This window comes from Pseudorca crassidens, chromosome 7 (assembly GCF_039906515.1).
Source record: "Pseudorca crassidens isolate mPseCra1 chromosome 7, mPseCra1.hap1, whole genome shotgun sequence".
Taxonomy (NCBI): domain Eukaryota; kingdom Metazoa; phylum Chordata; class Mammalia; order Artiodactyla; family Delphinidae; genus Pseudorca; species Pseudorca crassidens.
Window position 1 is genome coordinate 11,324,112 of NC_090302.1, and position 1,153,433 is coordinate 12,477,544.

Sequence of the window (1,153,433 nt, forward strand, 5' to 3'; positions counted from 1 at the left end):
GGGAGTGGAGAGTGGGTGGAGGTATGGATGTTACAAGAATGAATGAACAGTGATACCTATAGAAGCTGGGCAATGAGTACAGAGGGGTTCATTATACTTTTCTGTTTACTTCATCGATGTTTGAAATTTTCCATAATAAAAAGCTTTGTGTGGGCTTCCCTGGTGGCGCAGTGGTTGAGAGTCCGCCTGCTGACGCAGGGGACACGGGTTCGTGCCCCGATCCGGGAAGATCCCACATGCTGCGGAGAGGCTGGGCCCGTGGGCCATGGCCGCTGAGCCTGCGCGTCCAGAGCCTGTGCTCCGCAACGGGAAAGGCCACAGCAGTGAGAGGCCCGCGTACCGAAAAAAAAAAACTTTGTGTAAGATACACCAACCTGGGCTCCCCCACAGTGTGGGTATTTTAGATAAGCTGCTGGTTCTGAGGAAGCTAGTTCTGAAGCACAGGTCTGGCTAGAGGCTCTCCAAGGCAGCTTCCATCTCCACATTTTCGGTGATTCTCTCCTGCCCACATGAGTGCTGCTCACTTGTGGAAAAATCCTACACCCTGAGCACCCTTCTGCCCTCTCCCTGGATCCCCCTGTGGCCTCAAACACTTCCAGGTCAGTCGCCTGATCTTCCAACTCAAAAAGTTTCCCCAAACATCCACCCCCGTTAGGACCCTCTTCTGGGCTCCCTCTGCCTCTTGAACCTCCAGTCCAGGTGCACAAGACCCCAGGATGGGCCGGAATTGTCTAAGTGCCCCCAGCCACAGTGCCTGGCACGGTGGATGGATGGATTGATAGGTGCTAGCTGAATTTCTAGAACTGCAATGAAAATCTCTTTGTGGCCCCCAAGCTGTGTGATCCTGAGCAAATGACCCCTCCTTGGCTTCCCTCTCTGTGAAATGGAATGACACTCCCTGCCTCCTGATGCTGTGGGAAGGGCTCAGTGAGATAATGAACATAACGGCATGGCAAGTTGCGTAGGGCTTCCATCCCACGCAGAGCCGGACTCTCCTTCCTTGGGGCTCCTGTAAGCCCCCGGGCTTCCCTCATGCTGACAGTGTCTGGCTGTTGACGCGTCTGTCTCCCAGAAAGCCTGGGAGCCATAGGGAGGGGCCGTTGGCCAAATTATCTCCACGTCCCCAGACCTCGATGCCCAGCACTGGGCCATGGAGAAAGGGAGGAAGAGAGGAGGAGGAAGATGGAAAGGAAGGTATGAAGGGCCCACTGGCCCTCCTAGAGTCCCCAGGGGCCAGAGGGTCCAGGGCGGCCCCTCCCTGGGGCCTCAGCTGGCAGATGAAGCCTGGAGGTGTTCACTCTTGCCAGCAGAACGCACAAGCCATAGCGGCCAACACTTCCTCTCCAGGAAGCTGGTTCTGCCATGTGGGACTCTGACCTGAGTACAGGGGTGGCAAGGGGGTCTGCTTGGTTGTATCCTGGGCCTGCAGCCCAGGAAAGAACAGGGGAATCAGAGGCATCTCCCCAAGGCCCCCAGGGCCAAGCTCCAGCTGGTGTTCAAGGCTGTCCATGAGCTGAACCTGACCCACCTCCACAGGAGCAACCCCGGCCATTAAATTACTCTCCACTCCCCACTGTTCTCTGTATCCTCTTGCCTGTGCCCAGGCTGTGTCCTTGCCAGGAATTCTCACCCTGCTCCCCTCCTCCACCCGGTCACCTTCGGTTCATCCAAGATCCCAACTCACATAACATCTCCTTGGAGTCTCTCCCAACTTCTTGAGACAACTCCTCACCCCTCCCCTGTAGCTCCCCTCATATTTAGTCAAACATGAATACAGCATGCATACATTCTCTCATGGAATCCTAACAATCCTCCTACAAGGCAGATAGCTTTGGCCCCATTTTACAGATTAAGATACTGAGGTTCAGAGTAGCTAAGTACCTTGCCAAAATTCTTGCAAGGCAGAGAAGACTGTGGAAGGTCTCTTCCATCTGCCCCAGGCCTCCCCTCTCTAGGGAAAAGGAGACTTCATAGGATGAGACAGGGCAGGGGACAGTCATTGTCAAAACCTCAGCCCCTGCAAACTGCCTAATGCCAGGCCTGGGTATAGGTCCCCAGAACCAGGAGGCTCTCCATGTTCACAGCAGGTTGGAGACCAAAAGGTTTTGGTGATGGTTCCTTGGTCCCCTCTGGAGCCAGCATGCAGGGAGGTGGCAACACTGCCCCAGAGTCTCAGGTAGCAGTGATGACAGCGTCTTCTCCCTCCCTCCCATCACCAGGGGACAGCGCTGGGCTGGCAGCCTAAGCCCAGCCTCATCCCCTGCCCCACCGAGTGCCTGCTTTCCAGTCTGAGTCTCTGTTTATTTCTGCTGTCCTTTTGGTGCCACCTTCTCCCTCTCTGAGTGTCACTCTTCACCAGTTCAAAACGACCATCTCTATTCCTCTCGCTGTCTCTCTGTCAAGGTCTCTTGACAGAGAGTCTGTCCCAGGATCTCCCTTTCTCTCTGAGTCTTCTCTATCTCCATCTGCTTTTCTCTCCATCTTGTCATCTCTCCACCTGTGACTTTGACTCTGTCTCTTAACCTGGATCCCTGTCTCTTGTCTCTCTGCCTCTTCACTGCTCTGTGGCTGTTCTCTCTCTTTCCATCTCTCTTTCCCAGTCCACTGCAGATCCGCCTCTCTGCCCTGTATCTTTGTCCCCATTATCATCTCTCTCTGTCTCTGCGTCTGTGCACATCTTTGTCATTGTCCCTTTCTGCCTCTGTGTCTCACTCTTTCTCTGCCTCTCTCCCCATCTCCCCGTCTCCGTCACTCTCTCTAAGTGTCCCACTCTGTGTGTGGTGCTCTCAGTCTGGACTCAGGGGAGAGCAGTGCCTTCTCCACAGCACCCCCCATCCCTGGCCCAACAGCAGGCCCTGCTTCCAAAGTTGCTCCCATGTAGAGGGCAGGGGACCCCTGGGCATCATTCCAGGGCCTGCTCCCTCTGGGTGGCAGTGCTGACAGACAAGATAGGGATCAGACTCAGGTCTGTCCAGGCCTGAGCAAGGAGCACAGCCGGGTTATGTGGGGGCATCTGGGTGCCTGCAAATGTTTGCACGTGTGCAATCTGGGTTTGTATGCGGGTCTCCCTGTGTGGGGTGCTCTGGGTGTCTGTCTGGATATATCTGTGAGCGTCTGGGCCTGTTTATGTCTATCTGCTAGATTTCTGCACGTGCGTCTGTGTGGGGCTGTCTGGGTGTGAGCACATTAGCCTGTGGGTCTATCCATCCATTAGAGCCTCAAGAGTGTGCCTGTGTCTGTGGGTCCCTGGGAGTACCTGGAGTCGGGCTATATCTGTGTGGCTGTCCACGGGCCAGGCCCTCTGCTTGCATTCTCTTACCTAGTCATCAAGGAGGTGTAGATTCTGTTACCCTATTTGACAGATAGAAAAGTTGAGGCTCTTAACCCACATGTTTGGATGTGTGACTACGAATGTGTCTGCTTGAGGTTGAGAGCTTGGCATCTGGAGACAGACCTGGTTCAAACCCTGGCTCCGCCACCACTAGCTGCCTGACCCCAGGCAAGGTGGTTAATCTTGGGCAATCCTGACTTCATTCAGCAAAAATGTATCAATCAAAACCAGATAAAACTAATCCATGGTGCTACAAGTCAGAATAGGAGCTACCTTGGGAGGGGTTGACAGGGAGGGGGCCCAAGGGAGACTTCGGGGTGCTGTAAATGTCCTGTGTCTTGATCTGGGTGGTGGTTACGTGGGTGTGTTCATTTGGAAAACAGCAATCAAGCTGTTCATTTCAGAAATGTGCCCTTTATGCACATTATACATCAATATAAAAGTTTACAAAAAATTTATTGAGCTCCTACTATTTGCCAGGCATTAAATTGCAATAGAAACAATAGTGCCTTGTGTGTGTGTGTGTGTGTTTAACATTTCAGAAAGTGAGTCGCTTCAGGCTTTACATACTTTCAACCCATTCCTGCCCTACTCCCTTTCCCCACATGGTCCCAATCATGATGGCAGGAGGAGGAAGGGAGAGGGACCACAGTCCTGGGCTGGATTGCTGCCCTGCCCAACCTTGCCTGGCTGTGTTCTCCTCAAAGCAGCTATGATCTTCCCTCTGGGTTTTCAAATTGGTGGGCACTGTGGGGCATTTTGCTAGACGACGGCTGGCATTCGATCAAGCTGGTAACAGAGTACTCTGCAGTAGGGCTCAGGGCAAGAAAGGAGAGGTATAAGATGCTCAGTGGACAGACGTCACACCTGCTTGATGCATCCAGCAATGACAGGCAGTGCCTGGATACACACATTCCTGCTCTCCACCTGCAAGGTCCTGACGTGTCACTTGTCATTCCATAAAATATATTGAGCTCCTACATGCCAGGCCCTCTGCTGGGCCCCGCAACACACCTCACTTCACCCTCACTACAACTGTCATATAAAGGTCATGACTGTCACCTTCCAGCTGAGGAAACTGGGGCCTGGAGAGGTGAAATGACTTCCTTCAGCTCACGCTGCTCCACAGTAGAGATTCCAACCTCATTCTGCCTGGCCCTCAACCTCCATCCTCTCTGGATGCATCTTTTCTCTGGGCTTCTGAGGTTACCTGAAGCTTTAGTAAAGGAACCAAATTCATTTGGTTTTGCCCTCTTGGAAGATTTTGAAATTTTGTGTCTTATATTAGGAAAACTTGAGCTTATGCTGCCCTTTGGTGACAGCGTTCACTCCTCATGGGGAAAGGCCTCCCTCATTGCCTGACATACCCTTCCAGCCCAGGGAAGAGCAGAAGAGGCAGGTGTAATGACCTTTGAGCTTTGTCAAAGGATCCAGCAGGGCGTGCTTATTTAATATTTGAAAGAACACATGCATGAATGAATGGTATTTTGCTTACATGCTCCCCACTTAGCACACGTGCTAAGATGATCTCTTGTCTGTCTCTGCCTCCACTCTAAATTCCTTAAGGGCAGGGACTGTGTCTACTTCATCTCTGGATCCCAACAAGCAGCCCAAAGTCTGGCACAAAAGAGGGTCCTCGCAAATATTATAAATTATTATAAATAGGGGAAGACCTTGGAATTGATCTCTGGGCTTCAGTAAGACTCTTAAAGTCCTGTGAACTCGGCACACCTCTGAACAGCAGTGGCACCAGCTAGTTTCAGTAAGTGGTTTTATTACTGGTTAGATTTTACAAATTCTGATATTTGAACAGACTTCCACCTTAAAATTCTAAAACAACAAAGCGACTGTTGGAGGGGGTTTGATTTTTTTCCTTTTTTTTTTTTCTTTTTTAGGACTATTCAAAGTAACAAACTTTTTTTTTTTTTTTTTTTTTTACATTTTTGCTCTGGTCATAAATATACAGAGAGAAAAAGAGGGAGAGAAAAATGAACAAGTCATCCAAAGTATGGAGATAAAACAGTATTCCTAAGGCACGTGGCAGTCTTTGAAAATACAGAAGCTCTAGCCAACTTAAATTATTTGTTGTTTTTCCTCGCTCAGTCCACAAAACTGTACAGTGACACAAATGTTGTGTTGCAGATAGATCTTCCAAGTAATTCCAGTCCACACCGCTGTGTCTGCAAGGGGCGTAGTTATTTTCTTCCTCATTTTCCAGGCGAGATCCTAAAAATGTGGTTAGTTAGTTGCTCAAAGCCTCTATTTTAAAATACACTTGGAATTCAACTAAAGATAATTTCTTTTTTAAAGAAATTGTGGGGCGGGGGCGGGGGGCCGAGAATCATTAGAAAAGGTTGGTAAGAGTCGTTTGCGAGGGGCTGTGAGGCTCGTGGCCCTCCAGGTTGCCAGGCACAGAAGTTAAGACGGATGTCACAGTCGGCAGGGTGGGGCTAGTCAAGTCTGTGAGGGTGGTGGGCGTGCTGGAGGGGCTGAGCGAGGCGTTGGACAGCTCCGAGGCCGGTCCTGACGGCGTCCCCGTCTGCAGCGCCGCCTCCGTCGACTTGTCCACACCAGTGTTTTCCTGCCGTAAAAGGTTGCGCCTGAACTTGGCCCGGGCGTTCTGAAACCAGACCTGCGTGGGGGAGAGGGAAGGGCTGGTCAGAGGAAGGCGGGCAGGACGAGGAGAAGAAGGGCAGAGCATGCCTCCGGACTGTTTAACTCAGAGATGCCAATCGGTGTTCTGCCGGAATGGGGGTGGGGGGGTGGGGGAGCTGTGTATTAAAAAGTTGGGCTGGCAATATTTTGTTTTGTATTTTTATTGTTAATACAATAAAAATGTCCTTTCCTCGAATTGCCTGTTACTGGGTTTCCCCTTCTGTTAGAAGTTTCTCAAATATTGTAGCCACTAGCCACATGTGGCCACCCAGCACTTGAAATGTGGCTAGCCCCAAGATGGCTGGTCTATAGGTGAGAACCACATCAGATTTGAAGGAAGTAGAATATCTCGATGGTAATTTTTATTTTGATTACACGTTGAAATGACAATATATTGAGCCAAACAGGATATATCCTTAAAATTAATTTTACAGGTTTCTTTTTGCTTTTTTAAGGTGGCTACTGGACAGTTTTCAATGTAAAATTACATATGTGGCTCACATAGCATTTCTATTCTGTTCTGGGAGATTCACACAAGCCGAATCTCGATCATTTTCCACCATGGTTGAGAGGTTCGTTTTTTTGGCAGTCGCCTTTAAGCGGGCAAGAGATCCCACAAATTCTTGTGGGTACCATTTTTCAAGTTTTTCATGGCAAGTCTGGGAAATACCAGAACGATGTAAAGAACACACAGGAATCAGTCAATAAAGAGTTACTAAGAGGAAGAGAAAGACGCAGCTCCTAATCCCTGCCGCTATCTGCTGGAGAAGCCGCCAGCATCCTGGACCACTGGGTTTCAGGTCTCAGGGCGGAGTGGACAGAATGGGAAGAGCTGCCCGATGAAAGATTCCCTCTCCCGACCTGCCATGTCCCAGTATCCTTTACGAGGGAGGTGGGGTGGGGGGCCCAGTTACTGAGCTCTGTGTGAAAAGAATGCCCAAGAGAGAGAATAAGGGTTTGCTTTCATTTTCCCTTGAGCACCGACACACGCACACATTCGCACCCACACCACTGCACACAAGCCTGTACACACGAAGCATCGATACTTATCTACACAGCACCCCCCAGCCAGTATGCCCACCCATCGAACTCCACAGAGAGATCCCGCTGTACCCCGAGGTCCTCAAAGTACTTTGGGAGAAGCCAAGAAAATCTGGGGGGAGGAGGGTTGCGGGATGGGGTGGGAGGTTGTATCTCCCAGAGAAAAAAGCCCAAAGGGCAGGGCCCCTTCCCTTCCCTTTGCGTGAAGAAAACGCTCGCCGGAAGCCTCCCGGTAAAACAGAGGGCCTTGGGGAACTGAACAGATTCTAGGGTGTCCAGCTGCGTCCTTCCAGGTGCGCCTGCATCTCCTGTCTTCCCAGTGTCTCAGACAGGGATCGGAAGGGCCAGCCCTCGGCCCCACCCTCCCCTGGGGACCACCCCAGCTCCAGGGGCCTGTGGCCTCAAACCCTCTTTTTGGTGGCCTGATACAACTTGGGCTCAATTAAAAAGCACAGCCTTTAGAATCCTGGAGTAAGGAGGGAGATGCAGACCCTGTGAAGTTGGGAAACAAAGCTCTCTCCCGCTGGATCTTTCCAGGAAGAAAGCACATTTTCCCTGGCCTTTGCCCAAAGCAAGCCCATCACCTCTTCTGGGGGCTTGCAAATAAGTACAGTGCTTCTAAGACCAGCCTCGACAGGCACTTCTTGCGATGGGGGCTCCTTCCCTGCCCGGCCTGCAGGAATCTACAGAGGTGGGACTCTGTCCGTCTGGCCCAGAGAATGACCGACGGAGAATATGATGGAGAAAGCCCCCAGACACCCTCAGAGAGAAGAGGCGACTTCCCCAAAGTAACACTGCAGATTGGGGATGAGGAAGCCTGGAGCTGTGACACTTGCCACCGTCCTGTCCTGAGCATGTGTGGCCCTGTGAGCGTCCTGTGGGCCTGACTCTCCAAGTGGTAGCAGGAGCGGGAAGCCCCGGGGGCAGTGCATCGCCCATCGGTCCGGGGCTCCAAGCCCTTGGGAAGGGCTGGAACAGTTAGTTGCTGGCTGTTTGCTATTTCTCTGGCGTTGCCCCTAACAGAGGTTTGTAAACAATGACACCATCTTCCACAACTGCCTTCTCTGCTTTACCGAATCTGAGGCGCTGGGAATCTGGTGGATGAAAGTCAACAACTCAACTAAAAGCCATCTGCTGCGGGGGTTTGTGTGGAGTTTGTTTCTCACCTTAAGCCAGGCTTCACCAGAATTCTCCTGGGTATTTCAAAAAAAATCCCCTCCCAAGAGGTTGTTGGGACAGGGACCTTGTCTAAGTCATCTTTATATCCCTGGGGATATGGCAGAGGGACTGGCAAAGATTAAGAATCAGTCACATGCATTGAGTTAATAGTAATACTAACAGATAACATTTACAGACCTCTTCATGCCGGGCACCCAGCCATCCTCTAACATGCACGGTCACAGGTTATCTCCATGATAGGCCAAGTAGGGAGGTACTATCATTATCCCCACTTTATAGATTTAAAACCAGAGAGGCTTGGAGAGGCAAAGTCACTTGCCCAAGGTCACACAGAGGCCAAACTGAGATTAAGATCCAGGATTATCTGCCATAAAAAGTCCATGCTTTCCCTACCACATGATCCGGAGTGAGTCAGTGAATGAATGAATGAATGAATGAATGAATGAGTGAATAAACACAGAAGCAACTATGATGTAGTGGAAAGAGCACAGGCTGTAGCTTCCAGCTCTGGTTCTGCCACTGACCAATCAAGTGACCCCTGCTAGTCCCTTACCTCTGGGTCTGCCTGAGTTTCCCTACCTGTACAACAAGGGAGTTGGACCACACCACATGATCTCTATGGCCTCTTGGAGTGCTGACAGGCTGCGATTCTCTGGCAGCTGCAACAAGGAAGATGATCTGCTCTACCCACCCATCTTCTTAAACTGACAGCCCTCTCTCTTCATCTCCAGGGAGTGCCTCAGTCAGGTGCCCAGGGGATCCCCAGTAGGTCCTGGGTGGAGGAGGAAGCCCACATGGTTACATGGCTCCTCCTCAGACACCCCCTGGCCCTGAAGGCTGAGCTTTGCCTCGCAAATCCCCTTCCCCAGGATTCGTTCATCAAGGAGACCAGGAGGGTCAGTGGGAAACCCACTCTGCCCCACAGATCCCCTCCAGGGCCACTAAGGAAACCAGCCAAAATACAAACGCTTCAAGACCAAAAATGTCCACTGGCGGTTTCTTTTTATGACATCAAAACCAACGGCTGCATCCAAAGCATCTGACCAGATGGGACAAGTGGAAGTCACCACACAGCCACTCCACGCAGTCGCAGAGGAAATGCCTTGTGACGAATGTTATGTGAGGGAAAAAAAAGGATAACAAAATGACATCCTCTGGTATTGCAACTTCATAAAGCAAATAATAACGACCAATATTATTCACTCAGAAGGCAACGTCTAAGCAACGTTCTAAGGATTTTACACATATGAACTCCTGTTAGTGCCTTACAAGGTCAGCACTGATATTATCATCAGGTGAGGAGACTGAGGCCCAGAGCCCAGCCAAAGACGCAGAGATGAGATGTGCATCCCAGCAAGCTGGGCCCACGCCCCTACCCACTACTTAACTTCCAAACTGCACACCTGGATTACTGGTTTCCTGTGTCTTCATATGGGTAACTTTCCCCCCTAGTTTTCTAACCTGCCTGTATGGTGGTTCTATTATTTTATAAACTTTAAAGAAAGTTTTCTTTAAAGAATAAAAAATAATGAGCAGTGGACTGGATATCAGGACCCCTTAGGTCCAGTTCCAGGGCTACAACTACTTTGCTCTGGGGCCTTGAACAAGTCGCTCCACCTCTCTGGGCTTCAGTTTCCTCTCTTCTAAACGGAGAGATTTGGGCCAAATCACCTATGAAATTCCATCCAACTTCAACCATCCGTGACTAGATCAAACACTCTGTACAGCCCTGTGCAAATGACATGCAGAACAATGCTCACTCTCCCCATTTTACAGGTGGGGAAGCTGAGGCTCAATGAACTGAAGTCCTAGTTTAAACCTCACCTCCTCAGGGAAGCCACTCCTGACCACCTCCCTCCCCAGGTCAGGTCCCCGTGTTTATGCTCTCGTTGCACTCCTATATTTTTCCATCCTAGCACTTCTTCTATTTTATTTTTGTCAAGAGTTAAATAAGGGTTCTGTGGCCAAATACACTTGGGAAATGTTGGACTAGACAAAGTTGAATCTCTTCAAGATTTCTCAATGCCTGTATTAATGCCAGTGTGCTCTGATCTCTAAGAGAAGGATGCAGTCAATCTTTGGCATTTCCCAAACTTATTTGGCCCTGGAATCATTTAAAGGTATTTTTACTATGAGATATTTCAAATATACAGAAAAATACAGAGATCAATCTTATCACCATTTTAATTATTTATAAAGTACCTTGCTGGACATTGTCTCCCCTGTGGACTGTACATTCCAGCCGGGCCTGTTCATTGCCAGGGTCATCACTGAATCCTCAGTACCTCATGCCCCGCCCAGAACACGGCAGGTCAGTGTATTTGTTGAAGTGAGTGAATGGAGGAAAGCTAGTGTCCTCAGTTCTTGAGCTCTCACATAGGCTAATGATGACTAACTGGTCATCTGAAGAATGCTTTTAAACTGCTGGTTGTTAAAATGTATTTTCCTTCAAAGTCACACTGGGAACCCCTAAGGAGACGTTCACCCATCCAAATCCATCAGCTCACCAGCCCCTTCCCCAGCCTAGGGCACCTTAATATTCTGCCTTCCTAATCCTTCCCCAGGAAGGAAGAGAGGCAATGCAGAGGCGCGTGGATGTGCTGAGCAGTGCTCTCCAAGAACTGGTAAAGCTTAATGTCTTAATGGACTTCGGTCCAAGGAGCCATTCTGTCCCCCGGTCACCTTGCCCACTGGTGACAAGTGGGTACTGTGATTGTCACGCTGCTGCTTCTGGTGACAATTCTGAGCACTTTTTACACCCCTAGGGCTTTACAACAGAATTCCTGCTTTCCTACCAAGACATGGCACCTGTGACTCACTCCTCCCTTTGTCCCCCATCCGTCCTGCCGCATTCGGCAGCTACATCCAAGGGGAGGGGGCGCTGAGAATCCCAATCCCTACACTGTGCCATATTGGAAAGAGCTGTGGAATCAAACCAATCTGGGCTTGACCCCTCCCATCACTTATTAGCTGTGAGCCTCAGTGCAAGGGTTTTAGCCTCTCTGAACCTCAGTTTCCTCATCTGCAAAATGAAGATAATTAAAATTTCTAAATGTGTGCAGAAGGGGATGGTAGACTGAACCTTACTAGGTAAATGTGTATGAAATTAATATTTTTGAGTCCCTCATATACACTTTATAAATTACACTTTATGTCATCTTATTTACTCCTTGCAACCACCTAGTGAAGCACTGTTATCATCCTCATTTCATAGCTGAAGCTTAGAGAGGTTAAGTCACTCGCTCATAACCGGGGCCTGCCACACACACACACAGACACACACACACAGACACACACACACACACACACACACACACCCTACCTCATCCACTTCTGCGAACTCAGCCTCAACTTCAACCTGCCCTGCCCTTCAGACTCTCTCCACAGGGTCGAGGTGGACCACAACCTGCAGGGGGCACCCGAGGCCTAGCACAATTAAGCTTGTGTAGCCAGTGATGAGAAGCCATTTCATGGGCACCTACTTTGTCTACTTTGTACCAGCAGGCACCATGCTGGAGCCTTCCCATTCATTGTCTCAATCCTCAGGAATCCTCAAGGTACAAGCTATTATTATCTCCACTTCAAAGACAAGGAATTGGGCTCTGAGAGAAGAAGCTAAAGTGCCCAAATCACATTGTTGTTATGTCAGAAAGGACTTTAATCTCTATGTTACCTTCCAAAGCCACACCACCAGCTGCTTCGCCCCAAACTGCCCCCCATCCCATCTCCCCTAGCTGGCCCATCAGTAGTCAGAACACCTGGGAGAGAGCCCCACCCTGTCAATGCCTGGCTCCTGTGTCCTCAAGTAAATCACTTCACCTCACTAGTTCTTAAGCTTCTCATCTGTAAAATGGGCAGGAAAATATTAAGGTAAGGAAGATGAGTGGCTGGAAAGACAAGGCTTTGCAAACTGCTGCATAATCATGAGCTGCTGTGCTGTTAGGGAATACTAAGCATTTGTGCAGGAGATTGGGAGGTCTGGGAGGAGGGAGAACAGGGGTCTGATGTGTCCTGTGGGTATGACTGCCCTCACCCCAACAACGTACAGGCCATAAACGATACTCACACTCAGAGGCTGTCACTGCTGGGTTGGCTTAGAGGAGAAAGGGCAAGGCCCACTGATCAGACGCGCCTGGATTTGGATCCAGCTCTGCTACCTACCAGCAAAGTGTGACTTGGGGCAAGTGGAAATCATTTGGGTCTCAGTGTTCTCCCATCTGTACAGTGGAGGAGAAGGGATCATGATGCCTGATAGCGAGGACTCAATGAGCAAGTGTACTTCATGAGTCTTTCAACACATAGCAGACACATAGTAGAGCACTCAAACATTTATTGATTAGTGCTTCTATCAGTGATTCTCTCTCTCAACTAGTCCCATGCCCTGGCTTTTCTGAGTCCCCATGGTGGAGAGGGCATGCAGGTGTGAACAGCCCTGGCTCAGGATTCTAGGGGAGGAAGAGCAAGTCTAGACCCAGGTCACACAGATGAACCCTTCCTCACATACAGGGTAGGTAATTGGTTTCTCCCCTGGTCTCCCATAGAAACTCCCTCCCGACTGATCACACTATGGGGAAACTGATTGTGGGTCTGTCTCGACACCTAATAGGTGAACTTCTTCAGGGCTAGGACTGTGGTTCATTCACCTCTGTGTCCCCAGGGCCTGGTGCCAATAGCTATTTGGTCAGATGAAAGAATGAGAGATAACTATGCTGGAAATCCAATGTGTTCCTAAATCAAGCTTCCTGCCTTACAGAGGCCAGCAGAGATCAGCTCCCCACCCCAGATTCAGACCCAACCATGGACATTTACTCTTTATTTCACTTAATCTGGATAATTGGCGAGGTATGTGCCCTAATGGTGCCCATTTTACAGATGAGAAAGCTATGGCTCAGAGAGGGTAACTAATTTGTGCAAGACACACTGCCAGTGAGTAGACGGGCAGAACGGAACCCAGCTCTGCCTGACTTCAAGTCCCTGTTCCTGCCCCTGCCTGCTCTTAGGGCTTTTTTCACGGATCCCTTTTCCCCCACCAACTCACCATAAGGGCATCTAGAGAGAGGAAGGACTACTAACCAGAGAAAAGGCAGCAACCACAGATCCTGCGTCCAAATTCGCCCAGGGCTGAGGAACAGAGGGGGCGCCAAGAAGAGTCGCCCGACCTAATCCCCAAAAGGAAAAGTCGGAGGAAAACGGGCCAGCGGGATCTGAGACCCCAAGGGGCCGCCTCTTCTAGTGCCCTGGTCAGAGGGACCTTGGGCAAAACGGATCCCAAACAGGAGGGGCGGGGCCTGCGGGGAACTCCAGGGCGGGGGGCGGGCCCAGAGAGGCGCATCGGCGTCTCATTGGCGGGTCCTCAGCTCCCTCCGCTACGTCACTGAGACCGCGCGAGACCAAGCTGCGCCAGACCCGTCGCGGTGCGCCTGGCCGGCAGCCGGGAACCTAGGCGCCCGGACTCCAGGCTTCCCGGAGATCTGCGGACCCTCGCCCGCGTCACAGTCCCATCCCGCCACCAATGTCACCTCCAAAATGCTTTCTTAAAAGTTCTAACAAACTCGCAAGAAAGCTTAGGGTGGCTTCACAGCCCTCGGTGTCGTCACCATCACCCTCACCCACTCGGTGTCGCCACCCACCCCCGGGCCCTCAGTCCTCAAAGACTTAGGGCTAGGGGGTCGGTCGCACTGGCCTGCCCTCAGATTCCAGCACCACTCCTCCTGCTGTGGGACCACAGTCAACTCACTTCATCTCTCGATTTTCTTACCCAAAAATGTGCATTGTTATCCCTACAGTCACACGTTCTGAGGAATAAATTGGTTAAACTAGCTATAAAGGGAGCTATTCTCCCACCTTATCATTGTACAGATGTGGAAACTGAAGTCCAACCACCAGAATAATTGTTTATACTAGTTAATATCAGTCAACTGATTATTCTAGTTAATGTTATCCTAGCTACCATCCACTGAGCGGTTGTCAGCTACTGTGATGGGCACTTACATCATCTCAATTGCTCCTCCAATAAGCCTTCAGTGTAATTTCTTGTGCCCATTTCACATACAAGGAAACTGAGGCTCAGAGGAGTTAGGTGACTTGCCCAGGACCATGAAATGAGTAAGAGGAGGAGCTCAAGATTTTAAAAGTGGTGACCCAAGGCTCTGCCACAAGTTTGGGTCATACAGGCAGCTGGGATACCTGTATCCCCAAATGGGGTTCTTAACATTTTGGGGGTGGTGGACAGACCCTTAGGGTATCTGGTGAAAGCTCTGGATTCTCTCTATCAAGAAAGCACCCTCACATACAAGTGCAATGCTGCTTGTTTTCAGAGGCACCCATCTACTTCCACCCAGGGGATCTGCCCTAATCCCTCTCCCTTACAAACCTTGCTTCTGGGAGAGTCTGAGAAGCAACAAAGAAACAGAAGGTAAATCTAGAGAGAAACAGGAGAGAGAGAGAGAAAGAGAGAGAGAGAGAGAGAAACTAGAGAGAGCAAGTGAGGAACAAGAAGCAGAAGGAGCAAATGGCTAACAGCAGGTGCCTTGGACGGGCATCCTGGTTTAAGGGGCCAAGGTTGCCGGTGGGGGTGTGGGGGGAAGCTCTGGTTTAACTGAAATGCTTGAACCTTTTACAACATGAGCATATTTGAGTGTCACTTGGGTAATAAATAGCAACTAAGAATTGCTTACAAGAAAGAAAAGAGACTGAGTGTGTAGACAAAGAGGACAGAGGGACACACAGACACAAAACAGAAACACTGAGGGACAAAACTTGAAGGAGAGAAGACAAAGTTAGAATGGAAAAAAAAAAAGATTGAAATACAGCTAGAGATAGACTGAAGAGATGGAGAAAGAGAACAGAGAAAGATAAAGAGATAGGCGGACATAGAGCAGAAGGTCCTTCCAAGGCCCACGGCCACTGTGGGATTCCACCGCAGGTCCTGACGCCACAGATGCCCCCACCCCTAGCCCCGGCCTGGCTGACCTGGAGGACCCGCTTGGTGAGGCCCGTCTTTTGCGCGAGCTGCTTCAAGTCCTTGGCGTCGGGGTTGTGGTTAATGGCAAAGTAAGACTTCATGGTCCGAAGCTGGTGGTGCTTGAAGGAGGTGCGCATGCGCTTCGTCTTCTGGCTGCTCGGGTACGGCTGGTCGCGGTCCAGGTGCTCCGCATCGTTCTCGTTGCAGCTCAGGGCTGGGGAAGGAACGCAGAGGCAGCAGGTGAACCTCCTGGCCCGGACCCCCACGACACTGCTAAGTCCACACCCACCCCACGCTTCGCCAAATGTTTCTAGCCTCAGAACCACACGGTGGGTGCTGCACCCTGGTGAGGTGGAGATATTATCCCATTTTATAGATTTATAGGGGAGTTTGAGGTTGAGAGCCATCTACCCAGGGTCATTCAGCTAGGAAATGCTAGATTCAAACCCAGCTCTAGGAGAATCCAAAAACCATTCTGAGCCATCATGTTACAATAATAATAGTAATAATAACAACAGCTACAACTTGTCAATGACATTCAACTCCACAAGATGTGCTAAAGGGCTTTACATGCACATTTTCATCCTCAAAACAACCCTTTGAGCCAAGCATTATTTCCCCCTTTTTACAGATATTGAAACTGAGGCTCCGAAAGGGAAGTCACTTGACTGCAGAAGCAGGCCCATGATCTCCCCGTTTCTCCCTGCACTCCCTAAGGAGGAATGCAGTCTCCAGTCTCCCCTGACCCTTCCCCCCACACAGTGTCTGGGGCAGGCACCTGGAAGTCACAGGCTTCAACTCACTTTCCATACTCTCCACTCACTTTCAGTTCTCCCTCATCAGTTCCTACAACCAAAGGTACTGGCACGATCCCTTAGCCCTGGGCCGCGGGCACTGGGTCGAAGGTTGGAAATTGTATTTTGTAGCTTAATCCTCACCACTGCCCTATGAGGCAGCTGTTTCCCAGTTTGACAAATGAGGTGAATGAGGCAGGGAGGTAAAGCTATCTTTGGAAATCTCATGGAGTGGCAGAGTTCTAACCAAAAGGGAAGGAAGCTGGAGGAAGAAATGAACATGTATGCCACACCCAGGGTATGCCTTTGGCTCTACATACATGGGCGGAGGGGGGCTTCACTACTGCTCCAAGGGGTGGCTACTGCTATTCACCCCATTTTAGAGATGAGGAAGCTAACGCTAAGGAAAATAAAGCCACACCATTGGTTATGGCTGAGCCTAGATTCAACACTGCAGTGCTTGCCTCCTTGCTGTTTCTTTCCCCTACACCATAAAGGCAGGCAAAGATGAAGCATGACTCTTTGGGGAGCCCGTCCCCATCCAGAAGGGGCCCAGCTGGGCCTGCCAATGCCTGGAAGGCACCGGGGTGGGGGACAGGGATGGAAAACTTGGGCCTCAGGAAGTTGCTTAGCAACCTGGTGGCTGATGGGGACACGCAGGACCCCTCTCCAAGATCCCCTCAATACATCCTGAGCCATTCCACACATAAGGCTTACTTTGGGGAATGCCTCATAAGAGATTAATTCATTCCCCCTAAAGTGGGCAACTGGGAATATATCTCCTGTCTCATCACATGCCCATAATAGAGCTGCAGATTTAGCAAATAAAAATACAGATTGTCCAGTTAAATTTGAATTTCAGATAAACAATAAAAATGTTTTTAGTATGATGTCTCAAATATTGCATGGGACATACCTGTACTGAAAACCACTTTGTTGTTTGCCTAAAATTCAAATATTGCATGGCATACACTCATACTAAAAAATTATTCATTGTTTATTTAAAATTCAAATGTTGTATGGGATACACTTACACTAAAAAAATTTGTCGTTTACCCAAAATTCAGATTTAACTGGGAGTCCTGCATTTTATCTGGCAATACTACCTCAGAAGTACTCCTGCTCTCCTGGTGACCTACTCCTCCCCTGTCCAAGTGAGGAGTGGTCCCTTACAGAAAAATTTCACAAGATGCTGGTCTTGTCCCTAACCTAGGAGTTGTCAGCAAGTGGCTACACCTCCTAAGGGCTCCTCCCATAGGCACCCAGGCACCCAAGTCCTCCAGCCAGGCTACTCCCACTGAGAGTGCTCAGAGTGAAGAACGAGGATCCAGCAATTTAAAGGGGATCACAGAATGACTCCGAATGGGATCCATGGAAACTGCCCTGCCCCCACTGTGGGGAGCAACCCTCTTCTTGCCCCTAGTCCCCAGCTCCACGGGAGGGGGGGGCAGGCCTCCCCACAGGGGATCTCTGGGCCCATTCCTCCGCCCAGCCCCTGCCTGGGCCTTGCTGCTGTTAATGAGCTCCATGGGGACCCTGGCGCCCCACGAACCCAAGGGACGTGCCCTGAGTGAGGCCTAGATGGGGGGAGGTGGTTGGGGGAGGGAGAAAGAAAGGGCAGAGAAAGGAAAGAAAGGGACAGATGTAGAAAGACAGAGAGAATGGAGAGAAAAGGAGAGATGGTAGGGAGGGAAAATGGACAGAGCCAGGAAAAAAGAGAGAAGAGGCAGAGGAAAAGAAAGCAGTGGATATGGAGAGAACCAGAGAGAAACAGCTACAAAGACAGAAAGAAACCAGGAGAGACACAGAGAGAGCCTGAGGGGACAGCAAGGCCCGGAAATAGTAGGGATGTTGTGTGGTGGAGGGTCCAGGCCACGGAACTGAATCCCAGGTCTCAGGGAGACTGGGTCCCTGCGGGGTGGCTTTTTCGAAGCTGTTACAGGCTGGGGAGCGGTGAAAAGGGGAAAGGGAGAAAAGGAGAGGAGGGCAGAAAAGGAGTCGGCCCAAGGCAGGGAGGCCGAGGCCGGCCAGCGGCTGGGGCAGGGGGCTGCGCTGGGGGCAAAGAGGCTGTTGAGCCCAGATTTGGTCGGTGCCCCAAGCCCCGCACTCTCGCCCCCAGCTCCCCAGAAGGATCACGGTTCCCCAGGATTGGGTCCAGGGAGGAGCAAGGGGATGAGGGGAGGGGGAGGACCAAGCTTTCGCTCTCCTTTTTTTTTTTCCTCTCAATTAGGCCGATTCAATGGAGCTAAAGAGCTCGTAAAATCATGAATAATTTACTCGTGATCTGTTATTAACCCATCGGGTTTCGAGCTCTTGTCGCTGGGACTGAACCTGTAATCAAATCTGACTTCGCCTCATTTTACTAAAGACTAGATTGTAGGTTCAATTGTCTAAATAATGGATTGGAATCAAATCAGTAATTACGCCGCCAGGCACACACACACACACAGAAAGCTGGGGCTGGGGGAGGCCCGGGCATCCGGCCGGTCCGCGCGGGACTCCCGTGGCCGCGGCGCGCAAACCCGGGCGCAAAGCGTGCGGCCCGGGCCCCTCACGGGCTCCGGCAGCCTTGTCCGCGACCCCGGCCGGCGGGCAGCCACGCTCTGGGGTGGGATAGGTTTCAGTTCCGCCTCTGGGACCTGGGCTGCGCTCTCGGACCAGAGGGGCAGCCAGAGGAGGACCGCCGCGGCCATCGCCCCGGAAGGACTTTCCGACCCTGCGGCCCCGCCGCTCTGACTGCCCTTCCCCGAGCGAAGGGCCGGGCGCACCGACGGCGCCCCCTCGCCACTCTGCCCGAGCTCACCGCGCTGTAGTGAGGTGCCGCCGCTCCTCCACCGGACTGTCCCCCACAGCGATGGGCTTTGCAGGGGGTCCGTGTGGCTGGGCCCCTGGGTGCGGGACACTCACACAAACAAGCTCGAGTCCTCACAGTCAGAATCACGCACACACGCACACACACACTTGCCCGGACACACGTCCGAAATCTCACCCTCCACCGGGCCCTCTTTCCAGTCCCAGCGGCCCCGCGGCCCACACTGCGGCCATTTCTCTCCTGCCAGCGCCGGGAGGGGAGGGAGGGGGACAGCAGCCAGACCAGGGGAGGCCTGGCCGGGCTGGAGCAGCGAGGGAGGCTCCCCCTTTTCCCAACCTAGTCCCGGGAGCCCCGAGTAAGCGCGCCGCAAAGCCACCGGCGGCACGCAGTGCGCGGTTAAGCCCGGGCCAAGGCCAGAGACGTGAGCGTCGGGAGAGAAAGAGACAGGAACAGAGAAACGGGAGACGCACGCAGAGAGAGAAAGTGGCGCCTAGAGAGCCGAAAGGAAAAAAAAAGGAAGACAGGGACCAGAGAGAAAATGACGAGATGGCATGCGTGGGGAAGTCTCGTAGAGGTGCCAGCTCCTCTGAAACTCAGCCTCCAGCCACATCTTGCTCGGTGCGGCGCGGCCTCGCCAGGGAGGGCGGCGGAGCAGCAAAAAGCACAAATACACCTCGGTACCTCCTACCTTTCAGTTGCGAACCCGGTTGCGAACCTGTCTGCCCGGGAAAACATAATCCCGCTCCCAACCACCACGCGCCCTGTGGCCCAGCCCGCCTGCTGTTCCTACTGGAGGCCGACCCCACTTGATAAATAGACCGGCCTTGTTTTGGGGGACCTGATCTGGACTCCGTGTGGTCTATTCAGGGTGGTGGGTGACGAGGGATGGAAGTTTTGGAGAGCCGCATCTCTGGTAGAGCCTTCAACAAATATTAAATCCGCCTCGCAGACCTGGCCGCAGCCCCCTCACCATTTACCAGACTGGGGGCTGTATTTTCCTCCCAGCTCCGCACACCAAGACACACATGCCCCACGATCACCCAACAAGCAACTTCGTTGGAGCGAACAGGGGATCCCCACCCGCCTCCCATCCCACCCCCCGCCCGCCCCCTGCCCCGAGCCAGCTCAGATTTTTAAAAATCAAAATAATCCTGACTTCTTCCCCACCACAGCCCTCTCCGCACAGTTCAGGGTTTTTGTTTTGTTTTGTTTCCACTTGTGCATTGGACTAAGGGGAAAAGGAGAAAGAAAACAAAGTCTCCGAATCCAATTCTGTCGCAGACGAAATAAAGAAAGTAATTGCAAATAAACTCTATCAAGTTCAGAAGCCCAGGGAGTCATAAACCTTTCCCGGCCGTGCAGACTTCGGGCAGATGTTAATGGTTCAATTTGCCGGGCCTCAGAACCCCCGCAGCTGTCCTGAGCGTGGAGGGACGCGAGAGGGGGCAGAGCCTCTCCCGGAACAACCCGGGGTTCAAAGATGCCGGAAATGCGAAACAAGTCCTCCACCCTACCCCGGCGCAAGGCCAGGCCTACTGGGTCCCAACCCGGGGCGCCGACTTTGGAGGGTCGCGGCTCTCATCCCAGCGCCCCGCTGTCACCCGGAACTCGGAGGAAGAGCCCCGGGGGGAAACCGAGACCTGGCAGAGCAGGAGGATTGGGTGGGACACTACGACCCACTTTTTCTCAAAGGCTCCTGGGCCCAAGTTTCCCGAGCCTGCCGCACTCAGGACACTTCGCATGACCCCGGCTGCAGGCCAGGCCAAGCTCGGTGCCCGAGGCCACAGCCAGTGCTTTCTCTTGGGACCCCCGCCGCTCTGCTTCGCTCATCCATCGCCCCAGATCCTCTCCCTCAGCCACGCCAACCTAGAGCCTGTTTGGTGTCGGCTCTGCCTTGTTTTCTCTATCCTTGCACTTTCTGCACAGCAAAGTGGGTAAAAGGCCCAAACCAAAAAGCTGTTTCTAAAAAATTTCTCAGCGACATGGTCCTGCACCCAGAGCATCAGGACCATTAATGCACCCTCTCCTCCCGCTCCAGCCGAGAGCGCAAGGGCTGGAGCCCAGGGAGCTAATGTCCCTTCTGCCAGGTCGTCCGGTGGGCCTGGGGAAGCTAAAGGCTGGAGTACCCAGAGTGCTATAAGTATACATGTATAAGACACTGAAATTCACTCGGCTCTTGGCCGCTGACGCAGTGCACTTTCCCTCAACCCGTCGGGGCGCTCGGGGCGCCTCGCACTCACCAGCGTTGTAGGCCGCCAGGTCCGCCCCGGGCCCGGGGCTCTTGCGCTTCCTCGGCCGCCCCTTCTGCACCGTGCCCACGCCATTGTAGTAGGGAAGACCCAGAGGGTTGGCCCCGGCTGCACCCAACCCCGCGCTCTTGGCCGCGGCAGCTGCCGCCGCTGCGGCTGCCACATCCGCGTGGTTGAAGTGCGCGGTGTACTCGCCCTGCAGCAGCGCCTCGAAGTGCAAGCGGCAGTAGACCAGGCTGTCCTTCATGCCGAAGTGGTCTCCCGTGGTCAGCATCTTGTTACACGTAGTGCACGTGAAGCAGTTGAGGTGATAAACCAAGTCCCGAGCTCGCATCACCATCTCCGAGGCCGAGATGCCTAGGTGGCAGCGGGCGCAGCGCTGCACAGAGAACCGCCTGTAGGGACCATCGAGGGAGGGACTGTGGGGACACACGGTTGGGTACCCCCCCATATCCCTCCTCCAAGTGCCATTGCTGCCACTGGCGGAACTCCACTCCTCAAGACTGGCAACCAGGTCTTAACTTGGAGGATGGGGGGAAGATGGAACTAGATTTTGGCCCAGGTCTGGTCCTACCCTGAAATATAGTTTCCCTTAACCATTTTCGTGCCTACAAAGACTTTACCCAGAGTCTGAGCAAGCCCTAGGAAAGCCTTTGCTCGGGAGTAAGGGGAACTTCCCAGTTACCCCTTCCTCAACCTCTAATCCTGCCCTCCACAGCAGTGCCTGGGCATCCTACAGACGTTTGTAATTTGTAAGAAACACAGAGACAGAGAGAGAGAGACAGACAGACAGACAGAGAGAAAGGGAGAGGAAGAAAGAAAGAAAGAGAGAGAGAGAATAAGCAGACCTAACCCTAAACCCAGAGAGGAGAACCAAGGAACCTGGAGTCTGTTAGTGATTCCCGTTCTTCAGTCCTGGCCAGTTTTCACTCCCATCTCCAGGAAAGACCCGGAAATGCACCCAATCCCCCAGCTCTCCCTCCAACTTTGTTCCACACCAGCCTAGACTGCCTGGGTTTGGGGGGGGGGGTGCCTGTTTCTGTTCCCTCTAGTTGACCCAAGAAACTTCAAAGGGAGAAGGGTGCAAGGACCCCCAACCTGAGCTTATTTTTGGTCTAAGCTAAGAAGAGGACACTTTCTGCTTTTCTCTGGGTCCCTACACTTCGCAGATCTTTCCAAGATTTCCCTCAAATTGCTGTTTAAAAAGGATGTCAACCAATTTGTACTGGCTTGGAGAAGGGAGGACCTAGGCAGGGAACCCTCCCTTGGGACTGGAGGGAAGGCAACCAGAGAAGATTGCATCTGAGATGAGGGGTCCTGGGTGCCCAGGGCAGTGGGTCCCGAGGTGGGGGCTACCTGTAGTAGTCTTCCTTGCAGTAGATGCTTCCATCCTTGCTGAAACAGGTGAGCTCCGACTCCAGGTTGAGCTTGCACTCGCAGCACTTGAGGCAGCGCATGTGCCACTGTTTGTCCACCGCCAGCAGGTAGTAGCGGTCGGAGATCTTGCCCCCGCAGCCGGCGCAGAGCGCAGCGCGGTCACTGCTGATGGACGGCATGGTCTGCGGAGGGAGGGAGGCGCGAGTCCGCAGCGCCTGCGTCAGCCTGCGACCCTGCCGCCACGCCACGGGGAACCGGGCACCTGCAGCTCCCTCCGAGGCTCCAGCTAGCCCTAAACGCGGGGGTGGGGGTGGGGTGCCTGCCAGGGTGTGCGGTGCTCTTCCTGCACCCCAAAAGGCCCATATCCAGGGGGCTCAGGACCCAGGCCCGCCCATGCAGCCCAAGCCGGCCACAGGCCCAGGACCGGCTGCTGGCCTGGATAGATCTTCCTCCTTACTTCTCCCCCTTCCTGTCCTCTCTGCTCTTTTCCCAGAAAAGCTCATGCTGTGTTTGGGGACTGGGGGCAGCAGTGGCTACTTCAGCCAAGCCCTCCAAAAGCTTCCCCCGAACTGTTTCTTAAAGGAGCCACTCTGCTGGGTCCCAGGAAAAGGGGTAAGATGACCATTAAAAGTCACCCTCCACACAGACTCCTCTCCAGAGACTCGGTGGAGCTCCTGGCCCCTAATCCCAGTGATCTCTGGATCCTTAAGCCGAAGGTTCAGGCCAGGGCAAATCGCGGGGCAACCTCTGCCCCTCCACCACCTCTGCCACATTGTCTGGGGCCCTCTTGGGTCCTGGGAGATGGTGAGTGGGGTGCATGGGCACCCTCAAAGTCTCTGAGCGCAGGATAGGCCCAATCCAAATCCTCTCCTAACCAAACTGACAGGCTGAGAGGGTTTAACTGGGGAAGAAGAGCTCAGAAGCAGAGGCACGGGGGCTGCTGCTCTTGCTTTCCAAGCAGAGAAGCTTCGCTCGTGCTCCCCACCTCCTTGGCCTCTAAAGGTCACTTCTGGGCCCGGCTTGGGCAGCGTCTGCTCATCGGGCCCCCAGGGAGGTCTGAGGCAAGGAACTGGATATTTGGGGCTGGGCTGGTGGAGCCAGGTGTGGAGATCCGAACGGACTCTCCTTCCACAAGAGCCAGGCCAGAGCCTGAACTCCCGGCCCTAACCGAGCCAAGTCGGGCCAGCCAGGAGGCCCAAGATGCGAACAACGAAAAGCCCTAGCCTAGAAGACTTCGACCCCTGAAACTGCGCTGGGACGGGAACCCCGATTGCCAGGAGGCGGGGAGAGGCCCAAGTCGGCTGGAGCCCCAGTGCTGCCGGTTTGTTCGCCTTCCCCGCGCCGCAGGCGGCGCCGCCAGCAGCCAGAGCCGAGTGGTGGAGGAGAGCGAAGGGCTGGCGACCAAAGAGCCCGTTGAAGTGAGAAGAGAGCCATCGGGCCGCGGGTAGGACTTCGCTCCCACTTCGGGAGAAATGCTCTCTTCCACCCTCAGCGTCTGAAATTTCGGTTTCAACCTTGTTTCCCTCCTCCGCCAGCAGCCGGGTTTCCCCTGAGCCGGGAGCTACGGGCCTTGCATCCTGTCCGCGGAGCCCCAGCGTCCAGTCCCGTGCGGCACGAAGGACGCTCCGCAAATTGCCCCCAAACTTAGGAGAGCAGAGGAGCAGACCGAGCCGGTCCCGTCCCAGCTTTTGGCCCCGACCCCGCAGCTGTGCGCCTACCGTCTCCGTGTCGCCGCGGTCGATGGCGGAGCTGATGGCGGGAGCCTCGCTCTTGGCCCTGCGGTCCATCTCGTCGATGACCCCGTGCACCTCGGGGCCCGACAGACTGTGGAACAGCATCGCGGCGGGACCGGCGGGGCCGGGGGCGCGGCTCCTCCGCGGGAGGGCTTGCCCCCCGCCTCAGCTGCCTGGCGCTCCCCGCGCTAACGGGCCCGGTGCATAGCCACCGCGGCCCCGGCCCCGCCCGAGCTCGGCTGTGCCCCCAGGCCGGGCTCCGGGCCCCGGGCGCCCGCGGGCCAGGACGCCTCCCGCCGAGGAGCGGGGGCAGCTACATCGCGGGGCGCCTGGTCGGCGGCGCCAAAGCCAGGGTCACAAGGGCACGGGGCGGGTGGGGGGGTGGGTGCGGGAGGGGACGAGAGACCAGGGCAGAGGTCAGCGCCCGCCGCGGGCGCTTTCACGCCGCGGGCATCGCCCGCCCGTCTTCGGCGCCCCCGGCGCAAAGCAGGAGCGCAAACTCTGCCCGAGGCTGCGACGGCTGCGGTCGGGGCTCACCCGGGAGCGACTAGGTGCCCGCGGCCGCCCAGCTGCCTGGACCGCTCCCCTCCCCGGGATGTGCCCCCAGCCCAAGGCAACCCGCCTAGGCGCTGGGTCGGCTACTGAAGTAGGGGTTTCTCGGAAGCCGGCGAGCGGAGCAGAGACACCGGGAGAATTGAAGAAGAGGAGGAGGAGGAAGAGGAGGAGGAGGAGGAGGAGGAGGAGGAGGAGGTGGAGGAGGAGGTGGAGGAGGAGGAGGAGGAGGAGGAAGAGGAGGAGGAGGAGGAGGAGGAGGAGGTGGAGGAGGAGGAGGTGGAGGAGGTGGAGGAGGAGGAGGTGGAGGAGGAGAAAAGAGGAGGAGGAGCAGAGTGGGAGGAGGAGCCGCCGGCCGCGGGCCCAGCCGCGCGCAATGCTCTCCAAGAGCGCGCCGAGCCCAGCCCCGGCTCTGCAGTCCGCGCCAGCCAAGCGTCCGCGCCTTTTCTACAGCCGCGCCTGACATCACGTCCTGCTGCCGCGCCATTGGCCGCCCGGCACCCCGGGCCCTGGCAGCGCGTGCTCCGGGAAGGCGGGAGACCCGAGAGGGAGGGGAGCAGCTAGAGGAGGAGAGGAGCGACGAGATGGTGGGAGCTGGTGGGCGAGGCTGGAGGGCGGGGGCGGGAGGGAGGAGGGAGAGCGCGGGGTTTAGAGTTTTAAGCTACAAACAGTTTCCTGCGATTGCTTCGGGAAGGAAATTTAAACCCTCTTTCCCCGCCGTCTCCATCCTATGAAGGCGCAGCCGCCAGAGGATGCTTGAGGAGGTCTCACTCTGGTCTCCCCTCGGCCCGGAGCCGCCCCTCGGGCACCGGCTGGGGAGGCCTGGGAAGGCAGGCCTTGGAGCAGAGCTGGGAGAGCCTTGGGCCGCTTGCCGCCGAGTTCTGCCTTCGGCCCAGGCTCCGCGCCGCGGGCTGCGGACTGCCGCGCAGGACTCCCGCGGACCCGACTGAGCCAGAGAGGCAAGAACCGGTGGGAGCTGTGGCTCCTGGGGAGTGGGGCCAGCCAGCTTATCCTCCCTTCAAGTGAGCTAGGGCCCAATTAATGGTCCAGCATGCAGCTCCTCGCTCTTGCCAGTCTCTCTCCAGCCTGGAAGAGTGGGTGCGAGCATGGCTGTAGGAACTAGGAAAGGCATGGGTTCGGATCCTAGTTCTGCCATTTACTTGCAGTGTAACCTTAGGCAAGTGACTTAACTTCCCTAAGCCTGTTTCTGATCTTTAAGTGAGGGACAGGAAAGCCCTCTCCACTTGGATGTGATGAGTGAAAGAGATCACGGCTGTAAAATGCCTGGAACATAGTAGGCACTAAGCAAATTCTTTCATCACTTCCTTTTCCCTCTCCCCCCTTTAAAAACTTTCCCACTCCGAGCTACATTAGGCATCAGTGAGGTTCTCAAAAACCACAGGCCCATTCTCTGTCCGCTGGGTGCCTCATGCCACAGACCCAGTTACTGAAGGGCATCCATCCTGCCTCCTGGCAGCACCACTTCTCCACCAACCTGGCCTGCCGCCTAAATCCCAACTGCCACCCCAACCCCCAGACTTTAGGCTCAACCAAGGATCTCTTGGGAGCGATACCCGGGTGTGCGGTGAAGCGGGATTTAGGAAATAAAAGGTGATTGTAGAGAAAAACTGAATGAGCTAGTCAGTTATAGGGTCCCATCTCCTGGCTCTGCTTTGGAGGCGGGTTAGTGTGAAGTGACTTGATTGCCAACAGGAGGTAAGGGGCTAGCCAGGATCTGTGTAGTTTATCTTACAGGGCATAGAATTGAGGCAGCACAAAATCATACTTTACACAAATCTTATATAAGTTTCAGGCATAAATATACGTGTGCTTGTAACGTCCAAGCACAGTCATGCTCATGTGTGCAAATGCACACGTTCATCTTTGTTGGCAAAAACACGGCCAGCAGGAATGTAGAGCTAGCACGTGCACTGCCAGTATAAGTGTACAGTGCCAGGCAGGAGGGTGCATGTATATACTGGAAACTTGCACAGTTATATGTACAGTTGCACACTCAGGCGACTCTACCTAGATCCCTGCGAAAGATTCTCCGAGGCCACACGATTCTCTGAGGCCATGTCTTGCATATTTGCAAAACTCTTGAAGTTACAAGTATGTGTGTTCATGCTGCACATGCACGGATGCCCCAAGGCGAGGCAAGGAAAGGACCATAATCCCAAAGGTGCGCGTGCGCGAGTGTTCACACAGACGTGTGCTCTGGCGCCTGCACACGGCCAGCGCCCAGCCACACGGATGCCTAAAACACAAGCATGTCTTACTGAGGCATCTGGGGTACTTTCTTTCAAAGAAAGTAGGGAGTGAAAATCTAATCTGGGAGTCAGTGGGGTTCATTGGGAGGTCGCCCAACGTGTAGGAAAAAAATTGTTAACAACGCTGGAGTGTTTGTCCTTGGTGCAGCTCTGCGCCCAGGCTGGTGGTTGCAATACGTTTTCAAGAACTCGAGGGGCTGCCTTAGGAGCTGCGGGGCGGGGGGAGGAGCACTCGGTAACTCTTGCCGCGGGCTTCCCAAGAAACGTGGAAACACACCCTGCGTCTCTTCACTTCCCCCGTATCTGTAAGCGCACGCTTTCTTCGACACCTCACTGACCAGCAGCCCACACCCATCGCTGACCTACCCCAAATTCCCTGGCAGTCAGGATTCCCGCCGGGAGCGCCCGCCTATTTATCCCTCCGTGGCAGGCTGGGACGGGCTCCGGTCTGCAAAAGGCTCAAACCCATGTCCCGCCACGGGATCTGGGGACCCCTCCCCGCCCCCGGGTTCAGAGGCCGGTAACTTTGCTAATCTCCCCCAGCGGCGGGGGGACGTGGTACAACCGCTGAGCCCTGTCCGCGGAGACTAAACAAGGAGAGGAACAGGCTGTAAACACACACCCTGACACGTGAGTGACATTTACGCGGTGCGAGAAGCCGCAGCCGAGGGGATGGCAGAGGGTGGGGGGCGCAGGCAACCGCGGGTAAATGGAACCTTCTGGGGCGCCGGAAACAGCGGCCCTTCGACGCCCCTCCCCCAGGTAGGGGAAGAAACTCCCTAGGTCCCTTGAACCTGCCTTTTGTGGGAGGTGACAGGTGAACGGAATTCAGGTCTGGCTACTCTCGCCGCTGCCTACCTCCCCACCATCTGCTTCCTCGCAGACAGACAGACCGGGCGCATAATGAGGTAGCAGCCTCCAGCCGGCCACCGTGACTAACTCAGAACAAAAGCGCTCCCTCCACGCCTCTTCCAACAAAGGGGCCACCAGCCCCGGCGCTCCCCGAAGGCTGCGGGGCTCCCGGCTGCCGGCTGCGGAGCTGCGGGCGCGCAAACTTCCCGGGGCTCCCGGGGCTGCCGGCGCCACAGAGCCGGGGCCGCGGAGGGAGGAAGCACATGCCGCCCAGAGAAAGTGAGGCCGGGCCTGGCGGGGGAAGAGGGGGCGGGAGCCCGGCAGCCGCGGAAGGAGGGTGATTGATCAGTGCGCTGTTCCCGGAGCTCCGTCCCGTTATTAGAGGCGGCCAAAGCAGGGCCACGCAATAACCGCCGAATCGCCAACTAATTGACGCTGCAGGCAACTACTTCATTGTGCGCGCTGGTTTTATGTCTTCATAGCCGGTGATTGACAAGGTGTAATTAGTCATCTCACTCGGTGATAAACATGGGCACCCTCCTCCCGCGGCATCAGGCCGTGTGTACCAGCAGAGGAAGCGATAGTTGACGCTGATATACCATTAAATCAAAATGAAGACGTTCAGAAGTGTGTGTTTGCTGTGACGCTCTGATGGTTTATTTCTCAAATACGGCACCAACAGATTTACTTGATTTGCAAGTTAACTACAACATTAACTGGTTTTATTTATTTTGCCTCTTCTTTCCTTTTCCTAGGCAGGGATGTTGCTCTTGGAGAATGTGAAGACAGTTTGCTTCTTGACAAGCGAGCGAACGGGCGCCCAGATTTTTGCAGCCTCTCGAGTCTCCCCCGAGGGAAATGCAGGCAGAGAAAACGCCTGATTTGGGAGCCACCAGGGAAGGATTCCGCGCAGGGAGAGCCGCCCTCTTTGGCCCCAGACCCGCCTGCCTGGGGACCCCCTTTGGGCACCGCCAATGGATTATCTGAAACACTGAGGATGGTGCCGTGGACTGGGGTGGGGAAAGTCTCTTGGATAATAACTGCAAAGAAGAAAGAGGCAAAGACAACTGTTTCTTCTCTGCTTTGCAGCAGGAAGAACTGTGTTCTTAAAGCTGTTGGCTGCAGTCACAGGGCCAGTTGCCTGCCTCGGTTCCCTGAGTAGAGTGTAATGTCTCCCGCTCTCAGGGTTGCACCCTTCAGCAAATTGTACTCCTTGCTCGGCTGCAAAGTGGGTCTTGCTTAGGGAACTCTGTGTGTGTGTGTGTGTGTGTGTGTGTGTGTGTGTGTCTGTGTATGGGGGTGTGTCCCTCTACAGTGAGGCTGCTACTGGAGGTGTTGGTTATTCATTTCAGAAACCTGGTGGTTTAAATCTTTAAAAGGGAGGGAGCACTCCTGGTTGGGCTCTCTAGAACTGCTGTGGTCTGTCTCAACCCTAATTCTGGTTAGAGAATGGCAAGGACTGAACAAAGCCACCAATATCTGAAAGTCCACTTCCAGTGTATCACACATGCCCCCAGGAACCCCCCAGGGGGGTAAGCGCCCTGCATTTTCCCCTTCTCTCTAACCTCTGGCTCTCATTTATATAGCAGAGGAATGGTGATTCCTTGCCACCACGCAGGAATGTGGGGGTGTGGACCTCTCCAAGAAGAGATGGGGTGAAGCTGAGTCACAAGGATGGCAGAAAAGCCCCATATCTTCAACAAGGACACCCCTTCCCAGGCCTGGGGGAGGAGGTGAAGGGGAGAGTGTTTTATATTATGCGAGAGGCTGTCAGTCAGCAAATCAGCTCAGGCATGGCCACCTCTTGATGATATCAACTCATTGCCTTGGTCACACCTTACAGAAAATCTGCTGGTTACCACTATTGACAATACAAATTAGTGGGGCCTTAGCTGTTTCGAAGAAGAACCCCAGTGTCTGTGGATAGATAAGTGGCTTGGCCCGACTCAGGCATGGAGGAGCCCAATTCCTCCTCCTCTTCTCCCTGCAGCAATCTGAACAGTTCCGAAACTGCCTCCCAGAGCGTCAGCTGAGCAGGTTGGGGGAACTAACCAGGGCCCTCTCTCTAGGGCCCTGTTAAATGCACTGAACTTAAAATGAAACACGAAGTGTGAATTTCAGGTTTGAACATGATGCATCAGGAAACGTGGAGGTTGGCAGCCCTTTCCTCCCTCCTGCCTTTTGGTAGCAGGTATTAATATTGTATTAAATGTTATGAGAAAGTAAGGGCTGCAGAGAGGAATGTACTCAGATGCAATTTTGTCAAGGTTTTTATCTGTGATTATGATTCCAGATGTAGAAACTCCCGGAGGAGGGAAATGAGGGGCTGCTGGCGTGTGACATGTGTTTTAAGGTGTTTGGCAGTGTTTCTCAAAGTGGTGACAAAACGTTCAATTTTATTACAGGGAATCGGCAAAAGAAACATGAATATACTAAGTCGGAGATTGTTCATCTCAGCAAAAGGATTTACCATTATTGATTAGGGTGGGGAAAATTTGTATCTGGGTCTGCTTAAATCACATTACATTGTCAACAATGTAAATCTGTCAGATCAGATTATTCTTAAAGAACAATTGTAACAAAATACACAATAGCTAATTGCATCTCCCCACCTACTAATTTCCATGCAAAGATGTAAACTATTCTGGAAGGAAAAAAAGTAAATATTGCAACAAGATGTCATTTTTTTTTCAACGGGTGTAACTACCACCATTCCTTGAGGGTAATTCTTCTTAATCTAACCCAGAATACTACCCAGTCCTAGAAGAGCCCCAGTCCTAGAATTCTGCCCATTTTGTTAATCTGGTTGCTTTTTAGATAGAAGCACAACTAACAGCTGTAAATTTCCTCACACTGGGAACCGCATTTTGCTAACAGGAGAATCAGGAAGATTGTGTGGAAAAAAAGTGGGGATGGGGGAGGAAGCAGCTGAACTCTTGACTAACTGACAACTCTTGTATCGACATGCATTTGAGACTGGAAAAATTCCTACCACGGTCTTTCTCCATTCAAAGGCATCTCTGCCACCCCTTTCTGACAGCAGGGCACCCCTAAACTCTATTTCCAAGCAAGGTTTCCTCATAAACATTTTATGAGCTTCACTTACACTAATCGACAGGGGTACCCAGCCAGCGCTGACTAGACTGGAGGAGGATTTGGTAAACATTTCCACAGAACAAAAAGAGGGGGTTTTGGCTAAAGATGCTGGACTTGGCTCTCCCCTGAGTCCCCAACCAGAGGATCTCTGCACACTCGCAGGATGGATCGCCCCATACCTAGCACACTCTAGACGTCTGTCAGCCCATTTCACGAAGCTCACAAGTATTCAGCCCCAGCCTTTCCTTAATCCAGGCTAAAGAATGTTGATTTTGGTTTCCCAGCCACTGGCACTGTTTTACCATCACAAAAACATACTCGCTCCGAGCACAAATCGCACCTTCTTGGGAAGTAAGAAGGTTCCTCTCCTATGAGGTGATGTAGGACGTGGTACATTTCCAAGGGGAACAGTGAGGTTGCAGGGAAGGGAAAATGCTCAGCGTGATCACCACCTTCTCTCACCCTGCACTTTCAGCAGAGCCCTTTCTCTACCCCAGCCCAACTTTCCACTGGCTTGATTAGCAAATCTCTACTGCTATTTGGGGAGCTGGCATTGTCTCCTTAGGTGAGGAGTGAGTCATTTCCCACATAAGCTTCAGCCTTAGCCCAACCTCTTGCCCCCTCCCCCATTTTTATTCTTCCATTAATTAAAACAACTAATGTTCCATCGATTATCTTTGCATGAATGAAAATCGTTACGGGTCCTTGCAGGTATATGGGAAATTCTGTTTGCTTAAGTATTCACACTTTGATTTCCAATAGACTCATTTTCTCAGGCATAAAGAAATTCAAACAAAACAAAACAAAAACAATCTCCTGATACTTTGCAGTAAAGCACGAAGACCAGTAGTAATGAGTTTGTGCCGATCTCTTGCAGGAAGAAATGTTCAGATGGCCCCATTTTAGAACTGAATTATACTATCTGGTAAAGGCTTCTAGACAGTTAAGGAAAACATTGATAGGTCATCAGACCTAGGTTTTGAATTTGTGCTTGTGTTGAATCAGATGAGCTCATCCAAATTTACTTTTAAGCTACCATCAGTCCTCAAAAGTAAAGAGGCAGGGGACAATCAGCTCTATTTGGAATTTCCCAGCTAGTTGGCCATTTCAGCTTGCATCTCCATTTCTGGGGGCTGCCATAATTAGAGCGATCTATTTTGCATTTACTTCTCTTTGCAAGCACTACATTATTCACTCTTTCCTGTGCTTATTAAACAGTGCCACCTGCACCAAATTCAACAAAGCTCTTCCATCAGTCAGCCCAGTAAGGATCCAAGACCATATATTATCATTAATTGAAGCTCAATTGAATAGTTGACGATAGAGGCATGAGTAAAAGTAACACATTTTCTAGGACCTGCTTATAAGAATGTTTTAAGCTAAAAAAAAAAAATTCCCCAAATTGTCGGTTTTTACAAACTCATTTCATTCTCTCTGTACAGTAATTCAAGCAGCAATTAGCAAGTCTTTTAATTAATGAACTATTCCCTGTATGTCACCAAGGTGCCTCCAGCACAAACGTCCTCCTTCATAAGGTACTAGAAAATGCAGTCAATATTTTGTCACCCAAAGCCTTCGAAGCTGACCACCTCGATAGCCCTAATACTATCAAAAGGATCTGAAGAGCCAGGGACAAAGCTGGGAAACAGAGGACAATTTTCAGAAAACTAGCCATGAATAATCTGAATCCAGAGAGAGGGAGTGGCAGGAGGAAGGGAACCAGAGACAGAAAGGAGAGGTAGAAAATGAATGTAGATAGATACCAGTGGTTAAAGAAAAGCACAGAAAGTTTGTAGCAAAGATGGGACCATCTCTGAGCCTCAGCTGTAACAAACTCCATCAAAATGTTGATGATTTACACATTTTTAGGAGCTTGAAACCTCACTGTGCATTGTTCTTATAAAGCTTTCTGCTTTGTTCAAAATACTGCTTATCTTTGGCATTGTCAACAGCTCTGCATCTGGGAGAGATTAATTAAGTGATAGGTCAGACACAATGAGGTGAAGGGGCATGTCCACCCAATCAGGACTGATTCATCCATTTCTAGGTGAATCAACTTTGTTGAGGGATGCCAATTTCAGTTCCATTTCCAGGGAGGATTTATCAATAGGAATGCCTGAGCTCCCCCAGTGAGGGGCTCTTAGCTGGAAAAGGTATTTCCAGACAGAAAAATCTAAAATCCACACTCTCTGTCTTTTTCAGATGTGAAACCAAAACATAACTATAAATTGTCTGTATGCTTAAGTTTCACTGATCTGGGTGAAGGCTGATTTTCTTGAACATGATCTTTCTACAAAATAGCTAATTGGATGATTACAAATAAGATTGCCATGCAACACAATAAAAAAAATTTAAAAGTCTGCTTTCTCTTCTCCCCCTTCCCAACTATTTCTCATTGCCCCTTCCTTTCAAAGTCCACTTTTAATTTCTAGAAGGCAAACTGAAAGAAAGAGACAGGAAAAAGAGGAGAGGATGAAAGAGAGAATGAAAGAGAAATAGAGAGGTTTTCTAATGTGTCGGCTGAATTTTTCCAGACCAATTAGAGGTTATCTTTAAATCTTCACCACCACCCCCATACACCCCACACCTTTCTAAAAAATCTTTAGATCAGTGAGAAATTAGCTAATCAGGAAAGGCTATGTGGCCAGCTCACCCTATTCTTAACCAGAAGGGTTTTAAGGACCTTAGACCCTACTCCCCAAAATGACACTCTCCCCATCTCTTCAGCAGCATGTCAGTCTGGGTGAAAATTGTGGTTGCCTCTGTGTGTGTGTGTGTGTGTGTGTGTGTGTGTGTGTGTGTGTGAGAGAGAGAGAGAGAGAGAGAGAGAGAGAGACAGAGAGAGAGACAGAGAGAGAGACAGAGATAGAGAGACAGAGACAGAGAGGCAAGTAAACTCCCAGCCTGTGAATAATGCTCAAGTAAAGTGACTATTCCAAACAAAACACTTGGAATATTTTTACTCTATTCGTGAACACCCCTGCAAATGAAGTTCACCTTTTCCAAGGCGTGTGTGTGTGTGTTTGTGTATGTGGGAGTAAACAATGGTTTGTGTTTTTTGTAACCAATCAGCCATTTCCCCTTCTCCAAAGAAATGCAGAATGCCAGTTTCTTAACTATCCAATTCTTTAAATCATCTGGGATCCATCTATATTTATAAAACTGAGCAGAAACACTTAGCAGCCTGATCAATAGCCATTGACTGGCAGCGCACCTCACACCCGAACATGCACAGCTTGATCATGTATATTTGATCATCGAAAAATTCAAAGCATCTTGCAGAGTGTATCAAGCTTCCCATAAAATAGTCTATCTTTTTCTGTGGTCTTAAAAAGAGTGCCGGTTTCTCTCTCCCTTGCATTCATCCATCTATCTATCTATCTATTTACACATACACACACACACACACACACACACACACACACCTCCCTTCCTGGAGAGTTTATTGCTCATATATTTGATGAAGAACAAGGTAATTAACTGCAAGGCTGTACATCTGGGCGGCACTTCATATCCATTGTAATAATAAAATTTTTTTCCCATTTCAGCAGAAGAAAGGCTAGTCCTGCCCACAGATTCAGAGGACCCCAGCATCTCCGTCTGCAAAGCCTCCTTTTTATAAATCCTGCCTCCCTCTTAAGTGATGGCATGCACAATTGCACCAAGGGGCACTCAGTTTATCTGTAAAAAAAAGCATAGTTGGAAAAGCTTGTCCCTTCTCAGACCTTCAGCATCAGCTACTGGGGGTTTGGAATAGACATGGCTGGCTCCTCTGTCCCTAGTCTCCTTGGCAGCAAACAGGGACAAGAGTCCACAGGGCTTGTCCTATGAAGAGCCACAAGTAGAAGAGGTGTATTTTGGGATCTCAAGGGTTGATGTCCTGAGCACATGCCACTAAGTTCCAGTATCCGAAAAAAGACTCAGCCCTGCAGACTTTTCTGATAGTCTGGGGTCAAAAGGCTGGTTCTAAGTTTCTCCATAAAGTATGCCAGATCTGTCCAAACCGCTCCAGTCATCTGGCCGGAGGACTACCAGCTGGCAGGCCCGCTCCAAGCCTGCAGCACAGCCTTTCTAACCGCAACCCCAGAGACCTCCCACCCCACCCCCAGCCAGCAAAACAAATTACCTGCAGAACCTCCCATTTCTGGAGTCCCCTGCTCTGTATTCCGAATCGTGCCCAGGACAAATTTCTCGGGACCCTTCCTTCTAAAAGCAGCAGCATCTGGGCCGAGGCTCCCTCCTTTATGTGTGTGTGTGTGGGAGACTTCATATGATAATACATGTAATATGATATAGAATGACAGAATGCATGACGGTTGCCCATAATACGGAGAAGTCAGTCAAAGGACAGAGGGGACATTTGGATAATTACCATCCATTGGCTAGTCAATCACTCGAACAGAGAGAAACTGCACAAAACCCACAATGGAGTTGGGAAACAAAAGAGACCCGAGCCAGACTCAGGATTAACCGGTCTAAAGCGATCTAAATGCTTTTGTATCTGAAGAACTGAGGCTCCCGGTTGCCCCCCCTTCCCACTCCCAGGGAACTAATTGCGGGGATCAGAGTTAAAGCCCTCTCCCTCCTTTCCCCTTTCTCTTTGTAGACTGCTCACCACGTAGAAAAAAAAAAAAAGATTTCTCTCTCTGTGTTCATTAAACTATTTTAAAGTTAAAGGGATGGGGGAGGGTGGCTCCAGGTGGGCCCTCAGCCCGGAAGCTGGGGTTCTTCAGCCTTGGAAGAGGCTGGGACAGTCTCAGTCGATCTCAATTCTTTGTTTCTAGGTGAAGTCTTCCCTGCTCGCCCCTGGAAACAAGTGCCCCATTCACCTGGGCAGCTGCCCTTTGCCTGGAGGCTAACATGGATGGCTGGTACCCTGCTTTGGATGAGGAGTCCCCATAATTGGCCCCTGCACTAGAAAAACAGAAGGTCCACCCCCTAGTTGAAAACTCAAATGGAGTCAGCACCCTCAGAATTACACGGCGTAAGGCGTAAAAGGGTGACAGAGAAGGGGGTCTAGCCTTCAAAATGGGTAAGAGAGAAGACGGTGGCAAATTGTGAGCAGACAGAATTTGCTTCTCAACTGGGCAGTGAGAAAGAGAAAGAAAATCCTTCTCAATGGGGCAAGGAGAGACTATGCTTATTTGGGGAAAGGGATGAGAAGAGACTCCTTCTGACTGAGAAAGAGAGAGGTAAAGAGGTGATTCCTCAAAAGAGACATAGGAAAATGGTCCCGTAAATGTTGAGACTCCGAGATGAAGGTGAGAGAGGAGGAGAATTCCTTAAAAGAGAAGATACAGACCGAGATGTCCGTAGCTGAGAGAGAGACTCCCCGAGTCCCGGGACAGAAAGATGGGTAACTATCTCACCCAATTCCCACCGGGTCCTCCCGATGCGATTCTAACTCTTCCACGGCCCTCCCGGCCCGGCGGGACTCGCGTGTCCCCGCTCCTTGGCAGCGGCGGCTCCCGGTCCCCGGCCCGCGGGTGCCCGCCGTGCCCCCGTCCGCACGCGCCCCCATCCGCACGCGCCCCCAGCGCAGCCCCCTGCCCCTCGGGGCGGCCTGGGCACCTTCTTACCTTTCCGAGTCCTCCGCCGCGGGTGTGGCCGGCTCGGCGGGCGGCCCCGGGCCAGGGCCGGGGGGCGGGGGGCAGGGGCGCCGGGCTGGGGGGGAGCGGCAGGGTGAGGGCTGGGGGGGCTGGCACAGTGCCCAAGGGGGGCGAGGGGGCAACGGGCTGCCCCAGGGCCCGCGGGCGAGCCCGGCCGAGCCGGAGGAGGGGCGGGGGGCGGGGGCCCGAGGAGGGGCGCCAGGGCCCTGGCCGGCGGGCGGGGAGCTCCAGCCTGCGGGACCGGCCGGGGAGCCGGGCGAGGCGCGGGAGGGAGACCCCGACCCCGGGGAAGCGGAGGACCAGGCGCGCGGATCGGGGGTCGGGGGACGGTTTTGTCGCCTCGGCTGACAAATCAATCAGGGCCCGCCGAGCCGGGGCACTGCCACCGGCGCTGCGGTGCTCGCGGCTCCCCGGCCGGCCCGGCGCCGCCAGCTGCCGGCTGCCTCGGGTCCGCTCGGGCCGGCGTCGCGGGCGGGGCGGCGGTCATTAGGCTGCGGGCGCGTGCGGCCCGGGCGGGGGCGGGGGCCGAGCGGCGCCGCATCCCGGCCTCCACCCCCGCCCGCCGCTGGCCCAGGCCCGCTGCGCGCTCCCCCTCACCCCCGCTCCCCCGTCACTGTCACTAGCTCTGGCCGTTCCGTCTGTCCGTCTCTGCCCGCCTCCCTCTGTCTCTCTCCATCTCCCGGTCTCTGTCGCGTTTCTCTGTCTCCCTTCCTCTCTCGGTCCCTCCCGAGGTCCCCAGCTCTCTTGCTCACTGCGCCTCTGTATTCTCTCTTTGCAGCCGTGGTGCTCTCTTACCCTCTCTCCTCGGTCGCTCTCACCATTTTCTCCCACTCTCTCTTCTTTCTTTCTTGCTACCTACCCTCACTCTCCACCCCTTGCTCCCTTTGCTCAGGAGGACTATTTATCTCTCCCTCCTTGGAACAGTAGCCCCAGCCCCAGAATCCAACTTAATGCATTTTCTCTGCTCTGAGACCTCGGACAAGTCACTTCCTCCCTGCCAGCTGCAGTTTCCGTGTTGAAAGGAGTTAATACGCTGCTCTTGGTGATGTGGTTGGGAGGGGCGCCGCAGGCAGGGCATGCGGGAAGTGCTCAAGGACTCTGGTTCTCCCTCTTGGAGTTCATACTTACCCAAGTGCAGCAGCCACTGTGGCAGCCGCCTATGACCAGGGCTCACCAGGTGCCAAATGGGCCCCACAAAACCTCTGTCGCTAGCTTCCTGGGCCAGGACAAGTACCAAAAGGCCAGTTCAGCAGGGAAAGTCAAGGGTGGTTTCTTCTGGGGTCTCGAAAGCCTCTCCTGAGGAGCATCTGTGGTCCCCAGGGCAGATCCCAGAGCTGGATCTGACATCTCAGGCCCTGTCACCTGCTGGTTCCTCCTTCACTGACACCAAGCAGAAGGGCAATACTCTTTCCTGTCTTTAAACCCAAGCAGGAGAAAGATTATTCCTCCCTGCCTTCACACACACACACACACACACACACACACACACACACACACAAAATGAATGACTTTTAAGCTTCAAAGACGTTTCCTGGGTAGAGTGCAGCTTCAGAGTCAGACAGCCTGCCTTGTGAATTGCTGTACCCTAAGTGTAATCCTCATTAAGAATTTGTTGAATAAAAGCTAGACAGAAGAAATAACCTTCTACAGGCACATGATGAATACCATGGAAGATCCCAACCACAGTCCTAAAAGGGAGGCAGTTATTGTTCTCATTTCACAGATGACGAAACCAAAACTTAGAGTGATGTGACTTGCCCAAGGCCACACACTAAGCGGCCTTGAACCCACACCTGTCTGCCTTCATGCAATTGGCAGTCTAGCTGGGGAGACAGACTATAAAAAGCAATTCCATTATTCTTTCATGACAAGTGCCAAGTAGAGAATGCAGTTGAGACCAAACATCCAGGGAAACTGACCTGGGCTGGAGGCTCAGGAAGGGCTTTCTCAAGGTGAGACCTGAAGTCAGGTGTGGGGCTTGCAGTTGGCAGGAAGTGGGAAGGTGCTGCTAAAGGGAAAGTGTTCCTGGAAGAGTGACCAGCATGTGTGAGGCTGGAGAGGTGGGCGGGGCTAGGCCTAGAGGGGGAGGGGCTTATAGATTGAGGAGGAGCCTGCACCTCAGTACATGCTAACCACATGAGTCCTGATTTCCCTTTTCTTGACTGGAAGGGGGAAGCCAGATTCAGTCCCCTTACATGTTCTCTGCCTGTCGTCTGTCTTGGGGGTTGTCATCTCTTGTCCTTTCCTCTGCTCAGTCCCAGCACTGTCCACCCGCAGTGTCATTGCCTGCCTTGGCCGCCCCGTGAGTGTGACCTCCCCCAGACCACACATCCAGGCTTGGTTCCTTCCTCTCTGTGCCCCTACAGTCAGCCGCACAGGAGTGTCTTCAGCCGGCATTTGTTGTTGGACCGAACAGTCGGGAGCCATTGAGTGCCAGCTGTGTGCCAGGTTCTGTGCTGGGCATTGTCCCTGCCTTCCCAAAGTGCTTGTTTCATGGGGAAGACACTTTTGAACACACAGGATGGTAATGACCATTATGAAGGGGTCTTGAGGTGTGGGAATGGAAGCTGTTTGAGGGGAAGCCTGTCCTGGTCTGTTCACCTTGTACAGTCTTCAGGGTGTGGCACAGGGCCTGGGACAAGATGGGCACTCAGTAACATGCATTGAGAGGATGAAAAAGAAAAGTGAAGTTTAAATGCAGAAGGACTAAGGATAAATCGGAGTTAAGTGAGCCAGGAGAAAGGATGGGGAAACTTGTCTGTGAAGATCTAGATAAGAGCAATACACAGACAGGAGGAGAGAGGAGGATCTGTAGAGAGGGAGGGAACGAATGCTTATTGAGCTCTTCCTCTGGGCCAGGCAGGATCTGGGCACTTTTGTGCAGTTATCTTGACTAACCTTCACAGAACCCCTGCCTTGGAGGCCCTGTTGCTCTCCCTTTTCTGAATAAGCATTGGGGTCCAGAGAGGTTAGGTCACTGGTCTGAGGTCACACAGCCAGTAAGAGCCTGCATCTGAATTTGAACCCAGGTCTGCCTGCTCCTCTCCACTAAAAAGAGGAAGCAAAAGGGGAGGAAAGGGAGGAGGAAGGAGATGACTGAGAACAAAAGAAGAGCAGTGGCAAAGGAATGAACTCTACGAGGAATTTTTCAGCTTAAAAACAATTCCCATTTCCTAACTCTGCAGAGGCTGGTGCGGGTCGATCTGAGGCAAGCCGGCCCTCTGACTTGCAGGAGCCTGTGGAGGGGCCCCAGCGAGCTGCTTCAAAGCCGGCCTCTTCAGTACAGGCGCTTTTAAACTTCACACGGGAAACTTTCCAGGGTTGACTTTTTGCACTTTGTTTCCAAATCAAGAGATGGGGAAGTCCCTGTCAGCCCAGCGGGGAGGAGATCTCAGTGAGAGTCTGGCTCTGGGTTTCCAGGCTTGGCATCAAGCTCCCCAACCTCCCAAGGGAACCTGGAGGGTGGGGCAAGGCGGAACCTGTCCCCTGCCCTCAGTGGGTTCCCAGGGAGAATTCAGGGTGTGGGCATGGCAGCTGATCCCTCCTGGGGGGCGGGGGGGGGGATGAGGCTTCTCTTCCTGTGTCCTTCCAAGCCTGGTTTCTCAGTGGGTTCCTGGTGGTGTTTGCTGACAGGTGTGACCGGCTCACGAGGGTCATATGTGTGCCTGGCTCTTCTCTGCCCAGCAGCCTCCAAACCACAACACACCGTCTGTCATCTGATCACCATTGTGAGAGGTGGCAAGGGTCTTCCTAACCCTCAGCTCCTTCTGATTTTTGGAATTCAGATTTGGATTTTGGATGTACATCAAGAGGCTGGCTCCATGCATTTTAATTAAGCTGTCTTTTTTCATTTATTACGAATACACTCCTCTTAACTATGATTTATTTGTTAAACAAAGCACCATAAGCCATCACTTATTCATCTTAATTTCAACGAAATTAAAGTAGTCGCTGTTAGATTGCACCTAATTGCGCTTGCAAGGAAGAGAATGGAGATGTTAATCAAAATAAATTGACGATAAACAATAAAATCATTACATCTTTGCGGCGGTAAGTGTAACTAATCAGTTTTGACTCCAAGCGACCAAATAGGAATAATGAATGTGTCAGCAAAGACACATTCATTAAGGAAAGCCACAGTGGCCTGGGTCCTCGGGGCAGCAGACAGCCATCCTGCCCAGGTGGCCCTGAGAGTTCCTGCCCCCCTCGGCTGGGCAGAGGAGCCCTGAGGAGCGAGGGCAGCGAGGAGGAGGCTCAGAGAACCCGAGAGAGTCCTGGCTGGGAAGCCCCGAGGCTGCCCTGCTACAGAAGGGTTCTCTCAAACTGATGAGAAAACTAGAGGTTCCAGGCCCATTTCTGGACATTGCAAATAACCAAGGATGGGGAGAGAGGCCAGGAGAGAAACAGACAGATATACAAGAGACACAGTCAGACACATGCCAGGGGACATAGAAGAGATGAGTCCAGCAGAAAGAGACAAGGAGAAAGAGAGACAGGCAGACAGAAAGAGACCAGGACGAGAGGCAAGGAGATAGAGGGAGAGCAAGTCCAGGGATGGACAGACGGACAGGATGGATAGAGTAAAGAGTCTGTGAGGAAGAGGCAGCTTAAACAGAGTGATGGAGGAGGGATGGGGACTGAGCCCCGGTGGCAGAAGGGAGACGGAAGAGACAGAATCAGGCGGGTCTGCAGAAGTGGAGGCTCACTGGCCTGAAGGAAATCATCTTTCCTGTGAGGACAAGACATAAACACATGTTAATTTCAATCCAGTTAAAGCTCAGGAGGTTTCGGGTTAGGATTCTGGACAGAGTGGTCTTTAGGAGTCTGTCCAGGTAAGTGACTATCGGGACAGAACCCCTGTACTGGGCTCTGAGAACACAGAGGAGGAGGGTGGCACTGAGGTGGGGGAGACAGGAGAACACCTGGGGTGGTGGGCTCATCCTCAAACTGCAGGGATTTTATGAACCTAAACAGTCCAGACTGAGGTCCCTTCCTCATGTCACAGGTTTCTGTGCCAGCCCTTGGGTCGCTAGCCCGGCTCCTGATGCAGAGCCAGAGAGATGCCAGCCCAGGCTGCTCTGGCTGAGGCTGTCCAAGCGGCAACACTTTCCAGGCTGGGAAAACCAAGAATGTGGGCAACTTTGGGAAATGGGAAAGTTCGAGGACGTGGCCATCGTGGTAAGACTGGACAACCAGGAGAGACAACCTGAAAGACACATGTGTTTTGAATACCTGCCATGTGCCTAGCCCTGAGCTGGGCCCGACAAACACAGAGTTGAATCTGATATAGCCTCCCTATCTCAATTTCCCCATCTTTAAAGTAGGATTAATAATAGAGCCTTCTTTCTGTGTTTGTTATAAGATTAAATGACTTAATATATGTGAAGAGCTCGGAACGGTGGCTGACCCTTGGAAAGGACTTTGTGTTTGTTAAATAAAAATATAATAAATCCCTGCTCTCAGGGAGTGCAGAGTTCAGTGGAGGAGACAGACTCATTAGCATTCAAGTTCAGTCCAGTGGGGTAAGAGCCATTACAGATACACTTCAGGATGCTCTTGGGGGTCCAGAGTGGAGATGAAGCCCCCAGCAGAGCAATCTTGAAGGAGGAGTAGGAATCAGTCAGATGAACGGCATGGGGATAGGGAAAAGAATATTCTAGGTAAATGGGCCATGTGAACAAAAGCATATGGGCAAGAAATGACAGGATGTACCTGGAGATGTCAAGCAGATTGGAATTGAGGTGAGGCTGGAGACCAGGGACTGAGATCTTGATGTGTCTTTGCAGAACCAGTGAAGAGCATCTGAGTGGACATTTATTCTTTTTCATTGTTGCTGTTTGTTTGTTGTTGTTTTGGCTGCTCAGCAGTCGTTTGCTATACTTGGAGTGGGACTTTTCTTTTGGGATTGCATCTTCCCCCTTTTTACCCCTTCGTCCCTCCCAGTCCATGTGGTTCTAGTAGAGGCAACACCACCATGACTCCAGGGGAAGGACCTAGACCTAAGCCAGTCAGCACATTCCATTCCTGTGGCCACAGTGATTGGTTGAGGGAAGGCTAAGCGGGCCCAACGGGAGCCAATCTAGGACTTTGGCCTGAGGACCTGACAGAGGTCTTTGAACCTTTCTGCTGGTCTCTAATCTAACAGGATGCAGGGTTTAGGGCTGCTGCCACCATCTTACCGTCATGTGGAGCTTGAAACCAAAGCCAACAGAACAGAAGGCAGCATGACAGAGCAAAATGAGTCCCAGTGACATCGTTTGAGCCCTGAATCCAGCCAACATGAATCTAGCCTTAGCTCTTGGCCTTTTTGGTTTCATGAGCCAATAAATTCCTTTTTGTGTAAGCCAGTTTGGGTTGGGTTTTCTGTCACTTGGAACAGACAGTTCTAGCTGATAGGCTTCAAACAGGAGTGCGATGCTGTCATGTGTTTAAGTAACATCACTCTGGCAGTCACAGTGCAGCAGAGGGACTGAAGGGAGTGAGCTTGGAGGCAAGGAGGCCAGAGGGGAGGCTGGAGTGGTCATCCCAAAGAGGGCTTATGATGAAGAGCAGGCCGAGCCAGGGACTTCTGTCACCACCAGTGTGTTAGGTTCTTACTGCCGCCGTAACAAATCACCGCAAACTGGGTGGCTTAAAACAGCAGAGAATTATCCTCTTACAGTTCTGGAGGCTGGAAGTCTCAAATTAAGGTGTCAGCAGGGCTGAACTCCCTCTGAAGACTGTAGGGGAGAATTCTTCTTTGCCTCCTCCAGCTGCTGCTGGCTCCAGGCATTCCTTGGTTTGTAGCTGCTTATTCCCACCTCTACCTCCGACTTCACATTGCTTTCTTCTCCTCTGTGTCTGTGTCTTTTCCTCTTCTGCCTCTTCTAAGGACACTTGCCATTGGACTTAGGGTCCACCTGTGTAATCCAAGATGACTTCATCTCAAGTTCTTTAACTTAATTACATCTGCAAAGACCCTTTTTTCCAAATAAGGTCACATTCATAGGTTCCTGGACATGTACATATCATTTTGGAGGTCACCATTCAACCCATTACAGCATCCTTAGTAAGGACTGCCTAAAACAGAAAGAAGTGTTTCCAACTCCAGTTCTCTGTGGAGCCCATTTCACTTCTCAGAGCCTCAGTGTCACCATCTGTAAAGTGGGTCAAGATGACCAACACACTAGGTGACAGAATTGTGTGAACACTAACATCCAGTTCAAATACAGGAATTTAAAGAGAAATGAGAAAGCAACTTCCATATTGCTGCTTCCTGTTCATGCCCTTTTAGGAGTATTTTGATGGCAAAAAACAGGACCAATTTTCTCATAAAAATTCTTCTATTCAGTTAAAGAAAGATGAAATTTTAAGGACTGCCACCTTTTCCCTGAGACACAATGAGGCCCAACAATGATATTCCATAAATGTGCGCTCCCTTCCCCACCTTCAACTCATAATAAGGAAAGGGAATTCAAATTAAGATAGACCCATGGGGAGGAGAGGAGTTGGGTTCCACCAACCTGGAATCTCCTTCCAAGTGTCCTCAGCTGGGACCTTGAGGACCCTGCTCAGAAGTGCTTCCCCATCTCAGCTCCCCTCCATCTGGAAGCTCTGCCTCCTTCAGTCTCCTGCCTGACCAGGTGAACAGCATGGTCATGACAGCTCCATTTACTGAGCATTTGCTCTGTGCCAGGCAGAAGACTCAGGGATTTCCATGCATTAGCTCAGTTTTCCTATTAACAGAGTCTATTACCATCCCCTTTTTATAGAAGAGGAGACTGAGGCTCAGAGGGGGAAGTGGCTTTCTCAAAGTCACACAGCCAGCAACTGCTAGAGCCAGGTCTCCAGCCCAGATCTGTCTGGTGCCAAAGCCCACGCTTGTAACTAGGGCACTAACCTGCTGGGGTGCAGACTCTGCAGGGCCAGTGGGGCTGGGGTCTCCCAGGCTGGCAGCAGGAAGAGGTAATCCCTCTAATGGTGTTGGGCCAAGGCGGCAGTACTTTAGCTTCATCTAGGGAGCTCTATCAAACAAGAGGGGGCCCCTAAATTCCTCTTTGAAGTGGGAGCCAGAGGCAAGAGCTGCCCTACAAGGGATGGCCGGATGCCACGTGTCAATGGAGGGCCAGAAACACACCAGCTACACCCACCACAGTAGAAGTCAGCATAACTCAGAGGAGCCTTGAGTTGGGCACCAAAGCCTGGTGGTGGGCAGAGGGAGGACCTGTTTAAGCTGAAGAAATGGAGGCCTTAAAACCCACTATATAAAAATTAAACACAGAATTACCGTATGATCTGGCCATTCCACTCCTAGGTATACATCCAAAAGAATTGAAAGCAGAGATTCAAACAGGTATCTGTACACTCATGTTCATAGCAGCATTATTCATAATGGCCAAAAGGTAGAAGCAACCCAAGTGTCTGAGATAGATGAATGGATAAGCAAAATACGGTATATATATACAGTGGAATGTTATTCAGTCTTTAAATGGAAGGAAATGCTGATAAATGCTACAACATGGATGAACCTTGAGGACATGATCCTAAATGATATATGTAAGCCACTTACAAAGGGACAAATACTGTATGATTCCACTTGTATGAGGCACCTAGAGTAGTCAAATTCCTAAAGACAGAAAATAGAATGGTGGTTGCCAGGGGCTGGGGAGAGGGGGAATTGGGAGTTACTGTTTAATGAGGGCAGATGAGAAAGTGGAGATGGATGACAGGAATGACTGCACAATAACGTGAATGTACTTAGTGCCATTGAACTGTATGCTTAAAAATGGTTAAAATGATCAATTTTATTTTATGCATACTTTACCACAATTAAAAAAAACAAAGCTGGGAATTCCCTGGTGGTCCAGTTGTTAGGAATCCGTGCTTTTCCTGCCAAGAGCCAGGGGTTCGATCCCTGGTTGGGGAAGTAGGATCCCGCAAGCCACACAGCGCAGCCATAAAATAAAATAAAATAAAATAACTTTTAAAGTAGTTAAAAAAACCCACAAAGCTGACATTTCCCTTACTTCTAATAAAAAACTTCCTAAACTAAAAGACAAAGGCAACCCCCCCCAAATATAATCCTTATTGAGTGCTGTGTGTCAGGCATTATACTGAATGCATTCCATTCATCATCTATTTAGCCCTTTGCAACAATCACAGTGGTAATTATTTCTCCTAGTTTCCACATGAGGAAACTGAGTCTCCCAGAGACTCACCCCAGGCCTTACAGCTAGGAAGGACCTTGAATCCATGCCCTTAAACTACTATGCTCAGAGGGGGAAATCGACTTGCCCAGGAGCACACATCCAGAAAGTGGCAGCTCCAGGCTTGTCACACTTGCCTTGGTGCAGGGGCAGAGTGAAAAAAAATGGGAAAAAACGGAAGACTTTGGCATGTTTAACCTCTGGGCAGAGTGGAAAAGCAGCCCGGAGGCTGGCAGAGAGGGTCTATAAGAGGCCAGTAGGGAGCCCAGCCTTACAGCAGATATCTTTCATCTTAGAAAGTCCCTGGGACAGCTTTTCCACCCTGTGTTTTACTGCCTGCTGGGAGTCGCAAGGAATCAGAGCATGTCCAATAAATGTTTTATTCCATCCTGAGCTGGCCCTCCTCTTAGGCAAAATAAGCTCCTTTCTCCAGGTGGAAATGAAGGGGCAAGCATTTCTAGGGCAACTACATAGGGAATGGTCTCATTATTTCACACAGAATAACCAGCTCAGAGAGGTAAAGCAGCTTGCCCAGGCCCACACAGCAGATCAGCCCCCAAGGTCCAAACCCAGGGTGCCTGGCTTCTGGCCCAGGACCCAGCATATACTATACTCCACTCCGGAGCTGTCTGAGAGTTGGGGCTGCCTCCATCTCAGCCTCCGGGTCTCCCTTCTCTGTTCTTCTAATGGAGGAACACTCAGCAGGCTGTGGCCACTGAATCGCCAAGTCATCAAAAATCTATGATGGTGACTTTTCTTGGGAAGGTCCTCCCTGGTGGGACCTTCTGCCTCCTTCTCCAGCCCCATCTCCCACCAGCCTCTGCCCTCCCTCCTCCCCCAGTTCCTCCAAACCACTGTCTTCTTTCTCACTCCAGGCCTTCACCTCTGCTGCTCCCTCTTCTAGAGGCTACCCCACCCCCTACTTTGCTGACGTAACCACGGCTCATTCTCAGGTCTAAGCTTGAATGTCTTCTGGGAAGCTTCCCCTGATCTTTACCCTGTCAGCACCTGCACCCTCTACCACACATGCACGCATACACACTCCTACACACTCATACATATATGCTCACTCTCACACACACACATACCCACTCACACTCAGACACACACACACACACACACACCTTATCTAGTGTTCATGGCTATGTCCCCAGTGCCTAAAACATCACCTGGCACAGAGCAGGCCCTCAGTAAATTTTGACAGATTGAATACATACACGAGAAGAATGCCATCAGACTCATTTAACAATCCTGGATCTGTCACCAAGCAAATGAAGAGGGCTTGGGCAAGATGTTTAAGCTCTCCAGGACTCAGTTTTCTCATGAGTAAAATGGGTATAAAAAAGAACCTTCCTCACAAAGGTGCGCGGAGTCAGTGAGTGATTCTATGTAAAGTTCTCGGCCATGACCTAGGTCATAGCAGGGCCTTAGTGAACCCTATGTACTGCTGTGCCTTGAAGCTTGTGCCCTCACCATAGCCCTCAAGTACCCTCTGTTGAGGAGAAAAATCATATGTGCAGAGATCAATATCTGCTTCCGAAATCTGTGAGCTCTTGAACTGGAAGTTTGAGGCACACAAGCACCTTGGCCTTCAAGGACTTTGTGATTCAGTGGAGGAGAAAGACCTTAAATAAACAACAGAGTGTCAGCGGGCTGTGGTAGAGGGGTTCTCATGGGAGCCCCAAGGATGGCTTCTCAGACGATGTGAGGCTGGAGCTTTGCCGGGAAGGAAAAGTAAGTTTCCCAGGCAGAGATTTAGGTGGAGGGAAGTTCTGTCTGCAGAGGGAAGAACATGGGCAAAGGCCTGAAGGTATTACTGAGAACGATGAATCAATCAGAAGGACAAAGTGCCGGCTGCGGGCTGGAGGGGGCTCAGGGGAAGGTTGAGGCCAGCCAGTGAGGGGATGTAAGGGAGCCTCCGTGCTAAGAGAGCTTTGACCAGTAGGCCAAAGGGAGCCATGGCGAAGTCCCAAGCAGACTGGGGGTGAATATTAGAGGGTGACATCATCAGATTTGCTCTCTGGAAAGAGTGTGAACAGGGCTTAGCCTGGCAGAAGAGATTCCTTAGAACATGTTCCCCCTAAGTTCATAGAAATAAAAGTCAATGGGATCGGGGGTCAGGTAGACCTTGCTTCCTCTGGCTCCTCGCTTTAGGGCTTTGTGGTAAGTGGCTGGCCCTTCCTGAGCCTGGAGTCCCCATCTGTAAGTCAGGGACAAGAAAGGTGACATGCAAGTGTGACTGAGAGGATTTGGCGAGATTCTGGGTGTGCAAGTGCCCCACGAAGCAGTCACACAACCAAGTCTGGCTCCTTCCTCTTTGGGCCCAAGGAAAAATTTACCCCAATTATCTCAAGGACTTGGGTATGACCAAAGCTCCAGGTCTGTTTTATGCCCATTAGCCTGGCTCATTCCAGAAGCAGCCTCTGGGACTTTCCAGAGCATACCCCTTATTAAAGACATCCTCCAGCGCTTCCCTGGTGGCGCAGTGGTTGAGAGTCCGCCTGCTGATGCATGGGACACGGGTTCGTGCCCCGGTCCGGGAAGATCCCACATGCCGCGGAGCGGCTGGGCCCGTGAGCCATGGCCGCTGAGCCTGTGTGTCCGGAGCCTGTGCGCCGCAACGGGAGAGGCCACAACAGTGAGAGGCCCGCGTACCGCAAAAAAAAAAAAAAAAGACATCCTCCAAAGCGGGTGGAGTGCCATCATCCGTGTAGACCTGGCTGTCTCAGGCAGAGGCAGGTGGACCTTTGTAGCTGCACATCAGAGCTGCCCACCCCTGATCCCAGGGTTTAGAGACAGAGTGACACAGACCCTCGTGCTCAGGGAGACCTCCTTGGTGCAAAACTTCCATCCACCTGGCTAGCACACCCTCCAGGATGCAGGGAGATGAGGGCCTTCAAGGAAATTCAAGGCATACTGGGCACAAGCTACGAGTCCAAAGAGTTTACAAAGTAGCTGGGAATATGTAACGTTCCCTCCCTCCCAGCACTGTAAACACATTAAACGTTGCTCTTTCCCCCTAAGAGGTCATGCTTTGTTAATAATAATCACATCGACCATTCGCTGAGCCTTACTACGTACCAGGCACCTTGCTAAGTTTTTCCTTGGACTGTTCCTCTTTAAACATTGTGAACTATCTACAGTTGTCAGTCCCATTTCACAGACAAAGAAACTGAGGCTCACAGAGGTTACTTCACTTGCCAAATCAGCCATCTGGTTATTGGTTGACTGGGATGTGAATCCAGGTCCCAAACTGTTTGTTTAAAAAGCCCCTGTCTAGGGGCTTCCCTGGTGGCGCAGTGGTTGAGAGTCTGCCTGCCGATGCAGGGGACGTGGGTTCATGCCCCAGCCAGGAAGATCCCATACGCTACGGAGTGGCTAGGACTGTGAGCTGTGGCCGCTGAGCCTGCGGGTCCGGAGCCTGTGCTCCGCAATGGGGGAGGCCACAGCAGTGAGAGGCCCGCGTACCGCAAAATAAATAAATAAATAAAAATAAACAAACAAACAAATAAATAAATAAAAATCCCCTGTCTAGGAAATTCCCTGGTGGTCCAGTGGTTAAGACTCCGTGCTTCCACTTCAGGGGGTGCAGATTCAATCCCTGGTTGGGGAACAAAGATCCCACATGCCGCGTGGCGTGGCCAATAAATAAATGAATGAATGAATAAATAAATAAATCATCCTTCTTAAAAAAAAAAAAAAAGCCCCTGTCTAGATGAGGAGATGGAGGAAAAGATGCTATCAGCTGGGCAAAGGCTGGGCTCCGTTGGGATCTGGGAGGCAGGTAAGGGGGGTCTGTGGGAGGTTGCTAAGCAACAAGATGGATAGACTAGAAACAGAGCAGGGACTGGTCTCACTGGGGCTGCACTGCCAGACACCAAAGTGGGAAGAGGGGGCTGGGGGACCCCTGACTGATGCTTCTTACAGCCCAAACTCATCTCTCACCTAACCCATCTTTTGCCCAAACACGTTTTCTGGCTCTCCATTAATGTTAGGGCAAAGTCCAAATCCCTCAGTCTGGCACTCAAGGCCCTTCACAAGCTCTCCATGCCTAACCCTCTGGCTCCACCACTGCCCCTCAGCCCACAGGAGAGCCTCACTTCTCTTTCACAATCCTATGCTTTCGCACATGTTGACTCTTCCTGCCTTTTCCATTTGATGAACCCTGGCCCATTCTTCCACACCTAGCTCACACGTCAGGGAAGCCAAGTCAATCTCTCCTACTTGGTACATCTGTGTGTGTGTGTGTGTGTGTGTGTGTGTGTGTGTGTGTGTGAGTGAGAGAGAGAGAGAGAGAGAGCGAGAGAGAGCGAGAGAGAGAGAGAGAGAGAGAGACTCTCTGTGTCTCTCTGTGTTTCTCTATCTCTAGCAGAGACTAGGTCACAAGAAATGTTTGGGAAACAACTAATGAGCCAATGGAATGGACCAAGGCTACAGCTATGCTCATAGGAAGCTCAAAATGCTGTCCCTGGGAAAGAAAAGAAGTGAAAGCCCATGGGAGAGGTCAGGGTGGCTGGAGGGTTAGTCCAGTTACCTTTGACTGGCTAAATTAAGAGACTCCAAGATTTTTGTCTCAAGAAATATTTTTAATGCGCTTCAGATGACTCATTCCTTGACAGCCTCCCCCGACCCATAACTTCCAAAGGGGCCTCATGCCACTGCCTTAACTCAGAAATCTTCCCTCAGCTCCACTCACTCACTCACTCACCCACTCCATTCTGTAAGTCAGGAGAGGTTGGGTTCTGCTGCAGTAACAACCCCCCCACCAAGAGTCTTCGTGGTTCATCCTGTATGTACACTGCAGGTCGGCTGGGGACCTCTGCTCTAAATTGTTCCCCTCAGGGACCCACGCTGAGCCAGGCTCTTTTTTGGGCTTCTGTGATTGCTGAGGCAGGGAAAAGTGAGCACCGTAAGTCACTCACTGGCTCTTAAAGCTTCTGTTCAGAAGTGACTCACATCACTTCTGCTCGTACTTTACTGGCCAAGGCAAGTCACATAACCACACCCAATTCTACATAAGGCAGCGAGCTGCAATCCTCGCATGTGCCTTGGAAGCTGAGAGACTGAAATATTTAGCAAATTACATTAAGTACCTCTCCACCCATCACCTTTTACTGTGCACCTACTACTGCATGGCATGCATGGCAGGAGTTCCAGAACTGGAGGGGGAGAGGGTTCTGCTCACCTGTTACCTCTGGGATGTCACCTATGACCCGTTTCCATGCTGTTTCATGTCGCCAAAACTCTGCACACATAGTTTCTCCTGCTTCAAATGCCCTTTCTCTCTTCAGCACTTGGCAAATTCCTACCCTTTCTTCTTCCTTCTCTTCCTCCCTCCCTTCCTTCTTTCAGTTAGTAAATATATACTGAGCACCTCGATGTGCCAGCATGGTGCTTCGTGTTTCCAAGATCCAGCTCAAGTATATCATGTGTTCTTGGAGGTCCTCCCCAATCCTCCCACTTCAGAAACAAATGCCCTGGGTTCCTAGCACCTTGAACATCATCCCTCTGCGTGTCCCTTTGGCTTGTAAGTATCTGTGTCCACACTGTCTGCTCATTAGGCTATGAGTTTTGCAAGGGCAAGGCCTGTCTCTCATTCATCTATCTCCCCAGTCCCTGTGCTTTTGCTCAGAGAAATATTGTTAACTGACTGGCCAACCGGCTGATTGAATGAATGAATGGATGTTCAACAATAACTTGCATACGAAGTAGGAAATGACTTCCCACTACACGTAGAACAAAATCCAAACCCTTTCCCACAGCCTACCAGGTCCTGCCTGATCTGACCCCGGCCTACCATCTTCCAGTTCTGATCATCTTTCAGACCGTCAAACGCCAAGCTCATTCTTGGGTCAGGGCCTTTGCACCTGTCATGCCTTCCTCCAGGAATGCTCTGTTTCCAGTTAATCACTGGGCTGGCTCCGTGGCCTCATTCTAGCCCCAGCTCAAATGCCACCTCCTTGGGGAGGCCTTCCTGACCACCCAGTCTAAAGGCGGTCCGCACTGTTCTCTTGAGCACATTACCCGTTTTATTCTGTTCCAAACACTCTCCATCTGAAGTTATTTAGTTCATTTATTTGCTTGTGTTCCTATAGTCGGCTCCCTCTTAAAATATGAAGTTCAGGGATCTTATCTGGTCTGTTGACAGTGCTGTCGCCGGAGCCCTGAGGAGTGCCTGGCACAGAGCAGCTGCTCAATTCATATTTGTGGAAAGAATGAGTGAAAGGTAAATGTGACATATTATCTAAGAGGGGTGCAGCCTAAATGGGGGGATTCAGCTGTTTCCTGCCTGCCAACCAAGCCAGAAGTCTTGAATCCCTTGGCCTTCCATTGCTTCCTTAGATGTTGGGGGCGGATGCCTGCACCTGTGCTTCTAGGATACGTACACTCTTTTTTTTTAAATTAATTTTTATTGGAGTATAGTTGATTTACAATGTTGTGTTAGTTTCTGCTGTACAGCAAAGTGAATCCGTTATACACATACATATAGCCACTCTTTTTTAGATTCTTTTCCCAGATAGGTCATTGAGTAGAGTTCCCTGCACTATACAGTAGGTCCTTATTAGTTAGCTATTTTATATATAGTAGTTAGGACACTCACACTCATGATGTACACATACACATGAACCCCGTGCAGCCGTCCCTTAGGTCAGAAGAAAGTACTTGGTCTGGAGCAGAGAGGTCCTGCAGGCCGTCTCCTTGCTCACCTAATTCTTGGCTCCAGGCCACATTTCTGCCCACTGCCCGAGCTCCCAGCCCCATGCAGCTGTGGCATAATCCTGAGTTTTAAAGCAGGCTTGGGTGTTGCTCCTATTCTGCCTTTGAGGAGAGGGCACGGGGCAGCCATAGCAAAGCTGGCAGGGCAGACAGAGACTTCAAAGGCTGCGTCTTTAACTGTCGGTTGCCAGGTAGCTGGGAGACCAGGGGGCTCGAGGCAGGGTGGGGCGCAGCTGGGAGCAGGCAGTGCCCACACGTGCTGAGTTTGGGGAGGGGGCTGTCTCCCCTGCTGAGGCAAAGCATCTTCATATTTCCTTTCTTCTCTCGGTGGCAGGTGACAGGTGAGAGCTCCTGAAGGGCAGCCTGGGGAAGATTCATCACTGGGTTCTCTGCACCCTATATGGGACAAAATGGAGTACAACTATACTCTCACGTTCTCCCAAAGTGTGTCTTCCTTGCAGTGTGGGGAAACCAGCCCTTTTCTAAGCTCACATTGGTTCATTTTTTTTTTTCCAGAGGACAACTTTGCAGCCTGTAAACACACTTCAAAGCCGCACACCCCGTGACCTGTAACGTGCCCTGCAGGCACAAACACAAGTATGCATAGATCCACTTAGTAATGTGCTCCTTTAGTTGTTCACACAAAATGATTTATTGAGATTCCACTATGTACCAGGCACTGAACTAGGCACCGAGACATTCTCATGAACACACAGACATGATCCCTTTAGTTTCCCTTAAAAAATCTCAGAGCTTAGTAAGGGAGAGAAACATTGAATAAGCTATTCACAGTAATCCTTAGTTGAGATTATACTAAGTACTGCAAGTGAGAAGTGCAGGGCACGGTGGGAAAAGGTTCAAGAATCCTTCCAGACTAATAAGAACCTGCTGTATAAAACAATAAAATAAAATAAAATTCAAAAAAAAATCCTTCCAGCAATGTTTTTTGTAAGTGAAAAAAGGCAGCAAGCGAAATATGCATCCGTAGGGGAGTGGTGAGAAAAATTGTAGATCTATACTTTGAATTACCATGTACCTATGTCTTGGGCAGTTTGATCTGCTATAGCAAAAATACCATAGACTGGGTGACGGGTGACTTATAAAAATAATTTTATAGAAATTTGTTTCTCACAGTTCTGGAAGCTGAGAAGTCCAAGATCAAGGTGCTGGCAGATTTGGTGTCTGATGAGGGCCTACCTTCTGGTTCACAGATGGCCATCTTCTCACTATAACCTCACATGACAGAAGGAAGCAGGGAGGGTGCTCTCTAGAGTATCTTTTATAAGGGCACTAATCCCATTCATTAGGGCTCCACCCTCATGATATAATCACTTCTCAAAGGCCCACCTCCAAATACCCTCACGATGGAGATTCTGTTTCAACATTTGAATTTTGGGGGGACACAAACATTCAGTCTATAGCAACCTATTAAAAAGAATGAGGGATTTCCCTGGTGGCGCAGTGATTAAGAATCCACCTGCCAATGCAGAGGACACGGGTTCGAGCCCTGGCCCAGGAAGATCCCACGTCTACTGAGCCTGCACTCTAGAGCCCATGAGCCACAATTGCTGAAGCCTGTGCACCTAGAGCCTGTGCTCCTCAACAAGAGAAGCCACTGTGGGCTTCCCTGGTGGCACAGTGGTTGAGAATCTGCCTGCTAATGCAGGGGACATGGGTTCGAGCCCTGGTCTGGAAGGATCCCACATGCCGCGGAGCAACTAGGCCCATGAGCCACAACTACTGAGCCTGCGCTTCTGGAGCCTGTGCTCCACAAGAGAGGCCGCGATAGTGAGAGGCCCGCACACCGCGATGAAGAGTGGCCCCTGCTTGCCACAGCTAGAGAAAGCCCCCACACAGAAACGAAGACCCAACACAGCAAAAATAAATTAATTAATTAATAAGCTCCTACCCCCAACATCTTCTTTAAAAAAAAAAAAAAAAAGAGAAGCCACCGCAATGAGAAGCCCACTCACCGCAACGAAGAGTAGCCCCTGCTCACCACAACTAGAAAAAGCCTGCGTGCAGCAATGAAGACCCAGTGCAGCCAAAAATAAATAAATAAATAAATTTATTGAAAAAAAGAAAGAATGAGGCAGGTTATATGAATTGACAGTGAACAATGTTCTCAATATAGTGTTAACATTTTTTAAAGGTGTATGGTATTTATTTCTGAAGTGCTAACAATTATTTGTGTGTGTTATTAATATTTGCATGGGGAGAGACTGGAAGAATATGTTCCATATTGTTAACAGCTGTTATTTCAGGGGAGAGGAATACCTGTGACTCACACTTTTTAAATGTTCCAGTGATATTTGAATTGTTAAAAATAGGCATGAAGGGGCTTCCCTGGTGGCACAGTGGTTGAGAGTCCGCCTGCCAATGCAGGGGACATGGGTTCGTGCCCCAGTCCGGGAAGATCCCACATGCCGCGGAGCGGCTAGGCCCGCGGGCCATGGCCGCTGAGCCTGTGCGTCCGGAGCCTGTGCTCCGCAATGAGATAGGCCACAACAGTGAGAGGCCCGCGTACCACAAAAAAAAAAAAAATAGGCATGAAGTACTTTCATAAAGAGAAAAAATAAAGATTTGAGGCAAAAACTGACGCTGATCACTTTTTTTTTTTTTTTTTTTTTGCTGATCATTCTTGAGATGATCCAACAAACCAGAATCAAGGGCATTCAGAGAGTAAAATCTTCCTTCTTGAAGACAAATTTCCTTCCACCTAGGATTAAATTTAAAGGAAGAATCACAGTAACTGGGGGCATTGAGGGCACTTTACAGGTCAGCATCATGCAGTGAATGAATGTGAACTTCAAAGTTGGGGAGAACTGGGTTCTTATCCTGGCTCGGTTGATCTGGGTAGGTCACTGGGTCTCGGTTTCCTCTCCTGCAGGAAGGTTAGAATAATCTCTTCCTCACTGGGTTGTTTGCAGATTAAATGGAATGCTACATTAGAATTTTCTTGGAAAGCTACAACTCGGTGATTCTAAATAGAGGGAATGCCTTTGCCAGACCTGGAAGCATCATATGGAATTGTTGGAAGAAAAAAAATAATTTTGTTCTTGGCTCTTCTTGCAGGGAAGTGGAGTTTGCTTACATCATCCACCTAGGAAATTTCAGTAACATGCCTTGCTCGTTGATAAGAAGCAGTGATTTCAGTGTGCTTCCCTCGGCATCCCTCTCTGGCACAGAGGAAGTATCAGAGTTTGCTGACTGAATAAATGAACGACCTACTCCAACCTAGAAGTGACTTATGGCTCAGCCAGTGTGAAACTCAGCTGAACAATTCACTGAACAAAATCCACACCTCAGTCCCCAGATAGTCTTGGTAAAATTGTCTGTGAAATGTCTTAAGCATAATCACACCAGGCACACTTCCACAGCTAATACTTTGTTGTATTATATGGAGTCTGGGGGCTGCTTGGACCTAAGCTGTGTCTCAGGGCACTATTCAAGGGGTTCTGGCTTCAGGGGTGATCTCCAAATCAGAGAAAAAAATAGAATTCTTATGAGAAACTCAAATAAGATACCATTTTATTTTTACTACATGCTAGGCGTTGTCGTAAGCCCTTTACTGGATTAACTCACAATTCCCTACAATACATACTGGTATTATTCCCATTTTACAGGTGAAGAAACAGAGATCTGCTGAGGGTAATTTGCCCAAGGTCACACGACTAGTAAGGACCCCAGCCAGGGTCATCAGAGAATACAAGGATGACAATCACTGTCCCATTCATTTAGTACCCACACGTGTCTGACTTTGGGCACAATGCTTCCAACATCTCATGCAAATCTCCCAAGTCTCCAAGGGTGAAGACCAGACTCTCATTTTGCGAGTGAGGAAAGTGGCCCAGAGGTGCAGAGCCTTGCCCAAGCACACACAGACAGGAGCCCAGATCCTTCTGGCAGTCTGAATCTAGATTTTGAGGCTTTTCTACAAAGCTGACTCCCAGCCAGCAGGTGGGTGGGTAAAAACCGAAACTAGGGGGGCACCTGGGGCCTCAGAGCTTCACGCAGACACATGGGTACCAGATGGGTAATGGTCAGACTGATCCCAGGCCCCACCTGCCCGAGGGGTTGCGCTTCTGTGTCCCTCCCCTCCCCACCCCACTGAGGTCAGGATCAGTCCAGAAGCCTGGCAGGCTGAGGCCAGGAAAACCCAGCTTGGGGCTGCCTGTCCTGGCCCAGTCCTGAAGGCCTTCATGGAGAAGGGAATGTAGCTATCCAGGAACAAGCTGCCCTGGCATACAAGCCCAAGGTGGAGACGGAGGCTGATGGAAGGGGGGCCCATTGTCCCCAGTGCAGGGGACAGAGGCACCAGAGTGAGGCGGGGACTCCTCTTTAGTCTCCCTGCATCCCACTACACCTTTTCCTATTCCTCTTCTACCCTGAAGCCACAGGGATCTTTTTTTTTTTTTTGCGGTATGCGGACCTCTCACTGCTGTGGCCTCTCCCATTGTGGAGCACAGGCTCTGGACGCGTAGGTTCAGCGGCCATGGCTCACGGGCCCAGCCGCTCCGCGGTATGTGGGATCTTCCTGGACCGGGGCACGAACCCGTGTCCCGTGCATCGGCAGGCGGACTCTCAACCACTGCGCCACCAGGGAAGCCCCACAGGGATCTTTTGAAAACACAAATGTGACTCTACCACTCTCTGTTAATGACCTTTGGAATAAGGTCCTGGCTATTTAGCTTGGCTTCCAAGGTCCTCAGAGTATGACCTGGCTTTTGCCTTCCTCTCTAGCCTCATCTTCTACATATCTTCCACCCCCCCTGCACACACACACACACACACACACACACACACACACACACACACACACACACACACTGTCATTCTGAACGTAGTTTCCTGGAGGTACCAGGCTGTCTACGCTTTTATATCTTTCTACCTGTTGTTCCTTTTGCGTAGAATGTTCTGTCTTCCTTCCTTGCCCAGCTAACACCTACCTGACCTTGATGTTGATCTTCACAATTCAGCTCTGGCAACACTTCCTCCAGCAAGCCTCAGGGACCCCAAAGCTGTGTTAGGTGCCCCACTTGGTACTCTAGCACCCCCCTCCCCCCATCACTGTGTTTATCAGGCTGGATATGAACTGTTTTGCGGCGTGTCTCCCTCCTTATATTATGAGCTCCTCTCAGGCCAGACCAGGCTGTCTGCTTCACCTCTACTTCCCCTGAGCCCAGCCAGGCCCCGTGGAGGGCAGGTTAGGGCTGGACCAGTCGTTGCTGGGTGAATGAATAAACCAATGAGGGAACCCCAAACGCTTTCCCATACTCTTCTCCTTTCTGTCTCTTCTTTCAAGACTGTGTAACCCGCCCCAAGACGGTTAAAGCATGGAGATGCTCCAACATATTAGCAGCGTGAGGACCAGGTGAAAACAAATGGTTACCAGGCTGCCACGCCACGTCCACCAGGCTCCTGCTTGTTCCTGGCATCACATACTGTCTATACGCCTGCCCGGGAGAGGGGCTGAGCCCAGAGGAGTCTGGGGGCTGCAGAGCTCAGAGTGTGTTGTGTTGTGTGTGTGTGTGTGTGTGTGTGTGTGTGTGTGTGTGTGTGTCTGATAGGGGAGGAGGAGGAGAATAGGGGGAAGCAGAGAGATAAATGAGGAGGGAAAGAAGGGAGGAGAAAGAGAAAGTGATGGAGAATGAAAGAAACAGAGAAGGCAAAGAAAGTTAGATGGAGATGAGAGGAGCGGGGAGGGGAGATGAGGGAAGGGGAGCTGACTGTATACCACTTACCCAAAGGAGAAATGGAAATGAAGCTGTGACTTCTTATGAGCTTGAAAGCCAGTAGACCAAGAATTCAGCCAGATAATGGGACTCTCGGGAAACACAGAATCCAAACAAGGAGAAGACAGGAAACTGGACTGTGAAGGTTTGATCACAGAAGGTCTCCCAGGGTCCCCTGACCTCACTCTGGTGTCACTGTATCCAGAATTACCCTTAGACCCTCCTCCACACCTGCTTCTCAGAGGATCCTCCTGCTTGAAGTGCCTTGAAATTTTCTAAGCCCCCTTCTGGTGGTCGACACTGGCTAAGCTGGCTGTACCATCCGGTGTGGTACTCTGAGCTTAGGGCCTTCATGGACCCTAGGATTCATTTCTTCCCTTAATCAGATGACTGACGAGCTTCCAGACTTGTGCCCAGATGGACCAGACATACTCCAGTTCTAGGAAGACAGTCCGGTGAGTAGATAACTCTTTCCTGGTGGCCCATGTGGAATTTTGCAAAATCTTGTGAGATTGGGCCACCAGAATGGAGCTGACTTGCTGATTTTGAGTGACTCAAATTGTTTGTATAGACAGGAGGCCTGCAAAAGGTATTTTCCCAGTGCCCTGCACACTCTAGGAGGAGCCCTGGCAGCACCTTCAGATCAGCCAGGTTGGAGTGGGGAAGGGGTGTCTCTCTGAAGAGCTAAAGAAATGATTGTTTCAAGCCATTAAGTTTTGGGATTTTTTTTTTAAATAAATTTATTTATTTTATTTATTTATTTTTGGCTGCGTTGGGTCTTTGTTGCTGCACGCGGGCTTTCTCTAGTTGCAGTGAACGGGGGCTACTCTTCATTTCAGTGCGCGGGCTTCTCATTTCAGTGGCTTATATTGTTGCGGACCATGGGTTCTAGGTATGCGGGCTTCAGTAGTTGTGGTGCTCAGCTCGGTAGTTGTGGCTCGCGGGATCTAGAGCGCAGGCTCAGTAGTTGTGGCGCACGGGCTTAGTTGCTCCACGGCATGTGGAATCTTCCTGGACCAGGGCTCGAACCCATGTCCCCTGCATTGGCAGGCGGATTCTTAACCACTGCGCCACCAGGGAAGCCCTGGGATGGTTTTTAATGCAAAAATAGCTAATGGATATATCCACAAGGCCCTGTATGAGCTTCAGCGGAATGGCCTCTCCTTCCTCAAGTTCCCAAGCACTATGCAGACATCTGTCTTACCTTGATCTCATGTTGCAGTGGCAGGGAGATGCAACCTAACTCTCCTCCTAGACTGTGAACCTCTTGAGGGCAGGGAATCTGGCTTGATGTTTTTGCCTGACTCTGGGGCCCTTAGCAGGCAGGTAGGCAACTAATGTTGGTGTGCGAACACATGGGTGGCATCAGTCTACTCATTAACATCTGACACAGCCAATCAGGACAGTCTCATCAAGCTCACAGCAGTAACCATCCCATGCATATGAGTTTCATTCATTCATTCACAGGCAGGGATGGAGCAGCTCCAAGTCCCCACAGCTGAGGAGCTCATGGCCAAGTTGGAGAGATAAACTCATACAGAATAGATTGCAGCGAAATGAGGTAAGTACCATGATGTGTAAAGAGCAGCGAGGAATTGCAGTATGGGGTAGTGGCTAAGAGTGTGGGCTTTGGTGTCAGAAAAGCTGTGAGTTCAAGTCTCAGCTCTGTCATTTACTTGGGCAAGTTACTGAACTTCTTGTACCTCGTGGTGGCATACGGATGAGATTATTTATGTCTATCGCTTTGCATAATTCTTAGTGAATAGTAAGTGCTCGTACTGGTCCTCAGGATTGTTGTTACAAAGGTAGAACAAAAGATGGAATCATAATAATATAGGTCCACAATTTCAAAATCCTAAATGCTCTGAAAAAGAACACCAACATTTTTTTCCCAGAAGTTTAGTGACAAAACCTTGCCTGACCTGACATGAAACTATTTATAATCTTCATTTAGTGTGTGACTATTCAGGAATGTCCTGCAGAAACAGTAATGATTTTAATGGTGGCCTGCTCCATATTCTGCCCAAGCTTTTTTTTTTGTAAGGTATGTTATGTGAAATTTAGCTATTTGATAAAATCCGAAAATTTCTGAATTTTGAGGCACATCTAGCCCTAAGGCTTACTGTCCTCAGCATTCCACACAGAGTAACTGATGTAGTCGGTATGTATTTTGCCGGAGAAGGGGAAAGGTCTGGGAAGTTTTGCGCGGAGGTGACGGTTCAGCTGAGTCTCAGAGTTGGGTGCAGATCAGCAATGGGAACAAGGCAGGGAAGGGCTGGCGGGGAGAGGGCGAGGGGAGAGCACCGGGATTGGAGTTTGACAGAGACCACTAGAGCCCTGAAGGCCTCGTGTGCAGAGCCGAGGGGTTTCCGCCCTATCCAGTTTCAGCAGCGGAAGGGCCAGGTCAGAGTTGCATTTTAGGAAGATCCAGGTGGGCAAAATACTCCTCCAAGTGTCTTGCTAGAACTCAGAATCACTCTGCCTTCAGCCTCCCCCAATCCACCCAGACCACACATGGAAATGAGGCTTCTTTGGCATGGTTTGCCTGGCACAACTCAACTTCTAGAAAAACGTATCTGTAAGAATCGATCATGCCATGGCAGGAAACCAACAAGTAAGCAGGCAAGTGTGGCTCTGGGGAGTGGGGAAGCAAGGTTCTGTGGGCAGTCTCCAACCCTGATTCCCCTGCCGCCCCACGGCTTCTGTGGCATCGTGGCTGACCTGGCCCACAGGACAGGCCCAGCCCCGGAAGGGCTCACAGCTCAGTTGCTCCTGGTCTCTGCTCTGTGACGGCTGTCACACACGCTCGACAGCACCCATTTGCAGCCCAAACAGACACTGTTCACTTCTCAATTTGGTTTCAAATTTTGCTCTTTTTGTTCCTGTTTTTCATTTAGAGTTTTGGCTGGTTCAAGTTCGACAGGCAATTTCGACACTGAGATTGAGGGGAGAGAATATCGCCTGTAAAAGAGCAGATGATGTGTGTGTCTTGTGATGTTATTAATTTTAGAGGGGCCCTAGGAGGGCCCTTACACAAATCGAGTCTGTCAGCCAGGTCCCCTGGTTTGTGGCACCCCACTGTCTTCATCTAGCGTGACCACCCACCCCTAGTTTTTCAGTCCCCTACCCTTAATTCATAGCCCTGCTCCTACCCCTCAAGGCATCCATGCTTGTGTATTTAATGTCACCTTTCAACCCATCTTCTATATCTTTATTCACATATATGTAAACATATCACATTGCTTTGAGTGTGCCTTTAAATTTTTATGCAAGTGGTATGTTATACATCTAATTCTGTTACTTACGTTTTCCTTTTGACATTATCTGTAAGTCAGCTTAAGTCATTCCTTTCAACTGGTGTAATATTTCATCTCATGCATTTCCCACATTTTATTTATCCATTTCCTAACCAAAGGACGTACAGGTTGCTTCCAGTTCTTTGTCACTTTAAGCACCGTTGCCATGAGCATCTTTGTACTTGGCTAGAACACAAGTTTCACAATCAACCAAACCTGGATTGAATTCTGCTTCCACTGCCCCTTCATCGTGTGACCTTTAGCCGCAGTTCCATCATCCATTAAAAAAAGGAGAGGAAGAATAATAGTGACTTCTCACACCAGGCCACATGCCCAGTGAGAACAGGCCCTTACATGCCTTCTTTACTGCTCCAGCCACAGGCTTCTCAGAGCCTGGCATCAAGTAAGTGCTCAATAAATATGCATTGAATAAAATGAGTGTTGTGTGGATCACCTGACATACTACATATGAAAGTGCCTTGGAAATGCTAAATATACCTATACAAATATGAGTTAGTTTTATTAACAGTTCTGTAAATAAAATTAACAATCCATGTATAATTCCAATAAATTAAAACATATTTAAATAACACCACTACCAGGGTTTACATTCTGCAGGTGTCCCGAGTTCTTCTGCCTCTTCTTCCTACCCACCTTTCTTCACATCCGGAAACAGTTTCTGAAGATTAATCAAATGGGCCTAGTTTGGGACTGGGAAATCCTAGACTGGCCTGCCAGACCATCCAAAGGCCTCCCCCGGGCCACCTTGGCCTATAAAACCCAGGTAATGCCATGCACCCACTTCACTAAGGTGTTCTGAAGATTAATTATGGTTCGTAAAGGGCTTTGAAGATGAAACGCACTTGTTATGGAAATAAATGCCTTGAGAGGCAAAGCTTTCTTCAAGTCTTCCTTCACGCCTTCTCTCTTGCTGTTCTTGCCTTTAAAGAGCCCTGGATGAGTTCAGAGGTAAGGGTAACCTCCCCACGACTCCTGTGGGAAGCCGACTTTGAGTATAGACTTCTGCAAACAACATATAGATGTGACCCCTCGCTGCTAGTTTTAAAATTTAAACTCCTGCTCTATTTCCTAAGTAGCTGAACTAAGCTGGTTCAAAATACATTAAACAGATTCAGCAATGGGGTGGTGAAAAGTATTTCCAATACTGAGCTTTTTGCTTCCAAATTTAATTATTCAAATTGGTTTAAAAAAATTGGGTTCCTTCTCCCCATGTCTTCCCAGATTTAAATATATTTGAAGTGGAGGGAATGTGAGCCAAATGTCTTCCAATGATGAGGTGGAGAAAGCATAGGTGTTAGTGTCAGATCCCAGCTTGCTGTGGGCAAGTTTTGTAACCTTTTTGAACTTCAGTTTCCCAATATGTCAAATGGGGTTTGTAATAACTCATATTAGGGTTATTGCCAGCAGTAATTGAGTGGATGTAGGAAATGCAAGTAGAGTTCATGCAATAAATGTGAGCCATTAATAATAACACAGCCAAACCTGGTGAGAAAGGTGGTATCATCCCCACTTGACAGATATGGAATCTGAGCTCAGAGGGGTGAGGCGCCTTGCCATCATCTTGCAGAGGGAAAGTGGGGTGCCAGGATTCAAACCTGCTCTGCCTGACCCCAAAGCCCTGGTCACCCACCAGTGGCCTCATTCCCTGGATGCAAGTTTGTTTCCTAAAACCAAAGCCTGCAGTATATGCCAACCCCAGCAGAGACAGAAAGAGGGAGCCCAGTGGAGCCACTGAAGCCTGGAGGGTGGCAACTCCATGCCACTGAGTTGTTTAATCCCAGGTTTCTGCATTATAATGGCATTCCATATGTTCACTCCTCATTTCTCACTATCCTGTTAACACTTGCATGCCCAGGTGAGAAATGCTGACTAGAAGCATGTTTTCTCACACACCACGGTGGCTATAACATCCTGGTGGCTTTGAGGGCTCCTGACACTGAGGGGTGCTCCTACAGTGGAGGGTCTCAAGGCTGCTGAACCTTCCCCTCAGTCTAGGCCCGGGGGCCTCATTTTAGCTCAGATTGAAGTCAGCTTGGCCAGATCCCTCATGCAAGCTCACTTTCATTCGTGTCCATGCACTGGTCTTCCTTCTTTCTTTCAACAGACATTTATAGAGCTCCTACTACGTCCCGAAACACTGCTTGGTCACCCTGTTCAGTGTTTCCCACCTGTCAGACACTGCACTTTTTAAGCATCATCTCATTTAAACCTTACAACAGTGCTTTGAGGTAAATGTTACTATCATCACCATTCTGCAGTTGAAGAAAAAAGACTCAAGGGCACAAGCGAGTGTCAAAGTAAGGAATGGACCCCAGGTTTCTCTGACTTCACCGTGTGTGCTCTTAACCATGACAACATACTGCCTTCTTGAGGGCAGGCCAGCATCTCATTCATTTCTTAGCACCAGGTCCATAGTGCCGTATACAGTAGGTGCTCAATAAATGCTTGCTGTTGAATATATACCTGAAGTGCTGGGTGATCACTAACACTTGTATGATGCTCTACAGAGTTTGCAAACTGCTTTTCACAGGGAAGGTCGGTTTCATGACCCCGCTTTATAGATGCAGTTTGCAGGGTAAATAACGCATTTCAGGGCCATGAATAGATAAGAGGCTGGAGCTTGGATTTGACTCAAATAAATTCACAGTGAAGACACAGCACGCAATGGAGCTGCAGAGCAGAGAAGTATCAATCTGGTTGAAAAATATGGAAATTACAAAGCACTAGAGCTTAAGCTGAAATCATATGAGCTTAAGCTGAAATCATATGCCCAGCACATGTTTTCTGAAAACATTCACATCACTAACATGGTTGGTGTGAGGTTTCGGATATTAAAATTATGAAAGAGCAAAGCAAGATGTGAGAGGCTGAGATGGAAAGAGAACAAAGTAAAGTTTAACCTTGTCACCACCTCCTAGAAACCTCTCAAGGATCCAAGTTTCTGACCCAAATTCATCTTGAATAGTACAGCGTGTGGCTGGCAACCATGCTATAAACAGGCAGATTTAAAGATTTGAGACAATGTTCAAGTCCAAACTCAGTTACTTTCCAGCTATGTGACCTTGGACAAGCATCCTTGACCTCTATGTGTGCGTCTGTAAGATGGAGATAAATTATGGCTTGCTGGGATGATGAGTGTGCTTTATAAATGAACATGTCACATGTATATATATATGTATATATATATAATAGTTTAATATATTAATATTATTAATTTATTAATAAACTAATCAATTAGCTTATTTAATTAATAAACTACAGTTTATAATAAACTATTAATATATTAATAGTTTAATATAACTGCTATATAGGTTAAACTACATTTTGTTACAATAATAATAAGCAAGCCTAAAACTTCAGTGGCTTAACGCAATAAATGATTTTTTCTCACTCATGCTCCATGTCCGTCACGGGTCAAAATAAGGACGCTGTTCATCTGGTTACAAAGGGACTCAGGCTGAGGAGCAGCCATCTTCTTGTTTATGATTATTGTCTCTAAGGGGAAAAGGGGATTTGGAGGTTTTCCCCTGGATAATCAGGTGTCCTGGCCTGGAAATGACACATACCACTTTTTACTCACAATTCATTGGCCAGAACATTTCACATGGTCCTACCCAATCATCAGGGGTTCAAGAGGTGCAACTCTACTGTGTGCCTATAAGGGGAGAGAATCAGAAATACTTGTTAAATGGTATCTACCATTCCCTGAGCATTTATCTCGTGCCAGGATGCATTTATCTGGTGCTGAGGGTTTTTCAGATACACCTCTTAATTCCCTCAACAATCCTCCAAAGCAGGGACTTTTATCTTCAGTTACTACTTGGGCAACCTGGCACTCAAAGACGCGAAGTAGCTTGTTCAAAGGTGCGCAGTGAGTAACTAGCAGCATCAGAGTTGACAGCTAGGTAAGAACCCCTGCTCGATTCCCTGAGTGAGAGGCAGTTATCCGAACCAGGTGGTCAGACATGTTGCTGGAGCAAGAACTAGTATTAACTGAGCCTCTCCTATGTATTAGTCTATTTACTGGCATCTTAGTTATGCCTGAGAGTTCATTTCCGTGTTAATGACAAAGAATCTGAGGCTCAGAGCGGTTAAACAACTTGCCCAGGGTCCACAGCAGAGGTAGCTCTTGAACCCACGTCTTTCTGGGTCTAAAATCTGAGCTTGTTTTACACCCCTCTGCCCCACTCCTCCTTACTATTAATCATAGTAATGATCATTACTTATTGTTTATTATAGTAATGATAGCACTCTGGAGTGGGAGGCAGAGTTTGTAAGAGCATGGATGGCAGAGCTAGATTGAACTTGGGTTCTGCCACTTCCTAGCTGTGTGACCTTGGGTAAGTCTGTCACCTCTCTGGGTCTCAGTTTCCAAATCTGTAACATGGGACTAATAATCATACCTACTTCATGGAGTTGCAACGAATAAATGAGATTGTCATCATGATGATAGTAATAACTAACATTTTTCAAGAATTTACTGGGTCTAGATACTGTGCTCTGTGCTTTACAGACATTCCTTTTCAACTTTTTATTTGGGAATAATTTTAGATTTACAGAAAAGTTGCAAAGATAGTACAAAGTGCTCCTGTATCATCTTCACTCACCTTACTCCTAATGTTAATATCTTAACATAACCAAAGTACATTTGTCAAAACTGAGAAATTAATATCGGTATGACACTATTAACTAAACTACAGACTTTATTCACATTTCATCAGTTTTCCCACTGTTGTCCTTTTTCTGTCTCATGATTCAGTCCAGGATAAAACACTGCATTTAGTCATGTCTCCTTAGTCTCTGCTCACCTTTACATGTGTTCTTTCATCCTCATTTTCTGTTGAGGAAACTGAGGCTCAGGTGATAAAGTCACTGGTCAAGGTCACAGAGCCCCTAAGTGGTGGAATTAGAATTCAAGCCCAGGCCTGTCTGATTCAAAGCCCAAGTCTTTACCATTCATAAAGAAATTATCAGAAAGAAATCCAATGTTCTGAATCAGATCAGCACACAGAGAATACGAAGCTCAGAGGGAGAAAAAAGACTAAAGCATAGAGAACGGGCTTCACAGCTTTAGAATACTAACTCAGCATGATCTCCTCAAACCACGGCCAAACTCCGGGCAAAATGTTCAGTGAGGAAGAGCCTCAGGCTGGTGAGTGTGCACCTCGGGAGCTATGCGCAGGAATCAAGCTAAGCTCCGGCTTAGCCACTAGCAGAGGGGGTTCCCCAAAGGGCCAGGCTGCCCACTTCCTGGCAGCAAAGCCTGCTGCAGAGCATCCTGATAGAGGCAGGAGGTCAGCAGGATGGGGGCCAAAGACAGGACCACAGAATTCATTTAACAGGTGTTCTGTGGTGGCTCTCACTGCCCAGAGCACAGAAAGGAGTGGCTGCACCCAAACCAGCCACCGCAAATGCGGCCTTATTAATACCTCCCATAAATCATCTCGGCTTGCCTGGTATTTTAGGTCTTTAAGCTGCAGGGAGGAAGAAACAAGAGGAGAGTCCTGGTCTTTTGTTTCTTTAGGGGGAAAGAAGGGATCCAGTTGGAGCAGTCAGTGCATGGAAATCCAAGGGAGGGCTCTCTGATCCTTCCTGGACCCCCAAGCCCTGGGTGTCAGGCCCAGGTATGGCTGCTCCAACACAGGGCTGGGCAAACAGCAGGTGCCAGTGACTACATGTTGAGCATGTGAGCAAGTGAACTAACTAACTCACATGTTCTCCAGTACCTGGTAGAAAACGTGGTACCTAGTAGGGACTCGTGGGAAAGAAAAGAAATTAATCAATTTACTTAGATCTGTGCCAACATGCAGGATTCGAATTGGCATTTGAAATCCTTTAAATGTTTGTTGACCCAATGGATGGGGCATGATTAATGTCTCCAGGGATAGATGTCTCGTCTGTGGATTGCAATCCGTTAGCACAGAGATGCAGTGGGCCAGAGTGGCTGTGAATACAGAATCTAGGGCTAGGGCTCTTAGGGTTGAGTCCCAGCTCTGCCACCTACCAACTGTCTGACCTTGGGCAGGTCACTTAGCCTTATCTGTCTGTAAAATGAGGGATGAAGATGGTGATAATATTATCTACTTCAGAGAGCTGGTATGAGGATTAAGTGAGTCAAAACACACACACACACACATCCCCAAATGTGTGTGTGTGTGTGTGTTTTAATCTGTTCATCTGGAACTTAGCTCAATTTTATAACTGAGCCTGACACATTGTCAGCACTTCACAGGGTTAGCTATCATAAGAAACCTTCCCTGCCTCCTCTCTCCCCCCAGCCCAATTCTAATTTAAATGCCCCTCTAAATCTGACTTAGAGGCACCCTGTGTGTAATCTATTACAGCATCTATTTAAGTCAGCTAATATTAGTGATTGTGCAATGAATGTTTTTAATGCTCAATAAAACCAAAAATCTTAGAGTGCATCACACAGAGCAGGGAGAATCCCTGTTCTGTGTTTCCGTTGTAACACACATGCATGTATGGGTTCAGGGTGGTGATGTAAAATGAATTTCTTCCAGTGGGTCACAGTAGAAAGTCTGAAAGCCACTACCTCAGAAGGGAAACGCTAAATGGTCTTCCTCAGCAGAGAAGAGGGCTGGCTAGCCCTCAGATGAGTTGCGCTATTCACTTCCTCCTGGCCTCTGTGGCCGAACGACCTCTAGGAAGATGTCACTCCTCTTCCCCATGCCCCATGTGCTTGTCCAGCGCTGTATATGTAGGTCTATGGTTTATACAGAGAATCACTGAGCAAAGCTCAGACAGGCATTGCACTGGGTCTTTCACACACCTTAGCTCGTGTGATCTGCCCCACCAGGCGTGAAAGTGGCTCTCAAAGTGTGGTCCCCTGGGAGCTTGTTAGAAATGCAAATTATCAGGCTGAATCAGAAACTCTGGGGCTCAGCAACCTGTGTTTTACAAAGAACTCCAGGTGATTCTGATGTAATCTAAAGTTGGCAAGCCACTGCCCAGTTAGGGAACTGTGTCGCCTTTGGGGAAACTGAGGCTCAGAAAGAGGAAATGACGTCCCCAAGATCACCCAGGGAGGAAACGACCAAATCAGGATTCCAAAGCAGTCCCCACAAGGTAGGACAATTTTTCATGAGCCCATCCCTCCCACTAGATACTGAGTCCTTCCTGGCAGAGGTCAATACTGATACATTTCTATTTTCCAGACTTTATATACAAGTGAGCCTGATCTGCAAGTGCTCTGTGACCTCCGATGGCTGGATAAAAATCATACACAGCCATTAAAAATCAACCCAGGTGGATGCTCTCATCGGGTTCAAATGGGCATAACAGCCCCAGGCTGGAAAAGGAGATACACATGAGGATGCGGAGGGCGCACCTCTTGATCAGCAAATCTCCCGAGAGCCCCTCATGCAAGTTGTAGCCCAGAGCCGAGTCATGCTCAGCTTTGACTCCACTCTTGAATGGGTGTCAGTTCCAAGAGGCTGTGTGTGTCCGGGGTGGAGTGGGGTAGGAGCCAGGAAATGGTTAACAGTTTGATAAAGTAAAAAGAAAAATTCTCTCGTGGTTGTGAGACTTTCCAATAATGAGAAGTCAACACAATTAGACAAGGCACTAAATTTGTGTGCAGAATGCCAGCTGTCACTCTTCTTGACTAGCTCAGATCAAAGAAACGTATTTTATCTCCTAAGTTATTAGACATGATAAGGCTATTAAGCGGAGATATTGTCATAAGAAATATAAGAACATAAGAAATACGTTGCTTGCTTTGAAAATAAACATCTCGCCTTTGCTTCTTTTTCTCTGTGAAAAGCTGAGAGAAATCAAACTATTAACTTGGGCCTTTCCAACACGCTCGCATCCTGTCATCTTTCCCCCCAATCAGATCTGGGATTTTAGCTGCAGTCCTTCTCCGTCTCATTCCAGAATGTCTGAATATTTTGGAACTATGGGACTGAGAAGCTGGGCAGAGATGCCTGTTAGCTGTAGTCTATCCCTGCTTTCACCAGTCATAACAGAACTTGCCACTGTTCCAAAGCTCTGTTTGCTTTGAAAGGAGTTCATCCTCAGATGTCTTTCCAAGTGCTTATCCTTACCCTTTCTTCATCTCTAACCTAGATCTGGAAGAGCTCACTCTTTATTTCTACAAGTAACAAGGCTGATTGTCTGGACCGAGAAGGGCGCTTGAACTGATGACGTTCTTTGCTTCATTCACGGATTGCGTAGGTGCTGAGGAGCTCTAGGGGGAAAAGATTTTGTAACACTCAGGGTCTGAGATGGAGAGAGGGGACATGCTCAAGAGGGGATACTGAAAAGGAGTTCAATGAAGAGGCTATTTGCATGGGTAGACGGGGCTATGGGATGCTGAAGCACCTCAGGATTAGCAAGAGAAGGGAGCCATTACTATCCTTGGTGTGAGAGGCAAGGAGAGGGGGGGCTTCCTGAGTTTGATGAGAGCTGTAGCTGCGGACAGGTGCCAGTGATGTGGAGTCGTGGCCATGGAGAGAAGAGGCAGCTTCTGCCAAACCACAGTGTACGGGGTGTGAGGCTCCATCCCTCTCCCCTCCTGCCCTCCAATCTTCTGCTGGTGTTCCCCATTGGCTGAACCCAACCAGAAGCCAGAGGGCAGCGGAACCGGGGGCACAGAGCAGAGCGATGGAAAGGGGAGAGTGGATCTGGGGAGCACATGGAGAATACCCAGTAGGCACTGAGCCCTGCCCCCCACAGGGCACTGAGCCCTGCCCCCCACCCCAGAGTTGGGGTGGTGGAGACCCTGCTACATGGCAGGGGAAGGATGAGAGCTCTGAGAGAACTTCCCATCAAGTTGTTTGGTATAATGAGAGAGACTTTAAAAGGAAGGTGAGAGCAGGCACTCATGAAACCCATTCTGTCGTGTGCCCCAGATAACAAAGGGCTACATCCTTGAATTGAAAGAACCTAAATACTTCACCGAATTCTGTGACACTCAGGCCTCAAACAGCCTTGCTGTGCGGACCCGCCCTCACCAACTGAGCACACAGAGGGGGGCGTTCTCCTCACTTCACAGGGTGATGAGCGTCCCTGGATGGTGGCTCGAGCTGCAGGCCCAGAGGTACCAGAAGCGCCCTCTGTGCAGGGCCCCACCAGTCCTAGTCTGTCCAGATGAGACAGCGTGCGATGCCCAGGTCTGGGATGTGCACAAATGTAAGCACCCCTGTGAATCCCAGACCTGCTTGGAACTGTGAAGCCTGCTTTTCTAGAACCCAGAAAGAGAAGACTTTGTACTAACGCACTTGTTCTCACAGGCTGGCGGAGCCTGGGACCTTTTCCCATCCTTATGGCTGACCTTCAAGGTAGGGATTCTGGCCCATTTTTAGAAATGAGGATTTGGTTCAGAGGAGGTCATGGGCTGCCCCCTTCCGGACACTCCCTCGTTCCCTCTGCTTCTGTCACACCAGCCTCCTTGCTGGGCTACAACTTGCCAAGCTCATCCTTCCTCCGGCACCTTTGCACCTGCCCTTCCCTCTGCCTGGAACATTCTTCTCCCCCAGGTATCCACATCATTCACTCCTTCACCTCACTTAGCTCTTTGTTAAATGTCATCTCTTCAGAGAGCCCTTCCCCGAGCACATGACCAAAAAAATTCCGCTTCCCACTCAGTTTTTCTCCCTACCCTGCTTTCGCCGTATCACAAGCTGCAATCGTCTAGTTTTTGTTTTGCTTTGTTTACTCATTTGTTGACTGCCTGCCCCAGGCTGCACGGAGGCAGGGATTTTTTCCCATTCTTAGAACAAGTGCCTAATTCCCTAAAACTCACATAAGGATTTTTTTTAGGTGAAACTCACGTAACATAGGGTTAACCATTTAAAAATGTACCACTCAGTGGCATTTGGTATATTGACAATGTTGTGCAGTCATCACCTTCAACTAGTTCCAAGACATTTTCATCACCCCAAAGGATACCCTGCACCTATTAAGTAGTTTCTCCTCATTTCCTCCTCTCTTCGGCCCCTGGCAATCAACAGTCTGCTTTTTGTCTCTATGGATCTGCCTATTCTGGACATTTCATATCAGTGGAATCATACAACGTGTGACCTTTGTGTCTGGCTTCTTTCACTTTGCATAATGTTTTCAAGGATCATCCATGTTGTAGCGTGTATCAGTGCCTCATTCCTTTCCATGGCTGAATAATAGTCCATTGTACGAATATGCCACATTTTGTTCATTCATTTGTTGGTTGATGGACATTTGGGTTGTTTCCACCTTTTGGCTATTATGAATAATGCTGAAAAGAACATTCATGAACAAGTATTTGCTTGAATACCTGTTTTCAGTTATTTTGGTTGTATACCTAGGAGTAGAACTGCTAGGTCATAAGATAATTCTATGTTTACATATAAAGGTTTTAAATAAATATTGGTAGAATGAATCAGCGAGTGAGTGAATGAAAGAAAGAATGAAAAAAATATCCAGGTCTTTCCAACTCCCAGGCTCCCTCTATTCTGTCACATTACCTCCCTAGGTAATGAAGGGGACTTAATGGCCCTGGGTAAACTGAGGTCTTATCTACCGCAGGACAGTGCCATGCACTGACTGGCACATAGTGAGTGCTCAGTAAAATACCGAGGATATATAAGTAATGTTGCAGAGACCATTTTTGTGCATTTATTTTGTCTCCATCATTGATTGTTAATGTCAGATTTTTGAGAGGGGAAATGACTATATCAAAGGGCATAAACTTTTAAAAGTCTTTTGACACATCCACCAAATTGCTTTCTGAAAAGGCTCAAATTTTTTCATGACCAGTCTGGAGAGTGTTTGGGCTCATTTAGATTGTTCTAACTGGTGGCTGATTGCTTCCTGTTGGAGGAGATTTTCTTCTGGAACTGTCTCTACCATCATCTCTAGCTAGGTAAATGGTAGCTGGGATGATTATTAGTGTTACTTTGTTTTTCTCATCTCTGGATCTCAGTTTCCCCACCTGTATGATGCACTCCAGCAAACATGTGCTTCTTGGAGTCGATGGTCTTCTTTTTCTTGAGCACTGGCCCCAACTTGAGCCCAGGATATACCCCGGCCAGTTCGAATCTCTGTACTTAGAGGCCCCAGGAATGCAGCCTTCCGGAAATGAGGCTAAATTAGTTCTTCCAAAGAAAATGCCCATTTGGAAAATGACTTCCCATGTCTGTGCAGCCATGGACTTGCCTTTCTAGTCATGTCAGAATGCGTTGTGCTTGGCATTAAATGAAAGCTGAGTGGTTTATTACTATTAGTGATTATTTGTGTGGGGCTGTAGGTGTACACAGCACCTTACAATGCCCAGAGGAAACCGGAACAGAGGGCAATGTTTCTACCCTCAAGGTACATCCTGCCTTGCCTGATGGTGAGGATGGGCGCCCATTGGAACTGGACAGGCTCACACAAACCAAGACTGTCTGAATGACTGGGAAGAGCTGGAGGAAGGGAGCAAAAAAGGATTTCTCAAGTGCCTCTATGTGCCCAGTACTTAGCAGACATGATCTCATTTAATCTGCTAAATAATTCTAGGGTTTAAGGGGTTTTATCTCCATTATCAAGTGAGGAGATTGAAGTCTAGGCTGGATGCTCTTTTTCCCAACTGTGTCAGGTGTGATGATACCACTGTGGATACATTTCCTGGGTGAGGACTGCAGGAGACAGTAGCATGCCCTAGAATCCTGCCTAACTTGGAAGTTGGGGTGAGCATGTGGGCTTTGGAATCAAACAGACCAGGGTTTAAGATTTTCTCCAACCCAGGAACATGGGATGAGTCACTTCTCTTTCTCAGCTTCAGTTTTCTTCTCTGTAAAATGGGGATAAGAACCACTTCTACCTGGTGGTTCATGTGAGGATTAAATGAAACCATGTACGTACAGTGTGTGGTACATAGAAGAGATCAACAATTGTTGATCCACCACCAGAAAGAGTTGAGGAGGGACAAGGGGTGGGGGAAGTACAATGGGTGCTGTTATCCACAAGTCACTTAATAGCTTGATGCCTCAGTTTCCTCATCTGTTAAATGGGAATGACCAAGTGTCTTCCTCACAGGGTGAGTGGGAGGATTAAATGCATTAATACAAGTAACTGCACTTAAAACAGTGCCTGGTGTGGGATAATCGCTCAACACATCTCTGCTATTATTTTCCTAACCCTCTTGACTTTGGGTTGGATCAGGAGGCCCTACAGAATAAATCATTTGTTAGGAGGGGGTGGGGAAAGTAAAAGCCACAGTGAGGAATGTTTGATCCCCTAGCAAGGAGGGGAGGGATGTTCTGGCTCTTAGGCCCCAGTATTTTCTGTCCTACCTCTGGGCTCTGGGCATTGGGGTCTGGTTGGATAATTGGCATCACCCATTCTTGAGATAAGAGCTGTGTTAAGAACCTGGTCTGCCAGGGTGAGGAGGGGGCAGGAGCAAATTGTGAGTTATCATCATAAAGGAACAGAAGAACCCTGAATTGGGAATTTCCCTAACTGTGAGGATGGTGACCTAACCTCATTGAGAGGCTGCGAATTTGAACTCTGATTATATACAGAGAGCCACTGCAGGTACATGTTTAACAGTATTGTTTATTGATTTATTGTTAACATTAACACGGTGGGGGGTGGGCACATATTGAGGCTCTGCATATGCTGTTCCCTGCATGAAATTCCTACCCGCACCCCCTCCTATTTTCTTTTTTAATTAACAAATATGTGTGTATGTGTACTATATGCCAGACCATGGTATTGACTGGGGCTTTGCCTCCTAGAGCTTATCTCAGATAGTCAGGCAGGTACCATCTACTTCTCAGGTTCCATGCAAGATTTCCCTCAGACAGAGGAGGAACCCAAAGACTTTCTTTGGTGTCTTGATAAAATCTGAAACCAAACACACAGACCCATCGCTCCTTGCCACTCTTCGGTTAGATAACTTCTTCTCTTAATCGGGGTGTCAGCTTCAATCTCACTTTTTCTAGAAGATGCCACTGATGGGCCCTGCCAGAGGTCAAGTCTCCCTGTTACATGTTTGCATCCTGGACTTCTCCCTCATCCAACTCATCATGAATTGCCATTATGTGTCATATAATTTAATATCACTCCCTCCACTAGACTGCCACCTCCAAGAGGGCAGGGGCTGTGTCTTTTCTCACTTCCATACCCCTCAGCAACAATTGTCCGGCAATCGGGAAACCGTCAATAGAAACTTATTGAATGAGGAAATGGACGGAAAAGAAAGCATTCTGAGGGCAATCATTTAAAATAACTGAGCATACACATTAAAAACCTTGTCTTTCTTCCCGCTTGAGCAACGGAGATGAGAGACTAGAGCTTTGGCAAACCAGGTTGAGCTCGGCCTTTTGGGGCCGAAACAAGAAGAGAGAGAATTATTTTTTATTTTTCTCACCTGCTTCTTGTTGCCGGATGCGCCAAAGGCAGCTGAATGTAGGCTTTGCTGGGTCCACAAGGGAAGCCCCTAAAGGTCTCCCTTTTGAGGCTGGGCCTCCCCACTGCCAGGCCTGTACCTCTGTCTGGGGTTTCATCTACTCTTTCGGGTCTGGCTCCTTCCCCCACCCGCCTCCCCGCTGCTTGAAAATCTTTTTCTGTCTACCTTTGTTTTTGGGTAAGTGCCTCATCTCTCCCAGGAGGGCCCAGGGCCTTGTCTCCACTCAGGGCCTGGAGACCTGGGGCTGGACATGCCAGCAGGCCCCAGCCACTCAGACCCCTGCACAGCCTTGACTTCTTTCCTCAGAAGCTGCGCTGGCTGGGCTGGTTGGGATCCGGCAACAGTCCCCTCCAAACTCCCAAGCTGACTGCAGACATTTGTGCTGTCAACAGAATTGCAGAAAATGCAATTCGTGTTGTTAATGAGCAGCTTGTTTGGGTAAACAAACCAGGTGAGGTGAAAAAAGTGATGCTCTCCAGTAGAAAACACAAGTGAACATTAGCCAGATGGAGAGCTGCACGCTTCCACACGCTTCCTTTTCAGAAAGGCTCTGGGTGGCTGGAAAGGACGCCCCCTGCACTGCATGGGAGCTGGGACTCTGCGCACCAACTGCCTGGCCTGGATTTCCTCCCAAGGGAGCAGAGACACCTTGTACCCTGCACTACCCTGAGCCTGGCACCGGCCCTCCCGTCCTGTTAAGCCTTTACCTGTTTCATCATTAGTTCTCATAGCACCATGCCAGGGGTTGTTATGAAATCCATTTTACAGCTGGGGAAACCGAGGCTTCAAGATGAGGAAGAAGCTTGCCCAAAGTCAGGATGGTGGATTTGAACCCAGGTCAACCTGACTCTTCAAGTCTGTGGTCTCCCCACCTTTCCACACAGTTCTCTGCCCTCAGCCCTGCCTCCCTGGCCCCTCTCAATCTGATGGAAGTGTCTGTGGCTGCCATGAACTACTTCCTCCCTCAGACTGTGAGGTTGAGGAAAATGTTAACTTCCCACAGCGGGGATTCCCTACCTGACTGGTCAGGATGGCATGGATTTCTGAAAGTCGTGCAGGTGGATCTTTGACCAGCTTCTCCATAACAGTGTGTGTGTGTGTGTGTGTGTGTGTCTGTGTGTGTGTGTGTGGATGTGTGTGTGTGTGGATGTTTACCCATCCATTCCAAGGACAACCCATGTGGCTTGTCCCTGGAAAATCAATAATTTAGGGGCATTCACATCCTCTCATCATAAACTGACTGCGTCCTGCGTCTAGATCATTCAGGGAAACACACACACACACACACACACACTCACACACATGCACATGGCTATGGCTATATTTTACAAACCTGAATTATTTGGTTAATTACAATGGCTAAATCTGTCCCCCCATACAGACAGGACCAGGAAGAGGGAGGTTCAGATTGCTGGCTCAAGTCTGCATATGTTTCTGACTCTCTCTCTCTACATTGCTCAAGAAGAAGAAGAAAAAAACCCACATTACATTCATATGTTATAATGCCATGAGTTATTTCCCCCTTAGCATTCAAGGGTAAAGAGTCCATTAAGCTGTCATCAGCCACATTACCAGCAGGAGAAGTCGGGGCAGACAGTTTGGCTTTGGCCGCCCGGAGCACACATGCTCTGCCCCAGGATGAGCACTCTGTGGTGTCCGTGTGTGCGCTGCCCTAAAAGCAGAAATCAATTACTCCCACTGCTGTTAGAGAGATGATCTGGTTGGGGAGGCTTGCTGTGAATGCAGCCACTGTTCATTATTGAGCTCTTTATATATATTATATCTTTTTTACTGCAGGAAAACTGAGGCTTGGGGAGAGAAAGAAACTGTGTCATAGAACCAGAGCCTGGTACATGCTGGGGTTTGATCCATCATCACCCTGACTCCAGACCCTGGGCATTTCATCACTAAGCCATCCTGCCTCTCCTGCAAGTGTTGGTTGTTTATTCTATACAGGATGCCTATGTCGTAGAAGCTCCCAGATTTTGAGGGGCTGTATACTAAATGTCAGGCCCCACATATTATCTCATTTAATCTTCACCACAACTCTAAGGCAAGTGCTTCTAAGAGCTCCATTTAACAGCTGAGGAGACTGACTCTTGGGAAATGGGAAGGGACTTGCCCAAAGTCACTCAGCTCAAATGTGGCGGGAGTGTGTGAATGGAAGATTTGTTTTCCACTCTGCCATGCTGCCATCCAGCTAGGGACACAAGCCTGGAAGCTGAGGGGCTTCCCCAGGCAGCTGACTTTTCTGAATTCAGATGGGTTTTCATAGAGCAGCTCAGCTCCTTCCTTCATGTAGGTGGAAGCCTTCCCTTTGAATGAGCCAATTATGTTCAGAAAGCAAAAAATAATGTATGCATATTAGCTAATGAGGATGCTGCTCAGGATATTTTTAGCTGAGCTGAGAGAGACAGAGAGAAGAGAATGAGAATTGGTGGAAAGTTGTTTTGGAAGAAGAGGCAGCTTGGGAATCAGACAGCCCTTTAGCACAACTCTCAGCTCCTAAATTGCTTTTGGCTGGGTGACTGTGGGCAAATCACCTCTCCTCTCTGAAAATGTTATATCTGAGTACCAAACTTTCAGGGGTGTTGAAAGATTGAAGATAATGTGAGTAAAGTATGTGGTCAATGGTCACCAATTGTACCAATGATAATTCTTTTTTCAAATACTCACTGCTGAGTCTTCAGTGTTTATGGATATAATAATTTTATTCTTGTTACCTACCCATGAAACAAGTACTAACAATACCTCCGTTTCCCAGATGAGAAAACTAAGTTAAGGTTAAGTAATTTGCTCTAGTAGGGCCAGGATTCAACCCCAGGCAGCCTGTGCCCTAACCATCACACATACTGTCTCTATTGTTCCTAAAGAGATTTGACTTTCACCACTGGAAGCAGAGCTCACAAGAGGTTGGGTCATTATTTTCAGGAGGTAGAGCCACCTTTGAGGACCTCAGTAAGTTACCTACAAATTAAGAACAACTCTGTCATTGAACTGGATCAGAGGATCTCCTCACCAGTGTCATGGCCACTGACTGACCAACAAAAACCCTGCCCAGGCCAAGAGGTCAAAGAACTATGGTATTAATCTCCACTCAGATGCTAAGGCAAGTATGTTACCATCACTCACTTTGTGTTCCTTGATTTGTGAAGTGGAAGATATATTAGGATTGAAACTTTAGAATTCCATCAACTATATTTTCTGCTCATAACCAAAATACTAAAATGGCTATGTGAGCCTTAGGAAAAGGGGCAGTTGAAGTAAGCAGGGAAAATAATTTACATTATATATATTAGTGAAATATATAAATACATAGGGGGAAAGGTATAAAATAAAGGAAAACTGGCAAAAGAGTCCAAGAGTACAACGGGGCAGAGTCCTACAAACTCTCCAGCTCACTCCCAAAAGGGTGGGAGTACATGGTGACCATTTTCAATATGGAAGAGGAGAACAGGACCTCTGGAGTTTAGGCCTGAGTCTTGCCTAAAATACTGGTAAATCAGGTGGACGTGGAAGCAGCTCTAGAGCAGGGGGCCCTAGAAGTCCTGACAAGCAGAATTAATACCCAAGGTGGTTTGAGAAGAGCCAAGGTCAGCGCTGGGTAGACAATGCACGTATAAAATGTAAAATAGAGGTAAAAATAGAGGTGCAGAGAGAAGGAATGTGGAAGAACAAATTGCAAGGTAGTGAGCCGGAAAACCCAGAGATCTAGGCACCAGGGGCAAGGCAAGGGGGTCAGAAGCAAGTTCAGGAACACAGAGATCCTTTTATAGGGTGTCCAGTCTGTACTGTGTCTAACCCACAGACCCTCTTATTTATAGAGGTATACCCGGCAACGAGCATTAGGCGCCAAGCACACAGTAAGGCCACTGAAAATGTTTGCTCAGTGCTACACTGAGGGGCTGGGGAGAGGAATGGGCCTCAGCTGGGAGCAGAAGAAGAGTTCTAAGCACGGGACCGGGCACATAGGAGGGATTCGGTATGTGAGTGAATGGATTGTTGATGACACCTACCTTGGGTCTCTAAGTACTAACAATGTTAAGCGAGATGCACTGATTGTTTTAGGAAGACAGCAGGAGGAATGCGGGATCCAGAGCTGGAGGCTGGTGACACTTGGGAGAGGAGCCGGTGGCCTGTTGAGGCCCTGTAGGTTCTAATGGGAATTCAATTCATGTTGGCATCTGGGTAAAGCTTAAATCAGTGGTTCCCACAGATCCAGTGATTATGGAGCTGTATCACCTGAGGAACTTGTTAAACCCACAGTTTCTGATCTTGCTTCTAAATCAGAATATTCAGGATCAGAACCCTGGACTCCATATGGCTAACAAGCATCACAGGTGATGCTGATACACATGGCTAATTATGGGAACCAAGGCCTTAAATCATCAATTCTCACTGGCCTTTCTTAGAATTTGGCTTTTACTGGTAGTTTGTTGTTAAGAAGACAATAGTTCACATTGAGCCATTACTAAAAGCAAGGTAAATCTGTGTGCTTCACATGAGTTCACACATTTAATTCTCACAGTGACCCTGTGAGGAAGGCACTATTATCCTCATTTTACAAATGAAGGCACTGAGTCTGAGAGAGGTTACTAATTTGCCCATGGTCATGCACACAGAGCCCATGTTCTTAGCTTCTATAACAAAAGACTTAAATACATCAATCTCCATTCGTGTATGGCCAGGAGAGGACTACAAAGGAATTACATGTGCTATATATTCTTGTTTTTTTATTTTTTAACAATATGAAGTTATTATTATCACTAAAGAAAATATCTGATGAATTAATGAATAAATTGGTGAAAGAAAACCATAGTAAAATAAAACATTATATCTTAGGGAACGAACAAATAAGCCCACGATAGTAGTTAGGGCATCTGGGCTGAGTCCTGGTTCCATCACTTTCTGGCTGTTTCACCTCAAGTAAGTCGCTTACGCCTGCTGTGTATCAGCATCTTCATTTTTAAAGCAAGGACGATAGCTCTCCCTGATTATTGAGCAGTTGGAAAAATATAAACCAATAAGTATTTGCAAGGTATTGAATAGTATTGTTAACAATAATGGAATAATGAATCATACAATCAGAGAGCAGGTGAGCACCCTGGCTGGGGTTACTAACCAGTAAGAGGAAGGGCTCAAGCACGCCTTTAGCCCCCAAAGAAAACAAAGACCTTTCCCTATAGAAAAATTAACTCAAGTTGGATAAAAACCTAGATGTAAGAGCTAAAATTATAAAAACTCTTAGAAGAAAACATAGGGGGAAAGCTTTACGACATTAGATTTAGCAGTGATTTCTTGGATATGACACCAAATGCACAGGTTACAAGAGAAAAAATAAATTGGACTACATCAAAATTCTAAACTTTTCTGTCAAAGGACATTTCAGAATGAAAATGGAACCCACAGAATGGGGGAATGTATTTACAAATCATGTAAATGATAAGAGGTTAATATCCAGAATACATAAATAACTCCTACAACTCAACAACAACGACAACAACAACAAAACAACCTGATTAAAAAAGGACTTAGACATTTCTCCAAATAAGGTATACAAATGGCCAATAAGCACATGAAAAGATGCTCAGCATCACTAATTAGGGAAATGCAAATCAAAACCACCTCACACCCATTAGGATGGCTACTATTAAAAAAAAACAAAGAACTGGACTTCCCTGGTGGCACAGTTGTTAAGAATCTGCCTGCCAATGCAGGTGACATGGGTTCGATCCCTGGTCCGGGATGATCCCACATGCCACGGAGCAACTAAGCCCATGCACCACAACTACTGAGCATGCGCTCTAGAGCCCTGGAGTCACAACCACTGAAGCCTGTATGCCACAACTACTGAAGCCCGCATGCCTAGAGCCCGTGCTCCACAGCAAGAGAAGCCCGTGCACCGCAATGAAGAGTAGCCCCGGCTCGCGGCAACTAGAGAAAGCCCGCGCGCAGTAACGAAGACCCAACGCAGCCAAAATAAAAATAAATAAAATAAATATATTTAAAAAAAAACAAAACACACACACACACACACACACACACACACACACAGAGAAAATAACAAGTGTTGGTGAGGAGGTGGAGAAATTGGAACCCTTATGCCCTGCTGGTGGGAATGTAAGACAGTATGGTGGTTCCTCAAAAAAATTAAAAATAGAATTACCCCATGATCCAGCAATTTCACTTCTGAGTATATACTCAAAAGAACTGAAAGCATGGACACAAACAGTTATCTGTACACCCATGTTCATAGCAGCATTGTTCACAATAGCCAAAATGTGGAAGCAACCCAAGTGACAGATGATTGGATAAACAATGGAAAGGAAGGAGATTCTGATATATGTTTCACCATGAATGAACCTTGAAGACATTATGCTAAGTGTGATAAGCCAATCACAGAAGGACAAATACTGTATGATTCCACTTATATGAGGTACTTACAGTAGTCAAGTTCATAGAGACAGAAAGTAGGATGTGACTGCCAGAGGCTGGGGGTGGGAGGAATGGGATATATTGTTTAATAGGTAAGTTTCAGTTTAGGATGATTTTGGAAAAAGTTCTGGAGATGGGCGATGGTGATAGTTGCATAATAATGTGAATATACATACTACCACTGAACTGTTCACTTAAAAATGGTTAAAGTGGTAAATTTTATATTATGCATATTTTACCACAATGTAAAAAAGAAAATATGAAAAATAGAAGGTAAAGATGTACTAATTCAGTTTACTAAGTTCAAATTTAAGAAAAAAATTAGTACCAAATCTCGTTCTGAGGCTTATTATTCTTAGGAAATGTGCCTCAAATGAGTAAATAATTCAATATTTATTAGTCACTGCCTGCATGCCAGGCTCTGGACTAGATGGTGAGGTCTAGATATGGACAAGCTGATATTTTTCCTGTCTTTATCAATATGACAGTTTAGAAGAATAATAGTCTCAGGAATTCCCTGGTTGTCCAGTGGTTAGGACTCAGCACTTTCACTGCTGTGGGCCCTGGTTCAATCCCTGGTCAGTGAACTAAGATCCTGCAAGCCGCACAGCAAGGCCAAAAAGAAACAAACAAAAAAACAAAACAAGAACAATAATCTCATTTATTAAATACCAGATATTAAGCAGGAACCTTACATTCTTTATTTCATTTCATCTTCATGAGGTGGGTATTATAATTCCCTTATTAAAGATGAGGAAACTAAGGCTCAGAGAGTTTAACTTTCTCCAAGTTCACTCAACTAGCAAGTTGGGTCTGCCTAATTCCAGAGTTGGTTCTCTTAACGACTGGTACGTATTGCCTACATTCACCTCTTAGGTGATCCACAATGCACTTTGCCAACCTGAAAGTTCCCGAGAAGTTCAGTAAAGAAACCCATTTAACTTGGTATGATTCTGCATATCCCACATCTACCTCATTACATAACCCTCCTTTTTTGGGTGAGGGGAGCAGCACCCCTATTTAATTGAGCTGTGGATTCTTCCTGCAGAATATAACCACAACACACAAGAGAATTAAAAACATATGTCCACACAAAAATAATCATAGGAATCATAATTGCCAAAAAGTGGAAACAACCCCAATACCCATCAATAACAATTGTGCACAAATTGTGGCCTATCCATACAGTAGAATATTATTACACAATAAAAAAGAATGAAGTACTGATAGATGGTACATGGATGAACTTTGAAAATATTATATTAAGTACAAGAAGCCAGACAGAAAGGCCATATTATTAAATGATTTCACTTGTATGAATAGGCAAATCCACGGAGGCAGAAAGTAGATTCATGGCTGCCAGGGGCTCGGGGGAGGGCAGGAAAGGTGAGTGACTGTTAATGGGTGCAGGGTATCTTTTGGGGATGAAGTGTTCTAGAATTAGACATTGGTGGTAGTTGCACAACTTTGTGACTATGCTAACAACCACTGAATTGTACACATTAAAATGGTGAATTTTATGACGTGTAAATTATATCTCAATTAAAAAATATATATAATCACAACTAAGTATACTAGGAATAATAGACCACTGGCCCAGCAGTCCTGCCGTTTCATACTGTATCATTAGTGGGGTATTAAAACTCCTTGGGGTTGCTCTTCTCCCCTCAATAGACACAATCCTTTAAATCCTGAGCAGAAAAACCAAGCAGGTACAGAGGAGTGAGAGCAGCTTGGAAACCCAGGAGCCATCAGTGTCTGCATGGGTGGTATCACACACACTGTTGGACTTTTTATCTGCTAGATGTGCTTAGTTAGCCTATTCTGACAATAGTCTAGAAGGTAAAGTTCCTAAACCCCTTCTCATCACCAGCAGGTTTTAATTCCAACAGGTGATTCTGCCACGTACTTGGCAGAGAGGTCTCCTTTTGTTTGAACGACATCAGATTCACTTAGATGTAAAGGAATTATACAGTAAGCTACTGATTAGAGAATTTTGGAACTGAAAAGGACTTTGGAGAGAGGTCATCTGGCCTGAATCTCTTACTTTGGATATAGGGAAACTGAGGGCCAGAGAAAGTCAGGGGCTTGTCCAAGGTCACACAGCCAAGCATGGCTTGGTTGAGATTGCAATGTCTGTACTCCCCTTCTTCCCTGGAAATACACCACCCACCCCGGCTTCAGCTGTGCACATGATTTCTGAAATAAAGGCTATATTTCCTAGTGAGATGTGGTTGTATAACTAAGTTCTGACCCATGGAATGTAAATGGAGCAGTAGGTGCAACTCCAGGGGAATGTACTTAAAGATTAGGGCTTGGGGTGGGGCATGACCGTCTTCCTTTCCTTTGGCTTGGTCACAGATTAGAAGGTGAGGTAGTTCAAGCAGCCATCTTGGACCATGAGGTGGAAGCTGTATCTGGAGAATAGGGGAGCAAGAAAGTAGAATTGTGGCTAACCAACCTCAAAGAGGTCACAGTCTGAGGAACAGAAGACACGTTTACAACCTAATGCAGAATAAACACCAACCCAAGACCAAATCAGCTGCCCTGTCCTGTTGATATGCCTTCAAATCTTAGAGTATGATTTATGGAATTGTCATACCAGCTCTGGAATGTTCATCTCCTGACCTTATGTGAAAGAGAAATAAACTTCTATTTTTTTCAGCCACTGTTATTTCAGTCTTCTATCATCCACAGTTGAACTGACTTCTAATTGTTTTAGAATGTAAACAATTACATCCTGGGCTGGGAACTCAGGTCTACTGAATTCAAGTACAGGACTATTTATTATGAAGATTATTACTATTAATAATAGAAGCCAAACTGTGCTAAGCGTCTTGCATATAATAGTTGCTGATAATTTTTGAGTGCTTACTATATATTAGTCACTGTTTACGTACTTTGTGTCATTAACTCATTTAATTCCCATGCCACCTCAGTAAGAGAGAGCCATTACCATAATTTCCATTTTACAGACAAAGAACCTGAGGCACAGAGAAAGGGAATAACTTACCCGAAGGCACATATTTAGTAAGAGACAGAGCTGTGATTTGAACCCAGGCAGTCTGGCTCCAGAGCCTGCCCTCTTAATTCCTCCATCACACTCTCCCTTATGATGTGAGCTCCTCCTTGAGCTCTCTACCCATTCTACTGAGGAGGAAACTGAAGCAGATGATTGTCTAACCATTTGCTTAAAATCTCTCTGCTAGTCAGTGTTGGAGCTAGCATTAGAAGCCAGGCTCCTAACTCCCAGTTCAATGCGTTCTCCCCAGACCACCCTGCAGTCTCAGAGGCCACCTGGACAGATATATAGCCCTCCCCATCCAGTCTCCCCCTCTGTCATGCACACACACACCACCACCACCACCACCCAGCAGGCACTCAGACATTTTTGTGGCCAGGATGGCTACAACCTCCTTTGAAAAGCAGCCAGCTTTGCCCTCCACCAAATAACTCTGTTTTATTTATAGTCTCCTGCTCAGAGCTTTTGAACTGGCTGCTCATTCCAGGCAAGATCTTGATAACAACTGTTCCTTGAACAGGGTTCATAGGAAACTAGGTGAATAAACACCACAGAAGCCCTGCCTGTCTAGCAGAGCTTTGCTCCTGGGGTTGTTTATAAGTCAGTGTTGGTGTCTGGATGCAAAAGATTTGAATTCAAAATGGCAGTTTGGACATTTAAAATTTTTGTTTGTTTGTCTGAATTCAAAAAACTTCATTCTGTGCCTTCAACAACCTCAGGGCATAGGCAAAAGAGAGATATTATCTTTATCCAGAATGTAACTCCAAAAGGAGTTCTTGCTTTCTCTGCTCCCTGCCTGGCTGGGACTAGTTACTGTAGTGACTGTGGGGTGGGGAGCCACTCCATGATTTTATAAGAGCTAAAATGTTAGAAGAGATGAATGGAATTTCAGAACAGAAAAGTATAAAAAAGAGAAGAAAAGCCTAATTTCAAAAGTGAACCATGAACCTACAGTGTCTTCTGACTTGTGGCCAAAGGTGCCATCCTAAAGCATAACTATGTCACGTGTCTGGAATTATTCAGCCCGGATGCTAATCTCCACTCCACCAGTTGCTAGCTATGTAACCTTGAACACATGCCTCAGTTTCCTCTTTGTGAAAAGAGGGGGTAAACTCATAAGATTATTGTGAGCATTGGTGCTAACCATGTAGGGGAAATAGCGTGCCTGCTTCAGAGAGGGCACTCACTCACCCATGCACTGAGCAGTAGCTAATGGTAGTGATCATTACTGCTGGCTTTGTGATTCCTCCAGGCCTAGAGGGGATGATATTGGGGCATTCATTAAAATGAGCTCCAAGGGGGAGCAGGTTGGTGATCTTGGCTCTCAAGTACCTTCATTTGCCTTGACTTAGTCTCCATCAGGGACTGTTATGGTGACATGAGATTTCTCTACTGGAGGCCCCCAAATGGCTAACAAAGGGAGGCAGAGATCCTCAAGGGTAGGGCAGAGCAGAGCGACTAAATGGGTCCTATGAAGCCCTCAGGTGGCTTTCCTGTGGGGATGTGAGGTCTCCTTAAAGGTCTAAGAGGTTTAAGGTCTAAGGGGGTCTCCATCAAGAACCATGTTGGGGAAGTGGCTGGTGTGACAGAGAAGAGGGGCTATGGCTCCCTTAAGGAACTTACTGCAAGGTATGGGATTTTCAAAGGAAAAAGTTGTCTCTTCCTGGAGGCCTGAATGGGAGACAGATTATCTCTAAGCCAGAGCCACTGGCTGGGAGAACTCCACAGGAGAGGAATGGGTAAAGGTTTCTTCAGGTGGGCTTGGGGATCTCTGTGGGATGAAGATCTTTTCAGAGGGGTTGTAAGGTGTTGGTTTCTATAGGAGAACAGTGGGAGGGGAGGTCTTTAGGAGCCTGCGCCCGGAAAGCACCACGCACCGAGCTCCACGAGTCCACCGCCCTCACGCGGCACTGCCTCCCGCTAGCGGACTACACTTCCCGGCAGCCCCCACGGGCGGCGGCGGTGCGGGCGGGAGGGGGCGGCGGTGTGAGAGGCGGAGGGGGCGGCGCGCGCCGGGCACGCGCGCCGGCGACCATGGCGTTCGCCGGGCTGAAGCGAGTGTATTAACCCCGGGAGGCGGCGGCGGCGGCGGCGGCGGGGGAGCGAGCCTCGAGCGGGCGGGCCCCAGCCTGAGGGAAGGGAGGAAGGGGCGGGGAGAGCGCCGGAGGGAGGCCGGTCGGCCGCGGGCGGGCGGGCAGCGCAGCGCAGCGCCGAGCGGGGCCCGCGGGCCCATGAGGAGGCCCGGGGACCATGGGCTCCAGGATCAAGTGAGTGCGGCCGGGCCGGGCGGAGCCGGGCCGGGCGAGGGGCGGCGAGGCCGGGCAAGGGCTGCAGGGCAAGGGCTGCAGGGCAAGGGCTGCAGGCCTCGGGCCGCGCGGGGGACTTGTTGCCGGGGCCCAAGGGGCTCCCCGCGTGCCGGCGTCACGCGGGGAGGGGGACGGTTGCCATGACGATCCAGGGAGGTGCGGGGGCGGGGTGGAAGGGCGCTGGTGGTCAGTTGTCCCCTCTTCACCTGAGGGCGGGAACAGCTGAGATTACAAGGTGGACCCCTCCCCGGGGTTACAGAGAGCCTCTGAAAACGGTCACACAACTGTTGGGGGGAGGGCGAGAAATCTCTAGAAGCAACTCCCCAAATGGGTGTTTGGGGCGCCCCTGAGAGTCGGGCAGGTCCTGGCTGCTTAAGGCCTGCGGGCCCCCATAAAAGTCGCGTGAGATTTTCAGAGGGAGGGGCCACTCAAGGACTGAAGGTCTGGATGGCCCGGGGAGGAAGGCCCTTTACTCTCTGCTCCTGTTTCCCCCTTCTATCTATGCAAGTCTCCCCACAGCGAGGGCCAAAAGCTGTGAGGGAAGATACCTCTGTGCTGTAACCGAGCACCTGATCTTGATAATCGTTGGAAAGGTTTTGTAATTCAATCTGGCAAATTCCCTCACTCATTCATTCATCTGGAGTCCCTGGTGAGGGGTTAGTTTTCCCCTGAAAATGTTGATACATCTGACTTGGGAACCCATTGAAACATTGTTGCCCTCTTTCTAGACCTAGAAGTTGACTTTGGAAAGTGCAACTTTTATGCAGTCCCATTTGGGTGTGTTGGTTTGAACTCTATCTCCCCTCCCAGCCAGGTCCTCTTTTGGCCTCTCCCTTCCTCAGTTCCAGAACATGAGATGCCTTATCTCTAATCACTAACAAATGTTCACTTTTTCTCTATGAGTAATAGAATTGTTTAACGGCACTTACAAACCCTGTTAGCAGCACAGGCTTTTCCTTAAAACAGCTTTCATAGGATACTTTACACCCGCTTACAAGAAAGTCTGAGACATGTGTTTACTTCAGCATTTTGAGAATTATGCTAGGGAAGTTTGAGAGGGGAAGGGCCTTATGAGTGAAATCTAGTAATTATTCAAGCATTGCATCTCTTGTCCCGTCAATGTCCATGCAGTGTTTCCTTTGCCCAGCCTTGTAGACCCCTGACCGGCTTAGGCCTCCATTCACAGAATGTATTTTAACAGGCTGCAGCAGCCCGGAGACTAGAAAAGTTTGCTTATGATAATGAAAATGGAAGAGTTGGATGAGTACACTGTTAATTCTTGATTTTTGTGGAAATGAGGGGAGAAAGAAGCATGCTCCAAATAAGAGCTTAAGAAGCTTGGGAGGTAAAAAGACTGTAGTGTGTGAAGCATTGGGATTAAAGAGGCACTCCAAGTTCAGCTCCTGCTTCCAAGTAAGCGTTGTAAACTTGGGATTTCAATAGCGCTTAGAAACACTGCACAGAAGCCACCATAGAGTTGCAGAGTATACTTGTGAGGATGCTTACCTTTCATGTTACAGAGAAGTTCAGAAACTTGCCAGATGTGGGGCAAGTCAGTGTCAGAATCAGCATGAAAATCCAACAAGTGGAAGTTAAGATGACTAGGCATCAGGTCTCTGTCTTGCTCTTGAACGTTGCAGGTTGGCAAATACATACCTTAAGAGTGTTTTGTGGAGCCCATCTATTTATCTCAGCACTTGGGCGAGAGAACTTATACTAATGCATGAAATTCTGTTAAGCAAATTAGTATAAGGGATAGCCCTTTTGATCTTGAAACTAGACTGCTCGGTGATAAAAACTTAGACATGGGAATTATGTTAGCTTGTGGTGAGGCTGAAAGAGTATGAAGAGAGAAATTATGAGAAGTAGTTGTGATTTATGGTGACTGTTGACTATGTAGCTTCTGCCTGCAGGTAGGAATGAGGATGGACAGGTGGTGAGGAAGCCATCTTCTTAGGCGCTCCCTTAATTTTGGGGGGAAACAGGGCTTTGATTACTACTGACCGTCTGTTCCATCCTGATAGGAAAGAACAGACTGAGCTCAAGGTGTTCACCCGGCTGAGGTGCAGTCTAAGTGTGCAGGCTCTATTTTGTAGGACAGTCTTGGGGGTGGGGGAGGAGAGCATGGGGTGCCCCTCCGAGCAGGAGAGCGCTCTGGCCGCCTGTGCTTTCTCTCCTCATCTCTGATATTGTGTGGTCCAGTCACGCTAGCAATGTGGAATCAGATTTGGATTCCTATTGCGGTTCTTTTGTCTGCTGACTCAGAAACTTTGTACAGACTTTGTACAAATACCTCTTTCTGCCTCAGTTGCTCTGAGGGTAAAATGGGGAAGACTATATGTTGCAGGGTCGTTATGCGCAATAAACACAGTATCAACATGACTGCTGGGCCCATATTAAAAAGTCGGTAATTGTTAGTTTCTTTTACACCTTCTCTATCAAAAGACTAAGAAAACTGTTATATTTTATACCAGAAATGTCAGAGAACTGTGAGTTTCAGGTAATGGAGAAAAGTTTTGATGATCCAGGAATTAGACTGAACATGCAGAGCAGGACTCAACATTCTCTCATTAAAACATAAAAATTGATTAAAAACAGTACTCTGCGTAATTGTGAAGCTGGTCTGTTATGTGATCAGTAGTAAAGCAGGTGAGTTGCTAGGCACAGGTGTTGAGGTTCAGTGCTTGTTCAGACTTTCCTTTTAAGCTAAGGCTGGTTGAACACAGTCTCTGTGTCAGGCATGGTGGTAGTGCTTTATGTGAACCATTTTGTCAGATCCTCACAACTGTCCTGTGATGTAGCTACTGTTGGCTACATTTTTCAAATGAGAGAATGGGGGTTTATAGGCCTTAGATCAGATGCCATCCCGAGGAATCCTACCCTGATGACAGTGTCCTGCCCCCACCCCTCCTCAGCCTAGGCCAGGTGTCCTTCATCCATGCCCCCTCATCCCCAACCTAGGCCAGTGTCCTTCATCCGTGCCCCCTCTTCCCCCACCTAGGCCAGGTGTCCTTCATCCGTGCCCCCTTCCCCCACCTAGGCCAGGTGTCCTTCATCTGTGGACCACTCCCCCCCCCCCCGCCCCAGCGTAGGCCAGGTGTCCTTCATCTGTGGACCCTCTCCCCCCACCTAGGCCAGGTGTCCTTCGTCTGTTTCTGTGGCTCCCAGTGTTTATCACTGTCATAGCACTAAATCCAGTTCCTTGTGTGTCTCCTATACTAAGCCTGACATAAACTTCTTGAGAGCAGGGACTGCCTTATTTGTCTTTTGAGTTCCCTGTGTCAAACCCAGTACCTGACACATAATGCTGTTTAGGAAGAGTTTATGGAATGCTTTTAAGAAATATGTTAGGATCTGAATTAAGTTCCTAACTAAAGGCTCTGGGTTGAATGTACATAGAGCTAAAAAATAACAGTTTGCTATTTGAACTCTTGAGGAGGAAGAGTGTTTAAGTGTTAAGTTTTTAAGCCAGATTGCCCTGGTCTAGGCAGCAGTTCCTTATTTTTTTCTGAAGAGTGTTTAGTTCATGTTCATTTTAATAAAGGAAACTTGTCTTGCCTCAGACCAAACATCTACTTGACAAAGGAAAGAAAAGGTCACCAGTATGCAGGTAGCACTCTGGAAAGCTCTAAACCTTAAACCCGAGCAGACATTTATTTGTCTAGAGAGATAAAAGGAGCAATGGTAACTGCCAGTCTTTAACAGGTATGTTTAAATCTTATTTAGTGTTTGAGTGATCCCAGTGGACTGGAATGTGGTTAATATGAAGCAATTTAACTGATAATGTAGACACACAGCAGGAAACTGTGGCAGTTTAATATTGCTTGTGGTGACATCCTAGAAATTGTTTCCAGGCACCAAGGGCAGGAAGTGGATTGTAAGTAATTGAAAGAAGTATTCTAAGTGAGTTTGAAGAAACCCGACATTTATGGACTTGGAAAGAAGCGTACTCAAAGATATGAAGGCATACAGACAGGACAGGGCAGCTGATTGGGCTTTGTGGTGGTGTTTATTCTGCATTATCCTGTATACCTGTCTTCAGTACTATGTTATGTGCCCGGTAGTATGCTAAGTACTAGGGACACAAAAATGAAAAGATCTTGCTTTAAGGCTCTCCAAAGTAGTAGTGAGACAGCAGTGTAAAGCAAAACCAACTCCCTCCAAGTCCCCTCCCCACCAGGAAACCTGAGTGTCGGACAGTAAGATCATTGCTATAATGGAGATGGAGCCCGTGATGAATAGGTGAATAAGTGAAGGAGAGACTGTCTCCTAAGGAGGGCTTCCAAAGAAAGAATGCTTCATCAAGATGATGTTTCAGTTGAGACAGGAGAGATGAGTAAGGGTGTGAAAGGGGTAACAATGGTGGCAGAGGGAGTAGAAGCCATGGTGATGGCTGTGGTGATCATGGTAGTGACAGTGGTGGCAGTAGTGGTAGTAGTCTCAGTAGAGGGTACAGTATGTGTGAAGACAGGACACATTAGGGAAATAAAAATGTTAATTACCACCTAATAGACATTAAAATGCCAGGAATTGTTAGACATTGGGAGTTAATGGGAATAATATTTATTCCTACTTTCATGGAGTTTACAATCTGGTGGACCTGACAGATTAAAAAAATCAGTTCACGTGAAAAAAAATCAGTTCACGTAAAGCTACGTGGATGTGCTATAAACACAAGTTGCTGAGAGAGGATGGTGGGAGTGGCTGCCCTATTTTAGATAAAAGTAGTGAGGGAGGGCTTACCGTGGAGATGACATTTGAGCTGAGACTTAAAGGATGAGAAGTCATTAGCCATGTAAAGAAACTCACAAGACTTCATTCCAGGCAGGGTGGGGCTTACCTGAAGCCTCGAGGCAAGAAAACCCTAGAAGGATTCCAGGAACTGATAGTGGGTTTGGGTAGTGACTGATGGCTGGGAGGCTGGGGTGAGGTCAGAGAGAGACTGGGGCCCTGAGCAGGGCCTTCTAGGCTGTGGTAATCTGCAAACAACTTTACTAAATAAACCGTAGTATAACACTTATTCTTTTACAGTGTATAATTAACTGGCTTTCAGTATACTCCAAATACCACTATCCAAATCCAGAACATTTTCATCACTCCAGAAAGAAACCCCATACCCATTAGTGGTCACTCTCCATTCCCCCCAAACCCTCTCAGCCCTAGGCAAGCACTAACCTACTTATTGTTGCTATAGATTTGTCAATTCTGGGCATTTCATATAAAGGGAATCATATAAAATATAATCCTTTGTCTTTCCCTAAACGTAATGGTTCCCAAGTTTATTAATGATATAGCATATATGAGCATTTCATTACTTTTTATCATTCAATAATATTTCATTGTATGGTTAAACCACATTTTATTCATCCATTCATCAGTTGTTAGGTATTTGGGTTGTTTCCACTTTTTCACTGTTAGGAATAATGTTGATGTGAACATTTTGTTTGGACATATGTTTTCATTTCTCTTGGGTATATACCTAGGAGTGGAATTGCTAGATCATATGGTAACCCTTTTTAAGGAACTGTTAAACTGTTTTCCAAAGCAATTGCACCACTTTGTGTAAAGTGATATCTCATTGTGGTTATGATTTGGTCCACATGAGTTGTATAGAAAACGAAAGATCAGAGTAGACAGAGATAGGCTCTCAGAAGAGGGTGAAACTGGAACTGAAAGAAAAGTGAGATTTGGAGAAGGGAGGAGGGATTTCTGGGGGAAGAACAGCGGAAGTTTTATGACTTGGAAATGGGGATAAGCCCATCATTGTTTTCTGATACAGAGAAGCAGCCTTGGCTTTTTAAGATTGCTCTGCTCCAGGCTTTTTCTGGATAGCCCATTAAAAGATTCCATTACCAAAATGCACCACAGGCTGGCTTCTTCTTGAGGCCTGTTGTGTAGCACAGCTGACATATCTTCCTTCTGTGGGATAAGACTAGGGAGTTGAAATGTGACTTCCTCTCCAGGGCCGTCCCCTGCCTCTTTTTCCTCTTTCCACCACGGTGCTCCCCTCCCAGTCTCCATAGAAGAGAGTACAAAGACTTGGGGTGGTGGAACGGAAGTCTTGCTGGAGACTGAGCTCCCCATTATTAGTACCCAGAAGCAGTCCCTTGAATTTTCATGACTTTTCTGGAAAATGTTTTGCTGCAACTCCATCATTCTAATTTGAGTCATTGCAGTCAACTTGGAGGGGTTTGCACAGCAGATAGGAAGGTTGAAACAGGGAAGATAAAAACCTGGAGTATTGCTGTAGGAAAACATGTTTTTATTCACACTGTTAAATCTGTGTGTAAGTTCCAGGCTGGAATTCTTGTGAGTTGCAAAGGTTCAGCTTTTTACCTGGCCCTAGGGGGAACTAATCTCTGGATTTGAAACATCCTTTTTGCTTAAAAGGATTTTGTTCTAAAATGGAAAGATAAACAAGGAAGTAAACCAAAGGAAACAAAGCAAAGTTGGTCTCCTCTACTTTAATTGAAATCCATACCCATTCTTTCTAAGTATTTCTAAGTATGGACTTGAAAAGGAGCCAAATAAAGGAAGTAACAAAATATATGTTCAAAATATATGAGTTCTTATAGAAAAGGTAGGTTACATCCCAAAAGTTTATTTGTAATTTGGTTATGGCAGTTAGAATGTATTTTTGGGATTTCCTTGGCGGTCCAGTGGTTAAGACTCCACGCTTCTAATGCAGGGGGCACAGTTTCGATCGATCCCTGCTTGGGGAACTAAGACACCACATGCAGCACGTGCAGCCAAAACCAAACCAAAACAAACAAAATGTATTTTTCTCTTAGAGATACTGTTATGTATGTCAGCCATAAGGACATTCCAGAGGAAAGGAACTGTGTGTGTAAAAGAGATTAGGGAGATGACAGGTATAGCTGAAATACAGAATATGTGGGAAAAGATTATAGGTGTTGAAGTTGAAAAAGCAGGTTTGTGCTACGGGGATCTCATGGCATTGAAGGATTGAGTTGGGAATGTAGTATGATGAGACTTGGGTTTTTAGGAAGATTACTCGGGCAGCAGTAGTTTAGGATAGTGGTATCTCTGGGTTGTGCAGCATGATCCATGGGGGTGTGAAAAAAATATATTAGAACCTATATTTGTTTCTATATCAATCTTCAAAATTTGTTTTTGTGTTTTCTAATAATATACTATAGATGAGTGTAGTAAGACATTCTTATAATTTATAAATAAAAATACATATATCAGATGTATGCTCAAATTTTTTTCCTGATAGGGAGGAATGTGTGCAAAAAGTTGGAGACCACTGGTTTATGGAAGTGTTTATACTGCAGAAGATCAAGGTCCAAAGTGAGGTTTTAGTTTTCAAAAGAAAAAGGACGACTTTGAGAGAGATTTTAGGGAGAATTGACAAGACCTGGTGACAAATTACATGTAAGAGGTGAGAGAAGAATCAAAGATGACTTGCCAAGGTTAGCAAAGTTACATTATAAATGAGTGTTTGGAAGGTGAGGACTGGTTATATAATGTGTTTGCTTTTCTGAGGAAAAGTGAAAAGTTATAATTGGGAGAAGGCATTTTAGTCTGTGGTGAGAAAGGAAGAAATCTTTAAGGGCGCCGTAGTGAATGTGTGTGCTTGGTTAGATGAGTAAGATTTCAAGTGGGCTGGGCCAAGTTGCCGAGGGGAAATTTGTCCGTGTTAGATTTAGGAAGAGAAAAAATAAACTTCTGAACTCACTTTAGCCACAGGAAAGGTTTCAGGGATGTTGCATTGATCTCGCCTAGACTATGAATAAATAGGAGGAAGGAAACCAATCTAGAGAAAGATGCTGTTTGACTTCAAGCAAACAGTTCTTGTACTCCAGGACCTGAGAGGAGCGAGGGGGATGTGGGCCTCCGAGACGCTAGGGTTTGAGTCCCCACAAACATGCACGATCCCCATCTGAGTTCTAAGTTTCTGAGCCTCAGTTTTTTAATTTATAAAAGGAAGCTAATAAATTCACCTCTAGTGTTGTTGTGAGGATTAAAAGCAACCTTATGTCTAGCCCTCAGCAGAAAAATGACCGATTAGTAAATGGCAGCTGTCATTAATATTGTTTGGAGTGGATGGGACACTCTTGTCTGAAGAACCTAGGGTTAAAAAAAAAAGTCAAAAGAAAGCAAGTGTTCCTTTTTATAGTTGTTGTTTTTTTTTTTTAAAAAGACAAAGTATTTGCTTTTTCTCTGTATGTTAGGATGATGTGTTGTATATTTTACTGAATTTATTGGAAGGTTTGTGATCCTGGTATGTGCAAAGCACTATTTCTCTTACTGGTTGGGAGAAAAGAAGCTTAAAGTCTGCTAAGAGAAATAAGATGAGCATGTAAATAATTAAAATGATAATAGCATTTAAGAATATTTTATGCCTCCTCTTTCACCAATAACTAAAAATTTTATTCAGTTTTAGAAAAGATTTACCCCATTTATATTTATCTGTTTAGCTGGTATCAGTGTTCACTTCTTGTCTTTTTAATATAACTTCATTCCTTTTTTTCTGAGTGTTAAAATTATTTAAATTTTTTTATTTTGGAAAAATGTAAACATTATAATAGTAGAGAGAATAGTATAATGAGCCCCCAAATGCCCATCACTCAGTTTCAGCACTTACTAATTTATGGCTTTCTTAGTTCCATTTATAGATAACTGACCATAACGCTCCTCTGCCTCCTAGTCCTAGATTATTTTGAAGTAAAGTATGTCTGGTTATCTCTTTTTGATCCATTAATTTATTAGGGGCTATAAAATGGTGATATTTTATTTCCATCATTTCTTCTTGATATTAGCTAGAATACTTCTATAAAGAAAAACTTCTTCATATCAACTGTTTGTTTACCCTAAGGTGCAGTTCATATAGGAAAGGCAGAATAAATATTTGATTCAGTTTATTCATTTTTCAGACTGAGTTAGTTTCCTAGCATTTTCCCAAGGTGACTGATTCTTTTTTTTCTGTCACGTGAAACGCATAGATTTAAACCTGTTTGCTATATTTCACTCTACTGTAGTTATCCTCATTGATGTTAATTTGCCCTATCTTTGTCTAGTGGAAGCTTCTTTAAGTTAATTTCTAGAGTCCTTTTGACAGAATCTCAGTAGTTTTTAGTAGCTCCCTTGCCTTTTGGTATGATGAGATGTTGCAGACTCATCTTGCATGTTTCCTGCTCCAGACCTGTTTTCTGCTGTTCCTCTAAGGAGTCTTGCTTCCTTTTGGTGGGAAATGGTGTTAGAGATTAGAGTCTGGGTTTTAGAACTTTTTTTTTTTTTTTTTTTTGCTACTAGGTTATTTCTAGTAGCAAATATTATTATTTGCTACTAGAAATAACCTAGTAGCATTATTTCTAGGCTTCTCCAGGGGTCAGAACTAGGAAGAGTGTGTGTGTGTGTCTGTGTGTTTAAGGTAACTACATCACATGTTCACATTGGTATTTACAATTCAAGACCATAGCATTTTAATTTAACCTCATTATTCTTACATCTGAATCTCTTATCACTCATGTCGAAAGTCCTGATTTCCAGTGACACCAACAGAAGTACTCTTTTTGCTTTATCCCACAATATCCAGAAACTCAACAGCAATACCAACATTACCACCAATAATATGTACTGAAAAGAGGTTTTTGGTTTTTTTTTTCAATTTGGCGATTCTTTTTGTCCTTAGAGTATATCACATTAGGAATATATAGTAGTTACTGTTTTAAAACTAGAAATAGTTTCTCTGTGGTTGTGTCACCAACTCAATTCATAGTGTTATTTTTTTTTCTCTTTCAATCTTTTGGGATTGCTTTTTAAAAATAATTTTGTTTTATAATTATATAAAAAACTTCTATGGTTTCAAAGCCAAATCTACAAAAAAGGTATATTCAGAAAAGTCTAACTTCTATCCTTCCCACACCACCCTGTTTCTTCCCTCCTCTGTAGGTAACTAGTTTAAAAAATTTTTTTTCATTTTTAATTTCATTAGAAAAAAGTAAACACGTAAGTATATTCACACTTCCCCTCACCAACCCTTCAGAGAAGTGATAGCATTCTGTGTGCACTTTTCTCCTTTACTTTTCTCATTTTATACCCTCTAAAGAGATCACTTGTAGTAGTACATATAGGTCATCCTTATTCTCTGTAGCGACAGCATAGTACTCCATTGGATGGATGGTCCATGGGTTATTCAACCAGCTTCATGCTGATGGTCATTTAGGTTGCTTCCAGTGTTATATGATGCTATAATGAATAGTCTTGTGTATGTGCCTTTTTTGTATTTATACCATTATACCATTGGGATAGATTTTTAGAAGTGGGATTGCTGGGTCATAGAGTAAATTTATATGTAATTTCACTTTAGTAAAATTGTAAAATAGTAAAGTAAAATTTTACTATAGTGGAAAGTGTCAGATTCTCCTCCACACAGGTTGAGCCAGTTCATATACCCATATATGATAGTGCCTTGTTGCCTTACAGCTTCACCAACAGAATGTGTTTGTCAAACGTTAAAAATTATTTTAGTCAAAGCTATAAATGCACGTGTTAACAAATCAAATAGTTGTAAGAGCTCATGATGAAGAGCAGTAATTCTCTACCCTACCCCACACTCCTTCAGGAACAGCCTCTACTAACTGATTTTATTTTCAGTTCTTCTGGTGGTTAACCTATAACCCTTAGATACATCTCTGTCTCTTAATTTAATTAACTTTAGACAGTATTTGTTGATACCCTGAAACGAAAGATGATGAGTACCTTTATAATACCTCTCTCTTTCCTCTTCCACTGTTTTATTTTGAATTTTATTTTATTTATTTTCTTATACAGCAGGTTCTTATTAGTTATCCATTTTATACATATTAGTGTATACATGTCAATCCCAATTGCCCAATTCATCACAACACCACTACCACCTCCCCGCCACTTTCCCACCTTGGTGTCCATACGCTTGTTCTCTACATCTGTGTCTCTATTTCTGCCCTGCAAACTGGTTCACCTGTACCATTTTTCTAGGTTCCACATATATGCGCTAATATACGATATTTGTTTTTCTCTTTCTGACTTACTTCACTATATGACGGTCTCTAGATCCATCCACTTCTCTACAAATGACCCAATTTCGTTCCTTTCTATGGCTGAGTAATATTCCATTGTATATATGTACCACATCTTTATCCATTCGTCTGTCGATGGACATTTATGTTGCTTCCATGACCTGGCTATTGTAAATAGTGCTGCAGTGAACATTGGGGTGCATGTGTCTTTTTGAATTATGGTTTTCTCTGGATATATGCCCAGTAGTGGGATTGCTGGGTCATACGGTAATTCTGATTTTAGTTTTTTTAAGGAACCTCCATACTGTTCTCCATAGTGGCTGTATCAATTTACATTCCCAGCAACAATGCAATTTCTCCACACCCTCTCCAGTATTTGTTGTTTGTAGATTTTCTGATGATGCCCATTCTACCTGGTGTGAAGTGATACCTCACTGTAGTTTTGATCTGCATTTCTCTAATAATTAGTAATGTTGAGCAGCTTTTCATGTGCTTCTTGGCCATCTGTATGTCTTCTTTGGAGAAATGTTTGTTTAGGCCTTCTGCCCATTTTTTGATCGGGTTTTTTTTTTTATAGTATTGAGCTGCATGAGCTGTTTATATATTTTGGAGATTAATCCTTTGTCCGTTGATTTGTTTGCAAATATTTTCTCCCATTGTGAGGGTTGTCTTTTCGTCTTGTTTATGGTTTCCTTTGCTGTGCAAAAGCTTTGAAGTTTCATTAGGTCCCATTTGTTTATTTTTGTCTTTATTTCCATTACTCTAAGAGGTGGATCAAAAAAGATCTTGCTGTGATTTATGTCAAAGAGTGTTCTTCATATGTTTTCCTCTGAGTTGTATAGTGTCCGGTCTTACATTTAGGTCTCTAATCCATTTTGAGTTTATTTTTATGTATGGTGTTAGGGAGTATTCTAATTTCATTCTTTTACATGTAGCTGTCCAGTTTTCCCAGCATCACTTATTGAAGAGGCTGTATTTTCTCCATTTTATATCCTTGCCTCCTTTGTCGTAGATTAGTTGACCATAGGTGCGTCAGTTTATCTCTGGGCTTTCTATCTTGTTCCATTGATCTATATTGCTGTTTCTGTGCCAGTACCATATTGTCTTGATTACTGTAGCTTTGTAGTATAGTCTGAAGTCAGGGAGTCTGATTACTCCAGCTCTGTTTTTTTCCCTCAAGACTGGTTTGGTTATTCGGGGGCTTTTGTGTCTCCATACAAGTTTTAAGATTTTTTGTTCTAGTTCCGTAAAAAAATGCCATTGGTAATTTGATAGGGATTGCATTGAATCTGTAAATTGCTTTGGGTAGTATAGTCATTTTCACAATATTGATTCTTCCAAGCTAAGAACATGGTATATCTCTCCATCTGTTGGTATCATCTTTAATTTCATTCATGAGTAACTTGTAGTTTTCTACATACAGGTCTTTTGTCTCCCTCGGTAGGTTTATTCCTAACATATTTTATTCTTTTTGTTGCAGTGGTAAATGGGAGTGTTTCCTTAATTTCTCTTTCAGATTTTTCATCATTAGTGTAGAGGAATGCAAGAGATTTCTGTGCATTAATTTTGTATCCTGCAACTTTACCACATTCATTGATTAGTAGTTTTCTGGTGGCATGTTTAGGATTCTCTATGTATAGTATCATGTCATCTGCAAACAGTGACAGTTTTACTTCTTCTTTTCCAATTTGTATTCCTTTTATTTGTTTTTCTTCTTTGATTGCCATGGCTAGGACTTGCAAAACTATGTTGAATACTAGTGGTGAGAGCGGACATCCTTGTCTTGTTCCTGATCTTAGAGGAAATGCTTTCAGTTTTTCACCATTGAGAATGACGTTTGCTGTGGGTTTGTCATATATGGCCTTTATTATGTTCAGGTAGGTTCCCTCTATGCCCACTTTCTGCAGAGTTTTTATCATAAATGGGTGTTGAATTTTGTCAAAAGCTTTTTCTGCATCTGTTAAGACGGTCATATGGTTTTTAGTCTTCAGTTTGTTAATATGGTTTATCCCATTGATTGATTTATGTATATTGAAGAAGCCTTGCATCTCTGGGATAAATCCCACTTGATCATGGTCTTTGATCCTTTGAATGTATTGTTGGATTCTGTTTGCTAGTATTTTGTTGAGGATTTTTGCATCTATATTCATCAGTGATATTGGTCTGTAATTTTCTTTTTTTGTAGTGTCTTTGTCTGGTTTTGGTATCAGGGTGATGGTGACCTCATAGAATGAGTTTGGGAGTGTTCCTTCCTCTGCAATTTTTTGCAAGAGTTTGAGAAGGATGGGTGTTAGCTCTTCTCTAAATGTTTGATAGAGTTCACCTGTGAAGCCATCTGGTCCTGGACTTTTGTTTTTTCTAAGATTTTTAATCACAGTTTCAATTTCATTGCTTGTGATTGGTGTGTTCATATTTTTTATTTCTTCCTGGTTCAGTCTTGGAAGGTTACACTTTTCTAAGAATTTGTCCATTTCTTCCAGGTTGTCCATTTTATTGGCATAGAGTTGCTTGTAGTAGTCTCTTAGGATGCTTTGTATTTCTGTGGTGTCTGTTGTAACTTCTCCTTTTTCATTTTTAATTTTATTGATTTGAGTCCTCTCCCTCTTTTTCTTGATGAGGCTGGCTAATGGTTTATCAATTTTGTTTATCTTCTCCAAGAACCAGCTTTTAGTTTTATTGATCTTTGCTATTGTTTTCTTTGTTTCTATTTCATTTATTTCTGCTCTGATCTTTATGATTTCTTTCCTTCTGCTAACTTTGGGTTTTGTTTATTCTTCTTTCTCTAGTTCACTTAGGTGTAAGTTTAGATTGTTTATTTGAGATTTTTCTTGTTTCTTGAGGTAGGCTTGTGTAGCTATAAACTTCCCTCTTAGAACTGCTTTTGCTGCATCCCATAGGTTTTGGATCGTCGTGTGTTCATGGTCATTTGTCTCCAGGTATTTTTTGATTTCCTCTTTGATTTCTTCAGTGATCTCTTGGTTATTTAGTAATGTTTTGTTTAGCCTCCATGTGCTTGTGTTTTTTACGTTTTTCTCCCTGTAATTCATTTCTAATATCATAGCGTTGTGGTCAGAAAAGATGCTTGATATGATTTCAGTTTTCTTAAATTTACTGTGTCTTGATTTGTGACCGAAGATGTTATCTATCCTGGAGAATGTTCCGTGCACACTTGAGAAGAAAGTGTAATCTGCTGTTTCTGGATGGAATGTCCTATAAATATCAGTTAAATCTATCTGGTCTATTGTGTCATTTAAAGCTTCTGTTATTTATTTTCATTTTGGATGATCTGTCCGTTGGTGTAAGTGAGGTGTTAAATTCCCCCACTATTACTGTGTTACTGTCGATTTCCTCTTTTATAGCTGTTAGCAGTTGCCTTATATTGAGGTGCTCCTATGTTGGCTGCATATATGTTTATAATTGTTATATCTTCTTCTTGGATTCATCCCTTGATCATTATGTAGTGTCCTTCCTTGTCTCTTGTAACATTCTTTATTTTAAAGTTTGTTTTATCTGATATGAGTATTGCTACTCCAGCTTTCTTTTGATTTCCATTTGCATGGAATATCTTTCCAGCCCCTCACTTTCAGTCGTATGTGTCCCTAGGTCTGAAGTGGGTCTCCTGCAGACAGCACATAGATGGGTCTTGTTTTTGTATCCATTTAGCAAGCCTGTGTCTTTTGGTTGGAGAATTTAATCCATTCATGTTTAAGGTAATTATCGATATGTATGTACCTATGACCATTTTCTGAATTGTTTTGGGTTTGTTTTTGTAGGTGCTTTTCTTCTCTTATGTTTCCCACTTAGAGAAGTTCCTTTAGCATTTGTTGTAGAGCTGGTTTGGTGGTGCTGAATTCTCTTAGCTTTTGCTTGTCTGTAAAGCTTTTGATTTTTCCATCGAATCTGAATGAGATCCTTGCCTGGTAGAGTAACCTTTCATCACTTTAAGTATATCATGCCACTCTGTTCTGGCTTGTAGAGGTTCTGCTGAGAAATCAGCTGTCAACCTTATGGGAGGTCCCTTGTATGTTGTTTGTCGTTTTTCCCTTGCTGCTTTCAGTGATTTTTCTTTGTCTTTAATTTTTGCCAATTTGATTATTATGTGTCTCGGCGTGTTTCTCCTTGGTTTTATCCTGTATGGGACTCTCTGTGCTTCCTGGACTTGGGTGGCTATTTCCTTTCCCATGTTAGGTAAGTTCTCGACTATAATCTCTTCAAATATTTTCTCTGGTCCTTTCTCTCTCTCTTCTCCTTCTGGGACCCCTATAATGTGAAAGTTGTTGCATTTAGTGTTGTCCCAGAGGTCTCTTAGGCTGTCTTCATTTCTTTTCGTTTTTTGTTTTCTTTATTCTGTTCCACGGCAGTGAATTCCACCATTCTGTCTTCCAGATCACTTATCCGTTCTTCTGCCTCAGTTATTCTGCTATTGATTCCTTGTGTGTTTTTCATTTCAGTTATTGTTCATCTCTGTTTGTTTGTTTTTTAATTCTTCTAGGTCTTTGTTCAGCATTTCTTGCATCTTCTCGATCTTTGCCTCCATTCTTTTTCCGAGGTCCTGGATCGTCTTCACTATCATTATTCTGAATTCTTTTTCTGGAAGGTTGTGTATCTCCACTTAATTTAGTTGTTTTTATGGTGTTTTATCTTGTTCCTTCATCTGGTACATAGCCCTCTGCCTTTTCATCTTGTTTGTCTTTCTGTGAATGTGGTTTTTGTTCCACAGGCTGCAGGATTGTAGTTCTTCTTGCTTCTGCTGTCTGCCCTCTCCACTGTTTTATATACTTATATTATTTCTAATTTTTATAATGGTTACATTTTAATGTAATATACTTAATCCTCTATTTCATTCACTTTGTTGTTTTAAAATTTTATTTATTTATTTTTGGCTGCATTTGGTCTTCGTTTCTGCATGTGGGCTTTCTCTCGTTGCGGAGAGCCGGGGCCACTCTTCATTGCGGTGCGCAGGCTTCTCATTGCAGTGGCTTCTGTTGTTGTGGAACATTGGCTCTAGAGTGCAGGCTCAGTAGTTGTGGCACATGGGCTCAGTAGTTGTGGCTCACGGGCTCTAGAGCACAGGCTCAATAGTTGTGGCGCATGGGCTTAATTGCTCTGCAGCATGTGGGATCTTCCTGGACCAGGCCTCAAACCCTTGTCCCCTGCCTTGGCAGGCAGATTCTTGGCTACTGTGCCACCAGGGAAGCTCCTCATTAACTTTCAATAGTGTCTTTGATGCCCCACTTTCTAAGGGAAGGATAGCTCTTCTACTTTCTCTTAGCTTATACTTTTACTTTTATGTGGTCATTTTCATTCTCATCCAAGACCAGGACCAAGTTTTCCTTTATTTATCCTTAGGTTAACTCTGAAAATTGTGTTATTATGAATATTTAAATATTGTTTCATACAGGTCATGTAGGGTGCTAGGATAACACTTTCTTCCTTTTTGGTGCATTGTCATGATCCCATTTGAAGGAGCGTGTTCTTAACATCAGGGTCATATAACTTTTTATAATCCATTCAGAATTTAAAATTATGCTAAATTTCTTTTGTCCTGTATCTGGATATGTATATATATTTTACATTTATATGCACAAAATAGCACCAGACAACAGCCTTGTGTAAAGAGCAGCCCAGGGCACCACATGAGTACTTCCATCCTCATGTTGGCAAACTGAAACCTCTACTTTGCAGCCTTTGTGGGGGCTGGGACATCTTTGGGAGCCTGAGCTCTGGCTTCGACTTTGGCCTTGGTGGAAGCCTTAGATCAGCAGAGGAGTGTCATTAGAAGCATGTCTCCCAAGCTTTCAGGACCTTGAGCTTGACAGAGGCCTTGATGGTCTTCGTTTTATTGGTTTGCATCTTCTGTAGACCATTCTTGTGTTTCTAGAAAAAGTTCAAGATCCTTAGGAACTTAGGTTCCTCCTCCTTAAAAGATGTCTTTATGATTAGGGTTTATTGATGCCATTTTGGAACTAGTTATATGTGGTGTGGTTCTTGGACTTGGCCATACGTGCACTGCTGTTTGTAGCGCAGAAAGTGCTTGAGACTGGAAAAGAGTCATATCTAAATTTGGATTTTTAAAAATTGTATTCTCTCCCTCCTCTCTCCCCTAGTTTTTAAATCCCTTTTTTCTCCCTTGCATTATTTGCTTCACCATATCCTTAATTTTTTCTAAACTTGCAATCATACTTGCAGTTTTATCGGGGCTTTGTTTTTTTTTTCCTTTTTCCTGATGATTTCTTCCTAACTTCCTGTTCTGATCTGTATAAAGTCAGCTATATTCTTGTAATTCTGGAATGTCCCTTCACCACTCTCCCATTTCATTATTTCCTGGCCCCTGTGTTATTTTAATTTGTTTGCTGGAGGACAGATTTAAGTTCTTGTAGGAGACAGTCACATCAGTGGACTTTGCTAAAGGGTGCATTTGAGTTCTTGCAAGTCTTTTCGTGTCTGAAAAATGTCTCCTTTCTCACACTTGATCAGTAGTTTATATGGTCATCGAGTTCTAGGTTGGAAAAATTTCCTGCAGAGCTTTGAAGGCATTTTCCCACTGTCCTTTAGCTGGCTTCCTGTGACACGGCTCTGGAAGGGGAAGGGGGTACTCTGCCTTCATATTGTCAGGTTGGGGTATATGACTAGGTTCCCTGTTAAGCCTTCCTTCACACCCAGGATGCAGAATTCCCCTTTACTGTAGGGTTGGGATGGGAGTTCTGGTTCCCAGGAGACCTCCACCGATATCTCCCTGGCTGGGTGCAGTGGTGCCTTGTTGCTGTTCCCTCCATGGCCTCATTTACTGCCACATGAGAGTGGCAGGCTCTCCACAGCCTCCACTGAAACCACGTTGAGAGAGTCTTCGTTACTGTGCAGTGAGGATAGTGAAAGCCCAGGCTCCCTACTTGGCTTCCTCTAACACCAACAGGGCAGGGGGTGGGTGGATGGGATACAGCACAGCCTGGCAAGGGTAGAAATCTAAGTTCTCTCCCTGCTCGTCCTTTGCTGACTTGAGTGGTGTGAGACCACACAGGTTTCTCAGTCATGTTTGGCTGTATTGTTTGGTGCTTATTTTCTGAAAGTTTTCTGACTTGTTAGGCTGCTCCTTTTCAGGTTATTTAGTTAGAGAGAGCTGACTTTTGTTGGAGCTCTTTTTGGTCTTCATCAATTGGTGTTTCAGGTTGCCAGCTGCTGTAGTCATGAATGGATGTTCAGTTTTATCAAATGCTTTTTCTACATCTATTGAGATGATCGTATGATTTCTCCCTTTGTTAATGTAGTGAATTACATTTATTTTCAAATGTTTAACTTTGCATTGCCGCGATAAACGCATTTGGTCACAATATCCTTTTTATACATATTGCTGGATTCAATTAACTAATATTTTATTTTTTTGTTTGCATCTGTAGTCATAGGATATTTTGGCTATAATTTTTCTTTTTTGTAATGTTCTTGTTCGATTTTGGTATCAAGGTCATACTGGCCTCATGAGAAAGAGGACTATATTAAAAAACTATTCAAGAAGTGGTATGATTTTTAGTGTAAAAAGAAGTTATCAGTGGTTACTGATTTTTTGGATAGACAAGGGAGGTGTCTATATTGAATTTAAGAAAATTAAGTATTACTCATAAGTAATGAGAATAGGAAACTGCTTATATGTGTTTCCCTAAAATATGAGGGGTTAGGTAATCCCTCCCTTCCCCCTTCCACATTCACACTCACTCTCCCTTCTCAGTTTTATTTACACAGATTTACTTTTTTTGGCTGAACAATTCAATATCAAGTTATGGTCATCATGATGTTTTATCTCTTAGTATTTTAGCATATATCTCCTAAGAACAAGTATATTTTTCTATATAACTACAATTCTTTTATCACCATAAAGAGATTTTACATACATACAATAATGTTATCTAACAAAATTCATATTTAAAATTTCCTAGTTCCAATACTGTCCTTTGTAGCTGTTGGCTTTTGAGTCTGAGTCTAGTTAGGGATCATATGTTGCTTTTAACTGTCGTGTTTCTAGTTTCCTTTCAGCTATAATAGTTATGCCTTTTTTTTTTGTCTCTGACATTGACTTTTTAAAGAATCCTGACCATTGTTTTGGGTAATGTTCTACATCTAGGATTTGTCTGATCGTTTCCTCATGCTTAAGTTCATGTTTAAATATTTTGGCAGGGATACCACATACCATAGGTAATGTGTCTAATACTATGCATTTGTATTCTGCTTGGAAGTCACCAGTTTTTCTTTCATCCTTATTTAAAAGGCTCTCATTTGTTGTCTTTTTATCCTCTTCTTTTCTCTCCCTTGTAGCTTTCTGTTGCTGTTTTGCTGAAGTCATGTTTCTGTTCTATTTAAGTATGCCACTTTCCTGACACAATATTAATGTTTTTCAGAAGTATGTTTGTTCACCAAGAGATGATATTCTCTTTCCCCCATTTGCAATATTTTTAACAGGTCTTTTATTTTCCATATGCTCTTGAACAAGGGGGGCTCTGTCTAGATTTGCTGTTTGCCACAGGTGGGATGAATGGGGTACCATGGGCACTGTTCTTTATTCCCACGGGTGACAGTGAGATCCCCTTCTCAGATCTGTAGTTGAAGAACTCATTCATGTTCATTGCTCCCAGTTGAATTCCTAGTGACTAGCAGGTGTTTGCACTACTGAGGTAGTAAATACTGATTATCAGCAGAGAAAGACAATTCAGAATGTTCTGGTTTAAGTGAAGGATGCAGCCTGGGGTGTCTCATTTGCTGTGACTAGTATATAAAGTTAGTCTTTCTAACACTGATCAATGAAAGTTGTTTCTCCTCTGCCTGTTAGCTGGTTATTCTCTTTGGTGCCAGAGGATAGGTAGTCATAGCCTGGAATTAAGAAGGAAGAAATTATAGAGTGTTCTGATGGCCTACTTCTTCTTTTTTTTTTTTAAATTAATTTTTATTGGAGTATGGTTGCAGCCTACTTCTTAATCTTTTTTTTTTTTTTTTTTTTTGGTACGCGGGCCTCTCCACCGTTGTGGCCTCTCCTGTTGCGGAGCACAGGCCCTGGACGCGCAGGCTCAGCGTCCATGGCTCACGGTCCCAGCTGCTCTGTGGCATGTGGGATCTTCCCGGACCGGGGCACGAACCCGTGTCCCCTGCATAGGCAGGCGGACTCCCAACCACTGCGCCACCAGGGAAGCCCCTTCTTAATCTTTTCTCAGGCAAATTGGTCTGACCTTTCCCACCTTGGTCTGACTTCCTCATAGGAAAAGTTCCATATTGCACAGGAAAGAACAATTTTGCAGGAATATGAGTTGCACGTTATTAGTTCAGTGGTGCTCAGACATGTTCAGGTGATGGTGTACCTAAAAGTAATGGTATTCTGAGGAATACTATGAAATATTTATGTATTAAATTTCAAACTACATTTTTTTCCCCTAAGTCAGATACTACTTTATATTATATTCTAAAACAGGGAATAGCAGGTGAAAGAGGTTTAAGAAAAATTTATAGTAGGAAAACTTAAAATTATATTACCTTAGTTTTTTCATGCAAATTGGGAAAAGGCCATATATGGCACCTTAGTCTATTTCCCAAACCACCAGCGTTTCAGGTATTTTATTGAAATCCAAAAAAAAAAAGAATAGTTGATAAATTGGACTTTATCAAATTTAAAATCTTTTACTTGTCAAAAGACACTTTAAGGGCTTCCCTGGTGGCACAGTGGTTGAGAGTCCGCCTGCCGATGCAGGAGACACGGGTTCGTGCCCCAGTCCCGGAAGATCCCACATGCTGCGGAGCAGCTGGGCCCATGAGCCATGGCCGCTGGGCCTGCGCGTCCGGAGCCTGTGCTCCGCAACGAGAGAGACCACAACAGTGAGAGGCCCGTGTACCGCAAAAAAAAAAAAAAAAAAAAAGACACTTTAAGAAAATGAAAAGACAGGCCACAGACTTCTAAAAACTCACACATTTGACCAGTTCTTTCTATTTCCACTGCTGCCTTCATATAAAACATTTGTCTAACATATATTTATATATAAACTCAGTATATAGACTTTTACAACTCAGTAAGACAGAATCCAATAGAGAAAAATGGACAAAAGATTTGAACAGGCACTTTATCAAAGAAGATATACAGATGGCGAATAAACTTGTGAAAAATGCTTAGCATCATTAATCATTAGGAAAATGCTAATTAAAACAATATTGAGAATGCCCTAACACACCCAATAGAATGGCTAAAATTAAAAAGACTGACAGTGTCAAGTGTTGATGAGGATTTGGACCAACTGGAACCTTCATACATTGCTGATGGACTCAGAGGTGAGGCTTGAAGTTCAAAGCTAACTTTATGGGGTCATTTTTCTGAGCTTTCCTCTCTCTATTATCTCCCCAGTTCCCTAGGGCTCCCTTTTTGTTCTGCTGGTCAGAAAGTAGGGGCTTTATTAACCCTGTTCTGCTTTGCTCTTCCCATGACTGCATCTATAGTCCGGACCTAGCAGTGGGAGGACTGAGAAGATTAATTACATTAATTGGGCTTCTTGAATGTGTGAATGTGTATCTGTTGTCAGTTCTGGAAATTTTTCAGCTATTTTCGGACCCAGTACTAAGTGAAGAGGGGAACCCAAAAGGGTAAACAGAGTATTAAAACCAGCTTTCTAAAACCTGCTGTTGGTTATAACCCATTCTTTTCTCCTCTTCTAGAATATTGACTAGTTTTATATTATATTTTCTGTGCCTATCTTCTGTGTCTTTAGCTTTTATTAAAAAAATATTTTCTCGGGCTTCCGTGGTGGCGCAGTGGTTGAGAGTCCGCCTGCCGATGCAGGGGACACGGGTTCGTGCCCCGGTCCGGGAAGATCCCACATGCCGCGGAGCGGCTGGGCCCGTGAGCCATGGCCGCTGAGCCTGCGTGTCCGGAGCCTGTGCTCCGCAACGGGAGATGCCACAACAGTGAGAGGCTCGCGTACAGCAAAAAAATAAAAATAAAAATAAAAAATATATATATATATATTTTCTCTCTTTCTGAGTACTATTCTATATAGTTTCTGTATATTCATTAATTCTCTTTGGTTGTATCTTTTCTGCTCCTAAGCCATCCATTGTGTTACTCTTATTTTGAGAAATTTTTTGTTCTTTTTCAATTTTGCTTGATCATGTCATAATGTCTTACTCTTTATTAATTTTCAATCCCTTTTATTTCTTTAAGCTTATTAAACGCATTGCATATCCAGACTTATAATTCAAGTATCTGAAGTCTTTGAAAGTCTGATTCTGCCATTTTTTATTTCTGAAGTTCTTATTTATGGGCTTTGTTTGCCTGAGGGTTTTCAAATTTTTGCTCATGAGCTCATTATTCCTGGAACTTTTTGTGAAAATTATTTTGAGGCCAAGGTTGAAGTGAATTTTTCCAGAGATTATGTAATTCTTTTGTTAGTGTCCTATGGCCACTTTTAGTTTGTGACCATTTCAACTTAAATTCCTGGGTTGAAGTTTTTTTTTTTTTTTTTTTGACCATTCAGTAGGAATCCCTTGTGAGAGACAGCTTGTGGTTGAACTTGCAGAAAGATTTTTCCTTTTTTTTCAATACCAAGTTTTGAGACTAGTGGTTTTTACTATAGTTCCTGAATGTGTACATGTGTGGATGGTTTTCTATCTTGATCACCTTTGTAGTTCCCGTTTAAATTATGAGGGAGGGGTATCTATTACACTTTCCACCTTAGTTTTTTACTGCATTCCTTGAACCCCATTAGATTGGGAGAATGAAGCTTGCATTGGTCTATGTAAATGCCCTCAAGGAGAAAGCTAGTTTGTGTGTTTTGATTGCTTTCTTGGGTTTCAGTCTTCACTTAGTTGTTTATCTGAATCTTCCTTATTTTCTTGTAAGCTCATCAGTGTGTTTATTTGAGGAGATGAAAAAATCCATTATTTATACTTGTTTTCAGTGGAAGTTGAGAAAGGTACTTAGCTTGTCATATTGCCAGAAATGGAATTTGCAGCTGCAGTTTTTCCAAGTTTTAATCAGGCAGATTTAGTTGCTATTTTTCAAACTTTACATGAACATTCATACCTCTGTACTTTATGCAGGCTGTTCCCCCTGCTTAAAATCTCTCTCTCTTCCCCAACTAGCTAAATCCTGTTCATCCTGCAGTGTTTGCTTCAGGTTCTCCCTCTTTCTGATGCTTCTCTTGAATGCTTTAGCTCAGCAGTTCCCAGATGCTTGATGTTTATACCAATAAAATTTTTAAAACAAGTTTTGTGGAACTGCATAAAACTGGTCATCTCCTCTCACCATTATTTTTGAAAAGAAATTACAGTTTTACATCAAGAGAGCAGGAGGAACATCATGTCAGATTAGAGACAGTTTTAAAAATTCAATTAAATACCTTTCTATGGAAAACACACTGCAGTGTCCCATTTCCCCCCTCATTTTGCAGCTGACTGGAAATGGCCTCAGTGCCGACTGTCCACAGATAATCAGACCCACAGCCTTAGCCCAGAATGTGGTCTTCAACTTGCAAACCCACAGCATTTTGTTGTACCTTTTATGTGACATCTAGTCATGTATTTCCTCATGGTAGCTCATGTTTGACTGTTTGCCTTTATATTTTATTATGTTTTGTCTCGACTAGATTGTAAGCTCCTTAAGAGCCATTATATGTATGTATTTAGATTACTCATAAATGTGTTGAATGAGTTAAATTTAGATGCCACAGATGATAGCTGAAACCTAGAAATATGTACAGAGCACACATTCGAGTGTATCACAGCTCTCTTGTTTATTTCCCAAGAAAAAAGAAGTTTTAATAGGAATTGTGAATCTCTTACTCATCTCTCTTTGCCTCCTCAGGGAAATTAGTTCAGTTAAGAAACTTAGTGCTTGTTAAAAGCCAAGCCTTTTGTTAAGGGGCTGAGAATAGAACTGAAGTGAAACAAGGTTCTCAGTCTAGTGGATAACATGTACATAAAAGTAGAAAGTGTAGCCTACCTCCTGGGAAGCCTTATAATAGAGCTTTGAAACAAGTCTTGTGACAATGTAGAGAGAGCAACTGAGTTTTGTAAGGGAGTCAGAGGAGCCTCCAGAGAGGACACATTCATTCATTCATTCATTCAGCATATATCTCTTAAATGCCAGCTACTTGCCAACCACTGTTCTAGATGCATCTTGAATGAATTGGACATTGTTTGGGAATAGAGCAAATTTAGGCAGGGAAATTGGGATCCAGAACATGTCCTTTGAAGTAAGAACAGGCCTGGGTTTAAGTTCATATACTCAAGATATTTGTCCTTGGGCAAGCTATTTAACTTCTCTAAGACAATTTTGTAAAATTCAGAAATACTCCCTACCTCACAGCGTTGTCATGTGGATAAAATGAGGTGTGGTGTATAAAGTGCTTTGTTCAGTGCCCAGCCCTTCTGAAATAGCTCAATAAATGGTAAAATTCACATACACGGCATGCGGGGTGATTAAGGCCTGATGAGAAGCGCAGTTGTGACTATAATACTTGTGTGTGTGTGTGTATGTGTGTTGGTAGGGGGTGGTGGCAGATGAGGCTGCAGGGTCTAGCCAAGGCTGAATCGCAAACAACCTTGCATGTCATGCGAATGAGTATCTTTTTATTCCTGAATGCATTTGGGAGCTTTGGAGTTTATATTTTTGTCTTTATTTTCTAAACTGTGTCGTGGCATGCTGAGCTGTAGCATAGTAATTAAGAGCATGGAGTTGAGCTAAAATGCCTGGGTTCTAGTCCCAGTGTCTTCATTTCCTACATGCCTGACCTCAGGCAAGTATTTTAACCTATCTGTACCTTAGCTTCATTGGTAAACTGGATAATAAACATACCTATCTTATATGTTTGTTTTGTTTGCATGTATTCTCTTTGAGCCACTTTTGTTTTTAAAGCTATGGAACTCTTTGTCAGAGGAAATCTTATTTGAAAATTAGACATCTAAAACAGTAAAAGTAGTTCTGTGTAGTGGGTCCCTTTCATTTCTCTCCCTTTCCCGGTGAGACATATCTGCCCTACCCAGTGAAAACCACTGCCCCAGAGCAAGTGACCGAATGTCTTCCACTTAAGTATTTGTTGAATTGATATTCAGGGCAAAGAAGTTGGGAACTTGGGAAATTATCATTTGTATTAATCTAAATCAATATTTTTATATAGAAATCATGAAACTTCATATTAACAACTAAAATATGACTGTATTTTGCAAAGAAGATTGCAAATCTTTTTGATTTAGAATAATAGAGCTACAAGATGTCAGAACTGGAAGAATTGATTCTTAGAGATCTGTTTAGAGATGGGGAAATTGAATTCTAGAGAGAGAAGTCTTTAAAGATATGTTACAGCCAGTCCACGTGTGCTCATGTGTTAGTGCCCCTGGGCCACTGTTTTCTCTCATTTCTTGCTCAAAGATGCACAGTAAGTTCATGGCCAAAACCAGGGCAAGCAGAGAGTTTTCATCACTCTAGGACTCATGTTTCTTTACCTACTGTAGAACAGTGAGAGATTTTCTTGGCTTTAATGTTGACTTTGCTCTGAAGGGTTATTTGGTGGTCTATGGATTGTTTTCTGTTCTTCTAGTTGGTCTTGAAGTTCTCTGAAGGACCTTGGACTTGGACTGCTTAGGTATTCCAAGATGCCTTTCCTTATATCGATAAGTTTTTATGTCTGTGATTAAGTGCTATCTATCAATAAATCTAGAGCATAGGCAAACTATATGAAAAGTAAAGATTTTTTAAATTAAAAATGGGCATTTTATTATTTACCTGGGTGAGTAAGCAGACCAACTGTAGCTGAAAATCTTATGGAAAATTAAAGTTTTCCTGTCTCTTAGTGATCTTTATATTAAGGGAGTAGCAGACACTTGAATAGGTGTCCTTGGGAGGTCACATAGAGCCTGGACCTGAACACTTGGGGGAGCTGAGGTTCCACAGTCAGTCTCTCAGGCACTCCCACAGCCTCCAGGCTCTTCTCCTCTCTCAAGGACCAAATAGACTCTTGTATTGGGTTTTCTCTATTTCCCTCCTCTCTGTGGGCTCTTCCTACTTGTGATCAGTGTTGGCACTATTATTTAAGTAGGTCCCAAACCCGCTGGCTATGTACTAGAATCACCTGGGGAAATTAACACTTTTTTCAGGGACCCCATCATGGACCCTCTGAATGACAATCTCTGGAACCTGGGAATCTGTGTTTTCAAAAAGTTTCCTCAGGTAATTTTGGTCAGTTAATAGACCTAAGTTCTAGAACAAGTCATATAACTGACTCCAGCTCTGTGACTCAGTGCTGGATTCCAGGTAAGAGAATCTGACTGACTCAGCATGTCAGGTATCAATCCTGGTCCGTCCCCACACCCGCCTTTTTAAAAGGGGAGGGGTGTGTGTGTGTGTGTGTGTGTGTGTGTGTGTGTGTGTGTGTATACACACACACACACGGATATAGCATGTGTGTGTGTGTATATATATACACACACACACACACGGATATAGCATGTATATATCCACTTCTTAGTGATGGATGAATTAATAGCAGTTTTCAAGGTTGCTGTTAAAATTGAATGTTGCTAGATGTTTTCCCCCAAGTCACAGAAAAAAGTAACTAACTGGAGAGAATACTTCAATTTTAAGCAAAATTTTCCTTTTTTGAATAGAAATTCTTAATTTGATGTAATCAAATCCATCAAATTTTCACATTATGGTTTGTGCTTTTGAAGTCTCAAATCTTTAGCTATCCAAGTCTCTGGTTTTGACTTTGGACACCATTAGGGAATGATTACAGAGAGAAATTCCTAGAAGGAGATCAGCTGGAAATGGAAAAATTGTAGATAGAAAAGGGAGAATGAGATTACCTCAATCTAAATTCCAGATTCTCTTCTACGTAGATGGTTGTGTTGTCTTCAAATAGGAGCAATTTAATTTTTTCCTTTCCAGTTCTTATGACTTTTCTTTTTCTTTCCTTATTGCCCTGGCTAGGCTCTCTAGTGTGATAGAGAAGTGGTGAGGATGGACATCCTTGCCCTGTTCCCAATCCTAGAGGGAATATAGTTAGTCTTTCACCATTAACTATAATGTTAATGGTAGTTTTTTTTGTGGAGGTCCTTTATTAGGTTGAGGAAGCTAGTTTTCTGAACTTTTGTTTTTAATCGTGAATGTGTTGAATTTTATTAAGTGCTTTGTTTGCATAAATTGATACAATTATGATTTTTATTCTTTAGCTTATTAATATGGTGTAGACTTCATTGATTTTTTCAATATTGAGCCAGCCTTGCATCCCAGGAGTAAACTTCACTTGATCATGTTGTATATTATTGAATTTGCTAAAATTTTGTTAAGGATTTGCATGTCTATATTTGGGAAGGATATTGGTCTATAGTGTGTGTGTGTAGAATTTATTTTATTTTTTGGTACTGTCTGTCTGGTTTTGGTATCAGAGTAGTACAGGCCTTGTAAAATGAGTTGGGAAGTGTTTCTTCCTCTTGTTTTCTGGAAGATATTGTATAGAATTGGTATTAATTCTTTAAATGTTTAGTAGAATTCTCCAGTGAAACTGTCTGCATCTATAAGATGATCATTTGGCTTTAGTTCATGTTGTTACATTTCTGATGTTCTTTATTCCTTGGTACAGGTTTGTATTTCCATCTAGCATCTCTTCTTTCCACTTGAAGGACTTCTAACATTTCTCGTAGTGCAGGTTTGTTGGTGATGAATTCTTTCAGCATTCGTAATGTCTGAAAAATCTTTATTTTGCCTTCTCTTTTGAAATATTCTCTGGGAATAGAATTCAATGTTGTCAGTTTTTTCTTTCAGTACTTAAAAGATGTTTCTCTGCTGTCTTCTCATTTGCCTTGTTTCTGACAAGAAATCTGCTGTCATTCTATTCTTTGTTCCTCTGAATGTAACACGTGTTTTTTGTTCTGCTTTTAAGATTTTCTCTTTATTACTGGTTTTGAGCAATTTGCTCATCATCTGTCTTAGATTTCTTCATGTTTCTTGTGCTTGGGGTTTGTTGAGCTTTTTGGATTTGTGCATTTATAGTGTTCATCAAATTTGGAAAGTTTTTGACCATTATTTTTTTTTCAGATATCTTTTCTGCTCCTTTCCCCCTTTGGGGATTCCAGTTACTGATATTTGAGGCTGCTTTAAGTTGCCCTACAGGTCATGATGCTCTTTTTTTGTTTTGTTCTTGAAGTTTTTTTTTCAGTTTCATCTTGGATAATTTTTAAAACAATGTCTTCAAGTTTACTAGTCTTCTGCAGCGTTTACTCTGTAGTTAGTCCCATTTAGTGCATTTTCCACCTAGTATGTTGTAGTTTTTATCTCTAGAAATTCATTTGGGTCTTTTTAAAATTTCCCATGTCTCTAACTTTTTGAACACATAGAATACAGTTATAACAACTTTGAATGTCCCGACTGCTAATTGTAACATCTATATAGTTCTAGGTTGACTTCAGTTAACTTTTTTCTCTTCACTTTGGGTTGTATTTTCCTGATTCTTTGCATGCCTGGTAATTTTTTATTGACTCCCAGACATTGTGTATTGAACCTTGTAAGGTGCTGGGTATTTTTGTATTCTTATAAATATTCTTGGGCTTACTCAGTATAGTAATGTGAGGCAACCATAGGCTCATCTTATTTGTTTTCCATATCTCAAGGGATTGCTGTGCTATGTTGCCTAATGTTTTGAAAACCACTGTTTCATATATTTTGTCAGTTAAGTTACTTTTAAAGAGTTTGATCCTTCTGAGTCTTGCTTTTAAGATTTGTTAGGTGGGACTGAAGCAGTACTTGGTCTGGGGATAATTATTGCCCATTACTAAGGTAATACCCTACTAGGTACTCTGCCCCATGCATTATGAATCATGAGGGGTTTTTTGTTGTTATTGTTTTTGTTTTTTAACGTTGGTTGGTGGGAACAGGCATTATTTCTGGCCCTTTGTGAGTAGTAGGCACTGTTACCTCTAATCTTTTCTGATAATTTTTCTTCTAGCCACAGTAATTTCCTCACACACATGTACTCATCAATACTTAAGCCATATACTCAAAGGGGGCCTTTTGCAGATCTCTGGGTTCTCTTTCTATGTAGCTGTCTCCTCTCCAGTACTCTGTGCTGAGAAAAAGCAGATCTACTCTGTCATTCCTGAATACCCTGGAACTTTGGTAATCAGCTCTCAGGGAGGCCCAAAGGACTGCCCATGGAGTGCTCAGGGCCTTGAGCCCAGTGTTCTGAAGACCTTTTCAGTTGTCCTTAGGTGTTAGCAGTGCACTTGGATTGCTTTTTGAAGGGGGTGGAGGAGGAAAATAAATTGGCTATAGTAAGTTTCATTAAAAAACAACAACAACAAAATTCAGCAATGTATAAAAAGAATTATACACCACAGTCAAGTAGGATTTATCCCAGTTATGCAAAGCTCGCTTAACATTTGAAAATCAGTTAATGTAATCCGTCACATCAACAGGTTAAAGAAAAAATAACACATGATCATATCAATAGATGCAGAAAAAGCATTTGATAAAATTCAACATCCATTTATTATAAAAACTCTTAGTAAATGAGGAATAGAGGGGAACTTCCTCAACTTGATAAAGAATATCTATGAAAAATCTACAGCTTACATCATACTTAATGTTGAGACAATAGAAGCTTTCCCATTAAGAACAAGAACAAGACAAGGATATCCCCTCTCATCACTCCTTTTCAACATTGTACTGGAAGTACTAGCTAATGCAATAAGACAAGAAAAGGAAATAAAATGTATACAGAATGGGAAGGAAGAAATAAAACTGTCTTTGCAGATGACATAGTCATCTATGTAGAAAATCTGAAAGAATTTACCAAAAAAAACAAAACAAAACTGCATAGAACTGGTAAGTGATTATAGCAAAATTGCAGGATACAAGGTTAATATACAAAAGCTAATTGCTTTCCTATATACTAGAAATGAGCAAGTGGAATTTGAAATTAAAAACACAATACCATTTACATTAGGACCCCCCAAAAATGAAATAGGTGTTAATCTAACAAAATATATACCAGATCTGTATGAGGAATATTTCAAAACCCTGAATGAAATCAAAGAACTAAATAAATGGAGAGAGATTTCGTGGGTAGGAAGATTCAATATTGTCAAAAATGTCAGTTTTTCCCAACTTGATCTATAGATTCAATGCAGTTGCAATCAAAATACCAGGAAGTTATTATGTGGATATTGACAGACTCATTCTAAAGTTTATATGGAGAGGCAGAAGACTCAGAATAGCCAACATAATATAGAAGGAAAAGAACAAGGTCATATGACTGACACCAGCTGACTTCAAGACTTACTGTAAAGCTATAGAAAACAGCAAAGTGAAAGAATAGGCAAATGGATCAATGGATCGACAGAGAGCCCAGAAATAGATCCACAGAATATAGACAACTGATGTTTGCCAAAGGAGCAAAGGCAATACAACGGAGCAAAAATGATCTTTCCAACAAACAGTGTTGGAACAACTGGATATCCACATGCAAAATACTGAGTCTAGACACAGACCTTTCTTACATCCCTCACAAAAATTAACTCAAAATGGGTCATGACCTAAATGTAAAACACAAAACTATAGAACTCCTGGAAAATAACATAGGAGAAAATATACATGATCTTGAGTATGATGATGACTTTTTAGATACAAAATGAAACATAATCCATGAAAGAAAGAATTGATAAGCTGGACTTCATTAAAATTAAAAACTTCTGCTCTGCCAAAGACAATATCAAGAGAATGAGGGAACAAGCTGTAGACTGGAAGAAAATACTTACAAAAGATACATTTGATAAAGGACCACTATCCAAAATATACCAAGAACTCTTAAAACTCAAAAATAAGAAAACAACCGAATTAAAAAACTGGGCCAAAGGTCTTAACAGACACCTCACCAAAGAAGATACACAGATGGCAAATAAACATATGAAAAGATGCTCCACATCATATGTAATCAGGGAGATGCAAATCAAAGCAATGATATACCACTGTATACCTATTAGAATGGCCAAAATCCAGAATACTGACAACACCAAATGCTGGTGAGGATATGGAGCAGTAGGAGCTCTCATTCATTGCTGGTGGGAGTGCAAAATGGTACAGCCACTTTGTTTTTTGCTTTCTTTTTTTTATATATATTTTTATTTGGTTGCACTGGGTCTTAGTTGTGGCAGGCGGGCTCCTTAGTTGTGGCATGCAAACCCTTACTTGCAGCATGCATGTGGGATCTAGTTCCCTGACAGGGAACAAACCCAGGCCCCCTGCATTGGGACCACGGAGTGTTAACCACTGTGCCACCAGGGAAGTGCCTGTACAGCCAATTTGGTGGTTTCTTTCAAAACCAAACATACTCTTGCCATACAATCCAGCAATCAGGCTCCTTGGTATTTACCCAAAGGAGTTGCAAACTTATGTCCACACAAACACCTGCACGTGGATGTTTATAGCAGCTTTATTCATAATAGTTAATACTTGGGAGCAACCCAGATGTCCTTCTGTGGGTGAATGGATAAGCTATGACATGTCCAGCAATGGAATAAGATTCAGCACTAATAGGAAATGAACTCTCAAGCCATGAAAAGACACAGGAATTTGAAACGCATACTACTAACTGAAAGAAACCCATCTGAAAAGGCTACACATACTGTATCATTCCAACTATGACATTCTGGAAAAGGCAAAATTATGGAGACAGTAAAAAGATCGGTGTTTGCCAGGGGTTGGGGGTGGTGGGTGGTACATGGAGGGATGAATAGGTGGAGCACAGAGGATTTTTAGCGCAGTGAAAATACTCTGTATACTATAAAGATGGATACATGTCATTAGACATTTGTCCAAACCCATAGAATATACAACCCCTAGAGTGAACTGTAATGTAAACAATGGACTTTGGGAGATAATGATGTATCAGTGTAGGTTCATCAACTGTTATGAATGTACCACTCTGGTGGGAGATGTTGATAGTGCAGACGACTGTGCGTGTGTGAAGGCAGTAAGTATGTAGGAAATTTTAAAATTTTCCTTTCAACTTTGCTACAAACCTAAAACTTCTCTTTAAAAAAAAAAGTCTTAAAAAATCAGTGGAATAGCGACTTCCCTGGTGGCACAGTGGTTAAGAATCTGCCTGCCAGTGCAGGGGACACAGGTTTGAGCCCTGGTCCAGGAAGATCCCACATGCCGTGGAGCAACTAAGCCTGTGCGCCACAACTACTGAGCCTGTGCTCTAAAGCTTGTGAGCCACAACTACTGAGCCCGTGTGCCAGAACTACTAAAACCTGCATGCCTAGAGCCCGTGCTCCACAACAAGAGAAGCCACCTCAGTGAGAAGCCCACGCACCGCAAGGAAGAGTAGCCCCCGCTTGCTGCAACTAGAGAAAGCCCGTGTGCAGCAACGAAGACCCAACACAGCCAATAAATAAATAAATAAATAAATAATTTATTTAAAAGAAATCAATGGAGTATTAAGTTACATGAATGTATACAGTTGCAAAAACTCCTAGAACTGTACACTTAACTGGGTGCATTTTAGTGTGTATATATTAATATAGATACGATTGTATATTATATATGTAGAGTTGGTTTAAAAAATAGGAACTCTAGCCACACTGAGTTCATATTCCAGCTTTGTCTCTTACAAGCTGTTGACCTTGGGAAGTTAAGCTTTTATTTTTATTTTACTTCAGTTTCCTCATCTGTAAAATAGGAATGATAATAGTAGCTGTTTCACAGGTTGTTGGGAAGATTAAATGAGATAATACGTAAAAAAGTGCTTAGAACAGTATATGACACAGAGTTAAGTGTTTAGCATTAACAAGGTTTAGAAGCTGCTTGCTATTGTGCAGAGTATCTGCTCTTTTTAAATGTGGTAATGATATTAACCTTCCTCTCATAGGCTTGGCTTGAGGATTAAATGAGAAAGAACATAAAAACAAGTCATCAGTAATATAAGCTATTTATTTCCATATGTAGGCTCCCTGAAAATTATATGTAATTTTCCCTGGGAAGTTAGTGAAGCTTTTCATGAGCTCTTTGGAATGGTCTGTCACCCCCACCCCTAATCTAGGATTAAGAGTTGCTACTTTAAACAACCTGAGAGTAATTTTTGAAAAGTCATGGAAAAGTTATGGGCTTTGTAATCTGAAAACCAGGAATCAGTTGGAGTATTACCACATCCTAGCCTCAGTTTCTTTTTCTGTTAAACAGGGAGGGTAATACTATCCCATTACCTTGACAAGGTTTTGACAGGCAGGTTTAGAAATGTAGGTGAGAGTTCCACATTAACCATAAAAGTATACAAATAGTCACAGTATTACCGATTGAGAAGTAAAGTTGTATATCAGAGACTCTTGATTTTCATATATTGCATTTGTTCAGGAATTTTTCCCTGTAGAGGAGATTTTTTTTTTTTCACTTTTTGTTAAGTGTGAACTCTTACCCCTTGTTCTTAAAATGCATTTATTCCCTAGATTAATGTTTCTATTTGGATAGTTCCTTATTTTCTGGATTGCTTTTAGTAACAGTGTTTGAAAGCTTAAGAGTTTTGAATCTTTGAAATACACAATAATGTCTGGATTACTTACAAAGCCTGTGATTTGTAAAGTGAAGCAATTTTATTTTTTATAATAAATAGTACTCTTTACCTTGGTTTAGTATCTTTTAGTTCACAAAGCACTTGCTTGTTTTTCTTTCATTTGATCCCTAAAACAACTTTTGAGTTGAGCAGGGCAGATGTTATCTCTTGATGGAGGAGGAAGCTGATGTGTGAAAGGGTAAATGGCTTGTTCTAATCCCATAGTGAGTAAGGGATTTACCTGGGATTGGAACCCAGACTCTCTGATATTTAGTCTGGGGCTCTTTCCATAGATCCGCATACTATTTTTGTGAGAATATCTTGGTAAAATCAGCTCAGGGAAATTGCTATTAATGGTTGTTTTTGTTTTATTAAATTTTTTTAAAAACCAGAATCTTACAGAAAAGTTGGCAATATAGAGAACTTTTTGAAAAACCAGTTTTAAGTGAGGTGCTGACCTGATACCCCATCACCCCTGAATACTTCAGTGTGCTTTTCCTACAAACAAGGGCATTCTCCTGTATAACCACAATACAACCATCAAAATCAGGAAATTAACATTGATTCATTACTATCTCTAGTCATTAGACCTCGTTCATATTTCAGTCGTTGTCTCAATAACATACTTTAGAGCAAAACAATCCAGTTCAGAATTATACATTGCATTTATTTGTCATGTCTCTTTTGTTTCCTTCAGTCTTTCCTTGATTTTCATGGCATTGACACCTTTGAAAATTGCAGGTCAGATATTTTTTAGATGGTCCCTCAATTTGAGTTTGTCTGATGTTTCCTCAAGATTAGATTCAGGTTAAGCACCTTGGACAGGATTATCATGGGTGTGATGCTGTGCTCTTCTCATTGCATTCTAGTAGTTTGTCCATTCCTGACGGTGATCACTTTAATGACTTGATTAAGGTAGTTTTTGCCAAACTTCTACACTGAAGAGTTACTCTTCGTCATTGCAATTAGTAAAGGTTTTGTGGGAAGATACTTTAAAACCTCGTAAATACTCCATTTCTCATTAAGTTATCAATTTATTCATTTATATCAGTGTGGGCTCACAGTTTTCTGTTTATTTGATTGGTTAATAATCTGTTAATATCATTATTGATTTTGATGCTCACATTACCCAGATTGGCAGTGGGAGCCTTTTTAAGCTGTCTCCTGTATCCTTTTTTGACATGTCCCCATCATTCTTTGAGCACTTCTTTGCTTTCTGGCACAATGGGATGTTTCAGTCTCATCTTGTACTTTCTCTGCCCCAGCCCTGGAATCAGGTATTTCTCCAAGGACCCCGGTTGCTTTTAGAGGATGGTTGTATTTAGAAGCCGAGGTCTGGGTCCTAGATATGCTCATTGCTATTGGGGTGTTACTCCTGCCAAGGCCCTTTCAGTAGACAGAGCCAGGAAGTATGTGTGTGTTAAAAGTCAGGTCATACTTACAGTTCTCTATTATATATTTACTGAAAACCTTGAAATCACATTAGTATCTCCAATTCAAATTCAACTCCGTAGAACTCATTCTATTATGGTTTTCTGCTAACCTCAGCTGTGAGAAAGCAGGCCTTCCTTACTGGTCTTGGGCTTGCGTTAGGCATGCTCCCCCATCACCTTCCACCCCATGCAGATGCTCTACTCATTTACCTTACTTTCCTGGGATTACAGTGGTTTGACATGCCCCTGGTCTCCCACTGCCCTGTGGATGCCCTGCTTGCCCTCTGATTCCCCATTATGCTAGGCAAGTCTCCTCTCACCCCACATACCCTCCTTATACCTGCCCTGGCTCCCCACCCCACTCTAGGGTCCCTCGTGCTTGGACATGCTCCTCACCCTCTTGGGCTCTGATACCCGTGTTGGGCTGTCCCTCCATGGGGCACCTTTCACACTCCTTGTGTTTCAGCATCCTGGTCATGGCTGCCCTTGAGCATGAATGCTTTTTCCAGCCCACTCAGGTTCTGGCTCCACATGCCAGGGTGCTTCCCCTCAGTGGATGCCTTCCTCATTCACTCTGATTTAACATCATATTGGCCAGGCCACCTCTTACCGTGGACGTTCTCCTACCTCGCTCATGATCTGATGCCTCTTGTTAGGTCACCCCCTCTGAGGGACATTTTCCTCACCCTGCTCAGGCTTTGACATCTCACGCTGAGCCATCGCCGATGTGGGCATCTACCCTGCTCTGCCCACATGATAGTTTTAGGAGTAAATTGTTCAGAAAGAGCAGAGGAAAACTTAGGGAAGGGGAGGCTCTTAAAATTTTTTTAAGAACAAAAATATTTATTGACAAGGAAATGGATGCCATCTTTGCAAATGCCATTAATACGATTGGAGAGTCTAGATTTTACAGTGCTGCTCAGCACAGGAGAGAATTTATTAAAAGTGCATGGAGTAGTGCACATTGTGGAGGGATGTGCAGGCTCTGTCCTTCTGCTTGGGATCCAGCTCTGCTTCTTCCAGTTAACTTGCTTTGCACATTGTGGCATAAGAATCTTTCCATAGGAATCTATAGTAAGGTAAAACTTTGTAACTCCTCTCATAGTAGTATCTATGTATCTTTATTAATCTGATCCTGAGAACAGTATTAGAAATGAAAAGTTAAGTGCAAAATCTTGAAATGACTTGTCTGTATAATTACACAACTAAGTTAATCATTTTCTGACAAGTCTCAACAGTGACAGCGTTCTTCTATGGAGGTGTTAACTTGTTATGGGTTAGAAAGCACCCTTTGATACAGCATTTTCAGCCTGGAAAAACGGCTTTAATTTCAGAGTCTACTGAAACAAATGGAGACTTGTTGGAAATATTAACACTACCTTTTTTGCTTGTATATCTAGCTTAAAGGAATCAGTGTTTATTAGGTGATGTTTGCTAGCACTTTCTGAAGTGTATACAGTTACTTTTGACCGTGTTGTCAACTTTTTTTTTTTTTCCTTGTGGTACGTGGGCCTCCCACTGTTGTGGCCCCTCCCGTTGCGGAGCACAGGCTCCGGACGCGCAGGCTCAGCGGCCATGGCTCACGGGCCCAGCCGCTCCGCGGCATGTGGGATCTTCCCGGACCGGGGCACGAACCCGTGTCCCCTGCATCGGCAGGCGGACTCTCAACCACTGCGCCACCAGGGAAGCCCCATGTTGTCAACTTTAAGACAGTTCAGTTGGTATGAATTTTGAAATACTATACCTCAGCCCCCTCGGCATATAAATTTGTAACTAAGGAGACAGTGCTGAAGTTTTACCCTAGTCCATAGAGAATAGGTTGCTATTTTGCTTTAGAATACTAGCTGGTGTGAAGATTTGATAGCTGTGAACTGAGTAAGGGATCCCAGTACTGTGTGTGTCTCAGTTTGTACTTCTAAATAACAAAGGGTTGAGGGCCTAGCATGATGGCATAGTTATCATATGCAGCAGATACATTTTGTGAGGAGTTCGTGTTACATTTTTCTCCTAATCTCATAATACGTTGTAATTGAAGAAAAGTAGGTCCTAATTGAAAGCTGATGATCCAGCAGAGTGATCAATAGCATGATGCTCTTTTAAAAAAATTAGCTTTCCCTCTGCCTGAATATTGTCAAAGCCTTTGTTTCATGACTTCAAGCTGAGTGTACTTAATCATTTTGAGAACATGGCCCTGAGCACAGAGCATGGCCCTTCCAGTCAATCACTGAGAATTGTGTTCAGAAGAGTGTGGTATTGAATAGAAATGCTCTCTTGCCTTACTCTCAGGCTTCATTCTCCCAGAGGCAAGAACCTACCAGACCTCCCTTCTTTCAAACACATTTTAACTGCTTGTGTGTCATTTTTCATATTTAAGAGCCAAGGCTGTTGTCAGCAGGTGTGACTTATTGATACCTTTGACTCCAAAGGAAAACATCGTAAAGAATAACAGTCAGGTGTAAGCAGTGTATATTCAGTAAGTTACCTCTTGTTAGAGAAACAGTTACTGGGAACTGGAAACTATGTGTCAGATGTTGGAGGAAAACTCATTCATCAGACATTTATTGTGCCAGGTGTGGGACTAGGATATGAGAAGACATTTGGCGCCCTCAAGGAGCTGCCACTCTAGTGGAGAAGACAGATATTTGATTAGAGGCACACGGGTGGTTCTCCACCTTGGCTGCACATTGGAATAAGTTGGGGAGGTTTTAAAAAAACAAACAAACAATGCCTAGAGATTCTGATTTAATTGTTCTGAGGTGTGGCCTGGGCGTCAGGACTTTTAAAAGCTCCCCAGGTAGTTGTGATTGTGTCAGGGTCGAATGTGGTAAGAGCTGCAAAAGTGGGGAAGTACAGGGTGCCTTGGGAGCACGGAGGAGGGGCACTTAACCCAGTCTAGGATGTGAGTGTGGGGGGATTGAGAAGACTTCCCAGAGAGGAGGAAATGCCTGAGCTAAGGCTTGATGAAAAAGACTGGACAGATAGTTCCTTCCAGAAGAGCAGCTGAATAAGGTAGAACAGTAAAGTGGTGAGTGCCTTTGGATGATCCATGCTGATTCTGCTGCTACTTTGCTTTGACTTTGGCTAGTTTATCCTCTGAGTTTCAGTGTCCTCATCTCTAAACTGGGGGTAATAATACTTACAGGGTTGTTGAAGATTATCTGAGATAATGCATGTACAGTGCTTAGGATCATGCCTGGCACCTAGGAAACAGATGCGGGCTGTGGTATGGTAATGATGTTATCGTTAGAGAATCAGAGCATGGATTGTTCAGAGAGCTACAAGTAGTTCTCTATAGCTGGATCTTAGGGTGCAAGACTGCACGAGGTAAGGGTGGGTGGCAAAAAAGAGCTTGGCAGATGGGCGGAGTTCCAGATCATGGAGGTATAAGAGTATAAGGCAACTAATGATGGGATATCATGGCAGAACCAGGACATTTCCATGGTAATATGTTAAGATATGATGTGCTCTGGGAAAGCTTGGGTCTGTATTGGAAAATGGCTCAGAATATAGTATTTTTAACTTCATTACATGTACTGAATTAGCAGGAGTGTTAATAGGACAGAAATAGGATTTTCAGTTCCTTTAGCCAAGTAGTTAAAAATATTAAGCATCTTAAAGAGTAATGGGGGAAATAAGTAGTCTCAAGGTATTCAGTAGTTCCAGAGATTCTCTGGAAATTGTTACAGTATTAGTGGTTTAATAAAAATATTAAGTAAGAGTTGCTTGGCCATTTACATTTAGAGGAGACACATTAAAACTTATTTTTTGATGTGCAGAGAAATAGAAAATGCTTCCATCTGCATTGGCTTCACTGGCCCTTATGTATATTTGTCGGTATGTTATATAACTTGTCACAGTGTCACAACATTAGTCACTACTTCTTCTGGGTCCCTTTCTTTTTCTCTTCTTCTGGGACCCCTATAATTCGAATGTTGGTGCGTTTAATGTTGTCCCAGAGGTCTCTGAGACTGTCCTCAATTCTTTTCATTCTTTTTTCTTTATTCTGCTCTGCAGTAGTTATTTCCACTATTTTGTCTTCCAGGTCACTTATCTGTTCTTCTGCCTCAGTTATTCTGCTATTGATCCCTTCTGGAGTATTTTAAAATACATTTATTGTGTTGTTCATCGTTGCTTGTTTCCTCTTTAGTTCTTCTAGGTCCTTGTTAAATGTTTCTTGCATTTTCTCTATTCTATTTCCAAGATTTTGGATCATCTTTACTATCTTTATTCTGAATTCTTTTTCAGGTAGACTGCCTATTTCCTCTTCATTTGTTAAGTCTGGTGGGTTTTTACCTTGCTTCTTCATCTGCTGTGTGTTTTTCTGTCTTTTCATTTTGCTTATCTTACTGTATTTGGGGTCTCCTTTTTGCAGGCTGCAGGTTCGTAGTTTCCGTTGTTTTTGGTGTCTGTCCCCAGTGGCTAAGGTTGGTTCAGTGGGTTGTGTAGGTTTCCTGGTGGAGGGGACTAGTGCCTGTGTTCTGGTGGATGAGGCTGGATCTTGTCTTTCTGAGTGGCAGGTCCACATCTGGTGGTGTGTTTTGGGGTATCTGTAGCCTTATTATGATTTTAGGCAGCCTCTCTGCTAATGGATGGGGCTGTGTTCCTGTCTTGCTAGTTGTTTGGCATAGGACGTCCAGCACTGTAGTCTGCTGGTCGTTGAGTGAAGCTGGGTGCTGGTGTTGAGATGGAGATCTCTGGGAGATTTTTGCCGTTTGATATTAAGTGGAGCTGGGAGGTAATATCGCAACTGTGGACCAGTGTCCTGAAGTTGGCTCTCCCACCTCAGAGGCACAGCACTGACTCCTGGCTGCAGCACCAAGAGCCTTTCATCCACACGGCTGGCACAAGGTGGCCATCCCTGGTTTCACATCAACATGGTCTCAGGCACAAACCTCCTTGTTTTTCCATTTTGTCTTTAAGTTACTTGTTGAACCAACCGGCCCGCCGTCCCCACGACTGTCGCGGCTTTGGCCGCCGGAGCCCCTCCAGAGCCGGCAGCCTCAGTGAGGCTGCCCTCCCCTCGGGCTCCGGGGCAGTTCCGTGACGGCGGAGGGAAGAGACCCCGAGCCAGGCGTTCCAGCTCTGCGGAAACGCGGGCTCCGTTCTCTCACTACTTCTTCTGTAATGTAACATGTAAATGATCATGGAGGAGCATGACTATAACTTGTATAGTCCAGTTTAGTTTGTTCTTAGGGTTGTAGTCAGCTTTTTTCTTTTTTTTTCCCTAAAGAGACTGTCATAATCTTTGGCTCCATGTAATAGAGCTCTGGCAGCTATTTGAACTGAGTAAGAAACTTAGGTAGTTTTATTATGCATTACAATGAGGCAGTAACTATGGGTAACACTAGAAGAGAAGTTAGCTTCATTGCTTCCACAAATGCTTATTTTCTTTGAAATCTTTTATTGCAAAAGCACTGTTGAAATGATGGATTATTGAGGTATACCTTACGTTTATTTTATGTTATATGTGCAAATTATTTGGAAGAAGAATTCCATTTAACTAGATCAGTGGTTCTTAAAGCGTGATCACTAGTCCAGCAGCATCACTATTACCTGGGTACTTATTGGAAATGCTAATTCTTGGGTCCTACCCCAGAAACCCTGGAGGTGGGGCTTCAAATCTATCTTTTAACATGCTAAAGTTTGAGTCATAAAAGTGTATAATCACTCTAGTCATTTATTGAAATCCTTTAGACCCCAGGAAAGCTAGTCTGTACTTCCTTTATTCCTTCTCAATATTTATTTGATTCTGGCTATGTGCCAGGCACTGTTTAGGTACCTGGGAAAAGCTAGTGGGTATGACAGACAAAAATCCCTGCTCTCCTGCAGTTTACATTTAGAGGAGGGAAACAGGTTGTGATTGGTGTGATGTGGAGAATTAAAATTCGATGGTAGAGAGTGTGTTGGGGAAGGCCTTTCTGAGGTCAGGTATAAGCCTTATTTTGAATGACAGGAAGGACCACCTGTATGAAGATCAATACAAAAGGCTATAAGATAGGAATGAATTAGGTGTGTTTAGGAGCAGACAGAAGGCCAGTATGGCTAGAGTGCAGTGGGCAAGGAGAGAGAGGTATGAAATGAAATTGGAGAGACAGGCAGAGGCCAGATAATGTAGGACCTTGTAAGGACTTTTTTCCTTCTCATTTTTTTAATTATAGTAAAATGCACATAACATAAAATTTATCAGCCTAACCACTTTTCAGTGTATGGTTCAGTGATATTAAGTACACTCATATTCTTGTGCAACCATCGCCAGCATCCATCTCCAGAACTGAGTTTGGTGGGCTTTTTTTTTTTTTTTTTCCGCTTAACTGGTGGATATCAGGAAATGCAAGTCTGAGGAAGAAAAGTGCCATTTGTTAAGTTAGAAATGCTTCTTAGAAATCCAGATGGGAAAGTTGAGCAGGCAGTTGCTAAGGGAATCTGGGGTCAGGGAAGAAGTCGGGTTGGAGACAGGATTTTGGGGCTCATCAGCATTTGCCTGGTAATTAATGCTGTGAGACTGAATGAGATCATTTAAGTAATGAGTGTAGACAGGGAGAGGTCCAGCACTAAGTTCAAGGGTAGGAGAGCTTATGTGAGAAGGAATCAGCAAAGGAGCAGCCAGTAAGGCAGGAAGAATACCAGTTGAGAGTGATGTCCTGGCAGGCAAGTGAAGAAAGTGTTTGGAGAAGGAGGGCAGATCAATCAGCTGTGTCAAATGCTGCTGAGAGGTTAAGACAAGCATCGAGAATTTACCATTTTGGCACATTTTAGCAATGTGGAGGTCATTGGTGATCATGACAAGTTGTCTCAGTGGTGTGGTGGGTTCAGAAGCCTGGTTGAAGTGTGTTAAAGAGAAAGGGAGGAGAAGCAGCAGAGATATAATGAGTTTAGACAACATTAGGATGTTCTTCGCTTAGAGAGATAGCAGATCTGTACAAACCACCTTAACTTAGTGGCACAGGTTAACATGTCGGAGCTCCAGTGTTAAAAAATTTGATATGTAACACCTTTGTATGCTCATGTTTTTTCCTTTCAATTTTTTAAATGGGGAAAAATAAGCTTAAAAGTGGACATTTGGGTAAAAAATGCGTGGAATCTCCAAGGAATCTCCATGGAGTCGTAGGGTCCTGCAGAATACGTTTTGAAAGTCATTATCTTAATCCCGAGGAATGAAATTCTGAGGTGAAATTCAGCCAGTTGCAAAATAGGCTTAAAGATATTTTTAGATTTTAGAGGGAATCTTCCTCGTACTCTTCAGATGACCTTAGAACATTCCTTTCTTTCAACAAACCCTCTACTTTGAGATTATTTGAATGAAGGGGATATTCCATATGGTATTTTCCACAGATGTTTTGGTGACCAAAGGATGCTGACCTTGTAGGTCTTTTTGTACTCTCTTGCAGGAAAAAAAAGGCATGAAACATTTTTAAACAGCTTTCTTAAAACTTGAGTTTACTTTTATTTAGTTAAGTAAGATACTCTGATTTAATGTCTAATTTAAAAATTATATTGGACAAAGGTATATTTAAATTCCTTGACTTTTAGAGCAGCCAACTCTTTTCACTCTAGGTACTTATTTAAGGCACAAGCCCAAATTTCTCCTCAGTGAGGAAGTAATGATCCTTCACATGAGAAATAAGTAGATCCCTGATCGACAGACAACTACCCCTGAGGAAGTAGAGGGAGTATTACGGTATTTTACTGAGTCTAAGATGCCATTATTTATAAGATGCACTGTTACTATATGTACTACTTACTACCAGGAAAGAAAAAAATGTTGCCATTTAGAATTGTAAGATGCAATAGATTGTAAGATTTGGGAAAATGTGGGGAAAAAATTTCATCTTAGAATCAATGAAACACAATTTGAGCTCCCGGAGGTCTGAGTTGCAGCTCTGACTGTGTTTCTAACTAGTTGTGAGACTACTGACAAGTCACTTAGAATCTCTTTGCTTCAGGTTTCTCACCTGTATGGTGAGGGTGATGACTGATCCACATACCTCATAGGATTATGATGAGGATGGAATGAGATAAATGAGATAGTTATTTTGAAAAGTGGAATCTACTGGGCAAATTCAGGGTATTTAGTTGATTGAAATTAAGCCTTAGATCTGATTAGGCAACTCAGAAAGTTTCTTCTCTGAGCTTTGTTGTCAGGTTTAAAATAGAATTCAGTCATAGAGGTTTGAATGTGTAACATTTTCTTCTACTAAATGATTTTCATGCAACCTGGAAAGAATCTTTTTATTGTAGTTTTAGAATCAAAGAGAAAATCTGAAGATACTATGACTCCGATGTTCTTATCACTCAGAATGAGCAACTGTTAACATTCTCTTAGTGCTATGATCTTTTAAAAACTTAATATAAAATATTTATGACATAAAAAGGTAAAAGGATATAATAATGAACATTCATATACTTGCCATTGACAATTTCAGCAAAGCCCCCTATTAGCATCCTGTCTTTATTATAGCCTAATGAGATAGGATACTGTTTCTCTTATTTGAGTCTTTAAAACCTGTAAATAAACAAGTTAACTTCATCTGAATATTTTATCCTGGCGTATGAGGGAGAAGGTTACTTTGTGCTAGTGTTGCCTTGGTTTGAGTTTCCTCAAAATTCTATTTATGGTTTTGGAGATCAGCTGTGTAAACTGGAAATATGACATCTGTAAAATCATAATAATGGCTAAGCTATTATATGCCAAACATTGTATCTAGGCAATTTTTGTGTGTTTTCTTTACATTTCACAATAGTTCTTCTGGTTAGCTATTTTCATTTTATAGATTAGGAGGGCGTGGCTCAGAGAAGTTGAGTAACTTGTCCAAAGTTCCACAGCCATTAAGTTGCGGAGCTAATGATTTTAATCAAGGTCTGCCCTATACCACAGCCTGCATATTCTATACCATGCTCCCTCAATACTTGTCAGTAATCACAATCTGTTTCTTTTATAGGCAAAACCCAGAGACCATGTTTGAAGTGTATGTTGAAGTGGCCTATCCTAGGACAGGTGGCACTGTTTCAGGTATTTGCATGTTCCATTATGATATGGCGTGTTTGTTTATTGTATGAGCTAGCCATGCACATCGGATAATATGTGAATATTCTAAGCGGTTACTTATCTTTAAGTATGTTTAAGTGTCTTTCCCTTTTATCTGTGCCCACATCATCCTAGGGAATGGAGAATAATTGCAGTGAACAATTTAAATTAAGAGTTTTACTATAACAGCCTTGAAATATGGCTTTATTCATTGTAATCATTGGGTTTTGGTTTGTATCTTTCAGAGATGCCTGGAAGTCAACTATTTAGTGTGAAATATTGTCACCTTGCTAATAAGGAAGGTTTAGAATTAGGTTACAAAATAATATAAAGGGAAATCTCTGCCAGTAAACTGGAAGGAGATGTTTGAAATGGATTTAGTTCAGTAAATTTTGTCAGCTGGTTAAAGAAAGTTTGGAACTTAATTGAAGGAAACACCTCCTCTGGCTTTAGCTTTTGGACTAATTTGGACATGTATTCCTGAGCAACAGGGTCTTGGATAAGGTTAGCGTATCTTGTGTAGGTTGAGTAAATCACTTCTTGACCTAAAATCCTTCTTGGTTAATGAGAAAAAATAACCTTCTGACCTAGTGTTCTTTTTCCTGGTGCCTAAGAGAGTGATGCATTTGCCAAAGGTCTGTTAGGGAGCGGCTCTCGGTCCACACACCAACAGTTGCATGTATTATTTGGTGTTTATGGAGAATGAATTTATTTGGATTAGAAACTTGGAGTAATCAGGATTCCAATGGCAGTTATGCCTGTAATTGGCTATACAAACCTTGGACATATTTTCTACTTCATTATTTTAATTAGATTGTAATACTCATAAAATAGTTACCTTTTATTGAGTATCTGTTGTTCTGTTGTCCTACATGCTTGACATACATAGTCAGTCCTTACAATACAACCCTTAAAGATAGTTGGATGGCGTCTCCATTATGCCTATGAGAAAACAGAGTCTGAGAGGTCAAATAACTTACCAAGATTTTACAGCTACTGTGTGGAACAGCCAGGGTTTTAGGTTCAAGTCCTCTTCATTCTGCTAAGTTGCCTTCTTGAGGATAGTGACCATGTTGTACACATCTCTCCATGTCATCTGCAGGGCTTTGTACAATGTCACCAATATTTGTTAAAATGAATACATTTCTCAATATCAAAAGTGAGAATTGCGTGTGCTCCACTTTCTGGATTATTTCATGAAGGCTGTGAAACATGTTATATAAACTTATGGTCATTCTAGAAGTAGAATGTTAATATTCATCTTAAGTTATGCCTCTAATTGTGCAAACCATTGGATTGGGAAGGGAAGTAGCTGATACTAGGTGTGTTCGTGCAGCAGTACCTCTGTGAACTGACTCGTCAGAGTAACCAATTGGTGATGGCTGTGATTTGACAGATTTAAGGACAAAAACTTTTCTTATTTCTACAGTTGCTAATGTTCCCCCTTTCAATGCTGTAGGATTTTTTCCCCCAAAGTTAAAATGAATTTTCTTGGGGAATGTGAACGAAGTTTGATGAGTACAAATAAGAAAAAGGAACAAAATGGAGTCTTTACCTTATCCTCTTCTTTAAGTCATCTAATTCCTCTCCCCGTAGACAACTCTTTTCTTGTTTAACCCTTTAGTTTACTTTTTAAAAACTTTAAATTTTGAAAATATTTTATTTCAAGTTTTTTTTTTTTTCGGTATGTGGGCCTCTCACTGTTGTGGCCTCTCCCGTTGTGGAGCACAGGCTCCGGATGCACAGGCTCAACGGCCATGGCTCACGGGCCCAGCCTCTCCGCGGCACGCGGGATCTTCCTGGACTGGGGCACGAACCCGTGTCCCCTGCCTCGGCAGGCAGACTCTCAACCACTGTGCCACCAGGGAAGCCCTGAAAATATTTTAAAAGATAAAAGTTACAAGAATAGTTATGTGCATACTCCCTTTTCCTTAGATTCATCAATTGTTACTATTTTGCCACATTTGCTTTATTACTCTGTGTGTATTTTTTGCTGAACCTTTTGAGAATAAGTTGCAGACTTTGTGACCCTTCACCCCTAAATACTTCAGGATATATCTCCTAAGAATAAGGACATTTTCTTAAATAACTCGAGTACAGTTACCAGAATAAGAAAGTTAATGTCATTTGTCCATGTTCAATCAGTTGTCCCAATAATATCCTTTATAGCACTTTCGCCTCTGATCCAGAGAATTCAGGATCATGTAATCCGTTTAGTTTTCACATCTATTTATTTTTTTTTAGTCTGGAACAGTTTTGCAACCTTGTTTTTTTATAAACCTTTGTGAAATGTTTTTGAAGAAATTAGGTCTCTTGTTTTGTATAAAGTCCCTGGGTTTGAATCTGATTGTATCCTCATGATTAGATTAGGTTATGGATTTTGGGTGGGAATATTTCAAACGTGATATTGTATCCTTCTCAGTGTATCATATCAGCAGGGACATGATGTCCATCCCATTATTTGTGGAAAAATGTGCATAAAACTTTTGTGTACAGTTTAATAATTATAAAGTGAGTACCCATGTTACTGCTATTCAGGTTAAGACAAATAATGTTGCCTGGTTCTAAGGAAATTCTGGTCCTGGCAAGAAGACCCCTGCCCTAGCCCTGTGCTTTAGAGGGCCATGCTTTGGCCTTCTTCTGAAGTGCCCCCTTCAGGCAAGGAGTCTGTGGGGCCTGTGGGACATGCCCATTTAGAGCCCAAACCCTTCCATCCTAGACAAACTTTGAATACCTAGGATCTAAGAATTTCTTGACCCAGTGGCCCCAGGTTTATTTCCAGAGTCTGTGTGAGTCTTCTCTAGGGTTTGTCCTTCTGAGGGTAGACTGGCTACTGGTGTACACACCCCTAGGCCCAAGGGGTGGCCTAAGGGTATCTGTTTGTGGGGAGTAGGGTATGCAATGGAGCTTGGGCTTGTGAGTGGAGGTGACTGCATCCCTGTGTGTGAGGTTCCTGGCAGTGTGGGATGGAAAAGGGGGAGATGGACAGTGGGCCAGTGGCCAGTTTTCCCTGAACCATGTTTCTACGTGGAACTCTAAGGAATCCAAGAATTTTCAGTGTGAATCTGTCCTTCCAAGTAGTTATGATAGGAGGATGGAACATATTTTATTTAATAGTTTGTTAGCTTATTTCATATCTTGTAAATATTTAGACATTTGGTTTGTGGGCCTCTGTTTGTACTCTTGCCAAGGCCCTGTAAATGTTAGAGGTGGGGCTGGCCAGTGCCCCAGAAGTCCCTCCACTCCCCTTCTCCAGAGGTAACTACTATCCTGACTTTTATGATACTCATTTCTTTGTTTTTCTTTGTAGCTTTACCACATAAGTATAGTTCCTTGAAAAATTTAATTTAGTAGTGCCTGTTTCTGAATTTTATAGAATTATTCTGTGTGTAGTTTTGCTGCTTGTTTGCTCAAGTCTGTGAGGGTCCTCTGTGTTGTTGTGTGTCATTTATTTTCATTGCAGTGTAATACACTTTAATATTATATCACAGTTTATTCATTCTACTGTTGAAAGCACTTGAAGTTGTTTGCAGTTTTTGGCTATTACAAGCAAGGCTGCTGTGATCTTTATACATAAATCCTGGAGCATGTAAACATACTTTTACATAGGATATATACCATATTTGATTACTAGATAATGCTAAACTGTTTTTCAAAGTTGATTGTGCTTTTCTACACTCCCTTCAGCAGTGTTTGATAGTCTTTATTGTTGAACATCTTCATTAGTTCTTAATACAATTAAATTTGTTGGGTTTGGCCAACCTGATAGTTGTGTGGTAGTATCTCCTTGTTGCTTTTATTTGCATTTTCCTGGTGACTAATGAGATTGAGCACCTTTTCATATGCTTATTGACCTTGTGAATACCTTTCTTTTTAAAGTGCCTGTTCAAGGCTTACTCATTTTTTAATTGTTTTCTATTTTTTCCTTGTTGATTTATAAGAAATTGTTTGTCCTGCTACTATTAATTATCTGGTCAAGTGTGTTGTAGATATTGTCTCCTACTCTATGATTTGTCTTTCCCTCTCTTTCTGGTATCTTTGATCAAAACTTCTTGATTTTCATATCTACAGTTTATCAATGTTTTCCTACCCTACAGATAAGAAACTATTATCCTATATTTTCTTCTGAGAAATTTATAGTTTTGTCTTTCACATTCTTTAATATATCAAGGATTTTAATTTTCTATTAGATGATTAATATCCAGAAAAGCTAAACTTAAATTTGATTCCTTATCCATGATTTTTAAAAATTGGGAAACTAAATAAAGCCAAATTACTAAGATACACTATTCCTCTACATAAAATGTGTTTTTATAAAATGGTCAGGTACTTCTAAATAATACCTAAAAAATTACCTCACAAAGAAAGAGGGTGACAAATGTGAGAAAGGCTGGTAAGAAATACTACTAGACGTTAAAGACAGTTCTTTTTCCCATCGATTACTTTTAATGTCGGAACTAGTGAAGGTATTGTCAACTCTCATGTGTTCTTTGCTCTGAAAGCATTCCATGACATCCATGGAAGGGACATGTATTCTGTCAGTTCTACTTAGATATTGCATCCAGACCTGTGGCACTGAGTGGGACATCTTCCAAAGATTGTGCAAATAAAATTTGGGTACACAAACTGAACTCACGGTGCTGCTTACTTTCTTTGGGAATTCGTAAGATTTCCTAGTTCCTAATACCAGTGAATAAGCTGTCACTTAGTATTTGATTTTAGGTAACTTTTGTCTACTTCTACAACCTCTTTTTTTTTAATACAACTTATTATATCTGCCTTTTTCTGATACTATTTAAGCCTTATTTTTGCCATTTAGATGATTGCAAAGAATGTGTCTTAAAATTAGTCTTTGTTCATTGGATCTGCATCTCTGATCTCTGCCAAAATATCTGAGCAAACTTAAATATAAACCTTACGCTATACAGTACTAGTGTCTGGGCATAATCTTCTCTTTGAAGTTTGTTTGCATCCCCCAGAGGGCTTAATTCCCTGCTGTGAGAAGGTGGGTTAGAAAGCACTGAAACTACTTTATGGGTCTTTAATTGGAGGATTTAGTATACATTTTGTTCTATAAATTTCTGTGGGAGTTTCATTCTTATGATTTTTTCTTATACTGTGGTATATTATGTTCTCATTGTAAATTAAAAAAAATACTAAAAATTTTCCAATTATTTGAGTACATATTGGCAGATCATCCCTGGTGTGTATTTTTTTCTATTCATCTTTAAATTTTTTTAAAAATTTATTTATTTTATTTATTTAATTTTTGGCTGTGTTGGGTCTTCATTGCTTCCCGTGGGCTTTCTCTAATTGAGGTGAGGGGGGGCTACTCTTCGTTGTGGTGTGCGGGCTTCTCATTGTGGTGGCTTCTCTTGTTGCAGAGCACGGGCTCTAGGCGCATGGGCTTCAGTAGTTGTGGCACATGGGCTCAGTAGTTGCGGCTCGCGGGCTCTAGAGCGCAGGCTCAGTAGTTGTGGCGCATGGACTTAGTTGCTCCACGGCATGTGGGATCTTCCTGGACCAGGGCTCGAACCCATGTGCCCTGCATTGGCAGGCGGATTCTTAACCACTGAGCCACCAGGGAAGCCCATATTCATCTTTAAATTTTTAGTAGCTTGTTTTCTTACTAGTTTTTGACTATGTATAAATTTTTAGAAATTTTTAAAAATTACAAAGAAAAGAAAAATTATTACTCAGTAATAACTACTGTTAATGTTTTGATTTATTTTCTTGTAGCCTTCTTTTGTGTGTGTATGTGTGTGTGTGTAAATATATAAACTTCCCCCCCAACTTCTGCTACATGTGTGTGTTTTCCATGTTCTCCCTCAAATCATTAAACTTTTCCTAAAATTATTAATATAACTTTGTAAAAATCATTTTAGTTGCTATAAATTATGACATCATGTTTATGTGCTATATTTACTTGTAATTACATCTTTAGATTTTTTCCAGGGTATTTCTCTTGTAAATAATGCCAGTGAACATCTTTTGTGTATAATCTTGTTATTTAGGTATGTGAGTTTAATGTTTTAAAAAGAAGTAGGATCATTTTGAGTAGAGCTTTGATCTATCTTGTTCTTACTTTTTTAGTGCTTTCTTTTTTTTTTTTGCCAGTTTCATTTTGTGTACTCTAATTTATGTATTTGTTCAAGAACCCACCAGAAAATGAATACAGTCACCTCCAGTTGTGAAAGCTCCCAGAGCTGAGTTCAGCCTGTCTGACTGAAGGTCTGGAGAGAGGGTGCTCTTGCAAGAGGGATGAGCTTGCCCAGTCCAATGATCAGATGGTACTGGCATGCTGAAACTCTGGAATGCATTTCAAATACAAGTGTCTCGTTACAGCTGGCATCTCTGAGCCTGCTGCAGGCACTTTTTTTTTTCTTGTTCTTAAAATATATATTTTTTAACATCTTTATTGGAGTATAATTACTTTACAATGGTGTGTTAGTTTCTGCTTTATAACAAAGTTAATCAGTTATACATATGTTCCCATATCTCTTCCATCTTGCATCTCCCTCCCTACCACCCTCCATATCCCACCCCTCTAGGTGGTCTCAAAGCACCTCGCTGATCTCCCTGTGCTATACGGCTGCTTCCCACTAGCTATCTATTTTATGTTTGGTAGTGTATATATGTCCATGCCACTCTCTCACTTTGTCCCAGCTTACCCTTCCACCTTCCCATATCCTCAAGTCCATTCTCTAGTAGGTCTGTGTCTTTAATCCCGTCTTACCCCTAGGTTCTTCATGACCTTTTTTTTTCTTTTTCTTAGATTCCATATATATGTGTTAGCATATGGTATTTGTTTTTCTCTTTCTGACTTACTTCACTCTGTATGACAGACTCTAGGTCCATCCACCTCACTACAAATAACTCAATTTTGTTTCTTTTTTTGCGGTACGCGGGCCTCTCACTGTTGCTCCCGTTGCGGAGCACAGGCTCTGGACGTGCAGGCTCAGTGGCCATGGCTCACGGGCCTAGCCGCTCCGTGGCATGTGGGATCTTCCCGGACCGGGGCACGAACCCATGTCCCCTGCATCGGCAGGCGGACTCTCAACCACTGCGCTACCAGGGAAGCCCTTAATTTTTTTTTTTTTAATTGCCACAAAATGCCAATCTCAGAGCCTCATTTTTCTCAACTATAAAATTGGGGCCCTGATAGTGTCTACTTCATTCAGTCGAAAGGATTAAAGTAAAATGCACAGTGCGTGGGACATGGGAAGTTCTTAATTAATGGGAGCTGTTGTTATTTATCATTTGTTTTGAAAGATTTAATTTTTTTAGGAGAAGATTTAGGTTCACAGCAAAATTGAGAGGGTGATACAGAGATTTCCTGTATATGCCTGCCCCACACATGCACAGCCTCCCCTATTATCAGTATTCCCCACGAGAGTGGTATGTTTGTTACAATTGATGAACCTACACTGACACGTCACAATCACCCAAAGTCCGTTGTTTATGTCATGGTTCACTCTTGGTGTTGTATATTCTGTGGGTTTGGATGAATGTATAATGACATGTATCCATCATTATAGTATACAGAGTATTTTCACTGCTCTAAAAATTCTCTGTGCTCTACCTGTTTAGCCCCCCTTGCCCTCCACACACTGTCCCCTTCCCACCAACCACTGATCTTTTTACTGTCTCCAGTTTTGCCTTTTCCAGAATGTCATGTAGTTGGAATCATAGTTGTATGTAGCCTTTTCAGATGGGTTTCTTTCACTTAGTCCTATGCATTTAATGTCCCTCCATGTCGTTTCATGGCTTGATGCCTCATTTCTTTTTAGTGCTGAATAATATTCCATTGCCTGCATGTGCCACAGTTTGTGTATCCATTTACTTACTAAAGGACATCTTGGTTGCTTCCAGGTATTGACAGTTATGAATAAAGCTGCTAATAAACATCCACGTGCTGGTTCTCATGTGGACATAGGTTTGCAACTCCTTTGGGTAAACACCAAGAAGCCTGATTGCTGGATTGTATGGCAGGAGTATGTTTAGTTTTGTAAGAAACCACCAAACTGTCTTCCAAGGTGGCTGTACCATTTTACACTCCCACCAGCAATGAATGAGAGTTCCTACTGCTTCATATCCTCATCAGCACTTGGTGTTGTCTGAGTTCTGGACTTTGGCCATTCTAATAGGTGTATGGTAGTATAACATTGTTTTGATTTGCATCTCCCTGATTACATATGACGTGGAGCATCTTTTCATATGTTTATTTACCATCTGTGTATCTTCTTTGGTGAGGGGGTTTCTTTTTTTAAAAAATTTATTTATTTATTTTTGGCTGTGTTGGGTCTTTGTTGCTGCGTGCCGGCTTTCTCTAGTTGCGGTGAGCGGGGGCTACTCTTTGTTGCGGTGTGCGGGCTTCTCACTGCGGTGGCTTCTCTTGTTGCGGAGCATGGGCTCTAGGCGCGTAGGCTTCAGTAGTTGTGGCATACAGGCTCAGTAGTTGTGGCTCACGGGCTCTAGAGCGCAGGCTCAGTAGTGGTGGCACACGGACTTAGTTGCTCCGCGGCATGTGGGATCTTCGTGGACCAGGGCTCGAACTCGTGTCCCCTGCATTGGCAGGCAGATTCTTAACCACTGATGCACCAGGGAAGTCCCGTGAGGGGGTTTCTGTTAAGACCTTTGGCCCATTTTTATTTATTTATTTATTTTATTTATTTATTTTTGCGGTACGTGGGCCTCTCACTGCTGTGGCTTCTCCCGTTGTGGAGCACAGGCTCTGGACGCGCAGGCTCAGCGGCCATGGCTCACGGGCCCAGCCGCTCCGCGGCATGTGGGATCCTCCCGGACCGGGGCACGAACCCGCGTCCCCTGCATCCGCAGGCGGACTCTCAACCACTGCGCCACCAGGGAAGCCCTGGCCCATTTTTAAAATTGGGTTGTTTGTTTTCTTATTTTTGAGTTTTAAGAATTCATGGTATATTTTGGATAACAGTCCTTTATCAAATATGTCTTCTGTAAATATTTTCTTCCAGTCTATAGCTTGTTTTCTCATTGTCCTGATATTTTGTCTTTGGCAGAGCAGAAGTTTTTAATTTTAATGAAATCTGGCCTATAGATTATTTCTTTCATGGATCATGTTTGTGGTCATCACCATAACTAAGATCATGTAGGTTTTCTCCTATGTTATCTTCTAGGAGTTCTATAGTTTTGTGTTTTACATTTAGGTCATGATCCATTTTGAGACAATTTTTGTGAGAGATGTAAGAAAGGTCTGTGGCTAGATTCAGTATTTTGAGTGTGGATGTCCAGCTGTTCCAGCAGTGTTTGTTGAAGAGACCATTTTTGCTCCATTGTATTGCCTTTGTTGCTTCGGCAAAGATCAGTTGACTAATTTCTTTGGGTCTATTTCTGGGCTGTCTGTTGATCCATTGATCCATTTGTCTATTCTTTCACCAATGCCATCCTGTGTTGGTTTCTATAGCTTTATGGTCAGTCTTGAAGTCAGTTAGTGTCAGTCTTTGAACTTTGTTCTTTTCTTTCATATTGTGTTGGCTATTCTGGGCCTTTTGCCTTTCTCTGTAAACTTTAGAATTAGTTTGTTGATATCCATAAAGTAACTTGCTGGTATTTTGTTCGTTTTTGTATTGAATCTTTAGATCAAGTTGGGAAGAACTGACATCTTGGCAATATTGAGTCTTCTGATCTGTGAACATGGAATATATCTCCATTTATTTAATTCTATGATTTCGTTCATCAGAGTTTTTTGTAGTTCCCCTCATATAGTTCTTGTATGTATTTTTTTTTTTTTTTTTGCGGTACGCGGGCCTCTCACCGCTGCGGCCTCTCCCACTGCGGAGCACAGGCTCCGGACGCGCAGGCTCAGCGGCCATGGCTCACGGGCCCAGCCGCTCTGCGGCACGTGGGATCCTCCCAGACCGGGGCACGAACCCGCTTCCCCTGCATCGGCAGGCGGACTCTCAACCACTGCGCCACCAGGGGAGCCCTCTTGTATGTATTTTTGTTAGATTTATTCCAGAGTAGCTGTTATTTTAAATTCCGATGTTATTTTTATTTAAGGCAAGAGTTCCTATCTGTGTAGAACTCTGCTGTCCAACAATTGTTATCAGTCTAACACAGCTGAAAAATGGGAAGTAAGTAAAAGTAACTAGCCAAAATAGATTTCTCAGAATCCATGCATTCAAACTTAAATCTTTTATTCATGGGAAAGCACTTAGCTTATGCCCTATGTGCTTTGCTTTGCCCTGAGGATTCTTCTCTATTATATTGATCAGCACAGTTATTGATTATGCTGATGACATTAAATCATTGTATTAGGGCTCTTTGTTGTAAGTGGCAGAAACCCAACGAAATCTGGCTTGAGCAAAAAAGGGAATTTGTTGGCTCTCAATACTGAGAAGTTGCAGTGGTAAAACTGGTTTTGGGTTTTGATGGATCTAGGTGTTCTACATATATTTTCATAGATTTGTCATATCTTTATCTCTTGGTTTTCTGTCGTCTGTGTTTGGTTCATTTCTGGTCAAGTGCTCCCTATATAATTGCAAAGATGGCTACTAGCAAATTGAAGATTATATTCTACCAATTTAGTCACCCAAGTGGAAGAAGAGTGTTTTATGTTTTTCTGAGCCATTAACCCAAGGACCATTGTAATAGGCCTCTTTGGGTCATAGACTGATCTATGAACCAATCATGATGGTTTTGGGTAGGTGACTCAGATGCTGATTGGGGAATGAGGGAGTATGTATGTGGGAGGCCTATTCAGTGCCACTTGGATTCTCTAGCCTGAGAATGGCGCAGGGTAGTTACTCAGAGGAAAATCTGGTGCTATTACCAGAGGAAGGGAGAATGGATGCTAAGCAGGCAAAATAAATATACATTGCAGTCATCAAGAAAATGTTTTGTTCAAAATATTCTTTTCAAAAAAGCAGTGAGATATATAATGTAGTTTGGAATTACAACCAAAAAGTTAAAGTTTCAGTGCTGAAAAATGTGGGTCTTCAGCTTTCTCAAACTGCCACATAAGCCTCATTTCCGCAGGAGTATACATGACTGAGGTCTTATTATCACACGTCTATTTTTTGGTTAGAGTTCTTTAATCACTTATTTGAGCACTCACTTTAGGTTCAGCACTGTGCTAGACCATAGAAAGTGGAACGTGAGCTCTGTAAAACAGGAACTGAACCTCATGTTTTAAATGCTTAGGACACTTTTTTTTTTTAACCTTTAAGAAATTATATTCTAGCCTTTGCATTTATTTTGGTATTATTTCACAACACTTTTTGCATTTCCTTCTTTATGTTGCATTGAAAACATGCAGTCTCCTCAAAGGCTTTCATTAGAAAAAGAAATCTTCAGAGAAGCTATTGCTATAAGCTTGCTTTGCCCAGCAGGAAACTTTAATAAGTTGCTTGATTTAAGACAGTTTTTTTTTTTTTTTAACCTTTAATGTGTTCTTAGGCATTAGAATTTTATGTTATCACAAAGCCTCATTTGAAGAGAAAATAGATGCAGATGAATTGCTGTCTAGATTATAACAATGTCAGTAAGTATCTTCATGGATAATTTGTAATAGAAACAACATAATGGAAAGACTGTAGGCTTTGAAGTTAGATTTCTTCTGCCACCAACTAATTGTTTGACCTTGGAAAAGTTATTTAAACTGATTCTAGTTTGCTTCTTGTTTAAATGGGACTTATATCTATTTGTGAATTAGAGACAATATGGATTAAAATGTCGAACACACAAACAAGTACAAATTAGGCATTCTTGTGATGACTTAATTCAACATCATCCTTAAATGAAAAATAAAACCAAAAACCCAAACTTCAAACCAAAACAAACTCCAAACAATAAAACTTCCTGCAATTGTGATTTTGTTAAGAGATTAAATTTTCCTTCTGATATAATTAATTTAAATTCCTTTTGAAATGGTTCAGATACTAGAACAATAGTGAGGTGAAGATATTGAACTCACTTGATGAAAAGAAAACTGTCTGAATAACCAATTTTCTCTTTCAGAAAATGTAGGATTAATTCTGAGTTCTTTCCAGAAAAGCACACTTTGGACACATGGATAATTTCAAATGATTAACCTATATATTTTTTTCCTCATGTCACAGTTCAACTTTAACAAGAACCCAATGATCAGTCCTCAGTTACCAGAGTTTTTTCTTTTTTTGTTTTGTTTTAACTGTCTAGTTGTGAGAAGAGCCAAATGCCAAGAAAATAAGCTGGTATCAGAGATTTATTAAAAGAGCCCATTTCTGGAATATGGTCTATAATTAGTGTATATTTAGCTCAGATTTCTGTCCTCAATGGTAAGCATCACTGATACTCAGAATGTTGCAGCTGACTTCTAGAACATCACAGGAAAAGGGTTCCATTAGTTTGTTAGGTTGTACTTAGTATGAAAGGAAAATTGACAGAAGTATATGGGAAAGATTTTCTACAAAGACTGAAATGAAAAATATTTTCATCATGGCTCTCAATGAAGTAGAAAATCACCTCAGCAGAACATTTAATTTATTCCCTCTTCCTGCTAAGTATTTTGGTTAATAGGAGTTCCTGCTCCTCTTCCCCCTAAAACTTCAAAAGTATAATTAGCAAAAGTCTAGTTAAGAGCATGGTTTCTAGGATCAGATCATCTGGGTTCAAATTCCAACTCCACCTATGACTTAATTCCCTGTGTGATTTTGGGCAAATTACTTAGTCCTATTGTTGTCTTATTTAGTTTCCTAAATTGTAAAATGGGGATGATGATGGTAGTACCTCATAGTGTTATTGTAAAGATTAAATGAGAAAAAAATATTAAAGAATTAAGCACAGGACACAGCACAGAGCACCCCTCAGTTTGAACTATTATTAAAAAAAAGTTGGACTCATTTGTTTTGATTCTTCAAACTAGAAGTTGAGGGTCATCGGGGGTCTGAACTGGGGAAATGTCATCTGTTCCTACTGAAGGCTCATTTCTTCTACACTGTGATAGCAGGGCACTGGGACCAGATCTAAGGCAGCTCTAGGCCCAGGGCATTTGGAAGCCTTCACTAGGCCCTTTCTTGCCTCTAGTAGCCCTAGCAAGTCTGGATTAGGTTTTGAAAAAATTCTTAATCCTGGGGGTTGGACCCTGGAACAAGCCGACCTAATTTTTCTTGGGTTTGCTGAATGGAGATTGAATTTACTGAGGTTTTATTTGGACTTCTCTGGGTCTGCTGTAGGATAAAAGTTCAGGTCTAGACCCAATTTAAATTGAGATTTAGATCTGTCCACTACTACATTTCCCCCATTTTGTTTAGAAAGGTGTTTTTGTATCATACTTCACCCATTCAGCAATGTTTTTTTTTTTTTAGTTTATTTTAAAAATTTATTTATTTGGGTTTTTAAAATTTTTGGCTGTGTTGGGTCTTTGTTGCAGTGCACGGGCTTCTCATTGCAGTGGCTTCTCTTGTTGGGGAGCACTGGCTCTAGGCACGTGCGCTCAGTAGTTGTGGCTTGCAGGCTCTAGGGCGCAGGCTCAGTAGTTGTGGCGCATGGGCTTAGTTGCTCCACGGCATGTGGGATCTTCCCAGACCAGCGCTCGAACCCGTGTCCCCTGCATTGGCAGGCGGATTCTTAACCACTGAGCCACCAGGGAAGTCCCTCAGCAATGTTTATTAAAACTTGCTGTGTGATAGGTACTGGGGAGGGGAGGAGGCATTTCAGACAGAAGGCAAAGCATTTGCAAAGCCATGGAGGAATAGTTTATTTCTTTTTATTAATAAGGAATCTGACTTTTAAGCAGATTCTGATCAGCTTGAGGGACCCTGTGTGATCACACTCAGTCTGTCAGTTCCGTGAGGGCAGAGGTCTTTGTTTATTCAGTTCATTGATGTGCGCCCAGCACCTAGCCCAGTGAGTGGGACGTGGTAGGCACTCAGTACATATTTTTTGGACAAATAAATGAACTGACACAATTCCAGCTGTTTACAGTGAACCTTGATATTTTGATTAGTCTCTGCAGTTTTATTGTTGGTAAATATCTCATTTCTAGTAGGTTGAATGGCTGCTCAATTTGCTATATTTTGCTTTTTAATGGAAATCTTTGGGTAGAACTAGGGGGAGGGCATTTATTTTAGAAGCAAGAGTTATCTTGCAGTTTTCTCTCTAGTGATTTTTCTGGAAGATGCTATTCTGCCTTTTCTACGAGCAGATGTGCTCAGGATGAGAAGTTTAAAGGAAGGCGCACTTACATTTGTCCCACTAGGCGAGGAATGCCTTTTCCTCTCCATTTAGTACGTGTCCATCAGACTTCCCAGAGTACAATGAGGCATTTACTCCAGGCCTCGGTGACAGCCCATACTTTTTGCATTTTAGGCTTTTTCTGCCACCCCTGGGAAACTGCCTAGTGGTCTGGCATCATGAGAATTTGTCTTACTAAAAGCTGCCCATCCTCTCCTCTAGCAGAAGCAGTGGGTGCAGTGGAAGGAGCTTTGGAGTTGGGTCTGAATTATGGCTCCGCAACTAATAGCGATCTGACCTTGGGGAAGTTACTCATCTTTTTGCACTTGCAAATATGAGTTTGTTAATGCTTATCTTTTAGAGTTGCTGTGAAGATTAAATAAAACACTATAAAATAATTAACAGTGCCTAGTTTGTTTTCTTCTGTCAAGTCATTGTCTTCTACTCTTTCAACCTCCTGACATGAAAGAACACCTATATTATTTTTCATAGCTTGGAGGACTATAGAGTCTTTGAAATGCTTGATAACGATTTTCTGTGTTTTTTTTTTTTTTTTTTTTTTTTTTTTTGTGGTACGCGGGCCTCTCACTGTTGTGGCCTCTCCCGTTGTGGAACACAGGCTCCAGACGCGCAGGCTCAGCGGCTGTGGCTCACGGGCCCAGCCGCTCCGCGGCATGTGGGATCCTCCCGGACCGGGGCACGAACCCACGTCCCCTGCATCGGCAGGCGGACTCTCAACCGCTGCGCCACCAGGGAAGCCCCCTCTGTGTTTTATTTTTTCTTTTTCTTTTGATGAGCAATGTGGAGTTTTGTTAATGTATTTCCAAAGACATGGAAAAACTACTTCACAAAAAGACTTACATACTTAATGTAAAAAACTTATATACATAATTTAAAAGTTTTCGAGATATAAACTTAAACTAAGGGTCTTTCAAGGGTCCTCCTTTGCCTATGAAGGGCATAGCATGGTTTCATGTTTACATGTTGGTGAGTGTGTGAGTGAGAGAGGGAGTGGGGAGGAAGAGAGAGAGGAAAAGAGAATGAAAATATATGTGTGGTGAAAGAGATATTTTAGCCTGCTTTTGTAACTTTAGCTTTGCTATGCAATGTGCCAAAAGTTATTTCTCCCTAGGGAGTGTCTCTTTCAACAGTTTGTGAAGGCAGCATAAATTCTCACTTGGTGTTCAAGGAAGATGGTAATACAATTTAGTACAACCACAGTATTTTTTTAAACTTGTTAGAAACCAAAATGTGATTGCAGTGGCAAAGTTGTCAGCGCGCTCAAGTTTAACAAGTGTTCGAAGGATTAGTAAAGGAAATGTAGTTTACTCTGCAGCTTTTATGACAAAGAATTTAAAAGGTTTTGCTCTAAGCCCCACCATGTGTTTCTTCCTTTTCTCCAAAACATACCTCTAAGCTGAAAAGAGAGATGAATCTCTTAGGGAGAAACTATTAACTCCGAGGGAGTTTATCATTGTTTGAGAGGAAGCAGAGCATTTACATTTGAATCGACTCTGAGTGTAGTTTGTGCCCTAATCTCGTTCGTCCTAGAAGTTGGTGAGGAGTTTAAGTACTTCCTACTTTGTGTTCTGGTCCTTGTAGTGCCATCCTAATTTTCTCAGGGATCATAAATTTCCTAATTCAAAGTAAGCAAACTTCTGAGACACTGTGCTTTGGCTTTGTATGGAAGTACTTTCTGTAGTTGTCGTAGTCATCTAAGTAGGGCCATTGGCCAGAATTGTCTCATTTTCACAGCATTGATGATCGCACTAAAAATACTATAAAAAAGACAAAATATTACAGGAAGTTTGAAAGAGAATAAAATCACTTCCATTGCAATCCCACTTTCAAGTTTCGAATACTCCCATTTGACAACCTTGCAGTTGGTGTACATTTTAATTAAAAAATTTTTTTTTACTTTATTTATTTTTTGGTGTACATTTTTAAATGAGAGAAAGTAAGACCTTAAGATGGTTATCATAGGGACTTTCCTGAGTGTCCAGTGGTTACGACTTTGAGCCTCCACTGCAGGGGGCAAAGGTTCCATCGCTGGTTGGGGGGGAGCTAAGATCCCGCATGTCCTGCGACGTGGCCAAAAAAAAGATGGTTATCTTCAATATTTCAATTAATTTTTGAAGGTTCCATCAGAGTCTTATAGTTTGATTAACCAGTTGTCTGTTATTATACATATAAATTCAGCCCCTTTTAAAACAAGACAAATTATATCACTCTCAAGTTATAAACATTTGTGACCAAAATTTTGGTATTACCTTTTTAAAAATTTTTTTTGTTTTTGGGCTGGGGGGACAGGGAGAGATCAGGGAGATGGAGAGGCAGATAGAGGAATAGAGAGAGGGCTGAGAAAGGCTGTGTCAAACATAAACTGTTACAGATGGAAATGTTTTTTTTTTTCTAAGTCCAAAATTTGTAAGAACCCTTAAATTGAACCATTTTCTGAAATCAAAATAAAGTATTATTATCTTAGTATTTTGCTCTATGATGAATTAATGTACCATTTCTTTTAAAAAATTAGTTATATTTTAGGGATTCTTAGGTGTGCTTTTTTCTAACAGTGATTATTTTACTTTCTTATTTTACTTGAAGGGCATTCTTCTGATGGTGGATTTAGGTCATTTTAGCCTAAAAAGAATAGAAATCATCTACCTGAAAGACTTGTTGTTGGGAGAAATTCTTTGTATTTGCTCTCATAAATTGTTAGACAGCTGTGTCCTGGACTGGAGTTAGCTTTTGTAGCAGCTGTGGAGTCCTCACCTTACATAAAATGTTCCCAGTGAAAGTTTGTTGCTGTGACTTGGGACTGTCATTCAAACCCACCCCAAAGAAACAGGGTGTGTATAATACTTCATGGGTGTCAGATGAGGAAATCTTGTTGGAGCTATGGTTTAATTAAATCCAATGTTTTTTTTTTTCTCTCTCTCTCTTTCAGAGGAATTAGTAAGTTAGGGGTTGGGGAGGTAGCCTATGCTTGTTCCTTAGAGATTGGGACAAGAATTTTGCCTTTGCTGAAAGAGCTTGTGTGGTAAGGGACTAGCCTGAAAATGATTTGCCTGGCATTTGCACTGGGCATATTTGGAAAGGAAAGCCTCTTTGCATTGTGCGTTTAAAAAAGTGTCTGTAAGCGTGCTTAGAAAATGGCAGCATTTGCTGGTCTTGGCTGTCAATGTCTTGCTGCTATGGGCTGTGTTTAACCAGAAAGGGAAACTCAGAGTAGAAAAAGTCTCACTCCCAAGACTTTACAAGAAAACCCCTCTTTGTTGATTTATATATATATATTTTAAAGGAGCTTGACATCTTCATCAAGTTCACAGTGGGCCTGCTTTGTTTGCTTTCTCTTGAATGCTTGATAAGATTTTTCTTCTATTGTTTTGTGCAGCAAGAACAGATCTTTCCATGGCTGGGGTGGGTTTTTTGTAAATCCACAATATGGTCATTGTCTGGTGGTGAATAATTGTGGCTGCTTTTTGTACAACCAGAACTAAGGCTTTGGCTGTGAACAGATTCCTTCTTAGCGTGAAAAGGGACTAATCCATGTAAATACAGCCCCAAAATAAAGCTTTACAGAAAAAGGGGAAGGCCGCTAAGCAGGAGGGCACAGGTCAGCAATTTAACCTTTAACCTAACAAATAAGAAGCATGAAAGTTCCAGAATTGGTTTACAAAAGAAAGCTCCTGTGATCTGTCAGTTTTTCTTTTCAGGAGGGAACTGGGTGAGAGATCTGACTGACAGCTAGTGCCTTTTAACTGCAGACTGAAATTAACTGCCAAATTGAAACTTGAATATTTGAAGGAGAATTTTTCTTAAATAAATTGAGATGTCAGAATAGGCTGCATAAGCATTGGTCAGGTCTTACGTAGGATTTTTATCCTTGAAGTGGGGGCATAGGCATGGACTGGACTACCTTTAAGATCCCTTCCAAGTTTAATAGTCTGTGGTCTGACTCTTACCAGTCAAATTAGACATGAACTTTGCAGTTTAAGGCCAGATGAAACTCTTTCACTTTTCTAGTATTATCACTGATACCCTTTGTAGACTTTTCATGGCTCCATAAATTAATTGCAGCCTTTACTAAAGATTTGTTAAGAACTTTTTGTAAATATAATTAATGTTTTCCGCAAAATAGCCGTCTTGAGATTTCATAATATGTACAACTTTTACGACCTGATGCACTATTAGAAACTCTATTGTGCCATGTGGAGCACTGTAAAGCGGAGGAAGCAGGCTTTCTTTCATGTGCTGCTGTTTTGTTCAACATGCTTAGCCATTATTAGCAGATACAATTGAGGAAGTTAAAGCAGCAGAAAGTGAAGTATAGGTGTTTATTAGGCAGTGCAGTGGGGAAGTGGGAAACTGAAAAATGAAGGCTTGCCCTGTTTCCTACATGGACTTGAAGAGTTAAGAAAATAAGGTTTGTGCTAAGTCGTAAGTTTTACTTTTATGCTGTTGTACTCATTTACAAACTTTGCAAACAGTTTGTATTTATTTAATCACAACAGGTAATCTTGTTAATGAGTGTTAGTATTTGCTTAAAGCATTAATGCATCCGAAGTCAGCTGTTGTATTTCACTATAGAGAATTCTGTAACTGATAAAAACTTTGATGACTGAGAATCATTCAGATTAAAAAGAAACAATAAACTAATGGCTTTAAAGTAGGCTCCCTGTAGATTAATAAGAATAGTAATTATACTGTGTAACTCCATTGCAGAAACAAAGTCCCAGGGATGATTCTGTTTTAGTTTTTCAGTTGTCCATAGTATGACTTGCAGCTTGTTTAAAACTTGTTGTAAGGGCCTATTGGGCTGTCTCAGTTTCCCTTAGATCTTTAGAGGCCAGAGACAACTTAATGTTACAGATTAAAATTAGCTGAAAGTTAAGTGGTTACCTTCAATTAGCTCACCCTCTTTTTCCTAGCTCATTACTATAGCCTCCTAACTGGCCTTTATGCTTTCCTTCACATCCATATTTAATGTTGTCATCTGAGGGATCTTTCAAAAGCACAGCTGAGACCACAGCACTCCCCTTCTTATATTTTTCTGTGTCCTCTTTTCACCACAAGCTAAAGTCAAGCTCATTAGCAGGGCAAATGAGGTCTTGCGTGATCTATCCTCTACCTATCCCAGCTTCATCTTGGCACACTCCTCTACTTCTAGATATGCATTTTCCTATATGTCCCAACAAAATTTCATGCGTGTTTTCTATTTCCACATCATATTTAGTTTCCCAAAAATGTATGAAGGGCTGATATCTTTAAAAGGGGGATCTAATGATGATGCTTTGAAAATAGCTAACATTTTTTAGGCTTCATACTTTGTAACCAGTACCATGTTCTTTTATTTGATCTTCACAGCAACAGTACGGAATAGGCAGTGTTCTCTGAGAGGTGCTCCATAAACATTTGGATGGATGAATAAATGAATGAGTGAACTATGGAGTCAGAAAATTGGAATTATAGTCCAAATTCTCTTAGTAGCCATTTAACCTCTTTGAACCTATTTGCTAATCTGTGAAATTAAGTCTGCACCAGTCTTGATTGTCACAGTAAATGGTATGTGGACTGAATGAAATAATGTACAGTAAATGCAAATGCTTTTCAAACTGTAAACCCCATGCAAGTGTTTGTTACTGTTGTTAATCTTCTTAATTTATTCCAGGTCCTATAAATGAAGAGAAAGCATTCATGGTTGTAGATAGATTTGTGCGTGTTTTTTTTTTTAATTAATGAATTTATTTATTTATCGCTACATTGAGTCTTTGTTGCTGCACGTGGGCTTTCTCTAGTTGTGATGAGAAGTGGCTTCTCTTTGTTGCGGAGCACGGGCTCTAGGTGCGCAGGCTTCAGTAGTTGTGGCACGCGGGCTCAGTAATTGGGGCTCGTGGGCTCTAGAGCGTGGGCTCAGTAGCTGTGGCGCACGGGCTTAGTTGCCCCGTGGCATGTGGGATCTTCCCGGACCAGGGCTCGAACCTGTGTCCCCTGCACTGGCAGGCGGATTCTTAACAACTGCACCACCAGCGAAGTCCAGATCTGTGTTTTAATGACTGAAAAAACATCAGAACTGTTTTATTCATATCATGTTAAAATGTAAGCCTATTTTCATAGCAAACAGAAAATGGTATACTGTAGTTTTCTTTCAAAAGGAAAATGTCAGATTTATACTGTTGGTAAATGCTAACAAAGGAAGTGCATACTGTATTGTAAATGGGTGTCCATGCAGCGTTTGTGGTCTTTTTGCTGTATGTTCTCTTTGGCCTCTCAGGAACCTTAGGGCTATATTTGCCTTCTAGCTCTGTGAGCTATATGCAACTTTCTTAGTAAGCTATTTTTTTTCTTTTTTTTTTTTGCGGTACGCGGGCCTCTCACTGTTGTGGCCTCTCCTGTTGCGGAGCACAGGCTCCGGACTCACAGGCTCAGCGGCCATGGCTCATGGGCCCAGCCGCTCCGCGGCATGTGGGATCTTCCCAGACCGGGGCATGAACCCGTGTCCCCTGCATCGGCAGGCGGACTCTCAACCACTGCGCCACCAGGGAAGCCCAGTAAGCTATTATTTTTATATGCATTTTTTATTATGCATTTTTGTATGCTATTATTTTCTCTGGCTTTACTTTTCCCCCTTTTAATCTTCCCTTTGTCCTTCGTCCCTCAGTTTACATGTGTATTTTTTTTAATCCTTTTAACTTCATGTATTTTTTTTAAAGTCATCTCAGATTGTTTCTGGAATGTGGTGGAATTTAAACTCTCCCAGTATGATCTCAGTCACACCTTGGTTTCTGCTATCACCTACAGACGGATAGTTTCTGTCTGTGTCTTTGACCCAGACTCCTGAGTGCCAGACTTGGCTCCTCTGCCAGCAGCTGCTGCTTCTCAATGTCCCACAGGTTCCTCAAATTGAATATAGCAGCCCTTCCCCCCAGTCTTCTACACTCAATCCTGGCCACTCAGCAAAGAAAAACTGAAAAGCCAGTCCTAAAACTGTTCCATCTATTCTAAGGTCTTGCTGAATAGCATTAGTACTCGTTCATTTGCTCACTTCCAGAAGCCTGAAAGTCATACTAGACTCTCCCTACATCCATTTGAACCACAGTATTTTTTTCCCATGTTTTTAAAAAGCTTTGAAAATATTTTAAACAATCTCAAAGTTATAGAAAAGTTGTAATTACACTTCAAGCAAGTCCCTCCCTCCCTCCAACCTGAGCCATTTGAGAATAAGTTGCAGACCTCCCCTTCAAATAATTCAGTATTTGCTGCAAACAGGGCGATTCTCCTGTATATAACCACAATATACACATCAAAATGAGGAAATTAACCTTGATATAGTCCTGCCATCTAATTCCCAGTTTTGCCAGTTTTCCCAGTAATGGTCTTTAAAGCAATAGGATTCAATTCAGAATCACAAATTGCATTTAGTTTTATGTCTCTTTAGTCTCCCTCAGTCTCGAACAGTTCTCAGTCTTTCCTTGATTTTCATTATCTTGACATTTGAGAAATGTAGGCCTCAATTTGTGTTTGTCTGATGTTTCCTTATGATTAGATTTAAGTTAAGTATCTGTCTTTGGCAGGAAAATCATAGAAGTAATGCTGTGATCTCATTATGTCAGGTAGTGCACAGTTGCGACTTGTACCACTGCTGAGGATGATTACTTGATCATTTGATTAGGGTAGTGTTTGCCAGGCTTTTTTTCTATTGAAAAGTTACTCTACCTCTTTGTAATAAGTGTTTTGGGGGAAAGTATTTTGAAATGATATAAATATTCCATTCCTCATTACACTTTCAGTTTATTTGTATATTTAACTTTGGACTCATCATTTCCTTGTTTACGCAAGGTTATTATTGAATTACCCAGACTATTTTAATAAATTGCATTATTCAGTTTGTTCCAGCTTTGATCAGTAAGAACCAGCTTGAAGGGGCACCTATGCTCTTTTGACACATCCTCACCATTCCTTGAGTACTTCTTTGCTTTCTGGCACAAGATGTTCCATGCTCATCTTCTACTTTTCTTTTCTTAGCTCTGAAATCTGCCATATTTCCAAGAGCTTTGGTTCCTTTTAGTGGAGAATGCTATTTAAAAGCCAAAATCTCGGACTTCCCTGGCGGTCCAGTGGTTAAGTCTCTGTGCTTCCACTGCAGGGGACATGGGTTTGATCCCTGGTCGGGGAACTAAGATCCCACATGCCACGAGGCACAGCCCAAAAAAAAAAAAAGCAAAAATCTGGATGCTGGGTGTGCTCATTGCTCTTGAGGTGTTGCTGCCCCTAGGCCTTCCTGGTGGACAGAACTAGAGAGTATGTGATGTGTCTGTGAACACACATACATTTACATCTAAGTGTATTTCTGTATCCATCTGTGAATATTAATGTACTTCCAGTACTTCCAATTTCAATCCAGCACCACAAGATTCATTCTGGTTTTCTCCCTTTCCATATTATTAACTTCTTTTTTTGGCAGCAAGCAGCCTGGTTCCCATTATACTTTTTTTTTTTTTGCGGTACGCGGGCCTCTCACTGCTGTGGCCTCTCCCGTTGCGGAGCACAGGCTCTGGGCGCGCAGGCTCAGCGGCCATGGCTCACGGGCCCGGCCGCTCCGCGGCACGCGGGATCCTCCCAGACCGGGGCACAAACCTGTGTCCCCTGCATCGGCAGGCGGACTCCCAACCACTGCGCCACCAGGGAAGCCCCCCATTATTCTTAATACACTAACTTATTTTATTATTCTCTTGTACATGACCAATCTCTCATCATGGATGCCACCACCTCCTTCCCAGCATGGATGCCCTCCTTACTCCACTAGGGTTCTGATACCACATTGGCACTCTGCCTCTGCCACATGAATGCCTACCTCATCCAGCTTGGGCTTTCATAATGCATGACAGGCTGGTCCTTCATTGTGGAGGCCTTATTCACCTTGGGTTTGGACACCCCCTACATGACTGCCACCTTCTTCCATGTTGTTGCCCTCCTCCTCCTGCTCAGGATCTGATCCCCTGCATTAGGCAGCCTCTCCTTGGAAGTCCCTTCATCCTGCTTAGGTGCTCTGACACCGCATCAGTTCACCTTTTTACATGGAAACTCTTTTCAAACTGTTTTGGCTCTGATAACCCATACCAGCCAGCTGCTCCCTGTGGATTCCTTCTTCTCCCTGGTTGGGCTTTGACTTCCAATGCTGGGCAACTCCCCTGTGTGTATACCCTCGTTATTCTTCTTGGGTTCTGACACCATATACTGGATTGCCCCTTAGAGTATGGACACTTCTCGTATGCTTGGACTCACTCTCTCTGTGTTGGGTGCCCTTCTGTGTGGACACTACCCTGGACCACTGTGGTTACTTCTCACCAACTGTGGATGTGTACCTTGGCTTTAGGATTAAACTATTGATTAGGAAGAGGGGGAGAGAAAGGGAAAGTCTAATTTCTTGATCTCTTTCCTATCATTCTTCTTCATCATCCAGCTTTGCCTTTGTCTTAGTTCTGGCTCTCCTTATTCTTCCTTGAATTATTGCCACTTAATTGGTTTCCTAGGCTGGAGTCTTCCCCCTTCTAACCCATCTTCTGTCCTGCTGTCAGTGAGATGTGTATGTTAAACAGAGTAATCACGATCATATCTTGCTTCAACTCTGTAATGCCTTTCCATTACCTATATGGTAATACTCAAATCCTTAGCATCCTACAAGGCCCTTCATGACTCGGTGCCCACTCTTCCCTCTTCTCTCACCACCTGTCATTGACCTTGTGCTCTAGCTGAATCACTTAAATCTCTTCTGCTTCCTCCTTTTTCTGTACCATCTTCTTTCTCCTTTCTCGCTGGTTTACTTGCATTTAAGACTCAGATCAGGTGCCCCCTCTTCCAGAAGACCTTCTTTAATCATCCCTTTTCTCTGTCTACCCTTACCTCTTCCTCTCCCTGACCCCATTCAAACTTGGTTAGATGACTTTCCTTTTGATACCCTGCATATTGTACCATAACTGTCTTTTCTTTTATTCTTTAGGTCAGGAACGAAGTTGCTTAAATTCTTTCCAAAGGGTAACCCTATTCAGTAGGTAGCTACCTAAATGAAGAGACATTTAAAAATATTTGTTTTAGATAATTTCTCATTCTGTAGAAGGTATTTTGTCCAAATAAGCAAGGCAATGTTAGTATCAGTTGTTTGTGAGGCTTTTGAAATGGCCCCATTTACTCTGAACTAGACATTATAATTGTGTTTTTTAGAGTGGGATTTTACCTGTAGTTACATTTACTTCTAGAATATCTCCAGGGACTTACCCTTGTTTTTCCTAGCAGGGTGGAAAAGAGATTTAGTATGTATCAAGCATTGGTTCATTATCTTCTCTTTCCCATCCACTGCATTTATTACCACTATGTATGCAGTAGGCTGTGCAGTGTCTGATATTATCTAGGTAACTGATAAAGATATGCTTGACCAAGAGACAGAAGAGGAGAGACAGACTTCATTTGGATTGTTAACCATTTGCCTAAATTGATTAAATCACTCAATTTATTTGGTTTTTGGTTTGCTTTCCGGGTCAGTTTGAATTTTATTTTTTTGATATGAGGCAAAGTATTAAACCTCAAGGGTCTCAGTAGTTCTTTAGGAAAGCTGTGATTGGGGTCAAGCAACAGTCTTAGGTTCCTGGGCAGAAGAGTTAGCTGAGGGCTGGAATGAATGTTCACTACTTGCCATTTGTTTAAGAGAGACCAGGAGGGTTGATTTGCCAGAAGAAAAGTACTAAGAATGATCAGGCTTAAAATGAGGTATGCAACACATTCAAAACTGATTTATAAATACTTTCATCTGACTCAGTTATTGCTGCCCAATATTTGTTTCACCCAAGGTTTCCCTTTTCTTGCAAATTACATGCTCAGACAATAGAAGTGACTTTTTGAAGGTGAAGGTATATACTTAATTTTCCCAGAAAGATATCTTAGAAGTTGCTCTTTTAGATGTACTGCAGTAATTATCTAAAAGAGGTTCTGCTGCTTCTGAGAAATCTTCCAGGCCAGTGAAAGGAGCAGTAGTCCTACTGAGAAGCTAGCATCCTCAAGACAGAAAGATGTCTCTAAGTGCTGCCCTGGAGTGGTGCTGAATGGTTTCTTTACTCTTGTCATCGAGCTCTTATTGTGTCAAAAAAGAAATCTCCTGAAAACCCTCATGGAAGGATTTGTTCCCTCAAGCCAGAGTGTTAGCAGAATAAACTACCTGGAGCTCATAATTTCAGTGTCTTCCATTCAGGAGCCTTTTTACGAAAGTGTTGTTTTAAGTGAAATATTTCCTTCCCCTTTCCTTCCCTCCTTTTTCCCCTTCCTCCTCCTCTTTTACACAACAGCTGGGGAGTCAACTCTACTCTTCCCTGTTGATAACCTATCACTTATTATTTACAGTAAAATTAAAAATGAAAAAAAAATCACCTTGGGAAGGTTTTTTTCTTTAACCAGTTGTACTCTGATCAGATAATGCTTTTGAGCTGTGTCAGGCTACTAAAATACAGGTTTAAAGGGTGATGTTTGGGCTTCCCTGGTGGCGCAGTGGTTGAGAGTCCGCCTGCCGATGCAGGGGACACGGATTCGTGCCCCGGACCGGGAAGATCCCACATGCCGTGGAGCGGCTGGGCCCGTGAGCCATGGCCGCTGAGCCTGCGCGTCCGGAGCCTATGCTCCGCAGCGGGAGAGGCCACAGCAGTGAGAGGCCCGCGTACTGCAAAAAAAAAAAAAAAAAACGGTGATGTTTTCAGGATGTTCTTGAGAATCAGTTCTAATTTTCAGTATTCCATGCACTGTTATGGTCTATAAAGTGATCATTCTTGTTTTTTTTTTTTTTGCGGTACGCGGGCCTCTCCCGTTGCGGAGCACAGACTCCGGACGCGCAGGCTCAGCAGCCGTGGCTCACGGGCACAGCCGCTCCATGGCATGTGGGATCTTCCCGGTCTGGGGCACGAACCTGTGTCCCCTGCATCGGCAGGCGGACTCTCAACCACTGCGCCACCAGGGAAGCCCCCCATTCTTGTTTTTAACTGCTTAGTGTTCCTGACTGTTTCTTTGAGGGCTGCCTCACAAGTGCCCTGGAAATGTGACCTTGTCTATATCAGTGTGGATCTGCATGACCTGAATCCCTGACATCCTGGGCTTGCTTCATATACTGATTCATACAAACAAGTAGTTTGAGGGATTATTCAATGTTATGGATATAAATAAAATAAACACTTTGTTTCTTAAGGAGTTTAAATTTGGTGAGGGAAACAAATTGTAAACCAGCAACTATAAATATTTGGGGTAAATATATTAAAGATAGGCACAAGGTGCTGTGGGAGCTCAGTAGAGGAGTAGCGAGCAATTTTGTACCCAGTTGCTATGGAAATAAATGTACACTCAGTCTCCCCCAAGGCACCCCCAAAATTTAATCCCATTACAGCATCAGCTTACACCCCTCAGTCTCCTGAACTATATATCAGGCTTAGATGAGAATGAGGTGCCTTAGATATAGTTCCTTAACTACAGCTTCTCAAGGACAGGTCCTCTTAATTTGTGAACTAAAGAGAGAAGTTATTTGTCCCCATCATCCCCACTTCCTCCTTTATTCCTTCCCCAACATATAATGGTGGGACAGGCATAAGACAACTACTGGAGACACCCATCTAATAAAAGGGGGCAGTGGGAAGTACATAGGAGTACACAGGAGACTGTGCTCCATAGCGGTTCTGAAATACAGCTGGGCACATGGTGGAAGTTTCTTGATGGAGACTCAGTACTCTCCCTGCCTGAAAACAATTATCCGTGGCTCTTAGTTCCACCTTCTAGGCATTTGGGTTTTGAGTCATCTTTTCTTTTTCAATAAAAGGGAACCTGTGCTAGCAACTCAGTAATTTTCTCAGCCTGCTTCAGGCCTGTAGAGTTTGGTGATTCAAATGCATTTTTTTTCCATTTTGTATTTTCTCTGTTCCTTTTAGTCCAAGCTGGCAGTTTTTCTGCCAATACAATTCTCTTTAAAAATCCTTGGTTCTCTTGTGAATCTATTGGAATTACTCCTTTGTATAATATTCATATCTACAAATGAGATGAGCCCCTTTCTACTTTGGGTTTCTAATTAGACCACTGACGAGCTATACTCTTCAACTTCCTAAAAGCCCTGTTTTTGACTGAATGATTCTCTACAGTACCACATTGGATCTTTTGGAGGTCTTACAAAGAATTTTAAAATTATGCCCTCAGCTTCATCTTGAGATGGTGGTATCCTAAGAGTGCCCTGGGTTTGATCTTTATCCAGAAGCTATTTCTTAAGTTTTACATCATTTGTTGTTGGGAGAAGCTGGGAATGGATAAACAAATTGCGTTATGTACATATAATAGAATCCTAGTAAGTAATAAAAAGGAACAAATTGTTGAGCAACTTGGATGGATCTCAACATGATTATGCTGAGTGAAAGAAGCCAGAATACAAAAGAGTACATACTCTCTGATTCCGTTTATATAAAATCCTAGAAAGTGAAAACTAATCTATAGTTTGTGACAGCAAGCCCATCGGTGATTTCCTAGGGATGGGTGGTGGAGAGTGGAGAGGGAGGGATAGATTTCAGAGGAGCAGGAGGAAACTTTTAGGGGCGGCTGACTGTAGTCATGGTTTCATGTGTTAATACATATGTCAAAATTATACATTTCCATTGTTTTATTTTCTTTTTCAGTCTTGTTATTAAGTATGTCTCTTGTAAGCAGCACATAACTGGATCTTTTAAAATGCAGTCTGATATCTGTGTCTTTCACTGGGAATGCTTTTTAAGTTTTCTTCCCCTCTTTGGATTAGTCAAGCATTTTTATTCTACTTTTTTCCTCTTATAATGAGAATTTAGATGCTTTTTCTATGCTTTTAATAGTTAAACTAAAAATCATGGTGGCTATGACCTACATAGAGCTCACTGTGTAACTATGCTTTACCTGTAACTCATTTAATCCTCACAAAAACCCTAGGAGATACAATGTTTTAAAAATTAATTAATTAAGTAATTAAGTTTTGGCTGCCTTGGGTCTTCATTGCTGCGCTTTCTCTAGTTGCGGCGGGTGGGGACTACTCTTTTTTTTTTTTTTTTTAATATTTATTTATTTATTTATGGCTGTGTTGGGTCTTCATTTCTGTGCGAGGCTTTCTCCAGTTGCGGCAAGTGGGGGCCACTCCTCATCGCGGTGCGCAGGCCTCTCACTATCGCGGCCTCTCTTGTTGCGGAGCACAGGCTCCAGACGCGCAGGCTCAGTAATTATGGCTCACAGGGCTAGTTGCTCCACGGTATGTGGGATCTTCCCAGACCAGGGCTCGAACCCGTGTGCCCTGCATTGGCAGGCAGATTCTCAACCACTGCGCCACCAGGGAAGTCCCGGGACTACTCTTCATTGTGGTGCATGGGCTTCTCATTGCGGTGGCTTCTCTTGTTGCAGAGTGCGGGCTCTAGGCGTGCGGGCTTCAGTAGTTGTGGCACGCAGGCTTAGTTGCTCCGTGGCATGTGGGATCTTCCCAGACGAGAGATCTAACCCGCGTCTCCTGCATTGGCAGGCGGATTCTTAACCACTATGCCACCAGGGAAGTCCCGGAGATATTATTTTTGTCTCAGTTTTACGGATGGGAAAACTGGGATGGAGACATTATTGAACTGCCAAGGCCACATGACTGTTAAGCAGTAGAGGCACTACTTTATTACTACACTACTAAGGTAGTGTGCTTTCGGAGTCTGATATTAACTGATAGAAATATACAGTCTCTCTGAGAAATTTTAGCATGCTTATGTAACCTAGCAAAGTTAATTGGTATCTTTACCCTCCTCCTGAATACTTTATATAGTTTAACTTTAATCACTCCTCTCCCAGTTTAAATGCTTTTATTGTTGTGTATTTTACTTTAAACCTGTAAGACATTATTATTATTTTTTAATATAGCCAGTTATTTAGATTGACCCACATATATTCTACTTTCTTTGTCTTAGGTGTCTTCTTGCATCTCAGACTTTTTCCATCTGGGATAATTTCATTCTTTCTTGAATAGTCCTTTGCTGCTGGCAAATGTCTGTTTTTGTTTATATGAAAGTTTTCTATTTTTTCCTGGGTTGGTACTTTTTTAAACCACATTGGAGATGTCATTTATTTATCTTCCGGCTTCTATGTTGCTGTTGAAAAATCACTTTCCATTCTAATTATTATTTTTATGTAGACAGGCTCTCTTGTTCTTCAGTGTAGCAATACGTATGTCTACTGGTGGATTTTTCTTATATATCCTGATTAGGATTTAACTCTTTGAGATTGGGATCTCTTTTTTATATCTCTGGTTATTGTTTCTCCCCACCATTATTTCCTTCCTTCTTCTGGAACTTTGACTAGACGTGGATTGGACCTTCCCACTTTGTCCATCACAATTTTTAACCATATATTTTTGTATTTTCCATCTGTCTGCTGCATTTCAATAAATTCTTCAACTCTTTCTACCAGTTTACTAGTTTTCTCCATAGCTGTGTCAAATTGCTGTTAAAACACCAATTTAGTGTTTAATTTAAATAAATTCTTTACAGCTTTATTGAGATATAATTCACATACCATACAGTTCTCCCATTTAAAGAGTACAGTTTTATGGTGCTTGGTATATTACATTAATTTATTTAAGTTGTGAGATATATATCTCATAAAATTTGCCATATTAACCATTTTAAGCTTACAATTCAGTGGCACTGACTACATTCACACTGTTAAGCAACCATCACCACTATTTATTACCAAAACGTTTTCATCACTGAAACAGAAACTCTGTAAGCATTACGCACTAACTCCCCATTTCCCTTCTCTCCAGCCCCTGGTAAACTGATATACATTCCTTTTTTTTTTTTTTTGAATTTTATTTATTTTTTATATAGCAGGTTCTTATTAGTCATCTATTTTATACATATTACTGTATATAAGTCAATCCCAATCTCCCAATTCGTCCCACCACCGTCCCCTTGGTGTCCATAGATTTGTTTGCATCTGTGTCTCTATTTCTGCCCTGCAAACTGGTTCATCTGTACCATCTTTCTAGGTTCCATATATATGCATTAATATATGATATTTGTTTTTCTCTTTCTGACTTACTTCACTCTGTATGACAGTCTCTAGATCCATCCACGTCTCTACAAATGACCGAATTTTGTTCTTTTTTATGGCTGAGTAATATTCCATTGTATATATGTACCACATCTTCTTTATCCATCTGTCTGTCAATGGGCCTTTAGGTTGCTTCCCTGACCTGGCTATTGTAAATAGTCCTGCAATGAATATTGGGGTGCATGTGTCTTTTTGAATTATGGTTTTCTCTGGGTATATGCCCAGTAGTGAGATTGCTGGGTCATATGATAATTCTATTTTTAGTTTTTTAAGGAACCTCCATACTGTTCTCCATAGTGACTGTATCAATTTCCATTCCCACCAACAGTGCAAGAGGGTTCCCTTTTCTCCACACCCTCTCCAGCATTTGTTGTTTGTAGATTTTCTGATGATGCCCATTCTAACTGGTGTGAGGTGATACCTCATTGTAGTTTTGATTTGCATTTCTCTAATAATTAGTGATGTTGAGCAACTTTTCATGTGCTTTTTGGCCGTATGTCTTCTTTGGAGAAATGTCTATTAGGTCTTCTGCCCATTTTTGGATAGGGTTGTTTGTTTTTATAGTATTGATCTGAATGAGCTGTTTATATATTTTGGAGATTAATCCTTTGTCCGTTGATTCATTTGCAAATATTTTCTCCCATTCTGAGGGTTGTCTTTTTGTCTTGTTTGTAGTTTCCTTTGCTTAGCAAAAGCTTTGAAGTTTCATAAGGTCCCATTTGTTTATTTTTGTTTTTATTTCCCTTACTCTAGGTGGTGGATCAAAAAAAATCTTGCTGTGATTTACGTCAAAGAATGTTCTTCCTCTGTTTTCCTCTAAGAGTTTTATAGTGTCCGGTCTTACATTTAGATCTCTAATCCATTTTGAGTTTATTTTTGTGTTTGGTGTTAGGGAGTGTTCTAATTTCATTCTTTTACATGTAGCTGTCCAGTTTTCCCAGCACCACTTATTGAAGAGACTGTCTTTTCTCCATTGTATATCCTTGCCTCCTTTGTCATAGATTAGTTGACTACAGGTGCCTCAGTTTATCTCTGGGCTTTCTATCTGCTCCATTGATCTTTGTTTCTGTTTTTGTGCCAGTACCATATTGTCTTGATTACTGTAGCTTTGTAGTATAGTCTGAAGTCAGGGAGTCTGATTCCTCCAGCTCTGTTTTTTTCCCTCAAGATTGCTTAAGCTATTCCGGGTCTTTTGTGTCTCCATACAAATTTTAAGATTTTTTGTTCTAGTTTCGTAAAAAATGCCATTGGTAATTTGATAGGGATTGCATTGAATCTGTAGATTGGGTAGTATAGTCATTTTCACAATATTGATTCTTCCAATCCAAGAACATGGTATATCTCTCCATCTGTTGGTATCATCTTTAATTTCTTTCATCAGTGTCTTATAGTTTTCTGCATACAGGTCTTTTGTCTCCCTAGGTAGGTTTATTCCTAGATACTTTATTCTTTTTGTTGCAGCGGTAAATGGGAGTGTTTCCTTAATTTCTCTTTCAGATTTTTCATCATTAGTGTAGAGGAGTGCAAGAGATTTCTGTGCATTAATTTTGTATCCTGCAACTTTACCAAATTCATTGATTAGCTCTAGTAGTTTTCCGGTGGCATGTTTAGGATTCTCTATGTATAGTATCATGTCATCTGAAAACAGTGACAGTTTTACTCCTTCTTTTCCAATTTGTATTCCTTTTATTTGTTTTTCTTCTCTGATTGCTGTGGCTCGGACTTCCAAAACTATGTTGAATAATAGTGGTGAGAGTGGACATCCTTGATGTGTTTCTGATCTTAGAGGAAATGTTTTCAGTTTTTCACCATAGAGAATGATGTTTGCTGTGGGTTTGTCATATATGGCCTTTATTATGTTGAGGTAGGTTCCCTCTATGCCCACTTTCTGGAGAGATTTTGTCATAAACGGGTGTTGAATTTTGTCAGAAGCTTTTTCTGCATCTGTTGAGACGGTCATATGGTTTTTAGTCTTCAATTTGTTAATACGGTGTATCACATTGATTTGCATATATTGAAGAATCCTTGCATCCCTGGGATAATTCCCATGTGGTCGTGGTTTATGATCCTTTGAATGTGTTATTGGATTCTGTTTGCTAGTATTTTGTTGAGGATTTTTGCATCTATATTCATCAGTGATATTGGTCTGTAATTTTCTTTTTTTGTAGTATCTTTATCTGGTTTTGGTATCAGGGTGATGGTGGCTTCATGGAATGAGTTTGGGAGTGTTCCTTCCTCTGCAATTTTTTGCAAGAGTTTGAGAAGGATGGGTGTTAGCTCTTCTCTAAATGTTTGATAGAGTTCACCTGTGAAGCCATCTGGTCCTGGACTTTTGTTTTTTGTAAGATTTTTAATCACAGTTTCAATTTCATTGCTTGTGATTGGTGTGTTCATATTTTTTTATTTCTTCCTGCTTCAGTCTTGGAAGGTTACACTTTTCTAAGAATTTGTCCATTTCTTCCAGGTTGTCCATTTTATTGGCATAGAGTTGCTTGTAGTAGTCTCTAAGGACCGTATTTCTGTGGTGTTTGTTGTAACTTCTCCTTTTTCGTTTTTAATTTTATTGATTTGAGTCCTGTCTTTTTCTTGATGAGTCTGGCTAATGGTTTATCAATTTTGTTTATCTTCTCCAAGAACCAGCTTTTAGTTTTGATCTTTGCTATTGTTTTCTTTGTTTCTATTTCATTTATTTCTGCTCTGATCTTTATGATTTCTTTCCTTCTGCTAACTTTAGGTTTTGTTTGTTCTTCTTTGTCTAGTTCCTTTAGATGTAAAGTTAGATTGTTTCCTTGAGATTTTTCTTGTTTCTTGAGGTAGACTTGTATAGCTATAAACTTCCCTCTTAGAACTGCTTTTGCTGCATCCCATAGCTTTTTGATTTTTGTGTTTTCATTGTCATTTGTCTTTAGGAATTTTTTGATTTCTTCTTTGATTTCTTCATTGATCTCTTGGTTATTTAGTGACGTGTTGTTTAGCCCCCATGTGTTTGTGTTTTTTACATTTTTTTCCCCTGTAATTAATTGCTAATCTCATAGTGTTGTTGTCATAAAAGATGCTTAATATGATTTCAATTTTCTTAAATATACCGAGGCTTGATTTGTGACCAAAGATGTGATCTATCCTGGAGAATCTTCCGTGCGCACTTGAGAAGAAAGTGTAATCTGCTGTTTCTGGATGGAATGTCCTATAAATATGAATTAAATCTATCTGGTCTATTGTGTCATTTAAAACTTGTGTTTTCTTATTAATTTTCTGTCTGTGTGATCTGTCCATTGGTGTAAGTAGGGTCTTAAAGTCCCTCACTATTACGGTGTTACTGTTGATTTCCTCTTTTATAGCTGTTAGCAGTTGCTTTATGTATTGAGGTGCTCCTTTGTTGGGTGCATAGATATTTATAATTGTTATATTTTCTTCTTGGATTGATCCCTTGATCATTATGTAGTGTCCTTCCTTGTCTCTTGTAACATTCTTTATTTTAAATTCCATTTTATCTGATATGAATATTGCTCCTCCAGCTTTCTTTTGGTTTCCATTTGCATGGAATATCTTTTTCCATCCCCTCACTTTCAGTCTGTTTGTGTCCCTAGGTCTGAAGTGGGTCCTTGTAGACAGCATATATATGGGTCTTGTTTTTGTATCCATTTAGCAAATCTGTGTCTTTTGGTTGGAGCATTTAATCCATTCACGTTTAAGGTAATTATCAATATGTATGTTCCTATTACCATTTTGTTAATTGTTATGGGTTTGTTTTTGTAGGTCCTTCTCTTGTGTTTCCCACTTAGAGAAGTTCCTTTAACATTTGTTGTAGAGCTGGTTTGGTGGTCCTGAATTCTCTTAGCTTTTGCTTGTCTGTAAAGCGTTTGATTTTTCTATCGAATCTGAATGAGAACCTTGCCGGGTAGAGTAATCTTGGTTGTATGTTCTTCCTTTTCATCACTTTAAGTATATCATGCCACTCCGTTCTGGTTTGTAGAGGTTCTGCTGAGAAATCAGCTGTTAACCTTATGGGAGTTCCCTTCTATGTTATTTGTCGTTTTTCCCTTGTTGCTTTCAATAATTTTTCTTTGTCTTTCTTTTTTGTCAATTTGATTACTGTGTGTCGGTGTGTTTCTCCTTGGGTTTATGCTGCCTGGGACCCTCTGCCCTTCCTGGACTTGGGTGGCTATTTCCTTTCCCATGTTAAGGAAGTTTTTGACTGTAATCTCTTCAGATATTTTCTCGGGTCCTTTCTCTGTGTCTTCTCCTTCTGGGACCCCTGTGATGTGAATGTTGTTGCATTTAATGTTGTCCCAGATGTCTCTTAGGTTGTTTTCATTTCTTTTCATCCTTTTTTCTTTATTCTGTTCCGCGGCAGTGAATTCCACCATTCTATCTTCCAGGCTACTTATCTGTTCTTCTGCCTCAGTTATTGTGCCATTGATTCTTTCTAGCGTATTTTTCATTTCAGTTATTGTATTGTCCATCTTTGTTTGTTTGTTCTTTAATTCTTCTAGGTGTTTGTTCTTTAATTCTTCTAGGTCTTTGTTAAACATTTCTTGCATCTTCTCGATCTTTGCCTCCATTCTTTTTCCGAGGTCCTGTTATCAGCTTCACTATCATTATTCTGAATTCTTTTTCTGGAATGTTGTCTATCTCCACTTCATTTCGTTGTTTTTCTGGGGTATTATCTTGTTCCTTCATCTGGTACAAAGTCATCTGCCTTTTCATTTTGTCTGTGAACAAAATTATCACAGACAAAATTATTAAATTTTAAAAAGATAAAAAGATAACCATATTATCTTTCTGTGAATGTGGTTTTCCTTCCACAGGCTACTGAACTGTAGTTCTTCTTGCTTCTGCTGTCTTCCCTCTGGTGGATGAGGCTATCTAAGAGCCTGATATACGTTCTGTTTCTATGAATTTGCCTAATCTAGTTTCCTCATATTAGTGGAATAATACAATATTTATTCTTTTGTGTTTGGCTTATTTCACTTATGGTATTTTCATTGTTTGTCTATGTTGCAGTATGTATCAGAACTTCGTACCTTTTTGTGACTGAATAATATTCCATTGTATGTATATACTGTATGTTTATCCATTGATGGACATTTGGGTTTTTTCTACCTTTGGCTATTTTGAATAATGCTGCAGTGAATAGTGGCATCCAAGTATCTGAGTCTCTGCTTTCAATTTCTTTGGGTATATACCTAGAAGTGGAATTTCTGGGTCATATGGTAATTCTGTTTTTAGATTTTTTGAGGAACTGCCAAGTTGTTTCCAAAGCAGATGCAGCATTTTACATTCTATGAAATAAAAAGAAATATATGTCTCTGCTCCCAGTTTTTGACACAGGGCTCCTTGGAATTTCCTGGGAGACAGGAGTATCTTTTGTTCTAATGAGGCAACTCTGAGTGTGCTCCTGGGTGGCTCCTGGCCATCAGAAGGACCAAGGTATGATTAGAAGCTTAGAATTTTCAGCCCATTCACCAGAGAGGGGAGAGGGACTAGAAATGGAGTTAATAACTGATCATGCCTATGTGATGAAGCCTCCATAGAAGTCCCCTTACTATGGGATCAGAGAACTTCCAGGTTGGTGAGCACACCTGTGTACTGGGAGCATGACGTACCCGAACTCCATGGGGACAGAAGCTCCTGCACTTGGGACCCTCCCAGACCTACATCTGGCTGTTCAGCTGTATCATTTATTACATCCGTTATTAAATAATAAATTGGTAAACATAAGTGTTTCCCTGAGTTCTGTGAGCTGTTCTGGCAAATAACTGAATCCAAGTGGAAGAGGTCATGGGAACCTCTAATTTGCAGCCAAATTGGACAGATGTTGTGGATAATCTGGGGACCTACTACTTGTGATTGGCAAATGAGGTGGGTGGCAGTCTTTTTGGGCTGAGTCCTTAACCTGTGGGCTCTCATGCTATCTCCCGGGAGATAGTGTCAGAATTGAGGTAAATTGTAGCTGATATCGTAGAGAATTGCTTGACATGGGGAGAAAAACACACACATTTGGTGACAGTAGTGTTGTGAGTGTGGTAGTAGTGTGAGAATAAAGGAGAGAGACATAGGAAGAATGGGTTTTTCCTAAGCACATTCCCACCAGCAATGTACAAGAGTTCCAGTTTCTTCACATCCTCGTCAATACTTGCTATTGTCTGTGTGTCTTATTATAGTCATACTAATGGATGTGAAGTGGTATTTCATTGTGGTTTTTATCTGCATTGTCTATTGACTAACGATGAAAAGCATCTTTTCATGTGCTTATTGGGCAGTTGTATATGTTCTTATGTTCTTTGTTCTTTAAAACCTTTGCCTATGTATTGGGTTACTTTTGTTGTTGTTGTTGTTCTAAGAGTTCTTTGTAAATTTTGGATACAAGTCCCCAGTCAGGTATATGATTTTCAAATACTTTCTTTCATTTTGTAGGTTACCTTTTACCTTTCTTGACAGTGTCCTTTGAAGCACAAAAGTTTTTGATTTCAAAGTTCTATTTATTTTTGTTGTTTGTGCTTTAGGTGTTGTACGTAAAATAGTCAGTGTCCATCCAAAGGGCAAGAAGATTTACTCATGTTTTCTTCTAAGATTTTAATAGTTTTATTTTACATATTTGGTTCTGTGATCCATTTTGAGTTGCTTTTTGTATATGGTATAAGGAAGGAGTCTAACTTCATTTTTTTGCATGTAGATATCCAGTTGTCCTAGCACCATTTGTTGAAAAGACTATTCTTTCCCCATTGAATTGTCTTGCCTCCTTTGTTTAAAATCAATTGACAATTACAATTGTAAATGTTTATTTCTGACTCTTTTTTTTTTGTCAATTAGAGATTTATTTTATCATGTTGATTCCATCAGATTATCATGTATGACTATGCCATCATTTATTTAGTGCACTGACTACTGATGAGCAATTGGATTACTTTTTTTTAAATTTAATTTGTTTTTATAAGCAGGTTCTTATTAGTTATCCATTTTATACATATTAGTGTATATATGTCAATCCCAGTCTCCCAGTTCATGACACCACCACCCCCTCACCCTGCCACTTTCCCCCCTTGGTGTCCATACATTTGTGCTCTACATCTGTGTCTCTATTTCTGCCCTGCAAACCGGTTCATGTGTACCATTTTTCTAGGTTCCACTATATGCATTAATATACGACATTTGTTTTTCTCCTTCTAATTTACTTAACTCTCTATGATAGTCCCTAGATCCATCCACATCTCTACAAATGACCCAATTTCGTTCCTTTTTATGGCTGAGTAATATTCCATTGTGTATATGTACCACATCATCTTTATCCATTTGTCTGTCGATGGGCATTTAGGTTGCTTCCATGACCTGGCTATTGTAAACAGTGCTGCAGTGAACATTGGGGTACATGTGTCTTTTTGAATTATGGTTTTCTCTGGGTATATGCCCAGTAGTGGGATTGCTGGGTCATATGGTAATTCTATTTTTAGTTTTTTAAGGAACCTCCATACTGTTCTCCATAGTGGCTGTAACAATTTCCATTCCCACCAACAGTGCAAGAGGGTTCCCTTTTCTCCACACCCTCTCCAGCATTTGTTGTTTGTAGATTTTCTGATGATGCCCATTCTAACTGGTGTGAGGTGATACCTCATTGTAGTTTTGATTTGCATTTCTCTAATAATTAGTGATGTTGAGCAGCTTTTCATGTGCTTTTTGGCCGTATGTCTTCTTTGGAGAAATGTCTATTAGGTCTTCTGCCCATTTTTGGATTGGGTTGCTTGGTTTTTTAATATTTAGCTGCATGAGCTGTTTATATATTTTGGAGATTAATCCTTTGTCCGTTGATTCATTTGCAAATATCTTCTTCCATTCTGAGGGTTGTATTTTTGTCTTGTTTGTAGTTACCTCAGCTTTGCAAAAGCTTTCAAGTTTTGTTAGGTCCTGCTTGTTTATTTTTGCTTTTATTTCCATTACTCTAGGAGGTGGATCAAAAAAAATCTTGCTGTGATTTACGTCAAAGGGTGTTCTTCCTCTGTTTTCCTCTAAGAGTTTTATAGTGTCCAGTCCTACATTTAGTTCTCGAATCCATTTTGAGTTTATTTTTGTGCATGGTGTTAGGGAGTGTTCTAATTTCACTTTTTTTTTTTTTTTGTGGTATGTGGGCCTCTCACTGTTGTGGACTCTCCCGTTGCGGAGCACAGCCTCCGGGCGTGCAGGCCGAGTGGCCATGGCTCACGGGCCTAGCCGCTCCGCGGCATGTGGGATCTTCCCAGACCGGGGCATGAACCCGTGTCCCCTGCATCGGCAGGCGGACTCTCAGCCACAGTGCCACCAGGGAAGCCCTAATTTCATTCTTTTACATGTAGCTGTCCAGTTTTCCCAGCACCGCTTATTGAAGAGACTGTCTTTTCTCCACTGTATATGCTTGCCTCCGTTGTCATAGATTAGTTGACCGTAGGTGCATTGGTTTATCTTTGTATCCTGTTCCATTGGTCTATATATCTGTTTTTGTACCTGTACCATACTGTCTTGATTACTGTAGCTTTGTAGTATAGTCTAAAGTCACCAGACCTGATTTCTCCAGCTCCATTTTTCTTTCTCAAGATTGCTTTGGCTATTTAGGGTCTTTTATGTCTCCCTACAAATTTTAAGATTTTTTTTGTCTAGTTCTGTAAAAAATGCCATTGGTAATTTGATAGGTAGGGATTACATTGAATCTGTAGATTGCTTTGGGTAGTATAGTCATTTTCAGAATATTGATTTTTCCAATCCAAGAACATGGTATATCTCTCCATCTGTTTGTGTCATCTTTCATTTCTTTCATCAGTGTCTTATAGTTTTCTGAGTACAGGTCTTTTACCTCCTTAGGTAGGTTTATTTCTAGATATTTTATTCTTTTTGTTGCAGTGGTGAATGGAATTGTATCCTTAATTTCTCTTTCAGATTTTTCATCATTAGTGTAGAGGAATGCAAGAGATTTCTCTGCATTAATTTTGTATCCTGAAACTTTACCAAATTCATTGATTAGCTGTAGTAGTCTTCTGGTGGCATGTTTAGGATTCTCTATGTATAGTATCATGTCATCTGCAAACAGTGACGATTTTACTCCTTCTTTTACAATTTGTATTCCTTTTATTTGTTTTTCTTCTCTGATTGCCATGGCTAGGACTTCCAAAACTATGTTGAATACTAGTGGTGAGAGTGGACATCCTTGTCTTGTTCCTGATCTTAGAGGATGCTTTCACTTTTTCACCATTGAGAATGATGTTTGCTGTGGGTTTGTCGAATATGGCCTTTATTATGTTGAGGTGGGTTCCCTCTATGCCCACTTTCTGGAGAGTTTTTGTCATAAACGGGTGTTGAATTTTTTCAGAAGCTTTTTCTGCATCTGTTAAGACGGTCGTATGGTTTTTAGTCTTCAATTTGTTAATATGGTGTATCACATTGATTGATTTGCATATATTGAAGAATCCTTGCATCCCTGGGATAAATCCCATGTGGTCATGGTGTATGATCCTTTGAATGCATTGTTGGATTCTGTTTGCTAGTATTTTGTTGAGGATTTTTGGGTCTGTATTCATCAGTGATATTGGTCTGTAATTTTCCTTTTCTGTAGTATCTTTGTCTGGTTTTGGTGTCAGGGTGTTGGTGGCCTCATAGAATGAGTTTGGGAGTGTTCCTCCCTCTGCATTTTTTTGCAAGAGTTTGAGAAGGATGGGTGTTAGCTCTTCTCTAAAAGTTTGATAGAGTTCACCAGTGAAGCCATCTGGTCCTGGACTTCTGTTTTTTTGTAAGATTTTTAATCACAGTTTCAGTTTCATTGCTTGTGATTGGTGTGTTCATATATTTTATTTCTTCCTGGTTCTGTCTTGGAAGGTTATATCTTTGTAAGAATTTGTCCATTTCTTCCAGGTTGTCCATTTTATTGGCATAGAGTTGCTTGTAGTAGTCTCTTAGGACCGTACTTCTGTGGTGTCTGTTGTAAGTTCTCCTTTTTCATTTTTAATTTTATTGATTTGAGTCCTGTCTTTTTCTTGATGAGTCTGGCTAATGGTTTATCAATTTTGTTTATCTTCTCAAAGAACCAGCGTTTAGTTTTATTGATGTTTGCTATTGTTTTCTTTGTTTCTTTTTCATTTATTTCTGATCTGATCTTTATGATCTCTTTGCTTCTATTAACTTTGGGTTTTGTTTGTTCTTTTTTCTCTAGTTTCTTTAGGTGTAAGGTTAGATTGTTTCCTTGAGATTTTTCTTGTTTATTGAGGTAGGCTTGTATTGCTGTAAATCCTTCTTAGAACTGCTTTTGCTGCATCCCATAGGTTTTGGATTGTTGTAGTTTCATTGTCATTTGTATGTAGGTATTTTCTGATTTCCTCTTTGATTTCTTCATTGATCTCTTGGTTATTTAGTAACGTGTTGTTTAGCCCCCATGTGTTTGTGTTTTTTATGTTTTTTTCCCCATAATTCATTTCTAATCTCATAGTGCTGTGGTCACAAATGATGCTGGATATGATTTCAATTTTCGTACATTTACTGAGGCTTGATTTGTGACCCAAGATGTGATCTATCCTGGAGAATGTTCCCTGTGCACTTGAGAAGAAAGTGTAATCTGTTGTTTTTGGATGCAATGTCCTATAAATATCAGTTAAATCTATCTGGTCTGTTGTGTCATTTAAAGCTTGTGTTTCCTAATTAATTTTCTTTCTGTGTGATCTGTGCATTCCTGTAATTAAGGTCTTAAAGTCCCCCACTATTATGGTGTTACTGTCGATTTCCTCTTTTATAGCTGTTTGCAGTTGCTTTATGTATTGAGGTGCTCCTGTGTTGGGTGTATAGATATTTATAATTGTTTTATCTTCTTGCATTGTTCCCTTGATCATTATGTAGTGTCCTTCCTTGTCTCTTGTAACATTCTTTATTTTATTTATTTATTTATTTTTTTTGCGGTACGCGGGCCTCTCACTGTTGTGGCCTCTCCCGTTGCAGAGCACAGGCTCTGGACTCGCAGGCTTAGCGGCCATGGCTCACAGGCCCAGCTGCTCTGCGGCATGTGGGATCTTCCCAGACCGGGGCACGAACCTGTGTCCCCTGCATTGGCAGGTGGACTCTCAACCACTGCGCCACCAGGGAAGCCCAACATTTTTTATTTTATAGTCCATTTTTTCTGATATGAGTATTGCTCCTCCTGCTTTCTTTTGGTTTCCATTTGCATGGAATATCTTTTTCCATCCCCTCGCTTTCAGTCTGTATGTGTCCCTAGGTCTGAAGTGGGTCCTTGTAGATAGCATATATATGGGTCTTGTTTTTGTATCCATTTAGCGAATCTGTGTCTTTTGGTTTGAGCATTTAATCCATTCACATTTAAGGTAATTATCAATATGTATGTTCCTATTACCATTTTGTTAATTGTTATGGGTTTGTTTTTGTAGGTCCTTTTCTTCTCATGTGTTTCCCACTTAGAGAAGTTCCTTTAGCATTTGTTGTAGAGCTGGTTTGGTGGTCCTGAATTCTCTTAGCCTTTGCTTGTCTGTAAAGCTTTTGATTTCTCCATCAAATCTGAATGAGATCCTTGCCGGGTAGAGTAATCTTTGTTGTAGGTTCTTCCCTTTAATCACTTTAAATATATCATGCCACTCCCTTGTGGCTTGTAGAGTTTCTTCTGAGAAGTCAGCTGTTAAACTCATGGGAGTTCCCTTCTATGTTATTTGTCATTTTTCCCTTGTTGGTTTCAATAACTTTTCTGTCTTCATTTTTGTCAATTTGATTACTATGTGTCTCGGTGTGTTTCTCCTTGGGTTTTTGCTGCCTGGGACTCTCTGCCCTTCCTGGACTTGGGTGACTATTTCCTTTCCCATGTTAGGGAAGTTTTTGACTGTAATCTCTTCAGATATTTTCTCGGGTCCTTTCTCTGTGTCTTCTCCTTCTGGGACCCCTGTGATGTGAATTTTGTTGTGTTTTATGTTGCCCCAGAGGTCTCTTAGGTTGTCTTCATTTCTTTTCATCCTTTTTTGTTTATTCTGTTCCTCGGCAGTGAATTCTACCATTCTATCTTCCAGGCTACTTATCTGTTCTTTGGCCTCAGTTATTTTGGTAATGATTCCTTCTAGCGTATTTTTCATTTCAGTTATTGTATTGTGCATCTCAGTTTGTTCCTTAATTCTTCTTTGTGTTTGTTCTTTAATTTTTCTAGGTCTCTGTTAAACATTTCTTGCATCTTCTTGATCTTTGCCTCTTTTTTTTTTTTTTTTAGGGAAATGAATTTACTGATTTAATTTATTTAAAAACTATTCACCACTGTTTTCCACTGCATAGCATCAATAAACTTAAAAAATGTAGAAGATGATGATGGTACTGCATTTCTAAACAACTTTCCAAGCCACTACTTTTGGCTTTTAGAAGTAATTTTTTCTACTTTAGAGTGCTCACGATTCAAATAATGCTGAAGATAATAGATAAAGGTAAAGGTATGTCATGGAAAGACTGTCAAAAGAGTTGATACAAGATATCAAAGGAACAAGAATGGAAATCCGTGTTGGGCAGATAACAGTAAACAAGCAGAAATGGTAACCATACAAAATCAACATGGACAAAATTGGCAATGGAATGGAATGAACTATTCTTGGCAGAAATCCTCCCCTACCTAAGCAATTTCAGTAATGTCGGTGATTTCCTGTGCGGTATCAGGATTATGGAGTTAGAAATGGAATGCTCAGAATAATCAATGAGGAAATTAGTTTATCTAGGCCTCAATCCCTTCATTTGAAAAATGAATAAATGTATATATGACTGCTGCACAAGAGGCAGGATGTGTAACAGTTAAAAGTGCAGGCTGTGACTATCATTATATAAGATGTTACTAATGGAGACAGCTGGGTGATGCGTACATGGAACTCCTTGTAGTATTTTTGCAACTTTCTGAGAGTCTGTTATTATTTCAAAACAAAAGTTTTTTTGTTTTGTTTTGTTTTTTTGCGTTATGCCGGCCTCTTACTGTCGTGGCCTCTCCCGTTGCAGAGCACAGGCTCCGGACGGGCAGGCTCAGTAGCCATGGCTCACAGGCCTAGCCGCTTCGCCGCATGTGGGATCTTCCCGGACCGGGGCACGAACCTGTGTTTCCTGCATCGGCAGGCAGACTCTCAACCACTGCGCCACTACGGAAGCCCAAAACAAAAGTTTTTAAAAGTATTATACAGGCATGAACCCAGACCACCAGGGTTTAAATACGGGCACAACCAATTACTGGCTGTGTGCCCTCAATCAAGTTATTTATTTTCTCATGTGTAAAATGTGGTTAAAAACAGTATTTACCTGAGAAGGTGCTGTGTGAATCAAATAAGCTAATACATGTAAACCATTCACAACAGTGCTTGTCACATAGTTTTTCCTCCGTTCTTTTTCCGAGGTCCTGTATCATCTTCATTGTCAGTATTCTGAATTCTTTTTCTGGAAGGTTGCCTATCTCCACTTCATTTAGTTGTTTTTCTGGGCTTTTATCTTGTTCCTTCATCTGGTGCATAGCCCTCTGCCTTTTCATCTTGTCTGTCTTTCTGTAAATGTCGTTTTTGTTCCACAGGCTGCAGAATTGTAGTTGCTCTTTCTTCTGCTGTCTGCCCTCTGGTGGACGAGGCTATCTAAGAGGCTTGTGCAAGTTTCCTGATGGGAGGGACTCATGATGGGTAGAGCTGGGTGTTGCTTTGGTGGGCAGATCTCAGTAAAACTTTAATCCACTTGTTTGCTGATGGGTGGGGCTGGGTTCCATCCCTGTTGGTTGTTTGACCTGAGGCGACACCACACTGGAGCCTACCAGGCTCTTTGTTGGGGTTAATGGCGGATTCTGGGAGGGCTCACTTCTGCTGCCAGTGTCCTTCTTCTCACATGAGCCACAGCCATCCCCTGCCTCTGCAGGAGACCCTCCAATAGTAGCAGGTAGGTCTAGTTTAGTCTCCTATGGGGTCACTGTTCCATCCTCTGGGTCCCGATGCGTACACTACTTTGTGTGTGTCTTCCAAGAGTGGAGTCTCTGTTTCCCCCATTCCTGTTGAAGTCCTGCAGTCAATTTCCCCCATTCCTGTCGAAGTCCTGCAGTCAAATCCCGCTAGCTTTCAAAGTCTGATTCTGTAGGAATTCCTCGTCCCATTGCTGGACCCCTGGGTTGGGAAGCCTGACATGGGGCTCAGAACCTTCACTCCAGTGGGTGGACTTCTGTGGTATAAGTGTTCTTCAGTTTGTGAGTCACCCACCCAGCAGTTATAGGATTTGATTTTATTGTGATTGCGCCCCTCATACTGTTTCATTGTGGCTTTTCCTTTGTCTTTGGATGTGGATTATCTTTTTTGGCGAGTTCCAGTGTCTTCCTGTTGATGATTGTTCAGCAGTTATTTGTGATTCCAGTGCTCTCACAAGAGGGAGTGAGTGCACGTCCTTCTACTCTGTGCCATCTTGAACCAATCTCCTCTATTTCTGGACTCTTAATTCTATTCTTATCCTCTGGTAGTACTGTGCTGTCTGTTTTCTTTCTTTCTTTCTTTTTTTTTTTTTTGCACTGTCTTGATTACTGTAGCTTTGTAGCAAATTTTGAAATTGAAAAGTGTGAGTCTCCCAATTTTGTTCTTTTTTTGAAGTCGTTTTGGCCCTTCTGGGTCCCTTTCATTTCCATATGAATTTTAGGATCAGGTTATTAATTTCTGCAAGTAAGCCAGCTGAGATTTTGATAGGGAGTGAGCTGAATTTGTAGATCCATTTGGGGAGCATTGACACCTTAGCAATATGAAGGCTTACAATCCATGAACATAGAGTGATTTCAATTTATTTAGGTCTTATTTTCTTCCTATAATGTTTTATAGTTTTCAGAGTACAAGTATTGCAATTCTCTTGTTATATTTATTCCTATGTATCTTATTCTTTTTGATGTTACTCTAAGTGGAACTTTCTTAATTTCGTTTTCATATTGTTTGTTTGTAGTGAATAGAAATAAGAATTTATTATTGTATAGTGATTTTTTTTTATCCCGCTGCAACTTTGCTGAACTAGTTTACTCGTTCTAATAGTTTTTTAATGGATTTCTTACGATTTTCTTTATATAAAGATCATGTCACATACAAATACAGTTTTACTTCTTTCATTCCAATCTGGATGACTTCTTTTTCTTGCCTAATTGCCCTGGCTAGCACCTCCAATACAGTTTTGAATAGAAGTTGTAGGAGTGAATATCCTTGTCTTGTTCCATATCTTGAAGGGAAATATTTAGTGTTTCACTCTTAAGTATGGTATTAGATGTAGGTTTTTGTAGATGCCTTTCATCAGTTTGATGAAGTTCTTTTCTATTCCTAGTTTGTTGAATGCTTTTTTATCATGAAATGATGTTGGGTTTTATTAAATGTGTTTTCTGTGTCTGTTGAGGTGGTCATGTTATTTTGTTCTTTATTCTCTTGATATGATTTATTACATTCATCTGTTTTTGGATGTTAAACCAACCTTGCATTTTTGGGATAAATATCAGTTGGTCATGGTGTATGGGTCTTTTTTTTTCCCTCATCATTTCTTTAACTGGAATATAGTTGACATACAATATTATGTTAGTTTCAGTTTCACTACATAGTGATTTGCCTTATGATTACCATGATCAGTCTAGTAACAATTTGTCCCCATACAAAGTTATTACAATATTATTGACCATATTCCTTATGCTGTATGTTACATCCCCACAGCTTATTTATTTATTTATTTTATAACGGGAGGCTTGTACCTCTTAATCCGTTTCACCTATTCTGCCCACCCTGTGTATAATTCTTTTTTTTTTTTTTTTTAAATCAGCAGTTTGGCTGTGGCTGCTATACCTGCAGGTGCGGTAGTCCTGCTATATCACTGAGTCTGTTAACCCACGGCTGGGTGGAGATGGAGCTGCTCAGCCCTGGCTTAATTCTTTGTTTATGTGTTGCTAGATTTGGTTTGCTGATACCTTGTTGATTGATTTTTGCATTTCTATACTTTTCTTGTGATATGTTTGTTTGGTTCTGATATCAGCATTAATTCTGTCCTCATAGAAGAGTTGGAAAGTTTTTCTTCCTATTCTATTTTTTGAAAGACTTTGTGAAGAATTTGTATTAATTATTCTTTAAATGTATGGTAGGATTCATCAGTGAAGTAATGTGAATCTGGGCTTTTTTGGTTTGTTTGGTGGAAGTTTTAAAATTAGTAATTCATTGTATTGTTATAGGTCTATTCTGATAATCTGTTTCTTCCTGAGTTTTGGTAGTTTGTGATTTTCTAGGAATTTGTCCATTTCATCTAAATTATCTAATTTGTTTTCATACATTTGTTCATAGGATTCACTTAAAATCCTTTTATTTGTGCAAATTTGGTCCTTACGTTTTTTTCCTTTTACTACTCACTCACACAGTTTGTACTTGCAGCCACTGCAAACTAATTATCATTTTCAGATGCTTTTCCTCTGTCTAAAATGCCTTTTGCCTTTCTCCATTTGAGGGATTGTTGTTTATCTTTCAAGATAATTTTCTTCATGTAATCTTCCCTGATTGTCCAGGCAGACTTTGTTTCTCCTTCCTTTGAACTTCAGTGCACTTCTGCACCTTTGTTATTGTGTTTGTTTCTTTCAAAGAGCAGCTCAGCATCTTGTTCATCTCCTTTTCCTTCATGAGGAGCATGGGGCCTGATACATAATTGTTTCTTAGGAATTGCATGTCGAATAAATGAATGAGGTATGAAATTCTTCCTCTGAGCTCCCATTCCATTTGGATGCCTCAGAGGCATCTGAAATTCAAAATGTCTAAATCCTAACTCATGATCTCCCCACTAACCCTGTTGAAGATCTGGTCTACTTCCAGTGAGCAACACTTTAAAAAATTGTAATCCAGTTCTGCATGCTAGAAACCTACTGCGTTTATGCTGGTCACCTACCTTCCCACTCAGCCTGTTCAGTGTATCACAGATATTTGATTGATTTACCTAAATGTCTTTAAAAACTCGTTCTTTCCATCTCAAGCATCACTGTCCTAAAACTTTCTCACCTTTTATTTTTTTAAACTAGGCAACTCCCATTCTTTTAGCTCTTACCTCAGACATTACTTCCTAACGGAACCCTTTTGAGATCACCAAAGTAAACTTGTGGCATATACTGTATCCTCTTGTAGCATTTATCACAGCTTGTAATTAAGTTACTTGTGTGGTTATTAGTTTGTTTGAGCTTCTCCACTGGAGCTAAAACTCTGTGAGGGTAGGATTCCCTGCTGTTTTCTTTACCACTGTATGACCAGTGCTCAGTACTAAGATTTAATAAATGCTTATGGAATGAATGAATCAGGGACTATGAGACAAGTTAAATGGAAATGCTTTTAAAGTGAAATTTGCTAAGGAAACATTGTTTTGATCTCTTAACATTTAGAAAACTGATTAGTTTATTGAATTTACAATTTCTTTGTTTGGATGTAGAGAAATTCTAAATTTTAGTGTTATTTAAGGGTGGATCATCTTTGATACATCCACTTATTGCCGATTAGGTTTTGTTTACTGGGATTATGAAATTGGTATAGCTGTTACAAAGTATATGGTAAAGTCTCTCTGGAAAGCACTATAATACTTCTTAAATAACACCTTCTTGGTAATTAGCATATTTGGTTTAAGACTTCACTTAGCACAAAATGGGTTGCAGAAAGCCAAATCCTCGTATATATTCAAGTAAAGGTGATGACTTTCTTCACGATAGAGCAGAGATGAAATAGCTCCCACATTTGTTATTCTGAATGGAGCCTTGGGATAAAATTCCAAGCAGCAGAATGCCACTTAACATTCTGCATGCTATTTTGCTCTTTAGTAGTATAATTGTAGAATGAGGCAATAAAACCAGAGAGGATATAATATTTATACCTGTGCAGGCACTTCACATGATAAAATGTCACACGGGACTGTTTACTCCATGCCGGTTATTTGGATAATGCCCCACCTGCCTAGAGACAGGGGGTGCTGAGTCTTGCATAAATCTTGAAAAGAAGGTTAGGGTTAATTTAGTGAATTTTTCAGCAAGAAAAAGGAATACATCGTGTGTGATAATAATAATGGCTACTCTTTGAGCACTGTTTTTGTGCCAGCACTGTACTGGGCCTTTGGAGACCAGGGAGGGACAAAAGGGGAGAGAATTAATATCAGTGAGTACCTTCCATGTGTCAGTTACTGTGCTATACACTTTACTTACAACATATCTAAACATTATAACAATTCTGCCAGGTAGGTGGTGTTATCCCCGTGTGTACATGACTGACTCTTGTTGATCTCATAAAAAAATTCTAATGACCTCACTGGAGTTCTGTTATAATTATCGTATTTAAAGTTTGGTATGTATGTATATATATAATTTTTTTTTTAGTTTAAATAGTCGTCTTTTTTTTTTTTCTGAGACAAAAAAAGATTAATGAGAAGAGACAAAGAAACATCAAAGAGCTTTTTCCTCTGATTGCTGTGTTAGAACTTTTGCCTGAAAATAGGTTACATTCCTTCTGTTTTCAGAATCCTCATTAACTTTACATTTTAATGATGTTCAAGGCAAATTACACCATTTATGGTCAGTGCCATAAAGGGATGCTTAAAGGGGACTTAGAAAAAAAATTTTTTTTGAATGGTGGATGTATTTACTCCAGGAATATAAATTGATGCAGAATTCTTAAGAAGATAGACAAAAAATTCTTGAAATGTGGGGTTGGTTTTCCATTTCCGACTATCCTAACAACTTAATTCAGAGGAAATTATTTGCAGCTTAAGGTAAATTAATCATTGAAAAGCATATTTATAATACTCAGGAGCATGTATATGGAACCAGTGTCCTACATTTATTTTCAAAAATAGTTCCAGTTTCTCATTTACTTGGATTTAAATTGAATTTTTCTGCTTAGCTTTAGAAATAATTCATAGGTGGTATATGCTCAACAGGAATAAATGAAGACAGCTTCTCCCAGTTATGAAAAAAGCAAAGGTGATTGAAATGCTAATATGTTGATAGACAGATTGTATTTGCACAAGAATGAGGGAATATGCTGTAAGGTGGAACTCTTCACAGGATTCCAAATTATTTAATTTAAAAGAACAATATGAACTGCAGAGCTGTGCTTTCATTGTAAGCTTCGACTGCTTAATTATTATTGGATGATAAGTTAGAATAAATTGTCATGTTGTGTCAAATACTGTTTATTTCCTCAACAATTATTTGGTAAGTGGATTAAGGGAAATTGGCCTGTCTGTTGAGGGAACTGTAATTACGGGACTGCCCATCTAACATCAGGTATCTTATAAGGTTTGTACTCCTGTTTTTAAATGTTTAATTGAATCCTTTTTGTGTGCCAGGCAATGGGCTAATTTCCTTGTTAAGGCTTTTTTGAATGCAAGGAGTGGAATTTCACTAAAACTAGCTCAAGAAGGAAGGGATGGAAGTAGAGGAGTCTATTGTACAGGGAAGAACAGGAAGCAAAATGTAGCTGGGCTTCATGAGGACGAACTAGAACTGGAAAGTCGTGGACTGGGGTGATTCCATCTCTTTCATCATGGCTTTGCTCATTCTCCTTTCTTTCACTCCTGGCTTCCTTGGTTCACTACTGATCTTGATAATGGTTCAAATTGGCATCCTCAGACTATATGATCTTTCAAGCTTGGCTTCCCATGGCTAACAGACACTTTGTGTCTGTTCCCAGCGTAGAGCATGTGCTCAGCCCAGGCCTGGGATACCTGTGGTCACCCAGGTGTGTTATGCTACACTGCCTTTTCTGGGGGCCATAGGTGAGCAGAGAGTGAAACATGGCTGGATTGATAAGGCATGACTCTTGCCCATGTGTGCCTTTTGTCAGATTATATACACGTAAAGATAATTTCTACTTAATGTGCTGAGGACTTCCCTGTAAATAAGTGTTTGAACTCTCTCAGTCATCTGCAGTGTTTGGAAACTGAGGAAATGGTTGGAGGTTTTGGGGTTTACCATTGAGGACAGGTGATGTGATTTTCTTTTGGAATTAGATTTCTAAGTTAGGACTCCCCAAGAGTCCATAGCTGTAATTGGTTCCTGCTTGCCACTATGCAAGGAAACTGAGTTTAGAAAGAAAAATAGATTTTCTTAGTTGGGTTTTCTTTCCAGGTGCCACATAGAGTGATTGGCAGAAATATCTAATGCAGTTTAAGGAAGTTTTTGCAGTGTTTGGGTTTGGTCCATTGTGGCTAATGACTCTTGATATGGCTACTTCCTTGTCAACATTTCAATTTTCTGATGACCTGGTTAAAAGTGCTGGTAGGTTCTGCATTTGCTCTTTAACAGTCATCATCATTTTTCTTCTGAGTACTGAAATGGAGCAAACTTAAGAGGTAGGTAACAGCGTGGATATGACAGCATTTGTTGAGCTTCTATTTGATATGTATATACATATATATTTATATACACACACATATGTGTACACACATGTATATGCACACATGTGTGTATTTATTCTTCCTGGAGCCCATAAGATATGAATTATTGTCTTTATATTTGTTCCAAACCAAGGCACAGAGAAATTAACTTACCCTAAGATAATATAGTTAGTAGGTAGTAGATTGGTGATTTGATTCTAGGCCTGCTTCTTCCCACTATACCATGCTGCTTCCAAAAGAATATGCCTATGTCTACGATATCTCTGTTTAAAGATAATGGTTCAGGTGTGTTCTGAACTTCTCTGTTGGAACAAGGTTTGGCTTTAGTATGGTTCAGTTAAAAACATAAGTTATAGTTCAGTTACTACCATTTATAAGCTGTGCGATGATAGGCTGGGTGAGTTAGCTTTTTATTTTTTTAATATGTAAAATGGGATTATTAATGGGGCCCATCCTAGAGGCTTGGTATGAGGAATAAAGGAGCTAGTACGGTTTTTTTACAACATGTGTTTCTGTAATGAAAATTCACTCGTAGGCAATTGGAAAGAGGAATGTGTGAGTGTTGGAATAATGTAGAAGTTGCATTGGTTTGTATGTTTTATGCCTCCAACTTACATTAGCTGAATTCAAAGTAGACCAACAGTTTCTCTTGGTCTTTACATTTGAGCACATTTTCACTTTCTTTATTTTTGCCTTTTCTTGGAGATCTTTAGGAAGAGAGATTCTGACCGGGAAGGTTTGGGGTGAGATTGGCAATGATAGAGTCAAGGACTCTTGAGTTGTGCTTGCAGCCTTTCCTGATAGAAATTATATAGTCTTGAAAGATAATTTTAAAATAGTTTAGTTTTTCAATTTTCAGAAAAGCTATATATGTCTGTATGTTTGTATCCATATTTTTAACCCTGGATAGAAGAATCTGGTTGCTTCTGGGTTGTGCTGATGCAACAAGACTTTTAAAGTTGTGTTTTCTTCTCCTTTAACTTGACCTGGTTTGTTGAAAGATGCTCAGTCCTTTTGGGAGCAGGCAAAGGGGGCTAATTGTGCAGTATCTTTGTTGAGTGATGAGACACTGGTGTCTGTGAAGGCAGTGGGATGGTGTATCTCTTTGATTATTTTAATACAGAGAAGGTAGGAATATGGGAAAGCAGCCTGCATAGTCTAAGATGCACGGGTTTTTATGCTCAGTTTAGAATTTAAATCCTGGCCCTTCAATGGTCAGTATACTAATGTGGGTGAGGCACTTAATCTTTTTGGATCTCAGTTTTCTCATCAGTAATACAGAATTATTGCCATCTGCCTCCTAAGGTTATTTTGAGAATTTAATGTCATAAGACCTTTAATGATATAAGGTATTCAGAGCCCCTCACTTACTGTAGGTATTCAACAAATGTTTAGTAAGGGAACTATAGAAGATAATAGAAATATAGTTGTAGCCTGTTTTGTGCAATAAATATCCCAAAACATTTTATAGTATTAGTGTTTTTTGTAAACTAGCCACTGTTAAATGAAACTTCTTTTTAAAAAGTAGTGAATTCTGTAATGTGAATAAACACCTATTTTAAAGACAGCATTAAATATTATTTTAAAAAAAGCTTTGTATACCTGTATGGAAAATTGTTATAATGCAGTAGTATTTTAGTATTTCCTCAAACTTGAAATAAATAGTGTATGATATTGTCACTTCGAAAGAATTCTAGAATATGAAATATTAAAAAACTTAAACCCAAAGTATAATACATTTCACCTACCTACCTACCTTTTGGGCCACTTTTCTTTTGGAAATTTTATGATATATCCTCTCATTTTTTTGAAAACTGTATTCTTTTTTTAACCATATTTTTCTTCATTATAATTTTATTTGAAAAAATAAATGTGTGTTTTTTTTTTTTCTTCCTCTTACAGGCAGCCAAGTTTAGTGAATAAAACACCTATAGTCAGGAAATTTACATGAGCTTGGATGCATTTTTAACTCTCTGATTTCCTCAAGTCTTGTTAATTCATATGTGAATTGAATTGATATGCCAGGGGTATCATTGCCTATTAGCCTTTCCTCACAGTTATTTTGTAAAAGTGCACGATTGGTGTGAGAGTGCTGTGAACTCTTTGGAAACACAGTGCCTTGGACATACTGGGATAAATTTTGTTCATGACCAGCATGACCTACCATAATCTGCCAGTGCCTTGTTTATGTTATTGTCAATAAAATTTCAGATTCAGCAAAGAATCTGTATTATCCTTGAAACTTTACATACCATATGCCTAGAGCCAAGAAAAATAATAATAGTAACTGTTAAACACCTGCTTTGTGTCAGACACACTTTTGGATACTTTACAAATAGTATCTTTAATCCTTATACTGCTTCAAGATGGAGCATATTCATCATTTAATTGATGGAGGCTAAGAAAACTGCCCCCAACCATACTGCTTTTGCCAAGCTTCATAGCTGGAGCTCTTCCCCACTTTTATACCCTATATTCATAGAAACCCTACTGTAGATAATGGAAATCAGAATGTATTTTGATGGAAAGTTAGTAATTACCTTCTACTTATTTTTTCCCCCCATTGGAATAAATGAAGTGCATTGTGGAGCAGGGAATTTTGAGTTTTTGCTGTAGAAAGGTACTTAGATTTCTCTAACCCTTTAGGGAAATTAAGAGGAAAATTCAGAGATATCCAAGATAGAGTGAGGGCAATTAATAGTTTGTGGGCAGAGTCTAGATTAACTAGACTTGTGGAAGGACCCTTTGATTTTTGAGATTATTATTTTGATTGGGTATTTGTGTGTGGTGGAGTTGGAATTGTGATGTATGTGCTTGGTCCTCATAAAACTAGAATTTTTTTTTCCCTCCATGATTGTGTCGTTGAAAGCTTTCTTTTATCATTTTGCTGCCATATGTGTTTGTGAAAATCAGTTGCGTTGTAAAAATTCTTACTTCCTGGAAACCAGAAACCCATTCAGTAAATGTCCCTACCCTGACCACTTCCTCTTCGTTATTTCTAAATGATAGTGCTGTTCTTGTAGCATTCCAGGCGTTCATCTAGCTAGGATTCCTTTTTCACATTTGCTCTTTGGAGCATTTTCTCCCGTTTTATTTTGTTTCTTTGTCCTCATTAGGTCACCAAGTATAATAGAAGAGACATTGGCTTTGTTTTTTTCTCTAAAGCAAGGTATTTTAGAGGGAGAGTTTACCAGTGATAAGAGCTGTTTATGTCCTAAGCAATTGATTTGTAATTAATATTGCCTGGGCTCTCTCATGTTGGCAGAATTGGCAACAGCTTGCAGCATTTTTTTAAATTCACTTTTCTTTTTGGTATTTTGACAATGTCATTTGTATTTAATGAACAAGTACCTCAGACAGGTTAAATGTGTTAAAACACGGAACGAAAAGGATGGAAGGAGACCCAGTGCTGCTTAGAAACCTTGATCTTTTGCCAAAGTATTTAAACAATTTAGTGTTTTGGTTTCCTAGCTCCAAGCTTCTCCTCAAATCCCTTGCTAATTAATCCAGTTAATGCTTTGTAGACTTACTATATGCAGTGCTTTGGCTTGTTCGTCTATAATTGAGAAGTCCATTTTGTTTCTTGGAGCAAACCTAAGCTCTGTTCTGGCGCAGTGCTACACAGCGGGCTTGCAGATGTGAGTAGTTTTTTGTCTTTAAAACCCTTTTGAATGTGTATGTATGTACATATATTTGCACGTTCCCTGCCCTACATAATACTTAGGCTCAAAATTTCAAGATAAAAAGAATGATACAAAATAGAAAATATAAATAGAAAACTGATCTTCCACACCAAACTAAAGAACTGATTAAATGCCCCCTCTGCTACTTACTGTGTACAAATTATTTGACTTTCTAAGCCTCAATTTTCTCATCTATAAAATGGGAAAAGTAATCCTATCTTTCTCATAGTGGTGTTGTTTTGATAAAATAAGTATCTTAAATGCTTAGCAAGTGCCCAGCACATAATAAAACTCAGTAAATGATACTGATTTATTTTTTATTATTATTATGCTGTGATCCTTATGTATTGAATAAATTATTTTGGTGCTTGCTAAATTTTGGAGTAGGTAGATACCTTTCATCTGTTTTTCTTTTGGCAAAGGAATTTCAAATGTCTTAATTTGTGTCAAGGATATAAGAATCAAACACACATTCTTTTAACAGTAGTAATAATAAGAAATAAGCAACTGTATTCTGCTTAAACTGTGGTTTTGAGACCCACTGTTGTGTGTTAGCAATACAAATTATCTTTTTAAAGTTTAAAAGATGAATTTCTCTCATTTTCCTACCGGAAAGCTTATGTGCAGAAAAATATATGGGCTGTTTTTTCCCCCAAGTTAAATCAAACATGGAGGCAAATGCAGGAACCTTCACTGCTGGTGAAGCTGATGATGACTTTCTGAAGTCCAAATAACCCATTTCTGAAATCCTAATACTATGCCTTTTAAGCTCAGACTATATCCTGTTGATTCAGAATTAATAGGGTCCTCATTTGATCATTATAGGAAATTTCACATTCCCTCGCCGACCCTCAAGGATTTTAGAGAAGAAAATTGGCTGACAAAACATGTTACATTCTAATTTTTTTCCAGCTGATCATTTTTGTTTTTATGTTTAGAAAAAGTTTATTTAAGCACACAGGCAGGAAAGTAAAAAATTATAAGTTAAAAACTTGATTAATTATAACAAAGTTAAACCATCCGTGTTACTCCCACCCAGGTAAAGAAAGAGAACATTTACCAGCATCTTGCAAGCCATCCGTATGTGTCCTTCCAATCGTCACCCCTTCCATTTTCCCTAAAGAGAACCATTATCTTAACTTCTAATAACATTGATCATTTTTGCCTGTTTTTGAACATATATAAGTGAAATCATATAAATAGAGTCATGAGTGTATTTATTTCTTGACTTGACTTCTTTTGCTCACCATTACATTTATGAGATTATCCTTGTGTGGTACTATAGTTTGCTCATTTCTTTCCTTGCTATACAGTATTCCATTATATGAATATACCATAATTGATCCATTCTATTGTCTATAGACATTAACACTTCCCCCTTGTTTTTGGCTATTTCAAATAATGAAGCATATGTCATCATTTTTTTCTTTAAAAATTAATTAATTTATTTATTATTTATTTTTGGTTGTGTTGGGTCTTCCTTGTTGCACGCGGGCATTCTCTAGTTGCGGTGAGCGGGGGCTGCTCTTTGTTGCAGTGTACGGGCTTCTCACTGCGGTGGCTTCTCGTTGAGGAGCACAGGCTCTCGGTGCGCAGGCTTCAGTAGTTGTGGTGCAGGGGCTTAGTTGGTCTGTGGCATGTGGGATCTTCCCCGACCAGGGCTCGAACCCATGTCCCGTGCCTTGGCAGGCGGATTCTTAACCACTGTGCCACGAGGGAAGACCCATATGTCATCATTTTGAATATATTCGGTGCTTACGTACTCACATTTCTGTTCTTTTAATATACTTAGGAGTGAAATTGCTAGGTCATAGAATGTGTGCATATTTAACTTTAGCATAAAATGCCAAGCAGTTTTCCCAAAGTGGTTAAACCAATTTGCGTCTCATCTAACTATGTGTGGGAGTTTCTGTTGCTCCACATCTTCACCAGCACTTAATATCAAAAGTCTTTTCGGGCTTCCCTAGTGGCGCAGTGGTTGAGAGTCCCGCCTGCTGATGCAGGGGACACGGGTTTGTGCCCTGGTCCGGGAAGATCCCACGTGCCGCGGAGCGGCTGGGCCCGTGAGCCATGGCCGCTGAGCCTGCGTGTCCGGAGCCCGTGCTCCGCAATGGGAGAGTCCACAACAGTGAGAGGCCCGCGTACCACAAAAAAAAAAAAAAAAAAAAAAAGTCTTTTCAATTTTAGCCATTCTGGGTGGTTGTATAGAGTATTTCATTATAGTTTGCATTTTCCTGATTAGTAATGAAGTTTGCATTTTCCTGATTAGTAATGAAGTTGTCCATCTTTTAATATATTTATTGGTTATCTGGCTATTTTTTTTTCTTTTAGGAGTTTTTTGTATATTCTCTTTATAAGTCCTTTGATGGTTGTATTTGTTACAGTTATCTTCTATTCTGTGGCTTATCTTTCCACTCTTTTTTAAAAAATTGAGGTAATATTGGTTTATAACATTAAGTTTCATGTGTATAACATTATATTTCTACTTCTTTATACCCTAGAGTGTGCTCATCATCAAAAATTTGGTTTCCATTCATCACTACAGTTGATCCCCTTTACCCATTTCATACCCCCCCCACCTTTCCCCTCTGGTAACCACTACTCTGTTCTTTGTATCTACGTGTTTTTGTTTGGTTTGGTTTGGTTTGGTTTGTTCATTAACTTTGTTTCTTTGTTTTTAATATTCTACATATGAGAGAGATCATATGGTTTTTGTCTTTCTCCACCTGACTTATTTCACTTAGCTTAATACCCTCAAGGTCCATCCATATTGTCAAAAACATCAAGATTTCATCTTTTTTTATTTTTATTTTTATGACCGAATAGTATTCTCTCGTATACATCTACCACATCTTTTTTTATCTATCCATCCATTGATGGACACGTAGGTTGTTTCCATATGTTGGCTATTATAAATAATGCTGCAATGAAAATAGGGGTGCATATATCTTTTTGAATTAGTGTATTTGTATTCTTTGGATAAATACCCAGAAGTGGAATTTCTGGACTGTATGGTACTTCTATTCTTAATTTTTTGAGGAATCTCCATACTAGTTTCTATGGGTGGCTGCACCAATTTACATTCCTGTCAACAGTGCATGAGGGGAGACTTCCGGGAAGATGGCAGAAGAGTAAGACGCGGAGATCACCTTCCTCCCCACAGATACACCAGAAATACATCTACGCGTGGAACAACTCCTACGGAGCACCTACTGAACGCTGGCAGAAGACCTCAGACCTCCCAAAAGGCAAGGAACCCCCCACGTACCTGGTTAGGGCAAAAGAAAAAAATAAACAGAGACAAAAGGATAGGGATGGGTCCTGCACCAGCGGGAGGGAGCTGTGAAGGAGGAAAAGTGTCCACACACTAGGAAGCCCCTTCGCGGGCGGAGACTGCGGGTGGCGGAGTGGGGGAGCTTCGGATCCGCGGAGGAGAGCACAGCAACAGGGGTGCGGAGGGCAAAGCGGAGAGATTCCAGCGCAGAGGATCGGGGCCGACCGGCACTCACCAGCCCAGAGGCTTGTTTGCTCGCCCGCCGGGGCGGGCGGGACTGGGAGCTGAGGCTCCGGCTTCGGTCGTCGGAGCGCCAGGAGAGGACTGGGGTTGGCAGCGTGAACACAGCCTGCAGGGCGTTAGTGCACCGCGGCTAGCCGGGAGGGAGTCCGGGGGAAAAGTCTGGACCTGCCGAAGAGGCAAGAGACTTTTTCTTCCCTCTTTGTTTCCTGGTGCGCGAGGAGAGGGGATTAAGAACGCTGCTTAAAGGAGCTCCAGAGACGGGCGCGAGCCGCGGCTAACATCGCGGACCCCAGAGACAGACATGAGACGCTAAGGCTGCTGCTGCCGCCACCAAGAAGCCTGTGTGCGAACACAGGTCACTATCCACACCCCACTCCCGGGGAGCCTGTGCAGCCCGCCACTGCCAGGGTCCCGGGATCCAGGGACAACTCCCCCGGGAGAACGCACGGCGCGCCAAAGGCTGGCAACGTCACGCCGGCCTCTGCCGCCGCAGGCCTGCCCCGCACGAACAGACGCCCTCCAGCGACCTACACACACAAGCGGGGCCAAATCCAAAGCTGAGCCCCTGGGAGCTGTGAGAACAAAGAAGAGAAAGGGAAATCTCTCCCAGCAGCCTCAGTAGCAGCGGATTAAAGCTCCACAATCAACTTGATGTACCCTGCATCTGTGGAATACCTGAATAGACAACGAATCATCCCAAATTAAGGAGCCGTGTGGATGAAAGGCTCTTGGTGCTGCAGCCAGGAGTTAGAGCTGTGCCTCTGAGGTGGGAGAGCCAACTTCAGGACACTGGTCCACAAGAGGCCTCCCAGCTGCACATAATATCAAACGGCGAAAATCTCCCAGAGATCTCCATCTCAACACCAGCACCCAGCTTCACTCAACGACCAGCAAGCTACAGTGCTGGACATCCTATGCCAAACAACTAGCAAGACAGGAACACAACCCCACCCATTAGCAGAGAGGCTGCCCAAAATCATAGTAAGTCTACAGACACCCCAAAACACACCACCAGACGTGGACCTGCCCACCAGAAAGACAAGATCCAGCCTCATCCACCAGAACACAGGCACTAGTCCCCTCCACCAGGAAGCCTACACAACCCACTGAACCAACCTTAGCCACTGGGGACAGACACAAAAACCAACAGGAACTACGAACCTTCAGCCTGCAAAAAGGAGACCCCAAACACAGTAAGATAAGCAAAATGGAAAGACAGAAAAACACACAGCAGATGAAGGAGCAAGATAAAAACCCACCAGACCTAACAAATGAAGAGGAAATAGGCAGTCTACCTGAAAAAGAATTCAGAATAATGATAGTAAAAATGATCCAAAATCTTGGAAATAGAATAGACAAAATGCAAGAAACAGTTAACAAGGACCTAGAAGAACTAAAGATGAAACAAACAATGATGAACAACACAATAAATGAAATGAAAAGTACTCTAGATGGGATCAATAGCAGAATAACTGAGGCAGAAGAACGGATAAGTGACCTGGAAGATAAAATAGTGGAAATAACTACTGCAGAGCAGAATAAAGAAAAAAGAATGAAAAGAACTGAGGACAGTCTCAGAGACCTGTGGGACAACATTAAATGCACCAACATTCGAATTATAGGGGTTCCAGAAGAAGAAGAGAAAAAGAAAGGGACAGAGAAAATATTTGAAGAGATTATAGTTGAAAACTTCCTTAATATGGGAAAGGAAATAGTTAATCAAGTCCAGGAAGCACAGAGAGTCCCATACAGGATAAATCCAAGGAGAAATATGCCAAGACACATGTTAATCAAACTGTCAAAAATGAAATACAAAGAAAGCATATTAAAAGCAGCAAGGGAAAAACAACAATTAACACACAAGGGAATCCCCATAAGGTTAACAGCTGATCTTTCAGCAGAAACTCTGCAAGCCAGAAGGGAGTGGCAGGACATATTGAAAGTGTTGAAGGAGAAAAACCTGCAACCAAGATTACTCTACCCAGCAAGGATCTCATTCAGATTTGATGGAGAAATTAAAACCTTTACAGACAAGCAAAAGCTGAGAGAGTTCAGCACCACCAAACCAGCTCTACAACAACTGCTAAAGGAACTTCTCTAGGCAAGAAACATAAAAGAAGGAAAAGACCTACAATAACGAACCCAAAACAATTAAGAAAATGGGAATGGGAACACACATATTGATAATTACCTTAAATGTAAATGGACTAAATGCTCCCACCAAAAGACACAGATTGGCTGAATGGATACAAAAACAAGACGCATGTTTTTGCTGTCTACAAGAGACCCACTTCAGACCTAGAGACACATACAGAGTGAAGGTAAGGGAATGAAAAAGGTATTTCATGCAAATGGAAACCAAAAGAAAGCTGGAATAGCAATTCTCATATCAGACAAAATAGACTTTAAAATAAAGATTATTAGAAGAGACAAAGAAGGACACTACATAACGATCAAGGGTTCGATCCAGGAAGAAGATATAACAATTGTAAATATTTATGCACCCAACATAGTAGCACCTCAATACATAAGGCAAATACTAACAGCCATAAAAGGGGAAATCGACAGTAACACATTCATAATAGGGGACTTTAACACCCCAATGGACAAATCATCCAAAATGAAAATAAATAAGGAAACACAAGCTTTAAATGATACATTAAACAAGATGGACTTAATTGATATTTATAGGACATTCCATCCAAAAACAACAGAATACACATTTTTCTCAAGTGCTCATGGAACATTCTCCAGGATAGATCATATCTTGGGTCACAAATCAAGCCTTGGTAAATTTAAGAAAATTGAAATTGTATCAAGTATCTTTTCTGACCACAACGCTATGAGACTAGATATCAATTACAGGAAAAGATCTGTAAAAAATACAAACACATGGAGTCTAAACAATACACTACTTAATAGCGAAGTGATCACTGAAGAAATCAAAGAGGAAATCAAAAAATACCTAGAAACAAATGACAATGGAGACACAACGACTCAAAATCTATGGGATGCAGCAAAAGCAGTTCTAAGAGGGAAGTTTATAGCAATACAATCCTACCTTAAGAAACAGGAAACATCTCGAATAAACAACCTAACCTTGCACCTAAAGCAATTAGAGAAAGAAGAACAAAAAAACCCCAAAGTTAGCAGAAGGAAAGAAATCATAAAAATCAGATCAGAAATAAATGAAAAAGAAATGAAGGAAATGATAGCAAAGATCAATAAAACTAAAAGCTGGTTCTTTGAAAGGATAAACAAAATTGATAAACCATTAGCCAGACTCATCAAGAAAAAAAGAGAGAAGACTCAAATCAATAGAATTAGAAATGAAAAAGGAGAAGTAACGACTGACACTGCAGAAATACAAAAGATCATGAGAGATTACTACAAGCAACTCTATGCCAATAAAATGGACAACCTGGAAGAAATGGACAAATTCTTAGAAATGCACAACCTGCCAAGACTGAATCAGGAAGAAATAGAAAATATGAACAGACCAATCACAAGCACTGAAATTGAAACTGTGATTAAAAATCTTCCAACAAGCAAAAGCCCAGGACCAGATGGCTTCACAGGCGAATTCTATCAAACATTTAGAGAAGAGGTATCACCTATCCTTCTCAAACTCTTCCAAAATATAGCAGAGGGAGGAACACTCCCCAACTCATTCTACGAGGCCACCATCACCCTGATACCAAAACCAGACAAGGATGTCACAAAGAAAGAAAACTACAGGCCAATATCACTGATGAACATAGATGCAAAAATCCTCAACAAAATACTAGCAAACAGAATCCAACAGCACATTAAACGGATCATACACCATGATCAAGTGGGGTTTATTCCAGGAATGCAAGGATTCTTCAATATACGCAAATCAATCAACGTGATACACCATGTTAACAAATTGAAGGAGAAAAACTATATGATCATCTCAATAGATGCGGAGAAAGCTTTTGACAAAATTCAACACCCATTTATGATAAAAACCCCGCAGAAAGTAGGCATAGAGGGAACTTTTCTCAACATAATAAAGGCCATATATGACAAACCCACAGCCAACATCGTCCTCAATGGTGAAAAACAAAGCATTTCCACTAAGATCAGGAACAAGACAAGGTTGCCCACTCTCACCACTCTTATTCAACATAGTTTTGGAAGTTTTAGCCACAGCAATCAGAGAAGAAAAGGAAATAAAAGGAATCCAAATCGGAAAAGAAGAAGTAAAGCTGTCACTGTTTGCAGATGACATGATCCTATACATAGAGAATCCTAAAGATGCTACCAGAAAACTACTAGAGCTAATCAATGAATTTGGTAAAGTAGCAGGATACAAAATTAATGCACAGAAATCTCTGGCATTCCTATACACTAAGGATGAAAAATCTGAAAGTGAAATTAAGAAAACAGTCCCGTTTACCATTGCAACAAAAAGAATAAAATACCTAGGAATAAACCTACCTAAGGAGACAAAAGACCTGTATGCAGAAAATTATAAGACACTGATGAAAGAAATTAAAGATGATACAAATAGATGGAGAGATATACCATGTTCTTGGATTGGAAGAATCAACATTGTGAAAATGACTCTACTACCCAAAGCAATCTACAGATTCAATGCAATCCCTATCAAACTACCACTGGCATTTTTCACAGAACTAGAACAAAAAATTTCACAATTTGTATGGAAACACAAAAGACCCCGAATAGCCAAAGCAATCTTGAGAACGAAAAACGGAGCTGGAGGAATCAGACTTCCTGACTTCAGACTATACTACAAAGCTACAGTAATCAAGACAGTATGGTACTGGCACAAAAACAGAAATATAGATCAATGGAACAGGATAGAAAGCCCAGAGATAAACCCACGCACATATGGTCACCTTTTCTTTGATAAAGGAGGCAGGAATGTACAGTGAGAAAGGACAACCTATTCAATAAGTGGTGCTGGGAAAACTGGACAGCTACATTTAAAAGTATGAGATTAGATCACTCCCTAACACGATACACAAAAATAAGCTCAAAATGGATTAAAGACCTAAATGTAAGGCCAGAAACTATCAAACTCTTAGAGGAAAACATAGGCAGGACACTCTATGACATAAATCACAGCAAGGTCCTTTTTGACCCACATCCTAGAGGAATGGAAATAAAAACAAAAATAAACAAATGGGACCTAATGAAACTTAAAAGCGTTTGCGCAGCAAAGGAAACCATAAAGAAGACCAAAAGACAACCCTCAGAATGGGAGAAAATATTTGCAGATGAAGCAACTGACAAAGGATTAATCTCCAGAATTTATAAGCAGCTCATGCAGCTTAATAACAACAAAAAAAACCAATCCAATCCAAAAATGGGCAGAAGACCTAAATAGACATTTCTCCAAAGAAGATATACAGACTGCCAACAAACACATGAAAGAATGCTCAACATCACTAATCATTAGAGAAATGCAAATCAAAACTACAATGAGATATCATCTCACACCAGTCAGAATGGCCATCATCAAAAAATCTAGAAACAGTAAATGCTGGAGAGGGTGTGGAGAAAAGGGAACCCTCTTACACTGTTGGTGGGAATGTAAATTGATACAGCCACTGTGGAGAACAGTATGGAGGTTCCTTAAAAAACTACAAATAGAACTACCATATGGCCCAGCAATCCCACTACTGGGCATATACCCTGAGAAAACCATAATTCAAAAAGAGTCATGTACCAAAATGTTCATTGCAGCTCTATTTACAATAGCCCAGAGATGGAAACAACCTAAGTGTCCATCATCGGATGAATGGATAAAGAAGATGTGGCACATATATACAATGGAATATTACTGAGCCATAAAAAGAAGCGAAATTGAGCTATTTGTAATGAGGTGGATAGACCTAGAGTCTGTCATACAGAGTGAAGTAAGTCAGAAAGAGAGAGACAAATACCGTATGCTAACACATATATATGGAATTTAAGAAAAAAAATATGTCATGAAAAACCTAGGGGTGAAACAGGAATAAAGACACAGAGTTACTAGAGAATGGACTTGAGGCTATGGGGACGGGGAAGGGTAAACTGTGACAAAGCGAGAGAGAGGCATGGACATATATACACTACCAAACGTAAGGTAGATAGCTAGTGGAAAGCAGCTGCATAGCACAGGGAGATCAGCTCGGTGCTTTCTGACTGCCTGGAGGGGTGGGATAGGGAGGGTGGGAGGGAGGGAGACACAAGCGGGAAGAGATATGGGAACATATGTATATATATAACTGATTCTTTTTGTTGTGAAGCTGAAACTAACATACAATTGTAAAGCAATTATACTCCAATAAATATGTAAAAAAAAAAAAGTGCATGAGGGTTCTCTTTTCTCCATATCCTTGCCTACACTTGTTATTTCTTGCCTTTCTGATAATAGGCATTGTAGCAGGTGTGAGGCAATTGTGATTGTGATTTGCATTTTTCTAATAATTAGTGCTCTTGAACATCTTTTCATGTGCCTGTTGGCCATCTGTATGTCTTCTTTGAGAAAATGTCTATTCAGTTTCTCTGCCCATTTTTTAAATTGGGGTTTTTGTTTTGTTTTTGAGTTGTATGAGTTCTTTATATATTTTGTATATTACCCCTTTATCAGATATATCATTTGCAAATATCTTCTCCCATTTGGTAGGTTGTCTTTTCACTTTGTTGATGGTTTCCCTTGCTGTACAGAAGCTTTTTAGTTTGATGTAGTCCCATTTGTTTATTTTTGCTTTTGTTTCACTTGCCTGAGGAGACATATCTAGAAATATATTGATAAAACTGATATCAGTGAGCATATTGTCTATGTTTTCTTCTAGGGGTTTTATAGTTTCAGGTCTTACATTCAAGTGTCTAATCTATTTTGAATTGATTTTTGTGTATAGTGTGAGATAGTGGTCTAGTTTCATTTTTTTGCATGTGGCTGTCCAGTTTTCCCAACACCATTTATTGAAGAGATTATCCTTTCTTCATTGTATGTTTTTTGCTCCTTTTTTGTAAATTAATTGTCCATATGTGTATGGGTTTATTTCTGGGCTCTCAGTTCTGCTCATTGATCTATGTATCTGTTTTTCTGCCATTACCATGCTGTTTTGATTACTGTGGTTTTGTAATACAGTTTGAAATCAGGGAGTGTGATACCTCCAGCTTTGTTCTTTTTTCTCAGTATTGCTTTGGCTCTTTGAGGTCTTTTGTGTTTTCATCTAAATTTTAGAATTTTTTGTTCTATTTCTGTGAAAAATGTCCTTGGGATTTTGATAGGAATTGCATTGAATCTGTAGATTGCTTTAGGTAATATGGACATTTTAACAATGTTAATTCTTACAGTCCATGAGCATGGAATACCTTTCTGGTTGTGTGTGTCATCTTCAATTTCCTTCAGTAATGTCTTACAGTTTTCAGTGTATTGCTCTTTCATCTCTTTGGTTAAATTTATTTCCTGGGTATTTTATTCTCTTGATATGAGTATAAGTGGAATTGTTTTCTTAATTCTCTCTCTGCTAGCTTATTGTTGACATATAGAAATGCAAATATGGATTTTTGTATGTTGATTTTGTACCCTGCAACTTTACTGTATTCAGTTATTCTAATATTTTTGGTGGAATCTTCAGGGTTTTCTATATATAAAATTATGTCATCTGCAGATAGGACAGTTTTACTTCTTCGTTTACAATTTGCCTTTTATTTCTTCTTGCCTAACTGCTCTGGCTAGGACTTCCAGTGTTATGTCGAATAAGAATGGAAAGAGTGGGCTGTCTTTCTACTCTTGATGGGGTCTTTTGCTGAGTAGAAATTTTTACTTTTCATGTAGTCCAGTTTATTAATATTTTCTTTATGATTTGTGCTTTTTGTGTCCTATTTTAAAACTCTTTCCCTATTCCAAGATTTAAAAGATTTTCTTCTATATTTATACTAGAAGTTTTAACATTCAATTTTATCTTTCATATATAGTCTGTAATGCACCTGGAATTGATTTTTTTGTTGGGGGGGAGGGGAGTATGGTATGAGGTGTAGGGCAGCTGTTCTACTGCCTATGCCACCTTTCCCTCCCCCCCGTCTCCCCTACTTTTCATTAATCAAAAGTCCATATATGGATGAGTCTCTTCCTGATGTAGTCATCTTTGCTCGTATGAATATCAACTGAATGAGTACTGAAGTTTTAAAATAAGTTGTGTTATCTAGTAGAGTAAGTTCTTCCATTCTGTTGTTAAACATTTTTCTTGGTTATTGTTTGTCTTTGTAGTTTCATATAAGTTTTGAATTGGCTTGTTAATTTCCTTAAAACACCCTGCTAGAATTTTGATTAGGATTTTATTGAATTGGTAAATTTGGAGCAGTTTGATTATTTACATATTTAGTTTTCACATGGAGAATATGTAATAAACATGACATATTTCTCCATTTAAGTCTTTTGTAATTTCTCTCAATTGTTACAGCTATCTGCATAGGGGTCTTGTTCATCTTTCATTAGACCTGTTCCTGGGTATTTGGTATTCTCTGCTATTCTAAATGGTGTCTTTTAATTAGAATTTTTGACTTTATGGGTTCTATTACAATTCTCTTACAACTCTTCACCTCTGCTGCTGTAAAAGGGAAGCAACCATAGACAATATGTAAACAAAGGACAGGGCTGTGTTCCAATAAAACTTTATTTACAACAACAGATGGTGGGCTGGATTTGATTCTGAAGCTATAATTTGCCTATCCTGCCTTACATCATTGATTTCCAGGCTTTCTTGCTTTCTGGTAAATCTTTTAAAAAATAAAGGCTACATTTTCCCCTATAATCATGATTTTGGTTGTATCACACAAGATTTAATAATGTTTTAATTTTAAAATTCAGTATATCTTCTAATTTTTATTTTGACTTTAACCCACATGTTATTTAGAAGTGTATTGTTCAATTTCCAACCATCTAGAGATTTTTCTAATTATTATTTATTTTTTAGCTTGATTTCAATTTGGTCAGAGTACATAGTCTGTTGGGGGTTGGCAAACTATGGCCCAGGGGGTCAGACATCTGTTTTTATAAGTGACATTTTATTGGAATACAGCCATACTCATTTGTTTATGTATTATCTATGACTGCTTTCTTGCTACAACAGCAGAATGGATAGTTATGACATAGGCCATTTAGTCCATGAGCCTAAAATAATTAACTGTGTGGCCCTTTAAGAAAAATGTTACTGATCCCCTGTTCTTTATGATTTTAATCATGTGAAATTTGTTGCGACCTGGTTTATGGCCCAGAATTTGGTCAGTTTTTGTAAATGTTCCATGTGTCCTTTAAAATATATGTATTGTGCAGTTGTGGTTGCAGTGTTTTATCTATGTCAACTAGGTCAAGATCTTTTCAATTCATCTGTGCCCTTACTAATTTTTTGTTGTCTTGTTCTTTTAGTTGAAGGAGAAATGTAAATGTATATTAACCATAATCATGAAATGATATTTTGTTATTTCATTTATCCTCGTAGTTCTATCAACTTTTGCTTTATACATTTTAGGAGGTGTTATTAGGGGTGCATACTAATTGAGAATTATTTCTTCCTTGTAAATTGAACTTTTCATCGTTATGAAAGGACCATTTTCATATCTAGTAATGATTTTTGTCTTAAAGTTTACATCATCTGATATTTTAAAAATTGAGATTTAATTCACATACCATGAAATTCACCATTTTAAAGTGTACTATTCAGTGATTTTTTTGAGGGGGGAGTGTATTCACAAGGTTGTGCAATCATCCCCACTATCTAATTCTAGAACATTTTTATCACCCTTAAAAAGGAACCTCATGCCCATTAGCAGTCACTCCCCATTCACCTTTCTCCCCATCCCCTGGCAACCATTAATCTACTTTTGTCTCTATGGATTTGCCTATTCTGAACATTTCATATAAATGGAATTATACAGGATATGGCTTTTTGTGCCTGGCTTCTTTTACTTAGCATAATGTTTTCAAGTTTCATCAATATTATAGAATGTATCACCACCACATTCCTTTTTAATGGTTGAAATAATATTCCATGTGGCCCATCCCAATCTTAACTCTCTCCTCCCTTAAAATAACCACTATCCTAACTTTATAGTAATCACTTTCTTGTGTTTCTTTATAATTTTATCACTCAGGTGTGCCTTACTAGGCAGTGTAGTTTAGTCTCATACATTTAAAGTTTTTTAATGTGTCCCTTTAAATTTCTTTTAAACTAGAAGCTTACCTTACACCCTGTTCTTTTTATTGAAATTTATCTGCTGAGGAACACCAGGCATGTGACTTATTAGTTTCCCATAGTCTGTATTTTGCTGATTGCATACTCATGGTGCACTTTGAAATGTTCCTCTCTCCTTTGTATTTTCTGCAAATTGGCTCCTGGGTCCAAAGGCTTGATTAGAATCATGTTTGATCTCTTTGTCAAGACATAGGTGGTGGTGTGTGTGGAGGCACAGAATGTCCAGTTGTCTCCCTTTATGTTAACAGCTGTTGTTGTTCACTGCCTAGATCCATTAATTTGTTAGTAGGAATACTTGTACAAAGAGATACTATTTGTCTACTGTTTGGTCAATGTGTTACTGTTCATAATTGAAGGCAAGGTAAATGGTGGTTTCTTCACCTTTGTTTACCAATTTTCAGGATAATGAATTAGTTTGTATTTTCCCGCTTCTTTGTATGCCTGGTAACCTTTGATTGCATGCCGGAGATAATGAATTTTACCTTGTTGGGTGCTGGATATTTTTGTATTCCTATAAATATTCTTGAGCTTTTTTCTGAGACATAGTTAATTTACTTGGACACAATTTGATACTTTGGGGTCTTGCTTTTAAGATTTGTTAGTGCCAAAAGCCACATTTAATCTGGGACTAATTATTCCCCATTACTGAGGTAAGACCCTTCTTTGTACTCCACCTAGTGTCCAGTGGATTATGAGTGTTTTTCCAGTCTAGCTGGGAGGAACAGTCACTGTTTTTGCCCTTGTATAAGTGTGGGCATTGTTCCCTTTAAACCTCTTGGATGATTTTTCCCCATCCTTGGATAATTTCCTCACATGCATGTGCAGATCAGCACTGTCCTGAATACTCAAGGGGGACCCTCTGAAGATTTCCAGAGTTTTCTGTGCATTTCTTTCCTCTTTGGTACTCTGCCCTGCTAACTGTAGCCACCTTGATTTTCCTTGACTTCCTCAGCTGTGTCTCTTCAACTGAAGGAGTCTGCTGGGATTCTCCTGGCTTTACCTTCCAGTGCCTTGGCCTGGAAACTTTCTTTAGGCAGCAAGCTGGTACAGCTGTAGGCTGGTACAACTGTAGGCTTACTTTGTTTCTTATTCTCAGGGACCACTGTCCTTCACTTCCTGATGTCTAGTGTCTTGAAAACTGTCGTTTCATTCTTTTTGGCTTGTTTTTGTTGTTTTTTTTTGGTTCAGGCTGGAAGTAAATCTTGTCTTTGTAATTATTCCATCTTGACCCAAAGCCACGTAATTTTACTAGACTTTGTCTTGGTGTTAGATGTTCTAGGTCAATATTCTCAGGTACTTGTGTTTATTCAATATGTAATTTCAGATATTTAATTTATTTATTTATTGTACATTTTAAGAAGTTTTCTTGAATTAAATATTTTTGGTATTTTTTCTCTTGCTTTTGTTTTCTTTTTGTCCTTTATTATGCATCTGTTTGATTTTCTTTGTCTCTCTCTTCAACATTTGCTACTTTATTTTGAATTCTTTCTATTTTCTCATTTCTTTTGGACGTCCCCCCACCGTATGTTTCTCTTCATGCGTTACCTGTTGTTTGAGTTTGTTTTCATGTTTCCTCTAATTAGTTTTCATATCTGAAATGATTTTTTTCTTTTAACTCTAATTCTTTCCTGAGTTCATTACCTCATTTGTACACTTTTTTAGCTCTGACTTCCATTCTTTTGTGTCTTGTACAATTTTCTTTTTTTTTTAATGTTGTTTTTAAACTTTATTTATTTATTTTTGGCTGCTTTGGGTCTTTGTTGCTGCATGCGGGCTTTCTTCTAGTTATATGTGAAGTTAATTTTACTGAACTTGTAGAGGACGAGTGGTTAGGGAGCTTTTATAACTTCACTAAGCTCTGTCTTCTGGTGTTTGCATTTGGTAGTTAAAAGCATGTAATGATTTTCTACCTAATCTTTCCTGGCTCTGTTCTTCTCTGTCACTTCTCTTTGCTTCCTCTCTAGTTTTTCTGTTCAATTTTAATTTCACCCCCAAGTTTCCCTTCAGTGTAGGGCCTTATCCTGGAAGAAGGCCCTAGATGAGTATTCAGAGTTTCAAAAACTGTGCCGCTGCCCCCCAACCTTCGTCCCACAATATCACTTTCTTTCTTTTTTTTAAATAAATAAATAAATTTATTTATTTATTTATGGCCGTGTTGAGTCTTCGTTGCTGTTCGTGGGCTTTCTTTAGTTGTGGTGAGCAGAGGCTACTCTGCATTGCGGTGCATGGGCTTCTCATTGTCGTGGCTTCTCTTGTTGCAGACCACGGGCTCTAGGCGCGCAGGCTTCAGTAGTTGTGACACGTGGGCTCAGTAGTTGTGGCTTGCAGGCTCTAGAGCTCAGGCTCAGTAGTTGTGGCGCATGGGCTTAGTTGCTCTGCGGTATGTGGGATCTTCCCGGGCCAGGGCTCGAACCTGTGTCCCTTGCATTGGCAGGCAGATTCTTTTTTTTTTTTGCGGTACGCGGGCCTCTCACTGTTGTGGCCTCTCCCGTTGCGGAGCACAGGCTCCGGACGCGCAGGCTCAGCGGCCATGGCTCACGGGCCCAGCCGCTCCGCAGCATGTGGGATCTTCCCGGACCGGGGCACGAACCCGCGTCCCCTGCATTGGCAGGTGGACTCTCAACCACTGCGCCACCAGGGAAGCCCAGCAGTCAGATTCTTAACCACTGCGCCACCAGGGAAGCTCCAGAATATCACTTTCATCTTTGATCTTTTCATTGGGTGGAAAAGTCTAGTTTGGCAGCTGATTTTTTCCAGAATCTTAACAGTATTATCTCATATCTTCTGGCTTCCATTTCTTGTACTGGAAAGTCAGTTATAAGTCTTATTGTTATTCCTTTGATGGTGATTTTTCTTCTTTTTTTCTGGCTGGTTTTAAGGTTTTCCTCTTCATTTTTCGTTTTCAACACTTGTACTGTGTTGTATTTACATTTGTCCTGCTTGAGGTTTAGAGTGTTTCTTGAATCTAGGATTTGATTTTTCACATTAATTTTCACACAATTCTTACCGTTATTTATCTATTGCCTGTAACCCTATTGCCCCCACCCCCCTGCCCTGGGAATCCAATTACATATAAGTTAGACCTATTCACAGTAGGTCATATATTTCTTATTCTTTTTTTTCTATATTCCATATTTATATTTTCTATATTGTCTTTTTGGACTTAATCTGAGTATTTTCTTCTGGCCTATCTACCATTTTACTGATTTTTCTTTTCAACTAATTGAGTTTTCTGTTAAACCTGTCTATTGAATTATTACTTAATTATATTTCCAGTTCTGAAATTTCAGTTCTTTATCATCTCTAATTTTCTGCATAACACCTCATCCTTCTTATCTCCCAGTCAGGGATTTAGATCATTTGAAGATGGGCTTCAGTCTCTGAGGATTTATTTATTTCCTTTTCAGTTTTATCATGGGGTATAATTATTTGGGGTTCATGCCCAAAGCCTGAGGTGCTTCCTGAGATGACCTCCCTTTTATGGGCCTTGAATTCCAGTTTCATCCTGTTAACCTGTTGGTGATTTGAAAACTCTGATCACCTTTTAGCCTCTTACTTGCCTTTCCTGGAATCAGCCCACATCTTTAGGAGAAATGTGGCCTCAAAGGTAGAATAATTTTTTTTTTTTTTTAAAGGATCTCTGGGATCTTGGCTCAATGTAATTTGATACTTTTTTGGTAATTCTTTGATGCCTTTGAACGGTTGTTCTTTTTTATATTTTATTCATCTGTTCTATTTTTTCTGAATAGAAACATAGATCTAAATCCTAGTTCTCTTTAACTGGAGTGGAAATTCAGCTAGCTTTTTTAAAAGGAGCCCTTTATTCAGGCACTGGTTTAAGTTTGTTATAATGTTTCATAATCATAACATTCATTCCTTGAGGAAGATGGTACTATCCCCATTTTCCTTATGAGGAAATAGATGTTTGAATAGGCTAATGAAGTTGTCCAAGATCACAACAAAACCTTTCCCTTGAGGCAGTAAATAATCCTGTTCTAGTCCACCTTCTCTTTCAGACTTTGGACTTAAGGATAACAAGTACCTTGGTATTAAATGGCAGGTACACAGGAAATCTAAGTGATAGAGAAACAAGTCCAAATAGAATCAGTATTATGTGGGTGTATATATGTAGACTATAGAAACCTATAATTAATTTTGTATGCATGAATAATTGGATGTGAATCCACCCACACAATTAGTTGAGTTGTATTTCTCTATTTTTCAATGGAAAAATACTTTCCAAGTATTTGCCATACATTACAAGCTTTGATTTCCTGTTAAATATCTATGTATGTATAATTTTCAATCCATAATGTGTGATTAATTAGGGGTTTGTTAGAATTTTAGAAGTTATTTTCCAGCTTTAAGTTAGGTTTAAATTATTATTTCTAGAGTCATACGTTACACTTTTTTAAAATTTTCATTTTGCTTTGGATCATATTCAGTTTGAAAGAGGAATTTTTAAAGTACTTCTTGATAGACCTCCAACTAAGAGAATCTAGTTGGTGTTTGAGCCTCACGTCTGATGAATGAGATGGTTGTCCACAGAATATGTGCCAAAGTTGGTGGGTTCTGGGACATGACAGATGGGATGGCAGGCCATGGCAGAGAACAGAAATAGATTAGATGGGGATCCAAGGGAAGATGGTATCTTGAATCAAGCCTGAGGAGCAAGATGAAAATGAAAAGAGGAGAGCTAGTAATGAGAAGCTTAGCCAAGAGAATCAAGGAATGTGGTGTGAGGAGTGGTTTGATTCAAGTAGTCTGGAAGTAAGGTGATGAAGGGGAAGTGTGTGCCGCAGCGGTGACTGGAGGATCACAGGGGAGAGCACGGTGGCCTAGAGGAGGCTTTCTGGCCCAGACACTTGGAAATAAGTTTTTAGAGTCCATAGTTCATATCGGGAATCTTCTGTTCTAATAAACTTTCCCTAGGTTCTGCTGCCTTAACAAATTAACGGAAAGGACCCCAGAAATCTCAGTAGCTGAGAAAAACAAGTTTATTACTTTCCCACAGTATGTTTTGGTTGTAGCTCTGCTCCAGGGTCAGCTTTGTATCTCAGTCAGGGACCCAGACTGAAGGAGCAACGTTCAACTGAGACATGCCTTTCTCATGGTGAAAGGAAAAGAGAAACAATGCAGTTGTAATGGCCTGTACAGCTTTGGCTTCGAATTGGCACAGGTCACTTGCATTCGCATTTCTTTGGCCACTACTTCCACAGAGAAGGGCACTGCAAGTCATGTGCCAACAGGCAGGGATGTATAATCTCTCCAGGGAGGAGCAGTGAAAAATTGGGTACAAAATTACAATCAGCCACATCTTCCTTTCCGGGTGAGACTTTTGTGTGATAAGTGTGCCGTCTTGTAGAATTAGAGCCTATTTACCTTATTTCATCACTTCTGGAACACATTTTCTCCCATAGTTTAATGTCTGAAATCACTATGCGTCTTACAATAGATGGGGTCTTATAATCACTGCAAGCCAGGCAGCTGTCATGATGTCATTGCTGAAGCATGGAAGAACTTAGCTCTTAGTCCTGGTGATATGGTTGGACACCTGCAACTACTGACATTTCAGAACCATTTGAGAAAGGAATATGAATCTAGATTTTCATCTGAAAACTGTCTGTTGACATCCTGTAGTGAGATCAGCATCCATTGTGGTATGGGTGTCAGCAGCTTGGAAAAAAATCGTGGAGGCAGTAGTGGAACATTAAAAAATTTTTTTTTTTTTTTTGAAAAGCTGCATCACCGAGTGCTCCTGGTAGCACAGGGGATGATACTGTTAGGAAAAGTCTGGATTGAGGACTTTGAGTTGAAGTGATTCAGAAGAGTTGCTCTCTGAATGTGAAGAACTTTTAGAAATACTGTCACTAATTTATTGATTTATTGTGGTTATATTTTACTTATTATGTATGTATAATAGTGTTAGATGAAAAAAATCTGCTCTGAAGAAATAAATTAATTTTACATGGTAAGAAACCATTACACTGTAATTTAATTCCCCCTACTTTTTTTTTTTGGATAGTAATAGACTGGTGGTGCATCTTACTCTCAGTGTCTTATTAAAGTCTATGGAATGTGGTAAAAATGCTTCCTGCACATTAAAAAAATGCTCGATATTTATTGAGTAAATGGAGCCAAGGTTTCTTTCTTAGAAGGCCTTCTTATAATACATACCTTGAAATTAACTTTGAACTAATTTTATTCATTCTAATTGTAAATAAGATTTATATAAGATGTGTAAGTAATACCAGTGTTCTTGAACTGAAATTTCACTCCATTGTTTGGGACTACACAGTGAAGTTAACCTTTTTCTCCAAATGGTAAAATTTTGGTAAGGAGAGTTTTGTTTTATTTTCTAAGTATTTAATCCTATACTAGAGTAGATGGCTAAAACCTTCACTTTTAAAACAAAGTAACAGCTTATAGTAGTACCTTAGATATAGATTGTAAGGTGTGCTGGTGTCAGGAAAAAATTGCATAGAATATCTAACTTGTCTGGAAGAGTATTTTTGCCATTTTGACATCTTTCACTTACTGTGTGACCCTCTCAGTTTTGAAGTTACCTAAGTGTTTTTAATTTAAATTATACACATTAGAAAAAAAGTTAATAATATGTAACCTCTTGGTGATTTTCCAAATCTAAAAAAAAATACATTTAACTGCAAAGTGAGTACATACTTTTCACATTGCATTCAGCAAACCACTAATGAGGCATTGTGGTAGAGTTTACAAAGATGAATCAGCACTGCTCTGCCTTCAAAGAACTTTCATTCTCTTGTTGGCAAGTGATTGGGAGTTAAAGGTATTGGTATCCCCATTCTGGGTTTGAGAGACACTGTGGTTTAGAGTTCAAGAGCTTAAATTTTAGAGCCTTTCTAGATCTGAGTTTAAATCTTGGTGTTGCTCCTTTGTCAACTTCTGCGAAGTACTTCACCTTTCTAGCCCTCAGCAGCTTCAGTAGAGTGGTTGTGAGTACCTAGAACATAGTAGAAGTTTAATAACTGTTAGCTGATGCTGTATCATATTCATCATTGTCATAATCATAATTCTCATCTTTATTTGGATGTAGTGAAAGAATTTTGATTTTGGTGGTTAAATAGCCCTGGCAGGATTCCAGTCTGTCTCTGACATTTTAGGTGTGTGATATCACACTGTCTGTTGAATGGCTCCTCTTGAATTTCTCCTTATAGGCATCTCATACTGAACTTAGGATCTTTCCCCCAAATTTTGTTCATTCTGTAGCTTGCCCATCTTAGAGTTGTTTGTACTAGAAACCTGGGAGTCATTCTCTCCCTGTCTCTCTGTCTTGGTCTCTCTCTTTCACTCACTCGCTCACTCACTTTTATCTCTCCAATTCTACCTCTTATCTCAAGTCTGCTAACTTCTCTTCACCTCCATTGCCGTGACCTGTGTCAAAGTGAGAAACAGTATGATCAGACTACTGTTATGGCCACCTAACTAAACTTAGGTTCAACTTTGCCTAATTCTAGTTCATTCTCCATATCTGATCCCCTTCAGGATCTTGTAAAATCTCATGCAAGCACAGATTACCCCCTTCCTTACAGTTAATCTGTTTTGTAGGTATTAGGGACAAATGCTCAAATAATACAATTTTTTTCCTGTAATCCATCATAAGGAAAGACTGTGGTCAAGTTACAGAGTTCAGTTTTCACATTTTCTTATTACGAATTTCTGTCAGCTGTTGCAGACTGGGGAGCTAGATGCTGTCCTCCTCTTAGGACAGGAGCTATACAATGGTTTCTTGTTTATTCTTTACATTCTTTTTCATTTTAAAATGGTGACATTTATTTTGGCAAATTTGGGAGATAAATTTAAATTGCAATATAAAACTTTTCCAACACTCAGAGAGATAATTCCTGTTATTTTATTATATATATATGCAGTCTATTTTCTGTTTATACATGAGAACACTGTGTTTTTTTTAATGAATTTGAGATGAAATGAGTATTTTAGAGGAAATTACATATTACCAAAGTAGAAGAAGAAGAAGAGGTAGAAAACTTACCTGGAACAACATTCATGGAAGAATTGATAAAGTTGTCAAAATACTACTCCTAAAAAGTTGCCAGTTCCAGATGGTTTGGCTAGTCACTATTCACATCTTTGCACAGGTGCCTGTGCTATTTAAACTGTTATAAATGTTTTTCAATGGCATGCTTCTTCATCTTATTACATTGTTGTACCCAAACACAAAAATATTAGGACAAAAAGATAAGACAAAAGAAAAGTACAGACTAATCTTATTTATGACAAGGAAACTGACATGGATAATCAGGGATAATGCTATTCTTCTGGCTATTTTTTGAAATCCCACAAGAAAATCAATTTAATATATTTTGAATATAAAATGCTATTACATTATTCACTCTGAATATAAACAACTTATGAATTAAAACTTTAATCCTACAAAAGATTATTTATTACTTGTAAGATATAAAAAACAGCAGTAAACATTTTTTTATTTTTGGTTATCTATTGCTACCTAGAAAAATCACCCCAAAATTTAGCTACTTAACACAACACTGATTTATTATTTCTCATGTTTCTGTGAATTGGCTGGGCTCCCCTAGGCAGTTCTGCTGCTCCACAAGGTATCAGCTGGAGTTGCTCATTCAGCCAGGAGCTCAGATGTCCAAGATGGCTTCACTCATGTGTCTCATGCTTCACCTGGGTGGCTGGAGCAGCTGCATCCTGGCTGAGCCTTTCTCTGTCCATGTGGCCTCTCTTCATTCAGAAGTCCAGCCTGAGATAACATGGAAGCCAGATCCCGAAAGAAGGAAAGCAGAACCTGCCAAGCTTCTAAAGGCCTAGGCCCCAAAATGGCTGCATAATTTCCACTGCATTCTGTTGTTCAAAGCAAGTCACGAAGTCAGCCCAGTTGAAGGAGAGGGCAAACTGACTCCATGACTTGGTGGAAGAGTGGCATGTGCCAAAGGGATGGTAGTAATTGTTGGTGACATTTTTGGAGACAAACTACCACATTAGCTTAAATAGAACATTGCTAAGGCCTTGAAGCCCTCTGTTTGCTCCTTCCCTGAATCTGCCCTCCTATTGTCCCTCATTCCCACCCTCAGATAACCACCCCCCCATATTTTTTCACATTTTCTTGCTTTTCATGATTATTTTACCAGGTATGTAGGTATCTCTAAATAATGTGTTATTTAGTTTGCTTGTTGATATGAATTTATTTCTTAAGATAATCTTTTAAGTTTTAATTTAGAATACCTACATTGAAGATTATTTATGAAACTCAGAAAAGCAAAAGGAAAAAACTAAAATAGCTTCTAATCTCAATTCCTAGGTATAATCATTGGTAAGATTCTGGGATATGTTAACATACATGTACACCGCCCCCCCCCCAATTTATATCAAATATTTCTTGTTCTCTGAATTTCTTTTTTCTTGAGTTTGGATGGCAAGACTACTGCATTATCTGAATCTATAATATTTGGTTCCTGAATTTTGGATGACAAATAGTAAGAACTTGGATTTTCGAGAGGCTCATCCAGACATTTATTTGACTGTTAAGATGGTTAGAGTTTGGATAGTGAAGGCTACCTCTGTATGTGTACGTATGTGTGCATGTGGTTAAATGGTGTGTAATTTTAAGCAAAGGAGGCAAAGGGTCGAGTGTATAGTAATGCTGCTCTTTAAAATTTAGAATGGAGAAATGGTCTCAGTAGATAGTTGTTAAATACTATTCTGCCACAATTCTCAAACTTTAGTGTGCATGATAATCACCTGGAGAGACTGTGAAAGCACAGCTTGCTGGAACCCATGCCCAGAGTTTGATTAAGTAGGTCTGGTGTAGGCCTGAGAACTTGTATTTTTAATAAGTTTCTTTTTCTTTTTTTTAATTTATTTTTGGCTGCGTTGGGTCTCTTAGTTGCAGCATGCGGGATCTTCGTTGAGGCATGCGGTTTCTTTCACTGTCACAGGCTCTTTGCTGCAGTGCGTGGGCTTCTCTCTAGTTGTGGTGTGCAGGCTCCAGGGTGCATGGGCTCTGTAATTTGCTGCATGCAGGCTCTCTAGTTGAGGTGTGTGAGCTCAGTAGTTGTGGCGCATGGGCTTAGTTGCCCGCGGCATGTGGGATCTTAGTTCCCTACCCAGGGATTGAGCCCGTGTCCCCGGCACTGTAAGGCGGATTCTTTACCACTGGACCACCTGGGAAGTCCCAATAAGTTCCTAAGTGATGATGATTCTGCTGGCCCAGGGACCACACTTTGAGAACTTCTATTCTACCATATGATTTTTGATGGATGTGTTTTAGTTCATCATATAAATGTATCATTATTTAGTCAGTCCCTTGTAAGACAGGTTGTCTAGTTTTGCTGTTGTAAACAATATGATAATGACCATCATTGTGTACATTTATTAACATTTCCTTTTAATATGTTTCTAGAAGTTGAATTACCTAGTCAAAGAGTTGGCACATTCTTAAGGCCTTTATTATATAATGCCTAATCATATTCCGACTGTATCCATTATATTCCATCTACGAAGATATGAGTGATTTAAATGAACATTCTAAAGTCTCTGAGGAAAGTTACTCCCAAAATAATTTAGCATTGAAATAAGTGTGTAGCCTTGTTATTATTTTGTGAGGGTAATAGTCATTTGGATGTAAAAATTCCAGTATATTAAAAAGTTGATCAACTTATATTACAGTTACACCTTACATATGGATGATTAGCATTTTTAAGTGTATGTCTTCAGATAAAAGGATCTGTTCTTCCTCAAGCCTCCCAACATGTGGACCAACATGCTATTTATTATTTATAATCTCCTACAGTGAAATCTCTGTAATTTTACATTTCCTGTTATAATTTGGTATAATGATGAGTTATCTTTCAAAGCAGTACTAGAGATGGTAATAATCTCTGATCTTGAAGGCCAAAGATTGGTTCTGAATCTTGTCCCTGCCACTTAGTTTGTGACCTCATTAATAATCTGAGCTCTAAACCTCAACCTCGTCATTTCTGAAAGGATGATAGTAACACCTGGAGTTGTTTATATAGAGAGTTTGGATATTTTTAGAACAGGGCAGTATTCTCTTGCTGTAGCCCATGGAGTTCTGCCAGAAGTGACCTGCTCCCTCAGCCTTGAGGGAGGATCACAGGCAAGAGACCAGTTAGCCATCAACAGCTCTTTCCATTCCCAGTGGCCATGTTTTTGCCTCTGAGAAGGTGTGGGGATAGAGTTAGTGGGACTGATGAGTACTACTGTCTGCATTTAGAATACCTCTCTTTATTTTCCTCTTTTACATATTCACTATACTCCTTTAACTTTTTCACTGGATTGTTTTGAGGATTTTATGAATTCTAAAGCTTGTGAAAGCTCTTTGAAAACTGTCCAGTCCTTTGTGAATTCAAAGTAACGTGATGTTTTTCTCTGTTCAAGGAACTATTGAAATGACTCACTCCGTGGCCCCCAAGGGTAGTTTTAGAGAGACACGTAGTTATTTATATTCCTCCAAATTGTCTTCTGATATTTGTTACAGATTTTACAGATATTTGTCATAGATTTTTGATTCCCAAATTAACGTTCCCAGTTAACAAAGGGTCATGTTGAATAAGTTTGTAAAATACTTATTTGAAATTATAAATCTCCTTAGAAAGAACTTCATCCCAGCATTTAACTTCTCAACCTAGCCCATGAAGCCTATTTCACCTTCTTCTTCCTTTTTTTTTTTTTAAATGGGGAGAGTTTGGTGCAGATGAAAGTTTGGACTTCGAAGTCATACAAATTTTAGATTAAATCTTGACTCTGTCACTTAATAGCTGCATAACCTTGGGGAAATCAGTTAACCTCTAAGATTTGGTTTCTTCATCTGTAAATTAAGAATGATAGTGCCGATCTCATGGGATTATTGTGAAGATTAAAAACGAAAATGTTAAGTCAGTTTGGGGCCTGTTGCCAAATAGGTCCTCAATAATTGTTTCCATTCTCTTTATCCTCTGGATATATTGCTGTAAGTTTTCCTTTTGAATTATTACACCAGTTTTTTTTTTGTTGTTGTTCAGAGTGCTAGATTGTCCTGAAAGACTAAATTATAGATATGTTTTAGCCTCCCCATATGTTAGATATTAGGTAATAAAGGAGAATAAAGTCAGTTTGGAAGTTAGATAGGCCATAACATTGTATATCTTTAGGAATTCTCTTAGAAAACTTGCTTTTAATAAATTAAAACCATTTCCCCCTTTTGTGGTGGTGGGAGTTATTAGAGGTTATCCCTGATCTACAGTACAATGGCTATTTGCAGTAAGTGACTTTCTGATCCTTTTTTTGATTAGACTTGTTCAGTGTGTTGCAACTGTCTGTAGTCATGTGAATTTATTAAAGTAGTTATATGGTCAATATGAGGGGGGTGTCAGACTTTATACGTTTGCTGAATATCTAGTTAGGAATACTGCTTATGCTGGTCAATGGTTCCTGCTGATTTAAAAACAGAAGGTGCATATGTTGACAGTGCTTAGATTGTATAAAATTGGTTGCGTTGGCATCTGACCCTGCAGGAGAGCAAATTATATCTTGAATGAATAATTTTAAAGAATAAAGCTGTTTGTGATATCTTTGTTGTGAAAGTACTGTTTCATTTCCATCGTCTTAGTTTTAATAACATTTAATTTCCTACCCAACCACAACACTTCTTTTCTAGTGGGGTTTGGCCTTTATAGATTCAATCATTTTCAGTTTTATATTTTTAATGAAAAAGGTTGTCAGCATTAGGAATTCCTTTAAGGAATTGGAATTCATTTGTTTTCAGCTAAAGTTGGAATCATTGCTAGACTCACAAAAATATCACTCAGTGAATGAGATCTAACTGATCAGTTTAAAAAATATTTTGTTAGTATTAATATTATTCCAATTATTGCCTCTTTAGTTTTTCTTTAAATATTTTTTAGGTAGCATCACTTGGACACAGGAAACTAGTGTGCATTGTTCTATTAATAAAGAAGTGGTTGTTCTCTGATTTGATTGTTTGAATTGTGTGAATTGGAGAGTAATTTTTTTTAGCATGACACTTTGGGAACTGCTACTTGGTTAGGATACTTTTGTTTCAAGGTCTCTTTGAGTCAGTTCCTATTAAAAGTGAAATGTGACAACCTGCATAACAATGAGAATATTTGAACAATACAATACTTGTATTATTATTGTATGGCTTTGAGGAGAACCTCATACTGTGTCTAATTGAATTTATTATGCTTAATGAATTTTTTAAACCAAAGAGTACCTTTTTGTTTTCTTGACCATTGCATTTACATTTTTAAGTGGATATAAAATATACTATAAAGTACGTAGAATGAAAATTTGCAGCCTAAAAGGTAATTATACAGCAGTTGCAGTTTAGCATTTGCAAAGAAATGCCATAAAAAATTATATTCTCAATAAGTTAGGTTTTAATAGATGGCAGGAGAAGGAAGGGGTAAAAATATCGAATTAACATTTGCTTTATTAACAGTTCCTGTGAATTTTTAGAAAAGAATTGATCACAGTGAATTTATTTAGTAAATTATCAATGTTCATATTACATACCTCCTGAAGAATGCCGTATAGCGTCATATTCAGAAACATATCATTAACTAAGATGGTGTTCTTTCCCTTTTTCAAGAGAACAAAGTATTCAAATTTAGCTGCTTGAAACTAGCTACATTATGTAAATTATTGTGGTAAATGTAACATTATGTAAAAATCTCCAAAGTAGTTACATGAGGATTTATATCGGTGAAATAATTTTTGTTTATGTAAGTATCTCTGTGGATGAAGTTTAGAGATGATTGAAGCAGTGTTAAATGAGCCATTTCTTTTCTCTTAATATTGTAATTATTGAAGTAAGCATTTACCTTGTGGCCTTTTTCTAAACCTAAGCTTTGGAAAGGAGAGGGAAGCTTTGAGATTGTGAAGTTTGAGGGCTAGGTAAAAGTTTGGATTTGTGTCCCTGTGAAATGCTCTTAAAACTTGGTATTTCATGATTCATGGAAGAAAGCTGGTAGAAGCATCTGACCACTTTGCTGTTGCTTAGTATTTTCACTTGCTAGGTGGTCCAGTTATCTGTTTGGATTCATTGTGCTTTTGTTGGATAAAGGTGAAACACGTCTTTCTTTGGGTCTAAGAAAAATTGACCCAATGTATTCTGGTATATCCTGTCCTACCAAATATCACTAGCTATGACTTATCATATTTAAAGGAATTAAGACATATCAAACTCTCTAAGCATTTTTTGGATGAGGAGGGCTTTGCCTGCTGCCCTTAGGAGTTAAGGAGCAAAATGGCTGTCACCAGGCAGTTCTATTTGAGAGACATTTGGCTGTCCATTTGAAACAAGTTTCCTGCCTGCTCATACCATTCATAAAAATAAATTGCAGCTGGATTAAAGAACTATTTTAAAAGCAAAAGTTCATAACTTTTGAAAGAAAATGTGAGGATATTTTTAAAGGTATGGATAGGAAAGGATTTCTTAAATAAGATAAATAAGATATCACAAATCATGATGTAAAAGACTTGACTACACTAAAATTTAAAATTTTGGTATGGCAAAAGTAACTATAAATGAAACAAAAAGAAAATGATCAGACTGAAGGAAAAATTTTACAAGGCTTGGGATCCAGAATATATAAGAAATTTGAAAGAAATAAGTAGAAAAATAGGCAAAAATAATAAATAGCAAGTCACAAAAGAAGAAATTCAAATGGTTAATAATCATATGAAAAGATTACATCACGAAAAATCAAGGAAGAATACAAATCAGAACCATGAGATACTATTTCATATGTGAGACTGGCAGAAAATTTTAAAAGTTGAATAATACCAAGTATCAGTGAGCATGTTGGGGAACAAAAACTCTTAAATGCTTTGGCAATACCTAGTAAAAGTAAGTGGAGGGTTTTCATATACTAGGAACCAGCAGTGTCACTTATATATAGATAATGTAGAGGTATTCTCACATGTGCACAAGAAGACATAATCAGATGTTTATAGCATTTTTTTTGTAGTAGAAAAATATTGAAAACTTAAATGGCCATCAGTAGGGGGAATGGATAAATTATGACTTATTCATAGTTGGAGAATATTATAGCAGTTAAAATGAATGAATCCAATCTACTTGAGACAAAATGAACAAACCTCAAAAATATAATTGTGAGTAAAAAAAGCAAGTTTAAAAATATTACATATAGTAAACCAGATATGGAAATGTTAAAAACACAAAACAACTCTATTTTTTGTCATGGGTACATTCGTATGTATTAAAAGTATAAAAGAGTGAAGGGGAAGGCTGCATACCAACCTCGAGACAATGGTGACTTCTGGGAAGGGGAGGAGGAGGAGAATGGGATGAGGGTGGGAGGTGGTGCTTTAGCTATATTTGTAAATAGGAATGTTGCAAAAGTTAATATTTGTGTCCATCAACTGGTGAGTTAATAGACAAAATGTGGTATATTCATATAATGGGAAACTATTCAACTATAAAAAGGAACAAACTGCTGATATATGCCATGATGTGGACAAACTTGAAAAACATTATGCTAAGGGAAAGAAGCAAGATGCAGAGACCACACATTGTATGATCCCATTTAGATGAATGTCCAGAAAAAGCAAATCTAGAGGGGCAGATAGATTAATGGTTGCTTGGAACAGGAGTAGGAAAATAGATTAACAATAAAGGGACATGAGAGACTTCATTAGGTTGATGAAAATGTTCTAAAACTGACTTAATGATGATGGTTGTACAACTTGGTAAATTTACTAATAATCATTGAATTATATACTTAAAATGGGTGAATCATGTGATATATGAAATATACCAAAGTCAAGTTATTAAAAAGTTAATATTTGTTAAATCTCTATGGCAGTCAATATAAGAGTATTTCAGAGGTTTAATTAAAAATTATTAAAAAGGACACCTTTTCATGTCACTTATACGTGTTCTGATCACTTCATTATTTTAAAAAAGGTATTGCAGTTTACAAAGAGGTAAATCCAGAAAGTTAAGTGTACAGCTTGATGTATGTATATACTTGTGTAACCCTTACCAAGATCAAGTTCAGTTACGGTACAGCAGTGTGACTATAGTTAACAATACTGAATTGTATACCTAGTTGAAATTTGCTGAGGGAGTAGATCTTAAGTGTTCTTACCACACACGAAAAAGGTAACTGTGTTAGTTAATGGATAGATTATTTAGCTTGATCGATTATTTCACAGTGTTTACATATATCAAAACATCAAATTGTACCTTAAATATATACAATTTTTATTTGTCAATTATACGTCAGTAAAGCTGGGGAAAACACCGGTTGTGGCACCCTAGAAGGTTCCTTTGTGTGTCCTCCTAGTCAGTATCCTCCCTTCTCCTCCTGCCCCTAGAGGCAACTACTGTTTTGATTGTTATCACTCTATATTAGTCTTGGTTTTGAATTTCATATAAATGGGATCATCTTGTGTCTTTTGATCAAATTTCATCCATGTTGTTGCATGTAGTGCATTCTTTCTGATTGCTATGTAGTATTCCACTGTAGGAATATACCACAATTTATCCATCCTTCTGTTGATTGACACTTTTGTTTTACCATTAGCAATAAAGCTACCATGAATATTCTTGTATATGTCTTTTGGTAAACATGTACACTTATCTCTCTTGGCTATATGCCAGTGATCTCCCTGAATTCCGTGGTTGCTTTCCTAGAAGTAAAATTGGTGGTTTAAAAGGCATAGACATTTAAAATTGATTCTATTTGTGCTGGTGAAAATGATACTAAATTACTTTCCATCCAACCACACTCTTAATTACCAAGTATATGAGAGTGATTATTTCCCCAGATTTTCAATTTCCAGATGTTTCCCATATTTTGAACCTTTGCTAATCTGCTGAGGGGGTGGGGGGAAAAGACAGCAGTTAAGAGATTGTAAAACTTCAGCATCTCTTTGCCACCCTTTTCTGGCATCTTTCAGCGTGGTAAGGTATGGGGTTTGGTGTCCCATCTCTTTGGGAAATGCTTTCAATTTTGGAAGATGTGAGGGGACGGAGAGGCCCAGTTGATTGTTTAACAGGGTCTGGTCAAGGCTTAAGGCAAGAAGGGTGAAAGAATTCAAGTTCAAATTGAAATGTTGGTTACCTAGGTAACTCCAGATTACGTTGATGTGAAAGGAGAGCAGATACAGTTCTCTAGTAGAGGCTACTACTTTCTTATAATTCACCTACTTACCCTTCCTTTCCAGACTTTAATTTCTGTTGTACCTGGGTCATTTTAGGAGAGTATTTGTTGTGTTTTATCAAGGAGAGACTACAAGATCATGTCTCTTGATGCCCTCTCAATGCCTAACACACCACTAGTAGTGAGTGCATAAAAATAATCTTGCAATGAATGACCCACTAGTGCACTGGACCCCTTTTTTTCACTTGGGAAGGGAAATGTTGTCAGGATAGTCTGACAACCTCACATTGCTGGTTCTCAAGATTGGACCTTCTTGGATAGGGCCAATGATGGGCAACCGAGGGCAAGGACAGGGTAGGAGCCCAGGATGAATTAGTAAGGGCTCCTGTTGGGCGTAACCAGGATAACAGGACAAATGTAGAAGATCAGACATCTCACTTGGAAAGGAATGGGAGCCAACAATACAGCAGGGTTGACTGGGAAAGGTCAGGATTTCCAGTACAGCTTGGAAATAAAGCTTTGGTAAAAACTCCAGCGCTACGTAAACAGAAAGTCACAGTCAGAGGAACTGTATAGTTGGTTACCTCCGAAGTTGTTTATAGTTTTTATACGCTTTCTACATGTGAGTGGCCTTGGGAGGAAAAAGAGTGTTATGCATCTACTAAATGCCAGTCATTGTTCAAAGTGCTTCACATCCATTATTTTACTTAATCCTGTAAGTGCCAGGGGGCCCCAGAAAGGAGTGTAGCTGAACTTGGTTTTGTATGTTGAGCTACTGTGGCAGCAGTACATGGGTTGTCTTCCATAGGGTGAGATACTGCCTGGACGTAGAACAGGGCTGTGGTGGTACAGTGGGGTGCAGGGCTGGTTTGTCCCTACTAGGATGTGTAGGGAGAATGTGTGGTCAGCGTCTTGGGAAAGCATTCTCCAATCTGTGTTTGCTGCATTCCTGTGAATTCAGTCACCCACAGACTGCAGCTGGGAAGAACCAGCCCAGACAAAGCCTCATTCCTATTCTCAGGGATGAGTTGTTTGTTTATTCAAAGGTATCTGTGTGAGGGACTGTGTGAGCAAGTCTTTGAGAGGCAATAAGATGACAGCTTTTCCTGCTATACCTTTGTCTCAGTGCACCCCTGAGCACAGGCTAGTTCTCTGAGAATCCTAGTTTATTCGGGCTTGGAGAAGAGCTGGAAAAAGTTATTGAAACTTTGACAGTGGTTAGCTTTAGGCACCATGGGGTTTGGATTGTTTTTCTTCCCTCCCCTTCCCCTTGTGTACCAGTCTCTGCTGCCCACTTAACTGCCCTTCTACCCCCAACCTCCAACAACCCACACATCCTGTACGCCCTGCTTATCAAGCCCTGGTTCCTCACCTGGCTCCACTGAGTCATCACGCCCTTAGCGTGATTGTAGAGCCCAGAAGCTAGGGAAACCTTGATGAATTCAACCCAGGAAGAACTGCCTTGTAACATGAAAGCACACAGGTGATGGTGTTTATAAGACTACTGTGGAAATGCAAATTGTGGAGGAGAGGTATCATAGAATTACTCCAAACCAAGAATCCTGTTATCTCCTACCAGGTTTTACTGGTTCTTGAAATGGAGGCTGGGCCTTTACAGAATGCAAGTTTCATAGTAATGGCAAGAAAGAGGAAACCCCTCCACTTTATGAAGTGAAAGCATGGAAGCAAAGTTGTGGAGCCAGGCAGAGAGGATGAGTGGAGTCTTCAAAATTCTCATTGTTGTGTCAAGTGTGTAGGTCTGGTTTAGGATAATTATTGAGTTAATTGCTTCTTAACGGGGAATATTTATTTTAGTGTTCAGATTTCCTAAATTAAAAAATCATAAGTAGAATGATATTAAAGTAGCCATGCTGCTTAAATTTAGAATTTTGCTTCATTGAAAGGACTTTAGAATTGTTTTCTGTCGCTTGTGAGAGTCTTATTTACTCTGTAGGGTGGTTGGCCACAGGGAAAACCAGAAAGAAGTGCTTTCCTCAGGGCCACTCTGCTTTAAAGGTTACTTAAAGGCATGGATGTCTTACCAAAGCAATGAGTTGTCTAAGGATTTTAGATCATAGAATCATAGAATTTAAGAGTCAAGAAACATCGTTTAGTAAAAAATTTCAGTTTGTATTTGAGAGAATTCAGGTTCAGAGACTTATTAATGATCACATAGTGGCAGAATCTAGGCCTGCTGATTCCCAGTCCAGCACTTTAATATTCATGCCAAATCTTTCTCATGTTATAATGGCTATTGCAACTGTCTAAAAGCTTACTAAAAAAATGACTGTGTGCTATGAGTCAGATATTGTTCTAGGTATAGAGGATTCAAAGATAGTTAAAAGTGGTTCTGTCAAGAAAGCTAGGGTTAGGTAGGGAAGGTCAGTAGTAAATGGAAGATTACAGTCCAGTGTGATAAATACAGGACAGAGGTATACACGAGATGTGTATCAGTCAAAGTCCAGTTGAAAATAAGAGAAACTACTCTATCAGAAAAAGGATTGAATACAGAGAATTCTTACAGAGTAATTGGAAAGGGTGGAAGAACAGGCTTTAGGCTGAATCTCCAGGAATAACTTGCAGAGAAACACTACAGAAGTAACACACCAAGAGAACTACTACCTCTGCCATGTCAGGAAGCTGGGGGAATCTGGAATCTGTCACCCCAAATGTCAGCCCCAGGATATTCCCACCTTTGCCCTCTGGGCTCAGGAAGTCTCCATCAGGGTTGTGCCTCCAGAGCCATCATGCCATTCCTGCTAGTTCTGCATCAGAAAAGTAGATTCTTCATGTTACCTCCTGGCTCCCCACTTGCCTGTGCTGATTTCAAGTCTCACCAGCTGGATCTGATAGGCAGAACCTGATTCACACCTGGTATCCTAGTTGCAGGATCCTGTAAGAGATAATTTTTAGCCCAACACCTCTCTAATACTGGAGGGCCCATAGAGGGAGATTATAAGAGGTGTCAAAATAGTAATGTAAAAGTAGTAGTAATAATAGTAACAGTAACATAATGTAATAATAACATATATATAATATATAGAACATATATGATGTAAATAATACATTACGTGTATATACATACACACACATGCTTTGGAAATATATTACCAAATTATTTGCCAGAAGGAGGAGTTGAATTTTTTGTTCCCTTCCTTCATTCCCTCTTTCATTCATTCAGTATTTATTTGCTAGGCTTTATTCCAGGTTCTGGGGATAGAGTAGTGAACAAAAAAGGCAAAAATCCCTTCCATTTTAAATCATACATAGCAGTAAGGCAAAACATAATAAGACAGTATATAGTATGTTGGGTGGTAAAATGTGCTAAGGAGAAAAATAACTCAGGAAAAGAGACTATGGCATGGCGGGGGTAGGGAAAAATTATAATTTTAAATAAGGTGATTGGGGAAGACCACACTGGGAAAGTAACTTGTGAATGAAGACTTGTAGGACATGCTTCATTCCTTGATGTTTATCTGACAGAGTGAATGGCAAGGGCAAAGGTCATGAAGTGGAAGCATGGCTTGCATGTTTGAGGACAACAAATAGACCAGCCTGGCTGGAACAGAATTAGGAGGGGAGAATATTAGGAAGTGAGGTCAGAGAATTGCTGGTGAAGGGAAGTCATAAGAGGACCTGGCTTAGGTTGAACAGAATTACTGTGGCTGCTGTTTCAAGAAGAGTCTATAAGGAATCAGAAGCAGAAGCAGGGAAACCTTTCAGGAGACTGTTGTGGTAATCCAAGAGGGAAGTGATGGTGACTTAAACCAGAGTGGTAGTGGAGGAGGTAGAGAGAAATGGTCAGAATTTGAATATATTTTGAAGATTTAGTTGACAGGATTGGCTGACAGATTGGATCTGAATGTGAGGGAAAGATCAGGAGTTCAGTTATGGACATGTTAAATTTGAGATGTCTGTTAGACATCCGAGTGGAGGTGTTGAGTAGACAGTTAAATGAGTCTGGAGTTGGGAGAGGTCTGAGCTGGAGAAATATAAAGTTGACAGTGCATATTTGTATTTGAAGTGATGAAACTGAAAGAGACCAGCAAAGGAGGACATCAAGAAGAAAAAGTGAAGAAGTGCAAGGACTAAACTCTGGGGCTCTTCAGTAGGAAGAGGTCAACGAGAAGCCCAAGGAGCAGCAGTGAGATAGGGAAGTGGGATGCTCTGGAAGCCACATGAAGAAAGTGGTTCAGTCCGCCTGCCAGTGCAGGGGACTCAGGTTCGAGCCCTGGTCCAGGAAGATCCCGCATGCCGCAGAGCAACTAAGCCCGTGCACCACAACTACTGAGCCTACGCTCTAGAGCCTGTGAGCCACAACTACTGAGCCCACATGCCACAACTACTGAAGCCTGTGCGCATAGAGCCCATGCTCTGCAACAAGAGAAGCCATCACAGTGAGAAGCCTGCGCACCATAAAGAAGAGTAGCCCTCGCTCGCCACAACTAGAGAAAGCCCGCGCGCAGCAATGAAGACCCAACACAGCCATAAATAAATAAATAAATAAATAAACAAACAAATAAATAAATAAATAAATAAATGAAAGTGGTTCAAGGAGGAGGAAGCAATCAAGGGTGTCAGTGGTGCTAAAGGTCAAGTAAGATGAGGACTGAGGATTAATAGTTGATGTCAACAGTAAGAAGGTCATTGGTATATGAGTCGTTTCAGAGAAGTGCTGAGTCGAAAGCTTGGTTGGCATGGGTTCCAGAGAGTAGGAGGACAGGAATTGGTGACAGTGAGTATAGATACTATTTTGAGGAATATAGCTTTAAAGAGAATGAGAGAAATGGGGTGGTAGCCATGGTGGGGAGGTGGGCTTGACCTTTTAAAAAATATTTGTAGAAATAACAGTTTGTTTGCATGCTGATGGGAAAGATCTGGCAGAGAGGTAAAATTAATAGAACAAGAGAATTGGTAGAGCAATGACTGAGTTGCCGAGAGGAGATGGGATCCTAGCTCACAAGTGGAGGAGGGGCCTTTGCAAGGGACATGAACAGTACTTCATGGTAATGAGATGAAGGCAGGTCTGTGGGGTTGGAGATAACTAGTGGTAGAGTGGTGGAGGGAGCTTGTGAGAGCTCTCTTCTGATCGCTCGGTTTTCTCAGTGAAGGGGCAAGTAAGATAAATGGTGGCAGTTGAGGTTGGGGAAAGTTGGAGGTCTGATGGGAGAGGAGAAAGTATGAAATAGTCACTAAGGAGAGTGAGAGAGTAATGACTTAAGGAAAATGTGGTATAATTACTAAGTTGCATTAAAGCTCTCTTACAGTGAGTAATCCAGATTTAAAGTTAGATTAGTCAGCACAGTTGTGTGGTTTTCTTCAGCCACAGTCAGGCACATTGTGGTGGCTTCTCTTGTTGCGGTGCAGGTAGATAGCTGGATTTAACAAGGATTGTGGTTTTGCCAAGGGAGGACAACAAAGTAAGAGAGGCATGAAGGAGTCAAGGATGTATGTAAAGGAACAGTTACAAAATAGAATTTAAGCTAGGTAAGGAGGATAGTGTAGACCCGAGGTGGATGAAGGGCAGAGAAAAGATTGATAGAGTGAATGTCTCTGTGGGACTGAAGAATGAAGTTGGAATGCTATAGGGAATGAACTGGGAGGAAAGGAGGTAGATCATGGTTGGAGACTGAGGTACTTGAAATTGTGATTATTGAGGGGGTTTCAGTTATCGGTAACTGTAGAGTTTGGGTATGACCATGGTAGTGAGTAGCTGAGACTGGGTAGAGGGCAAGTTCCTTGGTGAGGAGGAGGCCAAGGAATCAAGAATTCCAGGATTTAGAAAGATCATCTATGTGAATATGTAGTAAAATCGGTAGGATCGTGGTGGGAGTGGTGGTAGAGTGAGGGGCAGTGCACCAGGATCCATAAGATTCAAGGAATGAGGAGTGACCCTGGGATCAGTAGATGACAGCAGAGTGGGGAGTGGGGTGTAGTCTGGTGACTTGAGGCTGAAATCTGGGGTTTTGGAAAATGAGGGAGAAAGTTCTGGAAGTGTCAGCAAGGAGCAGAGGCCACCTACCCCACCTCCAGGCCAGTCTGAGGAGGGGTGGAGAGGAAACATTTCACCACTTGAGAGGGCTGCAGAGGAAGCCAGCTTTTGGCCACAGTAAGAATGTGATAATGCGAAGGGAACTTCGAAGAGGTTGAGAATTTTGCTGCCGGCTGAGCATGAGTGCTAGAAAGCAAGTAAAGGAGCTTCTTGAGTCGGGGAGCAGTGTGAGTGAATGTGCCAGTTTTGCTGTTCCTTTACCAGCTACATGTAAAATTCATTGCACTTTTGACAGAGGACATGGTTCCTTGTTTTTCAATTTTTTTTAAGTACTAGGGTGATTGAATGTTAATTCATATAAGAATATATATTTGGCTACATTTATAAATTCTGATGCCTAACAGCATGTTTTGGAAGCATCTGATTTAGATGTGAAAAGAGGAGAAAGATGAGCAAAGCATGTCAAGTTTTGTGGGAAAGTGAATTGATCAGGCAGTCTAGATTTGGGGATTTATTTTTAAGAGATAGAGATGAAATGGGGTGGGTTGGTCTTAACGGCTAGGCTAAGGATTCTAGCTTTTTAATAACATAAAGGTCTTAAAACATATCAGAAGTGATATAGGTCCTCAGAAGAATTAAATGTAGAATTGCCATCTGATCCAGCACTTCCACATCTGGATAAATATCCAAAAGAAGTGAACGCAGGAATTCAAACAAATATCTGTATACCCATGTTCATAGCAGCATTATTCACGATAGCAAGAAGATAAAAGAAACTTGTGCCCATAGATAGATGAGTGGATAAACAAGATGTGACATGTACATACAATGGAATATTATTCAGCCTTAAAAAGAAAGGAAAGTCTGACACATTCTACAACATGGATGAGCCTTGAAGCCAAGTGATGAGCCAAGTGAAATAAGCCAGTCACAGAAGGACAAATACTGTGTGACTCCACTAGCATGATGTACTTCAAGTAGTTAAATTCATAGAGGCAGAAAGAAGCATGGTGGTTACCAGGGGCTGTGGGGAGGGAGGGAACAATGGGGAGTTTTTTAATGGGGTCAGAGTTTCAGCTGGGGAAGATGAAAAAGTTTTGGAAATGGATGGTGGTGATGGTTGTACAATAATGTGAATATGCTTAATGCCACTGAAGTGTACTCTCTTTATTTATTTGTTTGTTTATTTTTGGCTGCGTTGGGTCTTCGTTGCTGCGCAAGGTCTTCCTCTAGTTGCAGTGAGCGGGGGCTACTCTTCGTTGCGGTGCACGGGCTTCTCATTGCGATGGCTTCTCTTGTTGTGGAGCATGGGCTCTAGAGCACTGGCTTCAGTAATTGTGGCGCATGGGCTTAGTTGCCCCGCGGCTTAGTTGCTTCCCGGACCAGGGATTGAACCCGTTTCACCTGCATTGGCAGGCGGATTCTTAACCACTGTGCCACCAGGGAAGTCCCTGGAATATACTCTTAATGGTTAAAATGGCAAATTTTATGTTATGTATATTTTACCATGCACACACACAAAAGTGATAAAGGATGTAGGTATTGCTTCTCTAATGATACAGATAACAACTAGCCAACAATGGCTTGTTTCTCCGGGGAAGAGAGGTGGAATTTGGTATAAGAGTCTTCTGGTTGACGGGCATAGCATGTTTCCCTTGCTGGGGTGTCAGCTTTATCTATGCTGTATGTACTAGTTTGGCCTTAGTTCTCAGTGTGGTTTAGAGGTACTTGGAAATGCATTTTCTTACACAGGAAAACATTTTTTCTGTGTTCTTATTCATTCTGTTTAGCCAATGACTTTTTTCATAGATGATACAAGGATAACCTCTAGCTTTCAAAATTACTCTTAAGTTTTTTAATACGAATTTATCTTTGAAATACTGTATTTACTAGTTGAATTGAGTGCTAGTTACTTTGGAGTCATTTTATTTATATCCTGAACTTGGCAAAGAAATTTAAATAGAGAAATTGGAAAGCTCTCATTCATAATCTGTTAGGCCTGTTTCATGACAACATGTTTTAGTTATTTGTCCAGATGTATTCTTATTGTTGAGTCACAATAATGACTAGAAGACAGATCAACAGGAGGACATAAATAAATAAAGCCGAAAAGGAAAACCAGTGTTGGACTCTTAGGAGTCTGATAATTCTAGGCTGAATCCCAGCTCTGTTACTTAACTCTGAATTTGTTCTTAGTGAGCCTCACTTTTCCTATTTATAAAATAAGGATACATCTACTACCTGGTGGAGTTGTTGTTAGGATTAAATAAGATGATAAACTCCCTTTGGCAACGACTGATATATCTAGGCATTCAGTAAGTGGTAGCTGATAGCATTATAATTATTACTGCAAAAATCTTTAATGAAACTCTGTTTCTGAAATCCAGAATGCAAGTTTAGAAAGCAAAGGAATTAGCAGAAAGGTCCTTCAATTTATACAAAGATTCACCTCAGGGTTTCGGTAAGTCTGGGAGAGTCCCTAGTGCGTTTGATGTTTACACATCATTAGCAAACAGATGCCAGGAGGCAAATAAACTGTATCTAAGGATTTTTGAACCATTGATGATGGAGAGAAAATCAGTTTCTGATAAAGTTATAACATTTCTAAGTAACTAATAGCAGGCCATGGGAAATTTTTAATTGGGCTTTTAAACGTTTATTTCAGGAGCACATGTATTTCCAATTTGAGGCACACCTATACATCTGTAGCCATCTAATTTATAGTGCTTGCTTATTTCTCCACTGGGGTTAAATAATATAATAACAACTAATATTTATTGTGCACCTACTATAAGCCAGTGTATCTTTAGGAAGCCTGTAGCATTCAAAGGCTTCTTTTCAATTGGATGTTTTGAAATTGGCCTTTCATCCATTTGGAGAGACAGGGTATTTAATGAATTTATTTTATTCTATTCTATTTATTCTGTTATGCCAGCGTATCTGTTGGGTATATATAATCGGCAAGACATTTTGTAGGAGACAAAGCTAAGTAAAACGTGGGCCCTGGACTGACAAAATACTTATTCACTAGGCTGTTCAGAAGGGGCGTGTGGTGGTATGACATGAACCCTGGTGTAGTCCTGGGCTCTACACCTGGCTCTGCCACTTCTTCCCTGAAGCTTTTTCTGTCTCGGCCAGGACTAGGCTCAGTGCCCCTCTGCTAATCCCTACCAGGCCCTGTGATGATTGCTTGTTTAATTCTTTGTATTCTCTATTAGAGTTAGACTGTAAACTCCCGGAGAGCAAAGACTATGGCTTATTCATCAACTGGGCTAGTCACATCAGAGTATTCGTGCTGTGTATAAATACTAACTTTCTAACTTTGGGCTAGTGATAACCTATGCTTTCTTTATGATAAAATTGATTGTGATAGTCCCAATATCATAGGTTTGTCATGAAGATAAAATCAGATATTTAATGTAAAATGCCTATTATAGTGCCTGGCACATAGTGGGTACTCAGTCAATAGTTGTATTTGAGTAGGTTAATTATCTCTTTTCACCAAATTTGACAAATGTGATATATCTATTAATGAAGACCATATGCAGTGATATCACTTTTGTGGTACATAAAGGGCATAGCTGTTCTTCAGGTTAAGTCTGAAGTAATTATTCACATTGGAATAAAAATTTTATACTTACGGTACTTATTCAAAAAGGTGGAGTAAAACTAATCTTAACTCATAGAGAAATTAAATGGAAGCCCGAGATTATAACCATTAAAAACCTTCATCAGTATTTATCAGTTTGATAGATTTTTATGGATTAGTGTTCCAAACTTTGAACCAATGTAAGAAACCCTAAATACTTAAATAATAATGAAAGTTGAAAACTAGTATATTCAGTAGGGAAAAAGGTAAGTGTAAGTGAGCATGTTCTTTTGATTTTTTTTTCCCTTCCAGCACACCCTCTCTTTTCCATTTAAAATCTCCCTTTGGAATTTGACTTAGGTTTGATTTTTGGGTTTATGCAGCAAAGGTTTGGTTAATGATCAGATGTATATTTCCTGTAGGTGAAATTGGTTATGAGAAATATTTCAAATTATCAGTAAGTAGTGGCATTTATTTACTGGTCAAAAGCTATCAGCATTCTCTAGGAAGAAAGATGAAACTGTAGATTTTACTGCGTAAAGTCAATGGACTCATTATTTGTAGAACAGCTGATGCATTTAGTACTTGTTGGTTCACTTAACTGGTAACTGTACTATATTCATAACTCCAACAACTGAAAACAATAGGTCAGTGTCCACTGTTTATTCATAAATAGTCACATCAGAGCAGGATGTATCTGAAAGGCAGAATATGTTAGTTTGAGGAGGAATCTGGCACACGAATGGTTCCATTGCTTGCCATACTGAGGTGGGTTGTGCTCTCCTTTACTGAATAATGCTGTTTGGATTTTCATTATAGCTGTAGATGGTGAACTGTTCCTGTGTTTGTCAGGCTGATTGCTGTGAAGTAGTATTTGAATGTATTTTAAATGCCAGTGTTGAGGGGAAAGGCTAGAATAGAAACATGGTTTAAAATTGGTGATGACTCAAAGTTTTTATGTCTTACAGTCTTCATGTTTTATAGCAAAAAGGTTATACCTAGAATAGATTTTTAAAGTAAGAAATTCCATTTGTGCATGCAGTACTTCATTTAAAGTACTTTGAGATGATTTTTTAAAAATTAGTGAAGTATACTCCTTTGTAATTTCAGAATAAAACCTGCATTTTGGAATCAGTAATTTTTTTGAAATGAGTAATTTTCAATTTAAAAAAATTAAAAAAAAAGACAACATAAACCATTCTGTTTCATTGTCATGGAAAAGGAAAATGTGTTTTTTTTTGTTTTGTTTTTTTTACTATGTGAAATAGTCTTTCCAAAAATATTTTTTAATAAGTGAATTTTAACTATCATAAATGAAATAATTTACTAGAATAATTGTATTAATGGTTCAAGTATTTTATAATATAAAGTAAGCAAAGCTGACTTTTTATAGCTATAACATTTAATAGGTAGTGTCCTTGAAGCTCTTTATTGGTTTAGTGCAGTCCAGTTTGCAATCGTACTGTCAAGAAACTTTAATTCTACATTATACAAAAAATTAACTTTTCTTCTTGAAGATTAAAAGAAAGTTTATTTTTAAGTGTGTTTGGAGGAAGATTGAGTTTGTCCTCAAAATGTACAACTTCTCGGACTGTTTTCTGAGGGTCTACATTTTTAATATATAAAAATTGAAAATGTCATTAGGAAAAGTGCAGTGTAATGGACTATTACCCATTTGCAGCATATTCCCATCTTCTCATCTGGAAAATTAAATCTGATTACAGCTGGGATTAACATTTATGGTTTTTGGGGAGAGGAAGATAGTATCTTAAACTCCATGAAATTGAACAATGAGATTATGTTGTTTATAGCTATTTTTATTTTTAAAAGTTTTTTTATTTTTTAAAAATTTACTATCATAACATTTATCATCATAACCATTTTATTTTATTTTTTTATACATTTATTTATTTATTTTTGGCTGCATTGGGTCTTCGTTGCTGCGTGCGGGCTTTCTCTAGTTGTGGCGAGCAGGGGCTACTCTTCATTGCAGTGAGTGGGCTTCTCATTACGGTGGCTTCTCTTTGTTGCGGCGCACGGGCTCTAGGTGCACGGTCTTCAGTAGTTGCAGCACGTGGGCTCAGTAGTTGTGGCTTGTGGGCTCTAGAGCGCAGGCTCAGTAGTTGTGACCCACGGGCTTAGTTGCTCCGCGGCATGAGGTATTTTCCCAAACCAGGGCTCAAACCCGTGTCCCCTGCATTGGCAGGCGGATTCTTAACCACTGGGCCACCAGGGAAGTCCTATAGCTAATTTTAAAGTCTCACTTTTAAGGAGCAGATTTTTATCATTGTAAGCTTTAAATGTGTTCAGTATTTTGTCTCTTATTGACTGAAATATCCTAGAGATAATGACTGGATAAATTTAGTAGGCATTAAATGTAATGTTTTCTGCCTTGATACCTAGCATGCTAAAAGTGAAAGCAGTGTAGATTCCCATGTTAATGGCTATATTTGCAGTTTCCCTTATATTTCTTAAAAGAGCTCCAGTTATATAAGACTAACATTTGACAGCTTTCACAGAAAATGAAGTCAGTGTATCTTTCAATAATCAGTTAAAGTGTCATGCCTTGACCCTTCAAATGGAGTCAGTCATTAGTGTGACAGAGAAAAACGGGAAAATAATTTGGTAAGGTGTGTGTGTTTGTATGCTTATTAGTTACCAATCTACAAATGAGTCCTCATACATAAGCACAGTACTTTTATGAATTATCTTGCATTTCTGTTGTAAAAGATCTGTCTACCACGTTTTCTAGAAACTTTAAGCCTAAGGCAGAACTCAAGGTTTTTTGGATCCTGTGTAAAATAATTTATAGTGCCTTTCCAGTAAGTCTTGCCCAAACTCTTATTCTATTAATTAAACATCCTGTGGCAATCTGGTATGTCTTAAAGATTTAAAAGTATGTTGTAGTAAAAGAGTAGAAAACATGGACTATTGAGATTGAAGAAAACTAGCTTTTCTTTAAAAAAAAAAAGTAAGGCGTTTGTTCTGAGATCAGTTTTTTTTTGGTTTTTGTTTTTTTTGTTGTCAAGACACAGGCTTTTAAGCATGGTCATGTTCTGCGCCTGAATGAGACTGTGCTGTTGGGAGTCCTGTACTGTGAAATGTCTGTTTTAAGTATAGAAATACTTTTGTGACCTCCAGTGGAAGTGGTGCACATGTGTCTGTGTGGGGTCAGCCTCTTGCATGGTTGCAGTGCTGGGAGAAGGTACTGGCTGGTCAGATTGACATAATGCGAAACCTTGTTCTAGAGCCAGCTGTCTCTTTTAGCCTTATGTGGTTAAGTCATGTGTGGACTTTTCTATACCATACATCTTGCTAGCAAGGTATTTTAAATACTTTATAACAAAAAGATTGTATTTTCCTGGGAGATGATGAAGTTGATTTTTAATTTTTTAAGAATCTATTACTTGAACCTGGAGAAAGTTTCTGAGAAAGAAGGGTAATGCATTACTATATGTTCTTAGTTTTCTGTCAGAGGGACAGTTCTTAGAGAGAAAGCTTGACATATGCTGATAACTGTATTCTTACTGCCAATTGCCTAAACAAATTGTTATGTTACTTTTTTCCATGGTAGTACTCTCATCTGCAGATTTTTGTGTTGAAAGTTAGCTGTTTGGTGACACTGTATTTGGCAGTGAGGGTATGAATGTGAGAAGAAGTTTTGGAGCATTAGCAATTATAGTATTGGATAGTGGGTAAAGAAATAGATATATAAATATTAGATCGATGCACAGTTTTCCAGTGTATGTTATTTTCCATATAAAGATATAGAACATTTCATAAAATGTTACCAGACCATTTAAAACTCAAAGAAATGCAGCTGATGCAATGAAATACATAGAGTACTTGTAAAAACATACAGACACGAAAGTGGATTGCTGCCAGACAGAAAATTTAAAGGCGGTTTGCTGAACTGCAGGGTGCTAGGTTTTGTACATGTGCCATGCTGAAACTGTTAGTAAGGCGGGTGTTGTGTTGCTTGAGAAAAGCAGATTGTATTTGGACCTTTTTAACTCAGATGTTTCCAATGTCGATATTTTGGTGACATTATGGCATTATGATCGACTCAATGTGAAACATGATTTCAGCCTCCTGTGCAAAATAGACATTTAAAGAAAATTCATACAAATTATTTTTAGTTTTTGTGTTAATTTTTACAAAATGGCTTTCATAGTTTTGTTAACTATCAGACTGAATCTTTGAGCTAATTGAATGGAAATTTATATAGGTTGGGCTTTGGTTTTAAAAAGCATTGCCTTTTTTTTTTTTTGATGTTGCTTTTGAGAGTGTTAAAGACCCATGAAGTTTGCTTTTGTAAATCTCAGGGCCTTAAAGAAAGGGAATCAAAAGCTTTATGCTTGAATCATAGTAAATAATAATCCATGTATTATCTTGGAACATGATTTTGTTAAAATCTGGGAATCTCACTCTAGGGGTAGTCTTAGGGCAGTTGAAGGGATTTAGTTGATGAAGGTGTTTAGTTGATGTTGCCTACCACTGAGGCAGTGTTTAGGGTGATATGATGGTTTGAATGACCCCCATCTTGGGGTTCCATGGTCATCTTTACCTTCAGTGTATTAAAACAAATTGATTTTTCTTTTCACCTATTTTCCTTCTCTTTTTTCAATTCTATGTTGTATATATGAATAAAATACATTTTAAAAATGACAAGTTAATTATTAATGTAGTTTCTTGTTAACAGTTGGTTTAGTTCATTAAAGAGATTTAAAGACCTTTCCTTTCCCACTTACAAGCAAGAAACATTTTTTTAAATTGGAGAATATACCACAAATTTTGGTTTCTGATATTCATCCCCTCAGAAAATGGTGATAAAAAATAGTCTTTGGGGCTTCCCTCGTGGCGCAGTGGTTGAGAGTCCGCCTGCCGATGCAGGAGACACGGGTTCGTGCCCCGGTCCAGGAAGATCCCACATGCCGCGGAGCGGCTGGGCCCGTGAGCCATGGCCGCTGAGCCTGTGCATCCGGAGCCTGTGCTCCACAACGGGAGAGGCCACAATAGTGAGAGGCCCGCATACAGCAAAAAAAAAAAAAAAAAAAAAAAAAAGTCTTTGGTTTTATTCCCTCTTTATTTCCATTGGTATTTTGTAGTTCCCAAGAAGCAAACTATTGCAGGAAAGAGGACCTGATATTAAAGATTTATATGTGAGTCATTTCTGTGTGAAGTTTTCTGGGTAAAGAGTAATTGTTAACCACATGACAACTGGAAGAAAAAAAAAATAAGCCTTAGATTATTTTGCGGCTTTTCCAGCCTCTGTTTTACTGTGTCCCTCAGGGACTTAGAGCTGCATTTTTGTGGGGGGTGGGGGCAGGTCTCAGTACCAAATTTTAAATCCTAAAATACCAGTTATTTTGCTGAACAAAGTCATTTACATATGTGTTAGGAATCACAGCTACTGCCCTCTTTTTGGATCCTCTACCCCAAACCCACAGTACACTTTTAGAGGTTTGCTGGGCTCGTAGCTGTCTCTTTGCATCCTGCTGGCCCGCCCCCAATTCCCTCGCCTAGACCTAGTGCTTTTCATGCCACACCATTAGCGCCCTCTGGCCTCCTGTCACAAGAGGGCCAAGTCTTTGTGTGGTTTCAGCCCTTTAGGCCAGAGAGAATAGAAGCAACAGCTACTTCCTCTGACTTACCAGGGCAACCCTGCAAGATACTGCAGGAGGGATTATGCCAGAATTCTACTAGTCCCAGTCTAGACATGTCATTGGTCTCTTCCTAGTATTTGAAGATGAGGGTAAAGAAGGTCAACCAGAAGACACTTCAAGAGCCAAAGTAATCTACAGATAGTTTCAACTTTTCTGCACCACCCATTTTGGGAAGATCTTCATTTGGTGTGACCTTTTGAATATTCCTACTTTTGTTATTAGTCTTGAGTTTTGAAAAATAATATCCATTGACTTCAATGACTTGAAAACTGATATTTCTAAGATTTAAATGTAGTTTGTGAATAGGCCCATTATTTTCTCCCTTTTTGATTCTTTAACTGCAGAACAATTAACCGCATTTTTATCTTGTGGCATGGAGGGCTTTAACTTTTACATGGATTCACTTTCATGGAGAAGTAAACTGGTATTTTAAAGGATATATATGAAAACTGAGTAGTATATATTGTGATCACTGTGGTTGGGGACCTTCAAATATTGTGCTTTTCCACAGCCTTTTGCATTGATACATGATTTCTCAAATAGATATTATTCTGATCACTCTTCTTAATGTGTCTCTGAGGAACCAGATCTCTCTCTTATTAGAAAAGATTGAATGTTTTCCTAATCAATAGCAAGTGGGGTGCTAATAGCTTTTAATTAGTACACTTCTGTATTGACTTACAGACGATGCCATTGGATTATCTTGCAATTATGATTGAAGAATCAAGTGACCCCTTTCCTAATTCTATTTTAAACAGATGGTCATGAAAGATATCTTCACCTATGTATTTTTAGTTTCTGAGCAAGTCTAATTATGTTAGAACATAATATCTCATATCATGATATTTTGTTAACTCTGACAAGCTAAAAGTGTATTGTTTTCTTTTGAAGAAAACTTCATCTATTTTCAAGAGACCATGAGTATTTTGAGAAGGATATATTTTATTTTTAAAAGCAGGGAGTTTTGCATTTGTTCCTTGAAAGAATTCTTATCTGATCCTTCCCTCCTCCCTGCCCTCTCCCCTACCCCACCCCGCCCAAACACACACAAGATCTGAAACTGGCCTTTAAGGTGGTTTATCAAGCCCACATCTGTAACTATGAAAAGGAGGCCTCTGATAAGAAAAGTCAGGCAGGTTTCCGATTGACTTTCTCTGGAAAAATATATCGAGGGCAATTTGCAGCTGGCAAAATTTTTTGCGTTAGGTAATAGTCTAAAGTTAACAGTAGTATCAGGTCTTTAAAATTTTTCTTTTTTATATTTCTGGAGGAGGGTAATGGGAGTGCCTTGCCGAGTCCTTCCTTGTGCTCATCAACATAGCAGCCTCAGCTGCCCCCCTTGGATCCCCTGCCAGGGCTGCTATCATCTTCTGATCAAATATTAATGTGTGATCCTCTGCTTGCTCACTAATCCAAAGCCAATTAATATTATCTGTCAATTATTTACAGATCCTGAGGTGCAGAGGCAATTCCCGGAGGACTACAGTGACCAGGTTCGGAATGCGTAATTAATTTTTTACATGACAAAATTTATTTCAGAGTCGTTCAACATATTATTACTGTTCTTTTTACTGAAAGAGATAAATGAATTTTTAGAACGGAAGAGAAACAGTAATTAGGAGCCCAAGACAAAAAGTAAAACATATTGAAGTAGGATCGAAAATATTGGTGCTAGATTTGGGGTGTTACCTTCAGGGGAAAAATGCACAGAAAGTAAGGAAGAAAACCTATCACAAATTTTACTTTTTATTTTGCTACAGTCTGCAGTTCATTAGCAAATCCTTTTTGGATTGCCTGTGAACTTTTTTTTTTTATGCTATTTAAGCAGGCAAGAACTGGCGTAACAAAAAGGTAAGGATGGAAGTTTATAGCATCTCCTGGAATTGGAAATAGATTATGAAACTGTGTGATGGTAGTCCTTGAAGGAGAAGATACACATGCGGGAATGGTCTTTAGGGTGAGGGTGGTTCTAATGATGGTAGTGAAAGTTGTTTGGCCAATTGGTCTTGCCATCTTGAATTTCCTGCATTCTGCAAACATGGAATGAATGGAGTGGAAGGAACTATTTTACTCACAAAATACTGCTGAAGTTCCAAAGCTGCTCTACTCTTTATAATTAGATCCAGGTTATACATTCTGGATTCCAGTTTCTATCTTGAGAAATATTAGTAATGTTTTGTAGCTTTTTGGGGAACCTTACATTTTTAGTTCAAACATGCAATTTGGTATGCTTTTTTAAAGCAGTTTTGAAATAAAAGCATTCTTGATTATACAATAAAACAACTTTTTAAAGCCTTTCACATGTGGGATATGGTACATAATAAAAACATTTTTCTGAAGTACATTCATTTAATTTTGTATATTAAAAGAATGTCCTTGAATGAGGATAAGTACAATGGAATATAAATATCCAGTACAGTAGTAGTAACACCTTTGCAATGTGGCTTGCTGTATAGAGGGCAAGGTATCTGATACATCTTTAGGAATATAAGTGGATAATCAGGATAATGAGATGCTTTGTCATGAGATTTTACTGTACAAGAACCCAAGAAAACTGGTATGGATTGCTTTGCATGTGATCTCAAGACTTTAAAATGAGATTTAACAAAAATCGTAATTTTCTCACTCTACCCCTTGCCTCATCTTCCAACAGGAGAGTTAGATTTTTATCTTACCCTAAGTTGGTATGGGATTGAGCCCTTCGGATTTAATTTACACAATCCAAAGATTATAGGACCTTTTTATTAATGTTTTTTTTCTTTCGACAATGTTTAAAGGGTGGAAGATCATAAAGTATTACTTAGAATAGACTTGAGGCCATAGCTCTTAAGAAAATCATTCTTTTAAAATATTGTTGTCTAGGTAAATAACCTTTGTGGTCCCATGATCTGAATTACCCAATGAGAAAAAATTATGTAGGAGAAAACTTAAAATAACATAGTTAACATCTGGGTTTATTCCTTTAAACATAGTTTCTTGCTATATCTGAAAATTTGTGAGCACCATGATCTTTTTTTTTTTGGTGTAACTTTAAAAAAATTACATGGTAATATGTTCATTAGCAAAAAGCAATTTAGGAAATAAAAATAAAGCAAAAATAAAAGAAAGAATGAAAAGAAAGAAACTACAAGTCATTGAAATTTTACTACTCATAACTACTGTGACAATTTGGTGTTTATTTTTTCATGTTTAGTTCTTTGAGTATATATATGTGTTTATGTTTGGGTAGAGTATGTATATATACAGGTACTCCACATACAAACACGTGAAATATGAGATAGAAATAGAAATATAGATTATCATCAATTTTGTCACTGCATATGGAGCCCAGTTTACTGATTAAGTATTGTTGTGTTGTGAACTTAGTTCTCTTTACTTTAGTTAATGGATGATCTTACAAGTATTTTATATACTGAAGTTGGAATTCAATTATAGTAGGAATCTAAAAAATAACTTTTAGCTATTTTAAAGTGCTCTTAGGATAGGCATTTGTTTTCTTTGTCTGGATCAGTGACTTAGTTTTGAAATTTGGAGGTTGATGCTCATAGGCTGCATGTAGACTTATGAGGGTATGCACATCACTGCCTTATTTAGCATCTCTTCCAACTTGACACACAGTTTCCCTTCTTTACCACATGTAACTCAAGAATGAAGGATGAATGAAAGCTCTACTTTGTTTGGAGAAGTTACCTCAAAATTCCAAGAAATTTGAGAGTTGATCTATTAGTAAAGGAAATGAGACCTGCATATTTCTTACTTACATTTTTATAATTTGGATTCTGATCTTATGTGTTTTCTTTTTAGCATTTGTTGGATTATGCCAAATTATCTTTCCCTTTGGTGTGCTATTATAAAGGGATTCTTAGAAATATTTCTATTACATACAAGCTTTAAATGCTGAATGTGTACTTAATCTAGACAACATTTCTAGTATTAAAACATTTATGATGCAATCCATAAGGAATATTTGAGATAATTCACCACAAAATATAGCACTTATTACTACACACACACACAACCCCCCCCGCCTCCCCAGTTTTTCTCCCCATTCGCTTAAACTACTAGTGCTTGTTTTTACATATAGTGTATTTCCCATGTACCAGCACACTTGATCAGAGACGCTTGCTGCTGCTAGATGTTTTATTCTGTGTGTTCTTTGTACCTTACAGTAAAAGAATCTGTCACAAATTATTGTGGCTCACTGCTTTAGAAACTGAGAAAAAAGGGAGGTTAGATTGACATCTGTGACTGAATAATGATGACCAGCCTTTTGGCTCTCCTTGAGCCACAAAGCTAGCACTGCCTTTAGAGTGGAAAAAGAAGTAAGAAGAAAGGGGAGGGATAAAAGAGAGTTACAAATCTGTGGTCCCAGAGATGTATTACTGTTGGGCCAGTTGTCTGTGTGGTATGATAATCCATTTTGATCTTCTCTGTCTTAATTGTCTGCTAAAGACAAATGGGCAGTAAAAGTTCATCAGTTTCATCTTTTTGCTTCTCGTTTAGAAGCAGAATAAATGATCCATCACTACAGAAGTAGCCTTTCTTTCTGACACGGAAGTAATGCAGACCCAACACGTTTTATTAAAATGTTTTTCCCTCATTATTTCAGTCCTCTCAGCTCTGATAGATCTTACTGTTTCATAAAAAATGTAATCTGAAATGTAAATAAGGGTCTTGATACAGAAGGAAGAAGTAATGAGCAGCCTGAGCCACATTTTCGGACTCTTGATTGTAATTACTGACAAAGTGATTTCTCTGTGCCCCATTTTTTTTTTCTTCCTTAAGTTGTCTGTGACACCCTCAGACTGCGATGACATCTATGGTTTAAAACCATTAAATCACTGTAGCACTCAATATTTCATTTAAAATCTGGTAGGCCTGCTATCTTAAAACCTGAAAGTACAGGCTTTGTTAATTCCTGAAAGATATGCAATGCCTATGTTTTCTAAAAGAGAAAAACAAACAACAACAAAGGCAAAAGCAAGGTCTTTTCATAGTTCATGTTATTTATTCATCTGCTTTTGTTTAATGTTTACCTAGTTTAAATACTAAAACATTAACATTGGTAGGATCCTGACTTGGAAAGGATCCTGCATTTGAAAAAAAAACCACCTCTAACAACTTACTTGTGAAATTTAAAGAATTGTATCTCTCATAAGCGTAATCCGAATTAGTCTAAATCATTTTTTTAACGTTAAGATTACTAAATCACAGACACAATTTTCAAGTTACTTTGAGTTTGGTAGCTTAAACCAGATTCTTTTCATTCTCTTACTACAAGTTTAGATAATGTGGCTCTTAATAAAGCCTGTCTAAGAGAAAATTTTTGTTAAAGAAGAACAGAATCACAATGTGTTTCTTTCATTTCTAGAAATGGTTTCTCAAAGATACCAACATGTCAATCTGGCATTAAAAATAAGAAAACAAAACATGAATATCTTTCCCTGCTGGAAACAGCCTTGTAATTAATTAAATGGATTTATAATTATTCTATTATGTTTACTGTATTCATTCATAATTATGGAAATAAATGGTAAAACTTTATTCATTGTGATTAGTGCAGTTTTAATGAATATTAATTGAATTAAAGGAGAAAAGGATAAATTAACGTGTTAGCAAATTATGGTCACCACTCTCATCAAAACCCCATCTTTGGGTTCAAAACATATGATTTTTCAGATTAAAAAAGAGCCTTTAGTAATTATAACATGTAGTATGGGATAATTTAGAATAAAGATATAATAACATATCACAGAGATTTCCATAAATAGCCTTGTAATGTGTCAAGTACAATAGGCATTACACCTACCATTTAAAAATGCATTATTTATTATATGATTTACTTCTTGTACTACAACATTAAGAATTAATAATTTGTTCTCACAATTGCACTTTTTATAGCCTGTTTGTTCTAAGAGTGGCGATTAGAGTTTAGTGTGCTAGAAGTTGCTTCTCCACTGTGCTCATCTATATTTTGATGAAATATAGCAAGTGTCTTAGAGCTCTTTAACTAGAGGTCTGAACATACCCACCCGTCCCTGTACATGTAGATCACTGTTCAGAGCTGCAGGTAATTTTTCTTTCCACTGGCACTGAAACAGAGGTTATAATGAAACCAACAGTCTTTATACATTTATAGAAACTATAAAAATTTTATGGAAATCTTTATATAGAAACCAACAGTGTTTCTTGTATAAGCTCTGTAAGCAATGTAGAAACATGGTACATTGGGAAAAATAAAAAGGTGCCCTTTCTTTTATGATTATATATGGTCTGTGTGATTTTTAAAATTTCACTATAGGCAGTTAAGCAAAGTGGAAAAACATGCATCACCTATATACTAAAAAGGAACAAAAATATGTTGCATAACTTAGGCTAATTGTGATGGAAATCGGCATTTCTGAGTTGCATGTAATTGCTTAAATATGGAGTTTTCATTTGTTCATGCTTCAGGTATGCTCTAAAAAAAACATTTAAACTCAGTTATTCACAGTGTAACCTATGTAAGTGGATTGAAAGATTCTGATTTGAAAGACAACGGAGATAATATTTAATCAAGGCTCCCTACTTGCTTGTTGGTGATTGCCTCCTTCTTTTAGTGAGCAGCTGTGTATGGAAACTTGCAAGTTACTTTCTTCAAAATCTTGATAATCCAGAGACTAAACATTTCTATTCAAAACTTGTTCATGTCCTGATGCATTGAAAGAATACTATCTAATAGGAAAATTATATATATAATCCACAGCTCCTACATTTTTTTGTTACTGTGAAAGGAAGCTTCATTGCACCAACATTGTGTAATATGACGTACATGTACAGTATTTACACAAAATGGAAAACAAATGATAAAATTTGATTTTCCCATTATTGTCAGGCAGAGAAACATAAGCAGCAGTGTACCTGGTCTGTATAAAGTGTGACATTGATTCCATAAAGTTTCCACCAGTCTTTCTATAGTGACTTGTCTAAGCCATAGAATCTTCCAGTTGGAATTGAAAATTTGGGTTTGTGGGTTTTTGGGCCATGCATTCACCAAGCTCACAAAGAATGGAATTGGACCTGGGTGTATCCTGTTCCTCTTGGAAACTTTTGAGCTTTCTTTATTTTCCCCATTCTTCTCCAAAGTAGGTGCTGTCATGCTTCCAGCTTACTCATGCAATCCGTTCAGATTTGATCCACTTTAAACGGTGAAGTCAAGTTTGGTTCTGGAAACTTTTCATGACACCATATGACATGGAACAGAATTTGTCATTTCATGTGAATATTATCCAAAGGATTTATTTATATAAGGTTCAAATGGGTCACCATTTAAAATGGCTCCACAACTCGGCCTTAAAAGGACTAACTTAAAAGTGGCTAAACTTTCTGGGTTTTTTTCCCCCTCATGTCTGTTTTTGGTGGCAGAAACCGTGTTGGAGACTAGATACGATTTGGTGCATTAATTGTGTGAGAGTTTAATAAGTGTAGTGTCTGCAGAGTATGAGCTGGATACCATACCAGGTAAAGATGAAGAAAGATGTAGAAGATTTCATCTCCCCCTTGAAAGACCTTACTGTCTGCTAGGCTACAAAGGTAATACATGTTCAGGTTGTTTCAATAGCTTGTAGAACAATGGCAAGGCCAGAAATTGGGGATATCTCTTTGAAAACTAGGACCTTTGGGTAGTGATGCCACAATGTAATCACATTTCTGCAATTTCTTGTTTTTTTTGTTGTGAAGCCATAGAAGTTAGTAAGTTAGCCAGAGTGGTACAGAGAAACCCAAGTGGAAAGTCTTGGGGCTGCCTTTAAAGAAGATCATCTTTTAAGTCTGTTTTAGATGTGTGCTTTTCTAAAAGTCACTGTTGATTCATGGATTTTTTTGAAACCTCTTGCTCAAAAAGATCAGTTTCCATATTTCTTAGTAACTTGTCAGACTGGGATTATAGGTAGAAATGTAATTTTCTCATCCACAGATAGAAACTCTTAATTTCTTCAGACCCTGAAACCTGGGAGGTGACTGTTTAGTGTAATGGCAACAAAGCACCCTGCTGAAGCTGCTTTCTTCAAGTAGTGGGTCAGTATCCACAATTGCCACCAAATGTAGCCATTTTGACGGACCACATTACAGATTCAAAGATTTTCATTGATAGATTGCAGATGTATAAATGCATCCCAGATTAAGTGTCTACTTCTTTTTATATGTTTAAAAGTGTCCCATTCTTGATGATTGCCTTGTTTAAATGTTTTTTAAGTTACAGGCTCATGGATGGGGAAAAATAATCCTAAAAAATTATCTATCACGGGTTGCCTCTTATTTCTCCCTGTGCTGTTACAAGTCAAATTTATCACCTTGGATGAATGCTTTTCAAGTGTTTGCTGAAGAAAAACCACTTTGTATATAATAGATGCTATTCTGTCATATCTATATCTTTCATTCCCCCCCACCCCCATTTCCAGAAAAGGGTGAATTTAAGAATGGGATTGGGGGCTTCCCTGGTGGCGCAGTGGTTGAGAGTCCGCCTGCCGATGCAGGGGACGCGGGTTCGTGCCCCGGTCCGGGAAGATCCCACATGCCGCGGAGCGGCCGGGCCCGTGAGCCATGGCCGCTGAGCCTGCGCGTCCGGAGCCTGTGCTCCGCAACGGGAGAGGCCACAGCAGTGAGAGGCCCGCCTACCGCAAAAAAAAAAAAAAAAGAATGGGATGGGGTTGGACTGGCTTCTTTTTTTTTTTTTTTTTTTTGCCATATGCGGGCCTCTCACTGCTGTGGCCTCTCCCGTTGCGGAGCACAGGCTCCGGACGCGCAGGCTCAGCGGCCGTGGCTCACGGGCCCGGCCGCTCCACGGCATGAGGGATCTTCCCGGACCGGGGCACGAACCCGCGTCCCCTGCATCGGCAGGCGGACTCTCAACCACTGCGCCACCAGGGAAGCCCTGGACTGGCTTCTTAATGAAACTGTATTTCAAAACCTTAAACATTTAGCCAAACTCAGTTGAAAAAGTGATAAATTTTCTGATTTAAGGCTCTTCTTTTGAGTTGAAGATTTCTTCTCAATTTGGTCACTTCCCAGCTGTTACAGTTATATAGAAGGAACCCATTAAAAAGACAAATTCTTTTTGAGCTATTCTTTCTGAAGGCATGCCAGGCTATAGAGCTATGTTGTACTACTACTTACTTGAATCTGACTCTAGGAAGTGGAAGTAGGCAATCCCTATTTATACATTCTTATTAGAAGTGTTCTCCTGGTTTTATTCTGGCTCCAAAAAAGCCCTGGTAAATTTTAGACATCTCTGAATACTACTGGATGGTCTTATTTCTGGTGAGTTACTCAGTGATGATAACTAAGTGGACTGTGGCTGCTTTTGAGAGCTGTAGTCTGAGTCTTAACTTTAACCTCATTTAATCAGTCTCTGTTGCTTGTTTGGATGGATCTGCAAGTCTGCAGTCATCAAGCCCTTGCCCTGTTCATTATCCCTCCTAAATTGCTCTCTAGTCTGTCCTAGTCTGCTATTTCCCTCTGCATTCACACTCTCAGCTTCTCTCCTGTGGAGTTTTCCTAATGACCTGCAACCTAATGACCTTGTAATCACTACATTCTATAAGATGGCCAGAGATGTCTTTCTAAAACCTAAATCAAATCACACCATTTCTCTTAAGTCAAAACTCCTGATGGTTCCCTGGTGCCTTCAAGATCTACTGCAAATTTCTTTACTTGGATTTGAGGCCCATCACAGTCTGTCCTTGCCCCAACCTCCAGCCTGGTTTCCTACCACTTCCCTTCATAACCAGACATAGAATGTCTATTTCCCAGCATGATTAGCTCTCTCCCACCTCTATATTTTTGCCCAAGATGGTTTTTTTGTTTTTGTTTTTTTTTGGGTGTTGCTACTATTTATTTATTTATTTATTTTTCACATGTTTATTGGAGTATAAATGCTCTACAATGTTGTGTTAGTCATCACTAATCATTGGAGAAATGCAAATCAAAACCACAATGAGGTATCACCTCACACCAGTCAGAATGGCCATCATCAAAAAATCGAGAAACAATAAATGCTGGAGAGGGTGTGGAGAAAAGGGGCCCATCCTGCACTCTTGGTGGGAATGTAAATTGATACAACCACTATGGAGACCAGTGTGGAGATTCCTTAAAAAACTAAAAATAGAACTACCATATGACCCAGCAAGTCCAAGATGTTTTTATGGTTAAAATGCCTTCCTCAGTTCCCCCTCCCACCCAATATACTTCTTTTCAGCATTAAATGCCCTGCTTATATCACTTCCTCTGTGAAACTTGCCCTGACTGAATTAGTCACTCTATCCTCAGCACTTGGAGAGCACTTGGAGCATTGACTCCTTACATTGTATTGTTTATTTACTATGAACTCTTCAAGTACAGGAATGACTATAATCAGTGTTACTGGCTCTTCTCAGCAGCTAGGATAAATTAGGGGCCAGTGAATGATTGTGAATATAAAGTATGTAATACACAGACATAATTGCTAAGGAGTTCAGATTCCAGAAAGGATAGTACAGAGCATGGCCTTTGGAGCCAGACTGGGTTTGAATTCCAGCTCTGTCATTTACTGGGATTTACCTCTTTGGGGTTTCATTTTCTCACCTGTAAACTAGAGATAATCATAGTAAAGATATCATAGGATTCTTGTGAGGTTTAAGTGATTTTGAATGTGTAGAGTGCTCCGAATAATACCTGGCATTTAATGATAACCAATTATTATAGAGTGCCTACTATTTTTAGGGGGTGGATTCAAGGTAGCAGGGTAACCTGGTTTTGGTGCTTTTGTTTTATCAGGTATTAGGATTATGTGTGATAAATTTGCCTCTAGAATTTCAGACTGATCCTAGGAAGAATTCTGAAAAATCTTTTCTTTCTAAGCCCACACTGTTCTACAGCAAAATTTAGAGAAGTCACATAGGTAAGAGAAATTTGTCAAGTAAAGATGAAGAGATAACCAGAAACAGTTTCTGAATATTTATATTCTATAATGTACGGAAAATATGGAAACTCTTTAAATGGTGATGAAGGGATTTTAAATAACTAATTATTTTATTTCTGTTGTGAAAGCTGTATTGAGACTTTCCATTTTCAAAACCTCAGAATTTAGTAATGGGTCCCACTGTCCTTGTAAATTAGCCTTTTTGGTTGCATGTAGTACTTTTTATTACTGTGTTAACTTTCATTTTAAAAATATATGCAGTAGAGTTAAGATTCCTCTAGCTACCATAATTTCAAACTGTCTAACTGACTGAAACTGTCAGTTTCAGATTTCAAATGTGAGACAACATGAAGCCCAGACTTTGAACTATGTATATATATGTCTGTGTGTGTGTGTGTATGTGTGTGTGGGTAGAAATGGAAAGGATAATTAAGATTGTTTTTAAATAAAATTGAGCTTACCAAAAATCATTTACTTTCATATCAACCTTGTGAAATATATAATATTGTTTCACATTGCTTTTATTCCTGGAATATTTTTATACTTTTATTTATATAATATTCTAAGTATTACTAAATATTAGATATTTATATAATATTTTAAATATCTAGTCTGCTTGTCTAGTAAATGCTGACCCAACTCTCAAAAGTCAGCTCAAATGTCACCAGCTCTGAGGAGTCTTTGATATCCCCTGGGTAGACCTGACAGTGCCTGCCTTTTTTCCTTGACCATGCTTTCAGAAACCTTAAAACCCGTTATTACACATACTTGTTTATGTATCCTTTCTCTCTCCCAGGCAGAAAGTCAGGGATTCTTTCCTGCTACATGTCCACATCTGTAGGACCTGGTACTGTACATGGATGCTAATAGGCCAAATATTTGATATATAATAATAAACAACCAAATAGTGTTCACACTGTGATCTTTGGGCTCAGAATTTGAACAAAGTAGGACAAACCAAAACATACCTTTATTAAATCTCACCTTGCCTAACAGAGAGGAATTTAAGATTCTTATATTTGAGTATATTTCAAACATGATGCCTCGTTAGTAACATCTAGTTTTAGAAGTGTCAGCAGTAATTGATAAGAACATTATTTTTGTTAGAGAACTCTTCCAGCCTGCCAGATACTTATCATTCCTAGAGATCTAAACCCCTGGTAAATTGAGAAATATTTTTGCATTTTTAAAATGTATCTGTTATAATAAACAGATTTAATGGCAGCTAAAATACTTTTCATTATTCACTTATTTCTTAACAAATATCATCCCCTCTAAAAATTTTAACTGCCTTTTTTTGGGTATGTTTGGCCCAAAGAATAGTAGAAGGCAAGTATCCCCATGTTATATGAGATTTGGCTTTGGAAATGTTACTTTGGGCAAAGGCTTTACTTTTTCAGCATCATTTTTTTTCACCTATAAAACAAGGAAGTAATGAGGATTTTGTAGGAGAATTAGGCATGATGTGTACACAATACCTGCATTAGTCTAGTTTAATAAATGTTTTCTAATGTAGCGTGAGGAAAATGAAGCAAAGGCAAGATTTTGCCGTTTCCATGTCATTGTTGATGTCTAGTATTGCACTAAGCCCTAGAATGTAGATAACTCCTTAATGTGGTTAAAGAGCTTGGAGTCAAGAGATAAAAACTAACTCTTCTAACACCGCTCCCCAGTTTCCCATTACAAGGCAGATGGAACGTCTGTTTGTTCTTTCAGTACCCTTCAGACAAGCCATGGTTTTCCCTCTCTCTAAGACTAATGACCATAGCATCCAATCCAGGACACTTGTGAGAGCAAAAGGGGGCACCATGATTACACAGAGATAATGAGCATAACCAGGATGTTCTGGGCAAGCTGGCACATAACGTTACCCTAACCTAAGACCTTTTGATACAACAAAAATCTTTTACTCCACTGCTGCAATTGGAAAGCAAGGTGGGAAGAGCTTGAGCTCCTAGGAGAATGAAGTTGGGTTTGAATCTTAGCTTTTCCATCACTATCTATTTCCAATTAGGCAAGCTACTTCACCATTCTACCTGAAAGTAATTTTACTTGGCTTTCAAGGCCTCAGTTCATGTGTAAGAGGGTGATAATATCAACATCAGATTACTGGTAGGATCACTGAGTATATGTAAAGCTTCTAGCACAGGATGTGACACTTATTAGCTGCTTTGTCAGTCCCCTTCCACTTGTCACTTAAGCCCCTCCAGAGTATTTGGGAAACAAAATACAGGCTGAAACAGAAGAAACTTAGGTAAATCAATTAGATACCTTAAATTGTATACATAATTCTTAGCTTTTAAGTCATAAATGGTAAACCCTTGACAGGAATGACTAATATTACATTTATACAGACTTTAATAGTTTTCTCTATTCCTTTCATTTTCTACATCAAGAATAAATATTGATTCTCTGACAAACTCAATTCTCCTTTGGTCCATGTGGTCTCACTGCTTTCCTATGAAGATTAAACAAGAAGACATGTAGACTGTTAGGTTCTGAAGAGAGATTTAAGCTGGTCCTATTCAAATCTATTACAGTTCCTATGTTGCTGTCTTCAACCACAACCCCTCTCCCTGCTGCCAGGGTTATTATTAAGGCTCCTGTGTGAGGCTCCTCCTGCATCTCGGTGGCCTGACAGGCATCCAGTTGTGTGTCTGTCCCTTCCTGTGGAAACGGAGGGTCTTGAGATCTATGGGCAGTCTGATGATAGGAATGACGGCAATAGGAGTAGCATGGGAATTCAGGAGACAAGAGGAGCTCAGTGAGAACAGCTTCTGAATCCCCCTGGAATCTAGAAGACTTGGGAGTAGATAGAGGGGTTAGGAAATGACATGCAAGTGGGATGCGAAAGATTCAAACCCTCCTAGTGACTTCCAGTGCACAAGAATCAAGTCCAGACTCCTTAACATGCCCTCTAAGGCCACATGTGATTTGGCCTCTGCCAACCTGTCTGACCCCATCTTCTGCCACTCTCTCCCTTGCCTCCTCTGATCCAACATGCCAGGCTTATTTTAGTTCTTTGAATGTGCCAAGGACTGTTGTTCAGTGGCCCTTGCTTATGCTGTTATTTATTTACTTATTTTTGGCCTTCTTCTCCCTATCCCTCTTGCAATCTTTGGCTGGTAAACACCTGCTCATTCCTCAAGTCTCAGCTCAAAATGTCGCTTCCTGAGATGCCTTTCTTGACCCTTCCATCTAAATTCAGGCCCCTGTCTTTTTGTCTTAGAGCACTTTCTTCTGTTCTTTCACAGCTTCTGTCACAGTTCCAACAATGTATTAGTGTATTCCTTTGCATAGCATCTGTCTTTCAACTAGATCAAAAACTCCATGCAGACAGGGTCTTTAGCACATTGTCTGGTACTAAATATATTATCTTGCCTAGGGAAATGTATCAGTTTTCTTTTCTAAGATGACTTGGAAATATTCTTGATTTCTGGGGCTCCCTTGTCTCCTTCCTTGTTAATTGACACTTGGGAAGGTTTCTTCAGAGTTATTTTGAAATTCAACAACCACAGCAAATATTTGAATCAAAGTCACATGAATGGATCATCTGTCCCCCAGCAAGTGTTAGTAGTGAGATTCTTTCTTGTTCTGCTGGGGTGAAAGAGATTAGCAGGCAGCAGCTTACCAGGACCTAGATGGTACATCTGGATTTTCGACATGTTGCGCTTGAAGTAACTATGGGACGTGGGGCAGAACTGTCAAAAGGCAGTTGGAATGGGCGCCCGGAGCTGGAGAGGTAGTTTATAAATGAAGATTTGAATTTGAGTCATTTACACAGTGATGGTAATTGAGATTAAAGTATAAGTAGACTATGTTAATGGAGGAGGATACAGAGAGAGAAGAAGGGAGATAAATTCCTGGGAATACATATAAGGGAAAGGAGTTGGGGGGGCAGAAATTGAGGAGTGAGAGAGGCAGGAAGAGGCCCTTCTACATCTAACAGAACGTTGGGTGTACATATAACGTATTTGAGTGAATGTGGTGAGGAAAGCACCAGAAAAAGCTTTCTTCTCTTTTAATATTGCTTTTTAAAATATTGTAAACAATGGAATCACTTTGCTGTACAGCAGGAATTAACACAACATTGTAAATCAACTATACTTCAGTAAAATAAAATTTAAAAATATTATAAACAAAATAACTCTCAAATTGAAGAGCTCTTGAGAATCCAGAGAGCATGATTTATCTGTCAAGAAAACTCCTGGACCTAAACTGTAGTAGTGAACTGTTAATATAAGAAGGAATTGTTTCTCTGAAGAGTCCATGCCACAAAACAGCTGTGAATTCTGAGTAGTGGAAATATGTTTTCTTTTTAATTCTTTGTATTATTTTGTATTTTAAGTAATTTTTCCAAAAGAGAGTATGCAATAGACATTTGGCCATTTAGCAATAATCATGTGTGAATTGTTGGATCACCAGAGAACCAACATGATTGACATTGTCATTTTACCTTTCAGGAATTTCTAAATTTGAGTTTTGGGGTGTTCGTGAGTTTGTTTGGGTAATGGTGTGTGACCAGCTCCTTGACACTCTAGATCAGAGGTTGGGGCTGGTTTTTTGTGGCCTTTGAGCTAAGGTGATTTTTATCTTTTTTGAAGAGTTGGGAAAAAAAAAAACCAGAAGAATCTGTGACAGAGACCATAAGTGGCCCACAAAGCCTAAAATATTTACTACCTGACCCTTTATAGAAAAAGTTTGCTGAGTCTTTCTTTAGTTTGTAAGTTGTGCATGAAATAAACCAAAAATTTCATAAGAAAACCTCAAATGATGACTGCAGTTCCAGAATGTCTTACATGTCTTAAGGCTTTTCTTTTAAATAGTGACTTAGCTGTTAAATTATGAGAGCACATTTTCTTTGGTGATATATGAACTTGATTGATTGAAGACTGCCTTATGTGACTTGACAGTATGGTCAGAGGCCTTCTGTACTGTATGGTTTATCACAGAATAGTTCTGGAAAATGTTTAAACCTATTTCGGTTGTGTTTAGTTTATCCCAGGCAGCCTCAGGTAAACACTAGCATTGACGTGTTGGAGCAAGATATGTAAAGTGAAATAAAACATATATGTGGAATTGAATTATTTTCTTTGTATTTTGCTGGCCCTCTGAAGAGACATTTTCTAGTTGCAAAAGAGTAAAATCTTTGAGTATTAGATTTTAGAAAACTATTTGAATTGTATACTTTTTTATATCAATAGTGTTTCATATCACTTGCCTTCTGTCTTTGTAATGAGATGTCGTCGATCTATTCTGTTCTGAGTATAAATTTCCTCAGTTCTTGAATCCTCCTGATATTGTTCCATCAGAATTTGCAAGTTGTGGGAAATAAAAGTTGATTATGAAACAGTTCTGTAATTGGAAATGACTGTGAACCGAGGCCCTATCTAATCAATTGCTAAAATAATTCCCTCTCAAAAGCGGATTTGATATTTACATTTTGATTTTCATATTCTGCTCACAGTGTTTGTTGACAGTGTCTGACATCCCCTGCCACTGGATAAATAAAGCCTATTATTTCCTTTTTAACATTTTAAGTGATTACTCTCATACAAGAGCTAAGGTTAAGTATATTATCAAACTATCATCCTGTCTATTTGAAGAAGCTGGGAATCTTGATTAATATGCCTTGTTAACTGATGATTTCAGTTCCATACTGGTAGTGCTAGAATAATTTGTATAAACCAAGCAGTACAGATTCCTTATTTTAGCACTAAGACTTACAAAGGCTTCTTTTAGCAGCCTTTAATTTTGTACCTTTGTATGTGACATAGCCTGTGGCTGTGATAGCTACTGTGAATCTCCAGTTGTTTGGGGATGAAAGGAGGAGGCAGCTGGAAACTCGGTAGCTGCATCTAGCTGTCTACCTAGAGAAGGCCTTGATTTCAAGTTTATCTAAACAAGCTCGACTAATCCCAACTATCTAGGGGGATCCACTGTCAAAACAAGCAGCGTGGCCCTGAGGCAAACACAGCTATACAGAAATGAAGGCTGGGGCTTCCAATACTCTGATGACTGCATACTGGAGGCTTTTTTCCCCCCTGAAAGAGGGTAAGAGAGGTAGAATTTGCATAATGCCTTTTCATTGGAAACTTTTGGAAGGCTGACAGACCTCCAGCTTATAGATCTGTAGCCACAATACATAGTCTATAGGAGAATCCTTGAATGACCTAACCATATTGAAAGGAAATATAAAAGCGTCCAAGTATAGCCAAGTGAGAGAGGAAAAGAGGCTGATGCATTGTCTAACATCTGCTGTACTTCTCGTTAGTTTTGTTCTTTGCTATTCTGTGTGGACTTTGGAGAAGCCTAAGACAGCCTAACATGAATCCTATAATCTTCCTTCTGAATATTTATGTAGTGTGCCAGCTTCTAAGCTGTCCTTTGCGTTTTCCTACTTCCCCCTCATTTTCATGCTCTCAAATGAGGCCAACATTTCAAAAGCTAAATAAATGTTTGTGAATGTTTATAAAAGATTTGCATAAATTTGTCCTTGTCTGACAAAGATCACTTTTTTCTTATGCCAGTTCTGAAAAAATTTTTTTTAAGGTTTTGGTGCTTGTCTTGACAACAAAGTCCTGCATCCCAGAACAATGATTGCTGATTAAGTGGGTATGCAATTGTGATTGAATAGGCTTTCAAGATACTGGGTAAAAAGGCCTATCATCTGAAGGCTGAATTATAGAATTTAGAAAATGTTATCAGAAGTACACATTTAAATCTATTTTTTTGGTACCATATCATTAGGTTAGACAAAGGGTTCTTACAATTTAAAGTATAACTACCCACGGTTTTAAAAATCCACTGTATAAATTTTAATAGTTAGAATGTTTCAGTAACTCAGAATATCACTTTTCTTTCCTATGGTTGAACATATTTAAAAATAACTGTTAGACCTTTAGGGGCTTTTGGGAAACTGTAAGGCTACCAGTTGTACGTGTTAATATGGTTATTGGGATGGTAATCAGAGGAAATATACCAGGCAGTCCTTTAAGATATCTGAATGTACAGTCATACCTTGAGAAAATATAAACTACATGGAATATGTGTTAAGGCTTAATTATAGGACACACACACACACACACACACACACACAGACACACATATACACAGAGCCCAGATACTCATGCCGCCGATGTGTTTGCTGAATTCATTTATTTTTTAAAATTAGAATGGATTTTGTGGGGTGACAAGGGATGTTGTGGGTAGAGGTGCTAATTTAGTTCAGAGATATTCGAAGATTGGCAGGAGAGAGAGGTAACAGCCAGTTCTGTTAGTCCTTTGGTTGTATTGGTTTAGAGGTTTAAGTTGTCATTAAGGCACAAACTAGAGCCACTTCTCTGACACAGTTTTTATCACATCTGCTAGGCTTGTGTCCCAAGAGGAGACGTGGAGAGCAGTGAATTCAGCATGGGCCCATTATCGACTGCTTTTTCGCGTGTTGTAAAAGCAGTGAGACCTCAGGGAGGCTTGGAGCCTCCTCCCGTGTAATGTCCAAGTCAGATTTGAAGGACTGGTGGCAGGAAAGCTTTGGCCTTGGGGTATGAATTCTAAGAAATAGAGGCACAATTAAGTTTAAAAAATTCAAGGACTTTGAGCTTGATAATGAAAGATTTTTTTCTAGACAAATGTAAGTAAAAAAGTTGCCCATCTGTGCACATTTTTGTGTGCTTTTAAAATATTTAAAAGCTGACAGATTTTAAATGCTTATAAAATAGTATTTCTATTAGTGCTCTTTTTTTTTTTTTTTTTTTTAATAGTATCTTCCTGAGGGCAAGTTGCTTCTTCAGTGAAATCATGTTTGTAGTTTCACTGTTGGGACTCTGTTCCTTTGGTATGTGCTGACTTGTGTGTCCCCCACCAACCATTCCTCCCCCCGCCCCCGCATTTTCCCCAACCTTTCTTTCTTTTAGATAAATTCATAACATAAATGTTCAGATAATAGGATTTCAAATGTCTAAGGAAATGAACAAAGCAAAATATTGTAGAATAATACTATTAAGTGCAAGGAATTATATTACCGATACCACTGAATGCTAATTGCAAGAGATTCAAACCAAATCATTTATTCATTTTCGAAGTATTTGAAACAGTGTCACAAAGTTTATTGGTGTTTAACATTGACCTTATAAATATAGCTCTCTCATTTTCAAACCTTTTGCTGTAAGGTTTAAAGTTAATAAACTGAAATCCGAGAATATAGAATGTTATATAATATCGTAATTTGGGGACAACTTTAAGTAATTTTTGAAGAAAGGGAAGGATACAAAAGGATAAAGTGATTGTGTTAAATTAAAAAAATTTTTGTATAAGATTCAGTATTTTACTTTAGACTTCAAAGGTCATGAAGATTTACACTTAAAAGTAGTTCTAGAGGTGGCTCTTCTGCTGTTGTAAGCATTCCACCTATATACTTAGTGTCCTTGATAATTTAGATATAAAGTTTACATGGTACAGAAAATAGTGAATTTCTATATCTTATTGTAATTTAATTTTTGAATTACAACATTGACTATGCATATTAGATATTACACAAGTTAGCATAATGATAACATATGCATGACTCAAGATTAAAGTTTATAAAAAGTGAACTGAGAGTAAATATTGAAGTATACCAAAGAAAAGCAGACTCTGTAGCATTTGAGCAGCGTTGTTAGAAATTTGACCCGGCTTTTATGTTCGGGTGTTGAAAGGCCTTTCTGTAAAATCCCTTATTCAAAGCCTTTTCTCATTGGAAAAAAATAAAAGTTTGGTTGTAACTATAGTATGGATCTTGGGTTTAAGTTGACATTTATAGGGAAGGAGAAAAATTGTATTTCCTGTTTTCATATTTAGGAAATTTCTGGTCAACATTGTTGAACTTGGTGCTAATTAAGCTTCTAAGAACTTCTTACCATTCTGTTTTACTCTTCTGAATCATAAGCATTAAAACCTCTGTTAGCTTTCACTTGGAGTCCCTGGTTTTAACTTGAAATGGCTTAAGGTAGAAATTTTGCTAGCTTTTTTGTATGTTTGGATTTTGTGTGTGTTCTGTTTTTAACTTTCAACTTGAGTTTTGAGATCATCAATCAAAGCCTTTTCTTTCAAGTCAGCTGCACTGATCTCACTTGCAGGACTTAGAGGGTCAGCATTTACCTCATGCTATTAAAAATTGTTTTTAAACATAGAAATAGAATATTTTAGGAATTTGGGCTCCACAGATCTTTTCATCACACATCTACATTCTGAAATGAACAAATAAATTACATATGAGAGACTCAGGAAATGCTCTCCTACTGTCTTCCTGCTTCTTCCTCCTTCACTCCTTTTTGGACAAAGGTGAATTATCGACCACTATACCAGCAATTTCCAAAGAGGGTGATTGTAGCTTTACGTATTTTAAAATACATTAATTTATTCAAGCAGTCTCTTTGCTCTATTTAGATGTTTTCCTGCACACATTTTCTTTTTCCTTTTGGACTACTGAGAATGTGCCTCACTTCCCAACATTCTGTGACCCCAGTGGACGTTATAATCAGCCTGCACTTTTGTCTTTCAGATGGCATTTATTTGCGGGGTGTGTATGTCTGTGTTTGACTGTCATTTGTTTTCATCTGCCAAATACAACTAATTTTTGTTTATGGGTTTCAATGAAGTAATGAAAACAAAGTATTTGACATCTGAACTGATGGCTGTTGCAGTATCTCATACACCTTCCCACCCCGCACTCCAAATTCAGGGGGAATTGGTTTAGCCTCTCATTATTAATAATCCTTGTTAACTACATCAAATTTAGTCTTCGAAGTTTTGCCTCCAGATAGGATTCTATTATGGATAATATTATAAATGTAAAATTTTACCAGGTTTTTAAGGGAATAGCTCGGTTTCATTAGAACATAATGGACTTTGTCCGGATTGGAATAAGGTCCCTTGATGGGCCTTCTGACTGAGAATTCAAACTGGGTGAAATGAATCCAAAGAAGACTGAGATGAAACTTGAATTCATTTCTGATTTTCACTTGCAAATGAATCCAGTGTTAGGGTTGTTGATTTCATATTTTGGTTCACACTCTGAGATTTGGTATCTCCTTGTGGGCAGAGCTTTGTAGATGTTGTCGCGTTTCTACTGCATTGTGTGATCTGCTGCTTAATATACCCATAACTGAAAGGTTAGTGCAACTGCCTGCCCTCCACGCTCCCCCCCGCCCCTTCTGCTCTTACTTATTCCCGCATGAAGTATTGTATATTGTGTTGGGAAGAAAAGCCCTTTTGGAAATTGCCTATTTCATAAATTGTCTGGTGACACAAAGGGGTTGAATTCTGTATTCTTGTCTCATTTATTTTGAAAACTTTGCTACTGAACTCACCTTAATCAATGAGCTCAGTGTTGTCTCCAATAAGTTATGTGTTGGATATATTGATTGGGAGGGATTTTAGAAAACCCGTCTGGGGTTTATAATGTCAGCAGTGTTTTGATTATGAAAAGAGTTGGAACCTGGGGACATGGAACCAGGTGGCAAATGTCCTAAAGCCAGTGGTGACATGGTGGACTGGTTCCCTCCTGGGATCTAGTTCATGCCCTGCACTTTAACTGTGGTGACTGGCTACTATAGATGCACTTTTTGCTCATTAAAATGTTAAAAAATCAAACTGTACATAAAAAGATTTGTGAAAATATAAACTTGGGAATTGATCTGGAGAGCTGGCACAATCTTCCCCACCCCCTGCCTTAGCAACGAGGTCATTTACATTTCATCAGCTGTATTGCATCTCCAAGATCCGATTTATGATTTACGTGGCAGTTGAGGTTGTACTGAGGCTGGTCGTCTGAAAGAGCTTGTGTAGGCAAGGGAGGGAGGGAGAAAGAGAGAGAGAGAGAGGAGAGAGAGAGAAAGAGAGAGAAGAAAACAGGAGAATTACTTTCTACAAAGAAAGTTCCCTAGCCAGAGACACAGGTTCAAGAGAGAAAAATGGGTTGGTAACTGGCTAGTGACTGTTTTCCCAGTAAAGTTAATATTGAAAGACTGTGGGACACTCTGCTATAAGCATGATGCTCAACATATGTTTAAATCAGTGTTTTAAAGTCCCCTCTCTCAGAGAGTGGTACTTTTCATATTGAAGTAATTGTGTTTTTCTTTGGAAAGAGAGGATAAGGCAGTTACCTGTTTATATATGGGGAAAACATCAGTATTAAGAAAAATTGGTTTGTTTCAGCAGTTTTTATTTACAGGAAACATTACTTGTTTTCCCCTCCCTGTTCCTGTCCTCCCCTTCCCAAACTGAGAAGTTTGATTTTGCAGTTCTGATTGAGATAATGTGTGAATTTGCCTAACACAGAGCAATGCTCATTTTTGTTTTCTCCTCTGACAGCACACTACTGTGCTGTTTGACTTAAATTGGAATATCAAACTCTTGTAATATCACAAACATGAAGAAACATATTGTAATGCACAAACATGTGCCTACATTTGCCTATATTCCCTTCCCTCCTCCCCATCCCCCTGCCCCATTGCTTAATTAGACTTATCACTGCTTTCTTGGGTAAAAAGGAAAGCTCTTGGGAGGTGGGTTGTACTCAGCCTACATTGGGTATTTTGATATTTGTTCTAATATTATCTGACAGACAAGTTCATGGTTGCTTATTACTCTTGACATTAGAAAGTGGTAAGTAGTTTCTGTATTGTAGTGAGTAATAAGTTGGGCATATTAGATTTCTCTGACTCTGCTGTAGCCATGGGGGTCCTTTCTTTCAAAAATCTTGAGGGCTTTTGTCAGCTCAACTCCAGCATAGAGTAGAGGAGTACGTCTGCACCTGTAACTTTTGAAGGGTAAAGGATAAATGTCTTTGTAGCTGGTGTTCGCAATGAGTGAGCACTGGGGACTGAGTTTTAGAGAATGCTTGGTACATAAACTAAAGTCAAGCAATGCTCTGTGGTATTTGAAACTTGATGTGAAAGGAATTTGTAAGGAATTTCTTTTTGTGTGTAAATCCTAAGAGTTTTGTTTATGGGGCTTATAATATATTTTATAATGAAAACTGCAGACATTAAAATGAATGTGTTGTATGATCTCTTTGCCAATATTTGCCTGATAATAACATTATGCATTGAAAAATTGCTGTTGTTCTTCTGATTCTCCATTACCTATTGCAATTTATTTTACTATGAGTTTTAAAACAGTATGTGTACGGTCTTATGAATATGCCACATTATGAAATTAATTAATGTATCAGTAATGCCTCAGGTTATGCTGAAGTACTCTTACCCGCCCTTTTTCATTTTTCACTTTTCTATTCCTTTACTGTATCATGACATGCCTTAACAGTGCTGTGATATACACCCAGCCCAAAATGATATTAAAAAAATAGGATATGCTCAATTGAATTATGTAGGCAGAACATGCTCTGGCAGAGAAAGTCAGTGTGCTTTCTGCTTCATTGAGTGGGTTATTAGATTGATGTGGTTTATTTCTTGAGTGATAGAACTGGTTTTAAAAATAAATGAAGCGAGAAGCATCAATTCAGTTAGCATTGATAATTCATTATTATTGGTTAGAAAAGTGCTACATTTGTAAACTGATCTTTAATTTATCACTTGGATTAGGATTTGCAATGGGCAGGTTTGTTTTAATTTGAACCAGCTTCTCAATGACCGAAAAATGTGTTCTTCATTTTGTCTTGAAGTTGGATTTTAAATAGTTAAAAGGCAAATCAAGTGCATGAAAGGAATACTTTTTTAAAATTTATAATATTGGTCTATGAACTTATGATAAGCACCAACTGTGGTCTGTTCAAGTCTGCAGTTAAAATTAAGTCAAGTTAGAGAAAATTCTGTGAAGGAAGTAATGATTAATTACTTGGGTCTGTGTGTTGCTGTTTGTATATATTCTGTGTACGTGAAATGTATCTATTGGGAAAAGTCACACACCACTGTATGTTGTGTCTCATATAATATTCTTAATGTTAGAAGTTTCTCTTTTATGAATAAGTCTTTGAAATGTCACTCTGGGTTTTTTTTTGTACCCTTTTTGTATACTTCCCCTGAGTAATGTGCTTGGTTTTATGTACCTACATATTTGTAAAAAGACATTTAAACTGGTAGTTTGCTTTGGATTTTTATAAATTACAAGCAGGTAAGTGTGTTCCATTTTGATAATGACGTTTAATGATAATGACTAAAAATACTGCACACTTAAAATTGTTGTAGTTTGATTACAAAATAAATTCATGCCAGAAATGGCAACTTCTTTATAAAGTAAATAAAGTTTTAAACTCTAAAAAAATGTAGTTGACAATGTTCGGGGACAATTATCTTCCAGTTGGTTTTCTGTTTTGCTTGTGATTTGGCCTATTGATGTTGGGAAGCGTTGTCTAATCCTGGCCCCCTCTGTTCCTAGGTAACAGGCAAAAACGGTGCCAGCAACAGCGGCCCTGCCAGGCCAAACCCATGTGGCTCGGTGTTATTCACTCTGATCCATATGGTCAGGCTGGAGATGGTCCCTGGAGGGGTGTTAACACTCAGCAACCCACCCGCCTCCCTCCCTTCAGAGCTTTCCTGCACGGCTCCTGCTGCTTGCCCATGTGTGATTCTTGATTAATTTTTCATTTTTAATGAAGTTTGATCATGTTTATTATTTCTCATGATTGACTGCCTGGTACTCCTCCCATGTAATTGATAAAGCCCATATTTCTTCATCTGTCTCCTCTTTCTTTAGGGTAAAGTTGCTAGATTGTGTGCCATGGTTAATGTTAGATTTATTGGTCCCATTAGATGTATAAATTATCTCTCTTTCTCTCCACAGGAAGTTCTACAGACTTTGACCAAGTTTTGTTTCCCCTTCTATGTGGACAGGTAGTGTCAGATTTTCAAATTTTACTAGAAAAAAAAGTGTCAATAAACCTGCTATGGAAAATAAAAACCATACCATTCTTAACATTCTGTCTGTTTAACCATGATTTAAAACACCTATGTTCCAAGGAGAGTTGCAGTATTCTCCTTTCCTGGGGATTTTATTGACACTATCAAAAAGTTTAAAGCCTAGAGCTTTGCATTGGTTAGTTTGTGAGATATATTTTGCATGACATTAAATTTTTTATTTTGGTTATCAGACTCAAACCATGATTAAGAATGGTTGGTATTTAATCCAGTGCTATTTAATTTTTATTGAAATAGGAATATATTTGACTTAACCAAGTAGTATTGCGTAACTCCATGGCCTTATGAGTATTATATAGACTTTGTTTTTCTTAGACTTCAACTTAAAATTTAAATCAGCATAGGCCCAACTTGTTTAAAGGTGTTCAGCTATTTAAAAAGCACATTGCCGAATAGTGTCTTGCATTTTGTTTAGGTGTCTAAGAATGGTATCTCTGGGGAAATAAGCATTTTCAGTAGATTTCTAGACTAAAAAATAAAAATCATCTAAACATTTCCTTAGTATTTGCATTATGATTAACTGTTTCTTGAAGTGGTATGAATATCAGAACTTGAAGATAATTAAAATAGTCTGAGGGTCTTTTTTTGTTTTTTTATTTTTAAATAAGCCAATAGCTTATTTTTAAATGGCTTATTTTTAAAAACAATTTTAGAAGAGCTTTTTTAACTTATAAAACTATAATTTACTAATAATGCTAATAAAATGACAAAACAGTCATCTTAATCTTATTTTCAAGGAAGGTCTACTGTATTTTTCATTACAGTTTAAGCATTGTTTTTGCAATCATTTATTTTTTCACTTGACTGCTGCCTATTCGTAATGTTGTCTTCATGGAAAATTGAACTATTAGACTGTATAAATGTTAAGTTCCACTTTTAGCGACAGAGGTTTTAGAAAATATCATTATAAATAATAAGTGGCATAATCTGTTCCAAGAAAGCTATGCAATGTGCCCATCTTCAGGAAGGTTCTATCATATATTTTAGTGTACCCAGACGAGGCAGACCTGAAGGAGTTTAGTGATTTAGAGTGCGTGTGGGTAGTGTACTGCTTGGATCTTTTCTACACTCTGTAGTAGCAGTGTCCTGGTTTATTTGGCATAAACCTAAAAATGGTGTGAGATGAGAACTGGTAGCCAAAGGAGTTTAAAAGAATACTAAAAAGCAAAGGAGTACTAAAAAGCAGCTTTGGAATGTTGCCAGCCACTTATAATCACTGTTTTCTGTGGTTCTAACATGTTATTTTTTAAAGCCAATCAACCATCGTAGTATTTCCAGACTCGGGCCTTTTAAAATCCTGGTACCAGGGCTGTTTTAGTAGCAGGTTGATGCTCAAAACAGAATAGCCTTAATTTTAAGAGGGTCAGCCTTTGTAATGAGAGTCTTCTTGTCTCTTCTTTATCCTGTTCCTTCTAAAAATAGCAAGGAAGTAGGGTTTTGTTTAGAGACGTTTAATGCAAACTTCACATTTATATGTATGAATTAGTGATGCATGAAATCTCCTCCAGTTGCTTATAAAATGTATTACAGATTATGGCAAGGGCATATTTATACAAATTAATAAAGGTGAAATGTTTTTAAAGTGTCGCTAGGTGTTTAACAAAGAAAAATAAGAATATATCTTTACATGACTCCTTGATAAGAGTGGTGATCTGTTTTGGATAGGTATTCCTTAATTGACTTTATAAACTAATATTAGAAGAAATAAGCAATGAGATTAAATCCCTCCCAACACACACACACACACACACACACACACTCATGCCCCACACACATCTTTACTTACCTACCTGTCTGGGTGATTACATTCTGAAATGGAAGAAAAACAGAGTCCTTAAGTTATAGTGCTAAAATCTGTTTTGTCACCAGTAACGGCTGATGTCCTTTTTTCTAAAATGCTTCTCTCCAAATTACCCTCCCCTAATCGTGTTCCTCATTTTTTTTTTTTTTTCACAAAACAATTTGGGACAGAAATGTCTCTTTATGGGTATATTTTAATCTTTACTGTATACAATGGTTCTTTCTTACATTGTGTTGTATTATGCACCCTGTAGGCATTGATAACTTTTATTGATACAAAAAAATCAACTTAGTTGGGGGACTATATTTTTTCTCTTCTGTTGCCCCACTTCTAACTGTGGCATACTTCACTGCAGAAGAGATAATAATAATTAAGTTTGTTTACAAAAAAATACAAAGGTTCTAACGTCACTGGTTTTTATTAGCTCGCAGTTAGCACTGTCAAATGGATATGCCCAGATTCTGAGGCCCACAATGCCCCGCAGAGGTATTTATGATATTGTTTGACTTAGAAAATATGTCATCATGGGAGATGAGTAATGCCCCGGGTGATTATGTTCAAAAAAGAAAGCTACCTAATCTTTTCAGTATCTGTGCTTTTCTACCTCAAGGAACAGTAAATACAACTTTCTGACATTTCTAGTCTATATCAAGAGTGGGATTTTCACAGTCGTCATCAGATCACCCATTAACATTGGCATCTTGCTGTCTCTTCTGTTGTTTTAAGGTTTTTCTTTCTGAAACTAGGGCTTACGAAAAATAATAATGCTGGTAGCTCTTCAAAAGAAAGTGCTTTCTCACGTGTTATCTCATTTTATCCTTCTGTCATAAAAGATGAGAACAAGTGCTGTTATCATCACTGGAAGAAATCTAAGCTGTAGAGAAATCGTGACTTGCCCAAGGTCCGCTTAGGCTGCTAGCACAGTCTAGACATCCATCTCCCAAATGAGTACATTTCTCAGTAGACCACCTTGTGGGAAGACTAGTCACCAGATAGAGGGAGGTAAGGAAGGAAATTAATATTTCAGTTCTTACTTGATTCTAGTCAACATGCTGGACGTTTTTACAGTAATACCTCATTTATTCTTCCCAGCAACTCTAGGAGATAGGTGGCGGTGGTATCTCTTTTACAAAAGGGCAAAGGAACGTTCAGAATGTGTAGCATTATGTTGGGTGGTATGGAAATGGTATCAGACTTGGAGCTCTGCTGTCCATGCATTTCTCAGTCTAGTCCAGAGTGTATTGTAAAGACACAGTAAACAATATCTATCCAAAAGGATAATGAGGTTGGGAAAGACTGAGATGGTCAGAGAAAACATCATATAGTGGGTGAGGCTTGTGTTGAGACTGCAAGGACAGCAAGAATGGGGTAAGTGGAAGGGAGAGCCCAACACCCCACATGCGCTGAAGAACAAGGTAGAGGAGAAACCGCGAATGAGCCTAGAGATCATTTGGCCAGAGCAGATGGAGCCTCCTGCTGAGAGGGTAATGTGTGCCGTAAGAGCTTGGGCTCTGACTACAGGAGGCCTTGAAAATGTGTGGGAATGAGACCACAGGATTTTAAAGCTGAAATTCATCTGGCTTAAGCATCCCATTTTACAGAAGGGAAAGTAAGATCCATAGAGGTGAAATGACTTCCTTATGTCACAGCTATGTAATTACAGAGCCGGGGGGCGGGGGGACGGATAATCTTATTCCCAAGCCAGAGTTATTTCTACCCTACCCTGTACTTGAAGCACTTGGTGGAAAGGAGCAGTGAAATGACAGTGCTGAGATCCCTGTATCACTCTCAAAAAGTTTTTATTCTTGATGAAAGCAGGCTCTTCAAAAAAATAAAAAAGATTTGAATCCCATTTCATATTGTGGTGCTACTTACTTGCTCTTGATAGCTGGCAACCTGCTTCAGTTAGTCAAAGCACTCAAGAGACTCACTGGATGGTGGAAAAGCTATTCTCCATGTTTGTGCTTATCTTCTTTCAGAACCCAGAAAACCAGCTACTATTCAGTTGTCCTGTTAATTATACTAGTACACACAAGTGACATGAGCATGAAGTGAAATGACATCTTTTCAAGGGCAGAGGCACAGTTTAATGGTTTAGGATGTAATCACAGATGCAAATGTGGTTCAAATGCTATTTACCATTTTATTATGTATCTGTTATGTGCCACGCATTCTGTTGTGCTCTTTTCCTGCATTAAAATCTTACACATTTGCAAGGTTGCCGTTATCATAATGCCACATATGAGGAAACAGAGGCTCAGCTAGGTTCGCTAATGTGCCCAAGGTCCCACCATTGGTAAGTGGCGGAGCTGCTGTGGGAACCCACGTTTGTCTGACTTCCAGTTCCATCATACTTGTTCTATATCATACTGCCGTTGTTAGATCCATCACACCACAAAGAAAGCCACCAAGCAAACTCTTAACATTTATTTCAAAGGCAATATGTAGTTATTGTAAAAAAGTAGAAAATTCAGGTAACTGAAGACAATGAAACCCATTTTTATTCAGATAATTGAAAGAAAATGAAACTAAGGTGCATGATTAGTGCATTAGTATATGTCTGCCCAGATCTCTCCTCTCGCTTCCACTTCTATGCATTCATCCTGCTGTGCTTTTCAAAACTGAATCCATTTGGCCACTTGCATCCCTTGTTTTCCACCCTTGGTTTAGTCCCTTGATTTAGCTTAAGCTCTTGGTTAAGCTGTACCCCATGGTCATTTTCTGTAGCATTTGAGAACCATGAAGCAATTGGGCTTTAGTGGACAAAGCATCGGGGGTATCAACCAGGAGACCTAGGTTACAATTTTGGTTCTGCCGTTGACTTGCTCTGTGCCGTGAGGCAAGTGGCCTCTCCCATGACTACCTTAGTTTCTTCATGGATGAAATGAGGGAATTGAACTAGGTCTCTGTTGTTCCTTCTAGTTTTGATTCTTTGTTTTGTTTTGATACTTTTCCATTCTCCATTTATGATTCATTTTTACATTGTCGGGCTCATGTAGATGAGGGAGTGGAGGGATCTCTCTTCTTAGAATTATCCAGTGAGTTTCTCGAGCAGAGTGTGTGACCTGCTCTTGGTCCCCAGGCATTTTGGGTCAATGCCATCTTTGCCACTTGGATCTTTGAGCAGGGAATGTGAAAAACTCGAGTTTTAGGCAGATGGAAGTTGTGTTTATGGAAAGAAACTGTGAGGCTCATGTAACTAAAGGTTGGGAGATGTGGTAGTTTGATAAAACTTGATTCCCGCCTGATGTCTCATATACAGTGAAGGAAAGGAGAGGCAGCTCTTATGGATGCCTTGCAGTAGATGGCCCAACAGGTCAGCTGGGAAGCTGTAATGAACAGAACAGCAAAATATTTCTATTCCATCTCTCAAATTTTATAATTTCATAGCAATGGTAATTATTTTCACTGTGTACCTATTAGATGTCATTTACTTTGTATACATTATTTCTAATCCTCAAAACCACTTTGCAAGGTAAGTATTATTCCCATTTTAGAGATGAGGCTCAGAGAGGTGCAGTAACTTGCCTGTGCTCACATCCGTAGTGAGTGGCATATCTGGGATTCTAATCCAAAGTCCAAACCTTACTGTTTCATCTTCTTTCTCCTGCATCATAAGTCTCTGCCTCTATTGAATCATTCCCAACAGCTTAAAAACAAGCTCTGGTATTCCTCCATCCTAAAAATAATACCCATCTTTGACTCTTCATTCCCATTCAATTACTGCCTAATTCTCCACTTCTTGGAAGAGTTACCTACACATTTTAATTTATTGCTCAGCCCTCTTCAGCTTGTCATTCTACTAGAGCTTTTCTTATCAAGACTGTCTAAAACCTCCATGTTGCTCAATCCAGTCGACATTTTTTCCTCTTATCTTGATGCCTGTGGATTTGGTCGACCACTCCCTCCTGCTTGTTCTGCCTGGTGGCCCTTCTTTTCTTCTTTGATGATCTCTTCTCTAGCCATCCTCTAAATTGCTATTTCTGTAACTTGGTCCTGGATCCTCTTCTGTTTCTCTCAATTCTCTTCCTAAGTGATCTTATCCTTTACCATGGTGTTAAATACCATCTTTGTATAGATGATTTCCAAATTTGTAGCTCCAGCCCAAACTTTTCCCCTGATTTCCTACGTAGTATGTTCAGCTATGTACTGGACATTTCTATTTACAGGTTTCTTAGACTTAACATGTCCCAGATAAAACTCTTGGAACTCTTCCCAAACACGTTAGACTTTCCTACCATTAAATGGTAATATGCTGCCTTTTTACTCCATCTCAGTCCATCTGCTGGCTCTAACTTGGATCTATCCAGCTGATCCATTTTCACTCTCACTACAAGAGTTAAGCCACCATCCAATCTCACCTGGACTATTGCTGTAGCCTCCTGACTGCTTTCTCTGTTCCTACTTTTGCCTTCTTCCAAACTGTTCTCCACGTAAGAGTCAGATAAAAATTTTAGAACTGTAGGCCAGACTGTTATTCGCTTGATTAAAATCCTTCAATACCTTTCCACTGCCCTTATTAATCAATCAATCAGCCAATCCTAATTCTTTACCATGGTCTATGGGGCTCTCTGCATGATCTGGTGCTTGCTTTATCTTGCACCTTGTTAAGCCACTTCCTCCCTGTCTCTGGGGCCTTAACTGTGCTGGTGACCTTTTAGTACCTTGAACATGCCCAGCTCTTTCCAGCTGAAGAATCTCTGTGCAGCTCTTTCTCTGCCTGAAACACCCAGTGCCCTGCTTGTGGAGTGGCTGCTCCGTCCCATCCTTTAGGTCAGTATTGTCAGCATTTTTGAGAAGCTGTCTCTGACCACATTGTCTCAGTAGGGCTTTTCCTTCTCTTCCATTTTCTTCTGTCTTTGTTCTTTCTTTCGTTTCATATAACACTAACACCAGCTGTATGCTTTGAGTTTATTATGCTTTCTCCAACTAGACAGGAAGCTCCACAGCAGGATGGATGTTGTATATCCAGCACTTGTTACGGTGCCCAATATAGTTGCTCAGTTTGTAAGATGGGTAACTAAACTTAAAAGTGAGGCTGATAGGGCTTCCCTGGTGGCGCAGTGGTTGAGAGTCCACCTGCCGATGCAGGGGACACGGGTTCGTGCCCTGGTCTGGGAAGATCCCACATGCCACGGAGCGGCTGGGCCCGTGAACCATGGCCGCTGAGCCTGCGCGTCCGGAGCCTGTGCTCCACAACGGGAGAGGCCACAACAGTGAGAGGCCCGCGTACCGCAAAAACAAAAACAAAACAAAACAAAAAAGAAACAAAAAGAAAAAAAAGTGAGGCTGATATAGAAAATCTGATTTCTCACTGGAAGGTTGGAATCAAACTATCCATCCACTTGCTTCATGCCATTTATACACTGAACCTATAAATAACTTGAATATTAGGCACAGTGCTGTAGGAGGGGTCTTGAGTGGCTGACAGGCATTTAAGAGGCAGCATGAATTGTAAAGTCTGTGGTTGGAATGGTCATTACTTTTCTCCTCTGTTTTCCGTATTCACCTAGGCATGGGAAGCACAGCTAAGGGTGATTTTGGTCCTGGTCACCTGGCTTAATTCTGGAAATAACTCAAATTTGGTTTCTCTTGCTTAGTGGGAAGTATAGTTAGTCTGTTTGATGAGACAACTATTTGAATTCCTCACATACCTGATTTCCTTAAACCGAGTTGACAACTTCTTCGGAGGGTTTTCATCGTGTTTGGTGCAGCATGGAAAGGACTTTGAACCAGAATTGGGCTTGGGTTTTTATTTTGGTCCTGGTTACTTTGAAAAAAGCAAACCCAAACCACCATCACAACAAAACACCCTGAGCGTCAGTTTCCCCATCTATGAAACAAGAGAATTGGACAAGATGGTTTCTAAGATTCCCACTACCTTTAATCACCATGAAATCTCTGATTCCTGTAAAAAATGCACGGATTCTGATCCTGGAGGTAATCACAAAAACTGCAGCCTTTAAGGGAACCAACCCTTTCTTTCCCCAAAGTCATTTTTTATGGAGAAATAGTAGAGAGGGAATGACAAATTCCTTGAAGATTCAGACTCCTTTGAGTTAATCTGAACTCAATTTGACTGTTAATTTGAGTGTCCAAGGAAAAAATATTTTAGAGTTTAATGGTCTGGGGCTTTTAATGACTTGTACTTCACCCTACTAGGAATTTAAAAGGTGAATCAACTGAGAATAATGTGTCCCCTTCTAAGTTGTGGCACCCCAAAAAGAATCTTTTTCACTTTAATGTAAGAATGAGTAACTCACTTGGTCACCCAGAGGACTCCCCCTTGCTGAAAGGCAGCCTTCCTTCCTCCATTTATAAGTATTACAAAGCTGAGTCAGTCAGGAAGATTCTAAGCAAACGGATGATTTTAACATGAATTTTAGTTTTCATTCAGATTGGTAGCAGCTTGTATCTCTTTTATTAATTGTTCCTACAATGGTCTAGCCTTTATACCAAATGCTTATCTCACTTATTCCTCAAATATGCTTTGGGTTGGGTGGTAGTTTCCAGAAGAAACTGAGCTACTTAGAGGTTAAGTAACTTGCTAAATTAAGGCCCAGTTAGCAAGTGATTGAATTGGGATTTGAACGAAGTAAATGAGTAATGAATCTTTCTTTGAGCCTACAATGTAGCTGAAAGAATTTTCAGCCTTTTTAAAGGTAGTGAAAAGATAATAGAGAAATTAATGACATTCAAATCACAAACCAAGTTGTGTTCCTTCTGTGTCCTTTTCCTAGAAATCCTGGGTGTTTTCTTTTCATCTAGTCCTATCAATACCCTTTCCTTCTAGGATGCTTCTTTTTAAACAGTCTAGAAGTGAAATCAAACCCTGAGTTAAAATAATGAACAGTCATATTTTACATGATCACATGATAGTATTTCATAAAAGCATGACCTTATTTGTAACTTAGAATCATCCTGACCTGTTGGTTTAAATATTTCAATAATACAGGTTTTCCCCCTCCCCCAATGAGGCCCACTTTTTTCCCCAATCACTTTAATTATGTGAGCTAGAATCCTGTTTCTCACACATCTTTAGTTCTCAACCTTGTTAAAATTAATCATATAATCCCCCTTTAAAACATAGTATTAAATCACCATAGTAACACAGTATCCAAGCTTTATAGATAAAACATAACAGCCATAAGAAGGTAGTTTGGTGTCCCCTTGACAGCTCTATAACTTTTATAGAAATATGTTCCTTCTCCTGGCTTGTGTAAGGTGGAGGGATAGCATTACTTACTTACACCTGTTTTATTACCACATTGCTTTTAAATTGCTACCTTGTTTTTGTTCACCTTCCTAGTTAAAAAAGGAGTGTTGGAACATTCTTTTCTTTCTGAATTATTTTCTTGTACTCTCTAACCACTCCTTGAGGGCTGGAATTGTTTCCTTTAATATGACCAGTAGGGTCCATTGACCTTTTGTTCTGGAATACCTTGAAAGTCTCTTTAATTTTCTTATGTGGCCTGTATAAGGGAGTTTTAGGGAAAAAAAAGGCTATCCATATTTGAAAACTTAATTCACATCCTATCAAAAAACTCAATCAGTCTGCCTTTGGAAAAGGCCTGGTGAACCATGATTTTTCATTTCTACTGACAATTTATAACAGATTATAGGTGAGAGCATCAATTTGAATATTTTATCAATTTGAGTATATTTTGTAAAATATGTTCTGTATAAGATACAATACTAGTTAATGAGTTCCTTTGAATAATTCAATGTCACATTCTAAAATATCATGTTAGCATAAATTTGTGTATTAGAATTTGTAACATTTAGCTTCTTTTTAAAAAGGAATCTAAGCTAACTGGTAAACTGATTTTAAAAAGTGGATTTTTAAACATTTTGTAACTTTAAAAAAGAGTTTCTAGATTAATGTGATTAGTAATATGCTTTTTAATTTTTTGAAGCAGATGTTTTCTATTTTATGTGTGGTTTGCTGATTTTTGTGTTGATGCAGGAATTTTTAGCTTTTATCTTAAATGTTTTTCTTTAAAACCTTGTTTCCACTTCTTAGAAAATACCTTGCATTGATAAGACATTTGCTATTTCTGTCCTGTAAGATATAAAATATATTCCTCATAAATTTGGAAATTATGAAAGATACAGGAATTTAGGAATATAACAGCTAACCTTTCCCTCTTTTGAATTCCAGGTCCTCCCCTTAGTAGCTCTGTGAACTTGATTCAGTTATTTACCTGTTCAGTTCTATAGTTTCCTTTTCTGTAAAATGGGAACATCTTCTAAATTCCAGGGTTGCTGGGAGAGTCAATGAGATGGTATAATATCAAGTGTCTAACTTTGTGGCTGGTACTTCAATTCTGCTGTTGCAATCCCTGTTATTTTCTGAACTAGAGGAATGATCAAGTGAGCATCATTACCAGCGAGCTGGCAGAGAGGGCTTTGGCGTCAGATGGGTCTGGGTTTAAAATTCAGCTTTTTGCAGTTTACCAGCTGGCACCTTAGGCAGTGCCACTGTAGGTTATTTCTTCATCTATAAAATGAGGTTAATAGAATGCACCTTTCAGAACTGGATGCAGTGATCAACAGGGACACCTGCCTGAGCTCAGCAAGTAGGAGGTTTGGTAGCTGTGATGACGTGGTCACTGCTTGCTGTCATTTTTTTGTTTTTAAATACTAGCTCACAGTCTGTTCCCTTGAAGTGTGTAAATTTTAAGTTCATTTATAAAGAATTCCACTGAGAAAGGAAATGTTACAGGTTCAACGACTTGTTGTGATTAGATACTTTATCAGGAAACTTACTGCACATTCATTTTCCCCTTTGTTCTGTCTCTGCCGCAGCCTCTCAGTTAGCCAAGTTGGCCAGAACTTCACGTTTGTGCTCACTGACATTGACAGCAAACAGAGATTCGGGTTCTGCCGCTTATCTTCAGGAGCCAAGAGTTGCTTCTGTATCTTAAGGTAAGGAAAATGGCTTTGGCTATTGGCTAGTTCTGTGAAACAATGTCAGCATTTGCGTTGTTCTTCTGTAATTAAATTTTCCAGCTGTTCTTTTATTTTCCTATCTGTTTCCCAAAAGTCACTGCACTTGGGGCGAAGGACTTCACAGTGTTGTCCTTGCACTTTAAGTTCTACAGATAATTGTATTTATTTATTTGTATCACATCCCTTGGGTGGGAAAAGGGATCATTGCTTCTGGGGAGTGTGTAGAAGCTGGAGAATCAGCATGGCTTCAGTTCCTCCTGCTGTTATCTGGAGCTGTCAGAAATTAGCCTGTTAGGCTTTCCCTTGGACATTTTGTGTATGTAAGATTATTAATAAAGTATGTGCCTGTAGCTCAGGACGTCTTGCAGACACTGATTGTGTCCTTCTCAGAGTAACACCCCTGCCCCCTTTGGGTCAATGAGTGAGTAACTGTTTCCCAACTTGGCTCCCTCTGTAGAGGTTTGAAAAAAGTGCAGAATCCTGTAAGAAGGCTTCTTTAGGTCTTCTAAAACCCCCTTCATACACTAGAATCATACTTGCTTACTGCTCCATTTCCTCCTGCCAGAGACGTAAGGCATGTTCTGGGGTGGGAGGATGTGTGGAAATCTGATTTTGGAGCTGCTGGCTCTGGGCTCCTGCTGGGAGCCTCCTGAGGGGGAAGTAAAGGCATCCCACACACCCTCCTCCCCATCTGCCTCGGTTAAGTAGGTGTCAGAGGGGCCTGCCTCCTGTCTCTCTCTGCTCATGTGCAACAGCTCAGGGCAGGACAGCAGGGAGGCGCCCCTGACAAAACCCGGGTCCCCAGGCTTGGGGCTGGGGATAAGAGGCCAGACCCTCTATGAATTCCAGAAAGGGTAGTTCTCTGGTGTACTAGTCTCTGCACTTTCTTCTCCTCCTCACTAGGAAGAGACCGCCCCTGCCCCCCAAACACACACACCCTCACACCATGAGCGGGTGAGGGCTGACTTTTGAAGTGCCTGAGCTCGATAACTGTCAGTCGGGACTGCTACTTCTGCGTTTCTCTACACAAATCTTATTATCATTATTATTTTTAATCAGTGAAATCAACTTTCTTCTTCATCAAGCATAGCATCTAATTTGGGCCCTAGAGAACAACCGCTGGAAAGGCCTTAAGAAGAAGGGACAAAGCCGGCTGCTTGTGAGGCTGCTGTGCTCACGCACACCTCAGTAGTCTAGGCCCAAGGATTGCCTGCCCAGGGTATTAGACTCTGACGTAAATTACTACTTACTTTTTATTTAACAGTGTTTTTTTCAAGAAAATTTTCTCTTCCATTTTTGTCTAATGGTATATTTCAGCCTTGGCTAGGACACTGCATATTTATGTAGTCATTCAAAGGAGATGAGGGTTTAAACCACGTTCTTGAAGTTTTGCAGAAAGGTTTTTGTCCCATGGTGTTTTGGGTTGTGATGTTTCTTTCAAAGCTTGGATGTGTGTGTTGGGGGAAAGGGGACTCTTGAATTGCCATTATTGCATTCTCTCAGCAAATTTCAGAGAGTGGAAATCTGTTTATTTAAAAATTTAAGTTTAAAGATTGCTCGCATCCGATTCTGGCGTTTGACTCTGTGTGTCTACATGTAGGGCCATGGACTTCATGTTTGCGAGAAGCTAGTTGAATAGCCTCTTGCTGTCATCATTTAGAATGAAAAATAACAGCAATTTGTGTGTTTTCTGTCTGTTATACTAGCTTGGAACTATGGAAAAAAATTTGGTGGGTTAATTCATTCATTTGTTTGTCAGCCCTTAATTGAACGCCTACTATTAGCTAGTCCCTGTCCTTGAAGAGTTCCCAAGACGAGCTGGGGAGACAGATGATTATGCTATAATATGCTATATATAACACATAGAACGACCCCATGGCATAATGTCTTCTTACTGTTGATAATCTAGTGCCAGAGGATAGTGGCTGTAGTTAAAAATAGTCTTCTGTGAATCCTGGGACATGAATTTCATGGGTATTTAACATGAGGGCGGAAGGCTCTCTTTATCTTATCCACCTTTTGCTTATATACAGGGCACACAAAATGGCACTTTCCCTGTGCTTGGTTTGGAAACATTGCTGGGCCGAGACTAGCATATGAGTGGAACGGTTTCTGTTAACCCTGGATGACTGGTTGGTGACATGTCCAGTGGAGAGTGGAGAAGTCTGCCAAGAGAACGTGGGTGGGATTTGGGTCTGGGTTACATTATAAGTATCATCCTCTTTTGCTGTTTGGTCTCCTTCCTTTAGTTAACCTGTGTCTTGAGGTCCAGTCATCTTTCTCAGTGTGCCTAGTACTATAGCTCAAGTCTGCTCGGAAGCCACCTTTACTTTTGTTTTCCATTTTTTCCCATGAGGGAGGTAGTTCCTAGTGATGGCATCCATGCAGACATAGCCTCCACTGTTCTAGGATTAACTTCTTAGGGTCACTTTCTTTCTGGCTGCTGTCCCAAGCTCATATGCTTCCTGGCTCATATGAGCGACTGGACCTTTCTGCCTTCACACATTTACCCATCCTCCCAGACTCAGCTTGGCCACTTCTTAGAGTAGCCTTCTCCAGGCAGAGGTAATCATCCCATCCTCTAGATGCACCCAGCATGCTTTGCACACTTCAGTTACACACTCTTAAGCCTTGATCTTCCTTTGTCTTTCTCCTATTGAACGGTTAACTCTTTAGGGGTAAAGACTGTGTCTTAAACAACTCTGTATCCCCAGCACTTAGTGTAGTGCTCGACCAAGATATTGTGTGCATGGCCTTCAGAGACAGGGAGATCCGTTCCATTCGGTTGGAAGAACAGGAAACGGATACTGAGGGCTCTGAGTGAGAGGACAGGCCACATTGGACACTAGTTCAAAGAGAAAATATGAAATCCAGTTATTGGTTCATATTACCAAACAATTCATGTTAGTCATAAGAGGTGCACCTTTGAGTGTCACAGTGGAGATTCAATGACACAGCGGACAGACATTATGTCCATAAAGGACTAGGTCATCAGTATTTACAAAATTTGAACTTAATTTCACAATGAAAGGTTCTTAGACATCCTTTATTCAGTATAACTTATTAGGTTCATTGTGAGGGGCATTGTCCTTCCCCCTAGAATGTAAGCTCCATGAAGGCTTGGAATTCTTACCTTTGTTTGTTTTGTTCACAAATACACCCAAAGTGTATTTAAGAATGTCTGCACATAGTAGACAGTTAGTAATACTTGTTTTATGAAAGATCGAATCTCTGAGTTTTTTTGTTTCTTTTTTTGCTGTATGCGGGCCTCTCACTGTTGTTGCCTCTCCTGTTGTGGAGCACAGGCTCCGGACGCACAGGCTCAGTGGCCATGGCTCACGGGCCCAGCCGCTCTGCGGCATGTGGGATCCTCCCAGACTGGGGCATGAACCCACGTCCCCTAGCATTGGCAGGCGGACTCTCAACCACTGCGCCACCAGGGAAGCCCTCTGAGTTTATTTTTAAACATTTTTTCAAAGTTGGTTTGAACTCTTGTCACCAGCTAACCTTGACAGAGATGTAGTTGTACTGAAGTATAAGTCTTGTTAATGAAAGTACCGTGGTATATAAAGTCAAATGCACTATTTCTTCCCACAATTGACTGGTTCTCTCTATTAAAGCATTTTAATTTACCTTGAGAGTCACCATTATATTATTTAACTAGCTGCTAGTTAAATAATCTAGTTAATACTAGATTAAAAGCACCAGCTAGGAGAACAGGAGTTACGGGTAAGTTAGTTGTTCTTCATTATAAACCCAGGAATCTGAGAAAGTATTTTAGCATTTTTAGATAGCACCATCTGAATCTAAGATATAATAAGTATTTACCTCTGAAATCTTTCAAATATCATAAGACAGAGTGACCTAAATCACTTTTTTTGTGGCTTCTATTGCCCAAATAACACATGCCCCATCAAGGCTTAAACTGTAATGAAATATGCTATTTATAGCCAACTTCTGGTTTTGGATGAACAGAAGGAATGCCAGAGTTCAAACCCATAACTGTATTGCTTGGGGTTGGGGGGAGTAGATTATGGAAGATAAGCCATACAATATTAAATTTCTTTACTCTTTATAAAGGAACTTTAAAAATATTTGTGTTCTACAATTTTTCCCTGTATATATAGGGATCTTATTTCAGCTCTTGAGAAAGCTTGAGTAACTATCTTTATACCCAAATAGGATTGTTCAGAACCTATTATACATTTCGGGAAGAAATAACTTGTTTCATCAAGATGGTATCTAAAATTTTTTTAGTTTAACATTTAAAGTTTTTATTCAATTAGTATCTTTGTATCTAGTATATACCAGGAATGAGCAATGTATAACACGTGGTCTTTGGCCTTTATTTACCTCGGGGTCCCATAAAATAGACACAGATCTAGCCCCAGCGCTCCATGTGAGAACCTTTCAGATGTCATATTCATCCAAGATTTTGGTGAGCTGAATTTTCTGAACTTGGTATTACAAACTGAAAACAATGTATACTTTTTGTCCTTTACCAAATATAAAATTGAATATATTTCTGGGTGCACTGTTCCCAGGCCACCTCTGATTTTGATACCCACTTCCCATTTCACTTCTACTACCCTTACTGTCTTAGGAGCCACTTAATCTTTGGGAAGGGACTCTGTAAACAAGTAATTAAAATATAATGTGATAAGTGCTATTTTAAAAAATATGTATGTGTAGGGTTCTTTGGGGTAACAGATTAGGCAGCGCCCATGTCTGACTTGGAGAATTAGAGAAAGTGTTGCTTTTAATGGGTTCCAGTTAAACTGGGTCTTAGAGAATCAATGGGGGCTTGCCTAGAGGAGAAAGGGAGAAAAGCTCTCTGGGCAGTGAGAACTGGTACACAAAGGCCCAGAGAAATGAAAGGTATAGCAAGATGAAAGAATGATGAGAATTCTGATGATAGGGTGATAGCAAGAGATGATGCCATAAAAGTCTTGGGGCCAGGCTGTGAAAGCCCTTGTGGGACATGCTCAAGATTTTGGATTTATCCCATAGAAAATGGTGTGCCATGCGATGGTCTGGGGCAGGCGTTAGAAATATTGTTTTTACACCAAGGGTAAAGTGGCTTTTGTACATGAAATTGCTATCTACACAGGCTTGGGATTTTCTGGTTATTGTTAGAGGGATGCTGCACATCACTTTGGGAGTAACACCTGATTTAGATTGGAATTTTCAAGCCTCAACTTTAGTTGTTTTTTTTTTTTAAATTATACCTTAATGAAATATGTTCCTTGGCCCTCGTTGGGGAGTTATTGTCCTTCTTCCCATGCAAATTGGCATGTGGGCTTATGTTTAAACGTTAATTGTGTTAAGTGAGAACCATCCTCCTTCTGGAACACTTTCTGTCTTAATGGCAGGAACAACTGTCGCATCCTTTTTTCATCTGTATTGTGCTCATTTCTACTATAAACAGGAAAGCTCAGTTTTCACAGAGAAAAAGAAGCTAGAAGTAATAGAGTCTGGTTTTGAGAACTTTGGCTTCTCTAACTGTTCCAACACATACAGTTTAGGAGAAAAATCAAAGGACTCTTTCCTTAGGCAGGTGCAGTGGCAGAAGCCCTTTTGGATTGTGTTTTAGCTGCTTTGGTTTAAAATAAGTCTATGGGGGATGGGGAAGGGAGTTGGGAAGGAAGGCTGTGGGGACAGCTCCCAGATTTTTACCTTGAAAGCAGGTGCTGCTGAAATACTCCAGAAACAGATGGAACCTCCTATTCTTGTTTTAAGCTATTTATGGTTGTCTCGCCTGAGGGTATCCTGCTATACAAAAATGCACAGCCTGATGTTTGAGGGCAGTTTGGGCATCAAAGCTGGGGCCCCTCTGGGAGAAATCAGCCTTTCTTCCCAATGCCTTAAATGCCATTTGGGAAACCTGGATCTTTCATACTATTTAACAGAAGACTTTCCTCTGGTTTTCAAGTGTTTCCATCTCTCTGGGGCTGTTTGGTTTCTTTTTAATTCCTTCTCTTAAAAGTACGATGGGTACAATGTTGTTTTCTGGATGGTCAACTGGGAGAAGGCCTGACTGCTACGCAGATTATAACTCCACTCATTGTGGGTCCTGGCACATGGCTCTGTCAGAAACTGAACCCATGGGATGGGGCTTGCAGAGGCTCTGGTTTACTAGGCCTAGGGCCCTTTCTCAGAGTATTTTGAAAGGCTTGCAGGGGGATGTGTTCATCAGAACATCACTTTGTGGGAGGCTGTAACTTTTTCTTTCTTAATTAAAAAAAATGAAGTGGTTGGGGAATGTTGCATGTTTTATTGCCACACAGATGCTTTCATGCTTAGAAATGTATAATCCTCTAGGGAGTCACAACTCAACAATAGTAACAAGCTGTACAGTTTTAAGAAAATCACCTTTAAAGAGGAGAAAGGAAGATAAATAAAATTGCCCTTGCTCTCCTAGCAGCCTGCTGTTTGAGGGGCTGGGAAGCTGGACAGTTGGAAGGACAGGTGTGTCTTCTGCACCAGCAGCCAGCCTCAGGGCCGCCCACCATAGGAGAAAGCTTCTTTTCTCCTCCTGGTCCTTTACAAAGGAAACCAGCCTGTGAGTTGTGAGTATTTGCAAATCCAAGACTTTGGCTAAAAGAAAATTCTCATTTTGAGATTGAATGAGTTGGGCATTACAATAGACATGGTATCTTCTCACTCTGTTTTGAAGGCAGAGCATTCATTTTCCTAATGCTCACGAAGCTTAGTGTAGGGCAGCAAGTGAAACCGCCCTAGGAACTCCAGAAGTGCACTTTTTTGTTGTTTCCCCTCCATAGCTTATTCATCTTGCTGCCTCTAGCAACTGCTGCTGATGGCTAATGTTATACCGTTTTGTAGATGGATAGAGTTAAGGCAGGAGAGCTCACTATAGAGGATTTGGAATGGAAGGGAGGAATCAGCATTTATTTAATATGCCAGGTGGTTTATATAATTCTCATTTATTCTTATTGCAACCTTATGAAATTATCTCCCTTGTAGAGATAAAGGGCTGGAGACTGAAAGAGATACAGTGACTTGGCCAAGATCTCACAAAGAGTAAGTGAAGGAATTTGGTTTGGAACCTAAAATCCAAACCAGAGCTCATACTCTCAACTGCTTTGGGCTTATTGCCATACCTTTATTTTGTGTCTGATTCAAAACTTCAAGTTTTATTTTCTTGCCACCAAGCAAGCTTTACGGGTTTCAAAAGTTTGTTTCTTGGGCTTCCCTGGTGGCGCAGTGGTTGAGAGTCCTCCTGCTGGTGCAGGGGACACGGGTTTGTGCCCCGGTCCGGGAGGATCCCACATGCCGCGGAGCGGCTGGACCCGTGAGCCATGGCCGCTGAGCCTGCTCGTCCGGAGCCTGTGCTCCGCAACGGGAGAGGCCACAACAGTGAGAGACCCGCGTACCGCAAAAAGAAAAAAGTTTGTTTCTCTTCATATATATTTAGATAAAAGAGCCATGATCAGTTGTTTGCCTTTGCAGAATGATCTCAGAGGTGAGTTTAAAGAGCTCTTAAGAATAATGTACTACAGCCCATCCTCATTTTATATATGATGAAATTGAGACCTGTTCCAAGTTCTTTAGCTGGCTAATAGCAATCTTCTGACCCCCAATCCAGAGTCTTGTCCAGGATATGGCAATGATTTTTCCAACTCAGGAGAATAAGCCCGAGACCACCTGTGACTAAGGTTTTTCAGGACTCAGTAACCTCCAGTTAGCATCAAAAAGTCACATCCGCTTTTGGCCAGCGTCATTGCAGTCTGTGTGGACAATCCAACCATACTATTATAAAGAAAATGATACAGTTTTGTTTAAATCTGATGCAGGGTATGTTTGAATGGAAAACCAGTAAAACTGATCCTGCTTTCTGAGAGAAGGAGAGTCTTAAGAATTCCATATGAGGGACGCTTTTTGGGAGACAGGGAAAACATTCTATAGGAGAGGCCAGTTGGTGCTTTTTGGTTGAGTCTGAGTGTCAGCAATTTTTATTGGACCTCCCTGCAAGCAAACCACCTTCCTACAACAGCAACAATAAGCAGAATGTATTTATTTGAGCCTTATCTTTGCTTTTCACTGGGCAGGGGGTAGAAAGGAAAATAACTCAATATGCTTCACACCTAAAATTGCCCTTTGGATCTAAGCTGCACTCTTATTTTAAGAGCAAGATAGATTTGTGAATACAAAGAAGAGACTGAATTTAGGTTTTCTGGCCCTTCCAATGATCAGTTTTAGAAGCAGTAGGAGGCCTAACATTTATCCCTCGTGGAAAGGCCCCGGAAGACTGAGATAATAGTGTGCCTCTTTACATCATTTCAAACAGAAAACTCATTATGCCATCTGAAGTTTGAAGAGCCCACAATTCTTACAATCAATTATGAGTCACTTATTTTTAAGCTGTAATTTTTTTGAGATTATGAAGATATACTTCCTCATTAGAAGACTTCAGAAAATTTCAGAAAAGTAAGAAAAGCAGTCTATCATCTTATGACTCTAATAATGACTAGATGTGTTTCTTTCCTTGGATTGGGATCATGCTGTAGATATAGTTTTCTACCTAGCTTTTCCATTTATCATATTGTAAGCAAGCATCTTTCCATATCATTAAATATTCTTTCCTGAGAATCTTTTTGACTGTATAACTTATTTTTGTGAGATTGATTTATAAGGGAAGAAGCTCTTAGTTATCTTAAAAAAAAATTTCTTGCTAAGACTTAACATGCTTTTAAAAAATGGATTTGTTCCAGTGAATTTGTCATTCAGCTAATTACTTTGGTATTTTTGTTTAAAAGAAAAGCTCAACTACTTTTTATCTTAACGTGTGAGCTATTACCCAATTCTTGACAATGAAGAATAATTATTAACTTATGAAAAGTGAACATAAAAGTATGGAAATAGTATCAAAAGTCTTATTTAAATCAAATGACAAATAATGTATTTAGTTTACTTTTCCTTTTCCTATTTTCACTTTGACATATCTTCAAAGTAATCCTTTTTATTAGTGTGAGTTGTGTTGTAAATTGCAAAAATAATGTAGCATATAGGGAATACTTTTAAAGTTACATAGCAATATAAATTTTGATTTTTAATATATTACATTCTGAATGAAAAGAAAGTATATGCATCTTAAAACTTTATGTAGAGATAACTTAGGGAATTTTTAAACGTTGTAGGTAAAATTAAGTTCTGTGCTGTAGTATGCAATGGAAATTGAATAGGTGTTTATTTCTCATTCATGGGACATGTAACTACCAGTAACCTTCAGCAAAACTAAGGGCAATTGTCCTCTAACTCAATTCACAAGTGTTAGACTGCCACTATGGAGACTTTTAATCCCTTATCTATAATATAAAACAATATTTATTACAAAATTAATTCTGAGAGGCATTATTTATGGTTTCTAATCCATTGTATTTCAGATGTCTTTGAAGTAAGGTGGGTGGAGCTTTGTATGTGGGGTTAATTGTCCCATTGTTCATTTATTCAGTCTGGTATTTTAACTAGCTCTTTATGTGTATTAATGAGCCCAAAATGCAGCAAAAATGCTGGGCTCTAAAAAAAACTTGACATTTTAAAACTTATTTAAACGTGTGGTGGAAAAAGAAGTTGAGTGAAATTCAGTGTCCTGTAGTTTTTTTGCCTGAGCTCCTAATGACTGGTTTCCTTTAAAAAATTATTTTTTAAATTCTAGTCCTATAAGAAAATGACAAGTTTTTTGGGGGGATAAAAAACTAAAAGCCACACACACACAAAAAAAACCCAAGTCAAAAAGACTCTAAAGAAACTATATTTGCTAGTGTCCAGTTTTCTGCTGAGCTAGGATTTTTACCATCATGTTTTAAAAAAAAAAAACACATATATAGTAATTTTCATTATCATTTTAAAGAAATTTTTAATTTGTACTTTTTCTTTTTTATTAGTATGTGGAAATATACTAAATGTTGATTATCCTCATTAAGTAAAGGTAGCCATTGTTCCCTAACTACTGGAAACAATACTTGTTTTTATCGTTTTTCTCTTTATTAAAATTCTCCAGAGATTATAATTCCAGGTCTTTTTATTTGAAGAGATAGTTTAACTTTCATACAATGGGACTCCCTGACTTTGTCCTCTCCTCAGATGTAGTACTTAAATTGGAATGAACATTGGTACTATATTTGATTTCTTTTTATCTTAAAAATTGGATTAATAATATAAAATATTTTTACCCATCATTCATCTTTTTTCTTTTTTTAAAGGAATATCTATCTATTTATTTATTTATTTATTGTCTGCGTTGGGTCTTCGTTGCTGCACGCGGGCTTTCTCTAGCTTGGGTGAGCGGGGGCTACTCTTTGTTGTGGTGCGCGGGCTTCTTGTTGCGGAGCACGGGCTCAAGGTGCGCGGGCTTCAGTAGTTGTGGCATGTGGGCTCAGTAGTTGTGGCTGGCGGGCTCTAGAGCACAGGCTTAGTAGTTGTGGCACACGGGCTTAGTTGCTCCGCAGCATGTGGGATCTTCCCGGACCAGGGATGGAACCTGCATCCCCTGCGTTGGCAGGTGGATTCTTAACCACTGCACCACTAGGGGAGTCCCCCCATCATTCATCTTTGTCTCAGTTATTTCAGTGGTGAATTGAGGATAGTACTAACTGAGAATTTTGTTGTGATGACTAATAAAACAGCACTTGATAAATTTCTTCGTGTGTTATATCTACCGTGTAAGTGTTTAACTACAACCCTGTGCCTTTCTTTTGTAAACTGTGAACTGTAACCTGCAAAGAGAAAGAGCACTGATTTTAACTATATGTACACACATAAGTATGTATACATAAGTGTACATATATATTATATATACTCACATAAGTACAGATTTACGTAGCAAATACTCAAGTAATCACTAAGTTAAGAAATTTCCAGCACCCAGAATAATATTTTCGCCTATGTATGTATCCCTGAGTAATATGGTATGGTTTTGTCTGGCTTGGAACCTGTATGAATTGAATTATACAATTTGGAATTGTTATTTTAAGTCTTCTTTTGCTTAATTTTTGAGATTTATCTATGCTGTTTCTTTTCTTTGCTATATAGGTGTTCCATATTGTATGACCATACTACAGTTTGTTCATACATTCAACTGTAGGTGGCCATTTGGGCTGTTTCCAATTCACGGCTTTAATGAACATTTTTGAACAGATATCCTGGTACACAAAGGCACTAGGTTCTTTGGTGTATGGACCTAGGAGTTGAATAGCCAAATGTCTTGGGTACATACATCTTCAACTTTATTGGATAATGCCACATTGTTTTCTAAAGTGGCTATGCCATTTTATGGTTCTGCCAGCTGTGTATAAGCATGCTTCTAGTCCTACACTGCTTCCCCGTCTTGCTTTTTAAAGAAGACATGCAGCTTGCTATTCTCCGTTCACAAAGTCTGTGAGATCTAGGTGTTGTCCCTCTTTATTTCCCTAAAGATTAGTCTGGCCTCATTGTCTGAAGAGGCATTGCTGGAGAAAGACAGTGCTGGGGTTGGAAGAGGCAAGTTGATCATCTCTGACGTAAAATGAGCTGTAAGGTGGCATGGCATGAAGAGCATGGTCTGGAGTCAGAGCAGGACTTGAATCCTATTCCAGCTGATGTAGAAGTGTGCTTTTAGATGCTCCATTTACTCTTTTTGAGCCTTAATTTCCTCATATCTGCTTTTTTTGGGGTGAGGACTAGAGATAATATAGGCAAAAAATCTTGGTAAGGTAGTCACTGGTACCTTACAACATTACATAGTGCAGGAGTTGTCAAAAGAAGGATAGACCAGTTGTAACATACACATGTCATTGTCATAGATGTGATTTGTGTGGGCATGTATATAACCAAATCTATGTGAGCCTGGTCACATCAACTTGAAGATGATACTTGGTGACCATGAGGTGGGCACTTACACACTGTGGGTCAGGGTGGAAAATGATGCAACATTCCTGGAAAACAATTGGCAATGTATATTCAAAACTTTTAAAATTATTCCCATTTTTGGAATCTCCTAAGGAAAACTCAAATATATGTATAGATACATGTATGAGGATGTCAATTATAGCACATAGAATGAAAAATTAGAAACAATTAATGGAGGGAGATAGCTAGGTTAATACCATTACAGTTATGTTTTCGGTGATTAATGACATGGAAAATATCTAGGACATAGTGTTATGCAAAAAAAGCAAGAGATGAATTTTCATATATGATATCTCTATTTTGTAAGAAATTTATAGGAAAAAAACCTGGTGGTTGAATATCAAAGCATTAACAATGAGACTAGTTAGGTAATGGGATCACGGGTGTTTTAAATTTTCTTTTTTGTATTTTTTAATGAAGTAGTTCTTGCAGTTTTATCCTGTCAAGTTCAATCCAAATATTTATTGCACCACAGTTTATGTGTTTTTTAATTTGGAAAAATGATAACTACCTTCATATAGAACATGATTCCCAGTATAGGATGCCACAAATGGTAGTACTTTAACTACCAAAATGACCACTGATGCTCTAGTATGTGTTTTTCTCCTCCTAAGTTTGCAGAATGGACTTGAGCTCTGGAATAAGACCTGTGTTTCAAATTTTCGTTCTACTACTTACTAGCCATAGGAATGGAAGAAAGTCACTTCATCTTTCTGAGCCTCAGTTTCCTCATCCATAAAAACAGAAAATACTTCCCACAGTAGCCGTGAAGATTAAATGAGATTTTTGGTGCTCAATTCCAAGTAATTATTCCCATGTTGCCTTGCAAGATTTAAAAATGCTATCAGCTATAAAGTGTACCGTAGAGGTAAAAACAGATTTTCAGGGGGAAAAAAGGGGCTGTATTGAATTTTCAGATTGATTTCACGAAGCATCTTGATTTTAGAAACATTAAAAATGAGTAAGAGTTCATCTTAATTGAGAAATGATTGCATTAATTTCACAGTGGGATATTTAGCACCTATCCTATAGATTATCATTGTTTTACACTCACCTAGTTGACCTTTTAATTTTCTCAGAAATTTCTGTTGTATTTGTGTGAAAGGACTAGGAACCTATTCCCAATTCGTGCCTCAAACCTGCTTTTTATGGCCTCAGGATCTCTGTCATAACCCGTTTTATGCTTTCACAAACTGAGCCCCTGGGGAGCTGTCTGCACTTTTCAGTGTGATCCAGCTGAATTCCTTCCCTTCCCCACTTGAGCCCTTTGATTTGCCAGGTTTTTGTTCATCTACCCTAAGGATGGACTGAGATTGCTGAGCACGGCCTCTCTTGTGGTGCAAAGTGAGAATTGTTTCTAATTGAGCAGAAACATGTGGAAGGATCAGGAATATCTCAAGGGATTACAGAAAAATTCCAAATTTGTACTACTTACAGCTTGTGTTTAGAACAGGGTCTGCTGGGAATAAATGTTAGTTAGTGTGGCCTGTGACCTTAAAAACTGTTGACATGGACTTCAGCCAGAAACTAGCCACAGACCTCCTTTGTTAAACTCATTCATAGCTCTTTGAAAACTCTAGTCAGTGAAAGTTGCCAGCTCCAATCTAAGCAGAGCCCTTTTTTTTTTTTTTTCCCATGCTTTGGAAACAGAGGACGCCCCTTAACCAGCAAGGCTTCTTTAATAAGACTACATGGCCTTAAACGCAATTGGAATTGACAACTTCCTGGCTTGGGTTTGCCAACTGGCAGGGCTGTGAAGCCGAGGGGACAAACAGCGTTGGGGCGCTGTGCACTTGTGTTTGTGTATGTGCAGAGGAAACTGAACTCCAGAGCACTGCGATACCCCTTCACTCCAAAAGCAACACTGTGGCCTGAATTGGACACATCTTCCTAGTGTTCTGGCTGGGGTAGACAATTCAGAATTCTCTCTCAGCATAAGGAAAAAGAGAAAATGACTGCACTTTCTTTCTTTTTTTTTTTTTTTTTTTGCGGTACGCGGGCCTCTCACTGTTGTGGCCTCTCCCGTTGCAGAGCACAGGCTCCGGACGCGCAGGCTCAGCGGCCATGGCTCACGGGCCCAGCCGCTCCGTGGCATGTGGGATCTTCCTGGACCGGGGCACGAACCTGTGTCCCCTGCATCGGCAGGCGGACTCTCAACCACTGTGCCACCAGGGAAGCCCTGCACTTTCTTTTTGATGGCGATGATTCTGGCCTTTCCCTTCTTTCTTCAAAACCCTTGTTTTAATCTTTTCATCGGTGTTGTGTTGCTCAAACATAGAACAACACATTTTTGGATGGTACTCAGCATCCACTCTGGAGTTTTACTTAACAAATTTCAGTTTCTATCAAGCTGAAGGGATAGTCAGGATATCTCTTCATTTTACTGGTTGAGGAAACTGAGGCATGAGGATGTTAAGCAGTTTCTTCTCCCTTGTTCTCTATCAAAAGGAATCTTAAGAAAAGTCCTTAATGATTTGCTGCCCCTGCAAAGCAGCATAGTAATTGAGACTAGAGACTAATATTTTCTCTGGTTTTCATCTTTAATCCAAAGACTACATTATGTGAATTTAAAGACAGGGAGGCAAATAGAATGTTTAGAAAAAATGAATAAGTTAATCAGACTAGAAAGAGAAAGCAGTTATTCTGCTTACAAAGTTGATTTATTTTAATACTGTATCATGTTGATGGTGGCTAGGAAAGCTATCTTGGTTATCAATTGTCATCCTGAGATATACAATCATATCAGTCTATATCTCTGTCTACTTGACTACTTGTTAAATTTTGGTTGTTGGAATATAATATTTATTTCCAGTTATGCTGTTGAAGTTGTTATTTTTAACATAAATACTCCAGCAAACTTATCACTTCTAAAAGCTGCTGAGGTTTGGTGTGATTTCAATCAGGCATGTGTGAGGAGAAAAAGGAATGTCACATTGGCCTAAGAATCAATGGCACATAGGCTAGGAATATGGAAACTCTACGAAGAGAAATTATATAATTTCCTAGAGACTTTATAAGAATTTAGATGTGATTAAAAGAGAACGCATGAGAGAACCTGATCTATCGTAGGTGCTCCATAAGTATTTGTTGAATGAATAAAAGTGGTAAAGGAAACTTATTTCCCAGTCTCAGTATTTGCCCGTTCACACACACACACACATATAATATCTCTTCCTCAAAACCCTTACCTTACAGCATTTATTACTCCCACAGAAGGTAGATGATGCCCTCATATTTTAATTACCTAAAGTTCTAACACAAAGCTTTTAGATTTAGTCAGAACTAGATTCAAATTAGCCACATGACAAATCAAATCACTTAACTTTTTCTGATCCTCATTTCCCACATCTATAAAATAAAGATAATGAGATCTACTTTGTAAAGTTGTTAACATATAGGTAAAAATGTTATCTGAAACACCTGATTTAGGCGTTAGAAACACAGAATTGTTTTTCAGAAAGGAACTTATTTTCATCATTTGTTTCTCTCCTACCCTCTATCAGAGGGAGTCGTAAGAAAAGGTCTCAAATACTTTGCTGAGTCTAAGACTCTCCCTGCTCATACAGGGAATGTAGTTACTCTGAAGACCCAAACTCTAAATACAATAGAAAATCTTTATTAGCCTATGGAAATGATGGTTGTTTTCTGTGCCTATGCGCTATACTAAGAGTAGATTAGATTGTTAGAAAATATATTTAGATAAATAGATGATTAAGAAAGCCAGATTCTATTTTTCCTTGCTTTTTGTCAGTTAAGAAGTTGCTAGTAATTTTAGAACGTTACACAGTACAGAGAATTACATAGAATTCTTTGAACTTGTGTTGAGTTCCGTTTCACACAGGATTTCACTGTAAGTGCTCTCATTCTTAACCACACTTAAAGGTTGTTTTACAAGTATTAATTCTGAAGCTCTCCCCCATTTGAGCTGATGAAACCGTTGGTTTTTATAACCTCTCTATTTATTATGTGAGTCTCAACCTTGGTGTTTTGTGTGAATAGCAAATTATATGAAGCCCTTTTTTCTGTCTCCTACATTCCAGGGGTTTAAGAATGTGCTCTGAACAAGGTGGAGGAGGGTGAACAACTCTCATGTGTAGAAGAGGGAAGATTATTTGTCAGATTTTATTTTAAGGGAATATTTTCCCCTAAGAGTTCATAAAATGAGAGTATGTCATCTTTTCTTCTAAAGATTTTCCCCCTAATGCTACCTCATTTTCCAAACTTTCATTAATAGCTCTTTGCAGCTGAAGCAAATATTTTAGATCTTTCTTGTACTCTCCTCCAGCTGGGAGTGTCTCTCACACATCAAAGGCAGATATGAGCCTCTCATTAAAAGATACTATGAGTTCATCATCTCAGAAGAGTGGGACCTGAAAACCTAAGATAACTTTCAGCTACAGGTCCTATCTAAGCTGGAGTGAGATTTTTCCGTGGTTTACCACATTTCTTTTCTCAATTTGTCACTCCCAGATGCTTGAAAGTCTGGTTTTCTCTCTTGGTTTTATTATATCTGAAGATTATCCTTATTCAGAATAGGAACTTAGTTGTAGGGCTTAGGAAAGATAAATGCTTTAAAATTTATTTTTAATAGGAAAATAAAGAATCCTCACACTTAGGAAGGAAGCCCGAAGTTTGCTTGTTATTTTCTCTCCCTCCTCTCCTACATGTGTTTTGTGCTAGGCCTTCTTAGTCCCTCACTGCACTAACTGTTCTAGGGTCTATGAGGGAATTAATTTGAAACTTAAGTCAGCTCTGAAAATTCTAGAAATCCCTCTTTTCCTACCTTTTGCTAATGAAAAGCAACACTGAAATCAGAGTTATTCAACAGATTTCTTGAGAATATGGCAGAAAACTGGTTATGTCCTTCAGATTTTATTTTTGAAAGCATTTCTAGATTAGGGTAAAGGCTGGAATGTTATACTCTAGCTAAAAGACATACTAAATGTTTTCAGCTTCTTTTATATTTATATGTGCACAAGCATACATGTGAATGTGTTATAACAAAATACTGCAGGTTTCATCATTTGAGTAATAGCCACAGCAAATCCAGATTATGTTTTTTCCGTAGTATTTACTTTCCTTACTTTGGTCATTTTCAAGCTCTGTGTTAGTATTTTCTAGCCAAAGGTGAAAGTTGTCCTCAGATAAATATTAGGATGGCCTGCCTGCCAAATCCTAGGCAACCCAGTGAATTACTCTCTTTGATAGTAGAAGGGTCTAGTTCAAGTTGCTCTGAATGGCATTTAACTATAAAACAATAGCCTTAACAAAAGTTGCTGGTGTCCTTCAAATTGTTTCTGTACCAGTAGCCAATTCTTTTGGCACTTTAGGATATGAGGTTTGTTCCATTAATAATTTGGAGTGCAAGTTTTCAGAGCATTACAAAGCCAATGAATGGAGGGGCGGGGGGTGGACAGAACAGTATATAGATGGATTGAACATGCATGAAGTAAAAACTGAAAAGCAAGCAAACAAAAACATCACCTCCCCCCCGCCCCCCCAACACACGTACACACGCACGCACAAACCCAGGAGCTGTTGACTTGGCAGTTTTTCATTCTTTATGGCTCTAGGGACAGGTTTAAATTGGGATTTTTTTTTTTTTTTTTTATTCTCTTGTGCTATGTTGAACCGGAAGGCAGTGTTTGATGTAATCTGGCCCAGATGTCAGCAGTGTGCAGCTTTGTGATGATTATTTATCTTCAGGTTTTTACTTTGTAAAAGGAGAATCAGCAAACAGTTGTTTAGCATCAGAAGTTTTATTCAGTGACTGTTTTTGAGATTCTGTGTGTGTGTACAAACTAACGTAGATTAGTTTAAATATGCTTTAAATGTAATTTCATTTTAGCTATTAATCTTAAAATCCTCTGTAACAAATGCTGGTTACGAGTCCCCTGATAAATGTTAGTATGTTTAGCGCTTTGCATTCTGGATATTGTTCCTCTTATTTCAGTTTCTCGTTCTTCTAGGAAGTTTTCTCAGCTAAGACCATCAAAGTGGTGGGCTCTTTTTTTTTTTTTTGCTGTACGCGGGCCTCTCACTGTTGTGGCCTCTTCCGTTGCGGAGCACAGGCTCCGGACGCGCAGGCTCAGCGGCCATGGCTCACGGGCCCAGCCGCTCCGCGGCATGTGGGATCTTCCCAGACCGGGGCACGAACCCGTGTCCCCTGCATGGGCAGGCGGACTCTCAACCACTGCGCCACCAGGGAAGCCCTAGTGGGCTCTTTTAAATGGTCTTGGAAAAAATTTTCTCAGAATGTTAATTTCCCAGGATATTTGTATTTTCTGGTTACATAATAGCTTAGAATGTAAATGGCAAAACGTCAGTAACAGTTACCAAATAGCAGTCCATTTAGTCACTTGGATTTCAGGTGTATTTGTTTTAAGAGTATTGTTTTCAAAATATTTCCAAAGGACGGGAGTTGCTCAATCCACTGTTTGCCCCCTTTGAAGTGCTATGATGGCTGCTAAATCCCCTGAAGAAAATGGAGTTTGAAATCTCTTCCTGGGACATCCTGTTAGCATAATACTATTTTAAAGATCAAGGGATGCACATGAAAAATCTTTGCTTCTGTTATGTTTTTTCCAAACACAACTAGGTTTTCTTAGTAAATTTAATTCAAACGACACAATTACATAGTGACTGATTTCAATTCAAGGTTAAATTTTAAAATATTTTCCATATTGATGCCAACAGTAATTCTAACCTAGTATAATAAGAATTCTAACCCAGGCAGGATTAACTACTATACTCCCTTAGCTCACCTCACTGGCTTTAATGAAATTTTTGTCTGTCTTAAAAATGCCAATAAATTACATTGACATTCTATAACTTTAAGATCAATAGCATCACAGCATTGGTAGTTAATTAAGACAGTCTTCATTGGCAGCAGTGTAGTATATACGAAAGATTAGTTTTAGGACTTGGGTTCAAGTTTTGTATGTACTTCTGCTAGGCCAGGTGACATTGGGCAAGGTGTCTGACCTGTATCAACCACATCTATAAAATGAGGGAGTTGGACTAGATAGTTGTCAATGTGCCTTGAGACTCAAATTTTATGTGAGCTTTTTTTTTTTTAAATTCAAGTCATCTTATTAAATTCCAGGGAGTTCATTAGGGCTTTATTGCTATAATTCATGTTTCTTGGATGATTCTTTCCTTATTCCCCTGAATGCTTTTGAGATGCATGATCAGAGGGATTCTAGAAGTTTTAGTATGGTCTTGCCAATGCATGGACGTATTTAAAATTTTTTTTAATTGCTTTTGATTCTTAGCATTTTTGTCACTTTTAGATGGAACATTAAATATGAAACCTCTTTCATTCTTAAAGTAGGTAGGGACAGTGGATCTACGCTATTACTGTCTTTCCCCTAATAGCTCTCCCTGGGGAAACTAAGAGGGCAGGGCACTTTTTCCTTGCAACGTTGTAGAATGACCTAGCCTGGAACCCTTGCGTAGTAAGAGAATAACCACTGGATCAGGAGAGGAAAGACCTTGGATCTGGACCCCACTCTGAGACTCATGCACTATGTGCCTTTGGGTAAGGTGCTGGGGTTTTCTCCCTGTTTAAAATGGTAAATGATAATGTTAGCCCTTCCAAGCTCACGGTACAGCTCTTACAGATCATCTTTTCTCAAATACTTACTGAGACATCCTTTTCATTTTTTTTCTTTGTGCTTTTAGCCTCAATAAAGACAAAATTGCTATTAGTATGTATAATTATTGTAAGGAATTTTATTTCTCATCAGAACTACATGTCCAGCTATGAGTATAATTGTAGAAAAAGTGTGTTCTAACTGTCTTCAGTGATTTTTCTAAAAGGTGGTTTTGGGAATTCAGAATTCTTGGTTAATAATAAAACTTATTAAAAGGAAATATACCTCAACACTTACCATTTTGAAAGGATAATTTATAGAAGTTCAGGTAAATACTGAGTGCTGTGTATGCAGTGAGGGTGATGAGAGGCGATCAGGAAGCCAGCTTCTCAAAAGTCTGCAGCATCTTAAAGCTTCTGGCAGTGAGTGCTGTGATAGAGTAGAAACAGAGGAGCTTTGGAATCAGACAGGTTTGGGTTTGCTTGCCAGCTGCCCACTTGCCAGCTTATGATCTTTGTTAAGTTACCTTGCTTCTTGAAACTAAGTTTTTTTTTCATCTCTGAAATTCAGATATAAGGACCCACCTCAAAGTGTTGTTGTATGAGATAGTGTTTGCAAATCAGCAGAGTCCTGGTAAACAGTAGGGGCTCTCTGTGAGTGGTAATTACTCATTCCTCCCTGGATGAACAGGTTTAGAGCATCTAGAAACAGTTATAGTAGGATTGGAGTATTTTAATTTTCATCAACTGGTTAATATTGGGAAGGTCACTGAGCCCTTAGATGAATGTGTCCTTTGATTTGTCCCTTGATTCTCCTGGGGAAAAAAGCCCAGAATATAAACTCAGAAGGTTCAAGTCCCAGCTCTTATTTTTCCAGCTACATCTCCATGAGTGTATCCTAACTTTTCTGGACTTCTTTTCCTCCATCTATATGTTGAGGACAATCATAAGTCCTTCAAAGTATTATGGGTATCAGATAATAACACATGATTCTTTGTAAGAATTGAATTGATCTCTATACAAGTTTTACCTGGTGACCAACTTGAAACCTAATAGGGCTTTTTTTTTTTTTTTTTTTCCCCTCCAGCTTTGTTCCCAAGCCCTTCCCTTTCTTGGGATGTGTTAACATAAGAGAATGAGACAGAGATTTGCCATAGTAGAAGCCTATCACGTTTAGGGAACTGAGTGCTCAGTATATTCACATACATTATCTTATTCAGCCTTTACAACAGTTCTGCAAGGGAAACATTATCTTTATTTTATAGAAGAGGAAAGGGAGCCTTGGCAAATAGTTACTAGCTAATAAGTTAATATTAGTTATTAATATTATATTGTCAGGATTTGAAGTTAGCTCATCTGATTCTAAAATCCATATTCCTCCTACTTTTATGTGCTGCTTCCATCACATACTTTCTGCCTTATCTGACTTAGGTTACGGAGACATTTATTGGGTGTCTATAGGTGCTGGGTATTGCACTGTAGGCACTGGTGATGCAGTATTATACAAGACACTCACATTAACCATATTCATATGGCCCAGGGTCTGAAGGCAGACACATAATTAAACAATAAGTTGTAATATTGAGCCCTGCTAAAGAAAGCACAGGATATTAGATGGCTATGTAAATGGTTCATCATCTGTGTATATTGAACACTTTCCTCTGAAGAGTTGACTTCTCTTGGTTTCAGGTATCACAATATAATCTTACCACATTATAATCTTAAAGTAGTTCTGCCTTGGGGGTGAATGTAACATCGTTTATTTCCATAATTTAAAAAAAACTTGCTAAAATATGCATAAAAGTAAGTAACAGCTCATATTATTAAATGCTTACAATTTGCTGAGTGCTTTCCATGCATGCTCTCATTAAATCCTCATAATAACCTTGGGAGAGGGTACTATGGTCCCCATGGTACAGATGAAGAAACTGAGGCTTGCAGAAATTAAGTTGCTTGCCTAAAGTGATACAACTAAAAAGTGACAGAATTCTTCTGATTCCAGAGCCTACATTCCTAAACAAATTCAATTAGATAAGTGTATGTATTAGAAAAGTTTAAATCTATTTCTTTTTCAAAATTAAGAGATACCATGACTTTTAATCCTATTTTGTCATTTTTAGTTTACAGAAAATTCACTTTTTGTAACATACGGTTTTATGAGTTTTGACAAATGCAGGGTCACATATCTACTACTGTAATCAAACTAGAGTTCCGTTAAGTCCTTACAAATTCCCTTTGTAGTTAAACCCTCCTCCTATTCCCAGCCCTGGACAATGACTGATCTGTTCTCCATCCCTAGAGTTTTGTCTTTTATAAAATGCCACAAAATGTAATCATATGATCTGTATCTTTTGGGGACTGGCTCTTTCAGCTGAATGCGATTAAGTTTCACCCATGTTGTGTGTATCAGTGACTCATTCTTTTTATTGTTGAGTAGGTATTCCATTGTATGGCTGTTACAACAGTTTATTTATCTATTCACAAAGGATGTTTGGGTTGTTCTAGTTTTTATGATGATGAATAAAGTTGTTGTAAACATTGGCATAAAGGTTTTTGTGTGAACACAAGTTTTTGTTTCTCTTGGGATTGCTAGGTCATATGCTGAGTATATATTCAGTTTTACCAGAAACTGCCAGACTGGTTCTCAGAGTGGCTGTATCATTTTGCATGTCTACCAGCAACGTATGAGAGTTCCAGTTGCTCCTCATTTTCACTAGTATTTGGTATTATCACTATTTTAAAATTTTGGCTATTCTCTTAGGTGTTAGTGGGATCCATTGTGGTTTTAATTTGCATTTCCCTAATGAGTGGTTTATTTTAAGCATCTATTCAGGTGCTTATTTGCCATCTGTGTATCATCTTTGGTAAAGTGTCTGTTGAGTTTTAAGAGTTTTTAAAGTATTCTTGATAACAAACCTTTTGTCAGATATGCGATTTGCATATGTTTTCTCTGAGTCTGTGGCTTGTCTATTCAAAGATTTTAATTTTGATTAAGTCTTCATACATCAGTCTTTTATGGATCATGCTTTAGGTGTCGTATGTATTGCCTAACTTAAGGCTACAAGATTTTCTCCTATTTTTCTTTTTTGGAAGTTTTATAGTTTTATATTTTACATTTAGGTCTATGATCCATTTTGAGTTATTTTTTTCAAGGTATGAGGTTGAGGGGTTTTTTTTTTCTTCTTTGCATACAGATGTCTAGTTGTTCCAGCACCATTTGTTGAAAAGTCCATCTTTTCTCCATTGAATTACCTTTGCACCTTTGTCAAAAATTGACTGTATTTGTGGGATCTGTTTCTGAACTCAATCCTGTCTAAGTGTCTGTCAACACCAGACTGTCTTGATTACTTTAGCCTTGTAGTAACTCTTGAAATCAGCGTGAGTCTTCCAGCTGTGTTCTTTTCAAAATTGTGTTTGCCATTCTAGCTCCTCTGCCTTACTACATAAATTTTGCTCTTTTAGCTCCTTGGCTTTTGATATCTACAGAAAATCCTACTGGGATTTGGATTAATACTGGGTTGAATATGTAAATCAGTTTGGGGAAAGTTGACATTTTAACAAAATTTTCAGGTCTTTCAATCCATGAAACAGTACATTTTTCTCTTTAGGACTTCTTTAATTTCTTTCTTTTGTGTTTTATAGTTTTCAGTGTACAACTCCCACAATATATTGTTAGCTTTATACCTAAATGTTTCCTTCCTGTTTGTTGTTGTTGTTAATGTAAATGATACAGTGAAAAAATTAAATACTAATTTTTCATGACTTTCCCACTAATTTATAGTCTTTGTTTTCTGAAGGTATTTTCCCATCATTTAGGGTCTTTAGCAAGTAAAAGATTATTTCTTTTTTTTTTAAAAGAAGATGTTGGGGGCTTCCCTGGTGGCGCAGTGGTTGAGAGTCCGCCTGCCGATGCAGGGGACGTGGGTTCGTGCCCTGGTCCGGGAAGATCCCACATGCCCCGGAGCCTGCGTGTCTGGAGCCTGTGCTCCGCATACGGGAGAGGCCAAAAGAGTGAGAGGCCCGCGTACCGCAAAAAAAAAAAAAAAGAAGAAGATGTTGGGGGTAGGAGTTTATTTATTTATTTTTGCTGTGTTGGGTCTTCGTTTCTGTGCCAGGGCTTTCTCTAGTTGTGGCAAGTGGGGGCCACTCTTCATCGCGATGTGTGGGTCTCTCACTATCGCGGCCTCTCCTTGTTGCGGAGCGCAGGCTCAGTAGTTGTGGCTCACGGGCCCAGTTGCTCCGCAGCATATGGGATCCTCCCAGACCAGGGCTCGAACCCGTGTCCCCTGTGCTGGCAAGCAGATTCCCAACCACTGCACCACCACGGAAGCCCCCTCTCCATTTTTATTACCTCACAGGGCTAACTTTTTTGAGTGATGGGTATCCTTTGAAAATCTGCTGAAAGCTCCAGCAACTATCTTAAAAAAAAAGTTTTTGGATGTCCTTATAAAGTTTTATAGACATTAAGGCTTTTCACAAAACTCTTTCTATGGTCTCTGGAACCCAGGTTAAAAATCCATACTCAAGACCTCCTTTTTTTTTTTTTTTTTTTTTTTTTTTTTTTTTTTTTGTGCGGTACGCGGGCTTCTTACCGTTGTGGCCTCTCCCGTTGCGGAGCGCAGGCTCAGCGGCCATGGCTCACGGGCCCAGCCGCTCCGTGGCATGTGGGATCTTCCCGGACCGGGGCACGAACCCGTGTCCCCTGCATCGGCAGGCGGACGCTCAACCACTGTGCCACCAGGGGAGCCCAAGACCTCTTTTTTATGCACTAATTTTTTTCCCCCCAAGTTATCAAAACCACCCAGTACTGTATTCTCTCCTTTGACACTTGGAGTCAACACTACCTATCCTGGGTGCTTGCATGTGGGCAACTGGTAAAAGCCTGAGGCTCTTCCTTCTACTACTCTTCATTCATTCTTTTCATCCTTTCATGCTGGGTACTGGGGATTCAGCTATGAATAAAGCCCTATCCCTGTCCTCAAGGGCTTCACGGTCCAGTGCATTTCGGAAATAGCCATGCTTGGAATGGCTAAAGTTCGTTCAAATGATGTGGAGTGGCAGCACGGAGTAGTGGAACAATCTGGATTCGTAGTCAGACTTAGATTAAATCTCAGGCTAGTTTTTATTGAATTATCCTAGGCCTTTGTGTAGAGGGAATAATGATATTAACACCTGTCTTACATCATTTCTAAATGAGAGCTTTTCTTGGTAAAATGACTTTTTCCAGAAATTTAATACACATAAAGACTTCAGAAGAATGCCTGTTGAAATCTAAGCCTTTAATAAAGTTTAGTCATTATTAGCAATTAAAACTTTTTATTCAACAAATATTTGAGGGTGAGTGAATGCTGTGAGTCGGGACCTGTTAATGGAGACAGACATAGAAAGAAATGTCATAGTGCAACCGAAACTTTTTAAATTTGAGGTCTAATAAAAATATCCAGCTAGATTTTACTTAAAATTCGTTTAAATAGTGAGTAGAAATTATACTTGGCTGTACAGTTTTTCTTCCTTGCTAAAGGTTGTGCTTGTTTTTCTTTTGTTGTTTGCTGTTTACCTGTTAGAATCCAGTTTATAAGCGACCGCATAGGTATTTATTTCCTCAGGAAGAAAACTGCCTCAGGATTTCCATGGCATAATTTGTGACAGGATTAAGTTATGCCACCTTTGAAGTCAGTCACAGCCTGAAAGCACAAGAAGTTGTTTACAAAGGAGCCCATCGATTCTCCCTCTTTCTCTGGAAGCATCCGAGCAGTGAGACTCGCACAGTCTGTTTGGCACAGTGGCTGCTCTCAGCTGGCCTGGGGCCCTCCTGCTGCTGGGCAGAGAGGATGCGCCAGAGCTCTGCTTGTAGCTGAGCAGAGCCCACCTGCAGGTCTGCTTGTGGTTAACTGGGGGCTTGCAACTGTGTACCACAGCCTCTGGTTTTGTTGTAATATCTTGTCCTTAATATTTTCTATCTGGCCAACCATGACCTCTAAAGACAGACACAAACCAGGGTTTGAATTATGAGGAGTGTGATGCTAAAATGCTTCCAAATCACACTCTAGAACCTGTAGTCATGGGCAGCTGCCTTTGCATACTGGAGAGAAGGAAACTTTTCTCCAGTTGGTTTGCAAAGCATTCAGTCACATCAAAGACCTGAGCCACTCAGCTTTTAAGTGTCTTAAAAGGCTTTGTAAATTCTGTCTCTGAATGTCGCTGAATTTTAGCATTTAACTCACAATTATGCTACTAATATTGAAACTTTTTGAAGAAAAGTATAATGAGGGTCATGAGAGAGTTTTATATTCAACTTCTAAATTTTTAGCCATATCAAAATCTTTAACAATTACTGAGGCTTGGGGCATACTTAATTGGTGTCATTGCTCTCTGAATGGTATTACAATTGCAGGGATGTTTTACTATAGACTTAGAGAACTCATTGAAACTGAGATCTCAAAAATGACTAAGAGTTGCTTTTGGATTTCTCTTTGCTAAGAATTTTCTTGTAGATAGATTTGTTAACGGCTTTTGAGCCAGATTGAAGTGGTATACAATAAAGCCAATTTCATGTTTTTGAGTCATTAGAAATCAATTTAGAATATTAGTCAAAATTAGAATGCAAGTTCAGATTTTGACAATTTTGTATCAGCTGTGAGAGCACTGGGAATTGATTTGTATTTTTACAGCTTGATTCTTACAGGAATTGCTAACAATCTTTTGTCGTTTTATTCTTAGAACATCCTTTAGACTAAGAAAAATGAGTTGCTCCTCCCTTTTTTAGAGGACAGACCTGTGCTCAGAGAGGTTATGCTCTGGCTTCAGTGGCACAGCCTTGAAGAAAAGGCTAGAGAGGCCTGGCCAGGCATTTTGCTGCTCAGACCTCAAGTCCATGCTGCCACCTCCTGTCTGCATCCTAGCTTTCATTTTAAATCAACCAGGCTTTTCTTCTCAAATGTGCTCAATGGATATTTTTGCAATTTTATGGTCCTCTGCTTCTTTTCCTGTTCTCTTCTCCTCCCCTTTCTTCCTCCTCACTTCAGGTGGTGAACTGTCAGTGCCAAAGTTGAGGACAGATTTGGCCTGGAGCCAGCATTGAGAACGCAGTGTTTATTTTTCAGTACTTCCAAAGGATGAAGTTCATACTAATGTCTCGTTAGGAAAGTTTAGGTATGTGTGATTTTAGAGGTTGATTAGATGTTGCACATGTGTGATCTCTGGGATCCTTCCTCTCTTCTGAGGAGTGGTGCTTGTTTTATATTGTGGCTCTCAATTTCCAACTCCAGGGGTAAGGATGAGAAATGCAGGTTCAGTGGAAGATCTCAAATGACTTTAAAGATGAGAGTGAGCACCACTGCTAAGACTACAAAGGTTGGACCCATTCAAGGAAGGAAGAAGAATGAAGGAAGGAAGGAAAATTTGGAATTTTCTTTTTTAACAATCTGGGCAGCAAGCAAAGGTCTAACTAGAGTAGTCTGTTATTGCTGTATAAAATTGATAGTATGTTATAGTTATATATGCTGTAGTTAGTTATAGTCCTTTCATTCATTAAATAAATATCAGTTCAATAAATATTTACTGCATTCTACTATGAACAGGGCAATGCAAAGATGGGGTGTTCTTGTGGGAGAAGATGGTAAAGCTAACAATTTGAGTGTCATAAATGTATAAAACAACCAAGCCCTAGGGAAGGGCACTTAACTTGGTGAAGTCAGGAAGTGAGATGACATGAAAAGGGCAAGTGAGAGTGTTACCCAGGTAGGTGGGGATTGGGGTAGGAACAGAGATTAGAAAGAGCAAGCAGAGGACCGGAACCAGGGGACCACAGTGCTACTGCAGAGCAGCAAGTCACTCAGTGTGCCTGCAGCAGAGTGGCCCTGGGTGGGGAGGAACAGAGAACAAGGACCTCACATGCCATGTGTGGCTTTTGGACTTGAACCTGACGTCAGTGAAGCGTGACCCAGAGAATCTTGGGGCAGTGGCAAAATCAGACGTGTGTGTTGGAAATTCTTTTGGCTCCATTTTAGAGGAATTAGTTGATAGGACAGAAGGGAAGCTCTGGGGGCCTGCATTAGGGCAGAGTAAGTGAGCAAGTGAGTGAGCTTTGCAGTCTAAGGCAGAAGATAGTTCTCACTTAGTTATACAGTTGGAAGGACTATCATTTATAGTCTAAATCTTGAAGGCTTGTAATCTAAAAGGCCTATTTTTTGTACTTAAATCCCTAGCATTTGCCTTTAAATGCTCATGGAATGTTCTGTTGAATGAATGAATGAATGAATACCGTTTCTTTTGGGCAAAGGCGACTAATTCAGTCTTCTGATTCCATCTTGCTTAAACTAGTATTGTTTGTCTTCCCCAAGTGTACACTCACAAACAGCAGGACTGAGGCAGTCCACATGGATACTGAGTGGCCCCAGGAAGCCAGTCTTGGATTTTAAAACTTGCCATAGATAAGCACGAGTTAGTTGTAAATAACCGCGGACCAAACCATTTCAAAAAAAAAAAAAAAAAAAAGTGAAATTTACTCTGCCGTGATTAGTCCGAAAAGGTTTGAATATATTTTAAATAGCCCTGATAGTTAGAAAAGCGAACGTTTGTACTAGTTGTGGGCCAGGTGAAAAGACTGTATTTTGGTGACTGAAAGGATTGGAGGGGCAGTTCTTCTGATCTTTTGCTAGACTGAGCTGGTCCTCTACTTTGATGACATTTGAAGTTGCAGGCCCCTTAATGAGAGTAACTGGTCTCAACCTTTCTTCCTCCTCTTTTCACCTTTGTCCATCTGCCCCCCAACCCCTCCCACCACCACCTTGGCCCCTCAGCATGCACAAACCTTCCTCCCTTAAAGAATAAGAGCATTTCCCCTAGGAGCTCAGGCCATCAGAGATTGCTTCCTCTTCTGTCCCCCCAACCCCTCGTTTCCTCTGTTTCCTTCAAGACTTAGTTGTGGGTTGCGGGGAGAAAGACCTTTTTTTCTCTCGTGCCAATCCATTACACCTGCTTTCAGGGACCTTCCCCTGTCTGAATAGGTGGTGATTTTGAGCTACATTCTGGTGTAGAAGGTATACTCTTTAAAGAAATGTTCACATATTTAATTGATGATCATGGCATGGAGGGAACAGAGTAATTGAGTATACTGTCCATTTTCAGGATGGAAATTAGAGCCAGCCCTTGATTAAGAGCTGAGGTAGTGTGGCACAGTGAAAGCAGAGCGGCTTTGAACCCGCAGATTTGAGTTCAAGTGTTGACTTCCCCATTTACCAGATTTGTGACTTTGGGCGGATACCTGAGTTTCATTTTCCTTCTCTTTAAAATGGAGATTAATAATTCCAGCAGAATCTCCGTTGCTATAAGGATGAAGATCAGATAAAATAATAGATGTTAAGTACTAGTTCTGTGTTTGACACCAAGCGAGTACTCTCAGGAGGGCAGTTGCCATCATGATGTCATCCATAGCACTAGCAGCATAGCATGCTGTGGAGAGAATGGGCTTGGGAGTCAGGACAGGGTTTGAATCCTGGCTCAGCCACATTCTGGCAGTGTGTGTGATACTGAGCAAGGTACTTAGTGTCTCAGAGCCTTAGCTTATAAAGTGAGAGTGGCGATTTCTACCTTACAGGGCTGTGGAAAGTAGAGATAATGAATGTAAAGCACTAGTACAGACCCTTGGCAAGTCGTGGACACTCCCATTGTAGTTCTTTGTTACTGTCATCTGAAAAGAACATTTTCCCAACAAAGCCTCTAATTTCAGTGGCATTCAATTTTGACCCCAAATTTTGATTACTTTTAATGTTACTGCAGCAGAAGAGTGCTCAGAAAATAATCATCCCAGTGTTCCTCTGGACCTGGAACGTATGAGGAATCAAATGCAAGCATATAATCCCCAATATGAATCTTTGTAGGAGACTCTTGTTTCAACTGACTTGAGAAATTGCCCTGAGTATGGAATGGATGTCAAAACTTTAGCCAGAGCTGCAACTATAATCACATTATTTTGCTGCTACTCAGTGGAGCTAAGAAAGCTTAAGAGTATTACCATCTGGGCAAAGCCAACCAATGGTGAACTGTGAACTGCTTACCAAGTTAACAGAAACTCTTGCTACCTCGTTCATTAATTAGGCCTTTATGGCACACCTTCTCTTGGTTGCCTGGCAACCGTAATAGCAGTCATTAAATTCTGTCATTTTGTATTAACCCTTTGGCCCTGCGTGGATTGGGAGCCCCCACCTTAACACTAATGCATTTTACATTAGTACATCTACCTGGGAAATCCCATTCCCTTGACACATAAGCTGTAAAGAGCAAATAGCCAGATTCCAAAAACAGAAAAATTTTCTTTTTTTTTCTTCACATTAGTGTATGTGCTTTTAAGGCTTTGCAAAATGTATCTGTCAGGATGGAGGCCATCTCCCAATTTGCTGACAGACAGACATAGCAGACACCCAGCAAGATGAAAAGACAGCTAGTTTCCCAGAAAACAGGAGCTGCCTGTGACTTCTGCGGGCTTATGGAGGAAGGAGCCGGTGTGAAAACCAGATGGGAGAGTTGTTAAGAGTTGTATGTTTCCAAATTTGCTTTTGTAGCTGCTTTGCAAAAATTTGGACCGTGCATGCTAGAGCGATAGGGCCATTCCAACAGCACAGTGTTTGGCATTTCAGCAATGGATTAGAATGGTAGGAAAGAAACTATGCACTCTGGCAAAAGCTGGAGGAAATGAAGTGGCCAGAGGGCAACCTGTGGGAGAGTGTGAAAGGCTCTTGCAATGCTCTGTCCATTAGGTTACTCACAACGTCAGAAATGTAAGCAAAGTGTAAAAGTCCTAAATTAAAATGGGGTTTAGGAGTTAAAAATGATGCATATCCAGTTTTCTTGAGTGGACTAAAATGATATGGGGCGTGTGTGGTATAGGCGAAAGAATTCAATTTCACAGAAATACTTACTTTTCTCTTAGTAGGAAAAAAAATGGGAAGTTAGGTTTTGGTGTTAGACAGATCCCCCCTCCGCTCAGTGGCTGTGTGATCTTGCACAGTTGGCTTTCTTTTTAAACTCCATTTCTTTATCTATGAAATGGGGATAATCATTTCCCTTCATGGTGTTGTTATAGGGATTAAATGAGTTACACTATATACATCTTGTAGTCAGGATTTGGCCCATGGTATGGACTCTGTTCGTTTTTTCAACAAATGAATATTGGGGCTATAGTGGTAATCAAGAAAATCTCCACACTCGTAAAATTTACAGCCGCACTTAGTATCAGAGCCTCTTTGTCCTTCAGTTTCCCAAAGAGACCCAGAGAAGGTGTTACTTGTCCAAGGTTGTTTGATCAGAGCTGAGAGTGGTATCTGGGTCACCTGACTCATCTGGTGGTCTTTCAATTAAATCTTATGTAGACTGCCACCAAACACTGCCAAGTTTCTTGGGCTGTAGTGTAACTGCGTATTTACTCTTTCTCGGTATATTTTACATAGTAACCTTAGCAGGCAAAAGGAAAAGTAAAATAGGAAGTAGCATATTCACTCACCAAGACAGAGTTATTTGTATCAGACTTAAAAACTAGATTATGGGGGCTTCCCTGGTGGTAAGTGCTTAAGAATCCGCCTGCCAATGCAGGAGACACGGGTTCGATCTCTGGTCCGGGAAGATCCCACATGCCGCGGAGCAACTAAGCCCGTGTGCCACAACTACTGAGCCTGTGCTCTAGAGCCTGCGAGCCACAACTACTGAAGCCCACACACCTAGAGCCTGTGCTCTGCAACAAGAGAAGCCACTGCAATGAGAAGCCCGCGCACTGCAGTGAAGACCCAACACAGCCAAAAAACAAAAAAAAGCAAAAAACTAGATTATGTATTTGTATTTATGGTTCATGTGATTATGGTAAGGTGGTCCCCACTTTAAAATCTTGGCATAGTTTATTGAGAACAAAAATTTATTCCTTATTCCTCTGTCCCACCAAGAATATATGTGATACTAACAGCATCTGGGATTTTAAGTGGCTACTGTTTGTAACAAAGCAGTAACTTCCCTGAAGGAGTTTTGTGAGTTGGGAGAACTCACAAAGGCAATTAATTTTGTTCTTCAGAGCAGTGCCTCCACTGACTTAGTTTGCACTTCATGCAAGCTTAAATTATAACCCAGGAGCCAGCCGTACCATGATCCGATTTGATATTTAGTTTTGATTTTATTAGTAGTTGTCTTTAATAGATGTCTTGTCATGTGTGTTTTCTGATTATTAGTAATTTAAATTGACTCTGAGAATGAAAGGAAACCACAGGCATGAAACTGATGGACTGTGACTACAGTGGTCTTCCAGCTTTCAAAACAGCTGTGATGCCTCGGCAGGCTCCCTTCCTTCCGCCCTTCTCCCTTTTAAGGCTTTGAACACTCTTTCGTCTAATGCTGAAAATGAGAGCTTAATACTGTTACCGTATGGGAACCTTTAAAACACAAATGGGCATCGTAAGTGTTCTTTCCTCTTTGAAGGTAAGTGTTGTCCATGGGTCCACTCTCTACTTGATCAGATCTAATTTGACCTAGGAATAGAGATCTGTGAAGATGCTAACTGAGAAACAATGATTGCAGGAAAGGTAATTTCCCTTGTTCTTATGCTGTGCCTTTCCATCACTCGCTAGAATTTCTTACTGTGTCTTTGTTAAGGGAATACATGAAAATATGCTTTTCTCTGCGGTGCTTTTGGTAGTGACCAAGATCACATATATCCTGAAAGAGGCTTCTCCCTAGAGTGGTCCAGGGCAGCAGAAGGCATGCTCTTAAGGGACAGTTGTTGTGGCTTTAAAATCCAGTGTTGGTCAGGCTTCCCTGGTGGTGCAGTGGTTAAGAATCCACATGCCAATGCAGGGGACACGGGTTCGAGCCCTGGTCCAGGAAGATCCCACATGCCACGGAGCAGCTAAGCCCGCGAACCACAACTACTGAGCCTGCGCTCTGGAGCCTGTGCTCCGCAACAAGAGAGGCCACTGCAATGAGAAGCCTGCGCATGGCAACAAAGAGTAGCCCCCACTCACCGCAACTAGAGAAAGCCCTCATGCAGCAACGAAGACCCAGTGCAGCCAAAAATAAATAAAAAATAATAATGATAATAATAAAATAAATAAATTAAAAAAAAATCCAGTTGTTGGAGCATTAATTTCCCTGAGCTCCAGTCCTGAAGTTGATGGCCCTAGAATCTGGATACCTTGGGTTAGAATCAGCTGAGTTTAAATCCAGAGAAATGGGCTTCCCTGGTGGCGCAGTGGTTGAGAGTCCGTCTGCCGATGCAGGGGACACGGGTTCGTGCCCCGGTCCGGGAAGATCCCACATGCCGCGGAGCGGCTGTGTCCGTGAGCCGTGGCCGCTAAGCCTGCGCGTCCGGAGCCTGTTGCTTGGCAATGGGACAGGCCACAGCAGTGAGAGGCCCGCGTACTGCAAAAAAAAAAAAAAAAAAAAAAAAAAAAAAATCTAGAGAAATGCTGCTTAACCTCTGAAAACCAACCCTAGGTAGTTTGCTACAGAATTCTCCTCACTCACCCACTAACCAAGCGTGTGTTGAACACCTCTTTTGTTCAGGTGTCTCTGTAGGGGAAGGAAGTAAGTTAGTATAAGGGTGAATGAAGAATGGAGGAGCTGTGCTTTCTGTCTTCAGGCAGCTCCGTCTCTGATAGGATCATCTGACCAAGGCAGGTGTTATATGAGTGAATTTTAGAACCTCATGCTAGTGATGTACTGCCAACCCAGGGTCTCTGAGCCTCAAAGAGTTACTTTTTGCAACAATGTTGTATTCTCATTTCTCTTGCTAATCCAGAAAAGTTAAGCTGTGAACAAAACATATATTGGAAATCAGTGAAAAATAATTTTTAAGAAGTCAGTGAAATCTGTTACTGAGAAATGTTTGTTCCTGGCAACCAACCTGTGGACTCTAATTAAGAAGAGAGAGCCTAGAGTGGCATCCATTTCAATTTATCTGTTCTCCACAATTTCCCCCATTGTTTTATAGTTATGGTAATATACAGGCATGTAAAAGTGTGTGAAACTGTGCTGCTTTTTTCATACCAGCGCACTTATGGCGCTCTCTTATGAGAGTGCTGGCTCTGAGGGTTTTTGTCCCGCCAAGGCAGTGAACAAGGTGGCCTGGAGGGAGCCACTTGAACACTTTCTCAGCCTCTCCCACCACTGGTGCTAGTATCTGTGACTGAAGCATCGTACAGAAGAGAACACCAGTCCCAGCCCACCAGAATCACTTTTGGGAGTGTTCTAATGAAACAGTGCTGAGGGTGAGTGCTGGTCACCACCACCCAGGCTGATCCAGCCAGCTGTGCATTTTCCAGCATAAAATGCCACTACTTTGTCTTTCCTTTATTTGATCAATTCCAACATGCCTGCTAGGCAAGAATGCTTCTAATTAAACACATTACTTTTTAAGTAATTTTAAAAGTAAATTCCAGTCTTTAGATGACCTTTGTCTGTAAGCCATTGGTTTAGCTTTATAAAGGGACATCATTTGGGGACTTTTTTTTTTTCCCCCTCCTCTCCCTATATGGAAAGATATAGTGGCAAAGTCAGATAGATCAAGGGTCAAATCTCAGCTCATCTTTTATGAACTATATGTCTCTGGGCAGGATGTTTCACTTCCGAATGTCAGTTCAGAGATAATAACATTATTAATTAATCAACTAAATAATTATTATCCTCTCATTGTGAGAATTAATTATACTATATGTGAGAATTACTGGCATATTAGGATGTTTAACATAGTCTAGTTTTTTTTATATTCTCACTCTTTGTCTTAATTTTAAAATTTATTCATTGTATTTACCCTGATTTGTGGGGGAACTATATAGTTTTAAATGCCATAATAAGGAGTTTGTGTAAAGCTGTGATGAAAAGCCCGAAGTCCCATAGCCCTACTCGTATGAACAGTTTCTGTGGAGAAATGGAAATGCTATTCTGAATTGACCTAAACCAGTGGTCCTGCGCTCTAATCTCTGATTCCCAGATGATAACAGATGTCTCTTAAGTGATTCCAGGTGTTCTGAACATAGTGAAATCTCTTATCCGCCACCTCCACAGTTACTCCTTAAAGTTCTTTTATATTACCTCTTTAATAGTATTTGAAGGATCGGGATTCCTTGACAGCTGTTGGAACTCTAACTCCCTACTTGAAGGGACGCCGCTTTTAGTCCTCAGGTGATCTCCAGACTTTCATGCTCTACCGTTTGATTCGGGCCCACATGCCAAATAGTTTTAATATGTTCCCCTTTTTTATTAAACAGATTTTGTCATGTCCAGGAGATTTCCTGCTGGTAGCAGCTCTAACTTTTTCTCACCATCAAGGCATTCCCTGCCCCTTGTTAACACTCAGCCAGGGATTTTCTGCATACTTCTGTTCACACACAGTATTCCCCTTGGCATCCTGTAGACTGTGAAGCCTTCTCTGACCACCTTCAGATTCAGTACTCCCTCTTCCATAATTTAGAGTGTTTTATGCATACTTGTAGTTTCAGGCCTTTAAAGGCCCATATTTACTTTGGAGGAAATACTCATTTGTCAGATCTGAGCTTCACTTCTGTAGCAGGAGCTGAAGTATTTAGGGAGAACTTTCTGTCAAATCTGAAGGAAATATGGAAGGCAGAATGATGTAGTTACAGAGTTGAACTTGATTTCTAATCCCAGCTCTACATTTTAATAGCCTTATGACCTTGGGCTAGTTACTTTTGCCTTTCAAGTCTTCTCACATTAGGCTGTATTTATTTTGGTTTTTATCCTATTCTAAACCCAGTTGAAAGAAAGAGAGTGGAGGTATTGGCCTTAGGTAGAGGAAGCACAGACATTTCTTATGTTGTAACAGAAGAGAAAGAGGAAAGATTGGGTATAGATTTGTATACATCTGGTGCCTGGCCCATGTAGTTGTCATCATTGTGGTAGTAATGGCTAAAATTTATGGCATGCTTACTCTGTGCCAGGCACCATTCTAAAAGCTCTAAACATGCTTCTTATTTAACTTTCACAACTACCCTGTGAAGTTGGTCCTATTCTTATCTCCAATTTAGAAATGAATAAACAGAAACACAGAGAGGTTAAGTGACTTCTCCAAAGGACAAAACTGGAATAAGAATGTAGGTGATCTGGTTCCAGAGCCCAGATATCCAGTGATGTTTAATAAATAATGAGTGAATGAGTGACTATTGTTGGAAAGTTGAGGCAACTCCTGTCTGTTAGTTTCTGTTTTCTTGATGAAGCAGATGGTGAGATCAGATACTGAGAGTAAGGAGGAGAGTATATGGAGAGTAGATGTTTGAGTAGATAACGGAGAAGATTTAAAATAGTCGTGTAGGGGGCTTCCCTGGTGGCGCAGTGGTTGAGAGTCCGCCTGCCAATGCAGGGGACACAGGTTCTTGCCCCGGTCCGGGAGGATCCCACATGCCGCGGAGCAGCTGGGCCTGTGAGCCATGGCCGCTGAGCCTGCGCATCCGGAGCCTGTGCTCCGCAACGGGAGAGGCCACAACAGTGAGAGGCCCGCGTACCGGAAAAAAAAAAAAAAAAAAAATGTAGGCTGACTAGTGAAAAAAGAATTGCTGGGTGGTGTTGAAGGCTTAGTTGATGCTGTAGAATTTTTACATGTAGAATTTTTAGAGGTATAACATTGGTGGAGAATTTTTTCCCAGCTGTGCATATCAGCCTAAATGTAGATAGGTACAGAGAACGTAGATAGTTGGATTCATTCAGGGATAAGGCATTTCCATGCATACGTGATGAAAGGACAGGAGACGTGGACCTTTAGGGTCTTAATGTGATGGACCTCCTGGATAAGGCAGGAGTGAAGAAGATAGGGTCTGATAAAGGGAGAGAATGAAGAGACTATCAGTGATGAGGGTTAAGAATGAGTATAGCAGGAGTTGTAAGGTGAACAAACACCAAGGATAGGAAAGTAGGTTTAGAACTGGGAAGTCTTAATTTGGCAATGAGAAGGTCAAGGGGAGACCAAAGGAAGAGATGGCTGAGGTGCAGTAAAGAAGGTGGTCAGAAAGATGACAGGTCACTGAAATACCTGAAAGGCCAGGGTGTTGGATGTCTGTTTTTGTCAGATGTACAAATGGTGTTTCTGCGTTTTGGTGGTATTTCACAGTAGCAGTGGAGTTGGAAGACATAATTTTTTTAAATTCATGTACAAATATTGATGGATATTTGTTTATTCCTTTTTGTATAAACATTCTCAAATACCTGTTACTCATCCAAGGTAGATGGGAGAGATAAATTGAAATGATCTCTTTCAAGGTTTTTTAGTTATGTTATAATTTTTGGGGGGTGTGAGGACCCTAGCAACATTTTTAAGTTATCAGAATTTCTTAAAAGCACAAACTAAATTTGTATGATGCTGAATTTTCTTTAGATAAATCGCCTTTACATGACTTGACAGTCAAACTGCACTTGGGTTATCTTTCCTTGCCTGGTGAGTGATCAGAAAGGATTGCCTAGAGTGATAGTTTTGTTGAACTCAGCCTTCAGAATTTGCCATTCAAACTCTGATAGTGATTTCCCAATTGCTTGTTACCTGTAACCAAACAAAAGGCCCTCAAAACTCTTAATACATGGTGCCTTGTTACGACATCTGTTTAGCAGTATAAAAAACAAAACAGAACAAACTCTTTCATTATATTGTTCTGTAATTACCTTTTCTTCATTTTTACAATTTTAGATGAATGCTTTTTAGCAAAAATAAATGTACGAATCTGAATATTATTTATATAGCTAAGGAATTATTTATATAGTTAAGGAATTTGGACTTTGAAATCAGAAAGACCTGAGTTCAAAACATTGTCTACCAGTTGCTGGCAAGTTTGAGAAAGTTATTAAACCTTTCTGAGTGTTGGCTTCTTTATCCCTAGTGGTAATTCTTAATTCATTGAATTGTGGCAAGGATTAAATAGCTTGTATAGGTAAATGTCTGGTACATAGTAGTTGCTGAACAAATGTTAATTTTCCCTTTAAAATACCTCTCTCCCCATATTCCATTGAATTTTAGATCATTTGGCTTGAGGAAACCTTGGTTTCAGGTTCCTTAGATTCTAGGTGGAAAATTTGCCATACATTTTCTAGCTCTCATGAGTATGGCCAAGTTTTAGGGGAAACTTCAGTAGGTACTATCAGAAATACAGTCCACAATGTAGGTACATTATATCTGGCAGAACTGGCTCCTGCAGAGTTGGTGGGTGGACAGTAGCCATTGTTGAGCAGTAGGTCATGTACCAAGGACATAGTAAGTTTTGATGCTAGCGGAAGGCGGGCCTTTGCAGAAAACTTAATGGGATATGGGAAAGTGCCTGGAGGTAGGGGGAGGAGGGTGGGGCAGAACAGGCCTCTGGCTTTCTGAGGTCAAGTTCAGAAGTTTAACAAAGCAGAATCAGTGCCAGGCCAATCATAGAGAACTGAGGGTAATCTAGTCTGGGGAGAATGAGGCAGCAAAGCCTTCAGGGCAGAGCTGATCCCTATATGAGAATTGATGCTTGATGAATACAAGAAGTCCATCCCAAAGGCACCAGAACAAAGAGCATACCTTCTCACCTGGAAACTGGGGCACTAGTGCTCAGAGAGGAGCCAGAGGCAGGGATAGGGCTGGGGAAGAGAAGTCCCAGGAATTGAGGAGGCCAATATAGAGGGCCCACTGAGCCAACAGGAAACTTGTCTGCACCATTTAGGCCTTCTCCCTGGTCTGGTTGCATAAATGCTTGGCATCTTCACTTTTAGACAGAACAGACCTGACCATTTAAAACCTGCTGGTTTGTGGAGTGATAGCTCTTGACATGCTAATCAGGTGGCTTAAGGTCGATTCCAGAGGAACAGAAGGCAACCTACCAAAAGCCAAAAGGGCCTGAGGCAGGAGTGGTTATCCCAATGCTGTAAATGAAATTCAAGTCATGTGTTTAACCCAGGGTCACCCATTTAGTAGGTAATACCTGAAAGTGGAGTGCTAGAGCCAGTGACATCATGAGGAAATTGAGTGATCATTTGTTAAGAGATTAGAATCCAGTTAAAAACAAAATTCAATTTTGGATACTGAGAATGCTAAAAGAGATGGAAAACAGAAGTCTCCAGGAGTTTTTCTTTTTTAAAATTTTATTCCCAATTATGTAATCAGTACATGCTGATTGTTCATCCTACTGCACCTGCCAAAGTGAAGGTACTATAAGAAAATAGAAGGGACCCCCCCCCCGCCCACATAACCCTCTACTGTGTGTAACAATTACGGCATATTATTCTTTTAGGGTTTTTTCATATACATACTTACAATATTTTATATATGGTTATTGAAATTTTATTTTTCCAGCCATGAATATATTTAGGCTCTGATGCAAATGTACAGCATACCAGAAAATTGAAGAAAATGACCCATAATGTCATCTACCCAGAAAACTTAGGTGTTCAGAAATGTTATACAAGCAATATATCAGCGTTTTCTTTGTAAATCATTTAAATCGTGCATAAATATTTAAATAATATAGACATAATGCAAGTCTCCTTTGACTGCCCTTCAATTCCAGTGCCCTATCCAGAACAGAACTACATAAATAGTTATTGTATGTATTATTTGATGCACAAGAAAGAATAAAACATATATATAAGGAATGATCAAACGAACACCTGAGAATCTACTGTCTTACTTGAGAACATGACCAATGGCATTAAAAGTACTCCTGTTGATGGACACGTGTCATTTCCACGTGTGTGTGTGTATGTGTGTATGTTTACTAGAATAAACACTGCTGTTATGAACAATCAGAAGATAAATTCTGCGAGCTCCTGCTACCACATCTTCTGACCTGTCTGCAAGTTTGTCCATTTTTTCTGCTTTCTCTCCTGTTATCAGATGTACTTTCCAGATTCTCAGCAAGAACAAAACCCTGCATCTGTATACTAGATCCCATCCCCTCTTACCTACTCAAGATATGATTCCATTAACTCCTCTCTTTCTATTCTGGATTGTCATTTTACCCCCTCTCTCCTGTATCTTTCCCATCATTGTTCAAGTATGTGGCTGTTTCTCCCATCTTAGAGGGGGAAGTAGGAAACCACTCTGTTGAACCAATTTTTGATGCATTTCATCATATCATCTCCAGGGAACTCTACTTTCCTGTTTTCCTACTATCTCCCAGCCTTTTCTTTCTGTCCCTTTTTCCGGTTCTTCTCTAGGTCCCCAAATCTTTTAACAGTGGTGTGCTCCAGGGCTCAGTCCTTGTCGTCTTTTCTTAAAATATATTTACTCCCTTGATTACATACAGTGTGGTGTCATGGCTATCAATACCATCTGACAACTCCCCAAATTAAATAACAACCTCAAACCTGGGCTTTCCCTTGATCTCCAGTTGTCTGCAGCAGCTCTTGGCTGTCCGGAAGGCAGTTTTACATAACAAAGTTGAGCTTCTGATTTTCTCAGTCTTCACCATCTCAGTTAATGGCAATGCCATCTTTGCATTCAGTCATGCCAAAAACCTTGAGCTGTCCTTGACTTCTCTTCAATATGCTGTGTATCAAATCCTTTGGCAGAGTCAACTTTAGCTTATATTCAAGTATATCTAGGAGCTGATCACTCTCTTCACCTCCACTGCTACCACCCTAGTCCAAGTCACCACCGTTTCTTGCTGGATTGCTACAGCTATTTTCCCTGACTCCAGTCTTAACCTCCCAGATGCGACTCTTCTCAAACAGCGTTCCTCATTTGATCCCAGAACACAGAAAAGGATTTAAATGACTGTTTTCTCAGTTCTCCCAAGGCTGGTCATAACTTGTATTATTCTTGATGTATAGAAGAGTAGTTAGTTCATTACTTACAAAGGAATACTTAAGGCGTTAAGCTTATCACCCCCCCACCCCAGTTTTACTGAGATATAATTGACTTGTGACACTGTATTGGTTTAAGGTGTACGACATACATAATGATTTGACATATGTATGTATTGTGAAATGATTATCACAGTGCATTGAGGCGTAATTCTTTTCTTAAAATCCCGGTTGAGAAAGAATGATAATGTCTGTATTTGGCACAGCATCTAGAGGGGGCCTTTGAAAAGGCTGTCAAATTAGACCACTCCTTGGCCCCATGTCCTCCAGTGGTTTCATTCTGAAGGAAAAGTCTTCGCATTACAAGGCCCTAGGCGATCTGGCTGCCTATTTACCTCTCCTTACTTCATTTCTATTATTCATCTCACCCATTCTGCTCCAGCCATACTGACCTCTGTGTTGTTCCATCCGCTTGGATACTCTTCCGGATACATTACTCGCTCTCTCCTCTTCTTCAGTTTTGGGTACTGAGAATGCCACCTTCTTAGTGAGGCCTTCTCTGACCCACCTGTTTAAAATTATCCCTTTATACAAATGCCCCTATCCCCTTGCCCCGATTTATTTGTTTAACGATATCTTTATTTTCTCTCTTTCTTTTCCTTTCATTTGCTCTCATTATCCTAGGAAATTTTATTTCCCTGTTACCACTTACCTCTTCACTTAGTGTTGTCTTTCTCCTTCCAGTATTTAACACTCATGTCCATCACCTAGATTTTACAATTGACGTTTTATTATACTTGCTCCATCACATGTCTATCTATCCATCAATATATCTTTTTTAATGCATTTAAAAGTAAGTTGCAGACATTAGTACACTTCACCTCTAAACACTTCTACTTGAATGTTATTAACTAGAATTCAGTATTTGTTTCCCATTCTTTTTTCTTTCCCTTCCTAGAGAAAAGTTATATATTTGGTGAGTTGACAATTGCATACACTTGTGTGATCCAAACCCTTATCAAGACATAGAACATTACCGTCACCCCAGAAAGTTCCTATATTGTCTTTCACAGTCAGTCCCTATGCCTGTCCCCTAAAGGAAGGCTACTTCTATGATTTTTATTCAGTAGGTGTTTTCCCTGTTCTAGAACTTCATATAACTGTAATCGTATGTACTCTTTGGTGTAAGACTTCTTTTATTCAGTGTTATGTTTTTGAGATTTATGCAGGTTGTTGGTTTATTAATAGTTCTTTGCTTTTTGTTGATGAATATCCATCCATTGTATGATTATATCACAGTTTGTTTACCCTTTCTCCTATTTAATGGACAGCTGGGCAGTTCCAGTTTTTGGCTATCATGAACAAAGCTGCTATGAACATTCTTGTACAAATCTTTCTGTGACCACAAATTTTCATTCTCTTAGGTAAATGCAGGAGTAAAAATGCTGGATCATAAGATAGTTGTATATTTAGTTTTATAAGAAGTTGCCAGATCTTTTCCCTAAATGATTGTGCCATTTTGCACTGTCACCAACTACGTATGAGAGGTCCAGTTGTTCTACATCTTCACCAATATTTCATGTTGTCAGTCTGTTTATTTTTAGCCATTCTGGTGGGTGTAGCTCATTGTGGTTTTAATTTGCATTTCCCTGGTAACTAATGAGCAGTTTTTTAATTAATTAATTTATTTATTTTCATTTTTGGCTGCGTTGGGTCTTCATTGCTGCACGTGGGCTTTCTCTAGTTGCAGCGAGCGGGGGCTACTCTTCGTTGTAGATCGCGGGCTTCTCATTGTGGTGGCTTCTCTTGTTGCGGAGCATGGGCTTTAGGCACGCAGGCTTCAGTAGTTGTGGCATGCTGGCTCAGTAGTTGTAGCTCGTGGGCTCTAGAGCGCAGGCTCAGTAGTTGTGGCACACGGACTTAGCTGCTCCACGCATGTGGGATCTTCCCGGGCCAGGACTCGAACCTGTGTCCCCTGCATTGGCAGGCGGATTCTTTTTTTTTTATTTTAACATCTTTATTGGAGTATAATTGCTTTACAATAGTGTGTTAGTTTCTGCTCGGAGCTAAGCAGGGTCAGGCCTGGTTAGTACTTGGATGGGAGAGGGCAGGCAGATTCTTAACCATTGCGCCACCAGGGAAGTCCTAATGAGCATTTTTTAATGTGTTTATTGGCACATGAAGAAAATGTTTAAATCTTTGATTTGTTTTTTTGAGTTGTAGCAATTCTTTTTATATTTTAATGATACTGATCCTTTGTCAGATATATGTCTTGCAAATATTTTCTCCCATTCTAGAGCTTGCCTATTTTTTCTCTTTTAAAAAAACATATTTATCTATCTATCTATCTCTTTGTTGGCTGTGTTGGGTCTTAGCTGTGGCACGTGGGCTTTTCTTTAGTTGTGGCATGCAGGCTCTGTAGTTACGGTATGTGGGCTCTCTAGTTGTGGTGCGCAGGCTCAGTAGTAGCGGCGCATGGGTTTAGTTGACCTGTGGCATGTGGGATCTTAGTTCCCTGACCAGGGATCAAACCTACATCCTCTGCATTGAAAGGTGGATTCTTAACCACTGGACCACCAGGGAAGTCCCTTGCCTGTTTTCTTAATACTGCCTTTTGGGGAGCAGAAGTTCTTTATGTTGATGAAGTTTATTTATCAATATTTTCCTTTTATGCTTAATGCTTTCACTGTCCTAAGAAACTTTTGCTTACCCTCAAGTCATCTTCCTATGTTTTTTCTTATGTTCTCATTTAGAACATATGTTCTTTTATGTTTTCATCTAGAAACTTTATAATTTTACATTTTACATTTAAGTCTGTGGTCTATATGCAATTCACTTTTGTACATGGTGCAAGGTATGGGGTCAATGTTCATTTTTTTCCCACGTGGTTATCCAGTCATTTTAGCACCATTCATTGTGAAGACTTTCTTTCCCCTGTTGGATTACTTCGGTGCCTTTGTAGTGATTGTGTTAAGTATGAATCTATTCTATGCCATTGATATATTTATTTATCCTTATGCCATGCTGTCTTGATTATTATAGCTGTTTTTTGAATTTTTGAACTTTATTTTATTATACAGCAGGTTCTTAATAGTTATCCATTTTATACATATTAGTGTATACATGTCAATCCCAATCGCCCAATTCATCACCCCACCACACCCACCCCACTGCCGCTTTCCCGCCTTGGTTTCCATATGCTTCTTCTCTACATCTGTGTCTCTATTTCTGCCCTGCAAACTGGTTCATCTGTACCATTTTTCTAGGTTCCACATATATGTGTTAATATACGATATTTGTTTTTCTCTTTCTGATTTACTTCACTATATGATGGTCTCTAGATCCATCCACTTCTCTAAAAACGACCCAATTTCGTTCCTTTTTATGGCTGAGTAATATTCCATTGTATATATGTACCACAGCTTCTTTTTTTTTTTTAATATTTATTTATTTATTTATTTATTTGGTTGCGCCAGGTCTCAGTTGCAGCAGGCGGGCTCATTTGTGGCTAGTGGGCTCCTTTAGTTGTGGCATGCGAACTCTTGGTTGCGGCATGCATGTGGGATCTAGTTCCCTGACGAGGGATCGAACCCAGGCCTCCGGCATTGGGAGTGCAGAGTCTTAACCACAGCACCACCAGGGAAGTCCCCTTGTACCAGATCTTCTTTATCCATTAGTCTGTCAGTGGGCATTTAGGTTGCTTCCATGACCTGGCTATTGTAAATAGTGCTGCAGTGAACAACGGGGTGCATGTGTCTTTTTGAATTATGGTTTTCTCTGGGTATATGCCCAGTAGTGGGATTGCTGGGTCATATGGTAACTCTATTTTTAGTTTTTTAAGGAACCTCCATACTGTTCTCCATAGTGGCTGTATCAATTTCCATTCCCACCAACAGTGCAAGAGAGTTCCCTTTTCTCCACACCCTCTCCAGCATTTGTTGTTTGTAGATTTTCTGATGATGCCCATTCTAACTGGTGTGAGGTGATACCTCATTGTACTTTTGATTTGCATTTCTCTAATAATTAGTGATGTTGAGCAGCTTTTCATGTGCTTCTTGGCCATCGGCATGTCTTCTTTGGAGAAATGTCTAATTAGGTCTTCTGCCCATTTTTGGATTGGGTTGTTTGGTTTTTTAATACTGAGCTGCACGAGCTATTTATATATTTTGGAGGTTAATCCTTTGTCCGTTGATTCGTTTGCACATATTTTCTCCCGTTCTGAAGGTTGTCCTTTCATCTTGATTATGGTTTCCTTTGCTGTGCAAAAGCTTTGAAGTTTCATTAGGTCCCATTTGTTTATTTTTGTTTTTATTTCCATTACTCTAGGAGGTGGATCAAAAATGATCTTGCTGTGATTTATTTCAAAGAGTGTTCTTCCTATGTTTTCCTCCAAGAGTTTTATAGTGTCCAGTCTTACATTTAGGCTTCTAATCCATTTTGAGTTTATTTTTGTGTATGGTGTTAGGGAGTGTTCTAATTTCATTCTTTTACATGTAGCTGTCCAGTTTTCCCAGCACCACTTATTGAAGAGACTGTCTTTTCTCCATCGTATATCCTTGCCTCCTTTGTCATACATTAGTTGACTAGGTGCGTGAGTTTATCTCTGGGCTTTCTATCCTGTTCCATTGATCTATACTTCTGTTTTTGTGCCAGTACTATATTGTCTTTGTAGTATAGTCTGAAGTCAGGGAGTCTGATTCCTCCAGCTCCGCTTTTTCCCCTCAAGACTGTTTTCGCTATTTGGGGTCTTTTGTATCTCCATACAAATTAAAAAAATTTTTGTTCTAGGTCCATAAAAAATGCCATTGGTAATTTGATAGGGATTGCATTGAATCTGTAGATTGCTTTGGGTAGTATAGTCATTTTCACAATATTGATTCTTCCAATCCAAGAACATGGTATATCTGTCCATCTGTTGATATCATCTTTCATTTCTTTCAGCAGTGTCTTATAGTTTTCTGCATACAGGTCTTTTGTCTCCCTAGGTAGGTTTATTCCTAGGTATTTTATTCTTTTTATTGCAATGGTAAATGGGAGTGTTTCCTTAATTTCTCTTTCACATTTTTCATCATTAGTATATAGGAATGCAAGAGATTTCTGTGCATTAATTTTGTATCCTGCAACTTTACCTAATTCATTGATTAGCTCTAGTAGTTTTCTGGTGGCATCTTTAGGATTCTCTATGTATAGTATCATGTCATCTGCAAACAGTGACAGTTTTACTTCTTCTTTTCCAATTTGTATTCCTTTTATTACTTTTTCTTCTCTGATTGCTGTGGCTAGGACTTGCAAAACTATGTTGAATACTAGTGGTGAGAGTGGACATCTTTGTCTTTTTCCTGTCTTAGAGGAAATGCTTTCAGTTTTTCACCATTGAGAATGATGTTTGCTGTGGGTTTGTCATATGCGGCCTTTATTATGTTGAGGTAGTTTCCCTCTATGCCCACTTTCTGGAGAGTTTTTATCATAAATGGGTGTTGAATTTTGTCAAAAGCTTTTTCTGCATCTATTGAGATGATCATATGGTTTTTAGTCTTCAATTTGTTAATATGGTGTATCACATTGATTGATTTGCATATATTGAAGAATCCTTGCATCCGTGGGATAAATCCAACTTGATCATGGTGTATGATCCTTTGAATGTGTTGTTGGATTCTGTTTGCTAATATTTTGTTGAGGATTTTTGCATTTATATTCATCAGTGATATTGGTCTGTAATTTTCTTTTTTTGTAATATCTTTGTCTGGTTTTGGTATCAGGGTGATGGTGGTCTCATAGAATGAGTTTGGGAGTGTTCCTTCCTCTGCAATTTTTTGCAAGAGTTTGATAAGGATGGGTGTTAGCTCTTCTCTAAATGTTTGATAGAATTCACCTGTGAAGCCATCTGGTCCTGGATTTTTGTTTGTTGGAAGATTTTTAATCACAGTTTCAATTTCTTTACTTGTGATTGGTTTGTTCATATTTTCTATTTCTTCCTGGTTCAGTCTTGGAAGGTTATACCTTTATAAGAATTTTTCCATTTCTTCCAGGTTGTTCATTTTATTGGCATAGAGTTGCTTGTAGTAGTCTCTTAGGATGCTTTGTATTTCTGCGGTGTCTGTTGTAAGTTCTCCTTTTTCATTTTTAATTTTATTGATTTGAGTCCTGTCTTTTTCTTGATGAGTCTGGCTAATGGTTTATCAATTTTGTTTGTCTTCTCAAAGAACCAGCTTATAGTTTTGAGCTTTGCTATTGTTTTCTTTGTTTCTATTTCATTTATTTCTGCTCTGATCTTTATGATTTCTTTCCTTCTGCTAACTTCGGGTTTTGTTTGTTCTTCTTTCTCTAGTTCCTTTAGATGTAAAGTTAGATTGTTTACTTGAGATTTTTCTTGTTTCTTGTGGTAGACTTGTATAGCTATAAACTTCCCTCTTAGAACTGATTTTGCTGCATCCCATAGGTTTTGTATCGTCGTGTTTTCTTTAACTTTTTTCTTTAGGTATTTTTTGATTTCCTCTTTGATTTCTTTAGTGATCTGTTGGTTATTTAGTAACGTATTGTTTAGCCTCCATGTGTTTGTGTTTTTTACGTTTTTTTCCTTGTAATTCACTTCTAATCTCATAGTGTTTTGCTCAGAAAAGATGCTTGATATTATTTCAATTTTCTTAAATTTACTGAGGCTTGATTTGTGATGCAAGATGTGCTCTATCCTGGAGGACGTTCCATGCGCACTTGAGAATAAAGTGTAATCTGCTGTTTTTGGACGGAATGTCCTATAAATATCAATTAAATCTATCTGGTCTGTTGTGTCATTTAAAGGTTGTGTTTCCTTATAAATTTTCTGTTTGGATGATCTGTCCATTGGTGCAAGTGAGGTTTTAAAGTGCCCCACTATTACTGTGTTACTGTCAATTTCCTCTTTTATAGGTGTTAGCAGTTGCCTTATGTATTGAGGTGCTCCTATGTTGGGTGCATATATATTAATAATTGTTATATCTTTTTCTTGGATTGATCCCTTGATCATTATGTAGTGTCCTTCCTTGTCTCTCATAACATTATTTTAAAGTCTATTTTATCTGATATGAGTATTGCTACTCCAGCTTTCTTTTGATTTCCATTTGCATGGAGTACCTTTTTCCATCCCCTCACTTTTAGTCTGTATGTGTCCCTTGGTCTGAAGTGGGTCCCTTGTAGACAGCATATATATGGGTCTCGTTTTTGTATCCATTCAGCAAGCCTGTGTCTTTTGGTTGGAGCATTTAATCCATCATGTTTAAGGTAATTATTGATATGTATGTTCCTATGACCTTTTTCTTAATTGTTTTGGGTTTGTTTTTGTAGGTCCTTTTCTTCTTTTGTGCTTCCCACTTAGAGAAGTTCCTTTAGCATTTGTTGTAGAGCTAGTTTGGTGGTGCTGAATTCTCTTAGCTTTTTCTTGTTTGTAAAGCTTTTGATTTCTCCATGGAATCTGAATGAGATCCTTGCCGGGTAGAGTAATCTTGGTTGTAGCTTCTTCCCTTTCATCACTTTAAATATATCATGCCACTCCCTTCTGGCTTGTAGAGTTTCTGCTGAGAAATCAGCTGTTAACCTTATGGGAGTTCCCTTCTATGTTATTTGTCGTTTTTCCCTTGCTGCTTTCAATAATTTTTCTTTGTCTTTAATTTTTGCCAATTTGATTACTGTGTGTCTCGGAGTGTTTCTCCTTGGGTTTATCCTGTATGGGACTCTCTGCTCTTCCTGGACTTGGGTGGCTATTTCCTTTCCCATGTTAGGGAAGTTTTCAACTATAATCTCTTCAAATATTTTCTTGGGTACTTTCTCTCTCTCTTCTCCTTCTGGGACCACTATAATGTGAATGTTGTTGCGTTTAATGTTGTCCCAGAGGTCTCTTAGACTGTCTTCATTTCTTTTCATTTTTTTTTTTCTTTATTCTGTTCCACGGCAGTGAATTCCACCATTCTGTCTTCCAGGTCACTTATCCATTCTTCTGCCTCAGTTATTCTGCTATTGATTCCTTCTAGTGTAGTTTTCATTTCAGTTATTGTATTGTCCATCTTTGTTTGTTTACTCTTTAATTCTTCTAGGTCTTTGTTAAACATTTCTTGCATCTTCTCGATCTTAGCCTCCATTGTTTTTCTGAGATCCTGGATCATCTTCACTACCATTATTCTGAATTCTTTTTCTGGAAGGTTGCCTATCTCCACTTCGTTTAGTTGTTGTTTAGGTGTTTTATCTTTTTCCTTCATCTGGTACATAGCCCTTTGCCTTTTCATCTTGTCTATCTTTCTGTGAATCTTCATTATTATTATACCTTTAACGTGAGTATTAAAGATTGGTAGTAAATATGCTCCAACTTTTGTGGTCTTTTTCTAGATTGCTTTAGGTATTTTAGATCCTTTGCATTTCCATGTATGTTATAGAATCAGCTTGCCAGTTTCTATAAAAACATCTGGTGGGATTTTGATTGGAAATGTGTTGAATCTGTAGCCCAATTTAGAGAGAAAACATTATAACAGTATTGAATCTTTTAATCCTTGAACATGGCATATCTTTCTATTTATTTATGTCTTTAATTTCTGTCAGCAGTGTTTTTATTTTTCAGTTTAAAGGGCTTGCTTGTCTTTTGTTACACTTATTCCTATGTATTTTATGTTTTTATTACAATGCTACAAATAGAATTGTTTATTTTGTTGTATTTGCCAGTTGCTGTATATAATACACAATTGACTCTTTGTATATTGAGCCCGTATCCTGTATTCTTATATCCTTTGACCTTGCTAATTTCAGTTATTAGTTCTTATAGTTCTTTTATAGATTCTCTAGGTAAAGTAAACAATCATGTCATCTACATATAGCGACAGTTTTACTTCTTCCTGTTGGATTTTTATGTCTTCCATTTCTATATCTTTCTTTATTACACTGGCTAGGACCTCCAGTGCCATGTGGAATGTTAAACAGAAGTGGTAAGAGAGAATATCTTTGTCTTGTTCTCAGTCTTAGGGGGGAACAGTGTTTTACCATCAAGTAAGAGCTGTAGATTATTTTAGAGATGCCATTAAATTGAGGAGGTTTCCTTCTATTCCTAGTTTACTGATGGTTTCTGTCATGAATGGATGTTGAGTTTTGTTGTTTATTCTGTATCTGTTGCTATAAACATCTCTTTTTTCCTTTATTCTTTAAAATGGTAACTTATCATTGATTTTTTAATGTTCTACCAGTCCAATTGATAACTATATTTTGTTCTTTTTATATATTACTTGTCTTGGTTGGCTAATATTTGATTTAGAATTTTTGTGTCTGTGTTCATGAGAGATATTAGGTTATATGTATTTTTATAATGTCTTTGTTCTTTGTTGTTATCGGAGTTATTTTTCTTCCAAAAGTTTGACATTTCTTCCTTTCACTTTTAAACCTTTAATCGCCTGGAATTGCTTTTTACGGATACTGTACAGTTGGGATCCATTTTCTTCTCCCCACCGTGTGCGGTTTGGATATCCAATTTTCCCTGTAACATGTCTTGAATATCCCGTCTTTCCCCTAGTGATTTGTAGTGCCCTGTCATAGGTCAAGTTTTCCTACATGCATGGTCTTATTTCCAGCTTTTCATTCTGTTTTATTAGTTAATTTGTCTATCCTTGTGCCAATAACTTGCTGTGTTGATTATGATAGTCTTAACTAATACCTGTCAGGAAAGTTTCCTCACTTTTCTCAAAAAATATCCTGGTTTTCTTGTTCCTGTATTCTTCTTTGTAAATTTTAGACTGATATTATCAAGTTTCATAAAAAATCACAGTGATTTTTTTTTTTTTTTTTTTTTTTTTTTGTGGTACGTGGGCCTCTCACTGCTGTGGCCTCTCCTGCTGCGGGGCACAGGCTCCGGACGCGCAGGCCCAGCAGCCACTGCTCACGGGCCCAGCCGCTCCGCGGCACGTGGGATCCTCCTGGACCGGGGCACGAACACGTGTCCCCTGCCTCGGCAGGTGGACTCTCAACCACTGCGCCACCAGGGAAGCCCCACAGTGATATTTTGATTGGACTTTTCATTGAATACAGAGGTAAGTCTGAGGTGAATTGACATTGTTCGTAATTGAGTCTTCCTACCCAATTTTTGAACATGATGTAAGATTCTTTAGGTCTTATTTTAATATCGTTTAGTAACATTTAAAAGTTTCTTGGGACTACCCTGGCAGTCCAGTGGTTAGGACTTGGCGCTTTCACTGCTGTGGCCCGGGTTCCATCCCTGGTTGGGGAACTAAGATCCTGCAAGCTGCACGGCCCACCAAAAAAAAAAAAAAAAAATCTTCCATAATGATCCTGCATATCTTTGTATCATTTTTCCCCTAAGAACTTTTTTTAATAGCTTTTATAAGTGGCATCTTCTGTTGTTTAGAAATTCAATTGATTTTTGAATATTGATCTTTTTGCCCAGCTACCTAATTAATTCTAGTAATTTATTATAGTTTCTTTTGGTTTTCTGCTAGAAAATCGTGTAACTTATAAATGACTGTTTTGTCTTTTTTTTCCTTTCTATTCTTTATACCCTTTATTTTATTTTCATGTTCAGTTGTGGTGCCCTGTATCTCCAGGGCATTGTTGAGGAGAAACAGATAGTGAATATCCTTTTATTGTGCCTGATTTTAAAGGAAGTATTTTAACATTTTTCCAGTAAGATGGGTCTTAAATATTATTCTTTATTAGATTATGGAGGTCCATTGGTGTTTCTAATTTGCTTTTACTTGTTTGTTTAATTTACTTGCCACAAATGTTATATCTAATTGTTGTTCTTAAATGAAATCATTTATTCTCTCATGCTGTTTTTTTTTTTTTTTTTTTTTGTGATACGTGGGCCGCTCACTGCTGTGGCCTCTTCTGTTCCGGAGCACAGGCTCCGGACGCGCAGGCTCAGCAGCCATGGCTCACGGGCCTAGCTGCTCCGTGGCATGTGGGATCTTCCTGGACTGGGACACGAACCTGTGTCCCCTGCATCGGCAGGCGGGCTGTCAACTACTGCGCCACAAGGGAAGCCTTCTCATGCTGTTTTTATTTGGAATTCTGCATTTTCACAGTGCTTTGCCTCTGGTATGGATTTCTTTTGTCTTGCTTGGGATTTCTGGATCAGCAGTTATGGAATACCAATTCTGGAATGTTCTCAGCCATTATTTCTTTAACTATTGCCTCTTCTCCGTTCTTTTTATTATATCCTTCTGGAAATCTGATTAGAATGTGTTCAACTTTTTCACTCTCTTTCATGTTGTTTATCTTTTTTCTTATTTTTTTCTTCTATTTGTCTATTTAAACCATGTTATGGGTAGTGTATCCGGGTTTATTTTTCAGTTCACTAATTCTACCTTTACTTGTATCTAATCTTTTCATTTTGTGAAGTTCCATTTCATTCTTTTATAAATCTACATGGCTGTTCATAGTCTTCTATTTTCTACTCATTTCCATTCTTTCTTTAGTTTTTTAACACATTAAACACTTTTTTATATTCTGTACCTGATTATTTTAGTTATTCATAAAGAATATTTGGAGGGCTTATTTTTTGAGGCCTTGGTTAAATTTTAGTCCCTCTCTTCTGGCTGTCACCTGGGAGTCCTAATGATTACGGTGCTCTACATATTATCTGTTTGCCATTTTGTCCAACTTTGTAGGTAAATTTGGATTGCAGATCTATGTGAGAGCATACTTTTAGTTAGAAATTGTCAGTGGAGTTTTTTTTTTTTTTGTGGTACGCGGGCCTCTCACTGTTGTGGCCTCTCCTGTTGTGGAGCACAGGCTCCGGACGCGCAGGCTCAGTGGCCATGGCTCACAGGCCCAGCCGCTCTGCGGCATGTGGGATCTTCCTGGACCAGGGCATGAACCCGTGTCCCCTGCATCGGCAGGTGGACTCTCAACCACTGCACCACCAGGGAAGCCCATCAGTGGAGATGCTTGCCTTCCACCCTGTGAGAGCATCAAGAATGAAAAATTCTCTACTGGCAGAATGCATTCAAATTTTTTTACCCTTCCACTAAAGATGTAGTCCACAAGCTTTAGGTTGTAGTGTCCTTAGGAGGTTTCTAGGCTTTACCTCCTTTCAATTCTGCCTTCTATCTGTATTATTTGGGAGCTCAAAGTGCCCATAGTTTGGCAAAGAGCTTCAGGGTAAAAGCCAACTTTGTTGCTAATTTTCGTCTCTGAGTTCGAGTTTCCATTTCATTTATTTTGCTCTCTGGAGCCTTTACTTTTTGCCAGATTAGCAGTGTGTTTAAAGTTTGTGTGTGTGTGTGTGTCTGTACTGTGTCTGTATAAATATATAATCTGTGATTTCAATTATATTGATTGGGAGGGTTTTTCAAAATATCTCCATATGCCAAAATGGAAGATCTAAAGAAATGTAAACACACACACACACACACACACACGCTCTTTCTCTCTCTCTCTTACCAGTTTTAAGTGTATACTTTAGCGAGTTTGACAAATGTATACAAATGTGTAACCACGACTATAGTCAAGATATACAACATTTTTGTTCCCTCAGAAGTTCCTTGTTCCCCTTTTAGTCACCCCCAGCAATCCTATGCAACCACAGATCTGTTTTCCTTCACTATAGATTTGCTTAGTCTTTCCTAGGATTTCACATAAATGGAATCATTATGTTCTCTTTCAGGTCTAGCTTCTTTTGCTCAGCGTAACATTTTGTGGTTCATCCATGTTACATTTATGAGTAGTTTGTTCTTTTTTATTGCTGAGTAGTATTCTGTTGTATGGATGTATCCCAGTTTATTTACTTCTTGATAGACATTGTGTTGTTTCCAGGTTTTGGTTGCTGTGAATAAGACTGATGGAAACATTCACGTTTAAGTTTTTGTACGGACATATGATTTTTCTGGGTGTTATGGTATGATAACTTTATAGGAAACTGCAGAATTGTTTTCCAACAATATACAAGAGTTTCAATTACTCCTCTTCCTCACCAACTGTTGATACTGTCAGTCTTTTTCATTTTAGTCTTCCTACTGAATTATGGCAGTATCTCATTGTGGCTTTAATTTGCATTTCCCTGATGACTTATTATGTTGAAAGTCTTTTCATGTGCTTATTTACTAGAAGATATTGCATATCATCTTTGGTAAAGCATCTGTTTAAATCTGTTGATCATTTTTAAGATTGGGTTCTTTGCCTTATGATTACTGAACTAGGATAGTTTTTTTTTTTTAATATGTTCTGGCTATAAGTCTTTTATTAGATATGTGCTTTGCAAATATTTCTCCAGTCTGTGGCTTGCCCTTTCATTTTCTTAACAGCATCTTTCACGTATCATAAGGTTTTAATTTCAAAGTCCAGTTTATTGATTTTTTTTCTTTTATGGTTCATGCTTTTTGTGTCCTGTGAAATCTTTGCATAATACAAGAGCACAAAGATTTTCTCCTATATTTTCTTCTAGACACTTTATAGATTTATCTCATATTTAGGTCTTTGATCCATTTCTATTAATTTTGTATATGATGTGAGTTAAGGAAATTGGTATTAAAATTATAAATTATAATTAATAAAACAGTGCTTTTATAATAACATCAAAATAGTAAATACTTAGGGGTAAACTGAACAAAATATTTTCATGACCTGGACACCAAAAAGTATAAAACATTGCTGAGATATGTTAAAAGAAGATCTAAATAAGTAAAGAGATAAACCATGCTCCTGGATTCAAAGACTCACTGTTGTCAGGATGTTGTGATGCCTAATTTGGCTAGGCTCTGGTGTCCAGTTGTTTGGTCTAATACTAGCATAGATGACGCTGTGATTAATGTTTATAATCAGTTGACTTTAAATAAAGGAGAAAACCCTCCAGAATGTGGGTGGGCTTCAACCAATCAGTTGAAGGCCTAAGAGCCAAAAACAGGTTTCCCAAAGAAGAACGAATTCTGCCTCACAATTGTAAGAGAAATCCTGCCTGAGGGACTTCCCTGGTGGCACATTGGTTAAGAATCTGCCTGCCAATGCAGGGGACATGGGTTCGCTCCCTAGTCCAGAAAGATCCCATATGCCACGGAGCAGCTAAGCCCATGCACCACAACTACTGAGCCTGTGCTCTAGAGCCTGCGAGCCACAACTGCTGAGCCCGCGCTCCGCAACAAGAGAAGCCACCGCTTCTCTTGTAGCCCCCACTCGCTGCAACTAGAGAAAGCCCTTGTGCAGCAATTAAGACCCAATACAGCCAAAAATAAATAAATAAATTAATTAATTAAAAAAAAGAAATCCTGCCTCAGTTTCTAGCTTGCCGACTTGCCCAGCATATTTTTGACTTGCTTGAACCAATTCCTTAAAATAAATGTCTTTATTTATATATGTTCTATTGATTCTGTTTCTGTGGAAGACCGTTAATGGTGTAGATGTCAGTTCCCCCAAATTGATCTACAGGGTCAGTGCAATACCACTAGGCTTTTTAAATAGAATTTGACAAGCTGGATTTTAAAATTTGTTTGGAAATTCATATGGCAAAGGACTTAGCCAAAATAAGTTTGAAAAAATAGAATAAGTTTGGAAGAACGATATTGCCTGATTTCAAGTCTTATTGTAAAGCTATAGTAATCAATAGTAGACATTGTGGTATTGGCACAAGGATAGATGTATAGACCGATGGAACAGAATAGAGAATCAATTTTTTTTTTTTTTTTAATAAAGGTGCCAGGATGATTGAAAGGGATGGGGTAGGATCGTCTATTAGGAAAAAATGTTGATGGAACAGTTGGATATCCACAGGAAAAAAACGCAGCTGACTTTTGAATGAATGTGTTTTTCAGTACAGAAGAAGAAAATATCTTTAATTCCACCATCCAAAAGTAGAAATTGTGGTGCATTTCCTTTTAGTCTTTTACTAATAATATATGCAATATGCATATAATGCATATGGACATAATAAATTTTTTTCCACTTTCTTTTATGTGGCTACTAGTAAATTTTAAGTGACGTAATAGTTGATTTATAATATATTCGTTTCAGGTTGTACAACATAGTGATTCAATATTTATATAGATTATTCTCCATTTAAAGTTATAAGATATTGGCTATATTCCTGTGTTGTACAATACATCCTTGTTTGTTATTTATTTTATACATAGTAGTTTGTACCTCTTAATCCTCTATGCCTAACTTGCCCCTTCCTCCACATATTCTAAAATTTACATATTTGAGATCATATACAGTTTTTATTTGATATTCTTTTTACATATTTTTGTAACATTAAAATTTTCTCCCTGAAGGACATTTTAATGGCCACATAAAACTAAATCGCAAAGGAGGCCCATACTTAATCTCATTATCTTTACTGTTGGAATTAATAATTATGGTAATAGTAGTTGCCATTTATTGATTACTTTCCGTGTGGAAACTGTGCTGAGCGCGTCACATGAATTATACTGTTGAATCCTTATGACAACTATTTCCGGCAGTTAGTTCCATTTTAAAGAAAAGGAAACCAAGGGTTTTTAAGTAACTTGCATATCTCTAATGTGTGAAGCTTGGCTTTATAATCACATGTCTTTTATTCCAGTCCCTAAGAAAAACACACTGCTACTTTTTAAGCTCTTTACATTTTTTTGCTGTCATAAGTAGCTCTGAGGTAGATATCATTGTGTAAAAATCATTGTCTGCATTTCAGACATCTGAACTTCTTTTCCCCTGCCAATCCTTCATATAGTTTATCCATCCTCATCTAATGAAATATTTTCAAAGCCAGTGTGGTTTCCAACATAGCACGCAGGGCGAAACAGTGTACAAACTGCAGAGCTGTCCTTTTGGTTGATGAAGGCCGAGGCCAAATAAGCACCAGGCCAGGCCAGGCATTTCTGTAGGAATATAAATCTGCAGGGGAACGGATCTAACGAAATATTTGGAACTAACTATCTGGTGGTTACTCGTTTTGGAAAACAAAGGGGGAATAATTTTTAGTAGTCTGCCCCCTAGGACATTTAGTCCCACTTTAAAATGGAATTACGTAATGTTGGTCAAGTCACTTAACGCCTCTCTCTCTACCTTGTTTTCTCCACCCCAGAGAAGGCCACTAAGTTTATGCCCAAGTGAAATGTTCTAAAGAGGTAGTGTAGCCCAGTGGACAGACTCTTCTCTGTGATTTAGAAGTCACTAGGGAGGCAACAAGGTCTTGTGGCTTTGGAGGGACTTGGGTTCAAATATTTAACATTTATCAAGTGATCTGAGCCTTTCTGAGCCCCCCTGTTCTAATTACTTAGAACGTAGCGTGCATGCACAGTGATCTTTTAGCAAAGGGATCTTTTCTCAAAACTCCTCGGTTTGTTCCCTGGATTCATCCTTATTAGGGCTTTGATTCTGTAGAAGAAGCAGGGTAATCTACCACTCCCACTCATGTGATTCAAGTCTTCTTTCCTCTAAGGAGTTACTGAGTTCCACCTCTTCTGTAGGACTTGGTAATGATAGAGTTAAATCATCTTGGTCCTTAATTTCTGTTTTCTGCAGGTCTACCTATCCGTTGCGTTCTGTTAACCTGTTGTTGAGAGCACAAGTGACCTGAGATAGGAAGTCATGCCTAAGTTTGTGAAAGGGTTGTTTTTAAGCAGCCTAAAGATGGTGTTTATGTTTAGAATGTCCTTTCATTTTCATTTCCAAGTTTAAGGCTTAAGTACCATTGGTGTTAGGGGAGAAAGACGAAGCAGCTTTAATAGTCTCTCCGTTATTCCTTGTGTCACTCTACAACTCCTGTGGCTCTTGGTTTTTATACTGAGTACTGAGGCTCCAAGAATCCTGGAAACCCACCGTCGAAGAAGAGGAGGAAGACTGATAGATTAAAAGTTGGAGAAAACTGGTGGGCAGAATAATGTCCATCCAGTTTCTCTCACCTCTGCTAATGGGAAGATGTCCCTTTAAATTTTCTGTCTGTATTGATAGGAACACAGTGAGTTTTGCTTGGAGAAACCTCTGTTAAAATGGCTGTTTTTAAATGCAAGAAAAAAAAAGTAATATGGAACCTAGGTGGAGGTGAAATAAATATGTATGTGTACATATTTATAAATACGCATAATTTTTTTCCTTTTCTCTTCTTAAAATGCCAAGAGGGATATCTGGGGAACAGGATATACTCTGCAAGCAGCTCTTCACTATGATGGAATTTGGGGATTCCTTTTAATGAATGCAAAAGACATGCCTCTTTCATTGTTTGTATAGCTCTGATTTCATTTTAAACTTTAACTGGCACTTGTTACGTTAGTGTAGTAGCAGGTATTTTGTAAGGCGTGCTGTTAACATAGCATCTTACAAGGTTTGTTTGGAGTGAGTCACAACAGGGTGCTGGTCAGTAGAAACTGTTTTAAATTTGTGTTTTTTATTTTCCTGTGCCCCACCTAACTAACCTTGGGAGGATATGATATGGATAAGATCTCCGTCATAATTTAGAAAGGAACATACTCGATCCTTGCCTCTTCTCCGTCTAATGAGTTCGTGTAAAAAATATATCAAAAGAAATTCTCATAGCGAATCCTCACATTTCAAAGGGGAGTATATTTATTATAAGAACTGCTGATTCATTAGGATTGCTTCCTAATTCGAACAGCAACAGCTGCTTCTGGTTAGAATAAACTCCGTCTCTTTTGTGCCCTCTCTCTCCAAGGAGAAGTTAAATTTTGGTTTAAGATTTTTCTCCTGCTCTAGCTTTTCTTCTCCCTTTTTTCAACTCTTTCTCAATTATGACGCCTTATCCTCCTCAGTGTTCACAACCCACTATACCCACCCCCCACCCTTAAAAATGACTTTCGTTAAGATTATAAATGCTAATAAAACTCTTCTGATAATGTGGGGTTTTTTGCATTCACAGTGGCAATGGAGTGTATTGTACAGCAGTAAGAAAAAAGTTGAGACACGTTGTAGTCATGAATTCTAAGTGTAATAATTTAAAGTACAGGGAGCCTTTCAGAAACTGCCATTGTCCATTAAATGAAACCACTGTATTAACGTATCATAGCATGCTGTTCTAATCACTTTTCTCTAAATACCAGCTTTTGAAAGAAACACGGCTGTATTTTTTATACAAAATCTGAAATCGTGTAATTGAATGGCTTGGCAGAATAGGTAAATGAATGTAGCAACATGCATTCAAATATGTCCCTTTGGTTTGTAATGAACTGATTGAAGTTCACAGTTGTAAGACTTGCCATTTTATTTCCTGATTTTACATTCTGGACCCAGACAAAGGTGCCAGTTTTTCTGTATTAACAGGAAAAGGAAGAAGAAAATTGTTCATAAAAATCAAGTGGCCCTGTTGGGCGATCACTATTGGATCCTGAGCTCCAGTAGCCTTTGTTCAACTGTTCTCTGTAAAATAAAGTTTCTTCTAATGTGACCATTTCTATTTGATTTTAGAATTATTAAGCCCTGTTAGGATTTAAAGAAATTCTGTCACATATGATGGGGCTGGTCATCTGCTCTGTGTGTGTGTGTGTGTGTGTGTGTGTGTGTACACGCACGCACGCAAGCTCGTGTGACAGATAATCGGTGCCTATGCACACTTCTCTCATAGCACTTATCTCAGTAATTACCCTTGTTGATTTATGTGTCCTATTTCCCCTCTAGACACTGAGCTCCTTAAAACTAGAAACTACATCTGATTCACCTGTTAGCCCCAGGACCCAGCAAAGGGCCTCACAGTCAATACATTTTTGATGTCCATATGAGCCATAGAATACTAAAACCAGATGTGTGTCAGAACAGATATCAAAATATACAGTAGACAGAAAGATCATCAGGTTTGGAGCTAAACAGACATTATTTCAAATCCTGGTTAGTAAGAGACTGTGGGACTTCTCTGCGGAATCCGATTGAAATTTTGATGTTTCAGGACAATTCCAGATATTGAAGACCGCAACTACACTAGATTCTCTCACACAAGAGAAGCCATGTTCTTTTGCACCCTAGTTGGTAGAAAGTATAGCAGAAAAAGAAACAAGAGAGTAATACTGAGGGATTGCTAATCCATTCAGTGAGGACAACATTCTGGGTTTGTTGAGATACCCTTTTGATTCTGCAAATGGGTGGCTCTGGGTAAATCCCTTCCACTCTCTGGACTTCCCTTCCTTCTGCTACAAAATGAGAAGGTTGAACAGTTTAGAGCAACTGGCTGCTCTCACACCGCCTTTGCCTCATCTGGTTGGGCAAGTGGCAGAGAGCTTGGGTTCTGCTTTTTCTGGTCATGGAGCAAACCCTTGGCACTACCCATAGTATTATGGTCAGACCTCCAGGCTGGGCATGGTTTCATAGCTATAGGAGAAAGCATGGTGCTACAGAGGTAGGATGTACTACAACCCCAGTGTAGACAGATTAGTTTCTTTCATTCACATGTGAGATGTGTCTTACTTAATTTATTAGTATTAAATAACATAGCTAATGAAGTTGGTAAATAACATACTGTTTCAATGCATTAGGTGGACTGAAGGTATTCCTGTAACATTTCCTCACTTGGGGCAGAGCAATAGCTAGTGCCTTGGTGTTGTGATATATCGGAATGTCCATGGGAATATGTCACTATAAAAATTTGTCTTTCATGGGTCAGCAGTGGGGAAAAGGCTAAAATATACAGTGTGACTTAAAAGTCATGACAGAAGCCATGATAGATCATGATAGTGGCTACATACTGTATTACTTCATTTATATGGCATTCTGAAAAAGGCACAATTATAGGAATAGGAAACAGATCAGGTGCTGGGAGTGGGGAAGTGTTGACTACAAAAGGGCAGCATAAGCAAATTGGGTGGTGTGGGATAGAGGTGTTCTGTGTCTTGATTGTCTGTGGCAGTTACACAACTGTGTGCGTTTGTCAAAATTCATAGAACTATACAACCAACAGAGTGAATTTTAATTGATGTTAAAAGGAAGTAAATTTTAAAATGGTAATGGTGGGGAAAACAGGTGGTAAAGAGGTGATCTCAGTATAGTGTGGTAGACACCCTGCAGCGGGTGAGGGGATTGATGGGGGTACAAGGGAGCATTTTGGGGTCCTGGAAATGTTGTATATACTGATTGTGGTGGTGGTTAAACAGACGTATATGGTTATCAAAACAACTCTAGGGCTTCCCTGGTGGCGCAGTGGTTGAGAGTCCGCCTGCTGATGCAGGGGACGCGGGTTCGTGCCCCGGCCCGGGAGGATCCCGCGTGTCGTGGGGCGGGTGGGCCCGTGAGCCATGGCCGCTGAGCCTGCGCGTATGGAGCCTGTGCTCCACGACGGGAGAGGCCGCAACAGGGAGAGGCCCGCGTACGGGGGGGGGGGGGGGAAGAACTCCTCTAAATGTACACATAGAATGGGTGGGCTTTATTGTATGTAAATTATAATTTGAAGTTGGTTTATGAAAAAGAAAAAGGACCATGAGCTTTGGAACCAGAAGACCCTACTTCAAATCCTGACCGCTGCTTTACTAGCTTGATGATCTTGAGCAAGTCGCTGTACATCTTTGAGCCTCCATTTCTTCATCTATTAGTTATAGCTGAAGATTCCCCATGTCATGTAGCTCAGGTAAGGAGTAGAGATGGGGAGTAGAGATAATGCCCTTTAACTGCTGGGTCACTGCCTGCCATAGCTGAGGGACTAGATATTTTCATCCTGTGAATGGTTCAATGTGGAGAACTGATCTTTAAATTAACTGAAGTTGCTCTATTTTAGAATAGAAGTTAAGTTCAAACATTTGTGAAAGGTAAAAATATTAACATCCATATGTTTAACGACAGCTCTTAGAGTCTTATTACTGTTGCTGTCTTTTATATCATTATAGCATACTAAATCTTCTAGGCTTAAGTCTTATTTAATTAGTCAAGAACAATACGTAATATTCCTTCAGTCAGGAAAGCCTAAGGAACTATTTACAGTGTTATCTTGAGAAGAGTCATTCATTGAGGAATGATTGGAAAAATACTGGTGACACATTTATGATCCCTATCTTTTTTCCTTTGTTTTCATTCTGTCTTTGAAATGAAATCATCTTGTATCAAGTGGATAAATATTTTTTTCCTTTTTTGGGGGGGAGGGATAGTGTATTTTTATTGAAGTATAGTTGCTGTATAATACTATATAATTTATAGGTATACAATATAGTGATTCACAATTTTAAAGGTTATACTCCATTTATAGTTATATTCCCCATGTTGTACAGTATGTCCTTGTAGCTTACTTTATACCTAGTAATTTGCACCTCTTAATCCCCTCTCCCGTTATTGCCCTCCCTTCCCTCTCCCCAGTGGTGACCACTGGTTTGTTCTCTATATCTGTGAGTCTACTTCTTTTTTGTTATATTCACTAGTTTGTTGTATTTTTTTAGATTCCACAGGGAAGTGATATCATACAGTATTTGTCTTTCTCTGTCTGACTTATTTCACTTAGCATAATGACTTCCATGTCCGTCCACGTTGCTGCAAGTGGCAAAATTTCATTCTTTTTCATGGCTGAGTAGTATTTCAAGTGGATAAATATTAATAAAATTTCTATTGACCCTAGTTCCCTCTTTTATGACAAATACAGTGTGAAAAGTAATTGTAAGGAATATACATATGCTTGTGGTGCTCAGCATTTTAAAGGCATTTAAAATAATCCAAAATATGGCTTAGAACCACTCGTTCTCCTGAGAGAGCAGGTAGACATCTCCTACCTAACAATCATAACAGAAGCCGTCTGTTTGTGAGTGCCTGGTATGGTCTGTGAACTCTGATGGGCACTCTGTATTATTTGTATTAGAAAGTTATTATTAAATTTGTATTAAGTTGCCTAATTCGTTCCATACCAATGACCTTGTTAGGTAAATAGGAAGTATTGCCCTTTGGCAGAGGAAAGTGGGCTTGGAGAGATGAAGTCACAGCTCCGGGGGAGCCCTCTGATAGGTTGGGGAAGCACACCTGTTGCTCCGGGCTATCCTCCTCTCCTACCATATCACACAGTGGATGCTGCTTCTGCAAGAGTCTCACTCTTCAGGCCAGCCTTTGCCTAATAGGAACTCATTTTTTAGTTCTTCTCTTGGAGCCAAACGCTCTTTTTAATTGCATTCAGTAGTCTCTTTAAGTGATTAAAAGAGCATTGGCATAAGCCTTCACTATTAGAACCTTCTTCCTAGAGGACTTTGCCAGCTACCTGGGTCTTAGAACCTTTGAGTTTATCTGCTTCCAGACTTCCCCTTTCAGTTCACCTCCCACTCTGCCATTAAAGTGTGCTTCTAAAAAGACAAAGCTGATCAGATCCCTCCTCTGCTTAAAACTCTTCTTTGCTTTTAGGAAAAGAGCTAAACTCCCTAGTCTTGCACATAAAACTCCTCACAAGCCGGTCTTTTTGGATTTCTCTAGTCTCAGCTTCTTCTGCCAAGAATTCCATCTGCACCCCCAACAGAACCTCCCCCCCGCCCCAAAATCACACAGAGAAACATCTTGCCCTTACCTTTAAGTGGAAACCAACCACCCCAAGCCATTTGTAGTCCATTGTCTCTATGCCTCTGGAATATTTTGTCCCCTCCAGATGGAAGTGCACTTTTCTTTCATCTAACTACTCTTCCTCATTTAGCTAATACCCCGGTCTGGTTGAGACACTTTTCCTCAGTATTCCCACAGCTGTCAATGCCTCGTTGTATCGCAGCAGCCTCACATTGCATTGAGATTAACCGTTTCCATGTTTGTCTTACCCTGAGAGACCTAGGTTCCTTGAGGACAGACAGTGCTGTGTTTCGCTCATGTATTTATCCTGGCTGTCTAGCACAGGCTGGTGTGTATTGATGCCTGCTAAATGTTTATATGAACCATCCAGCCTTGAGGATTTGGCCTCAAAATCTAACAGGGATAAAAAAGACTCTGAGCCTTTTTTCTTCCCCCTCTCAACTTAGGGTGGCCTTGCACAAGTGAGTGTGTCTCCTTTCTGAGATCCACCAGGGTTTATGGAGGCTGACTGCTCCCACAGTGAGGAAGGTCACTGAAACCCTTATTAACCAACCACCCCTCCCTGGAGCTGAGATCCATGTTAAGCGTGGTGCAGTGGAAAGAGCATGAGACTGGTGTGATCAGTTTGTTAAAGAGTGCAAACGTCCATTTCAGCTAGAGAACCTCTTTGGGAACTGAGTCATCACAGTTATTAAGCACACTTAAGGAAACAAGAGGATAGGCTTTCGATTCTGCTCTCCCTATCCAATCCACCTCCCTACCACCAAACAAGATGACTTGGAAGTTGGTAGGCAGGGAGGATCATGCATGTTGCTTTTTTTTAAACTTAAAAGTGCATAAAAATAATGCATATTTATTGTAGAAAGTTTGGAAAATAAAGGAAAACACACAAAATGAAAAATCATCTATATATATTATAGAGCCTGCTTTTATATCTAAATATATAGTAAATATTTTTCTATGTTGAAATACTTTTCTGTAGTCTGATTTTAATGAATATATGATATTCCAAGGGGGGAGGGGCAGTATAGGGATAGAGGATTAAGAGGTACAAACTATTATATACAAAACTACAAGGATATATTGTACAACACAGGGAATATAGCCAGTACTTTATAACAACTATAAATGGAGCATAACCTTAAAAAGCTGTGAATCACTATATTGTACACCTGGAACTTATATTGTATATTAACTATACTTCAATAAAAAACAAATAAAAAATAAAATTTTATGCTTATAATTATAAGCTTGTGATTTTTTCTAATAATATCAAACTTTAAAAAAAATAAATTTTACACCTGAAAGTTTTAAAAAATATTCCATTATTTTGATAGTCCAAATTTGTGAACTATTATTGTACATTTAGCTTGGTTCCAAGTATTTGCAACCATGAATAAGATAAAGTACTTAAAATGCAACACAACCTTTTTCTAATTTTTAAGGCATTGCATGCTCAATACATAAGCCTTAGAAAATGTAGAGAAGAATGTAGAAGGAAACAAAGATTATCTGTAATCCCACAACCTAGAGATAACCACTATTAATTTTTCATCTTCTAATCTTTCTATGAGTGTATGATTGCGTGTGATACATAATTGCGAACATTGCTTCTTTTCAATCTACATTTGACCCTTGAACAACATGGGGTTAGGGGTGCAACCCCCATCGCAAGTTGAAGATCCACATACTGCCTCAAAAACAGAGGAAATGATAACAGACTCACCCAAGGGCAGGAAGCTGAAACAGTTTGGATAGAAGCAGGGTTCAAACCCTAGTTCTTTTGATTCCACATACTGTGATCAGTAATTGAATGCAAACTTTTCCCTTCAGTTAGTTAAAGATCTGTAAAATGAAAATACAGGTACTGTATTTACTGGAAAAAATTCATGTATAAATGAACCTGCACAGTTGAGTCAACTTTATATTATTTCATGGGCATTTTCCTATAGTATTACTAAAAATATTCTAAACCCTAATTTTCTGTTGCCTGGATTTATCATAATTTATTTAGCCATTCTCTTAGTACATACTTAGATGTGAGTACATATGTTTCGCTATTATACACATGGTAAAGAACTTCCATTTACAATATAGTACCAAAAAATTGTTACAGCATTTAATGCTGGTGGAAATAAAGTAAAAATAATTCCTGCATACGTTTTTTTTAACCTTCATTTTCTGCTTTTTTAAAAAAATTAATTAATCTTTGGCTGCGTTGGGTCTTCGTTGCTGTGCGTGGGCTTTCTCTAGTTGTGGTGAGCGGGGGCTACTCTTTGTTGTGGTGCACAGGCTTCTCATTGCAGTGGCTTCTCTTGTTGCAGAGCATGGGCTCTAGAGCACAGGCTCAGTAGTTGTGGCTCACGGGCTTAGTTGCTCTGTGGCATGTGGGATCTTCCCGGACCAGGGCTCGAACCCGTGTCCCCTGCATTGGCAGGCGGATTCTTAACCACTGTGCCACCAGGGAAGTCCCCATATTCTGCTTTTAATGGTTACTGAAAGATAATTTTCCTGCTGTCTTTCATATTATATGAGTTTAAGAATTTATGTCAGAGAAACCTGTTTCTGCCAGCTTTGCTGGCCAAGCTTCCTTTTTCTAAAAGTTAGTTTTTAGGGTTTCTTTTGAGGGAGACACACAACTGGTGGTGCTGCTGGGGACTGCTGACTTATGACTTGTTTAACCAAACACTTGACCTTCCTCTAACCTACCATACTTTAAGAGAGTTAATAACACCAATTTTAGACTTTTTTAGCATTACGGACTCCTCCTGGATTATAATAAAACATAAGCCATAAGCACAAAGATTGTTTTAAAACTAAGGAGTGGCCGAGGGGCAGGATTTTTTGTCAGGGAAACAACAGAGAGTGACTAACGGCACTTTATGTTTCAAATCTGATCACCCAGTAGTGGATGCCCACCTTCTCAGGTTGCTCAGGATTGGGTTCCTCCATCCTGTTGAAGGGCTCAGCTGAGGAAACTGCTCCAGGCTCTGGCTGTGTTCTGTGATTGTGGTGCAGAGAAAAGCATGCCTTAACTCCTTGCACGGAGGCCCAGCCATTGCTTCCCACATTTTCCAAGTTTTGTTTTTGTTGCCTCTATCAGATCATTCCTAATGCCATAATGGTTTCACATACAAATTTAAATCAGGGACCTACTTTAGTGGAAGCTATGCCTTGACTCTCTGTCCAGTGCCTGGCTTATATTAGGCAATGAATGAATGAAGGAAAGAAGGAACGAACGAACGAACAAACGAGAGCTAGCTATAAAACAAATGAGCATTGTCCCATTTTGACAATTTGAAAACACCTGATCACATGTAAAGTGTATGCGCTGTCTAGTGTGTACTTCAGTGATACTGTTCCCTGAGGAAGATTTTTTTCAGAAAAGTACCTACTGGTATAGCAAGCCACATAGACCTGGATCCAGCCCTGATCTACTCTGTGGCTGTGTGAGTCTGAGCAAGTTACTTACTTTTTCTGTGCTTCAGTTTCCTCATATGTTATCTGGGGATGTAATGGTACCTACGTAATAAACTACTATGAGGAGTAAATAAACAAATGCATGTAAAGCTCCTGGCATTTGGTATTCCAGAATAAGTGGTGGTCTCTACTATTCTTTTTTTTAATCAGTTTGGTACATGATAAGTGGTAAAGGTACTTGGTACGAGGTGGATCTTGCAGTTGGACAGATTATACCCTGTTCAGCAGGGTAGCTGTGCCTCTGTGTGTACAAGAAATCTGCTTCCCTTGTGTTAGCCATGGAGGTTTTCTTTGGAGTAGGAGAATCTGCTGGGCAAGACAGATGCCTGTGGCAGAATGAAGCGAGGGGAAGGGTTGTTTGGCTTATACAAATTCCTGTTTTACCTTCCCTTAAAACCTCAGTCTCATTTCCAAAAACATTTTGGGAGAAACCTCTTGGTGAGAGAGTTGCTCTGTCACGAAAGGTAACTTGAGAGCAGTTTCCTGTCCACCTTTCTTGCCAGCTCTCTAGTCGCAAGATCCTGCTTTGTACCCAAAGGAGTCTTTGAACATCAGCTGTCTTGAACAATCTCTAGTCTTATCACTTATTTTAATGTTCCTTGCACAGGTCACTCTTGGATGTGGTGCTCTGGGCAATCTCACCCCAGAAAGCTTCCCTTCCTTTATTTAACCTCTGACCTGTGAAAACAAGAGTTAATCAAGAGTTCTAAGGTAGCAAAGAGGAAGGGGAAGTGTTTGGTTACAAATTAAATATGAACAAGTCATAAGTCATAAATCCCCAGTAGTGCTACCAGTTGTGTCTCAAGTTGCATATGGTACAGGGTGTTTGGGTTATAAATTCAAGTTCAGGGCTCTCTGATTGCTTGGGGGTAGGTGGTTGGTTAGTTTTCTTTTGGCCTAAAACTCTTTGCCTTCTAAAACATTACTTTTATTGGACGAGCTACATTTATATTCTACCTTCTCTCTATGTGCCCGTCTCTCCTTTTTCCTTTCTTTACCTGCCTGCTTGCTTGTGTTGATTGGTGTGCTGTCCTGTGAATTGAGACAGAACTGCTTTCCTGAAAGAAGTTAAGCATATGGAAAAAGTTGCCAAGGAAAGGCATTGAAGCATAGAGCGTAAATGGTTTTAAGAGACAGCCAGACACTTTTATAGAGAGATTTGTGATTGAATGACGTAACAGAGATCTGCAGAGATCTGGGGTGGAAATGAACTTAAATGAGTGCTATTCATGGAAAACTGATACCCTGTCTAATCTAGCATTTCCTTAATTGTCACCATAAGCATACATTTAAAGCTTTATGCTTTAAATTTTAAAAAAGGCAACAGTCTGTTTAAGAATCTATGACACAGGCCATTGTTTTTTTAGATAAGTTCTTAAAAATACACCTCTAAGGTAGCAGAGGCATTGGGTTTTGACACGCAGCACTGGAAACTTAAAATATCTCTTTTGCCATGCTTGATTAAAACATTTTAAATTGAGCTATTTATATTTGTGTTTCCGAATATAACATGTACGCTAATTCCTAAAGCAATAAAGAGCTGACACATGACTAGTGTCCCTGGAGCTGGCAAAGTAAGAAAACATGCTGAACTGTTGGGAGGCAGCCAAAGTTGGATTGCTCAGAACGCATCGAGCTGAGGGACCTTTGGAGGCAAGCTTTCATTTTATCAGGGCATTACAGTAAGAACTGCAAGGTAAGGATTTTAAATCCTAATCTCAGGATTGACTATTGTACTTGATCAGGTTGTACAACTGTTACTGTGTTGTATGGAGTGAGTAGGATAGAAATCACATTGGACTAGTTTTGTGTCTGAGCTGTGCTTTTAGTAACTGTGCTGTCCTAGGTAAGTTACTTCACTTCTCTGAGACTCAGTTTTCTCATCTGTAAAATGGAATGATAGTTCATCTCATAGAGTTGTTTTAAAGAATAATAGTTCAAAGCACCTATTGCTTGATAAATTTCCCACTTTTCTCCATTAGCTTCCACTTCCTAGCTCTGAAATGAGAATAATATCAAATGGTGTCTCAGTGGGATAATTAATTTTGTTGTTTACTTCTGAAAGTAGGACAGGACTTCTTGTGTAGCCATTTCTTCCTTTTGTTGTGTTTTTCATTTTCAGTAGAGACAATGTGTTTCTCTTTTAGTCTGTGAAAGCTTCTGTAAGGTGGGCCATGGTTAGACCCTCACTAACCCATTATATTATATTACAGTAGTAATTTAAACCATAAAATAAGATGCTCTGAATGGGGAAAAAACTTGCAGGTGTGTGAATACAGGAGGTGGGCTGCATCATAAACTCTCTTAGGAAAATGATGAAAGGCTTATGTGCTCATCCTCTCTGGGCTCAATGGAAAATATCTGAGAATTACACTGAATTGTCAGTGCAGGTGTCATTACTCCACAGATCTTCTGTTACCAACACTTCACTGGTGATAACAGAAAAGTGCCTCCTTGCTTTCCTCCTGAGCAATCTCCCTCAATCATAGTAATACTGTCATAGAAAAGAAGACGACACATCCTCTGTCTAAAAGCAACAATTATTGAATACCCATCAAGAGGGAAAAGAGCCTTGTTTCCAAACTCAAATCCAAGTGTATGTTTGGGTAGATTTATGTAAGCACAGATGTTTTACGGGAGCTTGTTGGTTTTTTTCCTAATGCAAATTAATATTTCTGCTCATTCAGTGCATATAACATATTTTCCTGCATAGATGTAATAGGTATCACAATGGGATATTAATTATGGACACAAGTCAGAGATTCTTGAGCTTAACCAGATGCCATAATAAATTTACAATTTGAGATCAGCAACTGTGAGCAAAGCAGAATGCTCAGATTGAGTGAGACTTGCTCTGATCTCCCAAGGGGGATTGTTCGTTTTTTCCTATTTAGGTTCCTCCAACTTTTAATCTTAATGGCAAAAGAGTACAATTTCATCAGGGAAAACCATTGTTTATTCTGTTCCAGGCTCAATGGTGGGTGCATATGTTTCCCCCTAACAACAGCCATGTGAGTGTAGATAGTATATCCCCATTTCACACGTTGGGGAGAAGAAACACAGTTCAGGCCACAGCTAGTGACAGAACAGTGGGTCTCCTGACTTTGCAGTCTGTGTAAAGTTGATCAGCGAAGTGTCATTTCCTGTGGGAAGACTTTCCAGAACCTCTCCTCTGTTCCCTCTATGAACCTCTGTCATAGCACTGACCCAGTGCTGCCGACAGTATTTGCCAATGTGTCTGCTTCCTTCATGAGACAGTGAGCTCTCCAAATGCTGGGTCCTGGGTCTCATTCCCCATGCACCTTGCAGAGTGCCAGCCATATATTGGATGCGGCTTAATAAATATGGAGGAATATGTGATTTCATGGATGATTGACTGCAACATTTGAAAAGTGAATCATCTGGAAATGTGTGATGTTTGGACTGTAAACGTCACCTCAATTTTAAATTCCAGAGTATGTTCATTGAAGTTTAGTGTGGTTAGCTCAGGAGGTTGTGGTATGTTTTTCTCATAGGGAGGAATGTGTGCACCTTGGTGCTAAGGCTGTAGTTTGAGAACTGTAGACTAGCACACAAGGATGGTTTTTGTTGGGCTTAAAGATGGGAATGCTTGTTGGCTGAGTGTAATGAGAGAGAAGATGAGTCTTATAGAAGGCAGTGTGGTTGGAGACTAGGGTCTTCCCACTTTCCATCTCCAGTTGGGAGGGAAAGGGGAGGGCATGAGAGGTGTAGGAGTAGGAGAAAGGGAAGCTCATGTTAGAGCTATTCTCTTCAGTAAGTTTGGAGAGAAGAAAACCTTCTGAAGAGCAGGAGAGATGGATTAGAGATGGGAGAAAAAGAGTAAGTTTAGGGCAGACTCTGGGAACATGGGCCCTGATACACTAACGGATTAGAGGGTTCTTGAGCAGTTTTAGAGGTTCACCTGTGCTTGAAAAATTAAGTTGCCAAACTACAATAATGAGCTTGGTTTTTGACATTTTCCCATATTACATCTTCCCACAGTACTTGAAGTAGAAACAAAAAAAGTAGATAGCAGGGTTTACTTGCGTTGAAGGGATGGACAAGGAGCAAGAAATCTTAAGTTTGTGGGTACTTCTTGATCTGCTTAGAATATTTATTTGCTCACTCTATTTTAAATTATTTGTCACTCCAACAGTCCATTGATAGGAGTTGTTTTTGGTTCTGGATCATTTTTCTAACCAAAATGCTGCCTCCTAAATTTGGAGCCCCACCTCCTAATAAGAGTTGGTTGACTGTTTCTCTGTGGCTCTAGTGGTAATGGCCTTAGTAGAAACTATAGGGATGAGTTACATCTGTCAGGGGAAGTTCTGACTTAGTGGATGTCTAACATGTGCCAGGCACACACTAGAGATTAAACAGTCAATATACAGTCACGATCCTTGCTCTCATGGAGTTGATACTAGTCAAGAACTGAGGTGAGTCTTCATATAGGGTAAGCCCAGGACGACCTCATATGCTGGGACTAAAATGCATTTATTTAAGTGGGACCAAAATTTTATAGTAAAAATGGGGGGGTTATTTAGAATTTTTATCTAGAAAAAATGAAACAAACTTTGAAAATCAATTCATTCTGACAAAATCTAGCTTTTATTCCAACAACACATTAATTCTTAGAATAATGAGTCAAGTGAGTTTTTTGTCGGTGGTGGTATGATTTTTCAGATATAATAACACTTCATGTTTGACTTTCATAGCATAATCATAAAAGGAGTCATTTTTCCAAAAGTTTTTGAGGACGTCATCAATTTCCCCAAGACCTCTCTTAACCCTTTGATATTGAATTCATTTTCTTTTGATGTGCCACCATCCTTGTTTTTCTTGATTTTTCTCTTCGTCTCTTGCTACCTGGTCTAATGCTGCCAGGTCTTTATTTATCAGTCACTTTTCCTTAGCTCTGAGCGGTTGTCCAGCATCTCTAACAAGGGCTTCATGAAATCCTGCATCGTTGCAAAGGTTGAACATTTATTTGCATTTTTTAAAATAAATTTATTTATTTATATTTTTGGCTGTGTTGGGTCTTTGTTACGGTGCACGGGCTTCTCATTGTCGTGGCTTTTCTTGTGCAGCACAGGCTCTAGGCACACAGGCTTCAGTAGGTGTGACACACGGGCTCAGTAGTTGTGGCTCATGGGCTGTAGAGTGCAGCTCAGTAGTTGGGGCGCACAGGCTTAGTTGCTCCACGGCATGTGGGATTTTCCCGGGCCAGGGCTCGAATCCGTGTCCCGACCTGCATTGGCAGGAGGATTCTTAACCACTGCGCCACCAGGGAAGTCCTTTATTTGCATTTTATTGTAGACATTTGACCAACGAGACACTGACAGAGGAGTAGGTATAGATGCTAGTCAAACTGCAAGGGCTAAGTGGGGACTTACTGGTTTAAGCGGTCATATCATTTGTGAGTATCTTCCTCTTATAACAGGTTGTAATTTCCTGTCTGCTCTGGTGACTGCGGGGCCTGATGAATTCCTATACAGAGTCCTGGAGGAACCTCTGAAGCAGACACCAGGAATGTTAGGCAGAGAGGGACAGGAAGAGTATTCCAGGCCCGGGGTTGGATGTCTCTGTATACATCAGTTACATTAGTTAGATGGTGTGTATCTTTTTGTAGAAGAGGAAACTGAGTCTTTGAGAGATTGCTTCCCTGAGGTGTCACAACTACTAAGTATCAGAACTGAGATTCATAAAAGGTTATTCGACTCAAGTCTGTGTTCTCCCGATGTCCCATGCTGCTCTGCTTGTTTAAATTTGGGGGTTGGGGGTTGGTAATATGCCAAGTAGCCTTAGCCAAGGGATGCTTTGTCACCCAATGAATCTTGGCAAAATCTGCTGGCAGGAAGTAAGAAAAGAAGGGATACCTCTCTTAGAGTACCTGCAATGAAGTTTTAAGGGCTTCTTAGGCAGTGGAAATCACAAAGAAAAGTTGAAAGACTGTATTGCATGTCACTCTTCTTAGCTTTAAACTCATCATTCCAAACATGAGTAGATGCACATCTGTGGCAAGCCCTCAGGGAGGTACTATTTCATTATATCTTCTAATATAATGGTGCCTGAGTGTTTAAATGTTAAACTTTTTGTTATAAAGTACTTTTTCATTTCACTTTCATACTACAGCCAGGGCATTTTGTTGATCTTTTTCAAATTATGTGTATAACTAGATCATATATGTGTGTGTGTGTGTGTGTGTGTGTGTATATATATATTTTTTGTTTTGTTTTGTTTTGTTTTGGCTTTGTTGGGTCTTCATTGCTGTGCGCGGGCTTTCTCTAGTTGTGGCAAGCGGGGGCTACTCTTCCTTGCAGACTTCTCATTGTGGTGGCTTCTCTTGTTGTGGAGCACAGGCTCTAGGCACGCTGGCTTCAGTAGTTGTGGCATGAGGGCTTCAGTAGTTGTGGCTCACGGGCTCTAGAGTGCAGGCCCAGTAGTTGTGGCGCATGGGCTTAGTTGCTCCTTGGCATGTGGGATCTTCCCAGACCAGGGACCGAACCTCTGTCCCCTCCATTGGCAGGCGGATTCTCAACCACTGCGCCACCAGGGAAGCCCATAACTAGATCATATTTCGAAGTTTTTCTTTTTAGGGTAGCAAAGTGGACAGTGGTTCTGGTAAGGCTGAGATGACCCACTGGGCTATGGTGAGGGGGAGATAATCACTTTCTGCCTGGCTCTAAATACTCATCTTCAGAATGTTGCTTCTCTTTAACTGGCCCTTTGGTTCCCCACCGATTCCAGAATAAAAGGGAGGCCCGTGCATTTGGCATATGAGAGCCCCTCCAGAGCCTGGCCCTTCTGCCCCTGCCTCATCTTTGTCCTCCTGCAGCCTGCACACCCTACTCTCTGGCTATTCCAACTGCACCAGTGGTTTGTGCCTACAAGCCCTTGCTCATGAGTTTTCCCTGCCTCTAATGCTCTTTATCCCCACCCATTCCAACCTTCTTCCCTTAGGCAGAGAACAGCCTCTTTCAAGACTTAGCTGAAGCCCAACCTTCTCTCTGTGATGCGTATTGACTCCCACTCACAGTTGCAACCAGCTCTTCTCTCCATTGCATGCCCCTCCCTATAGCCATGGTTTTAAATTTTTTATTTTATTTTCCCAACTCATGTCATTATTCTGTATACTCTAGTTGGTCTACTGTTTATTTATTTATTTGGCTGCGCTGAGCCTTAGTTGTGGCACATGGGATCTTCTTTGCGGCATGCGAGTTTTTTTTTTTTTTTTTTTGCAGCATGCGGGATCTTTGTTGTGGCATGTGGGATCTAGTTCCCTGACTAGGGATCGAACCCAGGCCCCCTGCACTGGGAGTGCAGAGTTTAACCACCAGGGAAGTTCCTACTTATGGTAGTTTTTATGGAAGAAGAGACTCTTTAGATTCTCTCCTCCCCATTTTATTTTTAATTTTGAAACAATAACAAACATACAGAAAAGTGTGAGTATAATACAAATGCCCCATTTGGGAGATGTTGCCAAAATAATACCCAGTAACCCTCGAATACTTTAGTATGTGTTATAAAAGATTCTTTTTTTACATAGCTACATTACAATCATCAAAATCAGAAAATTAGTATTAATTTTGATGCAGTACTACCATGTAATACTTGGACCTCCCATTTGTGTGTATGTGTGTAAGTGTGAGTGTATATAAAGGATATAGTTAAGGATCGCATGTTGCATTTTGTTGTCATGTCTCTTTAGTCTTCTTATTCTGAAATAACTCCTCAGTGTTTCCTAGACTTCTATGAACTTGACACTTAGGCTATTAATTTGTAAAAGCTTCTTCAGTTTGGGTTTATCTGATGTTTCCGTAGGAATTAAGTTCTACTCTCTGGCAGGAATGTAATAGTATTCTGCGTTCTTTTCATTGCATTCTTCCAGGTGGTACACTATATCAGTTTGTCCCACTACTTGATTGAGGACATATCTCCTAGGATTCTCCATTCTTTTTCCCTTTTTAATTAAAAGGTATACTAGGAATATCCTCATCCTATCCTTACCAAACTTTTAATTTGCTTATTTATTCCAGCATAGACTCATGATTTCCTATTTTAGTTATTATTAAATGATCTCTTTCTACCCTTATTTGTTTTGATGCTCAAATTGTCACAGATACGGTCAGTAGGAACCCATCCATACTAGCTTTTGTGTCCCATTGGTATGCCCTAAGCATATGTTGAGCACTGCCTTTTTTCTAGCACAAGGTATTTCCCAGCCCTGGCCCTGGAATCAGGCATTTCTTCCAGGAGCCCTGGTTCCTTCTAGTGGAGAATGGTACTTAGAAGCCAGGATTTGGGCATTAAGTGTGCTTATTATAATTGGGATGTCTATGCCAGGCCCTTCAGTGGCTAGAGCTAGAGAATATATGTATCTGTATGTGTATCTGTAATATCTGTAATAATGTACATACATACATTTGTATTTCTTTTATCTCTTTCCATGATTTCACATAGTTACATCTAATTCCAGTTCAGTGTGGTAGGGTTCATTCTTATTTTCTCCCTATTCATATTAGTAACTCTCTTCTCTAATAGTAATAAGCTTGGTTTTCATTATATATTTACTTACTTGATCAGTCTTGATCTATTCCCCTGTGTGTAACCAGTCTCCCTCTTTCGTAGCCCCCCTCCTCTGTGGCTGCCGTCCTCACCCCATTTGAACTCGGACTGTAGGCAAGGCAGTCACTGCTGTCTCCTACTGCCATAGACATCCTTCTCAACTGCTTGAACTCTGCCTGGCCATCCTTCATGGAAGCCCTCCTGTCCACTTAGGCTCTGGCATCCCACACTGGACTGCCTTCCAGATGCTCTTTTTTAATCCTCTTGGGTTCTAATACTGCTCTAGTCAATTGTTTCTACTGACATAGATGCTTTCGCTACCCAGTGCCAGGCCTTTCCCCTACTTATACACCCTTCTTACCCCTTTTGAGTTCTGACACTCCAAGCCAGGCTACCTCCTGTGTAGACACCCTCCTTATCCTCCTGGAGCCCTGACTTTCCCTTACCAGGGAACCCTCCTCACCCCACTTGGGCTCCAAAACTCTGTGCCAGTTTGTTCCATCTGGGGGATATCGTCCTCTCCATGCTTGTGCTGTGACGTCCTGCTCACGACTACTCTTCTCGCAGGTGGTCACCTTTCTCAACTTGGTCCGCTTCTGCCACCATTGCACCCCATCTCTCTGTCTCTCTCTCTCTCTGTCTCTGTCTCTCTGTCTCTGTCTCTCTCTCTCTCTCACTCACACTCACACACACACACACACACACACACACACACACACACACACACACACACACACCCCTCTACCTTGCTTGGGCTCATTTAATGGCTTTGAACTGAACTATTAGCAAGTGAAGTGGGAGAGCTTTTTAAAATTTGTAATGGTTTTCTATTTTAGTACTTAAGACACTGGAGTGGAATCCCATCATATACACACTATTCCAGGTCACTCGTACATGTGTGGGAATGATTATACTGAAAATCCATTCAGTGGAGTGAGATTAGAAAAGTGAGTCATCTATCTATCCTCTGTTGGACTCAGTTCCTAAGTTCACCTGGAGGGTAAGCAGCTCACCAAGCTGACAGATTTGAACAGAGGCAGTTTTCATTCAATAGGTCCCCCATACTTGGGCCATCTGCTTTGTTTCTATACAAACCAAGTCTGCTGTACGTTGGAGTCATCTTAAGGGAATTTTACAGGTGATTTTGACTGTGAGCCATTTGACTCTATGTGCAATCTCTGGGACCTGCCCCTGCACTTCACACAAAGGCTTGTGATAGCCCACGCTAGTGAGGTCATGTGTGTAGCAATACTTGAGTGCTGCCTGAGCTCTTCTCAAGTTTAAGAATTTATATTGCCTCACACAAAACAAAAGCCTCTTCATTTGACTGTCAGGTCAGGGAGTAAGGACAGACCCTGGGACAAAGTTACCTGACCTATGATTTGGCAAGAGAAGCTTGGATCAAGGCCGGTGCCTGGGAAGCAGACTTTTCCCATTTTGGCTTTTTCCCATCAAGGCTCTGCTGATTGGGTCATGATAATGCTCATTTTGGTTTAATAATTTGATCCAAAAGCCTACGCTAAAGAAAACACTTGGGGAAGAGTTCCAACCCCCCACCTAAACTATTACTCCTTGTTGTATATGTCTTTTTCCCACGTAGGACTGTGGCCTTCTTGAGTGCAGGGACCCTTTGCGATTGGGATTTTGGGCCCCAGCCTTGGACTGAGCCCACCACATGTTGAAGCTTTGCATTGCAAACTCGAGCAGTTGCATTAAGGTAGCAAGTGGAGCAGGCGCCGTCCTTTAGCCGTCCCGGGAGGAGCAGTGTAATGGAGTGTTTGTTTCCTGTCTCTGGATTGGGAAGTAGTGTTTACTCCATGCTGACAGACAAGTACAAAATGGAGTGGAGGGTCTCCATATCCTCACCTGCACCCTCGCAGGCAGCGTGAAGCTGTTGTGTCCGCACTAATGAAGCAGTACAGGAAACGCCACTGGATAAAGTTCAGCTGTGAACCCTGGCCTCCCAACAGGGGAAAAGAGGGATCCTTTGAAGAAGACAGCTGGGTTTTGGTTTCAAGACCTTAACACTGCCATCACTAGATATTCATCTGTCAGTGCACAGGGGACAACATGTGGGGAACAGTTGTGTCCAGTCAGGCTGAAGGAAGAAAGAGATGGCTGATTTCCAGGGTAACTACAAAACCGCCCATGGCTGAGGGCTCTGCTTAGCGTAGCCAAAAAGAATCGATTTGGTGAGGTCGAGGCTGAGTGTGAGAACCTGGGCACAGTCTGCTGTTGGCTGGGTGGCCGTACCATGTCAACCTCCTGCATCCTCACAGCCCGGCAGGACGCGGAGGTGTGAGGTTCTGGGCCCAAACTATGTTGGTCAGTTGAACCTAGTGGCCAAAACTGCTTCCTATATACCACAGTCCTAAGTTATCAGAGAAGCCAGCCTGTCCCAAGTCACTTGATCAGGACTTCCTAAAATAACTTCAGCTTTTCTCTCATTTACTTGAAGCCATGGTTTCCTTACAAGAAAATATTTTATCTTCTTGCTTCCCCTCGACCCCTTCCTGCTGGATTTAACTAGTGGTATTTTTTTCTTTCAGGGAAAAAAAAAAGATACTTGTAATCCTTGGTTGAATTTGTTTGCTACCAGTCCTCTAATCTGGGCAGGAGTTTTCTTCTGAGGGGATTTATTGTTCCTTCTATAATGGCTTTTAACTCAGCCGAGGTTTATTTAACAGAATAGGAAGGGAGAAACTTATCTCCTCCCTAATCCCTCTTGAATGTTTACATTACTTTGCCAGAGTAAATGCTGTGTAAAGTGGCAGCAGTCATTTGCTCTGTAATAATCAATATGCAGCTGCCAGAGCTGTTTGAAACATATTAACATAAGTGATAATACTGTCATAGAAGTGAAAAGTTAAGTTGCTTATCAGTATATTGTGATAAGCTACTTAAATTTTACAGTAGCATGTGCTGGCTTCAGACAGACGTTAATGACAGAGAACTGTGCGCTTTATCTGTCCTCTCTATTGCCTCTCACTTCATTTATTACCCTCAACGGTACAGCTGGTAATCTGTCCAGGGCACTGATTTCCCTCTGCTTGGCAGGATGGAGTCAGTGCTCCACTCTATCAGTAACGGATACTGTTAGCACAGCAGGGCAGATGTGAGCAGGTCGGCAGGCGCTTGGGATGACGCTCTTCCCACATGAGTATTTGATATTGCTTTGGAAAAGTTTCTTATGGAGAACAAAGCCATTTAAATTTTAAGTGAAAAAACTTCTTGGGAGTAGGGGTATGTTTCAACAATAATTCTATAGCAACAATGCGCCTTCGTTGTTAGTCTTTGGTTTTGTTTGTTCTATCAACACTGAGCACTGAGGGTCTGCTAGGCTCCATGCTTGGTCCTAGGAAGACAAAGTAAAGAAAGATGTGATCCTTCCTCTTCGTCATGCTCAGTCTGCTGGGAAGACAGACACGCCATTGAGGGCCACATGGTGTGTGGACTGTTCTAACAGGAGTTTGCACGTGACAGGGCAGCACAGAAAAAAGGGAGTTAGGGCATGAGAGGTGGGGATGGGGAGGGGTTGGGGAACTGTTAGGAGGATGAGTAGAAATCAGCTAGACTAGATCATGAAGGTCAGAGGGAGAAAAGTGCCGAGTGTATGCAGTGCAAGCTCTGGCAGGCTTGAGGATGCCTGGACATTCCTCGGAACGTGGCTGCAGTGAGAGGAGTATGTATGTGGGGCTGCAGGGCGAGGACAGCCGGAGACACAGTCAAGGACCTGACAGAGGAGCCTTGAACACTGTCCTAAGAAGTCCCGTAGTGATGGGGCACCACTGCAGGAATTTAATCCAATGTGCCGCTTAGATTCGCACTTTAGAAAGACCATTCTATGAGCCACACAGAGGGTGGAGTAAGGTCAGGACCAGGCTGTCATCAGAGTTAAGGGACATGATGGTCAGAACCCGGTGGAGGGCAGGGTGGGGTGCAGAGTTAGAGCTCTTTCTGCAGTAAGTACAGGGAAGGGTGCATTGTAATAGAAGGTTTAATGAGTGGTTACAGGCTCATGGGGCCTTTGGGACACCTTGCACATGGCAGCAGTGGAAGTGCTGTGTGTGTGTGTGGCTGTGTGTGTCCAATCATGAGAAACTTGAACAGAAGCTTTCCTGGAAGGGGTGGGTGTGGGGCCTGGGGGGCTATTCAGAGATGGTTCCTGATTGCAGAGTCTGCTTTGAATTTCTTCTCTGTGAACCTGTTCTAGCTCTGAGGCATGGGAATAATTTATAATGGACATTCAATCTTCTGCCTTACACAGGCAATTTTTTAAAATCTCAGAAATAATTAACATTTTACCAGTCTGCGTTTCCAGCACAGCCTACGACAGGAAGGCTCTTCACGATGTAGAGAGAAACCGAAATGTACCATCTTGAATTAGCTCCTGGTTAAAGTTTTTGACCTGCGTACTAATATTCCATGTGTTTCCTCTTCTTCCCCCAGCTATCTCCCCTGGTTCGAAGTATTTTATAAGCTGCTTAACATCTTGGCAGATTACAGGACAAAAGGACAGGTATTTGCCTTTTATTTTATTCTTTTTAACAACTAAACTTTAACTTTCATGCCTTGTATTTCACTAAAACATTTACTAAAAAAGTAATGCATTCCCGTTACAGAAAATTTGGGAAATTCAGAAAGCAGTAGGAAGGAAGAGAAAAATCACTCCTAATACGTGTCCCTCCCCTGCCCCCTCCCCCCCACCAAATAAATATTGCTAGCATTTTGGGATGTTTTCTTCCTTTACTTTTTGAATTAAATAAGTAATAAATAGACCCTTCGCATTCGGAGTTAATAGTCATCATCTTACATTCCCAAGCAGCTCCACAAGTTCATCGTATGTATTAAATAATAATTTTGCTGAGGCACAAATTTGAATTGCTGGGATTTGTGAGTAAAACACTTAACTGGCAAGTGACCTAACCAGCTGTCCCACTTCCCATTTCAGTAGGGCTTTCTTGTGCTTTTACAGTAATTTTTTTAAGGGTCTGAAAATCACTTTAAAAGTTCAGCTCTACCTCACTGTACTTTTGGAAGAAATGGTATGTTGAAGTACCCTCCATGGGCGTCAAGGGGCAACTGGATCTGTATTTAGACTTTTCACGCCCACAGTTTTTAGGTACCGTAATAATAGAAGCATTTCCCCCATGCTAATAAAAACGTTGTAAATCTTTTTCACAGCTGCATACCATGTACCTTGGTTTACTGAGACATTTCCTATTACTGGAAATTTTCATTATTTGGGATTTTTTTTCACTATTATAAGTGTAGCTATTAGCATCTTTGAGCATAAAACATTTTCTTCATTTTGGAATGTTTCCTTAAGAAGAGAATCTCAGATGGGCCATTTTAAGGTTAGTGGACATAAACATTTCAAAAACATTTGCCAAACTGCTTTCCAAAAGAATTGTACTGTTTTCTTAAAAGATAGATACCCTTTACTGGCAATGTACAAGAGTGCCCGGGTCACCATACTCTCACCAGTATCATTTGTTGAATTCATTGTGTTCTTGACAAGTGAACAGTTCTCATTGTTTTAATTGCATTTCTTTGATTATTAGTAAGTTGAATATTTGTCCATATATCTAACTTCTTATATTTTCCTTTTTTGTAAATGGCCTAAGATTTTTAATTAGAGAGATATATTATTATTAACTGTTAGAGAATTTTTTTCATCATATTTTCTACAGAACATTAGTTCTAAGAAATGCTCCACTCAAAAAGGGTTACCAGGGCTTCCCTGGTGGCACAGTGGTTGAGAGTCCGCCTGCCAATGCAGGGGACACGGGTTCGTGCCCCGGTCAGGGAAGATCCCACGTGCCGCGGAGCGGCTGGGCCCGTGAGCCATGGCCGCTGAGCCTGCGCGTCCGGAGCCTGTGCTCCGCAATGGGAGAGGCCACAACAGTGAGAGGCCTGCGCACCGCAAAAAAAAAAAAAAAAAGGGTTACTATAGTTGAGTGATATTGGGTCAGGGAAAGGGAAAGCTGTGTCTCATCTTTGTCTCCTTAAGATTCATGTAATATAGGCTCTGAAAAGTCCTACAGTGGAGAAATCTGTGTCACCCAAATATTCCCAACTTATTTGGCCCCATATGCTTTTAATTCCATGACAAGTATTAACATTCTGAGATGCCAGTGTTTCCTGGAACACACTTTGGGAAATGCTAATTTTGGAGAAAAGGTGGAAATTGTGTGAATAATGGATAAATCTTTAAGTTAGATTGACTTACTGGCAAATGTATTCCAGAGACCACAGTAAATGGGAGGAATAACTAATAGAAATGGCTCCCTAGATCACTACACTCACTCTGAAAGGATGCTTAGATATCAGGGAATTCTGTCCTAAAAGAAGTGATGTACTCTTTGATGAATGAGTTAAGAGGCCACCTTGGGTCTGTTCATTGATTGCTGATTCACAGTTCACTTTTGTCAAACATTCAGTTTTTCATTCAAAATGAAAAGAGGTCTTTAGTAAATAAAATTATATAGCATGTAGGCTCTTAACAGTCTTAGAATTGGAAGTTAACTCACATTTTTTTCCTCCCATATATAAGCTCCAGTCAGTTAAAAAAAAAAAAAAAACTTACTAGACTTTGGAAAACATGTCTTGGGATACAGGAAAGATTGGGTAGGTACAAACTATGCATAGGAGAGATAGTATTATTACCCTGTAAAATTGGTGTATCCATCCTCTGCGCTGTTGCCCCAGATAAGGACCCTGCCTGTTGGAGTGTTAAAGACTGAGATTAGTGATGTGTTTTAGTGAAGTCTGTTTCCCTTATACAAAGGATTCTTTTTATTAAATTTCTTCTGGTTAAAGGAATTATGACACACATGATAGGTAGTCTGCCTACAACTGGCTTAATTGTTTGCAAGGTGTGGGTTATCAGATTAGAACATGAGGAAAGAGCTTTCATTAAAAAAAACAGAATCCCTTCCCCAAGTCCAGAAGTCATTGGGAAAGTTGGGCAGGGTAGGTAGGCTTCAGCTGGAGGTGTGGGGAGTGACCAGGATGGCTCAGCATGGAGTGCCTGAGCCTAAGCTACATTATGAGAGTGTCTGTTTAATTCACTGACACAACAGGGTTATCAGGCCCTGAGTAGGGCAATGATGGCATCCCTGTGGAAGGGATGGCAGAGGGTGAGGAGGGCATCTAAGCCAGAGAGCAACCTGGCTTAGGGTGTTGGAGGCTGAGGAGTGAGGCATTTATTTTTGTGGAACAGTGGTGTCAGTGGCTTGGCATCATCTGGCCACCAGATATCAGAACTTCAGTGGGATCTAGAGGAGCCCTGTGGGAAAGAGGACAGCAGCAGTGGCCCAGCACTAGGGTGTTGGAGCCTGGGGTGAGGAGGGCATTTTTTATTGGTGGGAGGTCTGAGGGAGGGAGGCAGACATTGGTGGCCTAGCATTGGCTGTCAATGTTCGAGCAGGGCAAGGAGGGCATCTAGATGGAGAGGGAGGTAGGGGCAGTGAAAAAAGATTGCTTACATACAAGCAAGTAAATATATTAAGAAAACAGGGGCAGGATTTTTCACTTTTGTTAGATTATTGTTACAAATATGTAAAGGGAGGAAACTAGAATGATTCCCATGTTGGATTAGAATTAGAGCCATGGGTATGAACCCATGGCTTTCAACATATGTGATATAGAAAACAGAGATGTAACTGTGTATTGTAGGTCTGTGTGTGTGTGTGAGTGTGAGTGATATATTCCCTGTCTCTATCCACGGAAAGGGTCTGGGGTCAACTATACACAGGTAGCAATGAGCACAGCAAAGTGCCCAAATCTTGGTTTCTAAATTCATTTCCTACTAAAAGGAGCCAGGACTCCCTGAAGAAATGTCTAGTTCCAGAGCTGAGGCACGGAAAAGTATGAGTCTGTAATATCTTTTTGTGCCAGAAGTAATGTAGTGCTCAAAACATGTTGGAGAGAGGGGAGGAATCAAGATAGCGCAAGAGGAGGACGTAGATTCACCTCTCCTCATAAGGACATCAAGAATACATCTACAAATGGAGCAGTTCTCACAGAGCACCTGCTGAACACTAGTGGAAGACTTCGGACACCTAAAAGGACCAGAAAAATCCCCACGCAACCGGGCAGGACCAAAGAAAGAAAAAAAGAAAAGAGGAAACAGAAAGGGACCAGCACCCCTGGTGGGGAGCTGAAGGTGAGGAGAGGTTCCTGCACTCAGAGAGACCCCCTCAGGGAGGTAAATCAGCTGGGACAGAGAAGGAGCTTCAGGGCATCGGAGGGGAATGCAGCAACCGGTCTGTGGAAGGCAGGAGAGAGTAAGATGTGCCTGCGTGGTCTGTGCTGCAGCGCTGCGCACCCCAGCTTGAGTCGTGTGTCTCCTGGTATGGAGGGGTGCTGGGTGCTGGAAAGTGGGGTTTGGAGAGCGGACCCACGGAGGGAACAGCTGTGGTCTGTGAAGAGACAGACTGAAGGGACGAGAGTAAGGAACTCCACAACCGGGCAAGTTTGCGGAAGCCCAGGCCACCGTAGAAGCAAGGCGCCATTGTTGAGTGGTGCACAAGGGGCGGGGCGGCCAGGGCAACCCCCTTCCCCACCCATCGGCCCCTGCCTCCACAGGCACTGGGAGGGTCACTCATCTGAGCAGGATTGCCCTTGCTTCAAGCCAAGGCCTCCTCTGCCTGCGCAGGCTCCGGGATCCTGAGCGCTGCCCCCACCAAGCCTCCTCGGGAATCAGCCCTGGGCGCCCCAGCCTGAGACAGGAATCGGCCAAGGCAGGCAGGGGCTGAGTGCTAAAGCGTGGGGTTGGGAGAGCGGACCCAGGGTGAGAACGGCTATTGGCTGCGTGGAGACAGGCGGAAGGGACTGGAGTGAGGAGCTCAGCTGTGTGGAGACAACCTGAGGGGATGGCAGTGAGGGGCTCCGCGGCCAGGAGCACTTCTGGAGGAAGAGTGGGCTGCCTTGGAAGCGAGGCGCCATTGTTGAGTGGCACACAATGGGCGACGCCGCCATCTTCGGACTCTCTCGCCACACGGCAGCCCCTGCCTCTGCAAGAACTGGGAGGGACTCCCACCGGAGCAAGCACGCCCCAGTCTGTTGCAACTTCCTGCCAGTGCCGCCCCTGCAGGCACTAGAAGAGGATCCCATTGGAGGAAGCGCATGCACCCCACTTGTGGCCGCCTTATCCCTCCGCGGCCTGAGCCAAGCAAGTGTGCCTCAGTCAGCCGCCGCTTTTTCCCCCTCTCACCTGGGCGAGGACCAGATGCTTGAGGGTAACCCACATGCAGAGGCACAGGTGGGACCAAAACCAAAGCTGACTCCCAGGGGCTGTGCAGCGAAGGCAGAGAAACAGAAATCTCTCTCTGCAAGTGCGCAAGCTGCAGATTAAATCCCCACGATCGGCTTGGTATACCCTGCGTCTGTGGAATATCTGAAGGGACAACGAGTGCTCCCACAACTAAGACTGGTCTGGCTTTAGCAGCTGTGGACTTTGGGGGCAAGTACACGCGGGAGTTGGACCAGGTCAGAGTCTCAGCTGCCCCCACTGTGCCCAAAGCGGGCCCAGAGACCTGCCTAAAGGTATTGGAGGGCCTCCTGGAGAGAGGCGCGGGGTGCTGTGGCTCACTGTGGGGGCAAAGACACTGACCGCGGAGGCCCCAGGAAAATATGTGGTTTTGGTTTCATTTTGTTCTGTTATTTTATTTATTTTTATTTTTATCTTTTTAACATCTTTATTGGAGTATAACTGCTTTACAGTGGTGTGTTAGTTTCTGCTTTATAACAAAGTGTATCAGCTATACTTATATCCCCATATCTCCTCCCTCTTGGGTCTCCCTCTCACCCTCCCTATCCCACACCTCCAGGTGGTCGCAAAGCACCGAGCTGATCTCCCTGTGCTATGCGGCTGCTTCCCACTAGCTATCTATTTTACATTTGGTAGTGTATATATGTCCATGCCACTCTCTCACTTTATCCCAGCTTACCCTTCCCCCTCCCCGTGTCCTCAAGTCCATTCTCTAGTAGGTCTGCGTCTTTATTCTTGTCCTGCCCCTAGATTAGTCAGAACTTTTTTTTTTTTTTAGATTCCATTTATATGTGTTAGCATACGGTATTTGTTTTTCTCTTTTTGACTTACTTCACCCTGTCTGACAGACACTAGGTCCATCCACCTCACTACAGATAACTCAATTTTGTTTCTTTTTATGGCTGAGTAATATTCCATTGTATATATGTGCCAAATCCATTCATCTGTCGGTGGACAGTTAGGTTGCTTCCATGTCCTGGCTGTTGTAAATAGAGCTGCAATGAACATTGTGGTACATGACTCTTTTTGAATTATGGTTTTCTCAGGGTATATGCCCAGTAGTGGGATTGATGGGTCATATGGTAGTTCTATTTTTAGTTTTTTAAGGAACCTCCATATTGTTCTCCATAGTGGCAGTATCAGTGTGCATTCCCACCAACAGTGCAGGAGGGTTCCCTTTTCTCCACACCCTCTCCAGCATTTATTGTTTGTAGATTTTTTGTTGATGGCCATTCTGACTGGTGTGAGGTGATACCTCATTGTAGTTTTGATTTGCATTTCTCTAATGATTAGTGATGTTGAGCATCCTTTCATGTGTTTGTTGGCAATCTGTATGTCTTCTTTGGAAAAATGTCTATTTAGGTCTTCTGCCCATTTTTGGATTAGGTTGTTTGTTTTTTTTGATATTGAGCTGCATGAGCTGCTTGTAAATTTGGAGATTAATCCTTTGTCAGTTGCTTCATTTGCAAATATTTTCTCCCATTCTGAGGGCTGTCTTTTCGTCTTGTTTATGGTTTCCTGTGCTGTGCAAAAAGCTTTTAAGTTTCATTAGGTCCCATTTGTTTATTTTTGTTTTTATTTCCATTTCTCTAGGAGGTGGGTCAAAAAAGATCTTGCTGTGATTTATGTCATAGCGTGTTCTGCCTATGTTTTCCTCCAAGAGTTTTATAGTGTCTGGCTTTACATTTAGGTCTTTAATCCATTTTGAGTTTATCTTTGTGTATGGTGTTACGGAGTGTTCTGATTTCATTCTTTTACATGTAGCTGTCCAGTTTTCCCAGCACCACTTACTGAAGAGGCTGTCTTTTCTCCATTGTATATTTTTGCCTCCTTTATCAAAAATAAGGTGACCATATGTGCGTGGTTTTATTTCTGGGCTTTCTATCCTGTTCCATTGATCTATATTTCTGTTTTTGTGCCAGTACCATACTGTCTTGATTACTGTAGCTTTGTAGTATAGTCTGAAGTCAGGGAGCCTGATTCCTCCAGCTCCATTTTTCTTTCTCAAGACTGCTTTGGCTATTCGGGGTCTTTTGTGTTTCCATACAAATTGTGAAATTTTTTGTTCTAGTTCTGTGAAAAATGCCATTGGTAGTTTGATAGGGATTGCATTGAATCTGTAGATTGCTTTGGGTAGTAGAGTCATTTTCGCAATGTTGATTCTTGCAATCCAAGAACATGGTGTATCTCTCCATCTGTTTGTATTATCTTTAATTTCTTTCATTAGTGTCTTACAGTTTTCTGCATACGGTTCTTTTGTCTCCTTAGGTAGGTTTATTCCTGGTATTTTATTCTTTTTGTTGCAGTGGTAAATGGAATTGTTTCCTTAATTTCTCTTTCAGATTTTTCATCATTAGTGTATAAGAATGCCAGAGATTTCTGTGCATTAATTTTGTATCCTGTTACTTTACCAAATTCATTGATTAGCTCTAGTAGTTTTCTGGTGGCATCTTTAGGATTCTCTATGTATAGTATCATGTCATCTGCAAACAGTGATAGCTTTACCTTCTTTTCCGATTTGGATTCCTTTTATTTGTTTTTCTTCTCTGATTGCTGTGGCTAAAACTTCTAAAACTATGTTGAATAATATGGTGAGAGTGGACAACCTTGTCTTGTTTCTGAGGAAATGGTTTCAGTTTTTCACCGTTGAGGACGATGTTGGCTCTGGGTTTGTCATATATGGCCTTTATTATGTTGAGATGAGTTCCCTCTGTGCCTACTTTCTGGAGGGTTTTTATCATAAATTGGTGTTGAATTTTGTCGAAAGCTTTTTCTCCATCTATTGAGATGATCATATGGTTTTTCTCCTTCAATTTGTTAATATGGTTTATCACATTGATTGATTTGCATATATTGAAGAATCCTTTCATTCCTGGGATAAACTCCACTTGATCACAGTATATGATCCTTTTAATGTGCTCTTGGATTCTGTTTGCTAGTATTTTGTTGAGGATTTTTGCATCTATGTTTATCAGTGGTATTGGCCTGTAGTTTTCTTTCTTTGTGACATCTTTGCCTGGTTTTGGTATCAGGGTGATGGTGGCCTCGTAGAATGAGTTTGGGAGTGCTCCTCCCTCTACTATATTTTGGAAGAGTTTGAGAAGAATGGGTGTTAGCTCTTCTCTAAAGGTTTGATAGAATTCGCCTGTGAAGCCATCTGGTCCTGGGCTTTTGTTTGTTGGAAGATTTTTAATCACAGTCTCAATTTCAGTGCTTGTGATTGGTCTGTTCACATTTTCTATTTCTTACTGGTTCAGTCTCAGAAGGTTGTGCTTTTCTAAGAATTTGTCCATTTCTTCCACGTTCTCCATTTTATTGGCATATAGTTGCGTATAGTAATCGCTCATGATCCTTTGTATTTCTGCAGTGTCAGTTGTTACTTTTCCTTCTTCATTTCTAATTCTATTGATTTGAGTCTTCTCCCTTTTTTTCTTGATGAGTCTGGCTAATGGTTTATCAATTTTGTTTATCTTCTCAAAGAACCATCTTTTAGTTTTATTGATCTTTGCTATTGTTTCCTTCATTTCTTTTTCATTTATTTCTGATCTGATTTTTATGATCTCTTTCCTTCTACTAACTTTGGGGTTTTTTCTTCTTTCTCTGATTGCTTTAGGTTTAAGGTTAGGTTGTTTATTTGAGAGGTTTCTTGTTTCTTGAGGTAGGATTATATTGCTATAAACTTCCCTCTTAGAACTGCTTTTGCTGCATCCCATAGGTTTTGGGTCATCATGTTTCCACTGTCATTTGTTTCTAGGTATTTTTTGATTTCCTCTTTGATTTCTTCAGTGATCTCTTGGTTATTTAGTAGTGTATTGTTTAGCCTCCATGTATTTGTATTTTTTACAGATTTCTTTTTTCCTGTAGTTGATGTCTACTCTCATAGCATTGTGGTCGGAAAAGATACTTGATACGATTTCAATTTTCTTAAATTTACCAAGGCTTGATTTGTGACCCAAGATATGATCTATCCTGGAGAATGTTCCATGAGCACTTGAGAAGAAAGTGTATTCTGTTGCTTTTGGATGGAATGTCCTATAAATATCAATTAAGTCCATCTTGTTTAATGCATCATTTAAAGCTTGTGTTTCCTTATTTATTTTCATTTTGCATGATCTGTCCATTGGTGAAAATGGGGTGTTAAAGTCCCCTACAATGATTGTGTTACTATCAATTTCCCCTTTTATGGCTGTTAACATTTGCCTTATGTATTGAGGTGCTCCTACGTTCGGTGCATAAATATTTACAATTGTTATATCTTCTTCTTGGATTGATCCCTTGATCAATATGTAGTGTCCTTCTTTGTCTCTTGTGATAGTCTTTATTTTAAAGCCTATATTGTCTGATATGAGAATTGCTACTCCAGCTTTCTTTTGATTTCCGTGTGCATGGAATATCTTTTTCCATCCCCTCACTTTCAGTCTGTGTGTGTCCCTAGGTCTGCAGTGGGTCTCTTGTAGACAGCATATATACGGGTCTTGTTTTTGATCCATTCAGCCAGTCTGTGGCTCTTGGTTGGAGCGTTTAATCCATTTACATTTAACGTAGTTATCGATATGTATGTTCCTATTACCATTTTCTTAATTGTTTTGGGTTTGTTATTGTAGGTCTTTTCTTCCTCTTGTGTTTCCTGCCTAGAGAAGTTCCTTTAGCATTTGATGTAAAGCTGGTTTGGTGGTGCTGAATTCTCTTAGCCTTTGCTTGTCTGTAAAGGTTTTGATTTATCCGTTGAATCTGAATGAGATCCTTGCTGGGTAGAGTCATCTTGGTTGTAGGTTTTTCCCTTTCATCACTTTAAATATGTCCTGCTACTCCCTTCTGGCTTGCAGAGTTTCTCCTGAAAGATCAGCTTTTAACCTTATGGGGATTCCCTTGTATGTTACTTGTTGTTTTTCCCTTGCTACTTTTAATATTTTTTCTTTGAATTTAATTTTTGATAGTTTGATTAATATCTGTTTTGGTCTGTTTCTCCTTGGATTTATCCTGTATGGGACGCTGCACTTCCTGGACTTGACTAACTATTTCCTTTCCCATATTAGGGAAGTTTTGAACTATAATCTGTTGAAATATTTTATCAGTCCCTTTCTTTTTCTCTTCTTCTTCTGGGACCCTTATAATTTGAATGTTGGTGCATTTAATATTGTCCTAGAGGTCTCTGAGATTGTCCTCAGTTCTTTTCATTGTTTTTTCTTTATTCTGCTCTGCAGTACTTATTTCCACTATTTTATCTTCCAGGTCACTTATCCGTTCTGACTCAGTTATTCTGCTATTGATTCCTTCTAGAGAATTTTAAATTTCATTTATTATGTTATTCATCCTTGTTTGTTTGCTCTTTAGTTCTGCTAGGTCCTTGTTAAACGTTTCTTGTATTTTCTCCATTCTATTTCCAAGATTTTGGATCATCTTTACTATCATTATTCTAAATTCTTTTTCAGGTAGACTGCCTATTTCCTCTTCATTTCTTTGGTCTGGGTTTTTACCTTGCTTCTTCATCTGCTGTGTGTTTCTGTCTCTTCTCATTTTGCTTAACTTACTGTGTTTGGGGTCTCCTTTTAGCAGGCTGCAGGTTCATAGTTCCTGTTGTTTTTGGTGTCTGCCCCCAGTGGCTAAGATTGGTTCAGTGGGTTGTGTAGGCTTCCTGGTGCAGGGGACTGGTGCCTGTGTTCTGGTGGATGAGGCTGGATCTTGTCTTTCTGGTGGGCAGGACCGTGTCCGGTGGTGTGTTCTGGGGGTGTCTGTGACCTTATTATGATTTTAGGCAGTCTCTCTGCTAATAGGTGGGGTTGTGTTCCTGTCTTGCTAGTTGTTTGGCATAGGGTGTCCAGCACTGTAGCTTGCTGGTTTTTGAGTGGAGCTGGGTCTTAGCGTTGAGATGGAGATCTCTGGGAGAGCTTTCGCCGTTTGATATTATGTGGAGCCGGGAGGTCTCTGGTGGACCAATGTCCTGAACTCGGCTCTCCCAGCTCAGAGGCACAGGCCTGACACCCGGCTGGAGCACCAAGACCCTGTCAGCCACATGGCTCCGAAGAAAAGGGAGAAAGAAAGAAAGAAAAAATTAAAATAAAGTTATTAAAATTAAAAAAATTATTAAAAAGTAATAAATTAAAAAGTAATAAAAAAAGAAAAGAGAAAACAGAAAGAAGAGAGCGACCAAATCAAAAAGTAAATCCACCAATGATAACAAGCGCTAAAAACTATACTAAAAAAAAAAACAACAGAAAAAAAACCCTAGGACAAATGTTAAAAGCAAAGCGATACAGACAAAATCACACAAAGAAGCATACATATACTCACAAAAAGAGAAAAAGGAAAAAATATATATATATATAAAAAAAAAGGAAGAGACCAACCAAATCAATAAACAAATCTACCAATGATAATAAACTCTAAATACTAAACTAAGATAAACATAACACCAGAAACAAATTAGATGCAGAAAGCAAACCCCAAGTCTACATTTGCTCCCAATATCCACCACCTCAATTTGGGGATGATTCTTTGTCTATTCAGGTATTCCAGAGATGCAGGGTACATCAAGTTGATTGTGGAGATTTAATCCGATGCTCCTGAGGCTTCTGGGAGAAATTTCCCTTTCTCTTCTTTGTTCACACAGCTTCTGGGGTTCAGTTTTGGATTTGGCCCCACCTCTGCATGTAGGTCACCTGAGGGCATATCTGTTCTTTGCTCAGACAGGCGATGGTTAAAGTAGCAGCCGATTAGGGGGCTCTGGCTCACTCAGGCCAGAGGGAGGGAGGGGTATGGAACGCGGGGTGAGCGTGCGGCAGCAGAGGCCGATGTGATGTTGCAGCAGCCTGAGGCATGCTATGTGTTCTTCCGGGGAACTTGTCCCCGGATCATGGGACCCTGGCAGTGGCAGGGAGCACAGGCTTCCAGGCGGGAGGTGTGGATAGAGACCTGTGCTTGCACACAGGCTTCTTGGTGGCTGCAGCACTAGCCTTAGCGTTTCATGCCTGTCTCTGGTGTCTGCGCTGATAGCCGCAGCTTGCACCCATCTCTGGAGCTCATTTAGGCGGTGCTTTGTATCCCCTCTCCTAGCCCACCCCAAAACAATGGTCTCTTGCCTCTTAGGGAGTTCCAGACTTTTTCCCGGACTCCCTCTGAGCTAGCTGTGGCACACTAGCCCCCTTCAGGCTGTGTTCATGTAGCCAACCCCAGTCCTCTCCCTGGGATCTGATCTTTGAAGCCAGAGCCTCAGCTCCCAGCCCCCGCCCGCCCTGGCCAGTGAACAGACAAGCCTGTCTGGCTGATGAGTGCTGGTCAGCACCAATCCTCTGTGCAGGAATTTCTCCACTTTGCCCTGTGCACACCTATTGCTGCACTCTCCCCGTGGCTCTGAAGCTTCCCCCCTGCCCACCACCTGTCTCTGCCAGTGAAGGGGCTTCCCAGTGTATGGAAACTTTTCCTCCTTCACAGCTCCCTGCCAGAGTTGCAGGTCCTGTCTCTATTCTTCTGTCTCTGTTTTTTCTTTTTTCTTTTGCCCTACCCAGATACGTGGAGAGTTTCTTGCCTTTTGGGAAGTCTGAGGTGTTCTGCCAGCATTCAGTAGGTGTTCCATAGGAGTTGTTCCATGTGTAGATGTATTTCTGTTGTATATGTGGGGAGGAAGGTGATCTCCACTCTTACACCTCTGCCATCTTGAAGGTCTCTCCCTGTTTTTATTTTTATATGTTCTCTAAGAAAAACGTTTTAAAATATATTTTTTATTTTTCTATCTTTATTTTACTCTTTTGTTTTGTGTTTCTTTGGTTTTGTTTTTCTTTGTTTTCTGTTTTTATTAGTTTTTTTTTCATTGTTTTCATTTTGGGGTTCAGCTGTTTGTTTTCTTGTTTTGGGGGGTTTTTTGGCCTTTTTTTTTTTTTTTTTGCTTGTTTTTGTTTGGTTTTGTTTTTATCATTTGTCTTGGGTTTTGTTTGTTTCTCTTCTTTTGCTTTTTTTCTTTCCTTTTTTTTTGGGGGGGGCCATGCCATGCAACTTGCAGGGTCTTAGTTTCCCTGCCAGGGGTCAGGCCTGAGCCCCTAGGGTGGGAGCGCCAAGTCCAGGACTGCCAGAAAATTCCCAGCCCCAGGGACTATTAATTGGGGTGAGCTCTCACGAGGTCTCCACCAAGATCTAAGATCTCACAACTGCCTGCATGCTCCACTGCTGGATGCCCCAGGCCAAACAACCACCAAGACAGGAACACAGCCCCACCCATCAGCAGACAGCCTGCTTAAGGTCGTACTAAGCTCACAGACACCCCAAAAAATACCCCCTGACACAGCCCTGCCCATCAGAGGGACAAGACTCAGCTCCACCCACTAGAGCTCAGGCACCAGTCCCTCCCTCGAGGAAGCCTACACAAGCCCCTGGACCAACTTCACCCACCAGAGGGCAGACAAAAGAAACAAGAAGAGTTAAGACCCTGCAGCCTGTAGAAAGCAGACCACAAACATAGTAAGTTAGACAAAATGAGACGACAGAGAAATATGTTTCAGACGAAGGAGCAAGGTAAAAACCCACAGGACCAAATAAATGAAGAGGAAATAGGCAATCTATCTGAAAAAGAATTCAGAGTGATGATAGTAAAGATGATCCAAGATCTCAGAAATAGAATGGAGGCAGAGATCGAGATGATACAAGAAATACTTAACAAGTACCTAGAAAAACTAAAGAACAAACAAACAGTGATGAACAGCACAATAACTGAAATGAAAAACAGACTACAAGGAATCAGTAGCAGAATAACTGAGGCAGAAGAATGGGTAAGTGAACTGGAAGATAGAATAGTGAAAATAACTGCCACGGAGCAGAATAAAGAAAAAAGAATGAAAAGAAATGAGGACAGTCTCAGAGACCTCTGAGACAACATTAAACAAACGAACATTCAAATTATACGTGTCCCTGAAGAAGAAGAGGAAGAGAGAGGGTCTGAGAAAATATTTGAAGAGATTATAGTTGAAAACTTCCCTAACATGGGAAGGGAAATAGTCACCCAAATCCAGGAAGCACGGAGAGTCCCAAACAGGATAAACCCAAGTAGAAACACGCCAAGACACATATTATTCAAACTAACGAAAATTAAATACAAAGAAAAACTAAAAGCAACAAGGGAAAAGCAAAAAATAATGTACAAGGGAATCCCCATAAGGTTATCAGCTGATTTTTCAGCAGAAACTCTGCAGGCCAGAAGGGAGTGGCAGGATATATTTAAAGTGATGAAAGGGAAAAACCTACAACCAAGATGACTCTACCCAGCAAGGTTCTCATTCAGATTCAACAGAGAAATCAAAAGGTTTACAGACAAACAAAAGCTACGAGAATTCAGCACCACCAAACCAGCTTTACATCAAATGCTAAAGGAACTTCTCTAGGTAGGAAACACAAGAGAAGAAAAAGACCTACAAAAACAAACCCAAAACAATTAAGAAAATGGCAACAGGAACGTACATATTGATAATTATGTAAATGGATTAAATGCTCCAACCGAAAGACACAGACTGGCTGAATGGATAAAAAATACAAGATGTGTATATATGCTGTCTACAAGAGACCCACTTCAGACCTAGGGACACATACAGACAAAGTGAGGGGATGGAAAAAGATATTCCTTGCACATGGAAATCAAAAGAAAGCTGGAGTAGCAATACTCATATCTGACAAAATAGACTTTAAAATAAAGACTGTTACAAGAGATGAGGAAGGACACTCTGCAGTGATCAAGGGATCGATCCAAGAAGATATAACAATTGTAAATATTAATGCACCCAACATAGGAACACCTCAATACATAAGGCGGATGCTAACAGTCATAAAAGGTGAAATCGACAGTAACTCAGTAATAGTGGGGGACTTTTACACCCCACTTAACACCAATGGACAGATCATCCAGACAGAAAATTAATAAGGAAGCACAAGCTTTAAATGACACAGCAGACCAATTAAGGTAGACTTACTTGATATTTATAGCACATTCCATCCAAAAGCAACAGAATACACATTCTTCTCGAGTGCACATGGGACATTCTCCAGGATCGATCACATCTTGGGTCACAAATCAAGCCTCAGTAAATTTAAGAAAATTGAAATTGTATCAAGCATCTTTTCTGACCAGAACACTGTGAGATTAGAAATCAGTTACAGGAAAAAGAAAAACTGTAAAAAATACAAACACATGGATGCTAAACAACATGCTACTAAATAACCAGTGGATCACTGTTGAAATCAAAGAGGAAATAAAGAAACAAATGACAGTGAAAACATGATGACCCAAAACCTATGGGATGCAGGAAAAGCAGTTCTAAGACAGAAGTTTATAGCAATACAATACCACCTCAAGAAACAAGAAACATCTCAAACAACCTAACCTTACACCTAAAGCAACTAGAGAAAGAAGAACAAACAAAACCCAAAGGTAGTAGAAGGAAAGAAATCATAAGATCAGAACAGAAATAAATGAAATAGAAACAAAGAAAGCCGTAGCAAAGATCAATGAAACTAAAAGCTGTTCTTTGAGAAGATAAACAAAATTGATAAACCGTTAGACTCATCAAGCAAAAAAGGGAGAGGACTCAAATCAGTAAAATTAGAAGTGAAAAAGGAGAAGTTACAACTGACACCACAGAAATACAAAGTATCATAAGAGAGTACTACAAGCAACTCTACGCCAATGAAATGGATAACCTGGAAGAAATAGACAAATTTTTAAAAAGGTACAACTTTCCAAGACTGAACCAGGACAAAATAGAAAATATGAACAGACCAATCACAAGTAATGAAATTGAAACTGTGATTAAAAAATCTTCCAACAAACAAAAGTCCAGGACCATATGGCTTCACTGGTGAATTCTATCAAACATTTAAAGAGCTGACACCTTTCCTTCTCAAACTCTTTCAAACAATTGCAGAGGGAGGAACACTCCCAAGCTCATTCTATGAGGCTACCATCACCCTGATACCAAAACCAGACAAAGATATCACACACACAAAAAAAAAATCACAGACCATAATGTTCTGGTGAACATAGAGGCAAAAATCCTCAACACAATACTAACAAACAGAATCCAATAACACATTAAAAGGATCATGCACCATGATCAAGTGGGATTTAGCCAAGGGATGCAAGGATTCTTCAATATACACAAATCAATCAGTGTGATACATCGTATTACAAAGTGAAGAATAAAAACCATATGATCATCTCAATAGATACAGAAAAATTTTTTGCCAAAATTCAACACCCATTTATGATAAAAACTCTCCAGAAAGTGGGCATAAAGAGAACCTACCTCAGCATAATAAAGGCCGTATATGACAAACCCATAGCAAACATCATTCTCAGTGGTGAAAAACTGAAAGCATTTCCTCTTAGATCAGGAACAAGACAAGGATGTCCACTCTTGCCACTCTTATTCAATATAGTTTTGGAAGTCCTAGCCATGGCAATCAGGGAAGAAAAAGAAATAAAATGATTACAAATTGGAAAAGAAGAAGTAAAACTGTCACTGTTTGCAGATGACATGATACTGTACACAGAGAATCCTCAACATGCCACCAGAAAATTACTAGAGCTGGTCAATGAATTAGGTAAAGTTGCAGGATACAAAATTAATGCACAGAAATCTCTTGCATTCCTATCCACTAATGATGAAAAATCTGAAAGAGAAATTAAGGAAACACTCCCATTTTCCACTGCAACAAAAAGAATAAAATATCTAGGAATAAACCTACCTAGGGAGACAAAAGACCTGTATGCAGAAAAGTATAAGACACTGTGAAAGAAATTAAAGATGATACCAACAGATGGAGAGATATACCATGTTCTTGGATTGGAACGATCAATATTGTGAAAATGACTATACTACCCAAAGCAATCTACAGATTCAGTACCATCCCTATCAAATTACCAAGACCATTTTTTACAGAATTAGAACAAAAAATTTTACAATTTGTATGGAAACACAAAAGACCCTGAATAGCTAAAGCAATCTTGAGAAAGAAAAATGGAGCTGGAGGAATCAGGCTCCCCGACTTTAATACTACAAAGCTACAGTAATCAAGACAGTATGGAACTGGCACAAAAACAGAAGTATAGATCAATGGGACAGGATAGAAAGTCCAGAGATAAACTCACATACTTATGGTCACCTAATCTATGACAAAGGAGGCCAGAATAAAAAATGGAGCAAAGGCAGCCTGTTCAATAAGTGGTGCTGGGAAAACTGGACAGCTACATGTAAAAGAATGTAATTAGAACGTTCCCTAACTCCATACACAAAAATAAACCCCAAATGGATTAAAGACCTAAATGTAAGGCCAGAAACTATAAAACTTTTAGAGGAAAACATAGGCAGAACACTGACATAAATCGCAGCAAGATCTTTCTCGACCCACCTCCTAGAGTAATGAAAATAAAAACAAAAATAAACAAATGGGACCTAATTAAACTTAAAAGCTTTTACACAGCACACAAAACTATGAACAAGACGAAAAGACAACCCTCAGAATAGAAGAAGATATTTGCCAACGAATCAGCTGACAGGGATTAATCTCCAAAATTTACAAACAGCTCATGCTGCTCAATATCAAAAAAACAAACAACCCAATCAAAAAATAGGCAGAAGACCTAACTAAATAGACATTTCTCCAAAGAAGATATAGAGATGGCCAACAAAAACACATGAAAAGATGCTCGACATCACTAATTATTAGAGAAATGCAAGTCAAAACTACAATGAGGGGGCTTCCCTGATGGCGCAGTGGTTAAGAATCCCCCTGCCAATGCAGGAGACATGGGTTCGAGCCCTGGTCCGAGAAGATCCCACATGCCACAGAGCAACTAAGCCCGTGCACCACAACTGCTGAGCCTGCCCTCTAGAGCCTTTGAGCCACAGCTGCTGAAGCCCGCGCGCCTAGAGCCCATGCTCCGCAACAAGAGAAGCCCGCACACCACAACGAAGAGTAGCCCCTGCTCGCCGCAACTAGAGAAAGCCCGCGCACAGCAACGAAGATCCAACACAGCTATAAATAAATACATACATACATACATACATACTACAATGAGGTATCACCTCACACCATTCAGAATGGCCATCATCAAAAAATCTACAAACGGTAAATGCTGGAGAGCGTTTGGAGAAAAGGGGAGTCTCCTACAGTGTTGTTGGGAATGTAAATTGGTACAGCCACTATGGAGAACAGTATGGAGGTTCCTTAAAAAACTAAAAATAGATACATGCACCCCCGTGTTCATTGCAGCACTATTTACAATAGCCAGGACATGGAAACAACCTAAATGTTCATCAACAGAGGAATGGATAAAGAAGATGTGGCACATTTATACAGTGGAATATTAGCCTTAAAAAGGAATGAAATCATGCCATTTGCAGAGACATGGATGGACCTAGAGACTCATACAGAGTGAAGTAAGTCAGAAATAGAAAAATATTATATAATATCACTTATATGTAGAATCTAGAAAAATGGTACAGATGAACTTATTTGTAAAGCAAAAATAGATACACAGATGTGGAGAACAAACAAATGGATACCAGCGGGGGAAGGGATGGTGGGATGAATTGAGAGATTGGGATTGACATATATACACTACTGTGTATAAAATAGATAACTAATGAGAACCTATGCACAGGGAACTCTACTCAATGCTGTGTGGTGACCTAAATGGGAGGGAAATCCAAAAAAGAGGGGATATATGTATAGCTCATTCACTTTAGGGAAAATGAGTGATCGCACAATAGAGACCTCAGGTGAATTAATCAAATGATTAAAGTGAACATCATCAGAAATGGGATGAATTGAAATCTGAATCAATAGAAAACATCAAACAAGTGAGTGTTATTTTATAAAATGGTTGGTCTCACTGTCAGGTTCATACAAATCCAGGAAAGACTTAGGAACTGTTCCTGACTGATGAAAACTAGAGAGTCACAGCATTTGAAGGCAACATGTGATTCTGAACTGGATAATTTTGCTATCCAAGGACATTATTGGCACAGTTGGCAACACTTGGTGGGATCTGAGGATTAGATGGTAATGTTGTTTCAGTGTTAATTTCCTGATTTTGATGATTAATTGTTGTTATGTAGGAGAATGTCCTTTTTATTTATGGATGTTGGGACATAATGTGGGTAACTCTCAAATGGAAATAAAGGTTTTTTGTACTGTCGTGTGATTATTCTGTAAATTTGAGATTGTTTCAGAGCAAAATTAAACTTGTGTACCTGCACACGTTCATTTCTACCCCCTGAGAAATTTGAGTAACTTATGAATTCAGATTGAAACAGGATTTTACTTTGGGCCCATCCTCTTTTCCCTCTCCTTTAAATTCACTAACAAAGACAGCTGTGGAACAGGGGAGAGGGCTCCGGGTTTGAACACAGAAAACCTGTGATTAGCTCCTGGCTGTGCAACTTACCAGCTGGATGATTTGAGTCAAGTTCCTTTACCCTTCGGAGCCTTAGTTTTCAACCTGTAAAGTGAGGTAGTTGTGAGGCTCAAACACCTACCAAATGGGTACAAATGTAAGTTTATTACTGTTTTATCAGCACAGAGAATTCCACAGGGTGGGAGAAACAGCTTTTGGATAATTCCGTAAACAGTGTTCTTTTGAGCATTTTAAAGGTGAACCTGTTTTCAGTCGAAGAATTTGTACTGCTTTGCATTTCATTTTGTGGCTCAGTTTCACTAATTAAAATGCACAGCCACCATCCTGTATTCCATGCTGTTGTAGTAGTTCATTTTTAACTTTCCATAATTGGAGGCTGCTGTGTATCCAGTGAACACTCAATAAAATTAATTGAGGGTAATGATGATGAAGACAAGATCTATAGTGTCATCGTTATTTCTCCCTACCACCCCCGCCCTGTAAGCTGGGGTTGTTTGCATTTAAAAGTTGTTGCTATGGAGTTGAGAGGATAGATTTGCTGAGAGCTTATGGTATATGATCCATAAAAGGCGGTCATGGTAGGTGTCTCACTAAGTAGAAAATGTCAAACTTGGTGTGGGCGGATCTGTTTGGCTCTTTTATTGAGCCTAAGCAGTGTCTTTTGTCCAACCCTACTTGAATATCAAACCTATTTCTGTTGTGTGCCCAGACCTCCCTGCAGGTCTCTGACTAAGGGCTCAGCCCTGCCTTTGTTACTTAGGCCTTTTATTTCTTTCAGGAGAGTCAGTGGAATGAGCTTCTTGAAACTCTGCACAAACTTCCTATCCCTGACCCAGGAGTATCTGTTCATCTCAGCGTGGTAAGTGGCGGCAGAATATTAGCAATCACTGAGAAACCTTTCCATTATTAACAGTAAGAAAGAGCCAAATGGGATTGTCTTCTGTCATCCGCACCTTCCCCACCTCCAAGTACTCTGAGACCTCAAGACAGGCCAGGGAGATGTGTTTCTTTCTTTCTCTGGGATCCCAAATGCCCCCCAGGCTCCTCTCTTCCTGGCTGTCATCCCGTCGCTATCATCTCCTGAATGGCAGTTGCTGGGCTTGGAATGGGATGGCTGACCCCTGCCTCCTCAGCCCCTGTGGGGCTCCTTGCCTCATGCTTTGCCCCCCTAGCACTGCTGTGTCTGCCCCTTCACTGAAGCCCATCCTGCCACCCCTGAACCTTCACCGCCTTTCCCCTGTTTACCAGGGTAACCCCCCTTAGCTAAGGTTTTCTTTTTTTGCCCCAAGCAGCGTGTACACTTTGCAGTACTTAGTCACAAAACACGTTGGAACAACCTGTTTTCCTGTCTCTGCCACTGGACTGTACGCCCTCAAGGACAGGGATAGAGACTGTCTAGCACAGTTCCTGGCCAGATCGTTTCCTTGAACTCTTCTATGTACATGCTATGTGGTCTGTAGTGTGCCAGGGTGGAAAAGCCTCTGAATTACAAATTGGGAGATTTCGATCCCCAAGTCATAGTTTTGCCAATGACCTGAGTGATCTTAATCAAAACCTTTAACTTCGTGGGTCTCAATTTCCTCATCTGTCAGATAAGGCATCAGATAAGGAGTTCTTTTCCATATTTCAGTTACTGCAGTTCTCTAGGTCAAACCCTTGTCACCACCTTCATCAGAATTCTCAGATGGATCCCCTTTGACGAGCTATTGATTATCCAGGGGCTATTTCCCCCATGTTGTGGGGTCTGAATGTTTAAGAAGTGTTGTCTTTCAGCTTCAGTAGAACCAGGTACAGTGTTGGTATTCAGTGGTAATTAACTTGGTATTTTCCCTCTTAAAGAAAATGAACATATAGGGGGGTTTTTTCATGATGATCACATTGAAAGCAATATTACTGCCAATAACTAATAATAGATCTGTTATATACTAAGTTCCTAATTTATGCCAAGTATGCATCTCTAGTGTTCAAAACAACTCTACAAATAGATATTAGCATTCTCATTTCATAGTTGAGGCTTAGAGAGAAAAAGATTCTTGCCCATCCAAGGTCGTGTGGTTAATAAGTGAGATCGGGGCTTTTAAACCCGGGGCTGACTTCCAAGCCTATGTTCTTTCCACTAGGCCATGAGTGTTGAAAGAAAGGGAGGAAAGAAGGAACTGGTAGAGGTTTTTGCTCATTTTAATGGAGCATAGGAAGGAAAGAAACCTTTTTCCAGAAATTTGTGTAAGGAAGAGTGTCTGGAAAAGATGAAGAAATGAGCTTTAAACCTGCCCCAGTCATTGCCACATAGCGAAGCAACTTTGCCTTTGTCTCTGTCCCTTTTCCTAAGCAGCTTGATCTCACCGTTTCAGTCTGTAATGACATCTGACAGGTAGCTGGGGAGTAGCCTGGGTGGGTCACCAGCTACTGGGGAGGAAGGGCCTCTCCTTCCTTTTGAGTGGCTGCCAGGCCTCAAGGACAAGCCATCGCAGGGGCAGGAAGAACTGTTGGGGGTGGGGGCGGGTTGCAGCTGTTTCATGCCAGTGGTTTCTAGGAATGTTTCTGACCTCCTCTGGTCCCAGCATTTCATGGGCGATGGAGCAAGACAGAATCTCAAAGGACAGCCTGGGGAGTAGTTGGTTTTGGAATTGAGTAGGCTCACTATTTACAATCTGTTGCATTTGTAAAAGCAGATATTTTCTTCTTTCCTCTTCACAAGGAATTCCTCTCTCCATGTTGCATTTCTGAAGGGTTAGTCTCAACTGTATTATAGAGCCTGAAAAATTGAAAAATGGCAGTCTTGGACTTTCTGTCTTGAGTCACGAGAGAATGTTTCTGTGTGTCTTCTATAGGTGATTGAGAAAAATAGGAATATAAACGAACAGTTGAGAGAGTAATAATAATTTTCTATTAAAATACCATTTATGGAATGCTAGGCACTTCACATATATAACATTTATTCTTCACAGCAGTTCTGAAGTAGGTATTACAATTCCCATTTACAGGTTAAAAAATTGAGGTTCTGAGCTATTAAGTGAAGTGGCCTAAGATCACATAACTATTAAGTGTCTGACTCTGTGGTCCCTGTCCTTTCTCCCTCACTGTGCCGATCCTTATTCTGTAACTCCATCACCATGTGGACTTCCATTACTGAACATTTCCTGGGACTCCCTTTTAGCCATTTGGTATAGAATTTGGTATCTCATGGCATCAAATTTAACCTGTATTTTACTTTTATTATTTTAATCCTCATTGTTGACTTGAATTAATTAACTAGTTTCCAGTTAGTTTCCCATAACTAATATGCTACATAATCTCTGTCATAATGCTTCATAGATAATGTTTTGACACAAACCCACAGATTTTGGAATAGTGCACTGCAGGGGGTGTTTTTTAAGTTATCTTTTAATTTTTTTTTCTTTTTACTTTTCAGTTTATTAGTTTAATTCAAATGGCTTTAGCTATAATTTTCTCATTAAAAAGCACACGTGTAACAGTCTGTTATCGTGGAAAGAGCATAGCTCTAGTTATGCAGACCTGGTTTCAATCCTAGTTCTGTCACCTACTAGCTGTATGACCTTAAGTCACTTTACCTCTCTAAGCCTTAATTTACCCATTTGTAATATGGACATAATATCTATCTTAAATTTTGCTGTGGAAATTAGAGATACTATTTATAAAGTACCTGATATAAAGCCTTCCATGCAGCAGGTGTTCATAAATATCTGCTGAATATTAGACAAATAGCTTATACTGTTATTGTTGCCATTTTCGTTATTGCAGTTGTCCCCCAGGCCTTTCATTTCAGGAAGCCTGTACAACTCATTTTTCCAGAGACCTACTTATTTTGCAATTATCCAAGAATGGGGAGTGGGGAGAACTTCCTGAAATGTCACTTGGGGGTCTAGGTTTGAACTTTGGCCATGGCTAAGCTGACTTTCTCTGTATGTGACCCTTCCTGGCCTTTGCACAATCCCTTCTTTAATTGGCCAGCACCAGGCTCTTTCCATTCCTGCTTGCCATTGTTCTCTGAGTCTTTAGTAGCACGGAGGAGGTGTCATCAGTTCAGCCTGTTTTCATTTAACTCAGAGACACATGCTTGTTACAAACATGGAGATGCCTCCTTGAAAGTTCTCTGAACAGGTCAGGTTTTCAACTCCACTGAGTCTCCAGCTCCCTTCACTGGAATTTGCACTGGAAGTCAGGAGGCTTATTTGCAGAGCATGCATAGTGGAGAGACTTTCTCCACTGTTAGCCATCTGCAGTGTCTCAGGGCAGCAGTCCTTCCACTGGAGCTGTCCTTAACATCCCTTGGGCCTTCGGGGCAGATTTGGCCCGCAGCTTGTAGATGGATATAATCTCAGGTGCTGAAATGAAATGGCAGCTTTGGTTGGTAAAGACCATTCCTAAGTGAACCTAGTGATATTTGGTCCCCAGTGTCCACTTGCCTCACCGAACAATAAATTATGAAGTCTGTAGCTTTCATGTGTTCAGAAACCTGCAAACATCGTGAAAGAATTTGGCCTTTAACTTCCTTGAGCTGTTCTTTTGTATCTCAAAGAAGTTCCTCTTTCATAGAAAAGAACTCCATCTACCAAACGAATGATTTAATGCATCTGGCTTTAATCCAACATTATCCTAAGGAAATATTCCATAGACTGTTCTCTATGAGGGAAACTCTGTTTCTTCATCTGAGTGAGGAATTATCTTCAGATCATTTACCTGATTTCTGAATAATGTGCTTGTTACATACTTTTGCAGAAATAAATAGCTTTTGTTTTTCTTTTCCAGCATTCTTATTTTACTGTGCCTGACACCAGAGAACTTCCCAGCATCCCTGAGAATGTGAGTACTTGGACAGGGGTGGATTAAATTTTTATTCCTCTTTGTTTTTTTTACTAATTTTGAAAGAAAATAAAAGGATATATTTTCCCATTATAAAAATAATGCATTATGAAAGTAAAACCAAATAGAGAATATTTTAAAAATATAGAAAGTATAAAGACAAGGAAAGATCATTATTCATACTTCTCAAAGGTAATCACCTATTAACATGTTGATGTCTCATTGTAGTCTTTTTAGAATGTATTATTTACATAGTTAGAATCACCTATTACATAAGCATTTTGCCATTTCATTCACAGTCATTTTTGTTGGCTGCATAATATTCAATTTGCTATGTAGCTTATTTAGCTATTTCCTCGCTGTTGTGAATTTAGGGGTTTTTAGTTTTTGCTGTTGTAAATAAAATGCTTCTATGTAAAGAACTTGCCATATAAAGATTTCTTTATTAGGGTAGATATACTCAAGTAAAATTATTTTCCTACTACATTTCTATATTGACTTTTAAGAAAGTAAAAGTAATTGTTGGTAGAAGTGTGAGGACCCCCATCCCCACCTCTTAAAGACTTAGCAGTGAACTTGAGTCTGAGGGAGCAGAGGGTAATATTTGCCCTCGAACAAGCCGAATGACGTTATCTAGCCTAGGCTTAAGACGTATTTTCAAAATGTTTTACTCGGATTGTGAATAGTACTACGTAGAATTAAATATAGAATCACCACCACTAAGGCACTTGGTTGCTTTTTAAATTGTGGCAAAATGTACATAATGTAACATTTACTGTTTTAACCGTCTTTAAGTATATATTTCATTGGTAAACACATTCACATTGTTGTGCAACTGTCACCAACATCCATCTCCATTTTTTCATCTTTCCCAACTGAAACTCTGTGGCCATTAAATAACCCTTTAAACAACAACTCATTTCCCTCCTCCTCCCATCATCACCTGGCAACCACTATTCTTTCTGTCTCTATGAATTTGATTACTCTAGGCACCTCATTTAAGTAGAATCTTACAATATTTGTCCTTTAGTGTTTGGTGTACTTCACTTAGCATAATGCCTTTGTGGTTCATCCATGTTGTAGCATGTGTCAGAATTTCCTTCTTTTTTTAAGGCTGAATAATATTTCATTATATATACGTAACATACTACGTTTCATTTATCGGTCGATGGACGCTTGGGTTGCTTCCACCTTTAGGCTATTGTGAATAATGCTGCTTTGAACTTTGGTGTACAGATTGAACTTTGTGTTCAATCCTTTTGATTCTTTTGGGTATGTACTTGATTACTTTTTTAAAGTACTGGAATAAGTCAGGTAATCACATTTAATTAATGAAGTTAGGCTATAGTGTTGTGATTAGGTAACAGTCTTAATAAGCTGGGATTGTCGAAGATATTCACAAAGTTTACTATCTATGTGATTAGGCTCTGGTGGAAAATATTGCTTTTTTTTGGTTTGACATTAAGTAATAAAAAAATCCACACCACAGTTACCATTTTAACAACAATAGCTAATGTTCATTGAGTACTAGTGCTTGTCAAATAAGGTATTCAATGCTTTACCTGTATTTTCTCATTTACCTCTCATAATAAGCTTAGGTAGTCAGTACCCTAATTATTATTTTATATAAGGAAACAGAGGTCCTGAAAACTTAAGTAACATATTCAAGGTCCTACAGCACAGAAATGGTAGAACTGGAATTCAAACATTGATCTTTCTGATACTAGAAACTGAGTTCTTATATATTGTTTTACACTTTGAGCCCATAATTTTACCTTTCATCTCTCAAAAAATTCCATTGAAATGATAAGAGAACTATAAAATTAAGGAGAAAAATGTCCACGTAATGGCAGAAGGAGCCACCATGAGGTAGAAAATTTGAGGAATTTCTGCAACGTAAAGGAGATGGTTATTGAGCAGTCAAGAGGGTGTAGACAATGAAGGAACCCAAAAAGAACTGGAAAAGTCCTGCAGAAAGAGCAGAAGCCAGGGCTGTGGCATGGAACGTTTATAAAAATTGATTATGGGGCTTCCCTGGTGGCGCAGTGGTTGAGAGTCCACCTGCCGATGCAGGGGACACGGGTTCGTGCCCCAGTCCGGGAAGATCCCACGTGCCGTGGAGCGGCTGGGCCCGTGAGCCATGGCCGCTGAGCCTGAGCGTCCGGAGCCTGTGCTCCGCAATGGGAGAGGCCACAGCAGTGAGAGACCCGCATACCACAAAAAAAAAAAAAAAAAAAAATTGATTATGTGTTAGATTGCACTGAAGAATTCAAAACAGGAAAACTCAAACTCTTACAGGCCACTGTCTTTTATTACAATGAAATAAACCTAGAAATTAATGATGAATAAAGATTTAAAAAATATTCATCTACTTGAAGGAGTGGTTGGGTCAAAGAAGATAAAACATTGAAATTGGATATTATTTAGATAATAATAATTATCGAATAATTAGTGAGAACACTGAACAACAAAAACCTAACAGATTTGGCCAAAACTACTCTTGTGAAAATTCATAGCTTTGGATGCTTTCATTATAAATAATAACTTTAGAAAATTATGAACTTGACTTGCAATTCAAGAAGCCAGAAGAAGGATAGCGATAAAAAAATCCGAACTTGAAGAATAAATTACAATGTAATTAGTTAGAAAATATTGTTAAAGTAAAATTGAAAAATAGACTTTTTAAAAACTAAATTTCTAAAAACAACAAAATAATCTTAGACGTATGCAATAAATTTGAAAATTGTGATAATATAAAATTTTCTAGAAAAATGTAACTGATCCAAGTCACCCTAAGAAATAGGAAATATGAGTATAGAATCATAACTTGGAAAGATTAATGGAGTTCTATTGACCTTCTCCACCCCTCGCTGCTATGAATGTGTCAGGTTTAGTTGGTTATATAGGCATGGTAAGGAACAGATATTATTACTGTTTAAACCATTCCAAGTCATAGGAATGGTATGTATATATGTGTATTATAAGCAGCAAAAGAGGGCTTCCCTGGTGGCGCAGTGGTTGAGAGTCTGCCTGCCGATGAAGGGGACGCGGGTTCGTGCCCCGGTCCGGGAGGATCCCACGTGCTGCGGAGCAGCTGGATCCGTGAGCTATGGCCGCTGGGCCTGCGCGTCTGGAGCCTGTGCTCCGCAACGGGAGAGGCCACAGCAGTAAGAGACCCGCATACCGCAAAAAAAAAAAAAAAAAAAAAGAAGCAAAAGAAAAAATCATTGTAATCCCTGAGAAAGTCATGTTCTGAGTTTTTCTTTTCTTCATTTCTGTGATAGTAGTAGTTTTCAAGTTGTTCTACCTGGAGCCCTGCCTGAGGTTCTTTGGGACATGGGAAGGACTGAGGGAGCTAAACGGCTGACCCACCAGGGCATGGATGCTTCTGCTTTATTCAGAGCAGGTTCATTTCTATCTACTTAAATTGGGAATTCAGTAATATTTTGTTTGAGATAAAAGGGTTCTTTTGATTTTTTTTTTTTTAAAGCTTGGAAGCTACATTTTAAAAAACACAGTGGGGGAGGATCATATCAATTATATACCTTTATACCTGCTTTTTCTATGACAATGTATTATGAAAATTTACCTGTGTTATGAAAAATTCTTTACAAATATCTTTGTTGTAAAAAAAATCAAACAATTCAGAAGTACATATTAAAAAAAGTGAAAGGTCCCACATTACCACCATCCCAGCCCCACCATCCCTCCCCCACCCCAATCCCATTCTCCATCCAGAGTTTGATGAGTGTCATTTCAGACCTTTCTCTGTGAATTTACATGTTAAATGTATGAATCCTTATGTGTTGTAGACATTTTTTTAGACATAAAACAGTACTATTCATACTGTTTGGCAACTTATTTTTTTAATGTACTCTCAAAACTGTTCATATCTTTCATCTATGTTAAGTGATATTTTTATTTAATGGTATTTTATTCTTATGAAAGTAATACATATTAACGGCTTAAACAAACATGTAGTATCACATAATTGTTGATGAAGTTTCCAAATTTTCCTTTATTCCCATTCCCCAGAGGCAGCTACCTTCAGGTTTTTAGCAGTTGTAGTATTTCTCTCCATGTGTTTACCTGACATGCTCATATTGCTGTTCTTAATTTTTCTGTTTCAGATAACAGTTATTGACTTTCTCATGGAAGATGAATTTAGGTCTTTTATTACCTCTGATCCCCTCTCCCCCAGAAACACACATATACATAAAGTATCCTTTTCTCACTCACGTTTCCCCTCCCCCATCCTTTCTCTGTCTTCAGGAAAAAATTTAAATCAAAAGTTAATGTTTACATTTCAATGAACAAGCTGAATCATATGATAGATTATGATACGTTTTCTTTCTTATACTTTTGTCAAATAAGAGTTCCTGGATTTCACATCTTACTACTTATCTTATTCCTTTATTTTGGTGAAACATTTTCCAGTAGTTTCCTGACAGTGTTGGGGGCAACATGTTTAGACCTTGCATGACTGCGAATGACTTTATTCTACTCTAGATAGGGTTGGGAATTACCCTCAGAGCTTTGAAGACATAGCTCCATTGACTTCTAGATTTCACGTTGAAGCTTAGAAGTCTTGATCCATTCTGATTGCTGGGGTCTTTTTTTGTTTTTATTTTGGGTGGGGTTTTTTTGGATCCTTTATTTGTCTCTAGTATCTTGAAATTGTACAGTGATTTGCCTTGCTATGGGTCCATTTTCATCTACTGTGCTGGATATTTGGTGGACCCATACAGTCTGAAAATTCATGTCCTTTAGAGCTGGGAAATGTTCTCACATTATTTCTTTGAAAAAATTCTTCTTTATTTTTTTCTCTTTTCTTTCTCTGGGGTCTCTATGGTGGCATGTTAAGCTTCCTAGTGTTGATCCTTTAATTTTCATAACTTTTCTATTTTCCATGTCTCTTTTGGTCTTCTTTCTACTTTCTTCAACTAATCTTCCCACCCTTTTGAATTCTTTACTTCTGCCATCACTGTTAATATCCAAGAGCTTTTTGGTGTTGTACAATAGATTATTCATTTTTTAATGGCATCTTGTTTCATGGGTACAACATTTCTTCTTATTGCTTTGACACTGTTATTCATAAATTAAAAATTTTTTTCTTCTCTTTGCATTGTTTTCTTGCTTAGAGGTCCTCTCTTCTGTTTGTTTTGTTCTGTATCTTTGATTGTAGAGGCCTTTCCTCAAATAGGTGCCCAATCCTATCTGAGTGAGGCCTTAAAAAGCTAATTGGAAGCTCTGTGTTCATGAATGGGGCTTGTTACCTGGTGGGCTTTACTGTAGATCATGGCTTAGAGGCCTGGCTACTGGGGATGAGGGGAGGATTTTAAATGTCAATATCAGAATCTTTTCTTTTGGACTAGTCAGTTTTCTCTTGCCAGTGACTGTAAGCTTCATAACACGTGTTCTGGAAGCTGAGTGGGGTGGTAAGTTATAGGATATGAACATTTAGCATGTATACTTTAAGCTCCCCTCCCATTTTTTGTTTAATTCTTTATCCCCTGTCCTCAGCTGTACCTAGTGTTCCCAAACCTTTCTGGTTACTAGAAAGTAAACAGTTTTTCCTCAGGAGGGGTGCCAAAAGGCCAGTTGACTAGCTGAGTGAGGTGGGAGAGGAGAATCTTGGGATCGAATTACTCTTCTTTTTATCGCCACCCTTCCCCTAGCCTTTAGAGGTGCTCGGTGTCTGCAGTTCCTGAACTTTTTTGGAGTTCTGTGGTGTAAGTTGGGTTGGATGCTTGCTGCCCTGTGCCCCGGGCCCAGCCTTTTCTGGGCTGCCAAGTCATTCTTCTTTAGTTTCTCAACTAAAGTTTCGGTTGACACTCTTGAAGAACCAGATCATTCTTTGTTGTGCAGGATCGTTTTGTATGTTGTGGGGTGTTTAACAGCATCCCTGGGCTCTCTCTACCCACTGTAAGATGGTACCCGCCCCCCCCCCCCCCCCCCCAGCTGTGACAACCAAAAATATCTTCAGACATTGCCAGAAGCCCACTGGGGCGAATGACCCAGGTTGAGAACCATTTATTTAATAACATCTGGCTTCCAAAAAATTTGACATCTCTCTTCCATTACTATCTTTTCTCTTGTTCTTTGAGGTTTACATCTTTTAAAATTATTTCATTGTGACTTTTCCTGGCAGGGGGTGGTGAGGATTGCATGGTATCAGGAGAGAGAAAATATGTATTAAACAAATACATATGTTTAATCCACCATATTTTACTGGAAATCCCCACATATTTTAACTATGTTTCACCTACTAACAGACATTTAGATTGTCTCTAATGTTTTGCTATTATAACAATGTTATAATAACAATTATTGCCTAGGTTAAGTTCATCTTTCTATTTTTTAATTTTAAGGACTGAGAATTACTCAAGAACTTTAAGGTACCTGAAAGTCCTGACAGTTTCTCAATTTTCAAAACCACAATTACTGAGATTAGACATAGTGTAGGAAAAAAAAAATTTATCTTCTTCATAACCCCACCTCCAATTCCTGTTTGCACTGTATGCTACCTCCCCTGCCCCCGCCATTAAAAAAAATTTGCATTCCCTCTGCTGGTTTTGCCACTAATGAACCAATTCCCTGTGTATGACCCATTGTCCCCTAAATCTTCCTTTGCAGACCAGTAAAAGGCTGGCCTTGTTTGTTTCTAAGTGAGAATAATAAAAACAATCTGCCAGACTCCTAACATACATGGTTCCATTTAAATCCTTACAGCTATTCTGTGAGAGGTAGACGTGAGCCTCATTTTACATGTGGGGACCCAGGGCTCACAGGCCTGAGGTTATAGCACAAGGTCTGCTTCCAAATGGGGTGTAGTGACCCAGGTTTGTAAGGAACCAAAACATTTTGTTTCCATTATACCCCCCTGCGTCCCTACAGTTGACTTTTGATATTCATGAGGAATGGAAAAAGGAAAAGAAATGATTTTTCATATTTCCAGTATGAAATGAAGCAGGAAAGCTTTTCCTCTAAGGAGAATCTGAACTTTTGTAGGACCAATTTGTGTGATTTTTGACATAGAATCGCTATTGAGCTCTAGCCATGTTGAAATTTGCATTTTAATCTCTTGGCAGGTTTTCAAGGATTAATTTAAAATGACTGAATTGCTGCATTGCAAATTGAAACAAGCAATAACGAAGGGGTTGTTAATATGATATAGTCTGCTGTAGTGGAAAGAACATGAGTTTTGGAGACAGCCAGACACTGGGCTCCACCACTCTGGGACCTTGGGATACTTACTTATATTCTCAAGCCTCCTTATCTAATAAAGGAAAGTGGGAGGAACAAGTGAACTATTACATGTAAAGTTCCAAGTTCAATGCCTGGTGCCACAGAGATACTGCTTTTGATGGTCCTTTCTTTCCCTTTGTCCTTCAGCTTTCCTAAAATTCTAGTCTTAACCTCTCTTGAGTTGTGGCCAAGGGCTAGGGAGCATTACTTCTTGGAGCTTATCTTTTCTTGGTTTTTGCTGACATTTTTGGTTGTGAAGAGCAACACTTTTCATGGAGTGTATGTTTGGCCACAAAAGTCTCTTAGCAGCCACCATTGACTGGAAATGGTACAAGAAATAGAGTCCAGGACTCTAGTGCCTGTCATGTGGGAGATGTTGTGTACACATTTATTGATTATCTCCTCTTAGGGACTTTTGAACTAAGAGAATAAGCAAAGAAAAGGGTAAAAGGACTTTGGGATATGGAACTTGATTCTGTCAGCAGATAATTATATTCTTCTGGACAGCTTCAGAGAAGGGTTAATGTGAGAGAGAGAAAGGAGGTAGTATTGATTGAACACGCACTGTGGATCAGATCAGGTACTATTTGTTATATCATGAAATCTTCACAGCAGCCTTACAGTATGGTTGTTATCCCTGATCTGAAGAGGAGATAGAGCCCAGAGACATGAAGTAACTTACCCCTAGCCACCCAGCCAGTAAATGCTAAACCAGCATTCACGCTCAGGTCAGTCTGATTCCATCACCAAGACGCTGCTGGGTCCTGGGCCTCTGCTCCTTGGCTCCCAGTACCTTCCTAAGAAATCACTCATCCTAAGTGTAAATTATAGAATTAATTGTGTGACTGTTTTTATCAGTTCTCCTTCCATAAGGATAGGGATCAGATTTTTTCATCACTGCATCTCCGTAATTAGCACTGTACCTAGAACAGAGTAGATATTCAGTACGTATTTATGGAATGACTGAATGAATGAATGAATGAATGAATTAGCAATGCAGTCACTCTCAGGAGAAGGAAAAATAACAGTTCCTTTCACTTGGCTTTTGGGCCAGTGCGTCTGCAAGATGTTAATGAAAAGCAAATGGAGAAAATTAAGTCTTTCCACTTTCAGATCCCTGTTGAACTTAATTCTCATTATTTCTACAATTTCTGTGTAAAAATATTTTCTTCTTTTTCACTGAAAAACTATCACTATGTAATTGCTCTTCAGGGTTTTTTCTGTCTATCAAGTTAACACATGTAGGAGTGAATTTTATACAGGCAATAATTAAATGAGCATAAATCTTTATAAATTTAAACAGTTGACCTGCATTTTAAAAAAAAGTCACAGATCATGAACAGATATGTATTCATAATTACATTGTAAACTGGCTCTCTAAGGAATTTTTTTAGTGGCCAGGGTTTGAAGTTTACTTTTGATTAATGGATAATCATATAGACCTTCTTTTAGAATATTAAACAAACCTGTCTTAATTATCTGGCCTGTGTCATACCAAGTGGTTAATGATGCGAGGAAAGCATTTAGAACGGACAGTTACATATAACATTGCCCAGACTCCACTTTGTCAAAAGATGCACCATGATATAGAAAAGATTTATGAACTCATCATGACTTTCAAAAATAAACAAAGTTGAAGTGGTAGTAGAAGACCTATTTTCAAGTACTGAGATTATAGAGAATTCCATTGTTGCTGTTAAGAGTTGTCAGGTAATTGTTTATTCTAATGGTTTTTCCATTCATACAGAGGGATAAAAGTTGACCTCCGGGTAAACTCTGCTTTCTTTCCTATAAGATACTTCTCTGATTTGATTGCTTGTGTGAGTTTGTGGGATTCTTCCTCAAACAGATTATTTTAGAATCCAAATTTATAATTTCTTTTTAAGAATCCTACACAACTAAAATGACCTAAATTCTTATTTTAAAAAATTAATTGAGGATTTTAAAGGTTTACATTATGGTAAAATAATCTGAGCAAGAGTTATTTCAGGAAATAAGGCCCTTGGACAAAACCAGCCTCTTGCCTTAGAAACCTCCTCCAGACACAGTACAGTAAGTCTTTATCATCTATACTGTGTATAAAGCTGAGAGTGACAAAGACTAATAAAATGACAGACCGTGGGGCGGACTAGCATCTGTTTCGAAGGCTCCAAGGAGTACCCAGCTTAGAGTCAGTTCTTTAGTTTGGGGATTATCTCATTTCCCTAAGGTACTGAACCTAAGACCCTTTTTCTCTGAGCCCCACTGTATCCCCTCCCTTCCGAGGCCCATTCCACCTCCCATCAGCACCCCCACCCCCACCTGCTTCCTCACCCGGGGCGTGGATCGCAGTGAGCCTGAAGTCCCCAGCCACCTGGATCGGCACAGGAGCCAGCAGGGACAACTAAAAGGGAGCAGCCATTATGGGGCTTCTCCTGGGGGAAATGGGGTTCTGCCAAGTGTCTTCCTTTCTTCTTTGTCTGGATTTAGAGCCACAGAGAGTTAGAGCTGGAAGTGTTCTTCCGCGCTGTTGCTTTTGTAGAAATGAAAAGCCTGGAGAGCCTTGTACGTGCCTCTTCTGAAGCTCAACTTCCGGGCTGCTCTTTCTCTGTTAACCAGAGACCTTTCTCGGACTTGAGCCCTGTTCGGCCTGGAAAGTGGTCAGCTTTGTGTCCCTGCTACCCAGCCCTACAGAGTGGGCCCAAATAATAATTACTAGGCATATAGGAGGATGCTCAGAGGCACATAACTATATGTAACTGAAAATATGCTTAAACTCCATGAATAGAAAAGGAACGTTCTTCCTTAAGCCTAAAAACTTACTAGCACTGAGAAAACTGAGCCCTTTTGAGCATGGACACTGGGAAGTAGTCTGTCTAAGCAAGGTTTTCCTTTTTAGCAAGTGAGTCACATGGAGGAGTAATTGTCAGGGAATAAAGGGGGTGGTTATTTAGGCTTCGCCATGATGGCATTATAACCCAGGACACTGGGCCTAAGACTAGGTGGACAGCAATACCATGTTTGACAGGATTGATGGTTCTTTAGAAGGAGGATTGATCCTTCATTAAAAGACTGGACTCTCCCTTTAAAAAAAACTTGTTGGGCAAGTGGACAGATGTCGAGCACAGGAACCTGGAAGTCTGGGCCTTGTCCCAGATCCTTCCTGCCCCCTTTCAGAGTCTGATCCATTGTCAAGTCCTGTGATTCCACTTTACAGAGATCTGTGACATTCATATTCAAAGCTTTTATCTGAATAGCTTGTACTCATTCTTTCCCTGAATGTGGCAGTAGCCTGTTAGCTGCTTGCCCTGCCTCCGGCTTGCCCTCTCTTGTGCATCCTCTCCAGGACCTCTAGGAAGATCTTTCCGCAACAGGATAGGACCATCCTGATTCTTCAGCAGCTCCTTGTTACCTCCCTGTTATTATCAAGTCTAGGCTCCCACAGGATCTGAACTCAGCTCCCCTGCCCCAGCACGCTCCCTGCCCTGCACCCTGCCCTTCACTCCACTGACCTGCATAGAGCTGCTCTCTCCCCCTTGCCTCTGGCTGGAACACGCTTCTCCCCCTGTCCCCTAAGTGAACCCCCTGTTGGGAGGCCCAGAGAAGTATCTTCTCCTCTGTCAAGTCTTCCCCAGCCTTCCCCCCATATCCATCTGGCAGAGTTGAATCTTCCCTTCTCAGCCAGCCCTGGCGCATGTCTAGCCTGGATCACAGTTCTTGGCATATGAGGTTTCTGGGTCTAACGCTGCTCCTAGAAAATGGGGATCATGTTTAGTTAATCTCTGCAGGCCTAGCTCCCAGGGTGGTACTAAGCACTTAGTAGGAGTCAAACAGGTGTTTGTTGACTGGCTGATTATAGGAGACAGAAATGAAAGATTGAAGACTTAGTTCCACTGAAGCCAAATGCTGGGAGAAAGTGGCATACCTGTGTTTTTTAATAAATATAAGCTCACAGTGTGTTCTGGCTACAGTCTTAACTTAGGACAACTTGCTGTGGAAGCCTTCTCTTCTTATTCCTCGTCCCCTGACCTCTCTGTGAAATGTACACCTGCCTCTGTGTACAGTTCTCCCTGCCCCCTGCCCCAGTTACCTGAAGAACAAATCACCTATTTCTTTACATTTTAAATGAATGTAGGGACTTCCCTGGTGGCACAGTGGTTAAGACTCCACACTCCCAATGCAGGGGGCCTGGGTTCGATCCCTGGTCCGGGAACTAGATCCCATATGCATGCCACAACTGAGAGTTTGAATGCTGCAACTAAGGAGCCCGCTTGCTGCAACTAAGACCCAACACAACCAAATAAATAAACAAATAAACAAACAAACAAAAATGAATGTAGCCACTGACACCTTTAAAAGCTCTCCCTCCTCCAGCTACCTTACCTGACTTTGTGAGTCTCCAATGTCAGTTCTTTTCCTGTGGGCCCTTCATCATTACTAAGTAATTGATCACTTCATCCAACTCAGACCCAGGTTTTCTGAAGTCAAGTGGTCCATTCTTCCTAACGTACCACGTTGTCCCCCTTCGAGGCCCTCGTGTTTCTCTTATACCACCCTGCTCACGCCTGAGCTAACGAGCAGTAGTCTTCAGTCAGTTGCTTTCTCCACTCATTGATTCTCTCTTTCATCAAACTGCTAAGATGATGGGGTACATCATTTTACCCAAAGGGATCTCAATCTGGTGGCAAAAACATACTTGTAACTGAGTGATTATATGATAGAGACAAATTGTCATGGAATCACAAAGGGCAGCTTGACAAATGAGGAGTTGAGGAAGCCTTTCAGGAGAAGGTGACATTTGAGCTGAGTCATGAAAAGTAAATGGGTGTCCTCAAGGAAGAGAAGAGCCTTCTAGGCAGAGGAAACAGAGGAAGTAAAGGCCTGGGGGTGTGAAAAGCATGGCAGGTCTGAGAAATTGAGGGTGGTTGTAGCTTAAGCTACCGGATTCTTAAAGGCAGGGGGAAGGAGGCCCCTCTCTCTGAGGGCTTTTCTTCTGAGATAAGGCTTGATGGGAGCTGCAAGGGCTCCCTCCAGGTGTTCCCAAGGTCCGTTCTGCCCCACAGGTGCTGCTGTGGCTGATCGAGGTTTCCAGTCCATTCCCACCCACTCCCACTGCCTAGGCGGGTGGCGTCCCAGAAGGAAAGAGGCAGGGAGGAAGCAGATAAGAAAGACAGCTTCTGTTTAGACACAAATATCTTGGTAATCAGCACAGATGGGATGAGAAATACCAAAAAAAGTACATGACAGTTTAGAGAGAATTTGGTTAAATGTTACATATTTTTAACATACCTGTGTAGAGTTTTTGGACCAAGCACCTGAATCCTTCAGAACCTGGTTGGCCTGGGGGTTATGCCTCAACCAAGTGGTGTTTTTATTTCAGAAATGTTCCCTTTCCCATCCACAAAAGTATCCTTGTGATTTTTTTTTCTCCCACCAAAATAAGGCGCAGGATTTGTCTCTGACGCTGTGTCTCCCTATTTGGACGGCAAGCTGTGTAACATATTTCTACCCAGCGTGAAGCTTCTTGGCAGACTCTTGAGGCCACGTTTTGGTGGCTTCAGAGTTATCTTTGGATCTGTCAAAAGTGCTAATGGGCTTTCTGGCCTTCTTTAAGCTCCTCATTTCTATTTTCTTTTTACTTCCATCCTCTCCTAAAAGAAAAATTCATGTAATTCATCAGCAGTTAAGCATTTTACTGAAATGCTCAGCTGAGGGCCTTGTATTTTTGTTTGCGAGAATAACTCTGCCATGTCACTGTCTTCAGAACAAACCCCACCCTGACTTCATTAGCTCAGCACTCCTCAGTCCACTGGGCCAGAGGTACACTTGTTGACTAATTTATACTGCCTTTCTTGTTTGCTCAGTTTTGTTTTTCAAGTTTGTGTGGCGGTTAGAGCGAGAGTTTGGGGTTCAGGAAACCTGGTTTTGAAACTTGGCCCTGTCCAGCTGGGTGACCTTTGGAAGACTGTTTAACCTTCCTGAGCCTCAGTTTCCCCATCTATAAAATGGAGATGATAATGCCTTCCTCAGGGTTGTTGAGAAGATTAGAGAGAATGCAGGTAAAGCACCTATTTTCTGGCCCACAAGGATTACTCAATAAATGGAATAACAATTTTTAACAGAAATACTTTTTCTTTTGCCATACTTTGATCCTGCATGTTCTTTCCAAATACAAGTTTTATCTACTATTTTTCGTGGTGGTTAAAAAAAAGAAAAACAACAACAACAACAACACAGGTTTAAAGACAAACCCACCCAAGACTGAGCAATGCCTTATCCGCTTACTATATGACCTTGGTCAAGTTACTTCTCTGTGCCTCTGTTTTCTTATCTGTATATAGAGATGATAATGTTTGTTCAAGGAGTGGCTTCAAGATGAGTGAAATAATATATGTAAAGCCTCATATATTGTAGATATTTAAAAGTATTTAAGAGGAAGAATGTAATGTAAGGGAAACTATAGGGCTATGGTGTTGCATCTGTGTCCAAACTCTGACTGTACCAGTTACTGAATCTCTCCTAGACTTAGTTTACCTATATGTTGGAAAGAATAATACCTCATTGGATTTTTGTGAAGATTGCTTAAAATTACACGTTTAAGAGTACCTGGTCCAGTGCCTGGGACTTGGTAGGTAGTCAGTATGCAGACCTATTAATTCACTCATGCTTTATTTATAAAGGTCGATAGTTAACCTGGTACTCAAATCAAACAATAATAAATCATAAGTGCTCATTCTTATTCCCAACCCATAATATTGTCAAAAAGCACTTTATGCTACTTCGCATATAAAATCCACCTGGTTTACTTGAATTTATGGGTTATGGATCTTTCATCATTATAAACTGCAACCCCTGGCAATAGCCATCCTTCCCTCTCCAACCCCCTTCATTTTCAGAGGATTATGTTGTATGGCATTGAAAACCTGTAACATTGAAGAAATTAGCATATTCATGTGTATTATTAAAGTCAGGTGGGTATAGAAAAGGTTGCAGAAATGAAACACATTACACTTTTTCTGAAATCTGAAGAGTACTGATCTACAGTACTAATAAAAGAAGTGAAGCGCAGGCTACACACAAAAGCTAGTTTAAAACACTGCTTTGTCACAACTTGCTACTGCTTGTCTTCAATGGCTTTTTCCCCCTTTTGATGAAATACCTGGAAATTGTAGATCTTGGAAATTGCTTTACTTCCAGCCGAGGCATTTTAGAGAATGTAAACCGTGGAGGAGGGGACCCCAGCAGTGATGACAGGAGAGGAGCATGCCTGGCCTTTGCAGGTGGGGCCTGTTGGACAGAAACAGGCTCTGTGCCAGAAGCGTTTTGGTCCCTGGGTACTTTCTTTTGCTTAGACGTATGGCACAGTGCATTGGGAAAGTTCTAGGACCCAGGGTCAGAGGATATGAGCTGCGGTCTCATCTTCACTGCTCATTAGGGTTTTTGATCTTGGCATCTCTCTCTTGCCTTGGTTTCCTCATTTTTAAGATTGCAGACTTCTTGTCCGGCTCACCTTTCGGAGCTGACGTGAAGAACAAGCACAGTGCTGCATGTGACTTCACGTTGCAAACTGTAATCACCACCCAAAGGTGTGATTGCTCAGACTCCTTCATCTCTAAGGTCTCTTCCAACTTTACATTGCATGATTTACATGTGAGTGAGATTTGGCCTCCCAGGGAGGAAGCATAGGACTGGGGAAGAGGGGAGTATGCTTTCTGATCATTTTCTGTTTCGGGTGCTTCTGTTAGATTCCGTTTTTAATAAGAACAAACAAAGTAATCCCCAAACCTCCCTTCTTCTTTCTCCTAGAGAAATCTGACAGAGTATTTTGTGGCTGTGGACGTAAACAACATGCTGCATCTGTACGCGAGCATGCTCTGCGAGCGCCGGATCCTCATCATCTGCAGCAAGCTCAGCACTGTGAGTAGACAGTCGAGGCGGGCTTTTGAATTTTATTTTAATTGAAAGATGTATCGGAAAGATTAAAGGAGAGTTTAGAAGAAGAAATCAACCACAATCCCCTCAGGTAGTAACATGTCATTTTCATTAATTATTCATGTTCCTTCACAGTGTCAATGCACATTTCATTTATTCTTGTAGTTTCACAATCAATTATAAATAGTTTCCCATTTGATCGTGTGTTATGAACACTTTACATATTTCCACATTCTTCCATTATTGTCATTTGTTATATGTCTGTATCATATTCCATTATACTGATGTGTCATCACTTGCTAAACCTTTTTTCTCTTCATGGCCATTTAGGTAGTTCGTAGTTTAATCCTTTAGTAGCTAGCACTGCAGTGAACATCTTTCGGCTGCATTTGACTGATACAGTTTGTATTCTAAGCATTGGGACCACTGGGTCAAAGGACTGAATAAGTGCTATGACTTATGGATGCCAAATTGCTTCCCAAACAGGCTGTGCTTTTTTATAGTGGATGCTGCCAGCTGTGCGTGAGTGTACCATTTGCACTGCAGCCTTGCCAGAATTGTGTGTGTGCTCATGGACATGTGCTTTAATTTACCTAATAAAATAGGCGTCAAATGGTATTGCAGGTTTGCTTTATTTTTAATTTCTTTGGTTAAAGGTAACAACATTTTCCATGCGTTTCCCCCCCCCCAATTTGCATTTTGTTAATGTCTTTTCTCATTTATCTTATAGGGCTCTTGATTTAAAAAAAATAAATTGGGATGAGCTCTTTTTATATTGTAAAAACTTTTACTATATAATATAAATACTTTTCTTATTCTTTTTATGTTAGTTTTTTTAACTTGCTAAGTATAGGAGTTTATATTTTTCCCAGTATCTATTATGAAAATTCTCAAACACAGAAAACTGAAATCAGTTTGCAGTGAACATCCACGTTATTCCATCTAGATTCTGCCATTAACATATTTCTATGCTTGCTTTGGCACATCTTTATCCATCTATCCATCCCTCATACCATCCATCAAGCCATTTTATTTTTTGATGCATTTCAAAGTAAATCACAGACATCACTATGCTTCCCCTCAATAATTGCGTATGTTTGTCATTAACTAAAGTTAAATATCTGTTTACAGTATCTTTTTTTCTTTTTGAGGTAAAACTTACATAAAGATATTGACTAGGAGAAGTTGACTGTTTGAGAGGGTAGAAAGACCTTCTTATGGTGGGAATTTCCCTATTGAAGTTCCTGTGGATAGAATCATAGGCCTATGATTTACCGATGTGTTTACCTATGAATTCAAGGCACCTAATAATGCAAACTTAGTGAGACCATTAGAGTTTTCTTTATGGTTTTCATTGTAATTTTATTATTTTTTTGGTATTGTTTGCTTGTCAAGAATGCACAATTTTTTTTTTTTTAATTTTTTTTTTATGTTTGTGGTATGCGGGCCTCTCACTGTTGTGGCCTCTCCCATTGCGGAGCACAGGCTCCGGACGCGCAGGCTCAGCGGCCATGGCTCACGGGCCCTGCCGCTCCGCGGCATGTGGGATCTTCCCGGACCGCGGCACGAACCCGTGTCCCCTGCATGGGCAGGCGGACTCTCAACCACTGCGCCACCAGGGAAGCCCAAGAATGCACAATTTTTTAATTGCCTGCTAGGTGCTAGGCTTACAATGCATACTAGGTGATAAAAGCATGGCCCTTGCCCTCAAGGGAAAAACAGCCCATAATAGACCTCTTGCTTTGTTTTGCGTTTGGTTTTAAACTCGTAAGTGTAGTTGGTAATCTCAGGGCCTGAACACCCAGACTGAGGTTCAGAATGAGAATATTGTCAACCAGATTTATCATTGCCTCTTTATGAGGCTGGATAGATTAAGAGTACGTTTGAAAGAGTCTAGTCCCTAACCAGTTACTGTTGCTTTGAAGAATTAAACTTAAGTAGAACAAAAGTAGGACATCATAACAGTGGAATTGAATTCCCATGGTGTTTTTGAGCCTTTAATATGTGCCAGGCACTGTGCTAAGCCCTCTTCATCTATTAACTCATTTAATTGTCACTACAACAGTTTGTAGTAGTTTCTGTTATTTCTCCATGTGATAGATAAGGAAGAATGTATCTTCTGCGTGCTTTTCTTTAGATAAATGTAGGGGATTAAACACACACAGTTATTTCTGCTCCTTCCCAAAACGAAAATGAAATAAAGGAGTAAATCAACAAGCACAAAGAGCAGATGCAGCAGAAATCTTAGATATTAAGAAAATGCTGTTATCAATGTTATGCCAACATTCAAAAACTAAGGTGAAATGAACAGAAAAATATAATTTACCAAAATTGAATTAAGAAGAAATATAAAAATTGAATAGGTCATTTAATTTATAGAAATTGAATCAATATATAATTTTTTTTCCCAAAACACTCAGCCTGGATGGTTTTACAGGTATGTTTTATCAAATATCTCAAGGAACAGGTAATTTCAATCTTAGACAAACTCCTTAAGAGTCTAGAAAAAAGAAGGAACACCCCCTGAGCTTTTCTTGTGACACTTGTATAATTTTGACATTCAACTACACGAAGAGACACTATAAGAAAGAAAAGTTATCAGCCAATCTCACTGAGTAACATAGCTGTAAAAATCTTAAACAAAACAGTAGCAAATACATAAAAAATATAATTCATAATAACTGAGTTGACTTTATTCCAGAAATGTAAGGCTGATAATACTAGAAAATCTGTTACTATAGCTCACCACATTAACATATTGAAAGGGAAAATTCAAATGTTCAATATGAATTTTCAATAGAGAAAAAGCATGACCATGTTCATGAATAGGAAGACTCATTATATTAAAGGTATAAATGACGTATATTATAGATTACATATAATTCCATTCAAAATCCCAGTAGGATTTTACATAGTACTTGGCAACCTGATTCTAAAATTAATATGGAAAGCCAAAGGGAGAGCCAAGATATACTTGAAGAAAAAGAATGGGTGATAAAGCTTGCTTTACCAGACATCAAGACTTTTTATAGACCTCTAGTAACTAAGATGCTAGTAACGGCATAGGGATACACAAATAGACTGATGGAACGGAATAGAGATTGCAAAAACGGACCATGTGTGTGGGTTCTTCATATACAACAGAGGTGGCATTGTAAAATCTGGGGGAACGGATGGACTTTTCAATAATTGATAATCCACATGGGGAAGAAAAGGGAGATAATTTATATCTTACACAACTTGCAAAACTGAATTCCAAATGGATCAAGGACTTAAATGTCAAAGGCAAAATTTTTAAACTTTAGAAGACAAAATAGGAGAATAAATCTCTGATCTTGGAGTAGAAATGGATTCAGTTAAATAATCCAAAATATGCATCATGTAAAGGAAAAGATTAAAATTGTGAATTTTGTTCATTAAAAAATACCATTCAGGGGCTTCCCTGGTGGCTCAGTTGTTGAGAATCTGCCTGCTAATGCAGGGGACATGGGTTCGAGCCCTGGTCTGGGAGGATCCCATATGCCGCGGAGCAACTAGGCCCCCAACTAGCAACAGAGCCACAACTACTGAGCCTGCGCGTCTGGAGCCTGTGCTCCGCAACGAGAGACCACGATAGTGAGAGGCCCGCGCACCGCGATGAAGAGTGGCCCCCACTTGCCACAACTAGAGAAAGGCACAGAAATGAAGACCCAACACAGCAAAAATAAATTAATTAATTAATAAACTCCTACCTCCAACATCTTAAAAAAAAAAAAAACCATTCAGAGAATGGAAAGACAAGGCACAGACTGAGATGAGGTATTTGCTATATATAAAACTGACAGAGGATTCATATCTGAAATATATAAAGAACTACTACAGTAAAAAAAAAAAAGCAGAAGACAAATCTATCAATAGAAACATTGGCAAAAAGCACAAATAGGCATTTCACAGAAGAAACCTAAATGGCTAATAAATATATGGAAAGATGCTCAACCACATTAGTAACCACAGAGAAGCAAATTAAAACTACAGTAATTAAAACACTAGGTTTGCAAAAATTAGATGTCTGATAAAGCCAAGTGTTATATTGCAGATGTATTGGAGAATTTCATGTACTACTCTTTGAAGAGTATGTGGCATAGAACTATTTGCATATGCCCAACACTCAGCAGTTCCACTCCTGGGTGGAATTGTGTGTGTGTGTATACATACACATACCTACACACTCTTTTTGGTCATGTGTAGTGGGATACATGTGCAAGCATGTTCATAGCAGCATTGTTTTGGGTTTTGTTTTTTAAACCTGGAAAGAGCCCACATGACCATCAACAGAGAACTCATAAATTGTTGCATAGTCATACAGTAGAACACTGTGTAAATGAAGATGAACTACACTATCAGCATGGTGGGGTCTCTAATACAGAATTCTGAGTAAAAGAAACAAGCTACAGAAGAATATACAGTATGATTTCATTAATATAAAATTCAAGTAAGAAAAACTAAATGGTATATTATTTAGGGATACATACAAACTACGGAGGGGGGAAATGATTAACAGAAAATTTAGGTAGTAGTTTCCTCAAAGGGAGTGAAAGGAGTATAGTTGGGAAGAGGCATATGTGGGACATCAGAAGTATTATTTTCTGTCTTGAGCTAGGTTAGGGATCAGCAAACCTTTCTGTAAAGGGTCCAATATTGCAACTACTGGACTCTGACCTTGTAATTTACAATCAGTAAACTAGTGAGTGTGACTGTGTTCCAAGAAGCTTTATTTACAAAAATAGGAGGCACACCAGACTTAGCCTTCGGGCTGTAGTTGGCCAACCCTGAAATAGGTGCTGGGTTTTGGCATGTTAAATTTTTCTCCTTTAAATGTCACTTATATGATCTACATACTTTCATATGTATATAGTTTTTAGAATTCTTGAAAAGTTAAAAAAGAAGATACCAAGCCCTTTTTTTTTTTTTTTTTTTTTTTTTTGCGGTATGCGGGCCTCTCACTGTTGTGGCCTCTCCCATTGCGGAGCACAGGCTCCGGACACGCAGGCTCAGCGGCCATGGCTCACGGGCCTAGCCGCTCCACGGCATGTAGGATCTTCCCGGACCGGGGCACGAACCCGTGTCCCCTACATCGGCAGGCGGACGCTCAACCACTGCGCCACCAGGGAAGCCCAACCAAGCCCTTTTATCATGAAATTTTACAATACAGGGATAGAGACAAAATAGTTCTTGTACAAAGGTTAAGAATCAAACTTGCACAAGATTTTGCAATGGCAATTGTAGAAACCAGAAGATAGTGAAGCAGTGTCTAAACTTCTAAGGGAAAATTATTTCTAACCTGAAATTCTATCCTTATCTAATGGAAGTACTCAGGAGAGAGTGGCACCAGCCCCTACCACACCTGTCAACCTCCTGTCGTCACTAGTCCTCCACTCACCTTCTCTATTGTGGATGTACTGTCCATCCTTTCTAGGCCAGCCACTCCGCTTGTCCACCTGACTTCATTCAACAAATATTTTTTGTGGCACTTTCATAGGTACTGGTGATACAACAGTGAACAAAATAGGCAAAAATCCCTGTCCTCATATGAAGCTTACATTCTAGTAGGGTAGATCTTCAGTAACTGAGGTGAATTAAATATATGGTACAGGAGCTAGTTCCAAGTACAAGGAGTAGAGTAAAGCAGAGGAGGAGAGTGGATAGGGGCTGGTGAGGTGGCAGGGATTGCAGTTTAGATAGATGGCCAAGGAGTGCCTCATAGAGAAAGTAACACTTCAGCGTTCTTCCTGTTACTTTACGGAAATTCCTCCAGCACTGAGCTCCTCTCTCCTGCATCATTATTTTTTCTTCTCTACTGGTACATTCTTAGGCACTTGCTAACACGGTATAGTGTCTCCCAAACTTCAAAACAAAACATCCTTAACCACATTCCTTTTATCCCATTTGTTTTCTTCCTTTTAGAACAAAATTCCTCGAGAGATATTTCTGTTTCCTGTCTAATTCCTCTCCTCTCATTCTTTCCTCTGTCTTGTGTTAGGATTTAGCCCCCACCTCCACTGAAACGGCTTTTGTTCAGTCACCTCATGTGTTCAGTGACCTCATGTCAAATAAAGCGAGTTGATATTAATACTTGCAAAACTCTTAGAACAGAGTCTGGCATAAGGTGTATGTGTATGTTTTTGATAAATTATTAACATCTGTAATGGGAAGTCAAATGTTAATGTGTAAAAAATTTTTCGTAATAAATTTATTTATTTTTGGCTGCATTGGGTCTTAATTGCTGTCCGCGGCTTTGTCTAGTGGCGGCAGGCAGGGGCTATTCTTTGTTGCAGTGCGCGGACTTCTCATTGCCGTGGCTTCTCTTGTTGCGGAGCACAGGCTCTAGGTGCGCGGGCTTCAGTAGTCGTGGCACACAGGCTTAGTTGCTCCGCGGCATGTGGGATATTCCCGGACCAGGGCCCGAATCCGTGTCCCCTGCATTGGCAGGCAGATTCTTAACCACTGTGCCACCAGGGAAGCCCTAATGTTTAAAATTTTAAATCAAGAAATCATGAGATGGACTGCTATTTGCCAGTAGTATAAGCCTTTAGCAGTTTTTGTTTTGTTTTTCAGACTATAAACACATTACTTTGACTCAAAAAAAATTTTTTTAACAAGCAGTTGACTCTTAACTGAGTTCTGAGTTTTACTAATTGATGGTAGAAATCTCTTTAGGGAAGGGGAGGGGTCTCCTTGTACCTCACATGGGATCATTAGCATCCTGACCAGTTATGTGCAGTTTCTCTGGGGATAAGTAGCTGAGCAGACATCAGGGTTTTTTTGTTGTGGTGGTGTTTTTTTTGTTTTTTTTCAGACATCAGTTTTATCCAAGCCTCTGGACCCCTTCAATTTCAGAATTAAAAAGTTTCCTAATTGTTGTCTTTTACTTCCTTAATAGTGGCTTTTTATTATCTTCTCGATGAAGGAGAATGCAAAGGCTACTTTAGCCTGAAGTTTCTGATGACCCTCTCTTGACAGATCCAGATGTGGCCTGTCATACCTTGACAAACCAGATTTTTCTCAATTTTGTTTGATAAGATGTAGGCTTAATGCTTCTCAGAGCCATCAAGAATCTGAAAGATAAAAGCTGTTGAACACCCCAGAGTGCCGTCTTCCATAAAAATGACTGTGCGTCAATAGAGACAAACCCAGCCATATTTAGTCCAGAGTCAGGTAATATTCATTTCAGGCTTTCTCGGTCAATAATGTTGTCATATTCTGTATAAGAAAAATGTTAAGTTTTTGTTCTTTTTGTGCAGTTAATGTATATTGATCGTTTTCCTTTATAAATGATAAATAGGGAAGGCTTAACTACATCTTGTTCTCTAATGTAAATACTTCAGTGAGATTTCTTCTAACACAAAGGCCCTATTTTTCTTACAGATTTTCATATCTGAGTTTAACTCATATTGCTTTTTTGATAACTCTTCTGGATAGCAAGTAGGTCTAAAATAAGACCTTTATAGCGATAATATCATCTAATTGCAACAGAAGTCCTAGAAGAGCAATATTATCCCATTTTACAGACTGGCCCATCCACTCAGAGAGATGGGTTAACTTGCCCAAGGTCACGTCCTAGTCATAGAAGAGACAGATATGCAGGTGGGTCATTATGATGCAGTGTCAGGGGAAGGGAGCCTTCGGCTTCAGGAAAGGGAGAAGCAAGCAATAATTACACGTACAAATGACGCTTAGCCCCTTCAGAGTGCTTGCTGTGGAGACCAGGTTATGTTTATCAGGTGCCACCTCTTAAACGAACATCAGAATCCTTGTGTGGGAACTGTCACAAGAACCAGAGACACATTGTTAAGAGTATCTGTCACACTTGAGGGAATCTGAAAGTTCTCATAAACAGCCAAAAAGATACTCTGAGTCAAAGCTGGTGGATGATGTGGCTGGTGGAGCTGGTAAGGCTGGTTTGGGTAAAAGGTATATCCTGATTGTGTAGTATTTAGGGAAGCTTCTTATGTAGCCTGTACATAGCTCCAAGACTACCAAAAGCGTATTGACAGCATCCGTAGATTAAGCATGTAGGACACCCTTCTTTAGATTTGCTCTATATTTTATATGGCAGGTCCCCAATTATCCCCCACACTCTTTAAAAATTCTCTTAACTTAACCTTTTTGAGCCACCTACTATGTGCCAGTTACTGTGCTAATCTTTTTTTTTCCCCCATTTGTTCTTGCAGGAACCCTAAGAACTAGTTGGTTTTATTTTCCTTTTTCAGATGAGAATATTGGCAGTTGGAAAGTTGAAGTGCCTTGTGTAAGTGAGCAGCGGAGATGGGATTAAAACCCCCTTCTCTTGGCTCCAAGCCAACCCCCTTCTTACTATCTCATACTGCCCTCCTGGTAGCTCGTTTGTCATGAGTTCCCTTTGACACTTGTACCCAGAGAAATATTTTTGGTATGATTCTGTTGACCATGGATCTGAAATCACAGAAAGAATTTCAGTCTGGATATTGCCTTGGAATGCACACCTAAGCTTTTCACTTCAGATTTAGTGAGCATTTTCTGTGTGCCTGGCACCAGGGAAGCAGAAGGCCAATATGTGAATCTCTAACTGGCATACTGACCCTATTGGCCAAAGCCCCGTTTCCATGAGCACCATTCAGATTCAGTCCACTCTGTCTGCGTGTTGTTAGACTCTCCCAGCCCCACCTGTGCCGCTCCTCTGCTGTGAGTCCAGCGTTGGTGCGTCCCTGGGGCATGTCTCCCCCAGCTCACTGTGGCTTCAGGTTGTGTGTACTGCAGTTCCTTTCAGCCCCTGTGTGTCTTGGCCCTAATCGCTCCCTCTATGACATAGGGGTGCTGCAAGAAGTTGTGAAAACTAAGAATATCCAGTTAAATGATGACAAAAGCATATTTACTTTACAAAGGAATGTGTATTTGTTTTATTCAGCAGGTGCTTTTTAAAACAAGTTCTTAGGAAGGAAGCACAGTTTAGTGGCAAGACTGTTACCTAATTAATTGAGCCTCCACACCTAATTATTTGTGTGGTACCCATAACTGTGAAAATAATTACTACTTTTCTGATAGTACGTCATATAGAGAAGGAAAAAAAAAAAAAAACCTAATATCTTCTCCCTGTCAGTGTCTTCCTGTTAGTCCGAGAGAATGTGGGCTTTGCGCAGGTCTTGGACATTGGTGGCCTGGAGAGTGGTGGGTGATACTTGTCTCTCCCCCACCCGCCCCACCCTCCACACCCTCAGGTCTGACCCTTAGTAGACACTTCAGTGTTGGCGTGAAGGGATGGGTAACTTCCCAGCCTTGCTCCAGTCCTGTCCCATCCACTTCCACTGACAGCATCCACTATCTTATCACCACCTGGTCTTGTGACCTAAGAAGGGCCAATTTGTGGACTAGGGAGTTTTTCAGATTTAGCTTCATCTTTACTTCTTTCCTGATGAACTCCACCTGGCCGTGACTACCCCAGCCTGTGTAGTGGGTTGGGTATCTAAATGATGTGTGTAAGGCTTTCCTAGCTCTTCTGGGCTAGAAGTAACTAATCCTGTTTGCTTATCTGCAGCCCTTGAAGCCTAGATGAGAGTGGCAGTTTAAGAAGGTTTGAAATACTGGACTAGAGCCAGGGCCTCTTTGCCTGCGCACTCCACTCTGCATGTTCCAGCCGTAGGAACAAACTGCATTATTTTGTTTCAAACTGTGCTCAAGGGAAGCCAAGACCTTGTAACTGGAAACTTACCAAACGAGAATTCTAAGACTAAATTTAGTGTTCCATTTAAAAAATAAAATAAATCGAACATTTTTTCTGTTCATCTTTTATATGTTAAAAAAGAGAGAGATTAACCTAGTTCACACTAACAACCTAAGAAGAGTATTCAAAGAAGTGAGAAGAAAACTAATCCCTTTTGGTGAAGAGGGAAATCCTTAACAAAATGTAATGAAGTGGCATGAAACACAGACTCTGCAGCCAAACTTTCAAATAGCATAGCCTGTCTAATCTCCATCACATAAAATTTTATTGTGGCTCAGAGAATATTAAAAACTTAGAAATAGATGAAAGGAACTTCCATTGGCAGGAAATAGGAGTAAAGATTGGTATGTTTTATTTATGTGGTTTTTCTCTGGTTTTTAAATGTAAATACAATTAACTGCTTTTTGAACTGTGTTCTCCATGTAATTATGTGTGAGTTCGTTTTCTCTTGTTCATGTTGAACTATAACTAGAATGAAGAACCTTGATGTTATGGAGACTATATAAACTATGTAATATAAAGAGTAACAACAGTTTAATTTGCAATACTTTAAAAATTGTTGTGACATCAACCAGCCATGGTCTCCCTACTAGTTCTTACCTTCCTCTCCTGCCTCTTGCTTCAACACGTTGAGCACATGTTTTGGACTAGCCAGAGGATTCAGATTGTTAGTGATTCCCAAATTCTGATCCATGGACTAGTTGTGTTAGAAATCACTCAGAGAATTTGTTAAAAATTCAAGTTCTTGGGCACCACCTCCAGACATTCTGATTCAAAAGATCTAACATGGGACCGTGGGATGTCTATTTTTTTAAGGTTCCCCAAATGATTGATACACAAGCAGATTCAGAACCAGTGAATAGACAGTTCTCTAAGACAGTATTTATTCTTTGATTATTTTGCATCATTAGAGTTCCTTTCATTTTGAGACTGTGTAATAGAGGCTGATTAAGTTTGTTTAGAAAATATTTGTGAATACAGATTAGCACTAAAAAATTCTTTGTTTCCATATTTCTCTTTGAGAGACCTCTGATTTTGACATTGGCAGGTCTAGAACAGGACAGAGCTAAGTATATCCTATTTAAGGTCTCAGTAATGTTGGGTGCTGATGTAGTCCACCAGTGTAATTTTAGATACATGTGTATAAATAGATCTAGAGAGGTGATGTTTCTTTTTAGCCATTGCATTGAGAACATTGGCAGGGTATCTTGTTTATTATTTTAGTAGTGTGGTCAATTTGTGAAACAAATCGTATGTTCTTTAGATTATAAGACTGATAGCTTTTTTATATGACTCTTATGAATCAGATCTCTACTAAAAAACACTAACAGGTAATATTCAAGTCACTGACATCTTAATATACTTGCAAAAGCCCTAAATGGCACTCACATTGGCAGGCATCTGTGTGGATTTCGTTAAAGAAATTGGAGCACGTACTATGTGCTGAGTCAGTGAGAATAAGAACTCAGAATTTCCTATGGCTTCTGCAAGCTGAAAGTGTGGTCCCTGGTGAGCAAGTGTCGTGTGATGTGAGGTTAGACTAGGTAGTTAGGGGCTAGTATAGACCTTGTGAAAGTTCACATTTTTTCTCTTCTGCTATCTCGATATCTATGTGCTCTCCCAGCTAGATGATTCAGACAGCCCTGCTTCTGCTGTATTTTCCCAAGAAAAAGGACAGCAGGGCTGAAGGAGAGAGCACCAGACTTCAAGTCAGGATGGTTTTGTTCAATTTCTACCTGTGTAACTTAATCCTCCCTAGCCATGTGGCCTTGGGCAATTTACTTAATCCTTCTGAGACTCTCTGTCCTCTTCTGTAAAGAGGTTAGTAGTAATACCCCCCTCAGGGTTGTTGAAAGGATTCAGTGGCCATAGATATGAAAGCAGGTAGCCCATTGCTGGCACATACTACTCATTTAGTAAATGTTGACTCTGAATCCTACCTTTTCAGGGCAGTAAGGTCTGATTTGACTTTCAGAAGCAAAGAAGGCAATAGAGATCCTGGAAGAGCTCTGAAGATTTAATTAGTACAACTGGTGAGAGTGGATGGTGAATGAATCCAAAAAACAGAGAATAGTCATGGCAACTCGTATGAGATTTTCCATATCCACCCACTTCTCACTAGTCACATAGTCATTGACTAAATTGTCATTTCTTCTTCAAGTCTCCAGTCATCACTACGTAGAGCTGGAGTGGCCTAAGAAGCTGCTATGTTCACTTGACCTAGCATTACCACCTGACCAGCCTCCCAGGGAGGAAGACTAACCGCTTCCTGTCTTCATCTTTCCAGGTTCTGCTCTCCTGCCTCTCTCTTTGGGAAGCAGGCCTGATTCTTGCCCCAGGCAGAATTAACGATTCCTTCTTTATATACTAGCACACTTGAACCTCTGTTACAGCACCTCTTTCCTAATGCATTTGTGTTGAAGTTGATTATTCGCATTTTGTTCTATTTTAAATTGCTTGAGGGCGTGGCATGTACACATAGTGGATACTCAGTAATTGTCGGATTAATACAGATCATAGCACTGAGGCAGTTTCCTATGAGCTAAGAGCACGAACTCCAGAGCTAGACTCCCTAGGTTTAGAGCCTACTTCTGCCACTACTGTGACCTTACACAAAGTCCTTAACATCTAGGAATCTTAGTTTCCTCATCTGTAAATGGGAACAATAATGCTACCTACCTTATAGGGTTGCTGGGAAGATGAGGTGAGTTAAATAGTACATGTAAAGCACTTAGAACAGTGCTTGGCAGATAGTAAATGCTGAGTAAGTGGTCATGGTGGTGTCTGTTTATAGCTTCAATCTTTCTGAATTTACTGTCACTTTCTGAGGTTGGATTTGTCTGACAAAACTATGCAGGGGAAATTTTTTTTTCCCTATGCCTTCAAATCTAGTAACTCCTACCACCTGCAGGTTTCTTAGTTTCTTTTTCACATGTGGATGCCTGACAGATAGGTTCTCATGATTCTGTGTTCAGTTATGCTTGCTTTCTTTTAAAAAATGAGATTCTTTATTAAAGCAATATATAAATTAGCTAAACATAAATTATGATCTTAGAAATATTTTCAAAGAAATGTAAATATCCACTTATACTAGACTTGGGGATGAAAATAGATTTCTTCTTGAGTGCCAACTTGGATCCACTGCCAACGGTTGCACTTTCAGAGGGATCCGCAGGCCATGTCCTCACTCCACAGTCAGAGTATCTGTCATAGGCACGGAATGGAGAAGTAGCTGTCCATGTATTTAAATGAATTGTTATCAATCCCAATGTAATTTTACCTTTTTCTTTTTCATCTTAAAAAAAAAAGTCTGCAGTTTCCTCACGTATGGTGCTATAGGCTTATTTACACTGTAGTTTACTATATCATAGTATCTGCCCTGCTTTGGTAGCTAAAGCTTTTCTCTGTCAGTTTTATTTGCTTTGATGTTTTGAAGTGTCAGATCTTGGCACGAAACTTGTTACCCTTGTTAATAACTTACTCTGATTACTCTAGTTAGTAGGTAGCTTTAAGAAAAAAGAAGAGAAGGCAGAAAGAGAAGTGATTGAGTAGGCAGGTGATTGCCTGGAAAAGCTTCCTTCTTGCCTGGATGACCTTTCTCTTAGTGTAGGGCACTCGACTTGACTCCATGTTGCTGTGCTGGTTTTTGTGGGAATTTTTTCCTTCCCTTTCCCCAGAGAATAGTGGAGAAGCAAGAGGTATGATGAGTTCCACCCAACTGAATGAAAAACTCCTTGAAGATAGATTGCCCTTCCCACCCTACAAAAAATAAATACAGAAAGCATTACATTTCAACTTCTAAAAAAAGCAGGACATTCCTTCTTTCTACTCACATGTCCGGCATCTGTCTAGAAGAGCTGAAGGCCTTTGATTTCTGAGGCTTTCTAATTTCTCTTTCTGCTAAAGCATCTTTGGTAGTTTCTTAAAAAGCCAACTCTTCCCTCACTAACTATAGTAAACACAATTTTAACCATTTATAATTAAAGGTTTTTCTCATACTCTTCGAAGGGTTGAGTACATTAACTTTCAGAGTCCCCGAAGGTTTTACTTAAAACTTTTTGCTGATCTTATAGTGGGTTTTACATGTACGAAGAAATAAAAATCAAAACACTGTTTGAATCACTTGTCTGAACCATGGCACCATTTATTTCCTTATGACTACAAGGGTGGTTTATGATTAAATAGAAGAATCTAGTTCTCAAATTGAGAAAGCTAACAACTTCTCTAAGACACATACGGTTTTCTACAATTGTTCTACATAGGATTATTTTTTGTTGAAATGGGTAGATTGAAAAGTGACCCTTTAAGGTTAATAATGTGGTACTCTTTCTATATTCTTTGTTTTATCAGTTTCCTGATGTTTATGTTCAGAGGAGAAATCCAAATGGCTCTAACCCTGTGATGAAGCAGGTGTCAGTTTAATCTTTTAACATTCTGAGTTCTTGGATGTGAATAGTGACTCTGACCTCTGATTTTTTTTTTTTTTTCCTCTTTCAACTTTTGGAACCTGGAATCTCATACCTCTTCGGAATTTACAGCTTCTAGTTGTGATCTGTTAAGCAATTGCAATTTGTTAAATGTCTGATAATCTTGTCTACCATTCCTCATGATGTTAGGCTGGAGACATTCTAGCATTCCCCAAACATTTACTCAGCACCTGCTCTGTGTCAAGCATAGTTAGAGATAAGGAGAGAATCAAATGTGGTCTCTGTCCTTGTGGAGCTCACATCTTTAGTCTCATGCCCTTGGTCTCCTGAGATTATCTACCTCTGAGATCCTTAGAGTGTCAGGGACCAAGCATGGAGGAAGGCTGTGCTCTTCACAGTCAGGTGATGGAGATGGGGTGGCTGAACAGTGGTGGTTCCTGGATAGCACATGAATTTCAGGTGCGCCCCTGTGACTGCAGAGTTGAGAAAGCAAGACCAACTTTGAGACTGAGTCTGTTGTACTTACGCTTAGTCAAGTATGGCTGAGGAAGGGAGCTGGGGCAGGGGAGGAGAATTCTTTATGTCAAAGGATGGCAATTGCTCTAGATCAAAGTTGTCAAAGCTGGAAGGGGGGACAGGGATCGTGTAGTCCAGCCTCTTGTTTTCCATATTGAGACCCAGGAGAGGAAGTGACCTGCTCAGATCAAAAAGAGATTTAGGGCTTCCCTGGTGGCTCAGTGGTTGAGAGTCCGCCTGCCGAAGCAGGGGAGACGGGTTCGTGCCCCGGTCCGGGAAGATCCCACATGCCACGGAGCGGCTGGGCCCATGAGCCATGGCCGCTGAGCCTGCGCGTCCGGAGCCTGTGCTCCGCAACGGGAGAGGCCACAACATTGAGAGGCCCACATACAGCAAAAAAAAAAAAAAGAGATTTAGTGGAAGCTCCATGAAAGTATGTGACAGAAAGCCAGACTTTCCAGTAGGTGCGCCCACACTGGAATCTAAACCTTTTAATACTCGTTACCTCATTGTCTAGAATTTCCTATGGATTAAAGATACTATACCACCTTACTTAAATGTAACTAATCCTCAGGAAGTGATCAGCTCTGTGTGTGTTTTTAAAATGATTATTTTCTGTTAATTGGCATTTTGCTTTAGATATTTGGTCATCTAACAGCAAGGCAAATTCTAGATAATTTTCTACATAATTTGGCCATGCCAACAGGGACAATATTTCACCTAGCTCAGAATCCTGGGCATAATGTATTGGCACAGCATAGGCACTCAACACAATAGTTAACTTATGCATTGTGGAGATGGCCATTATAGTCTGATAGACCTGGATACGAGTCCCAGTTCTGTCACTTACTAGCTGTGTGGCCTTGGGCAAGTTATTTCACCTCTGAAACTGTTTCCTTATCTGTGAAATGTGGTGTTGAGTGTATATGTGTGTACACACACACACACACACACACACACACACGCACACACACACGCACACACACACCTAACTCTAAAATAGTACTTTGCAAGATCCTAAACCCCCAGCATGGTGCGTGGCACATGCTCTGTTGAAATTCCTTTTTTTTTTTTTTTTTCCCCATGTTAATTGCAGAGTTACTCTTAGGAATCAGCTGAATTGGTATCTAAGATTGTGACAGTCTGGGCATTATCCCTAAGTAATACCTCAAACTGAAAAAAAAATGTGTCTTTGTGATTTTTCAAACCCTATCATTGATGGCTCTCCATTCATGTCCTACCTCCATTGCCTTCTCCTTTCTCTCCCTTTGCCTCAAAGGAAACTATGGAGCCATATAGAAAGCTCCAAAATCAGACTGACCTTATGTACCTTTAATTGAGGACAGAATTTGCGAAAAGTGAGTCCAAAAACCCACCAGTGGTTTACTTTACAATTTGTGTCCTGGCTAGACTGGCTGTTGGCTGTGTAATTTGTCTAGTTTTGTCTGGAGTCTTAGACTATTCAGCTGCTTCAGGGCAAAATCTTTTGGGGTGTCATTAAATGGGATTGATAATTGGCTTCTGATGAATATTCATTGTGACTAATGACTTTGGGCAAATTTTACACATACTATCTTTCTATTCTCCCACTGAGTGAGATTTTGATAGGATCATTTTCCTCAACTTGCACTTCAATTAAATATTCACAATACTCCTTTGTTGACTATAATCCAAATTGTATACTTTCATTACTTTTAAATTTTGTATTCTGTAAGGAATGAGCATAGGCCTTTAGGATCCTTCTTTTTTCTTAATGGGGTTGGTTTTAGAGTTTTGTTGTGTTTTTTTTAAGTAAGTGGCTAATGATAATTTATGGGATGTATGTTATTTCTGATTAAGCATAGATATGTCATAACACTTTTCTGTGGTCCACTTAGCCACTATTTCCAAGAAATGATGCACATTGTTTGTGCTATTTAGTATTTTGGAAAAGAGCCAAACAACTCCTTGTTTGTTTTCTTAATCAAATGGGTAAAAGCATTTTACTCCAATTGCAGAGCTTTGGCCCTCAGAAAACCCCACAATGGAAATGATGATCAGTCATCTTAAAAGTTTGATTTTTATGAGGGATAAGTAATTTTAAAACCTTGTCATTTAGCTTGCTAGGGTTTTTTTTTGAGGCTAAGGAGACATGAAAAGAACATTGTCTGAAGATAAGATCTCTGCCACTGTGTCGCTTGAAATAGTATTTTGACTCAAACCAATTTAAGCTAAAAAGAGGCAGGTATTCAAGTTCTCTCTCAACCAAGAACATTCTGTTGAATGACTTTTTCAAAGAGAATTACCAATGAATACATGTGATGACGATGCCTTACATTTGTATGGCACCATATAGATTTTTAAGTGCTTTTATTTATTTAGTTATTGTGTTTTAGAGTTACAGAGTAGGCATATTATTGAATAAGTGGATGGATGAATCCATTGACTTGATTTTCCAGAAGTGGCATATTTGTATTTCTAAGCTTGCTGTTATCATTTTGGAATTTGAGTCATATATATATATATATATATACCCTACTCTGTGAGACTCAATGAAAATGTTGGTCCAGTACTATGAAAAGCCAAGCCACTGACTATCTTTATATTGTGAATATATTCTAAGTGTGAATTGTTTTTTATTTACTCAAGAAACATTGCATTATCTAGCACATATACATACATGCATATGTATATATATATTGTGCCACTGAGCAAAAGAGAGACAGGGTCTTTCTGTACTTTACAGTGAGAGGACAAACATACAGTCATAGTCCCATTAATAATGGGGGCACATGCCCAGTGGAGCCATGCAAGGCTTTGCAGAGGAAGGTAGTGCACAGAGACCCGGGGCAGGAGGAGTTTGCTAGGGGCACAGATCTGGGCCAGTGGGAATACAGAAGGGAGGAAAAGGAGTACATAACTACTCCTAAATCTGCAAATGATTTATTCCAAGGATAAACTTGGAGGAAGTAGTAGAGATTGTGGCTGGAGATGCTTCTTTACAGGTAGACAGGGAACTGGTGAAGATATGAAGACATGCCTGTTCCAGGTGTGCCCCCAAGTACATTTCCGAGCAGGATGTTACATGACTGGACCTGCACTTTAGTAAGAGTACTTTGGCAGTTGGTTAATGGATGGGGAGGAAGAGCTGGGGCCAAAGGCCAGGGTAACCCTCCAGCCTGACTTGAGGGTGGAGTTGGAGTAAAGTTGGTTCATTTTCCATTCACTCAATACCAGCAAAGATTTTTTATCTCTTCTGAGCCCAAAGAGATAGTCATGTATACTATGACAGACAGCCTCCGTTATGTTGTAACCTACCGAAATGGGTTGAGAAAAAATGTATTAAACCTACAAGCCTTGGCAGAGTCACTGGGAACTGCTCTTGCGAGCTTGTTGGATAAGCTCCTGTTCATGGCATGTACCTGATTTAAAGAACAGGGTCTGGAGGGAAAAGGAGGGGGAAATTTAGGCCCTGGATTTAATACACAGCTCTCAACTGTGAACCATCAGCAGAATATCCAGTTTAAAGCTGTTCATGTTACACTAACCTCTGGGATTCTTTTAACTGGGCGTTGGCGCGTCACTCTTTTGCCACGTAAATGTCCTTCTGTCAGCAAAGGCCAGTTAACAGCTTCCAAAAGAAGCAAAGTCCTCAGGGGAACAGGCTTCCCAGAAACCAAAGAAACATTAAAGAAAAAAGGCAGAAAGAAACATTTGTTGTTGACTTTTGTCACTTCATAGTCCTATCTCCAAAGGTGTTGGTTTTTTTCCTTCTTTCACCATATTGAATTTTGTAGCAATTTTATTCCATTGTATCTTTGTTTCCTAATTTTTCTGTTATATAAAATACTGATTGTATGAAGTGTCTAGCTCTTAAGAAAAAAAGGAAATATGAAATAGGGACAAGTCAGAAGAGGAGGGAGTGGAAGGATTAGTCAGTAAACAGTGCTGGAGCACTTGATTAACTAAGTGGAAAAAATAAATTCTCACCTCAGTCCTTAAACCTAAATTAATTCCAGCTGGATTAAAGAGTTAAATGCTGAGGAAAAATTTGGAGGACTTTCTTAGTATAAAAGCAGTGGAAACCATCATGAAGGAAAATATTTGCCCATGTAATTATTTAAGCCTTCTCTTTACCCAAAAATTCAAAGAAAATTAAATAAGGATAAATTATTTTCAAAAACATTGCAAAGGATTACTATGCTTTGCATATCCAGTATTTGCTTTTAAATCAATTAAAAAATGCTAATTCTCATTAGAAAAAGTGGACTAAGAATATGAACAGACCATTTACTTAAGAAATATAGTTTAGAACATATAACAAGATGTTCAGCTTCAGTCATGATCAGAGAAATAAAAATAAAATGAAGATAGGTACAGTGAGGTACAGGGAGGCCAGCATTCCAGTACATGGGTGGGGGGGTAGAAAGAGCCTCAGTCCTTCTCTATTTATTATATTAATACAATTATTATATTTATTAAGTGCCTTAAAATATTTATAACCTTTGTCTTTAAATTCTGCATCTAGGAACCATATATAAAAATTATTGACCTGATCCGATTATATGAATTAATGATGGAAGAGTGGTTAAATATAGTATGGGAAATTCATTGAGTGGCATGAAAACATGTTTTCTAAGAATGTTTAAAGATATGGGGAAAATGCTGGCAAATAATGTTAACTTAAGGGCAAATCAACACTGTCTTTACAGTAATCCTGATTTTTATTAGAAAAATCCATATGCATGTAATACCCCAAAATGTTAAATTATTTTCAGATGGTGAAGACTTTCCTTTTATCCCTTTCTCCATTTTCTAGATTTTTCTACCGTCATTGTGAATTAGCTTCATAATCATGAAAAAAATACATTGTTTGGAAAAGGAAGCTCTTATTAAATTTGAATTAGGGTCATTGAGTTAACTTATAATTTTAAATATATTGATAAGTATATATTTAGTTTTATTGCTGAACTCAAATGACAGTGTCTCCTGACTTTAATTGTTTAGCTCTGAATCTCTAATTTGCTTCCGTTGCAGTTGACTGCTTGCATCCATGGGTCTGCTGCGATGCTCTACCCCATGTTCTGGCAGCACGTGTACATCCCCGTCCTGCCTCCACATCTGCTGGACTACTGCTGGTAAGGCCACTGCTTACCCTGTCCTCTGCTTTTCCTTCTCCAGAGACTGACCAGGCAAGTTAGGTCTATAACTTGTAAGGCAGTTGGTGACTCTAAATTAAAAATACTAACTTCAAAGTGATCTGAATTTTAGATCACCTGATTGCATGGCCTCTTTGTTTCCAAACAGCTTTTCATATATGTCATGGCATTCTTAAGAGTTCAAGTGGATAGATAATACCTTCTGCATTCCTCAGTGTAGGGAAACCAAAGCACCAAGGAGTTGTGTGATTCTTTTTTTTCCTAAGACACATTGGAAACTGGTGTCAAGAACAATTGAGATCCCCAAGGTCTTCAAGTTTCAGCCGTGCCGTGGCACGTTTTGTAAGACTTGCCCTCAGCTGTGCTTTGAGAGCACAAACCAGCCTTCAAAACTCTCTGAAGTCTTTTGAGGGGAATTTCACTATTCAGTGAAATGTGTTTTAGTGGAAGGAGAGAGGGGAGGAGGGAGGGAGGGAGGCTGACTTGCTTTAGAGTCAGCTAACCACTTGGGCAAGTCACTTGGCTAAAAGCTTTGTTTTCTCATCTGCAAAATAAAGTTGTTCTATACATAATTATGTGAAGATGATATGAAATAACGTGAAAGGATACCATGTAGAAAAGCTGGCTCGTAGTAGATGCTCAGTAAATGTTTCTGCAGAATCATCATCTTCATCACTTTCTGTCTCCAGTAGATTAACAAAATAGACTGTGTGATCTAATGTCCTTATAAATAATTTCTTTCCCCAGTGTATTATGATTAAAGACATTATCTCCATACAGCTCAAGTCAGCAGAAGTTGATAAGGGAGCGATACACATGTATAGAAAAGGCTGTGCACTGTCTGCCAGAAATTGAGAGCTTCAGGAGAGAGGGCCCCATTTGAGGGGTCACAGCCCTGTTACTTAAGAACAGATGATTCAGGACATTTACCATTGGTTCAGAGAGATTGAGTCCAGGTCAGTCATAATTTTTGCCAGGATCTCCAGCCCGTTTTGCAGTCCTCTCAGTGAAAAGGTTCACCCAGGTAGCCAAATTATCCTGGGAATTTAAAGGTATTCAGGAGTCCTTCTCATGTTATGTGTTGGGCTCATCCTCATCCCAAGAAGCCATGGGTTCAGCAAAGTTGTAGCTCAGGGCCGTGAAGTGAAGATCAGCGGCCCTCTCTAGTGCATAGCACTAAGTGAATTGGCTCATTTCTCTCTTTAGTGTGTATCTTTCTTATCAAGGTGGGTCTCTTTATCCATGCCTTTCTCCTACCTCTCATGAGATTAAAGGGCAATTTCTCTGTATAGATTTGTTGCTTCTTTTGAGCTTCTGAACCAACTCTATTGGTTTTTTCTGCTGTCACGTATCTCAAAGGAAAGGACCGTGTTCTCTATCCAGTTCTCTGTTTGAATGAAAGATTGGGGGGCTGGGCAGAGGCAGACACAGCTGCCAGAGAGGAGGAAAGAGGCAAGGGGAGAGAAAGAACAAGCATACCCAGGGAAGGTGGAAGGGAGATAGAAAGAAGAGGTGGGAAAGGGGACATATGTCCCCTAAGACAGACTCACACAGTGACACCCAGTCCCCTTAAGCACAGAGGATCTGCTGACACAGTGCCCCAGCCCTGACATACAGCACCCTTCACAGGCACCACTCCCCCTCCGCAATACATGGCCCCATACTTACACACACAGACAGAGGTCCCTTCCCTACAGACATGTGCCTCAGGGTCCCCCACACACCTCACCCCAGACATGTGCTCTACAGGGAAACCTTAGAGTTCTCCCTGGAAGAGACTCACCTGTGTGTCTCGATGCTTCAGGTAGGAACACCCAGGGGCTTTTGTGTGCAGGGATTGGTGGAGCTGAGAAAGTCATTGGAGTCCCTCTGCCTCCCTAATGGTACAGCTTTCACTTTCCATTATTTGGAAGGTTTCAGTTGCCAAATTGTTAGCTAGTTGAAAACCAGCAGCTTAGAGCCCCAAAACTATGGAGAAGAAAATGCTCTGTCAGTAACATCAGTGATAACAATAGTTGCCACTGCTGAATCTCTCCTTTGGCCCCCACTCGTTGGACCATCTCCTTACATCTGTGATCTCATTTAATTTTTCCAGCAACCCTGTAAGGCAGGTATTATTAGTTCCATTTCATAGGTCAGTAAACCAAGGCCCCTAGAGGCTTAATAACTTACCCTAAAATAGATGTTATATATGTATGATTCCAGTTTTACAAAAACAAACAAAAATTATGTGTATATATGACACAAAAATTAGATACACACACACACATACATACATACATACATATAGAGAGGCAGAAATTTGAAAGGAAATACACCAGAATGTTAACAGTGATTTGTGTTGGGGAGGAGGGGAGGAATTCCGCATGATCTTTATTTTCCATGCTTTCAAATATTTCTATCGACACGATGAAAAAGTATAGTTTTTTTATAATTGAAAAGTTTCATTTAAGAAAAAAATCAGTGTTTATTCTGGCCAGTTGTTCTTTCCAGCTGCCATCTCAGGTCGCAGCCCTCCTTTCTTGTTTGCTTAGAGGATTTATTAGGTGTTTCACTCTTTCCCGTGGAAGCTGACCCAAGATCCTCTTTTCAACTTCCTCTCAAACTCTAACCCTTTCAAGAACTGTCACCAGCCTGACCGAGAGCAACGGTGCTGACAGCTCTAACCGAGAAGGGGAGACTTGGCAAGGACGGCTGTGAAGCCCTTGTCACCCCAAACTTTCACTCCAGAAACTCAGAGTTAAGGCTGGTAATTTTTGGAGCCTGAGTGGGTTTTGTGATTAGGCTCCATATTGGAAGTTTCTGTTTGTGTGATAGCAGTCTCTCTCCCATCTCTTGTTTTCATGAAAGGACTTTTTGACATCTGACATAAGGATGATTACAGGCCTGTGGAGATTGGTATCTGTTTATTAACTGCAAGATGTAGGAATGATGAAATAAAAGACCCCAAGAGAAAAAACATCCTCTATTCAAGGCTTGATTTGATCACCTTCAGCCTACTACCACTGCTTTGGTCAGAAACTACAAATGTCATGAAATTTGAGTCAATGCTAATAACTTTATTCTGTTGTGCTCGGTGACTTTCACCACCGTTGAGTTTAATCTTTGGTGGTAAGAGCCAGCAGGGATAACTAGCATTTTAAATAATGTGCTAGGAGCCTGAAACATGTAGATTTGAAGAAGGTTTTTTCCTCTGCAGATGATTTAAATGTTAAGTACGTCCCCATGCAGGGGATACGCGAAATGGAATCTGAAAACTATTATCTCCTGTAGAAATGAACTCTCAATTTACTCACTGCACAGGAAGGGCAGATTCTAGTCATTTTCACTGCCAGCAGGTGCCCTTTCTATGCATAATAGACTCCGCAAGTGTAATTAACACATGAAGACCACTGCTGCCAGTTTTTCTTCAGGTACATGCTGCTAGGAGTTTTCAGGACAACAGTGTAGGTTGTAAGAGCTTTTTACATTGCAATTGAAAATGAGGTGTTCATTGACTTTTGGACAAAGACATGCTAAATGGGGCTGAGCCTAGACCCTACTATTGGTATCATAGGTCGTGGACCCAGAGACCCCGAGAGCTGTAATGTGGCCTTTGGTAGAACAGAAGTCAGTGTAGCAAAGCTCTGGGATGCAGTGAATAAATAGAAAGTATGATGCTGAAACCCTGCAATTATGTGGAAGACTAATTGCACATTCACAAATACAACAACCAATTATTTAAGTTAACTTTAATTAGAGCTATAATCACAAATTTTAACTATCTGAATAAATCCATTAAATACAAATAGTCTGCCCTAAATATTTCCTAAATTAATTTTTTTTCATGTTCCTTCCCATTTTTGGAGAGGGTGGTCAAGAAAGTGCCTGGGCTTTGTATTCAGACACACCGAAGTTCAAATCTGTTTCATCTCTTACTAGCTGTGTAACCATTAAAAGTCTGTTTTACCTCTCTGATCTGCCATTTCGTTTTCTGTGAAATGGGTTCGCTTTACCTACTTTGAAGAGTGGCTTTAGGAATTAGAGTTACTGATCATCAAGTGGCACATAGGGGCCATTTAATAAATGGTGGTTGCTCTTACTATGGTTATTATAAACATGGGGCATGGATTTTGGTTTCCAGAAGGTCTAACTCACATCAAACGTTCTTCTTGCTTCTGCTGCCTTGTGAACTCAAGGGAAAACTTTATAATTCATCTTCTCTTTTTACCCATCAGATTGTTTTTATTTTGATTTTTTTTTTATTTAACTTGGGTTATTGTATGGTTGTTTTCATTTGCAGCTGTGGCATAAGAATGAAAAGAAAAGAAACAAAAGCAGATGGCAGAGAAAACGAAAGGAGTAAGACATTTCCAGCCCTTATGAATATTTAAAAACATGTGCTGCTGGTTCCTTTCTACTTAGATCTGTGCCATTCTCTTGATTTTGAAAGTGAAAATGAGAATGTTCCCTACCTTGGCTGATGGCAGCCCTGACCTTGGCCAGTGTTGGAAGAGCTTTCCCATTTCTGGGACAAAAGGATTAACTTGCTGCTGAAAATCAGTGTTCCCTTTCATAATAATAATCACCATCTATTGAGTACAGCGTGCAAGTCAAGCTCTTTATAAACATGATTGCAAATCTTTAAAATCAAACTGTAAGGTAAATACTAGCTCCATTGTATAGGTTAGAAAATTGAAGCTCAGAGGGGTTTAGTGACTTACCCACCATGACACAGCTAAGAAATGGTAGAGCCTGCGCTTGAAATCCAAGGCCATCTCATTAAAGTGTTCCTTAGTAATATCCTTTAAAGAATTATGGAATAAGTTGTACCTATCACCAAGATTTTGTGAAAAAAATCCTTTACATAGGCTTTTTGATGACTTGCTAATAATTGCGGACTTACGTTATCATTCATTATTCATTCGTTCAACAAATATTTATAGAGCACTTAATATGTACCAGGCACTATGCTATGCTATGCTAATTAAATGTTGCTAATAAAAGGTCCCAGTAGAAGCCATATGGTATTTCCCATGTAAATACTTTTTTCTCCCTACTCCTTCAGAAGTAGTCCTAAATGAGGACCACAAATCAGTTCCCAAATTGAATTGTACATTTGGATTATTCTGGACACCTGTTAACATATTTTCAAGTATGTGATAAAATATTTCCAAAGCAGATCAGGGCAGGTTCATATTTTACCCCAAAAAAGGCAGCCAGGCCAAGAGCCAAGTTAGTAGCGAACTCCTGATGTTCTCTGAGGGCATGGTTGAACCGAAAAGTTAAATCAAGTGTGTACAGTTAAGGTTTGGATTTTGTATTTGACTTTGTAAAACACCTCATATTTTCTGGCATTTCTCGGTGCCTCTGGAATCCATTCTTCCACCCAGAGTGGAAGATTCTCTGTAAGACGTACTAGTTCTAGCCTCTTTATCTGTGCTGTATGTGGGGTTCTGAATCAACCCCCACAGGCTGCATCATGTATTCCATCTAGGATTTTTAGCAAACTGTCTTAATATGCCTTTTCACAGGGTGCGTAGTCCATATGGGTGATGGGGCATCAGTCCAGACACAGCTGTGAAGTGACAACTGGATGATCAGAGCTGGGTCCATTCTAATCTCTGTCTTCACTGATGCCATGAAATTTTGCGCAGGGAATAGATTGATGCTAAAGTAAGTGGGATTGTTGATACTCTTGGTGGCAGTGATAGAAATCAACAAAGTGTGGTGTGGTAGAAACAGGAAAACCCGGCTTCGGTTCTGGCTTCCCCATTTACTAGTTTTGAGGTCTCTGAACACCCCTGAGCCTGTTTTCTCTTCTGTTGAATGTGAATAGTAATAAGCTACTGATGAAAAGCAGGTGTTCCATAAATAGTAGGTACTATTTTTGTTATTACTGACTATGTGTATGTATTTGTAGTCAATATATATTAACGTGTATGTGTTTGTATATGTGTATATATAAAAATGAACCAACAATCCAATTCAAGTTCACAAGACCCAAGTAAGGTGGAAGTGGATTAGGTAGACAGGTATGACCGAAATTCTTTTCTATTTATCAAACTCTGGGCTGTGCAAGTTTTGTTCAAGATTGAATTCTAACACATAAGTAAAAACTGTGTCGTTTCCATTTTGCAGCAAGTATTTATGAGTGCCTTTTATGTCCCTGGCATTGGACATAGGGAGATAGGAACTTATAGATGGTTCCGGATCTGAGGAAGCACTGCTTCACAAAAGAACTCAGGTGTCCAGGCAAGAGTTGGGAGGTTTGTTTTTTTTTTAAGCTAAGAGGCATCAAGGGGCCATGATAGGTCCATTGCTCTGGGGGTACAACCACTGCAACAGGAGCTCATCTGGGAAGGCAGGAGGGGATAAGGACCAGGATTTCAGTTTGAAACAGAAGGAGGAGGTAAGGTGGGTCTGTGCTGGGCCTGATGGTTAGAAAGTGCACAATGTGTGCTGGTTGAACAAAGTGAAATTATAGATTCCTGGGTAAATCCCTTAGTAAGATTTGGCTGAACTTGACCTTGAGGTTTGAGCAGAGAGGGTAAGGAGTAGAAAATAATTCGGGCTTGGAAGTCAAAGCTCTGGGTCCAAATCCTGGCTCTGGTCCTACTGAATTTATGTCTTTGGGTGAATGACACAGTCTCTCTTTCCTCATCCACAGAATATAGCTAAAAATATAGTTCTCCGTAAAGAGCCTGGCATCAAGTAGGCACCTAAAAGGAAGTTGTTAGGTGATGACAGTCACTGAGCCCTATATTGAGATGCACCTTCATTTTCTTCAGCAGCACCTAAAACTGAAAATGCCAAGAGCCTTTGGAGGAAGCTTTGGACAAGTTCTGAGTAAACTGTCTCCCTGGTGGAAAAATGGGAGAGAGAAGAGATGGCTCTTTGCATTATCTATGCTGTGGATTCTGTAGCAATCTATATCTATACTATATAGGTTCTATAGGAAAACTGCCTTTTCAAGTTCTCCATTTGATTTTTAAAAATTGAAATGTAGGGCTTCCCTGGTGGCGCAGTGGTTGAGAGTTCGCCTGCCGATGCAGGGGACACGGGTTTGTGCCCTGGTCCAGGAGGATCCCACATGCCGCGGAGCGGCTGGGCCCCTGAGCCATGGCCGCTGAGGCTGCGCGTCCGGAGCCTGTGCTCCGCAACGGGAGAGGCCACAACAGTGAGAGGCCCACGTACCGGGGGAAAAAAAAAAAAAATGAAATGTAATTCATATACCATAAAATTCATCCTTTTAAAAGTGTACAATTCAGTGGATTTTAGTGTATTCACAAGGTTGTGCAGCCATCACCACTAATTCCAGATCCATTAGGTTTTTAATACCTAATTTTTATCGTTGTTGGTAAGGTAATCCACCCTTATTAGTTAAAATAATACTTTTTAACCTTTCAGAAGTATATATAGCAAATGCAAATGTTCTATAAAAGTGAGTAGTCTGTGTAGATGGTTGGCATCAGACCCTTAATCTGATCCCTCCAAGGTGCCCCTGCTGGCACAGATGCTAGGAGTACAGTGTGTGACAGTGCTCATTCAGCCTCAGCGTTGACATTCCTGTGAGGGTGCTGAGGCTTGCAGGGTTAGAGGAGACATAGTGTCCCTTTACCATGGAAGTGACCCTTCCGCAGTCGGTGATGGTGGTTGTTGGCTTGCACACCCCCCCTTCAGGGCACTCTCCTGACTGCAGCCCACCGCCCCATGGTCCTTCACATCCTTTGCTGCAGCATCTACATCTGAGTGTCTGGACCCACCCTGCCAGTCCCACCCTCCCAGTCCCCTTTCTGCTGCCTGATGTGGTTAGGGGCAGCAGCCTGCCTCCCTTGCCCCAGTTTCTGCCTGGCCTCCATGGGACATAGCTGGCTTTTATCTGTTCTTATATGACCAAGCCTTGGCCTGGTTTTCCATTTCTTGTGATACATCCTGTATGTAATTCCTCACTCCTCCCTGACCTGGAGCCTGTCTTGAATCCAACACTTAGAAAACTCTGGAATTTCTAAGACATAGTGTAGTGGTCTCTGCAGCAAAGACATTCTACATATGTTCATGGTCACCAGTAGAGCAGGAGCCACAGACCATGTAATGCCATCCTCAGAGAAGCTTCAGCTCTGGAGGAGGTTACCTTGTGGCAGGGATGTGCGGTTGTGTTGCTACCTCTCCCACAACGAGAATCCATGAAGCACCAGCGTAGTGCTAGGCTCAGAGTTATCTCTCAACAAATGTGGGTTTGTCTTCCCTGTGAATATTTGAAAGAATGAGAGACTAGGCTAAGAAGGTAATTGGACACTACGCACCTTGGCATGTGGCGTATCTTAGTCCTGGAAAAACAAGAAGAGATTTTTTTCCCCCTTGTTACCACTTGGGTTTTCAACGTTTACACTCTTTTGGGGTGTTACTTTCTCTTGGTTTATTTATCCATAAACCTCTTTTTCTCTTATTTCTTCTGTACATCATTCTTTCCTGGATTTCTACGAGGGTCTCATGGGTTCCTGGTGGCTCAAACCTGAGACTTCCTTTTGTGACCTGGCTCTGGCTGTCAATGGTTCTCACTGAACTCTCTGGGGCGATAGAGAGACCTGTCTCCTGACCTTTCCTCTGTGATTAACTTCTCCTGCTGCAGTGGTCTTAGTCATGGAGCCCTTCCTGATGTTTTCCAAGTCTGTCTCCTTCCGGTAGACTGAGGAGGCATAAAAGGGCGGACTACTCTAGGCTTTGATGTTGACCTCTCTGGGTTTTCGTCCAGGCGTTATCTTTATAACTTTTGTGTTTGTTTCGGTTGGGTTTGGTGGCTTGGAGCGCTTTCCCAACCCCCAAGGTTACCCCAGGAAGCCACAGGGCCACACTTAGGAGGGCATCGTCCCCCCTCCCCACTTTCACCCTCAGCTCAGATACACACGTGTCTCGCATTAGCAGGCCATTTCCAGTGACCAGCACCACGCGCCCAGCTCCTCCACTGCTGTGAGCCCCATGCTCTGGCTGCCGAAACCACGGATGGAAATGAGGCAGTCTGTGCCGCCTCTCCTAATCTGGGGTTGCTCCTGTCCTCATACGCAGGGATCCTCCTCCTCTGTTGCTCATAAATCAGGGAGGGCCGGTTGGAAACCAGACAAGAAGTTAAATACTTTTTCCCCTAAGAAAATCTCGATTAACTAATGGCATTCGCACCCCTTCTACCTTTCAAGTCATATTTTCTGCCTCTCACCAGCTGTGACCTTTGTCAAGTCACTTAACCTCTTGGAGCCATGGGTTCCTCTGTGAATTACGGAGATCAGCCTTTCAAGATTGCTGTGGGAACGAGATGAGGTCATCTTAGGTCCGCCCCGCAGCACTTTGTCAGTCTCCTCACGGCAGCCTACACACATACAAGAATATGCTTATTGGCTGTCTGCTATTAATTGTAAGCTCCAAATAGGTAGGGATCAGAACTATTTTTTCTCTCCTCTATCCTCAGCCCAAGGTGGTGCCCAACATATAGTAATATTTACTGACTGAGTAATATTTACTGACTGACTGACCAGCACACGGAAAACACTGAGCACGTAGTAAATGCACCGTAAGTTGTTAGTTTTCTCTTTCCCTCCCCGGTTGCCTTTTTAAAATGGAAGCTCCTGAGAGACTAGTTTATTTTTCTCTATGGACACCGTGAATCACATTACAACCCTGTTTCCCTCTTTGGGTTGGCAGCTGGAGGACTCAGAGCCAAACCTGTGGCCGCCCCAGCAGGTGTGCAGCACCTCATGGCACACATAGAAGTGCTCACTCACTCCGACTTATGCTTTTTCCCTTTGCCCCTATTTTTTTTTTCCTATTTTTGCTGCTGTATTGAACATATTTCTATAAACTGCCGTAAATTCTATTTAGAACAAGAAAGGGTGTCAATTCATTTAAGCTAGTTGGCAAATGTAGTTTTATTCTGGCTACAAAATGTCCACTTGCTATTTTATTTTTCAGCTGTAATTATCAAATACCCATTTTTTTTTGTTAAGTGTAACATAATGGTTAAAAAAAAGTTAATGTAAAGCAACAGTAGTATAAGAGACTCTTGAAGTAGGAGGATATGGGCTGGAATCACCATTAACTGTGACCATGGGCAAGTTTCTGAGAATCCCTTTTTTAATCTATAAAATGGATGGTATAAATTGGATTATTTGAGGATTAAATGAGATAAGGGCTCCCACACAGCCCTTGGTATTTGGTGAGCACTCGGCACATACCCGCCTCTTTATTCCTCCTGCTCTGCACACAGCCCCACCATGGACTCTAGGGAATCAGAAACAAAGTTTGGTTCTCCTGTGACTGACAGTCTGGAATAACCATACAAATTAGCGCGTGCTTTATGCCAAATGGGCAACCCAGACAAAAGCCTCTGAATAGGGAGGTGTTAGCAAGCCCGGCGTGATCTGAGAAGTGGTGCTTGGCGGACAGCACAGGTTCAGTAGGACTTAGAGGAGGCGGGGACTGGGGCCCACGGGGACACTCGTGGCTCAGCTCAGAGGCAAGTTGGGGTTCCTGTGGTGAGGGGCTGGCCGGAGTCTCGGACAGAACGTGGAGGGGCCCGGGACTTGGCACAGCTGCTGGCGGGCCCCCAGGGAGCAGGTTAGAGCAAACCTCCGAACCTCCTTCCACTTTTCTTCCACAGCCGGGCACGTGCTGGGCTCCTGGGAAGCAGTGAGCTTGCTCTCTCTCAGTGTGACAGACTTGGGTTCTAGTCTCAGGGCTGCTGTGTGACCTCAGTGAGTTGTTTAGCTTCCCAGCCCTCGTTTCCTCATCTGTATGGGGGGCGGTGCTGGTACCTACCTCATACCGTTGTCCTGAGGGTCCAGTGAGAAAGTGCCTGTCAAGCCCTTAGCCTAGTGCTGGCTATGGCAAGTGCACCATGAACGGCACTGGCTCTTCCTGGCTCCCTGTGCGACACTGGCCATCGCATTAGCCTGCGGCCCATCTGTCTGGTCACTTTCAGGAAGATGAAGACTAGGATTATCTGTTTTCTCCAGCAAGGTGTGTTGTATGGTCTTTGTTCGCTTTCTTTTCCCCGTTCTGTTGTCCTTTAACCTCTCTAGCAATGCCAGGCTTTGTTATTTCAGAGCAGAATTTTAAACTGTAAGACAAACTGTGTTTACACGTTTGTTTCTTTTCAAAAAAGAAGGAGGGGAGGGAGGGAGGGAGAGAGGAGGGAAGAAGGAAGGAAGGAAAGCTCAAATGAGTAAGACCAAGAGTTTTCCTTTCCTTTAAAGACAGTGAGCTGAGGAAAGACTTGTGGGCTCCCTTTGCAGATCTGGGTATTTGGCTAAAAAGGTTGAGTGCCTCTGAGAGGCGAGATGGGTGCTGTGATGTGTACACTGTAATGCTCACTATGCTTTAATATGGGAAAAGAAAAAGAGTAGACCTTCCAAACCCCTGGGTAGCTCTACGCTGTATCCTTACTAAGGTCAAAGAGGTGTTGCTCCTGGGGAGGCGGGGGTGGGGGCCCTCCTACCTCTCTCCACATCTCATCTCACCTCCCCTCCCCTCCTCTCCCTCTTTGTCTTGGGAAGCTGCCTTTTATATATTTGAGCAGCCAGTGTTCCTTTATTTCACCTGACTCTTTTCCAATTAGTAGCCGCTCACCTCAGGGGAACATAATTAAAAGGGCTCTAGTTATCTGGGGGAAAGGAATTAACAAATTGAGAAAGTGCAGTAATAATGAACGGGGACTATAGGATCATTAATAAGTCTGCAGTATCCATATTCATGCCTGTCCATTGCTAGGAATGAGCTCATGCTGCAGGACTTACCTATAAGAGCAGTGCTCTGCATTGCAGGTCTGGAGTTGGTGAGAGGACTGGGTGAATAGCCCCCTTGGTTTTCCAGCACGCCTTTTCTTTTGGCTTAAGTTCTGAGTATGTGCTGTGGGACAGTATAAGCTTTCAGTCCAACAGCCCTGACTTTGAATTACAGCTTCACTCTAGCTTTGTGACCCTGGGGCAAGTTACTTCACCTTTCCAAGCAAGCCTGTTTCCCAATCTGAAAATGTGGATAGCAGTGACACCTTGCAGAGTTGCCTTGAGAATTATGTGTGAGTGATGCACAAAAGCACCTGGGTTATAGTAGCTCAATTGATATTAGTTCCTTTTCCCCTTAAGAGGATTCAAAGTAAACATACCTTTCAGGTAAAGGTCATTATGTTGTCACTGCCTTGACACTAGCAATATAACCCCTCTCCTTTTCAGGGGAGAAGGAAGAAAGAATAGCTTTTACTCTTCCAAGATGACAGTGATGAAGTCAGATAGTGCCGTAATTCCCAGAGAACAAAGGCCTAGGGCAGATACACCCTGTCCCGCTACTCAGAGATGTACAGTGGCAACCCACAATCGCCGTCAGCCATAGGGCAGTTGTGACACGGTTGTGATGGCCCGCCTATGCATGAACTTGGTCGTAGCTGTTAATATTATCACCCCTTTAATTTAATCATGTGCATTGTTGGTTCTGCACATGTTGTATCTAATTGCCATTTAAAATGTCTTCCAAATTGCAGTCAGATTCAGCATTGAAATGTAAAGTCAGTGTGAATGGTGAAAGGCACCAGAGCAGAGAAGCATGGTGTTCATTTACTATTGGTGAAACAGATATTTGCGTTGATATTTTCTTGATAAGCAATAAACAAGTTCTTTCTAACAAATGAAGATAGCATCTAGATAAAGTATTATGTTTTGTTACTGAGATACCTTGGATGAAACAAGGGCATTGATGACTCTGAATCAGAAAATGATTCAGAAGAGTCAGGTTCTGAATGTGAAGTTTCTTAGGACTAGCTTAACCAATTTTTTGCTATATTTTCTTTTTAAGAAAGCGTGATGAGTGGTTTTACAAATTTGTCATTCTGTGTGATAAGCAAGTAATGAGTCATAGTTTACTTGGTGGTTTTTGCATTTTGGGTGGTACATAAAATCAAGTTTAAATGTTACCCTCTGAAGAAAGTGATAAACAACCCTACTGAGCTCAGTAAGTAGACAGGTGACAAGGGAGTGTGCTTGGGGTCAGAAACTCATGTATAGAGGTGATGCATGTCAAACACCTCACGCTCATCACGGAGTCTCGACTGTCCTCACCAACACTTTGCCAGGTATCCTTCAGAACCAGGGAAGGAACAAGAAACCATTCTTTGGGCACTAAGAGAATGGGTCCAGTCATACCAGCCATGCCAGGGCTGTGAAGAGAACCCACTTGGACATAATAGCTTACTGAGCCTACCATGTGCTGCTCCTGTGCTAGGCACTTCATGGGTTCTCTCTAATCCTTGCAACAATCTTGAAAGATTTCCACTGGGGCTGGTACTGCCCTTTTAAAAGACACTTTACCAAGATATAACAAAAGATATTAAAAACAGTCCTGCCCTTTGACTTGGTAATTCCGTATTTGGGAATTCATGCACATGAAGTTGTTCATTTTCATTACGATGTTACTTATAGTGAAAAGTTGGAAGTGGCTTAATGTCTAACTCTAGCAATAGGGTTCAGCAAATTAAGGGACATCCATACTTGGTTGAATATTACATAGTCTTTAAAATAATCACAAAGTTTACAGTATAATATGGGAAATGTTAATGTAGCCAGTGAGAAAACAATAAAATATATGCACTCTATAATTTCAAAGATATTTTTAAATATTAATGTTAATATTGGAGGAGAATAATATAAAAATAAAAGTAGTTGTGATAAGATGACTTGATCGTGGGTGAGTGTCCCCTCCTCCCAAATTTCTCTTTACAACAACAAGAAAAAACAAACAAAAGAGAATGATTCAGTAGCTGCAAAAACTATTGAGGTATATTGAGAATACAAATTGTTTTCAGAATGCAGGTAGAATTACCCAGTTACATATTTGCTGCATTCAGATGTTAAGGAGTCTCTGGGGTTTCTTTTTTTCCTCTCTCCCTCTCCCCACTTGAAATTTGTAATCATTGTATTTGCAGAGCAAAAATGCAGTAGATTCAGGGACACATTTGAGGTTTTGTAAGCAAATGATGATACAGTAAAAGGTATTTGTCCAAATTTGCATTCATACAAAACATGGTGTGCTGTGATTTCAGAATAAATGTGTTTTAAATATTTTCTAAATACAGAGCTGTTGCAGCCCTAAGTTGGCTAAGAAACTACATTTCTATGACAGGCCATAATTACCCTTTGGTAAATTATTGGGCTTAAAAAAAAAAAAAATAGCCTACCTAATGGTACCTGAAGAGTGAGTCTCACTTTGTCCCTTTCTACATCTGCCATTACTTCTAAGACTCCTTTTTACTCTCTTTCATTGATTTTTATTGCAGGACAAAAGGGCATGGCATTAAAACCTACATATTTAAAATTCTAGAAATTTTTTTTTTCAGATAAGAGCCTATAGTCTCAGATAAGAGCCTAAATTATACAGAGGCTTTTGCTGTAGGTATTTATTTTTACCTTTTTCTCACAGTTGTTTGAATGTCCTTTTCTATACATTAATTCATTTGTTGGAATTTCAGTTCAGAAATTCTAATTAAAACTCAGGGTCATTTGTCACTTGCATGACAGTGCTGGTAGGAGCTGGGAAAGTTTATAAGATTTGGTTAAATATTATGGATTTGAGTTTTCTCCCTTCTATGTGTTTGGCTGTACTTCTGGACACATTAATAAGTGGCCATTTTTCTGGAATTCTGCACTCTTCCTGCTTCCTTTCATTACATTAGGCAAGGTTCCACTAGATGAGGCATTTGCAGTCTTAAGACTTCCTGCCAGGGTTCAGACTTTGTATTTTTGACATTGAAGCTGTCGTGTTCCTGAAGCTACTTAATTAGAAACACATTCATTTCAATGTACACTGGAGAAAGCTTGGACAGCAGAGCCAGGCACACTGGGAAGTTTGAGCATTTGTGTAGCTGGCAGCTAAACTAATGGTTTACAGTTTAAGGGGAAAAAATATCATAGGGCATTTCCTTGGCCCTAGAAGCGAAGGGAAGCTGAATGTGCACAGCAGATACCTTTTTTAAAAAGGAAAGAAGAAGAAGAAGAAAGACAACTCCACTTTCACTGCAGTTTTGTATCTAATTCTTTCTTTGGCTATTATCAAATCCAAAAATCTTCTAGAAGAATAGTTGCCAAACTGGGCTGCTAATATTCAAGACTGTTTTACAGGCTCCCAAGATATATTCCTGCAGAGGTCTGTAGTAAGGAGAACATTTTATATTCTGGGGAAGGATTTTTGCTTGAAGAATTTTATTTGTTGAATGGTAATGAGGGAATTGTGCTCTTTCTTATTTTTAAATGTTTGAGCAATTTTAAAATGCACATATGATGTTTAAAAAACCTTCGTTGCCCATCCATTGCTTTCAGGATAAAGCCTAAACTCCTCAGCATTCAGTGGAAAGCAAACCTCTCCTTTTTCATTTCTTACCCCTCCTCACTTCCCTACCCTGTCCCCAAGAAAGCCACCCTCCTAGGTCCACTTCCATGCCACCAGCTGCCCCAGAGGAAAGGTACCTGGGCACCTCAAGTCTGAGCCAGGTATCTTTCCACTGGGCTCATAAAATACCTTTTTGTACCTTTCTCAGGATGTATCACATGCTGGAGAGACAGATGGAAACATTGTCAATGTCTTGCTTCTTCTCTACTCCTTGACCTCCCTACCTGCAGGAAAAACACTGGGTGGGAGGCGGGCCTGGGGATTTTAGGTCCAATATTACAAAGTCAGTGTGGCATGGAGGAAGAGGGTTTGGAGTCAAATCCTAGGGTTGCCGCTTGTTTTAATGGCATTAGAGAAGTGATTTAAGCTCTCTGGGCCTATTTCCTCCTCTGTAAAATGAATATAATACCTACCTTGTGAGGTTGTGTGGGTTAGGAAAGATGAATTTCAAGTTCCTTGTATAATGGCTAGCCCATTTATCGTTGGTAAGTAGCATCATAATGATAATTTATATGTGTGCCCCTGAAACCAAAGGAAGTCAATCCATAATGCCCAGGTTTTAAAGCCCCTGGAGTTGGGTTCTCATCTCCTGCTCAGTCACTAACTAAGGGAACCCATTGCTCTGGGAATGAAGCAGTTGGAAGGGGCTTTTTGAATTAGTGTCATCAGATGGCATGTGTGCAGTTGGGGTGGAGATGCTTGCTGGCTTTGATGCACTTCGTCCAACCAGAATGAACAGTTAGATCACATCTCTTGATGGCAGGAGGAAACAGCAAATAAAAAATCATTCCTCTTTGAAGCACATCATGCCCTCCATCTGACATTGTTAACTGCTTTTTCTTTTGTAATCATGGCAACAGTGGTTCCCATTTGTACCAGGAACTGCACTAATCACTCGACGTATATTTTCTCATTCTGATAGCAAGCTGCCAGTTAGATTCCAAAGTGCCATTTTAAAGATAAGGCAACTGAGGCTATGCAATCGCATGGCTGCTACTTAGGGACTAACGCCAGGGTCAGTGCTCTTCCCGCCACCCATGCTTTTAAGGCTGCCCACATTTTGAAATTCTTCCGAAGTTTCTAGGCTTGGGAACAAAATGTCACATTAGGATTTTTGTTGTGAAAGGAAATGTAACTGTGCATACGTTTATTAAAACAGTTTTTCTCCAAATAGTGAACCATGTGTAATTTTCTGTCAGAAGCAACAGACATTAAAGCAGCTGTGTGTCTCTGTTTCTCTTCACAGCGCTCCCATGCCCTACCTCATAGGAATCCATTTAAGTTTAATGGAGGTAAGTGGGCTCCTCTCCTCCCCAGATATCTCTGTTTGCGGTTGTGTTTTGCTATGTGGCAGTGGAAAAGACGCAGTCTCTGGATTCACAGCTCTACACACGGGAGCGTGTCAGAGCAACGCCTCATGCACAGAGCTGAGCGTTCAGCTTAGACCCTTTCCACTGGGCTCTTGTTTCCAGTGTTTTTCCACTTTGTTTGGAGATTGTCAATTTTCATGGGTGAGGGAGTGAGGTTCAAAGAGGCAGGAGGAAAGGGTTCTTTAAGGGTTTGAACGAGGGAAGGAAAATGATTCACTTTTCAAAATGATGTTTATTCTAAAACACTGTAACAATATTATATTACATTTTTTCTCTGTAGAAAATGTGGTATAGAAAATATACAGAAGTATAAGTAGGAAAATTAAAATTATCCACAATACCATTATTCCAGATTCAACCACTGTTAGCATTTTATTTTTCTTCATCCTCGTCTTTATTCTGTGAATATATATTTTGTATAAATGTACTTCACTGTTATGGTATAGAATTTTATGTCTTTATTTCATTTAATGTTATGGCATGGGGATTTCTACATGTTTTTGTCTACTCTCAGTAATAATTTTTAATTTGCTACTGGCCCTTCCACTGTTTGGATATGCCACGACTTAGCCATTTTCCTATTACTGTTGGACACTTAAAGCTGTTTATAATATTTCACTATTATAAATAGCATGTCAGTGAACATCTTTATGCATAAGGCTTAATCTGCATCTTGACTTAACTTCCTTAGCGTAGAACCCCTAAAGTAGAAATGCTTGGTCAAAGCTATGAATCTAAGGCCAGGTTGCTTTCTGCATGGCTGTACCGGTTAGATAGCAATTCTTTTAAGGGACTTTTCTGTGCTTTTTTAAGTGCCACTGGTTTGTAGACGTGAACCCTAAGCTTTTCCCTCCTCAGGAGAGAGCTGAAATTTGCACTAGAGCAAAATGGGGCAGGAGGTAGGGGGCTTGCCTGTTTTGCACAGGAGATAAGCTCTCAGAGGGAAAAACTAAAGCCATGTCCGTCTGTGATGATGCTTTGCATGTCTTAAAGGAAGTGCTACTTCTCTTCTTCTGTTGCCTTCATTTCACGTCGACGAGGACCACCTGCTTCTTCACTGTTGCACACTGTGCTATTGTGCTTACGAAAATGAAACAAGTTGGTTATCGAAAAACCTGTTTGTTTGACATTGAGAATCTTGATCAAAATAGACCACAGAAATCTGCTCAAATTTCTAATTTGACAGGACGGCCATGTGGCTCCTACATTCTGTTAACAGTTCCTCCTTGTCATCACCCAGCCCTGAGCACATACAGTACACAGTTTATGGACTATCTTGGATGGTGTATTTAGATCAGCTTGAAGAGATTTCTTCTGTGTTTTACCTTTGTTTGTCAAGTTTGGGGGTGTATTCAAAGCTCCTGTGTGAAAAATTGAAAGTGAGTACTTGCTAATAGAACTTTCGTGTCAATTGTTGTAGAGTTGGAAACTCTAATCTAAAGACCATTTGGTCTATCGGCATCCACGGCTCTTTCCTGCCTCTTCTGCCTTCCAGGCTGTTCCAGCACGGGTTTTTTCAGGCTCCGTTTCACAGCCCTTTACCTTGAGCATTGTCCAGGTTTCTAGTCTTGGCTTGCTTTTCTTTTCTATATGCCCTCTGGCCATCTTTTGTAAGGCTTTTTGCTTTTGCCACCAGGGTAATGTCAGTGACTCCCAACTGTGATTCTAACACTGGCATGCCTCTCTCTGAACTTAAGGCCCAGAGCTGCAAATGCCAGTGGAAGGTCACCAAGATGTACTGTCGATGTCTCAAACTCAGTCTTCCCCAAACCCCTTATTACACACACCCGTCGAGTTACTCCACTCCCCTTCTGCTGTTCCCGGTCCCCGTGAGTGGCACCACTGCCTGAAAAGGCACCAAAGTGGGTCACGCTGAGCATGGCTGAGTGTCCTCTTTCTCATTCCTTTCTCTCTAAATAGTCACCAAGTCTCTGCCATGTCTCTCGCCCTGTTCCTTCCTCGCTGCCTTCGTTGACATTTTACCTTGCTTGCTTAGATTTTTGCAAAGCCTTATTCGTTCATTCGAGAAGCAGGATCAAGGCCTCTTGTTTTCCGAACATTTTGCTAGGTCATGGAGTTATGCAGATGAGTATGAAATTCTGGTCACTCTGTCTTTAATAGCCTGCCTTCCAGCCTCCTCTGCCCTACCCCCGAGTCCTGCTCAGGCTCCCCGCTGCTGTCAAGCCTCCTGTCCTCTCGCTGTCCCTTGTTAGCCAGTGCTCTGGCTGGTCTCTGAAACACCCGCGTCCCCACGCCCCTGCATGGCTAAACCTTCTCTTCCCCAGCTGTTGGAGGAAGTCCTCCCGTTGGCCGTTGTCTTTGCTTGCTGTACCTCTTGCTCAGGATGACAGCTGTTTGCTTCCCTGCCCTCTCCGTCAGCCCTGGGAGCAGGAGCTCTTTGGGAACAAGGCCTGTGCTTCATTCACTGTGGTGTCCTCAGCACCTAGCAGGATGCGCAGCAGGTGCGTTCTGAAAAGGAAGATTGAGTGAGTGCTTGGAAAGCTGGAATTTGGGACACATTTAGAGCCTCCCGTAGGCATTGCTGTTGTCAGGGAACCCAGCACCATAATTTTACTTAAAGGTGGAGGGAGTAAATTTTTTTACTTTTTATGTGATTGTAAGTAATTTAAAACAAGGGTTTTTTGTAGTAAAACATGCCGTGCACAACAGGCATAAATTTTGAAGCTAAAACTTGAGACAGAGTTTTGCACTTAGGTGAATGGGTGCAAGTCCACTCTCCTTGGCCTTTGAAGGGTTTTAAATGAGGAGGTTTGGGAAGCACTGGCCAAGATAAATCTTAGCCCTGCTGATTTAAATTAGGGAGGGTTTGCCATGCTGAACTACTATGTGGTCAGCACTAAAAGAAAAACAAAAATAGTAGTTACCCCACTCTTGAAGCCAGCTAAGACACTTTCCAAGCAAAATAGCGTTTCCTGCATGTGTGAGGCAGCTGTGGACTACCAAGTCATGAAGTACAGTCTCCTGATCTCCTCCCATGGATTTCAGCTCAGACTCGGAGTCCTCCGGTCATGCTTTTTGATTGGGCTTATCTGGTTCTATTAGACCTTCAAGTGAGAGAGATGGTTCCCTGAGATTTCTTCCAGGAACCATGGGCTATAATGCTTGGGGGTGGAGCTCATACCTGGGGCCAAAGGAAGACTCTTTAGGGAAGGAGATTGGGAAGGCCCATCTCCTCTCGCACACTAGTTTTCTTACTGGCAATTCAGCAAAAGGCTTATTTTTGACTGTCTTGTTATTTTTTCTTGAAAGCTATAGGCACCTTATTATGCCTTTGCATATGTGCCAGAATTTTTTAAACTTCAAATGAATGTGGCAGATGTTCATAAAAGTTTAGAAAAAGCTACCATAGGAAGACTTTTTAACCATTTTTATGACACTCAAATTTGTTGCACAAAAAGAAATATAAATTATAACCTACTGTTCTCATTTGAAAGAAGGTTATTTGGGGGGAAGATCTAATTCTAGCCTTCAAGCTCTTGCAGGCTGTCCTATTTGTTAAGTGGTAACCTAGTCACCTAAAAGAGTACACCTTCCTTCTAAAGTGACAAGTTTCTAGCTGATCGTCATTCTTAGACCTCCACTGCCTTTTTATATCCTTTCTCTCATTTAAGCAAACACTAATTTGAGGCTGGTGGTAAGTTAGCAGGATAGCCAAGGATTTTGGCATAGACCTAGTTTCTTCTTGGAGAGAATGATCATGTTAGCTGGCAGCTAGGAAACACCAAAACGCGGCCAGATTACACAGTGACTGTTTCCTTTCATTCCCTCCACCTCAGTTGAGTTCAGGAGATGCTCTGCAGCTCCTCTGTGCCATGTCTGGTAGCAGGTGCCAGGTCAGTGCTGGTAGATGGGTTCCTTTTCCTTTTTGATAAATGAAGACCTTCCTTTCCAAGCCTCACAAATAATGCTTTGTGTACAGACCTCAGAGCCACATGAGGGATGCATGCAGAAGGTGTTTTGTATCATTCCTGGTGATGGTCAGGAAGGAGGAAGGAAAGGTGATAGCAGTGACACAGTGCAGACAGAGGCTCAGGTTAGACTGCAGATGAAGCTCCACCTATATGCAGAGGCAGTAGAGTGGTGGTTAGAATGTGGACTCTGGGTTCTGGCTCCCCTACTTCCTGCTTGTTTGATCTTGGGCAAGGTGATGGACCTCTGCACCTCTGTTTTCTCACCTGTAAAATAAGGGCAATGGCCATAGCTCCCCCCTATAGTATCATTGAGGGTCTAGTGAGATGCTTATCAGGTACTCAGCACAGTGCCTGGCACATAAAGAGTTCAACAGAGGTCAGCAACCATTGCCATTTTTATTTCCTCAGTGGCCTTAAAGCCGTTTACATTGTTAAGTTGATGCCTTTGAAATTGTGTTTTAGGGACTCTTGGGTTCCAGGGATCATCACCTTCATTCCCTAGGGAAAGAATTTCACTAGAATTGGCTTGTGCCTGCTGTTTTCTTCTGGTTGACAATGCTGGGGGCAATGTGTCAGGGATGGGAGTGGTGTTTTTAAGGAACTTGATAAATGCACTTCCAGTTCCCTGCTTGACCACTCCCTTGCAGTAGTAATTTCAGGTGTGGTACTTTGTCTCTGTATCTTACTTTCTTCATCTATAGGAGTGGTTAGTCCCTATCTCTTAAGATTGTGGTAAAGATTAAATAAATGAGTCCTGTATATGTCCAGCATGTCCCAGTGTCTGGCCTGTGGTCGGTACACAGTACACACCCCCTTCTATAGTAATGTTTTGGTAGCCTTCTGTGTACCTGGCATTGTATCACACTAGGGGTTCTATATCAAATGGTGAATGTGACATAATCTGTGCCTTCAGAGTTCTGTCTAGAACATATGCAGACAAGGAGAAAGTAATTGCAGGGAATTTGAGAGGCTATAGGCTCTGGTAGGGAAGACAGTGAACTGAGCCTTGTGGGCTCTGCTTCTCAGAGGAGAGGAATGCCTAAATGGAAACCTAGCAGATAAATTTGAGTTCCACCAGGAGGACAGGGAACAGCATCTACAAAGACTTAGAGTGTAGACCATGGTGTTTCCCAGGAAGTATGAGCAGTTCAGTGTCTGACAGGAGCGTGGAGCTGAAGGGGAGAGGAGCACTGTGGCAGGCAGGCAAGGGCCAGGCCATCCAGGGCCTTGTAAGCCGTGTTAAAGAGTTTCAACTTTACGGGGCAACGGAGAGCCACTGAAGGGTGTAAATAGGGGAGGGTCAGGCCTCCTCCTCCTGGGCCGTTAGAAACACGGTCCTTCCATATAAAATGCTTGGAAACGGCTTAACCATGTTCATAAAGTAAATTGTTGTTTGTAAGGATCAAGGTAATTCTTAAGTAAAATTACACACCACAAGGGGCTTCCCTGGTGGCGCAGTGGTTGAAAGTCCGCCTGCCGATGCAGGGGACATGGGTTTGTGCCCCGGTCCGGGAGGATCCCACATGCCGCGGAGCGGCTGGGCCCGTGAGCCATGGCTGCTGGGCCTGCGCATCCGGAGCCTGTGCTCCGCGGCGGGAGAGGCCACAGCAGTGAGAGGCCCGCATACCACAAAAAAAAAAAAAAAAAAAAAAATTACACACCACAACCATGTACATAAAATTCAGATGTGTTAGCGTCCCAAACCCAAGCTTCCAAATGGTTTCCTTGCTACCAAACTACCAAACTGTGGCAGAGGTGTTTGTAGTGATGACTTACTTTGAGGTTTCAAGCACCATTTTTACTAGATTTTTGTTTCCTCTCTGTTTCCAAGTACTTTTTATGAATTAGATAATCTTTTTACAGTGCAGTTTGAGAGGATAAATTTAGGTTATATACTAAATGCTAAGTTCCAGGCACTAGGAACAGGGGAGTGAGACCCAGGTACCACAGGGGTCTACCTACCTCTCCCACCAATGCAATTTCAAGAGACATGTGATGGGGGCATGAGGAGACAGGCCCAGCTCACAGCTTTCCTCTCTTCCTCACCATCCTTTATGTAGGAAGGCTCAGCGGGAGCGCATGGAAGCCTGGTTTTACAGATGCACCAAGTGCTTGGGGCAGCGCTGAGCCACCGCTCCAGGGACACATCCCTGTCCACACTGAAGCACCTCTCCGTCTCTGGGATGCAGAGGCCATATTCGTCTGTGTCTGCAATGGTTTAACTGTGGAGCTTTTACACAAAATAACAGCACTGACTTATTTACAGACAAAGAAAAATAACTTTTTTTTCCCCTTTACCTCTAAAAGAACCTGAATTGCTGTCAGCTGAACTGGTGCCATTTTAACTAGCTTTTTCTTTTCATTTTTCTCTGGCATAGGAAGTCTTTAATCCCTTGTTCATTTTTTTATGTTTATTTTTTTTAAGTTTCACGGTCAGTGTAGAAGAGTGTTTCTTGTTTACCATTGTACCATTTTGCTTCGTCACAGGACTCCACAGGTAGACAGTATAAGATGTAGTTTGCCCTTGTTAATACTGTGATTCATGCAAAACTCTCAGCCATAATTATATGCAGGTATAGGTGGTGACTTGTGCATGTGTTCTCACGAGAATTGAGAAACTCCATGTGAGATCTCTTTGTTAGTGATAAGTAATCAAAGTCCTGCTTTGTAAGATGGTGATATTTGCATGAAAAATTCCACCTGGTAGTTTCAGTCATAGGTTCATGGGGAGAGATTTAGCAAGAAAGGGAGAAGGTTGGGAAGAAACTGCCGTCTCCTGTGTCCTTGTTCCATGCCAGACACAGTGCCCGGTGCTGTACCTGTTCTCACTTTTGCACATCCTAAGAATCTCTCTGCCAAGGAGGAGACATCCATATTTGCAAATGGGGAAGCTGAGGCTGAGAGAGAGAAAGTAGTTTGCATCCGGTCCCTCTGCTGTGCTGGGTTTGTCAGACCCCAGAGCCCCTGGATCAGGCTGTGTGGGTTACGCCTAACCCTGCCGCAGTCCCGGCAGAGGTTCCCAGGACCTTTGCCTGAGCTCTTCCTTCTCGGCGCGGCCTCCAGGCCGTGCCCTGAGCACTGTGGTGAGGGGACGGAGGGCTCACGTCTGGCAGCCTCATATTTCTCCAGAGGAAAGCTCTGAGTACACTTGCGACTGGGGCTGGGTTACTTAGCCTCTCCGAGGCTCCATTCTCTAATCAGTGAAATTAAGGTAATATTATCCATCTCAGAGAGTTGTGAGAACTAACTGATATAATGGATGTAAAGAGCTTTTTAAAAAATTCTACCAAACATTATTCTTCATAGTGAGTAGTAAAAACAAGAGACAAAGTTTAGATCAATGAAACCCTGACGCTTGCTTAATTATATAAAGAGAAAAGTAATTGGACAGTAGCTTGGTCTTGCTGGAATTTCCTTAGCGTGCTGTTATCAAGCGATATCACATGTGAATCTGTCACATCCAGTGCATTCAGAGTGAAAATTCAGCAGCTCTGTTCAACTTAGGGCCTGAAGAATGTTCTGGATTTCGCCTGATGGATTCCCCCTGGAAGCTCTCTCCTCCTCATGTGGCGTCTGCTTTTAAAATGTGTGGTTCTTAAATGCCACTTAGCCTAATGTTGGAATTAGTTAATATGAAACAACTTAATGCCCTAGTAGTAATTTATGTTATCAAAGGGAACAAGTACTTCTGGCTGATTTAAGTATCTCTTGCAGTCAGTACATTTTCAGTCTAATTTGTCGTGACTGAAATGTTCTCTTGTGAGATGAGATAGCCCTCTGTTATAGATTAGAAAAATTGAGTAATTTATGAGGGAGAGTCGCAGTAGAAAATGTGAAACCATCATTGATGCTTTTGTTTTCCAATTTTCCTATCATCACTTAGCCAGTCAATTTAGCAACGTTAAAACTGACTTCAAAGAAGACCCAAAGTTTCTAAATTGTTACTAAGAGGAGCTTAAACTAACCAAATTCCTGTCAGATTAACACAAGGAGCAGCATGCAGGAGGCTGTGGAGCAGAGCGGAAGAGCTCTTGAGCTCTAGAATCATGGGGACCTGGATTCAAATTCTAGGTCCGCCGCTACTGGGAGACTTTAAACAAGCTCCTTTGTTTTAAGGAGAAATCAGTTTAGCAGGGGGAAAAGTACGGCTACTAAATCTCACAGTTCGACCACTCCGTACAAAACTACTATTATGTTATCCTCTGAAGAGATGCCTATTGGAAATATTTAATAATAATATCAACCATTGAATGAGCTTCTACCAATATACATGGCACTTGAGCTGTATAATTTTTCATTGTCACGCCTTTGTGAGGGGTGCTCCTGTTTTGCAGATGGGGATGTAAAGGTGTCTCTTTGAGCTTCAGACTCCTTGGGTAGATTCTCCACTTCATAGGAGTTTTTTAATGAGGAGTAAATGAGAAAATCGGTACCTGACACGTTGTAGGCGCCAAGTAGATGGAAGTGATTATCAGTATTATGTGTGTGTAGAACTGGTAAATTTTCTTTAAAATAAGCTGAGACATCTACCTAAAATTGGCTCTGCCCTTTTTTTCAGCCTCCTTTTGTAGTTTTTATTGAGTGACTTTTTCTAAATCAACATTAGCTTAAAGGCACTCTCAACTGAATACAGCCACATGGGACTGGTGACTTCTTTTCAAACTCCTTGCAAGTGATTAGGGGCGGGGCCATTGTGGGCGCTCAGAGACCAGCAGCATGATGATTGAAAAGCGGCGCCCTTGGCCTACTCAAATCCCACTTGGAATCAGGGCACATGTGGTTTTGTTTAACACCATGCTCAGCAGACTCATGGTACAGGTTTGTGACCATGAGACGTTTGTTGTTGATATGTGAGGTCACCACAGTAGGGGTGTTTGTCAACCAAATTAAACTTCCTCTTAATGACCTAAAATAATTGATTCGGAAGGCCTTTAAATGGGCCATGGCAATGTGTAAGCAAGCTGAAATCTGGCATTTTCTGCACAAATTATTGCATATTGTTGTTTTGTTTGTTTTGCTTTTGTTGGGAAAAATGTGGCTAGACCAAGGGCTGAGAAGGCAGGCAGTGATCCTGAGTTTGAATCCGAGCTCCACTATTTGTCCCTCTGTAACTTGGGCAAGTCGCCGAGCATCTGTGCGTGTATGCTTAACATCTCCATCTGCAAAATGGGGTCACCTGCCTCAAAGTGATGACAATTAGAAATAATATGGCTAAAGTTCCATGCACATTAGTAGGCCCTCACCCAATGGTAGCTATTATTATTAATAAAGTATTTCCAATAGGCATCTCTGAAGAAGAGCACTTAATAATAATTTTATACAAAGTGGTCAAACTGTGATATAGTAACTATTCCTTTTTTTTCCCTTTACTAAACTGATTTCTCCATAAACTGCTCTCCGTACTAAACTTAAACATCCATAGAGAAAAGTGTGACTAAAATTGGAGCCTATAAACCTCTCTCTACATACTGTCTGATTCTCAGCTGATTTCAAAATGAATTTAAAGTTGAATATTTAAAATATATGCCATTTAGGCTACAAAAGAAGTGGGTTTTTTCTTTGCCCATTGGGTTCAGACATTTGTGACCTAAGCTCAGGCCATTGCAGGTAAGGAATGGGGCCACCGTACTATTTTTGTTTACAAACAAAGGCATGGGCTCAGGGCTTTTCCTAAGTATGATCAACAGTGGCAGTGAAGTTGGACGTTATCGACATCCCACAGAATGGTTTATGTGCCCTGCCTAAAATCCTTTCCTCCATAAACCCAAATACCTGACAAAAACTAAAAGCTTCAGACTGGGGCTGCCTAGACTCCTGGACATGTCCTTAACCAAACAGAATATCTGTTAAACCCTGGTGCCTGGGAGTCAATTGTTTTAAAAGATGCAGTGGTAATAAATTTATATCCTGCCTCTTCAGCATTTTATTGAAAGTATTTTGTACTGACCGAACGGGTTAAATTATGAAGCTTGATAAGTACATATGCACATTACCCATCCTTAGCTTTAGAAGAAAAAAAAAAGGAAGAAAAAGATAGCTATGATTTTGGAAGTCATCCCAATTTTTAAAAATAAGAGAATTTGGACATTTTGGCATATGGGGTTTTTTAAATGAAATTTCATGGAACTGAAAACAGTCAATTTTAGGTTTCCAAAAATTGTTTTGATTTTCATTGGTATAAATTTGCTGCACATGGTTTTAGGGAAGTTCTGAGAGATGCATTTGGGACTTCGGGGTTGATTTTTTTTTTTTTTTTTTTGAGCTTTGCGATTTATTTTTAAAAGGTGATTTTTTTTTCTAACTCAAAGTATAAATCGGAGGAGACCAGAGTTCCATTTCTAGGACAGTTTTTGGTAATGACATCGTTAAGCATTTCCAAACAACTGGACTTGGGGCTGAACTATTGGGCATCATTTCAGCACCGTTTGGACACTGCACAGCAGATCCCTCTCCCCCTCATCTCTGAGTTAGAATCTCGAGGCCAAGTGATTTGGGCCATTCCATTAGCAGCAGCTGCTGGTGATAAGCACTGTGAGAGTCACCTGTGTAGGGTCAGGCTTATTGCACATCAAGGTTCAGCAGTGTCGGAAGAGAGGGAAGATGCCCAGGAGGGGGCTCCAGGCCACCTGCTGTGTGAGGATCAAAGGGTTGAAAGGTCAGAAGGCACAGCTTCCTTAACCATATCTGTCTGTGCAATAGCTATTTCAGATTGTAAATCTTGGCGATTTCATTAAGTCCTCCTGGCTGCTACTAGGGCATTGAAATAATAAAATTTTATATCTATTGCCTTTCCTGCCTCTGGCAGCCAGGCTGATACATTCTCTGCAAAATGGGGCATCTTTATGAAAACCTTTCCTGGAAGGATCAGAGCAGCCTTAATGAAGCCTCCCTCAAATTAGGAAGTTGGGGTTCCTAGGACCTCATCCTCATGTTTTTTAAAAAGAAAAAAAAAATCACACAAACTGTTTAGCAGCCTTTGGGATTTATGTAGCACCTCTCTTCTGAAAAGCTGGTCCCCAAATATTGCCTATTGCTAAATGCTTAATCGTACAAACAGGATGAGAGGTGAGCTTTCCCAGTGCTGCTGCTTATTAAACAGGCCCTGTTCTAATGACCACAGGGTCCTTTCTTTTAGGCAGCCCCAAGCAACTATACAGATATTACTTCCCACTCAGCAGACCTTTCAGGTGTTTTGAGAGACATGTCTCCTGAATATGATTTTCCAAATATTTTTCCTAGATCTTAAAGTTGTTATGGACCTTTAGGGCTCCTTGGCTCTCGGGCAAGACAAATCACAGTAACGGCTGCCCCTTTACTGCCCATATGTTTAAGACCCCCTGTAGTTTGTTTGAAAAGTTAAGAGATTTTCACAGTGAAGGTGCCATTTCTGAAATTTAAAGTGTTCCTTTTCACTGGGAGATAAGTTCACTCTGATTAAGTCCGTAATTCTCACTAAGCCATGTTTATGGGGGCAATAAACAATGTTTCAGCATGCTTGTTAAATTGGGTTTCCAACCTCTCCACTCTTTAAAAGTTGACATTTCAAATAAAAGGCAGGTGGAGATGGGAGTCCAGGTTTGCTGTGCTTGTGATGAATGAATGATGGCAAGTGGCAGTTGTGGGGGAGGAAGGAAGGCCCTATTTTATGAGAGGGTGACTCCAAACCATTTTGGGACTAGGGAATCAACATCCCCTTAAACCCCAAGTGAAACTCTTAAATTCAAGTTTCGTCATTTCAAATTGGATGGATACTATTTTTGAAATACTGCTGGACGCACTACACTCATCATTTAATTTTCACAACAAGTCTGTGCTATAGAAGTGGTGGCTTTGCTTTACAGATGATGAAATTTGGGCACAGAAAGGTTAAGTAACTTGTCCAAAGTCACACAGCTAATAATTAGCAGGACCAGGATTCAAACCCAATTATTTTGTTGTGTGAAATATTTTAGTGTGTACAAATAATAATAATAAGACCCTGCCTTTAGGGTCTTTTTGTTATTATATATCTAGCCTATGATAAGTCTGTGTATGGAGGTTACAAAAGAAATATGTGATCTGGTCACTGTCCTCAGTATTTGCTAAACCAGGAATGTAGACGGGGCTCCACAGAGAGAAGGGGCCCAGGCTCTGGGGAGTGGCAGTCCAAAGCTCAGGTCCTGGCTCTGTTATTACTCTGGACCTGGAACAAGAGCTTCATTTTTCTCTTCTGTGAAATGAGAATAATAACGCCTATTCCATGAGGATCAAATGAAATCAGGTATTTAAAAATATAGTGTTTTCAAACTCGATATTTTATAGATGACAGTGGTGAGTGTTACTGCAGTGTATGTAAATATAGAACGGTTAACCCAGTTACTTTAAGGGAAAAGTGACAGGTACACATGAAACAGTTAGAAACATCACTAATCAGGTGTTAATTGAGGATCCAAGTATGTGTTGCCCACTGTACTTGCTTAGGACCAAAGAAGGCCACTTGCTGTGGGAGCAGGAATAGTCAGGAAGGTTTCGTAGAAGAGCAGGCTTTTGCAGGATGGAGATAATCATGGTGATCCATGTCTGGGCCATCTTCACATCTTACCAAGTGCTCTGCCACCTCATCTCTCGTTTGCATGTTGCAGCAGTGGTGAAAGGTGTTGACACCTTCCTTGTCCTCTTTTTACACATGTGGAAACTGACTCTCTAGCAGTAGGAAGGGTGTTTCAATTTGGGGCAAAACCCCAGCAGTGTCAGGCGTGCACATGGGCTCACCCCTCCATTTTGGGGGCCAGAGTGGAGGCCAGAGTGGATGGTGGTGCTGTGTTGGGTGGACGTGTAGAGTGAGCCCCAGAGCTGGCAGAGCTGGCAGAACCAAAATCTCAGACGGAGGCTGGCTGGCACTGACTGAGCTTCTGCCCTGTGGCTGGCCCTTTAGGAAGCACGTGTCCTACCGTAACTCCTTTTAATCTTCTCAACAGTCCTGAAGGTGGGGATCAAGACCCAGTCTCACAGAGAAGGAAACTGATGCTAGAGGAGGCAAAGGGCCTTGCCTAAAGCTACCTGGCTAGTAAGTGAGTGAGCCAGGACACCAGCCTTGGGACTCTGCAGCTCTGGGCCATGACCATCCTGAGGAGGCAGCTGGGCAAGCTCTGTGTGAATGGAGATGTTCCACCAGATTGAGATCTTTTCCACTCCATATGACTATGCCTTTTCTTATTGATTATAATTTATTGATTTATAATTTCTTATTGATTATAATTTACCCCACCCCGCCCTACCCACACTACCACACACACAAGTGGACCGGGAGCCCCTTGAGTTTAGAGATCATGTTTTAGTCATCCATCAGTTCGACATGACTAACTAAATGGGTGAATGAATGAATGTCCAATGGATGGATGGTCAGGAAAGGAGGGAAAGCACTACTGAAGAAATAGCCCCTTTGCTGACCTGGGTTGAAAATCTCTGGACTTGTTAATGAGAGTCAGTGCTTACTACCTTGTGAGGAGTGGATTTGGCCTGACCTGTGAGGTGCTTACACCACTTCCCTCCCCTGCCAAGCTTCTGTTTCTGTTTAAAGCACACTGGGAAATTCCAGCAGTGTTTTCAGGGGTCCTCTGAACTGTCAGGCTTAGATTTTTAATTTTGCAGAGCAGGAAGGAGCAAATCAGTGACTCCTGGCTCCAAAGAAAAGCCACTACGTTTATCAACTGCTTGGCAGCTCAGTGACCTTTGGGGCCAGAGGAGGGGAAGGAAAATGTCACTCTTCCCTCTGTGTGTATCTGAGATTTCAGGAGGGAATAGAGAGTTTAGACTACCTGCATATTTGCCTTTCCTCTTCTTGTCCTTTCCACTTTCCTTCTGATTTCTCTTTCCCTTCCTCCTAGGAGGCCAGCAGCTCCCCGTGCTGTTCTTTGTTATGTTCTCATATACATGCGCATGCATTTGAGTACATTTGATGTGGGCTGTATAGTGGAAAGAAAGAACGTTGGCATGGAGAACCCAGATTCAAATCCTTTCTCTCACAAGCATGTGAGAACATGGGCAATCTGTTTCATCTCTTTAGCCTCAGTGTCCTCATCCATCCAGTGGGTACAGTATTCCATAGGAAACCCTCTCCCTTGAGAATTTTAATGGAGTCCGGACCAACCATCAAGCCACTTGGTGTGTCCCTGACAAACATCTATTAAATTACAGTTGCTCAGTATGTTTGTGATGGAAACAACGTGTCAGAGCAGTTAGTAAGGTGCATTGGATACTACAGAGTTCTTGGTGTCCATCTGGGTTCAACTGCTATGGCTCCACTGCTGCTAGGCCATAGGACTTTGGACAAGTTACTTCACCTCTCTGCCCCTGCATTTCCTTGTCTCTTCACAAGGGTGTCGTGAGGATTGCGTTAAATGGTACGGCATGTAAGGGCTGGGCCGCGGGAGGAGCACATCAGCTAGCAGCTCTCATTTTCTTACTGTGGGCGTCAGGCACGTGATGGATGCAGAGCGTGTAACACAGTTCCGGGCCGTGCAGGCCCCTGGGAAGTTAGCTGTGCCTCAGTCCACACGTAACCAGGAGTATAGGCAGCCTAAGAGGGGACTGTGTGAAGGCCAGCAATAGTCGTTTAGGGTAAAGTTTAAATGGACGAACTATGAAGATGTAATTTTTGGTTTTGTTTTAACCATATTCCCTACCTTTCAAAACTTTAAAAAAAAAAAAAAAAACCTGCCAAGAAGTCATACTTAAGTGAGACATAAACTGTAATGCCAGGAGCCATATTACTGTGCCTTTTTCAGAGAGAAACAAACACTGGACTTTCTCTGAGCCAAAGCAAAGCACTCTGTGGACTTCGTAATGCTCTGATTTAAGAGGATGATGCATCCTCTTGAAGCAAAGTGTCTTTGCAGGAAGTCATTGTAGACCCGTGCCCTTTGCTTGGTGGTCTAGATGCTGGTGTCAGAGGTGCTGCCTTAGGTGCTGGCGTGGCCATAGGAGAGGAGACTCCTTACAGGCCTCAGGGGTCACTCCAGCAAGGAGAAGGCCTGCCTGTATAAAATGAAGAGCAAGGATTTGTGCTGGTGATGTAATCCAGGGGATCCAAAGAATGGTCAGGAGCATGTGCTGTCTCCCTGACTGAGCACAGTCCTGCCTGTAGCCAAGACCAGTACCCTGGGCAGATGGGAACATGGCCACATAGGTATAAAATGAATTTTTCCATTTTTTTTTCTTTTTACTTAATCCTGTCACAACCCTATGTAGCACGTGGTCATAGCCCCATTTTATAGAGGAAGAAACTGAGGTTCAACTGTGTTTAAATAACCTGCCCTGGGTCCTGTAAGTAGGCATTAAAGAAGATAAAACTCAAAGCCCAATCTGACTCCTACTCAGTTCTGCTGCTCTCCCAAAGCAGGCTGACTCAGGACTGCAAATGTCCCTCGGAAGGTACCCAATAATATTGCTGCTTTGCTCCTCAACTGGAGAAGGGGACAGGACTGATTGGAGAAGCAATAGGTGTCCGGGAAGGGTCTACCTTTGCAAACAAATTTTCTGACAGATATATTCTAGATTGAATCCTTTTTATCCATAGAATTATTGCTATGTTGTTTTCATAATAATAATAGTCAATACCCAGTGCTTATTATATGCCAGACACTATTCTAAGTACTATACGTGTATTAACTCATTTAACCACCATAACAATCCAGTGAAATCTACATTATTTGCTTTTCCTAAACATTTCACTGAAGTATGAGATTTATGGGAAGCGTACACTCATCCAAAGTATAGAGCAGGGTGAGTTTTTACAAGGCAGTCATGCCATGTAACCACCACCAGATCAAGAAACAAAACGTTACCAGCCCCCAGAAGCCCCTCTTGTGCCTCCTTGTAGTCATTCTCCCTCTGACCCAAGAGTAACCATTATCCTGGGTGTCAGTACTATTTTAATCTCATCAGACACATGCAGAAACTGAGGCACAAAGAGGTTAAAGGGTTTGCCCAAGGTAACACAATTATAACTGGCGGAGTTGGGATTCGGACTCGGGCAGTCTGGCTCCAGAGAATGTGCTCATGTCCCTGAGACATAGCCAGGAAAAAACAATAGGTTGGTGGTAGTTTTCAGTGGCACAGAATCATAATAGTGGAGTCATTAGCCTTTGCCTTTAGTCTGAAAATCAGTTGTTCAAATTCGTATAGTCTTGGAACTCTAATCCTACTTTCAAATCGCAAGGATAGAAACTCGCTTTTCAGAGCCTCCCATTCATTGTACTTACTGCAATCAGGTACTGTGTTAAATTCTTTACATGTATTATCCTGCTTAAACCTCCAAACACAGCTGGACGGTAGGTAGTATTATCCCCATTTTATAGATGAGAAAACTGAGGCTCAAAAGTGAAGAACTAACTGAAGGATACTCTGTGGCTGAGGCAAGGCTTGAATCTGGCTGTCTCATTCCAGAACCCACGTCTTAAGCTACCATGGTAATGCCTATCTTACTTTCTATGTCAACTGTGAATTAATTCTACACACGTTAATCATGATAATTTTATGTGATTATTGTCATTGTCATTATTATTGTTACTCCCATCACACTTCCTTGTGCAGACTTTTACATTGGGCTTACATTGTCCATGTGGGCTCACATTGACATCTGTGCCAGGCCTGCCTCCCAGTAGAGTGAGAGGCCACAATATTTAATTCATTCTCCAATTAATGAGCATTTGCCCTGTGTCAGGCACTGTGCTGGGCACTAGGGATGCAGAGACAAATAAGACATAGCTCTGCCCTCACGATGGTCCTGGTGAAAGGACAACAGAAGAGATTCACCGTGTGCTGGCTCATTTATTCCATGCATGCCACCTCACTGACACCCCACCCCCGCAACAACTCCCATACAAGATAAGGACCCCCATTCTCAGCTGAGGCAGCGGAGGTGGATCTGGGCCTCTGCTCCTCAAGGTCCAGCACCAGCTTCTTTCCTTCACCTCCAGCCCCCGGCTTCCTCAGCCAGGGAGACAGCACATGCTTCTGACCATTCTTTGGATCCCCTGGATTGCATCACCAGCACGAGTCCTTGCTCTTCATTTTATGACCTGGTTCTAAATCCTGTCTTTTGTCACTAGCTGCCCAATCCCCTCCCTAGATAGGCAGGGTGAGCCCCATCTGTGCAGAGGACTGGTGTGGTTTGAAAAGGTACAGCTGATACTTTATATTTTAGCACAGGAGTTGAGGGGACCCATTGTTTTCATACAACCAACTTTAGAAAGTAAGGTTCAGTAGAATCTTCTTGACTCGAGAAGATACACCGAAGGCATAGTGATCCTCAAGTGGACCCCACTTTTACATAGGGATGTATATCATGGGCATTGGATTCTATATTTATCCTAGAAGGGTATGAGTAGAAAAAAAGTTTAAAAAACCTTAGGCTAGACAAAAAAGGAAGGAAGCAGGGAGCCAAACACAGCTGCAAATCAGAATTTACATTGGTGATGGTTCAGGGAAGAATTACCTTGTCGTGTGGCATTTGGTCACCATCATTCATGCATTGTTATTTTTCACTGTCTGTTATGACTTTATTCTGTGTTCTGGACATAACGCTAATATGTTTATCAACTCATTGTGCTGTAATTTATACACAGCAAACCATCCATTTAAAGTGTACGATTCAATGAATTTTGAGTTTTATACATTCATGAAACCATTACCAATAATGATATAGAATATTTCCATCACCCTCAAAAGACCATTCTTTTTTTTTTTTTTTTTTTTTTTGCGGTATGCGGGCCTCTCACTGTTGTGGCCTCTCCCGTTGCGGAGCACAGGCTCCGGACGCGCAGGCTCAGCGGCCATGGCTCACGAGCCCAGCCACTCCACGGCATGTGGGATCTTCCCAGACTGGGGCACAAACCCATGTCCCCTGCATCGGCAGGTGGACTCTCAACCACTGCGCCACCAGGGAAGCCCCATCCTTTTTTTTAAAAAAATATTTTGTTGCAGTGTTTTGGCGTTTTTTTAAATAAATTTATTTTATTTATGGCTGCATTGGGTCTTCGTCGCTGCACACGGGCTTTCTCTAGTTGCGGCGAGTGGGAGCTACTCTTCGTTGCGGTGCGCGGGCTTCTCATTGTGGTGGCTTCTCTTGTTGCGGAGCACGGGCTCTAGGCGAGTGGGCTTCAGTAGTTGTGACTCGCGGGCCTAGAGCGCAGGCTCAGTAGCTGTGGCGCACGGGCTTAGGTGCTCCGCAGCATGTGGGATCTTCCCGGACCAGGGCTTGAACCCGTGTCCCCTGCATTGGCAGGCAGATTTTTAACCACTGCGCCACCAGGGAAGCCCCATTCATTTTTGTTTAAATTTTATTTTATCTTGAGCTTCTCATGTGCCAATCACTAGTCTACATGATTTAAAAATGTTAACCCATGTAATCCTCTTCACACGCATGAGGTGTAAGCACTGTATACAGAGGAGAAAACTGAGGCACAGAGAAATGAAGTGAAATACCCAAGTTTACACAGCTGGTGAGTGGCGGAGCTAAGTGAGAACTCAGACAGACTGGCTTCCGGATCCTGTGGGCTTCCTCTCTAGGCTCTACTTCTTGTCGTTCATTCATGCATTCATTCATAAATTGCCTGCTGTGGGCCAAATCTTGAGGTAGGAGCTGAGAATACAGAGATCTGTCTTGGTGGCCCCAAAAAACCCACAGACCAGGGAAGGAGTCAAATGCCTGTATTAATGACTCTAGATTGATGTATTTTTCTGGTTGTGGGAGTAAACCGTAGGCTACCATGGGGAAAGGCAAACTTTCTGCTCCCTCGGGCCCTTTGGGGTAAGGTTAGCCAGGCTCCACTGAGGTTCCAAGAAACATTGAGGGAGACGGGACGGACGGGCAAGAGAGCCGCTGTTGGTTGAACGCCTCTTATGGATGTCCTGGCAGTCTTGCTAACTCTTCTACGTACATTCACTTATCTAATCCTCACGACAACTCTTTGAGGTGGGTACTGTCGTGATCCCCATTTTACAGATGAAAACCTGGAGAATTTATGAGATTGAGCCTGTATCCATTCAGCCGCCCTGACCACCTCCCATATTCTGATTTTTCCCTTTCTTGTCCCGAAAGGCAGAGGTCAGACTAAGTCTGTCCGTGACAAAGTATAAAGGGAAAGACATTTTTGATTAATAATATTTATGGGAAGATGCCATTTTTGTGTGTTTCTCTGTGTAAGAAATGCCATTTGGAAAGCCGGTGTGCATGTCAGTATCATTTTTTTTTTTTTTTTTTCATTCTGAGAAAAAGCCTATAGAGTCTGGTGGGGGGAGGGTTTGCAGCTGGCAGGAGCTTTGGCATATGTTGTAACTAAAAAGAGAGGGAATGTGTTGGTGGGACGAGCTACCGGAGAGCTGTCTCGGTGTGCTGCGGTACTAGTAAGTGTTTTAATTGGGTAGGGTTTTTGGAGGACTATTTTGACATCTGCTCGTGTCTTTGCTGATTTTTCTTCACTTAGAGTAGGAAACACAAGCTGTGGATAAAATGACTTTAAAATAATTGGAAGTAAAGATATCTCTCTCAAAGTCGGATTTGAGAGGGACATTTCTTTAAGAAGTGGAAAGGAAATTCCACTTCTAGGAAACCATGCTAAAGCACAAGGCTTTATGCCTACAGATTTCACAACAACATTATTTATAATAATTTCTGAAAAACTGGAAATAGCCAACAAAAGGGGCTTAATTGGGTTTGTTTCTATGAAGTGGAACATTTTGTAGCAATTAGCAATGATCTTTACAAAGCTTTTAATGAAGTGAAATATTGCTTATATTGTAATAAATGAGAAAATCAGAAAGAAACATTACAAATTGTTTCAGCTGTGTTTTAAAAAGTAGGGATTGGGGCAGAGGGTTGTGGAAGGAAATACACCAAAACATTATCTCCAGGTAGAGGGATTAGGATAACCACAGTTTTCTTCTTTGAACTTTTTTGTCTTTCCCATTTCTTTTTACATATGTAATTTTTATGATACAAAAGACGTGTCATTTTGCGTGAGAGAAAGCAAGCCCTCAGGGTGCTGGTGTAGCTGCATGCCCTACGTAGATACTTGTTCTGAAGTCTGAGCAGCGGGTTTGAGGACATCTTCAGAAGAGTCAGACTGGGTTCAGAAGTCAACTCTGCCACTCCCTAGCTGTGTGATTTGGACCAGTTTCTTTGACCTCTCTGAGCCTCCTCCTTACCACAGAGCTGGTGATACCTCCCTCATAGCATGGTCAGGGTTAAATGCGGTCACCCAGTAATGGCCCAGTTTCCTTCTCCATCAGCACCGCCCACTCCATCCCCCAGTTTGAGGGGCTTTGTTTTGTTTTTTGCCTTTCTTCATTCCTCTTGTTTCCTTGAGCCTTTCAGGGATAGGGCACCATCCGGCCAAGCTGGCCTCCGATTCTTTCCTTGGGAACATGAGCTTCAGGAAGGCCCTTGAGTCCCCGCCAGCCCCTTTGGAAGAGGCCTTACCACCAGGAGGGCAGCATTGTCCTATGAGAGGAAACTGTGCCGACCCAGCTCCTCCTGGAGCCTGGTGCACGGGCATTTTGGTTACTAAGGGGACCCTGGCCTGCTAAGTCAGAAGAAAGAGCCAGGTTTTTTCCTCTTCTTCAGCCTGCTGCCATTGTTCAAAAAGTAAACACTCCACACAGCTTAAGCAGCAAGTCCTCCAACCAGGAGTGGGAAGAAATCAAAAGCCCATTCCAGCCCAGCCGTGGAGAGCCCACAAGGGCTGGTCTGTGTCACTGGGCCCCCACTGGGAACGCAGAAACAACACCCAATTCTGGTCCAGAATCAACAGCCCTGTCTCTGGGCCTTTCAGACCGAGGCTTCTCTCCAATGGCCGGGCCCCTTGCCCCCATCTGTTTGGGGCTCTCTGGAGCTCTTTGGAGGTCAGATGAGGCAAAACTGGCGATTGTGAGGTGCAGCGACCCTCAGCTCAGTCCTCAAGGCCTGGAGTCACCGGCTGAGTTCCGGAGCCCCTCGTGGCCCCTTCTCCGATTCCGTGTCCAGCGCCAGTCTCAGCCTTTGAAGTGAGAGCCCAGCAGTTACCAAGAGGGGCCAGAGGATTTTTGCCCTTAGGCCACTGCCGCTACAGTTTCCAGACTGGCCGTGGGTGACGTGTATATTATAAAAGCAATAATAATAGCGACTGTGAGGCCTACTGTGTGCCCAGTGCTGTGCACACACCACCTCTGATTCGCACAGCAGCCCCGGGGAAGAGGGCTGGGGTGGGGTGAGCAGTCACAGCTATCTTCTCGATTTTACAGATGAAGAGGCCAGTTAGTAGCCACATAACCTTGGGCAAGCCACTTCACCTCTCTGAGCCTCAGTTTTTCGTCTCTGAAATGGTGATCCCTCACCTCCAGCTGCTGTTGAAAATGAAAGAATCTGTGTGAAAGTACTTTGAGAGCTCTGAAGTGTGATGTAAGTGAAAAAGGTTCTTGTTGAGGCTGTTTTGTAACTTCCTGCTCGTGCACTGCGAAGTATTTAACCTGTCGGACTGCAAAGTGAGGCAGCTAAGGAGCCCTGGACAATTCACCATGAGGCTTAATGTTGTCAACTGTAAAATGGGATTGTGCTTTGTGAAACACTAGTTATCAATGCTGTTTGCTGATAGCTTTTTACCCTGTGAATAAAGCAGTCAGTTAATATCAGTTTTGGGGTTTGGAGGAAAGAATAAACTTCTAAGTAGGCAAACCTGTCCCTCCCCTGCGGCTCTCAGCCCACAGGAAGCATTTAGTAAATGTATGAATTGATTGATAGGTTTGTGGACTGACTAGCCGCTGGAAAAGTCAACAGCAGAAGAAATTTGAGGCTCCTGGTCTTGTTGAGCCGAAGGGTTCCAGGATCCTGCCCTCTGGGAGTGTTATTTCAACCCTGGGAGGCTTCTGACCAGCATGGTTCCAACCCTCCTGCTGGGAAGAATCTCAAAATGTTTACTTAGGTACGAAAATTCTGTCCTAGAGGCTGGGATTTGAGACAACAAACATCAACCGATATTAATGAGCCCTTACCAAGTGCCAATCATTTTTTCTTTTTTTTTTGTGGTACGCGGGCCTCTCACTGTTGTGGCCTCTCCCATTGCGGAGCACAGGCTCCGGACGCGCAGGCTCAGCGGCCATGGCTCATGGGCCCAGCCGCTCCGCGGCATGTGGGATCTTCCCGGACCAGGACACGAACCCGTGTCCCCTGCATGGGCAGGCGGACTCTCAACCACTGCGCCACCAGGGAAGCCCGTGCCAATCATTTTGTTGGGTGCTGGTTATTATGCAGTGCTGAACCAAACTGATGAGCCCCTGAGGGAGGGGGCTCCTGGGGCCAGCAGGGGGAGGCAGGCAGGCAAAGGGGTGCTAGGGCTCAGAGCAACAAGGATGGCAGAGGTCAGTTTCACTGGGGGTGTCTGATGACGAAGAGGTTGAGGTGCAGTGCAAGAATATGAGCTGTGGAGGTGGCCGGTGCTGCGTTACCTCTGCCACTCACCTCACCTCTCTGAACCTCATTTTCCTCAAGTTACCTAACATGAAGGTAATAGTGTGCACTTTGCAGGATTTGATAAGAATTAAATGAGAATTAGTAAGTAAAACATAGAGCAAGCACTAGTAGGCATCTACTACACTTTAATTGTTGTCCATTTCCAGGGCATTAGCAAATGGGTCTTTCTGCTTAATCAGGACAAAATGAAGGTTCTAGACTCTAAAGAAATGAGCTTTGATATATGATGGGGTAAGAGGATTGAATGAGATTGGAAGTGGTAGGTAGGCAGGAGGGAAGTAGAGATGGATTCTAGCGGTGGGTAAACAGTGTGATTGAAAACTAGCTTACATACAGTCTTATACTTCTACAGACGATGGACAGTTGCTCCCAGATGGTGGGCTCTTCTTTTCTCCATACTGTACCTTCATCCTCTCACCAAACACGAGCACCTAGTAGGCACAAGTCTCCCTTACCCTTCCTACTACTGTACCAGTAGAATAACGAGTTATGGCCAGAGCCTCGGAGCCATGATTCACTAGCTGGATTTCTATGGAAAATGGAACCAGTTTGAAAGTGTGACCTTTCTACTTAATGTTAAAGAGAAATGTTAATGTGTTAACACTAGGCTGTACAACGTATTCCATACCCCAAAATGCCAAGAGCCGACAGAGATGGGCAAGTAGTCTTTGGTAAATGAGAGGGGATGGGTTGAATGGGGCTGTCATAAGACCCTAGCTGTATATCAGAGTTCCTGGAGCCAGAGGTTTAGACTTCAGCTTCTTCTTCTTCTTCTTCTTTTTTAATTTGAAAATATAGGAAAATAAATCATGTTGGGGTGTAAAGATCTCTCCCCCTAGCTGTGTGACCTAGGGCATGTTAACTTAGTCTCTGAAACCCTTTCCACTCCTGGGACTTGGGGATGACCATACAAGCTCACAGAGTTTTTGTCACAGTTAAATGGCCTCACACATGTGAACTGCCTGGCATTGAGCCTGCCACGGAGTATACCTTTGTCAAATGTCACTTTTCTTCCCTACTCCCCTTTCCCAGAGAAAGCCAGAGAAATGCCTGTGTCTTCGTGGGGCTTCAATGATTTTCTCTTCTGGATTTTTTTCTTACTTGCAGAAAGTCAGAAACATGGCCCTGGATGATGTCGTGATTCTGAATGTGGACACCAACACCCTGGAAACCCCCTTTGATGACCTCCAGAGCCTCCCGAATGACGTGGTGGGTAACGAGCCCTTGAGTTCTGACTCCCGGGAGCTCATGCAGTGGACGTGAACATGCCTTTGGGGAGGAGAAGGGATGGATACAGCTGTGGTTTTCCTGTAGCCTAAGAACTGCGGTTGGTTTCTGTTACCTCTGGAACCTTTGTCTCAGTGAAGGAAGTTGGGAGGTGGTTCATTTTTTTAGTCTTGTTTTGCTCTCATAACCCTCATCTGAAGTGACCCCAGGGTCTAGACGGCCCCTCTTTCTGTGGAGCCTGGGGGTCTTGCCATCCTCATTGCCATTGCCGTGTCCAGAGAGCAGGACAGCCTCCCGGGGTAACCCCACTGAAGGCGGGTGGAAGGGCTTCAGTGTGAGCAATTTGGGGCACTTCAGACCTACGTTTTTTTTCCTGTGCCATCGTCAAACGCAGCTGTCCCCACGCAGCGGGGTGTCTACTGCCAGCGCTCTGCATGTGGCTCCACGCGCCCTAGATCTTTCTTAGTTACCTCAGGTCTAGACAGAAGGTGGGCCTATTTAGCGAAAAGCAACTGGCTGCCACATTTGCCACACTGACATCTGACCACACACTTGTCTCATGTTGCCACCCAGAGCTGCCTTGTGGGTGGCTGTTCGAAGTAGACCCAGCCTCCCGCATTGTTCATACGGATGAGGAGGGTCGGGGCTCCCTGGGAAGTACAGTTCTGATGTTTGTGGTTTGGCCTCCAAAACTCTGCTTGCGAGAAAGTCTGTAAAGTCACACTGGCTTACAGACTGGAAGGAGTGGGTGTTCCTGGCCATGTGTGCTGATGCGCGGCTGGGCTTGCGTGGTGGCAGGTGGCCACTGCCCCTGCATTACTGCCAGGAGTCCCAGTGGCACTTGGGGGTTAGCTGTCTGGGAGAGATTGCTGCTTGTTGGTGAATGGTTTGCAGCAGGGTTTCAGACTCCTCTGCTCTTAACTCACTGTGAGATTTTGGGGGGTCCTTTGTGTTCTGTAAGGATGTGTCCTTTGTGCCATAATTAAACAGTGGCTACAATTCATTGACTTCTATGTGTTAAACACTCATCACTGACTTCCCATTTACTCTTCACACAACTCTGAGGAAGGTATTTCTCTTATCCTCACTTTACCTCACAGAGCTAAAAAGAGGGGGAGCCAAGAAGTGAACCCAGCTCTGTCGCTCCACAGACCCCCGAGCCCCGCTGCCCCCTAGGTGCCTTCTGCATTCGGGGTCTCACTCAGTTGGCATCCTAGCCCCATGGAGTAGGTGAGGGAGAAAAGAACCTCAGGGAGCACGTGTCTTGCCACAGATCATACGGCTGGTGGGGGCAGAGCTGCGATTGGAGCCTAGTCTGGATGACACCCAGCCCGTGCTGTCTCCAGTCCGTGTACACGGTCCCACTCTGAGGCAGAGAGAGATGACAGCGTAGGAAAAATACAAGTGCCAGACCCTATGAGGTTTGCTGTTGATCATGTCAGGACAGGGTACGTGGTTGGTGTCTCAGGGCCTCTGGGCTGTAATTTGAGTTCTTTTTGGTCCAAGGAATTTGAGCTTTCTATTCCGGTTCCCTTTCAGTGGAAAAGTTCTCCCTTTAAGTCATGGGTGTCTTAGGTATGGACCTTGCAAGTGCTGAATAAATGTGGCAAGTGAGCCTGGGGTATTTGAAGTACAAGGAATGGCCAGGGGCCCCAGGCAGCCTAAGATGAGTGACTGATGGCTCAGAAACCATGGAGTGGACTGACTATCCCATATGCAGTGCTCTGAGCCAGGGCTGGGCATCAAATAGCAAAGATGAAGCAGATCTAGTCCTTTCCTTCAAAGAGCATATTCCAGTGGGGGAAACAGACATGTGAATCACATATATCTCAGGGTATAGCGTAACAGGGGCCACAAAGAAAATAGGAAATCAGGCACAGAGGAGCCCAGGGAGAGGGCACTGAAGGCCCATGCAGATGGCGCATTCCAAGTTGCCTTTCAGGTGATCAGTGAGGTGGCCTCAGGGAACCAAGGAAACTTGAGCAAGTTATTTTCACTCTCTGAGCTTCAGTTTCCCATCCTCAAAAGAGGACTGCTAGGCCTGTCATTAGATCGTTGTGGCAGGTAAGTGAGATGGGGGTGTTCATCAGGTGCTTGACACCGTGCTCACTTGTCAGTGTTTGATAAATGGTGCTGCATTTGTTCTTAATAAAAATCATTGTCAATAATTACAGCCAGAGTTAGAGGACAGTTGGTTCCCTCCATGTCCTAACAGTTCTCAGCCCACATGAAAAGGACCTCCCATTTGCAAGCTGGTTTGTGGAGGGTTGAGAATGTTCCACAGCAGTTGTTTCCAGAATGGGGCTTTAGACTCATCAAAGATTCCAAGATAGTAGTGAGGAGGGAATATGGTCCATATAGTACTTACTGTGTTTCAGTGGAATTCGTAGATTTGATTTTTTTTTTTTTAACTCAGAAAACCAGTCTTTTATTTTTAAAGCTCTGCCATATATCTCTAGTGGGTGTCTATGGTCACCTGCCACACTCGTTCCAGATTGTCCGTGTAGCCAGCAAACAGAGTCTGGCCAACAGCAGACGAAGCCAGAGTCACACTGGGGCAGCCGTGCCTTGCTGCTGGTACTGATAACTCGTTGCTTCAGTTCATCTACAATGACCTTGCCCTTCAAGTCCCAGATCTGGATGCTGGGCCTGTGGCAGCAGAGCCAGTGTCTGTTGGGGCTGAAGCACGGGGCGCTGATGATGTCCACCCCATCTAGTGTTGAAAGGTGCTTGCCTTCATTGAGGCTACATGAGCTGTCAAGTCCTTGAGAGGGGAAATCTTGTCCGGTACACCTTTGCATCCTCTGCTCGTGGTACAGAACCAGGTCCTTTCAGTGTATCAGCATGTCCACAGTTGACCTCACAATCTCCCCTTTTGCCAAAGCTACTTGTTTACTGCATCTGACAGATTCTGCTTCTTAAACTTTCCCAAATCCTTGTCTCCATCCCTCCTAAACACCACCTAGTCCAAGCTCTTATTTCTCTCCTGTACTGTTTCCCTCAGCCTCTGAACTGGTTCTTCAGACTCCAGCCCTTCTTCCTCATGTACTAGAGAGCCCTTTCCAAAACATAAATTTAACTTTATTTCTTCCTACTGAAAACCATTTCATCAGTGAATATAATTTTAAAAACAAAAAACAAGTTCTGAAGACAAAAACATCCTTCTATAACTTCCCAGTGCCTACAGATTAGAGGCAAGTTTCTTTTGTTGGCTTTGGAATCAGACCTTTGTTCAAATTCTGGCTTCTTCACTTACTAATCATGTGATCTTGGGCAAAATTATGTAAGCTCTCTGAGCCTTAGTTTCCTTATAATATATGGTTGTGTGAATTAAATGTAATGAATATAATATGTATAAAGCAGTTATCCTATGAGCTGTGTAGGTGGTAGTCAATGATGATGAATTACGGATGCAAATGATGGTTAGCATGGCATGCAGGGCCCTCCTTTATGATAGGATCCTCCCATTTTTTTCCCCATAACTTTAGCTCTTTCCTGTCCCTGCTTCAAACCCTATGTTATAGGTGTTTGGAATTAGTAGTTCTCCCAAGCTTACATGTTGTTTCATGACTTTATACTTTGCATACAGTTTCTTTTGTCCCAAATGTCCTACCCCATCTGTCAATCACTAATGAAAAATGAAACTCATTTTTCAAAACTTAGGCTAAACCTAAGTCTGTAAAAACCTTCCCTGACCTCTCCAAGTAGATTTGACCGTACCTTTCTTTTTGTCCTCTCAAACCCTTATATTGCTTATAAAATTATACTTACCATCCAGCGGTATAATTTATTACACATTTCTGGCTTTCTCTTTTAATTGTGAGTTCTTTGAGGGCAGGAATCAAGTTTTATTCATCTTTGTTTCCGAGGGATGTAGCAGCCACTGAATAGATAGATGGAAGGATGGAAGGGACATGTGGATTGGGTTATTTTGGTAGATGAAATGTTGCAAAACATGGCATCCATGCTGGAAATTTTATTAAAAGAGGCCTTTGTTCTGTTTCTAGCCATGATGGAATAATTGGAACTGAATTTCTCCTCCCTCCATTTACAAATAAAACTCTGGGCAAATATGAAAACAGCTGTTTTCACGTATTGGACAACAAGCAGTGCAGGAATATAATCCCTGAGAGAAAGGAAGCAATTGAGAAGAGGCCTGTGATCCCCCTGGCTTTCTGCCTTGAGGCATTTTCTGGACCCTGTTGCCAGAGGGGACTCCCCAGCAAAGCACACCATCTTGCTGAATCAAGGGGGTAGAGATCTGAGTTTGAGGGAGAGGTGGTTTAAATTTGTGGGTCAGAGTACCAGATAGGAGGGAGCTACTCAGCAAAAATCTGAATTGAGTCCCCTTCACTAACCTTCTGTAGGCTGATCTGCCCGTGTGTAGAGGGGAGCTCCTAAGAGTAGGAGCCATTCAAGCTCCAGCCGGCCAGAGTAAGATCTTGTTGATCACTCAGGCAGTCGTTAGAGACCCACAGAGGCCATGCCTTGGTGTAGTAGTCTAAATTAGCTCTAGGGTAAAGATGATTTTAGCCCTGCCCTAACACAGCTTAAAATCAAGCCTTGAGGAACACAAGACAGATCTTCTGTGATACTGGTAACGTGCTGGCTTTTGATCTGAGTGCCAAGTACGTGGGCAAGAATTTATCAAGCTGTACACAAATGATATGTGTACTTTTATGTATGTATGTTAAACTTCAGTAAAAACTTTTAAACAAAACCATTTCTTTTTAAGCCTTATCAGGATCAATCTGATATACAGGAAAATTAACCTGTCAAAGTAAACTTCAACCCTCTTTTAAAAAAGACAACAAAATCTGATACCCAACAATGTAACGTTCACAATATCTAGCATCCTATCAAAAAAAATACTAGACAGGTGGGAATGTAAATTGATATAGCCACTATGGAGAACAGTATGGAGGTTCCTTAAAAAATTAAAAATAGAACTACCATACGACCCAGCAACCCCACTACTGGGCGTATACCCTGAGAAAACCATAATTCAAAAAGAGTCATGTACCAAAATGTTCGTTGCAGCTCTATTTACAATAGCCAGGACATGGAAGCAACCTAAGTGTCCATCAACAGATGAATGGATAAAGAAGATGTGGCACATATATACAACAGAATATTACTCAGCCGTAAAAAAGAATGAAACTGAGTTATTTGTAGTGAGGTGGATGGACCTAGAGACTGTCATACAGAGTGAAGTAAGTCAGAAAGAGAAAAACAAATACCGTATGCTAACACATATATATGGAATCTAAAAAAAAAAGGTCAGAAAAACCTAGGGGCAAGACGGGAATAAAGATGCAGACCTACTAGAGAATGGACCGGAAGATACGGGGAAGGGGAAGGGGAAGGGTAAGCTGTGACAAAGTGAGAGAGTGGCATGGACATATATACACTACCAAACATAAAGTAGCTAGCTAGTGGGAAGCAGCTGCATAGCAGCGGGAGATCAGTTCAGTGCTTTGTGACCACCTAGAGGGGTGGGATAGGGAGGGTGGGAGGGAGGGAGATGCAATAGGGAAGAGATATGGAGACATATGTATAACTGACTCACTTTGTTATAAACTAGAAACTAACACACCATTGTAAAGCAATTATACTCTAATAAAGATGTTAAAAAAAATACTAGACATGTTGAGAATCAGGAAAAATGTAACCCGTAACCAAGAGAAAAATTAGTTAACAGAAACAAACTAAGAAATGATGATATGATGGAATTAGCAGATGAGAACCTTAAGATAGACATTATAAAAGTTATAAGTATGCTCATGAATTTAAAGGAAGACTTGAACTAAATGAGGAGAGAAATGGAAGCTATAAAAAGAATGAATGAAAGGGAATATCTAGAGGTGAAAGATATAATACCTGGAATGAAAATTTCACTGATAGGATTAAAAGGATATTAGACACTACAGCACAAATGATCAATGAACTCGAAGACATAGCAATAAAAACTATCCATTATGAAGCATAGAAAAGAAAAAGACTGAAAAAGGTTGACAGAACCTCGAGGACCCATAGCACAATATCAAGAGGACTAACATACATGTAAGTAGAATCCTAGAAGGAGAGGAGGGTGGAGAGAGACAGAAAAAATGTTTAATGAGATTATAGACAATTTTTCTTCAGTTTTGATGAAAACAATCAACTCAGTTCCAGGAAGCTGAATGAACCTCGAGCATAATAGCCGCAAACAAAACCACACAAAGGTGCATCATGATAATTACTCAAAACAAGTAATACGAAGAAAAGTTTAAAATTAGCTAAAGAAGAAAGACACATTATGTAAAAGAAAAAAGTGATTACGGAAGACTTCTTGTAAGAAACAACATGAACCAGAAGATAATGGAATGACATTTTTAAAGTAATGAAGGAAAATTTTCTTCAACCTCGAAATCTATATCCAGTGAAAATATCCTTCAAAAATAAAGGCAAGGGCTTCCCTCGTGGCGCAGTGGTTGAAAGTCCGCCTGCCGATGCAGGGGACACGGGTTCGTGCCCCGGTCCGGGAAGATCCCACATGCCGCGGGGCGGCTGGGCCCGTGAGCCATGGCCGCTGAGCCTGCGTGCCCGGAGCCTGTGCTCCGCGACGGAAGAGGCCACAACAGTGAGAGGCCCGCGTACCGCAAAAAAATAAAAGATAAATGAGTATTTGAAGTAAATAATATCAGTGTATTCTGTGCTGTACGTAGAAGTAAAATGTATGACAAGAGTAGGACAAAGGACGGGGAGAAGGGAAGTATACTGTTTTAAGGTTCTTAAATTATATGTAAACTGTTACAATATCATTTGAAAGTAGACTATTAAGTTAAAAATGTATATTGTAGGATTTCCCTCGTGTCACAGTGGTTAAGAATCCGCCTGCCAATGCAGGGGACACAGGTTCGAGCCCTGGTCTGGGAAGATCCCACATGCCGCGGAGCAACTAAGCCCGTGCGCCACAACTACTGAGCCTGTGCTCTAGAGCCCATGAGCCACAACTACTGAGCCTGCGCACCTAGAGCCTGTGCTGCGCAACAAGAGAAGCCACCATAATGAGAAGCCTGCACACTGCAACGAAGAACAGCCCCCGCTCGACACAACTAGAGAAAGCCCGTGCACAGCAATGAAGACCCAACGCAGCCAAAAATAAATAAATAAAATTTAAAAAAATGTATATTGTAAACCTTAGAAGACCGCTAAGGAAAAAGAAAGTGGTATATAGCTAATAAACCAATATTGAAGATCCAAAAGATTTTGGAGGCGGGAAGGATAAAGGAACCAAACACAGATGGAACAAATAGAAAAGTTAGCATGATGATAGATCTACCCAACTATAGTGATTAGTACATTAAATGTACGTGGTCTAAATACTCCACTTATTGGAGATTATTAAATTATATTTTAAAAGTAAGACCCAATTATATGCTGTCTACAAGAATTCCACCTTAAAGAGTCAGATGAAAAGTAAAAGGGTAGAGAAGATATACCATACAAACACTAATGAAGAGAATTGGTAGGGGAGAAGAGACAAATCTTCCTTACAAAAGAATTTCAAATTAATATCTGTAGATATTGTCCTGTCTAGGAGAAGGAGCTTAATCTCTGTGTCCGCACCACACACACACACACACACACACACACACACACACAAACCCCACTTGAGTGTGGGCTGGACTTAGTGACTCACTTCCAAAACTAGTGTATATAAAGGGAAAAAGAGTAACTTTAGTGGAGAAATGGCAGAAACTACCTTAACCAAGTGATGTAATGTGAATATCACTGTAAACTTGATATGACGTGATGAGGAGGATATGTCACTTTTGTGTTATTCTTTCCAGAAACCCAGTAAAATCATGACAAAACCTTCAGATAAACTCAAATTGAGGGACGTTCTATCAAATACCTGACCAGTACTTCTCAAAACTATCAAGGTCAGGGACTTCATTGGCGGTCCAGTGGTTAAGACTCTGTGCTTCCACTGCAGGGGGCACGGATTCAATCCCTGGTCGGGGAACTAAGATACCGCATGCCGCGCAGTGCAGCCCCCCCCCCCCCAAATTTTTTTTTTTAAATTGGAATTCTGGGTTGAATTCTAGGATAGAAAAGACGCATTAATGGAAAAACTGATGAAATCACAATAAAGTTTGGAGTTTAGTTAATAATAATGTACCAATGTCAGTTTCTTAGTTTTGACAAATGCACCATGGTAATGTAAGGTATGGGAAACTGAAACTGCGTTGAGGAGTATCTGGGCACTCTCTCTACTATCTTTGCAACTTTTCTATGAATCTAAGAATATTCCAAAATGTATATTTTTTGAAAAAGAGAAACAGAAAAAAGGAATTAAGGGAGTATTAGTAACAATTTGATGCCTATAATTTTGACAAATTGGATGAAATGAACAAATGCCTTGAAATACACAGTTAACATAAAGTGACTGAAGAAGGAATAGAAAGTTGAAAAATAGTACTGTTTCTATTAAAGAAATTTGAATTTGTAATTAATTAAAACTTTCCCACAAAGAAAACTCCAGGCCCAGATAGCTTCACGGATTAGTTCTATCATATATTTTAGGATACATCTTAACACTAACTTTTTCAGAAAATAGAGAGGAAAGGAACACCTTCCACCTTATTTTATGAGGTCAGCATTACCCTGACATGAAAATCAAACAAAGAATTTACAAGAAAAAAAAATATTGATCAATATACCTAATAAATATAGATGTAAAAACCTTTAACAAAATATTAGCAAATTGAATCCAGCAATATAAAAAGGATAATACATCATGATCAAATGTGTACAGATTGGTTAAATATTTGAAAATAAATCAGTGTAATTTACCATATCAACAGACTAAAAAAGGAAAACTATATCGAAACATAAGCCAAAAAAGTATTTTAGGAAAAATTCAACATCTGTCCTTGATAAAAGCTCTTAGCAAACCTAGGTATCCTCATAGTGATAAAGAGCATCTAGGAAGAACTTAGAGCCAACATACTTTGTGGTGAAAGACTGAATGCTTTCCCCTTGAGAACGAGAACAAAAAAAGGATGTTAGCTCTTCCCATTTCTATTCAGCATTGTACTGGAGGTTCTAACCACTCACTAAGACAAGGAAAAGAAATAAAAGCCCTAAAGGTTAGAAAGAAGGAAGAAAAATTGTCTTTATTCAGACAACATGATCATGTATATGGAAAATCCAAAGGGGGTCTCATAAACAAATTTAGCAAAGGTACAGGATAAGGTTAGCATATAAAAACCAAATGTACTTCTATATACTAGTAATGAGCAATTGAAAAATGAAATATTTTAAAGTACCATTTTAAATAGCATACAAAACACAGAATACTTAGGAATACATTTAACAAAATATGTGCAAGATTTGTATACTGAAAGCTATAAAACATTTCTCAGAAAATAATTTAAAAGACCTAAACAAATGGAGAGATACTCCACTTTTTGGATTGGAAGGCTCAATATTTTTAAGATGTTAATTTTTCCTAAATTGATCTATAGATTCAATATAATCCCAGCCCAAATTCCAGATGGCTTAAAAAAAAAAAACAACTTGAGCTGATTCTAACATGCACATGAATATGCGAAAGATCTAGAATAGCCAAAACAATGTTGAAAAAGAACAAAGTTGTAGGACTTGTATTACCTACTTTTAAGGCTTCCAGTAAAGTTATAGTAAATGTAGATCAACATTGTAGGTAAACATAGAGTTCAATAGAACAGAATAAATAGTTCAGAATTAGGCCCACACATAAATGGTTAATTGATCTTCAACAAACATGCCAAAGTAATTCAATTGAGGAAGGATAGTTTTCTTCAACAAATGCTACTGGAAGAACTGGATATCTATATGGAAAAAAATGAGTGTTGACTTTTACCTCTTTCAAATATTAGCCCAAAATGGATTATAGACCTAAACTTAGAGGCAAAAACTATAAAATGAATAGAAGAAAAGATAGGAGAAAATCTTCATGAACTTAAGGTAAGCATAGTTTTCTTAGTTAAGACATAAAACACAGGGACTTACCTGGTGGCGCAGTGGTTAAGAATCTGCCTGTCAATGCAGGGGGCGTGGGTTCGAGCCCTGGTCCTGGAAGATCCCACATGCCACGGAGCAACTAAGCGCATGCACCACAACTACTGAGCCTAAGCTCTAGAGCCCTCAAGCCACAACTACTGAGCCCATGTGCCACAACTACTGAAGCTCGCGCACCTAGAGCCTGTGCTCCGCCAGAAGAGAAGCCGCTGCAATGAAGCCCACACACCGCAACAGAGAGTAGCCCCCACTCACCGCAACTAGAGAAAGTCCGCGCGCAGCAACGAATACCCAATGCAGCCAAAAAAAAAAAAGTCACCATTTTACAAATGAAGGGGCAAGCCACAGACTGAGAGAAAATATTCTTGATACTTATATCTGCAAAAGGACTTTTTCCCCAGAATATATAAAGAACCCTTAAACTGAATAATAAGACAGCAGCCCAATTAAAAAGTAGGCAAAAGACTTGAAGAGTCACTCAACAATAAAAGATATTCAAATGGCCAATAAGGCTGTGGCAGGAGGGGCCCTGAGGAAGATAAGTCTGGTGTTTCTTAAAATGGCCTGATATGAAGGCTTCACGCCTCCTGCCATTCCAAGCCTCCAGAGCTGCCCTGTGGCTGCCTTGTGCTTCAAGTGCAGGAGCCAGTTGAAATGTCAGGAATGGAGGCCAATGTGACCATCCCAATCTGGCAAAACAAGCCGCGTGGGGCTGCTCAAAGTATAGTGAGAAGAATCGGGACCGACCTGCCCCTGAAGCCATGTCCCCGGGCATCCTTTGAGACCCTGCCCAACATCTCTGACCTGTGTCTGAGGCATGTACTGCCAGTCCCTACTCTGGCTGACATCGTCTGGATTCCTGCAGATGTAGAGGAGACTTATGTCCTGGTCAGGAGCCATACACGCCCCCTGAGGCACACCTGCAAGCCCAGCCCTCTGATCGTCATTCAGCGCAATGCCTCAGTGCCCAAACTGCGTGGGTCGGAGGAGAGGCTTCTGGCCTTGAAGAAGCCAGCCCTGCCAGCCCTTGGCTGCACCAAAGAGCTGCAGGATGAGCTGAGCCACCTGCGCAGCCAGATTGCCAAAATAGTGTCAGCTGATGCAGGAAGTTCAAATGTCTCTTCTCCCTTACCTTGTTTTGGATCCTCATTCCACTCTACAACTTCTTTTGTCATTAGTGACATCACCAAGGAGACCAAGGTACAGGTCCCTGAGCTTCCATCAGTCCCCCTGCTTTGTTCTGCCAGCCCTGAATGTTGCAAACCAGAACACAAAGCTACCTGCAGCCCGTCTGAAGAAGATGACTGCGTCTCTCTGTCCAAGGCCAGCAGCTTTGCAGATATGATGGATATCCTAAAGGACTTCCACCGAGTGAAGCAGAGCCAAGACCTGAACTGGAGTTTATTGAAGGAGGAAGACCCTGCCATGCTTACCTCTGAGGTCCTAAGGAGGAAGTTTGCTCTGAAGGAAGAAGATACCAGTAGAAAAGGAAATTGATAGCACTCAGCTCTGCAAACTCAGCCTCAGGCTCCTGGAATTCCTTCAATAGCTGCCTTCCTCACCGCAGATGCTTCTGCCTCTCAATTAGAAATCTTCTGCAACAGTCTTGCCGAAAGCTAGAGCTTAGACCAAGAGAAGAGCTGCACTGTATGTTTTCCATACTTCAAACCTTAGCAGAAGCTAAGGCCTGTTTTGAGCTGAGACACGTTACAGGTAATTGTATAGGTTGGAATGTCCCAGTTTAAAGGGTGAGATAGAAGTTTCTGGTTTTTCCTTGCCCCTGTGTGAAAATAGGTCCTAAATGAATGACTGACTTCACTGCACTAGACCCCATAACTGGTCTTACTGAACACTTTGTGCCCAGCTGTCACTTACTCTGAGTGGCTTCCTTGCAGCAGAGCAGGGCTGAGGGCAGGGGGCTATGTTTATGTGCACGTTCACAGAGCAGGGAAGATCTTATGCTGCTCCATCATGAACTGACACCAGTGCCCAGCAATCACTCCCTCCCCCTTCCCGGTCCAACACCTACATGTAGAGGTCGGGCCACTGGACCAGCTGACACTTGGGCTGCTGGGAGGCCTGGGCTGTTTTTTTCTTAAATATATTTTGTAATACTGTACAACCAAATCTACCTTCCAAGGCCCTGGGACCTCATTGGTTCCACTAATTGAAAGCTCTTTCTCTTCCACAAACTTTAGTTTAAGCCCAGTAGGAAAGAGAAATGGAGAGGGGAAAGAGAGTACCATCCTTCTTCCAGGCCCTTGACTGCTCCTTTGCATTGGGCCAAGGTTTTTACCTACCACACCGTCCATGACTCGGATGCCCTCAGGTCCGTTTTCTCTACGGTATGTATCCTGTGTGTGTTTAGGTTGAAGCACTACCTGACATTAAAGGACGGATTTGGAGAGAAAAAAGAAAAACAATAGCCAGTAAGCACAGGGAAAGATGTTCCATGAGGGTGTAAATTGATACCACAAGGAAGGTACTGCTATATACCCACTGGTATGGCTAAAGTAAAAAGACTGCATTTCTTATAAATGAGTATCTTAAACAAATGTTTACTCTGTGACCAAGTAATTTCAGTCTTAGGTATACACGCAAGAAGATGAAAACTTATGTACACACAGACGCATGGACGTGAATGTTTTTAACAGCTTTGTTCATAATTGCCAAAAACTGGAAACATTCCAGATGTCCTTCAACTGGTGAGGGACAGTGGTGTGCCTGTAAAATGGAATACTGCTTGGCAATCAAAAGAAACTAAGTACTGATCTATCCAACAAAATGGATGAATCTCACATTATGCTAAGTGAAATAATCCATTTATTTGACGTTTTGGAATAGGCAAAACTGTTGAGCGAGAACTCGGATGAGCGGTTGTCCGGAGCAGGGCTGGGAGGAGCAGCTGACTGTCAAGGGGTGTGAGGGCATTTGGGGTGACGGAGCTGTTCTGTATCTTGATTGTGGGGATGGTTACATGGCTATGTGCATCTTTCAAAATTCATAAAACTAGCCACCAAAAGTGGTAAATTTTACTATATGTAAGTCATACCTGACTTAAAAAAATTTTTTTTAAAGACTGACAATAACAAGTGTTAGGAAGGATGTGGAACAACTGATCTGAAACTTTCATCACTGGTATTGGGAGCATAAAACAGAACAACCACTTTGGAAAACAGTTGGGCAGTTTTCTCTGAAGTTAAATGTACACCAGCAATATAACCCAATAACCCCACTCCTGGGTATTTATTCAAGAGAAATGAAAATATATATCCAAACAGGTTTGTACACAAGTGTTTATAGCAGCTTTATTCACAGTAAACAATACCTGGTAATAATCCTAATGTCCATCAGCTGATAGATGGAGAAACACTATATTTTATCCCTACTTTTTACTACATGAGTCATTATTCATTGTAACATACTTGTGATACACAAAACAACATGGATGAATCTTGAGTATATTACACTGAGCAAAAAAAGCCAGACACATGAGAATGTACTATATGATTTCATGTATTTAAAATCTAAAAGAGAGAAAACTACTCTATAGTGGGTGAAAGCAGGCCAGTGGTTGCCTTGGCCTGGGATGGAGAAGGCAGGAACTGATTGAAAAGGGCAGGAAGGAACATTCTGAGGTGAAGGAAGTGTTCTATTTCTTGATTGTGGTGATGGTTACACAGATGTATATATTTGTCAAAACTCATTGAACTGTACTTTTTAAATATATGCATTCTATTGTATATTAGTTATGACTTCATAAAGTAAATTTTCAAAAGGAAGAGGACTTGGAAATTAATTTTAAAAAGGAAGTTCTAATATTGATTAGCTTTCAGAGCAGCTCTGCTGATTTTCACATGATTTATGAACATGGGTTAAGGGGTAACTTTGGAGGCAGGGTGGCTCTGGCTTTCTACTAGTTACCTAGACAATTTAGTCTTAAATTTTGTAATCTTAGTTAGCTTTTTGTACCATTAAAAAAAAAGAGAGAGAGTTGGCAAGGTTAATACTGTTGTACTTTGCTGGGTTCCATGAAACTTGCCAAATGTACTGCTTTCACTGACAATATTGTATTGTTCCCTAGCTATGGATTTGGGGAAAGGAATATGGCAAGAATAGTCCATCTTTTATTGGTATAAAGGCCTGTTTACAGACTTCTTTTTTTTTTTAATAAATTTATTATTTATTTATTTTTGGCTGCATTGGGTTTTCGTTGCTGGTGTTTATCTCAAGCCCATGTGGATGCTTTGAACAGAAACATAATGTCCCTCCCTCCGCAGCCATTTAACCAAGCACTCTTCATCTGTTTCTCTCTTAAAATTTAAAGAACATCTCTTGTTCCTTCAAGAGTGTTAAGTATACACTGTTTAGCCAACGGATAAAATTTGTAGAGCTTTTTAAAAGCTTGGCAAAAGAGAGCTCAGACGCTTCCAGGCTTCCGGTGAGGTGAACATACCACACCTCATCACTGATTTCCCAGAGCTCAGTCGGGGCCCTTTCTAATATTCTTTGGCCTGAAACTCACAGGTTTCTGTGTATGCACGTATATGCGGAGACCTTTACCATCTGCTTACACTCTCCTTTCTTTTACTTCGTGCTTTCTGTAACCTGATCAATGCTCTTCTAAATCAGGCTTTCTTATGTGGTGATATATGTAATAGGACATTAAAATACATATTACCTTTTGACTCAATAATTCTACCTTTAAGGGTTTTTTTCTGGCAAATCCTTCTAAATGGAGAAAGCCACCTAACCAAATAGCATTGTTTATGTTAACTGAAGTTGGGAACAACCTTAATACCCAAAATTAAGGGGAGTGTTTAAGGTGATCTATTCCACTGCCATTCAATGGAGTGTACCATACAGTCACTAAAAATGATTGCTGTGAAGAATGTGGGCAACACAGGAAATGCTAAGGATACAGTTCAGTGGAAAAAGCAGAATATTGAATGATATATCTACCATGACTACAATTAAGAAAAACAGCCAGATACTCAGAAGTAAGAGTTTTAAAAGAACTTCCAAATTATCAACAGTGGTATATTAGGATAGTAAAGTTATGAGTTAACATTTTTTTCTCTCATTTTCTAAATTTTCTGTGATATGATTATTACTAGTTTTATGATGGAAAACTCATCTTTCCTCCTCTCTCCTGAAACACTTGAATCTTGGCTTTTGGCTTTATGGTTTGTATGTCTTCAGGACTGTAGTTTCTCTTTCTTCTCCATATTCTTTGGATAAAAAGATCACAAATGACTTAATGATGCGTTTTAAATCACTTAAACTTCTTGTTCTTCCTTGGTGGAATTTTTGAGGGATATCCAAGAGGTTTCTAAGCATGTGAAGAGAGAGAAACCATCTTGAGCAGTCTTCCTTGGTGTGAGAAGGGGGAGAAGGCAAGGGAAGAAAGATACTGTTTACAGAGCACCTGCAGTGCCCCAGGCCAGAGTAGTTTCCAGTCCTTCTATGTTGCATCCAATCTTCTTCACAAGCTGGACGCTGACCCCAGGCAACCTCTCAGCCTCATCTTGCATCACTTCAGTACTCATACCCCGTTTCCCACTCACTAGGAGAGTGATCCCATTCCCCAAGGCCTCATGCTCTTTCACATCTCTATGCTTCTTTCCATGCTGTTCCCTCTGGTGAGGATACCGTTCCTTCTCTACTTGGCTAAACCTATTTGCTCTATAGGGCACTCCTCAAATGTCACTTCTGTGATGCTTCCACAGCTCGGCACTGGGATTTCATAACATTTTTCCCATACTTCTTTTATACCACGTACTATATAATAACTCTTTCCCCTCCTAAGCATTTGGGCTTTACATGGTTGTGAACACAGCCCTGGCACAATGCATGACTCACTGGGGCATTCAATGAGTGTTTGTGGAATGAGTGAATGAACGAAAGAATGATCAAAATATGCAATCTGCTTTGAACTCTAGATCTTGGAAAACTCATTTATTCAACATTTGACTCTTCACTTTGTACAAGTATCTGGAAAAGCAAAAATCTGCAAAGATCAGAGTTCCCTTTTTAAAAGAGGAGAAATTCAGTGTACATTACAGCTACAATTTACTGGGTAAATTGAGTGCCAAGCATTTTGACTCTTTGGTCATGATTACTAAATGCCATTGGGATTTTACTTTACACCCTAAAAATGGATTTCTTCAAATTGCAAGTAGTCACCCATTAGTGAAACCATAAAATCAACTTAGTGGGTCACAGCAAGCTTTTTTTTTAATGGAGTTGAACAAGGAATATCAGAGTATATCTCAAATAATATGGGTAAGCATCAATTCATGAAACTCTTAAATATACGTAATATACATATAATACTGGTTTACAAAATATAATACATTCATTCCCTGCAACACAGTAAAAAAAAAAAGGAAAACTATTGAAACATTGTGACCATTTTAATCATTAAAATTCATACCTTTTAATGTGTGAACTACCATTTCATTGTATGGATATACACCATAATATATTTGGCCTGATAATTTCAAGTTTTGCGTTCTTTTTTTTTAAAATAAATTTATTTATTTATTTGTTTTTGGCTGTGTTGGGTCTTTGTTGCTGCGCATGGGCTTTCTCTAGTTGCAGCGAGCGGGGGCTACTCTTTGTTGCGGTGTGCGGGCTTCTCATTGCAGTGGCTTCTCTTGTTGTGGAGCACAGCTCTAGGCACGTGGGCTTCAGTAGTTGTGGCTCACAGGCTCCAGAACGCAGGCTCAGTAGTTGTGGCGCACCAGGCTTAGTTGCTCTGCGGCATGTGGGATCTTCCCAGACCAGGGCTCGAACCCATGTCCCCTGCATTAGCAGGCAGATTCTTAACCACTGAGCCACGAGGGAAGTCCCTCAAGTTTTGCATTCTTCTTTTTTTTTTTTTTTTGCAGTACACAGGCCTCTCACTGTTGCAGCCTCTCCCGTTGCGGAGCACAGGCTCCGGACACGTAGGCTCAGCGGCCATGGCTCACAGGCCCAGCCGCTCCGCGGCATGTGGGATCCTCCCGGACCAGGGCACAGACCCGTGTCCCCTGCATTGGCAGGCGGACTCTCAACCACTGCGCCACCAGGGAAGCCCTTGCATTCTTTTAAACAGCAGTATGATGGACATATTTGTAACTAACTCTCTATATCACTTACTTGAATTCCATGAATTGCTAGAAGTAGAATTTCTGAATCATATAAAAATTTATATAAAAATTTAAGGCTTTTGATACATACTTTTAAATACCACCACCTCCCCCCAAAAATTGTACCAGTTTTCACTTTTATCAGTAACATGAAAGTTAGCACTTACTCTTGAAAAATTGTTTAAAATTCATATAATTTTTTTTGGTGGAAACTATATGCATGTGTAGCTATCCCAGTCACCTGTGTGAGGCCCAGCAGTCACTTGGACCCTGTACTTCTCTTCTGTGCTGTGAAACTGGAAAATGGACAATGGCTTCCTAATTACATTCCTGTCTTCAGTCTCTTCTAACCCCAATCGGTTTTCTGGTCTTCCTAGAATGAAGTCTTCCTTGACCTTCCCTCAGTAGTTGATTGCTCTATCTTTTGTATTCTCAAAGCACATGGCACACCCTTCTGTTACAGCACTCGTCATGTTATATCGGAATTATTTTTGGCTTCTTGTGTCCTCTCTTCCAACCCCTCTAGGGTAGGGACTAAAAACTCTTCCTTCTTTACGTTTGTATCTGCCCCAGAGTTAAATATATAGCATGTACTCAGTAAATTTTCACTGAGTGAATGACAGCATCTTGTTTAATTGTGACCTCAGGACTGGTTCAAATCACATTAAAATTGGGCTATACCATGTAGGTGACTGTCTGTGGGAGTCCAAAGGCAAAACTTTGGTTCGGGACGGCCCAGATTCAAATAAGCCCGGAGTCTAGGACTTCCCAGGTGGCGCAGTGGTTGAGAGTCCGCCTGCCGATGCAGGGGACACGGGTTCGTGCCCTGGTCCGGGAAGATCCCACATGCCGCAGAGCGGCTGGGCCCGTTAGCCATGGCCGCTGAGCCTGCGTGTCTGGAGCCTGTGCCCCGCAACGGAAGAGGCCACGACAGTGAGAGGCCCGCGTACCGCAAAAAAAGAAACCAAAAAACAAATAAGCCCGGAGTCTGCTTGCGGCCTCTTCTCTGGAGTACCCCCGCTTAGAATGCTGGTTGGAGAGAGAGCAGTCTGCTCAGAGATAGCCTTGCTTTGTTAGGCCATTGCTAACAGCTTTGTTGGCTGGAGCTTCTCTATGCCATGTTTTTTCCAAAGGCCCGGAAACTTCAGACCCTAGAGATGCTGCTACAGGGCCTCCTAGGTGCTGGTGTGCCATCCTACCTTGTGAGTCAACAATGCATTTAATCCCAGAAGCAAGGGAGCAGACACCGCAGCCTGTCTGGCTTAGTAGTCTGGCCCGGGAAATGTCTGAACTAATAGTGGACCTTGCAAAAAACCCATTCTTAAAATCCCAATAGGAAGGAAAATGCCGAGTGGGAAGATGGGCGGGCTCTGATTGTCTTGAGTATCTTATGTAACTCTTTATGTGTATAGACCTTGTAGACTTAGTATCCTTGTGGAGTTGATCCTTCTGCCACCGGTAAAACATGTATCGTTAGTATTCTCTAATAGAATGTTTATTCATTCAACAGGTATTTCCTATGGGGAAATGTTGGTCAAAGGTTACAAACTATAACATGAATAAGTTCCAAGGATCTAATGTACATTATGGTGACTGTAGTTAGTAATACTCTATTGCATACTTGAAATTTGCTAAGAGAGTAGATCTTAAGTGTCCTTATCACATACAAAGAAAAAGTAACTATGTGAAGTGATGAATATGTTAATTAACTTAATTGTGATGATTATTTCAAAATATATACATTTATCAAATCATCACCTTGTGCACTTCAAATCTGTATAATTTTATTTTTCAGTTAGACCTCAGTAAAGCCAGAAAAGACAAAAGAAACCAAAACAGGCATTCCCTGAGCACCTACTATGTGTCAGGCTTTGTATTGGGTATAGTGGATGCAGAGATGATTAAGACATGCACCTTATTCCCAGTGAGGTCACTGGCTGGTTAGTAAAAGAGGTAACAGAAGGCTGGGCTGCCAGTATTGCCCCCACTTCTCCAATCCCAGACCATTCTCTGTTGCTGTAAATGAAGGCATAATCTGGAACATGAATGTCACTGTTCAACTTAAAACCCTTAATGGTTCCTCATTTTCTTCTGAGTAAAATTCAAGCTCCATAATATGGCCTTTTATAATCTAGTCTCTGCCTGCCTCTCCTGGCACATCTCTTGCCGCTCTCCTACCCACTTATACCAGCAGCTTTGTTTCCATCCACAGGAACCATTCAGAGTGTCCCAAAAGGGCAGATCAGTAGCCAGTTCAGGATTGGAGATTATTTATCCAGCCAACGTTTTCTGGAGGTGTGCTCAGTGTGTTGGACCATAGGAACATAAAGATGCACAAGAAACAGTCACTGTTCCTGGAAAAGGAGAGATGAGCATGCTGGGAGCGGGAATGGAATGCATTGAGGCTGGAGGTGTGAACAAAAGTATAATGCGTTTGGGCAGGGAATAATAGTTTAGTCCAGCTGGAGCACAGGGTGTGTGTTTGGGAGGGACAAAAGATGAGACCAAAGAAGTAGGTGGGAAGGACCAGATGGGAAATGGTCTTCTGTCATAAAAACAAGTCTGGACTTCATATTTTGGGCAGTGGGGAATCAACTAAGGTAGTTAGGTCAGGTAATGACTAGACTAAGGGTGGAATGTTGGACCCAACCTCTTGTTGCTTCTCTGGTTCCTAGAATCTAGCCAAGCTCTCCCCACCCCAAATCTGATATTGGACTTGGGTCAGGGGACAGTTTGCTGAAGAGAATTCGTATCAGTATCACCTATCACCGTTATCCAGTCATTCGTCCCTCATGCTTTAGGGGATTGTCTGTAGGTCTCTTCTGTGTTGGACCACTCTCCATGACAGTGTCCACTCCGTGACTTCTAAATTTCATGTAGGAAGGAAAGGAGCATCGTGATCCAGTGTACCTTGCCCTGAGTGTGTGTGTGTAGGATTTGTCAACAATTGAGTATTTTATGGGAGTTTATGGGACTTCATTAAAGATGCTGGAGCAGAAGCACTGTGGGACATCAGAAGAGACCTCAGCAATAAACCGCAACTCCAAGCTCTGGAATGCAGTAAATGTTTAAGAGACTTCCTTCCTTTCATTACTGAATTTTACTTTACTTTTATACCAGTTAAGAGTTGTGTTTTATTGGTTGAAATTTCTTGATTCTGTTTTCCCCAGGTCTGTTTAAAAGCTACATTTTATCCTTGAGGATGTTTGGCTCCTGATAGAGGAAGTGCTGCCAGCGAATTCAATTAACTGGCAGAGCTCACAGATATTATACACGGATTTCTTTTTTTCCTTCTTTTTCACAACTGCTACATAAACACAGCTGGGTTTAATATTTGTCGTAACAAAGATTTAACTTGAATCGTTTTACTCTGGGTAATTAATGCTTGGAATCTCGGCTACTTCTTCATTCATTTGTGATCTGCGTTTTTGACTCTGGCTATCTAGATAATGAAGTGTGCTCCTCTAGGTCTTTGCCCTGCCTTAAAACTGCTTAATATTTGGCCGTTCCCACTAGAGAGCAGATGCTTTTCTTTGCAAGAATTGAATTTCTGTCAGCTCCTTTATGCATCATGTGTTTGGAACTGTAAGTGGATCAAGTTGTTCATCACAGCAGGGACACTGTGAAACACATCTATTATACACACTTCCCACCACCCCCCTTCCTGTTTTGTTTTGTTTTTTTTTCTCCCCTGAGGAGGTGGAGATGCCCAGATCCCCTTGGGAGATATCTCACTCTGTGTGGATGTACCCATGTGATCCACCATGGATCCGGCCTGGCTACGTCCCTAAGCATGGAAATCTATATCCATTCAGCCCAGGATTGTTGCTGAGCCGAATCCTGCTTTTATCTTTGTAAACACCAAGCACTTCATTAACTCCCAAATACACATAAGTTTGGGTCACTAGATAAACCCACTAGGCTTAGCATAATGAGTGACATTTCAGTCATTGATGCCCCAGAAAATGTTAATTGTGAGCCCATTATTCTTTTTTATGCTAAAATAATGGCTTGGGTAGTTTTGGCTTTGGAGTTGGGTTAATGTGGAAGAATAATCAGCATCTATTAGGCTCCTGCTGTGTGCCAGGTACTGTGTGAGAGGCTTTGAAAATCTTGACATTCAATCTACATAATAATCCTGAGGGGAAGGGGAGGTACTTTACCCCTTTTTTGTTAAATGAAGAGAAGAAAATAAGATGCCTAAAGACATCCAGCTAATAGCAAGCAGCTGAGTCAGAATCTGAACTCAGGGTTTGCTAGACATACATTCATTGGTTGATCGATGCATGGATTTATTATACATGTTCATTACATGCAGCCATTGCTCCATTTGGGTTGTCCCATTCCACGTCAGGTCTCAGGCCAGCTGATCGGCTTTTATGAACACCTTTGTATCCATCTGAACATGAACTATTGGTGGTGATTGAAATCATTTATTTAGTTTTGCTTTTTCCATCAAGCTCAATGCAAATACAATCCAACTTCCCAAAGCAACCTACCATTTTCTTGCAGTTTTCATCTTGTGAATTTCAATCCCTAGATTCAGCTTTGAGCTGACAGCTGAAAATTCCAAATCTAAATAGTTTAGTTTGTCAACACAGCTTTGAAAAGCAGGAGTCTTGATGATGTTCCTACTGTGATATGCTCATCTTTTGGGCCTCAGATAATGCTAAAGGCAAAAGTGCATTCTAGTGCATTTTTCATTGATATCATTCAATTTGCAGGAGTCATTATGGGACATTCACATGTCTGAGTGAAAGACCGCTGATCTGTAGGATTAATTATAGTTAAATGGAGAGGTGGCTTTTGCTCATGAAGAAAGTCAGTCTCCTGATAAACATTTTTAGGTATGAAAAACTTCAGTCTTCCTCCGAATACTTTTCATTAGAAGCAAGCATTAGTGTCCTGGTTCATTAGCAATAGAGTAACTGCTTTGTTGTTGATCTGCAGTCCATTTTGTTGTTGAAAGATGCTGGTATTTTTTTTTTAAAAATTGAAGTGTATGTTGTAAAAAACATGCTTTATAACTTTCCTTTTACAAGAGTGTATCTCTCTTTTCAAAGGTAACTTACATTTGTATTTTGTGCCTTGTGTTTGCAAGAGACTGGTTCTTGGTTTATTCATGTTGACAACTGAAAAGCCTTAGACCTAATTAAAAGAATTTCCACGAGCACCTTTACTGAACCATTTCATTACCCAGCACTGCACAGATTGCATTGTGAAACATGATGATAGTTTAAATCTGACCTTTAAACCTAAACTGCCAGAAGTATGGGGGAGAAAACCCTTCTTTGAAAATACTCTATGGATACATACATACACAGGCATACGTGCATGAACACATATGGATAGAAATAATCTTTATTGAATGACCACCTAATATTATAAATACACATTTACTTTGAGCTCAAATCTTGTAACCTTCTTTAGTGTTCAGCTGCATTAATTGTGTGTGTGTGTGTGTGTGTGTGTGGTGTGTTAAAACTAAATTGTTTTTTAGGGAAAACAAAGACAGTTTCACTTCGGGCCAAAAAAAAATGTGTTTGGAGGAAGGTGACTATTACAAATAGATAGGAAAATGCAAAAATCTTTGCTCCTGTGTGTTTCCATTTACAATGCGGAGGTGCTGGGATTAACCAGGCAGGGAGGGGGCTGGAGTACACTGTGAGTGCAAGGCTCCTCCTGAGCTTTATTTGGCAGATAGTAGAAATGGACCTTTTTGTTTTTAAATTGTACTTTTTTACTCCAAGAATGTCATCCTGAGGACTTGATAGTTTGTTCTCAGGATGCTCAACAAAGCCATTATAGCATGTAGTTAAGTAGCCACTCACATAATGAAAATTGATCCTTTTGTCTGACAAAAAGCTGCTTAGAATTGTAATGCTCACCTCTTAACTTTCCGACTTAATACTCAGCCCATAAGATGTCAGGAGAGACAGAGGGAGCAAAGACCTGGGCCGCTGGGGTCATAGCCGGCCCCAGCTTGGAGCTCCGCGTAACTAGCACAGTCCCCACTCCCCCATGGAGAACCAGGCTCTTTGAGGGGAAAATCGGATGCAGAAGAAGCAATTAAAGCCAACCGAGGTCAAGGTACAACCATGTTCTCAAGTAAGAAACAGAAAAGCAAGGAATGAAAGGAGGCAATAATGGAGATATATTAAGTTGTGGAAAAAAATAAACCAGTATCGTGGACAAATCTAATTTGCTGGTCTGAGAAATCCTGGCAGCAGTAAGAATTAATGGAATAGCACAGACTTTGGAGTAAGACCGACTTGTGCTTGACTTTAGCCTCTGCCCCTTGCTGTACTATCTGTGTGAGATGGGGCTGAGGCTCACTTTTCTCATCTGTATAGTGGGGATAACTGTCTCTGCCTGGCCCACTTGTTCTGAAATTTTAATACAGTGCTGGGCATGAAAACACCTACCATGGCTATTGGTACCTAGTAGAATGCTTGATAAATACTAGTTCCTGTTCCTTTTTCCTGATGAATTCCTGGTTTTCTCAGAAACTATTACTGGGAAAGAGAGTGGGGTGAGATTGCCCTTACATATCAAGACTTTTTGCTTCAAATTTAGGCAAGAACTAACTAAGGCACAGAGAGATGCACCGTGCCATTTCATTGCCCACGTGAAGGTAGCAGAGGAGCCAATATACACATGCCCCTGAGGATGGGAAAACGAGGCAATAGTTCCTCCTCCCCTCTCCAGACCCAGACGTTCCCCAGGAGATCTTATAACAAAGCCTTGATGTCTAGTTTATTCACGAAAGGAAGAATCAATCTGCCTTAGTCCTTAAGGGCTATTTTATAAAGGGGGAGAGAAAGTAATTCTATTGCCCCCCTTCCAGCTGCTGCAGGTGTCTGATTTATCAAAAAAAAAAAAACAACTTTTAACTTCAGTTCTGACACTGAGCAGTTAATGCAAGTGGACCCCCTGCCCAGGATGACTTGAGTCAGATTTTGAGAAGAACTATATCTCTACTTGCAGTGTTGTGCCAGCACTGAGGGTGGCCATGGTCCCTGCCTCCCTAGAACCTTCAGTCTAATGGAGGAGACAGACATTAATGGACTGCCACATACTACATCATCACTTTGCTGTTTGTCCCTGAAGGAAAGGTACAGGGAGAGTATATGACAAGGGAACCTTGGCCTAATCTGAGGGGGTCAGACCGAGGCAGTGGTATTTGAGCTGAGATCTAAAGGATGAATAGTAGTTGATCTAGGGCCTTGGGTTGTCCAGTATGGTAGCTACTATCCACATGTGGCTATTTAAATTTAAATTGATTAAAATGAAATAAAATTCAGTTCCTCAGTTGAAGCAGCTACATTTCAAGTGCTCAGTAGCAGCTACCACACTGGACAACACAGGTGACCGATTATCTGTGGAAAGGCCTGTTGCACGGTGCTGAATGCTAGGCAAGCGGGTGACGGTGGAGAGAGCACTCCAGACAGAGGAGTTAGCCTATCCAAAGGTCCTGGAGTATAAGAGAGGCCAGGGCAACTGGAACCCGGTTGGTGTGGTCGAAGCCATGGAGGGGGTACAGGAGCCTCAGATCTGAAAAAGGCTGGAGCCTTGCAGGCCAGGCTAGGACTGTCTTTATCCTCAGAGCAACAGGGAAGCTGCTGAAAGATCTTAAGGTGCCAGCACTGATGGAAAGAGGTGGATGGGAGTGTCTCAGAGGTGACTAGGTGAATAGCGTGCCGTCCTTATTCTCCTCTCCCCCTACAAATTGCAACCAAGTGATGAAGAAATAATCTTATACTTGTTGAGTGGTATAAATTGCAAGGGTTATCTTCATCGTAGCGGGAAGGAAGATATGTAAGCTGCTGGTTATACAAAAGAAGCTAAATATGATGATGAATACAATGGGAGAGCCCCTTCTGAAGTAGGAATAAGCTAACTTGTGCCTGGTCTGGGGGAGCTTGACTGCAAGCCCTCAGGAGCTGGGCCCTGATCACATGCAGCTCTGTTCCCAGCACATCTCCAGCATGGGGCTTGCAAAGATTAGGCATGAACAAAAGTAACAGAACTAATGTGCCCGGAGAAAGAACTATTTGTTCTGACAGGGCATCACAGAAAGTCAGCGGCTTTTTAAAAAAATATTTAATAGAAGAGTTTTTTTAGAGAATGAGATAAAGAGTATCCCAGGCTTAGGGATAGTTTTGAGGCCTCTGAGATTGAGTAGAAGATAAAGTTGGAAACAGAGCTGGAGCCAGACCCATAGAAGGCCTTGAATATTGTGCTAAGGAACTTGGACTTTATATGTTAGCACCATGGAGTCACTGAAAATTTTAGAAGAAGGAAGTGATATGATTCAACCTCTTGTTTTAGAAAGATAATTCAAAGTGCAAAGGATGGATTAGACCAGGAAGAAAACAGGAGAAGGGCCACCAGTTGAAAGACAGGTGCAGTAGTCCAGGTACTAATTAAACAAAACGCAAAGCCAGGCAGTTTGTTATGTCAGTTCTCCATTTACATGCATTATATTTTAATCCTCACAGTGTATGTATGTTACAACTACCTCATTTTACAGCAAAGGAAGCTGAAGCTCAGAAAGGTTAAGAAAGTAAGGAAGACTGATTTCTAATCTTAGACTTGGCTCTTGTGACTCAAGCTCTACACTCTACTGCCTGAGGAGTGCGCGGGGATAGAGGAGCAAGTGAAGCCAAGAGACCCCAGAGGTAGAGCCTGTAGTGACCAGGGCAAACAGGAAGAGGGTGCGGGACGGGGTGGGGAACGCTGCGTATGTTACTGGACATGTGGCACGTGCAGTGTTGTGTAAGACTGGCCCCGTTGTCCACTTTAATTCATTCAGCCACCAGAGCTTCATTTTCCTTGCAATTTTGGTTGCATCTTAGTGATGACCCTCTGCAAAAGGGAAATGGATGAGTATCAATTTCTCCCCCAATCCTTCCCAACTGAGACCGTTTCTTCCAATGATCATTCACTGAAGAATGTAATCCTAGACTTTCCTCCAAGCACGGAGGCTCGGCCATTGGAAATGCCTTTTAAGATGTCAGAACACTCGCTCATCTGTTCTTTTATTTAGCAAAAAGTGCTGAATGATGACACTGGGCCAAGTACTGCTGGACCACTGCTGGCCCTTCTAGGAACTCACAGTCTAGCAGGAAAGGTAGTAGACACTACAATTCACTGACAACTCGCAGTCCAAGGGGGCCCAGGCTGGGCGTCATTAAGCCTGTCTTAGTGGTCAGGGAATGCTTCACAAAGGAGGGGACATTTGGATTCCCTCTCTCCTTTAACCCAAGGCAATGTTTAATTTGACTATTAAAGAAAAATACCTCATTTAAATTCTGTATTATAAAAGTAACATGTTTTTTTATAAAGCATAATCAAAACAATCAGAAGTGCATAAAATAGAAAGTGAAAGCATCCCTACATGGTTAAAGTTTGATACGTGGCATTTTAGATTCTTACTACGTATATATATAAATGATTTTTATACACATATATTCTTTTAAATGATTCATGTTATATATATTGCTCTGTAACTTGTGTTTTCTCCCCATTTGGGTGTAGTTTGTGGACATCTTTTCATGTTAGTTCACAGAGTACTGCCACTTTTTTTTTTTTTCAGCAGCTATGCAATATTTCAAGGATGTGGTATAATTTACTTAATAGGCCCCTACTCATGGACACTTGGATGGTCTTTCAAAGGGTAAATAGATGTTCACAAGTAGGACAGAAAGGGACAAGGGACAACTCCATCTGAGTTGTCAGCATGTGTTTGGGCTGGAGGGTAGTATATGCTTCTAGATAGCAATTCAGTATCAATCAAATACCCATTACGGGGGGCCAAGGGAAGCGAGGCCAGCTGAGGAAAGCGTCACGGACTACTCGGAGGAGTTGGGATGTTTTCCTGCAGGTGGTGATGGCCAAGGGTGGGGGCACTGAAGGATTTTGATAGAGATCAGATTCATATATTTCCAAGAATACTGGGACAGCTATGGGTAGATGGCGTTGAAGGAAAACTAAAGACAGAGAGCCCATCTGATCTGGGAAACTACTCCACTGATCTGGGCCAGAGAAGATGGGTAGAGCTGAGCAGCACAGGGCCAAGGTCATGGGCACTGAGAGATTCAGGATATATTGGCAGGAGGGTGGTAAGATGTGGAGAATGGTTGTAGGAAGGGAAGGAGAAGAATGGAATCTAACATCTGAATCTAGCCTAGGAGACTGGCTGGATGATGCTACGGTATCCAAGATGGGAAAAGAGGAGGAGGAGGGAAGTTAAGATGCTGACAAGTTCAATTTTGTACTCTCTTCCCTTTGTTTTCTATCTCCCTCCTGATACCTCAATAAAGGAGGAAACCACCCTTGCTGGCTTTTCTGTCCCCCCAAATTATGCCTGATGATCCCTGATGTTAATGACTTGACTAGCACCCCCAGGAGCACTCAGAGCAAGTTGGGTTTTAGATGTATGACTGTGGGTTATTTAAGCCTTAGATTTTCCTTCCTCACTTTTATTTAAAGGACAGTATGCTATCACCAGTTATCAGTTGTGCATATACTTGAAGTTTCAAAGTTTGAAGTGCTGACAAAAGCTTCTCCTTGTTGTAGGGTGAGGAGAGGTCTTCAGGAGTCTTGGCCTGAGTGGTCACAGGGGCACCAGGAGCCCAGGACCACTTGGCTGGTTCCAGAGCAGCTGGGGCAGGCCGGAAGGCACACACTCCTATTTGCTTAGTTACAATCAGCAACGGCTTCTTTGTGTAAAATGGTAATGAGGCCATTAGGAGAGGCTCACCTGAAGTGCAGCCTTGTGAGTCCAAGGTAATTAAACACCTCCCGAACGAAAGCAAAAGGCCAAGGAAGGTTAAGTGAGGAATAATCTGCGGCACAGGTGGCCCAAGGGCTTTGAGGAGACAAAAGAGAGACACCGGCTTGTACCGTTTCAAAGGATGGAAATGTCACCCTCGTCCTGGGAAAGGCAGGACTTTTATTATTTGGAGGGTGAGAAGTGGGCAATATTTTTAACATTTTAATAAAGCATATTTCTTTTTCACATTGCTATTTCAAGTTGGAGGTCCATGACAGACTGCCAGGGCACTGAGTGGCCTGTGCTGCTTCTCGTGAGCTCTCACCACTGTGGTGCTGGGGCGCATGTGTGCCAGAATCGGGGGGCGGGGGGGGTCACGATAAACTGAGTATTTTCACCCAGGTGTCATGACAGACTCCAGGCTGCTTCCAGAGGAAAATTGTTTTCCTTGGCCCACGTCTGAGTGGAGATGGGGTGGCCGCCCCCTCAACGCATGTTCCCGTCCCTTCTGACTTAGCCAAGAAGTAGATCATCCCACCTTCACTCACTAGATTGTCCAAGCATGTGGCACGCCCCTTGAGTAGCAGCACAGGATTTCTTCCCCTACACTCAGTAAACACGGATCCTTTTTATTTTAAAAGATTTGGCCACAGAGGATTCTTGCCATTCGGTTTCTTGCCTCAGAATCTCTGCTGTCTCCACATAAAAGCTTATACATGAATGTTTTTAGCAGCGTTAATTATTATTATTAATTAATATTATTAATAATGAAGCTGATGAAGAGATAAAATGTGGTCTTTCCATAGGATGAAATATTATTCAACTGTGGAAAACAAGGAAGTACTAATAAGTGCTACAATGTGGATGAAACATGTTTATAATGAGCAGTATGCTAAGTGAAAGAAGCCAGTCACAAAAAAAAGACCACCTATTGTAGGATTCCACTTGTAAGAAACGTCCAGAATAGGCAAATTCATAGAGACAGAAAGTGGATCAGTGGTTACCAGAGACTGGGGTGAGGGAGGAGGGTGAGGATTAGTGGGGAGTGAGAAGTACCTGCCAGTAAGATGGGTTTTCTTTTTGGGGTGATGAAAGTGTTCTGGAATTAGATTATAGTGATAGTTCTACAACATTGTCACTATACTAAAACTACTGAATTATAGATTTTAAATGAATGAATTTTATGATATGTAAAATATATCTTAAGCTATTACAAACCCCTTATCAGAAGCTTGGTAATAAGAAATAATGTCCATGGAGCATTTCAAGAGTATATGTAATCCGGGCTTCCCTGGTGGCGCAGTGGTTGAGAGTCCACCTACCGATGCAGGGGACATGGGTTCGTGCCCCGGTCCGGGAAGATCCCACATGCCGCGGAGCGGCTGGGCCCATAAGCCATGGCCTCTGAGCCTGCACGTCCGGAGCCTGTGCTCCGCAACGGGAGAGGCCACAACAGTGAGAGGCCCGCATACCGCAAAAAAAAAAAAGAGTATATGTAATCCATCCCAGATTCTTAATATTTTTAGGTTCACAGGCACCTTTAGGAACCTGAGGATAGCTATACAGCCTATACCCAGAAAAATGATCATTACTCATTCATATTAAAAATTTGTAGATGATTCATGGACCACCTGCATCTAATTTCCTATTTCATCTTTAAATTTTACCCTAAATTTTATCCTTAAATAATGTCAGGCCCGTTAGGTAGTCCTATATCTAAGCCCCATATAGATTTCTGAAATGTTCTCTTCATATGTCACCTACATGCTTAAAAACAGTCATTAGCTTTACCTTTATCTCAAAATGAAGGAAAAAATTTCGTAATGTATTCACAGCTCTTTACCCCTGCCTTTCCCTCTATCCGCATTTTAAGCCATATTCTCCATTCTCTCCACTGAAGCCACAGTTCTCCCTAGTCTCTGAACTCCTCCTCACTACAGTGTCTTTGCAAATGCTGATCCCCGTGTTTGGTACACTGTTCCTTCCCCTCTTTGCAAGTTAATTACTTCAGCTCATCCTTCAGATCTCAGTCTAAGCCTGTTTCTCTCTGGGAAGCCTTCCTTGACCTCCTTGGTGAGCTCTATCACAGGCTTGTCATGGTAGCAATGTCATATGTATTGGTATTTTCTTCACGAGAATATTAGTTTAATGAGGGGAGGACCCTTGTCTGGTTTTGCTCACCATTGTATCACCATTGACTCAAGGCTACCAAGTTGCACAATTCCAGGGACACTTTTCACATGGAACATAGTGTGAGTGGTGTGCCCAGAAGTTGTGCAATATGGCTTCCTGAGATGGATGGCATATTGGAAACAGACCAGGAAGCTTAATGTAGTCTCTGACGTTGAGGGCAACAACCGTCATGTCACACAATCTTTCCTGCATTGAGGACTCATAGGAAAAAATCTCTTTTCATTCTCACTTTCAGGAAATTTTGTGTTCATGTGTGCAACTGCTTTGGACCCAAAGAATCTCACAACTTCTCATGTTTCCCTTTTTGTTTCGCCATGACTTTCTTGTCTATTTTGTTTTAATCTGTTGGGTGCATATCTGTAAGCTATATAAGTGTGTTTCTGTAAGTCTATATAATGACTATTCCTTTAGAATATGAGGTTTATAATAATATATTATACATATTATATATACTTTATATATATTTAATAAATATATAATTTATAGTACATTTAATAAATACATATTTGAGTATGAGGTATATTATAATCTGTTATAAATAAGCCATTTATTTCTAATATTTGTAAGTAATCTGAAGAGGAAATGGAATTGGAACTAAAAAAATTTGTGTAGTTTGGGCTCAGATTATAAGACTTCAATTACTATTCCAACTTGGTCACTTCTTGGGTTTCTTACTAGGCATGTAATATAACCTCTCTGAGACTGTTTCACCCTTGTAAGATGGGAGCACAATCCCTTTTCTACAGGATTGTTGAAAGAAGTAAGAAAATTTATGTGAAAGCAATTAACCTGGCACATTGAAACTGCTTAGAAAGTGGTTTTGTTTTTGTTTTTATTAGATACTCCCTAATAGGAGCAAGATTTATTTAAATTTCAAAAACCTGCCCCAATACTGAATGTGTGTTTGTTCTCCCAGCAGTTGATGTGTCAAATCCATCCCCATCCTGGGGGTTCTCTAGAGCTCTGTGTGTGCTGGGTGTAGCCAGCCATCCTCCTCCGACCCTGCCCTCAGCCTCTCTCTCCTTTGTGTCACCAGATCTCTTCACTGAAGAACCGGCTGAAGAAGGTCTCCACAACAACTGGCGATGGTGTGGCCAGAGCCTTCCTCAAGGCCCAGGCCGCTTTCTTCGGCAGCTACCGAAACGCTCTGAAAATAGAGCCGGTGAGTAGCTTCTTGGCATGTCATGAATCCATGTTTGGTCAGGGCCACAGGAAACCTGCTATTCATCTGGTTGTTGAATTCACCAAAAGAGGTTGTGTGTGTGTGTGTGTGTATTGGAGGGCTGGGGGAGTGGCCTCCCCTCGAGCTACTTCTTAGCACGAGGAAGCCGAGCTGCCCTGTGTGAAGCACTCTCTGCTCCTGTGAATGTTAGGGCCCCTCCCCTCCCTGGTCAGTAGCACCCTCTGTGGGTCACAGTGCTCAGCACTGCACACACACCTGCTCTCACTGAGGAGTCCAGTAAGCCTGTGAGGTAGCAGTGATCATCTCCACTTGACAAATGGGGAAACCAAGGCTCACAGAAGCAACGACTTGCTGACCAGTGGAGGGGCCAGGTAGGTCGGCCCAGTGCCCATGCTTTCCCACTGTGCCTCAACGCCCTTTTCCTGCACGGGGACCTCTACTCCACACTTGAGAAAGCAAGGCATCCAGGGAGCTCACTTCTTAGATGTTCCCAGAGTGGTCTTGATGTATTGACTACAAAGTATACTGAGGACTAGGGAAAAATGTGTTCTGCCTCCATGGCCCTTCAACCTTTCTGAGACTCTGTTGCCTCATCCGTGAGGTGATTAGTTATAGTGTGGATATGAAGACACCAGGTCATCCCTAAAACCAAAGAAGCTACCAGCTCTCCCAGCTTCAGTGAGAAGCTGTCATCGGATATCCGCCTCCTCGTAGGCTCTTGGCCAAGGAGAATGGAGAAATTGGCCCAGGGACCTGGGTCGCTGCATAGGAGAGGACATTGGAGGGGACCTTGCTGACAGCCCTTTTCTCTAGGGAGCACGGAGCTCCATTCATCCTGAACAGGCGGAGATGGCAGTCACACTCAGCCTAGTCACAGTGGCTGTGAGGGACCAGCCCAGGTCGCACTGCCTGTAGGTCAGGATGTTTGTTTTTGTTTTAACCCATAGCATTTTATTAGATTAAATGACAGAAGATGAGTAGATATCAGGCAGTGCATTTCATGTGCAGACTCTGACAGTGACTCTTGACCATGCTTCCTCATAAGCCACAGTTATACCTTGCTAAGTACTTTTTCACTATTATGACTCCGTTGCGTGTGTAAGTGAAGCACAGAGTGATAGCAGACGCCTTGTTTTCCCTTCACCCAGGGCGCATGCTCTGTGAAGTGGCTGGGGCAGTGGCTGCTCAGGGAGCAGCAGCCTAATGCCACCTTGTTCCTTGTCTTCCATCCAACACTTGGGCCTGACTCGCTAGGCTGCCTCAGCTTCAGGCAATGTCATGGTCACATAATAGAAGGGATGCACTCTCTTTGCTTCCTAAGAAATACTTCCCTTAGGTCCTAAAAAGCCCTTCAGCTTAAAGCAAGTTTCTCACATCCTGCTTGTCTCCAAGACAGATGGCTCTGATTCTTTGTCCTGACCTTGGGCCCATCCAAACCAGTCAGGTTCAGTGCTGTTTTGAGAGCTGGTATAATTCAAGGAAAATTCTGTCTTCTTCCCATCTTTAAAGTGAGAATGGGACAACTGGCCCAGTCCTTTCCTTAGGCTGCTGGGAACTGATAGACATGAAGTATTTCCACTCTTACAATGACATCATTGTTGTCATGTATACGTCTAGAATCCAGAGGCTGTTGAGTCTGGTGCATATTGCTGAGTGTATGATCCGGGCAAAAGTTGCTCCTCCAGAGAAGTTTATGGTTGTACTTGCACTTGGCTCTCAAAGGCATCGGATTTAAGGATGGAAGTCCTGAAGTTTAAAGCCTGGCTCTGTACTTGGGCACTTAATCTCTCTGAACTTCAGCTTCTTCACTGTGAAATGAGAATAAGCATACCTATCATTCTGCATTTCCAGATGGTTATAAGGAGCTAGTGAGCCATAGAACCTCTCATAGGAAAGCTGAAACTTGGAAAAAGAAAGACAGCAGCATCCCTTCCTGTGGTGGGCATGGGGTTATCTGAGTGAGCAAAGGCTTGGAGGCAGGACCCTTCATGGCCCCTTTGTCTGGAGTCATGGGTTTGGGTGGGGAGATGGGGCTGCAGGAAAGGTTGGAGCCGGATTTGACAGAGCCTTGGATGGTAGGCTAGGAGTGTGGGCAGAGATGAGGTGTGACTGAAGTCATGTTTGACCAGTAATCCAGTGCTGGACTGAAAAGGAAACTGGAAGCAGAGACTGGGGGACGGCTGGGGAACTCAGAAGAAAGCCCTCCAGTGGTTACACCAGGAAAAGGTACCACGAAGAAGAAATGACTAGATGAGTCTAGAAATAGAAAAAATATGGGAGATGAGGGGCAAGAAATGTCAAAATATCTCCCAAGATTTGGATCAGGAAGAGAATGATGATGCTCATAGTAGAAAAAGGGGAAGCTTGAAGTAAAGGTGTCCCCAGTAGCAGATTTATAATGATAAAAACATGGAATGGACTAAGTGTCCATAATGATAAACAACTGGTTAAGTAAATTAAAGTATATCCATATGATAGAATATTATATAGCCATTAAAAGTAGCATTTTGAGGATAGGCTGATGAGTTTGGTTGTAAACATGGTACATTTCATTGAATTTTAGCTGTCATTCCATCATAAGATGTACCACTATTGCATGTATCATTAAGAAAGGGTGCTGCCAATTATAATTGAAGGATGCCGTCAATTATAAGACATCCAGATTTCAGAGATGTTAAAATGTGAAGAAATTTGTGTCTTAGAATCAGTGAAATAAGGCAGACTTGTCGTGCTTTGGTCTGATTTATCTGTACTAGAATGGCTTTTTTCTGTAAGGCCAAGAGGGAAGCCAGAGGGCCTGAAAGTTTCTGACCAAGCCTCACCATGTTATCTAGATGGTTTTTAAACCATAGATTTAATTATAGCCAATTTTCCTCATCTAAAAAATGGAATAACAACACTTCCAATGCCAGATTGTTTGTGAGATTAATTAAAATAATGACTGCACAGTGCATGTGAGCTCAAGAAGGGGTCAGGGGTTTTAGAGTCAGGCCACATGGTGGGGGTGGTGCATGGGGAACGGTGACTGGGTGAGCCTGCTTGGGTGACAGGCAGCACAGTGCTGAGGGGATAGGGGCCACATTGTCTTTAGTTGTTTCTCTGATTATTTAAAAAAACCAAAAAACCAAAAAAACCCTGCTCTTGGTTTTAAAAAAAAAAAAAAGGTTTAAAGTAACAGGACTAGGGACTTCCCTGGTGGCGCAGTGGATAAGAATCCACCTGCAGTACAGGGGACACGGGTTCAAGCCCTGGTCCGGGAAGATCCCACATGCCACAGAGCAGTAACAACTATTGAGCCTGCACTGTAGAGCCCGCAAGTCACAACTACTGAGCCCGCGTGCCACAACTACTGAAGCCCATGCGCCTAGAGCCTGCGCTCCACGACAAGAGAAGCCACCACAATGAGAAGCCCGTGCACCGCAACGAAGAGTAGCCCCCGCTCGCCACAACTAGAGAAAGCCTGCACGCAGCAATGAAGACCCAACGCAGCCAAAAATTAAATTAAATTAAATCTTTTAAAAAATAAAATAAAGCAACAGGCCTAGAAATGAGAAAATACCCATAATCCTACCATCTGGAGTTGAGATAACATGTTAACATGTTTCTACCAAGGTTCTAGTGTTTGGGGGGGATTTTATTTTGTTTTGTTTTGTCTGTTTGTTTTTGAGCCTGTTTTCCTCATCTTTTTTAAAAAATTTTTATTGGTGTATAGTTGATTTATAATGTTGCGTTAGTTTCAGGTGTACAGCAAAGTGACTCAGTTATACATTTACATATATCCACTCTTTTTAGATTCTTTTCCCATATAGGCCATTACAGAGTATTGTGTAGAATTCCCTGTGCTATACAGTAGGTCCTTATTAGTTATTTTTTCTATATACAAGGGGGAGGGGGGATAAGTTGGAAGATTGGGGTTGTTTTTGTTTCATTTCGGTTTGGGGTTTTGATCTTTTACTTTTAGTTAGTTCAGATATTCCTGGCAAAGCAATCCAGTTCCCTGTTATTTAGTTTTGTCTTTTAGTGCATCGTAAGCATTTTTTCATATCATATAAAAACTCCTCTTTTTTTTTTTTTTTTTTTTTTTTTTGCGGTACGCGGGCCTCTCACTGTTGTGGCCTCCCCCGTTGCGGAACACAGGCTCCGGACGCGCAGGCTCAGCGGCCGTGGCTCACGGGCCCAGCCGCTCCGCGGCATGTGGGATCTTCCCAGACCAGGGCACGAACCCGCGTCCCCTGCATCGGCAGGCGGACTCTCAACCACTGTGCCACCAGGGAAGCCCTGAAAACTCTTCTTAAACATTGGCTGCACATCTCCCATCAGGTGACCCCAGTGGGTCTCAACTCTGGCTGTGGATCAGAATCACCTGTGGGGCTCTTAAAAAGGCAGATGTCTGGGCCCTACTCACAGAGATTTTTATCAGGTTCTTGCCATCTGAAACCAGTGCCGAGGCCCACCACATTATCCCAGCACTGGTCCTTTTGATTGTCAGTAACCTTTCACCATCTTAAACCACACTGTGGTGAACATATTTATATAAACCTTCATTCCATGGTCTGAATTATTTCCCTTGGCAGCATCCCCAACGTGGTTTTACTGGGTCAAAGGGCCCGAGTACACTTATGGCCTTCGATTCATAAAGTAAAGGAGAAAGCTGGTGGCCAGAAGTGGTTGGTAGCCTTGAGGGGAGACTCTGGGACAGGTCAAGTGGAGAACAGTCCATGGCTGAGGACGAAGACTGCCTGCAGGGGCGGGCTGGGAGGAGCGTGTGGGCACAGAGGGTGCCAACGGGGCGCACCGCACAGTGCAGCCTGGGGGCTTTTCCCACCTGGGCCAGTGGCTGCCGTCATGGGACTTGGGTCACTGAAAAGTCACAGGGTTTGGGTTTTTTAAAACATGAAACATCACAGACTCGATGGTGCTCCTTTCTGCTCGGCTCCCGCAGGACCCCTCAGGAGGAGCCAACCCCAGCCCAAGAAGCAGAGATGGGCCACAGCTCCTCCGTGGCCCAGAGCTTGCTTGAGATTTTCAACTCCTTGGCCTTTTTTTCTCTCCTACTGGAAAAAATTTAAAACGCAGCTGGCTGGGGAGTCTCAAGCTTTATTTTCTTTCCCCTGCCTGGAAGAGAAGAGGAAGGTGGCCCCCTTGCTGAGGCCCGGCCATGTGCCAGGTGCCAGGCTGCTCTTCTCCGTCCGTGCCTTCTGCCATGTGCCTGTCCCAGAGCCAGAGGACCTTTGTGGGCTCCCCGGTAGGGTCTCTCTTCAGGGCCAAGTGACCTATTCCTCCCGAGGATCAGAAAGTGAGACGCCAGCGTGTCCAACCACAGCCGAATCTCCTACCTGCTCGGCAGCCTCCAACAGGCTTCACCCCTGAGTTGCTTTGCATCCGTAGTCTCAGTAATTCCCCGTGACTGCCCCTTGCTGTCCGCGTTACAGATTTGGGAGAGGGGCTGAGGTTGCCTTGACTTCCTGGCAAGTAGCAGAGGCCAGGAATCGGACTCAGGTCGGCCTGACTCAAAAACCCAGGTTTCTTCCACCCCACCCTCTCGCCTGCCTTTGTTCTGGTTTCCTGGTGTTCCACGTTAACAACTCTTTCTCTGCATTTCCAGCGCTGGGCATGGGTCATAGCATAGCAGAGGCATCAATGCATGTATTTTGGAACAGTGGTTGGAAGGATGGGTGAAAGAAATGGAAGAACAGAGAAGTGTGTGGGGCCGGGTTTGGCCCTTGACCCCTGTTCAGTACATACACATTGCTCCTGCCCTGTCTTTAGGCTTTGGAGATTGGTCCTGCCTGGCAGAGGGGAGAGTGTAGGCAAATCAGAAGGGCATGTGACCCATTTTTCAATCACTCAGAGAATATCAGGTGCAAAGCCCAAGGTATTTAACAATATCGGCCAAGCCAACTTGTTCTTCTCCACTTAAATGACAGAACCACAAGCAGCCAGGCAGCTCCATTTGGAAAAACCCCCTTTATCCGTGTCAAACGACAGCCCAGGCTCCAGCTCATTTATTTAGGCCTTTCTTGCTCTCTGACACGCCTCCTAGCAGTTGCCAGGCAACTCTGGGAGTAGCAGTGTGTGTTAGGGATTAACTAGTTAGGGCTGGGGTCCTTTTTGGCAGGAAGGGGATAAAAGACAAATGATTTTAATTGCTAGGCCAAGCATCCTTTCTCTGCTGGGTAGAAGATTGCAACTTTGGGAGGATGTGTATAGCAGTGTGGGTCTTGAATTTGCCTCGAGTCCCCTTTCTCCCTCCTAGGGAGAACGAATGAATTTTAAAAAGAATCTTACTTTACCTCACTCCTTTGTTTAAAATTATATCATCTTGGAAAAAAAAAATTATATCATCTTGAAATCTGAATAAGACTAAACCACCACCCTCTCTTTGGAAGACACAGTGCCCTCAGTTTTAAAGAACTTTCAAAAAAAGAATTGTGTGCTTTAATTGCATCCTTTTTTCTGTCCATAGTTTCTTATTTCATAGCTCATGGCTAGGTGGAATCATCTTAAGGCAGTGCCTGTGAAGGTGCTTTTCCCATGTTTGGCCCATTGCAGGTCCCTGGTGAATGTTAGATCAAAGAGCAAAACTGATGGGAATTGGTGCTTTAAGATGCATCCTCTTCTGTGCCAGTAGCTGTGGAAAGGCCAGTGTAGATGGAGCACTGTGAGAGTTGTTTATTCAACAAGCTCCTGTGGCTCTCTCTGGGCCACTGTGCTGGCTGGGCTTCCCCAGGATGCATGGAGCCCAGCCCTGCCCACAGGGAGCGATGGCCGAGGTGGGGACAGTAAACTGGCAGTCAACATCAGTGCCGCGAAGGAGGCTGTGAAGGCAGCAGCCAGCTCCTCCAGTGCTGCTTGCTTAGTCCTTCCCAAGAGGCCCGGCTTCCAGAGTCAGCTGTGGGTACACTGGGCTCATCCACCATACAGCCCCTGATTTGTCACATGATTCTGCTGAGTCATATTTATCCACCCAAAACCCTTGAAGAGAGAGAAGTTAAGATAAAAGCAGATTGATACCCTGGCTTGCAAGCATGAATGGACAGGGTTATGTTGGGGCAGGTCAGAAAAATACTATATATATCTCGCTCCTGGTTGAGTAACACCATTGATCTCATGGTTTAAAAAAAAAAAAAAACCCAAACTATATTTATATGTTTTTAGTGTAACAGAAGTAGAAAAATATGTACAAACTAGAAAATTAAAATAACACTGTAGTTCCACTGAACTAACGCAATTACCTCAACTACAGTTTGTGTGTATTCTTGTTATTTTTCATGATGTCAAGCTTTTACAAAGTTGCTTTCAAATCCAAGTTAGAAGTTTTTTTCTCCTCCATTTAACATTATTACATCCTAGGCTTTTTTACACGGCTGCAGAATAGTCTATCAAGTACAGCTACCTTAATTTCTTTAAACACTCTCTCACGTTGGACCTTTAGATTGTTCCCAGTTTTTTGAGATTACCATTAATATTTCCACCAGACATCTTTGTGAATAAAGCTTTGATATGCTTTATTTCGATGTCTTCTGAGTAGAAGAAATACAAGTCTGCATGCAAGAGCCTGACTTCGGGTGCTAACTTGTCACAACATGGTTAGGAAGCAGATTTCTGTTGACTCAGCCTAGGAGCAGCTCAAAATGGAAAGAATTAAGAATGCTTCGTGGTGTGCGCTCCCTGCCCTCCACAGAGGCAAGCAGAGTATACCCAGAACACAGATAAAGGATATTACTGATTTGTCTGTGCCTCTATCTTGTGCTAAAAAAGAAAAAGCTTGAGGAACCTTAAAGCAATATGTACAGTAAAACAAGATGAGATAAGGAAGTGACCAAGGGAAAGGAGAAATTAGATGAAGCCTGGAAGGGGTGATATGCACACCCCTGGGCTGGCTCTGAGATTCTCCACACAGCTTGGCAATGGTCGAACTGGGAGTCAAATCCATGTCTGTCTCTCCAGAGCCCTTGCTTTTCTTCTTTTTTTAAACTGTGGTAAAACATAAATAACACAAAATTTGCCATTTTAACCATTGTTAAGTTACAATTCAGTGACATTAATTACATTCACAATGTTGTACAACCACCAATCACTATGTATTTTCAAAATTTTTCATCACCGCAAACAGAAACTCTGAATCGTTAAGCAGTAACTCTCAATTCCCCCATTCCACCAGCCCTTGGTAACCTCTAATCTACTTTCTGTCTCTCTGAATTTGCCTATTCTAGATATTTCATATAAAGGAAATTATATCATATTTGTCCTTCTGTGTCTGGCTTATTTCAGCTAGCGTAATGTTTTCAAGGTTCATCCACATTGTAGCATCTGTCAGAACTTCATCCCCTTTTACAGCTGAATAATATTCCACCATGAGTCTGTATATACCACACTTCGTGTATGCATTCTTCCGTTAATGGACGCTGGATTGTTTTCAGCTTCTGGCTGTTCAGAATAGTGCCACTATGAATGTTCCTGTGCAAGTATCTGAATCCCTGGTTGCCATTCTCTGGGGTATATACTCAGGAGTGGAATTGCTGGTAACATAGTAATTTTATGTTTACCTTTTTGAGGAACCACCAAACTGTTTCCACACAGAGCCCATGCTGTTTTTAAGTGGACAGTGGTATGCTTGTGAAGCATGGATAGGTACCCATGAATGTTCTGTAGGAAGAGTTGGTGAAAGATTTTCTTATTTCCCAGTTTGTTTTAGGCAAGTAGGTAGGGTATTATAGCCAAAACCCACAGACCTCAGCTAAATAGATGCATTGACACAGGAGTATATGGTGGACTAGAGAAGGGGCTGGTGAATTACTGGTTACCATTTTTTCTCATTTCAGTGTTCATCCCAAGTCAAGATTATGTCCTGGGAGTGAAGCAGGGTTAAGGGGATGGGCTCCCAACACCAGGGCTCCGGGGACCAGCACTGTAGCTCTCTGCCTCCGAGTGGCTAAGAAGGCTCCTGAGTGTGATGGAAAGAGTGTGGTCTTTGGAGTCACCTGAGTTTTAATCCTGGCTCAGTCATCTGCCCGAAGATGACCTGAGTCTCAATTTTCTCATCTGTAAAATGGAAATAATGCCTACCTTGTAGGACTATTGAGAAAAATAGCAATAATGTAGCTTTTTGCTGATAGCAGATTTCAACTAAATGAGGATGACCTTTCCTGGGTGACAATAAGGTAAAGGAGGAAGGGGAGGAGATGAGGTGCCACATTCTAGAACAGTGGTGGTGGCCATAGTTGTTCAGCAGGTGTCAGGCTACCTGGAACCAGTGGAAACACGAGATTCTGGCCCGTTTATTCCTGTCTTTTGAAGTAACTATGAAAGTTCAGCTTTTATCTCAAATAATGCATAAAGGATTTATAAGAAATCCCATTTAATTATTTCCTTCAGCATTTATTTTATATTTATTCATTCATGTTACTACTCACCAGCACTTACAGGCAAATGGGAGGGGTGGTACCAAGGTTTTAAAAGTCAGAAATGCATTAGTTTCTAAAATGCATAAGAGAAAATATAATTGAGAATCTTTTTTCCTAGTTCATCAAAACCTTTTTTGCCTATTGGGAGATGACCCTTGTTCGATATTGGCACGAAATCTCCACTGTCTACTTCCCAGGGACACTGATGTGGCTTGGGAACACAGTTTGGGAGTCCTGGCACCTTGAGCCCCACAGTGAATGCTCACTGAACTAAGAGCTGTTGTTCTAGAAGTAGACTGCCCAAGTAAGAAGTCGGTCCTTAGGTGAGAGAAGATGAGAACTGGCAGGAAATCCGCTTCAACACAATGATCAAGCTTAACTGTATGATCAAAGAGCATCACTGAATATGATCAAAATGAAATCCCCATATGTTCTAAAATACTTGAAAAATAAAACACAGCTAGTGTATCTTAGACTATCCAGGAGGAATTCCAGGCTTTAACTTGATCTCATTTAATTATCCTGGCTCCTTTCTTACTTTGTTCCTATAGGATGGGACCATGTTTGGTACTCCTTGGTGTCCTTTACATAGTCTAATATTTAGTAAGTGCTCATTAAATGTTTGTTGAATAAATGGATGAACAGATGAATGAATAATACCCTTTTCCCCATACTATGCATCAGAAAGACTGGTGGTCATATTTCAGTGTTGCACAATATAGATGCTTAGTTTTAAAAAATCATCCATCCACAGCTTCATCTTAGAGCATGAGAAGAATCTGACACAAACGCCACACCGTGAACATGTAAATGTAAAACAAGGGCACAACCAGCATCTGCATGGTAGCTAACCCCAGGCAGTTAGGATCTGGAGAGGATCATCCTCTGTGAAATCACCACATGCAGTAAATATTCAGTTCTAGTTAGGAAAATACAAGAGGCGAGTATATTAATGGAGTAAGTTGAATCCATCCTGGCAGTTTTATTTTTGTTAACATAGTTTTTATATTTATTTATTTGGTTGGTTGATTGCACCAGGTCTTAGTTGCAGCAGGCGGGCTCCTTAGTTGCAGCATGCGAACTCTTAGTTGTGGCATGCACGTGGGATCTAGTTCCCTGACCAGGGATCGAACCCAGGCCCCCTGCATCGGGAACGGAATCTTAACCACTGCGCCAGATACAGTTTTAAATACTGTATCTCTGTGGAAGCAGTGGCAAAGAAATATGGTTATTGTTACCAGTGTTTTAACTCAAATGATCTCGCTTAAGGGTCTCTTACTTTTTCAGTGAGACTCTGAAAAAGAAACCTTTCTGATCCATTTTCAAGCAGTTACAACATTTGACAATTTAGAGCCTGAAGCAGTGTTATGTGACTTCACGTACATAGCTAGACTGTGAGCTTCTTGAGAACAAGATTTTGTCTTATTCCTTCGTATACGCCCAGCACACAGTAGACGTTCAGTAACGTAAGGAGGAGTGATAGTGGGTTTTTTCTGTGGAGGACATTATGGTATTTATGGTGATTAGGGGATAAAATTGTAGATTTCCTTCCCCCACCACGCAACCCCTCAGACATGCATCCACACTGATCTTCTATGAGGTGTGGGTATAGTCTCAGAAATAGACAGTCACACTCAGCCTTATGCTACCCTTTCACAAAGGAATGGAAGCCACAGTGGAGTGTCGTGATTACTCATGTTTCCCTGGCACGGAGCCTGGTACATAGAAGGTGCTTGATAACTCTCTGTGGAGTGAATGAAATTAGAATAGTCCCTAGTTACAGTGTCCTTAGTAGTTTGGGAGCTGAAATACAGTTTTGTTAAATAAATCATTGAGACTTGAAATACTAAGAAAAAGAAAACAATATGAAGCATCTGTTCTATGCTACATTCTTTATATATATGTTCCCTTATTTGATTTTTACAGTCCTCATATGGAGGAAGTGGTGTGGTCCCATTTTACTGATGAGAAACCAAGGCTAGGAAAGGTTATGTCACTTTTTTAAGAAGTGGCAGAGCCAAGATTTGGCTGTCTCCCATCTGTCTGATTCTAGCAACCATGCTCTTTCCTCTGACCGCTCACCCCAGTGGTGATTACCATATAGTCTGTGTTATGTACAATTTGAGGTCATTTCAGAAGAATACTGAGCTGGTCTCTTAGGAGTCAATGTCTCTAATCTGTGCAAATGTTTCTTGAAAATACAGGTAAACTAAAACCATTTATAAACAATTTTACAAAGGGGAAATTTCAAAATTTTAGATATATTCTTAAAAACATCGCTTTAATAGATAATTTTAGTTGCCTAATATTTTGTTGTTTAAATATTTGATATTTACGGCGATAATTGGATGAAAAAGTAACACTTTTAGGTACAGCCCTTCCTCCTCTTTTCCTTGGCTGACACCTAGTGGCGAGCTTTCTGGTAGCAGTGTTAATCCAGGTGCTAAATATTCCTGATGGTGGTAGTTTTTCAATTGATATTAGGATTTTTAAGAAAATCAATTATTTTCATCATAATAAAGGCTACATTAATATAAGGTTAATTTTTTATGGGTCATCATAACAATGGAACTTTTATCTGATTTAACATGAATTTTAAGTCAATTATAAGCAAACCTTAGCAGGAAGTGGTTACAAGTATTTAAAATCCTGGTGTACTTGTTCCCCCCACAAACCTGACCTGGAGACCACCTACCCAGGGCACTGGCTAGCGCACACTGACAAGTAAGACTCGGTCCTGTTCTTAAGGGCCGTGAGGGGCAGAGATAGAAGGTAAGCAGAGAGTTGCGCTAAGTGTGGTAACTTCTATAGTGGAACGTTGTACAAGGTGGTAAACATCCAAAGGCACGACCAGTCTCTTCCGCCTGGATGCTGAAGGCAAGCTTCCCAGGGAAGGATGCACCTGGGATGGTGCCTTGCAGGAGGAGTAGCAGTTCCCCAGGAGCAGGGGCAGAAAGTAGCCCTTGCAAAGGCAAGGGGCATTGAAACTACATGGCATGGTCGTCCATGAAAGACCTTGAAGGCCACAAAGGGGTTTAGCATTAATACCGTAAACCAGCATTTCTAGAAGAGTGGTCCTTGAAATATTAGATCCACAAGATATTGATATGTTTTCTGATCACATAAAATTTGTGATCGTCACATATTGCATACTATAACTTTTTTTTAAAGATATTTACAATGTACATTACTACAGCCCTGCTGTAAAGAAATCAGGTTAACTTTGCTTAGCCCAGCATTTTTCAAAACCCTGTTCCCCACAGACTACCTATTAACATTCCATGCATCTACTACTTCTCACCACAGTTTGGGAAACACTGCTGTAGCTAAAGATTGATGATGAATTTTTCTTGCTATTAGGCCATGGAATTAGGATACCAAATGCATTCATTTCACCCCAGTCTCATTGCTATGAGCCTCAGGGAAAAAATGCATGTTCCTTTTCCAAAGCATTTCTTGTCTAGTCAGACAGAGGACTGTGGCCAACAGGTGGTCTTGCGACATAGAGCCTAGCCATCACTCAGCTTTCTCAGCGCAGGGCCACAGGCCACCAGTCCCTGTCCCCTCAGTCCAGCTACTTGATCCGTGTATCAGTCAGGATCTAACCAGGACAACAGGAACCCCTTCATATGTTTACAGGAGGGAAAACAAGGAAATGGTTATCCAGCTGACAGGGGAGCAGAGAGGTAATCCAGAGATTAGCAACAGCAGAGGCGGTGGCCTGTGTCCAGGGCCAGGGTCACCTGATGAAAGCTGGGACCTGTGGGTCTGTGTTGTGGGTGCTTGGGTCAGAGAGGAGGTGAACCACTGCTGGACAGCCCACCCCAGCAGGGTAGAGAGGAGAAACACTCAGCCTCTCCCTCTTCTCCTCCTCTTCATCTCCCACCAGCACCTCACACGTGCCAAACCAGTCAGGAAGCCAGCTGACTCGGGAGCCCAGGGAACTCAGCCTGCTCTCTGTACAGAATAGAGAGAAGTGGAGAGTGGGTCTGAGATCAGACGGGCTCAGAACCAGCACTCCCAGATCCTGGATATTAAGGCTATTTAGTGACACCCCCCACCCCCGGCAAATAATAAACAACATGGTGAAGTTAAAAAAAAAAACCTGGTTTCTAGTTAGACCTGGTGCCAACCTGGACTCTGCCTCTTCCCAGCCGTGTGACTCTAGGCAAGTTACTATACTTTCAAGAAGCTTAGTTCCTGAATTGTAAAATAGGAAGGAGAATCTCTACGTAAGTGATACCTTCACAGGGCATCTTTGACATATGTCTGGCTGGTTCCTATTGTACAATGAAACAAGAACAAGGTATTTTAAACTTTTGGGGTTTAGCCTGGAACTAACAGGAGTATTAGAAATCCACACATGTTGATTGACTACTCCAGACTTCAGTGAGTTGGCTGGTGTTTTGTTAGCTAGCAACTGTTATCTAGTAGATGTCTATTTTCTTAATATATTCACTTCCTAGGGGCTTTGGAGTGGGGGGCAGCTTCTAAAGTGTGCAGTGGAATATTCCAGTGTTGGCCAGGTACCCCGCATATGTTGTAGTTAGTTATCAGTTCAGTACAGGCTAAAGAAAGTTGCGATTCCAGGAAAGCCACCACTTAAGAGATATGAAACCTCTGGAAGCCCTTCCCTGCTGAACCACAGGTTTTTAATTTGTTTCATGGGGATAAAAATGCCACCCTCCTAAAATTGCTTTCAGAATTAAATGAGATGGTGGATATAAAGCACTTGTTCTCTATTAATCCCCCCCACCATCCACAACAGACTACGGAGGCAGCTTCCCTTTTATCCAGTGAATGCCCAGCAGTCACATTCCATGGAAGTGTGGCAGGAATTTTGGAAAGCCTTTAACCGGAGATTATTTATGTTTGGTTTGCTGGTCCCTGTTAGTGATGTGACCTGGCAGATCTCCACTCACCCTGCTCTCCTCAGTCACAGCTCATTGGCATTATGCATGAGCCATTTGCTTGAGACTTTTCTCTGCCCATATTCCTACTGTGATGCACTTTTACTCTCATCTTCACAGCATTAAAAATGGTCTGTGGGTTTGAGGGTGTCCTGAGCAAGTCACTTGCCAGCTTAAAAGGTCATTATCTATTCCTTTGAAGGGAACTTTTCTCCTGAGTTGATTAATTTTATCCTCCGTTTTGGAATGTTAGGCAAAAGAAATACGGGAGGAAATACCCGCTATCTACTGAGACCCTACTTCTTGCCCTTTACTTCTATTTTCTTGGTTAAATGTGCGTGGTATGTATCCCCGGTTTGATAGGGAACTTAAAGCATAGAGAGTTGAAATAATTTAAACCAACAGTTTTGGACAGACATTTAACAAGACCATACTATGCCAGACACTGTTCTAGGTGCTCGGAGATGCAGCAGTGAACAAAATAAAGTTCCAGCCCTCACATCTCTTATATTCTAGGCAGACACAGACAGGAAACAAAGGTGAAAGTCAATATATACTGTATCAGGTGGTGATAAGTGTTGTTCAGAAAAAGAAAGCCAAGGAAAGGGATAAAGAGAGCTCCCAGGTAAGGTAGATGCTGGTAGGAGATGGAGCCAGGATTAGGGGCCCTGGCTGTCTGCCTCTAGAACTCACGTTTTCTCCACTGGTCCCATGCTGCTTCCGATCCTCTTTGGTGATGGTTTCCAGCATCTGGTGAAGAAACGTGAACTCTAACATTTCGCCTCTTAGTCTGGAGTTGATAATTTAATGTCTCAGGGTGGTGACTTTGCATTCCTATGGTACAGAAAACATTTTTGCTGCACTCCCTGCTGTCAGCAGCATGGAGCTGTTTCTTTCATCTCTCTGGTTTCCCAAACACATTTAATCTTGATGCAGAAAGCATCAGCCAGCTTGGACTCAAGCCCTCATGCTGGGGAGATAAGTCTGTCCTAGAAGAGGGTCTCTGTGACTACCGGGCTCAAAGGAGCCCATGCCTCTTTTCTCTCCACTTCCAAGAGGTGATGCTATAGGTAGTAGCTTATGTAACCTTAATATCTGTTTCCTGATCTTTAGTATTCAGTAAGTCAGTTTAATTCCAAAAGTTGAGACTGAGCACCAAGAGATGGATCAAATATGGAACCTGCCCACAAGAGTCATATAGACCTGGGTTCTACTTTTCTATTGATGTAATTCTGAGCAAGTTTATTAACCCCTTTGTGCTTTAGTTTCCTTATCTGTAAAAGGGGGAGAACAAATGTAATCTGTCTCATAGGATTGTTGTGAAGATTAAATGAGATAATACAGCATGGGGCCTCGCACGTGGAAAGAACTTAATATTAGGTGTGTTTTAAAAAAAAAAAAAACTTCGTATTTTAGAGCAGTTTTAGTTCACAGAAAAATTAAGTGGAAGGTACAGAGATTTCTCATATAACCTCCTGTCCCCACTCATGCAGAGCTTCCTCCATTATCAACAATATTAGTTTTTAAGTAGACAAAAATAACTCTTTAATTTATAGCTGAGTTTTCTCTACATTCTATCCTATGAGAAAACAGTGGATTTGATATGAAGGTTTCTTTTTCAAAGTCAAGATAGTGTATTTTAATGAAAAAGATAGTAAGAATTCTCATCATGACGACAATATTTACAAAGAAATGTTGACGTTCAATCATTACAATATTTCCCACTAGATAGGTATCATTATACATTTTTAAAAATCTTTCTATTGTAAAACAAATTGTAAAACAGATAAAGAAAACTGCCTTAATCAGATAAACGACTAAAGACCAACACTACCCAGGACAAAAGTGAAATTTCACCACCCTCTCCGGAAACCCCTTCAATCAAAATCCTTTTCCTCCTGCCAAAAGTAACCACCATCCTGACTTTAGAATTTTTTAAAAATAGTTTTATTACCCAAATGTGCATCCCTAGATGCTATAGTTTAGCCTTGTCCATTTAAAAAAAAGGATATGACTTTTAAAATTCTCTTTTAACTTATAGGTTCCTCCTCCGCCCTTTCATGCTGATTGCGTGATCATGGTGCTCTTCACCATGTTCCTCTGTCCTCTGTATTTCCTGCTAATTGGCAACTGGGTTTTGAGATTGGATAGACTAAGGTTCAGTCTTTTTGGTGAGATTGGAAGTGGTATTTGGTACGTCTATGTGAGACATATTAAGTCTGGTTGCATTTTTTTTTTTTTTGGTGATTTTTAGTAACCAGTGATGCTTAATACCTATATCTCTTTATTCATTGGGAGTTGTAAAATGATGATGTTCTCAGTTTATTGTTTATTTTTCATTTATTGGTTGGAATATTTTTATAAAGAGACACTTTCCTTCATTTACTATTATATATGTTCTTACCCAGTGTCACAGTTCATATAGCAAAGACAAGATAAATGCTTGATTCTTTCCTATATTTACCAGTTTTTAGTATAAGAATTAGTTCCCTAACACCCTCAAAACATGACAGTTCTTTTGTATGTGTATTATTATAACCTGGTGGATTTAAACATATTTTATGGGTTTGGGTTCATTGCAATTATTATTGTTATTGAAACTCACACTGTACCATTTTGCTCAGTGAGAATTTCTTCAGGTTGGCCCTGAGTTGTTGTTTTTTTTTGTTTGTTTTGTTTTTTGTTTTTTTTTTAACGTGACCCTAGCTCCCTTGTTATCTGAAATTACAAGATGCTCCAGGCCCATCTTGTACCTTTCCTGCCCCCAAACCTAGAATCAGACAATTCTTTAGGAAGCACTGGTTTCTTTTAGTGAGAAGTAATGTCTCGAGACCAAAACCTGGGTGCTTAGGATACTCACTGCTGCTGAGTTGGTCATTGTTTCCAGGCCTTTTCAATGGACAGAGGAGGGAGATACACACACATATACATGTATACATGCGCATATGTGTATATATATAGTTTCTTCCATTCCAAATTCAAAATTACAGACCTTTTGCTTAACCTCTTCCCTATTACATTTGTACTTCCTTTCTTCTGTGCTGAGGATTCTGGTTCTAAAGGGCACAGGGGATAATAGAATTACAATATCCCATAATTACTCATTTATTTTCATATACAGCAGCTTCAGTAAACACTGCAAATGTTACCACCAGCATGATTACAGATTATCTTTTAACTTTGTTTTGCATATTCTCTCCCTATTCTCCCAGCAGATTTTGGCTAGTTGAACTGTATTTACTTTGCTAAAACACACAGCCATTACACACTAGACTCTCTCCCTCTCAGCCCTCATTTAGTCTCAGGCTTCAGGTAACTGTAACCAGTTCTAATGGTGATAACTCTTTGGCCATTTCTGGTTGTCTGAAGCTGGCTCCCTAGTAGATTCCTCAGGAAGGCTCAGGAGAACAATATTCCCTCTGTAGTTAAAGATTGATAACAGTTTTTCTGTGCCCTTTCTAGATGAGCCAGTTTTGCTGGATATAAAATCCTTGGCTTATACTTTCTTTCCTTGAATATCTTAAATGTGTTACTACATTTTCTTTTGGCAAAAAGTGTTGCTGTCAAAGTCTGATGATAACCTTAATTTTCTTTCTTTAATAAATCACATGTTCTTTTTTATATTAGAGCCTAAGTATTTTTTTCTCTTCTGAAGTCCAGTAATTTTATTAGACTGTCTTGGATGGTCATTTTGGGTCTGTCATCTCAGGTATATAATGTGGTCTTTCAACATATATGAAATATACAATTTCAAGTCTTTTTTTTAATACCAAGAAAATTTTCTTGAATGATAGGTTCTAGCATTGGTTCCATTCTTTTGCTTTATTTTTCTTCTTCAGGGCCTCCAATTATTTGTGTATTCGATCTTCTTTGCTTATCTTCAATATTTTTCACTTTCTTTAAAATCTTTTTATCTCAGTTGCTTTTTAAACTTTATATTATTATTGAGATTGAATTCATCTTTATTTTATTTATTTTTTTTTTTTGCGGTACGCGGGCCTCTCACTGCGGTGGCCTCTCCCATTGCGGAGCACAGGCTCCGGACGTGCAGGCCCAGCAGCTGCGGCTCACGGACGCAGCCGCTCCGCGGCATGTGGGATCCTCCCAGACCGGGGCACAAACCCGCGTCCCCCGCATTGGCAGACGGACTCTCAACCACTGTGCCACCAGGGAAGCCCCTCATCTTTATTTTTGATTTTTGAAGTTTTTCTCTTTTTCTTTTGTTTTTCTTAAAGCATCATCTCTTGAGTTGATATGCTCTTGTATTCCCTCTAGTTTACTCTTCATTTCAGAAAATTTTTCTTTTGTTTCTAATTCTTTCCTGAGTTCTATCCCCTCATTTCTAAGTTTTTATAATTTGTATGTATGTTGTTCTTTCATACTTTGTATAATCTTCTTAGCATCTTTAGCTCATTTTGAAATAGTAGATTGCAGGGGTTTTTTTTATAGCTCAATTTTTATTTTATTTTATTTTTAATTTTTGAATTTTATTTAATTTTTTTTCTTATACAGCAGGTTCTTATTAGTCATCAATTTTTCACACATTAGTGTATACATGTCAATCCCAATCTCCCAATTCATCACAGCACCCCCCCACACCCCACACCGCTTTCCCCCCTTGGTGTCCATACACTTGTTCTCTACATCTGTGTCTCAATTTCTGCCCTGCAAACTGGTTCATCTGTACCATTTTTCTAGGTTCCACGTATATGCGTTAATGTACAATATTTGTTTTTCTCTTTCTGACTTACTTCACTCTGTATGACAGTCTCTGGATCCATCCACGTCTCTACAAATGACTTAATTTCGTTCCTTTTATGGCTGAGTAATATTCCATTGTATATATGTACCACATTTTCTTTAACCATTCGTCTGTCTATGGGCATTTAGGTTGCTTCCATGACCTGGCTCTTGTAAATAGTGCTGCAATGAACATTGGGGTGCATGTGTCTTTTTTTTTTTTCTTGCGGTATGCAGACCTCTCACTGTTGTGGCCTCTCCCGCTGTGGAGCACAGGCTCCGGACGCGCAGGCTCAGCGGCCATGGCGCACGGGCCCAGCTGCTCCATGACATGTGGGATCCTCCCGGACCGGCGCATGAACCCGCGTCCCCTGCATCGGCAGGCGGACTCTCAACCATTGTGCCACCAGGGAAGCCCGCATGTGTCTTTTTGAATTATGGTTTTCTCTGTGTATATGCCCAGTAGTGGGATTGCTGGATCATATGGTAATTCTGTTTTTAGCTTTTTAAGGAACCTCCATACTGTTCTCCATAGTGGCTGTATCAATTTACATTCCCACCAACAGTGCAAGAGGGTTCCCTTTTCTCCACACCCTCTCCAGCATTTGTTGTTTGTAGATTTTCTGATGATGCCCATTCTAACTGGTGTGAGGTGATACCTCATTGTAGTTCTGATTTGCATTTCTCTAATAATTAGTGATGTTGAGCATCTTTGCATGTGTTTCTTGGCCATCTGTATGTCTTCTTTGGAGAAATGTCTATTTAGGTCTTCTGCCCATTTTTGGATTGGGTTGTTTGTTTATTTAATATTGAGCTGCATGAGCTGTTTATATATTTTGGAGATTAATCCTTTGTCCGTTGATTCATTTGCAAATATTTTAATCTATTTTTTGCAGTTTTAATCTATTTGTGGGCATATCTTTCAGTATATATTTTTGTGGACATATCTTTCCCCTATTTTTCTTATAACTTTGTGGAGGATGTTACCTCAATGCGTTTATGTAGGATTTTACCTCAATACCTCTGCCTTTAGGCAAGAGTTCATATCTAGGCTCAGTTTCCTTATCTGTAAAACTGGAACATTAATACCAATTTTACAGAGCTGTTATGAGGATTAAATGCATATTACCATAATGTGTATAATTACCACATTGTAGATGCTCAAAAAAATGTTAGTTCCCAACCTTCCTCCTCCAGTCACAATAGCCTTCTTAAAATATTAGTGTGAATGTCAGACTTCTAAAAATGACTGTTCGGTGAGTGACATGTACTTCTGTACTTCGGAGTATGGTAAGCCAATTACCTTCTGTGGTAGATGGGCTTTCTATGTGTCTTTTAGTTTTTAATTCTCTTAAAAGAAAGGATTTTTATTTTAAGGACAGTTAGGTAACTGCCATTGTCTAGGTTTCCCAATGCAGATTTTACTTGATTTTTCAAAGGGAGCTATGATAAAAGACGCAGACCCTACCTCCACACTTGAATTGCATTCAGGAAGATTTCAGACGTTAATAGTGCTTCAGCTAACAGTGATAGATTGAAGTAAGAGTGGAGGGTTTGACCTGAATTGAGGAACATTCTACAAAATAGCTGGCCTGTACTCTTCAAAAATGTTAATGTCTTGCAACAAAGAAATACCCAAGAACTATTCTAGATTAAAGGAGACTAAGAGACAGGACAACTGCATGCAATATATGAGCCAGGATTTTCTTTTGCTGTAAAAAGACATTATTGAGACAATTGGTGAATTCCGAGTAAAGTCTGTAGATTAGATTTTTACTGTACCATTGTTAATTTCCTGATTTTGATCATTATACTGTGGTTATATAAGACACTGTTCTTGATTTTAGGAAATACAGTTTGCTGTAATGCTTGTTTTTTTTTTTTATAAATTTATTTCTTTACTTTTATTTTATTTTTGGCTGCATTGGGTCTTCGTTGCTGCACACGGGCTTTCTCTAGTTGCGGTGAGTGGGGCTTACTCTTCGTTATGGTGTGTGGGCTTCTCATCGCGGTGGCTTCTTTCGTTGCGGAGCATGGGCTCTAGGTTCGCAGGCTTCAGTAGTTGTGGCTCGCAGGCTCAGTAGTTGTGGCGCACGGGCTTAGTTGCTCCGCGGCATGTGGGATCTTCCCAGACCAGGGCTCGAACACGTGTCCCCTGCACTGGCAGGCGGATTCTTAACCACTGCACCACCGGGGAAGCCCTGTAATGCCTGTTTTAACAACACAAGATTGTTCGAATGCAGTTGATGTATTAGGGAACAATTTGAGCATAACGTGTTCAATTATGTTTGATTTTGCATGATATCCATGAGAAATACTAGGTGAATGCAGAAAACTGCACCCAAATGAACCAAAATTTCAAATTAACCAAGACACGTAGCAATACACAGAATGCACACATGTACGCACCTCTGACAGCTACCTCAGTTCACCATGTGTGTGATGAGCCACACGCTTTCTGTCCACAGTGGTCTTTCAGTTCTTCATCCTTCTTCCACCACTTCAGAATCTACCCACGTGCTGCAGTCCTTCTGATGCCCACTTCCACAGCAAATTTCAGGTTTTTTAAAGGTAAAGATGACATTTATTGTAGTATTTATATATTTCTTACCCACTGAACATGTATAAAATGGTGTACTGTTTTTATCAGGTTTCTGTCTTATTTCTAACATATCACTGATGAAGTTTTTGAGCATTGTGCCCCAAGCATGGTGAGTTTTAGGAAGATATATGTCACATTATAGCAGAACTGACTATACTTAAGTATGTAGGGGTCAAGGGACATCATGTCTTAAATTTATTCTCAAATGGTTCAGAAAAACATTTTATACAGATAAAACATACATGTAATATAATAATATGTGTGTGGGAAGAGAGAGAAGGTAAAGCCATTGTGGTAAAACGTTGACATTTGGGGAATCTAGGTGATGGATAAATAGGAGTTCTTTATACTATTCTTGCAACTTCTCTGTAAATCTGAAATTATGTCAAAATAAAAAGTTGAAAAAGAAAAAAAGAGTAGAGGGTTGGGGAAGCTATTTTTTTAATTGAAGTTCAAATGTGAAAAATGAAGGAAGTTAAAAGGGAAGGGAAATGACTCAGCTGGGAAAAAGACCAAAGCAGAGGGGGAGAGAGATCCTAAACAAAACTTCTACAGAGTAGCTTGAAACATGAGCTTAGTTTAAGGCAAGCTGTTTATAAAATATGATAGGAAGACTACATCTACAAAATGGACAAGGGAGACATTTTGCTTTTCCAGGAAGATTTTTTTGGGAGTCTAGCCCAGAATACTGAAAAACCTGCATATATGGAAGTTACATAAATTAACAATTCTAAATTATTTAGCATCTTTTTTCTCTTCCTAAACAATATAAGGATTTTAATATACTTTAACTACTCATTGTGCACCTGTATCTACAAATCTTAACATTATTAGAATATTAACTTTTAAAAAAAAAACATTAACAGTAAAACAGACTGTAGTTTTACAATTTATCAACATCTGTGTTTACCATTGTTTCCCTGTGGGTTCACTTTTCTTCTTGCTGAATTGTATCTTTAATATTTTGTTCAGTGAGGATCTGCAAACCCCTTTCATCTTCGTATGTCTGAAGGATCTATTTTGCTATGACTCTTAAAGGATAGTTTATCTGGATATGAAACTGTACATTGACAATTTTCCTTCTTCCTTTGAAAAATTTGTCTTTTCTCATCTGTTTTTATTGGTGAAAAGTCTGTGATCAATCACTTGTCATTCTTTTATAAAAATCCATCTTTTCTCTCTGGGAACGTCTTTCACCTTATATTCTGCAATTTTACTATCATGTATCTAGGGATGGGTTTATTCATGTTCCTTGGTACTCACAGTTTTCAGTCTGAGGGCTCATCTTTCTTCAATTCTGGAATATTCTCAGCCCTTATCTTTTTAAATATTACTTCTCTGCCAAACCTAGAGTTTCTTTTGTTTGGTTGGTTTTGGTTTTTATTCTGGAAACTCCTATATAAATATGTTGGTACTTTTCAATCTATTATCCAACTACTCTTTCATCTTCTTTTACTCTTGATCTCTCTCTGCTTTGTTCTACTGAACTCTTCAGTATTATCTCCAGAATAGGTGATATTCTCCTAATTTTATGGATTTTTTTTTAAAAACTGAGATTGGAATTTACCCTAGGTAAAATAGCTAATAAGAGGTAAGAGCCTGGATTTGAACCCAGATCTACCTAACTTCTGACCTGGGTCCAATCATTTGTGAATTAATGAGTTCATCCCAGAAGTTAAAACCCCAAAACAGTGCAATAGCTTCACATCACTGCATTATTCCTGTCATGTGGGTGGATGTAACTGGGAGGATGAATATGACTTCAGCCTCAGCCTGTGCAGGATGCCACATGCGAGAAGACCTGAGAAGTGTCAGGAGTTATATTTGGCCTCTTTTCCATTTTCATCCTATGTTGTTTCCGAGAAAGGAAACTTTAGTTCCTTTTTATCTTTCATGGTGCACAAAATTTTCCATCTTTCCCATTCTTTTGGCTGTCTAAATAGACTGTTCACCAGGGTTTGTTTGTGTACCACTTATCTCTTCTCAGCAGAATTTTGGTTTTGTTTTATTGGGCAGATGTTGTTAAACTTAGAATTTTTCAGCCACAGGAAAGTGCTGAAATGTTTACAATGTTATTCTATAAATAAGAAAAGTCTATTGTTATTTTTCAACATTTGTTAAGCACCCACAGAATGCTGGGTGTTGAGTATCACTATAGTGGGGGAAGGACGGATCCAAACTCACACAGATTCTTTTATGCGCAAATCACATCACTTGTAATTTCTTTGTAATATTGTATCTGCTGTTTATCTCGAGTAGCTCAGTAACATTTTGTAGGAGCTCACAATCACCCAGTTTGGGCATTAGAGCCAAAGATGAGGGTGACACATACATTACTTTGTCATTCATTCATTCATTTTAAAAATATTATATTAATCATGTTATTTGACAGGGGAACTCAAAGGCCCATGAGGAAACAAACATGAAAAACAGTTGTAATGCAGTAACATGAAGGAAAGTTCTAGGTAAGGGAATGGCACAAAAGAAGATGTGATTAACTCTGCCAGGATACGTTAAGGGTGGCTTCCCAGGGGAGTAGATTACTCACTTGAAATGGGTCTTGAAAGAGTTTTCCAGAAAGCAAAAGATTACTTTAAATAGATGGAACAGCGAGAGTAGTAACCCTTTAGAAAAGACTTATTTGTTCCACATGACCCATGGGAACGCATGGGTTCGCCGTGGCGCATAGGCTGGGTTATAGAGTGTGTCTCTGAATGATAACACTAGGAGGGAGGGGCCAGTTTGTGGAATCCTTTAACTGCTTCATTTGAGGTTTGGGTGTCCTCCTGCAGTCAGTCAGTCAGTCAGTCAGTGGAGCCACTTAAGGATTTGAAGCAGGGAACATTTGCATTTCTGAAGGCATCAAGAAAGTTGGTTGGAAGGAAATGAGACCAAAGCAGAGGCTAGTGAGAAGGCTGTTAATAGTTCTGGGAAGAAAAACTGAACTCAAAACTCTAAAGCAGTGGAAATGGAGCAAAGAGAACAAATCTGAGAGAGAGTTAAGAGATAGAATCAGTCAGTCAAAAAAATGTAGGGCTGGGGACTTCCCTGGCAGTCCAGTGGTTAAGACTTCGCCTTCCAATGCAGGGGATGCGGGTTCGATCCCTGCTCGGGAAGCTAAAATCCCACATGCCTTGTGGTCAAATAACCAAAACACACACGAAAAAGAAGCAATATTGTAACAAATTCAATAAAGACTTAAAAAAAAATGTAGGGCTAGCTGGAAAGGGAGTGATCTAGGGTGACTTCTAGGCTCCCAGCTTGGGAGCCTGTATGGAGAGTTTTTTCACACCATCAGGCTCCAGCAATGAATATGGCAAATATTTCTTCTCATCTTGGGTTCTGTCAAGCAACCCCCAATCCTGGAGGAAATCAACAACATTGGTTTTCTGCAAGAACAGTGTACTAGAGAAGCTGCCCAAGAAAAATGGCTTCACGTTCTCAGCAGCTTGCTAGGAAAGTAATGAGAACAACGTGTGGAAGCTTAGTTCTAATTTAACGTCTTTGGAGGAATCCTCTCCTTTGCACAGAATAGCTTTGATGTTGGCTTCGTGACTCCTGCCTTTAGCTCTCTTTCATCATTGCAGATAGAGTGCTGGTCATGTGTCTTACCAGCCAGCTCTATTGTCATGTACCTTGAAATGTTCTTTTTGAATAATTAGACTTATTCACTTAATTTTAAAAAACATTTCTGATGCCTATTATGCACCCTGCATGGTGGCAGGTGCTTTTACATGTCATCTCATTTAATACAGCAACCTGAGAGGTAGGTGGTAACATCAGTTTTACAGATGAGGAGCTGAGATTCCAAGACATCAAACGATCAGTCCAGGTCACAAAGCAAGTCACTTGCAGAATCAAGGTTAGAAGCTGATTCATACCAGAAATCTGGTGTTTTTTTCCCTACCATCCTATGGCCGTCCACTCTTTTTTTTTTTAATTTATTTTTAAATTTTTATTTATTTATTTTTGGCTGCATGGGGTCTTCGTTGCTGCACACGGCCTTTCTCTCTAGTTGTGGCGAGCAGGGGCTACTCTTCATTGAGGTGCGTGGGCTTCTCATTGTGGTGGCTTCTCGTTGCGGAGCACGGGCTCTAGGCACACGAGCTTCAGTAGTGGCATGCAGGCTCAGTAGTTGTGGTTCGTGGGCTCTAGAGTGCAGGCTCATTAGTTGTGGCGCAGGGGCTTAGTTGTTCCACGGCATGTGGGATCTTCCCGGACCGGGGCTCGAACCCGTGTCTCCTGCATTGGCGGGCAGATTCTTAACCACTGCGCCACCAGGGAAGCCCCGTCCACTCTTACAGCATGAACTTTTTTAAAAAACAAATGCACCTTTCTTTGAGCTCTCTATTCACTCATCCGTTCATTGTTTTAACCACAAATAGCCCCTCCTATGTCTCAGTAATCACACTGGGCACTGGGTTAGCAACAGGGAATGAGACAGACGAGTGGAAAGAATGACAAGCAAATAGGCAATTATAACACAGTTTAATGGGTGCTCCAAAGGGGAAGTAGAGGATGAGGTTGGACCCTAGGAGAGGCACCCAACTAGGAACTAGGGCTCAGTGAAGGTGCCCCAGGAGAAGTGATATCCAAGCTGAGACTTGAGATGTGAGAGTTAGCCAGGGAAAGGAGAGAGGGAGGCATCCTCTGAGGGTAACAGACATTGGCACAGGGAGCGGCGTGGTGAGAAGTGAAATTTAAAGGCAGGTTTGGGCCAGATCAGGGAGGACCTATAAGCCATGTCAGGAAGCTTAAAATGAATTCTGGTATCACTGGGGCAGCGATGGAAGAGTTGTTAAAGCAAGGAAGCTGCATGAATATGCAGGCTTTTTTTTTTTTTTTTTTTTTTTGGCGGTACGCGGGCCTCTCACTGTTGTGGCCTCTCTCGTTGCGGAGCACAGGCTCCGGACGCGCAGGCTCAGCGGCCATGGCTCATGGGCCCAGCCGCTCCACGGCATGTGGGATCTTCCTGGACCGGGGCACGAACCTGTGTCCCCTGCTTCGGCAGGCGGACTCTCAACCACTGCGCCACCAGGGAAGCCCTATGCAGGCATTTTTTAAAGGCAACTGTGGTGGTAGTGTGAGAAGAGAACCGATTAATAGGAAGGCAAGCTTAAGGGAAAGACCACCCAGGAGGCTGTTACCATAACCCAGGGGAAAGATGATGGCGACCTGGACTGGGGAAGGGACTGAAGGGGTGGAGAGAAGTGGATGGGCTTGAGAAACATGATGAGGTAGAATCCCCAGGTCTCGGTAATTGAGCGAATGGAGAGAAGAGAGAAGAAAAGCAAGGCTGAGCCAGGTGACTGGGTAGGGCTATTCCTGTTCCCTCGGATGAAGGAAGAACCAGTTTGGGAAGGAAAATGAGTTTAATTCTATACACGTTGAGTTTGACTTGTCAGTGGACATCCATCCAAGAAATGTCCATGAGATGAGAAGTGAGGGGTGGGATGGAGATAGAGATTTGAGAGATGTCAGTATATGGGTGATAAATATTTAACCAGGGGAAGTATATGGCATAAGAGATAAAGAAAGCATGAGACAAAGAACGTCTGTATGTAAGAGGCTAGCAAAAAAAGGGGAGCCAGTGAAGGAGCCAGAGAAGGCACATCCAGAGAGATGAGAATAAAACCAGGCTAACACAGCAAAGCCCAGAGATGAGAGTGCTTAGTAAACGTGTCTAGCCACTGAAGAGAAGTTAATTAGATAAAGACAGAGACTCTCCTGTGGGTTTTAGCCACAAGAAGGTCTTGGGAGTCTTGGGTGAGATTAGACAACTCCTCTGGACAGTTTGGCCGGTAGGAAGTGGAGAGAGGGGATCATGGTAGCCAGATGGCTTTATAGGAAGGAGGGAAAACTGGGGACAAGGAGGAGAGTGTTTGTTTGTTTTAACACTGGAAGAAACATGAGCACATTGAAATGCTGATGAGAAAGGAAGGGGAGGTAAGGGGATTTGACAGAACCAAGGCCCTGAAAAGGAAGGAATTTGGCAAAGCAGGGTGGTTAGGTTGGCCTTGGAGCAGAGAACAGGCCCTCTGCCTGAGTATCAGTGGGGAAGGAAGCCTGAGGGGTGGGGGTTCTGGTGAAGGAAGACGGGGAGGGGAAGGGGGTCCATCTGATGGTTTTAACGTTCTCTGCGATGTTCTCTCTGCAGTGTTCAGGCAGGCGTGTGTGTGTGTGTGTGTGTGTGTGTGTGTGTATTTTGGGCAGTGGTTGGGGACAAGAGGGACAGATCAGCAGCTGGAGAGGAGAGAAGGTTTGACCAGAGAATGATGGAGAGCACTCACTGGGTGAACCTGGAAGGCGTATGGTTTTCTTTGACCTAATGCTGGGGGGTTTGCCCATTAGTGAGGAGGAAGTGGACTTTCCACGGTCTGCCTGTTTTGTCCTGTGTTTGGAGGATGTTCCTAAATGCTTTTCCTCTGTGACTCCTGTGGAGAAGGGTCATAATGCCAGCTGATTATTATTCAGTGAGTTATCGATCAGAAAGAGAAGGATCCGGTGAAAGCAGTGTTCTCTCTGCCCCCTGGCTTGTGGCATTTGTCTGCCACCCACCTACGTACACAGGTGACTGAGGCAAACTCTCAACCAGTGTCTTCTCTCATGGAATTTAGATGGTTAGCACATATTTCAGGGAAGGCCTCAAAAAATGAGGCTGGAATTCTTGCTATGCTCCTTCCTTTAGTCACCTTCCCACTCGCCAGTGAGGGTGAATTGAACCCAGCAGGCCAGATTGTGCCTAACAGCGGCCCTGAGAGCAGGGGAAAGAACCCCTTTCTACATAGAATCTCTCCAGAAAGACTGCTCCACTTGTCTAGGTTCCAGTACCAACCTCTACTATTCCAAGAACTAGCTGTGAACTTTCCAACTAGTGACCTGTCAATCTGAATCTATTCAGCATACCAAGTAAACAGGACAGGTTTTTTAATCAGGATGGCTTGGGTTCAAATCTCTAACTTACTAGCTGTATGATCCTAAAAGCAAGTCACAGCTAGTTGAGCTCTGGTTCCACATCTTATTGTACACATGAAGTTGGAATTACCGCTTCCCATGGTTCTTGTTGGGTGAGGAGCATCTCATCAACAGGGTGAGGAAGAGCACGTGGCGTGCAGTTGGGGATCTGCCTGTCATGTAAGGGGTTATAATATTGTCCATGTGTAACGTAGCTAAGGGACCGTCAGCTGTCAGGAGGCAGCTCTCCCTAAATGCTCAACCTTCCCCACACACCCCTCCTGAAATCTGTTTTGTTTTGTCAATTACTGAATGTGATCTCCTAACTCCATATGTAAGCAATTAGATGTGGCCTCACATTAATGCTTTACCTCCATATTTCTCCCCCACGCTAGATTGTGAGGTTTTTGAAGAAAAAGAGAGTTTCTCATTCATCTCTATATCCCTAGCACATAGAGTGGCCACTGAGTGTTCATTCAAGACTTGGCTCAGATGCCACCCCAACTCATAAACAGGTTTGCATATGGCTCCATCTCACTTGCAGGCGGGGACAATGTCCAGGACGTCTCACGTCCCCAGTGCAGATATAGTGTGCACTCAGTAAATGCCAGTTGCTAGAATTATTAGGTGAAGTTTTCATCAGCCCAGGGCCCAGGACATAGTAGGAGATCATTAAAAGGTAGCTGCTGTTATTAACACACACAAAAAAAAGAAAGAAGAAGAAGAAAGATGGGCACCTAGTCACCCACTTTGGCATGAAGTATGGACATCGATTGGAGGACTGTTTTAGAGAAACAGGATGGCCCTTTCTTCATTTTGGGGAGGGGAGGAGGGTTAACAAGAGAGTCTTTTTCAAGTGTTTGCTCCATCTTGCTGCTCCTTTACTATGTGTGCCTGCTGTTGCTATGGCAATTCTTTAAGCAGTCGAATAGAACAGCCCTGAGTTGTTGCAGACCTGCTCTAATTGTTCCCATGCACCAGGCCTGCCCACACGACCACTCTCTGCACAGCATTCCCTTTTTCAGATGCGTATTTTCATAAATCTCTGGGCATTGTGCAGCTCCCTTGCTCCTGTGACATTGCCATCCTCGGGTAGAGGGCACAAGAAGCAGCTCTGGGTGGGGGAGAGCAGTCTGCCAATTTTCCCTGTGTGAGTGAGCCGTAGAGACCCCTGTGTTCAAGGGGGTAGTAGGATGCAGGCACAGCAGGGCCTTAAAACCAAACAAAACATTTGTGGGATAGGTTTATTATACGTATGTGCCATTGTTGGGCAATTTAGTCATCTTTTTAAAGCCAACTTACCAGTCCTGCGCCCTCCTGCCAGGGGGGCCCAGTTCATTGTGTAGTGAGAACTTCTGGTTTCAACCTGAATTTGATTAGGAAGAGCTGATACTGAAAGACTTGAAGGGAGTTAGTGTGTATTGTGTCCCTCCTGTGTGCCAGGTACAGGACACTTTCTATGTGCTCTGTCACTCAGTCCCCAGAGACATTGGGCAGGAGGTACGGATGGGAATAGTAGGACCCCAGTTACAGATGAGGAGACTGAAGAGTGGAGATTTCATGTCAGACCTAAGGTCATAGCCATTGAGTTCATGGCTAGGACTGGAGCCCAGTTCTCACTGATTCCAAGGCCTGTGCTCTTTTCAGTGGGCACTGTCTCCCAGGAAGGTGGCCAGCCTTGGGCAACCCTGGAAAGCCAGATCTCAATTGACTTGTGGCACATGGCATTTAGGCAACACCTGTGTTAACATGAAAGGCGCTTCCTTTAAGGAATCATGAAACTTAAGGATGATCATAGGAACAATTTCATCATAACTATAACTAATTTTGAGCATTAACAATATATTAAACTCCAAGCTAAGGTCCATATCATACTTAATCTTACCAAAAATCAAACAAACTATGAATTAGGTATTATTCCCACTTTATAGATGGGGAAGTTGAAGCTCAGAGATGGTAAGTGACTTGCACAAGGTCACACAACTAGGTGTGGCAGAGCCAGGATTCAAATCCAGGTCTCACTCCAAAGCCTCTTAACCACTGGGCTGCTTATTTGGAAATGGATGTTCCATATACATTAAAAACTTTTCCTGTGAATATTCCAGGAAGCTTAATAGCCAATGGAAATTTTTCTTTCTATTCCTGAGAAATGTAAAAAAATTTAAACTCACACTGCACTAGTGCCTAAAGGAACTGGGGAACTGCATCTCTGCGAGCTGGCTCGGTGCAAGGAGTCCGTGTTTACCGTAGGAACCCTTTACTATAACGGCTCAATCCTATACTACATTAGTATGGTAGAATTGTATTTTAAATTTTTTCTTTGTCTCTTTTTTCTTTTAATGTAGTTTGTTTAATTAAAAAAAAAAAGTGGGAGAGGGAAAAAACAACACTTTTCTCATAGAAATGGTATGAATCCTACTCTAGAAGTGAGTTTTTTTTCTTAATACTTTACAACAAACACTCTCATTCGTTCATTCAAATAAGCTTTATTGAGGGCCTACTGTGTGCTAAACACTACACTGGATTGTGGGCGGGAGAGAACAGATTGATGTACCAGGAAGTTTTCAGCTGCTGGTGACAGAAATCTGGCTGAAATAATAAGAACTTTATTATCGATCATAGAAAGCTCAGAGGTGGGCAGTTCTGTGACTGGCTAATTGAGCAACTCATTGATGATATCAAGTACCCCATTCTTTCATTCTTGAGGCTGCTGATTCCAGCCTACTGGCCATGCCACCAGATAGCTTCCCTCATGGTCTCAAGATGACTGTGTCACTTGCAGGCGTTACATCCTCACAACAATCTCAAAAGGCAGCAAAAGGACCTTCTCTTCCTGGCATCTCTTAAGATTCAGAAAACCTTTGCCCGAAGCTCTCCTGGTGACTTCTCATGCATCATTGAACAGAACTGAGTCATATGCCCATGCCCTAACCAAGCACTGATAAGGAAATTGAGACCACTGGGATTGGCTTAAATGTGAGGACCCACCCCCTGCCTCTGGGATGGGACCTGAAACACTTGTCCTCATGGAGGAGGATGGGGGCATGAACAAATTGGGTTTGTGTTAGAAGAGGAGGGAATGAGGCAACCAATAGTAGTGACTAGAGATAGATGTCCTCAAGAAGCTTACAGTCTAGTGAAATAGACACAGTAAACAAGGAGATGGACATCTATATCATTTAAAATGTTTCCTCTGAGTTGTACTTCAGTGCTTCTACTTCACATGGAGTAGTTGAGGAAGTCTTCTTGGAGCTGACCTTTCACCTGAGAGGTGAAGGGTAGGAATCAGCCAACCAGGTTGAGTGGGGGCAAGAAAATGTTCCAGGCACAGTGAAGGGGTTAACACTGCACTGAACCAGAAGGAACTAGGGAGCCCAGGATGTAGCAGTGGAGGAGGCACGTGGCCTGAGTTGAAGCTGGAGATTTAGGCAGGGCCAGATCACACAGGTTTTGGAGGCCATGGAAAGGAGTTTGGATTTTATTTAAAGTCAGTGGAAATCCAGTGAAGGGTTTTTTTTGTTGTTTTTTTTTTAATTATTTTATTTTATTTATTTTTGGCTGCGTTGGGTCTTCCTGCGGTGCGCGGGCTTCTCACTGCGGTGGCCTCCCCTGCTGCGGAGCACGGGCTCTAAGCTCGCGGACTCAGTAGTTGTGGCTCACGGGCTCAGCTGCTCCGCGGCATGTGGGATCCTCCAGGACCAGGGCTCGAACGCGTGTCCCCCGCATTGGCAGGTGGACTCTCAACCACTGCGCCACCAGGGAAGCCCTAGTGAAGGGTTTTTAAGATAGGTGTGACACAACCAATCTTTTTTTTTTTTTTTTTTTTTTTAAATCATGCTGGCTGCTGGGAGGGGGACCTTAACGGAAGCACAGAGAGCAATTAGAAGGTCACTGTGATCACCCACGCAGGAGATGGGGGTGACTTGGACTTGCATGGTGGCAGTAGGAATGGAGGAGAATGAGTTCTTTTGAGATGGGATCAATGTTACTTACCAGGCAGTGTGCTAGGTGCGTCCCCATGCCTCCTGTCCAGTCTTCTCTGTACTCCTATACAATAAATTTTTTTTGTAAAGTAGATTATTATACCCACTTTATAAATAAGAAAGTTCCAAAAAGTGGCCTGCACTGGGTCATGGCATTCAGACCGAGCCAGAGCGGGGAGGAAGAGAGCTGGATTCTGAGAGAAGTAGGCAGGACCAACTGAATTAGCATTGCACTGGGATTGTTTTCCTAGATGAAGCTTTTGTTTTTGAGGGTGATATTTTGAGAACTGCTGTCTCCGTGGGAATATCTTAGTTGTGTACAGCAGAGCCATCTCTGCATCTAACATTTTCTTGTTTAACCCATGGCTGTCTTTATAATGAGTGCCTTCTTTATATGGGGTTATCAGAGTAACTGAATCTATTTTACAACTAAATTAATGATATCCAGCAAACATTTATTTGCCTGCTTTTCTATTTATAATATTGTTACCAGCTAATTGACTGAATGTTCCTACTTATAGGGTCCTTTGTGCTAGATAAAATCCAGCCCACGAAGGTGAATCCCTAATGCCACTCAGGGCTACCCAGTCACGATGTTTCTCTTCTTGTTGTGATAACAGTAGCAACCATAAAAATTTACACCAGGGCAAAGGGCCAGGTTGAAACAACATCCAAAAAATAATAATGTATATTGTTTTTTCTGATTGTCAATGTAATGTATTTTCATTTTAGAAAATTTGGAAAAAACAGAAAAACATGAGGGAAAAATGTCACTCACATTCCCACCACTCTAAGGCAACCAGCGTTAAATTTTGGTGCATTTCTTTCCAAATGTCTTTATGCCTTTTTACATAATTGAGCTCATATAGTCAGTACATTTTTTTTCTTCTTTTTTCATGTGATCCTCATCATACCGATTTTCCTCAGGCCATGAGATAGTGTCTTTATGAATGGCTATATAATTCCTTTGCTTAGATTTGCCACAGTTTACTTAACTGTGCCCCTCTGGAGGGAAATTTAAATCTTTGTTGTTGGTGGTGGTTTGATGTGAACAACTTTATAGAGAGATTCATTGGCATTTGAGTTTTTCCTTAAACTAAATTCCCAGCAATTTCAATGCCAGATTAAAGGATATGCATATTTTTAAGGTTCTTGATACACTTGTCAAATTACTTTTCATAAATGTTTTACTGTTGTCCATTCTTATCTACACTCTGCCCTGGGCTACAACTAGGAGTCTTTATTTTTTATCTTTGTTAATTTAATGTGTGAAAATAATTGAATTCTGTTTTAATTTTCATTTCTTTTGATTACTAGTGACATTGAACTTCTTCTCATGTGTATGAGCCAGATACTTATTTTTCTGCTACGAAACCTGCCTTTTGCCCATTTATCTGCTGGGCTCTCTTTGTTTTTTATTTTTTGTTTATGTGAGCTCTTTATGTAAAGATTTCCAAATATACCCAGAAGTACAGAGTACAGATCCCTCATCTATCCATCACACAGCTTCAACAGCCATCAACATTTTGTCTTATTTTTTTCACTTATTTCCTCTTTTATTCTGCCCACTCTTTTTGCTGAACTATTTTAAGGCAAATTCAGGTATTGTATTTCATTTTAAGTTATATTAGTAAGCACTGTAAAAAAATTAAGAATTTGGCATTTTCTTTTCCCCCCAACTTTTTTATTTAAAAGAATTTCAATCCTGTGGGAAAGCTGAAAGAACAGTACAATGAATACCCATTTAACCCTTCACCTAAGTTCACCAACACTTAATGTTTTACACATTTACATAGCCTTTCTAAATATGTATACACACCTCACTTCTTGTTTATTTTTTTGCTGAATCATTTGAAAGTAAGTTGCAGATGTCATGATACTTCACTCCTAAATATTTCAGCCTTTGTCTCCTCAGAAGCAGTACATTCTGTACCATAACTGCACGGTCATTATTACTCTCAAGAAATGTGACATCGTTATAAAAATATTATCAAATATACAGTCTATATTCAGTTTTGCCAACTGGCACCAAAATCTTTTATAACTGTCTTTCTTTTTTTATATACCTGAGCTCAAAACTGTATTTGGTTGTTCTTGTCTCTTTAGTGACCTTGAATCTAGTAGGGTCCCCTCGCTTTTTGTTTGTTTTGTTTTGGTCTTCAGTGACATTGACATTTTTGAAGATTCCAGGCTACTTGTCTTATAGAATGTCCCATAATGTGGATTTTCTGATTGTTAACTCATGACTATATTCCAGCATGATAAGATGCCTCAGGTTCATCTTGTAAATTTCCTGTCCCAGATCTGGAATCAGTCCTTTCTTCAGTGAGCCCTGGTTCTTATTAGTGGGGAGTGGCATTTAGAGACCATTTTCTGAATACTGGGGGTAGTCATTGCTACTGGTCTGTCATTACTTCTAGAGCTTTTCAATGGACAGAGTCTAGATGTGTGTGTGTGTATATATATATATATATATATATATATATATATATATATATATATATATATTTATGTTTGTTTTCCTTTTGGTTTTTTGGCCATGAGGCATGTGGGATCTTAGCTCCCCAACCAGAGATCAAACCCGCATCCCCTGCACCAGAAGGCGAAGTCTTAACCACTGGACTGCCAGGGAAGTCCCTAGATGTATATTTTTAAAAGAAGGAAAAAAATGAGTTCATACTGATTTTCTTTTCAAATTTAAAATTTCATAATTTTTACTTTTTAAATTTTATACTTATATGATTATTCTATCTTGAAATTCTTCATTCCTAAAAAAGTTCATACAATGTAATTATTTGTTTTATCAATATTTATATAATAGTTTTAAAACTAAAACATAAAATTTATTGCTGCCAATAATTTTCAAATTATGATTTTTTTTTTTTTTTGGTTCTTGTCATTAAAGAATGCCCCTTGGGCTTCCCTGGTGGCACAGTGGTTGAGAGTCCACCTGCTGATGCAGGGGACACGGGTTTGTGCCCCGGTCCGGGAAGATCCCACATGCTGTGGAGCAGCTGGGCCCATGAGCCATGGCCGCTGAGCCTGCGCATCCGGAGCCTGTGCTCCGCAACGGGAGAGGCCACAACAGTGAGATGCCCGCGTATCGCAAAAAAAAAAAAAAGAATGCCCCTTGAGGATATACAGTTAGAATATTGTCTGTAGGGTCTGTTGCAGTAATTCTTTTCTCCAAGTGGTTATGTCACCAATGTAATATATAGTTAGGTTCATTTGTTTCAGTATCTTTTCAATTCTTAGGAATTCTTTAAAATTTAATTTTTTTTTAATCTTATGAACTCTTTACATAATTTAGAATATATAACAAGATTCATTCAGAGAAATCAGGCTTTCATCCCCATTCCTTCTACCCTTATACTTCCCTCCCCCATAACCTCTATTTGTTACTTAAAAAAAAGTAACTGCTGCATACATTGTTCTGCATCTTACCTTTTTTGCACTTAATCTTTTCTGGAAATCAGTCCATCACAGTGTATAAGGATCGTCATCATTCTTTTTTCACAGCTACCTAATGCTCCATAGAATGGATGTGTCACAGTATTTTTCAGCCAGTACCATGTTGATGTTCTTTGGATGTTGCTATTAGATGTCACAGTGAATTACCTTGTACATATACCATTTTGTATTTTTCTAAGTATATCTTTGGGTTAGGTCCTAGAAGTGAGGTTGTTGGGTCAAATGGTAATTGCGTATGTAATTTTGCTAGATATTGCCAAATTCCCCTCCATAGGGGTTGTAATTTTTTTTCATTCCTATCCTGTTATCCCACAGCTTCACCAGTAGACTATATTGCTAACTTATGGATTATTTCCAATCTGGTGGGTAAGAAGTGATATCTCAGTGAAATTTTATATACATCCCTATTATACAAGTGAAGTTGAATATCTTTTCTTACATTTAAGAGTAATTTGGGGGGGGGTTCTATAAACTATATGACTGTCTATTTTCTGTTGGGTAATTTTGCTTCTTGATTTTTTAGGAACATTTTATATATTGGGCGGAATAAGCCTTTTGTTTATGATATAGTTTACAAATATTTTTTTCAGACGGGGAATCTTTTAGATGATTCTTGACATTTAGTTTCTTGAGTGTCAGGTATACTCTTTGTCCCCAGCTGATTCCTTCCTATCTTTTTCATCCTAGAGAATAGAGGCTTTGGGAATAGGTGTTGGGCAAGGCTGCAATGAGATGAGGAAGGTTTTGAGTTTTCATCTAAGATATATCTCAAGCAGACACCCTAGTGGGTAGTGCAGGCAATTATCAACAGGGGTGTGTCCCACTACTCTGTAGTCATTTGCCTTCCAGGCAGCAGCAAGCTCAGCTGTACTGACCAACCCATCCTGTCCATGAAGCAGCCAGCTAGTCCCTTCCTACCAGTGGTCAAGGGCAGCGCTCTATGTGTTGACTTCGGAGCCAGCTCAGGGCGGCACCAACCCAAAGCAGTACTTCCAGTTCCTTGTGTAACCTGGGTGCAAATTGCCTAGTCCTTTTGGGCCTCCGTTTCTCCAACAGTAAAAGGAAGAGATGGACTGGATGTAGTCCAGAGACTCTTCCAGCTCTGATGTCCTCAGACCCTGGGCCTTAGTTGGCTTCCTGGCAAGCAGGGGAAAACGTGGAGATCTTGACAGATCTCCACGTTACAGTGTAGCACTGAGGTGTATAAAGATTCTTCCATTTGCATCAGTCCTGTTGAATCTCACTTGTCCCATTGGGACTGACCCTAAAAAAAAAAAATGTATTTCCTTCTTGAACTTTCCAGTAACACATGCATACAAGGTGTATAGACAACTTAGAAACACCTTTACCACTGAGTCAGTGGTAGACTTGGGCTTCCCACCTGAGTCTCTGACCCCAAAGCCTGAGCTTTTTCCCCTGTGCCAGGCTCATTCTGGGTGTGGAGTAAACAAGGAGGCCTGGGCTGCAATGAGAATCAGAGTCAACAGAGAAGCGAGCCCTGAGCTCTTCCATCCCAGAGTTCAGGCCAGGCCGCCTCACAGATCACCAGAGAAGAAAGGCCAAAGGTAAACAGGCCTCAGAGTGACATTTCAATGGATGTAAACTTGAATGATCCAAGTTCCTGTAGCTCATTCAGAGAAGAGCCACAAGTTATATGTAGCTCATTCTCTAGTTTCCAGAATACCAGAAATGTTTTAAAATATGGCAGCATGTCTTCTTCAGATTACGTAAATTGCACAGCAGTGAGGCAAACACACTTCGAGGCATCGTCACATCTCGTTTAATTTAATCCTCACAGCATCCCTTAGGGTATGTATCATTCATTATCCCCATTTTCCAGTTTAGGAAACCGAGGCTCAGAGAGATGAGGTAATTTGGCCAAGATCACATAACCGTTAATGGCAAAGCTAGTATTAGAACCAACATCTGCTGGCTCCAAATCCGCTGCTCCTTCCACTGTTCCAGGCTGCCTACAGTTCTTTACTGTTGCCAACCAAACTTATATACACCCTTTCTGGGGCCACCCCACACACTTGGGAGTCTTCCAGTTGCATCATTTCTGCTACGTTTCTGGCTTCTGCTTTGTAGAGATCTGCAGCGCTCTGTCATTGCCGGCTGCTGGAATAACCAGTGGGCCCGTGCAGCAAGGAAGGAGCGCTGAAAAGAGAAGCGAAGGAACTCTAGTCCCCATGGTGCTAAGAAGGACACTCACCTTTCCTCATTTGAATCTATAAGTCCACGTCCCAGGATGCTGTTCTTGCCCGAGATCTGCGTCTATAGAGGCCTCCGAGCTTTCAAGTGAAGTGAGCCGAGTGCTGGCCCATTCACTCGCACCCCACTCCCGTGGCCAGGGGCCACGCTCCCCCTCGAAGCCAGCACAAGGCGAGGTCCTCATGGGGCCGGGCCCTCTGCGTTCACAGAGGAAAAATGAAAGTTGCTTTATTCCCCCGTTTCTTCATAGCTCCCATTATGCCGAGAGGGCTCCACAGTGAGGAGCCAGGGCTGTGATATTTCTGCTTCAGCGTGAGAGATTCATATGTTTGACTAATCAATTCTTTGGCACTGACTTCCCGGCCTGCATTTTGTTCTCTTGCTTTTGATCGTCTGTTTGCCTTTTTGCTATTCTGCTGGCTCTTGTTTGGAGCTTTTATTTTCCAGGAACACTTTGACCTCCTCGATCTTCTGTATTCTTCTCTCTCTCTCCCTTTGTCATTTTCCTCTCTGATTTTGGTTTCCCGTGTGATTGACCGCACACAGCTTCCACATACGAGCAAAGCAGAGACCCTCGAGTCACAAGGCCCCAATAACTGCTGGGTTTTGTTGTGAGAGCCAAGGACCCCAAACCACAGCCAGCCCCCAGCCCCCCAGCCCAGCTGCACTGCAGCTCTTCTGCCTCTCCTGTCCCCATCCCAGCCTCACCCTGCAGCATCCATCACTGGTGTTGGCTTGGGCTCTGTGGTTCACAAAGCCCTCCTAACACATGCAGCCGACTGTCAGGGAGGAGGCGCAAGTACCAGTATTGGTCACATTCCTCAATTGAAGAAACTGGGGATTGGACGTAAGAGGTGACTTTCCCAGTGTTCAGAGCTAGTAAGCAGCCAAGCAGGGAGCAGACCCAGGTCTGCGCTGAAGCCGGGCCTCATTCTGCTGCGCTGCTGCTACTGCTACAGTAGTCGGTTGCAGCCGGGGGGGGGGCACCCTCCTCTGAATTCTTCTGGTTTCAGTGTTTTCTTCAAGTTTGAGAATGTGCTAGGAATAAGACAACGTTATGATAATTGGAAATTCAGTCGTTTTTCTCTATTCTTTTATACTTTTTTAGATACAGTTTAACACTTCACACTTCACCTGGTTCCACCTTCGTTACCTTTGACCCTTCCTTGACATTTATTTAGATGCTCGTGGCACCTTCGCTTTGAACTCTGGTTAAGAGAATCAATAACTTTTAAAATAAACGTTTTCCCTCACTGAAGATGTGCGATTAGTGAATTACATACATGTGGATGTCCACTTATCTTTTTTATTTGTCCAAAGATTGTGGCACAATTATATGAAAATAGTAAAGGAAAGTGATTTGCCATCAAATTAAATTACCTGCTGTGAAGTTGCAGAAACAGCTCATTTTATTTCATTTTCCAGAACAGAGCATTTCACAGAAGATGGGAAAATGTAGAGAGAGAACTTCATAGGTGTCGTCTTAGAATTTATGAACCATGAATGATGCATTTAATTTGAAATAGCTGTATTTTCTGTAAGCATGTATGAATGCAAATTTCAAAGACATACTGGAATTTGACTCGCTCCTATCAGGTGCAGACACTGAAAATGAAAGTTAAAAATGTGCCTTTTGCCAAACTTTGCTACTTTCATTTTAGGAGCCTTGTCGAGTGTAACATTGGCTCTGGACTTGCCAAGTCTAGCTGAGGCAGTATTTTCTTGATTAGTTCCATCTCTCTGCCTGTGTTATTTGGGAGCTGTCAGATAATGTCATCATTAACCCATTGCCAATGTGCTTGAAAAAGAATCCTGAAACTCTAGCTTGATTTCTATGCTAGAAGTTAAAAGATGAAAAGCAAGTTGTTTTCTGAGTGAATACATTTTATGGGGAACTGAGTAAAGCCAAATGAAACTTCACAGGGGAAATGGAAACTGTCTTTTGACTCTCTGAACACTATTATTTTAAGTTATTTTAAGACAAGAAGTAGTATTTCTATATTAATATTTTCCTGCCTTAATCCATTTGGGGGGAGGGAAATCATAATCTCACATAATCAACTTGAATGGCTCTCAGCCTAGAACCTTGCACATAAACACATAATGAATGAGTTAATACACTTAATCATAACTAATGTTATCCTCAGTTATAATAAAGATGCCAGTTTTTCAATTGGAATCATTTACTGTATTAGATGACGTAGGTCATCTTTTTGTAGATAATAATATCTGTTTAGAATTCCCTTTGGGACACAAGTTATAAGAAAAAATCGTAGTGGTTACAGATTTGTTCTCTTCTTCCCAGTTACCCATGCAGAAATGTTACGTGTTTCTTTTCAGAGAGTATATAGAAATTTCGAGCCACCTCTGGGTTCTAAAGTTCGAATGTGTGTTTATTCTCTTTGTCCTGAAAGCAACATCTCTTTGTGGAAAGAGCCTTGAACTTAAGACAAGCCTGGGTTGAAGTGGCTGTGTGACCCTGGACAAATAACTTACCCTCTCTGAGCCTGTTTCCTCGTTTGTGAAAGGGCCTTGCTTACCCTTACCTCAGTAAGTTGTTATGAGGGCAAATGTGGAAATATTTATTAACAGTAATCATAATAATAGCACTTACTCTGTGTCAGGCACTCTTAAAGCACTTGACACATGTTATCATTTATCCTCACAACAACCCTGTGAGGTGAATACTGTTCTTTTTCCTTTTGTACAGATGAGAGAACTGAAGCATGGAAAGCCTAACTAAATGACTTGCCCAAGGTCACACAGTGTTAGTGTCTAGCTCCAGAGTCCTTGCTCTTAATCACCATATTGTGCTGTCTCTCAGAGCCTGGCATGTAGTACGTGTTTAATAAATGCTCGTTGATAAATCTGGAACCTGTCAGCTCAGGTGTCTGAAGGGCACACACTCATGCATGCTGAGGGGCAGTGGCACAGTGACGGCTTCCTAGCCTACTCTTCTCCACCACAGGGCCCTTGTCTAAGGGAAGCCACATTGCTAGATAGAAGAACTAGCACCTCTGACCCAAGGCCATCTGGGATCATCATGTTGCTGGGGAATCTTTAAGTATTCTATTTCTAAATTTCAAAGCAAGCTTAGGCTATATTTACAGCATTTAACATATGAAAAATCGTTGGGAAAGTGGGCTTTTAAGTGGAACGGTTGTGTAATGGAATATTTCACATTCCGGTTCAGCCATAAAGCTCAGGGCTGATAAACAAAGCATCTGAATCCAAATGGCTCCTCATCTGACCCCAATTAAAATAAAGATTTCATTCCATTCTGTCCTGACAAAGAGGAACATATTGTTGCCTTTAAGGGAGTTTGGTTTAGTTAATGAAAGAATTTTTTCATTTCCCGCCCCCCAAATACATTATCTAATTAAATAAGATTCAATTTGTTAAGACTTCTGGTAGAGACACGTTAACTCTTTTAAAGCTGTGTTGCTTACATGCCTCGCGATGTAGAGGGTACTTGTAAATCCCACTTCACAATCCATTGTTTAAAGAAATAATCCCAAGTCATGGTGAAGACAAACATTATCTTCTCCAACGTATGTCTGTTTACACATCTATTACAGCAACCTGTGTATGTAGGTAGCATGGATTCTGTATAAAATATCACATATTTACATAAAGTTCTGTTTCCTTAGAGGCATTTGTACTTGTACATATTGTAATTTACCAATCACCATACATCTGTCCATATAGAATATCTCATGCAAGGAGTTGTAGCTCTTAAAATATGTTAGGTAACATAAGTTGGATATTGATGCCAAATTATCACAAAGTTCCTTCAGAGTTACATTGAAGAAATATGTGACTGCCATCATTTAACATTAAGAGTGAACACCAGCCAACTTTTCTGGAGGTGCGGAGTCGGGGGTGGGGGTTGGCTTTTCTTGTGTCGTGCTGTCACTGCTTTTTTGTAGCCATTTCTGTGTGTGCCACAGCTTATCGTGACTGTTGGGTCCGTAATTACCGGGCAGCACATTTTGGTGTCATTACAGAGAAGTTCAGCTCAGCTAGGCATGAGGAGGCAGTTGGATTGCGAGACCCTGATTGGTCACCTCCATACCCCCAAGGAATTGCCTGTATAGTCCACGGAGCTGCAGGGAAAGAGGGCTGGCCTGGGCATCAGGAGAGCTGCCCCTGGGAGAGCCCCTCCCTTCTCTGGGCTTCGGTTTCTTCATCTTTAAAATGACAGAGCAGAGTCAGCAGATCTCTGAAGGCCCCTGGCTCTGCCTTTCTCAGATTCTGTATTCAGTAGAGCAGAAAGTACATGATGCTTTTAAATCCACTAAGAATTTATAGTCAGATGCTAAGGATTTATGTTCTGAGAAATAAAAAGTCTAAGTCTATAAAACCTAAGGCATTTAAACCACATTAAAACAATTCTGTTACTTTGCATGCAATGGCTCCTTCTGACTGAATAGCAAGTATTTACTCAGCATAATTGAGCACCTATCCTGTGTAGGCCTGGCGCCAGGTGTTCAAAGCTGTATCATTCATGGCCCTGCCCTGCAGGAGCTTATCTCCTGTGGTGGGGGGCTGGGGGTTGTATGAAAAGCAAGTAAAGAGGTCATCCCTTTGTTAAAAGGGATCCCTATAGCATACTCGGTGGGGAGGGGCACGAGTCACAGAGGAGGGGATATTTGGGCTGGACCTTGAAAGGCAAGTGCAGTTTTACCAAATGGGGAAGGGGTACTCTTTCTAGGAGGGAAGGGAGGGTGCAACATATTGGAGCAAAGCAATGAGTTCTGCAGTATTGAAACATGGCGGTGGGCTGAGGAAGGGCCAGGGGGAGGGATAAAACTAGAAAGGAAGGTTTGTGAAAAGTCTCAGACTCTTAGCAGTTCCATTCCAAGGAGTATGCCCAGTGTTTCAAACTGGTGGTAATGGGTGTTCTTGCAATAAAAAGGGTTCTGTGACCATCAGACTCTGGGAATACAGTTGACTTGATTCACCTCTTGGAAGTACACCGTGTACAATAAAGACTCTATGTGTGCTCAGCAATGACCCATACTGAATTTGGTTTCTCAAACTTTTAACCATCAAACCCTTCTGAGGCAGAAGTCCTATTGATGCTGTGGAGCTAACTTTAGGACATAGAGCTTGAGATGGGAAGTCCCACTGGAGAGCTGCAGTTGGTAGAAATACAAGATCTGGTCAGCATTTTAGAAAGATCACTCTGACCTGGAGGAGGGACTGGAGCTGGGGGAGAATGGCAGGGGAGCATCACCAGTATCTGATTAGACACCTGGTTACACCTGGAGGTGTTCAAGGTGCACTTCAAGGAGAGCCCCCTTTGGATACAGTCCACACCTTCTCCACGGATGTGGGCCTTCCGGGAGTCCTACAGGCAGGAGGCTGGCCAGATGGTGATAGTCAAAGTCATCTGCCTGGCAGCCTTGCCAGAGCCCGCAGATAGAATTGGTGACTGACACAGGATGGGCTCCGGGTTAGGAGGTTGGAGGCAGAAGATGAAGACTTCTGCTAAAGACTGATGCTGAAGGTTTCCCTGGTCCCCTGAAGCCATTTGTTGGGGGCCTGCTATGTGCCAGGGACTGTGCCAGGTACTTTTACATACACTCCCCGACTATTCCTTGAAACCATCTGACAGGTATTGCTGTTGTTCCACTTTGATGAATAAGGAGAAAGAAGCAGAGAGAGGGTGGTTGACTGTCCCGAAGTCACGTGGCTGATAGGCCTCGAACCCATCCAATTGACTCCCAAGTCCATGATCTCAACACTGAGCTGTACGGCCTGCCCCAGAAAGCCTCCATGTAAGAGCCCTGACCAACTGCCAGGCACTGTGCAAATCACCTTGCATGCACTATTTAATTTACTCTCCCCAGCAGCACTGCAAGGTAAGGGGTGTTATCCCTGCTTAATCGATGAGCAAACTAAGGCTTTGCTTAGTAGCCAAGGTCACAACTAGATGTTGCAAAGCCAGGTACTGAACTTCAGTCAGCCTGCTCACTCCTCCTCCTTAATAATTCTGAGGAGGTTGTTCCAGAAATAGCCCAGAAATATTTCTCTGTAGACATGTTAGAAAGTTGGTGGGCTTTATTTTTGGTGCAACAGTACTCTGGCTCTGAGCTGAGTTGAGCCCAATGGTTAGATCCTGACCTTGATGCTGGAGATGAGAAACCCAGATTTGAGTGAAGACTTTTTACATTAAATTCAGCACATGTTATCAAGCCCCTACTCTAGTCCTGCCACTGAGCTCAGAGCTGGAGACTCGGACACGAGCAGAACCCTGCCTTTGCCCTCACTGTCATGTGGGAGAGACATGTGGAGAACTCTCAGCGCGGCATGTTAAGTGTGGTTATTGAAGGCTGTTCAGGGAACCCAGAAGAGGGGTTAGGGTAGGCTTCATAGGAGGTGTGTCTACGGTGGGTCTTAAAGGGTAAATAGGAGTTTGCAAAACTGTGAAGGGGGAACGTGTCTGAGCTTATTTTTCTCTCTTGGATTGAATGTCGATGATCCACTTAGGAACAACAGCAGTATTCACGGAGAGCTTGAAACTGCTACTCTTGGTGCTCTTGGTGCCTTGATTTGCTTTTAAGAAAATCTAGTCCCCCCCTGCCTGCCAACCTGACATGGTTGGAATCCTGACTTGTAGGAACCTGCAGAGGCCTTCTGCCTCTGTCTTCTCTGAGTGCATTTACAAATGTTTATTCATTCAGAGACCATGGTGTATCCAGGTGACCTGCTTCATTTAAAATCATACAAATGATGAAGCCTAAGGGAGAAAATAAGTAAATTTTCAGGCTTTCTGCTTTTTAATTAAACTTTCCCCTCCCATGTAGGCTAAGTGGCTGATATAAGCGTGGGGCTTTTGTTTGCCCAGGTGTGAAGGGAGGATGCTTGCTCTATGCTGGGCTCTGAGGGTGCAGAGAAGGGAGGACCCAGGTCATGCTTGCCTGGTGCTCAGAGATGAGTAGAGGAGTCAGAGTTGTTTACTGTGGGCAAGAAGTGCCCTGAGGCATTTTCCTGAGGAGGTGACAGAGCTGAGCCTTGAAGGATGAATTACCACTGTCCATCAACCTGTAGGCAGGAAAAAGTGGTTGGATAAAATTATAGGGATCCCCTTATGACACGTGGTTTTATGCCCATAATTCAGGTGAGGAAACGAAGTACTGGAAACAGCTAAGTGATTTGCCCAAGACTATGCATCTAGTAAGTGACTGAGCTGGGAGTTGAACGCCAACCTGTTGGGCCTCAAAGCCCTGGCCCCCTTCGTTACAGCTTCTGCTCACACCCTTACTGTGTAGCTTCTTCTTCCAAGCTCCTGGATATTTTGAGTAGTATTTTTGCTTTAATGGTGGTTAAAACTCTTTTCACAAAAGAAAAATCGTTGACCTTTGCTAAGACGTAGCATGGAGAGAAAGGATGGGCTAGAACAAGGGAGACCTGAAGTCAGATCCCAGCTCTGCCCCTGACTAGCACACTGGGGATCTTAAACAAGGTATTTTACTTCCTTGAGCCTCCTCAGTAAAACAGGGACAGTCATTCCTGCCTCACAGGGATGGTCGTGGAGACCGACTGAGAGATGCGTGTAAAGTGAGCCTGTGCAAAGTCACCTAGTGGCTGCTCTGTAGATGGTGTGTTCTCCTTCCCCACCCTCCTGTGTTGTACAGAACTCTTCTTTATAATCAGAACTTCCCAGCAGTTATTTCACCCAAGGCTTTGCATATTTAAACCATCTCTTAGTTGTCAGCATTTAAATTCTTCTATTAAAAGTGTCTTTCTGACATGAACCCTAAAATTGCACACATCTTGTTTCCTACCCTGTTTCATACCACGTCCACTCTTAAGGCTCCTTGCACAGTAATTACCACCTTTCCCTCTCCCAGCGCGGGGTCTGGGTTGATGAGGCAACTGCTACTTTTTTGGTGTTGCTTATAAAACCAGTGTCCCATTCCCCAAGGTTTGGGTGGGACTTAACTTGAGAGGTGGAGTTGGGGCGGGGGGAGGTGTTTGTGTGTTTGTTTGTTTTAGGTGGAAGGGAGATGGGTCTGTGGAAATAAAACTAGAAACAGCCAGTATTTGTGAGGTGAGCCATAGAAGATAGAGTCAGCACACCCAGTTTTTAACAATTGAAATAATTCCCACAAGGCACTCTCCTATGCTGCTGAGAGGAGTATGGAAGCAGCGTGGCAGTTTACATCAAGAGCTTTAAAGATACTCAAGCTCTGTTGGATTCAGCAAGCTTTTCTTGAGTCACTGCTGCATGCGGGGCCGTACACTAGGTGGTCATCTCTACGCTGTAGCTGCGCACGCTCAGGTAAAGGAAGTCAGCCTGGGAGCCGGCACTTCCCACACAGTGCTGGTAGGTGCTGTGCTAGCGGGAAGCATGGGGGTCACGGAGCCCCACAGAAAGCTTACCAACCCCGGCTTGAGAAAGGGATGCCGGGCTCAGTGTTGAAGGTTGTCACTCAAAGAAAATTGGTAGAGGGACCCAGCATGGAGCTGAGCAGCACTGGTTGCTGTGTGTCTGGAACATACCAGAGGAGGCGGGGGCGTGCGGGGTGTGCACGTTCTGGTCCTCAACCGGCGAGGGCATGCTGGGGGTGCACGTTCTGGTCCTCAACCCAAAATGAGCTTGATTTCAGCGTGGTGCAGTCAGCCCCACCAAGATGGTTCTCGCCAAGGGCACAGGCAATACACAGGCTGCAGTTTTATCTCTGCTTGCTCTAGCACATCAGTAACAGTGTCCTAATAGCAGCTTCTAATTAAATTTTATCACAGTCCTGAATGCACCAGTGACCTGCACACTCTTCCAAGTAGGTCTGATTCATAGGACATTTGTGCAATTCTGCAGATTTGAAGAGGTATTTATTCTCATTTTTGCCTTCCCAGTCCGGCAGAAGTTCTAATGTGTGTAAGGCAGCTTTGATAATTAACGAAGTGTGTTGTGGGGACTGAAGCAGGAAAACTCAGGACTGGGCCATCTCGCACTGTGTACTTATGCATTTAAGCTGTGAATACTAGTGAAATCCTTAAAATGAAGACCTGTTTGCGTTAAAAGTAAAAAAGAGTCCATGCCAAACTTGTCCTGTTCAGAATCACTTGCTGAAGCTGAGCTTTTTGAACTCTGACTAGTACTTAATTTTAGCTACTTTTTTGTTAAAAACACCAAGGAAAGCAGTGAGGCTTTCAGATCTTTAAATTTCCTTTTTTGGGAGAGATGACAGTGCTTCTCTAAAGTTTGTTTCTTACCTTTCCACCTTTGAACAATTGATTTTGATTAGAAACATTACACCCAGCATTTACTTTGACATCCCAGAATACAAACAGTCATAAAAACAAAATCATGACAGGGACATCAATCCTTTGCCTGGTGTATGAAGGCCTGGTATATTAATTGGCTGTCAGATTCTGAAGAAATATTGGATTAATGTGCTTGATCATAGCGGTCTGTTCAGAGACTGAAGTTTGATCCTGATGTCCCCAGTCTCTCTGCTTAATGCAATTACAGATATGCATTCAGGACATTTGAGTGGATTGCATTTCATTAATATGATTTGAGGGGACAACACTAGGCTGCTGTTGGGTCCTCTCTGACAGCTAATTATAGAATGAAGCGTGTATACCGCTAAGGAACAATGGTGCCCTTAGTGGGGCCATTAAAACAATAGAAACATAGTGCTTAAAAGCTCTCAGAGAGTTACTTTCCATGCTTGTCATGGGCCAGCAAGATGGCTCAGAGGGGGAAGTTAGAAGGAAAGAAATGGATGGGAACTGGAGGGGTCTCTGATAGCATGACTTTTGCTTGTCTTTGAAAGAATCCACAAGTCTAAGCTATTGTCCTTCTCTTGGGACACTGCTTGCTTAATATTGGTCGGGGCTTCTTTCAGGGTAAGTAAAAATCGTGATCTTTGACCACACAGACCTGATACTTTGCCCCTCCCCTTTGCCTCCTCCCCAACACGCCTCCTCAAGGTGTCTTTCATAAAGTGGAGAAAGTGACCATTTGGAACGCCCATAGTTTATTAAATTATTCCTTTGAGGAGAAAAAGGGGCCTTGTCTTGTGGGGTTGTGACTCAGCCACATGGGCCATTCAAATGTCTACCCGTGGAGGGAAGAGCTGCGGGGTATTAATGAAAGTGTGTCCTCCTAGGGCTATTTACAGCTCCCTGAACCCCAGCCTAACTAAGACCGTCCATTCGAGAAGCATTCAGTTGACCCCTACTGTGTGTCAGCACTGCTGGCTGTTGGCAGTAAAAAGATGAATAGGGTGCAGCCCCTTGTCCCTGAGCTCAAGTCCTGTGAGGGAAACAGACATTTTTAAAAAATACATGAATAAGCCAGTGATGGGTTGGAGTAGATGGATGTATAGAAGAAGTACCAAAAAAAAAAAAAAAAAAAGAAAGTCTGAAGAGAAGGTAGCATATGAGGCGGACCTTAAAAGTTAAGTAGAAGTTTGCGAACAAGTTAGGAGGTGAGGTGGAGCTTCTAGAGAGAGGGCAGCTATGCAGAGGCTAGGAAATGGGATTGTCAGATTGTGTGTCCTTAATACAGAGGATCTGGCTTGATGACCTGTCCAAGGACCAAACTGAAATAGTATTCTTAGCTGCTCTCTTGAGGGTGTGTTCTTCAACCTTGAGTCACCCTTGCCAAGGCTCCCCAGAGGCTATGGAAAAATCTTGAACTCAGTATCAAGAGTCTTGGATTCTAGCCCTAAATCTACCCCTAAAAGCTGTGTATATCCCCCAAAAGTCACTTGGCCTGTTTTCTCATCAATGAAACTGAGATACCACCAACTCTGCCAGCCTCATGGGTGGATCAGGTTTGATTAAGGAGGGTGCAGTTGTCTGCCCAGGCTCCCCCAGCGGCTGGGGAGTGTCAGAGCCAAGAGCCACACTGAGATGAGGCCAGCTGCAGGGCCCAGCTCCACCATGCGGCTCCAGCTTCCTTTGGAGCAGCGGTAAAAAGTTGGTATTATTGGCTAAGTAGGAAGCTTTAGGGTATCTAACCTCACATTTGGAACCGCTTCAGGTAGTACAAGGTGACACGAAAATTCCTGGCACTGAAGCAGCTGTCAGCTAAGAGACTCTCAGGCCTGGCCCACTCAGAAATGCCCTCTACCATCCCACCAGGAAAGGGGAAGAGCGCCTGGCTGCATGTCAACATCCTCATTTTCCCGGGATATAGCACCCTTAGTGGAGGGGATTTCCCCAGCAACCTTTGCAGAACGTTTTTACAGTCCCGGAGACAGATTATCCCAACTACCCACCCCCCGCCAAGATGTCTGCTTCTCTTTCAAACTGCTATCAGGAGAGAGAACCAGAAGCTGTTCATGAAGCAGTCACCCTCCAGTCCCCCGGCCTCCGCTCTCTCCCTACAAGCTGTTCTCCACACCCTGTCCTCCTCCCACCTGTAACCCTTAAGCAGTTCCTCATCACCCAGCAGTGCTTCTCAGAAGGCAGTGCATCCCTAAGGCAGAATGCCCAACTTTGACCCCCAGAACTCAGACCCCTGGCCCCCGCTGAATTCCTTCAGGGATGCACACCCCTGTTAGAAGTGCCACGCTGGACTGTAGGGCGGAGGCTGTGACTCTTCTCTGGCTCCTGGCCTGTCACACAGGCACTCCATGAAATCTTGGGTGAAGGAGTATCTGAAACCTAAGAGAATTAGGAAGGGTAGAGAGTTACCACTGTGATGGCTCCGCCCTCTGGGTCACCCCTCTTTGCCGTGAAAACAGCGTTGGCAGCTCCAACCCTCAGTTTTCATTCTGACCAGTGAGTCACCTCCCCTTTTTTACGCTCTTGGTATTCTGAGTGATCACTTCAACAAGAGGAACTTGGGGCTCAGCGAAGTGACAGGGAACGGATGCATGACTAACCCGAGTCCCTCCCTCCCTACTGCCCACAGTGGTGGAATGGGGATGACAGGCCCGCCCTGCCTCCCTCAAGGCTCAAATGCCACCACATCGGGGAGTGCTAGCTTTCTGGGTCATCACACCATCCCTGGTGCATCACCTGGTGGCTGGGAGAGTGGTTCGGGGGTGAAAGGCCAACCCTTAAGAGGGCCCTGGGGCTCGCGGCCCTGCCTGAGAAGTCTGCTTCTGCCCACCTGAAGCCTGCCGCAGAATGCCGGGCAAGTCTTCAGTCTCATCAAGAGTTCTTCGGGTGGCAGTGCTGTTACTCCCCAAGAAGCTCAATGGGCAAACCCAGAAGCCCCTGCCTTCTCTGAATTTCATTTGCTAATTTCTCCATGGGTAGCACAGCCCTGCCAGGGCCTGTTTCCCTCCTATTACCTGGCTGGTATTTTTCTAATGGCTCCTTTCCTAACGATGCTCAAACAAAGAGACTATGGCGGAGGGTAATGCACCACCCCTGCCTCTCACTCCCTGGTCATTCTTGCTAACAGGCTCAGCCTCGCTTCACAGTCATTATCACATGTCGCACTGTCTTTGGGATGCAGAGGTGATTTGCCAGCTCCATAATGCTTCATTTTTACTAAAATGAAGGCAGAGCAAAAAAAATTCTTGCATTAAAAAAATGTACACTTACTCCTGACAGATCTGATCTTAAAACCCTCCTGTGCCCCCCAGTCTATAGAGGATAGCATCTCAACTCCTTGGCCTAGCATCTAAGACCTTCACGATCCGGCCGGTGATTGCCTCTTTTCACTTCCCTTCACATTCTCCTCTCTCCCGCATATCCTCTTGTGGAGGGACTTGCTCTTTGGGGCCCTGGGCCCCGGGCTGCTCTGCTCCATGCTCTGGCTCGTGCACTCTTTGCCCGGAACACCCTCCAGACTCCATCCGACCAGGTTCAAGGCTCAGCGTGAGCATCCCACCCTCTGTTCCTCTGTGTCGCTTTTCCATGACAGCCCCAGTGGGATCCATCCCTTCCTCTTTCAGGCCTTCTTTATGCCCAGGCAAGCCTCTGTCCCCTCACCTAAACCCTTTATCACCCTTACTTGTGTGCCCGTCTCTCCCAGGAGGCTGCAGTCACCTCAAGGGCAGAAGCCCCATCAGAGTCCTTGGCGGCGCCCAGTGTCCAGTACACAGCTGACAGACATTCCCCTATGAACGTCAGGAGAAGGAAAGGAAGCCCTGTCTTCCAGCCAGTTTGCTTTATATTAGAGTTACGTGTGCCTCTCCCACCAGGTTGTGAGAGCCAGTACCCAGGTCAGAGACAGCCGACTGGCTCAGCAGAGAACTCAGCCAAATGTGGGCTCACAGAGGAACAGGGTATGGGTGGGGGTAGGAGATAAAGCGTTGAGTTGGGGACATGTTGATGTTGGGGTGTCCACGGTACATGCAGGTAGAGGCGACTGGTGGGTAGTGAGACGTCCAAAGCAGAGCTCTGGGCTTCCCAGGATCTTCCATGGGCTGGAGGCCTCTCTAGCCTTGGCGTCCATGGGGAACTGGAGGTGTCCTTTTCCCATGACATGGCAGATGGAGTGCTCACACAGAGACCCTTCTGGCGGTACTTCTGTTCACCATAGTCAGCTGGGAGCCAGCAAGTTGACAACATTAACGAGGAATGTTCACTGCACACCCTCACTTGTAAGCTCCTTGATGGCAGGGACCATGCGAATTCAGGCCTCCCAGTGCCTTCATCTGACAATCAGAACCACACGGGCAGCCCGTGAGGGTCAGCCAGAATAAATCTATACCCCCAGGAAGACTGCTCGCCGGAGGAAACAGCTTTGGCAGTGTACGTTCTGGGTTGTCAGCTAGACAGCCAGCCATTCTACTTGATGGTCACACTTAGATCTCGGAGTTGACAGGGACCTTAGAGGACATCCACTTCTATGTACATCCTCTTCTGCAGGTCAGCTGGCTGTGCTTACACACTCCTGGTGTCAGAAAAACTCACTCTTAAAGAGCCAGATCTTCTGATCACAGTTTTCATCCTCTAGCCCTAGTTTTATGCTCTGTAGCCACATATCACTAGCATCACTTGGTTGTGATTTTCCTACCAGTCCTAGAAGTCCTTCTGCACTCAGCCTTCTGATCCCAGTTCTTCAGCTAGTCTCTGGAGGGCTCTAGTTTGTCGTCGTCCCTCCTAAATGCCTAAAATACCAGATATTCCACATGCGATCTGCTGAGAAGAGAACTTGGTGGGCCTGTCCCCACTCTTACTCAAGACATGTGGTGTCCAATACAGTAGCCACTGGCTACAGGCGGCCCTCGGACACTTGAAATGTGACTAGCCGAAAGGAGATGGGCTGTAAGAGCAAAATATACAACAGATTTCTAAGACTTAGTGAGAAGAAAGAATGTTACATGTTGAAATTAGTTACGTGTTGATTTTCCATATTAGTTACATGTTGAAATTATAATTACTTTATTTATTGGGTAAAATGTAACACATTATTAGAATTAATTTCCCCTGTTTCTTTTTTTACTCTTTAAATGTGCTACTAGAGAATTTATTTTTTCTTTTCAGTTGTTTATTTCTCTTGTTGCAGGATGAGGTAGAAATTTGCCCCAGAACCAAATTAGAGAATTTTAAATTGCATGTGTGACTGACATTGTATCTCTATTGGACTCTATTGCCCTGAGTGCAGCTCTGGATTTTCTACTTCTGTGAATGTAGCAGGTTGCATTATTCTTTTTTTGAACCATATCACGCTGTCGGCCATTGCTGAACATGTATTGAACATAAAATTCTGCCACTTTTACACCTGCCATACAAATTTCCTTTAAAACGGGTCAGCCTTGACTAGTACTTGTAGAGTTGATTTTTTGAACTTAAGTGTAGGAAATGACATTTGTCCCAAATACATCTCAACTTATTAGTTTCAGCCCATTGTTCCTGTCTCCTGAGAATTTTTTTCAATCCTTGCTGTCACCATGTCCTTTACAGATTTGATCAGCGTTTTCTGTGCTTCTATCTAAGTCGCTATTGATGATGTTGGTTGGCATCAGAACAAAGTAGAGAGTTCTACCACACACAAAGCTCATTGGCCAACAGTTTTGATAACAGCTACAAACCCACCATTTAGCTGTGGTTGTTCAGCCCATGTTTCTCCATTTTGCCCACATGGAGACTGATTTTCTCCACATGTCTCACTAACTGCAGCCTGTATTGTACCTAAAGTAGGCGCCTCCCCTTCTGCCCCAGCCTTACCCCCAAGCTACCTCACCACCTATTAGGAAAAGAAACACAAAATCTGATATGACTTACTCTCCTGCTTTTAGACACCAAATGGATTAACTAATTTTCACTAAAGTGTTAGCGACTAATAGGGGCTGAACATGACTTTTGTCTCTTAAAAGAGAGCATACAACATTTAACTGGGACCTTCAGTACTACAGGCAGACAGAGAATTTTGTTTGGAACCATACCGCTGAGGCAGAGTCAATAGGGAAGAAGTTTGGGGCCTTAGGGGAGGAGGAATGGTGCCTTGTCCAGTGCCCCTCAAGACTTCCCTCATTAGTTGTTACTGAAGAATGGTCTTTCCTACAGTTGGTAGTGAAGACCCAGTCAGTGCAATCTAGTGAGTGCCAGGATCTGTAGGTGTGTATGCCCACTGCTGTGCTAGCAGTTCACGTGGAGTGCCTCTTCCCACACTCTCTCTTAATCTCCTTTAGTCCTAGTAAGTTTCAGAAATAGGAATTGAACCTCTCACTCTAGATCACGTGCTTTGGGCATGACTTTCATCTATGGTCTCAAACCCAATCCCCTCCTTTCTAGCAAGGTGTGTAGTTTTGGTTTTCTCCTGTAGCTGTGTGTGTGCGTGTGTGTGTGTGTGTGTGTGTGTGTCAGAGGGAACAGAAAGATATTCTCTTGGCTGGCGTAGGGCAGAGGGGAAATCTTTTTTCCCCTTTCTACCTTTGAAGCCCTCACTATAGGAAATGTTTTGAGTGTGGGAGGCTAGAGGGGAGCGTTTGCAGACCTCCTGCCTGCCTGAATTGTAAGCATTAGCTGTCTTTCCTGGGTGGCTCGCCAGGCCCTTTCTCCCTTTCTTTGGGCTCACAGATGAAGGCAGGCACCACACGAAGGTGCCTGTTTTCAAGTGCACTGCATGAGGGATATTCACTTTATTTCTGGTTTATGGAGCATTTTCCCCCCAGAGGACAGAGTTTACTTTGTGTAATGTTAACATCTTGCTGTAACACTGTCTCTTTAAGAGAATTAACATCCTCCACTTTGCAGATTTTGAGATTCCTGACCAGAGAGTCTCTAGTTCACAGCCATGAGGTGGCGAGACCTCTCAGGGACCGAAAGGAGGGTCTTTTACAGAACTGAAACTGAGATGGGGTGGGGCATGATCCCTTGGGCACAGAGTTAGTGGAGGATGGAGAGCCTTGTGGATACCTTGCCCATCAAGAAGAGAATGATTTCTTAAGTCGGACCAAACAATTCTGGTCCACTCCTCCAGCCAGAAACCAGACTCCTTCATTTGGGTCTGTCTCAGAGGATGTGGTGTCTTTTGCATTTGGAATTAGCTGGATGTAATGAATTCTGGGTTTTACATATTTATTACCATTGTCCATGCTCCCTCTAGTCTTGTAACCACTTCTCCTACCCAGCCTGACTCCCTCCAGGGAGAACAAGAGGCAGTCACGGAGGCAGCTGGGGGAGGGAAAGCTCTGTCTGGCTTACAGTTGAACAGGCAGGGTTCAAATCACGACTCCTTCAGCCATTCATTTACTCCAGCAAAGATTTATTTCAGCCGTGCCCAGGACCAGGGCCTGAGCTGATGGACAGAGTGTAGAGATGAATGAAAAGGTCTCTGCCTCGAGATCTTACCTACTGTGGAGGCCCACCTGTAACCATGAGGAGGACACCCCGTGGTAACTGCTGGATGGAGGGCTGTGGGAGCTTTGCTGGAGACGCCAGGAAGAATGCTTCAGGTCACAGGGGAGACGACGCTCGAGCTGGGCCTTAAACGGGGAAAAGTAGGCATTTGCCAAGCTGTGTGATGGGAAGCAACTTACTTCACCCTCTCTGAGCCTCAGTTTCTTCATCTGTGAAATGGGGATCATAATATGTACATAAAGCACCAGCGCTCCAGACATACCAGCACCCCTTTCAGAGTGCTTCATATACTGTTACTGGGAACAGGTTTTGGGCTCCTCTGCTCCCCTTTTTAATTCCAATTATTTTAAAGCTATTGATTTTACAGGACATTGTGTATATTGATATTTTCGTGACTTGTTGTTCAGACCGAGAAAATGGTGGAAAACATTCTAAGGGATCTCAGGAAAAAACTCTGAGAAACAAACAGTGGTTTTTGTAAGGAGCATGTGGCGCCAGAAAATGTCCACAGGACAGCTACAACCAGGAGAGCTATTTGGAGGCCGCAGGCGTTGGTCTGAGAGCAGCCTCGGGTCCTGCCATGTCTTTGCTTGTCTCTGGTCTAGAACTGTGATCTTGCCTCATAACTAAAAGGCAAGAGGGGGAGAAATGAATATGGAGTCTGTTCTAGTTACGACAATAGCAGCAATAATATTGGGGAGGAGAAAAACCCTGCAGGCTGGCTAAAACGGCCCTAGACCTGGTTAAACCCTGGCTTGGCCAGGGTATAAACCACATATAAAAGTAGTTCACAGGGCTTCCCTGGTGGCACAGTGGTTGAGAGTCCGCCTGACGATGCAGGGGACATGGGTTCGTTGTAGACGGTAGAACTTTAACTTGGGCAAAAAAGTCAGGAGGGAGAATTTCTTGGCTCACATAGCTGAGAACCCCAAGTCTTCCCTTGCTACAGCCATGGCCGGATTCAGGAGCTCAGATGATGTTATCTCATCTCTCATCCATCACTCTTTGGCTTGGCTTGGCCTAGCTTGGCTTTGCCTGTTAGTTTTTATCTCAGACGTTCTCTTGCTTTGCAATAGAGGCATGAGGGCCTGTGTGGTCCTTAGAACTTGAAATGAGTCTCCACCCCTTGTGTCTGTGCATCAACTCTCAGAGGAGACTGCTTAGCCCAGCTTGGCTACATCTGGGCCACCCTGAGCCAATCACTGACCAGAGGATGGGGGCCTCCAGTTGGCCAGACACAGGTCACATGCCTGCCCCGTGGCTGGTTGGGGGTTGGCAAGATCAGCTCCATTAGGAAGAAGGAGTTTTCTTTTTTTTTTTTTTGCGGTACGCGGGCCTCTCACTGTTGCAGCCTCTTCCGTTGCGGAGCACAGGCTGCGGACGCACAGGCTCAGCGGCCATGGCTCATGGGCCCAGCCACTCCGCAGCATGTGGGATCTTCCTGGACCGGGGCACGAACCCATGTCCCCTGCATCGGTAGGCGGACTCTCAACCACTGCGCCACCAGAGAAGCCCCCAGAAGGAGTTTTCTTACTTCCCATTCACGATGGAATGGGAGAGAAAAACATGGGAACAAGTGGTCAGTGGTGGGGTGGAGGGTGCCCAGAAGATGGAAGGACTACAGAAGATTGGTTGGGAGAGGGATGGAGTTGGATATCAGGGGAGACTTCACCAAGGTGCTCATAGCAGAGCTGAGGCTCTAAGGGCAAGGAGGGTGTCACCAGCAAACTGACCCTCAGGGTGTGTTGGCTGGACACTTGCTGCTTGGTTGGCGCTGGCTTTGAGGGCTCCTGTTGGACATGGCTGCAGGTGTAGAAGGTTGAGGGGGGCTGTGTGGAGTGGGTCTCATGGGGGAGACAAGGAGCCAAGCTGCTTCCTTCCCTGCTTCTCAGGAGTCTCAGGGCATGTCACTGAGATGGAGAGCCTCCTGGGAGGCTGGCAGCCGGGCCGAAGCCGGTGAGAGCTCTGTAAACAGTGCAAACACTCCTCGGCACCAGCATCCAAGAGCCCAGTTTTCCAGGTGTGAGCCTCTGTGCCCCTATGGCCCTGCCCAGGGATGCCCTGCCCTTTGGCGAGCTCAAGCCCAGAGTGGGGACTTTATTGGAATTATTTTCCCACTTGCCTGATGATCAGCCTCTCTCTTACTTTTACCGAAATTTTAAACACACAATAATTATACGTGAACTACTTTTTTTTTTTGCAGTACGCGGGCCTCTCACTGTTGTGGCCTCTCCCGTTGCAGAGCACAGGCTCCAGACGCCCAGGCTCAGCAGCCATGGCTCACGGGCCCAGCTGCTCCACGCGGCATGTGGGATCTTCCCAGACCGGGGCACGAACCCATATCCCCTGCATCGTTAGGCGGACTCTCAACCACTGTGCCACCAGGGAAGCCCTGTGAACTACTTTTATACGTGGTTTATACTTTCGAAAATGCTCTTGCGCCCATGATCTTCTTACACTCCTTTCACAGATGAAGGAATTAGGGCTCAGGGCTGTGCCCTGACCAAAGCCACAGAGCTGAGAAAAGTGGCAGTGCCACAGTCCATCCATGTGTTCTCTCCCCACCGCCCTCCCTGCCGTCCATCCCACCACGCATCCAGTGTATCCATGACACCTTGGGATGCCAGCCACTGAAGATCCTGGGGAAGCAGCCCCCGGCCCACAGGTCACTGAGCTCACAGGCCAGCAAGGAGAAGGACGCAGAAAGAGCAATCCTCCCAGTGCCAGCTGAACATTCATGGCGGCTAGAGAACCTGGAATTCTAGGCATGAGAGTTCCATCTCCCACGTGTGGAGGCCAAGAAGGAGACTCTTTGATCCATTCCTTATATCCAGGAAAACTTGTAAAACCCAAGGCACAACTTCCCAGCACATGCTCCTCAGGGGTGAGGGAACACTGAAAGCAAAGCCTCTTCGTGTGTGTGTGTGTGTGTGTGTGTGTGTGTGTGTGTGTGTCTGTGTCTGTGTGTGTGTGTGTGTGTCTGTGTGTGTGTGTGTGTGTGTGTTTTCTCCTGGTGGAGCATGGCAGGGGGAGAGGTAAGGCCTTTCAGCCTCTCCAAAGGCCGTGGTCAGGTACTCAGGTGTGGGAGCCTGCTCACAGCCCCTGAGCCTGATCTGCTTGTGCTCAGTGGAGGAGATTACAGAGCTTAATGATTAGCTCCTTCAAGCTGCAGCTGATGCCAGCCTCTACCCCCTTTACACCTAATTAGTCTCATTAATGAGCTCCTCTGCTCTCCATAGAGAGAGTTTCCTCTTTGGAATAAGAGGCAAAAATACCTTGCCCAGGTAGATTGCTGAAGCCTTTAATTATTGCCCACACCTGCTAAGCCTTGTGACTCACACCCAGTGATAGTGCTGAGCTGAAGTGGGGCTTGTTTATAAGCGTGAGCAGATTTTAACTCCTTCAACACCAAAGAGGCTTTTGATTTCAAGAGACACATTTCCCCAAGGCTTGTCACTTGCTCATTTCAAGTGTGCCAGACTCTGCCCCTCACATGGAGTGTCCCAGGATGGCAGAGGCACAGCTCCTGCCCTCAGGAAGCTCAGGGTTTAGAGTGACAGGCAAGAAACTACGGAGACACTTAACAGGGGCTGCCATTTACCACACCCCTAGCACGGGTCTCCTGTGATCCTTGAAATGAAACTTTGAGGCAGACATTACCACCTCTGTGTTACAGAAGAGGAGATTGGGGGCAGAGGTGATGTCACATGCCCCAGGTGCCACAGGTGGGAAGGTATGGAGCTGAGCAGGGCCAGGTCTGCCGGCCGCTATGGCCGGTGGACTCGCCACGCTTGCCCAGGGTCTCCCTTTCGTGCCATACCATTCACTGAGGGCCCCAGAGGGGGCAGGAGTCAGTCAGGCAGGTGGACGATGTGTGCAAGGACCATCCAAGCAGAAGGAACCTGGGCAGAGACTCAGTGGTGAGAGCAACCCTGTGTGCATTCACAGACCCGAAGGCACTTAGTACGGCCGTGGAGCAGGGAACGAGGGGCAGCGAGGCAGGAAGGGCAGGCAGGGGCCAGAGCGGGAGACCCTCAGATGCAGGGTGAAGACTTCGGACTTCCTGACACTGCACCCTCCCTGTGACCTAGGTAGCACCCAGTACATAGTACGTTGTCAATCAGTGTTGGTGAATGGAGGAACAGTCACCATGAAGGCGGGACAATCACTGAAAGTTAAAGACAGGGGAGGGGGCTTCCCTGGTGGCGCAGTGGTTGAGAGTCCGCCTGCCGATGCAGGGGACACGGGTTCGTGCCCCGGTCTGGGAGGATCCCACATGCCGCGGAGCGGCTGGGCCCGTGAGCCATGACCGCTGAGCCTGCGCATCCGGAGCCTGTGCTCCGCAACAGGAGAGGCCACAACAGCGAGAGGCCCACATACAGCAAAAAAAAAAAAAAGACAGGGGAGGGACAGTATCAGAGGGCTGGCTGGAAGAATCCCTGGGTGGCACTGTCTGCACATGCTCTGATGGGTCAGATGACACTGGGATCCGAGGGTCAAGGCCTCATCACTGCCCTTTGCCTCCACATGAGAGGTTTGCTCTAAGCTGCCCAGGTGCTAGGGAGTCGAGGTGGGATTCAAACCTAGATCCATCTGTCTCCAGAAACCAAGCCCCCTCCCTTCACCGTGTGGCCCGCTAGATAGACGTTTACTAAATGAATGGGGACACGAAGAGTTTCCTGGCGTGGGCTCCCTGGATTCTGAATAGGGAACTTTTAGGATAGACACTCGGGCTTCCCAAAGACCAGAGCTGCCAACTCAACCAAGTCACTCTGACCAGATTTAGACAGATTTTTAAATGAATAAAGTAATATTTAGTAGCTTATATTGGTTGACCACAATTACTAGGAGATGACCCGTTTACTGTGCAATCCTAGGAGACTGGGAATGAATAGGACATTAATAACTACCAACCATGAGTCTCCATTACATGTCTGGCCCTGAGTCAAGTACTTCGGGGAACTGTCTGTTCCGCATGACAACGCTGTGAGGTAGGTTGCATTGTTTCCGTTTTACAAACGGCAAACTGAGGCTTGGTTAGCTTAAAAATGTTCCCGCGGCCACATGGATACTGAGTGACAGAGCCGGGATGCCCCGCCCAGCCCCCTGTGGAGCCTGAACCACGCCAGAGCACACCCTCCCTCAGAGGCCATCGGAGTGGAACACAGTCAACACAGGGCACTTCCTTCACGACAGATGGAGCGCAGGACAGACCCTGACAAACACCAGTTTTCAAGTATCGGGTCAGCTAAAAGCTGGGGAACCCACAGAGCCCCGGGTCTGGGCTGGGAATCCTCAGCTTTCCAGACAGAGAGTCTGCACGCAGAAGCAGGCATTGCAAGGCCCAGGCTTTGCTCGCTGAGTTCCTGGAGGCCGCCTTGGGGGGTCATCAGCAGCCAGGTGGAGGGGCTGAGGAGCCCCTCAGCCAGGCATTCACCGGCAGCTCCGGAGCACCTTCCATGTGCCAGGCCCTGCCCTTGGGGTTGGGGATTCAGTGGTGAGCAAAACATAGTCCTGACTCGAGGCCTCTGCGGGACTCTCAGAATGGCGGGGGCACCGTGCAAATTTGGGACAGGCTTCTTTTTTTTTTTTTTTTAATAACATCTTTATTGGAGTATAATTGCTTTACAGTGGTGTGGGACAGGCTTCTTAAAGGCATAGTTTCCTGAGCTGGGTCCTGATGGATGAGTACACAATTGCCAGGTCAAGGGAACAATCGAAAACGTGTATAATGTTTGTGTTAAAAAGGAAGAATAGGGGCTTCCCTGGTGGCGCAGTGGTTGAGAATCTGCCTGCCAATGCAGGGGCCATGGGTTCGAGCCCTGGTCTGGGAAGATCCCACATGCCACGAAGCAACTAAGCCCGTGAGCCACAACTACTGAGCCTGCGCGTCTGGAGCCTGTGCTCCGCAACAAGAGAGGCCGCGACAGTGAGAGGCCCGCTCACCGCGATGAAGAGTGGCCCCAGCTCGCCGCAACTAGAGAAAGCCCTCGCTTTCTCTAGTAGAAACGAAGACCCAACACAGCCATAAATAAATAAAATTTAAAAAAAAAAAAAAGGAAGAATAGTGTTCACAGTGGATTCCAACCACGTGCTAGTGCTTTCATCCTCACAGCATCCCCATGAGGCTGGCGGCATCAGCTCCATCTTCTTGGGGAGGTAGCTGGGCTCAGACTGGCCCAAGTTCACTTGGCTTAAAGGTACAAGAGCCAGGATGCAGAGTACCTGCTGGCTGGCTCAGCAGGGGCACAGAATCTGCCGTGGAGGACAGGTACTTCACACACCCCAGGGTGGGAGTCTGCTCAAGAGGCTTTGCTGAGGTCCGGCTCACTTTCCTAAGCTGACAACTCTCTTCTGAGCAGCAACAAAGAAGCATAATCAGCTTCAGCTAAAGTGTTCCCCCTTCAGGAAGCCCTCCCTGATCACCCTCCTCTGGCAAATAGCAGGGACAGTGATGCCTACTGCAAACTTGTCTTAGTCACTAGCTGGTGGCAGAGTGGCTGGTAGACACTGACACACACACCCCCGCTTCCTTATTTGGGTTTCTTCATCTCTCAGAAGCTCAGTCTCTTCACCTTTACAACAGGAATAATGTAGCTAGTGGGCAAAGGCTGAACAAGCAAGGCCACCTTGCACAGTACCTGGCACAGGTGGGCATCAGTAAACGTGCACTTCCTTCCTGAAGGAAGCTTAGACTTCCCCCACCATTTCATTCTCCCATTCCCTCAGTCCTATTTCCACTTCTTCCTGTGCATCCTCGCCGTTCTGGTAGGTTTCTAGGTAGTTGCTGTCCTGCCTTCACCATTTCCACCAACTAATAGCTGCTGTTTAGCTCACCCGTGCATATTTTAGCCTCATAATTTTTCTTCCTGAATCAGCCTGTGCAGATTCTAATCACCTCCCGTTCTCTTCCCTGAATTCCCTCCAATTTAGAGATTCAAAAGAGGTGCTTCTCTGCATGAACATGCTGTGATTCAATTTGAAAATAAATTTCTCCTGGCAGCAGCCATCTTTCTGAAAAGTGACATTTAAGACTGACAGTGGACAAGATTGTAAACAGGTTTCCAATAAGAAAAAAAAGTCAGTGTTAAGTGCATTCTATGAATTTTTTTAAACAATGTGTGCTCGTGTGTGTGTGTGCGTGTCTATAATTGCAGCCTTGCTGTGCAGCCGTCTGCTCCAGGAAGAATTCTGGGATGGTGTGGGTCTGTTTCGAACTATCTTGGTATTCTTTTACTTTTCAGAAAGCGGCTTCATTTCATGGGACTCACTCCCATATATGATTGTAGACGGTTCATTCATTTATTCATTCATTTAACACACAGGTATTCAGTGCCACTTGTGTGCCAGGCTGTGTGCTCTCCAAGGGAACTGTGGGCCAATAAGGCGGTTCACTGCCTACCCATAAGGAGCTCACGTTCCCAAAGGGGAGGCCGGTGGGTGAGCAGGGAACTGTATGAGGTGATAGAGGTCGGCTTAGGGTGCCATGGGAGCCCACGGAAGTTCCAGAGAGGGGGGCCCTGGGGACAGGGGCCGCTCCTGCAGACCATGACACCTGAGTTTGGCCTTGTAGGATGAGTAGCAGTTAGCCTGATGAGGAAGGGAGGAAAGAGAAGAGCTGGAAGGTCCAAAACAGTATGGTCGGTGCAGGGGAGCTGCCGGCAGCTTGCAGTGATTGAGACTTCTGGTCTGCAGGGGGAAGTATCAGGAGGTGTGGCTGGAGGTGCCTTTGGGCACGTGCCCAGTTGAGAGGAGCCTCGGAGCCGTCACAGAGGCAGCCGGAGCAGGGCCGCGCTTTCAGCGGGTGTGATGTGATCAGATGGTGGGGGTGGTGCATTAGTGGTGCACCTCTGGGTGGTGGTCAGCAGGATGGGATGTTTAGGAAGTAAAGCCCTGCGGCAGAAAGTCTGTTACCTTGTGTTTCTCTTAACACAACTTTGTTCGTAAGTACCTCAGATTACCAGCTCTCTCTTTTTTTTTTTTTCTTTTCCCCCTGTCTATCCTGACACGGGGAATGTATTGCTAGTAAAATGAACTTAGCTGACACTTGCTTTCCCCATTCATCATTACCAAATAAAAGCTCTTTCCAGGGGTTCTTGGGATAGTCTTTTAACAGTCCCCCTGGCTGGAACCACACATGACCCTGCAGTTATCTTCTAAAGGAAGCAAGAAGTGAGAGGCGCCCAGTGTACCACCAGAGCAAGAGGGAGAATCGTTTGGTCCCTGTGAAGAGGTTATTGGCAAAAGGCCTTAGGGGTCCTGAAGGGGCAGACAGGCCAGTGGGCAGTGAAAGGCCTGGAACTGTCCAGTCAAAACTCTGTCATCCACGTGCTCTCTTTGGGCAGCTTCTCTTTTCCTTCTGCCAAACTCACCGACCCCCACTAACCCTGGGACAGAGGGAAGGGAGAGCTAAGCAGACAGCCTGTCGCAAATGGAATTCCAGAGTCATCTTTCGGGGTCACATAAGCATTAAATAAGGTAACGATTGGGAAGCCACCTTAAAAGCCGAAAGAATTCCCAAGTGAAGAGAATTAAAAGTTGTTTGCTGGTAATCTGGGACCCAGTCTGATGAGGGGCAGGGTTGAAAAGAATAATTGGAATGAAACTTGTAAGTGATCTTGGAATGTCAGTTTTCTGTGTAGCTCCTCTCATCAAGAGCAGATGAGATTCAATGATGTTAGCGACCTTTTGAAAGGTGGCAGAAGGAACCGAGCCTTTGCACTTAGACGTGCCTAGATGTGAATCCTCACCCGCCACCTACTCGTTACATGGTCTTGGGCAAGTCGCTTGACCTTTCAGAGCTTTATTTCCAGATCTGTAAAAAGAGGATGGGTGCCTTCACGTGCCTGTCACGTACACGTCTATGTGCGGGGGGGCGTGGGGCGGCGAGGGGGGTGATCTCCCCACATTCTCCGAGGGGAGAGAGATGGACCAGTTTAATCATTACTCTTCCAGTGCCTGGCTCATAGTAGATGTGCAATAAATAGTTTGTTTTTCATTTATAACTCACCTTTAATACTTCCCTGTCGGGCTTCCCTGGAGGCGCAGTGGTTGAGAGTCCGCCTGTCGATGCAGGGGACACGGGTTCATGCCCCGATCCGGGAAGATCCCACATGCCGCGGAGCGGCTGGGCCCGTGAGCCATGGCCATTGAGCCTGCGCGTCCGGAGCCTGTGCTGCACAACGGGAGAGGCCACAACAGTGAGAGGCCCGCGTACCGCACAAAATAAATAAATACTTCCCTGTCACTAGGTCAGCAATAAATTGGATAACCCAATGTCATGTTTGGTGTCCCCTCAAGACTAGTTGATTGTGGAATAATACATCCTGCCTGCCACCACCCTTGCCCCTCTGAAGTCTAATATTTCATGTCCCCCTGTGGGGTTTTTTTCCCCAACATTTTGTTGCAAAATGTTTCAAGCATACAGAAAAATCAAAAGAATTTTACAGTGAATACCTACATGCCTACCAACTAGGTTGTACCATTAACATTCTACTATGCTTGCTTTATCACGTATCTGTCTATCTATCACTGCATCTTTTTTGTTTGTTTGTTTTGGGGTGTTTTTTTTGCGGTACGTGAGCCTCTCACTGTTGTGGCCTCTCCCATTGCGGAGCACAGGCTCCGGACGCGCAGGCTCAGCAGCCGTGACTCACCGGCCCAGCTGCTCCGCGGCATGTGGGATCTTCCCGGACTGGGGCATGAACCCGTGTCCCCTGTATCAGCAGGCGGACTCTCAACCACTGCGCCACCAGGGAAGCCCTGCATCTTGTTTTTTGATGCATTTTCAGAGTAAGTTGCGGATATCAGTACAGTTTCCCCTAAACAATTCAGCATGTTAATCGCTAACTAGAATAATACTGTTTGTGAAGAGCAGACACTCAGTAAATGGTTACTGCTATTACTATTATTATTATTATAATTATTATTATTCAGGAAAGAAAGACAGTCATGGTGATTTGATATTCCCAAAGGTAAGACACCTGCTAGCCACATGTTGGGAGGGGCCTGCCATTTCCTGGGAACCAAACTGTCCTTATTTTGTGTACTGGTCTCAGGCAGGGAAATGGCTGGAAGTCACAGCCACCACGGTGCCCCTGGCACAGACTTCAGCCCAGCCCCTGGATGCTCATCCCCTTGACAACCTCCAAAAGCCTTGGGAAGACTTAATAGCCCAACTGTGACAATGGAGGTTGAGACTGGGCACTGAGGACAGAGTGGTGATGAAGAGAAGCAGAGCTACTGTTCCCTTAGCGCTTACAGTCTAGGTCAAGCACAGACCCGAGCCAGACCACCTGGGTCAAATCCTGCCTGTGCGAACCTAGAAAAGTTAACTCACATTTCTGTGCCTCCATTTCCCAACTGTGAAACAGGGACAGCAGCAATATCTACCTCACGGGGTTGTTATGAGGATTAATTGAGTGCATACATGTAAAACGCTTACAAAGGTACCTGGCGCCTGGTAAGCAAGTGTGTCTACTACTCTTGTTAACTGCTACTCCCCCAACCCAGGTTCCCAAATGCGTTATAATCATCTGAGCAGCTTTGTAAAGGTCTGAGCCACAGCCCAGGAATATGCATTAAAAAGACCCTCCCTAGGTGAGTCTTCTTGCAATACCGGATGTAGGAACCATTGATCAAAGTGATCAACAAATGTTAGCTCCCCATACAGGTGATGAAACTGAGACTCAGAGAGGGAAGGAGCATGCCCAAGGGGACACAGGTAGTAAAGCACTAGAACCAGAACACCATCTCAGACTGGTGACCCCCACCTCCAGGCTCTTGGGCAGATACTTGCCCCAGATCGGCTGGCCAGTGTGCTGGGCCTTGAACCAAATCTGGGTTCTCCACACCACTGTGACAATTCTTCATGGTAGAGGGTCCAGGAGAACTGAATCAGCTATTTGGTCTGGAGAAGATCAGCTCTCAAATAGGAAAATCCCTGTATCTCACATATTAAGACATTTCCCAACTCTTTTAACCAGGAGTCGCCCAAATATTTAGAGTCCTCCCATCATTCAGTAACTCCTTGGAGGAGGTGTGTAAGAAGTTATCTCCCCACATGGGCTCTTCACCTGCATATGTAGATGCAGAAATATTCATGCCACTCCAGCACTCTATCTGGGTGACTCTTATAATTAATATTTACTTAAAACAATCATTAGTCTCTGCTGGGCGACATTAAACCCACGTTAGCAATATTTTTAGCCGGGCCTTCCCCACACCTGCGATGGCAGGCAAGTGTGGCAGCAGGAAGCCCTGCGGTGCTTTATAAATAAGCCTCCACGCACCTGGACAAGCCCTCCCCACACGCAGTGACTCAGGCAGCAGGCTGGGCCGGGACGCGTCCTGATGGGAGCCCAAAGCAGCCCACACCTCCAGTCCGGGTCCTCACTACACTTTATGCCCCGTCCACCGAAAAGGAAACTCATTTCTCCTGAGATAGCATGGCAATATGGGCCCCAGGCTAGACCCACGTGAAAGGTGTAATTTTTCCCAAAAGGGTTGAGAATTTCTCCAGTAAGAGTGAGAGGATCATGACTACCTTTATTGGATACTAACTGCTTTAAGTTCACTTTTCCCGTTAAACCACACAACAGCGTGACAGGTATGTCCTGTTCTCCTCCTTTTCCAGAAGAGGAAACTGAGGCTCAGAAAAGATGACTGCTTCCCCAAGGCCACACAGCCAGGGGGTGGGACTCCAGCCTGCTCTAACTGAACCCACGCTTTTCACTACACTCTTTCTCACCCTCAGTCTTACTTGATGCTCTTAAATCATCAGGAAGAAGGGAAACGTTTATTGAGTGCCTACTATGTGCCTACATATGTTGTCCCAACTGGAATTAGCTCATAGGAGGTAAAAATGATTATTCCCATTTAATGGATAAAGAAACCGAGCCTCTAGAGAATTCTCAGTTGCTTCCTAAAGACCACACTGCTAGTAAGCATCAGAGCCAGAATTCAAACCCAACCTGATTCTCCAACACTAGATGCTTTCCCACCTCGCCAAAGACATAAATGAGAAATTTGCCATATACGTGGGTAATGAAGCGTCATATGGGAACCTAAGATTTTGTCATTTTCCTGCTCCTCAGATGATAATGAGCTTTCCGCCTAAAATGAAGTTTATAAAGAACTTTTATCCTGGTAAAAATTTTATATAAGATTTTATTATATTCAGGGATCTTCCATGATTATTTAATTTAATCCTTGAAATAACCCTGTGAAAGTAGGTGTTACAAAGCCCACTTTACAGAGAAGTAAACAGAGCTTGGAGAGGCCCAGTGCTTCCCCAGGTGAGTACCAGCCCAGCAGGAGCTCAGCCACAAAGCCTGTGTTCTCCCCACACTTGCTCAGCATTGCTCCCGAGCCAGGATCTGTCTAGTGGGGCCTAAAGAGTGAGGAATTTAGACACTTTTCATTAAGAAAGAGATTGGAAGGGGGAGGAGCCTTGCGGCAGTGGAGCCCAACGTAGAGGACCCCTTCATTAAAGGTGGCGACATTTCCTCACCCACAGGAGCGGGCTGGAAGTTGTGATGGTCGGAGAACTACAGAAATAGCAGCTTTCACACTGATTCCTACACGGGAGGAACTGGTGGTTCCAGGGCAGATAAGAATGACTTTACAAGATGAAAATGATCAGTGAGGGCACACAGGTCTGGAGGGGAGCGGAGTTGGCATTTTTTGGCCCTGCAAATAGCTGCCCATCTGCTCTCTGTCAGAATATGTTAGGAGTGCATCTGGATCGCTGCCCCTGAGTCTCAGCTCCAGGCTGGTCATGTGCTTGTCTCCACGACAACTCCAGGAGCGGTGTAAACTGCTGCGCTTTGAGCCAGATGCTGCTCTGCACATGTGGTCTAATTAGATGGTGTTCCCGGCCTCCCGCCTCCCTCCACTACCCCTCCCAGCATACACACCGCGTTCTCTCTTCCCTTCCTCCTGCTAACCCTCATCCTCGCATCCTCAGTCTGTTTGTCTTGCTCTCCACCCCGTTGGCGTCTTTCTCAGAAATGTTCCTGTTGCCTTATCTGCAGTGAATAATTCATTCAACACAGCATCACAGTGCCTGAGCTGACCCAGGCACTGTGCTAGGAACTGGAGATGCAGAGCCAAGTAAGACTCAGCCTGTACCCACGCGGAGTCCACATCTAGCGAGGGAACGCCCGGGCAGCCAGGAGTGCAAAAATGGCAGGAAGGGCTATAGTAGAGGCGAGCACAGGAGCTGCGGAACCCCGAGCAGGGACACCTAACCCAACCAAGGCAGGAAGAAGGAAGGCGAGGGGGAGTGTCCCAGGGCAGCTGTCCCCCAGTTAATCCTTGAAGGGCGGGGGGGGGACTTCCGCAGCCTGGCGTCTAGGGGGTAGATTCGAAGATGAGGCTCTGAGAAAATGAAGGCCTTCATCCCTGTGAATGAAGTCTGCTCCTCGGACATGGGAAGCTCAGCTCAGGGCTGGGTGGGTTGCTCAGGGGCGAGCCGCCAGCATGTGCTGAGTAATTATTTTTTGCACCTTTCTTGGCAGTTGTGTATTCTAGGGGTCCAGCCTTCACCACTCCTCAGACCTCTGGCTCTCAGGGAAGATGCCCCCAAATAAGGAAGGAGAGAGTCAGCATCTCTCTCACTCACCCCATCTGTGACGTGCCCCTTGAGCCCCAGGGACTTCACCTCCTCAATGTGCACCGCCTCGTCACGGCCCCGCTCCCCTGCTCGTGGCCTCCTCCGCTTTTCCATCTAGCTAGTGCCTGCTCCTCATTGGAGCTTGGTTTTTATATCAGCGCCGCGCCCCACTCTACACCCCGGAGCCCGCCCAGCCCCACTCTACACCCCGGAGCCCGCCCAGCCCCAGCATAGGCACCCTGTCTGTGCTCTCCCAGCACCCCGTCAAAGGTATTTGTTGACGGAAAGAGGTAGAAGGTCCTGCACAAGACGAAACACCCAGCTCTCAAAGCGCATCTGAAAAGTGCTGTTAGGACCTGAACTGCCATTGTGCACCTGCTGTGTGCCCCTCAGAATTGGCACCTGGACAAATATTATACCATTTCAAACCTCTTGATATAGAGCAAGTAATATCCCCAATTCACAGATGAGGAAACGGGGCTCAAAGAGGCTCACTTGCTTCCCCATTCATGGAGCTCTGGGCTGCACTGAGCCTCTTTTGAATCCCCGGGCAGTACATAATCCCCACCTAGAGACTCCAGACTCCTGGGGGCTGGGGCTGCAGTACGTGGGAAAGGATTTTTGTTGTGTGAGAAATCATCTTCTGTATCTCAAATTCCCCCAGAAACCCAGAGGGGGAAAAAAAAGTTCAGGCAACTGAGCATGCTCAGAGTGCCCTGGGGTGTTGTAGGAAGAGCCTGCCTGGGCTTTTGGGGACAGGCAGAAGGGGCTTCAAGTACAGCTCTGGCACTTTGCAGCACTGTGGCCTTGGGCAAGTCATGTCCCTCTGTAAGATGAGGATCAAGAGCTTCTCTTAATAGGGTTGTTATGCAGATCCAGCCTTCGGCCAGGCAGGGGCGCCGTCCGCAGAAGGCAGCTGGTGGGGGGGGTGCGGTGATCCCTTTTCTCCTCGCTCCATGTCCCAACACATGTCCTGGGCAGGTAGTGCACGTCACGTGCCTTGATGTGAATCACGGAAAGCATGCTCTGGGCAGAGAACTCTTTGGGGTAGAACACCAGGTTTTTCTTGCCCCTCTAGGAGTCAAGCCCTGAGCTAACTGTTGTACACGAATCACCTATTGATCCTCACATAGCCCCAGGAGGTAAGAAGTATATCTTACATCTTGGGAATAAGAAAACTGTCTCAGAGGGCTCAGGGCCTTCCACTGTGCTCTCAAGGTAGTAAGTGGCAGAGCGGTCATTCCCACTCGAGTTCATTCCCTGTTCCCAACTCTGCACCGAGGGCTCTGCACCGAGGGCTCTGCACACATTCTCTGTGAGGGGCTGTTGGTGACCTCACAGAGAAAGGCCCTTTTTAGAAAGGCCTAGTTGGGTGTCTAGAAACAGCACGTGTTAGCTCAGCACCTTCCCATCTGACAGATGAGGAAATTGAGGCCCAGACAAGGAAAAGGAATCAAGACCAAGTCGAGTGTTTCAACTGTTCTCTTTGTGTTCTTTCCCCTTCACAATGCTGCCATTTATTCATGACTAAAAACTTGCTGCCAGAGCCTCCTGGGCAACACACCCCATCCAGACACCGGAGGTTGGCCCTGAATAAGTGACATTCGGGAGAGGGCTGGTCATAAATCAGTGACCCCGTAAGTGAGCCCAGTAACCCAGCGTGTGGACAGTGCTGTGGATGAGCTCCCTCGGAGCCGTGTGCCAAGCACTGGCAGACTGCGTGTCTTACGTGAGGTCCGTCTTTTTTCCCCTCACTTAACTCAGCTAGGGGGTTGGGATTTTTCCTCTCTACACACTAATTTGTGTTCCTCCAGTTTTATCTCCATGTCCTTTAAAAACCTTTCGATCCATGAGTCCCGTGTTCCCATGGCCACAGCTAACATTGGTTCTCCTGCTGGTCACTCTCCAGATTGATTTACGTTTCTCAAAGGGGCCCACCAGGCCCTCCAAACCCACCTGCTCTCCCATACACGCTCTCAAATTGTCTTCTCCTCACTCTCAGGAAACGAAATCCTCTTCTCTAGTCAGTTTGGCACATCCTTTCCTGGGATTTGGAATGCACGGGTCATTGTGTTAAAACCCAGAATCTGGCTCTCAGTGACAGCAAGGCACGCTCTGGTGGCCAAGCAAAAGGTTGTTTGACACAGAGATCTCGGCCTGTCCCTGTTTGGTGTCCTGCTGGGGAGAGCACGGTGCTCTGCTGCAGTGAGGGGTGGTCACCGGTTCTCACTGACCCAGCCGCTGCTCCCTGGACCTGCCAACATAACGATGTGAATGCTCAGAGGATGATGATAGGGATTATTTCTGGCATATTGGTAAGAAAACGGAGGCTCCAGGATGGGTGGCCCCTGCGTGCAAGGAGTGGAGCCCAAACCCACTCATCTCTCCAGAGCCTGCTCTCTTCATCGCCACCTTCTGCTCCATCTCCGAATTGCTAGGACAGTCCCAGGGGCGGCTGATAGGTCAAATACTATCTCGTGGTTATTTCTTTTAAGTAACATTGTGTCACATGAGCCCCAGGGGCCAGTCAGACTTGGCTTCAAAGTTTGGCTCTGTCAGTGACCAGCTCTGCAGCCTAAGGCTGGTGACTTCCCCTTTCTGAGCCTCAGTAGCATATCTGTAAAATGGAGGTCGCGGCGACACCTACCTCACAGGTTGCCTTGAGTCAGCGAGATAATGCACACGACAACACCCAGGGCAGGTGGTGCTCAGTGAGCAGCCTCTGTTTTAATCGCCGCACTTGCTTTCCCCGTCGAGCCGCCTCCATCTGCATTCTTATGGGAAGGAAATCTTCCACGGGTATGCACAAGAACCTGCTTCATTGTGTCTCCTCAGCTGGCTTCTGCGGGCCTCCCCGCTTGTCTGCCATCCCGCGCTAATCAGGATTTCCTGACTTCCCCCCGTTTGTCTCGGTTAATGCAGAAGGAAGGGGCTGCTGGCACAGAGGAGCCGGGCGTGGGCCGCCGCGCCTGTGATTTGAATGTCTTTACTGTAATCTAGCGAGTGTGTGGGGGGGCTTCTGTCAATACCGAGCGGCTGGCCCGCCTGAATGGGCGAATGCTGTCAGCCCGGCTGTCCCTGCCCCTGCAAATCATCCGAGCAGCCCTCGTCGGGCACCCACATTTCCCCCAACTTAAATCATCCCAGTAGTGAGCCGCCTTCACAGTGACACATTGATTCTTTGTTTAGAGCTTATTATATAGTCACAGGGGCCCTGGCTGAGAGGCTGTCCCCAGTGTACCTGGACTACCACACCCATGGTTCAGAAGGCCAGATTGGCCCTGTCATCCCCAAACGTGGCTCAGCGCAACCCAGCCAGAGCCATGACTGTGGCTATACAGGGACCACCTTCCAGTACCCCTGGCAGCCCTCGTGCACATACCACAGCATGCCTCTGAAGCTGGGGAAGAGCGTGCTTGCACTTGGGAGTCATTCAGACCTACCAGCTCTCGAACCGTGGGCAAAACATTTCACTTGCATGAGCGTCCTTTCCTCATCTGTAAAATGGGAGTCATTTATGGACGCCCCCAGCTCTGGTGAGGGTTCAGGGAGGGGAAGGTACACATTGGTCCAGAGCAAGTGCTCAGCTGGCATCGGCTCCGTCTCCCTAAACTCGTGTCTGCTTCTGGCTAACTTGAAGTGATCAGATCCCGCTAATCCTGCTGTCCCAGCTCTCCCACCCTCCTTCCCTGCCTTCCAGTAAGTAAGAATTTGGCATTCTCTAGGCTGGATATCGCACTAAGCCTTTTCCGTGTTGCCTGGGAGCTCACCCAGGTTCCTTGGCCCCCACCACAGCTGACCCCATGAGGAGGGGCCAGTAGGGACGTACTGGCTGCCCAGCGGAGGCTACAGAAGCACCCTTCAGACTTCAGAGCAAGGTTTTGGCTATGCCGCACTTTGGCCAATGACTTGGGTATTTTATTAGGAATTTGGAGGTATTTAAACAAAATGCAGAGAGGGCAGACAGCAGAAGCAGGAAGAACTACAATCCTGCAGCCTGTGGAACAAAAACCACATTCACAGAAATATAGACAAGATGAAAAGACAGAGGACAATGTACCAGATGAAGGAACAAGATAAAACCCCAGAAAAACAACTAAATGAAGTGGAGATAGGCAACCTTCCAGAAAAAGAATTCAGAACAATGATAGTGAAGATGATCCAGGACCTCGGAGAAAGAATGGAGGCAAAGATCGAGAAGATGCAAGAAACGTTTAACAAAGACCTAGAAGAATTAAAGAACAAACACCTAGAAGAATTAAAGAACAAACAAAGAGAGATGAACAATACAATAACTGAAATGAAAAATACACTAGAAGGAATCAATAGCAGAATAACTGAGGCAGATGAACGGATAAGTGATCTGGAAGACAGAAGGGTGGAATTCACTGCCGCAGAACAGAATAAAGAAAAAAGAATGAAAAGAAATGAAGACAGCCTAAGAGACCTCTGGGACAACATTAAACACAACAACATTTGCATTATAGGGGTCCCGGAAGAAGAGAGAGAGGAAGGACCTGAGAAAATATTTGAAGAGATTATAGTCGAAAACTTCCCTAACATGGGAAAGGAAATAGCCACCCAAGTCCAGGAAGTGCAGAGAGTCCCAGGCAGGATAAACCCAAGGAGAAACACACTGAGACACATAGTAATCAAATTGACAAAAAATAAAGGCAAAGAAAAATTATTGAAAGCAACAAAGGGAAAACGACAAATAACATACAAGGGAACTCCCATAAGGTTAACAGCTGATTTCTCAGCAGAAACTCTACAAGCCAGAAGGGAGTGGCATGATATATTTAAAGTGATGAAAGGGAAGAACGCACAACCAAGATTACTCTACCCGGCAAGGATCTCATTCAGATTCGATGGAAAAATCAAAAGCTTTACAGACAAGCAAAAGCTAAAAGAATTCAGCACCACCAAACCAGCTCTACAACAAATGCTAAAGGAAGTTCTCTAAGTGCGAAACACAAGAGAAGAAAAGGACCTACAAAAACAAAATCTTAAAATTTGTATGGAGACACAAAAGACCCTGAATAACCAAAGCAGTCTTGAGGGAAAAAAATGGAGCTGGAGGAATCAGACTCCCTGACTCCAGACTATACTACAAAGCTACAGTAATCAAGACAATATGGTACTGGCACAAAAACAGAAATATAGATCAATGGGACAGGATAGAAAGCCCAGAGATAAACCCACACACCTATGGTCAACTAATCTGTGACAAAGGAGGCAAGCATATGCAATGGAGAAAAGACAGTCTGTTCAATAAGCGGTGCTGGGAAAACTGGACAGCTACATGTAAAAGAATGAAATTAGAACACTCCCTAACACCATACACAAAAATAAACTCAAAATGGATTAGAGACCTAAATGTAAGACCGGACACTATAAAACTCTTAGAGGAAAACATAGGAAGAACACTCTTTGACATAAATCACAGCAGGATCTTTTTTGACCCACCTCCTAGAGTAATGAAAATAAGAACAAAAATAAACAAATGGGACCTAATGAAACTTAAAAGCCTTTGCAAAGCAAAGGAAACTACAAATAAGACAAAAAGACAGCCCTCAGAATGCGAGAAAATATTTGCAAACAAATCAATGAGCAAAGGATTAATCTCCAAAATATATAAATAGCTCATGCAGCTCAATACTAAAAAAACAAACAACCCAATGGAAAAATGGGCAGAAGACCTAAATAGACATTTCTCCAAAGAAGACATACAGATGGCCAAGAAGCACATGAAAAGTGGCTCAACATCACTAATTATTAGAGAAATGCAAATCAAAACTAGAGTGAGGTATCACCTCACACCAGTTAGAATGGGCATCATCAGGAAATCTACAAACAACAACTACTAGAGAGGGTGTGGAGAAAAGGGAACCCTCTTGCACTGTTGGTGATGGAATGTAAATTGATACAGCCACTATGGAGAAAAGTATGGAGGTTCCTTAAAAAACTAAAAGTAGAATTACCATATGACCCAGCAATCCCACTACTGGGCATATACCCAGAGAAAACCGTAATTCAAAAAGACCCATGCACCCCAGCGTTCACTGCAGCACTATTTACAATAGCCAGGTCCTGGAAGCAACATAAATGCCCATCGACAGACAAATGTATAAAGAAGATGTGGTACATGTATACAATGGAATATTACTCAGCCATAAAAAAGAACGAAATTGGGTCATTTATAGAGACGTGGATGGATCTAGAGACTATCATTCAGAGTGAAGTAAGTCAGAAAGAGAAAAACAAATATCGTATATTAACGCATATATGTGGAACCTAGAAAAATGGTACAGATGAACCAGTTTGCAGGGCAGAAATAGAGACACATGTAGAGAACAAACATATGGACACCAAGGGGGGAGAGTGGCTGGGGGGGGTAGGGGTGTGATGAATTGGGCGATTGGGATTGACATGTATACACTGATGCGTATAAAATGGATAACTAATAAGAACCTGCTGTATAAAAAAATAAAATGCAGTTGGGTTGGGACTGCTGGTGATAAATGGGGCCAGATTCTCTGGCTTTCTTTATAATATTTCTTTATTCTTAAGTTTTTAAAAATGAGTGTTGATTGGTCTGGGTGCTGTGCTGGTCACTTTCACCTACACCCGTGGTTCTCAACCTTGGCTACATTAGAGTCACCTGGGGAGTTTTAGAAACTACTGAAAAAGTGCCCTGGTGATTCTAATGCATGGCCAAGGTTGAGCATTGCTAAATACACTATCACATGCATCCCTGTTTAACCCCCCAGCTATCCCCATGTGACAAGTGGTGAGAATGGGGATCTGAGAGGTGCAGCTGTTTGCACACAGGGGCAGAGCTGGGACTGGAACCCAGCTCTGTGTCCCACTCACCCATCTGCCTCTTCCTGGAGTGACTCAGCTGTTGTCCGTTGCATGCCAGCCGTGGGGAGTAGATCAGAGCCTCCAGGAGTCTACAGTGGACTGGGAGTGGCCAACAGGCACAGGTGGTGTTGGTGTGGAGGCTTGGAGGAGGAACGTTGGCGCCCTCTTCACCTGAGGGCATCAGGTAAGGTTCTCACAGGAAGTAACGTGACGAAGGAAGCCAGAGGAGTGAGAGTGTGTAAAGTGGTTGGGGGGTGATCGACAGTCCAGAATTTCTGGAAGGGAATGAGTTATGTGGAGAAAGGTGGACAGCGTCGTAAGCAAAAAAAACATCAGCTGGGGAAGGTCACAAAGAGCCTCGAGTGTCATGCTCAGGAGTTTAGAAACCCCACCTCCGTCAACCCACAGACTTGCCTGAAGCTGTTCTATGCTGCGCAATCAGATGGCAAACAGAGTCAATAACCAGAGTTCCTATGGAGTATTAGCCTCTGAAGGGAGAGGGGAGAAGAGAAATGTGAGGCCAGGTGGGCCTCACTGGTGTATGGTGTGCGACTGGGGCCCCACGCTCAGAAAGGCCTGTGCCTGGTTTATGCTCTGCCGTCACCGTCTCGAAATTCTTAGTAATTTTACCTTCAAACTCGTGCTTTGTGAATGAAGTCCGATGGGACAGTAGAGCATGTGCAGGAGCAGAGGAGATCTGCACAGACACCCTCCTAGGAGCCTTGCCTTCCTCTTCTCACAGAGCTGCTCCAGCCCACCCAGTGTGAGTGGAGCTCACTTGCAGGGTAAGCGCGTCAGTGTCTGTGGCCGAGGCACGGGGCACTGACAGCCCCCAGAGGCCTCACTCTGCGTCAGAACCAGAACTTCTTCACACTGAGAGAAGGCAGTGGTGTTCTAGGAAGCACCAATGACCACGGAAATCTATCACATTCCTTACTCATCCTTGTGTTAGCCAACCGCTTCTTGGGAAAAGAATGACATGGAAGGAGAGGAAAAGGTGGAAAAAACGTGGTCCCTTTTCCTTTCTCATCAGTAAGCCGAAGACAGAGAGTGTTAATAAAATGTGCGTATATCAAGAACTGAAATTAAAACAGTTGAGTTAGTTTTGCGCAGCATTTCCACTGTCTGGTGAGAACAAAATACAAATGCATATATGATTTACAAAATACGATTCCACATATGTTAGCATTCAGAACTGGCATTGCATGATAAAAGCTGAACAATAAAAGCTATGCTAATAATTTAAATTCTTATTTTTTCTTTACATGGAATGACATTAAATAGCAAACTTAAAAAACACCATAAAGGGTCTAGAAAGAGACCATGAAAAAAGAAGAAAGCTTCATGTTGTAGTGCTCAGCAGCGCTTTTTCCTGCACATTCACTTTGCACTGGGTCCCCTAAATTATGTTACCAGCCTCAGCAAAACTCAGTCTCTGCCCTCAAGAAATGGTTATTTGTGCAAAATTTATTTGCTGTCATCTGTCTTAATCTTCTAAGCAACCCTAAGAGGTGGGCCAGCCTTGAGTAATTGTTGCAGATGAGGGAAGACAAGTCACTTGAGACCACGTGGCCAGTATCATCAGAGTCCAGGTTCAAGTCCAGGTCTTTCTCACCCCAAGACATGTTCTCTCCCCACCATGTTGTGTTACCTCAAATGGATCAGAGTTCTTTTTTAATTTTTTTAAAGATGGCTTTACCCCAAAAAAACCAAAACCAGCCCTCTGGTGTGCCAGTTGTCACGCTGTACTGTACTTATTTGTTCCCTGAATTAGGCAAGATTCCTTGGTAACAGGAGCTTTTCTTTTTTATTTTTGTTATGGAAAATTCAAATATATACAAAATAAATAAACTATGTATCCACTGCCCAGCTTCTGCAACCATAAACATTCTATCATTTAAAAATTTTTTAATTATGGTAAAATATACATAACATACATTTTACCACTTCAGCCATTTTTAGGTGGACAGCTCAGTGGCATGAAGTACATTCGCGCTGTTGTGCAGCCATCACCACCATGCATCTCTAGAACTTCTTTCATCTTGCAAAACTGGAAGTGTGTGGTCTTTAAGCAACAGCTCCCTGTCTCTCCCGCCAGCCCCTGGCAACCACCATTCTACTTTCGGTCCCTATGAAGTTGACAACTCTAGAGATAAGTGGAATCAGACAGTATTTGCCCTTTTGTTGCTGGCTTATTTCACTTAGCGTAATGCCTTCAAGTTTCATTCATATTGTGGCATGTGCCATAAATTCCTTCCTTTTGAAGGCTGAGTAATATTTCATTTTATGTATATTTTGTTTATCCATTCATCTGTAGACATTCGGATTGCATCCATCATTTGGCTTTTGTGAATAATGCTGCTATAAACATAACATTCTGCCATTCTCGTATCATCTCTACATACCTCCATCTACTCCCCACCCGTCATTTGATTATTGGTATTACTTGTAGGAACTGTATTTTATTCATCTTTGTATTCCCCTAACTCAGAGCCTGGCACACAATAGGTGTTTTAAAAACGTTTGGATGGATGTGAATCTTCCAAAATTATCATTTTTTTAAAATTTAAGCAAGGTCCATAAAGAGTGGACACCTCCTTTTTTCCTTAGAATTTCCGGGTAAATGTGCACATAAAATTTTGATAAAAATTAAATTTGTGAAGGAAAATAAGAATTTGATACTTTGAGTATGGATCTGCAGAACAAGGAAAGATGCCAAGGAATCTGATGGGAGATTTTATTTTTATGCCAGTACCCACAATGCTGTGGATAAAAGCCATTTATTTCTGGAAGTATCAAAAACCTTTGGAATCACCAACTTCACCTGTTAACATAGATGGACTCATTAATAATGGAATTTCCAATTGATTCCATGTGTCAAGAGGATAAACCAAGAGTAAAACTTGTCTTTCCATAACAAAGTCCTTGATAGGGTTAAGCAGCTGTGTTTAACTGTACTTCGGGTCATAGATGGAAAACTCTACTAATGCGATCTGAGCTTGAATGCTCACGGCCTGACTTGCCTGAATTAACGTCGCTATCAGTCAGTAACCCCAGCGCCTAGAGTGTCGCCCAAGAAGACAAAAGGTTTAATCCTAACAGGAGCCTAACAGGAGAACTAAATCGGCACTTCTTGTAAAGGAGGGAATTAACGAGACACCTTGCCTTCTCCCCTCCGCTGCAGAGAGCAGAGTGGGGGCAGCCATTTCAACCGCAGGAGAAGGTGGACAAGTGGGTGCAAATGGTTAGGTGTCCAGTTGGTTCCATGACAGAAGGAGCACCTCCTTCACGACGCCTCGCCTACTCCCTCCCGGGAGTTGTTTGTCTCCGAGGGGCTGGTACTCTGAGTGTCCACTAGGAGAACATGAGGGGCTCCCACTTTAAAGAGAACGCTTGTGCTCCCCAGCAGGTGTCCAAGCGCAAGCAAAGCTGAGGCCCCAGAGAAAACCCAAGTCTATAGCAGACCGTGCGTGAGATGGCTGAGCTCTGGAGGCCACCTCGTATTAAACCCCGACTCTGCCATGTGCGGGTCATGTGACCTCAGGCAAGGTACCCTACCTGCTGTTCTGTAAGGATCAGGTGAACCGTGATCATTGTCATTTCCTTAGAAGGTGAGTTGTGCAGGGGAATGCGCCCTCTGTGCCTGCTGCCGGTCAGACCTTTATACATGACTCTGAGTGACAGTGCAGGGTTAGGGTAGAACAGTTGCCCCGAATGGGTGGGAACGGCTCACCTAACTGACTCACCCTTCCAGACTCCACTGAACGTGCCGACTTCTCATATGTCCGCACCCGCTGCCCTGCAAGGACCAGCCTTTTCCTCTCTGACTCCAGTGCGTATTTTGCCACCCAGCCCAGCAGCACGACACTGTAGCCAGTACTTGTTTCCATGTCCAACTGACACTGCTGATGTTGTTCTTTAAGCTCTCTGCGGAAAGAGCCCCCCTTGTCGACGTTTCCCCTGAGTCTTTCCCATCCGTGCCCATGTCCTTCTGTTCGTTTTTATGGCGCAGACATCTGACCAGGGGATGTCATCTCCATTAAGTAGACAACAGGCCCCCAAATGTTCTTGTCTGCCCAAAGATGAGATTCTTTCTGCTCTCCTACAGCTAAAGCCTGCCTCAGGCTACTCTTCCATGCAAATTCGGTTGCAGACTCTCTTGAATTCATTGGTCTCTCGGCAGATTTCTCCTTCCTGGCAACACTGGGCCAAAGCTCCAGGAGTGAATGCTAACAGCTCCAATGAGCATTTCCTCTGAGCAGCTCTAAACTCCCTGGACATAAGCGTCACTCAGCCTGGCCTCGTACTCTGAGACCTCTCCACCATCAGACTAAGCGGTGTCTCAGCCACACAGAGATCGCAGGGCTCATGTGACAGGAGCCAGGCCAAGCACATTCTGCAGCTCTTTAACCAAAATCCTCGAGCTTCTACCTGGGGGCTGGCTGCTGCACTGTCCCCAGGGAGTATAGTGATGCGTCCAGCAGGGCCTCTGCCCTCTCGAGCTTCTGGTCACAGGGACACCACTGAAGATTACCCAGCACGCAGGGTGCACAAGGCACTGTGGGAGCACTGAGTAGGGGTGAGTGACTGCCGCACACAGGCCTGTGTTTAAAGCATGACAGTCCAGGTGGAAGGAGTAGAACTGGCAAAAGCACGGAAGAAAGTGGGAAAGGACGTGGCCTGTGATTAGGAGACACCTCTGAAGCATAAGATGTACGGGGGAGCATAGGAAAGTGACACAAAAGGACTCTGGAAAAGCGAGGACTCTCTCAGCTTAGGAAAGGTTTGTTTGCCTGACTAAGGAGCAAGGACTTGTTCTTTCCTCCCCCGCACAGGAGCTCGCGTGTGTGACACTTGCTGTTAGACAAACGGGGACTGTTCTTGCCCCCATGAAGCTTATAGTCTAGTGCAAGAATTAAATAATCACAAAAATGTAACATCTCCACCATCAAAGTTCTTGAGTAGGATAGTGACATGATCCAATATGCATTTTAGAAATCACTCTGGCCAGAAGGATTGAAGTGGACGGGGAGGAATGAAACAAGAGAGGGACATGAAGCTGAACGTCCACCATGGCAGTCAGGCCCGTGCCAAGGGATAGAGAGCAGGGGACAGACAGATGAGACGTTGCAGTGGGAAAATGGGAAAGACTAGGGAATTGATAGGTCTGCTGTGAGTAGCTATGGATAATGATAACTTCAGAAAGAAAAAAAGATTTAGAGTGCAGTCCAAATGGGATAGTAATTGGGAGTTTTGGCCATTCTGAGTTTGAGGTTCTGGTGGGCCATTCAGGTGGAGATGGAGACATATGGGTTTGGGACAAGAGACGTCTGAGCTGATGGTGTTTATCAGGAGTGATCAGTGTACGGGTGACACTGTGCTCGTGGATGAGGCCTCCTGGAGAGAGAATTAATTGCCCTGCTGTGGTTCCAAGGGTGAGGAGCGACACTTCTAGGCCACAGGAATGGAATTCCAGGTGGGCTTCTGTTGGTTCTCACTAGCTGATCTTTCCACTGTTCAGCAAGGAAGGTATAAATCCATGCCAAAGTAATAAATGTCATGAAAACCCTTTTTCCTGAGGAACTGGTGTGTATTTTTTCCTCACAGACAATATAACATTTGCATTGTTCCCTTCTTGCTTCGGTGGCAGCCAGGAAGCTCAGAGCTAATTTTGTAACTGAATTTTAGAAACCATATAGGATCTGCATATCCAGATACTATTTTCCCAAATAAATACGTTTTACATATTTATGTATTCTCCAGCGCTGATTTTTTTTCTTTGTTTTAGGTGCTCATGTAAGCTGCCTCAGATTCTTTGTAAAATTAGGTGAGGTGTAACTGTATAAAAATAAACATTCCCTTCACCCTAGTATTTTAGGGTCATCCTTATCACCCTTGAGCAGTAGGTCTGCCCAGTTGCTGAGCTAATATTGGCTGGATTTAAGCAGGAGGGACTCTTGGAATTTACAGCCGCTACACAGTAACTTTAACACTCACCTAACTCATTAAAGCAGGATAAAAGTAGAGCTTCAAACATCTGTGTTTGCCACCAAGTCTGTGAAGGGAGAGGTACCTTTAATTTAGTTCAACATGTAAAAGTCTGATCTTTCAGAATTGAGAATACACTGTTGAAATTAAAGACTTGTCTGTGTAGATGAGTACCACATACCTTCAAAGGAGGAGTGAGGTGCTGACTACAAAGATGGGTGGTTTTTTAAGCTCAGGGTGTCTCTTCTTGACTCATAAAGTGTAGTCCTCATCAAGCAGCGTAAGCACAAAGTTGACTGGATGATAAATCTTATTTTTGATCATCCCTGGTTTTTAATATAATTAATTATTTTAAAATTATAACTCGCTACTGGTTAAGCTCACTCTGTAAATAGTTTCCACACTGCGTTCCACGGCTGGTGCCTTAGGGACTGCAAAGGGGCAAGTGGGGGGCGGGGTACCACCCAGCAAGGAGAGCCCAGCCTCCATTCCTGCCCCCAGCCCTCCCAGAGCAGCTGGGCTGTTGAATGCGGCAGGTCTCCTTCTGCCTAAGGTGCTGTCCAGAGAAAGAGTTCCTCTCCTGAAAGTGAAAAGAAGAGTTTGGAAATTATCCCCCCCGAAGGGCACATGCCACTAACTTGCTGTTGGGGTGTGCCTGTGGCTGATATGGAAGGGGCGGGGTGGGGTTTGGAATACTGCCTTTGGTTCCCACCCTGCCTCTACCCTACGACCTTGGGAGATGTCTTTTCCTCTCTGAAATAACCTCCTCATCCAGAGTAGAATGCCATCGAGCATAACAGCCACTTCACAGGTAAGTGAGGATTAGATAAATCAGCAGATGTAGGAGTGCCACCTAACAGAGTTCAAGCACTGATCTCTCTCACTCCATCCCTCTAACCCTCCTCTCCCCGTCTCATCTCTGTCTCCCAGGAGGAGCCAATCACCTTTTGCGAGGAAGCCTTCGTGTCCCACTATCGCTCCGGAGCCATGAGGCAGTTCCTGCAGAACGCCACACAGCTGCAGCTCTTCAAACAGGTGCCCGGCACCCTCGCCTGTTCTGCACCTGGGTCCCTGGTGGGGTTTCTGCAGCTGCCTCCACTCTAAGCACTGAGGCTGCAGGCATGGGGGGAACGCAGGCCTCAGCCCAGAGAGGCCCAGAGTCTGGGGAGGGAGATTGGGTGAGAAGGGAGCTCAGCCACCAGACGGAGCCTTTGCAAATATGCCATGCAGGTTTATAAGTTATCATAAACACGCAGCGAGTTTTTCAGAAACTCGCCTTTTTAAGCTCACAATTCCAAAGACCCTTTCCTGTCTTGGTTCTTTGGTCATCTACTAAGGAGCCCAGCTGAACGTCCTTTCCCCGTTCCTTTGCACTAGCTGTTACGCTTTTGTTCTTTCTTTGTATAGTTTATCGATGGTAGATTAGACCTTCTCAATTCCGGTGAGGGCTTCAGTGATGTTTTTGAAGAGGAGATCAACATGGGCGAGTATGCTGGTGAGGGCATTTCGTTTTTCTTTCTGAGCTGTGGGCTGTCTGTGGGATTGGGGTGTGTTCGCTAGGAGCGGCAATGACTTCTTTTTTCCTTCACTGGGGATTAGAGAGACTGATTGCAACCTTGGCCTTGAAGTGTTGGAATTCCTCTTCATGTTCTGATGAGAGGCACACTGGCCCATCTGAAGTCCTCTGTGCTGGGGTCACTTGCTTCTCCTGGGTGGGCGAAGTCTAGGTAACGTAGTGGCCTGCATGATGCAATGGAAAGCACATGAGGAATCGAATTAGGACACCAGGATTCACTGCCCAGCAGTGAGAACTTGGTCGAGTCACTTCACCTCTTTCAGCTGAAGTGTTCTTATCTGTGCATGGAGTGTAACGCTGCCTACCTCACAGGAGTCCTGTTGAGATTAAATCAGAGACCCCAAGGAAAGGTTTGTGCAGTCGCCCAGGACAGACCCTGGCAGAGGATCGCAGCTTAGTCGATGTTTCTTTAAAATGTGAAGATCATCGTGGGTGCCCTGTCTCTGCAGGCCTTTAGAACCAGAGGAATCATCCTCTCATTTTTCAAAGGAGGCATCTGAGGCCCAGAGAAATGTTAGTGGCTGACCCTGCCTCCTGAATCCCAATCTGGCTGCCTTTCCAAGACCCAAAGCCTCAGTCTCTGTCAGCAAAATAAAACTAAATGCAAAACAATAATAATGACACTGCTAGCCCCCTCTTATTGCTGGGCGTGTGTCTGGTCTCGACTGAGCTGATAATCCAACTGGCAGTCCATAAACTCATAGAGCCAGGTGTGATCTCACCTACAGACCCCTTTGTCAGGCCCTACCAGCCTGTGCTGCATGGAGAGCACAGTAATCAATAAAACTGGTGTGTGAGTCGTTGATGAGCATTTCCTGGACATCTACTGTGTCCACAGCCCTGTACAGTAAGAATGGGGGGCCCAGTTCTGCCCTCAGGGAACTTTTAGACTGATGGAAGAAAGCTCATAACTAAAGACAAATACAGACTAAGCCACTGCAGGAAAAGGAGCAGACGCGGGGTTTTGTGCGGGTAGAGCAGGGCTCTATTAATGCTCGCTCTGTAACATGAGGGCTTCACAAAGCAGGCGGGTTTTGAGTAGCGTTCTAACAGTTGAATGTGGGTTCTGGGGAGAAGGCAGGCTTTATGTGTTGCTAAACTAAGTCTAGTCATTCGGACTCCTAGAAAAGCTGTCTGCTGATAAGACCTACTTATCCCACCAGATAAAATGAATCAGTTCCTCACAGCACCTCCTTTTTCTTTCCCTGTCACTGCTTAAGCATGAGAAGGGCCGAGTGTATGTCCAGCAGTGTGCTTACACTGGACACACGGCCCTGTGGTTCCTGCCCTGGTGTGGCTCACAGAACTTTAGAGAACGTGGACCTCTGAATGGGTGTTACCTATTCTAGAGGGCTGTTGAGAGGAAGGAGTAAGAGAAACTTACAGAGGAAATGACTGAGCTGGTCCCTGCAGCAGAGAGAGCAGGGAACGGTGGCCAGGCAAGGGGAACAGCATTTGCGAGGGCATGGACGGCTTGGAGGAGGTGTGGCCAGGGAGCCTGAGGTTGTGCAGGATGGAAGCACAGGATGGAGAGGCAGAGGGTGGGTAGTGCCAAGACAGGACAGGGGAAGAGAGCGGTGTTGCTAAGGGGCCCGACTTCTATCCAGTAGGCAAGGAGGAGGATTTGGGTTTGTACTTGGGGCACTGATAGGATCAGATCTCACTTTGAGAAAGGAAACCTGTGGCAGAAACTCCTTCAGGGAGTGGTGCATGGGAGCCTCCACGTGATTCCCCAGATTTTGAACTTTCCAAGTCCTGCTTGCTGAAAGCAGCTTGGGGAACTCCTGAGGGCATACACATGACTTCTTTAAATACCAGCTTCTCTGCTTCTTCCTTCCCCAGGGAGCGATAAACTGTACCACCAGTGGCTCTCCACAGTCCGGGTAAGTGTCACCCCCGCAGAGCCACCTGGGCCCCTCCTTAGCCTCCTGGCAGCCCTCCTCTTCCCCTGCCACCCACCAGGCTGTCATTCGGCCCAGGGCGCTCTGTTCTCCCAGCTGAAGATGCTTTTGTTTGTAAAGCCAGGCCGTTCTCGGGCCAAGGATGAGACTGTCCAAAGCCATCCCTCGGTGAGGATGATGAGAGCCAGGGGAAGCTTCCGTGTCTCAGGAAGCAGGCCAAGGCGTGTTGAAAGGATGTTGCCATCTTAGAGCATTTTGCGGGGTCTCCTTCTAGGGCCAGACCAGTTGGGAACTCTTCATGGGAAAACCAAAAATTCGTGCCTCTTGCTGCTCTGAATATGTTTCACCGCAAAGGCTCCTGAGAGGATGGAAAACGCACCCCTGAGAGTTTTCATCCCTTCGCTGTTGTTGTGAACAGTTTTTTATTGTGTTGGAAGCCAGGTGCTTAGGGCTTCAGAAGCCACTAAAGAATTCAGATGCTTGCCTTTCCTTTACGTGGGTTCATTAGTGAGTGTGTACCAAGGGCTTCTGTGTGCTGGGCGCCACGCTGGGTGCTGGGGAGACAGTGGAGAGCAGGACGCAGGCCCTGTCCTGGGGGAGCTCCCGGCCTTACTGGGGAGGCAGGCACATAGACGGGCAGCTCCGACATAGTGTGACAAGTATTCTCTCCTGCTTGTGGGCCAAGTGCGCTACTGCCAAGGCAGGTTCCTTGGAAGTGGCTGCAGTGGGCCGAGAGTAAGCAATTCCTCAATGAAAGGCTTCTTTTGTTCCTCTCATATGGCCAAACACGACACTTGGCAAATCACAGACAAGCAATACGGACTTGTTGATTGATTGATAAAGGGAGTTTTAATACTCTAAAGAACCATTGAAATAGGATACTGAGTAATTTTGGAAAGCAGTGTGGAATGTGTGAGTGGGTGAAAATTTCCTATTATCCTACAACAGAGAATGCTTTCTAGGTCAAATTTTGAAGTTCTTAATTAAAGCTCAAATTTCTAATGCAGGCAGTTACCAAAAATCGTGCTAAAAGTTAATCCTAATAATTACATAGCGTATCTTACTCTGTTGTATATGCACTGGATCAGGTCTCTCTCTCCATTCAAATCAGTTGGAATTACCACAGATCTGATTATGTGATGCATTTGGTTAAAAATCTTCTGGAGTGTGGACTCCTTGTACTGGCCCTCTGTGGGCTGACCCTGTCTGGCTCTCAGCCCCACTTGCCAGTCCTCCCGCGATGCACGGCCCTTGTTACTCACAGAACACACCATGGCTTTGCAGCTTCTGCACTTATTTATGTGCTGTTTCCTGTCCCTAGAACGTTCTTATCCTTCCTCTCCCCACCATGAGCTCCTACTCATCCTTCATGGACCAAATATTTCATCCTCGAAAGCCTTCTCCGCCCTTCCACACAGTGAGCTGCCACCACCCTCGTGCACACGGCCAGTGCGGCTCTCACCATCTTGGGTTGCACTTGTTTACCCCCCAGACTGGAGGTCTTTGAAGGCAGAGACGGGTCCTCCGGTGGCTCGGTACCCTCAGAGCCTAAACCAGGACGTCCCCACAGTGAGCCCTCACAAAACGCTTCATCCACATGCGTTGCCTCCTCTGTGTACTGGGAAAGCCTTCCCTCCTCCTTTTGCTCCCCTGCTCTCCTGAAAAAACAGAGCCAAAGAATCGGTGTGTCGGATTTATACTAAAGTATAAACGACGAACGTCTGTGGCTATTCATTCTCTCCCTTTGTCAAGATGTATGTGTTAGGGAGGCAGCCTACCACCGTGATTTTTAAAAAACAACACAGAAAACCAGGGTGAGGAAAGAAGGGTTCATGGCTTAAGGTAGCCACAGTAGCCAGATAATCTTGCCTAAGTGGGCCCCCAGTTTCCTGCCCTGGCTCGGTGTTAGTTAGAGTCCATTGTTATTCAACTTCCCTTAATGTTGTCCGTGGTAGCTGGAACTTCTTGAGAAGCTGTAGATCACTCTGAGGAAACCCTTGCCTCAGAGAGCCTGTGACGAGCTTTCCTCCCAGCCAGTGGACAGGCGCCAAGCAAACTACTGAGCCTGGGGTCTCCCCGCTCAGCTAGTTTATCTCCATCCTCATTCGCCACCCGCTCCCATACCCCCCCAGAGGGATTCCGCCGTGGCCGTAACTTAATTGCCCGGGACCAGTCACCATCTAGGGCTGTTTCTCTAATTAAGTTACACACTTATGAAATGTGGCTTAACTTGATTAAAGAGAAGAGGTCTTTGTTGGTGTTGGCCTACTATATCTTCAGTCCAAATTGCTAACTGGCGTTTTTATTATAGAAAGGAAGTGGAGCAATTCTGAATACTGTAAAAACGAAAGCAAACCCAGCCATGAAGACCGTCTATAAGTTCGTAAGTACTGGTCTTGGTCTCAGGATCCCAACAGATCTGTTCCTTAGCATGACGAGACTCTTAAATAGTCCTGATCCTATGTTGCAGAGATGGTTCGGGGGCTGCTGTGCAATTTCCTAAAGCTCTCAATGCTCTTAGAATTATTTGGCATTGATGTTTTATGACCAGGTCAGTGACATTTTTAATTTAAAATGTTTCTACACACAGTTGCTGCAATAGAGAAAAGGGAGGCTACTGGTTTTAGCTTTTAAAATGTAGACAGGGTGGCTAAAATTCAGGCTGCTCCACGCCTACATCCCTGAGAACCAGAGGTGTGGTCTGTCAGGTGTTCTGGCAGACCTTTCCTACACGTATCCTTGTTAGAATGTTAGAATAAAGCAGCTCCTTTACAGGTTACTGAAGAGTGCTCCTGGTGGGACACACCCCCGAATTTTTGTCCCAAATTCTTCATCATCTCTCTCATCACTGCCCTATATAGGAAATGCATTGTTTGTGAAACTCGTGCCCACAGCAGAGTGAAAATAAGAGAACACACCAGTTCCCGATGCTCCATCTTTTACGGGCCTCAAGTATTTTTTCTCATGATTTCTCTTGCTTGCTAATTTGACTCTGAGCCACTTAACTGGGGTGGTTTTGTTTTATTTCCATTTTTAATTTTGTTAGTCCTTTCTGTGCTTAAATTGTAGCTATTTTAATGGGGCGGGTGGCTGCCAAGAGAACCACACAGGTCTTAGAATGACAGAAAATAAAAGCCAGGGTGTCTGCCGAAATGAGATTTAAGAAATGGCACCAGAGGAACCCAGTGATGTGTCTGTTCAGCCTGGGCAGAAAATTGGTCCTGAGGCCCTGCCCTGGTGAAGTGTAATAGATATTCTGAATCTTGCAGCTGAAGAAGCTTCTGCTCTCCTCTTACTGGTAGCTGTCACCAGGCTGCGGAGATAAATAATTACAGAGAGCAGAAGAAGGGCTTCGGAGGGGAAAAAAAAAATCAGTCCCATCAAAATGCAGAAAATAAAATCTCTGTAGCCTCTTTAAGGGATTTTTTTTTTTTTAACCTTTCAACATTGTATTTGTTTTCATAGCCATTATGTTTTCAACTTGATGATCCCATTTTTCCTTCCTTTTTCTAGTAATCAGAGAAGGTGATTCACGATGGACTGAAATCAAGCATAGTCCCTGCTGGAAACAGAGAGGGAATCTTAACTTAAATTAATTTTTCATGCAGGCAAAAGATCATGCAAAAATGGGAATAAAAGAGGTGAAAAACCGCTTGAAGCAAAAGGTACTTGAAGTTCTTATTCAAAATGTATAAGCACCATGTATGAAATGCGTGGCCACAAAAAAGTACGATGTGATCAATAGAGGCTGTTCGACACAGTGTTGTCAGCACACTTCAAAATGCATTACCAGCTGTCCGGGAGTTTTCACACTGTTATAAATATTCACAGACGAAAAACTGTCTTCAAATAACATTAAGACTGGCTTAAACCCACAAAGGCAAGCAAGTTCAGAGTTACCACTGTCAGTCTGTCCCCTGCCCGCCCCACCGGGCCTGAGCTTCACCAGGGTCCATACAAATTGGCTCGGCCTCCCCGTCCCGGCACCACCACCGCCTACAGCTGACCTCTGCTCCGGGGCCGACTGTAACCAAAACCAAGAAGCATCTCCAGGAAATGACTGCCATGGTTCTGGCACGCACGCGGCCGCCACACAGAACAGGGCACAGAGGGTGGGTTTGAGGAGGACACTTCGGGCTCTACTCACAGTTCATGTGTGAGACTCAGAGGGGCAGGGAGAGACTCTGATTGTCTTCTCGGACCATCAGTAAAATCGTATAAAATCATACAAACTACATCCTGACCAAGAGTCCCCCTACCTGATTCTCTGGACTTGTACAGAGAGGTTCATACAACAGAGAGGGCATCTTTATATTGTTATGAATATCATCGTCATTAATAGCATTGCCAGCCTTCGTTAAGCCCTTTCTAAGGGTGGTCCAGGCCAGGAGCTTTCACATTTAATCCATAGAACAACACTGGGGGGTCTTATTCTCATTTCATGTGTAAGGGGACCACGGTTCAAAGGTGGCGTAATTTGCCCAAGGTCATGCTGTTCGAGCCTGGCAGAGCCGGGATTCGATTCCTGATCCATCTACCTCAGTGTTTGCTCTTACCACTCTAGTATTTCATACTGCCTTCCTGAAACAAGTGTTTTGTTTTCCAGAAGGTGTTTGAGATAACTTATTTCATTATTCCCACACCCCCGAAATTTACCAGGCTAATAAGGGCCTTCGTCTGTCTCGGCAGTTTTTTAAAAATTGAAAGCAGTTTTAACTTTAGGAAGTCAGAAAGGACCTCTCATTAACTTGAAATGGTCAAAGGAATTGATTCCTTAACTTCAATTGCAAAATAATTTGTTCTGACTAAGATTCAAATGCTTAGTTTCAGCTGAGAGTGAATTTTTAGCAGCTGAGATTCAAGTCCTGAAATTAAAATCTTGCTAATGTAAATTCACACAGACCTTAACTGTGGTCTGTTGCACCCTGCCAGAGACTGGCAGGTGGAATTCTTTACTTGGATGTTATTTAAGTCCCTAAATATACCTTTTTATCTCCTATCCCAGTCACATGTAACTGAATTGGACTGCTGATATAAAATGGAGGGGCAGGGAGGGCGGAGCTCTCACCAGGTTTTCCCTCCTTGATAACTGCATCGGGCTAGTATTAGAATATTACCTAAAGTAAGCAAAGAAAGGGTCCCTTCTCAAGCAGAGGACACGTGCGCCTCCTTGGTCAGATCCACTCTCTGCAGGCCATTGCCTCCCTCCTCGTATGAGTAAGCATCGGGCCTTAAGAAAATCCCCTTTTTATGATGTGTAACAATTCTGCAGATAACCAGTTAAGCTCAGGTTTTTGATGTTGTTCAAAGGTTCACTTAAACAATCTAGATCACTCTCCTTCACGCCATCTCCCTTTCCTTTCCTTGATGGTATCTGAGGCAGAGCCTTTTCTCCCCTTCTCCTCTTCCCCCGCCAGTCTTTTCAAGAATAGCTTCAGGAGATAATGTTCTGTAGAGAGTGTCAGTACATTTCAGGTGACACAAATGGTGACGGCATTTCATAGAAATGCGGCTTGTCACCATCGGACTGTTGACAGATCTATTAGTGCACCCTTTTCAATTTTCACTTTTCCCCCCCTTCGGTTTTACAGATTTCTTCAGACTTGATATTTTGCAGTTGTTCTTGGAAGAGCTATTTTGTAATTGAAACTCTAGCATTGTTTGGGACAGATGGGACCAGGTCTTCCACAGTGCTGCAGCTCCCCTTCCTGAGCTAATTTAGGATTTGGCTTTGTCTGACCTCTCTCAGTGCGGTAGAAAATATTTCCTTGGCTTTTTTGTTCCTCTCCTCTGCCCCTTCCCCTTTACGTGGCAACATATCTGTGTGGCTCCCTCGATGCGTCCAATACAGACATCTCAAGTTTGGTTTCTGCTATGAAATTGAGGCAATTCCCAACAAAGACCCAATTTTCAAATGTACTGGGTTGCCACCTGGCCTCCTCTAACTCTGCATAGCAATGGTGACCCCTCAGGTATAATCAAGAACCCAACCTTGCCCTCTTCACTCTCGCCTTGGGTTTGAATTGCAAATAGAAAATGTGGGGCTGACCTGTGGAGAGGTCACCATGGTGTGTGGAGGGTCCGTCTCTAATACGACTGAGCAGGGCCCCTTCTCCATCCCTCGTTCATTTGTGCTGCAGACTTTCAAAGCATCTGAAAGAGGCGCTTTCAGGGTATCCGTGTGACCATTGGCAAATAATTGTTAATAGAGACTGTAGTGTGGCTTTATTCCATACCTGCTCTGCTTCGGCCCAACAACAAAAAAAGAAGGAGGGATAACACATTTCTCTGGATAAATGGAACAAGGTGGTCAAGTTCTTCTATAGCTTGGCCTTCTTTGAAGTTTAACTTGCTCAAAATTAGGAAGAAGAAGAAATGGCAAAGAATGCTACCCAGCCGTCGCTTTCTAAAGGGAGAATGCAGTGCTTTTGTCCAGAGCACCTCCCTGCCAGAGCTGGCCTGCAGGAGGATGCTGTGTGGCTGGGCTTGCGGCTCTCAACAAATCGCATTCTATTGCAGCGCCGTATGCAGCTGGCACCAGAATGCCCTGTTTTAAAAGCAGTGGCTGCACACACATTCTTTCTCACCTACAGGAAACGTTAAGATATTTACATAAGGATGTCATTCTTTTGCCTGTCGGGGAACCTCTAAAAAATTATCTTTTTTCTTCAGTATCAAAATCAAAATGACTGAATCAACTGTGCCCATTTCACAGCCCCCCCTTTTTTTTTTTGGCCGCACCACACAGCTTGCAGTATCTCAGTTGCCGGACCAGGGATTGAACCCGGGCCACAGCAGTGAAAGGGCCGACCAAGTCTTAACCATTGGACCACCGGGCAATTCCCTCACCGCCCTTTTTAAATCTTTGATCTTTTAAAGATAAATTGAGCTTGTTGATTTAGAGTCTGTGTGATTGAAGGGAGCAAACTCACAGTTGGGTTAGTGAAGGCTTGAGTTTCTGGCTAAACATTTCCTAGTGTATTGAAGAGAGTGAGGAAGCACGTGTAGGGCAGGGAGATCCCGGTAGACTCTTGTAGAACAGACGTTTTCACACAGTATCACACAACTGTCAGCTCCCTGTCTCCGTTGCAACCTCAATCACAGACATTCCAACTCTGGATACTATTTCGATATCAATATTCATATTGTAATTTGCATTTGCTGTAGTGTGAAGTAGACTGGAAAAGAAGGGCACTGCACAAATCCGAACATGGAGACCAGCAAGCTGAGTCAGAGATGGGAGGCCTCGGCCTCCCAGGAGGCTTTAAAGCTCCCCCCTGCAATGTGGAGTGGTGTTTAGGCTTCTGAGGCAGATGGATGAACCGAGTTCAGTGCTGGTTGTGTAGGATATTAACTGTGTGACATTGAGTAAGTTACTAGACCTCTCTGAACTTAGTTTTTCTCATTTGTAAAGTAGGGGAAATACAGATTTTTACTGGATTGTTGTAAGGATTAGAAGAGGTAATGGATTTAAACAGCAACACGTAGTAGCCACTCGGCAAGTGGGAGTTACCATCCCATCTGTCCTCTCACATTCCACACCTGGAGCAACCAATCTGTCCACACACCTGTGGGCACAAACCCTGAGAACATGGCTGGCGTGGGATCCTCTCCCTTTTGGTCCTCCACACACAGAGTAGTCTTCCAGGCACCCTGCTCCCTACCTCCCCTGGGCCAGGAATGTTCTCCTGGAACCTCTGCCTCATGAAGTCACATCCTCAGCTCCTTCACCCCAGCTCCCACCCAAGGCCACACAGAGCCCCCTTCCTTCTCTGGGTTCCTGCCTCCAGGCTTCTCCTGGGGACTCTGGCCCTGCCTTCTCCGCAGACAGGTGAAAATTAGATCCCAGTCATGATTTTTTATTCCAGCTTGGGGAAGGTGATACGAATCGGATTATTTTCTGACTCCTTTGATTTACCGAGGGATGGGAACTAATAGTGTCCCAGCTCTGAGCCGAGCTGTGGAGGCTCCTGGGAAGAAATCGGCCGCCCTGCAGTGGCCTCTGATCTGCAGCTCTGTCTAGTGTCTTCCTCCTGTGTGACTCTTCAGGAAGGAACAGATTTACACTTCCCACCAGATTCATGATTTTGTTTTGTTTTTTGTTTTAATTTTAATTTAATTAAGTTATTTATTTTTGGCTGTGTTGGGTCTTCGTTTCTGTGCGAGGGCTTTCTCTAGTTGCGACGAGCGGGGGCCACTCTTCATCGCGGTGTGCGGGCCTCTCACTGTTGTGGCCTCTCTTGTTGCAGAGCACAGGCTCCAGACGCGCAGGCTCAGTAGTTGTGGCTCACGGGCCTAGTTGCTCCGTGGCATGTGGGATCTTCCCAGACCAGGGCTCGAACCCGTGTCCCCTGCATTGGCAGGCAGATTCTCAACCAGTGCGCCACCAGGGAAGCCCTTGGTTTTTTTTTTTAATGACACTTTGAACATTTACAAATGAAAAACATGTTTGTTGGAGAAAATTCAACAAATCCGGCAAGCAAAAATAAAATAACCTCATTTTATAACCTGCATTTTCACTAACTGTATCCTGACCATTTCTCAGACCACTAAATGTTTCCTGCACATGTTGTTGTTTTAAATGGCTACACATAATTTTATCTGATGGACATACATACATTCATTAATCCCATTATTGGACACTTTAGTTCCCATTTTTTCTAGGCAAACGTCCTCATAGGTAAATCCATGGGGGAATTCTTAATTATTTCATCCAGATAAATTTCTGGAAGTGGAATTAGTGGGCCAAAGGCCCTTTACCTCTTTTAGGGTTTTGATAGGAATTGCAGTTTGTGTTCCTACCAGAAGGGTATGAGAGTGCCCGTTCTCCCATACTCTTTGCTGATGGCATCTTAGTTAATTCTTGGAACACAGTTTCTTTAATCGTGAGCACCAGGAGTTGTGGTTTTGGATCCCTACACTGTGTAAGGTCTCTACTGGTGCCTACAGTAGAGGACGTAAACGGGCCCTATTTCTTTCCTGACTAGGGCTCCTCCCGCCCTGCTCTCTAGGACCTGGGAAGAAGCAGCCATCCTTCCCCAGGTGGAGGAAATAGTGAAGAAGTTAACAGACTGGTGGGGCGAGCTACAGGACTTTGTAAGAAGCCTTGGGCACCTTTGGTTCTTGTAACTAAAGAAAATTAGCGTGCAGCACTGCTTACTGATGCACAAGCACGTGTGTATATTGGACACATTTGCCTTCCAAATGTTCAATTCAACAAAGATTCGTCAGAAAGCATGTACTATATTCCAGGCTCTGGGGCAGAGAACCCAAACCCCAAGGCATTCAGTCTATAGGGATAAGATAAGTGTGCAGAAAGCACACAGCACGGCAGCTTAGGATCAGTGTGACAAAGGGGTTTCTGAGGACGAGGTCACACCTGATGATTTGTTGAGCACCTTCTCAACTCAGAATACCTTCTCTTGTGCTATTGTCATGGGTCGATATGGTATAAATGCCAGAAATCACATTGCTCTGGGCTCCTCCACTTTCTAGCCGTGTAGCCTTGGGTAACTTGCCCTCTCTGAGCCCTGTTTCGTCACCTATAAAAGAGCGATAATCCTATTTACCTTGTGGCTCTTCTGGAAACTAAGTGTGATAGTGAAGGTCAAGGGTCTGGAGAAGTGACTTCAAGTAGTAGACACTCAGCACAGGGAAGCTCTTCCTTTTAGATGGTGCTTTTTCCATTTTGCAGGGAATAAGGCTCTAACGTTCAATTTGTGCAGGACTTTGACATTTTTCAACGCTTCCTCACATCTCATCTCATTTAACCCATTCTCTTAGTAGCTTTGAAGTTCGCCAAGCAGATGGTGTCCGTTGCAAAAATAAAGAAATAGGTGCAGAGAGGTTGAGTGAATTGGAAAGATCAGACAGGTAGTTAAATGGTAAAAACAAAACCTAAGAAATTTTTACTTAAAATTTTAACTTAAAAACTTAAACTAAGACATTTTTCCCAAAACTACCACAGACATTTTTAAAAATAGTTATCATCTTATAGTTTTCATTACTATCAATATTTTCTTTCTAGATTACCCTACTGCTTCATGTCTTTATTTTTTTCCCCAACCAATCATACACACATGCAATATTTTTCCTGAACTAAAAGTGAATTTTTTTTTTTTTTTTTCCTGTTTGGCTTTACTCAACCTCTTATGTCTGTCCTCTCAGTAACCCCACTGTATCCAAAATGCCTCTTTTGCCCTTTGTTACTTTCTGACACAGAAGGAGCCCCTCCCCGTCTTTGTTCCACTTGACCTGAGCACCTTAGGGCAGCCCCTTTCCAAGAAAGCTTTTTCTAATTGGCTGGCGGCAACTTCTCTCATCACTGAGCCTCAGTCAGGCTAAGACTCGGGGGCCACTTGATGCAAGCCCTCCCCGCACAACCAAAAGGTCACCATTTCCCTGTGTTGTTACCAAGCAGTGCAGAGACTCAGCTGGGTGTGTGGAGTTGAACATACAGAGAAGAGGGGTGGGGGAGGGATCCCTATTGTTTATTTATTTTTATTATTAAAGTGTAGTTGATTTACTCCCTATAGTTTATTGAATACCTTATTAGTAGGTACTCAGTTATTATTATTGAGTCCTGTATATAGGACACTACTGAGTAAAAACGTTCAAGACACGTATGTTGTTTAATCTCCTTTACTCCTCATAGCTGCCATAGCTCCATTTTACAGATGAGGAGACTGAGACTCAAAGATGTTACATGTGTTTCTTCCTTAATGCATTATTATTTAGTAAGGGATCACTTTCATCCATGTGTCACCGTTCTCTCTATTTGACTAAGTAAGAACAGCCAGTTGTCTTTTATGTGCAGAATTTAATGAGTACTAAGGGTGTGTGTTTTGTTGACCAAAGTGTGTATTTGTTTTTGCAATGAAGATCATTGGAAACTGTATTTATTATTTTATTCTAGCTGTTATTTTTACTTAGAAAAAAACAATGATTTAAATGTTTTTTACGTGTACATTTAATCTCTGCCTTGCTTCAGTGAAGATTTAAGCAAGTTTCATGACTTGAATAAAGCCATATGATCCACATTGCACAACTCGGCACCATCCACGTCCCAAAGAACCCATGGGTACAGTCAGCTGCCAGCGTTAGGCAGAGGAGCCATTACCTGCCTGTGGCACATTGGGATTTTTCTTTACCTTAAAATTTGACTTCATTCATCACAAGCACAGATTAAATGTAAATTTCTGATTTAAAAAAAATGACATTGGCTCCCTAAATACTCTCCAGGCCATAGAATCCTAACTTAGACTTCGGTCTCTTTCTTCATTCTCTGCCAGAAAGACTAGGGCTAAGAAAGAGGGAGCAGAAACGCATCGTTTTCACAAACAGTAACATCATCAGTAAATAAATGTGGATAAAATGTCCACACTCACAAATAATCAAAGTAATGCAAATTAAAACAACAATGAGGTCTAATTCTTCACCTCTTAAATTAGCAATACATTTTTAAAACGATGAGGCTAACACGCACGGTGAAACGGATAACACATCCATGGCTGGTGGTTGGTGTAAATTGGAAAGCAGTTTGGTAGAATGAATAAAAAGCCTTAAAAATGTTTATGTCTTTTGATCAAGCAGTTTCATTCCTAGGGATTTCTGTAAAAGAAATAATACAAAAGAAAGAAAGACTGCAGTGTTTATCACTGTGATGTTTAGATGTTTAGAAAGTTAAAAAAAAAATTAGGAACAATCTAAATGCCCAGTAGTAGTAAGAATGGTTTATTAAATTATCGAGTATCTGCTCAGTGAAATATTATGCATCCATTAATTATCATTCTAATGACTGTGGAGCACCGTGGAGATGCTTATAGTAGAAAAAAACAGAATGTAAAACCATGCACGAGCTATGATTGCAAGTAATTTTTAAATGTCTGCATGTGGACAGAGTGAATATTTGAAAATTAAAATAACCATGTAAGGTAGTAGGATGAAACATTCCCCCACACACACACTATTGTGAATTATGATGTTATCTTTGTAATTTAATATGCATGATTTTGGTTTCTCTACTCCTTAAAAGTCAAAGGGCCAAGTTAGCCTTCCGTTTCCTTCATCTTTAGCAGGGGGATAGGCTCAGAATGTCCCAGAGGGAGTTCCCTGGCAGGCCTCTTAGCGATGGGGTTGGATGGAGCCCCTGTGCTCATGGCAGGGGTCATGACCCTGACACCAACCCCCTGACCGGACTTCTCCCTGCAGGACATCACCGAGAATGGCTGTGTCCCCACCACAGAAGAGCAGCTGCCGAAGACGGCGCCGTCCCCACTGGTGGAGGCCAAGGACCCCAAGTTCCGAGAAGACCGGAGGCCAATCACAGTCCACTTTGGACAGGTAGGTACCCTGGCCCTTCCATCTGGGCTTTTTGTTATGTTTCAGCAGACGATATAGCACATGTAACAGTTTTTCATTTCGGCTCTCTCTGGCAAAACAAAACAACTCCATGGAGTTTTGCACGTCTCAAAGGTTCGCTTGGTGCAAACATGTTTCAAAAAGGTGAATTTTCAGAAATTTTGAGGAGACAGCATGGCTCTGGTCGTAAACCAGCTGAACTGTTGAATGAAGTCATTAAATGCAGCTGCTGCCTCCCCACTCCAAGGTACTCCGTTTAAGGTGCCTCTGTTAGCTAAGCATCTCATTAGAACACTTTAGCATCCCAGGCCCTTCTTTGCACCTTCAAATAAAAGGTAACAAGCAAAGTCTTAAAAAAAATCAATTAGGAGTTCTTTATTAATGTACTTCCTGAAAATCAATTCTGGGTGTCGTGCTTCTCAGAGTAAACACTCACGCTACGATTCTCATGATCCGATTCTGTAACCAACTCTTTTCGACCTGAGCGTTTAAAAATTGTCCAGTTGTTTGATTTTTTGCTCTTAAGTAAAACATATAGAAACTGAAAATTTTCTTATCCATTTCCTATCAGTGGTTACATTTTTGGTTGAAAAAGGTTGTATACCTTCCTCTACTCTTGAATTAACTCTCTTGATTAGCAAAAGTCATATTTTTTTATTTGTGAGAAATGGCTCTGTTAGCAAGCTATGACTATAACAAGAATTTGCAAGGTTATTCATTCTTAAATCATCTGATTCTTTAACCATTTATTAGATGATGAATTCCATCCCCATGATTTAAATGATCTTCATGGTTTTATCTTAAATATGATGCTATTTTATCACCTAAATGATCTAGAAGCATGCATTTAAAACGTTCCTGCTTCTAGCAGACATTTATCAAGTGCCTGCTATGTACCAGGCTTTGAGCTATTTAGAAATGAAGGGAACTAATGAAATTGTTGCTGTGGGTTATTGTTGTGAGGGATGAGTTTGTTGAAACATTAGAATCTTCCTCTGTAATCGATATTTTTAGATAATACATTCATACGTCTTAAACTTGGGGACATCCATCCCCCTTTTCTGATTTTACACTTAAAAGGGATGTTATAAAAATTGAAATGTAGCCCAAGAAAGAAACGTCCACAGGGCAGTGCTCATCTGATTAATGATTATCTTCAAATTGCGTCAGTGTTTGCACCCCTGAGGAGCTGCCTCCTCCTGGGGCTCAGGCCCGGCTGGAGAAATCTGCGCCCCAGTTCCCTGGCTGTGTTTGCTGAAAGCACAGCCTCGGTCGTCGCCAGCATGGCATTCCAGAGCCAGCTTCCTGCTTTCCTTTGTCCTCATTCCTGCACACACTAACCTTCCCATGAAAAGAGCCCCTCTCTGGAGTTTGGAGCCCATTACAGAGAAAGAGGGGGCGGGGGGGGGAGGGATTTCATGGTGTTAAACATTCCGTTTTCGAAACACAAAAAAGGAGGCCCTATTTGAAATGGAGAAAGACCTTCTTTCCATTTCAGCGAGAAGTAGAGATGCTTTAATGTCATTCCCAGCTAAATGCAGAATAAGAGCGTGTGTGCGCACGGGTGGGGGATAAACAATTAAAAAAGCCACCCCAAACTCTGTTGAAATAAGAGCTGTCTGTGCCTTCACAGGTCTGTAAACTGGAGAGGATGAAAGTGGCTTTTTTTCCCCAGTTTGTCACTTCCCTCACGTGGCTGCCAGCATTATGCAAGTGTACAGGAAGGCAGGGTTTTTTTTAATGCATGCATGTGGATTAAGGTCAAGCCCCAAGTATCAGCCATGCAGCGGGCTCTCCCTTACAGCTGCAGCCGCAGAGCCTACCCACAGCCGCGAGATGCCTTAATTGAGACGTGCTGTCAAAGTGACAAACACATTTGCATACAGTCTACACTCTATTTATTTTCTCTGGAAAGGTCTACAGTCTGCTGTTGGTTGAACATTCTTAATCAGTTTGCTGTAAGTGAACTGCCAGCCAGCTCACTTGTGCCGGCCGCTTCTTCATTAGGTGACAGATTAGCTGCAGGGGGGATGGGCCACAAAAACCGCAGACCTCTTTCTTTTAACTCTTTCCAGCTTTGCCCTGGTACTAGCTTGTCCTTCAGTCCTTCCCTGGGCGCCTGCTTTGATGGGCCATTGACCGGAACACGCAGCGTTTCTAGAGCACCTACTACCGGCAGACATGAGTTTTAGGGGCTAGGTATTCTCAAAGAAGTCCTTCGAGTTCCATTTCAGAATTTTTTGCCACTCTCTCCTCTGTACTCCATCTGTACCATTTTTTTTTACTTGATATTTTTCTTTAAACAGACTCCAGCCTGACATTTATACCAACTTTACCCTCATCTTATGCAATGATTGTTGGTAAAACCATAGTTTGATGTACTGGTCCAGTGTTTTTCAAAGGTGTATCCAAAACAACTTTTTTAAGTGTCCATCCATGTATCACCTAAACTACTCATGTAGCCCCAGCAGTACGTATTCTCCTCTTGGAAAACGTGTCATCTCTGCCATAGTCCTTTGAGGAAGGGATCATTAGCTGTATTTTGTGGACCCAGAGCCAGAGCTCAGGGACCTTCCCAGGGCCACATTGCCAGCACAGAAACCCAGGACAGTTCAACCTCAGAACCCATTTCAGGTCCGTCACCAAGCAGAGACATCAGCTTCTGTTTGAAATGTCTAGTAAAACTAATGTGTCCTGGAAAAATAATTTAAGCTAGCCAGACAGTGCACACTAACCTCAGAAAGACCCTTGCCTTGAGTCTGTGTTCCTGTGGATTTCATTCTCTAAGAGCAGTTAGCTTTCCACTGGGGGCAGAGACTGTTGAGATCTTTATTACATTAATCCCTCCACCTTGCAAAGCTAGTGCCCATGGAGCCAGCCAGGGGACGCCATGAAGACGTTTGGCAGGGTGGCAGGGAGCCCGGGGGAGGCCTTTTCAGACCCCCTGGGGGAGAAAAGGTGCTCTCTTGCCTCTACTGCACCAGAGCTTCCTCTTTCAAGGCTATGACCATTCCTCCCTTTAATTCTGCATCTATTCATCCATGTATTGAGACCTACCATGTGCTTAAAAAAAAAAAAAAGTACTTGTAGGGCGTTATAAGGGGGACAGAATAGCAAGTGGACAGCCCAACTCAGAGTGATGAGAACAGTGAGAGAGGTAAGCTCAGGGCACTCTGAGGGCCCCACAGGGGCAGCCTCTTCCCCTGCAGGACCACTGTCTGTAGACCTAAGCTGAACCCTGCAACTGAAAGATATTTTGTCAACAAACTGAACTCACTAGCATTTCATTTGTTTTCTAAAGCAGACATACGTAACGCCCCTCAGACCTCATCATGAGCCATGTCAATAGTTCCAGACAAGGGCAAATAAAGGGATTTTTAGTTGGCTTCTACATCCTTATCATGTCTGATTTCTTTAAAGAGTTCAAAAGTCTCTGACTTGAGGGACTTCCCTGGTGGTCCAGTGGTTAAGACTCTGCACTACCAGTGCAGGGGACCCGGGTTTGATCCCTGGTCAGAGAACTAGATCCCACGTGTCACAACTAAAGATCCCACATGCTACAACTAAAAGATCCTGCATGCTGCAACTAAGACCCGGTGCAGCCAAATAAATAAATAAATAAATATTTTTTTTAAAAAAAAGTCTCTGACTTGAGAATACCTATTCCTACCTTGGAAAATGTTTAGGTTTAGGGAGGCTGTAAATAGCTTTTCTTTGTTATTTTTTTAAGCAGTGTTTTTGGTATTTTTAAAATTTTATTTATTTTTGGGTGCATTGGGTCTTCGTTGCTGCACGCGGGCTTTCTCTAGTTGCAGTGAGCGGGGCTACTCTTGGTTGCTAATGTGTTTGGGCTTCTCATCGCGGTGGCTTCTCTTGTTGTGGAGCACGGGCTCTAGGTGCACGGGCTTCAGTAGCTGCGGCGCTCTCGGGCTCTAGAGCGCAGGCTCAGTTGTTGTGGCTCACGGGCTTAGTTGCTCCGCCGCATGTGGGCTCTTCCCGGACCAGGGATCGAACCCATGTCCCCTGCGTTGGCAGGCGGATTCTTAACCACCGCGCCACCAGGGAAGCCCCCTATAAATAACTTTTTTTATTCTCCCAAGTTCAGAATCAAATGAGAAATAAGGCCCAGGAGACAGTCAAATGAGGTAAAAATGCCAGCTTTTTTACCAATAGGCTAAAAGGAGAATACTGCTTTAGACCTGAGGCCAAATGGGCTCGCTGAAACCTCACCTCCAAATTGAAAAGACTGAGCTACTCCCCACAGGAGACGTGGACAATTGCAGGCAGCGCCCAGGGTGCCTGTGGACTGACTGATGGGCGGGGGCGGGGCCCCCGGGAGCACAGAGCCTGCTCAGTTCCTTCTCCCAAAGTCAGAGGGAAACACTCCTCCCCTGGGCAGCCGAGAGCAAGAGGGCGCAGAGAGAAGCTAAGGGCTCCCCCACGCTTTTCTCTCCTGGGCAGAGAAGTGGACATTCTCTCTATTCTGTGACTGGGGAAGGAGTGAGGAAGCCCTGCCCTCCCCAGCAGGGTCTGGGCGCCCCTCAGCCAGACGTCTTGGCTTGACCCTTCCCCGTCTGAGAAATCAGAAGAGGCAGCACCCCCATGGAAACTGCTCTGCTCCCTGCACTTAATAAGTGGACAGGCCAGGCGCTTTCACTTCTGTACTCGTTTAATCGAATCGACATTAGCTGGTAAGGAAGAAGGCCTCGTATCCATTGTACGGCTGGGGAAACAGGCCCAGAAGACGTTCACTTGGTTTAGGAGCTAATTCACACTCCGCCCCCAGCAGCACCCCTGCTTCTCTCGCCTGAGTGCAGCTCTCCCTCCCCGGCTTGAGGAACTGGCCTGGCAGTGGCACCCAGTGACACTGGATTCTAGTCCTGCACACATGCTGCCACCTGCTGTGGGCCTCGGCCAGAGGCTGGGCCTCCTCAGGAGGTGGGAGGACAGGGCAAACCCACTCCAAGGCCCCCTTCGTTGTGTTCCCCCCCCCGCCAGTTGATCCTACAAACAGAGTAATTGCCTGTCTTCCAATCTGCTAGATTCCAAAAAGTGTGCGTTGAAAGGTGTCTATTTAGAGAGCAAAGCTCTCTAAACCTCTTTAACATAAAGTTTGAAAAGCCAGTTAAACCAAAGCTCAAACTAAGCGCTACCAGGCTTCCAGAGACCTGGGACGGAGTGGTTTGGATACACCCCCAGAAGCAGCTCTTGGAATACGGTTGCCTGCTTATCTGTGCATACGGAGAGTGGTGCTGTATAAGCGTGAGCTGGGTCACTTAGTGCCAGTCTCATGCTGCTTTGGAGAAGCTGCCCAGCCAGCGAATGCCTTCTCAGCACCCTCAGCTCTGAGTGCCCTGAGAAACCCCTCTGTCCCAATGAGTCTGGAAGTCACACACGATTCCCTTCAACTCAGCCGTTGCCTCCCAAACACCTCAGACAGATGTTCACATGTTTCCAGACACCTCACACCACAGGCCTGCAGTCTGAATGTGCACTCGCGCCACGTTCACCCCCCTCCTCCATCTCCCACCACAGCGAGGTCCATCCACAAGCTCAGGTCCACTCCCCACGCCCCAGAGCCTCTCCCTTCTGCCCTCTGCCACCGCCCAGTCCCTCTCCTCTCCAGCGCCTCTGACAGCTTTGGTTCAGGCTGCGTCATCGCTCACCTGGACCGCTCCAGAGCTTCCTAACTGGCCTCCGGGCCTCCAGACTCCCCCGCACTGCATTCCCCACACAGCCTCACACACAAGTGGCCGTGCCACCTCCCTGCTCCCCGTCTCCCCTGGAGATTCCACCTTCACCCTTGGCAGAGCCCGCGAGGCCCGGGGCGATCTGCCTGTCCGCCCTCAGAGCATGTCCCTTTGGTAAATCTTCCCGACTGATTTGGTCGCTCCTGTGTTTGTGCTGCCCCAGAACTTGGCACATGCAGTGCATCTCACGCAGCCTTGTAACTATACCTTTAGGCCATGAGAATGTGAGCCTGGAACATCCACCATAGGGCTTGGCACTGACCTGGCAGTCAGTAGATGTCTTGGGGTTTCATTATTGATGTGGATTTTCAAATTGCTTAATAATTAATTGATTATTGTTTAAGTGCTTGTTGTGTGTCCAGGTTACTTGGTTTTATTTCTGTTGCTATGCTTGTAATTCCATTCATTTGAAAAAGGAAAATGAATATTCCATTAGTGGTCAAAAACTACTTCCAAATCACTTTCCATAAATAAGGGTTCTGTTTCCGAGTAGAAACAGATTTGTATTATAGGAATTTAGATCCTGTCTCATTCTGTGTTTTTATGAGCTCCTAAGGTCTAGTCCTAAATGCCCCAGGAACGGAGGGGAGGGGAGAGAGGCGAGCACTGGGACACCCCCAGACTTCCAGGATGGGTTGACCTGGAAAGGAAGAAAGCTGGGAAGAGAGCAGGCAAGGGAAGGAAAGGCCCGGTGTCCCTTGAATTCTATCAAAAAAGCAAAGATTTTATCTGTAAAAGAGACTGAGCTGTATAACCAAATGCAAGGTATGAACTTGGATTTTTTTTTTAAAAGCTTCCAAGATACTCTTGGGAAAGTTGGAAGATCTGAAGATGGGCTGGGGTGTTAGGTGATACGTTAGAGCTATTGTTGATGTATGTCATGGTTTTTAGGGGCTTATCTTTATGCCTCAGGGGTACACACTGCAGTATTTAGGTGACGTCTGAAACTTGCTTTCAAATGGTATGGCCAAAAAATTACACACATGCACATGCACAGGCACGCACATCTGTAACAGCCATTCACAGAGAGAGAAAGCAAATACAGCCCCCATCCCCCCAAGTATGGAGCTGCTGAAAGGCAAAGGCTGATCAGCTGATGAAAGCAGTGTGGTTGAGGGTAAAGCACAGCTTTTAGCATCAGGCAGCTGTGGACTTAAATTTCAGTTCTGGCACTAACAAGCTGGTAACCTTCACTACGTAACTTAACCTTAGTGAAATCAGTTTTCTCAGCTTTAGGGTGGGGATAATAATACTCACGTCATAGGTCTTTATAAGGATTGAGTGAGGTACTGTCTGTCTGGATCAGCGCTACACATGGGCGCTCGGTAAACATCAGTCTCTTTCTCCAGTGGAGCAAAAGCAGAGCCAGATGTCAGTCACCCACTGACACGGCCTCCCAGTCAGCCTGTCTTCCCAGCGCCCATCACACCGCGGCTCTCAGAACACACACCCCTCAGTGGCAGCCCCCCTGCACGTGCACACGTGTAACTGACCCTCGTGCCTACAGCTCTTGTGGGAAAGTCAACAGCTAAACCGAGGAGGGCTGGCATCGTGGGGCAGGGGGAGAGGCACTGGGGGTATGGCAGGGAGATGGCGCCCAAGTCTGACTCACACACGTGAGGGGAAGGGGCCAGGGGGCAGGTGGGGGCACCGGGCGTGAGTGAGCAGGTGAGTGTCGTGGTCTGCCATCCGAAGTCGTTTTCTTGGCCTAACTTATCAGCTGTGCCTTCACAGGCCACGAGGCAGAGCTCCCTGCACGATGCTCCTTCAAGCCCTGTTGTTTTCAAATCGTAGTTCCCCCTTTTCCATTGCCCCTTTTTCCACTCTTTCAACCAGATTTTTGCGTGAGAAAGCGAGCACGACTGGGGTGGCCTCCCGCTCCATTCCCTCCAGCTCCCGCGTGCGCCTACAGGGTGACCAGCAGGCAGCTCTGCCTTCAGTGCAGGCTGGTGGCTGTGCAGAGTTGTTCTGACTCATGCCCTGCCGTTACCGAAGCAGTGTGGTCCCTCACTGGTAGTGGGTTTGTCAGGTCTTCTGGCGAGGGTGGCTGGCTGGTCCTGTCTTTCCAGGTGGCCTCACTTTCTCATAGCCCAGGTAGCCCAGAGACAGCTTTCTGATGCCAGGTTAACAAGGCCAGGCTTTGCTCCGCAGAGCAGACATGTTCGATTTCAAGAGGAAAAACTTGCTAGTCAAGAACAGAGAAATCAGATTCTGGAAGTTATAAGGATTGGGTTGAAAAATCCAGGCGATTTCTGATTAAGCGTGTGTTGTTGCCTTCTCAGCTAGGATGCCACAGGTAGCTCAGGGGCTCCTGAGGCGACGTGGAAGGGCTGAGGAATGTCAGCGGCCAAATGAAAATCCAGGTTCAAAGTAGCAGTTTGCTTTCTAAGCTCCACCACCTGACCTCCATTCAGCACAAGTTAAGGAGGACTGCAAAGGGCCAAGGACCATAGTCCAGCCCCCTCCTGCTAGGTCTTGGGCACCTCCACAGCAGTTTGAACACGTCTTATGGTCGAAGAGCAGTGAGGGAGGGGAGGGGGGCCATGAGGCTGAATTGCTCACCACGTGCCAGGCACCGTGCTGAGACCCGGAAAAGGGGGTCTGTGTTCCAACTCCAGTTCCCACGAGTGAGTCCACTGAGTCCTTTTAACCAGCCTACTGGGTCTCAGGTATCATCTCCTCTTGCAGAGGAGACAGGCTGAGAGAGATTGGGGGCTTAGCCAAGGTTTACAGCTCAGGAGCAACAGTCAGGATTCAAAGCCATGTTGTCTATTACTAGACCTCAGGTTCACGCTCCAGCTCTGTGCTAAGAACATGGCAGTTTCCTGCTGAGTTTGTAGTGATGGGGCCAGTGCAGCAGCCTTGGCAGGTGGCCCAGGATCCCAGGATCTTGGGCCACAGGTAAGGCCTTGTTTCTGGTTTCCTTCCAGATCCCAGGCCTTCCTTAATATTTCTGGGCCTCGGTTGGCACCAAGACAAGAAAGTTAGTATTCTGCACCCAGTGTAGACTCTGCACACCAAACCCATCACTAGACACCAGAGGCACGCTGGGTGCTCTCTTCGTATGTGTGAGGGATTAGAATGCAGGATAGAAACTGGGCATGTGTAGGAGTTAGTATTGGGGGTGTCAGGGGCCAGCCCAGCCCCTAGAGACCAGGGGCAGGGCTTATACTAGGAATCTCCATCAAGTAGGTTACTTTGGATTGCAAGAGACAAAAGAAAAGAAATTGTTCACTCATACCAGCTTCAAGTATGACTTGATCCAGGCATTAAATCATGTCAATCAGACCCAGTTTTTTGCTGCATTCTCCCGGCTTGGCCTCCTCTGCTGGTACCATTCTCAGGGAGGCTCTCCCTGGCTGCAGCAGCTCCAGACTGTATCCTTCCAGGGGTGAGACCAGCAGGAGGGTGTCACTTCCTAGTGACTGCCACACGAGGCATGGGTTCACTCATTGAACCAACTTTGATCATATTGCCTGTCTTAGAACCCATCATTGTGGCCAAGGGTTTTCTGTTGGCCACGAGTAAGGCTCTACCTGAAACACATACCTAAGAAGCACAGGAGGGGTAGTTCCTGGAAGGGAAATAAGGGGGCTATTATCAAAAGAAGGGAAAACAGATAAATGTGCACAGAAGCCAAACAGGAGACATTGTCCCAGGCCCTTGTCCTCTTGTCTGATGGCAGAGAAAGGTTCACACCCAGAGTGGTGGGGATCTTGAAATCAAGAGTATACATGGTGGAGGGCCAAGGTCAGAGGTCACCCAGGGCACCAGATAGAGAGGGGACAGGTGAGTGCATGGCAGGGAGGTACGAATCAGGGCTTGCAGGTTACAGAGATGGGCACAGTTGCCTGTGACAGCTTCTGGGGAGTGGAGTGTGCCGAGTCAGCTGCAACCCAGGGCCCAGAGGTGGAGAAAGAGCCAAGAACCTAGGTCACTTGTTCAGCAGATAATCACGGATACCTGTTCTGTGCCACATCTGTGAAAACAGGGTGACGATCGCAAGGCCCCTGCCTTCAGGGAGACCACGGTGTCACAGTGAGTGGTTCAACTTAATCCTGGTGGACAGAATCCATCTGGTGGTTTTGAAAGGCACAGACCTGTGCTGTATGATCGTGCCGCAGAGCATCTCAAAGTCCCTTTTCGTTTGTTTTAAACTCCAACCAGTTTGGCCCTCGGGGTGATTCCCCACCGGCATGCTCAGGAGGTGCCCATCACCTCATCACTGCTGACTTGCTGGAGATCACTGCAGAGTAGATGCAATGTTTAATTATTGCCCTTGCTCTCCATCCGCTTCAAGGACTAGGTAGAGAGCCCATTGTCCTCGTTTAGGTGGGAGCAGCCTCTCCAGGCTGTGTCTCAGATACCTGCTGATGGTTCTGAACCTGAGAGACCAAACAGAGCCGCTGTTCTAGCCTGTTCTCGGAGGGGGTGGCAACTGACTTCAGGTGGAATTCCCTGCACCTTGCCCCATGGCTTTCTCTGGCTGGTTGCAGTAGAGAATTCTTGCCTTCTAAATCGCTCCTTTGGCCCAAGGTAGAGTCTCCAGAAAGGTCCAAGTGAAATACACCAAGGCGTGGAAATGGGGCTGGCCGGCGGGAGCCTGGTGGATGGATGAAGCGTCGAGTCCAGAAGGGCAGGAGTTCTGAACTGGACTTTGCACCAAGGGAGCTGTCTTTGGTCCTCCTTCCCTTGGACAGAGCTCTTCCCCAGCTCTGGCCTGTCCCCTCTGACTCTCCACTCAGTGGGGAGCTCGGCTACCCCTGTGGTTTCCAGCACCACCTTTGCTCTGGCAGCTCCAGTGTCCGCTTTTCATCCAGCCCTGCCTCACGAGCTCCACTTGCTGCAGTGTCTTAGTCTGTCCCTGGCCTTCCCCAGACTTGCCCCACCCCAGTTGCCCTTGGATGTCAGCCGCACCGCACCCGTACATCCCTCAAATTCCTCGGGTCACCCGTCGCTCTCCTCCACTGGTCTGTGAGGCACAAGGGGCATCAGAAAACATCAGCAAGTAGTGAGATAGGAGGGCCCGTCAGCCCTCCACAGTGTGGGTCCCTCTCCAGGATTCTCTCCCCGGGGCACAGACTTGCTGGATGAAAAGGAGAATTTACCCAGCCACCAGGGCCCCCTCCCAGCCCCCTGCCCACGGCTGGGCCTGCTGGGCTGGAGGTACCTGCAGTCCTTGACATCTGGCCAGTTCCTTCTCACCCTGTGAGACTCTGCTAAGTGTCCCCACCCCAGGCAGAGTCCCTTCCTCTCCTCTGGTGCCCAGCACAATTCCGTGTTCACTCCTTCACCAGCTCCTCATGGACGTCTGCACCAGGCCAGGCCTCGTGCTGGGCGCTGGGGGAACCCAGAGATGAATGGGCTCCTACTGTCTCCAGTGCCAGGAATGGCCTTCCTCTTCTGCTCCAGCTGACAAAACGCCATCAACCTTTCAGGGCCCGCTCAAGCGCCTCTCGCCCCACGAGCCCTCCCCGACTCCTCCAAGCAGAGCCATCCGTCCCCGCCCTGGGCCAGCACCGTCCTGCGCCTGACGCACTGTCCCCAGACAGGGAGAGTGTCAGCCTCATCTCCGTGACCTTAGCACCCTTGCAGGGCCTGGTGCAGATGAGTTGCCCAGTGAGTCTGGGGAGTGACCAAGTGGTGAGCGGTGAATACACGGAAGGCGGTGGGTCGTGGGGGGTGAGGGCAGCTCTGTGCACTCCCCATGCCCTTGAGCCACCAGTCAGTTCAGGGCAGGAGAAATCAAAAAAGGGAGGTGGCTCTTGGTCTGCAGGCCTGAGTTCACTTGAGGACCCCTGCGTGCGGTGCCGTGTGTGCGTGACAGGCCTCCTGCGTCCCCCAAGCCTGTCTACGTTCAGCAGTGTGACAGCAGGGTCTCTTTGCCAGAGGACTGACCAGAGCCTAAAAACAGCATTTCTTTTAAGGTCTGTGCTGGAGCAGCTCGGAATGCAGCTCCCTGCCAGGGAGAGATTGAGCCCAGCGGGACAAGAGCAGGAAATCTGATTCAGCGAGACCAGAGGAGGCATTTTCTCAGATTAGAATTCTATGTGCCAAAGGTGGAGAGTTTATCCCAGTAGGGAAGGGGAAATAAAACATAAAATATTGAAAATAAATTCTATCCCACAAGCACAATCCTCCGGGAGAATCAACTCAGTGTCGCTGCCGGTGTGGGGAGTCCCCGCCCTGTGGCCACGGGAGCGCTGTGCCCGGAGCTGCCTGTCACATTGTCCCCCATCAATCCCTGAGCCCTGCTGTGGACGAGGTAAACGATTAACCTGGCCGTGCTGGGGGAAGGGATGTCAAGGACTACCTGAGAAGTGGCAGGCTGAGGAGGCGTCGGATGGGTCGGGTCAGTTTTCATTCTCATGCAAACCCCTCCACAAGTATCATCTCACTGCATCTTCTCAACAACCCTGTGAGACTGATACAGTTATTATTTTCCCGAGAAAGCTGATGCTCAGAGAAGTTAAGCACCTTGCCCAAGGTCACACAGTAAGTGGCAGAGCAAGATTTCCAAACCAGGTCTACCTGATGCTGGACCCCAGGCCCTCCCCTCACTGTACCCCTCTCATCGAGCCTTCTGCCTCAGTTCCTTCTGGTTCCTGGAGTATCTGGTTGTGGCTGCCAGTGGTTTGGGGCACGCTTAGACTCCAGCAGTACGGCTTAGGGTGGCTAGGGAGGTCAAGGTCACTGTTCTGCTTCTCCCCCACTCCTGGCTAGGGTTGACGGCTACTTCCTGGATTTGAGACTTTGCTTCCTCCCCAGAGTAAACCTAACAGAGCCCTGGATTCCTTAACACAGGGGTAAGAACAGCAGTGGCGCTGCCCTTCTGAGCGCCTGCTGGGCTCTGTGCAGAATGCTCTGCAGGTGTTTGCATTTTCTCACGTTATCTTCCCCAGACTGATGCAGGAGGGACCACGAGTGCCCCACTTTTCACTAGGGTCCAGCCCTAATCCCCTGGCTGGTAAGATGGATTGAGATTCAAAACCCTGGCTTCTTCCATCATACCGCCCATCTCAGCTGACGTGGGACAGCTTGGTGGTGACGGCAGCTCCCTGGCAGCAAAGGCTGCTTGCCAGCCTCCTGCACACTGGATCTGAGATGGCACTGACCGTGTCCCTAATTTAGGTCACTGTTTTTGCCAGCTTAGTTTTATTGTCAGTCTGCTTAGTTCCATGTCTTCTAGAATATTGAATCACATTTAGTTTATACTGCAAAGAATTTTAAAATGTAATGAAAGTACTAAAAGAGAATGTATAAAAGGGACTTCTCCCAAGGGATCGCTGATTATATCCCACTTAACATGCAAAATGTGATGGGCGATTAACATTGCCTGGCAGCAGTCTAAACTGAATTTCTGAGATGTTACTGCCCATAACCATGGTATGGTCCATGGTTACAGCTACCTCTCAGCCCTCCTTGGGAAGCCCTACTCCCTGACGCCTTCTAGATGGATCCCTGTTTGCACTTTCTGGAGAGGTTGATAGAGAATGTTTCCAGAGGGGCAGTAGATTGAGCCTTGGTAAGATGACGCCGCGGGAGGCCAGGTGGAGTGAAGCGATCAGCAGAGATGGTGGCTCTCCAGGTGTGCTGACCAGGGGATGGTTCTCTCCACAGAGACAGGGTGGGACAGAGGGCCACTTTCACCCCAGAGCAAACACTTTCCATTGCCCAAAACCACGATGACCAGCTAAGAATTCTTCCCCTGCTTTTTGTGATTAAAAATCCTGATGCCTTGGAGTATTTTGCCAGGCAGAACTCTGAGTCACTTTTTTATGCCTTCATTAATTCTTCCTTCACTTATCCAACATACTACGAGGCACGTCGAGCTCCAAGCCCTGTCCAGGTCCCCAGGGTCGCGAAGGAATGAGATGTGTGTCCTGCCTTCATGGCACTCTTTGTCTGGGAGACACAGTGAACAAACCATGCAGAAAGAGAAATGCTGGTAGAGGCAGCTGGTGAGGTAGGCGGAGGTAGACAGGGGCCAGGCCCTGGGGGAGCTTGAATCATACCTTGTGGGTGTCAGGAGCCAGTGAGGGATTATATTCAAGAGAATGGCATCTGGGAACATTCACTCTGGGCCACTGCTAGAAGGGGTGGAAGCAGGTGAGGCCAGGAGACCACTAACAATGCTGCCAGCATTCAGATGAGAGCTCGTGGGATGTGAGGATGAGGGAACGATGGGAGAAAGGTCCAGGGGACCAAAGGGACAGGACGCCGTGGTCCGCCGGATGCCCTCCGTGGGAACTGTTGAGGTTCACCTTGGAATGGCACAGGGCTGGATGCAGGCTGAATTTCTCTTCCTCTAACCAGCATGCTCTAATGAGATGTGAGGCACAGCCCATGATGAAAGGAGTGTCTGTTGGGATATACGGGGTCAATGCCGAAAGGCTCTGCAGAAGGACAAAATGGCCAGCTGGGAGGAACAGGGCACCTCCACCCTCGCTGTCCTGCTTTTGCCCTGGGGCTGTCTACCATCCTCCTTCCTTTCCCCCCTTGCTCTGGAACCTGTAACCAGGGTACCCATGGCTTACTCTACCCCATGCCCCATCCCAGGGTAGGAAAGGTTAGGGCTCCTTCTCGCTGGGTTGCCAGCTCTTCAGCGTCCCAGGGCATTTCTGCCAAGGATGATGTACAGTATTATGCTAAACCAGCTTTACAGACAGCCCCTTAAAATGCAAGCCTCTGTCTGTGATGGATGGAGAACATCCAGCTGTTTAGCCAACCCCTTATGGTTTGCTGCAAACCTGCAAGAACCACACATGGGCATCTTGTGAGGCCCGTTATGCCAAGGACCCCATAAATAAATAGCAGAGTCTGTCTTGGTGCGTCAGGGCTGGAGTATGGAAATAGAGGCACTGCATAAATAATACACGTTTGCAAGGTAAATCCACAGTACGCTAGCGTGTGCAGCCATAACCAAACCGCCCCACGCAACAGCCACGATAAGCTCCAGGGTCTACCATGTGACTGGCTTCCATCCATCGGTGTGCGTGCGGATTCAGAATGACCGCCGAAGGGAGGGGGCCTCCTGCACACTGACCTTGAGGCCTTGGAATCGAGGCGAGTGGTGAGATCGCAGGTGGGCACCCTGACCCAGAGCTCTGCTGCCAAGGTGTGAAACCTACCACGGCCATGTGTTCCTGCAGATGTCTGAAGGTCTGCCGCCAAGCAGCAGGCTGATTAGCACCAAGGTGCAGGATGCGATGGGTTGCACCTACAGGAAGAGGGCCGGCTGGGGGAAACGGATTTTCTCATTATGCAGATTCTCTCAGACTTAGGAGGGAGCCAGTGGATCGACTTTCCAAGCTTAAATGACTCTCACCAGAGCCCTGTAACTTTCAGCCTTTCACCCTGAAGGTCGGGCTGGGTTTTCAGAAAGTCAGTTTCCCATCTCCGCCACCCCTTTCTCAGCCCTGAACCCCACTGGGCATCTGGAGCTCCGAAGAGGCAGCCGACAGAATGGCCGCTGGAGTGGGTGCCCCTCCCCTCGGTTGTAATGGCACAATGCTGGATTTCAGTATTTTAAATGAAAAATATATGCAGTTAGCTGTGCACTGACAATGTCCTTGAGGATTTGACAGTGAGATTTTCCAGCAGTTGGTCTTCGTTAGGATCCTGGCGGTGTTTAATAAGGCAGTCGAACTGCTGGCACCTTGGGTTCCTGTTTGTTCTCCGAGGGCTCTGGGGCTGCTGCGGTAAGCACATCGACCAGAGCTGATCATTACAAGGGCGTACGCCACCATGAATAAAAATGTCACACGTTTTCCCATCTCACAGCGGTACAGAATGTCAGTCCTGTCAAACACACGTTGCAGGGAGCTGTGTGCAGTCCGTACAAATTGGAGAGCTGCATTCCCCCCCAGCCTTCTGATATTCTTCATTTGAAGCTGAAGAAAAACAGTTGTTAACCTATTAGCTAGGATTTTAAACTCTGCTGAGGCGGTGGAGGGCTAGACTTTGACACAGATAGAAATGTATGCCAGGGTCCAGGAATTTTAAAAACAGGTTCTCCATCCATTTGTTCTGAGGGAAGGAAAAAAAAAAAAAAAAAACCTCTGTCTGGCGAACCTGACTGTCTTTAACAGACACTGGGGAAATTTGGGGATATTTCACATCTAAGCTTCCCACCTTTGCATTCTCCTCGAAAAGTCTCTTGCTCTTCAGGGTGGCCTTGGGCTCAACCTGTTAGACCAGGATAGCTCTAGGTTGGGAGTTTTTCCTGATCAGAAGCATGCCGTTCCTGATCAGAAATATCGCCAGCCTTGTGGACAGTGCGACTCAGTGATAGGATGACAACTAGTTGGTTCACATTAGTCAAATGCTGGGCAACGGCCTTACTGATCATTTGAGTCTAGTCCCACAGTCTTGGGCGAGCATTTACTTTGAACTGACCGCGTGCAGGCCTCGTGCCTAGAGCCCAGGATTCAGATGTGACCAAGACGCCACGGCACTCTCGAGGAACCCCTCGTCTTTAGGGGAGGGACAGAAGAAAGAAGCCGGGCTCTATCCAGCCAGGAAGAGAGGGATAGCTTCCAGGGAAGGGACAGAGGCTTGAGGGATGAGCCGAATCCACCGGGTAGGCAGGTGCAGGAAGGGCACCCAGGACGAGCACGTGCGTTGTGAAGGGCTGTGGCACATGAGTGGCAGGGCATGTCTTTGCAGGGCTGGAAAAATGGGCTGCTTGTGGTAGGGTGCAATATGGGGTGGGTGGGCCAGAGACTGGGTCTCGAATGGCCTGCCGAGAACTGTCTGCAGGACATGACCAGCTCCCCGAGCTGCGGGTGGACCAGGGCGGGGGGAGCTGGTGGCAGGGAGAGCAGTGTGGAAGCTGTCGTAGTCACCAGACTCCCTTTCCGGAAGATGCTGTGCGATCCTATCTGTACAACTGCAAAATCGGGAGAAGATCTTTATTTTAATTTCCTAGTGGTAGTACTGCTTGGGGTGGACACCATTCCAGAGATGATAAATTAGCCTTGGTTTTGCTGAGCTGGCCCCAGCCCTTAAACGCACCGAGCAAACCCTCCCCAAGTCAGGACACAGGCCTGGTGAAATGTAGGCGGCTGCAAAGACAAACCTTTCTGTGTGGTCAGAATGGACTTAGCAAGACAAAAACCTCAGAGGATATTGGGGGGAGGAACTCCCCAGGGAGAGGGGAGCACCCTCATTCTCAAGGGGATAAGATCCAGCATCTTCCTTCTGCCGTTTGTGTATCGGGTCTGATGGAAGGAGTGTGGGCTTCCTTGGGGTCAGACTTCCCTGGGTCTGGAGCCTGGTTCAGCCACCTGTTAGCGGTGAGGCCTGGGCAAGTCACTGAGCCATGCAGACTCGGTTTCTTCATCTCTCAAATGGGGATTTTTACCTTCTCTGCAGGGTGGTTGGGGTCATTAGAGACCTTACAGGCAGAGCTTCTAGTACAGAACCTGGAACATAGCAAGTGCCTCAAAACAGCTCCCCTGCCTCTGTCAGAGGGGGATTCTCTCTCCCAACATCTGGAAGCCCCTCCTGGCATCCCCCACCTCCTGGGAATGTCACCCAGGCACCCTTGATGGCATCCCAGATGGCTGCCCCCACGTAGGTAGCAGCGAAGCCCCCGCCTCCTGTTTCTGTCTGGGCAGAGAATGGCACGCGTCAGCAAGGCTCCCTGCCCCTGCCCAGCCACGGCCCGCATCTGCTGCCTGACCTCGGGCCGCCAATGGGATGCCACCTATTCAGACCGAGCAGCTGCACCTGACTAAAAACAAAGGGCTCCCCTCCCCCGCCCCACTGCTGTCCCCCCTCCCTCCCCCCGCCTCTGTCCCCCAAGCGGCCTGGGGTCACCCGGCCCCCTCGCAGCCTTCCCTCACAGCTGCCTTGCTGCTTTTGTTCAGCATGTGAACTTCCCCATCAGCCGAGCTCCTTGCACGGGAAGTAATCAGGGATCTTGACAAGGCTTCAAACCACAAATGCCACTACAAATTAACCAGCACCGCTACAAAATACTACTCCTGTCAACATCGGGGAAGAATGCGCTGCTCCCAGGACCGGGAGGAACCGTCTCTCAGCTCAGCTCTCACTGCCGCAGAGTGCCTGGGCCCAGCAGGGAGAGTGGCCTCGCAAGGTGACTTGTCGAGGGGGCTGAGTCCCCGGCAGCCGCTCTCCAGAGACAACGGCGTACAGAGCCGACAGCAGGTGCTACAGCTTTTCTTCAAGGGCCACCTTCAGTCCCCAGCACCACTGCAGAGGGTGCCTCAGGACGGCGAGTTGCAGGCATGTGGGAACCTCCCCCCGGAGTCCGACAGCCAGCTTCCTAACGTATTGTGCGAATTTGGGCCGGAGGGATTATGGCAGGGCTTCTATCCAGAGGTTTAGGACTGACTGAGATATACTGGGTAACACCTGGCGCGTTGAGGGTGCTCCAGGATGAGGCCCCTCCCAGCCTCCCTTTCCCAGTAAGAAGCACCTTGTCATCGTGTACAGGCAGGATGGAAACTTCTTCCTCAGCTCTGATGCAGAAGTCCATCCTGTGCAGTGTCTTTCCATGAGCATCCCTCCCAGATGACAGCCTGGAGCTGAGAGTTACCTCTGCGGATGCTGCAGGGCCGGAGGACCCCAGGGTCCCCTGTGGGGGCCCAGGGCCTGCCCAGTGCTGTTGGCACAGAGCGAGTGCTGTAGGACACCAGCGCTCAGTCTTCTCCAGCATCCTTGCTGACACTCTGAAGCGGAGGCAAGCATTTGATCCTCCCCAACAAGCAGGATCAGCTCTATCAAGTGTGGACGAGAGGATTCAAGATAATGACAGGAGTTGGGGGACAGGCGAGAGCTGTGCCTGAGAGAGCTGGTTGGGCATTTCAAAGGAGACACTCCACACAAATATAGCTTCAATACACTCCTTTTTGGAGGCCTATCAAAAGAAGCCCTCTTTTATTTTCATACCTTGCATAATAGCGGCTCTCCCTTCCCGAGGAGTAGAGGAGCCTTGCTCTCAGCCCAGAGGCCCTTTGTAAAGCCACAGAAAGCTTTGTCTTCCTACCCAACCAGGCCCGTTTCATGCACAGGTCAGAGCATTGATGTGGCTACTAGCCAGGAAAATTAACCAGGTGAACTCTTCCCTCGCTAAACAGTAACAGGGTTTAATTGTGAATTTTCTCTTTTACCCTCTCCATTCCTGGAAGCGTATCTGGTTGGGGCACATCCCTGGCACAGAAAAGCCCACAGCATCTCCCCAGCCTCCCCTTTGGGGATGCCAGGGCCTCTTCCAGGTGAGCTAGATGGGAGTCTGACAGAAAAGGGACAGTTCAGAATACCATTCAGACCCAAAGGACCTGAGACCCCCTTTGAGGCTGACCTTGGAGGCCACCGTTCTCATGCCTCCAGCCGCCATCGGGCATGCCCCACCTTCTCTGGCCCTCAGAAAGGGTAACGGCAGGGGCTCTGGCTGCCACCTCAAGCAGGTTGCCTCCCTACCCCAAGCTTTGCATGCATAGACCTCGGCCTTCAGTGAAGCTGCTTGATCCCTGTGGCCTCGGGCATCTCCGATCTTCTGCCCCCTTCCCCTCACCACCAGTCCCCGCTTGGGGTCTGGCCTGTCCGCCCACTGACTTTGACATTTCACTTTCTGTGTGGCCTTAGGTAGCGCCTGTTTGCCCTCCCTGAGTCTGCTTTACCAGCTGTGAAGAGGGGAGGCTGATTATGACCTTAAAGGGATGTTAAAGGGATAGTCCCAAGGTGTGTCCTCCATGGGGACTGAGGAAATCCATGCACTGGTTCCCAAACAGCCGGCCCCTCCCACATCCATCACAGGACTCCTGCTCCAGTGCACAATTAACTTGAGACGAGCTCTTCGACCCTCTTCTGAAGGCCTGTCATCCACTGCTTGGTGTGACCCTGGGCAAGTCTTTGCCTCTGCTCATCTGTGAAATGGAATGATGACCCTCATTCCCGGGACAGCAAATGCGCTGGTTAGGCGTTAGAAGACAGCGGGCCACCGGAGCTTCGGTTCTGCCCACCTCGCAGGCTGCCCCCACCTGTAACCCCGCTTCACTCTCTGCCCCACGTCCACGCCTGGCGGTGAAGCATTCTCCACCCTGCAGCCCCGTGCAGGGCGCCCGTTCATTCATGCCACGCAGGTAATTAAGTTGATATTCCAACACGGCTTCCCCCCCGACCTTTTGGAAACGATGTGTTTTGCTGCATCAACAAATTAACTGCAAATCAGATGCTGTCCTCATAAATGTGGGTTTCATATCCAATGAGCATACTCACCTGGTCCACACGGCTGACAGATATAAACGCCGAGGGTCAGGCAGAGACCGTCAGAGGCCAAAAGAGTTCCTCTCTTCTCTGGGACTTCCATGTCAATCACACTTTGGGGCTTACCCTCTCACGTTCACATCTCCCAGCAGTCACATGCCAGCTGATGAGTTGACAGCATGGAGGTCTGGGCGGGCCCCCTTGGCCGGAAGGGAGTGTCTGTCCTCAGGAGCCCACCCATCCTCCTCCCATCCATCTTTGACACCAAGGCCTCTGATATGTCCCTCCCTGCCTAAATCCCTCCCACTGCACTCAGGAGGAAATCCACACTTCTTAGGCTGACAGTCAAGGCCTTGTATTATGTGACCCCACCCACCAGCCGTTCCTCCTGGCCTGCCCCATCCTCATATTCACCCTCGCTTGGTTTTGTTGGATCACTGGGGTTCCCATCTCATGCACCTAAATTCCGTACCACCCCCGTCGGGTAGAAGAGCCCCTCCTTGGTACCTCCACAGACCTCTTTCCACCTGTATTATAACCCCACCATCAGAGTGGGAGCCCTTTGAGGGCAGGACTGGGTCTTATTCACTGGTGTGCCTCTTGCCTGTACAAAGCATACTGCATTGTTTGTTGAATGAATCAACACGTGAATCTCCTTTGGAAAGCACTGGAAAGAGATGCTCAAATAAGGAAGGAAGGGGAGGATGTCAGTCATTCTTTCACCAGCCTTTTCTCTAAGGCACAGATCTCTTAACAACATAGTGCAACTTCAGAAGGGATATGGGTTAGAAAACCCGAATCAGAAAGGATTCCAGATGACTTTGGAAATTTGGGTTGACAAGGATAGCACAATGGACTAAGGATGCCTGCTTGTTTTAGTTCCTGCTACTAGCTCTGTGACCTCATACTAGTCACTTAACCTCTCTGGGCCTCCTGTTTCTTGCCTCTGTTACAGGGAAATAACGCTCCTCTAACTTGCCTCACCAGGGAATGTGAGGCTCAAAGGAAAGAAGGGAAGTAGAAATGCTTTGAAAGGAAAACGCATCATGTAAATAGAAGAGATTAGTAAAATCCAGTCCCTTTCAACAGCGCCCTGCTCACAGCACACTCCCTTGAAAAACCAAGGTCCTCACGTTCACAGGACTCTTCTGGGAAGACTGGTGGGTTTAAGGGAAGGACAGAGGATTGGGTGGTCTTGTTTCATCAGCAGGTTGCCAGACCAGCGCCTCCCACAGCTGTAATGCACTCTTGCAGCACCCTCACACCAGTGCCTGTGACTCAGGAGTTATTTCCATTTTACAGAAGGGTTAACTGAGGCTTAGATTAAATAACTTGCCAAATGGCAGAGCCAGTATTGAACTCAACTAGAAAATGACAGAGTCAAGACACGCACGTGAGTCTTTCCACCAAATTATGTGTCTTGGGGTTTTAGCCCAAATGCCCTTTGTACTCTAAGAAAGGTATTTTTCCGTGACGTGGGTCAAATTCCATTAGACCATACACTCCTTAAGGACAGACTGTGTCTTAGTCTCCTGAATCCCCAGGGCCTGGCCCCAGGTAGTTTTTCCCTCACTTCGCATGGGGGAGTGAATCTGCTTCCCGACTACACGTGACCCTCAGGAAGGCATGTGCCTGCGCCCCATCCCTCCTGCCACAGCTCAGCTCACGAAGCGCCAGGTGAATTGTTGAACAGAACTCTTCTTAGCCGAAGGTTGCCAAAGGCTCAGCCTTTCTGAACTCGCTTAAGAATCAGCAGCCAGTGTATCTAGGGTACTGAGGATCACATGTGACACGATTTCTTTGCAAAAGTGCCCAGACCTCTTGATTCTCAGCTCCAAGGCTCCTCTGGTTTTGTCTCCTCTTCCTCCAGCAGTGGGAGGAGCCCTGGGTTGGCAGTCAGGCGGCCTGGGAGCAGGTCACTTTCCCTCCCTCCAGTCTGTCTCCTTGTCCGTGGAAGGATAAGCTCCTGGCACCGGAGCCGTGGGAAGAGACAGACAAGCGCGCACTGGCCCTGGCCCTCAAGGAGTGCGGCCGGGGGTGGGGACCCCGGCTCACGGAAATGACTTTCACTGTATCTGGCCAGCTCTGCAGTCGTGTCGGACCTCACCTCACCCTGTTACAGCCCCATATTCAGTTACTCCCTGATTCAGCTTCCCCAGCACTGGAGCCACGTTCTAGAAAACGGTATGTCGAGTTGATTCTCCCCTAGCTTCTCTCTTCACCCCCTCCTCCCGCCCAAGTTACCACCATTCCACCCTTATGGGCTGTTCTAACTGTCCCCAGAGTACTCAGCTCTCCCCAAGCTGTGTCCCCCACTCTCATGCCACCCAGCATATTTGGGAAACTGCAACCACCATGACCCAACAGCCCTACTACTTCCTCCCCTCCAAGAAGCAGAAGCTTCTTAGCAGCGTATCCACTGTGTGCCTTGCCCTGAGGGATCTGCCGTGATATACCCGGCATCCCTGCAGTGAGTCCTCACGGCCACACTCAGGACAGTTGTACCACGTTACCATTTCTTGGTGTCTATAAATTCCCCTGGTTTACTAGCTTCTAGGTTAGGTGTGGTCAAGAGGCTGCTTTCCTCCCACCGTTTATAAATTCAGTTGCAAAAGAACTAGCACTTCCTGATGACAATCAAAGCAAAATAAATTAATCACAGAATCTAGAGAACTAACATGTGTTGAGTTTCTACATGTGCCAGGAAGCTTCAGCCAAAAATCTTTGCTGAGCACCTATTTAGCCAGTACCATACTAGATAAACAGAGAAATGCAAGGAGTGAGCTGATAATTACAACCTTTGTGCTGTGAATACATGGGGGGCAGAGCACCTGACCCATGCTCCTCAGGGAAGGGCAGGGAGGGCCTCCTGGGGGAGGCAGTGCTTGAGCCAGACAGTGAAGGACAAATAAGAGGCACCAAGAGTGAGACAAAAGGAGATGCAAGGTGTTTAAGAATCCGCCTGCCAATGCAGGGGACACGGGTTCGAGCCCTGGTCCGGGAAGATCCCACATGCCGCGGAGCAACTAAGCCCGCGTGCCGCAACTACTGAGCCTGTGCTCTAGAGCCCGCGAGCCACAACTACTGAGCCCATGCACCACAACTACTGAGCCCACGCACCAAAACTACTGAAGCAGCCCGCACGCTCTAGGGCTCGCGTGCTGCAACTACTGAAGCCCTTGCGCCTAGAGCCGGTGCTCCGCAACAAGAGAAGCCACTGCGATGAGAAGCCCGCGCACCGCAACGAAGAGTAGCCCCCGCTCGCCACAACTAGAGAAAGCCCGTGCACAGCAACGAAGACCCAGCACAGCCAAAAGTAAATAAAAATTAAAAAAACACTTGGGCTTTCAGGGAGAGCAAGGGGCTGAGCGGGGCGGGGTTGGTGGGGGAGATGCACCAGAGATGAGATTGCAGAGGCTTATGGGTGGGGCCCAGAATCCGGAGGGCTTTGAGCACTTCAGTTAACATTTTCCAGACGATATTAACAGGTGTTTTAGGGGAAGTGAGTCTATATCCAAATAAATGTGGGAAATGGGACTTTTACCAAAAAAAAAAAGGAGTTAATAGTGTTTTGCCTGTTCACGGTAAGGTGTTTTATTGCAAGGGTTGGCAGCCTTTGCTGTGCTAACCAGCATTGTGAATCCCCAAATGGAGCAAGACACAGCACTTCCCAGACTTGTCTGGCTGGAGAACCCCCTTTTCTTCTTTCATACAATGCATCTCTCAGGATGGTTTCTCAGAAGACACCTTGGGAGATGCCAGCCTTCCACTGAGATGCTTTAGGCTAGCAAATGACATAATTGGGCGTGTATTTTTTTAAGTCCACTCTGGAATAAGCATGGAAGATAGATTGGGAAGGGGAGAGGCTGGAGGCAGGCAAACCTGATAATGATGATAGTTGCTGGCGTCTACGGGCTGAAGATCTTCGCGAACATCTTCTCATTGAAACTTCCTAACAGCCCCCTTGGGTAGGTAGTGCCATTACCTGCATTTACAAATGAGGAAAGTAAGGCTTGATGGTTAAATCTTGGGCCACAGGATGAGTGGAGGGATGGGGTTCAATCTGAGATTGTCTGACCCCAGAGGTCACCTCCTGAACGCTGCCACCCCCGCCAGCAGGGACAGAAATGCAGGTCAGAGGTGACTAGTGGTGAGGGCTCTGGGGCTAGAGAAGGAGGTCACCCAGAAGCAGAGTGGCCGAGGACAAGCGAAGCTGAGGGTGATGGGGGAAGTGGGGCTTGTGTGTGAGAGTCGGGGGGTTGGGACAAGTGCAGCAGCCTATGCACTTGGTGGCCATGCTCATCTCGTTGGGTGGCATCCTAACCCCAGATAGCCTCCAAATGAAGAAGGGTCACCGAGCACGGGTTGGCCTACACTCCTAACGGCACAGGATCTGGGAAGCCAGACTTTATCTCCATCCACATATGCTCTCGAAGTGCCATGAGGGACCCCAGTTCTCCACCAAGTCAGTCGGCCAATTTTCTCCATAGGCCACTCTTACAGGCCCTTTGCTGACACCAGGGATCCAGGGACGCCTGAAGCATGGCCCGTCTCTCTGGGAGCCGGTTGTAGAGAATGAGTTCTGAGGCAAGTTTACTACCTGGAGGACCACTCCAACCAAGTGAAGCTCTGAAGTGCTGTCCACGAGAAACGTAACAGGAGCCACACATGCAAGTCACATACGGAATTCTAAATTTTTTAGTAACTGCATTTAAAAAGTAAAAAGAAACAGATGAGATTAATTTTAATAATATATTTAACTGAAATATCCAAAACATTTTCATTTCAACATGTAATCAATATAAAAAATTATTGAGATATTTTGCATTCTCTTTTCAAACTAAGTCTCTGAAATCCAGCGTGCAGTTTACATTTACAGCGCGTCTTAATTTGGCCTCGCCAGGTGTGGCCATTGGCTCCTGTAGTGGGCGGTGCAGGTCTGGACTTTGCGGCGTGCTGATGGACCTCTGTGAACCTCGCGGTTCACAGAGGACCTAACTGGAAGCCTCCCAGGGCTCACCGAGCGTCTGTGACCTTGGTCTAGTGTGGACCTTTCCTCTCCTTACTCTGTCTGCCCATCCGCCCCACTGTCCAGGGCATCTAGATGGGCAGGCCATTGACAGAACAAAGCTTGACTTTCGAGATAAAGGGTTTGAGGAGCGAGCTAAGAGGTCTGTGCTCTGTTGATTTTTATTCAAGTCCTGAGTTCAAAAGTCAAGCATTTTGTGCAAAACTTTTATTTGTACCTCAGACATTTACTGAGCAGATATTTTTTCCCGAGGCACAGGGATGAATCTCTTAAGGAAATGAACATCTGAAGGAGAATGGGGGGCGGGGAGGGGAAGATACGTGGTGGTAGTGAGCGATGAGTCAGAGCACTGAAGGCAGCATCTGACCTGCGTGAATTCTTGAAGGATAAGTAAAGGTTTGCCAGGCACATCAGGATGGGGTTGGTCATTCCACCTGCTGGGCAGGCAGGAAGCAGGCCTGAGAGCCTCAGGCCATTTGAGGGTCTGCTGGTGAGCACAGGTTGGGAGGGGTCTGGGTGGGGCACGGCAGAACCCAGGTCTTGGAGGATTTGGAATGCCAGCCTAGGGCCTTGTTGAACTGTGTGTGGCCCCAGGACAGGAGGGGACAGCAGAGGTCTCGAAGCTGGGGTGCGGCAGGGTCACATTGCATTTTAGAAGATCCCCCTTGGCCTGTGTGGAGAATGGCTGAGGAGATCCTGCGGGGGGGCCTGTTTGGAGGTGATTACAGTGATCCAGGCTTGAAGTGGAGAGGAGGGCCTCGGACACGGGATGTGCAGGAGCCGGTGACCGGCCGAGGCAGCAGGAGGCGTCGAGGACAGCCCTTGGGCTCCCGCTTGGGGGCTGAATGCTTGGAGCCGTGTGTGGAAATGCATCAGACCATCTCCGTGTGTACTGATTCCTTAAGTTTCCACTTTAATGCAGCCGCAGAGACTCCATCCCACTCGCCCGCCGCCTCCCAAGATACAGCGCTCGAGGCCCGTGAGTAGCCGGTGGTACTGCCCTCCCGCCTAACACTGCCTGAGCCGTCTCCCCGCCTGACTAAACCTCGGGGGTCTGAACTCAGCTGCCTTGCCAAAGAAAACCATGAAGTGGGTTATTCAGCTTCCCGCTGTGTGGCATGTCCCTGGACTGGCACTTTCTGGGCTTCTCTCTCCTTTTTCTGAATCAGTTTGGTGACTCGCAGGTCAGAGCCGTAGGCAGCAGGGTCGCCGTGTGGTGTGTTTGCCGTGTGTGCATCGTTCGAGCGCATCTCCTGGCTTGAGCCACGTTGCTAGCCAATGAGCTTTAAAGGCTGCAGCTGCCTCTTCCTCACAAAGGAAGCAGAAATCTGGCAGCAGGGGTCTGTTCCGCCAGATCTCGGTTTGCAGATGCATTTGATATCCCTTCCTGGGGGGTAGAGGCTACGCCCAGGGAATATTGAACCGGCTCAGATGGAGACCGGTCGCCTCATCTCCTGGGCCTCACGTGGGGTCCACCCTCCCAAGCGAAGCTCCAAGTAAGGGCGGAAAAGCAGGAGGAGATGTGATAAACCCACCAACACCTGGGATTGGGTGGGCAAGGGAAAGAGACCCATCCGTGTTTTCTCAAGAGAACATACCTTGGGAACATATGGGGTGTGGGTCCCATGTTGAGCATCGGTGAAGTCCTTTTTCTCGTGGGCTCAGACTTTGGTCGTGCTGAGAGGCCTGATAACTTTAGCAGGTTCCCTTAAAGTGGGAAGGAAACTTGCCGGGACCATTGAGTGAGGGCTGTTTACCAAGAGAAGAGCTTCTCTGTTTCTTGTTCAAAGCGGCCACCACTCTTGCAGTCCAGCAAAAGCGGCCCTCAGAGTTCCCCATAAGCCCGAGTCCCACTCCCTCCCGCCGCCCCACTGCGGTGTCCACATCCATCTGGAAAGGTGTGGCGGCCCAGGGGTGCAGCTGACTAGGCGGAACTGTGTCTGTTTCTTTTTTTTTTTAATTTAAGAGTTTATTTGAGCAAAAATTGATTCGAATCAGGGAGCACCAAACCGGAAGTGGTTAGGAGCGCTCTCGAACTGTGTCTGTTTTGAATCCTAGGCACACGTACCCAGCATCAGTTGGGTGGCCGCTCTCTGCACGGATATTGGAAAGTTCTGTGGCACTGTTTCCCTTCCCTTCCCTACCGCATGTGGGAGTTAGAGGGCTGGGGTGGAGGCAGCCGTGACACTGCAGTTCCAACCACGTGTGGCAGATCCATCCTGTACCCCAGTCCAGCCGTGATCAGCACTGCTGTCGAGGGGCTGGAATGTTTCTGCTCGCTGTCATTGGAAGGAAGTCACAAACAGCAAAAAGAAAGCGCTTTGGGGAACAGGAAGCCAGCTACTGGGTCAAAGCTTGTGTGATTTAGTGAGAATTTCAGTACAGTCATTAGCAACATGGCTTTGGAGAGTAGACAGAGCCAGGCTTGAGACCAAAGTTGTGTGACTCTGGGCAGGTCCTGAAGCTCTCTGAGCCTCTCTCCTCTCTCTCGAATACACCCTCATTCATGGAGGTTTCTGTGAGCATGATATAGATGACATTTGTAAAGCACCTAGCACAGTGCCTGGCACCCAGTAGCAGTTCTTACACTTCTTAACAGGTTTCTAAATCTTCCAGCTTCTAAGGAATGACCCAGTCTCTTAATAATCATCATTCACCTAGGATTTTCATAGTTGGCAAATCATTCTTGGCCACATCAACCCCGCTGAGCCTCACAGTGACTCTATGAAGTAGGCATTGCCTCCACCTGTTTTAGAGATGAGACAACCGAAGCCCAGTGACTTAACCCAAGTCCCTCAACTACACAGAGGGGTCACCAGACTCTAGAACACATGGTCTTTTCGGCATACCAAGCTCCCCAGACCCTTCATCTCCATCTCCACAGAGTACAAAGGACTGGGGCAGAGCCTTCAGGTGAGAAAAAATTCATCAGCAGCCGGCTGGGCTTCCTGTGGAATCTCTGTGGCAGTGTTAGACCCTGGCAGGCATGCAGAGGTGAAGGGGATTGACATTTACTGAGCACCTTTTGTGTGCCTAGACTGTGCTCCTTTGTCCTTACAACAGCCTGCAGGAGGCAGACGCTGTTTCCCCAGATGGCAGCCGAGACCACAGAGATGGTAAGAGGCCACGCTGGCCCTTGAGCCCAGGCCTGCCTCTCTGCCCTGCCTCTCCCCACTCCTCACCACGCAGCCTCTTCCAAGCCAATGTCATCCAGAGGGTAGCTCTCAGAAGTCCTTGAAGAGACCTAGGACCCAAGACAGGCAGGGAGTCTCTTAGAAAGTGTGATCCGGGGCAGGATTGCTCCCCTTGGAAGAACTCAGGTACTGGAGACAGCTACTGTGGGCTCCACGTTGTGTCACCAGCGTGGGGACTCGTATAGATTGGGGGGCGAGGGGGCTGGAATTCAGCCACATCCGTTGGCGACTGAGGACTTGGGAAGGCAAGCATTGCCCTGAGCAAAGCCTGAGCAGCAGCTGCCTCTGCCTCCGCCCTGGTGCAGGAGGTGACCAGCCCGGCACGCAGGGCTGCACCCCCCTTGGGTTATGAGACTTTGAAGAGGCAGGTACCTAGCAGAACTGATTCTCCTGGGCCTGGAAGTCAGAGAGGCCTGTCCTGGTTTGAATCACAGCTTGGACACTTCTTGACTGTGTGATGTTAGGCCAGACGCATACCTTCTCTGAGCCGTAGTTTCATGATCTGTAGAATGGCTTGCTACACCTACCTGGTGGGGTATGAGGTCATATATGTGTAGCACCTAGCACAGTCCCTGGCAAGAGGTGGGTACACGTACCCCAGTTCTGCCAACCCAAACACCTTCTGCCAAGCAGAGTCACTATGGGACTAATTTGGGAGCCGTAGAAGTTTTGTGCTTTCTCGGCCTTGCGTTCCCCAGTGCGCCGGGGTCTGTTCACTCCGAGTGCATTCATGCAAGCATTTCCAGTGGGCATCACTGCACACTAGGGGTGAACCTGGGGCACGTGGGCTATGGAACCCCTCAAGGGCCTTGAAGAAGATGGCCTGACAAGCTCCCATGTCAGGAGCCACTGACCCATAGCCAGGCTTTGCCGGGTCACTTAGCTGCAGACATTCTGGGCAGAAGTGTGGCCATCGGCCCAGGGTAGTGGGAGCATGGGGGCTCGCCATTCAGCCTTTCTGGAAGGAGCCTTGTAGCCTGGCACCTGTGGCTGGAGTTCAGATGTGACCAGAGGATTTAGATTTTCTTTTTAAAAAGAAGAAAAAGGAAAAAGCAGAAGAAAGCCTTGCCAGTGTCTGGTGGGCCCAGGGGAGTGGGCCGGGGTGTGCAGGGGAGAGGCAGGCTGTGGTCGGCTGCATGTGAAGCGCTTTATAAGCTCTGTATTTATTATTTCTTGCTCACCATTAAAATCAAATGTACTCGGTGCTTTTGTATTCAATACACATTTAACCCTGCCGACTTAGATTTCTCAGGTTTTAAATCCAGTGGGGAATTGGCTGGTTTCCCAACTTTCCCCTCAAGTCCCCCTTGAACAGAGCTCCAAATCCCTGTTTAGCATTTTCTCCCCCAGCGCTGCTGGGATCCTACCACTGGTGGGGCCGGTCGTAGTTGTGTGTGCATGTGGTTTCTTCCCTCATCCCCAGCCCCCGCCCTTCCTAAGCACCCCGGAAAGACGGATGTGATCGCTGAAATATGACAGGCCAGTTGTCTGTATCGTCTTGTGATTCGGGCTTAATTAAACCATTTTGTCTGTGTGTGTCTGTGCCTGGTTACGGCTCTAGCTGTACGTCTGCGGCCATGTGTGTGTGTGTGTGTGTGTGTGTGTGTGTGTGTGTGTGAGTGAAAGAGAGAGAGAGATTTGTGCATGTGCCTTCTCCTCCTGTGTGTGCCTCTGTGAGTGTGTATTTGTGAAACTGGGCATGTTGGTATCTCGAGGCCTGTGCGTGTCTCTGGGTGGTTGTCTGTCCATGAGTGTAATTTTGTGTCTGCTATTTTGTGTGTGCTTTGTCCACACCAGTCAGATGTGTGTGTGACTCTGGGTGTGTCTGCAGCCACGCGGGCGACTGTCTCTGGGTCCGCCGTGCCTTTCTCCCTCCCCTGCTTTGCCGCCTCCCTCCCCCTCCCGCCCCCCCTTCCTGCTCTGTCTGGTTTATCATCCCTAATGAAGCAGTCTTCTCCATCGATCCTGCTGATTGCCAACCCATTCCTTTTGTTTGTTGGCGCTGAGCCATTCAGCGGCGCTCTGACAGCTCAGCTCGTCTAATTAGCTCTGTTGTTCTTTTTCCCCATGTTTCACCACGTTGCAAGTTCAGTTGAAGTTGCCACAAACTTAATCCCCCCATTTCAGCCACAAGTTCACATTCCTAACCTGCCTCTATTGTACAAGGAGCAGCTGTGGGCGAGGACAGGCGAATGGGCCTTAATGTCTGACCTTCCCAAAGCCCCACCCCGGGACCTCCGGGGCAGGGCAGCGCTGCCCTGACTGCACCCCGCCTTTGTGGTGCAAAATCAGGTGCAAACCAGGTGATCCTGGTTACCAGCTGCAAGAGGAGTCCGGCTCTAGGCCGGGAAACCGGTTCAGGGTTCGCACGAGTGGGGGACGGATCCATTCGTTTATTCAGCAGCCGGTGACTGGATGTCTGCTTTGTGGCAGGCACTGTTCTAATAACAGTTATCATAATAGCAACATTATTATGCACTTCTTAGGTTCCAGGCAGCAACATCCATTTCTAAAAATCTTGCTGAGGGGTCACTGTAAACCAGGCAGTGAGCACCATGCTAGGCAAGGGTAGGCCACCATAGATCCATCTTCTAATTTGGAGACACCCACACCCCGTCTTCTTTTTGTTACTGATAAGGTCACAGAGAAACAAGGCGAGCGTTTATTGAGCCCCCACTGTGCGCCAGGCCCCGCACAGGCACTTTCCCCGCATCACCTCATTGGATCTTCACAGTAATCCCAGAGCAGACAGCAAGTTTGGTGGAACGCACTTGGCTCTTACCACGTCTCTGATTTGCCAGACCAGGCTGAGATCAGACTGGCCGTTCCACAGGAAAAACTCTGGTTAGGTCAGACACGTGGAGACATGAGGGCTTGATGAGGTTATTAAAGACGTGTCTCTTACACAGCCAGCTTCTGTGATCTGTGTTCCGAAGCCATTGTGTTGTGTCGCCCACCAGTGCTGGGTTGGGGGCTGGTGGGAGGGTGGGTTCAGGGAAGAGGGCGGCAGGGATTGGAGTGAGTATGTGCTCCTCTTCCCTGTCTTGCCTGCTAAGCTCAGCGTCCGTGGCGTTTCCCGCCGTGGTCCCTCATCTGCAGAGAGAAAGCGGCCCCCGCACTGGGCTGCTCATTCTTTCTTATTGGCAGCAAAATTCACAGACAGGCTTTCTTCGCTTTCTCCAGTCCTTCTCTGGTGGTGTTCAGATGATGGTGCCGGAGTTAAAGCCAGCTAATGTTGACTGGACCAAATGAGTGTCCTTCTAAGGACGCCTAGAAATTCTTAGCCTAACTCTCATCACGGGCTCTGGTGGGAGAGGGGGGTGTCTTTTTATATGATCCCTCATCTTGGCTTTCGGAGGCCTCAGGTCAGAAAAAACTACCTTGCCGCTGCAGCCTGGTTGTGGACAGGGAAGCCGTGTACTTCACTGTCAATACGCCCACCTCCAGCCCTTGAGCTAGGTCCGCGTGGTGAGTGCAGTGCCCACACAGGCTGTGTGGCTTCCAGGCCGAGCCCTGTCAGGAGGACTACACAGGGACGCCCAGGGACTTTTATTGGCGCTCTAACGCTGTTAGTATTTGCTTCTCCCCATTCCCACTTAGAGAGGAAAATAGGCCTCCTGTAATTCAGTTGTAAAAAGAACAAAATAGGCATATGTACCCCAAAAACAAAGTCTAAGTGAAACCTTTTTGTTCTACCAAACTGGTTTCCGGGTTCCAGGAGAAGGCAAGAGGGACTCGTCATTAATGAGAGCCTCTTTGTTCCGGGTCCTGCACAGACAGTGTCTCACTGAACCCTCGCGGCAGCCCTGAGAGGAGGCAGGTGGTACCACCCCCGACCTGCAGATGAGGACACCCAGCCCTTCAGAAGAGCCTTTCCCCTTTGAGTAGGCCACAGAATTCCAGTTCACGGGTCGGCTGCAGGTTCAACGGCCGTGTCTCCACGATAAGCAGAGCCTTTGAACCTATGCTGTGAAAATTCCTCAGCGTTTGTTTTAGGGCCACTTATCTGCATCTTGAGAATGTTCCTACGTGGCTTTTCCAACTGAGCCCTTCTTGGGGATTTCCCCCTGTGCCCATTCTAGGTGCGCCCTCCCCGGCCACACGTCATTAAGAGACCGAAGAGCAACATCGCGGTGGAAGGCCGGAGGACGTCCGTCTCGAGCCCCGAACAGTGAGTACCCTGTTCTCCCCTCCCCTGTGTCTGCAGGAGCCCAGCGGGGCCAGCGCTTTGTGGAGACCATGTGGCAGCCCCGGCCTTTGAAAGGCTTCCCTGGAGCCCCGAGCGGGTGTTTCACAAAGAGGTCAGTCGGGGAACACGGCTTGATCTTCAGTGTCAGTTCTGCTGGCAGTTGTCACAGCCAGCAGGAGGCCCCAGAGGCCAGGGAGCCGGGCACCCGGGCTGGGTTTTGAGTGGTGACGCCCAAGGGGTACTCAAACAAGCTCAGAAAAAGATTCTAGGCCTTTTCTTACGCTGAAGATAGCTGGTCAGAAAAAGAGAGTTAGGAACCTGGTGGAGGAGGCAACCTATTTAACGAAGGCCTCCACCTTCCTAGGCCTGGGCTGCTCCGGGTCTCCAGAGCTCAGATTTATACACAGGACTGTCCTCATCCACGGCCCCTCCCCCACCAGTACCTTTGCTCACCTGTGCCTTAGCGTTTATTTTATTATGACTTTGCTTTCCTACCACCCCTTGGGCCCAGAGCTCCACGGGACAGGTGCTGGGTTTTATGCCCAGTACCAAGCATAGGGCCCAGCTTAGAATCACTTGCTGGGTAGACATTGGGTAGATGAGGGGAATGACGAGGCAGCTGGGCAGGCAGTGGCCAGAGGCTGAGCCGTCTGAATGTGGGAGGCTTAAAGCTGCTTGCGGCCCCGACTTCAGAGCCAGCTGGAGAAGGTAGCACTGCTTCCGTCAGAGGAGTGTGCCTCCACCCCCGAGGCACACGGCCGGTGGCTTCTGCCCAGACAGCTCAGCAGCTACACACCGGCTTCCAGTGATGCCTTGAAACAGTGCATGAAGCCATCTTGGTCTGGGGTTGTTGGGGGAACCAAAAAAAATTTGCCCCTGGGACCCTGAGGTCCCTTGGGTGAAGAGGGGAATGCTCCTCGTGTCTGCCTTATTTTCAGAAAGGAAGGAAGGGAAGGAAGTTAAGGGAGATGGGAGATGGCACGTCCTAGCCAGAAAAGGAGCCAAAAGGAAGAAATAATTCCCAAATGTCAGGCTGTGGCCTAGCTCGGGTTGCAGTCCACTTCAGCTCTTCCAGGATTCTCTGGTTTATAGGATGGTATCACTTGAGACTATCATGTTGTTACAGAACCAGCCTACCTAGACAGCCCTCAAACCTGTGTGTGTCTGTGTGTCTTGGGAGATGCTTGGTGATGCAGAATTTGGAAGTCGGACTCCAGAAGTTGGGTGTAGGTTTAACTTCTGCTGTGCACAATAGGACGGTGGGAATCTTGAGGACTATTTCCCTGTCATGGATTATGATTGCCCCCTTGTGGAGAAAATGCTGCATGTCTTCAGAGTGCCTCAGACCCCAAAGATTTCTCCTTAGGGGAATGAATTTAGTCACTTTTCTTTAGAGCCATCTCTTTAAAACTGGACTAAATATTTTAGACACTGTACTGGGATACAGGGTCATGGTCCTGTAGATATTGAAATGCAAATCCAGAATATCCTTTCTTTGCACCAAAAACACCCTGGACCAACAACACTTCCCATTCTACAGAAAAGCATTACCCATTTTGTGGCCGGTTCCCGATTAGAGCTCGGACTCCCTCACCACGTTTATTTACACTGTTGCTTTTCCAGCCCAGTGATAGGGAATTGCTTCATCAGTATATGCAGAGAGCCAGTGTCTGGTAACCCCATCATTCTGGAGATTACCAGAACTATATCAGTACCACTTTTTGTGGGTTTTTTTGTTTTGGGTTTTTTTTTTTTGCAGTACACCTTGTTTTAGATTTCTTTTTGGGAAACATTTGGGGTTGAAATGAACCAGAGGGAGCAGCGGTGGCTAGTTTACTGGGTTGGCAAATTGGCAGTGATAGAAAACAAATGACAGGTTCTCTGTGATCGTACGTAACAGTGACCCGGGTCCACCAGGAGATAGGGAGGTATGTTTTAGAACATCATTCCGAGAGTTTCTGTTCACATTTTTTTAATGTGATGGGGGTGGGGCATGGGGGGCCGGCAGAGCTGTTCTCCCATAATGCCAGTGACATTTCTGGTGCAACCCGGGTGTTTTCCTGCGTCTCTTCCCATGCTGCCTTCTCCCCCCCCCACCCCCCGTTGTGCTCCTCCACTTCCAAATGCCATGTCACAACAGCACTTGGATGTGTTTTTCTCAACTGTCATCAGCTCCAGCTGGCAAGACCAACTTCTTGAAACACAAGAAGCATCCAGCGGAAAATATTTTAATAAAACAGACTCCTCATAAAATATTGTTTTGGGGAGGAAGAAACCAGCCCCACCAATCTGTCAGCATTGTGTCGGGAGACACAAGAAGACAAGCTGGCGGGCAGGAGCCACATCCTAATGGGCCTTTGTTGCTGGTGGTTCAGTGTTGGGCACACGGACTCGGTGCCTGGCCCTTTAATCTGGCCTGGATTTTCTTGAATCACAGATCTTTGTCTCCACTGGGAATATCAAAGTGCATCGGAAACTTAGAGGATTTGGGAGGCAGAAAGAGACACAGGATCTTTGAAGTTAAGGGAAGGATTCAGTCCTCCCGACTTCTTGCCCCAACTCTCACTTCCAAAGAAGCACATTAAGTAATTAACTTTGTGGACAGCAAAACGGAGCTGATTAAGAATTAGACAGTCTCCACGGCCTCCTGCAGCAGCTCAGCATCTGGAGTTCGTCGAGGCCCAGTAGCGTCGCCAGCAGCTCTAAGACCACTCCATCCATTGAGGTCCGTTTTTTGCTTTCTAGCTCACGTCCATTCTTGCATCCATTCATTCAGCAAATATCTTCAAAAACCTACTCGGTGTGAGCTTCTTAGGACTTTTAAAGGAGGCCCCAAAGGGAATCCCAGTGCCGACTTATTTTGACTTGTATTTTCCCAGAAAGAAATTTTTCCCATGTCAAATTTTCTTCCCCAGTGGAAGGTAGGTGTCCTAGCCCCTCAAAACCATGCGATAGCAATTGGAAGAACAATTTACAAAGACTTCTGGGGAAAACATTCCCTCTGTTTTTCTGTTAACGTTAGCTAATTAATATTCAGTGACTACTTCTCCTCAAGAAGTATTAGCTACTTACATTATTATTCAGAACAGGGCTGATGGTATGCCCCGAGGATCCCCTGGGGTAAGAGTTGGGGTTAGGAGGAATCAGGCAGCTCGGGCTGTGGGTCAGAAGCCAGGTGGCAGTGAGTACAGTGGAGCACCTCATGTGTTCTAGGTCCTCTTAGGCGTCCCTTCCACAGAACAGGAACGCTGGCTCAGAAAATGTATTGACCAGTGTTCCAGGGTCATCCAGTTAGAAAGCGGCATGGCCATGCCTCCAAACGCTGCTCAGTTTCATTCTCTCCATTGCACTCTGCTGTCCACGGGGGTCCATTGTTCTCCTGGCTTTGCCCAGGGAGACAGCTTTGTGTCCTGAGAACCACCTTCCTCTCTGGGGTTGGGAACCAGAGCTGTTCAGTCCTCTTCCTGCCAAGGAGGCAGTGTTCCCTGGTGCCTGAGTGTTCCTATCTGGGGAAGGAAAGAGAAGTAACATTTACTGAACATCGCTTAAGATCATGAAGGGTAGGTGGTAGCTTTACCATTTAACAGATGGGGAAACTGAGGCTCAGAGAGAGACTTTCCATAACTTGCCCAAGGTCTCAGGACTGGAAAGTGGGGAGGGCCTGGCCCTTTCTTCTTCAGCATCCAGGCATTTTGTTAAGAACCTAATTATGACTATGAGCTACTCTGAGTGGTGAGGACGATGGCGGCTGCAGCGGGCACGGTGAGGTCACAGCTCCCCACCTGTTAAAGGTGGGCTTTGGTTATTTCAGCGGTAGCGTGCATGGCTGCCAGGCCCTAGCTTATCTTCCCTTTGGCTTACTAGACATAGGGCAATTTCCCTGTATTTCATCGAATGTGAGACTTTGAAAGAGCCGACAGCAAGCCCTAAAAGGCAGTGCTGTGCTAAGTACTGCCCGCCCCTCAGGACCACACACAGCGAGCAGACAGAGGCCAAAGGCGGGGGTGGGGGGCTGGGGGGTGACCTACTGGTCCCCAGGTGCCTCTCTCTTTCACTCTTTCACTGCCATGAGAGTTGGGAGGGAGATAGTCACAAGCAGCCTCCACCTTCTTTAATCTTCGCATTAACCCAGAAGGGTAGGGCTGTCTTCCAAGTCCTAATGGTGACGGGGCTTGTACTCAGTGTGGATCTGAAACGTGCCCAGTCCCAGCCCGCTGCAGAGCCCGAGCTCTTGCAATGCACACCTTGTCCTCTAAAGGTGGCGCACAGAACACCCTCCAGTCACCCGCGTCCTGACTGGCTGCAGGCTGGTTATTTGGAGTCCGTTGTACTAAGTGAGAAAGGTCCAGATTCAGCCACCAGGGGCCGGTAAGCCACTGCCCTGTCACCTCCCTGGCCAGAGGCATGCAAAAACATGCTCTTTTCCAGTAATTTTGTTTGTTTTTAAAAATAACCCAATAGCCTTATAGGCAGGCTGGAAGTTAGGGAGAAGAGACAAGTTCATTCATCCCACTACTTCAGCTCAACAATGTACTAGCATTTCCGCAGATTCCTGTCCAGTCTTTTTTCTAGATATATTTTGCAGAGCTGCCAGCTTCCTTGCAATATCCCACAGTACAGACTTGCCTCATGTCCTTGTAAGCCCCATTGGTGGTGACCACAGAAGATCTCACTGTGTGTATGTGTGTGGTCTGCCTGACCGCGCTCCTCTTATGGGATTTGTAGGTTGTTCCAGGTTTTCACAAATGTGAAAAATGCCTAAGTGAATGTCCTTGTTCTCCAAGTTTTTTCTAGTTTTATGTTATTGTAAGAACAACTACCATTAACTGAGCACTTTACGTATGTTGTTTTGTTAAATCCTCACAAGAACTCTGGGGGCGGGGGTAGGTGTCATTAGCTCTATTTTATAGAAGTAGCTGCCACTCTGAGAGGTGGTCACCGCCCTTGGTCACACAACTAGTTAGTGGCAGAGCTGAGCTTCAAACGCCTCTAACGCCAAAGGCCAACCCTTAACGTCTTATAGGCAGATTTCTGCCCCGTTACTAAATAACTTTCTGAAAGAATTGTACCACTTCACACTCCCATCAGAACTGTGGACTCCCTGGGAATCTGCATCTGGGAGACCCAGAGGAACGTGCGGCTGGCATTAGAAATCCTTCCGGCCAAGGAGAACGTCTGCAGGTTGCGCTGCGTGGGCAGGCTGTGTGTGCACCAAACGGCCAACCCACACTCCTCAGGAATTGGAGAATCTGCTCTGCATCTGAATTGCACTGCGTGACCCCAGCACCCAAAGCCCCAGAAGATTAAAATAAGATCAGAAGAAGCTGCCAGAAGCATTTAGTGGGAGCTCTGCCCAGAGACCAGGTCTCAGAACACTTTGCAATTGTACATCTTCATGCTGGTTGCACACATGCGCTGGCAGGAGATGACATGCTGCTCCACCCCCAGTTCCCCCAGCCCCAGCCTCCTCGAGACCTGCGCTCAGCACAGCCCCCTGGCTGAGGGTCACAGCCGGACCCCTCTCCCTCCTGCACAGACCCAGAGCTGCCCGAGGGTGGGGGCCTGGTGCGCAGGCCTGGCTGGGCGTCCGCAGATCTGGGCAGCACCCTGGCCCACCAGCTGCCAGTCTGAGACCGTGGGCAAGTCTCTTTGCCTTCCTTTTTTTTTTTTTTAACGCAATGCCTGTTAACATCTCGAAGAACACAATTTGGGAAACTGCCCACGGGAGCCACACTAGCATCCCCAGCAGCAGTGGGTGCTGCGGCCTCACCAGTCTGATACTCCCCCCAACACCTCCGCCACGAGCTGCACGCTCCCTCCTCGCAGGGTCACCATGCCTGGGACTTCTGGCATGGCCGTGACCTGCCACGTTGTGCGTCACCCGCACGCACCCACTCACGCTTGCCCACCCCGGTAGCCTATGAGCAGGGCAGGGTTGTGTGACCTTCAGCTTTGACTCTTCAACTCCCCGACCAGAGCCTGGCCCAGCTCTGCTCAGGGATATTTACTGAATGAGTGAACAAAGGAATCACTGAGAGCAGCTTACAGCCCAGCGTCCTGGAGATGGGGGAGGGTATCAGTTAACAACGCAAGTATGTAAAGCACCTACTATGAGCCAAGTGTGATGGGGATGTGAATCTGAAGCTACCAGCACGTGCCCAGCCTGGCCCTATGAGAGCCAGAAACTGATCAGCCCCGGGAGCAAATCTCCAAGATGCCAGCTGGGCCCTGAGCCCCAGGGGGTAGGGGCAGCTGTCTGGGCACTACCCCCTGGCAAGCCGCCAGGACACCAAGCAGAAGGGCACAGACCCAGTTAACAAGGTGAGAGGCGCCTGACCTGACTCGGGCCCCCGCCCCTCTCCAACGGTGGGGTTCGGGCCCCGGAGACAAAGCCAAGCCAGAGGCCAGGCGTGGAGCCTGAGCTCAGACTGGAAAAGCAGGAGCTGCCGCAGAGCCTCCGGGGATGTGCAGCAGCCCAGGAAAACACGGGACCTCCTCGTCTCCACCACTTCTGCCTGCCGCTTGGAAGGAGGGACTCTCCCAGGAGCTGTCACAGTAGGGCGAGTTAGTTCCAGCTGGAAAGCCAAGCCTTCAGGAAGCCCTCAGAAGAAGTGCCCCATCCTCAGGGTGTCACTGAGCTCATTCTCCTCCGAAAGCCTTCGCCACCCCAACAAGCACCCTCCCCATTCCAGATTTCACGTCACCATTTCCCAAGTGCCTGTTTCAGGCCCGGTACTTCGATATATGTCATCTTGGTGAACCTCCCCTGCTCCCCAAAAGTCTTCATAGTGAAGGCACTGTTAGCCCATTCAGCCACGGGGGAACCAAGGCTCTGACAGGTGCCGTGACCTCCCCTGGGTCCAGCACAGATACCGGGGTCTGCTGGGTCCCGCATCTGTGTCCACTGCTTTCTCACCAGCTGCCCCCACCGACTGCTGCCACAGTCCCGAGAAAAGACTTTGGCTCTCAGCAGGCAGAGGCTGTTCTCGGGGTGAGGGGCAGTTGTTCCTCACAATCTACACAATTGCTCTTCCAGGTAGGGAAAGTGCCTCCAAGGTGTCCCCTTCCCCGTCTTCCCTCCAGCAAAGGGCATGAAGGGTGGGAAAGTGAAGCCAGACCTCTGCGCCTACGTGAGTGTCCACCCAGCGCCTGGGAAAGGCTTCTCAGCCTGCTGGGCGTGGGTGTGGCCAGGGGAAGTCGACACTAGTGATCTCTGTGGAAGGAAGGAAGATAGACAGACAGACAGACAGAGATGGGTTGATAAATAAATGGATAGATGAACGAAGGTTGCAAAGGCAAAGGGCACCACCAATCCAAGAGACGGAGATCAGGGCAGCTGAGCCCCCCATCACCCCCTGACCTCGCACGTGGCCTTCAGCCCTCACGCTGGGGGGAGGCCCTCCTCCAGCTGGTCCCTGCCAACCCTGCCTGCCTCTTCTCTTGAAACCCCACCCCAGCCTCAAGCCCCTGTGCCCCCTCCTCCACAGAGACACCTCCAGGCCATTGTGCGGCCTCTACTGGACTCAGATTAAAAGCCCCATGTCACCTCCCAAATGGAGGCTTGTCCAGCAGCCGCTGAGCCAGGCACGCCCACCACTGCACTGTGGCAGAGCAAGTCCCTAGCAGGGTGGGCAGGGCCTGGCCTCACACTCGCCCATCCCTCTGGACCAGTCCATGTGACAGGAAGGCGCCTTCTCATTGGTGATCACGGCTCATTACAGCAGTGAGTCTCTCGTTACTGTTCTTAAGTAGATATTCACACACTGCTGAGCACAGAGATCCCATGTCCAACAGGTTCCCACATCTGTCATCAGGCCTTCCTCCCTGGGCACATCCCAGCCTGGCCCCAGGCCACACAGGGAATAGCTCCAGCGCAAGTTCCGGAGCGTCCCCCGTGGGTCCTGCACCAGGCTTGTTTCCCCCAGAGACCCCTCTGACTTGCTTCAGAGGCCTTTTCTCTGTTTTTAGCCCACGCACGTGCTAAGGTGTGCTCTAGAGTGTCAGCCCTGTGTAGCGGTGCTGGAGGTGAGGCATGGCGGCGTGTCTAGGCGGGGGGTGCTCGCAGATCATTCTGATGTGCTGTGACATGCCCAGCTGGGGACCGGTGACTTTGACTGGGAAGGTCTTTGAAAGCAGGGACCACCCTATTTGTCCTTGAACACCTAGGGGAGACTCTGCTCAGGGTGAAGCGGCCCAGAGTTTATTTGTTGGCAGGTGACTGTGGCATCTGGGTAGTAACTGAACAGGCACCGGGCACTGTGCAAAGCCCTTTACGAATATTTTCGTTCAACTTTTGTGGTAAGACTAACTGGAGGGCTATAGAACCCCCACTTTGCAGCTAAGAAACTGAGGTTCAGGGAGGTACAATGACTTTGCTGAGGTCATCTGGCTGGCACGTGGGGATTGGTGGAAGGCTGGACAGACGGGCCTCGTCCCGGGGCCTGTCCCTGCCTGTCAGCCCCACAGGAGCCCTGTAACCAAGGGAGGCCAGAGCGGCCGAGACATTTAAAAGTAAAGATCCTTTGTGCAGGAGTGAAATGATCCTTTAAAAATGATCACCAGCTCCCCTCGTTACCTCTGGAGACCAAGTCCCTGCTGACTTTTTCCCCTTCTTTATCTCAAGTACATTTAAATGTCAATTAAATTTGAAATATCTACATTTGTCAGCATTTCATTTTGGGCCAGCGTGACGTGCTGCTGATTTGTCCACGCGATGTGACACATGAAAAAAACTCTCAAGATGCAGATCTTCCTCATTAAAAAATAAGCCTGTGCGATCCCGGCACGGCAGAGAGCCACAGAGCACGTCCCCGCTTCCTGACGCCGTGTCTCTGACATGGTATTTAAAAAGGAACAGCCGCGCCTGTCACCACTGTCACATGCGCACGCTAGCCGGCGACACGTTAAACCAAACATTAGAAAGGGTTCGGGGAGTCATCTGCATGGGAACTCCGTGCCAAGATGAGGTGGGCAGAGGCGGGAGCAGCCGTGGGAGGTGATGGGATCTGAACGTGATGGACAGCGGGCCTTTCTTTCTCGCCGAGACTCCGGCAGTCCTTGCTGGGTAGCCAAGTTCGCCACGACCTGCCTTTTCACAGACAGCTCTTTGTGTATAATAAAATCCAGGCAAGTGGTGGGTGGCAGACTGCAGGGTAGTAGCTGAATTGGGTTAATGAGGGAAGAGGTACGCGCTTTTTTTTTTTCATATTCTGCCTTAAGTAATAAAAAATTTAAACCTGGACATATTCGACGGTTCGTCCTTTGTCTCTGACAAATATCTGACTGTATGTTTCATGGGAGAACATGAGCAGCTGAATTTAAATAAGTTTATTTTGAAATCTCACCTTTTATCAAAAGCGGAAGGGGAAACACCCTATTTCACCGTTTCGGGTCCACAGAACTGAAGAGGCAGGATCGCAGAGTGGTTCAGATTTAGGCATATCTGGATTCCATGCTCTACCCTTAACTTCTGTGTGACACTGGGCAAGTGACTCCCCCTCTCTGAGCCTTGGCTGCTTTATCTGAAAAATGAGGATGTGATGAGTAATTAATCAGAAACTGTACGGACAGCATTTAGCCCAACACTAGGAAATACTGCTGGTGTCATCATCCTTATCCGTGTGGTCCAAAGCCTGGACCTGAAGAAACTCTGATCAAACCACATGGCAGAGTTCTCATCTGGGTGTTCCATCACTCTTGAGAGACAGATGGTGTATCCAGGAGACACCCTGGACCTCTTCTTGAAGTCAAGACTGCCCGACCAGCCTGGCCTGGCCAGAAGAGCTGTCTGGAGAGGAAAATGGTGAGCTGTAAAGTGAGGCTCCCTGTCTCCCCCCACCTCACCCCCAAGCGCCCTCCGTGATCTCGCGTGTGGGAGGCACTGGATTTTGAAAGTGATGGGAGGTGCAGCAGCCTGAGCTGATGAAGCCAAGGTCCAGTCCAGCACAAAGGCTCTTTGCTCTTGTGTGAATCCAGACATTCCTGGCATTCAGCTAACGTGCCAAGCTGTGCTCTCTGCTTACTTGTCAAAGCCAGAGGAGGGGGCTGTGCTTGGATGGGTGTTGGAAAGGCATTCAAGATGGATTTGAGGGCCACCCTAAGCCTCATTCAGTTTGACCCAAGCAGAGGTGTGGGTCCCCCTCATACACATCTACGACCAGCCCAGAGGACAGGAAAGAGAGGGCCCTGGACTGGAATCCCTGCTCATCACTTCCTGGCTGGGTGGCTTGGTCACATCTCTCCTCTTCACACCTCTCCTCTTCACCATGAAGTGCTCAGGTAGGACTGGGTCTGCTCACTACAAGCACACGGGAGGTGCCTCTCGGTTGGGTGCGTGGATGAACAGACGGACAGGTGGATGGACGGACTAATGACAGCCTCATCCTCTGTAAAATCTGTACGGCGACGCCTTTCTGCTTCCTGCTGGGGGGAGTGGTAGAAATAACCTGTGTGAAGCCCGTGGCACAGTGCCTACTTGTGGATATTATTTTAAGCATTTTTCTGAGACTCCCACCTGCCCCAATATACCTAACACGCTCACCCCCAGACGTGGTCCCGTTCTACAGGTCTATGTTCTTTTTCATGTTCTTTTCCATTATGGTTTATTACAAGATATTAAATATAGTTCCCTGTGCTATACAGTAGGACCTTGTTGTTTATCTGTTTTATATGTAGTAGTTTGTATCTGCTGATCCCAAACTCCTGATTTATACCCCCCTTTCCCCTTTGGTAACCATAAGTTTTTCTATGTCTGCGAGTCTGTTTCTGTTTTGTAAATAAGTTCATTTGTATCATATTTTAGGTTCCACATATAAGTGATATCATGTGATATTTGTCTTTCTCTGTCTGATTTACTTCACTTAGTACGATAATCTCTAGGTCCATCCATGTTGCTGCAAATGGCATCATTTCATTCCTTCGTATGGCTGAGTAATATTCCATTGTATATATGTATCACATCTTCTTTATCCATTCATTTATCAATGGACATTTAGGTTACTTCCATGTCTTGGGCTATTGTGAATAGTGCTGCTATGTACATTGGGGTGCATGTGTCCTTTCACATTAGAGTTTTCTCTGGATATATACCCAGGAGTGGGATTGCAGGATCACAAGACAACTCTAGTTTTTTTGTGGGTTTTTTTGACAACTCTAGTTTTTTAAGGAACCTCCATAACATTCTCCATAATGGCTGCACCAAGTTACATTCCCACCAACAGTGTAGGAGGGTTCCCTTTTCTCCACACCAGAGAGGGGACCCTCTTATACTGCAGCCACGAGCTGAGGAAAGGGGTATGTGCCTGGCGGGGATCCAGAAGAGGGGTGAAGCTGGTGTGTGCGGGGCCTAGTCTCTCCAGTACGCTGGCTTCCAGTCATTCCCTTAGCAAACTTTCCTCTGCACTAACGCTGTGCCATGGGTGGGGAGAGAAAGAAGAACGTGCCAGGGCCCCTGCCCTCGAGGACCTCCACTCAGAAATAGAATTGCAAGAGGTTCAACTGTATTAACGAAGCGCTAAACCACGCAGCCCAAGGAGAAGCCAGCTCTATCTAGGGAGAAAACTCTGCTGGGAGCTCCAGGAAAGCTTTGTAGGAGTGCGGTTTGAGCTGAGTCTTGCAGGCCAAGGGCAATCAGTGCACCAGGCAAAGGCAAGGGCAGGTGGCAGGAGGTGGCAGGGAAGGAACACAGAGGTGGGCGGGGCCAGGCGCAAAGCACGGTGTCTGCCGTGCTTGGAGCTTGGACTTGGCGGCCCTCACCCCGCCCACCCCGCCCACCCAGTGTGTTCCACGAGCTCCCCAGAATGCAGCCTGAGGCAGGGTGCCTGCCCCCCTCCTCGGGAGAACAGTCCAGTGCTGGCGAGTGAGAGCGGGTCCCCCAAACTTTTAAACAGACGTGTAAGTCGTTCCAGACACACCTGAACATTAGTATCGCTGACATTTTACCCACCGCATGAAGCCACAGTTCAGAGCAGCAGGCTTGCAGGTGTGAAGCGGGAGAGTGATGAGGCCAGGGCTGTGATTCAGAACAGGATTCCAGTGGCCCTCCTGCTGGGCCTTGTTTCATGTCCCGGTGGACGAGGCAGGAACCGGGCAGCCTAGCCCCTGTGCTGGCCAGGGCACGTTTCTGCAGGTCAGATCCTCCCACCCTCTCTCCTGAGTTCAGAGGAGAATGAGCCTCCTAGGCCATGCTCCCGCCAGTCCAGGACAGGCTGAGATACGTCTTGTCCCTGACACGCAGCAAGGCAGCCTGGGAGAGGAGAGGAACGCTGTGACCTCCCTGTGCAGCCCCCGGGCAAGTGGCTTCCCCTCTCTGAGCCTCAGCCTCCCCTTCAGTAAGAGGACAAAAGTCTTTGCCTGGCTAACTTCCAGGGACAATGCGAGGAAATGAAGGGTTCAGGTGTGACAGTGCTGGGGAGCTCACAGCCCTGGGCGCCAGCTTTGGTTCCACTTTTAGAAGGGCAGCATATATTTGGGGAACAACTGGCTTATGACTGGTGATGGTGGACCATAGCAGCAGCCGATCACAATCCACTCTCCCAACCCCCACAGGGAGAGCTGCTGTCCCTCACTTACTCTCCAGCCCTGGTTCCCATGCGCTTTTTTGGACATGTTTCCTCTTCCTGAAATGAAACTGGAAAGGAATTGCATCATATAAGGCAAAGAAAGGAGACTGCTCTGGCTGGGGGTGGAGGGGAGAGGAGATAGCCCCCCATCAGGTACCCCTGTGTCTCCTACCCCACCCACCTCCCCAAAGTTCACCATTGCCCCTGGGATCCTCGGTGTGCGTCCAGCCCGCTGTACAGGGCAGAGGCGTGGGCTGCCTGCTCCCCAGCCGCGTGCCGGAGCAGCAGCCATGGGGCCGGGATTTGAACCAGGGGCTGCGGGGTCCAGCTCCCCTCTCCCAAGCACACACCTCTCACGGGCCCTGGTCAGTGTATAATTCATAAAAGCTGGCGTGGAGTTTCTCTGGGCTGTGTATGTGTTTGTGTTTATAGAGGTAGAGCTCACAGGTGGCTGACAAGGGAGATGTATTTTTTATAACAATGAATATTTAATTTCCACATCACAGATGAAAAAGACTCTCTGAAGAGGCATCTGAGGGAGACTCCAGAGAGCGGCCGCTAATCAGAAAAGGGCCTTCTCGCGAGTGCCCTTCCACATGGCTCACTTTCTTCTTTAGCTTTTTTATTTTTTATTTTTTCCTGATTATTGAAGTAGATATGCACATTGGAGAAAACGGAGAAGACACAAAAATAAAATTTGGCAGAGGGGAAAAAATCCATAATCCACTAGCTTTTTAAATTTTTTAATTTATTTATTTTGGGGGGCTGCTTTGGGTCTTCGTTGCTGCGAGTGGGCTTTCCCTAGTTGCGGCGAGCGGGGGCTACTCTTCGTTGTGGTGCGTGGGCTTCTCACTGCGGTGGCTTCTCCAATGCAGGGGACATGGGTCCCCTAGCTTTTGTTGACATTTAGACACATACCTTTCCAGTCTTTTTTCTGTGCATTTTTCCATAAGCAGATGAGAGAGAATGCAGTATAACTGCAATTCTGCATCCTGACTTGTAGATTTTTCTTTATAAACTTTATAGTTAATGGGAGGATACTCTTCAGCCAACCATACCATAATTTACCTCACCAGGTTCCTACTGCGGAAGTTCAGGTTGTCTCATGTTTTATAAACATAGCAGTAATGAACATCTTTGTGCATAATTTGTTGCTACATTGGGGTTATCTAAATGGAAGTGGAATCACAAGGTCATAGATGCATTTAAGGCTCTTGACACAGGTGGCAAACCCACAGTTTCTTTTCTGTTTGGGACCAGCTTCCTCACTGTGGGGCCCGTCAGGCCTTCTCCAGGCAGCCTCCTCCGCGGCCGGCAGAGGGAGGCCAGGGTCAGGTGCGGAGCCTCAGGCCTCCTTCCCACCCCGCCACGTGGAGTACCGAGGTGCCTCCTAACTGTTTTCTCTCTTGTCTTCCTCCGCCCCAGCCTCGTAAAGCCCTTGCGACACTATGCTGTCTTCCTCTCCGAAGACTCCTCTGACGATGAATGCCAGCGGGAAGAGGGCCCGAGCTCTGGCTTCACCGAAAGCTTTTTCTTCTCCGCTCCCTTTGAATGGTCTCTCCTTCCTTCTTCCATTTCCCTGAGCTCGGCTTGGTGACTCTCCGGGGCCACTTGGAGGGCTGGGGGTGGCCAGCTTGCGCTTGTGTGTGGGGAGGGGGTCTGGGACTGCTGCCTTCCGGTGCCAGCTTGCAGGACGGACGCCCCCTCTGTGTGCCTCCTCTCAGGGCGTCATTCTGCCAGCCCCATGGGGGCTGTGACCATGGGGTGAGGTGACAAGAGTGACTGGGCTCTAGAGGTGTGAGACAGGAGCATGGGTCTCATTCCTTTGGGGAAAATGCACTTGGCTGTTAACGGAATTGGTGGCTGCGGTTTCAGCTACAGTTGGCCTGGTTGTTGCTGCCCGAGTCTTCCTTTATCTCAGCACATCTTGGAAAGCCATGGAGATGGAGCGTCAGATTTTAAGTTTTCAAACAACGTTACCGATGAGGAATGTTTGTATTAATGCTGGCATGTCCAAAGGTTTTACTGACCTGCCTGACTTCAAGATAATTTTTATCATTATTATTTATAGCCTCAGCCTTCTTCTAATTACAAATTGCAATAAAGAAAGAAAGAAAAAGAAGGTTCACCACGATCCAGCCGCCCCTGGAATTGGGCTTTGATGGCCGCCCTTTCTTTGCAATTCCTGCCTCTCCACGCACAGGCTTTTCAGGGCTGGGACTGAGCAAAGGGACAGCTTTGGTTCTGTGTGTATTTGTTTGCATGGTGTTTTTAATGGAAGCCTCTAGGGGAAGGGAACTGCCCATTGCTGAACACACACAGCAACCCTTCGGGGAGTAAACCGTTACAGCCAGATTATAGAAGAAGGACTCTTCCCCCACCTTCCCCCTCCCAGCCCCCTTCACCATCTCCCTGCTCCCAGTCTCTCCCCCGAGGCTGGGCCTGTGAGTTCCTCGGGGCACCTGATAAACCCAACAGCTCTGCTCCTGCCACTGCCCGCCCCCCGGGGGAGGAGGGTCCTGGCCCTTTCTGCCACCAGCTCACCTGTGACCACGGGCAAGTCAGTCCCCTCCTGATTTCCTCACCTAGAATAGTGGCCTAAGCCAGTGTTGCCCAAGCTTGGAATGCCACCTGGTCTGTACAGTGAATCTTATTCTTTAAAACTAGAAGAGAAGCCTTGTCCTAAGCAATAATATTCATGGTATCATAGGCTTAATATATGTTATTTCTATTATTAATTAAAGTAAAGATAGCATCATTGGAATAAGAAAAGTTCATCCATGTATCAACTTAAAATCACCTTGCAGGTAAAGGCACCCACACAGGTAATGTCCAAGGACTCTCCCACCACGGAGTCCAGCAGGTCACGTTCTTTTTAAATTAATTGATGCCTTAATTATTTAAAATAATGCTCACTTCCTGAGCCACGATCTATGAAAAGCATAGGCTTTTGTGTGTGTTTAAAAGGGAAGTGGCCATCTTAACTCAAAGCAAAATGGGTTCCTTCTAAAGAACTCTACTTCCTTAACTACGAAGCACACTGGCTTTTCTTTATCTCCTTCACTGTGTTCAAACTTGGTTAAAGGAGCTTGGTCAGATGGCTTAGTCAGAACAAGTGAGAGACTTTGGAAGTCTCTCATACTTGGCTTCCATTTCCATCTCTTGCCAGGTGCTGTGTGACATAGGTTCCATTACTTAGCCTCTCTGAGCTTCAGTTTCCTCATCTATAAAGTGGGGGGTGTGAGTCCTACTTCGTGGGCTGCCTGTGTGGCTTCAGGGAGTTAGTACAGTCTGATGCAGTCCTTGCCAAGAGTCAGGGCTGTTAGTTGAGCCCCTTCCCTCTGCCAACTGTCCCCTGCCCAGGTTCGTGCAAGTGGGCCTCCAGGACCAGTAGGTGGCACCCTTCCCCCACTTTACCAGAGCCGTGGGCAGTTTCTGCCTGACCCAGGAGCCAGAGCCTCATGGTTGGAGGAGGTGGGATGCTGCTCTGGCCCGGGCTCCACTAGAGGTCTGGGCAGCGTTCTCCAGGTACCCCGGGGCTCAGGCTTGTGAGAAGGGGTAGCAAGAGGCACCCTGTGTCACCTGCACCTGGTTGACTGCAAGGTTTTGGTGCATGAATGCTGCTAACAGCCTCAGCATGCCTGCTGGGCACCAGGCACTGTATTTGCTCATGTAGTCTCCACCACCAGCTGCAGGGGAGTGCAGCCTGGAATGGGGGAGCGTATGAGGCTCAGAGAGGTGGTGACTTGCCCAAGGTCCCACAGGAAGAGATGGCACCAGGGCTGGAACTGAGGTCTGCACAGGCTGAGGCCCAGATGGTTCCCCACTGAGGATCCTGGGGTGCACTGGGCAGCTCCCTGGGGAGAGTTCCCCGAGCTCAGTTCCCACGAGCTGTTCCCAGGACCTGCTGCAGGGGTGGGAGCGCAGACAGTGGGCTCAGGATTGAGTCTTCCTGCCTGTTCCCTCTCCAGACGTGTCCTATTCCTCACGCCTTGTGTGAATGGCGTGTGAGCCCACTAGCCAGTTCTGCGGTGGGTCCTGTGGTTTGGAGGAAACTAAGTGGGCCCCCCAGTGCAAGCTAGAGCCAGAGCAACTTGCCCAAGGTCCCTGAGTGAACAGAAGCCATGTTCAGCCCAGGTCTGTCAGAGTGCCGCTGCCCAGACGCCTACACTCTCAGGGACCCAGGACAGCTCTCCTCTCCCAAGGCTCCCGGGTGTGCTCCCCGAGGCCTGGAAGTTCTCGGGGGTGAGGGCTGCTTGCTCCTCCCGGGGAGGCTCTGAGTAGGAGAATCCAACCTGCTCTGCCTCGTCCCAGGCCGCAGCCGTATCGGACACTCAAGGAGTCAGACAGCGCTGGAGACGAGGCGGAGAGCCCTGAGCAGCGAGCGCGGGAGCCTGTGGGCCCCACCCCAGCTCCGCCCGACCGGGCTGCCAGCATCGACCTCCTGGAGGACGTCTTCAGCAGCCTCGACATGGAGGTCCCACTGCAGCCGCTGGGCCAGGCCAAAAGCTTGGAGGACCTTCGGCCCCCCAAAGACCTGAGGGAGCAGCCGGGGACCTTTGACTATCAGGTATGCTGGGGAGGGGCGGGGGGCACTGGCTGGGGGTACTTTCTGCACATGAGGTAGATTTCCCCATGTGACAGTAAAAGACACCAAGGGAGAAACAGTGACTTTTCTGAGGTCCTCAGCCAACACTCAGAGTCACTCTGACTGCAAATCCTGCCAGGCCGGCCAATGGCCAGACCCCCCCGCACCCCCTCTGCCCCGCTCACAGGGATCACTGGAGAAGATGCTGGAGCCTGATGGAAATCTGCCCCCCACTTCTGCTTATGCATCAGAGGTGGGCAGGGCTATGACCCCTGGTGGAACTGGGATTAATGATCCCAACCCCACCAAGCCTCCTTGGGGAGCCTGTGAATCAAAGTTCCTGGGCTCTGGATATTAGCATGTGACCCCTGACCTTCCTTGTGACTTTCAGTCAGGCACACCTCCTCTCTGTGCCTCAGTTTCCTCACTTGTGACTGGGGGCTGCTGACTCTGCAGTCCTTGGGTCACAGTGTGGAATTCACAGAGCTCCCACGCATCTGATGATTCACGCTTGCCCCTCTGCAGGGAATTGCTATTCCCAGGCTGCCCACGAGGGAGCTCAGGCCAGGAGAAGGGATGTGACGCCCAGGTCGTGGGCCCTATAGGTGGCAGAGCTGGGACTTGAGCCCAGCCCTCCTATTTCCTTCCCAGCCAGTGTGCCTTCTCCCAGGCCCCGAGCCTCACTTGCCCTCTTGGGCTAATGGGTGGTTGAAAGTGCCCGCACGCTTTGAAAAGTAAAATGGGCCACCCCAGTAGAGGGTCAGTAGGTGGAGTCCTTTTCCTAAAACTACTTGGCAGCACTGAAAAGACAGAGCTTTCTCGGGAGGCCCTTTGTGCCACCCAGTGAGAGAATCCCGGCCTCTAGTGCAGACAGACCTGGGCTTGCTTTCTGCCGCCGACCTGGGCCGAGCCCCCAACTGCTCTGGGTCCCAGGGACTAGTCAGCCACATTCCCGGGACCACAGTCCCAGTGTCCACCTGGCACACAGGAGGGCGGGGGGGGAGGGGCACATGCTGCCTGCCAGTCTGTCTCAGGTCAGCCTGTGGTCATTGCCTCCCTCATTCCCTCTAACAGAGGCTGGACCTGGGCAGGAGTGAGAGGAGCTGTGGGATGCCGGGAGCCTTGAAGCTCGCCCACCCACACAACAAGCTCTGGAGCCTGGGCCAGGACGACATGGCCGTCCCCAGCAAGCCTCCTGCCACCTCCCCCGAGAAGCCCTCGGCCCTGCTTGGGAAATCCCCGGCCCTGCCCAGCAGGCCCCAGAACCGGGACGGCATCCTGAACCCCACCGACAAGGAGGAGGTGCCCACCCCCACTCTGGGCAGCATCACCATCCCCCGGCCCCAGGGCAGGAAGACCCCGGAGCTGGGCATCGTGCCCCCGCCCCCCACTGCCCGCCCGGCCAAGCTCCAGGCTGCCGGCACTGCCCTCGGCGACTTCTCCTCAGAGCGGCTGCAGGCGGAGCGGGAAAGGCGGGCTGCCCTGGGCTCAGCCGCGATCCCCGGGCTCCACCCCAGCGCTGCCCCCCAAGACCCCACCGAACTGCTCCAGCCACTCAGCCTGGCCCCGGAGGCTGCGGGCACAGGCAGTGATGCCCTGCTGGCCCTCCTGGACCCACTTAGCACAGCCTGGTCAGGCAGTACCCTTCCACCAGGTCCTACAGCCCCAAATGTAGCCACCCCATTTACTCCCCAGTTTAGCTTCCCCCCCATGGGGACCCCCACCCCATTTCCACAGCCATCACTCAACCCCTTTGTCCCATCTGTGCCAGCGACACTGCCTGCCATGCCCCTGGTCTCCACACCAGCTGGGCCTTTTGGGGCCCCTCCTGCTTCCCTGGGGCCTGCTTTTGCCCCCAGCCTCCTGCTGTCCAGTTCTGGCTTCTGTGCCCCACAGAGGTCTCAGCCCAACCTTTCTGCCCTCTCCATGCCCAACCTCTTTGGCCAGATGCCCATGGGTGCCCACTCCCTGCAGCCCCTGGGTCCCCCAGCAGTCACCCCTTCAAGGATCCGAACATTGCCCTTGGCCCGCTCAAGTGCCAGGGCCGCCGAGGCCAAGCAAGGGCTGGCGCTAAGGCCTGGAGACACCCCACTCCTTCCTCCCAGAGCCCCCCAGGGCCTGGAGCCAGCGCTGCAGCCATCTGCTCCACGAGAGGCCAGAGACCCCTTTGAGGATTTGTTACGGAAAACCAAGCAAGATGTGAGCCCGGCCCCAGCCCCCGGCTCAGTGGAGCAGCTCAGGAAGCAGTGGGAGACCTTCGAGTGAGCGGGCGCTGAGTGCTGGGGGCGAGCTGAGGCCCGGCTGCCCACTGCGGCAGCTCTGCGGCTGGCCGGCCCTGCTTCCCCTGCTGCTATTTCTGTCCAGGTTCTACTGGTGGGAAGGGTTGGGAGCCCTCTCTGCTGCCCCTCCTCCTCTCCACACTGCCCATCTCTGGAGAACGGCACCAGTTCCAGCCTGGGAATCAACCCAGCTCCTGGGCACTTGTCCTGCTCTGCCACCACCCCTCCCCTGCACCCCTGATTGGGTTTTGCACTAGAGAGGTCATCTGGGCCGATGATTGCCCCAGACCCCATCCTACCCAGCTTCCTTCTGGAAACTGCCCACCAGGAGCCCCACGCCGCCTCAGGATGTGTCCTCCTGAGCCCTGTTCTCCTGCCCCAACTGCAGCCCAGCCCTGCACACCCCACCTTGATGGGCGCAGGCATTGGCAGTACCCTCGGCATGAGCTCGTCTGCACGAGACGCACATGGTCTGGAGTTTGCAGTAAGGAACCCCCCTCCCAGGCTGGAGGAGCTACTGGCAAGGCATTTCCAAATCCTCTCTAGCAATATGCACACTCATTCTTTCCTGAGTCTTCACCCCAACCCCCAAACTTCGTTTTTCTGGCTTGGTAGGGACTTGGGGGCTGAGGCATCCTTGCAATCCCTCCGGGTAGCCAAAGCAAGCCCCAGACAGCCCTGCGTGGGGCCCGAGAGCACCAGCAACTCTGATCTGTAGACGACAAAACGGCAACAGGTAAATCTGAGAGCACCAGGAGGGGTCAGGCTGCCGCCCCGCACTCTCCCTCTGGTCCCCACAGGTTCTCCTGGTCTTGAGTTACTGTCAAGCGGGACTCGGCCTCTTGCTGAGTGGGTCTAAGGGGGCAGAGTTGAGGAGCAGACACCCACATTCCCACTGGAAGACCAGGCTTAGCACCACAGAGGCGCAGGAGTCCCAGCTGCCTGGCAGCTTGGGGCAGGAGGGCACCGAGCCCCTCTCCAGGCCCCTGGGGAGTGGGCGGGCCTGGCCTCTCGCACTTCTTGCAGCCTGGAGGCAGGAGAAGGGCTTGGAGCCGCCCCTCCCTATTTCCCGGAGGCCAGCCTCCCCAAAGCTAAGTTGAAACGTTTTGTTATTGTTTCTTTTATCTTTCTTTTCCTTTTTACTTTATTGATTTGATGAATCTTGAAATTGACTAGTTTCAATAAACCAAGTTAAAATGTGGCCCAGCCATTTAAAAAAACAACCATCTGAGACATGCAGGAAATTGGGAGCATTTTGACCTCATTTCTCATTTCCTATTTGTGAACGGTCAGACATACAGTCTCAGGGGTGTCTGGCGGGGCAGGGGAGTTCCTGGAGACCTCATAACCCCGGGGAGCCTGGTCAGCATCCGAGGGGCTAGGAGAGCACCCCTCAGGTTTGCTCTGACGCGGGGTGTGAAGAGCTGCTGGCCCAGCACGCAGCCCCTTCCTCCGTCAGTCATAGCCCCTCGGGCAAGTCTTCTAAGTCTCGGCAGTGTCCTCTGGCTGTTGGAAGCGGGGGAGCTGTGTCATGTCTGGGCCATGTGGGCACCTCTAGGACACTCAGGTGTTTCAGTAGAGATTCCAGATCCACCCACCCTGGGCAGACCCCTGAGCCCCATCAGGTATAGGGTAGCCCACCCAGTGGGCAGAGTCTAAGGCAAGAGGTACCAGGTGGCCCCAGGGAAGTGGAGCCCAGCCCCTGGTCTCCCTGGCTTGCTGGGGCCTGGTGGCAAGCGCTCCACATTCACATGAGCACTGCTGTCTCTCCACTTGCTGGACTGAATGTGAAAATCCAAGGATGAATTGTGTGTGTGCGTTCAATAAAATCTTCTTGGGGAGAAGGCTGGTATCCCTGTGTCCTGAGGAAGCTCTGCGGGGAGGCGAGGCCTCAGGCATCTTCAGCATCCCTGTTTGCAGAGGTAGAGGCCAGGCTTGGAGCAGTCAGGGAAGGCTTTGACGCCTGGCCCACTCCTAAGCCTGTTACCATTCGGGCCTCTGAGCCCAGCTTAGCCCCTTCTTCTTACAAGCAGGACCCAGGGGCTGGACTGGTCACAGGTGTGCACAGGCCTGCCGGGTCCACGGAGCAGGGCTGCAGGTCACCAATGATGTTGAAGGCACCCAGGCTCCAGGAAAGAAGTTCAAGGGGAGACCTGGAGCTTTACTCCCACAGACCTCTCAGTAGCAAGGGCAGAGCCTGGAGTCTGCACCTATATTGGCTGTGCTGGGGAGGGACACCTGGACCAAGCACCCAGAGAGAGTGTTAGACACACCCCGTTCCCCCATCTGCCTTTCACTCGGCTCCCTGGGCTGTGTCCCCCTCCCTGGGCTGCGCTTGAAAATGACAGGTACCCAGAACACTTAGAAGCAAGAGAAGGACAAAAAAGAACAGCCCAGCTTTTATATATTGGGGTTCCACCCAGAATGTCTTGTCTTAGGAGTCTGCAAGAACACAGGTTTGCCAAATCTCTGACTTAATAAACTAACCAAGGCACCAGCTGGGGCTAAGTTGTTGCTACCAGATGTTTTCTCCCCCACTTTTCCAAGAGTCAGGGAGAAAGCTGGGGGAAAAGGTTGTCCCACCTCCTACAGGATAAGGACCAAGCCAGCCCCGTAACCTAGTGTTCTGGGCCCTTCCCATCCCAGTCTCAGCCCGCTCACCCCTTCCCTTGCCTCCATCACCACATGCCTCCACCTCACATTTGACTCCTGTGCCTCTGGAAGCTGGCTGAGGCCCCTAGGGGAGATGGGTAAAGTCCACCTCCAGTCGAGAAGTGGAAAGGGGTCTCCTGGCCTTGGCACAGGGGGCGCTGGCCTGGGAAATGGGAAGGACCAAAGGGCACATCTCCAGGTCAGGGACCAAGGGACTCTGAAGCTCAGAGGCCAGGCCCTCAGGCAAGTGCCCCTCAGAGATCAGAGATCCAAGTGAGATGGCATCACCACGGAAGGGACTGGAAGCAAAGCGGCCAGTTCTTCCCTTCATCTGTGTCTGTCCGCAGGACCAGCCCCGACCCAGAGACAGTGCCAGCATTTGCCAAGCACCTGCCTCAGCAAACAACCCTGAGGGCTCCCTGCGAGGCCCTCCTCGAGTCCTCCCAGCGGCCATTAGAGAGGTGACTGGTCTGCAGGTGAAAGAGTGGACTCGCCAGGCAGCCTGGAGAGGAGAGCGCTGATGCCGGAGGGGCTGGAGAACCACAAGGTGGGCAGGGAGGGTTGCTCCTCTGTCATCATCGCCCTCTGGCCCCCTTGCTACCCCTCAGGGAGGCCCCTTCCCCGCTCTCACCCTCTCCCTTCCCGACACCTTGGGATGGCCCGGGCAGCCCTCACAGCGGACTGGACTTTAACGAATTCCAGAGCTCCTTCCCCACTGTTGCCCTGCCCATCCTCACAGCAGCCCCGTGAGGTAGGCAAGGGCTGCTTTCCTCATTCTATAAGTGACAGGCCTGCAGGAGGAAGGCTGCAGTGGCCAGACACCCTCCCCCGCCCCCCCGCTCCTGCAGGTCTGCCCCTCAGTCCTGCATCCCAGCGGGTGCCTGGCTGCCGCAGAGGGCAGAGACAGACCTGCCTCAGGGAGCACTTGTCTGGGGAGCCAGGAGCTCACACATTAACCTCTGGCTCATGCCCCCCACCCCACTGATTTCCAGCTGCCTCCAGGGCCGGGGCAGCCTCCGGAGGTGGGAGAAATTGCCGGAGCTGGGGCTTTGGTCCTTGGGCAAGCCCTGGCCTGGCCTCCAGGAGAACTCGTGGCCCTGGGCTGCCCCGGCCCCGGGGCTGAGAAGGTGGTCTCCACTGCCCAGCTGCCCCTCCGCGGGGTCACCTGCACTCACTACACAGTCACGTGCACAAACAGCAAAGACGTGGACGTGCCCGTGAGCCCCATCCGTAACACTCACACTGGTATCTGCAGATCAACAGGCCCAGGTACAAACACACGTGCACGCGCGCACACTCACACACACTCCTGAACACGTCGTGTGCACCCGCAGGTGCTCCTCCCGGCACAGCCGTGTGCCTGCCAAGGTTAAGACCGGGCGGTTGGATGGAGAATGTCCACAACCTCGCCAGGCCTCTCTCTGCTTCCCCGAGCGCGCCCCTTCCCCTCAGTCCAGGACGGGGCAAGGGGCCACTTCCCCAGCAGGTATCCTGGGCCCGGCAGCAGCTCCCCGAGGCCCGGGAGGCTCCCGAAAGTGGCCTCCTTCGGTCTCCAGGTAGAAGGCGAGGACCTCACAGGTGCTGGAGCCACAGCCAGGTGGGCCTAGATGAGTCTCTCCTCGGGTGGCACCTTGAGGACACTGTCCATCTCCAGCCGGGCTCCGGCCACCTCCTGCTGGCTCGGGCTGTAGGTGCCCTCTGACTGGCGGCGCTTTCTGGCCGCCAGGATCCCTGAGAGGAGCCCCAAGAGGAGGAGGAGGAGGCAGGCGCAGGCCGCAGGCACTGCCACCTCCAGCAGCGGGAACGGCAGCGGCAGCGATAGGCCCTTCTGGAAGAGATGCAGTAACACGCCTAAGACCATGGAGGCGGGGAGACCCCCCAGTTCCTTCAGAGGAGAGGAAAAAGCATCGCTGGGCGGAGGCTTCCCTGGGAGGTAGTGAGAGACTTGGCCCCAGAGGTATGCAAGCGAGTGCCTGGGAGCTACCTATTAGAGGCACCACAAGGGGATTCCTGTACAGCAAAGGGGTTCTGGCTAGGAGGAGAGAAAACACATTTATTGAATGCCTACTAGGAGCTGAGCACCGTGTGTGGGATTCCATGTCAACCTTACAATGATCTGATGAAGCGGAAGTGAGGACACCCCCTTTCTTCTGTGAGGACAGGAATCTTTGGTTTATTTTGTTTACCCGTGTATCCCAAAACGCACAGCAGAGCCTGCTCAGTAGGCACTCGATAAATACTAGAGGAGGAAACAGAGGCTTTGCCCAGATCCCCCCAGACACATGACTAGTGGGTGTCAAGCCGGGACTGGCACTGCCCTCTGTCCTCCCCCAACGCCATGCCCATGCCCAGCTCACACCACCATTCTTCAGTCTCAAATTCCAGCCGAAGGTCCTTCCTTCAACTGGCCAAGGTGGGCCTCAGTGCCCAGCCCTGCCACCCTGCCTCTCTCAATAAACACCCAATCTGAAGTGATGGGACCTGATCCGTCCCGAACCCAAAGGGCAGTCTGGGTTTTTAAGTGTCTGTGGAGACCATGCTCAACCCCGAAGTGGGAGGCATCTCAGGCAGTAGCAGGAGAGGCTCCCCAGCCAGGGGGCCCGTGCAGGGCATGAGCTGCAGCAGGCCGACCTGGCTGCTGGCGAGCTCAGAATCCACCCCCACCCGCCCCCCGGAGACTCAGACCAGGCCCTGGGGGCCCAGGAAGCCACCTCTCTGGCTCGTCACAGACACCGGGATGCCCCCATCAAAGATTCTACAGACCTGGAGTTCTGAAGCTCCAGGATCACCGACTTCGGGGGCAGAGGCCCAGGGCCTCAGATTCACCGGCCCCCCCTCTGTCCCATGAGACTTCTCAGCCCACTGTGACCTGGGTCCCAAGCCTCAGCCCCCAGCCCTGAAGAAGGTGCCCAAGACTGTAGAGAAAAATTCATCCCAGCCCTGAATGGGCCCTCCCCAGGCTCCGGCCCTGGGCACTTCAGGAGGAGCTGTAAAGCCATTTCCTCCCTAGGAGGAGGGTGGCGGGGGACGGAGGGAGGGTGTGGGGGGGGAATGTGTGCCAGCGGCTGTAAAGTTCAACTTGAAAGGAAACATTCCCCAGAAGCAGAGAGGTTTGGGGTTTATGACCCAGGCCGCCAGAAGCCTGTGGAGATCAAGGCTCCTCCCCAGGCTTCGTCCCTCGCTGCTGCGCCCACTCTGGGCTCACTTCCCGCTGGGCCTGCAGAGTCTGTTCTGCCCCTTAGTGGGGAGGGGGCCAGAGGGAGGTTCAAGCTCAAGCTTCCGGCTGGCCCCCATCTATTCGGACCCCTCCTCAGCTGAGCTTCCCTGGGGTCAGGGGCTGCCTTCACGGCAGCCAAGCCTTCCCAAGCCTTCTCTGGCTCAGAATCCCGGGCTCCCCACATCTTCCTACTCTAGGATCCTGGCTCAGAAACCACCAGAGATTACAGGCTCTCGTATTCACCAACGTAAATCCCAGAATTCCAAGATCCTGTGGGCCCTGAATCCTGGCCCAGATCAGACTTGGCAAAGCCCAGCTGTTTCACTGCAGTCCCCAGAGGGATGCTGGGGGCCCCTCCTGTGTGGGAGTGTGGAAGCGGCCTGAGTCTCCTTTCCCTGCTCCCCCCGACCCCGTGACAGGCCTGGCCCAGGAACAGCTCCACAGGTGCTATATACGCTCCCCCGTAACATCATCTCACTAAAGTCCAAAACAGGGCACCCACCCCCTCGGGCATCACTCACCACCACTTCGCAGAACTGGCCTGAGAAGCTTGCACTGCAGATACATTCATAGACCCCACCAGCTGTCCGGCAGGTGCCGCCATTCAAGCAGGGGTTGGCTTCACAGGGGATCTGACACCTGGGAGGCAGGGACAAGGGTGGGGCTGAGAGAGCTGCTCCCTCCCAGGCTGCCTCTTGTTCCCCCAGCTCCTTTACTTCCTCAAACCCTCCCCCACCCCCTACACACACTGGCATCAAAGCTCATTCATCCACTGTCCCCGGCACTGTCCCTACCTGGCTGGGCCCTGCCAGGTGACTGATGCTGAAAGCCATCTCCATCACCTACCACGCCCCTTCACCCCAGCATTCATGACAGAATGACTGTCACTCCACCAGAAGCACGGGGGGAGCCTGTGTAAAGCCACCTGCCCAGGGATGCTGACTCTGTCTGGAGCGGGCCCAGAACCTGCATTTTTACAGTCTCCCCAGGTGGAGGAGTGGGAGGTGGGCTGAGCACGGAACTCTAAGAAACACCACCAGGCAACTACTTCCCAGCAGGTGTCTGCATAACCCAGGATGGTCTTGGAAGCCCCAGAGGGAAAGAATTCAAGCAAGAGAGGTGCACTGTCTGGCACTGTGACGACAGTGAGGGCTGAGAAGGTGAGCAGGGATCCACACCCCACTTCACCTGCCCTGGCTGGAGGGGGTCCAGAGGCCCGCCCTGCCCGACTCGCCACACTCAGCAGCCCGCCTCCCAGGCCCCTGGACCCCAGACCCACCTCTGGCCAGCAAAGCTCTCCTGGCAGCTGCAGTTGGCACCCTGGGGCCCACCCTCACACGGGCCACCATCGAGGCAGGTGACATTCAGGCTGCACTCCTCTGGCAGGACAGGCAACCTGAGGAGAAAGCACAGAGGCTGGCCTGGGGACAGGACACCCAGGACCTGGCCCACCCCCACGCCCGCGGGTCACTCAGGCGACCTGAGCCTCTGCAATGTCACCCAAGGAATTAAGAGCCACCTCCTGGAGACCCTGCCGTCAGTCCTGGAAGCCGTGTCTAGGGTGGAAGGGGTGGGACATAGGGCTGCCACTCTGTGACTCCAGCCCTACCCCCACCAAGGTGTACAACATCGGGCTGAACCCTTCGAGGCTGAGTCCTCCGAGGAGCTGATGAAATGTAAGTAGTCTCCCGGGGCAAGAGCAGCCTTCTAGACATAGAGCTTGGGCCTGACATTCTTTGCGTAGAGAGGGGGATTCAGGCCTCTGCCAGATACCACTCCGTAAGCTTGGCTCCGAAAGGAGTGGGGAGTCATGGCCAGACTGAATAAGGGAAGCGGTCAAGACTCGGACCATCTCTGCCTGGCCCCGTCCCACGGGACTGACGAAGGAGGGCATCCGTGGTGGGCAGCTCGGCAGGAGAGCCTCTAGGCTTTCTTCCGACACTAGCTCGGGGTTCCCCCACCCCGACTGCCAGACGGCAGCGTTATCTCAAATTCAAATTTACCCGGGTGTCCTGTATTTTTTTCTGGCAACTCTAGGGGGCTGCTGTTCCCAAGTTACAGATAACAGCGCGGTGGCTCAGAGAAGGGACGTGGCTGGCCCACGGAACCAGCGCATCCGCACCCGGGCTTCCGGACTAGTCTGACCCAACCCCCGCCCCCGGGATCCCCACCCCTGCCCCGTAAACGCCTGACCCTTCGGACCCAGGCCGCCCCCGGCTGGCCGTGCGCACCGGCAGCGCGGGCCCGCGAAGCCAGGCGGGCAGCGGCACTCGAAGCGGCCGTCTGGGCGCGTGTGGCAGCGGCCGCGGGCACAGGGCGCTGAGCGACACGGGTCGGCGCGGGCCTCGCAGCGCGGACCCTCCCAGCCCAGGCCGCAGGCGCAGGCGAAGGCGTCGAAGAGGTCGCGGCAGACGCCGCCGTGCAGGCAGGGCGAGGGGACACACACGGGCGCACCGCGGCAGCCGAGGCGCGGAACCGGCGCGCCGGGCCAGGCCGAGAAGGGCTCCCGGGAGCCGGGGGCCGCGTCGGGCCGCGGGCCTGCTAGGGGCAGCGGGAGGCCGCCGAGCGCCACGCGGCCCAGGCAGCCCGTGAAGTTCTCGGCCAGCAGGACGCGCGCGCCGCCCGGGCCGCGCAGGAAGTCCAGGTCGCTGGCCAGGCCCCGCAGCGCCACGGGCGTCGCCGCGCCGTCCAGCCACAGCAGCCAGCGCGACGCGGAGGCCGCGGGGCGCTCCATGGCCAGGCGCACGCGGTGCCAGGCGCCGTCGGCCACGTGCGGCCCGGGCGCCGGCAGCACCGCGCCGGGCAGGCCGGGGCCACTGCGCACGCCGGCCGCCAGCGAGCCGTTGCGCACAGCCAGCCAGACGGTGTCGGGGGCGCCCGCGGCGCGCAACAGCCCGGCCTCGGGGTCGCGCGTACGGAAGGCCAGAGAGAGGCCGCTGAGCGCGCGCCCGGATGACGCGTTGTGCCCGCTGAATTCCGCCGGGGGTCCCTCGCGGAACGTGGCCTCAGCCACACCTGCAGGAAGAGAGAGTCAGAGGACGGCCTATCGGTACCCAGCCCAGCCCAAGCACACCTGGGTGATGCGGGGACCAGCCTGCCGCCCCCGTTCCCCCCACCCCCGCGGTCTGGGGGTGGGGGCACACACACCCACCTATCATCTAATCCCAGGAACTGTTCCCCCCACCTCATAACTCTCTACCTCCAAAGAACCAGCTCCGGGCTGGGGAGACCTACCCTACTGTGCCCACCCTGCCCTCCAGGTCACAGACCAGGCAATAATAACACCTTAGAAAATCTGCCTCCTTCTCTCCTTAGTGAAGTGGCCCTGTGTCATCACCGTGGCTCACTCTTCACTGCAATCATTTTAATATTATAACACAGTCATCTTTTAAAACTGCTGACCATGGCCTTCTCCTGCTGGTCCTCCCATGGCTCCCCATTGCCCTTGGCAAAAAGTCCCAAGCTGCCTGGCCTAGCATTCAAGGACCCTAGCAACGCTGATACCTCTACTTGTGTTTCAGTTCTTATAAACCTCATGCCTTTGCGCGTGCTTTGCCCCCTTCCTGAAATGTCCTTCCCTGTGCCCGGTCAGAGTCTTATTTGCCCTTGAAGACCTAGCAAGTGCTCTCTTCCTCTAAAAAGCCTGTCCTTCTGGATGCGGTGGCCCAACCACACTGGGCTGGGGCTGTTGGCATCCTGGTCCACTGTCTCTGAGTCCTGAAGGCAGGGGTGGGATCTAACCCAGCTTGGGCGTCCAGCACCCAGCATGTGGGCTTTCCAGGGCAGGCACTCACAGACAAAGCCATCAGGGACCTCCTCACAGGTGGCAGGCGGGAGACAGGGCTGGCCAGGACACCACAGCTGCTGGGCACATGTGGGCCCAGTGAAGTTAACAGGACAGGTGCAGTGGAAGTCATTCCAGGAGACAAGGCAAGTCCCACCATTGAGACAGGGCTGAGGCTGCAGGAGAATCAGGGCAGGGACTGGCTCAGGCCTGGGGCTAGCATCGCCCCACCATAACCATCCTTGCAGTGGTTCTTCATTGAGCACCTAGTACAGATACATTACCTCCTCACAAACAAATAGAAAAGTAACTAGCTTTCCCATTTTACAGATGAGGAAACTGAGGCTCAGAGAGGAGAAATCACTTGCTGAGTCAGCTAGCCAGTAAACAGAGGAGCCAGAGTTCACACCCAGGCTATTCCAATCCTAGAGCTGGTTGGCGCTTTGTTCATGAACCTGGGTGTCCCTGTGCCCCAAGCAACTCCCGCAGAAAGGCTTGGGCGGCCTCTGCCTGGGTCAGGGTGTCTGTCTCAGATTAGGACTGAGAGGAGAGGTATGGAGACTACCATAGGGCAAGAGCAGCTGGCCAGAGAGGAGATGAAAGTGAACCCTGCTCTGTCTCTCTCCAGCACTGGGACCTTGGGTGGGCACTCCACCTCCTGGTGCCGACCTGAGCAGGAGAAGGACATGCTAACCTCCAGCGAAGCAGGGTGGATCCCGGAAAAAGGACCCACCCTTTCCCCGTGGCACTCACACTGCACGTGTCCTCGGAGACACAGCCCATGGTGAGGTTCCAGGACCGCCTGCTGCCCGGCACACTGGGCAGGCTGGAGTTCTCCAGCAACGGTGGAAAGAAGGGGAGGTGGAGGCTGTTGAGTCGCAGGTCCTGAATGCAGCCTCGGAAGGGCCCACCCCAGGGCTGGGCGTCAGCAGGGAGGAGCCTCCCGCCCACGTGCACCTGCTGCCCCAAGCCCTGCAGCTGATCAGGCCCAAAGCTGAGCGTCACCAGGTGGCGGAGCCCATCATCCCAGCGCCCAGGAAGCACCAGGGCAGGACTGCCCAGCACCTCAGCCCGGATCTGGCCCTCACGCAGGAACACTGTCAGGCCAGCTACTGAATCGTTGGCAAGTTGGAGCAGGAGGCCAGCACGTTCCCGGGTGCGGAGGAGGAAGGACATGGTGAGGTTGGGGCCTGGCAGCTGGTCGAGCAAGAAGGAGGCAGAGCTCAGGGTGCCCCCCAAGCCAAAGGTGGCAGCAGGAACCTCTGCAGGGAGAGAGGGTGCCGGGCATGAGGCCTGTGGGCTGGGGGCAGGCACAGCCCCTGCCCTGGGGCCCACCTGGCTCGTTCCTCACCATCAGCACATGTGGGACCGCTATAGGGCCGGGGGCAGTCACAACGGAAGTGAGTCCACAGGTCCACGCAGACCCCTGCGTGGGCACAAGGCGGAGGCTGACACTGCTCCTGGCGCCCGCAGCCCAGGAGGACATTCTCGCCGAGATCCTCAGGCAGCAGGAGGTGCCCGTCCACGTGCACGTCCTGGAGGCAGCCCGTAAAGGCCACACCACCCAGCTGCGTGGAGCAGAACCCAGCAGGCGTCGGGGCCGGGGAAGCCGTAGGAGGCGGGGCCACAGGGCTGGAGGCCACACAGAGGTGGGCAGGGCAGCCCTCGTGCCAGAGCCGCATCTCCAGGACCCCGAAGCGGAGCGTCACCTCCACTCGGTGCCAGTGGCCGTCGTTTAGGGGCAGGTCCAGCAGCCTCAGGATGCACACATTGTTGCCGTGACTCCAGAGTGTGGCCTGAAGCGTGGTCTCCACCAGCGCCAGCTCCAAGCTGCCCTGAGTGTCAGAGCGAGCGGCCAGAGCACCAGCAGGTATCGTAGTACGAAACCTCAGTGCCAGACTCAGGGAGCCACCAGCTGGCACCGAAGCCCGCACAGGGTTCCCAGCCACAACGGAGAAGGTGGTGTTCTGGCCACAGAAAGGTCCGTGGGTACCAGGTGGGCAGCGGCAAGCGTAACTGTGGACCCCTGACTGGAAGGTGGGGACGCAGGTGGCGGCCAGCGGACACGTGTGGCCTTGGCAGCCAGCGAGCCGCACGGAACAGTCACGGCCACCCCAGGCCTCTGGGCACCAGCAGGTGTAGCCCGCCACGGTGTCTTCGCAGGTCCCGCCATGGAGGCAGGGCTCCGACAGGCACTCGTCCACACCTTCCTGACATGTCAGGCCTTCAGGAGAGACCAGGCCAAGGCTCAGCACCCAAGGCCAAAAGCACAGTCTCGACCCAGAGCTTAGCTGCCTCTTGGGACGGCGACCTCAGTATCTACCAACCAAACCCATTCCCAATTTCCAAAGGATTTCTCAAGGTCCCCGGAAGTCCCCAGAGGCTGGAATCCAAGGTACTCCTTCCTTTACCATATCTCGTGAGTCGATTCAATCCCCTAAATACTCCCCAATGCCCCCTTTCCTCCCAGCTCACCTCCCCTGCCTCACCAGCTCTCTAGGCCATAGTCTAGTGTCCTCTAGTTCACCAGCCTCCACCATCCATCTCTACAAGGAGCCAGAGATCTCTTTCTAAAGCATCACCTGGCCAGGTTCCTCTGCTACTTAAGGTCCGATCACTCACCCTGGCATTCGAGATTCCTCGTGGCCTGGGTCCTACCAGGAGTTCATATGTCAACCCTGCTCCCTGCAAACCCTGAGCTGCCTGTTCCTCCAAACATTTCCTGGGAAGTCCTGCCTCTGGGGCTTTGCTCATAGCGCTCTCTCTGGAATGCCTCCTTCTCCCTAATCCTACCTTTCAAACTCCACTCATCCAGCAAAGCCCAGCTTCAAATGGCCAGTACCCTAGAAGGCTTTCTCTGACTCCCAACTCCAAGCTGCTGTGTCACTCCCAACTCCTTGCCCACTCCCAGGCACAGCTCCCCAGAACCCAGTATTGAAAATATCTGTTTACTCAGCTGAGATCTCCTCCAGGGGCCTGGATATGTCATTGGTGCCCAGAAAGGGACTTGGCATGGCCTTTGTGGACAGAGAGATGAAATGGAGGAGGGAGTGGGGATGGGTGTATGCATCTGTGGCACTCGAGTAGCCCCTGGTTCTAACCCCCCACCCCCGTCCCTCTGCCCTAGGGCCCTGGCACTGGCTGTGAGGTCACCCTCCCCTCCAGGGGCTCCCATGCCAGGTGCTCTGGCCCCAGCGTGGGTCAAGAGGCTACAGCCCAACCCCTGCTCAGCCAGAGCCTCCACAAGACCACTGAGGCCAGCCCTGCCCATGTAACCCAGCCAGGGGAACCCAAGCCCAGAGAAGCCGCCAGGATTTGAATCCTGGCCCCAGTCAGCCCACAAACACCACCGCCTCCTTCTGGGGATGGCCAGTCCCACCTCCCCCTGCCAACGGCCAGTCCCACCTCCCCCTGCCCAAGGCCCCAGCCCTGCATACCTGCCAGGAACCACAACACCCCCAGGAAGGTCCGCAGAGCCCTCAGCCCCATTGCATTTCCCCACAGACAGGCTGAGAGTGGTGGGCAGGCACCAAGGCTGGGGAGCAGAGCTCCCCGCCTGGCCAGCCGCCTCCTTCAGAGCTGGCTCAGGAATGCCAGGCACTGGCCTCCCCCACGCCCAGCACAACCCCAAGGGAGGATGGGGGCGGACCAGCCCCACAGCCGGGGTTGCCCCTCCGGGTCCTTGACCTCAGAGGTCTGACCTCCCTGCCACCCATCAGCTGAGCTCAGCTTGGGGAGGAGCTGGGCTCCCGCTAACACTGTCGAACCTGGGGGGGATGACACGCCCTCTCTAAAGCCTCTATGGCTTCATCTGTAAGATGGGGATTTAGAACCCTACCTCGTGGGGCTTTGGTGAGGAGGAAAACAATGCAGAGAATACGCTTCAGATGCAGGGCATGCTGCAGTGGGCCCAGTGTGTGCCAGGCACCCACGAGGCCACTGTTTCTGGGGCACTGTGCCTGGGAGTGGGCAAGGACTCAAGGAACCTCAGCCCATGGGGGCAGGAGATGGGTTTTCAAGGTGCCCAGAGGTTTTGGCCACCCAGAAGTGGGATGCCAAGCCCCCAGCACCTTTGGGGGGTGAGAGTGGAAGGGACGGTGGTGATCACCACCTCCTTCCCCCAGGCAGGGGAGCCTGTGCCCAGCAGCCGTGCCAGGGAGAGGAGGCAGCTTGTCGGAGCAGGAATGCGGGCGGGTGTGGGGGAAGCGTCACAGGCATTCCAGAGGGGGCAGGGACACTCCGTGCTGTGTGAGGAGGTCCTCGGGTTCATCAGTATCCGCAGGGAAGGGTGTCTGTGTGTCTCCGCATCCTCTGTACCCAAGGCAGGGAAAGGCTTTCTGCAGGCCCAGCTCCTGCCCAGCACACCCCAAAGGTGTGCCCAGCTCTCCAAAGGTCAATCATCCTTCTCCAGACACTGCCCACAGTTTTCCGTAACAGCCCCCGCCGTCCACCACACTCCCCCATGATCCACCACACACCCCCCACCTCCACCACACACCCCCCACCATACTCCCTCCACCACACACCCCCTCCACCACACCCCCCACCTCCACCACACCCCCCTCCACCACACACCCCACCACCGCACTCCCTCCACCTCCACCACACACACCCCCACCACACTCCCTCCACCACACACCCAACCACACACACACACACACCGTTTTTACCTCCTCTGTCCTGGCCGAATTGCCCTGTCCTCCCTGCAGGCCCCTCGGCCTCTGCCCAGCCCTTTGATGTCAGGTGTCTAGGGCTCTCTCTGCCCAACACTCCACACTTTCTCCTGGATAACCTTGGCTGCCTGAGACTCCAGCTGCAGGACCCCCAGTCTCAGGCCCCTCTCCTGGGCCACAGACCCCAGATCACCAGCCCCCACCCAGGCTCCTCCCTGTAGGTGCTCCACAGGCACTCAGACTCAGTATGGACAAGGCTGAGCTCACCATCCTCTACCCAATGTCACCCAGGGCAGAAACTCGGCCAGCATCCCTGACACCTCCCACTCACACCTGGAAAAACCCTCAGGGCCTGTAGCGTGCCCCTCATAAATATTTCTCAACCTCCACTCCAGAAGGTTTTCCCCCCACTCCCACCTCCAAAGCCCAGGTCCCAGCTCAGTCCTCTTACCTGTCACCTGGCCACTACACCCACCTCCTCCCTAATGTCCTTGACCCCATCAATCCAGCCTCCACACATCAGCCAGAAGGAACCTTCTCGCCCCAGGTCCATCGCATCTGACCTTGCCCTGCCCCAGTGCCCACCGCACCCCAGGCACCTGTGTAGCCATCTGAACAGTGGCACTGGAAGCCATTGGGCAGGTCCTGGCAGAGGCCTCCACTGAGGCATGGCCGTGAGGCACACTCGTCCACGTCCACACTGCAGTCGTCCCCTGCAAGAAGCCCAGCTGTGGTTCCCACAGCTCCCTCAGAGCCAGACTGGAACTGGAAAGGGCCCATCTTATAGCTAGGGAGACTGAGGCCAGAGAGAGGTGCTTGAACCCAGCTTCGGCATCCCTCCCGCGCATCTGGACACTACAGACCTGCTTCCCTGGAAGGGGGCTCACCCTCAAAGCCCAGAGGGCAGCGGCACAGGAAGCCAGCAGCATGGCGGAAGCTGAAGGCTCCTGGGAAGGCGGCCTGGATGCCCCCATAGAGGGTTGGGTCGGAGCGCTGCAGGCACTGGCCGCCGTGCTGACAGGGGCCCACTGCACATTCATCCTCATCCACCTCGCACCGCTCGCCGCTGTAGCCTGGGGACACACACAGGTGGGCGTCAGGTCACTGGGGGTCACCAAGCAGCACCCCTCCACTGCTGCCAGGCCAGCCCAGGGCCAGGCGGGGACAACAGCTCAGATATGGTCACGGATATTCCGAGGGAGGGACACACTGAGGGGGTAGGAATGACCAGCGCAGGCTTCACCAGCATCGGCATCGTGTTACTATTATTACTAGCATTACTGAGCGCTCTGCGCGTGCGGGGCCCTGCACCAAGGCTTGATGGGCGCTACACGTTTTTACTCTCCTCAGAACAGCCCAGGAGCAGGTGCTGTGATTAGCCCTGTTTAGCAGATCAGGAAACTGAGGCTCCGAGAAGTTGCAGTCACAGGCACACACTGGGCTTAGTCCGCTCAGGGTGTGTGCGCACCGCCAGGTTGTCCCAGGGCAGTCCTCCTCGGCCTGAGCCCCCGCCCCCCTGGGCGTGCGGGCGCGCACGCGCACACGCTCTCGCGCACGCGCACACACACACCTGGCCAGCAGAGGCAGCGGAAGCTCCCGAGGCCCTCGAGGCAGGACGCGTTGTTCGCGCAGGGCGCAGACGCGCACTCCAGCACCTCGTGCTCGCAGCGCGCGCCCTCGTAGCCCGTGTCCGCGCAGTCGCACCGGAACCTGCAGGGGGGCGCGCGACCGGAGCTGAGCACGCGCCCGAACCTCCAGCTCCCCCTATCTCCATCGCGACCCCCACCCCGCCGCCCATCGCGCAGCCTCACCGCTTGAGGGCACCCGGCCGCCCGCTCACCCGTTGACCAGGTCGTGGCATACGCCCCCGTGCACGCACGGCTGGCTCTGGCACTCGTCCAGGTCCAGCTGGCAGCTGGCGCCCCCGAAGCCCGGCGCGCACACGCAGCGGTAGGAGCCCAAGCCGTCCAAGCACGAGCCCCCGTGCAGGCAGGGCCCCGAGGCACACTCGTCCACCTCCGCCTCGCAGGTCACGCCTGGACAGGAACCGAGACAGACAGAGAGATGGCCGCCCAGAGGGAGAGCGAATGAGGCCGAGCCAGGCTGACCCGAAACCTGCTCCAGACTGACCAGAAGCGGAACGTCAGGATCCAAAGAGAGAATCCGTTGTTCCATTCATCCAGAGCAGGTGTTTCTTGCGCCAAAAATAACAGTGGGGTTGAAACAACACAGACATCCCTGCCCCCTTGAGCTCATACCAGTCTAGCCCAGGAGACGGGGATTAGGTCAATATTACGTAAATGAGGACTGATTTTTACTTTTGATAAGCTCAACAGTGGGTACGTGCTAGCTCCTGTGACAGCAAGAGGCAGGGTCTTAGCCTGGGGTATTGAGAGTCAGGGAAGGCTCCTTGGAAGAAGAGACTTGAAGGATGAGGGGGCATTCGCTGGACTAGGATAGGGGGCTGTGTGGAATCAGTTGGATTCCAGAGAGACTATAAGTCTCTCCAGAGAGACTATTGGTGAAGACCTGCTTGGGGCAGGGGCGTGATGCCCTAGGGCAGGGGTGCATGGAGGGTCGGGGAGCAAAGGGGAGAGTTAAGGAGGTGGGGCAGGAGTGGGGAGTGTCAAGCCTTGGGGGCCAGGTAACACAATCCGAGCTTATCCTAAAAGTTTTAAGCAGCTGATATATAGTCCTCTCTACATTTCGCTCTGCTGGCTTTTTGTGGAGGGTGTAAGGAGGGACCCCAGCAAGGAGGGGCATACCCGGTGGGAGATGCTGGACCAAGGTAGCCAACTCCTTCAGGCTTTCCCTGCACTGTCTTGCTTTTACAACTGGAAGTCCTGTGTCTTGGGAACCCTCTCAGTCCTGGGTAAAACCAAGACGGTTGGGAGGCTCTCAGGGGAGGGGCTGTGGAGATGAAGGGAGATGGAGGATCTCAGGGTTTGGGCCCGAGCTCATCGTGGAGCCCGCTTGTCATTGTACACTCCAGTGGCCCTGCCTCTACCCCCTAAGTGGGACTGGTCGTGGGGGTCTGGGGACCCAGCTGGCTCCAGCTGGAACCTTCCCCCCCTTCCTGGCTCAGTGAGCACAAAACAGGGGCCCTCCTTCCTGTGACCCAGCCCCACTCCCACCCTCTGTGCCAGGGGGAGCCAGGCCCAGGCCGCCTGGAATCCCAACCTCCCCCGCCTGGCTAGGAAGGGAAGGAGGAGGAAATGAATCACAGCAGACGCTGCCCCCACTCACATCCACAACTCACCCAGAAAGCATTACCCAAAGCGTCTGAGCACCGCACATCTGGGCACGCACACACCTGCTGGCACCCACACACAGACTTTCCCACAAACGCATTCAGGGATCCCAGACACCTGTGGATCCTGGCAGACACAGAGGCCTTTACGTGACCTAGTCACACATCCACCACTAATCTATCCAGACACCTGAACTCTCAAATGGTGAGAAAGGTACATGGAACCTGTTTCCAAAGTTCATTTTCATCTGTGTGCTGAGATCCATCTCTCCACTCTATGCCCCCTCTCCCGGAGCCCAGCCCCCAAGTCTGTACCTCTTACTCTGAGGTGACCTCAAACTGCCCTCTGCCCTCAGAGAGCGTCATCTGAATTCAGGGTTGAATAGAACCTGGAGTGTCCACACTGCAGGCTCCCAGCTGCCCTAGACCTAGCCTCGCTCCCAGACCTGTCCCTAGCTGCGCCCTCCTTCCTGACTTCCAGGCAGTTGCTCCAGGATGCTCTCGCCTTGGAGGGTGGATGGGACTGGGACGGGGCCATACTCTGGAGGAGGGAACTGTCCCCCTCAAGACAGCAGAGATCCCTGGGGGTACATCTACGTTACAATTTGAGCAAGTCCACCAGTGTCTCTATGCAGGAACTCTGGGGGCTCCCGCCCCCAGGGGAGAGGGTCCACATGACAACCTGAACCATACCGGGGTATCACGCTCCAGAACCATCAGACGAGCCACCAGAGGATGTCTGTGCTACAGCCTGACGGGTCTGGAGTGAGTCGATGCTAGAAGTACTGTCTAGATGTGTCCTCGTTAAAGCCAAGCCAGGCACATCTACACTCTAGTCCCAGAGATGCCTGAGGGGTGTCTCCACTACCAGCACCACCTGAACCCTACAAGGGACTGAAGTAACATTTGCCCAGTGTTTGTAGTGTGCCAGGTGCCGTGCCAGCGCTCGCTCATCACACTCTCAGGTTAGCCCGAGAAGCATTAATTCCACAGCATGACCAAGAGTGGGTACACCCTAGAGCTGCCAGGATGCCTGGGGGTGTCTCTCCTCTAAGGTCAAAGCTGAATTCGTGATTTGACAACTCTGAGCTGCTGATGGGGTCGACATTACACACGCCTCTGGGAAGAGCTGGGGCCATTACCTGCATAGCCGAGGGGGCAGTGGCACTCGTAGCGATCGGCCAGGTTGTGGCAGGTGGCCCCGTGGTGGCAGGGCCGGGACGCACACTCATCGATGTCCAGCTCACAGCGTGGGCCCTGGAATCCGGGCACGCAGTAGCAGCGGAAGCCACTGGGGTCTGGAGCCTGGGGCACACACAGAGCACCGTGGTGGCATGGCTGACTGGCACAGCCCCGGGGCTCCAGGGGCCCACAGGTATAGCCACCATTCTCTGTAGCCTGGCACTCGGTCCCTGGAGCACATGGGTCTGAGGCACAGGCACCCGGGGGGTCCGAAGGTGCCGTTCCTGTAGAGAGAGGAAACTGGCTGGGCAGGGTGGACGGGGGCTACCAGGACACTCCCCTCCCCACACCCAGGCCCATCCCCAGACCCCAGAGTCAGCAGCAGGGCTCCGTCAGTACTCAGGAGGACGCAGGGAGCGCCAGGGGTCTACACACCAGGTGCCAGCAGGCTGCCCGCATCTGCACCCAGAACTGGGAATGGTTTCAGGGATGCCTCCATAGCAGGGAAGTAGGACCCGGGATGCCTGGCTCCCCGGGCAGGATTAGTGAGCAGACGCCCACTAACCCTGTGAGCTTTTCTCTCCACGGTGTCAGTGCAGCCCCGCAACGCCCCTCGGAAGCAGGCCCTGTCAGGCCCATTTTACAAGAGAGCGGATCCAGGCTCCAGAGTGAAAGTGAGGACTTGCCTGAGGTCACACAGCAAGTTCGTGCTGGCTTAGCCCTCAGGGTCTGTCCGTGTGCTCCAGCCCCACCTGGGGAGGGGATCCCCGGCCTGCTCCCTCCCAGGAGGGTGTCTCCTCCCACTGCCCACTCCACTGCTCCCGCTGGGGGTCTGGTAACTCCATCCCTGCGTGAAACTGGAGATGGAGGACTTCAAAGGCCCCTCTCCCCCCTCCACCCCTCCTCCCCTCCTGGCCCTGCTGGCCTGGGAACTTCTCAGAGGATCCCTGGCCCTCACAGTATCCGCCGCCATCAGCAAGTGTGAGTGGCCAGACTGGCCGGGGTCACAGGGTTCAGGGCAGGTATTGAGACCAGCGGGCTGAACTCCCAGCTCCAGCCACTGCGACATCTCCACAAGGCAGAGCTCCCTCACTTAGAGGGTCAGCTCCTGATCTGGAGCCCGCCTCCCTCCCACCTTCCCTTGCTAAGAGCCTGTCAGTGTCATGCCGGTGTAAGAACTTTTGAAGCTTTGAAGTCAGACAGCCCTGGGTTCAAATCCCCACTCGGCCAACAAGCTATGAGACCTTGGGCAAGTCATTTCTCCTACTGAGCCTTCGTTCCCCAATCTGAAGAGGGTTAATAATAGTACGTGCCTCGTAGGATACGGAAGGATTGAGAGCCTCAGGGACGGCAGTCAAGTGCCCACTCGGGGTAGGAACTCAGTAAGTGATGGAGGAACGGGAGCCGCCCACGAGAAGGAGGCACCTCGGACAGACCTGGGGCTCCGAGAGGCGCCCCTCCCCCACCCAGGTTGTCAACCAGACACTAACCAGGCCCCAGAACAGCTTCGGGCCCTGTGCCTCCCCTCCCCCACCCAGCGAAGACCCCCAGATAAGGCTCGACAGCCTCTCAGGCGTCATCCACATTCCACCAGGCAGGGCTGTCCACCGGCCAGCCCCCACCCTTGCCAGCCAGGGCCAAGCAGGATGGGGGACAGGGAGACACAGGTACCGACCGACCGATGTACCCAGGGAGAGAGCCCAGCTGTCAGCCCCACCGCCCAGCTCCCAAAGCACCTGGTACAGCTCAACATGGGCTCGCTCTCCAAGATTCTCACCAAGAGGGGGTAGGGGCAAGCACCCACCCAGGGCCAGGTGTGTGGCAAGGGGACAGAGGGTCTGAAACACTGTCAGGCCAAGATAACCTTCTAGGGCTCTGGGCTCCACAGACCCTCTCTGCCCAAAGCTCCCCTCCCCCGAGCCTGGTCTCATCAGTGAGGGCAGGGGCCATCTGGGCCTGTCTGAGGGGCTTATGGGCAGCTTGTCTTTCTTCTTCCCACCCTGAGCCATGGTGGCGGATCAGTGTAGAGCCTGGTCCTCCAGGGCTAAATAGTCCGATGCGGGTGGGAAGATGGTCTGATTGGGAGGGGGAGATGCTCTGATGGGGGTGAGTGGATCAGGCTTCCTTGGGAAAGGACACAGGTTTGGGCATCAGCCCCGGCTTGTATCTGGGGTGTGAAAAGTGCCCGCCTTGTGAGTGTTGTGAGGGGCCACTGAGGGAACGTGAGTGAAGCCCTGGCACCAGCGAGCCTTCAGCGAGGGCTCTGGCCATTACAGTCAGGGTCCCTGGACCCAGCACACTCAGGAGGAGCAGCACAGTGGTCCCAGCTCCCACTTGAAGGGCCCTGGCTGTTGGGTCCTATGCCAACAGGCCCTTCGTTTAATCCCAGCAAGCGCCACCCCTCATCTGTGTGACCCAAGGGACCCCACCCCAGTCTGGAGCTTTGCCCCTGATTCAGAGCAGGCTGAGGAGGCAGCACTTGTGGGGACAGCACTGTGGGAGCAGGTGGGCCATGACCCTGTATGACGGAGCCCCAGGAGGCCGAGCCCAGCCCCACTGGAGGAAGGAGTTCCTGCAGGCAGAGAGGAAGGGAGCTGTCTGCCCTAGGAGGCCTGCAGTGGTGCCAGAAGCCTGCGTGTGAGGCAGAGCCGTCTCTCTCGTGTAATCTCTGTCTTCACAGTTACCTTAGGGGGTGGATAGAGCTATCATTCATTTTGTACACTTGAGGAAAGTGAGGCTCAGAGATAAGCGACTTCACAGTTCCTAGGAGGGGCTGGAATCCAAACCCAGGTCTCACTGCTCCAGAGCCTCCACTCTGGGGGTTCCAGAATCACCCCAGGACCTATATAAAGGATACGGATTCCTGGGCCCCACTCCAGACCCAGAGATGCAGAACGCTTGGGCCTGGGGCCCAAGAATCTGCATTGCAACATGCTCCCTGGGGACTCCTTTGCACGTTGAGGCCTGGGAACAAGCACTGACCTTGGGCTCTCTGCCTCCAGGGAGCGAGCCCAGGGCTGAGGGGAGGAGAGGTGAGCATGGCGGGATGGAGAAGGGGCCTTCCCAGCCTGGCTGGAGGGGCGTGGCCTGTTGCCAGGGTGACGAGGGGCCTGTGCTTATCTTTACAAATCCCTCCTGACCTCTCAGGCTGCCTGGGACGACCTGGCGGGGGAAGGATTAACGGACACCCGCCCCTCCCCTTGGACCTGCTGCCCTGCCCTGGGAAGGCCCAGAACCCACCTCCGGGAAGAGAATTTTCTTCATGGAAAGGACAGGATTATAATAACAGGAACCATTTCGTGAGTGCACGTGTAGCTGTGCTACACATCTTGCATCTATTATTACATTATTGTGTTTGATTCAAACTGGAAAAGGTGGGTGCCGGTAAGAAAACTGTTTCTCTAACTCAGAGAGGTTGATACACTTGCCCAGGATCACTCCTCAAAAAACTAAGAAGCAGATCATTTCCAGACTTCTGTGAAGTCCACATCTCCCAATGCATGTGAAATTCCCACTTTGCAAACTCTAAATTGCCACCCATGTATTGTCATTTTAGAGCCTTCTAGCCCAGCCTCCCCCAGGCACTGAAAGAGTCTCGGAAGGCTTGTCTGAGAGTGAAGGTTCCAATATCAGCCTGGGCAGAGCGGGCAGTCTTCCCTGTCTATCCAGATCCAGCTGCTAGCAATTGCACGGTGCGTCAGGCTTCACTCTGTGCCTAGTTACTCCTACTTTATTTGCACTTGTAACAGGCCTAATGAGAACTGCCAACGACTAATGAGAAGTGTTTGCTGAGGGTGGGTTTTGTAAAGCTTCTCATCTTGACAAGGCAAAAAAGAGAATACATCTGAGAAGCCACCCAAGGTCCCATGAGATGTGCTTCTGGCATAGGGAAAAAACTGCCCATCTAATAGCACGAGGCCCCAAGGGTAGGACTGCATAACGGTGCAGCACAGCTGAGGCAGAGCCATCGGGAAAGGGCTAAATGCCTCTAATAAGGCAGCAGAGTTTGGAATAGTCTTTTACAAAAATGTTTATCACCTGAGGTTAAAAGACATAATTTTGGTAACCCCCACAGTAGCTGTCGCGGATCCACTGCCTACCCTTTGCCTGGCGTTGGCAAATTCCAGTGTTTCCAGACCATGGCCTCAGAGGGCTGGGGCCAAGGAGGCGCTTCCTGGAACGGGCGTGAGACCGGGCAGATGGGTTCCCAGGCCTGCCACCCCAGCAGGCCACTTTTAACTATTAGTGGCTTCCGGCTCCTGTCTAAAATTTCCTTTGAAGCGGGATTCCATGCCAAACCTAAGTTGGAGAACTGCTGCATTTTCTTATCGGATTCTTGTAGCAGCCCTCAGAGTGAGCTGGTTTGCCCCCTTTAGACAGAAGCACAGAGAGGAGATGTGACTTTACATAAGACTAGTCCCATAGGCGCCTGTGAAATCCTGGCCCTGCCACACACAAGCTGTGACTCTGGGCAAGTTACTGACCCTCTCTGGGCCTCGCTTTCCTCCTCTGTAAGCTGGGGGTATCAGAGTTGACTTCACAGGGCTGTTGTGAGAATTAAATTCGATCATGTTAGTCCAGGAGCAGCACGTACAGGCTGATGGTGTTGTTCACTTGCCGACAGATCTTTACTTGGGGCAAACACTGACTATCCAACAAATCCTGACGTTAGAGCATTTGTGTGTGGCTCCCTCCTCCCTGCCTCTGTCCTGCAAGCCCCCACCCAGCTCTGGCTGGAGGAGGGGCCGGACTTGGGGGCTGGACTTGCTGCCCCTTTGTCAGCTGGGCTCCCTGGTGTGCAGGCAGCCGGGAAGGATGTGAGAGCCCCGATGTGCCCCATTGTGCTCCAAGATGCTTGGCGCTCTCCTAGCAACCAGCCGGGCCTTTGTGGCAGAGTAGGCCCAGGAGGGAGGGGCCCCGCTCAGGGCCTGGCAGGGGTGGGCGGCAGAGCCAGGGGCCCAGGGCATCCAGAACCCCCATCCCCTCTGGAATGGAAATTACTTTTCAAGTGACATCATCCCTGGCCCATCTCCTCCTGGCAGTCAGGGCTTGGGTCCTGGCATCCAGAAACGTTCATACCCATAGGACCGCACCCCAGCTTTCAGGGATCCCCAGGGAGGGGGCTCCCTGTGCCAAAATTGCAGGGGGAAAGGCTGGTCCTGGGAATCCCAGCAGGGCTGCGTGCGGGTGAGTGTGTATGTCAGCGTCCGCTCCCTTCGGTAGCATGCATCTACTTAGTGTCCACTTTGCCACAAGGTTCACGTGAAGGTACATCTGAGTGTGAGTGCACACCTGTGTGCAGGCACGTGTCACGTACAGCTAGGTGTGTGTGCTCGAGTGCATGTGTGGCGGGTCTACACGTGCCTGTGTGCCCTTGTACGTGCCACACCACTGTGCTGGTGTGGGGGCAGTGCATGTGTGTGTGTGCAGGTGCATTTGTGCGATCTGTGCGTGCACGTGCCTGTGTGTGTGCACTGTACGGTAGAGGACAGACCAGGATTTCATGCCCCTTGTGCAGAGAGCAGGCCCCCAGCTCCTCTTTGGTTTGCCTCAGGGGCCCAGCTTGTAAGCCCCCATCCTTCCATGAGCCTCAGTTTCCTCCCTTGCAAAACAGGGGCCTTGTCCTCCACAAGGGCCCTGCGGAGAGGAGACGAAGGTTTTGTGAGCCGGGCCGTGCGAGAGGCTGAGGAAGGCCCCAGGGAGGGGCCTGAGAGGTTGGACCCACATCCTGGGACTCTGAGGAGGTGGGGACTCCCCCGCTGCAGCAGAGCCCAGGCCGTCCTCCTGCACAGGACTTCCCAGGCCTGGCCCCGTAGCTATAGTGACCAAGACAAAGCATCCCCCAGACCCCCCAGGAAGAATTCCAGGCTGGCGCACACGTGAATCCACTTGGACAAAAGCAAAAACCTCTTGGTGAACGGGGTCTGGCTTCACGAAGCCCTTTCAGCTTGATCTGGGAACGCTGGGGGGCGGGGAGGGGGCAGCGGTGGACACATGTGTTCCCAGATGCCCAGCCACTCCCCAGGGACGCCAGAGCACCCCCAGCCCCGCAGTGCAGGCAGGGTGATCACCAAACGGAGGGGATGCAGGCAGGAGCCCTGGGTCTCCTTCCCTCTTCTCCACCCCAATCCACTGGGCTGGGGTCTGCTGCCCCCACCCCACGTCCCCGAGTCGAGAGCAAGGACACAGTTCAACCCACTCAGTAAGTTGCACCCCGCAACTCGCGCTGGGATATAGCCCACCACACGCACAGAGCCTCAGACACAACCCCTGGCTCGCGCGGGACAGCTGCCCAGCCTCACAGCTTAGACGTGCCTACAGCCCACAGCCCATAACCTGCGCACAGCTCACATGAGAGCCCCCAGACTCGGGCCTCACAGGCCAGCACAGCCCAGCCCAACACCCCTCCAAGACACACGGCCCACCCGTTACCCGGACCCCGGCCGGTGGCGGTCCCCCCACAAAGTCCCCCGCGACCACGCAAGCTCCAGTGGCCCCCAGATGCGCACCTCCCTGCACCCTGCAGTCGGGCCCGGCACCCACACGGACACCCCACGGCCTGGGGTGCTGCCCTGGGTCCCCCAAGGCTCGGCCCCCAACTCACCGACCGGGAGGGCGAGGGCAGAGCCCCCGAGCAGGAGCAGCAGGAGAGGGGCCGGGGGCCTGGGGTCCCGGGTCCCAGGCCGGGCCAGCGCCATGGCAGCGCTTTGCTCGGCGGCTGTGGGAACGGGCGGCCTGGCTGGCTCCACACCCCCGTCTCCCTCCAACCAGCACTAATGCCGTGGACAGAGGCCCGGCCCCTCCCGCCTGCCCCTCCCCCTCCCCTCCCCCTCCCCACCCCGCCCTCCCAGGCGGCTCCACCTTGAGTAGGGTCTAGAGGAGGGGTCTGACCCAGCCCGCTCCCCAAGCCCAGGGCTCCGGACTCCAGATGAGGCCTTGGGGGCCCCCATGTGTCTGACCTTGTCCAAGGGCCCACCCTTCTCTCCCTCCTGACCTCCCCCCCGCCTTTTCCTCCCACCTCTCAGGTCCTGCTGCCTCAGCCTCCTCATAGACATTTCTGTTCTGGGGGCTGTTCTTCTCACTAGATGATACCAGCTACTCCCAACTCCTCCGTGATCCCACCCTGCCCACCCCCATCTTCTCTTAGCCCAGGCCTCCCTCCCCAGCCCAGCCCGAGCTCCCCTCCCACCTCCTCTCTGCTGGAAGCCCCAGCCCCTCCCACTCAGCTTGTTCCTCCCAGCCTGCTCCCTCCCAGGGCTGCCCACCTGAGAAGGCATCCCGCCTCCCCCCCCACCCCTCCAGCACCCCCTGCAGCTGACGCCTCGCTCCCCACTCCCCACGTTCAATCCACTGCGAGCTCCTGGCCGCTCCTCACCTCCGTGTCCCTCAGTCCCACCCCACCTCTTCACTCCCATGGGCCCCACACTGCCACACACAGCCCCTCTCACCCCCGCCCTCAGGATGAGGCCCCCGGCTCCCCCGACCCTCACCATCCCTTCAACCGCCATACTGAGTCTTTTCTATTTCTCCCCTTTGGCCTAGATCTTCTGCCTTTGCTGTTTACAACTCCAAAAACCGCATAACGATCCAAGGCAGCCCATTCTAGGGAACTGGCAGCTCTAACTAAGCAGCAAGCTTTCCCTCTCCACTGGCTGGGAAGTCCTTCCTGTTGTCTAACCTTACAGTCTCCTGCTGCACTTGATGTTTGCTTGCCCCAGGCTGGAGAGGGAAATGTTGTTTGGGTGGAGAGGAGGAGTTCTTGCGGGGACCTGGACCCAGGAATCTAGGTCATCTCAAAGGCACTACAACATCAAAAAACAGCCCATTCTTCCACTGCCCTCAGCTCCAGTGAAAGGAGAATCCCCTTGCTGAAAGGACTTCCTGAAATGAGCAGCTGGCCCCTGTGCCTGTTTGGCACAATTCAGTGACCGTGGACTCAGGCCACCCAGGCCCTATGCTGGGCTCTGGATGTGTCCCTGACACCTCGAGGGCACAGTCTGGAGAGACAGAACTGAGTAAATTGGTGGAGCTCCAGGCTGAGCTTGAGGGATGGGCAATGGCCCGTGGAACTTCCAGGAAGGGAAGAGTGGGCGTCACACAGGGCATAGGCAGTGGCGCTGGTTCTCCAGTGCTGGGGAAGTGCTCAGAGAGGACACCAAAGGCCTGGGTGGACCCCTTGTCCACATCCCTGCTCCATCTCCACCTTCCAGTCTTGGTCCTTCTGGGGTAGGAGTTGCTTCTTGGTTTCTGGAGCTCCCCATACTCCCAAATCACCTCTAATTCCCTGCCTCTCACATATACCAGGAGCCCGTCCCCCTCCACGTGGCGGCCCCTCGCCACTCTGTTGGGAAAAGCACAGTGTCATCAGCCAAATAGATCCAGGTTTGAGCCCAGCTCCACCACTGACTAGGGAGTGACTCCAGCACGTGAATCCCTTTTCTGGGCCTCACTTTCCTCATCTGTAACATGGGGGTGATGATTAGTTTAAGCAGCAGTGCAAGTTCTCTTTATTCTGCTTCTCAGAGATCCAGGCAGCCCCAAGCGGAGAACAGGAGGACCACGAGGCTCCCACAGCCCCCTGGGTCTCTGGATACACAGACACAAACACCCACGTTTTTACAATGAGCTCCGAGGTCAGAAGGGCGCCTGAGCTCTCCTTCCAAGACCCGCCCCCTGCCCCCTGCCCCCTGCCCGGGTCCTGCAGCCGCCACGCGCCACCTTGTGGCCAGAACTGGGAGTGTCCTGCGAGGTCTGTGGAGCACCCAGGCGAGCGATGAGGACACCGAGGGAGGAATGCGGCAACTAAACTGCACCCGCAGGAGGAAACAAGTGAGCGGGAAGGAGGGGCCCGGGAGTCAGGTGGGCGGCAGGCAGGACTGAGGTTAGACAGGGCCGATCATCCTGACGCACTTCCCGGCCTGGATCTGGAAAAGAGACAGTAAGAGTGGGCCAGCCCCTCTGAGAAGATGGTCCCTCAGGAGAGTCCACGTCCCCCATCCTCCCGACCTGGGGGTGGGGCTGAGGAAGGGGAAAGGAAGCCAACATAATCTCATCTTACCTCCTCAACGACGCTGCAAGGTCAGCATTGACCCCATTTTACAGATGAGGAAACTGAGTTTGGGGGAGGTGAGATTGGCTGCTCAGGGTCCCACAGCTAATCAGTGCAGGGGTGGGATTCGACCTGGGGGCTGCCCAATGCCACCCCTCTTCCCTCCCCAGCCTCTGACTGTAGGTTGACTAACTGTGCTGCATTCAACTCAGGAATTATTTGCTGCCTGCTCCCTGGTCAGGGGCACCCAGCCCTGGGGCAGGCGCCCACCAGCCCTATGGAGATGTGACAGTAAAGTTTAGTGGTTGGTAATGCCTGCTTGATTTGAATCCTGATTCCGCTCTGTGCCCTTAGGCAAGGTTTTGTTGGTCTGTCTTTACTTTTCTGAACCTTAGCTTCCCCATCTGTAAATTGGGGTAATACCAGTATCAGCCTCAGAGTTCTGTGATGAGTGGGCTGCTGCCCGCAGGGCCCAGGTGGGGGAGGGGATGGTGGGGGAGGGGATGGTGACGCGGGGCTGCTTCCCACTCAAGAGAAGCCTCCAGACTCTTCCAAGCTGACCTCTGCCCTGGATGCCCCCACCAGGGTCCTGCACCTCCCTTCTCAGGGGCTGTGTGATTATTCTATCTGTCCCCTGCTCTCCAGCCAGATCCACCCTCTTCCCTCTCTGCCCTGCTGATCCTCTGGCCTTCCTCACGGCTCCCTTCCCCGGGAGGGGGAGGCAGCAGGGGCAGGGAGGGCTCCCGCTGCTCTTTCTTTCTGCACTGGGTGCACCGCTGACTACAGCTGCAGCGGAGGCCCCTCTGCTGCTTCAGCTCTCACTGCTCAGTTAATGCTGTTCTCTCTGTGGCCAGCTGTGGGGCCACCTTCAGCCCTGACCTGGCTGGGTCTCTCCGAAGCCTTCCTTCTCCACTGCCATCCACTCCCTCCTTCTGGGAACCCTCTCCCCTGGCTTCCCTCCTACCTGCCTGGCTGTTCCTTGCTCGCTTTCCCCCCAGAATGTTGGGGTGTGTCTGGGTCTGCTCCCAGCCCCCTACCCTTCTCAAACGACCCTCCCCGGGTGAACTTCCTGACCAACCCAGCTCTCTCACGAGCCCTCTACCTGTGGTTCTTAACCCTGTTTCAACTCCCCCTTGGTAACAAATATCTTGTATCACTCCTTATTACCCTGAAATGAAATGACGTGCGTATGCATACAATTCCCCAACAGAAAACGATCCCAATGCCCGGACTGAAATATCAGAGCGAGCCATTGTAGGCTAGCGGTGAATTGCACAGACACTGGTTCAAATCCTGGCTTCTCCACTTCCCAGCTGTGTGACCTTAGGTAAGTTACTTAACTTCTCTGTGCTCAGTTACCTCCCCAGTCAAAAAGTTTTTTATGTTTTTTTTTCTCTATGCAGCACTTTACTGCATAGAGTTGTTATCAGGATTAAATGAGTAATTATTCACGAAGCATTTAGAACAGTGCCTGGCGTATATTACAAGCTGAATAAGTGTTGGTTAAGTTTAAGATGATAGGTCTTCCAAGTTGTAAATACTCTTATTGACTACACTAGAAGACATGATAAAATAATGAGAAGCTTGCACCTATTCATAGAACCCCCCTGAATGCAACAGCCCCAAATGCAGACCTATGCACAGTGAGGTATTGGCAACTCAAATACCACAAGCACTGTTGAAATTAAGTAGGTAATTTTCCCAAATGGTGGCAACCCTGGGTAAGGTTCTGAACAAAATAAAGAGCAATCTTCCTTCAATTTACATGGAAGCTGTATTTCTGGCAAATTCAGTGTATGTTAAAGCTCAGAGCATTCATGCAAAAGTGCTCTTACTTCTGTGCAAGCCAGACCTGGGTTCTGGGCTCAGACACAAGTGTTTTTCCTTCACATGAACGTCTGGCAAGACATTCAAAAGTCAAAAGGCACGCAGAACTTTCTCCATGGTGTGGAATGTCCTGCACGTTGCAGGGCAGCCAGCATCCAGGGCCCACCCACTAAATGCCAGTGCGGCCCCCAGTCATGAAAACTGAATGCACCCCCACAAATTCCCCAAATGGCGCCCAGGAGGCTCCTGGGTTCTACACCAGCTGCCAGAGGGACTTTTCCAAATCCCAGACTGTCGACTCCCAGTTACCCTCAGGCCAAGTCCAAATTCCTGAACCCGATGCCCAAAGCCTCGTCATGCAGCTGCCGTCTTACCTCCACAGATGCGGACCCATACCACCAGCATACCACCCATACCACCCTACACCCAGCTGTGCCACGTCCCCAACCCCAACTGGACACACACACACACGCACGTGCACATGCACATGCACACACACACACGCACGTGCACACACACACACACACACGCACGCACACACACACACACACTCCCTGGCTGGCTTTTGGCTGACTAGTCTTTGCTCTGGGGCTCTGCTCCCTGGAAAGCCCACCCTGGTTGAATGCTGTGCTGACCTCTGGCTGATCCTTTAAGACCTGGCATCACTTCCTCAGAGCAGCCTTGGTTACCCCCAGGCTTGGTTAGGGCCTCTTCTGTGCTCCCACAGACCCCACAGCTTTGATCGAAGCCCCCAGGACTGATTGACCATGCCCTGTTCTAGTTGCCAGTATAGATGTCTGTACCCTCCTGAGCAAGGGCACGTAGTAGGTGATTAATACACAAGCAAGGTCCATTGAGCCCTTGCCCTTGGGGAGCTCACATCTAGTAGAAAGACAGACGCACAGACAGTGCTGGGAGGCGGTTGCTCAGAGCCTGGTGAGAGCCCTAAGGACAGAGAGGCCAGCTGTCGGAGGGCAACTTCCCAGAGGAGGTAGGAGTTTTCCAGGTAGAGGGGAGGCAGAAGACATATCTGGCTGGAGACCCAGCATGGGCAAAGGTCAGGTGTGGGAGAAGGCATTGTGCCATCGTACCTTCAGGACGGCAGACGGGTGAGTATTGCCCGAGGTCCGATGTGGAGGGGCTGTGATCCGCGGTGAGGCTGGTGAGTCAGCAGAGGAGAGCTCGTGAAGAGCTTGTAAGGTACCAAGGAGGTTGGGCTTTGTGCCGGGGGTACTGGGGAGCCATAGAAGGGGTTAAAGAAGGGGGGTGACATGATCAGGTTTGCATGTGGCAGAGTGTCCTCTGGGAGGAGTGTGGCAGATGCACTGCAGGAGGGCAAGAGTAGAAATATTCCAGGGAAAGGTCACGGGGTCTGAATTAGGACAGGGAGGAAAGTAGAGGACAGGGATGAGAGTGGGCATTTGAGTGGCAGAAAAAACAGAATATGGTGTCTTCTGGGGCTGAGAAAGAGGGAGAAGGCTGGAGTGTGCAGGATGCCTCGGGGAGGGGGATCCAGAGCCCCGTCCTCTCCACTCTAAAGGACAGCCTGCAGGCCCCTGTGGAGACACTAGAGGGAGCTCCAGGATAGGCCAGGCCCCTCTCCCACCAGCCGCCAGCCTCCACCCGCTTCTCAGAGGGGGACTGGACCCGCCCCACGGCTCAGATGTAGGCTCTGGGGTTCCTGCCAGGGCCTGGACCAAGCCCAGTGGCTCACAGTCTCGGGCCTGCCTCGTCCTCCAGCCACTGGCTTGCAGGGGTGGGGGGCCATCTTGCAAGGGTGGGCAGGTGGAGACAGAGGTTGGGGATTGCAGGCAAGAAGGACTGACAGCCCGTCCCGTCGCACTCTGTGCCCCATCTCCTTCTCCCCGTGGGAGTAGGGGAGCGACCCATCCAAGGTCACACCACTGTCACAGCAGTTAGGGGATGGGAATGTTTAGCCCAGAGTATCCCATGCTCACATCAGGGTCAACGTGGAGTGTCCAGAGACCACGCCTTGCCTCGGCAAGGGCCTGGGAAACTGAGATGGGCAAACTGCTGCCCGCTGTGGGAGCCCAAGGACCACACCCTTCGGAAGAGCCAGGGTGGTTCATTGCAAGTGCGCAGGCAGCTCTGTCCCCCAGCCCCGGCTCCGCCCCCACCCCCTCCTCACCCCAAAGGAGTGCGTGAGCGGGTGTGTTCCAGTGTGTCCTATGGGGGCGGGGCAGGGCAGTGGAACAGCGGAAGGAGGGAGCTCATCTACCACACCTGGGTTTAGGATTCCTCCCCTCCCTCCCTCCATCTGATATTTAATGAGGACCTTCTGTGAATCAGGCAAAAACAAGATGTAGCCTCTGCACCCAGGAGTGCTGTCCAGGGGTGAGCAGGCACACCAGAGCTGAGCTGTTGTTACATTACAGTTGTGACGATGGCTGTGAGGCCCCAGAGACACCTGGGTTCCATCTGGGGCTGTGGGACACTGAGCGATTCACGTCCTTCTCTGAGCCTCAGATTCCTCATCTGAGAAATGGGAACCACCTGTTGGATTTGTTATTAGAATCAAATTCAATAGTGGATGTGGGGAGAAAGGGGAAGTTTCAGTAAAATAAGAGTGGGATGTTTATCAGACACCAGCTGTGTGCCAGGCCCGTGATATGGGAATGTGGATAAGTGCACAGGCCCTGGAGTCAGAGAGGCCTGGCTGGGTTCAAATCCCTGCTTTTCCAGGACTAGCTCTGTGAGCTTGAGCAGGTTACTTAACCTCTCTGAGCTCTTACTTTCTCACCTGTAACATAGGTATAATAAGAATGCCCACTTTATATGAGTGCTGTGGGATAGTGCCTGTAAAATTTTTGGCCTGAGGCCTGGCACAAAACAGGTGTATCAGCTCTCCTTTATTTGGTCACCTACTAGCACCTACTGTGAGCCAGACATGATTCGAAGCACTCTCCAAATTCTGCCTCATTTAATCCTTCTAACAGCTCTATTATCCCTGTTTTACAACTGAGGAAACTGAGGCACAGAGAGGTCAAGTCACTTATTCAAGGTCACACAGCTGGTAGGAGGCAGAACTGGAATTGGAAGCCAGGTCTGTAGGCCTCTCTAAATCTATCTACAAGGCATCCACTTTCCTCTTGTAGTTCAAAGTCCTCCTCCCCTCTCCCCAGCAGCAGCCCCTGGTAAATAAATCATCCAGTAACAGTTTCTAATTCCCAGACTTGGTTGCAAATGAATTATTCACACGGTAAGGCCTTCAAACCGCTGGCTGGGCCTCATTACCCAAGAAGGGCCACCCCCCCAAAAGATGCCACTCCCTCCTCTGGGCATGGGTCCTGGTGGGCCAGCCAGAGGTCGCCAGAGTTGGCGAACGCCGGGGCCCCGCACCAAGAACTGGGCAGAGCGTCTTTCCTCCTCCCATCCCCAGCCTTTGCTTTCTAATAAGCTCATAGCCTGGTGTTGTCAAGAGAACAGAAACTCTGGACTCAGGCAGTCCTGGATTCCAGGCCTGGCTCTGCCCTAAGCAGCTGTGTGACCTCAGGCAGGTGGCCTACCCTCTCTGAGCCTCTGGGGAAGGCTGACCAGCTGGCCCCACTTCACACTTTCTCTTCTCCCTGCTTCTGTGAGCTGAGGCCTGTGCTGCTCAGCCAGGCCCTGTGCTGGAGGCTGGGGACAGAGATCCTGTCCTGTGGGGACGTCCAATCTCCATGTGTCATTCTTCTACTCTCAGTATCCGGCTAAGACCCTGGTCTGACCCAGAGCCCTGAGGCGGGTTGTAGGGGATCCTGGAGGCTCCAGAGTCCCCTTCAGGGCCGATTACCCACCCCAGCTGCTGATGGCTCACGGGGTTACGCCCCCTGCCCCGGGCAGCTGGAGGCCAGTGCCTGACTGATGTGAGGATACAAAGGCCCAGCTACCAGTTGAGACTGGGACAACTGTGAAGGGTTGTCACAGCTCCAGGGAACCCTGCAGGGGCCTCTGTTGTAACCTCATCACCGGTCAGCCTCTCTCTCTCTGCCCGGCCCTGCCTTCCCGTTTCCTTCCAGGTGGACACGCCCCAGTAAACCTGCACACAGTCCTCCAGCTCGGAGTCGCTTTCCAGGAACCCAGCCTAAGGTACTTGTCACAGACAGAGCCCAACCTCAGCATTGAATGAGACCCAATCCAGGTCACCAATACTCAGTACTGCTTACAGGCCGAGCCTATGTCCTGCCCCGGTCCACGCTCTGATCCTGGTCCCAGACTGAGTCCTGCTGTCGGTCGCAGTCTGCACCCTGACTTTAACCTTAGACCTGGTCCCAGGCTGAGCCCTGATCCCAGGCTGAGCCCCGATCCTGGTTCCAGATTCAACCCTGAGCCTGAACGGAGGCTGAGCCCAAGTAGCCCATGGAAGTCAGAGGACACTTAAGACAGAACTACGGGACAGTAAGTGGGAGGTAGGAAGGGACTGGAGTCTGGCTGAGACCGAGGGTAGGACCAGAGTAAACCTCACCGGAGGAGACCGACTGACAACCCCGTCAGCCATGACGGCGGAGTCACAGAATCTCACTTCCCAGAGAGGTATTTTCAGAAACAACTAACCAGGATCTTCTTCGTGAAACAAAAATATGAACCAGGAATGATAAGAATCATCATAATCACTGCCCTTTCTCAAGCAGGGAGTGTCCTGGGCACCACGGAATCATACATCATGACCCTGCTGTCCCCTCAGGACAACCACGTGGGGTTCTCTCGTCACCCATTTGACAGATGAGGAAGCCTCAGCTGTGGCAGAACCGGCATTCAAACCCTGGACCATTCTTTGCTTCTGTGGGATCTAGGCTCAGGCAGGAACTGGTCTCCCAAAGAAAGGCCCCCATATCCCCGAGCCTGCCCAGGGCAGCAGGGCAGTGAGGAACAGAGTGGTGGGCAGTCTGTGAATCTGTGTAACTGCAATCAACCCCAACTTCAGGCAGGCCCCCGCTCCTCTCAGGGCCCTCCGATTCATCTGCTCTGGTTCCCACACCCATCTCCTTGAGGTAGGCACGACGGTTATAGGCACAGATGAGGAAACAGGTCCAGGGAGGGGACACCGCCTGCCCAGGTTTGCAGAGCTGGGATTCACTTTGAGAATTCCTGATACTCAGTCTTCCATCCTCTGTTCATCTATATGGAAGAATGAAGGCCATAGCCAAGAGAGTGAATGTTTGGATCCTCCAAAATTCATATGCTGAAACCTAACCCCCAATGTGAGGGTACTTAGAGGTGGGACTTTGGGGAGGTGATGAGGTCTTAAGAGTGGAGCCCTCAAGAATGGGATTAGCGCTCTTATAAAAGGAGCCCCAGAGAGATCCCTGGCTCCTTCCACCTGTGAGGTTATAGCGAAAAGATGGCTGAACCAGGAAGTGAGCTCTTACCACACACTGAATCTGGTCCCACCTTGATCCTGGACTTCTCAGCTTCCAGAACTATGAGAAAAAGTTCTGCTGTTTAAAGGCACTCAATCTGTGGGATTTTTTTATAGCTGCCTGAATGGACTAAGTGGCTAAGGCAGCCACTTTCCCCATCTGTTCCACACTGTTGATTCTTCCATCCATCTATCCACCCATCCATGCATCCCTCCATGCCTCCGTCCATGCATCTATCCATGCATCCCCCATCCATCCACAGCTGTGCAGTGAGCATCCTCTGGGTACCAGGTCTGGGCTGGGTGTGGGGACAGGGTGGGCAGGGCCTACCCTTTGTGGCATGTACAGGCTGGCAAAGGAGCCACATATTAGACAAACACACTCACAAAAAACGAATGCATCACCATTGTGCTAAGTGCTGGGAAGAAGCAGCCCAGGACGCTGTGAGTGGGTGTAACAGGGACCGTCTCTCCTGGGAGTGTTCCCTGGGCCTCAGGGAGCTGGTAGGCAGGAAACCTGCTGAGATGGCCCTGTAGGCTTGGCCTCAGGGGACAGAAGCTCCCAGAAAAGCGTGAATAATGCCCCAGCTGAGCCAGCTGGCTTGGTGAGGCTGTAGCCAGCCCGCCTGGCTCCTCCAGCAGGTGGGGTCCTGGGGGCTTCGCTGCAGCAGGAAGTAGGTCAGGAGGTGAATGGTGGGTGGGGGCCTTTGGAAAATCTCCCCCCCAGATTTGCTTTGCAAACCGTGCCAGCTGGGGCCTGAAGCCTCCAAGAACTGTATCAGAGCTTTAGGAGACAGGAGAAAGGTTATTTCAGGAAGAAGGAACGGCATGAACATCGGCATGGAGGTGGGAAACAGTAGGCAGACCTGGGACAGTGGAGCAAGGAGAGGAGAGGGGGTGGGAAACTGGGTCTCGGCCCTCGGGGATTTCATAGCACCCTGGGGAGCCTCGGGTCCCACCGGACACCAGTAACAGTAACTGCTGCTGTTGTTGAAAGCTGACTACTGTGTGCCCAAGGAGGGTTACGCTGGATCTCATTTCCTCCTCACTAGATCCAGTAAGGTGGTTACTGCTCGGTCCCTTTTTACAGATGGAAAAACTGAGGTCATGGTGAATTCCCTGGAGGTCCAGTGGTTAGGACTCTGCACTTTCAATGCAGGGGGCGCAGGTTTGATCCCTGGTCGGCAAACTAAGATCCCACATGCCGCACCTCACAGCCAAAAAATAAAGATAAATAATTAAATTAAATTAAATTAAAAAAAGAAAAACTGAGGTCAGGAGGGGTGCAATCTGTCACCTAAGAGCACAGAGTTAGCAAGTAAAGGATTAGCCCATGCCCTTAACCCTCACCTGTCGTGCCCTGGAAACAAAGGGAGGAAATCCAGACACAGGGTGGGCAAGGCCCACACTGGCTCCACCTGTGGTCTTGTCCATCTCTTGCCCTAAACAGAGAGCTTCTTTACCTCTGTCACCACATGACACGAGGAACAGAATTGGTGCTTAGAAAACACTGTGAATGAATAATCAGCCTAAGAGCAGACACTCCTAAAGTGCTCACCATGTGACCACGAGCCTTTGAGGTAGGTACTATCATTACCCCCATTTCACAGATAGGAAAACTGAGACACAGCTGGGAAATGGTGAAGCCGTGATTCACCAGGCAGCAAGTACGTGCATAAATTAATGAACTAATTGATGAATAAATGAGCGTGAGCCAGGATGAGGGAATAAAGGGGAGAAAAGGTGAGTAAGCATGTGAGGTTTTGAAGGAGTGATGGAGCAGCCAGGGTGAGAGGTTGGTCTTGCAGAAGTGGAGGCCATCACCGCTGTTCCACCTCCAGCTTCCAGGAAAAGGCCCCATTCCCCTCCTCTCAGGGAGGCTTGAAGCCTTTCCACGCTGTTGCCCGGCAACGGTGCCCTTGTTACCGCCCACCCCCCCCCACCGCCCCCGGCCCCACCCCACTTCAGTCAGCCAGAGCTGTGGGGCTGGGGCCCTGGCAGGTGGGATCCCGGGCTGGGGAAAGGAAGCTCAGAGGCCGGAGAGGTGGGCCTGGGTGGGCTTCAAGACTGGGAGAAGAGCCCTGAGTCCCGTGGAGAAGGGCTGTTTAGACCAACCTTTATTCTGAGGGCATCTGCCTGGCACAGGGCAGGTGGAGATGCCCAAGACTGCTCATGGCAATGACCACGGGCCTTGAGTTGGAAGTCCTGATTGGAGGAGATCTTGGATGACTCACTTTCCCTCCTGAATCCACTTCCTCATCTGCAGAATGGGGATACGGTGCCTGCTTCCCAGAGGGATGGTACGAGGATAGGACCGGCACGGGAAGGCTTTGCACTGGGAGGGGACGGGCTATTTTTATAAGCAAGAAGTGTGTAAACTAGCTCTAGAGGACAAAGAATACTGGGGCAAAGAACTCTCAGAGTTCCTCTCCAAGAGAGGATGGGTTGCCCTGCGGGAACCCTGGAGGGCTCCCTGAAGAGGTGGGCCCTGAAAGACTTTTCCAAGTGGAGATGGGGGTCAGAAGGAGGAGAGAATTCCTGGCAGGGAGCGGGGCGGGGGAACAGCCCGTGCAAAGGCCTGGAGGCACGAGACTGGAGCCCATTCAACGACAGCCACTGTTCATTCACATTTGCCTTTAACCTTCACAGCAACTCCATGAGGCTGGGAGTACTGCTCCCATTTCACAGGACAGGAAACTTGGCTCAGAGAGGGTAAGGCACTTGCTCCAGGTGGCACAGCCGGTGAATGGCAGAGCTAAGTCCAGCGCACTTTCTCCTGCATTGTGCACTTCCAGGGAAGCAAGCGGCTCAGAGGAGTGGAGCAAAGAGGGCAAGGGGAGAGAAATGCCGTGGGGCCCGGGGGCCTCCTCACGCCACAGGGAAGGGGCTGACTCTGTGCAGAGGGTGCTGGGGAGCCATTGATGGTTTCTAAGCTGGAGAGAAATGACCCAGGCTAGGTCCTCAGGTGCCCAGGTGCTGTCCATGCCATCTGTCTCCACCTCCTACACCTCCACCCTGTGTATCCATCCACCCACACTGTTTCTCAGCCACGTTGAGAAACCATGTGTGACGGAGGAGAATGTAAAAATATATATGCAACCGAAAAACAACGAGCTGACAGAACACAGCTATAAATACTCTGACGGGTGCGGAAACGTTCCTGCAATCCTGCTTCCTGCTGCCTGAGGAGCGGGGGCATGGAGTTTGACAGGTGGGGTGGGAACTCAGGGGAGGGAACGGGAAAGCGGACAACCACGTGTGGACCTACTTTGTGCCAAGCGCTTCAAAAGCGGCACATCTCTGGGTCTTCACAAAAACCGTCTCAGAGAATCACCACTGTCATCCCGCTTCACAGATAAGGAAACTGAAGCGCAGAGAGGTACGTCATCTGGCCAAGGTCACACAGCAGTGGACCTTGGGAAGCAGTGGAGCTGGGATTCCAACAAGCCCTGCAAAAGGGCCAACTTTCTGAAGAAGAGAGAGCCAGCTTCAGGCTCCGCCTCCCTTGATCCTTGCCCGGGGCCAGAGAAAGCTTCAGGCTTCCAGGAACTCCCCTGCTTACATACCTTCCATGGCTCCCCAGAGCCCTCCAGATAAAGACCAAATTCAAGGCCTTTAAGGCCCTGTGATCTGGCCTCTGCCCACTCCCAGAGCCCACCTCCTGCCACTGCCCCGGATTTCGGAGCCACAGTCAGGCCACGCTGACCTGCTCTCAGGACCCCTTCAGGGCCCAGCACTCTCAGCCTCGGCACCTACTGCTCCCAGAAGTTCCATCCACCTACACCGGGGCCTCAGCTCAAGTGCTGCCTCCTCCTGGCCTCCTCCACTGGTCAGATCCTCCTGTGCTTTCCCTGCAAGGCCTGAAGTTCAACTGTAATCAGGTGGGTCATTACAGGTGATGGGCCGCAGCTGTGAGGACAGGGCCAGGCCCGGGCGCAGGCGCTGTGGCCACAGAGGGTTTTCCCCCCAAGGGCTCAGCCGCTCAGGAGGGCCTGTGAGAGGTGAAGAGGTGACTACCACGTAGGTACTCCTCTCTGATGGCCTTGCAGCTGCTGGAGAGCCTGGATGTGGTGACGTGAAATGGGACTGAAGGGGAGCTGGCCTCAGGCTCTGGCGGGAGAAGGAAAAAAAGGAGGCAGAAAGATGAAAGGGACTCCTGGGGCCCCCAGGAGAAGAAGAACTGGAGATAAGTTGGCGCCACCTCTCGGACCTTCAGCGTGTCCCGGGTCAGCTTTCCACGAGTGGTCTGAGCCTGTTTGCGCCTCTGGCCAGTGTGAGCATAAAGGTAAGGCTGCCAATGGGGTTATTTGTTCCCTTTCAGACTTTCCCTATAGGCCAGCGCTGCCCAATAGGAATATAATATGACCAGTTACGTAATTTTTAATTTGAATTTTCTAGTAGCCACTTAGAAAAAAAGAAGCAGCTGAAGTTAATTTTAATGTTTTATTTCACCCAAAATATCCCAAATATCATTTGTACATGTAATCAAGATAATCACTGATATTGTTTTTTATTTTTATTTATTTATTTTTGCGGTACGCGGGTCTCTCACTGCCGTGGCCTCTCCCGTTGCGGAGCACAGGCTCCGGACGCGCAGGCCCAGCGGCCATGGCTCACGGGCCCAGCCACTCCGCGGTATGTGGGATCCTCCCGGACCGGGGCACGAACCCGTGTCCCCTGCATCGGCAGGCGGACCCTCAACCACTGCGCCACCAGGGAAGCCCTGATATTGTTTTTTAAACTTTTTTTTTTTCTACTAAATCTTCAAAATCCAGTGTGTCTTTTACACTTACATTTTGGACGGGCTGCATTTCAAGTGCCGAAGAGCCACATGTGGCTACTGTGGTCAGAGAGCTCGGCTCTAGACTGTAAACTCCATGAGAGTCGGGACGATGATTGTACCCATCGCTATTATTTCCAGGGTATGGCATGTAATGGAGACTAAGGGAGTGTTTGTTGAATGACTGGCTGACTGACTAGCTGAATGAATGAATGAATAAATGTCTGAGGCCTTGTTAGATCAAAAGGCAATTCCCCTCATGGGCCATGGAAGAGCCTAGAAATAAGTTCTAGTCCCACCTCTGCGTCCAGTGCTCTGCATGACTGTAAATGAGTCCCTTGCCTCTTGGGCCTCAGTTTCCCCATCTGTACAATGGGTTGGGGGATTGGACTGTATGATATTTTTTTCCCCCCAGGCTCTCAGTAGAGTTTCTCCAAGGGAGCCCACTCTTCTCTCTGCAGCTCCCTTCCCTGAGTCAGGTCCCCAGAGAAGTTCCCTGCTCCCTCAACCCCCCTCACCCTTCCCTCCCTCCTCCTGTGGGTGACAGGAGGTGTCGTGACAGGCCTCCAGGTGACCTTCTGTGCAGAGCCGAGCCGAGCCCTAGGGGGGAAACCAAGGTAGGGCTCCTGCCACAGGGCAGCCACACAGGGAGCAAAGCCAAGGTGGGTGCTCAGGCCTGGCCCTGCTCCAGCTGCCCCTGTCACTGCCGTGCCTCACATCTGTTCAGAGCGGGGAAGAAACCGGGGCAGGCTTAACCCTTTGATTCTGCAGAGAAGGAAAAGGGAAGCCAAGAGATGTGCCAAGACACAGTGAGCGGGGCAGAGCTGGGCCTTTGTTTTCCTCATCTGAAATATGGACACAAAGCCTGCCTGCATCCCATCAAACATCAATGCCTCAAATCCAGGCTCTGCTACTTAACAGCCCTGTGATCTTGGGCAAGCCACTTTACCTCACTGTACCCCAGAGTCCTTATTTGTAAACAGGGATGAGAAGGATGCCAGCTTCACCGGTTGTTGTGCCCATGAAGTGTGTCAACAGACGTAAAGCTTTCATACGGCTGCCGGGCACACTCTAAGTGCTGTACAAGGGGTAGATGTTATTAGCCTTCACCATGGTGCTAATTCTGCAGTTCAGATGAGGCGATGGGTGTGACCAGGGTTTGCAAACTATAAAGGTCTCTCCAGAGAGGCAGGCATTTTTGGGTTGCAAAGGACGATGCAAACTATAGAACACGTTGTGACTTGCAAAGTGTTTTGTAAATGTTGCCGCATTAAGGAGGCGACTGTGGATTAGCTTTTTATAATCCAAAAAGCACTTCAGAATCATAAACCACTTTAGAGGCCGTGGAGCTCTTTGTAAGGGCTTTCTAGACTGTTGAGTGCTGTGAAGTCTGAAACAAGTGGCCTTTCAAAAGCATGGGCAAGTCGCAGGGTGGGAGTGGGTAGAGAGAGCAACCAGAGCTAGAGGAGAACAGCAGCCCGTTTCCCCTTGTTCTCGGCACCGTCACCACCCCTGCCCTTGCTGGCCATGCAGAGAAACTCCAGCTTATCTGCAGGTCCCTGCGATTCTGTTCTGAGGCCAGAGAGGCCTCTCGGCATTGCTGACTCAGCCAAACAGGAGGAGTTCGGCAGGAATCAGCCCCATCTTCCTTGCGTTCCTGCCTTGTCTTTTTTCTTTTTTCTACCACAGAGGCAATGAACCCGATGCCCTGGGGTGACTGGGAAGGTGGCAGGCTCCCAGGCTGCCCGATAACCTTGCTCTGAGGCCCAGGCTTGGGCCTGCTCCGGAGACCCAGGCCGAGTACCTGCTGCCCCATCGCTGGCAGCGCAGCAGGGGTTCACGGGCTGAGGACAGGTGAGGGCTGGCCTTCCGACAGCTGTGGGGGCAGAGCGAAGGCCTGGCCTGTGACGTTCCTTGGTTCCCATCCCAGCTCTGCCACTTTCTCATGGGTGACCGTGGGCAGGTTCTCTCACTTCTCTGAGCCAGAGTTCCTCAGCCATAACGTGGCTCCTTGTGTGTGTGTCACCCCTCTTTGTGTGTATGTCACCTGTGCGTACGCGTTCTGTCCCTTCTTTTGTCCATAGGCCTGCGGGCCTTCTAATGAAAGAGAAATAGGTGAGGCAGCTTCAACGGGGTAGGGGTGATGAGCATGGGTTTTCAAATCACAAAGACCTGGATTCAGGAAATTCCCTGGTGGTCCAGTGGTTAGGACTCTGCACTTTCACTGCTGAGGGCCCAGGTTCAATTCCCAGTCGGGGAACTAAGATCCCACAAGCCACGTGGTGCAGCCAAAACAAACAAGCAAATAAAAAAGACCCGGATTCAAATCCTGACCCTGCCACGTGCCAGCTGTGTGCCTTTAGGCCTGTCACATCACCTCTCTGAGCCTCCATTTCCTCATCTATAAAATGGGCATAATGATAGTTGCTACCTCATAAAAAGTTGGTGAGGATTCAAAGACGTGGTGTGGATGGCATGCAATGTACCAGATCCAGAGCACAAGACCTGCTCAGTCAGTGGTGACTGTGATCTCCCCTCCCCAGATTATTCTGTACTCCATAACGCCACACGCTGCTCCTTCACGGGCCTCCTCACGTTGGCAATTACTTGATAAAAAGCCCACCTTCCCCTGTCACCCTGATGGCAGCTGGGGCCCTGGGCACTCTGGATGCAGCTAAAGGCTTCCATTCCTGGACTTTCTTCAGAGAAACTTCTTTTTTCCAGCCCCTCTCCTTCTTGTCCCTCGGCTGGGTGGTATTGACCCCAAAGTGCAACTCAGCTCTCTGAGACCCTCACACAAACCATGCGAGAGCAATGTGCCCTTTGCCCTAGATTTCCTAGACCAGAGAGGGTCTGCGCCGCAGCTACGTGGGCGAGTTGAACAGTTGCTGTCGGAACCCTGCTCTTGCAGCGACCTGGCTCTGATCACCCTGCCCCTGAGCCCAACTCAGGCTCTCTCCCTCCTGCCCTACCTTCTTCTCTTCCTCTCCTTCCTTTTCAGAAGCAAGATATCAACATTGCCCTCCTGCCTCCTGCAGTATAATCCATTTTTCTGAACAAAGCCAGAAAATTCCTAGCAGTGGTGAATATAGGTTTCTTCCTCTGGTTGCATGCACTGGTCTGTACATTTCTCGAGGGCCAGTACTGTGCGCCATGGTCACCAGTTGTACCCCAGCACTCAACCCAGTGTTTGACCCTATGAACATGTGCTGAGTAAATGAATAAATGAGTGCGGTGGGCTACCGAGTCAGGAGGAGAATGGAAGCTGCCCTGTATGCTTGTCCAGCCCCTCTTCCTCCTCTCTGTCACCCCTGGTGCCCCTCTTCCGAGGGGCACCGGTGGTGACAGAGAAACAGGGCTGTGGTTCCCAGGACCAGCTGCATGTCAGAATCCCCTGGAAAGCTTTTAAACACCAAGGCCACTTGGTTCTCGTTCCTCTTCCGGGAGATTCTGATTCAAATGCTCCAACAGGGGTCCTGATGATTGAGTTGTGGTTTGTTTTCTTTTTTTTGGTACGCGGGCCTCTCACTGTTGTGGCCTCTCCCTTTGCGGAGCACAGGCTCCGGACGCACAGGCTCAGTGGCCATGGCTCACGGGCCCAGCTGCTCTGCGGCATGTGGGATCTTCGCGGACCGGGGCACGAACCCGTGTCCCCTGCATTGGCAGGCGGACTCTCAACCACTGCGCCACCAGGGAAGCCCTGATTGAGTTCTTTAAAATCCTAGTTGATCCAAATCTACACCACTGAGACAGAGCAAGAGGGTGAGTTCTGGAAACAAATGGGTCTATGAATGCCCATGGAGTTTCCACATGGATCCCTCCATGGATCAGGCAGTCTGGGGGCTGGTGTCCAGGGGGAGGGTCTGGCCAGATGGTGGAGAGGAAGTTACGTGGGCTTTAGAGTCATTGGAGGCCTGGGTTCAAATTCCCAATTCTACTTCGTTCCAGCGCTGTTGCCTTGGACAAGACACTTCACCCATCTAAGCTCGTTTCCCTCCTCCATTAATTGGCAATCAGAATTCCTGCCTCACAGGCTGTTGGCATCAATCAGTAAGAGAATGTCCTCTTTAATTACCTGGCACAGGGCGCAGCTTGGAGCCGGCGTTCCGTGAAGTGTGGTTCTCTTGGCTTCCTGAACAAGCTTTGGCGTGGAAGAGGGCGACAAGGTGGCCCCAACGCTGTCCTGAGTACCTGGTGGGAAGAGCACTGGACTGGGAGAAAGGAGGTGTGGACTGTCCTGGTTCTGGCCCATCGTGATGTGTGACCTGGGCCAAGTCATTCAACCTCTCTGAGCCTCAGTTTCCTCATCTGTAAATAGAGATCCAGTGGTGCCTGCATCTCATTGTAACTGTACAGTGACATCAAGCTGGCAGTTGGCCATGGTGGGAGTATCTACATTAGGAAAATTGGCAAACATTACAAATCAGGACTCCCCTGCCCCACTCCCACCAGTCAGTTTACCAGCATGCCACTGGGACTCAGATAATAATACCCTTCACCACAGCTGTTGGTAGATTCTGAGAGCTAGTGCCTGTTAAGCCCTTAGCATAGTACCTGGGACTTAGCACAGCACCTGGGCACTAATACATGATAGTTAAACACACTTAACACTTATCAGCCTTCCCTTTGTCTCTGGCCTGGTATAAGAGGATCACATCTGTCATCTCATTTACCTTTAACAACCCTAGGAAATTTCTAGAGGAGGAAATTCAGTTTCAGAGAGGCTTGCTGACTTTATTTATTGTATTTTATTTTATTTTTATAAATTTATTTATTTATTTTTGGCTGCGTTGGGTCTTCGTTGCTGTGCGCGGGCTTTCTCTAGTTGCGGTGAGCGGGGGCTACTCTCTTCATTGCAGTGCGCAGGCTTCTCATTGCGGTGGCTTCTCTTGTTGCGGAGCATGGGCTCTAGGCACACGGGCTTCAGTAGTTGTGGCACATGGGCTTAGTAGTTGTGGCTCTCGGGCTCTAGAGCGCAGGCTCAGTAGTTGTGGTGCACGGGCTTAGTTGCTCCGCGGCACGTGGGATCTTCCCGGACCAGGGCTCGAACCCGTGTCCCTTGAATTGGCAGGTGGATTCTTAACCACTGTGCCAGGAAAGCCCAGAGGCTTGCTGACTTTAAATGCAGTTAAATTTTGCAGGCCTACGATGTGCTACGTTTATTCTTCTATATCCGTTTCATTTCAGCCTCACAACCCCCTTCTTCTCATTACGGTTGAGGAATCAAAGGCCCAGAATGGGCAAGTGACCTGCCCAAGGTCACACAGTGAGCCCGAGGCCTTGGTATCTGTCTTGAACGCTCATGTGCTGGCCTCCCTTCCCACCACACCCAGCTGCATCCCCTTCCGGATGAGGGCGAGCTTTGCTGATATGATCTCTCTGGCTCTTTCCAGCTTTGACATCCTCGGTATTTAAATCAGTACATGAATATTTCATGAGCATCCCCGGCACAAATAACCCCCTGCCTGGTTATGTCAGGCTACAGCCCCAGCCGCTAGGCCAGGGTGCACCTGCTCTTTGCGAGACAGGCAATTCTGCGAGGCCTCCCAGCGGCGGCCAAGGAATCGATAGCCTTTAAATAAGTAATTAGAGGAGCTGAAGACGTCGGCACATCCAGGAGCAAGCGGGGGAGTATAAACTCCTAACTCTCCCCGGCTCACTGGGAAGGGCCTGGTTCTGTTTCTTGGTCAAGAAATGTGACAGGGCCTGGGACGGGTGAGGATGCGGAGGTGCAGGGAAGAAGAATAAGGTGGAGACAACCAGCACTTCCTATATGTCAGGCTTTGTCTCATTAAATACACTACCCAACATTCTCCTAAAGACATTGAGGCTCAGAGAGCGTGAGCCGGTTTCCCAGGGCCACACAGCTAGGAAGTGGCACAGGTCTCAGGCCTGCCTGACCTCAGAGCAGGGTTTCTCAACTTAGGTGCTGTTGACATTTGGGGCTGGAAAATTCTTTGTTGGGTGCTGGGGCTGTCCAGGGCATTGTAGGGTATTTAGCAGCCCTGGCCTCTACCCTCTAGATGTCAGCAGTCCATCCTTCCCACTTGTGACAATCAAAACTGTCTCCAGACATTGCCAAATGTCCCCTGGGGGCAAAATTGCCCCCAGCAGAGAATCTGTGTTGACTTTACTGCTCCTTTCCTCTGCTTCTGGTGGCTTTTATGATAAGGATCAGAACCTTTCTCCCAACCTAGAGAGGCAGCTCTGGAGCCAGAGCTGGCTAGGTGAGAATATCAACTTGTTTACTCACTGGCTGTGTGACCTCGGACAAGTTCACAACCTCTCTGTGCCTCAGTTTCCCTATCTGTAAAATGCCCCGCCCCCGGCGAAAGTAATATATCATGAGGTTTAAATGAGTTCCTACTATATGCAAAGCACAGAGAGCAGTGCCTGGCCGATAAGTGTGGGCCATTGTTGCCATCCAAGGACCTTTGTGACTACGTGCCAGCCCAAGACCGCAGCCTCACTGGTACCGCTCTCTCCGTGAGAAAACGGAGAAGGGCCATAGCCGGAGCCTGGGAAGAAATCATCTTCGACAGCATCTGCTCTTCTTCCCTTCCTGCCGCACCCCTCCTCCCACCAGCCCTGGAGGAGTCAGAGAAAACAGCCAACAAGGATGGCCATTTAGTCCCCACAGGATCACGAGGTTATAAGAACAAAAGCTGCCACTTCCTCTCTCCCTGCAATGCTGTCTGTGCATGGACACCATCTGATGAGAATGTAATTCCTTTTATGATCCAGGAAGGTACAAAAATACATATAAACAAACACATTTTATCCCTGGAGTTGGTCATCGCATTTTATTGGTCTACAGCATGTGTTTTTGTTATACTGATATCTGGTAGGAATGAGGTTCCGGAATGCTGTCCTCGTTTGCGTGCTTTAGAGAAATAGTATCGAGAAGCCATTCTGGGGCCTATCCTTACAGACACAGCCCCCAGTGCAAGGAGTGTGTGTGTGTGTGTGTGTGCGCGCGCGCGCACGCAAGTGTGTGGCTAAAATTCTCCCTTGCCCCAGAAGGGAGGGTCCCTAGAGGCTACCTGGTCCAGGCTCTCATATAGTCAAGGAATCTTTGTGTGTGTGTGTTTGTGTGTGTGTGTGTGACTTTTTTTTTAATTGGAGTATAGCTGATTTACAATGTTGTGTTAGTTTCAGGTGTACAGCATAGAGCTTCAGTTATACATATACATGTATTCATTCTTTTTCAGATTCTTTTCCCATATAGGTTATTATAGAATATTGAGTGGAGTCCCCTGTGCTATACAGTAGGTCCTTGTTGGTAGCCAAGGAATCTGAGGCCCAGGGCAGGGCAGTGCTTTGTCCAGGATCGTGGAGTAGCTTGGTTCAGCAGCCATGTTCAGAGGGTATCAGTGATCCCCAGCTGCTGCTCTAGCCAGGCCCCCAGTCTCTGTGGTACAGTGGAGCTGCTGCTCTAGCCAGGCCCCGAGTCTCTGTGGTACAGTGGAGCTGTCTTTCTGGCTCACATGGCAGGTGTTGTGGTGGATGGTGGGTGGATGGGCCTTCCATGTGGTGATTCAGGGACCCAGGCTCCCTCCTTCTTGTGGCTACACCCTCCCCTAGAGCCTCAGAACCACCTGCTTTTGGCTGGATGGGGGAAGAATTCGGAGGCTTGCAGGGTTTTATGGATTTTTACGGAGACATTTTTTTTCTCCCTCCCTATCTCACCCCTCCAGGCGGTCACAAAGCACCGAGCTGATCTCCCTGTGCTTTGCGGCTGCTTCCCACTAGCTATCTACCTTACGTTTGGTAGTGTATGTATGTCCATGCCTCTCTCTCGCTTTGTCACAGCTCACCCTTCCCCCTCCCCATATCCTCAAGTCCATTCTCTAGTAGGTCTGTGTCTTTACTCCTGTCTTTACGGAGACTTTTATGTTGGGCCTGGAAGTGTCTCAGGCCACTTCTGTCCATGTTCCATCAGCCGACCCAAGGTCACATTCGATACCTAACTGCAAGGAAGGTTGGGAAGTACAGCCTAGCTGCGTGCCCGGCAGGAAGAGGAGACGGACGGGTGAGCAGCTGGCCGGGTCTCGGTGCCGGGCCCTGGGCTGCAAGCTGCCTGGGCAGAGATGGCTGATGTGGAGACACAGGTGACCCCCAGTCTGAGGTTCCGAGTAAGGGCTCATCTTCTTGAGCCCGGTCTATTGATCACTGGAAGCCCATGACTTCTCTCTAGAGAGACCCCACCCCATGATAAGTCTAAGACTCCCGGGGTCCTTGCTAACTCATTCCAAATGGTGTCAGCAACCCTTGTCCCAAGATGGTGAAAGAACCCCACCACCACCACAGACGCTGACCAGGGCACGTACTCTGCACCCCCAGCAGCTAGAATATGGCCTAAAGTGTGGCGAACTGACACACCCTCCCGGGACTTTGAATCGTTCGAGTGACACAGAGGCCCAGTGTCCGGCAGGACTTTAAAGGCCACTGCGGCAGAATGGCACTGTCTCCAGGTGCCAGCAGGAGCCGTGGTGACCAGCTGGCAGGCATGGCCTTCAGCGTGGCACCTTGGCTGGGCCTTCACTCTGCGTTCCCGTCAAGCCTGTTTGTCCAGTCCCGCCCCCCCGCCCCGCCCCCATCAGTTGCACATGCCACCTGACACTTTCCCAAACACCTCCTTTAGGTTAACCAGAATCAGTCTCCACTGACAGCTGCGAAGAACTCTGCCTGCTGTAGCCTCAGCGCTGCATCTGGTCACCGACCCACTCCCTGCAAGGATCTCCTTTGCTGGCAGCTTCCTCCAGGGCCATCCCAGGCCCCAGACAGGTCTAACAGCTTCCACCCTCAAGGGAAAGGCCAAGGTTCCCATCTCTTCCCTCCAGGAGATTTCAGAGCAAATTTCTAATGTCTTTTTACACTCCTTCTGCAGTTAAGGTCCTCAAGAGGGCTGTGGACAGAACCAGCATAATTGGTGTTCTTTGTAATCCCATGTATTTTATTTTATGCATCTAAAACGATTATTCTGAGAAGAGGCCTACAGTCTTCACTTGATGCCAGTGGGGTCCAGGGCCCCAAGAAGGTGAGGATCTCTCTGGGCTGTTGACCCCAAACTGCTGGTACCAGGATTCCTTCCTCCACAACATGGGGCTCCTTTGCCTTATGAGACCCCTACTGGTTTGAGGACCAACCCATCCTCCCTGCATGGTTTCTACTGGAAAAGAATCCCTACTTTTTTGGGGGGGCCAGCTGCTCTCCCCACCCTAAAGATCTTGGTGGGCCCAGCAGGAGTTGCCACACTGTCACATGACCTCACTCTCTAGCTTTGGCTGATTGGTTAAGGAAGGGTGGGCTCCTGACCCAAACCTGGCCAACCAGCTCCTTCTCTGCAGTTGTCTTTTTAAAACCGGAACTGGGGGAAATAGTTATACCCTCCCTGGTGGGGATTCGGGAGCTAATAGCAGTTCTGTTTTCCACAAAGTAGGGGAAGCCAATTTGAGTAGGAAGGGAAGCTGAAGAGAGATAGACAGAGACAGAGGAGAGGAGAAAAAGAAAGAAAAGAGAAGAGAAGAGAAGGGGAGGGGAGGGGGCTGGCAGCACCCTAGCCCCTGGTCCAGCTGTGACCCTGCCCCCCTGGCAATCTGATTATTCATTGCCTTCTTGAGTTGCCCCCTTTTTGCCTTGGCTAGTTGGAAATGGAGTATGTCACTATTTGTCTTGTTTCCACTGAATCCCCAGGGTCCTCACAGAGCCTGGCACATAGTAGATGTACAGTCAACACCTGTCAATGAATGAATGAACAAATGAACACATGCAAAAGAAGAAAGGATGTCCAAGGTACAGAGGGGAGAGGGATTAACTCTATGTGGGCAGATGTCAGGAACTGCCTGGGGTGGGAGGTGATATTTGAAGCGGGATTTGAAGGGCGAATAGGAGTTTTCTGGATGACGATTGTTGGGGGGAAGAGGCTAGAGAAGACAACAGGGACTAGGTTGGAAAAGGATTAAGTATCAGACAAGAAATTAGGACGTCTACAAGTAGGGGCTGATCTAGGTCTAAATCCTAAGTGGTCCTAATGATGCCAGAGCTCCCTCCGGGTATCACCCACGTGAGTGCCTGGGCACCCTTAAGCTCCCCCTGTGGCCCTGTTTATATCAGGAAAATCGGGCCCCCCCCCAACAACTCTCTTACAGCTACCCTCACAGGGGGACCTCATAAGCCCCCTAGATCCGGAAGACAGACCCCTCTCAGTCTTGATCTTCCCTGACCTCCGAGCAGCTTTCCACGTTCTGACCTTGCCCCACTCTGCTCCTCCCCGGCAGCTCCTTCTCTGTCCCCCTGGGGTCTCCTCTCCCTGGGTCCACCGCTGTGCCTTAAATGTCAGTGGCCTCCCAGTCGCCTTGCTCTCCACTCACCCTGGATACTCTCATCCACTCCTGTGGCTTTGGGAACCACTTAGAGGTGGGGACTCCTGAAGTTCCACCTCCCATTAGCTCCAGACCCAATTACCCAGTGACTGGACCTTCTGTGCCCGGCTGTGCGGCAGGCACCTCAGACTCAAACCCCTCCCAGACCAGACTCTTCACCCTCCCCCTCCCACCCGCTCTTTGTATCCGCGTTCTGATTACGGGCACTTTCCCGCTCTACCTGCCAGTGAGGAGCAGATGCCTGGTCCCCCAGAAGAGAAGGAAACAGGCTGGCAGAAGGGCAGGACTGAGCGCACAGACGGGTCTGTCTGACTCCATCCACATTGCCTGGTTAAGACTCAGGACGGGTCAGTTTCTCACCTCTGACCCCCAGGCCTCCCGGGGCTGGGGCAGTAAATGTCGACCTGATTGATTTCCACCATGCTTGGAAGTAGCGGTCAGCTGCTGACCACACTGTCAATTATTCAGGCTCCCTGGGACTCTAGCAAGAGCGACGGTTTAACTAAAACACAGCTCTGTTGTCCTCACACCCCCCACTTGCCCTCAGAGGCCTGGGCAGGGATGGCCAGCCAGCCCAGGGCACCTCCCCAGGCCCTTGCTCCACTCCCCAGCACGCACCTCTGTCCAGGATTTGCAAGCTTCTCTGTCCTCAAATCTCTTGCAGGTATTCTCAGGCCAAGGCCTAAAGGACAGAACTGGAACCAGGGGCAGGAAGTGACCTGAGGCACGTTTCAGTTCAGTTCCATGGGACACAGACTTTTCTTGTAACCAGCAACAGATACCCTGGGAGGGAGGGAGGCCCCAGTGCCAGTGGGCGCCTGCTGGTCTATAGCAGGCTATGATTGGGAGGAATGGTCATCCGTGAGGAGACAGCAGGGCTGGCGAAGAGAAATAAGTAACATTTTAAGCTTGTTTTAAAATTCGCAAAACTCTCAATAACATACGTCATCGTGTGGCCTTAAGTCTTTTTTGGAACCAGGTGGGACATAAACAAAAACGCGTTCGCTTGCTAAACAAGCCAGGCACTTTACTAGGGGCTACAGGGTGAGGCAAGAAGATCAATTCAGCCCTGCCCTCAAGTAATTGTAGTACTGAATGCTAATAACAAGGGGACTTACAATGTGTCCGGGAAGGTTCTAGACTTGCGACGTGCTTCAAAGCACACTACCGTCATGACCACCCAGCAAGGTGGCTGCTGGAACTGTCTCCATTTTACAGGAGAGAAAATCTTTCTCTTTCTAAAAAAAAGATTTCTAAAATCTTTCCTCTCCTGTAAAATGAGGCACAGAGCGATGCAGCCCAAGGCCACACAGCTGGAATTTGAGCCCAGGTGCCTGACTTCAAGCCGTCTGACCAACGTCGTATGAGGGGCTTTGGCCAAGGTTAGTTGGACGATCACATAAGTAATGATCTAAGGACAGAGCCACGGAGGAGAGATCGGAACCAATCTATCCAGGTAGGGGGAAGGGGCGATGGGTCAGAGAAGGCTTTCTAGAAGTGTCCTTGGAGCTGAGAACTTCCAGAAGGGGAGTTGGATAGGGAAAGAGTCCAGGGAAGGAAGGACCTTCCGAGCTGGGAGCACTACCAGAGTGAAGACCCTGGGGCACCAGTGCCCCCGCCAGGACACCCTCAGGGCAACAGGCAGTGCAGAACAATAGCTGTGCCTCAGCCTCTGCCCAGGGCTGCCCCCACTTCCTCTCTGTCTGCCGGCTGTATTTTTAGATCTCTTACTTTCCCTCGGCCAGTTTCTTATAGTCTCCCACCATGGTGTCTCTACCTCTGCCTCTCCCCCCAAGGACCTGAGTTGTGGGGCTGATGGGAAGACCCGGCTTCCTCTGAGGCAGGTACTGACTGGTTCTCTGGGGTCCCAGGGCCCCCACTCCAACGCCAATCGACACCAGCTCTCTCCATCTCTTACCCTGCAGTGTGCTTTCTCTCTTTCTTCCTGCCAGTTCACTTCCACTCCAGTCCAAGACCCCTCTCTGGGCACTGGCAAGACAGACCTAAAAATGACACAAGCGCCTTTAACGTTATATGTGCTAGAGTCAGGGTGAGCATACTTGATTCATAGTGCAGCCTGGGACATGCATGAGAGTAAAGGGATTCTGCTAATAATTACGATGGGGCCACAGCATAGACCTGGGCAAACCAAGATGCAAGGTCACCCCAGTTAAATAGAAAGAAGGAAAGGTGAGGGGCGACTTGACAGATGGAGGACAGGTAGAGGGGAGTCTCGCCAGGGGTAATGGTGTGCAAGGGGGGGGACAACTGGCGAGTTTACGGTGGCAGTAACGCAGTATGTGCGCTGCAGAGAGTCCAGGGTGGACTGCAGGTGGGAAAAGGTGCACAGTTTGGAACAACTAGAACAGGGTGGCAGAAACCCTGCAGCTCTGCCAACCCTGGGCCCATGGCAGGCATCACTAATTGACCACAGCACTCTCCTCACAGCCCTCGACACAGATCCGGGGGCCGGTCGCTACCAGTTGTCAAGCTGTGCACGAGATGAAGCCACCAGGGGCTAAGCAGTGGGTACGCGTGTGGATTTAGCTGGAGCTGAGGCTGGACTTCCAATTGAGAGAGGCCTAGACTATTCTCTAGGTATTAGGAACCATCAGAGGATGTTAGGGGGAGGCATAGAACTAGACTAACATTTTAAGAGTTTTAGGAAGGTCACTGCCATTGATGGAAGGAACTGGGGCAGGGGAAGCACTGAGGGGCCTGTCCAGGTGAGAATGGGTGGGGCCCTGATTGAATGGGGAGCAGAGAAGTGGGTCTGATGGCTGAGGAGAGTTTGTCATGGAGCAGCAAAAAGAAGAGGAAGGTGGTTAGGATGACTCCCGGGCCTCTGGGGTCCCAGCCCAGCGTGGGCAGACGCTGTCAGCCGGGCGGCAGGTATAACAGCACAGCAGGAGGTCCTGATAGGAATCTGCGTCCCAGAGATCACCCTGAGGCTCTGAGCCTCCCGTGGGAGACAGGCCAACAGATTTGGTGGGTTTGCCGTGGAGAGCATCAGAGCATGGAGAAATGGGAGCCCAAGGGTACTGCCTGTAAGGTCTGGGGGTGACTGCGAGAGGGGACATTGACGCGTCATTCCCCGGTTGGACGTCTGCTTAGCCATCGGCTGCCACCTGCCCCAGGGCCACCAGGGGGGGATGTGGTGGCACAATGCCAGGGTCAAGTCCTCTGGGTTCTGGCTCCTGGGAGGCAGAGAGGTTGAGCGGAGCACAGGAGCGGAGGTTGAAGGGGCCGGAGGGGCAGGCTCCCTGGAACCTTCTCAGCTTGGGGCTGGAGTCTTGGCACTGGAGGGATGTGGCTGAGGGGTCCCTGGAAGGTGTAGTTTGTCTGGGGAGGGACCACCAGTGCCTGGGGGAGGGGCTGGGAATTAAGTCCCTGGTCAGTGGGACCCTGGGGGCCTCCACCTACTACCAGCAGACCTGCAGGCATTGAACTAATTCCACCACAGACACGACTCACAAAAGGGGAACCGCAGCCTGGCCAGGTGCCACTGGAGGGACAGCCATTTCCCTCCTTCTTCTCCCCTAACCCCAGCTCTGGGGGTGAGCCCAGAGGAAGGGTGTGTGTGAGTGTGTGTGTGTGTGTGTGTGTGTGTGTGTGTGTGACAGACCACACATTCACATGCACACACACTCACACCTCAAGTCACCAGAGCTACCAGCTTACCTTCCCTTGTGGAGGAAGAAGCAAGTTTAGAATAAAATCTGAGCCCAAAGATTTTTTTTGTTTTTTTTTTTTGCGGTACGCGGGCCTCTCACTGTTGTGACCTCTCCCGTTGCGGAGCACAGGCTCCAGACGCGCAGGCTCAGCGGCCATGGCTCACGGGCCTAGCCGCTCCGCGGCATGTGGGATCTTCCCGGACCGGGGCACGAACCCGAGTCCCCTGCATCGGCAGGCAGACTCTCAACCACTGCGCCACCAGGGAAGCCATAGCCCAAAGTTTTAAAACAACCCGATCTTAACCAGAATGAGCTTGCTTTTATAACCAAAAGTGTCTGAATGTTAGAAACTGGATCAAAATACTGTCAAAGGTGCATAACTCCCCACTGGTGGAGGGGTTCACAGAGTCCAGCTGGCAGCCATTATTAGAAAAATAAAACTGTGCCATAGCTGTAACCCAATGACCTAAAAGTCCTTAATAAACCGTTTATGAGGGGAACACAAAAAGGGCATCAGGTTTGAAGGGGAAAGACTGTTAGAAATCAGGATGGAATGAGGCGTTACTGAATGTATCAGACAGAGGGACCCAGGAAGGACACCTGTCTCTCCTCCACTCACCCGTTGGCACACGGCCTGGGGCAGCTGTATCACAGGAAACGCGGGGTCACTGTGTTATTGGTTGGGCTTCTGCCCTCAACCCAGTGCCAAGCACCCTCACCCAGGTCAGTTTAAGGCCCAAGGAGGCCTCTCCCTCCAAGGCCAAGCCCGAAGTGGGACAGACCTGAAGCAACAAGGTCATGCAAATGACCTTCCAGAGAGGAAGGAGCCTGCAGCAGCGAGCTTGGGCCACGCTTAGCCAACCACCTCTGCAGCAGGGATGGGAAGGCAGCAGAGGGACAGCACAGATGCTAAGGCACAGGAAGAGGAACGCTTCAGCCAAGTCGGGGGCACGGCCAAGTGTGGGATTGGATTCCCCCAGCGCCCACCCACTGAAAAACGTGGCTCCGTCGGGGGACCTGACCCCGAGGTCTAGCTCTCTCCTGGCGGGGTGGGGGGTAAGGAAAGGAAGGGGCTGAAGCAAGGAGTGCTGCTCCCAACGCCTAGAGCTGCAGAGAGGAGTGGGGATCGGGGCCTCTGGTGTGAGGGGTGTGTGGCAATCCGGGGGAGGGTGTGGACACGAGGTCGGGGAATCTCCGGAGGTGGACATCTGGGCATCATCAGGTAGAGGGGATGCTGCAGCCTTGGAGGGAAAGCAGAGGACGGGAAGAGGCAGCGAGGAGAAGGGAGCCTCGGAGAAGCCAACATAACATTTAGAAGAGGGAGGAAGAGCTGCAGGAACACGCCTAAGAGCCCTGCAGCGGCCAGATCCTGGCCGTCCTCCGGGCCCCTCTGGCAGCTGACAGGATGCGTCTCTCAGCTGCTCTGGGAAACCTAATGGCCTTGAGTCTGCCCAGGTGGGCAGCGGGACAAGTTTACCTCCCTGCTTCCTGCATCGCCGTCCTCGGGCTCTGGCTGCTGCGGAGGGCTGCCTCTGAGACAGCCCCTGCCCCGGCCAGCGGTGCCCTCCCCCGGGGGGCCCAGTGTTCCAGAGTGTCTTCTCATCAGAGTTTACCAGGCAGGTCTGAATCTCTCTCCTGAGTCCCCGGCCAAGTTCAGCCTGGCTCCCTGGCCCCCTCTCTCCTCTCCTTATAGCAGGATCCATTTGAGGCCCATCTACAGGTATAGCCACATGCCAGGCCCTGGGACCCTTCCCACCTAAGGCAGCAAAGCCAGCCCGCTCCCCCTTAGAAGCTCCTCTCTGTGTCAGTTCCGACAAGAGGGCTTATGCTCTGGGTCAGACACACAGACCCAAGGATTCCAATCATCTCCCTGGTCCCTTTCTCACATACATCATTGGCCCACCCCATGCCAAACGTAAACTGGAGTCTCCAAGGCTGGAGGCTCAGGGATGCAAAGGGGGAGCTGATATTCTCAGGGTTTGGGGCCTCTCTAAGCCTCAGTCTGCCATCTGTATGGAACCCATTTGTCAGCTGGAGCCTCCCATCCCTTATGATTTCAAAAATATCAGTTCAAATCTGGGACTTCCCTGGTGGTCCAGTGGTTAAGACTCTGCACTTCCAATATAGGGGACATAGGTTTCATCCCTGGTCAGGGAACTAGGATCCCACACGCGGTGCAGCCAAAAAAAAAAAAAAAAAAAAATCAGTTCAAATCTATATTCCATACCCTGTGGAAATGCAAAGATATCCCCAATGCTTTGGAACGTTCTGGAATGATTTACATTTTGTTACACTCCCCTCTGCATCAGAGTGGCGACTTCTGCTAAATTCGTTTAGTGTCTGGATTGGGCCTCTGACCCAGGTCTGCTGTTTTGTTTCCACACAGCTCTGCCTGAGACGTGGAATGTGGCCGTCGCCTCCCGCTATTTCCACCAGAAACCCACCACAGCAGGTATTTGTGTGTAAGGCCGGCAGAGGGAGATTTAGGGAAGTCAGAGGGATGGTTTCAAGTGCTACGATAAAAACAACTTCAAATGGACATTGGACAATCCTGTTCTTAACAGTTCTTTGGTCAACCTACCCCTGAGAAGCTTTCATGGGCCCCTTTACCTCACCCAGTTCCCCAGTCTCATCCTGGCTCTTGTCGTTTTTTTTTTTTTAAATCGAAGTATAGTTGATGTACAATATTATATAAGTTACAGGTGTACAATATAGTGATTCACAACTTTTAAAGGTTATACTTCATTTATAGTTACTATAAAATATTGGCTATATTCCCTGTGTTGTACAACAGTCTTGGCTCTTTTCTTCATCTTCCTTTTCACATCTCTCTTCCTTGAGAGTCAAAATAGTCCAGTAGTTAAACACAAGAGTTCTGTTCCCAGATGGCCAGGCTCTGTGAGCCTGGCTTTGCGTCTTATCAGCTGTGTGATAAGATGGGAGTTACCTAACCTCTTTGAACCTCAATTTCATCTGTTAATGAGGATAATAAAAGCTGAATAGGCTTAGTGGTGAGGATTTCATAAAGCCATCCACGGGAAGCCCTTAGAAGAGTGTTAATAATGTCAGCTGCTATTATTATTATTATTATTATTTACCCCTCCAAATTCTTCTACTCTCCTAGGCAGAACAATTCAACCTCCTCAGGCCCTGTCCCAAACCCAGCCCATCTTTGCATATTCAAGCCCAGGAAGTCTCAGGCACAGGAAGGAGCGTTCTTTGAACCGGATAGGTCCTCCTCTAGGCAGTCAGCTGAGGTTGTGAATGGACTCCATCACAGGTAAATGAGCTGAACAGTGACCCCCCCGACTTTGGTATATACTAAACAAACGCTATGCCCTTTCTTCCTCTTTCGCTCCTCCTCCCCTCCCCCAGCCCCATTAGGCTGAAAGTAAACAGCAGGGACAGCAGTGGCAGATCCAGGGCCTAAAGGGAATCTGTCTCCAACCTTGCTGAACTACTAGGAAAGAGCTGCTGTCTTTCAGGGTTCTCTACACAGCCTGGAGTTGCTGGGGCCATTTTGTCTACCTCATTGGAAAACCTACCTAACAAGGTAGGAGAGACAGCTTCTTGGTGTATCATTTGAGAAATTGAGGTCCTAAATTTCACCATACCTGGATTTATCCCTTGAGTTTTCTAATTTTGTGAGCCCGGAAATCCCCTTTTTCTTGTTTAAACTAATTTGATTTGAGCTTCTGTCGTGTAAAATTGAATAAATCTTGACTAATCAAGAATTTCAACTAGGGGCTTCCCTGGTGGTGCAGTGGTTAAGAATCCACCTGCCAATGTAGGGGACATGGGTTTGAGCCCTGGTCCAGGAAGATCCCACATGCCGCGGAGCAACTAAGCCCGTGCACCACAACTACTGAGCCTGTGCTCTAGAGCCCGAGAGCCACAACTACTGAGCACGCGTGACACAACTACTGAAGCCCACGTGCCTAGAGCCTGTGCTCTGCAACAAGAGAAGCCACCACAATGAGAAGCCTGTGCACCACAGCAGAGCGTAGCCCCAATCACCGCAACTAGAGAAAGCCCACGCACAGCAACTAAGATCCAATGCAGCCAAAAATAAATAAATTTATTTTAAAAAAAAATTCAACTAAAAATAGGGTGTATTATAAAATGGTGGGGGGAGCTTCCCTGGTGGCGCAGTGGTTAAGAATCCGCCTGCCAGTGCAGAAGACATGGGTTTGAGCCCTGGTCCAGGAAGATCCCACATGCCGCTGAGCAACGAAGCCTGTGTGCCACAACTACTGAGCCTGCGCTTTAGAGTCCATGAGCCACAACTACCGAGCCCATGTGCCACAACTACTGAAGCCCGCGCGCCTAGAGCCCGTGCTCCCAACAAGAGAAGCCACTGAAATTAGAAGCCCGTGCACCGTAATGAAGAGTAGCCCCTGCTCGCCACAACCAGAGAAAAGCCCGCATGCAGCAACAAAGACCCAACGCAGCCAAAAATAAAATAAAATAAATAAATTTCTATAAAAGGGGGGGGGGAAATGTCATAGAATCCACTGCAGAAAGCATAACCAGAAACCACAGGAATGAAAGGCTGCCTCCGACTCCGTGTCTCTCTATGGATCTCTTTCCCTGAGCCCACACAGTCTCCCATTTCTGCTTTTTCTCTGCATATCCCCTTCTTTTTTTTTCCTCCGCAGACCAGTGTTTCTGCTGACTCATTTGCTCATCTAGAAAAGGTCCCAGGGCTGATTATCACTGGCCCAGATTGCGTCATGTGACCACCCTGAACCATTCATTGTGATTGGCCAAACAGGGGCCATTACCTCTGGATGGGTCCAGGCCCACCTAAACCAAGTAGACTAAGAGAGGGTGAAGAATGGATTTTCTTTAAAAAAAATCAAAGTCCTGTTTTTGGAACAATGGGGAATGAGTGCCAAATACCTCCCCCCCACCCCCCAAAAGTCTCTAACATGGTGCTGAGTGAACTTCTGTTTTACAAACCAATCCAACCCTGAGTAAGCTCAGGCCCAGCCCCCAGTCCCAGAGGAACAGCTCTAATGGAAGCTTTCACCTGTGACAGCAGCTTCTGGAGAGCTGGTTTGCCTGCGCTTTCTCTAATCTCTGTTCAAATCATACCACATGCCAGAGGGGAACTGGTTCTGACTGTGGCCCCAGCATGAGGCCCTTCCATGGCATCATTGGAGTTTTATAAAGGCCCCATTACATGGAATCATAAGGAGGTGGGGGAGTTCCAAGGCAAGAAGCCAGGGAGTAAGGAGGGGATCGTGGAAGAGGTGGCCTCAGAACGAGGCCTTCAAGGATGGACAGTAAGAACTTCTCGAGGCTGCATCAAGAAGACAAGTAATGGCAAGTGTTGGTGAGGATGTGGAAACTTGGATCCATCATGCACTGCTGGTGGGGATGCAAAATGACACATCTGCTTTGGAAAACAGTCTGGCAGGTCGTCAGAAAGTTGAACGTAGAGCTACGGTATGACCTAGTCATTCCACTCCTAGCTATATACCCAAGAGAAATGAAAACGTGTCCACACAAAAACTTGTCCATGAATCTTAACAGCAGCATTATTCATAACTGCCAAAAAGTAGAAACAACCCGAATGTCCACCAGCTGATGAATGGGTAAATAAAATGCGGTTTGTCCATACAATGGGATATTATTCCACCATAAGAAGAAATCAAGTACTGATATCTGCTACAATGTGGATGAACCTTGAAAATCTTAAGTGAAAGAAGCCAGCCACAAAAGACCGTATATTGTATTATTCCATTTATCTGAAATATTAGGCATAGGCAAATACATAGAGACAGAATGTAGGGACTTCCCTGGTGGTCCAGTGGTAAAGAATCCGCCTTCCAACGCAGGGGACGTGGGTTCAAGCCCTGGTTGGGGAACTAAGATCCCACATGCCAGAGGGTAGCTAAGCCTGCGTGACTCAGCTACTGAGCTCGTGCGCCTCAACTAGAGAGCCCATGTGCCACAAACTACAGAGCCCATGTGCCCTGGAGCCCGTGCACCACACCTAGAGAGAGAAAACCCTCACGCCACAACTAGAGAGAAGCCCGCTCACCGCAACTAGAGAGAAGCCCGAGCACTGCAACGAAGACCCAATGCAGCCAAAAAAAAACTGAAAAAAAAAAAGAGAGAGACAGAATGTAGATTAGGGATTGTCTATAGCTGTGGGGGAAGGAATCGGAGTGAATAAAGGGAATGCTAATGGGGATTTGGAGGGAGATGCTGCAAATTGACTGTAGTGATGGTTTCATAATTTTGAATACAAATTATGCAACAAAACATTGAATTGTATACTTCAAACAGGTGAATTGTATTGTTTGTGAATTATATCTCAGGATAGCTATTACCGAAAAAGAAGAAAAAAGAATATACTGGAGGTAGGAGAAGGGGGCCTAAGCCGCATAGCAGCCTGGGAGCCCTGGGATGTCAGGGCCAACCGTCTGATAAACTGGCTGCCCTTCCTGCCCCTCACCCCTTGGATTCCATAACACGTGAAGGGAATTTGGGGCCTGAGAATCCAGCCCTGGAGTGTAAAGAATAGCCCTCAAACGAAAAAGGGGAGGAGAAAGTCTGTCTCCAAGGCCCGAGGTGGGCAGGACGCTCCAGGAGGAAGCAGAGGATCCAGGTGACTGATGACAGCTTGGGTCACTGGCTCAAGCGCCGGGGAGAGATCAGAGACCTGGTGGCACAGGGCAGCATGGTGACGTGTGCCGGGTTCCTTGGTGTGAAGGCTTGGCCCTGGATGACCCCCTCCACTCTTCCTCATTCCCTGTCTTTGGAGATGGTTCTCACACGCTGTAGCTGATTGTGCAGGTATGGACCTCTGACCCCAGCTGAACCAGTCATGGTCCTTCCTCTGGAATTTGGGATCTTGACAGAGGACAAGGCCTTCTCTCCAAAGGGCTAGAATATATGAGCTAGAAGGTTGTGAACAGCCATAGCCTCCCTGACCAACTCCCTGTGGGCAGGGCTCAAAAGAAGAGGAAGCTGTTTCCCCAGCTGATGGGAATATTCCGAGTTCCCAGTGGCAGGAGCTCTAAAGTGAAAGCACCTGGGAGCACTTAGGCAGTGTGGGGATCTGCGAGCCTCCTCCGGAGAGCCCTGAGCAACCAGAGCGGCAGCAGAGAAGCAGGTAAGGAAGGTTCTTGGTGAAGCAGCACTAAGGGGAGGAGGTGGAGGGAGGCTGGGTGTCCCAGCAACTTCCCTGGAGAGGGGTTTGGAAATCAAAGACCAGGGCCACTGAAAACCACTGCCCTTAGCCAGCAAGTTCTAGGGAAGGAAAACATCCATGAGTAGTGACATGATGGCCTTGTTAATGTTGTAAATAATACATATATTGTGCCAGCAGGCCCGTTATACTTTTCAATGCACGTTCACCTCCGCACTCTCATTTGCTCCTTCCCCATGTATATTGGAGAAAGATGTATCGTGCTCTGGGAGCTGCCAGGCCCACAGCCCCTTCTGGAATAAAGCTACCTGGGTGACCTACCCTTGCATACTGGATTAAGGTGTGTACCCGACACAAAGGCAGCCAGTGGCCTGGGAGCCCGGTACCCAGCACGGATAACAGTGACCAAATGAGCCAACATGCCTCTCTCGGGGCTTGGGAGGGAGCCTATGGAGAGAGGCAGAGCTCTGTTTTTGCAAGGCAAGAAGCCAAGAGACACAGAAAGAAAGCAGAGAACAGAAGCCCAGAATGAAGAAGAAGTGGTGGTGGCAGCCAGGAGGTGGGATGGAGGTAGGAGAGAGACTTCAGTGGGGCGGGGCAGGGAACAGGACGGCTGAGAGGAGGAGCCAGCGCAGGGGCCCTAGAACAGACCGGCTTTGGCTGGTGGCAACCCATGGCCTGGCACCAGAACCGCACTGGACCCTCAAGGGTGTTCCTGGCCCCGTCTGCACAAAATGGAGTCAGGAGGCTGCGATTCCGGTCTTCCTTGCTGTCCTGGGCATCCTCACCAGGAACCCTCAACAGGTACCACCTGAGTCATCGCTAGTCCTTAAGGCAGCCACACACACCCTGGTTAATCTCTGGCCTAGCAGGAGGAGGCCATTCCTGGCCAATGTCAGCACATCTCGGCAGGGTCCTTCCTCTTGTCTGCCCCTGAACCCTCTCTTCCTCACAGGGGTCCCTGTCAGGGGCAGACCGTAGGAAAGACCCTCTGTGATGTGGTGACATCAGTCAGGCCTTCAGCCTGGACAGTTCAGGGATAAGTCTCAGGAGAGGTACCCAAAGCCTGGGTTAGTAGCTGATCAAATTAAATCAAGGCATTAACGAATCTTCCATTCCTTCCTTCCTACCTTCCTTCCTTCCTCCCATTCTCCCTCATTCTCTCCCTTTCTCCCTCCCTTCCTTCGTTTCCTCAAGCAAACTTGACTCTCAAACGTGTCACTTGCTGGCTCAAGCATCCAGCAGAGTCTGACTGGTGTCTCTTGCCCCAATTCCAACTTCAATCTGATTGGCCCAGTTTGGGTTAGGTGACCCCCTTGGTCCAATCAGCTATGACCAAGGGAACAGGGTTATGTAATATTCATATGGCTGCTGGGGTTCAACCCTGGTACTAGGGCTTCTCAGAGGAAAAGGGAACGTGGTGCAGATTAAGACCTAAAATATGTGCACTAAACAGAGAGAAACAAAATCAGGGCATGGGAATTAACATTTTCAAAAACTGACATAGGTTGAGTGCCCTACATACAGTTTTTAGTTTACCTAAATCCTCACGACAACTCTATGAGATAAGCGTTAATAACCTTGTTGTGCGGTGAGGGAAATTAGACTTGGGAAGTTAAGGCACTTGCCCAAGACATTGGGTCTAGGAAGGGGTGTGTCTGCATGAGGGTGCAGGATGGTGTGAGTCCTGGGATTATGTGCTTTTCCTCTTTCCTCTGTACCGCACTGCCTGGCACGAATTTGAAATGATGTTTCTGCCCCTGTTTTGCTGAGTCTCAAGACTCCACCAACTCAGTTTCCCTGAAGGGCCTTTGAAACTTTCAAGCTCATCCTACAGACAAGGAAGTAGAGTCCAGAGAGGGTTAGTGTCTAGCGCAGAGTTACACAGGGATTCAAATGCAGAAAAGGGACAGGCACCCAGGTCTCCCAAGTCCCAGGCCAGGGCCCTCCCCAGACAGCAGGCCACCTTGAAGGTGTCCTATTTCATGGCTTCTTTCTGCCTGCAGAGCTAAGGGGTGAGGCTACCTCAGCGTGGTTCCTGCCTATCTCTCTAATTCCACCTTCTCCTCCAGTTCCTCCTTCTCTGTCCGTCCCCTAAATGTAACCATTGGTTCCTCCCCTGGGAAGTACCCTAGCAGCACGGTTGGTTCCTCCCCTGGGAAGTACCCTAGCAGCAAGAGTACTGTGGCTCCACAACTGACCCTTTGCTCTGCACTTGGGACTGCAAACTCCCCAGGGGGCATGCTGTGTCTTTCATCTTTGATGTTCCCTAAGTTCCTGACCCAAACATCAAGGGTGTGCTCCATAAAGACTGAGATAAGTGTTGGATAAGATAAGATAATGAGGTTATGTGTGCCTATGTTGCCACTGCATCCAGACACCCGCCATCCATTCATCCACCGTCTATTCACCCATCCATCCACCCGTCAGTTCATCCATCTGTCCATTCATCTGTCTAACAATCATCTATCAAGCCCTGGACCCAGGCAGACCGGGCCCAGGAGGGGAGCTCTGGGGATGCCATGCTTATTCATACCTCCGTATCTTTATTCACGCTGTTCCCTCTGCCTGGAATACCCTTTCCATCTTCCTTCATTTGACATTTAACTCATCTTTCAGCCATGACCATAGCATCATCTGGACAGCCTTTCCCAAAGCCCAGACTTGACTAAGAGACTTCTTCTGTGTCTCAAAACACCTTTTACACTTATCACATTTTAAAACATAACAGCCTTATTGAGATATAATTCACATACAGTTTACCAAGTCCAAGTTCATACTGCTGGTTGCACGACAGGCCGATAAATCTAGGGACTAGCTGTTGGGGCAGGGAATAGCAACTTTATTTGGAAAGCCAGCAGACCGAGAAGATGCTGGACCAGTGTCCCAAAGAATCATCTTCTCTGAGTTAGAATTCAGGCTTCTAAAAGGGGAAGAGGTAAAGTCCTGGTTCCAGTCAGACTCCGAAGGGGATATGTTGATTTCTTCCTTCCTGCAGCCATTCACATGTGGGCCTGGTAAGGGGGTTTCCTATGAGCTAAACAAAGGTATTTTATCTTAATGCTCATTACATGGGTGGCAGGGTTCCCAGAGATGGGCCATTATGTATAATTTAAGCTTATAGGCAACATCCCTTTGGTGATTAACTTGTAGCAAAAGCAATAGAATACAAAAATTAAAGTAAAAGGAACATCCAATATGGAGTCAGATTTGTTCTTCCCTATTACAGTACCATAAAACTCATCCTTTTAAAGTGTCTAGTCCAGTGGTATATTCAAAGTTGTGCACTAATTTCAGAATACTTTCCTCACTCCATGAAGAAACCCTGTACCTATTAGCCGTCATTCACCATTTCCCCTCAACTCCTCCAAACCTTGGCAGTCAGGAATCTACTTTCTGTCTCTATAGATTTGCCTACTCTGGAGATTTCATATAAATGGAATCATACATCATGTGGCCTTTCATTCAGCGTAATGTTTTCAAGGTTCACCCATGTTGTAGCATGTGTCAAGACACTTCCACATTTTTAATAAGGGTTGAGAACCTAGATCCCCTTTTGGTAGCTTTGGCCCTTTCTGGTCCTCAGGGGAGCTAAATAAAAAAAAAAAAGTCCATATGGTTGCAGAGCCTTAAGACTCCTAGAAAAATTATTGGAAAACCAAAGACAGAAAGAAGCCATTTCTGGCTTTGAAGACGGAGGAAGGGGCCATGAGCAAAGGAACACAGGCAGCCTGCACAGACTGGAGATGAGAAAATGGATTCTCTCACCGAGCCTCCAGAAAGAATGCAGCCCTGCCCAGCTCACATTCTTCATTTTAGCCTTGTAAGACCCTCTGGAGACTCTGACCTCCAGAACCATAAGATAATTAGTTTGTGCTGTTTTAAGTTTGTGTGTAACTAAGTTTGCGTTAATTTGTTACAGCACCAATAGGAAACTAATACAGATTTTGGTACCTGGAAATGGAGAGCAGGACTGCACCTAATTCATCTCTGAAGCATAAGAAGGCGCTGTATACCAAGTAAGCATTTAGATTCTGCCTCAGATGATCAGCGTTTATATCACAGTGTTTGCATGTGTGTGTCCTTGAGCAAGTGATTTGTCCTCTCAACAGAATTTCCTCATTGGTGAGATGGAAATGATAACTATATTCCTTCATAAGATTGTTGTAAAGATTAATAAATAGCATATGTGTCAGTGCTGAGCACCATGCCAGGCCCATGGGGAGCACTGAACAAATAAATGTTAACCAGTATTACCACTATCACCATGCATCCTTAACTGTTTCTTGAACTGACCTTAATCAGGGCTAACTCCTCCTCCCCTTGCAGTATCTAAAGGGACAGGATGCTTGGGCTTAATGTGGGCTGGACTCTGTAGCCAAGAACATTGGCTCCTAACACCTGAGGCTTCAGACAACAGCCATAGTCCTCAGGCAGTTGGCCATACTTGGTTCTAGATGTTTGTCTAGTTTGGAGTGGGACCGCCACCAAGGGCACGGAGACAAGGGTGTCTCAGTGCATAAGAAGGTGAGGGTTGGAGCCAGGAGAAGGATGAGGGATGCTAGGTGGAAGCAGAGTTGGCTGAGATGGGGCAATATGGTGAAGGATGGGCGACAGGGAGGCTGGGTGGACTCCTGAGTACCCAACATTTACCCCAGACACCACAATGAATATCACGTGCTACCTCTACTAGGATGGCTAAAACAAAAAGACAGACAATAACAAGTGTTGGTGAGGATGTGGAGAAATTAGAGCCCTCCTACATTGAGGGTGGGAATGTGAAATACTACAACCACTTTTTTTTTGGCCACACTGCGTGGCTTGTGGGATCTCAGTTCCCAACTGGGGATTGAACCCGAGCCCTCGGCAGTGAAAGCTCAGAGTCCTAACCACTGGGCCACCAGGGAATTCCCAACTAAAACCACTTTTGAAAACAGTTTGGCATTTCCTCAGCTAGTAAAATATACAGTTACCATATGACCCAGCAATTCCACTACTATTATATGCCCACATCCACACATTTGTACACACAAAAGCTTGTACATGAGTGTTCACAGAAGCATTTTTCATAACAGCCAAAAGCAGAAACAACCCAATGTCCATCAAATGAGGAATGGATGGAAACAGAATGTGATATGTCCATATCCAATACAATATATGTATATATTATCCAATACAATAGAGTATTATTGGCAATAGAAAGGAATGAATTACTGAGACATGCTACAACATGGATGAACCTTGAAAACATGTTGCTAAATTAAAGAACACAGACACAAAAGACCCTATGTTGTATGATTATTTATTTATTTATTTATTTATTTATTTATTTATGGCTGTGTTGGGTCTTCGTTTCTGTGCGAGGGCTTTCTCTAGTTGTGGCAAGTGGGGGCCACTCTTCATCGCGGTGCGCGGGCCTCTCACTATCGCGGCCTCTCTTGTTGCGGAGCACAGGCTCCAGATGCGCAGGCTCAGTAATTGTGGCTCACGGGCCTAGTTGCTCCGCGGCACGTGGGATCTTCCCAGACCAGGGCTCGAACCCGTGTCCCCTGCATTGACAGGCAGATTCTCAACCACTGCGCCACCAGGGAAGCCCTGTATGATTTTTTTTAATATGAAATGTCCAGAATAGGCAAATCCGTAGAGACAGAAAGCAGATTCGTGGTTACCAGGGACTGGAGAGACGGCAGAAAGGAGAGGGGACTGCTAATGCCTACAGGGCTTCTTTTGGGGTGATAAAAATGTTCTGCAAAACAGGTAATGGTAATTGTTGCACAACTCAATATATCACTGAATTGCACACTTTAAAGGGGTGAATTTTGTGGTGTGTGAATTATAATCTCAATAAAAGTGTTATTAAATAAGTGCTAGCCATCTTTGAGCACTTCCAGTGCGCCAGCAAGTGAGCTGAGTACACGTTTGATCCCATTTCATTACCAGGTTTTGGGGACAGGGCTGACCTATTGATGAGCCTGAGCTGGACCCAGGTGAATCCTACCTTCTTGGAGGGAGGTGAGGAGGAAAGAGGGAGAGAGGCCCAGTTTGGCTGACAGGTGCTCCCGGATGGATAAGGGATCACTCACCCAAGGGAGTGACGCTGAAATCGTGGGGATGAGCATCCCTGAGACATGAGGCCACCTGGAGAAAAGTCAAAGAGCGGGTCAGATGTCTCCATCTGTGGCTGCCTAAAGTCAGGTCTCCAGAACAGGGAGCCTGGCCGGCTCTCACTCTATGGCCCTCTCTACCCCAGAGGAAGCCCTGATATCTTTAAGCAGGAGAATGACACACCCAATTGGTGGAAAATGGACTGGGGAGGAGGCAAAAGGAGAACCGGAGGGATGAATTAGGAGGCTGGAGCCATCACCTGAAGTGAGGTGAGGTAGCTTACACTCCAGTAGGGGAGATGGGCAATATAGTAGGTTTCCCCAGAGAAACAGAACCAATGGGATATGTACCTATATATATATATGCCTATATCTACACCTCTATCTCTGTCTCTATCATCTGTATTTATATCTCTATCTATATCAAGAGATCTAGTATAAGGAATTGGCTCATGCAATTTATGGAGGCTTAGAACTCCCCAAATCTGCATTTGTCAAGCTGGAGACCCAGGAAAGCCCGTGATATAATTCCAGTCTGAGTCCAGAGTCCTGAAATTCAGGAACGTCCATCGTATAAGTTCCAGTCTGAGGGCAGAAAAAAAGCAATGTCCCAGCTCAAACAATCAAGAAGGCAAAGTTCCCACTTCCTTGGTCTTTTTCTTCTACTCGGCTCTTTATTGACTGGATAAGGGCCACCCACATTAGGGAGAACAACCTGCTTTACTCAGTCCATTGATTCAAATGTTCATCTCATCCGAAAACACTCTTACAGACACCCCCAGAACAATGTTTGACCAAATGTCTGGGCACTCTGTGGCCCAGTCATGTTGACTCATAAAATGAACCGTCACAGGTAAACGTATAATGTGTGCTCAGGGAGCAATGAGAAAGTAAGAAAACAATGAAGCAGGGTGAGGAACTCGAGAACAGTGGGGACAGAATGACAGGCAGAGAGAGTGTCAAAAATAAATATTTGTTAAATGAAAGGCTGAATCTTGCACTCCTCCAGATGCTACTTTTTTCTTTATGCCCCAAATCACTTTGCCTTCTGTTAGGTTTTAACTGTAGTGAATGCTATTGTCACTGGGAAATAAGGTATTTTCTATTTTTTTTTTTAAAGAATCAGCGGCTTGAAAGATACCACGTTCAAACATTCTGGAGGAATGTCACATTTGATATGGCCACTGGACACGCTTGACTTCTTCTTTATTTATGATTTCTGGCGCTTTTCCTTTGAGGCCGCTCAGAATAACTTCTGATCCTGTTCGCTCACAGAAACGGTGAAATCAAATCTTCCTGCGCTCGCCCCATCGGAGGCCAGTTTGCTTATGTAAGCTGTTCCCGCCCTCACTGAGTAACTGGATGGTGAGAGCAGAGCCCCGTACAGATTTCAAATGCGGCTCTCTTCACATAAACGTCTTTGACTTGCATACTATTCTTCTGGTAAATTACATTTGGTCGCAATCGATAGAAGTTGTGTGCGCCCTACGGGAGACCACATTCGAGCCATTTGCTCTTCACTAACCTCTTTACACCCCTTTAAATGTTTTTGGTCTTTCCCTCAGTGATATTCAAATCAATGTCCTGACTTATTTATCCTTTGGAAGTCTCAGTACCTGCCTCAGTATCGCACCACTTCTGTTTGATTGCTTTTGTTGAACTTCTGCTCCCTGGGCAAAACAACAGGCTCAAAGAACTATCTGTCATGTGGGTGTGACATGTGTAAGTGTGAACGAGTTTGCATGAATGTGAGTGTGTATAGCCTAATAGAGTTGAAAGACCTTTGAGTTTGAAATCAAACAGTTCTAAGTTGGAGGGACAGTTCTTCCATGCTCTAGCTGGTAACCTTGGGCAAGTCGTCTCATGGGGGCTCAGTTTCTGCAGCTGGAAAAGAGAAATATAGGTCTATACCCAAGAGAAATGAAAACATACGTCCACATAAAAACTTGTACATGAATGTTCATAGCAGCATTTTTCATAATAGCAAATAAGACCCAAATTACATCGATGGATGAATGGATAAATAAAATGTGGTATATATCCATACAATAAAATCCATACAATAGAATATGATTTGGTTTTCAAAAGAATAAAGTACTGATACATGCTACAACATGGATGAACCTTGAAAACATGATGCTACCTGAAAGAAGCTAGCCACTAAAGACCCTGTGTATTAGAGTGCCAGGGCTGCCATAACAAAGTACCATAGACTAGGTGGCTTAACTAACAGAAATTTATTGTCTCCTAGTTCTGGAGGCTAGAAGCCCAAGATGAAGGTGTCGGCAGCATTGCTTTCTTCTGAGGAAATCTGTTCATGCCTCTTGTAGCTTTTGGTGGTTTGCTGGCAATCTTCGGTGTTCCTGGGCTTGTAGAAACATCACCTCAATCTCTGCATTCATCTTCACGTTGCGTTCTCCCTGTGTCCAAATTTCCCCTTTTTATAAGGACACAAGTCATTGGATTACGGTCCACCCTAAAGACCTGATTTTAACTAATTACATCTGCAACACAACCCTATTTCCAAACAGGGTCACATTCTGAGGTACTGAGGGTTAGGACTTCAACATATGAATTTTGTGGGGAGGAGACACAATTCAGCCCGTTAATACCACATATTATATGATTCCATTAATATGAAATGTCTGGAATAGGTAAGTCCATAGAGACAGAAAGTAGATTAGTGGTTGCCAGGGGCTGAGAGAAAGAAGGAATTTTGAATGACCGCTAATGGATACAGGGTTTATTTTTGAAAGTGTTCTGAAATTAGATAGCGGTGGTGATTGCACAACTCTGTGAATATACTAAAAACTAATGAACTGTACCCTTTAAATGGGTGAACTGTATGGCATGTGGATTATATCTCAAAAAAGCTGTTTTTGTTTTGTTTTGTTTTGTTTTGTTTAAAGAATGCGTGCAATGCTGGCCGCTCTTTCCTGCCCTGTTAGGGTTCTGCAGATCATGTGACTTAATGCAAGTGAGAATGTTTGGGAAACTCTCCAAAGATAAAATACAACTGTAACCTTTGGTCTTCAATTTTTAAATGCCTTTGGTATTTGTTAAGTGCATTCCACCCTGCATGGTGGATTCCCTATTAATTCCAAACCTTTCTAATGTAATAAGGAGAATTCCAGCTCTCCTTAACAGCCAACTTGAACAATTGCTGCAAGCTCACTGTCATATTACTGAGAAAAACATCTTTCCTAAACCTGTGATTCCCACGAAATGGTCATCCTTTCCAAACGGATGTCTCTTTTACCACTGAATTTATCTCAGTGCAATCTCTGGAAAGCACCTTCAAGCCTTTGCATTTTAAGAGACTAGTTTTTTTCCTGCAGCTGCAATTTTTTTTTTTTTTTTTTTTTTACGGTACGCGAGCCTCTCACCGCTGCGGCCTCTCCTGCTGCGGAGCACAGGCTCCGGATGCGCAGGCCCAGCGGCCACAGCCCACGGGCCTAGCCGCTCTGCGGCATGTGGGATCCTCCCGGACCGGGGCACGAACCCGCGTCCCCTGCATCGGCAGGCGGACTCTTGACCACTGCGCCACCAGGGAAGCCCCTGCAGCTGCAATTTTGCCCTTGTTGGATCACAGCTAGTTCTTTCACCAGAGGCCAAATAAAATTTCATGAAACAGTTGGGATTTCAGCGGCTAGCAAAGTCCTTTCTTGTTCTCTGAGACGCTTTCATGCGTCTGCCCCTCCCTAACCCCCAGGGGTTGCTGCACAGAGCCTAGCACCTCTTAAGGTCAAGCCTTAGGGACCACTATGTAGGCAGCCAGCCTGTTCAGCTGCCTCTGGCCACAGGAGCGGTGGGTATCCTATTCTTACTCATGACCTTGGCTGTATGCTTCATGCCTGCTGTAAGGTGAATTGTCTGAGCTGCAGGTCTCTCAGGCAGCCTGTCTCCGGTTCTCTGGAATGAACTGCGTATAGATTAATAGGTTGTAGGTAAACAGTGCAGTTGCCGAATTCAATTTGGCAAAACTTAATTTTCAGTCCCTCCAATGTCCTCTTCTCCTATCTACCTGCTAGATTTTATGCTTTGGGGCCATTTCAAACTGGCCCCCCTCCTAGCTCTCCGCTCCCATGCTGTGTGACTTTGGCTGAGCTGCTTAACCTCTCTGGGCCTCAGTTTCTTCAGCTTTCAAAGAGGGTAATGATCTTTGTCTCATAAGGCTGTGAAGAGAATGGAATGAGGTTTTTCTGGTACGTACTGAGAGCCTGACTTAATGTCTCTCTCTCTCTCTCTCTCCCCAGCCCTGAGGGAAAGCAAGTTTGCTCTGCACCCTGACTGAGGATGAGACACAGTGGAAAGAGCACTGCCCTCAGGGTCACACACACCTAATTTGAAGTCCCAGCTCTGTTGTGACCCTGGGCAGACCCGTCTCTTCCCATGTCACTGGGGTTGGGGAAGGGACCATGAGGGGCACATGGGATCACGGATAAGAAGCTGCTTAGAAGCCTGTAAGGAGCTGTCTGGCTGGGAGAGTCTGTTGTCACAACTGCCCTTCCAGAAATCATGTGACCTGACACCCTTCACACCCACCCAGGCTGCTCCTCACAGGACCCCACACTCAGCTCCACTTACCTAAGACCTGGGCAGGTTTCCCGGCTCGCAGGAGGGCAGCCTCCAGGTCCCTCTCTGCAGCCTCCTCTGTTTTCCTTTCTCACCACCCTCCCAGCAGATGGCTTCCTAGCCCAAGGTGGCTTGGAGGAGCCCTGGGCCAGCTGAGCCTCCATTTTCGCCTGGTTTATGGGGGCGTGGCACTACTGAGGGACCAGGGAAGCTCCTCCCAGTCATTACCTGCTCAGCCACTTAGAGCAGTGAGGCCCTGGGCACGTTCCTGAAGTCCTCTCTGCTTTGGATGTCTCCTCTGTATGTTGCAGATAATGATAGCTCCTCCCTTGTGGGTGGCCGTGTAGATGAAATGTCATCACGCATAAAGAATTTAGATCAGAGTCAGGCACATAGGAAGCAGTCAACAAATATTTGAGATTACTGTTGCTTATTCACTCAATTATTCATTCACTGGACACCTTCACTCTGCTGGGTGCTAGGCACACAGATGAATCAGATAGAGACCCCACCTTCACGGGGCTCCCAGGCCAGAGGGGCAGGCAGACAAAGCTCCGGGGTCACTAGTGGACGCAGTGATAGCACAGGGTCGGTACAGTGGGAACTCCTGCACAAGTGATAAGGAGAGTGGGTGGTATGGGGCCGCTGGGAGAGGCACGGACTCCTCCAGGGTGGGTCAGGAGAAGCCTCTGGAGAGAGACCATGTGGCTGGGCCATGTAGGGGCGTAGGAAGTCACCTGCTGGAGGGAAAGGCCCGGAAGAGGGCGGTCCAGGCATGGGAACAGCACAGGCAAAGATGCAGAGGCTAGGAGAGCAGGGCCCGCATTTGGAGGTGAAGCCTGTGAAGGTGAAGCCGCACACCCTCACCCCTCCTACTCATCTGGAATCTGCCCGTGGGGTCCTGCTGTGAGCAGCTGTGTGGCCAGGAGTAAAACCCCCAGAACTGCCCTCAGCCAGGACGAAAGGGCGATGGCAGGGAAATACCCTAGAGCCCTTGCCCCTTGCTGTGGCAGCAGCTCTAACTGGTGTTTCATCCCACTTCCCAGAAGTCCCCAGTGCTAGGAATGTGACCTGCTTATGAAAGCGCGCTAGACTGACGCTCACCTCCAAAATGCACTGTTTGGACCCCAGTCCTTTTCTCAGAGGCTGCTTCCCGGGTACCCCACCCTAAGACATCCAGCTACGAAAGAGCTGACCAGACAGGTGGATTGTCCAGAACCCTCTCCACCGTTCTGGTGACTTGATTAATTCTTCTGGCAATTACTGAGGATTTGGTGTATGGCCAGCACCAGACTAGACACTGAGGGAGAGTTAAGCAGTGGAGAAAAGAGTCCCTCGAGGTGCTTTTTGAGGAGGTAAGACATAGCTGTGAAGAAGAAAAAACACAAAGGCTGGGAAAGGTAGAGATCATTTAGGGAAGAGCATGCAGTTGGGTGCATTAGATCCCAGCGTGGTGCCACAGAGGGAGGGGGCAACAAAAAGCTGAAAGGACACGCAGGGCTGGGGCCAGTGTAGACACAGAAGCCTGGAACGCTTCATCTGGGTGGTTCTCTGAATGATGGGCAATAGGGAGCCCCGGAAGGATTTTGAGCAGTGGGGGGATGGGGCAATCTCTCTGTTAGAAGGAACCCTTGGGACCCAGTGCAGGATGGCAAGGAGTGGGCAGCTTGGGAGGCGGCTGCTGGAGCAGGGTGGGCTCGGTGCTGTCTCAGCCAGCCCGGCTCCAAACGGATCTCCCCCCAGACTCAGAAGGGCCATCTTTTCATAAAAGCTCGGAAAGCTTCCTGCTTTCCCACCCTTCCTTTCAGACCTGTTTCCTGCTTGGCCTCCAAACCTATTCCCACTCCTCCTACCTTCTCCCATTATCTCTGACTTCAGAATGTTTGCTTTGGCTCCCACTGTCTCCCGCCCGCTCTCTCCTGCGGTTCGTGGTGGATACTCAGCAAAAAAACGCTCCTTCCTGCAAGCCGGCTCAGACTCACTGGGGCGGGATTGTCTTCTTTCTACTTTAAGTAAACGGAATTGGAGCAACCTTGGCCTTGGAAGACAGACTTTTTCTTCTAACGACTTTCCTTCGAAACCACAAATGCATTTTGTCTCGATTTGAGGTGGTTCTTGCCTATCGGCTCAGCAACCTCAGGGCGAGTGCAAAGCGGCAACCGGCAGCCTTAAGGTTTCGCGGCGGATGCTGTGCTTTTGGGAGAAGTCGATTTCTCTGTGAAGAAGCCGAGAGGGCAAAGATAGCACAATTCTCTGTCCATTCAATAAACGTCTAAGAACCAGGCCTTGGGCTGGGTCTCCGAGGATGAGACATCTCCTCCCCAGGTGCCCATGGCCTTGTGGGGGAGATGGACAGAGAGACTGGTCACAGGAAAAGGTATAAAGTACCGCAGGGTCCACACTGACCTTGCACCTGCACCGCAAGGATCTGTGCAACCTCGGGCAAGTTATTGAACTTCCCTCTGCCTCAGTTTCCTCATCTACAGAAAAGCAATAATGAGAGTCCTTCCTTTAGAGGGCTGTTGGGAGGATTAAGGTAAGATGCAGGAAGGGCTTAGCACAGAGCTGGGAGGAGTAAGCACCAAGTCAGTGCCACTTCTTCTTCCTCTTCTTTTTAATTCTCATACCATAACATTCTCCCTTTTAAAGTGTACAGTGGTTTTTAGTATACTCTCAAGGTTGTGTACCCATCACCACTATTTCCAGAACATTCTCATTATCCCAAAGAAACCCTGTACCCACTAGCAATCACTCCACCCAATTTCCCCTGCCCCAGGCAACCACTAGTCTACTTTCTGTCTCTGCGGACTTGCCTATTCTGGATACATATATACTTTTTAATATTTATTTATTTATTTGGTTGCACTGGGTCTTAGTTGTGGCAGGCGGACCCCTTAGTTGCGGCACGCGAGCTCCTTAGTTGTGGCATGCGAACTCTTAGTTGTGGCACACACGTGGGCTCTAGTTCCCTGACCAGGGATCGAACCTGGCCCCCTGCATTGGGAGCACAGAGTCCCAACCACTGCGCCACCTGGGAAGTCCCTATTCTGGATATTTTATGTAAATGGAATCACATATATATGTGGCCTTTTGTGCCTGACTTCTTTCACTTATAATGTTTTCCAGTTTCATCCATTTTTATAGCATGTAGGCAGCACTTGATTCTTTTTTATGGCTGAATAATATTCTACTGTTTTAAGGATATCTTGTGTATTCGTTCATCAGCTGATGGTCATTTGGGTTATTTCCACTTTGAGGCTGAGTAATGCTGCTATGAACGTTTGTGTACCAGTTTTTGCGTGGATATCTGTTTTTGTTTCTTTTGGGTGTGTACCTAGGGGTGTGATTGCTGGGTCATATGGCAACTGTATGTTTAACTTTTTGAGGAACTGCCAAGCTGTTTTCCAGAACGGCTGCACCAGCTATTCTTGACTCCACATCTCAAAACACTTTCCCACACACCATCATGCCACAGCCCAGAGGGGAGCTGTTATAGCACCGGCGGGGAAAGTAGTAAGCTCAAAGCCCCAGGGAAAGTTAGTGACAGAGCCAGGAGCTGAACCAAGAACCTTGGGGCCCAGATTTACCGTGTCACCCTTGGCACCCAGGATCCATCCCTTGGATTTTTTGTTATGCCCCCAGTGGGTGAGAAGCGGTATGAGGCATGGCCTCTGCTCGTGGCAGCTCGCTTTCTAGAAGGTCAACAGTGACAGCCCTAGCTTATCTGAGCTCCCCCAGATGCCAGAAGGCCCTGAGCACCCCACCTCCATCCCTCTCAGCAGATCCCTGAGCCCAAGGCCAAGGAGAACAGTGGCACGTATGATCTAAGAATAGCTGTGCTGTACCAGACAGGTAGGTGGTGTTTCTGGGGTGGAGGGGAGCCCTGGGAAGCTCCCCTTCCCAGATGTTACTTCTCTTGCCAAGATTGGAGCCCAGCAGTGAATCTCAGACTTCCTGGTGGGGACCTTAGCCCCATTCCTCACCCCCACCAGACTCTCCCCTTTTGTGACCTTCCTATTCATCCAGTGCCTCACCAAGACCAGACCTGCGCTAAACTCCCAGGCCCCTCTGATGCTTTGCTGAAATGACCTTGAACCATGACTTAACCTTGTCAAAACTCAGTTTGCTCATCTCTCACACCTATCTCAGAGGGTAGTTGTAGGAGCAGCAAAGGGTACCAGTTAAGGGGATGAATTTGGTGCTCAGACGAGGATTGCTTTGAGATGGGGCACAGCCTCTTCCGTACTAGCTCTGTGACCTTGGGTAACTCACCCTACCTCTCTGAGACTCTCTTTCATGCTTGGGAGAATGGGGTGCCTGTAAAGAGTTGAGCAAGGACTCAGTAAAGGACAGCTATGGTTATTATTATTATGCAGATTAAAGGAGATTGGCCAGTGAAGCACCTGGCAGAGTGCCTGGCACATAGTCGGTATTTGGTACATGAAAGCTATGGTCATTATCCACCCCTGACTTCGTGCAAGTGATTGGTGAAGGGCTTGAGGACCAGAAGGAAGGTGGCCTTGCTTATTACCCAGACATCACTGCAACCAGAAGATGAACTCCAAAGCATGGGCAGACCAGTGGTCAGAGCAAGGCAAGCCCACAGGGTGCTGGGAGTTTGGGGACAGAACCAAGAGATTAGTGAGCTGAGCACGAAGAACAGAGTGAGGCTGGTTGAGTGGGAGAGCCGCCGATGAAAGCCTGTAGAGGGACTTCGAGGGCTGCTGGGCTTTAAGGCACCCAAATGCCTGCTGTGTGAGCAGCCAGATCTATTTAAAGGGCCGGGGACCGAGTGCTTGCTTTGGAGATGCCTTAAGCTTCCTGGGCTGATGAGCCACTTCCCAGCGTACTTTGGCGGTGTCACATGACACTTGTGTCTCATGCAAGAAGAACAGAAAGCTGAGTGTGAGCTAGGGAGCCCAGAAGCCAGCAGAGACCATGGCAGGCTTCCTGGAGGAGTTGGCCTTGCAGAATGAGCAGTGTTTGCCAGGAGTAGAGAGGGCAGGGGTCTGGGAGGGAGGAAGGCACAAAAGTTGCTGCACGGGGAAGAGCAAGGAGATGAACCTCCTTTAAAAAATGTGATACAATTCAAAATGATACACTTTCATTGTAGGACATTTAGCAAGGGGGAGTTATAAAAATACAATTAAGAAAAGGAGTCAAGTAAAAAATCTTCAGTAATCTCACTTCCCAGAGGTAACTAGTACTAACATTTTGGTGCGCTTTTTTCCACCTTTTCTCTATGTGTGTATATTACTTATGTTCCTTTTTCTTTCTTTTTTTAAAAGCAAAAATAGACTCATGTAATACATACTGTTTGTGACCCACTTTTAAAAATGCATCATGAACTGTGTTCCCTGTCATTAAATATTCTTCTTCACCACTATTTAATGAACTTATAATATTCTCTCATATGAATGGAACATAATTTATTCAAGTAATTTTCTATTCTTGGGTATTTCAGTGGTTTCTAATTTTTCAGTATCATAAGCATCTTCTAAATGAACATCCTTGTGGCTGAAACTCTGTGCATGTCCTTAATTATATCCTTGGGATAAATTTCTAGAAAAGGAATTGCTAGGATAAAGGGATGTAGGTTTTAAAGAATTTTAATACATATTGTCAAATTGCTCCCCGGAAAGCTTGTACCGACTTACACTCCAGCTAGCAGAATACCGGGAGCCCATTCTATCATTTCCACTAGCATTGTATAATTTTTTTTCTTTGTGAATTTGATAAATTCAAGACACTCACGAATCCAAGTTTCCTGAGATGTAAGATGATGGTGATAATAAAGACGTCTATCATGGGTTTGTTGTGACAATCAAAACACACAGCAGCAGGTAGGATACGCTTGAAAAGAAAACATAACTGACAGTTGTTAGTGATTATTCTAACTCGATTATCCCTGGAATGAGGAAGCCCTGTGAGTCAAGATTGAGAAGATACTTGGAAGCCAGCTTTGTAAAGGGCTTTATCTTCCCTTTAACTACAAAATTAATATGTGCTTGTAAAAATGGAAACCACCCACAGCTGGGATGGTAAAAAAGTGAGCGTACTCCTTCCCTCCCCCTCAATTCTCTCCCCAGAGATTAGATGTGTAGCCTGCTACATCTCCTCTAATACCTTTACAAACTCTGTGTGTGTGTGTGTACACCCATGTATATAACTTACTGTTGTTGTTGTTTTGCAAAATGGAATCCTATATAGGATTTCACTCCCATCTCATGACAGACAGATCTACCTTACTCTTTTAAACATTTGTTTGGATTCTACGGCTGGATAAGGCATGATTTGCTTATCTTTCCTCCTAACAACGCAGCAAGAGCTCATCCTCACATGCGTGTCCTTGCGCAACGAGCTGGTATCTCTCTTGTTTGGGTTCCTAGCAGTGGGATGCGAGGTCAAAGTGGTTAGACATTGTCATACTGTCAAATTGCTCTTTTAACTCTAAAAGTTCTGAAAGAAACCTGAAGCGAAGCTGGGATCTGTCTCCAGCACCAGCTTCTGGCTGTCCTCCGCCTTGAAGCAAACCACAAAGGAATCTTTTTCTTGTTAATTAACTGGGGTTTTTATTAAACACCTTAGCAGCTAGCCAACCGCTCTGACCCAGCCATTCCTGGGAGACATCTTGATGAGAAGTTTTGTGTTTTAATTTATACATCTTTGATGACAGCTTTTGTGTCAGAGTGCGTCCTCTATAATCAAATATTAAATTATCAGAGAGACACTGTTCTTCAACAGAAAACATGTATGAAGCCCTTACTCTCTGCCAGGGGAGGGAAATGTAGGCACTAAGTTTCTGCCCCCAAGGATGCATAGTGCAGTGGAGGAGCTGGGGACTCATGCAAAGAATGATGACAAGGCGTGATCATTGTATTACGGGGGCACGGGGACGGGACCAAAGCTGTCTCTCTTTGGGGAGTCAGGAAAGTGGATATTCAGCTGGATCGCAAAGGCTCAGGAGGCCTTTGCCAGGTGAGGAAGGGAGAAGGGATTCCGGGCAAGGAGAACAGTGTGGGTGAAGGCCCTCCGTTTGAATGGGAAGCAGCAAGTTGGAGTCTCGTGTGGCTGAGAGATTAGCTGTAGGGTCGGGGAGGTACGGTCTGGGGGAAGTCCGTAGGAGATGAGGCTAGAAAGGGAGGTTGAGGTAAAACCATAAGGGGCCACAAATGTCAGGTCGAGGAGCTTACGCTTTATCCAGTAGGGGATAGTGAGCCATTGAAGGTTTTGGAAAGAGGTGACACCATCAGACCTATGTTTTAGAAAGATCACTCTGATGCTACTCGGAGAGTGACTCAAAAGAGGGTAAAACTAGAGAAGAAAAGACCCATAATTCTTTTTTTTTAATAAATTTATTTATTTTATTTATTTATTTTTGCCTGTGTTGGGTCTGTTGCTGTGCGTGGGCGTCTATTCTTCTTTGCGGTGCACGGGCTTCTCAATGCTGTGGCTTCTCTCATTGTGGAGCATGGGCTCCAGGCACGCGGGCTTCAGTAGTTGCGGCACATGAGCTCAGTAGTTGTGGCTCATGGGCTCCAGAGTGCAGGCTCAGTAGTTGTAGCGCACAGGCTTAGTTGCTCCGCGGCATGTGGGATCTTGCCGGACCAGGGATCAAACCCGTGTCCCCAGCATTGGCAGGAGGATTCTCAACCACTGCGCCACCAGGGAAGCCCTGACCTATACATTTTTAACTAAAGCTATTAATGTTACTAAAATTATATAAAAATGCGAATTAAACAACAAAGACTGTTTAAAAATCTGTGCCTAGTTCTATGATAAAAGGTGGAGGAGACCCCAAGCCTAGAGAGCACACTTCCTCCAGCCCCCATCACCGCCAGCTGGACTGGAAAAATAAGACACACCATCAGTTCATGATGCAGGCTCATTTGTAGTCAAAGAAACAAAACTGAAAGTAACAATGAGATGCCTTATTTCACTTAGTATTTCAATACCCAGTTTGGCAAGAGTGTCAAGAAACAGGCACTTTTTTATATGGTAATGGCAGTGTTCGTTGAAACAGAGTTTAAGTTATGGGAAACCTTAAAAAGAATTATTTGTGGGAATTCCCTGGTGGTCCAGTGGTTAGGACTCTGCACTCTCACTGCCAAGGGTTTTTTTTTGTTTGTTTTATTTTATCTTTTGGCCACACCGTGCAGCATGTGAGATCTTAGTTCCCTGACCAAGGATCGAACCTGTGCCCCCTGCATTGAAAGCACAGAGTCTTAACCACTGGACCACCAGGGAAGTCCCCTGCCAAGGGGTTTGATCCTTAGTCAGGCAACTAAAATCCCACAAGCCGTGCAGTGCAGTCAAAACAAAAAACCAACAACAACAACAACAAAAAAATTATTTGTGCCTTTTTATCTAGAAATTTTGCCTCCAGGAATTTATGCTAAAGATAATAATAAAAAAATGAAAAAAAACTTGAGGATAAAGATGTTTATTACTCTGTTATTTATGACAGCAAAAGATTGGAAGGACTTAAATGTCTCAATTAGGGCAATTATTAAGTAAATTATGGTATAACTACATTTTTGCACATATTAAAATCATGTTTTTAAAACAATACCTAATAGCATAGGGAAATGACTGCTCTGTAATGCGTTTAAAAGCAGTATATAAAGCTATATAGAGCATGATCCTATTTTGGTTTTCTAAATATGTGATCTGTTTCTAACCCTCTCTATCTGGAAAAAATCCACAATATGGTTAATTGTGGGTATCTGACTAAATTTTATTTTCTTCTTTATAGTTATTATTTTCTAAATTTTCTGTAGTCAGAATGTAGTGCTTTAATAATTAGAAAAAGCAATGAAATTTTTTTTATATATTAAAAAAAGGCAAAGGAGGGCTTCCCTGGTGGCGCAGTGGTTGAGAGTCCGCCTGCCGATGCAGGGGACACGGGTTTGTGCCCCGGTCCGGGAAGATCCCATGTGCTGCAGAGCGACTGGGCCCGTGAGCCATGGCCGCTGAGCCTGCGTGTCCGGAGCCTGTGCTCCGCAACGGGAGAGGCCGCAACAGTGAGAGGCCCGCGTACCGGAAAAAAAAAAAAAAAAAAAGGCAAAGGAAGTCCATGCAAGTAGAAACGATACAAGTGACTAATAAACATGAAAAATGCTCAATCTTGCTAGCTATTAAAAAATGCACATTAAAGCAGCTTTGTGATACCATGTTTTAACTGACCAACTTTAGAGGAAAAACTTGCTAGTATACAATATGCATTGGCAACAGTTTGGCAAGAGAAACACTCATATACTGAAAATTTGAGTCAGGCTTTCTGAAGAGCAGTTTGGCGATATATATCAAAATCATTAAAAATGTGTAATTTTTCAATAAAGTTGATTTTAAAGATGTATAACTGTGTTCCTTGGATATCTTAAGGAAATAATTAAGGAATTGTGTACAGTTGTTATAAGCAAGAAAGCTTATCACAGCACTTTTTAAAAATACAATAATAAAGAGTTGTTTGTTCTAGAACTGTATTTATAGACATGGAAATGTGTATAACATATCATTAAATTTTAAAATATGGATAAAAACCTGCCCTTGGTGTTATCCATTAAAAAATTATATATATACAAAATACATACATATATATATATATATATAAAATAATTAGGTATGGAAAAGGGTCTGGAAGAATATATGCCTAAATGCTAATATTGGTCATATTTGGGTAGGCGAGATTATGGCTATTTTTAAATATCTTCAAAATAAGAACTTCAAAACCAATTTAAAAACCTTTACAGATTTTGAAATACAGATTAAAAATTCAAAAACCTACCAGTTAACACGCAGGCTGAGTGCTCAGAGCTAAGTGTTACCATGGGTTCTGCAGGGTTAGCCTCTAGAAATAGGCCACAGGAGCCTCCCTGGCTGAGTGAGAGCCCTGCTCTCTTGGTCCATGGAGAAAACGTTTCCAATTTGCCTTCCTCCTTGGGACCAAACCTACCTGTAGCAGGATGACGAGGCTGGGAGAGGCCTAGACCACAGGGCGGGGCCAGTGCAGGCGCTTGTAATCTGACCCCTTGGAACTGCTTCTGCCCCCTTTTCTCTGCTCCCTACCCCCCAACACTGCACTCCAGCAATTCGGAGCTCCTTTGAGTTTCTCAGCTGAAACTTGCTCTTTCTTTCCAAAGGACCTTAGCTGGTAGAGTCCCTTCTCCCTGAAATATTCTTCCCTCCTCCTTCCCACTCCTCCATCACCTGGGCAACTTCTGCTTCCTGTTTCATCTTAAAAGTTATCTCGGGCTTCCCTGGTGGCGCAGTGGTTAAGAATCCGCCTGCCAATGCAGGGGACACAGGTTGGAGCCCTGGCCTGGGAAGATCCCACATGCCTCGGAGCAACTAAGCCTGTGCGCCACAACTACTGAGCCTGTGCTCTAGAGCCCGAGAGCCACAACTACTGAGCCCGTGTGCCACAACTACTGAAGCCCTCGCGCCTAGAGCCCGTGCTCCGCAACAAGAGAAGCCACCACTATGAGAAGCCCACGCACCACAACGAAGGGTAGCCCCTGCTCGCCGCAACTAGAGAAAGCCGGCGCACAGCAACAAAGACCCAACCAACACAGCCAAAAATAAATAAATAAATTTATATTAAAAAAAAATTTATCTCCTACTTTTGGCGATGAAGGTTGTTTATTATCTTGAGTGTGGTGATGGTTTATGGGCATTGATATATGTCAAAACACACCAAATTTTACACCTTCAATATATGTGTAGTTTATTGCATATGAATGATACTTTAACAAAGCTGGAAAAAAAGGTCACTTCCCCAGTAAGGCAGGTCTTGAGCTCCCTCTGTCCCCATGTGCAGTCCCCCAAACCACATTAACCTTCTTTAGTCTGTACCGTGAATAGGAGTAAATGGCTCATGTTTTGCACGGCGATGAATGAATGAATGAGGGCAAAGGAGGTCCAGCCTGTGTTTAGAGGGCAGTGGAGCAGCGGAGACTCCAGGAGGGAGGAGGGGGCGTAGTAGGAAATCCGGAAATGGCAAGTCCAGAGAGGTGCTCAGAAGTTGGAGGTCAAGCCAGAATCTGGGTCTCCCATCATTTGTGGGGTCAGGTAGGCAGGTAGTCTGCCCCAATCTGAAAATTGAGGAGAATAATAATATTAGTAACGATCATATTAATGTTAAGCATTATTTTTGTTGAAAATTAAATGAGTTAATCCATGTACAGGGCTGAGAACAGTGCCTGAACTATTGGAGATGCTAAGTGTTCATATTGAGCCTTGTTTGGCTGTGAATAGCCCTGGTGATCGGTAAGTCTGGGAGATCCTGGTTATAAACCTTTGGTCAATTTGGATTCAGATTGATGGTGGGTGACTTCAGGGGTCATCTCCTCTCCCTAAGAGACCCGTCTCATCCTCTGTCCTCTTTCACCCAGCTGCTGGACAACCCCCATCCCTTCAACCCTCTCTGCAGTGCTTGGAACCCCTGCCAGTTTCCCTACATTATTTTGCAAAGCTGTCTTTCTAAAGCCTCCTCTCTCCTATCGACAGGGAAGCACATATGTTGCAGCTTATGCTTCTATTTAGAGTTGGGAATTTGAAAAGAGAGTGCACGCACACATGGACAAGCATTTGTGTGCATTCTCGTGTGGGCTTATGGTTGTGAACACGCGTGTGCCTGCGCACGCACATGTGCTTGCCTGTAGCCACGTGGTTGTGGGTTTACCCGTGTTCATGGGAACATGAGCTTCTGAATGACTGCATGAGCACGTGGATGAACATGTGTTTGGAGTACGTACACACATACGTGTGAGCAAACAAAGGTACCCACGACCATGTGCTTTTTTGTGTGTGGTGTGGTAGGGTGTATCCCATGTGCGTCTGGGTTTGTGTGCATGTTTGCACATATGTGGTTTTGTGTATCTGTGTGCATATGGTGTGAGTTTGCCTCTCCTTACGCCCCAGGAGGCACGGAGGCAAGTGCAAACTACAAGAAACAAAGGAATAATCTGCATAATTTAGCCTTTGATCTCTGCCACCCCCAATCCTCCTTTGCTCTCACTCAGCTGCCAAGCTGTTTCCCCAGCCCTGCGGGCTCCATCTTTGAGCTTTGTCTTCTAGCAGCCTTAGCCTCTCCTTGCCACCCCATGAGAGGAACAGGGCTAGAGAAAGGTAATGAGCATTCATTGAGCGCCTATGGTGCACCAGGCACCTGTACCAGATGCTTGACATACATTCTCAAATCTCTGCAGCAATCGCGCAAAGTATAACCATTTTCCCCACTTGACATTTGAGGAAGCTGAGAATCAGGGGAATGAAGCCATTTCTCTATATGCTGGAGCTACAATTTGAACTCAGGACTGCAAAGCCTACACTCTTTCCGCTCCACCAAGTTGTCTCCCTGGAGCATGCCTAGCGGCCAGGTACTGAGAAGTCAAAGCTGCAGCCAGAGCGCCTGAGGGAGGAGATGTCCTGGGAGACACGGTCTGATGCGGAGGGAAAGGGAGCATAAGCCGGGAATCAGTAGGGGCCCCAAAGGCTGGCACTTACTCAGTTTTCATAAGGAGGGCAGAGTGGAGAAATCCCAGGTGTCTGAGTGGTCCACGGATGGAGTGGGGAGAGCAAGGGATGGACCAATAACAGAAAGAGCAAAGATGAAAAACATCACCTTTTCCACCTCTATCTTCAGGACCCTGGATAGGTTACGTCAAATTTCTCCATTTTCTCAGCTGGAAAATGTGCGTGGGAGATGGACTTTAGGTTTTTACAAGCTCTTGTTAAAACTAGTATTTGTTGATCTCTTATTGGGCTATCTCACAATCATTTTATAAGATAGTTACTATTATTGTTCCCATTTTACGGATGAGAATATTGAGGCTCAGAGGGGTTACATTGCTTGCCCAAGTGGCAAGGCAGGACACAAACCTGGGGGCTGTCTGACCCCCAAACCTCCACTAGGCTTCCCTGTTTTAACGTTCACAGGTACAAAATACCAGTGACATAGCAGGTACTCAACAAATAGTAGCTAAAAATAATCACGGTGATGATGATGATGATGAAAGTGTGTTTTGCTGAGAGTTGAAGCGGCATTAAATTCCTCAGGTGTCAAATTTTCTGAAAAATCCCACACTATTGTGATCTTTTTTAGAACAAAGACTTCTTTCCTTTCTGTTCCTGTGACAGCCAGACCAGACTCAAAGCCCAGCCACCACTTTTAAGCCTTGTAGCTCTGAGTGCCCTAACCAATCTGGGCACCATTTTCTTATCTATAATGTGAGGATAATAATAGCCCTGGACAGTTCCTCAAAAGTTTAACCATAGAGTTAGCATATAACCCAGTAATTCCATTCCTAGGCGTTTACCCAAGACAAATGAAAATAGATGTCCACACAAAAACTTGTACATGAATCTTCCCAGCAGTGTTATTCATAATTGCCAAAAAGTGCAAACAGCTCAAATCTCCATCAGCTGATGACTAGATAAACAAAATGCAGTATATCCATACAATGGACTATTATTCAGCAATAAAAGGGAGTGAAATATTAATATGTGCTGCAGCGTGTATGAACCTTGAAGACATTATGCTAAGTGAAGGAAGCCAGTCATAAGAGATCGCATATCGTATGATTCCACTGATATGAGATGTCCAGAGTAGGCAAATCCTTAGAGGCAGAAAGTAGATTAGTGGTTGCCAGAGAGAAGAATGGAGAATGACTGCTAATGGGTACGGGATTTCCTTTTTGGGTGACGAAAATGTTCTGGAATGAGATCGTGGTGATAGGTATACCACTTTGTGAATATACTAAAAACCACTGAATTATACACTTTAAAAGAAGGAATTTTGTGTCATGTGAATTATATCTCAATTTAAAAACCCACCTTGACCTCATGGGGGGTTGTGAAGTTTAAATGAGATAATTTATGTAGATCATTTAGCACAGAGCCTGCTTTGTAGCAAGCACTCATTAAATGGTAAATATTTTTTTTAAATGCTAGCTACTGTGACTATTGTTGTTATTACTAAATAATAGGCGTTGCTTTTAATTGCCTAACCTCCTAAGGGCTTCAGACTCCTCACCTACAAGCAGAAGCAATACTCCTTTAATTGGTTAGGGTTTCTTAGTCATATACACCTACTCTGGCTCATGAGTAAAAAGGGAATTTATTGGAAGGCTGCAGTATGGATGACTTTGAGGCAAGGACAAAGAGCCAGGCTCAGAAAGAGAAGGCCCGGGCTTCCCTGGTGGCGCAGTGGTTGAGAGTCTGCCTGCCGATGCAGGGGACACGGGTTCGTGCCCCGGTCCGGGAAGATTCCACATGCCGCGGAGCGGCTGGGACCGTGAGCCATGGCCGCTGAGCCTGCGTGTCTGGAGCCTGTGCTCCGCAACGGGAGAGGTCACAACACTGAGAGGCCCGTGTACCGCAAAAAAAAAAAAAAAGAAATATAAGTTTGGGGTGGATTATAAAAGGCCTTGAATGCTGTGTCAAGGCATTTGCCCTTTATTCTAAGAAACAATCAGGGAGGACCATCTCCTGAAAACCCCACAGCATGCTCAGAGCCCCTGTGGGCTGTGGTCCACATTCCCCAAGCCTTTCAGCTGTGTGACCCCTAAACAACTTACTTAACATCTTCAGCCTTCTGTTTCCCTGTGCATAAAAGGTGGTCACATTTTGGGTCACCGTGGGGCTTAAATGAGATAGTAATATTCGCAAAATTCTTAGAACAGTGTCTGGCCCAAGGGAGATGCTCAAAAAATCATAGCAGTTATTTATATATAAAACATAATTAAAAACTCTGCCGCACCAGGTTGGTGGGAAAATCAACTGGGATCAAAGAAGTTACAGCACTTTGCACATGCACAGCGCTGTGTCCCGGAAAGATGTTTCCTTGATTGGGATCACCACTGGCAATAAGACATACCTTTAGGGACTTCCCTGGTGGTGTGGTGGTTAAGAATCCTCCTGCCAATGCAGGGGACACAGGTTCGAGCCCTGGTCCGGGAAGATCCCACATACCGTAGAGCAACTAAACCCGTGCGCCACAACTACTGAGCCTGTGCTCTAGAGCCCGCGAGCCACAACTACTGAGCCCATGTACCACAACTACTGAGCCCATGCGCCACAACTACTGAAACCTGCGAGCCTAGAGCCCGTGCTCTGCAACAAGAGAAGCCACCACGATGAGAAGCCCACGCACCGCAGTGAAGAGTAGTCCCCACTCGCTGCAACTAGAGAAAGCCCGCATGCAGCAACAAAGACCCAACACAGCCAAAAGTAAATAAATAAATTTATTCAGAAAAAAGACACACTTTAGTCCAATTACGGTTTTTTGGTGAAATAAAGTAACGTTAAATGTACACATTAATGATAAGATGGAGCCTGAATTCGGAAATATTAAACTATGAAAAGGGTGTGTCTTAGAATGCAGGAAATGAAGTAGTGATAATTCAATGTTTCAAATAATTAAAGAATGTTCTCATAGAGTCTATTACCAATTTCCCAAAACTTAGAACACAATATTGCTTACTTAATGCTAAAAGGACACTGAGCATAATTTAATCTTTCCTTGAAGCTTCTGAATTTCCTTGAAGGCAAGATCAGCAATTTTAAAATACACTTTTAGATCCTCTAGCTCAATGGTTCTCAACTCTGACTGCACATTAGTATCCCCCTGGGAGCTTTTAAAAAATACTCTTGCCTGGGTCCCATTTCAGACCAATTAAATCTGAGTCTCTGGGGGAGGAGCCTGAGCCCTGGAATTTTTCAAAGCTCCCCGAGTAATTCTGAGGCATAGAGAATCTGAGCACTGCTCTTCCCAGCAGAGGTTGCCATTGTGTTTGGAGATGAGGCTGAAGAGGTCTGTGGAGGCTGGATCACAGAGTGTTTCACACACTGCAACACAGAGGCTTGGGGTTTCCCTGGTGGCGCAGTGGTTAAGAATCTGCCTGCCAATGCAGGGGACACGGGTTCGAGCCCTGGTCTGGGAAGATCCCACATGCTGTGGAGCAACTAAGCCCATGCACCACAACTACTGAGCCTGCGCTCTACAGCCCACGAGCCGCAACTACTGAGCCCAAGTGCCACAACTACTGCAGCCCGCACGGCTAGAGCCCATGCTCTGCAACAAGAGAAGCCACTGCAGTGAGAAGCCCGCGCAACACAATGAAGAGTAGCCCACGCTCGCCGCAACTAGAGAAAGCCCGCGTGCAGCAACAAAGACCCAACACAGCCAAAATAAATAAATTAAATTAAATTAAATTAAAATTAAAAAACAAAAACACAGAGGCTCACTGTTACCCTGTAAGATAGGGAGTTACTGAAGACTTAACAAAATTGTTCATCCAGTGTGAGTTCAAGTTAGAATGACCACTCTAGTGACCTGTGGGGCTGAACTGGAGTTCATAAGTTTGGAGGAAGAGAACCTAGAGTAGAGGCCACTGTAACTATCCAGATTGTATCAGTTATCTATTGCTGTGTAACAAAACAGCCCCCAAATCTAGTGGCTTAAAGCAATGATTTATTTCTTATGATTCCGTGGATTGGCTGGGCTGTTCTTCTGCAGGTTTCACCTATGCTCCCTCATGCAGCTGCATTCAGCTGGTGGGTTGGTTGGGAGCCAGGCTGGCTGGAGCAGCTGAACCTCTCTCCAAATGGTCTTTCATCCTTGACTTCTTCTCAGCATGGTGATCTCAGGGCAGTGTTTTAAGAGAGCGGAGATAGAAACTGCAAAGTCTCTTAAGGCCTAGCCTTGGCAGTCATACAACAATACTTCTGCTTGATTCCGTCGGCCAAAGCAATTCACAAGGCCAGCCCAGATTCAAGGGGTAGGGAAAGAGGCTCCACCCCTTGATGGGAGGCAGGGCAAAGTCACATTGCAAAGGGGTGTGTGTGTGTGATAAGAGGAATTTGTAGCCATATTTCACAGTCTACCATACAGATGGACGATGCTGAAGCCTGGCCTATGGCAGGGCAGTAAAAAGAAGTGAATACATTCATTCAGTCAGTCCGGTAGCCGTTCATTCAATAAGTATTTATTGAACACCTCCTGTATATCAGGCTCTTTTCTAGGCACTGAGGGGGATACAGCTGTAGCTGATGATGGTAGAGTACTACTCTTATGGAGCTTACAATCTAGGGATAGGGGAGACATACAATAATACTATGGTACAATGTGAAACTGAAAAGTGCTGTGAAGAAATATAAAGTGGGATAAAGGATGAGAGAGAACTATTTTAGATGGGGTAGTCCAGGAAAGCCTCGTTAAGTAAGTAGAATCTGAACAGAAGCCTGAATAAAGTGAGGGAGAGAACCACGCAGATGTTTACAGGTTGGGAGGAGACCAGCAAGTGCAAAGACCCTGAGGCAGGAGCATGCTTCATCTGTTTGAGAAATGGCAAGGAGTCCCATGTGGCTGGGACACAGTGAGTGAGGGAGGGATTGAAAGACTGAGGTGGGAGAGGCAGGTAGGGGTCAGAGGGTGTGGGACTCTGTAGGACATGATAAAGACTTTTGGTAAAGGGAGAAGCCATTGGAATTGTATGTAAGACTGAGCATAATCCTTTGTTCCCAGAGGCTGATTCTCGCTACTGGGTTGAAAAGATTGAAATCAGGGTGACCAATTAAGGTGTTATTGCTTGGACAACAGTTGTAGTGGAGAAAGTGGTGAATAAACATCAGTTTCCAGGTATATTCTGAAGACGGAGCCAACAGAATTTTCTGAACTATTGGACATGGGGTGTGGGAGAAGGAGAAATTAAAGAGCAGTCCAAAGATTTTGGCTTGAGCAGCTGGGTGAATTGTGGTGCTATTTACTTTACTGTGATGTGAGGATCCCTGGGGAGAGAATAGATGAGTTGAGGGTAATCACAAGTTTGGCTTTATTTTTTTAATTTTAATTTTTTAAACATTTCTTTATTTTATTTTATTGTTTTTGTTGTTGTTGCTTGGCCGCACCGCACAGCTTGCGGGATCTTAGTTCCCTGACCAGGGATCGAAGCCGGGGCCCCTGCAGTGCAAGGGCAGAATCCTAACCACTGGCCCGCCAGGGAATTCCCACAAGTTTGGTTTTAGATGTCTGAAGCTTGAGATGCCTTTTAGATGTCCAAGTGAAGTTACTGGGTAGGCAGTTAGCCCCCGAGTCTGGAGTCCAAATTGGGGCTGCAGATGGCAATCTGAGCGTTCTCCAGGGCTACGTCAGACCTTGAGACTGGATGGATCACTTAGAGAGTAGGTTTGCTAGTGAGGAGATCTAAAGATTGAGCCCTAGGGCACTCCAACATTTAGAAGTAGGGTTGAGGGGAAGGATGCAGCCCAATGAGATTGCGAAAGAGTGGCCAGTGAGGTGGGAAGATAAGGAAGGCATGTGGAGTCCTAGAAGCCCAGGAAGAAAATGTTTCTAGAAAAGAGCAGGAACAATGGTGTTGAATGCTGCTGAGGCCTGGCAGAGTCACAGGGCCAAGATAGGATGGGTGCATTAGATAGGAGGTAAACTGAGGCAGAGAAAAAACTGACCATTGGGATTTGACAACATGGAAGCCACAGATGACCTTTTTTTTTTAACTTTTTTTTTTTTTTGGCTGCACCACGCAGCATGTGGGATCTTAGCTCCCTGACCAGGGATGGAACCTGTGTCCCCTGCAGGGGAAGCGTGGGGTCTTAACCACTGGACCACCAGGGAAGTCCCAAGCCACAGATGACCTTGATAAGATTCAGTGGAACAGAATGCAGTGGAATGAGGAGGGAATAGGATAATTGCAGAGAAAGGCGTCTGTGTGTGTGTGTGTGTGTGTGTGTGTGTGTGTGTGTGTGTTTAGCTGAGAAAAAGTGGAGTATTTGTGTGTTGGTGGAATAATTTACCAGAAAGGGAAAGTTATCAATGATGCAGGAGAAAGGGGGTCAATTGCAGAAACAAAGGGCACGTGATCCAGTGGTCACAGGCAGCAGCTGGCCTTAGGTAGCAGCGAGGACAGTTGCTCCTTTGTATCCAGAATGAGGGCAGAGCTCAGAAAGGGCTCAGAGGCAGGTAGATTGAAAGATCTGGCATTAGGAGGGTGTGGAGAGTCAGGAGGCATTTGGAAAGTGGAACGAGGAATGAAAGCAGTGACTTTAGGATTGAAGGCGGCTCCCAGCAAGACCATCTCTTATCAACAACCTCTCCTAACACCCCGTCCGTGCCAGGCCTGGCGCCAGGCAGAGGGGGTCATGGATGACTCACCCAGTGTCCCTGCCGATGAGACATCACAGTCTAAGGGAGACAGACCTGTAAAATGACAACTTCAATACAATGTGCTAATAATAAAGACACGTTCAAAGTGTTTTGAGAACAAAGAAGGAGGGAGTAACTCTGCCTGGAGGGGTCAGAGAAGGCTTCACAGAGGTGAAATTTAAATGAGGCTTCAAGGAGGATGAGAATATTATCGGCCGGCTGGAGGAGGAAGGTCGTTCAAGGTGGAAGGAACTGCACGTGAAAGCCGCTTTCACATGATGAGAAAGATCCTTTTACTGCTTTTCTCCCTGCTCCACCTGTCTGTCTCTTTTCTTCTTGCCTCTCCCCCCACCCCACTCCCAAGCTGTTGTCTCTCAGGCTTTCTCGGTTCAAGAGGAAATTTTTCTTTTTGGAAAGTTTAATAAACTTCAGTTCAGCCTGTACTGAGTCATGACAAAGGTGTGTTTCACACTTAAACAAACGTCTCAGATGTTATTTTTTGCATTGAAGAACAAGCTATTTTTAAAGAAATCCAAACTCACTGGGACTCAGCAAGGACGATTTCTGTGACCTGTTTTTAAGAAGTGAGCTTTGGAAAGGAACATAGTGGCCAGCGGTGGCAGCATCAGAGGACCTCCTGGCAATTCTTTCCTTTAAATGTTTCAGTGAGCCAGTGAGTAGTTTCACCTTACTAAGGTGCTCATTTTATCTTGGCTATCTGGTCTTCTGGAAAAGTCTCAGGGAGTATGCAACCATTATTGAATAACAGAATGAGGGGAGATGAGACCACCACCCTCTTAGAGGTAGTGGTGGGGAGAGATGGAGAGAAGAGAGTGGATTTGAGAGAAGTTTAAATAGAGCCAGGAACAAGGGGCAAGGCCATTTCCCCATGCTTTGGAAGTGTCACTGTACTCAGCTCTGTATTGGTAGCCTGTCATGGTCGTCAGTTTCTTCCCTCTTTGAACATGCATATACCCCTCCCCCACCACGGAGTCTATACCTCCACCCCCCCCCTTGAATCTGGTCAGGCCTGTGACTACTGTGATCCATTGAACACAGGGAAAGCGACGCTGGGCCAGTCCTGGGACTAGCTTTAAAAGCTACTGCTGTGAGAAGCTTAAGACATATGAAGAGGCTACATATAGGTAGCAGTTGAGCTTCCTAGCCAACAGCATGAGTGCACCATCTTGGACTTTGAGCCCCGTTGAACTTTCAGATGAATCCAGCCCCAGCTGACCTCTGACTGCAACTGCATGAGAGACCCCAAGTGAGAACCACCCAGTTAAGCCCAGTCAACCTACAGGGCCATGAGAGATAATAATTACCAATATGTTTTATTCCATGATAGACATATTTTAAAATAGCAACACTAATATCATTACTAACAATAAGATTATTGAGAGGAATTTAAGATTTGTTATTGTTTTTTTCCCTTTATCCTTAGAATATATCTCATTGAAGATGTATGGTTGAAAGTACTTTGTTTCAAGGTCAATTGGGGTAATTCTTTTCGTTATCTGGGCATGTTAGCAACCTCATATAAAGTTATGTTCGTGGTTTGGCTTGTTTTTCATTTCAGGGATTATTTAAAATTTTATATCACTTAATGATTTAAATATTTACATGAATCATTTATGAGATTTCAAAGTCAAAGCTATCTAACAAGGCTCATTCAGAGAAGCCTCACTTCCAATCCTTTCCCCTCTACTCTGTTCTCTTTTGCCCCTGTGAAACTCCATTTATTTTTTATTTTTTAAAATTTATTTATTTATGGCTGCGTTGGATCTTCGTTGCTGCACCCGGGCTTTCTCTAATTGTGGCGACCGGAGGCTACTCTTCGTTGTGGTGCGCGGGCTTCTCATCGTCGTGGCTTCTCTTGTTGCGGAGCATGGGCTCCAGGCGCGCGGGCTTCAGTAGTTGTGGCTCGCGGGCTGTAGAGCACAGGCTCGGTAGTCGCGGCGCACGGGCTTAGTTGCTCCGCGGCATGTGAAATCTTCCCGGATCAGGTCTCGAACCCGTGTCCCCTGAATTGGCAGGCGGATTCTTAACCACTGCGCCACCAGGGAAGTCCCAGAACTCCTTTTAAAGCTTGGTTTCTCACCCTTGGCACCACGACATTTTGGGCTGGATTAACCTTTGTTATGGGGGGCGGGGCCTATCCTGTGTATTGTGGGATATTTAGCATCATTCTTGGATCCTACCCACTAGATGCCAGTTGTTATAACAACCAAAAAAACGTCTCCAGACATTGCTAAATGTCCTAAAGGAGGGGTTGGGGGGATGGGGAGGGAATTACAAATAGCTGAGAATCTCTGTTTTAAGGGAAACGATTTCTTGCTGGCTTGAAAATTTGACCTCTAGTCTAAGATATCTGCATTTAATGTTAAACACATCATTTTAGGCAATACCTTTGCACCAACATGAGCACTAAATTTGGGGCGTCAGGAATCATTTACAGGATGGCTGTCCCAGTGATCCAGAATATGCTTTTATTATTATTATTTGTAGATTATATTTGAAGCCAAGACTCACATTTAGAAACTTCTGTTAGAACTATTGGACCCTAAAAATGTGTCCATTCAGAGATCCAGACAGCTCAGTGCTTTCCCTGGTTTGCAAAGTACAGGGGTTGGGTGATTTCTTAGGGCCTTCCTGCTGTCTGAAAGTATTCTTGTTCTAAAAGTCTAGAAACTTGCTTTTCAAACTGGGGTGGACAGCACAGTGATTGAGGACACCAAGTTGAATCCCAGGTCTTCATCAGCTCTGTGACATAGTGCAGGTTACTTACCTTCCGGGAGCCTTAAATTAAGATGAAAATTGTGCCTACTTTATAGGATAGTTGCAAGGATTAAAGACATAATGCATGTTAAGTGCTTAATGTACTGGCTGGCATATAATAAGTGCTTAATAAATGTTGGCTGTTAGTATAATTACCGTCAGGGCTAGATGGTGATGTGCCAGGGAATATTCAGAGCCACCTGATAGATAAGGAACATCTTCCTAGAGTGTGAATTTCTTTTTGAAGTGTTGGAAAAATGGGCTTTGAATTTTTCTCCTAAAGGGAAGTAATTTAAAATGTTATTTTCATGTTAAAACAAACATGCGAATAAAAAGTGAAATGTGCATGAATTTAAAAGATAAAATGTGAGACTTCAAAGAAATTTTATGCTTGCGGCTGATGAACTTGGGCTTCATCCTCAAACCTCCAGGGAGGCTGTCTTTCCCTCCTTTGCTGGGAAAGTTTCAGCAGTAGATCTGGGCTGTTTTGCTTCTTTCACTGATACAAGTATCAGGGATATTAGAAGACATTCTGTAAGACGTGGGGACTCTCTGACCAGGAATCCCCGGTATCTTCATGTCTTCTTTGAGGTTTGTTTCCTGAGGAAGGGGACTGGGAAAATTTGCTGGGCACACATTCAGTAAATATTTAAGTGACTACCCTATGCCTGGCACTATTCTAAGGCATACAAAGAGAACAAAGCAAAGAAACATCCTGCCCCCGTGAAACCTTCAGTCTACTGGTCATTCAATATCAATAGCTATCATAGCCTCAACAACAGAGCTGAAATGGGGAACAGTAGGGGCAATAAGTTTGGGGTTTAGGGGAAAGATCCATCATTTATGGACAGTTGAGTAGCATGTGTGACATCCAAATAGAGATCCTGAATAGGCTGTTGAATGAGAGTCTAGAGCCGTAGTTCTCACTTGGAGCTTTTAGACATTTATGGTGGAGTTTGGATAGGCATAATGGCATTTATTGGGAGGAAGCTCAAAATGCTAGATGCCCTGCAACGTATGGACAATTACACATCATGAATTTTTGTATTGATTTTTTTTTTTTGGCTGCACTGCGGCATGTGGGATCTTAGATCCCTGACCAGGGATCGAACCCGTGCCCCCTGCAGTGGATGCGCGGAGTCCTAACCACTGGACCGCCAGGGAATTCCCTGCATCATGATTTTTTTTTTTTTTTTTTTGCGGTACGCAGGCCTCTCAGTGCTGTGGCCCCTCCCGCCGCGGAGCACAGGCTCCGGACGCACAGGCTCAGCGGCCATGGCTCACGGGCCCAGCCGCTCCGCGGCATGTGGGATCCTCCCAGACTGGGGCACAAACCCATGTCCCCTGCATCGGCAGGCGGACTCCCAACCACTGCACCACCAGGGAAGCCCCATCATGATTTTTTGAACGTCACACTGGACATTTACATAGGTGAAAGTCCTGTGTACAATTATCTGAGCCTAACAACTAACTCCCATTTTCAAACAGAGTATATTCTAGCATGATTTTAATATTCCAGGGAGGCAAATACTATGCAAAGTGAATGAAGATTACACCTTGTTGTGTTCAGACTCTACCAAGAGTTATTCACCTTTTCAGAAAACCGTGTCAGCAATGGCAATTTTGCTGTGATAGTTGAGTTTCCTCCAATTGACACCTGAAGCTGTTGATTTTGGGTCAGTTGTTCTCAAACTACAAGGTGCATGTGATCACCTGGGGATCTAGTTTCTTTTCTCCTTCTTCTTTTTTTTAAGAAGAGAAGAGACTGTTTGGATAATAATGGAAGGAATCCAGGAGAGGCTGACCACAGCAGAGAGGGGCACATTAAGGCATGAAGTTCCTTAGAGGGTAGGTAAGGAGGGCGTCCAGATGCAGGCAAAGGACCTGGCCTTGGTTGAGAAGAGCCAGTTTTTGTAAAAGGAGGGAAGGAGGAGAGAATGGCTGGAGATACATGTAGATTTAGAAACACGATGGCACAAAGTTGAGGGATGTCATATCCCCTAGGTCCCACCCCCCTGACCTAGGGCACGACTAGCCACCTTTCTGTCTTCAGCTTCTTTCTATAGAACTGGTCTATGGTGGGGAAATGAAGAAGAGGGAGACCAGACTGACCTGTACCTCCCAGGGCAAGTGCTTTGGAAAATAATATACAAGTTAGATATTACTATTACTACGAATATATTATTATTGTTGCTCTAGGTCAGCCCTGACTGATAGGACTTTCTACAATGATGGAAAAGTTTTATATCAGAGCCATTAAGTATGGGAGCCACTAGCCACATGTAGCTACGGAGCACTTAAAATATATCTAATGCAGAAGAGAAATTGAATATTAAGTTACTGCCTATTGTATCGGATAGTGCAGCTCTGTGTGTTTTCTGCCTCTGTCTCAACGTGGTCCTTCAAATATGAATGCCCTCTCTAGAGGCTGGTGTCCTTTGAGACCAAGAGCACTGGGCTAGGAGTCAGACCAGAGTCTAATTTCAGCTGTGCCCTTCTTTCCTGGCCTGGTGACTTGGGGCAATTCACTTCCTTCTCTGGGCCTCGATGTCCTCTGTTTTCTTCTCTTCTGTGGGGAGATGAGAGGGTCAAATGAGCTAAGAGTGTGAAAGCACCAGGAACTGTGAAGGGCTGCACATCGCTCAGGCAGGGCAGCCAATTCACCTCCCTTTCTTAGGTGCCTTCTGGAAGAATAGCACAGCGCTGTGCCAAGTATATACTCCAAAGACGCCTCCTCAGAGGACCCTACTTCTCCCCTCCCCTCCCCATTGCCCGGAGGCTCCCCTCTCTGCGGGCCATTCAGTGTTATTATTTGATTAAAGTACGTCTCTCTCCCACTGGCCTTGAGCCCCATGAGGGTAGGGCTGGGTAGCTGTTTGCTTGCTTTTGTGTCCCTAGGGACTAGCACATAGTAGGTTCCCAGTATATATTTGTGCAGCCAATGGATGAAACAAGAAGTGCTAGTATTTGAACTTAGGTGTGATATCAAAGCTCACTGAGCTCTAGAACTTTACAACATCTATTACCTCCCCCTGTTTATAACAGTGAAAATACTGGAAAAGACTCAAACACCCAACATAGAGGTTTGGTTTAATTAAATCATTCTTAAGGTACAACATTATGCCAAAGAGTATTCAGTGACACAAAGAGAGGTGTAATTACTTTATATTGTTAAGTGAAAAAAAAACCCAGAAGGTATACTATAATCTCACTTCGTAAAAGTTATATATTTTTATGCCTAGGAAAAGCTTGGAACAACAGATACAAATATATATATATATTTTTTGCGGTACGCGGTCCTCTCACTGTTGTGGCCTCTCCCGTTGCGGAGCACAGGCTCTGGACGCGCAGGCTCAGTGGCCATGGCTCACGGGCCCAGCCGCTCCGTGGCATGTGGGATCTTCCCAGACCAGGGCACGAACCCGCGTCCCCTGCATTGGCAGGCGGACTCTCAACCACTGCGCCACCAGGGAAGCCCCAGATACAAATATTAACAGTAATTACTATCACTGGGTGGGCTTAGGAGGTGATACCTTTATTTATTTCTTTTCCTAAAACTTCTATTTGATTAAAAAATGCACCTAGTATAGCTAGAAAAGCAAAAATAGAGCAAGAGTAGACTAGTCATTGCCTGTGGCTAAGGGTGGGAATGGGGATTAACAGTAAATGGGAATGAAGGGTTTATGGGGAATCTAAAATGATTTGAAACTGATTTATACTGACGTTGCACCACTTGGTAAAGTTACTAAAAATCCCTGATTTGTATACCTGAGATGCATGAATTTTATATGTAAATATACCTCAGTAAAATTTTAAAAATGTGCTTTATGTATAATGTATATGTATTCTTAAAAAATTAAAACAGGGGCTTCCCTGGTGGCGCAGTGGTTGGGAATCCGCCTGCTAATGCAGGGGACGCGGGTTCGTGCCCCGGTCCGGGAAGATCCCACATGCCGCGGAGCGGCTGGGCCCGTGAGCCATGGCCGCTGAGCCTGCGCGTCCGGAGCCTGTGCTCTGCAACAGGAGAGGCCACAACACTGAGAGGCCCGCGTACCGGGAAATAAATAAATAAATAAATAAAATAATATAAAACAGTGCAGAAGTATTTAGTCCCCCAACTCCACGCCCAATTCTACTTTCCAGGCATAACAGTAGTAACTGGTGTTTAATCCTTTCCAACCTTTTTCTATGCAGAATACAAGTATACATACACATTATAAGTACATAATTTTCTGCAATCTTCTTCTTTCTCTGGACATACGTTATAGGACATGGAAAACTTAAAAGTAGCTGCCTTGGAAGGTGGGATTAGGGCTAAAGAGAGTGGAGGGGGGACAGGAAGGAAGAGACATACTTGAAAAATTTTACTTTCTTTACTGTGGTTTCATTTGCATGTTTTTGTCAGGAATGTTTGGAATTCTAAATCCAATAAAGATATTGGAATAAGAGAAAACAGAAACAGACTCACAAACACAGAAAACAAACTTTTGGTTACTAAAGAGGAGGGGAGAAGGGAGGGATAAATTGGAGTATAGGATTAACAGATACATACTACCATATATAAAATAGATAAACAACAAGGATTTACTGTATAGCACAGGGAACTATATTCAATATCTTGTAATAAATAACAACAAAAAAGAATCACTTTGCTGTACACCTGAAACTAACACAATATTGTAAATCAGCTATACTTCAACTAAAAAAGATATTGGAGGGGACTTCCCTGGTGGTCCAGTGGCTAAAACTCCACGCTCCCAATGCAGGGGCCCGGGTTTGATCCCTGGTCAGGGAGCTAGATCCCACATGCCACAACTAAGACTTCGCATGTCGCAACAAAGATCCTGCACGCGGCAAGGAAGATCCTGCCTGCCACAGCTAAGACCAGGCACAGCCAAATAAATAAATAAATATTTTTAAAAATATTTGAATAAGAGATACCATTAAATGTTTAATGCTGTCCAATCCTCCTATTTCAAAAAAATTAAAAATTTTACCAAGTGCCAAGCACCATACTTAGTTCCTGAGATATATTTCTCATTGGATCCTTAGGACAACCTTTTGCATATTGTTAGGTATGACATATTATTATCTCACTTAACCCCAGACTTTTTTAGTGCAGCTTGTCTCTCCTCCCCCAACAGACTCATGTCCTTCCTGCAAAGCCCAGCTTTAATGATCTCAACTCATGTCCTTCCTACCCCACGAAGGTAGAGAGATGACGCTGTCCTCAAAGTGCTTACAGTCCAGGGAGGTGACAGACAGCAAAAAAACTACAATCTAGTGTTATAAGAATTCATGGTTTCATGGGGCTATGTGCAAAGCAGTGGGAGTTTAGGCAATGTGTTGAAGGCAGCCAAGGAGTTCTGCAGAGAATACATTCTGAGCTGACTGATAAGAACACCAAGGAGTTTTTCAGGAGGATAAAGAAAGGTATGGTGGTTGGAGGTGGGGAGAGGGTATAGAAAAGGATTTGGGGCCTAGCACTTGACTCAGGAGGCTCAGAAGTGCCATATTATGTCAACCACAGTTCTCAAGTTCAGTGTAACTGGAGGGTCAAGTTGGCCTGAGGAGGGGGTAAAGGCAAGGGCGTGTAACTTGAAATTTAAGGCCAGATCATCAAAGCCTTTTTTAAAAAAAATGTATTTAATTAATATATTTATTTATGGCTGCATTGGGTCTTCTTTGCTGTGTGTGGGCTTTCTCTAGTTGCAGTGCACAGGCTTCTCATTGTGGTGGCTTCTTTTGTTGTGGAGCACAGGCTCTAGGCATGTAGGCTTCAGTAGCTGTGGCGTGTGGACTCTAGAGCGCGGGCCCAGTAGTTGTGGCATACGGACTTTGTTGCTCTGCATCATGTGGGATCTTCCCGGACCAGAGCTCTAACCCGTGTCCCTCGTAACCCATGTCCCTCGCATTGGCAGGCAGATTCTTAACCACTGAGCCACCAGGGAAGCCCATCAAAGCCTTTTAAGTTGAGTTAGGGTGTTTACACTTTATCCTGTGAATGAAGCAAAGCTGTTAAAATATTTGAGCCTAGTATGTTAGAAAGATGGAAACGCCCTGAATGGAGCCGCTGTGGGAGATCCCTCCCGTACCCCCAGCTCTCCAAGCCTTGGCTCTGTGTGGTCAGGTCATTTCCATCCTAGGCTGGGAATTCCTTTAGGGCAAGGACCTATCTCATTCACCTGTGCATCCCAGCCCCCAGTACAGCACCTGTCATGCATGAGGTACTCAGTAGTAGGGGCCCACCTCGCTGGCAGAATGCTGGGTACCAAGAAGGTGCCGGGATAGTGAACGTAAAATAAAAAGCAAACCTTCATTTCTTCCCCAGCACAGGCTGGGCAGGGGTTCAGCCAAAGTCTGACCTAACTCTAAGGAGGTCAGAGAGGTTCTGGCCCCAACTCAGTCCCAGGGAGGTCCATGAAGAGTGGGAGAAGGAGAGGAGGTTGCTGACTAAACTGCAATGTGCTAGGAGAATTCGCACCTATTGTCTTTTATCTATCCCTCCAACAGCTCCTAAATCGGAATTATTGTCCCAGCTTGCCGGACCAGGAAACTGAGGATGAGTGGTTCTGTAATTTGGTCAAGGTCACACAGCTGGTTGGTGTAGGAGGTGTGGAAGCTGGGTTCCAACCTTTTAACTAGTCAAAGCTCACTGGGCTCCCCCTCCTCCACCTGGAGAGGCATTATGGCACCTACTCCGTTTGCGTAACTACTTGAGTTGGCGGATACCGAGCACTGGGGCGCTGGGCGGGAAAGGCCGGCTCGCCCCGGCGGCGGCCGGGAGCCGCTCCCAGATTCGGAAGTTACGAAGTTTCCGTGCATTTCGCTCGCCTCCCTGCGCAGCTCGTCCCCGCTCCGCAGCAGTTACGCCGCTAGCGCAGCGGGGCTCAGGTGCTGCAGCAGGAGGGGGCCAGGCGCTGGGAGGAAGGCGGGGACGCAGTTTACGTAAGCGTCCGCTCGCAGGTGCATGCGGCCGCCACCAGCGTGTGCTCCCTGCGCGCTCCCAGGTGCGCAGTTGGCGCAGGCGGTGGCGCGGCACGGCGGCGGCGGGCGCTGGCAGGCGCTCTCAGGTGCGGCAGAGCGCGCGTGGAGGGGGCGCGCGGCGAGCGAGGGGGCGGGCTTTCCGTTTCCCAGCAGCCGCGGGGCCCGCCCCCCGGCCCGGCCAATGGGCGCCCTCGGATGCGTCACGTGCTCGCCGCCGCCGCCGCCGCCGCCGCCGAAACGGAGACCGGAGCCGCGAGCGCCACCAGGGCAGCAGCCGCCGCAGCCGCCGCCGCTGGGCTGAGGAGTCGGAGACGCAGGCGGACGAGGTGGCGGCGGCGGCGGAGCGGGAGCGGGGACCGGGAGCGGGCAGAGCGCGGCGGCGCGGGTAGGCTGCGGCGGAGGGGCAGGCGCCTGCGCGGCTGGCCGTCCCGGGCGGGCGGCGGTTAAGGCGGCGGTTGAGGCGGTTGGCGGTGCCGGCCCGGGCCCCGCATTGTTTGTTGTGCGTCCTTAGCAGCGGCGGCGGTGGCGGCAGCGGCGGCCGGGGCGGAGAGCGGGGAGCAATCCCGGCCCCCGTGGCTCCGGCATTGTGGCGGCCGCCGCCGCCGCAGTTGCGGTACCCCGGCCGCTTCGGGCAAGGGCAGCTGGCAGCCTTCCTCACCTTTGGGGGGCACAGCGTCCCGGCCCCGAGCGAAGGGAGGGCGTGGGCAGTGTGGGGGGACCTGGCACCGGGGGCTCTGGGTGGGATAGAGGACGAAGGGTTCTGGGCAGGTGTTGGAGGACGTTGGGGGCAGGGGCTGGGGGAGAGACTGCGCGGGGGCGGGTGGAGGGTGTGGGCAGATTTGGGGGAGAAGGAAGGGTGAGGGATCCGGCCCAGTGGAGGCTGAGGGCCTTCAGGCAGGTTCTGGGGACCCATGGGGGCCGGGGCGAGCGCGGAAGGGCTGGAGGGCGGTCGGGCGAATGGGGGGCAGCCCGTGGGGGTTCGGGAGGGTGTGAGGGAGGCTTGGGGAGGGCAGGGGCGAGTGTGATGGGAATGGAAGGAGAAGACTGGGGATTCAGGGGAGTCATGGAAGAGGCGATGTCCCGGCCGGGGCTGCGTGCGAGGGACAGGGACTGGGGGCAAGATAATCAGGAAGACCGCGGACAAATGTGAAGGGAAATGCGGAGGTGTCCGGCTCGGGGACAGTGTGGCAGGGTGAGCGTGGAAAGGGTTGGCGGGGAAGGAGGGTGTCGGGGGGGGGGTCTCTGGAGTGATGGTGAGGTGTTCAGGCAGGAGGTGCGGGAGGATAGGCCCAGAGGCTTCAAGAGACCTGTGAGAGGTGTGAGGGCAGTGTCTGGCCAGGAGGGAGGCAGGAGGGTGTTGAGGCTGGATAGAAGGGCCCTGCCAGGGGAAAGCATGTGAGGGCAGAAGGCAGGTATCTCTCTGGTAGCCGTGCTCAGGGGAGATGAGTAGAGGGCAGAAGGGGGAGGGCATTTGGATCAGGGTCTGAGTTTGAGGGGTTTGACAGAGAAGTGGGGACAGTGGGAGAGAGTGATGGGGATGGAGAGGAGATGTCGGGGCATTTAGCGAAGAACAGGACAAGTGAGTGAAATGGAAGGTGTTCTTTTTTTTGGGGGGGGGGGCATGCCACATGGCATATGGGATCTTAGTTCCCCTGCATTGCAAGTGTGGAGTCTTACCCCCTGGACCACCAGGGAAGTCCCTGGAGGGTGTTCTTGAAGGAAGTATGGATGAAGGTGGGGGAGCAGCGAGAGAGGGGACTTCGGGGTTGGGGAGACCTTGGAGGGGACAGGTGGAGTGGAGTGTGTGTGAGGTGGAGGGCCAGAGGTGTGGGGGGAGGGAGATGTTCTTCGAGTGGCAGGTGAGGTGGGGAGGGGGAGCAGATGGAAGGAAATGTTTCTGGGGCAGCACGTGTGGAGGGAAGTTGGGGACAAGGAAAGGGGGGGTGGAGTGTGTGGGAGGGAAATCAGTAGAGGGGATGCGTAGGGGATAGGTTTGAAGACAAGTATACAATATGTGCAGGGAGGGAAGCATGGGTTTGGGGGGCTAGATTTTGTCTGGTAGAGGGAAGGAGGTAGGTAGGGAATAAAGGGAAGGAAAGGGGGAAGACAGGATATCTTTGGGTAGAGGATGTAGAAGAATGCGTAGTGCCTGTAGTGGGGTAAGGAAAGGGTAAGGTGGGGATGTGTGTGGACATGTCTGTTACTAGAAAGGGGTAGGTTGTGTATTGGATTGGGGCAGTGGTGGGGAAGTAGGAGGCCCAGGTTTAGAGCAGGAAGTGAGTATTCAGGCTGGAGAGAATTAGGAAATCACATTGCTTCAAAAGAGTATGGAAAGAGCGGGTCCTGAAGTGTGGAGAGAGATTGGAAAACTTGGGGTCTTGAGAGATTAAAAGGGCCACAGTTTTTTAGGTCACTGTAAGTATACAGAAGAGCGGAGTGTAGAAGTTGGAAAAAAAAGAAACTAAAGAGGAGGGGATTAAATTCTGACCTTCACAGGAACTGGAGAGTGTGTGGGGTTGTGTGTGTGGATCCCGGAATGATGGTACTGGAAAATGGAGAACATAAAGCCCTTTACCATATATGAAAGTTCATGCTTCTAGGATCAGAGAGATCGTGAAGCCTGATTTTAGTTCCAGAACCCAGTGAATGGGGAAGGGCTAAGGGAGACCTGAGTACACACTCCCAAATTTGGAGGAGTTGTGTGGTGGAGTATCGTCCTAGTGCATTGGCCAGATGAGTGGGCAAATAGAAGAGGCATACAGAGTCAAGAGGAGTACACCAAGAGTGAACAGAAACAGAATTGCAGCAGGTGAAGGGCAGATGTCTTTGTGAAGATACTGCAAGAGAGCAGGGCCCAGCGTGTTTGAGGGCTATGTATCAGAGGGAGGAAGGGATACCTTGGTGCAGTGTCTCAGGTACCCTGGTGCTTTCTGGGTAATAGGGCAGTTTTCAGGCATTTGAGTGATGTAATATCTGAGTCCCATGCTAGAGGCAGACAGAGGTAATGTACATTCAGCTTCTGAAAGTGGCAGGAATGGAGTTCTATGGCTCTTCAAGGTGCAGATAACAGATCCTTTGTTGTCAGCTTTTATCCCCAAATAGTTCATGTAAAATTTAGTTAGAGGCTTTTGGATTTTCTGGTATTTTAATTTGAGTTGAGGAGTGCAGTGTTAGCTTTATTTAGGAAAGACTTCATGGATTGTGTGGACATATGGAATAACCTTTAGGGGTTTGAGCACAGACATTTCAGCAGGTCTCATTCAGTGTTCTGTGGCTTGTGTTAGATTCTTTGGGATTTGGAAGGATTAAGGAAACTGCTTTGAGATTGCCTCGGTAAGCAGGGTTTTCTACAATCTTGGAAAACGATTTCCCTTTTGACAGTTGAAAATTCAGTCTTGTCAGATTTTGCAAAAAAAATGATTTCATCATGTTGCAGAGATAACTTCAATTATTGCTTTGTGGGCTTCATGTATTGTATAATGTGGTACCTAGTATGATCTCAAATAAAAGGTCCTCTTTGGTACCTTGGGAAGCTTTCTGGGTTGATTAGTTTTCTTCTTTTATCCATTTAGGAAGTATCTAAATTCTAAGTTTGAATAATGCAGCCATTGTAAGTTCAAATAATAAGTTTGAGTGGAAGTGGGAATCTTGCCTAAACATAATGAGAGCTGAGCAGAACACCACATTTTAAGTAATCTGTATCTGTAAATATAAATATTTTAAAAATAAACTGGAAGCTAATCATTTTTAAAATTCAAATTTGAAGTGTATACTGAAGCGTATCATGAAGGCAGCAAAGTAACGCTCTAAAGACATTGCTATAAGATTTTATTTTTGGAGGGCAAAGTTTTTAAAATATAAATGGCTTTGTTTGAAACTCTTAGCGGTATTTTGAGATTTTATATATGTGTTGAATATAATTATAAGGATCATGTTTGACCCCTTTGGCTTCCTGGCAGATAATTTGAGCAGTAAGATATAAGATGAATAGAGTGACCTTTGAAAATTCTCTCCCGTATAACTATTGTTTCCTCCTTGTATTTTTAAAGTCCATTGTGTTGGTTCATTTCATTGATTTGGCGCAAGCAGTACTTTCTTGTTCAGAATACTCAATTCTGGCATAGTGTTCTGATTATATGTATTGTTCCGTGAAGTTCTATGGTTTGGGATAATTTGTAGGCACTTTAAAATATTATCCTAAGTTTATGAACCAAGGAAAGCAGGTTGTGTAGACTTTGTAGGCTAAATAATTGGGTCTGGTTTTATTTTCACTGGTGACTTGCTGGACAAGATACTTAATCCCTTTGTGCTTGTTTCTCCTCCAGAAACCTGACTCTTTATCTATCTCCCATGAGAATTGAGATGGTTTATATAAAACAAGTTTAAACCTTTCACGAAGATTAGGACTATGTAAATAGGGGTAATAGATGTTATTTCTTTGGTTCTTTTTTTCCTTTTAGCCTGGTCAAATAATAATTAGTACTTCAGAGTTTGGCGTTAGGTGGGTTAATTTGTAATGAGAAACTTGGATAGAGATGAAACTTATGTGAATATCAGAGATATCTGCAAATTGAAGTTTGTTCATTCTTTACTGTCTACATATCTTTCCTGGCTCATTTCTGCAGCTGAGTATTGTTGCTGATTTGAATTCTTGAGTCAAGCAGAAACTTGTGAGAGACATTCTGAGTTCTAAGCATGAATTTCCAGACACAGAGTACTTTTCTCACTCAGTGAATTCAATTTTTAAATCAGGAATAATATAATTTCCCTATGTTTTTTGCAGAAAATTGATTAATTCTGAGTGACTTGAACAGAAAAATGGGACTATCGCTTCTTCTAGTGGCATTGAGCCTCCTTTTTCAGATCTATTGCATACTTTTTCCTTTTTTAAGTTTTAGTTAGCAAATAATTACCTATCCATTTCACATTTCCAAGCCCATTGACAGGTTATGCTCTATTTGAGGGGCAGTGATTTTCATTTTATTTTTATTTATTTATTTTTAAAATTTATTTATTTATGACTGCATTGGGTCTTCGTTGCTGCGCGCAGGCTTTCTCTAGTTGCGGCTAGCAGGGGCTACTCTTCGTTGCGGTGTGTGGGCTTCTCATTGCGGTGGCTTCTGTTGTTGTGGAGCACGGGCTCTAGGCGAGTGGGCTTCAGTAGTTGTGACACGTGGGCTCAGTAGTTGCGGCTCGTGGGCTCTGGAGCTCAGGCTCAGTAGTTGTGGCGCATGGGCTTAGTTGCTCCGCGGCATGTGGGATCTTCCTGGACCAGGACTCGAAGCCATGTCCCCTGCATTGGCAGGCAGATTCTTAACCACTGCACCACCAGAGAAGTCCCAGGAATGATTTTTAAATGTTTATTTAATGTTGTGTTTGGTTTATTAGTTGTAAAAAGCCTCCAGATCTGGTCCTGATTGACATTGCAAAAATGTAAATAGTAAGTTGCTTTATTAGGCATTAATTTGCTTGAGCTTGGTAATACCCAGCTCTGATAGTCTTTCTGTGCTAGCTGATATATTCTTAATAGTTTACTCTCTTTTATAACATGTTTGGACACCATTACCCATCTTACTGCTCTTCTGCTTTCATTTGTTTTGCATAGACCCTTTTATTGGAAAATTGGTTGTTTTAAAAATTTTGTTCAGCTGTAGAAAAACTTTCTGACAGGTAATTATGAGAGGCTTCATAATTCAGTTTAATTTTAGAAAACTGTTTATTGAGAGATGTAAGTTAAATTTATACGTCAGTTAAAACAGAAAGGAATAAAGTAATGAGACCAGATTAATGGTGAGCTGAATATTTAAATGGTTTGAGCCTGAAAGACCTGCAAATCTTTAACTTTTAGGTCTTGCATTAAATAGTGAGGTGACCAAATGACCTGGTCTCTCACCTTCATGTCTTTTATTTCTTGTCCTGAGGGTCCTTTAAGTGTATCATTTTTGAGAAGTATGGTGTCTGTCTCAACAATATGTGTGTTGTGGAGTGAATGAAGGCAGTCCTAAATTTTAGTTATTTGATATTCAAATTCTCTTAACTTATGACATAACTAACACTGTGTAGAACATCTGCTTTCTTTAGTTAACTTTAGCACAACTCAAAAGGGTGCAGTTGATTATATCAATAATTAAATCACAGCTTTGGGTTGTGTGACTTCATGGTTCATTTCCATTTGAAAAGTGAGAATTCTGCAGCAGGTTGTGTGACAAATTCTAAGGCATTTCTGGGTCATGGATAAGGTGTAGTTTCTTACTGCACCTGCAGAATTTCCTGTTCTTTGCAGTTTTCCAGGTGCCAGGGCTTTTCATGATATCCAGTTGGTTAGATCAGCATTTTGTTTATGAGTTGAATTTAACGATATTAATACCATTGACCTAAAGCAGAAAGTAATTGTCCTAAAGACTCTGTGTAGATTTTTATTTATTTTTTATGATGCTTACCTGTTTTGTCAGTTTACGTCAGCAAACATGTGCTGGCTTTAGGCTCAAAGGCATGTTTTGTGCCAGACCTGAGATTTCTTAGTAGGGCTCAATAATATTGTTTTGAGTAAAGAACACGTCCTTCCCTAGATAGATTGACCCTTAATGTGAAAATGGAGTCCGTAATTTTGGTTACCTGTGTTTAGTCAGCCTAACTAAAAATCAGTATATTTTAAGACAGCTGGGTAGTGTTTTGTTTCTAAAAGGTAAGATGAAGGCAGTTCATTATTATTATTTTTTGTTGTTGCGGTACATGGGCCTCTTACTGTTGTGGCCTCTCCCGTTGCGGAGCACAGGCTCCGGACGCACAGGCTCAGCGGCCATGGCTCACGGGCCTAGCCGCTCCACAGCATGCGGCATCCTCCCGGACCGGGGCACGAACCCGTGTCCCCTGCATCAGCAGGCGGACTCTCAACCACTGCGCCACCTGGGAAGCCTGTTCATTCTTTTTTTAAAAATTTATTTATTTGTTTATTTAGTTTTGGCTGGGTTGGGTCTTCGTTGCTGCGCGCAGGCTTTCTCTAGTTGTGGCGAGCAGTAGCTACTCTTCATTGCAGTGTGCAGGCTTCTCATTGCAGTGGCTTCTCGTTGTGGAGCATGGACTCTAGGTGCACGGGCTTCAGTAGTTGTGGCATGTGGGCTCAGTAGTTGTGGCTCTCGGGCTCTAGAGCGCAGGCTCAGTAGTTGTGGCGCGAGGGCTTGGTTGCTCCGTGGCATGTGGGATCTTCCCAGATCAGGGCTCGAACCCGTGTCTCCTGCATTGGCAGGTGGATTCTTAACCACTCTGCCACCAGGGAAGTCCCAAGGCAGTTCATTCTTATGATGTTTATAATTCCAAGTAAGTCTGAAACTCCTCAAACATTGCATCTAATCATGCAGTGATTAGGCTTTTATAGAGCTTAGGCAACCTACATTTTAACCTAATGGAACTACTGGATACTGGGTGGCTCTTGACTTAACTCTGGACAGCTCAGTTTTAGTTAGCAAAGTTAGTGAACTAGAGGGGAAAGGTGTTGCAATTTTGGTAGTGTAGGTTAGCAGCTGGAGAGAATAAACATGTAGTGCCCTTGGTATACATATTTTCGGTTGCTTTTGTTTTTAAAAATGTATTTATTTACTTATTTGGCTGCATTGGGCCTTAGTTGTGACACGTGGGATCTTTGTTGCAGCATGCAGGATCTTTGTTGGGGAATGTGGGATCTTTCATTGTGGCGCGCGGGCTCTTTGTGGCACGGGCTTCTCTCTAGTAGCGTGTGGGCTCTGTAGTTTGCAGCACTCAGGCTCAGTAGTTGCCACACGTGAGCTTAGTTGCCCCATGGCATGTGGCATCTTAGTTCACCAACCAGGGCTCGAACCCGCATCCCCTGCTTTGGGAGGCGGATTCTTAACCACTGGACCACCAGGGAAGTCCCTTTCGGTTGTTTTTGAAGTAAGCTCTAAATATGCTTATAACGTCAAGTTTAGCATGGGAGGACAGATATCAGAAATAGCAGTGATGAGGCTTTTTAAAAGATGTATCTTAAAAATAAGTATCAACTGTGATGCTTTCTGATAAGCCAGCTTTGTGGTAAGTGTTGTGGAGTTACACAAAATTGGCTTTTGAAATTGGTCAATATTGTTTAGTAGTGTTGTTTATGTTTAGAGCTCAGGGTTCACATACCTGGACTTTGGTCCCTATGATAGTTGTGTAGGTGAACAGCAGAGTATTACATTTGAAGAAATGGAGGCAAGAAGAGTTGACCCTGGAGCAGAGATAAGCAGGCTTTCAGAACACCCTTTCAGAAGTTGTATATCAAATTCCTGATAGTCCCCAAATTTGGCAAGGAAGGTTGATGGCTGCAGAAATTTGAAACCTGCCTCCTGCCTCTTTTAGTCAAGCACCTGAGTACAAGGCTTTTTAAGGGCTACCTGGAATAATGCTTCTTTCTTAGGAAACTCAGGGTCCTAGGATTATGCAGTAGCACTGAATCTGAGGGAAAGGGCTAGCACTTGGGTGGACTCTCCTTACAGGTATGCCCAGAGGTGACCCTAGTGCAACATCGATTGCTCTATTGGGTAGTAGAAGAATGTTTTTGACACAAAAAGACTTGGCTCAGAGGTCTGATCCTGCTGTTTACTAGTCATAGATCTCTTTCCTCGTGTATAAAATTGGAATAAAACCCCTAATTTACAGAATTATAGTGAGGATTAAAGAAGATAAGAAAATTGTTTGTAAGCTGTGAAGCACATAACTTTCTTTGAAAGGAGGTTTGAGTAGAAATTAAGGACAGGCTTTGAAGTAATGAGCAATTTGACTCAGAGGACCTGGATTTTTTTTTTTTTTTATCATGGCATTTTCAGATGTACATAAAAGGGAACAGTACGGTGAACGTCCATGTACCCGTCATCTAGCTTCAACAATTACCAGCATCTTGTTGCTCTTGTTTCATCGGTCTCTCATTAACAATTTTTGTTGTTGTTTTTGCTGGAGTATTTACAGCAGATCTTTTTTTTTTTTTTCCCTGCAGTACGCGGGCCTCTCACTGTTGTGGCCTCTCCCGTCGCGGAGCACAGGCTCCAGAGGCGCAGGCTCAGCGGCCATGGCTGACGGGCCCAGCCGCTCCGCGGCATGTGGGATCCTCCCAGACCGGGGCACGAACCTGTGTCCCCTGCATCGGCAGGCGGACTCCCAACCACTGCGCCACCAGGGAAGCCCCTACAGCATATCTTAGACATCATACACTTTCATCCATAAATACTTTAGTGTGTATTTCTAACAGATAAGAACCTCAAAAAAAACCCCACAAAACTATTTTAACCCTCTAAATTAACAATAATTCTTTATCTAATACTTAGAAGGAGCTGAATTTGAAACATAGCTCTACCACTCACCAGCTTTGTGTGTTAATCAAATTACTAGCTCTCTGAGCTTCTGGTTCCTTATCTGTAACATAAAGATAATACCTCATGAAGTTATTTTGAGCTTAAATGAAATAACACATAAAATGCCTAACATGAAGTTTCTCAGTAAATGGCCCAGCCTCCTATGGCATGTGAATTAGAATTATGGGTTGCCCTCCTCCCTTCTTGAATATCCCAAAGAATAACAGTACTCTGAAATTATTGCCCACTAACCTAGTGAAATTTCTCATCATTGAGCTATTTGACTCTTCTGGTGAAATTCTGTTAGCAGTTGAAATCATGTCCGTCTTCCTTCTTTCCTGCAACATCATTATTCTCCTGTCTACAGGCTCATTCCAGTCAGCATATATATGCTATTATTTAATCTATTATTTTTTTAAATGACCTTTTCTTGACCACACTGTCTCTCCTAGCTACAACCCAATTTCTCAACTTCTTGAAAAAGTTGTTTCTACTCATCTACAGTTTTCCTGTCTTCTCCTGAACCTACTGCAGTGAGACTTTAACTCCATCACCGTACTGAAACTGCTGTTGTCAAAACTACCAAGTTTAATTTTTACTTGATCTTTTAGCAGCATTTGGCACAGTAGATGCCTCCTTCCTTGAAATACTTTATGCTCTGCTTTCTAGGACACCACACTCTGCTGGTGTTCTTTCTACCTCCTTGGCTTCTTCTCAGTCTCCTTTGTTGGTTCTTCCTCATTACTCCTACCTCTTAATATTGGACTGCCCCATGGGATCTCTGCTCTTTATTCTCATTCTCTTGGTGATCTCATTCAACCTCATGACTTTAAATACCATATGTGTGCTGATGACTCCCAAAATTTTTATCTGAAACTCCAGGTTACTGCCTATTTTGATACCTCCACTTACATATTTCATTGACATCTCAGACTGAACTTGTCCTAAATCAGACTCCCTATTTCCTCTGCCCCTCTTGTCGTCTTCCACATCTTAGTAAATAGCAATTTCCTCCGACTTTCTAGTTGCTCAGGCCAAAACTTGGAGTCATCCTTGACTCTCTTCCTCTCACACACATCTGACCCACCAGGCAATCTTGCCAGTCCTTTCTTCAGAATATATCCAGACTCTGACCACTTTTCATCACGTCTACTGAGTTGAGTCTACATCAGCTCCTCTGAATTACTGCAGTAGCTCTTTTCGCTTTTGCCCCCTTATAGTCTGCTTGCAATACTGTAGCAAGAATGATCCTTTTAAAAAGGTAAGTCAGGTTTTTGTCTCCTTCTGGTCAGAACCCTTAGTGATTTCCCATCTTTTTCAGAGTAAAAGGTCAAGTCCTATCAAGGCTGTAAGTGATTGGATCCCTTCTTTCCTCTTTATTTGTTTGTTTGTTTGTTTATTTATGGCTGCATTGGGTCTTTGTTGCTGTGCGTGGGCTTTCTCTAGTTGCGGTGAGTGACGGCTTCTCATTGTGGTGGCTTCTCTTGTTGTGGAGCGTGGACTTTAGGCACGCAGTCTTCAGTAGTTGTGGCTCGCAGGCTCTAGAGTGCAGGCTCAGTAGTTGTGGTGCACGGGCTTAGTTGCTTTGCGGCACGTGGGATCTTCCTGGACCAGGGCTCGAACCTGTGTTCCCAGCATTGGCAGGCGGATTCTTAACCATTGTGCTGCCACGGAAGTCCCCCTTCTTTTCTCTCTGACCTCTTTTTTTTTTGCTTACTCCATTCTGACCACAGTGGCCTTCCTCTTGTTCCTTTAACGTGCCAGGCGTATTCCTGTCTCAGGTCCTTTGCATTTGCTGTTTGCCCTGCCTAGAATGCTGTTTCTCAGATACATGCGTGGCTCCATCCTTTTCAGGTCTTTGTGCGTATCTCCCCTTTCCAGTGAGGCCTTTCCTTCCCACTCTGTTAAAATGGCAGTTCATCCGTTTCTGGCCCTCCCTAGCCTCCTTTTCCCAGCCTCTTTTTCTGCATACCACTGAAACCATTTAACTTATAGTATATTTTCCTTGCTTATTTTGTTTATTGCTTTTTCCCCTTCACTAGTGTTTAAGCTCCATAAAGGCAAGGATTAATGTTGGTTTTGTGTTCTGTAGATTCTAAAGCATCTAGAATAGTGCCTGGCACTAAGGCACTTGAGTATTTGTTCAGTGAACTATTCTTTTATTAGTTGTAGTCTATTACTTTGGTAAAGGATATTATAGTTGTAGTGTTTAGTTGGAATTTTGGTTTTTCCTATGGAATACTGTGCACCTTGATGTCTTTTTGATGTATTTCTGATTCTTCTGAATATCCTTTCTTCAGACTGCTAATAGGTTTTATTATTTATTCGTTATAATTTTGAGTACTTGTTATGTACTATGCTAGTTGCATTGGGGGATACAAAGATAAAACATAGACCCTGAACTTTAAGAGCTTACGGTCTATGAGGGGAGGTGATGGTATGATTTTGAGATATCTGTAATATTTTTTTTAAAGTAAGTACTTAAAATGGTCCAGAAATTTAGAAGAGCAAGGAATTATTTCTGCTAAGGGGAATAAGGGAGAGACTTAAGAGAGGATGTGGTATGTGGTACCTGTGCTGAGTCACAGGAAAAAGTGGGATTAGATTATGAGATAATGCAGAAGAGAATTCCATACGGAGGGAACTGTGTAGGCAAAATAAGAATGCTCAACATTTCTATGGAAAAGAACAAGTGGTTCACTTAATTAAAGATAAGGGAATATGAAGGAAATTGGTAGAGTGTAAGTTTGGAGTGGAATATTGGAGTCACTGATAGAGGCCTTGAATGTAAGAATGAGGAATTCAGACTTTTTTCTGTTGACAGTGAGGCTTCAGTGAAAGGTTTTGATTGAGCAAGAGTGGAGGGATGACATTAGAGCTACCTTTATGAATTTGACAACTTTATGTGAAAAGAGGCCAGAACACATACTGATTAAGATGCTGTTGTAACAGTTTGAGGAAAAAAGTGATAAAGGTAGTGCAAGTGGGTATAAAAAGAATGCCTTGGTACTGACGAAACTTGGTAACTGGATGTGAGGACTGAGCTCCAAGTCTACAAGGTTTCAAGCTTAGTTGACAGGCCGGCTGGGGTGTCCTGAAGAGAAGTCGGGAAGCCAGGAGAGGTGGGATCAGGGACAGGTTTAGTTTAGTTTTGGTATTGAGTTTGCAGGTGTGGTGGTGACACCAGGTGATTATTGTTCTGATAGAAAGTAAGTCAAGAATCTTTTTATAAAGGATGTGCATCTGTGGCTCTATGCCTTCATTTATTTTTTATTTTTTTATTTTTTTTTTTTTGCCGTAAGTGGGCCTCTCACTGTTGTGGCCTCTCCCATTGCGGAACACAGGCTCCAGACGGGCAGGCTCAGCGGCCATGGCTCACGGGCCCAGCAGCTCCGTGGCATGTGGGATCCTCCCTGACCGGGACACGAACCTGTGTCCCCTGCATCTGCAGGTGGACTCCCAACCACTGCGCCACCAGGGAAGCCCCTATGCCTTCATTTTGATACAACTAATTGGCAGAAAGAGAAGTAAGATTCAATTCTGAATCTATTATTGAGGTCTGAATCTAGATAATTGATTTGGGAAACTTCTGATAAGTCATCCAAACTTTTCTTTTGATTTGTAAGTGGCTCCACTTGTTTCACTAAGTTTGTTAGATAAGCTGCTTTAAAGCACTTCAGCAGCTTGATACAACCTAAATGTTATCCTTTGAGTGTCCCTTTACTGCTGATTCACTGGCTGTGGATATCTAAGGAGTGTCTGTCTTACCCCTTTGAAAAGAACAGAATGGGAGTTCCGAACTAGTTACCTCGATCACTTTGTTGAGATCACTTTGAGTTAAAAGGTTTAGGTTTGCATGATCATGCCGTAGCCCTCTTTTTTCCCTTAGGACTTAGCGGTGTATTGGAGGAAGACGAGCCCTCTATGCTAATTAATGGCAGTTAAGGTGTTAGTTGCCAAAACATTTCTTTAACAACCTAGACTTAACAAAATACCAGAAGATATCAGAGGATTTAGCTTCTATTCCAGGCAAATTCAAGAACAGAATAAAGTCCTTTTAGATTTATATCCTTTTAAAGAGCCTTGTAGCAGGAGGAGTTTTTGACCCCAAGGTTATTTATAGGAAAAAATTATTTGCAAAATACTTTGATTAATGTATACAATTTTTATTTATAGGCTAGCTAATGATGCATGATATTTATATTTCTATACTTAATGCATTTTTATTTTTTAAATAAATTTATCTGTTTATTTTTGGCTGCGTTGGGTCTTCGTTGCTGCACACGGGCTTTCTCTAGTTGCGGTGAGTGGGGGCTACTCTTCGTTGTGGTGCGCAGGCTTCTCATTGCGATGGCTTCTCTTTGTTGCGGAGCACGGGCTCTAGACATGTGGGCTTCAGTAGTTGTGGCACGTGGGCTCAGTAGTTGTGTCTTGAGGGCTCTAGAGTGCAGGCTCAGTAGTTGTGGTGCACGGGCTTAGTTGCTCCACAGCATGTGGGATCTTCCTGGACCAGGGCTCGAACTCCCCTGCATTGGCAGGAGGATTCTTAACCACTGTGTCACCAGGGAAGTCCCCTTAATGGATTTTTAAATAGTTGAATAAAAAGACATCATTGAGTTTGTTAGTTGAAAACTTGCAGTTCACCAGCTTGGTGTAGAATGATCTTGAGCTTACCACATTAGTCATCTCTGAATTCTCTTCCTTTGTGCTTAGATCATCATGTCAGTGAATGTGATTTTGGCAATATCCTTATGGAGCCTGTTCTTGTTTTCCAGTAAATAGGAGTCAACAGGACCCAATTACCCTGAAATGAGAAAGTTTTCCTATTTAGGATAACTTACATTTTTCAGTCCAATGGAGGTGTGGTGGCTTTTAGTTTGTATTATATATGTTGTAGTTAATTTTGCAGATGTAGCACATATTGTAATTTTTTTTAATCTAGGCAATTTTATTTCACATAATTTGTTTGCCAGGACTATAACATGTAACATCTTAATCTTGTGAGGAACCTGTGAGATTCTTTTAGTCTTGCTTTGTTCTTTGACAGATGTAGAACTCAAGATACATCGAGTGGCTAAGGCACTTGTCCAAAATCACACACCTCACTGGTGGCAGAGTTGGGATGAGAAGTGGATTTCTTGACCTCCAGGCTTGGGCTCCTTCCACCGTCTCAGGCTGCTGCATTAGAAATGTAGACCAGAAAACTTTGAATAAACTTAGTTTAACTTGTCACATTGCTGGCACCTAATGACGTTCAGTAGGAACAATTAGGATATTTTTTTCCTTGTTCCTTCTGAAAATTAACAGTTTTAGATCAATCATTTTAAAGTGAACAATTTGGTGGCTAAAATTTAGTACGTTCACAGTGTTGAGCAACCACCACCCTACCTAGTTCAAAACATTTCCATCACTCCAAAGTGAAACTCCTGACCCATTAAGCAATTGGAAAAATTTTTAAGTGATTAAAATAAAAATCTTTAAACAATTAAAATAAAAATCTTTACTATGACCAGGTCAACAATAGCAGGTTTGTATTAGAGGTCACCCATCTCTGATTTGCCAATGAGAAATAAAGAGAATCATCTTTAATGCTATTTAGTAGTAGATGTTATTATACTTAACAAACAACAGCAGCATTACAAAGAAAGTGTCAGGCACATAATGATTAACAGTACTAATAGCAGACAAGCATTATGCATATTATCTCTAATCTTCACACTAGCCTTTCAGAAAGGTTTCTCTATTTCAGATAAGAAAACTAAGGCTTTGTTCAGTAACTCTGAAATCACTTAACTGTTAAGTTGTGGACTTGGGATTTGAATCCATGTCTATTTGGTTCCAAAAGTTTGCAAAAAGCAGCAAATGGAAGGGATCATCTTCCCTGGTCCTAGGGGACCAAGACTGTTTTAGCAGGACAGCGTATAAGGGAAGGGGAGTTGAGTTTGCTGGTCTTGTTAGTGTCTGCAGTAATAACCACTTTCTCCTGACCAATTGATATCCATATTCCATAGGGGGAAAGCAAAATAGGAAATAACCTTTGGAACTCTTTAATGGACATTATTATAAACAATTAGAAGAAATTGCATTGTAGCTACTGAGATGTGTTCTTAGAAATTCTATATTTCCTTTTTTCCTTTCCATTTATTTTTAGTGAATTGTTATTTGATTTTAAAATTATAAGTTGATTTGCTTGAGTAATTAGTGATTAGTCATAACAGTATTGGAGCTTGATTGACTTTCCATTTTAAGATACTTTAAAAAAGTGGTTGTTCACTTCCAAAGAAGAATAACTCAAATTGTGTGTGTTGAAGGATTTTGTAATTACACTTTTGCCCCTGTTGGAAAAAACCCTAATTGTATCTTTTTTAAAGTTTGAAAGAACTTTAGTAGGCCAATTTTCAGTTATTCCCCTGGAAGTGGCAAGTCACCTCATAAACCTTGTCACTTTTTTTTTTTTTTTTTTTGTGGTATGCGGGCCTCTCACTGTTGTGGCCTCTCCTGTTGTGCAGTACAGGCTCCGGACGCGCAGGCTCAGCGGCCATGGCTCACGGGCCCAGCTGCTCCGCGGCATGTGGGATCTTCCTGGCCTGGGGCACGAACCTGTGTCCCCTGCATCGGCAGGCGGACTCTCAACCACTGCGCCACCAGGGAAGCCCACCTTGTCACTTTTTACTGTGTTTTGAATGATGTGACTTCTCCTGAGTAATAGGCACTGGAGTAATTTGCTTCGATATGCTGGATTTCGGGTAAAAAGGATGTAAAAGATAGCTTCCTGGCTACTTTGGACAAAAGAGATTTTTTTTTTAGGTTATGTGAGCATAAAAAGAATATAAGCTGTAGCCACAGCAGCCATCTCAGATGTCCTGAGTTTAAGTGTATTGATAGATGTCCAAAGAAGTATAGATTTTTGACAGTGACCTTGTGACTTTTGCTAATATCTAAACAGTAGGTACTTACATAAATGGATTTCAAGCTTTTAAAAACTTTTTATTTAAACTTTTAAAAATGCCCTTTTAACTTGGCTCAAATATTACACATCATTTTTCTCCTTTGACCAAGGGATGAGTTTTTTTCTCTCTGGAACCAGGAAAAACATGTCATAAAGAGTACAGACTTTGGGATTGGTCAGATTTCAAATCCTTTCTCTGCCACTTACTAGCTGTAAGACCTTCTCTCACCTTTTAAAATGAATATAATACCTCACAACTTTGCAGAGTAGGATTAGAGAGTGATGTCTCTAAAGGGCTCAGCACAGTGTCTGGCACACATTAAACTGTGTTCAAATTGTAGTTTTTGTAGAAAGAAGTCTAAATTTTGCTAGCCTAGACAAATATCAGTGCAATGCAAATACAGTAAAACCTCGTAATGTATACTGTTCTGCAATCAATACATTTCTTCTTGGTTTTTTTGGGGTTTTTTTATGTTGAAGTGCCATGTGTCAGTTTTCACAGCTTCCTGCAGCTTACCCTCCTTTCCTCAGAAATGCTTGGCCAATATCTCCATTGATTATTGTATGATTTACCTCATAGAAGAGATGGTGCTCCCTATACAAGCTAATGATGAGGCATTTGCTCCTCATAGCAATCCTTCACTGAGGTGTTCGTGTGTTGCATGCTAACGGGTTCTTACCACCTTCAGAGATGTCTGCTGGCTGAATGCCCAAGCTTATGTCAGAGAAGGAAGCTCTGGTTGCTTGGAATGAAAGAGGTACACAGTGCCTGCTTAGTGTTTATAGTATATTTTATGATGATTGTTAGTATTAAAGCATGAAAATCTATATCCTAGTCTATTAATGTTACTCATTACTTCCCCCATTACTTGTTTCGCTTCTGTTGTTCAGAAAAGCGTACAAAAGGCCTTTTACTCTAAACTGTAGGCTTGAGGTTGTGATGAATTATAATCTAAGAATATCAGTTATGGAGGGGACTTCGGAGATCAGCTCGACTTACTCTTTTATCTTGTAGATGAGAAAACTGGCTGAGAGAAGTTGCGACTTGCTCAGGGACGCAGAGAGCAGGTGACAGGTCTAATTTCCAGTCTAGTGTTATGAGCTAACCTGGTAGAGTGGGGAGAACACTGGACTTTGAGTCGCACAGTCCTGATTTTGAGTCCTGGTTCCACCATTTATTAACAGTATGACCTTTGTCAAGTGCATCCGAGTCTCTTTCCTGCCCTGTTATACTTTGTTTGCAGGGTTGTGAGGATTATGAAGTAATGTAAGTAAAGCACAGTACCCGGCATAGGCTATGGACTCAATAAGTACTGTGTGCTATGTTGTACTGTTTTTCTTGATTACTTAAAACAGGTCGTATGGCTAAGTGATTATTCTTTATGAAATGGGAATCAGTGAGAATGGTTGATGTTTTTGCCAAATCCTTTCACTGAAAATCTAAGTAGTAGTTCATTGTAAGAGGGCTGCTTACTGCAAAATGAGAGCAAAATTCATTTTGCGCTCAAGAGCTGCTCCGAGTCGTACAGTGTTGATGTGGTTCTTTCCTGGGAAATGTCTTCATTTCCCAGGGAAAATGGGCATAGTATGGGGAACACCAAAATCAACCTACATGTAGTTACGCTAGCAGTTCTCAAACTTACTAAACTTAAGATTCCTTTACACCCTTAAAAATTATTGAGGGACCCCAAAGATTTCTTGCTTATATGAGTTACATCTGTTGAAGTTTATATTATTAGAAATTATATCAGCTAAAAATGTATATATTTATTAATTCATTTAAAAGTAACAAATGTTAAATTATATATGTGTAAGTATATTTTTTAAGATTTTAGGTTTTAAATTTTTGTTTCAAATTACAAAAGTAATACATGCAAATTAAAGTAATATAGAATCAAAATAAAAAATGAAATTATTTAATTCCTGTCATATACAGACTGCAACCCCTGTGGTCAAGAGTTTAGCATGTATTCTTCCAGAACTATTACTGTGCAGTTATAAATTCTCTCTCTCATACTACAAATGTTGATTGGTGACTTCGTTTAAAATAAAAATTGTATATATTTAAGGTACACAACATGATGTTTTGATAAACATATACCTATTGAAATGATTATTGTAGTCGAGCTAATTACCATATCCATCTTTGGTATAGTTACCTTTTTTTTCTTTTGGTGGTGCGACCACCTGAAATCTACTGTCTTAGCAAATTTCTAGTATCCAGTACAGTATTATTAACTATAGCCATCAGGCTTGACATTAGATTACTAGGTTTATTCATCCTATATAACGATAACTTTTTACCCTTTGACCAACATCTACCCATTTCCCCCACTTCCTGCAAATGATATATTTTTAATGAAAAATAACTCTTTCCCAAAACACAAAGTAATTTAGCAAGAAGAGTGGCATTGCTTTTACATTTTTGCAAATCTCATTAATGTATAGCTTAATAGAAGACAGCTGGGTTCTAATAGCTGCTTCTGCATTTAGTCTGTTGTGGTATGTTGTTCTGGTTGAATTTGGCTTCACACAGATTTGAATTTGAAACAGGGGAGGTGTATTTTAATAGCCTTTTCTGATAATTGTGGATATTCTTCTTTAATACTATACCAGTTCCCCTTCGGACTTCCCTAGTGGCGCAGTGGTTAAGAATCCACCTGCCAATGCAGGGGACATGGGTTCAAGCCCTGGTCCGGAAGATCCCACATGCCTTGGAGCAACTAAGCCCATGAGACACAACTACTGAAGCCCACATGCCTAGAGCCCGTGCTCCGCAACAAGAGAAGCCCACGCACCGCAACGAAGACCCAACTCAGCCAAAAATAAATAAATTTATTAAAAAAAAAACCCCAAAACTTGACAAATGGTAGTTTCTTAATGGAATTTGAATCCAGATCAGTGAGCTTTTCATATTTTGTCACATTAAAATTTATTGATCTGTTGAAAAAAATTATTTATTTATATTTCTGCTGCGTCTGGTCTTAGTTGCGGCACGCGGGCTCTTAATTAAGCAGTGCACGGCTTCTCTCTAGTTGTGTCGCGCGGGCTTATTTGCCCTGCAGCATGTGGGATCTTAGTTCCCCGACCAGGGGTCGAACCTGCATCCCCTGCATTGCAAGATGGTTTCTTAACCACTGGACCACTAGGGAAGTACCTGATCTGCTGCATTTTGAATGGATCTTTATCCATACATAGTTTTGTAACATTGTTACATTGGTCATTTGGAAAATGTTGGTTCACTGAATTATGTTGAGCTTCCAAATGTGATGCATTTCATTTTGTTATATCTCTGTACATTATGTAGCCTCTGGAAAACTCTACATTTGTGAGAGAATGAGAGTTAAAAAGGCATGTAATGCCTTAGTACTACTGTGAAAATACTTTTGGCCTTGTAGACCCCTGAAAGGGTCTTTAAGACCTCCAGAGGTTCCTGGATCACAGTTAAGTTAGACAAATTGGTAAATTAAAGATAGTGACTAGATTTGCAGACTGCTGCTTAATAATGGGTAATCTGGGAATTAAGATGGAATGGATTGTTGTATAAGTCTCAGAAACTATCTTTTTCCTTGAAATAAGAAGTGGCCTAATTTTGAAATGCAGTGAATTGGTCATTGAATATTTAAGTGCTTTTTATAGATAAGACTTTGTGTTAAGGTACTACTATGCATTATGAAAATGGATTCCTTCTCTTCAGTAGTTTATAGTCTAACTAGAGAGGTTAGACATACAATTTCATGACAAGATAACTAATGCAGTGTTCTCTGTAACAAGTGTGACATACAGTGTTGGGTAGAATGAGTTTTAAATAGGTGAGGGAGGGACTTCCCTGACAGTCCAGTGGTTAAGACTTTGCCTTCCAATGCAGGGGGTTGCAGGTTCGATCCCTGGTCGGGGAGCTGGGATCCCACAGGACTCACGGCCAAAAAACCAAGACACAAAAAACAGAAGCAATATTATAATATTGCTACAAATTTAATAAAGACTTAAGAAATGGTCCACATCAAAAAAAAAGAAAATCTAAAAATAAGTGAGAGAAAGAGGAGGCCATTGTCTTTATGGGGGAAAAGTGTAGTGCTTATTCAGATAGTCATAATGTCAGGCTAGACTGGAGAATTCATTTAGAATAATTAATCTAGGCTTGCAAAATTAGATTGCATTTATATTTTTATTCTCACGTTGTTACCCTATTTTTTTAGGATTGTATGTTTTCCAGTATTTTTATAGCTTCTTATTTGTCTTTTTAAAAAATAACTAATTCACTGTGATGTGGGTAGGACTAGTTATCTATCAGACATCTATCGAAAAGTTATAACTATTTGATAAATAAGAAAACAAGATGAAGTAAAATGTGCCAAGAACACTAGATATGAGTAATATGTTATTGACACATATTAGAATGTATATATATTTTCAGAATAGAATGAAAAATATTCAGATCCCTTTCTTTGGGGCAAAAGTATGTATGTATGGGTATACACAGTAAATATCTCCACTCAAGACTTTCCAGGAATATTTTAATGTTGCCTAAAGTACCTTGTGTACACCTTGTGCTTGGTTCTTCCCTTATTAGGTGTTAAAAAGATTTTAAAAAATTTATAAAATGCCTAGCATGAGAAGGCACTCATATGGCAGCTATTATTATTGTTGTTGTTGTTATTACAGCTTTTTCAATTCAGGGTTATCTCTAATGTACCCCTTAGATAAGACATCAGACTTCTCAATAGTGTGAGTGTTCTGACTAGTCCCTTTGTTTGAATATAGTAATTCAGCTATGTTGGCCTCCATTTATGGAGTGCTCATCACTTTTTCAGGCACTGTGCTAAGCACTTTACATGTGTTGCTTCTTTAGATCTTAACAGTTTCACTGTGAGGTGAGTAGTGGTGTTTCCGTTTTATAAATGAAAAAAGTGAGGCCTGGAATGGTTAATTGAGCAAGGTACTTACTAGCTAAGAAGTTGTGTAGCTGGGATTTGAACCCTCGTCTGTCTCCAAAGTGAATTTTTTTTTTTTTTATATTTTATTTATTTATAGCTGTGTTGGGTCTTCGTTTCTGTGCGAGGGCTTTCTCTAGTTGTGGCAAGTGGGGGCCATTCTTCATCACGGTGCGCGGGCCTCTCACTATCGCGGCCTCTCCCGTTGCGGAGCACAGGCTCCAGACACGCAGGCTCAGTAATTGTGGCTCATGGGCCTAGCTGCTCCGCGGCATGTGGGATCTTCCCAAACCAGGGCTCGAACCCGTGTCCCCTGCATTGGCAGGCAGACTCTCAACCACTGCGCCACCAGGGAAGCCCTCCAAAGTGAATTTTACATTTCTATTTGGGCAGTAAATTTTAAGGAAATATTTTGGGATTGTAGTGGGAATTTTGCTATTTTTCAATGGACAACTATTTTAAGGGGGAGGGTGGTAGTTGGATGGTGGTTATTCTCCTCCTTTAAAGTTATTGATTGGTATTTGGATTCCAAACTTAAAAAATTATTTTTACTTAGTTGCGTGATGAAATTATGGTAAAATAGTAATGAATTGAAAATTTTCAAGGTGACATTTTGCTGTGTTGGTGAACAGTTTGTTTGTGGATTTTTACAGCTTGTTTTAGGCCAAGAATTAACTTACCTTTACTGTCTAATAATTACTCTTTGATTCAATAATATGGTTATAGTCACATTTGAAAGAGTATTGTGGCTTACAAAGCTGGTTTGAGGGAAAAAAATTCATTTGTACTGGCAGTCAGCCAATATTTTATAAGCTACAATTTTCTTTTGAATAGCTGGTGGTTTGTAGCTCCATAATTTGTGGTTCTTCTGAACTTGTAAAAAGATTACACATATTTAAAAATGACCTTATCACTTTAATGTTTTAAGCACCATACAACTGTCGAATTCTGTTATGGGATAGGATTCTTGTGTTTTTACTTAATTTACCTGGGCTGAGAATCTGTTTTAAATTAATAATTTATACAGTGGAATTCCCCGCCCCCTACCCCCACCCCGAACCTCCAAACAAACCTAAAACCAAAAGCTATTTGGGTAATGTAAGAGGCAGTTAAAGGCAAAGGAAATGTGGATCTCTCTACGTCAGTCTGCCAAATCCTTGCAGTATCCATGCTATTCCATTTCCTAGACACTGCTACTCGGATGTGTTAAATTATGTGGTATGTGGGTTTGTTTGGGTGTGTTTAGTGTTCCTGCGTGACATTTAGTTTTAAATCGTTTTTTTTGTGTGATGCTGCCACTGCTGCTTTTTCACATGCAAGTGGAAAAGAGCACTTCATTTGAAATGCTTCGTGTTCTGTGTCTTGTTCTCATGGTTTGTGTGTAGGTAGTTAAATTTGTGAAAGTCATGAGATTGTTTCAAATCCTTCCTATTGATTTTTTTTTTTTTTTTTTTTTTTTGGCAGTACGCGGGCCTCTCACTGTAGTGGTCTTTCCCGTTGCGGAGCACAGGCTCCGGACGTGCAGGCCCAGCGGTCATGGCTCACGGGCCCAGCCGCTCCGCGGCATGTGGGATCTTCCCGGACCGGGGCACGAACCTGTGTCCCCTGCATCGGCAGGCGGACTCTCAACCACTGCGCCACCAGGGAAGCCCCTTCCTATTGATTTTACGTTAAATCTTAAATGGAATATGGTAACCTTTTTTGCTTGAAAGATTTTGGAAAGCCAGATTAATAGTTCCATTTTTACATCTGTAGAAGTTTCACAGATGAAAGTGAACCTAGAATTCAACTTCTGACTCAAACTCCATTACCAAGGAAGGACGTTATTTAAAAATATACCATAATGAACTGTTGTCTTTCTAGGGCTAATTCTTTGAGTCTTCTGTTTTTGGAAGTTGGTTGAGATTTGGGTTAAAGTTTCCATGTATCAGTGGATTGATTTTTGTAGCTAAGATTTTAGCAAATTGTTAATGGCCAGTCCTTAACACTTGTTAATAATCTTGGCATGCTAAAAAGGGTTGCTTTTGAAAAGACTCTTCTTACTCTGGCAGATACTAATGCTCAATCTTAACTGCACCTTGGAATTATCTGAGAGCTTAAAAAATGCAGATGCCTGGGTTTCACCTTGAGGGAGTCTAATTGAGTTGGTCTAGGATACTGCCTAAGCATCGGAACTTTTAGAGGTGATTCTTGTGTGCACCTGAGGCTGAGACCCACTGCTCTGGGAAATTTGTCAGCCCACCCAAGAGGAAATATTTGATTTTGGAGAGTATATCTTTATCTTTGGAGCATAAAAAACTTCTTTTTTTGAGATAATTGTAGATTCATTTGCTGTCGTAAGAAATAATAAATTCATTAATAATCCATCAGTATAATTTGGTCATTTCAAGAATGTTATAAAAGTGGAATCATATACTATGTAATCTTTTCAGATTGGCTTTTTTTACTTAGCATAATTCCATTGAGATCCATCCAGGTTGTTTGAATAGTATCAATAGTTTGTTCATTTTTATAGCTGAGTAGTATTCCATGGTAGGTAGGTATGTCTCAGTTTGTTTAATTGGGGGACATTTAGATTGTTTCCAGTTTTTGGCTGTTACCAATAAAGCTGATGTGAACATTTGTATACAGGTTTTTGTGTATACATTTTCATTTACCTGGGATTAACGCCCAAGAGTGCAATTGCTTTGTTGTGTGGTAAATATAATAGTTTTGTAAGACACTGCCGTACTTTTTCAGAGAGGCTGTAGCATTACATTTCCACCAGGAAATGTATGAGTGGCTCAGTTTCTCTACACCTTAACCAGCATTTGATGTTATTACTGTTTTTTAAGGAAAATTAACAGACTTTATTATTTAGGGCGGCTGTAGGTTTACAGAAAATTGAACAGATAATACAGAGTTCCCATATGTATCTTCCTTCCTCACTGGTACCCCCTTTTATTAATATCTTGCAGTAGTTAAATTGATAGACCAATATTGGTACATTATTAACTAAAGTCCATAGTTTACATTAGGGTTCACTCTCCGTGTTGTTCATTCTATGGGTTTTCACAAGTACATATACATCCACCATATCATACAGAATAGTTTCACTGTCCTAAAAAAAAATCTCCTGTGTTCTACCTATTCATCCCTCCCCCACCCCCAGCCCCTGGCAACCACTGATCGTTTTCCTGTCTCTATAGTTTTCCCTTTTCCAGAATATCATATATCTGTGGCTTATTAACCTTGGAATTTCAGTCTTCAGTTGGTTGAATCCACAGATGTGGAACCCAATGGGCTTAAGCATAGTGGATACCAAGGGATGACTGTAATTGGAATTATATGTTTATATAGCCGTTTCAGATTGGCTTCTTTCACTTAGCAATATGCATTTAAGTTTCCTCCATGTCTTTTGGTGGTTTGATAGCTGATCTTTTTAATTGCTGAATAATGTTCCACTGGGTGGATATATCACAGTTTGTTTATTTATTCACCTATTGAGAGACATCTTATTTCCAGTTTTTGAAAATTATGAATAAAGCTGCTATAAACATTTGTGTCCAGGTATTTGTGTGGACATAAATTTTCAACTCATTTGGGTAAATATCTAGCAGCGCGATTCCTGGATTGTATGAGACTGTACTTAGCTTTGTAAGAAACTACCAAATGGTTTTCCAAAGTGGCTGTACTATTTTGCATTCCCACTATTTTGCAATGAATTATTTTTTATTTTAGCCATTCAGATCAATATGCAGTGATATCTCATTGTGGCTTTAATTTGTATTTCTCTGATGGCTGATGATGATATTGAACATCTTTTTATGTGCTTATTTGCCATCTATATGTCCTTTCTAGTGAAACATCTTTTACTCATTTTCTAATTGGATTGCTTGTTTTTGTTTTTTTACTGTTGAGTTTTGAGCATTCTTTGTATATTTTAGATAGAAGTCTTTTGTTGGATATATGGTTTGCAAGTATTTTCTCCCAGTTTTTAGCTTTTTTTTTTTAAATCTTCTTAACCGGGTCTTTCATAGAACAAAGGTTTTTAATTTTGATGAGGTCCAGTTCAGGTTTCCTTTTACAGGTCTTGCTTTTGGTGTCAAATCTGAGAACTATAGACCTAGCTCTATGTCCTGAAGATTTTCTGTAGTTTTACATTTAAGTCTGTGATCCATTTGAATTAGTTTTTTTGTATAAGATGTGAGATATAGATCAAAGTTCTTTTTTTTTTTTTTTTGCCTATGAATGTCCAATTCCTCCAGCATCATTTGTTGAAAAGGCTATCCTTCCTCCATTAAATTACTTTTGCACCTTTTTCAAAACTCAGTTGGACATGTTTGTGTGGTTCTAATACTGGTCTCTATTCTGTTCCATTGATCTATGTGTATTCTTCTGCCAATACTCTATACAGTCTTTTTTATTTTTTGCGGTACGCGGGCCTCTCACTGTTGTGGCCTCTCCCGTTGCGGAGCACAGGCTCCGGACGCGCAGGCTCAGCGGCCATGGCTCACAGGCCCATCTGCTCCGCAGCATGTGGGATCTTACCGAACCAGGGCACGAACCCGTATCCCCTGCCTCGGCAGGCGGACTCTCAACCACTGCACCACCAGGGAAGCCCCATACAGTCTTTTTTTTTAAAAAAATATTTATTTATTTGGCTGCATCCAGTCTTTTGGCGCAGTTGTGGCACGTGGGATCTTTCGTTGCAGGGCGTGGGCTCTCTGTTGCGGTACATGGGCTTCTCTCTAGTTGTGGTGTGTGGGCTCTGTAGTTGTGGCACACGGGCGCCAGAGTGTAGCTCAGTAGTTGCGGCACGTGGGCTCTCTAGTTGTGGCTCGCGTGCTCAGTAGTTGCTGTATGAGGGCTTAGTTGCCTGCGGAATGTGGGATCCTAGTTCCCCAACCAGGGATCAAACCATGTCCCTTGCATTGGAAGGTGGATTCTTAACCACTGGACCATCAGGGAAGTCCTCCCCATGCAGTCTTGATTACTGTAACTATATAATAAATCTTTAAATTGGGTGGAGTGACTCCTTACCTTTTATTCTTTTTCAGAATTGTTTTAGCAATTCTAGATCTTGTGCTTTTCCATACAAATTTTAGAATAAGTTTGTGTCTAAGAAAAATCTTGATAAGAATTTCATTAAATCTACAGATCAGTTTGTGGAAAATTGACAGCTTTACTATGGTGCATCTTTACCTTTCGTTTTATTTATTTATTTTTTAAATAAATACATTTATTTATTTATTTATGGCTGCGTTGGGTCTTCGTTATTGCACGCGGGCTTTCTCTAGTTGCGGTGAGCGGGGGCTACTCTGTTGCGGTGCGTGGGCTTCTCATTGCAGTGGCTTCTCGTTGCAGAGCATGGGCTCTAGGCACACAGGCTTCAGTAGTTGTGGTGCTAGGGCTCAGTAGTTGTGGCTTGTGGGTTCTAGAGCGCAGGCTCAGTGGTTGTGGCGTGAGGGCTTAGGTGCTCCGGGCATGTGGGATCTTCTCGGACCAGGGCTTGGACCCGTGTTCCCTGCATTGGCAGGCGGATTCTTAACTGCTGTACCACCAGGGAAGCCCCACCATTCATTTTAAATAGATTGGAATGAGATTAGAGAGAAGGAGTTCTGTAGAAAAAGTACTCACACTACTTCAATTGGGCGGAGAGATTTGTTTATAACTAGCAAAATATTAACTTTTTAAGTGCCCCCCCATTTGGTGCTAAAAAACACCATTAATAGAGTGATGGAAATGGAAGTAATTGTTAATTTACTCATAGATATATTCACTCAACACCTTTATGAATATCTGTTGTGGGCCAGGCACTGTTTTAGGCTCTGCAATACAGTGATAAATAAGATAGGCAAGGTCCTTACTTTTGTTGACCTTGTGTTCCTGTGTGGAAATAGAAAACAAATAATCAAGGAGTACATCAGGGGACTTCCCTGGTGACGCAGTGGTTGGGAGTCCGCCTGCCGATGCGGGGGACGCGGGTTCGTGCCCCGGTCCGGGAAGATCCCGCGTGCTGCGGAGCGGCTGGGCCCGTGAGCCATGGCCGCTGAGCCTGCGCAAACGGAGCACGTGCTCCGCAACGGGAGAGGCCACCGCAGTGAGAGGGGCCCGCGTACCACAAACAAACAAACAAAAAGAAGTACATCAGTTAAGTGCTATGCAGAGAATTAAAATACAGGTTGATATTAAGATAGGAGAGTGATGGGGTGGCTAGTTGATTGGATGATCAGGGAAGGCCTCTGAAGAGATCCCGTTTATGGTTAGATCTGAAGGTTAAGAAACAGTCAGCCTTAAAAAGAAAAGGAAGACTCTTCCAGTCAGAGGGACTGCTAGTGCAGTGCAGGGACACAGTTGGTATGTGGGAGGAACCAAAAAGGAGGACAGAGTAATTGAAGTGTAATAACCAAGAAGAGAGAGGAAGAGCGAGAGAGCGAGATACAGATGAGAGTTTGGTGAGGTAGGCAGGGCCCAGATCAGCTGAGACTTTATAAACCTGGGTGAGGAGTAAGTATGGTTTTTATTCTAAGGATGATGAGAAGCCCTTGGAAGATTTTGAATAGGGGAATGAACAGGTGTGATGTTTTAGACAATGACTCAGTTGTTGTTTGGAGAAAGGATTGTACATTGGGGCCAGAATAAAAGCAGGAAGATGATAAGGAGGCTGTTTCAATTTAGGTGAAAGATGATGCTAGAAAAAGGATTCAGGATATATTTTAGAAGTTGAGTTATAAGATATATTGATAATCTACGTCAGGACTGAATTTTTCCCTTTTAGAGCTTTCGTGGATGGTTATTACTGTTTATTGAGATGGTTAAGACTTGGGAGAGGAGTAGGTTTTTGGAGGAAGAATTTCAGTGTTTTTCAGTGCTGTCAGGCATCAATTGGTTAGAGAAGTCTAGAGTTCATGTAGAGGCCAGGATTATAGGTATAGTGTGCTGATCTGTAGATAGACATTATTTAGAGTCATGAAACTGGGATAGGCCACTGAGAAGAAAGTATGATGAAAGACAAGGGCCAGGACAGAGCCTTGGAGCACTGGAACATTATGAGGTCTGGAAGAGGTGGAAGCAGAGCCAGCAAAGACTAAGAAGGTTTAGTCATTTGTGCCTGGCTCTTTAGTTTGCTCCCTTGAATTCATAGATTTGATAACATTAAAGAAAATGCAGTATCCCTAGATTTTGGTGTGGTGGGCAGACAACGCTTAGAATTTTTATATGTAACAATGTAACAGTTTCATCAAGAAAGCATCATGTATGTATACAGTGTGTATATATATTCACATATATATATGACAATTTTATATATACATATATAAAACAAGTAACTGCTCTGGGTCTAGTGTTGTGCTAAAATTAGGGGCGACAACAAAGGAAGTGTAAAATATAGACCTTGCTTTCATTGAACTTTGATGAAAAGGGAAGTGAAAAAAGGTAATTAAGTGTAAGCTATGGTAGTTGGAGAGGATTTCTTAGAGGAGTTGGGGCTTAAAGTGTAAGTAGGACTTAAGTAGGCAGAGGAGAAGAGCAAATCCAGGTAATAGAATAGATATGGTGGAAAGAAAATTGGCTTTTTAGACAGAAGACTTGGTTTGAATGTTGGCTCTATAACTTAATAGCTTTGAGACTTTGTTTAGTCCCTTTGAGCCTGTGTCCCTCTTGGGGGCATAACTGCCTCCTCAGGGCTGCTGTGAAGATGAAGACTGTATAGGTTACCTCCACTGTAATAGTAATGCATTAGTTCTGTTGTTGGATGGCTGGTTCACAGATGCTATTTTTATTAACATGCTTCATAAATTCAAATGTGTCATTTAGTAATTTGTATTTATCAAATATTTTATAACTTTCAATTAAAAATTATTTAGGGGGCTTTCCTGGTGGTGCAGTGGTTAGGAATCCGCCTGCCAGTGCAGGGGACACGGGTTTGACCCTTGGTCCAGGAAGATCCCACATGCCACAGAGCAGCTAAGCCCGTGAGCCACAACTACTGAGCCTGCACTCTAGAGCCTGAGAGCCAAAACTACTGAGCCTATGCGCCACAACTCCTGAAGCCCGGTGCCTAGAGCCCATGCTCTGCAACAAGAGAAGCCACCGCAATGAGAAGCCTGCACACCGCGACGAAGAGTAGCCTCTGCTCGTTGCAACTAGAGAAAGCCTGTGCACAGCAATGAAGACCCAACGCAGCCAAAAATAAATAAATAAAAATAAATAAATTTAAAAATTATTTAGAGTGCCTAGCTCAGTGTGAGGCGTTCAGTAAATTGTAGGTGATAATCATTATTGTTACTCAGCGCAGGCTGTAAGAATAGCATGGCAAAACAAGATGACAGTCCCTGCCATTTAGGAGTTTTGCTCTTGGTGTTAAGTCATACTCATGAATGCAAGGCATTAAATGCCCTGGAGTCTAAATTTGTGGTTACAGGTACAGATAAAGAGGTCAGGATAAGCATCTTCCCTAGGCCTCATTGTGGCATTGACAGTAAATGTGGCCAAGGAAAAAAATTAAGATTTGGATAGGCAGAGAGGGCAGGGTAGGCATTCTATATACTAAGAGGGCTTTTATTTTATTTTATTTTATTTTATTTCATGTATTTATATTTAGGGATAGCAAAGCATAAATGTTACTGTCACTGCTGAGGAAATCATTAGTAGCACTTAAAAGATTCTCATTCTAAAAGTTGTGTAATGTTTTAATTGAATTTACCTTTTTCCTTATACAGTTTATTGAATTTGTGCCTGCTCTCCAGATGGCATTATAGTGTAGAATTTATTTTTGGAGTGTCCTTTTTAAAAATATGGAATTGCTTTTATGATATACCTAGGTTTAATGTCTGTTACCAGTTTTTGCTTGTATGTGTATAAAAAACAAAACTATTTTATGCTGTAAGATTTATTGTTACAAAGGCAGGGCAGATTTCTGAAGTTTCCTTGGTAATTTCCCTTCACATCTTTGGATTATTTGTTTCTCAACTGTTTATAAATTCATGTGCATATGTGGGCTGCTAGGATGACTATGTTTTGGAAGACAGTGCCATTAGAGTCCCTGTACAGCCTGTCGTGAAATTGGGTTGTCTTAATACAATGCACTGTTCTCTCTTGGTCACTGTAATGGTTTGCAAATTGCCAGACCCCAGGTCATGCTTCTTGAATGCAGCTGTCTTTCTTGATTTCTGGAAGTGAAATGAATGGCATCCTACCTCCTAGTCAGCAAGGAGCTCTTAATTTGCCTTTCAGAGAATCTAGGTTTAATTGCATATCTACTAGAATACTTTGCACCACTAACTAGACTATAGAGAACCTTTGATAGCATTTCAGTAACCTTCCTTACTGATACGTGATCAGCTCAGTGAAACTGTACAGAATCATGACGATTTTTTAGTTTTAATAATAAAAGCTGACATTTACTGAGTGTTCTTGTGCCATGCACTCTGCTAAGCAGCTTTAAAACATGGAATTTTTTTTTCACTTAAACATCACCACACGTAATGAGGTGAGTACCGTTTTTATTCCCACTCTACATGTGAGACAAGAGAGGTTAATTTCCTGTCCCAGCGTTATACACTTAGCAAGTGGTAGAGCAGGGATTTGAACCTAGGCAGTCCAATTTCAGGGCCAATTCTCTTATCCACCGTGCTTTACAGTCTTCTCAGATAATGTCCATCTGGGAAACTGTCATATTGGGGATTTTATCTTTTATGTGTTACTTGGTGGGAAGGCATTGGAAGCTTGTTAAGTTCTTGTTAGGGATTTTTTAGTTGCACCCATCACCTTGTGTGAGGGGTTGGCCATTGTATTAGTTAAGTAACCCCAGCTACTGAATTAGAGCCCTGAAATACGTTGGCTAAAATGCCAAAATACAGTGCATAATAACCCAGAGCAGGTGTCCACCTCAGCATGTGGCTCTCCTTTATATAGGCATTTAGGGACCTCAGACATTAGGGCTGATGGGGATTCTACCATCTTTAGTGCCTGGCTTCCAAGGTTGTTTTTGTTGGAAGCATTCTCTAAGTCAGTGAGATGGACATTGCAAATATAATTTCGGCCCACTTTGATTGCTGAGGGCTTAATCTCATTGCCTTATCTAGCTGCAGAGGGATTGGGAAATGTCACATCCTTTCTCCTTGCTGACTAGGAGGTAGGATGCCATTCTGTAGTATTTTGAGTATTTCGTCAGTGTTGAAATGTTCTTGGGAGGAGTTCATTTTCAGCTACAGAATGTGAAGGTGGGTAACCTTTTCCCAGCTACAACTCTCTTGCTTTGGAAGAAACAGTGGATTTTGGTGGATAGTTAGCAGTCTCCTCCGCAGTTGTAATGCTGTAGATTTCTATAGGAATGTCAGAGCAGCCCGGTGCTGACGTTTACAAAGTATGCTTGCACACATACAACTCTTGCTTCTTGGACCAGCTCTGTGAGGTAAGTAGATAAAGCAAATAGTGGTATTCCCATTGCAAATGAGAGAACTGAGACTCGGGTGATTAACATTGAAGGAAACCGGCTAGGAAGTTGTAGAACTGGGACTTAAATCCAGATCTCATGGCTTCAAAGTCAGTGCAGTTTGTATAACACACCATTTTGGGGGCAGAAAATGCTATACAACATTTTTTATGCTTACTGCTATCACTGTTTCTTACATCTTTCCTTAACAGTGTGTCCAATATAATATTACTGATGTCCAGTATAATATACTGACAAATTACTGGTACAATTTGGTCTTATTTTGAAGATTCAGAAAGTACATCAAGAACTTGCATTGCTTCATTGTCATCATTACATTCATAAATGACATCATACTTTAGATATGCCAGTTAATGAAATACCAGGCAGCAGAGGTTTTACTCTCTTTAGAAGTTACATTTTATAGCCTTGCTTCTGGTAGATAAAATGATGTGTAAAATGAGCAAAGGAAATAAAAAAGAAAATAAAAAACAAATAAAATAATTGCGGCAGTTACATTTTCTCTCAGTAGGAAAAATATATTCCTTTTGAAACACAGTGCTTATCTATGTAATTTCACAGATAACTTTGCTGTACTTACTATGTGGTAAAAAACATTTTAGTACATGCTACTCAAGAAATTGGGAACATTTTCTGCTTTGTAGCAGTGAGGGCCTTTTTCCTTGCTGACACACTACAGGTAAGATGCCATTCTGTAGTATTTTGAGTTTTTCATCAGTGTTGAGATGTTCTTGGTGAGGTGATTTCAGCAGCAGCGCTTGTGGGAATCTGATTTAGGGGTTGGAAGCTGTGGACTACGATAGAATGTTAAGTATTTGTACAGATGGATTATTAATCAGAGAGTAAGCTGGAGACTTCTCCACATCCCCATTTTAATATAACAGACAGCAAGCTCATTCTGGTTGACTTATTTTTGGTTATTTTTCTGGGAACCCTTGGAATTATTTCAGAGGAGGTGACTTTGGTACAGCTGAATTTTAATAGAAGTAACATGATTTAAATTTATTTTACATATAGCGAACTACCCTTTCAGCATTCCTTACAGCTTCAGTTTTGTTATGAAAGGGACAGAGATCAGACAAAGAAACACCATTCTGTTTGCATCTGACTGGTGATCTGTAGCTCTACGGGATAAAGTGTATTTTGCTGAAGTTGTACCTTAGGGATCCAGTCTTTGCTTAGATTTTCAGTTGTCTGACAAAATATGAATAGAAATATAGTAATTGCATCATAATTCACTGAAGCCTAACTGCAGTCTTTATACAATACAGACTAGCATTCCTTGAATGCTTTTGCAAGAATAAATAGCTATCCAGATCTGTAACCCATTATTTTAGTGTATACACTCTGAATAAAAAGATAGATTAAAAAATAGGATGAATTAAGGCTTATCCTCCAACCTCTGTAGCTTTGAGTTATTCACTTTTGGGAAAAGTACATGTTAAACTTTGACCTTCTACCACAGACAAGGAATGCAGGCAAATGTACTGCTAAAATTCTGTCAGTGCCCCTTTATTTGCCTAAAATGGTGGGACAGCACTTTCAGGCCATTTTAATGAAGTTCAGTGAATGACACGGTATGTCATTTGAATCCTGGTCATAATATGATTCTTGTATTCACTTGTATTTATAATTTGAATGTGTAGTACAAAAAAATTAAGCCAGTTGGACAAATACAAAATATTTAAGCTGAGACGAGGCACTTCATGTAATATTACTCTTTGAAAAAAAAAGATCTAAGACTACAAAGGAGGATGGAAAGAGCATGGGTCCAGGGTTTGAGTTTGAGCCTTGCTAAAAAGTTGTTTGGTGACTTCGGGCAAGATACTTCACCTCTTTGGGTCTTAGTTTTCTCTTTGAGAAATAAGGATCTTGTATTAGTCTTTTTGACCATTTTCAGCAGTTTGTGATTTTATGATTCTTATCTCCTTATTCTCCTAGTGTGTTTTTCTGTCTTGTCAAGAGAAGGTTTACAGTATAAAGCTGCTAGCTCTTTTTCTTTTGTCTTGATGAATGGTCTTGATAGTAGAAAACATTATTTGAATTTTCCCATCTAGCTTTATTGTGTTTTCTAAAACTAGTTTTAAAGGAGACATGAAATAAGAAGTATTTAGTTTTACATTTTAATTGTGCCTCACTGCTGTCATAAAACAAACGTGAACTGGAAGGACAAAACACTTTTAAAACCTCTTAATCAGTGAAAGGAAAACACCTAGGTACCTATTGTATCAAACTCCTTTGAAATTTCGTATTAAGGCAGAGAGCAATACAGTCAGTTAATGTGAGTATATATATAGACTTTGTCTGTATAAGTCATTGCAGATGTATTGCTGAAAAATGTTTTTCTCTAAGCATTTTGTTATTAAAGTTTAAACATGCAAAAAAGTTGAAGGAATTGTACAGTGAACACTTATATATTCTACAGTTAGCTCAGCAATTAACATTTTCTTTTATTTGCTTTATCATGTTTATCCGTCTATCAATCCATCTTTTTTTATTTTTATTATTTTTTTCTGGTACGCGGGCCTCTCACTGTTGTGGCCTCTCCCGTTGCGGAGCACAGGCTCCGGACGCGCAGGCTCAGCGGCCATGGCTCACAGGTCCAGCGCTCCTCGGCATGTGGGATCTTCCCGGACCCGGGCACAAACCCGAGTCCCCTGCATCGGCAGGCGGACTCTCAACCACTGCGCCACCAGGGAAGCCCAATCCATCTTATTTTTGATGTATTTCAAAATAAGTTGCAGACATTCTTACAGTTTATTCCTAAGCACTTCGACATACATGTAACTAGCTGGAGTTCAAACTTGTTACACTTTTTTAAAAGTTAAAATTTACATATGTAAAAATGTACACACATGGCACAGCTCTGCCATGGATGGCATTTATTAATTGAGCACCTGACATTTCCAGGGCCTGTGCTAGGCTAGCAGATAGATAGAAGAAACAGCCTCTGTCTTCATGGTGCTAATAGGAGAGATATGTGTAAGAAAGTAAATTCAGGATTTCTTGGACCTTTTAGTTGCAAGTAATAGAAATCTGTAGGATCTCAATATATAGGTCTTGCTTTCAAAACTCTAGGGCAGGAATCAGAGGGGCTTCTAGGAATAACTGGAACCAAGAACTGGAAGGCTGATAGGACTGTCACTTCTTACCTCTGCTTTACTCTGCCCATCTGTTCCTTTCTCTTTGGAGATCTGCTCTCTTCTCTTTTTAGTACATATGGTAGAATATGGCTTCTTCCATAGCCTTTCTTTTAAAACTAACAGTTCTCAGCCACACAGAGACACCAATTTTCTGTTTTAATTTCAATTCCAAATTCCTGGGAGGGGGAATCTGATTGGCCCAATCTGGTCCACCTATGCTTGAGGGCAGAGTTTTGAAGTACATATCTCCTGTTGGAAGCCTACCTTTCTGTAAGGAGCTAAGTAATGGGGATAGAAGAGACTGTTCCCGGAGCGAGTGTGGGGCTATTGTAAGGAGGCTGACATTGAAAAATGTTTCCAACTCCAAGTGTGATAAATAATTCTACAGACAAGCACAGCATACACAAATAGCATAGAGGGGGAATGAATCACTATTTAGGGATGGAGTGGTGGTCAGAGACAGCTTCCTGAAGAAATTGGTGGCTGAGTTGGGTTTTGACAGATAAATTCAAGTACAGCAGTGGGAAAGAAGGATATGTGCTACAGAAGAACAGCAGTAGAAAGATAGTGTTTAGGTAATTGTAAGCACATTAGTACATTTGTAGTATACTTTTTGAAGTGGGGCAGGTTTGTTAGCGGCAGGGGAGAGAGAGAGGTGGGTAGGGAGATAGATAGATATTTAGGTATTTAGATAGATCAGGGCCAGTTCAAAGGAGAATCTTACCTTGCTAAGATGGGAAACCAGGAGGAGTAGATGACGATCAGATTTATTTTCTTAAGCGATCATTTCATTGGCTAAATTGGAGGCAAGTTCATCCTCGTGAGAGCCTGCACTAAGAAAATGGCAGTGAAAAAGGAGAGGGGAGATATTTAGGCAGTAAAATCTTCAGTACTTGGGATTTATTGAATGTAGGGGGAGAAGGAGAAATCTTAAGATGATGCCCCCTGGTCTTCTGATGGGTGACTGGGTGAATTGGGATACCAGCCAAGATAAGAAATATAGGATACTGAGGTGCTGTTGGTTGTGCATTTCTTGATCTGGCTGATAATTACAGGCGTAATTTTTTAGGACTGTTAAATTGTGCATATATGTTTTATGCATTTTTCCGTACATAAGTTATATTTCATAATCTAAAATGTTACAGAATAAAAAGAAACAGAAAATATGCTTTGGGAAAAAGATGCTGACTTTAGGAGTGGACATTTGCATTTGGGGCGTCCATGCGACCTTCCAGATGGAGATGTGTAGAAGGCAGTTGGATATGAAATTTGAAGTCTGGGAGAGAAGTATGGGCTGCCAATGAAACGATTAGATTAGGTTTGTAGTTCACCTGCCTGGCTGTGAGTTAGGATCTCCTGGAGAGTTAAAAAAAAAAAAAATACAACCTAGATCCCACCCCAGCCCAATTAAATCAGTCCTTGGTGATTTATGGTGGTATGAGGGCACAACGTCTAGCTTACAAAGCTCCCTGTGCTGCTTATTCTAATGCACAGAGATGAGAACCACTGGCTTGCAGGGAGATTACTTATTTCCTATGTTTTGTGATGGGGAGGTAGAGTTGAGCAGAGAGGATTTTGTAATTGCTTTAGAATTCAATATAGGTATATATTTGGGGGACATAATTCTTAAGACTTGTGCTTTCCCGCCATTATTACCTGAAGTTAAAAAAGGTATGCTTTTTGTTAAAATAATGATGCACATGTGTTCTTGAAGAAAAATATGTGGAAGATGCAAGCTGTTTTAGTTAAAACAGTTTTAAAACAGATTTCCTTTGATGAAGTGGCTATGTCTTCTCTAATTTTAATTATTAATAATGTATAGTCTTTGCAGCCAAACACAGAAAATCGCCTCATCAGCTGCAGTGTCTTTGAATAGTAAATATGAAAGACAATGACTGGTAAATGAGTTGTGTGTGTGATGTAGTCTGAAAGGCAGACAGCTGTAAATGCTGAGCAACTGTCTCTGATATATGTGATATGGAAAGGACAATTGTTCACTGGTTTGTCTTTTCATTCCCTCACTGCATAGCTTTGTAACTCATCAGGGTCCTGTATCCATCAATAAGTATTTATTAGCACATGGAATATGCCACGGGTATATTAGGAAATTTATGTAAGTTACTAAATAAATAGATTAAAATGCATGGGACTTGCACCAGGCATGCCAGTGTTTGAGTTTTGGATGGCATATAAAGAGCAGCAGAGTGCAAAATTATTTGATAGTTATAAGAATCCATTTGCTACTCAGAAACTGGAATGATTTCTTGGGTTTGAGCCTTTAGGTATGACTTACACATAGACGATTCTTCTAACTCACTGGCCTCTAGTCCCTTGAACTCTCCTCCTCTAGTGATTTTGTTTTCTATGGACTTCATTCAGACCATGGACCTCAGGTCCATGATCTTACCACTTTTTTCATTGTGTTTTATCTTCTTGATGTTCTCACTCCCTTCCTCACCCAGTGTAAATTCCATAGCCAGTCATCATACAAACTGTTCTGCATATACCCTCAATTCCCATGCCCCTTCTTGCTTTATCATATTATCATAAATTTGGCAAAATTTATAATCCTGGTGAAGTCTGACTCTCCTACTCTGTACCTGTGCATCTGAACGTAGATGGAAAAAGCATGTGTGCACATGCATGCGTGCACACACACACTCCCGTAACTGTGTTGACTGATCTTAAAATTCATGCCCTTGAACCTCAAGGGGTCCTTAATGATGCCAGGCAGTCATATGTACGTAGTCCATTCACTCTGTTACTCTTCTAGACAGCTCTTTTACACTATCACCTTTCTCTTTACACCCATAACACCTTCTCTCCCATTCATCTGATGACTTCCTAAGAAACTTCCTACTTCATTAAGAAAACACAAGCATTCTGTGCATATGCATTCTGCTCTCACTCCTGTTAACATAGATAAACTATCTGTGCATCTATCAAAGGTAATTCCTTTACTTCTGTACCAAATACCATCCACTCTCAACTACTCAAGGGTATTGCTCCAAGAATCACCGCCCCCCTCCAATTTCCTGCATCACTATTTTGCTTTCCATTAGGTCAGTCATCAGCATATAAACATGTTATTTTTCCCAGTTTAAAAAATACTTTTTCTTGACTCCACTTTCATTGCCAGGTACTGTCCCATATATTTGCCCTCTGTTGTAGCAGAACTTCTAGAAAGTTGTCTCTATTCAGCTGTTTCTGATTTCTTCCCTCCCATTCTCTCCTATTTTTTTTGTCGAGATATAATTCACATACCATAAAATTCACCACTTTACGTGTACAGTTTAGTGGTTTTTAGTATATTCACAAAGTTGTGCCTCTGTCACCACTGTCTAATTACAGAACATTTTCATCATCCTATGAGAAACCCTACACTGCTTAGCAGTCACTCACTATTCCTTCTGTTCCCCAGTCTGCGGCTCTGCCTATTCTCTTGGAATCTGCCTGTGTCTCTATGGATCTGCCTATTCTGGAAATTTCACATAAAGGGAATCATATAATATGTGACCTTTTGTGTCTGGCTTCTTTTACTTAGCATGTTTTCAAGGTTCACCATGTTGTAACATCTATCAGTACTACATTACTTTTTATGGCCTAATAACATTCCATTGTATGGATGAATACCACATCTTGTTTATCCATGAGTTTTTGGACATTTGGGTTGTTTCCACTTTTTGGCTCCTATGAAATACACTGATATGAACATTCATATTTAGGTTTTTGTGTGAATGTGTTTTCAGTTCTCTTGGGTGCATACCTAATTGCTAGATTATATGGTAACCTTACGTTTAACACTTTGAGGAACTATCACACTGTTTTCCAAAAGGACTGCATTTTACATTCCCACCAGCAATGTATGAGGGTTCCAGTTTCTCCATTTCATTCTCACTTAAGCCAACTTGATTCAATCAGGTCTTTCTCCTACTTCTTGACTGAAACTGCCTTTGGCAAGGTCATCGGGAACATCAAAGTACCAAAATTCAGAGTATGTTCTCAGTCATCATTGTGTTTGACCTATAAACAGCATTTGACACAGCTGATTACTCATTCCTCCTTGGTACATTTTTTTTACTTTTGGCTTCCAGAATACCACACACATTCTTTTCCCTCCCTCTTACCCCCCATTTTATTGGCCAGTCCTTCTCAGTTTCTTTTGTTGTTTCCTCCTTTCTCCCTGCTTTTTAAAATGGAGTTTCCATTGGGGATCCTATCTATACTTATACATTTTTTTTTTTTTTTTTTTTTGTGGTACGCGGGCCTCTCACTGTTGTGGCCTCTCCCGTTGCAGAGCACAGGCTCCGGACGCTCAGGCTCAGCGGCCATGGCTCACAGGCCTAGCCGCTCCGCGGCATGTGGGATCTTCCCGGACCGGGGCACGAACCTGTGTCCCCTGCATCGGCAGGTGGACTCTCAACCACTGTGCCACCAGGGAAGCCCTACTTATACATCTTTTAATACTGTCTTACACTGGCTCCCAAGTTGATAACTCTGAAATCTCTTTTTTTGTATTTCAGAGCCAAATATCCAACTACCTACTCAGCCTCACCAGGATGTCTAATAAACATCTTAAAATGGAACATGTCTAAAGCCAAACCCCTTTCCTGCTCTGTCTAATATGCTCCACCTACAGGTCTCCCTGTCTTTGATGAAGACAATTTCATCCTTCAGTTGTTCAGGCCAAACACCATGGCATTAACTTTGCTCCTCCTTTCTCACATGCCACATTCAGTCACATGCTAGGAAGTCCTTTTGGCCTTACCTTCAAAGTATACGCAGAGTTGGAACACTTCTCCCCACCTCCACTGTTGCCATCTTCTTGGTCCCATCATCATCTCTCACCTGGATCTTTGTAAAAAGATTCCTCATCAGACCCTCTGCTGTATGTATCTTTGCCTCCAACAAGCTAGCTCAACACAATAGCTGGAAGAATCCTTCAGGAATATGTCAGAACATAATCATTTTCTGTCCAAACACTACTTTGGCTGCCCATTTCACTCAGTAATAGCCAAACAAGGCCCTGTTTCGTCTGACCCCATTATTTGTCCAGCCCCATCTACTATTGTTCTCCCTGGTTCACTCTGTTCGCCTTCTTGCTACTTTTCAAGCAGGCCAGGCATGTTTTAGATTCAGGGCCTTTGCATTTGCTGTTCCTTCCACTTGAAATATTTTTCACTTCTCTCAGATCTTCTCAAAACTTACTTTGTCAATTAAGCTTACTCTAATTTTTAATTCCGTAACTTGCTTTTCCTATACTCTGGGTTCCTCTTACTCTGCCTTTTTTTTTTTTTTTTTGCATAGCACTTGACGGTAATATTGACTGCCTTACTGACTTATTTATGATGATTATGATATGTTGCTCTCCCTCCCAATCCCTCTGCTAGGATGAAGCTCTATGTGGGCAGGGATTTTTGTTTTGTTCACTGATGTGTCTTAAGTGTTTAGAACAGGGGATGGCACATACTAGCCATTCAAGAAATATTTGTGGAATGAGCAAATAATGGATAGCTTTATGAGGGAGGTGGTATCAGAGGCAGGCCTTGAAAATTTTTGATAAGCAAAGTTTTGGGGAGAAAAGAACAGCTTGGAATATAATTTTTCCCACTCCCCTCTTTGTGTCTTTAGCAAAATCTCCTTATCTTTCAAGGCATGGGCATTTGAACTTGCACCTGAGTTTGAATCTGCTTCTTACTGTATATGACCTTGAGCAGGATTTGTGGCCACTCTTGAGTCTTTTTTAAGTCATTTTTATTGAGGTATACTTTACAGAGAGTAAAATTCACCCTTTTTGGGTATACAATTCTATGAATTTTGACAGATTTTTTCAGTCATGTAACCACCACCACAATCAAGATATGAAATACTTCCATCACTGCAAGAAGTTCCTTGGGTTCCTTTGTAGTCGGTTCCCTTCCTTTATCTCATGCCCCTGACAACCTGATGTAATTTCTGTCCCTATAGTTACGTTTTTTTCCAGAATGTCATATACACGGAGTCATTTAAGTATGACTCCTTTTTTTTGGGGGGGGGGTATAATTGCTTTACAATGGTGTGTTAGTTTCTGCTTTATAACAAAGTGAATCAGTTATACATATGCATATGTTCCCATATGTCTTCCCTCTTGCGTCTCCCTCCCTCCCACCCTCCCTATCCCACCCCTCCAGACGGTCACAAAGCACCGAGCCAATATCCCTGTGCCATGCGGCTGCTTCCCACATGGCATGTGGGATCCTAGTTCCCCGACCAGGGATCGAACCTCTTTCCTCTGCAGTGGAAGCGTGCAGTCTTAACCACTGGACCACCAGGGAAGTCCCAAGTATGACTTCTTTTGATTCAGTCCTCTTTCATTTAGCCTAATGCTTTTGAGGTTCATACATGTTATGGCATGTTTCAGGAGTTGATTTTTTTAAAATTTTATTTACAGTGATTTACAGTGTTGTGTTAATTTCTGCCATTTAGCAAAGTGATTCAGTTATACATATATATTCTTTTTCATATTCTTTTCCATTATGGTTTATTACAGGATATTGAATATAGTTCCCTGTGCTATACAGTTAGGACCTTGTTGTTCATCCATCCTATATATACTAGTTTGCCCATCTGCTAATCCCAAACTCCCAATTTATCCGCCCCCCGCCAACCACTTTGGCAACCACAAGTCTGTACTCTATGTCTGTGAGTTTGTTTCTGTTTTGTAGAATAGTTCATTTGTGTCACATTTTAGATTCCACATATAAGTGATAGGCATTGATATCTTTTTACTGCTGAGTAGTATTCCAGTGTATGGTTGTACTGCAATTTGTTTATTCATTCACCAGTTGATGGATTTTTGAGTTTCTAGTCATTATTAGTAAAGTTGCTCTAAATATTTTCATGTATCATCGATCTATCTATCTATCATCTCTATATCTATGTCTCTGCTAAACCTGTATATATATAGTATACATATATTTTTTGTGGTGGGGGGGAGTTGCGGACATACATCTTCATTTCTCATGGGTAAGTACCTGGGAGTGGGATTGCTGGGCTGTATGGTAAGTGACTTTAACTGTATGAAAACTGCCAAACTGTTTTTCAAAGTGGTGAATCTTTTTTCATTTTATCAAATGAGCCTATTAGTTAGGACTCGTAGTTGGAAACAACAGAAATTGACTCTGGCAAGGAAACTTCTGAATAGAATATTTTTAGGTGTCTCATAGAATCCCTTGGAGGGCTGGAGAGACAGGCTCAGAAGTTCTGTATCCCACAATGTTATCCTAGGCACAGATACTGGAGTTTCAACTGCCAACACTGCTGGGGAATGCTGGATGCTGTAAGTAGAACTGTGGTCTCTAGAAACCAGATGAAGCTGCTCTGCTGCTAGCACTTGCCAGAATGGATTCTCTGAGGGCCCAGCTTCTTTGAGTCATTATTTTTGCATCACCTTCTGGAGGTGAGCTCTGTCTCATGAGGTGGGAGACTCCCTAAACATGGAAAGGGGGTTCAGATGTGGGGCTGCTAAAATTAATGACACACACATATACCCCAAATACCTAACTCCAGAGGTGGTTGTGATTAGATAAAATAATGTCTGTACAGTGTCTAGTACTAGATGCTTCCTACTTAGTAGGTTGTAAATGTTAGTCTGCTTCCCTGTCTGCTGCTTTCCCATCTGTCTTTTTTAGGTAAATTTTTAGTTGAGCTTTAATAAAACAAAGTACATAAATTGTAAGCATATACAGCTTGATGCATTATCATGAAGTGAAATCATCCTTTTAACATGCAGAAGAAGAACTAGAACATTACCAGCACCTCAGAAATCTCTCATGTTGCCCCTCCTGGAAACTGCCCACTCCCTCCCAACCCTCTGCCCTGTCAGGTAACCACTATCCTAACTTTGACTAGTTTGCCTGTTTTCAAACTTTATATAATCAAAGCTGTATGTTCTGTTTTTTGTGTGTGATTTCTTTCAGTATTTGTGAGCTACATCCATGTTCTTGTGCATGGCAGGAGTTGATTTCACATTGTCCCATTGTATGAATGTAACAGTCTGTTGATGGACATATGGGTTACTTCCAGTTTTTGACTAATACGTGTAAGTGCTGCTATGAATATGAACATTCTTGCACATGTCTTTTGGTTTACATATGTGCACATTTCTGTGGGTGTGTAACATGGAGTGGAGTTACTGGGTCATGGGTTCTGTGTATGTTCAGCTTTAGGAGAGAATGCCAAAAAGTTCTCTAAAGTAGTTTCCCACCCAGCACTCCTCGTAGCAGTACATGTGAGCTTCAGTTAGTCACCTCTATCTTCTTGACGTGTCCTTTCAGTAAAACTTTTTACCCCAGTGTAATATTTGTTTGATTCTACCTAATCTTATGCTTCTCTCTATTATGTTATTAACTCTTTGATGTGAGATTCCATGTTTCATTTATCTCTGTCTTCTTAGTATTAAGTACAGAATATAAGATATACATAGTAAATGCTCAGTGAAAGTTTCATGAAAAAAGTGAAAAAAGAATATGTCTGTAGGCTGGAATAATCCTGGCATTTTTGGTGGGAGAGAGACTTCAGTGATCTGACTGGAATTAAAAATGGATGGTATATTGGAAACAGTGGTGGGATAGGGTGGAATTAAGTCAGGTGGAATCTGATTGGATTCCATAGGTAATAAATAGCCCTTTTTGGTTCCTGAACTGGGAGAGAATTAATGAAAGCTGTTTTGTTCTGTGAATGAAGAATTGTGTTTTTCTTTAAAGGTATGCCCAGCTTTTAGGAAACAGTTTCAAAAAAAGATTTGGACCTGTGATTGGACACAGATTAGACAAGGCATGGGTTGGTGTTTATTTGTTTAGCTTTACCTCTTAGATCTTAGTTTCTTTATAAACGGAGCTCACATCTTTCTTACAAAGATTATAACTAATATAAAAATACGAGTAGATTTTTTTTCTTATTCTCTGCATATTATATGGCAGTCCAAGGTTCAGAACTTTTATTTATTTTTTAATTAAAACAATTCTTTTTTTTTTTTGTGGTGTGCGGGCCTCTCACTGTTGTGGCCCCTCCCGCTGCGGAGCACAGGCTCCATACGTGCAGGCTCAGCGGCCATGGCTCGCGGGCCCAGCCGCTCCGCGGCATGTGGGATCTTCCTGGACCAGGGCATGAACCCGTGTCCCCTGCATCGGCAGGCAGACTCTCAACCACTGCGCCACCAGGGAAGCCCTAAAACAATTCTTTTACTTTGAGATTGAGTTCTTTTTTTTTTCTTATTTAAAAAAAATTTTTTTTTGAAATATAGTTGATTTACAATGTTGTGTTAGTTTCAGGTGTACAGCAAAGTGATTCAGTTACACATAACTATCTGTATTCTTTTCTAGATTCTTTTCCAGTATAGGTTATTATAATATATTGAGTATAGTTCCCTGTGCTATACAGTAGGTCCTTTCAGCACTTTTAAAATGTATGTTGTAGAGTATAACTTACGACAGAGAGGAAATTCAGCTTCTGCCAGTGTAAATCCATTTGGAATTTTGACTGACTGTCGTTATCTCCAGAGTGGCTTGCCCACCTTCTCTTCTGCCCTGTTGTTGTTCTTCTACACTAGCACCTTTGTTTTTTTGTGTGTGTCAGAAATCAAAAATAAAACATTTATAAAGTGGCTTGAAGCTTCTTCCCTTTGAAGGCTTATACCACAGAAGGGAGGGGAAGGGGAAGTGGGGGAGGAAAGTCTTCTTTGGATAGGAAGGGAAAATAGCTACATGGGCTAAGAAGGGAAGGGAAACTCTTTACAGAAGGGAAAAATAACCTTACAATATGGCTGGCATTCACCAGCTTAACCAAGTGATTAAACTTAGGATCACTATCAGGTACTCCCTCACTTGGTACAGTAGAACTACATAACATCATCTCTAGTTGTATTATTGCCAGAAATGAGGAAATAATCAGAGAAGTTGTAATGTGGGGTATTTGATAAAGACACTTGGCCTGCACTCGTAAAAAAATACTGACATGAAAAACAAAAGCAAAGATGAGACTGGATTTTTTTTTTTTTTTTTTTTTTTTGCGGTATGCGGGCCTCTCACTGTTGTGGCCTCTCCCGTTGCAGAGCACAGGCTCCGGATGCGCAGGCTCAGCGACCATGGCTCACAGGCCCAGCCGCTCCGCGGCATGTGGGATCTTCCCGGACCGGGGCACGAACCCGTGTCCCCTGCATCGGCAGGCGGACTCCCAACCACTGCGCCACCAGGGAAGCCCCTAGTTAGTTAACTTTTTAAAGGCTGTTTCCCGTGAATTCGAAGTAATAATAGTACTTACCTCATAGAGTTGTTGTGAGGATTAAATAAAGTAATATGTGCAATGTACTTAGGACAGTATCTGGAACATAGTAAACACAATTTAAGTGTTAGGTGTGATTTTATTATTATTGTTATTATTAAATAAAATTATGCATGTTAGTAACCAGTTCCTGGCACAGGGTTAATTGCAATTCTAGTCACTAGTAGAATGTGTATAGGATAAATGTTATTAACCAAGTTGTATTTTTATACCTCTGCACCTAGGTATAGGGAACATAAAACCTTTGAAGTTGTATTAATGTATGTAGATGAGCTATATATTCACTTAGGTCTTTTCCCCATTGTATCATTTTTGATTACATATTATATATCATTCCTAATCTACTCCTCAGTTTATTCATTTTATCATTAAAAATAAGAGTGAAGAAGACATTCTGTGTTAAGAATCTGTAGTCAGAAGAGAGGGAAGGAGGTAGTGTTAGTTAAATCTCTGAAGAAACAGGATATCATAGAAGGAAGCTATAAAGATGCCATAGGAAAGATGCAGGAATTGTGCTGGTTGCTGAATTTAGAAACATTGTCTGTTTAACTTAGTTTCTTCAGGAAATTGTGTGCAACCTGAGGATGCTAACTAAGCTTCCGTTACAGGTGTAAAGAATAAAAAAACTGCCTGCTCTGTTAAAATTTTATTCCGAGGGATATTGTAAAGCCATCGAAGCATCAGGACTGACAGACTAGAAATGCATTCAAGTGAAGGCTCATTAATCTTTAAGAAGAAGAAAAGCAAACATGTGTCAGATGGGGCTTCCCTGGTGGCGCGGCGGTTGAGAGTCCACCTGCCGATGCAGGGGACACGGGTTCGTGCCCCGGTCCGGGAAGATCTCACGGCTGGGCCCGTGAGCCATGGCTGCTGAGCCTGCGCGTCCGGAGCCTGTGCTCTGCAACGGGAGAGGCCACAACAGTGAGAGGCCCTCGTACCGCAAAAAACAACAACAAGAAAAAAAAACCGTGTCAGAGAAGCAGTGTGGATTTGCAATATTAAAATGCCAGTGTCTTTAATTATTGTCATAAAGGACAATGGGAAATAATTTAAGAATGAACATTACTTACATATTTCTTTTAAGGTTAGGATAGTTACGCATTAAATCAGATGTTTTTAGTGACGATAACCTAACAAGCAGCTAATTGTAATTTTAAGTGAGGCTTAACTTTAGTGACTTTATTAAAAATTATGTAGCTGTGCATTGATTGGATTGATTTCACTAGAGAAATTGCACTACAGGTGTTTACAAGTGCTGTTATTAGTGCTAATTAATAATGATTTGAACCTTTTTCTTTTAATTGGCTTTTTTTTTAATAAAAAGAGAATTCCTGTAAAAACTCTTACATTTTCCCTATTTTCTGTATTCTTTGTGTTTCTTATAAATTGGCAAGGGACTAACTTTGCATATGGTCTGTTATTTTTGGAATAAGAGACTTTTTTTTCCTCTCTTCTTTCTGGTCTGCTTCTCTAACCTTTAACCACCCTGTTAACAGATGTTCATTTTATCCTTCTGCTCCGTCATTTTGAATAACTGTTTTTGAAAAAGGCCACCTTCTAACAGTGACTTAAATTTTCTTATGACAGCATCATTTAGGATTGTATAACTCTTATTCATCATGACAATTTTGATTCTTGAAGTTCCTTTTATCTTTTTGATTGAGTTCATATCTGTATATAATACTGGATGGAAAGCCTGTCCTTACATTTTAGGTTATTGGATGATCATCTCTTCCAGACTGCTTAGCTTAGTTTTTAGTTGGTTGACAATACCTTATGAAGCAGATAAAGCAGGTGTCTTTTACCTGAGGGAACTTTAGTGTAGGGATCCACAGATTTAGGTGCACTTAACAGATTTGGGTTCAAACTATAGATTTGCCTTGTGGTGCTGTTGGGCAATTTACTTAACCATCTGAGTCTCAGTTCCTCAACCTTAAAATGGAGACTGATCATATGTTGTTTTTTTTTTTTTTTTTACCTTGTAGGGCTGATGTAAATATTAAAGTAGATGATTAGTGTAAAGTGTCGTGTACAGTCTGTGGAACATAGGGGTCAAAAATAGAGGCTTAACTGCCAAGGTGATCATTTTACCGGATTGGTCATGTAATTGTGTATGATATAGCAGCAGTGTTTACAATTTATACGAGCAGTTTCCTTAAATGAATTATCTGGGAATAAAGCACCTTCAGGATGTATTGTGGTCAGCATTTCAGTTGAAGCACACTCTTAAAGAGCTTGAATTTGATTCTCAGCAACCAAAGGGTACACAGTAGCTGTGATCTTAGCATCTACTTGCCTATAGCCTGGTAGAGAGATAGCCCTATGGCAAGTTGTCTGTTATAAGTTATGCATCTAGCTGTGCTGCAGCTATGGAGAATGATGAGGAGCTGTTCATATGGCCCACTAGAAGTACCAGGACAGAGTCATAATTGGGTCGTTAGTCATTTATTCATTTGACAAATGTTTGAGAGCTTACTGTCCAGGCACTGTGTCATGCACTAGGAATACAGCAGAGGACAAAACACGATATCTGCCTTCAAGGAACATGTAGTTACAAAACTGGTAAGTGGTGAAACATAAGGCAAAACTGGTGTAATGTAGTGTACTGTAATCAGCCCAAGCTTGCCAAATGGTTGAGAAGGAGTAGAGGTGGAGGTCAAGATTGGGGAAGGCTTCCTACCAGAGGTGCTGTTTAAGCCGAGTGCCTAGTGAGGGTAGAGGGTTTAAGAAGTTAAGGATGGTATTTTGAAAATTTCATTCCACGAGTTCAGCATCTTATTTCTTATATATTTTTTTAATTTTATTTATTTATGGCTGTGTTGGGTCTTCGTTTCTGTGCGAGGGCTTTCTCTAGTTGCGGCAAGTGGGGGCCACTCTTCATCACGGTGCGTGGGCCTCTCACTATCGCGGTCTCTCTTGTTGCGGAGCACAGGCTCCAGATGCGCAGGCTCAGTAATTGTGGCTCACGGGCCCAGTTGCTCCGTGGCATGTGGGATCCTCCCAGACCAGGGCTCGAACCCGTGTCCCCTGCATTGGCAGGCAGATTCTCAACCACTGCGCCACCAGGGAAGCCCCTCAGCATCTTATTTCTGGGAATAGGTTATTGAGTAAGCATGCTTGAATCTAATTTCCAGCAGAAAAGTGGGAAATCAGATTTCAGAGATCCTTTCTTTCTCTCCATATTATCGGGCATGGGGAGTAGACCTAACTTTGTGCTCTGGAAAGACAAAGGTCCAGGATCACTCTTGGAAGCTGATGGCCTTCTCTCTCATGGAATTTTAGAACATTACCAGCAATGTATGTATTGAGTTTTTAAAATTTGGTTACAGTAAATATTTGTTGACTGAGTAGCAAATGGGATTGGCATGGTTCTGGTCTGTAGCCCAACTTCAGCCTTAAGATCTGAGAGGCTCAGAGATTGGGTGAGCTAGTAGATAGTACTTAGAACATTGGGCTTTGGAATCAGTCAGTTGACTTAGTAACATTGGTTATTAAACAAACATGAATTCATATCTTGGCTCTGTCACTCACCCTATGGTATTGGTCAGTTAACTTAATGTCTCTGTTAAGCACTTCAAAGACATTCTTATTTAGTTTGAAAACAATTCTTGTTGAAGCAGATGGTTCCTCAGGGATGAGAAACCCAAGACTCAGATGAGTTACATGCTTATTCTTTTACACATATGTGTGTGTGTGTGTGTGGATAAATGTGTATATATACAAATATATATATGCGTATGAGGGAGAATTAGTTTTACACTTTGGTTGGGATGAAGGAAGCCTTCCTGGAGAGGTAGCTTTTGAGATCGGTGGGCCTTTTTGGCAGATGCTTTATAGCATAGTGAGTCACAAAGAGCTCCAGTTCTGTAGACAGGTGGTCTGGTTTGAATCCTGGCTTTGCCACTGACTAGCTGCTTGATCTCAGATAAGTTATGTCACTCCTTTGGACTATTGTTTCCTCTGTAAAATCGATATAGTCACATCTCTCGCAGAGGGTTTTTTTTTTTTTTTAACATCTTTATTGGAGTATAACTGCTTTACAGTGGTTTGTTAGTTTCTGCTGTATAACACAGTGAATCAGCTATACATATACATACATCCCCATATCTCCTCCCTCTTGCGTCTCCCTCCCACCCTCCCTATCCCACCCCTCTAAGTGGTCACAAAGCACCAAGCTGATCTCCCTGTGCTGCGGCAGGGGGTTTTTGAGGATTAAATGAAGTGATGCATGTAAGATGCTTAGCCAAGTGCTTGGCGTACAGCAGGCACTTGCTATTATTACTGTGGCAACAAGCTCATGGTACTGTACTGCTGTCTCTTGAGTTCAGGACTCACTGTCATTGGTTCGATTGGAAGGGTAAACTCCCATGTTTAATATAACACTGTACTTTTCAGAGTACTTCCGCAACTGTTAGTCAGTTGATCCTCACAGTAGCCTTGTGAGGCAGGCATATAGGGCAAGAGGTATTATTTTTCAGGAAGCAGAATCCACAGGGCCAGGGGAAAGGCCTTTATAGCTGTTAGTGGCCATTCCAACATTATAGCCCTGGTCTCCTGACTTACACTCTGCTTCTTTTTCTTTAGTTTTCTGTGAATAGAAGTCATTCAGCAGACCTGAGTTTGCATTTAATCACTGACATTTACTGGTTACATGATCTTGTCAGAGTTATTTGAGTCTGTTTTACCGTCTGTCAAGTGATGAAACTTTGAACCACGCAGGATTGTCTGTCATGCTAAATTTACTTTGCGTAATGCTTTATAAGAATTGCTTTGTGCAAACTACTATATATAAAATAGATAAACAACGAGGTCCTACTGTATAGCACAGGGAACTGTGTTCAATATCTTGTAATAACCTATAATGGAAAAGAATATAAAAAAATATGTATGTATAACTGAATCACTTTGCTGTGTACCAGAAACTAACACAGCATTGTAAATCATCTATCCTTCAATTAAAAAAAAAAAAAGAATTGCTTTGTGTAATGTTGTAGGGGAATGTGTATTAAGATGCAAGTTTATTCACTAATTGTTATCTTATTTGCCTAGTGATAATGCCGGTAAGAAGTATTCCTATTTCAGTATTGCCTTTAATGTTCTTATCCTGCTTTTTAAGGGTAATACCTTTGATAGTGATGTGAGGACTCCATCTTGGGAAAACCTAGGAGACCTAAGAGTGTTTTGATGGGTTTATAATAACACTTCACAAAATAATTGAATTCATTTTTCACATTATTACTTGCATTGCTTGGTCTTTCCCTTTTGTGTGTCTCTGTCTCTCTGTTTCCCTTTCTCTCTCTCTCAGCTTAATATTACTCAGATGGTTGAGCGCTTTAAAGCTTTTCAGCTAATAATAAAGTACATCATTTAGAAGTTTGAAGTTTGTTTCCCACTGGAAATTCACACAAGGGGATGCTTTTTACATATGAAGATCATTCTTCATGAGTGTTTATCAGTTATTTATATACTGTCTTCCTTGTGAACCTCTGTCAGAGGTAGGTGAATATGTAGTTCTGTAAATACCATATTAACTGGAAATTACGAAATGTAGAAATTAAGTAGAACGAATTGTTTTTATATTCTTAATTTTTTCTTGAAACATTAAATATATACCTATGCATTTGTCTATTAAGTGGTTGAGTTGTTATGAAAACCCCAATTTTAAGTTTTCTAATAACTGAGAATATCTGCATTAAGGAAGAAATTTTGCATTTTACTTGTTCTTTTTCTGTACAGAAGGTTGGGGAAAATTGCTGAGGTTAACTTGAAAGTGTCACTTATGAGTAAGAAGACTTTTTTGAGTTGGCATCTATATTTTAAGAGCTGGTGAGAAACAAGTCATCCTGTGAAAAGTAAGGATGTTTTCTGTGGATCATGGAAGTTTTTGTTCCCTTTCCAGTATGTAGCAAGCTTAGAGCACTTACTACATTGCAGTTTCATGAATGCTGTTGTACTGAATATACCATGAGTTGAGTCATAGTATGTGACTTTTACATAATAATAGGCATAATAACTTAGGATACTATATCAGAAATTCATATTTTTTGTTATCCACATTAGGAAAATAGCTTAATAACTGTTTATAGCTGAGTGGTTTTTATTTAAATAAAAAAATTATACCCCAATCAGGAAGATCAAAACTCAGTTTAGTAAAAAGTTTAACATAGGCTAAGACGCTTTTTAAAAAATTGGATAATGTGCACAGAATTGGGTAATGGATTAGACATAAACATTGTTTATGACATGCTCTCATTTGCCCATGGATAGTCTGTTTTTATATTATTTTTAAAAATTTAATAAGCTCCTGTGAACCCACCATCAGAACAGAAGCTAGCCCTTAATAACCTACATCTTACTTTATAGGTTCCCCCAACCATCCTTATTCCAGTTCCTACCCACAACAGAATTCACAGCTGGAATTCTGTATTCATCATTCCCTTGCTTTCTGGTTTTGTATATACCTTTATTATATCTTTATGGATTCTTAGATTCTTTTTATTCTGGTCTTAATTTTACAAAAAAGATATCATTCTATATGTAATCATTTGGGACATAGTGTTTTCACTTAATATTGTACTGCTAAGATTTATCCATATTGCTGCATGTCACTGTAGTTCCTTCACTTTGCTGAATAATAATCCATTGCATTAATATACCATAGTGTATTCATTTATTCTCCTGTGAATGGGCATTTTGCATGTTTTCCAGGATTTTGCTGTTTTGAACAATTTTGCTATGAACATGCTAATGTACACGTCGTGTCTCTTGTACGTGTGTAAGTTTCTCTTCATGTATGCTTAGGAGTAAAATCCCTGAGTAACAGAGTATGGGATTATTCGATTTGTGGAAATTATGCCAAACATTTTTTTCCCAACATCCATCATAAAAGTCCCTACGGATCTATACCCTTTCCAACACTTGGTATTGCCAGACTTCTTAATTTTTGCAGCTTTAATGGGTATACAGTGGTTTTCATTTTTATTGGTCTTGTGGTGTTTTTTTTCCCCCCTGTGAAATGCTTGTTTATGACTTTTTTCTGTCCACCCTCCTTTAAAAAGTCTTTATTTATTTAGCTGCGCCAGGTCTTAGTTACAGCACACAGGATCTTCGTTGCAGCATGAGGGATCTTTTAGTTGCAGCACACGGGCTCTTAGTTGCAGTATGTGGGATCTAGTTCCCTGACCAGAGATTGAACCCGGGCCCCCTGCTGCACCGGGAGTCTTAGCCACTGGACTGCCAGGGAAATCCCTCCCCGCTTCTTCTGTGTTGTCTGCTTTTCATTTGGATTTTAAGTCATCTTGGTATATTTTTGGTATTTTGTTGTATGTATGTTTTCCAGAAGTCTTTTCAGTTTGTAACTTGTTCTTTTTTTTTTTTTTTACGTCTTTATTGGAGTATACTTGCTTTACAATGTTGTGTTAATTTCTGCTGTATAACAAAGTGAATCAGCTATACGTATACATATATCCCCATATCCCCTCCCTCTCGTGTCTCCCTCCCACCCTCCCTATCCCACCCCACTAGGTGGTTACAAAGCACTGAGGTTATCTCCCTATGCTATGCGGCTGCTTCCCACTAGCTATCTGTTTTCCATTTGGTAGTGTGTATATGTCAGTGCCACTCTCTCACTTTGTCCCAGCTTACCCTTCCCCCTCCCCATGTCCTCAAGTCCATTCTCTATGTCCGCGTCTTTATTCCTGTCCTGCCCCTAGGTTCTTCAGAACCTTTTTTTTTTTTAGATTCCATATATATGTGTTAGCATACGGTATTTGTTTTTTTCTTTCTGACTTACTTCACTCTGTATGACAGACTCTAGGTCCATCCACTTCACTACAGATAATTCAATTTCATTTCTTTTTATGGCTGAGTAATATTCCATTGTATATATGTGCCACATCTTCTTTATCCATTCATCTGTCGATGGACACTTAGGTTGCTTCCATGTGCTGGTTATTGTAAATAGAGCTGGAATGGACATTTTGGTACATGACTCTTTTTGAATTACGGTTTTCTCAGGGTATATGCCCACTAGTGGGATTGCTGGGTCGTGTGGTAGTTCTGTTTTTAGTTTTTTAAGGAACCTCCATACTGTTCTCCATAGTGGCTGTACCAATTTGCATTCCCATCAACAGTGCAGGAGGGTTCCCTTTTTTTTCTCCACACCCTCTCCACCATTTATTGTTTGTAGTTTTTTTGATGATGGCCATTCTAACCGGGGTGAGGTGATACCTCATTGTAGTTTTAATTTGCATTTCTCTAACGATTAGTGATGTTAAGCATCCTTTCTTTTTTTTGAATTTTATTTTATTTATTTTTTTGTACAGCGGTTCTTATTAGTTATCCATTTTATACATATTAGTGTATATATGTCAATCCCAATCTCCCAATTCATCCCACCACCTCCGCCACCACCACCACCACCACCACCACCACTTTCCCCCCTTGGTGTCCATATGATTGTTCCCTGCATCCGTGTCTCAATTTCTGCCCTGCAAACCAGTTCATCTGTACCATTTTTCTAGATTCCACATATATGCGTTAATATACAATATTTGTTTTTCTCTTTCTGACTTACTTCACTCTGTATGACAGTCTCTAGATTCATCCACGTCTCTACAAATGACCCAATTTCGTTCCTTTTTATGGCTGAATAATATTCCATTGTATGTATGTACCGTGATGTTGAGCATCCTTTCATGTGTTTGTTGGCAATCTGTATATGTTCTTTGGAGAAATGTCTATTTAGGTCTTCTGCCCATTTTTGGATTGGGTTGTTTGTTTTTTTGATATTGAGCTGCATGAACTGCTTGTATATTTTGGAGATTAGTCCTTTGTCAGTTGCTTCGTTTGCAAATATTTTCTCCCATTCTGAGGGTTGTCTTTTTGTCTTCTTTATGGTTTCTTTTGCTGTGCGAAAGCTTTTAAGTTTCATTAGGTCCCATTTGTTTGTTTTTGTTTTTATTTCCATTTCTGTAGGAAGTGGGTCAAAAAGGCTCTTGCTGTGATTTATGTCATAGAGTGTTCTGCGTATGCTTTCCTCTAAGACTTTTATAGTGTCTGGCCTTACATTTAGATCTTTAATCCATTTTGAGTTTATTTTTGTGTATGATGTTAGAGACTGTTCTAATTACATTCTTTTACATGTAGCTGTCCAGTTTTACCAGCACCACTTATTGAAGAGGCTGTCTTTTCTCCATTGTATATTCTTGCCTCCTTTATCAAAGATAAGGTAACCATATGTGTGTGGGTTTATCTCTGGGCTTTCTATCCTGTTCCATTGATCTATATTTCTGTTTTTGTGCCAGTACCATACTGTCTGGATTACTGTAGCTTTGTAGTATAGTCTGAAGTAAGGGAGCCTGATTCCTCCAGCTCCGTTTTTCTTTCTCAAGATTGCTTTGGCTGTTCGGGGTCTTTTGTGTTTCCATACAAATTGTGAAATTTTTTGTTCTGTGAAAAATGCCATTGATAGTTTGATAGGGATTGCATTGAATCTGTAGATTGCTTTGGGTAGTATAGTCATTTTCACAATGTCAGTTCTTCCAATCCAAGAACATGGTATATCTCTCCATCTGTTTGTATCATCTTTAATTTCTTTCATCAGTGTCTTATAGTTTTCTGCATACAGGTCTTTTTTCTCCTTAGGTAGGTTTATTCCTAGGTATTTTATTCTTTTCATTTCAATGGTAAATGGGAATGTTTCCTTAATTTCTCTTTCAGATTTTTCATCATTAGTGTATAGCAATGCAAGAGATTTCTGTGCATTCATTTTGTATCCTGCTACTTTACCAGATTCATTGATTAGCTCTAGTAGTTTTCTGGTAGCATCTTTAGGATTCTCTATATATAGTATCATGTCATCTGCAAACAGTGACAGTTTTACTTCTACTTTTCCAATTTGGATTCCTTTTATTTCTTTTTCTTCTCTGATTGCTGTGGCTAATACTTCCAAAACTATGTTGAATAATAGCGGTGAGAATGGGCAACCTTGTCTTGTTCCTGATCTTAGTGGAAATGGTTTCAGTTTTTCACCATTGGGAACGATGTTGGCTGTGGGTTTGTCCTATATGCCCTCAGAGGTCTCTGAGACTGTCCTCAATTCTTTTCATTCTTTTTTCTTTATTCTGCTCTGCGGTAGTTATTTCCACTATTTTTTTTTTTTTGCGGTACGTGGGCCTCTCACTGTTGTGGCCTCTCCCATTGCGAAGCACAGGCTCCGGACGGGCAGGCTCAGCGGCCATGGCTCACAGGCCTAGCCACTCCGTGGCACGTGGGATCTTCCCGGACCAGGGCACGAACCTGTGTCCCCTGCATCGGCAGGTGGACTCTCAACCACTGCGCCACCAGGGAAGCCCTATTTCCACTATTTTATCTTTCAGGTCACTTATCTGTTCTTATGCCTCAGTTATTCTGCTATTGATTCCTTCTAGAGAATTTTTAATTTCATTTATTGTGTTGTTCATCATGCTCTTTAGTTCTTCTAGGTCTTTGTTCAACGTTTCTTGTATTTTCCCGATTCTATTTCCAAGATTTTGGATCATCTTTACTATCATTACTCTGAATTCTTTTTCAGGTAGACTGCCTATTTCCTCTTCATTTGTTTGGTCTGTTGGGTTTTTACTTTGCTCCTTCATCTGCTGCGTATTTCTCTGTCTTCTCATTTTGCTTAACTTACTGTGTTTGGGGTCTCCTTTTCGCAGCCTGCAGGTTCAGAGTTCCTGTGTTTTTGGTGTCTGTCCCCAGTGGGTAAGGTTGGTTCAGTGGGTTGTGGAGGGGACTGGTGCCTGTGTTCTGGTGGATGAGGCTGAATCTTGTCTTTCTGGTGGCCAGGACTGCGTCCGGTAGTGTATTTTGGAGTGTCTGTGAACTTGTGGTTTTAGGCAGCCTGTCTGCTAATGGGTGGGGTTGTGTTCCTGTCTTGCTAGTTGTTTGGCATGGGATGTCCAGCCCTGGTGCTTGCTGGTCGTTGAGTGGAGCTGGGTCTTAGTGTTGAGACAGAGATCTCTGGGAGAGCGCTTGCCGATTGATATGTGGGGCCCGGATGTCTCTGGTGGTCCAGTGTCCTGAACTCAGCTCTTCCACCTCAGAGTCTCAGGCCAGACAGCCGGCCGGAGCACCAAGACCCTGTCAGGCACACAGCTGCTAGTGTTGGAGGGTCTCCTGCAGAGCTGGGGGGTGGCTTTCACTCACCGCGAGGACAAGGACACTGGCAACAGAAGTTCTGGGAAGTACTCCTTGGCGTGAGCCCTCCTAGAGTCCTCTGTAACTTGTTCTTTCAACTTCCTTTAGGGTTTTTTTTTTGATGAACAGAAGTTCTAGGTTTTAATATACTCAACTATATTTTATTTTATAGTCAACACTTTTGTGTCTTTACGGAATCGTTTGCTTTTCTTTTTTTCATTTTATATGCCAATATCTGTTAACATTAAAGCTGACATTTAAAGTCCTGAGATTGCAGTGGTAAAATAACAGTGAAGGAAGAAGATTGTTTAGGAAAATGAAAGCAGAATGAGAAACATTTTGGCATATACCCATGTGTATGTATAACTAGTCATTGCTCATTCCCAACCCCCAACAGAAAATAAGTCATTTTAAAAAAGCTGGATTCACGTTTGTGCTTTAAACTCAGGTACCTGTGTAGGGATCACAGGTCTACTAGTCAGCGTGACTTTTCCCTAAACTCTCACCAGCCTGTGTTTCTTGAATGATTTACCCTTTCTCTGGACTTTATTATATATTTCATTTTTTTTTTCGTGTCATGACTGTTGGTGAGAAAATGATTATGACCTTTGTGATTCATTTAGACAAATATTAAAAGGATGTTACGTGAATGTGTTATTTATATTAGAAATTACTTCTAGAATTTGAAAATGGTTGGAATAAAGCTTAACCTAAAGAAATTTGTGGTAAAGCATTCTATAGTAAAACATTTTCAAAAATTATTTTTTCTATACGCTGATTTTAAATTTCAAAAAAGTGCTTCATTTAAATGCTATTCTGCTCCTCGTTCAGCTTATCAGAAGCATTGTATGACAGATACCCATATCTCCTGTCACTTCTATAAATGCACTCTGTTTTCTAGCAGATTTGAATTCTGGAATCCCTTCACCTCCAGGGAATGTCTGCGCAAGCATACACACGGACACACACACACTCATAATAGACACCATATTCTTTCACAGCTATCCTTTTACATGCAGTTTCTGCTGCTGGGAGAACTTCTTGTGCTTTATTTATTTATTATTATTTTTTTCGGTACGCGGGCCTCTCACTGTTGTGGCCTCTCCCATTACGGAGCACAGGCTCCGGACGTGCAGGCTCAGCGGCCATGGCTCACGGGCCCAGCCGCTCGGTGGCATGTGGGATCTTCCCGGACCAGGGCACAAACCCGTGTCCCCTGCATTGGCAGGCGGACTCTCAACCACTGCGCCACCAGGGAAGCCCCTCTTGTGCTTTATTAATAAGGGTATAGTTGTTGCCATCACAGAAATAACCTGTACTGGTGTAGTGCTTTACCAAGTGCTTTTATGTACATTTTCTCAACTTTAACCCTTACCTAAAGCCTATGTGTTTGGCAGGGCAAGTTTTAGTCCTACTTTGGGCTGGGCTAATACTAAGGCTCAAAGTCATAAAGTCAGCACTTTCCTGTACATTAAGATGCTTAGTAAGTATTTATTGGATGGAGGAATGAATGAATGAATGAATGGCTGTTCTCACCCTCATGCCCTTTGGATTATATCATGGCTGCAGATTTAGTTATACCCCAGCAGAGGACTTGGTATATAGTAGAAACTAGAATGTTTATTGACTACAACTTCCGCTTCTGGCTATGTTGGAGTAATGTTCTGGACTAGCCTTCTTGCCTTAAAAAAACTGTAAAACTGGACAAAATATATGAGGCAGCTCTTTTAGCCTTTGGGCAACAGGCCTGTGGTCTTGGAATTCATGGAATGAGCCCCATGATTGACCCTGATTTCTACCTGAAAACAATTTCCTGAGCTGGAGTCCAGGCAGAGCATTGTGGCCTTACTGTTCTGAGCTCAGAATTTGGGACAGCTAAAATGTCTAGCATCTTCAGGGCAGGACCTTGGAGAAGAGGAAGGTGTGTAGGAGGGGCGCTCAGATGTTTGTGTGTGGGTCCCTTGTGAATTCTTGGCAGAGGGTTGGGCGTCCATGAATGAGAAAGACCAGAAGGGTGCCTTAGGGTTGGGAATGGAACAGAGATACTAGAGGTCGTACAGCTGGGGGATATTGGAGCTCTGGCCCAGACGGATTTGAGAGACATGATGGACACCCCAGGCAACTGATGAAACACTGGAAAGAACATGAGATAAAGCAGGGATTGGCAAACCGTGTCAGTAAAGTTTGTTAAAACATATCCACGCCCATCATTTACATATTGTCTGGTTGCTTTCAGTCTACAATGGCAAAGTCCAGTATTTGCCACAGAGACATTAGGGCCGGCAAGGCCACAATATTTACTATTCGGCTCTTTAAGAAAAAGTTTTCTGACTACTGCCCTAGAGTTAAAGCCTATTCTAGATCTTCCCATAGCAAAGCCTACGACCAAATCTAGATCTTCCTGTAACAAAGCCTATAAGGCAAAATCTGCAGGGGAGACAGAACTTGGAGGTTGAGTTCTCCCAGGTTAGGGAAACTTGGGAAGCATCTTGAACTTTCCATAGATACCCTAACAAAAGTATTACTTGACATTTTATTTAAAATCAGAATGTTTCTGAGCAGTATTGCCTCCTGTAGTGCTTTGGGACCTTTCTAACAGTGACAGTGGCTTTAGCCTACACTCTGATACTTTGCAAGTCTTTGGTTACTCCCCTGGACAAATTCTATGTAAGAATATGTCTCATTCCACTTTAAAAGAAAAACCCTGTAATCTTTCTTGATGATGGAACTTTCTAGGATCTTCTATCCAATGACAGTATTTAGTTTAAATTGAAAAAGTTGCTAATCCCCAAAGGCTAGAACCAGAGCTAAAGTAGCTTCCGATTTAAGAGGAACAAGCAAGGTTCCTTTTGTTTCTGAATATTTACAAATTGTTTCATGCATATAGACAAAATAGAATAACAAAAAACTGGATGCCCACCACACATAGCTTTTTTTTGCATGTTAATGTTTTGCCAAATTTGCTTCACATTATTTTTCTAAGAAATAGTATCTCAGATACATACTGTGTGTGTATCCCTCCCTGATCCTGTTCTGTCCCTTCTTTTCCCAGTGATAACTACTCTTGAATCTTTTGCTTGTCATTACGTTAGATGTTTTTATACCAACAAAGTGTGTATGTTTGTATCTATAAATTATATGTAATATTTTATGCATTTTCAAGTTTAAATAAAAGCCATCATTTTGTACATATTATTCTGCAACTATTAGCTTTTCCACTCAGCCTTGTTTTGAATTTAGACATGGTAAAATGTATCATTGTAATTCATTTACTACATGATTTGTATCTTCATTCTTTTGTTGATGGACATTTAGGTTTCCAGTATTTTGTGATTATAAACAGTGCTAAAGTGAATATTGGTGTTATCTGTCTTACTGTGTTTATATATTGGAGTTTCTCTAGATAATGTAACTGGAAATAGTATTGTTGCTTGTAGTATATCCACATCTTTGACTATTCAGTTATTACTGAATTGCTTCGCAAAATGGTTTTATCCTTTTATAATTTCACTTGCTTTGGTTTGCACAATTACATCATGGGTACTCTAAAGCAGACACGTTGTACCTGAAGAAAATATGACATATGACAATCTAATTTTACTACAGATAAATTGAAAGTTGGTTGTTTAGATTCTTGATAAATTTATTCCTGTTTAAAAACCTTCTTATGGAAATGTTCAAACCTGTACAAGTAGAGAGAACCCCTGCGAACCATAGAGAAAACCTCCATCATCAATTTTCAGTAATTATTAACATATGGCAGGCCTTATTTCATTCTCCCTCATCCCCTCAACTAGATTATTTTAGAGATCACAGATTTTCATTTAATTTCATCTGTGAATACTTTAGTGTATATACTAATCTTTTTTTTTTTTTTTTTTTTTTTTTGGTACGCGGGCCTCTCACTGTTGTGGCCTCTCCCATTGCAGAGCATAGGCTCCGGACACGCAGGCTCAGCAGCCATGGCTCACAGGCCCAGCCGCTCCGCGGCATGTGGGATCCTCCCGGACCGGGGCACAAACCCGCGTCCCCTGCATCGGCAGGCGGACTTTCAACCACTGGGCCACCAGGGAAGCCCTATACTAATCTTTATATACTATATATCTCCTACCCCCCCAAAAGAAACCCACAATACCATTGTCACCACACAATACCATTATCACCCTCCAGAAATAATTCCATAATGTTATCAGATATTCAGCATTCAAATTTTGCCAATTATCTGTTTTCTCATTTTATCTACACTATTTAAAATATGATTACATTGTGAAAATATATACTTTTAAGGAATATATTTAAGCAGTGTCATATAAAATGTACTCTTAGATTTCTGGTTTTTCATAGAATCATGTTTAAACAAATGGTACCTATAAAGTAATCTAGGTGTAGTCTAACCCTTTTACTTTGTAAATGAAAGAATTGAGGCTCAGAGAGGTTGAAATTTATTTAAAATTGGCCAGCTCACTGTAGCAGAGTTGGAATTAGAAGGCAGATCTTCTGACCCTAAATCCATTGCTCTTCCACTAATTACATAGTGTTGCCTGTCTCATGTTTTTCATCAGTTTTCTAAATCTGGCATTTAAGTACTTTTTCCAGTGGTTTTTCATAAATATCAGACTACTGTACTGTCTGTACAGTACTAATCTTGTGGTTTACAACAGGTTGTATTTTAAAAGGAGTTTGTGAAAGGGTTGAATTATAATATCAACACTTGTGCCAAAGATACTGAGCTGTTCTGAAAAGCTGCTTGTCTTTTCTGACCTAGATACACAGTTTCCAACTGTGGCAGAGGATGCCAGAAAGGGAGAATGAGTGCTGGCAAGAGGCTGGAAATTAAATTATTATATTACTGAGGAATCTAATGTAGTTCTTCATTTTTAGCACTGTTGTATGTGAAATATTTTCTGTATTGCTGTAATACTTGGTGAATCTGTGTACTTTTTTGGCATACAAGACCTATTGTTTATTTTGCTAAGGTGAAAACAAAAAGACTTCTTTTTGTTTTAAAGTTGGTAGTTTTTAACATTACTCCTTGTTCATTACTAGATTGCAGGTTCTGAGGTCATTTTGCAAACCTAACTAATTAAGAGAAATAATCTTGTCCTTTCTATCTTCAGATATGGTTTCTTTGTGATGCTCTGTCCTGTAGAATAACAACAAAAAGTCTTTTGGGAACCAAAGACAATATTTGAACCTTGTTTACCAAGGTGCTGGTTTTCCCTCCAGTGTTAAGTGTGCTGCAGTGGGCACAGTAGGGCAGAGAATACTGTTTCTTGGCACATTCATTACCACTTTTTTCTTTTGATCAGAATTGTCACCATATCTGTAAATTCTAAAGATACTCTGATGACCTCTATCACAGCCATTTAGTGAGAAGGCAGTTAATAGGTACTGAGGCACATATAGTTCAGGTGCTACTTCATGTTTAATTGTGATTTAAAGGACTAGATCTTTTAAAGATCACTGTGCAAAATTAAATATATACCTGCTCTTTGATTTGCTTGTGGACACGGTGATATGAATCGTAAAGATGCTGGAGACCCAACCCAAGTTCTAGGGATAGCTCTGCCAATGTGTGATCATAGATAAATAATTTAACATCTTTGTATATTTGTGCTTTCACATTTTAAAAGTTTAAAAAATGAAATTTATACCATTCTGTTTTTTACTACTTTTCAGGGCTGTTGTAAGCAATGAATGTGATGCTATATGAGAAAATATTTTGAGAAATTCATTTGAGTTTCTCCTTTGTGCCAGGTATTCTATGTTTGCAAAACAAAAAGTAAGCAAAAGATGTCATATGGCAATAGTAAATCCTATGGAGAGAACAGGGTCAGAGGTGTGCTGGAGGAGGGCGTGCTGTTTTATATAGGGTAATCAGGGATGGGCTTATGATAAGGTGACATTTGAGCAGACGCTTGAAGAAGTAAGAGGAGTTATGTGGATGTCAGGGGTAAACTAGCTAGGTTCCAAGGGTGCGGAATTGTGTGCCTTGTTTGAGAAATAGCAAGATACCAGTGTGGGTGGAACACAGTGTGTGAGGAGGGGAGTGATGGGGGATGAGGCCAAGAAGTTAATGGGAATCAGATTATTGGAGATTTATAGGCCATTATGAGGTGTTTACTCAGAGACCAGAAGCATTGGAAGGTTCTGAGCAGAGGAATGACATGACCTAATGTTTTTTAAATTTTAATTTTATATTGGGATATAGTTGATTTACAATGTTGTGTTAGTTTCAGGTGTACAGCAAAGTGATTTAGTTTTATTAATACATATATATCTATTCTTTTTCAGATTCTTTTCCCATATAGGTTATTATAAAGTATTGAGTAGAGTTCCCTGTGCTATACAGTAGGTCCTTGTTGACTAATTTTTTAAAAAAATATTTCTTTGGTTGCGCCAGGCCTTAGTTGCGGCCAGTGGGCTCATTAGTTGTGGCTTGCTGGCTCCCTACTTGTGTCATGGGAACTCTCAGTTGCAGCATGCATGTGGAATCTAGTTCCCTGACCAGGGATTGAACCCGGGCCCCCTGCATTGGGAGCGTGGAGTCTCAACCACTGTGCCACCAGGGAAGTCCCTGATTTTCTATTTTATATATAGTAGTGTGTATATGTTAATCTCAACTCCTAATTTTTCCCTCCCCCCCCCCCAACCATTCCCCTTTGGTAACCATAAGTTTTTCTATGTCTGTGAGTCTGTTTATATTTTGTGAATATGTTCATTTGTATCATTTTTTAGATTCCACAATATAAGTGATATCATATGATATTTATCTTTCTGTGTCTGACTTACTTCACTTAGTATGATAATCTCTAGGTCCATCCATGTTGCTGCAAATGACATTATTTCATTCTTTTTTATGGCTGAGTAATTTTCCATTGTATATATGTACCACATCTTCTTTATCCATCTGTCTATTGGTGGATATTTAGGTTGCTTTCATGTCTTGGCTGTGACATGACATAATGTAAATTTTAAAGGGAACACTGGTTACTCTTGCTGAGAATAAACTCTAGGTGGGGAAGCAAGAGAACAAGGTAAAAGTGAAGGATTTGGTGATGGATCAGATGTGGATGTGAGAGGAAGAGAGGTGTCAAGGATGACTCCCCAGGTTTTTGGCATGAACTGCTGTAGGATGGGGTATTTGCCTTCTTTTGAGAGAGGGAAGACTGGGAGTGAGTAGCAAATCTCGTTTTAGTTTTGTTTTTTTGAGGGAGGAGGTCACGAGTTGGTCTGGGACATATTAAGTTTAAGATGTTTAGTAGACATCTAGGTGGGTATGTTGATTGTGTACTTGAATGTGAGTCTGAAACTCAGGGTGATATAAATTTGGGAGTCCTCAGTGTACACATGGAATTTAAAGCATCAAGCCTGGATGATATTGCTAAGGGAGTGTGTGTAGAATAGTAAAGAGATTAAGAGTGAGGTGTGTGTCCAGAGGCACTCCAGCATTTAGGTTGTGGATATAAGAAAGAAGGGAGATGGCAGAGTAATTTATGAAGTAGGGGGAGAGCAAAGAGGGTAGTGTACTGGATGGGAGCCAAGGGAAGTAAAATGGTTAAGCAGGGAGCAGTCAGCTGTGTCAGCTCTTGCTGAGAAGTTGACTAAAATGAGGGCCGAGAATCGTTCACAGCATTGAACTCCATGGAAGTCCTATGGGACTTGACAAGAGCTGTTTCGGTGGAGCATTGGGGTGAGAGGCTGATTGGGGTGAATTTAAGAGAGAATGGGAGGAGAGGAAATGGAAACCGGAAGTGTGAACTCAAAGAATTATGCCTTAAGAGAGGCAGAGAATCCGGCCGTGGGGAGGCAAGAGGTCAAGGAAAGTTATTCAAGAGAGTGGAGGGGGGTGATTACAGGAGTGATATTCTTGAGGATTTGAGTGGAAAGATTTCCATTAGATAGGAATAGGGACAGTTCATTTGTAAAACAGGAAAGAAGGAAGAATATATGGGAAAAGATGCAGCAACGTTGATATTTTGCATGAAATAGGAAGCAGGAGGATGACCAGTTGAATGCGAGGATATGGGAAGAAAATACAGATGTGATGAGACAAGAGAAGATGTGAAATAATCATTAGGAAAGTGGGAAGTGAATGAATATTTGTTTTTTTTAATGGGGCTCCTTGGGTGTTGCAGGTGTTTAGCATCCCAGGGTACCCAATGCCAGGATTACCCACCTAGTCATTGTGACAACCAGCAAACTTTACCTCACATTTTTAAATCCCCCAGGGTTGCAGTACCACCCCTGTTTGGGAACTGTTGATTATTGGGCCTTTTGAAGTTAAATCATGAATTTAGAAAAAGAACTGGGACTTCCCTGGTGGTCCAGTGGTTAAGACTTCGCCTTCCAATGCAGAGGGTATGGGTTTGATCCCTTGTCAGGGAGCTAAGCTCCCACATGCCTCTCGGCCAAAAAACCAAAACATAAAACAGAAGCAATTCTGTAACAAATTCAATAAGGACTTTAAAAATGGTCCACATCAAAAAAAAAAAAACCTTAAAAAAAAAAAAAAAGAACCAATTAGCACTATTGTGTGATTTCCCCCTCACCCCCCCTGCCACATTCCAGGGTTACTGGTGGGGTATAGTTAAGAGTCTTGGGTATGATCAGGGTTGGGGTTTTGCCAGGGTAGGATAACAAAGGAAATTGCTGGTGAAAATCAGTGATAGATGATGGATTGTGTAATTTCAGTTGGATAAGGACAGAAGTGAGGGCATGCAAAGGGTGGGGGACTCTGAAAGGTGGTTGGGTTAGTAGATTATGGGTCCTGGTGGGGAGTGGGTACCTCGGGTAGGAAAGGAGATGAGAACATTGGAGGAAAAGAATACAAGGATTTTAGAAGGATCATCTATGTGGTTCTGGAAATTACTAAGAATTATGCCAGGAATTAGAGATGAACTAAGTACTAAAGTCCGTCCTGAAGGAGTGGAAGGAAGTTTGGGGGATTAATCTAAGATGGGTGAAATAAGGCAAATAAACAGTGGAAATTGTGCTTATGGAAGAAGAGTCAGAAATTGCCTGTAAGTCACTATGATGATGACAGCTGTGGAAATATATGGGAAGAGACAGTGACATTTCAGATGGAGCCTTCTTGGATTCTACAGTTAATGGCACTCTCTAAGGAAAGAGAAGTCTCGGGTTGAATTCAGATTTTTATTGAGCCTCTCCTGAGTGCAGGGCACTGTAGGTGCTGTGGAGATAAAGATAAGTAATTTCATTAAGGAGCTTGTGATAAAAATAACTAAAACTGAGTAATAGAAATGTCATAAAGGAAGTTGAAAAAGGACTGGATGGCTCAAAGAAAGAAGAAATTTATATTAACCTCAAGTATTAGGTAAGACTTCCTGGAAGGGTAGATTAGAGATGGACATTTGATGAATAGAACAAGGGCAGATCATAGTGGAGTAGAGGTTGCAGTCCAGGTAAGGGAAGGGTTTAACTTGGAGCTTAGCGGTAGCACATTGTATGGTATTCTGGGGAAGATTCATTATTCTCTTTTTGGCTGGAACTACAGTGATGAGAGAAATGACAGGGACAGAATTGCATACGTGTTGTATTATGGAGGGCCTTGGTGACACCCAGTATTTGAGTGGAATGCCAGTTAAGCTATTGAGTAGTCAGTGAAAGTTTTTCTAAAATTTTATTTATTACTTTATTTTATTTCAATTAATTAATTAATTTGCACTGGTCTTAGTTGCAGCAGGTGGGCTCCTTAGTTGTGGCACACAGGCTTAGTTGCGGCATTCATGTGGGATCTAGTTACCTGACCAGGGGTCGAACCCAGGCCCCCTGCATTGGGAGCGCGGAGTCTTAACCCCTGCGCCACCTGGGAAGTCCCCATCATTGAAGGTTTTGAAGGGGAGCTTGATGTTCTCAAAGTAAAATTTTCCCCAAAGATGGGCTGAAGTGGGATAGAATAGTTTAGGAGAAGATAGATTCCTGTAAATAGTAAAACATGGCAAAACTATTCACAGTAGTATACAAGACTTCTATATCTTTGAGTTATAAACATCTTTAGTAGTAAAACAAAGACTGAAACTCAGGATTTCCATTCTCATGCTGTATCCCTTTTCCTGTTTTGAATTCAGAGAGTTTGCCTCATTTATGTTTTCTTTACATGGCTCTCAGAACAGCACAGTCTTCGTTTTCCTGGTATCTCTCAGGCACTTCTCTGGCTAGTTGTGCCTCTTTTTCCTGTTCGTTGGTGCACCTACTCCCTTGGTGATCTTGTGGCTTTGCATACTACCTATATGCTGAAAAGTACCAAATTTATAACCTAATCCAGATCTCTCTTCTGAACTATAGGTTCATATGCTATAGTTGCCTACTTGTATATCTAATAATTATCTCCAGCTCAACATGTCCAAACCTGAATTCCTGTTCTTAATCCCCAAACCGCCTCTCCCTGCACCTTCCCTAACTCAGTTGCTCAGGCCAAAAACCTTGAAGTCAATCTTGACGCCTCCACCTCGCTCCCACTCCACATCCATTCTACTAGGAAGACATGCCATCTTTCCCTTCAGAATGTATCTATTCTCTGATTGCTAAACTTTCTTAGTGGTCTCCTTCCTTCCACCCTTGCCCTCTCTACAATGTATTTCAACATAGCAAGCATAGTGATCTTTTAAAAACATGAGTCAGATATTGTCAGTGCTCTGCTCAAAACCCTCTAAGGGTTCCGTGTCTCACTCAGAGTAAAAGCCATAGTCCTTAAGATGACTAGAAGGACCTCCTGTTTTAGGAATTGACAAACGGTGGCCCCTGGACCACATTTGGATCCATTGCCTGTTTTTTGTTTTGTTTTTTTTTTAATTTTTTTATTTTGCGGTTTGCGGGCCTCTCACCGCTGTGACCCCTCCCGCTGCGGAGCACAGGCTCCGGACGCACAGGCTCCGCGGCCATGGCTCATGGGCCCAGCCGCTCCGCGGCACGTGGGATCCTCCCAGACCGGGGCACGAACCCGCGTCCCCCGCATCGGCAGGTGGACTTTAAACCACTGTGCCACCAGGGAAGACCCATTGCCTGTTTTTGTGTGACCTGTGGGCTAAGAATGATTTTTACATTTTTAAATGGTTAAAAAAAAAAAAAACCTGATACTTTGTGACATGAACATCATATGAAGTTGAAATTTCAGTGCCCATAAATAAAGTTGTATTGGAATACAGCCACACCCATTTGTTTGCACACTGTGTTATGGCTACATTTGCACTACAAAGGCAGCGTTGAGTAGTAGAGACCTTATGGCTCAAAAGCCTAAAGTACTTTTTATCTGGTCCTTTAAAGAAAAAGTTTGCCAACCTCTGCCCTGTATGATGTGGTTCCTCACTCCCACCCTCAGTCCTCATTGCCCTTCTCTCCCCACCCAGCCTACTCCAGCCGTCCAGCCACAGTGGCCTCCTGTGCCTCTATCTAACCAGGCACAGTCTTCGTCCCCTGCCAGGAATGCTCGTTCCTGAGATCTCTGCATGGCTCACTCCCTCACCCCATCAAGGTTTGCTCAGGCATCACCTTCTCCATGAGGACTGACCATCTATTTAAAATCGCACCCTCCTCTGTATAGTACCTGCACGTACATGTGCTGTCCCCTGCTCTTTCTTTTCCATAGCACCTCACACCTTCTCACATACTGTTTAAATTACTTGTTTTTACATTTACTGTTTTTTGGTTGTTTCCCCAACTCTGGACTTAAACACAAGAGCAGGGCTTTTTGTCTGTTTTGTTCACTGATGCATCCTAAGTGCCTAGAACAGTGGCTGGCTTATTGTAGGTTCTCAATAAAGACTTGTTGAGATGCACTAAATTTTGGTTCTTTAACCAAATGAGTTGTCTAACTGGTGGATAGAGTTCTTTCACTTCTGTCACTATTCCATCAGGAATGGGGAAGGGCTAGTGTGTGTGCTTTCAGTGAGGAGATGTGGTTTCCTGTCACCACTTCCTTGGATTGGTTACTTGATAACATCTTTTTCATCCTGCTCACTGACAGTAAGTGTTCAGAAAGCATTCTGATTGACCTAGCCGGCTTGTACAGTGCATTTTATGTTAGCGCTGCAGCCGTTGTGCCATCCTTGTTTAAATTGTTAATTGAGCAGGGACCTTTTGGCCTGAGCCCAGTGTTGCAAGGCTTCAAGTGATGTGGTGGGATTGAGCTTTTCCATCATTATAGGTGTTTTGGGGTAGGGATGAAGAGCTGGATTTTTGGAGTAGGTATGAGTAATTTAAAGGTTTTTCAGTTTAGCATTCCCCTAGTGCCGTTTTAATATAGAAAATAAAAGGAAATTTTCTGAGGAAAGTACGGAAATTCAGTATTCTTTTCACATTAGTATTGTACAGAAACTGAATGCCACCACGTAGGGAAAGTTTAGTTTATTTGAAGGGATTTGGAGGAAGTATTGAATTTATATGTATTTGCTCTTCTCTTAATGTATCTGAATTGGTTCATTTTCATATGCCCTGTGCTATCAAGCACAGTACCAAGTTACAGAACAGGCAATTAGTAAGTATCTATTTACTGGTAAATCTCTTTATCTTAAAGTAATCCTCTTTGGCGTATCAGTGAGGTATCTTTTTCTAATTTTATTTGCCCATCTTTAATATAGTGGACATGTGATTGTTCTTTTGTAATGGAGAAGTAGAGCCTGGATATTTGATTTTCACATAGCTCCTTCTGGAGAGGTTGCAGATGTTAGTATTAGCAAAATTTAAAGTTTTCTATTCAGTTATTATTTTGAGAGTAAATAATTTCTTGGATTCTATGTCACACTGTTTACAAGACATTATTTGGAATTTTTCAAGAAAGTAGGTATATTTAAATATTTTTTGCCTTAATTTTTAATATTTTCTCCTAATTGCATTTCAGAAAAATTCCTAAATATTTGACTAAATTTTATAGTTTGAATATAGAAAGCATCGTCATTCTCCAGTTTTGAGATTTCATACATTACAAAAACCTAGCTTTGTGGGCTGGGTAGCCTGACATCTAAAGCTTTCACCTTTAAAGGTTAGTTAAAAAGGACATACAACGCCACCAAAAATATGATCCATGAAAGAAAAATTTGATAAGCTGGGATTCATTAAAACTAAAAACTTCTGTTTTATGAAAGACACTCTTTTTTATTTATTTATTTATTTATTTTTTATTTTTTATTTTTTTGCGGTACGCGGGCCTCTCACTGTTGTGGCCTCTCCCGTTGCGGAGCACAGGCTCCGGACGCGCAGGCTCAGCGGCCATGGCTCACGGGCCCAGCCGCTCCACGGCATGTGGGATCTTCCTGGACCGGGGCACGAACCCGCGTCCCCTGCATCGGCAGGTGGACCCCCAACCACTGCGCCACCAGGGAAGCCCGAAAGACACTCTTAAGAGGATGAGAAGACAAGTACCAGACTGGGAGAAAATCTTCGCAAAACACATATCAGATAAAGGACTGGTATCCAAAATATACAAAGAAGTCATAAAATTAAACAGACAACCCAATTAAAAAAGGGCAGAAGACCTGAACAGACACCTCACTAAAGAAGGTATACACATGGCAAATAAGCATATGAAAAGATGCTCAACATCATACGTCATCAAGGAATTTCAATTTCAGATGATAGTGAGATACCATTACACACCTATTAGAATGGCTGAAGACCCAAACTTGGACAGCACCAAATGCTGATGAGGATGTGGAGCAGCAGGAACTCTCATTCTTTCCTGGTGGGAATGCAAAATGGTACAGCTACTTTGGATGAAAGACAGTCTGGAAGTTTCTTACAAAACTAAACATAGTTTCACCATATGATCCTGTGGTCATACTCCTTGGTATTTACCCAAATGGGTTGAAAACCTGCACACGAATGTTTACAGCAGCTTTATTCATAATTGCCAAAACTTGATAGGTGAATGGATAAGCAAACTGTGGTATATCCAGACAGTGGAATATTTTTCAGTGATAAAAAGAAATGACATGGAGGAATCTTTTTTAAAAAATATTTATTTAATTTATGGCTGCGTTGGGTCTTTGTTGCTGTGCGCAGGCTTTCTCTGGTTGTGGTGAGCGGGGGCTACTCCTCGTTGCAGTGCGCAGGTTTCTCATTGCGGTGGCTTCTCTTGTTGCTGAGCATGGGCTCTAGGCACGTGGGCTTCAGTAGTTGTGGCACGTGGGCTCTAGAGCGCGGGCTCTAGATCGCAGGCTCAGTAGTTGTGGTGCACGAGCTTAGTTGCCCTGCGGCATCTTCCTGGACCAGGGCTCGAACCCGTGTCCCCTGCCTTTGGCAGGCAGATTCTTAACCACTGCTCCACCAAGGAAGTCCCGGCATGGAGGAATCTTAAGTGCATATTGCTTAGTGAAAAGACTACATACTGTATGATTTCAACTATGTGACATTTGGAAGAGGGAGGGTCAAATAGGTGGAGCCTGGGATTTTTAGGGCAGTGAAACTGTTCTGGATGATTCTGTAATGGTGGGTGCATGTCATAATCCTTTTGTCAAGACTCAGAGAAGGTATAACACAAAGAATGAACCCTGATGTAAACTGTGGTCTTTAGTTAATAATATTGTATTAACATTGGTTCATTAGTTGTAACAAATGTACCACACTAATGCAAGATGTTAATAATAGGGGAAACTGTGTGTGTGTTAGGAAGAAGTGGTATATGGGATTCTTTCTATTTCCCACTCAATCTTTCTGTAAACCTAAGGCTGCTCTAAAAAAACAATGTCTATTAATTGAAAAAAATAGTAGTTAATAAAAAAAAGTGATACACAGGCACACACATGCCCATATATAGACACTCCACCCTCTGCATACAACTACTCTTACTTAATAAGTAGAACACAGCTAATGTTTTTCTGAGCTCTGTTTTTCAGAGAAATATATATCTGATATATATATCAGAGAACGTATATCTGATATATAAGCAAAACATTTTATTTGATATTTGAGGTTTTTTTCCCTTCTGAAGCCATATATTGAGCATATACTATATGCCAAATACTTTTAAGTATTTTTAACAACCTGTCTCATTTAGTTTGAAGTAAATACTGTTCACCTCATTGCACAGGTGAGGAAGCTCTGGCTAAGAGAAGTGAAGTGGCAACGAAGTTGGTAGTTGAATCTAGACCTGACTCCAAAGCCGGTGTCCTATATGGCCTTTGTAATTCACATAGACATATTTGTTGAAAGAGCTAAAGTTTATCCACTAACATAAGTGTAAGTGCCTTTAGAGCAAAAATATTATGGAAAGGGATTGCCTTGGTTTGAATCTTAGCTCTGGTATGTACTTTTGCTTTGTGATTTTAATTAGATTATATTGTCTCTTTATGCTCTAGCTTCCTTATATGTTAAGTGGAGATATTAAGATTGTTGTGGGACTTCCCTGGTGGTCCAGTGGTTACGAATCTACCTTCCAATGCAGGGGACTCGGGTTCAGTCCCTTGTTGGGGAACTAAGATCCCACATGCCACAGGACATCTAAGCCCGCGCACCACAGCTACTGAGCCTGTGCGCTCTGGAGCCCACGCACCACAACCTGCATGCTGCAATGAAGATCCCGCGTGCCGCAACTGGGACCCGATGCAGCCAAATAAATTAAAAAAAAAGATTGTTGTGAGGATTAAATGAATTAATATATCAAAAGCTCTTAGAACAGTGCCTGGTACAGAATGTGAGTCCCATAACTGTTAGCTGTTAATTAGTAGTGGAATATTTTCTCACTGTATAGGTTAAGGAAACTGAGACCCAAGGAAATTAAGTGATTTTGAGTCACATAACTTTCTAAGGTCACAGAGCTATTAAATGGTGAAGTTGAGTCTTTTTTAAAATTTCAAGGCCGGAATTTTATCCACTAAGTTAATCACTTTTTTAGAGAGAAACTCTTTAAAAATGTGTTGCAGTTTCTATCAGCTCACAGTCTACCAAATATAACTTTTTTTTTTTTTCCAGTCAGATATAGTAGGGAAAAATCATTGGGCTATGACTTAGGTTTTGGACCACGCTTTGTCCCTGATTAGTTGTGTGACTTCTTGAATATCTCTGATTGTAGTTCACTTTAAACTGAGGGGTAGGTGGAATTGGACCAGATGATTTCTAAGTTCCTTTTACAGCATTGACAGATTATGATTCTGAGATGATATCATGAATTATTGCACTATGGTATAATACCCTGAAGTTCCCAGAGCTGCTTTTTTAAAAAAAAATTTAATTTTTTATACAATTTTAAAAGGCTACACTCCATTTACAGTTATTACAAAATATTGGCTATATTCCCCGTGTTGTACAGTACATCTTTGTGGCCTATCTTATACCCAATAGTTTGTATCTTATACCCAATAGTTTGTATCTCCTACTCCCCCACCACTGTTTTGTCCCCCCACCCCCTGCCAGTAACCACTAGTTTATTCTCTGTATCTGTGGGTCTGCTGCTTTTTGTGTTGTGTTCACTAGTTTGTTGTATTTTTTAGATTCCACATATAAGTGATATCATACAGTATTTGTCTTTCTCTTTCTGACTTATTTCACTTAGCATAATGCCCTCTAAGTCCATCCATGTTGCAACAAAGGGCAAAATTTTGTTCTTTTTTATGGCTGAGTAGTAGTCCATTGTATTGGGTTGGCCAAAAAGTTCCTTCGATTTTTAAGTAAAAATAAAAGACACATTTTTCACTTTCACCAAGAACTTTATTGAACAACATATTCACCATTTTGTTCCACTACCTTCTGCCATTTTTCAGGCAAATTCATAATTCCATCTTCCCAAAAATTTTGTATTTTTTTTTTTTTAATTTTGTATTTTTGAGCAAAGAACTGTTCCAGGTGCCTTTTACCGTCTTCCAGGGAATTGAAATTTTTTCCATTAAGAGAATTTTGTGAAGACCAAAATAAATGGAAATCCGAAGATTCAATGTCTGATGGGTATGGTAGATGAATCAGAACTTCCCAGCCAAACAGTAACAGTTTTTGCCTGGTCATGAAAGAAACATGCAGTCTTGTGTTATCCTGATGGAAGATTATGCATTTTCTGTTGACTAATTCTGGACACTTTTCGTCAAGTGCCGCTTTCAGTTGGTCTAATTGGGAGCAGTACTTGTTGGAATTAATCATTTGGTTTTCCAGAAGGAGCTCATAATAGAGGACTCCCTTCCATATACACAACATCACCTTCTTTGGTGTGGTTGGTGGTTCATCTCACTTGCCCCATGATCTCTTCCATTCCACATTATTGTACAGTATCCACTTTCCATCACCCATCACATTTGTTTTAAAAACGGAACGTTTTCATTATGTTTAAGTAGAGAATTGCTGCAGAAATACGGTCAAGAAGGTTTTTTTCGCTTAACCTATGTGGAACCCAAACATCAAAGTGATGAGCATAACCAAGCTGGTGCAAATGATTTTCAGCGCTTGATTTGGGTACTTTGAGTATGTCCGCTATCTCCCGTGTGGTATAATGTTCACTGTTCTCAAGTATTGTTTCGATTTGATCACTATCAACTTCAACTGGTCTACCTGACCGTGGAGCATCGTCCAGCAAGAAATCTCCAGCACGAAACTTTGCAAACCACTCTGACACGTTTGATCAGTCACAGCACCTTTTCCATACAGTGCACAAATCTTTTTTCTTTTTTGCGTTTCAGTGCGTTTTTACCTTTCTTGAAATAATAAAGCATAATATGCTAAAAATGTTGCTTTTTTCTTCCATCTTCAGTATTAAAATGGCTACACAAAAATTCACCCATTTTGATAAGTCTTTATTTAAAACTCCAAGTGTTTTTAATTTTTTAAATTATTTATTTATTGGCTGCGTTGGGTCTTCACTGCTGCGTGTGGGCTTTCTCTAGTTGTGGAGAGCGGGGGCTACTCTTTGTTGCAGTGCATGAGCTTCTCAGAGTGTAGTCTCAGTAGTTGTGGCACACAGGCTTAGTTGCTCTACGGCATGTGGGATCCTCTGGGACCAGGGCTCAAACCTGTGTCTCCTTAAGTCTTTTTTTAAATGCAAGCTGATGTGACAGCTGTCGCATACAATCTAACAAAATTGTTTTGAATGAAGTTAAAGACAACTAAGTGCTACTAGAGCCGTCTTATGGGAAAAAACCAGACGAACCTTTTGGCCAGCCGAGTACATATATACCACATCTTCTTTATCCATTCATCTGTTGGTGGACACTTACGTTGCTTCCATATCTTGGCAATTGTAAATAATTCTGCTATGAACATTCGGGTGTGTGTATCTTTTCGAATTAGTGTTTTTGGGTTTTTTTAGATGTATTCCCAGGACTGGAATTGCTGGGTCATAAGGTAGTTCTATTTTTAGTTTTTTGAGAAACCTTTACACTGTTTTCCACAGTGGCTGCACCAGTTTACATTCCCTCCAACAGTGTTTGAGGGGTCCCTTTTCTCCACGTCCTCGCCAACATTTGTTATTTGTGTTCTTTGTTATGATAGCCATTCTGACAGGTGTGAGATGATATCTCATTGTGGTTTTGATTTGCATTTCACTGATGATTAGCTCTGTTGAGCATCTTTTCATGTGCCTGTTGGCCATCTGCATTTCCTCTTTAGAAAAATGTCTATTCATTTCTTCTGCCGCTTTTAAATTGGGTTGTTTATTTGATATTGAGTTGTGTGAGCCATTTACATATGTTGGTTATTAACACCTTATCCATCATATGGTTTGCAAATATTCTCTCCCATTCAGTAGGTTGTCTTTTCGTTTTGTCGATGGTCTCCTTTGCTATGCAAAAGCTTTTAAGTTTAACTAGGTCCCATTTGTTTATTTTTGCTTTTATTTCCTTTACTTCAGAAGACGGATCCAAAAAAACATTGCTGCAATTTATGTCAAAGAGCGTTCTGCCTGTGTTTTCCTCTAGGAGTTTTATAGTATCCAGTCTTATATACAGGTCTTTAATCCATTTTGAGTTTATTTTTGTGTATGGTGTTAGAGAATGTTCTAATTTTATTGTTTTACATGCAGCTGTCCAGTTTTCCCAGCACCACTTACTGAAGAGACTGTCTTTTCTCCATTGAATATTCTTGCCTCCTTTGTCATACATTAGCTGACCATAAGTGCGTGGGTTTATTTCTGGGCTGTCTACCCTGTTCCATTGATCTATGCGTCTGTTTTTGTGGCAGTACCATACTGTTTTGATTACTGTAGCTTTGTAGCATAGTCGGAAGCCAGGGAACTTGATTCTTCCAGCTCTGTTCTTTCTCAAGATTGTTTTGGCTATTCGGGGTCTTTTGTGTTTCCATACAAATTAAAAAATTTTTTGTTCTAGTTCTGTGGAAAATGCCATTGGTAATTTGATAGGAATTGTATTGAGTCTGTAGATTGCCTTGGGTAGTATGGCCATTTTAATAGTATTGATTCTTCCAATCCAAGAACATGGTATATCTTTCTGTTTGTGTCATCTTCAGTTTCTGTCATCAGTGTCTTGTAGTTCTCAGAGTACAGGTCTTTTGCCTTCTTAGGTAGATTTATTCCTAGGTATTTTATTCTTTTTGATGTGATGGTAAATGGGGTTGTTTCCTTAATTTCTCTTTTTGTTACTTCATTGTTAGTGTATAGGAATGCAACAGATTTCCGTATTAATTTTGTATCCTGCAACTTTACCAAATTCACTGATGAGCTCTAGTAGTTTTCTGGTGATATGTTTAGGGGTTTCCATATATAGTATCATGTCATCTGCAAACAGGGATGGTTTTACTTCCTTTCCAGTTTGGATTTCTTTTATTTCTTTTTATTCACTGATTGCTGTGGCTAGGACTTCCAAAACTATGTTGAATAAAAGCGGCAAGAATGAGCCCAGAGCTTCTTGATGTATAGATAGGGTGGTTACTCTCCATACTGATGACTGAAAAGTGCTATTGGTGATCCACTGTTTCTCCACTACATCAGCTTTTACTTAACATTCTTCCCTCTTTTTCTGCTTTCAGTCAACTTTCTTAATATGTTTGACTTATTGGTTTTACCTTTTTATAGCGAGCAGCTTGTGGACTTTGTTTTCAGTTCTCACCTGTGAGCAGTTTAGTTCAGTTCTCATCAGTGCAGCAATATTTGGCTGCAGGATTCACAGCTAAGTACTGAATGGTTGAATCTTCTAGAATGGAGTAGGGTTGGGAATGGGAAGTGCCAAAGACTCTAAATTGTATAGTGCGATCTTTATACAAAAGGTATAATTTTAATGACAGGAGGATCTTTGAGATATCTCTTACCATGGGATCATGTTTTAGTTTGTTTCTTAACTTTGTTATATAAAAGGACCTTATGAATTGCAGCATTATGTGTTCCCTCCTTACCTTGATTTGATATGTGTAGTAATCAAAGTAAGTTCTATCTATTCATTGTTACATAATTTAAAAAAAAATCAATCTTCACTAGCTTATTTCAGGTGGATTTTGTTAAGTCAGAGTCAGGGAAGTTGGTTATTATAAGATATGAATAGTGTTGCATGTAGGTCACAACTGAGTATCATTTGACTGTAAATGTGGGTCTGTTTTTTCATTTGTAGTATTGGGGAGAGTTAAATGTCACCTTTAACTTTCCTGGTCCCAAGAATTCAAAAAGGATTTTTTTTCTTTAAGAGAGCAACTGATAGGAAATAATTGTAGATAGAAGTAAAAGGGGGGGGGGGGCTTCCCTGGTGGCGCAGTGGTTGAGAGTCCACCTGCCGATGCAGGGGACACAGGTTCGTGCCCTGGTCCGGGAAGATCCCACATGCCGCGGAGCGGCTAGGCCCGTGAGCCATGGCCGCTGAGCCTGTGCGTCCGGAGCCTGTGCTCCACAACGGGAAAGGCCACAACAGTGAGAGGCCCGCATACTGCAAAAAAAAAAAAATAAAAGTAAAAGGGGGTTTCATTATTTAAGGGAGAATTTAAAGGAAAGATATTGAGATGAAGAGGGAGCTCTTTCTTTGTGGGTGTTTACATATCCTGTGGTGTGTGTTACTCCTGATAACCATGTAAGGCATATGTTCTATTTTAATGGTCTCTCTCTAGTTTTTTTGTTTTTTTACCACTGGGCTTATATAAGGACTTCAGTGCTCAGAAAAGCTTATTTTTTACCTTATCTGGAATAAAATCTTATAAAAGTGGAACAAAGGGGTAATAGAATGGTGTTTAGGCCTCTGGGCAGAAATATACTGTGGGATTCTGGTGAGAGTCATTCATGGGTAATGAAATCAGGATTTAGTGAATATTCAGGAGTCTGGCATAACAGTGCATATAGGTTGAGAGGGAAGTAGGGTCTCTTGGGGGTTAGGGGAGCAGAGCCAAAAAAGCATTCTGAATTTTAGGCCTAAAATGATTAAAGATGAAACGTGGTTCCAACATTTGCTGTAAATCTGATGGCAGTATCAAATGGAAAAGCTTCATGGTTACAATCAACAGTGTTATATTTTCAGGTGTCTTATCTACTTTTCAGATAGGTCTGACTAATGCCAGTTTCTATTGAAAATCTCATGGTTAATTGCAACATTTTTGCCACCAGTAGTAGTATTACTTTTTCTGGTTGTACTTCTTTAATGAATCTCTGTCTGTTAATGTATTTATCTCATTGAGTGCAAGTCAGCCAGCTGCCACATTATGGCTACCAGGAGGGTTATTTTTCTGGCCATATCACTTAGGCTCTTGGGCCCACGCCTTCAAAGGATGTATTAGCTTTTTGTTTAAAATGAAGTAATTTTCCTCTATAAAGATTGTTTCATTTTTGTCAATAACACGTTTATGGGTTCCACACTCTGATATGAAACTAATTCTAAATAAGCATTTTTGAAAAGTTGTTTTTCTTTTTCTTTTCCAGGTGTATTCTAGAGAACAAGTCTTCAAACACCTTTGCCGTATTGACTCTGAGCTGTCAGGGGACTCAGGCTTATGAGGAGGTACTGTCACAGAAAACAGTGTCTAGTGAAGACGACAAGAAAGAGGGAAAAGGATCGGAAGAAGAAGCTAAAATACTGTAGAAAACCATGGTAGGTTATTATTTATGTTTCCTTAATTTAGTTACCAAAGATCTCAGTGGCTTGAAGTTGAAACCGTTAACAGTGAGGGCAAGTGAAAAAAAGTGGTGGTAATTTTTTGCTCCAGTGTATCAGCTAAAGATGGCATTCTACTATTTAAGCAAAGCAAATGAGTTCAGATTTATTACGAGCCCTTTAAACCACAAGATGGAGCTCCATGAGCCTGCAGGCCGTAAATTATTAAATACAAAGGAGGGAATGCTCATAAATAATATTTTCTAATAAAACTGGCATTAGCAAACTGATACAAATGGCTAAGGTGACCTTGAACTTGAAATTATGTAATTTTTCTCTAGCTTTCTACCTGAAATTCAGGTTTTTTCCCATGGAAATTAAAAATCCTGAACCAGTCCTTTAAGTAATGATATGAAGGGTTTGGAGTTTATAAAATGTGTGAGTATTTAACTCAAAAAGACACCTTTTTTCACATGCTTTTAATTTTAAAATAATAGGGTCAGGTGTTGAGTGTATTGAGGGCACTGAACTGAATATCATGGAAACCTTGCTTTTTGTGGAAAGTTAATACTTAAATTGAATTTGAGATGTTAGATGAGGTCATAACATCTGGTCCCTAACTTTTTAATTGGTAAAATGTGCTGAATATTTTTCTCCTCATATTTTGGTTCTGGAGGATGCTGTGTGAATTTTTCCATAAGTGAGAAAAGGCTTTAAAAAGATGTTGTAAGTGAGGGAAAAAGCACAAAAATATTAATCATCAGTATGTTTGAAATATGTTGTTTAGCAAGTCTGATGGTATTTCTTTAAATGACATTTGATTTTTAAAAAATTTGTTTTAGAGGTTATAACTTAGTTGACTTACTCTTTAAAGAAGGAATTCTACTAATATTTTAGTTCTGGATGGTGGGGAAAAAATGTTAACTTGGGATTTTCTCTGTCATTTACGTTTATGGTGAGATGTGAAAAATGACACTGTAACTTGTGTTTCTTCCCATATAAATTATTTGCCTTTTCAGCTTATTTATCTACTATAGTCTTGATATTCTTCGAACTTAAAGAAATGTTTTATATGTGTTACTTGCCATAGTTGATGAAAATTCCTTTCCTAGTTTATTCATCTTAAATGTAGCTTTAGATGTCTGGTGTAGAAATTTTGTGTTTACGTAGTTTAATTGGTCAGTAGGTGTTTTCCAGTTTTGCCTTAGATCTCAGGTTTGAAAGAGAACTTTGTTTCTGCATAGTTCTTCCAATTAATTTTTTAATACTTAAAATCAATGTGGAGCTTATTTGGGTAAATAAGGTAGCTTTTTTTTGGGGGGGTGGTAATACCATTCATTCAGTTCTTTCATCACTGTTTCATGATGCTTGTCCTATCACATCCAGTAGATTCTTGGGTTTAACATTGGCAGTCTTATGTTTTTTGTGAGAGAAAGGCCAAAGGTTTGTGTTAGGTAGCAGTATGTAATTTTCCTAAGGTGTGGCCAGTGTGTAGGACTGAGTAACTTAATTTAGTAACTTAGTAACTCATCATAAAACTAAATGACAGAGAAAATCTCAAGTTAACAATTTTTCCCCCACCATCGAGAACTAAAATATTAGTGGAATTTTTTCTTTAAAGAGCAAGTTAACTATCAATAAGTTATAATCCCTAGAACAACCTAGCATTTCCAATTTGTTACATGGCTCTTTTGTTTTCTTGTTAACTTATTTTGGGATATATAAGTAAATCTCATGAAGTGGTTAAAAAGTTTTTTTCTTTGTAGCAAAAGACTTCTCCAGTTGGAAAACTGGTCATGGACTTTGAGAGCAAGAAAGAAATCTAGACAGAGATTGGCTTTTGTCTAGAAAAAAGGAAAGGTTCATGATTGATTTTAGTAACTTTTATTATGTAATAATTGAGGGTTTCAAAGGATTACTTACCTTTTTAGTTATAGCTTCATTTTGTAGGGGACAATGATACTGTAGTATTAATTTACTAGTGTCCAAATTAATCTGATTTTAAAACATTGACATTCAAACAAAAACAAAAGAGACAAGACTGATAAAGCATTGCAAATATATTATTTTGCAGTAAAGACTTTAAAATAAAATATTTACTGTCTGCTAGCACATAATTTCATGTAAGTTAGGGCACTGTAGCCACCCTTTAAGTCAAATACTTTTGGCTTTATGGAAACTCACCAAGTTTTCCTTGTTCATTTTGCTCTGTACTGGTACAAGTGTCTTTATGGTATTTGTAAATTTGGAAATATTCAAAGGTTTTTGGATGTGTGACTCATGAGTGTGAAGGATCTACTCTATTAAATTTTCATGAAATTCATTCTGTTTCTAGGCTGTAATCTGTTCCACTGATTTCTGGGCCAGCATGTCATTTTAATTATTGCTTTTAACATTTTTGATATTTTAGCATAATGGTACCACCCATCCACCTTTGTAGAATAGTTCTTGATACACTCATGACTTCCCTCCCCCCACCCAAAATGAGCTTTAAAATTATTTTTGTTGAGTATTAAAATCTATCTTGAGGGGATTTTGATTGAGAATGTGAATACATTTGTAAATTAGTTTGGAAAATTAATTCTTTTACAATATGTATTTTCCCCATTCTGGAATTTGGAATATCTCCTACTAATCTATTTAAAAAATTAAAGCTGCACACCGAAGTTTGAATGCCAGATAGTAAATAGTATTCTAATGTGGTCCATAGTTGTACTGTCTTGTTCACATATAACTTTGTATTATGTGTTATTACTGTGTTACAAAATCTCAGTTTTTCTAGATGCAGAAGTGTCCAGGAGTTTGGAAAGGAGTGACTGGGCATCATGAGTCACCCATATGCATTTCTAGACTCTGTCGAAGCTAGGAAGTATCTTGTTTCTTGTAGATGATGTGTGATATGGATGACCTTTTTTGACGTGGTATTGAAAACACATAGATTGAGCTAAAATGTGGCATATACATAATACTGAATGTAACTTGGGTGAACTCTTCCAAAATATGAATGAAAGATCTCTAATTTTCTGGTGTGGAGTTTGGCAGGCTGGGATTTTACTTCCTTTCTTGAGCAGTTTTTCATTGCCTCAGTGTTAACTGTTTCACAGCAGTTTGACAATTAATGCTATGACTTGACTTAAATATATTTGTAAGTCATCCTTTTCAGGTAACATTTCTTTTATTGAAGTAATAGTTTCCTTTCACCTTCTGACAGAGATCTATTAGATCTTTTGCCAATGATGATCGCCACGTTATGGTGAAACATTCAACAATTTATCCGTCTCCGGAGGAACTTGAAGCTGTTCAGAATATGGTGTCTACTGTTGAGTGTGCTCTTAAACATGTCTCGGATTGGCTGGATGAAACAAATAAAGGCACAAAAGCAGAGGGTGAGACAGAAGTGAAGAAGGATGAGGCTGTAGACTCCTATTCCAAGTGAGTGTGACCTGACATTTGTGGTGCTGTCCTGTAATGCCCGGGGTCCCGTCCCACTGGGTTACATTTGCTGTTTGGTGTTCTTTGGGTTCTCTCATTTATATGACTGTAAACAAGGAAGTAAATGTTTGTGGAATTTTTCTGAGTTAAATTTGCAGGGAAAGCAAGAAAGGAATAATGATTAGACCAGAAAAAGAAGATAGACCTGTTCAGGATGCCTTTCGAGGGAGCAAGCACCAAGCCCTTTTAAAAAAGACTTCTCTTTTTTGGAGGTTATGCTATGTCATCTTTTTCATGTGTTGGTTTAGCCTCCTAAATTCAGAAATAAATAGTAGTGTTTTTGGTCTCTGGGAAAATCATAGAATGTCATTTTTGTCAGGTATTTAAAAATCCTGGTGTAGAAGAGAGAGTGCAGGAGAATATACTGTAAAGGTTTTTATGACTGTATCTGCCTTGTTGATTTCCAGGATCCAGTACAGTATCTTGCATATAGTAAATGCTCATTGGGTATTTGTGGAATGAATGAAGGCCTAATGGGAGCCAGACCCTTCAACAATTATAGCACAGTATTCCCAGTGCTGCAACAACAGTAAGAGATTAATGAGATGAAGCTGAATGATAACTAGGAAACTTTTTATGCCTTGCTAAACTTAGAGTTATTGTTTTGAGCAATGTCACTATGATTGGAATAATTGTATGGTTTACTTCAAAAAATGTAGCTCATTTGACTCTATTGTATTAATAGGATTAAGAACATTACTTTGGCTGCAACTGGTAAATTGAGGATAGAAGTTACAGAATTTTTTCTCAGGCTTTCAATTCTAAATCTGTGATAAGCAGATAATAGTGGGAAGGTAGTAATAAATTGATATCTTTAACTGAGTGATAGTGTAACCTTTCCATCTTCAGATGAAAGAAAATCAGTATCAGTTTTTAGCTGAAGAATGTATTTTCTTGACTTTGTTAGCTTTTTACAGGTAATATATACATTGTATCTAGTCAGGGACGTGTCAGCTAGAAGTTTCTTGGCAGTAATTCACTTTTTCTTGCATATGATGGCTTTAAAAAAGATACTGTCAAATTTGGGGGTTCTTGGTAATTAGTAGTATCATCCAGTAATCTAGCCCATTCCCAGTGCAAGTTAAATCCCAGTCCCTGTGCAAGTGAAATAGTCATGCATTCCTTATTTATTGATTGACTGATTGGCCACGCTGTGTGGTTTTCATGGTCTTAGTTCGTGGACCAGGGATTGAACTCCAGCCATGGCAGTGAACATGCTGAGTCCTAACCACTGGACCGCCAGTGAGTTACCACATTACATATTTAAATTGCACGTTGGAATGTGTTTATACCCTTTTAAAAACTTTTTTTTTTATTGTGGTAAAATACATATAAAATTTGCTATTTTTACTATTTCTAAGTGGAGTTTTATTTTTCAGTGAAGTTCAGGCCTTCTAAATACATCTTCTGTTTGCTGTCAAGGCTGAGCAGACCTTTGGAAAGTGCTCCAGTAGACTTTTGCTTAACTGGATCAGGTCACTGAGTTTTCAAGGTTTTTAAAAGATAACATACTCCGTGCTTTGTTTGGATCTTTAAATAGAGTGCTCTGTGTGCAGGCTATCAATTGTCTCTGTAAAGTGTTTCCAGTTTGTGGAACATTCCGGGGTTGAGCACTTGTGTATAGTTCTTCCCATGTGGTAGAACTCAAGGAGTGCAGAACGATCGTGTCCTTAGAACAGAGGCGTCCAAGAACAGAGGTGTGTTCTGGTCATAGATACGTATTATGCTCCTGGAGTATGCTAAGCACTACAGAGGGCATAGAGATGGGGAAAGCTAGCTTATATTTACTAAGCACCTCCTATTGCCAGAGACTGGTAGGCAGCTTTAACCTGTGTGCTGTTACCTTACCTCTTTACAAGCTGACTCACAAGTCAAATAAATTGAATAAGTTTACACTATTTGTATTTTAGGAATATTAGCTTAATTTTAATTAGTTCCCTGTATCTGGGTCACTTGCGTTATAATACGTCATATTCAAATTCATTATTAAAATTCAGAACTGAATTAGGACTTAGTTTCTCTGCTCAGTCATGCTGTCTTGTACATGATAAGACCAAGTATATCATAATTATGATATGGAATTTAATAAGCAAGCTAATAATGGCTAGTTAAGAATGTCTGCCATTTATTGAGTGCCAATTACTGTACCAGATTACTTTTCACATTATTTTACAACAAACCTGCTAGTCTCTATTATTGTTATCCCCCTTCTCCACCCCCATTTTACTTAAGAGATTTCCACTACTTATGAAAAAACAGGAACTCAGAATCATTAACAAACTTTAACTTGCTTAAGGTCAGTGAATGAGTGTGTGGTGGAGTCAGGATTCACATTCAAGTCTGTCGGACTCCCGATCCAGTTTTCTTAGCATCTTTACTTCACGTATCTGTGACAAAAATGTGAAAATACAGAGCAGGGAGAGACTATATGCTGGTTCGGGGGATCAGAAAAAACTTTATGAAGGAGGTAGCGTTTGCAGTAGGTCCAGAGGATGAGTAGGGTTTTGTCAGGCAGTGGAAGTGGAAGAAGAAATAAATCTCAGCAAAGATCTAGGTGTGAGAAAATATAGGGACTGTTTAAGGAATATTGAGCTATTAATATATGCCAGGCTCTGGGCTAAGTTCATTACTTACACTAATTAAATGACATTCTCAGTACCACTCTGAGGAAGGTATTATTTCTTTTCTACAAATGAGAAGGCAGGCTCAAAAGAGTCAAGTAATTTGTAATTTGTCCAATGTCACACAGTAAGTGGCAGAGCTGGGATTCGAAGCAGGAAGTCATGCTGTCTCCTCAATTGCCTCCCAATATGCTCATGTCTAAGTGTTCAGTGGAATACCAGGAAAATAACAGGCAGAGTTCCATCCATGTGGTGCTTTTGGAAGACTGTTCTGGTTGCAACATACTGTGTACATACAGTAGCTGCGATAGATGGTAGGGGTTAGTTTTAGTAAGGCCAGTGGAGAGGAAGTTATTGAGGTGGTCTAGGTAAGAGGTAGTAAGAGCCTGAAAATAAGCTAGTTTGAAGGCAGGGGTTTGAGGGTGATTACAGAGGGGCAATTAAAAAACTGTTACTAGATTTGGGAGAATGAGAAGATGAAAGAACAGGGATATAGAAGAAAAAAGAATCAAAGATGAGACTCTGTTCTTTTTTTTTTTTGCGGTACACGGGCCTCTCACTGTTGTGGCCTCTCCCGTTGCGGAGCACAGGCTCCGGACGCGCAGGCTCAGCGGCCACGGCTCACGGGCCTAGCCGCTCTGCGGCATGTGGGATCTTCCTGGACCGGGGCACGAACCTGTGTCCCCTGCATCGGCAGGCGGACTGTCTACCACTGCGCCACCAGGGAAGCCCTAGACTCTATTCTTAATATCAAATAATTCCATACTTGGTTCACTTCCTTCAAAATGCTTTTTCTTTCTTTCTATACTTGTACCACCCTTATAGTTTTTCATTGATTTAACGTTTACTGACTCTCTAAGGAGTGTCAGGCACTGAGCCGTGGCTGGGTTATTTATAACTTCCTGTCTTGTTTCCACTGCCACAATTTACTTCTGTCCCTTCTCCTTTCTCTAGTTCATTCCCCACTCTGCTGACTTGGGCCCAACTCTGCTGATTCTTTGCCTCCAGCTAGAATGACCTTTTTTTCTATTTAACCAAATCACGACTCTGCTGAAGTCACACTTGCAGGTTGCCTTGCTTGACCTCTCTAATTTTGACCTCTCTCTTTTCTGAAATTGGGAAGCAGCTGTAATTATATAAAGAACTTGAGTGTTATGGTCAGACCAACTTGAGTTTGAATCTCGGCTTTGCCATTTTACTCTCTCTGTGAACTTGAGCAATTAATCACTTTTTCTGAGATTCGCATTCCTTGTCTTTCAAATACACGGCTCTCTTGGTAAGGTTTAATGAGATCTGTGGCACTCAGTTTATTCTCAGATGTCACCTTTCTCTTCCCTTTGAAGCAGGTTTTAAACAGCTTTTGTACTTAGTCTGCAGTGTGAGCCTCAGGAGCTGGAGAGTTTGGAGCTCCTTTAGTATGTTTTCCATACTCAAACAGTTGCTTGCTTGTTGAATGACCGCTCAGTTTAGTTACATTTTCACTTGTGATTGAGGGAAATGAACCAATAAGAAACTTTTGGTATTAAAATCAAGGATAGATGTTAACAGTATTCTTACACACCATTCATGACTTGATGTTCTTTGAATGTTTGTTCTTTTAGCTACCACTGGATATGGAATGCCTGTGTTGGCAGATCATCTTTGGGTTCCTCAGCTCTTTACTTTTATCACATTATTCTCCTTTCCCCAGAAACTTTTATGGATTCCTAGAATGCTACAGCTAGAAGGGATGAGCTAAGGCTTATCTAGTGGATAGCCATTTTACAGTTACATATACTGAGCCAGCAGGCACCACTAGGAGTAGAGCTCAGGTCTTTTAATTTCCACCCTGATGTTCCTTCTTAGTATACCATGGTGTTCATGTTTCTCACAATTCTTTAATTACTTAATTAAAAGACAGAAGGAGGAAGTTAGAAAAATTGAAAAGATATTTAAGGGGATACAGTATTTTCGGATTTTCCTAAGCAATATAGATTTAATAAAGTATTGAAAGATCTGTAGTCTGAAATATTCTCCCTATTGATTCTTTGTGGTAGATAGTTTATGAGCCTTAAATCTGAGAGGTACTTTTGCAGAATTTTGGATATTTGGATTTATGTTCTCCCTTATCAATTCATATGGTTAGCCAGAAAGCCAAGTGATGATGAAGTTATAGTTTGGGAAATAGGTTGTGAAAGTAATCATTCAGACTTTTATTTTTAGGGATCAAGGTGGTCGGACATTATGTGGTGTAATGAGGATTGGCCTGGTTGCAAAAGGCTTGCTGATTAAAGATGATATGGACTTGGAGCTGGTTTTAATGTGCAAAGACAAACCCACAGAGACCCTGTTAAATACAGTCAAAGATAATCTTCCTATTCAGATTCAGGTGAGTACAGTTTAATTGTACCTCTAGGAGAATTTGTAAAAAGGTAAAAATAGGCCGTGACCTTGATAAATTTAATAAGAAATTGGTAATAGTAAAGGGTAGGTACAGACAAGTGGAATTGCTACTCTGGGTCAGTGACTCATCCATCACATCTAAGGCAAACTTCTGGTGATTAGTATTAAGGATATATTTACCAAATTAAGATGGCTCTTAAAGTACGGTCTTAAATTTTTCAGATGTGTCTTGCTGACAGTCTTCATGTTTTCCAGACTAGGCCTCTCAGCATTATAAAACTCTTAGAAAGGTTGGTATAATGCAGAAAAGAATTGAAAGATCAAAAAGAGCCTAGACAACTGGAGACTTCCATAGATGATAATTTTTTAAATTGAAGACTGTTAATTTAACTTCACTCATTCATTCTGTTAATGGAAAGTCGCTATTAATTCCTTGTTTCCAAACCTTTTTCACATTGGGATGCATTTAGACAATTTTAATGTTGTCATGCTTCCTGGAGGATGCTGCTGGAGGCTGAGGGCTCCTCAGGGCTGAAGTCAACCGGTTCATCTGGGGCTGTGGTCACCTTAGGACCTGCTCTGCCAGCCTGCTCCAAGGGCTAGTTGCATCACTAATTGGGAAGCAATGATCACCTTTCAATTTCAGATGTGTTATCTGTGGTATAATTAGATTATAGCTTTTTGATGATTTCATATTAGTTAGTCTTTACATCCATGTCACATAAATAGATACGAGTATACAAGGTCAAACTGTTGAGTTGTTGAATGCTCTCTTTTTTTGTTGTTGGTTTCCTGTATTTGTATTTCTTCTAAAGAGACTTTTTCCCCCCAAGTAATATGAATTCTAAATTTGTTTTTATTAGCTTTGTTACTGGATCATTTTCTTTCATATTCACCAACTGATCTTCAAAACCATCTTCCTGATTTTTTAATCTACTGTTCCTGACACTCAAATTTGTGTTACTTGTTGACACATTTTCCTGTATTAACTTCTGGAGCACTGTTTTATTTTATCATTTTTAGATCTTAAGGTTTTCTAAGTGACTGAACAAACATTTGGCTTTTCCATTTTCAATTCTGATTGAAGAAAGGTTTCTGTTCTTTCAAGGGTTAAATTCATTTCTTTTAAAAAATTATTTTAAATCCTTATGTGATCATTTGGGGAGGGAGAGTGGTAAGCAACATGGAGTACAATAAAGCTTTAAGAAATGGAAAGCTCAGTAACGGTTTTCTGAATAACTATACTTTTTGTTATCAGAATGTTAACAAAATTCATCTTTTTTCCATTATTTTTTATATTGTTTTAAAATTTAATCTTTATTTCTGCTTTTATTGTAGTGAACATTGTTACTCTTAGATTTATGCTAAAGCAGTGATCAAAGGGTTGGACATAGAGGCTTTTCCAACCATCTCACCCCCTTTTCTGTTCCACTTAGTGCGTCCTGTTTATGAGAGTGGTCATATTTTCAGGTATGTCAGGATGGAAAAAGGGTTGAGAACCATTTGCACTAAGAAACTGAAGTTCTTATCCTGACGATCTGTCGTATTTCTTGAGTATTGAAGATAGAGAAGATTGGAGCTTCAGTTGCATTAATAGAACTTTCTCTGTGTAGATCACAACTGTGTGAACTCTGCATTTTCTCTCCTGAGTGAGGGTCTTTATTTCTGGGCACCACAGTTTTAAAATATTCTTGTCGAGCTAGCAGGTGTTCAAGGGAGGGACCCAGGAGAGAGTGTGGGCTGTGTAAACTGTTTCAAAGTTGAAGAGAGGAGGACTTTTTAGCCTAGAGAAGCCGAAAAAAGACACAAATATCTTTAGATCTTGAAGAGCTTCTTGGAAAAGGTAAAGGTGGCCTGAACTCTTAAGACCAGTGGTGGACATTATAAGAAACAACAGAAATCAACACAGCATTGTGAAGCAATTATACTCCAATAAAGATGTATTAAAAAAATTTTTTTTTTTAAACTGCTGAAAAAAAAAAAAAAGAAACATATTTGAATTTACCATAGCCAATAGAGTAATCCGGCAGTGAAACCGGCTGCTTTGTGTGATGGTTAGATCCATGACCATAGGTGTTTGGGTAAAGGTACCCAAATAAAATGGGTATGTAATTGTACACCCATTTTATATTAAATTGTATACATGTACACACATATATACACCCACATATATACACATAAGCACAGACATAGTTTTATTACTAATAATATTTCAGAAAATCATTTTAAATGTGATTTTTACCTTTAAAAATCACTACCTCCCCTTTGTTTTCTTGGTGTTTATTTGGAAAACCAGTCTCTGATATGATATGATCTTATTTTCTTGTGAATTAAAAATCTTTTTCCTGAGTACTTATTATAGCAAAACTTTCAGTTATCAAAGTAGCTTAATTAATTGGGGTTGTACCTTACCTTTTCTCTACATACTCTTTTCTAGGGTGATTTTAGTACTTCCTTGAGCAAGGGAGAAGGATGACCAAAACCAGAATCACTTAGAATTAGTCTAGCCCAAAACTCATACCATATGTTTATTACTTTGGATGTGTCTTATGGTGATCTGCATGTATAATTTTTTTTTAAGACATATACATGAGACCTATTTTTTATTTTTTTAAATTTTATCGTTTAAAATATTTTATCTATCTATCTATCTATCTGGCTGTGTCGGGTGTTAGTGTGGTGTGCGGGCTCTACATTGTGTCACGTGGGCTTCTCTCTAGTTGTGGCGCATGGGCTCAGTAGTTGCAGCACGTGGACTCTCTAGTGGCTGTGGGCGCTCTAGTTGTGGCACGTGGGCTCAGTAGTTGTGGCATGTGGACTCTCTAGTTGTGGTGTGCAGGCTCTAGAGCGTGCAGGTTTAGTTGCCCCGTGGTATGTGGGATCTTAGTTCCCCGACCAGGGATCGAACCCGCGTCCCCTGCATTGGAAGTTGGATTCTTAATCACTGGACCATTGAAATTTACTTGCAATTTCAAACTAAATTGAAAAATTTAGTTTGCTTTTTCTCTGATACATCTTTAATACTCTTATAGTGGCAAAATGAATGTGAGCCGTTTTCTGCTTTTTCTCTGTATTCTAGTTCTGGTTTTTCTAGCCACTGTGTGGCTTTTTCCTTCCTTGGTTTCCTCTGTTCAAAATTAAGGTAATGAATTTTCTATTTTCTGTCTTTTTTGGGATGTTTAGTGGTAAAATGCTGGTTTTATATAAATGGCTTTTAGTTCCTTCAATGCTCGGTGATGAGCAGAGACCCAGGAGTGTTACCGTTCAGCTATTTATGTCAGATAATAGATACTAAATTTCACCACCAAGAATGGCCCTGCACAACTTATTAAACTATTAACTTTAATGATACGTTAAATATAACAATATATGATTCTAATTGGTGATTATTTTTTGTATGTGTATAATTGTATGTTAAAAGAAGCAATGTACATTTCCCTGTGGATGTCAGATGACTTGCCCTGAAGAAGGTCTCACTTGAATGATCTCTGAGACCTGTTGTTAGGAAGTTAGTTACTTGTTTATATTAACTTTTTTGCTGATGAGTGACTGTGCAGAGATCCTTTTTTATTCATTCTTACTTGATTTTCTTTAAAAATCTACATAATCTTATATAAAAACCTATCTAATCTTATAAGTTCTTAGCAAGTAGGAGTTCCTGTTTAGGCTGTCCTATCAAAAAGTTATCAGTTTAGAGCAGTGGTCCCCAACCTTTTTGGCACCAGGGACCGGTTTTGTGGAAGACAGTTTTTCCATGGGGGTGCATGGGGGGCAATGGTTTAGGCAGTAATATGAGCGATGGGGGGGAGCAGATGAAGCTTCCCTTGCTTGCTCGCCACTTACCTCCTGCTGTACAGCCTGGTTCTTAACAGGCCACGGACCGGTACAGAGGAACAATTATAGAATAATAAACTGCTGGGAATGCTCTCTAAACTGGGAGTTTATTATTCTATACTTGTCCTCTGTAATAATTTCAAGAACAATAATTTACCTTTTCTCATATAATGATGCTTTTGGTAACTTTCATTTTCAAATATTAGAAAGAATGGTTTTAAATGTTGTTTAATAATTGTATAGATGATTGACATTGTGGTTGCTATTTGAGGGATGGAGAAAGGATTTGCTGGTAAGTTGGGAGGAGAGAAAAATGTTACCTCTACACTAAAGAACTAGTTAAAGACTATTTGCTCTTTTAGCACAGTAATACTAATCGTTAATAACATTTAAAAACTTAAGGGGCAATCATTCATTTTTTGAAATTTTAATTAATTGGGTATTTTTGAAATCTCTGTGACTTTCAGAAACTCACAGAAGAGAAATATCAAGTGGAACAATGTGTAGATGAGGCATCTATTATAATTCGGAATACAAAAGAACCCACGCTAACTTTGAAGGTGATACTTACTTCCCCTCTAATTAGGGACGAATTGGAGAAGAAGGACGGAGGTACACATGTGTATATATATATATATATATAGATAGATGTATATATATAAATATATATTTGTTTTGTTCACATAAGCACTCTCTTGAATGCTATGTTAATTGTTTTATGGATTTAAGAAATACCTGTCTTCATTTGTTTTACGCCACTTATAGTATTTTAAGCAGCTTTATTTACACAATCACTGTATTTTACAAAAATGTTTATATTGGAAATATAAGATACGTTAATTAATTCAAAAACCTGTGCTTATCATGTTGGTCTTAAATCCACTTTAATTTTTATACTGTTTTGGTGTTCTGTTTTACTTTGTCTAGTATTGCAGTGTTATTGGTATCAGCCAACCTATTCTGTGTGGCTTGGTTATTAGGTCTGATTTTAGGCTTAAATGTGGTTCAAAACAGTATTATTTTCAAATTTACTCGCTTATTGTGTCAAGTTACTCATTTGCACATCTCTCTTGACTTCTAATAACTATATAACCTCTTAAGAATTATGCTTTATCTAATTGCCTAAGTGTAAATGTTTTATAATGTAAGAGATACAAATTGGGGGACTGATTTTTTTTTAATAAATAATCTTTAGTAAATTTCTTTTCTAGGAGGTTTGTGATCCTGTTAACATTTAAAATTTTATATGTGTGGGAATCATGCTTTAAACTAACTTTCTTCTGAAGTTGAAAAGAATTTCTGCATGGCAATGTCATCGTACAAAAGAGTGATAAATCTCTTCAGTTTTGAGAAGTAATGATGGAGCTGGGTTTCTTTTTTGATATTTTTATCCTTTCACATTAGCTTGTTACTGCCTCTCAGTCCTGTCACTAGAAACTTGCCATGTGATATTTCCCGTGTCAGACCTTTGACCAACTGGCCCCTCCCTATCATGACAATTTAGAGGCAATGCGGCTTAACTGGACCAACGTGGGGTGGGGGGGGACTCCCTGTTGCTGTTTTTTCATCACTAGACATTCAGCAGGTTCCATTGCTTACTCCCCTACCTGAAATACCAGTGCAGCAAGAAGTATTGGTTAGTGTCTTAATTTATTTCAAGTTGATGATAAAGGAAGAAAAAGACACATTTACCAGAGATGTTAGAATTTCGAGTTTTGGCAGACATGACTCAGGATTTCTTAAAGTAAAAGTGATAGACTCCTTTTGTAAAAAGTCTTCTGGGGTAACTAAAATCAGCTATACCATACCCGACGGATATAAACTAGACACATTTATGAGTCATAGCTTAAAATTAAAATGCATCCTATCTATAATTAGGTTTATGCCTGTACTTTTTTTTTTTGGCTGCATATAGTATCTCTAACACCTCTGAAGAACCAATCTTAAATGGCTTAATTTCTTTAACAGCTTTACAGTTCACCATTAACTGTAGAACTATAAAATGATTTCTGAAGTATCAAGATAATTCTGTTAATTCTGGTAAGCTGTGTTCTCTTGACCCTCTAGTGTAAAACTAACCATTTCTAAGTATAGTTATAATTATAGATATTATTAAAAATTCTTTGAGTATAGAGAGATGAAAGAAGATTGAAGTTGCCAAAGGCTAGATTTGTCTAGATTTGAAATTGCCGAAAACTGGATAATGTTTGCTTGTAGCTGTAGACATCCCTTCCATTACTTTAAAAGTATTGAGAATATCAGGCTTCTTTTTCCCCATGGCTTTGTGCACTTACATGGGATTTTATCAGTTTTCAGTGATGCCCTTAAGCTTAGTCTGTTGCCTTTATAACTTTATGTTCAGAGAACCTGAAAACAGATTCTTAGAATATTGCACCCTTACTAGAAGACTAGTTATTACAGAATGGAATTTGTAGGAGAGTAGGAGAGTTATAGTCTCTATTCAAGGTGTTTGGGTTACTAAAGGATCCCAAGACCTCTTTATAATATGAATCTCATCAGATGATGTTAGCATAATTGTGTGGGATCAGGTAAGATGAAAGAATCAGCTTGGATCTAATGATTTACACGTTACTTCCTCTCCTTTTAAATGGCAGAAAGATTTGCTTTGCCGTTTTCCTTAACCTCACTGCCCTGTTGACTCGCTTGTTATCTCTTATAATTTGCCCATTTTGTCTAATTTGGACTTTGTCAAAGTTTTGTTTTTTTAAAATTTTTAATTTATTTTTGGCTGCGTTGGGTTTTTGTTGCTGCGGGTGGGCTTTCTTTAGTTGTGGCAAGTGGGGGCTACTCTTCATTGCGGGCTTCTCATTGCAGTGGCTTCTCTTGTTGCAGAGCACAGTCTCTAGGCACACGGCTTCAGTTGCGGCACACAGGCTCAGTAGTTGCGGTGTGCAAGCTCTAGGGTGTGCGGGATTCGGTAGTGGTGGCTTGTGGGCTCTAGAGCGCAGGCTCAGTAGTTGTGGCACGGGCTTAGTTGCTCCGCAGCATGTGGGATTTTCCTGGACCAGGGATCGAACCCGTGTCCCCTGCATTGGCAGGCAGATTCTTAACCACTGCGCCACCGGGGAAGTCCCTGTCAAGAGGTTTTTTTTGATCTGCACTAGCAGTTTTTTGTATTCCTGGGCAACTTTGAGGATCCAGTATAACTAAGCATTTGAGATCTGGGCTATACAATTCTGTAGGATTTGTTTTATCACACCAGATGGCTCCTCTTGCCTTGATGCAGTTCTTTTCAGCTGCATGGGGTGAAAGCACAAGATTCATTTGGGTTCCAGGGATTTCTGAGTTTAAGAGAGATCTCTTTAAAAAAATCTGCGTTCATTTTCTTTCTCAGAGTTTAAAAAAATAGGCATTGTAACTTTTTGGGAGACATTTTCCTATAGAATTTCAATTTCTCCCCTCCCACAAAACAAACAGGCTGTTCACAATACATACCTTATGTCTTTCTCTTCCCTCTCTTCACTTGCCACATATTTGGGTAAAATCAAAAAAGGGAAAAAATGTCCGAGAGCAGGCAGAACTGGAGGACTGGGGCAGGTGAAGAGCATCACACTTACCTCCTCAGGGTTGTCTCTGCAGAAGTGGATCTATCTAACTACTCGTTTCAAATCACTGTTTAGATTTTCAGTGGCCAGAGTACATAGTGAATCTCTTTGGTGTGGTTTAATGTTTCACAGGTGAGAGTTCTCCTGTGCCGCCAGTCTTTTTTCCATATTCTAACCCTTTACTTGAAGGCCCTGTAGAATAACCATTCCCCATAACTACATGCTTCCTGCTAAAGAAGGCACAGGAGAAAAAGCACAGACCTTGGTGCCTGGCAGCCAAGTGTTTGATTCTTAACTCCATTAACTATTACTCTGTGACCTTGGACAGGTTTCTTTATTTTAAAATGTGGGTAATGAATACTTTAGAAAGTTGTTACATGAGAGAATTTATGTAATGTAACCTGTACGATACTCAGCACAAAGCGATTGCTTAGTAAATAGTAGTAGTTACTCAGCTTACTAAAAAATGTCACAGCACAAACTCATCTACTCAAAGTGCCTTGAGTTCACAGTGAGAATAATATGTACATGATAGGTCTGAAGAAGTGAACGTAAACACAGTTAAACTCATAAATAGCCATTGAAGTGTAGTATTGGAATCAGTATACTGTATTTGCTGCAGTGCTAATAATGAGCTCTCTTACTATAAAGTTTATGATTCATTGAGACAGGTGTCTTTTTCCCTACCTCTGTCCTTTATCCCTAGCACCTGGAGTGGTACCTAATACTTAGTAGGCAATCAAAAGAAAATCTGTTAAATGAATTTTTGTAGCTAGCATATTATCTGATCAAATAGAACTGTCTGGTATGCAAGAAGCATTAACAGTGGACATCTCAGAATTCAAGTAATATATATTGAAGATTTAGCTTTGTTAAGGTATTTTATAACATACTGTGTTATAAGCACTTTCTCATATATGATTTATTTGAACCCTCACAACAGTTCTATGAGGTAGATAATTGTACTGTTGTATAAATGAAGAAAGTCTCACGTTTTACCCGTTTCCTCTGACTCTTAAGTCCAGTTACTATCTAGGATGATCATAGGAGCATCTTAGCTGATTTAGTTATTCTGAGCATCACACAGTCTAAGCTTCTTTTGGTGCTTGTGATTTTAAACCAGAAGTATATTTGCTATGAGGCTGATAAATCCAGCTGCTTATTGTATTTACAGTGCAATTTGAAACCAAGTGGATAGGGAAACTACAGAGGCACTTGTGGCTAAGGCTAAGATAAACCGCAGCCCTCAGTATGAAGATAGATTCTCAGGGGTTCACAGAGAAGCTGCCCGAGAGTCCCTTTTCCGTATTTGTGCCAGTGTGAACTTCTGATGCTTTTTGGCAGAAGTTCGCTAGCATGAGTCCTGCTAGGTGGCAGACCAGTCCAGAGATCACAACTAGGATTTATAACAATGCTGCAGGCTTTATTTTCCTGCCTTCCCCAGCTGCTAGACCTACATTATCCAGTGCAAACCTGTAGCCACTATCTTTCCAGTGGCTCACTGCCTACTGAGGCACTGAAGAAAAGTGATATCTAGTGATGTTTCTACCATAAAGTAGGAGAACAGTGCTCTGTTTTACCCTAGTGCTACATTTACTTGTTCACATTATTGTGGCCTGAGATTTCGCACGGGCAGTGACTTGAAGCATAATGTCTGCTCTCCGCAAAGCCTCAAGGAATTAGGAGAAGGGACTGCATGAGTATCTTCGGGCTACCCTGGAAATGCTGTCAGCTCAGTAGCTCAGCTTCATTCCAACTTTGAAATGTTAAGGAGGCCTTCGTGATAACTCAGCTTGGTTATTTTACCTTTGAAGAGCCCAGGTTCCAGGCACAGAAATCCTATTTAACACAGTCATGTTCTGGCTTTTCCCCACCCCATCTCCAGGCTAGTGTTTTTGTGAACGGGCAAAGAGTTAGCTTGCATGTAAGGGATGGAGGGAAACTGACCAGCATTTCCTGCCATACGGTGTGTTTCTGGTCACTGATCTAACCTCTAACCAAATAAATGAAGTTAGGCATAATAGACTTCTTTTCAGTGCTTCCATTGTTTCGAATGTTTTATGTACCTTCATGCCCTGATACCAGGTTACTGAGCAGTGAAGTTTTTAAAAAGCTGTTTTCTTTGCTTTTGTCATTTTTGTTGCTATCCCCTATCTGTTTTACTGGTCACTGTAGGAAAAAATGAAATGGCTCACAGTTCCATTGTTTCTAAGTTAAAGACTCCAAGATGCCTTTTTATCAGAAAAGCTTTGCTTCCCCGCAAAATTGAAACATCTATGTTAAAGTTCACACAGAAATGTTAAACTTGAGGTTCTTCTTTGAGAAGTAGCAGTGTTTTTCCAGCAACAATCCTGTGATTGCCACATTAAGTAAGTTATTTTTTTTAATGAATGAAAATATAAAAAACTATGTAATTAATTATATAAAGGAAATAGGCAAGCAGGGCTTATAAGTAGCACTGCAGTGCCATATAAATTTATATAGTTTTAAAATAAGAAACTTTGAAGAAGATAAAATAAGATAAATGATTACATCTCCTCTGCTGTTTCCCACCTCATGAATATTGAAACATTTTGGATCTTTTGACTTTTTGATGGTCAGAGCATGAAGAAAAGAAACATGGCCATTGTGATGGTGATATAAAAAGGAATCCGGTGGAAGTCTTCTGTTCACTGCCTGTCCCTTTCATCTCTTTTTAGTAGAATCTGCTGCCTCCAAATGTTGACTGTCTGTAGCAAGCAGATGTCAGTATTTTTATTTTTATTTTTTAATAAGAATTAATGGATATAATCTGACTTTGGGAATGAAAGAATTTGTCTAAACATTTTTGCCATTAAATAAAAATGTCTCTGTGGTGATGAGCAGATGTTAATTACAAGCTCTGTTCACTGGACGAAAGTATCAGAAAGTTCAAAGAGTTGTTTTGCCTTGTCTTTTCCTATCCAAACTTCCTCTGACTCACTCCCTTCTTCCATTGACCCTCCGCTTCCAAATACTCCTACTTGATACAATGATAGAATAAAACTTAGTTTGCTTTACTCTTAACTTAAAGATTGAAGTCCTAAAAAATAAGCACGGTCCATACCTTTTCTTGGGATTACATTATTTAGCAGTCAGTCAACCTTTGTCATGTCTAACTTTTAAGAGATCCTAATTGTTCATTTACAGTAGTTTGTGCTACCTTGTACGTGAGCTTTATACACAGATGCTTGTATTGACCACAGTTAAACATTTTCACATATAAACATGAAAATGAGTGAGTTGTATGCTTTGTGTCATTAAAAAGACATAATTAAGCAAGGCCAGGAACTAGATCACCTATGAAATAAGTACCCATAGTATTGTTTGCTTATGTTTATAAATAAAAACATATTAACAGTTCTTTTTGAGGCTTTCCATTTAATGAGTAAAAAGGGGTGATGAAATGAAACCCCGTGTTTTGAATTTGTTGGCAGAGATTAATGTGAAACAATGCAAGTATCTGCTGTAGAGCTCGCCTGGTCAAAAAATAAGTGTGTAGCACTTCAGCCTTTACGTGTTGCAGCCAATAAGGAAAGCCCACATAGACATACTGCTGAGTTTGTGACTGTCATGATTATACCAGGAAGGAGTGTTGGTGGACTTGCTAAGAGAGTTCTTAAAAGAGGATGGTGAATATGACTTAATTGGATTAGTCAAAGAATTGTTCTCCAAGAAACATTTGTATGTTGTATGCATTTAAGTAATGCACCAAGTCTTCAAAAGTTTAAAAACCCACTTCCTAGTGGCTTAGAGGAAATGAATTTGGCTGTCTAAACGTGGGTTTAGTATCTTGTGACAGCTTCTCGAATGTGGATGTTTGTCACTAATCACACATTTGAGTTCTTAATTTTGCTGCTCTGGGCCATCTAATCCAACTTTGAAATGTTAAGGCAAGTCAAATAGTTGTACTTAGATAGTATTTTTTGCTGCTTTTTGAAAAAAAGCTATGTAAAACTTGAAGTGTATTTCAGTGTTTTTCATATTTGTAGTTTTAATAATTTTGGTTTAGAAAAGAAATAATTAGAAAACTCCAAGGTAACACTGGCAGAGTTCTCATCAGTGGGGTAAAGTTTCTATTAATGGTTATCTTGTTGGATGAGTTTATTCAGTTGTAAAAAAATAAAATTGCCATGCTCAGTGTATTCTTAGTATATCTCAGATTGATGACCTAAGAGAGCCCTAATTTTCCTTAAGAATTGATTAGTGATTAAAATCCCTTCTATAGCGAAAAATTGTTATTGCTCGTGGTCCCAGATTGCCACTCTTTGTCCCCTGCCAAAGGAAAAAGTGCTATGTACCTATTTTGTGCCCTGTGGTGTTATATACATGCTTAATAAGATCCCAGATTGGATGTAGCAGTGGTCATTGATTTGTTTACTGAACGAATGCCTTTGTGCTCCTGTTGGACTTGTGTGCAGAATGGCTCTGTTGACTGTTTACTTAAGTAATCATAGTGCACATAATTTAAAAAGAAAGCAACAAAGCCAAAACCTGAAATCTTCTGGGAGTCTTATTAGTTCACTCAAATGCTACTCTTCTTTTTATTTTTATCGTTTGGTAATTTGACAGGAACCCCTTGGTCAAACTGTATCTGTCTCTCTTTATCCCATTTTCCCATTAGAAAAGGTTGCGATGAAAGATCCTCCGGACTTATTGGACAGGCAGAAATGCCTGAACGCCTTGGCGTCTCTTCGACATGCCAAATGGTTTCAGGTTGGCTCTTTGTTATTATCTTACTGTTATTGTAGCCTTGTGCAGGTTTCATTTGGAACACCTGCCTCTTAATGGTTTCTGTGTAATATATAAAACAGGGGTGCTCTCTGCCTCTTAGGGTTATTGTAGGAGCAAATGCTTTAATTTAGGTAAAGTGCCCAGTATAGCTTCTCCTGTAGTTAGTGATATTTAATTATCACATGATCCTTTTTGGCTTAGTACTCTGAATTTCAGATGATAGCTTATAAAATCCAAACATGGGGTGAGAAAAGCTAAAAGTTCAGACAGAGTTGCCTGGAAATGGGGTTGCCATGAGGCTATAAAAGTGACTTTAATAATATGCTTCCTTTACTTTAAAACCTGCCTTTCTAAACCATAATTTTACTACTCTTAAGAACTTGATTTTTTTGTTTACTTGACAATTTATGAATGACTAACTAATTAGTATTCATTTTAAAGAACCTATCCGTGATCAGTGTCCTTAAAATTAAGGGTGGATTTCAACAGGGATATTGGAACCATTTCGTTTGTTTTAGGCAAGGGCAAATGGATTAAAATCATGCGTAATTGTCCTCCGAATTCTGCGTGATTTGTGCAACAGAGTCCCCACATGGGCACCATTAAAAGGATGGGTAAGTACTTAAATATGATTAAAAGCACATTCTGAAGCTATAGTTAGAGGAAATCCTGTAGAAATTATATGTTACTGTAAAATGGCTATATTCTGAGTTAGCTAAGGTGTGCATTATCTATTTTTGTTCTGGAAAAAAATTATGGATCTTTTTATATGAATTCTTTTTTATGAATATAACTTTTCTACTTCATCATATTCATACTATACAGACTGAGCTATTTTTTCTGACAAACAGTTTCTATACCTGTTAAAAGTAAGTGTCTTCCTGCACTTCACTCTGCACTGATGGTTGATTATTCTTCACCTACTGCCCAGGAAAGCCTGCGTGACTGGCACGTTTCTCTTTCAGTGCTACTTCCGTTTAAAGTAAAAATTACCTGGTATACCAGTGTAAGGCTCCCTTACCCTCTTTTTCTTTCTCTTTGAGTATAGACGCTTAAAAATAAGTTCATATTAGTAATTGAAGTCAGGTGAATAGTACACTTAACTGTAGTTTATAATGTATATTGCCAAACTTACTTAATTTGGAAATTATTTTGCTTGAACCAATTAAGACCCAATAAAGAACATTATAAAACAAATAAAGCTATAAAAGGATCATTTTAAATTAATTTAGCAATTATTAGATATTGGCATCGTGAGTTTTTAGTTTATTAAATATGGAGATTTGGTCCTTCTTTAATTCCAGTTGTAATAGTTGGGGCAGGATGTCTGAAATGAAGTCTTACTGTGGTTTGAGTGCTTCCTAGGTTAAGTGGGAGATATAGGTGGGCTGGGTTTGAACACTGATTATTTATTGGCTATTACTAACCTATATGAAGGCTTGTTAAAACTTTGTTAAGTCAATTAGATGACTGCAGTTTCTTAAGTAATCCTTTCAGGGTAAATAAAAATAAAGTTTTGGTGACAAAATGTCTTCTGAATATATTATCTCAAAAATGGTTGATTTAAACACTCTGGCTGGGGTAAAAGTTGATAATCAAGTGGGAAAAGTTAATTGGGCCCTAAATGTTAAATGGACTTTAACCTTTTTGGCCTCCATTGTAGATAGAAATGTCAGCTCACATTTAACTGGAATCCTTTTAACACTTGGTGCATGTACTAATTTGTAATTTAATATCTTCTAGCCACTAGAGCTTATATGTGAAAAGTCTATAGGTACTTGTAATAGACCTTTGGGCGCTGGGGAGGCCTTGAGACGAGTAATGGAGTGTTTGGCATCTGGAATTCTACTTCCTGGTAAGGGTTTCAAACTGTGGAGGCAGAAGAATCAGAAAAATTTCATTTTAGTTTAGTTTTCTATTATGTGCTAAGTTTGTCCTCTGCCCAGGGAAATGATGTGTAGGAGTTGTTTTTCTTGGAATTTTAGCAACTAGAATGCTTGAATGTTGGAGAAGTGCCATAAAACTCTCTCTCAATAATTGTAATTTATGTTCCATATGTACTAACATAAAAGGTACTAATAAGATATTGTGTCTGCTATGAATTTGCTTCACCTAGAGCTTTGAATTTGAAAATGTTTATGTTGAGTTAAAATGTATGAAGTTCATTCTGTTTGCAATCTGGTGATTAATTTGGAAAAATTAAATTTGGTCTTATTTTCCATATGTAATCCCTTTAAAGATTTGGGATGATTCATCATGCCATTTCTAAATTCTCAGAGTTAAAACCCAATTTCGACCTTAGATATACAAGTGACTTCTAGTAAAATAAGGACATTTATATGCTAACATACTGAAAATGAGTGTCCTTTTTACTCCATTTAAATTGAGGAGATCTTTAACCTCGTTCCTTAGTTTTTTTTTTCTTTTTCTCTCCATTCTTTTCTTTCTATTTTGTGTTAGTTTATTGAATTCTAAACTCAGTTCTGAATGATACTTGAGTTTTTCTTTTGCCTTTGCTAAAGGGGGTCCTGGTCTTCATGATCCTTGCGAGAGGGACCCAACAGATGCTCTGAGCTATATGACCATCCAACAAAAAGAAGATATTACCCACAGTGCACAGGTATGAGATGGGCCATATCACTGTGGTCTATTAGAGGGATATCATGTAATTTATTTAAACACTTTATTCTTGCCTGCTGTTAGGGACTTTTGTCATCATAATAATAGTATTTGATGAATGTGTTTTTAGCTAGATGTTCTAAGGGCTTTATGAATGAAACATTTGAAATTTGAATAAATACAATCTTTTGTTCTTTAGCATGCACTCAGACTATCAGCCTTTGGCCAGATTTATAAAGTGCTGGAAATGGACCCCCTTCCATCTAGTAAGCCTTTTCAGAAATATTCCTGGTCAGTTACTGATAAAGAAGGTGAGTGTGCAAGTTTTTTATTGGGGTTGGATGTGTGCAGTGATGGAGATGGCCATGGGATGCGTCTCTTGTTAGAGCTGAGAGAACTTAATTTTTAACCCAAGTCATATAAGAACGTTTATTGGTTTTCTTCCATCCCATTAGTGACATCAGCTTGCTGTCATTTATTCTTATTAGTGACGAACTCATTTGGCTATGTTGATCAGATTCCATTACTGCATAGACTTAGGGACAACACTTTGAGAACCGCTGGTCTGAGGCGAAGAGAAAAGTCACAAGCGAGGAGGAGACGTTGTCACGGTCACTCATCAGTTTGATGATCTTGTCATACTTGGAAGTGTTAATGTAACCAAGAAAGAGAAAACAAAAACATAGAGGAGGAGAAAAGTGTATTGGAAAATTCAGGACTGTCTTCCATTTGTACTAGTCTGTGTGAACTCAGATTAGAGTTTCAGCAGAAAGAGCACAGGCGTTAGTGTCAGTGTGACCTGGTTCCAGTCATAGCGCCCCTGCTTACTAGCTTTAGCTCTTGAGCGATTAGTTCATCACTTTATGTACTGATATTATTCCAACCTTATTGGCTGTTGTCAGATTAAAATGCTCAATTCAGTGCCTGGAAACAGTAGATACTCAAATGCAAATCCACTTACTCTTCTCATTATGCCACAAAAAACATTCCTCCCTCCCTCCCTCCCTCCCTCCCTTCCTTCCTTCATCTCTATTTATACTAGAAGGTGGGATGTTTAACACCATATTTTCACCTGGGACAACCCACCTACCACAAATGATATTATTATTCTAACAATTTTGATATGACAAAAATAGTGGAATGGCCCAATCTATTTATTTAAACACTGGAATTCCAGTGGGTCTAAAGACTTTTCAGGGAGTCCACCAGATCAAAATTATTTCATAGTAATACTAAGGCTTTGTTTTTTCACCCTTTCCACTCTGTCTTTCATGAGTGTACAGTTGTCTAGAAGCTGTATATGACCTGTGATGGCATCGTCACTCTGATGGCTAATGAAATTTTTTGTATATTGCATTAAAATTTTTTTGTTTTAACTTCTAATATGCTAAATATTGATAGATATTACCCACAAAACAAAGTTTTTTGGGTGCTCAATAATTTTTTAAGAGGGTAAAGTGGTCTTGAGACTGAAAAGTTTGAGAATCACTGCCTTACACTGTAAACTCCTCAAGGGTAAGGAATCCTCCAGACCTCACCACATAACTATTACAAAACCAATGCTCAAGAAATGTTGTGGAATGAAAGCTGTTTTCTTCCAGAGGGTGCTCACACAGCAGCAAAGAATTTTTGAAAGAGATTCACATAACCATGTCTCTGGATTGAATGACTGAATAAATATATAATAAATGATTGAATAAATATGTCTCAAATATATGTGTAGATTCTTATGGTTAATAATGAAAATTTTTATTTCAGTCACTGAATTCATAGCAGTTCTTTGGGTTTTGTATTTTTTCTTTCTCTAGATAGTAAAAGTATATCTATTGTTAACGTGACAGTTTTTTATGGTTTTTTTTTTGTTTGTTTTGTTTTGTTTTTAACATCAACAGTCTTTCTCAAGAGTTTGGGAACTGCTGGTCTGTCAATTTATAGCTTAAAATAGAACCAGACAGTTGGTGTTTCCATTTGAGCCCTGTCAGTTACTAGCTACATGACTTGGGCAGGTCACCTACACATTCTGTGCCTTAGCTATCAGATGAGGGAGCCAAGGTCATTGCCTCCAGACACTTGCTGCAGTCTTCCTCATACTTTCATGTTTTTACCACCTAGCCTCCTGACATTTGCTTTTAAACTTTATTCTTAGAATTCTTGGTGATTTCAATATGCATTTAGATGATTTTTTTTTTTCAGAATTTTGACTTCTTAATTCCTTGACTTCTTCTCCCACAAATACCTTGTTTTCTACCTTACCTCAGGTGCCCATTCTGTGGACATATCCTAGACCTTGTCTTCTATAACTGTACCTGTGCCATCTCCCTAATTCATTCTCAAGAATCCCACTTTGTAAACCGCCTCTCATCATCATACTGTCAGGAGCAGTCCTCCTGCCCCAATTCTCGAACCTCACCATTGATTCTGTTAACTTTTCTTAGTCCCTCTCCTTCCTCATGTACTCACTTCTGTCCCTTCTCTGCTTATATTCACGTGGTCTGTCATTAATAATCACGCCCTAGCATATACCTTCACTTTGTTGATCCTGTCTTCCTGACAGCTCTGGTTGAAATCCAACTGTGTGCCTACACCAGGTTGTTGGACATCGTTGGAGAAAAAAATACATAGTCATCTTAACTGTTTTCCCTTTAAGTTTCAGACATTAACCTTAAGTAGACTGTTTGTGTTGGCTGGAAATCATCCTGTAAAGTCTAGAGTTCCCCAGTTTTCCTAGACAGCTGTTGCAAATCTTGTGTCATTTCACACTTCCCTCCCCAGGCCTCCCTCTCGTCTGATGACCTTATTTGCTCTAAGTACTCATGCGCTTTGCTTTCCCTCCCTTGACCGAATAAAGACCAGCCTTTCTGCTTGTCCACTATATCACATTCCCTTTTGTCTACAAATGGACATTATTCTAGCAGTTCTTTCTTTCCTCACCAGCGTCATTTCCTCCTTTTCTGCTTTTCTACTGGATCATTCTCATCAGCATAAAAACCTGCTATAATGCCTCCCATTTGAAAGACAAAGCTTAACTCCCCCTTGATTCTGCAGCTTCCTCCCATTTCTCTGCTCCCCTTTATAGCAGTACCTTCAGAAAGAGTGGCCTATTGTTTCTTTCTCCTTTTCCACACTTTCTTTAAAACTTATTCTAGGGGCTTCCCTGGTGGCGCAGTGGTTAAGAATCCGCCTGCCAGTGCAGGGGACACGGGTTTGAGCCCTGGTCCGGGAAGATCCCACATGCCGTGGAGCAACTACGCCTGTGCGCCACAACTACTGAGCCTGTGCTCTAGAGCCCACGAACCACAACTGTTGAGCCCACATGCTGCAACTACTGAAGCCCTTGCTCCTAGATCCTGTGCTCCGCAACAAGAGAAGCCACCACAATGAGAAGCCCGCGCACCGCAACGGAGAGTGGCCCCCACTCACCACAACTAGAGAAAGCCTGCGCACGGCAATGAAGACCCAACACAGCCAAAAATAAATTAATAAGTTAAAAAAAAAACACAACTTATTCTAATCAGCCTTTCTTCCTTGTCACTCTACCTAAGTCTGTCCTGTGACCTTCACGTTATTGCGTTCAGTGGTTAGCTTTCAGTACTCATCTTAGGCAGCTTTTCAGCAACACTGGACACAGATGAACACTTATTTCTGGTATATTTAGTTATGAGATATGGCACGTATATATAAAAGTATAAAATATTTATCATTTAAAAAGTAATTATTTTGGGCTTCCCTGGTGGCACAGTGGTTAAGAATCCACCTGCCAATGCAGGGAACATTGGTTCGAGCCCTGGTCCGGGAAGATCCCACATGCCACGGAACAACTAAGCCCGTGCGCCACAACTGCTGAGCCTGTGCTTTACAGCCCGCAAGCCGCAACTACTGAAGCCTGCATGCCTAGAGCCTGTGCTCCACAACAAGAGAAGCCACCGCAATGAGAAGCCCGCGCACCTCAGCGAAGAGCAGCCCCTGCTCACCACAGCTAGAGAAAGCCCACGCACAGCAGCAAAGACCCAACACAGCCAGAAATAAATAAATAAATTTAAAAACAAGTAATTATTTAACAATTCCATATAATCACCATCCTAGTTAAGAAACAGAACATTGTCACCTTCTCAGAAGCCATTTATTTATCCTGTACATCACCTCCGTGCCCCATGAACTGCGATTCCTGATTTTTTGATAATTGTTTCCTTGATTTTCTTTAAAGCTTTTCCACCTTTGTGTGCTTTTTAAACAATTAATTGGATATTGCCTAGAACTTTTTAGAAATGGAATCATATTGAGTTTAATCTTTTGTGACTGACGTCTGTCTGTCCAGCATTGTTTGGGATATATTCATGTTATTGCATATAGCTATAGTGCATTTTTATACCTATATAGTATCCATTATGAATATACTACAACTTATCCATTGTGCTTTTGAAGGACATTAGGATTCTTCTTATTTTTTGGCAGCCACCCACATTGTTGCTGGGAGCCTTCTTATTCATGCCTCCTGGAGTATAGATCCAGGAGTTACTGTGGACCAGTATATGACCTAGGAAGTGGTATATATAGCAATTTATGTTGCCACCAGCAGTGTATGAAAGTTCCTGTTGTTCTGTATCCTCAACAACATTTGGTACTGTCAGACACTTTTTATTTCTTTTTTTTTTTTGCGGTACGTGGGCCTCTCACTGCTGTGGCCTCTCCCGTTGCGGAGCACAGGCTCCGGACGCGCAGGCTCAGAGGCCATGGCTCACGGGCCCAGCCGCCCCGCGGCATGTGGAATCTTCCCGGACCGGGGCACGAACCCGTGTCCCCTGCATTGGCAGGCAGATTCTTAACCAATCTGCCACCAGGGAAGTCCGTCAGACACTTTTTCTGGTGTGAAATACTACTTTTTTTTGACTTCTAGGTCATTATTTTATCTTGGGTCTGCTATCCCACTGCCCTTTCCTCAGCTGTCTTTGTTTTTCCTCATCTTCCTGATTTCTGAATATTAGTATCCCAGGGTACAGGCCTCAGACCATTTCTCTTTATTTACACCCATTTAGACTCTTTAGGAGATCTTATCTAGTCTCTCATCTTGAAGTACCTTCTGTTCAGTGAAGATTCCCAAATGTATGTCTTCACTCTAGACTCCCAGCCCTTGACCTCAGCCCCAGCTATGCAAGTGTCTCCTCACTGTCTCCACACAGATGTCTAACAGACATCTCAAACTTAAGATGTCCTGTCCTTACTCTGCTTCTCATCTGTTCTTTCCATAGTTATCACCATCCCAGTCTTTGGAAACTCTATGCATCTCTGTGCTCAGGCCAAAAACCTTCACCCTTGAATCTTCTCTTTCTTTCACCCATATCCAAACCATCAGGAAATCCTAGCTGTTTTACTTTCAAAGTGTGTCCAGTATTCAGCTGTTTAATTTCTTCACTGCTACCATCCTGGCCTAAACTGCTGTCATCTCTTACCCTTGTTATTGCAGCATCTTCCCTATCTGGTCTTCCTTGCCCCTCTTGTCTGTTCTCAACAAAGCAGCAGTCTCTTTTTGTTCCCCTTAACATTTTATCTATAATTACAGATTCATAGGAAGTTGCAAAGATAGTACAGAGAGGTCCCGTGGACCCTTCACCTGGTTTCTTCCAATGGTTACATCTTATGCAACTTATAGGAGAACATGGAAACCAAGAAATTGACATTTATACAATGTGTGTATAGGTTTTATGCCATTTTATCACATTGTAGGTTTGTGTAACCACCATAGCAATCAAGACACAGAACTATTTCATCACCTCAAAGATCTCGTTTATGCTGCCCCTTTATAGTAACACCATTCCTCTTCCCACAGTCATCCCCAAGCCTTGGAAACCACTAACTTTTCTCCATCTCTATAATTTTGTTATTTCAAGGATTTTATGTCAATGAAGTTATCATTATCTGATCTTTTGAGATTCTCGTCCCCCAACTCAGCATAATGCCCTTGTGGCCCATCCAAGTTGTTTGGCATGTGTCAATAGTTTTGTTTCTTTTTGCTGTTAAGTAGGATTCCGTGGCATGAATGAGTCAGAGTTTGGTTTAACCATGCACCTATTGTAGGACATTCTGTTTGTCTCCAGTTTTGGGCTATTACAAATAAAGGTGCTGTGAACAATCTTGTGTAGGTTTTTGTGAGCAATTCACAAAAACGTAGATTTTTGTGTGTTAGATTGGCCAGCAGTTTTCCTTTGTTGTAATGTTTCATCAAGTTTTGGTTCTGAGGTTATGTGGGTCTTATGAGTTGGGAAGTGTCCGTCCTTCTTTTTCTGTTCCTTGGAAGAGTGTGTGTAAGATTGATGTTATTTCTTCCTTAAATGTTTGGAAGAATTTATCAGTGAAGCCATTTGGGCATGAGGTTTTCTTTAAGGAAAGGTTTTAAATTATGGATCTGATTTCCTTAATAGGCATCGAACTATCATCTTCTTATGAGAGTTTTGGTAAATTGTGTTTTTCTAAGAATTTGTCCATTTAATCTAAATTTAAAAATAAAGTAGTTTATAAGATCCTTTTATCTTTTTATTGTCTGCAGTATTGATGTCCTGTCTTACACGTTTTGTACCTCCTTTTTTTCTGATCGCTCTCACTAGAGGTTTATCAGTTTTTTTAGTCTTTAAAAAGAAATAAACTTTTGACTTTGTTGATCATCTCCTGGTATATGCTTGTATTTTATGTCATTGATTTCTGCTCTTATCCTTTGTTTTTCCTCACTACCTTCTTTAGGTTTAATTTGCTGTTCTTCTTTAAATGTTTTGAAATAGATGAATACATTGTTGGCGTTTTTTTAAGCCTCTTACGTTACCATATATACTATTAAGACTAAGTTCTCCTTTATGCCCAGATTTATGTGCTTTGTACTCTTTTTACATTAGCATTTTCATTATCAGTTAGTTAAAACTATTTTTTAATTTTCCTGTTATCAGTTCTTTGACATGTAAGCCATTTCGATGTCATTGCTTAATTTCCAGACAAATGAGGATTTTTTAGTTATCCCTATTTTTTTAATTTTTTAAATAATTTTTTAATCTTTGGCTGCGTTGGGTCTTTGTTGCTGCACGCGGGCTTTCTAGTTGTGGTGAGCAGGGGCTACTCTTTGTCGCGGTGCACGGACTAATTATGGCGATGGCTTCTCGTTGTGGAGCAAGGGCTCTAGGTGCACAGGCTTCAGTAGTTGTGGCACTCAGGCTCAGTAGTTGTGGCTTGTGGGCTCTAGAGCGCAGCCTCAGTAGTTGTGGCTCACGGGCTTCGTTGCTCCATGGCATGTGGGAATCTTCCCGGACCAGGGCTCGAACCCGTGTCCCCTGCATTGGCAGGCAGATTCTTAACCACTGTGCCACCAGGGAAGTCCGTTATCTCCTTATATTTGAGCTTATTTATTCTACTGTGATCTGAGAACATGCTTTGTGTGATTTTTTTCCTTTGGTAGTTCTTGAAACTTCATTTATGGCTCAGCACATGGTCAGTTTTTATAAATGATTCATACTTTGAAAAGTATGTATATTCTGTAGTTGGTAGAGCCAGAATATTCTTTACATGTCAGGTTGCATTTGTTCATTGTGTTGTTCAAATCTTATATACCTGTATACACACACACACACACACACATACACACATACATACATACATACATACATACATACATACATATTTTTTTAACTTGTTCTCTTAATTACTGAGAGAGGTATGCCAGTTCCCCTCTATTGTGGATCGTCTGTTTCCCCTTGCAGGTCTGTCAGTTTTTAATTTCTACAATTTTGGCTCTTTTATAGTTTCAGATTTTCTGCCACAAATTCTTCTTGATTTTTTATTTTCATTTTGAGCATCCTAATCATTCTTTTTAATAAAGTTTGTTTCTGAAAGAATGCTTCATCGTCTGGGTCTCTTTGGGATCTGTTTCTGTTTTCTGCTGCTTCTCGTGATTTTTGATCACAGTATCTTGTCTTCTCATGTACCTGTGTTTTGTTTTTGTTTTGAGTGATGGAGACTTAAATTTAAAAATTTTGGAGGGAATTAAAGCTTAGAGTAATGATATAGTGCTCCAGGGAGGATTTGTATTTGTTTCTGGGAGATGACTAGTGGAATTGGCAATCTGGATCATATTAATGCAATCAGGGATTAAGGTGATTTGAAGGTGGGCTTCAGTCCTTCTGAGATCCAGACTATTTCTACTTCATTTACTTCTAGCATGTGGCATTGCAGAGGCCCAACCCACAGCGTGGGGAATTCACCAAGCCTTCCCCTTTTGGAGGTCCGTAAAGTCCAGTTTTTGACCCCTGAGACCTGGGGTGCCTGAGGTGCTCTGTTCAGTTCTTAGTGGCTTCTTCTGGATGTGCAAGATACCCCCAGGGGAAGTGTGGCCCCCAGAGCAGGGTTTCCTTTGTCTCTCGGATCTTGACTATAATTCTTTGTTGCCCAGGAACAGACATTTGGTCCATCTTTTCTGGTTGCTCTCATCTATTTCAGTTGACTTACTTTCTCGTACTAGAAGTGGAACTTGTGTATTTTGCAGAAGCTCCTCTGGTGACTTAGTGGCAGCTAAGGTTGAGAGCTCCTGCTGCTGCTCATCTTCTGCTCCTGTCCCGTCCTCGTCATGCCACTCGAACCACTCAGGCCTGTATGCTGTTTCTTAGCATGTTCCTGCCTTAAGACCTTTGTACTTGATGTTCTCTCTTCCTGGGGCTCTTTCCCCACATAGCTGAATAGCTTACTCTTTTACTTTCGTTAGATCTTCATCAGAAAGCTACCTTATCTATAAGTGATACCTTTCTGACGGGCATCACATGTAAAAAAAAAATAGCAACACATCCTCCTCCGTAAGCCTCTTATTTTTCTCCATTGTGCTCGGGACCATATGACATGTTGGGCTTAGTCTCCACCACCAGATGCAAACTCTTTAAGAACAGGGACGTTGTTTTGTTCTCTGTTAGATGTCCAGCACCTAAAATTGTCCTGAACATAGAAAAACTATTAATATTTGTTGCTGGATGAATACATGAATAAAATTGTAATGAGGATGATGAAAGTACAGGCTTCATAGGGTGCTTGTGAGGCTTAAATAAATTAATTCATATAAGGTATTAAGAACAGTGCCAGGCATATGGTAAGCCTTCACGTATTGTTTTTAAAAATTGTTGCCTCTGAAATGGTCACTTCTTATTTCTAGATACTGTAGATGTTGAAAACAACTTGCTTTTTGTAACACAAGCCCATCCCCCCCCCCACCCCGCCGCTCCCCCCCATTACTATTATGATTAGCTCCAGATTTTACAGCCCTTGTCCAAGGGCAGGGATGGTAGAATGAAGCTTAATCCATGCAGCACTGTTCACGTAGCTGGAGGATTTAGAGAATAGATCCATACGTCTAAGCCAGCTGGTGAATTCCAGGCAATCAGGGAGCAGCTTTTAATGTAACTTAATGAGTGGGAGAGTGATTGAATAGATGTTGTTCCTTTTTAACTTTATCTCTTAAAGACTGCATTCTGGGAGACTGGCAAACTCACAGTTTTATGTAATGCAAATGAAATACAATACTAAGCACATATAAGCAGATATTGCCATCTGTTGAAGAGAGCACATCAAGATTGATTGACCTGAGTGGTAAGTATTGACTCAAGCAAATGCTGAAGTCAGTGTTTACCCCAAGGGACAATAAATCTTGATGATCAGAGAATATGTAGTTAATCTCAGTGTTATTACAAGGTTTCACTAAGAAGTATCTGGAAATCTTATGGCATGAATCTTTTGAGCATAACTTTCCTTTAGGAAAAACCCGACAACCAACTTTTACGTTGAAAACACAGAGTTCTTTAAAGTAGTACTTGGACAGGTTGATGAGCTTTTCTCTGATTGTTTTTATCTTGGACAGCAAAGCTCCTGCCTTATGTCTTGACGGCATTATTAACTAGCTGCTTTATCTAAGAAATTGAGTAATATTAGTTCAGTTAGTTTTTGTTCCATACCCATTATGTTGTTTCTGAGTCTTACGTTAGATAGTTTATAAGATACAGACAAGGAGAAAATATCTTTGACCTTCATGGAACACTAAGGAAACACAAGGTCTCTGTATATGAAATAGGCAATGACACAAGACTACGTATGACACTTTATATTTCTGATACCATAGAAACTCTTCTAAAAAGTTGAGATGAGAGGGAAACTGAAGAAAACTTCATGGGGAAGATGAACTGTAAATAAAATCTTGAATAGAAATTTGAACAGGCAGACAGAAGAATATGTCATAGTATGAGAAATAATCAGATTTCCATAAGCAGAATATTTAACATGTGGACTTTAAAAATTAATAGTATAATAAATGTGAACTTATAGAAATATTTGAAGAGACATAAGTGAAAATAAATCTTACTGCCACAGATAACCACCTTTAACATTTTGATACATCTCTTTCCAGACTTTTTTCTATTTATGCATATACAGATGTGAATATTATGCATAGATATTTGTATGTGTATATGTGAATAAATGGGAAAATAAATATTTATAAAAAGGGATAATATTGTTTCATAAAGATTCACTTAAAACTTTTTGCTGTTACAAGATTATAAATATTTAATTTATCAGTGAAAGGGTCTTATGGTCCTTGTGATTCCTAAGATTTTTCCTTCCTGAACATATTAGGTACATTTGGTAGAGTAAGTAGAATCATTGTTTTGACTGATAATGAATCTCTTACAATTGTTTAGGTGCTGGGTCTTCAGCTCTGAAGAGGCCATTTGAAGATGGATTAGGGGATGATAAAGATCCCAATAAGAAGATGAAACGAAACTTAAGGAAAAGTGTGTAAAATCTTTATTCTTATAGATGTTAACTAGAAAGGATTTATGTCTCAGGAAAATAAAAATTAAAAAGTGATTGATTTGATTGATTTGAATTGGAGTTTTAAGAAACTGATTGAATAACTTTTGTTTCCAAGCATCATTTGCTTAAAATATACTGACAAACTAAAACTAATGTATAGCTATGGTAATGCATATTACTTTTACAATGATGTTACCATAATTATTTAAGCAGTAGTTTTAGAATTACTTACGAAGTGAAGTTAATTTATATGTGCGTTTTGAAATTTCTTTTTTAAAATCTGAATTTATAGTGGTCACTAGGAACCTACAGAAACATAGATTAAAGCAAAATGGTTTAACTTCTGATCTTATTCCTCTTTCTCTTACAGTTCTGGATAGCAAAGCAATAGACCTTATGAATGCACTAATGAGGCTAAATCAGATCAGGCCTGGGCTTCAATATAAGCTCTTATCTCAGTCTGGCCCTGTCCATGCCCCAGTCTTCACAATGTCTGTAGATGTGGATGGTACAACATATGAAGCCTCAGGACCATCCAAGAAAACAGCAAAACTTCACGTAGCAGTGAAGGTACAGTATTTCTTTTACTCAACAGTGCTTTGTTATTTTATGTTGTAAATAAGGTGCTTGTTTATCTATAGTAAATTAACAGAATTTTTCAAGATTTTAATGACAGTGACATACAGTCTTTTGTCACCTCTGGATCACAAAACTCTTCTTTTTTTGGTTATAAAATGGGTTGATCATATAAAATTTGCAAAACACAAAAAAGTAAAAATAAAAACTGTTGGTTGCTTATCTCTGAGGCAGTTCATTAATATTTGTATATAGTATATACTTGCAGTCCTTTTCTGTTTCTTTTTTTTAGGTTGAGCTCACAGTGTATATGTAGTTTTATGCTCTGATTTTTTTTTTTTCATTTCACATGTCATCAGTGTCTTTCTATGTTATTAAAATCTTCATAAATAATTTTAAATGGCTGTATGATTAACATGATATAGATGTACTATTGTTTGTTTAAACATTCCCCTATCATTGGATATTTTGCTGTTTGCAGATTTTTTCTGTCATAAATAAATTTAATGTGTTTTTTTTTTGCATGTGGTGCCTTTTCTGTATTTCAGAATATTTCCATAGAGAATAAGGTCCACGATTGAACCAGTCAATTATGCATATAGGTTTATAGAAAATTCTTAAATATTGGAATCTCTCCATGACTACATTTGACCTCTTGCAGACAAATGCGAAAATGTCAAAGATCAAGTAGATGGAAGATTACTTTTCACTAAAGAAAAGTTCTGTTATGTTACAGTATGACATAAGATGTAATTGGTCTGTTTTCATAGTCATTCCAGTTTGCAAGTATTATTAATGTAGATGCAAACATTATCCTAGATGCTAAGGATACAGCAGTGATCAAAATAAAGTCCTTGCCCTCCTGGAGCTTGCATTCTAGTGAGGATAGAATGGGGAGAAAGACAGCGGGATATACAAATGGGTCAATTATTTGTCAGGTAGTAATAAGCACAATGCAGAAAAATAATAACTAAGCTGTAAAATTATAGAACAATATGTTATGTTGTTTACAAAAGGGGTACTTTTTAAGTATGTTGAAATAGTATGAGTTTAAAATGAGGCAGAGAAAGAAAACTAAGAATGAGGGAAAAAGTGAATTTAGGAATAAGGCTAAAAATACAGTTTAATAACTTAGCTGTAAAGTATGCTGAGAATGAGTCACAAATTTGGATCTAAGTTCTCTAGCATCTGACCCAGAAAGCTTTTGAAATATCAATATCAATTCACTGTCTATGACATAAGAACAGAAGGAGGAGTGTGGCTGCCCAGCAGCACGTACCCTAAAATGATGAAGATTAGTGGCCAGTCTTCCCTTTCCTCCTCTAGTCCTTTTTCCTGACTGTCCCTCACAAAGGACACCTTTAAGGACATAATCAGCCATATTCCATGAAAAGAATCTTAATCATTGTGGGGAAAAGATCGGCTGAAGGGGACAAGGGGTAAAGCCCCTCTGCAGAGGTTCCGGAGCCATCGGCTCTCTACTGTGCGGAAGCCACGAGTATGACTTTCTCCTGAGTGGAGAGCCATGGGGTAGGGTGTGCTGCATGTTTTCACTCTTGGCCCCTTGTCTTTGAGGGTATCAACTTTCTCAGTCTCAACCCCTCTCCAGGAGAAAACAGGCATGGTTACCCTGGATTTTCCAGTCACCTTGTTTCCAAGAATCATTTTGTGATTTTTCAGCTCAGTTGATGTGTTTATTAGGCTTGATTTGTTTGCCAGACATTTGAAGCTCACTTTTCTTTGGTATACCAGTTTTTTTGGCCTTAATATATGTTTTTTAAACTTTTTATTATGAGAATTTTCAAACACGAAGTAAAATAATGCAGTACACATCCATGTGCCCATTATAGAACTTCATCAATTGTCATCATTTTGCTAACCTTGCAGAAACAAGTGTTAATTATAATCAGAGATAAAACAGGATTCAAACTTAATGGAAAAGAGTAAAATATCCTTTTTTACCAACAGTCAAATGGTGAAGGTGGGCAGAAACATTGCATGGTGCAACATGGTAAAGTAAATAGAGGGTTATGGTCCTTAATAGGAGGATGCATCTTGCATGAAAGGAGGTGGGACATATTTTATAGGCCCCTCTTCATGCTGCAGGAAGAATCATGGCCTTAATATTGATTCCAAACAAACTGGTTCTATAGGTCCAAAAACTCCATACTTTTTTCTTTTTACTTCTGTAGCATATGTTAGTTAATAATCTTAGAATATGTTCATAGAAAAATAATTTAAAAATTTTTTGTTAGTTGTGCTGTATTGCAAGTACACTTCTAATATCCTTTGAGATTATCCATCAGTTATATAAAATATTTGTAAATGTATTGAAATATGTTGCTACAAAAACAATAAATGAATCTGATATGCGTGGAAAGGGCAGAGAGAAGTGGTGTTAAATAATTCACATTAGACTTTTAACAGTCTGTATTAAATTGGGAAACTGTGTCTTTAGTTTTTTTTGGAGTAAACAAATCAAATTTCCTTGGGACTCTTGGCTTTTGACTTGCAGCCTGTGTTAGCCTGGTGTTAACTCCAGACCGATAACTGTTCCTTCTGAGACGCGATTTCTTAGGGAGAGCATATTTGCAGGACTCAGGCAGTGGAGAAGGTGTTTTCTTTATAAATATTGACAAGGGTATAGGCAAACGATGTTAGTGTATTTAGTGCGAAGTCCTACCTGAGTACTCTTAGAACTTACGATGTTACAGAAGTATTCTTGGCCTTACTCCCAATGAATATAAGGAATTTATTTACGATTTGAAACGTTCAACAGAATGTCAGGTTCTCCATATGAATTGGGTGAATTAATTTCAAGTTCTCTAGGTACAGAAGTCTACTCCTGCCCATTTTTTGTTTAGAGTAATATTTTATTTATATTGGCAGAATCCTTTGTACAGAATGCCATTGTTTATAAAGGCTAGACTGTTTGGCTACTCATTTGTGTGGCAGCCAATAACAGTTTTTTGAGACACCTATTGGGTATAGTTGGGATTATAAAGAAATATGCTGTTGCTTTTACACTCCAGCAACTTTAAACATTAGTCAAAAGCTAAAACAAATATAGGGATTTTTAGGCACCTAGTTCTGGTACAGACCTTTAAGTCAGTAACTGACAATGCAATGTCAACCAGTTTGATAGAGGCTTATAAAAATGCTAGTGCACATATTCTTCTGCAAACATCTAAAAAGCAGTTTAACCTGGAAGGAGATATTAAAAGGTGTAACACACACACACACACACACACACACACACACACACACACACACACACACACACACACACACACACACACACACACACACTGTTCTGAAAACTGTATTTTAAAAAAGATGAGAAATGCCAGGCATGAGTAGAAATATAAGAAGAGTGAACACTGGGGGAAGCCATAATGTAACCGGGCCTTGAGAGGCAGGGATGGAGATACAAACCTAAACTTGTTCCTGGTTCACTTAGTGGTAGAGAATAAACCTAGAGGCTGAATCTTTTCTTTCAAGTCTCGATTATGGTTTTAAGTGGAGAGCCAAAGGGATGGATAGTAGAAAGCTTGAGATGTAATTTTGTAATTAACAGGCATATTGGCTCCAAGGCAAAGAAAACTCCTTGATTTCCCTTCTGTGCTAATTTCCCCTATTGGATTGAGTCATAGAACTTAGAGGTCAATTAATCAGTCTTCCTGTTTTGCAAATTGGAAAACTGAGGACCAGAGGAGAAATAAAGAGTTAGAACATCAGGTGTTTTCCTTTCTAGCCTCGTGTACTTTTCATAGTGTGCGATTTTACTTTCCCCCTCACCTCACTGGTTGAACTTGGCTATTCTGTTTCTCTACCTCTCATCTCCAAATTAAATGAACCCAGGGTAGCCTCCGGTTTGCATTTCTGTTTTCCGTTATTTAAACCTAAATACTCTGAGGAGGTTTCCCCCATTTTCCACGGTGACACTCTGGTAGGTAAAACTTTTTTAACCGAGGATTTATAGATTTAGCACCATCTTTCTCTTTCTGCAAGGTGTTTCACCGTTTCAAATGTTGTGGGTTTGAAACTGCTGTTCTCAATATTTCATCTGTTCTCTGTGGTGTCTGGTATTTGAATAAAACTGAATCTTAATGTAATTTGTACAGGTACTGCAGGCAATGGGATACCCAACGGGCTTTGATGCAGATATTGAATGTATGAGTTCCGATGAAAAGTCAGATAATGAAGGCAAAAATGAAACAGTGTCTTCAAACTCAAGCAATAATACTGGAAATTCTACAACTGAAACCTCCAGTACCTTAGAGGTATACTTATATATTTTTTTCCTTGGAAAAAAAGTAATGTATGTTCATTGTCAAAAATTTGAGAGGTATGGAGAAGTATAAATGAGACAATCAAAAGCATATACAAGTGTATGTATTCCAGAGGCAGTCATTATTAATATTTTGCTTTATTTATATCCAGCCTTTTTTCTATGTGTATTTTTTATGAAGGCAGTCATATTTTCATATAGTTTTACATCTTGTTTTTTCACTTAACTTTAAAAATCGCTGTAAACATAACTGTATACTGTACAACACATGGATGTATCCTAATTTAACTAGCATTTCTCCTTTGCTGGCCATGGGAGTTGCTTCCAGCATTTCAATCATAATGTATCAGGAATGTCATAATGTATCCAATCATAATGTATCAGGAATGTCAACAATAACTGAAGAGTGAAAAACAAAAAGATCTAGGGACTTCCCTGGCGGTCCAGTGGTTAGGACCCCATGCTTCCACTGCAGGGGGCCCCGGTTCCATCCCTGGTCGGGGAACTAAGATCCCACAAGCTGCTGTGCTATAAACGAATGAATGAATGAATGAATATGTGTATGCATGTATGTTTGCAAACTTAAAAAAAAATCTAATGGGGAAATTTAGAATTATTCGAAATTTGTGCTAAGCTATGGGGGTCAGTGGGGTCATCATTGAGTTGGTCCAGCCCTAAAGAGGGCGTCTGATTTAGTATGTTCCTCAGACTCTTGAGCAAGTCCTGACCTATGACGTATTGTCAGAGATAATAGAACGAGACAAAAATCCAAGTACTGAGTATACACGGCTTATTTGGGAATTCATGGGGCCCTTGCTTATTACATTCTACATAAGAAAAATTGGCTTTAAATAACCGCAGGAGCTTACATTAAATTTAAAAAAATGTCATTTGTAAGAATGAGTATCTATCAAGGACTTAGTGGACTATAATTTTTTCCCCTTTTAGTACCTGCTTACTGCTAGATGCTGCAGAAATTGTGTCCAGAGCCTTAAGATGTTCTCAGGATAGAAGGGCAAAAGATACGCTCATAATTACAATGTAATGTGATAAGCACCGTGATTGCAAAATGAATTTAATAATGTATAATCTCAAAGGAGGATGTGATTATGAAATGTACACACATGTAAAATCAAAGGGAGTAAACTGTGAGCTTGGTTTGAGATGATGAGTAGGATTTTGCTATGTGGGGAAGAGGTGGAAAGAAGGCATTCTGGGCCAAGGAATAGAAGGTATAATATCTGGAGTTGTGAAAGTAAATGTTTGAGAAGTACCAGGTAGGCCCGTATGGTGGGGACTGATGGGGCTGAGGCCTGTGGAAGCCATGCCTGACTCCTCATGTGATGCTGTGGAGGATAGAAGACATGGCCCTGGCTTTAGAGAGGACCAGTCATTCATAAGTGGTTGTCACAGGCAGGCCAAGATGGTTTGCTGGCAGTGTTGTAAATAGTAAGAGAGAAAGAGCGCATTAATTATGAGGTACAGACTGTTTAGTTCAAAGGGAATTAAGAGAGCAGCGTGGGCTAAACTAATAGCTGTTACGAGAGTATGTGGAGGTTCTGGTTGTGAATCCATCTCTGCTTTGCTTCTGTATAATCTAGTAATGGGGAGGGGAGAAAGCTCTTATTCTTCATTAAAATAGTAATAATTGATTAGAACCGCAAATATTTTTATCTTGACTCATTTTTATAAAGTGATTTCAGATTTGGAAAGCAGGGAGTGATTACCATAGTTTCAGAAGTTACTCATTACCTTTTAAAGATGGACTCCAGAAATTTGCCTTGAAATTAAAAAGATGTAGATTATTAAAAACTCTTCAAGAAGTGGTTTATTGCAAAAGACCCAGGAATGTTTATTAAAATTGTCTTTAAAAATTGTCCAGTGTTTCACTTTTATAGCATCAACCACTTATTAAATCAGTGTAGAGTATGTTGAGAGAATCTTGCTGTCCATTAGGTTTACATACATGAAAATCCTATTATATGTAATAATTCATTTTTGTTCAGCATTTCTTGAGCAATTACTGGGATAGAATTACAGACATGCTCTCTAACCTCAAAAAGTGCTCAGTCGTTGGGTCTTTCTAAAATTTTGTGGTGTTTTGTGGTTGGTTTTATTTTTGGTGCTAGCCTCTCTGTTTGAGCCTTCACACTCTTACGTGAATTACTTCTCTTCCTCACCTCTAGTCTTATCCTTATGTCAGTTCTTTCCACCACTCCTAGAGCAGTTTTCTAGTCTAATCGTGAATTTACCCAGATTTAAGTCTTTCAGTGGCTCCCTATTGTCCATGATAAAGTCGAAGCTCATTTGCATGACATTTGAAGTCCTTTATGATTTGGCTCCATCAAGAGTGTTTCTAATCTGGTTCTGCTTTCCTCTCCTCACTCGCTTAATACAGCCAAATGGAACTTCTTGCCATTTCCCAAACAAATGGTCTTTCTTTTTCTTGGGCCTTTGCATGGCTGTTTCTTGTGTCCAGAATGCCCTTCTCCTTCGTTTCCTCCTTCTCATGGTCTGGTACCTACCTTTTAAGGTCAGGTTTGCATGTCACTTCCAGGAAAACTATCCTGTTTGCCCTAGAAAATGATTCCTTGTACTATGTTTCCATAATATACATGGGCTCTATAATGTACATTGTTTTACAGTGATTAGATCAATCCCTCCTTCTGTACTTTAGCTCCTTGAGGGCCGAGAATGACTGCTTTTATTATTTTTAAATTTCAGAATTCATGGTCTGTAGCCTACTGTTTTTACTCTAGGTGCCGTTAAATCTCTTTAGAGAGACTGAGAGGTGTGTAGGCACATTTTGTTTCCGTCTCCCAAATTGAGAGTTATTTCTTCCTAATCCTAAAGATGAAAAACAATGAATGCTCAGGTGCCATGTGAGTCTCAACTGTTCTACCTACATTGTCAGTCATTTAGAGTATTGTTCTTAGATCTTGAACACCCCAAATCAGACCCTGGAGTGCCATGTGATGGCAAGGCTACACTGCTCTTGAATACTGATCTGTTGAGACAGCCTGCTTCCATGGCAGGCTGGCCAGATGACTTACTGTGATGTTTACTGCTTGTAGAATTTCTATACCTTTAAAGATATTTTACCATTTGTATACAGAAGTGATCATGCATCCTAGCCCCTGAATGCTTTAAAGTACAATTCTTGAGCCTCTTTGTCAACGGAGACGTAGTATAATTGTATTAATAAGAAATCTAATACTCTAAAATCTTACTTGATTGAACCTCCTTTTAGGTAAGAACTCAGGGCCCTATCCTCACAGCAAGTGGCAAAAATCCTGTAATGGAGCTCAATGAAAAAAGAAGAGGTCTTAAGTATGAACTCATCTCGGAGACTGGTGGAAGCCATGACAAACGCTTTGTAATGGAGGTGTGTACCTAGATACAAGCCAACCTTATTTTTCCCCTCAAAGACATAGGATATCCTCAGCTTATATATAAAAAAGCTTTAGACTGAGTCAAATCTCATGGTGCTGTTTGACTTTTGGTGTTTTCTGTGTTGTGACACATTTAAATTAAAACTACGTAGAGGAATTGCATGGGATAATTGCAGAGTGTTGTTCTTGATTTTAGGTAGAAGTAGATGGACAGAAATTCAGAGGTGCAGGTCCAAATAAGAAAGTGGCAAAGGCAAGTGCAGCTTTAGCTGCCCTGGAGAAGCTGTTTTCTGGACCCAATGCAGCAAATAATAAGAAAAAGAAGATTATGCCTCAGGTATGAGTTAAGCATTAAACCTTTGAAAGATATTACCAGAATTAAATCTCCTTTCCTGTCTTTGCGGCCCTTCAGGTTTTTCTAAAGTTACTTCTTTTTCTTGGATTTGGCAACCTTTGCTTTGGGTTTGATCATGAATAATAGAAATATGATTAGTGGTTCTCTGTTCCGTGGTCTTTTAGGCAAATTATTAAATAGAGACTATTAGCATTATTTGGGGGATTTAGGTCATTCTTGAAGAGGTAGAGTGTTGGAGGGTTGGGACTTTAATGAGATACTAGCATTTGTTTAGTTTAGGGAAGCTGCCAAGAGTATTTGGGGCTTACTCTCATCAGAGTCTGCAGGTGCTCTTCCATTTCCTTTCCAGTTTTGTCCTTTTGCATTATTTATTTTGGGTTTTCCTTTGAGGGCGTCACAGTAGAACTTGACCCTTTGTTGCTTCTGTTCATTACCGACATTGGAAATGCCAGAGCTGCTAAAGGCCCAGGATTGTAACAAGGGTTGCAGTAAGAAAAGATGGCCTCCTAATTGCACGCTTTTGAATAACAGATTCTTCTATCCATTCATTTACGTATTCAAAAATATTTTCTAGACATATACCATGTGCACGATTGTGAGGGAAAAGGAGATACGTTAGCTATAAGACACATTCTCTCCCTCGTGGAGAATACTGGTATAATAATGTCTGAATATATTATGTGATAGGAACAAGTCAAGTAAAAATGTTTAGACTAATAGAAGGAAGCTTAGATTATTTAAGATTCTGTGTTAAATATGCATATGCAAAGTCCATTATAAGAGGTTAGAATAGCTCTCATTTTATAGATGAGGAGATGAGGCTTGAGCACGCTAAGATACCGCTTGTAGTAACATAGCTAATTGACGGTAAGGGTTCCCTTTGAAACCTGGTTCTTCATCTTCCAAAGACCATTGGCATGCTCCTATTGTATATTATATCCACCTTAGAAATTTGTGTTAATTTAAACTTCTTGTATTTACTATAGTAAACACTGCTTATATTCTAGAATTCAAAATATAAACAAAGAAAACGAACTTTTACTGAGATGAAATACAAATAAAGCGTTTAAATTGCAGTGGTACACATGTAGAGAGAGGATAAGTGGATTTTCTTTTTCTAAAATCTTCCTAGAATATGTTCTAAATTAGTGGAAGGATAATTGTTGCCTTGTTTGTTTTGGTGTGTTTTTCTCATGCGTTACATCTTGTATATGGGTCAGTTAATTTTAGTGTTTAAAAAAGCCTGTGCTATGTGCAGATACTTACTAGGTAGTTAGGTTTGGTTCTAGGAGACATGAGCTTGCTTTGTGTGGAGTCACTCTGCTGCTGCCAGACTACTACTTTCTGACTGCATTTGACTAAGCTGTGTTTTAAAAAAAAATGCCCGCATGAAGTTCACTCATTTTTAGAAATTTTCCATACTAAAAGCTATAGAACTCACGTGTTCAATGTGCTTGACAGCCAAGAAGCAGTCTATTTTGGTTGGATTTTTTTCAGCCAAAAGGAAAAAATGGCTGTTCTCTGTGCACGATACATTCGACCTTGAAACTGTCTTCTACCCAGTTACAGAGGCTATCCTAGGATTTTTTCAGTGAGAGATAAATGTGTATATGCACTGACTATTTAAGCTGTCTGAGATGCTGTTGACTTGATCGTACAATGCCTTTGAGGCTCTGCACCTCCTTCCCTGCAGCTTGGTTATAGCAGGGAGTATTAGCAGTTTTATGAGCTTGAGTTTTTATAGCATCTTTATATTAAAAAGTAAATATAATATGTAATTTAAAACTAGATATTTTCTTATTTCTTAAATTTTCAGTTTTGGAAAAGAATGTTCTAGCAGCCCTGTGTACCGTTACTCTTTGTCCTTATCTGTTCTACTTTTCAGAGCTTTGTATCTATTTTCTCAGTTGCTCTTTCTACTCTGAAGTAAGGAAAACAAAATGGGTATCATAATTGTCATTTTGCAATTATTGGGGAGACTCCCATAGAGATTATGTGACTTTACCAGAGTCCCATAGCATTTTAGGGCAAGAAGAGACTTCAGAGGTGATTCACACACACACACAGAGACACACAGACACACACACATACACACAGAATTGCATGACCTTCCTGAGGTCTCAGTTACTTACATCAGGAACTGGCATCCACACCTTTGGTCTTCCTGTCTTAGTTCCTTTTTTTTTTTTTTTTTTTTTAAACCCCATTCAGGTTCACAGCTAACTCCACGTGGTTTGTTGTGCTATTTTTTTGTTTGCTGGGGGAGAATTCAGTAAATTTTGAACCTAGGTATCAAGTGTCTGTAATTGCTTTAGTCAGGCCTAAAATGACTTTGGATGTAATTTGACTGCTGAAATTTGTGTGCAGAAAACGAACTCTTTCTGGGTAACCCTCAAGTGAAAGGAAGAATTTATTTGCATACTTCTGTGTGCCAGCTCTTCTCCAGAACAACTCTGTAAGATAGATGTCATTTTCATTTTACAGATTATAAACTGAAGGTTCAAGGTCATAGACGACTAATCTCATGTACAGGCTCAAGTTTCTCATAGAGGTTATACATTACAAAGTTGATGAGATGATCTTATTTCTCTCAGTAATGAAATGTGTTATTTTTAACAGGCAAAGGGTGTTGTGAATACAGCTGTGTCCGCAGCAGTCCAAGCTGTTCGGGGCAGAGGAAGAGGAACTCTAACAAGGGGAGCTTTTGTTGGGGCCACAGCTGCTCCTGGCTACATAGCTCCAGGTACAGTGCACCCTGGGAGACATCTGCCTCCTTTTCTGGGCCAGAGTTCCAAGAACAGCCTCTCCTTTATTTTCCAGTGTTATACAGGGTTTCTGGAAACATAATATGGGTATAGGATGGGTGTGCACCGAATTTCAAAAGAAGAGAATCTACAGAATGTTACAGGTTTTCTCCTGGAATCTGCTGAGTGACTAGAGGCTTTCTGGAGGGAGGTGACAGATGAGGAGTATTGCGCTTGGTTGAGGGGACATATTTTGACAATGAGATATGAGCTCAAAGATATTCCACAGATTGGGAGTTTGGATACCTGAGCAGAGTGTATTCGGTGGGGACATAGATGACAGATTGGGTATCACAGGTGAGAAAAATGGCTGGTAAGAGCTACTTAATTGGGGTGAAGCCTGGCGATGTTAGCATTTCTTTAACTCTATGTTGGGGAACCATCAGGGGCTAAAGAAGTACAAAAAGAGGAAAGGGGGAACTTACTTATCTAGAGCTGAGTATACACTAGATACTTTCATATAAATGATTTCACTTAATTGTTTTTAATGTTCACAGTGTTTCCTCAAGTAGAAATATTTTCCATTTTTCTGGGTGAGGAAACTAAGTTTTAGGGAGGTAAGGCAACTAGCTCAGTGTGAGACGTCTTGTAAACAGCAGAGCAAAGATTTGAATGTCAGTGTTTCTAATTCCAAAGTTTATATTCTTTCCATTTCACCACATGGCTTGAGGAAGATGGGAAAAGATGCGCTCTGCTTGCCTTCTCTTCTGATCCTTGTATCATCTCAGCAGTAGCTGTACCTCTGTCTCATGAAAATCAAATTCTCTGTAATATTGCAAGTATGGAACTTTGAACTTGACAACTAAACCACTAGTAGTTGTTGATCAAGATGAAATGGTCATAAAGATTGGGTCTTATCCTGTCATTATTTTTTTGCATAACACTCTTAAGAAGTTCACTTAGGTTGTGGTTTTTTTTTTTTTTTTCTAAGAAAGACTTAGAATAGGCTTTTTGGGAAGTTCTGTGGATGATGTGGCTTTGGAATTAAGCTTCTAGAAGTTGATCCCAGTAGGGGCATAGCTCAAAGATGTGTCATATAAACAATGTGTACTCTTATTCAAATATTGTGTGCCTGCTTTGACACACAGCAGACATGGATTTTGTTCTCCTGCAGTGTTTGGTCTAAAGGTGAGACACACTAATGGGATACTCACGACTGACTGAGTTGCTGTGATGAAGGAGAGGGGCACGATGCTGTGAGGGAACGTGACAGAGAAACCTGGTCTAGTCTGTCGGGGACTCAAAGGTTTCCCTGAAGATGTGACACTTGAACTGAGCTTTGAAGAATGAGTAGGGGTTAACTCAGAGAAGATTGGGACAGAAGAACACCTCACACAGAGGGAATAGCACATCAGCACCCTATGGTGCTGGTAGGAGGGAACTTGGCTCATTTGAAGAATTAGGAGGAGGCCAACATGTCTGTAGTGTGGAGAGCACTGGGTGTGGGTGAAGGGGGAGGGGGTGGGGGGAATTTGGGCTAAAGTGGGTGCTCAGTCCTGTCCTGGAGGCTGTGGTTTGGATTTTGGTCTTAGCACCTAAGTACGGGGGACGTCGTGAAGGGTTCTAAGAGGAGTAAGGAGATAAGACTTTCAGATTTTATTTGTAAAGATCACTCTCTGTAGCATGAAGAATGGCTTGTAAGGATAGAAGTCGGCATGCCAAGACAAAGTAGAAGGTTTTTGTAAGCTCAGAGACTAGACTAGAGGCCGTGGAGGGATCTCCAGGGGGTGTAGGGAAGTAGATGGGGGTCATGAAGTGAGCAGATGGAAGAACTTCAGAAGCAGAATTGATGGATTGAATGTGGAGAACGAAACAGAGTGAGGTTTCAGGTCCCTCCCAGGATCTTATGCTGGAGGAAGTAGGTTGGATGGCGGCACCATTGAAGGAGACAGAGAGCGCTGAAAGACAGTGTAAGAGGGTGGTTACAGTTTGGTATTTTTTGTGTGTCCAAAATTAAGACATTTTTCTGTGCATCTCACTATTTCTATGGAAATTTATTTATTTATTTATTTTTGCCTCATTTCATGTCTTATTTAAAGGAAGCAGCTTTCATTAAACAGTAGCAGGCAGGTTACTGAGGTGAACCCTCTTGCCTTTGGTGACGTGCTCGTCCAGTTTTGTCCAGCTGCTGGGCCATGGGACGTTTCCCTTACGCCCGAGGGGTCAGCAGCCATCAGCTAGTGGCAGTGATTGTGAGAGGAATCCTGCTGTCTGCCTCTCTGCTCTGTAGTAGCTTCTCTCTTACATCATTGCACTGACCTCTGTGAAAGGCCTGTCTTCTGGAGCTTTTAAAAAGGAAGTTCTTTTATAGCCTAGAGAAGATTCAGATTAGGTCAGTTTGGATTATGAATAGGCTATATGCCATTTGCAGAGTGTATTTTGTGCAGCAGGGAGTGTAGTAAGTATTTTTACATATGTTATTTAATTACATTCCTCTGCCATCAGTTTCTGCAGAAGACTGAGGCTCAGAGAGGTTAAATAGCAGGTGCAATTCAGAGTCACCTTAGTGAGATGTGAAGTCAGGATTAGAACCCCAGTGGCCTCATTAGTGGCCAGCTTAGTTGTTATAGTTTCATCTCTTTAAGGAGGTTTTGGTAAAACGTTTGAAACTGTAGCCTTAGCCAACCAGCTACCTTTTCCTGGAATAGATTTGATATACAGCCTTCTTTTTTAAGCATTAATCTTTTTTTTTTTTTTTTGGCTTCTGATACTTTTCCTACTGTGTATTTCCTACTGCTTATTTCAGCTGCCTTGTGTCCTCTTGAAATATATGATTTAGTGAGCACTAAAGACTAAGTTGTACAACCCGCAGTTTTATATGACTTAAGTATAGACTAAAAAGTGAAAAACTTTATCTCTAAGAAAATGTTTCAGTTAGTCCCCAAAAGCAATTTACTTATTCAACATATATTTGAATGTTTTATCTCAAACAAGAGATTTAGATGTGAGCATTCAAAGATGACCAACACTTAGCGTCTGCCCCTGTGAATGCTCGGGGTCACATGGGGTAGGAACAGACACTTGAGAAAGTACCGTGTGATATGATGCAAGCTGTGACATGGGGTGGGCAAAGTGAATGGCAAGCCTGGGGGACTTTACAGAGGAGGTGATAGATACCTAAAGGATGAGTTGCAGTTGGTCAGCTAGAGAAGAAGGAAAAAAAAAATCATTCTAGCGGCAGAAATGATTATAGAAAAAGGGGCTGTAAAGTAAAAAAGCTTGATTTGTTTTGGGTACAATGTGAAGGGCCCATGTAGATTTTGTGCCCTTGTTCTATTTTAGAAACCAGTTTTTCCTAGAGATTTACCCAAGTGATTTAGTAGTTATATGTTTTAAAGTCATTTTACTGAAAGATTAAAGATTGTCATTTCTATTAACGTAGTATTTCTAATCCCTTTAAAACTATAAAGTAGCTTGGAGGGTTTCCCATTTTATAGATGAAAGTGGCAACTCAGAGGTTACATATCTAAGGACATATAAGAAACTAGTGCCAGAACTAAATGGTTCAAAAACTTTTGTGTTCTTTGTACTTTATTGATAATATGAGCCTTCTTCATAGGCACCAGATGCTAATGGCAATTTTAACAACATTTACTGAGAGACCCTGTGCTGGGGCCCAGAATTCGGATTTCAACAAGACATGGACCTTGCCCTCGAGCCCACAGCCTGATCTGTGCGCCCTCTTCAGTGGCAGTTGAGGCTTTAGCCTGCTCTGTCACTGCTTTCTGAAAAAAAGACTTGGAAATTCCTATTTTCCAACTGTGAGAAATTGGTAACTTGAGTGGTTCTAAGTATTCTTTTGTTGAACAAATTAAATGTGTGAGTGGTTACTATATGCCAGACATTCTGCTAGGTTCAAGTGTTGCAAAGATGTATAAGACTTGAGTCTCTGCCATTCTAGGGGGGAACACAGACAAAGGGTTGATAATTATAATACAATGTGGTAAGTGTAGTGAGAAAGAAACAGGATATTCTGGTAGGTCAGGAGAGCTTGGTAGGCCGTAGTAAAAAACTTCCACTCTGCATAGGCATGGAGGAATCTCGGTGGACTCGGGCCATTCTGGGAAGGGTTCTGGTTGAGCCAGCACCTGGAAGGAGCCCTTGGAGCCCAAGGCGCCGGGCCGGGTGGTCCTTGTGAATCGGGCTGGCGCTGACTCTGCCCTTTTTCCTGGACTGATGTGCTTTCTCCTTCTTTGCACCAGGCTATGGAACACCATATGGTTACAGCACAGCTGCCCCTGCCTATGGTATGTACACCGTCTTACTGATTTCTCCTCTTAAGCCACTCTGCACAGCAGTCCAAAGCGCAGTTTGTATCTAGGGTTTCTTTAAATGAATTGGAGGATCTCAGACCTACTTATTCTAGTGACCCAACTTAAATTCCCGTTGAAAATGCCACAACCTTGTGGTTCTTGGTTTGGTTGGAGTTGCTCTTCTCTCTGCTTTGCCTGATTGAAGGACTGCTTGTTCTAATTGCCTGTTTCTGACCATATTGAAATTAAATATTTTAAGTAGTTCTTCTTACAGCCAACTTACACTCCATTCAAAGGCTACTGAAGGGCCATACTCAGTTTCTAGCTTGGCTGCCTGCCAGTTATAGAGCTACATTTAAGTTTCTGGTTTGTGAACTCTAGGTGATTTGAGTTAGAGATAGGAAGTGCTCACTTCAAATTCATAGCTGTCATCCTTTTTCATGAATTTTTCTGTAGAGGTGTAGTGAACAGGTCCTAGAGGGTGATGAGGGGGTATCTGCAGCAGTTACTGAAGTGCCTACTGCAGAAGGTCTGTGTAGTACAGTGAGAAAATCATAGGAATAGCTCCTCTCCCTCCAAAAATAAAAAACAAGGGCAGATGCGGAAATGAACCTCAGTGGCCCTTTGGATAACTTTTGAATGAGGTTTATGTGGCAATGGAGGCAGTAGGTTTGGAGTCAGTGATATGCTCTCTTAGGCATTTTTCCTAACTCGGGTGCTGTGTGGTATAGAGTTGGCCATCTATAGGATGTTTGTCGTTGAGAGAAAAAAGAGCGCGAGTGTGTGTGCACACATGTGAGAGAATGCATGTGAGTGTAAGAGTGGGCGGGTGCACACGTGTGTGTGCAGCAGTGCGACCCCAGGCTGGGTGTGTGTGCACACAGAAGAGAAGGCCCTGGACTGTGTTGCTACTTGTGGCGTTAGTCCTCCACACGAGCCTCAGACCTTCCATTATGCTTTTTCTCTTCATGCATCAGCTTTCCCATTTTTGTTTGGATGAAAATTATGGGTCTTTAAGACACTGCTAAACTGAAGCTTCATCTGATTTCCTAGCTGTAGAAATAAGTAGAAAGTGAACAGTTTGACCGCTTTCCCCATTAAGATAGATAATTTACATCCTGGAAAGATGTGGAGAAGCTGGAAGGCTCAGACGTTTGGGGTGAGTTTCCTCTAAGGCTGAGAGCAGAGTCTGGAGTTTCTTCCTTAACTGAATGTCTCCACTGACACATTCAGGATTGGCCAGGGCCTCCCCATCCAAGAATATGCTATCACTTAGAGTTCCTTCTGAATTCAGGCTCTCTAGCTCCTTTTGATTTGGCAATTTGCTTTTACCATTCAGCCAACTTCTGGATACCCTGACCACCTCATCCTTCCTGTGAATTAGGTCTGGTCAGTTTATCCAAATACATTTTGACTCACTAGACTCATTGTAATATGTCTTGTGTGAGAGCCAAAGCGTCTGCCTCCTAGGGCAGGTCCTGAAGTCCGTGTCTTTCTTTTAGACATAGTAAGTCCCATGTTCTTTAGTACAGGTTTGCTACAGCTTAATTTTTTTCTTTAAAACACTTGTATATCTAGGCTCTAAGGCACATTCACGTTTTTCCTGTCTTTTTAGTTTTTCTCTCTTGTTCTTCCCTCTCTAACATTATGCTCTCACCCCACGGCCTCTGAGCCCCCCTTCAGAAGGCTCCCATGCGCCATATAACTGACTTCCAAAGCTGGTGAAATGTAATGCCCCCATTTTTCACATAAAAGATTTGGTTTTTAAATGTTACTGTGATGCCAACCTACTAAAACGATGCTTTCTTTTGGCTGTAAGGTAAATATGTCTTTTGGCCTTTGTAAAGCTGTTGCATGTGGGGTAACTTCCCTCTGATCATCTGGTGCCCTCGAGTACCTGCTGTTGCTGCTTTGTGATTTCTCCAGAGCTTAAATATTAGAATAGAAATAAGGATCAGATTTCAAATCATGCTTGAGTATGCAGAAGTTTGTGAGGCCACAAGAACTCATTAATTACAAAATTAAGCAAGTAATTAATCTTTCCAGATTTGCCATGCCAATATTGGCAGTAGCCAAGGTAAACACCTGGTCACGGCTCCAGTTGGAACTGTCTTTCTGGGGATCTGAGGCCTGCACAGAAAGCTGTGCTGTGAATCTTGACCGTCCCTGTTTCTCCTGTAATATGTGATGTGCCAAATTGAGAGTCACTTCAGAATATTAATCAATAGCATTGCTTTTGAGCTTTATAATTCATGACAGTTCACTCAGATGAAATCCCTTTTTGAATATCCTTCTTCCTATGATGTAGCCATCTTAATTTTGAGTGGAAAATATTAAGAGTAACTTCAAAGTTTGTGGGCCTCTTCCATAATGGTACATGTTGACTGACTAATCTGGAAAAGGTTAATGATAATTACTGTAAGATTCTTTTTTTTTTTTAACCTGAAATTTTTATTGGATTATTAAACTTATTTGGAGTCCTCTCCGTTTCTTTTCTCTGTAGGTTTACCCAAGAGAATGGTTCTGTTACCCGTTATGAAATTCCCAACATATCCTGTTCCCCACTACTCATTCTTTTAGCAAATGACAGAAGCTAATTCCTATTGAACAATACAGTACATACAGAATGTTAGAGAAAAAGCCTTTTTATCCTGCTTTCTTTGAACACATACTTGATCAAAATTATTTGTAAAGAACATCTTTCCTACTTTTTGATTTTAACAAACGCAAATTTAGTTCTCTAAAACTTGAAAACAAACAAACAAAAAGAAACTAGTTCTGTGAAACGGTACCTCATTTCCGGAAAATAACTTATACCAGCCCTTCTGTTCTAGGGAAATAAGTCTAGCAGTTCAAAGTTTAAGTTTTAAGAGGAGTATCAGATTATGTAAAATTAAATTCGTGAAGGATGTATAGAGTCTCAAACACTGATCACAAATAAACTGCTTTGTTGTAACACAGAGTACTGCCTGGTTCCTGATGCAGTCACTGATGCTTAGCTGATTGATATGTATTTGCCCCAGGGCACGTTAATTCGGGCTGTAGTTATTTTTTTTTAATACAATAGAGACTTTTCATTTAAACTTTAACTTTGTAAATATTGAAGTGTGTAATTAAAGCCAATAAAATATGGGTTTGAATATTGTTTTAGCTTATTATTTTTGATATGTTTTGGTATCAAATTATAAAGAATTGAAAACTAATAATAACTTAGCCCTAGAAACCCATTCATTTGTAACCAAACTGATAAAACAAAGCAAAGGCGATTGTTAGTTTGAGCCACAGTCTATTTACTTTGTAAGCCCTTTGTACTCCTGCTGTACGAGGGCATCCCCATGATAAAGGTTTACTCTGTTATCTGAGCATTGCTTATTAAAATGATGGCACTACCCAGAGATGGGGAAGGAGGAATGTGATTATTTTAGTTTCCGAATTTCCAAGTTTTAAAAAATAATAAATTAATTGATCAATCACCCTCTCTTGTTCTTGTGGCCTTCTTCACTCTGTAAGATACTGTCTTCACTCCCTGGCTTTTTTCATGCAGAGAGAAGATTAGCGATTTTTCTGGGATTCTTTGAAGGGTCTCTTATCCTCTTCAATTACATCAGAATCTAAAGCAGCAACAGGGTCCCCATAAAAACTTGCTCTTCGATTGTCCCAGTTCTTGTTGAGTGCTGCTGTGAAAAGTGACAGGTTTCAGCCATGGGTCAGCATTTATTTTTTAAGACACCTGATTAAGCTGGTGAAAAATGATCAGTTGGTAACATTGTGTTGTTCTGTAAAGGGTGCAGACCTAAGTCTTCCACTTGCATTCTCACCTTGTTTGGAAGCCTATGATGTTACTAGAAGGTAATGGTTTTATTAAGGTACTCGCCCCCATGAAGGCAACAGTGTGGTCCCATGTTGATATTTACAAGTTCTGTGTCTTAAAAATGTCTGTTTTTAGTATGAATTAGCTTTCCTCGTCTTTCTTCATTTCTGGTTTTTGGAGCTGAACAGTACCCGTCGCTGAGAATGGGCTTCACAAAATACGGCAAATTTATGTACCAGATTTCTTTGGGACCGCTAAATGAGAATGAAACAGATCGTTTAAAACAAATGTTAGTGTTACTTATCAGAAATAAAATTTTTACACCATGCTTGTTACTGCTGCTCCTTGACCTTTTGTCTTTATTAGTGGTGGGTGATACTTTAATAAAACCTCATCACTTGCTGGAAGTAGCTGTGAACTTACCATTCTCATCCTGTGCATTAGTGGCTAGACGTACACAAGAGGGCCCATCTCAGCTGGGAGTTTTCATGTTTCATTGATTCGTTTTGCTGACCTATGGATGAAACAGAGCCATCACTGAGAAGAAAAAGCATGGCTGGTAGTGTCCATTTTTTATTAATTAAATATTTACAAACAGTCCTCTTTGTTTTTGGAATACTATTAATTGGCAGCTGCAGCTGTATTGTTATTTGAAATTGATTGTCAAATTTGCATTCCAAGTTGGAATCTCTTTGGAGATTTCTCTTTAGAAAATTCTTTTGAAGTAGCTGACTCAGCTTCATAACTCAACCCTTCTATAATGGTGAAAATGGAGCTGTGCTGTTTTCCAACATGATGGCAGTCATTTCAAATGGTTTCTACCAAGTCTTTTTTTTTTTTTTTTTTTTTTGTTGTTGTTTGTTGGAAGTTACTAACCATGTTGTAAACCTGCCCAGTTGCTGCAAACTTTTACATTTCTCTGCTTTACTTAAAATAATTGAGCTGTCAGTCCTTTGTTAGAAGTGGTAACCATGCAAGTTCAACTGTTTAAATCTTGTAATGAATTAAGTGTCCTCCCCCTACCCCCACCCCCTTTACCCTTCCCACCCCTTCATTTTGTAATGAAAATTCCACTTACAGCTGAAAGAGCAGAGAAATATAAATGAAGCTTTTGGCTTCACCAAATTCTGTGAAATTAACATAAAGTTTTGCTTCTCTGCTCTTTTCTCCACTGTAGGTGGTTTTTTCATTGACAGCCCCTATTGCCAGCCTCTGAGCGTCGCACCATTTATTATTCACTTGGGCCCTCAAGATTTCTTCTCTGACTTCTAGAACCATCAGGTTGTCTGGCTTGAAATGGCAATTTCTATGTCTTAGTCTTAAGAGCAATGTGACCCCCTGAGGCTTTCCAGCTTTCAGACACAGCACTCTGACACCTCCTTTTGGAAAGCAGTGAATGAGCATTTTAAAGAAGAGCAATACTTTATTCAGAGCCACGGTGTCTGTCTGAAAACTTTTCCTTTGGAAACCTAGCAATATCTGGATATACTTAGCCCCTCCTAGCCTAGTCTCTCGTCGGGGAGTCTACAAACCAATGTAGAACTTAGAATTAGTGTATGAGCTGTGCTATCTTCTGACAGTTTTTAAACTTTTTTAGCACATAAACTGAATAGTTGCATTCCTGACTGCGTCAGTTAGCGCTATTATAATTCCTCAGACATAGGGGTCCTCCTTGAAGCCATATTCTTTGCATGGGGGCTGGCACCCAGCCAGGGAGGTGGCCTGCAGCCATGTTTCTTGAGGCTGTGGGAGCACCCCATCTCTTGTGCAAGGTAATTGGTCCAGTAGATTCCCAACATACCTCATGCTGACTAGATGCAGTGCATGGTGCGGGGAAGCCAGGGCTCCTGGAGTCGTTTGTAGTCTCTCTCAAATTGTTAACCTGGGGAACAAACCACTGATAGATTTTGCTGGTATTAGCCTTTTCTTCTTTTTTAAAATTTGGGTGAATGTTTGAAAATCATGAATCAGTCATTCACCATTATTAATTGAAGAGCTGGGAATACCTCGTTAATGTATTTTTAAAACTGGTGTTGGATCCTCTGTGTATTTCAGGTTAATACTTTTAAGCAGTTTTCAGCACGTTTATCTCACTTTATTCTCGTTCTCCTTGGACCTTCGTAGCCATATCACTTGTATAAAATAGGCTGAGATATAGTGACTGTAAGCTGTGGTCTCAGTATACAAAGGTAAGCGCTTTTATTTTCTGATTAAAGAGAAAATTAAAAATCGATGAACACAACATGCATATATGACAATCATATATGATGTATTTGATCTCTTAGGTCTTATCTCATCACATTACTTTAACATTTTTAATGATCTAAATGTGAAATAGTTATTTTCAGCATTTTGTTTTTAATACCCTTATAATTACTTTCTCTTTGAGAGACATTTCACTTTTGAGTTAAGTGTGTGTATGTGTATAGAAACTTATAACGTATATGCGAATTACACACACTTACCTGTTTAAATAAAAGAATTTGGTGGTGGGAAGTGTTCACCTAAGAAGATTTTTACGTCAGGGCAAAAAGTGCTGGAATTTCATAAGCAGCAAGATTGGTAACAGTGCCGGTAGGACCCATTTATATGTAGCTGTTACATAAGCTGAGGATCCAAGTGCCAATTTCTCAAGGAGAGAGACTTCTCTGAGAAATGAGTATCTCTGATCTGTGTTGTATGCCCTAATACAACAGCAGCAAGAAGCCATAAAAAAAAAAAAGCAATAGCAAATGAAAAAAACCAAACTATTAAGGTAACTATGGAAAAATATAAAATTGACTGAGTTAAGCTAAGTATTTGCAGAATCAATTATGGCAAGACTCAGAATGGTACATACCTGGTGTGCAGAGACCAACAGATGTAAGGCAATTCATCTTTCTTTTCCAGATTAGATAGATGATTTATTTCCCACCTGATTCAACCGTCATGGAGTTCATTTAAAAGATGTGAGGGTTAGGCCAAATATTTTTAAAAGGATTTGCTTCTTCGTTACGTGTATTCATTCCATAAATGCATTTCATATGTGTTAGATGTTCTGTGCTAAGGTTGTACTTGATATATATATATAGATAGATAGATTGATTAAAATGAAGTTTATGTTTTATATTTGTCTCTAAGTAGTAGTTTTCTTTTTATTGCTAACTTTGAAGGTTGCTGGAACAACTTTTTTCCCATACAGAATCTGTATGTACATTGAATGTGGCTTCGGCATCTATAAAAGGCTGAGTGAGGTCTAGTTGACTAGTACCAAGTACATTCCAGTCCTGATCAAACAGCCAAGTGCCCCTTACGGGACAGGTTCTTCTCTAGCAAAACAGGCTCCGCCCAGTGGAAACCTTTTAAGTCGGAGAGTCTCCTTGTTGGTGGAATTGGGCCTATTGTAAATATCCTAGGTTGGGAGCCAAATAATGCATTAGCAGTGTCAGAAGATAATTTACTTAGTTAATAGTTTATTTATAAATTATTTAATAATATGGGCCCCCTGACATCACTGAAAATGGGCATCATTTGGAAATTCACTCATTTTAAATTTCCCTGGCAGTTTTGAGAGCCTGAAACCAACTCTGGTTTATGTTCATGGACCTCTATCCACATAAGTGCAGTGAATGAAATGAATAACAAAGAGCCCAGTCCTTTAAAACTAGTTTTTATAGTGTAGCAAAGAACAAAAGTGGTTAATTTAAACACTGACCACATTTTTTGATGACGAGTGAGGGAAATTTTACTCTTATAATCAATCATTCATTATCATTTCCCTGTATCTTGGGTTTCATTAATAACTGCACTGGAGGTAAATCTTCAGTAGTGAGTTACAGGAGTGAACTAAGGAGATCTGCCCCCTTTCCCCCAACCCCAACAGTTAGATTTCTAGCAATCTAGAGCCCTAAAAATCAGGGACATTGAGAGCAGTTAAAGCTGAAGACAGCCTGCTCTGTGAGTGGTCTTCCTGCAACTTCCATTCAGCGTATGCCAGTGCCTCCCTGGTGGTGCTGGGATGGGGGTGGTCCCTCTGAAGTCACCCAGAACAAGAAAGGTTCTGTTGTATTCAGACTCCTACTCTGAAACCATCTGAGGCCATGCCATCCATTGACCAGAGATTTCTCAGTGTTACTAGGAGGCCGGGAAGGGAGATGGGTGGTAAGTGAACCTGCAGAGCCAGGAAGCTGTCTACCACTGAGGTGAGTTCAATATTGACGTGTTTCTCTCTAGCAGTTACTTACAGAGCACAGAGCTAGTACTTCTTATGTAAGTTCCTTCCTTTCCCAATAGCATCTTCCAGAAAGTCTGTTTTAAGTCAAGAATTGAAGTTGACTTAGTTGTAAGAATAGATGTCCTTTCCCACATTATCATTTTAGGTAAGAGCTAACAGCTTCCATTGATGCTTGAAGCAGTGATCTTTGGAGATTTTTTTAAAATAGCAGCATAATGCAAATTAGGTTATGTAAGCTTTATAGCACAGCTAGAAATAGGGATTAGAAACCATGTGGGACTCTGGGCCAGAGTATATTTCTCTCCCTCCAGCAAATTCCTGTGGGGCCTAGGAATTAGATTCTGAGTAATACACAGAGTGCTTTGAATAGGACCTGGTACAGAGTAAGTGCTCAGTAAATGCTGACGGTTCTTACTGTGGTTGGCTGAGGTGACAAAATACGTGCAGGAGGCTGCGCTGTGCCGGCCTGTAGTGGAGAAGCAGGTGCGGGGCCTGCTGGGGGGCGGGGGAGCGGCGTGGGTTCTTTAGTGTTGGCAGGTTTAGGATACTCCAGGCTTTGGGAGAGGACTCCAGCAACTTCGGGTCAGTCGGGAGGTACAGAGCAAACACTGGATGAGACCTGGTGTGGGAGGCTGCTGCAGATCCGTGCTGGACGAAGATGCTCATGTTTCTGTGTGGTAGTTAATCATCGGGCAGTCTGTTGCCAGGGGTTCGTAATACTTGCTTTGGGATTTAGGTGTGCTTGGAACTTCAAAGGGGCTGAGCTTATCAACCTGCTGATTCTAAGTTTCCTGCCAGTGCATTAGTAAGAAAAGAGTGTGTGTTTGATTACAGCTAGCCCCAGAATCTGACATTCAGAGCTCACCATTTATTTGGCAGGTAGAACGCAAGTTACCATAAATCACAGAAAAGAAAGAGGAGACCGGGTGGCATGCTTAGAAGGCTGTTGACTTGGATGCTTCTCTCTTCTAGTTTGCTGCAACACCTTGGGAAAAAAAAAAATCTGTAGTTAACACCACTCGAGGCCTCCCTCTTGCCTGTTAATCTTAGGAAAAAACATACCTGTCTATCCATCCCTCTCTCTGTCCATATACCCATTTATCTATCTGGACACAGTTGGGAAGCTGCTTTTCAGCAAAAAGAAAAATGAGGAGATGGTTGGTCTGAATAAAGGGTGAGCATCTTCCTGTCTGTCTCTGGCTCGCACGTGTCTACGTGGACCTCCGGAACCTCTGGAGAAAAGTGTGCGGCCGCATTCCTCTCTGCTGGTAGAGGTGAGCTGAGTGGGGAATACAGATCGAGTTCAGTGATGCTCTAAGGTTATAAAAACTGTGTAGACAGGACTGAGTGTTACTTTTAAAGGCAAATAAGGTAGAGTTGCATTATAGTCAAGAGGCGCTTCTTCAATCCAGGATATATGTGTGTCAGTGATGTCCTGGCAGACGTGACCCCATTCCTCAGCTGTAGCCATCTGGGTGGAATTCTTGCCTCAGTAACGATCGAGGGTTCTTTTGTTTGTTTTGCCTTGATCAGTCAGTTGTTAACACCTTAATTACCTGGTCCTTCTAAGGAGGGTCTTAGGGTCTTTCTTGGCAGAACTTTGCTATTTCTGCAAACTATGCTGTCTCTGCTGGTGGGTAGTGTGGAGACTGCCACCATCTGCCCAGGCAGTTTAAGAGTCAGATTAGCATATCCTAGCTGGAGATGCGGTCCTGAGTCATCTTTTTGCTGCTTACGGCCCCCAGGAGGTAACGGGATTAGCCTGCTGCAGTGAGGGCATTCTCTTTGCGCTGCCTAGGAGCCTAGTCTCTCTCTGCTTTGTTGCAGTTTCTCCTACCTTGATCCTTTTGTGTGGTTTGGAAGAACAGTCTCTGCATTCACATGTCAGCTGAATGTCCCAGGTAGCTAACAGTGGCCTTCAGTTTAGGTCATTTTGGGCTGTGGGCAGCAGTGGATGGAAGAAAGAGCGGGAAGAAAGATGCTAAAATTGGTACCTTGTGTGTGCCAGGCACTTGGACATTTTTCTTATTTCTCAGCCTTTTTGAAGGTGGTATTATTCTTATTTTACAGATGAAAAAACTGAGGCTCAGAGTTAAGTGCTAGAGTCAAGAATGAAATCCAGCTCTGTCCAGTGCCAGAGCCTTTTTCTGCTGTACCAGCTATGGATTAGAAGTCTGGAAAGAAGGTGAGGAAGCACATCGGACAGGAAGGTGGTGTGTGGGCAGTGAGGCAAGGCCGAATGGAGCCTAAAAAGGGCCTGAACACAAGCCAGGGGCCTCGCTGTCGCAGGATCTTTGGAGCTCACCGACTCAAACCAATCCCAGGCTCCCGTGCTAGAATCTAGGCTTTGGCTTGAGGTCATTTTAGACCAGATATCCTGGCCTAAAATAGGGCTGTTTTCTTTTAGAGCCGTTGGAAAAGATTAAGAAACTGGAAAGACAGACTGGAGGGCTGAGGTGTGGCTGTATAAACAGAGGAAGCTTTTGCATTTGAAGCTTGTTTTTCTGTTTGAATATCAATGAGAAATTGAGGTGTGCGTTTTCATTTAGCTAATGCTTTCTGAGTACACGCTATCTGGCCTGAGATTGGCGATGGGGATGTCTTAAAAGATTTGAGCCAAACTCTGAAGGAGAGCTGGTGAGGCTGGGCTCATTGGGTCAAAGGAAGAGGGGTGGCCCAGGGTTGGGGTGTGAGTGCGGAGAGATGGCCCTGGGCAAGTGCTGCGCAGAGATGGGGGTGAGGGGCAGATTGCAGTGGCCTCTTCTGCTTGCCAGGAGTGTCCCCTGGACTCGGCTTCACGGAAGGCTGGGGTCCCCTCACCAGCTCCCCGGCAGACTGGGGCTGGCTGGGTCTCTGCTTAGGGTTAGGTGGCCGTGGAGGTGGATGCAGAATCCTCTTCAGGGAGAGATCTTCTTCCCTAACCCACGTCACCACCAGCCTTGGCAGTTGCCGTTTTTCTGAGCCACCTGCCAGAATCCTGGGGCGGAACAGGAAGAAGGAACCTCTTGTAAACCCAGGTTGTAGGAGTTCTTGAGCCGCGGCTTGCGGAGGGAATGGCACCTGCGTGTGTAGCGTGCCAGCAGAGCTCTCTCCGGGCCGTGACTGTGTTCCCTGCCCTGATGGTCCCACTCAGAGAAGCTGCAGCACAGGGGTGGTTGTTACCACTGCACAGACAAGAAAATTGAAGCCAAGAGGCCTCTGCAAACCACCAGCTTATTTGTGGTAAAACACTGTGGCTCCTGATAAGTGAGTTTTTAATCACACAGGAGAAATGGCATTTCTCCTGTTTTTAGAGTTAACAGAAGCCCTTTCTTAGGGATGAGATTTGAGCTCCTCCACAACTGTGGGATCTAGAAATTTTCTCCTTTTACAGATGAGGAAATAGAGGCTTAGACAAGATGACTTGCCCAAAATTACACAGCTAGTCCGTGGCTGAGCCCACCCCTCCTGCTGGCGCTGTGCTCACCACTGCTGGTTGGTGTTGACAGTCTAGGCTGCTGCTATCCTGTTTCCTAAAACTGTCTGGCAAGTTTCCTCTCCTCTTTACGAGGCATTCGTTCTACTTACCTTTCTTCCAGACTTCTGGGATGTGTCCTGTGTGGTTTGAGACAAAACACGCAGAAAGCCACCTCTCTCCCCCTGACCCCCCTCTTCTTCCCCTCCCCCCGTGGGAAAAAAGAAACCAGACTTCGGGCTCATGCTTCTCCCGCTAACCTGGCTCCTGGGCAAGGTTACCGACTGGCCAGCCTTGGGCCAGGTGGCCTGTTTGTTGTTTTCTTTGCCAGCTGCACAGTTGGGTCTGTTTCCACAGACCATCTTTTTGTGCTGTAACTGAACCCTGTAATAAAATGCAAACCAGTAACTGCCATCGGAGAGATCCCCAGGCGTTGTATGGAGGGAAGGGATGTGCTGTTTCCGCTGAGCTTCATCCACGTTTTGGTTGTCAGCTGTCATGTTTCTGGCTAGGCCTTCCTTGTGTGCTCCAACTAAAGGGGTCGCCCTCACAGTTGCCTTCCCAGAGCGCTGGTGCCAGGGTCTCACTGGGCCCTTCCACGATGTAGACGGTCTCAGAAGATGCTCAGCTCTCTGACGTCCTTCAGGCAAGGTTGGAGGCTGTATTATGGGAGGTATGGTGGCCATCATCCTGGAGGGGATCACTCCTTCCACATCATCTGGAAGGTGGCACCTGAGGAACTCAGGAAAGCTGAAAGCACCTCAAGATGGGATAGGTTAAGGCTGCTGAAGGACAGACCTGGAGAGATCATGGACCTTTCCATCAGCTGTTCTTTTGGGGTTTATTTTGTTTTTTTTTTTTGCGGTACGCGGGCCTCTCACTGCTGTGGCCTCTCCCGTTGCGGAGCACAGGCTCCGGACGTGCAGGCCCAGCGGCCATGGCTCACGGGCCCAGCCGCTCCGCGGCATGTGAGATCCTCCCAGACCGGGGCACGAACCCGTGTCCCCTGCATCGGCAGGCGGACTCTCAGCCACTGTGCCACCAGGGAAGCCCTCCATCAGCTGTTTTAAAGGGTTGTATTTACTTGTCGTATGTGGTTCTAGAAGGGGAAAGATAGTTACGGTAAAGCCAGTTGGGCAGTTTGAGCTAAAGTGTGCCTCCCATGAGGTGTGGTGAGAAGTGGGCCGCATGTTACCAGGAGTGCTTAGGCAGGAAGCCAGCTGTTTGCATACTGCAGAGGAAGGTCTTCTATGGGGTGTCAGTTTGCACAGAATGCTGATGTGGTTGGTGACACTGTCAAGACCGCTTCTCCCCTCTTGGGCACATGGATTTATTGGAAACATTCACTGTCACCTCCTACTACTAACCAGGCTGTGCTGGGGGAGGAGCACTTGAGGAAAACGTCAGGATTTTCAGCTTAGAAGGTGAAACCCCTGACCAAGAAGGAGCCCAGGAAGCGGGAGGGGACTGCTCGGGGCCTTGAGCAGAACAAGAGCCATCTTCTGTGCTTGGGAGAAGGGCTCCCACTCAGTCCAGGAGCAGAGCCAGGCCTGTGAAGAGACTTAAGAGCTGCGTGACTTAGAGAGTGAGAGGGGCTCCAGCAGATGTGGCCATGGCTTCCGCAGAGCCTGGCATCCAGCTGGCTGGGAGGTCTCAAGGAGGGGCGTCTGGTGTGCGCAGAAAGGCACAGCTTCTCAGGACAGCGTGGAGGTGCTTGTTAATGGGAACCTGGAACTGGGATGGTTAGGAGGGTGAAGTAGCAGATGGCATGTGTAGTTCGGGGCCACTTCGTGAAAGGCCTTGGAGGGCTTACCATCTTCCAGAACGGTGAGAGAATTCTGGAGGATCAGTTTGGACAGCTGGATGGGGAAGGACCGAAGGAAGGAGTCAGAAGCTGTTGCAGATGCCCGGATGAAGGAGGCTGGCTGAGGGCGTCAGAGGCAGGAATGGCATCTCTTCATAGGCCAGGCTCCTTGCCTGGGCCCAGCAGGAGGTTATGGGGCCAGGGAACCACAGGAACCCCACGTGCAGCCAGGGAACTGGGGGCCACTGTTCAGTAGGTGCCTGGGACCAAGACAGGAAAGGGGGGTGGTGGCGGGGAGAGGCGTTGCAGTGTAGCAAGGGCCATCTCCATTGGCCAGGAAGCGGGGATTCGGTGGGCCTGACTTTCTCGTGGGTGCGGGGGCTCTGAGCCCCCTTCGTGTGCTCTCTGGGAAGCGTCTCCTTTGGCAAAGGACAGAGAGGTTTATGGGCCGGTCAGTCAGAATCTTACCCTTTCCCTGCATTTCTGCTCTGCTGAGTTTGCCAGTCAAAGGGAGTGGCAGGTACTGGATATTCGTTGGTACAGAGGCTTCTGCTTTTAAAAAAAGTAATGTTTTGGCTTCTTTACCTGGGCAAGGGCTGGAGTTCATTGGATTCAGCATTTGTGGAGCAGGGTCTTTAGCCGGGGGAAGGTACACACTTGCTCCACAGAGTGCTACAGGGAAGGGAAAAAGGCGCAATTGTAAGATTACTAGAGAATTTGCTTTGGGCCTCAGTTTTGTGTCTGTCCTGCCACCGCTGGCTCGTTCTGCACAGGTGGGCAGGGAGACCCGAGGAGGAGTTGGGGTAGGTTTCTGCACTTGTGTTTCTGTACCTCTGTTGGGGACGGGGGCTAAAAAGGCGGTGGTGGTTTTGAGCCTTTAGGTCAGAGCTCTGAAAGGTTAGGGTTCACTGAGACACTGATTGCATCGGCCTTTGGGGTGACCAGGTGTCTCTAACTACAAGTGGCCTTGTTTGTTTAGCCCAGTGGGCCACAGAAAAATCACCTTTTTGCGTGTCACCGTGTGGAAATTGATGGGAACGCTGCCTTAGGCCTGGTGTCGACAAACTTTCTGGAAAGGTCCAGGGAGTAACTCTTCCAGGCTTGTGGCCCATTCGCTCTGTCACAGCTGCTGAGCTCTGCCGTTCCAGCAGCACCCACGCAGCCAGAGGCAGAAGGTAGACAGACAGGCGTGGCTGCAGGCCACACTTCGCCAATCCCTGCCTTGGACTGTGGCGGTTACTCACCCTCTGGCTCAATCATGACTGGAAGCTTCCTCCCGTCTGCTGCCTGGACCCATCTATCTTCCCACGAAGGCTTCCTGCGCATCTGTTAGGTGTGCAGCTCTTGCCCAGAAGGACCTCAGATTTTGAGTGAGAGGTGGGCCCTTTCGGGGCAGCGGATGCTGCAGAGCGAAATACAGAACGGGGCTCAGGGAGAGAAGGCTGAGGGTGAACCCGCAGAGCCGGAGGGAGGGAGGGAGGCAGCTCTGGAGAGGAGGACGGCTGGGGCCCAGCCTGTGAATAAAGGGCGCTGGGGAGCCAGTGGGAGGTTGTGCTCAGGAAGGTGAAGTGATCACAGATGCACTTTGGAAAGATCCTCTGGTTGGGGAAGACCACGTCTGTGGTTACAAGTAGTATCTTTCAGTTTAATCTGGTCTCTTTTGCCCAGAGTCTGGTTACTGTTGGTACCCGAGTGGGAAGGAGCGACCCCCAAGTTGAGTAGCTTTTCTGGCCGCCGGCTGTAGGGGGCCAGTGAGTGGCACAGTTTTTGACACGGCAGAGCTTGACATGGTCCGCTGCCTTCGGGCTTCTTCTGTCTCATGTCTAATTTTGGATTGGGGCCTTGGTGTATGAGGGTGAAAAATGCTAGGGATGGGCTTCCCCTCACTTCAGAATGGAGTTGGTGCCTGTAGACCGGGGCAAGATGCCCAGGCCGGAGCAGGTGCTGCGCAGGTGCATCCCGACGCTCTAGGCCGGGACTGAGGTCGGGCTGGGGGAGACTGCAGGTCGGACGCGGCGCCGGCCCCAAGGTGCTCCGTGTAGTTGGGGCGAGGAAGAGACTCTCTATAGTGCTTTCTACTCTCCACAGCATTTCCCCTCAGAGATGTTTCTAGGCAGGTGGAGGGAGCTTCTGTTGACTGAGCACCGTGAGGTGAGGTTCCAGGGGCACGAGCTGCCAGCGTGCTCCCTTGACGTGGACAGAAGCCTGGAGGGTGCTGGCTTCACGAGCCCGTGAAGAGCCTGCGCAGATGCCGTTTCCTTGAAACCCGCACGGGCCCGTAAGAGTGGGTGAGGATCAGGGGCAGCTCGAGGAGGGAAGGCGCTTGCCCGAGGCCCCACGGCGGGGGCGTATGGCGGTGCTGACCCCGGGGGGCCTCCCCGCACGGCTCTGGCAGCGCCGCACCGTGGACCAGCTTCGTGTGGCTGTGGATCCCCTGGGGACTGAGCCAGCAGGTGAGGGCTTTGGTGCTGCCCTGAGCCGTTGGGCAGACGTGGGCAGGGCTTCAGGCAGGTGGGTGGTGGGCTGCCTGCGGGCACTGCTGCTGCCTGCTCTGAGTGAGGGCACGGCTGGTCGTTGCTGAGGTCGGGAGAGGGTCGTGGAAGGAAGAGTCGCGGAGAAGCCACGGCTCCAGGGCACGCGGGCTGCTGCCGTGGGGCTCCTCAGGCTCCGGGGGCGGTGCTCTCAGCATGGCAGCAGGCACGTAACTTCCCATCTCTAAGGGGCACAGCCCGGGTCTTCCAGAGGTGTTTCTGGGGTCCTGGAACGGCAAAGACAGAGGCAAGCCTGGCCCAGCCAGATGTGCCGCCAGCTGTGGTCTTTCGTCGGGCAGCTCAGCCTGTGCTGCGGCTCTGGCCTCACAGGGAGGCTTGTGTCTGGGGCACCCTAGACCCTCGTGGAGCTCAAGCCTGGCCCCTGCGCCATCCTGGCCCACGGCCATAAGCTAGATGCCATCTGTCTCACTTTCCTGCTTGGGGAAACAGATGATGGTCTGAAAGTTCTTTTTTTGATTCTAACCTAGATATTTCTGCTGTTCTGGGAAGACTTTTTAAAATTTTTGTTCGTGAAGATGAACCATGGATAAGGGGAGGAGTTTAGATAGCTAAGAGGACTGTCTTCTCCACTTGTAGTTCCTAATCAAGGAAGCAGCACCTTCCGTGCCCAGCCTCTGCCCCCACTCCCTTCCGCCGGCGTGAGGGGCTTAAGCTGCGGTTAAGCTGGCGCTCCTTTCCTTTCCTTGACGTGTCCGTGCCGCTCTGTGAGCCTCCTCGACTCTTCCCCCCAGTGGCTCCCTCGGCTGCGGCCCTGACGCCCAGGCTGTGATGATGGCCCACACGAGGCATGGTGTGGGGTTTAGTCAGATTCCTGAAACACCTCTTCTCTCACCTGCCAGGCTGGCAGTGCTGGTGTTTGATGCGTCCCTTTCCCTGACCATGGCAGTGTCTCCTGCTCAGGCCAGCCCTGTGCGGTCAGGTGGGGTTCACACTGCACCCCTACTTTGCAGAGGGGACACTGAGTACCGCTTGTCCCCTCGTTCACTTACTGTGGTGGCTTCTCAGACAACAGGCATCCTCAGGGCTCCTGACCAGGGGCCTTACTTTCCGCATCTCCCGGGAATCAAGGGTGGCTCTGCGTGTCTTGTGAGCTGTCGCCAGCCTCCACACGGACTTCCTTTCCCAGGGGCTTGAGGCGGCAAAGGGAATGCTTGGTCAAGGTGGGACACCTCCTCTGCTTCTGTCCTTCTTGATGTCTTCTAATGAGTCATGAGCCACCTGCGTTGGGCAGACTTCATTTACTTCAGCTCTTAGCAGTGTGGATCCTCTTTTCCCCAAAGTATCTGTCAACTCAGGCCTCTGACTAGGGACCATCTTGGCCTGTTGTGCTGAACCTCTGGTCTAAGTGGCTGGCTGGGGCCCAGTCACACCTTCAGGAAAAGGCAGGTCTCCTGAGGGAGCCCTAATCAGGGCCAGGGCACTTCCAGGGACAGTGAGGCAGGAGGACCAGGGAAGGGGCTGGCCTGGGGCCCGGCTCTGCCTGTTAAGCCCCACAGTGCAGGCACCCGGGTCTCCCTGCCGCGTAGGATTCCCGGAGAGCGGCCTCTGAGACTCGCTTCTCACCCATTCCGAGCAGAACTCACTGTCTGGGAAGGAGACAGGAGGCAGCCTGTCTAGACCTGAAGCCCTGAGCTGTTCAAGAAGGGGCTTCCCTCACAAAGGAGGAAGGGGTCCTGCTCAGTCGTAGCCCTTCCTTGGCCCCAGGATGGGGGTTCAGGAGGCAAGGAGAAGGCTGCGTTTAGTTGTGGGTAGAAAACCTTTCCCAGTTTCCTGCACAGTTACACACGTGACATCGGACTCCTGGCTATATACAGCTTGCTCTCTCTCTGGTCTGGTGATGGCCAAGGTAGTTTTTAAGAAACCTATTTAAAATACCTATCTGTATCTATTTACTGTTTTTTTCTGGATACACAAGTGTACATAGTATAATTACAGTGCAGAGTCCCTGGCAATAACGTCATGTTGTGTATTATGTTAAAAAAAAAAACATTGGAGAACGCGACCACCCTGGACTGTCCTCCCTCTCTGGGGCAGTGATTGATTACACGTAGGACTCCGAACTTTCAACCTGCGGCGTGGTTGAAGCAGCAGCCTGCACGTGTGGACTGTCACCAGTGCCTCACCCAGAGACGCCTGGCCTTCACCCAAAGGGACTCTGCACCCCGACTCCCACAGGCAGCGCCCACACTGCGGCTCCTGCGCACTGACTGTGTTGGACTCTGCCATAGACTGACCCTCTTGTCTGGCTGCTGCAGCTTGTCTGTAATGCCCTGACATGTTGCATTTTCCCCATTTGGATGAATAAAAATAAAAGCTTCTGTCTTCAACAGCAAGGGGCTGCACTGTTCTGTGCAGGACGGACTGACTCTGGCTTTGACTGATGAAAGGGTCAAGTGCAGAACCCCTTTCCTGGCCCTGACTCTCCAGCTCAGCACATGTGGAAGAATCTTCCCTTCATGCAGAGGGCCAGGCCTCATTCCTATTCCTGTTTGCCGTCTCTCTCTGCTAATGGTGCCAAATGTTTACTCAACCTGAACCTTTGACCCGGGCCCCTGGTGCAGCGAGTGGTGTGAGTGCCGCCGCCTCAGCTCAGCTCAGCTCAGCGTTCACCGGGTGCCCCTCACACACCTGCCTTCCTCCTAGTCCTGACCCCTGACCCCTGTCCCCAGAGCTGGCAGATATTACACATCGGGACACTAAGGCTCAAAGATAAAGGGACTTGCCCGAGGGAGTAGGACTTCGAAATGGCAGCAGCAATTTGAAAACAAAGCCAAAGCTCTTCCTACTGCTCCCCCTGTAAGGTTCCTGCAGTCGACCGACCCCAGTAATTCCAAGACTACAGTAAGGTCTCTGCCCGCCCCAGGAAGAAGGACAAAGGCGGCCCACGCAGGGGGTCTTGGAGGGAGCCAGGCCGGGCCTGTCGCTGCCCTCCAGGTAAGTGGACGAAGGCACTGGGTGTGTTGTAACTCAGGGCCGCCTTCGCTCTGCACACTGTCCCCTGGGCTTTACAACCACAGCGCACTGATGGAAAGAAGAGCTGGCCAGGCCGGCCCGCTGCTGCTTCCTCCCAGGGGCCCCACTCCCACCCTCTGGCCCGTGACTGGCACAGGGAACAGCAAGAGGAGTTGAAAACGGGGTGTGGAGGGAGGAGCACTGTTTTCCTTGCTTTGGGGCCCTGGAAGAGAAGGTGGAGGTGGTGGTACCTGGTACAAAGCATTGACATCCCAGATCTCGTCATCACGGGCCTTTCACCTTCACTTTCAAATCTGGGGATAACGTCACTTAACTCACAGGGGTGTTGCGACAACTGGGGGGAGAACACAGGGGAAGGGTCAGGAGCTTAACAGTAGCTCAGCAACCCGTGTGAGACCGAGATGGGCACCGAAGCCACGGCACACACACAACTTGGGAGGGTGAAGTGACCTATCCACGTGACGTGAGCATCCAAGGTCACGGCCCAGCCTTGAACTCAGGGTTTTTGGCCCAGGTACGCTGCTTGTAGTGAAGTGCTGTGAGAGTTTACACCCACCTACTGCCCACGTGGTCATCTTAAAGCAGCTGCCCTGCTGGTCACTGGAAGTTAGTTAGAGATGGGGATTAACGTCCTAGCCTTGTGGTCTGGGCCAGGAACCGCTCTATGGGCCCGATTTCTTCGCCTATAAAAGTGGGGGAAGGGCAGGGAAACGGAGTGCTCGGTCCTCTTGTTCTGGGAGTGAGCACCTCAGCCATTCTGAGCTCACTTGTCTCATCAGCCCCCAAATGAAGCTTAGGAGAAGATCTGCATCCCAAGGTCAGAATCAGGCATCTCTCTGAGCAAGTGAAGCACTACAGACAGCCTTTTAAACCCCCATCAGCCAGATGAAGAAACAGGCTCTGAGAGGCCAAATGACTCTCCTCTCTTGTCACCTACCTACTCCCCCTGCATAGATGTCTTGGTTTTCACAACTGCTGGGTCAGTTCAGAGCTGAGAGCGGTGTTCTGGACTAAGTTTTAGCTCCCATGGAGTTCTCTTTCCTTCACTCCTCTCGTGGTTCACTCCTGCCCCTGGGACTTGGGGTTCAGAACAGACAGGGCGGCAGATGCCTCTTGCCTTTCATTCTGAGCTGCCTCCTTCCTCCTGAGAGATCATGACCAGGCCGTGCAGATCCGCTCAGGTTCAACAGGGCCTGCTAGATGGTCTACTCAGCCTGTCACGTAGAAATACGTGACAGGCTGAGCAGGCTTCTTGAAATCTACACTCACCTGCTTCTGCTTCCCACCCTCCTGCCTCTCAACCCACTTGGGTCTGGCCCCTCCGCTGCACCCCACCCACCTCTGCTCTCCTTCCTTCCTGAGCGCCAGCAGATTCCCAGTCACCAAGCCCATGAGCCTTCGTCCAGTCCCGCCCTCTCCCGAGGCGGAGCTTGCTTGTTCTCTCCGGATGTCCCGGAGTCACTTTAGGCCCCGTGTGCCAAGGCTGACTGGCTATGGGCGCCTTTCTCCTGGCAGGGCACAGCTGCTGGGATGAGGATTTCTGCAGAGTCCCTGCACTCCGGAACACTGGGACCCTGGGGACTGGAAAAGCCCGGAGCAGGCTGGCCCATCTGGACTCTGGCCCTTGTTGGCCAGGAACGTGGATCCTAGAAATATGCCTTCTAGTCTGTGAGCGGCAAAGGGATCCCAACTGTGCTCCGGAGTCCCTGTCCTGGTCTCTGCAGAGCACCTGTCACGGCCGGGCCCCTTGCTAGGCACCTGCCCTGATTCAATTCAGCGGAGAGAAGATGGGGCAGGGCTCACTCACCACCTTCCCTTCTTCATGGCCTGCATCTCAGCCCGCTTCCATCCAAAGGCTGGGTGTAGGGGGTCCTGGAGGGCAGGTCAAGCAAGGAGGGGACCGTCGGGTTGGGGAAGCACTGCTCTTCTTCCTGCTGCAGAGAAGGGGGCGAGGTGGTAAAGGACGGCCGAGGGTCTGGGAGCCTCGTCCCTATGGTGCCGCGGTGTGGGATGACCAGCAGGGAACAGAAAGGAGCTTTTGGAAAGAGGTACCTGCTGGCCATGCCACCACTTCCCCTGAAAGTTCCAGCAGAGCATAACTGGACCTCGGGTACTCGGCCTTTCTGCTCTTCAGCCATTTCCCCTGCACATTCACATTTTGGGCCTGCAATTCCCTCTCCCATCTCTGCCTGGTGAGATGCTTTTGTCTTTCAAGGTCTTACCACACACACCCTTACCTCCTATAAGACCTCCCTAACCCTCAAATACACAGGTCATGTCTCACTTTATTTCTCCAAGACAGGCAATGCTCACGATGAAGGCACAGGCCTCCCAGGGGACAAAGCCTGTGTCTTCTCTCACCCCATGGGCCTGGAGCACATTAGCTGCTCATTAAGTGTCTGAATGGATGAACGGGGAGGCGCTGCCCAGTGCTCAAGTACACCTATTTGCCAGCCCAGAGGGTGGTCTTCTCTGACTGCCCGTGGGAGGGAGGCAAGAGCACACCATGATAAAACTGGTTGTTACAAAGCAATGCTGTTTGTACCAAAATATTTAATGAATATGCCGTTAAAATAAAGCCAACAAAAGAAATAGTAATACAATTTTACTGGTTTATATTTCAATTCATAAAGTTGACACACTGAAACTACCCTAGCACAATGTCCACGCACCTAGTTTTAGATGGGCTTACAGCTGTTTTGGTAACTGAACAAGAAAGACACAGAAAGCGGTGGAGGGGATGGTTTGGGGGTCAGGGGTTGCCGCTTGTTACCTCCCTGATCACAGATGACCTCAGCAAGCGTTAATACAGCCAACAGGAAAAGAGATACAAAACAACCCAGGTGTCTTTATGTACAAACCAGTGCCTCTTGTAACCAGCGACCTCCACACTGCACGCAGAGAAGACGACAAAGTCATCTGCAAGACAGCCTGTCAGCATATCACTATATAAATTAAAAGTCTAAAGTTATTTTGTTTATAAAAAAGGTGCTAAAACCTCTATTCCATAGTTCTGAAGCGAGAACTTGCAGCCCATCTGAACAGCGAGGTTTGCACCCAGCCTCACTCCGGGGAGGGCCCCGGCAGGCAGGGACACAGGCCAGCCGGACGGGGGCCTCTTGGCATGTGTGTCCTGCACATCCTCACATTTACACACACACATACATACACACACACACCTCAGAGTCTTTCTCACTTGTACAAGCTGTTGTGCAAAAACACTAGAACCTTGAAGTGAGGGAGCTCTTCACAGCTCTCGCAACAGCAGGGTGGAGAGCAGAGCCCGACAAACCTTGAGTGAAATTAAGTGCCCAAAATAACCACATAATTAAGTTGTGCAGATCAGTCCTAGTCTGGGATTTAAACACTGTCAATTGGGTGCATTGGGAAAAGATATTTATATATACACACACACACGACACATTAAGCAAAATAAGGTTTGTCCACGTTATGATTAATCCAGTCTCGACAGTCGGTCAAGTCACCCACCCCAGCACTGGGGAGTCATTTGGCAGCTAACACTAAAAACAACAGGAACTATAAGAGTTGCATAGAATTGATCAGAAACATGTGAATAATGCCAAACCAAAAACCTGTGCATCGTAGAGTTAGTTTAACAAAACTAGGTGGCTTCACCTACAACCATGAAACCCTCCTATTTAAAACAAAGTGCTTCTCCATGTCTACCTGGAGGACCCTCTGCTGGCACTGGAGCAGATAATTATTTGAGCTACCGATCCCCTGCCCCACCTCCCCCAATATATAATAATATGTGTATTTAAAAAAAAAAGATTAAAGGTTTAGAAAAAAACCAAAGGCCTGAAGGATCCCCAGACTCTGATAATGTCACTCAGCCGCTGGGCTGGGTAAGGAGCTGACCTAACCGGGAAGAGGCCCGGAGGTCACACGGAGGAGTGGCTTTCTGGAACGTCCAGGGTGGCAGGCCAGCCGGCAGGCCTGTTAGTATCAGGAGTGAGGAGGGCCTTACCGCACAGGCTGCCTGCTTCATGAGCTCTGGTCCAACAACCTACCCACATGCTTCTATGGATCTGACTTAGGTACATTCTGGTCCTGGGACATGTCACAGAATCACACATCTGGCCAAAGAAGGCAACAAAAGGTGTCATGTTTTCTGAAGGTGTCTGGAGGCAGCAGCTGCTCTCAGCAAGTCTCTTTCCCTTGAACCCCGGTTGCCGTCTTTATGGAGCTCAGTGTTCGGTTAAACCACGTCTTCTTGGCCGCCTGTACCTCGTTGAGGGCAAGGCCTAAATGGTGCTCCAAGTCCTGGAAGAAGAACGACGTACGTGAGGATGCTGGTCTCCAGTGCTAATGACACTGCCTCCCCAGAGCTGAGCCAAGAATTCAGTCTATTTCCTCTCGAGAGGGCTCTGGAAATTCCCCCAGTTCTCAAAGTGGCATAGAAAGATCTGGAGTGCCTAAAGCTCTGGGAGATTTCCTAGTTAAGACCTCCTCATTTCTTGCCTCGTCTACTTATTAAAACGGCCTCCTACCTGAATGTCTCCCTCTCCGTCCACCCACTGCATACCAGGAGACAGACCGAATGTTCTACCTAAGAATGCAACATTAATTTCCGGCAAGAGCCTTTCAAGCCTAGACCCCCTAGCAAGACGTCCGAGATGCTTCACAATCTGGGCAGAGACTCTTCCAGCTTGGCACCCACTTCCACCCCTACTTCCTAAAGGCCCTTCCAGGCAGGCCCTCTCCTCCCTCTGTGCTGCTGGACACACCATGCCCTCCACCAGGAAGGCTCACTGTTCTGTCTTTTCTCCAGCAGCAACCTCTGCTCACTCTCGGACTACAGCCCAGATACTGTCCTTGGTGAGGCCTCTCCTCGCCACCTTGGACGGTCACGGAGGCCACGTGCTAGCTGTGCAGCCCCAACAGTGAGAACCGGGCCTGGGCGAAGTAGACGCCCAGGTACCGTGTGTGATACGAAGACCAGGGCTTAAGCTTTAGTCCTGAACTTGGTTCCTTCTGCAAACTGTGCCTGGTGCCTACCTTGTGCTCAGCATCAGGCCTGATGGAACTAGCCATGCAGTGTAACGATGAACAAAACAAGCCCCAGTTTCTCCATAAGGAAAGGAGGCCCAGATAAATTAGGTAATACGTCCAAAGTCACAAAGCTGGGTAAGTGACGGGAGCGGGGGCACAAAAGCCTGTATTTGTGAAGCCCTCAGATATCGTGCTGAGCCCTTCCCGTGCATTATCTTTTTTAGTCCTCAAAGCAAACTATCAGAGTGACCCCTCATCACCTCCACTGGCAGAGGAGGAACCTGAAGTGAAAGGAGGTTACCACTAACCCAAGGTCAGAGAGTTTGGTGGTGCAGCTGTGATTTCAAATCATGCATTCTCTGCTCCACCAGAAAGATTCCAAGTTTGATGGATAATTCTCATTATGAGAAAGTCCAATCGTTAGGACAGGCTAAATGCTAATTAAACATCCACTAGTAAATAGCAAGTAATGGGCTTCTTCCCATGAGGATTATGGTAGAAGTTTAAAAGGGAAAAAAACCCCAAACCATGAAGATCATTTCTGGGTTTTCTAGCCCACACCAGGGAAATCCTGCCCCCGTGCAGGTCTGGGTCCTGCCGCCCCAGGGGCAGAGGGCTGGCAGGGGGCACAGAGGCAGCTGTTACCTGGATCTTACACTCAGCTTCCACCAGCTGCAGCTTGGTTTGTGCCAGTTCCAGTTCCATCTCTCTCAGCTGGTTCTTGAGTGTTTCCTTCTCCTCATCTGTGTCCTCATCCAAAACTTCCTTAGCTGAGCTGATGCCCTTTATGCGCCCTTCTTTGTTGAAAAATTCCCGGCAGCGCTCACAGTCATCCACATTTTGCTGAAATTGAATGTCAGATGTGAAGAGACAAAGAAGACATGAAGGTGTGAGCATCTCCTTTCTGGGGAGCCAAGAGATGGCTTCTCTGCCGAGCACTACAGCTTCTGAAAAACTGTGTTCTCTCTGTAAACTGGCAGATGACCTACTGGAAAAGTCACCTGGTGTTATACACCAAAAGCAACACAAATATTCTTATGTCTTGATCCAGTCATCTCACTTCTAGGAACCTTGGCTAAAAAAATGAAAAAGCGGGCTTCCCTGGTGGCGCAGTGGTTGAGAGTCCGCCTGCCGATGCAGGGGACGCGGGTTCGTGCCCCGGTCCGGGAAGATCCCACATGCCGTGGAGCGGCTGGGCCCGTGAGCCATGGCCGCTGAGCCTGTGCGTCCGGAGCCTGTGCTCCGCAACGGGAGAGGCCACAACAGTGAGAGGCCCACGTACTGCAAAAAAAACCAAAAAAACCAAACAAACAACAAACAAAAAAAAAATGAAAAAGCAGTGACTAGACACAGATTTACATACAAGGAATTTCACTGCAGAATTAGAGACACAAAAAGGGGTGGGGAGATAAACTATCCAGCCACTGGGAAAAATTAAATAGGATGTGCTATATTTATACAAAGAAGTACACAGCCTCAGAAAAGTTTTTGAGGAATTTTTTGTAACATGGTAAAAATGTTTAAATGCTGGGTAAACTAGGACACAAAAATGTCTTTAAAGTATAGCTACAAGGATATACCACATTTCATGAAAATAAGATGGCAATGACTGTAAGAAAACATCATTTCGTTTTCCTCTAAGAAAATATTCTGCCAATTAAACCACAAAAAGCCATGAGTTATAAAATATGTCCCAATTTCAGATGTAAATGTGAAAAAAATGCCTTAGAGTGAATGAAATTTTCTATGTTAGAACAAAGACTGAAAGAATACACGCCAAAGTGTTAATGATGATGTTGTCTGTGGGTAATAAGATTATAAGGGTTTTTTTTCCTCCTTTACTCTTATTTTCCAAATTTTCTGCAATGTATTATTAGTTTTAGCATCAGAAAATAAATTTTGTTTAAAAAATAGGTACTGCTGGTTAAACACTACTTATAATGGAGGCCAGGTATCATCTTGCTCCAGGTAAAATGCTGGTTTGTGCAGACATGGCCATGGACTCCCCCACGTTTCTGTCCAGAGTTGTAAACATGTTAGTAAAGTATCTTTCAGTAAATTACTCATCTCAGTAAAATCTGACAAGTATTCTAATAATAAAGAAAGAAAGCACCAAGTTACAAAACCCCTCAAATTGGCAAGCAAACATTAAAAACTCAGGTTCTCACTGTATCTGGGCCCATTACAGCAAGAGGAGTTGAGCTCAGAAGGCGAGTGTCCCCCTGCTACAGAACAATGTGGGGAGTGACCTGGCCTCTGCGCCCCACCCTCAAGCACAGCCTGTCACCTGCAGGACTCTTCCACCTCAGCAGGGTGCTGCAGTAATCACAGACAACACCTGAAGTCCTGGGGCTCTTGTGTTTTGTTTTGTCTTTTTACAAGTGAAGTTAGCACGGAGGAGGACGTTACACAAATTTGTAAGGAAGAGGGACACTTGTATTTTGAGATCTAATGCCAGAGCTCTTCTGGTCTTATCTGTATCCCCTGCCTAGAGGAAAGAGGCAGAATATCAGTTGTCAGTTGTAGCCACCTTGTCAGGTACTCATCAGCTTCCCTCATTTTTGGAATCAAAGCAGAATACCCGGGGACTTCCCTGGTGGTGCAGTAGCCAACGCAGGGGACATGGGTTCGAGCTCTGGTCCGGGAAGATCCCACATGCCACGGAGCAACTAAGCCTGTGCACCGCAACTATTGAGGCTGCACGCCACAACTGCTGAAGCCCGCGCACCCGGAGCCTCTGCTCGGCAGCAAGAGACGCCACTGCAACGAGAAGCCCGCACACCACGACGAAGAGTAGCCCCTGCCCGCCGCAACTAGAGAAAGCCCACGCACAGCAACGAAGACCCAGTGCAGCCCAAAATAAATAAATACATAAATAAATTTATTTAAAAAAAAAAGATAGTATTGTTACTAATAGTGGTAGGTTATTTAAAAAAAAAAAAAAAAGCAGAATACTCCCTCCCCAAATTTTTTGTGCTGAATATAGCCATAAAATGAACTAGGTGGTATAAAATGTCTTTGATAAAGGAAGACTTACCCGAATTTTTTCAATTTCCACTTTATTAGCAGTCTGCTGCTTCTCTAATCTTTCACTCAACTGAGAACAAATCTGAAGAAACAAACATAATAGAAAATGACAATCTCTTCAGCAATGTCATAATCCGCACAACTTGGGCTTGGGATGAGCTCTGCAGTGGAAGCTGGACTATGGAGTGGAACTGGGACAGCACTGAGCAGGAGCGGGTGTGAGACGACAGGTGGGCAGAGGTGCCTCTGGCTCTCCCACCCCCGCATCCACTGGCCTAGGACCTGCAGGGACCTATCAGTGCCACGCTCGATGGCCAATGTTTACAGACACTGCCAGACTCAGGAGCCAGCACGAGATCCCAGTACAGAAAGAAATAAGACCAATTCAGTTACGTTCTCAAAATGCAACCCGCTGGGGAGAGAGGTGGTTCTACGTCATGAGTCTGAAGTGCTCCCAAGAACTCGGGGGCTTCCATGTATTAAGTGCCTGCTTATGTGAGGGAACTATGCCAGGTACTCCACAAAGATAATCTCATGGACTCCTCACAACAGTTCTCCGCGTGAGCGATGATTTCCCTTATTTTACAGTTGAAAAGCAGTGCGGTAACTTGTCCAGTGAAGCGAAGGGACTCGTCAGTGCAAGTCGCCGAGCAGGGATGCGTGTGGGTGTGGAGAAGACATCTTGTGCAGGCAAGCAGGGCTTCCAGAGAACACGGCCCAATTCCAGGGTGCACGGACCCACCTGCTTGTAGTCACCGATGATAGAACTGTTTTTTTTAATCTCAGATTCTGCCTTGTCGAGTTCCCGACGGCACATTTCTTTTAACTGCGTACATTAAGAAAAGCAAAAGTGAATGTTAAGGGAAATACAAGCGAAGCTCTGGCACTCCGCGCTTAGCGCTGGGCTTTCCCCAAAGTGCCTGACCTACTGGAGGTAACTCCCCTCCCTTCTTCCTCACTCTCAGCACTACTAACCCTACTCTTTTTTTTTTTTTTTTTTTTCTGGTACGCAGGCCTCTCACTGCTGTGGCCTCTCCCGTTGCGGAGCACAGGCTCCGCGGCCATGGCTCACGGGCCCAGCCGCTCCGTGGCATGTGGGATCTTCCCGGACCGGGGCACGAACCCATGTCCCCTGCATCGGCAGGCGGACTCTCAACCACTGTGCCACCAGGGAAGCCCATTAACCCTACTCTTGATGCTAGGAGAGAACAGTCAAAACTTCTGAACTTTCAGCTTGCGGCTTTTGCTGAAGTTCCTCCCTGTCAGTGCAGCCCTACCTGGGATCCTGAGCTGAGAGGTAACACAAAGCAAATGCAGAGGAAGAGCTAACAGGAGGACTGCTGCCCCTTCAGTGCCTCATGGATTATGTGGGAGGCGCCCCGCCATCTCTCACCTCAGGCAGCCTGACTGAGACGAGAAGGTGGATGGTGAAGGAGAGCCCGCCTGCTCTGGGGCATGCAGCACCCAAAGCTCTTCCTAAGGCTGTGAGTCTGCGCCCAGGGGCTATGCTCAGGACAAGCCTTCCAGAGTTTGCTCTGTGGGGGAGATGTCGGTGGACAGGTAGGGGAAGAGCCAGACATTATGTGATGTCTGCCTTCCTTTTGCAGAAATGCTAACCCTCTTGTCACACTCAGATGCTGACACACAGGAATTTCTCCTGCCCCAGTGAAGGATGGGCTTTGCCCCACTGTCTCCCCCTACATTTTAATTATTAAGAACCATTATGCTTTTCACAGTAAATACAAAAGGCCTTTGGAGAGAAACTGAAGCCAGCTGTCTCTGGGTTCTCCAGTGCCAACAGGAAGCCACCAGTGAACTCCCAGCTCTCAAGCATTTGCAAGACACAGAGGAATGTGGGAGGGGCAAAGCTCCCCTCACCTGAGCAGACTCTTCTTCCAGCCGTCTTTTCTCTTCCTCTGCATCAATCAATTTCTGTTTGGTCATAAGCAGCTCCTTATTCAGTGCATCTGCCTTTTCCTCAGCCTGAAACATTTAAGAGGTGCTGTTACAGAACAAGAAGTGAGAACTGAAAGGGATTTGAATTACCCAGAACAATCCAATTTTAAGATGATGAGGAAACTGTGATCCAGAGAGGGGACGTAATATGCCCAAGGTCACGCTGAGACTACACTCACACACAAGTGTCTGGCCCCGTCTCCTGCCCAGAGGCAGTGCGGGGCAGTAGCTAGGAGCTCGCCTTTGTCAGACAGCCTGGTCTTGACTCCCATTGCTCCCTGACTGTGTGCCACTTGGACAAGTCATTGAGAACTTCTCTGAGCTTCACGATCTTCAGCTGAGAGATAAGGCATGGAATGGACTCAGCACAGTGCCTAGCATATAGTAAACACTCAACAAAAGGTAGGTGTCATTATCATTAATAGTAATAATAAATTCTGGTTTTCTTCTTCCAAACTCTCAGTATTTGCTCTGCTTAATCAAATAAGTTCTGCATTTTGCTCTCCCTATCACCTGACAAAGGAAGGCACCCCTTTGCTAGCACTCTCCTTTTATTATCTGAAATGGCCATCTTCCACCCCAGTTTTTTTCTAAAGCATGCAAAGGTCTGGTGGGCAGATCTTTGGGTCCAAGTGAAAATGATACACCTGTACCTGACAAATACAGTCCCTGACACTGGAGAGTCCAAGGATAACTGAAGAGTGAGAGACTGTAGCATGTTAGAAGGCAGTCAAGGAAAGGAGGTGGAAGCTCCTAGTTACAGAGTGCTAGATATAGAGGGTCTTTGCCAGCTCCTTATATCCAACCTCCTTTGACAATGGATGGTGGTTTCCCTGAAATTAAAGAGCATTTCAGATGTCACCTAGCTAAAGTGGTATAGCTGAGCCCCTCTGCTTTCTACTACACCACATCTTCTGACGTACTTTCTTTGGGAGGCATAGGTTCCAGGCGGCTGGGGCCTTAAATGGAGAACTGAGAATGGCATGATATGCAAAAGGCCATCAGTTACTTGCATATGCGTGCAATTAAATGGGGTCCTGGAGTTAAGGCCTGTCCTTTCTGGTGAGTGGCTTATAATCACCTCTAGTTCAAACCCCAGTAGCAATCAAAATGGAAATAAGAATCAAACAAAAGAGGAAATAACAAAGAAGAATAAAGTCCTGTCAAAGATTCTGTTTTACTTTAATCAACAGAACATCCTGTTACCTCTCCCTTCTCTCCCCTGGACCCAGTTAACATCTTCTGAACAGTACTTTGGAACCTGTAGCACACACTTATATTCTCTCAGTTACTCACCATCACTCCCATGGTAGATAAGACTGATTCTAAGAAGTACGGGACAGCCAGGTCATGGACTCAAGAGTCTTCCTGGCCCATCCTGATTACCCAGCTTAGAAAAAAATTTAGATGGGGAAGTGATTTCCCCAAGCTTGCACAATGCATGTAGCAGAGCTGGAATCCGAAACCAGGTCTCTCAACATTAAGCCCAGCATTTGTGCCATCACTCCAAGAGCTGACTCTCAAGGCTGTGTCAATAGGAAGGTGCACACAGGCCACTGGACTGACCAGCCAGGGTCCTCTTATGGCACCACACTTGCTGCACAGTCATTCTACTTACATAAGCACATAAGGAGGGAACATGTGGCGATAAACACAAGTCCAGACTTCCGCTTCTGGTCATAAAGGACTAACCAGGACCAGATTTACCCTCTCACTGTAAACAAAACACTGGACGAAATACATAAAACTACTGTTTGCTGACACTAAAAACAAATGCAGAATTGTGGTTCCTGGGAGAAAGGAAACAAGCAAGGTCCTACTACCATTCTGGCTTTCTGCCTAGAGGCACTTCTGGACCAAGGAGCAGGGTGAGGAGTTCCAAACAGAGCATATGCCTCAAAGGGTTCAGGAGGCAGAGATAGGGGGTCAGAGATTCTGAGGTGGCTGGAACCTGTGGAGTAGAGCTCTGGAGATCTGAGCGCTCCAGAACTGCGAATAAGGCAGTAAAGGAGATAAAATGAAACCATGAAAATACCCAATTAAACCAAAGAAGGCAGAAAAGGGGAAAAAAGAAAGAAAAAGCAAATACAACAAATGGAGAACAAACAGCAAGTGGTAGAGTTAAATATACCATATAAATAATTACATTAAATGTAACTGGTCTAAACATTCCAATTAAAAGAAGGAGATTATCAGACTAAATTTCAAAAAGCAAGATCCAACTATATGCTGGCTACAAAACCCCATTTTAAATATAAAGACACAGATATGTTAAAAGTAAAAGTATGGAAAAGGATATACCATGAAATACCATGAAAGTCGGAATGGCTATATTAACATCAGACGAAGTAGATCTCAGAACAAAGAGTATTAACCACGGACAAAGAGGGACATTTCATAACAATAAAAGAGTCACTCCAGAAGGCAGTAAATCTGAAATGCATTCATAAATTCAAATTACAGGAAAACAAAAACTGACATAACTGAAAGGAGAAATAGATAAGTGCACAGAGTTACAGATTTCCTCGCTGTTCTCTCAGTAAGTGATAGAACAAATAAAGAGAAAGGCAGTAAATCCGTGGAAGTCAATCAACTTGACAGAAGTGACATGACAGAACGCCCCACCGACAACAACAGGACACACAAACTCTCCAAGAGCACGTGGCACGTTCACCCATCAGACAATATGGAAGGCCCTAAAATAAGCATAAGTATGTTTTAAAAGCAATAAAATCAGAAAAAATATGTACCCTGATGACAACTGAATTAAATCAGAAATCAACAACAGAAAAATTTCGGGGACAAATCCCTAATAGTTAAAAATTAAACAACACACTACTAATTAACTCAGAGATCAAAGAAGCAATCACAAGAAGTGAATGAAAATAAAAACACGACACATCAGAATGTGTGAGATGTAGCTGAAATAGTGCTTCAGGGAGATTTATAACTTTAAATGCTTATTTTAGAAAAGATGAAAGGTCCAAATCAATGACTAAGCTTCTTCTTTAAGTAGCCAGAAAAAGAGCAAATTAAACCAAAAGAAAAGTAGGAAATAATAAAAAGCAGAAATCAATAAAAGAAAAAGAAATCAACAAAACCAAAAGCTTGGTTTTAAAGAGATCAACACAATTGATAAACTTCTAGTTAGTAGACTGATTAAGGAAAAAAGGGAAAAGACACAAATTACCCATATCAGTAATGAAAGAGAGAAGACTTCAACAAATCCATCCTATAAACATTAAAAGAATAAGGGAATATCAATGACTCTGTGCCTATATATTTGACAACTAAGATGAAATGGATAAATCACTTGAAAGGCACAAAGTATAAAAATGTACACATGAAGAATTAGAAAATTTGAATAGCTCCATATCTGAAATCATAATTAAATAATTTCCTGCTGGACTTCCCTGGTGGCACAGTGGTTAAGAATCCGCCTGCCAATGCAGGGAACACGGCCTCAATCTCTGGTCTGGGAAGATCCCACATGCTGCAGAGCAACTAAGCCCGTGCGCCACAACTACTGAAGCCCGTGCCTAGAGCCCGTGCTCCGCAACAAGAGAAGCCTCCGCAACAAGAGAAGCCACCACAACAAGAAGCCTGTGCACTGCAATGAAGAGTAGCCTCCGCTCGCCACAACTAGAGAAAGCCTGCGCGCAGCAACAAAGACCCAACGCAGCAAGAAAAAAAAAAAATTTTTTTTCTTGCTAAGAAAACTCCAGGCCCACGTGGTTTCATTAGGGAATTAAAGATTTAATCAAGGAACAATCCCACAAAAAGTCCTTAAAAAACAGGAGGGAACAATTCCCAGTTCATTTTAGAAGGCTAGCATTTCCCTGATATCAAAACCAGACAAAAACATTAAAGAAACTCCAGACAAATATTCCTTAGCAACACAAAAATCTTTAATACAAATAAAAATCTTAAAAGAAAAAAGAAACCCCACGTTTCCTAGGAATGCAATGTTTGTGTACACTGAAAAATCAGTTTGTCTACACTTCACTGTACTAATAGAATTAGGAAAAATAGCAAATAATCACCTCAACAGATGCAGGAAGATCATTTGATCAAATTCAACACCCATTCATGACAACTCTCAGCAAACAGGAAGAAAGGAGAACTTCCTCAACCTGATCTATGGAAAACCTACAGCTAACTGGAACAAGGTGATAAGGTCCACTCTCACCATCCAATATTGTTCCGAAGGTCCCAGTCAGTGCAGGAAGGCAAGGGAAAAAAGACAGAATGACTTGAAAAGAAGTAAAACTGTCTTTATTCAGAGATGATATGATTGTGTATGTGGAAAATCCTAAAAAATAAACAAAGAAGCTACAAGAATAGTGATTTAGCAAGGTCACAGGATACAAGGTCATGTAATCAACTGTATTTCTAGAGACTAGCAATAAATAATTGGAAAATACAATTAAGAAAAAATTACCCTTGGGACTTCCCTGGTGGCACGGTGGTTAAGAATCTACCTGCCAATTCAAGGGACATGGGTTCGATCCCTGGTCTGGGAAGATCCCACATGCCATGGAGCAACTAAGCCTGTGCGCCACAACTACTGAGCCTGTGCTCTAGAGCCTGCAAGCCACAACTACTGGGCCCGCGTGTCACAACTACTGAAGCACATGCACCTAGAGCCCGAGATCTGCAACAATGAGAAGCCTGCGCACTGCAGTGAAGAGTACCCCTTGCTCGCCACAACTAGAAGAAAGCCCACACGCAGCAACGAAGACCCAATGACACAGTCAAAAATAAATAAATTAAATTTATTTAAAAAAAGAAAGAAAAAATTACCCTTAATAACAGATTAAAATATGTGCAAATCTTGTAAACTGAAAACTAAGAAAACAATGCTGAAATTGAAAAAGACCTAAATAAATGAAAATTGTAACATATTCATGGATTGGAAGGTTCAATCACTGCTCAGATGTTAATATACTCCCCAAGCTAATTTACAGATTCAATACAACCCCACTCAAAATCCCAGAAGGCTTTTATTTCTAGAAGTTGACAAACTGATTCTAGTATTTATATAGAAATGCAAATTACTTACAATAGCCAAATTATTTTTTAAAAAGAACAACAAAATTGGAGGACTCCCATGACCTGAGTAATTATGACAGTGTGGTATTGGCATTAACGATAGATGTATACATCAATGGAGGAGATACGGAATCGAGGAGACCCATACATACAGGTCAATTGATTTTTTTTTTTTTTTTGCGGTACGCGGGCCTCTCACTGTTGTGGCCTCTCCCGTTGCGGAACACGGGCTCCGGACATGCAGGCTCAGCGGCCATGGCTCACGGGACCAGCCACTCCACGGCATGTGGGATCTTCCCGGACCGGGGCACGAACCCGCGTCCCCTGCATCAGCAGGTGGACTCTCAACCACTGCGCCACCAGGGAAGCCCAGGTCAATTGATTTTTGATAAAGAGACCAAAGTAATTCAGTGGGGAAAGTTTAGCCACCTGCTCAAGTTCAGAGAACTAGAATGCAGTGGAGCCAGAATTCAAATCCCAGGAGTTGAGCTCCTGAGTCTGTTTCCATCACTCCCACATTACACTGTCTCAATGCAGAGAGCAACCATGCCAGAGGGGACTCAGGTGGGGTCCTATCAGCCCTGTGCCAGGTACCTTCCACAGGTTCCCTCTCAGCCTTTAGCACCAATGCCTTAATGTCAGGTCCACGCATTACTCCCATTTCATAGAGGAGAAAGCTTGGATGGAGTCACCTAGGGACTCAGTAGCTGACCGGGGATCTCTCCATAGCTGCTTTGTGACAAGTAACAGAAATGACAGGTGAGGAATAACAAAAGTGATAATAAAATCAGTTGGAAATACAAAGAGGGTTCTGGAAATTCTATAAGCCACATATGAGAGCTTTTCTCTGGGATGCAGAAAGGGAAGAGTGAAAGGGCATGATGAAGTTCTTTCAGAAATCTAAGTCCCTGAAGCCAAAACACGCTGAGAGGACCCCACAGCCCTCACTTCAGAACCTCTGATTTTCCGTGATGATTCAAAAGATACGAGAGAAGACTAACTTGGAAAGGGACTCAACGTTTAGTGTGAAAAGGTCTGTTTTCTCAGCACCGTCGATGGCTGGACGATGGGACCCCAGTTTGCTATTCCTGAGCCCTAGTGGCAACAGGGTTCCTGCTCCTCTGAGCCAAGTTAAGAGCGGCAGGCCAGCTGGACTGCAGTCTAAGGGCTCTGCCACTAACAGTGTGACTGTGTAAGACATTTAACCTCTTTTGGCCTCATCAGTGAAATGGGGATCGTAACTGTATCCTTTACACAAGGGTTGTTTGGAGGATTTGACAGTAAGTACACAGCACGTGGAGCAGTGTCTAGAACTCTGTAAGTGCTTAAGAAATGTTCTGTTAGGTGTCAGTATATTTTTGATGTAGTTATGACATCAAACCATAGCTTCTTGTTCCATATTTATTTTGGAGACAGTGTGGCATTACAGAAAAAGCCTGGGTGTTTCAATTAGATGCACCTGGGTTACATTCCTGGCTTAGCTTCTTCCTGGGTGCCTTCCTCTCTCTTGAGTCTCAAGTTTCTTTATTGTTAAAAAATCCTTATCCATAAATGGGGCTCATGTTACAAGGCTGAGGTAAGGATAAGAGATATTAGAGTTTAACAAAGTGCTTCTCACTGTGCCTGTCACATACATCATCATAGAGTAAATGGGAATTCATCTTATTTTTACTATTTCTCACTTCTGATACCAGAAATGTAACCTAGCTCTTTGACTACTGTGCTAGGCAAAGACAACTTAAAAAAAGGCTTACCCTCTTTAGAGGCAGGCTTCAAGAACCTAAGAAGTGTATTTTCCACCCTAAACTAGTAGAGCATCAATGTTACTTCTGGTCCCATCAGACTGGTAAATGCAACAGCTCAAACTAAAAATCTGCCTGGAATTTTATCTTAAGTTGCCTCTTAATATAATTTCATTGTAGAATACAAAGCTCTAGTACAGGACCCATTTTCTTTTCTTTTTCACTTCCTTTCTGCATGACCTACAGCTGCTAGAAGAGCCATCACAGGTGCACACTGTGATTTTTGCTTCAGCAATTACCCTGCTCAGTGTACACCCTCCTCCCTCCGCTCACTTGGCAGAAATGCCTGAACAGTGAGGGAATGATTCTCATAGTGTTTCTACAAAGAAGATCAGAGGGTATGCTGGGAACCTGCACCACAGGGAGGAAACTCCAACCTAAGGAGACTGTGGTAAACCAAAAAGCAACGGGATCTCCAGGTTCTGGTTACTGAGGGCTAATGGCCTTACAACACCCTCCCTGGAAAAACTGGAAAAAGGAGTCTTCCCAGTTACCTGCAGCTACTTATAGCTGACAATCAGACAAAGAGAGTGAAACAACACTGCCTGTGCCTAATTCCTGCACTTTCATACACACCAAATCACGTAATTCTCACTATACTCTTGGACACAGCTATTATTCCACCTCCCCACACTTCACCCTGCTTGAAAGTAGAGTAGCTGATGGTAGAATCCAGACCTGTTCAAAATTTTACTCCATTATTCTATTTCTAAAGAGAAGTAATAAGAACCAGTAGATACTGCCATCTCTCTTTCTCTTCATCTGCGATGTGACTCACTTGGAGAATCTAATGAAAGCAAAGACTGTCAGAGAAATACAGTAGTACACAATATTTTCATACATGTTGGTGGCTGTCAAGGACCTTGTGAAGTTCACAGGTTCTAAGGGGTTCAATATATTATGTTAAGTCCCCTGTAAACCCTCAATAGCCTAAGCCTATCTCCAGAGCCTCAGGAAAATCAACAAGCAGAAAAGTAATCTTAGGAGCCTGAAGGGAAACGTAAGTCAGGTGCTGCCAAACTTTGTCCAAGCGCCAAAGCCAGCCTGCCACCTATTCTCGTAAATAAAGTTTTACTGGAACACAGCCATGTGCATTCGTTTATTTATTGTGTAGGCACCAATGGCAGAGTTACATAGTTGCAACAGAGACCATGTGGCCCACAAAGCCTAAAATATTTACTATCTGTCCCTTTACAGAAAACGTTCGCCAACCTCGACCTAAACCATGAATGAGAGAGTGCACTATGGGAAGCCTGTAGTATAGAAATTGGACAAACACCCTGCCAGGAATGCCATCATCTCAAACCTTTTAAGATTAGGAGAAGCAAAGAAAAACAGAATATCTGCCAACAGAAATTCCTGATGAAATTGCAAGCTGCGGAGGCACTGAGCTTTATTACAACTGGCAATGCTTATCCAACAGGCACGTGATGTGCAGGATGACAAAATCTGTTCTTGTCTTAGGGGTAAGTTAAGGAAATTATAGTGATTAAATGCTACTGCCAATTGCAATAACATAAGAATAGCCAGAAACACCTTTCAATCAATGTCTGGAAAGGCGTTCAGGGTTTGCTGTATAATGAGAGAAGAATGCGGTAAGGAGGCCTTAATGAGATCATGGATGATCCTGAAGGAGAGGAGGGAACAGTACTGACAAGAGCAAGGTGGATCATAAGAGGGAAACACTAACTAGAACAACAAACACTAAAATTCCAGGATTTCACTTGATTAAGGGAGAAGTGTTTCAATATAATCATCCCTTCAGACAAGTCAGACTTACGTTATCCAGGTCCTTTCGCAGTGCAATCTTACTGGTCACCAGCTCATGGGCTAAGTCATCATTTTCCTGTTCCAATCTCATGTTAGCTTCTTGTAGACGCCTATTCTCCCGCTGATGGGTAAAAAGAAACCAGTTACACACATAAAAATCAGATGGAAATGACAACTTCTCAGGTTAACCCCCAAAACTAATTGCTGAGTCCTACGGGAATCACGGGAGATGTGGCTGGTCCTAACGTGCTGCCAGTCAACAACTGCTTACTTTCTATCTCCACAGAGAAATACTTAAATTCAAGTGACTGTCAAGCAGCTACTTCTTATTAACTGTGACAAAAGCCCACCGAACTGTAACAAACTAGGCTGCTAGTCTGAAGCAAAACAAATCTTGCTTTCTCATTTGCAAACTCAAACTGAAACTGGACCCTAGAAATAGTGAAACTAAATTTTAAAAAGAACTCACTAAAGCTAGTTACAGGCACAATTATGTAAAATGAAAGGCTGAAAACACTTCACATCACCTAGGCCGTAAACAAACCTCAAATCGCTCGATGGGGTCTTCTTGTTGGGCCTGCTGTTCCCTCATGGTGTGATATTCTTTTTCATATTTTTTCAACTTCTTCTGACTAATCTGTAGGATAAAGCACAGCACAAATTAAAAAGTATCAGAGGGGCTTCCCTGGTGGCGCAGTGGTTGAGAGTCCGCCTGCCGATGCAGGGGACACGGGTTTGTGCCCCGGTCCGGGAGGATCCCACGTGCCACGGAGCTGCTAGGCCCGTGAGCCATGGCCGCTGAGCCTGCGCGTCCAGAGCCTGTGCTCCACAACGGGAGAGGCCACAACAGTGGGAGGCCCGCGTACCGCCAAAAAAAAAAAAGGATCAGCAACGGGTGGGTGCTTTCAGGGCTTGCCCTGAAGACCAAGACCTCTGCTGACCTGGGCATCCCAAGTTACTATGAAAGTGGTGTTTCCTGCACATGAGCCCAGGACCTAAAATTCTTACTCAATGACTACCATCATGTCCATGGGTCTGCTGGGGATAACTGGTTGCTGAAGTTTTTACCAGTAGTCAGAATGAGCACCCAACAGATAACCCCTCCTACCTGAGCTCTAGGTCTGACTGTCCATCTTCCTCCTCCTCCTCATGGGCCACTTCTTTAGCACATACCAGCACTGCTGCAGGTGCTTTCATTCTGTGACCTCATGACAGCTCTACAAGGTACGGCATTAGTATCCTCATTTTAGAGGCAAGTGAACTGAGATATAAGGAAGTTACGTGACTTGACCAAAGTCACTCAGTTAGCGACCAGCAGGTTCAGGATCTGAGCCCAGGCCGCGAGGCATCATCCAAAGTTCAAGCTGTAGCTACCTCACTGTCCTACCATCTACCACTTTCCTTTCAACTAGCACCTTCTGTGCTGCCTGTAAACAGGCACAGTTCTCTCTGCCCTTAAACACACAGTTCTGCTGAGCGTTCTATTTAGCTGCTCTTCCATCCCATTAAACTACTGTCTTCTTTCTCTCAAGCTTTTTCTTACCAACCACTACAAACTACTACACTGCTGACTCACAAATCTGACTTTTAGCCTCCAGTTCCTAGGAATCACAGAGCTAGTCTAGTCCAACTTCCTTAGTTTACAGAAGAAAATACTGAGCCATAGAAAGGGGATGGGACAGGCCCAAGTTTTTGGCAGGCTGATGTCAGCATCTCCAATCCCTGCTCCATTCTTCCCTTTCTGTCTTACTCGAGCTGCCTGGTGTTCCTCTCCAACTGATTCTGTGGACACCTGGCCCTGTCGGGCCGTTTACAGGCCTGCCTCAATTAGAGTTTGCTCCTGGAGTTTGGCTGCTGCCCGAGGGGAGGCAGCTAGGAGCCGTGCAGCACTATGCCCCGGCTGCAGTCTATAGAAAGATGCCCACTAAACACCTGGGGTGAGGCCACAAGCTGGAAACGGACATCCCTAAACCTAGATCTTCTGCGGTTTAAGGCCAATGCTGGGGTGAATGTTTATCGTGCGTGTAAGTGATTCACAAAGCACTTAAATAGAACAACTTTGTGATCAGTAAATTTATAAACAATCCTAACAGATCAATAGCAGAGGAACAGGAACTAAATGAGGCTTGTGGGCAGCAAACATTTCCTCCCAGTACTCTCTGCTGTCAGTCTGTATAAATGACAAGGAAGGGCAGGGATACAAGGCTCCCCTCGTGCTTTATAAAAAAGAGAACTGACACCAAATCCTACAAAACATTCTCACAAATCTTCAGGATTCTTCAACTTGTCATTCTCATGCTGGGGTAAGGAAGAATTAACATTTTTCTCATAAACATACATTTTAAAAGGCTAATTACAAAGTAATTTTTTCTACCTTTCATTAGCCTTTATTATAAATGTCTCATTCTCAGAGCAAAAGGGTTGATTCTCCCTCACACTGTAAGAGCAGTTAGTGTGTAGTAAGTGCCTCAGACATGCCAGGCCCTTCACACATGTCACCTCATTTGGTTCTTTCAGTTCTGTGATAGGATATGGGCATTTCTTTGTGTTTCCTATGCTTCCACATTTTCTACATTGAGCATGAATTACATTTATAATTAAGCTAACAAAGTGAACGCTGTTTAAAAACAATTCTCATACCCTGGGCTTCTCTGAGACAAAGCTCTGCTCACTTCTCTACGCAGAGCTTGCTGGTCCAGAGTTCTGACTTCTTTCCCAGCTGAGACTTGCCTTCCCAACTCTCAGCCTCACTTCTCAGTCTCTCTCTTCTTCCCTCTCTTTCCCTTGAATGCCTTACCCCACCCCCTCCAACCCCATTACAAACAAAAAATAAACAAACATAACACTGCTTATAATGGGTTCATAGCTGATCCTGACTTCCGGAGCATGTGGCTGCATACCAGAGTCAACTAGTTCAGGTTGCCTCTGAGGCAGAGACCCTGTGAAAAAGACTGATGCCTGAATGAGGAACGAGAGGTATCAGCAGCAAAAGCAGCAATTCAAGTGTCCTTATGAGGCAGCACCCAGGAAAGACCAGCACCTCTCAGCCCGCCTGTCCCATTATCAGTGCCTTCTCCAGGTCAGAACTGCGTCTCACTCACTGTTGTCCCCTGCGCATGCACAGAGAGCACCCAGAAATGCTTGCTAAATTAATGAGAAGGGAACCCACACCACCACCCGCCCCGCCCCTTTGCATCAACCTGTCTTCTACATGGAAATGGCATCCAAAGCGAACGTACACTGCAAGCCTGGTCCCTCTGCCTGTGCAACCCTGTGCCTGGATCACTCCTCTTCACCTTTCAGATCAGAGCTCCACATCACTTTTTTTGTTTGTTTTTTTTTTTTGGCTGCATTGGGTCTTCGTTGCTTGTTCCTGGCAGGCTTTCTCTAGTTGCAGTGATCGGCGGCTGCTCTTCACTGTGGTGTGCAGGCTTCTCATTGCAGTGGCTTCTCTTTTTGTGGAGCACGGGCTCTAGGTGCGCAGGCTTCAGTAGTTGTGGCACGTGTGCTTCAGTACTTGTGGCTCGCGGGCTCTAAAGTGCAGGCTCAGTAGTTGTGGCGCACGGGCTTAGCTGCTCCGCGGCAATGTGGGATCTTCCCAGACCAGGAATCAAACCTGTGTCTCCTGCATTGGCAGGTGGATTCTTAACCACTGCGCCACCAGGGAAGTCCCTCCACATCACTTCTTAGTGAACCCTTCCCTGACAGTCTCTTCCCCCTATCAGGCTTGGTCTTTCATTATATATTCTCATAGCGTCAAGCCAAATCCTCCATGGCAGCTGTCCAAGTTCACAATTATTTATTTATGTGCTTACTTGATTAACTGTCTTCCCACTAGGAAACAGGCCACATCTGTTTTGCTTACCACCATACCTCTAGCGCCCAGCTCAATGCTTGGAACATAATCGGAACAGTCAGCTGTTGAACAAATCAAAGTCAAAGGCCTTCCTTTTAACCCAATAAGGATGCAAGCAGGGACATTTATTGATCCAATAGTTGAGCCCCACTATGTGCAGTGTTCTTTGCTAAGCATTAATGATACGAAGATGTACACAGATCAGGATATGCAAACTCCACAAGGGCAGGAACTCTTTAAGCACTGTGAAATTCCTAATACCTGGCACACAGTAAGCATGAAAATACTTAATGAAGAGACATAGTCCCCACGGTTCATTTTGCCTGTCTCTTACTTCTACCACGAAAATTTTAACTGAATTCAAGAAGAAGAGAAGCTATGGAATCAGCCGCAGATCTCTGAATCACACCCGCTGTTGGCTGACTCCTATCAGAAGGCTGTGGAAATCACGGCTTCACACACAGAGGTATTTTTGCCTTCAAAGACGATTAAATTTGAAATCTGTTCTGTTTAAATACACTTTCAAGGAGGAAAAAATTCTAATAATTTCCTGGGTTAAGGCTGAGTTTGTAATTTAGGTAAAACCAATTTTATACCTCATTGCAATTAGTACAAGGTTCTTAACACTGTTTGAGACAGTACCACTTTGAATGTCCCCTGAGAGCCATGGTTCCCACAAAAAAAGCACAGAAGCTAACCCCCACCCCACCCCCAGCAATTCAACATTCTACACACCATTTCAGAGGGCTCATGGGCTCCCTGAGGCCCATCCATAGTCCCAGGTTAAGAAACCCTGAATTAGAGAGAAGGCGGAGACTTGGAACATGCCAGTTTGATATTTTGGTAGAGGTAAAAATTAGTCTAAAACACCTTTCCTTTGGTCACTCACTTATCATGAATCTGTCACAGGAATTGGATAAGGTTCTCTCTTAAAACATGTGCTACTTGCCCTGGGAAAGCTGGCCCCCGATCAGGCCGTGGAACAGGCAGGGATGTCGTGGCCCACACTGATGGAGAAAGAATGAGAGTGGCTGCTGACCTTGGTGGGAGTGAGGTAGTACCGTCGGCCAGTAAGAACTTGGACAGACCAAGGCGTGAGTCCTGGCTCTGCAGATGACTTACTGTGTGACTGAGGGCAAGCTGCCTTATCTCAGCCTCAGGGTCCTCATCTGTGAAAATCCCAACAGTCCTTATGAGAACTACTGTTATGAGGATCACATGATATAAAACACATAAAGAGCTAAGAAGAGTACCTGGCTGGCACACAGTGAAGTCTTTTTAATAAAGGGTGGCTGTAACATTATTATTATCTGCTTTTCTTCTCTGAACATGTGCTGCAAACAATGAGCCATTTAAACAAAGTCCATTTAACACAGAAGAGTAGGAAACAGGCTGCTGATAGGAAATATTAGGAGTTGATTCTGAACTTTGGTTTAAAGTCCCTGCAAGGGGCTTCCCTGGTGGAGCAGTGGTTAAGAATCGCCTGTCAATGCAGGGGACACGGGTTCAATCCCTGGTCCAGGAAGATCCCACATGCCACGGAGCAACTAAGCCCGTGTGCCACAGCTACTGAGCCTGAGCTCTAGAGCCCACGAGCCACAACTACTGAGCCCACGAGCCACAACTACTGAAGCCCGTGCACCTAGATCCCGTGCTCCGCAACAAGAGAAGCCACCGCAGTGAGAAGCCCGCGCACCGCAACAAAGAGTAGCCCCCTCTTGCCGCAACTAGAGAAAGCCCGCGTGCAGCAACGAAGACCCAATGCAGCCAAAAATAAATAAATAAATTTTTAAAATAAATAAAGTTCCTGCAAAAGTCAAGAATCCCTGCTGGGCTGGACTCACAGAAAGTCCAGTGCAGGTGGGAGGTTGAATGTTAGTAGATCTGCGTGGCAGGATTGGAGTTATGTTGTGTGGGTGAGTGTGTGGGTAGGAAGAGGTCTGGCACATTAAGGAGATCCTGACCCCAAAGTCCTCGTTGCTAAATAAAGAAATCTGACACAAGTCCATGGTTCTTTTTCAGTTAGTGATTACAAGAACCTGAGATTTACATAAAAGTTTCAAGATAACAAGCTACCTCTACATCTACTATTTTCTTTAATCATCAAAACGACTTTCTGAGATGCGTACAGCAGGGATTATCACCCTCATTGTACTGGGGAACTGAGACCTCACTAGGTAAAGTGACTTGTCTAAAGTAAAGGACCCAGACTGTTCAGCAGCAATGCCAGCACAAGAATGCAAGTCTGGGGTGATTCTTGTTTTTTACCCATCTCTGTAGCATGCCCAGTACTGAGCACAGTATATTCTTGGCATAGAAAGCAATCTACAAATGCTTGTTGACTTGAACTGACTTAAGGAAAGCAGATACCTGGGCAGAGGAGATCAAAACAGCGTGGGCCAAAAGAGCACTGGTGTGTGAAGGATGATGATAATATCATCAGAAGAGCAGCCACTACTTTAAAGGCATCGTCTTATTTCTCTCTCTACAACCCTGCTGTGCTAACCTACCTTAGTTCACAAAGCAGAGGCAGAGCCAGCTTGAGAGCCAAGGTTTGTGGGACTCCACTTGAAACAAATCAACATTCTATTTGATTTCTCAGCCTTTTTATTTAATTTATTCAAACAGTTCAGGCTCACACTCCCTCAAAGATAACTAAAGAGAATTAGGCATCCTTGTTCTACCATCAGAGTATTTTTCTAAAATGCAAGAAGCAAATTATTAGCAGACGAATCACATGCAGATAAGGACCAAGGGAGAGGAACTCATTAAAATAAAACAAGAAGGTAGTGAACACTGCTACCCTTGCAACAACCAGCAAACTTTAGGGTTCAAGGCAGAGAAAGAGAGAACCCACTCAGAAGCTTCCTCATGAAATCCAATTCTAAAAGGTAGGAACACGTAAAGATATCTTGTAAAACTAGCCAGGTCTAGTTATAAGGAAAATGGAACTCAGCTACAGTGTACAAAAGGTAAGTTTCAACACTGACATAGAGACTGAGTTACCCATCATTATATGATAAATATCACCAAAAGTGGACCAATAGAAGTAGCTCTTGTCCCATTCATTCAATCCCTCAGGTACAGTAAAACACAATGATGATAAGCATTGACTTTAGAGTCTGAAATTCCTGGGATCTAATCTCAATTCCATCCCTGACTTTGTGCCCTTTGGGAGTTTTCTTCAATTCTCTAACCCTCAGTACACACATCCATAAAATGACCTCATATGGTCACTCTAAGGATAAATTCACTATGTGTAGACACTATACAAGCTTCTGTGAACATATCAAGAAAAAAGACTGATGAAGTCACTACAAACACAGAAGTTAAAACCCAAACCCACACTAACTACACAAATGATTTGAGCGGAGAATGAAGTTCAAACTAGTGCTGCTTTTAGGCTCATGAATAAAAACATGCCCTGAGGGCAAATATCCCCAAATGCCAAAGAGTTTTCTGTTTCTCCAAATAGCAAATGGTCAGGATTACATTAATTGACAGATATTACTATTTGGTTTTTGTAATAATATCTTTTCTTACAGGTAGTTTGAAGCCTAGCATATTCACTTTATGTTTGACATAACAAATTCCAATGAAGCCATGGTTCAGAAATTCCATTTCACATCAGGCAGGATTCTACAGCCAAAGGGTCAAGTATTCAGATTTGATCTAAGAAACCCACTGAGCCATCTCTTTTAGCATAGTTCCTGCTGCTTCTAAACCAGCCTCACGTATCAGACTTGTTCTCAAAATTCCTGTATAGACACACAAAGAAACAGTTGCTCTCACATATTTCTTGAGTCAAAACTTAAAAGACCTAATTATTTTTTTCCCATTTCCCTCCACTAAAGATGATGCATGGCACAGTTATGGGTATGAAAGGGCTGTGGAGCTCCTAGGACCATTCCCGATCTCCTGAACAATCTATTTAAAGTGAAATTCCTTTTAGATCTTATATCACAAGTGGAAACAACTTTTCCATCTCAGGTCACTGACCCATGGAGGGAGAGAAATTCAACAGACGGCTATATGAGTTTTGATGTATGTATGTATGTTGTTAAATTTTAGATTAAGAGCAGGGGTCTAAAACTCTGTAAGAAATAAAAAAAAAAATTCGGTCCCGTAATAAATTAAGGAGAAGAAGGGGAGAAGTAAAAGGGAAGAAAGGAGAGAGAGAAAAAAAAGGAGAGGCAAGTAAAGACAGATACTGGGAGAGATTGATGGAGAAAAGGAAGACGCAGGCACCGAGAGGACAGTGGACCTTTCTGGGCAACAGACCCACCTTGTGGCCATTGCAGATACTGCTGCACCAAACTTGGTTCCTGCCGCCTTCTGAAATAAGAGGCCATGCAACAGGGCGGAAAGCCTTGGGAGCACGCAGTCAGAAGGCCTGAGTTCCAACAGGGCTTTTGTCACTGCCCAGTCAGTATCAGCCGGGTAAGTCACTTGGCTTCTATAAGCCTCAGTTTCCATACTTGATTTGCCCTTTGCACCTCACAGGGTACTGTGAGGAACAAATGAGATTCTTATAAAATCTGTACAAATACTGGAAATTACAACACTGTAACTGCTAAAACACAACAAAAGACAACAACAAGAATAGGTATCTGTTTCCTGGACTGGCATGTGAGGTAAAGCATTCCCTATTCCCACCTTAATTAGGAAGTACAACTGAGAAAACTGAGTCACAACTTTTTTTTTTAATTAAAAAATAATGGAATGGGATTGAATGAGTTACAAGGCCAATGTTCCTTTCTAAATTCTACACCAAGAAATTCAGAAGCTAGTTTCCAAAGCATTCACCTAGCAGGAATCCCCTTTTCCATGGCTAGAGGGTCTCCAAACAACCAGAAGATACTATGCACTCTCTGTGCTGACTGAGGCCCTCCTCCATCATGCAGTCTACGTAATGCAGGGCTCATAACTGAGCTTGCCAATGATTTCTCTTATTTTTGAGCTGACAAATTATCACTGTGACTGAAGTCCTTTGCCAATAATTGGCTCAACTATTGCCTATATCTCCTTTAATATTTTTTGGTGTTAAGTATAGCTGCCAGAGTGAAACTAATCATCACTAACTAAACTGTACACACCATATCCCACCTTTTAACAGAAAAAGCTCACTCTCTCATGTCCTGGTGAATCTGTAGGCTTTCCGTGATGAGTCAATTTCAAGAAAAATTACTATTTTTCTCACCTGAAACCATGTGCAAGTAGGGGAAATCATCCAAAGTGTACCCTAGCCATGCAGGGCTCTCCAAGACCAAAAGGAATTACGTATCTAAGCAAATAATAACGTGTGCTGTGCGGCCTTGTCTACCTTAATTCTTTGGAAGCAAAGGCAAGGAAAAAGACATTAGACACCTCCCATCTGGACTTTGGAAATAAAGAATCCATTTATTATTAAAGTGTTTCAAGCTAATGAAAACCCAAAAGGTAAACCTTTAGCTAGAAGCTATTTTTAAGCCTTGCCCAAATCCATGTTAACTCTTCTTTGTAAAACACTTGGAAGAAGCTCAACAGAATATTCATTTATTCACTCATTCAACCAATATTTACATGTCAGATCCTGTTCTTGTGCTGGGAATTCAGCAATAAACAAACGAGATAAAGTCCCCTCTGTCACAGGCTTAATTCCAGCATGGGGACAGGGGGCACGCAGATAATAGTCAAACATATAAAATAATGTTAAGTATCAATAAGTGACATGAAGAAAATATGACAGGATAAGGAGATAGGGTGTAAAGAGTTGGGGGGAGCTGCTACTTTAGACACTGTAATCAGAGAAGTCCTCTCTGATGACATGATCATTGAGCCTAAGACTGAATGAGGTGAGGGTGAAGCCATGTGGACAGCAAGGAGAACAACATTACAGGCAGAGAGACCAGCCAGTACAAAGGCCTGCGGAGGGAACATGCTCAGCATGTCTGAGAACAGCAAGGAGGCCAGGGTGTCTGAAGTGGAAAAGTGTAAGGGGGAAAAGTAGTAGTAGTTGAAATCACACTGTCAGAGGTGAGACGGTGCCAGGCCTTGCATGCCAAGGCAAGAACCTGAGTTTTATTCTGAGATAAGAAGCCATTAGTGTTTTAAGCAAGAGAGAGATGAGATCAAAAAGAGTCTGGGAGGAAATCACTGTGGAAACAGAAGGACCAAGGAATCGACTGCAATATTCCAGAAGAGAAGTGATGAGATGGTTAGACTTGGGCATTGGTGATGAAAGGGTTGAGAAGTGATCAGATTCAGGATATATTTTGATGATAGGGCTTGGATGTGGAATATGAAGATGTTAAGTGTGAAAGAAAGAATAGAAGAGGATGGTATCAAGTTTTCAGGCCTAAGCAATGAGGTCCCACAAACTGGAGATGGGGACACTGAGGAAGAAGCAGGTTTTGGAGGGGAAGAAATCATAAGTAAGAGTCAGCATCCTTCTGTATGCTAAACCAGGTTGGGACAGAAAGCAACTCCAAGAAGCTCAGAGCTCATTTGGCTGTGTGCTGTGTGCAAACCCATCACTGGTGTAAATGTTACTGAAAAGAGTTTGTTTCTGCTTGAAAAACCCGGGAGGAAATAATCATAGTAGTAGCCATTATTTCTTAAACCCTTACTAATTATCAGGCACTAAGGTAAGCACTGTACAATCCTCACACGTAAAAACACTTAATCACAGTACCTAGCACATGGTAAAATATCATTAAATGTTATCCATAATACTTGTGAAGGATGTAACATTTTACATTGAACGATAACTTTAATGATTATTTTAATTTCTAGAAGTTCTATTTCCTTTCCCTCCCCCCCAAATCCCCCATTCACTTTATATCATGATTCCTATTTTTTATCAGGCTAATATGTAGTTTTTGTATTCCTGCTTTTACAAACAGGGTGGCCATTCTGAAGTCCTAACTTTATGCAGAGATTTCAGTTTCATTTTGGGGCCTCCAGAAGGCCCCAAATCATGTCTTGTCTTCGTGAGTAGTAAAATCCTAATACCTACCTCTGGTTCTATATTCCCTTGGAATGCTCTTTTATTATCACACACAATACACTGAGCCACTTTGTTTAAGGCACCTGGGTATTTCTCTTTTTTCTTTCAAGTTCATCCAGGTATTTAAACATTTCTTGGATTATACTTTATTTAGCATCTCCAAATGTTTAAAGAAGGGTAGCCTGAGTTAGCTCAGTCTGACATATAACCAGAACCAGAAATCCAATATTACTTTACAGATGAGGAAATTGTGCCTTAAATAGGTGAAATAACTTTGAATTCAGATCTCTCTCTAATTCCCAGTCCGTACTCTAATTCAGTAGATAGTGAAGCTTCTCTCCTACCACATCTGCCCCTGACACACTGATCACAATTCTACCCTCTGGAGACACACTGAGTAAATATGACAGTCAGTCTTTTATGCACCGTATAAGCATCTCAATACAGCTATTTATTCTGTCTCCCATTTGCCTCCACCTCTCAAATTTCAAACTAAACTCCCTCAATTACTTTTTCTTCTTTAAAAACAAAACTTTTATAACATGAACACAAGGAGATTCTTCTTTTTTTTTAACCTTAAAAAAATGATACAAATCATAAATGCTTCACTGGAAGTGATAAATAGTGAATAAGTTTCCTTCATGTATTATTACTTTCATTTTAGGGAATTTCTGACCATAACAACAAATACTGAAAGTTAAAGGACAGCACAGTAGAAATCATGAAACCTGATATTTAATTCATAGGCTGTAATATATATGAAAATATTTAGAAAATTATACAATACAAAAGAAAACATTATTATTAATGTACTATAAATGTTGACAATTAGATCAGGAAGAGTGAGACATTAACAAAGGAATTTAAATTAATGCAAAAATGATTTTACCTTCATGTTGCAAGCTAATTCCATCAGTTTTTTTGCATTTTCTTCTGAGCGATATCTCTTAGGAAGCTGAACCCTGAAGAACTTCAGCGCACCTTCAAAGTCTGTCAATAGTAAGTCATCTTTGGAAGTCTTGAAGAAAGAAGAAAATACAACCATGTACAGAAAAAGTTTTCTGCTATGAAGGTGCCCAAGAAGGATTTTATAATCCCAGCACCTTTATAATCCCCAGAAGATACTTTGTAGCCTTTGCAGAGCTACTTGCACATATCCACTGTCAGGGACAATGCTAGAGCACAGTGGCTGTTCAGAATGAGATTAAGACCAAGATATTGCAAGTGCTGAACAAGGAATACCAGATAACCCAGCTTACAAATAAATGTGTACTGTACCTTTAATAATCCAAGGGCGACATTAAAAATAACACTTATTCCCTAAAAGAAAACACAGAAAACATTTTCAGTGTTTATATATGGATTATTAAAAGCTGTTTGTCTTCAGAATACCCCACAATTTTTAGATAAACTGTAAAAACTTAAGGAATGAATCTTGAAAATATCTTGGGGAAAAAAATTACAGGGCAACCACTGAAAAACCACTTAAGGTAGACCCAGTCTCCCATTTTTTTGAGAGAAGAGCTTTTCTAGAGCTATTCTCGCAATTCAAGAATGCTTTTCAAAGTATTCTATGCTTCCGAACTAAAACATTAGAGTCATAAAACTGTGATCTCTCAGGAAGTAACTCCTGGTGGCTCTTCCTGTATTCTATACTGCTCACTCCAAGTACAACAATCACTCTGTCCATGAGCCCTAGGACCCAGAACTGAATCTGCTCAGGGTTCCCTCTAATCTGCCTTTCTTAATCTAATCATTCTAGGAGTAGTGGGGCAAAGGACAGCTCAGGTGAGGCCCTAAAATCTGCTGACAGTGTTAAACTTTTAAAGTTTCTGGGCCTCAAGTTCCATAACAAATAGTCTCCCAATGGTTTTCTGAACTAATTAGTTGAAAAGTTTATGTAGGTTACTTAGCATGCCACCAGGCCCACAGTAACTACTTAACGAATGGTTGTTTATAATAGTGAAAAACTAGACAAAGGTTTGAGATTAGGAATTGGTTACATAAATTATGATATATCCAGAGAATGGGATACTTGGCATTAATTAAGAATAATGGGGCTGGGCTTCCCTGGTGGCGCAGTGGTTGAGAGTCCGCCTGCCGATGCAGGGGATGTGGGTTCGTGCCCCAGTCCGGGAAGATCCTACATGCCGCAGAGCGGCTGGGCCTGTGAGCCATGGCCGCTGAGCCTGCGTGTCCGGAGCCTGTGCTCCACTATGGGAGAGGCCACAAGAGTGAGAGGCCCACATACCGCAAAAAAAAAAATAATAATAATAATGGGGCTTCCCTGGTGGTGCAGTGGTTGAGAATCTGCCTGCTAATGCAAGGGACATGGGTTCGTGCCCTGGTCTGGGAGGATCCCCCATGCCGCGGAGCAACTAGGCCCGTGAGCCACAACTACTGAGCCTGCGCGTCTGGAGCCTGTGCTCCGCAACAAGAGAGGCCGCAATAGTGAGAGGCCCGCGCGCTGCGATAAAGAGTGGCCCCTGCTTGCCACAGCCAGAGAAAGCCGTTGCACAGAAACGAAGACCCAACACAGCAAAAATAAAATAATTAATAAACTCCTACCCCCAACATCTTCTTTAAAAAAAAAAAAAGAATAATGGTATATCTGAAATGCTGTTTCTTATAATGTTTCAAGCTAGATAGAAGATACAAATTTCTTAATGGATTTTTATACGTTTTGAATATGGGATAATTAAAAATAAGGATGGTATACATGTGGAGGTGTCTGTCTATAGATAGTCAAGTATATGAGATAAAAAGAGGTTACCAGATAGCATATATAGCATAATCGTATTTTTATGTATTTTTATATAGATATAAAACCATAATATACATTATTACATAATATTCCATATGAAAAAAACTGTTCCATATAGAAACTACACATACACATATATGAAAAGGCAGAAAGAATATACACCAAAATGTTAAAAGTAGTTTCCCTCTAGACTGGGATTAGAAGTATTTTTAAATCTTTTTGCTTACAGTTTCTATAACAAACATGTATTATTTTTGAAATTAGTTTTTTCTTCTTAGGCACACACACACCCTAAAACCCAAAACTAAGCTGAGGCAAAGATTGTTATTTACTATAATATCTATTTTCTTTCAGTAATAGACCCCCAAGTTTTAGCAAATTCCTAGTCAGCTTAAATTAAAAAAAAACTCCCCTTAGAAGCTAGGTATGGTCAGGTACCTAACTTTTGGTCAATAAGAGGTTAAGAAGAAATGCAGGTGGAAATTCCAGGAAATGTCTTTTAAAAGAGGGGATGCAACCTCCCCGAACCCCTAAACCCCCTAGCTTAAATATAGAGACACAGTGGCTGGAGCTCTAACCAGCCATACGGAAGAGAGTTGCACTCTGAGGAAGGTAGGTTACTGCCAACCTTCTGATTTCTTTTACATGGGAAAGAAAAATAAACCTCTACTTTATTTAGTCACTGTTATTTTGGATTTCTTCAATGCAGCCAAACCTAACTAATACAAATGTGCTTTTTTTTAGCAGAGAGCACCTTTGACAAAACATGATTATTAGCATCAGCCCAAGGAAGAGGAACTTAAACCTGGATTTTCCAGCAATGAAATAAAATAACTGAGAAGAACAAATTCTGTTTTAACAGAGGTGACACAGGAAGGACACTACAAACAAAAGCCAAAGTGTGATACGTACCTCACATAAAAGCAGGTCGATGATATGGAAGACCATGTAGAGAGGGAATTTTGCAGTGAAGAGCGTAAGAAACCACTGGGAGGCATACATGTGTGCTTCAAGGCTTATATCCAGGAAGTGGTTGTACAAGTCAGGAATGTATTCCTGAAATAGCAAACTAATTAGTCTTGGGCACATATGCAGCTGTTGAACTCTCACTCAGGAGGTTCATAAATCTGCCAGAAATAGGCCAAAAAAGTCACATATTTGTGTTTTTCTAAAAACTGCCAAAGTGCTGAGAAGAACACTTATCATCTGGTATTAAACTGGCGCTCAGCTCTCGTTTCCAGTCCACAAAGTAGCTCTGAAGAGGAATCCCCAAATGGTGACAAATATTTGGAAGGACAGTTTTTCTTTCCAAGTTATGAAATGTTTGGGAAAGTTTGTTTCATTTTTGTTATAAGATTTCTAACCAGTCAGCTTCAGAGCCTTGGTGAATATTTCTTGACTGAGTTTGCTGTGTTAAAGGCTCCTACAGTCATCTGATCTTTTGGGTGTTTATGAGATTGAAAACCCGGCTCACACCCGTCGGGTTAACACCGTATTAATCGTGGCATCATCGTTACATAGAGAGAAATGAAAAACCTAAAACCTGTCCTTAACCCTGGAGGGCTAGAAATCACCCCTGCTCCTTGGCACCATTTCATCAATCCCGCTCTTCCCAGTCTTGCATTCCTACTGGCAAATGCAAAGCTGGATTCTCTACTTACCTGCATGAGGCGCTCCAACTGGTAAAATTTGCAATGCAAATCTTCAAAGTTTTGCTTGAAAAGTTCCCTGAGACCATAGTCAAACATGATCTTGACCAGAACACTGAATGCCTGTTCCTCAGGCATCTGTAACAGACAGGCAAAGAGGGAAGGGGTGGGGGATCAAAAACATATACAGAAGTTTCCTCAGTATATTAAATTTATCCTTCAACTCTCCTATCTGAATACTAGGAAATTTAGTGATATGCAGTAACTCAGATCTCAGCTGTGTTTTGTAACATTCATTCATTCAATCAAGAAATATTTAACAATGCCTACTCTATGTCATACACTGTTCCTGTTCTTGAGGAGCCTCTCATACAACCAGTATACAATAGCTGTAAAATGCCTAGTTAGAAAGACCAGTGGGAACACAAGAACAAGAAAGCCTGGGTCTTCCTGAGGGAGCCAGGAACAGGCTTCATAGGGAGGGCAGGACTTGAACTGAGTAGGAACAGGTCTATACTCGAGTATATGTTTCATCTTTCCCAAATCATAAGACCTTTGTTAAATCATTTTACCTCCTTAACTGTTATTTCATTTTAGTAAAAATGTTTTTCTTCCTCACTGTTACTAAAAACATGGTTAGTTACAGAAGAACTTTATGTATTCTAAGGTTTGAAGAAATGTTTAAAGTATTACAGTAACGCCTGCAGTAATACTTAAAATAGTACAAAAACCTCCTTTACTTCACTTCTATTTACAGATGTTACTCACTTATACATCTTCCACAGCTTTATGGAAAAATATCTCCTTGAGAACCGGGCAAAATGTCTAGTTTTCAAAATAGAAAAAGAGCACTGGAAATATTATTTAAGGCATGACATGACTGTAGCAAGCCTTCCAAATGTCAAGAAGGTGGGTGGGCTTCTGTCGAACAAGATGATGGAGGTGGGCTGAGCAAAGAAATAACTGGGAATAAAGCAGAGCTAAAGAGCAAATCAGACTAAGTAATAATGAGAAAAGGATAGAAAATTATTGTTGGAAAGGTAAGGGCATTTGGGGCAAAGGACCAGGCCTTTGAGGTCTTTACCATGGCAGGCAACTTCACTCTTCCACTCACTGAGGGAGAGACTTGGTCTGCCCAGAGTGGCATTTCTGATGTTAGGTAGCACACCTGCCCTTACTCTGAAACAAGCACTTATTTTAACACGATGGCAAGCAGCATAGAGTTCAAACCAAGACACTGGGGATTTCATCGGGAAACTCATTTTAAAAGGGTTGTGACATTTAAATGGGGATAAATGTCCTTGCACGAAAATTGAGAACAAAGACGAACCACATAGACTTGTGAGACTCTGAGATATAAAGTCTGATTAAAACAACAAAACAAAAACTTAAAACTTGACTTCTTGAGGATGTGTTAATTAGCTTGTGAGAATCATTTCACAATGTATAGTATATCAAATCATCACATTATACACCTTATATATACACACACACAATTTTTGTCAATTATGATGTAAACAAAGCTGGGGGGAAAAAAAAACTTGACTTCTTTATCAGTGTCATAGCTTTATCGCATTTTTGCGTGCCTACCAATACCAACAAGCTAGGCTCACAGTAAGAAGATGCAAAGTGGTTTTGTTTTACTTGTATTACAACCTACACGAAATGGCTTAAACCTCTTCAAAAGCTTCCTGTTCTTAGAGAAACAAAATCTAGACTGCGTGGCCTGGTCTCCACAGCCCTCCTCCAAGCTAGTCTTGTGGACCTCCCTAGCTCCCTCCCCCTATTCCCCATGGCTCGTGATGCTCCTGTCACACTGCCTTTCTTTCAGTTCCTTCCAGATGCCAAGTTTTCCCCATTTCAGGGCTTCTATATACTGTACTATTCTCTTTACCAGGACTGCTCTACTCTCCACTCTCTTGTTTTCAAAACAGTTTTATTATTTTCATAACAATGTTAAAAAAAGTTAAATGATACAGTAAAGTACAAAAGAGAATGGATATCCCTTCTCATTTTTCAGGGTTCACCTTAAAGGTTAGCTTCCCAGAGAAGCGTGTAATCGAAATGAGGCTCCCTTGTTATAATTTTGCATCAAACTTTTCACTATACCTTCACAGCGCCACTGAAAGTAACAATGATATACTTGTGTGACTTTTTTTGCCTACAGCTAGTCAGCTTCACTAGCTCTGCATCCACAAGGATCGGGGCCACACTATATTATTCACTTCTGATCACTAGCACAGTACAGACCATGACAGGTGCTCAAAAACTCTCTGCTAACATCACCTGTGTGGTATTTTTGCCAAGCATTTTAACTTGAATCATGGGAAAATGATCAGCCAAATCAAGAATCTGGGATGTTTTACAAGACAATCTGCTTTAATTTTTCAAAACTGTCAATGGCATGGAACATACAAAAAAGGCAAAGGGAATAGTTCAGATTAAAAGAATAAAATGAAATGACAACCAAATGCAATGCCTGATTCTTCACTGATCTTGATTAGAAAAAAAAGCTGTAAGGACTTTACTGAGTAAACAGGGAAAACTGAATGTGGACTGTGGGTAAGACACTGTGAATCAGTGTCGAATTTCTGAGATATGACTGTGATATTCTGGTTAGGTCCTTAGGAGATACATGCACAAATATTTAGGAGTGGAGTATCTTGATGTCTGCTACTTATTTTCCAAAGATAATTTCAAAAAATTTCTTTTCCATTAAAAAAAAAGTGTGTGTGTGTGTGTGTGTGTGTGAGAAAAAGAGGAAAAGAGAGAGAGATGCAGAGAAAGCAGTGTGGAAGAATACTGATATATCAGGTCAAGAGTATATCAGTGTTCACCTTAACATTTTTTCAATTTTGCTGTGGATTTTAAAAAATATCAGTAAGATGGAGGGTAAAGGTCTTTGCTGAATGAATGAACAAATGAATAAAATGGTGCTAAAGCAACCCAACTTCTCTGCCTCCCTTCCACCCCAATACATAAATCTCAAAACAAAGACTGATGACAGCGGCTACTTTAGAGAAGATAAAATGTCCCCAAAGGGTTCAATCAAGACTAAAGTCTATCCAATCACCCTAGTAATAAAAAAAGTCTACCCTTGTACCAATTTTCAACACTGTCATTTATTTTTTACCATGTTTCTCTCCCATGATGACACTGTATTAATTTAAGGAAAAGGTTTCCAGATATAGGAGTTAAACTTCATACGCTAAAGCCTGGCCAAAGGAAATAAAAAACCATGATCAAGTCTAAGGCTAGTATAAGCTGAGGCAGGACATGTGTAAGTCATACATAGAGACCTAATTACTCACATGGAGAAGCAGAACAGCAGCAAGAAATGACTGGCCCTGGCAATAGCCAATTTCTTCATCATACACAGAATAAGCCTGGGTGGGGGGGAAACACACGAGGTGTAAATGAAGGTAGTCACTCTTGAGTCATAGTTGCCTTATAGGAACTTGAACACGGGAACCTCGAAGATGCTACCCACACTCCACTGTGGCATTCTGATGGGTAGTGAATGATGCAAACATTTCTCTTCAATTCCAATTTTTCTTTATTATAAATAACGCTGTCACCACGCCACTTCCTGTAGCCAAGGAGTGGTAAGGTTAAGCAAAAACCATTTTAGCATTAAAAAAAAAGTTGTCATTCCGCCTGTCTTTGCTCATGCTTTTCCCTCTTCTCTGTCTGAAAAATGTGTTCTTCACTGAGGCTCCAAACATATTCCATTCCCCCAGGATTCTCTCTCTCCTCGGTACTTCTATGGTACTTGTTACAAATGTATGATTATTATAGCACTTACCACACTGCATTTTAAATGTCCATCTTCTCTACTAGACTGTGAACTTCTTAGAGGCTGGGGTGATGTCCTATTCAACCTAGCCAGCACCTCAACACATATAGCAGGCACTCACTAAACACTGTTATTGCTATTCATTTTTCTTTCTGGGAAAAAAAATCTTTTGGCAAAGATGCCAAAATACAATCCTTTCCACAATGCCAGTGATAACTTTTCTGATAAGAGGGATTACTCTGAAACCATTTGTGGGTTCTTTGGAATTTTCATTCGTATTTTCCTTGGCAGCAGATGATTACAACTCATCTCTTCTGAACGTTATCATTAACAGAATATTGACATCAAATAGTCCTGTGGGTTACCCTTTGGTTCTGTAGTTGTTCTTCAGAGTCTTGTTCTTATGGTTAATATTTACAGTTCTCATGTAAGTTGTGGGGGGAAAGGGGAATTCCGATAGATTCAGGACGCTATTCCCTGTTTGACAAATTTATTTCTGATGAAACTCTCTTTATTCTCCATTTTTTTCCCCAAGGTTCTTCTGTGTCCCAAGAAAGCAACTTAGAAATGGGTATATTTAAATTTCAGATCACTTAGCAAAATGTGATGCCAACGTTTATTAGATGACAAGTTAATATACACATGGGATTTTATCATTAGCTTTTGGTGAAACTATAGCTTTAAAAATATATACATATATATGTTTTACACAGCAGGCACTCACCAATCACTGTTTATGTTTTTATATATAACCATGCTTTCATAACTTCAGGTAGAATTCAATATAATCTCATTATATCCCCCATTTTGTCAAAGCTTATCTGATGAGAGGGCTACAGAACGAGAAACACATATGCTTTTCCAAAGACAAGAAGCACAGAGGGATTTAGAAATGATATTTTGTAATTTAATGAGACCACTTTCTACCTATCAAATCAGTAAAAATTAACGAGTTAATACCCATTTTGTTAAGACTGTTAAAAACTAGTAGTAATATATGCCAACACAGCTCTGTGGTATGCAGTTTGACAAAACTGATGAAGGTACCAATCGACAGTCGATTAGTCAAAAAAGAATAGAGGCCTCACAGTTAGATAGAGTTGGGCTGAAATCTCACAATTGCTAATGTCTCGGTCTGGCTCTTAGGCCCAATGCTTATATTCCTTATTTGTAAGATAAGAATAATCACAGTATTTATATAATAGAGCTGATGAATTATTCTCAGTCCTCTCAAGTAAAGTGCTCAGCACATGGCTTAATCAATTATGTACTAAGATAAAAATGTACTGAATTTCTATAGGTAGAGAATGAGGGGAGCATTTTTCAGGCTCATAGAAAAGCCAGAAGGAATGCTTTATATTTCAAACATTTCCCGAAAGTTTGAAAGTACTTTCATGTACATAATACATTCGGGAAACGTTTGAAATATAAGGTTCGTGGGGGCTGTAATGAAATATGGGGAAGAAAAGGCATTTCATTAATTCATCAACATTTAATGAGCACCTTCTATAATATGGCGTGCACTGTGCAAGTGCTATAGATGCTAACATATGTAAGAAATGATTCTTGCCCTTGAGAACTTCACAGTTCAGTTGGGAAGTTTGACAAGTAAATCAACCAGAGTACAGTGAGAAGTTCAATGTGACTGAAGCATAAAATATTTAGGGAGTAAGCCTGGATATATTATAAAATGCCTTTAATACTAAGCTAATGAATCTAGGACCAGGAAATGAACTAAGGAATTTTTATTTCATTCTGTGGGTTAGACAAAGCACTAAAGGTTTTAGTGGGTCTAGTGGAGGCCACTAAAATGATCCAATTCTAGGGTCAACACAGAGAAAATAATAAATAGGCTAGAACCCAAAGGCAGGGAGACTAATGCACTTTTTGTAAAAAAGTGCCAGCAACGTATCATAGTGGCCTGTACCAGGGCAGTGAATAGTGAGGGAAGTACGGCTTAAAGAGACATCAATCATATCAAACTGAACATGGCCAAAGGAAGGAACTAGAAAATAACAGAGAAATGATTGTATCTTCAGCAAGAAAATGGCATGGGGAAAAAAAGGAGGACTGTTTTTAATTAAAAGAGATATAACAACTAACCACAGTATGAATATTGCTGGATCCTGATTCTAACTAAATGTATAAAGACATTTAGGGAAATCTGAATATGGAGTGGCTATTGGATGGTACTGATGGATAATGACGGATGATACAGGTGGATAATGATCTTATTTTTAGAGATGTACAGTGAAGAGTTTAGGATTATGATGTCTGAGGTTTGCTTTAAGTACTTCAGGAAAATTTTTTTAAAAGGACAGATGAAGAAACTGTGGCAATATATTGATAAATATTCAATCTGGACAGGGATATATACAAATTTATTTACACTATTCAACTTTTATGTATGTTTGAAAATTTTCATCATAAAGTGTTTTTTTAAATGAACCCAGTTTTAGACCTGTTTTGTCTGATGTACTTGACAGACTTTTACATGGAGACCAACGAGCAGCTGGAAATTTAGGCCTTGAGTTAACGCAGATTTGGGAACATCTGTGCAGTGGTGATAGCTGAAGCTGTGGGAGTGGAAAGGGTCACCCATGGAGACAGTGTAGAGCTACAGGAACCAGTGACTGAACACCTAGGGGAAGGCCTCTGTTTTAGGAGCAGGCAGAGAGAGAGAAAAATCATGAGAGAATGAGCGAAGTAGTTAGAGAAGTGAGAGCTTAACCAGGAGGGTGAGAAGTCAGGAGCAGAGAGAGCTGCAATGAAGATCATCATGAGAGAGAAACAAGAGTGCAGTGGGGTCAGAAGTAAGGATGAGAGTCAGTGAGCACAGGGTTTCTTTCTGGGACATTTTGCAGGAAGGTGAGGGAGAGCTAGATTAAAAGGGTAAAAGAAATCCTACCATTTAATTTTTAATTATATCCTGTTCATTATGAATCTAAAATTGTGTTGTTACTGTTGATTTTACAAAGACTTTTCTCTCATTTTTTTGCATTCTTGAACATCAAATATAAATTACGTTTTGTAGTTATCCTTTGCATAATTTCAAAGAACCAGAATCACCATTTAAAACTGAGTCTTGGACTTCCCTCGTGGCTCAGTGCTTAAGAATCTGCCTGCCACTGCAGGGGACATGGGTTCGAGCCCTCGCCCGGGAGGATCCCACATGCCACAGAGCAACTAAGCCCATGCGTCACAACTACCGAGCCTGCGCTCTAGAACCCGCGAGCCACAACTACTGAGCGTGTGTGCCTCAACTACTTGAAGCCCGCGCGCCTAGAACCCGTGCTCTCTCATTGTGGAGAAGCCATGGCAATGAGAAGCCCACATACTGCAGCAAAGAGTGGCTCCCTCTCACCTCAACTAGAGAAAGCCCGTGCACAGCAACAAAGACCCAACACAGCCAAAAATAAAAAAAAAAAAAACTGTCTTTTTTTTTTTTTCATATGAAATACCTTGCATATTTTATATAAGGAATCTTGTCCATCTCCTCCTGTGTCCTTAAAGTAGTCATGCGCTGGGAATGTCCGGTTAATATCACGAGTGATAGCACTGTCCTGGGGAGACTCCTGCGCAAACATTAGGAAAGAGAAGGTTTAGTAGTCAATTACGTCCGTACTTGTTTGGGCTTATACAACAAGGTCTTCTCATTTACATGCTTTAAAATGCTGCAGGGACATACTTACACATATGCATGCCCAGAGTTATTGTGTCTTCAGGGAAGCCAAAGCAAAAGCAAATATTAAGGGGAAAAAAAGATGAAAGAAAATCAACCCATTTCACTCTATACACCTCACGTCTATTCCACCCCTGTTGCAAGGAAGTGCAGCTGGTAACCTTTCTATTGTAAGAGGGAAAATGTGATTCAAAATAGATTGCCCCGGGCTTCCCTGGTGGCGCAGTGGTTGAGAGTCCGCCTGCCGATGCAGGGGACATGGGTTTGTGCCGCGGTCTGGGAAGATCCCACATGCCGCGGAGCAGCTGGGCCTGTGAGCCACGGCCGCTGAGCCTGCGCCTCCGAGCCTGTGCTCCGCAACGGGAGAGGCCGCAACAGTGAGAGGCCCGCATACCGCAAAAAGAGAAAAAGAAAAAAAAAATAGATTGCCCCCAGGAAAACACTCAACCTAACCTCAAAAGAAGGAGGCAAAGTGCTTCCGTTAGAATAACTGGGTACAAAAATTGCTGCTTTAATTGATCCTTTGGCACAAAACTCATGTGCCAGGTTCTCAAAGGGAAAAGAGAAATCCCTTGATTGGGGTTTGTCCTAGGGACAAATGGCATAAAAATTCACATAGTGGTCTACTCAATAGGAAACTAGACTATTAAATGCCAAGGAATTCAAACAGGCTATGGGAAAATATTCCTTGCTTTTACCAATGGAGAAAAACTGTTTCCTCTTCTACAATGAGTTACTAAAACTGAACAAATGTCAATAATGTCATAAAATATGTCAAGCATCCAGCTATTTCTAATAGTTTCCCCTTGTTAAATTTTATTTGCTCACTTGGTAAATAACTAGAACACAAAAACATGACCTTCTGTTTTAACAATGCATTGTCTTCATAGCTAAGACAATAGACTTGATTCTCCTTGGTGAGACTACATCATATTCAGCACACCATCCAAGAGCCTGATACTCCTGTTTCAAGTGAAAAATGAGTGACATTCTTTCTTGCCGGGTAATTTCTCTAGCCTTTCAGGTAATCAGGTTCCCAGGGCCATAAATATTTTACAGTTGTGGGATCTGAACTAACTTTACATTTAAAAAGATTTTTTTTACTGAATGAATTTGACATGTAACATTGTGTAAATTTAAAGTGTACAGCATGTTACTTTTGATACATGTATACCATATTGGAATATGACTGCTATAGCAATATCACATTACACAATTATAGTACATTACTGTCTATATTTATAATACTGTGCATTAGATCTCTGGCTTATTTACTACTCATTACAAGTCTGTACCCTTAAACACTAGTCTTACCGCCTCAAACTCCATCTCTGGTGAACCATCTTTAAAGCCTATCTTTCTTAACCTGTAAACTATTTAAACCTTCAAAGACATTGCCAAAGTGCTTTCCAAAGAGATTGTCAGACTACTAGTTTTTAAATGCACCACTAACAGCAGTTAAGGCAGCTCAGGAACTGTGGTGATTCCTGACAGGACAAAATCCAAGGTGAGACCTAAGACTACAACAGCTATTTGTCTGGCGGCAGCTTCCAGGCTGTAGCACATGGAGAAGGAACTGAAACAGAGCTGGGGATGGGGAGTGCCTCCCTGAGCTGAGAAAAAAGAGAGCAGAATTCAGGGAGGGCAAGGTAGCTAGAATTTATAGCTCAGAGTACTGGAGAGGCAAAGCTGAACAGAAAGAGAGCTGCAGAGCTATGTAGAGGGGTCCCTATGAGTCACAGAATCAGAAAAGAAAAAATGATAAACTGGACTCCATCAAATTAAAAAATTTTAATATTCAAAAACCACTGTTAAAAACATGAAAATGTAAGCCACGACCATGAATTTATAGGATAAATTACCTATAAAATCTATCTGATAATGGAGTTGAATCCAGATATATAACTCTCAAAATAAGACAAACAACTGATTTTAAAAGGGGGGAAATGGTGGTAAAATACTGAATAGATGCTTCATAAAATAAGACATATAGATGGCAAATAAGCACATAAAAAAATTTCAACATCATTAGTTATCAGCAAAACATAAATTAAAACCACAATGAGATTCCTTTACAAGCCCACTAAATGTTAAAATTAAAAGGACCCAATATACCAAGGACTGGCAAAGGGTGAGAAACAGCTGGAACTCTCATACATTGTTGGTGGGAATGTAAAATGGTACAAATACTTTAGAAACAGTTTGGAAGTTTCTTATATATAAAGTTAGACGTACACTTCCCATACAATTCAGTGATTCCACTACTATGTATTTATCCAAGAGAAATGAAAATACAAATATATGCAAATACTTGAACTCAAATGTCCATAGCAGCTTCATTCCTAATAGCCCATACTGGAAACAATGCAGATGTGCTCCAATGGGTAAATGGATAAATAAACTGTGGTATGTGCATACAGTGATGGAATACTACTCAGCAATAAAAAGGGAAAAAACCTACTGATACACACCATAAGATATACCTCAAAAGCATTAGACTATGTGAAAGAAGACAGACACAAGAGACTATTTTCTATAATTCCATGTACATGAAATTCTAGAAAAGCAAAATCATAAGTTATATAAAGCAGATCAGTGTTTGGACGAGGCTGCAGCTAAAGGGAGAAGACTGATTTTTTTTAATTTTTTTTTTAAAGCGTTACGCGGGCCTCTCACTGCTGTGGCCTCTCCCGTTGCGGAGCACAGGCTCCGGACGCATAGGCTCAGCGGCCATGGCTCACGGGCCTAGCTGCTCCGCGGCATGTGGGATCCTCCCGGACTGGGGCACGAACCCGTGTCCCCTGCATCGGCAGGCGGACTCTCAACCACTGCACCACCAGGGAAGCCCAAGAGAAGACTGATTTTTAAGAGGTATTAGAGAACTTTCTGAAGTGATGGAATTATTATCCACCATATCTGTGGTGGTAATTAAAACATATTGAGTTGTTCACTTAAAACTGGTGAATTTTACTGTATATAAATTACATCTAAATAAAGGTGATTTTAAAATGGAAAAACAAACAAAAGGGGATACTCATACAATTGAAAAAGAGACCCAGGATGATGCAGGTCCTTTAGATTAAGAATTCCCAGTACTAATTTAGCTATATGTACCTAAATGATGGGAACGATGTCAATCCATCTTTACCTTAAGGCCTTAGAACCAGGGGCGTAGCTTAGAGTCAGACATATCTGGGTTTGAAAGCTGGCTCATCTCTTACTTGGCTAAAAAACTTTAGGTGAGCTTCTTATCTTCTCTGGCTAATAGCATCTACCTTATAAAGTTGTAGTGAGGGTTACAATTAAATGTGTCTATAAATTATAAACATGTAAAGAGATTCCAGTATTATCTGACATGTACATAAAACACTTGATAAAAGTGAAAGTGAGCAAAGTCTCCAGCATGGCTGACAGCTGGGGCTGTCCTCTGAACACACACACTCACACATAAGCGCACACCCATGCACATAAATGCACATGTGCGTGCACGCACACACACACACACATGCGCGCTGACATACAGAACACTCAACCATATGGTTCCTAGAATATGTATTATTTTTATTTTTGTATATCTTATCTTCCTATAAAGCTATTCATGTAGGGGCAGAAATTGTACTTTAGTTTTGTAACTTCCACAGAGCCTAGCACAATGCATGACACATACTCAGTGCTTGGTAAATATATCGAATAAAAGTCCAAAAGCTTCCTTAAGATTGAGTGATGGCAATGCTCATGTGGTCAACAGCTCTCCCTAAACTAGAATCTCTAATGCTAATGTTTATTAATTCAAGACTCATGTGAAAGAGGCACTAAACTAAATCAGAAAAGAACCTTATTAATAATTTAAAAGACATTCCAACTAAATACCTGAAAAAACCAAGACTGCTATAATGATTGACTCATTAGTGACTTCCAAATTGTGTCATATGCAGGCAAGAGAAAATAACTGTCATGAGAAATAGAACAAAGGGGCTTCCCTGGTGGTGCAGTGGCTGGGAGTCTGCCTGCCAATGCAGGGGACACGGGTTCGTGCGCCGGTTCGGGAGGATCCCACATGCCGCAAAGCGGCTGGGCCCGTGAGCCATGGCGGCTGAGCCTGCGCGTACAGAGCCTGTGCTCCGCAACGGCAGAGACCACAACAGTGAGAGGCCCCCGTACCGCCAAAAAAAAAAAAAAAAAAGAAAAGAAATAGAACAAAGACTTTGAGTCTAGCTCTAAATGCAAAATAAATCAAATCATCCTGCAATTATCAAGAGAAATGACAAGGAAAAGGAGTCTGTATCAAAAACATATGCTATATTATTGTGGGTTAACAATTTTTATTCAGCCTAGGATATGTGAATTCTCTTGAACTCAGTTTTTTTAATTTATTTATTTTTGGCCGTGCCACACGACTTGCGGGATCTTAGTTCCCCAACCAGGGATCGAACCTGGGCCCTGTAGTGAAAGTGCCGAGTCCTCCTAACCTCTGGACCACCAGGGAATTCTCTTGAACTCAGTTTTAATTTTAACCAACACATAGAATGTAAAATAGCAACACAAAGAGAAAACCACAGGCATACTGGGAATTAAGAAATCTTTATTTGAAATAAATCTGTTTCATGAACAGCTCAAACAACAACCGACCATAAATAGTCCCAGCTTCAACTGTGAAACTGCAACATGACAAAAACTTATTGCACCCCTAGAATCATTAAGAGGAAAAATAATAAACTGAACTTAACTAAAATTAAAATTTTTCTGCTTATAAAATATGCCATTAAGAAAAGAAATAGGCAAGCGTTACATATATCTCAAAAGGAACTGTATCTAGAATATATACAGAACTTAAAGAAAGAGACAATTACTAAAATGGACAAAAATTGAGCACTTTATAAAAGAAAATATACAAATGGCAAATAAGCAAATGAAAAGGTAGTTACCAGGACAATGCCAATTAAAACCACAATGAGCTAGCCAGCCAAAGTGTCTACCAAGGAGAATGATTTCTTGTGCAATGATAGGAGGGCTACCACCTGGAACATTCTGCAGAGAGTAATTCAATCAATGGAGATTTGGAAAATCAGAATGATAATTTCAAAGCACTGAAGGAAGATGACCCAAAGCAGCATTAAGTAATTTCTGAAAAGTTCTAGAACTTGAAAACAAAAAGGAGAAAGGGGACTTAAAGCACTAAAACAATGATTAAAATAAATTTCACATTGACAAAACTTTCCAGAAAAGATGAATGGACATTTTATTGATCTATATTTGTAGTTCAGCCATAAGAAATTATTCTGAAAAAGCTGTTAATTCTGTTCTTGAATTATATATCCACTGGAATATTTCCAAAAGAGAATTCAGATTTTTTTAAATGTCAGATGAATACACTCTAGGAATTTTATGAAACAACAATTAAAGTTCTGAAACATGCTAAGAATGATAGATTCTGGCTTAGGACAAGCATGAAGGTTAGAAAATTATATGAAGAATTGAGAGGAATATGGAAAGCTTCAAAATATTTTATGCCAGTTTTATCAGTCATATTAGACTGATGATAAAGATAACTTGAAAAAGGATATAAAATTATGAGATATATGACTTGGACATTCAAATGCACATAGAATGGGAATATAACAAAAAACTGAAAAAACTCTGTAACTGGTTAGTTCTCATCCATCTGCCATCCCTCAACCATTTGATCATGGGAGTCATCAGATAAGTAAGGGGGAAAATGCCCTTGAGATTAGGTGATTTTGAAAATTCACATGCTGAATTTTTGAAGCCTTCAAGAATGATAATAAATCGAGGAGTTCCATGTGAACCACTTGCTTAAAATATTTGGTCTTAGGAAATATGCTGAAGAACTTGGGAATAAATCCATTTGACTTGCCAGAGGCCAAGCTGTACAAAAATGATCCAAAAATTCTAACAATGATGAATTCAGTAAGTTCCTATCAGAATAATGACATCGTTAAATTTGAAAAGATTCTGAAAACAAATCACAGTAACGTTATGGATGATTCCTTCCTAAGAGAACACAGCAAAGAGCTTTTGTAAAATATCGACACCCACGTGCTGATAAAATTAAGATTTATACCACAATACATAGTCCTCTTATTTCTAAGGAGTTAAACATAAATGTAGCTGACATAGGGAACTTGCTAGCACAAGGCATATTGGCTGACACTATTCATGGCCAAATTGATTAAGTCAACCAAATACATCCTTTCACCAGACTATAATTAGTAAAATGGCTTAACAGAGAACAAGCTTTTACAAATGTACTTGAGGCAATCATGCAGAGACATAAACCTTAAAAGAACAGGGAATGGCAAAACGACTGTAAGGTGATAGGTCCTGAAAACTACTGAAGTGATGGCAGACGTAGTTCTTTTTTAATCAACTGGCTTTATGTTTTGGTTGCTTCATGTATCGTAAGAAAAACAGCTTTAATCTCCAGAAAAAAACAAAACTGCCATATGATCATGCAGTATTAACATTTTGCAAACTTTTTCTGTTAAGAGCCAGATGGCAGATACTTACTCAATTCTCCCTTTGTAGAGAAAAAGTAGCCATAGACAATATGTAAATAAACAAGCATTTCTGCATTCTAATAAAACTTTATTTTCAAAACAAGAAGCATGCTGGATTTGCTGCAGTTTGCCAAGCCCTTCTCTAAATATACAACACAATAATTTGTCACCAGCAACATGACCAGAGAGAAGATTTTTGTAATGATTTTGAATATACTGACATGTTACTACTGATTAACTTTTTATGTTTTACTTGCAGAAATTCTGTCACAAACAAGCAGCAACAACTTGAAATGTAATTTACCTTTGAACACTTTTTTTCATGTAATAATGAATCTTAAAAATGTTTGCTGCATTTTACAAAAGTCAATTCTTCAAAGTCTGTATATTTCTGTATCTGCAACGTAGTAAAGATTTAAATGAAACCCTGTAATTGTAGTGCCATATTGTCCCTCATAGTTCAAGCAGCAATACAAACAGTATACACAATTCAGAAACTAAACATACACATTGAAACATATTAGACTGGCTAAAATGAAAAGACAATACTAAATGTTGGTGAGGATATGAAACAACTGGAACTCTTAACTGTTGCTAATGGAGATATAAAATGATACATCCACTTTAGTGAATTACATGACTGTTTCCTGTAAAGTTAAATAGGCATTTACAGAGACCCAGCAATTTCACTCCTAAGTATCACACAGGAGAAAGAAAAACGTGTCCAAAAGAAAACCAAAAATGTACAAAAATGTTAATAACCTTATTTGTAATGGCCAAAAACTAGAAACCCCAAATGTCCATTCATAAAAAAAGAGATAAACAAATTACCATCCATATAATGGAATACATACATACATTGTTGGAAATAATTTCATTAAATACCATACTCTAAAATAATAGCACTTTAAAAATTTATTCACTAAACAAATACTAAGAATTAATACCTCACACTAAAATCCAAATCTTTTTTATTTCCCCTTCCCATACTCCTGTCAAATGGGACTAGTCACTGTTCCCCAAACATAATCCCAAATTAATGATATACCTTATTGCATCTTAAAAGGAAAAATCTAACCTTTTATTTTCTTAGTATAATAACAAACCCTTTTTGTTTTCTTATTTTAATAAGACATTTTTGCTTCCTTACAATAATAATACTGGGGAAAATGAGAAAAAAAGATAATTTCACTGTAGCTAATGTTTGATAAGCATATATCTAACTTTCTATATAATTATTTTTATAAAATGAGCTTACATTGTTTTGAAAATTAATTTTACTAACTTACTAGTTTTACTAACTGTAAAATGTTGTGAGCCTTTTTTCCTGTTATCTGACAGTTATCCTACCCTAGCATTTTTAATGCACAGTAACCTGTCACATGTCTATACCATAACTTACTAGGCCAAATCTCTGACTTTGGAAGATTCAGGCTGTTCTACTCCTTTTGCTATAAACAAGGCTGTAAAGTAGAGCCATGATTCTTAAGGGGTAAGAGATTATTTCCACAATCACTCCTTTCCCCCAAAGGCCCAGTGTAACTCTTGTGTTTGGATTTTGACTTACAATGCCAATTTGTCCTCCAGAAAAGTTGTACCAATTTATATACCACACTGGTAGCACCCTCACAGCAGCTGCCCTGCTGTTTTGGAATAGTCACTTACGTACTTGTCCCGGCCTCCTTCTAGTCTGTATATAACTAAGAATTGTACCTAAAGTTGCAAAGAACTACACATAAAGTTTACTGACTCCATCCCATTCTAATTCCAATGCATTGTTTGCTGAACCCACATGCTGACAGATGTAAAAAAAAACAAAAAACAAAAAAAACAGCACTATCATGCATATATTTCCTTGTCCTGCCAGTTGCCATGGCCTAGAAGCAATAACACCCAGTAGCAATGAGCACACCTAGTGCCAGGATCTTGGTTTCTAATACCATTTACTAATAAAAGGAACCAGGCTCCTTATGGAAATGGCTGATTCTAGTGCTGGGGCAGGAAATATACAAGATGATCCTGGAACACCTAGAATTGCCAAAGAGTAAGGAAGAACTTCCCCCCTGACTCACACCACAAAGAAAACAAACCCACAACAATGGGAACATGTCAAAGGGAAACATGAGCCAGAGTTCCCAGTAGCCAAAGCTGGAACAATGTAAGCAACAAAATTAATGAAGTATTACTGGATTATAATCTAAAGTATAAAATAAATATCCATGAATCTATACTTATATAAACAACCAAATAAGTAAATAAATGGGGGGAAAAGAGACAAATCTCCCATGAAGAAGAATTCCAAATAATTTATGAAAACACCCTGCCCTGGCACTTCCCTACTGGTCCAGTGGTTAAGACTCTGTGCTTCTACCACAGGGGGCCACAGGTTCGACCCCTGGCCGAGGAACTAAGATCCTGCATGCCATGCGGCACAGCCAGAAAAGAAACACACACAAAAAAACCACCCTGCCCTTATGGAGGGAGCCCACTCCTGTGTGCGCTGTGCACAGTGTCTTCCTTCTGAAGAGTACAGTATGGTAAGGGGAAAAAAAGAGTAACGACAATGGAGAAATCTGACAAACATGACCATAGCCAGATGATCAACGTCCACACTAATAGTGACAAGTCATGTTGATGGTACATACCCTTGATATGAGGTAATGAAAATGGGAGTTTACCTTTGTGTTATTTTTCCCCTAAACTCATAAACTTATGAGAAAAACATCACACAAATTCCAAATGAGGGACATTCTATAAAATACCTGACCAGTATTCCTTAAAGCTGCCAAAGTCATCAAAAACAAAGAAAGTCTAAGAAACTGAAACACAGTCAAAAGGAGCCTAAGGAGACAGAAGGACTAAATATAACGAAGTATCCTGGATGGGATCTGGAAGAGAAAAAGGACATTAAGAATAAACAAAGGATATCTAAATAAAACATGGACTTCAGTTGATAATAATACATCAGTATTGGCTCACTAATTGAAACAAACATATCCTACTAAGATTTGCACTTATTAGGCACTCAATAAAATGGTGGACTAAATTTGTGGAATAAAACTGGTGAATGCTGTGGGTACAAGCTCAACAGTAATAAAAAGGAGGCTCTGTTGATGTAACTGATTTCTAGATGATTTCTTTCTTGTCCCCAATTCTTATGCTCTTTTTAGTGTATGTAAGAAAGCAATAGTGACGTTTTGTTACTTTCTTAAATTGTAAGGCTTGTCTAAAATAATCTGTGCAAAGAAAAATCTAAGGAAATAACATTTGTGCTGTTTCCTTCTCCCATCTTGGTTTTGAAAGTCGTCCATTAGGTCAAATCACAGTGGTACCACATTCTGTAATTTTTCTGGATGACTATTTTTATACCTTACTGTGAGAATTGGCTCTCTGAGTAACTTCTCAGGATTAACAAGGTACTGGGAACTGACGGAAACCCTCTGAATACACACCCTTTGTAAACTCAAGTTGAAAAATAGAAAGCTAAGAATGGCAGGAAGAAAAAGAAAGTACCCAAACAAAGAAAATGCAGTGGAAGGTTGCCATGAGAAATAACCAGCATAGAGAAGATTATTTCCAAAGTAGCTTGTTGCCTAAAGAAAAAGATCTTCTTAAGACTATCCAAAATGTTATAAATGCTTTGTTAAAAGCCATCATCTAATACTTATGAAAACAAAACAAATACCACCAAAATTCCACTCAAATCCATCATGCTATATCCTCTCTTTACAATATGTTTCACAGAAATAAAGTAATTTTTTGGTTACATTTTGCTCTTTAAAAGCCAGCTACAGATTGTCAGAAGTGATTTTAAAGACTCGGTTTTTTAAATTCCCTAAGAAAAAAACTCAAAAGAAGGAAAATGAAATTGAAGGAATACTATACTATAAAATTAATAAATAAGGACTAAAAACCTTCTGGAGGTAAAATCATTTTTCTTAATTAAACGTAACTCCTGTCATTTGTAATTTAACTTCATGTGTTTTGGAAGTAGCAGAATTGCTTAAGTGCAAAGGTTAAGAATAAGACTTCTAAGCCTATGAAAACAGATGTTCTTGTGTTTGGGCAAGATCAAAATGGGCCTACAAAAACCTGCAAAATCTGGAAATTTCATTTCAATGGGTCATGTTAAATCTAATAGCATTTCTATTAGCACCATTTTAACAGAGTCAAAAAAGGTGATTAAGAAAAACAGTTAACAATTATTTTAGTTAACAATTATTTTGTCGCTTAAAAAATAGCTCTGTCTTTTAAAATCAAATACTGTAGCCATCTTAAGGAATGCCTCACAGGAATTCTGACAAAATAAAAAGAAGGTATGTAAGGTATTCTTAGCCTGAGATTTAATAAACAGATTTAAGGTTTACCATAAATTCTCTGACACTGACTGCAAAGTTTTGTGTGTTATTTTTCTAAGAAGAACATTCTTAGATTTTAACAGATTCACTAGAATGTGAAGCTTCATAAGGGCAGAGATTTCTGTTTTGTTCACATGCATCTCCAGCACCTAGAAGAGTACCTGACAAATGGTAGGAACTCAATAAATATTTTCTGAATAAATGAATTCTCAGGGGATGTATGATACATATAAGGTTCAGAGCCACTTACTTCCTATTGACAAACTCACCTTTACAGACTTAAAAATAATTATTTAAGCCATAATAACTAGAGCAAACAAGGATCTGTACTCATTGTTCTAAGCACCTTATATATGGATATATCATATAGCTCTACCTGTGTTAACAACAACCCCCTGAGGTGGGCTCTATTATGTCCCCCATTTGGCAAAAGAGGAAAGAAGTTAAATCACCTGGCAAGCAAAGTGAGGAGCTGGGACTGGAACCCAACTGGTTCAGCTTTCTAGTTCACGTTCTTAACCCAAATAAACATACTATAAAAGTGAAGAAATTCTCTTATCAGTAGTGAATGGCATTTATAATTCCTAATATATGAAAAAATGCTTTTGTCTTCTAGACTCTTACAAATAAAATCAACATGATACAGACTTTGAAAATGTGCTTCCTCCTTTTACTCATATGAAGGCTATTCAGTGTTTATGAAAAAGCAGAAATCGCTAAAGCTCTAATTACACAGAGAAATATATGATACTCTTAAACATTAAAACAAAGTGAAAAAAGTCTCAACATGTGGCCCTTTTGTAAATTATTCAAAGAAAAGGCATTTTCCCTAACTGCTAGGTGGCCTCCAACATGTATCTTATTTCAGGTTTTAAAATAAAATATGTAATATTTTAAATTATTATGGTTTTATTCTTTGATTAGGGTTGACCACTTGATAGATGTATTGTTAGACTACAATATCCTGGCCTCTCAAAGAACCGCCTTCATGAAACTGTGCTACTGGCATGTTTTGAGACACTATTTAAAAAAAATTGCCATAGAAATCTTGTATCTCGTGGTGGTGAGGACACCTCCTACCACATTACTCAGTGTCCTTATCAGAAATTCTGTTTCTTCTAAAGAAATATGGCTATTTTTTCCCCCCTGGACAATGATTAAATGTCCATTTTTGTTTTGGCCTCCAGAACCCTCACAACCAAATTTGCAGCCCAATCTTAAACAATACAGGAGGTCATGGCCTGTATATCTGTGTATTATCTTCCTGTTCTATCTCTATTTTCCAAATCTCTTTCTTATTTACATTTTCCTACTTTTCTGAATTGTAAATATTCTAATAAGGTACCTCAATACCTTAGTAATGAAGTACAGTGTATTTGTATAAAACAAATTAAAGCCCTTCAATAGCATTTCATAGTTCAATCAACAAGAATTCTAGAAATAAGTATCTGATTGATGGGCTCATTTAACACTGACAGCGCAAAAACATTTTTACCTTAAATTCAGATTTCAAGAACATAAAAATGTATAGTCATGCAAACATAATTTTACTTGTCCCTATGTAACTAGCACCACTGATCTTCAAATCAGTTTTCTTTCAACTTGCAGTGCTGTTATTCTATACCAATGCAATAGCAGGAATTTTAGTATAAACTGGATTTGTGGGTAGATATTACTTTGTAAATTTATCCTGGTGATTTGCTCTTATAGACAAAAATCGTAATTCTAGTAAAACTGCCATTGAATAACATTTAATAAAAGATTTTAAAAGCTCGACCAATGGGAGACAAGAAACTAATCTTTAATATTTAAATAAATGAAACACTGTATTCAGCAATTACTACTGTATTCAGTAATTAATGTTTTAAAATTTCCATTCCAAACACATCAAACACAGAACAAACTGTAACTAAATTTCCATAAACATGGAAGTAACTGAAGGCACTGCAGAATCTGGCTACAACTATGTGAAGACTGGAGCTGGACTTCTGACAAAGAATAGAGAAGACGGATTTTAGGTGCTCTACCGAGGTCACACGATGTAATAGAACACAATGTGATAGTTAGAACACTGACTCTAGGGTCAGGCAGTTCTGTGTCTGAAAACTGCCTCCCCTACTTCTAATTGTATGACCTTGGATAAGTCACTTAACTGGTGTGAGCCTTAATATCCCTGGTCTGAGCCTTAATATCCCTATCTGTAAAATTTATGCAATGGTCACTGCCCTGAAGAGTTTATGAGAAGCAAATTAAATACTGCATGGAAGGCAGGTAGCATAAGGCCTTGCCATCAGTGACAGCTCTTTCCCATCAGACTTGAGATTTATGATGTTGGCCTATTTCCAACCTTGGGAGAGAAGCCAAAGGGCAAAATGTGTACTTGGCAGATTTTCCCATATTTGAAACTTAGTGAACTACTGTGAGGGATCTGCAATTTTAGAGAGTATCCAATTCAGAAATCCATTGTATCAATTTATTTTAACCAAATAAAACTATAAAGATAAATCAGGTAGCAGAAAAGCTGACACAAAATATAAATGGTACAATGATTGTTTTTTAAAACCTATGAACTGTGCTAACCAAAACATTCTAGGAGCTCAGAATGAAATATCTTTGCTGATTATCTTAAAAAAAAAATCATTTCTCAGAGGCAAAAATCCATTTGGGTTTCTCTATTATCACTGACTCATTTAGTAAAGACCTCTGCTATTTCAAGACAATCAATCAACTATACCAACACCCAATGCTACTAATCCTTCTTTACTCTTTTTTCCCTTCCAGTAAGAAAACAACTTGCCCCAAACATGCACAACAAAAAGACAACTATATTCTATAATCAATGAACTGCCAAAGAATCTTTTATTGCAGAAAGCAGACTCCAAAAGCAGCCTCCAGAAACGTTTGCCAAATAAGCGCCGCTAACTTTAAAACATTTAGCATGGTTATCAGCTGAACAGTTATATACTTATTATGTTGAGTCTATATACACAATGTAATAGAAAATTAAATGGCTTCTTCAGAAAACACAGCTTTTTAATAAAATAAGGTACGGCTATCACATTGTTTCAATCCAAATATGGCATTATAGTGCCATTCTAAAAATAAATCGAAGTCCCATGTGATATGCAGCCTTTTAGCTATGTTCATTTCCTTTTAGGGCTCAAGTTTCCCACAGGAAAATTATTCAATGTTTGGCAAAACTGTCCCAAATCATGTATAGATAAGGCACAACTGCTAACTACACCGTCAATCTTTTTCTGCTTTGCTATTGTTGATTCTCATTCACAGTACTCCATCATGGAGAGGTCCAAGAAGCAGGAAGTACTCAAGAATTTTTATCTGACCAAAGTGAAACAAAAAATGTCATTTTGAGTAAAAAGGTGTTGAGAAGGTAATTTATGAGTCATCTAAATTAGAAGACCCAAAATTATTACATACAAAGTCATATTCCAAATATGTTTCTGATAACTGTGATGAATTCCAAATACTTATTTCAATTGTATTATTTACATTACTGAGCAAAACTACATATCAAATACCCTTATAAAATCTTCTCAAAATCACCCACTCTCATAATACAACACACACACACACACACACACACACACACAAAATCAAGACCCATTCCCCAAGCGATATTTTTTTTTAATCTTTTTTTTTTTTTTTTTTTTTTGCGGTACTCTGGCCTCTCACTGTTGTGGCCTCTCCCGTTGCAGAGCACAGGCTCCGGACGCGCAGGCTCAGCAGCCATGGTTCACGGGCCCAGCCGCTCCGTGGCATGTGGGATCTTCCCGGACCGGGGCACGAACCCGTATCCCCTGCATCGGCAGGCGGACTCCCAACCACTGCGCCACCAGGGAAGCCCCCCAAGCTATATTTTTATATAACCAAATCAATCAAATTATGATTTCTAAGAAAATGTTTATGAATGTTTCAGAATGCTTAGCAAATATTCAGTTTTTCTTTAAAAAGCTAGTTTCTTCTGAAAATAACAAGTCTTAAGTCAAAGGTTTAAGTATGCCTGTTAAGTAGCAAAAATACAAAGCAGCTGTAAAATGACTAGTTATATTGAAATGACTTTAAGCTCTATAGTTCTCTTTTATATAGTTAACAAAATAATCTATATGAGAAGCTGTGTTTGAATGCTATTAGTCACAAACATCTCCATCAGTGAACTGCTGAACTGCATTTAGAATTCTGTAAGAGGTCTGCATTCATAAACATATTCACAGACTATAGGTATATGACCTAGGCTTCAATGTTTATTTTAATTATATCTATTTATATAGCTTTCAGGCAAAAATGATATTTCCTAGAGCCCCAATATATAAGAAAATCATGTTTAAGATTTTAATTTTCCTACCAAAGAGCTAATCTTAAGAAACAATTATCAAGAAACAATTATTTAAAGATTTAAAAGTTATCTTATTCTATCATTAATGTATAAAGCTATATAATTAGTTAGATCTTTCTCTATTAACCTAAAAACTTAACGGCACATAGGTATCATACCAACCAAGGTCTATTAGTATCTATGTGGTAATGGCTTATTAGATAGGTAGTAAGAGCCAACCTGGAATTAAACTCTTTTTATGTTTTTGTATTTAAAATTCCTGGGTAATAGCAACTTTAAAAGGTACTGGATAAGCAATGATCTTCAATTTTATTTAAGCAAAAACTTCACCCTCGGGGCTTCCCTGCGCGTCCGTCTGCCGATGCAGGGGACATGGGTTCGTGCCCCGGTCCGGGAAGATCCCACATGCCGTAGAGCAGCTGGGTCCGTAAGCCATGGCCGCTGGGCCTGCGCGTCCGGAGCCTGTGCTCCACAACGGGAGAGGCCACAACAGTGAGAGGCCCGCGTACCGCAAAAAAAACAAAACAACTTCACCCTCCAATCTCACTAGCAGTACAAATAATATAAATACCAATGAAGGCATTCTAGAACCACGCATTTCATGTATTTTTACTTCCCCTTTCTGAGGTGACTGCCACTGATCAAGAAAACTTTCTAACTAATTAAGATTTTTCAAATCTTAATTTGTTTGGTTGAAAGTACCAATGGAAAGACTATTTATTTTATTTCATCCACATCAAAATCTGAACACTTGTTTCTTTTTTTCTGAACCTGCTGGCAACGCACATTTTCTAAGCACTTGACCAATCAAGTGACTGAAAGGCTGAACAATCCTTTGGACTTATTTTGGTGTCATGATTGAGTCTAAGGGAGGTCTAAGGCCGGGATTCTAGTCCCAGTTCTGCAACTAATTTACTTTGTCACTACTCTGGGTCTCCCTTTCCCCATTTGAGAAAGGAAGAGTCTAGACTGAACTCTAAGGGATCTTCCAGCTCTGTCACTTTAGGATTTTATATTTATGTTATTCACCTACTCAAAAACCTTAAGTCCATCTACAATTCCTAATTAGAGTCAAATCCCTTAGCCTTTTATTCCAGATCAGGTAGCCCCAATTTATCTTTCTGACCTTACTCCATTACACCTCAAATTGAAACCTCTGGTTCATCCATATTGCCCTATTCACAAGGAAGCTAACAGCACCTGCTAACGTGTACTGAATGCTTACTGCAGACCAAGCAACTGTGCTAAGAGCTTTACATGCAATAGCTCATTAATTAAGCCTTACAATACTTGTATGAGATAGTACTATTAGTTAAGGCAACAGAAACTAAGAGGGATAATGAACCTTGTCCTAGGTCTCACAGCTAGTAAGTGTCAGGGCTAGGATTCAAAACTAGGTCTGCCTGCCTCTCAAGCACATACTTTTTATCACTACATATTATATGGATAAAGTATATAAATGGCCCATCTTCACTGAGGCCTTCGAAGCTTAAAACACCCTTTGTCACAGTTTTACTTTTTTCCTAATATAACTCATTTTTAAGGTTCAATTAAAGTGATACCTCTTTACCACTTCAGTCCCAAATTTCCTTTCCATCTCTAACCTATTAAAGCTTACTGTAACCCCCAATGACTAAATATATGTATCTTAATGTCTGAGAATTGTATAGGACTAATAAAGTACATCTAAATATATGTATCTTAGTGTCTGAGAATTATATAGGACTAATCCTCCTGTGGAACATACAATAAAAGCAGGACAAAATACATAAAACATCAGTAACATGATGGAGTAAGCCATCAAGGCAGAACTTTAGGTTTATGATCCCTGAGAGAAAGAGGCTCACCAAGCCCCTCCACGTTCACCCAGGGCCTTTCCTCTGAGGGTATTTACATCAGGCACTGGAAGTTACTGGGAGATTCTGACTCTGTGTGACAAGGAAATAACAGCAACAGTCTTCTACTGAGCTTCTATGATGCCACCATGCACAATTCTATATACTTAAGATGTGACAGTATCACATTTTCACAATAATCGTAACAAGGGGGTAAAATCCCATTTTACAGAGTGGAAAACCAAGGGCCAGAGATTCCAAAATCCATGCTCTTTTCACTATCTTCTTTTTTTATCTCAGAAAAACAGTGATCTAAGAGTATAAAGTAAATACAGTAACAATGTAAAGAGTTTTACATTAATGCAACATGCATCTGATCTTGAATTGACTCCTATAATATCAGAGTCATCTTCGCTTAAAGATTAGTATCCTTCTGAAGTTCTGACAGATTAAATTATCTAATCAACTGTCAGAACTAGGATCTAAATTTTGTTTTATTTCCTGCGCTCGGTAGGCTACACATGTATCTTTAGTACAATGACTGCTAACTATACATGATGTTAACATAATCTAAGTAGGAATGCTTTTAATTCCTACAAATATCATGTCATGAAGGAGAATTTTTTTAAATGAAAAAGGCTTTTAAGTCAGATTCTGCTCCCCAGGGGCCAATGAAGACAGAGACCCTCAAATGGATTTTTTTTTTTTTTTTTTTGGTCTAGCTATAAATAAACAGCTTTGGCAGTGAGGGTTTCCCCCGTCTTTCTGGAAGAATTTTCAAAAATGTATCATGCTATTTAATGCTGTAACTTTTGCTTTCTCCCCAAAATACTGTCTTGCTAATTCAATTCAACAAATGTTTATTGAAAGCTAAGAGGCACAATTTAAAGTTTTACTTTGAAAAGACTCTTTCATATTTTATTCAAAGCCAATACAATCTTTTTGTAACACTCCAATAAAGCATTAAGTGACTACAATCAAGGCAATTTATCATAAAGACATACTTTTTAATTTGCTAAAGGCTTCTCATGTCATAGATTGTTTGATAATTGTAGGTCACTTTATTAGGGTCTTTTGTCTGTTGGCCCTTTGGGTCCCTTTAATCCTGTCCAGCTGAATATTTTATGCCAATCTCATTCAACGGGTGGGAGGAGACAGGACTACAGAAATCTTACTCTACCCAGAGCTCAGCCCACCTCATACACTGCCTTCTAAGGAAATCTAACACACATTTCCTTACCTATGACTACCACACAGTAATCTGCATGCCTCTTGTGATCTCAGAATGCCAGATCTTACATTATAGATACTTGTATACCAGTACACACATACTCATCGTATACATAGATACATACACACATTTGTTTTCATGTATTCCTTCCCATGATGTCAAAGAAGATGCTTTCTAATATCTGCTGTCTTCTCTTGGTAAAAAACAAAATTAAAAAAATCCAGAAAGATTCAAACATACTTATGAGGCATAGTAGTAGTAGACTAGGAATCAAAAAGGTCTTACAGCCTCAAAACTCAGCTTCCACAATTGTCAAAGAGGGATAACATCCCTTTTGCCTGTTTTCCTAGGAGGATGAAATGAGATGATAAATAGGAAATTGCTCTGTACAAGGCCATAGGTAAATACAGTGTGCTATCACGCCCTCATGTTCTACTTCAGTAATATGTTCTAAACCTACACTTCCTGGTTTCCTTCTATCAATGTTAAAATTTATCTGCCTTTATCTGAACGTGGTCTATGCTTTCCATAAAAAATAATACACCTACGCAGTTGTAAAGGTCAAACCATACGAAGCGTACAAAGAAAAACAGCAGACCCCTTATACCTCCCACCCTATTCCCTGCTGCCCAAAGGGCAACAATTTTCATCTTTTTTAGCTGTTTGTGTTTCCTTCCTAGTTCTGAACAAAATGCATAAATTGCTACTTTCTGGCTTTTCTTTTTTTTTTTTTTTTTTTAAGACTTTCTTGTATGGGAGATGATACTGTAGCTCTATTACAGTCCCAACCCCACCTACCCTCCACACATACTTCCCCCTTCCCCTCATCATGACTCTCAACATAATTTTGCTACAATTTTTGGCTAAATCTATATTTCTCATAACTGAATCACAGAGTATATCATGATTAGATTTCCTTCTTTCATCTTCTATTTTTTCTGAAGTTACTAATTGCAAATTTTTTTCTTTCCCTCAGTGTTCTATGTATCTACATTTGTAAGATGGGTAAATATTTTGAGACCTCACATATCTCAAAATGGGTTTTATCCTCACATTTGAATGAAAGTTTGACTGGGCATAAAATTCTAGGTTAAAAATCACTTCTGGGACTTCCCTGTTGGCGCAGTGGTTAGGAATCTGCCTGCCAATGCAGGGGAAAAGGGTTCGAGCCCTGGTCCGGGAAGATCCCACATGCCGCGGAGCAACTAAGCCCGTGCACCACAACTACTGAGGCTGTGCTCTAGAGCCTGCGTGCCACAACTACTGAGCCCGTGTGCCACAACTACTGAGCCCGCATGCCACAACTACTGAAGCCCACACGCCTAGAGCCTGTGCTCCAAAACAAGAGAAGCCCCTGCTCGCCACTAGAGAAAGCCCGTGCACAGTAACAAAGACCCAACGCAGCCAATAATAAATAAATAAAATTTTAATAAAAAAATCACTTCTTAAGTTTGAATTTATTCCCAATTATCTTCTTGCTTCATTGTGGTAGAAAGTACAATGCTATTCAGATCTCTGTACTTAGGATGCTTCTACTATCCCATCCCTATTCCAGACCAAGAAGCTTTTAGGTTTTTCTTTATCTCCAGTGTCCTGAAATTTTATGATTTGCCATCACAAAGTCTTTTTATTACACTAAGCTGATTGGTCCTTTTCATTATGGAAACTCATATCCTTCAGTTCCATAAACTTCTCTTGTGATATCTGAGAATTTCTCCATTCTTTTTCTCTATTCTGTTTCTGAAAATCATGTTATTCAGACATTGGGCCTCCTTGATCACGCCTCTAATTGTCTTGCTTTTTACCTCCTTTATTGTCTTTTGTTTCACTATCTGCTCTACCTCAATTTTATCTTCCAACTTTTCTAATTTTTAAAAATGTCTGATTATATTTTTAATCTCAAAAGCTTTCTTGTTCTCTGTTTTTTTTTTTTTTTTTTTATGGCATCCTTTTTTCCTTAATGGATGCAAAATCTTCTCTGAAAATATTAGTTACAAATACTGGGTTTTTTTTTTGAAGTTTTCTTCTATGACTTGTTTCTGTTCCCTCTGATTTGTTTTGGGCTCTGTGCATTCATAATACATTTTCTCAAGTCTATTCATAAGACTTTCTCTGGTTAACTGTTGATATTAAAAGATAAGGAACAAAAAACTAATTGGAAGCTCTATATGCATGGGTAGGATTCGCTGACTGATGGGCATCAACTTAACGTGACTGGGCAGGGACTGTCGGAACTGAGAGCCCTTAGATACTGGCCCCCAGACTAGACTCCTCTTATCTCCTGCTTAGAAGGTTTAAGGCTAAGAGCATTCTGGGAGTGTAGTGGGAAAGGGAAACTGATTATTTAATAAGCAGACTTTCTCTTGATACTCTTGTTTTCAACAAGGTGTCTCAGTCCCATTCTCAGCTATGCCTGGCATCCAGAACGCCTGTGGTTCAAACTCCAAAGAGTAAGTCTCCCATCTTCTGCTGGGATGGTGAAAAACCAGTGGTCTGCTAGGGCTAACTTGGATGGGGATCAAGGTGGTGTACAGTGGAGGAGTGTGGGGGTGGGGGATGAGTGACGGTATCTAAACGTGCCTTCAATAAACTTTCTAACAATTCTTCAGTTTTCAGCTTCATACTACTCTCTGCCTGAGAGGCATATCAGAAGTCTAATTCCCACATATTTACTGGGTTTACCGGCAGATCCTCTCTGCCCCTCCCCCAAATTCAGCTTTGTCAATTCTGCTGAGTCAGTTACCACTTGTCCACTGGGTTTCCATAACCCCAAATTTTGTTAGCTTCATTCATCTGCCATCAGCTCTGCTCTTCTCTTTGTCCATATGTATTATACTTTTGTCATTCTTTATAGTGGAGTTAACAGAAATAAATATGCATACTAAATCTGCTATATTTAGTAGGAAGTCTGTCACATATTTTCCAAGTATGGGAGTTAGTTGATATATTGACAAAAGTGTCTTAATCTCTCTAAGCCTAAGTTTCCTCACCTGTAAAACAGAGTTATAAAAAAAATTTAAAAACTGCCTGATAGGTTTCCGTGAGAATTATGTGAGGTAAGAATGTAGGCTCTGAAGTCAGAAAGACCTGGGTTTGAATCCCAGATCTTCCACTTATTAACTGTTTGTCTCTGGCAACTCAATCTCAGTTTTCTCATCTTTTTAATGGGGTTAATAATAGTCACTAGCTCATAGAGCATCAGAAGGATTAAACAGGACAAAGTTTATAAAATTCTTCTGAAACATAACAAGCCTCAGTTAACATTTATATCATTGCCCATAATGCTTTCTACACCTAAAATTACACACACAAGAACAAACACCTCGTAACAGCCTATTTAAGTCTTATTCAGGACTTGGCTGAGTGAAGGCAAACTCCCACTCCTCTGCAAAAGCAACAAGATATAATAGGAATGGATGATAGATTAGGAAGTAGGAAGTCTGGGTATTATCATAAATGGCTGTGTGGCCACTGGACTGGTTTCCTGACTATAAAAAGAGAGAATCAGACCAAATGATCTCTAAGGTCTTCTACAGCTCAAATGTCCCTCCCTATCTCCTTTGTGGATGATCTGACTTTCAAAAATTTAATGTCTCTATTCTAATTACCTGACTGATACTGTTAATTTTTATAGGTATTTTCATATATCTTGCTTTTCCAACTACACAGTATATATTCACTCCATGAAAACCAAGATGAGTTGCTTCCCCAAACTAACAAAGTAGTAAGGCCACCCTTTGAATACTACATCAGAAAACAATGTTTCATGGTAAAAGTGATATATAAAACCACCAAAAAGAGAGAGAATGAGTTAGCAAGCTTGTAAGACTGTTAAAACTCGCAAGGAATTTTACTAAAAGTAACAAAAGAAGTTAATTTAAAGAAATAATATGTCAATTAGAAGGTAGGTTGGTCAGTACTGGAAGCACAGATGATTTCAACTTTTATTAGGATCCCAATGACCAGGTTTTCTGATTTCAGAGATGGAACATCAGGCTCAGTCTTATACCAGTAAATTTTCACATTACAGAACCATATTCTAAGATTCCATCCTCACTAAGCAACATTCTGAATATGGTTTGGCTTCCCATGAAGATCTACCAATAGAGAAAGACTGCTCCCTATTGCCAACAATGATTTCTTATTTTAAACTAATGAAGTGACATTATGATTTTATATACTGGCATAATGAACCCACCCAAGAAACAGACCCATGGTGTGCCAACTGTCCCACCAGTAGGCCTCGGTAAATTCCTCCTGATAAAGTCACTCTGTGAAGCTTTTTGAAAGACAGATCACAGAATTTTTCCATATGAAACATCTGAAAACTATAAAGTTCCATAAGAAAGGAATCATGTGATCCTTCTTTAAATCTCTGAGGCCAGCTAGCTATACTACCTGGCATCTAGTAGAGCTTGCTATATAAGCGCTTCCTGATTGCTTCTTAAACTTTTCCAAAAAGCCAGTTATTGCATAATACAATTTTCCATACCCTATAGCAGTATGATAAGCACTTCACTCTGAATACATGACCAACAGTGTGTTAAGAAAAGAAAGAAAGGGAAGATAGAGCTAGAAAAGTGGTAAAGACTGAAAGAAAAAGCAAAACCAAAGAATTAGAGCCATTTCTTTCACCAAGCTATCCTATTCTATTGCTCCTCTTTCATAGTGACTGATTTTTACAGCCTATCTTATCTGCATCTAGAGCCAAGATCTTACCCATGCTGTGAGAAATTGGCAGTTTGACAGCACTGCCTGAAGTTCCCTGGGCCGAGGCTACACAGTTTCCAGGAGTAAAGTTACCTAGCATATAAAGCACACACATTCCCACAGTAGTCTCTTGGTACTAAAAAGAGATATTTATTATATACAGTCTAGAATGGCTTTGATCAAATGAAAAACTGCTTATGGGCTTTGGACTACCCTTTGAACATCACTGCTCTATAATGACTAGAAGAATAATAGTGACTAGAAGTAATAATTAGAAAGGCTCATTCATTAACTCCGCAAAACTTACTAAAACTTCTGCTCTAAGCCAGGTCCTATGTTAGATTTGGGGGTTAAAGGTATGAAGAGACATTGTCCCTGTCTTTAGAGACTTTGGAAACAAGTAAAGAGAGTAAATGTAACAGTTTTATGTTGAATTTAAAGTTACTGTTATTTTGGGATTGCTAAGTAGCATGGAATAGTCACCTAGCATTGACCTTCAAAGATCTTATGGGGGGGGAGCGCCACATTATATGCAGCTTCCTTAGATGTAAAGCTATGGCAGATACAAATAACAGTAATCATTTTTATTTTCAAAGCACTTTACATATTACAAAGTTCTCTTACATCCGTTATCTAATTCAATCCTCAAAGTAACCCTGTGAAGGATGAAAGGATTATTATAAATAGAAGAAATTAAGTGCTTAGAGAAGCGACCAGCCCTTACAAAACGAGTTAATTAGTAACAGAAACCTAGATTCGCAGTTCAAAGTTCATTTTACATATCATGATTCCGTTATCATCCAAATTTTGAAGAAAAGCCAAGTGACTCATTTACAGCCATAAGAAATGTCTAGAATATTCCTTGGGTCTGCAAAATACGTTAATAATATGTACATTTAATATAAAATATTTAGTAACCTGAAATGGAAAAATTATGCAAAAATCAACACAAATAATGACTTATGAAGACTTTAAAAAAAGTTTATAGTTCCATGATTCTCCCCCCATCCTTAAACTTCCCCAAATTTCCTCATATAGCAAGAAATTCTGGTTTGCCAATAATTTATTTCACAAATCTTTTATGATTCAAAAACACAGTCAGTAAAATTCCTACAAAGCCATCAAAGGCAGATGTTTTAATCAAACCTGCAAAGCTGAGGAAACTCCCAGAAATCACTCTACCATCTGGGAACTTGTAACCCTGTTGCTTCATTTTCAAGTTCAAAGAGGTGAACAGTAAATGCATTTAATAGTACAAAAATTCAAGTTTTCCCAATCCTTAAAATACTGAGACCATTATTCAAGTAAAAAGGAAAAGCCACTATAAAAGGCTCAAAAACATATTTATCCAGCAATAAACCTTAAATAAAACTCTTTCCAAAATGGAATTTAGGGTTAAAGCCAACAGGTCCATGAAAAATTCAAATATCCATTCTGGTGAAAAATAATTCTTTCATTAAAGTGGAGCACTTGTCCTTTTGTAATTGCTTTTCCGCTCTAAGAGGAAAAAAACACACCTTCACTGAAATCATTGTATAAAAACACAACTAATTACAAATATAACAATTACTATAGTCTTATTTTAAAATTTACTGTGAAATAATTTCAACACAGTCACCAAAAGCTTATGCTTCCTCTGATATCAGCCATATACTATATAAAGTTAAATGGGCTGTCTTGTCAAAGCCTAAGGTAACTGACTCTAAAAATATACTTTTTCTCATTCTGAACTAGTCAGATTGGTATTTAAATAAAACGTCATTAAATGTTGCACTAAATATGCAAGGATGAAAAGGTTACTTAAATACAGACTCTCCAAATGCACCACACAGAAACTGCCCCCAGCCACAGAAGATTGTATGATTGCATTCAAACACAACCCTTCTCCCCAGGATACACACACCACAAGAAAACAAAAATTTTAAAGCAGTACAGACAATGAAATATGAGAATAGAATTGATACCTGGAAAAAACTTTAGAGTTTATAAAGTCCAATGACTACAAGATAAACTGGAAAGACATCTGATATTAAGTATCAACTGGGGAGGAATGTTTTATTTTTCTTTGAAGTTACTATATCTACTTAGTTCCTACTTTAGTTTTAGGCTGAGAGGTTCTAACGTGAAAAAAAAAAAACCAATAAAAAAAACCCTCTGGCATCTAAATTTGGTACTAGGGCAAAAATATAAAAATCTACTAACAAAAGCTCTTATTAAAAGAGTTGTTGCCTTCCAGTCATTGAAAGCTCAGCTTGATTAGCCATTTCCAGAAAATTAAACAGAGATTTCCTCATTTCCGTAACATTCCCACAAAATCTTTTCCAAAAACTTTTGTTTTCTCTAAAATGGAACCCTACTGCAAGAAAAAATTAAAAGGGCTCAGTACCCCCACACACACAAAAAATCTACTGATTTAACATCAGTTTTCCATAAAAATTAATCTTCATGAGTCCCATATCTGAACTAAAAATTGACAAGCAAACTGTGCAAATCTGGACAGGTTACATTCTCTGATATATATGAAAAAAAGGGAATTTTGTTTTCTTAGATCTGTGCCACTTAAATAAAGGGGAATTGTATACAGCTTTTTTTCAGAATCTAACAGAAAAGGTTTTCTACTTCAAATGGCAACTTAACAAAGCCACTGCTAACATAACGTGCAATTCCAATATGAGTTCTAAATTTTGAAACAACTTAGAATCAAATTTTCTAATACTAAATATAAAGAGCAAGCAAGCTTTTGGGAAGAACTCAGAATCTGAAGTTTAAATGCTTATATTCATACTTGTTCTCTTAAAATAAAAATGTTTAAGTAGAATACATTTGAGGTTAAAATCAAATCAATCTCTAAAACCTAAAATCATAAGAATGCCATCTTTTATTTTAAAAGGGGGTAGGAGGTTTTCTAATATGATGATGGAAAACCAAAGCATATCTGCCTGTTTTATAAATATCTATGTCGTTCCTTGGACTCAAAAATCCACATTTCCCTTGGTTTTCTTCTATCTTCAATCTCACTGAACACCACTGTCACATTCAGATTACAACATCTAGCCAAAGGCAGAGATCATACAAGTTCCCTGAAGACTTCTAAAACATTAAAACCAGTAGAAGAGCAGAGGAAATACTTTCATGCTTGAAGCTGCTGGGAAATCCTTCTCTCCTTTTAGAAAAATAAACCTCTCACTCTAAACATAATTACTTTTAGGAACAAAACATCACTCTACATACAGATACACAGCACTCTCAATTAATAATTCTACAGATTTTGCTAGTACTTTGGCTTAAAAAAAAAAAAAAAAGCCTATTTAGGAAAGGAACAGTATTCCAAGGATTTTTTTTTCCAGAAAGAGAATAGCAATAGAGAATTAGAATTTCTCCTTCTCTCATTCACATACGGATTCCTTAACACTAACTGAAAGAATGCTTTGAAAAAGAATTAGTTACTACTTTATTAGATGATACCATTTAATCACAAAGAGACCATCTCAATCAACCCCTCCTATTTTAAAAATGAACTAGCTAAATGTACATTGTATTTTCTGACTCAGTTGCCTAGGACCTTTCTTCCTGATATTCTAGTATTTCAGAAAGTCTCTAGCTAAAAAGAGCAGAGAAGACTAAAGACACTTTTCAATGTATTTTCACCATTATAAAAATGGCAGCCATCAGCCTATCATTTAATTATTTTTCAGCTTATTTAAATGCATTTTGCTGTAAAAGAGAAATCTAACTCAATTCAAATATTCTCAATACACACATACACAAAGGCTTGGGCAAAAATACTACAACACAATCACTTTCAGTATACATATTTGTTTAGGTCTCAGTGAAGCATGGCATAAAATACAGCTTAGTTTTTCTATAAATTATATGATTTGACTGCACTTTTGCTTCATGGTTCAATGCAAAAATTTTATTATTTTTTTAAATTTATTTTTTAAGATTTTTTTTTGATGTGGACCATTTTTTTTTTTAAGTCTTTACTGAATTTGTTACAATATTGCTTCTCTTTTATGTTTTTTGGTTTCTTGGCAATGAGACATGTGGGATATCAGCTCCTCAACCAGGGACTGAACCCACACCCCCTGCATTGGAAGGCAAAGTCTTAACCACTGAACCGCCAGGGAAGTCCCCCCAAATTTTAAATTAATTTTTAAGTTTTCACATTATTCACTGTATTGAGAATTCTCTCAAGAGACTAAGACATAAAACATTTGACTTTCTGAATGACAGTGTGGAAACCTGCAGGGTAGTTACACTTTGACAGATGTAAAGAAAATTTTAAAACCCTGTTAATTCATCACTGTATTTTAATATTTCCTGTTAAAAGAAATCAATTGTACATGAAGCTCAAACAGCTGGAAAGAACCCAGAAAAGCAACAAGAAAATGATGACTTTTAAAAATGCTGACGCTTTTCACACCCAGGTTCAGTCATGCCAGCTGGAGAGAGGTGTTAGATATGGCTTTATTCATTTTAAGTCTGAGAATTAAATACAGTCATTTCCATGACATTATGGAAATAGGAACGAAGAGCAATTTATCTTCATGGTCCTGATTCTTCTCATTCGAAAGCATTAAAAAAAAATCATTTCTGCAAACTTAAAAGGTATTTTGGATGGATCATTTGTTAACTATTGCTTAGAGTCAAACTATTTTGTCCCATATTTCCCAGTGAACTAGAAATACAAAAAGATAAAAAGGAAACACACACACACACACACACACACACACACACACACACACACACAACACAGTGACCCAATATCTGAACCACTTCAGACATGAAATCCATTAAGGGGGCCTTTGCTCCTAACTGTGTAAGGGTCCTTAGCTATCATCTGACTCGCACAAGAAGTACACATGGCCCCTGAGAGGCGCTTTAGTCCCCTTTGGAAGACACTGTTGGAAAGACTATAAATGACACAGTTGCAGAAACTATTACTAATAGCAAGCCAGGTGGTCAAGAAGGATGCGAAGCGGTTGCTGTGGCCAGTGGAGCTCTCCAGTAAGAAGTAGATGATGTATGGCAACCAGAGGATGTAAAATACACTAGTAATTCGGAACAGGACCATGGCATAGCGCTTATCAGGACAGGCCTGCACCTCCCCAGTCTCCCCACTCTGGCTGCTGAAGCGGGCTTGCCTTTCGCTGATTTCCTTTGTGTGCTGTTGGCAGATGCGGAAGATGTTGAAATAGGTGAAGCACACAATGAGGGCTGCTGGGGCATATAACATCATCACGATGAACAGGGTGAAGTAGGGGTCGGTGTGCCAGGACTCCGCACACCACTGAAACACATCTCCATGATATCCAGGTTTGCCCCAGTGGAAAAAGGAAGGCAGGAAGACCAGGGTGGAGTATAGCCAAATCAGGAAAATACACAGACGCAGTCTCCAGGGCGTAACCAGGGTATTATAGGTTAGAGGCTTAGTGATGGCAATATATCTATCGATGCTGATACAGGCCAGAGAGGCCATGGAGACACTCTTCAGAACTGATACTACAAAACCAAATACCTGGCAAGTCAAGGACTCCTCTACTGGAAGCGGGTAGTGGAGGAGTGATAAAGAAGGGACCAGGCAGCTTACCCCAACCAAGAGGTCAGCATATGCCATAGTCTGGATAAAATAACTTGTAGTATGGTGGTTCAACAAAGGTGCACAATGAAATACAAAAATCACAATAATGTTGCCAGAAATAATCAACACAGTTAGAAAGACAATAATTAATACTTCCAAAAGGCAAAAATTGACAGTTTCCAAATAGCCAAATGCCAAGAGGCAAAAAGGGTGGCTGCTCTGATTACCATCCAAGGTAGAGTTCATCTTGAGCTCAGGAGTGATCTCTCACTTCATGCTGCCGCTTGGCTGCTGCCAACAGTTCAAAGGAGCAGCTGCTGTCATTGCGGTCAGCTCTGTGTGTCTGTAATAATGCCCGAGGAGCCTTAGTCCCCAAGCTCCCGATGCTGCTGCTCTGATGCATTGCCTGCAGTGCAATTCCCCTTTAAATCCTTCTTGGAATAGGGAGAACCAGCAGCAGTTGTCTGGCCAGTCCGAGATGCGGCCATAGTACCAGGTTTACCATACACATAGCACCAGGGGAGTAAGGCAAACTCTGTACAATGTCTTCAGGCCAATGAGGGTACGGGGTAGGGGCAGAAGGGAAGGGAGGAAGATTAGGACTTCAGCAGGAGTTGTAATGAGTCTCCTCTGAACAGCTGATAGAAGAAAAGGAAAGAGCGTTTTACATTTTGCATCCAATGCCCTAATCAAGAACCTGGCTAGCTCGAGCTGGCATCACCCCTCCCACTCTATCCCACCCCACCCAGTACAACTATTCACGGCTACCCTCAGTAGCACCCCACATAATTGGTCCTTACTCTACAGAGGAGGCGCAGCAACAGCAAGCTTTCATGATCAACATAAAACAAAATCAATCGCAAGTCAGATCAATCTAACCCCATTTCCTTTCATTTGAGCTTTTCGGGGAAGAAGAGGAATCTGCTTATAGAATTTAATTACCATGAATAAAATTAGCCAAGATAACTTATTTTCTTCATTGATTCCAATGTAATATTTTGCCTCTTAGAAAAATTTCAACAGCATTGATCTGTCTAGCTCAATTTCAGAGTATTACCTGTAATTCAGCATGCTGCGATCCAAACAAAAGCCACAGAACACCTTAACAGAAAGCCTTGCAAAGCAGGAATGTGCCTCAGCCCCGTTTACTGCAGAAATGAGACACAGAGGGAGGGGATAAAGGAGTAGGAGGGGAAATAGGGAGAAGAGGGGCTTGGGAAAAGGAAGAGGCGGGGGAGGGGAAAGAAAACGCCTGTGTGCGCACACACTCCGGCATCTTTAGCAGCTCATTAGAATTCATTGCCAGAGAGGTGCTCCCTGATTTCCAGACTGCACAGTGGGGGAATAACTTAATATGCCTGCAGGGCAGTGTTTGACGGCTGTTTCCTCGTCTGTCTGGAATCCCCCTCTTAGTAGATGAAGCAGAATTTAGACTGCTAGTAAGGAGAAGAGGTAGTAAGCAGGACAGACAGCAAGCCAGGAATTAGATTGAAACACACTGCCAGAGGGGTAATGGTGAGAGGAAATTCCTACTTTCTTGTAGCATTTCCCATAGAACAAAGAGCAATGTTAAAGAATGAAAGTGTGTTAACAGTGCGTGACAACTGAGGAATCACAATTCAGCACAAGAAGTTCTAGCTAGAAGGCTACATATTTAGCATTAATTTTCTCTCATGATTCACTAAATATGGATCTATTTTAAGAAACGTGACCAAAACAACAAACAAACAAAAATTAGGTTTTCAAGAGAAAAAATAAAGAAAATCCCATCTACTCTGAATATTGCAGAAACAGCACACACAAAGAGGAATTACATTGTTCCTGTATTTGACACTATCCTATGGTTTTGAGATGCCATTACTTGCTTCTAGTTTGCTGAGAAGTGGTACACAAATATACAAACAAAGGATGGACAAGAAAATGCACCCACTTCCACCCAGGTTTGAAAATTGCAGGAAGTTTCATGGTACAAACTAGCTTTGTATCTTAGAATATACAATCTTGTTTGTGCTTACTTAACACAAGGCAAATTGGGATTTTATTGTGGCTCTTCAGGTGATGTCATAAGTGATGACAATTTTCAGCTAATTGGGAGTGTCAAATTATGACAATTTTTAGTTAATTAGAAATGTGTATTTTTATTGTCTTTTCCTCCAGGTATCTTTGGTCTCTCAATTCATCCTTCTAAGTAAAGTTTCACATAACTCAGTAGAGTAAAATAAAATAAACAAATGTTGACATTTGTAAACATTCCAGAAGGTCTGCACACCTGGATGGAGATACATGTTATGTGATCCAACTTTCATTTTTTATCTGTTTCACATACATGCTTTCTCATTGCAGGCAATGGTCACTCAATTACATTTTAAGATCTGAAGCGCTGTGCTTACTACACGAAGGCAAGGAACTCAAAAAACCTACTGAGCATAAGCTTGATAGCTGTAATTGACAGGTCTTATTGAAAAAGATGGCAAAGTGTGGCACAGCAAAAAGACCCATGGCACTGAACACCCATCTGGCTCAAATCCTTGCTTCCTTGCTCTAATATTACTTAGCCTCTCTTAGCCTCAGTTTCATCATCTGTAAAATGAGGATCACACTCCCTATTTCATGACGTTGGTGAGAAATAAAGCAGATAGTGTATACAAAAGGCTTACCAATACTTAGTACACAGGGGGTATATAACTTTACTTTCTTCTCACACAACCTCAAACAACCTTCCTAAATAGTCTGTGTTTTCCCACCAGTCCTACTGCATTGCTTGAGGCTGGGGCTCTTCTGAATCCTAAGGTGCCCTCTCTTATTGTGACTGCCCAGTTCTAAGGGCAATGACAGTTATTTCGACACTTTGCTGCCCTGCCTTCCTCAAATACATTGAGGCTATACATATGTAAGGCAAGAAGGAAAGATGGTATGGCACTAGTTATTCCCACTAGACAAACAATTTCTCTGCCTATGTCTCAAAACTTGACTTCACTCCTGAGTTCCCTTTCCTTCTACAATTTGCCTGCTAGTCACACATCTACCTGGATGTCATATAGAGACTTCAACCACAGCATAACCAAAATTAAATACATTTTTTCCCACCAAATAAGACTCTTTTACTTTTTTCCTCACATTTTCCCGGGCACTCAGGTATGAACTCAGAAATCATCTTGACCACTCTCTCCCTTAATATACCATTCTTAGTTACCACATCTTATGAATCTATTTCTATAATGGCTCTCAAATTCATTTCCTCCTTTTAGTTTTTAATACTTTAGGCTATCATTAAATACTGTCTGGGCTTCTAGTCTTGTTCATTTTTCTAATCTATTCATTTCTGCCTCGTTAAAATATCCAATAGCACATGCTTCATTATTGTTATTATGAACTCCATTATTCAAGAAGACTCAATGGCTCCTATTGCCTTTCCAGTCTGATCTCACTATACCGAAACCCCCAAATACCCTGCCCTCCAGCCAAACCAGGTTACTCAATATTCTATATATTTGACATAGACTTTATTTTTGAACTTCCATGTTTTGACTGCTTAATAAATACTGAATTAAAAAAAGAATGATTCCTGAGAGTTGTATTTCAATAAATGGAAAAACCATTCACCAAAGTCAAGAGTCCAGGCTTTTTTAACTACTTGTAAATTTGGGCATGTAACTTATTCTTATTCCATCTCAGGTTTCTCATGTATGAAACTAGACAGTTACAATGATAAAAACAGGTAATATATTAACTGATAATTTTAAAGAATTTAAAATGTTATAAAAATGCAACGAAAACCACAAACTGTTACAATACCATTAGTACAATAGTAGTTCTTTCCGTTTTGTTTCTATTTTAGTAAAAGCACTCTAGGAGCTATAATCAAAATATTCATACTAGGAATTAAAGAAAATAATCAGTCAAAAGTTAAATGTTTTGTTTTGGATTAAAGGAAACCATTTTCTCCAGAGGAGACAAATTACTAATGACAAGGGGGAGCAATAAATCTATGTCCTCACAAAAATCTATACATACATTTACCTTTAAAAATAATGCAGTCACATGATTTTTTTAAATAAAAGAGTATTTCTGTATATATGACTGGAAGAAAATGCATTAAAAATCAATTCTACTTTTCACTGGATAGTGGGATTACAAGTGATTTTTAATTTCTTCTTTATGGTTTTCTATGTTTTGTGAATTTGCTAATTTCTATGTGCTATTTTTTACAATCAGGTTAAAAAAAAAAAAAAGCCAAAGTAATATGTAACATGTCCCTTTTGGTAAAGCTAACAAAAAACCTGGCCATATGATGCCCTCCCAGAGCCACACTGAATAGATGATGCCAGGTTAAGTCACCTACTTCATGGGGCTCAGCTCCACTCGTCCTTATGCCATCACTGCAACATTCCTTCAGATGGCCTTGGTACTCAATTTAATTCAAAATAGACACCTACAGCCCCAGTTAAAAATTTTTACAGAATGAGAATATAACTAGATGAACCATGTGAAATTGTTAATATTTAACCATTTCATTTCTGGTTAAATATTTTCTGATCTACAAAAATGGAAACTTCTATATGGCTCAACCTAACACTAAAAAATTAAAATAACCAAATCACAGAACTAAAAATGAAAAATGGCAGAAAGAGAAAGGAAACACCAAACGAAAATGAGAAAAGATTGTTCAAATTACATTTATTCTTCTCCCAGCCTCCTCAGCAGTTTATCTATTATAGATGGAAAAGGATCAATCTCAGTGCTTCAAATTCATAAGATTCACTTCTGGGTATTATCTATCACTTACTATTTAGTAAAAATGAGCTTTAAATGTTGATTTATTTAATTATTTTAGTTCAGCTGATGTGGGTGTATTTATATCGATGTCATTCCAAACCCAATTTAATTCCCCTCCCTCTCCCTCATCTCGCACATTCATTCAATCACCAAGTGCCAAGGATTCTTTCTACCTGTGAAATTTCTCTCAAGAAGTTACCTCTTTCTCTATCCCTTCTGCCACTGAAACAAACCAAGTGACAATTATCTCTTGCATGAATTGCTAACAGGTTTTGCTGCAATTTATCTTATTCCATTCTAACTCAATAATACAAATAATAACAATAACAAACCAAGTAACAATTATCTCTTGCCTGAATTACTAGGTTTTGCTGCAATTAATCTTACTCCGTTCTAACTCAATGATAATATAAATAATAACAATAACTAAGTGGTTAATTTATACTTACCAGGGGCTATGAATTGTACTAAGTGTTTTCATGCATTATCTAAGCTATTCTAACTACTCTACAAATAAGATACTATTATTATCCCATTTTACATATAGGAAACAAAAGGTTTAATTGTAAATTGCCCAATGTCAATGGCCTGAATACAAAACTAGGATTTGAATCAAGATAATCTACCTTTAGATGGACACACTAAATCACTCTGCATACTGCCTTCCAAACCTGAATATATGATTTGCCTACTTAAAATGACTTCCTATTGCCTGAGATATTAAATATGCCTTATTTAAGCTTTCTAAGATCTGGCTCCTACCTACCTTCTCTGACTTTACCAACTTTCACACTCTGAAACTGCCAAGCTCTTTATCACCCTTGAGAACATGCTTTTCCCCTTGACTTTTAACATCACACATGCCATGCACACATGCCCCCCTCTCCTACCACCACAATCCCCCTCCCCAGATAATTCTGAACAAGAGAACTTTTTGAACCCTTAGATGAGAAGTCCTTGTCATTTGCTGCACAACAATATGTATCTTCTTTTCTATAACCCTCATTCAACTTTATTCCAAATGGTTAGTTAATTGCCTGTTTCCCTCATTAGACTGTAGATTCCCCCAAACCAGAGAACAGGTATATTTTATTCATGGGCATAACCATAAGACCTTAACACACGGCCGGCACAAAGCAGGCTTTCAAAGGTATTTCTGATTGACTAAACAACAAATGCCTAATAAAACAACAGGCATTTGTTTTTGGATGGGAAGACCTTTCAAGTAAAATCCTAGTATGGTAACAGTTTAATTCACCCATAATTATTAGGTTGATGCATGTGAAATTGCCTATTTGTAAATCAAACACTGTCAGATACCAGCAAATTTAATATGACCAAACCTAATTATGTTTTTATAGTCTTATAATTCAGAAAGAACTTGAAAACTGCCTGGACAGGTATGACTTACAGAAACTCATCAGAGGGTACATGAATTTACAAAGATGGGATATAGGGACTTAAAAATTATTTTCACAAATAACAATTTAAAGGAACAGTATCTCAGTCCATTAGAAATGCTATAACAAAAATACCATAGACTGAATTGCCTATAAACAATAAATTTATTTCTCATAGTCCCAGAGACTGGGAAGCCCAAGATCAAGGTGTTGGCAATTTGGTGTCTGGTGAGAATCTACAGTCATCTTACACTGTGTCCTCACATGGCAGAAGGGGCAAGGGAGCTTTCTATGGTCTTTTTTTATAAGGATACTAAACCCATTCATGAGGGCTCTACCCCCTTGAGAGGCCCCTTGAATCTTGAATCTCCTCTCAAAGGCCCCACCTCCAAACACCATCACATTGTTGGGGGTGGGGGTGGTGTTAGGGTTTCAACATATGAATTTTGGGGAGCCAAGAACATTCAGTCTATAGCTGACCTACTATGGCAACTGCTATAGTGGCGCAGACAATAAAGTTCTGAAAGTCCACTGGCAATTGTTTTCTTACAGAATCAGACAGCAAGAGTACTGAGTTGTGAAACAGTAGAATCACAGGCTATTTTGGGGGCAGGACTCAAACATTCCATTTAATTTTTCCAGAATGTTAAAGCTTAAAGGAAACTTAAAGGAAGCTCAACCATTTACTTCAGCAACCTCATTTCAGCAGAGAAAAGGAAATAGTCAGAACCTCATCTGAGTTCATGTAAGCCAGTGGCAGAGTTGAAACTAGTACCCAGACACTTCCTAACTTCATGGCCAGTGATCTTTTTGCTAACTTGATCCCCTTTTTGTTTAGTATCCACAGGAGGTTCTTATGATTAAATATTATTGAATCCTTGACTATTACCAAATCAACCAGGAAGAGATTTTTAATTAAAACGAAGTTATAATTAGATATTTAAATTATTTTTCCAGACTGGTAAAATGTGGCTGGGCCTCCAGGGCTTCCCTTGGACAATCAGAAATGTAAATATCGATTATGTGGCTCTGGATAAAAACTTGAAATTCATGGCAAAAGACTGTTACCACTGAGGTTTGCCACTAAAATCACTAGCGAAAACAATGCAAATAGGTTTCAGAAAACACAAGGCTGACTGGATGGAAGGAAAGAGAAACATCAGAACACGCTGCTATTTCATTATTCTTTTATTTATTAAAAGAATCTGTTAAGGAAGCCATTCTGATGTAAATTTTTGGTACTAAGCAAAATAAATAGTCACTGATATAAAAGGTGAAAAATAACCAAAAGAAAGAAGGACCAGAGGATGATTCTGGAAGCTGGAGACCAGAAAGCACCCTCTTTTCCCTCCATTCTCAACTCCAATTTACTTGATTTACCAGACCCAAATAGCTATAGGTCTTACAGCTGGGAGTAAGAGAGCCCGTAAGAATCCCTGTGGATTACTTAGGGCTTCTTTCCCCTGTGCCTGACAAGTTCTAACTAGAGACTAGGGTTGAGGAACCCTCTGTCAAAGACCAGAAAGAACAGAAAACTAAAAATCCAGGAGTATTTGGTCTGCAGAAATTTATTCCATGAAGCCAAGGGTAGTTCAATATCAAGAAGCCTATCATATGTTGATAACGTATCTACTCCAAGAACAAGTTAAAGAAAATCATATTCACTATTAAGTGCTGAAAAAGTCCTTCATAAAATTTCAGTAGACATTCCTAATAAAAAAAATCAAAGCCTGAGATAGAATAAAATCACTTAAATAAAATAAAAAGTATTACCAAAAAACCCCCACAACTGAATAGCATGCTTTCCAGAAGTCTGAATCACTAAGACCATTTTAATTAAAATCAGGAACTCAATAGGGATGCTATCACCACCATCATTAAACACTGTCTTAAAGCTTCTATCAAATATAAAAACAAGAAAATTTAGTAGCCTGCATAAACAGTGAAAAAAGAAGTGAAACTGTTTTTGCTGCTATTATCATATACCAGAAAATCTTAAAAGATGCTAGTATAAAATTAGGAGGATTAATCAAAATATCAAGAGGTAGATGGATAGAGAATTAGAAAAAATTAATGTCTATTCTCTGTTGTAGCAATTAGCTACTTAGAAATGGAAATCAGAAAAAAAAATATTCCATTTGCTATAGCGACACACTCTAAGATAATTCTTAGGAATAAATTTAACAAAAGAGGAACAAGACATATGAAGGCAACTCTGAAGTCTTCAACAGACATAAGACCTTGACAAGTGGAAAGGCATACCATATTCTCAGATGTAAAGATATTATAACAATGTATCTTATAACCTAAATTAATATGTGAATTAAATGTAATTCAAACTAGAATCCTTATATAACTTTTCAGGATAATGGTGAGACTGGAGAAAATGACTTTAAAGCTTATATGGAAGATTAAATATGCAAAAATAGATAAGAAAAATATGAAACAGGAAACAGTGAAAAAAAGACTTGCTTTACTGGATATTAGAACATAACTCAGAGCCTCTTTAACCAAAACAGTATTGGTATAGGAATACACAAAAATAAATAAATAGAACAAGCTAGAAATCAATCCCAGCATATATGAGAATTTAAGATATAACAAACGTGGCAGTTCTACTCAGTAGGAAAATAGAAGTAGCACAACTGGTTATCCATCTGGGAGAAAGTAAAATTGGACTGCTATCATATGCCATGTACAAAAATAAATTCCAGATGGATTAAAGACATAAAAATATAACACGTACAATAAAAATCACAAGGAAACGTTGGAAAGTATATTTACAAAATCTAGAGGTAGGAGAGATCTTAACCAAGATGCAATTTTCTACATAAAAATTGAAAGTGTTTCGTATGGCATGAAACCATAAAGTTAATATAAATCTAAAATTCTAGAAAGATATTTATAATGAAGCTACAAAGAATATAATTATATAAAGTACTTAGAAACTGACATCTTAAAGTTAATAGAAAAATATACAAAGAATATAAAGAGATGGAAGAGCAAATCGCTCAAATTTATTTGTAGTCAGGGAACTGCAAACTAAAGACATACTGGCATCACTTACATCCACTGACAGCAAAACTTACACTGATAACTAATACTGTTTGGGATATGTGTTAATAGGTACGTTCCTACATTGCTGGTGGAACTGTGAACTGTCATATATGGCCTTTCACAGAGGCAATCTGGACATAAGTAAATTAAATACAAAAATTAAATAACAAGTTTAAAAAACATATTACCCTTTGATCCAACAATCACACTACTGAGACTATTCAATAAAAGTCAAAGATTTAGAACATGTGTAAGATTGTTTAGTAAACACTATTTAGAGGCTAAAAACTTGAAACAAAATAAATGCCTACCAATAGAAGAATAACTGAATAAAAGATTGCACTGTCTTAGTGTGCCTGTGTTTCTATAACAAAACACCACAGACTGGATGGCTTATAAACAGCAGAATTTTATTGCTCACAATTCTGGAGGCTAGTAGTCTAAGATCAGAGTGCCACACAGCTGGGCTCTGGTGAAGGCCCTCTTCTGGGCTACACACTGCCGACTTCTAGTTGTATCCTCACATGGTGGAAGGTGGGGAGGATCTTTCCCGAAACTCTTTTATAATGGTGCTAACCCAAGCATTAGGGTTCTGCCCTCATGGCCTAATCACCTCCCTATCACCTTGGTATAGTGGTGAGGTTTCAACATGAAATTTAAGGGACACAGTCAGACCATAGCACCTGTTATCAATATACACAAGAGGGCTTCCCTGGTGGTGCAGTGGTTGAGAGTCCGCCTGCTGATGCAGGGGAAGCGGGTTCGTGCCCCGGTCCGGGAAGATCCCACATGCCGCGGAGCAGCTGGGCCCCTGAGCCATGGCCGCTGAGCCTGCGCATCTGGAGCCTGTGCTCCGCAACGGGAGAGGCCACAACAGTGAGAGGCCCACGTACCGCAAAAAACAAAAACAAAACAAAAAACAACACAAGAATGTTCACAGCAGCTTTATAAAAGCTAAAACAGGGAGAAATAAAAAAAGCCACAAACATCTATAATAGCAGAACAGATTTTTTTAAAGTGTGATTTAAATATTCATACAATGGAATATTCTCAGCAATTAAAAAAATGAAAACAAATATAAAACAAACTACTGATACACTCCCAAAATGGATGACCAAAAGAAGTCAAATACAAATGAATACATGCTGCATGACTGTATGATTGTTTGTAAATAAAGTTCAAGAACAATCAAAACTAATCTAGGGAAAGATTACAGTAAGTCCCCTACATATGACGAGTTCTGTTCCGAGAGCGCTTTTGTAAGTCCAGTCTGTTCCCAAGTCCAACAAAGTTAGCCTAGGTACCCAACTAAAACAACTGGCTATACAGTACTGTGCTGTAATAGGTTTATTATACTTTTCACACAAACAATACATAAAAAAACAAATAAAAACAAAAAATAAAACATTTTAAACCTTATAGTACAGTACCTTGAAAAGTACAGTAGTATCAGCTACATCACCACTGCTTTCATGCTGGCTTCTGGACATCCTGGGCTTGAAATAAAGATTCTGTACTACTGTACTCTATACAGTACTGTACAGTAAAGAACACAAAAGCACAACCACTTGTACATGATGCACCACGTGACAATGTACACCAGATACGTGAACTAACTTACATGACTGGACATGCAAACGTGTTTGCATCTTTGAAAGTTTGCAACTTGAAGGTTCGTATGTAGGGGACTTACTGTATTGGTTTTTCAGGGGTGGTGTAGGAGTGGTTATGACTAGAAAGGGACAATAATAACTTTTTGGGGTGATGGATATATTCTTCCTTTTGGTAATGATCAGAGCAGTGTATTCATATGTAATGGAGCCGTACACTTTAAAGTTGTGTATTTTAGCCTATGTAAATTACAGCTTGCTGTAAAAAAAAAAATTTAAAGTAGTTTCTCCCCTCAAAAAAATTCAGAGCAAATTTTTAAAATGTCAATTATAATAATAACTACCAGGTTCCTATTCGAGAAACAGATATCACCATTTTCATGGAACCAGAAAAATAGAGTACTTCATGTCTTCTTTTTTTTTTTGCAGTACACTGTTGTGGTCTCTCCTGCTACAGAGCACAGGCTCTGGATGCGCAGGCTCAGTGGCCATGGCTCACGGGCCCAGCCGCTCCGCGGCATGTGGGATCTTCCCGGACCGGGGCACAAACCCGCATCCCCTGCATCGGCAGGCCGACTCCCAACCACTGCGCCACCAGGGAAGCCCAAATACTTCATGTCTTTAAATTATCTCTATGAGTAGCCACACCAAAAATATTTAAGAAATAATTTTTGGCCAAACGTTTCAAAGGACTTCAAAATGTTATAATTACATATCCAAAATAGGATTTGCCAATAAAAGAAAAAAATCAACTAAGTGTACTTTTGCTAGCCATACATGTTGCATAACCTTGTTCTTCCATGTCTCTAATGGTACTATGAGTACAACGCTCTGCCATTCTTCCATGCCTGGAGAGGTCTTTTCTGGAACCCATCTTAAACATCATATTCCTGATAAAGACTCTCCTATTCCCCCAGGCTGAATTAATCACTCCTTTTGATGGTTCCCACTGTGCTTTTCCAGACTATCACATGATTTATGTTAATTGCTTTTGTGTTTGACCTCCTAGCTCCAGCACTGTGGTTGTAATAGGCACTCAATATAGCTGGTTAAACAATAACATCAACATAATGAAGGGAAACAGAATATTAGTTCCTGAAGGAAAATACATCTGTCTGGAAACAAGATGATGAATAGAAACACTAATATTTTGAGCAAATAAAAGTCATTTTTCTCCACTTAGAGGGTGGGATAGGGAGGGTGGGAGGGAGATGCAAGAAGGAGGAGATATGGGGATATATGTATATGTACAGCTGATTCACTTTGTTATAAAGCAGAAACTAACACACCATTGTAAAGCAATTATACTCTAATAAAGGTGTTAAAAAAAAAGTCATATTTCTGCTGAGGAAAGATCTGATTTCATGTTCAAATGTTGTCCTTACCTATAAGGTTTTTTTTTTAATTATAGTTTTACAGAGATACTATTCACCTCATAACGTTTCAATATATTTTTAAAAGAAGTCCCACCTTTTGTCACATTGAAAATTTTTCATATATTACTGGGGGTTCTGAGAAATTCATTCATAATTCAGGTTTGGGATTTGCATATCATTGGAGAAACTGCTTCCTAAAGATAAAAACTTGAAAAATTTTAGAAAACAAAAACAAAACTTATAACCAGTACCATGGGTCCTGCAAAAGGCACAAAGCACAGCCTGACCTTGCAAAAAATTAGTTTAAATTCTTATATACTTGTACAAGGAAAAATTTCGTTGCTTCACTTGCAAAACCTTGAGCAATTCATGAACTTGAGAAGGGGATACTATAAAAAATAGAATTCTTCACTTTAGAGGAATGAACTAAAAGGGAATATGGTTTACGATAAAAGAACCATGTTCTTCCAATTGTAAAAACTAGGACTAGGCCTTATCTACAAAGAGCACATTTCTTTGAAGTGTGAAAAGGATTAAAATAAACAAAGGGGGCTTCCCTGGTGGCGCAGTGGTTGAGAGTCCACCTGCCGATGCAGGGGACACGGGTTCGTGCCCCAGTCTGGGAAGATCCCACATGCCGCGGAGCGGCTGGGCCCGTGAGCCATGGCCGCTGGGCCTGCGCGTCTGGAGCCTGTGCTCCGCAACGTGAGAGGCCCGCGTACTGCAAAAATATAAATAAATAAAGAAAGAAAATAAAGAAAGGAGGGCTTCCCTGGTGGTGCAGTGGTTGAGAGTCCGCCTGCCGATGCAGGGGACGCGGGTAATGCCCCAGTCCAGGAAGATCCCACATGCCGCGGAGCGGCTGGGCCTGTGAGCCATGGCCGCTGAGCCTGCGTGTCCGGAGCCTGTGCTCCACAGCGGGAGAGGCCACAACAGTGAGACGCCCGTGTACCGCAAAATAAATAAATAAATACATAAACAAACGAAAGTTTTTACACATGGCACAGCACAACTGACCTAAGAATGAAATTATGGTCAAAAGAGATTCATACACAAAGGGTAGAGGCCATCTTTTGCCTCTGAGGTGAAAAGGAAGGAAGAAAACCTATGCCTTCTCCTTTGTGCCAACACTAGAAATATCTCTGGGACAGAAGTATGAAAGTTCTACTCTTACATCAGATAAACGAATTACATAAAATTCTTAGAAATCAAATAGCCACAATGATCTTTTTGTAATAAATTTCTAAAAGGACTAATGCTGAAGCTGAATTATCATCCCCTTACCTTTGTGATGAGAATTCGGTACTTTTCTACCAGGTGGTCATTGTTGTGACAACCTGCTAGCAGCTGCCAGACTTCTCCTCGAAGAGCTTCAGGAACACCGCTTCTTACTAAGGATGACAACTGCTTTGGCCTCACACTCAAGTTAAGATGCCTAAAAATAAAGCCATAATCCATAAGTGCATAAAAGACAGCTTCTGTAAAAGAGTGTTATTTTTATGAAAGCTAAACTAAATGATATACAAAGACTTAATAAAGGTAATATATTTTTTAAAAAAGTCATTGAACTAGATGTGGCCAATGTAACTGTAAAAGATTGAGTGGAGGAAAGAATTCTGAAGTCAGACTGCTTCTTAAAGTATCTTTAAATTATTACTCTACTTTTTTTTGATTAAAAGCAAAACTGGAAACCACAGCTTTATGGTTGTAGTTTGTATAAGAAAAACAAAGCAAAATTCCAATCATTTGACACATAGCCAAAGATAAGAGCTCAACTCTGCATCAAAATTGATAAGCAAACTGTGTATTTTTACATTTTACATTTAAATATATATTTGTTCCAAGTGAGAATAAATATAAAGATATATGATTTCAGCAGTTTTTATGATACCTTACTTCCAGTAACTTTTTTGAATAACTATGGTGGATAAGTTTCTACTGTACTATTTTAACATCAAAACAAGTCATTAAAGTCTTTGAGCTTCATTTATCTCATCTACAAAATGGGGGAAATAAAACAACTTTTTTGCGGGGTCGTGCTGTGTGGCATGTGGGATCTCAGCTCCAAGACCAGGGATCAAACCCATGCCCCCACTGCAGTGGAAGCACAGAGTCCTAACCACTAGACCGCCAGGGAATTCCCTAAAATACTTTTTTTGGGGGGGAAATAAAACATCTTGAGGGATTTCTCAGTTGGCGCAGTGGTTAAGACTCTGAGCTCCCAAGGCAGGGGGCCAAGGTTCCATCGCTAGTCAGGGAACTAGATCCCACATGCATGCCACAACTAAGAGTTCACATGCCACAACTAAGGAGCCTGAGAGCCGCAACCAAGACGCGGTGCAACCAAATAAATAAACAATAAATAAAGGAAACACAGCATTAAATTATTAAAAAAATCTTGAAATGTTGGTATTAGTTTACAAAGTGCTTTTGCACATAATTTTATTTGCTGCTTACAACCACCTGAGGTATGTGATAGTATCTCCAGTTCTACAGATGCAGAAAGAAGTTCAGGGAAGTTGATTACAAGACTGAGGTAGCCTCAAACTCTAAGACTAATGAATGCACTATATGTTACGTAATAGCTGCTTTGTGATTTGAAAGCCACCATTACTGACACATAAAGCAGGATCCTGACACAGAGGAATTCTTGTGACTATCAGATTTAAACAGAAGTTACTGGTACAAAATGACCACTATCAAAATACAAAAAGGTCTGAGACTTTTCTCAAAATTCTCCCAGAATACTAGCACAATAATGCACAGTACATTTAAAAATGGTTAATTCTGTGATGCTAGCACCCTAATATAAGAGCTATAGATAGTTCAGTATAGTTTTGGCTTTGCTTAGAAAAAAAAACTATATAAAAGTTGAACAGGTGGGAGCAGAAAGGACAAAAGTAGTCCTATTACCTAATTCAAGGATTGGTACACTTTGGCCTGTGGGACAAATCTGGCTCACCATGTGTTTCTGTAAATCAACTCTTATTGAAACAGCCATTTTTATTTCTTTACGTGCTGTCTATGGCTGCTTTCACACTGCAACAGCAGAGTTGAGTAGTTGCAATAGAGACTATTGACCACAAAGCCTAAAACATTTACACTTGGCTCTTTACAAAAAAAATAAACCTAACCCCCAGGATTATTTGATAACCCTAGCTTGATTTATATTGATAAAATTATTTTCAGAATAATTTTATGTCACTTATAATAATAACTAGCTAACTCAGCATACTATTTTATTACTGACATTAGTTCTCTTATTGACTAAAATTCATATCAAAAGGAACTTGGAGAATTAGAGCGCAAAGGTATATTTATTACAATTACTGCCACTAAAATCTAATGTAGAGTTAAATAAACCAGCTTTGGGACCAGACTTGACTGTGTTAAAAATTCTGGGTGCTGTTTACTAACTAGAATTGCTGACTTAATCTCTAAGCCAGTTTCCTCATCTATAAAAATGGATACTATTTTATAAGGTTGTTATAGTTGAAATAGAGCACATAACTTAGCACAGCACCGGATACGTGATAAATCTATTACTTCTTACTATGATTACTACCATTACAACATCTATTATTTTTAATCTAGAATAATCCTGAGTGGTGGTTCTACAGACTTGTATTTTGTAAATGAAGAAACAGACTCAAAAGAGTTAAGTGACCTGCCCAACATCATACAGCTTAGAAATAGGAGAGGTAGGATTTGAAGCCAGGTCTACCAGGCTCTAAAACTCCATGATACTGTGGATGGTTCCTATTACAGAACACATATAATAATGATGAAAAAAATAATGACAAAATGAATTGAAGAAGAGAAACTGTATTATTATTTCTAAAGACATGACTGAAACCAGCAAAAACAGTTTTAAACACCCTGAAAGACAGTTGAGACAGATGGAAACTTAGTTAATATATCTGAAGGAGTAAGATAAGGATATCATTTAATCAAATGAATAACAAAATGAATAAACAAAGCTTGATAAAACAAACTCCAAGCAACTGTATAAAATGCTGGTGAGTTCATTTTATAAAACTTAGATGCTATATATAAATGATTTTAAATACGCTATTATATAACCATGTCAAGACTCAATTACATTTCTATTTTAGAGCAGAAACCTTTTTATACAGATGAAATTCCTGCCAGCAGCAGTCCAAACACTCCAAAATCACTGAACTGAAAATATATTGTGATGAGAGCATCAGCAGGTTTGTCTCCTGATTGCTAAAGGAATATCAAAAATAAATGAAAACTATTCCCCTGGGGGGCTTTTGCAGAGTTCATTTATTAAAACCACTTGTGTAAAGACAAACCATGCTTTGGTTTGCATTCTCCTCCTGTACACATTTGACATTTCCCAATGTGGAGAGTGTTTTACCAGAAGTGTAAAGCACTGTGAGAGTGCTAGAAGCAGATGATGCCCATTTGTAGTCCCATCCCTTAAGGGCATGAAGTTTTTTTTTTAATGCTGAGACAGTTTTACTAAGAATAGAGTGAAGGTTTCAACAGTTAAAACTTCCGAGAAAAATCAGACTCCAAAATAACAGGTCCATGGGGAGCTAACGGACAACCCTAATAACCAGAAAGTCAGAAATAGAAAACTACTCAGATCACTTTCAAGTTCAGCTCTTTTCAGCATATACAGGCATCCTACTCAATGGGGAAAGGAAACTACATAAATGTCTCACCAACTTGATTTACCAGATTGTCTCTGATACCATTAATAAATACCTGAAGGTAGTGTACTCTCTTTAGACAGCCTAGAGGATAGTGTTTAATTTTGTTGTCAAACCATCTTTTGAGCTGATGAGAAATTCCTGAATTTTATAAGTGTTAGTAGGAAAAGTAATTGGTAGAGCAATTAATATATATCATGTTTATAACATGCTGCTCTGTCAGTTGAGGCATATAACACAGATAAGGAAAAATCCCACCTGGAGTCTCTTACCATGGCTCTATGCACTGTGTGAGCATCTTCTAAACCTGATTATTGTTTATAGTCTTAACAACTGTGTATTATCTTAACCAGTCAGTGGTTCCTAACCACTTTAATACAAATGACTTCTTTTCTTGTTTATTCTCCCCATGCTTTCCATGTTTGAATAAATATTTTCTGCAACAATGTGAATTTATTAGGTTTCTGATATTTTGAAAGTTGATCTCAGATCTTCACTACTACCCTTATAAACCTCTAAAAACAGATGAACCTCATACTTAGGTTTTTATTATTGGCTCCAAAATTCAATAATGTTAGGTAAAATTCCATACCCATAAAATAAGAATTATAGGTGAAAAGGAGAACTATTCTATTACAACTTACCATTTAGACAGCAGTTCTCCCCATGTTTCAAGAATTTTCTCTGCACATTCTTTGGATACATCACCAGATCCACTCAAGAGAGGTTCATCGTTATCTTTAATAAACAAAACACACAAAAAGGATAACAGAGGTGGCTATGCTAGCCAGAAGAATGACCTGGAAACATAACAGTCAAATTTGAAAGATTTTACTGGGAACAAAGTATCATAATTTCTCTCTTTTAGTGTATAGTTATAAGTACGAGGAAAATAAAAATGGTCCCAGGTGGAATGTTGTTGTAATCTCTTTAATTCTCTTTTGCTTTTCATATAGGTCTATATTATGTCAACTGCAGAAAAGAGCCATATAATTATAAAATGATAGGACTCAAAATATGAGTATGTTCTCTCACCTATTCCAAAGCAAACAGCTTTATACATGAAAATATATCGCAGTCTTATGCATAACAGTTAAAATTACAAACCACCTAAGCATAAGCTACAAAAATAAGAAAGCAGAGAATGTCAGAATAAATTATGATACATGTTTACAATGTAAATTTGTGTTGACACTTGTTTACATAATGATCTGGCAAAATACCACAAAAAATAAACATAAGAGCTAAATCTTCATTATAATCTATGTTAAAAAACAGAAAATAGTCTGGAATGAACTATACCAAGACATTAACACTGAGTGATGGAATTATGATTCTTTTTCCTCCTTTATGTTTTTATGACTTTCTAAATTTTCTACAATGACATAATTTATAATAGAAAGCACAAAAATATTTAAAAAAGGACCAAAATGAATCATTTCAAACTTAGTTCAAATAATTAGGAAATGTAAATGTGAATATGAAGTGAAAGATTATAAGACATAAAGACAGTGAAAAAAGTGGCAATGATAAAGGCATCTGAGACAAATTGAAAAGTGTAATGAAATTGGAGGGAAAATATGAACTAAGACTTACTTAATAATCTTCTTTTGTTGGACACTTGGTGAGTTTTCAACTTTTTACTACAAATAATATCAGGATGAACATATCTCATTGCTTTTATTGGGTATATGCCCAGAAGAGAACTCCCTGGGTTAAAAAATGCATGCTTTTAAGGATTCTGAAACTTACTGACAAACTGCCTTCCAAAATGGTTTTACCAATTGATATTTGCACTAGTTGGGTACAACAGTACTTGTTTCCATGTGTCCTCAACCAATGCTGTATCTAGATTTTTTGGTTTAACCTGCCTTAAAAAGTTTTGATCTTTACACCTCTGATGATTACATCATGAATTGGCATCCGTTTAGAGATGGCATATCTGAGAGCACTGATTTTAAAGGCTCAGAAATCCAGGATACTTATTATTAAACTTATTTACATTATAATGCCTTGAACATTATCAGCAGTTTTCATAGTGAGTTACGGAAGAGGACAGACTGAATATAAGTGAGACCTCTGCAGGTAGATAAGGAAAAGAGAAAGGCTCCAGTGCACTAAGACAAACTTCCCCTGCTTCATTATTTTGCCAGAATTGGCCCTACTTTCTAAATACCTCAAGTAACTACTCATTAAAAATGTCAATATAACACAACGTCTTTGGGGGACAACAGCTACTAAAAAATGTACTAAAATTTACAAGAGATAATTCCTTTAAAGAGATTAGGAAGACCTATCTTACAAAATTCTCTTTTACTGTCTGGATGTGTTCAGAATGTTTTCTGAACACCTCTCATTTATAACTGCTGGCTTCCAGCCCTGTGAGCACAAATGTCCTATGGATAAGGAGCCTCTTTAGAGGATTACAGCCATTTCTTTCCATGGAGCAAACATCACAACAGGACCAGTTTCCCTTGTTTGTATACTCGGTTAGAGAGAATTACCAGATGGCATGGCTGAAGTCTTCTTCAGTCCCAGTTCTCCTGTCATTAACTTTTCACTATGGAAATGGACCCCAGGAGGGTTACTCATCCTGCCAATATTTACTGAGCACCTATTATATACCAGGAATTGGGTTACACACCAGGGAAATAATGTGGGGCAGAAAAGGACACACTCTCTTCCTTTACAGAGCTTGTGTTCTAGTGTTCCCTGATTCTCCCATGGACTGCTGACTGCTGTTAGTCCTTACCTCTCCCCAGTTAAGAGCTGTCAGTACAGGCCTTCTGAACCCCCTCAATTATATTAAAAATCCATGCCTGCTAGAGATTAGAACTACATCTCAATCCTGATGTTATCTACTAGTTGGGCCCAAATTTCTTTGTAACTGGTAGATATCCTTTAACATCTATAGTATGGAGATTTGAACAGTCTCTGGTTTCATAATAAATAGAGTGCCTTTCTCAATTTTTGGTGTTTTTTTTTAATTGCTGAGTTTAAGGGGAGGAAAGTTCTATAAACTTTTATTTGCTCTGCATCTTAAGCAGTGTTGACCTAGAAGGGAAACTGAAAGTCTCCAGAACCAGTTATACAGTAGACAATCTCAAACAGTGGGAACAATTTCACTTTTCCCAGCCTTAAAACATGACTTAAATCGCCTCTGCAGGAAGACTATAAATTGTATCTCTGACTTCGCAAAAACAACATATGTGCTTTCTTTGCACTTCAAAATGCTTTATGTGAACTAAATGCCCAGAGATGGTGACAGAATAGAGCTCAGACTATTAACTCACAGACCTGGATTAAAATCCTCCTTGCCAATTTCTGGCTTTTGTGACCCTGGGCAAATTCACTTTTCTGAGATTCTATTGCCTTACGCTCAAAATAAGTATATTCAAAATAAGGCCTATTTTTCAGGATATTTGTGAGGACTATATAAACAAAGTATTACTTTACTTTATAAACAAAGTACCTGTCTACCACATATTAAGTATCTAGTAACTGGTGGCCATCAAAATTGCTAATAAATGATCCTAAGCTGATTAGTCACAGAAAAAGCAGAAGTTACAGGGAACAACAGAAAGTGGAAAGTAAGAGCTTGCTCTAAACTTGAAAAAAGGACATATAGTCATGGATATGTATTACTTTTAACCCAATCAGACATTCCTGCCACCTCCATGCTTTTGTTAATGTAATTTCTTAGCCAGAAGTGCCCAAATCAGCCCCTTTATCCCTGAATTCTCCTTTCACTTTAAAAGTTCCAGCTAAAAAAATATTCATGGTGCTCCACCACATACTCCACAATGAGAAATGAATTCTCGTCTATGAATTTTCTAGAACACTTCTTGTGAAGCTCACATAGATGCATGCCTCATATGACCTCTCATAATCAGCTTGCTTTTGCCCTTAAAAATAAAGCTCTGGTACAAAATTATAAACTGGAAAATGCTTCCCAAACTTTCACTTTTCCTGTGTTCCTTCCCTTCATTTCTCACTTTTATACAGTATCTTTTAACACAGACTGATAGAACAGTTTACAGATATAACCATAAGAAAAAAAGAGGAAAAAAAAAAGAACTGGTTGATTCCTAATACTTATCAGTGTGAAAATCCAATAAAGTATAAATCAGTTGAGATGGGAACATTTATTGAGGTGGAAGCTGTGTCAGATTTGCTCTAAAAATGTGCTATATTAATACACTAAGCTTGCGTAGACTGATTATTTTAAAAAGGACTAATTATAAATCTCATTTTTTTCTAACTTGGTTACAATTACCTTAAAGAAAGTCCTATGTTAATCACTTTTTAATCTCCCACAGTCCTCTTAAAAGAATTCAAAATACTATGTCACTTTATCAATTCCCTGATAAAATTGTAAAGGTCTGTATGGTCCGCCACCCCAAAACAGAAATTAAGCTCTCCCTACAATTTACCTTCCTCTTCATCATCTTCTGGAGGAGAAGGAATCATTGAACTCTGAGATCCAGACTGTGGCAGGCGAATTGAGGGACTGGCTGTAGTTTTCCTCCTCTCTCTCTCTGATTCACTTTCCAAGCATACAACTTCATATAAAGTGTCAGTATTGTTCTTTCTCTCCTTTTGCTTTATCTTGAAGATGAAAAAACATTATTTATCAAGGGATAAAACATTTTAATTGAGCACTACTTCTGATTTCATACAGGATATGAGAATAGAAAGGTATTACTTTAACTATCTAAACAAAATGTAACCTTTTCTAAATAGAAAAACATATGTTTAGACTTAGGAAAAGGAAAACAGGATATTTACTGAGCGGGACTCTAGTTCTGCAATTTTATTTACTGTATTCAGACTGCATCATCAAACATCCAACTACCAATATTTAGTAAGTGTGAACTAAAAAGTTAACTGTTCTGTAGCTTCCCAGTTACTTTGTTTTGTTCAAGGTTTCCTACATAAAACTATACATGAAAAAAATGTTTTAGAAATATTCTAAAACATAAAGTTTAGGACTAAGAAAGTCTTATCTCCATGCCCCTTACCCACAAATCCTTTCGCTTAATTATAACAGAATAGGGAACTTTTCTTCAACTGAAAGCTACAACTGGTGGTGGGAGGAGACGTAAGTGACAGAAAAGAGATTAATAGAATAAAATCTTTGATAGCTCAAATTGTTTTATATTCTGGGTTTATCTTAAGATAAGCACATAACAGTTTAAATTGACCTAAGTTAAAAATTAAGGGACTTCCCTGGTGGCACAGTGGTTAAGAATCCACCTGCCAATGCAGGGGACACGGGTTCGAGCCCAGGTCCGGGAAGATCCCACATGCCGCAGAGCAACTAAGCCCGTGCACCACAACTACTGAGCCTGTGCTCTAGAGCCTGCGAGCTACAATTACTGAGCCCGCGTGCCACAACTACAGAAGCCCGAGTGCCTAGAGCCCATGCTCCACAACAAGAGAAACCACCGCAATGAGAAGCCCACGCATCACAACGAAGAGTAGCCCCTGCTCGCCATAACTAGAGAAAGCCCGTGCACAGCAATGAAGACCCAATGCAGCCAAAAATAAATAAATAAACTAAAAAAAATTTTTTAAAGGGCTTAAAATAAAATATTAAGAGTAGGGAATATAATACTTTACCAGTACAATATTTAAATATATTAACATTCCATATTAGAGTCAGTTTAAGGAGGAGGAAAAAAGTGAAATACAGAAGAGCAGGAGGACAAGACAGAACTACAGGAAAAGATACAGAGACAACTAGAATAGAAAGGTAGCAACACCAAAGAGAAAGATATACATGCATAAAGTAAAAATACAGAAGAGGGGGAGCAATAAGAGGTTCATTAGGTACAGAAATACCAGGCAGAGACCAGATTTTGTCATCCTAATGTTCATTTGGGTTCTTAAGAAAAACTACCGCAATCCTGGAAGGCTTAGGTAGTGGCAACATGTCCTTTCAATATCACCCTGAAACACTGTTTAATATAGTAATTGGCAAACTTTTCTGTAAAGGGCCAAAAAGTAAGTATTCTAGGCTATGTGGGCCAGTAGTCTCTGCTGGAACTACTCAACTCTGCCATTATGGTGCAAAAGCAGCCATAGTCAGTGAGTGTGGCTGTGTTTCAAAAGCATTTTATAAAAGCAAGTGTCAGGCCAGATTTGACGCACAGACCCAGATGTGCTTTAACATGTCCACCAAAGAATTATTTAATTTTCTAGGTGAATAAATGACTGAATTATTTATTATTAATTAAAGGACCCAGACTCTGTGAAGTTACATATTAATCTGTAGGTTTGTGTCCAATAGCTATGCAAATGATTTCCATCTAATAGAAAAGATAACCCAAAGGTTACCCTATAGGACATTAACCAGTTTTGTTTCTAACCCAGCAATCTTGTTCTAACATTCTTTCTTTTTTTAAAGAAAGGACTATATAAACTCAAGTTTCTCAAATACTTAGAAGCAGTTTTACCATCTTACTGGTTCCCTCACTACCTAATGAATTAAATTAAACCTTTGACATATGTTCATTCTGAATTTGTAATTATGATTTTTAATTTCAAATATGCTTTGATAGGGAACAGGATTTACTTTTGTTTTGTTTTAAATTACTCTCTAAAACATTAGTTAATTGCTATCTGAAACATTTCAAAGATCAACATAACTCTTTACCTTTAAAATTTTTTCCCAGAAACTATATGAATGTAATAACCATTGCACTTCACCTAGAAACTCCTCTTTGAGTGACAGTCACCAGAGCACTACTGCCCTTCTGAAGTCAGATAAATATGGAGTCAAGAAGTGGACCCTGCCTGTAAGTCAAGAACTCCAGCTGTTAAAAATGTTGTTCATTGTTGAAGCTGGGTAATAGTACATGGGGTCCATTATATTATTCTTTTTATTTCTGTGTACATTTGAATTTTCTATAATAAAAAGCTTTTAAAAAGCACTCTTAAAAGACCAAAAAAAAAAAAGTAGACATGAATAAGTGGAAAGATATCACATGTTCTTGGAAAAGATGACTCTATATTAATATCACAAAGATTTCAATTCTCCCCAATAAAAATACCAATAATTTTCTTCCAGAGCTACAAAGGTTGAATCTAAAGTTTATATGAAAAATAAACAATCAAGAATATTTAGCAAAATCCAGAAAAAGAAGAACAGCTGAGGAGGAAAGTTAGCCCTACCAAATATAAAAACATAATGTCTATGTAATTAAAACAGTGTGGTATCAGTAAATAAGTAACGTAAAGATCAATCAAAAAGAATATAAAAACCAAAAGAGTTCTAAATACATATGAAAATCTGATAATATGATAAAGGTGACATCTCAAATCACTGCAGGAAAAGTTAGACTTTTCAATGAATGGTATTGGGACAAGTGGATGGCCATTTGAAAAAAACATTAAATCAGATCCATACCTTACACTATATAACAGAATAAGATACTAATAAATTAGAGATATAAATAAAAGTAGTCAAATGAAACCATGTAAGTAATACTAGAAAATGTATAAATTCCTTTATTACTTGAGAGTAGGGAAAGCATTTCTAATTATGACCCCAAATCCAGAAGCTTTAAAGGAAAAACTTGATAAATTCAAGTATATAAGAAAGAAATTGTGTGGCAAAAGCAGCCCAAAGACTCATCATAATTTAGGTCACAGGACAAGTGACAAACCAGGAGAAATATTTGCAAATTATATCTCAAAGGGTTACTCTCTTTGATTTCATAAAGAACTTCTAAAAATTAAGAGGAAACGGCCAAAACCAAAGAGCAAAAAATATGAAGAGACAATTCACAGAAAAGGAAAGAAAAATCACCCCTACACATATCAAAAAACAAAATGCTTGTTTTCATTCATCAGAGGATAAATTAAAACTACCATCAGATCCTTATGTTTGACAACGCACTCTGATAAGCCTCTGGAGAAACAGGTACTCTCATACCTGCTAATCTCTATGATTACAACCTTTATAGAGGGGAACGTGGCAAATATAACAAAATTACATATGCAAAATTACCTCATGTGCCAGTAATTCCACCAATAGGTATCTACTCTAAGATGCACTTTCATAAAATCAAAAAAATACATGCACAAAGTGCTATACTGCAACATTACTTGGAATAGCAAATGCTTGGGAAAAAATCCAACTATTAATCAATAAAGGACTAGTTGAAAGAAGCATGATTTATCCAAACACAGTAGTAGGCAGTCATTAATAAGAATGAGGAAGGTCTCTATAAACTTATATGGAATGATCACCAGGATATATTAAGATAAAAAAGGTGCAGAAAAATATATATAGTATGCTAGTTTTTGTTTAAAAGGGAGTTAAAAAATATATAGAAGTATTTTATTATTTTCACAAAAAGAAACACTGGAAAGATAACCTAGAAACCAATAATAATGGTTACCTATAGGGTTGGGGAAAGGGAGATATGAATGAAACCAAGACCTAAGAGTATACATTTTTATGTAATTTTGACTTTTGTAGCATATAAGTATTTCAAATATTCAAAAAATAAATTAAACCAAAAAGGAAAATACCCCAAGCCCCCAAATCAAAAATATGAAAATAAATCTAACTATATGTCAAATGGTAACAGAACTACAACGAAAAGAAAATATTCTAGCTAACTTTTGAACAGTACTGATTTTATTGAATATAATCTTATTAGAACACGTTCAAAGGACAAAAAGAGGTTCCACAAAATCTTAAACTTCACTCAACAGTTTTAATATTAATTGCAATACTGATTTTTTGAATGAATGGGAAATTAATGGGAATTTAAAACTATACAAATAATTTCATATTATATACCTGTATTTTTTACATACACAGAATGAGAAACGTGAAAAAATACACAGGTATTGCAGTTATATTAATAGCTCTTTCTCCCCCAAATTTGTTTAAGCATCTATGGAAAAGGTTGAATACACTAAATATTTTGGAAACTTTTCCATTTAGATGCTTACATTTTTAAAGTATATATTGATTTTAAAATATGGGTTTTATTTCCAATTGAAAGAAACGTGTATAACATAAGTTGTACATAAATTGCAATGTGACATTTTGTATATTTTAGAAATGGTGCAAGTTTATTAACTGATGTTTAATTATCCTCATCAGTTAACTGTATTAAATTAAAATATAAGTTTGTCCTCACTGGAATTTTAAACAACTGAAATTTACGTTTTGTAAGCCCATATAATAGTACCTTTTCTCAACAGACATTTTACAAGTTTACAAAATTTTGTTATAAATTTACCAGAAGCAATAAAATAAACATCACTTATTAAGGGTGTTTCCTACAATACTGATATTTTTTAACTCTTTGATAAAGTAGGATAAAGCAAATAGCTTATATTTATTATTATTATTTAAATATTCAATATTAATAAACATATACATGTATAAGAAAAGAAAAAAACCCTGTAATGTTTCATTACTATTAAAAATATGTGAATGAACTCAACTGATTCAGGCAGGGATCATCAATGAATGCTAAAACCATTAGTTAGAAAGGTGCTGAGGAACAGGATATTTGGAAGTTGCCAAAGTACCACCTCAAAGATGATTTGCTAAATGCAGAAAGAAAAATCTACTTTTACAAAGGAGAAATCCAGTAGTTACCATCTTAACCAAGTGATCATACTTCCCAGCAATAGCTGAACCTGTGCCTCCTGATTTAGCAGTTGAAGAGCTCTGGTACAGAAAGCATTTTCTATCTTGAGAGGTACAGTGGTATACTGCATACATGTAAATGTGCCTATATGTACGTACACACACACACACACACACACACAGCAAATACACAAAGAGATAGAAGCTCGGGTTTACAAAGAGATAGAAGCTCGGGTTTCCAGTACGGATGGTTATACAAATTACTTGTCTATATGACACTGGCCACATCACTTAGTCTTTCAGACATCAGCTTCTTCATTTATAAAATTTTATTTATAAAATAAAATAAAACATTTTAAGACCCCTACATTGTCTTTAGCAATGAAAATTCTGTAATTTTAAGAATTTAAGAATGATTAGTTGGTCTTTTATTCACCTTATGTTACTGTTGGAAAATCTAGTCTTTAGACCATTTCCTCCTCTTTCATTCCCCACTAATTTTAAAAGTTTCTCTAATATGGTGCCATCTTAATATAGGAATCCCCATAGTTGGGAAGGCTTCCAGGCTAAAAAGGAGTTACTGAGTCACCAGATAATTTTAGTGAAAGGAAAAAGAATTAATTTTTAAATATGTATTTTTAATAACATTTCTATAACTGTTTTCCCATACGTACAGCAATAAACAGAAACTATATATTGAATATTTTAAAAATTTGGCCTGTAGCAGTGTTTCCTTTTCTGTCTAATGAGAACTGCAAAGAGGTTAAAATTTTAAGTTATGCTTAATTTGACTTAAGTAAATCCCAAAAATACTCTTACAGAAATAAAGACAAAAGAAGGATGTTTCTTTGGGAAGAATCCTGGCTGAGACTCTTAGAAGGCTTAGGTATGAATCTTGCTCACATGATATCCCGTAAAATCTATTTTACATCTTTGGATCTATAAAATGTAAACACTATCCTCACTGGATCACTATGAAAATTACATAAGACAGGAAAAGTGAAAGTAGCTGGTCGAGTGATTGCCACAGGAGGGCCTCAGTTAGTGGTAACTGCTATTAATTTTTAAAGCCATGAACATAAAGGAGGAAATAAATAAACTTAGTTTATTATGTTGCAAGGGATGAGAATTAACAGTGCACTAAGACAAAAAAAAAAAACTGTTCAAATTCTTCATACTGCCTCTCTCCTTTCCCCCTGACTACCCCTCAGACCCACCCCAAGACATACAAATAAGGAGAAAAATGAGAGATTATTGTCAGGAATTCCCTGCCCTCCTCCCAGCTTCCACATATAAACTTCAGCTTTTTGCAAAGAAAATACTGACAACTCAGCCTATGTTTAGCTTGTAACTTTAACAGAGAGTCTAGAATAGTCTATCAGGCTATGTCTCAGGCATACATCTGTTTTTGGCTAGTCTACCCTGACAAGTCATTTGTTAGCCTAATTAGATACATTATTCTAAATCACCCACAGAAGAAATACTCTTGTAAACGCATGCAATCTTTGAATCATGGCTGTATAACATAAGACCTCAAGGGAAAAGCAAGATGAGGGTAATCTTACTTATGTTCACTGAGATAAGATTAAAGAAACAGAATTCTAATTAAAGAGAATATTTTTTACATACAAATTTATACTAAAAATATTATACAATTAATTTGTTTGCTAACTCTTACTCTAGAAACTATTAAGAATCATTTCCACCCATTCCCTAAACTTGTAAAATAATGCTTGTAAATTGGTTTTCTTTCTGAAGCATTCTTCCCCTGGGGCTAATCTACTAAATAATCGATGCTGTTCTGATTTCATGACTTAAGTGTTTTTGCTGTCCCACTGATGTCCCTCTCAATAATAATAGCTAAAATGCATGAAGAACATACTATGTGCTAGGAACTATTCCAAGTACGTTGTACAGTTTTTCACTTAATGTCACAATAACACTATGAGGAAGATTCTATCACTGCCATTTCACAGCTGAGTAAACTGACGCTGAGAGAGTTGAAGGAACTTGCTCAAAGTCATAAAACTAGTCAATGGCAAGATCCATGGACTCTGACTCAAAAGCCAAGTTCTAGATGATAATCCTACGCTAATCCTTTGCTCCTTTCATAGTGAAGAACTGGGAGAACAATGCTAAGGAAACCCAGATTTGCTTTGTCTCTTAAGATAACACTGAAAAGAAATCTCTATTCCTGTTCTGCTTGCTACCTTTTTCTAACTATAACCAAAAGGGCTAACTTGGACACACTAGAACTAAAATATTTATTGCTACAGAAAAGTATATTCAAGTAAATCCACATACAACCCTATAATCTTGTATAATGGAATTTCAGAGTTACATGAAATAAAATTAATTCATAAATATTTATTAAGAACTATTATGTTCTAGATGCTTGGGATAAACCAGTGAACAAGTCAGATTAGAAGTCTCTGCCTTAGTAGAGGTTTCTTTTATGAAAAATAGGTAATAATCAAAATAAAAAGAAGTATATTTTGCAGTATGTTGGAAACTAACACCCCTGTAAAAAAATTTAAAATATATCAATGGGGAGGGAATCAGCAGCACCAGTGGATAATCAGGCAAACTGCAGTGTTAAATGGGGGTGGTCATGAGTTGCTAAGAAGTAAATCTAAGCAAAGACCTGAAGAAGATGAGGACTTGAAGGAGGTGAATAACAGCAAGTGGGATCCAGGGGAAGAGAATTTTAGGTAGAAGGAACAGTTGATAGCAAAGGCCCTAAGAGCATGATTAGAGCAGAGGAAGCAAGTAAGAAGTAAAAGAGAGGAATTCGTTTATAACGTAATAGGCAGCAGATCACATAGAGTCTTACAACCTATTAGAAGGACTTAGGATTTTATGGAGTAAAACAGGATTGGAAAATTTTGGCAGAAAGATGACGTGATTTGATGTTAGGCTGCTATACTGAGAATATATCAAAAGGTGACAAAAATAGAAATAGGGAGATGAGTGAAAAGGCTACTCCAATAATCCAGGTGAAAACAATGATTCAGATGAAGTTAATGTAATCTAGGTGGTAAGAAGTAGTCAGCTTCTAGATATGTTTTAAAAGAAAACAGAATTTCTTGACAGACTGGATATGGGGCATGAAAAATAAGAGTCAAATTCTTGGCCTAAGCAACTACTAGAAGAAGATGCCCATAAACTGAGGTGGTAAGGACAGGTAGGTAGAGCATTTTAGGGGTGAGGGATGAGATAATGACACCTTTTCGGACATGGTAAATTTGAGATGTCCAGAAGGTTAAGTGAAAGAGGGGTATTTAACAAGGAGGGAGTTAATCATCTATATCAAATGCTCCTGACACGTCACTAAGACAAAGACTCAGACTGACCACTTGATTTAGCAATTTAGGTCACTACGAACTTGATTACTTTCAAGGAGTTTTGATACAAAGGAAGGCAAAGAAAGGAACAATAAGTAGAGGGGCAACCGGGGCCAAAAAAAAAAAAAAGCTAAAAGAAGGGAACAGAAATTTTATCTGCTGCCCGCCACAGGAAAGAAAGAGTATAGAGTTTGACCAAATTAACTGATATATATTTTTTAAAACACTCAGTACTCAGAAGACCATAACACAGTCTCTGCAGTCTAGCACTTAAAGTGTCTAATATATAATCCCAAATTACTAGACAAAGAAACATGAAAAAGTGGCTCACTAGACATTAGATTTAGCAGCCCAAGATTTTTAAAGTAGCTATATTACAATTATGCTCAAGAATATAAAAGAAGATCTGCTTAAAATAAAGATCAAAGAGGCAATCTCACAAGAAACAGAAATTATTTAAAAAAGAATCAAATGGACATTCCAGAAAAAAAAAAACAAGATCTGAAATTTTTAAAAAACTCATTGAATGGGGTTAACAACAGATTGGAGATGATGAAAGAGTCAAGCGAACTTTAAGATAGGTCAACAGAAAGTATCCTATCTGAAGAAAAAATCAAAAAATATTTGGAAAAATAAATAGAGCCCCAGAGATCTGTGGGATAGTATCAAAAGGTCAAAAATATGTATGACTGGAATCCCTTAAGGAGAGAGAAGAGAGATGGAGCAGGGAAAAAAGCTGGAAGAAATAATGGGTCAGAATTCCCCCAAAAATGGTAAAAAAAAAAACCAAACCCATAAATTTAAAAATTCATGAAGCCCAGCTAATCTCAAGACAAACAGAAAGAAAAATCACACCTAAGCACATCATAGATAAAAGTCTAAAAACCAAAGATAAAAAATAATAGGGCTTCCCTGGCGGCGCAGTGGTTGAGAGTCCGCCTGCCGATGCAGGGGACACGGGTTCGTGCCCCGGTCTGGGAAGATCCCACATGCCGCGGAGTGGCTGGGCCCATGAGCCATGGCCGCTGAGCCTGCGTGTCTGGAGCCTGTGCTCCGCAACGGGAGAGGCCACAACAGTGAGAGGGCCCGCGTACAGCAAAAAAAAAAAAAGCAGCCAGAGAAAATGACCCATTACAAAGAGAGGAACAATAATATAAATGCATGCTGACTTCTCACCAAAAACAATGAGAGGGACTTCCCTGGTGGTACAGTGGATAAGACTCCACGCTCCCAAAGCAGGGGGCCAGGGTTCGATCCCTGGTCAGGAAACTAGATCCCACATGCATGCCCCAACTAAGAGTTCACATGCCACAACTAAGGAGCCTGCATGCCACAACTAAGGAGCCAGCCTGATGCAACTAAGACCCAGTGCAACCAGATTAAAAAAAAAAAAAAAAAGAAAATACTTACTTTAAAAAAAAAAAATGAGAACCACAAGACTGTGGGATGACATCTTTAAGTGCTGAAAGTAAAGAAACTGTCAATCCTGAACCCTATACCCAGTGAAAATATCCTACTGGAATAAAAGTGAAATAAAGATTTTCAGATAAAGAAATCTGAGAGTTATGTCTCTAACAGATCTCCACTAAAAGAAATCCTAAAAGAAGGTCTTCAGGTTAAAGGCAAGTGAGACTAGATGGAAACCTGGTTCTTCAGGAAGAAGTGAAGAGCAACAAAAATGATAAATAGGTGGGTAAAAATAAAACAATTTTCCTCTTACTATATTTAAAATACACATTAACTATTTAAAGATCTAATTGACAGCTTGGATTAATGACATATCAGCCTCAGAAGTAATTTCTCTTATTTCCCCATCTATATTTATAGAAAAGTACAGTACCTGTTTTAGTTTCAAAAAGAAATTTTCAGTAGTACTACGTTTGCTGAAGGGCCAGAATAATCTTTCATTAGGTGAGCAAACTCGGACTTTTGTCTCTAGGAGAAAGCGAACAGGCTCCTGCACTTCTGTTATTACTAAATCAACAGCTGTCGTCATAAACAGCACTTTATCTAGGGAGAGAGAAGGCAGAAGCAAATTTTTTAAATGGAAATATATTTGCTCATATGATTAATGTAAAAGTAATTACTTCTATTACAAACTTTAAATGACATTCAGGAAGAGTATGAAACATCTTGAAAAAGGTTGTTTATGCATAGCATACCTGAAAAGCTACACAAGAAACTGGTCACAGTGGTGCTCTTTAGGGTGGGACACTGGGAACTGTGGTAAACTTTTGCTTTTCCCTAGATACCTTTGAATTTTTAACTATATGTGCATATATTATCTCTCCACAAAAACAAGTAATATTTAGAAGCCTGTAAATAAATTAAATTATAAATGTAAATTAAAAATAAAAAATAAAATAAATATTTAGAAGCCTGTAAATAAAAAAAATAATATATTTTTTAAAAGTACATAAATAGAAAAGGAAGCAGGAAAAGGAAAAAATGAAGAAAGGAGAGGGAGGAAAAAATACTTTGTTTACTGGTCAAATTTAACAGTAAACTCAAAAAACTATTCAAATTCCTTTGTTTCATCAGAAGTAGGTAAACACTAAATATTTATCAAATAAGTAGTGCTAAGATTTGGGTATCTCCTTGGGACTAAAATTTCTGTTCATGATGTCAGCAATCTGCATCACCTTTAGGAGTTTCTTCATTTACAATCTGAAAATGTGGGGATTTTGGATTCCAGCTCCCAGTAATAACATAGGATTTTCCATCTGAACTTTTGCCCATAGATTCCTAAAGAAAAGAGTAAAAACAACATTAATGCAAAAAAAAAAAAAAAAAAACCACACACATAAAACAGCTAACCCGCCATTCTGCTGCCTTTAAAAAAAAAGAGGTTACAAAAATATAAGAATATGAAACAGGATCATATATATATAAAAGTTAGGAGTGAGTATATACAAATGATTACAGTTAAAATTAAAGATGTGCCAATTATTTATGCAACTGCTCCTGAAAAGTTATACATAAAGCAAATGCTTGCAAATCATATCAAACTGTACAGACACTAGGGAAATTTACTACCTAAACCTATGTTGAATTCTTCTGTCAAGTAAGTAATTACTACATAAATTTAGTTATGAAAACAAAGGTTTTCACATAATAGCAACAATATGAACACCACCTACTTTTATAAAGCTCATGATAGTTTGCAAATAACTCTCACAAAATGTCTCCTTTGATTCCCACGTCAAACCTACATGATAAACAAGAATTATTCACTATTACACGATCAAGAAACTGAGACAGACTAAGTAGCTCTAAGGTCAGACTAGTAAACAGCAAGTAGGAAATAAGTAAATTTCCTTATCTTTGTTTATTGCTTCATAAATGTGCTTTAACCTTAGATTTGGTGAAACAACCTTTATAGAGGAAATAGTGTATAAACTTAAAAAAAAAAAAAGCAATCCTTACCAAATCTAACAAGTGCATGTCACTATTTCGTACATCTTTTCCTGGGCTAAGGAGAAGACCAAAACACCTGCAAAAAAAGAATGACATAAATTTGGAAAAGAGACTACAGAAAGATGTTTAAATTAGATTGCTTTAAAAAAATTCTTCTTGATAGAAAAAAGGACATATTAAAATTATCAATAAAATAGCATTACCAAAATCATCTTTATTTCTTTGAGATAAACAAATTTTATGTTTGCCTTGTGTTATCACATAGTTGAGATCAACATATTAGCTGAAGATTTATGAGAGATAATTCAAAATGAATGAAGTATTCACTTTAATGAACAAAAGAATTCCTCAGGGAACAAAATATTTTGCAAATACATTTTTGAATACAGTATATGACTGCTCCACTAGACTGACAAAAACTAAAATTTATATTTAAGCCAAACTTACTAAAAATGTTTACCTTTCAATGGCAAGTTCTTTATTAGTTGTTTGTTGCACATAGATGACAATCTTTTTATCAATTCCTTGGCGTAGTTTAAAGCATTGTCTGTCTTTATCTTTAGGAACTGCACTGTAGAACAACATGTTTCATTAATTTTGCAAAGCACTTTCTCATAACATACAGCAGAACAATTTTTGTTATGATTTGAAAATCAGGCACTGAAAAGAATCACATTTAATTCTTTTCTATGCCTGGTATTCAAATCATAACAGATATTTAAAAATCATCATCTGCCTCTTGATATGAAAATATCATCATTACTGTATGTAATCCACTAAACCATTATAGAAACCATTTATAAAAGCTACAAAACCACTCTTATGACCCCTAAAACGTGGCTTTAGTTTTTTCTTTTTTGTTGCTGTGAAAATTAAATTAGATATTTATAAAGCTCCAAGGCACTCAAAAAATGTTAGTTTTTTTCACTTTCTATTTAGTCACTGTTTTTTACAAATAAATTATTCATGCCTTATTTGTTTAAATATATAATGAAGAAAAGATAATTATATAGATCCTTTGAATTTCAAAACAAGGTGCTTTCAAAAAACAAGAAATGAGGAAGATATAGTCAACAGTAAGCTGTTGCCTAATTCTTCCCTTAAGCAGCAATAACCTTACTGTAAGCATGTGTAATAACTATAAAAATAACATTAATGATGCAGTTAAACATCACCTTAAGAAAACAGTTGAAAATATTCTCTAAATGACAGTTTACCAAAATAATCCCCTGGTCTCCCACCCACCATTTCTCTAGCTCCTTTGTTCTCAAAGGCTTACAAATCTGCTACAGCAATCAGCCAATATACAGCAAATCTAAATTGTGCCTTATTACTGTACAACTTTAAGATAATAGCAACAGAACCATTAGAAGATAATATAAAAGGCTACATGAGAGCTCTGAGTACCTACTCAAACTAAAAATTGGCTCTGAAGAAATAAAATTAGTTTGAATCCCATCTGCACTACTACACCAGTAACCAATTCAAGAACATGTGATAACGCTGAGATTAGAAAATCAAAGAATCTTAGCATAAGAGTCTAAAAATGACCAACGTGCAAGAAAAACTTCTGCATACCAAACTGTCAAATATTTGTGGCTGACAGAATTTTCACCTATGAGGATATGGACAGATCTCAGATTTTAATTTATATTAGATACACTAGTCTCTATGTTCTGTGGATATTTAAGTATAAATTAATATAATCTCATCTCTCAGCAGTATTTAAAACAACAACAGTGGAAATAAAGTTATCACTGGTGTCCTGAGTCTGAAGGGCAAGGAAAAGCTACATTAATAGGAAGCAGGGTGGAGAGTATAAGCACTGGAAGTTCACTTCACTGATGTTGGGGGGTCTAGACTGTATTTCTGGTCTTATCACTATCATTGAATGAATGGATCCAACCAAGTAATTTTACATTTAATTCCTATTGTGTAAATTAAGAAGCAGACATCCAGGTTATCTTCCCTGGCTTTCTTTACCTATAAAATAAGGACAATATCAAATGGGGTACTTTGTAGATTAAATAAGATCAGAACGAAGTGTTTTGAATGATATAAATGAAAATGCTCCATTTTCCTAAGGACTAAACTGAAATGCAGGTTTCTAATTTTAATAATATAGGATTATACTTTTTCAGGAATGAAAAGAAGAGCATTAATTCTTGCCACGGCACTTGGTCTATATTTATGCTATGGCGAAACCACAATCTATCTTGTACTATGGCTAACTATATATACATATATTTTTTAAATAGGTGGTAAGTCATATGGGTATACCATTGTATCTTTTTTTAGGTATAACTGACATACAACATTAGTTTCAGGTTTACAACATAACGATTTGATATGTGTATATTTTGTGAAATGCATCGTATTTTTACCATTCTATTCTGGTCAACATTTAATTTCCACTTTTTAATTTTGCTATTATTGTGTTAAGGGGAATGTTCATGCTGATAACTCTTTTGGCACCGCAATGACTGTTTCTGTAAATTCCTAGACATACTACAGAATCACAGGATGAAAGGAACTGCATTTGAAAAGTTCAAATCTGATGAAGAAAGGCATACTTGTCAATGATTTCATCAGTGTATTAGGTCACACAACACTATTTTCTACTGTAACTATAAATTCAGGAAAACAATGCAACAAAAAGATAACAAAGCCCTAACAAATGTGAAAAACAAATGACCATCCAGGGGTTTTCTGTATAGCATTTCCTTGCTATACAGGTGAACAGACCAGGGATATTTGTGATCGTTACCTTTCTACTTAGAATATACCTGATCTCAGAAGGAGGAGAAATTATCCTAGTGCTTCTCTTCTGAGAGATCTTAGAAATCTTTCCTATTCATAACTGGGGTTTATAAGTGATCTACATAAATATTTTTAATAAAGGGAAAAAACTGTTTAAACAAACTGTTCTGTTTCTTAAAAAGGAAAAAAATTATTACAAGGTTTATAGATTACAGTTTCTACTTCCCAGTACAGGAATGCATACTGCAGAAAGCACCACATCACAGTGTTGCTGTGAGAACAGAAATATAGCTAATAAGAAAGCACAGAGCACAAGGCCTCACACTTGATTGTACAAATCAAAGTTGAAGCTGCATTGTACACTAAATTGGCCACCAGATGGCATGACAATTCCAAAGTCTCTTGAGGGAGAGCAATGGTTATCAGTTTTTCAAACAAACAGACCAATCATTGTGCTTTTTAATTTAAAAGCAAGATATTAGAAATCATTCATATTTTGATGGAATTTCATTTTATGAGGTAGTCATGGAGGAAAGAAATTTCTATATGCAACTATTGATTATGATCCCAAGTGGCACCCATTTTGTGATATGGGCTATGGAGAAAAAAAAAAGTCAATCATCTTGCAACCATAATATTTTAAAGTTATAAAAGATTTTAGAGTCTAGCCACTTCATTTTATAAATAAGGAAACTAATGTCAGGAGATGTAAAGAAACTTGGAAAAGGTCACACTGTTAATGGTAGCAATAAGTAAACTAAATTTAAGTTTTAATTTCTATTCCAGGGTTATTTTCACTACTCAAACAAGCATAATTTTACTTAAAAACCAAAACCAGTTATTTCTATGTAAGGTTAGATTTCAGATACAGACCTCAATTCTCCCCTTCCAATGTGTTCAGATAAACTTTAATGGTAAAACTTGATTTCAACAGCCTTAAGACCTTTACATTATTAAAACAAATAAACCAACTAACCAACCAAAACACAAAAAAAATCCAGCAAAACAAATCTAGCTACAGATCCAGCTGACGTAGCTTCTGTCATACTTCATATCAGCAGTCAGCCAGTTACTCTGAGTCCATCTAAAAGAACATGGTAGCATGATACATTTTCCTATGTGAAAGAATTTTTTTATTGTTTAAAATTCTTTAAATCTTGCCTCTACAAATTTGCCTATTTATTTTCCTTTAAACTCTATCCATAAAAGCAATCATTTTATAATGTAAAAGTTATGTAATCTGACCTAGAATTTCCCTAAATCCACAGATAGTACAGCATGTTAATACAAACTCAAATAAAAAGAATAAAATAAGATGTCCTACCTAAAGTAACCTTTACCATCATCTTCTTTTATTTCTAAAGACACAGAGAAGGTAAAGATGTCACTGTCAGGAGTCTGAGGTGCAGTAGTTGCTGAGAGGGGGGTCTGCTTGGCAGAACGGCGGAAGGCAGTGGCAAAACTGTAAAGTATCCGGCTCACCTACAACCAGACATGTTAGGAAATGGGCTGTTATCACAAGAATAAAATACTTTTGTTAAGGCTGAAGGTGACCTATGTTGTTTGAGGGGAGTAATCCATCTTTCCTCCATTGATTTCTTTTGACAAATTATCTAATTTATTAGACCTATAAAGCAAGCAACACTAAAAATGGTCAGAGAAGAGGCTTTAAAAAAGAAGTGGTTGTGGGGCTTCCCTGGTGGCGCAGTGGTTGAGAGTCCGCCTGCCGATGCAGGGGACACGGGTTCGTGCCCCGGTCTGGGAAGATCCCACATGCCGCGGAGCAGCTGGGCCCATGAGCCATAGACGCTGAGCCTGCGCATCCGGAGCCTGTGCTCCGCAACGGGAGAGGCCACAACCGTGAGAGGCCCACGTACCGCAAAAAATAAAAATAAAAAAAATAAAAAAGAAAGAAGTGGTTGTGAATCCAACTGAAAGATGATTTCCAAAATTGTTAGGAATTACTTGAATGTATCTATTATAATAAAAATAATTCTACAAGTTTAGCTCTAAAAGAACGGTTTGCAAATACGTCATTGCTAGAACCAAGATGCCTATTTAACCCAATTAAGCAGCTGTCAATTGGTTTCCTCCAACACTCTTAACAACGAGGTTCAGGTTAACCAAACTTTTAGTTTATTTACATTTCAGCCCATCCAGCTGAAATAAACAGTAGCAGAGAATTTCATTTGGCTTATAAATGACCATAATAAATACTATAATCATTTCAACGTACTGAGGGTACAGATGAAGTTTCATTTGCAGACAGTTCCCTCTTAAGTACTTACAGCTTCTTGTATTTCACACCGGAAGACATGTATTCTGAAGAGCTCTGCATTGTAATGACTTTCAGTGAAAGCAAAACAGTCACTCTCAGGAGTTCCATCATGCCCTCTAACACAGAAGAGGATTTTGTAGATAGGGTAGTTTGCTATTTCAGTGTTTGTCTGAGGATCTAAGAGTCTGTTCAGAAAAAAAGATATAAAGAGATTAGAGGGACTGTAGACTATTTTCACTACATCCATATTATGATTCAAGACTCATCTTTCTAGCAAAAAGATCATATAATCCATTTTTGGTATGCTAATCATATTAATCTTAAGTCTTGATAAGTAAGTCATATGTGAATTCTTAAAGTTACTGATTACACAATTCCATGATACTAAAAACTACATAACCCCATGTTTTACGGAGGCAATCAGGAAAGCATAAACAGTATCAATGTTTCTTATACAGTCTGTAACTAAATAAAGATAATGGCTAAATTGGAATACCAAAATAGATCATTAAAGCTGTGCTTCTCATTATCTCCTAAAAGAATGACCTAATCTGCTTTATTATTTTAAAAAATAAAAAGGTGATGTGCTTTCTCAGAGTGAAACATGTTCTTTTGCTTCATGGCAAACAAGGGAGAGAGACTGTAAAAAATGTTAACACCTAAAAAAAGAAAATCATTAATAAAATCAAAAGGATGCCATTCACTGAAAATCAAAGGGATATCATTCATTCAAAAATGTATTCATTCAACAAATATTTATGTGATACCTACAACATTTCAGGCTCCATTCTGGGCACTGATGACACAGCTATGAAAGAAACTGAAAAAGAAATTATGCAATTTCAACATTGAATGGGCAGGGCCACTGATGGGAAAGCCCAGGCGATAATGGAAATACCTAAGAAGGGGACCTAATCCAAGTTCAAAGGCACTTTGATAAAGACTCTGAAAACATGGGGCGAGAGAAACTAGTTTTCTCATGTCTTTACAGAATTAAAATATATTAGAACAAAGTATAATTTCAGTTGGGGGGAATGACTATTGACTAAGAAGCACATAAAAATGAATGCTCATATAAAAATGAGTGCTAAGGAGCTCCCTGATGGTCCAGTGGTTAGGACTTAGCGCTTTCACTGAGGTGGCCTGGTCAGGGAACTAAGATCCCACAAGCTCCAGTGCAGCCAAAGAAAAAGAAATAAACTTTATTACAAGAAAAAAAATGAGTGCTAAAAAAATTTTATTAAGTTTCACATTAATAAATACAATTAAAATTATTATTTGTGAGTCTTTGTGAAATAGTTCTTTAAATACTCAAAAGAAGAATTATATATGCAGATAACTGGAATATTAATTAATTAACTTACTACTACTGCTAACCATATACAGCTACAACTCTACTACCATAAAAATCCAAAATGACTGAGGGTGGAGAAACAGATACTCTCATACACTGCTGATAAAAGTGTATGAACTAGATCAATATTTCTAGATGGCTATTTGGCAATGTATCAAAACCCATAAAAATGGGCAAATCTTTGACCCAGTAAGTCTACCTTCTAGGAATTGATCCTAAGGAAATACAAAAATACATAAAAATTTAGCTAAAAAATAATTTATAAGAAAATTACAGGTAAAGCACTTACATGCTCATATAATAAAAGCTTAATATTCGCTATTATTAGTAGTACTTTTCTCATTAAAACAACTAAAATATGTAACATTAGAGATTGGTTATTTCTGAATAGCCCATCATGTGCCATCGTAAGTTAAAATTTTTCAGCATATTTACTGATATGGAAAGAGATTCACAATATAAAAAACTAAGTGAGGAAAGCATGTTACAAGATGGTATGTATGTATTATATTATTCCACTGTTGTTAAAAATGTTGATTCTAAGTTGTATAATTATACTTGCCCATATATGTAGGTATATACACACATACACAAACATATACCCATACAACTACACAAAAAGGGTCTTAATAAACCAAGATGTTAACTGTTATTTACCAACGGGAGAGTAGAATTAAGAATATTTTCCTAATCTAAAATATGGCACAAATGAACCTATCTACAAAACAGGAACAGACTCACAGACATAGAGAGCAGACTTGTGGTTGCCAAGGGGGAGTGGGATGAGGGAGGGAAGGACTGGGAGTGTGGGATTAGCAGGTGTAAACTATTATATAATAGGATAAATAAACAACAAGGTCCTACTGTGTAGCACAGGCAACTATATTCAATATCCTGTGATAAACCATACTGGAAAAAAATATTAAAGAAAAAAGAATGTCTATATGTGTATAACTGAGTCACTTTGCTGTACAGCAGAGATTGGCACATTGTAAATCAACTATACTTCAATAAAAAAAATTAAATTAAAAAAGTATTTTCCTAAATTTTTGCTTGTCTGTGTCCTCTGATTTTTCTGAAATAAGTATGCATTTTTTATAATAAAGAAAAAGTTATTTTATTTCAGTTCTGTTCAACTCATTATTAGAGTTTTGTATTTAGCTCGCTAATACAGATATCTGACTGGCTACCTTTAATCACTGTTATCTGTTTCAGTTAGTATAAACAATAGCCATTTTGAGAGACTTTTCTGGGCCTCAGTTTCCTCATCTTAAAAATTTAGGATCTGTACTGGAATAGTTAATATTTACCAACAGGTTTCTGTAACTTCCAAAGTCAGCATGAAATCTCATACTGAACTAATGTGTCAAGCTAGTATTTATATTGGGGGCACATGAGAAATATAAATTGTTAGGCAGACTCTTAGGTCAACATGTTTCAATAATCCCCAAAACATTTAAATTTCTAATGTGCTACACAGAACTGGGGTGGGGAAGAGTATAAAAAACTGTTCAAACAAGTGACTATTTTTCATAAAGGTCACAATCCTTGGAAGATGTGATAACTAAGTGCCAGATGAATTAAACATGAATAAAATAATTAGATTTTGTTCACTACTGCTTCTTTCTAAAACTATAGGTCAGAAATCTGATCAAATGTTATTGAACACAAACAGTTCAAGAAGCTGGTCTCACCTCACAGTTCCTTCAGATACGTTCGGCACTGACAGGGTTACATCTAGTGAAATCTGACACTGGCCCCTTAAGATGGACATCATCCTTAAGGCTTCCACTTCACTCCTGGGAGCATTTACTGAAGCACAGCCTAAATAAGTTAGTTTGCTGAAAACTACACTGTCCTCATCAGCCACTGGTGTGAAAGGACTAGACCCTTCAGAATCTGAAAGAAACAATAAGGAGGTGATTATTTTCACTTTGATATCTTGTTGACATGAATATCAAGCAAAAATCTACAAGTTACATTTAGGTTCTAAAATTAAATACTAATGAGAGAATATGCCATTGCCCCAGAAGAAATGCCCATTAAAGCCAGAAATCTCACACCAGAACTCTGTCACCAACACTAAAAATTTTAGGTATGGCTGTAGTCTCAATCCCAAATCTAAACGGTGCCCTGAGACTCAGATCTGATTTACCTTTCTGACTCCTCTAATTTGTTTTGACTTTATAATTTACATTTAGATCAAAAATACATTTAGTATTTTACCACCCTGAAAAATCCTATCTCTGTCTTCTTTCTGATCTGCTCTGTTTTAATTATTTTTCTCATTCATCATTGTAGCTACTCTATCATGTTCTCTCAGTCCCCTTGCTTTCCCTTTCCCAATAAACATCTACAGTTTTAACACCCTACTTTCCCCAAAGCCTTTATAATTGCCTTTTCTCTCCTTCCTTGCTACGTCTTTCAGCTCCCTTTTTTCAACTTGACAACTATTCCCGCCAAGCTATCAAAGGCCTGGGGCAAACATCTCTTCACCAAGCATTATTCCTCTATTTCTCCAACACTATAATCAAATTCCTCGTTTCCTGGAAAAAGATCCTTAAATACTCTAAGACTCCCTCAATGTCTTATAGCTACTGTTTCTCTTTCTGTGGTATAAATGACATACATTTAGAGTGGACATATGTATATGTATAATTGATTCACTTTGCTGCACACCTGAAACTAAAACAACATTGTAAATCAACTCTATCCCAATAAAAAATTTTTTTAAACTGACATACATTTAAAGGGAAATCAGAATAGTACATACATTTACTCTTCTCACATCCCCCTAAATCTAGAATCTGAAGATTCTAGAGAACATAGATAATGGTTTTTGCTCGCTTTGAATCAAACCTAGTACAGAATGGACACTCAAATATTAAAAACAATAACCTTCAGTTATGCAAGCAATGCAGCAATCCTAACCTCCTTGTCCAGGTTTCACTGGCAGGCTCATCTCTGGTTTCTGGAGCCCTACTAATGACACAGGGTTAATGGTGGATGAAGCTGAGAGTTGATTAGAAAGAGGCCCATCTCCTTCGCCATCCAGTTGTGACCTTTCCACAAGCTCCTTGTCCCCTGGCTGGTCGTCCATTGGAGGATCCATCAGCACATCGGCTAGCTCTTTTTGCAGCTGCTGTTCACTTCCATTCCCTATAATCTAAGGGTCACAAATATATGCAATCAACAAAATGAGAGAGGCCAGTACTGATTTAAATGGGTCCACATCTAGAGAAAATCATCAGCAATTCTGTTGATATACAGATATCTTCTGAATGTCTTTAAGAAACAGAATAAATCAAGATCTATAATAAATAAGAGCTGCAGCTGCTCTCTTAATTCATACAGCTTTTCATGAAAAAGTGTATAGTGAATTTGAGACCAATACCCAGAAATATATGTGATAGTCTGTCAATTTTATTAAAAGTTTTCTACAGTGTCCTAAACTAATTAACAACTAAAATATTTGTAATTTTACTTGTATGATGAGAAATAAAGCTTGTTAAGAGGAGAAGCTTCTCGGACTTGCCTGGTGGCGCAGTGGTTAAGAATCCACCTGTCAATGGAGGGGACACGGGTTTGAGCCCTGGTCCAGGAAGATCCCACATGCCGCGGAGCAACTAAGCCCATGCGCCACAACTACTGAGCCTGTGCTCTAGAGCCCACAAGCCACAACTACTGAGCCCGCGTGCCACAACTACTGAAGCCTGCGCGCCTAGAGCCCATGCTCCGCAACAAGAGAAGCCACCACAATGAGAAGCTCGCACACCAAAACGAAAAGTAGCCCCGCTGCTCGCCACAACTAGAGAAAGCCCACGCGCAGCAACAAAGACCCAACACAGCCAAAAGTTAATTAATTTTAAAAAAGAGGAGAAGCTTCTCTTATGCTTAAGGGAAAATGTGTTTGCTCCCGAAAATTATCAGTAGAAACATACTTATTAGGTAGTAAATCATCACATGCATTTTTACCACCCTTGCTATAAGTTAAGTCTCCTGTATTTCTGAGGGAGACTTCGCTGACATAAATAGTTCTTAAAGTTCTGAGACATTTGAATAAAGCTGGGGAGATGTACATATAAAATGACCCTGAGGAACAGAACCCTTTTCAACGTCAAGTATTTTTCTAGAGTCATGATGGTTTATTATTAGTTGCTCAACAAGGAAGTAAACAAGTGCAGAATCAGGTGGAGAATTAGGTGCCCAACGCTAAGGAAAACCACAAGTGACAAAACCCAGTATTGTCACCAAATGCTTATTCAAGAAATACTAGAAAAATTAACAAGAGAATTAATTTACGAAAAGGAAATCATGATGAAAAAAAGTGTGCTAATTTAGGAGAGTTTCTGAAGACTAAAACCTGACAAAAAGTTAAAATGGGTGGGGCTATGAGATTGTTAAAGACAATGAGGTCTTCCCAGTAAAATTAAGACACAGTTAAGAAGCAAAATTCCAATAACAGAGGTACTCTGGACTACTAAGGAACCCAGTTCAAACATCTTTTGTAACTCTATAAAATTCAAGTCCCTTTGGCTGTAAACTATGATTGAGAAACAGTCTTAAGTCTTTTTTGCTTCATTTTCCCAAGGAAATTCTAACATGTCAGCTATTCTTGCCTTGGAAATAAGGGCCGGAGAGGTGTTCAGTCTCTGGTTTCAATGACAGCATGTTTTTGTGAACTTCCTTTTATATTCAGAGTTACTGCTATTGGAACTACAATTCAGTCAAATAAGTTTAACTCTTTGTTATGACTGATCCTATACATCACAAGTGTAATCAAATTTCTTTTTTCAGAAGTTCTCCTTTCAAAAGTTTTTGAAAGCACCTAGAAAACAAACTAGAGCTTAGTTCTAATTAACCTCTTATTTTTTCAGAACTGGATAAGAAATACTGCAGGAATCACCTGCAGGAAATAAAAGATAGCCTAACTGAATCTAAACCATTGTCCAAGTGGAAGGAGAAATAACATAAGTAGGATATTTACAGCTCCCTAAAAACAGATGAAGAAAAGATATTAGACTCCATGTTTAAGCAATTAGTAATTATAACTGGGAAGGTTACCATTAAAGAGCAAACTAAACTGAAGACATTTTACATGCTATGAGGTACTGTTTTTTCTTTGGTATATAGGCTAAATAAACTCAAGTTTTCTTTTGGATAGGCTACCTCCACTGTAATATATTTACAAACCCTAAAAGAAACATGTTTATATGTTTGCCTTTTGTGTTTATACATGTTTATCTGCATTCTTCCCTTGTTTATAAAGTCTGTAAACGTAAGAACTGCCTTCTATTTCCTTAACTCTTCCTTAAAGGGTAGGAAAAAGTAATGCACACACACAAAAATGATTTTTAAAAGCTGCTTAAAAATAGCAACCTAACTTATGCTTTGAATAATTAGGTCCAATACAGTACTCAGCACTTACCATGTTAGATCATTTGTGCACCTTCAATCCAATTTCAAACTTAACTATCTGTCACATAATTTAATACTTATCTCAATTAAGTTTTTTGTTTTTTAAAAGACAGTCAATTAATCTTCCCTAGGCTTATCTGGGAAACACTCAGCAATGCTTTTCAAGGTTCTCAAGCTTTGGCATGCCTAAGAATCACCAGGTGAACTTGTTGAAACACAATCTGTTGGGCCCTAACAAGAATTCCCATTCAGTAAGGCTGGGATGGGCCTGATAATTTGAATTTTTAAAAAGTTTCCAGGAGATGGTGATGCTGCTAGTCTGGAGACCACACTCTAAGAACCAACCTTAGATTAATGGTTCTTAACCATGACTAAACAACACAATTACTAATATCACCAGGGAGCATGTTAAAATTAAAATACCTGATCCTCCCTCTATCCCCTCACCTCCTACCCTAGCAACTAAATCAGTCTCAGAGATAAAGCCTTGGCATATGCATTTTCAAGAACTTCCACAGGTGATTTACAAAACAAGTGGCAGGCCAGATTAGGCCAGCAGGCTATAGTTTGTTAACCCCTCGTATAAATGAACAGCTTAAATCAGCAACTGCTTGTCTGACTTCTTGTCATAACAAAAATAAACTCATTATTAGCAGGGCTTTCTGTTCCTTGCTGCCAACAGCATTCCTAACAGATACCACGATGATCTCTAAAATAAATGTAGTTGCAGGTAAAGTAATCAAGACACGGTATTAGTGAAAGGACAGATAATACAGAACAAGGAAACAAAATAGAATCCAGAAATAGACCCACACATACATGGCCAATTGGTTTCAACAAAGTTGGCCAGATAATTCAACAGAGAAAGGTAATAAAATAAAACAAATGGTGGCGGAACAATTAACTTGACATCATACATATGCAAAAACATCAATCTCTTTACGTCACATACAAAATTAATGCAAAATGGACCGCAGATCTAAATGTAAATCCTAAAACTATAATATTTACAGAAGAAAACACAGGAAAAAATCTTTGTAATTCTGGGACACAAAGATTTCTTAGGACACAAAAAGTATGCATAAAAGAAAAAAATGAAATGCACTTTATTAAATTAGAAACTGCTGCTTGGAAGACACTGTTCACAGAATGAAAAGACAAGCCGCAGACTTCAAGAAAATATTTACAAATCATATGTCTGATGAAGGAATTATATCCAAAATATCCACAGAATTCTTATAACTCAATAATAAAACAAGCAACCCAATTTAAATAAAGGGCATTTCACACAAGAAGACAATGCAAATAAGCATTTGAAAGAAACTCAGTATCATTAACCATTAGGGAAACTGACACCACTATAGGATGCCGCTATACACCTATAAGAATGGCTAAAATTAAAAACAAAACAATCCTGAAAATACCAAGCGCTGGCAAGAATGTGGAGCAACTGAAACACTCTCATACACTGCTGGTGGGAATACAAAATGGTACAGTCACTTTATGTAAATTTTATAAAGTTAAACATACACTTATCTATGACTCACTCCTAGGTGTTTACCCAAGAAAAATAAAAATACATGTCTATACAAAGACCTGTCTGTGAATGTTTATAGCAGCATTATTCATAATTGCCAAAAACTGAATACAAAGTAAATGTTTATCAGCTGGTGAATGGATAAACAAACTGCCACTGATACTAAAATAACATGGATAAATCTCAAAAGCATTATTCTAAGTAAAAGAAGTGGACACAAAAGGCTATATACTGTATGATTCAATTTACATGGCATTCCAGAAAAGGCAAAACTATAGAGACAGAAATCAGATCACTGATTGTCAGAGGCTGGGAAGGGGAAAGATGAATGACTAAAAAGAACTATAAAGGGACTTTCTGGAGTAATGAAAATATTCTGTATCTTGACTGTGGTGGTCGTGGTGATTACGTAAGAGTTTACATTCATTAAAGTTCATAGAACTGCATACCTAAAAGGGCTGTATTTTACTGTGTGTAAATTTTACCTCAATAGACTTAAACTTGGAAGGGGATATTCATAGCGGGAGAGGCTATGCATGTGTTGGGGCAAAGGTTATATGGGAAATCTCTGTACCTTCCTCTCAATTTTGCTGTGAATCTAAAACTGCTCTTCTAAAAAAGGCTATCTTTTTTAAATAGAAAAAAAATGTGGTTTCTATGAAACATGCAATTTGAGAACACAACTGTTCCTTTTCTCTACATGCCCCTCAAAAGGTGTTCGTCCAGGATTCTGTTTTCGGCAATAACTTCATTTTACAGATTTTCCTGTGCCATTTCATCCAATACCAATGATACATAAACAATCCCTAATATACATCTACAACCCCTCCCTGTCTAATGGACAGACACCTTCAGCTAGATACTCCAAACTTACGTCAAAACTTAACTCTAATTCTCTTCCTGTATCTTTAAAAAAAAATTAATGAATTGCACTACTTTCCACTCAGTTACCAAATGAAGGATTACAGTCATCCTTCACTCCTCTCATTTCCACACTACTCACAAACCCTACTGCTCCTTGCTCAACTGCCCATTATTTTCCTTCTGTCTCTCTGCATAGCTAACACCATGGGAATCTCTTTCATTTTATATAAGCCTACCTACCGGAAAGGTAGTAGTTTCCCTGCCTTCTTTCTCACTCCCCTCTGATTTATCATGCATATGGCCATTCAAATTACAAGTGCAAATCTTAGTTCTAATCAAGCACTGCCTTATTTTTATACCCTCCCATGTTTCCTCAATGTCCATAAGATAATGCCCATATTCATTACTATGTTCTAAGAGTTTCTCACAACTCTTCCCAATTTACTTTTCCATCTCTTATCTGTCACATCAAACTACTCAAACTCCCCAAGACACACCATAAACCTTTAAATATCTAGACTTTGCACAGACCGTTCCCTTTCCTGGAAAGCCTTCCTCTCCTTTGCCTTTCTACTCTTAAAGACCAAGCTTAAATTCTGTTACCTCCTCTGAGAGATCTTAAGCCTGATATATGCGGTTTAATCACTCTCTCCTTAGAGAGTGCTATCAAAATATTAGTATACTTGTTTATTCCAGCATTGCTACTTGTTTTAGAGAATATTTGCTTAGTGGGCCTCTTCAACCAGACTGGGCATTATTAGATAGCAGAGACTGTTTCTTCAATTATCTTTGTATTCCCAAAGCTTCGGGTAGCTGAGGGTACAGAGTATATCTACAATACATGTTTAATGAACTGAATTTTATAAATGCCAAGAATAAAAGCCAAAGTATTCTTTTACCCAATTTGGATATTGGGTGTTCTACAGATTTTGGTTTAGTGCTAGAAAAGGAAATCTGAAAGATTTTAGCTTTGTTAACGACTTAAAAATAAAACAAAAACAAATACCACTTCCTATTTTGAGTGTCATTAAAGTATCATTAAACCTGAACATTTTATAAGTGTCATTAAAGTTTAACATTTACCATAAGAATACTGGGCAGGACCAAATAGCATGCTACAAAACGCAAACAATTATCTTTATTTTGAAACCCAAAAAAGACTTCTAACTTAATTTAGCCCAAATATAAAAATAAAAAAGCAAAGCCGATATGTACAGATAATACAACTAAGAATCATATTTAGATTTGTGTTCATCTCCATGTAACCTTTAAGAAGAGGAAGGGAGAGTTCTTTAAAATACTCCTGAATTGAGAAGAAAAAAGGCATTAAATAGCCAAACATAGACATGAATGTTTGCAAGGACAGAGACTACTCAGTGAATGATTTATTCATAATTCTACTTACAAAGTAGAGTAGTGGTAAACAAATCAAAAACAAAAAACACAACTGGAACAAGAGTTGGCTTGTGGCACAACTCCAGGGGGCACCATTCACATCACAGGCTATGTGAACAGCACCCCCCTGGGATTGCACGTGTAGCTTACACAACTGTACTTAGTAGTCCTACTTGGGCTCCACAATAAGACAGATCTGAGTTGGGGACATGCCTCTAACACTAACTCTATTGGCTATGGACAAATTAACCTCTAGAAGCCACAACTGTCTCATCTCTAAAATGAGAATGTTGGACTTCCCCGGTGACACAGTGATTAAAAAATCCACCTGCCAGTGCAGGGGACACAGGTTCGATCCCCGGTCTGGGAAGATCCCACATGCCGTGGAGCAGTTAAGCCCGTTCGCCACAACTACTGAAGCCCACATGCCACAACTACTGAGCCCACGTGCTGCGCTTACTGAAGCTCACGTGCCCAGAGCCCGTGCTACGCAACAAGAGAAGCGACCTCAACGAGAAGTCCGCGCACTGCAATGAAGAGTAGCCCCTCCTCGCTGCAACTAGAGAAAGCCCGCACTCAGCAACGAAGACCCAGTGCAGCCAAATAAATAAATAAAATGAGAATGTTAATACCTATCTCACAAGACTGTCATGGTTCAATGATGCAGTAATATGATCATTGGACACTTATTATTTACATTATAGGCAGGCACTGAATCGTGATTTTTATAGGGATTGTCTCACTTCTCACATCACATTACCTGCCAACTAGTAAGCATCCACCTAATATCTCCCTACCCAACTTTCAACTATTTCTAAATAAACTCTGGTCCACCTACGGGAGGTGAAGCGAAAAAAACAAATAATGGGCTTCCCTTTATTAAGCCCAAATAATGGGCTTAACCGCGCAGCGGTTGAGAGTCTGCCTGCCGATGCAGATGACACGGGTTCGTGCCCCGGTCCGGGAAGATCCCACATGCCGCGGAGCGTGAGCCATGGCTGCTGAGCCTGCGCATCCGGAGCCTGTGCTCCGCAACGGGAGAGACCATAACAGTGAGAGGCCTGCATACCGCAAAAAAAAAAAAAAAAAAAAACCAAAAAAAAAACAACAAATAATAACTTTTAAAAAAGTAGTTCTTCCACTTTCCTTGGTCCAAAGAAAACTAAGAACACACCCACTATTTATGTGCAAAAGAAGCATTACTGGAATAACATCTGTCCTTTCTAAATAATATCAAATAAAGGTAACAATTTGAATGGTAGAATTGGCTACAAGCCCATTTCCTTGAGAGCAAAACTGCATTTATGGAATCAAAGGACAAAATGTTCCGAAGGCAATAGCCAGTCATTTCCTGGTCTTAATTTTCTGCTTCTAACTTTATAGCTCCTGTTTCCCTTCACTGCAACAATACCAACTAGGCTCTACTTGATTTACCAGTTATAAAAAGCTACTTTAGGCAGTTTGAGATGCTTTTACAGTAGAGATTTTATGTCTTCAAGAAAGCATGCTTAGGAAATGAAAGTGTGTGCTAGAAAAATCCACAATCAGAAAATTAAAGATAAATTCCTGATGATCTACAGTTCCCACTACTTGTGTCATACTGCAGTGAAAATACAAATGAAAATGGTTCAAACTAAGTAATTTTACTCAGTTTCAGAGTAAGAGCTGAACCATTTCAAAACAAGTATATAAATCTCGTCTTATCAGAAAGCAAGGCACAGGGCTTCCCTGGTGGCGCAGTGGTTAAGAATCCGCCCGCCAATGCAAGGGACACGGGTTTGAGCCCTGGTCTGGAAGATCCCACATGCCGTGGGGCAACTAAGCCCGTGTGCCACAACTAATGAGCCTGCACTCTAGAGTCCGCGAGCTACGACTACTGAGCCCATGTGCCAAACTACTGAAACCCGCACGCCTAGAGCCCGTGCTTCACAACAAGAGATGCCACTGCAATGAGAAGCCTGCGCACCGCAACAAAGAGTAGCCCCCAGGGCTTCCCTGGTGGCACAGTGGTTGAGAGTCCGCCTGCCAATGCAGGGGACACGGGTTCGTGCCCTGGTCTGGGAAGATCCCACATGCCGCGGAGCAGCTGGGCCCACGAGCCATGGCCGCTGAGCCTGCGCCTCCAGAGCCTGTGCTCTGCAACGGGAGAGGCCGCAACAGTGAGAGGCCCGCGTACTGCAAAAAAAAAAAAAAAAAAAAAGAGTAGCCCCCACTCACCGCAACCAGAGAAAAGCCCGTGCGCAGCAACGAAGACCCAATATAGCTAAAAATAAAATAAATAAAAATGAAAAACAAAAAAGCAAGGCACAAAAAAATCAGAAGCCCTTGGGGCTTCCCCGGTGGCGCAGTGGTTGAGAGTCCGCCTGCCGATGCAGGGGACATGGGTTCGTGCCCCGGTCCGGGAAGATCCCACATGCCGCAGAGCGGCTAGACCTGTGAGCCATGGCCGCTGGGCCTGCACGTCCGGAGCTGGTGCTCCGCAACGGGAGAGGCCACAACAGTGAGAGGCCCGCGTACCGCAAAAAAAAAAAAAAAAAAAAAAAAAAAAATCAGAAGCCCAATTTGGATACTGGAAAGCATAGTAACTAATCTCAAAGGCACTCACAGATTCTTTCTGTGATCTTTGATAAATCACTTTGTGCCTCATTTATAAACAACAGTTGTTCTGAAAATCCATATCTTTATCTTACTATATAAAAGAAGGACCAGAAAAACAAACTAAAATTACCGTTAGGAATTATTAACATTAATTTAAAAAGGGAAAGGAACAGAACCTTGTGAATTCATCTTTAAAAGTCAACTGGGGGCTTCCCTGGTGGCACAGTGGTTGAGAGTCCGCCTGCCGATGCAGGGGACGCAGGTTCGTGCCCCGGTCCGGGAAGATCCCACGTGCCGCGGAGCAGCTGGGCCCGTCAGCCATGGCCGCTGAGCCTGCGCGTCCGGAGCCTGTGCTCCGCGACGGGACAGGCCACAGCAGTGAGAGGTCCGCATGCCACAAAAAAAAAAAAAAAAAAGTCAACTGGGACTTCCCTGGTGGCTCAGTGGTTAAGAATCTGCCTGCCAATGCAGAGGACATGGGTTTGATCCCTGGTCCAGGAAGATCCCACATACCACGGAGCAACTAAGCCCATGCACCACAACTACTGAGCCTGTACGCCCTAGAGCCCGCACGACGCAACTACTGAGCCCATGTACCGCAAACTACTGAAGCCTGCATGCTGCAACTACTGAATCCACGTGCTGCAACTACTGAAGCCTGCGCGCCTAGAGCTCGTGCTCCGCAACAAGAGAAGCCACCGCAATGAGAAGCCTGCGCACCACAACGAACAGTAGCCCCTGCTCGCCGCAACTCAAGAAAGCCCGTGCGCACCAACGAAGACCCAACACAGCCAAAAAAACCCAAAAAAAAAAAGTCAATTGGTTGGGCTTCCCTGGTGGCGCAGTGGTTGAGAGTCTGCCTGCCAATGCAGGGGACACGGGTTCGTGCCCCGGTCCGGGAAGATCCCACATGCCGCGGAGCGGCTGGGCCTGTGAGCCATGGCCGCTGAGCCTGCGCGTCCGGAGCCTGTGCTCCGCAACGGGAGAGGCCACAACAGTGAGAGGTCCGCGTACCGCAAAAAAAAAAAAAAAAAAGTCAATTGAAGAAGGACCCAAAATACTTATGAATGTTTTGCTAAATAATGGGATTATGGCTAGGTTTTACTTACTTTTCTTATTGTCTGAGTTTTCTAAATTAAGCATATATTATTTTTATAATTACAGAAAAAAATGACAAAAAGGCTATTCACATCTTGGGAGAAAAAGAAAAGCAAGCACATTCAATTCTACTGCATGCAGTGGTCCCGACTCCAGGCTCTTTCAAGCCTCTTGATCTTTCCACATGTCACAGACTCTCTTCTTTGGGAAATTCTTAATGACTCTTTAATGCTCTGCCGAATTGTTACCTACTCTATGAAAACCTTTCTTTTCTTCTTCAGGCAACAATTATGTTCTCATATAATTCTGCTCATATCTATATTCCAGCAATTGATGCATTTTGTCATGATGACATATTTACTTAAGTGTCTCCCCCGCCACCAGTCTGATCCCCTTAATTAAACTCTGTGTTCATGGTTCACTAACTTTGCTTGAATAAAAGATCTGCATTTTTGGGGCTTCCCTGGTGGCGCAGTGGTTGAGAGTCCGCCTGCTGATGCAGGGGACATGGGTTTGTGCCCCAGTCCGGGAGGATCCCACATGCTGCAGAGCGGCTGGGCCCGTGAGCCATGGCCGCTGAGCCTGCGCATCCGGAGTCTGTGCTCCACAACGGGAGAGGCCACAACAGTGAGAGGCCCGCGTACCGCAAAAAAAAAAAAAAAAAAAAAGATCTGCATTTTAGAGGACAAGATCAACTGACTCCAATACAATTTCAGAAACTGAGTCAGAAGATTAGTCTAGGCATTACTAAGTGAGAAGGAGTGACTTCTGTATCTGCTAACTACTTTAATAAAACCTGGCAACTTTTCTCAACCAAAATAATGTCAGCTGGATTTTTCAAGAAAACTCTATGAAGATTAAAAAGCTTAAAAAATCCTCTAACTGAACTTTCTGCCTCAGCAGTACTATCTCATCAATGTACCCCAACCAACATTTAAAGAGTATCTTTGGCTAAGAGCTAAAGGGTGTAAGATTCCTACACCAGGGAAGTGAAGCAGAGAAAATGCAACATGTTCTGAACTTATGGAAAATTCTCAGATTTTGATGTGAGTTGTCATAAACATTTCATAAAGAAAAATACCTGTGTTTTTAATAACTACACTATCACATAAAGCTTTCCTTTAAAGGGTTTAACTGAAGCATTATCCTCTCTGAGAAGCCTTCCCTGACTCCTCCCCCAAGCTGAGATAAGTTTCTACCTGCTCTGTTCTATAGCATCCTTTTGTTAACCTTTATCACAGCACTGATCTAATTATACTCATGTTGAAAATTAAATATGGCCACAAAATCTCTACAGTTCCTCCATCAAGAGATATAGTCTATTTCTCTAATCCCATGAATGTGGGCTGGCATTGTGGCTTGCTTTTCTACAACAGAATGTGGTAGAAGTGACACCATGTAACTTATAAGCTTTAGCCTTAAAAGAGGTCTTACAGCTTTCACGTCTGCCCTAAGACCACCATGCTGTGAAGAAGCCTAAGTTGAAAACCACGTGGAAAGAGAGACAAAGTCAAGCCCAGTCCCCAGCCAACGCACCAGCTAAATGAAGTTGTATGACCCTAAGCAAGACTAGCAAAACTACCCAGTCAATCCATAAAATGAGAAATAATAGTTTTTCAAACCTGAGTTAGTTTGTTACAAAGCAAAGACTAGTAGAAATCACTGCAACAACATTTTTAACAAGTGTCATCTACCCTAAGCTATAAGCATCTTGAGGACATGAACTATGTCCTATTCATCTTGATTCTCATTCAGCCTTTTAAGAACTACTCTTTGGCTGTGATGTTCTACAGTTTCACTGTCATCCTGGTTGGGACTCATTCTGTTTTTTTAAGCTGAGGGTTTATATCCTTTATCACTTTCGGAAGATATTCAGCTATTATACCAATTTCCTTCTCCCTCATTCTATTCTTTTTTTTTTGGTTGCACTGCGCGGCATGCAGGATCTTAGTTCCCCAACCAGGAATCCAACCCGTGACCCCTGCAGTGGAAGCACGGAGTTCTAACCACTGGACCGTCAGTGGTCCCCCCTCCCTCATTCGATTTTTAAGGAACATTTAGGTACATGTTGGTCCTTCGCATCCTTGTCTCCATGTTTCTTAATTGCTTTTTCATATATTATCATCTTTCAATGTTATTTTCTGAGTAATTTCCTCAGATTCATTTTGTAGGTAATATATCTGTTGCACCTTTAATTTCACTGGGTCTAATTTTCACTTGTAGAAGTTTTATTTTTAGTTTGCTTGGTATATTAAAATCTTTTGTAATGTTATTTTCTAACGTTTCCAAAATTTTCTTTAAATCTTTAGTCATTTTAATCATACCCATCTTAAGGTTACAGCTAATAATTCAGATGCCAAAGTTTTGGTGAGATTTGATCTTACTGGGGGTTTGCTAACTCTTGCTCATGGTGAATTGTCATTTGTAAATCTTTTTTTAAAGGTTAGTTTTTTTTTTAATTTATTTAATTTATTTATTTATGGCTGCGTTGGGTCTTCGTTGCTGCACACGGGCTTTCTCTAGTTGAGAGGAGCAGGGGCCACTCTTTGTTGTGGTGCGTGGGCTTCTCATTGCGGTGGCTTCTCCTGTTGTGGAGCACGGGCTCTAGGCATGCGGGCTCAGTAGTTGTGGCTCACCAGCTCTAGATCACAGGCTCAGTAGCTGTGGCGCATGGACTTAGTTGCTCCACGGCATGTGGGATCTTCCCAGATCAGGGCTCGAACCCGTGTCCCCTGCACTGGCAGACGGATTCTTAACCACTGCGCTATCAGGGAAGCCCCATTCTTTGTAAATTTTGCATTGTGCACTATTCCTTATCAGAGTTACCTGTGGGAATACTATGCAGTCTGGGTGGCAAGCACGTCCCTCGACAGTTTTACAGCTGATTCTGTCAGGTGCCCCAAGAGTATTCCTAACCCAGGAACAAGAAGGTAGTATAAATTAAAACCCCAAACATACATGAAGGCAAGCCTATGGGTACAAATACTCAACAAGACTCCTCTCCAATCAGTGTCCAATGTAAGACAGAGAAGCTTCCTTATTTTTTTCCTGTGACTGTAGGCAGGTTACTATTATTATTTTTTCAAGTATATCCTTTCAAGTTAGGATGTATCCCAAGTATGTTTTATAAGGAAATCTCAGTTCCAAAACCTCTCCCTGTAAAATCCAAGGCCTTATCTCTTACCTAATTTACCTATCAAAACCCAAGTCCACTGGTTATAAAGAACAGCAAATTCCCCCAGAGGAGTCCCAATGTCAGTTCATACATATAGTTTTGGCTTTCATTTCCCTCTTTGCTTTCGTTCCTTGAGGATTTTCTTTACATTTTTGTGAATACAGCTATTCAATTAAAAGGGTATTTGTTGGTACCTCCCTGGTGGCGCAGTGGTTAAGAATCCGCCTGCCAATGCAGGGGACACGGGTTTGAGCCCTAGTCCTGGAAGATCCCACATGCTGTGGAGCAACTAAGCCCATGAGCCATAACTACTGAGCCCTCGTGCCACAACTACTCAGCCCTCGTGCCACAACTACTGAAGCCTGCGCACCTAGAGCCTGTGCTCTGCAACAAAGAAAAGCCACCGCAATGAGAAGCCACCGCAATGAGAAGCCCACGCACCGCAACGAAGAGTAGCCCCCACTCGCCGCAACTAGAGAAAGCCAGCACTCAGCAATGACCCAAGACAGCCAAAAATAAATAAATAAATAAATAAATTTATTTTTTAAAAAAAGGGTATTTAGGCTTCCCTGGTGGTGCAGTGGTTGAGAGTCTGCCTGCTGATGCAGGGGACACGGGTTCGTGCCCCGGTCCGGGAGGATCCCACATGCCGCGGAGCGGCTGGGCCCGTGAGCCATGGCCGCTGAGCCTTCGCATCTGGAGCCTGTGCTCCACAACGGGAGTGGTCACAACAGTAAGAGGCCCACGTACCGCAAAATAAATAAATAAATAAATAAATAATAAAATAAAATAAAAAGGGTATTTGTTATATTTCATCCAGCTTTCCTAAGTATTTTGTATCGAGACATTTTTAGGTTTTCTAAGTCATCATATTTCCCAAAATGGAGTTCTTATCCTCAGTACCTAAAAGAAGTTGGTAGATTACTAGCTGTCAACTGGATATTCAACAAAACACTCAATTAGAACTTCAGAGGTGGAACAGTGACAGACCTTTCAAATGTATCCTCTAACTCCACTGCAATTTTAAAATCTACCAGTGGTTGAAAAAACAGTTTCATAAAGAAGTGTGGGCATCACTGGCAACACATCTGTAGATATCCTATCATACCTTCTTCTGATGACAGATCTCACAGATTTAACAGTAATTTTTAATCTTCACTTACTAGTTCTGTAGCCAATAAACCAATATGCTGTGTAGATGTACTGAAATTACATGAAAATACATAGAGAAAACATTTTAAATTTGGAAAACATGTTGCTCAATTTCCTGTTCTACAAAACAGAATTATTGGGGCTTCCTTGGTGGCGCAGTGGTTGAGAATCCACCTGCCAATGCAGGGGACACGTTCTAGCCTGTGCTCTAGAGCCTGCGAGCCACAACTATTGAGCCCACATGCCAGCAACTACTGAAGCCCACGTGCCTAGAGCCCATGCTCCACAACAAGAGAAGCCACTGCAATGAGAAGCCTGCACACTGCAACGAAGAGTAGTCCCTGTTCGCTGCAACTAGAGAAAGCCTGGGCACAGCAATGAAGACCCAACGCGGCCAGAAACAAATTAATTAATTTTTTAAAAAACCCCAAAACAGAATTATCTCCTTTTGGTGAACAAGATAAATGAAAGTGGGCTTCCCTGGTGGCACAGTGGTTGAGAGTCCGCCTGCCGATGCAGGGGACATGGGTTCGTGCCCCTGTCCGGGAAGATCCCACATGCCGCGTAGCGGCTGGGCCCGTGAGCCATGGCCGCTGAGCCTGCGCGTCCAGAGCCTGTGCTCCGCAACTGGAGAGGCCACAACAGTGAGAGGCCCTCGTACCGCAAAAACAAACAAACAAACAAACAAACAAAAACACTTAAGGGCTTCCCTGGTGGCGCAGTCGTTGAGAGTCCGCCTGCCGATGCAGGGGACACGGGTTCGTGCCCCGGTCCGGGAGGATCCCACATGCCGCGGAGCGGTTGGGCCAGTGAGCCATGGCCGCTGAGCCTGCGCGTCTGGAGCCTGTGCTCCGCAATGGGAGAGGCCACAACAGGGAGAGGCCCGCGTACCGCAAAAAAAAAAAAAAAAAAAAAAAAAAAAGAGTGAGCAAAAAGTTCTCTGGAGAAGCCCTGAGGGTCCTTCCCATTTACCGAGAATGGTTCATCAAATTAGAAACAGGAAGAATAAGTCTAACAGTACTTCAAAAATTAACAAGAAAATTTTTGACAGGAACAAATCCAAAAGGAGAGAAGACTGATCTATTTGCATCTGTACTCACTTATGCTATCTTCCTATTTCAAAAGCTGTTCCTAGGCTAACCCTTCCACTTATACACACGAAACCCTTTTCCCTAATTGAATCAAAGATTTTGCTCTCATTTTGTAGTAGCAATGTCCCCCTTTACTGAATAATTCTTATCAGTATATAAATATCATAAAATCCCTCACTGGAATCCACATCACCCTTCAGGTACCTCTATTTTTCAGCTCCTCTGTTAGCAAAAAATCCTTGAAACAGTTGTCTGTTTCTGCTGAAAAATCAGCTGGTAACCTTATGGGGATTCCCTTCTATGTTATTTGTTGCTTTTCCCTTGTTGCTTCATCTAATCCCATAGCTTTGAATACCATCTATATACTGTTGATGTCAGCCACAATCTCTCCTGAACATCAGTCACATACATGCAACTAACTACCTGACATCTAAAAATGACATCTAATAGTCACCTCAAATTTAATATGTCCTAAACAGGACTTTGATTCCCCTGTCCCCTACCCCAATTCTGGTCTTCCTATCTTTTGCCCATTTCACTAAATGGCAAAACCATATACCTAACAGTTCAGGCCAAAATCTAGGAAGCAACTTTACTTCTCTCTGCCTCAAATCCCATATCTAATTCGCCCACCTTCATACCAACCAGCTCTACCTTGAAAATATATCCTGAATCACAGTCCATTCATCCTCTAGTCCAAGCTAACATTATCTCTCCCTTTCAGGACTAAAACAGCCTGCTCTTCTTGCTGTCAGTCTTGCCCAAAGTCAGCACATGTGTATAGGTCTGGCTTTCAGGTTCCTCTTTGCTTTTGTTCCTTGGGGACTTTCTTCACTTTCTTGTGAATAGAGCTATGTAATTGAAAGGCTATTTATTCTATTTCATCCAGCTTTCCGAAGTATTTGTATTGGGACATTTCCAAATACAATTCACCCATTTAAAGTATACATTCTATTCTATGGTTTTGAGTATATTAACAGATATGTGCAACCACCACCAAAGTCGATCTTAAAATATTTTCATTACCTCAAAAAGAAAACACCCTACCTCCTTAGGTATCAACTCTCTCTTCCCCCAGTATCTCCAACCCTAAGCAAACACTTATTTATTTTCTGCCTCTAAAGATTTGACTATTCTAGACATTTCATATTATTGGAACCCTGTAATTAGTGGACTTTTGTGACTTGCTTATCACTTAACATAATGTTCTTCAGGGTTCATCTGTGTTATAGCATGCATCAGTACTTCATTCCTATGACCAACTAATATTCCACTCTAGACCACATTTTATTTATCCATTTGGTAGTTGATAAACATTTAGGTTGCTTAGCTCCTTATATATCCTAGATATAAGTAACTTACGGTTTGCAAACATTTTTCTCTCATTCTGTGGGTTGACTTTTCACTTTTTTGATAGTATCTTTTGAGGTAGAAAAGATTTTATTGTTGATACAGTCCAATTAATTCTTTTTCCTTTGTTGCTTGTATTTTTGGTATATCTTAGAATGCACTGCTAAACCTGAAGTCATGAAAATTTACCCCTATTTTCTTCTAAGAGTTTTATACTTTTAGCTCTTACATTGAGGTCTTTGATCTACTTTGAGCTAATTTTTATATATAGTGTGATGTAAGGGTACAACTTCATTCTTTTGAATGTGACTATCCAGTTGTCCCAGCACAATTTGTTAGAGAAAAAAAAATCCGTTCTCAACTGAATGGTATTAGTACCCTTGCTTCAATCAGCTGACCACAGAAACATGGTTCTATTTCTGAATTCTCAAACATATTCCAATGACCTTCATGCCTATCCTTATGTCAGTACTTCACTGTCTTGATTACCACCGCTCTATAAGTTTAGAAATTGCAAAGCGTGAGTCCTCGACTGTGTTCTTTATTTTCAACATTATATTGGCTATTTAGGGTCCCTTGCTATTCCATACAAATTTTAAAATTGGCTTGTTGGGCTTCCCTGGTGGCGCAGTGGTTGAGAGTCCGCCTGCTGATGCAGGAGACATGAGTTCGTGCCCTGGTCCGGGAAGATCCCACATGCCGCGGAGCGGCAGGGCCCGTGAGCCATGGCCGCTGAGCCTGTGCGTCTGGAGCCTGTGCTCCGCAACGGGAGATGCCACAACAGTGAGAGGCCGGCGTACCACAAAAAAAAAAAAAAAAAAAAATTGGCTTGTTAACCTCTACAAAGATGTTACCTGGGATTCTGATAAGGAATGCACTGAATGTGTAGACCAATTTGAGGAATAATGCCATCCTAACAAGTCTTCTAATGCATGAACACTGGATGAATTTCCACTTATTTAGGTCTTTAATTTCTTTCAACAATGCTTTGCAGATTTCAGAGTATAAGATTTCCACTTTTTTAAACAATGCAAAGTATTTAATTCTTTTTAATGCTATCATAAATGCAACTGTTTTCCTACTGTCATTTAAGATTGCTACTTACAAGTATACAGAAATAAAATTGATATTTGCATGATGATCTTGTATCCTGCAATCCTGCTGAACTTATTAGTTTTAATAATTTTTAGTGGATTTCTTAGGACTTTCTACATACAAGATCATATACAACTGCCAACAGAGATGATTTTTATTTCCTTCTTCCCAATATGGATGTTTTAGATTTTTACATGCCTAACTGCTCTGGAAATAACCTCAAGTACAATGTTGAACAGATATCCATGCAGTGAGCCTAAACGGAGGAGGAAAAAATCTACTCTTTCACCAGCGAGAATGATTTTAGCTGTAGGTTTTTCACAATTGCTATTTATCTAGTTGAGGAAGTGCCATTCTATTCATAGTTTCATTTGTTTACTTTCATGACAAAGTGTTGAATTGTTATCAAATGCTTTTACTGTGTCTACTGAAATGATTATGTTTTTGCTTTTAATTCCACTGATATGGTATGTTACATTAATAGATTTTAATATGTTAAACCAAACTTCGATTCCTTCGATTCCCACTTGATCATGGTATGTAATCCTTTTCATATGTTGATGAATTAAGTCTGCTGGTGTTTTGTTGAGGATTTTGTCTCCATATTTATAAGAGATACTGACGTGTAGTCTTATGAAATCTTTGTCTAATTCTGGCATCAGGGTAATATCATCCTCATAAAATGAATTGGGAAATATTCTCTATTTTTTTGGGAGTGTGTTAAGTACTGGTATTCTTACTTACACATTTGGTAGAGTTCAGCAGTGAAGTCATCCAGGTATATTTTTTATTGCTAGTTCAATCTCTTGTTATATGTCTATTCATATTATTTATCAGTTTCATTAGTGTTTTTCTTGAAATTTGTCCATTTAATCTAAGTTCTCTAATTTACTGGCATACTACTGTTCATAAGATTCCTTTATAATCCTTTTTATTTATGTAAGTTTGGTAGCAATGTTTCATTTCTGATTCTAGTAATTTGTGTCTCCTCTTTTTCTGTTGGTCAATCTAAAATGTTGTCGATTTTGTTGATCTTTTCAAAGAACCAGCTTTTGGTTTCATTGATTTCTCTATTGGTTTTCTCTTCTGTTTCATTAATTTTCACCCTAACCTTTTATTTCCTTACTTCTCCTTGTTTTAAGTTTAGTTTGCCCTTGTTTTTCCAATGTTTTTAGGTGAAAAATTAGGTTATTGAGATCTTCCTTCTCTCATAATATAGGAATTTACAAGTAGAAATTTCCCTATAAGCATTATTTTAGCTATATTGTGTAAGTTTTGGTATACCTTCATTTTCATTCATCTCAAAGTATTTTCTAATTTCCCTTTTAATTTCTTCTTTGACCCATAAGTTATCTGGGAGTATGTTGTTTAATTTCCATGTATTTGTTAATTTTTCAGTTTTACTTCTGTTATTGATTTCTTCACTGTGGTTGGAAAAATAATTTAGGTGTACTTGAGAAGAATGTATATTATTGTTGTTGAGTACTCCATAGATATGTCAGGTCAAAATAGTTTATAGTGCTGCTCTAGACTTCTATTTACATATTGGTCTCCTGCTTAGTTTTTCTATCCGTAATTAAAAGGAAGTATTATAACAACAATTATTGTTGAACTATTTCTGTGTTCATTTCTGTCATTTTTTGTTTCATGTATTTTGAAGTTCCTTTATTAGGGATTTCATTGTTGGACCTTCCTGGTGGTCTGACCCTTATAGGATTATAAAAAGCCCTTTTTTTTTTTTTTTTTTTTTTTTTGCGGTACACGGGCCTCTCACGTTGCGGGGCACAGGCTCCGGACGCACAGGCTCAGCGGCCATGGCTCACGGGCCCAGCCGCTCCGCGGCATGTGGGATCTTCCCAGACCGGGGCACGAACTCGTGTCCCATGCATCGGCAGGCGGACTCTCAACCGCTGCGCCACCAGGGAAGCCCCTAAAAAGCCCTTTTCATCCGTAGTATCATTATTTGTTTTAAAGTCTATATTGCCTAACATCACTATAATCACTCATTTTCTTGTGACTGTTGTTTGCATATCTTTTCCCATCTATTTAAGTTAAATATATTTACATCTTTGAATCTAAGATGTGTCTCCTAGATGTTGTTTTATCCAGTACTGACAATTTCTACTTTTTGATCATACTGCTTAATCCATTCACATTTAATGCTATTATTGATATAGTTCAATTTAGGTGTGCTATTTTACTTTTTGTTTTTTATTTATCTGTCTCATGTATTTTTCATTCCTTTATTCCTCCCTTACTACTTTCTTTAGAGTTTAGTAAATAACTTTCTAATGCAGCACTGACATTTCTTTAATATATATATGCACATGTATATATATGCATATGTGTGCACGTGCACACACACATATACATATATACGTGCACACACCACTGTAGTGGTGCCCCTTTGGATTCTTACTCTTCTTCCCCACCTCATCATCCCTCCCCCAAGGTAACCACTCTTCTGCTTTCTGTGAGTGTAGATTTGTTTTGCATTTTTTAAAATCGTATATAAACGGAACACACAATATGTGCTTCTATTTATGGAGTTGGAGGGGATGTCTGGCTTCTTTCAATCAGCTTAATTATTTTGAGATCATTCATGACTGTGGTAATGAGAGGTCATTTTTTTTTGACAGTTCATTCTTTTTTTTAAGAGTCTAAATACTTTTCACATATTGTTTTATTTACTTTTTTATAAAAGTTCCGAGAAAAGGTCTTTGTTTTATACATATATATATTCCAACTTTATTGAGACTTACTTGAAATAAAATACTGTATAAGTTTAAGGTATACAACATGATGATTTGATACACATATATATTGGAAAATGATTCCCACAATAAGGTTAGTTAATACATCAACTCACATAATTACCATTTTTAAAGATTAATCTCTTAGGAACTTTCGATTAATTATATAATGTAGTATTGTTAGCTATAGTCCCAGTGCTATACCTTAGATCCCCAAAACATATCCACTGCCTAACTGGAAGTCTATACTGTTCGACCAACATTTCCTCATTTCTTCCACCACCACTGCCCACCTCTGGGCAACCACCATTTTACTCAGTTTCCATGAGTTTGGCTTTTTTAGATTCCACATATAAATCGTGGAATGTGGAATATGTTGTGTTTCCATATTTGTTTCTTTCAAGATGTTTTCTGATTTCCCTTTTGATTTCTTCTTTGACCCAATGGTTGGTCAGGAGTAGGTTGTTTAACTTCCACATATTTGTAGATTTTCAAGTTTTCCCCATTGTTTTATTTCTAGTTTTATACCACTGTAGTCAGAAAAGAATCTGGTATGTCAGTCTTCTTAAATTTGCTAAGATTTGATTTGTGACCTAACATATACTTGTTTTGAAATGGCCCCTCTTTTAGTTCCCATTTGCATGGAATAGCTTTTCATCTCTTCACATATGACACATGGATAAGTCTAGGTGTGTCCTTAAAGCTGAAATGAGTCTCTCTTTTTTAAAAATTTATTTATTTTTGGCTGTGTTGGGTTTTCGTGGCTGTGCGTGCACTTTCTCTAGTTGCAGCGAGCAGGGGCTACTCTTCGTTGTGGTGTGTGGGCTCTAGAGCGCAGGCTCAGTAGTTGTGGCGCAGGAACTTAGTCGCTCCACGGCATGTGGGATCTTCCCAGACCAGTTCTCGAACCTGTGTCCCCTGCATTGGCATGTGGATTCTTAACCACTGTGCCACCAGGGAAGTCTTGACATGAGTCTCTTATATGCAGCATATAATGCGGTCTTGTTTTTTTAATACATTCTGACACTTGTCATTTGATTGGACAACTTAATTCATTTGCATTTAAAATAATTACTGATAAATAAGAACTTACTAATATTACGTAATTAATTGTTTCCTGGGGACTTCCCTGGTGGCACAGTGGTTAAGAATCTGCCTGCCAGTGCAGGGGACTTGGGTTCGAGCCCTGGTCCAGGAAGATCCCACATGCCGCGGAACAACTAAGCCCGTGCGCCACAACTACTGAAGCCTGCACGCCTGGAGTCCATGCTCCACAAAAAGAGAAGCCAACGCAATGAGAAGCCGGCACACCACAACAAACAGTAGTTCCCGCTCGCCACAACTAGATAAAGCCCGCGCGCAGCAACAAACACCCAACGCATCCAAAAATAAATTAATTAATTAAAAAATAATTGTTTTCTGGTTGTTTTGTAGTTCCCTTGTTCCTTTCTTCCTCTCCTGCTATCTCCCCTCGTGAACTGATGATTTTCTGTAGTGGTACACTTTGATCCCTTATCTTTTATGATCTATTGTAGCTTATTACTTTGTGGTTACCATGAGGTTTACATAAAACATTTTACAAGATATAACAGTATATTAACAGTAACAACCTAACTTCAATCGCATACAAAACTCTACCTTTTACTTCCCCAAACACTTTGCTTCTGATGTCACAATTTAACTTTCTATATTATGTATTCATTGTAGCTATAGTTATTTTTTAATACCTTTGTCCTTTAACTTTTATACTAGAGTTTCTTAATCAACACACCACCATATTACAGTATCAGACTACACTGATTTTTACTATATACTTATCTTTTCCAGTGTGTTTTATATTTTCATATGTTTTCATGTTACTAATTAGTGTCCTTTCATTTCAGATTGAAGAACTCCTTTAACCACTTTTCTTAAGGTCTAGTGATGATCAACTCCCTCAGCATTGGGAAGTACAGGTATCCCTCACTTTCCGAAAGTTTGCAATATGCCACTTTGCTTTTAGAAAGCCCTACATTAGTACTTGTTTTCGCTAACTGAAAGAAACCTGAAGAGGATTTTTGCTTTTATGAAAAAAAGCAATTACTGTACTAATGTAGGTTGTTTGTAAAAGCGAAGGGGTGTAACACAAACTTTCAGAAAGCAGGGGATACTCTTCACTATATGCCATTTCAGCTTACGAAGTTTCATAGGAACATTCTACTTTCAGATTGATGGGGAAAGCTGTCATCTTTCTCTCTCCTTCATTTCTTTTTTTTTTTGGCCATGCTGCACGGCTTGCAGGACCTAAGTTCCCTGACCAGGGATTGAACCCACACCCCTGGCAGTGAAAGCACGAGTCCTAACCACTGAAGCCCCAGAGGATTCCCTCCCCTTCATTTCTGATGGACAACCTTGCCAACTAATGTATTCTTGGTGGGCAGTTTTTTTCTTTTAGCACTTTGAATATATCATCCCATTCTCTTACGGCCTGCAAGGTTTCTGCTGAGAAATCTGCTAAAAGCCTTATGGGGGGTTCCTTTGAAATGTGAGATAGTTTTTTTTTCCTCTTGCTCGTTTAAAAACTGTTTGTCTTTGATTTTTAAACTTTATTGTAATATATTTTGGAGAGGATCACTTCGGGTTGAAATTCTGGGGGCACCTATAAACTTCATGATCTCAGATATCCAAATCTTTCCCCAAACTTGGGAAGTTTGGCGGCTTCCCTGGTGGCGCAGTGGTTGAGAATCCGCCTGCCAGTGCAGGGAACACGGGTTCAATCCCTGGTCCGGGAAGATCGCGCATGCTGCCGAGCAACTAAGCCCGTGCGCCACAACTACTGAGCCTGTGCTCTAAAGCCTGCGAGCCACAACTACTGAGCCCACATACTGCAACTACTGAAGCCCACGCACCTAGAGCCCGTGCTCTGCAGCAAGAGAAGCCACTGCAATGAGAAGCCCGCGCACCACAATGAAGAGTAGCCCCCGCTTGCTGCAACTAGAGAAAGCCCGCGCGCAGCAACGAAGACCCAACACAGCCAAAATAAATAATTTTTTTTAAATTGGGGAAGTTTTCAATCATTATGTTTCTAAATAAGCTTTCTGCCCCTTTCTCCCTCTCCTGTCCTTCTGGGACTCCAATATTGCATAGACTGATCATTTTAGTGGTATGCCACAGTTCACACTATAAACTGGGCCTGCTGGCCATGGGCCAGCTTTCTTCACTCCTTTTCATTTTCCCTCTGTTCTCAGACTAGATAATTTCAAATAATGTGTCTTGTACTTCACAATACTTTCTTCTGCTTGATCCAGTGTTTTGATGCTCTCTATCGCATTTGTTTTCCCTGAGATGATGATGAGTGCTCAAGTGTGTGGTTTCTTCCAATCCCACAGAATCAGGTTGACTTTTTGCATGTGCTCACTAGCCATTTGCAAAGACTCACACATACCATTCTTGCCCTCAGGGATGTGCACAGGGAGGCAGCCACAGGGTAGGGACACGTTTGGGTGAGGAGTGTGGAGCTCAGAGGTGGCCATGGGCCAGCTGGGGGATTGGCAGGGGAGGTGTCCCCAGTGGCTCATGGGTGGGCTTCCTGAGGGAGTCCCTAGAGCAGTTAATAGGATCCACGCCCCTTTAGATGTTCCATTCCCAATCTTGGCTGCTCTTCTTCCAGCACAACTGTCGACCCCCAGGTTATCCAGTTTACGACTCAGTATTCTGGATGGAGTGAGAAAGAAATGGGCCTTTCTGGCAGTGTACCACAAAGCTGGGAAAGTCAGGTGCTCAATCACACACTCTCACTTTCCCCCATGGAAGAAATCATGAGCTAAATACCTGCTGGCACTGAGCTGTGCCACCTTGGGGGTGGGGTGACACACATAAAATGAAACTGTTCCTTTCATCGTCTTCAATGGGTCCAATCTTGGATGTTTTTGCCCCAATAATGTGCTGGAACTTCTCTGTTGGGCTCCTGGACTTCCATGAAGGCACTCTCATCCATTAGTGTCTAAATTGGTGTTCTTTGAGAGTGGGATGGTAGAAAACTCCTGTACTGCCATTTTGATGACATTTCTTTCCATTAATTCTTTCTTTTGCCCATTGAAATTTACTGTTGAGCCTCTCCAGTGAATTCCTCATTTCAGTTATTGTGCTCTTCCACTTCGGAATTTCCATTTGGTTCTTTTGTAATTTCTATCTCCTTAATGATATTTTCTATTTGATTTTACAGTCATCATACTTTCCTTTATTTCTTTAAGCATGATTTCTTTTAGTTCATTGAACATATTAATAATGGCTACTTTCAAAGTTTGCATATTAAGCCCAATATTTGACTCTCACAAGCAGTATGTGCTGCCTTTTTAAAAATGATGTATAGGTAATATTTTCTTGTTTCTTTGCATGTCTCACATTTTGTGTTGGAAACTAGATATTTTAGGTAATACGTTGTTCCAGTTCTCGGTACTGGTCTCCACACCCTAGGACTTATTTTTTATGCTTGCTTGTTTGTTTAGTGACTAGCTGACTTCTTTTAGTAAATTCTATTCCCCTAATTCCCATGGTGTTAAACCTTTGATGTTGCTCCTCTGGGGTAATTTGGATTTGCCTTCAGTCATCCTGGGATAGTAGTTTTCGCAGGATGCTCTGTCTCTGTGACTACATGTGGATATTAAACTCCACTAATTGTGGCTGATTTGCTCAACAGTTTTCAACAATCCACTAAGGTAATAAACTGCTCCACAGAAAAAACCAATAAAATTAGGATACTTTGGGCTTCCCTGGTGGCACAGTGGTGGAGAGTCCGCCTGCCGATGCAGGGGACACGGGTTGGTGCCCTGATCCGGGAAGAACCCACATGCCGCGGAGCGGCGAGGCCCGTGAGCCATGGCCGCTGAGCCTGTGCGTCCGGAGCCTGTGCTCCGCAACGGGAGAGGCCACAACAGTGAGAGGCCCGTGTACCACAAAAAAAAAAAAAAAAAAATTAGGATACTTTGACAGGAGAGCTCCAGAGGTCAATGTTTGAGCTCTGTCTCTACCACAGGCAGTCTTCTCCCTGCAAGCCTACAGTTAAACCGTATGTCCAACCAATCTAACAATCTCTTCCCAATTACCTTTCACCACAACTTCCACTGTTTTTGAGGGTACCCTTAGGCTTGAACTTCTCTACACTCTGTTGTAAGTATGATTTTTTAAAATTATTTATTTATTTATTTATTTTGGCTGCATTGGGGTTTTTTGTTGTTGCTATGCACGCGTTTTCTCTAGTTGCAGCGAGCAGGGGCCACTCTTCGTTGCAGTGCGCGGGCTTCTCATTGCGATGGCTTCTCTTGTTGTGGAGCACAGGCTCCAGGTGTGTGGGCTTCAGTAGTTGTGGCATGTGGGCTCCGTAGTTGTGGCTCGTGGACTCTAGAGCACAGGCTCAGTAGTTGTGGCGCACGGGCTTAGTTGTTCTGCAGCATGTGGGATCTTCCCAGACCAGGGCTAGAACCCATGTCCCCTGCATTGGCAGGCGGGTTCTTAACCACTGAGCCACCAGGGAAGCCCTCTGTTGTAAATAAAGTCGGTTCCTACGGGAAGAGATAAGGAGCTGTTTTATGTCCCACTTCTCACTGCAGGCAAAATCTCTGAGCTATAGTTATGAAGTTGGGAGTGTAGACAATGATGTACTTCTCTCTGAGCGACACATCTTCAGAAAATGAGTATTTGGTAGGTGTGGGAGGTTGCATAGTAATCTCTGGTATTTTTGACTTCCCTCTATTAGTGTGGAACCACTACCTTACATGCCAGAGCCAGGGTAAGGGTAAGGGCAATTGGGCTCTCAGTATTCTCAGCAACACTGTGCCCTACGTAGAGCCTTCATCCCAGAAGTAAGGTCTGGGCAAAAAAAAGGCAGCCCCTACCACTCATTCACACTTGGCCAGCAAAAGGTGACGGAGGCAGGATGAGGAATGCTCTCATCCTGCTCTTCACTGGAAGACAGCCCTCCAAGTGGGAGCTGTGAGGAGAGGAAACCCTATTTTCTTGACTGTACCAATCTGGAGTGGAGTTACCATCTTGCTCAGCTGGGAGATGGGAAGGAAAAAACAAGTCTTGGCTCAAATACCACAGATTCTTAACCAAATTTTAGTAAATTTCTCTGAATAAATGTTTCTTCAATTGCTCTATGTCCTTTAGAACATTTCCATAGACTTTAATTTAAAAAAATAGTAATTGTCACCAATTTTTCTGGGGAATGTGTCCACAAAGCTCACACCATCCATGCTGTCTCTCTCAGCCAGTGATCTCATTCTTTAGCACTTTTTATTTACTTTATTTACTCTGCTCTAATCCCTGTCCTAAAAAGGGTGGTCTTCCTCAGGGTCTTTTTATTTTCTGTTCCCCGTGGAAAGTGCTTTTTCACATTTCTCCATGAACAAGTTCTTCCTCATTTCACTCAGATCTCTGCTCAAATGTCATTTCGAGACATTCTCTAAAACAGTACCTCCCATTCACTCTTTATTCATGTATTCTGCTTTGATTTTCTTCAAAACACCTAAATTTACTTAACATATTCATTTTCCTATTTGCTTAGAGTCTGTTTCCCCATTTGATTAAAAGCTCTAGGAGGGCAGGGGGCTTTGCTTGCCTTATTTGCTACTGTATCCCGAGTATTTATAACAGTACTTGGCACAAAGTCAATACTCAATAAACACTTGTTGAATAAATAGACATAAACAAGAATCAAAATATTTTTAAAGCTACTTACATTTTAAGTGACATTAACAGGTAATCTGTTCTTACTTATATCCATAAAGAGCAAAACAGTAACAGAGTATGGGAAAAGAAGTTAATAGTGATTTATTTGGCAGAGAAAATATAAACAGAAATGGCCAAAAGCCAGGAATTTTAAGTTCTGTTTTACTAATTCTAAAACTTATTTTTATAAATAGCACTGCAGACCTGCCACTGCCTTTACACTACATACACCAGGACCAAAAGAAACAATCATCTCTAACTCAATGGGAACATGAAACAATACTAAAATAACAAATGTTTATACTATGATCACTAGTTTTTACAGTTAGGGATATCAGAAGATTTAGAAGCTAATCAAATTGAAAATCCTTAATCAGATATAAATTTTTCACTATCACTAATTATAAATAAAAAGCTTTAGCATTAAAAAAAGAAAGGATATTATTTCCATGTCCTCACTTTCACTCCATATACCTTCCTATTAAGGCCAAGTTTTGCTTTAGCAAGGCTAAGCAAAAGAAATGTAGGTTATGTAGTTTTACCTTGAGTCCTGTTTTCTCGTCATCACTTCCATTATTTGTAGATGGTGTCTCATCTCCTTGCCTGGAAACCAAGACAAAATCTTCACTATTAAGAGTAGACACAGAGTCTGAGGAGACACTGATTTTTCCAACAGAAGCCTTGTCATCCATGACTCAAGAATGAAGCTCAACTCATGAATGATTAAATATTTTAAAAATGCCTGAAAAACAAAAACCATAAAGATACTCATATAGAATGTCTGCCAGATATTCAATTATGTTCTAATTTTTACAAAATACATATGGAAAAACTTAGGGGGGAAAAAAAACTTCCAAAATCTTTCCCAAAGACTTTCACTACTTACAGTTTAGGCTTTTTATTCCAGATATAAGGGAATTTGATGAAATTGAGGGCCAAGGTACTTCAGATTTCAAATATATAAATAAATAAATAAATAAATAAATAAAACATATTCCCTTGAGAATAACTCTGCCTACCTACACTGATTTCTTTGGCATATGTTGTAACTCTATTCTTTTTAGAGAAAAATTATGAAGTACTGAACTTGTTTTCTATCCTTTAATTTGTAAAGCTATATAAACAAATGAAATTGAAAGCGCTTAGGACAATAACTAAGGTTTTCCTAACATTGCTGATACTTATACTAACAACATGTTTTAAGAAACAAAATTTCATATTAACCCCCCCCAAAAATAAATTCAAGGCAAGGCAAGCATAAATTCTAGAGCAGGGAAATACCTTACATAGCAAGAAATCAGAAGTCTATTAAAAACTCAATATTCCTATCCCACAGTTTCTTAGAACTCAGCTCAATATGAACATTGCCAATAAAAGAGTTTCATGCCAAAAATTTCCAGCAAGAAGTTAAAAATGTGTCAATTATGAAAAGCTATTCCATTATTTATTGACTCATGGAATAAAACTCGAACTCATCTACCATTTAAAAATGTGGTTCTGGGGACTTCCCTGGTGGTCTGGTGGTCAAGAATCCACCTTCCAACGCAGGGGCCGAGGGTTTGAGCCCTGGTCAGGGAACTAAGATCCCACACGCCTCAGGGCAAATAAGCCAGCGTGCTGCAACTACTGAGCCCATGCACTCTAGAGCCCACGTGCTGCAACGAAAGATCCTGCATGCCACAACGAAGAACCCACCACAAGGAAGACCCAAGGCAGCCAAATAAATAAATAAATAAATAAAATTTTTTACAAATGCCTAAAAAAAAAAAGAAAAACCTGGTTCTGCATATTTTGTGGCAATGTTCCCATTTGGTTGCCAAAACAACAACAGAACAGACGATACAACATTATACTCAGAGAGCTTTAACCAATAAACAAAAGTTGCTCTAAAAAAAAAAGTTGTTCTCACTGTATACTCATCTTGTACCTCAAAGAGGTAAAGGTTCTGAGAATCTGTTTAGTCTCTCCAATTAAGAAGTCCTGATCTATGCTTTGGATTTTTAATTGAACATACGTTTATTGAGCATACACCATATGCCAAGCACTATTTTTTCCTCAAAGGCTAACATCTACATAAACACATGGCAGCAAGAATTACACAATCCCGGGCTTCCCTGGTGGGGCAGTGGTTGAGAGTCCGCCTGCCGACACAGGGGACACGGGTTTGTGCCCCAGTCCAGGAAGATCCCACATGCCGCGGAGCGGCTGGGCCCGTGAGCCATGGCCGCTGAGCCTGCGCGTCCGGAGCCTGTGCTCCACAACGGGAGAGGCCACAACAGTGAGAGGCCCGCATACCATAAAAAAAAAAAAAAAAAAAAGAATTACACAATCCCTGAATACCACAGTTGGAAGAAAACCTAGAAATTATCAATACTGTTGAACAGATAAGGAAATGGCAACCCCAAGAGGTGCAGGGTCATTTAATCAGGCATAACTAAAGCTCAAACCCTGGACTCCCCACTTTCTATTTAAACTAACTTCCTTGCTTAAAGGCTTTACGTTTCATAGGACTAAATCTAAATGCGTAGCGTAGCATTTAGAGATGCTTCAAATGTACTTTTGAAAACTTCTTTTAAAATGTAGTTCTGCTTCATCTATGCAATGAATACTTACCAAATGTCTAGTTTATAAAGAATAGAATATGCTAAACAAGAAAAAATAGATTCTTGCCCAAAAGGAGTTTATAATTTAGTAGAGAACAGAGGCAAATTGAACAGGTTAATAGGTACTGATTTAGGGTAAAGAAAACTATGGAAACATGTTGGAAGAGTTAAAAAATATACTAGAGGAGGTAATATCTTTGCCAAGGATATATATGTTAATACCTTGAGGTATCTGCCCTCCTAGGATCCTCCTCCTAAAGTGGTTCCCTTGCTTCTGTACTCTGACAACTAGAAATAATCGTTCATGATCTAATAACCCTCCTTTTCCAAGTGGCCTGCCCATTCTTTCCCCAGAGTCAAACGCACTGCCTGCCTTGTTTCGGTTCCCATAGCAATTTACATTTTTTACAGTACCTATTATGTTGTGTTACAATTTGATGTTGAGTCCCTGAACAGCAAACTTAATATTCATATATCTATTTCACAGATTAGGAAATTGAGGCTTAGAGAGACAGTGTAACTTGTTCAAGGTAACGGTTGTAATTTAACTGGTTAGAAGCAAAGCTAAAAATTGAACCAACATATCTATGATTCCAGAAGCTAAGCTCTTTCCATTAGATTATGATGCTTTTCCAATGCTACAAATGTTTGGGCTTTGTTCCAAAATAGTCAGTATCAGATAAAGGAGTCTCTATCTTTTTTAGAACTTGTACTTTGGGTAAGATTTTCATGTTTAATTAGTCTTTTTTCTATCTTTTAAAATGTTACTAATAGTAAGATAGCAGAGGGCCTGGGAAAGTTCCCTAAAGCTATGATCTCAGAGACACTGAGAACTTTCTACAGTATTCTAGACTCAATAATAGTATACTTTGGTATTTATACTATGAAACTGAGAAGATTTGGCAGGCTCAAAGCTCAACCTATTTTCTTTGAGGAGGTGACAGGAAAGTACACTTTATAAGATACTTTACTATTTGTTTTGGCACCTGAAAGTAACTGAATCACTCAGTGGGAATGGGATTTATCAAAACACTACGCAGTACAGGAAAGGTTATATACTAACACTCCTCTTCTCTGGCCTCCATGGGCAGAAGTGAAAAGGGAGCCCATGGCCTCCAAGGTCTCTGAATAAGACCACCCCTTCCCTGGCCTCCACAATAAAGACGTGTCCCAGAACTTGGTATACTCCTGGCAAAATTCTACAGTATTTACAACCTCTGTCTTGAGACCATAAGAACTAATTTTGTTGTCTTTAATCCCTACTTACACCAATTACCACATGAAGTCCCCTACTCTAATTCCAATTCTCATGGACAATAAAGTACAAACTTCCTCCCCCAAATACCCCGCACTGCCATCCCTCTTTCTACTTTTCTCTATACCACCTATCACCATTCGACACGTTTTACATTTTAATCATTTGTTTTTAAGTATCATGTAAGCATAAGGGCAGGGATTTTTGCCTGTTTCATTAGCTGCTGTATCCCTAACAAGTGAAAGAATGACTGGCACATAGTAGGTGCTCAAATATTTGCTAAAGAAATAGGATAAGTGGCAAATAAAGATGGAAAAGAACAAGAGCCACCCATGAAAAGGCAACAGCAGCTTTTACAGACTGACAGTAAGAACAGAAGTCATATTTGTGACAGTATAGCACACCATTAAGAGAAAAAAATCCAAGTTAGTATGCTGGTTCTGCTATTTAATAATAGTGTAAGCATGGTCACACCAAGCCTCAGTTTCCATAAATGAAAATGGCGTACTATCTACCTCATGGAGCCATTATAAAAATTACTAAGGAATAGATATATGTATATCCAGGAGCCAAATGCTATTGAAGGGCTGTCAAGAGTCTTGATGACGGCCAGTTCTTTTCCATTTCATCACTCTCTTCATTATCTGGAGAGTGAAACTAACTTCCAATTTTAAAGGAATTAACAAGTAAAACTGATTCTGGAAATTCAATTTAGGAAACAATATTAGTGCAAAAATATATAACATTCTTAGTTCCATATTCTAATTTATTTATACCTAACTAAATGCAAAGGAATACTTTGTATCTCTGAATAGTACTTTACAGATTACTAAAATATACACATTCTTTATCTCATTTTATCATCCTAACAATTCTCTAAGGTAGACAAAGATTTTTATTCCACTTTAAATGAAATAATATACATATGAACACCCTGGTATTTGGTAGGCACTCACAGTTTGTCTCCTTCTTATATAAGTGATGAGCCTAGACCCTTATAACATGTCCAGTTACCAACAGGGCCAGGTTGGTGAGTGCCAGTTCAGGGATGTTTCATTCTATCTCCTTTAATACATCAACTAACTTAAAATGATAGGTAATTTTGCTTAATTATGCAACCTCATGCATCCAAACCAAAGGTTCAGTTATGTTATATCCTGCTCTGTAACGTAAGTGACAATTCTATGCTCAACAATGCACTTCTGCAAAGATCATAGTAAATAATGTACCTCAATCTTGTTGAATGAAAATTCATTTTCATTCTCAATCTCCTCTTAAAACTATAAACCCAGCTAAAGGAAAGTGAAATGTAAAAGAACTAGCCATGGTAAAGGCTCTTTTGACAGTTCGTCAAAAGCAGTCAGTTCCTGGATAATCAGTGTTTACTTTTTAAAAACTTGAACTTTTTTGGGACAGAATACCATCAGATATTTGTACTGTTTCTAACATCATTCACAGTAGTAACATAAACCGTGAAATTGCAGTGGCATGGATTTGCTAATGTGCAATTAGTAGAGGAAAAATCACCTCCCAATAAGTGACCTACCAAACTTGATAAAAGAGGTCTGCGTGATACTTGTAATTGAACTTGACATGCTTGAGACAAGTAAAATGTGCTAGCTCCCGGCCACTAGTTCAGCACTCTGGTTCATCTTTATTTCCTTGGTTTTCCTGAAACTCTTCCTGAAGGAGAAGCACAAACTCCTCCTGCACTTCAGTGGGACTCCCCACTCTCACTGAGCAGTCCCTCTCAAAATCTGGCTCCCCTACCTCTCACCAAGCTTCACTGCACATCCTCTTTTAAAAGATGAATTCAAACCTTGTCTATGTGACCCTGGGTACTTTAACATTCTCTGAGCATCCGTTCGGAAAGGAAAAAAATATATATCTATAAACATTTAAAAATCAACAATACAAAATTTCAAAACCCAAACTATTCTTTTGAGTTCTCATCTTACTTCTACCAGCTGAAATAAATGAAAATGCTGATCATTTCCATATTGTGAAACTCTTATCTTTTTGCTTCCATCTTCTACCTCTGGTACCTTTTCCCAGCTGTCTTTTAAGTTCCTTTTTTTCTGCCCATTCTTTATTTTTTCTTTAAGTTAAAAAAAAAATTATTTTATTTGTTTATTTTTGGCTGCGTTGGGTCTTCGTTGCTGTGCGCAGGCTTCCTCCAGTTGCGGTGCGGGGGCTTCTCATTGCGGTGGCTTCTCTTGTTGTGGAGCATGGGCTCTAGGCGGGTGGGCTTCAGTCGTTGCAGCACAGGGCTCAGTAGTTGTGGCACGTGGGCTCAGTAGTTGTGACTCACAGGCTCTAGAGCGCAGGCTCAGTAGTTGTGGCACGTGGGCTTAGTTGCTCTGCAGCATATGGGATCTTCCCCAACTAGGGCTCGAATCTATGCCCCCTGCATTGGCAGGCAGATTCTTAACCACTGCACCACCCGGGAAGCCCCTCTGCCCACTCTTTAAATTCATCCTGGCCTCCTTCTTGTTCCATCCTGGCCTCCTTCTTGTTCCATGGAACAAGATCCCTTAGCTATCTCAATACCTCATGTGGTTATAAATTTGTGTGTGTGTGTGTGTGTGTGTGTGTGTGTGTGTGTGTGTGTGTGTGTGTGTGTATGCTGATGATACTGCAGCCCTGTCTTTCTCCCTAATTTCATGTGGGTGTTTGTGGTTTTTTTTCTATTCAGTACTGAATGTTTGATATGTGCCAGGCACTAGGTACAGTGTTACGGAGAGGAAAGGTACTCTTTCCCCTTGACAGGCTTACAGTAAACAAAATGGACAAGTAAACAAGTAATTACAATAGAGTATAGTGCTTGGTATAATAGAGGTATGCAAATGGTGTTATGTGAATACACAGGTGGGATCTGCTACATGTGTCCCATGTCCAAAGCAGACGCCATCTTCACACAACCATATTCTTCCTCATATCTCCCCTAACAGTGGTTAATAACCACTGATCCAAGATAGAAATGTCCCCCAAAATCCATGACTCCTTTTCTCATTCTCCCTTGGGATTCTAATGGATTTTAGTTCCAAAACATACCCCAAATATATTCCTTCTCTGCCATCTTTCACGTCAGTGACTTGAGTATTTCATTCTCTTTCAACTTAGCTACAACATAAGTCTCCCTTCCTAGACTCTCTCTAGTCATTATCAAGGCCTCAGAGTTAATTTCTAAAATTCAGATTTGATCATATATCTCACCCCTTCCTTTGACTGCTCCTGACTGAAAACAGAAAAAAATCCAAACTCTTTATATCATTAGTTCTTAAAAATCTGGAGCCAATCTATCATTCTAGTTTTATCTCCTTTTATCAAACCACACCAGACAGCTCACCAAATATATCACGCATTTTTATGCTTTCAAGGCTTTGCTCATGCCATTTCTTAAGCTAGGAATGTGACTTCATTTCCCCCATTAGTCCTTCTTCCCCACCAGCAACCTTGCGATACAATCAAATATTCAACCTCCCCTTTTCCCTTCTGAAACATTCCTTTTTTCCCTCTAGGGCTCCAAAGGCTTTTTGTTTGCTTGCTTTTTAATTTTATCACAGAATTACAGCATTTATTACACCGTAAAATGTTATACATCTTTTCCCCTATACTATATTGATCATTCATTCCAGAAACAATTACTTGGTATAAACCACCATGGTAAATACTGGGAATACAATGAGCACACACAGTCCCTTTGAACTACTTGTGGACAGGGATCTTAGGTTTTATTCGTATTATCTTCATATCCTTGCTATGGCAGTCCTCAATAAATGTGATTGGATGAATAATACTCTTTCATTAGTGTTTAAGTGATAGAGTCTGTGTAATGTGAGATGGACAAATGACAAATATGATACACTACATGCGTGTCTGGGATGTGGATATGAATGACAACTGGAAAAAAGAGACTCAAAAAGAACTACCCTTGAGTGTGCCTGACTGACTCTTCATCAAGTTTCTAACTGTGAAAACCAGTTAAACAACACTGAGCCACAAAACATACCTTGGATTCCCTTTGTACCAAAACACTCATCACTTCCCTCCCAATCCTCATCATTTTTGTTTGCTCAACCAGTGAAAAAATGAGCACAGCTTTAGGGAATCTTAAGGAGGATACTTAAATCATCTTGCTAAATCTAAAGAGAGAACAATACTTAGCAGTTCCTGAGTATCGATTATATATGCCCAACATGGTACTTAGAAGCTTTATATACATTATTACTAATCTTTATATTAACCTTGCCAGAAAGGTATAAACTTCATATATGACAGACAAACTGAGGCTTAGATTAGTTCAATAACTTGCTTAAGTTCACAGAGACAATTATAGAACTTGATCCAAACCCAGGTATCTAGGTGCCTATGTCCTTTTCAGGAATGCATCTCTCCTCCTTGGTGTTCCTAACACCATTCTCTCCCCATTCCAATCCATACTCTATGTTGCTCCCAGTTATATAACCCTTCTAAAACACAGATCTGCTAAGATTACTCTTGTTGAGAAAAAGACAAGTCAGGAAGTAGCAAGAGAGTCAAGTCTCATGCTGTAGCAGGCCAATTCTTGTGGGTTTGTAGCTCTTTAAAATTAAACCACAAAGAAGTTATTTTTAAAAATCATACAATCTTAATCTCAGCTTTTTTCTTTCTTTCTGGCTTTGAGATTTGTTTCGCTGCATTGGTTTTCATATGAACTTCTCACAGCTTATCCCTGGGAAGGGTAGGACAAATCTAACAAAACTCAGTGGAAAATCATCCCGTCTTTAGAAAAATAAATTCCTTTCCACCACTGCTAATTGCTAAACAATAGATGTGTCTTTAAGTCTGACTTTGAATTTGGGGGCTGTTTCTTTGAATTATTTTAGTGAGCTAAGAGAACCATATTAATTTAATCCTTCTGAATAATTTCAGCTTAGCTTTAAAAACCAAAAGGAAAATATAACTTAATCATCTTGGGCCTACAGCACATAAAGGCAAGAAAAACCAGCTTAACTTAAGTCACTTTTAGGCAAATTTTAACCCATAACGCCTGTGACAATTAACTTCTTTAAACTATGAAGCGACCCTTTTACTTCAATTCCAGATTAACTATAAAAGATAGCTTAATTATAGGAATATAATAACTCAAAAGACAAAAGTTTTTTAATTTTTAAAAAGATTTAAAAAGTTTTAATCTTTAAAAATTGTGGTTAAATGTACATAACATAAACTTTACCATTTTAGCCATTTTTAACTGTATAGCTCTGTGGCTTTAAGTACATTCACATTGTGCAACCATCACCACCACCCATCTCTAGAACGTTTTCATCTTCCCCAACTGAAACTCTGTACCTATTAAATTCCAACTCCTGTTCCCCCAGGCAACCAACATTCTACTTTGTCTCTATGAATCTGACTACTCTAGGTACCTTACATAAGTAGTAGAATCATATAGTATTTATACTTTTATGGCTGGCTTATTTCACTTAGCATAATGTCTTCTAAGTTCATCTATATTGTAGCATGTGTCTGAATTTCCTTTCTTTTTAAGGTCAAATAGCATTCCATGGTATGTATATACCACCTTTTGTTTATCCATTCACTGGTCAATAAAAGTTCTAAAAGCCTAATTTTAACTTTATAGGATCTTTAGGATAAAACTCACAAAATCAATACAGAAAAGTGCCTAAAGATGACAGCCAATGTTCTCAGAGTTACTTCTCACTTTCTCAATGACTAATCAAGTTTCATTAAGACTTTATAAAGTTAACAGTCTGGTATTACATTGAAAAACCAACTGGGATTTGAACTCCTTAGTCCTTTTTGATTTAATTTGGACAATGTTATAGTTTCAGTTTTCTCATACATAAAATGAGGGGAATAAACACTTTCTACTCTTTTGTGAATGAGAATATCCAGGAAAGGGGTGCGGGGCGGGAATGCCAGGTGCTTCCCAGTCCTAATCCATGATGTAAGCATAATTAGTTCCACTTTTACAAATGAAGAAACTGAGAATCACAATCCTTAAGTATCTTACCTTCAGTCGTATATTAAGTAAGTTCAAGACTTGGGATATCTATATCTTTCTGATTCCAAAGTTCACACTCTACCCGCTATATCTTGATACTTTTAATGAAAGGTACAAAAAGTAAGAAGTGGGGATGAAATGCATATAAAACAATTCACTTAACTCTGTGTTGATTATCTGAGTGCAATAGTGCTGACACCTGAAAAAAATAAACCATATAAGTGGTTTTCCCATGTTCCTTTGGCTATTTCAGGAAACAGCACTTTAGTTTTTTGCAGAACTCTAGGTATGCTGGCTTTATGCCCCTTCAACACAATATCTCTGCAGCTAAATTTTAAAATTATTTGGATGCCATTGCCCCAAGAGAAACCCACCTCTGGGAACACAAGGAGAGTTAGTTAATGTTAATGTATTGGCCAAAAAGTTCGTTTGCGTTTTCCCACAAGATGTTATGGGAAAACCTAAATGAACTTTTTTGCCAACCCAATACTACTTATTCACAAGGTCAGATTATACTTCATACCTCAGTAATATACATTTTTTGTAAAAGTATTCTTGTATTTACTTTTTCTGGAGTGGATTTCTAAAGCACAATGTAATTTACACTAGTGTTCTATAAATATAAAAACATAAACATTTTTAAGCAATGCAGGATTTCCTAAAGACTTTTTCTGGACTTCTCTGGTGGTGCGGTGTTTAAGAATCCGCCCACCAATGCAGGGGACACAGGTGCAATCCCTGGTCTAGGAATATCCCACATGCCGTGGAGAAACTAAGCCTGTGTGCAACAACTACTGAGCCTGCGTGCAACAACTACTGAGCCTGCGCTCTAGAGCCCACAAACCACAACTACTGAAGCCCGTGAGCCCTAGGGCCCGTGTGCCACAACTACTGAGCCCACGTGCTGCAACTACTGAAGCCCGTGCACCTAGAGCCCGTGCTCCACAACGAGAAGCCACTGCAGTGAGAAGCCCGTGCACTGCAACGAAAAATAGCCCTCGCTCGCCGCAACTAGAGAAAGCCTGCGCGCAGCAACAAAGACCCAACGCAGCCAAAAAAAAAAAAACAACCAAAAACCAAAAAAAACCCCACTTTTCCTACTTTTAGGAAATTAGTCAATATAGTTCCTTCTCAACCACAGCGAAGAATATGTATCTATTCCATTTAGAATATCAATCTGTCTATACTTTGATCTGAAATGTTTAAACTATGTGAATTTAATGCTAAGTAAGCAAATCATTTGATAGATAATCAAAGCCTGAGATTAATACAGTAAATATGGTTTCTCTTTTCCATGACCTCTGATTTTCAAGGGAATGTGTGTAGACAAACCATGAATGTTTAGCAGAAGACACACAAGTTTTCTGAATCTTCTGATACAAGAATGCCCTGGTCCATAGTTATACAAGGAAGGTGGGACATTTGTTAAGTGTGTTGAATAGGGGGTGGGCAACCAAAAAACATTTACTGAGCACTTTCACTCACAGCACTAGGATAGGCACCATGTAAGAAGATAAAAGAATTCACATATATTTAATTTAGCTTCGCAGACTTTTTTTTTTTGCAGTATGCGGGCCTCTCACTGTTGTGGCCCCTCCCGTTGCAGAGCACAGGCTCTGGACGCGCAGGCTCAGCAGCCATGGCTCATGGGCCCAGCCGCTCCGCGGCATGTGGGATCTTCCCAGACCGGGGCACGAACCCGTGTCCCCTGCATCGGCAGGCGGACTCTCAACCACTGCGCCACCAGGGAAGCCCCACAGACGTTTTTTAAACCTATCTAAAAAGTTCTTTTCTCACAACCCAAAAGCAAAAAAATAAAGATTAAAAAAAAAAGATGTTTCTGCTAGGGAAAAATTTTTTATCTAAGAATTAACTTTGGAGGTTAGATAGAAATCAGATTTTTCTTCAATTCACAGAGAACTCAACAGGTAACTACAATAAAGATATAACCATTTCTCTTTTGCAGGTATATCAGAGGTCTACTCATAGGAAATCATGTACCACAGCAAAAAAGATTTACATGACATGTTTCTACTCTCACCTTGCCAGAATCCATTTATCAGCATATTTAAAAGGCATGAGAGGACTTCTGTGGTGGCGTAGTGGTTAAGAATCTGCCAGCCAACGCAGGGGACACGGGTTCGAGCCCTGGTCCGGGAAGATCCCACATGCCGTGAAGCAACTAAGCCCACTCACCACAACTACTGAAGCCCGCCCGCCTAGAGCCCGCAAGAGAAGCCACCGCAATGAGAAGCCCGTGCACCGCAACGAAGAGTAGCCCCCACTTGCTGCAACTAGAGAAAGACCGCGCGCTGCAACGAAGACCCAACGCAGCCAAAAATAAATAAATTAAATAAATTTATTTTTAAAAAAAAGCATGAGAGTTTATTACCCTATGGTAAAAGCATTAAAATGATTAACTCATGGCTCTTCACAGTAGTATTACACAACCGCCTAACATTTAATCCAATTTAGCCTTGAATGCTGTCTCTTAATACCCATAATGATATTTAAAATACGTTCCCAAAGAAAGATTCTGCATATAATTCCTTTTCCTGACACAAAGGGCACCCTCAGAAGCTGGAAAACAAGATGATAACCACAGATTCCTAGTTATAATTACCAAAGTGTATAAATAAGGAAAAATGGGAAAAAGAAATTTTTAAAATAGTCAAATTATTGTTAAGCTTTGAGAGTTAATAACATTTTGTTAACATTACCACAGAAACTAATTTGCTAATGTACCTTAAGAAGATGCCATATTTAGGACTTCCCTGGTGGTCCAGTGGCTAAGACTCCACGCTCCCAATGCAGGGGGCCTGGGTTCGATCCCTGATCAGGGAACTAGATCCTGCATGCCACAACTAAAAGATCCCACATGCCGCAACTAAAAGATTCCACATGTTGCAACTAAGACCTGGCACAATCAAATAAATAAATAAATAGACATTAAAAAAAAAGAGAGAGAGAGAGATGCCATATTTTATTATGGAGAAAAATTTATTGCCACAAAGATTAATAAATGCCAAGGAGTAGTGATTTATTACACAAAAGCTGATGCAACCTTAACTGGAGATAAGTGACAAGCACGCATTAACTCCTAAGAGGTGCAAACCTCCAAATCTGGCAGCACGGCCACAAAATTAAGAAGATATACTTCTCATGTTTTACAGCCAAGGTAATATATACTATTTAATATCAAGCATGAACTTAAGAACAAATTTAGGGCTTTATTTTTACTATTTTATGATCCTTGGAAAAAGGGATTTGGACGAAAAGTTAGGCCTTATAGAACTCTACTAGATAGAAAGAACAGCCTTCAAAAACTTCTGGTGATTACCTCAGAGGACTATAGTTGCTTTGGCAAGAGGAAAACTTCCAGGCTAAATTCTATCAACTAGAGTGTTCATGACTTGCAAACTGCCATATTTGGTCAGACTTTGCACATGAAGAGAAACAAGGCAGTTAGGGGCCAACAAAAGTTGTTATAAGTTTAAGTGTCTATCCAGTATTGCTTTGACTTACAATTCTTCTAAAGAATAAGGATCTCAGGGTCAACACAAAACTGGAGAGGGTCAGGGGAGACCAGGCAACCATTTTATGCCAAAAGAAACAGCTGTTAAATTAGTATGTTTTATCATGTATACCCACGGACAGCCAAATCCTTGGCCTTGGATTTTCTTTCTTTAGAACCTAACCACGGAAAATCAATAAAACAAGGCAGTTACATACAAAGCACCCAAATGTCATGCCAAACTCTGCTTTATGTACACTGGTTAAATTAGCACTTTTTTAACCTTGGAGTTCTATCTCCAAGAAAGATTATTTAACAGTTTTATATTCATTCATTTCACATGCTTGAAAAGTGTGATATCTGATTATATTGACAACTACAAAGATAACACTTGGGCAGCATATGCTAGAACCTCAGCACATCAGTATCTATAAAGACACTCAACAGTAGAACTGATATAAGCAGTTAAAATAATCACTGTGAAATGGTGAGACCTTCAAAGTAGGCTTCACTTAAGCTGGAAACACTTTAGCTGGAAACATGCTCAACAAAAGATAACGACTTCTTTAAAAGAATCTGGGCTGTAAAGTTTAGCTGGAAATATACTCAGTAGTAGAAAATGACTTCGTTAAAGAATCTAGGCTATGGGACTTCCCTGGTGGCACAGTGGTTAAGAATCCACCTGCCAATGCAGGGAACACGTGTTCATGCCCTGGTTCAGGCAGATCCCACATGCTGAGGAGCAACTAAGCCCGTGCGCCACAACTACTGAGCCTGCGATCCACAACTACTGAGCCCATGTGCCACAACTGCTGAAGCCCGCTCTCCACAACAAAAGAAGCCACCGCAATGTGAAGCCTACACACTGCAACTAGAGAAAGCCCGCACGCAGCAACGAAGACCCAACGCAACCAAAAATAAATAAAAATAAATTTATTTTTTAAAAAAAGAATGTAGGCTGTAAAGTTGAGATATGTTTACGAAAAACCATGTCCCCTCATGTAGATAATGTGAATACACTTCTTCCAATATGCAGTAGAAAAGATAGGAAACAGGTGCCTTCACTTTTACAGAGTCCCACTAGACTACCATTTTATCCAGGTTAAGCACCTGTAAACTGCTAATAAAACACTATGCCAAAATCAACTATACCTCAATAAAAAAATTTTTAAAAATAAAAAAACAAAAAAAACCCCACTATGCCAAAGAATGCCAAAATGTATACAGCTGATAGGTTAACTATCCAAATATATACCTTAATACCGATGAGCTGTTAATTAACTGTAAAATGAGTTATAAAACTGAAATGAAAAGTGTACCACAACATAGCAATAGCTCAATTTTAACTACAAAGTTGAGTTGATAAAACTATATGTGAATCTTAAACGTTACCAATAAATACAAATCAATCATGGATTCAAATTTCATTAATGGAAACGGAGGTCTACAAAGGAAGATTATAAAGAACTCTGCCCCTTATTCACTTTCCGTTTTTATAAGTAAATTCGAACAAAAGCCTTAAATATATATTAAAATAGCACCTTATACACGCTAGAATTAAGGCCAGCAGGTCCTTCGTTAAAAAAAAAAAAAATTGAACGTGCACTCCCTTGGCACCTAAGCTTTTTTTCAACTTTCCAAACATCAGTTTTACGTGGAAACTCAGTTCAATTTACTCTTTGGTTTTTTCTCTTCCTAAATAAACAACGCAGCTGGAAACAGACACACTCGCAACTTACTACTCCAGTCACATGTATGTGAATACAGGTATTTACCTGAATGAACATATCAAATGAATTGTGAAACCCGTCTCTGGCAGTTTTCTTTTTCCACTGACAAACAAAAAAGCCAAAAGATCTCCAATTCAAGCTGGAACAAGATTTAAACTAACGGAGCACTTGTAGCGTGAGCACCAGCAGCATGATCACTTATCACTTAACACGGTCTGCTAGGACTTTTATTCCAAGATAAAGTATGGAGATGACTTTAAAGCAGGTGCATATGATTACAATAAAGTATGGAGCTGACTTTAAAGCAGGTGCATATGATTACAATCCGAATGTTAGAAGAGAAGGAACACCAAAGTACTATCAGGTGATGGACAGAGAACTCCTGGAAGTCTGGGGTTATCCTCGGGCTTTGTTGAACACCTAAAGCCCTGAAGGTTGCTGGTAATCAAAATACAGCAATGAGGTATCGGGGGCAGATACTTAAAGTATCTGGGGAGAGGGGAATACCGGGGACACTTCGATTGCAGGCGGGGAAAACGAGACAGAAACGTCAACACGAGATGGCAGACCGACACTAGCATAAAGCAAACCTTTCAAATTAGGCGCAGCGCAGGAAGCTAGCCTGAGGCCGAAGCCAGCCTAAGTCACAGGTACAGGCCTAGCGGGCAATGGGGAGAAACTGAGGCGGAGCGAGCCGCCAGATTCCCAAATAGGACCTGTCCCCAGACGTGTAAGTCAAGAGACAAACCGGCTTTGCTGGGGGGCGAAAGGGACGGCCGCAAGTGAAGGACTGGGAAGACTCACACCCACCCAGACAGGGGGAACCGGTTTGGGCAGGGGCTGCCGGAGCGTTCCCGCTTGCGCATGCGTCCTCCCCCCACGGCCGCGACTCCCCCTCCCCCCCAATCACTGCTCCCCTCACAACCCGGCTAGTCGAGGGAGCTGAGCGCAGTCACGCCTGCCCCGCTCCGCGGGATGAGAACACGGCTTGGCCTCCCGCAGGGGCCGTCGGAGGATCCCCCCCGGGCTTGGTGGATGGAAGGGTGGGAGGAGGAGGTGGGGGAACACGGCCCTACCCGACCCGCCGTCTCCTTCTCCGCGGCCCGCCGTTCGCCGTCCCGGAGGCTCCGCCGCCTGGGCCTCCCCAGCCGCCCTGCCCCCGCCCTCCCCGCCCCCTACTCACGTGAGAGAGGCTCCTTCCGCCCTCCGCCCCGCCTACTGCCCTGTCTCATAGGCCCACGGCAAAGCAGAGCGGCCCCATTGGCCCAACAACAGGCGGCGGGGGCGTACTTCCTTTCCTCGAAGCCCCACCTGGGCTTTTAGCCCGCCTCCGGAGTCTGCGTCTGCGTGGAGTCTGCACTCTGGGAGCAGGACTCAATGCAGTGCTGTGTCCGCGCTTGGGCCGATAGCGGCTCTGTGCCTGCATCAGGGATTGGAAGCAGGATTGGCGGGGGTAGCAGTCTGGGTAGTACCTGTTGCGCCTGAGAGGAGTACAACCCTAAAGACACTGGTGCTAGAGCACGGAATCCCTTGCTCACCTTTAACGTTCAAATGCTGTTTCTAAAGCAGCCCTTAATGATGTAACCCAACTCACCTGCCCTTTATTGAGGGCGCAAAAAGTGCCAGGGATTGTGATAGATTCTTTTGTGATAGGTTCTTTTACAGGTATGTCACTTGGCTTTACCACAAACCTTGAGAAAGCATTGAGAATGATATGATTTTTTTTTTCTCATTTTGTAAGGGAGTCCAGCCTAAGCAACAGAATTCAGTCCAGAAGTCAAAACTTCTGACTTTGAAGTCAAGGGCGACTGGCTACAACACAGCTACCTCGAGGTATCTGAGACACACAGAATAGAACAGAAATGAACAAGGTGGTTTCATACTGCTACTCAAAGATGGGGCTGGGATTTTATTTAAAAATTATTCGAAAGTGATATACAGAGCAACGGCAATAGAATGAATTTTAAAGTCCCTGTCCTGAATGAATTTACAATGTAGTTGGAAACAAATATTAAAGGTGCCAATTAAGTCTTGACAATTTATGAAATCTCTCTACAGCCTCTCCCTCATTCTTTCTTTATTCAAATAGCATATGCTGTTTTCCTGGTAAATGAGTCATTCGCAAAGTTTTCCTGTGGATATTGCATCTAAATCCACCAGAGAAAAAGCAAAAAAAAAGCTGTGCTCTGTTGCAGTCCTCTTTGTGACTTGTCTATTATAATACACTTGGCTGCACTACCGCAGGAAAATAGCTTTCTTCCTTTTCTCCTCATAGAGTTATGTAACAAAAATGCACACCCATTTTAAAGTATTTAAACAACAGATAAAACATTAGGAAGAAAGTAAAATCCCCTGAAATCCTGGCACTCTTGACAAAACCACTTTTAATAGTGTGGTGACCATACATTCATGTATTTCTTGATTCATATGTATTACCCCAATATATACATAAATCTTAACATATATTTTTTAAATAAAATTTTATTACAGAATCACTACAGTATGCCCTGGAGAAAAATATAAAATAGGGACAACCTAAAATAAAAAACAAAAACATCACATTCCCAATACAAATATTAATACTTTAATATGTAGCCTTCTTTGTGTGTCTATATATTGTTTTACAAAATGAGATCACACAGTTAAGCAGTCTGCTTTATTCAATTAACAATATCTACCTTACCATTTCACTAAATTTTGCTCTCATCTAATTCCTAGATCGCATTCAAATTTTCTAACAACCTAAAAATATTTTTACAGCTGGCTTTTCCAAATCAGTAATATCATTTCAGTAAATTTTCCTCTCATCTAATACCTAACTATAATCAAATTCTCTGTTGCCCCAAATATATTCTTTTACAGCTAGTTTTCCCAAATCAGCATCCAATCCAGGCCCACATGTTGTATCTGGTTGTGATGTCCCTTAAGTATTTTTAAATCTAGCACGTAAGAAAAAAAAAGGAAAGACACTGGCCTATTGAAGAAATCGGTCCAGTTGAAGTGCAAAATTTCCCACCTTCTGGATCTGAATGGTTGCTTCCTCAAGAAGTCACTGAATTTGTTCCCTTAGACCTTGTATATCCTGGAAACTGGAATTTATATCTCAAGCTCAATGGATTGATGTGGTAAGCTGGAGGCAGAATGGGAAGGTCCTTGAATACTTAAATAAGGAAAATGAAGTTCAATCTATAAATACAGGGAGCCCTTAGAGGTTTCTAAGGATAGTGCCAATATCAGATTTGAGTTTTTTAAAAATTTCATTCTGGTAGGAGTAGAAAAGGGAAAACAGGGAGTAAATAGAACACTTTGGAGGCTGCCTAAGTTCAGAAAGGCCTGAACTAGGGCAAAAGAAAGGGTGGGAAAAAAGGAACTGGGTTTGAAAGAAATATCTTCAAGTTTGTTGATTCTTTCTTCTGCCTGCTCAAATCTGATTTTGAACCCAAGTGAACTTTTTTCTCTCTATTATTATATTTTCAACTCCAGAATTTCACTTAAGTTCCTTTTTATAATTTCTATTTCTTTAACGATATTCCCATTTTTCTGTACATTTTCCAGACTTCATCCATGTTTCATTTTAGCTCAATGAGCAACTTTAAGACAGTTTTAAAGTCTTTGTCTAAATGCCATATGATATCACTTATATGTGGAATCTCAAATATGACACAAATGAACTTATTTATGAAACAGAAACAGACTCACAGACATAGAAAAAACTTATGGTTATCAAAGGGGCAAAAGGGTGGGGGAGGGATAAATTAGGAGTTTGGGATTAACAGATACAAACTACTACATATAAAATAGATAAACAACAAGGTCCTACTGTATAGCACAGGGAACTATGTTCAATATCCTGTAATAAACCATAATGAAAAAGAAAAAATATATATACATATATAAAAATTGAATCACTTTACTGTACACCTGAAACTAACACAACATTATAAATCAACTATACTTCAATAAAAATAAAATACAGAACTCTTGTATTTGGAGAACAAGGTTCTTATTTCCCACCCTGGCTCCAGCAAGCCATACCAGGAATATAAACATGACTGCCTCCACAGGGTTGAGGAGTAGGAATGAGTAGGTGCTATCACACTAAAGGCTCACATTGACTGAAATTAACCTCAATTGACCAACCAAATTTTCCCCTGGAACATGCAAGCATTCAAATAGACTCCAGAGTTCCAAAACAGTTACTTCAGTTTCTGCCAGTACGATTGTTGTTTAGGTAGAGAGATGGATTCCATGTCCTTCCTACTCCGTCTGAGGAACAGAAAAAGAAAGAAATGTGAAAGTGAACAGAGCCTAAAGGATCTGTAGGACACTGTCAAGAAAAACAACATACCACTGTAAGCATCCCAAGAGGAGAAGAGAGAGAGAAAGGGGAGAAAGGATAATAATCTAACTGTAGAAAACCAAAGAAAAGAGAGAATCCTAAAGGCAACAAGAGAGAATATTCATCACATATAAGGGATCTTCAATAAGATTATCAGACAATTTCTCATCTTAAATCTTAGAGTCTGGAAGACAGTGGGTTGATAATATTCAAAGCAATGAAAGAAAAGGACTGTTGACAGATCTGTATCTAGCAAAATTGTCCTTCAAAAATGAGGGAGAGGGCTTCCCTGGTGGCGCAGTGGTTGGGAGTCCGCCTGCCGATGCAGGGGACACGGGTTCGTGCCCCGGTCTGGGAAGATCCCATATGCCGCGGAGCGGCTGGGCCCATGAGCCATGGCCGCTGAGCCTGCGCGTCCGGAGCCTGTGCTCCGCAACGGGAGAGGCCACGACAGTGAGAGGCCCGCGTGCCACAAAAAAAAAAAAAAAAAATGAGGGAGAAATTAAGACATTCTCTGATTTTAAAAAAAGCTAAGGGAGTTCATTACCACTAAAACCACCCTTCAGGAAATGCTGATGGGAATCCTTCACGTTGAAATGAAAGGATGCTCAACAATATTTAAAGCCATATGAAGAAATAAAGCTCTCCGGTAAAGATAAATATATGGGCAATTATAATTGTAATTATTGTTTAACTCCATTTTTATTTTCTACATGATTTAAAAGACAAATGCATAAAAATATTAGTCTAATTTATTACAAACACAATGTATAAAGATGTAATCTGTAGCATCAAGAACAGAAAGAGGAGACAGAGCTGTATAGGAGAGTTTTTGTATGCTACTAAAGTTGGTATCAATTTAATTATATTGTTATAAATTTGGGCTGTTAAATGTAATTCCTATAGCAACCACAAAGGAAATGTCCATAGGATATACAAAGTAGGAAATCAGAAATAAATCAAAACTTTTCACTACAAAAAATCAAACACAGAAAAAGGCAGTAATGGAAGAAATGAAAGACACAAAAGCTATAAGGCCTATAGAAGACAAATAGCAAAATGGCAGAAATAAGTCCCTCCTTATCCGTAGTTACTTTAAATGTAAATGGCATAAACTCACCAATCAAAAGACAGAGATGGGCAGAATGGATAAAACAAAAACAAAAACATGATCCATCTATATGCAGTCTAGAAAATACTCACTTTAGAGCCAAAGATATTAACAAGTTAAAAGTGGAAAAAAAGAAAAGAGAAGATATTCCATGCGAGTACTAACCAAAAGGGAGCTGGGAAGGTTATACTAAGGTCATACAAAATGACTTTAAAAAGGTTACACGAGACAAAGAAGGTCATTATATATTAATAAAAGGTTCAAAAGAGCAAGATTATATAAAAATTATAAACATTTACATAACTAGAAGAGACTTTCAAAATATATGAAGCAAAAATGACCAGAATTAAAGGGAGGAATAAACAATTCTACAATAATAATTAGAAACTTCAACAGCCCACATTCAATAATGAATAGAACAACCAGATAAAGATAAGTTAGGCATTAGAGGACTTGAACATCACAATAAACCAACTGAACCTAACAGAAGTGTACAGAACATTCCATTGAACAACAGCAGAATACACATTCTTTTCAAGTCCACATGGGACATTCTCCAGGACAGGCCAGACATTAGGCCATAAAACAAGTGTCAATAGATTTTAAAAGATAGGTATTATACAAAGTATCTTCTCCAACTACAATGGGATGAAGTTAGAAATCAGTAACAGAAGGAAAACTGGAAAATTCAAAATATGTGGAAATTAGAAACACATTCTTAAAGAACAAATGGGTCAAAGAAGACCTCAAAAGGGAAATTAGAATGTACTTGAAAATGAGTAAAAATGATAAAAACATACAAAACTTATAGGATACAATGCAAACAGTAATTAGAGAAATTTATAGGTGTAAATGGCTACATTAAAAAACAAGAAAAATCTCGGGCTTCCCTGGTGGCGCAGTGGTTGAGAGTCCGCCTGCCAATGCAGGGGACACGGGTTCGTGCCCGGGTCGGGAGGATCCCACATGCCGCGAAGCAACTGGGCCTGTGAGCCATGGCCGCTGAGCCTGCACGTCCGGAGCCTGTGCTCCGTAACGGGAGAGGCCACAGCAGTGAGAGGCCCGCGTACCACACGCACACACACACACACAAAAAAGAAAAATCTCAAAATACCCTAACTTTACACCTTATGAAATACGAAAAAGAACAAACTAAACCCAAAGCTAGCAGAAGTAAGGAAATAAAACGGAATGGAAATAAACCCAAAAAAAAAAAAGAAAGAGAGAGAGAAAAAAAAAAAAAATCAATGAAACCAAGAGTTGTTTCTTTGAAAAGATCAACAAAAATCAACCTAGAAAACAATGGGCAAATTCCTTGAAACACACAAATTATTTATTATAAATGGATTCCAGAAAAATTAGAAAATCTCAACATACTTATAACAAGAGATTGAGTGTGTAATCAAAAACGTCCCAAAAAAGAACAGTCTTGCACCAGATGGCTTCACCAGTGAATTGTACCAAATATTTAATTTAATTAAAATATTTAATTAAGAATTAATACCAATCCTTCTCAAACTCTTCCAAAAAACTGAAGAAGAGGGAATGCTTTCTAATCTCATGAGGCCCTCATTATCCTGACACCAAAGCTAAATAAACGCATCACAAGAAAATTATATACCAATGTCTCTTATGCATATAGGTGCAAAAATCCTCAACAACATAAAAGGAAATCAAATCCAACAGCATACTAACAGGATTATTCCCCATGACCAAGTGGGATTTATCCCAAGAACGCAAGAGTGGTTTACCATAAGATCAACCAATGTAATATATCTCATTAATAAGAACTAAGGGAAAAAAACCTCATGGTCATCTCAATTGATGCTGAAAAGTCATCTGACAGAATACAATGCCTTTTCATGATAAGATCTTTCAGAAAAGTAGTTACAGAGGGAAAATTCCTCAACATGATAAAAGTATCTGAAAAACCCACATCTAAATCAGTAGCTTACCTACACCTCTAAAAACAACTCATGAACAAGTCAAGGATGCCTCCTTTCACTGCTGCTATTCAACATTGTAGTGGAAGTTCTAGCCAGAACTATTAGACAAGAAATAAAAGGCATCCAAATTGTAAACAAAGAGGTAAAACTATATTCACAGGCAACATAATCATACATATAAAAAAACCCAAAGAATCCACAAGAAAGCTTGTAGAGCCAAAAAACAAATTCAGAAGCGTTGCTGGGTACAAGACCAACACCAAAAATCAGTTGTGTTTCTACACACTAGCAACAATATGAAAAGGAAATTAAGAAAGCAATTTCATTTATAATATTATCAAAAAGAATTAAATACCCTGAAAACTAGAAAACACTGCTGAAAGAAATTAATGAAGACCTAAGTACATGGAAAGACATTTCATGTTTAGACAGGAAGACTTAAAATTAAGATGGCAATATTACCCAAAGTGATCTACAGATTCAACACAATCTCTATCAAAATTACAACAGCCTTTTTCTCAAAAATGTAAGAGCTGATCCTCAAATTCATATGGAATTTCAAGGGCCTGGCATAGCCAAAACAATCTGGAAAAAAGAATAAAGTTGAAGGCCTCATACTTCCTCACTTACAAACTTACTACAAAGCTACAGTAATTAAAAGAATATGGTACTAGTGTAAGAGCTTCAGTCACATGTAATAGAATAGACAGCCCAGCAATAAATTCTCACACACATGGTCAGTTGATTTTCAACAAAGGTGACAACCCCATTCAATGGGGAAAGGACAGACTTCTCAAAAACGGTGCTGGAAAAACGATAACGACATGCAAAAGAATGAAGTTGACTATAGCAGCGGTGACGGTTACAATATTGTGAATGTACTTAATGCCATGGAACTTCACACTTACAAATGATTAAAATGGTAAATACTATTCATGTTTTACCACAATATCCTCCCTCTCCACCCCCTAAAAAGGAGGAGAAGCCAGAGAGCCATTGGACTGGCAAGATGGAAAAGGGCTCTAGAATGGTACTGAAGTTTACTGGTGGGCAGGACTGCGTGTATGATGCCGTCCACCAACACAAGGACTACAGGAGATAAGAAGCAGGTCTGCGGATGTACTTGAGTTCAAAGGTACATTAACACTGGACAACCAGCTGGAGATGTCTTCTAGGCAGCTGACCCTGGAGCTCAAGAGAGCTGTCTGGTCTTGCGAAAGAGATCTGTGAATAGTCAGCACGTAGCAGGTTACGGAGAATGCAGATCCCTGGGAAACACCAACATCCAAAAAGCGAGGGAGGTAAACTTCCTTCCCTCCACTTCCTGGGCCCAACGCGGCGAGTCCACATTCCTAGGCGGGAGGGGCTTACCAACACTTTAAGTGCGGAGGCACCCTTCAGGCCCACGCAGGCAGCGGACAGCCGAGGCGCAGCTAGAGAGGAGCGGCTGAGAAGGAGCGAAGCGCGCGGGGCCTGAGCCCCAAACGCTAGGGAGCCGCGGCACCCGCACCTCGACTCACGGGCGGAGACGCTCGCAGGAGTCTGGGGCACGCGCTTTGCTCCCCGCCCACAGCGCCGAAAGTCTCTCTCCGAGCCCGCCGCCCTCCCAGCCTTCCGATTGGCGGAGAGGACCGTAGGACCTGGAAGTTGTCTTTGTCCGGCGAGGGCTGCCCTTCCGGTTCCGTTGGGTCCCCCTTTGGCTCGGGTTCCCCGCCCCTCCCCCTTCCCGGAGCCCCGAGGGGCCGGAGCTCCTGGCGGTGCCGGATCCTGACGGTGGCCTTCCCCTGGGTCTGTAAGTGCGGAGGCGGCCGGAGCGCCGGGTAGGGGTACGAGGTCTCTCAAAATGGAGCCCCCTTGGGGCTCTGGATTGGCCGGGACTTGCCCTGGGATGGGGACCGAGGGGCTGGCCTAGGCCCGGGGGGACTTATGGAGCCCTAGGCCCGGCCCATGCTGTGCCCCGCCCCTTTCCCTTCCCAGCGTCTGGAGTGGGGAGCCTAAGGATGCCCCCAGGGACCTCCTCTTGGGACCCTAGCCGAGGGCACCGCAGTTTGCTTGAACGCCCGACTCTGGCATCTTGTAGGAAGTGCCAGATCTGGGCCATGGCAAGGCCTCAGGGCCAGCCCGCGAGAATCATTATGAGTGCTAAGCTAGGTTAGTCTTTTGCCACTGGCAACAGCACCTTTATATTTCTGGCGCTATGTCAGGCACTGGGAATTCGTAAGATATTGTTCCAAGTTTCAGGGTCAAGTTTGAGAGCCAGATAAAAACAAATGAGTGCCCCTGCGATGTATGAATCAGTCATGTATGTATGAACTGTTCAAGGGGCAGTTGCTGGGGAGGCTGAAGAAAGAAGGTGACTTCTCAATTTTATTTGTTGGAGAGGATAAGGTGGAGAAGGGCTTTTCCTACAGGAGGAACAGTTGCAATGCTGTGAAGGGATGACTGAGCATAACTTGTGTGGGAAGCGGAGGAGGGGGGCGCGGGGCTCTTGTGCAAAGGATGAGATATGAGGCTGGGAAAGTAGACCGAGGTCCAGATAGTGAAGGTTTAATCCTAAAGGAGGTGGGTACTTTTTGAAGAATTTTGAGCAGGAGACTGGTATAGTCGGATTTGCACCGTAGAAAACCATCTTGTTCTGGAGGTCAGCCTATAGGATAGGAATTTCTATAAACTGATTCTGGACTCTTTAGCTAAAGTCTAGATGCTCTCATTGGAGATTCTTTTGAAGGAGTAGTGGGATCAGTCTAGTAAGAAGTAATGAAATCCTGAAATGGAGTTATGACAGTATTATTGGAAAGAAGGCAGGTAATGCTGTAGTGAATGCTGTAAAGACTCTATAATAAATTGGATGTTGAGGGTGAAAGAAGTATCAAAGCTGAGTCTTAGGTTTTAGGCCTGTGGTATTTGAAGAATGTTAATGCCATTATCAGCAATAAAACCATAAGCCTAGTGTAGATGACAAATTCATTTTTTGGATATGTTGACTTGAAGGCCTAGTGAGATAGCCACATGGAGCTGTCCAGTATAGAGTTGGAAATGCAAATCTGCAGCTCAACCTAAATGCTGTGGCTAGAGGTAAAGGTTTGAATTATCATAGAGCGTAGAGGTGGAAGCCATGGGAATAGCTGACATCAGGAAGGGGTTATTGAGAAAGAAGGGAATATTTGGGGGGAATGGTTGCATTTACAAAGCAGAAAGAAGACTTAGAACTAATAGTAGTTGGTGTAGCAGCAGAAACAGAAGTAGATGATAAAATATAAGAAGTAGATGATAAATATAAGGGTTCCAGCAACCAAGAAGACTCAGAAGTCAAGAGAAGAGAATACTGAGAAGGGTCCACTGGGACAATTGATGCAGAGCATTTGGAGAATGAGGGGGGGAAAGATGGCATTTCTTTATCAAGAGATCATGAGTGACCTTTTACAAAGCGATTTTAATAGAGTAATGAGGTGATAATATATGAAATAATGCAGACCTCAAGTGGTTTGGTGTCAAATGAGAATGAAAAAAAGGCCACATATGAAGGATTTCACAAACAAAATTGACAGGCTTTATTTACTTACTTACCTTGCATTTGCTTATAAAGCACAATTCCAGGCACTATTCTAAGTTCTTTTAAAAATTAACTTAATTTTAAAAATGAATTTACTTTAAAATTAATTTAATTTCCCATAACAACCCTATGAAGTAATATTCTTTGACAGGTGGGAAAACTGAAAAACAGAAGTGGTTAAGTAACTTGCCCAAGGTCACACAACTAGTAAGTGGTGGAGCAGGGTTTTGATTCTAGGAAATGTGGTTTTACCCACTGCACTAAGCAGTGATTGAATATGGGAGTCAAAAGAATGGGAAAAATTTAAGCAAAGATAGACTCAATTAATAAAAAAATGGAGAGGCTTGGAAGGAGATCCAGATTGAGAAGAAGGTAAGTAATGGATTTCTGTTTGTGTTATGTATTTGTTTTTTATTTCTTTTCTTCTCTCTTAGATTCTCTTCCAGTCTGTGCCATTTTAGGTCAGTTTCATTCACAGTTAGGTCAGTTTATGTCATGCTTTCATCTATTACTTATTATCTATAATCAGGTCTCCTCTTCAGCTTCAGAGCTGTATCCAGCTAGCTAATGGATTTCTCCTTAATGTCATGCAGGCTCCTCTGGTTAAACATTTTAACACCTGACCCATGGTCATCCCCTCCAATATTCCCTAGCTTATTGAATGACACTGTCAAAGATACCCAGTTTCTCAAACCAAATATCTTGGAGTCATCTTGACCTTTCATCTCTTGTTTCCCACCTTGGTCATCAAGTCCATCAGTTCTTTGTTTGAAATATCTTCTAGGATCTGTTTCCTCTCTCCATCCATATTATTTCCACTCAGTATCCATATTATTCAGGCCCTCATTATTTCTATCTTGATCTGTTAAAGTAATAGCATACTAACACGTTTTCTTGCTTCCACGCCTACTGTTCTCAGAGCCATTCTCCATAAGCTTTTATTTTTGACTTATTGAGTTTTAGCCAGTTTAAGAGTTTAGATATCATGCATTTCAAGTGATAGAGTAGTAGCCTAGGGCAGGTATTTTTGATTAGCTTGAATTGAGGTTAATTTTGATTAAGATTAGCCATGAGGATGGAGAGTTAGGAATTTTTTAAATAGAGAAGGTAATAAAACATTGAGAAACCAAGACAGGCTTTCTGAGGAAGTAAGCATTAAGAAAACAGCAAAAAGTCAAGGACTAAGCTTTGAAGAATATACTTACCGTTACACAATTTAGTGAACCCTTGAGGAACAGATCAGCAAAAGAATGGTGGAAAACTGAGGCCAGTAGTTAAGTCACTTGCCCACTTCTGTACAACAGTTTAAGAAGAATGAACAACTAGGTCTGTTTATTCAATATAAATAACCCTCAAAAGCAATAAATGAAAATTGCAAAACAATATATATATAGTTTATAAGTAAGAAACCTAATTTTATTTTTTGTTCTCTGTGGCTAGAAATGTTGTGATATAGAAGTGTTGTTTTAAAAATGGAGGGGAGGGAGGGCGTCCCTTGTGGCGCAGTGGTTGAGAGTCCGCCTGCCAATGCAGGGAACACGGGTTCGTGCCCCGCTCGTGAGCCATGGCCGCTGAGCCTGCGCGTCCGGAGCCTGTGCTCCGCAACGGGAGAGGCCACAACAGTGAGAGGCCCGCGTACCGCAAAAAAAAAAAAAAAAAAAAAATGGAGGGGAGGGAGAGTCATTAAGGAAGAAACTTAGAACCAACTGAGAACTGAGTGGAAGGAGGCTGAGAAAGGGGGCTTGTACTTTACCTATATTAAAAAATTTTTCCAAGAAGGGTATATTTCTGTAATCTTACAAAAGAGTGAGACCTTGGAGAATGCAGTGTCATGAAAGTTACCCAAAAGAAGAAAATGATTGAGTTTTATAGAGAGAAAAGCTGTAGTTTATTACAACCTCTTTGAAAAATGGCATATGGTGTTAATGAAAGACGAAGAAAGATTTCCAAGTAGCTGTGAGTGCTAAGTTGAAAGATAAAGGTACTTTTATGAGGTAGATGAGGAAACAGACTGACATACAGCTTTGGAGTTTATTATACAGAATAGAAAAGTTTTCCTTATCGGTATTATCAGAGGCATTTTAGATAAGAAACATGGATATTTTTGCACTGCCCATCGCACGGCAGTGAACGTTGTTGAACGTAGAATATTCACTGATCGTTTCTAGTTACTCCTGTTTGAACAAAGGGAAATTTTCAAATTAGCTGAAACATTTGTTATGGAAATGATTATGGAAGAATTGTGTAAATATAAATAAAGAGAGAATGATCTTAAGTGAGACTATTCCTATTTCATTGATGTTTGAGAAATGGGTCATTTAAGACTTGCTGAGAGAAACTCAGCAGTATTTAGACTTAATCACAATAACCTAGACAACAGATGATAAGGACCTGAGCCATGCCAATGGTAGTAAGAATATAGAGAGAGAATTTGGAAATCATTCTGAGGAAAGAATCAACAGAATGTGGGGACCAAGTCTCTATTCTACCTGATCAGATCTTTACTTTCTTTAAGTTACTAGAAGGTCTGCTATAATCTAGAATTATGTGAGAGATTTTTATGACAATTATCAATAATTGCTGTTATAAATTAACTATAGTTGGGGAGTCTGAAAATCAAATATATTCATAATGTTATTAAGTCTTGTTTGTAAATGGCATTAAGTTTCATTCTACAAAGATAAATACAGGGCTTCCCTGGTGGCGCAGTGGTTGAGAGTCCGCCTGCTGATGCAGGGGACACGGGTTCATGCCCCGGTCCGGGAGGATCCCACATGCTGCGGAGCGGCTGGGCCCGTGGGCCATGGCCTCTGAGCGTGCGGGTCCGGAGCCTGTGCTCCTCAATGGGAGAGGCCACAGCAGTGAGAGGCCTACGTACCACAAAAAAAAAAAAAAGATAAATACACAGTATATGTATAGCTGATTCACTTTGTTATAAAGCAGAAACTAACACACCATTGTAAAGCAATTATACTCCAGTAAAGATGTTAAAAAAAAAAAAAAAAGATAAATACACAAAAGATAGAAAAATAATATAAAGTTAAAATAAGTGAGAAAGGAAGGTAAGACAAGGATAATACATAAATGCTTTACTATTAAAGTCCTCTAGACTTGACACAAATTTGGCTTTACATTGTACTTTTTGTTCTTAAACATAAAACTTTTATTGAAGCATAACTAAATACACAAAAGTATATCAATCATAAGTGTACAGCTGAATGGATATGAGCAGGGAGATCTGAACAGTTACACAGTTAACAGGCATAAGATAAAACTTCAGCTAGCCTAGTTTCATACATGAATTTTGTCATCATGCAGCTTGGGCACAAGTTCTACCTCTAACATTTAATACTTTCCACCTCTCTTAAATTGAGCAAGTTATTTATGTTCACCAAGCTTGGGTTTCCTCATAGGCAAAGTGGAGATGATAATAATACCTACCTCATAGAGATTTTGAGGATTAAATGGGTCAACTTGGGTAAAGCACTTAGCATTATACCTGGTACTCAGCAAGGATTCAGTAAAGATTAGCTATCATTTTTCTTATTTTTAAATAAAATTAAACCAGTTCATATGAAACAAGTGTTCCTTTTTATTTTGACATTTTAGAAATTTTGTTTAAAATTTGGTTTTATGTTGTTAAAACTATTTTTTGGAAACAAACCCTAGAAAGACATTTTCCCCAGGGCACTCAAAAGAGGGTATCATGATAATGTAGAGCATCTCTACCATAGCTCAATAATAATTTCCTAGGGAACATTAAGAGTTAATTATGGTTTTTGTTGAATGAGCTGTGTAAAAATAACAGTTGGTCCTTGCCCTCAAGTAACTAACAGTCTGTTGGAAAGAGAGACTGGTGACAAGAAACAATTAAGGATAAACTGTGTGGCCTGGAAATAAGGGTTTATCAAAGGGAGACAATACAGTGGACTGAGACATTAAGGAAAACTTCTTAAACAGAATAATTTTTCCTCATATTCTTGGACTACAGCAGACAAATCAAGCACTTTCCTGAGATACCTGTTTGACTGCTTCTGTTGGTAAGTTTCTTGAGACTGATGAATAGGAAGTAAATGAAATTGTACTCCAACTCCTGTCTTTGGAACTTCAAGGAACAATCCCTGAGGATAGTTGTCTAAAGCATTACAAGTACTGTCATATTATAGATGGAAGCAATTAATGCTCATTTTTCGGTGTGAGTAGGAAAATACTGACCTGTCAGTAAATTTAGGACAAGCTAAACCTCTAAGTAAGAATGCCCCTTTTGTTTGGCCACTTGAACAGCAGTCATTTATATAATTTCTAGTTATAAATTGGGACAGTCACTGTTTCCAGATCAAATATATTAAGCTACTGTAATTGCTAAAACTGACCACAGATAGATAATACAGTTGTGCCACTTTGTTTACTGATATAGTCCCTGTGTCTCCTAGATTTTTCCTTTTCATTTGATATTCACCACCTTTTCTATGATGCTGAATTTGCTTCTCTACATCCCTCCTCTCATCTTCATTGTGATTTTTCATTATCTGTACACTCAGAGTGCCATACAAAGGGAAAGCTTATAATTTATTTATAAATATATTTTAATATACCTGTGCCATACCAGTTCCCCCTCCTAAATCTCACCTCTCTTTCAATGACATTTTAATTCGGCTGAAATGCTAAGTTTAAAACCTTTACACGTTACTTTTTTTCATTTTCTATCTCCAGTTACCAACTTTTTGAAATATCTTTTTGTTATTTTTCCTTGCTCCTTATTCATTTTCATTCCTTTCTAGGCTCTCGTGGCCTCAGACCTGTAATGCTTATGCAGACACCGCATTGGTCTTCCTAACAGCAGTTCTTGCTTCTTACTATTGTCAAATGAATTGCATAGGTTCAACAAATGCAAACTGAGCACCTGCCGTGTGTTTAGTACAATATCAGGTGATGGGAATACACACCAGTTTGAACAGAAGAGGGTTTGGCCAGTAATGTGGCTGCATTAAGTAGAATTTGAAGCCAAAGGAAAGAGTGTTTTGCCCTAGAAGATGCAGGTTCCCAGCATTAGCTCCATTGAATAGGGTGGAGATTCTTCTCTCTAATGCCATGTAGCTTGCAGTTTGGGGGGAAGGAACAAGTATTGGTATCCTGAGTGTTATGTTAGAAGCACTTAGTTATAGGTCCAGTAGTGACAACTGTTCTAATCTAAGGGGTCAGGGAAGGGCCCTCAGAGGAAATAAAGGAGCCAGAATTGGCTAGGAATAGTGTTATGGACTAAAGAAATAACTGCTAAGGTTTGGAGTCAGTAGAGTGCTGTCATGAACCAGGCACTGAGCAATATGAGTGAGACCTAGATTCTGCCTTTACGAGCTGGTGTTCTATGAGCCTTTGTAATTCAGTGTTCTAGAAGATAAAATTATAAAGATTGGGCTTCGGGGCCAGATGTTGCTAGGAACAGCTGGTTGTCTCTTGATTCTCAACTACGGAGTTGATGGATACATGAAGTTCAAGGTGAATTTATTGATGCACTGAGATTGTAGAGCCGCTTCTCAGGGGTAGACCTGATATACCTACTGATCTCACAGAAGACTGCTATATAGACTGGCGGATTGTCATTGTAAAAATAATAAATGTGTTGACAATATCATGTTGCCATGGCTAATTCATCCTTCCCTTGAGAGTGACACATGGGAAGCCAAGTTATCAGAAAATCGTTTGAAGAGTATGGAATCAGAACATGGGGACTTTCTCCAAAGGAATTGCTTCATAAAGGGACAAATACACAGAGTTTTGGCAAAGACACCTTCTCCATGGTTGAATGGTTTATGCTAATGTTTACCTTAATTATTCTTAAATTTACTTGATCAGTTTCTATTCAAGAGGTTAGTCTTCATCCAGGAGACAATGGGAGGTCACAGAAGGATTTTAGGCAGCAGTTGGATATAATCAGATCTGTGGTTTTGAAAGATGACGTGTGATGGTGTAGAAGTTGGATTAGAGGTAATAGAAGCTGGAACCAAGGAACATTTATGAATCAGTTCTAGTAGTCCGGTTGATGAGTAATGATGGATAAATAGGGATAAGGAAGAAAGAATAGAATCTAGTAAGGATTAACTAGATCCACCTTACTCCTACTCAGATTCCCACCAAGTGACTCATCTGGTTTTTCTATGTCAAATATTTACTTCATATATCAAGAAATGTTTCTTAAGAAAGAGTTTAGGTTTGTCCAAAATGCACAGGATAAAGACCTGTGCCTTTGACACTGTCTAAAAGTTGTCCCTTTAGGCATGTGACTTTCATTTTATTGCAGAAATACTTGTATGAGTAAATTCACATCAGTTTAAACAGAAGAGGGTTTACCCAAGAATGGGGCAAGCAATGTCACTGCAGTAAAATACAAAGCGAAGGAAAAGAGTGTTTTGTCTTCGAAGAAGCAGGTTCACAGTATTATGCAAAATAAAGTAGTTATTTCATTATTACTTGTTGGGATGTTTTAGGTAGTTCTTGAAACCTGATAGAATTATCATTTGAGAAGCAAAAAAAATGCCCTTGGAATAACTCAAGCACTGTTCTTGTATTAAGCATCTTAAAAAGTTGAATGAATATACCAAGCTATTTACACGGATACAAGTCCACTCCTTAGGTGCAATTGACACTTGATGTTGCTAAGGTAATTTTTAACAGCCTTTGAAAGCAGTTATACTAACTTCCTCTTTCAAGGAAAATTTTATTCAGATACATATAAACAGGTATGACAACACAAATTTGTTTTTGGAAGGAAAATCCAGGTTTTCTTAATTGTTTGTATTTTCTTAAATTCATCCTTTTTAACATTTCTGTTCTTTAGGTCTGCCAAAATGTCTGAAAGATCAGATCTCCTTCACTTCAAGTTTGAAAATTATGGAGATTCAATGTTACAAAAAATGAACAAATTAAGAGAAGAGAATAAATTTTGTGATGTTACAGTTCTCATAGATGATATTGAGGTACAGGGGCATAAAATTGTGTTTGCTGCAGGTTCCCCCTTCTTAAGAGACCAATTTTTACTGAATGATTCCAGAGAGGTGAAAATCTCCATATTACAGAGTTCCGAAGTGGGGAGACAATTGCTCTTATCCTGTTACAGTGGTGTGCTGGAATTCCCTGAGATGGAACTGGTAAATTACTTGACGGCTGCGAGTTTTCTTCAGATGAGCCACATTGTAGAACGGTGCACACAGGCCTTGTGGAAGTTTATAAAGCCAAAACAACCAATGGATAGTAAAGAGGGATGTGAACCGCAGAGTGCTTCTCCCCAGTCAAAAGAACATCAGGGAGATGCCAGAGGCTCCCCAAAGCAGGACTCACCTTGTATCCATCCATCTGAAGACAGTATGGATATGGAGGACAGTGATATTCAGATTGTTAAGGTAGAATCTATTGGGGATGTATCAGAGGTTAGAAGTAAAAAAGATCAGAACCAGTTTATTTCTTCTGAACCCACTGCTTTACATTCATCAGAGCCCCAGCACTCCCTGATAAATTCAACTGTGGAAAACAGAGTAAGTGAAATAGAACAAAACCACCTCCACAATTATGCCCTGTCTTACACAGGCAGTGATAACATCATCATGGCCTCAAAAGATGTCTTTGGGCCTAATATTCGAGGTGTAGACAAAGGCCTACAGTGGCATCACCAATGCCCAAAGTGTACCAGGGTGTTTCGTCACCTGGAGAACTACGCCAACCATTTAAAAATGCACAAACTCTTTATGTGTCTACTCTGCGGCAAGACTTTTACTCAGAAAGGCAACCTTCATCGACACATGCGTGTGCATGCCGGCATTAAACCTTTCCAGTGTAAAATCTGTGGGAAAACCTTTTCTCAGAAGTGTTCCTTACAGGATCATCTTAACCTTCACAGTGGAGATAAGCCCCATAAGTGTAACTATTGTGACATGGTTTTTGCACATAAGCCAGTTTTGAGGAAACACCTTAAACAGCTGCATGGCAAAAACAGCTTTGATAATGCCAATGAAAGAAATGTGCAAGACCTCACAGTGGACTTTGATTCTTTTGCATGTACAACAGTCACAGACTCTAAAGGGTGTCAGCCACAGCCTGATGCGACACAGGTCCTGGATGCAGGTAAACTGGCCCAAGCTGTCCTGAACTTAAGGAATGATAGTACTTGTGTGAATTGAGTAGGGCCTTTATGCTCCTAACTAGAACTGACTACAAACGTGGCAATAGTCTGAGTCTTTCTAGGAGTGATTTTGCGAATTTGACTTCTCCAAAGCCTCTGTGCTCTGGAAGTCATAGGGGTGAGTCAAAGCACTAATAGACCAGGCAACTTGCCACTTGGAGTGGTCTTGCCTTCCTTTTGCCCCTTCCCATGTTCTGTTTTGAATTATTTATCCTGTGATGTCTGTTTCCTTTCCCAAGGAGTATTCCACCTGTCTACCTAACATTGACTTATGTCTTAGACTGACACTGTTTTAGACTTTTCACTGGGCACATTCTGAAGGTACCAACAAGTTAATAATATCACCTCCAATCCACTAATAGATGCTATGCTAAGAGAAGCGAATAATATTTTTCATTAGCAGAAAATAAGCTGAGATATAAGGAGATATTGCTGTTGGCCTGAATATGTGATAGAATTTGTAGTTGCCTTGCCTACTGATAATTCATCTGTGTCTGATAAATGAATGAATCTGCTTCCTACAATTTGTACTTGTCTTGGAGCTGGCTATAAAGTATTTTAGATTATTCTGTACTCTTTTCAACAGTATATAGCCCAACTTCACATCATTGAAGTTCATATAGACCAGAGTACAATATTTTTAGCAACACCTGCAGACAGATAGTTAGGAATCAGCATGGGGAGCATAACCAACAAAGGATAGTAGTACAGTTGTACAACAGTACTTATTTGGGAGGTCTTCCCCAAAAAGAAGCCAAATGTTTATAATTAACCTCTAACTTACTTGGTGATGCTTTTGAAGTCAGGATTGCTCCAGGCACATTTAAAGTGTGCTAATGCGTAATGGTCTCTCTAAAAAGGGGCTATCTGGAGTCATTCTCTAGGCTTTGTTTAGCCATCAGTAAGGTGAGTTTGGCCTTCAGAGCTTTGTCCAGTGTATTGTAATAGTCTCTGAATTCTCATTTCCTTGTGTACCTTAACTTCTAAAATGGATGAAAAAAGTGAGTCACAGGAGCAATCAGGTTTTTGCATTTAGATATTCTTATAAAGGTACATAGTCCCACCTTGTCACCTCTGATAGATCACTAATACAAAGTTGATTTTCCATTATGGAAAAACAAAACAACTGTTCTTCCTAAAGCACATGTTATAGTTCAGAAATAAAATTTTGAGTCTTATTAGCTTCTGACCCATGAGTTAGATTTAGGTAATAGGAGTGTTGGAGTCCATAGAGAATCTTAAGAGATCATTTAGTCCACCTCTCTTTTTTTAAGTTGGGATATCCAAAGCCCAAAGAGGTGGCCTGGCCAAGGTTAGCCAAAGTAGATAAGTAACTAAATATGAGCTACGGTCTCCTCACTTCTCACTGTCCCTTGGCTTAAAAAGATTTAGTACATGATCAAGAATACCTTAATAAAAAGTTCCTAGTTTGTGCTTCCCCTCTGTGAATCACTGTTTGCTTTCTGAGACATCCTGGATTTTGCAAATAAAACATCACAGAAGGATTTATTTTTGTAAGTTAATTATTTTTTGGTTAGGATGAATATTACATTTTTCCTGAGCAAGTGACTGATTTGCTAGGTGTTGATTAGGAAGGGCAAGAACAAGTAAGAATAATGTGAGAAGGATCCAAATGTGAAACTGATTTTGTCTTGAAACAGTGTTTATTTAGTTTCCATCAGGATTTTCTGTTTTTGTTTCTGAGCTATGAGAGTCCATGTACAGATAAACCAAAAATTAGTTTTAACTTGAGTAATCAGAGGGAGTTCTTAAAGTTGTTATAATTTGATGCATTTATATGTGAATCTGATTTGAAGTATAATTTCTACCTTTTGTTAAAAGATTTTAAATGAGAATAAAATTGAGTGATAAGACTAACAGGTATCTATGCCTAATGTCACTCATTATATGGTCTAATGATGCTGCCTAGCATTCTGGGTTTTTAATGATCCAGCCAAAGAGTACCAATTCTATGCAACAGTGAGACACTAACATGTTAACGGATGTTTCACTATTTTCTCTGAACATCATTTTATCACAGGGAAATTTCAAGTTGGAGTGCTTCCTCTGCTTACATTCATGTCCTGTTTTTGTTACTGGTTTGAAGACTAAAAGGCATGGGTTCAAATAAGATTGGTCTCTTTGGTTGGAGACTATTCCTGGATTCATTCAGACATTCAAGAGACATTTATTGAACACCTACTATTGCCAGGCACTATGCTAGATACTGAGGATATGAAGGTAAGATTGCTATGGTCCCTGCCCTCACAGAGCTTACAATCCCATGTAGTCTTAGTGAGATAAGGTGTCAATTTGGTTTTATCCTAGGAAGAATAAAGAAAACTGCCTTGCTTTCTTTGATCACTTTAAATTAGCATCTTGATGGTTTTGTATCACTAAATCTTCTAGTTCTCACCTTTTTCAACGGCAAACTACTGACATGGTTTACAGTGTCTTCCATTTCTTGTCTGGAGAGGTGTTCTGTTTCTGTGAGACATTTTCTTAATTTTGGTGGTACTTGACTTTTCTCTTTCTTTGTTTATACATGTTTCTTAGATTGTATTGCAAAGTGGTCAAGTTACTGATATCAAATATGTTTTACAGGGGAAGATGACTTTCAAAACTAGTCGTATTCTTGTAAAGGAGGAAGATTTTTTAAAACCTTAGACATTCAGCATTTGTATTTTATGGATCCCCAGGATAACTAAAAAGGAGAGAGGGCTCTCTTTACCATAGTTTGGTTTTTAAAAAATTACTGTGTCACAGTTATTTATTTATTATTTAATTTTAAAGGCAAACTCCAAACTGAAGTGGCTCTGAGGTAAATCAGATGTGGTTTTAATTTGTTTTAGTTTCCTTATTAGAAGGTCTATAAATGGAGGGTGACCATTGTCACTACTTCAAAGATATATCCTAAACAAACAACCCAGAACATTTTATTTCAGCTGGTGAATAGCTGTTCTCAATCTGTTGTATGTTAGACATACTGTGAACTACCTCTTCACTTATTATGGGGAAGTTTCCTTAATAAAAGTTTGACAATTAAAGCTCTGGTGTCAGTGGTTTATTTTCTCTCTCCCCTCCTGCTTCCCTTTCCAATTGCTTGAATTTGAATGCAGGAATGCTTTCTTCACTCCTATTCTTGAAAAGACATTAATCAAGCACGCTGAGCTTGGCTTCAGAAGCAAATCTGGGCTAACCAGAAATCGTTACTAGGGTCAGTTACTTCCTCCTGTGCTATTGACTGAGGGGATGGAGCAACTGCTTTTAAGAATTAGCTGAGACATTCCTTCATTTGGCAAATCCTTGATGCCTACTAAGTTCTAGACTTCGGGAATGCAAGGAGCAGTAAGTCACTGTCCTAAATACCTCTGCCTAGGTGGGACACAGATTTCAATACAGGTACGATAATTGCCGTCACTAAGGCAGCCAAAGGGTTTACTGGTTCCCAATTGGGAGCCAAGTAATTCACGGGCAGTTCAGGATGGCTTCAGGGATGATGTGATTTATGAACGATGGATGAATGGGATTTTGAAGGATGAGTGGTAGGAGGGATAGGGCATGTTGGAGGAACAGCCGGGCCAACGGTTGAGATAGAAGGCCTGGGTTTGCCAAGGAAGTGAGAGGGGTAGGGGCGTGGGGAGGAAGCGATAGGTTGAGCGGTGAGGTGGGATCTAGATCCTGATGGGGCATTAGCTAGGCAATCTCGAGTACTGATCCCGATGGCACTCTCCTCTCCTTACCTCCGCCACCTTTTAAATTGTATATTTCAGGGTAAGCAGAGGACCTGGCCCCTAATAATCCGGGAGGGCCTCCCAGGGGTCCCGGTGCTGGGTACTCTGACAGACGCGCTGTACCCCAACTTCACAACCCGTCTGCTATTCGGATGTTGAAGAGAGCTCACGGAGGGGACCGGCTTGAGTACCGAAAGTGGGACAGGAGAGATGGGACTTGCCAGAATTCGGGGGCTTTTCTGTTATTCCAGGCGTGGGGGGAGTAAGGGAGACTGTCTCAGGATGTCCTTCCGGGACGCCCAGCGGGCCCCAGTAAAGAATGAAGCTAGTTGACACCGGATGTGTTTCCTCCCAGGCTGACCCCACCTTCCGGCCTGGGCCGCCGCTGCAGTGGAAAGCTCGGCTCTGGTTTCTGAGTCGGTGAGTGAGCGCGTGGGAAACTCCGGCAGGTGGGGAAGCCGGAGGAGGAGGCGGAGGAGGAGGAGGGCAGCAGCGAGGCGCGGCCCGGGAGTGGCTGGAGGGGTGCTGCAGGCACCTGGCCGTCAGGACCTTGGTCCTGGCAGGCTTGGCTCGGGAAGACCTATGTGGCGAACTGGAGGATCTTCCAGGCCACCTGTGGTACGGATTCAGTTCAACAGATATTCCCGAAGCTGCCCCTGCTCTGTGCCTGCACCTGTGCTCGCTGCAGGAACTCAGATGAGCCAGGCTCCTTTTCGTGGTGTTCTGAGAGCAACTGACTCTGTCCGGGAGACGGGTGGATAAATCTTACTTGATTTGAGCCTTCAGCCAAATCACTAGCTGAAAGCGCGAATGTAACATGTGCAGAGGTGTAATTGGGTCTTCTTGTCTGGCCAGTGGTGAAAATCTAAATATCAAAGAAGCTTCAGTGTAAAAGATAGAGGAAAGGTAAAGCCATAACGTTGGTGAAGGCCAAATAATGAAAGATCTTGTATTTGCTAAGAAGGTTAGGCTGTCCTGGAGGTAGAGGAGAGCAATGGAGGATTTAAAGCAGAAGAGTAAAATAGAATTTTTAAAAAAGTTTTAAAAGATGTTAATCTGGTGGTACTTAGGAGGGTAGTTTGGAATGTAGGAGAGTGTGGTATCAAGGAGACTGCATTGGTCCAGGTGAACAGAAGGAAGACCTGCAGTAGTGATGAGGCGTAGGAAGTTTGGAAATTACATTAAGGTTTCTAGTTTGGGAAACTGAGTTAAGTCCACTTAGTAGTGGGCATTAACAATGTCCTTGACCACAAGGCATATACAGTTTAGTCGAGGAGAAAGACATAGAAACTGTTGAGTACAATTCAACGTAATAAGTTCTGTAACAAAAGTATGAAAAATGTACCACAAGAGCATAGAGAAATGCGTTTTATTTTTCTGGGTCTTGAGATGGTTATATAGGGGTTCACTCTTAGCGCCCAGGTTAGAATTTGAGTTGTCTTTTACCCAGTTTAGGTTTAGGATTTTTTAATTGTTTGTTTTTACTATCACAGCGTAGGAAAGCATCCCCGATCCTTACATCAATGTTTATGTTTTATTTTGCTTAGATTGTGACCATGGCTGCTGAGTCTGATGTTCTGCACTTCCAGTTTGAACAGCAAGGAGATGTAGTCTTGCAGAAAATGAATCTCTTGAGACAGCAGAATTTATTTTGTGATGTGTCAATTTATATTAATGACACTGAGTTCCAGGGGCACAAGGTGATTTTAGCTGCTTGCTCCACTTTTATGAGAGATCAGTTTTTACTCACGCAGTCAAAACATGTCAGAATCACCATCTTGCAGAGTGCAGAAGTTGGCAGAAAATTGTTGCTCTCTTGCTACACTGGAGCACTTGAAGTTAAAAGGAAAGAGCTTTTGAAATACTTGACTGCCGCTAGTTACCTTCAGATGGTTCACATTGTGGAAAAGTGCACAGAAGCTTTGTCAAAATATCTGGAAATTGATCTTACTATGAAAAATAACAATCAACATGCTGACCTGTGTCAATCCTCTGATCCAGATGTTAAGAATGAAGAAGAAGATTCAGATAAAGACTGTGAGATCATTGAAATTTCAGAGGATAGTCCTGTGAACATAGATTTCCATGTTAAAGAAGAAGAAAGCAATGCTTTACAGTCTGCAGTAGAGAGCTTGACATCAGAAAGAAAGGAAATGAAGTCACCAGAGCTGTCTTCAGTAGACATAGGTTTTAAGGACAATGAAATTCGTATCCTCCATGTGGAATCTATCAGTACTGGGGATGTAGAAAATGGGAGGTTATCACAGCCTTGTACCTCTTCAAAAGCAAGCATGTATTTCTCGGAAACACAGCATTCACTGATCAATTCTACAGTTGAGAGCAGAGTGGCAGAAGTTCCTGGGAATCAAGATCAGGGCTTATTTTGTGAGAATACTGAAGGAAGTCATGGTACAGTGAATGAGATTCAGAATCTAGAGGATGCTTTTTCCCTGAGGCACCAGTGCCCTCGGTGCCCTCGGGGGTTTCTTCACGTTGAAAACTATCTGCGCCACCTTAAGATGCATAAACTGTTCTTATGCTTACAGTGTGGGAAAACGTTTACACAAAAGAAAAATCTCAACCGGCACATTCGAGGGCACATGGGCATACGGCCCTTTCAGTGTACTGTATGCCTGAAGACATTTACTGCTAAAAGCACACTTCAAGACCACTTGAACATACACAGTGGGGATCGGCCATACAAATGCCACTGTTGTGACATGGATTTCAAGCACAAATCTGCTCTCAAAAAGCACTTAACCTCTGTCCATGGCAGAAGCAGTGGCGAAAAACTACCCAGGCATGATCTGGAAAGGCAAAATCGACTATAATTAGAATCACACCTTGCTATGTAAGCCTTACATCATTCTGTTAGGCAAGTCTTTTTATAGAAATGCAGCATTTGTAATATTGCATTTCCAACCCTATCTTTGGGTCTTATTTTTGGTCTACCTACACAAGTTATTCTTTCTGAACTTGTACTACCAGTTCCAAAGTGTGGGAGACATGTTAAAGCTGAGAGGATGCTGTCTCATCTCATACATTATATATAAGTCCCAGTGGTTTACCTAGAGAAATAGTGTTCCTCTTAAATATTCTTGATTCTAGTGACAGAGGACCAGCATTATTTCCAGATTCTGACTTTGAGTCTCTAGGTAATTGATATAAGTGTAAAATCCAACCATACCATAACTTCAATAAATTAGAATAATGGGAAGAGAAAATAAATTTTAAAACATGCTATTACCCATTATTAGTGATTTTAAAAACAGGACTGGTGAATTTTTTTTTTACCAACTCTATTGGATTCCAAACTAAACACCAAGGTATCTATTGTTTTAAACCATAAAGGAACACAATTCAAATTCATTTGGAAGTAGCAGACTTTCCTTATACATAAGCTAATATTCCTTACAATAATATTTCCATGAGTTGTTAGTATACATATTTTAGAAATGATTAATTGGGCCTAGGTTTCTTGATTTTATTTAATACGGTTACATTTAATAATTTTGTGGCCAGTAGAATTATACCATTGGCATGAAGCTCTAAGATATTTTTTCTGTTTCCTTTTTGAAATTTATTTTATTTGTTGGTTAACGTACAGTAAAATTGACCTTTGTTTTTGGTGTACAGTTCTATGAATTTTTACATATGTACAGATTTATGCAACCACCACTGCAATTAGGATACAGAACATTCCATCACCCTCCAAAACTCCTTTATGCTTCCCCTTTGTAGTCAGCTCCTCATCCTAGCACTAAACCCAGGCAACAGTTCTCCATCACTATAATTTTGCCTTTTCTGAAATATCATAAATGGAACCTTATAGTATGTTCCTCTTTATTAAAAAAAATTATGATTTATTTCTTTCTTTTGGCTGCACTGGGTCTTAGTTCCAGCACACGGGATCTTTTAGTTGCGGCATGCAGACTTCTTGGTTGCAGCATGCATGTGGGATCTAGTTCCCTGACCAGGGAGCGAACCCAGGCCCCTTGCATTGGGAGCACGGAGTCTTACCCACTGGACTACCAGGGAAATCTGTAGCATGTTCCCTTTTGGTATGCTTTTTTCACTCAGCGTAATGCCTTTGAGACTCATCCGTGTTCCTGTGTGTGTCAGTAGTTCATTCCTTTTTCTGTCTTGAATTGGCAATATATATTAGTTTTCTTACTGTCACTAGATGAGCAGTTTAAATATGGGTAGCTATTAGTATCCTCTTAATAACTTTTTTCATTTACATTAATGCAATTTTTATAACCCTCCCTATAGTTTTCTTTTTTCATTTTTCCTGAAGTATTCTATTTGCCTTTTCCCCCTCAGTTTTATGAGATGTACTTGACATACATCACTTTATGAGCTTAAGGTGTATAGCATAATGTTCTGACTTACATATATTGAAATAGTGCAGTAAATTTAGTAAGGATCCATCATCTCATAGAGATACAATAAAAAGAGAAAGCAAAAAAACATTTTATTTTTCTTTTTATGGGGATATTGACTGAAAAAAATGCACAATGCTAGAGTTGCTGTAAGGACAATAAAGATTAAGTGGTCATGGAGGTAGAAGGAGCAGAGGATCCATCACACCCCACTGCACCCTCTGGACTTCCTGTTAGGTGAGAATTATATACCTCCTACTTCTTTTAGTCACTGTTTTCCAGTCACTCATAAATAAAAATTGTCTGCACAGGGAGCACCAGGGCCAGGGCAGGGGAGGGTGCTTCCCTGTACCATTAAAATGCTCATTTTAGGTTCCTGTCTTGAACAGGTTTAAGATAAAAGCGTACAGTTCTGTGGGCCACTTATGTTTCCTCCTAACAAGTTGAAAACGATTTTAATAAAAAGTTGTTTTTGCCAGCAGGTTTCTCACATGTCGTGCTCATGAGGCTCAAGCAACTCAGTGGTTGGGAACTTGGGTCTCCAAGTGGTCGCTGTCGGGCAGTGGTTGGATATGGGATCATTTGTTTTTTGGAAGTTTACGATTTTTTTCAGCCTGTCCTCCCAATTTGCTGAGTCCCAAGGCATCTTGAGATGAGTTTTCTGTCTCTGCATTACCACCTTGTCGTCACGATTCCTTGCCAAGATGTCCAGGTTGGCCCTTTTCTTTCTTGTCAGACAAGGAGCTGATAGAGGACTTGATGACCTTCTTCCTGGGGGCTTTGGGCAGCGAGTCCTGGCTGCTGTTACTACTGCTGGGGTTGCTCACGGGGCCATCCTGCAAACCTTTTGAGTTGTGCACATCCCTGGTGTTCTCGGGGCTGGCTGTGTGCAGCACCCCCTTGTGCATCTGGTCCAGCCGAAGGGACAGCGGGGAGGAGGGGGCCGAGGTTCCACATTTTATGGTCATTTTGTCATCTTGTACCGCTTCTCGGGAAGCTGGTGGCCTGGAAGTCTCCTCACTCAGCCCTGGCAGCCAGCCTTTCTGGGGGTGCAGCCACACCACGCTGCTGCTGAAGGAGTCTGCAGGCCCATCTGCCACGGGGAACCTGACATCTGGGACACTGCCCAAGTGGGGTCGGCCTTGGTGATGGAGCTCCTCTCAGCCTTGTCTGGTCCAGTTAAGCTCTCAGGGCTTCCAGGTTTAGTCTTAGCTGATCCTTACCATGTTGCATTTCTTCTAACTGCGTTTTTGCATTCTCAACTTCTAGTAGGAGAGACTTCTTTGCTAGAGTAGCTGTTCTCTCTTTAAGATGAAGCTGAAGCCTCTTGTTAGATTCTGAAAGAAGCTTGTCAACAGTGTCCAATAAACATCATGTTCTTCATTCATTTTCTCTCTGCCTTGCCTTGGAGAGTGCAGCCACACTCTGGGCCAGCTCTGCCTCCACCTTGGGGAGCACCTCTGCTATCTGCAGGGTCTGCTGCAGCTCCTGCTGTGCCAGCTGCAGGCGTTCTTGCAACTGGCAGTTTTTAGCCTCAGTTTCACGGACATCTCCTTTCAATTTCGTGTTCATTTCCTCAGATTTAATGAGGTCTTCTCTGGCCGTGTACAGATTTCCTCCAGCTCTGTAAGGTGAGTAGAGAGGGCCGCCAGGCGCTCCTTCATCTGGCTCCGCTCTCTTGACTGCTTGTCCCTGATTTCCCCAGAGCTCGATCAATTTAGCAAGGTCTTCCTCGTGAAGATCTTCTTCAGAGAAGACCTACAGGTCTCCACCATCATGTCCCTGTACAAGGCCCTCTGAGCAGGGTCCAGGTATTCCCACTCCTCCTGAGTGAATTTTATAGCCACCTCCTCAAAGGTCAACCGTTCCTGAGAAAGAGCGATCCCAGACTCCAGTTCTTTCCTCTTCCAGGCATCTTCCTTAGGCTGTTGAAGCCAATCTTGAAAGTTTCAAAGGTACTGTTTAATGCTTGGAATCAGCATACCCTCTTCTTGTGCCACAACCATGCACACATGGGCGACCTCACTATGTGGAATAGACTGCTGCCGACAGTCACAGGAGGGATTCTGCACAGTCATCTCCCACAGAGACCGACAGGTGAGGTTTCCCACACTTTGCTTCAGATCACGCTCGCCCAGGAGTTCCCTGGTGGCCTAGTGGTTAGGATTCTGGGCTCTCGCTGCTGTGGCCTAGGTTCAGTCCCTGGTCAGGGAACCGAGATCCTGCAGGCAAATAAACTTTCCAATATATGAGAAGAGAAGAAGAATGCACTCAGGCCTGGAATAAATCTGGCCAGTAAGGGCCACATCCGGATTTACTTGGGGCGGAGGGCCAGGTGCTGGGATTTTAGGTCCCTAGAGAGTCCCACACCAACAGGAAGGGTAGCAGGGTACGGCACAGCACAAATTTACCCTAGAAAGAAGCCCTCCCTGGAGTTTTATTCTGTATTTCCAGAAATGTGCCAAAAGCAAAACGATGACTGTGTAGTTATTTCACTGAGAGCAATATTTCAAATTGTGTTATGAGCCATCGCTCTCTAATATCCCTGTCCACATATAACACAAAACTTTTTGTTGTTATAGCAAGATAAAAATATAGTGCAGGGAAAATCATATTTTCTAAAACACAGGAACTATTTGTAAAGAAGGCTGACTGGATACATCTTATTTCAAGATGTTCTGTTCCTCCTCTACTCACCTCAGCTTTATTTAGAATTTCTGCTACGTTTAGTTTCTGTGGAAGCCCTTCCACATTTTAAAATGTAATATACTTTGTACCATTTAATGAATTTTGTGATGAATCACATGTTGATTGTTATAAATGTTAAATATCTTTTTTGTGATACTTCTGTGAAAAATATGTTCTTTATAGATTTTTAACTCTGGGAGGGATTTTAAGTAACCCAGCTTTAGTGTTAGATAAGAAAAACAACTTCATAATTCCCAGGTCACTAGTTAGTGACATTGGGTAGGTCACCTCTCCTTGAGCTTTTCTTAAATTTATATGTAAAATAACAACTTTGATCTTGATAATTTGTAAGATCATTTCCAGGTCTAAAATTCTATGATTTTATATTTAAATCTTCCTGAGTTTCTAAGAACAGAGGGAAAGGCAAGTGAGGAGAGTTTTGTGTCTTTATGAATGTTGCTATTTAGTACTCCATTGGAGACAGAACTTTTCTAAATTAAAGAGTGTTTTTCTTCCACTGGAGAATTTGATAGCACAGCGCTCAATTTTCTTTCCCATTTGACCTATGATTGGCCATTTGTAGGCATGAGAACACTTCCCTTTCAGAAATAGTTTGTGATTGAAGTACTTTTCTTATTTTTGCTTCCTAGGATGAAATTTTGTGGGGGAGGGATGGAAATGGGAGGGGAGAGTAAAAGAATAGTAATAAACTATTTCTTTTAGAAATTGGTATCTATCTTTGATGTTTGAAAAAATTATGGTTGTACTATGTTTATGCTTTATGTGTGCCTTGTAAGATTCTCGTGAAATTTTTTGTAAGCACTTTGAGATTTTTGCTTAGGGGGAAGGGGTGTTTTGTGAAAGTGATGGTTGTTATTTATTATTATTTATTCCTGTTCGGTAGCACAGAGGGATCTCAAATCATTCCTAGGAGAGTGTCTGTTTGCATGATGTTTCTAAACAATTTCAGGAAAATGAAATCTTTTTTTAAAATGCAGGTATGGCAAAGTAAAGTGTTGAATTTATTCACTGAAAACATTCACTTTTAGTTCTTTGTGTTTCTGATATGGTGGGAAAAATATGCAGCATGTTTTGGTTCAGCCTCTTCATTTACTGGATTTATGTATAAAGGATCTTGGAAAGACAGTTGTTACTTTGGTGTAAGAGAAAATCCTTGCCATTTTTCCCTGGATGTAACTATCCTATATGTTTACATAAGAAATAATAAAGTGGAGATGGGAATGGAGAGTTTTGTCTTTTGTCTAATCTGTGAATTTTAAAGGAAACTATTTTTCCTGGCTATTCATTTAATCATTCATTCAACAAATATTTACAGAGTCTTTACAATATATACCTGTATTAGAAGTTAGGTAGACAGACAAAAATCCCTACTCTCAAGAAACTTGTGTTGTACTGGAGCGAGACAGACAGTAAGCAAGTAAAACCAATGTACTGTCAGATTTTGAAAACGGAGTTGGAGAAAATAAAGCAGGGAGGGAAGGAGAATTGGAATTGAAATTTTAAGTGTGATCAGGTCACCTTTGAAAAATATTATCACATTATCACATACCACTGTCCAGTGGAATGGAAAAAAGATATGTATATATCCATCGCTATCTAGTTGAATGGAAAACAGTGAACCAAATGAATCATTGTTGGGAACCTTTCTATTGGGTTGGCATATATTTCATAAAGAGAAGTGACTGAAAGGGATAAAAATGCATTAAGAAAATCTTTGATGTGGCCTATGAATATTTTTTTTAAAAACTGATGTTTTCCTGCCATCTGGGTAGTAATAACCATATGTATATATATATTTAAACTCATTATAGTTTATAAACTACTTTTCCATATGTCTTCTAATTTGTGGTGGGTTTACTTCCATAAACGCTCTTGTTGGACATCTGGTTTCACATTGGAAAGTGACTTGTTTAATTAAAATTCATGGCCATTTTCTTAACCTGTGTTTTTCAGTATCTCATCAGTAACAGAGTACATAGTATCTGCCTTTTAGGATTATTTTGATGAGCATGTGAAACAAAATAGTAAAATTAAAAATTTTATTATGTAACTCAGGACCTGGCACGTAATATAGTCCACTAATGTATTTCCCTGATCCCTCTTCCCAGCCTGCTTCTTCATCTATAAAAACAATAAATTCTACCTTGCAGTTTACTATGAAAAGAAATCCTTCAACAAATATTTATTGAGATATTGACGCCAGAATTTGTGACTGAATTTTTATCCCTGCCATCTTCTGAAGAGCCCAGAATTCTCTCTTTAACAAAGGGATAAGGCGTTAGTGCCAGGCAAACAAATTTTTTTTTTTAAATAAAATAGGGAGATTGCTTGGCCCCTATGTGGAGAGACTGAGGGAACCTGTCAGCATTTAATTATGAGAGAGTGAGTACAATATAATACAGATGCCTCAGATTATGCTCAATCCATACCACGCCTTCCACAGTGGGAGTCAGACACTGGCTCAAACCAGTGTCTAGGAGGCTGGCTCGAGGCGCATATGAATGTACAGGGAGTTTCCCATCAAGCTCTTCGGCTCGCCCAGGCCTCCTAACAGCACCTCCCACAGTGCTCCAGAGCTCCCTAGTCACGTGAAGGGGTCGTTCTGTAGACCCGAGGAAAACTGATGCGCAGTCCAGGGGGCGGGGGCTACTACGCTTCCCTTCCACCTCCCCAGCTCCCGGTGAGGCGTGATCTCGCGTGAGGTGGGGAGTATCTTCTCGCGAGAACTAGGTCGGAATCCCTCCAGGTCCGCCTCCTTGGTGAGGAGGAGGAGAAGGAGAAGGAGGCGGAGGCGGAGGGAGGAGGAAGCCCCGTCGCGGCCTCCGCCGCCGCCAACGGGGCTGTCCCTGTACCTCCCGATGGAGTTTGAGGCCGTGAAGCCGCCGCCGAGCTCTGCCCCGGCGAGACGAGGCGCCTCCGTCGCCGAGCCGCGCGGTCGCGGGGCTCCCGGGAGCGGCCCTTAGCGACCCCGCCCGGTCCCCCTCAGGTAGGGCGGGGGCGGGCACGATGCGGCTCGGGGCCAGCCTGGGTCCCAGGTCCCCGGCGGTCGGGCGGGTGACCGGTCTCAGCCCGGGGTCTGTGCGCTGTCGTCGCCGGTGCCCCGAGAGTAGGAAACCGAGGGCCGCACCTGACACCCGGACCGGGCCCGGAGTCTCGGGCCGGAGGAGGCCCCTCGCCCCGGTAGGGCTTTTTCAGTACCAAGCGCCCGGCGCTAATGGCCACCTCCGGTCGACACCGGCCGAGGGGACGCTTCTGCCCCTAAGGAACCCATGCAAGCAAAGACCAGGCTTCCCTCTCCCTTTTCTACACCAGTTAGTAAGAGTGGGGTTGGAGGAGGTCCTCGAAACCAAGTCTTCTCCTGGCTTTTCGGCTTTCTGCCCTGGGGCTTCCCGAGATCCTAAAGCAGGAATGGTGGAGGCGATCTGAGTGGTAAATAGGGACCCTGGCTAAACAATGCCCTGGGAGGGCTTAACCTCCTGGGAGGGAGAGGGCCGGACCAGAGTGGTTGCACAGTGGTTGTGACGGAGCAATGGCGTTGAAACAGCCAGGGAATTCTGCTATGGTTTTCTTTCCCTCCTTCATTTTTCCTTCTTGGGGAAGCCTCTTAAGGAGACTCTTCCACCATCTTAGAAGAATGGTAGAAAGCATCTTTGTTTCTCAGAAGCAGCTCTACTTTTCTCTATTCTTAGCTTTCAGGAAGGAAGAAGATGGGGGTAGCTGTCATTTCCATCCTTGGAATCACAGAACAGTTTAAGATACCGGCAGATAGAACCTTGACATCAAAATAGCCTCAAGTAATCACTGACATAAAGTAGATCTAATTTCATGATTCCCACCCTCTTTTTTTGTTTTTAAAATAACTACCTAGTTCCCTTTTAATTCCTACTCTCCCCTTAGCTAGGCCCCTTCTTTTTAATTCCTACTTTCCTCCCACCACCTGTGTTAGAATGACTTTGTATCCCAAATAAAGTGCTTGAGTAATCTTTTTTCTATTTTTGTATTAGTCAAACTTTTAAGTTCCAATAGGAACTTTTGATTAACTTAAGAAAGTTAATGTTGCTACACTAAATTGATATAATTATACCCAAAAGCAAAGAAAGAATTATTTTAGTTAGCTTTGTGCAGCCTGTTTATAGTTAAACATAAAAATTTAGTTGTGGCTTCTCGAAACATTAAGAAGACTTCATGGATTCTTTTATCTGTCTAAAAAGCTGCACCACTGTTCTAACATAACATCCCTTTCTTATGTTGTTTACTTCCACATTCAGTTCTTGAAGAAATCGAGGCCATTACATCCTGTCAAAGACCATCTTTCAATATTGCTGTTTTTGTTGATTTGGAGATTGATGTTTTCCAAATTTTTAGAGTTTGGAAAATAGCTAGAAGGATAAAATGTTAAACATACATTCCAGACATGTTTAGAAAAAGCAGATGTTATAATTCAGATTGGCGCCTATTTGAGGATTTAATTGCAGTCGTGTTCATTAGTGGATTCTTTGAGTTACTCCTGATCTGTTATTACTGTGGGGTCAACCTGACATTTAAGAAGACTTATGTTCTTTGTTCATATGTTTTCATTAATTCATTCTCTGCTTTTGTAGTTTGCTGTGTCTTCCAGTTTAAAAAAAGTCAAAAAAATTCTTTTGGGAGGGAAAGCATTTTTCTTTACACAGAATTTTATATTCAGAAATAGAACTTCCACATTGTATGCAATATCAAATAATGATAAATAAACTTACAATAAGATCTTATTATAATAAGTACTTGTTTATTGTTTTGGTTGGACTGGGTTGAAGTTTCATTTTCTATTGATGCAAAAAGGAAGCATGTAGTAAAATAAAGCCAGCTGAAAATTTAAAATAATGCTTTGCACCTAGTCTCATAAATGTTAAGTTACATCTTTATGATCTTCAGGCTTTTTAGTTTTATGAAAACCTTCCTAAGTGTAGATGTAACTTTAACCTCAAATTCTTAATAAAAATTAGTTTTGAGTATTACTTTATAATTTTAAGTACTCTAGAGTTGCACAGTCCAACACTAGCCGCTAGCCACATGTGGCAATTGAGCACTTGAAATGCGGCTGGTGTGAATTGAGATGTGCTATAAGTGTAAAATACACACCAGATTTCAAGACTTAGTCCAAAAAAAAAGAATTAAAAATATAATTTTTTATATTGATTACATGTTGAAATGATATTTTGGATAAATTGGGTTAAATAAATTATTATTAAAATTAATTTCACCTGTTTTTCCTTTTTTTAATGTGACTCCTAGATATTTTATTTTTTCTTTATTTTTTTTAATAGATCTTTATTGGAGTATGATTGCTTCACAATACTGGTTAGTTTCTGTTGTACACCACAGTGAATCAGCCATATGCATGCATATGTCCCCATATCCCCTCCCTCTTGAGCCTCCCTCCCAACTACTAGATATTTTAAATTACTTGTAGCTCACATTATATTTCTGCTGGACAGTGCAGTTCTAGAGTACTGCTCTTCCAAGAAATAAATTATCTGAATAGAAGTAGATGCTTGAAAACCGAAAATTTCCTGCCAGAATATCTTCTTATAATCAGAATAACCAAAAGGCTAAAGACTTTGATAATATGAAGGGTAAATTTATCCAGTGGCCATTATTTGATAGGCAGAAGTGAGTAATTAAGTTCTGTCTCAAAAAAAGTATTTTTCAGGTAGTCATCACTAAAGTAGCAAAACTTTATTGGTTATATTAGTTAAAATAGAAAATTATCCCATTACTGTTCTAATAGAAGGCATTGAAAGTTAAATCTCATTAAAAAACTGAGTTCAACCCCATAGTGGATTTTAGAAGTAAAACTTGGGTCATATATCTTTCATAACATATACTGAAGCACGTATAATAGTCTTTTTTTTTTTTGCGGTACGCGGGCCTCTCTCACTGTCGTGGCCTCTCCCGTTGCGGAGCACAGGCTCCGGACGCGCAGGCTCAGCGGCCATGGCTCACGGGCCCAGCCACTCTGCGGCATGTGGGATCTTCCCAGACCGGGGCACGAACCCGTGTCCCCTGCATCGGCAGGCGGACTCCCAACCACTGCGCCACCAGGGAAGCCCAATAGTCTTTAACATTGTAATTTAGTTCCTTTTTTCCAGTCCTTTTCATAAGTTTGAATACTGAGTTTTAGAACTTACAGATTATTTTCATTGGTTTTGTTTGTTAGTTTTATAGGTTAAGGTCTAAATTGTACCTATGATGCTTTAAATATAATTTTTTAAGTCCAAAACTAATTATTTTTAAGGTTTCTGAATTGAGAAGTACTGTTACAGTGCATTTCAGTAGCTTAAGTTTCTCACATGGGTGAACTAAAATGAAAACAATGTTTTAATTAACAGACCTGAGCCCTAATGTTTACATCTGTATAAAGAGAATTGTGAAATACTGTATTTTTTTATTATACAGTAGTGAATGGGGCATAAACCTTACTCTGACATTTTAAAATCATGTTTCATAGTCCTGAACTGAGTGCATAATATCATGGTGGACTAAGAAAATGAAAGTACTTAGGTGATAAGCAGTTTGCCTTTAATAAAGCAATTTCTAATTTGCATCATGTAAGAGGTGTCTATTACTCTTCCTGTTTTATGAGTTAGTACGCATTACAAGGAACTTACAGCCTGAAAAATTACTTGAGTAAAAATCTGTTTAAGGTCTCCTCTCTAATATAGCATTTCTCACTCCTATGCTTTATCTTGTTGTTCTTCAATTTTAGTAACTAGTAAATAAAATGACTTAATACAAATAATTTAATTTGAATGTTTTTCTTAAGTAGTCCCTTTATATATCTAGAGGTATGGGCTTTTTAAGCCATTTTATCTCAGTTTGAGATGTTTTGGGAGTATCTTTAGGATGGATACTTACTTTACTGTTAAATATAAATGTTATTAGCAATTTAAAACTTTCATAGTTTCAAGTAAGTTACTATGGCATGTATTAGTATAAACCTGCGAGTTCTACACATCAATATATATTATTAGCTTGCTATGGGTCATTTAGATGCTTTTAAAAAAATAAATTATAGAGACAGTAGGCTATCATTTTTGATAATTATAAAAATATTTTCTAGGTAAACATTTACAGAGTGCCTTTGAAAGGAATGAAAGGTCAGTTTTGTCATCACTAATTAAACCTTTCGGTGTTTCAGACAAAATTTTATTTTGTCTTTATCATAATTGAGGAATCTAGAATTTATCAACAGTGGTACTGAGGAAAAACATTTTAAAAAGTCAGACCGTTTCTGGTATCTTACCAGGAAAGTTCAGTTTGTAATTTTCCTTTCAGAAAGTTAGAATCTGACACATAGCAGAAGGAGAATTTGGCAAATATTTTTTTCTTTCAAAGGTATTTATTTGATTTCTGCTAGAAGTTAAATGTCTCAGCATTAATTATATTAAAACATCTGCTGTTCTTAGACCTAGAAACACATATGAGATATTAAAACTATCAAGTGTATTCCTGAATAATTTGAAACACTTCAACACTAGTAGGCGAAAATATGAAAGGCAGCATTTTTATGTTTGGTTCAAACTGAAAGGGCTTTTCTCCCCCCACTGATTAACTTTAACGTAAAGCATTTCAGGATGATCTTGGAAAACTAAGTAAGGAAAGAGTATTTGCTACTAGTTTCCTATTACCCAGTGGCCCATGGTATCCTAACCCACAGAATTAGCATTTCCAAACAGGTGGCCATTAAGAAAAAAATAGATGCAGTGTCTTGTTTTGATAAATATTTTATCAGTTCAAGTTATTAACTAAATTAGGGCTCTCAGCACTAGATTTAACATGAAATTCATCCTTCCTTAAAGGTCTTTTCCTTGTATAATTCGGCAGCCTAGAAGACTAAACATTAAAAATGTTGAATAGTTTCAAGGAGTGATGTGTTCACCTGCTCAGTGCTCATCTCTGAAGTTCGAAGCAGACTTTTTAAGATTGATGGCATTGACAGATGCGGAAATGTGAAAGTGAAATGTGTAAAATAAAGTAAACATAGTTTGCAAGATTTGGGTAGTTTATAAATAAAGATATTAGATACTTTGCATCAGAGCTGTTTGAGGAAAAGTTTGTGTAGGTGCTTTTTACACAACAAGTTCTGTAATTCATTTTTACCAGGGTATTTTTTAAAACCTTAGTTTTTTTGAACATAAAAAGCACAATAAAGGCTAATAGAATTCCTCATTTGAGTGTGGGGTTATTTGAGAATCAGTTATACACTTTTCTGTCCTGAATCTGATTACATTTTAAACATCTAATTTCTGTGGCACTAATATATTTGGATTGGTAAACGTTCTTATGCAATAAAGTATTGGCTGATAATTGCCCTAAATACCTAGATTTCTTGTTCACCAGAGAGCATCTGTCAGACTTATATAAGTTTTGAATTGGACGATGCAGAAAATTTGTGAAATGTAGAGTGTTCAAGTTCGGGATCTAAAGATTGTATTTTAATTTTTATATATATTTTTAAAATTATTTATTTATGTATTTATTTTTGGCTGCGTTGGGTCTTCGTTGCTGTGCGCGGGCTTTTCTCTGGTTGCGGCGAGCGGGGGCTACTCTTCGTTGCGGTGCGTGGGCTTCTCATTGCGGTGGCTTCTCATTGCGGAACACAGGCTATAAGGCACGCGGGCTTCAGTAGTTGTGGCAAGCGGGCTCTATCTAGAGCGCAGGCTCAGTAGTTGTGGCACATGGGCTTAGTTGCTCCGCAACATGTGGGATCTTCCTGGACCAGGGCTCGAACCTGTGTCCCCTGTACTGGCAGGTGGATTCTTAACCACTGTGCCACCAAGGAAGTCCCAGGATCTAAAGATTTTAAATTAGAGGTTTTGATACTAAATATTTTATTAAAAATTATGGAATGGTTTAATCTTAGGAATAAGAAAAGAAAAATCAGTCATGTTTTTCCGTGTGCCTTTTAATCATATGCATATATAAAGATAGAAATTTAAACAGTTGACCCTTGAATAATGCTGGGGTTAATCCACATATAATTTATACTTGTCCATCTGCATCCATGGTTCCTCTGCATCTGTGGATTCAATCAGCCATACTCCGTAGTACTGTAGTATTTACTACTGAGAAATATCTGTGTATCTACCAAATGTAAAATGGATGGCTAGTGGGAAGCAGCCACATAGCACAGGGAGATTAGCACAGGGAGATCAGCTCTGTGCTTTGTGACCACCTATAGGGGTGGGATAGGGAGGGTGACGCAGGAGGGAAGAGATACGGGGATATATGTATATGTTATGTATATGTATATGTATAGCTGATTCACTTTGTTATAAAGCAGAAACTAACACACCATTGTAAAGCAATTATACTCCAATAAAGATGTTTAAAAAAAAAGCATTATTAAAAAAAAGAGAAAATTATATGTGTATAAGTGGACCTGGGCAGTTCAAGCCTGCATTATTGAAGGGTCAACTGTATTTTGCTGTTTTTCTGTTTAGAGTTATTAGATAAGAATATTATTTTATTCTTCAACATCTTGCTCATTGGACCTGACAGTTTTGGGGTTATATATATATATATATATATATATTTATATATATATATATATATATATATATATATTTCACTAACTGATATGTTTTGTCAAAAGTATTGTAGGGAATTACATTCAAGATTTGTATTTTCTTTTTTTTTTCTTTTACTTTGGCACTGTATTTTAAGGTTAGCATCATTCTTTCATTTATGGACAAATGGCTCTATCATTAACAGTCTTCTCTCATACTTTTTCAGTACCTTAGTTAGCCTCATAGTCAAGTCCTGACCAGAGATTTCCTCTTTCGTGAAACTGCCAAGGTGAACTATCCTTGACTGACTTGGTCATTCAGGTGGCAAAGCTGTTCCTTCACTCCTGACTCACCGTGATTTTGTTTGGATCACTATTTCCAGAGTTCACTAACTCTTAGGTCATATCTTACTATGCTTGGGGGTAGTAGATATCCAAGGGAAACACTTTTTTTTTTTAATTAGCAATCCAAAGTAATTTGTTTTTCTGAAAATGAAATTGTGGAAAGTTAATCTGTTTATTTGATGTGGTCATTAAGAAAAATACATGAAAGCTTTGATGCGCAACTGATATAAATATGTTTAGTCAGAAGGAGCACTATTAGGATATTGTTTCTGCACAAAAACTTTTCAGAAATTTAATTCAGCAAATAGATTTAAAGAAAAAGATGTTCAAAGCATATAGAATTATTCAGAATTGTTTTAGGTTTTGGGCCTCCCTGGTGGCATAGTGGTTGGGAATCCTCCTGCCAATGCAGGGGACACGGATTCGATCCCTGGTCCAGGAAGATCCCACATGCCGTGGAGGAACTAAGCCCGTGCGCCACAACTACTGAGCCCACGCCTAGAGCCCGGGCACCGCAGCAAGAGAAGCCACCGCAATGAGAAGCCCGCACGCAGCAATGAAGACCCAACACAGCCATAAATAAATAAATTTATTTTTTTAAAAAAAGTGTTTTAGGTTTTGAAGCTGTGATGGTTGACTTAAGCAGTTAACTCTTGAAAGGTGAATGATGAATATGTGGTTAATTCTTACTTTTGTCCATTTCCAGCTTACAAAACACTACCCAGCAAAATAATGATCTGCTAGACTGCTAACCCGAGCATCCAGCTTCCACAATGCCTGTGCAGGCAGCTCAATGGACAGAATTTCTGTCCTGTCCAATCTGCTATAATGAATTTGATGAGAATGTGCACAAACCCATCAGTTTAGGTTGTTCACACACTGTTTGCAAGACCTGCTTGAATAAACTTCACCGAAAAGCTTGTCCTTTTGATCAGACTGCCATCAACACAGACATTGATGTGCTTCCTGTCAACTTCGCACTTCTCCAGTTAGTTGGAGCCCAGGTAACCTTTCAGGATTTTACGTGTTTGATATAAGTAATAATTATAGAACTTTGTTCATTAAGGGGTACAAAGTATGTTTAGGGATATTTGAGACATAAAAAATACTCAGGATGCCTGATTTTCATTATTGTATTCCGCAAATGATTTTCTTTAGATAATGTCATAAATCCTTATGCAAAACTGTAAATTGCATATAATTATATACTTTTTTGTATTCAGTGTTGTGGTCAAAAGTTATGTTTTTTTTGTTTTGTTTTGTTTTTGTTTTTTTTGTTTGTTTTTTTGCGGTACGCGGGCCTCTCACTGCCGTGGCCTCTCCTGCCGTGGAGCACAGGCTCCGGACACGCAGGCCCAGTGCCCACGGCCCACGGGCCCAGCCGCTCCGCGGCACGCGGGATCCTCCCAGACTGGGGCACAAACCCGCATGCCCCGCATCGGCAGGCGGACTCCCAACCACCGCGCCACCAGGGAAGCCCCAAAAGTTATGTTTTTAAGTGATTTTGGTGGATAAGAAACATTTTTGTATAAGCATATGTAAATATTTAGTCATTAGGGTGCGTGAAAAGAAATGTAATCAAAGCTTTGGCCAGAAATCAACCATCTATAACCCTTAAGTGGAGGTTTTTTGGTTTTCTTTAAAACTTCACTTGACTTTTAGGATGATATTATAAATGAGAAAATAGGTCTGTATAGGTATATATAAATATATAAGATGTATATATAGAAAACCAATTTCTAGAGTGTCAGTAACAAATTCTGCAGTTTCTGCTTATGCTCATATGCTATAGAAATAGCATATCTTATTTATCATTTTACTGAATCAGCAAGACCCTAGATTTATCATAATTTTCATATAATGAGGGCCTATTTTGTGTTAGGTATGATAGTAAGCAGTCCACATCTATTATCACTAATTCTTGTCATAGTTCTTCTGGTAGTTATTATCCCCATTTTACAGGTGAGGAAGAAGATGAAATTCTGTACTTCATGTACTACATATTAAAGCAAGAAAGTAAGGATTTTTCTGATTAATCACTTCTTAGAAAATTCAGTGAATTAAAATACTCCATTCCTTTAGTGTCTTGATATTTGAGGTTTTCCTTTTAAAGCACATTTCTTTTCAGTGTTCATAATCCAGTTAGACACTCTGAAATCAAGATGCATCTATTTATCAGTAGTGTGTCATAAATTAATTGGCAGTTTTTTCCTTAATGGTGCATAAAACAATGGTGCCTCTTGCAAACAGTGGCATCTTAGATTCAATAAAATACTGTAGATTATTTGTAATAATACTAGCTATCATTTAGCATCTGCTATAGGTCAGGTATTGTGTTTTTTCACTTATAAATGTTCTCTCAGTTGGTCCTTAAATTATCTTGCAGGTCTTTACAATATGACTTCTATTACCTTTTCTATTACCTTTTCAGCCTTATCTCCTGCTCTGTCCTCACTCTTTCTGCTTAAGCCACACTGACTTCCTAACCAATTGTCAGATGTACCAAACTTGTTCCCACCTGAGGGCTTTTTCAGTGACTGTTATTTTGCCTAAGATACTCATTTTCTCTCCTCTTTCAAGTCTATATTCAAATGTCATGATTCCCAAGGAAGCCTATCCTGACCACCCCTGTTAAAATTGCAATCCCCCTCCAACACTCTCAAATCCCCCTTATCCTTGCTGTATAATTTTTACTGACCACCTTCTATCATACTATATATTTATTTTTTTAAAAAATTTATTGGCTGCTTCCTTTTTACTAGAATGTAAGCTACACAAGGGCAAGATATTTTGTCTGTTTTGCTCACTGATAGATGCCTACTGCCCATAACTGCTTGGCACGTGGTAAGCACTCCATGAATATTCATGAATTAAATTGAATTTTCATAATGGCACTGTGAAATAGGGATTTTCATCTTCATTTTGCAGATAGAGAAACCATCTTGAGCAGTACAAACTAGACTTGGAGCAGTTAAATAATTTACTCAAGATCATTTGTAGCAGTTGCAGAGCTGCCCAAGGTTTTACCCAAGTTTTGACCTTTCATTGAGAACAAGGGGGGACAGACCATAAACAATAAATATAATAAGTAAGTTATATAGGAAGCAGGTGCCAAGTGCTTAGGGGAAAAAAGTTCTTGCCTTTTTTTGCTACTCTTTATTTTGAAATACTTTTTTTAATTGCGAAAAACAGTACACAGAGAACCTGTTAACTTTCTGCAGCTTCCCCTAATGTTAACATTTTTCAAAGTTATAGCATAGTTATCATCCCTGAGGAATAACATTGATACATTGTACAATTAACTACCTCCTTTTTTCCTCTCATTAATTCACCCAGCCCATGCTATTAAGTATGATATCCTTGGTTCTTGGAAAGCAGATTGGCTAGGTGTTTGGCTTTAATTTCACTTAAACTACTTTGATTGTCTGTGTATTAGAAGTTTATACTCACCAAGATTATTATCAAATATAAAATTAACAATTGCATGAACTGGATGAATGTATTTCTTCAATTTTTCTTTGTTTTTTAGGTACCAGATCATCAATCAGTAAAGTTAAGTAATTTAGGTGAGAATAAACACTATGAGGTTGCAAAGAAATGTGTTGAGGATTTGGCACTCTACTTAAAACCACTAAGTGGAGGTAAAGGTAAGTTCATAAAAAAGTACTTTTATGGGTGAGTAGGACTTGGTAATACATTAATTTTGGAAGACTTGATGTTGATACCCTATTAAATAATTTTGAGTTTTGATAAATGAGTTTGCTTAAAGGGATCATGGAAATCTTTTTGATTGAGAACATTATACTATTTTCTAGAGATAATCAATATTGTTATTAATTTAAGAATTCATCAGACATACTACATATTGAGATTTATACAATGTTTATATTCACTGATTAAACTAATGGTGCTATAGCAGAATATTAGTTTTAATGAATCCTACTAAGACAATGTATTCATTCAGTCATTTATTAAATTTTATGGAGCACTTACAGTTAACTTACATAACTTACAGGTTAGGGTCTTCATGGAGCCCACAGTCTATTGGGGAGATAGGCATATAAGCTCAGTAAGTTAAGTGCTGAGACAGAAATGAAATTCTCTTCTGTAGGTAGGTAGCAGGTCATAGATGTAATAAAAAGTTGTTGAGTGAGTGAATTAATCAAGTATTTATTTTGTATCTGCTCTGTGCTTTCCACTGTTGGATATTTTGGACACTGGCTTCCTTGAGAAACTTATCCTATCTGCCTCATTCATGCATTGAACAGATACTTAAAGAGCATGTCCTAAGTACCAGGCACTATGTTATAAATGATAATTGCTGTGGAAAGAAAACAGTATAGTTAAATGGATCAGAAATGTCAGAGTGAGGGGAAAAGGGTGGGTTGCAATTTTAAACAAGGTGATTAGTGTAGACCTTGTTAAGATGGTAGCTTTCGAACTTGAGATGAAACAAGTGAGGTAGTTAACCATGTAGGTTACTGGGAAAAGACTGTTCAAGGCAGAAGAAATAACAAAGTCCCCAAGGCATGCCTAGTGTCTTCAAAGAACAAAAACAGGATAATGTACGGAGAATGTACCTGGAGTAGGGTGAGTGAGGGGGAGAGCAGTATGAGGTAATGAAAAGGAATGGTGAGGCCAGATGTTGTACAGAGTTACAGGCCATTTTAAAGACTTGAGCTTTTACTCTTAGTGAAATTGGGGAGTTACTCTAGGATTTTGAGCCAGAGGAATGACATGATATGACTAATGGTAAAAGGGTCACACTAGCTGCTCTGTTGAGAATTCAGTGAAGGACAAAGGGAGAACCAGGGTATTGGCTGACGGGACAAGGTTAGTGGAAGTGCAGCTAGTGAGAAGTGGACAGTCTGGATGTTTTTTGAAGGTAGAATCAAGAGAATTTCCTAAATTATTGGATGTGGGTATGAAAGAAAGAGCAGGGTCAAGTATGACTCCTGAGTTTTGGGGTCTGAGCACCTGGAAAGAGAAGTTACCATCAATTTACACAAGGAATACTGCAGGGACATTAGGTTTAGATAGGAAGATCAGGAGTTCAGTTTTGGTCATGTTGAATTTGAGATGTCAAATCTTCACTTGGATGCTGTTAGGTAACCAGTGGATATATGTTAAGGAATGAGGTATGAGTTGTAATTTTGGGAGTCATTGACATACAGGTAGTATTTAAAGCAATAAGACTGGATGAGATCACCTAAGTAGTGAGTATAGATAGAGAAGAAAACAAAAACTGGGTCCTAGGCTGTTTAACATTAGGAAGTCAAGAAGAAAAGATGAAATCAGCAAAGAAGACTGGAAAGGAAGAAGGAAGGAAGAAAATTAAGAGACAGAGGTGTTCTGGAAGCCAAGTAAAGAATGTTTTTAAAGGAGTTAAGAGTGATCTGTGTTGAGTGCTCTTGAAAGGTCAGATAAGATAAGGATTGAGAATTGACCATTGATTTAGCAAAGAGGAGGTAATTGTTGTTATGAGAAGAGCAGTTTTGGTCAAGAGATAGTGGCAAAAACTTGATTGGAGTAGGTTTTAAAGATTGTGAAGCAAGGATTTGGAGATAGTGAATATAGACAACTCTAGAGGATTTGCTGCAAAACGGAGGAAAGAAATGGGGCAGAGCAGGTAGGGGAAAAGGGATGAATAAAAAGATTTATTAATTTTTTTAAGATGTATGAAATAACAGCATGCTTGTTCTTACTGTATGTTGATGAAAATGATCAAGTAGGAAGGGAACAATTGATGATGTGGGAGAGAGGGAAGAATTGCTGGAGCAATATCTTTGAATCTGAAAAGGGAATAGGATCTAAGATTTTGTCATTAAACCGTGTTCTAAATGTTTTATATACAAAACAACAACAAAAAAAGCCCCCAAAACTAGAGCTGTTGTTAATCATTACATTTAGATTTTTTCATTTATTTAGGTCTAAATTTATCTTCAATAGTTTTAGTGAAGATGAAGAATAGACTAAATAAACCCAAATTACTCTCTTTTGTGGGACACACGTAGCCTAGAGAATAGGATACCCAAATAAAATTCGAAGTAACTAAAAATTAGGCTGCAGTTACCACAGAGAACAGGGACAAAATAGTCATTGTTAAAAAATGAAAGTACCTTATGGGGACTGATTAGGAATTGTGGCTTAATAGTTAAATACTAGATATTTTCATTAAATAGATAATGAAATTTGACTTGTCTTTTTTGATTGAAAAAAACTGTAGTTTCCTTTTTTCCTAAAGGTGTAGCTAGTTTGAACCAGAGTGCACTGAGCCGTCCAATGCAAAGGAAACTGGTGACACTTGTAAACTGTCAACTGGTGGAGGAAGAAGGTCGTGTAAGAGCCATACGAGCAGCCCGTTCACTTGGAGAAAGAACTGTAACAGAACTAATATTACAGCACCAGAACCCTCAGCAATTGTCTGCCAACTTATGGGCTGCTGTCAGGGCTCGAGGATGCCAGTTTCTAGGGCCAGGTAAGATAGATCACTGTCTTGCCTTTCTTATTGGCTATCAGAGCTAGAGGATGCCAATTTTTAGGAGTAGGTGAGAATACTCAGATTTATACTTACAAATATTGACATAATCAAAGATAAATTAGTTTTTATTAATCATAATGTATATGATAAACAGTGTGATAGTGTTTTAGAATGAATTTCTCATTTCTTTAAGAAAAGTGACACAGATCCAATTTTACAAATTAGAAAAGTGAGTTAGAGAGAGGCCTAATAATACACAGGTAGTAAGTAAAGAAAAGTAAACCTTTTTATGAAAGAAATTAAAAGTTCATGATTGTCTTTAAAATTGGGAAACAAATTATTAGAAAAAATAAGAATCATCAGGGGATGATTCCTTTATAGTTACCATCATCTACATTCTGTTTAAAAAATCTTTACCTGTACCCAGGTTATGAAATACTTTCCTTTGTTATCTTCTTAAAGCTTTATTGTTTTGCCTTTCTTATTTAGAACTATAGGCTAGGAAGAATTTGTTTTTGCAAAGGAAACTTTTTTACTAAGTGGCATTGGGACCACTGGATAGACATGTGGAAAAAGATAAAATTGGATGTAATTTTTTTTCTTCTTCTATTTCTTTTTTTCATGGATGTATTTCTTTTTTAAAAAATATTTTTCTATTTATTTATTCTTAGCTGCATTGCATCTTTGTTGCTACACGTGGGTTTTCTCTAGTTGCGGCGAGTGGGGGCTGCTCTTCGTTGTGGTGCGCGGGCTTCTCATTGCAGTGGCTTCTCGTTGCGGAGCATGGGCTCTAGGCACGTGGGCCTCAGCAGTTGTGGTACGCAGGCTCAGTAGTTGTGGTGCATGGGCTTAGTTGCACCGTGGCATGTGGGATCTTCCCGGACCAGGGCTTGAACCCGTGTCCCCTGCATTGGCAGGCGGGTTCTTAACCACTGTGCCACCAGGGAAGTCCCCATGGATGTATTTCTCAATACTCCTTAGCTACATAAATCCAAGTAGGTTAGAAATACTTATGATTAAAAAATAAATTGTATAGGTAATAAAAACAAATACATGAGTGAATTCCTTTATAACCTAGGAGTAGGAAACACTGTTTTCTTTGGCTCCACATCCAGAAGTAATAACAGAAAAGATTGGTATTTGACTATATAATTTTTTTAATTGCATCATAATAAAACATAAGAAAAATTAAAAAAAAGAGAAACTTGGGGAAATATTTATATCACATACAGAGGGCTAATATAACTAATGTATAAGGTACTTGTAAAAACTCAGAAGAAAAATACCAACTACCCAATTAAAAAATTGACTAAAGGTGGAAACAGACAACTCAAGGGAAAAAGTAATGTAAATGGTCCTCAAACAGATAAAAATGTGCTCAGTCTTTCTTATATTAAGAGAAATATACATTAAAATTATAGTGAAATACCATTTCTCACCTATCAGATTGGCAGAATTCAGAAGTCTGACAACTTTTGTCTCTTGTCAAGGCTGTGGGAAAACAGGTGCTTTCATCCAGTAATAGTGGGAATGCAAAGTGGTGCAAACTTTAAAGAGAGGGATTTATCAATATCTAGCAAAATCACCTCTGCAGCTACCCTTTGGCCCAAAAGTGCTATTTCTAGGAATCTGTCCCATAAATATAGCAAAAAATGCAGAATGCATAAAGTTATAAAGCACTGTTTATAACAGTAAACAGCTGGAAGCAACCTGAATAGGAGACTGGCTTAGTAAACTGGTATATATCCTTCCAGTGGACTACCATGCATCTGTTGAAAGTAATGAGGAAAATGTATATATTCTTCTGGGTGTGATTTCTAGATACATTAAGTTAAAAAATAAAAGCAAGGTGCAGGATAGTGTACCTGTTACAGTAAAGCACACTTTTAAATAGGAAAGGGAGAGAGAGACAACCATTTTCTAATTATTTGTTTGTATTTTCCAAAGGAAGCAATGGTAGGAAAAATTTAAAAATAATAAGCATGTAGAGTAGGGAAGAACCAAGAGAAAGCAGATAGAGACAGAGGCTAGATCTCGCTCAGTGTATGTTGATTTGTAGTTTGTACCCATGTAAATGTTTTATGTAATCATAAAACAATTCTTAGTAAATATAAGTTTTAAAAATTTAAATAAAATGAATAAAACAAAAAAACACCTAAGAATGAAAAGCTAAAACATTCATAAGTTGGTAGCATATTCATCAGGAATGAACTATTTCAGGTGACTTTAGAACACAGTGTTTTTGATTTTTATATTCCTAGTGTGATATATAATAAATCCTAAATTGCATTCACTAATCATATTGTTTATAATTCTGTTGGTATTGTTATTTTGAAACTATTATACAGACACACAGTAGGATAAAGCAAGTAGGTAATTATGTCAATGCCATCAGGAACCAAGGTTTTTGGCATTTAAAAAAAGAGAGATACTTTCTTAAAAAAAGAAAATATGAAATCAAAGAATTTATGTAAAAACCCTGCATTCTTAAATTTGAATTGGCAATATAAGTACAGACTCATTTATTTTTCTTTTTCTAGAAAATGACTGTTTCCTAGCTCTGTCTACTTAAAAGGCTTGGAAGCAATGAATAGCCATAACACCCAACGTGTGGCCTTTAATAAATGCCATTTCCTACTAAAAAGAAGCAGGGCTCTTTTAATAAATTTCTTATCCCAGTTCTAGGGTAGAAAAGTACAAGATGAACCTGGGAAGTCTTGTGATAGAAAGCAAAAAAGCTATTAAAGACCATCAGAATCTTGTCAAAAGGACAGAATCTGAAAAGGCTCCCACTGGACAAAAGTGGGACAATCTGAACCTCCAAATGAATAATGACTATAATGGATTGAACACATAAAATGTGTGAAAATCGATGATCTTGTAATGATAGTACAGAAAAAATAAATTGGTTATCTTTGGCAGTTGCTAGAGCACCAACACATTATGCTAAAAATTGGAAAAGGAGTAGAAAAACATCAAGCATGCTTTTTCTGACTTTCCTTTTCAAATTGCTTTCAAGGACAGTTTCTCAGGGTTTTGAGGGTAGGTTTCTCTTTTAGCAAAATTCCAGCTAATAAATTTAGAAAAACAATGTTAAGTTTAGAAAAATCACATAAAATGAATTAATGGGTCTAGGCAAGAATTATTATTGGCTGTTAAAACCAGTAGATGAAAGGTTAATAAATGAAAAAGGCCCAAACCCACTGATCAATTTTAACATTACTAAAAGTGAGACATCTCGGTCTTAAGTATCTCCTGATGTGATACATAGAATAAGGTGTATGCTTGCCTCCCCCCCCAAAAAAAACCCAAAAGCTAAAAACTCATTCTGAATCTAATCAAGCCTCTAGTTTACATGAAATAAGGAGGATAAAGGAACATCACAAATACAAAATTAGCCAAATCGAGAATGTGGGGGTATTGTTTAGAAAAATGAGTGTTTCTGCAACAAATTATTTTCTTTTAAACAGGTGGGTGGGAGAGTGGGGGAGAGCTAGTATAGGTTTTTTTTTTTAAATCTTGAAGATATACAAACCAAAAGCAATATATGGACTTTATTTGGATACTTACTCAAAGAAACCAACTATAAGAAGAAATTTTGAGACAGTGGGAGAAAATTCAACCTGAACTGGGTATTAGATGATATTAAGGAAATATATTACTCTTTTTAGATATGATAATGGCGTTATGTTAATTTAAAGTTCTTACGTGTTAGAAATACATAATGAATTATTTAAGGATGAAGTACTATGTTATCTTGGATTTGCTTCAAACCACTCCAGCCAAAACAAACTAGAAAAGTGGGTAATGAGTAGATGAAACCTTAGTGTCAGCCGCTGTATTATGGGTACATGTTATCCCTACTTTTGTATATGTTTAAAATTTTCCATAATACAAAGTTAAATTGAAAAATAATTTTTTAAATCCATATTTATATATAATTTAAGAATGCTCACCTGTGGATATTTCCTCGTTTATTTACCTTACCTAAGAAGCACTAGACTAGGTATCAAATATTCTTTGTTCTATAACTCGACAACAAAAAGATAAACAACACAGTTTAAATTTGGGGGCTTCCCTGGTGGCGCAGTGGTTGAGAGTCCGCCTGCTGATGCAGGGGACACGGGTTCGTGCCCCGGTCCGGGAAGATCCCACATGCTGCGGAGCAGCTGGGCCCGTGAGCCATGGCCGCTGAGCCTGCGCGTCTGGAGCGTGTGCTCCGCGACAGGAGAGGCCACAACAGTGAGAGGCCCGCGTACCACAAAAAAAAAAAAAAAAAAAAAAAAAAAATGGGCCAAGAACCTAAATAAACATTTCTCCATAGAAGATACATAGATGGCCAAGAAGTACATGAAAAGATGCTCAGTGTCATTGGTCATTAAGGAAATGCAAATCGGAATCACAATGAGATACCATACCCACTAGGTTGACCATAATTTAAAAAGTGGAAAATAAAAAGTGTTGGCAAGGATGTTAGAGAACTTGGGAATGTAAAATGATGCAGGCTCCATGGAAAAACAATTTGGCGGTTCCTCAAAAAGTTAAATGTGGAATTACCGTATGACCCAGCAGTTCCACTCCTAGGTGTATACCCAAAGGAACTGAAAACAGGTATTCAAACTAATACTTGTACTCGAATGCTTATAGCAGCATTATGCACAATAGTCAAAAGGTAGAAGCAATCTGGATGTCCATCAATCCTGATGAATGGATGAACAAAATGTGGTATGTTTATAAATAGAATATTATTCAGCCATTTAAAGGATTGAGAAACCGATACATGCTACAATGTGGATGAATTTTGAAATTGTTATTTTAAGTGAAAGAAGACAGACAGAAGGTCACAATATTCTGATTCCATTTATATGAAGCATCAACAAAGGTCAGTCCATAGAACCAGACATCAAGCTAGTGGTTCCCAGAGACGGGGGTGGGGGTGGGGGTGCAGTCAGGGGTATGGGGTGTGACTGATTAACGGCTATATAGTTCCTTTCAGGTGATGAAAATGTCTTAGAGCTAGATAGAGTTGATGGTTGTACAACATTTTGAATTGTATACTTTAAAATGGTTAATTTTAGTGACGTAAATTTTACCTCAACTTGTAAAAAAGTCCTTGGTTCTAATTATAATTTTGTTGCTAACTAGTTGTGAAACTTGGCCTAGTCACTTAACTTTTCTGGGCCTCGATGTCTTACTTGGGAAGAGAGGGGTTTGATTTTTAATCTAGATTCTAGATCTTTCAGTTCCATTGTTTTCATTGAGAGTCAATGTATTTTTAACTTTTTAATTATAAATAATTTCAAATTTACCAAAAAGTTGCAAGAATAATGCGGAGAATTCCTATATACTCTTTATCCATATTCACTAGTTTTTAATATTTTGCTATATTTGTTATATAATTCACTCTCTTCTGAGCCATTGAGAGTAGGTTGCATATTTCATGCGCCTTTACCCCTTGCACTTAAGTATGTGTCCTGCGTAAAAACAGTACATTCATCAAATTCAGAAAACTTAACATTTGTACAATGCTGCAGTCTATAGTTCATACTCCAATTTTGTTGGTTATTCCAAAAATGCCTTTTATGGCATTTATTTTCTTTCATTTTATGATTGAGTCTAAGATCACGTATTGTATTTATTTGTCATGTCTCTTTTTAGTCTTCTTTAACATAGTACCATTCCTCAGCCTTTCTTTGTCTAATGTTGGTATTCGTGAAGAAGACAGGCAGTTATTTTTACAGAATATTCCTTAATTTGGGTTTTTCTCATGCTCCTTCATGATTAGATTCAGATTATACTCTACCTCCCTGGCTGGAAAACAACATAAATGGATGCCTTCTTTAGGTATTGCATCCAGGGGCTAATATCACTTTTAAATTATATACAAAATAATTCTGACAGGCAAAGCAACAGTCTCATGCATTAAAAAATTACCATTTATCTTAAGACTACTATGTGTTCTCTACATGTTATTTAATTGTCATAGTAGCTCTGTGAGTTTTAAAAATGAGGGCTTTTTTTCACTTTATCATTATCTAGTTGACTACTAAATACCTACAGAAGATATATTTTGTTTAAGTTCTGTTGACTTGTGTTCTATTTGGTTGTTTAGTAGGATGCTTGTTTTCTTTTGCTTGATTTCTTTTTAAGTAAACTGTATTTGCACACGTGTGATGGCCTGTTTTTCTGCTGAGTGTTTACAGGCTTCAGATAATGAACCACCGTAAACTAATACCCAAAGTAGTCTGACAGGCATGATCTGCAGGTCTCCTCATTTATCATGAACTCATGTTCTTTACTTCTAGCTATGCAAGAAGAGGCCTTGAAGCTGGTGTTGCTGGCATTAGAAGATGGTTCTGCTCTCTCAAGGAAAGTTCTGGTACTTTTTGTTGTGCAAAGACTAGAACCAAGATTTCCTCAGGCATCAAAAACAAGTATTGGTCATGTTGTGCAACTACTGTATCGAGCTTCTTGTTTTAAGGTAAGTAGCAAGCAACCATCTAAACATTACATGCCTGGGTGTGAGATACCTGGAATGGGTGTTACCTGGTCTAGAGGCCCCAGAAATACAGAATGCTTACAAGAGTTAAAAGGAAGCTTTGCTTTCTGCATTTATTGCCTCTGTGATACTGCATATGTGTGATACTACTATGTGTGGGTGTAAGAACATATACGTGAAGGTGTCAGTAACACTGTGAGGAAAATACTTTGGTAAACTTGGCTCTTGGAATAGTAAAAGTGAGCTAAAGAAGCCTACTTCATTGATGTTTACCATCTAAAAAGGGAGTCAGGAAGCACACTGGAAACTTCATAACAGTAGGTAATGTTTTAACTTACCTATTAATTATTTTTATCTCTTTCTCTGTGGTGATTAGATTAAAGCCTTTAATCTGAAGATGGCCCGTATGTTGTCTTATGGATGACAAGAGAGTGAAAAGTTGAGGATACTGACCCACTCTGCATTTAGATGGTGGGGTTTTTGGCAGAGAGGATAGGGATGAACCCTAAGTTATTTAGAAATGTAGTTTCATTGTCATATAGGCTTATGGGTGATGACAGTTACTGAGAGATGTGGAAAGTAGGCTGAATCCTTGACGTTTCTGCATGTTACAAGAATATAGGTTACTGGTGGGGACTTGAGAAGGGCCCAAGGACTTGGAAATAGAAAGACCCATTGGCTTCTATAAAGCAAAACATCTATAAAGTACTTCTATAAAGTAAAACATCTGAATTTGAAGCCAAAGCTTATTTAAGCTATTTTGCTGGTTTTATAGTCCAAGAGTGAAAACAGTACAGGCAGAAAGGAGGTTTTCTTGGCACTCTGCTTAGTTTGAGATAACAGGTTAATTGATGATGGAAATATGTTCAAATGAGTTCACTTATCTCCACAAATGAGGGTTGGACACTATCTGCCTGATAGTTACAGTGCTTGATTGTGTTCTTAGGGCAACAATTGAAATGAATCTCTGGTTCCTCTAACATAATGTTTTTGGCTAAGCAGGCAAATTACAGAAATCAGTTATCATCCTGAAGTGACTGGCTTGGTTCTCACACTGTGTATTGTTGACTTAATGTTGTTTCTTTTCCTCAGTGGTATCATACAGATTTGTGGTTTATGATTGTCATACATCTACAGCTGCTCCTAATATCTGACATTTGAATAACACTAAGTTTAGAAAGATTTCAGTTTCATGCTCCCATTTCATCTTGTACTGCTGCCCTGTAGTTTAAAATGTTAAAAGCAGTGTTTACATGAATCAAAGGATATCATGCTGACAGTTGCCAAAAGGCCTCTCTCCAGGGGCATTTACTCTAATAAACTCACCATTGTTGAAGGTCTTTTCCTTGATTATAGGCTTAGAGACCTGAATTTTGGGGGTTCCTCAGGAACAGAATCACCACAACCAAGGTCACATACTACATATTATCAATTTTATAAGTTTTTTTTTTTCTTTTTTTTTTTTTTGCGGTACACGGGCCTCTCACTGCTGTGGCCTCTCCTGTTGCGGAGCACAGGCTCCAGACGCGCAGGCTCAGCGGCTATGGCTCACGGGCCCAGCCGCTCCGCGGCATGTGGGATCTTCCCAGACTGGGGCACGAACCCGTGTCCCCTGCATCGGCAGGCGGACTCTCAACCACTGCACCACCAGGGAAGCCCAAGAGAAGTGCAACTTTTAACTGACTTTAATTCTCATGTCATAGCTATTTTCCTGTAGAAGAGTATCAAACCTTTGCTTGCTTAGCATGGAATCAGAACAAGGGGAGTTAATGATTCTCTTGTTTAATGCAGTGATTCTAAACTGAAGATACATCAGAATCACCTCTGGAGTTTTGAAGAGTATACATTTGTGGGTCCCATCCCTCGATATTTTGATTTGGTATATCTGATACCAAACTATACCAGTGAGACTTGAGCATTCATATATACTTGTTAATTATGCGGTCCTTGAAACCAGGGATTCTGATTACCTGAAATTGTAGTTTTCAAAGCTTCATAGGTGATTTTGATGCACGTTTATAGAACTTTAATAGGACCAGGCTCTGTTAGCCACCTGTATACATCTTACAACTCAGGTGGATAGATGTTCATGCTGCCCAAGAGACACCCTGTACCTTGGTGGTTAGATGAATGTTACCATCCTCTGGTTTTTTGGGTTTCTTTTTTCTGTTTTGGATTAATAATTCCTCCTTTTGGGCTTCCCTGGTGGCACAGTGGTTGAGAGTCCGCCTGCTGATGCAGTGGACACAGGTTCGTGTCCCGGTCCAGGAAGATCCCACATGCCATGGAGCGGCTAGGCCCATGAGCCATGGCCGCTGAGCCTGCGCGTCCGGAGCCTGTGCTCTGCAGCGGGAGAGGCCGCAACAGTGAGAGGCCCGCATACAGCCAAAAAAAAAAAAAATTCCTCCTTTTGTTTCCTCAGTGTTTCTTTTTTTTTTTTTTTCTTTAATATTTATTTATTTATTTGGTTGCACCAGGTCTTAGTTGCATCAGGCGGGCTCCTTAGTTGCAGCATGTGGGCTCCTTAGTTGCGGCATGAGAACTCTTAGTTGTGGTATGCATGTGGGATCTAGTTCCCTGACCAGGGATCGAACCCAGGTCCCCTGCATTGGGAGCGTGGAGTCTTACCCGCTGTGCCACCAAGGAAGTCCCTCCTCGGTGTTTCTTTAAGTAGGTTATTTTGTGATTTCTAAGTTATGCTCTGCTCTTTCTTAAATTCTATGTAAGGCTGTGTTGATTAGAATTTTGGGTGTCCCATACTTTTTTATAATGTATTTATATATTCTCAAAGAGAATTGTGAACTGATACTATTAAGTTAACTCTCAGATGATAACTTGATTTACCCACCTTCATGTTCTTGGGGGTCATACTACTGCTGTCTCATGTGCCAACAACAGCAATCAAGACTACCAGTGAGGTGGTCTAGGGAGATTTTCATTTCCTGATGAGAAAATCATCAATTTGAATAGTTTGAACTATTTGTTCAATCTAAGGTTCAGAGCCTGTACTCTGCCTAGGTATTCTGAATTCTAACCAGGTATCAAATTTCATTGTGGCCATTAGCAAGTTTTAATGGTTCAGAAATAAGTGTGTATCATTTATTGCGGAAATTATCTAGCCACATACCTGCATGTTTAGATAATTAGACAGTTACTAGGACATGTGAAACTCTACCTTTTGAATTTATGTTTTTTATCACTTAAGTATAGATTAAAGCTATAAAAATACCCTAATAAATTTTGTGGTGGCAGAAAATTTCTTAATTTCTTAATCATCACCCATAGCACTAATGTTTGCCTAACGATCATGTCCCTCTTCTACTTAAAAGTCCTCAGTGGTTTCCCATTCCGTACAGGATAGTATAGTCATACCTCAGATATTGCAGGTTCTGTTCCATACCACTGCAATAAGGCGAATATAGCAATAAAGCGAATACAGCAATAAAGCGAGTCATAAATTTTTTGGCTTCCCAGTATATATAAAAGTTATGTTTACACTACACTCTAGTCTATTGTGTGCAATATCATGATGCCAAAAAAGTATGTACTTTAATTAAAAAATACTTTATTGCTAAAAAATGCTAACCATCATCTGAGCCTTCAGCAAGTCATAGTCTTTTTGTTGGTGGAGAGTCTTGCCTCAGTGTTGATGGCTGCTGACTGATCAGGGTGGTGGTTGTTGAAGGTTGGGGTGTTAATGGCAATTTCTTAAAATAAGACAACAATGAAGTTTGCCCCACTGATTGACTCTTCCTTTCACAAATGATTTCTCTGTAGCATGCAATGCTGTTTGATAGCATTTTACCCACAGCAAAACTTCTTTCAAAATTGGAGTCAATCCTCTCAAACCTCTCTGCTGCTTTATCAACTAAATTTATGTAATATTCTGAATCTTTTGTTATCATTTCAACAGGCTTCACAGCTTCTTCACCAGGAGTAGATTCCATCTCAAGAAACCATTTTCTTTGCTCATGCATAAGAAGCAACTCCTCATCCATTAAAGGTTTATCATGAGATTGCAGCAATTCAGTCACATATTTAGGCTCCACTTCAGTTCTCGTTCTCTTGCTGTTTCCACCACATCTGCAGTCACTTCCTCCACTGAAGTCTTGAACCATTCAAAGTCATCCATGAAGGCTGGAATCAACTTCCTCCAAACTCCTGTTAATGTTGATATTTTAACCTCTTTCTGTGAATCACGAATGTTCTTAGTGGCATCTAGAATGGGTGAATCCTTTCCAACCGGTTTTCAGTTTTCTTTGCCCAGATCCATCAAAGGAATTACTATCTATGGCAGCTCTAGCCTTACAAAATGTATCTCTTAACTAATAAGACTTGTCAGAATTACTCCTTGATCCATGGGCTGCAGAATGGATGTTGTGTTAGCAGGCATGAAAACAACATTAATCTCATTGTATATCTCTATTGGAGCGCTTGAGTGACCAGGTGCATTGTCAACAAGCAGTAATATTTTGAAAGGAATCTTTTTTTCTAAGCAGTAGGTCTGATCAGTGGGCTTAAAATATCTAGTAAACCATATTGTAAACAGATGTGCTGTCATTTGGGCTTTGTTGTTCCATTTCTAGAGTACAGGCAGAGTAGATTTAGCGTAGTTCTTAAGGGCCCTAGCTAGGATTTTTGGAAAGGTAAATGAAGATTGGCTTCAATTTAATGTCACCAGCTGCATTAGCTCCCAACAGGAGAAGCTTTGAAGCTCTGAAGACAGGCACTGACTTCTCCTGTCTAGCTATGAAAGTCCTAGATAGCGTCTTCTTCCAATACAGGACTGTTTCATTTACATTGAAAAATCTGTGCTTTAGTGTAGCCTCTTTCATTAATTATCTTAGCTAGATCTTCTGTATAACCTCCTGCAGTTTCTACGTTAGCACTTCCGGCTTGCTTCATCTTGTAATTTTATGTTATAGAGTCGGCTTCTTTCCTTAAACCTCATGAACCAACCACTGCTAGGTTCAGACTTTTCTTCTGCAGTTTCCTCACGTCTCTCAGCCTTCAGAGAATTAAGGGGAGTTAGGGCCTTGCTGTGGATTAGGCTTTGGCTTAAGGGAATGTTGTGGCTGGTTTGATCTTCTATCCAAACCAATAAAACTTTCTCCATATCAGCAATAAGGCTCTTTTGCTTTCTTATCATTTGTGTGTTCACTGGAGTAGTGCTTTTAATTTCCTTTAAGAACTTCTCCTTTGCATTCACCACTTGGCAAGCTCTTGGCACAAGAGGCCTAGGTTTCAGCCTGTCTTGGCTTTCAACATGCCTTCCTCACTAAGCTTAATCATTTCTAGCTTTTGATTTAAAGTGAGAGATGTGACTCTTCCTTTCACTTGAAGCCCTTTGTGGAGCTGTTAACTGGCCTACTTTCAATATTGTTGTGTCTCAGGGAATAGGGAGACCTGAGGAGAGGGAAAGAGGCAGGGGAACACCAGTTGATAGAGCAGTCAGAACACACATTTATCAATTAAGTTCACCATCTTTTATGGATGTGGTTCATGGCGCCCCAAAACAACAATAGTAACATAAAATATCATTGATCACAGATCACCATAACAAATGTAATAATAATGAAGTTTGAAATATTGCAAAAATTAACCAAAATGTAACACAGAAACATGAAGTGAGTAAATGCTGTTGGAAAAATGGCGCCAATAGATTTGCTTGACACAGAGTTGCCACAGACCTTCAGTTTGTAAAAGACACAGTACCTATCGGTGAAGCACAATAAATTAAATGCAATAAAACAAATTGTGCTTGTCCCCAAATTTCTCACCATAGTATACAATGCCCTCTGTGATTCTTCTCCAGCCTACATCTTAGCCTTTAATTCCATGTGCTCTGCTCTTTCATGTTTCTGTTTACCACTTGCTACTCTTTTGAGAATTCTATTCCTCACCCTTCTTTGCCTGGGGAACTCCTGTTCATTCTTCGGGACTCAGTTCATGTAGCCTTCTGTTGGGGGAAGCCTTCCCTGATACTCACCCTTCCCTCCCCCACCTGTCAGATTTAATTGCCTTTCCTTTATGTTGCCATAGAGTCTTACAATAGCACTTATACTATAACTTTCTATTTACAAGTTTCTTCCCTACCACCTGCTGAGCTCATTGAAGGAAGGCAGAACTATGTATTAGGTTTTGTAAGTTCTGCTTTGTTCCAAAAAGAATTTGTGGTGAGGACATTATTTTCTTTGTACCTTCTCCATGTAGTATCTGATAGGCTATAGGTATCTCCATCTAAAAAAAAGAAAAAGTTGTTTGGGGAAGGAGAAAGAGCAGAGTAATTCTGATGGGTTTTTCTCTCCTTTCTATTTTTTAGGTTACCAAAAGGGATGAAGACTCTTCCCTGATGCAGCTAAAGGAGGAATTTCGGAGTTATGAGGCTTTACGCAGAGAACATGATGCCCAAATTGTTCATATTGCTATGGAAGCAGGACTCCGTATTTCACCTGAGCAGTGGTCTTCACTTCTGTATGGTGACTTGGCGCATAAATCACACATGCAGTCTATCATTGATAAGGTTTGTGAAATTAGAGATGCTGATTTTATATCATTCTGCTACATTGGAGAGTATTTGAATCTTTTGAAGGGAGTAAAGAGACAACCAATTGGAGAGTCCTGTTTTTACATATAAGACTGTTATAAATATCTTTCTTTTTTATTATTTTCTAACTTTTAAAATAAACTAAGGGGGGCAACAGGGAAGCAAATACAGGATGTTAGCATAAAAGCAGCCTGGCTAACCAAGTCTGTCATTTATCTATATTCTGACACCAGTTAGCTAATAAATAAGTTTTCTAAGTGTCTAATGATGAATTTCATAGGGCAGATTCTGAGGTGAAAATTTAATTCATCATTGATACTCCTACTATGGAATCTGAAGACACTTGAAAACCTATTCAGTATGTTGACTAAATGAAAGCATTTGAATATAGACAGGTCATAAAAACCAGAGTAAAAACCATTCTGTTTTCTTTTTATGTTAGCTGCAGTCTCCAGAATCATTTGCAAAGAGTGTTCAGGAATTGACAATTGTTTTGCAACGAACAGGTGACCCAGCTAACTTAAATAGACTGAGGCCTCATTTAGAGCTTCTTGCAAACATAGACCCTAATCCAGGTATGCGACAAAATAATTGCTTATACTTTTTCTACCTTTGAGGTAAATAACACAAGAGACTTACTGCTAACAAATTCTTTTCGTCATCCCATCCCCTTGGTGGACTATGCAGATGCTGTTTCACCAACTTGGGAGCAGCTAGAAAATGCAATGGTAGCTGTTAAAACAGTGGTTCATGGCCTTGTGGACTTCATACAAAATTATAGTAGAAAAGGCCATGAGACACCTCAGGTAAGCACATTTATTGCACTTCTGACTGCTCTTAAATTTTTAACAGGGCATCCTGAACATCTTAACAAGCTGTTTGGTTAATGGACTCCTTATGTGACTCCACTCTCACATAAGTTTTTATTGTCTCTCTTCTTTTGAGAGAAACCCAAGTTTTAGTGCACCTGATAAATAATTCATAGTACAGCAGCAGTTGGAGGCATATCTTGAATATGAGTTTACTGCAGGTTTTTTTGACCAACTCTATAGATCTGATTCCTTCCAAATATTTTGTCTAATTTTCTTCTAATGTGGGGAAATTGTCACTTTTTTCTCCTTTGCTGCCATACCAATGAATTCATGTTTGTATATGTGTGGAAGTAAATAAATAAGTATTTTCAGTGTCCTTTGAAGGAGTTATTTAAGGTAAAATCCTTCATTCTAGTAATAACGTCCATTTATTAAATCACTATGAGCCAGTCCCTATGTTCAGTATTTTACATATATTATTTCTAATCATCACAGCCACCTGCAAGATAATTGCTGTTCCCAAGCTGAAGTTTAAAGAGGTTAAATAACATATGTAAGGTCATGGTGGCAGTAAGTGACAGAACTGGTATCAAATCTACTCCAAAGTGATCTTTCCACTCTTCTGTCCTTATTCTATTAGAAGACGTTATAATGTTCAAATCTTAACTGAAAGATGAATGTTTTATATTTATTAAGGTCATAGAAATAACAATGACATCTTAGATTTTGATGCAAATTATAGCAGTTATGATGATGTTTTTATATTTTGCCTCATTATTTGTATGAACTTAGCTCCAAGCCTTAGAAGAAAGGTGTACTCTCAAATTGACAAATAAATTAGTATTTCTTAATTTTTAACTTCTGGGGTAAGTTGTATTCTCCCTTTTCCTGAGAACATTTAAGTGGACAAAGCTTCTGGCTTTTTTAGTGCTTTTTGAAATTGGTTGCTTGATTTGGGTATCATAATTTTGAGACAGCAATGAATTGATGAGAAAATCTTTTATTTTCGTGGGCATTTTGTTGCCTGACAAATAAGTAACATAACATTTGAACCAGTTCCAGATAATCCTCAGAATGAATATCTAAAATGCCAGCTCAGGGTTATGCCACATAACTCATAACAGGAAACAATGCAGTGGTAGTTGTGTCAGCACAAGAATTACTTATCTAACATGAAAAAGAATTAAAGGTGTAATAAAATTCTGGAGTCCCAAGAGTGAGTGACAACTGGAATCTTCACTTTTCCAAACATTGATTTTCTTTTCGTAGCCTCAGCCAAACAGCAAATATAAGACTAGCATGTGCCGAGATTTGCGACAGCAAGGAGGGTGTCCACGAGGAACAAATTGTACTTTTGCCCATTCTCAGGAAGAGCTTGAAAAGTAAGTTAGGAGAACTCTTTTATTTGGGATTAATTTTTGGTCATTATGAAAGTGTTATATAGAGTCTTAAAGTTTGTGATGAGTTTCAAAGATGCAATCAAGTTTGCATTGTGGAAGTCTTTAGATTGAAAAATAACCTTTTCTTTTGAAACCACACCTTGTTGCTTCTGGCAGCATGGTTAACATAATAAGTGATTTAGAACCTTATTCAGCTGTCATATTTTAGACCATTGTATATCTGGAATCCATGTTTCTGCTAAACACCTGTGCAGAATGAAAGTATTCTTATGTTCACTTTTACTTGCTCAGGTTCCATTGAAGGTAACAACTGAGTCCCAGGTAAAATGGTAAAGCAGATACATTTTCTTTTTATGGTTTTTGGTCTTTTTAACATTCTTTTTTCTGTCTTCTTTTCCCTTTCTCTTGTCCTATGGGTAATCCCTTTTTCTATGTCCATTTACCCCAGACATAAAAGTAAATGGATATAAGCTGTAATATGTGTTGTCCAAGTTTTTGTTATTTTGTTTTTTAACCAAAACATTCATCATTGAGATCTCACCAAAAATTGATTCCAGCCTTTCTACTGAATAACTGGTCTTTATATCAACTCTTAATGGACATCTCTCTTGTTTTTAGACATTTTAAACCCGATTTGAGCTAATTTTCTCCTATTATACATCTTCTCATGTGTACATCTTCTATCTGCTATCCCTAAGTGTACCCTGTCCAGCCAGTTATACGTGCCATGTTATAGGAATCATCTTTGCCAGCTTTCACCTGCTTGTCTTAGTCACCAAGTTCTGTCAGTTCACCTTCCTATATATTTCTTGACTCTTCCTTGTTCTTTCTGTCCTTATAGTCTAAGCTGTCATCCCCTTTTCTTGATCCATAGTTGCCTCCTAACTAGTCATCTTACAGCTATCGTTGCCCACCCCCAATCCCATTATTCCCCCCAAAATAGGGAGAACTTTACACATAAGGCTCATTGCAGGTAATGAGACTTGGGCATTCCTGTGGCTAAACATATAAAATCTGCTCTGGCCCGCAAGACTCTGCGTCATCTAGTTTGTGCCTGCCTTTTTTATCTCATCTCACAACGCTCCCTAATTTTATTGTATACTCAAGCCATGCTGACTGTCAGTGCCATGCTCCTTCCCACCTGAAGTCTTTTATATAATGTGGTTCCTTCTAGCCTTGTCTTTGGAGCTTTCCCTGTGCCTAGCTCATCCTTTCTTTTTCAGGGGCATCCCCCCAGTATTTCATACTAAACCAGGTTCCTCTTTTTCCTGCTTATCAAAATTATAATTAACTTATGGAGTCTGTCTTGGGGGTTGACAAACTTTTCTGTAGAGATGCAGTTAGTGAATGTTTTCAGCTTGGTGAACCATTCATTGATCTCAGTCAACCCACTCTACTCTGCCACTGTAGCAAAAAAGCCACCATAGACAATGCATAAAATGGGCATGGCTTTAAACTTTATTTACAAAAACAAGCAACTTTGACCCATAGGTGATAGTTTGCTGACCCCTGATCTATTTATTGAATGTTTGCCTTACTGAAGTGTAAGGTCCATGGACTATATATCCATCTTGTTTATTATTGTCTCCTCTTTTCAGTGGCTAGCACTGGGCCCTGCACATAATGAGCTCTACAGCAACAGCAGTGTGATAGAAGATAAATGTGTGTGCATTAAAAAGAAGAGCAGAAACATGCTTCCCTTCTTACTATCCCCCTGCTTCTCCCAGACTGGAAGATCCCAGAGAGGCTGCAGGAGTCTTAAGAAAAAAAGGGTGCTGTTTGCATCTAGTCTAGGCAGTTCTATATGATGTATACAGAGTTTTACATCAAGATGATTTTTTAGACTCGAGATATTTTGAGCTTGTCCATACCTGAAGTAGAGCTTTTTAGTTAAAATAGAGCTTTTTAGGGGACCTTGCTTGGGAGCACTTAAAAAAGAGAAGAAACTGTGTGATTTCATACTCCACTCACAACTGGTGCCCACCTGAAAATCCATTTTACCTCTTACACCTTCAAATTGGCTTCCTGCTCTCCATCTCCAGTTCCTACTTCAGAACTTTATTATTTCTTGCCTGAGCTTATATTGGTAGCAGTAAAAATAATAATAGCCAAATTAATCAGTCAAATTTTGTGCCAGGTGCAATGTTTAATGTTTCACGTGTTTACCCAATTTGTCTATTCTACTGCTATGTGGCTTTTTTTTACTTAATTAATTGATTAATTTATATATTTATTTTTGGCTGTGTCGGGTCTTCACTGCTGCACGCGGACTTTCTCTAGTTGTGGCGAGCGGAAGCTACTCTTTGTTGCAGTGCATGTGCTTCTCATTGTGGTGGCTTCTCGTTGCAGAGCATGGGTTCTAGGTGCACGGGCTTCAGTAGTTGTGGCTCATGGGCTTCGTTGCTCTGCAGCATGTGGGGTCTTCCTGGACCGGGGCTCGAACCCATGTCCCTGCGTTGGCAGGTGGATTCTTAACCACTGCGCCACCAGGGAAGTCCTGCTATGTAGCTTTTTACATGCATCTCCCTATGTCTCAACCAAGATTTTCTTTCACAAATACGGGTTTAATCATGTCCATCTTCTGCTTTAAATTCTTAATTGGTTCCTCAGTGTATCCCTGGTTCTGGGCCCAATCTTGCTTTCCAGCCTTATTCCACCTTTTTCATTCTTTATTTTTTTAACGTACATCCAGTTTACTACTATATGAATTCTTTCACTCTTCTTTCCCTTATACATGTTGTTCACTATATCATATGCTTTCCTCTTCTCTGTTTGGAGAGCTCCTGTTCCTGATTATACTCAGATATCATCTTCTGTCTGAAAACTTCCCTGACTTCCCAGGCAGTGTTAGTTGCTTTCTTCACTGTGCTGCCATAGTACTCTATACCTGGTAACTTTATAACTACCAGTTCTCTCACTGTATTGCAATTATTTATTTACTGGTGTGTATTTTCACTAGACTTCGTTTATTTTATGGGTTATTCATCTTTATATTTTCTGCACTTAACAGGTATTTGACATGTAAACTCAGGATATTTATGTTGAAAGAGCAAATAATCTATAGTTCATATTTCCAACCAGCTTCACACTCTCTGTTGCTGTTAAATAAAAGAAGAAGAAGAAGAAGGAAAAACAGGGTAATACAAAGCATTAAGGAAGTGGAAGATGTCATTATCTCGTTGGTTAAAAAAATGCATGTTGCTACCCAGCTCTGGACTTTTTGAGGGCGGAGCCTTTATCTTAGCTCCCATAATGTACCAGGAGGAATTCAGCAAATGTTTGTTTAACTTAAATAAATTTTATCCCAGCCTGCTTTCTCTACTATACATATCTCTAACCAAACAAATGCCCAGAATCTCTCTTAAGAATATTTGTGTGAATATATTTTAGAATTTAGGGTATTGGAATCCTATTCCCAAAAATTGCTGCATTCTGGAGAGTATCAAAAGCCTGAGGTCAACCAGCTCAAGAAATATTTTTAAAAATGGTTGTTAAGTGCTAGGTACTATTTGAGGTACTTCTAGTGGGGAAAGAAGAACAGTAAACATGTAAACGGACAATTTCAGTTACTAATAAAATGCTGTAAAGAAAGTCTGAGGTGGAAACAAGCTTGGCATGTTCAGGAACTAGAAAGAAGACGAGTGTGCCTGGAGAATGAGAAAAATGGCAAAAGATAATGTTGTAGAGATTAGGTGAGGGCCAGACCATATTGGCTTGGTGGACATTGGCAAGGAGTTTGCATTTTATTTTGGAAGCCATTATAGGGTTTTATTCAAATGGAACAATGAGATTTTAATTTTGTCTTAGAAATGTCACTCTAGTGTCTGCATGATGTAGACCAGTTAAACTGCTGCAGTGGTCCAGGCATGAGATTAGTAGCTTGGTCCTAGGACTATAGTAATTGAGATGATGAAAAGTAGCCAGATTTGTGATATATTTTGGAAGTAGAGCTGATAGGACTGATAGATCGAATGTGGGGTATAAAGAAAAGAGAAGATCAAGGATGACTCCAAGGTTTGGGGCCTGCATAACTAAGTAATATCTTTTACGGAGATAGGAAATGCTTGGGGGTAGAAAATCAGTACTCTTGGCCATGTGAAGTTTAAGGATTACTCCACATTCATGAGGCAGATATTTATGGAACACCTAACATGTACCAAGCATTGTGCTGAAGATAGAGAGATGAATAAGGAACGCAGAATTCTTGCTCTCATGGGGCTTACATTGTAATAGAGAAGATCAACGTAAACCAAATAAATAGAAAACATAATATCTGGTGCTGATTGGCACTACGAAGAAAAATAACAAGGTAAGGAGAAGGAGATTGGGAAAGGGGAGATATTTTAGATAAGATTGTCTGGGAAGGGATCCCAGAGGATATGACATTTAAGCAGACACCTGAATGAAGTGATGATGCACTAGAGAAGAAAAGATAATTACAGGAGTGAAATCTTTGAGAAGGCAAATGGGCTTGGGACCTGGGGTGCAAGTGGAAAGATTGGCCTTAGTTAGGAATAGGAACTCTTCACGTATTTTAGGTGGAGTGTGTAGTTACAGAAGCAGGAAGGTTGGCGGGATTGGTGATGGAAAGATAATTAATTCTCCTCTGGTGTCATCTGTTTTCTCTGTGAAGTGGGAGGCAGTATCATCAGCTGTGGCGGGGCTCTGGGGAATGGAAGGGAGGAGGATGTTAGAGATGGGAAAGTGAATTTAGTAGAGAAGTGTATTAATGTAGTGCTTGGCCATTTTAAATACTTGATCATGATTTTGAAGACAGTTTAGTCAGCATGATTGCATGATTTTTCTCTAGCAACATTCACGTACTTGAGCAGACACAGAATAAGAGAATAAGTAACAGATTGGATTGGGGTTTTACCAGGTGAGTTCAACAGGGTAATTGGACCAAGGGAATTCAAGGTATTTATAAGGGAGGAATTAATGGTAGATAATGGATTCTAAGCTGGGTAAGGCAGGGAGCCAATACTTGAGGGATCTCATGGATGACTTTAAAAGAATAGGAGGGGCTTCCCTGGTGGCGCAGTGGTTGAGAGTCCACCTGCCGATGCAGGGGACGTGGGTTCGTGCCCCGGTCCAGGAGGATCCCGCGTGCCGCGGAGCGGCTGGGCCCGTGAGCCATGGCTGCTGAGCCTGCGCGTCCGGAGCCTGTGCTCCGCAATGGGGGAGGCCGCAGCGGTGAGAGGCCCGCGTACCGCAAAAAAAAAAAGAATAGGAGGTAATTGGCTTTTTTCAACTGTGAGGTCCAGATTCCAAGCCTAAGTCTTTAGCTGCCTAGATGCCAGGAGTCCAGTATGTATCCCTGTTTGTCCCTTACTTTACCTTACTCCTCTCTTTTAAGAGACTCACAATTAAAACTTTATTTTTTGCCTGCCCAAGCAATCTTAAGGAAATTTGACATTTATCCTTTGAGAATGGAAAGCAAGGAGCAGCTGGGCATTTTGTGCAAGAACCTTTGAAGTGAAGAATGAAGATGAAGAGCAGGTTTCAGAGTAACTTGTTGAGGAAAGCACTGGCCCCTCCATGCCACCAAACTGCCTTTCTAAAATATAGGTCTGCTCATAACCCTCATTCTTCAAGAAGTAATCATTGGTTCCTCAGATCTATAAGATGACATATATAAGCTGGCCATAACCTATGGTTTTTTTGAACTTCATGTTCTATCACTCCACCTTTAGCCAGGCTGATCTGGGAATACTTGTCTTTACTGAGCTTTGCTGCTTCTGTCAGTGTGTGTGTATGAATGAGATGGGGAGAATTGAATAATGAAGCTGTTTATAGATACTGGAGGACTAAAAGGGAAACTGTTGTGAAGGCATTGCTCATCACTAACACTGTTTATATCTAATTACCATATGTTTGGTTATATATAACATTAATATCAGATTAATTTAGGTATATGTAATTATGAACCCATATGTGTGTAGTCTGTCTATTCATATAACATAGTTCACCACTTTAAAATATTGGAGGGAACACTAACTAGGACTACATTGTAATGAAATTTTTGTTGTATGACTGGAAATAAATTTTCTTAAATGGAATCAGAGATCAGGTTGCTTCATATATTAGAGTATTATATCTGACCACCATAAATAAAACCCTGAATTTAATATCAGAAAATATCTTTAATCCAAATACTTTTTACTTTGGTCATAAACTAATCTGAAAAGTAGAATACTAAATTTCTATATTTTGGTGTAATGTTTAAGAATGAGTTTTGTTTTTTTTTTAATCTCTTTAAAATTATATGATGTCTTAACAATTTGGTAACAACAGAATTCTTTCAACTCTTGCATACCTTTTCATTCTACATTCCCAAATAAATTTGGTATGGTTACTTTCATTTTTATATAGTGTACTTTCTATTCCAATTATACAAAATTTTCAAGAAGATCTCTTCCCACTCTCAAAATAGTTTTTTGAATACATTTGTACTTTTCTTGCTACATTAATTATGTGTCTCCATACATAAGTATTGTGTGTACATATATATATTGTATATGGCAGATACATTTTCATGTGATGGCTATCATAGCAGAGTTTGATGTAGACTGTATTTGATATTTAGCTGAAGAAACTTTTTTTTTTAACATCTTTATTGGAGTATAATTGCTTTACAATGGTGTGTTAGTTTCTGAAGAAACCTGTTTTTCAAAGTTGTTCTTCCTTTTAACTTTTTTTCCTATTGCTCCCTCCCTTTTTTTTTTTACTTAGGGTAAGATTTAGTGAAATATTTACTGATATGTTTATTGTTTTTGAAACAGGTATCGATTAAGGAACAAAAAGATCAATGCAACTGTAAGAACGTTTCCTCTTCTAAATAAAGTTGGTGTAAACAACACTGTCACAACCACAGCCGGAAATGTCATTTCTGTCATAGGAAGTACTGAAACAACGGGGAAAATTGTTCCAAGTACAAACGGAATTTCAAATGCAGAAAACAGTGTTTCCCAGCTAATTCCTCGTAGTACTGACAGTACATTAAGAGCTCTGGAGACTGTGAAGAAAGTGGGGAAGGTTGGCACTAATGGTCAGAATGCTGCTGGGCCTTCTGCAGAGTCTGTAACTGAAAAGTAAGTATTAGGTAAAAATGTTTAACATGAGTAATTTAGCCTTTTTATAAGTACCTGAGTATTTTTATTTATCCTGAGGAAAAGCAGTTAATCAGAATTTTTATGCAGAATGTTTCATGTAGTAGAAAAAGCACTAAATACCAAAAAAGTTGAGTTCTAGTCCTGGATCTGCAATTGAATAGCTGTGACCTTGGAAATTCACTTCAACTCTGGGTTTTGTTTTCTTCAACTGTAAACTGAAGAGGTTGGACCAGAATTCAGTTTTTCTCACCTTATTTCCTTGAACTTTAGGATTGAGTCCATAGAGGTGCCAAAAAGGAACTAAGTAGAAACCTAAGCAGGTGAGATGCTTGAGCCTCCAGCCCGTTTCAATTAGAACAGTTCCACTTTATGCTCTGTAATGATGTGTAGTTGTTAAGAGGGAAATCTTTAAAGCCAAACTCTGGGTTCAAATTCTGGCTCAGTGTTTCCCAGCTGTTTGATCTTAGGCCGGTTACTTAATCTGTTTTCCTCAGTTTACTTATCCATAAAATTGGTATAATAATACTACCTGCTTCATATGTTGGTTGTGAGGATTAAATGAGTTAATACTGCAATGTGCTTTGAATAGTGCCTGCCACATAGCACTCACTAAGTATCTGCGGCTGTTATTATAACTACCATTATTATTATTACCATTATTGTTGTTTTGGGGTTTCAGCATAAGATTTAATTTGGCGGAAAGGTTTTGGTACTTTAAGAAAAAAGTTTTGGGCTTCCCTGGTGGCGCAGTGGTTGAGAGTCCGCCTGCCAATGCAGCGGACACGGGTTCGTGCCCCGGTCTGGGAAGATCCCACATGGTGTGGAGCGGCTGGGCCCATGAGCCATGGCCACTGAGCCTGTGCGTCCAGAGCCTGTGCTCTGCAACGGGAGAGGCCGCAACGGGAGAGGCCGCAACAGTGAGAGGCCCCCCCCAAAAAAGAGTTTGGCTTTATTCATCAATAGGTTTAAAAAAAAAAAAAAGAAAAATGTTTTAAAACTTCCCGATTATCTGAAAAGTTACTTCCACCTCTGATATCTCAGGCTTTTGTATTCTTTTAAGCCTCTTAAAATCTGAGCTAAAGCATGTTTAGATTGTTGCCCATAAATAGTCTGTCAGTGTCTATTATATACCTTTTGGGGAAAAAGCGTTATGCTAGGCACACAGTAAATTGCTAGGGATTTCAAATAATAAATGGATAGGTAGACATTTATATTCTTTATTTCTGCAATTAGCATGTGATAGGGAAATTTGTTTATCAGAGGATCCTTATAATCTTCCCTCAGAGAGATCTTCGAAGAGATAAATCAGAGAACATTGTCTAATTTAGCAAATGTTATTTACACACTAATACTGAGCTCTGATTTTGGCACTCTTGAAAATACATGAGAGTGCTGCAACTGAGACCTAACACAGCCCAAAAAAATAAAGAAAATTTTAAAAATAAATAAAAAGAAAAAAGAAAATACATGAGATGTAAAAGATATCTGTGCATTTAAGAAACTTATGAAGACATAGTTGGGGAGACAGCATTTACATAAATGAAGCAATATTGGGGTTGGATTAAAGGATAGGAAAATTTTATATTGCTGGGTGAAATATGGTAAGATTTAGATAGGTAGGTTGGCACCAGATTATGGAGGTCTTGTGTTAAATATATTTAGAAAATGAGCTTTTGAAGGGTTTTGGCAAGGTAAAGTTGTAAAACCATTTTATATTCATATGGTGAAATGTTACTCAGCCATTAAAGAATAAGGTACTAGTACATACTACAATATGGATGAACCTTGAAAACATTATATTAAGTGAAAGAAGCTAGATACAAAAGCCAAATATTGTAGAATTCCATTTATGTGAATGTCCAGAATAGGCAAATCCATAGAAGACAGAAAGTAGATGAATAGTTGCTAGGGGCTGGGGCTGGGGGACAAGGAGATGGGGAGTGAATGCTAGTGAGTACAGGTTTCTTTTAGGGGTGGTAAAAATGTTTCAGAATAAGATAGCAGTGATGGTTGCACAGCCTTGGGAATATACCAGAAATCACTGAATTGTACACCTTACAAGGGTAAATATATCTTAGTTTTTTAAAAAATGATGGACTAGAGAAAACAACTTTCAAAAATAAGTAAATCTCGGTAAATAAATCATTTATTCATTCAGAAATTATGATATGTGCCAAATACCAGGACAATTGGCATAGTTAATGAAAATGAAGTAGATATACTCCCTGCTTCTAAGAGTCTTCCAGTGCAGTTTGGGAGACAGACATAAACAGATATCATATAATATATTCTGAAAGGTACTGTAATGGAGTTGTGTTTCAAGTGTTATTAAAACACAAAAAATAACAATAATTCTACCTGGAGTTACTGTGGAAAATTTTTTAGAGGTAAGGTGATGACACCTGAGCCATTCCAAAAGTATGGCTAATTAGGAAGGAAGGGTCTTGTCAGTAGAGAAGGCAGCACAGGCAAAAGCATGTAGGTAAGAGGGCCTGCTGCAAAGGACAGCCTAGAATCCTAAATTCATCTAGAATCTAGCTGTCTGGCTAGAATGGGACTGAAAGTTAGCTTTTTCCTTAAGTCTGGATTTTTGGGATAGCTTGCATGATTTCATAAGGCTATGAACCTTGTCATGGATTTTGGTACCTTTTTCCTGCAAAGTCTGAGAATTTGTCATTTCAAAGTACTTATCTGAATTTTGTGGTATATAACATTCTGCTATGGAGGACCAGATAATCTATGTAAAGCACTTAGAATAGTTTCTGGAATGTGCTCATTAATTGATTAGTGTTACTTATTATTGTTAAGAGGAAATCCTAATCATTTTCCTTGTTGCCTTTATTGAACTTCAAAATATAAGCACAGCACTAAAATATCTTTAAACTCTAAGCCATTTGTACTTACTACTATTATCCACAGTTTCTTATTTTCTGCGTTTTAATACACAATTACACATAGAAGTAAACATCTGCTAGACTAATCTCTGCTAGACTTAAAGGCAGCCCATACTCCTTGTTATTTATACTCTTGCTTTAAAAGAGCTTCTCTAGTTTGAGAAAAACCCTCTAATCTAGTTGAGATGCAATGTATTGAATTCCTGCATCATTAACAAGATCTTTTTCTTGCGTCACCACATATCTCAGCTCTGCCAAAGTTTGACTTCTTCAGAGGGCCTAAGAAGCCATGGTGAGATCCTCTGGAGCTGATCGCCTGGTGAATCAACAAAGAAAATCCTTTGTGTTTAAAAAAAAAAAAAAAAAAAAGCTTGTGTGTTTTGCATCAATTTAATGAGTAACCATTTCGTTGGCATTCTGTTCATCTAGCAGATATTTACTGAGTACCTACTACGTGGCAGGAACTTTTCCATTTGTCCAACAAATATTTACTGAGTGCCTCCTGTGTGCCAGAAACTGTTTTAGATCCTGGGCATGTAGCAGTTAACAAAATGGACAAAAATGGCCTTTCTTCAATAAGTTTACATTTCAGCTAATCTAATGCTTAATATTTAGAGCAGTCCTTCCCTTTACATATCTGTCTTATTTGTGTCAAAAAATTCTACTGGTAAACTATATTGTTTCTGTTGAGAAGTTATTGAACAGGATTTTTTTTAAACTTCCAGTAGGAAAAATCTTTGTTTAAAGTATGAGTAAAAAGGGACTAGTGGGTCACATTGTGCCTGGGATTTGTTTGCAGTTTTTTGTTTTGTTTTTCACCCTCACCAAAATATGAGATCTGTTACTATAATCTTGTGAATTAACAGTGTAAGGTGGTGAGGAAATTCATGGCCTTATTTGTCACTGTGGAAATACCTGAAGCATTTGCTGTTAGTGGTCACTATAATTTTATGAACCATTTCTACTGAGAAAGACTTTTAACAGTCATAGATAGTGATTTATCATTTGCCCTTGTTAAATTTTCTCTCCAGTAAAATTGGTTCTCCACCCAAGACTCCTGTAAGTAATATAGCGGCTACCTCAGCTGGGCCCACTAATGTTGGAACAGAGCTGAATTCTGTGCCTCCAAAATCCAGCCCATTTATAACTAGAGTACCAGTATATCCTCAGCATTCTGAAAACATTCAGTATTTTCAAGATCCAAGGACTCAGATACCCTTTGAAGTCCCACAGTACCCACAGACAGGTAAGTAATTTTAGACAATTCTAAGAAAAAAAGAAACTACAATATAACATTTGTTGTAATAAGTTAGTGAATCATTTATATCTATCTAGAAAATCTACATTAAAAAATTAATCCTTTGGACTATATGACCCCTAAGTTTTCTTCCTGTCCTAAGAATCTATGATTTTACATACCAGTAGTTTTAAGATTCTCATTCCTATGAATCAAATGTAGGGTCCATGGATGAGCTTTAGTAAGTTCTGTATGTCCTCTGAAATAAGTATACTAAATGTTTGGTTTATATATACTTTAAGTATAATTTTGGAAAGACAATGCACAGCTTATATAGATTATGAAAGAGGTCTTTAACCTCTGCTCCCCAAAAGGTTAAGAATCAATGATGTAACTAATTACTTAATCTAAAACCTGTGGCAATACATGGCCTAGAAGGAAATTTACCAGCCATCTGTTAATAGCTCATCAAGTGTTTTTAAGGAGCAGTTTAACAAATTATTGAACATTAATGATTTTCATATAGTGGTGTCTTGAAAGTGTGTAGTGTCTTTCTAAACCAGGGGTAACTAAAGTAAAGTTCAAAGGTTATTTTATTTTCCAACATTAAAGGCTGCTTTAGACTTTAAACCATTACAAAATGTTAAATTTTACTAAGATTACATTAAATATTCCTCTTTCCAATTTTCAAGGATACTACCCACCACCTCCAACAGTACCAGCTGGTGTGGCTCCCTGTGTTCCTCGCTTTGTGAGGTCCAATAATGTTCCAGAGTCCTCCCTCCCACCTGCTTCCATGCCATATGCTGATCATTACAGTACATTTTCGCCTCGAGATCGAATGAATTCTTCTCCTTACCAACCTCCTCCTCCGCAGCCGTATGGACCAGTTCCTCCAGTACCTTCTGGAATGTATGCTCCTGTGTACGACAGCAGGCGCATCTGGCGCCCACCTATGTACCAACGAGATGACATTATTAGAAGCAATTCTTTACCTCCAATGGACGTGATGCACTCGTCTGTGTATCAGACGTCTTTGCGGGAAAGATATAACTCATTAGATGGGTATTATTCAGTGGCTTGTCAGCCACCAAGTGAGCCAAGGACAACTGTGCCTTTACCAAGGGTAAGTGATAATGGAAATAGGAATGCTGATATAGTGTAGTTGTTAAGACTCTAGAGTCTGGTGTTGGACCTTTCAGGTATATATCCTGGCTCCTCCACTTAACTTATTGTGTGACTTATGGAATTTTACTTGACTTCTCTATATCAGTTTTTTCGTATTTGATGGAAATCATAGTAGTACCTACCTCATAAAGCTGTTGTGAGGATTAAATCAGAAAAAGCAAAGCTCTTAGAACTGGACCTGATGCATATTCATGCTCAATAAATGTTATGTTTGGATACAAAACTGATGAGAAGGTAAAAAGAAATCTTCAAAATACAAAGATAGGGCCTATTTTTAGTATCCTCACGTATATACATATGATTTTCCTAAACTAGAGAAGTGAGCGCTCAGATTTTACTTTTGACATTTGACTAAATATTAACCCTTTCGTTTAAGTGTATGGAGAATAGGCTAGGGTGACTTCCCTACTGTATTTTTTTTTTTTGTCCCAACAATATAATAAATGTTCACATTATTTCCGCAGAGCATAGTTAAATTTATTTACCACTCCCTAGATGATTAAGATTGTTTCTTTTATCCCCCCTTAGGAACCTTGTGGTCATTTGAAGACCAGTTGCGAGGAGCAGATAAGAAGAAAGCCAGAGCAGTGGGCACAGTACCACACTCAGAAAGCACCTCTTGTCTCTTCAACTCTTCCTGTGGCAACACAGTCACCAACACCACCTTCTCCTCTATTCAGTGTAGACTTCCGCACTGATGTAAGAAAGGTTTTAATTACTTGATGTTGCAGGGATAGGTCAGACAACTGACTTCAGAGCACTCGTTCAAGCCAGAGCTAGCTATGTTGGATATTTTGCATTGGTTTGGTGGCAGTTGAGTTTAATTCAATAAGCACTGAGTATGTAAGCACTATGGCTAGGCATTGTGATACTCTGAAGGCCACTAAATCACAGTCCTTTTTCCACCAAGAATTCAGAAATCTTTCCAGCAGTATAGTTCTCATTATTTTTATGGCTTTTATTAATAATAAGATTTATATCCACCATTTATTGAGCACCTACTTGTGCCAGGCACTGTATTAAGCAGTTATTTTATTTAATTCTTACAGAATCCTTAGGGGGCAGGTATTACCCATATTTTGCATGTTAGGAATCCTACTCAGAGAAGTTAAGTAATTTGCCCAAGTAGTAAATTCACCCACCCTGTAAGTAGCTTGGATTTGAATTCTGATCTATCTGAGGCATTTCTTCCCTACTTCACAAGAGGTGCAGAAATGCCTACTGTATTATTTATGGTGTTTTAAATCACTGTTAATTATTGTTATCATTTCAAAACAAGTTTTTGTACCAGGATTATTTTAATGTACGCTGTTTTCAGTACTGTTATATTTAGAGCAAACCATTAATTTTTTTTTTTGATTCATCTGGTTTATTTCCTATCCCTAGAGATACTAAAATAAAATTTTTTCTAGTCTTTTCATTAGGAAAAATTTCAAACATATGCGAAAGTAGAGAGAATAGTAATAAACTCCATGTACCCATTACCCACAATTATCAACTCAGCCCATCTTCTTTCATTTGTACCCCCTCTTCCTACTGGATTATTTTGAAGTAATCCTAGACATCGTATTTTTCCATCCATAAATATTGAATTTTTAAAGTAGATCCAAATTTATCTCATCAAACTTGTACTTCTTCAAAGCAGCTAACCATCTTGACAAGAGTGATAGAATTGCCACTTGCTTAATATAAAAATGTATTTGTATTTATCTGTGTATGTGTATGTGTGTGTTTTCTTTTGCTTTTTTTCATTTTTTAGAGCACTTTGTACCATGTTAGGGGCATGCTATAAATTGTTGATTGGTCTGTATAGTATCAGTCAGGGGTTCCTTATGAGTTCTTAAAGGACAAAGTAAAAAAGAGAAGGCATTCTCTTTTCTATTAATATGTAATATAAATACAAATAATATAAATACTATTTGTTACTTATTACAGTTTTTTATATTAGTTATTGAATGTTTAATTCTTCACTATAAAGTGCTGTGAATTCTATAATAGTTAATTTATATTAGTTACAAGTTTGTAAATTTAAATTTCTTACCAATTGCCTGTGCCTTTTTTTTTTTTTTTTTTCTTTTTTTAATCAGTTCTCTGAAAGTGTGAGTGGCACAAAATTTGAAGAAGATCATCTTTCCCATTATTCCCCCTGGTCTTGTGGCACCATAGGTTCCTGTATAAATGCTATCGATTCAGAGCCCAGAGATGTAATTGCTAATTCAAATGCTGTGTTAATGGTATGATTTGGGGGGCAAGGGTTGTCGTGCATGTTGACTCAAGTTTTAGAATGATTGAATGCTTTCATCTTCATATCGTTGGTATGTTACTCATCTGTAAGCAGCAGAGTTACATTTAGGTAAGCCTGAAATAAATTGCACTTAATGTTTAAATTATTTGGGCATAGTTGAGTGTTTTAAAGTAGATGTTGGGTTATCATTGAGATATACAGCTAATGTTAAATTTACCAGAAAACTTAATTTAATGTCTTTTGAAAGCATGTACTTGTATTATTAGCTGAAGTAATTGCCAACAATCTTTTTATTGATTTTCTTTTATTTATGCAGGACCTGGACAGTGGAGATGTTAAGAGAAGAGTGCATTTATTTGAAACTCAGAGAAGGACAAAAGAAGAAGATCCAATAATTCCTTTTAGTGATGGACCTATCATCTCAAAATGGGGTGCAATTTCTAGATCTTCCCGTACAGGTTACCATACCACGGATCCTGTCCAGGCCACTGCTTCCCAAGGAAGTGCGACTAAACCTATCAGCGTATCAGGTGATCCATTTAACTAATACTTCACCTGATATGTTCTAGCACTGTGCTTTTTAATCCTCACTCTGTTAGATACAGAACATTTCTCTCCGTTTAACAGCCACAGTAAACTCAGAATTAAATGGCTTAGCCAGGAGAACATGGCTAGTTGGATAAAATATGGATTTTTTGGAAAAGTATACATTCACACCTATATTTGATTTTTCACTTTTCTGATCATTGTTTGTTTCTACGTTTCTATAGATTATGTCCCTTATGTCAATGCTGTTGATTCAAGATGGAGTTCATATGGTAATGAAGCTACGTCATCAGCACATTATATTGAACGGTAACGTTATGCTTAATTCTTTGGGATTCTCTATTCTCAGAGTACAGATCCTACTCCCAGTTATTCATGAGCTGTGCTTTGCTAGTTTTAGCTATATAACAAATTTCTGGAAAAAATTTTACATTTGGAATAATGACTGAATCTTTCAGGGTTGATCTGTTATGTAAAACATATATATAGGACTTCCCTGGTGGCGCAGTGGTTAAGAATCTTCCTGCCAGTGCAGGGGACACGGGTTTGAGCCCTGGTCTGGGAAGATCCCACATGCCGCGGAGCAACTAAGCCTGCGTGCCACAGCTACTGAAGCCCACCTGCCTAGAGCCCATGCTCCGCAACAAGAGAAGCCACCACAATGAGAAGCCCGCGCACTGCAACAAAGAGTAGCCCCCGCTCACCACAACTAGAGAAAGCCTGCGCGCAGCAATGAAGGCCCAACGCAACCAAAAATAAATAAATTAAAAAAAAATATATATATATATATATATATAATACATAGTCGTTATATAGTCATTACTGCTTTAGTTGCTTCATTTATTTCACTTTTATAACAGTGAACATATTTTTCTTTAAAGGGACAGATTCATTGTTACTGATTTATCTGGTCATAGAAAGCATTCCAGTACTGGAGACCTTTTGAGCATTGAACTTCAGCAGGTAGGCTCTGTGTCACTCAGCTTTGAATTTTTTAAAAAATAGAATGACATTTAAAGTTATGGATGGAAGCTGACTTTACTTTCTTTTCCCTCTAGGCCAAGAGTAACTCGTTGCTTCTTCAGAGGGAGGCCAATGCTCTGGCCATGCAACAGAAGTGGAATTCCCTGGACGAAGGCCGTCACCTTACCTTAAATCTTCTAAGCAAGGAAATTGAACTGAGAAATGGAGAGGTAAGGAAACTGAACCTCTCAGCTTCATGCCCAATATATTTGCTGTTTGCTGCTGTTGCATGTTATTTTATGCCATTACTTAGTGCAAAATTTGGCTTTTTCTGGTGGATGATTGCTTTTAAAACTTAAGGGTAAAAAAAAAAAAAAAAAAAAAAAAACTTAAGGGTAGAAATAAAATTGTAGTCCCAGATTTCTTTTTTTAGATCAATCATTGGGACTCCCATTTTAATTTAAAAGGGAAGCCCCAGTTTCCACAGATATGAAATCACCATTTTTCTTAATTACAGAATGATTATACAGAAGATGCAGCTGATACTAAGCCTGATAGGGATATAGAGTTAGAGCTTTCAGCACTTGATACTGATGAACCTGATGGACAAGGTGAACAGATTGAAGTAAGTACTGCAGTCACACATCTAGGAGGCTTTACTCCATTGGGAATTAAAGTACAGAATACTTTCATACTGAAGGATTAACATTTTATTTTCATAGGAGATCCTGGACATACAGCTTGGTATCAGTTCTCAAAATGATCAGTTACTGAATGGAACAGCAGTAGAAAATGGGCATCCAGTCCAACAACACCAAAAGGAGCCCCTGGAGCAGAAGAGACAGAGTTTAGATGAAGACCGTGTGATTCTGTGAGTGTTAGACATAAAATTCATAACCAGTGGGCATAGGGCATGAAGAAAAAGAAATAGATGCATTGTTAAATTCATTTTTGGTTTTATCCTATGAGGGGAAGACCTTACGTAATAAGGCAATGATTTGGTCAGTCTGGATTTTTCGGAGAGGAGAACTAAGTTTTAACTAACCAAGTGGTCCATTTTAGTAGCCTAAAACTTGCTTTTTGTTGGGATAAAAGTTTATTTTTTTGCTGTAGCATCAGGTTATACTTCCTCTAACTGATAGCCAAACATCAAGACTACAAAATGGAGAACTAAAACCTAAATGAAGGGTTTCCCTTTTTAAAAATCTTGCTAAGATATTTTTGGCCTTTAGTATATAATTACTGCCAAAAATATGGGCTAATCTTGAACTTGATAGTTTGTTGGCCTTGAATTAACCAGTGTTCTAATTTTTTATTATAACTTTTGGAAAATGGGACTTTTTTAGTGACCTCCGATACTTTTTAGTGAAAAACACATGCCTTTGCTAGGGGCTCTTCAAGTGTGTTACAACTTTTATTCAGCATGTATGGTTACTCTTAAAAGTTTTCACTTAAAGCTAATTTGTTTTCAATGTCATTTATTCTCTCCCAGGGAGGAGCAAAAAACAATTCTGCCGGTAACTTCTTGCTTTAGTCAGCCACTCCCAGTGGCCATTAGCAATGCGAGTTGCCTCCCTCTTGCCACATCTGTCAGTGTTGGCAACCTCATTCTGAAAACTCATGTTATGTCTGAAGATAAAAACGACTTTTTGAAACCTGTTGCAAATGGGAAGATGGTTAACAGCTGAAAAGAGGTTCATCTTTCAAATCTGTGACCATACCATGGAAGCATTTACACTAGCTTTTTATATATATAATATATATTATATAATGTATATTTTTTTTAAAAAAAAGATATTACTGGGGGCATCCATTTCCTGTGGACTCTTTGATACTTCAAGCCCTCTTGCATTAGCATTATGAAAAAAAAGAAAATTTACTTTACTAGGGTAACACGTTCACTTTCCAGAAGTGATTGGAATTTGGACATTTAACTTAAGCTTCAAGCAGCTTTTTATGAGTTTGTAGCAATCCGGTGCAGTAACTGAGCCATTTCCTATTTTAAATGGCTTCTATAGAAAATTAACAACTCAGTTATTAAACTAGCAGGATCCTACAATGATACATCTAGTGAAAGTAGACTTAATTAACTTATTTATTTCTATTTTATGTTTCACTGAGAGAAATTTCCATCTCATTCCAGCTGCTTTATTTATCTTTTTCATGGGACGTTGCATGGATTTTTTTTTCTTTTTTTTTTTTTTTTTAAATTTTGAAGAGTGGAGTTAGATGTTCTTACCATAGAATTTTACAGGGTTATATACTAGCTTTCTTTACTGCATTATATGTAGGAGTGTGGTGCAGTGCTTTTATCTGTAGCATTTAAATTTTTTTCAATTTTCCATTTTTCAAAAATAGTTTCTGCTTTGTTAATATTTATACACAGGCTACTTGTTGAAGTAAGTAATTAAATATATAACCAAGTGCCTAAGTCTTTCAGCTGATGTACTAGATATTAAATTCTCCTAAGTTATGCAGAATCGTTTTTACAATTTTGATAAATTATGCACTAATGTAATGGCAGTTTTTTAAAATGCAGATTTAAGCCTGTACATTATGAATCTGATGACTTGGCAAAAGAATCAGGTGCTTTCAGCTTTCTTGAGAAAACCCTGTATGTAGTGTTTGCACTGACTAACAAGATGGTATTGCTGGGTTTTTAATTTAAACTAATTAATTTGGATGTTCATTGCATTATCTTGGTTAAATATTGTTTATTGTTACTTCATGTTGGGGTTTAATTTTCCTTGTTTTTCTGACTGTTAGGTTGATAAGACTATGAACCATGTAATAATAGAACATTGGCTAACCTTTATTCATACTTAAAAACATGAATAATTTCTGCCCTGCTAAAATGTGACTGAAAAGTGTTTTGACTTGGCATCTGAAAGTATGCAGTATGTTCAACCAGCCAGGCTCCAGATTTGTGGGAGGTATTTTATTGAAACCTAAATTTCAGTCAACATTTGAAAACAAAAGCTGGGCATTCCTTCTGGGTGATCTTACCTGTAGTTTGTGTCTTTGTTTTTCCCCCCATTTCTTTAAGATTAGTTTGACTTTTACTATTATTTTTAATTAACTTCTGTGAAGTTGTTTACTCTGAAAATTGTACTGGAATATTTTAAGCCAAGCTGATCTTTCACCAGGTGTACTGTATGTAAGGGCTTTTCCTGCTAGCAAGATGCTTAAACAGGATCATGTTATTGGTCGTCTGAGCTATTTAGTTGTTTTACAAAACCACAGCATTGTATCAGATAAGATTTTGATAAAAAGTTTTGTGCACATTTCCAGGGGCGGGAGGGTTGACATTTCCCTGAAATTTCTTGATCAGAATGAGTAAATAACTGGTGTTTGATACCTGTCTTAATGAACATGCTCATAAGGTGACTGATAAGTTGTAAATATACCTGAGAAACAAAGGGGTAGTTTTGATATTCTGGTGTCAGTATGGAAGATCTTACACATTTATTTAATACTCAAATGTATGAAGATGTTTGTTTGTAGCATAACAGCACAGTAGCCTTGACTTAGTTTCCTTGGTTAGTACTGTACCTTTTTGCCATGGCCAGTGCCCCCATCCCTACAAGGACATTTTATTTATTTCACTCTGTAACCTGAAATGAATAGGAACAAGAGTTTTAAACCATGTTACATTAACTTATTTCCGACATTATAAATTAGCCTAGGATATTACAGGAACGTGATTGTTATATAATTTATATCAGAACCTTTCTATAAATATGCGCTTATTACATTTGAAATGCTTCCAATGTACTTTATTTGCTGTTTGTATTTCCAAAAGGATATGCAAACCAGTATGTCTATTTCATGGATATTTAAATAGTGAGATCTTCCATGTTGAAGGTAATGTATTTTTTTTTAAGATTTTAAAATTGCTATTTTGTTACAAAATAGAGACCTATTAACAGTTTGAGAGCTCCTTATGTGCCCTCAGGGAAAGAACCCTCTGTGCAACAGAACTACGCAAAACATCTTCAGCACGTTCTGAGGGTGAATATATACTACATAAATTGATCTTGTGTATTTAACCTTATCTTTTTAATTTTAAAATTGAAGTTTTGAAACTTGGTTGTGCTCTGCTGGAGGGGGTTGGGATAAACTGCTTAGGTGTTTGCCTACTTGTCCAGTGAAATTACATTTGCATCAGTGTATGTATATACCTGCCAACTTATTGGTATGTCTCAGAACATTTATATTAAAATAATGCTTGTCTTGCAGCAGGTGATCCCATAAAACAGTAACTCCCTGTTCTTAAAAACTTACTCTCTTCCTCACTAACAACATAGGAATTGTTTCTATGTTGGGATTTTTCGGTATTGCATCCTTTATGTAGTAATCATCTTCTCTTTCTTATGGTGTGTTGGATGTGAAACAAAGACATTGGTTCTCTGCCATTTGAGAAGGAAGAGCAGTTTATCTGATCCTTCTTATGAAAGGTACCTAATGATATCATAGAGGAAAAAATTACAAATCGGACCTAGAATGTGACTTTTTAAAATAGGGGGCATTCCCTGTCATTTGACCGTTTACCAACATGTTGTGATGCACATATTTTTGAAATCAAAGGATATAAAGCAATAGGAGAGGAAGTTTGTAATGTTGTCAACTAAACTGCATATGTGGTGTATGGTCTCATAAGGAAAAAGTAATCCGAGGTCTGGGAAGTGGGAAAATGGTGAGGTTTTGGTTTTGTTCTGACTTCTTGTGTTTTTAAAAATTTCTAGTCCCATTCTGAAGACCATGTGCCTCATTCAGATACTGTGATGTAGCATCAGTAGTTCTTTCTTTGTGGTCTCATTTCATCTTAGGAATCCTGGGAAAGTTACTTAAGTATGTCATCTAGTTGGTAACTGAACAAAGCAGATTCCTTTGCCTTTCCTGCCATGACTTACTTTCAATACCATCTAGTAAACCAGCGTCATGCATGAAAGTTGTGCATCGTAATTTTCAAGAGAAGGTACTTCAATGGGTCAGTGGCACTGATGTTTTTCCTAGTAACTGTTGACTCTCACAAGAGGATAGTAAAAGAAACCTATACTAGAACTGAAATTTTCCATTTGTATGGATCTGGTCACTTTCACTCAAGTTTCAAGTTGATTCTAAGTTTATAAAGCACATCCCAGTTTTATATGCTGCCTTGAGAAAATTACCAGATGCACAGTGATTTGTAGGAATTAAAAATGGGATCATTTAAACATTTGAAAACATTGTTTTAAAAACCATCTAGCTTGCTTTTGCATTTTAGATGTTAAAGCCCATGTTATCTTGTTAACAGGGGTGGCGTTTGTAATGATCAGATTCAGCATGTGATTTCAACTTTGAATATTTCTTCCCTAGCTTCTAGAGTCATTTTCTGAGCAGACTGTCACCAGTATTGGTGACTAATCATTATTCAAGGGGAAAGTTGCATTGCAACTATGTATTAGTTTCCTGGAAGAACTTTCCCTGTGTTTTAGTGAATGAAGAGTGTTAATGGGATCACTTACTGTAACTCCTTCTACATAAGAACCCCTTCTGCAAGCAGAACACAAATGAACATGCTCAAGGAGTATCTCATTTTCTGGGTAAATTGAATAAATTTGCTAGTTACTCCTTTATAGTAGTGGTTTCTTTGTATCCCTTTGCTGGCAAGGGAATACAAGGAGTCAAGGCCACCAATCAGAACACCCCACATTTGAGTGGAGTCCTGTTTTTACTCCAAGAGCAGTTATTCCCCCAAGTCTGAAATTGGCAGTTTTTTTTTTCTTTTTTTAAATAAAAAAATTTAAATATCCTTAAACCAGTGGAACACAGACACTGGCTGCACTTAGTACTGCCACAAGCCAAGGTCATTTGCATATATTCCATCAATCTGTCAAGAATTAGGCCTCACTTTATAACCCAAGGCATGGAAGTGCATGCATTCTCTTAGCTGGGCAAACAATTATACTGTAGTTGTGATACAACACATGTGGCTTTTATTTGTACTGCACATATCCACTGTACAGCCACTTGGGAGTATCGTGGTTAGCTTGCAGCAACTGCTGTCTGCATTTATACTGTTTATTGCATATTCTTTTCCCTGGAAGTGAAAGAGAAATGTTTTTCTTGTTGCATTGATTACATTTTATAAATTTGCTTAGCTGGAAAGTTTGGGAAAAGAGGCCTGTTTGTCAATTGTACAACCGATTGTGAAGCTCTAGTGTGAATATTTTTACGTCTGTATTAGACATTTTCTTTGCAAATCTATTGTTCGATTGAAATGTAAATGAAATTAAAGATGGTGTACACCCATCATGTAAAAAGCAGGCACCATCTCTAAGATGGATTTAATGCTCATTTTTAAGGCATATACTCAGCTTCTATTTAAAACTATAATTTAAAATAATTCTGTACAATGAAATGGGGAATATATATGGGAATAAATTCTATTCCATTTATTTCAATTTGAATTTCCAAATTGTAATGTTTCCCTTTGTGCTATAGGAATAGGATTAAATGGGGGAAGGCTAGGATTCATAAGGCCTGTATATGGGGGGAGGGCAGAGATGGAACAATGAGGGTTGTGATGATAGTGAATAGCAAAGAGTGAATTCTGTGTGTTTTTGCTGTAGCACTGAAGTGAAGAGATATTAGCTTTGGCTGTTCACAGAATAGAGCATCATGATTTTCAGTGTTTGAGAGAAAATTGATGGAAAAAGTTTGCAGTACTTGACATGTATTTGCATGCACAAAATAAAATTATTTGTCCACCTTAAAAGTTGTTTGTTTAGTGTCAATATTAAGTTTATAGTGCATTTTAGTTATCTTGACTTCCTTGGTAAATTTTTTGGTTTAACTAAGCTACCAGGTTACTCCTTAAGATTTAAACAATCACCTTGCCTCATGCATTCATCACTGGGAAGGATCTGAAAGAAATGAATAGGCCAGGGAGGTTGAAATAGTCCTCAATTCAATCAATCACTTTGTTCATTCAATATAGAGTACTTTCTGTATGGGAGATGAGGGTGTAGATAATACTAGCAGTTCACAGTCTAATGGAGAAAATAGGACAAATAGATAAATAACGAATATGAAGCAATATATTACAGAAGTATGAAGACTGTTCTGTGGAACCTCAGAATGTAACAGAAAATGGCCTGAGTGATTCTAGACACCATTTTCACTGGGCCTTGAGTAGTTTTACTCATTCACTCAACTGATGAATTTTAAGCCCCTGTCTGTGCTGGTCATTAGGGTTGAAGGTCAGTGAAACAACAAGCCCTCTCTCTAGAAGCTCTCAGGGTGAGAAATGGGAAAGACAAATCTGAATAACCAGCTCAGTGAGCTATGTTCTTGTATAAGGTATATGGAAACTCCAAAAGGGAAATTATGGAGTGGATGGTAGTGATAGTGAGCCAGAGGAACTGCTTCTTTGAGAAATGACCTCAAAGAAGGGCATTTCTTTGTAGGCTGAATAATATTTCACCAAGCAGAGCTAAGGGGAGAAAACACCTGAGAACCTACTGTAACTTCACAACAACCCACTCTGTATCCTAACAGCCCTTCATTATAAATATTATGATCCCTGTTTTGTATTTGAGATGTTAAGTAACTTGCCCAAGACCTTGTAACTAGAAAGTAAATAGAGTCAGATTTCTGATTCAAGTCTTATTCTACCTTCCAAAGATGGTGATGGTGATGGTGATGGTGATGGTTGGAACCTATTTTAGCCATAAGTATTACAGTGGAAGGAGTGTTTGAAGAATAGCTTAACTAACTCTTAACAGCACTTAATATGTTCCAGACACAGTTGTAAGTGCTGTAGGTATATTATCATCTAGAACCATTATTGTCACCATTTTACAGATGAGAAGACTGAGGCAGAGACCTTAGAGAATTTGTCCAAATTTGTCCAATTTGTCCTATTTACCTCATCTAGCTATGTGATCTGATCATTGAGATCAGATCACATAGCTAGATGAGGTAAATAGGGACCTTTATGAAGGACACTAAATACTAAAGAGACTGTTAGGGAGTCTTGGAAGTTAGATGATCTGATTGATTTGGGTTTTTAGAAGATCACTTTGGTAATAGTCTGAGGTGAAGCTGGAGATTGACCAGCAGGGAGACCAGGCCAACAATCTAGGTAAGAAGTGTTTAGGGCATGGCCAAAGAGAGGATGGAGGAAGACATGGATTTGAAAAGTAGGAGAGCGCAATTGACAGGATTTGTTGTAGAGGAAGCCTACCAGACATCTCCACATTATCATGGATTAAATTTGGCTTAGAATCCCAGACCTCGTTGCTGAAAACAGACCGATATTTGTGAAACGGGTGATCTTATATAAGCCCTGGCGTGATCACTGAGATCAGGAAGAAGAAGAGGAGGAACCATGGATAGTTGATCCAGGCAAAGGAGAGGAAACTTAACTGAAGGAAATGAAATCCCAGGAAGATTTTTATTTTCTTTATAATTGACACCTATTGGAGTAATGATCGTGCACTTTAACAAAGATTTTTTATAATTGAAAACTCAGTAATGCAGTGGTTCCAAACTTACCTGCACATGGCAATCACCTAGGGAGCTTTTAAAAAAATCCCAAAGCCCAGATCACACCCCAGACCAATTAAAACACACTCTCAGGAGGTGGGATCAAGGCATCAGTGCATTTGAAGCTCCCCAGGTGCTGCCAATGTGCAGAAAAGTTTGGGAACCACTGCCATAAAGAATGAAAATGGGTTTGGGTCCTGTCTTAGCCCAGGTGCATTCAATAACATCCATCATCAAATGTTCAGGCCTAGGTAGTTTAGAGAGACTCACTCAACAAATATACTTTTGAGAATCTACTTTGTACTGGGCATTAGAGATACAGTAGTGAATTAGTCCCTAACTTCATGAAACTTACATTGTAGTTCTAAGTACTGTGGGCAGTTTTAGATAGGGCAGTCTGCCGAACATCTTCATTTGGATCTCAAACATTTCAGACGTAACATGTCCAAATCTGAATCCGCAAAGTGTACCTCCAGTCTTCCCCGTTTCAGTTATTTCCCCCTTGACTACTCTTCCTAGTCCAGCAGCAAGTCCTGTCAGCTCTGCCTTCAAAATAAATATTAAGGGCTTCCCTGGTGGCGCAGTGGTTGAGAGTCTGCCTGCCGATGCAGGGGACACGGGTTCATGCCCCGGTCCAGGAGGATCCCATATGCCGCGGAGCGGCTAGGCGCGTGAGCCACGGCCGCTGAGCCTACGCGTCTGGAGCCTGTGCTCCGCAACGGGAGAGGCCACAGCAGTGAGAGGCCCACGTACCGCAAAAAAAAAAATTCAGAATTTTACCACTTCACCACTGAGGTCCAGGCCACAATTATCTTTCACCTGAACTGTGATGGCTTCCTGTTCTCCCTGCTGCTGCCCTTGCCTCCCTTCAGTTTATTCTCACCACAGCAGCTACAGAGATCCTCTTATAATGTCAGTTTGATCACTTCACTCTTGTGCTCAAAACTCTCCAAATGCTTCTCATCTCACTCAGGGTGAAAGCCAAAGTCTTTTCTTTGATACTTTGTTCACTGTGCTCCAGCTGCACTGGCCACTGAGATCTTCACCAGGCCAGCCAGGCATGTTCCCATCATAGGGCCTTTACCCTTGCTGTTCTGTAAGGGTAGGAAGCTTCCCAACCCCTGTAAGAATCTTCATCACTAGATCTCTCACATTCTTCAGGTCTTCACTCAAAAGTCAACTCAGTGAAAATTAGATGCAGAGTAATGGGGGTGGAGGGTCTGGGGAGTGCTATTTAAAATAGATGTTTTAACCCAAGAGACTGGATGAGATCAACTGAAGTTGTTTTTGTTCTGTTTTGTTTTACTTTATTCTGAAATAATTATAGATTCACAGGAATTTGCAAAAATAATACAGAGAGGACCCATGTACCCTCATACAGTTCCGCCAATGGTAGTATCTTACATTACTATAATATCAAAACCAGGAAATTGACATTAGTAACAATCTACAGAACTTACTCAGATTTCACTTGCTTTCATATGCATTCATTTGTGTGTGTGTGTGTAGTTCTATTCAGTTTTTATCACATGTAGATTTGTGGAACCACTACAACTCTCAAGATAACGGAACTGAAAAAAAAGATAGCAATTGTTCCATCACCTCAATGATCCCTTGTGCTACCCCTTTATATTCATGTCCATTCCCCTCCCTTACCCCCATTTTCCTATCCCTGGCCTCTAGCAACCACTGATTTCTTCTCCATCTCTGTAATTTTGTCATTATGTGAATGTTATATAAGTGAAATTATGCAGACTGTAACCTTTTGAGATCGGCTTTTTTTTACTCAGCATAATTCCCTTGAGATCCATCCAAATTGTTGCATGTATTAGTAGTTCATTCCTTTTTATTGCTGAGTAGTATACCATGGTATGGACATAGCACATGTTGTTTAAACATTCACCCATTGAAGAACATTTGGGTTGTTTAGATTTTTTGACTATTAACAAATAAAGCTGCTATGAACATTTGTGTACATGTCTTTGTGTGGACATTGTTTTTTGTTTCTGAAGTATTTTTTGAGCAGATAAATTAGTGTACTGGGTCAACCTCTGAAGGAAATGGATAAATTCAACTATATGGTCTTAACTTAAAAATGGACAAATTCCTTCAAAATACAATTTACCAAAACAGATACAGGATGAAAAGGAAAATTGGAATAACTCTTGTATTAGTTACCTATTATCACATAACAAAGTACCCTCAATTTAGCAGCTTAACGCAATAACATTGTTTCACAGTTTCTGTAGGTCAGGAATCTGCATGTGATGACTTAGAGGAGTCCTCTCCTCTGGGTCTCTCACAACCTAGGTGTTAGCTGGCTCTGTAGTCATCTCGTGGCTCTCCTGGTGAAGGGTGTGCTTCCAAGCTCACTCCCCTTATTATTGGCAGGATTCAGTTCCTCCTGAACTGTTGGAATGATGGCCTCAGGTTTTCATTGGCTGAAGGTTGCCCTAAGTTTTCTGCCACTTGACCCTCTCTGTAGGGCAGCTTACAATCAATATGCTAGCTTGGCTCATCCAAGCAGCAAGTAGGAAGAACCTGGGACCAAGCAGGGGGTGGGGTCCAGGTTGCATTCACGCCTGCACAAGAGAGAGGCAGCACGCAATAAAGTCACAATCTTTTATAGCCTAACCTTGGAAACAATATCCCATCGGTTTTGTCACTTAGAAGCAAGTCACTAGGTCCAGACCCCACTCGGACCGATAGAGCTCCCAAAGACCCCTGCCTGGTATTCATGTCCTGGCATAAGCCTCTCACCTGAGTGTGGACTGGACCTAGTGACTTCTTTATCCCCCATCAGGCGATAAAAACCATAGAGGGAATGTTTGACACAAAAGAATTATTAAAATTTAGTAGATGAGCGACTGTAAGATTAAAGGAAATCCCATATGGTATCCTATGGCTTAGGGAGACTTGGAAAGGGGCCTCTTATCAAGACTGGGGTGCAGACCTTATTGGAGAAGGTGAAGTTCAGCCCACTGGGCAGCAGAGAAGTTTGCTGGTTTACCCAGGCTGGGACTGGTTGCTGGCAAGCAGAAAGCAAGTCTAGAACACAGGCGAGCTGCAGAGGAGCCTGTGGAGGGAACTGGCGCCAGTGCAGACAGGAGGCCTTCAGGACACTGATTTCCATGTTGAGAGGGTCACAGTGAAATTATTGCTAGTCCAGACAGAGGTTGCAAGATCATCAAGGAACCACATGTGCTGGGCCTGTGGCTTGGGGAAGAACCCACTGCATGTCCTTACAGCCACACCACTGACCACAGTCTCTCCTCCTCCAGTGCCCTCTAGTGAGGAAGCTTATCATTGTGCTCACAGCAAAGGAGAGATGCTTAAAGGAATTCAGTCCATTATTGCAAAGCAAGAAGGGTGAATTGAGAGCTGAGAGACTATTTATTGGCACAGGGACCATTTTAGAAGCTGCCTGCCATAGCTTTGTATCTACTAAACAAGTGAAATTCATTATGAAAAGCTTCCCACAAAGAAAACTCCAGGCCTCACGATGGTTTCACAGGTGAATTCTATTAAACATTTAAGGACAAAATAACCTCAGTTTCACAGAAGCGCCTTCAGAAAATGGAGGAGGAGGGAACTTCCTAACTAGTTTTATTAGATGAATAAAACCCTGGCATCAAAACCTGACAATAACTTTACAAAAAAATTACAGCTCAGTATCCCTTGTGAACATAGATGCAAAAATCTTTAAAGTGTTAGCAAATCCAGATAGTTATATACATATAAATTATAATACATCATGTCCAAATAGGGTTTATCTCAGTAATGTAAGGTTGGTTTAACACTTGAAGATCAACCAGTGTAATCCACCATATTAATCAGAATACAGGTTATATTTGTTATTATAAGGTCTCAAAATTTAATGAAGCTCCATTCTGATTGGCTTACAGAGATTAAAAATGTATATATAAATAAGAGAAACCGAAATATTTCTTAAAAAGAAAAAATTTGCCTCTTATATTGTTAAGTGTGTGGGCTATTTAAAGAAAAATATTGTTACTAAGAATATTGTTACTAAAGCTATGAAAGCAAAGAGGTTTTATGATTTTCTCAGATGCTTTCAATCACAACCTTTAAAAGAAATGTAATTGCTTCTTAAAGACAATCCAACATCTAAAGTAAATTTCAATTTACAAAATTAAAGCCTACACTAAAGATACCAATTAAAAAAATTTTTTTAAAGCATTATATAAGGAAGTAGCCCTTACTGGTTTTATATTCATTAATACAAAAAGAAGTTTAATCTAATTGCTGTCTAAAAGTTGTTTAATTTCTAAATAAGAAAGATGTGTTCAATTGCCACAAACTGGCCCCACGCTGACAGGGAGGGAGGGAAAGAGAAAGACCGGTTATTTCAAACAATCCTCATACTGGTTGATGTCATCCAAAACCATCTTTAGACCTTTAATACTTTCATAACAAAAATAATCCAAGTGGCAGGGACAAATCTGTTCTAAATTTACAAAAATATTGGTGGAAAAAATTTTATCTGGGCAACTCAGTGGAGGACCAAATCTTGTTTTATCTCTAATTATTATGATCTGGAAAAACTATAAGGGTAGAGCAAGCCTTGGAACCCAGCTTCGAGGCATTTAAGCATTTCTATATAAATTTCATTCAGTTACTTCAAAACTTTAAATATGTTTAATAATAGTTTGTAAATCTTCTGGTTGGATCAAGATTTTCCCTTGATAAAAGGCAAATGCTTTAACAGCTTATTTTGGTTTTCCCACTAGGGAATACCTTCAATACTCTATGGATAAACAAAAACGTTACATTACAGGTAAAATACCTGACAAACTATAAATTATACATGGTACTCTCATTAAAAGGAAACTTCACTATCCACATCATCCTCAGATATTGGTAAGATAAATGGAGTGGTCCTGATGAATACTGTTAACTATCTCATGTACACAGTCATTTTCCTGACAGATGCAAACTACACTCCCAGCAAGGATACCACTGGATAATCCCTCTATAATACACAACTAGGAGAATGAATATATTAAAAGAGACCAATGAAAATGAATCTTAAAACTGTAAATTTACATTTAGACTTGCATTTTATTAGTTTTCTCCTCTTTCTCTTACTTTTCACCTTTTGTTTATTCCTGTTTTCTGTCCCCTCAACTCTTTAAGCTGTGTAATTTACAGTGATAGCTATCTTTTCCTTTCTGGCTTTTAATTATGTTACCTAACTTCAAAATTCTCAGGACTTCCCTGGTGGCTCAGTGGTTAAGAATCCGCCTGGCAATGCAGGGGACATGGGTTTGATCCCTGGTCCGGGAAGATCCCACATGCTGTGGAGCAACTAAGCCTGCGAGCCACAACTACTGAGCCTGCGCACCACAACTACTGAAGCCCGTGCGCCTAGAGCCCGTGCTCCGCAACAAGAGAAGCCACCGCAATGAGAAGCCCGCACACCACAACTAGAGAAAAGCCCACACGCAGCAACGAAGACCCAACGCAGCCTAAAAAAAAAAAAAAAAAATCGTCAAATATTATCAACCTAAATATGTCTCCATACTTAACTGGCCTTCAGTCCCCCTAAAGAGAGCTTCTGTGGTAGGTAGTTCATAGGATGGGCCCCTGAGCCTCTTGGTATGGTATTCATGTTCTTGTGTAATTCCTTCCCCTTGAGTGTGGGCTGGACTCACTGGCTCATTTCTAATGAAAATAATACAACTGAAGTGATTGGGCATAACTTCTAAGGTTAGGTTATAAAAGACTGGTTTCCATCTTGGTCTTAGATTCCGTCTCTCTCTCTCTCTCTCTGTCTCTCTCTTTTACAATATACAGAGACAACCTGTTCTGTGTCCTTCTACTTAAGTTTTCTGGAGAATCTATAAATAGCTAACATTGTTTTCATCGATGCCTTGAGCCAGCCAGCTCCAGGGCAGACTGCCTAGACTGACTGCTTTGCAAAATTCTAGCTTGTCAGTTTCCTTCTAGAAAAGCAGACAAGACTCATGGTTTCCTGACATCCCACATTTCCCCCGTCTTTTATGAATCCATTTTTTAAACCCTCCTTGACAGTCACCTATTGATTCTCTCCTTCCTATGAGTAAATTTGTTTGCATATAATTAACTGCCTCCATGGTATTCTTTGACAGGAGTATATATAGAACGAGTATACACAAAGAAGGTGTCAAAAGTTTGAACCTGGGGCATTCCGTTATTTAGAGGTCAGAAGCAGAGCAGTTAATGAGGGTTATCAACAAAGCTGGAGAAACTAGGAGAAGGTATCCTTCTGAAAACCAAGAGAAGAAAGAGTTTCCAGAAGGAGGAGTGATTAACTGTCAAATGCTGCTGAGTGGTTCAATTAAAGCAGAACCAAGACTTTACTGAGGATTTGGCAACTAGGAAGTCACTGCCTTCATAGGTGTGGTTTCAGTGGACTGGTGGGAACAAAAACCTAATTGAAGTAGGATGAGGAGGGAATAGAGCAGATCTATTAGATCTGTCTGTAAAGGAGATCAGAGAAATGAGATGGGGCTGGAGAGGCATGGGTGAGGGAGGAAAGTGAGGGTTGACTCTAAAAAAATTGTTAACTTTTGGAACATAATAGATAATACTTTCACATGATTAAAAATTACACATAAAACATTATGTATAAAATGTCTCCCTTTCACTCCTGATTCCCATCTGAATTTATTATTTCTTGTATATTCTTCAATTCTTTTCTTCATGCACACATAAGAAAATATTATTTCTATTTTTTATTGCAAAAGGCAGGAAACTAATACATAATGTTCCTTTATTTTTAAACAATACATTCATGCAAGTATATCTATAGGATAAACTTCCAGGAGTGGAATTCCTGGGTTAAAGGCATGTTTTTGCAATACTGATAGATATTTCTCAATTGCCATCCATAAGAGCTGTATCAACTTATACTTTCACCAGCCATGTATTCCCCACAGACTTTTTTTTTAAAACAATCTGAACAGTGGAAAATGGTATCTGAGAGGATTTTCTTTTAGAAATGAAAACTAGGAAAATTTAGAAAGAAAATAGAAAGTATTAGAAAGAAAGCCTGAATATGCAGGGGAGAGAGAGAGAAGGTAACTGCAGGAGCAGACTTCCTTACTAGGCTGGAGGAGCCGGATCCGCTGCACTGGTGATTCATTTAACAGGTACAGATGCAGGGGGCTGTTGTACATTTTGAAGGTGCAAGTGTCTTTTGATTGCTTCTATTTTTCATGTGAAATAAGAATTGTGGTCATAAGGTAGGTGAGGAGAGGGGAAAAGGTGTTGAACATTTGAGAGAAGAGATGTGAACTGCTTCACTTAGAGAGTCGGGGAGTAGCCTGCCCAGGGCAACTACGATTGTTGAGCAGCTCTGAGGACCCCCATGAGGATTGCAGCCTTAAATTTAAAGTGAATTTTGAAGGAGAAGGAGCACCATGCATGAAGAAGACCCCTGCTTCAGGGAGATGTGAGTAGAAACAAAAAAAGCAAAGCATTCATCTAGTATTCATTTAACAAATATTTAGGGGGACTCTCCTACAGAGGCACTGTTGCTGGGTCCTGGCTTGTCACTTAACAGCAGATCACAAGCATATTCAAGTTGGCTGTTCACACAAATCTGATTATTCATTGTGCAAACAAAAAATATAAAAAGTTACCGTAGGATCTATTTATATGAATTGTTCTTAACTTTGAGGATGGGGGTTCTGACTCTTGGTAGCCTGAAGAAACAGCTTCTCAGAAAAATAAGCACATATACAAATTTGCAGACAATTGCAGGTGGTGTAGAACCACAAATTAAGAATCTCTCAAACTTTAGGGAAATAAAACTTACCTATTTTAAAGGGTGTATTGTTTTAGTATATTTCGAATGATTCAATTTACACAAAGCTTTCCATGAGCTACTTCGTGTTGTGTACTGGACATCTCAATAAGGGCTCAGAATGTGAAATTAGGTTTACAAAAAGTTGCAAAAATACTATAGAGTACCCCTATGTTCTTCACCCAGAATCCCTTAAAGTTAACATCTTACATAAACGTAGTACAATTATCAAAACTACTGATACAATAATATTATTACTTGATACACCTTGTTCAAATTTCGTCAGTTGTCCCATTCACGTCCTTTTTCTGTTCCAGGGTCCAATCCAGGATTTCACTTTGCGTTTAGTTGTCCTGGACTTGGCTTTTTTTTCTTCTTCTTCTTCTTTTTTTAATCCAAAAGGGCTATGTGTTCTTGGGCAAATTAATGTCCGAGTCTGTCTTCTGTCTTAATAGACGTGATGTGATTAAGAATCAAAAAAAAAAAAATACATGTGGAATGTTTTCGGAAACTTCAAAGGTAACGAAATTGTTCTTACTGCTCAAAGCTGGGCATATCTAGTGTGGCCTTTCGTTCAAATTAAAACAAAAATAAAAATAGAAGCGTATTATTATTGTCAAGATGTTTGTCCCCAAGTAGGACCCGTAGCTTCTCCCTTGGCCGCCAGGATACGCTTCCTCTAATTGGGCAGCGTGTATCCGCGCTGACGCAGGAAGGCCGCCTCATTGGTCCGCGCAGTCGAGACTCAGGCGGCTTTTCTCTTAGCGCTCAAGGCGCCGATCCATTTCTCTTTCTCCAGCCGAGCGCTCCCTTCCTTCCGAAGTGCCAGCCTGAAGGGATCCAGACTGAGGTAGGCCGGGTAGCTGCACTGAGGTCAGCCGGGAAGAAGCGGCGGGTATGGAATACCGGTGGGAGGTGGTGGAATACGGGTGGTCGGCGAGCCTGGATGAGACGGTCTTGTCGGTGCGCCCCCTCGACCCCCACGCTTTCCGCGACTTCCCTGCCCAGTCTCCGCTGGCCCCACCTTCCTCGGGCTCCCCTAGAGGTTCCGCGCCCCTCCGCCGCGCTTCCGCTGGCCCCGCCCTCGACCCCCAAAGGTCCCGCCTCCTTCGCGAACCCTCCCGCTGGCCCCGCCCTCGACTCCTCCCCCGAAAGGCCCCGCCTCCTCCGCGGGCCCTCCCGCTGGCCTCCCGCTGGCCTCCCCTCCGCCAGCTCTCCCGCTGGCCCCGCCCTCGACTCCTTCCCCAAAGGCCCCGCGTCCCACCAGCCCCTCCGCTGGCCCTGCGCTTGCCGCCTCCTCAGCGGCCCCGCCCTCACCGAGCACACATTCCTCCTCGTCTCTTTCTTCCCACCTTTACCGCCTTGGTCCCTCTGCCTCTTTAAGTTAGGTTTAGTCCCCCTATTTCTCTCCACCTCCCTGCGCCCGGCCGTGTACCTGCGCCTTTTTCTCAACCCTGCCACTTAGGTACCCCTCTCCTCATCTGACTGCCCGCGTCACCGGATTCCCCCACTGATTCAGGCTGCCTCTATATGAGCTTGACAGATTGTGTAGAGGCCTCGTGCTGGGCATTGGAGGTCTCTTTTTGCAAGACCTCCCCGCCCGCTGGGAGAGTCACTTTGTAATGGAGTCTAACAGGCTCGGGGATGCCTTTAATCAAAGATGCATAGTATTGGGATGCTTAAAGGAAGGGGTGCTGGAGTTACAACCCCTCCTTGTGTGATCTGCAAGCAGGCCTGGCAGGGACTAAGCTGTACCTTTCTCCCAGAATGTACCAGGCTTCTTCTGATGCAGAAGCTTGGCTCTAACCATTGTCCTTTAAACACTGGGGAGTGATTAAAATCTTGTCAGGGGCCCGTCTTTTAACCAAAGTTATTAGGGCTTCAGAGCCCATCCATCCTAACCATCGCTGTGCTGATTGGGAGGTGGAAGGCAAGAGACAGATGAATGATTGGCTTAGGCAAACAGTGAGTCAGCATCCCATTCTTGATGCTGCTTTTTGGAGTTTCTCATGAGGATTCTTACCAATTTTTCAATTACCAGCAGTCTTACTTGGTAGGCAAACCAAAGAGTATGTGTAGATAAGACGTTCCGTCAGTCAGTAGTTTCCTCCAAGCCACCACCCTACTTCAGTGTATACTATTCAGAAGACAGTGACTCACACCTTCATTCTCTTGGAGTCAGGAATCCTTGGGGTCTGAGCCCAGCTCCGCCATTTGCTGTAAAGTTTGGCAGAGAAATTTTATTTGAGCCTCAATTTTACCTTCTACAGAAAGAGCATGATAAACCCTATCATGCATGGTCATGGTATGGATGTGCTGAGATCCTGCTTATGAAAACAGTCACTCTTATGGTCCTGTGCATAATAGGATCTGAGCACAGGTGATCCCTAACTCTTCAGATTCATGTCTGTCTGATTCAAGCCAGCATAGAACCTGCTATGTCGCCCTCTCCCAGGCACCATGACGACCCTGGATGATAAGTTACTGGGGGAGAAGCTGCAGTACTACTACAGCAGCAGCGAGGATGAGGACAGCGACCACGAGGACAAGGACAGAGGCAGGGGTGCCCTGGCCGGCAGTTCCATGCCTGCAGATGCTGAGTTGGCAGGCGAAGGCATCTCAGTTAACACAGGTACTGGAAATCCTATGCTCTGGGAACAGGTTTAAAAAATGTCCATTAAATATGTATCAGAAGTCTTGTGATCACTTCTTTTCTTTCAAACTAAAATTTTTAAATTTTATTTTATTTACTTTTTTTTTTTTTGGCGGTACGCGGGCCTCTCACTGCTGTGGCCTCTCCCGTTGCGGAGCATAGGCTCCAGACGCGCAGGCTCAGCGGCCGTGGCTCACGGGCCCAGCCGCTCCACGGCATGTGGGATCCTCCTGGACTGGGGCACGAACCCGTGTCCCCTGCATTGGCAGGCGAACTCCCAACCACTGCGCCACCAGGGAAGCCCTATTTACTTTTTAATACAGTAGGTTCTTACTAGTCATCAATTTTATACACATCAGTGTATACATGTCAATCCCAATCGCCCAATTCATCACACCACCATCCCCACCCCCCGGGGCTTTCCCCACTGGTGTCCATACGTTTGTTCTCTACATCTGTGTCTCAACTTCTGCCCTGCAAACCAGTTCATCTGTACCATTTTTCTAGGTTCCACATACATGCATTAATACGCGATATTTGTTTTTCTGACTAACTTCACTCTGTATGACAATCTCTAGATCCATCCACGTCTCCACAAATGACCCATTTCGTTCCTTTTTATGGCTGAGTAATATTCCATTGTATATATGTACCACATCTTCTTTATCCATTCGTCTGTCGATGGGCATTAAGGTTGCTTCCATGACCTGGCTATTGTAAATAGTGCTGCAGTGAACATTGTGGTGCATGTGTCTTTTTGAATTATGGTTTTCTCTGGGTATATGCCCAGTAGTGGGATTGCTGGATCATATGGTAATTCTATTTTTAGTTTTTTAAGGAACCTCCATACTGTTCTCCATAGTGGCTGTATCAATTTACATTCCCACCAACAGTGCAAGAGGGTTCCCTTTTTTCCACACCCACTCCAGCATTTGTTGTTTGTAGATTTTCTGATGATGCCCATTCTAACTGGTGTGAGGTGATACCTCATTGTAGTTTTGACTTGCATTTCTCTAAAAATTAATGATGTTGAGCAGCTTTTCATTTGCTTCTTGCCCATCCATATGTTTTCTTTGGAGAAATGTCTATTTAGGTCTTCTGCCCATTTTTGGATTGGGTTGTTTGTTTCTTTAATATTGAGCTGCATGAGCTGTTTATATATTTTGGAGATTAATCCTTTGTCCCTTGATTCATTTGCAAATGTTTTCTCCCATTCTGACGGTTCTCTTTTCGTCTTGTTTATGGTTTCCTTTGCTGTGCAAAACCTTTGAAGTTTCATTAGGTCCCATTTGTTTATTTTTGTTTTTATTTCCATTACTCTAGGAGGTGGATCAAAAAAGATCTTGCTGTGATTTATGTCATAGAGTGTTCTTCCTATGTTTTGCTCTAAGAGTTTTATAGTGTCCGTCTTACATTTAGGTCTCTAATCCATTTTGAGTTTATTTTTGTGTATGGTGTTAGGGAGTGTTCTAATTTCATTCTTTTACATGTAGCTGTCCAGTTTTCCCAGCACCACTTATTGAAGAGGCTGTCTTTTCTCCATTGTATATCCTTGCCTCCTTTGTCATAGATTAGTTGACCATAGGTGCTTTGGTTCGTCTCTGGGCTTTCTATCTTGTTCCATTGATCTATGTTTCTGTTTTTGTGCCAGTACCATATTGTCTTGATTACTGTAGCTTTGTAGTATAGTCTGAAGTCAGGGAGTCTGATTCTTCCAGGTCTGTTTTTTCCCCTCAAGACTGCTTTGGCTGTTCGGGGCTTTTGTGTCTCCATACAAATTTTAAGATTTTTTGTTCTAGTTCCATAAAAATTGCCATTGTAATTTGATTGGGATTGCATTGAATCTGTAGATTGCTTTGGGTAGTATAGTCATTTTCACAATATTGATTCTTCCAATCCAACAACATGGTATATCTATCCATCTGTTGGTATCATCTTTAATTTCTTTCATCAGTGTCTTATAGTTTTCTACATACAGGTCTTTTGTCTCCCTAGGTAGTTTATTCCTAGGTATTTTATTCTTTTTGTTGCAGTGGTAAATGGGAGTGTTTCCTTAATTTCTCTTTCAAATTTTTCATCATTAGTGTATAGGAATGCAAGAGATTTCTGTGCATTAATTTTGTATCCTGCAGCTTCACTAAATTCATTGATTAGCTCTAGTAGTTTTCTGGTGGAATTTTGAGGATTCTCTACGTATAATAGCATGTCATCTTCAAACAGTGACAGTTTTACTTCTTCTTTTCCAATTTGTATTCCTTTATTTCCTTTTCTTCTCTGACTGCCGTGGCTAGAACTTCCAAAACTATGTTGAATAATAGTGGTGAGAGTAGACATCCTTGTCTTGTTCCTGATTTTGGAGGAAATGCTTTCAGTTTTTCACTGTTGAGAATGATGTTTGCTGTGGGTTTGTCATATATGGCCTTTATTATGTTGAGGTAGGTTCCCTCAATGCCCACTTTCTGGAGAGTTTTTATCATAAATGGGTGTTGAATTTTGTCAAAAGCTTTTTCTGCATCTACTGAGATGATCATATGGTTTGTTTTTTTTGTTTGTTTTTTTGCGGTACGCGGGCCTCTCACTGTTGTGGCCTCTCCCGTTGTGGAGCACAGGCTCCAGACACGCAAGGTCAGCGGCCATGGCTCATGGGCCCAGCCGCTCCGCGGCATGTGGGATCTTCCCGGACCAGGGCTCGAACCCGCGTCCCTTACATCGGCAGGTGGACTCTCAACCACTGCGCCACCAGGGAAGCCCGATCATATGGTTTTTTTCCTTCAGTTTGTTAATAAGGTGTATCACATTGGTTGATTTGCATATATTGAAGAATCCTTGCATCCCTGGGATAAATCCCACGTGGTCATGGTGTATGATCCTTTGAATGTGTTGTTGGATTCTGTTTGCTAGTATTTTGTTGAGGATTTTTGCGTCTATATTCATCAGTCATATGGATCTGTAATTTTCTTTTTTTGTAGTATCTTTGTCTCGTTTTGGTATCAGGGTGATGGTGGCCTCATAGAATGAGTTTGGGAGTGTTCCTTCCTCTGTACGTTTTTGGAAGAGTTTGAGAAGGATGGGTGTTAGCTCTTCTCTAAATGTTTGATAGAATTCACCTGTGAAGCCATCTGGTCCTGGACTTTTGTTCGTTGGAAGATTTTTTTTTTTTTTTTTTTTTTTTGTGGTACGCGGGCCTCTCGCTGTTGTGGCCTCTCCCGTTGCGGAGCACAGGCTCCGGACACGCAGGCTCAGTGGCCATGGCTCACTGGCCCAGCTGCTCTGCGTCATGTGGGATATTCCTGGACCGGAGCACGAACCCGCGACCCCTGCATCGGCAGGCGGAATCCCAACCACTGCGCCACCAGGGAAGCCCTGTTGGAAGATTTCTAATCACAGTTTCAATATCAGTGCTTGTGGTTGGTCTGTTCATATTTTCTATTTCTTCTTGGTTCAGTCTTGGAAGGTTATACCTTTCTAAGAATTTGTCCATTTCTTCCAGGTTGTCCATTTTATTGGCATAGAGTTGCTTGTAGTATTCCCTTAGGATGCTTTGTATTTCTGCGGTGTCTGTTGTAACTTCTCCTTTTTCATTTCTAATTTTATTGATTTGAGTCCTCTCCTTCTTTTTCTACATGCGTCTGGCTAATGGTTTATCATTTTTGTTTATCTTCTCAAAGAACTAGCTTTTAGTTTTATTGATCTTTGCTATTGTTTTCTTTCTTCTATTTCATTTATTTCTGCTCTGATCTTTATGATTTCTTTCCTTCTGCTAACTTTGGGTTTTGTTTGTTCTTCTTTCTCTAGTTCCTTTAGGTGTAAGGTTAGATTGTTTATTTGAGATTTTTCTTGTTTCTTGAGGTAGGCTTGTATATCTATAAACTTCCCTCTTAGAACAGCTTTTGCTGCATCCCATAGGGTTTGGATCGTCATGTTTTCATTGTCATTTGTCTGTAGGTATTTTTTGATTTCCTCTTTTATTTCTTCAATGATGTCTTGGTTATTTAATAACGTATTGTTTAGCCTCCATGTGTTTGTGTTTTTTAAATTTTTTTCCCTGTAATTCATTTTTAGTCTCATAAGGGTTGTGGTCAGAAAAGATGCTTGATATGATTTCAGTTATCTTAAATTTACTGAGGCTTGATTTGTGACCCAGGATGTGATCTATCCTGGAGAATGTTCCCTGTGCACTTGAGAAGAAAGTGTAATCTGCTATTTTTGGATGGAATGTCCTATAAATATCAATTAAATCTATCTGGTCTATTGTGTCATTTAAAGCTTGTGTTTCCTTATTAATTTTCAATTTGGATGATCTGTCCATTGGTGTAAGTGAGGTGTTAAAGTCCCCCACTATTACTGTGTTACTGTCAATTTCCTCTTTTATAGCTATTAGCAGTTGCCTTATGTATTGAGGTGCTCCTATGTTGGGTGCATATATATTTATAATTGTTATATTCTTCTTGGATTGATCCCTTGATCATTATGTAGTGTCCTTCCTTGTCTCCTGTAACATTCTTTATTTTAAAGTCTATTTTATCTGATATGAGTATTGCTACTCCAGCTTTCTTTTGATTTCCATTTGCATGGAATATCTTTTTCCATCCCCTCACTTTCAGTCTATATGTGTCCCTAGGTCTGAAGTGGGTCTCTTGTAGACAGCATATAGATGTGTCTTGTTTTTGTATCCATTCAGTAAGCCCATGTCTTTTGGTTGGAGTATTTAATCCATTCACCTTTAAGGTAATTATCGATATGTATATTCCTATTCCCATTTTCTTAATTGCTTTGGGTTTTTTTGTAGGTTCTTTTCTTGTCTTGTGTTTCCCACTTAGAGAAGTTCCTTTAGCATTTGTTGTAGAGCTGGTTTGGTGGTGCTGAATTCTCTTGGCTTTTGCTTGTCTGTAAAGCTTTTGATTTCTCCATCGAATCTGAATGAGATCCTTGCCACGTAGAGTAATCTTGGTTGTAGGTTCTTCCCTTTCATCACTTTAAGTATATCATGCCACTCTCTTCTGGCTTATAGAGTTTCTGCTGAGAAATCAGCTGTTAACCTTATGGGAGTTCCCTTGTATGTTATTTGTCGTTTTTCCCTTGCTGCTTTCAATAATTTTTCTTTGTCTTTAATTTTTGCCAATTTGATTACTATGTGTCTCGGTGTGTTTCTCCTTGGGTTTATCCTGTATGGGGCTCTCTGCGCTTCCTGGACGTGGGTGGCTATTTCCTTTCCCATGTTAGGGAAATTTTCGACTATAATCTCTTCAAATATTTTCTTGGGTCCTTTCTCTCTCTCTTCTCCTTCTTGGACCCCTATAATGCGAATGTTGTTGCATTTAATGTTGTCCCAGAGGTCTCTTAAGCTGTCTTCATTTCTTTTCATTCTTTTTTCTTTATTCTGTTCCTCCGCAGTGAATTACCATTCTATCTTCCAGGTCACTTATCCGTTCTTCTGCTTGTTATTCTGCTATCGATTACTTCTAGTGTAGTTTTCATTTCAGTTATTGTATTGTTCATCTCTGTTTGTTTGTTCTTTAATTCTTCTAGGTCTTTTTTTTTTTTTAAGGTACGCGGGCCTCTCCCGTTGCGGAGCACAGGCAGGCGGACTCTCAACCATTGCGCCACCGGGGAAGCCCTCTTCTAGGTCTTTGTTAAACATTTCTTGCATTTTCTCGATCTTTGCCTCCATTGTTTTTCCAAGGTCCTGCATCACCTTCACTATCATTATTCTGAACGTTTTTTCTGGAAGGTTGCCTATCTCCACTTCATTTAGTTATTTTTCTGAGGTTTATCTTGATCCTTCATCTGGTACATAGCCTTCTGCCTTTTCATCTTGTCTAACTTTCTGTCAATGTGGATTTTGTTGCACAGGCTGCAGGACTGTAGTTATTCTTGCTTCTGCTGTCTGCCCTCTGGTGCATGAGGCTATCTAAGAGGCTTGTGTAAGTTTCCTGATGGGAGGGACTGGTGGTGGGTCGTGATCACTTCTAATTCCAGACCTGCATCCAGAGATAACCTAATGTTACCATTTCACTGTGCGTGGTTCTAGCCATTTCACTGCACAATATGAATATGTATGCATAGCAACATGCTGATGATTAAAACAGACTTGCCTGCGTTTGAATCCAGCTTCTCAAATTGATAGGTGTTTGATATCACCTAAATCATGGGTATGAGTATATAGGTAGTATAAATTCCGAGAAATGGCATATTTACACTTTTACATTTTATTATTTCCAAATTGCTGTCAGTTGAGTTGGTACTGGTTTATAGTTTAAGCAGGAGTGTGATATTTCCCCATATATGTGACCTTCTACTATGTTATCAGACTTTTTGATCTTTGCCATCCTTATGGATGGCAAATGGGAACTCACCGTAGTTTTATTTTCTATCTTTTTAGGAGTGATGTTGAGCCTCTTTTCATAATTTTAAAGGTTGTGTTCATATCCTTTGCTCACTTTTGAAATTGGGTAGTTGGTCTTTTTCTTCTTAGGGAGCTATATATTAAGGAAATTAATCTGTGGTTTGAGTTGCAAATATTTCTACCAGTTTATTGTTTGACTCTTGGCTTTTGTTCTTATCCTGGCAGAAAGTTTTTTTAATTGTTATGTGCTTGAAAGCATTATTTTATAGTTTCTTAGTTTTGTTTCTTATGTAAAAGGCCTTTCTTCACTCCAGGATTATAAAAAGACAGTCCCATGCCTTTTTTTTTTCTTAGTATTTTTATGATTTTTTTTTTTTAACACAACGATTTATCCGGAATTCGTTTCCATGCAAGGTATGTGGTAGGACTCCAACTTAATTTTTTTTGGATTGCTGCCCAGTTGTTTCAGCATCATTTATTGAATAAACCGTCTTTTCTCCATTGTTTTGAAATGTCAGTTTTATCACGTACTGAATTTCTGCTTATATTTGCATCTTTAGCCATACTTTGTAGTCTCTTCCACTGATTTTTCTTTTACTGTGCTATATCACACTGTTTTTAAGTATCGTGTTATAATATGTTTTAGTATCTGGTAGGTCTGGTCCCCCCCCCATACAATACTCTTCTATTTTTATTATTATTTCCTTAACTTTTGCTTTCTTATTTTTCCACCGCAAATTCAGGAGCAGGCACATGTGTGTAATCACATACTTTCATCAGAAACGCATTAAATATATGGATTAATTTGGGGATAATTGGTACCCTTGTGATGTTGCATCTTCCTAGCCAGGAATATGGCGTTGCTCCATTTATTCAGGGCTTTTGTAGTGTTTCTTGGCATCATTTTAAAGTTTTCTTTATACAGATGTTTATATTTTTGTCTCAGTGGCTTGTGACAACAAAGGTTTATTTCTCAGTCATGTTACGTGCTGCCTGTTGGGGTCAGCAGCTGTCCCACTTCTGCTTTGTATGTCCTATCATCCAGGAACGAGGCTCAAGGAGCAGCCCCTGTCTGAGACATGCTGTTCTCATGACCAAGTATAGAGAGCAAGAGAGGGCTGTTGGAAACATGTAGTGACTCATTGCGTTTTTGCTCAGAATCCATTGGCCACAGCAAGTCAATGGGCAAGCCCCACATCAGTGGGCTGGGGATACACGTTCTCATCCCACAGGAGGTATTGCAAGTCATGTGGTAAGGGGCAGGTCTATATAGCATGGGGACAGGGGGGTTTGGGGGTAGCTTGACTAACAGAACAACCTGCCACAATCTTGTTAAAAGAGTCAGATAGGGCTTCCCTGGTGGCGCAGTGGTTGAGAGTCTGCCTGCCGATGCAGGGGACGCGGGTTCATGTCCCGGTCCGGGAAGATCCCACATGCCGCAGAGCGGCTGGGCCTGTGAGCCATGGCCGCTGAGCCTGCACGTCCGGAGCCTGTGCTCCGCAAGGGGAGAGGCCACGACAGTGAGAGGCCCACGTACTGCAAAAAAAAAAAAAAAAAGATAATACGGAAGCATAGTAAGAAAAAAGTAAAAGTTCTCTCTCACCAGTCCCCTTAGATCTCACTGCCTAGAGACAACCACTGTTAACAGTTTACCTATTTTTCTATGGACATACAAATGTACGTGCACATATACAAATATCTGTAAATATTTATACATGGACATACAGTTCTTTTTCTAAAAATTAAAGGATCATACCATGATACTGTTCTGCATTTTGCTTTTTTTTGACCTAATATGTTTGGACATTTTTCATGGCAGGGAACATATAGCTGCCTCATTCTTTCTAAGAGTCACTTTGTTTTCCTTTGAGTAGATGAATCTGAATTTATTTCACACATCTCCTAATGTTGGGCCTTCGCATAGCCCTTTAATTTGCAAACTGGGCTGCCTTGGACGTGGTTGCGTGTAGACCACACTGCCCTGTGTGAGTGTCACTGTGGTGTCGATGGAGCCAGCTTTAGACAGATGTGCGCTGGCCCATAATCCCTCGCTCATCCTTGGTCACCTCCACGTTCACCCCACCTCAGGTCCAAAAGGCGTGATCAATGACTGGCGCCGCTTCAAACAGCTGGAGACGGAGCAGCGGGAGGAGCAGTGCCGGGAGATGGAGAAGCTGATCAAGAAGCTGTCCATGAGCTGCAGGTCCCATGTGGACGAAGAGGAGGAGCAGCGGAAGCAGAAGGACCTCCAGGAGAAGATCAGTGGGAAGGTAATTAGAAGCGCCCAGGCCTTTCTCAGAGGCTACCCTGGCTGCTGGGCTTAGTGATTCAAGAGGTGGAAGGGTTTGATTTGGCCTCCAAGAAGCGGTGCAGGGCTTCCCAGGTGCTGCAGTGGTTAAGAATCCGCCTGCCAATGCAGGGGACACGGGTTCGAGCCCTGGTCCAGGAAGATCCCACATGCCGCAGAGCAACTAAGCCCGTGCGCCACAACTACTGAGTCCATGTGCCACAACTGCTGAAGCCCTCGCTCCTAGAGCCTGTGTTCCGTAACAAGAGAAGCCACCGCAATCAGAAGCCTGCGCACCACAGTGAAGAGTAGCCCCCACTCACTGCAACTAGAGAAAGCTGTGCAGCAACGAAGACTCAGTGCAGCCAAAAATAAATAAATAAAATAAATTTTAAAAAAGATACTAAGAAGCAGTGCAGTGCAGGAGAAAGTGCAGTCATGTCATAGCTTGGCCACACCTGGGTTTGAATCTCAGCTGTGCCACTAGTAACTGTGGGGATGTCTCTTCCACTCTGACTCTGGTTTGTTGTTGGTTAAATGAGGTCAGTCTCTCGATACAGTGCCCATCACAGGCCGGTTGAAAGTGATCAGGAAATGTGAGTTTCCTGTCCTTTCTCGAGGTCTTACCTTGAGCCAGAAACAAACCTCTGAGATTGGGAGATATTATCCCCATTTTACAGATGGTGAAACCAAAGCTGAGAGGTGGGAGGGGACTTGTTCAGGGCAGTGCAATTAAGAAATGCTAATAGGAACTAGGATTCTAACCCAGATTTTCCTGTTCTATCCATGATGTTGTTCTGTTTCATCTGAAGCCTATTCATGAGAATTTATTTTAGTGAAGCAATACAGTAGAAGCAGGCAGACACTGTGGAAGATATTTGGAACTAGGTCCCTGACTCTCTCTTACCTTCCCAAAGCGTTCTTCAAAAGGATCCTTTAATTCCCCACCGTGCTCTCTGACCACGGAAGGATGTCTAGAAGTGCCTGAAATCATTTGGCTGTAGCCCAAAGCAGCTCTTGGCTGGAAATACCCGCCGGGGTCGGGGAGCAGACAAGAGGATTAAGTGAGGAGTTTGCCTTGACCAGGAGGATGATTTCAGGGCATTAGACTCAAGCAAGACCATAACAGGTCAGAAAGAACCGCTCTGGTGGGGGAGCAGTGAGAGTGGAAGAAGAATGGCTCTGGCTGTGATGCAGTAACAACACGTGTCCTGATCTGGTGTGGCCTCCCAGCCGCCACCCTCTCATCTGTGCCAGGGTAGGCAGAGCTGGGCTTCATCACAGGAGCAGGGATGTCTTGCTACACCAGGGCAGGAGAGGGAGAATGCTTTTGTAATGGAAGCTGGCTTCAGGACAACATGCCCACGGCTCACAGCGCTTCCTTGTGCTGCGGTGGAGACCAGACAAAGCCACACAGCACATGATCACATGGGGCAGTCCTGCTGGGTTGTTGCAATGAGACAGAACTGGCAACTGCCTGAATGCCAGAAGTAGGGGAGTGGCTAAGCAAAATAGGCCACATTATTTATAATTTTATAAAACATGTTTGGAAGCATGAGGAATAATTTATGATATAATAGTGCTAAGTGGCAAAAGCAGGCTATAGCTTAATTGGTACACCCACAGCTGCTGTTATAAAAGCAGAAATGGTTTTAGCACGTGACTGGTAATAAAAAGAAGAATAGATTTTTAGAATGTGTGTGGCTGTATGTTTTGGCGTGGGAGGCAAGGAGGGTGGCGCAGGGCAGGGATTATGAGTGTTCAGGTTCCTTAATGTCCTGTTGTCTTTTCAACAAAAACAAAACAGTGGATAAAATAATTAATCCTTTGTCAGGACTGACAAAAAGACAAAAGCTCACGAAGTGATGTTATCTGATGCTGCCTGTCTGGATGGAGAGGCGCTATGACACAGTAGTTGAAAGCCTGGGTTTTTTAAAAAATCTAGTTTGAATCCTGGTCTTATACTTGCTACCTATGTGAACTTATACAGATAATCTCAAGTCTCAGAACCTCATTTGTAAAGTGGGGGTAATAAAAGTCCCTTCCCGATGGGGTTATCAGAAGATTTCAGTGAGGTGTAATACATCTAGAGTATTAGCGTGGCACCTCATACATCTTGTGTCACCCATGTCACTGTTGGGTTTATGTTTCTTACGCTCACTTGCTGGTCCTCCCGCAGATGACTCTGAAGGACTTTGCCATGATGAACGAGGACCAAGACGACGAGGAGTTCCTGCAGCGGTACCGGAAGCAGAGGATGGAAGAGATGCGGCAGCAGCTCCACCAGGGGCCCCAGTTCAAGCAGGTTTTTGAAATCCCCAGTGGAGAAGGGTTTCTGGACATGATTGACAAAGAACAGAAGAGCACCCTCATCATGGTCCATATTTACGAGGACGGCATCCCAGGGACCGAAGCCATGAACGGTTGCATGATCTGCCTGGCCGCGGAGTACCCAGCCGTCAAGTTCTGCCGGGTGAAGAGCTCGGTGATCGGGGCCAGCAGTCGCTTCACCAGGAACGCCCTTCCCGCCCTGCTCATCTACAAGGGGGGCGAGCTGATTGGCAACTTTGTCCGTGTCACTGACCAGCTGGGGGAAGATTTCTTTGCGGTGGACCTTGAAGCTTTCCTCCAGGAGTTTGGATTGCTTCCAGAAAAGGAAGTCTTGTTGGTAACCTCTGTGCGTAACTCAGCCACCTGCCACAGCGAGGATAGCGATTTGGAAATAGATTGAATGGCTGGGCTGGTGGCATAAATTTCTCATTGTTTGGGCTGGAAGACACACGTCCTTGTGTTTATTTTCATTCTTTTCTGTGTCTTCTGGCTTTTCTGCTGTTCTTTGTAGTCCCTTTTATGATATGTCAAGTCTAGAAATTCTTCTATCAAATCAGAATGCTGAATCACCTTGTGGCTATCCATAAAGTGACCTAACATTGTATAAACAGGAAGCCAGGCTTTTGAACTGTTTACTTAAGATTCTCTAGCATGACATCTCTGTTATTGTTTCCAGTCAGTATTTACATAGCATCCTGAAGACAGTGTCCTGGAAATTGTCTTCAGATGATCTCAGAGGTCTCTGCCAGGTCCGGGAATATAATTCTATAGTTAGTGTGTTATTTGCAACATAAGTAATACATTTCCTTCATCAAATGATTGTAAATTATATTTACTTCTAAGACTCATAGTCTTAGAAGGCAGTTAAATTTTTTCCCCCTAGACCGTATTCTCTCCCAGGGTCTTGTTTAAAGGTTCCAGACCGTGTATGGTTGCCCCATCAAGAGGGGGGTGACCTTTGTCGCCAGAGTTGATATCCTGCTCAAGCATTATTAAGTCTACAGTAGAGGAAGGATCGAGATGGACTGCCCTCCCTCTTGATGCTGAAAGACCAGCTTGGCTTGAAAATTAGAGCTGAGATAGAGCTGGGAAGCCTTTTTAAAGGAAGATCTTTCAATTAAGATACCCCTGTTCGTCTTTTTCTCTGTTTCTTTTTTATTTAACAAGGTAATTTTTTGGTTTCATGTAGCTTTTGTTAAAACTTTTCTGCATATTGGAAAAGTTAATATTCAATAGAATACAGAAAATACAGAAGCAAAACTTAGAAAATTAGAATAATCCTGCCACCTAGGGTAAAACACTATTAATATTTTGGGATATTTTTCCAAGGTGTTTTCTTTGTGTACACAGACATTTTGTTTGCTTATTAAACAAAACAGTGGGATCATTCTGAACATACTGTTTTATAGTATGGTCGGCTAATATAGCAAACGTTTTTCCATGTTATTAAACACTCTTTTACAACATTTTAAAGTGGCTATTTATACTGTTGTATAGGTGTGCTGTAATTTGCTTGGTGGTGTTCTCTTGAAAACAGCAAAGACTTTTTATTACAAAAGTAATTGATGTTCATTGTAGAAAATGTAACAAAAATTGTTAAGCTAAAAAGATTGAACAGCTTTGTAATTCCACCAACCAAAAATAATCCCTGTTAAATCATTTTTACAGGTATCTTTCTGGTCTTCTTTCTGTGTGTTTATAACAATGATTGTCTTTTGAGTTTTCGCCTCATGTTTTTTACTTTAAAATATGTACAGTGTAGGGCCAGGGAAAATGTGATCTGTAGTTAAATGTTAGCTTTAAAGTTCAGTTTTGCTTTTCCTGGCTGTTTAGGAATTGACTAACTGTAGAAGGGTCATGACAGTATCTCTTGTAGTTAATCAACAAAAAGAAAGTGCATGGTTTTTTAATTAAAAAAAACTCACTGTAGAAAGTGTGTGGAAAGTATAGAAAATTATTAGAGGCAGAGACAACTGTTGTCAGTGTTTTTATTTTCTTCCAGTTTTTTCAATATTTTTAATACACTGGGAGCTTTTTGAATTTAGTTCTGTGTTTTGTTTAATATTATATCATAAATGCTTTGACATGTTATAAAAATTCTAAATAAATAATTTTTAACAGCCTGATAATATTCCATCACTTGGATATGCCATACTTTATTTAACCAGACCCTTAATATTGGATATTTAGATTCCTAGCTTTTTGCTAAAACACTTTGTATTTTGGGCTATATTTTGGATCATTCTCTTAGTATAGATTTCTAGAAGAGGAATTATTGGGTAATGGACAGAAACATTTTAAAAGCTTTTACAAGCCATCTACTGGTTCTCATTGGAGATGAAAATATATTGATATTATGGTCTCCCAGAACCTTGACTTTGCCTTTCAAGAGCAGAAATTCTAGGATAAAGTGAACAGACATGGAATGGGGAATTTTTAAGAGTCTTAAATCTCCAACTCAGGGGTAATGCAAACAGCACGGGCTTTGGAGTCAGATCAAATACTGTCTGTTTCTCACTGGTGGTGGAGCTTCCGCTGAGGCACCTAGACTTCCTGAATCTCAGTTTCCTCGCCTTGGCAGTGGGGACAACAGTACCTCATGGGTTGTTCAGTGGTTCTCCATGTGTGGTTCAAGAACAGCAACATGAGATACACTGGGGAACTTGTTAGAAATGCAAAGTCTCAGGCTTCATCCCAGACCTAATGCATCGGAAATTCTGGGAGTGGCTCGGCACACTTTTCACAAGCCCTCTAAGTGATTCTGAGGCTGGTTCAAGTTTGAGCATCACCAACCTGTGGGTTGAGGTGAGTGACAGCAGCTCTCACAAAACAAGGCTCACTGCTGTTGGTTTCCTTTTTTATTTGAGTAGGGGAAGGGAGGAGTTAAAAATAGGAGAGCAGTGGGTTTCCCTGGTGGCGCAGTGGTTGAGAGTCTGCCTGCCGATGCAGGGGACGCGGGTTCGTGCCCCGGTCTGGGAGGATCCCACATGCCGCGGAGCGGCTGGGCCCGTGAGCCACGGCCGCTGAGCCTGCGTGTCCGGAGCCTGTGCTCCGCAACGGGAGAGGCCACAGCAGTGAGAGGCCCGCGTACTGGCAAAAAAAAAAAAAAAAAATAGGACAGCATTCAGATCACTTCTCTTCCTCTTTGTTTATGTGATCCTCCTTTTTCGTCATAGACTTGGGGGAGGGAACAAGAAACTAATATTTGTCTATTACAAACTGTCTCAGTAGTTTTCCAGATCTCACTTTCCTCTGGAATGAAGGTTCCGTGAAGGCATGGACTTTATTTTCCTCCATGTGCGTGGTATAACTTCTGTTCACGCTGGGAATAGGCTGACATTTACAGCTTTGTGGGCAAGATAGCTGAACTCCTCCATACCTCAGTCTCCTCATCCGAGGAGTGGAGATGAGTAACATAATTCATGTAAAATACCTAGAACACAGCCTTCAAATAAGTGCTGTTTTTATTTTTATTATTTTAAAAAATATTTATTTATTTGGCTGCACTGGGTCTTAGTTGCGGCACGCAGGATCTTTAGTTGTGGCATGCGGGATCTATCTAGTTCCCCGACCAGGGATCGAACCTGGGCCCCCTGCATTGGGAGCGCAGAGTCTTAACTGCTGGACACCAGGGAAGTCCCCCCCCCTTTTTTTTTTTTTTTTTTTTTTAAGAATAAGTGCTGTTTTTATCATCCCCAGGGCCCACACCTGGGCTTGGTGCTTGGTAAGAACTATTGAGTGTTTAATAATGAACATATGGGCACATTGAAGGCCACATCCTTTCAAGGTAAGAAGTAGTAACTTTTCAAAGACGAAGAAACTAAGACTTCGCAGAGTTAGGTAACTATTCCAAGTTGCATAGCTAGTGGGCAGGGCAGGGTTTAAAATCAGGTCTGTGTAGTTCCAAAATTTGTACTATTTCCATGATGCATGCTAGTTCTTGGAGAAAGCACAATGATCAAATATCAATAAAATGATCGACTAGAAAAAAGGTAGTGGAGAGAACAGGTTGGAGGAGGAAAAACAGGGAGAGAATTTTAAGAAGAGAGGAAAAGGAGTGAAGCTGGGTGGAGACCTGGGTCTCCTAGGCTGGCCTGTGTTTCATGTCAGAAACTCTTCCGTCTGGATTGTGGCTGTGACCTGCAATGTACCCCCGAGGCATCCCCCTTTCCTCCATGACTCCACAAAGGTCCTTCCTCCCAAAGTCCCTTTATACCCCCCGCCCACACTGTCACCCACATCCGGCTACGGGTGGCAACGATTGGGAGTACAGTGAACATGAACTGTAGCCCTCTCCCTGACCAGCTGTGTGCCCTAGAATAAGTCTCTTCCTCTCCCAGGGCCTCAGTTTCCCCACTTGTAAGATGACAGGTTGCATTAGATGATTTTGTAAGACATAGCTCTCAAATTTTATGAATCAATGAATTTTAAAGAATCTACTGTTGCCATCGCACTATCATTCTGTATTGATATTTGGTTTAATTTAATGAAAAATGTAAACGTTTTCCTTAGTTGTGAGATGTGAAAGTCCCGGTGACTTGAATGACCTTGTCTTCCTTTCCCGTGGGGTAACCCCATCTTCAGCATGTGTGGTTGCCTCAGTATTTGTTTACACATTAGACTATGAAGTCTTTGGGGACAGGGAGTGTGTCTCATCATTTCAAGTCTCTGATCTGAGTTGACATAAGTGAATGTTTGCTGCTTAAGTGGGGAAGATCCCCAAGGCTGGAGTAGGCTGGAATTCACCACAATAAGGTAGAAGACTATCTGTTATATAGCTTTTCCAGGTGCGTTATATGTTTTTTTTTCAGCAGCATTTTTATTTATTTTATTTTATCTTTTTTATTAGTTATACATTTTATACATATTAGTGTATATAGGTCAAGTGTTATATGTTTTTAATCAGAGGTGTACTACCTATGCTCACTGAGACCCAGATAACAAATTCAAGTTAAGCTCCCAGCCCTGCCAAAGCCTGCGGAAATGCTGGTTATAACCGATATGACCACATGGTGGCAGCAGAGGAGAGGGAACGAATTTCTCGTGTGTGTGCTGTTAAATCAGCAGAGCCACAGACTTTGGGACCTGTGGGTGATGTCTAGCACCATATACGAATCATTTTATTTACTTATTTTCTTTCTTTCTTTTTGCGGGCTGCTCCACGGGCCTGCGGGATCTGAGTTCCCCGACCAGGGACTGAACTTGGCCGTGGCAGTGAAAGCCCAGAATCCTAACCACTAGGCCACCAGGAACTCCCCGAATCATTTTAGAGAATTTGTTTTTAGGAAAGAGACCCAGAAAGTACCACATTCACATGCTTTCTTAATGAGTAATGAAAAAAAAAATGTAGTTTCATGAATAAACATACATACACTTAACTTTCATATTATGCTCAGTTAAGGCTGAGGGAAAGTCCGGCCAGGAAGAGAAGAGGAAAGCAGTGGACACCCACCAGTCCCGAGTCCCAAGGACCTCAGGTCAGAGCACAGCGTTTGTGTCCAAATCCCAATCCCGATGTCTTCTTGTCTCTGTCTCCTCTGCTTGTGGTGATGTGAGTGACCAACATGTAGTTTGACTTACTTTGTGCCAGGTCATTGTTCTAAGCACTTGGTATGTATTTTCTTAGATAATTCTTGTAACAACCCCTGAGAGATATTATTACCCTCATTTTATAGTTAAGCAATTTGCCCAAGGTCAATCATCTAGTAAACAGTAAAGTCAGGACTTAAACCCGGAACCTGGACCTCAGGAGTCAGGATCTTAGTACTGTTTGGCAGCCTCTCCTATGAACAGGCTTTAATAATGTTCACCCAGAAAGACTTCTGGAAAGAGATGAGGGGTGCCTGTCCAATGGTTGGTGTTATGGACTGAATCGTGTCCACCCTAAATCCCTAACCACCCCCCAAATGAGACCGTAGTTGGAGACAGGGCGTTTCAGGAGGTAATTAAGGTAGAATGAGGTCATAAGGCTGAGGCCCTAATCTGATACGACGGGTGTCCTTATAGGAAGAGGCAAAGGCACCAGAGCAGGAAGAGAGCTCTTCTCACCAGAAGCCAAACCTGATGGCACCTTGATCTTAGATTTCCAGCATCCGCAACAGTGAGAAATAAATGTCTACTATTTAAGCCACCCACTCTATGGTATATTGTTATAGTAGCCAAAGCTGACTAAGACACTGAATCCCGGTAATTTCTACAAAGTCAATAGAGAAGAGAGAAATACGATACCTCAAACTTATTTTAAAGGAGAGTTGGCAAGTGTATGGATGTTAGCAGAACAGATACCATCTTGGGCACTTACAGTTTCTCCTGTCCTTCCGCCGACCCTACCCAGGGCTCTACTGTGCAGTGAATCACTTCTCTGTTGTCAAGGGCTTTGGTTGTAATAGATATTGTTTAATAATCATTAGGACCAGGTAGCCTCTACGCTCTGTTAGTCCCCAAACAATGACGAAAAGCTTCCCTGATGTGTTCCCAGCACCCATGTAGCTAGTTACTCATTTATAAATCTTAACTTAGGAATGCACATCCTGTTTCCAAGCACCTACTCCCATGCCCTGGGTTAACTATAAATTGTCCTAAAGGCCCTTTGGTGGTGCTGGGTTCAGCCTCCAATGCTTCTGGATCATCTTCTGCCTGATCCCACCCTGTGAGTAAGTTGCCCTACAATAAACTGTGTTGATTATTTGGAACTGCCTTCCTCGTTTTTCGGTCTCAAGATGCCTTCTCAGTTTGGTGGGTACTTTTCATTCCCTCTGCGTCCTCCAACAGTAAGAATCACAGAAACCTCTTCTCTCCAGTGTTCATCATAACTGTCCATGTTTTCCAGAGTTGTATATTTCCTACAGCCTTCATGTCACCTCTGAACACTTCCCAACCTGTTCAGACTTTTTAAAAGCAGGGATGCCACATCCCTTTTGACAATCTCAAGTTTTACATGATTTAGGTCAGTGATTCTATTGGTGTGCCCCGCAGACCACCTGCATCAAAATCACCTAGCGTGTTTATTCAAAACTCAGTCCCGTCCCTGGTGGCGCAGTCGTTAAGAATCTGCCTGCCAGTGCAGGGGACAGGGGTTTGAGCCCTGGTCGGGGAAGATCCCACATGCCGCGGAGCAAGTAAGCCCGCGAGCCACAACTACTGAGCCCGTGTGCCACAACTACTGAAGCCTGAGCACCTAGGGCCCATGCTCCGCAACAAGAGAAGCCACCGCAATGAGAAGCCTGAGCACCGCAACGAAGAGTAGCCCACGCTCACCGCAATGAGAGAAAGCCTGCGCACAGCAACGAAGACCCAACGCGGCCAAACAAAAACAAAAACAAAAACGCAGTCCCAGCCCTCACCCAGGCCCTACTGATTCAGAAAGTTTGGGGGTGGAGAGTAGAATGTGCATTTTAATAAGCGTGCCATGTGAGTCTGATGCGTGGTCAGTAGATTTGGATAAGAAGCAGGTGAGGGGAGGGCTTTTATCGCGTGCCATGTGAGTCTGATGCGTGGTCAGTAGATTTGGATAAGAAGCGGGTGAGGGGAGGGCTTTTATCGTTTCAGCCCAGAGACAGATCTGTGCTCAAATAATGATTCTACCACTTTCTAGTTTGGAGCCTTGGGCAAGTTACCTCCCTGAGCTGCAATTTCCTCATCTGTAAAGTGAGCATAATAATGTGTGCTGCACAGATTTTTATGAGTATCAAATGATACGATGAGTGCAAAGCCACCAGCACCAAATCTGGTCTATATTTAGTAAATTTCCTATCTTGTCATTGTGGTTTCTGAGGTCTGTGGTCACTTGATTTCATGATATGTGTGGTGATGCTCTTGGTCGTGGGTTCACCAACTCTCAGTTGTTCTGTGTTTCCTAGAGAGAGGAAGGGGTGGGATGGTGGTGTCTGTCTATGTGTGGGGTCTGGCTACTTGCCAAATAGGCTGACTTGATCAGTTGTGCTCATTTTATCCTTCCAGCCTTTGCTAATTTCCATTTCCCTTCCCAGCAGGGAAGAGCTGAAAATGTTCCAGGGTAGGTTGAATCTGAGCATGGGAGTGATTACAAAGCCCCCCCAAGAAGGCAACCAAGAGATGACCCTGACTCTCTAAGGAGAAAAAATTGATCTCCTTATGAGATCTGAAAGGGGGAAGAATGGCTCTACTTCCAGGAGCACCTCCTCAAATGGAAAGACATGACTAATTCCCTCAAAGAATCCTCGGTAGATTGGCAGAGCCTTGAGGGCAGAAACATGCTCAAAACAAGAATGTAAATCCCCAAAAGCAAAGAGAGAAAGCACGTGTGCATTGGCAGCTCAGTCCTCAGGGCATTGAAGGGGCCGGGATGCGCTCCACTGGAGACAGAGGCAGGTATCAGAAACGGTTATGGGAGCTTCATCGCTTGCTGTTACTGTGTAACACGTCACTCCCAAAACTCAGTGGCTTAATATTTTCACTCCAGTGTCAATGGGATAGCCTGGGCTTGTTCTTGTGTTTGCAGGTCAGCTGGGGGCTCTGTTCTGCGCTGGTCTTGCCTGGGTCACCTTGACTGGAGCTGCTCTGCTCTGTGTGTGTTTTATTCTCTGCTAGGGACCGGTGGGCTAGCTGAGCATGTCCTTCTCATGACAAAGAGAGAAACACAAGAGAACAAGCCGAATACCTTAGCTTCTTTTAATGCCTGTGTCATGCCTCCTAATATCTTATTGGCCAAAGCAAGGTGGATGGCTGAGCCCAGAGCCAGAGATGGAAGGCAAGGTTATGTGGCCAAGGATGCGGGGATGGGTGAACTGGAGCTATTCATGTCAGCTCTCAGAATCCTCAACTCTCCCTTCAATGACTCCCCATCTCCAGTCATTGCTCCCTCTTTGATGCTTCTATAATCTGCATTGCAGTTATGTATGTGAGGGCAAGGACTGTCTATAGCCCTAATGCCCAGTATGTAATCATAACAGAGAGAGAGAGAGAGAGAGAGCAAAAAGGGAAGGAAGTAGGAACACAAGTAACAAAAAAGAGAAAACAGGGAAGGCACATCAGGGTAAAGGGAGCAGAGGAAACAGGACAAAAGAGACATGAAAAGGGTAAGTTAGGGATGCACCCCTGGTTCAGAGTGAGCTAAATTGCTTGCTGATAAACAGCTTCTTGGAATATTGATCCGTTCCTAGCATTGTAAAGCAGTCATTTTCACAATGAGAAAGAGTCTTTGTGTTTTAATTTTCACGTCTAATGGCTGCATTTTCCCTGTGGCAGCCCTTGCATGAAAGAAGACTTGGGTTATAGAAATTTTTTTTGGTCCCCTTAGGAGTAATCAATTTACCATTTATGATCAGAGCCTCTTTCACTACTAAGATCTCTCCAATTGCTGTACCTCTGGAACGAAGGCTGAAACTTTATAATGCAGAAAGATTGCATTAGGAACGAGGCTGGAAAGGCAGACTCAGATTCTTTTCTTGAAGTGTAATTGTTTATTTTTTCTGGATGACGTGGTTCCTAGTGTCACATATTATCAGAATAAACCGAAGGGTTGGTGATATCAGTGCTGGGAGGATAGCCTAGGTTGATTCTGAAATGGTGAGAAGTCATTTCAGGACAACGTCAGGGAATGTGGTGGGTGAAGAGAAGCAGATTTCCTTGTGCAGCTCAAAGTCCTTCTGAAGAGGGACTGCAGATTCCCTGGAGCTGAAGCAACCTCCCTGGGATAAGTGTCATCTCTCCCAAGGGAACCGCTTGGAAGTGAGTCCATCATTTGCATACCTTTGCTTAAGGTGTTAAAAATTATTCATGTGAAAAAGATGCAGGCATAATTCTTCAGCGGATTTATGAACTCTTTAGTGGTTTTTCTTGACTGGGGATGGGGGAAGGATTCCTCTTCTTGTCTCCAGGTCAGTATCATTTTTTAGGGCTTCCTGAGGTAAAACAAGAGGCCAGATCCAGGTGGGGGTGGGATGGGAATGGGGCCCAGGGACGCATAGGCCTGGTGACTGAGGCTATCTATGTGCTCACCATTCCCCTCTCTTGCCTGTCTTACTGGGGGTCTGGAACTGATCAGGCATCATCTAGCCCGGCACCTGGCACATAGGAGATGGTCAATAACTATTTATTAACTTGAATTGAGTGACGGTTTGTGGTGTGGTAGAGAGAGCATGATACTGAGAGTCAGGAGAACTGGGACTTAAATTGCCTGGTGGAGCAAACCAGGACAAGCCTCCTTTCTTCTCCGAGCCTCAGTTTCCCTACATTCAAAGTGGGGATTTCTCCCTGGGCCATCGTGAGACCTGAGAGCACTTGTGATACTGGTCACAGTCATCCCATAGAAGGCACTGACCATGCTGGGGTGGAGACCGCGTGCCTTGGTCAGAGGCCAAGGGCAGAGGCCAGGCTGTGCTACAGCGTGGGTGGTGGGGACCACCCCCCTGCAGAGCTGTGGCCTCTTTGGGGGGCTGACATCTGAGTAGGATGACCAAGTCAAGGCTGGCAGCCCAGAAGAAAGAAGCATCGACCGTCCCCTGAGCCCCAGAGGACCCCTTTCCCCTTACACACAAATATCACCTGGAAGGAGAACAGAGGACAGACAAGGTGACAGCGTAGCACATGCATATTCTGTGTCCAGGTTCTAGAGACACAGAGAGAACTCAGGCAAGGTCCCTGATGGCCAGGAGATGACCCACATTACGCCATAGGGCGGGGCTGATGGTACAGGTGTTGAATGGGTGATAAGCGCCACGACCAGTGTGTTTGTGAAGCTTTAGAGAGGCGGAGGGAGGAAGCAGTGGCGGGACTATTGATAGAGCAGTGAGGATCTGGCATCAACCTGGGCCTGCGGGTGCGGGTGGAAGGAAGGTGGACCGGGAAGCAATGGTCTCATGTTATTGCAGGACCAAGCGATAGGGTGCTGGCGGGCCAAGCCATTGACTCTGTGTGACCCGGGCAGGTCCCTTAACCACTCTGGGTCTCATTTTCCCAATTTATCAAGTGAAGGGGTTGTCTTAGATCAGGGGCCCCTCAGGGCACTGAGGAAGAGCATCGGGGAGGCTGAGAAGATGGGCTCCAGGCCTCTGACCCTTGTTCCATCTACACTGTACAGCTTTTCCCCCTTCATTTTGGATAGTATGTTTCTGGGTAAGATTTCATTGAAGAAAAGAGTTGTGGTTTTCTGTTTTGTTTTGCTTTCTAAAGCCACTGGTCTAAAGACCTTTAAGTTTCCTTTCAGGCGTAAATAGCATAGGATAGCAGTTCCAGGGCCAGGTGGTGGCAGGCTCGTTAGTGGGAGCTGGGAGGGACAGCTAACCCAGCCCTAGGACCTCTGCAGCCGCCCTCCTCTCTAGAAAGGGGGGTGGGGAGGGGAGGCAGGTGGGGTGCCGGAGTGGGTACAGATTTCTGGGAAAGACGGACAGAAAAGCTCCCTGCTTCGTAAACCTGTTTGGTAAAAATTTGGGCTCACTGTGAGGGCCTTTCAGACCCCAAAACGGGTCCTCACCCCAGACAGTACACCTGCCCTGGTCTGGGGTTTCTTCCTGCAAGTTCTTTCACCGAGGCTCCCAAAGCCGGGGCCTGAGTTCTATGGGGCCCTGGGAAAATGCAGCTGAGGGGCGTGAGGAGCAGACAAGCTCGCTCGGGCTCTGCTACTGACTAACTCAGCACCTGCGAGCCTCCGTTTCCTCACTCGTAAAGTGGCAATAAAAGTACCCGCGCTTATCGTGGGTAAAAATAAGTGAAGTGCAGGGACTTCCCTGGCGGTCCAGTGGTTAAGACTCTACGCTTCCAATGCGGGGGGTGTGGGTTCGATCCCTGGTCAGGGAACTAAGATCCCACATGCCACGTGGCCAAAAAATTAAAATTAAAAAAAGAAAGTGAAGTGCAGACATACTATAAAAACGTAAAAAATTACCTCTTCCATCTGCTCCTGATACCTGTGCCCCATCCCTTCTCTACCTTGCTTAATTTAATTCAATTTATTGATTTACGGTTCATGCCTAAAGCATACCGCTAGCACAGAATGCCGGAGGTAGCTGAACAGGCAGCATCATAGCAAACAAGTACAAGAACAAAGGGTTAGACAAATGGACAGCTTCTAAGTACTCATGAACATAAAAAATACAGTCATTATTCATCTCAGATTCCCAGAGTGCCTCCTATGTGCCCAACTGGGTTCACTAGGTGAGGTCAACCCCTGACACATGGGTATGTGAATTTTTGTCTCTGTCTCAGACAGTTGAGAAGAAGTCAGTGTTTTGAGAAAACATGGTGATGTGATGGAAAACAAAGTGCCAATTCCCCAGAGCAAGACCTGGGTGGCATAGCCTCCCATACAGCTTTAAGCCCTATACAGCAGAAAATGGTAGCCTGCTCTGCAAATGCCTGGGAGTGACTGTTAGAAGAGGGCGTGATGTGGCCAAAAGGGCCCAGGTTTTGCCACCTAAAAATGGTGTAAACTTAGGAAGGTCAAATCTAACTTTGAGCCCCAGTTTCCTTATCTATGAAACCGGGTCATAAAATCTGCTTGCCTGGTCGTTGTAGAATAAAACCAGATCGGGCAAGGACCTGCTTCACGGTAGCCCTCGGAAAGGGGTCTCCATTATTACGGTTTTGGAAAAAGCACAGAGCGGATGATTGCATTCATGAGTGTCGCTGTGGGAGGTGCAGTCTGTCCTTGGTGGAGTCCAGGCCTCAGGAGTCACCAGCTGAGATCCTTTGCCGAGTGAAAAGGGCTCTGAGCAGCCCCTGCACATCGCGATTCCGGAGGCTGTAGATGACAGGGTTCAGCATAGGCATGACGACAGTGTACGTGACGCTGGCCACTCGGCCCCACTTGGCCTCATACCGGGACATGGGCTGGAAGTAGACTGCAGTGACTGTCCCGTAGAAGAGGCCCACCATGGCCAGATGGGAGCCACAGGTGGACAGCTGGAGCACCGCAGCTGCGATGGCCCCCTAGGAGGCGAAGATGAGTAGGAAGGGAGTGACTACCACCGCGGCACCCTCGGTGAAGATGACGAGCTGGATGTGGCGGGTGTCAGAGCACGAGAGCCTTAAGAGAGGCTGGTGGTCACAGAAGAAGTGGGGCGCTTGGTGGGAGGCACAGAAGGACAGGTGGGCCATAAGCAGGATATGCAGGAGGGAGTGGACATGGGACACGAGCCACGCAGTCCCCACCAACGCTGTGCACACAGCCCGGGACATCCTCGTGGCATAGCGGAGGGGGTGCCGGATGGCCACGTAGCGGTCATAAGCCATGGCAGCCAGGAGGCAGCTGTCAGTTACACCCAGGGCAAAGAAGAAGTACATTTGGGTCAGGCAGCCAGCCAGGGAGATGGAGCGGTCATGGGCCATCTGGTTGGCCAACATCTTGGGTACAGTGATGGAGGTAAAGCAGAGGTCATCAAAGGACAGCTGGGCCGGCAGGAAGTACATGGGTGCATGAAGGGCTGGACTGGCTCGGATGACGGCCACAATGAGTCCATTACCCAGGATGCCCGCCACATACAGGACCAAAAATAGGACAAAGAGAGGCCGCTGCTGTCCAGGATTTGTTGTTAGTCCTAGTAGGGTGAATGGGGTTCCTTCTGAAGTCTCATTGGCAGCATCCACGGCTGGGCTGCTTCTTTGTCTGGGACCCCAGGGGTTCCATTCTACTGCTGGGTCATCTCCCCAGTGTCAAAGGAAAAGGGTGAAGGGCCACTAAGTTGCTCAAGGCTTTCTGGCCATGAGGGAAATCATGGGTTTGGAGTCAGACAGCCGTGTTGCTACACACAGGTGTGGACCATGTGCAAATCATTTTTCCCCCCTGAATCTTCTTCCTTTCCAGGCCTTAGGTTCCCCATCAGTAAAGTAAGGGAGCTGAACCAGAGGACCTTGAAGGCTGCTTCCAACTTGGATACTTTGTGATTTGAAGCAAAAACAGAACAAAAACATTGCCCAGGATGTGGACCAGAGAAGGAAGGAAACACAAAAGAAAAGATCAAACAGAGAGAGGATCAAAATCAGGGAGAGATTTGACCAATGGGCATTTATTTCAGAGAAGTCAGAGTGGAAAAGAAAACCCAGATGGAAGCAAGGAACTTATCAAAGAAATAAAAATTCCAAACATTAAGGGCACACATATATTGACATGGATGTAAACCTACAGCACCCAAATGCAAACATGATGTTTTAGAACACTGAGGGACAAAAGAAGAACCCATCACTCCCAGGGATGTGAGGATCTGATGATGTTCAGATACCCAGACTGCCATCCAATATGTCATCAACAGTAGATGATGGGACGCAGTTGGGCAATATCATCAAATTCTGAAGAAAAACACCGATTTTGAACCTAGAATTCTATCCTAAACCAAAATATTAATCAAGTATGAGAAAGGAATAAAGAAATTTTCAGACTTGCAAAAACAAAAACAAAAAAAGAGCCAAAGAACCTGGATGACTCCCTGTATCCCTGGAAAACTCTTCCCATGAAATCAAACACTTACAGCATCAAACAGATGCACACCCTTTATGGGAAACTCATGCAGACAGATGGATACACCTGCCAGATGCAGAGACTTGACTCTTAAGGACAGAGGCAACTTGTTTCAATGCCTCCATTTTTTCCTGTCTGAATCTCACTGCACAAATCTTGGGTGATTATCCAAGAGGGGGGTCTTAAAAGGAGAGGGATTTTAGGATAGGTTTCCTGAAGGCTATGCTGAGGCCATCTCTGCAGGAGAATGATCTCTTAATTTCTTTTCACATCCTTCTCTCTATTAAAATAAAATAAAGACCCTTCCTACCCTATTGTCTTCCTTTTCCTCCTCCATTGGGTAAGAAGAATTTCTGGCTTTGGATCCCTGGAGAACATTTTTTTCTCAAATTTACAATCATGTCCCACTGTCCAGGAAGGTACGAGGATCAGGGCGAGAGGGTGAGAGGGAGTGGGAAAGCTTGCTTACGAATTGGCTTTTTCAGAAACTGGACCTACTCTGACCCGTGTTTAAATTGGCCTCAATAAACATACAGATACACGGAGCTGTTTGCAGAAATTCAACTGTAATCACAAATACACCGGTGCAGACATGCAGGCATGTGCAGCCTCCAGCTGTGCTCTGCAAATACACAGGCACGATCGATCACACACAGAAATGTGGACACTGACATCTGAGTAAGCAGACAAGTGTAACCACAAGACCCGCAGACCCAGACCATCCTACACATAAACAGAGGGTCCAAAGCAATCACAAAATAGCACTGAGGCCAGAGGGTGACGCTCACTTACAGACTCCTGTTCACGGGGGCACCTGGCACCGTGCACAGCTACTGGGACATGCACGTTCATGCTTCCTCTGAGCAGGTAGTCTGTCAGCTCTCTACCAGTGCCCGTCTACCCCATCCCGGCCCACCCTGTCACACCCCGTCACACAATCACATCTTCCGGCACAGCCCCAGGGGTCCACGGCCTCTCGACTTCACACACATGGCTACACTCACATAGGCTCATGCTGGGTCACAGCAGAGATGTACCACCCTAGAGGAGCACGTCCACATACACACCACCTCCTCCTCCCCCAGTGATGCTATCGGACAGTGATGGGGACGCACAGTCTCAGCCTCACACAAACAGCACCCGCTCTCACACTCACATGTACAGCTCATGCCCACAGCCACGTTCAAGAGGACAGATTCGTACACTCTCCAGCCTGGCCACTTGCCGCAAGTGTTCCTTCTGGCTTCTCCACATCACAGGAGGGAGCAGCAGCGAGGACCAAGTGTAGCCCGTCACTGAAGGGTCTGGGGAGGGAGCTATTGGCCACACTTATGGGGTTTGGGGCCTTGGGAGTACCTTAGCTTCTCCCAGAGACAGCACCCCTTCCCCTGGCCCTCATTCCTGGGGTGGGAGGCAGCTTGGCTCTGGGGTTTGTTATTCTTTCTCTCTAGAGCCCAGTTTGATGGGGGTAGGGGTGGTTGGTACCACCTTCAACTCGGGGGGCCTCAGGAGCCCCGTGCATCGTGAAACTGCTGCTCCCCGGTCCCTGTCTTGTGGAGGCCAGAGCTGCCTCCTGAACCCCAAGTCCGGGGTTTACAGCAGTGGCTTCTGGAGCCAACTGTCTTGTCCCCTCAACTTTTGCTGAGGCTTCTTGTAGGAGGTGTAAGAGTGTGGGAAGGATTGTGCCTCTGAGGACTGTGCAATAATATGCCTGAGTGACTGTGGGGTGTGTGTGTGTGTGTGTGTGTGTGAGATTGTATGCCTGGGTGTGAAATGATCATGTCTCTGTCAAACAAAATGTGTCTATGAGCTTGAGTGTGTGTCTGAATGTGCAGCTGTGCCTCTGTCTGTGTGGACGGCAGGGACAACCTGAGAGTGTTTCTTTGTGCATGAAGGTTTCCGATAGGGGACTGGGTCTGTGTTGCAGGGGCTATGTGTTCCCGTGTGTGTTTGTAGCATTCCAGGTGGGAATGGCTTTGCATGACTCAGCGTCAGAACAACCATGAAGGGTGATTTTGAACGTATGAACTTTCAATGATTCCTGCTGCCTACTGAATAAAGTCCCAATTCCCCTACCTGATATCCAGCCCATAGGGTGTCCTTCCCATCCCCAGATCTTCAATCTTCAAACTTCTCTCCACTTCTTTCCCAACACATCTATCTCTAGCCAGTTAAGTTGGTCTCCTTAGAGCCTTTTGTGCACATCGAGCTCATTTTACCTCTGTACCGTTGTGTGTGCTTGTTTTTCCCCCACCGAATACCCCTTTCTTTCAATTCCCACCCATGCTGCAGGGTCCAACTGATTTTGTGCAATAAGTACCCCAGTCTTCCCCATCCCAAACCTGCTTTTGTCCTAATTGCTTGTCTTAGTAGATGGTGTTGAAGGAGGTTTAAAAAGGGAAATATTTGATCAGAATTGGGGAGCTTTCCTGAGCCTCTTGCTTTGGGAACAAGGATCTGACTGTTTCTCTTCCTTTATCCTCCAGGTTGGGCTCTGTTATTGTCTTCCAGTGCCTCCCCTTCCCTCTTGTTTATTTTCTTATCTATCAAGTAGGTCCAGCATAGCAGCCTGAAACTTCACGTTTCCTCTGATGACTGTGTAGGATTTATGTGATTATTGTATCTGACTGCTCCATAGATGCTAAACATGTGGAAGGACCCATGTACACCTTGTAGGGCCAAGATGATGGAAGGGGCCGTGTACCTCTGGAAACTTTCCCTTGATTGTGGTGAGAACTGTATGTCATAAGAGCCCAAGGATTCATAACAAGAAGAAAAGACCACAGAGGAGGTCTCTGAGTATAAACATCATTGAACTGGGGGCAAACCTTCCATTCTCAGTCCCATAGTTGCCAACTCTTCTGATAACGTCTCCAACCACTGTCATGGCATATGAGTTGTCATGGTGATAGGAGGAAAGAACTGGGAAAGGATTATAAAAACTCGGGATGGGGACTTCCCTGGTGGCGCAGTGGTTGAGAATCTGCCTGCCCATGCAGGAGACACCGGTTCGAGTCCTGGTCCGGGAAGAT

The 1,153,433-nt window shown here is 42.6% G+C and overlaps 11 protein-coding genes, 3 long non-coding RNA genes, 1 other non-coding gene and 3 pseudogenes across 42 annotated transcripts; 11 read left to right on the forward strand and 7 right to left on the reverse strand.

Annotated features, from left to right (window-relative positions):
* Positions 1-5,084: 5,084 nt before the first annotated feature.
* On the reverse strand, positions 5,085-25,115 carry LHX2 (LIM homeobox 2). The gene is made up of 5 exons (XM_067743353.1): positions 24,121-25,115; positions 22,382-22,584; positions 21,017-21,420; positions 15,179-15,384; positions 5,085-5,963 (listed from the first exon to the last, which is right to left on the reverse strand). The coding sequence occupies exons 1-5, from the start codon at positions 24,238-24,240 to the stop codon at positions 5,676-5,678; spliced, it is 1,221 nt and encodes a 406-aa protein (XP_067599454.1). The 5' UTR covers positions 24,241-25,115; the 3' UTR covers positions 5,085-5,675.
* A 10,835-nt stretch (positions 25,116-35,950) lies between these two features.
* Positions 35,951-53,236, forward strand: LOC137227462 (uncharacterized). The gene is made up of 3 exons (XR_010944862.1): positions 35,951-36,261; positions 51,848-51,925; positions 52,751-53,236. It is a non-coding gene; the product is annotated as an uncharacterized lncRNA (long non-coding RNA).
* Positions 53,237-86,448: 33,212 nt separating this feature from the next.
* DENND1A (DENN domain containing 1A) lies at positions 86,449-627,698 on the forward strand. Of its 8 annotated transcripts, XM_067743355.1 has the most exons (25): positions 86,449-86,582; positions 130,583-130,653; positions 232,647-232,690; positions 255,916-255,965; positions 266,659-266,778; positions 273,787-273,843; positions 345,938-346,007; positions 365,942-366,022; positions 369,934-369,987; positions 385,021-385,131; positions 404,842-404,942; positions 421,612-421,657; positions 445,262-445,363; positions 476,571-476,696; positions 559,124-559,228; positions 559,601-559,688; positions 561,612-561,652; positions 563,982-564,053; positions 565,279-565,335; positions 573,881-574,012; positions 599,967-600,023; positions 606,321-606,409; positions 620,413-620,541; positions 623,302-623,557; positions 624,650-627,698. In XM_067743355.1, exons 1-25 carry the CDS (start codon positions 86,566-86,568, stop codon positions 625,838-625,840), a joined length of 3,267 nt encoding a protein of 1,088 aa, XP_067599456.1. In that variant the 5' UTR covers positions 86,449-86,565; the 3' UTR covers positions 625,841-627,698. The 8 variants fall into 8 exon arrangements, with proteins under 8 accessions (XP_067599456.1, XP_067599457.1, XP_067599458.1 ...); XM_067743356.1 differs by lacking the exon at positions 273,787-273,843 and having other exon boundaries at positions 365,924-366,022; XM_067743357.1 differs by lacking the exon at positions 273,787-273,843.
* LOC137226969 (mitochondrial fission regulator 1-like pseudogene) lies at positions 455,648-456,928 on the forward strand (annotated as a pseudogene).
* Positions 627,699-628,235: 537 nt separating the features above from the next.
* On the reverse strand, positions 628,236-651,358 carry CRB2 (crumbs cell polarity complex component 2). Its single transcript, XM_067743354.1, has 13 exons — positions 651,217-651,358; positions 644,573-644,896; positions 642,021-642,216; positions 641,751-641,890; positions 641,068-641,253; positions 640,780-640,893; positions 636,859-637,731; positions 636,261-636,769; positions 635,518-635,683; positions 633,955-634,738; positions 633,003-633,119; positions 632,245-632,362; positions 628,236-630,334 (listed from the first exon to the last, which is right to left on the reverse strand). The coding sequence occupies exons 1-13, from the start codon at positions 651,308-651,310 to the stop codon at positions 630,110-630,112; spliced, it is 3,846 nt and encodes a 1,281-aa protein (XP_067599455.1). The 5' UTR covers positions 651,311-651,358; the 3' UTR covers positions 628,236-630,109.
* Positions 651,359-682,088: 30,730 nt separating this feature from the next.
* Positions 682,089-683,248, forward strand: LOC137226970 (uncharacterized). The gene is made up of 3 exons (XR_010944633.1): positions 682,089-682,138; positions 682,811-682,966; positions 683,062-683,248. It is a non-coding gene; the product is annotated as an uncharacterized lncRNA (long non-coding RNA).
* An 11,926-nt stretch (positions 683,249-695,174) lies between these two features.
* Positions 695,175-697,822, reverse strand: LOC137226971 (uncharacterized). Its single transcript, XR_010944634.1, has 2 exons — positions 697,540-697,822; positions 695,175-695,389 (listed from the first exon to the last, which is right to left on the reverse strand). It is a non-coding gene; the product is annotated as an uncharacterized lncRNA (long non-coding RNA).
* A 28,857-nt stretch (positions 697,823-726,679) lies between these two features.
* STRBP (spermatid perinuclear RNA binding protein) lies at positions 726,680-861,391 on the forward strand. Of its 10 annotated transcripts, XR_010944863.1 has the most exons (19): positions 726,681-726,839; positions 804,542-804,710; positions 807,925-808,145; positions 813,029-813,194; positions 817,510-817,654; positions 825,251-825,342; positions 825,879-825,974; positions 827,104-827,215; positions 827,883-827,980; positions 828,179-828,290; positions 838,689-838,781; positions 839,174-839,373; positions 843,504-843,662; positions 846,921-847,055; positions 847,259-847,399; positions 850,037-850,160; positions 854,424-854,468; positions 860,341-860,474; positions 861,175-861,391. XR_010944863.1 is itself a non-coding variant. In XM_067743376.1 (18 exons), exons 2-18 carry the CDS (start codon positions 804,708-804,710, stop codon positions 860,343-860,345), a joined length of 1,947 nt encoding a protein of 648 aa, XP_067599477.1. In that variant the 5' UTR covers positions 726,681-726,839; positions 804,542-804,707; the 3' UTR covers positions 860,346-861,391. The 10 variants fall into 10 exon arrangements, 9 of the variants coding, with proteins under 9 accessions (XP_067599479.1, XP_067599477.1, XP_067599472.1 ...); XM_067743376.1 differs by having other exon boundaries at positions 860,341-861,391; XM_067743371.1 differs by lacking the exons at positions 860,341-860,474; positions 861,175-861,391 and adding an exon at positions 859,463-860,300.
* Positions 861,392-875,873: 14,482 nt separating this feature from the next.
* RABGAP1 (RAB GTPase activating protein 1) lies at positions 875,874-1,037,187 on the reverse strand. 5 transcript variants are annotated; one of them, XM_067743366.1, is made up of 26 exons: positions 1,037,013-1,037,187; positions 1,013,676-1,013,875; positions 985,831-986,065; positions 984,594-984,798; positions 981,556-981,730; positions 980,592-980,749; positions 976,968-977,078; positions 976,517-976,583; positions 975,733-975,835; positions 974,931-975,100; positions 964,561-964,735; positions 960,772-960,865; positions 956,730-956,880; positions 914,416-914,529; positions 910,470-910,544; positions 907,171-907,296; positions 906,422-906,565; positions 904,024-904,065; positions 903,635-903,763; positions 892,446-892,538; positions 891,912-892,022; positions 883,200-883,304; positions 882,064-882,147; positions 881,332-881,403; positions 878,940-879,137; positions 875,874-877,565 (listed from the first exon to the last, which is right to left on the reverse strand). In XM_067743366.1, the coding sequence occupies exons 2-26, from the start codon at positions 1,013,823-1,013,825 to the stop codon at positions 877,443-877,445; spliced, it is 3,210 nt and encodes a 1,069-aa protein (XP_067599467.1). In that variant the 5' UTR covers positions 1,013,826-1,013,875; positions 1,037,013-1,037,187; the 3' UTR covers positions 875,874-877,442. The 5 variants fall into 5 exon arrangements, with proteins under 5 accessions (XP_067599467.1, XP_067599466.1, XP_067599468.1 ...); XM_067743365.1 differs by lacking the exon at positions 1,037,013-1,037,187 and adding an exon at positions 1,029,322-1,029,415; XM_067743367.1 differs by lacking the exon at positions 1,037,013-1,037,187 and adding an exon at positions 1,029,322-1,029,399 and having other exon boundaries at positions 1,013,676-1,013,736.
* On the forward strand, positions 915,616-920,863 carry LOC137228256 (COP9 signalosome complex subunit 2 pseudogene; annotated as a pseudogene).
* Positions 934,844-948,865, reverse strand: GPR21 (G protein-coupled receptor 21). Its single transcript, XM_067743364.1, has 2 exons — positions 944,284-948,865; positions 934,844-943,864 (listed from the first exon to the last, which is right to left on the reverse strand). The coding sequence occupies exon 2, from the start codon at positions 943,470-943,472 to the stop codon at positions 942,423-942,425; it is 1,050 nt and encodes a 349-aa protein (XP_067599465.1). The 5' UTR covers positions 943,473-943,864; positions 944,284-948,865; the 3' UTR covers positions 934,844-942,422.
* Positions 1,037,188-1,037,304: 117 nt separating the features above from the next.
* ZBTB26 (zinc finger and BTB domain containing 26) lies at positions 1,037,305-1,050,414 on the forward strand. 5 transcript variants are annotated; one of them, XM_067743381.1, is made up of 2 exons: positions 1,037,305-1,037,433; positions 1,046,030-1,050,414. In XM_067743381.1, the coding sequence occupies exon 2, from the start codon at positions 1,046,040-1,046,042 to the stop codon at positions 1,047,363-1,047,365; it is 1,326 nt and encodes a 441-aa protein (XP_067599482.1). In that variant the 5' UTR covers positions 1,037,305-1,037,433; positions 1,046,030-1,046,039; the 3' UTR covers positions 1,047,366-1,050,414. The 5 variants fall into 5 exon arrangements, with proteins under 5 accessions (XP_067599482.1, XP_067599484.1, XP_067599483.1 ...); XM_067743383.1 differs by having other exon boundaries at positions 1,037,332-1,037,429; XM_067743382.1 differs by having other exon boundaries at positions 1,037,348-1,043,234.
* ZBTB6 (zinc finger and BTB domain containing 6) lies at positions 1,037,415-1,059,417 on the forward strand. Of its 2 annotated transcripts, XM_067743387.1 has the most exons (3): positions 1,037,415-1,037,433; positions 1,051,457-1,051,521; positions 1,052,649-1,059,417. In XM_067743387.1, the coding sequence occupies exon 3, from the start codon at positions 1,052,658-1,052,660 to the stop codon at positions 1,053,930-1,053,932; it is 1,275 nt and encodes a 424-aa protein (XP_067599488.1). In that variant the 5' UTR covers positions 1,037,415-1,037,433; positions 1,051,457-1,051,521; positions 1,052,649-1,052,657; the 3' UTR covers positions 1,053,933-1,059,417. The 2 variants fall into 2 exon arrangements, with proteins under 2 accessions (XP_067599488.1, XP_067599487.1); XM_067743386.1 differs by lacking the exons at positions 1,037,415-1,037,433; positions 1,051,457-1,051,521 and adding an exon at positions 1,051,569-1,051,719.
* Positions 1,056,170-1,057,561, reverse strand: LOC137228316 (liprin-alpha-1 pseudogene; annotated as a pseudogene).
* Positions 1,059,418-1,060,953: 1,536 nt separating the features above from the next.
* Positions 1,060,954-1,122,858, forward strand: RC3H2 (ring finger and CCCH-type domains 2). 3 transcript variants are annotated; one of them, XM_067743389.1, is made up of 21 exons: positions 1,060,954-1,061,178; positions 1,068,794-1,069,091; positions 1,071,617-1,071,734; positions 1,074,332-1,074,565; positions 1,080,874-1,081,049; positions 1,087,390-1,087,590; positions 1,088,057-1,088,189; positions 1,088,302-1,088,420; positions 1,089,696-1,089,808; positions 1,096,609-1,096,917; positions 1,100,864-1,101,078; positions 1,101,762-1,102,195; positions 1,102,786-1,102,956; positions 1,104,345-1,104,491; positions 1,104,819-1,105,032; positions 1,105,273-1,105,357; positions 1,105,930-1,106,011; positions 1,106,107-1,106,241; positions 1,106,529-1,106,636; positions 1,106,734-1,106,882; positions 1,119,775-1,122,858. In XM_067743389.1, the coding sequence occupies exons 2-21, from the start codon at positions 1,068,861-1,068,863 to the stop codon at positions 1,119,833-1,119,835; spliced, it is 3,435 nt and encodes a 1,144-aa protein (XP_067599490.1). In that variant the 5' UTR covers positions 1,060,954-1,061,178; positions 1,068,794-1,068,860; the 3' UTR covers positions 1,119,836-1,122,858. The 3 variants fall into 3 exon arrangements, with proteins under 3 accessions (XP_067599490.1, XP_067599489.1, XP_067599491.1); XM_067743388.1 differs by lacking the exon at positions 1,119,775-1,122,858 and adding an exon at positions 1,107,504-1,112,771; XM_067743390.1 differs by lacking the exons at positions 1,104,345-1,104,491; positions 1,119,775-1,122,858 and adding an exon at positions 1,107,504-1,112,771.
* LOC137228458 (small nucleolar RNA SNORD90) lies at positions 1,087,857-1,087,967 on the forward strand. The gene has a single exon (XR_010945250.1). It is a non-coding gene; the product is annotated as a small nucleolar RNA SNORD90 (small nucleolar RNA).
* Positions 1,122,859-1,123,023: 165 nt separating the features above from the next.
* On the forward strand, positions 1,123,024-1,138,099 carry PDCL (phosducin like). The gene is made up of 4 exons (XM_067743391.1): positions 1,123,024-1,123,203; positions 1,124,809-1,124,985; positions 1,133,441-1,133,622; positions 1,135,819-1,138,099. The coding sequence occupies exons 2-4, from the start codon at positions 1,124,814-1,124,816 to the stop codon at positions 1,136,368-1,136,370; spliced, it is 906 nt and encodes a 301-aa protein (XP_067599492.1). The 5' UTR covers positions 1,123,024-1,123,203; positions 1,124,809-1,124,813; the 3' UTR covers positions 1,136,371-1,138,099.
* Positions 1,138,100-1,148,612: 10,513 nt separating this feature from the next.
* Positions 1,148,613-1,151,415, reverse strand: LOC137228317 (olfactory receptor 1K1-like). Its single transcript, XM_067745460.1, is given in 2 exon segments — positions 1,148,613-1,149,589; positions 1,151,406-1,151,415. Coding segments are annotated over 2 exon segments (987 nt in total).
* Positions 1,151,416-1,153,433: the final 2,018 nt, after the last annotated feature.

Bases quoted from the DNA above. Each gene is read 5' to 3' on its own strand.
- ZBTB26 (XM_067743381.1), top strand. From the start codon at position 1,046,040: ATGTCTGAAAGATCAGATCTCCTTCACTTCAAGTTTGAAAATTATGGA.
- RC3H2 (XM_067743388.1), top strand. From the start codon at position 1,068,861: ATGCCTGTGCAGGCAGCTCAATGGACAGAATTTCTGTCCTGTCCAATC. The intron at 1,088,421-1,089,695 runs GTAAGCACATTT...TTCTTTTCGTAG, and splicing joins AAGGCCATGAGACACCTCAG to CCTCAGCCAAACAGCAAATA. The intron at 1,096,918-1,100,863 runs GTAAGTATTAGG...TTTTCTCTCCAG, and splicing joins GCAGAGTCTGTAACTGAAAA to TAAAATTGGTTCTCCACCCA.
- PDCL (XM_067743391.1), top strand. From the start codon at position 1,124,814: ATGACGACCCTGGATGATAAGTTACTGGGGGAGAAGCTGCAGTACTAC. The intron at 1,124,986-1,133,440 runs GTACTGGAAATC...ACCCCACCTCAG, and splicing joins AGGCATCTCAGTTAACACAG to GTCCAAAAGGCGTGATCAAT. The intron at 1,133,623-1,135,818 runs GTAATTAGAAGC...GTCCTCCCGCAG, and splicing joins AGGAGAAGATCAGTGGGAAG to ATGACTCTGAAGGACTTTGC.
- DENND1A (XM_067743355.1), top strand. The intron at 600,024-606,320 runs GTGAGTAGCCGG...TGCCCATTCTAG, and splicing joins AGATACAGCGCTCGAGGCCC to GTGCGCCCTCCCCGGCCACA. The intron at 620,542-623,301 runs GTCTCTCCTTCC...GCCTCGTCCCAG, and splicing joins TTCTCCGCTCCCTTTGAATG to GCCGCAGCCGTATCGGACAC.
- RABGAP1 (XM_067743366.1), bottom strand. From the start codon at position 1,013,825: ATGGATGACAAGGCTTCTGTTGGAAAAATCAGTGTCTCCTCAGACTCT. The intron at 976,584-976,967 runs GTAAACATTTTT...CTTTTTTTGCAG, and splicing joins AAAGAACTTGCCATTGAAAG to GTGTTTTGGTCTTCTCCTTA. The intron at 881,404-882,063 runs GTGGGTCCGTGC...TTGTTTCTTCAG, and splicing joins TCATCGGTGACTACAAGCAG to ATTTGTTCTCAGTTGAGTGA.
- STRBP (XM_067743371.1), top strand. The intron at 843,663-846,920 runs GTATACTTATAT...ACCTCCTTTTAG, and splicing joins AAACCTCCAGTACCTTAGAG to GTAAGAACTCAGGGCCCTAT. The intron at 847,400-850,036 runs GTATGAGTTAAG...TATTTTTAACAG, and splicing joins AAAAGAAGATTATGCCTCAG to GCAAAGGGTGTTGTGAATAC.
- CRB2 (XM_067743354.1), bottom strand. From the start codon at position 651,310: ATGGCGCTGGCCCGGCCTGGGACCCGGGACCCCAGGCCCCCGGCCCCT. The intron at 640,894-641,067 runs GTGAGCCCCCTT...GGCTTCTTGCAG, and splicing joins CTGCCCTCTGGGCTTTGAGG to GGGACGACTGCAGTGTGGAC. The intron at 632,363-633,002 runs GTGGGTCTGGGG...CCTGCCTCCCAG, and splicing joins GAGAGCTTTGCTGGCCAGAG to GTGTCAGATCCCCTGTGAAG.
- ZBTB6 (XM_067743386.1), top strand. From the start codon at position 1,051,684: ATGTGGCGAACTGGAGGATCTTCCAGGCCACCTGTG. The intron at 1,051,720-1,052,648 runs GTACGGATTCAG...TATTTTGCTTAG, and splicing joins GATCTTCCAGGCCACCTGTG to ATTGTGACCATGGCTGCTGA.
- LHX2 (XM_067743353.1), bottom strand. From the start codon at position 24,240: ATGCTGTTCCACAGTCTGTCGGGCCCCGAGGTGCACGGGGTCATCGAC. The intron at 21,421-22,381 runs GTAGCCCCCACC...TGGTCCCTACAG, and splicing joins TGCAAGGAAGACTACTACAG to GCGGTTCTCTGTGCAGCGCT. The intron at 5,964-15,178 runs GTCAGCCAGGCC...TCCCCCACGCAG, and splicing joins TCACCAAGCGGGTCCTCCAG to GTCTGGTTTCAGAACGCCCG.
- GPR21 (XM_067743364.1), bottom strand. From the start codon at position 943,472: ATGAACTCTACCTTGGATGGTAATCAGAGCAGCCACCCTTTTTGCCTC.